This window comes from Ochlerotatus camptorhynchus, unplaced genomic scaffold, assembly GCF_037179485.1.
Source record: "Ochlerotatus camptorhynchus isolate MF236.1 unplaced genomic scaffold, CSIRO-AGI_Acam_v1.1 ptg000203l, whole genome shotgun sequence".
Taxonomy (NCBI): domain Eukaryota; kingdom Metazoa; phylum Arthropoda; class Insecta; order Diptera; family Culicidae; genus Ochlerotatus; species Ochlerotatus camptorhynchus.
Window position 1 is genome coordinate 3,596,183 of NW_027040693.1, and position 945,570 is coordinate 4,541,752.

The 945,570-nt window shown below is 41.2% G+C and overlaps 18 protein-coding genes and 3 pseudogenes across 22 annotated transcripts; 6 read left to right on the top strand and 15 right to left on the bottom strand.

Moving 5' to 3' along the window:
- Window positions 1-30,621: 30,621 nt before the first annotated feature.
- On the top strand, window positions 30,622-802,461 carry Calx (sodium/calcium exchanger 3). 3 transcript variants are annotated; one of them, XM_065224018.1, is made up of 9 exons: window positions 30,622-30,946; window positions 155,573-158,926; window positions 504,170-504,261; window positions 542,829-542,977; window positions 729,849-729,948; window positions 733,877-733,993; window positions 783,721-783,879; window positions 783,951-784,122; window positions 799,732-802,461. In XM_065224018.1, exons 2-9 carry the CDS (start codon window positions 157,173-157,175, stop codon window positions 799,934-799,936), a joined length of 2,748 nt encoding a protein of 915 aa, XP_065080090.1. In that variant the 5' UTR covers window positions 30,622-30,946; window positions 155,573-157,172; the 3' UTR covers window positions 799,937-802,461. The 3 variants fall into 3 exon arrangements, with proteins under 3 accessions (XP_065080090.1, XP_065080093.1, XP_065080092.1); XM_065224021.1 differs by having other exon boundaries at window positions 542,844-542,977; XM_065224020.1 differs by lacking the exon at window positions 30,622-30,946 and adding an exon at window positions 154,808-155,010 and having other exon boundaries at window positions 156,216-158,926.
- LOC135702919 (uncharacterized) lies at window positions 241,100-242,106 on the bottom strand. The gene is made up of 3 exons (XM_065223974.1): window positions 242,042-242,106; window positions 241,354-241,968; window positions 241,100-241,253 (listed from the first exon to the last, which is right to left on the bottom strand). The coding sequence occupies exons 1-3, from the start codon at window positions 242,104-242,106 to the stop codon at window positions 241,100-241,102; spliced, it is 834 nt and encodes a 277-aa protein (XP_065080046.1).
- On the top strand, window positions 259,836-261,076 carry LOC135702920 (uncharacterized; annotated as a pseudogene).
- Window positions 261,334-262,295, bottom strand: LOC135702905 (uncharacterized; annotated as a pseudogene).
- Window positions 521,462-533,226, top strand: LOC135702921 (putative nuclease HARBI1; annotated as a pseudogene).
- LOC135702922 (uncharacterized) lies at window positions 533,481-534,759 on the bottom strand. The gene is made up of 3 exons (XM_065223975.1): window positions 534,708-534,759; window positions 534,261-534,639; window positions 533,481-533,712 (listed from the first exon to the last, which is right to left on the bottom strand). Exons 1-3 carry the CDS (start codon window positions 534,757-534,759, stop codon window positions 533,481-533,483), a joined length of 663 nt encoding a protein of 220 aa, XP_065080047.1.
- LOC135702906 (probable cytochrome P450 6a14) lies at window positions 611,702-613,399 on the bottom strand. The gene is made up of 2 exons (XM_065223962.1): window positions 612,252-613,399; window positions 611,702-612,185 (listed from the first exon to the last, which is right to left on the bottom strand). Exons 1-2 carry the CDS (start codon window positions 613,351-613,353, stop codon window positions 611,764-611,766), a joined length of 1,524 nt encoding a protein of 507 aa, XP_065080034.1. The 5' UTR covers window positions 613,354-613,399; the 3' UTR covers window positions 611,702-611,763.
- LOC135702956 (probable cytochrome P450 6a14) lies at window positions 641,612-643,255 on the top strand. Its single transcript, XM_065224029.1, has 2 exons — window positions 641,612-642,733; window positions 642,799-643,255. The coding sequence occupies exons 1-2, from the start codon at window positions 641,635-641,637 to the stop codon at window positions 643,212-643,214; spliced, it is 1,515 nt and encodes a 504-aa protein (XP_065080101.1). The 5' UTR covers window positions 641,612-641,634; the 3' UTR covers window positions 643,215-643,255.
- LOC135702907 (probable cytochrome P450 6a14) lies at window positions 652,664-654,293 on the bottom strand. Its single transcript, XM_065223963.1, has 2 exons — window positions 653,189-654,293; window positions 652,664-653,127 (listed from the first exon to the last, which is right to left on the bottom strand). Exons 1-2 carry the CDS (start codon window positions 654,285-654,287, stop codon window positions 652,712-652,714), a joined length of 1,515 nt encoding a protein of 504 aa, XP_065080035.1. The 5' UTR covers window positions 654,288-654,293; the 3' UTR covers window positions 652,664-652,711.
- Window positions 668,031-669,774, bottom strand: LOC135702908 (probable cytochrome P450 6a14). The gene is made up of 2 exons (XM_065223964.1): window positions 668,662-669,774; window positions 668,031-668,600 (listed from the first exon to the last, which is right to left on the bottom strand). The coding sequence occupies exons 1-2, from the start codon at window positions 669,758-669,760 to the stop codon at window positions 668,185-668,187; spliced, it is 1,515 nt and encodes a 504-aa protein (XP_065080036.1). The 5' UTR covers window positions 669,761-669,774; the 3' UTR covers window positions 668,031-668,184.
- On the bottom strand, window positions 686,647-688,319 carry LOC135702936 (probable cytochrome P450 6a14). The gene is made up of 2 exons (XM_065223990.1): window positions 687,215-688,319; window positions 686,647-687,154 (listed from the first exon to the last, which is right to left on the bottom strand). The coding sequence occupies exons 1-2, from the start codon at window positions 688,302-688,304 to the stop codon at window positions 686,739-686,741; spliced, it is 1,506 nt and encodes a 501-aa protein (XP_065080062.1). The 5' UTR covers window positions 688,305-688,319; the 3' UTR covers window positions 686,647-686,738.
- On the bottom strand, window positions 688,626-690,248 carry LOC135702935 (probable cytochrome P450 6a21). The gene is made up of 2 exons (XM_065223989.1): window positions 689,115-690,248; window positions 688,626-689,057 (listed from the first exon to the last, which is right to left on the bottom strand). Exons 1-2 carry the CDS (start codon window positions 690,223-690,225, stop codon window positions 688,642-688,644), a joined length of 1,527 nt encoding a protein of 508 aa, XP_065080061.1. The 5' UTR covers window positions 690,226-690,248; the 3' UTR covers window positions 688,626-688,641.
- LOC135702909 (probable cytochrome P450 6a14) lies at window positions 704,988-706,649 on the bottom strand. Its single transcript, XM_065223965.1, has 2 exons — window positions 705,513-706,649; window positions 704,988-705,451 (listed from the first exon to the last, which is right to left on the bottom strand). Exons 1-2 carry the CDS (start codon window positions 706,600-706,602, stop codon window positions 705,036-705,038), a joined length of 1,506 nt encoding a protein of 501 aa, XP_065080037.1. The 5' UTR covers window positions 706,603-706,649; the 3' UTR covers window positions 704,988-705,035.
- LOC135702910 (probable cytochrome P450 6a13) lies at window positions 725,931-727,564 on the bottom strand. Its single transcript, XM_065223966.1, has 2 exons — window positions 726,415-727,564; window positions 725,931-726,358 (listed from the first exon to the last, which is right to left on the bottom strand). Exons 1-2 carry the CDS (start codon window positions 727,493-727,495, stop codon window positions 725,934-725,936), a joined length of 1,506 nt encoding a protein of 501 aa, XP_065080038.1. The 5' UTR covers window positions 727,496-727,564; the 3' UTR covers window positions 725,931-725,933.
- LOC135702937 (probable cytochrome P450 6a14) lies at window positions 728,016-729,638 on the bottom strand. Its single transcript, XM_065223991.1, has 2 exons — window positions 728,516-729,638; window positions 728,016-728,456 (listed from the first exon to the last, which is right to left on the bottom strand). Exons 1-2 carry the CDS (start codon window positions 729,615-729,617, stop codon window positions 728,038-728,040), a joined length of 1,521 nt encoding a protein of 506 aa, XP_065080063.1. The 5' UTR covers window positions 729,618-729,638; the 3' UTR covers window positions 728,016-728,037.
- A 17,159-nt stretch (window positions 802,462-819,620) lies between the features above and the next one.
- LOC135702911 (mucin-22-like) lies at window positions 819,621-824,052 on the bottom strand. The gene is made up of 2 exons (XM_065223967.1): window positions 823,859-824,052; window positions 819,621-823,783 (listed from the first exon to the last, which is right to left on the bottom strand). The coding sequence occupies exons 1-2, from the start codon at window positions 823,936-823,938 to the stop codon at window positions 819,829-819,831; spliced, it is 4,035 nt and encodes a 1,344-aa protein (XP_065080039.1). The 5' UTR covers window positions 823,939-824,052; the 3' UTR covers window positions 819,621-819,828.
- Window positions 824,053-859,731: 35,679 nt separating this feature from the next.
- Window positions 859,732-871,918, top strand: LOC135702962 (uncharacterized). The gene is made up of 2 exons (XM_065224038.1): window positions 859,732-860,033; window positions 871,057-871,918. Exons 1-2 carry the CDS (start codon window positions 859,915-859,917, stop codon window positions 871,373-871,375), a joined length of 438 nt encoding a protein of 145 aa, XP_065080110.1. The 5' UTR covers window positions 859,732-859,914; the 3' UTR covers window positions 871,376-871,918.
- Window positions 871,919-882,803: 10,885 nt separating this feature from the next.
- Window positions 882,804-883,484, bottom strand: LOC135702929 (uncharacterized; the record flags this gene model as incomplete). The annotated part of the gene is made up of 3 exons (XM_065223982.1): window positions 882,804-883,092; window positions 883,151-883,278; window positions 883,355-883,484. Coding segments are annotated over 3 exons (540 nt in total), but the record flags the coding sequence as incomplete, so codon positions are not given.
- Window positions 883,485-904,176: 20,692 nt separating this feature from the next.
- cd (cardinal) lies at window positions 904,177-935,489 on the bottom strand. 3 transcript variants are annotated; one of them, XM_065224017.1, is made up of 6 exons: window positions 935,401-935,489; window positions 907,058-907,208; window positions 906,853-906,995; window positions 905,455-906,785; window positions 904,844-905,399; window positions 904,177-904,774 (listed from the first exon to the last, which is right to left on the bottom strand). In XM_065224017.1, the coding sequence occupies exons 2-6, from the start codon at window positions 907,204-907,206 to the stop codon at window positions 904,374-904,376; spliced, it is 2,580 nt and encodes an 859-aa protein (XP_065080089.1). In that variant the 5' UTR covers window positions 907,207-907,208; window positions 935,401-935,489; the 3' UTR covers window positions 904,177-904,373. The 3 variants fall into 3 exon arrangements, with proteins under 3 accessions (XP_065080089.1, XP_065080087.1, XP_065080088.1); XM_065224015.1 differs by lacking the exon at window positions 935,401-935,489 and adding an exon at window positions 907,768-907,792; XM_065224016.1 differs by lacking the exon at window positions 935,401-935,489 and adding an exon at window positions 907,481-907,603.
- Nup133 (nuclear pore complex protein Nup133) lies at window positions 919,019-924,140 on the top strand. Its single transcript, XM_065223994.1, has 5 exons — window positions 919,019-919,285; window positions 919,345-920,047; window positions 920,113-921,922; window positions 923,130-923,668; window positions 923,730-924,140. Exons 1-5 carry the CDS (start codon window positions 919,143-919,145, stop codon window positions 924,087-924,089), a joined length of 3,555 nt encoding a protein of 1,184 aa, XP_065080066.1. The 5' UTR covers window positions 919,019-919,142; the 3' UTR covers window positions 924,090-924,140.
- On the bottom strand, window positions 935,017-940,087 carry LOC135702952 (serine/threonine-protein kinase PRP4 homolog). The gene is made up of 5 exons (XM_065224026.1): window positions 938,994-940,087; window positions 938,080-938,938; window positions 937,936-938,006; window positions 937,733-937,861; window positions 935,017-936,107 (listed from the first exon to the last, which is right to left on the bottom strand). The coding sequence occupies exons 1-5, from the start codon at window positions 939,933-939,935 to the stop codon at window positions 935,964-935,966; spliced, it is 2,145 nt and encodes a 714-aa protein (XP_065080098.1). The 5' UTR covers window positions 939,936-940,087; the 3' UTR covers window positions 935,017-935,963.
- Between the last annotated feature and the right edge of the window lie 5,483 nt (window positions 940,088-945,570).

Genomic DNA, 945,570 nt, shown 5'->3' on the forward strand with positions numbered 1-945,570 from the left:
GGGTCGAAGATCGGATAGACAATGATGGAACGGGCGACCTTGTTGGACGCTTATATAGTAGAACAGAAAATATCAGAGGTGTCAGATACTTGCATCTGATGTCTCGGTTGGAGAAAGTATAAGAATATAAAAAAAATCAATCGATTTTCACCATCTTTAGACAATGGTTTACTTTTGACCATTTTTCAATAGTTTACAGAATGAAATCAATAGTTTTGAAACATTTAGCTAATTGCTAGAAATATTTCCAATCGATTGATGCCATTATCTCGTAAATCTATCGAGAGACGGTTGAGTTATTATCGTTCAAAATCTTTTAATTATTCGTAACGCATCCAAAATGACTGTTTTCAATTTTGTACCCCGTATGTTGCCGAAATACGTTATCCAACGTCAAAAGTAGAAGGGTCTGTGCCTAGGAGTACGAACGGAAACTTGACGTATTTAGGACCGCTAGTGGACGGAATAAATGTGAAGAGCATTTAGTTCTTTTAATTGATCAATTATCTATTATCTCAACTCTTTCCGTTTTTGAATTGTAGGCGTACCAAATTTGTAGTAATTTTTTTCAAAGAGAAAGTTGATTAAGAGAACCAATCAAAATCACTTGCATCCCTGATTCCAAATTTGGTTACAAGATTACAACTCTGGAGAGCATTTTGTGTGGTCGTTGTGGGGCTTGTGGTTCTGAATATGGACAAGGAAGCACAGATAAATTCTATTCCAACTCTTTACTGATGTAAGTTTGATGGACCTGAAAAGGGCCGTTTTATTGAAGAGAACATCCATGGCCTCTTACGCTTGGCGTGTTTAGTATAGGTGACAGCATCACGGACCTCATTTTCCAGGAACACCTTCAGCACACCTCGTAGATCAGATGGCGGTTATCTCGAAGAACTTTGCGATGACGCTTTGCGCCTCTTTTACCAGACCTTTTCCTCCTTTGCCACGACCAGTCAATTGTTGCTTGTTAGGTGTGAAGGACTGGACTAGCCACCACCTTCCTACTGCTGCTATTGCTGTTCACCACGCCGTCCGAAGCGAAAATGAGCTAATGCCATACAGCAGCGCTCTTTTATATCTTTTCAGGTTAAAGCAGAATGATGTGTAACCAAGTGGTATAAAAGCTGCAAAGACTCCTCCCATTATGAGTAGTTTGCTATCAATTAGCGACACAGGCTCTTTTCCTTTTGTGTACACGGCGACCAAATCACTCATAATCGTCAAAAGTGCAGGAACTCAGCGATGAGTAAATTTGTCTCATGGTTTCCTGTGGAAAACCTAAAAAATCTGCCAGAAAGTAAGGAAATTGACGAAAATGTTATTCAGTCTCGGAATAGTTCCAATAGACTGAGTGAATCCAGTCTTTACTTTTCCTGGAAAATCCTGGGAAAACGTGAGGCAAATTTACTCATCGCTGAGTTCCTGCACTTTATTTCTTATTTCTGAGATAACTAAACTCAAATTTGGGTCGATCTCATTCGCCGTGATATCACCTTGAAAGACATCGGCGCCGGTGGTTAGCGTGATGATCTCTCACCCCAGCAGGCCTGGGTCCAATCTCAGTCGGCGCCACCGGCATGTTCTAAGGCATAACCTCTCTGATCACGTCTTCCTTCAGGATTTAAGCCGTTGGTCCCCGGTTGAGTTGATGGGTAGGGTCCAGGTGTGGGAGCTGCCTCCCTGGCGTCGGTAGCATTGGAGCTTAGTACGGAAAACAAATCTCGCGTCACTTTTAATAGGTCCTATCTACATTGATCGATTCTCTTTATAGAGTGTCGATAAATAACTCGGCTTCACAAATGTTTCCTGCCGTCTTCGTCGAATTAGATGCTAGATTGCTTGTTCCATCGAAAATATTCGGCCGTGGCGATTCAAAGTTGTTCAAGGTTGATCAAAATAATTTGTACCCCTGCTTCCAGTTTGATTACATGAGCATTTTGTGTGATCGTTGGTTCTGAATATGGACAAACAGGCAGATGAATTCTATTCCTACTCTTTACTGTAATAAGCTTGGTGGCCCTGAAAAAAGCCTTTTTGTTGCCAAAGTTGGTGATGATTTAACCTCCGAAACCAAACAGAGTGCGTCTCTGTCACTTCAAAACGTAGATGACATCCATGGCTGCTTACGCTTGGCGTGTTTAGTGTAGGTGACAGCATCACGGATCTCATTTTTCAGGAACACCTTCAGCACACCTCGTAAATCAGACCGGAGATACGTCAGACATCGCCACGGCGAGCCAGACGACGGATGGTAGTTATCTCGAAGAATATGCGTTTGGTTCTGAATATGGCGATGCGTGTGCAAAATATTACGCAATTCCATCCTTCCTATTCGCACGCGCCCGAGGATCGGAGGCGAATGCCACTTCGACTTGTTTCGTCTACTTACTACTCTCTGACGACTGTGCTGGGGAAGCAGCATATGCATGTAGGTAATTGGTGGATTTGTTAGTTAATTCGACGCTTTTGGACAATGCTGGACCAGTTTTTCAATAGTTCATGTTGAAAATCAACATTCGAAAGCATTGTTATCGATGTCTAGCCATATTAACGTTCAAAATCTTTCTTAATTTGTTACATGTTCCATTTTCGGTTTTCACAAAATGTACCCCCATATAGAAATCAAAGACGTAGTCCTACGTCAAAAGTATCTCGGCTCATCTTCATGATCCTCCAGATTGTTTGTGCTACGTATCGAATATTTAAAAAATATCTGATGTGTATTTAGAATATTTGAATAAATTAAAGAACACTATTAAATTATACAATATTAAAGATTGTAACTGCATATTAAGGACATATTTGAATAAACAGTGTCAAAATATTTATACTAGAATCCTTCAATGAATGTCACTGACCAAATCACGTAACTTCTATGTGATAATCCTGTGACGTTTAAGCTCCATGAAATGAGTGCCCCTACATGAGAATCACGTAGCTCTTATGTGAAACGTACGATGGAAAAAAAATCTACGTATGTTTTCACGTAGCATTTACGTGAAAATTATTCAGAGTGTAAGTAACATTGTTCGATTCTCCTCGTCCACTTTGTCTTTCGTTAATAACCTGGCTACAGATCCGTTTCTTGCCGTGTTTGCCATATTAGATGCTTGATAATAGCTTCTTTCATCGAACTATGTGTTGAAAATAGCTTAAAGTGTCTATACATGGCCGTGGGATGCAAAGATAAAATCTACCAAGAGAATCTGTCAATTGTTACATAGGAGCTAATGCATTGTTCGGTTTGCTATTACTTGACTCGACAGTTCGTTAAATGCAGTGATGGCATGATCATGAGCAAATTGATATTTTTCCACTCTCATACCATCTCAATATCACGCGTGATATTGGAGCAAAATAAAATGCTTGATATTGATTTTACAACCACGTTTGATATAGCGAGACTATTGAAAACGTGTAAAGTTGAAGCCTCGATTGAAGCTGAGAGTTGAATCGACGCAAAAATGATTCCGTTGCACCTCGTTTTCTTAGAAAGGAAGGTATAATAATGCTATCTCTTTTTTATCTTCACCGATGGCAGACACGAAGCGACTGCTGCTAGCCGTTATGGAAGTTTCGGTTGCGTTCGGGTGTAAAGCAAAAATCATGAAACTCAAGCTCACCACAGTTTGGAGAGATTTGCAGCTGGTGAGTTTTGCTAGCTTGCGACATCACAACTTGCAATGTCAACCGCAGTTGTGTGCTTGATGATTTTTGTCAACGACTTGGACTTTGGTGAAATTTAATTTTTTGATATTTTTCCAACACGGTTATATGTAAGGTCGTGATTTATGTTATCTGGATCAACTGGAAAGAAAACTCTGTCTCTTTCATCTTCTTCAGTTCTTACGCGAGAAGTGAAAGTGACGTCAACAATGTGGTTACGTATGAATGATAAGGAGTGAAAAAGAAGCGCGATTTCACATGCCGATCCTTTGTAGATCTAGGTTTATATTGGATAGGTCGAAGTTACAGCCATTTATAGACCCAATTTGATCACAGTAGACCGACATTACATCCACGTAACTGGAATGTTTTCATGTTAAAATGGTGAGATTTAACAATTTTCAATCGTGCCTAATCAATATCCAAATAATAAGAATAGGCATCTAAGCTTACATGTTCACAGTGAAATATTGACTGCAGCTCAATTATTACATAAGATACGGCTTAAAATGTAATTGAAGCCTTCATATTAGACCGAGGTTAGGGACATATACCCTACATGTTCATGATATTTCCAGTATGGGATATCTCGTGAATGTTATCGACTTCAGCAAAGTTTTTCAGGTGACCAAGAATTTCCGGATGTTGTTTAGAATTGTCTCACTTCGTGGCGCTAGCATCCAAACGATCTTCCTGCATATGCTGCTATATCTTTACATCCTGACTGTGTAAGAAGATGCTATCTTCGAGAAAATTGTTCAGGTGGTAAAGGTCCTCAGAATGTTAGACTCCGAACTAGCTCACTATGCAGCGCTTGTGTGCATACTAATATACAGCTGTGTCTCCATATATGCGTATAATACGGACCGCATATAAGGAAACCACATATATGGAGTCCACGTAATACAGTGCTTTCCCGATTTTGTCTGCTCCCGATTTTGTCTATGGCCGATTTTGTCAGCCTACAGATTTGGTTGAACTTTTTGGTTTTAAGCTTGAAAAGCATTTCGCTCCAAATGACACTTAATTGTTTTGTCATAACAGTATAGGGAGGTAATCCATATAAATCTCAATCATTTCAACAGCTGCTGTGGCAGTCGACAACCGAGACAAAGTGCGACGTTGCAATCATTGCGGAACCGTACCGAGTTCCTCCCGATAACGATAATTAGGCGGTGGATTGAGCTGGGATGGCTGCATTACAAGTTATGGGCAGATACCCCATTCAATAAGAAGGTTTCACAATCGCCAAAATTAACGGAATCTTCATATGCAGTTGCTACCAGTGATGCAAAATATTATTATACTCACTTGACATTCGTTAACGCATCAATCGACTATCGCTGACAGAGTGTTTTGTCACGCAGTGAGAAGTAGAGCCATGACAAACAACCAGTAATGGTCACTGCTCCTAGGCAAAACGTAACACTCGCTGCTGATGATGAAAAGCACAACGAACAACAGTACATAACAGTAGAGACTTGTGCAATACGATGCTAAGAAAAAGCGAAACGACAGAAGAAAATGAAAACAATGCCTACGCATTCCAAGTTCGTCTCGGCACGTGCGACTGTGTGAGTTACAAACAAAGCTGGCAAAATTAAACGGAAGCTGTTGGGTTCACTCACATAAGCAAGCAAAGCAGCAACTGCTTCATAACGAGCACAGATGAGTGTCGTGATTGTCGGGAATGACCAGATCGGTGATGGATCACCACCAAATATGACATTCACCAGTTGCTTTTTACTTGTTCGCCGCAACAGCCCCTTGTATCGGTTACCAGTAGTGGTAGCTAACGCGCCACATTATACCAAACGGTTGATCTGTGAACCCAAGCCGTCAAACGTGATGATGGACAGATTAGAGAGAGGGAGAACAATAAGGACTGATAAGAGATATGAGATAAAAGAATGTAAACAAATCTCATCGTACATATATGATACAGTGATAGGAAAGTTAATATTTGTGAAGCAAAGCGGAAGAATTAGTTAAAATAATAAGGTGATTTATTTGAATTTATACCTACATTAAATTACTAAACATAAAACTAATTACAGGATAATAATTAGAATTTCACGAACTGTTGTGACATATATTAAACACATAAAACGGAGACTGAATTGTGAGTAAGATTACACAAATTGTTTCTAAAGCTTTCTTAATATAATAAATGCATTCTAGCTTTAAGCTAATATACACTCAACTCTGAGTTGTTTTTTGCTGGAAGAACTCCGAGAAAATCTGTCGCAACAGATTCTTAAAGAATTCATCCGAAGTGAGATGGATTTCCCGTCGAATGTTCGGCAAACACGGTTGCGAACGAGGAGGGCCATTGAGCAGGTAAATGCTAACCTCCAGACCGAAGAAGACGATAAGGTGTCGAATCGTTCTTCGGTAGATTCGTTCTTGGCATCGATTGTGGACAACGGTGGAGGTGAGAACCGTGAATGCGGTGGATGTGAGCGGTCAAATGACGCTGAGCGGTTTATGGTTGAGTGCCAGAACTGTAACAGGTGGTACTATTTTTCGTGTGCCAACGTCAACACTGCTTGCACGACCTGCGTTCCTCGTATTCCTGACCCAGCACTGAGTATTGCCAGTGGAATTTCGAGCACTTCTAGCGCTCGCAGGGCTAGAACAAGTCGTGAGTTGAATCGTCTGGAAGAAGAGCGCAGGTTAATGGATGAGCTGAGCCAGGAGAAGATCAACATGCAGAGAGCGTTGAACGAGAAGGAACTTCGAGAAAAGCTCGAGCGTGGCAAGCAGTTTATTGCTCGGAAACACGAATTGCTAAACCGGCAAGACGAAGAAGATGCAAAAAGTGTACGCAATTTGCGAAGTAGCCAGAGGAGTGCGCGAAGGACGGAAGATTGGGTGAAGCAGAACAAGGCAGCCGAGAGTTCCGGTAAGGTCGTCGTTAGTCAGACGCCTGTACCAACATCTGTAGATGACAATCAACGTCAAAAGGCATCCGGCGTAGCGCAGGGAGTGCACTGCTCATCGACACCGAATAAGGTTTCGGAATCTGCTGTTCCTAAAACGTTTGGCGAGGAATTAGAGGTGGAATCAATCCCAAGAACTGAAGGAAGTGTCACGATTGGCGAGGATTCGGAGGATTCTATCGAAGGCGCTCTTGGATTGGCCGTGGTGAAGCTTGATAGAAAAGATCGAACCGATATGCCATTCGTCGATCTGAAGCCCTTCATCGATCTTCTCGAAGAAAAGGACAGTATAGCGACTACTTCGAAGACCGGCGCTGTCCCGAAAGCGAAACGTATTGACATACCATCATACGAAAAATGGAGCTCCGATACCGGGAAACTTCGAAACCAGCATGCTGTCGAGTTGCTACGAAGTGTGGAGTATATCCAAGAACTGAAGACGAAGTACGAGTTGGAGATGGAAACAAGACGTAAGCGAGAGTTGGAGTTGGTTAACCGGTTGAAGGTTTTGCAAGCACAGTACGACGAGGAAACGAAGCGGATGCAGGGATCGGAAGAAGGTCTGCGTACTCAGCTTGAAAGTCGCGGTCGTCAGCTATCAGCGCTTCAGGGCACCATCAAATACCTGGAAAACCAACACGTCGAAGAACTGCAACGGATTCGTCAATCGGAAGCGGATTTGCGGATTCAACTCGAACATCGGAATCGGGAACAGGCAACCATTCAGAGGCAGAATGCAGAGCTAGAGAGTGAGATCCAGCGTCTGCGGGCTACGGAACAACAGTTGCAGTCCCAACTAGTAGTCACTTGTCAACGGGAGCAAGAAGCGATTCGTCTGCGAACTAAAGCGGAAAAGGACTACTGGGCGTTACGTGACGAAGTTCAGCAGTTGGAAGATGTCGTTCAAACACGTAACGAAGATCAATCGTCGGTAAGCGGCAACAATAGTCCAGAATTAGCTTACCCAAACATAAGTTCTGGAAGGCCTAGGGTAGATAATTCAGGGAACAGTCGGCATCATACTCCTCCTTTTCCACCACCTCCTTCGCCCTTTGTTAACGAAGGTTTTCCAAGTAGTCGACAGGAAAGCTTTGGGGACCCTGGGTTTCCGCAAGTTCATCCACAGTGGATTCCGAATCAACGTTTTGTACCGAATCTGACATTTTGGACGTCTCAACAATTGGCAGCCAGTCAAGTGGTCACTAAGGAGTTGCCAATCTTCTCTGGTGATCCTGTAGATTGGCCGCTTTTTATAAGCAGCTACCAGCATTCGACGGAGATTTGCGGCTACTCCAACGCAGAAAACCTTCTGCGGCTGCAGCGTAGCCTTAGAAGTTCCGCCAAAGATGCAGTCAGCAGCTTTTGGCTCCACCCGTCAACGGTGCCTCAAATTTTGTCGACACTTCAGCAACTGTATGGTCGTCCGGAACAGATCGTCAACAATATGATCGCTAAGGTGAGGGCAACTCCAGCTCCACGGGCGGATCGATTGGAGACACTGGTGAGTTTCGGACTAGTGGTGCAAAATCTATGCGGCCACTTGAAAGCAGTCGGATTGGAAAGGCATTTGTCATACCCCATCCTACTACAAGAACTGGTCGACAAACTACCAGCAACAGCGAAATTCAGTTGGGTGCTCTATCAGGAGCAGGTTCCGGTAGTTGACTTGAATGTGTTCAGCGGTTACATGGCGAAAGTGTCATCGGCAGCTAGTGGCGTAACCCAGCTTGTCAGCATTCCGCCGAAAGCTGGAAGGGAAGAGCGAAGCAAACCCAAGGAGAAGTCGTTAATAAACGCGCACATGGCAACGGAAACGGAGCAATCGAAGCATCGCGAAGAGCCAACCAGAACGAGAAATTGGCAGAAAGCGGCAGGAGAAACGCAACAGCCGAAGTATTCAAGTACACGCAGCAAATTCTGTCCGGTGTGCAAGGTTGACGGCCATCAGATTGGAAATTGTGCAGCTTTCAAAAGACTCGATTTGGACGGTCGTTGGAAGTCGGTAAAGGCAAACAAACTTTGCGCACGTTGTCTCACATTGCATGCACGTTGGCCGTGTAAGGGTGAAGTTTGCGGGATTAACGAATGCCCGAAGCGGCACCACCGTTTACTGCACTTCGAGCCACCGGTTGAATCGAAATCGGACGAAGTATCTACGAGTGCGGTGGTTACAGTACATCGTCAGATTACCTCATCAACCCTTTTTCCGATCCTTCCTGTTACCTTATTCGGTCAAAGAGGTCAGGTCAACACATATGCTTTTCTCGATGACAGATCCTCAGTGACGCTCGTGGAACGGTCGATCGCAGAGGAATTGGGTGCCTAAGGCAGAATGGAATCGTTGTATCTTCAATGGACAGGAGGCGTTAACAAGAAGATTTCTGGATCGGAGGTTGTGAACATGGAGATATCAGAAGCTGGCGGAAACAAACGGTTCAAGGTATCGTATGTGTATACGGTGGACAACTTAGGACTTCCTCAACAAACGTTGGACTTCGAGGAACTCTCATCAAGGTTCGCTCACCTAAGGAAACTTCCGGTGAAGAACTTCGAATCCGCTGTACCAGGAATACTGATAGGGCTTAGTAATTCCCATCTGCTAGCCACTCTGAAACTCCGAGAGGGAAAGCTGAATGAGCCGATCGGGACCAAAACTAGAATTGGCTGGGCAGTATGTGGAAGCTTGGGGAAGCCAAAAACAGGTATGCTACATAGACAACTACACATATGTGCAGGACCATCGGATGTAGATCTCCACGATTACGTCCGGCATTTTTTTGATGTCGAGAGCCTAGGGGTAGCAGTTGTTCCTGCTGTGAAAGGGGTAGAAGAGCAGAGGGCATATAAGATCCTGGAAGAAACCACGCGCCGTACCAGTACTGGGAAGTACGAGACTGGTTTGCTTTGGAAGTACGACTACATTGAGTTTCCGGACAGCAGACCAATGGCGGAGCGTCGTTTTAAGTGCCTTGAAAAGCGCTTAGCTCGGAATCCAGATCTATACGACAGCGTCCGTCGTCAAATAGCAGATTTCAAATCCAAAAGTTACATACATGAAGCGACCATGCAGGAACTGGAAGGGTTTGATCTACGTCAAACCTGGTTCCTTCCTATCGGAGTAGTTTTGAATGAGAAGAAGCCTGGGAAAGTCAGAGTTATCTGGGATGCTGCATCGAAGGTTGAAGGCATATCGCTAAACTCAATGCTTTTGAAAGGTCCGGATCTTCTAACCCCGTTATTGTCCGTAATGTTCCCGTACCGGGAACGCCAAGTTGCAGTGTCAGCCGACGTCAAAGAGATGTTCCTGCAAATGCTGATTCGTGAACAGGACCGCAGCGCTTTGTTGTTTCCTTACAGAGATTCACCCGAGCTACCAATGAGCATCATGGTTTTGGACGTGGCAATATTCGGAGCGGCCTGCTCTCCTGCGCACTCCCAGTACATAAAGAACCTGAACGCATCGGACCAAGAATGGGAACTACCGAGAGGAGCAGCAGCCGTTACAAAGCGGCACTATGTGGACGACTACGTAGACAGTTTCAATACAGCGGAAGAAGCGTACGAGGTAGCCAAGGAAGTAATCGAGGTGCACAGGCGCGCGGGATTTCATATCCGCAATTGGATGTCGAGTGACAAAAGCGTGTTGGAGAAGTTAGGAGAACCTAACAGGGAACCATCAAAAATCATGCTACCGGATAAGGAGGTTGGATACGAGCGAGTGCTAGGAATGGTCTGGTTGCAAGAGGAAGATGTTTTCGCATTCTCACTACAGTTTTGCGAAAGAATTCGAACCCTGGTGGAAGCTCCTGCAATTCCCACGAAGAGAGAAATGCTACGAGTCGTCATGAGTATGTATGATCCGTTGGGTTTAGTGGCTTCGTTCGTAGTACACGGAAAGATCCTGATTCAGGACGTTTGGCGGACAGACACTGAATGGGATGGCAAGGTTCCGGAGGTGATCGCGAAGCGCTGGATGGAATGGCTTGTAGTACTCAAGGAGATGGATGGATTACGCATTCCACGTTGCTATTTTCCTGAATACGATGCTGATAGCTACAAATCCCTGGAGCTACACGTATTCGTCGATGCCAGCGCTCAAGCTTTCGCGGCTGTAGGATACTTCCGCATAGTTGACAAAGGGCATATCAGGGTCGCACTAGTTTCATCGAAAACCAAAGTTGCACCCCTTAGAGGACTTTCGATACCGCGATTAGAATTGATGGCAGCTTTGCTGGGAGCTCGCTTGCGTAGAACAATAGAACATAATCACACGCTGAAGATCCATAAAACTTTCTTTTGGAGCGACTCTTCGACAGTTTGTTCATGGATAAAATCCGATGTGCGTAGGTATCGCCAATTCGTGGCCTTCAGAGTCGACGAAATACTCAGTTTATCGAGTGTCGATGAGTGGAGATGGATTTCAACCAAGGTCAACGTAGCAGACGAAGCAACCAAGTGGAGGAAAGGCCCTTCTTGCAACGTAGACAGCCGATGGTCGATGGATCCCAACGAAGAAGGGAATATGGATGAAAGCGACAAAGAACTTCGAGCGGCGGTCGTTTGCAGTCATCTCGTCGTACAACCGGTGGTGGACGCAGAGAGGTTTTCGAAGTTTGAACGATTGCTGCATTGTATGGCGTACGTGTACCATTTCATCAACAACCTGCGTACCCCGAGTACTGAGTTAGCTGACACGGTTGGAATGATTAGTGAAGAACTGCAGATGGCGGAAGGAATCTTGTGGCAGACAGCACAATCCGAAGCGTTTGCTGAGGAAATTACTATTTTGAAGCAAAAACGAGGTGACCAACGTGCGTTGGGAAAGCAATTGGATCCATCAAGCGCTATTATGAAGCTGACACCATTCGCCGATGAATACGGGGTTCTGCGAGTGGGAAGTCGTGCTGCAGCAGCGCAGATATTGTCTTACGATGTGAAGTTTCCTATAATTCTACCCAGAAACCATCGCATAACGGATTTGTTGTTGGACTATTACCATCGCAAATATGGACACGCAAATGGTGAAACGGTAGTCAACGAGGTGCGCCAAAAGTTCCATGTTCCGAAATTGAGGGTTCAGCTGCGACTAATCAAGAAACGTTGCATGTGGTGCCACGTGTACAAAGCGACGCCTGTCATGCCAAAAATGGGACCGCTACCTTCGGTACGATTAGAACCATTCGTACGCCCTTTCACCTACGTGGGAGTGGACATTTTCGGCCCATATTTAATCAGGATTGGACGAAGTGCAGTGAAGCGATGGGTTTGCCTGTTTACATGTCTCACCGTTCGGGCTATTCATCTCGAGGTTGTCGCCAGTCTATCCACAGATTCCTGTAAAAAGGCGATAAGAAGGTTCATTGCGCGGCGTGGCTCTCCCCAAGAAATCTACTCCGACAACGGAACTAACTTCGTCGGAGCGAATCGGGATCTGGTGGACGAAGTCAAGAAGATCAACATCGAACTGAGCAGCACGTTCACAAATGCGGAAACTCAGTGGCGTTTTAACCCACCTTCTGCCCCTCACATGGGTGGTTGCTGGGAAAGGATGGTTCGGGCCGTAAAATCTGCTCTAGGATTGATTCCGGCAGTCCGGAAGTTGGATGAGGAATCACTAGCAACCGTGTTAGCAGAAGCGGAGAGTATGGTTAACTCGCGACCGCTCACCTACATTCCCTTGGAAACGGCTGATCACGAATCCTTGACCCCAAATCATTTTTTGATGTTAAGCTCCAACGGAGTTCGTGAGCCTGAGAAAAACCCCGACGGACGATGGAATGGCCTTGCGAAATAGCTGGAATATGGTGCAACATACGCTAGATAACTTTTGGCGTCGCTGGATAGTGGAGTACCTGCCAACCATCACTCGGCGAACAAAGTGGTTTCGGGATGTAAGACCAATCAAGGAAGGCGAACTAGTATTCGTGGCAGACGAGAACGTAAGGAACCGTTGGATGAGAGGACGAGTAGTTCAGGTGATCCCAGGCAAGGATAGAGTGGTTCGCCGGGCAGAAGTACTGACGTCAAGAGGGATTCTGAAGAGACCTGCAGCGAAACTGGCTGTGCTGGACGTGGAGAATTCTGGTGACGCCAAACCCGAAGCTATGGCGACACGCGGGGGAGGATGTTCGCCGCAACAGCCCCTTGTATCGGTTACCAGTAGTGGTAGCTAACGCGCCACATTATACCAAACGGTTGTTCTGTGAACCCAAGCCGTCAAACGTGATGATGGACAGATTAGAGAGAGGGAGAACAATAAGGACTGATAAGAGATATGAGATAAAAGAATGTAAACAAATCTCATCGTACATATATGATACAGTGATAGGAAAGTTAATATTTGTGAAGCAAAGCGGAAGAATTAGTTAAAATAATAAGGTGATTTATTTGAATTTATACCTACATTAAATTACTAAACATAAAACTAATTACAGGATAATAATTAGAATTTCACGAACTGTTGTGACATATATTAAACACATAAAACGGAGACTGAATTGTGAGTAAGATTACACAAATTGTTTCTAAAGCTTTCTTAATATAATAAATGCATTCTAGCTTTAAGCTAATATACACTCAACTCTGAGTTGTTTTTTGCTGGAAGAACTCCGAGAAAATCTGTCGCAACATTACTTCTTTCGTCAACTTGATGGATGGTCATGGAGAGTGCTTCGACAAGCACATTAATAGGAATGTACCAAGCGTTACTACCATCTGCTGTTTGACGATCGTGATTATGGTAGGTTGCAACTCTGGTTGCTACGCACCCCCTAGATGGACGATGGAGCAGTCCCACGAGATACTGGATGGTCTTACTGAAGAGCTGATCGGACGAAGACCGGTAGTCATCGGTGGAAACTTCAATGCTCGGGCAGTGGAGTGGGGAAGCAGATGTACCCACGCAAGAGGGCACCAATGAAGGCACCACCAGCACTTTTCGCAGATCTTGCTGTGGTAGATAGAGTTGATGTGTAATAATAATGATAAATGAAAACTTTATTTGAAGGCAAATCAATTTGACGATTAGATCAAGTAATTAAACATTCTATATGAGCAGAATCCAGTTAGCATGGAACATGGCAGAGGTGATAGTAGAAAAGAGAGCGCGAGAACAAAATCCCATTACTTCATGAGGGGAAATCCCGACACAGCTAGTAGCACTGGGTAAAGAAGGGGAAATTAAGTAGGGTATAAATACGGGCTAGTTGAACTCGTTGAAGCATTCTTGTGACGATTGTTGAAAGCAACGGATGTACAGCAGCAGCATCAGAAACAGCCACAGCAGGAACAGCAGCAGCAGCAGAAATACCAGCAGCAGTGGAAGGAAGCAGATGCCGAGATTCGTGTAGCCGTGACCGAGGCTGGAAACCTCGGTCCGGTCACGACACTTGCGACCTGCAGTTGGAGACCATAAACAGATGGCGTCCAGCATACTGGTGGAACGTGGCACTTAGCATCCTCCACACTCGTTACCTTAGAGCCAGAAGACGTTTCCAGAGAGCAGACAGAGCAGACAGAGAGAAACGAGAGATAAAGCAAAGCAAGTCAAACCATTCAAACTGTTTCAAGGAGCTGTGGCGAGACGCTGATGCCAACCCCTGGGGTCATGATGGCAAAGATCAGAGGCAAAACAACGACCTGGTCGCCTACACCGTACGGAGAGGGAGACGGAGATAACGTCGAAGTCACCAACTAGGAACTTGTAGCAGTGGCGAAAGGATTGCAGGTGAATAAAGCCGCTGGTCTGAATGGAATCCCCAACGTGGCGTTGAAAGCGGCAATCCAGGCGTCCCCGGACATGTTCAGGATGGTGCTGCAGAAATGCCTGGACGAGGGTCAGTTCCCTGACAGATGGAAGATAGAGAACCTAGCGTTGTTGTCGAAGCCAGGAAATCAGCCGGGAGATCCAGCATTGTATAACTGCGAAATACACTCGGAAAACTCTTGGAAAGGATCATCCTAAACAGGCTAATGAAATGCACGGATTGTCGGAGAGGCAGTTTGGATTCCGAGCAACGATCTATGCAATTCTGAAAGTGGACGATATTACGTTCAACAGCACCAACTGGGAGGCCATCACCGAAGCGCTGCATAGAATGAGGGTCCCTGACTACCTGTAAAGGGTTCGAAGGAGCTACATCCAGAACCGGGTTCTGCTCTACAAGATAGACATCGGACCCCTAACTTCAATAGCCACATCGAATACGTCTGCGAGAAGGCAGCAAAGGCCATGAACGCGGTAACCATAATCATGTCGAATAACTCGGGACCAGAGATGAGTTACTGAGTCGATACTGAGATATGGAGGTCCAGCCTGGGTTGCAGCGCTGGAAACCAAGCAGAATTTAAAGAACCTGAACTGTACGTACCAGCTCAATAAAGCGTACGCAAATAGTTTTGCTTTTTCGAGACGTTTGGTGTACCCTTTGTTGTAAGAATAGTAAATATTTATCAGTAAGTTTATTAGTAGTGGATCAATAATAATTAATCTTGGTTTTTAAATATTTTTGAACTTTAAAATAAAGAAGACAATAATTTCCCGATTTTGTCAGCCTAAAATTTCAGATGGGGCTGACAAAATCGGGAAAGTACTGTATGGGATTTTGTTTAATTGGTTCTAACATGGCATATCTCGTGATCCTGGACATATAGAAGGTTTCTGTCTTGGAAAAAGTTTTTCAGTGGGCGAAGGCCTTATGGTTTATGAACTGTAGTTCAGAATTGGCTCATTACGGGGCGCTAGTGTGCACTTGAATTTCCTGTACAAGCTGTATCTCGAGACCTTGCCATATAGAAGGTTACTGTCTTGAGCAAAGTTGTTCAGGTGATCAAGTCCCTACAGATGGTGGTCATATCAGTTCAGCACTTTTTCACTACGTGGCGCTAGTGAGCATCTGAACTTCCTATCTAAGCTGTATCTCGGGATCCTTGTCATAGGTTACTGTCTTCAGTATAGGTTTTCAGGTGACCAAGTTCTTCGGATGGTGGCCATATTAGTTCAGAATTCTCAAAAATGGTTTCCAGACAGAGAAAGGAGCGATACCCAAGACACCGTTACCGGGTAATGACGCAGAAGGAAAAGTTAGCGAACGAGAAAAAGCGTTGGAGGCTATGGTTGTAGATCTGCAGCGGAAAATGGAGTTGCTTTTGCAGGGCACAGGAGGAGCCGTAGGAGGAATGGGCGGAAGTGGTCGTTGTACTGGGAGTAGTAAGGTTAGTGTGGTAGGATCTGGAAACAGAGAAATTTTGAAGAACAGGGGAGGACTGTTTATTTATTTGTCGTCAAGCAGTGTAGACCGTTTTACATTCTTTTTTTTTTTTTGCTGCTCCTCTTTTCCCTGGCTTAGACCGTGTGACGGTCCATCTCGCCATCCGTTTTACAATTTTACTTAAACGCTTATTGTTACAATTTTACTTCAAGTACTTGTTCCATGGCCAGGTTTCCACATGGTTGACGCAGAAGGAAAAGAGAAAGGATGGAACTGGAGGACACAAGGCTTCAGGGAAGTGGCTTGTTGTTGGTTACCACTCAGATCGAACGAAGAAGGAAACTTTGGGATATGGTCAAGGACATGTTCCCCACAGCTTTGGGAATAACCAGAACCTTCATCCGAGAAGGCGTCGAGGCATTTTTCCGAGAGAGCAAGAAATAGAGGAGCAATTCGATAGACAGTGAACGCACGGTTACGAGAGTTGTCAAGAGAATGAATCACGCAGGCAGCACAAGTCGTACCGTGAAGAAGACTACAGGAGGTTTGATGTTAATTAATGAGGTCAACCAGAAATCAGTTCCGACGAGTTTTCCGATGAGGAAAGGGAGGTTCCCGCAAAAATTAATCAACGGCGGCCATCTTATTGTGTGGTAAGAGATGATGAGATTTGTGACGACACCCAACAACACATTACACCAAGTACATGAGCCCATGAGAGACAAAAACGAGAATGAGAGTATGCTAGGGAAAGAGAAAAAACCGCACACAGTAGGAGAGCGAATAGGAACAAACACGCAGAAACAGAAATAAAACGAATTTTGTACAAATGTAAATAAATAGTAAGAGGCACTCAATATATCGTCATTCATATTATAAATAAATGTTGTTTTCCCGTTCCAAATCTCTCTAGCTTTAATTATTTGAATGTGTTTGACATCACTCCACGTTCGTGTTAGTTTTCGTTACCCGTCCTCTTGTCGAGTTTGAATGGTGGGAAGTACATTCCACTAACAGATTAGGGAGACGTCTTGCGGCAGGTGACGGGACTGGCCGATGATGAGAAGGTCTCTCTCGTAGAGTTTTAGGGTATGCGTGAGCTCTACCGTTTCTCTGAGTGACTTTCTTGAGTGTGAATTCATGAGGATAATAGGAAATTCCCGTTTGGTCGTTTAGTTGGAAGCTGTCTGGAACGATCCGTAAATCCTTTCTAGGACTTAATGGACTCGCCCTTAGGCGATTCTAATCCGGGCAAATTAAACTTGGACGTGTGGTCTCGCTTGTGGAGTGGCGCTTCAGCCACGCGTATTTAAACGAGATCGTCCGGGCTAGCTACAAATTGGCGTCATTACCCGGTAACGGTGTCTTCGGTATCGCTCCTTTCTCTGTCTGGAAACCATTTTTGGTAGTTTCATCTTGATCCTCCTCATGACCTGGATTCTGCTCTAACCTGATATCGAACCTACTCAACTCCTCACGAATCTCATCCGTTAATTCTTTCTGCATTCGCTCTGACTCCACGTCTTCCGTAGCAATTCGTCGAACTCATTCTCGTTTTTGTCTCTCATGGGCTCATGTGATTGGTGTTATGTGTTGTTGGGTGTCGTCACAAATTGGTAGCTCAGCTGTACCAAGGCATGTGCTCCTGGTGACAATTATTTGCAGCGTCGAATTACGCACGCATGCTTTATGCAGAATCGACGAGTCACGAGTGTCGGCAAGTCGTCACGAAACTCGACTCAAATTACATCAGCCTTAGAACTGGCAAATAAAGGGCGAACACGAAATTATTGCGACACATTCAACAGGGCATAACTTTTTTACCATTGGGTAAAAATCAACAAAATTTTGCACACTTTCTCATTGATGTGTATTGTGTACATGCTGTCAAACTCGAAGTTGTGTTTTTCGATTCAACGAAAATGGAGGTGAACCAACGCGAGTTGAGAAAAATGTTGAACATTCACCATTCAACCGTCTCCAGAGTGTTGAAGCGCTTCCAGGAGCGGTTGACGTTGGACCACGGCAAAGGAGCTGGAAGAAAACCGGGACCGGAGAACAAAAAGACGGAGGGAAAGGTGAAGCGGATGATTAAAGCAAATCCCAACGTCTCAAGCCGTGATTTGGCTAAAAAGATCGGCATGTCGCAGAGCTACGGCCAGAATGCAAAGAAGAGAGCTGGACTACATACATACAAGGTACAGAACTTCCCAAACCGCGATGAGCGGCAACAATCGACGGCTAAAACTCGGACACGGAAGCTCTACGAGACGATGCTGACAAAATATGGCTGCTGTGTGATGGACGACGAAACGTATATAAAAGCCGATTTTAAGCAAATTCCGGGGTTGGAGTTTTTCACCGGCAAGAGCAAGTTCGATGTGGACGACAAATTTAAGAAGAAGAAAATGTCGAAGTTCGCCTCCAAATATCTCATTTGGCAGGCCATCTGCTCTTGCGGACTGAGGAGTGAGCCTTTCGTGACAAAGGGCACAGTAAATGGCGAGATCTACAAATCTGAGTGCCTCGAGAAGCGCCTTTTGCCGTTCTTGCAGCAGCACGACGAAGCTCCGCTATTTTGTCCAGATTTGGCATCATGCCACTATTCTAAAAGTGTCCTGGAGTGGTATGAGGCCAATTCTGTCCATTTTGTTCCAAAGGACATGAATCTGCCAAACTGTCCGGAGCTGCGCCCGGTGGAGCAATACTGGGCAATAATGAAGCGGGAACTTCGGAAGAGCAAGAAGACAGTCAAAGACGAGAAGGACATGTTAAGAAAATGGAAAAAAAAACTGAGAAACTGGTACCGGATGACACTGTAAAGACTTTGATGGAGGGCATCAAGCGAAAATGCGTTCAATTTTACACTCAAGGCTCCATCGATTAACTTTTCTTTTGATTTTTGAAGTAAATATATGTATAAAACTACCCTAAAATTTTGGTTTGATTCTAAACATTATAAGAAAATTGGCATGACATTTTCGGTGTCGCAATAATTTCGTGTTCGCCCTTTAACTACTCCATGACGCCCTCACCGGACGCCACACTCCACAAAAAAGATAAGGTTGGTTGACTCACCAGATGGTCTAATTGAAATGCAAAAAAAGTAGGTTTTCCCATACTAATTTCCAAACAAATTTCAAACGCAATGCGGAAAACCAGGTTACAACCAATCTTCCCCAAATTTTTCACAATTGTTTGGGACCTCAAATTGATGCAAAAACACATTGTTCTGAAAAAAAATGATCATGATGACCCACCCTAATACATACTTGTTTTTCGGTTAACCGTTCATTCGGTCAAACGTCCATTTGCCAATAGTCCGTATGCCAAACGTCCCGTCTCCATGCCCTTCCGTTTTATTACTTGCTTCATTTTCACACCGTCGTAATGTGCAGTTGATGCCGTCGTCGACTATGTGGATCAGCCCTAGAGTCTACAAAGTGATTTTCAGGTAAAATTTTGACTCCGCATCTCGAAATTCAAATTTGTTTGCGCTTTCTCAGGTAAATATCTTTATTTTTTTAAAAGTTTGTTGCTAAGTAGTTGACGACTACCCTCGACTACACACAACTTCAGCACTGGCTATCAAATCCATTCAAATTGTAACGGGTCAGGTGTTTTGGAACTAGGAATGCTTACAATCTTCACTTAAGCGCCAGGTAGATACGAGAATCTACCGTGAAGAAGCGAGGGACTCAAACAGACCCGTCCCGGCTCTGAGACCTCAGGGCGAGTTCAATCGTAACAACAAAAGGCGAGCAAAGCGGTTGCGAATTCTGAAAATCAAAACTTAACCAACAGGGGAAAGACTCATTCAAATCAGTAAGAGGGGTTTCCTTTGAAGGTTTGCCTCTGCTTACCTACGGGAATAATTAACAACGTTCACGCGAATTTAACCAATTAAAGGCTTCCGTCACTCTTTCACGTGTCCGATCACTTATTCGAATCTCTTCACTGCGAGGTGCATTTCAGGTGTTTATTCATAAAACTAGGGTTAGTAGGGGGTACATCGAATAGGGTTTTGATCTGTGCTAACCTGACTTCTGTAGCGCTGGATGTCGGGACACGTGTCCGTGGTTCAGCCTCGGCGATACGTGGGCCGAGTGCGTGGGTGGCAAATGTTCGTTCGCTGGTGTCCGTCGTTTTGTCGTGTAAGAGGTTTGTGGCTCTGCTAGCGTATTACACCCTCCCCGTGCAACGTTCGCTACTCACCGCTACGTTGAGGTTATGGTGAGGTTGGGATTCACCAAGCCGTCGTGCTTTCGACGTTCGCGCAAAGCTTCCCAGAGGTAATGCACGTGGCTGATCTGCAGATGGCGTGTGTGAGGTTAGGAGTGAACCGTTTGTTCCGACTCCAATCAGTCCAACACGTGTACGGTGACGTCCCTGCGAGTCGACCTCAATGAAGGGATCCGTCCTTCGCTCGGTCGTTCTGGATCCACGACCCGAGGGGTGCACCCTTGTTTGAAGGGATTGTTCCTTTCGAAATGGCTGGCACTTGCTTGTGCAAGCGAAGCGTCCTCACACTTTACACTATGGCTTCCCTAGCCGGAAAAAAAATCACTAATTCAGCAAACGGCTTTTTTTTTTAACCACTAGACCTTTCTACATCGACTAGGTACTCCTACTTCTTTTAATTCTTGCCTTCACTAGATAAACTATCTTTGACCGTGTGATCGGTAACGCAGTTGAGATCAGATCGCATTCAATTGGACAGCCGTCTACTTTTACGACCCAGTATCGAACCGAAGTTTGTCAGGTCAGAATTCGTGTCCCATTATACACACTCGGGAGAGTTTTTCCGGTGGCATAAACTCTACCTACCCGTCGTCATTTGACATTCCTCGCCTGACGTTTCTGACCGGTTCGAGTCCAGAGACTAGGAACGCGATTCGCTCGTGTGAAAATCGTAATTTTAATGGGGTTGTGTAGGACTGTATTCTAGGACTTATTTTTTTGAATACTTGTAACCTTGTTACACTTTCCCCTACTAACTGTTAAAAAAAATAAATGAATTTTATTGAATTTATTTTTTTTTTAATTATCATTAGAAATTACTAATTACTAATTACTAAGTTCATAAATAATTTGTAGATTGAGTGAATAGAATATGGGTTGAGTGTTGTATGATTTGTACTAATTTTCTATTTACTTCTTATTTAAAACTATTACAGATTAATTTCATATGTTTGTCCAATTTTGTATTTGGCTTCCGAAAACATTCAGAAAATAACCTACTTCCAATAAATGTACAAATAATGTTTACTTCCGAAAACTTTCAGAAAAAAAAACCGACTCTTAACATCTTGACTATAAGATTTTACTTCCGAACACTTTCAGAACAATACTGATTTTCATCAAAAGGTTTGCTTCATTAGCGTGAATTTCAGGTAACAACCTAAATAAAATCCAAAATTATTCAACTTCCCTATTGCTGTAATAGGAAGAGGAAATTTTCCAGTGTACACTGAATAATGGTGAACTTATGCAATTTTTGACGAATCAAAAATGAAAAGCCTTAAACTCTCGTTGCCATTACGAGAAAAATACAACATAAATATTACGAACTAATTATTACTGCTCGGTTGTGGCCCTATATATTCTATCTCTACTGTAACTAAAGTTATCGTTCCATTAGGCCGACAGAAACGATAAGTTTTGACGTTACGTTCTGACACTTGAAGACGAAACGGAAATGATAAAACAAAGAAAGTGAAACTGTCAAATCTACTGCATGGGTGGAACAAAGCAACGTGAATCGTGTAAAAGAATTCCGGATGTTTCGAATATTGTTTTTTTTTTCTGATTTGGATGGTTTAAACTCTGGAAACTATGGAATACTGGACTAATTATGTAAATCAACGTGATGAATTTTATGGAGAAACCACTGGAGAGAGGATTGGTAAGTATAAACTTGTGAGCAGAAAGATGTCGTGCGAACAAATGTGAATGACCTCAACATTCACCTCAACGCAGATCATTAAAATGAAAACATCACAGCTGTTTGGACTACCATTTTGAATCAAGGTGATTATATTTACAATTTGACCTGTGGTGGCCACGGAATTGAAGTGATAGTTCGAGCTAAAGTGCGAAAGTTAGTGTAGAGCTAAATTGTTCCTTGGATTGCAGCCTGATCATCATCTGTGTCCCTACAGACTCCCACTGACTTCGATAACTACTCTCCCTTCTCAGTTCAACTCGTTGAACTCCAGGCATTTGTGGTTAAGCTGGCTACAAAATCCTTGGGACGAAACAATTTAGTTCACGCCAACTCAAGTAGCTGTCAACAATGTTGTTTATTTACAACGTTTTAGTGACTCAAAACTGCTTTTTTTTCTTCAATGCTCAAAGGTCGGCAGGGTCGCTCGTAGTTTATTTTAAGTTGTTGGAGACGATGCCTCTGCCGTACCGAAATTACCAAACAAAGTTCGTATTTTTGTGGAAACAAATCCTTCGTAACTGTGCTTCACAGAGCAACAGACATAGCTCATCAATTTTCCTAACTATTTCTTTTGGAGATCGCATGTATGGAAAATTCCAATGCGTTTTCCATCCATGTCTTCAAGATCGTAGCAAGAAGTGCCAATCTTACCTATGACTTTTGCGGGGGTGTAAGTGTCCGCTAACTTGGCTGAAAACTGCTTTGGTTTACTAGATAGACAAAAATTCCGTTTCATTACGATTTCTCCTACTGTGAATTCTGGTGCATTTTTATTGGACCTGAGATTATAATGTCGGGCATATCGAATATAGGCTTTTTTAAGGTTTTCTTTGACTTTTTGGAAAACATCTTCCATGTTTTCGTTTACTGCTTCAGGCTCATAGCTCGTTTCAGCTCCAATTTCACGAAGTCGAGAATACTCATTGCCGCTACTAATGTAATTTCGTCCGTAATTGACGAAGTAGGAAGTAAACTGGGTTGTCTCATGAACAGCGGTTCGTATAGCCATAGCCACTTGCTGGATATTTTTGTCCCAGTCTCGGTGGTCGTCTTTCAAGTGTGCTCGAATGGCTGCTACGATCACACGATTTACGCGTTCGGTGGGATTGTTAGCTGGGTGGTAGTTCGCGTTCTTCCAGTGAGTTACGTGGTAGTACTTCATCAGCCTCTCAAACTCTCTAGATTTAAATTGCACTCCGTTGTCGGAGATTATGATTTCTGGAACTCCGAATAACAAAAACACCATATTTTCCAGAAATGTTGCAATGGCATGTGTTTTCGCCTCCCGGAACGGCTGGATTACGACAAATTTGGAGAATAAATCTGTCACCACCAAGAGGACGGTGTTCCCGTTTTTAGACCTTGGAAATGGCCCTACCAGATCCAGCGATACTACCTGCCATGGGAGTGATGCGAGTTTCTGCTTGCCCATTGGAGGGGTGCTGTTCACGTTTGGGTGCTTCGACGTTTTGCACGTGTCACACCCTTGGCAGTATCTACGGACGTCCTGGTCCATTGCCGGCCAATAGTAGCGTTCCTGTAACTTCTTCAACGTCTTGAACCTGCCGAAATGGGTCGAATCGTGGACATCCTTGAGGAGTGTCACCCTTTCATGTGCTGGCGGCATATATTTCCATTCGAACCTTTCATCACCAAGGCCTGAACACGGAACCAGCTTGTAAATTTTCCCTCGGATTACCCTGAAATTCCGGTACTTGACGGAGTCCTGCAAGATACTTTCGGTAAGTTTATCATAGTCTATATCCTTCACATTTATGCTGTTAACTGCTCGCGAAAGCGCATCAGCCATAATGTTTAGCGATCCTTTACGGTATTGTAGTTCAAAATCGTATTGTTGTAATTTCAGAGCCCACCGGATTAACTTCGCGGATCCACCATCGGCGCTTATCTTCCTCAGCCAGGTGAGGCTCTGGGCATCCGTGATGACGGTGAACCTGGTACCCTCAAAGAAGTGACGAAACTTTTCGATCGCGAGTAGTACGCCAAGGCACTCCTTCTCTGTAGGTGCGTATTTCTTCTGGGTCGCCGAGAGTTTCTTCGAAAAGAAGGCAATCGGGCGGCGGATTCCATCCTGGATCTGGATCAACACCGCACCTACGGCCACATCCGATGCATCTGACTCGATGATGAAGGGGAGCTGAAAATCTGGATTCGCAAGTACATTAGGTGAGACTAATATAGACTTTATTTTTAGAAAATTCTCTTCAGCTTCTTTTGTCCAATTTTGCGCTTTTTTCCCTTTAAGCAAGTCTGTTATCGGTGCTGTAAGATCGCTAAATTTCTCTATAAACTGCTTATAAAAACTCACCATCCCTATGAATCGTCGTATCTCCTTGGTTGTTCTTGGAGTCGGGTAGTCCAAGATGGCCTGGATTTTTGTGCTGTCAATGGCCAGTCCTTCTTCTGACAGTGTTTACCCTAAGTAGCTGATCCGCCGTTGACAAAATCGAGATTTTTCTAGGCTGATTGTGAGGTTTGCTGCTTTCAACCTTTCTGCGACTGTTCGAAGGAGGGAGAAGTGTTCTGCCAGGGTTTTGGATGTTATAATTATGTCATCCAAATAAACATAAACCCTCGGTTCCAAATCGAAACCCAAAACTTTATTCATAAGTTTTGTTTGAGTTATGGGTGCGCCTTTGAGTCCAAACGGCATCACCTTAAACCGGTATAACGACCTCCCCGCTCTGAATGACGTCAAGTCTCTACTGGCTTCATCTAGTGGGATTTGCCAATAGGCCTTCGAGAGGTCGATGACCGTGAAGTATTTGGACTTCTCAAGTCTACCTAAAATCCCCAGCATGTCTGGAAATGGATATGCTTCGGTTCTGGTCACTTCATTAACTCGTCGGCAGTCGAGGCAGATCCTCCAGTCACCTGACGACTTCTTAACTGGTAGAAGTGGATTGCACCACTCTGAATATGACTCTTCAATTACATCCAAATCTTTCATACGCTGGATTTCCTTATCTATTTCCTTTTGGATATGAGGAGAGCATCTATACTGGGGCGGCTTTTTTGGTTTCGCCCCCTCAATGAGCTCAACCCTGTGACTGATCAAGTTCGTTCTCCCTAATTTCCCTTTGCATGTGTGTTTCAGGGATTCTACGATCTCGTTCAGTTCTCGTCTTTCCTCAGGGGTTAGATCGTGTTCCGTTGACACTGTGGTAATGTTTTCGTTCGTTGTTTCCTCAACGGCTGGTAGTTCTAAGCTGATGTCTTCCTTTGGCTCTGGTTCTGCTGGTTGGGGTCCCTCTTGCTCAATTACAAACGCAATTTCTTCCTCGATGTTGTCGAAGTACCTTTCAACAAAGCTAATTGGTGAAGTGTCCATGCTGTTTACTTCCAGGACATGGATATTTCCCTTGTCAGCAATTGCCGGAGCAATGTTGAAGGCTTCCCAGAAATCTATTCCCAGGATCAGTTCCCTTGAAATCTGTGGAACTAAGAGAGTTGGGACTATATTTGTACGGTCTTTGTACGTATATGGAACATATACAACGCCCTCACAATCGTAGGAAGTTTCGTCTGCAGTCTTGATTTTCAGGTTGATAGGGTGAATCTGTAGACGATGCTTGTCAATGATTCTTCGGGACCCGATTATGCAAGCACTTGCTCCCGAATCCAAAAGTGCATTTATTGTGGTTCCTAGAATGCTAACAGAAAGATGTGGACATTTGTTAGGTCTGATTTTTAAATGCTGCACCACCGCGAACCTTGAATATGGTCCGGATGTGGTTGGTTGGTCCTTTTCCGTAACTAGTTTTAGACTTTGAGGAGGATTTGGAGAACTATTAGAAAGAACCCTCCCTACGCTCTTTCCTCCGGTTCGTTTTTTTGAACGTTTGATGGAAAAACGTGATTGTTTGGACAGTTCATCGTAATCACGTTCATCTGGCCGCAAAAGTGACAAAACACTTTTTTGGGTTTTTCGCAATCACGCCAGAAATGACCAAATTGACGACAGTTCCAACAGAGGACATTGTTGTCGTCATCCTGTGGAACTTTCGGTCTTGCTCCAGTGGCTGATTGCTCGGTCTGATCCTGTACTTGACGATAACCTTGGTTTGGTCTACCTCCTGTCTTTTTACGCGTTTGTAGCTTAGCGACAGCATTCACCACTGGGTCCTCCTCATCGTAATCTTCGCAGGGTTGCTCCACTTCCTCAATGTTGTTAACCTGGTTGTAAGGTCTAGCTCTATTCTGAAACGGTTTGTACATCGATTTATCGAGGCTGTAGCACACTGCTACCAAATCCTCAACACGATCGATTCGATAAATCGTCAAGAACGGCTTATATGCATCACGCATGTTCTCCAACAAAATGTCTAGTTTTCTGCCTTCTGGCATTGGTTTCGAAAGCTGTTGAGCTAGTTTTTCAATCGCACCTAAGAATGCATTGAAAGTTTCGCTAGGTAACTGACGTCTGTCTAGTATCTGCCTCTCGATGATCCTGTCCTTATTAGGTTGCTCAAATCTCAGTCGCAAGTGATGTTTGAACGCAGTCCACGTCGAAAACTTGTGACAAAACGTGTAATACCATTCCTCTGCTTCGGAACCTTCTTTGAAGAAGAAGTTTGCCTGGCAAAGGAGCTCCTGGTCGGACACGGCATTATTTTTGGCCAGGATTTCGATTCTATTTAGGAACTGTGTTACAGTCGGTCCACGGGTATCTCCACTGAAATTGACCCGCCACTTGTTGACTGGTACACGTAACCATCGATACCGTCGATCGTTGTAGTCCTCTTGTGGTACTTCACGTTGACGATTCTGCATAAAATCGTTCAGATCTGCTATTTGCGACGCTACCGAATTAGGATAGTTTCGCTCCACTGATCCTTCTCGTCTAGGTTGCGGTGCAGGTTCTGGAACAGGAACATCAATTGGTGCAGGTTGGTGTACTGGTGGTTCCGAAGGTGCCTGAGGTAGCTGGTTTTGTAACATCGTTGCTATGTTCATCGTCAACGCCTCCATATGAGTTGCTAACGACCGTTCAATCATTTCATTTACTTCTCGCCTCCAGTCTGCATCAAGGGGTTGAACGGAGTTCCGATTTTGTCCGTTACCTTCATTCCCATTTGGCTTCCAATTCCGGCGGTTCAAAAGTGGTGTCTGCTGGTATGGATTGCTTTCATTGGGTAGTAGTGGCAGTCGATAATCGTCTGAACCTTCACTTCCCGAAACTTGCCTTGGTATGTCCTCAACGTGTTGATCTTCTTCGACCCCTCCCGCCGCTAAATCCAACAGGTTATCTTCTTGTCTCCGTGGTGTACTGTGAGCCGTGAGGGGTGTTAGAGGTGGCTGTAGTTGTCCTGGCACATCCATTGTTGAGCGATCATCTAGAATGTTACTTCTCCCTGACATGTCCTGTGTTCCTTGTAGTTCGTCTTGCGGGTCGTACATGCCACGTCGACGATCCTCAGGGTTTCCGTAACGATCTAACAGACCTTCAACTTCTCCTAGCAGTTCCGTCTTAACCCTTAGTTGTTCCCTTGTAACAGTATTTGCGCGTAGTATTCTCCCTCTACAATGCCTGAGCCTCGAAATCAGTTTAGGTTCCGGAAAAATTTCCAGTACGTGTTTCAAATCAAGGACCTTTGTTTTAACCGTTTGATATTCTTCGACAATTGACTTTTTTGTAAACAGAACTTTTGGTCTTCTTATTTCTTCTAGCTGAACCCGCCGCAATTTCTGCCTACGTTCGTGGATGGTCCCCAAAATGGACACACATCGAAGCTTTAGTTCATAATCAACTTCGTCTGGCAACAAGTCAAGCGGATTTATGTATGATCCTACTACATCAGGATCTCGATTACTCATTTTGAGTAGAATTTAAATAATTATAGAATCAGTATAAAGAAACAATAAGCGTTTCAAAGTAAATGCAGAAGTAAAGTAAATAAAAAATTCAATTTTAAGTGATTAGGAAGTAAATATTGGACAAACACATAAATTCAAATTCAATTCTAGTTTCTTAAGCCTACTATGTACAAAATCGATAATTAATCTCAAAATTTTAATGATAATTCACCCGAAATACTCAATTCACTCTTACAAAATTACCTACTAGTTCAATACCAAATTAATGCTGCCTATATGCTAAATTTCAAAATAACTAAGAAAATTCAATAAATTCAAAAAACTTTTCATCCAATTCAATCAACCGTTAGTTGGGCGCCAAATGTAACGGGTCAGGTGTTTTGGAACTAGGAATGCTTACAATCTTCACTTAAGCGCCAGGTAGATACGAGAATCTACCGTGAAGAAGCGAGGGACTCAAACAGACCCGTCCCGGCTCTGAGACCTCAGGGCGAGTTCAATCGTAACAACAAAAGGCGAGCAAAGCGGTTGCGAATTCTGAAAATCAAAACTTAACCAACAGGGGAAAGACTCATTCAAATCAGTAAGAGGGGTTTCCTTTGAAGGTTTGCCTCTGCTTACCTACGGGAATAATTAACAACGTTCACGCGAATTTAACCAATTAAAGGCTTCCGTTACTCGTTCACGTGTCCGATCACTTATTCGAATCTCTTCACTGCGAGGTGCATTTCAGGTGTTTATTCATAAAACTAGGGTTAGTAGGGGGTACATCGAATAGGGTTTTGATCTGTGCTAACCTGACTTCTGTAGCGCTGGATGTCGGGACACGTGTCCGTGGTTCAGCCTCGGCGATACGTGGGCCGAGTGCGTGGGTGGCAAATGTTCGTTCGCTGGTGTCCGTCGTTTTGTCGTGTAAGAGGTTTGTGGCTCTGCTAGCGTATTACACCCTCCCCGTGCAACGTTCGCTACTCACCGCTACGTTGAGGTTATGGTGAGGTTGGGATTCACCAAGCCGTCGTGCTTTCGACGTTCGCGCAAAGCTTCCCAGAGGTAATGCACGTGGCTGATCTGCAGATGGCGTGTGTGAGGTTAGGAGTGAACCGTTTGTTCCGACTCCAATCAGTCCAACACGTGTACGGTGACGTCCCTGCGAGTCGACCTCAATGAAGGGATCCGTCCTTCGCTCGGTCGTTCTGGATCCACGACCCGAGGGGTGCACCCTTGTTTGAAGGGATTGTTCCTTTCGAAATGGCTGGCACTTGCTTGTGCAAGCGAAGCGTCCTCACACTTTACACTATGGCTTCCCTAGCCGGAAAAAAAATCACTAATTCAGCAAACGGCTTTTTTTTTTAACCACTAGACCTTTCTACATCGACTAGGTACTCCTACTTCTTTTAATTCTTGCCTTCACTAGATAAACTATCTTTGACCGTGTGATCGGTAACGCAGTTGAGATCAGATCGCATTCAATTGGACAGCCGTCTACTTTTACGACCCAGTATCGAACCGAAGTTTGTCAGGTCAGAATTCGTGTCCCATTATACACACTCGGGAGAGTTTTTCCGGTGGCATAAACTCTACCTACCCGTCGTCATTTGACATTCCTCGCCTGACGTTTCTGACCGGTTCGAGTCCAGAGACTAGGAACGCGATTCGCTCGTGTGAAAATCGTAATTTTAATGGGGTTGTGTAGGACTGTATTCTAGGACTTATTTTTTTGAATACTTGTAACCTTGTTACAAAATTTCGTAGAGTTTTCGGCAACCTCAATACAGATCGGCAGAGCAGTGGAGAGTAAGGGGTTGCTACGTTGACCTACCCTAATGTACAACCTGGAATAGTAACAGCAAGACATATTATGCTCTCCAAACTATCCTGGAGTTTTTTTTTGGTTTGGAGCTAGGCAGTTGTTGACAACCGTTTACCACCCACATCCACAGCATTACCTGTAAATCATTTTATTGCATTCGCGCAAAACTTAATCCCATCGGCCACGCAAAGGTTGAAGAATTCCTAGCAAAAAAAAAAATCGGTTTTAATTGTTTTCATCAAACCGGTTAACCGTTCCGTGCGGTATCAGTCATATATTTGCAATTGAAAATAACAACAACTATCGACCAACAATTGAAAAGGGCCAATCAGCTTTTGTAATCAAAACTTTGTAGGCCCTCTTCGCAAAGCGTAGGCCACCGAAGCAAACCAACAGCATCATCGGGGAAACTTTCCCCATCCACGATGATGCCATTGATTTGCGTGAGTGGCCTTCGCCTTGGTCGAGAATTACACCTCGCTCCACACCAAGTACTGAACCGGTCACGTTCGAATCATCCGCGTTCGGCCTTGCAACCCGATTCTACTATTATTACTATTTTATTATTTTGCTTGAGACGGACTGCCCTAGCCCGCAGCACAATAGTCGGTTTCCAGCCAGCATAGTGGATAACTATTCAAATTAGATTGGTTCTGGCTATACGAAATGTTTGCTCATCCAAACGGACGGGGACACCCACCTTGTCATCATGAATCAAGAATGAGGTAATCGCCTCATTTTTGAGCGACAAACCCCTTCACATGTTGTGTAGGACGTCCCTATTAGTCGAGCAGGCGTCTCTCGGTGGTCGCTTTACCCTTCGAAGCCAGCAAAAAAAAATGCATTCACGACGCTCTTCTGCGTGTTTACGCTTCATGCACCCGGCTGGCCCCATGTTGGTGTATTGGTGGTGAGTGCCAGTAATGTGTTCTCCCCAACAACGATGCTCCCTCGCTCCGTGTGCTTCTTCTGGTTGGGCTCTCCAGCAGCAGCAGCAGCCATGTGCGCGGTGGTCGTTCCATTCCGATGTCTCGGCTCGCTTTTGCCATATCTAGACGAGTGAGTTGAGTACCCTTCGACGTCGTCGTCGTCGTCGTCCGTCCCAAACTCCTATGGTGTCGCGTTCCAAACGGTTTTCAGTTTCGTTGATGAGTTTGAACCGTCTAGGTTGGTTGTGGTGGTTTGTATCGACGTCGCCGTCGTCTTCATCATCCATCGTAGTCGCCGCCGTCGTGCTTGTTGTCTCCGTAAAAGTCGCCGCCGTTGTCATCGTTATTGTTGTTGTTTCAGAAGAAACCATATCGTGTATACGAACGACGCACGCTGCGTCGTATTCGTCTTTCCGCGTGGTGAATTCCAAGTGGGAGTGTTTCTGCGTGCAGGCAGCTAGGGGTAACGCAAAATTTTGCATCGAAAAAAAAAATGTTTGTAGTTGGCTGCATCTCAAGTGAGAATAGTAGAAGCGACAACGCAAAATAGTGCAAATCACAGCTCGGAGTTGCATGGGCATAGTGAGTGTGTGATGATAATGGTAGGTTGTTGGTTTTAATGATCAATATTAACGTGGTTTGGAAAGTGTGAAAACGCGAGCACAAAGGAAACCCTATCGAGTGACATGGTGAGGCATCGACAATTAGTTGTAATCGCAATCGCATTTTTGTTAACGACCTGAAAGGCATCAGGTCCGTCTTATCAGCGCTGGATAGCTGTATTGAAGAATGACAAAACCGCCGAGGTTACTTACTTTCGGATGACGATGGGATTCGGGGTTTTTTTTAGATCCGAGTTTCATTGAGTCGCGACGTGCTATCAAATTGAATGCGAACGAGTGTGGAAGTGCTGAATCAGCTGGATGGTGGCGGCGATAAAAAGGTTTGCCTCTAACCGGAACGATAAGTAAATTGATGGAAGTGTATGAATGGATGTTTGAATGGTGGAGCCGCACAGTAATGTGCTGAAAAGGGTGTGTTGGAAATCAATTTGACAACTGTATTGATTCATTTCTTTTCGAATTTTTGAGCGCTGGCACAGTAAACATTAAGTATTATTGAACTTCCGATAAGCGACTCATGGTGTCATTTTTTTCTTTCTCAAATTTGCGATTCATTCGGTATTGAAGAGCCTATGAAAAGCGACGATTATCTTTGATACAGTTATCTCAATTCCGGTTAATCTTCAGTGTATACACTAAGATTTTTTTTACAGTATACCGTATTTTTTTACCGAATATAGAACAGCTGAACATTTGGTAATCTATTCGGTATTTTTTTTTATTTAATATTCGTTCGGTAAATTTTGTTCCCTTGTGAGCTGTCAAAATGTACTGATCAGGACTGTAAATTTTGCTGAATGATCGGTGAAGTTTGCAATATAGCGTTCGGTATAATTTTACCGAATTGGCTGTACTTAATTTGCCTGAAATAATCATTAATAACATGATTTTTATTGATTAATTAATTATTATTTCTAACAACAAACCTGAAGATTCATTTGACTAATCATTTATTTATTGTGTATAAACATACATTTTCATCGTGCGTCCGTATATAAAGTAAATAAGAACCTGACCGTGGTTAGCGACCCAGTAGCGAACCGTGCACAAATTCGCTTTTTGCTGTTGTGGACGAGGTTTGTGTGTGACATTTGGCCATTTAATGTCCATGTCGTCTGAAAGCAATTGGTCCAGAAATGAAAAAGAATTATATAATTAATACTTTCGATGTAAATCGCACGGATTATAGGAAAAAAGTAACGTACTTACTAGTCACAAAGGATAGAGGAAGAACACTCAACTTCAAAATGACAACAAAGCTTTACAGTGTGAAGTTTAGAAATCTGTTCTGTATTTTTTACAAAAATCTGGTACATTACTGCTGTTTGTTTTTGTAAAAGATTATGTTTACAACACATTCGTCACATTGTTTACAGTATTGCGGAATTGCAGCAATTTACAATTTAGATCAGTAATTTTGATTTACAGTTTTCGGTAGATTTCTATAAATTACGGAAATTCAGCAGTTTTGATTGCGGAAAATTGGTAAATCAATACTTTTTACAAAGCTTTCGGCAAATATTATATTTTACAGAACGAATCCAGCAAAAAAGTACCGAACAAGATTTAAGAAATTTGGTGTGTAGCTTAATCATGAATCATAAAGAAGCATGCCAAATACAGTCATCTTTTTAGAACTCGTAATTCATCGGATCGAAATAAGGGTATTGAACTACAGTAGAAGTTGATTGTTTAAGCTACAGTAATAGTCTCTTGGAGAAAAATTGCATCAATGTGTTGATCCTTAACTCAACATTTCTGCTATTAGATGGTCCCTTCAATATCAAAGATGTGGATAGTTGACTGCAAAAAACTATCCTGTACTTGATTTTCTGTAAATTTCTGTTAACACTCCGAACACGATGCCTCCGGTAAATTGTGTAACGAAAAATTGGCAATGTTTGAAAAATAATTGCTCAGATATTTATCGATGGATTTCAAATCTATTGATTCCGAAGAAATATTTAAGGTATAAAGTTTTAAATTATGAAATTCGTCAATAAATGACTGAGCTATGATTTTTCAAACATTGCAAGTAGGAGGCATCGTGTTAAGCAAAAAGCAAAAGTATGTTCCCGTACTTTATGTACCATATTATTTTCTTACAACAACTTTCAGAAACCTGCAGCAACTTACTAGGCTGATAGCGAGTCACTTTTTGGAGACTTTGTTACTTTTTTGAAGGTGGTCTCTAAAGTCACTTTCTTCGCCATTCCCGCTTGAATTGCAATGTAAAATTCGTTTAAAAAATAAATAAAAATTGTCACAGTGCTACAGTATGCTTAGTTCTTAGTTGGAAGTCCATTAAACTAACGAACGAAAAAGTACGCAGAAGAAATCGAAGACGAAGACGATATCATCAAAGTACACTTTTATTTGCGATTTCACACCTTTGAGGAGTCCAGATTCAACTGCAAAATTAAATAATCATAAAAAAATAAAATACCGAAAATTCGATGTCACCGGGATAAACTCGTGAACTTCGATGGCAAATTGAAAAAAAAATGTGCTTCTTCCTCTCTTTAAAAAATGTCAAGACTAGATTTTCAGGATACAGCTACTTTGTTACAGTTTTTTTTAAGTAGTCCTGTGAACAACTTCTTGGGTAAAACTTGGACTAGGAACTACTTTGAAAGCATTTCCAGATAAAATTAAGGAGAACTCCATATGAATTTTCAGTAGAACTTAGATGAGAACTCCAAGACAATTCAGATAAATTTTTTTCGAGAACTCAGAGGTGAACAGCATGGGAATTTCTTAGGAGATGAATTCTATAAAAAAGTTTATAATTCAAAGAGAATCTAAGGACGAATTTCATGATGTTTTAGTGTTCTGCAGATAATTTCTGCACTGTTGTAAAGAAAATTCAAGGCACTCCCAGAGATAAACCCGATTTTTTTTAGAAGAATTCTGTAAAGAAATCTCTAAGGGGAAATTCTTTTGAAAGAAATACTCTGTAAAGCTTCTCTGGAACTTTAAATACGGCAAGTTAGAATTTAAATTGTTATCCATAACTCAACAGTTTCAAATTTTCATGTCATATATTTATTTCGTTACAATAAATATAAGAACCTTATTTCAACTAAAATCAAACACTTCCTCAAAAAGTAGTCTTTGGTTTTTTACATAGTTAATCTACTGATTGGCTTAAGTTAAATTTGAACCCAGATCTCTAAAATTTCTCCAAGTTCATGTATCTGATGAGTTTAAATTTTTATTCTTGTCAATGTCCACAAAATTTAACCCTTGGATCATTTTCGTCAATGTCCTAGAGCTCTAGTTTTGTAGGTAATTCTTAGTAGAATTCCAAGGCAATCTTGAATAGGATTTAATACAAATTTTAAGGAAAATTCATAACAGGTTTTGACGTTAATTCTTAAGGAACTATGAGAATATTTGAACGAGAAGGAGGATAACACCATAATCATTCTGAGAAGAACTTCAAGATAATACAAAAGTGTATTTTAAGGACATTCTGAGGATAATTTAAAGAAGATTATGGGACAAAAGGAATCCGGAGCATATTTCCATGTGAGTTTTCGGAGAATTCATAGAGGGTATATTATGGAGGATTACAATTAAATATGAGTATAATTCCTATCGAAACTCAAATTAATTTAGTTAAAAAATTCCAGGAGGGTTCTGACAAATATTGTGGAGAAATCTAAGAAAAACTGCAAGTTATTTTTTATGTGAGAATTTCATAGTTATGAGTTAAATTCCAAGGAAAGGGGCAATATTCAACGGTAATTCCAAAATATATTCAATGAGATTAATACCAACGGATTTCTTAGGAATATCCTTGGAAAATTCGGAGCTAAATTTCAAGTAGATTTTGAGGAGTATTCTAAGGATATTCCGGTGTTTTTTTTCTTCAGATAATTCAAAGGAGAATCCCAACAGCATTTCGAAGAAATTATGGGATTTCTTAGCAGAACTAAAAAATATTCCTAAGATAATTCCATGGGAATTTCAGAATAATATTAAGTAAATTCTGAGATGAACTTCAAGTGAATTTTCAGGAGAATTCTTCAGGGAATTCCTAGCAAGAATTATTGATAATATAATGAGCATTGCAAGGTGAATTAAAATAGTTTTCTAAAGATGTTGTAATATTTTTTTATAATCATATTTTTCCTTTACACTAGTCAATCATATAGTACGTTCAGACTACAGAGTTATAACATGTTATAGCGCTATCTTGGTGGTGCTTTCTGTGTTGCAATTATTTGACAACCGTTATAACATGTTATAACTCTCCAGTCTGGCCAGCGTTATAGCTGTCAGAGTTTCTAGCTCAATTTAAAATATTTTCATTATACATTTGGATTGTATTTTTGAAAAATGCGTGGCATTAGGATCATAGGTTAATGAAACTATGGTACTTTATGGTAGAAACATTCGAAAAAACCTAGAAACCTCTTGAAATGTTATTAGGAAAAATGAGTAGACAATAAGATATAATAATTATCAACACTATACAAAATCGTCGGGAATCTCCATCGTTTTTTTTTTAATTTCCCATTATATAGTACTGTATTTTATACGTTTGACCCTTTGCTTCCCACGGTACCACAGGGGATTTATTGGTTTTGGTACGTCTTACAATTGTCATTACAGCTTAAATTAGTCAGCATTGATTTAAGTTCCTCTTGTGCTCAATATTTCCCTTTATATATTCAACTCACAAATTTATAGAAGTAATGAAGTAATGAAATTGGGGTGTTAGCGGAATGCTAAATAAAACAGCAAAAAAAGGTTATCTTCTATTTAATTCCACTTAAATAATTTTGGTATCCAGCATAATCCGTATTTCGACTACAATGTGCAGTCTTCATCAGTGTCATTCCCACTAAAGAACTTATCAAAATCTAACCCCCTTAAGTACTCATCCCCTAGGTAAAAAAGTCAAGATCATAGGTATAAAAATGAAACTACAATGTGTTGAATCGGAACCTACCTAACTAATAAAAACCAAAGATTTAAGTAAGCTAAAGGAGAAAAATCTATACAACTCTCTAATTTCATTACTTCATTATGATGGCTACCAAGCCTTTGGGGATTGTCCTTATTAGAGAGTTGTATAGATTTTTCTCCTTTAGCTTACTTGCATCTTTGGTTTTTATTAGTCAGGTAGGTTCCGATTCAACACATTGTAGTTTCATTTTTATACCTATACCTTCTTCTTCTTCTTGTCTTCTTATCTTCTTATCTTCTTATCTAAGATAATTAGCTTATTGCGTGCTCTCATTTTAGTGTTCTAGATGCACTTCCACAGTTATTAATTGAGAGCATTCGATTCCTGTACTATTTTTGCATTGGTATAATTGTGTGGCAAGTCCAATCATACTTCTATGCCCAGGGAAGTCGAGAAATTTTCCAACCCAAAAAATTCCTAGACCGGACCGGGAATTGAACCCAGCCACCTCCAGCATGGTCTTGCTTTGTAGCTGCGCCTTTACCGACTGAGCTAAGGGAGGTCCCAGGGTGTCTCAGTCCTATGATTTGTAAATTTCCCGCATCTTGCAGTTCTTTTTGTAGAATCATTTTCCTTATATCTTGTTGTTAGAGGTATCGCACATTAATCGAAGACCATATTCCAATCTATTATTTTAAAATTCAATTGACAACAGAATTTGAAGATTAAAAAGAAAAATAATCTGGAATTTTTTAAAACTAAATCCAAAATGTATCATAAGACCAAGAGATATTAAAACAAAGGGTTCATTCAGGTACAGGTCCAAATGTTTCATTCAGGTTTTCCTTTAATTAGTCTGACACCTCTCAAGTTAAAATGTATTAAAAACTTTCTTATTTCCAAAATTGTTGATTATTTGTCAGTCTGCAGACATGTCATGTCATGACATGCATGTCAAATGTCAAATGATCCAAAATATCGTCGGGGATTTTATGAATTCCTGGTATCTTGAATAGAAAATTCCGATCGCTCGATATTTGACTCATCATGTCTTATTCTATTTTTACCAGTTTAAAACAGTTTATAAGCTTAAAGGTTGAACACGAAAAAATGCGGACACATTAAAAATGTTGCTATAAAGGCATTTTCTTTTCAAAATTTCTTAATCAAGCTAAGAGTGTATAGAATCACAGTAGGCATTGGTTGTCAGGATAAGTTAATTTGTTTCACCGGAACAAGTACGTGGCGATTCGATCTTGCGCGGTCAATACGAAAATCCCGGTCTATCCACTCCTGGCAGTTTTCGATCAAATTCCTGGACAGGAATTTCATACCTCGGTTGACCGGAAAAGTGATCCGGAAGAATGTAAAATCAAAAAGAAATTGAAATTCCCCAAAAAATTCTTGTCTGGTTGGTTGTGGAATTAAAAGAGAAACTGGGACCATGAACCAGCAAATTTACCAAGAGGAGTACATAAGGAAAAGAATTCTGTCTTTTCTGGAGCAGCATGAGGTGGATTGCCTAATTTGGCTGGAATTAGTAAGCTGCCACTACTCAAATTCCACCAAAAAGTGGTACAGCAGTCACAAGAAACTCAGAATGAACTTTGAAAAAAAAAACTCACTCATTCGTTCGTTAAGGGCTTTATCGTCGGGCTGCTGTTTAATTGGGAGTTCCTTAATTTCGTCAGGCAATTGTGTCAAACTTGCCTTGACATTTCATTGTTGTCATGGTTAATTTTGTCAAATGCTGCGGAGATGTCGGTGTAGATGGCATCTACTTGATGGCCACGTTCTACTTCACGAACGATGAACGAAGTGAACGTAACTGAATTGGTCGTCGTGGAACGTTTAGGCATGAAGCCATGCTGATCCGTCGAGATACAGTGTGCAAAACTTTGAATCAATTTTCCGAGAATAATCAACTCAAAAAGTTTGGAGGTATCACTTAACGAAGCTATTCCACGGTAGTTTGAAACAGTCCTTTTGCAGCCGTTCTTGTGGATTGGGAACACGAAAGACTCTTTCCAGCAAGCTGAGAAAATCCCAGACTTCAAGGAGAGATTGAAAACGTTGGTCAGAGGTGTCGCGAGAGCAGTCAGGCAGTGTTAGAGGGCTAACTTCGCTGTGCCGTCTGGACCGGATCTCGTTGAAGTTTTTAGCTGCCTCCCGACTGAAATAACCATTGCGCTGGTGATAGAAAATTACATCCTGAGTGCTAAGTCGTTCGTTGTTGAAAACACTGCTGAATTGTGTGCGAAACAAGTCGACAATACCCACGATAGAGTCCACTTCCACTACGCCGTTCGTCATGCTTGAGGGTAGTCCGCTTTCCTTTCTTTGGGCATTCAGCTCTTAGGATTTGATTTCAGATGACGCTGAAGCTGGTCTTGGTGTACATGGTACAGTTGGTTGTTGAGTCGCTTGTAATCCGTGTTCGCTTTAGAATAACATGCTTTCGTGGAATAGGTTCGGTATTTGCTGTGCTTACGAAGATAAACGTTCCTTGAAACGTTTTTGCACTGCACAGACGGTGGTTTTGGCCATTTTCAACTCTTTTGCGATCCTCGTACCCGACCTTGTCGGGTTTTCATATCATATGTGCAGCATTAATTATCTTCTTTTTTCTTCCATCGCGTGGAAATTCAAGAAAACATGAACTTTTTTTGAAATTTTTGAACATGATTTCAAGAGATAGACATTGTAAACCAATTTCTGTCAAACAATTCCAGTACCGACCACTAGGAGCGCTGTACCGGCCAAAAAGAAACGTACCGATTCTTTAAGAAAACGAATTTCTTGTCTCACTTTTAGGGGAATTAATCACCTAACGGGTACCATCACCAAATAGGACTTTGCAAGCCTCGAAACTTCTCCAAAGACACTAACATGAACGGTTTTGGAGTAATTCCACGCGATCACGTTTTTCACCGTTAGGACCACTGTGGAGTGTTGCAATACTTTTCAATGTGAGTTCATACTTATGACGGGTAGTGTAGGGTTAACTACCCCATTTCCGGCCTATTAAGCACAACCCGCATTTAGTCTCTCTTAATCTAGCGCAGTTTAGTACCAAACGCAATGTTATTATTACTGATAGCTTCCAAATTTATTTACCTTTCCGTACGTATCGTAAGAATTGATAAAGAGAAACCAATCGTTGAGATATTGTCAAAAGTCTAACACTGCACAGTGGTCCAGAATGCAGATTTAGGTGGAATGATATGTTTTGAGCCTGAAATTGAAACTTTAGACTAAAAGTCTCTTGTACAAAGTTGTTCCTTATAGTTAGGCCCTCATTTTTATGACAATGAGGGTGGTTCCTATTATCATTAAAATCAAAAATCTAACTTTTTTGTTTGAATAAATTAAGGTATACATTCTTCGGCAAAGTTATAGCTGAGCTAATTTCAAGCAACTTTGTTGAAATAAACTTTTTTGTATCTCTTAAATTGGCCGATTTAGAGCTATTTTCTCGAATTGAGTAAGGGTGGCTCTTAAAAAAACAGTTTTTTTGCTCTATTTTTCTTATTTCGAATTTCTCAGCAAAGGTGTATTGAGATAACTTTTAGATCTTAAGATGGCGCAAATTTTTGCTGCACAAAGCTTGTCAATATCTTTCGCCGATCAAGAGTTATTGACGTTTGTATACTAAAAATATGCACTTTTCAAATGTTAATATCTCTGGTTGGGGCAAACAAAAAAAAAAAGAAGTTTTTTTGCAGCATTTGAAAGGGCGTATGTTATTCTCAATAATATGAAAAAAATGGAGGTATGTTATTTTTTAAACTCGTATAAAATCAATTTGAATTTATTCATATTTTTTACTATATTTGAGCATATCTTTTTTTATTAGAAGAGATACGGGCACAAATTCAGCTGTAAAACATTTGTCTTGAAGAGTTTTAAAAGTCTCTAGAAGATGACTTTCATGATAAATTTCAAATAAAAAAGTTATTGGCAAAAGATGGATTTCATAGGACCACTCTAATGACAAATTTATATAAAATGTACTAGTACATTTGTTTCAATATTTGGACATTTAGCGTCTTGCAAGAAGTTTTTGTTCTTAAAAGTTCCCTTCTTTTGGTGTTTGCAAACGTCAGGGTGGTATTTTTAAAACTAACTTTTTTGTTTTACAAAATATAAACATGTGTTTTTCAAAAAAGTTGTAGTTAAGTTACTTGCAAGCAACTTTGTGGAAGAAAATTTTTTTCTATCTCTTAACGTTCTCATTTTAGAGTAATTTTTCGGAGTTGACTTAGGGTGCTCCTGGAAAAAAATAGTTTTTTAGCAATAACTTTTTTATTTGAAAATTCACATGAATATTATCTTCTAGAGACTTTTAAAACTCTTCAAGACGAATGTTTTACAACTGAATTTGTTGCCTGTATCTCTTCTAATAAAAAAGATGTACTCAAATATAGTAAAAAATATGAATAAATTCAAATTGATTTTATACGAGTTAAAAAAATAACTTACCTCTAATTTTTTCATATTATTGAGAATAACATACGCCCTTTCAAATGCTGCAAAAAAACTTTTTTTTTGTTTGCCCCAACCAGAGATATTAACATTTGAAAAGTGCATATTTTTAGTATACAAACGTCAATAACTCTTGATCGGCGAAAGATATTGACAAGCTTTGTGCAGCAAAAATTTGCGCCATCTTAAGATCTAAAAGTTATCTCAATACACCTTTGCTGAGAAATTCGAAATAAGAAAAATAGAGCAAAAAAAAACTATTTTTTTAAGAGCCACCCTAACTCAATTAAAGAAAATATCTCTAAATCGGCCAATTTAAGAGATACAAAAAAGTTATTTTCAACAAAGTTGCTTTTAATTAGCTTAGCTATAACTTTGCCAAAGAATGTATACCTTAATTTATTCAAACAAAAAAGTTAGATTTTTGATTTTAATGATAATAGGAACCACTCTAGAATTCATTGTGATAAAAACGAGGGCCTAACTATAAGGAACATCTTTGTAGAAGAGACTTTAGTCTAAAGTTTCAATTTCAGGTTCAAAACATATCATTCCACCTAAATCTGCATTCTGTACCACTGTGCACTGCTTCTTGACGCCAAACTCGGCCTACGGATTCTAAACTCGGCCTAACGCATTGAACCGCCAATGAATTCATTTCGGCCTATCGGATGAAGATAAAATTTGATTCGGTCGGAGCGCTTCTTTTGTTTTTGGGAATAATGGGTGCAAACCTTGATATCACGCGTTCTCATTGACTTCGTTCGGTAGCTTATTAACTAGAGTATCGTACGAAACGCATAATTGACTTGTTAACTCTGAAATCATGGATTTATTTGAAGTTTTCTGTTCCATAGGCCCAAAATGGGCGATTAGGCCGAAGTATTTCTCTACCCTATCTCAATGAGATTCACATCAATCATTTCTTGACACTTAGAAGTTACAAAGCAGAACTAATCATCTCGGTTAATGCTTTGTTCGGAGGGAAGAACCAAGAACCATCTTATTCAATTCATGTGCAAGTCTCCCAGGCACGTACAATAGCATCATTTTAATCACTCTATTACCTAAAAACCCTCCAGCGTGCTCAGGGGAACCGTTAAGTGTCGCGCACATTTGATTCGAATACTTTAAGGAAAATAGGGTTACGGTATGTAATGTGGGTCTAGTCCTTTCATTCGGCCTATCACGCAAATAAATAATTAATTAAGGAATATTACACAAAAAATAAGGAAAATATTGATCACTGATGATTGATAAATGTGTACCACACACAAATCAATTTATATCACAACATTTCAATACATTTTCAGCTCTCGTAAGTAATAAAACTGGTTGAGAATATCACTCTGTTCGGAGTTTTTAGCCGCCATGACTTCTAAGGTTAAGATGGGAAGGTTGCACTGACGATCATCAAATGGCCTGATTATGGCATTTATTGAATGGAATTACCTGATAATACACACTAGACGTAAAACTCACAGTTACTGTTTGAATATTTTATGTTTATTTTAATTGTTTAACAACGTTTTCACAAGTAAATCATGGACCCAACTTTAGGGACACATTTCTTTTCTATGTTCCTAACTTTGGCCCATGAAATTCATTTGACAGCATATAGCAATAAGAGTAACGTCAACAATGTGGTTTGCATTTGGATGATAAGGAACGAACAGGAAGGGAGATTTTTTCTGCCAAATCTGTATAATGAACATCACAATGTTTTGATTTAGATATTCTGCGGTCGAAAGACGATAAGCGAAATTTTTAATTTTTAATTTTTAACTTGAGTGATTTAATGTAGTTTTCGTAAAATTTTCTCTAAGAAATGTTTTGAGGAATGAAGAGTATTAAGTTAACAGTGATAGTGATAAAAAAAAATACATAAGAAAACGTTACCAAGAGCGTTTTTTTTGAGAATCAAACAGGATAGGACGAAGTTGCATCCATAAATAGACCCAATTTGGGGACAATAGACCGATATTACATACATTTCCCTGGTGAGTTTTTGTCTTAAAAAAAGTAAGTTTTTCAACTTTTTGCGGTTCCTGATAGCAAACGACATGATAAGCATATCTAAGCATACCATTTAGCAGTAGAATATCGTTTGCAGGTAAATTAATTGATGAGTTATGATTAAAAACGTAATCTATGGCTGCATATTAGACCGAGGTTAGGGACGTATACCCTATGACTTTAGATTTAGCTTATTTCTAGGTAGGTTGTTGACACCCCAAAAAACCGTTTTGCCACACCTTTACTGACTGGCCTATCGGGAGATCTCCTTGAAAATGTAGGACACTGGATACTCCCAATCAGGCCAATCTTACGACAAGTCGATGCTGAAGAATTTGTATGGGAAAATAGACATGCGCTGCTATAATTCCCCAGCCCACCGCTAGCGGGTGGAGAAACGCGGCAAAATTCCGAAAGCTTTTCCCTTTTTTTTCAACGAATACCATCCATAAATCAGTCACCCCGCTCGTTCCCTACTTCTACCCTGAGTATCTTTAAGATACATACTGCTAACACAAACATGGACAAAATGTGCCAATCCCCATCGGAACGGGAGAGAGAGAACTACCGAAAACCAACATCCGATCGATCGTATTATTTTACAGCTGTTTTTTGTTCACCCATTTCGCCTCGGTAGAATAAACTTTTACAGCTTTCGGTCTTTTTGCCTCTGTTTACTCATTAGCTTTTAATTATATTAGTTTCATTTCTTAGGCTTTCCCCCCGCAGGCTCACTTTCCTTTTTGGTATCGGTTTTCAGCGATTTTCCAGTGTAGTTAGCATTCCAGTAGCTCCTTATCCGGTAGCACGTGTTTGCCCTAGTATCAGCTACCATGTCACACAACACGGAACACATTTCGCGCCTATCAAGATAAGCGAAAAGTTGCAGCAATTTGTCGTTTACTAAGCTTGTCGCGTTTGGGTCATAATTCATTTCACCGAGTCCGAAGCGTGTGGAATTATTCATGCTTTCCGATTGGCTGTAGTTCTGTTCTGGTGAATGCGTGATAAATAAGTTTAAGTGGTTCCAATTAGGCGAATGGTCCACCATCTGACCCTGGTTGTGCGAAAACGTTCTGATTGTGTTGTTTTGTTGGAACTAACTCGCGACGGCAAAGATTTTCCCAACAAAAGTTCACCAGATCTCATGGATAAAAAGTAATTACATAGTTTGGACACACCATGTGGAGAAAATGAGTGCCACATGCTCAGTGTCACCTCTTCATCTCTCTGCACAGAGTATTAAAATAAAAATGCAAAAGGCAATCAATCATCTTTCTCTCTCTCTCTCTCTCTCTCTCTCTCTCTGAGGACGAAGAGAAACCAGAGTTTCGCGATCGTAGGCGAATTTGGAGCGGTTTACCTTCAACTTAAACAGCGAGCCAAGCAACATGTCCAACATGACTTACTGACTAACAACAACTGTTGGGGGGGGTGAAGTTAAAGAGAGCATGAAAGTTGCTTGGATGACCTCATACACCCAGTGGTGGTAAAAAAAACTCGGTTGAGTTTGAGATTTAGAAATGGTGACGGCTCATTGTGCTATCCGGTCCCTTGTTCGCAATGCATGCCCAGTAGTAGTGGCCTTCAAAGTTTTAAGGGGTCCTCTCGGGGTTGGATTCGGAGCAGGGTTGTCGTCGTCAGCTTGTCTCCTGCTAGCAAATATGCGTCACTCGCACAGTAATGACCGGCTTCATGCCACGAAATTTAGTAGCATGGATGGTTTTGTTCATTGTGCTGGGACTTCTAGCTGTAATTGTTCCTATGTGTGTACCGCTTCAGGACTGTCGTGCGTTGAATTTTTAACGTGAGCTAGAGTAACTGATCGGTTAGTTACGTGTTTAGAACATTTTTCAAAGTAACATTTCCAAATGTTGAATATGTAATAAAACCCTTGATTATTTCATGTACTGTGGGACAAAATCAAAAAAAGTGGGATATGGCCATTTGTGACGAAACTATTGAATGTAGCATTACACGGTGTGTTTTGTAGAACAACTTCAACCTTAAAAATTCGGCAAGTCTGATATTTGTACACATGTAAGAATATGTTTTTACCTCTAATTGTGACCTCGATTGAAGTAATCGGTTTTTTCTTCACGTTATACAGTTATCACGTTATACAGCAGATGGTCAGGCTAGATCCTGCCTAAAAAATAGGTTTCAATTTGACATGAACGTGACGTATAACTGGCTCTGATAACCCAACGAATGAAACAGACAACATACAAGTGGGCTTCCTTCAGAAAGGCGATCAGCGCAGCCATCGTCGAGGGGTCGTAACCAAGCAGATTACTGACGTTCTCCGGGAGTCCATGTTGTTCGCGTAGCTTCTGGAACTCCGGGCAGACACACAGCACGTATTCCACCGAGGCGGGGTTGCTGCAAATTGAACAGACCTTGCGGAAAGGTGTCCCACCGAAATTACCTTGTACTTTTGGCTGTCTAGCCAGGAGCGTACGGTTTCCTTGATCTTCCTCAGGAAAGTGGTCCGCGACTGGAACCATTCCTGCTGCCAGGCTTCCATAATGGTATTCACAATCCAACGCCTGACGTCTAGGAGGGGTACGTTCCTGGTGTAGCGGGGATGGGATGCACCAAGATCCCGCCAGTTTGTCCGCAGCCTCGTTTCCGGGAGCACTGCAGTGTCCGGAGATCCACGTAAAGACGGTTGAAGGTGGGGCGTACCGTCTAATGGCTTGTAACCAGGGGTGGCTCGGGGCTTCGGCTTCCAGCGCTTGGATGACACTGTGTGAGTCAGTTACCACGAGGATCGGTTGATCTGCTGCGTCTAGAATAGGTGCGGCTTCAGCGGAAAAGGTGGAATACTCATCCGGTAGACTTTGACTCATTGTAGTGTTCGGTCCTGCCACTCCGAGTCCAACTCCAGCCCGCGACCGCGATCCGTCCGTAAAGCGATGAACGTGCCCCGGATAAACCGACCCGAGAAGCGCTGCAACAGAACGTCTCAAAGCTGCAGAGAGTTATCTCCGGCTTGGAATACACTCTTAATCCGCTTATCTATTTTGACGACGTTTGATCGCCAACTCTTCTCTCCATGCCAGTGGACCCTGGCCAGCTGGGGGAGGTCACGGTTGGCTGCAGTGAGGAGGGCTCTGTTCCCCTCGTTGTGGAGAAAGACCCTTTCGTTCCTGGATGTCTTGCCAGCGAGGGCAGCGGCTTTCGTAGCAATGGCTGCAGCAGATCGATAGCGGAAAGGAAGGATTCCGATTTTCACACATGCGGCGTCTGCAGGCGTGGAAGGGAGAAAGCTGGATACGATGCGTACGTAGGTATTGTATACCGGAATGAGGCCGTAGAAAAGTCGACTGTCGATAACAGCCCGAGCGACACGAAGGCGGATCTCACGGTTGCTGGAGCGATGTGGGTGGGAGATTGTCCTGACTATGTTGATGCGACTATGACAGTTTTCTTTCACCATCCTGAAGTGCTGGTTGAAGCTTAGGGTGCGATCCAGTACCACCCCCTGAACACGCACTGTTTTCTTGAGCAGAATCGGATGATCTTGGATGGTGATCGGTGGTCTTCGAATCAGATGGCCCGAGTGACAGATATGGCACCGTACACTCTTCGGCGTGGAGAGCTGGAAACCAACCGAAAGCGCCCACCTGCTGACGGCGGAGATTGCTGCTTGAGCTATGTTCCTGGCCCGCTTAGTCGTTCGTCCCGTTACGACGATGAGTATGTCGTCGGCATAAACGATTACGTGCACGTTCTTGGGTAATCGGCTGAACACCCCGTTCATTGCCACCAGGAATAGCGTTACCGCTATGACGGATCCCTGGGGTACTCCAGTTTCCTCGGGGAACGGATCCGAGCGGGTGTTCCCGACAGTCACCTGGAAGGTACGATCAAGGAGGTAATTCCGTACAAAATGTGTGATGTGACCTTCCAGGTTCCAGTCGATGAGCTGCCTGATGACACCAGGTGTCCATGTCCTGTTGAACGCCTTTGAAATATCAAGGAAGACTAACTCTGCATGGTGACCGTTGTCGTGGGCTTCCTTAAAGGCGATCGCAATCGGCCGAAAGGAGGAAGCTTCTTCACTCGCCGTGTTGTTCTTCGGAATGGGCACAACCAAGCTTTGTTTCCAGAGGTCCGGATACGAGTAAGTGAGCCATAGATCGTTGAAGAGGGCGAGTAGCCTCGCTTTTCTGTCGAGGGAGAGGTTTTTTATCACCGGATATCCAATCTCGTCCAGCAGATTTACCACTACTGCTCCCGAGGGTGATTGGGATTCGTCGATTGAATCCAAGAAATCCATTCAGTTAGATCGCTTTACGTCACGGATCACCTGTCTGCACGAGAGATTGCCAGGTGTGGCCAGGCCAATGTAACACTGGGCCCCCAAATAACTTCAATTCTCGATAACTTTTTCAAAGGGACGTACCAGCTTTTGTAAACAATGCATTTGATCGTCGATTGGGTGTAGCTGGTAGCTCGCCCACGCATGCTAACACTACACATCAGATAGGGGATATTTTCCGCTACCTGCTAGTGGTGTTAGTAAGCGTGTGCGAGCTACCAGCTACGCCCAATCTTGATCGTCGATTGCATTGTTTACAAAAGCTGATACGTCCCTTTGAAAAAGTTATTGAGAATTGAACTAGTTGTTCTAATTCTAATGTGATTTGACGTGTCACATGACAAGTTTTATTCGTTTGAGGTCGCAATTTGTCTCAAGTCTCATACGAGCTTTTGCTCTGACTTTTTGAAGTTCAATAATTGAATCCCCCTAATTTTCAATTAATGTTGTACTAAGCACCTCGTTATTGGAAACCAAACGTATGATTTGAGAAAAGTAAGTATTGAAAGCACCGTCTTGGTTTCATTTTAGCTCTTTTATAAACAAGTACATATGTATCTAAAAAGTGGACTAGATTTGACAAGGCGATCCTGAATGAACTTGTCAAAATTATAAACAAAATCAAACACGTTGAATTGAAACAAAGCAAACCTGGTGTCAACTTGCACACTAATGTTATGAAAATAAAAAATAATAACAACAAGGTGATCCAAGAAATGTTTCTCAGTGGAACTGACAGCTTGAAATCTAGAGTGTATGAGTCATCTGGTGTTAATAGTGCTGAATGTAAACATAAACAAAGTAGAAATTCATAAGAGAATAAATTGCCAGTTCTACTAACCGGTGGAAACTAACGATTTTAAATTGACTCACTAATCGTCCCAAGCAAATCGATTAACATTCTAGTCGAAATTCTAGTACTACACTATGTTTGTTTTGAGTCACTATGAAAATTTGACAGATAAAATGGAATTTTAAAAGGTTTCGAGGGGTGAATCGATTAGCTTGGGACCGAAGATAGTACCAGAGCTGTGCCAAAAAGTTGAGCACGTTTCTTCTGGACCTTCTGGTCTATGGTTCTACGCAATGAACGACAGAATAGAACAGCTAAAACGTGAACACGTAAGCTGTACACACAAATGTTGACAAAACCAGACTGCTGTATCATGGACGATGAAACATACGTAAAGGCGGACAAATTCCGGGAAACCAGTATGTGGCTGCGAAAGACAAGTTCGATGTTTCAGAGTCCCTCAGGAAACAGTCGAAGTTCCCCAAGAAATTCATGATTTTGTAGGTGATTTGTTCGTGCGGGAAACGGAGCAAGCCTTTCGTAGCAACTACAAACGTAAATGGCCAAGTCTACATGAATGAGTGCCTGAAGAAACGACAGCTTCCGTTTCTCAAATCACACATCGTTCCTACAATTTTTTGGCCGGATCTAGCCTCTTATCACTACTAGAAGGACGTTCTGGAGAGGTACAAGACAATTTCGTGACGAAGGATGTCCATCCCCCAAACACACCGGAGTTGCGGCAGATCGATAGATACTGGGCTATAATGAAACACAAACGCCGTAATCATCCTAAAATGTTGAAATCATGGTTGAAAGCAGAACAACATGTCGATTCAACCGTTGTATAAAAACTTATGGGTGGAGTTAAGATGAAAGTTCGGGCATTTGGATTTGGTGAGGAAATAGAGTGAACTAAAGATACGTAAACGAAGCTTATATATAGTATTAAATTTCCTGAAAATTCCATGACAGGGAGACAGTCGAGAGACTTATTTTTGGCGAATACTTTTAAGTGATGCAATTTAACTGTGGACACCCTTTAGTATACCATTTCCCTTCTTATTGCTTTAACTTGACACTACGATCTGAAGATTGCTGTCTTCAGTAAAGTACATGCTGGACTATTCTAAGAGGGAAAATATTTCGGTGTCCACCGTATACCGTGTCCTGGCAACCATGGCAGTAGCCCGCACGAGAGGTAGCGGCCGTCCAACGGTACTGTGGTGGTGTTACGTAGTCTAATGAGGTCTTTAACAGGGCTGGGAAGGTTCAGAGTGTTACTTATCTGTTTGGATACTGGCACGTGTTGTTCCCTGGCTCGGGAAATCGCCTCCTCGATGGTATGTAAACACCACTCACCACATCTTCAAACGTCTCCGGTTGGACTTCGTAGTCGATGGATGTTCCGACGCAGTATTAATATTGACCCCCAGTTGACACGATCCTAGTTGCGCCGGAAAGCTTCGAATCGGTTCACCGCTGAACCAACTTCGACCACCACCGAATAGTGGTTCGAGCTGAGTTCTTGGTAAACCACAGGTTGTGAGATGTTGTTGGCCAAATTGCTGATGTAGCGTGGACACCAAACCTACTCAACCGGGTAGGAGTGTCCGTTTTGTTCGCGTTGACTGTTGCACCAAGCTTGATGTTTGGCGTTCAAGTCACCAGTGATGATGAAGTTTTCCCGCCGTCATCATAATCACTACGCATGTCTGCTACCGACCCATCCCTGATGTTGACTTGTTTCGATGGCTTTATGGTCCATACCTATTGATTAGGGATACTGCAGCAAGAGGCTGTTCTGTTCGAATCCTGCAGGTGCGCTGGATCATGATGACTTCTGTCACGTGCGTAACAAGTTCCGCCGTTGAAAGCAGAGTGTCTGCATTCTCGGGCGCTGGTGAAGGAAGAGCACCTAAATGCTACCACGATAGTCCTGGAGGTGGAGAGGTGCTTCGGAATGTAGCGGTTGCCACATATGACTGACGACTTGAGTTTACCGGAGTGTTATGCACCCCCAGCTGTTGGCGGGACCGAAGCAACAGCAGTAGCTGCTAAACGGTTGTTGAGTGAAAGCGGCGGCATGCATCTTTTTGCGGCCAGGTTGATTCTGCGTAGAGGCTTTTTTACGGATATTAATGAATTCCGCTCGCTTCGGGCATGTCTTGCTAGTTGCCCGATGTGCTGCACCACATTTGGCACAATTGGGATCTCCGTCCTCCATTAGCTCGCAGGCTTCAGGTGCGTGCTGCTTGCCATAATTGTTGCAGCGGTAGGCCATGTGGCAGTTTCTCGTTTCATGCCCGAACAGCATGAAGTTCGTGCATTGGGTGGACTGCTGTGTACCGTTCCCAAATCACCACGACGTGGCAAAGGGCCCGAATGCACTCCTTTCAAGGTGGACCATATACAGCTGGCCGCGGTTCTTACGTGAAGCATCATAACGATTCATATTGAAGATTTAGATCGGTTGGAGTCCATTTGACTGTTTCCATGTCGGGAAGGCCACGCAAGACCATCTTGAGCGGCTTGGTTGCCTCAAAATCGTGGGAGAAATACTCCACGTTTTTCTACTTCAACAACGGCTCGACGGCCTTGTACCGTATGCGTGATAATGTTTGCACCGTCGTACAAATAAGGTTCCCGTTTCACCTATGCATACAATGCCTTGGTTTTCTTTGCATGCACCTAACCTATAGCTCATACCGTAGTAGGCTGTGTATAAAAGAAAATGATTTACTTAGTTTGACAGTTGCACCATGACGAAGTGGCAGTGTATTCGTGATTTGTCCCACGCGTAAATGTCGCAAAAAGACATTTCAATCGCCGTGGGAGTGTCCCGGTGTACCGTCAAAAAGGTTTTAGACCGAGAAAAAAAAGGACAACTATCCACGAAGGTCGTCCGAGGTTAACTTGGGTTCCGAGGGTTATCGCTGCTATCAAAAGGAAGATTCAGGAAGAAAGGAAATGGCAAAGGAACATGGGATCAGTGACTTTACGGCACGGAAGATCGCAAAGGATTGATTGATTGATTGATTTCTTTATTATAGAGGCTTTCAGTCGTTGGCTGGTTTCGTAACTGGGCATCATCCTATTCAAGATTTGGCTGGATTGCGCTACTTATTCAAATAAGAGGGCTTTCCGTACCAAGTTCTCGATCGTAGTAGGCTGCTGGTATTTGGTGATCGGTACTCGATGGTTGCCTTGGTTACCGTTGACAGAGGGCTCGCTTGGGGACTCTTACTTCCAGAAGAAGGAGAGGGCTCGCTTGCTCGACGTTGGGTCGGTTGGTTGCTTGGCTGATTTGCTAGTGATGCCGGGTTGCCTTGGCTACCGTCGAACGACAGAGGGCTCGCGTGGGAACTCTCGCTTCCAAAAGAAGGAGAGGGCTCGCTTGCTCGTCGTTCGGTCGGTTCGGTCGGTTGTTGCTGGTTGATTTGCTGGTTCAGCCTTGGTACCGTCGTTCGGTCGGGTTTCTTGCTTTCAAAGTAGGTAGATGCTACCTTTTCAGCGTCTGAATGAAGAATGACCCACATGGACAGTACACCCTTTTTAAATAACTGAAGGCTTTTACACTTCAACCAATCAGAGATTGCGAAGGAGAATTCAATCTCATTAGGGAAGTTCAAATATTCTTATTACTATTATTATTATTATAATTAGTAATGGTGGTTACCAGTTGATTAATGGGGAAATGACTGCGTATTTTCTATTCTGGATATTAAAACACAATTATTATTTTCTAATTTGATTTTATTTATTTATTTTAATTGCTCATCGCACCTTTATACTACAGCTGGTTCGTCTCTGATCGTAAAGGAAGATTGCGGAGCGAAGTCGAGGGAACAGAAAAAAAAACTCACATGATTACCAAAAGCATCCGGGAGCTACGAGTCGAACGATGCAAGAAAATCTTGAACTTCCTTAAGCGAAAAAATCCGGTAATCCTGTTCACCGACGAGAGCATGTTTACCGTCGATCCCGTATCAAATTCCAGAACCGACCAGTATATTAGTTCTCTTCCGGTAAAAGATGTGACCGACGAGCACAAGAACGTGTATCTGACCAAGCATCCTGCTAGCGTTATGGTGTTTGGATAGGTGGCTTCCGATGGCAAAAAATGGACCCGGTGTTCATTCCAGAAGGCGACAAGGTCATCACGGAGGTCTTCATCAGGATTTAAGTAAGTATGTTCTTCCGTCGATCAAAGAACAGTACGGGCTGAAGCCAAATGTTGTATTTCAACCAGATGAGGCTCCGTGCCACATCTCGAACCGCACTCAGAAGTGGTTGCAGGAACATCTTCCGTTCTGGGCGAAGGATATATGGCCGCCATCCAACCCCGATCTTAATCCGCTGGATTACTCAATATGGCGCGTCATGAAGGCCAAGGCCTGTTCTAAACGCCACCCGAGTACAGCAAGCCTCAGACAAACATTGACCCGTACCTGGAGAGAAATGGATCCAGACTACATTATTAGAACCTGCCGTGCATTCCGGAAGCGTGTGGAGGCCGTAATTGCAGCAAGTGGTAACTCGATCGATGATTAATATAGTTTAAGACTCTGAGAAACATCCCCCCTTTGAATAAAAAAAAAAAAAAACTCGAAAACGAAATTTTTGAGATTTTTTTTTAATTTTGACATTGCTCAATGGTGCAAACATTATGACGCATACGGTATTGGTTGACCGCTGGAACCATCAGCTTGATGCCTTTAGTCACAGGCGCATGGTGCACTTGATACCTTTACCGATGTAAAAGTCGATTTTCTCCCGCAAGCCTTCCGGAAATCCTTTTACGAAGAACGGTGGAACTTTCTTCTTTTTCCCCACCTTCGGTTCATCGCCGTTTTCTAGAATGGCGTAATGATTGTTCGCCAACAGCTACCCAACTGTACTGCTTGACGGTCAAGCATTGTATGAAACAAACCGTACAGGTAAGCTCTTATAAATATAACCTCCCAATCGGCTCGTCTCTCTCTCTGTTCCCTCGATTTTCATAGCAAACAATCACGTGATGGGTTGATTGTGGCCAGGAAGCTTGATCAATATAGTTGACTTATGATAAATAACAAATGAATTTTACATCAAATCTGAATCAAATGATGTGAAAATAATTGAAATCCATCAATAAATAGCCAAGTTATAAGCGTTTAAAACCTGACACTATTTCGTCACACATTTTTTTTTTGACTTGCATCCCAGTAGGGTAGAGCACTACTTCGGCCTAACCGCCCATTTTGGGCCTATCGAACAGGAAACATCAAATAAATCCATTGTTTAAGAGTTAACAAGTCAATTATGCGTTTGGTAAAGGGTGTCCACGATGAAATTGCCACACACAAAATTGATTCGCAAAATTCGAGTTTTCATCCGATTGCAGTCAAATTTTCAGGGATTAGGAAATAACTATTAAACTTCATTTTACCATTTTACTCGTATTTTATTTACAGTCCATACGCAAATGCCCGCACCTTGGCCTTAACCCCGGCCATAAGATTCTGCACAACCTGTGAATCAACCGTTTTTTGCATATAAACCCATACTTTCTACAGTTCCTCGACTGTCTTCACTACCTTAGGTCGTTTAAGAAGGTGCTGCTTCATAATCGCCCAGTACTTCTCGATGGGGTGGAGCTCCGGAGTGTTGGGAGGGTTGAACATTTTCGGCACGAAATTGACCTTATTGTCCGCATACCACTTCAGCACGTCCTTGGAGTAGTGGCATGAGGCCAAATCCGGCCAGAAGATTGTTGGGACGTTGTGGGCCTTCAGAAGAGGAAGCAGCCGCTTCTGGAGGCACTCTTTTATGTACACCTGTCCGTTCATCGTGTCCTGGGTCACGAAAGGTGCACTCCGCTTCCCGCACGTGCAGATGGCTTGCCAAACCAGGAATTTCTTCGCAAATTTGGACATCTTCTGAGTGCGGACATGCTCCGCAACGCTGAACTTATCCTTGGCCGTGAAAAACAGGTTGCCGGGGATCTGTTTGAAGTCGGCCTTCACATATGTTTCGTCGTCCATGATGCAGCATTCAACTTTCGTCAGCATGTTGAGGTACAAGTTCCTGGCACGGGTTTTGGCGGACTTGTTCTGCTTCTCGTCGCGATTAGGGGCCTTTTGTACCTTGAACGTTCGAAGCCCAGCCTTAGTTTTGGCCTTCTAGACAAAACTTCGGCTTAGGTGCAGCTTCTTAGCCACATCCCTAACAGAGGCGTTCGGATTTCGGTTGAAGGCCATAACTACGCGGTTGTGATTTTTGGTGTTGTACGGAATACTTTTTCCTTCACTTCTGGGCTTCCGATCGGTGGTCAACCGTTCCTCGAACCGCTTAATCACTCGCGACACCGTGGAATTCGCGATTCCCAACGTTTTAGCGATGGAACGATGCGAGAGATCCTTGTTCTCGTGATGAATGCGCAAGATTTTATCACGCACGAGCTGTTCTTTCGACTCCATTTCCGCGAGTTTTGATCACAGGACTTTAAAACTTGCAGGATGTAAATAATAAACTATGAACTAAATCCACCCAAATTTTCATTAAATTCTACGCAACGGTTAAAAAGTTAGAGCAATTTCATAGTGTGGCAATTTCATCGTGGACACCCTTTACAGTTCAGAAGCTACAAATCAAAACCTATACGAGCGCAAAGTATGAATATTTACATCCATTGCTTTTAAAAACAATAGAAGTGATCCTAGCGAATCACTTTTTCCTACCTTCCTTCGTATGACAAACAACATCCAACAGCGTTTCAATGCTTTTGGACAGTGCTGCTAAAAATAATTTCTTCTACACTCAACGTTGCTGGAAATGAAGACAACCTTAACAGATGGACCAACTACCAGCGTTAATTTCAATTTTGACATAACAACATTCTCTTGATCAAGGCAAGCTCTGAGTATCAAAAGTTATCGAACGAAGTCAATGAGAACGCGTGATATGAATGTTCACACCCATTTTTCTGAAAAACAAAATAAGCGTTCCGACCAAATCAATTTTTATCTTCATCAGATAGGCCGAAGTGAATTCAATGGCGTTTGAATGGCGTTTGAATGCATTAGGCCTAATTTAGAATCCGTAGGCCTAGTTTGGGGGTCAAGAAGCAGTTTTAGATTTTCAATAATATTTCAACAATTTGTTTCTCTTTATGAAATCTTACGGTACGTACGGAAAGGTAAATAAATTAAAAAGTCATCTGCAGTAAAACATTCTATTTTGTGAAAAAAAAAAAAAAATTCGCTCGAAAAATAATAGGTTCAATATTAGATCTAAGCCCTACCTAACTATTTGTTACCTGGCAGATGTTAAACGGGGTTTGATTTTGATAAGTCTTTAGTGGGAATGCCACTGCTTAAGACTGTACATACATGCATGTTTTTCATTATACGGCATATTTTTTGTTCCAGATTAAGAATATAATGAGCAGCTAATGAAGTACGAGGAATAATGTCGATATAGTTCATTAAAGATGTCAGAAACTATAGCTGAAATATGCCCAGAAAAAAAACCGCTCATGTTGCAAAGTTGGAAAAATATGCTATTAAAAAAATTTAACTGGACATGTCATCATATAGACGATATTGAAACTCGAAAAAACTGTTCATGATTGAAAGAAGGAAATATTTGCTATGAAAAATCATTGTCTAAACAATAAACATTCTTCAGTAGAATATATTCCTTTAGGCGAGATCTCGAAAACTTTTCCAAGTCTCAATTCTTAAAACATTGTCTTTGTCCATCATCTTAAATTTTATTGAACTCCTGAATGTAGAAAAGTATCCTAGCTTGTGATCTTTAGGATTTCGTTTGGGATCCTTATTTTCTAAGATCTAGAAAAAAAATGGCATAATGACATTCTAATTTTTACCAATTTTTATATTTTATTTAAACTTCAAAATCTTGTTATTGATTATGTTTGCATTATCCCTTCTTGGACATAGGTCTTGAAAAATTCTCTAGGTCACATGTTCCAAGAAATGCTAAGTTCAATATTTAACTTTTTACTTTTTCGCTAAATAATTACCCTACACCACCACCAAATACAACAATAGACATTGTTTAAAATGCTATTCTTCTTTTTAATCACTAGCGATTTTTGATTGGCAATCAATAAAGTATTAAACCAAACTGAAAACTAATTCCCACAGCCATTAACTATGTAATTGATGACGATAATATGATGAAGATATGGAACTACCACTCACTGTGTAGCAAGACAACTGTCGGTGGATGTGGACTATCCTCGCTGTTAGACTTGATCAAGTTTAATAACTTCTAATTCTACTCAACCTGCCATTGTATGAAGGGCCAAAAACGATTTGGATGAATCCGTGGGCAACATCGCCCACGTGCATCCACGAAATAAATGAGATTCTCTTTAAAAAAAACAGCCCAGCCAACAGGAGGATGTCTCAATGAGTGGAGATAAGCGCCCACCCTCTATTCAATTATTCAGACATTTACTATGTAATAACTTTCAAACTAGAAACTGGAAATCGAGTTGGAATTTCAAACATTGGATTAATTCTCTATTTTAACTACGAAAAATAAAAACAATTAAAACCCGAATACATAAAACTGCTAAACTGATAATGGAAAACTCCAAATCAAGCCTCAGTTCCATCTTTCAACTACATTTATGAACCTCCGAGATTCCTACGTCTGGATCAGGAAGACGACATGTGAGTGATGCGAGTAGATTCATTTTCATATCTATCGCAAGTGCAACGGAAGGTATAGCCAGCATTAGTGTGTTGGTGTAAGCACTGGAGTGAAAAACAATTATGCGAATGAATGCCACCTTGCTTTGCCGCGACAACGTCCCCTGGCCCTCATCAAAGACACGAGAACGTTTGCCTGAATGATGGAGGGTATGAGTAAAATTAAGTCATTTCAAATATATGTGCAAATGTGGATGCACTTGACTCTCTTCTCGCAATGAACTTCACCGGCTTCCACATCGTCACCATGCGTCATCGGTAGCAGCTTCCGTAGCAGCAGCAGCAGTCAGCAGTTACTATACCCGGACCAGCTGGGTAAGCTTCGCCGCTGTCGTACACCATTGTTTCTGCTCAGACACGTCTGATGAAATTGTCGCGATATAATCCACCCTGGCTGGCTCCACGATTGCTGAAACAATATATGATCCGCAATTGCTGATGCGCCGGTCGTACACGGCCGATGAGATCGACTCAACGTTGAGCTGGTTTTCACTCACATTCGCAAAAACGATTTTCACTCACATTCGCTTTCCTCAAAAATCTGCTCGAATACAAGGAAAATCGATGAAAGTTTTACTCAACCTAAGAGTGAAACCTCTCTCGATTTTTCTAAGATTCGAAAAGTTTTTCGAGGAAAAGTTTACTCAGTCTACATTTTTTTGCGAAACTGAGCGAACGGAACTCAAATTTGAGTTGATTTAATCGGCCATGTAGTTGTTGTCGGTTTAATGTCACATTAAATTTGTAACTGAGCGGTGGGTGCACAATCGGAAGAGCTCGAAAGTGCATCCGTCGACAACAAACAACACCGATCGTAAATTCATCACACCACTACTTAGCTTGGGATGGGATGGATGGACTGAATCTAGCAAAAAAAAAAGGCATGTGCAAACAGCATGCAGTGCAGTCCAGTGGGTTGTCGTCGGTTGAGAGAGATGTCTCGCCAAATCTCAGCTGATTATAGCAACAGTAGCCCGTCTCGGTTGATGGCCATTCGTTTGCACACTTCTCGGGCGCTTGTTGACCGATCCAAGTCCGGAAGAAAGCGCATCACTGGCGTGCACAGGGTGGGGCAAGGTGGGGCAATTGCCCCTCCTTTTATAAATAACATTTTTATTTTCACATTTACAAAATTATAATATAAAATAACTTGATTTCTTGATAACTTGTATTGGAGGTAAAATAACTTCATTTCATAAAATAAGGCCACTGAAATCCTTTTATTGCGTCAATTTCTTTGAGATGGTGCCTGAAAATTGCACCAAAAGGTGCGTGAAACTTCAATTGGGTCAAAAAATTGCACCCCAGTGGTGCATACAAAAAAAATCTTGTGTAATTTTATTTTCAGGGTGGTTCTTGGAGGGTTTAAAAAAGAGGGTAAATTTAAGGTTGAAAAAATTCACCTTCGTGGTGGTAAATCGAAGAAAAAGCTGTTTATTGCATATTTCCGGTGCAAAAATATCATCGAGATGGGGCGTGGAGGGACTAATCAAAATGAATAACTCTGGTTCTAAAATTGAATCACGCTAAAAAGTTGGAGGAGCACATTTTACTGAAAATTTCTGGTGGACACTGTGGTGAATGTAGAAGCAAGGTTTATTAATTTTTCGGGTGCATAATTCGCATCGTTCTGATGAATGCAAGCTTCATTGAAATTTTATGATGGAAAATTTGCACCATTCTGGTGAATGGAAGAGCATACTTTATTGAAATTTTTTGGTGCAAAATTTGCATTGCTCTGATAAATGAAATGAACGGAATATTTCTGGTGGAAACTTGCACTGGTTTGATAAATGATGGCACAAGCTTTATTTAAAATTGAGCAATATTTAAAATTTCTGGTGGAAAATCTGCACCGTTGTAGTGAACGGACGGCCAAGCTTTTTAGAAAACATTTGTCCTTAAATTTGCATCCTTCTGCTGAACAGAGAAACAAACTTTAATAATAATTTCTGGTGTAAAATTAGCACAATTCCCATGATTGGAGGGAAGCTGTTTTACTGTCAATTTATGACGAAAAGTCTGAAAATAGGGGCAAGCTTTATTTGGAGGAAAACCTGCAACATTCTAGTGATAGGAGAAGCAAGCTATAAGGAAATCTGCACCAATCAGAAGATTGGAGAAGCAATTTTTCTTGAACATTAACGGTGAAAAATTTGCATCGTTCTGATCAATTGAAATTTTCTGGTGTAAAATTTTATGGGGGCAAGTTTGTGTTGAACATTTCTGGTGTAAGATTTGCAACAATCTACTGCATGGGAGGCAAGCTGAATTAAAAAATCCTGATGTAAAAATTGCACAGTTCTGGTGAATGGAGGGGCAAGCTTTATTGAACATTTCCGGTAGAAAAACTACAACGTTGTGGTGACTGGACGGACAACTTAAACTTGACTTCCGAGAAGAACCTCAAGGGTATTGAATTCTGACGACAGTTCCAAAAGAAAAGATTTCTGGGGAAGAGTCCATGAAAAATCTGCGAATAATTTCTAGTGAATCCTGCAGATAGTTCCAAGATAAGAATACCGAGAGAATCAAATTTTGAATGAAATTCCAAAGGGATGTTGAGAAAAATTTCAAGGGAATTCCGAGGATAACTTCAAGCGCATTTTGGGAAGAATTTCTGGAGAATACAGAGGAAATTTTTTTGAAACTTTAGGGAAATTTCAGTTCCAAGGTGTTTTGAAAAAAAAAAGTTCAAAAATATTCCGAGAAGAACCTCAAGGATGTTGAATTCTTATGACAGTTCCAAAATATTTCTGGGGAGAATTCAAAGAAAATTCTGCGCATAATTTTTAGTGCATCTTGCAGATAGCTCCAAGATTATTTCGAAAAGAATACCGAGAAAATCTAATTCAGTGCTAACATTTCAAAGGGGCGTAATTGCTTTTGTAAACAATGGCTTTAGCCGTCAATTTCTCGCGAATGAAATCTCACCCCTTCAAAATAACTATGCTAGCACCCGCTACCAAGAGGAAACATTTTTCTACCTGTTGGTGTCATTATTTTTCATAAGTGAGATTTAATTCACGAGAAATCGACCATTGTTTACAAATGCAATTACGCCTCTTTGAAATTTTGGCACTGAATTTTGAGTTAAATTCCAAAGGGATTTTAAGCTAAATTTCAAGGAAATTCCGATGATAATTTTTAGCTCATTCAGTTCCAATGTGTTCTGAGAAAAAATCATGAAGATTTCTAAATATAATTCCAGTGGACTTCTGAGAAGAATTTCAAAAGAGCTCTTAGGAGAGTTCTAAAAAAATCCGAGAAGAACCTCAAGGATACTGAATCCTGAGGACAGATCCAAAGGATTTCTGGGGAGTATTTCAAGAAAATTCTGCGTATAATTTCTAGTGAATCCTGCAGATAGTTCCAAGATGATTCCGAAAAGAATACATAGAAAATTAAATTTTGAGTGAAAGTCCAAAGGGATTTTTAGGAAAATTTCAAGGGAGTACTGATAATTTCTAGCTCTAGCCGGGAATATTTTTTTTTGAGGAAATTCTTCTGTAACTCTAAGGGAATTTCAGTTGCAAGGTGTTCTGAGTAAAAGTCAAGAAGAGATCTAAAAATAATTCCAGAGGACTTCTGAGAAGAATTTCAAAAGAGCTAACAGAGTTCTAAATATATCGAAAAGAACCTCAAGGAATTCTGAGGATGGACTTTTTCGCAACTGTACAAAGTTTAAAGATATCTTTTGGATTCCCTTGAAATACCCTTGAAAAGTGGGTATTGGTTTGCCATTGAACCTTGGTCTTACTAAAAAAATCGTCTAAGAATCTTCTCTGAAAATTTCAAGTCATTTTTTACCGTAGTTAAAAAGTTACAGCTGTTTAGGTGCGTTGCAATAAATTCGGGTTTGTCCTTTATATCATCTTTAAAACATGTTGAATGCTCGGAATTATTTTCTGTCACCCCGACTGGCGGTACTTTGGGACGGTTCACGACGCATGGGATTAAATTTCCTAATTCCGTTGGCTGTCTGAAAGCAGTTTGCATTGAAAAAGATGAACCACTACCGGAGCAAAAAATAAATAAAATTAGCTAAATTAAACAGTAGGGAAACAGTGGTGGATGGACAGCACCATCTCCCACGCACTTTTGAGTACTCCTCATCCCCAGTTTAAATGCACCACAGAAAAAATTGCCCCTCCTTAACAAGATTCCTGTGCACGCTAGTGAAGCGCATAAGTACCTAAAACAGAAATGCGGCTCCAGCACGTGAAGCGTGCGATAAATAGCTAATTACGGACAGTGCGCTGCGAGACCTTTCCGTTTCCATTGCAACTGGGATTGATGCGATGAAGCTCGACTTAATTGTTGTTGAATTGACAGATGGGAACGTTAATTGTCAGATTGCAGTGCTTGTATGCATTTTGCTGGAGAAGGTTTTAGGCTTAATTTTTCAAATGTTTAAATTGTACGTGCGGGATGTGATTCTGGCTCTAGTAATATCTTCATTATGTTTACTACCCACATGAGTGGAATAATTATTTTTCTATTTTTTAACGCTGCTATTGTTTTGATAATAAAATAAAATAGTAAACCACCAACATGAAATCAAATCCGTTTATAAATATTAAATAAACATATATACAATATATATGTTATTTAAAATTACCAGCATGTACTGGTTTCACAGTTAAAAAAAAACATGACAACGAGACGTTACAACGATTTTGAAGTTTTTTGTACAGTAGCTGAAAAAAAAAAATTAAATGTGTTTCCTAAATATTATTGCAAATTTCGAAAGTGCATAAAAAACAAAAATAAAAAACATGTGGACGTTATATTTGAATCGCTCCAGTCTAATTTTTGCCGGGAAAAATGTTTTCGTGTATTTAAAACAAGTAAATACCCTCTAAATCATTGACAATAGCTTAATTGCTGTGTAGCCCCATATTATCTGATTTCGAAGTATGAATTTCCAATACACGATCGTTATTTTCCTGCTACCATCTTAATATGAAATAAACAAAAAATGTTTTTAAAAAATCTGAAGAAAATCATTTAAAAATATGGAATCTTCATTTCGTCACAAAAAAAAAAATTAAATTAAAAAATACTGTTATCCAGGGTCGAATGGATCACTGGGGTGAAATTGGATGTTTGGTGATAGATATCAATAGAAATCTTGATAGCATTTTATTATGAGAAGTCAGAGGAGTTTCTTTTTACAAGAAAGTAGATTTTTCTGCATAATTTTCAATTTTATATAATTGACGTGCTATTTAATCAATACTAACATACAAATCATAGGGTTGGAACGATTTTTGTCCTTAAGTGTTGAAAGTAACAGTTTTCATTCAAATAAGTGTCAATCAATCTTTATTTTTGAATATACCAATGTTTGAAATTGATGATTTTCTGTGAAATTAATTATCTCATATAAATTCACTCCATTTTCACCATTTGAGGAGTTTATCAATTTACCCCAAATTTAAATTTTCCAAGATGAGATTTAAAAATGTCGACAAACTAAACAAAACACTCCAAATAATAAGTAATCATGCGCAATAATACTTACCCTACCAATCAGGCTAAGGCCTTGTTGTCCTCTGCTGTCTGAAGAAGTCGTCTCCACCAGGGTCCAAAAAAGTCACTTTCAATCGAAAATCGTCAAGCGACGATGAAGGTGTCAACCATACTTTTGGATTATCTGAGACTAGGTGGCTAAACTTCGGTGGTGGACACTCTGACCGTCGGCTTTGGATTTGAGTGGTAGGTTGGTGGGATATGGGCCTTTTTCTTGACACACACCAAAAATAAACACATAAGTTCCTTGGGACTCACACAATCGCACTACAACACTACATTTATTCACATTAACAAACTATATTTATTGTTGGCCTCGCAGGAACATCTTTGACCTTGTGCCACTTATTACTAAAATACAAATTCGTATCTAAACCTAATTATCCCAATCTCACTATACGATCGTGGACGTGGTGAATTTCACCAACGAACGGTTCGTAGACCAAATCTCTCGTTCTCAAACAAAATTTTATCTCCCGTGAGACTCATTCATTTAGAAAGCGAAAGTGATCTGTTGTTGATTGTCGATGACTGGAACAAAGCCACGGTCGAACAATCTACCTTCCTACTTCTACATCATACGGCTGATCAGCTGGCTAATTTGATGATCGCAGTGCTAGGGTAGTCCTCACAGACACATACTTTCAATTGAAAGTCATTCTGTCTTCTCTTTGAGCAGATCTTCTTCAACATGAACAGAACCACTTTCGATCAGTTTTCATGCTGTTTGTTTTGGCTTGGTTCGTGTTCATTTCGTCTTTCATTGTCAAACGCACTTACTTTCGCATTGAAGCGAAGCTGTTCGATCCAAATTCGAGCAGTATTTCTGACTTTTGTAGATTGGTCACTCGGTTCATTTAAGCGCATGCCCATAGATCTGTGTACGTAGATGTCAAATTCATCATCATAGGGTGGTTTGCTTTCCCCGTCAATGTGGGTATTTTTGGAATTGGAGTTACGTCTAAAGGCCGGAAATCGCTGATCGACGCCATTTTGAAATCCAATATGGTGGCATCCGGTTTCAGAAAACGTGGAAAATACTGACAGCGACCCATCAATATGGGTATTTTTGGAATCGGGATTACGTCTAAAGATTAAAAATCGATTTGCAACGCCATTATAAAATACAAGATGGCGGCTTACAGTTTAAAAGAAAAGAGGGAAAAACTGTCAAATACATATTAATATTGGTATTTTTCGAAACTGGATGACGCCTAGACTGAAAATCGATATCTGACGCTATTTTTTAATCCAAGATGGTGGCTTTCGATTTCAGAAGAAATGGGAAGTACTGTCAAATACCCATAAATATGGGTATTTTTTAATCGGGGTGATGTTTAGAGGCCGGAAATTGATATCCGACGATATTTTGAAATCTAAGATGGCGGCTTCCCATATCAGAAAAGTGGGAAATATGTAGTGATGCCGACCCATCAATATATAGAGATTGGAAATAGATATGCGACGCCATTTTGAAATTTAAGATGGTGACTTCCAGTTCAAGAAAATGTAGGAAATACTGTCAAATATCTATCAATATGGGTATTTTTGGAATCGGGATCACATCTAGAGGCTAAAAAACAATATTCGACGCCATTTTAAAATTCTTGAAATTTTGAAAAATTGTGAAGTTCTATCAAATATCCAAACATATGTTTTTTTTTAGAATCAGAATGTCTAGAAGCCGGAAATCGATATCCTTTGCCATTGTGAAATCCAAGACGGCGGCTTCTGATTTGAGGAAAAGTGTAAATTTTCCGAACAATGGATGCTGAAAATCGATGTTAGACATCATATTTAAATCCAAGATGGCAACTTCTGGATTCAGAAAAAGGTGAAAATAGTGTCAAAAACCCATCGAAATCCCAGTAACGTATAGAGGTCAGAAACTGATGTTTGACATAGTTGAAGATGCTAATTTCAAATAACAGACTAAAGTGGTAATTTTTATACGATAGATGGAGGAGATAAAAGTCTAGAGTTGATAGTTCCGTTAGAGTACGGCAGTGTGAAAATTGCATATAGAAAGTAGATAGCGAGCTAGGACAACTTTTAAGGAAGGTACAAATCGGTTTTTTCATCTCTCTTTACCAAACTCCCCCTTTGAAGAGGGATGGTGAGGGGTGTCCCCTCCCGCCACCACTGGCAAAAAGAGATGAAAACCGACCGCTCAACTATTGTTTACCCCTACCACGATATGTGCTCCTGTCATCGTCGACTTGACGATCTCGAGGGGACGATGTTTGACGCCATTTTAAAATCTAGGATGGCGGCTTTTGTGAAATACTGTCAAATACCGATCAATGTTTCTGATAATATCCTACAAATGGTGTCGAATATCGATTTTCCGAGCCCGATGGCCGTCATATTGGATTCCAAAATTGCGTCGGACATCGATTTTCGGCACCTTCACGTCGTCACCGTTCCTAAAATACCAATATTGTGGGGTATTTTAGACTTTTCTTAAGCCCGATGGCCGCCATCTTGGACTCCAGAATTTTGTTACTACATATAATCCGGATGCCATGCCTATCGGCAACCGATATTGTGCGGATACTATCTGGTTACTATATGTTAATACTTAGTGACGCGACACGTGACAAGTCGAAAGAGCCCCGAATTGAAGTGAAAGTGGAAAAAACGAAGGAAACAGTTTTCGGGTTATTCATTGCGTCAATTGAAACAAGTCTTTGTTTCAAATGAAATAAACTGATGTATTTTACGAACGAAACAAGCGATAGTCAAGTCATGTTTGACAGGAGGAATGTTCATCGTGACTCAATAACAAGAAACACAATGACTTACACGAAAATGCTATTGCATTATCGGTGTCATTCCTTAATTTTGATGCTAAGGAATCTAATTTTGACTGACAAAGGAGCGCGCCTTTGGAGGGTGTTTCAACACTCCGAAGGGTTTAAATAGTGGAACCTTTCAATTAGAGTCGGATCCTTTCTATAAATGCAAGAATGACAACTGTAAAAAAATCGAATACTTCATCATTTCTCAATAGTGATGGAGTAATATGGCATGCACTAAACTAAGGACACGGGATATACTACAATAGATCAAATTAATATATTTTTTTTTATATTAATTTATTTGTACAGGCTCAATCGAATAAACTTTACAGAGCCGAGTTATCATTTGCATTATAAATGATTAATGTCTTAAATCTAGAGTTAAAGGAATTGAACCGATTACTCGCGGTCGTCTCGAGGTTAGTGGAGATTTACAATTTTTTGGATGGGGAAAGGGAGAAGGAGGTTTGAAATATGATTTATTATACAAATATTTAATTAATCCTAAAACATGAACTTATTTCTATTCATCTTGAAAACAAACATTAAAAAAAAAACTACACGCACATACACAAACTAAACACAAGGTTAATCAAACTTACAATCTAAGGTTAGTATTCATATATGAGTTTCATAAACTCCAATGTGGGAATGTATTCTTTCCTTAAAACAATTGACCGAAAGGAACGAAATCATATTATACTGGGTGCCCGGCCATTGTGGAATTGAAGGAAATGAAAATGCCGGAAGTCTAGCAAGACGAGCTTCTGCATCGAACTTCATCGGTCCGGAACCATTTTGTGGAGTCCCTGAGTGTACTATAAGGATGGAACTAAAAAGTTGGGAAACGTCCATAGTAGAATCCAACTGGAACGCCATAGATGTATCCAGACAGGCGGAGAAGCTTTATAAGACCAAGTGCAGCAAAAGTCCTGATTTTGCTTAAACTCAGTAAAAGAGATCTTCGAGTAATAACTGATCTGATGACTGGTCACTGCCCTAGCAGATATTACTTATATAAAATAGCTAATGTCGGTTTTGTCAATTTGAAAACGAAACTGCTGAACATATACTCTGCAGCTGTGGAGCACTGTTCAATCAAAGAATGTTGATATTTGGAAAAGGGATATTAGAACCCTTTGAAGTTTGGCAAAGCAATCATAAAATAGTATTAGACTTTATAAGACGAGTTGTGCCTGATTGGGACAGCATGCAATGTCAACAAATGTCTATCACACCTTAATTGTGAGAGGATATGTGACTAGCACCAAAATAAAATGTGTCAAACAACAATACTCCTAAGTAATGGACGCAGTTGTAGAAAGGCTCTACAGATAAGGAAAAAACTGTCCAAATCATTTGCCTTTGGAAACACATAAAGTAGAAGAGTTTTCCAAAGTGTGGTGAAAATTTGAGCCCAAAATATTAGGAAATAAAAAATCCCACCCCTGCAGGGCCCTGGTGAAATTAGGTAATTTTTTTTACATTTTGGATACTTGCCGGTAATCAGCCTTTTGACTGTAGTTACTACAACAACAAAAATGTGGGTATATTTTAAGAATCTACATTCAAAAACCTTCAAATTGACGTTCTAATATCAAGAATAGCTTATTTGATTGTGAAGTAATATCTTCTGAAACATGAAATTTTAGCCGAGAGCAATCTAGGCACTTTAGAACAAAATCAAAAAGGCGTTTGTTCAGAATGCCAAAATAAGCGTTTTGGCCAAGTTTGGCTCAAATCGGTGACATCTACCACAGGTGGTGTACCTACTTGAGCTTGAATGACCTATAGAGGAAATGGCTCTAATGTTGGCCTACACTGAAAATGTATTTTCGTTATATCTCTGAAAACCGTTTCGTAAAAATGAATACCGTACATACAATAAATCTTTCATAAATGGTACGAAACATTCGTTTTTTCTATCATCTGGCGCAATGTCAATATTACGCCTTATTCGTATAATATACAAATTCATCTTCGTACAATCAAACCAACAACTGCGCTTATTGTCTCCGAAAGTGCGGATTGTGTGTTGGAGATGGGACCCTTTTTTTTAATATTGTTGGTTTGACCAATACATACAAGCTACCATTATAAATCAAAATATGTACAGGTCGCGGTGGTTTTATGTCAGAGGAAAAAATACATGCAAGCAGCAGAAAAAGCAAACGAAATCGAATTCCCGCTTCATGAGTACTTCTTATTCGCCTTGACACCAGTCCCGAAGTGACGTTTCTTCACACACATTTTGACAGTTCCTTATGGGGTTTTGCGTTGGAGTGAGAGAATAAGAAAAAGTCCGCCATGTTTCACACATAGACTGACAGTTACATATGAGATTTCTCCATAGGAGTAAAGAGTTACAGAGCTCTCGTCAACGCCAATTTGCCTTTAGCCTTTCGCTTTCTCGTAGCACAGATGGATAAAACGTAGATCTGATTATCACAAGGTTTCATGATACGAGTCTGGTCTGAATGGTCTTTCCAATGATGAAGTTATTTTTACCCATCCTCACTTACACATTTCACATTTTTTGGTCTCCACAACCAACACTTGTGGCCCGCTGGTTGGGTGTAGCGATAGCAAATGTGGCAGTTCTAACAAAACTAGCTTCATACAATGTACAAATCCATTTCATTGCAGCAAACAACGAATAAATTCGTAGAACAAACGAGAGATTTCGTTGGATAAACGAAATTTTATTTTCAGTGTATGGATCTAAGATTGGGCCCATCGCTAAAAATCTGCTATTTATCAATTTTATCTTGATAAACGGGTCATTGGGACGTTACTTATGGATATTTTTGGTCGCCATTGAAAATTTAGTCGTTTGCTGAATTTATGTACGCCATGCCCATAAAGGCCCAGGTTAGAGGTATTTAGGCCGACATTACATCCATTATCCCTAAAATCAATATTTTTCAATACAAAGTTCAAATATGGGAAATGGATGTAATGTCAGCCTAAATGCCCCTAACTTGGGCCCATACATAAATTCAGCAAACGACTAAATTTTCAATGGCAACCAAACATATCCATAAGTACCGTCCCAATGACCCGTTCATCTAGATAAAATTGATAAATAGCAGATTTTTAGCGATGGGCCCAATCTTAGATCCATAGGCCAACATTAGAGCCATTTCTCCTATATTGTTTTTGGAATTTTCTAAACCTTTGATCCTTGGAGTCAATTTTTGGCAAGCTTTCGAGATAGTTCCAGCAATGAAAGTAAATCACAAGGAAATCATATCCTTAGACCAGATCGAAAACAGTTCTCAAAGTTGCTCAATTAATTTATTTGAAAACTAGTTTTCAAAGGACGACTTTGTAGTTTCCATTAAATTCTCCAATTTTGTAGGCGCTGTTGCGTCGTATTGCAGTGGACTGTAAAAACTGCTGTCAAACCAAAGCTGCCTTCATGCAGCGGAGAGAAGCGTTGTTGATTCCCCAAGTGGAATCTAACCAAGCGTTGTTGATTCCCAATCAACCAGGAAGTGCCTTCATTGCAGTCAGCTACCAACCAATCAATGCGGATGTTCTAACAACTCTTTCATAGCCCTGAAAAGGGCTGCACACAAACTCTACAGCTTGGTGGAACGAGGGACTTTCGGCTGGAGACAAAGGAGCACACACACACTTTAATTTTCACTCCATCTTATATTGTCTTCTTCTTGATACAATCGTTTTTCTTCAGCCTTTTTCGGCTCACCTTCTTCTTTCCTATTCTGTTCCTATGTTGCTACTGCTTGCTCGGGTGTTCGTCACGCAACTGAACCGCGCGGACAGGTAGCCGTCTTTTTTATACCTCTCTTGTTGTCGTTGTTCGCTCTCTCGTCATCGAGCTGCTGGTGATGTTCGTTATCAAGGCGTGGCTAATGCTGCAAATCTTCTCCTTATTCAGTTCGTTGCGTTGCGGATAATCAGAGTGAGGAAGAAGATTTTTCCTTAGACGTTCCTGCTTTAGATTTTCCACCAATGTTAATCGAAGAGATTGAAACTGGACATATGTGAGGAGATCAGGCCCGCTCGCAGTTGCTAGAAGCAATAAGTTATTTTGAATTTTCAGAAGACGATAAAATTGGTAGAACCGTGATTTTCGAACACGAGATTCAAATAATTGCCGGAGCAGTGATTCAACTCTCTACAATGTATCGTTGCTCGCTATACGTGCAAAAGTTTGTGGATGAAAAACTAGAACGGATGACAACGATGGATATCATTGAACCGTGCGACTTAGATTACGCGAGCCTGTTACTCCCGGTAAAAAAGTCAACTGTAAATTTCGCGTTTGTTTAGATTCCCGGCGCGTAAATGAAGTGACCAAAAATAACGCTTATCCAATCCCAAATTTACACGAAATTTTGCATAGGACTAACAAGGCAACCTATTTTAGTGTCATATACCTAAAAGAAGCTTACAGGCAAATTCCGTTAGCTGAAAACTCGAAGAAACATACCGCGTTCAGAACCAAATCAGGGCTTTATAGATTTAAGGTCATGCCGTTCGGCCTCAAAGAAGCACCTTTTACTACGTCCAAACTCATGGACATAACCCTCGGAAACGATCTTCAACCGTATGTATAGGTTTATTTGGACGATATTATCTTAGCAACTGAGACATTAAGCCATCATTTCGAGCTAATTAAAGAAGTTGCCAATCGTTTAAAACAGGCAAATTTGACAATAAGTTTAAATAAATCCAAGTTTTGTAGAAAAAGCGTAAGGTACTTAGGATACGTGATTTCAGATCAGGGAATTTCGATCGACATGGAGAAAATTAAACCCATTCTAGATTACCAAACACCAAAAACAGTAAAAGGTAATAGGCGCTTGCTCGGGTTGGCAAACGTTTATCAGAAATTCATAAAAAATTACAGTGACATAACAGCACCGATTACCGATCCCATGGTAAAAAATCTGTGGTATTCAGGATCTTGATCGGCCAGCTTCTTCAGTAGCTATGTTTCTATTGCCAAAGATTTAACCCTGCACTGGTATGAGAGGTAGTCTCCACAGTATCACATCAAAGCTTTTTTTTAACTGATCGTTTGATCTTACAACGAACATTGATCCTTTTACCACTCAACCGAAATGTATCCTTCATTGTAACGTAGGTGAAACGATAAATGGTTCCTGAATACCGTTTTTTTTAATTAACGTCTGTCCTCCTCAAATGTCTGTGAATTTTATTACTATACTCAGTGTGAGTAGAAAACTTTACTAAACTCACTGATTAAACCGACAATGTTGCTTAGTCGTTTGCATTCCAGCTGGATTTATTCTCCGGGCAACTTCACTCCAAATGGCTTTCACTTTACGAGCACCCCGAGTCTTACATCCCTTCCGTTTCCTGTGAAATTTTCCCACACCTTTAAAATAAACCAGCTTGACATCCTTTTCTGCACGTATAACCAACAAACACCGCCACCGCACGTTCGCACCGGTGCATAAAACGTCATCCATAGGTAAAAAGTACCATACCATCACCACATCCACCACCACCACCATCCAAACGACTGACAGCGGTGATCATTTCGAATGAATAGCGCGCTTTGCGCACTAAAATACTGAACGATATAGCAGCAGAGCGGAAAAAGAAGACCCGCTGCTGCCGTGGAATGGCTTGGCCTGGCACATTCTGCACACAGGTGAAAGGTGCTGAATGGTGCCCACCGTGTGAGTGAGTGATGTGTTTATATGACCATTACACTACCATAGAGTAATAGAAACGACGACGACGACGACGACGACGACGACGGACAAAACGTGCCGTTTGAAAAATTAATGTGCTCTAATTTGATGTCACTTTCTGGGTCTGCATAGAAATGGTGCATTGTTTTTTTGCTCTAGGTAGCCTAGTGAACTGAAATCAGCGGAGTGTGGCAACCATATATGGCTTATTATGAATGGTTTGAACTTGAGGAACCTGTTCCGAGTGGACTTTTCACGGATGAGTGAGTACCTACAGGTTGGAAATTAGCTAATTTCGCGAATCCCGAGCCCAATTACGGGGAGGATCTCGTTTCCGCTGTCAATGTCAGCCAGTTTGTCAATGTCAAATTAACGAGTAACAGTAGCAGCAGTAAGGAGGAGGAGGAGGAGCAGGAGCAGGAGAAGGGTGGGAAAGGGAGCACCACGGTGATGACGTGTAGGGTAGAATCTAATTAAGTTCCAGTTTCATGGCCCAAGGTTTGCTCGGTCTCTAATCCTTCGGTTGTGGTGGAGAAAAGAACTCACTCTTCGTGGGCTGTGGGTGCGGATTTGTAGCAGACAATGGACGGTACGTTTGACGATTATGTTTTAGCGAAGGAGAAGCTGAAAACTACACACTACGAAGAACTCACTTGGCTTTTGACGTATTCTTAAAGCGGGAAGTGCTGTGTCAATATTTGAGAGCTTTCAATTGCAACCAATGCACGGTGAAAAAAGTAAGAGGTTGTATCCAAGACACGACCGTAGATTTGACGTAGGATTGCGAAAGGTAGTTATGATGTCACAGCAAAAGTATAGTAAATATTAAATTGATTTCTTAACTCGTTATTAGTGAAAAATTTCGATAGGTTGAAATTCGGAAGCAATTTGAGAGTTCTGTTTTTAAAGGTGCTCTGTCGATGTCCATGTAGTACAAGCCAATCCTGGACGATATGTCTTGGATTCAAGCTCTTACTCTTTAGTTTTCTCTTTTATTAGTCATTTGTGGTCCTTAAAAGGACCGATGGGTTGGAAGCTTGGAAGCTAGTTAAAAACAATACTGTGAAAATTTTTCCTCGATGTTTTTGGAAATGATAGCAGTGCGGAAATGAAATATGGAAGGGAAATGGATGTAATGTACCTTATTTACACCCATGCATAAATTCAGCAATCGACTAAAATTTCAATGGCGACCAAAAATATTCATAAGTACCGTCCCAATGACGCATTCCTCTAGATAAAATGGATAAATAGCAGATTTTTAGCTATGGGCCCATTTCCCCTATTAGAGAAAACACATAAATCACAGAATATGAGCCTACCGGACGGTACCTACGTTTATACGTTTTGATGCATATTTAAAGCCCCTTCTATTAAGAGAATTCGGCAAGGTTATTTTTTGGCATAATGCTCTTAATAGGAGGGGCTTGAAATTTGAACCAGTAGGCATAAAGAACGGTACCGTTTGGCATGCTCAGTGCTTCGTATCAATATTCGGCGACTGTGTTAGGGAAACCGCTACTCCCATCCCAGAGACGCCTCGTTTTCTGATGACAAAATTACGCATTTACGTGCACAAAACGCACGGAATTTTTGTTTTATTCAATAGATAATAAAAAAAAAGCGAAAAATGCTTGGAGGAATTTCTTGCTGAAATTTTTCCAATCGCGATCAATCATATAAATTCGAGATTTTTTTGCTTTTTCTAGCGTCCTGGAGAAAGCCTTACGAAGTGTCTCTGGTTAATTGACATGGTCAAGTGGTATTCGCAGCGGCGTCTCGTAAGCTCAGTTTTTACCTATGCAGCAACTTTCAAAGCCGAATTCAATGCCATATTCATACTCGAATCGGTTGAAAAATACTATTATTATATCTATCCATTGCAAACAATATTTTGAGAATTGTTTATGTTTTGAGAGTTGGTGCACAGGTAGATTGAGGTTAAGGAAACACCACTGGGTATTAAGTCATTGCGAGAATGTGTATCTACCACTTCAATACTGTTACGCATTTGACGTCAAACGTTTGGTTGCTGGGTACATAATCAAAGAGCTTTGGGGTTGATATGGCTGGCAGAAAGGCGAGCGAACGTTCAATGAAAATTAACTCTTAAACAACAACAATTTATGGTGATCCTAAAAAGGACCGTTTTGTCGTAATGGTTGAGTAATGCTGAGCTAATAGAGTGTTCAACACGGATGAGGCTGGCGAGCTGTATATTGTGCAAGGGTGACCCACAGCGACTCACGAAGAAACTGATTTCGATCCACAGCGGTGCGGCTTCTTCCTCCTTGTGTTGCTCATGTGGGCTCTGCAGCTCGCTGCTTGCAGGCTGCCTTTCGTTGTGCACTGGAGAACAATATTCAACGCTACACGCCGAAAACTGCTGATAATGCTGCTGCTGACACCGACGACCGGACCACAACAAAAACGGTGATCAGTGAGACAGGATCGAATTCGATTTTTAAATCTGTGTTAGATGGTGATAATTTTGATCACCATTGCAACAGTTGAAAATTTGTGTATTTTTCAATAGTGACGTAATGAAAATTAATAAAGTGTTCATTTTAGCAGATTGGTAGATAAATTTCCAATCGATTGGCTTGTTTCGAATTAAAATCCATCTGCTATTGACAGAGTTATATGTGGTGAAAACCTGACCTCTTTTCGTAATGCGGTCGATTTAGGTTTTTTGAAATTGCACCCCGAATATGTTGCCGAAAGACGTAATCCTACGTCAAAAACTAACCCAAATCCCTACAGTTGAGACGCCGCTGGATTTCAAACGTGAAGTGAAGCTTTCTGTGATCCATTTCGCCTCATTTCATCCTAAATATGTGATTTTTATGATTCTACTCATATAGCTACAATTGCCGCTGCATTTGTTGACAGAAAGGGGCAAATCCTATGTAAAAAAAATTACAAGGGACAGCCCTATGGGGTTATACGCAATGGTTACGTAGGACTACGTGGTCTTATATAATGGCCCTTATTACGGGAGTCACTTCACGGTGAATACGAAGAGAAGTGACAAGTTGTCATTCACGGTGACGTGATTCCCGGGCAAATCAAATGGGAATCACTTCACCGTGAATGAAAAGTCGTCACTTCACTTCGTATTCACCGTGAAGTGACACCCGTGATATGGCCCAAATAAATGTTATTTGTTAACCGCAGCAGACTGAAATGAAAAGGGTTAAGGTCAACTCACCGTTCCACATTGGCGACCATGGTCACTTTAAATTTGAACCAATAGACCACTGCACGCGAAAATTAACATCAATTTACTTGTACTTTTATTCGCCATTCTTCACGTGAGTGAACGAACAAGAGCAAAACAAACCCAGCAGAAATGTCAAATTTTATGGTGAAGAGTGAGTGCGGGGAAATGTAGTTTTGGTTTCGGGCAGTAGGTACATGTGAGTAGTTCTGTCCTATCAACCTATCTCTTGAAGATAAATGGGTGGCCCTGAAAAGAGCCGTTTGTGTAACTTCAAAAAGCGATTCAACCGGTTCTGATGTTGTAGGTAAGCAGAAATGAGCAGCACGCTGAAGGTAACAAACAGTTTGTTACCAAGTACCCGAATGCGATTGAATAAATAATACGGCACTGGACATCGGACGAAACACCAGATGCTAATGACATCACCAAATGGGAGGAGCTTCGGTTAGCTACTGTATGGACGAAAGCACCAATTAAGGGCATATCAGCCGGCGCCGGTGGTGTAGTGGTAAGCGTGACTGCTTTCTAACACCCCAGTGGGTCTGGGTTCAATCCCAGCCGAGGTCGGTGGGATTTTTCTGAGGCATAAAAATCTCTGGTTACGTCTTCCTTCGGAAGGGAAGTAAAGCCGTTGGTCCCGGCCATGTGTGCTGTGAATGGGTGCGATATCCTACGCAGGTGTGGAAGCTGCCTTCCCGCACATTCGGTTGCCGTCAATGGATGGCAATCGATGTCCGTCGGTGATTGGCACTAGATTGCGGAACAGAGACCGATGTTAAATAAAGGAAAAAAAGAAGGGCATATCAGCTGAAGTTACTCCTCTTTTTACGGTTTTGTCGCTTGTCAATCGGACATGAAAAAATAATCATTTTTGGAAAGCTAGAAAATCGTGCATCACTCATTTAGGGTATTTTATCGTACACTTCATTTGCTGTGCCTTTTTACACTAAATTATGCGTTGTATAGAAACATCCGGTAGAATATCAGTGTCCATCCAGCTATAGCTCCTTCCCTTTTTAGTGCTTCTTGTTAAACTCCTTTTCCCAACAAGTTGGTAAACCTTAGCCTTTAGCAGAAATGGCGCTTAACACTTTTTTGGCGAATTTATGATCTTGTTTCACTTCATGGTTCTTCCTTATGGCCTGTTCATATAAATCAATATATTTATTTTCTCTAGTGCGCTAAATCAAACGAGTAGAAATAAGAAGGGATGTCGGTTACGCGCTTGAATAATTAAAAATTCGATAAATATTTAATCTTATAACCTGAGAATAATTGGTGGATTTGCTAGTTATTTCGACGCTTTTGGACACTGCTTGATATTTACAACTTTTTCAGTATTTTCTTGTTGAATATCGATGCGTAGAAATATTTCTGATTGATTGGTGAAAAATTATCGAAATTGGTCCAGGGGCAGCTGAGCTATTAACGTTCAAAATCTTTCACAATTTTGTTACATGTTCCATTTTCGGTTTTCACAAAGTGTACCCCCATATAGAAATCACAGACGTAGTCCTACGTCAAAAATCGTGGGTTTCGAATTGTGCTAGTTTCATTCAGTGCCTAACTCAGGAAGTGGTCCATTTTGGATCATTTCACCCTACATCTGTGACAATTCGGACTCGTGTTTTTCCCACTGTGCAGTGCATGGATTTGGATATTGTGTGGCAGCACAATGACACGCTATGTCCAGGGGTGTTGAGAAAATGTCAAATCCGAAAGATTTTCTGGACCGGAAAGAATAATACCGTGCCTTATTTAACTGACTAGACTCTCTAAGCTAGCTTTACATTTCACGAACAATCTAGACCCGTTTAAAGTAACTTCAACAAATGCCTCCAGCTAGTCCTCATCAAATCCGTTTCTAGATTAGCCTGCCATTTCTCCAGCATAATGAACCCTCGTTTTCATTCTTTTTTTTTGGTCATGCCAAAACATCATCATCATTTTCATCGTCGTCGTCGTCGTAGCCGACCGTACTCAGCATCGTACTTTTTCCTGCCAGTTCCCAAACGAGCCGAATATTTCCATTTCGATAATCTGTGTAAACGTCATTTATTCTTCGCCGAATTGCCAGGAACGAAAAAAAAAAATGGTCGAGCCATCTCCAAAGTGGCCACATTTGGTTGTTATCTCCGACTACCGACGAAGGCATTTTGGTTGAATTTTGGCAAAGATCCATTTACGGAACGAGCTAGGAAAGTCGGCCAATCGGTCGTTTACCAACTCTTTTTGATGTAACAGGAGTCAGCAGAAGACAGAAAACCGATAATATCAAGTGTGATACTTTAATTTATCTATCGTCGACCGACACTCACCTAATGGGATGTAGGATGTATTTTCCACTACATTGCTCTTGCGAGCAGCGGAGAATGGCATGCCGGTATGGTGGATAAAAAAAAGGTACCATTAGCCCTCGTTCAGCGTTCAAAACGAGGATAATCTTTTCGGTAAGACGTTTACCGACACATCGACACGTTGAATGGGGAAATCCAGAGGTATTTCACTCGCCTCGAATGCCGGGGTCAGCATGGCTCCTCTGGTTACAAATGGATTCTCGGAAGGGTCAATTACTCCAGTGACGGGGACCGCCCACGCAGGGATCTGCAACATCAGCCAGTATCACCGTAGGGTTGCGTAGGGTGCTTTTATATTGTTTTTATCTCGGTTGGCAGCTGCGATGAAAGCGATACACACTCTTTGACGAAGCATTTGATTATGTGATGAGAGAGCGGATTGGTCTTTTTCCGGTTCGAAGAACGATGGTAAATTGAGAATTATCTTGGAAAATCTGACCGATAGGGTTTGTGGAACTTGTTTGAAGAGGTCTTTTCGGTTTATCGATTTGGAAAATTATGGAAATTGCTTGCCAATTAAATACCAACCGATAGCCTCAGTTATTGAGGAGTTGTTGGCGCATGTGGATGGGGGTGATTTGGTATCATTCGATCGTAAAGGTCAAACTTGTTTTCGATGAGGCAATAAACAGTCGTCAATTGATTGTGGCTTAGTTTGGACTGCATTGTTTTTTTTTATCTAGTTCGTTTATTTGTAAGGCTCAATCGCGTTAGCTTTACGGAGCCAATAATTCATTGTTCTTTGTTTGTAACAAAATTCACTTAATTCTATGTCTAGTAGGGGTTGGGCCGAATACTCGCGTTTACCCGAGGTTAGAGGGGTGCTTTGTCGAAGGATACGAAAAGGGGAGGAGCTTAGGGGTAGGGTTTTGTTGCCTCATCAGAGCGTTGTCGCCAGTATGAAGGGTAGTGCGGTTCTAGTTTCGTCTGGAGTTAGACCGGCTATGGTGACCAGTGGGCGACGATGAGACTCATCGAGACGGGGGGCGGGGATACAAAAGACAAACGAATTAAATTCTTATACTAGACATTTGCAGAAACACATAAATCGACTGCATATAGCAGAGATCGCGGGTATTCAACACTTCTCTGATAGGAATATAGGGTTGTCTTCCTTGGGCCTCGAGGGTATTCAAAAGTCGCTCTCTGGCGGTGTCATTATACGTAATTATTTGCTTCGACCCACTGATCGAGTCTTCGAAGGATCATTTTCTCCAACAATTTCCTAATGCACGAAAGCATAGCAATCGGACTGTATGAGTTATGGTCAGACGCTGGTTTACCAGGTTTTCGAATGGCTATTATTTTGACCTGTCTCCGGTACCGGTACAATGTTGTAATGTAGTAAAGAATTGAATAAGTCTAGCAAGCGTCTTTTAGCGATATCTGGGAGATTTTTAGAAGATTGAATTTAATCATATCGCTTCCCGGTGAGGAGTTGTTCGATGAAAGAAGAGTCATAGATAATGCCAGCATTGTGATTGGTCTATCCAGAGAGCTGCCGCTCGGAGACGCTTCTCGAAGAATGTGTTGTGCTGGAACTGAGTCCGGACAGACCTTTTTAGCGAAATCGAATATCCATCGGTTGCAGTATTCTTCACTCTCATTAGAAGATGAGCGGTTACGCATGTTGCGAGCCACCCTCCATAAGGTGTTCATTGAGGTTTCTCGTGAGAGTCCCTCGACGAAACTGCGCCAATAAGCGCTTTTCTTTTTTTTATTTGACTAATTGTTTCAGCTTTGTCTCAAGCTTTGAATATTCCTCGAAGTATGAGGAGGTTTTTTGTCTACGAAAAGCTTTGAAAGCATCAGATTTTTCTACATACAATTTTTTGCATTCTTCGTTCCATCCAGGTGTGGCTGGTCTCCTTTTGGGGTGCACTTGGAACTTTTCTTTTCTGTGCTTCCTGTGAGCTTTTGTAAATCAAATCGGCAAGGAATCGATATTCTTCCAATGGTGGAAGCGCTTCTATTGTTTCAACACCGATTGACACCGCCGTTGCATATTTCTGCCAGTCGATGTTCCTTGTAAGATCAAATGGAACTCGAGATGGTTCTGCAGATTGAGGGCCACACTTAATTGAAATGATGATTGGCAAATGATTGCTACCATGGGGATCATTGATAACCTTCCACAGACAATCCAATGATAGTGATCTTGAACATAAAGATAGCTCAAGTCGGCTTTCTCGAGCCGGAGGTTTAGCTATACGTGTCACTTCACCAGTGTTCAAAATAGTCAAGTTGAAATCGTCACATAAATCGTAAAAAATTGCCGCTCTATTGTCATCGTATAGATCGCCCCACCCAGTACCATGGGAGTTCATATCACCTAGCAATAATACTGGGGATGGAAGAATCGAAACTAGATTCTAGAGTTGACTACGGCTAATGGAGGTTCTTGGTGGAACATATACTGAAGCTATGCAAAGATTTTTGTTCTTCACATTTATTTGGCAAGCGACGATTTCGACGCCTGATAGAGCAGAAAGGGAAATTTTGTAGACATGGTACGGTGGGAGCCATACCGTGGTGGCCATCGTGACGTAACGCAGTGCCAGCGGTGCCTCAATTTTGGACACGGTACCCGCAACTGCAACATCAAGCCACACTGCAGCAACTGCGCTCAAGAACACGCCACTTCCAACTGCCCTGCGGATGGAGCCATGGCGATAAAATGCGCTAACTGTGGTGGTGCACATCAAGGTTCCGACAGACAGTGCTCCAAACGCGAGGACTTCAAACGCATCCGAAAGCAGGCGTCAAGCAACAATCAACCAGGACGCAAGAAGGACAAAACCCCAGCATTCAGGACGGAGGATTTTCCGCCTCTTCGTGCTCCCCAGCAAAGGCAAGCGAATTCGCGGGTGCAACCCTACCCCCCTCAAGATGCTTCCGGTTATTTCTGCTGTCCAAAGCTCTCCATCCCCCCTGGATTCTGGAGACAACCAACAGCGCAAATCAACAACCCCGATCTGTTCTCAGCGGATGAACTGATGGAAATTTTCGTCAACATGTCCGGTGCTCTTCGTAAGTGCCGCAATAAGCCCGAACAGATCCAAGTGCTCGGTAAGTTCATCATCCAGTATGGCGTCTAAACCGCTAACTATCGTCACCTGGAATGCTTGCTTGCTTGCCGACTTCCTCCGCAAACACAGCATCGACGTGGGCCTTCTAACCGAGACCCATCTAAAGTCCGGCGACAGCTTCTGATTGCCTGACCACAACATTATTCGGCTTGATCAAACCAGCTCCAGGGGGGGGGGGGGGGGTGTTGCGGTCGTCGTCAAGAAAGGAATAAAATACCACACTCTGTCCCATATCCGCACCTCTATCATCGAGGTCCTTGGTGTGGAGGTGGAGTCGTCGACTGGATACGTCCAGTTCATCGCCGTCTACTGCCCTCGACAGTGTGCCACCAGCAGCGGACTAGCGGCTAAATTCAAGAAAGACCTGTCCACCATCACCCGTACCGGTTCCCGCTTCGTTGTTGGAGGAGATCTGAATGCTCGCCATGAGGACTGGCGGAACTACCAGCAGAACCAGAACGGTCGTCTGCTGTTCGACCATTCGCAGCATGGGCTGTACTCCGTTTGGTTCTCGGACGAGCCAACATTCATCTCACCGGCAGGCAACCCATCGACGCTAGACCTGTTTCTTTCAAATACCGGCTTGTCCAAGCCGGTAGCCTTAAACGAACTCAGCTCCGACCATCAACCGGTGGTGGCTGAACTGGGATACAACGTAGCTCCTGCTCCAAGCCTGCGCAAGGACTACCATCGCGTAAACTGGGCCCAGTTTGGACGCATGGTAGACAGGCACATCATCGACAACCCGCCGCTTGACTCCGTGGAGGACATCGACCGAGCGTTGGAGGGACTCCACCAAGCCATAACCGTAGCTGACGAGGCGTGCGTCCGACGAGTTCCTGTGAGGGGTAAGTTTATTGCTATTGATTCCCACACCCAACTCTTAATTCGCCTGAGAAATGTTCGTAGACGCCAGTTTCAGAGGACTGGAGATCTAGCGAGGAAACGTGAAATGGCCAATCTGAACAAGGAGATTGCTTCCAGAATGGTCTCACTCCGGAACGAAAGTTTCGGGCGGCTTGTCCAGAATCTGGACGACCGCTCCAGACCATTCTGGAAAGTTGCCAAGGTCCTAAAGACGCACCCTAAACCCATTCCGCCACTAAAAGATGAAAATGATGACGATCGGCTCATAATCACCCCTCAGGAGAAAGCAAATGCGATTGGTGAGCATATTGCCAAATCGCACTTGCTTGGCTCCAACATCCAAAGTCCACTCGAAGTTCAGGTTGAGCAATGCGTACTCAATCTTGATTCCTCCCCTTGTGCCATCGGAGAGGAGGATAAAATCATAGTGGAACAGATTTGCTCAGCGCTGAAATGCACCAAAAACATGAAGGCCCCCGGGTTTGACGGAATATTCAACCTAGTGTTGAAAAATCTCAGCATGAAGGTTCACTCTCTGCTGGCTGCTGTCTTCAACAGATGCTTGGAACTGCACTACTTTCCAAGTATCTGGAAGACTGCGAAAATCATACCTATGCGCAAACCCGGGAAGGACCCAACGCTAGCTTCAAGCTACAGACCAATCAGCCTCCTTTCAGCGCTGAGCAAATTGTTTGAGAAACTCATTCTCAATCGTTTGCTCAAGTTTGCCGAGGAAAATAACATTCTCCTTCCGGAACAGTTTGGGTTCAGAAAGGGGCACTCCACAAATCATCAGCTAGTACGGATGATGAATAACATCCGAAATAACAAGGCTGTATCCAAGTCCACAGCCATGGCATTGTTAGAAAGCGTTTGATAATGTCTGGCACAATGGGCTTGTATACAAGCTTTGTAACTTCAACATTCCATTACATCTGGTTAAAATCACCCGTAGCTACCTCCAGCAAAGGTCGTTTAAGGTATCGTTGAATGGTTGTCTTTCCGACACGTTTTCCATCCCAACAGGAGTCCCGCAAGGCAGTCTATTGGGCCCCTTGCTTTACAGCATTTACACTTCCAACATTCCTCCCCTTGGAGACGGTTGCGTGTTTTTCCTGTTCGCAGATGATACCGCAATAGCCGTCAAAGGAAGGATGTCTCGCGAAATAACGAACAAACTTCAACGATGCCTTAACGCCTTTGCTGATTATGCCACCACGTGGAAAATCAAAATCAATGCTTCCAAAACACAAACAATCATGTTCCTCCATCGGCAATCACCCAAACTAAAATCGGCTCCCTCTTGTACTGTAATCATGGATGGCACAAGGGTTGAGTGGTCTGCCGAAGTTACCTATCTCGGGATGTTGTTTGACGAAAAGCTCTTATTCCGCTCACATGTGGAGAAAACCGTAATCAAGTGTTCTCCCTTGATTAGGTGTCTGTATCCGCTGATTTGCCGCAGATCCCGCCTCTCAAGAGTGAACAAACTGGCTGTCTACAAACAAATCATAGCACCTGCGATCCTCTACGCAGCTCCGGTGTGGGAATCATGTGCACAGACTCACAGGAACAAAATTCAGGTCGCTCAGAATAGAGTGCTGAGGATGGTAGTTGATCGTCCTTTCGACACTAGAATAACAAATTTACACGAAGAGGCCGGAATTGCCAAGATAGATTCCAGAATTAACGAAATTAAAACTAAATTTGCACAAAAATGTAATTTATCAGAACATGCTTTGATAAGCAATTTGTATATAGTAGATTAGGTGTATATAGTAGTTTTAGGTTAGTTGTAGTTGTAAATAGTAGTTATAAGTAGTCTCCTTTTTCCAATTCAAATCAAACCAATCCCACCAAAGTGGTCATACTTTAAAAACAGACCTGATAGGATATAATAATTAAAATCTCTGTAAATAATAATTAAAATCTCAAATGTACTAAAGTTGAAAAGACGCATCTGTGACATACAATTCATACATGTAAACCACACAAACACAAGAAATAAAGATCATTTAAAGTCAAAAAGTTCCACTGTAGCACAGTGATCATATCTTCAACCTCGTTCGACGAATTATCCATCGAAAGATATGATTGATGCAAGGAGGGGCCATGAAACAGTCTAATGTTGGAAGCAAGGCAGAAATTAAGCTTCTAAGAGGGTCTTGTATGTTGAACATATTTAATATGAATTCCACAATGTCCGAAAAAGCTAGCAAACCTCGTTCGGACTTGGATTTCTTTTGAGAAGTTAATGGCGGAAAATCCTTACTCCAGTGGAGCAGTAGGAGCCTTCGATTTAATTTTTTCATTCCCACCATGGGAATTTTGCAATCCTCTGAGAGTGATTTTAGTTTTCTTGCGGCGCACTTTCGGAGAGGAGCATTTTCGTTTTGAGGATCCGTTCGTTTTCGAAGCTGCGTGTACCACCGTAGAGTCACTCTCATCGGATGAGTTAGAATCCGATTCTTCAGCTGACAAAATTGAAAATTGATTTTCATCTTGGACGGCTGATGCAGCTTCCACCATTTGTGCATGTGACTGCTTGGAGCGTCCAGAGATTGAACGCTGGGCACTCCTTGCACAATTAACCACTTCATTCGAGCAGATAAAATGACGTTTACTACCACTCGAACTTTGAAATGAAACATTGTTTTAAGATTTTTTCTTCTAGAACCTCGAGAAAAGTAGCCAACATTTGTGCGTTTCATAAAAAAATAGAAATTAGATTGTCCAGTTTTGAGAAAACGCTGGTAGAAAGTCACGCCAAAACTGCTTGACAAAGTGGTCAATTATTAACATCCTGAATATTAAATTAAAAATAGTTTTGAGATTCACAAACCCATATGATTTCATGATTTTGTAACAACAACAAAATATATCTCTGATACAGGTTGTAAACATAAATTATTTAAATATAAATGTTAGATCAGTTGTCATAATTCCAAGACTACGATCAAATTGAGATCCTTCTTAGTGATTTTATAAAAATTCTAGTACATGCACAGTTCGAAAAAAGTAGAGTAAATTTCTGTTCAGTATGATGCACATAAATGGAGCGTCATATATAATATAAGTTTACATTATATATCTTGTAAAGTTCTGAGATATTTCATGCAATGTAGCAAATATTGTATGCAGAAGTCAATTGTTGTAAAAAACATTGTTTACAAGTTGCGCGGTTGCGTGAAATGAAATACAAGTTTACGTGAATGAATGTTAACATCACCATTAAAATTCAAAATTTTTATCTGTGTGAATATTTGAAACAAATGAAATAAGATTTTCTATAATAATAATATGTTTAACCTAATCAAAAGTGTCAAAAAATCACCGCAAAATTGATATGCCTGAAAAAAAAATTCGATGAAATTTTGTTCAAAATAAATTTAAGGTATTCAAAAAGGTTTTGATATCATAGGCTTCGACAAGCTTTGAATCTCCTGGACTTCAAAATTTGTAATTCAAGATCTTGGGAAACTTACTTAGATTCTGATTTTTGTATATAGGGAAGTTAACAAAACTAAAATGCAAAAATTTCGAAAAATCTTGACATTTGACAAAAAATATGAAAAATCAGGATCACGTTTTAAGATACCAGACTTCGAATTTCGTTAGCATTTGATTCAATTAGCTGGAAAACTTTTGAATACTTCCTGAACAATTTACAGTCTTGAAAGAATATTTGAATGCTTAAAGTTGGAGATCCTCAGAAGTTGATCAACCTGAAGTCTTAGAAAAATGTCCAAAGAACTTTACTAATATCTTCGTCTATATGGATATATTTTGAATATTTCCTGCTGTTTAGAAAGGATGGCTCGAAGAATATCCTGTAGCTTATACAACGTTTCCTGAACATCCATAAAACTCCCTTAAGTTCCCTGAATTTTGTTAGCAGAGCGTGAAAAAGAAACTACTGGTCGCTAAGGATTGTAACAGCTGATTGCTGTGATTGTTCGTTATCTCAACACTCCTCCTCGAACTGCACAGGTAGCCACACCAGCCGATGTTCGATGTATTGATATCTTGAGTTTGTTCAATGGTTTGGTGAGCATGCCCGCAACCATATGCTCCGTTGGACAGTAGATCACGGACAGCATGCCTTGTAGAACAAAATCCTTGGTGAACTGGAACTTGGTGTCAACGTGTTTGGACCGGCGTTCCAGTTTCTTCGACTCCAAACTGTCAGATGGCACTCTGGTTGTCCTCGAGTAGCAGGATTTGAGTTTCCGGTTGTTCTCTGCAGCAGCAATAAACTCAGCCTCCGTTGAAGATAGGGCAACGCAGGTTTGCTTCCTTGCCGCCCAACTGATCGCACCTTCACCGAACATAATCAGAAAACCGCTATTGGATTTACGGTCCCGATGATTGCCTGTCCAATCTGCATCCGCGAAAGCCTTCAAGTCAACATTCTTGCCGCCCAAATGCAATCGAAATTGCTTTGTCGCTAGGACATACCGTATAGTGGGCTTTGCTTCAGTCCAATCTGCTGCATTCGAGGAACTCACCTTTCGCCCAAGTAACGAAACGCTGATCGCTACATCTGGCCTCGTATTGATCGCTATGTAGAGCAAACCACCAACCAAACTGGAGTACGAAGTATTGTTTGGTAGCTTGCTGGACTCCTCCTCCTTTGCTTAAAGATAGCCGGGGTCCATCGGGATAAGTGATGGCTTTGCCGTTTCGAGTCCGAATCGTGACGCCAGCCGCTGGATGTAGCATTGTTGGTTGAGCAGAAACCTTCCATCATTTTCCCGCTTCATCTGTATGCCCAGGTACTGCCGCTCATCGCCAAGGGAAGTTGTTTTGAACTTCCTCGATAATGTTTTCAGGATTGCTTCATATTTTGCCTCGGTCTCACACACGATGAGCATATCATAGACGTACAGAAGGATGAACGCTTGCTTCTCACTCTTGGTCCTTACGTATAGGCAAGCATCAGCAGTTGATTGTAGAAATCCCCGCTTCTTGAAGCAATCGTCAATCGTCTGGTTCCAAATTCGACCGGATTGCTTCAGACCGTAGAGGCTTTTCTTCAAATGGCAAACTTCTGCGGGATTCCCAGTCTCGTATCCTTTCGGTTGACGCATGTTTACGGCCTCGGTAAGCGTCCCATACAGGTAGGCCGTCTTGACATCGACGTGTTTCACTAGAAGTTGACGACGGGTGGCAATGGTTAGCAAAGAACGAAATGTTACCTGTTTTGCCACTGGAGCGAACACCTGGTCGTAGTCAGTGTCGGAACTTCTGACTAAAACCTTGTGCGACCAGTCTCGCCTTGTAGCGTGTCACGTTTCCATGCTTGTCCAATTTCCGCTTGTACAGCCATTTGCAGTTTACCGCCTTTTGTCCATCTGGAAGGGCTTCAACTGTCCATGTCGAGTTATCTTGAAGAGACTGGATCTCTTCTTCCATCGCAGCTATCCACGATTCGCTCTCTTGTCCGCTTACTGCTTCTTCCTACGTCCTCGGTTCAGTAGCTGCTGCCATGTTGCTTGCTTCCTGGTACCGCTGTGGGGCGACACCGTTGTTGGACCGCTCTGATCTTCGTACGATGGTTTCATCCAAATCTTCATGAAGGGACTCGTTGCAAGAATCGAAGTCCGTGTCGGTTACGTCCGACCTTCCATCGTCATTTTCTTCGTCAGTCTCTGGATCGGAACTTCTTGATTTGCTTCAGCCATATAGGAGGTAACGGCGGGTGTAGAATTTCCTCGTACGACTCCAGATTAGGAACACCAGTACCAGGTTGGACCGACTCCTCCTCAAAGAAACGAACGTCTCGACTGATGATCAGCTTGTTAGTGGCCATATTAATGAATCTGTAGGCCTTGTGGTTGCTGGAATAGCCGACGAACGTCATTTCCCTCGACTTATCCTGGAGTTTGCTTCGCTTTTCCTTCGGCACATAGACAAATGCTCTGCACCCAAACACTTTCAGATGTGAAATGTTCGGTTAACGTCCCCACCAAAGTTCGTATGGTGTGATCTCCACAGCGCGACAAGGTAGATGGTTCTGTAGGTACACGGCCGTAGCGGTTGATTCAGCCCAAAATCGTGCAGACATCCTGGCGTCCATTACCAGGTACTAATCTAATCTTGTTTGGCAACTCACTAGGTAAGCCGCCTTCACTCTGATCGATCCGCCTTGTTCGCTGCATACATCTTCGTCTTGTTCGAGTCGGGTCGCTACCAAGACGTTATTAGACGATATTAGTCCAACGTTGTTAGTCGTTATTCGATGGTCCAGCTCACCGTAGTCACTTGATTTTCGCAATCGATATAAATTTCTTAACTTACAAACCTACTGCAATGCTACTTAATGATTCAATTCTTTTCTAAAGTGATTCAAAAATTTCCAAGCTAAATCCAATCTTTTCAAAATTGGTTTAAAGTTTTTAGAACAAAGACCAAATCAGAAACCAGGAAATTTCTAATTGAGGTGACACTTTTCAAAGTAGATTCAAAACTAAGTCTGAACTTTCGCATAAGTCATCAACATTTTTCTAACTGAGTCTAAACTTTTCTGTTATGTTATTCAATCCTTTTTAAAGTTGTCAAAGCTCTCCTGAAGTGATCCAACATATCCTGAACTCAAGCTTTAAAGAATTGGTTTCGCATTTGCTGGAGTGAGGCCACATTAGCTGATTTAATCTCTTTCCTAAATGAATCCAAAGTTTCCTGCATTGGTTCAACTTTTTCCGAACTGAATCCAAACTAATCAGAACGGGTTTGACATTTTCCTATGTGAGTCCCAGATTTTTGTTAACTGCTTTGGCATTTGGCAAGGACACGATCTTGTTCAGGTCATCTAGCTTGAGCTTGAGCTTGAGCTTGATTGACCGCTCACGGTTGCTACTCTGTTATTGCCAGATCAGCTGTAATTACACAGAGAACCAATAGACGATGCTTGGGACTAGCAATCATCCTCAATGTGTAAAAACTGGTGATCTTGAATTAGGCAATACCAGCGCCGGCCGCGCCCGAACACAGGTCAAGAAAGGAATGGGAAGGATTGTGTTGACATGACACTCGCTTTGATGGAAGCCGAGAACACCTCTGCACTTCCACGAGGAATCACTGGGATGTTGGATAAGAGGGTTGGGTTTGCAGTAGGGTTCGTTTTGGTAAACGATAAGCTGAATTGATGTCCTAACGATCATATAACGCGAAAGAGCTTGGGACTAAACCCACGGTCTTCTGCTCAGTAAGCAAAAACGTTTGCCACTAGGCAGACGAGCACCTTTTTAATCACCGAGTTGCTGTTATTACCATGTAGTCATATTAACAAATAAAACGATTGACGAATCTTGATTGTGGATGGGCCTGAGATTAGACTCATGATGTTCTGCTCAGTAAGCAAAAACGCTTGCTCTAAGGCCACCGAGCCCCTCATATCACATAATACCGTTGCTCAAATTTTTGTATCCATTCAAACCCGGAACCAACGACAACAACGAGTTTCGCAAAATACACGATACACAAGCGATTTTACTATAAATCTCTTTGATATGTAAGAACCTGGGACCACGTTTTTCTGCTCAGTAAGCAGGCCACTGTAACCGACGATCTTTCAAATCCGAAAACTAAAAACTACGAAAAAGTACTAAGGCCTTCATTAAGTTCCACATTCACGCGACGTACAATGTTTCAATTTGCTCTTTACGTATTGTTCAGGCTAGGCCCTTTTCAAAATTTACGAGAGAAATACGCACAATCGTCACCTACCTCGCAAAACTGGTTCCAAACGACAACAAAGGCATAAGCAACGATGGATTGTTGAACTTTGCTGGCTCCGGTGGTGTAGTGCACAGCAAAAAAAATGTAATATCGATCAACGTAATTCAAGCTGATGTATGGAATAATGATGTAGGGTAGATGTACCAGTCATGGCTATACGCTCCTATCATGATGTGTTCCAATCATGGCATATAGGATTTCCATAGGCCATGACTGGAACACACCACAACAGGAACGCACAGCCACAACTGGTACATCTACCCTAATTGTAATTTTGTAATTTATCCGCACACACCCTGGTCGACCACTGTAAACCAATCTGCCGTAAAGCGTTTTCGGTTTTTGTTTCTGGATCTTTAGTTGCCTCTGTGATATACTTACTTGCGGCATACTATTTTGGGAGTGTATATGAGCGTGTACCATGTACGGTAGCTCATCTCTCATCGTGATGGTGGGACATAGTAGACAAATTAGAGAGAAAACAAGGAGGTATTAGTATTAGTTATATGTAAACAAACTAAACAAAAGTTAGATAATGCGGCACTGTAACTACTACTATTTTAGAGGTATGATTCGTCATGTTTAACTCAATGTTTCAATTGAGGCAAACTATCTATCTTACAATTACAAAAGCAAACCTAAACTTACAATTATATGCAAATGCAAAATGAAACTTGACAAATCATCGTCAATTCCCTTATTCCAGGGCAGGGCCTGACGATTTGAATCTAATTTTGATCAGTGAACGGGCACCATATGGTACATTTTCTCACCATGAACCTATCATTTCCAGCCTATCTGAACTATTTAATAAATGGAAGCCATAACATGGGTTACGCTCCCCCTAAGCGGGCCCTCCGCATCCTGTCTCTGTCTTATCTCAAATACAAAATGCCAATGGTATGAATGTATCTATATATAACTTGGAAATGACGTACAATCAAATAAACCCGTAACCCACTCACTTGGTCAGGCTTCAGAATCGTCCAGTGGGCAGTGCACTCTACACTCCAAGTTCCCTTTTTTTTTTCAAATTTACCGCAAATTTGATATTTTACCCATTGAGTGTTGATTAGTCACAATGAAACATTGTGACAGAAGTTGAGGTTACTAGTGTATTAAATAATCTAGGTCCTATTTAGGATTATATCTGAAAAATCCAAATCTGGCCAACGCCCACCCTAAACCTAAACCTGTTCTAATCCACCTGAAATGACTAACGAATGGAAGACTTTGACTACCCAGCCATGCAATAGTCTCATTCCGTGCCTTATGGCAACTTGATGATTCTATTGCGCTCATCTTCTGGCACCACCCAGGGGAGACTTGGTCCTGTACCCAATGCTTAACTTATCTCCATTCCACTCAACTACTCGCAATTTCGTGTGATATAGTGGGCGGAATATTATTATATGAGACAATTCAATGCAGACGTCTTTCCAAATTTGGCAGATCGACAGGTAATCGGTGAGTTAGCACGATAGTTGCTATTCAACAACTCGACAACGTCCCATCGTCAACGCCTGCTATGAGAATTTCCCATAGCAGACGCCAACGAAATGACGTCATCGAGCTATCGATCAACTACCCTGGTTATCGCCTGGTACCTTATAGCACGATGCTAGGAGGTGAACCGGAAGAATCGATGAGCTACCTCCCCCCGATCTTGTTCAGGTCATCTAGCTTTCCTAAAAGTGTAGAAAGTTTTCCGAAGTGAACCGACACTTTTTTGAGCTTAAATTTTCCAAATGGAGTCAAACCTATTCTGAAGTGGTTGAATATCTTCTTTTGGGAGTCCAAACTTTTATTTTTCTGAGATTTGACTAACTTTTAACATAGATTCCACTCGCCTAGACCCCTTGCTCGTTATTGGGAGATTCACATTCTTTTAAAATTAAGCTGATATTTTAAAGAATGGACCTTCGTGTGTTCGTGCCTGATGGTAGATTTTTTGAAGCAAGCACAATTGTTGAGAAAACTGGGTTTACAAATTTGGATTTCTTGATCAGCCAAGTTGGATTTTGTCTCCGTCCTTTGGAAAACAGGTTTGGATTTTATAGAATAGACCTCATGTGAGCTCATACGTGATGGTAGATTTTTTTGAAGCCAGGTTGGGTTTCGGTTCTATCATTTGAAATTTGTTCTTGGATTTTATATAATGGAACTTGCTGAATCCATGCCTTAAGGACAAACCTGGTTAATATTCACATTAGTAGGTATTTTCATAGAAATTTGATTTTTCTGTTTTGCCGAACTTAATTTTGGCTCCTATCTTTGAATATGGAACGGTTCGACTGGGAATTGATGTGTGTTGTGAATGGCTGTTCAGTCTCGACAAAATCAAAATACTGCTATTTAATTTTTGTCCAACGTTTCGGTCCGTTTGGGACCTTCTTCAGGGACTCAATTTTTACAGTTTTCTTGTCTAGTGTGGTTCTGTGGAACCTGAAGATGTCCCGAGGTCAGAGTTTTCCCGCTCAAACACAAACGGTACGAATTCATTTATCCGTCGAAAACCCTTTCCAATTTCTACGCTCTGGAATTCAGTACACGGCACTAGAATGATCACCATTGCTTTTGATCATTCTAGTGCCGTGTACTGAATTCCAGAGCGTAGAAATTGGAAAGGGTTTTCGACGGATAAATGAATTCGTACCGTTTGTGTTTGAGCGGGAAAACTCTGACCTCGGGACATCTTCAGGTTCCACAGAACCACACTAGACAAGAAAACTGTAAAAATTGAGTCCCTGAAGAAGGTCCCAAACGGACCGAAACGTTGGACAAAAATTAAATAGCAGTATTTTGATTTTGTCGAGACTGAACAGCCATTCACAACACCTATCTTTGAAAACAAAGGCTTGTATTTTATAGAATAAAACTTGCTGTATCCATACACAATGGTTGAATTTCTCAATTTTTGAAAAAAAAACTGAGTTCTGTTCTGACATGTTGAATTTCGGCTCCGATCTTTGAAAAAATAGGCTTGTATTTTATAGAATGGGCCTTGCTAAATCCATATGTCAGGGTTGAAGTTTTGATTTTTTTTTTTAATAATTCAAGTTTAAATTCCCAAAAATACGTATTTTGATGGAAGTTCGCGTTTCCTGTTCAACCAAGTTGGATTTTGGCTCCGTCCTTTGAAAAATAGGCTTAGATTTTATAAAATTGACCTTGCAGAATCTAAAAGTGATTGTACATTTTTTGAAGCATGCACATTTTTTTAGAAAACTGGGTTTAAATTCTCAAAAGTACGTAGGGAATTTATGTACGTATTCTCGGCAACCTAAGCAGCGACCTTCTTTCTATAGCCTTTTTCTCTAAGGAACGCACACATATGCAGTATTGGTTTGTTTACAATCTTTTGCTGCCAGCTGCTCGAACAATTTCAGTCGAAAGAATTGTCAAAAACTGTTTTGAAACGCATTTACAAAGCTCCAATCTTCTCTAGTGAGAGCGAGTATTGTCGGCAACCAGTTTTTCTTCGGCAACCGTTCCATTTGAACTGCATGAAAATCTGCTGTTCTATTATCGGCAACTCGAAATCAGCTACAATTTGTAGTGCGTGTGTTTCATTTCAAGAAAACCTTGCTAGATTGCTTTTTCTCAGTGGTAAAAATATAGTCAAATTGAAGCTGAAAGCATAAAGAATCGTCTGCATGCATTCAGCGAAGTGTATTCGTAAGAAAATCCAGTGAAAATAGTGTTTCAATTTGGGTTGCCGAAAATAGTCTGGCATGCCGAAGCCGTCATTTCCCCTATATTCTTAAAAAAATGGGATTTCTGTTCAGCCAATTTGAATTTTGGCTTCTTCCTTTGAACATAGGCGTGGATTTTATAGAATTGCTGAATCCATATGTCTTTCGTAGGTTTATAGATTTTGTTGACTAGAACTTGCTGAATCCATAGTGAAGGACGAACCTGGTTAATATTTACAATAGTACGTATTTTCATAGAAATTTAATTTTTCTGTTCTGCCGAACATCGTCTCATATCTTTGAAAAATGGGCTTGCACACAAATTTTATAAAACTGCAAAATCGATCGACACACAAATCATCAAAATCCATTGATTATTGGCCAAGTTATTAGCATTTCAAGTCTGACCAATTTCCGTTGCTTTTCCTTGGATTGGCACCCTTCCTGAAAGACGTAGTCTTACGACCAAAAATCTCCCTTGCAACGCGTTGGGAAATTTGATGAACAGAACTTATGTTCGAGTGTTTCGAATAAAGGCGTCCTCTGTTAAATATACCCAAGTGTATACATATGTACCACCTTATCTCGCAATGTGTGCTTAGTAGGCCGAAAATTATAACTATTCTCGATACTGCCTATAATCACATATCAGTCCCATATGGATTTTCGTCTATTTTGAGATAACACCGCTATCCACTATCAATTGGCACCTACTTTTATATTGTGTGATAAAACTAACAAAAAATGATAAATATGAAAACAACATTAAGTCAGTTTGTCCTATCAAGTAATAGCATATCAGTCCCATCCTAAAATTAAATCATCCTGAGGCTAAGTTACGGTTCTGATTTTTAAGTTGCTAAATTTTTCGTCGAGATATCAAAACATGCACGCTTTATTGCAACTGATTTTAACTTTATAAAATTATCAACAAATTTACTATGACTTTCAAACAATTACATGGGAATTGCAGTTCGTTAACATCGGCTGCCATTTTCGCAATGCCTATTTTTTCCCATATGAGACTGCTATGCAATTACAGGCAGCACAGTGTACTGCAGTTAATTATTTACCGACGCTATCTATCAACTATATTGATCCAAGCCTTCACACACACCCATCACCGATCAACAGCCAACAAACATCGTCATCTTTTGATCACCCGCTGTTCGGTAGCTCGCTGGGAGATTGGTCGTCGCAAAAGGTGAGGAATTTACTATGAAATGTGCCTTTTGCTGTTGTGTCAGTGGGAGAAATTTCGCGGGACTATTTTTAGCCCGGGGAATTCTTTTTCTCACCTCTTTTTTCCGAATTAGAAAAAAAAAGAAAAAGTGTATAGTACCGTCTGTCTGTCACTTTCTGAGCAGGCGATCCGACCGTAGAGGTGGCGCTATAGATATGCGAGCCAACCGCACACGAACACGAACGGTATCAAGTATCTAACGGGTTGAAATGTGACAGCATGTGCCAAATGATGTGCGGATGATGGTTCGATGGTTCGGCTCAAGCCCGGTGTGGATGTGTAATTCACCTTGACGGCAGGAAGTGGATGATATTTAGACTAGAAGGTTGGAACATTTCGAATATTTGCTGTTCACTCAAATGCAGTGCAGTTCTTTGTTCTTTGCCGAATTAACGATGAAGTATTTGCCATTTCACGCAATGCAAAATGGTGACCTTCTGTGTTTTGCGAAATGAAAGTGATCCCTCTTTCGTCTCATTTGGATCACATGTGCTCGGTCGCTGACTGACTGACTGACTGATGTTGGTCGTTGAGGTGCCTGTTGTTTGCTACTGATGTGACCACATCGTTATTGTTTATTTTTATCCGAAACCAAGCCAGCCTCAACGCCAAAACATCGTAATCTATCTACACATATAGGAGGCACACAGCTATAGGCATAGCCACATCTAGAGCAACGTGTGATAAGGGTCTATGTGGAAATTGTATACAACGGCTTTAGTGTTATTTTCTCCGCTCTCGTCATATCGTCGTCAGTCTGCTCTCGATGATGATAGTAGCATGTAGGCCCCGTTCCACCTTCCCGGACCGCAGTTCTCGCTTTCGTTTGCTCTTTTCTTATTTAAATTAATTACTACCATTTAGTCGGGGAATGTCCGACCGACGACGATGGTGATGATCATGATGACGACGACGAGTGGAAGTCTATGTGGTTTGTCAGGTCGCAGGATTCTGCTGGGGGTGGTGGTCGGTGGGCACCTTTTAACAAACTCGCTGCACGACAATTACGATGGTAATAAACATTATTGCGTGTCACTACTGGCGGTCCACTGAAGACACTGACTCTACAAGTCGTTATGGTTATTTTTCCGTTCTCGTTATACATAGGTCGGTGTTTATTTAATGCGCTCTTTTTTGCTAACTTCCGAGATAGTGAACTGTTTATTTATGTCTGAAGAAATGTAATTAGTGTATCGGTTTTTTGCTTCCTTCGAGGAAGGATGCACCGAGACTGTTTCAAATATTAAAATGTTCACCCCAATCTGTTTAAACGATTCCAGATCGGGTTCTGTCTGATCAGCATGTCAAATAGAGATTTTTTTCTATGAAAATTGTGAAAAAGTGGTAAATTACCCAAGGTGCTTCAATTAAATTTTTTATATAGATTTCTCATAAACCACCCTCCAGATTGACTCAGAATCTTAAAATATGAGTCTGTGGTGATGATTGATAAAGGTTTGGAGGATGCGCAAATGGTTTCCCGACCAGAACGTTATAACAAAATTATATCATGATTATATCAACTTCTGTTATACATAATAACCGTTGATATAATCTTGTTTTAAGAGCTCTGTGGTGAAATGAGGAATAAAAAATCATCATGGTATTTGTCATAAAATTGTAACACAATTTGTCAGAATCAAATTTAAAACAACATTTTAACAAAGTTTGTTAGCATTAGTAGCTCGAAAAATGAAACGGTTTGTTTTATTTTAATTTTTGTTTTGTTTTAGTCTTAATCCGGTAGTAGAATTTAAATTTATTTAAGGGCTACGGAAAAGTTTTCACATGGAATTTGGCTAATAGGGTTAATGTCCCTTATGTCAGCCAAGTGTCCCTAATATTGGGCCCATAAATAAATTTCGAAGGGAAGCATTTTTTTGATAATGATAAACTAAAAATCAAACATGTTCATTTGTATTGTCCAGATGATGCATTGTTCTACGGAAAATTTAAGAACTTGAGATTATATATTAGATTCATAGGTCAAAGTTAGTGATTTTTCTCCTATTTTTTACAACATTCTCTTCTGATTGGGATGCTAAGAATTAAATAACTCCTTAACTTGATTCTCCCTAACTCGATGGAAATCCAGGGGCCTCATTTCGCAAGTCGAATCAAACTACCTAGCCCAAAGCGACTAGGCTACTATATATATATATATAGATTCCGTAATACCTGAAAATGTTACGTTGGTGATTAAGAATGCACAACTTGCATTATAAAATTGAAACTTTCACTGCAAGACGCTTCTGATCAAAAGGCTTACCTAGATTTTAACTATCTAGGAACGATTGCGCAATAATAGTGTGAACCAATGATATATTCGCTCATGAACGGAATCCAAAAACATAAATTATCAGTTCAGTTCCGTTCTTTGAATTTTGGCGTGCACCTTTTCAAATAAATATTTTGCAATTAGTGGAAAACAATATGCGTTTGATGATATACGAATTAAAATGATCAATGAAAAATTGCAACACTAACCGTCGAACATTATCAATCAAAACTAACCTCGAATATATATTTAATTTGCAATGGTGTGCGAGACAGATCTCAACGCATAACCAAACAAAATGTGCAACTAACACTGTATTAGAATTCAAATAGTGCATATGCAATCAATGAATAGCTTTCATCTTATTTTTGTTTTGTTACATATACTTAAATTAATTGCTTTCATATAGCTAAGTTTAATGCTTATGCTACTTTATAATCAGAAAAAATAAAATTTCTTATTAGCGAGTGCAATTTAAACGGCAATATTTGAGAATTATAACAAACTTTGTTACAAATATATTTAGCCGTTTACGTCAGTGCAGCAAGAGTGCAGAGAGTGAGGGGTGTTGGCAACACACGATTTATTTTTAACTCAGTTGCCGGCGCCAGCGAACTAAGAAGGCTCTGTCTGGCATACACAAAAGGTTAGCTTGCATCTACTCCTTCGTCAATAGTAGATTTAGACTAGATGGTAAAGGCACCAGATTTCCACTACCCAAGATTGTTAAACGTCTGGGTTCTAATCCCTGTGGCAGCAAATAGACGCTTTTTGTGTTTGTGAAGCAGGCTAAAAGGAAAGAGAGAGAGAGGGGTGCTATGTTGGTTTGTGGGGGGCTGATGATTTTTTAAATATTTTAACAACAATCTAAAAATAGAAAACACTCAAAAAATATGTTACTCAAAAACCGTGTTAAAAAGTCCAGTTTATACCCTAATGGGTTATTTTGTAACAAGATGTGTTAAAAATATGATATAACCCTAACAATAGTTGTTATATTCTTAATAGTACGTAGAAGATTTCTTGTTATATTTTTTGTTATTTTAACCACAAACAGTACATGTTTTATAACAGACCATGTTACGAATAATTTTATATATCAGTAACACAGTGTGTATTATTTCTGATACTTCGTTCTGGTCGGGTTGAAATTTGTATGAGAATTACTGTGGAAGCATTTTAAATTTTACTTACATCGCTCTAACTTTGTTTATTTTTAAATCTAGTTCGTTTATTTGTAAGGCTCCATCGCGTTAGCTTTACGGAGCCGATAATTCATAGTTCTTTGTTTGTCGCAAAATTCACTTATTTCTATGTCTAGTAGGAGCTGAGCCGAATACTCGCGGCTTAGCTGAGGTTAGAGGGGTACATTGTCAATAGGAATAAAGGAGGAGATTTGGGGTAGGGTTTCGTTGTCTCGTCAGCAGCGTTGCCAGGCCATTTTCAGAAAAATCTGGAATAGGTAAAATATAAAATCTGGAAAAATCTGGAATGCTCCAAAAAATCCTCTTTTTAACATAATGCTAGAGAAAACAAAGTGCCCATCTCCCGTAAAAATAGGTTAGTATGATCATCTGGAATTTATTTAAGGTACTATAATGGTTATTAATTACATGTTTAAGTAAATTAAATAAAGCAAATAACTTGTTAACATTGCTAAATTATCCAAAAGATGTGCCCAAAAAGGTAAAAAACAGCAGAAAATATGGTTAGAATTGTTTTTTAAACTGTAACTTTTTTAAAAATAATGAGAAGCAAAGAAGCAAGGAAATTTGATGGGATGGTTTTTTTGTATATGTAGTCCTTACTAGTTGATGCTTTACCAGAATTCAAAAACTTTATTAGTTCTAAATAATTCTAACATTACTCTGAGGTTGATCAGATTTACAGTTTAATTCTTGTCATGATACAACACTCAACATCTAGCAGATCAGTAGGCAATTTTATTTTGAAGAAAAATTCACCGGGCTGAAGTGGGAATCAAAGCCTTACATCATGGAACTCACACACACTTTACCTAAAATACGGGTAACTCCACTATTCGCATGACCATTATGCCGAAGAATAATTTTATTTTATTACTAAAGTGAAAGTCTGATAGCTTCATTTTTGAAGTCTCAGGATCTTGCAATGATTCTACATTCCGGAATTTATATTTTTCCTGCATCCCAGATCATGATTTTTTTTGTTAGTCTGAATTTACTTACTCTTCGCCTTTTATTAGTTCAAATCGAATCACCCTAGAATTCCATCATTCTTCTTTTCTATATTCCCCTAAAATAATCTTGAAATCATCTTAACTTTTCCAGTAACATTCTAAGAGTTCTTAGCATTACCTCTTGAAATCTCTTATAAATCACACAATCCCACAACTCCCTCAAATTGATAATAATTCCCAATTTTGTGTCCTTTTTTCTCTATGAAATTCTTAATATGTTCTTAAAAATTTCCTTGGTACACTCTTCAGAATGACCGTCACACTCTTCTCAGACTTATGCGATAATTATCTTTAAACTGCTTTGTAGGTAAAGTCAGAATTGTTTTAAATTCCTTTTCAGTATTACCTAAGCACTCAAGTACTTTGCCAAAATGGTGTTGAAATTCTCCAAGAAATTGCGCTTAAAATTTTATTAACATTAATCTCCATAGAAACATTGGACAGAATTCCATTGAAATTATTCTCACGATTCCTATCAGCATACTCCTTAAGTTTCATCATAAAAATTTTCTATGATTTTTCTTCCGGATTGTATTTCCTTTATTGACAAAATCTCCATGCAATTGTCATCGGAGTTGACAAGACAATTGACACCACACCTATTAGACCAGTAGGGAAATTTTCAGGTTGCCTAAATTTGCACCGGCTGAAGCGGGAATCGAACCCTCACTTCGTGGCACTCACAATACGCCTAAATGATGGGTCACGCCGCACGACCCCAAAGCCCACAAAGATGGATGCAATTCTACTCAGAAGTAGCTTGAAATTCTCCTTTGATTTCACAAAGAATTCACTTCGCACTTAACTGTGAACTATTTTCAGAATTACCTTAAAATTCCAATAATGTCCAACGTTGATGGCCTTTAATAATTAAAGTAGCAGGTTTGATTTTTTATTTTTTGTATTAGAGGGTAAATCAATTGCAGTTATATTTTGAAAACAACATGTTTAAAAAATCTGGGAAACTCTGGAACATATTTAAAAAAATCTGGAATTATACGCGGTCAGTCTGTGTATCTGGCAAGACGACTAAAAATCTGGAAAATCCAGATAAATCTGGAATACTGGCAACACTATTCGTCAGAGCGATGTCGCCGGTATGAACGGTAGTGTGATTCTAGTACTTTGGTTGCTGTCGAAATGCTGAAAAAGAAAAGAAAATGTGTTTGCTATAACAATGGCAGGGTTCTTAAAAAATCCCGTAAAATCCACGCCACGACATTTGGTCATCCGCGTCAGGATTTCAAATCCACGCTACAGAAAAAATATTCAATTTTTAATTCAAATACAAATACAGTTCACAATCAATTAGGAATACGCTCAAAATTTTTTGATACAGCTTTAAATTTAAAATATATCAAATCTCTCGGACTTAACTAATAGACACTGAGGAAGTGTACACCAGAGATGCTAGATTTACAGACATTTTTGTGAATTTACAGACTTATATTTTTTCACAGACATTGTTTTCGTTACAGACATTTACATACTCTTTAGTTTTTTTCTCAGATATTTACAGACTTTTGTAATCAAGGGAAAATTTTAAATTATTTGGTGACACTGCTTTAGATCTTTAATCAAACTACACGTGCGATGCATTTTGCAACACGCATTAGAAATTCGCGCGTTTTCAAATCCACCACACGAACGAGCTGTCACTTTTATAGAGGCCGCAGGGTGACCATACCTACCGATTTACCGGTAGTCCTACCGATTTTCGGGATGCCTATCGATTCACAGACGAAAGGTTCAAAACTACAGATTTTTCACTTTTCCTACCGAGAATCACAGATTTTAAGTTATCTTGAAAAATCTTCAATACCTAGGTTTTTGTTTTTTCGGTGTAGTCAGTCAATTTGATCGAATGCGGTGCGTTTTGCAACTTCAATAGTCCATTTTATGAAATGACAGGAGCTAGTTTGCCTGCCAGAATTTGATGACATTGATATTGCTTCTCACAGCCGTTAGGTAACCGCCTCCTGTCAAAGTTCATTCATGAGTTGAACCAGAAACGACTCATAAAATGCTCTATTCTTTTTTTCTTCTTCTTTTCCTTTATTTAACGTCGGTCTCTGTTCCGCAATCTAGTGCCAATCACCGATGGACATCGATTGCCATCCATTGACGGCAACCGAATGTGCAGGAAGGCAGCTTCCACACCTGCGTAGGATATCGCACCCATTCACAACATACATGGGCCGGGACCAACGGGTTTACTTCCCTTCCGAAGGAAGACGTGACCAGAGATTTTTATGCCTCAGAAAAATCCTACCGACCTCGGCTGGGATTGAACCCAGACCCATTGGGGTGTTAGAAAGCAGTCACGCTTACCACTACACCACAGGCGCCGGCGCAACATCAATTCAAACGGATGAGGTTTTTACGTTTAATCGACTTTCTCTGTCTGTCTCCTAGTGGAGATGCTATTTTCTGTTTCTCCCTTTTTTGGTTCCGTATTCCGTTTGTCCTACTCACACTTACTTGTTATGATTAGAATAGAGTCGGTGTAAAATGAGTCACGCCAAGAGAAAAACAGTTGAACTCGGTTTTTGAAATATTCCCTTTCTTTTCACTTGGCAACAGAGGACTTCTACATCAACTTCAAATGACTTCTAACGAGAAAAAAAAAATAGCGGTTGTAGTAAATCATTATATCAGTGATTTTGTCAAATTATCTTAAAAAAATAGTAAAAGTTCTCATTACTGGTAATTACCAAACGTATCCCTTGACAATTTAATGCTCACTGCGTGTTTATGATCATTTCTTCAATTATATTTTATATTTTATTGCAATACCTTTCGTGGACCTTTCATAGAATCGTAATGTTTGTTTACTTTGCACAATAGGTAGCTGGTTTGATAGTTCAATGGGTGGACTTGGCTTTACTCTTGGCGTGACTATGGTCGCTATATTTATAGTCTGGTGGATAGAATCTCGGGAACCAATTGAGCTGTCAAATAACGGAGCCAATCGAGCATATCACGACTAAAACCAGAAAAAAAAAACACATCAGCTTTTGCGAATAAAATTTCGGAAACCCTTTTCTCGTGATTCAAGGCTCGCCTACGCAAACCAATAACATCGTCGGGTTGGGGAAAGTTTCCCATCTCCGATGATGCTGTTAATTAGCGTTCGGTTTGCGAAGAAAGAACTATCTGAAGTTTTGCTTATATAAGTGGATAGTTCAAGGGGTAGGTCGCTCCGCACACCAATCTTGGGTCATCTTTTTTGTCAGTGTGCCGCAAGTATGCCGATTGTGCCGGTCATAGAGCAAGCTGCGATTGTTTGTAAAATACCCATCCCGGAAACCCGGTATTTCTGACACCTTAAAACTTTCAAATCTCAAGGATAAATCGGATTGAGGATGACGCGGGAAGTGGCGGGTGTGCGAAATTTCGGTGTTTTGTGATCCATAGGGTAGTAAAAGTCCTGTGTATTAGTATTTTATAATGCCGTCAAAGGCAGACCATAAACCTAACCTTTCGGCCGGAAAGAGTTAGAACCGGTGGGGAGCATTGTTGGAGACCGACTATAGAGGGTGATAAATAGACTTCTTTAGTTTGTTTTGTGTGAGTTGCAGCATTATTTGAATTAAGGGTACTAATGAGGTCTGATTAACTACCTCTTCCTCTTGAGTCTACTCTAGAATTTCGTATTGTTGTACTGCTGGTCTGAGTTCATCTGGTATATTCAATTAGACGATGTTCCTGAACATACAGTCAAACAGCACGTAATGTTCTGAACAACTTCAATGAAAGTTGTCCAGCAGTGCTCCCATTTTATTTACAACAATCTAATGCTTTCGAGATTGTGCCGAAGGTATGCCGAAAATGTGCCGATGGATGTGTCCAAGCTGTGCCGCATATAATTACGGCACAATGTGCTGAGTGACTTACCCCTTGGGATAGTACCGTTTCAACTGTTAGTCTACAATATATTGAATTAATTCCGCTTTTTGATAGCTTGAAATTCTATCTGACAGACTATAAACATAGCGACTATACACAGCAAAAAAAAATGTAATAGCGATCAATGCAATTCAAGCTGATGTATGAAATAATGATGTAATAGCAAAAAAACAGATACAATACTACATCAATGGATGTAATTTTGTTCGCAAAATCGATGTTCATCGTACAACCACAGACAAACAGTCATAAATCTTAGAAGAAAATTCTTCAAAAATATCGTCAAGCGTATTTTGCATGCACACTAGCACCATCTATCATCCACATTCCCAAGCAATGTTTTGCAACCGGAGCATCCCTCGTGCATGCAATTTTTTTTCACTAGTTGCTTTTCCCTGGTTCTGTCAACGCGTCAGTTGTGTTGAACAAAAACAAAACAGATAGAAGACAGTGATGTCGGTACTATAAAATTTTCCGAAGATCTATATACTTGATTGAAATCTGCAGAAATACGGATCCGTAGGACACATTCTCAGAAGCTAAGACTTTTTTTTTAGGGATTTGTTTTGTTTGCCTAGTGTGCTTTTTCTTTGGCTGGAAACAAGTTTTTAAACGAGGTAGTGCATCACTTATTAGTGCCCTTTCTACCACCGCTCATCACTTCAATGTGTACACGGAAGAAAAAAATAATATGTATCAATCAATGATATTTACTGAAGTATTGAACATCAGTAACTGGTAAAAGTTGATAGAATATTACAGTCATCAACATGATTTGTTCTCGAATTCTGTGTACATCGTACAACGTAATATTAGGAACGGAATGACTAATGTGCAGCAGTTTTGATGTAATGTCCAACAACTTTTTTTTCTGTATTCGTCAGATGTGGTATGCGTCTCCAGTGGGATGCCTTGACCACTTATCATTTTCAAGAGCTGACATCTACTAACTAGACGTGAAAAAGAACTGGCATCACTGATAAGTTCGAAATGTGGTGGCTTGCTCAATGCTTCAGTGGCACCACCATGACAAATGCAAGCACATTCCCAACTAAAACTTATTTGCGATGAATGCGATTGTGAGTGTTATATTTGTTTGTCTGTGGTACAACGTTATATTACACAACCGATGGATTGACCTGGTTGCAGCAGTTTGGATGTAATATTCAACAACTTTTTTTTCTGTGTAGGCCTGACTCATTATACACCAATTCTAGATTAGACTATTGCCAATTCAGAGAAGAAAAAAAAAAGCATTTGGCGTCAGATTTGACAGCCGAACTTGACAATCGTCACTGACATCTTGGGCATTCCAGCACACTGAACCAAAACCTTTTCCTAAAAAAAATATAAGCTAGGTGAAAATTTGCAATAAATAACTAAGTGAAGGAAACAGAATTCAACAACAGTCCTACTGGTAATCTCGCCCAACTTCAGCCATCAAAAGGTCCTGAACAAAGAACGGTTTTTAATCGAATCATCAAGCAGTTTATTTAATTGATAAACTGGGATCAGCCCAACTCAACGCTCGGGAAAAATAGAAGTTCGAAGTTGTCAACAAGCCGTCGTCATTGTCCATTTCATTGACAGCTTGTTTTTTCAAGCATTTAACTCCGCCCCGAGTTCCCGTTATTTCCTTCGGAAATACATCCGACATGTTTGGCCAAGTGTAGTAATTTGGTGGCAAACAAGTCGATTTCAACGCTTTTCAAAGTGAACAAAGCAGAATCTTTATCAATCTTCTTTTTATCTACTCAGCGATAAAAAAAACTACTAAAATCGTTAGTTTCTACTGGTTGGTAATAGTGCGGCTGCACCCGTCCCGGTAAAACCTTGGCAGGCCTCCGGATACGTTCAAAACTTGTCACCAATTGGTGGTTGGTGAGTAGTAGGCTCAGATGTAACATTCCTGACTTACGCTGATCTGGCTCTGAACACGGCCCTCATGAAGGACCGTGTAAACCCTAGCATGGCCTCCCTGTTTGCATAACCATGACCATGATAACCATGGGATGACGATAGACGACTACATACAACGAGTGGAGATAGTAGTCCGGAGGGGAGACCCAACAGAATGGAGAAAAACGGAGAAAAAAAAATAAAAACAAGAAGAAAATGAGAAAACTCAAAAAAATATGAAAGACGACGGCAAGATGCCAGGCAGTGAAAACGGAGGAGCGAACGTGTTCGCAAGTAGTGGGATATTGCAGAGATCACCAGTGTTGAATCTGGAGACCACAGCGAGTTCTAGCAGCAGCGGTAAGCACCAAGACTAGGTCTTATACTAAGCCAGGTGATCACACCGAAATCCTGCAGTAGCACACCCCAAGAAGGATTACAGCTTGTGAAGACCAAATTGATGGAGGTCAGGAGGAGGATCAATGAACTCGACAAAGTTATTCAAGGATAAGAGCAACGTCCACAAGGCAATAAAGGAAATGGTGACGGCAATCAATCCGCCAAGATTGCTGCCGAACGTGAACAGGATGCGGACGAGATCCGTGACTGCCGAAAGGGCTCTGATCGAGTCCAAGAGAAAGCAGCAGCTGAAGCGCACGAGACGCCGAGGGGCCTCGAAATCCACGCTCGGAGAAGAGGAAAAGCGAAACGCCAGGAGAGGAAGAGGAGTTAAAAAAAAAGTCAAGAATGACAAGGAAGACAACAATGAGGAAGTATGGCGTACCGTCGAGAAGCCGAGGGATAAGTGAAAAAAACGGAAGGAAAAAGAAGTGATGAAGAAAAAAGAACAGAAGAAAGAGATACCCAGGACTCGTCGAAGCAAAAGACAAAACGTCGTATACAGCACTCCTCCGGAAGGTTCGAGAGAATCCGGAGTTGAAGCAACTAGGAGAGAACGTGGTGAAAACCAGGCGCACCCAGAAAGGCGAGATGCTCTTTGAGCTGAAGAAGGATCCTGCGATCAAGAGCTCAGCCTTTAAGGTGTTAATGGCTAGCCAGATGGGCTAGTTGAAAGGGATTCCCCTAACCTCTGGTGTAGCCACGGAGATCGTCTAGGGTGGGCTATACTCGCCTCTTTTGTTGGCTAGCTCGAACTCGAAACCCTAGAGCTTCAGGGTCGGCTCCTAGCTTGTCGATACTTATCAGAAGCACAAAACACCTATTGATCACTTTTTACTAGTTTATTGTCTCACTCACTTGTTATCTCTGTGTGTGTGCGTGTAGTGCTGGCCAGCGATGACGGGATTCTGCAGTGGGTGGGGTTTCTCAGCGGCGGATGAATGGACTGTTCACAGTGGATGTCGGTGCTCAACGGTTGTCACCGTGTGGCACGACGGATGTTGCACTGGGGCTCGATGCGGTGGTCTCTCAGTGGTCGTCGGTGTATTACCGATGGACGCTTGCTACACGGGTGTTGGCGTGTTAACGGACGCCCTTTAGCCCGTAATTAATGGGTTCTGACTGGAATAGGAGAGGTGGTCTTAGGGCTGGGAATTTCGCTACTGGGTTTTAATTGGGTCCTACCTGACTCCAAATTTATACAGTACTTCACTTCTTTTCAAAACTTATAGCAAACTTGGCAGATCGATCTATCTCTCGCAATGGCTGAAGTGAAAGAGAACCTTTAGTGCAGCTTGACCCAGTAGCTTCCCCAATGACCTAAGCCCATTTCCACCTCCCTCCCACTTTTCCACCACCCCCTTGTCCATATCCTTCTCCTGTTTCCAACGCACACCTTCATCCTTACTCCTTCCCGTTATATGTTCTGTGTTATGTGTTGATGGTGTGACTGTGTTACAATATTTAATTGGACCGTTGGTTTGGGAGTGGTTTTTCATTTGACTTACATATTTGCTTATACATTTACATTCAAAAACAAGACAATATTGCATACAAGAAACTGACATACTGATTGAATTCACAATGAATACACATATACCCTATTCCTCGCTCTCGCTATCTCCTGATTTTTCTCGCTCGAAGTGAATCAATAGGGTACAGGAACCAAAACGGTAACAAAGGAGCTCGTCGAAAAGTCTCTTGGCGAAGGGGCGAGCGTAAGAGCTCTATCCCAGGAGACAGTGGTCGAGTGCAGAGACCTGGACGAGATCACTACATAAGAGGAGCTAAAAAGTGCGTTGAGAGTGTACTGCGATCTGGGAGATGTCCCGATGTCAATTCGGATGAGGGACTTCTTGAAAGTTCCTACAATTAATTAACGGAACTGTAATGAAGTTCTCAGATTTTCCGTTAGGTACTTTCTGAAAATAATGAAACCTCCCTAAAGCCTCTAAACTTCTGGCCACCCCTTAGGATATAGGAACTTTGCTAAAAATTTCAGAAATTCTCTGAGTTTTACGTAATTTAATTTTTTTGACAATAATTCAACTTTGAAGTTCTCACAATTCTTATAAAGTTCAGGTACTGCTCTGAAATAAATAGAATTTTCCCAAAAATATTTAAAATTTCCTGAAAATCTCTGGACCAATTTCTCTGGACTTTCATGAAATCTCTGAAACTTCTTAAAGTTTCTCAAAATTTTCCTCTAGTTAATGCAGCTATCCTGAATTTATTGATACTAAACTTTACAGATCTTTTAACTTCTCTGAAAGTCAAGGCTTTTCTTACGTTTTTGGAATCGCCCTTACGATCAATGAGCTTCCCTAAAGAGCTCAAGACCTAGCATCTCTCAGGCTCTTGAAACTTAAATCAATTTTCCTCAATGTCTCTGAACTTTTGTGAAACGTTCTAGACTTCCATGAAGCTCTCTGGATATCCCTGAAATTCATAGAAGTTCTTTAAAATTGCTGCAGTATCTCTGGAACCACCGTGAAGATCTCGAAACATCCTTACAGTCCTCAAAATGTTAGTAACTTGCATTACTATTCCACAGTCGGTTTATGCAACAAAGTCTTAGGTATTGCCCGAAATCCTCGGAACTTCTACGTTCATTTTCTGTGGACCACCCTCAAGGTCGCTAATCTTTCCTGAAGTTCTTGGAACTTCCCTGTAGTTTATTTTACGTCGGTCTTGTTTTCCGTACTGAGTACCAATGCTACTGACGCCAGGGAGGCAGCTCCCACACTTGAACCCTAAATATCGATCCATCAACTCCAGGGACCAACGGCTTTACTTCCCTTCAGACATGTTATGCCTCAGAGAATCTCGGCAGCGCCGACTGGGATTGAACTCAGGCCATTTGACGTGAGAAGCAGTCACGCTCACCACTACCGGTACCACTAACTGCCCTGTAGTTCTCGCTACTCTTCGGATGTCGTTTCATGAATTGCCCTAAAGTGAATGTAACTGCCCTAATGATTTCCAGACTTCCCGACCTACTCTGCATTTCTGAAAATTTCTCGGGACTGCTGTGAAGTTTTTTCTTAAGTTCTCTAAACTTCTCGGATGTTCTCCAAACTATCTTTAATTGTTGGAACTTTTTGGAAGTTCTCACTATTTTCCTGAATTTAATGTACTGAACTTCCGTGAACTTCTCAGAATGATGAACTTACCTACGGCTAAAATTCTAATTAATAAAGCATTAAAAGAACACTTCTCAAAACGCCTCTAAAGTTCCTGCAATTTTCAAAAGTCAATAACATAGAATATTGTTTTAATTCGCCGGAATTTTTTTCAAACGCTTGTTTGTATCACTGCGGGTAGAACAATATTTTTTCACTTCGAGAGCGCCTGGTGTCAATTTACATCTAAAATGTCTCAATTAATTTAGATATGCACTACCTACGTGAGGTCCCACAAAATCCGAACTTCAACTTCAACTTCAACTAAAATCTACCTGTGGTGAACATTTCATAAAATTCTGAGACCCTTCGGTCCATCTTGTACGATAGTAAAAAAAATCTCCAATTGCTTCGTTCGTCTCCTAGGTATGATTGATGGAGCCGAACGCTTTTCACTCGCGCGTTCATTTTCAGAACAAGTTTACCAATCTAGAAGACTTCTCCGTCTGTGAATGGGATGAGATGGGATTCCATTGCAATTGGCAACCCTTTTCCGTTTGTGTGCCAATGGTGTCCATCTGATGCGAAGAGTGGCAGACAGCGTCAGCCGCACATGTGTTGCTTTTGAGTATAGAGCCTCCCGGTGACAGTGATTATGCATATATCGAAATGTGATAAATCATCCGATCGGTGATTGATAGCCATGTGTGCGGAACTGGTTGGGACTTGAAAATTGAAAACGAAAAAAAAAAAAAAAACAAAAATGGGTGAGAGGTATCAATAACTCACTCGAGCTTCGAGTATCAATATCGGTAAGCAGGCAATCCCAAATGATGATGGTAAGCCACACGGAGGCGAGAATGTTTTCCGAACATAAATAATTAATGAAGCCAAATCGGCTTCGGGTCTCGTCCTGCCTGTTGCCGGCGGTATCGTCCGAAAACCGCAGACTGAATTCCCTTGGTGACAACGACAACAGGTCTAAATACGGGAAAACGTGTTCAGTGAAGAGTGGGACCGGGGGTGGAGCTAGCCTTTAATCGAGAATCCGATTAGTCGGCTATTCTAGTAGTGCTGCTGGTCGACATAAAACAGTCACAAAGGATAAAGAAATTCATTTACGGCGACGAAGAGAGAGCAGCACGGAGCTGCGAGTGAACAAGATCGTCACGCAGAATGTGACAGACACGCAACAACTGTCGTAACAAGTCAGTCAAGGCTCTCTAAAAATTAGAATAAATAGAAGAAGAAGAAGTATTCTGGGACAGACCAGACACGGTTTGTGATTTACTGGACTATTTTTGGGGCCAATTATTTGGTATATTAGCCGTGACAAGTGAGGTGATTAATGTCGACCGGTGGGTGCGCTCGATTATTTGTCAATCGATCCCAATGGTGATTGTGATAGGTCTATTAGCGCGTGCTATTTGCTTTATTCGAATGGTGTCAGTGTCGGGGAATGTATCAACTGAATAAGTTATTCCACAGCTGGGTTTGATATTAATAATTAATGAAAGTTTAATTTTTCTTTCAAGGGTTTAGTTTTCAAGTGATAGTACTGTGACATATTAAATTAATTGATGGTTTTTGGGCGACAAAATAATGATTATTCCTTTTCTGATTAAGACAATGAAAACTCCTCGCTGATCAATAAGTTATAGTTCAGCGTTTATCTGGCATTGATGGATTGATGAATATGTGTTTTAGGGACAACATTTCAGTGTCCAAAGATTTATACTTCAAGAAAGTGTCGCCTTGAATTGCTTTCTTGAGCGAAATCAGTTTGAACCAAGGCTCATGCCGTGTCTGTAAGAATGTTCTTGTAAATCAATAAGCTCTTCTGATCAGATAGAAAGTTACTGTCTACGACAAAGTTGTTCAGGAGGTTAAGGTCTTTTGGCTGGTGGACAGTAGTTCAGAATTTTCTCACTTCATGGTGCTAGTATACATGTGAAATTCTTGCATGTAAAATATCTCAAGTTATGGACCAGATAGAAAATTACTGTCGTCGGCAAAGTTGTTCAAGATATCACAAAATTTGTGCTCGTTGACAGTTGTTCAAAATTTTCTCACTACGTAGCGCTAGTGAAATGGTAAATTCTCGTCTGTGGCATATCTCGAGTTCTTGACCAGATAGAAAGTTACTGTCTGGAACAAAGTTGTTCAGGAGGTTAAATCCTATTTTTTGGTGCACAATGTTTCTGAATTTTCTCACTACGCGGCGCTAGTTTAATTTTTTTCCTTGATTTGTTTTCCGTCGATCTTGTTTCCCGTGCTGAGCACCAATGCTAACGACGCCAGGGAGGTAGCTTCCTCACCTGGACCCTACCTATCGACCCATCAACTCATGAACCGGGGACCAACGGCTTTACTTCCCTTCCGAAGGAAGGCGTGATCAGAGATGTTATGCCTCAGAACATCCCGGCCTACTGGGGTGCGAGGTAATCACGCTTACCTCTACACCACCGGCGCTAGTATACACGTGAAATTTTCACGTATAAAATATATCGAGATCCTGACCAAATAGAAAGTTACTGTCTTCGACAAAGTTGTTCAGGAGGTCAAGGTCTTTTGGCTGGTGAACAGTAGTTAAGAATTTTTTCACTGCGCTGCGCTAGTATACACGTGCAATCCTCATATATGCTACAGCTCGAGATCCCGAACAGCAAGAAAATTACTGTCTTCTGCAAAGTTTTTTAGGAGATCAAAGCTTTTTTGCTGGTGAACAGTCAATAGTTCAGAATATTTTCGGTATGCGGCGCTAGTGTGCATGTAACATATTTGTAAATATTTGGCTATAGCTTAAGGTCAAGAAGTAACTGTCATCGTCAAAGTTGTGCATGCGGCAAAGTTCTTCCGGATGGTGAACATGCAAATGTATTTTGTTCAAAGCTCTCTCATTTTACGTCCAATTTTTGATCTCCTTAGGTTATTTGAATGGTATGAATGTATAGCATAAGGGTTCTACTACTACTTTTAATTTCAATTTTTGTTGCATCTCAATTCTGAGAAAATTAATCATGATTCTTCAGAGTAAATTTTAAAAAATAGTGTAAGTGTGGGTGTACCTTTGGTAAACAAAATTTGAAAATAATATTGAGTAATTTGCCTCTTCGTATTTCCATTCAAAATCTTTCAAATACTCTGAAAAGAACGAAAATTGGACGTTTTTAGGGGGTGTCCTTAAACTTATGATCGGGAGTGTACGGTTTTATAAATTTCTCCATTCAACTGAGCAAAAGTGCCTCACTCTCTGAGTTAGTCTCGTTGTCCGTGCACACGTAAATACAGCGATTATCTTTTTGTTCTAGACCCCTCGATAAGACATTTTGAAATTAGCTTAAAATGAATGGGAAACTCTGAAAATTAATTTGAAGTTTCAGCGATATTGATCTTTTAAGATAATGTTTTCCATCTGAGATACGTGTTACCACTAATTTATCAGAGGTATACAAGTGGAACGACTCACCCCAATTTATGTATCCATAAATCTGCATGAAAATCTTCACCAGTAAAAGAAATCCAGAATATATTTGTCTTATCCCACTTAGGCTGATGTAAATTGTATTTTTATTTTATTATATTTGATATGCGAGAATTGCCCGCCATGTTTTGAGAAATTTCTGAACTACTGTTCATCAGCTAAAAGACTTTATCTCCTTAACAGTTTTGCCAAATACAGGAAATTTCTAGCTGTTCAGGATCTCGCCGCGTGGTGAACCCGAATACACCCGAATGGATCCGAAACTTCCATAACGGCTGGCAGCAGTCCCTTCGATGGCAGCATCGGTGAAGACTAAAAAGAGATAGCAAACTATACCTTCTCTTTCTAAGAAAACGATGTAGAACGGAATCATGTTTGTGTCGAGTCAGCTGTCAGCTTGATTTTTGCGCGTTGTGAATAGTCTCGCAATATCAATATCAAGCATGATATTTTGTTCCAATATCACGCGTGATATTGAGAGCGTATGAGAGCGGAAAAATATTATTTGATTGATGATTTTGCCAACACTGAGTAGAACAAAGGATTCGGTGGTGCAAACTCTTGCACCCATCTACAACCGGATGGTCCGGTTCGCCTCAGGGGCGTACGTCACCAGTCCGATTTCAGCGATCATGGCTTAAGCAGGCACATTTCCGTTCAATCTAATGGTGCTGCAAGCTATAATACGTGTTGCAATTCGTTTGATGGAGAAGGATTCCAGAAATATCGATCTTCCAGTTGTGGAACGAGCATCCGATCACCTGGCGGCGCTTGATGTGGAGCTTCCAAGCATCGCTGTACGGGCACGTCTTACCAACGGAGAGTGATATGAACCAAAACCGCATATTGTTTAAGATGTGGAACGGCAGGTGAAAACAGGGGATCCCCGAATACAGTGCGACCTATTGTACATGAGTTGCTGACAAACTGGTGTAACCGTGCTTTGGCCATTTATGCGGATGGCTCTAAGTGCGAGAACATAGTTGGAGCAGGTGTATTTAGCAAACGCATTCAGCGAGCACAGTGTAGCGTGTTTTCGGCGGAGGCCTTTGCAATCAAGTCGGCTGTCATCGAATCGAGAGCAGAAAACGAACGTGGTCATGCCGGAATTCGCGGTAACGAAGAAGCAGACCGACTGGTCAGAGAAGCACGAAACAGTCCACCAATCAACGTCGCCGTACCAAGTAATGAGGCCATCAAAAATATGAACCAAGTCTTTCGTCAGCAATTGGAAGTACGTTGGGCACAATTGATAGATGACTTGCTGAAGAGGTCAAAAGGGAAACGAAGAAGTAAATCGATTAGTGCAGTTCTGCCGATCATCGCGAACTCACTCGTCTGCGCATCGGTCATACTAGGCTTACGCATAAGATTCTGCTGAATAAAACATCTCCCCCAGCATGTGAATGCTGTGGGACCGTTCTTGACGTTCGTCACATTATTCTGCACTGCAGGAAAGTTGAAGCGGTCGGGACGAAATGCAGAGTCGATTTCAAAAGCCTTTATACGGCGTTACGCAACGACGAGGATACTGAGAAGCGGTTGCAGAAGTTCCTACATGAAAACAACGTTTATCGGAAGGGCGAGGATAGAAAGGAAAGTGCAGGATGTAAGAAGAAAACGGAGCGGAGGAAGGCTGGTGAAATAATGGATGACGACAATGAAGACACGGATGCAGAAAAAGAAAAAGCAAGCGATGTAGAAGAAGAAACGAAGTCTGTGATGAATGGAAGAAGATGCCTGGGAGGAAATCGAAGAAGATTCAGCGGAAGATAGTTGCCAATAAATGTTGGAAGCAAGTGAGTTAATGAAGAAGATGCTGAATGAAAATACAGAAGATGACCTAGAGAAAATCGAAGAAGATGGAGCGAAAAAGGATGAAGATGAAGCAGAAGAGGAAAGTGCGACAACAGGTGTGAATGAGTATAAAGATACAGAAGGATGAAGATAAAGATAAAGCGCGAATCACAGGATGAAGCAAAAGATCAAGATAAGCAGAAAGCCGATAAGACGATTAACGCAGCTGTAATGAAGTAGATGGAAAACAATGAATGTATAAGAAGCAGGAAACGAGAAGATGATGGAGGAGAAACAGAAGAAGCCGAAGTTGAAGATGTACGGAAAAGAAGATGAGAAAGTGAAGACAGGGTAGCAATATTATCAACTGGGTGAAAGAGTAGAAGTAGAGCAATTCTCTACAGATTGACGAATTTTTTATTTTTTTTTTTAATTTGTCGTCTCCGATTTTGATGAAAATTTGCACAGTTGTTCTTTTTTAGTAAAGATGCCAATTTGTGTTATCAGTTCTTCAAATTGAATCACGACTACTTTTCTAACAGGGCCTGTGTAAAAATAGTACTAATGAGTTAAAAAATATAAATTGCTGAAACGCTTTGTTCGATTGATTTTGGTATCGTCAGCAAAGTTGTAGATATTATTTTGGCAATAATGTTGAAAATATACACTGTTAAAAATTTCGTTTGTTTCAATGAAAAAAACTATATTTGTTATTAAAAAAGTTAATTTCTCAAAACCGCATTTTTGAAATTTTTCGTTGTAAGCCTCATTAAAGCTCATAATATTTGCTACAAACTGGCAAAGTTTGGTGATGGTAACCCGAATAAAAATTTACCATACAATAACAATAGAACCTATTGTTACAATACAATAAAATCTATTGTAGCAACAATAAATGTTATTGTCAAAAACAATAAAAATACAATAGAACTTATTGTTATGTACAATATAATCTATTGTTTATGAGACATTTACAATAGAAAAGGGGGGTTGTTAGTTACCGTAACCATAAAAAATCAATTTTTTCTCTAACAAATTTGATCTCATTACAATAAATTTTATTGTTGTTTTATTGTGCAAAATTTTGATTCCATAGAATTTGTTGTAAACCTATTGTGGTGACTATTTGATTATCTGGCCAATACAATAGAATTACAATAAGATTAATTGTCAACAATAGAATCTATTGTATTTTATTGGTATTTTATTGTAATTTTATGGTTATTTTTATCCGGGAAGCTCAAAAACATAGGTGATTCCTGGATTCATGCAATGAACCGGGTGGAATTTCTCGATGTTGACTGGTTGAGTGAATTCTTGGTACGATTGAACTGAAGTAACTGATGTCATTGGTGGTACAGTTGTAAGGCTTTCATAGCTCGGTAAGACAGGTACTATCACTGTAGTTGGCATCTTTTAGCTTCCGGCAACATGCTGTTCCTCGTTTGAGATGAAAAGAGCTTGTTTATCAGGACGTGCAAATGCGAAAACCAGTATTCAATCCTGATGCATCAGAATATCCAATCGATTTTAATTTCTGGATGGTAATATTCGAAATATTCCTCAGCTCTTGATGCTTCTCAACAACGATGTCCCGAACTCGTATGTAAAGTGTCATAAATAAACAACAACAAAAACAAAAACAAAAACAACAACAACAACAACAACAACAACAACAACAACAACAACAACAACAACAACAACAACAACAACAACAACAACAACAACAACAACAACAACAACAACAACAACAACAACAACAACAACAACAACAACAACAACAACAACAACAACAACAACAACAACAACAACAACAACAACAACAACAACAACAACAACAACAACAACAACAACAACAACAACAACAACAACAACAACAACAACAACAACAACAACAACAACAACAACAACAACAACAACAACAACAACAACAACAACAACAACAACAACAACAACAACAACAACAACAACAACAACAACAACAACAACAACAACAACAACAACAACAACAACAACAACAACAACAACAACAACAACAACAACAACAACAACAACAACAACAACAACAACAACAACAACAACAACAACAACAACAACAACAACAACAACAACAACAACAACAACAACAACAACAACAACAACAACAACAACAACAACAACAACAACAACAACAACAACAACAACAACAACAACAACAACAACAACAACAACAACAACAACAACAACAACAACAACAACAACAACAACAACAACAACAACAACAACAACAACAACAACAACAACAACAACAACAACAACAACAACAACAACAACAACAACAACAACAACAACAACAACAACAACAACAACAACAACAACAACAACAACAACAACAACAACAACAACAACAACAACAACAACAACAACAACAACAACAACAACAACAACAACAACAACAACAACAACAACAACAACAACAACAACAACAACAACAACAACAACAACAACAACAACAACAACAACAACAACAACAACAACAACAACAACAACAACAACAACAACAACAACAACAACAACAACAACAACAACAACAACAACAACAACAACAACAACAACAACAACAACAACAACAACAACAACAACAACAACAACAACAACAACAACAACAACAACAACAACAACAACAACAACAACAACAACAACAACAACAACAACAACAACAACAACAACAACAACAACAACAACAACAACAACAACAACAACAACAACAACAACAACAACAACAACAACAACAACAACAACAACAACAACAACAACAACAACAACAACAACAACAACAACAACAACAACAACAACAACAACAACAACAACAACAACAACAACAACAACAACAACAACAACAACAACAACAACAACAACAACAACAACAACAACAACAACAACAACAACAACAACAACAACAACAACAACAACAACAACAACAACAACAACAACAACAACAACAACAACAACAACAACAACAACAACAACAACAACAACAACAACAACAACAACAACAACAACAACAACAACAACAACAACAACAACAACAACAACAACAACAACAACAACAACAACAACAACAACAACAACAACAACAACAACAACAACAACAACAACAACAACAACAACAACAACAACAACAACAACAACAACAACAACAACAACAACAACAACAACAACAACAACAACAACAACAACAACAACAACAACAACAACAACAACAACAACAACAACAACAACAACAACAACAACAACAACAACAACAACAACAACAACAACAACAACAACAACAACAACAACAACAACAACAACAACAACAACAACAACAACAACAACAACAACAACAACAACAACAACAACAACAACAACAACAACAACAACAACAACAGCATAGATATTTTTGCTCACTACACACCAAATTTGAATCGCTGAAATTCAGCAGGATTTGGCTGACTTTAGACTTGATGAAAGATCAGCAGAATAATGCTGCTGAATTTTCCAGCAATTCCAACTTCTGCCAAAATGACAACATTTTACTGATAATAAACAAAAATTCCAGCAATATTTCTTCACTGATTTTGCAGCAATAAAAAATTCTGGCAGCTCACAGCATTTTGCTGAATAAACTCAGTAAATGGAATTTATTTTCATTTGGACATGTCAGCTTCTGTTACAGATTGATACAAATATGCAAATATTAAGGACAAAATCGCCAGGGTCGATTCCATGCATAATTTATTAAACTTTAATATAACCAGTGGTCTTACCAACATAATTTTATACAATTGTAGTTTTCCTCCTCCTCGGTGGTTTGTACGAATCTTACAAATGCAAATACTTGCGACTGGGATGCTAACAGATTGACAGCTCTTCACTGGGTGTCCAGCAAACCATGCTTGGCATACACAGTTTTGGTCACGAACTGCTCATTTGCTTATAACTTTGCACACTGTTGACGAAACATAGTTATTTTTGAAGCAGTAGATAGGATAGAATTTAAGTTTGTTATTCATACGTAAAAAAAAGTAGATTTGAATTCTAGTAATAAACTGTATTTGTTTTTGCGTTGTAAAAATGAAGTGAGAAATGCTCTCTACACATCTCGGACTTAAAGTTTAAAAATTCATTGGTGTTGGTTCAACTGTTAAGTTTTAACTACTCTTTGCATATCTATATTAAACTATGATCCAGTGCTGTGCATTATCGTAACGGTTATTGTACCTTGTATCAAAAATGACGGTCAACTAGCATATCACTTGGAAACACCTTCACCTCACTAGACCGTCTTCATCAAAGCCATCCATGACAGTTAGATTAAATGACAAGGAGAGAGCAGCAAAATCATTCACTCACTGATCATCTCTGTTGAACATTTATAAGTGGGAAGTGAGAATAATGCTCCCTCATTTTCCTGTTCTTGTTAAAAGTTGTTAAGTTCAGAACATACGAAACATTTTGAAGAAAACGTTGGATTATCATTTTCCTTGTAACAAATAAATATGTGGGTGCTGTTACGTTACAATGTAGAAAAATATCTGTTTATCTTCAAAAATGCCATTTCTTAACTTGCCACTATCACTTTTGTATGTTCCATCGGCAATATCAATTCTGTCTTACGTACGCGTCATTGTGTACGATGCTTAAAAAATCTCAAAACTGACACAACTCACCATTGACAAGCTCTAGCTCACGAGAATTAAATAATGTCAAAACAAATAACTTGTCAACATAGTTACGTTTCGTGCGAAAAGTGAAGCGAAAAATCTTAGATTTTTGAATTGCTCCGAAAAATTGCAAGGATCATCACGGAACCAACGGCTGGACCTTCGACAAAATCAATGCGAAACGGAACTTTTTGTCAGTGCGAACCTCAACCTGAGCTGGGTTTTAAAAGCAAACGAACAAACTGACGTTTGTCAGAAAATAAGCAGATCCAATCTTAATCGATATTAATTTTAGCAATATTTTATTGAAATACACTGCGTTTCCTTACGGAATTCAAAGTAACGAGTTGCAGATTTCTTTGTTGATGGATACCAATGGTTGCTTTGATTGTTGAAACCTCAAGTGAAGAAAATGTGTATTTATAGAGATTTTCACGTCCGGTTGGTGCGATATGTGAGAACGTGTTAGTGAAAATCCGAGGAAAATACATAACAAATCGCTGTCAAACTCATTTCGGTATATCTAATTTCATACATTTTTTAGGTTAGCCAGAGGAAAATAATAAACAACAATAATAATTCAAGACCACCAATTGCAAAGACCTCAACTCCATTTCGTAAACAAACCTTGCAAAGCCATTTTGTCGCGAACCAAAGTCCGCCAACGCAAACGAACAAAATTAACAGTCTAAAGGCTGTCAGGACCGTGATGCAACTCAGCACTGCTATGATCCTAATCTATCAATTACTTTGAAGAAAACAGATTTCAACAACTGAGTGAAAAGTTATTAACAAATGAGCAGTTGGTGTGTACAACTGTGCATACCAACCGTTTATGTTAACTGAATTTTTCGGTAATCGTTTGCTGTTTTTCAGTAAAGCTTTTTTGTTGCTGATCATGATCCAGCAAACTGTTTTACTGATAGTGAAAACTAAAATTTGGTGTGTAGGACTTCCTCAATACATGCTCAATACATTTTTAGTACTACCATTATTAACGTCCCATTTACCTGATCAATTTTGCTAAAGATGGAATAGTTCGACACGGTTAGGATCGGAAGATAAACATAATGTAACACAATATTTCATTGCTCACTAACGCTGCCATTTGAGACAATTCCGAACTTAAATGTTATCCGTCAAAAAGCTGAACAATTTCGTTTGGTCACAAAAGTCAGAATCAGTGAAATAGAACAATTATCTAGACACTGTAATGTGTACTGTGTGAATTAATCTCGAAGTAAACTGTCCACTACAACCAACTTTAGGTAGCGAAATATTCGTTTCTATACATGGGATACACTCTTCCCTGCCTGCATTTGGCTAATCTCCACTCTTATGGCTATCGGATATTCCCATGAATAAAAACATTCTAGAATTCAATATCAGAAATTGGTTACGTTTTTGAACACGATATTTTCAATATAATTTGACATTCACAACGAATTAGTCAGTTCCGGCTACAAATGTCGCAATTACAATCAGTTTATTTGATTCCGGACATAGTCTTTGAGACAGTTATCCATCAGCAAACATTAGATTATTTTTTGAACACCGTTCTAGTCGTTACCATCAATCTTCCCCGAGTGCAAATTGAATTTCCGTCCTCTCCCCGATCACACCCCAGCTCTCATCATCCATCTTTAAAACGAATATTTTTTAATTAAAATTCATCACATGCCATGGTCATAAATCGATCCACCATTAAGCAAACACAATTTAGGCGTCCATCTGGGGCAGGAACCGTCATCATCGCAAAGTACGAAAAAGCGCCAATAAATTAACGACACCCAGCATGTAAGCTTGCGACCCAGGGCTCTGTTACAGATTTTTTGGTTTTTTCATTTTTTTTTTACCGTAGGAAGGGGGGTGTCAAACAAAAAAGCGTGTAGTTACAGGCAGCGGATTAGTGCACATTAGTTAACGATGCTTTGATTTGTGCTGATTTACTTGAGCCCGAGGAAAGCGGCAAAGCGTGACAACCGAACAGCTGTTTCGTTTTACTAAAATCGCCACCAAAAGCGCTTTCTTCTGTCGGAAGATCAGAGGAGAGAAAATGCTGAGTTGGACTCAGATCTAGGAAAAACGTGGCATGAACCACTCAAGACGAACGTGATACCGTTTGGTTTGATGATTGTGAATTTGATTTACTTTTTTTTTTATTTTTTTTTTCGTGAGGGCAATAGTTGAACGATATTTGTGTGCTACATGGTCAAGGAACGAGAAAAAGAAATTGTTCCGCTGGGGGAAAATTCGCTGCTAGTTGAAGCAACTAAGTCAATGACACAAACACGATACGTGTAGTTCAACTTGTGAAAAAAAAATGTTGCGATTTTTCTCGTATCTATTTTTATCAATAAATCAATCTGCTGTTGACGTTGCCGACTAGCTACACCTAACTGCCATTAACTGGTAACCCTATGCCGAGTTCTTTCGAGCACGCAAAGCGTCCGTCGCCATCATGGTCGTCGTCCCAGGGTGTCACCCAGCTGTTGATCACTAAATTATCGTACACTTGTTCTTTGGGGCATGTCTTGATTGGGAAATGCCCCCCAAGGTCCATTCCTCGTCTCATCTCGTCCATGCTCCCAAGTGCCAGCCAAGCGACAGAGGAAGTTAGGAAGGAAAACTGCTAGTAGCATGAAACGTACCCTCGTTAGTAATTTGTCTCTCTCGTCTCCACACTGGCCACGCTGAGTTCCTACGTCCCAGTTGATTTAAGATTTTTATCAACCAGCCTTGAAAATTTTAAACGCTATGGGGTAGTAAAGCAGAAGTTAGGCGCAGACACCAGCTGCTTCACGACGATTCGTCTCCCACTCGTCCCACCGTACAGGATTACACAAGGAGTGTTCGAGCATTTCCCGGCGTAATGCGTAGGTTGGTTACATTAAGTAGTATCAACCGTAAAAGATTAGAAAAGCGACTTACGAAATGTGTTTGCAGCAACCTAGGCTATAAAAGCAGATAAAACCCACCCGGGGGACATTAAAGTATTTTGTCTGATTCAGCCGTGTTAGAAGTGACCAACCCGCAGCAGAAGCAAGCAACATGTAGGAAAACCACAAAATGGCATTAAACAAGTCGCGTTGTTTATTCATTAAGCGTGGAGGGTGTTTTTAATTTTATTTTCTCAATTTTATTAGCATTGTTTCGCTTATAAACTACTGCAAATTGCCATTGTGGTGCGTCGTTGCTGGTGTGGCTGTAGTTGGTTCGCAACTAAGACTGTTTACTATTTCCATCCGCGGAAAGTCTGCTGCTGAAATTGAGCTGTTTAATTAACTTTTTCCTCTTGCGTTCGATTGCCTCCGGTAGATGGTGGTTTTCAGCCGTGAGTCGCAGTGGAACTGAGTTCACTGACTAAGAGCATCGCCACGGTAGTCGCTATCGCTATCGCTATTGTAACGCTCTTTCTGGGTTGCTAGTTTAGCTTAGCACCCCATTCGCCTACTGATGAGTCTCTATTTTAAGTTTAACGACTTGAACAACATATCCGCACCGTGTTTGGTAAAAAATCTGAAGTTCTTTTGGAAAATACCTTAAGTACTTCGCTGAATATCACTCTTGATTTGCTATGAAGTTCACTCAGAATTCCTTTGAAGCACCCTCGGAATATCCCTGAAGTTCCCTATGTAGATTCCTCGAAACATTCTTTAAGTGCTTTGGTAATTTTTTCTTCAAGTTTTGACGTACGATTACTTCTTTCGGCATTGGGGATTAAATTTCAAAATACCAAAATGGACCGCGTTACGAAAAGTGGTCAGTTTCAGACCACTTATAATTCTGTCAAAAGCAGGTGGATTTTAATTCTAAACAAGCCAATCGATTGGAGATTTTTCTACAAATCTATTAAAGTGAACACTTTACACTATTGAACAAATGTCGATCTGTTGCAATGGTGATCAAAGTTATCACCGATTGCCTGCAAAAAGTAGAAGGGTCTGTGCCTAGGAAAACGAACGGAAGCTTGACGTAGGACCGCTAGTGGACGGAACAAAAATGTTAAGCCTTTAGTTCTTTTAATTGATAGATAATCTATTATCTTAACTCTTTCCGGTTTTGAATTGGTGGCCCTGAAAAGGGCTGGTTGTTTTGAGAAGGGCCGTTATTTGTTTTTTTTTTTTTTTTTCTGGTGTCCTTTTGATCGTTTGGGACGGCTATCGTGTTGCTGATGAAAAAATAGTGATTATTGATACCTGTAATTTTAAAAGTTTGCTTGGGGCATGAAATTCTGAACGATGATACTACTACTTACTTATTTGTTTATTTATTTATTTCTTATTTCACCTGACTTTTTTCAGTCTTAATGAAATCTAGGATGGGGAAAAGCCTCTTTGAGTAAACCATTCAGTTGGCTCAAAGAGGCGTAAAAACCCCATGTCTTTTCATACATATAACAATAAATAAAATTACAAATAGTCAATACACAGAACACGTTGAATACAAATGAATACAAATGACAAACATATTAAAAGCTAAGTCAATAATCTAAAATAATTGAACACAACAATCTGCAAATGCGTCGCAGCTCACGCGTCGGAGGGTTGGAAACTTGGCGTAGTGTTGTAGAAGGATCATGTAATAAAAAAAACAGCAGGTAATACACACTTTCGAAGTAGCAGTGATTGGACAGATACTCACCGCTGTGCATTGAGGCGGCGTTGAAAAGTGGCAGCAGAAACATTGAAGTCAAATTGTCCACTAACATCGTTAAACCGAGAAGACATTATCCTGATAGGATCGTGCTGACCATAACGGCTGTTCCGGGTAGCAAGGTGCAGGAAATTACGTTGCCTCAAAGGTCTTTGCGGCGCATATACGTGCAATTCAGCAAGAATATCTGGGGCATCGATTTCATTGGTCATTACCTTAGCGACGAAGATGGCTTGCAAATTGGATCTTCGCTTCTCCAGAGTATCGATGCCTAACAGCATACAACGATGTTCATATGGAGGAAGATTTGACGAATCACGCCAGGGTAAGTGGCGAAGAGCGAGGCGCACAAATTTTTTCTGCACCGCCTCGATACGGTCAATCCAGTTTCTGTTGTACGGGCACCATACCAGCACGGAAGATTCCAAAATAGATCGAACCAGTGCACATAAAAGGGACTTCAGGCAGAGAGGATCACGAAATCCATCAGCAAGCTTAAACATGAAGCCGAGCTGTTTATTGGCTTTTGCAATCACGTCTTCGTAATGCGATCGGAAAGTGAGTTCGCGGTCCAATGTCACACCGAGATCCCTAACCTGATACAAGCGCTCGAGAGTTTGTCCACACATGCTGTAGTTGAAATTGATTGGTTGCCGCTTCCTGCTGAATGATATTGTGTTGCATTTGGCTATGCATAAATCGAGTAGGTTTCGCTTGCTCCAGTCCTCGAACAAATCTAATAACCTCTGCAACTCCAGGCAATCCTCAGTGCACGTGATGATCATAAAGATCTTAACATCGTCGGCATAGAATATTCGCTGTCTACGTGGCATTAAGTATATGCCGATGGTAAGAGAAATAGGTGATGGATACTTTACATCGAAAATCTGGAATATGTAGCCCATAGTCCGTGAGTGGTCGGAACAAACGTGTATGCTGTTAGTTCTTTTAATTATTCGAAAATCTATTATCTTAACTCCATCTGTATTTGTTTTGATGGCCAGGTAACTCTAAGACCAGAAGGTCCCGAAGAAACTTGCTCAACTTTTTGGCTCAGCTCTGGTACTCCCTTCGGTCCCACGCTAATCGATGCCCCCTCCAAACAATCTCATTTTATCTGTCAAACTTTCATAGCGAATCAAAACAAACATAGTGTAGTACTAGAATTTAGACTAGAATGGGGTACGCCTTTAGATGTACTTGGGACCAATAGGTTAGTCAACTAGTGAACCAATTTAAAATCGTTAGTTTCCAACCAGTGCACACTGGGCAAAAATTGACAAAACCGCGACTAAATTGAATATCTTGGCTGCCAAACGGTTTCAGTTAACATGTTATACATATTATCAAAGGAAAAACTCTGCTGAATCGATTGGTGGTGATCTCATTGGCCGGAGACCTTTGCGCACCAAGATAGAGGGTCGGGATCAACCCGAGTTCCCGGTAAAGTAGGAAATGCCACTATATATCGACATAATTTCACACTTTACTTAACGTATATTCTTGGAAATTGATAGTACTAAGAATATATATTGTAAAGACACCACATACGCCCTCAGGTAAACGCTACTGGCCTTAAGGAGGATCCGGAACGACCGATAAAGTGGCAACATTATAAACAATGTCTCAGAACCTTGTGATTTTTTCTTTGTTCAGAGTCAAGAGATGAAAGCGAATTTAATAAAGAATTTAAATTTTGGCCACTTTATCGGTCAATCCAGATTATCCGTCGAACCAGAATATGCCCACTATATTCCAAAATATGTATTCCAAGTTAAATACCCAGACAACCAGAATGCACGTATATTCAAAGTTGTTTTCGTGATATACAAACATATATACAAACCGACAAATCGTATAGAATGCAAAGAAATGGCTTATACGTACAAAAGTGGAGGCCATATACGTGCAAATTTAAATTTAATTTTAAACGAGTTGATTTAACATCATATACGATTTAATCTGTAATAACAAATTAACTTTGAAAAGTCTTACGATGTAACCCGATTTGATTTGTAATACAGTACGACGGAAAAATGAATCATCGCATATAGGTCGGAAATTTGCATTCTATACGATTTAAATTAAACATAATGCGATGTATGCAATTCTTATATGCGATTTTGACTTAAACTGTAGCAATTTACGATACTGTCTGCACATTGTTATACGACTACTGGTTGTCTGGGTACGCTTTGATTTCTTGATTTTGAACAATATAGCATAAACCGCAAGGTTCTAGGACAATTTTTATAATGTGGCCACTTTATCGGTCGTTGCGGATCCTCCCTTAGGCCAGTAAAGGTCCCTGGGGGCGTATATGGTGTCTTTACACCATATATACTTAGTACTATCAATTTACAGTAATATACGTTAAGTAAAGTGTAAAATCATGTCGATAGATAGTGGTATTTCCTATTTCCTACTTCCTATTTCCTCCGGGAACTCGGGTTGAGACTACCACGAATCGATTCATCAGAGTTTTTCCTTTGAGAATATGTATAACATGTTGACTGAAACCATATGGCAGCCGAGATATTCAATTTAGTCGCGGTTTTGTCAATTTTTGCCCAGTGTGCAGTCGTATTAGCAAAAATCAATACGAAACTAACGATTTTAAATTGGCTCACTACTTGACTAGCCTATTGGTCCCAAGCAAACGATTGACGTACCCCCCATTCTAGTCGAAATTCTAGTACTACACAATGTTTGTTTTGATTTGCTATGAAAGTTTGACAGATAAAATGAGGGGTTAGTGGATTTTCCTATGTTTCGAGGGGTGCATCGATTAGCTTGGGACCGAAGAGAGTACCAGAGCTGAGCCAAAAACTTGAGCACGTTTCTTTGGGGCCTTCTGTTACCGGAGCCACCATCTTGGATTTCAAAATAGCGTCAGACATGGATTTCCGGTTCCTACATGTCACTCCGTTTCCAAAAATACTAGGTATTTGACAATATTTTCAAAAACGTTTCTTAGGAAGTAAATCCTAAACGCAATTCGCAAACTAATTCGATTTACGAACCCTCTGTTTGGTTCGTAAATGGAAGTTCCAGTGTATAATGAGTTTTTACAAAGACGCAACTTGATCATCTTCGTCTTAACGTCATCTAACTTTAAGGTGGTTCAATTTGCATCAGGGAAACTGCCGGAACTTTTAAAAAGTTTTAGGAACTTCAGGGATATCCAGAGAACTTCATTAAAGCCAAAAAAAAAATCAGACTAATCCAGAGAACTGGGAAAACATGCGAAAACATTAAAGTAGATCCAAGAACGTCAGGGAGGCTCAGAGATCTTAAGGGCAGTCACAAATAACTTCAGAATCGTTCTGACTTTCAGACATGTTAAAATATCTGTTAAGGTTAGTTTCGATACATTGAGGACAGCACCATGAACGTCAGCTTAATTTTGATAAATTTTAAGAAAATCCAAGTATTTTAGGGATGCCGGAAAATTTTAGGAAGCTTTAGAGATTTTTTAGGTAGGGTTAACTACCCCATTTCCGGTCTATTAAGCACAACCTGCACTTAGTCTAGCGCAGTTTAGCACCAAACGGAATGTTATTATTACTGATGGCTTCCAAATTTATTTACCTTTCCGTAAATCGTTGAGATATTGTCAAAAGTCAAACACTGCTTCTTGACGCCAAACTCGGCCTACGGATTATAAACTCGGCCTAACGCATTGAAACGCCATTGAAGCGCCATTGAAACGCCAATGAATTCACTTGGGCCTATCGGAAGAAGATTAAAATTGATTCGGTCGGAGCGATTCTTTTGTTTTTGGGAATAATGGGTGCAAACCATTATTGACTTCGTTCCGTAGCTTATTGACTAAAGTATCGTACCAAACGCATAGGGTCATTCCGCGCCAAGTGTACACAGCACATGAAATTGACCTCTTCCGATTTAGATCAAATTTGTAGGGAATGTTCATTAAAGTTCAAATTTAAAAAAATCCAAAGTTTTATGCTAATCGGAGCACCCCTTAGTCAAGGGGCGCATTTTCCATTTTTCGTGATACTTTGGAAAGCACTGCCTTCTTTTGCTCATATCTCCGGAACAAATAAAGCTACAAATTGCATTATGCATTGTTTTAATAAGGAAATTAGACAAGAAATCTTAATCTGTAACTTTTGTTTCTGTACAGTGTTGCCAAATATTTTTTATTTTTGTTTGAAAACTTTATATGCAGTTTTCTCATAATACGTGTCGTTTAATTTTCATTTTAAGGACACCATCGTGTTCTTCATCCTTTTTTACATAAAAAACACTTAACGACAAAAAGTAATTTGCGTAGTTCCTGAGATATTGCATTTTGAAGAAACAAAGTCATAAATTATGAGGGTAAAACTTTTTTTTTATTTTTTTCCATGTCCTCTTAATAAGTGGATTAATTCTCATGACTTATTGTGTGAAATAATATTTAAAGAAAAAAAAATCGATTACATTACCACGAACAGTGTTGCCAAATTAAATATTATTTAGCGACTAAAACTTTAAACGTGTTTTTTTTAAGTTGATGCATCTAAATATTTGGTTTGATTGCACCATCGTGTCCCACAGCATTTTTACATAAGATAGACTATCTAAAACAAAGTTCAACGCAATTTAACATTTTGGGAAAACAAATTAAAACAAAGTGTTTTTTTATTTTTCTGATGCATTTTCTAAAGCAATGGAATTAATATCCAAACCTATTATTTTAAAAGTTTTCAGAAGGTAAGTGCACAACGGACCTATATCTATATTTTTTGGTACAAGATCGCCAAAATAACTAGACAAAAATGCGAAATATAGGACTAAACTGTAATTTGCTCATGTTTTGCATACGGTCCAGGATTTCGAGATCAAATAGATGTCTTTGAAGATGTCATCTATTAACGTTTAAAATCTGACATTTTTGATTTTTTTTAATTAGGCGTCTATGTTTTAAGCATCTCTGGCGCATCTGTCTAGTTCATTAGAAGTTTGCAGATACCGAGTGGAAAATGGTGTGTTCTATTCATGGGGTAAGCCACTTTGCCACCTTGTGTTAAACACATCAAAAACACTCTTCGACACTCTTCGACACTCTTCGACACACTCAAACACCCTTCAACCGCCATGAGAACCAATTTTTCAAACTTTTCTGGCAGCACTGCCATTCATTTGATGCCCTTTTTTGTTTTTGTTGAATTTTTACTGAAGTAGGGACCTCTAAAAATCGGTAGGATTCCACAAAAAAACTGATCGGGAAACCGAAGTAGCCCTCACCCCCACAATTAGGAAACAAGATCAACAGCAAGCTCAACATTGGAAAAAAAGGGAATTTCAACCTCTAACAAGCTAGAATATCTGTAACTGTATATGAATGAAGCGGATAATAATTATCAAATCAATTATTGATCGATACCTGAAGACAGATATTTCTTTCTAATGTGTTTGATGAACTTTCGTCGTGGATTTCATATGCACAATACCAAATCAGAGAGATCCATCCTACAAGCTGCCGCTGACAAATAAGTTCGTTTTTTTTTTTTGAGAAATTAAGATCCAGAGATTGCTTAGAAAGGGGCGTGCTCGGTTTGGTTATCTGGGCTTGATTGCGACTGGAATTCGGTTGGGATGGATTCGAGAGGACTTTACTGGTTTGAGCCAGGATGTCAAGCATCATGACATGAGAATGCGACGGCTGAGGGAGTACTTTTTGAGATCGGAATGGAACTCCAGGCATACATACACAGCACATTCTTTTAGATAGGTGTTGCGGATGACGATCAGGGATGTGAATTTGAATTCCTGTAAGTTGTTTACATAGACGTGTGCATTATTTCTGGAATTCCGTGCTTTCACTGTGCATGATTAAATTGGTAAATTTTTGGAGAGCAAAAAAAAAAGAATTCTGATTATAAACAAAAGTGGATGTAATGCTAGCCAGTAAGCATTAATTTTCAATAAACGTTTTGACAGCTAGGTCGTCATGCAGAAGCACCCATAAACACCTTCCGACACCCTAAAACACACAAGAAACACATGGGGCGACCCCGGCGTAGTGGTTAGCATCCATACCTCTCACGCCAAAGTCACGAGTTCAAATTTCACCCCCGGACAAGTCACGAATGACCCAAGAGCGTTAAAGTGACTATAATAATAAAAAAAAAAAAAAAAAAAAACACAAGAAACACAATTACCCCCCGTAACGTGGGTAGATCATCTTTTCGTGGTACGTTAAGGGATGTAAGATCTACCATCAATTCCTAGTCCTGACTACTTCAAACTAGGGGAACAGGATTTTTCAGTAATCAAAGGAACACATATTAGTCATTGTTACTTTTTATGCCTTGTTGATAGTGACAAGACTTGGCTTTGTCCACCGAGGATGATCTTGAAACAAGGAAAAAATGAGTTTATTAGTCTTCATCTATGTGATTCCTAATCTTCTATTCGTTGTTCTCTAATTTGAAGTGCTTAAGACTAGGGTTCTGATGCATGGTCATAATTGGTGTCATTCCTTAATTTTGTGGCTAAGGAATCCAATTTTGACTGACAAAGGGGCGTGCCTTTGGAGGGTGTTTCAACACTCCGAAGGGTATAAATAACGGGACCTTTCAATTAGAGTAGGATCCTTGAGATAAATGCAAGAATGACAACTGTAAAAAAAATCGAATACTTCATCATTTCTCAATAGTGATGGAGAAATGCGACATGCACTAAACTAAGGACATGGGAAATACTACAATAGATCAAATTACTGGTCGCAGTGGTGTTAGGTCCCGAACAGTTGAACACAATTACAAGCTTCGTTCTGGTGTTACGGAACTGAAAAGTGTTTGTGATGGCCATGCTAAGCAATATGGAGACTTGTATGTGACAATGCAACGACAGTGCTGCAACCCATTGAATCTGCATACAGTTATTCGTCGCAAGAGTTTGAAACCAATTTCTGCACGGTTTAATGACGAGTACAATAAGAACTTTGCCAAAAATTATCGATGGTCGGAAAGTATGCGTGCAATGTCATCTGGCGGTTAAAAAAACATGGATAATGACCAGCCATCTGCAGGTAAAATTCATCTTGAATTATTCATTTCAATCCCAGCCGTACGAAAGTACGTATATATTGTACAATCCGAGTTTTTCAAATTCACTCGTCATAGCTTACGTGAAGGTGAAGTGGTTGTAGTGGCAAATTTCTCTGAAAACTATTCTTTTGTTTTTTTTTAAGTGTACAGGGAATTCATTATAATAATTTGCTGGCAACCGTTCACACTTTTGCTGCCTACACTGTACACCAGAATAAAGTTGTACCATTGAACTGCGTCATAATGTCCGATACTCTAGAGCACAGCACAACAACATTTCATGCTTTCCAGCGCCATTTCATAGAGTTTCTCAAAGCCTAGGTATCACAGTTGTCCAAAATCTCGTACTTCTCCGATGGTGCGGTACCCTGGTTTTCCACGAAAGCAAATTTGGGGTGCCCACTGAGTGGCACTACTTTGTTACGGCACATGGCAAAGGACCAAGTGATGGATTGGGATGAACTTTGAAGAGATTGACAACGCGAGCTAGTTTACAAGGAGCCACTATTCGCACGCCAAAAGAGCTCTATGAGTGGGCAATAACGAATTTCAATACAAACGTTAGATTTGTGTCATTTGAGATTTGTTCCGAAGAAAAACAAATACTGTTCCAGCGTTTTTCATCAGCTGCATCTATTCCCAGTATTTGTTCAATACATGCAGCAGCTCCTTCTGGTATTGATACCTTTATTATGAAAACTGTTTCTGGTGCCACAACTGGTTCAGCTTTTAGAGTTGTGGCAACGAAACGTGCAAAGCAAGTGGATTCGAATAATAATGGGAAGAAATCACCACGAAGTGCTAGCCTTGAGAAGAAAAATAAGTAAATTGTAATTTTTGTTTAACATTGTTATAATAAAATGTAAGAAACAAATCGATCGTCTTAATTTATAATGCAATTCGTTTAGATTATTACTAGTGCAAAGTTTTCAGCCACTAATTAATATTTAAATTTGTCAATACTGCATAACAACTTTTGTTGGTTTTATCATACCTATTTTGTTTCTATCAAGTATTATTTAACACAGTAAGTCATGAGAATGAATCTTATTACGAGAAACGTTAAAAAAATAACCCTCATAATTTATGACTTTCGTTCATTCAAAATGCAATATCTCAGGAACTACGCAAATTACTTCTTGTCGTTAAGTGTTTCTTATGTAAAAAAGGATGAAGAACACGATGGTGTCCTTAAAATGAAAATAAAACGATATGTATTATGAGAAAACTGCATTTAAAATTTTCAAACAGAAATAAAAAATGTTTAGCAATACTGTGCAGAAACAAAAATTACAGATTTAGATTTCTTGTCTAATTTCCTTATTAAAACAATACATAATGCAACGTAGCTTTATTTGTTCCGGAGATATGAAAAAAAGAATGTAGTGGTTTCTAAAATATAATGAAAAATGAAAAATGTGCCCCTTGATCGAGGGGTGCTACGATCAGCATGAACTTAAATGAACATTCCCTCCAAATTTGGTCCAAATCGGAAGAGGTCAATTTCACTTTTGCAATTTTTTGTGACCACTTGGCGCGGAATGACCCATAGTTGACTTGTTAACTCTGAAATCATGCATTTATTTGAAGTGTTCTGCTCGATAGGCCCAAAATGGGCGATTAGGCCGAAGTAGTTCTCTACCCTACTTTGCAGATGTCCAGAGAATTTAATTGATTTCTGGGCAGTACTAGTCAGAACTTAAGGGTAGCTTTGAGAACATTAGGGAAGATCAGTGAACCTCAGGGCAGTTCAATTAACTTCAAGAAAATTGAAGGAACTTTACAGAAGCACCAAGATGTTCTGGGAATTTACCAAAGCTGTTCTGAAATCCTCAGGGAAGTCTAGAGAACTACAAAGAAGTTAAATAATGTTTAAGCAGTTTCATTATTTTCCAGGATGTTCCTAGTATTTAAATGATGATCAGAGGCCTTCAGAACTATTCCATTAATTAATTGCAGGAACTTGCAAGAATTTACACAACATCATAAAATATACAGAGAATTTCATGGATGTGCAAAAAAATAAAAAAATAAAAATAAAAAAGAATTTGCGGGTCTTCAGAGAAGTTTTACGAGTAGCTGGAAAACTTGTAATGTTCAGAGAAGTTCCAAGAAATAGAAAATAAAGGGGACTTTGGGGAAGTTAACTTCCTGTTTTGAAGCTTCAATGAAGTATCAAAATCATCAGGAAAATTGTGAGGGCTACTTTTCAGTATAGACAGTATTACCACCGGTTGGAAACTAACGATTTAAAATTGGCTCACTACTTGACTAGCCTATTGGTCCCAAGCAAATCGATTAACGTACCCCATTCTAGTCGATATTCTAGTACTTCACTTTATTTGTTTTGATCCGCTATGAAAATTTGACAGATAAAATGAGGGGCTTATGGATTTTCCAATGTTTCGATGGGTGCATCGATTAGCTTGGGGCCGAAGAGAGTACCAGAGCTGAGCCAAAAAGTTGAGCACGTTTCTTCGTGACCTTCTGGTCTTAGAGTTACCTCCATGGTATTACTGCTCGTGTGGTTCTGTTTTTAGGCAAGACATTGGTCGGCGTATAACTCTAGCCATAAAATGAGAGCGAGAGACAGAGAGCGAGAGAGAAACTGACTAAAGTGGAGTTGATTTAGATTTTCCCGCACAGCGAACACATGTTCCGACTAATGTTGATATTTTGACGGTATTTCGCAACGTAGCCAACGTCGTTGACGTATTCCTCGTCGCATGTGTCCCCTCCCTCCCGTGGTCATGGCTTATGACGTCTTCAAGGTCCCCATTACTTTCGTCAAAATCGATAAATAGATCACAAACACACATCCATGTTCGATGTTATCAGTGCACGCGACGAATGGATGAGTGAGGTAGATAATGAGGTTTGTTAACCAAAAGACGCATTGCGCGGATTACCAGCTGGGCAGCTGGGTCATGGTCACTAATGTCGTTTTGCGCAACCAATCAACAACCTCAAATCGGGTTAGGCACGATGTGTGAAGCAATTTTTGAGGTTATCTCGTTAAAAATGTGTTTACCCGTCAGAACGGATGCCACCCCATACGCAAACACACGAACGCAACCAGCAGCGATCCTAACGAGGCGAGGCTAGGAAAATTAATTACGGGACTCGTGTGCATTTTTCGCAATGTTTTACAGCTAGCAAAAAAAAAAGAGTTAATTATGCTTTCGTTCCGCGCCGGTATGCGGTATTGGATGTTCGCCTACGTTCTTCGAAGATTATAAAAAATATAAATATTTCCATATTCATATGTGTACTACATTGTGGGGGCGTTCGTTGGTTGAGAAATCAAATAAAAAAAACGAGCGGGCATATCATTCCACAAAACCAGTTTTTTCTTAAATCAAGAACAATAACCACTTATTGGGACACAATCAATGCTGGGAAATAGACGGAAGATAAAAGTCATTCCGGCACACACAGACACATGGTTGAACCACTTTCCTCCTACTTAGAATGAAGACGTTATAAAGTGACGATGGTGGCGCCTCGTCAGTTCAAGATCAATTTAATTACCGTTGGCACTGATTGCTCCGGTCGGTGGTGCTGGTGAAAGTGATTGACGGGAACAGATCCACCGGTTGTTGAAATTGATTGACTGTGCTGAACGTGGTCTGAGCTACAGTACGTGCGCGGTATTCAAATTTTTGTACACCGGGTATTCCTGATGATAAACTTGAACCACAGATAAACAGACTCAACCCTTGCAAGATGTTCATCAACGATCAATTAAAATATTTTAAATATTTTAAAATGCTTCTTAGTTGTTAATAAGGTCACCTGTGACGCGTACAGGCAATTCCCTTGCGTTTGACGTTTACACAGTACCGCCATCTGTTGAGCGTTCTGCCCGTTACAGTGTACTCAACAGATGGTGGTAGTGTTGTATAGACGATGTTTTACAGTGAGAAATATTCAATGAGCTTTGTCTGTTTGTCTTTGTTGAAAGTGTGCTTTTATAAGAAATTTACTAGTCGCAATGCTCCTCTTATATAAAAAAAAAACGTTCAGGGCAGTAATCCTCAGTACCTAAGCGATATTTTTTTTCCTCTGTTCGGGACCTAGCACTACTGCGACCAGTTAATTGATCTATTGTAGTTTATCCCGTGTCCTTAGTTTAGTGCATGTCGTATTACTCCATCACTATTGAGAAATGATTAAGTATTCGATTTTTTTTACAGTTGCCACTCTTGCCTTTATCGCAAGGATCCGACTCTAATTGAAAGGTCCCGCTATTTATACCCTTCGGAGTGTTGAAACACCCTCCAAAGGCGCGCCCCTTTGTCAGTCAAAATTGGATTCCTTAGCAACAAAATTAAGGTATGACACCGATAATGACCATGCATCAGAACCCTAGTCTTAACCACTTCAAACTAGGGAATAACGAATATAAGATATCACATAGATGAAGACAACTAACTCATTTTTTTCCTTGTTTCAAGATCATCCTCGGTAGACAAAGCCGAGTCTTGTCACTATCAACAAGGCATAAAAAGTAACAAGGACTAAGATGCGTTCTTTGGATTACTGAAAATCCACTTCCCCTAGTTTGAAGTAGTCAGGACTAAGAATCGGTGGTAGATCTTACATCCCGTAACGTACCACGAAAAGGTGATCTACCCACGTTACGGGGCTACCTAAGCGATATAATTATGCAATCAGTGGGGGCAAATGTACATTTTTTACAAAACCATCGTCCAGAGAAAAACAAAACAGCCAGCACACGGGCGGTCGCGTCTATGTACATTTCAAGCGAACGGTGGATATAGAGAATAGGAAAAATGTCGTAGCCCATTTTTTTGACGAAGGACTACGTCTGAGATTTCTACACTTTGTGGAAACCGAAAATGGAACATGTAACAAAATTATGAAAGATTTTGAACATTTTGAGCTCAGCTGCCCGTTTGCCAATTTCAATAATTTTATCACCAATCGGTCAGAAATATTTCTAAGCATCGATAACAATGCTTTTGACTGTTGATTTTCAACAAGAAACTATTGAAAAAGTTGGAAAATGTCAATTATTGTCCAATGTACAACTAAGAAGTGATAATTTTATCACTGTTTTCAAACGTTCTTTCCAAATCCAGTCGTCAAAATCGAGTACCACTTGGTTGTAAATCATTCCTCTGAAAACATATTAAAAAGTGCTGCTGTCTAGCTCCAACCCATCATTCGCTGCCAGACTGTTGAGCAGTACAGTCAACGTTTTTTCTCTCGCTCTCTTCGTTCGTTCGATTGAGTTGTTCCGTTTACTCTCCCGGTAAACGGTCTAGGCCTGAAGATAAGAGTGACAGTGCGACAGCCGCGAAGAAGCTGCTATACAACAATCGGTTTTCCGTTCTGAAGGACGGTGCAGAACTGGTGACGGAAACAACATGACCGCCGAAGAAAGACATAATGCCGCCCTTCTACGGCTTCCCTTCCGGACTGCGGGAAAAAATAAACTTCTACATCACGCAGGGTGTCCGGTGCACAACCCAGCTGTGCTCGGAAGGATACAAACTGATGGTTCCGGCGTTGAAATATTACAAGGCGACCATATGACCATACTGGACCAAGCACAGGATGTGTACTTCTCCCACGACTTCGAGGCAGTTAAGCCGTTCAAGGTGGTCCTGCGCGGACTATACTGCCCATAATCGCATATCAGTCCCATATGGATAGGAAATCAAGCAAAGATGGGACTGATATGCGATTATGGGTAGTATACGACATGGACATAGACGTCCTCTTTGAAGAGTTGGTGGCTAATGAACTGAAGCCGGTCCAAATTTACAAGATGGCCCGCCACAACAAGGCCGTCAAGTAACGCGACCAGCTATACCTGGTCCACCTTGAGAAGAACTCAACAACTTTGAGGGACCTCCAGGGCATCCGCGTCTTGTTCAACATTGTGGTGAAGTGGGAGCGGTACAAGCCGGTCAGTCGTGGAGTCACCCAATGCTCAAACTACCTGCTGTTCGAGCATGAAACGAAGAATTGCCATATGGTCAAGTGTGGCAAACAACACAAAACCGACGCCTGCGACAGACTCGATGAAGCCGATCTCATTTGCGCTAACTGCGGTGCTGCTAGCAAAGCTACAAGCAAGGCCTGCCCGAAACGCACCGAGTACATCGAGATCCGGAAGAAAGCATTGACGAGAAACCAGCCCGACCGCAAGAAAGTGACGAAAATTACTGACCAGAACTTCCCACCGGTACCACGACGACCGATTACAGTGCTGCCACCGCTGCCACTCAATCAACGGCTGGCTACTGCTCGTGCCGCTGATACTGCTATTGTGACCGCCATCGCTCAAATTTAAACTGCCAGAGTCCGTGCAAACAACTCAGGTCAAGAGACGACTGCTGCTCCACTGCCGCAGGATCTCCCCACAGCCCCTGGGCTAACCTGGCGTCAGGATGGACCGTCCTTACCGCAGCCAGAAATCAACGAGGGTTCGTGGTTCACCGCAGCGGAACCAATGATCATCTTCCTCAAGATGCACGACATTGCCAACACCATCAAGAACAAATCCGACCAGCTCCAAGCTGTGGCTGCCTTCATGCTCAGTTATGGACCGTGAACTCATTAAAATCGCAAACTGGAACGCTTGCTCGCTCAAGAGCAAAATTATCGAGTTCGGTGAATTCCTCAACGAACATACCATCGACATCGCCATCATCACCGAAACTCACCTGAAACCGGAAATGAACGTTTTTCTTCCTGGATTCCGGCTCGTGAGGTTGGATCGGACAAGCTCTGGGGTGGTGGAGTGGCCATCGCTACTAGGAACAACCTCTGCTGCCGGCTGCTACCCAGTTTTCAGCTGAAAATGATTGAAGCATTGGGAGTGGAAGTCTCCACACCTGTCAGCCCCGTCACCATCATTACGGCCTATTGCCCGAAACAAGCCAACGCCAGGGATGGATCCGTGGCAGACCTGCGGAAAATGTGATCCGTGATGCTGTCACCTACACTGAACACGCCAAGCGTAAGCGGTCATGGATGTAGTCTACGCTTTGATGCACTCTGTACGGTTTCGGAGGTTAAATCAACACCATCTTCGGCAACAAAATGGCCACCAAGCTTATTACAGTAAAGGGTTGAAATAGAATTTAGCTGTGCCTGTTTGTCCATATTCAGAACCACACACAATGCTCTCCAGAGTTGTAGCCTTGTAACCAAACTTGGAAGCAGGTACAAGTGGTTTGGTCGATTCTCTTCATCGACTTTCTGTTTCGTTAATAACGGCAACAACATTCATTGATACGTTCCCAGAAAACCAGAATGAACGTATATTCAAAGTTGTTTCTGTGATATACAAACATATATACAAACAATCAAATCATATAGAATGCAAAAAAGGGCTTATACCTACAAAAGTGGAGGCCATATACGTGCAAATTTTAATTTCTTATTAAACGAGTTGATTTGGCATCATATACGATTTAATCTGTCATAACAAATTCAATTTGAAAAGCCTTACGATGTAATCTGATTTAATTTGTGGTACAGTACGATGGAAAAATGATTCATCGCATATAAGTCGCAAATTTGCATTCTATACGATTTAACTTAAACACAATGCGATGTATGTCATACTTATATGCGATGTTGACTTAAACTGTAGTTATTTACGATACTCTCTGTACATTGTTATGCGACTTCTGGTTGTCTGGCTGTGTTGTTCTGGATGATAGAAGAGCATATCAGAAATAGTGCGAAATAGGTTAGTGAAGCCATGGTCATCAAAAGAGGAAATCGATGAAGAGAATTGACTTTCACCCTTCTGCTTCATAGACCCTTAATTCAGTCGTCGTCATAGCAATGAAAACTGAGCGTGTCTGAAGACCAGCCAGGCGGTGGATCTCAGAATTTCGAGTCCTGCGGGGGACTCTTGAGGATCATTCTAAGGATCTTGTTCTGCATCCTTTGGAGTTTGAGGTGATGGCACTTTGCACAGCTCTCCCGCGAAAGCGGTTAGTTGGGTTGAAGGAAAACGCGATAGCCGATAGGGGGAGAGTGAGTGCCACAACGAAAAAGGCTATAGGCATTAGACAGTGATTCATCCTCTAATCTTTGGTAGCTCTTCGAAATCGCCGTGAAGTCATGGATTTCTTTGCAACGTATCGGGTAAGATCTTTCCTTTATTGTTCTCTTAACATTCATTCCATTATTATATGACACATTATATGCTGGGTATGGGACGGTCCAACCAGGGCACCCGATTGAAACGATTTGGATGGGGAGAGTGGAATTGCCAACTTCCTGTCGTTAACAGATCGTGAATTGAAGGTGGGCTTTTCTTCCCCACTCATTGGGACATCTCCTCGTGCGATGGCTTGTACATTACCGGGTTGTAGGATTTTATTGTTGGAAGGAGATTCTCTTTGATCCCGTGGACTAAGCGTAAGTGTCTCTGCTTACAGGTTCGCTCTCGGTTGTTGGCCCTTCATACAATGGTAAATTGAATACAATCAGGTGTTGTACTTGATCAAGTCGTACGAGGTGGACAGTCCACTGTCTATTGGTTGTGCCTGCAACAATGAGTGGCTTCCTTTACATACATACATACATACATGGCACTTAGCACAGCTCTCCTATATTGCCGTTCCGTACTGAATGGCGGGGAGGATGATTTGCTTGTGGACGGCAATTGGTGAATTGGAGTGAGGAAATAGTATGGTCTGTGTTTTTAGCTGTATTGATACATATCTTTCTGCTTTTGAAACAGTCGGACAGAACATCCAGGCCCGATTGGAGTTTTCTCGTCAGAGCACGGATCACTCGACCCTTATAGATGATGGAGGTGTCATCCGCAAACATTGGCAAAATACCACCACCCGGAAGGGGAGGAACATCTGATGTGAAGATGTCGGAGAGTATAGGACCAAGTAGGCTACCCTGGGGAACCCCAGCATCAACGTTGAACGTATCCGAAGGTGAATTGTTTAAGAAAACCTGGAATCATCTGCCCGACAAGTAGTTTATGATGATCTTCACGAGGTAGATCGGAAAGTTGTATCAATGCAGCTTGTACACTAGGCCATCATGCCTGACATTGTCGAACGCCTTCTCGTCGTTCAACAATGTCATGGCAGATGTATTGGAAACGGACTTGTTCCGCTTTATGATGTTAGTAACCCGTGCGAGTTGGTGGCTGGTAGAGTGGCCTTTCCTAAACACGAATTACTCTTTGAGAAAGATGTTATTATCATTTGAAAGCACCAGCAGACGGCTGAGTATCAACTTTCCGAATAGCTTCGAGATGGAGGACAAGAGGCTCATGGGGTGATAGCTTTTGGCACTGTTAGGGTCTTTGTCAGGCTTCTGGAATGACTTCGGCTAACTTCCAGCATGCAGAGAAGTAGCCAAGCACCAAACACTTATTGAAAACCGCTGCAAGGTGCTCGAAGAAGTCAACACTCAAGTTTTTCAACTCGAGGTTGACCACTCCTTCGACACCAGCGGCCTTCATGTTCTTGGTTGATTTAATTGCTGCTGTCACCTCATCAGCCGATATTCTACTTTCGTCAGCGACAACTAAGTGGGTGGCAGCGACTCTAGACATTGCCTCCGATACTGCATACTTCGCCAAAGTTATGTGAATTCGCAAAGTGTTAACCAAGAGCATTGGCCTTTTCAACTGGGGTTATTAGTAAGGATGGATCCGAATTCTGATGAGGAGAGGAAAGGGGAGGGATGGGCCTCGGATTATTTTTTTAAAATCTTTGCCATTTTCCAGAATGGCTTAGCACAATCTGGGAGAGAGCGAATCATGTTTGCAAAATCGATATTTCTGAGATCCACCATCCTGGTTTGGATGATTTTGTTCAAACGGTTGCAATTGGTCTTCAGGTTAGGCAGCCCAGTACGCTGGTCCTGCCTACGAATCGTGTTACGAAGTCTAATGAGGTCTTTAGTGGGCCTGTCAAGGTTCAAAGTATTACTCACCTGCCTGGATACTGGAACATCTTGCTCCCTGGCCCAGGAAATCGCTTCATCGATGGAGCGCAGACCCTGGTCGATGTCGTCAGTCGTTTCCGGATCGACGTCATAGTCGATACTGGTGTCAACGCAGTGTTGGAACTGCGACCAATCTACCCGATGGTAGTTTCGTCACGACGCTTGGAACTTGTTGACTGAGGAACCCACTTCAGCCACCACCGGATAGTGGTCCGAGCTGAGTTCCTGATACATGACAGGTTGCGAGATGTTGCTGATGTAGATATCGATGATGGCGTGAGCACCGGACTTACTCAACCGGGTGGGAGTGTCCGGACTCAAGATGTTGTACTGCGCTTCCTGCAGATCGTTGTTCAGGATGGTGCCGTTTTGATTGCGCCGGCTGTTGCCCCGAGGCTTGATGTTTGGCGTTCAGGTCGCCAGCAATGATGTATTTTTTCCCGCCGCCGAGTCAGCTTGATGATCTCTCGTCGAAGGTCTGCTGCCGACCCATCCCTGTTGTTGACTTGTCTGTGGCAGGAAGCCGCAATGATGGTGATGGTACCAAATGATGTGCCGACTTCAACCCCGATGGCTTCGATAATTTTATGTTGGAAGTTTGGCAGCTGGTGGTAGCTCCCCCTCCGCTTGCACTGGTGCTGTCAAGTCTCAAGAGACGAAAGTCCGATCGGTAGATGTTGACTTCCGGCTTTAGATGGGTTTCGGTGTGGATGGCAAGGTCGATTTCCTTGGCGTTAAGGAAGTCAAGCAGTTCGATATGCTTGTTCTTCAGCGAATAAGCGTTCCAATTTGCAGTCTTTATAACTTCACGGTCCATACTTAGTAACAAGGGACAGGGCAGCATGAAGCTGTTTAGATCTGGTCTTACCGGTGAGCAGGATGATGATGACTTCTGTCACGAATGTCACAAGTTCCTCCGAGGTAAATGGGGAATCGTCGACGGACTCACCTGACACAGCACTGGCATACGATAAACCAAGGACAGTGAGGCGATGCTGGGCTGATTGGCGGCTCGAGGCCGATTGATCTGTTGGAGAATACCCAGCGGGGGTGCTATGGGCTCGTTGATTGTTTAGGGGAAGCGGTGCTAGGTTCGGGACCAGTCAACGGGGCTGGATTGCAGGTTACTGTGCATCAGTGTTGGCCGGGGGCGCACGGTGGATTCCACCGCAGCTGGCACACTTTGGCTCGTTGTCATCAGCTTGACCACAGGATGCTGTCGCGTGGGTACTTCCACACTTGTCACAGCGTGGCTTCATGTGGCAAATTTTCGTGCCATGGCCGTAAGAGAGGTAGTTCATGCACTACGTTACATTACGTTGTTGAGGTCTGTACGACTGCCAAGAGATGATAACCTGGAACAGATCCCAGATGTTGTCCTTCAGCCCGGCAAGTGTGGTGGAGCCCTTCATAAACTGGACCAGGAATAACTGGTCCCGGTAGCTGGTGTTCCGCAAGGGTCGCCAATTCATCGGATACCCTGCCTCTGGTTGTAGACGAAGCCGCTCCAGCTCAGCCTCCACAATGGCTGCCTCGAATGACGGCAAACCTCGCAAAACTACCTTCAGTGGCTTCAACGATCCAGGATCCGATTCCGATCGCCTTGTACTCCTCCAGGCTGGAGCAAAAATTTTTATTCCGACGCTGCAGAGCTTGAACCGAAGCTGTTGGTTGTGATCTGTCAACACAGTCCTAAGCTGTTCGACATCCTTCATCGAAGTGAAGAGTGAATCCGCTCCTTTTTTGTGATGGCAACAGCGTCACCACCACCTTCATTGTCTTGTCTCGAGCACTGAGAACTGGTTGCTTTGTAGCACACGGTTTTCAGCGTTGTTCTTTGACGCTCCGGTCTGCGTTCGGGCCTTCTTCGTAGGGCCTCCTACTGCTGATGCGCTTGACGGTCAAGCAGAGGATGAACTGTAGTGTTAAGCGTCTTTCTGCTAAAGGCTAAGATTAACCAACTTGTTGAGATAACGAGCCAAAACTAAAAAGAGGAGGACTTTAGCTGGGTGACACTGATATTCTGCGGCCTTCCAACCTGATGGAGACACTAGTTCAACCCCTTTCCAGCAGCAGACGGGCTGAGACTTTTGCGAGTTCCCAATCATTGAGCCGAAGGAAATGGGATTTTCCGGTCCGATTTGCTTATTTAGCTACCTTCACGTCATCATCATGTTTCAAAGGCTGTACTACCATCGGTCGTTTTCAGGGCCACCGAGATTTTCTAAAAGAGTTAAATTTCTGAACATGTTCTTTTCAGGGAAATCATAGTCATACTAAAGCGTATAAACAGAGAGAACCCCAATCAAATTCCTATTCCTACACAAAACACAAGCTCCTGCTGCAGTTAACAAATATCATTTATTATATAAGACCACGTAGCCCTACAGCACCATTGCGTACAACCACATAGGGCTGTCCCTTGTAGTTTTTTTTATGTCGCCGGAACATATTCAGGTCGTCCATGTAGCCACCAAAGATCTTGATTTTCAATCCTTCCGTGATTCACCTGTATGCACTCGAAACATGTCCGAATGCAGTCAGTATGGTTTTGGGTTACCACCACCACCAATGATCTTAGTTTTGAATTCGCATGTGTTCTGTGGTATGATCGGCGCCGATCTCTACCTTTCCCATTCGTCAGAGCAGAGAGCAAGCGACGGTAGCTAGAAATTTAAGAATAATGAAGAATGGCGAGCGAAACGATCATCGGAAAAGTGGCCTACGCATGCGCTTAAAATCCCTCCCGCACTGAGGACTCTTACTTATTACCCACCCATCGTCGCCGTCGTCACACGATATGTAAAATATCAACCTGTTCGGCGCAGACAGACAGCAAGAGAGAGAGACAGAAAGAGAGCACGCTCTGCTTTTCCTCGCATTTTTCGTACTTTTGGGTTATTTTTATTCCCAGATTGGACCTTCCGCCGTGTGGACATAGAGGTACATGCTACATTATTGGCTTGGCAAGATTTGGTATATGTTACTCGCAATTAAAATAAACGGCTACATGAAAATTAAAATTAAATCGATCTGACTTTCCAATCGCCGTGCCACCCGTTGCACCCTGCACCTGGTCGCGTCAACTGGCAGAGCAAGAACGAGGTGCTAAATTTAACGCGGGCAATTTTGGGGCAGTAGATTAACAGCTGCCTTTGGATCCAGCGGGGATTTACTCAATGAAGTATCAGCCGCTGGGGGTCAGCTATTTCGGTTGCACCTGTTTTCGATTTCTAGTTGATTAGCGTGGGCTACGTTTCTCCTGTTGGGAATGCAACGACGCTTGTCAATTTCCATTTGCGTATAGTTGAAGTCCTGAAGATGAAGGAATTTGCTGCAGTTCTACACCAGAAGGTCATCGAAAAAGCGCACGGGACGAGACAAGCACCTTCCGCAAATCTGAGTCACGATCTGAAAGATGGTTCAAGATCATAACAACGGACAGTCGCGCCGGCGTTCGTTGGTTGGTTCGAGTAACAAAACATCTTTATGACTTTACATCGGTTTCAAAGGCACAGTCCGCCGACGTCGTCATAATGCTAAGGAGCGTGGTTATTTGTTTTAATAATGATCCACTCCCGCGGTTGGATGTGATGTTGGGTGTGGGTCGGTCGCCGAGGTGGCAGCATTAAAACTACACTTGCTAGTGGCTTCTTCACTCGAGCTGACATTTGCCACATAGGACGACGACGGCTCACTTAGCATATAGGTTGGATGTTTTGAAAGGGAGAATGAGAGCAGGGAGTGGTGAATGAAAATATTTTCATATGCCAATAAAACCTAGCGGTAAAGAATCACAAAAGACATAAACGACGGTCATAAACATTTTTGGTTGTGAAAAAGTTTCGGCTTTGAGGTGCCAAGCTGGGTGACTCCGGTGAATCTCGGACTCCAAAAGAGATATAGAAAAAATATGCTGGTGAGGTTCGATGCATCCCGATTTTGACATATGTTCAGTCTGGATCAACATAAAGAACCATGCGCCTCCACCTTCTAGACGATTTGTGGCCGATTCATTTCACTTACTTTGTCTGTCCCACTCTCTGAATGCAATTTCCATCCAAACAAATTTTACACAAACACAAACACAAACACAAAAAAACAACTTTCGGTTGTTCCACTTCTCATCATCCCACCGATCGGTGAACCAATTTAACGCCAACTTGACATTTGGCGTCCAGGCGAATTCCCTTCGTACGAACCGACATCCATTCCACCTACCAGCCAGCCCCGGGCCATTGGCTTACAGACAGCGAAAAGAAAAATGGACCCTCCTCGCTCGCTTTTCCGCTCTTCATTCTGAAGAAAAAAAGAGATGCAATCGAAAAGGAGGGTAGCGAAAGAAAATTACAGCAATATATAATTTTTCGATAGATTTATGCTTCAGCTCGAAGGGAACGGGTTCCGGCCTGTGCCAAACCGGCTACCATGGATTGTACAGCACGTTTGCCACCGGCAGGGCAAGTGAGATGGGCATTATTTTTAAAAATATCAATACACACTTATCAGTCCTACGGCGACGACGGTGACGTATTGAGTATCCAACATAGGAGGGTGTCTCAGACAGGAGGCGCTACCATCATAAGTTGCGACAATGTCAGAGGTGTAAGTGGAACAAAAGTGATGCTTAATACCCTGGACAGACTATGGCTTATATCATGTAATATAAGCTGTCTTGCAATGAGCACTCATACATCTAGTTTTCACTGGAAATCCTATGTATGAGTGCTCATTGCAAGACAGCCTATATTACATGATATAAGCCATAGTCTGTCCAGGGTATAACGGAGCAACTTGTTTAGAATAGCAGAGTTATTGATGATCGATTTTTCTCTACAAATCCGGGTAATGAGATTCTACGCAGAATTACCTTGGAAACCCCCTATGAATTATCCTGATGGTATCAAGGGGTAGGCCACTCCGCACACCAATCTTGGGTCAACATTTTTTTCAGTATGCGTCAAGTGTGCCGCAGGTGTGCAGATTGTGCCGGTCATGAAGCAAGCTGTGATTCTTTTTGTAAAATACGAATATGTACTATGGTATATTTGGCAACCCGGTATTTCTGACAGCTTGAATTTTTTGGTTTGCATTCGCAACGGCTCAGAAAATGTCGAATATCGTGCTCGGTAAGCATTCCTTCTACCGAGGAATGCTGCACTTTGATCGATGACGAAGCATATGTCAAACTTGATTTTAAGCAGCTTCCCGGTCAAGTTCGTGTTTGCCAGCTGCCACTACGCCAAGATGGTTCTGCTTCTGGTGGTATGCTGCCAACAAGATCGATTTTGTCCCCAAGCTAATGAATCCTCCGAATTGCCCGGAATTTCGGCTAATCAAAAAATACTGAGGAGTTTCAACGCAGCGGCTTCGACGAAGCGGTTGGGCGCTCAAGGACATCCAGCAAATGCGGGCAAAATGGAAGAAATGTGCTGATTCCGTGTCCGTTTCCGCTGATGGGCTCCATCATGAAGAAGGTTCGAGATTTCGTTTGAACTGGAGAAATGTAACCAATCTAATGCTGAAACTTTGAAAATTCAATAAAAGTACTGTAAACCAACCAGTGATGGACATTTTGAACTTATTGAATGACGAATTACAGGTCTTTTTGTGAGTACCAATTGACTTTTAGTCAGTCTTTACGAATGGTTTACGAAATCGAATTCTTTGAGGCATTGGATTAAACCATATAAACCAGTATTATTTTAGGGCTAGTTTGAGTTTTGGACATATAGGGTGTCCCAGAAAGTATGGATGAAAATAATCCGCAGTGTTTTTAATCGTATACCAAAGAGCGAACTTTTGATCTGACGCTGCCCATGAGCTTCTCTATACAATTCTTGGCGATTATTTTGGCCACTTTTGTCCAGTATTTTTCAAATTCTTCGATTGAATTCGCTGCCTTAAAGTGTTTTCGTAGATATCCCTTGGAAAGGGCCCGAGCCAGGCCCAGTTCATTATGAACTTGAATACCGAGGAACACAAGGGAACCTTCCCCAGAGCGGCCGCAGCAATAGTATCCAAACACTACGTTGATGACTATTTGGACAGTTTTGACAGTGAGAACGAAGCCATCGAAGTGGTTTTAGAGGTAAAGCAGGTGCACGCTAACAGAGGATTCACCATAAGGAACTGGCTTTCTAATTCTGCGGAAGTTCTTCGACGAGTCGGGGATCCGGGATCTCAAGATACAAAAGCTATCGAAACCAGCTAGGAGAGAGCAATTGAGTGAGTTCTGGGAATGTCATGGGTCCCAATTGATGACCAGTTCACGTACGAGGTGGACCTTAACGTAGAGTAAGTGACACCGACAAAACGGAACTTGCTACGGTGCGTCATGAGCGTTTTTGACACTATGGGACTCCTTTCACATTTTCTAGTCCACGGCCGGATCATTATACAAGATATTTGGAGATCCCAGGCAGGCTGGGATGAAGAAGTTTCTGGAGAAATCCAGGCAAAATGGCATCGATGGATTGCTGAGTTTGGAGAGCTCTCAAAGATACGCATCAGCCGCTCGTATTTTCCTGGTTTCTCATCGATCGAGGTTGGTCCGCTACAGCTTCATATATTCACGGATGCGAGTGAGGATGCATACGCCTGCGTAGCATATCTACGGGCAGAGATTAAGGGGAGGGTTCACTGCGCCCTCGTGATGGCAAAAGCGAAGGTGGTGCCGCTCAAGGCTGTGTCCATTCCACGCCTCGAACTTCAAGGTGCTCTCTTGGGTGCCAGGATGGCGAGGACCATTACCGAAGCTCATACACTACCAATTGTTCGCCGGGTACTGTGGACCGATTAGGAAACTGTGCTCGCCTGGATAAGATCCGACCATAGACGTTATCGGCAGTTCGTCGCTTGCCGAGTGGGGGAGATTTTGGACAAAACGGACGGTGAAGACTGGCACTGGATCCCCTCGAAACAAAACGTGGCCGATGAAGCGACTAAGTGGGGAAAGGATCCCTGCCTCAGCTTCGAAGCCACATGGGTTCAAGGTCCCGAGTTTCTGCGTCATCCGGAAGCAGAGTGGCCGAAGATGAATGCAGCAGAACCGTCGAAAACCACTGAAGAGTTACGTGCTTGCCTTGTTCATCGAGAGGTTGTGATGGAACAGTTGGTGGATTTCAGTTGCTTCTCCAAGTGGGAACGTCTGTTAAGAACCGTTGCATACGTCATTCGAGTCCTGGACAATGCCCGTCGTCGCAGATTGGGGCAACCCAAGAAAACAGGAAGCTTGTGGCAAGACGAAATTCAGCGGTCAGAAGCAGCTCTTTGACGTCTAGTACAAGCCGAAGCCTACCCGGATGAAGTCACCGTACTGCTCAGCAAGAACTCGGCGACCAAAAATATTGATAAATCAAGCAAGATCTACTAGCTGTCACCGTTTACCGACGAGAGAATGGCCCTGCGCGTTGACAGCTGCATTAGAACGTCATCGGGTGTGTCGTATGATTTCAAGTTTCCCATAATTCTCCCACGTTACCACCGGATTAGCGAACTCCTAGTTGCCTGGTAGCACCGGAAGTTTCTGCACGCTAACAACGAGACAATCGTTAACAAGATCCGGCAGCGTTTCGCCAGGTCTCTAGGAATTGCCAGACCTGTAAGGTCCGGAAGGCCTCGCCCGTAACACCGAAGATGGGTCATTTGCCGGCAGCGCGCTTGAACCAGTGTGGTTGACCATTTACCTACGTAGGCATCGATTACTTTGGGCCAATATCGGTCAAGAGCGGTCGCAGCAATGTGAAAAGATGGGTGGCCTTGGTCACTTGCCTTTCCGTCAGACCCATCCACCTAGAGATCGTACCAACCAAATCCTGTAAAATGGCCATCCGTCGCTTCGTGGCCTATCGAGGAGCGCCCAGTGAATTCTATACAGACAATGGGACGAACTTCCAGGGTGCTAGTCGCAAGCTGCTGCAGGAAATCCAAGCCACTTTCACCGACGCCAATACGAAGAAGGGTCTTCAACCCGCCCTTCGCTCCACACTTTGGGGGAGTGTGGGAGTGACTTGTATGTTCCGTTAAGGTTGCTCTTGCGTCGCTGTCAAACTTGGGGATCCCGGACAACGAAACCCTACGCACGATTATTGCTGAAGTCAGTGTCATTATCAACTCACGGCCACTGACGTTTATTCCTCTAGAATCAGCGGAACAAGAGGCTCTGACGCCGAACCACTTTATTTACCTGAGTTCTGATGGGGTTGTCCTAGCAAGGAAACCACTGGTGGAATCCCAAGGAGTTTGCCGTACCAACTGGTTGACCAGTTCTGGAAGAGGTGGACACAAGAATTCTTGCCAAGCATCTCCGGAAGTGGGTGATCTAGTAGTCGTGGTGGATAAAAACGAGGCCGCATCATCTCGGTGGTAACAGGACGTGATGGCCGCGTGCGACAAGCCGTCGTACAGACAATCAATGGAGTTCTTCGCCGTCCTGTGTGCAAGATTGATGTTCTGGATGTGCAATCAAAGAGTTAAGCTGAGCCGGAAGTGGAGCTGCAGCTTTACGAGTCGGGGAGTGTTGCGGGCACTGGCAGCACTGCCACATCTATTCCTCGGTCGCAGTTGGTCCCCTCGGCATTGGAAGATCTCGCCTGACAGCTTACGTCAACACGATGGCAGTCCACTTGGGAGCAAACGTCATGACAAGGTCCCGTTTCCAAGTAAATTGTATAATACTCACAAGTTAATTAAATCACGTTTATTGAATTTGTTTTTGTTGGATAATACTTTGGATACTTTAACGTAAGTAACTAAAATAATAATTAAACAAATTGATTTAAATAAATATGATTTGCAGCATAAAAAAGGCTAAACAACGTCATTTCTGAGAAGGATCCGAACGAAACTCAACGATCCAACAACTAAAAAATTCACAATGAAATTCACGCAGTGTAAATAATACACGCTGAGGCCTTTTCACCCAAAATTTCATTAACATTAATTCAAAGGGCAAAATTTTACAGCATTTTTAAAGTGATGCAATTTAACTGTGGACACCCTTTATGGGTGAGTTGTGAGTTCAGAGAAATTTTGAAGCCTCCAGGCCAATATGGAGGCTGAACAAGCCAATATGGAGCATTCTTACAATACTCATTAATAAATTTTGTTTTCCAATAAATCATAAAGCATCGATAGTATTTACAAAACTCGATCTCAATTATGATAAAAAAAAACAATCCTGTTCGTCCTTGAATTTCAGCTGTAGGAAAATAATTAGGAATTCAATGACAATGAAGACAATCTTATGTGATACAAATTTGCATTATAAATCGTGTTAAGTTCTGAGAAATTTCATGAAATATTGCAAAAATTGTATGTGACCGTTCATTTTGTAAGCAACATTTCTTGCAAGTTGCTGGTTTTCGTGAAATTTATAGTTTACACGCATCAATGTTTCCATCACAACTAAAATTCATAATTTTTTGCTGAGTATATGACAACTCTTTGAATGGTGGTATAAAATTCAAAATACTTTAATTCTATTCAGCGATAAATAAAATTAGTGGAACATTTAAGCAATTTCGGTTGAGATACCAGTTATACCTTATTGTGGTATCTTTAGCTGAATTGAAAATTTATGGAAATTATAATTCCACAATCTCAGTTTACGAATGTTAGGAATGAGTTCGCGTACCCCAGGTAACTAAATTAGGAGGGCTAACTTTCATTATCCTTTAGCACAGTTTCAAACATATTGATAAATTGAAAAGAGTGCTTAAATACTATCGTATAAATGACAGGGCTGGTAGCGAGTCACTTTTTAGTCACTTGGTCACTTTTTTCAAGCCAGTCACTAAAAAGTCACTTTTTTTAAGACCAAGTCACTAAAGTCACTTTTTCTTGTAATAAGTCACTATTTCAAACTTTTTTAAACGTGAATTTATGTCAAGATTGATCAGTATTCTGGATAAGCCTACATTTTGTTCTATTTTTGATCAATTCGAAGTTGACGACCTGGTATAAAATTTTTATTTTACTTGTAATCGTTCTTCTCTATCTACAGGGTGTCCACTCATTTGGCTAAATAAAGTTCCCTGGGTTTTCCAGGTTTTTCCATAACTTTAACGGATAGTTTCCAGGTTTATAATAAGAATGCTATTAATAAAATCTTTAAAAATATGTTTTTTTTTAACTCAAACGTTTTTAAGACATGATAATCAGTTTTAAAGAAACAGCTTTACTATCGAATCCATTAAATGTTGAAGTTGAACACTTACTTTATTTTAGTAAGTCAAAGATCACAACATTTTAAATTTCTCGACGTTTCGTACTAACAAAAATATGGAAACTTTAATGAAGTTCTATGGATCTCAGAAAAGCTAGATCTTTGGGGAATTCCAGAGATCTTAAGGGGAAGTCCTCGAAACTTTAGCCCAGACTATTGAATTGGTTTAAAACCCTATAAGCGTGAACTTAGACAAATTCAGGGTAGTTCTATGAGGTGCTGAAATAATATCGAGAACCCATAAGATGTTCCGAAAGATTCAGTACAGAGACCTTCACAAAATTTATGAAAACTTCAGAAATATTTCAGGAACTTCACCGAAATCCAGAGAATTCCAGTTAAGTTTAAAGGTGTCTGCAATAATTCCATTTATTTTAAGGCAGACCCGAGATCTTCAGTTGAGAGAGTTGAGAGTTTAAGGGAAGCTCCGAGAACATCAAGACAGATCAGAGAATTAAAGGGCGGTTCAAAAAATTTCAAGGAAATTGCAGAAACTGGAATTTCCGGAAACTTCGGTTTGCTCTGAGAAAATTTATGGAATGCAATAAAAATTATATGAACAGCTTGAAAATGTGTGAGTATTTGGAAGATCTAAAAAAAAAAAATGAAATTTTAGCTACGTTGATTAGAAAACATTACAGAAGTTCCATTGAAAAAGATGGCGAGGAAATTTAGATATTTTTAGATTGTTTCATTATATTCAGTGAAGTTCCGAGTACTTTGAGGACGATCAAATAACATCAGAACACTCACATTCACTTAAGAAAATTTGCATCGACTTACAAGGAGTTCCTTAGAATTATGGGATATTCCGAGAATTCTATGATTGGTCCGAAAACTTTAGAAGCTTCAGGGAATTATAAATATATATTAGAAAATTTACCGGAACATTTGATCAATCTACAGAAATTATGGTAAGCATAGAAAACTTCTGAGATGTCCAGGCTTTCCAGGGAAAATTAGTGGAATTATGGAAAATTGTAGAACTTAAAGTAAATTAAATCAATTCCAGTTTAATGGTGGGTTCTTAAAAAAAAAATACTAAGATATTCAGGGCAGTCTAGAGAATTTTTAGGAAATTGAAAAATATTTTGGCAGTTCAATATTTTGAAATTCAGACAAATATTGAGAACTACAGTGAAAATCATATAACTTTATTAATTATTTCGCTGTGCAGGCTTAAAGAAGTTCCTGAAATTTCAGAATAACTTTGAAAACTTCACAGAAGTACAGAGAACTTAAGGGAAGATCCGAGAACTTCAGGAGCTTTTATGGACATGTCGTCCACCTCCTTTACTTACCTTACCAATCAGGTTAAGGCCTTGTTGTCCTCTGCTGTCCGAAGAAGTCGTCTCCACTCTACTCGATCCATGGCCACACTTCGCCAGCCTCGTAGTCTGCGAAGGGTCTGCAGGTCACCTTCTACTTGGTCGATCCACCTTGCCCACTGCGCGCCTCTTCTTCTTGTTCCTGTTGGGTCACTTTCACGACGTGCCCAGCCCACCGTAGTCACCAAATTTTTGCAATGTGGACGATGGATGGTTCTCCCAGCAGCTGGTACAATTCGTGGTTCATTCGCCTCCTCCACGTTCCGTCATCCATCTGCACTCCACCGTAGATGGTACGCAACACCTTCCGTTCGAAAACACCAAGGGCGCGTTGGTCCTCCACGAGCATAGTCCAGGTCTCGTGGCCGTAAAGGACCACCGGTCGAATCAGCGTCTTGTAGACAGTCAACTTCGTGCGGCGGCGAATTTTATTCGACCGGAGCGTCCTCCGGAGTCCAAAGTAGGCACGATTCCCTGCCATAATGCGTCTTTGAATTTCTTTGCTGGTATCATTTTCGGCGGTCACCAGTGAGCCCAAATACACGAACTCATCGACCACCTCGATTTCGTCACCGTCAATCTGAACTCGTGGTGGAAGGCTAACATTGTCTTCCCTAGAACCTCTTGCTTTCATGTATTTTGTCTTTGATGCATTGATGGCAAGTCCAATCCGTCTAGCTTCAGCCTTCAGTCTGATGTACGTTTCCGCCATCATCTCAAAGTTCCGTGCCATAATGTCAAGGTCATCGGCGAAATCAAGGAGCTGGATGGACTTCCTGAAGATCGTGCCACTCGTGTCTATCCCAGCTCTTCTGATCACACCTTCTAACGCGATGTTGAACAGCAGACACGAAAGTCCATCACCCTGCCATAACCCCCTTCGAGATTCAAAGGGACTCGAGAGTGTCCCCGATACTCGAACAACGCACATTACTCGATCCATCGTCGCCTTGACCAATCTCGTCAGTTTATCCAGAAATCCGTACTCGTGCATAATCTGCCATAGCTGATCTCGATCGATTGTGTCGTATGCGGATTTGAAATCGATGAACAAATGATGTGTGGGCACGTTGTATTCGCGGCATTTCTGCAGAACCTGCCGAATCGCGAAAATTTGGTCCGTGGTAGCGCGGGCACCCATGAATCCCGCCTGGTATTGCCCCACGAACTCTCTTGCAAATGGTGACTCCAAGGTCTGTTGCCGTGCCACCTTCGTTTTCTGTTACATCACCGTTGAGGTGCTCGTCATGTACTGCTTCCATCTCTCAATCACCTCACACTCGTTCGTGAGAAGGTTATCGTCCAAGTCCTTGCACACATCGGCTTGCGGCACGTAGTCTTTGCGCGAACTATTTAGCTTTTCATAGAACTTGAATGTGTCGTTTACGCGGTACAGATATTCCATCGTCTCGCGATCTCGGTCTTCCTGCTGACGCTTCTTCCTTCGGAAAACCGAGTTTTGTCTGTTCCGCGCTTGTCTGTATTGCTCCACATTCAATCTCGTGCGGTGTTGCAGCATTCTCGCCCGTGCTGCATTCTTCTCCTCTACTAACAGTTTGCATTCGCCGTCAAACCAGTCATTTCTTCGGTCCGGGATTGCAGTACCTAGTGCCGCTGCAGCAGTACCAACAATCAATACGAAACTAACGATTTTAAATTGGCTCACCACTTTAGTAGCCTATTGGTCCCAAGCAAACGATTAACGTACACTATTCTAGTTGAAATTCTATTACTACACTATGTTTGTTTTGATTCGCTATGAAAGTTTGACAGATAACATCAGGGGTGTGTGGATTCATGCAGAACATGCAGGGGTGAGTGAAATAGCTTGGGACTGCTTGGGACCGTTGTTCTGGTACTGAGTGAGCCAAAAATAATAATGATTTTCTTCGGGACCCAGTGGTCTTAGAGTTACCTCTATGGCAGTACTACCTATGGCTGAACGGATGTCCCTCCAGCCATCTTCAAGAGAAGCTGCGCCAAGCTGCTCTTCCGTGGGTAGTGCAACTTCCAGCTGCTGCGCGTAGTCCTGGGCAACTCCGGTGTCCCGTAGTTGCTCAATGTTGGGTCGTGGCGTTCGACTTCGACGTGTGTTATGCACCGTCGAGAGTTTTGAGCGCATGCATCCTGCAACTAGGTAGTGGTCCGAATCTATGTTCGCACTGCGGTACGTGTGGACGTTGATAATGTCGGAGAAGAATTTCCCGTCTATTAGAACGTGATCGATTTGGTTTTCTGTGTGTTGGTCAGGTGATCTCCAGGTGGCTTTGTGGATATCCTTGCGGGGGAAAAAGGTACTTCGAACTACCATACCCCGGGAGGCTGCAAAGTTCACGCATCGTTGGCCGTTGTCGTTCGATACGGCATGCAGGCTGTTTGGCCCGATTGCCGGTCTATACATTGCCTCCCGTCATACCTGAGCGTTCATGTCACCAATGACGATTCTGACGTCCCGTTGCGAACAGCCGTCGTACACCTGCTCCAGCTGCGCATAGAACGCTTCTTTCTCGTCGTCGGATCTCCATTCGTGTGGGCAGTGCACGTTGATGATACTGTAGTTGAAGAAACGGCCCTTAATCCTCAACTTGCACATCCTCGCGTTGATCGGCTGCTAACCAATCACGCGTTGGCGCATCTTACCCAGCACTACAAAGCCGGTTCCCAGCTCGTTGGTGGTGCCACAGCTCTGGTAGAAAGTAGCCGCTCGATGCCCGCTTTTCCATACCTTTTGTCCCGTCCAGCAAAGTTCCTGCAGTGCTACGACTTCGAAGTTGCGTGGTTGAAGTTCGTCATAGATTAACCTATCGCAAGCCGGGAAGCCGAGCGATTTGCAGTTCCATGTTCCGAGTTTCCAATCGTAGTCCTTATTTCGTCGCGTAGGTCTGTGCCGATTGTTCCGATCTGTATTTCTTTCTTCGCTATTTGCAACTTTGTTTTTTTTTCAGGGCGGTTTGTTGGGCCTGCCCCAACCCCCTGTCTCGCCGGGGGACCATCGTGCACAGCTCTGTTTAGAGTCCCACGCTGGCACTAGGACGGTGATCAGCCGCTCCTAACATGGAGAACAGACGCCGTTTTGAGCCGCACCTCCATGGGGTGAACAGACGCTCGGGTTTGGTGAAGCATTTCCTCTATCACCGTACTATGGTTACCGCGCCAGTGTTCGCGTCGCACCTCTTCACTTTGCTATTGCCGGACTGGCAACATTGCCCAGGCTACGCCAACCAGCTGTGTCCATGTTTCAGCTGGTAGTCTTTTGTTATCATATGACTCGAGGAGGCGTGAAGTAGGAACTTGTGAGGACCAGAGCTAAGTATTCTGCTCCTTCCAGGTTGTCAACTCACCATTTGGTAGCCCTCCCCTTTCCCTCAAATAAGCTCCAAAAACAAAGCGAATTTCAGGGAAGTTCAGTTCCTTTAGTTTCACTAAATTACTGGTAAAATTCAAGAAGTTCCCAGATTTTCAGAGAACTTTAGAGATGTTAAGAAAATTATTGAGGTTTTCGCATAAGTCCAGAAGTTCACGCAAGCTTAAACATTTTTAGAACAATTAAATTCATGGGAGTACAACAAACTTCATGAGAACTGCAAACACTTTAGAGAAGTTTCAAGAACGCCGAAAAAGATATCAATCTCGCTAATAAAGCTCTAAACAAAAAAAAAAAAAACAAGAAAGAACAGAATCAGAACAGAGCAGAGATATTCCGGAGCAGGGAAATTACATAAATTTTAAAAAAGTTTCGAGAAATTCGGTGATTCGTTCACACTTTAGAGAAGATTCATGATCGATAGGAAAATTGTGGAAACTTCAGGAAGTTCGAAAAAGTTAAGATAAGTTTAAAAAAATAAGACCTCCGAATAGTCCATTCCATATTCAACGGAGATTTGACATGAAAATTCGCTTGGAGTTTACTGCTTAGGCTTCACTTGAAGTCTAATTTTCTCAGAACTGTTGAACAGATTGCAGTTGATGTTTTTCTCATAGATTTTTTCCCAGAACTCCCGTGGAATGAGATCCTTAGAAATTATAATAAAATTCCATGAGCCTTAAAACTGTGCAAGGAATTTGACTCCAGATTCTTTAAAATTTCTTGATGTATTATAACTTTTCAGTTCAGAATTTATAAAATTTGTGGGAAAGATGCATATTCTTGAACCAAAAACAAAATCGTTTGAAAATCGAAAAAAAATGTATTCCTTACTGAAAATTAATCCATTCTGGATGTATAAAGTTCAATGTATGAATGAAAATAGCTAGGAATATTAAATTCTTAGTAAAAAAATTATTAAATTTACTGAGTTATGATAAGATTCCCTGAGACTTCCAGGTATTTTCAGGCCAAATAAAATTCCCTGAGAATTCCCGGTTTTCAGGGTTTTACAGGTAGTAGAAGCTTGGAGGTTTAGACTTAAACTTTCTATTGAATCTATCGCTTTAAAGGTTCCTGACGTATTTATTTAAGTGCTTATGAGAATCTAATTGAATAAGTATAAAACATCAAACATTTATTTGGTGTGCCATGAGAACGACTAATTTACTTCCTTTAGGTCACTTTTTAGTCACTTTTTTACAACTATAAGTCTCTATTTGGTCACTTATTTCTTCAAAATGTTATTGACCATCTAAGTATTTTTGACATCATTGATCGCTACATGCCCTGAAATGATAATTAGCCTTTCTCAAGTGAACAAAAATGGTTAACGGTTAGCTCCGGGTATCACCGATAAAATACGATAAAACTAGCAACGTTACTTGAGATTGCATCCAATTAGCGCATACATATTAATGTTCCATACCATTCCGAATACTCCTAAGTCCTATCGCAGATTTAATCTGAATGATGTATTAATGCGGAGTTTTTGACAACTTTTAGCGCCTGATGGTTAGTTAGGTACGTTTGAAGCCTATAAGCTTATCAATACCAAGGAAATCAATCAGTTTAGAAGACCGCATAAAGCAGTAAGTCCGATAAGAATACGGCAGATGCGACAGAATAATGCACCTATGAAACTCAGAGGTATCGCCCTCTTCCACCTCCTCACCACCCCCCCCACGACCAGAACGCATGACAACGTGTGTGGACGCCGCGGCGGACATTAGTGAAAGAGTGAGAATGAGAGCGTGAGAGCGATTCCCGACTGTACTGCGCGAGTGGCGCGCGGATTTTCGCGGTCTCTGTAGGTTACCTACCGCACTCTGTTCCGCCGCCGCTGGTAGACTGACCGACCGACCGACCGACCGACCCGACTGACTGCCGGTGCTGCGCCCGTTGGATATTTTTAGTTCACTCAGTGGTGCTTTCGAGTTAAGGCGGTGGTGCGGTTCGCGCGTGTGGTTCGATCGAAGAAAGCCTCTATAGACCAGAGGAGGACCGTTTTCTGGGGACTGTCCGTCTGCGAACGACCTCCACGGATCTTTCCTTTATCGCTCTTGGTTCGTTCTGGTGGTGCGCGGGTGCGTGAGGAAGTTTCGCCGATTGATTGGCAATCGATTGCAGGCAGACGAGTTCGAATCGTTCCTTTGGTGTTCTGTTTGTTTTGTTTTTGGGTCCGGGGTTGTAAACAATTGTTTTTTGCTACAAAGTGGATTGTTAAGCGGGCAGTGAAATGAATCATACATTCGATTTTAGGGGTTAGAGGAAAGCGAAAACTCGTGATCGTTTTTTTTTTAATTTTTCGTTCGGAACTAGAAATGGAGGAAAAATTTCCCGGCTAGCGAAGCGTGGTGAAATAAAGTGAAATTTTATTTTTAATGAGGAACGGGTTGTTTTTTTTTTCTGCTGGGGAAAATCAGGGGAAAAGTGCGTGTGTTTGGATCGTCGGAGAGTGGTCCCACCTGTGCCGAGCAGGTGGGAGAACGAAAAATCGAGGAGAGAGAGTGTGAAGAGCACGCTCGCGGAGCGACAAGATTGCGCGTTAGGATTAAGTGACATTTATAGTGTGCCTCGTAGGAGAATATTAACGATAGGGTTGCCAGCTTTGTTGGGAACACGGTGCAAACGTCAAGCGCTCGCTCAAACCATTACCGAGGAATGTGCCATTTATTTCCGATTTTTCTCTTCCTGCAGGAAAGACATCGCTAACAGACGGATTCGAATTACCACACGTCGGAATTGAAGGAGTAATGAAATGCCGTACCAGTGAGCGAGTGAACAAGAAGAACAAGAAGCGAGAGCTAGACTAAATTTAAACCCTCTCGCTCGCAGCAATTTGTGACACGGCAGCGGCGTGAATCACTGTGTGAGTGTGTGTCTGTGTTGACGGCGAAAAAGTCACGAAACGGGTGTGGGAAAAGCAGACGTTGAAAATAGTTGAAATCCATCTAAGAATAGTCTATTTGGCCACTTCTAGGCAAGATGAAATTATAATGGCGAAAATATATTGAAATTTCTAATCTTTTTTTTTGGTGCTGGGCCTATTTGCGGGAAAGAAGAAAATTCATTGGCCGCCAGACCGCGTGTGTGTACCACGAAGGAAGATTGTGTTAGCGATGTGTTTATTTTTAGTAGTCGATCACACATTTTTTTAGTGTAGAATCGGAGAAAATACGAGCAAGGAAGAGAAAGAGAGCGCAAGTGTCTAGCAGCGAGCGCCACGTTAGCCCTCCTGAAAAGCGACGACGACGCGCAAGTGTGACAAGTGCGTGTTTTTTACCTTGGCGCTCCGCATGTGACTCCAGAGAAAAAAAACGTGTTTAAATATCTTTCACAGAGTCGCCAACCATCCGAAATTCATTGATCGAGAGTGGAAATACAAAAAAAAAAAGCCGACGTGAGTGAGTGAGTGAACCGTCAAACGAAGATCGTCAAGTTTTGGCAGAGTACCACCAGAAAGCGCCACCTGTGCGTGTGTGTGTATTTTGATTAACCGTTGTACTCGGGACTCCCCACGTGGACTCCACTATGGAATCGTTTGAATCCACACACGATAATCCGGAAAACGGATCCAACAGCCGCAGTTAGCAGCGTTTCAGTAGCTGGTTCGTCACAATCGCGCTACATCGAAACTTTCAGCACAACTAGTCTTTAAATCGTTAAACAATCACAAACAATCTGCAAATTGACAACCGTTGTGAACGAACCGTTCTCCACAAAAACTTTCGCGCGTCTTTGCACTATCTCCGTACTCTTGATTTCCGTGTTTCCTAGTCGACCGATCGATTGACCGCCCTGCATACGGCCGGATTGTTCTTCCCCGCGTCTCCGTCGCTACTGAAAAAACGTCTGCAGAGCGGCTTACCACCTAGAGCTCACCATCGAACTGCCACCGGAAGTCCTCGACGACGATTCGGAATTCTTTCGATTGCTTTACACTTCGGCTCTCAGCAACGGTAGAGCAGTAGAGTAGTTGTTTGACACTCAAGCATCCATTAAAACACCTGCATTTAAATCGTCATATCACCTTGCACGGATCCTCCTCCTCCTCTTCCTCCACTTAACAATTCGGTGGCTGGTTTTTGGATAGCGCTTCCAGTAGTAGTCTATTAGTTCCACTGTGTGTCGTCCTAACACCTCCATTGTTGTGTTCATTGTGATCTGACTGCTCTCCCTAACTACCTAACAAGGAGGGTGGTTTGTGTCCATCGCTACGCTTGTACAAATAACTCCGATCACCCAGGCCAGTTAGAAACACGATTCGCCGAACTCCAGCACTCTAACAAACTGCACCATGGCAACGGGTTTCAGCGTCCGTAGATCATTGGTATACGGCTTTGGCGTCCTCCTCGTGATCGCATTATCAGCGGCAACAGCGTCAGTAAATAATGGTGGCAGTAGCGGCACCCCGACGAATCAGTCGGTTCAAGCGGATGCACTTCCCGCAGGGCGCCATATTAAGGACGATACTACATGCGAGGAAGGGTTACTCCTGAGGGTGTGGGAACCACAGGAGAACCTGACCACCGGAGATCGTATCGCTCGCGGTATGGTGTACTTTTCCGCGCTACTATATCTGTTCATCGGTGTGTCGATCGTAAGTGACCGGTTTATGGCTGCTATTGAAGTTATAACATCGAAGGAGAAGGAGGTCCGGGTGAAGAAACCGGGCGGCGAAGAGCAAATCGTCGTCGTCCGCGTTTGGAACGAGACGGTTGCCAATCTTACCCTGATGGCACTCGGCTCGAGCGCACCTGAGATTCTGTTGTCAATCATTGAAATCGTAGCGAAAAACTTCAATGCAGGTGACTTGGGTCCTGGTACCATTGTCGGTTCCGCTGCCTACAATCTCTTCGTTATCATCGCAATTTGCGTCCTGGTTATACCCGACGGGGAGGTACGCAAAATTAAACATCTTCGAGTATTCTTCGTTACAGCGACCTGGTCGGTATTTGCTTACATCTGGCTTTACCTCATCCTCGCACAGATTACCCCCGGACGTGTAGATGTTTGGGAAGGTTTCCTTACGTTTTTGTTTTTCCCTGCCACCGTAGTGACGGCCTACATCGCTGATCGGAGACTACTGATCTACAAGTACATTGGCAAGCAGTACCGCATGAACAAGCGTGGCGTCATCGTTCAGGTAGAGGCCGAGTCAGCGCTTGAGATGAATAATCGGGACGAGAAATTGAATACTATCGATGAGAATGGCGGCATTACCGAGGAGGTCCGTGATTTCGAAGAATCCCGTCGCGATTACATTTCCACTTTGAAGGACCTGCGTAAGAAATATCCCCAACATGATCTCGAACAGCTTGAAATAATGGCTCAAGAACAGCTAATGAATAAGGGACCCAAGTCGCGTGCATTCTACCGTATCCAAGCAACTCGCAAGATGATGGGCAGTGGTAACATCATGCGAAAGATCTCCGAACGAGCGCAGTCCGACCTGAGCGAGGTGAAAGCCGAACTGCAGCGCGTAGATGTCGACGAAGTTATTGAAGAGGACGCCGTCTGCAAGGTGTTCTTCGAGCCCGGTCACTATACGGTCATGGAATCGGTCGGTTCGTTCGATGTGCGCGTGGTCCGTCGCGGTGATTTGTCTTCCACGGTTACGGTCGATTACGAAACGGAGGACGGTTCTGCCGAGGCCGGGTCGGATTATATCGGCAAGAAGGGCACCCTCAAGTTCGCCCCGGGCGTTGACGAGCAGCGCTTCCAAATTGAGGTTATCGACGACGACGTGTTCGAGCAGGATGAGCACTTCTACATCCGGCTGAGCAATGTTTCCGATCCGGCTACGCTGTCGACGCCGAAGGTCGCCACCGTTATGATCCTGGACGACGATCACTCCGGTATCTTTGCGCTGGCTAGCAAGGACCACGAGTTGGTTGAATCGGTCGGTATGTACGAGCTGAAGGTGCAACGTTACAGCGGTGCCCGCGGTAAGGTGCGGGTTCCGTACTGGACCGAGGACGGTACCGGCAAGGCTGGCAAGGATTACGAGGAACAACGAGGCGAGCTGCTCTTCGATAACAATGAAATTGAGTGAGTACCATTTCTTGACCTTCTATTTAATGATTTTGAAACTCCAGTTTGAGCGCATTTATGATTAGCGTGTAGCAGTGATTGCCCGAGCAATAACGAAAGTATTTATTAGTTCTTTATTCGTAGAATATTTTAAGTTATTATTTTTGGTATTTTACCACTTATGTCAGCCTCGCTAATACCATATTTAGGTTGCCAGTTATGCTATTTTCATACCTAAATTTAAAATTAATAAGTTATTTTTTCTTGCTCGGGTGGATGACAGATGACAGAGATAAATCACAACTTTAATGATGAACATTAGAGTGCGTTAACAGTACAACCAACCGGTGGAAACTAACGATTTTAGATTGGCTCACTACTTGACTAGTCTATTGGTCCCAAGCAAATCGATTAACGTACCCCATTCTAGTCGAAATTCTAGTACTACACAATGTTTGTTTTGATTCGCTATGAAAGTTTGACAGATAAAATGAGGGGTTCGTGGATTTTATTATGTTTCGAGGGGTGCATCGATTAGCTTGGGACCGAAGATAGTACCAGAGCTGAGCCAAAAAGTTGAGCACGTTTCTTCGGGGCCTACTAGTCTTAGAGTTACCTCTATGGTACAACCCCATGGTCTCCACTGCTCTTTCGATGCGCATTGAGGCCCCTAACAACCAAGCAAAATTTGAGCAAATTTGGTTATGATCTGGATTTGCGCGAGAATTTTAAATTTAGTATAGGAAAATGTATAGAAAAAGACATGAAACTATTCATTTGCTTGCCAAAAATTCAATAATGGCTCAATTGGTGCCCAGGTCTGATGTATCGAATAACTTCGTAGTCGACCATTGTTGGTTTTTGTAACGGTCATAATTTTCAGAGACAGTAGGTGGCTGACTTATGGTCTCCTATCCAACGTGACGGTGCTGCCATCTTGGCGTAACTTCCTGGGATAAGAATTTCATATTCAGCCGCTAGGTGTCAGTTAGACGCTGTTTGAGTCGCACCATGGTGGATAGACGCTTGGTGAGGTGAAATGTGGGCTTAGGTACTTAACTGACACAACCCCAAGGCTGCAAAATGCGTGTCGATTGTCGATGCATGTTGACATGGCTGGTTCTCAGCAATGCAATGACCAATCGTTATGATTCAGCCACCAATCGAACGATATGGCTATTTTATTTTATTTTTATTAAAAAAAAACCCAATTGGACCTGTGGTTAGCCAGCCGGAAGGGAAAAACTCTGAAAAGTCCCGAGCAAAATGCGTGTCGATTCATGTTGACATGACAGGTTGTTGGCTATTTGGATACCACATCTTAAGCCAATACTTGAAAGGTATGACTATATACTTTCAAACGGAATGGACAAGAAACCGATTGGAGTTGTGGGTGGCCAATCGGAATGATAAAATCCGTGAACGGTGGCTCTGTGGAAATTCGGATTCACCGGGAAAATTGTCAATCCCTGAAAGTAGACCTAGAGATCCGCAACTTTTTCGAAATTACATACAATCATGAGCAAAGAGGAAATATACCATCATCATATCGATTTTGCAACCAAGTGGTCAGAAAACGGTCTTCTGGATATCCGGAATCACCGATAAACTAGTCAATTCCAGAAAGTAGACTTAGAGATCCGCGATTTTTTCTAACTTGCATATAATCATTAGCATATAGGAAATACGACATCAACCTATCGATTATGCTACCGAGTGGCCAGAATACGGTAGCCTGGATATCCGGAATCACCGGGAAAATAGTCAATTCTTAAAAGTAGCCTGGAGATCCGTGATTTTTTAGAAAATATGAAAAACCCTTAGTTGAGAAGACATATCTCAGTGGTATATTGATTTGGTCCCCCGGTGGCCATTAAATGCCCGTCTGGATTTCCGGATTCACTGGGACAATGGTCAATTCTTAAAAGTAGTCCTAGAGATTCGCGATTTTTTTCTAAAGTGCATACAACCTTGAGTATAGAGGACATATATCACCACCATAGAGATTCTGCACAGGGTCGCCAGAAAACGATTCTCAAGAAATCACCGAAAAAGTAGTAATTTTTCTGGAAGTTGATCTAGAGCTCTTTGATTTTTTTTTAGGAAATGCATAAAGTCCTTAGTTGAACAAATATATCTCAGCACTATATTGACTTGACCCCCTGGTAGCCATACAGTGTGCTTCTGGATATCCAATTTCACCGGCGAAATGGTCAATTCCTTAAAGAAATCCTAGTGATAAGCGATTTTTGTTTTTCTCAATTGCATGCAATCTTGTGCGTAGAGGAAGTATACCGTCACCATATTGATTATGCTACCGAGTGGCCAGAAAACAGGATTTCCGGAATCACCATAAAAGTGGTCATAGAACCCTGCGCTTTGTTACAAATCTGCACAGCGCCTTGTGTAAAGTGGAGAAACTTCAGCACCATGTTAATTCAAACACCTAAAGCTAACACCCTTTCGAATATCTAGATACTTCGTACAAGTCGTCAGTTTTTGAACGTATGTCTGGAGCTATGATTTTTCTATGATTGAATCTTCTAAAAAGTGGTAATTTTCTTAATGTGGTCCTCAGTTACCTGCTCTTTTGTTGATTATGCTATATTAAATTATTCCACGGAAATAACACATATTCGTTATAGGGTAACACAGAAGAGCTTTGCATCTTTTTAGTCAAAAATGCAGGGTATCGTGAATAAGACTGAAATATCTTACCAACAAAGAGATTCACTTATGCGGTAACCATAAAATGACAGGATTAACCTTAATACAGGTCGATTTGTTACTGAAGGGCCATAAATATCACTTCATAACGGTTTGACCGAGTGCAACTCTTACAACTTATTGTATGCGGAGGATTTTGATTTGCTTTGATTGATTGCACCTTTTGCAGGTTTAATTCAAAGTCTCTTTGTAATTCAATGTGCGCTCCTCGTTTCTTCGATTTTTGCTGTCGCGCAGTCACATTATCAGATGTAAGCTGGTACACCAATGCTTCCATGAAAATAGCTCGTCTGCAAGGAAGGTAAATGGTGGATGATTCATGGTGTATAAGACATAAGAGTTATAAAGCATTATTTAAAGCATATCCGTGTTCAATCGCAAGGTGGCCACTTGAGCATTTGCTGGAAAAGGAAAAATCTTTTGTCAGCTTGTTCAGGTTATCAACTCCAACCATGTGCGTATTGCAATGTTTGATTATTTCTGGCTTGGTATCAATGTCTGAAGTCATTGGAACTTCGTAATTCGAGCTCAGGATAAGCACCGCAGCATTTTTGTTAGGAACATATGATGTTACCGCATTTTGTTCACTGTAGCAGACCAGTGTACTTCCAACCGTTCGCGAGCGGTTAGGAAGAAACTGATGTGGAATCTCCTTTATGTTCTTCCGCAGCGTTCCTGTGATGAAAAGGTTCTGGGACTTTCTGGAGTAAAACCTCATTACTACATACCTGGAAGATAGATTTGAAAGTTGTAGCCGTATGACGTTTTCTGGTCACTGGGAAGCAGCAAAGATATGGTGATGGCATATTTCCTCTGAGCTCATGGTTGTATGCAATTTAAGAAAAAAATCGTGGAACTCTAGGACCACTTTAAGGAATTAGTTAATCCGGATATCCAAAAGGGCACTTTATGGCCATCCGGCAGCAAAATCGATATCGATGGCATATTTCCTCTATGCTCATAATTGTATGCAATTTGGAAAAAATCGCGAATCTCTAGGTCTACTTTCAGGAATTGACCTTTTTCCCGGTATTTCCGAATATTCAGAGGACCGTTTTCAGGCCACTTAGTTGCAGAATCGATTTTGTGATGGTACATTTCCTCTATACCCAAAATTTTATGCAATTTAAAAAAAAAATCGTTGATCTCTGGGACTACTTTTAGGGAAATAACCAATTTCCCGGTGAATCCGGATACCCTGAAGTGCATTTTATGGCCACCGGGGGATCGAATCAATATGGAGCTGAAATATCTTTTCTCAACTAAGGGATTTTAAAATTTTCTAAAAAATCACGAATATCTAGGCCCACTTTCAAGAATTGACCTTGATACCAGTGATTCCGGATATCCAGAGGACCGTTTTCTGGCTACCCGATAACAGAATCGATGTAGTATGGCATTGTTCCTCTATGCTCATGCCTGTATGCAATTTAGAAAAAAAAAATCGCGGTTCTCTAGGTCTAATTTTTACTTGACTTTTTTCCTGGTGATTCCGGATATCCAGAGGACCGTATTCCGGCCACCCAGTAGCAGAATCGATATGATGATGACATATTTCTTCCATACTTATAATTGTAAGCACATCTAGAAAAAAAAACACGGATCTCTAGGACTACTTTGAAGCATTAACTATTTTCCCGGTGACTCCGGATATCCATAGGATCGTTTTTTGGTCACTTGTCTGCAGAATCGATATGGTGAAGGTATATTTCCTCTATGCTCATGATTTTATTAAATTTAGAAAAAGTTGCGGATCTCTAGGTCTACTTTCAATAATTGACCATTTTCCCGGTGAGTCCGAATTTCCACAGAGCCACCTTTCACGGGTTTTATCGTTCAGATTGGCCACCCACAACTCCAATCGGTTCCTTGTCTGTTCCGTTTGAAAGTAAATATATAGTCATACCTTTTAAGTATTGGGTCAATCTTAAGATGTGGTAACCAAATAAACGAGAACCAGTAATGTCAACATGAATCGACACGCATTTTGCTCGGGACTTTTCCGGGTTTTTCCGTTTCGGCTGGCCAACCACAGGTCCAATTAGGTGTTTTATTTAAAATAAAATAAGACCATATCTTTCGATTGGTGGCTGAATCATAACGATTGGTCATTGCATTGCTGAGAACCAGCCATGTCAACTATGAATCGACCCGCATTTTGCAGACTTGGTACTTTGAGGAAGTTTTAATGACTTGGGATTATGTCAGTTAATCAACCAATCCAAAGCAAAACGATATAGTGGTTCTCAGAATTTCGTAAAAATTGATAGTTTTGTTCCTTATCGCAAAATATTAGACTCATATTTTTTTATGTTGTCATTAGAGTGACCATTTCCATGTTGGGGTGGTCCAAAAAAATCGTTATCAAGTTTTGGGTTTTCACTCGATACTCCTATGCAACTAGACTACCATGCGTCTCCATTGATACCTAGCTAACATAGTCACATAATCTATACCTATTTGATTTGATCTATATTTATTTGAGCGAAAACCCAAAACTTGATAACTTCAGAAAAATGTAACTCAAAAATGAAAAAAGTAGTTGTACCCAAGACACGATTGTACATTTGACGTAGGACTACGAAAGTTAGTTTTGATGTCACAGCAAAAGTAAAGCAAATATTGAATTGATTTCTTAAATCGTTATCACTGAAAAAGTTCGAAAGGTTGAAATTCGGAAGCAATTAGAGAGTTCCGTTTTTAAGGTGCTCTGTCGGTGTCCATGTAGCCAATCCTGGACGATGTGTCTTGGATAAAAGCTCTTACCTGAACACTTTACTTAACTCTTTAATGTTTGGTCCTGAAAAGTACCGATGGGTTGAAAGCTCGGAAGCCAGTTTAGAACAATGCTGTGGAATTATTCCCTCGAGTTTTTGGAGATGGGTGAACATTTTAGTGAAGGGCGATGGCATAGTACAGGGTGGCCAGTGAATTTTCATTTTGAAATTCCCGGTTTTTTCCCGGTTTCCCCGGTTCAAACCTTAAAAATTTCCCGGTTGTTAATTTTCAACAAAAAACGAAATTGAACGTATTTAAAAAAAAAACCTTGCTGAAAGGAATTTACTGAAAGGATAAAAAAGTGATTTACGAAGAAACTTTTCTTCAAAATTTGTGATATTAAGCAATCTTTGTGAAAACATAATTAAACTGTGAGGTTTTGAAAAAAATTCAAGATCACAGATTTGAAAAAATAATAATACTTATGACTCGTGGAGTCATAATTGTCACGCTCTGAGACTTGGAAGCATTTTAAGGATTATAACAAATTACAGAACAATCTATAGAATATTGCGGACAAACCCTGGAATTTGTAGTAAAATTGAAAAGAATTCAAAGTGTTGATTTCAAAAAAAAAATATAAAAAAGGATTCTCTCACAGTTTTCGAAGGAGAAGTTCTGAGCAGAGTTTCAGAATTATTCTGACATGAAGTCCTTAGAAATTATAAGATGAATTTGGAGGAATTTCTGTGGAGAAGAATGCAAGTTCTAAATTGAATTGAAGGTAATTTTAGAAGATTTCAAAAGGAGTTGTGGAAAACAAAACTTTAAGGAAAATTCCTACGTGATTCTGAGGAGATTTGTGTGGGGATCGTGAGGAAAATGACAGACGAATTTGAAGAAAAATTCCAAGAGAATTATGATCAGAATTAAACAAGAAACAGAGTTCTAAGAGTGTTCTGGCAATAATTTTCTGAAAAATAAAAACAAATTCTTTAAAATACTCCAAACGTTCGAAAGATTTCTGCTGTTTTGAATAGAGTTAAAAGAAATTTTTGAAAAGATTTTCAAAGGAATCAAAGTCTCCGAATAGGTTCAAGGGAATTCTAAGAAGGATTCCAATCAAATTCTTAGAAGGGGTGAAATTCCAAAAAGAATTCAACTGTAATTATTACGCGGAGTGTTTTCTGGTTAATTGCCGAAGAATTTCATGATAATTCAGAGCAGAATTCCAAGTTAATTCTGGAATTCATATCATATCATAGAATTTTGAACAAGAAAAATTTAAACCCCGGAAAAGAATAATGAATTAATTCATTTTCGGTTTTTATAAATATTTGTTTCCAAAGTCCAGCATCTTCAATATTTTCTTTCAAGGAGCATGCACTTTACATCTGAAATTGAAACGACGAAAATCAATTTGCAATATTGCTGAGTGATTAAATTCTAGAACAAGAAGACGGGAAACTGAAGAAAATTATGCAGCAAATAGAGCAAGATATTCATTTGGTAAAGGATCACTCTATTTTAATGGTTTTCCCGGTTTGCTGGCCACCCTGATAGTAGTCCTCAATTCAAGAACAACATGTGAAAAGGGCATACAAGCTTTTTGTAAACAAACCTTCTTATGCCCTTTATATATATTGTCATTGTCAAATGTTCTTGAAGACCCTTCTCCAGCATCCCAACCAGTAGATGAAGCAATGTTGTCTCTAGCCGTTCTTATCCTGTCTCGGTAACATCGATTTCTTTCATCATCAGTTTTCGGCTGCTTCTTCGGAGGTTTGTCCGCTTGCAGTTTCTTTGCGCGCTTATATACGTGATCCGCGCTTGTATTGTGTAGCCAAATGCTGCGACATGCCTGTATCGATAAACTCGCAAAATATTTCCCAAATATCACTTAATTCGCACTACAGTTGTAGGAATTTGAAGAGATTGTACTGCCCATTAATTTTGGTATTCGGAAATTAAATCTGTGTTAGGGAAAACACATCAATCATAGAATCTAAGCATACTGGACGGTACCTACCGTTATGCTTTTTGAGAGAGTCGATGAAGAGTATCGATCAATGTAGATTGGTCTATTTGAAAGTTAACGCGAGAAGTGTCCAGAAAATTATCTTACCAAAATTTATGGTGGACCTGAACATGACCGATTTGTCGTGATGGTTGAGTAATGCTGAGCTATTAAGGTGTTCAACACAGATAAGGCAGGCGAGCTGGATGTTGTTTGGAACAGTGACGCGCTTGGCATAGATGGCCAACAACGGGTCATGACGGGCAACTGAGATCCGATCAGCAGCGCAACTTATTTCTCTTTCTGTGGCGAATGGACCACTCAGTGGGCTGCAGCTCGCGCTTACAGGCAGCCTTTCGTCGAGTAATGAAGAACAATCTACAACGCCACGCGCCAAAAGCACTACTGCTGATGATGATCACTGGACCAGGGTTGCCAAAAGCAAATCTGTATGTTAGCTTATAAAAATCTTTTCATCGGTATTTCTTGTTTGTTTGCTTAAGATTGAATTGGCTAATAGCACCGTCAATACCAAATCAACCAGCGGCGCCGGTGGTGTAGTGGTAAACGTGATTACCTCTCACCCCAGCAGGCCTGGGTTCAATCCCAGTCGGCGCCGCCGGGATGTTCTGAGGCATAACATCTCTGATCACGCCTTCCTTCGGATGGGAAGTAAAGCCGTTGGTCCCCGGTTCATGAGTTGATGGGTCGATAGGTAGGGTCCAGGTGTGGGAGCTGCCTTCCTGGTGTCGGTAGCATTGGTGCTCAGCACGGAAAACAAGATCGACGAAAAACAAAGCAAGGAAAAAAAAATACCAAATCAATCCTTAAGATAAGACATTTTAAAAATAAATTAAGATATTCGAAAATCCCTCTGTTGTTGATCGAATCGATTTCAATCCAGTGCATGTCAAATTTAAGTTTTTGTCTAACAGAAATGTACATGCTTTCAAAGAGATTAGTGACGTTTAACGCACGCACACTGGCGGGTGCATCGCTGTGTAAAGTTGTTTATTAAAAATGTATGAAATTAGATCTGTCAAAATGCGTTTGGCAGCGATTTGTTATGTATTTCCTCTGACCAGACGTGGAAATCTCAATAGCAGAGTTATTTTTAAATTTCTCATCTGTAAAATTTAAGTAAATATTTAAAAAGTGAACCAGAGCCTTATTATACAATCAAAGCAAATGTGATAATGATAAACAAACCTTCGAATAATCAATCAACTTTCGCTTGATGTTACTTGTACATTGAAGATGAAAACTTATTTTTTAGCTCATTTGTCAGTTTTACCGCGATGTACTGCAACATACGCCTTAGCCTTCAAACTTGAATCCATCGTTTCAGTATTCAGAACGGGAAAAAGCGCTGAACGCTGGCTGAAGAGTATATTCAGGTAGGAGCTGGTATATTCAGGAAACTGATGATGAAACTGCTCAGCAAAGCAATCATTCCCTCGCTTAATATTCAAACAGCTTTGTTCAGTTCTTCTGGGATGTTAAGTTCCCGTCGACCTAAACTGCTCCACAGATCAAACACGGAACTCATTTTCCAAGTCCTGTTCCTTACCCGATTCTCAAGAAGAACGGGAAGGAGACCTCAAAGTATATGTACATACATTTACCCAATCAAAAAACCTGCATATTTGTATATACAGATTCTTGGTTTAAAAACTGCTAAAAAATCTGTAAATATACAGAATATTCTGTATTTTTAGCATCCCTGCACTGGACACCACCACTCACCACACGCGGTTATTGAATAAACACCGTTCGGTGAGACCGGAGTGAATTCGATTTTTAAATCTGTGTTAGGGAAAGCGTTTTGTGCAGTCAATAGGTGATAATTTTCATTATTACAGCAACAGTTGCACATTTGTGCGATTTTCAATAGTGACCTTTTGAAAACTGATAAAAATTTCATTTAAGCAGATTTGTGGATGACATTCCAATCGATTGGCTTGTTTTGAATTAATATCCATCCGCTATTGCCAGAGTTATAAGTGGTCAAAACCTGACCACTTTTCGTAACGCGGTCGATTTTGGCGTTTTGAAATTGCAGGTTACGAAATTCTGAGCACCACTATATCGTTTTGCTATGGAATGGCTTTATAGTGTTGTCAGGTCATTACGCCCAAGGTCATTAGGCTTAGTGGTCAATACACCGTACACAATTTTCGAATTTTTCCCGGATCCAACGAAATATCTAAGTTCAAAGACATTTTGAAAATCCATGAGCTTGTAAAAATTTTCCAGCATAGCATGACTTATACACATTTTGCAAAGCTGTCGAAAATAGTGATGTTTTCAGATTTCCAAACCTTTGATTATCTTAGACTTGGTTTTGAATACAAAATTTTGAGACTGCTCGAACTGATTTTTTTTTAGCTTTTCCGGAATAGAGAAGTTTCAGGCCAAGTAGCGAAAAAATATTGATGTCTTGATTCGACCTTCTCCGATTTACGTGAAAATTTGCACAATGGTTGGTTATGGTTTGTCAACGAACAACGTCACGAAGCTGGCCTGCCGTCGTCTATGATACATAATGGTAACGTGGCCTCATCTACGCAAGATATTTGTCAGCTGTTCTCTGAAAAATTTAATGGTATCTCCACGACCGAGAGATTGAGTGACGACCATGCCCGACTGGCTGCCAGTTGCGTACCACTCTCTGGCCAAACCATGGGCAGAATTGATACCAATCCCGAGATGTTTTTCAGGGCTACCTTGAAACTCAAGTCGTTGTACAATCCGGGTCCTGACTGAATTCCATCGGCGTTCCTCAAAACGCCGCACTTGGACAGTTTGTCGCACGTTTTTAAACGGTCCATGGACGTTGGCGTTTTCCCATCCTGTTGAAAGCTAGCGCACATGTTTCCAGTACACAAGAAAGGCAGCAAACAGGACGTTGGCAACTACCGTGGCATCACTTCGCTTAGCGCTGTTGCGAAATTGTTCGAACTCGTTGTTATGGAACCGTTACTCGCTCACTGTAAGCCGTATATTAGTATCGACCTGTATGGTTTCATGGCTGGTCGCTCCACTGCCACTAACTTGCTGTGCCTTACTTCCTACATCTCTAACAGTATGTCGGATCGTGCTCAGACGGACTGACTTATCCCAAGCAGCACACTTCCATCTAAATAAGTTGCTGCAACTTGATTGTGACTGGAATAAGTTGCACACAAGTAACCTCAATTGTTCAGTGACAAGCGTGTTGCTGCTGCCTTCGATAAATTGAATCACCGCATATCAACCGCAAAACTGGACAGGCTTGGTATCCACGACTGCCTTTTGCTATGGTTTCAGTAGTGGTAGTAGTAGTGATCACCAGTCCCGTATGTTCGCTGCCAGGTCCGGCATACCCCAGGGTAGACACCTGGGACCGCTGACTTTCCAGATTTACTTCAACGACGTTAATCTGGTAACTGAGGGACCACGATTATCTTACGCAGAAGACCTTAAACTCTTCCTTCGAATTCACTCGATTGAAGACTGTTGCTTCCTTCAACGTCAGTTGAATGCTTTTGGTGATTGGTGTTTTCTGAATCATATGGAGCTTAACCCGTCCAAATGCTCGGTTATCTCTTTTTCGCGCAAAAAAGAGACTATTATGTTCAAGTATGGTTTGTTACGCCCTGAAATTGAGCGCGTCAGCCAAATTAAGGACCTAGATGTGATTCTGGATACACAACTCTCTTTCAAGCAGCACATATCGTATGCCGTCGACAAAGCTTCCAGAATTCTAGGGTTTATCTTCAGGATTGCCAAAGACTTCACGAATATCATAGTTCGTGGCGGAGGCATACGAACTATATTTTTATTTGTCAAATACAATACAAAACAGTATACTACTGTAGCGACATCTGTGTGAGGATAGATGTACCTCTTGAGCTAGTAGGGTAGTTGCGCATGAACTAGACGTTTACAGAAACAAGGTGTAATATATGATCCATTAGAGCGAGGATGAAAGACCCTGCTTCATTCGATGACCAATGTGTTGATCACTCAACTCAGAATCGCCAAGTCGATCTGGGAGTAAATACAACACGCAAATGAAGACCACTTTCAACGGTAGAGTAACAGCCACCCACACCTGTTCAACACCTGACCCATAAAGTAGTCGAGAGTTAAAAGTAGAACAAACTGCTAGCAAAACTGCACCGCCCGAAACTTTGGGGCTAGTAGCTCGAGAACGATCAGTGCGATAGACCGTAAAATCGAACTAAAAATTTACTTAGAAAGTGTCTTGCTGTTCAACCAAGTTTCGGTGAAGGCGTGCATATCGTAACAGGCATCCGAGCAGGCCAATTTGTACTCAGCTACGGTTGTATTCATGCCTCCAACGTTTTGGTAATACAGCAATATTTCATCTCCTTGAATCCTGGATGCGTTACGGTTGCAATCATTAAGGCACATTAGATCCGGATCAGACGTGTTGCGGCAAAGCGACAGTAAAATCTATTGTCTAACTGTCAAATTTACGTCAACGCAACGCAAACGGGTCTAATGTGGGTGACCATTTAGAGTCAACCTCGGAAACTATTTGCATATCAAGCGAAAACGCAGTCCTGTATTATCGCGAAGCGGTATGGCTCTGAGATGCTCGATGACCCTGGAGGGATCGTTTTTGCTTACTGAGCAGAAAATCATGGGTTTAATCACAAGCTCTCCGTCATGACTCTTAAAATTCATGATCACTAAACAAAATGAATATGTTCTTTCGATAGTCGGCTATCGAGAGATTAAATAAACAACAAATAAACAATGAATATTTTTGGTTGCATCGCCAACTTGGGGTGAATCCTAACCGAATACCCTACCCAACCCTACAACTCCGTAGCGCTTATGAGGGTGTCGCTAAGTCGGTGGCCTCTCGTTAAGTAAGTCCTACATCAATATTTCCTTCCCTATCCCTTGTTATGGTCAAGATGGGCGTGGCCGGGAATAGCGACAGTCATGCTTCTGTTACTCTTGTTTTGATTGGAACCAATGTTTACTCACCAGCATTATTCCTGAAAGTAGTCTAACTGAGAATTTCAGAAGAGACGTGAGTGTCGCTAGTATCCAATCTACGAAGTATATCATAACAACGCTAACGCTAACGCTATGAAACATCATTCGATGATTATTATAATTTGTTTTAATGACAACATGAAGTTCTATTTCAACCACAAATAAAAAGAGGTTCCCGACAAACAACAGGCAAATGAGTGAATACTTAAATATGACTATTTGCTTGCGATTGGTGAAATGTAAGCATCATATAACCATACTACTCACAATACCCCCTTTACACGGCTCCCTATCATTATCGACCATCAATTAGATAGGGTGAGATTTGCTTATTGATCAACGATTGGCCTCCAGTAGTGTGTAACTGATATTACGAGCGTGAACATACTCGAAGCAGTCATAAAGTACACAGGTGTACTACTCCATCGATGCGTGGATTGGCTCTAGACTGATGCGAATTTTTGTTCCACCGAACTCAAACTCCTCCCAAAATTTAATTAAAAGCTGACACAAGTCATTTGATGGTTACATGTGAATTACTATGGGAAAAGCAAACGATTTGTTCATATCATTCCAACCAGACAATATGCAAGGCTGGCAGCCTTTCACTTTTTCTTAAGATTTTGTCACTAATGTCACGATTTTAAGACCAATTATAATGGTAGGAAAGCATTTGCCTTTAAAAATCACATCAAATCACAGTTTGATGTGGTAAACCGATATGTGTTGGAAAGCTTCAAATTTAGCGTGTAAAGTCGGACAAGATAAACTGCGTACAGACGATAACGTTAACTGTTCAATTGGTGTTTAAGAAATCACTAGTTTATTGATTTGTTTCAACTTTGCGATCGATACATTATTGCTTTTTGTTACTTCATACGTGAAGTTTACGATTTTCAGAGTTGAACCCAACTCTGAAAATCGTAAACTTCACGTATAAAGTAACTAAAAACACTTTGAATGTAATAACTCAAGGCGAGAGTAACCGTCAACAATGCTGATGATGGTACAACGAGAGGTCATGACGAGAGAAGCAACATAATAGTTGGGTAAAGAAGAATTGAATTATAACACACCATCGCCTGGAAATGCTTTCGGCAACGCTGGGCTTTAGGGAGTGATGAACCGTCCTTAAAACTGTTCCACAGCCGCAGCGAGTGGTGTCCGGTGTCTCCAAAGATGTAAAGCTCGGAACCATCTTAATGAAATAAAAATGTTGATTACTCAAAATGAAAGTCATTTGTTACACTTTGAAGAAAAAATTATTTCGATTTAGTTTTGATGAAATCTCGAACTTTTCTTCGAATACCACTATTTTGGACACTCTCTTGGCTAACCTGTCCAATCCCAAGTCACCTTTCCACTCTTCTTCAACTTCTGTTTGACAATTGCCCAATATTTCACAATTGTACGGAATTGAGGGCAGTTGGGTGGATTGATGTCCTTTTCGAAGAAATCTACCCCGTTGCCTCTATACCACTTAGAACTTCTCCGCTGTAGTGGCAGCTTGCCAAATCAGGCCAAAATATTATAAATTCATTTCATTTAAATTAATACACGGAAGAATACGTTTTTTTTTTCAGGCACTCCTGCTTGTTCATTTTGGAATCCATAGTCTTGTTTGGCACGAAAACCTGGGTTTTTTGTTCGCAGCTGCAAACACCTTGCCAGATCATAACCCAAGTAACATTGCAAGTTTTATAGAGGTTTTAAAGCATTCTACAAGCCTAATTCATGGTCTATAGAACCCTCATAAAACCAAAATTGTTACTTGAGAAGCTTTCTTAAATCGACAAAAACGAATTTGGACTTGCTAGGGATCAAATTACAAAGATCACCTCACCCAGTGGTTTTATAGAACTTTTGTGCGGGAAGCTGCCCATAATCCATCTTCACGTACGTTTCGTCGTCCATGAGGATGCATCCTTCGTACTTTGTAAGAACCTCATTGAACAACTTCCCAGCACATCTTTTGGCCACTAGATTCTACTTCAGTGTCCTGTTTGGTTGACCACGTCGGATTTTCCAAGTGGGTGTCCAAAATTAATTTTCGGTTCACGGCTTCTTTTAAACAAAATGAATCGTGACGAACTTTACAGCACTGAAAGAGGAAATATTTCAAAACAAACTGCTGTCAAAACATTTCAGATCCGACCGCTAGGAGCACTGCAGTAAAATAAACAGTGCGTCCAGATATTAAATGACTCTAGCTTTATCTTCTTCGAATAAAGGATTCAGTTCTTAAGGCAGAAATTTCTGGGTAGCTGTTTTCTTTCTGTATTTTTTGACGTAGAACTACGTCTTTGTCGACTATACTGGGGTGCAAATCAAAAAATATGTGTGGTGAAGGAGTGTTAGGTTTTGAACGCTTGTAACTTTGTCATTTATAGATGAAATTAAAATCCAAATACGCCAATCGATAGGATATTACATAACACACCTGCTGAAATAAATATTTTTCCATTTTTTTGTCTGTAATTAAACTTTTGAAAATGTACAAATGATAATTGTATCACTGTTTTCATGAAATAAGCCTTTTTCCCAAACACAGTCATCATAAATGAATACCACTTGGTTGCACATCATTCTGCTTGAACCTGAAAAGATATAAATCAGCACTGTTCTCCTGCCTCTGCTCATTACCGCTTCGGACGGCGTGGCACTAGGTCCTGCAGCAAGCAGGACCAAGTCAGCGGCTAAAGGTGGATCACGGCGTGTCCACCACAATGAGGAATGAGACTTGAAAAAACGTGCATGTAAAACCCGCTCCCTCTTAACAACCTCTCCCCCTCCCCCTTATCATAACCCGAAAAAGACATGGACTTTGACGATAATTTTTTTCCGGGAAATACATTTTAAGCAAACCATAATTATGAATAAACAATTAATTTTTTACATGCAGTGCCAACATTAAAAAAAAAACTGCTTAACAGGAGACATACACTCGATGAATTACCAGCAACTGATTGTAAAACATATCAGGTACCTCTATATATGCAATTATATTAACATTCAAAGTCCATCCTTTTTTACATATTCTGCACAAAAGAAACTTTTTGCTCCGCCCCATTCATAAAAAACGGCGGGAAATCCTATCAGGTTCGGTTGCAAATCGTTCTGCTTGAACCTGAAAAGATTTAAAACAGCGCTGCTGTCGTGCTTTTGCTCATTGTCGCTTCGGACGGCGTGGCACTTGGTCCAAGTCAGCGGCTAAAGGTGGATCACGGCGTGACTACAATGAGGAATGCGATACAATGAGGAATGAGGAAAAGCAATGTATGTAAACCCCCTCTCCTCTTCACAACAACCACCCCCCCTTCATAACAACCACCCCCCCAACAATAACCCGCAAAAGACATGGACTTTGACGATCACTTTTTTCCGGGAAATAAATTTTAAACAAACCACAATTATTAGTAAAAACAGAAGGTTTTCCCTTAATTTCTTCCCACACCAAAACTTTCAAATTTCAGAAAAAAATTGCTTGAAAGACATATTCGATGATATTAAGTTGGTGAATTACACACAACTGACAGTAAAACATATCTGGTACTCCTATATATGAAATTATATTTACATCCTAAGTCCATCCTTGTTTCCATATTCTGCACAAAAGAAACGTTCTGCCCCGCCCCCATTCATAAAAAAATGGCGGGAAATCCTGTCAGTTGTGGGCCTTAGAAAGTATGTTTTGTACAGAATATGTTAAAAAAGGAGGGATGTATTTTTTTCTGCAAAATATGTAAAAAAGGAGGGACGTCGGATGTTAACCTAAATGCATATATCATGCATCATAGATAGAGATAGGTGGTCCTTGATGATATGACAACTAAATTTATTCAAAAATGCAATCTTTCTGAACATGCTTTAATAAGCAATTTGTACATAGTAGGTTAAGTGTATATAGTAGAGTAGGTTAGTTTTAAGCTGTCAATAGTAGTATTAAGTAGTTTCTCTTCAAATTCTAAAAACAAAACAAACCAATCCCACCAAGGTGGTCGACCGTGTACTAAGTCTAGGACTAATTCTGTAAAACTAATTTTGAATTTTGCCCATACCTAAAGATGAAGAAAGCAATTAAATCACTTAGTAAAAATTTATATGGTAATCGTCCAAGTTAAACTAAAATAAAGATCATTTAAACTAAAAAAAAAAAAAAAAAAAAGATAGGTGGTTATTCTTAAAACAGGCCTGATAGGACTAGGAACTGTAATTAATAATAATTTGAATTGAAAAGGAACTAAAGCTGAAAAGGTGCATCTGTGTCACTTGATAAGTAATACATGTAAACCACACAATACAAGAAATAAAGATCATTTAAGTCAAAGATAGATAGATGGGTTCTACGTCATACTGCGTATGTATAGGTTCTTTTGATTTTCTCCTCTGGTTCAAACTGGTCGATAGTGTTGAAAAGCTCAATTTCTATGATCTGTTATTTTTGCTCTCAAAGCTTGTTATAGTTCCGCTGCGCTCCAGAGAGGTCTTTTAGTCTACGTGAGCATCTATTTTTCCAATATATATATATTCTTTAGACTAGCCAAAGCGAACCGACGATTTGGAGAGTTAGGAATCTTGCCAATTTGTTGTCAGCTAGCTTATCCCACAGTTTGGATGTTGATAATGAACCATCCGAGCGGTTCTATACTGATTTGCTAATCCCTTTATTTTTGCTTTTTTATTTGGATGAAAATTTGCAGAAACGGTCCTTTTGCAGCAAAATGCCATTTTCCATCTTCAATCGCAGTTTTCAATCATGAAAACAGCCTATAGAAAACATAGAAAACTGTTGCTCGAAAATGTCCGATTGGTTTGATGCCATTGTTGTAGGTAATAGTTGGAACAATTTGAAAAAAAAAGATCGCACAGTTTAAAAATAAAAGCATAAAAATATTTTTCACAACAACTGATTTTTTGTAAATGTTTATTTTTTGATACATTTCAGAGAATACAAAATTCCATCTATTGCGCTATACGTCATGATGGAGAAAAAAATATGGACAAAAAAGTTATAAATTTTTGGAAACTGAAGTTTTTGATCTTTTAATTTTGTCAAACCTCTCATATGATAGCTATTTGATACCGTTTGTGTTGTGTGAGAGAGACGACGGTAGAGCATGAGTGAATGAATACAAACAGACTGTCGCGAGTGTAGTAAAAAACTTCAACTGGAGACAATACAAAACGGAAAGGGACATTCATTTAGTAAAACCGAATAAGAGGAAATTCGAATTCTCAAAAAAGCTAAAAACAAAGCCGGTTGCAAAAGCGGACAAAGGCAATGCGGTAGTGATTTTGGACAAAGAAGACTATGACAATCGGATGACGGAAAACATTGCTAATGGCCCATACAGGCAGTTGAGGATTGACCCCCTCTCATCTATGGTTAAACATGTCAACAGAGCTGGTAAATGTCACGACCGTCATGTGACAATGAGAAAACAGGCTTGTCAGCTTTCTTGTCATTTTCCAATGATCAAGCACTCATGAAAATAATTGTTATGCTGTTTTGACATCAACATTTCTATCTGATTTAGATGAATTTAAGCAAGCAACCGTATGTAATCGGTAGAGTGAATATATTTTTAAGACTTCATCGGTACAAGTAATTTGAATAGCAGTAAATGAGTTTGTAATTACGGAACCCTAGTAACATTGCAAGCTTTATAGAGGTTTTATAGCATTCTTGAAGCCTAAATCATGGTCTACAGAACCCTTATAAAACCAAAATTGTTTCTTGCGAAGAAGATACCTGCGATGGGTCGAAGAAAGTCTACGGGGAGGCCAGTTGCTGTTGATGCAGCTCCACTTGGTTATTTGGGTGAGAAAATTCCTTTTTATTTATTTATACAGTAGCCCCTCTCTATCGTTAGGACATCAATTCAGCTTATCGTTTACCAAAACGAACCCTGCTGCAAACCTTGTCTTCTTACGCAACATCCCAGTGATTCCTCAAGGAAGTGCCGAGGATTTCTCGGCTTCCATCAAAGCGAGTGTCACTTCAATACATTCCTACACGCAAACCAAAAATCTATTTATTACACTGAAAGTTAGTTCCGTTTCCTATTATCATCAGTTCATGAACATCGCAACGAATGTTAGAAAATGACCATGCAGGCGATGTAATGGTTTTTTGTCTTTTTTATTTCGTGTTATATCTACGCTTTCGACTATACCAGTAAGCTTGTAGAACGACGCACACACTTGCCTCGAATCTCTCCGGCAGAAAAAAGCATACGAAGTCGAGTATGCGAGAAAATGAGCGCTTCATGTTTGCTTTTAGGCTATCCATATTCATATGCCTGGAGAGAGCAGTGGAGAAAGCACAGGTCTGATAATCGCAACGTTCGTGGTTCGAGTCCAGTCGGCAGTCTGTTTCTTATTTGTTTTCGACATAGCTAATTTACCTCACTAATACACTTTACATTTTTCGGTCTCCAATTTTCTTGCATTGGACCGCAGCTAGGTATATCGCATCCTCGGTTCATGCGGTCTCCACTAACATCCTCTGATGATGAATCCCACATAATTGTAAGCGAATCTTACATCCCCCGGTTGGGTGTACCCATTCGTTTCTTAACCTGCGTTCGGGAGCGGCCTAGTTTGAGATCACCAGTTTTTACACATTGAGGATGATTGTTAGTCCCAAGAAAGCTGTCTAATTACAGCTGATGTGGTAATAACAGAGTAGTAACCGTGGGCCGTCAATCATGCTCATGCTCATGCTCACTAAATGAGCTAGTAATTACGATGATCACAACACTATCATGCAGGGCTGTCATCTGGTCACTCAATGCGCGCAATGTACTGATTTTCTGAAATATTCAAAGTGAGAATCAAGCAATTACAAAATTGGCTTATTTTTCACCCTGCGCAAGTGTAAAGCAGCAGAGAAGAGAAGACAGACACACACCCAGCACGAAAGCTCAATGTGTAGCCATTGTTCCCACGGCTTCGACGCAAAGAGCGCCACTCAAATGGGAAACACAGCAAAAAAAAAAAACTTCTTTGTTATGCCCTTCTTCATCTTCTATGCATGTAGTCGTGGCAAGCAAAGTCTGCAAAGAATTCAAAGAAGACATTAGCGCTTGTTGTATTATATTCGCTCTCTGCACCGCACGTAGTGTACCGCTCATTGTGTGGATCGCTTTCTCACAGATTAGTTGGAAAAGAGTGTGCGAAGTAAATGGGAGAACCACACACTCTTTGTCGAGTGTTGTGAGATGCATGCACAAAGTTGCTTTGCTAACGCTCTGAGGTGCTTTCCATCCCTGTTATCATGTTCTGTCATGACAAAAAAATCGATGAGATTTTGAAGAAAATCTCTATCATCATTTTCTCATCCGATGATAGTGACAGAAGTTTCTCTGTAAATATCGCGTGATATATTAAATTTAAAGTGACATTTGCCAGCCCTACATGTGGATGAAACGTTGAAAGAATGTAAGTCGTTAATTGGCAATTGAAAGTTTCAATCCCTATTCTACCTAGCATTAATAGTTTACCAAAGATTCACAAGCCAGGAAACGAAATGAGGGAGATTATCTCGGCTGAAGGATCCCCCACTCATCCCACTCATAAGCTTGCCAAATGGCTGGTAAAGAAATTTCAAAATTTGCCTAAACCCTTCACCACTCGCTCAGTTAACAGCACACAGGAATTCGCAAATCAACTTCAGGCATCAGGAGAGATTCGGGAAGATGAAGTCATAGGCGGACTCACAGCGCTTTTTCCGAGTGTTTCAGTAAAGGAAGCCATATGCCTTTTGAAGAACTGTCTTCTAAAGCAACGTGAGGTTTCTACTTGGAAAAACAAAGTTCGGTCATATCTCAAGCCTACTGGTCTTTGTATGGAGGAGAATTATTTCATTTTCGTAGGAAATTTTTGTAAACAAACTAAAGGTGCTTCAATGGACAATCCGCGTTCCCCAGTTTTATGTGAACTGTTCATGGCTAACCTAGAAAATAGGATAGGAATGTGTTGCCCAAGTGTTGGTAAAGGTACGTGGAAGACATTTAGCATTTTCAAAAGGGAAGATTTATCAAAAAAAAATAAGGCCATAAGCAACGTTCACAAGGGCATCAAATTTACTCTTGAAGTAGAGAGAGACGGCAAACTCCCCTTGTTAGATATTTGCATCATCAGGGAAACGTCTTCGTTCAATTTCGAAATCTATAGGAAACCAACAAACACAAAGAGAGTCACAACCAGCGTTGCCAGTATTCCAGATTTTTAGTCGTCTTGCAAGATACACAGACAGACCACCTACATTTCCAGATTTTTTAAATATGTTCCAGAATTTCCCGAATTTTTTTTTTAAATATCACTGCAATTGGTTTCAACTCTAATAAAAAATAAAAAGTTAATCTTGCTAACTTTAATTATCAAAGGGCATCAATGTTGGACATTATTGGAATTTTAGGGTAATTCTGAAAAAAGTTCACAGTTAAGTGTGAGGCGAATTTTTTGTGAAATCAAAGGAGAATTTCAAGCTACTTCTGAGTAGGATTACATCCATCTTTGTGGGCCTCGTGGTCGTGCGGCGTCACCCATCATTTAGGCGTATTGTGAGTGCCACTAAGTGATGGTTCGATTCCCGCTCCAGCCGGTGCAAATTTTTGCAACCCTTAAATTTCCCTACTTGTCTGATGGGTGTGGTGTGTTGTCCGTTGTCTAGTGTTAAATATTTAGTCTGTGCAACCTCTGGTTGAAGACGGTGTCAGTTGTCTTGTCAACTCTGATGACAATTGCATGGAGATTTTGTCATTAAAGGAAATACAATTCGGAAGAGAAATCATAGAAAATTCTTATGATGAAACTTAAGGAGTATGCTGATACGAATCAGATGGAGATTAATTTAAATAAAATGTTGAGCGCAATTTCTGGGAGACTTTTAAAACCATTTTGGCGAAGTTCTCGAGTACTTAGGTAATGCTGAGAAGGATTTCAAAACAAATCTGACCTTACCTACAAAGCAGTTTAAAGAGAATTATCGGATAGGTCTGAGAAAAGTGTGACGGTCATTCTGTAGAGTGTACCAAGGAAATTGTTAAGAATATTTAAAGAATTTCATAGAGAAAAATGGACACAAAATTGAGCTAATTCTTTGGAATTATTACCAATTTGAGGGAGTTATGGAATTGGAGAGTGATTTATAAGAGATTACAAGAGGTTATGCTAAGAACTAACAAAAAAATTCATGATCTAAGACGCAGGAAAAATATAAAATCCGGAATTTAGAATCATTGCAAGATCCTGAGACTTCAAAAATGAAGCTTTCAGACTTTCATTTTAGTGATATAATAAAAATTTTCTTTGGCATAAAATTATTCGTAATGATCATGCGAATAGTGGAGTTACCCGTAGTTTAGGTAAATTGTGTGTGAGTTCCACGATGTTAGGCTTTGATTCCCACTTCAGCCCGGTGATTTTTGCTTCAAAATAAAATTGCCTACTGGTCTGCTGGGTTTTGTGTGTTGTATGATGTCAAGAATTAAATTTCAAATCTGATCAACCTCAGAGTAATATTAGAATTTTTAAGAACTAAAAAAATCTTTAACTTCTGGTACTGCATCAAATAGTAGGAACTACATCGACTATTAATTCAAAAAATCCATCCAATCAAATTTCCTTGATTTTTTGTTTTTCATTCTTTTTAAAAAAAGTTACAGTTTAAAAAAATAATTCTAACTATATTTTCTGTGGTTTTTTACCCACATTTAACTCAATTTTTGAAATGCTGTGTATTGGATATTTGAACTTTTTGCGCACACCGTGTCAATACTTTTCAACTTGTGGATGATTTTAGCAATGCTAACAAGTTATTTGCTTTATATAATTTATTTAAACATGTAATTTATAACCATTGTAGTACTTTAAATAAATTCCAGATGATCATACTGACCTATTTTTACGGGAGATGGGCACATCACTTTGATTTCAATAGCATTATGTTAAAAAGAGGATTTTTTGGAGCATTCCAGATTTTATAGTTTACCTGGTCCAGATTTTTCTGAAAATGACCTGGCAACGCTGGGCACAACACAAAATGGCCGCTTTTCACCACATGGTTCACTTTTCCTCTTAGCGATACAGGTAAATCAAAGGAAATAGCTCACATTTTTGAAACCACTAGACTTAATGGGTATCAAGAAAAACCAATTCAGGCTGTAATTGATACAAGAACAAGGGACCATTTAAGGCGTACTTTGACAACTCTTACACCAGTATCTGAGGGTTTAACACGGGTAGCGGTAAATTTCGACAAAAACATTACCAAACCCACAGTGTTCACTCGGCTATCGACAGAAGCAGACCACTCTCGATGTGTGTCACACAATCGCCTGTTACTCGGCAGCAACCATTGTGTGGTCTTCCTAACTGTTCTTCATCAGCAGTTCTTTCGGTCGATGCGTCGTCAACTTTAGAAAACAACCGTGATGAATGTGTGAGTGCTGACCACGTTTTGCGTCCATTGCTGCAATGGAAGTGCTCTGCCATACAATGAAACCACTGGAAGCTGCTCCCGGTTTTTGGATACCGGATGATGAAGTGTTTATAGAGTTGTATTTTTTGACTATAGTTTTAAGATGTTTTGTATAGTGAACAAGAATCCTCGGCTCTGTGAAGTCAATTCGATTGAGCCTTACCAAATAAATTAATGAACAAAACTAAACCAAACCATTGAGTTCGAAGTTAAGAAGTTTTGGCCTAGATTTAGTATTCAGCAGCAGGGAAAATCAGCTGAAGTCACTGTTAGGATCAACAAAAGATTTAATAAATGTCTTAGTAAAAGCCGGTGTCCACAAAATCTCTTGTCCAGATTGCAATCTACATTGGTCTGACGAAAAGAACTTTGGAAACAAGGTTTAAGGAGCATATCGCAGAGGTAAAAAAAAGCTAACTGTTTGTTGGGATACCTTCAAAATTTGTTTTGTCCTTGGGTAACCTTGAGGAGTGCTGCTCGGTGGTAATCTTCGACGTCTCGGGTGATTGGGCCACTATCTCCATCCAAAGTCTTCTCGAAACACAATTATCACATAATACACCATTTTATTCAAACTACACTTATCCACAGAAACTACAAGACATGTATTTACTTAAACAATATTCACATATATTAAATAACGTGCTGAGGTTCGCCCTCCAGCTTCCGAGCGCGAGCAGTGGCAGTAGTGAACTGACTTTAAGTTTGATCATCGTATCATCTCCTCCCTTCGTATATGGTCATCGGTTACGGTCATCGGTTGCGGCGAAGACACTCCGCAGTGAGTGATCGAGTAACCGATCCAATATTCGCCGTGTCCGACAGATTCGCTCAGCTGGTTGCGCACATGTAGGGTATGTGTATAGTTCGTCAACATCCTCATCCACCCTGAAGTGACTCGGGAACTTCTGAAATTAAAGAAAGAAACCCTTTCGACGCACTAGACATTCTTACGAGACCATTCTACGCATCCTGATCAACATATTGAGTCGGTAAACAACAGATTTTGTTGACTGCCCGCTTCATTGTTCCATTGGTCGTCTTCAGTGTAACCACCCTAATCACACCATCAGCTCCTGGGTGAACCTGGATAATTCGCCCCATTTTCCATTTCATTGGTGGTTGTAAACTGTCAACGATGACACATAAGCTCCCTTCCACTATCTTCACTGGAGATTTCCAATTTTTAGTTCGGCCTTGTAACTGCGACAAATATTCTGTTCTCCAACGCTTCCAGAAATCTTGCAGCTGACGTTGTACTAGCTGCCAACGATCTAGTCTATTCAAGTACGTCGAAGTAAGATCGGGATCCGGTAACGTTTGCAACGATCCGCCAGTTAAAAAATGAGCTGGAGTTAGTGGTTCGAGGTCTACTGGATCATCGGATATGGGTGTCAGTGGCCGAGAATTCAGGCATCCTTCGACCTGGGCCAGCAACGTGCGGAAATCTTCTGCAGACACAGGAATTTCTCCAAGGACACGAAGCAAATGATACTTCGCCGACCGCACAGCAGCCTCCCACAAACCGCCGAAGTGAGGCGCTACTGGTGGGATAAAATGCCATTGTACACCTTCTCGACAGCATTCGTTAGTAATGGTTTCACGATGTTCATGATCTCGCAGCAAATTGAATAATTCCGCTAATTTATTTTTAGCTCCTACAAAATTAGTGCCGTTATCCGAGTATATGTCGGTGCATCTACCACGCCGGGCAAAGAATCGCCGTAATGCTTGCAAGACACATTCAGTAGAGAAATCGGAAACGTGCTCTAGATGGACAGCCTTGGTTGCCATGCAAACAAATACCGCTACATACGACTTGATCGCCGCTCGACCTCTACCGGCCTTGGTGTATACCGGACCGAAATAATCGATTCCAGTTTTAGAAAAAGGCCTTGCAACAGTTACTCTTGCGGGAGGAAGTTCACCCATTTGCTGTTCAATGCGAGTTGGTTTTGCTCGAAAACAACGTAAACAACGATGCACTATTTTTCTGGCTACATTTCTGCCACCGAGTGGCCAAAACCGTTGTCTTACTGCAGCAATCAGAAGTTGAGGTCCGGCATGAAGCAATTTCAGATGATAATGACGCAAAATCAGCTCAGTTAGATGATGTTTCGCTGGAAGAACCATGGGGTGTTTCGCTGAGTTAGATTCATCTGAATGGGTCAACCTTCCACCAACACGGAAGAATTCCGGGTCCGCTAGATGGATTCCATCGGGTATGTCCCATCTGTTAATCTGCACTGTAGCAGTAGGCAAACAGGCGGTAACATTCGGCAGAACTAAAAACTCCATGGCTCTTGAATAGTTTGTCACCCTTGATTTGATTGTAGCTGCAATCTTGCGTGTAACTCTCGTCGTTGTTTGTCCAACACCTTGGATCGAGATGTCGACTCTCTGACTTGAATCCTTCAACAACTTACTCAGTCCTTCCGAGATAAAGTTGCACTCAGAACCAGAATCTAGTAATGCACGAGCAGGATATTGTGACCCTTGGTTGTCTTCAATAATAACAACCGCAGTCGCCAAAAGTACCTGGGACGACGTAACCTTTGCCATGTGAGATGATACTGTAGTCGTGGAAGTTGAAGTCGACGCTTGTGGATCTGAAATCACTGAAATTAGCTTAGCGCCTTCTGTGTTTGCTCCAGGTTCGGATGAACTATGGTTAAAACTGAAGCACATAACGGTGTGGTGTCTACCCTTGCATTTCCGGCAATTGAATTTTGAAGAGCATTCCCTAGCGATGTGGCCACGTTTCAGACAATTGCGACAAAGAGAGTTGCTACGCAGAAATGACTCCCTGGAAGACATCGACATCTTCAAGAAGACAGGACAGATGTGTAATCCGTGGATGTCTGAGCAGGAAACACATTTTGCACCATTGGATTGAACGGCATTGTGACTTGCTCTTTGAACGACTGATTTTCGTTTTTCCTGTAGCGTAGAATCCAGTCGTGTCTCTGCCTTAACTGGTAGTGATTCAAGTATCTGAATTCGCCGGTGAAGAAAATCCATCAAATCCTTGACGGTGTCCTTGTCTTTAGCAGACGTGAATTCCTCCCAACCGCGCCGAGTTGTAGGATCTAAACGGGAACTGAGCAGCTCAACTAACACCAAGTCCTTGTATTCCGCAGGATCTACTACTTGATCGAGGTTCTGAATAGCCCTATCGAATCCCTCTACCAGTCGTTGTAGATCATTAACTGATTCTTTGACAAGAGATGGTAGTTTTAACATCGCCTGAACTTGCCTTTTTCTCAGAAGTTTGCTGTTATTATAACGTTTCACCAACGTATCCCACGCAATTGAATAGTTGGCAACAGTAATCTTCAGAGGATCAACGAGTGCCCTTGCCTTTCCTCCTAGGCATCCTTTGAGGTAGTGAAATTTCTCAACAGGTGGCAATTCAGTTTTGTGGTGAATCAGAGAAGTGTATATGTCCCTGAAGCTCAACCACTCATCTATAATCCCATCGAAATGCTGTAGTTGGATTTGTGGCAGGCGAACATGTTCCACAACACCATGTAACGAAGCATCACCTCTTCGAACAGATTGATTTGAAATATCTTGCAACTCGTTCAGCTTGTCCAACAGGAAGGATTTGACATCGAAGAAACGGGATTCGAATTCAGCCTGATCCTTCTGAATGGTTTCACTCTCTTCGAAATCTTCATGACTTTCTATCTCCCAAACAGTCTCATTGATAGACTCCCACAGTTCTTCGAGACGCGCAATACGAACATTGATTTGATTAGCTGTCGTACCCTCCTTGAAATCGCTTGAGAATTTTCTAATATTGTTGAATGTAGTACGAAGTCCTCTGAGTTTTGCCGAAAGAGCCTTTAGTGGTTTCGGACCCTTGGTCACCATGGTTGAATCTCGTTGACGCCGTTGAAATGCGGAAAGTGGAAAAGACGTGGATGTAGTTTCGAGAAATTTGTCTGCTTCGGCTGAACATATACTGTTCACCTCACCTATGCGAGAGAGCAGCGGTACTCCAGAAGCCGATCAGATCCAAAAACGGAAAACCATAGAGTAACTCCACGTGTATGTGTGATTCAGTGACGTCAGACTCCAAATAAATCCAGTGAGTAACGAAAGGGCGGAAAAGGCAGATGTAGTATGCAAAAAACTCAACTTTGGCTGTACATATACCGTAAAGCTCACCTAGAGAAATACAGTTTACACCAACAGCCTGATTCGTCAGTTCACATTCGCATTTGTTGTACAACAGCAAGTAGTAAATCGTCTCGAAATAAGTTATCCAGCGCAAGAGAGGAGAAAACACAGCAATGTAGTATCGAATAAAGCCTGCTTCGGCAGGACATATACTCTTAGCCTCACCTGGAGAACTAAAGATGGCGCAGAATGTACCTCAAAGCCTCGTCCAATGAAGCATTTGAGTATAGGGATTGCCTCCGTAAGAAAGGTAGCCAATTTTCATCGAAAGGGGTAAATTTTATTGTTGTGTAGCATCAACAGGATACCAGCTTCGGCTGGGCATATATCTATATATAAATTTACCTGACATACAGGATTGCTCTGCGTTGCCCAAGTTCAAATAGTGCTGCCGATGTCATGTGGATCGCCGTAAATTGGTTTAGCCAACTGCCAACCACCAATCAGTCCTTGTAGTCGTCGAGGACGTTAACTGCCAGCTCGCTCAAGTACCGGTTAGTTACCGGCCGTTGATTTGAATTTAGAGAGAACATAAAACAATCGAAATGTAGGTGTTAGAAGAACGCAGATTCTCTTCGGCCAGACATATACTCGTTCTAACTTACCTAACTGGTGGTAGAACAGCACTAAGGCCGTCTAAGTTGTACTGTAAATCCTCAAACGTCCGAAAGGGTACAGGAAAGTCGAACAGCTTCAATTTTCTCAGTTCAGACCATGAAGCAGCAACTGCATAACGATGCTCCAAAACTCCAGTTGTCTTCAAACTTGCGATAGCGAAGCGATCCAAGCCAGTCGTGATGGCGATCTATTCAAATGTCCTTCTGATAATGGCGATCCTTTATGTAGGATAAGGACACTAAACGATGGCGATGATCCTTTCAGGAGGTGACAATAGTATTTCTCGATGGCGCGAACTTCCTCAATAGGCCAATAGGTCAAAGTGATGGCGGACCAGGTTCTAAGTTTATCCCAACCAACGACTCACCGGTTGGTAGAATCCGGCTCGAAGGATCAATGTTTTTTTTTTGGTCCTTCGAGCCGGATTCTAGATGGATAAAGGACTTCATTATGAATTTAAAATCAAGGTTGCAGAACATATCTTTACAAAGAAACACAATTTGACAAAGGATAATAATAATAAGTTTAGAAATATTTAAACATAATCCATCAACATTGCTTAAAAGAAATCATGGAAACGGGTACTCGAGACTCTTTAATATACCACCTAAAACCACACATCGTAGCAGGCCTCTACCTGTTGGAGACTAAATTTAGGTACCAACCAAATTGGTTAGGTAAATGTGACATGGCAGTTGGATACCTGCTGATTTTTAGTACCTATTGATAAGTATATAAATCGTAGATAAGTGGAGCTGAGTACTTGGCACTGATGAAATCTGCAAGTAGTAGACGAAATAAGCGTATCTGTCAAAAGATAGGCAATTATAACGGAATTGAACGGAAATAAACCAACACACTCAAAGCTGTTTATGAAGTTTTTGGAGAAAAAAAATCAAAACATGGTATAATTTGTCTTTCCACTTGACATAATGAAAGAACATAAAATTTACAAGAAAAAAGCACTTGCATAAGTGGCATCGTTTCCGAAATAAAGAGGTTTGAATTTTTATTAAGATCAGCAGTTTGTCAACAAGCCTGGGTTCAATCCCAGTCGGCGCCGCCGGGATGTTCTGAGGCATAGAATATCTAACAGGCCTTCCTTTGGAAGGGAAATAAGGCCGTTGGTCCCTGGTTCATGAGTTGATGGGTCTAAAGGTAGGGTCCAGGTGTGGGAGCTGCCTTCCTGGCGTCGGCAGTTCTACAAGAAAACTTATCGAACTTGTTCCCAGAGGAATACGTAGTAATTTCCTGATAAACTTCAACCGGTTTGTGCAAAGTCAGTTCCCAACCGAATGGGTTAAAATTTTGCAAGATTAATCAGGCTGTGAAGCGAAAATTTCAAATTTTGCATCAGTCTATTGGGCACTCGCGCTCATCAGCTGCTGCAAGCTCATCGAGTACACCGTGAACTTCGGTAGCCGGTAGGCGGCCCGGGGTCATCATGGTGGGTGGTCGGTGGTTCACACCCACTCGCCACTGCAGGCAGGCATACGTAACTCGTGTGTAAGTGCACTTTAGCCTCTTCCACATCCGCACAAACACTTGCGCGCACACCGAGGCTAGTGGGAGTTAGTTAGCCCGAAGGGCTCTAATGACGCCTGTGTTCTGGACAACTTGGTTCAAGGCAGTCAAGTATAAATAATTTCACCTCCTATTTAAGTGTTTATCTAGCCGATGCAACTACGATAATGGAAGTGAATAGGGTTAGAGAGGGAGCGAAAAAAAGGAAAACTTTCGCATACACGTTCGTGGGTGGACTCGTTGGAATTGGTGCACTAGGTTGGTGGGTGGTAAGGTCCTGTGTGTATACGTAATCAGACGATTAGCGCTTTGCTTTAATGCAGTTCTCGATTCGAGTGGACAAACCGGCGGCGGTGTTACGGTGCTAATTTGCCATGTGTCATCCATTTAATCATGCTTAAAATAATAAAATGCGACGGTTTGGAATTCAATTTGAACGGAAATAATTGCCTTAAATTGTTACGAAATTTACCACAGCCATAAATTGTCGCCGCTTCCATCTTGATGGCAATAAAAAAAAATCCGGATGGAAAGGACCGCCGCCGCTTTATCGTATAGTGCCAAATTTATGGCACTGCGGTGTGGATTTTGATAGCAGCAGACGCCACACAGTCAAAGTCAAAGCGCTTATTTGCCGTCAAGCTTTATAAATCTCAAAGGCGATTTGGAAAAACCGGAAGAAAAGTAATCCCCCATTTACTCAAACCTTACACTCGCTGCCGCTGTTAATTAGATGGAACTGTAACATAATTAGCCTTAATGGGTTGAAATACGTGGTCGTAAACTTTACTGCACTGTACTTTTGTTTTCGTTTAAAAGTTCTCAATAGGGGGACGCATTTTAGCCTTGAGCTATGCTTCGGAGGTGTGGTAAAAGTAAATGATGCTTAACTTCAATAAGGCGAGGGTGTGCGGCTTTAAATACCTAAATTACCAGCTTTGACACGAACCATGCGCCTCCATTCGGTTTGGTTAACTGCCAAACAACTCTGCCAAATGTGATTTACAGTTAACACCAACTTTCCAAATGTCACCCATGTTGTAATTAAACAAGGCCCAAATCCTGAAACTTGGTCGAAAACTTTTCCTCAAAACGTTCCTAGGGGGAACAATGTATTCACACTTTCAAATATTGACAAGACACACCGGCAAAGTCTGGGAAAACTTTCCGTGCAATCAATTGGCACAACAAACTACCTAGGTAAATACCTGCCCAACATGGTCAAAAGACGACAGGCTCTGTTCGCCATCGAAGGCACACCTCAACAACAGCCGGGAGGGTGCTTTTTTGCGTCACTCGGAGCCCACACATGGGTTTCGGATGTTAGCAGCCTATAGGAAAAGGGTATACCTATGTATCCGAATAGGAAGTGGGAAAAGGCATAATCGCAAGAACTTCACCTTGTACCACCTACAGTGTGGGGTGGGTGACTAGGTAGGGTAGTCTCTGGCAGGTGGTAGTCGCGTTCGCAACAACGACCGCCGCACTATACCGATAATGCTATTATAAAATTGATTTCCCTCGACGTAATGGAGTTTTGTGCTTGGTTCTCTCTATCCCTTCATGGGTCTTCCTTTTCGTCGTCCGTCGTATGCATATGACAGCATGATAGAAAAGGTTTTTCTTTCGTTTCACGTGTGGTTGTCAAGGTTTCGGTGCTGTATTTCGGTTGTATCTAGCCGCTTTAGATAGTTTCAAGTCTCGAGAACTTTCGAGACAATTTCGAACTTTAACTGCTGTTTGATCAAGTATCAAGGTTTATTAGACTAATGTGTGGCTTGCTTGGCCAAGTCTGTATGAAGTTCAATGCAGTTTGAGTGAGTCGCTTCTTCTAGGACTGCCCTTTTGACGTAGGATAACGTCTTTTGGCAACATATTGCTGTTGCGTGTTCAAAATATCAAATTCGACCGCGTTACGAAAAGTGGTCAGGTTTTGACTACTTATAACTCTGTCAATAGCGGATGGATTTTAATTCTAAACAAGCCAATCGATTGGAAATGTTTCTACAAATCTGCTTAAATTGGTCACTATTGAAAATTACACAAATGTCCAACTGTTTCTATAATGATCAAAATGATCACCTTTTGCCTGCAAAAAGCGCCTTCCCTTACACAGATTTCAAAATCGAATTCCATCCGGTCTCACCGAACGTTTTCGCACGAAAATACGCAATTTTGTCATCAGAAAACGAGGTGTTTCCGTGATGGTGGTTTCCCCAACACAGTCGCCGAATATTGATACCAAGCACGTAATCCTACGTCAAATCTACGGTCGTGTCTTGGATACAGCCTCTTACTTTTTCAATCTGTAATTTCTTGAAGTACAATGAACCAAGTGAACTTAAATTTTAATCAGTCAAAACATTATTAAAAGTTTGCTTGAATCTGTTCAAGACGAAAAAAGTAACAACAGTTTGACTTACTTTTCGCCATCTATGAAAAAAGGGCTTGTTTTTTTTTCATTTTGCAGTCATTTCCGATTGAAATTGCTTATATTGAAGTGTGTTTTAGGGTACATTGTGGCTAAATTTTCGGTTTTTTTTTTAATTTTTAGCCACGGGCTAGTTCATCTCCGACATTTAGGGTGAACTTTGTTTAAGGGTAAATTCGATGACCATATTTTGTAAGATTTACAAGGGAATACATGCTGCTTGGAAAACCAACTATTGAAGCCGGAGGACCGCGTGCCATTCACAGGTAATAAAAAAATCCTATCTTCCGATGCTTACCGACGATAAAAACACTAGTAAACGCAATAAGTGTACATCTGAGATCATGGATTATGTAATGTATCTCGAAATCGGCAAAATTATTCTGGAGGTCAAATACCCTACAATATAGATTATTTGACGTAGGACTACGTCTGTGATTTTTATATGGAGGCATACTTTGTGAATACCGAAAATGGAGCATGTAACAAAATTTTGAAAGATTTTCAACGTTGATAACTCAGCTGCCTCTGGACCAATTTCAATAATTTTTTCACCAATCGATCAGAAATATTTCTACGCATCTGCTTATTTTAAAAATAAATGTCACTACTTAAAATTGCACGAATGTGCAACTGTTGTTATGATAGTAAAAATTATCACCGATTGCTTGTGAAAGGCGGTTTCCCTAACACAGATTTCAAACTTAAATTCCATCCGGTCTCACCAGACGGTGTTTATTCAATCACCGCGTGGTGAGTGGTGGTGTTCTCCAGTACACAACGAAAGGCTCCACGCAAGCAGCTAGCTATCAAGGCTGTCCACAAACGGTGATCGGATTCAGCTCCAATCACCGTGTCCGGTGGTGTACGATCGTCGAAATCAGCAGCAGCAGTGCTTTCGGCGCGTGGCGTTGAACATTGGTCTCCAGTGCACAACGGAAGGCTACCTGCAATCAGCGAGCTGCAGCCTACATGAGCCTCCATAGAAGGAGGATGAAGCCGCACCGCTATTGATCGGAATCAGTAGCTCTTCATGAGTCGCTGTGGGCCATCTATGTCAAGCGCGCATGCAAAAGATTAATAGAGAGAACCCCGCTTGAATTCTTATACACAAAACACAAGCTCCTGCTGCAGTTAACAATAAGATGTATTATATAAGACCACGTAGTCCTCCGTCACCATTGCGTACAATCCCATAGGGCTGTCCCTTGTAGCTTTTTGGAACCGAAATGATATGTAGTCAAAAATCAATGTCCACTGCCTTTTTAAAACCCAAGATGGTGGCCGTTGGTTTCAGAAAAAAAAAACTGTTAAATACCCTACAATAGGGTATTTCTGAAACTAGGACGATGTGTAAGGCTGAAAATCGATGTTCAGCGCCATTTTGGAATAGGTTTTGGTTTCAGAAACTAAAACACCTGTGTAGTTTTGGGATCAGTGTAGATGTCGAAAATCAATGTCCGCCGCCATTTAGAAATACAAGATCGCGGCCATTGGTTATAGAAAAAAGCTGACAAATAAACTAACAAAATGTCATTCCTGTTCCAAAAAGCCCATATTGTCGGGTATTTGACAGTTTTTTATGATATCAATGGCCTCCAACTTGAATTTCTAAATAGCAGTGAACATCGATTTCCGACATCTACATATATCCCGGTTCCAAAAATATCCATATTGTAGGGTAGGGTTTTTTTTAACCATTGGCCGTATCTTGGATTCCAAAATGGCAGTAGACATACATTTTCTACATTTGCATGTCATCCCAGTTCTGAAAATAAAGGGTGTATTCGAAAAAAATGGCACACCGAAAATCTTTTGAAAATTTTAGTAAGTCTTATTCATGGTGTATTGTTTAAATCTGTCAAGTTTCATAGTTATTCATTCAGTAGTTCCAGTCATGTCATCGAAACAAGAAATTGTCCGTGAAAAAATGTTGTGCACTTACAATCAAAATCCAGAGGGTTCGATGGATCGCTAAAAAGCTTGGAATTGCAAATACAACTGTGTCTGGTGTGACAAGAACTTTCAAGGAGCGTCTGAGTGTCCGAAGGAAGTGGTCCAATGGACAATAAAATGGCAAGGAAAGTGGTGCAACAGTTCAAGACCCGTCCAAACATGTCAATTCGAGATGTCGCTAAAAAGTCCAAGTTGTCGGTCGGTTTTGTGCAGAAAACCATGAAGCGTGCTGGGTTTCATGTTAACAAGATACAAAAAGCCTCAAACCGGAATGAAAAGCAAAACATCACTGCGAAAACCCGCGCCCGGAAGCTTTACATGAAGTTGCTCACCAAATTGTGTTGCATCGTGATGGATGGCGCAACTTACGTCTAGACCGACTTCCGTCAACTTCCTGGACAAGAATATGTCGTTGCGAAGTCTAAGTTCGATGTTCCGGAGGATGTCCGAAAGAAGAAATTATCAAAATTTGCAAAGAAGTTCCTAATCTGGAAGGCGATTTGCGGATGAGGTGAAATAACCCTAATAAAAATAACCATAGAAGAGAGCTTAACGACGACGTGTTCGGGGTATCATCCAAACCATTTGTGGGATAGTTTACCCATCCGGGATACAGTTCGTTTATGGTATTAGGGTATTAGGATATTAAGGAAGCGCTCCCTTTATCACTTCCGGTATAATTAACGATGTGATTTACACGGAAGAGTGCCATTCATAAGGAAGCACAAAGGATCATCTCTGTTTTGGCCTGATCTAGCATCCTGCAACCACGCTCGAAACGTGTTGGAGTGGTACCGAGCCAACGGAGTCAATTTTGTGATAAAAGATATGAACCAACCTGAAGACGGAACTTTGCAAACATTCAAAAACTATTAAAACAGAGCTGGAGTTGAAGAAAATTAGGGTAAAAACAAAAAAAACACCGGGAAAATCGGTTGTACACAAGTGAAAAGGAAGGTGTGGCCATTCGGGATGGAAGACGAAATTGAACAAAAAAATTTAGTAAATCATAGTTCAGTAGTTGTTTTTCGTTATCTGAAAATTTCAAGAAAGTCCGATAATCGGTTTAATTTTGGTGAGTAAATATGTGTGTGCCATTTTTATCGAATACACCCTTTACCCATATTGCAGGGTATTTGATAGTTTTTTCTGAAATCGATGGCTGCCATCTTGGATTTACAAATGGCGACGAAGACCGACTTTTGACCTCTATACGTCATATTCGTTCCGAAAACACCCATATTATAAGGTATTTGATTTTTGTTGTCTTATATGGGGAATCTTCAGTGACGACAGTTCATGATGATGATCGGAGATTATCGGTATTTCATATGGCCATGATCTGTAACACAAATGATAATCGCATTATCGTTTCCAGAACAGTCCGTTGTGATTTTTGGGTTTGTAATGATTCCCTGACTCACATATAATCCGAGTCAGTTCAACGAGTTCGGAAAATGTCTGTGTGAGTGCGTGCGTAACAAAATATTGAGGCTCATGTTTCTCGGCAACCACTGAACCTAATTGGACGCCAAATGAAGGTTACTATGATCCCATAGAACGCTATTGATTATTTTTGGAATCGGTTAAATGGTTCCGGATGTATGGCTGGAACATGTTCCGGTTTGTATGGGCCATGTGTGTGTATTCCATCTAACCCTCACTGGCCGGCAGTGTTATAATGTAAGAACTCTCTCTACAATGTCGCAGTTATGTTCATCGTAGACAGCTTTAGTCCGGGAGCTAGAAAGTGATAGCGCTATTGCAGATTTAGCAACCCATTTCAGAATGTCTGGAGAGTCACGCCCATTTCGAGATTACTTTCACTTACAAAAAGCCCCGCATGTATGTGTAGGCATGAGAGAAATATATAAATAATTAAATATGAATTCAAATACAAATAATAATAAAAAATATACATCTATAAATAATTATATATAAATATAAATGCAAATAATAATAAATATATAAATAATAATAATCAGCAAACAAATAACAAAATAAAGTGAGAAATACCAATGCAGTTCTAGTAGATTATATAGCAAATTAAAAATATGTAAAAGATTTAAGTTTACTCCCTTTTGAAAAGTCGAAAATAAATTGGTTAGAATGCTTTTCAATTTCGAAGCAGATGCTAAAAAAAATATTTCTGAGATCTCAGCAAGCCGTTGTAAAAAATAGAAAATAGGTTCAGTTTTCAGACTATTGTAGTAACGAGTGGATCGAAAACAGCGAACAAAATGAAGAGAGGCAAGAAATCCGACAGTATGCATAACCGTTATCAAATGGATATTGATATTACATACACGCTTCTAGGTTCGAAAATATTCTTTTCAAACCGGGCACGTATTTAGTTTATGTTTTTTTTTTTAATTGTAAAATGTATTTGGACTGGTCTCACCATTTTAATTTGATCCTCCAATCCATGGGTTCCGTAATTTTGATTTTCTCTAAGCTTTGCATCTCATTTCGTGATGCACCTTTGTCGTAATACTTCCTTTAACGAACACAAATTTTCTTGCATTGTCATGGTCATCTGAGAGGAGGTTCGCGTGTAGTGCTTTTCCCAGGAACAGTTCGTGGCCACCAACTGCACCCCGTCCAGTCTTGGGCGTATCCAGCGAGGTATCTTTCATATTGCTCGCAATCTCCGACACCGGCGAGAGACCAGCAGCCGAGCACTTTTTCAAGCGAAAAACTTGCTGATTCACGGCAACGTCGGCCACCGAATCACCACCAAAACTCGCAACGGACACATTATCAACGTTCCCGGGCTAATTCACCAACCGGACCGATCTCTCAATAGAACTACACGCCGAAAGTGTAGCATCTGAACTCGGAGAACCGGGCTCCCGGGAGGCAATGAAAATCGACACCGAACAATGGAGCTGAATCTGCGTTGTATATTTTGGAGGTTAGATTCAAGTTCAACCGAGCCACTCAAGGCAAACACAGGCAAAACACGATACATCACTAAGTGATAACTTTATGAACACTTGCAACTAAATTTCAGCACACAAATTAACAAATTTAAAGCCAACATATGTTTAATTCACTAACGATAAAACGCAGCAAAAGAAAAACACGTCAGTTTTCAAGCGCGACCTACTGCGATCATCATGTTCCGGTTTGTATGGGCCATGAGACTAAATTCGACCTGAATCGAATAAAACTTATCATGTGACTCAACAAAAGACATGATAATTCAAAAACAAGTACATACAATGGTCGTAGTTTGGAGTGCCCAAGACCACATTAGCCACATCGGGATATGTCCCAGGTACCCCCGGGGAGGTTGCCAGTTTCTGAATAGGGTCAAAATCCATCCTGCGGCATATAAAATCACATCAGAATTCAATAACCAGATCAAAGGCAGCCAAACCACCTGTCCAGAGTCAAATCGGCCGCATCTGGCCATGTTCTGGGTACTCTCGAGGAAGTATTCAGTTTCTGGCTAGGACCAAAACCCATCGTGCGGCATATCAAATTACAAGACAATTCAAAAACAAGATAAATGATAGCCATTCCAAGTGCTACACACTTAGTTTTTTCTACCGAGCTCGGCTGTGCAAATCTCGGCAAAAATTGTTTTACTGGGATCTCAGCAAACATTTCATTTGTTTGCTGAGATTCAGCTAAGCATTATCCGAGACTCAGCAATCAAATGTCACTTTTGCTGAGATATCAGTGAAACTTTTTTTGCCGAGATTTGCACAGCCGAGCTCGGTAGAAAAAACTAAGTGTGTATGACCACATTGGATATGTTTTGGATACCACCTAGGAAGTGGCTTAACATTTTATTAAGTAAGAAGCGTCAGATTTCGAATGGGTGGAAAAATTAGGTTTTTTTAACACATCGACACGCCTTGTGTTCTCAATCCCTACCCTGCCATCCATTTGATACATTTTGTTACCCCTTACCTCGAGATAGTCGCGAGCTGGGAGCGAGACCCAGGCTCGAAACCTATAAACGTCAAAAGGAGCCAGACACAAGCTGTCAGGAACTTTCATTGGTAGCCAAGCAGTTTGACGATGCTTTTATTACAATTGAACAAGAATACAGAAGGTGGTATTGAAATCTTGCGAAAAGTAATTTCTGACAAACTGTCCGTTCTAGCTATCTCATTCAATTGGACACCGTTTTCTAGATTAATTTATTGAATATGCCATATTTATACTTAAATCAATATTGAAAGATACCATTAATCAAGGTTTTTGTCAAAACCTTTGGTGGCATGATAAATACAAAACAGAAAAGTACATTTTCTCACTGCACACTGAACACCGTCAAACAAGCACTACACGCTGAAAGTAAAACAGGCAATATTGCTACGCCTATTTTGATTTGATAGCTCAAATTTTCAAGACATGAAGAAAAGCTATAAAATGAATGCCGTGTGTGATATCTGTGTCTCCCTCCCAGGTTGCGAGTAATCAGCCCCCCCTTTACTGACGTTAGTGTTTAGTAATTTTGTAAAATAAACGCATTTTGTAGGATTTTTATATACCTTTAAGGGAAGAATACAACAAAAATTATTCGTCAGCTTTTCGGATGATTTTTCGAACTTTTCGCGGAATACCTCTCATCATGTCTTGCACAGTAGTACTGTCTATTTATTTATTTTGTCAAACCAGTGTAGACTACATACAATGATTATTACAATGTTTACTTACATACTATGCATTAATTCTATTCTGTTTTAGCTTAGTTTTTTTGCTGCTTGGATATAGTGATGTTAATACTTCCGCAATGCAAATTATACAGGCGCATCATTCCATTGATTGGGCTATTTTTTGTATAGTTTGTTCTGTATGATTTTTCAGAACATAAATTCCGTTTTCTTAGATATCGACAAGGTGTGTAAAAGTTTAATTGTGCGAGAATTTCTGCCAAATCTATACGCATTGAAATAATGTCGTTGATGAAGAAATGGGCGGCGCTCCTTAGGGGGGGAGTACATTTTGATTTTTCAAAAAAAAAGCATTTTTTTGGCTCAATATGTTCCTTGGGATGTAAACTTTAATTTAGAAAAGACTCCAAGTCCGCCAGAATATTGCTTACCACTTTACGAAGCTATTTCCTAAAACATGTACCGGCTGAGAGAGAAATTTTATCTTTAAATGCGTTTATCTCGAAACGGGGTTTTTCAAACTGGCGTGGGAAATAACTCTAACCAGTTATCATCAAATTTGGATATCGCCTAGGTTTTCTTGTTCAGAATTAAATTCTGCTTAGAAATACGTATCCACATTTTCGATTTTGTCAAAAATGGATTTTAATCCACGATTTTGTAAACATTTTTAGGGTGAAAAAATGGACTTTTTTCCTAAGGCCACAACTTTTGAAAAAAATAATTTAAAAATAATCGGAATACAAATTTCATTCCTAATCAGGATTTTTGTTCGATTTATGTTCCAGGATCACATGGAAAGTAGTATTTACCCACGCCGTTTTCCGACTTCCACGTGAGGACGCCCGCGCGACCTGGTGCACCGGCCACGGGGAGACGCCAATCGAGTTCAAAAAAAAAAAAATACAAATTGTAGTTCGAAGGATGACTAATAAATGGGTTATAACATATTTGCCTCCTTGAGTGTTTTATTGCTTAAAAAAATTAACGAAAATGCCTTTTTGGACGTTCAAAGTGTACTACCCCCTTAAGTGTTTGTATATTGATGAGCATGCAGCGCGCTTCATAAGATGGTAATGGAAATGCAGTCCAATTCAATTTACGTGGAGCATATAAAAGGAATTGTTTTTAGACAGATTCTATGCGAATGTATGGATTCCATGCTAGGTGGCAGTATTCCAGAATTGGCCTTACATATGTGGTATATAATAGCTTAGTAGGGTCTTCGAAATTATGACTGAACCTTCTGAAGCCTAGCATTCTGTTTGTTTTACTAATGATAGTATTATAATGTCCTATAAAAATTAGTTTGGAGTCTAGGATTACACCTAGATCTCTTATAATTTTACATTTTTCTACTATTTGGTTGCCTAAACTATTTCAATATGCGGTGTTTCAATTTTTCTGCTAAATGCTATTGCGGTACATTTTTTATGTTCAGTTGAAGTAGGTATGTAGGAAATGTCGTTTATGTACAAAATAAAAAGAAGCGGGCCTAAATGAGAACCCTTGGTTCTGAAAGTTTATTTTGAAAGCGGACTATTTGTTTACGATATGTCAGGTATGATTGAAGCCAATTAAAAAGTCCAGACTCCATTCCTATTTTTTGCAATTTGAGGATTAATTATGGTATGTCGATGCGGTCAAATGCTTTACTGAAGTCGGTGTATAGCACTTCAACGCTTGCCACTTTCCAACGCTTTTAGAATGAATGTTACATATTCTAGAGTATTAGAGGTAGTTGAGCGACCTTTAAAAAAACCGTGCTGTTTACTTGTAATTAGATTTTTCACCTGCTGAAAAATATTGCCGTTTACGATTGATTCAAAAAGTTTTGAAATGCAAGAAATAATAGCAATTCCACGATAATTTCCAATGTCTGATTTTACACCTGATTTGAAAATAGGTACCAAATAAGGTGATTTCCAAATTTCAGAGAATTTTCCATTTTTCAGAGACATGTTGAAAAGACGCTCTAGAGGAAACGCGAGTTCTTCAGAAAGGTTTTTCAAAAATATGGGTGCGATGCCGTCAGGTCCAGACCCTTTCGATGCGTTTAAGTTTTTTAGTGCATTGAGGACTTAATGTTGAGAAAGTTGGTTGACAGAGATGTTTTGAGAAATTTCAAGAATGAATGCAAAGAAATCGCGGTCACGATCTTCTTTTGAAAATGTGTTGTATACTTCTTGGAAGAAATTTGCAAAGACATTGCAAATTTCAGAAGAATTCTCACCTCCATTTGCATACAAATTCATTTGCGAAGGAAAATTGTTACTTCTTAATTTCGGGTTTACATAATTAAAAAAGTTCTTAGGACCAGGGTTGCTTCCACTCACTTGCTATATAAAAAAATTATTTCCTGAATTTTGAAATCATTAGATGTTATAATGAAATTTATTACTTGTTAGATACAAGAAGAGGTTGAAAGGCAAGTGTTTGACTCATAAAACCTGTCAATTTCGCTACCAGAGTGTTACAATCAGTGATCTTATGATTCGTGAGCGTTCACTCAGAGTGAGCGCTCGCGAGTCAGAAAATCGCTGATTGAGACTATCTGAAAGCTAATTCGACAGGTTTCATGTGTCAAACACTTGCCTTTCAACCTCTTCTTGTATCTAACAAGTACAAAATATGATTATAGCAGCTAATGATTTCAAAATTCAGAAAATCATGTTATTATAGCAAGTGAGTGGAAGCAACCCTGCTTAGGACATGACTTGACTTCATTTTCGACTTTGCGGTTATAATCCTCATATGCAGAGTTGATGGCTTTGAAGAATTGAGTGACATTTTTCTACTTCAGTATCGACATTTCCTTAAATACATATTCATTTTCGCCAGTTTATTGTACATAGTCTACGTTTGGCTTCTTCTTAATTTTCTTTATGGTATTCCGGAAGGCACTTCCTCGTATTCCCAGTCGCTGGAGGAAGAAGAATTTTGTACGAAGATTAGGTATTCAATTGCTGTGTGAAACACTTATTTTTTTTCATAAAGGTGCTAATGACGTAAACACACAGAAGTCTTCACTGAAATTTGTAAACAAAAGGTCTAAATATGAGTTTTGTTGATTTTTTTACATGATTAATTTGTCAACCTCATCTACCATCCTTTTCCACCACTTCTCCAAATCAGATGGTGTATTGATTGTTTTGCCACATTTGTTCAATTTGCGCTTGATAATTCCTCAAAAATTTTCAATGGGACGATAATCTGGACAATTTGGTGGATTGATACTTTTCTCAATAAAATCGACATTATTCTGCTTATACCATTGTTTTTCGGAGGCGAACCAGCCTAAGGCTGAAAGCCTCCTAAATAAAGCTAAATTAATTAATTAATGCTTATACCATTCTATGACATCGCGGATGTAATGGCAGCTGGCTTAGTCAGACCAGAACTTTACGGGACCTTCGTGTGATTGAATGAGTGGCAAAATTATGTTCTGGAGTCACTCCTTCTTGTAAAGTTGTCTATTCATAGTCGCTCCAGTGATGAAAACCTTTGTTTTCTTTCCGCAAATGCAGATGCCTTACCAAATCATCAACTTGCGAGTGAATTTATCTGCAAAGACAAATTTAAATTTATTCGGAGCATCCCCTTAAGTCTATCAAAGTAAAAATTTTGGCCCGGGATTTGTCCAAAGTCCATTTTTACGTAAGTTTCATCGTCCATCAAAATACATCCGTTATACTTGGTCAGAACTTGCTCGTACAGCTTCCTTGCACGGTTTTTGGCATCCAGGTTTTGTTTCAGTGTCCTGTTGGGATGTTTGCTGGCATGGTACGACCGGAAACCTTCTCGCATACAGATTCGCTGAACTGTACTGTGTGCTGCACTGACCCTTTTCGCCAAATCACGACCGGAGATCCCAGGATTCTTTTGGACTGCCCTTATGACCTTTGCTCGTAGTTTTCGGTAATATGTTCCACTTCTACGTTTGTTTTGTTTTGCACGATTCAACGTTAGTGTTTCTTGATAACGTTTAAGCACGGTAGTTACAGTCGATTTTGGAAATTTGAGAACCTTTGCAATCATTCCTCCTGATCACGTTGGATTTTGCACGTGAGTGTGCAGAATTTTTTCACGTCTTTCACGTTCCATCTTCGATAACTTTTGAACAAGTATATGAATCCTTACGACAACTAGAGGCGCTACAGTAATTAAAAAGAGTCGGCCAAATACTAACTGGAACATACTTTAAACAATGAATATCGGCTCCGCAAGGTTACAAAAACTGAGCCTGAAAAAATAAACGCATTATTAAAAAAAATGAGCTTCTATGGAATTCCTTGTATTAGCCAAGGTCACTGTTTAAAGAACTGTCCAAAATTAAAAGAAGGTCCCGGAAACTTAATAAAGTTTCCTGCAATAAAACAGCTTTCCATTAACTTCATTAAAGTTCACAAAATTTTGCAAGTATCCTACTTCTACGGTTTTTCAGAATTTTTTGAAGCATTCCTTTTTCATATTAAATTTCCCTCTACTTTTTTTTAACATCTCCAAAGTTGCTCAAGTAAAATTCCTGAACTACAACGAAGTTTCCCAAATTTCTACAAATTTCGATAAAATTCTCTTAATTGTCTTCTTAATTATTATTCTCTTAATTGTTCTCTTAAATCTTAATTATTCTCTTAATCTCTTGAAATTTCTTAATTGTCTTAATCGCTCTAAATTGTGTACAAAATTTGATTAAGTTCAATAAAAATTATCTGCATTTCTACGAAATTCACTGCTTTCCTTCGAATGTCACTGGGCTTTTGCAAAGTTAGCGAAACTCCTTTATATTTTGTTGCACTTATCATTCTTCGGAATTAATCATGCATTATTTTATTTCGGAATTAAATTTTGCAGTCGACCCTAAGAATTCAATTTTTCCCACAACAAATATATGTTCCAGCCTAATTAGCAGTAAGATAATAAAAATCCTTCAAATTGTGCACGTGCAAACGGTTTGAGGTTAAAACAAAATTTGAGAAAAACATAGGGGCGCCTTATCTCACGTTAAGTTTCATTAGCATTTTCAAATAAACTAGAGAGATGTTCATTTGATATTTTGAAAATTTAAGCTTCTAAACAAGTCACGTAGAATAAATGTTTTTGCCACAAACAATAATGACATCTCGCGCAACAGGGGGAGAGGTAGCTCATCGATTCTTCCGGTTCGCCTCCTAGCATCGTGCTATAAGGTACCAGGCGATAACCAGGGTAGTTGATCGATAGCTCGATGACGTCATTTCGTTGACGTCTGCAATGGGAAATTCTCATAGCAGGCGTTGACGATGGGACGTTGTCGTGTTGTTGAATAGCAACTATCGTGGTAACTCACCGATTACCTGTCGATCTGCCAAATTTGGAAAGACGTCTGCATTGAATTGACTCATATAATAATATTCCGCCCACTTTATCACAAGAAATTGCGAGTAGCTGAGTGGAATGGAGATAAGTTAAGCATTGGGTACAGGACCAAGTCTCCCCTGGGTGGTGCCAAAAGATGAGCGCAAAAGAATCATCAAGTTGCCATAAGGCACGGAATGAGACTATTGCATGGCTGGGTAGTCAAAGTCTTCCATTCGTTAGTCATTTCAGGTGGATTAGAACAGGTTTAGGTGGGCGTTGGCCAGATTTGGATTTTTCAGATGTAATCCTGGATAGGACCCTGTCATTGAACGTCGCGTGAAAGTGGAACTTAATGAAGGCCTAATTACTTTTTCGTAGTTTTTAGTTTTCGGATTTGAAAGATCGTCGGTTACAGTGGCCTGCTTACTGAGCAGCAAAACGCTGTCCCAGGTCCTTACATATCAAAGAGATTTATGGTAAAATCGCTTGTGTATCGTGTATTTTGCGAAACTCGTTGTTGTCGTTGGTTCCGGGTTTGAATGGATACACAAATTTGAGCAACGGTATTATGTGATATGAGGGGCTCGGTGGCCTTAGAGCAACCGTTTTTGCTTACTGAGCAGAACATCATGAGTCTAATCTCAGGCCCATCCACATTCAAGATTCGTCAATCGTTTTATCTGTTAATATGACTACATGGTAACAACAGCAACTCGGTGATGAAAAAGGTGCTCGTCTGCCTAGTGGCAAACGTTTTTGCTTACTGAGCAGAAGACCGTGGGTTTAGTCCCAAGCTCCTTCGCGTTATATGATCGTTAGGACATCAATTCAGCTTATCGTTTACCAAAACGAACCCTGCTGCAAACCCAACCCACTTATCCAACATCCCAGTGATTCCTCGTGGAAGTGCAGAGGTGTTCTCGGCTTCCATCAAAGCGAGTGTCATGTCAATACAATCCTTCCCATTCCTTTCTTGACCTGTGTTCGGGCGCGGCCGGCGCTGGTATTGCCTAATTTAAGATCACCAGTTTTTACACATTGAGGATGATTGCTAGAGCGAAGCATCGTCTATTGGTTCTCTGTGTAATTACAGCTGATCTGGCAGTAACAGAGTAGCAACCGTGGGCGGTCAATCAAGCTCAAGCTCAAGCTCAAGCAAACAATAATGACTTCTCGCGCAACACGAGAAAAGGGCCTATCATCGATTTTCTCTTTCGCGAATAACCAGACTGTAAATGCGTTTCCTATTGAGTGTGTTGTTTCAGGCGCAAGCTAACATCATCTTCTGTCGAACTGTGCTGCGAGTTTAGCGATAAATTCGTTTATGTTGCCATGGTAAACCAAAGAGAAAGTCGATGCAGGGAATTGATAAACGAGGATAGGCCCTTTTCAAATGTTACGTGATACATATTCTCTCAGGATTTTGGAGAAATGTTTATCGATAAATAGTTGGTAAAACTTTCACCAATTAAGCACTACGATAAATTAAACCCCTTTCCCATACTATCGATGACTTATGTCTTATCAGCTTGAACCAACATCCTAGTTACGCTTATGGGGATCTCTCAAATATCTTACGTAAGCATGAACAAATCATGTACCGAATATTTAAATAGTCAATCTACGTAATATTTTCCATGTCTGTTGAAAAAAATATTATTTAACAAACCAATCCATCTTCCTGGTACTGACTACAAGCTAGCATATTTCATATCGAAACCCGTCAGCTGATCAATATACAAACGAAAACCTCAAATTTACCGACAGACTATAAATTTCCATTAGCATCAATCGAGCCCGATAAACAAACCGGCGGCAACCAAGCTCAAAACAAACACCTTGCACGTCGTCAGCCTGGTATATTTACTGCACAACTTGGAATCTATTTCTGTTCCAAAGCCACTATTCGGAGCTGTACACACTAATAGGTACCTTGTCGTGTAGTTTCTGTTTTTAATCTTATCGATTTTGTTTTTACACTACCATCTGCACACACCGCTCCCAATCAGATTTCCATTCGATTTCAAACCGATTAGCCTTCATTCATAGATTACACACACGTGCGTCCCGCCCGGCCTGGCCTAGGGAAACCCTTCCTCAATTTTACTCCGCTCGGTCTGATTGATTGATTGACTGCAGAAGACCGCAAAGTTGACAAGGTCTGCCCGAAAAAGAAAGACGCTGTATCGCTCGTTTGCCGGTGACGTCAAGAGCCATCAATTGGAAAAATTATAGTCAATAGGGATACTAAAGTCTAATGGCGAAAAAAAAAACGAGTATATCGATGCGCGTAGGCAGTTTTTAACGGCAGGCCTAACGTTCCTAAATACTTTCTTCCACCTTTCCCGCGAGCGCGCGACCAACGCTAACCGATGACCGTCGTCGTCGTCGTCGTCGTCGTCGTCGGGGCAGAATTTATTTTCGTCGGTAAAAGTGAAGTAATTTTAACCTAGACGCGTTGGGTTGTATTTTTAGTTTTCCGCTTGGAAAATGCACATGACTCTCGAGCCGATCGCGACAATATTCTTTCGCTTCGTTCTGCTTGCTTGAAATGACTTGCATACCTGACATAGTCCGTCCGCAGTGAGTCCACTGTGGCCTTCTGTTAAACTTTCCAAGTGACAGTTCAGAATTGATGCAGCGTCGGGTGAGGGCGTGGGCGTCTGAAGGGAATCGATTGGTCCCGGTGGTCCAGTTTTTTTGCTTATCGATTTTTTTCTTGTCCTACGTGGTGGACGACGCAACAAGTTGCGGCATTTTCTTGGTCTCACTCACCAACAGAGTCACTCAAAATTGAGTAGAATTTGATTGCAAAAAGTGAGGTTACTCAGTGGATGTGTAAAATTTTCCTTGATTTTCCTATACTGACTGACTAAAATGTAGGTTGAAAATTTAACTCACTCACTGAGTAACCACATGTTGAATTCGCCTCTGTTACTGAGTAACTGTCATCGGCCGTGTACTGTTTGCAATAAGGCGAGTGTTAGTCCAGGTAGAGGATTGTTATCGGAATTGCTTCCAAGGCGTCGAAGTACCGCAACCAAATTACATTGCGGCATGACGACGAGGAATGAAGCGTGACGGCTCCTACAACCTGGCAACTGATGGACGGACGCCGGGTGAGGGGAAAATGAGATTATGTAGCAATGTTACCCTCTATTTCGGGGCTACTTTGCCGATAACGAGCTGCCACGGACGCGTGATGGGTGGGATTAAGACTTTGATGGAAAACTGTCCGGTGTACACAATCTGGAAAGGAACACGGTGTACCGGTGCGAAGTGGTTTCGCAACTGAAGATTCCAATCGATGACTGGTTTTATTTCCGGTGAAATAGTCAGTACATTGAATGATGAAATACTGGCTTCTAATATGCATGAAATCTCATCTACTTTTTCAAAGGGACGTATCTGATTTTCTAAGCATAGATTGAACATCAATTTGTTGAAACTCTTTGCACTCCCACGAAAGCTAACAACACCATATTGTTGGGGAAACAATGCCTTTCGAGAAATGTTTAAGACTCGGTAGGTGAAACTAGGGCTGTGGACTCACGCATTTTGACGTAGAACTACGTCTTTGTCGACTATACTGGGGTGCAAATCAAAAAATATGTGTGGTGAAATAGGGTTAGATTTTGAACACTTGTAACTTTGTCATTTATAAATGAAATTAAAAGCCAAATACGCCAATCGATAGAATATTACATTACGAATCTGCTGAAATAAATAATTTTCAATTTGCATTAACAACTTTTGAAAAATGTGCAAATGAAAATGTTAGCACTGTTTTCATTAAATAAACGTTTTTTTCAAACCCAGTCGCCAAAATCGAGTACCACTTGGTTGCATACCCAAGTAACCAAAAATTCCGCATTCAACGATAAAACTCACTTCCAAGTTCCATAAAGTTCAATTGAAGTTTCGACAGGTTTGCTTTCAAGGATGACGTGAGTGTAGAACTCAAACCCGCTCACCTGAAATGTGCCAACAGCTTTGTAGTCGAGCACAAGATTTTGATCCCAGTGCTGCACAGCTTATACAGCGGATGGATTTGATTTTTAGCCAGCTCATTCCTTCGTCGAGGTGAACAGTGGGGGCACTTTTTCCTGTTTCTCAACTGGATCTATGTCTGCTTCTTCGGGGAGTGCCGAGAACTTACTTAAGTGTCCTGAGCGCCATCCCTGGCGCAAAGGGCCAACGTGAAAGATCTCCATCCTGGGCGATTGTTTGCTTTCGCCTTGACCTGGGCCCAGGTCAAATTCCGGTCGACTTGCTTAATCTCCTTGTTTAGGCTTCGCCGCCATGAGCCCCTGGGTCTGCCTCTGCTGCGATGTCCGGCTGGATTCCAATCCAGCGCTTGTTTGCAGATTTCATTTCCGCTCTTCCGTAGAGTGTGGCCAACCCACCTCCACTTACGTTCCCGAATTTCTGTCGATATCGGCTTCTGGTGACACCGTCGATGGAGCTCGGCATTCGAAATCCAGTTGTGAGGCCACCAAGCACGAATTATATACCGCAGGCATCGGTTGATGAACACCTGCAGCTTCTGTGTGATCTCCGCTGATACGCACCATGTTTCGCTAGCGTACAGCAGTACAGATTTCACGTTAGAGTTGAAAATTCGGATCTTCGTGCGGAGACTAATCTGATTTGACTTCCAGATGTTTCGTAAACTCGCAAAAGCAGCCCTTGCCTTCTTGATCCGTGCACCTATGTCACTCTTGGTTCCGCCGTCCGACGCTATCTGGCTGCCAAGATATTGGAAACTTTCAACCTTCTCCACTTCCTGACCAGCTACCGTAAAATTGGATGGATTTCCCGTGTTGATATCCAACGATTTAGTCTTGCTGACGTTGATGTTGAGACCTGCCGCTGAGGAGCGTTCGGCGAGATCGTCGAGCTTACTCTGCATGTCAGAACGCCGTTGTGATACTAAAGCAACGTCATCCGCCAAATCTAGGTCGTTTAGATGCTCCATTGTAATAGGCTGCCAGAGCAACCCACGGTTCGGCACACGGTCGATCGCACCAACCATTATCTCGTCGATTACGATGAGGAACAGTAGCGGTGATAGAATACATCCTTGCCTCACTCCAGCGACTACCCGAATAGGGTCAGATAGGGCTCCGTTGTGCAGCACCCTGCACGTGAAAGCCTCATACTGAGCTTCGATGAGGTTGACGATTTTATCCGGAACTCCCTTGCGCCTTAGGGCGCCCCACAGGTTTTCGTGGTTGAGTCGGTCGAAAGCTTTTTCGTAGTCAATGAAAACCAAGTAAAGGGACTCTTGGAATTCGTTGACCTGCTCCAAGATTATGCGGAGCGAGACAATATGGTCCACACAGGATCTTCCAGCACGGAATCCCGCCTGCTGCCGTCGGAGAGTCGCGTCGATCTTCTCCTGTATCCGGTTGAGGATAACTTTGCATAGAACTTTGAGAACACAACACAGTAACATAATGCCACGCCAGTTATCGCATACAGTTGGGTCCCCCTTCTTTGGGACCTTCACTAAGACGCCCTGCATCCAGTCAGCCGGAAAAGTCGCGGTGTCCCAGATATTGCAGAATAGTTGATGCAACATTTGTGCAGATAGCATGGGGTCAGCTTTGAGCATCTCTGCTGATATGCGATCGACCCCGGGAGCCTTGTTGGATTTCATGGTTCGGATAGCAGCTTCGATCTCCGGTAGGGATGGCGCCTCAGAATTGACGCGAGTGATGCGTCGCACTCTTGGCGGTTCATGCCGAGATGTTGATGGCTGGTTGACCGACGAAACTTGTAGAAGCTGTTCGAAGTGTTCAAACCAGCGTTTCAGCTGATCAGTGGGGTCGGTGAGCAACTGACCAGTCGCGTCCTTCACTGGCATCCTAGGATTCATCCTTGCTCCACTCAGGCGTCGTGAGATATCGTAGAGGAGACGGATATCGCCTGTTGCTGCGGCTTTCTCACCTTCATCGGCTAGGGAGTCCACCCACGCTCGCTTATCCCGCCTACACGAGCGCTTCACTTCCTTCTCGAGAGCCGAATACAGTTGGCGGGCCTGGTTCTTCGCTCCTCTGGTTCTCGCCCGCTCTATCGCGGCTTTTGCATTTCTCCGCTCCTCTATCTTCCTCCAGGTGTCATCCGTGATCCACTCCTTTCTCTGAGCGCGCAGCTCGCCCAGGTTGTTTTCACTCGTTTCAGTAAAGGCATCCTTGATCGCCGTCCATTGCTCTTCTACGCTGCCACCATCAGGAATATCCGCAGCTCTGGTCTCCAGTTCCTCGAGTGCCGAGAACGGATTACACTAAAGCAACCTTTCCGTGTGGTTGCTGGCACAAGGTTTCTTGCGAGGCCTTTTCGGGGCATCTTGAACGGATGCGGTTGCATCCAAACTTTGGTGACCCATAACCTTTGTTTTTTTCAACGGGTGAGTGGCATTCAATTGTTGCTTCACTACCACCAATTTAGCGACTGCCACAAGAGAGGCGAGAACTCACGACCCGTTGCTAGCCAAAGCGAAAACTACGGGTACCATGACCAAACGACCGACTTAAAACCAGTGATGCAAAATATCATGACACTCACGTGACACTCGTCTTCGCATCAATCGACTATCGTTGACAGATCGTTTTGTCACGCAGTAAGAGTTAGAGCCATGGCAAACAACAATCACCAGTAATGGTCGCTGTTCACAAGCAAAACGTTACACTCGCTGCTGATAATGAAAAGCACAACGAAAACAGTGAAGACTTCTGCAGTACGATCATGAGAAAAAGCGAAACGACAGAAGAAAATGAAAACAATGCCTACGCATTCCAAGTTCGTCTCGGCAGGCGCGAGTGTGTGAGTTACAAACAAAGCAAGCAACATTGAACGGAAGCTGTTGGGCTCACTCACCAACATACTCACATAAGCAAGCAAAGCAGCAACTGCTTCAAAACGAGCACAGATGAGTGTCGTGATTGTCGGGAATGACCAGATCGGTGATGGATCACAACAGAAGACGACATTCACCAGTTGCTTTTTACTTCATTCGTCAACTTGATGGATATGGTCATGGAGAGAGCTTCGACGAGCACATTGATAGGAATGTACAAAGCGTTACTACCATCAGCTGTTTGGCGATCGTGATTGTGATAGGTCGCAACTCTGCTTAAAACACCAAACGACTCGAGAGATCGAGCGAAAAAAAGTTGGAAGGGTTGTATACTAGATACGACCGCAGGGTTGGCGTTGGATAACGTCTGTTCTGTGTTGTACTTAATTGTGTATATTATATTTTAGAAATATTCCTTAATAACTCTTTTGCGAAAGTTTGGTGGCCCTGAAAAGGGCCCTTTTGTTGGGCTGATGTTGTTGGGTTTGCTCTACTGTGTCGCCCTGGAGGAGCTTTGGAATGATGTTGGTAGTTCGAAGACTGACAGCATCTCCCCTTCCAGCGTTCCCACACCCCAGTATAGTCCCCAAATTTAAGTGTAACTGTGATATTCTGGAAAGAAATTGTCTTCAAAACTAACTGTTCGAATTATTGGTGGCCCTGAAAAGGGCCGTTTTGGTTGTGGTTTTGGTTTGATGGTTATGCCGAGCATGGGTACCGGATGGCGATGGCGATTTTGATGAGCGGTTTGCATACCGGGCGCTTTGCTTCAACCACGAGTGCGGTGAACTCCGGGTAAATATGGTATGATGAACCGGAAAATCCACTCGAGATGTCGAGAGGGTAGATGGTTGTTTTGGAGGTTGTGATGAGGACGATTTTGGAACGGAATGGGTTGTGCTCGATGATGCATCGTTCTTCTTCACACAGTCTGTGAAGACGAGTTCGATTCTGAAAGAAGTTTTGTAGAAATGCAATAAAAATGGAATCTATGGCTCTGCGAAGATTCAACTTTCGATATTCAAGTGTCGGAAAGGCATTAGAAAATTAATGGTTAAACTCTTTCTTTCGGTCGGCGTAGTTGCCCTTGCGGAGCAGACGGTGAATACGACCGACTGAGAACTGCAGCAGCTGGGCATTCCATGACGGCGGCCCAGTATACCGGAGCACTGGCACCAACGCACTCGGCGTAGTTGCCCTTTCGCCCCCAGGCTCTGCTGCCGCTGCTCTGCTGCCGTTGCTCTGCTTCCGCTGCTGGGTCTCTGGTACTGCTGCTCTGCTGCTGGGTCGACGATCGGATAGACAATGATGGAACGAGCGACCTTGTTGGACGCTTATATAGTAGAACATAAAATATCAGAGGTGTCAGATACTCGCATCTGATGTCTCGGTTGGAGAAAGTATAAGAATATAAAAAAATCAATCGATTTTCTCCATCTTTAGACAATGGTTTACTTTTAATCATTTTTCAATAGTTTACAGAATAAAATCAATAGTTTTGAAACATTCAACAAATTGCTAGAAATATTTCCAATCGATTGATGCCATTATCTCGTAAATCTATCGAGAGACGGTTGAGTTATTATCGTTCAAAATCTTTTAATTTTTCGTAACGCATCCAAAACGACTGTTTTCAATTTTGCCGACTGTTATGTTGCCGAAAGAAGTTATCCAACGTCAAAAAATCGGACTGTGCAGATTGATTGTCAAGCAGAGAATGCGTTCAAAGGGTTGGACATGAGCCAAAATCGAGTACCACTTGGTTGCATACCCAAGTAACCAAAAATTCCGCATTCAACGATAAAACTCCCTTCCATGTTCCATAAAGTTCAAATAAAGTTCCGACAGAACTGCAAAGTTCCATATTATTCTAATAAAGTTTCGACAGTACTTTCTTCCCAAGCAACCAAAAATTCCGCATTCAACGATAAAACCCACTTCCAAGTTCCATAAAGTGCATATAAAGTTCCAACACAACTTTCTGGCTACTTTAGAACACAGCAAAAAATAAATTTTAGTATTACATCCAAGAGGATGCACTTCAGCCATGTCGAAAATCTCATGTAATTTTTAAGGCCACAAAAATAAACAAATGCAGTGAAAGCAGCGTAATGTCAGTTCATACACTGTATTAATGATATTTTTGTCTTTTTAGGCAAGTAATATTACATCATATTTTTGACACGATTGAAGTGCATCCACTTTGATGTGATATCAAAATTATTTTTTTGCTGTGAAGCTATAGAAAGCACACCAGGAACTTCAGGCACAATGTCCGGCATAGCCCACATGAATCAATCCGCACAAGTATTTTTAGGAACAAAAATTAATGTTCGTAAATATGAAATGATTAGTGGGTCAAATAGATTTATAATCAAGCCACATAATTTCTTTATTCATGCAGTGCATCAACATTCCATCCAAACATAAAAAAACTACAAGGGACAGCCCTATGGTGTTGTACATACGCAATGGAGACGTAGGACAACGTGGTCTTATACAATATATCTTCCGTATGACGCGCTTGACATAGATGGTCCACAGCAACTCACGAATAGCTACAGATTCCGATCAATAACAGTGCGACTTCTTACTCCTTCTATGAATGCACATGTGGGCTGCAGCTCGCTGCTTGCAGGCAGCCTTTCGTTGTGTACTGGAGAACACCACCACTATGGTTGGATAAACACCGTTTGATGAGACCGAATGAAATTCAACTTTGAAATCTGTGTTAGGGAAATCGCTTTTTTAATAGCAACAGTTACACATTCGTGCAATTTTCAATTTGAAAAATGATAAATTCTTAAATTTAACAGATGCGTAGGAATATTTCTGATCGATTTGTGATAATATTATTGAAATTGGTCCAGCGGCAGCTGAGTTATTAACGTTCAAAATCTTTCATAATTTTGTGACATGTTCTATTTTCGGTTTTCATAAAGTGTACCCCCATATAGAAATCACAGACGTAGCTCTACGTCAAAAAATAAAGAGAAATTTCCTGGATTCAAACCCGTGTATTTGGCATGCAATCTACGAACGCTCCAATACTACTACTAATATTGATAAACCAATACACTTCATACCTGTCTTTAGAAATAACTTTCAGAAAGACCTGACTTTAGAATAAACTTATACAAAAGTGCGAACTAAATATAAAATTGGTGTTATCTTTGTTAATTTATTTTCTAAAAGTCAAGTTCAAGTTCCGCCAGAAGCTGCTTAGAATGCTCTTCCGTACCGGAACTTTCAAATTCTTATAACGACTTAAAAATAAGGCTGCTTAAAATTTTATAGACCACCTTCAACCAAGCTGCTTAAGCCACAACTAGCTTTTTATCAGAACTTTACACGCTTTTGCATTAGATCTTGCCTTCCCACTTTCCCACGATTTTCATGGACACGAAGTTAATCGATTTTTAATCCGAAATAATTGCGTGAGATCATTTCTTTTCTTGTCCTCGCGAAACGTAGTGCGTCCTGTCCTGTGGTGTTGCCTAGTTAATGGCGCAAATGCTTTCAAGGGTTTTTTTTTTCTCTATCAAGTTGGGTATGACAGTATCTATATATGTACACAGTATACACCATCTTATACAATTATAGTAATGCTATCGACTTGTGGACTGTTTTGTAAATAAATTTTATCGGCTTTCAGTCTTTTAACGAGTAAAACGATGTTTTTCCTCTATTCTAGGAGTAGAGGAAAAACATCGTTTTACTCGCTAAAAGACTGAAAGCCGATAAAATTTATTTACAAAACAGTCCACAAGTCGATAGCATTACTATAATTGTATAAGATGGCGCATACTGACCGCATCCATTTCTACCGAAGAATTGGAAATATGGTTGTACAGTGATGATGATCTGTTCAAATCGAAAGCTTTCCTAATCTACTAATGTTTGAATTTAATTGATTTCCTAGTTACAACCATGAATGTAACGTACGCTTGGTGTTGGCGCTGGTTTGCGATTATCATGTGGTCGACCAAATTCCCTACTCCCATTCCAAATTTGATAAGAGTCTTTAGATCGTCGCCTCTGGGAGCAGGAATTTCGCGCATCCGCCTTAACAGCGAATGAATGATGACTTCAGGTCTTCCGTAGAGTCTTTCCAGCGTAGCCATGACGTGAGGAACTGACTCTGGAATCAGCAGCCGGCTACGAACACTTTCCAGGCATGTCCTCGAAGACACCGTTGTAGTCTAGCCAGATTCTCAGCATCGCTGTACCCACACGCGTCGGTAGAGTTGCGGAAGGAACTGAAGAAGAGTGGCCATTCCTGTGGATCTCCGGAGAAGGCAGGTAGTTCTCTCGATATCAATTGGCGAGCGGATACTTGTTCAGCTGTAAGCCCCCTTGCATAACGTGGACGGGCTTGGTCGAAAACGTTCTGCTGCACTGGCACTGATCGTACGTTGGAGCCCTCAAACGTAGACGACTGCTCAGGCCCCAGTGGTGGCTGTGGAGCCAACGGATTCGGTGCGGAAAATGGCTGGTACCCCGACGGTGGTACAAATACTGACGAACGCGGTATCTGAGACTGGTGGGCGGTGGCAAAGGCACCGATGACACTTGTGCATAAAACCGCTGTTGCTCCGACGATGGCAAGGGCTCCAACGTGTGTGATTCACTACATTGATGTAGCACTAGCTGCCGCAAATATTCTGACGATAGTTGGCTTCCTGGTTGAAGGCCAGGCGCCGATTTACCAGACTCCATCTGTTGATCAGCTTGGTGCATCCTCGATTGCTCACTTTGTCCCCAACGGGACTGCTCTCGTTCGAAACACCTCGGATCTATCGGTTTCTGTGTAAAAATATACTCGTTTCGTTGCTGTAGATGAGGAGTCTGCGCAGCTCCTTGCTGCGGGATCGATTTCCACGAATTTGATGCTGGGTGCTGATATTTTCCCAAGAATGACTGCTGCTCTGACGGAATCGCATCGTTTTGGGTGTTTGACGTAGCCACTGTTGATTTTGCCACGACACTCTCGAAGACCTTTGGCCGGATCTCTGATTGATTCCACTGTGCCTGTTGATCCGGACGCAACTGTTGCACTGACGACATATGATTCTGCACGGTACTCTGGATCGACTTCGATGGTTGTGGGAACTTTGACGTATGCGAAACTACACACTGGTTGTGCCCCGGCGGTGGCAGGAGCACCGACGAATTCGGTACGATTACCTGCTTGTACCCCGGCGGTGGCGAAGCACTGACGAGTTTGACTGAGATCGCCGATTGTTTTCCGTCTGGAGGACTGAGGCTGACATGTTAGGAGGAGGCTCACCTGCAGAATGCATTTCGTGAGGGAGAGGTTGTTGGGAAAGTTGATCCTGACTAAGCTTTAATAGAGCTCCTGATTTGGCAGCATTTGATCTACTCTAAGCTTCTAGCTGACTATCTTTATCGTTTATTATTTGCTTTACTAAAGATTGTTTAGGTGTACTGGTTGTGCTAGCCTCGGCTATAGGCTGCAAACCAGTATTTAAGTTACTACTGTTACTTCTCATCTGATTCACTGTAGACTGACCTGAACTGGTGGGTGTACCAAAGTGTAACCGTATTCCACCAGTGTACCCTACGTTTTGCGATATGGAAATCACAGGTTCGATTTGCGATGCATCTCCGTACTGCTCTTCTTGCGTGCATCGTGGTGTTACGACGTTGGTGTTGGTAGCAGTTTGCTCCTCCTCTGCATTGACGACAGGTGAATCACCTAGTCCGAGTGAACTATGGTCCGCTTCTTTTTGCTGGACGGTGACGGTGACGTCGCTAATCGGTACTGTTCCTACCTGTTGCTGTCATTGCTTGTCAACGCTGTGGATAATTTTCCCACACAAGCTGGGCCAACCACAACCGACACGGTGCTGCTGAAGGGGGTTTCTATTGCTGGTTCGGAAATGGCAGCAGGGTTTGCCGACGTGGTAATTACTCCCTCTGTCTGACTTGCTGCTCCGATCCAACGGTTGCTGTTCTCCCGGACAATCCGGGAACTAACTCTGCTCCTGGTCCTGGAACTCTCCTCCTCTTCGAGTAACTGTGCCTCCAGCACTTCGAAACGCCACTTCTCAAAATCAGCTTCCACCTGCAATCGTAACCCTCTGATACCTTTCAGCTTCTTCCAACTCTTTAATCCGGTTTTGACGCTCTGTGTCCAGCTGCTGTAACTTTAGCTCCAGTCTGGCCGCTCTCACGTACGGGACTAGTTCGGTGGGACGAGATGGTGACTACTTCGTCTCTCTCGATGCACCTCTTACAGGTAAAACTCCGATTCAAATCGGCAATCGAGTCTCCTACCTCTGCACACGAATAATGCGTGTGCCCGTCGCACTTATCACACTGGACTAGATTATCGGCAAGATCCGGTCGGTTGCAAAACGTGCAGTGGTTATCCGGATTCATCTTCCACTCCAAATAGATAATCCAACCTCAAAATCTTTGAAGATTTCTGTTGGTGAGGTTTTCGGGAATGCGATGTAAATAAACATCTCCTTGATAGCATGCGTTTAGATACAGCTTCAAAGCTGAAATGTATTGCGTTTTTTAGTTTCAATCTTATAATTAATGGTGGTAATGCCTACATTTTGGTGTTTTTCACTGGCTGCGCAGAGTTTGCGATACATAGGTTATCTACCCTATTTCGAGTGCTGTTGTTAATAAACAAGTTTTAGTCTAGATTACACCTTTATCAAAATTCACACAAACCGCTCTATTCTGCTCCAATTATCCACACTTCAAAGTAGTGCTCGCTTCAATTCACTTAAGTATTTAATTTAACTATCCAAATTACACTCTTCTATACTGACCCTACTAGATCTTTTATCCAATTGTTCTGATAGTTTCTGATGTTTCAGCTCAATTTTCTCATTCTCCCTTTTTCTTCCGTTCACATTTTGACATTTTATGCTTTGCTGTCATATCTGTCATGCTGCTTACCGAGTCACGCAAAGGGCGGAACCGGTACTCACTTGACAGCCCGTGAAGACTGCCCAGGGGGTTCGCCAACACTTGGCATACATGTTACAGGCTTTGATCTTCCGTTGGTGTTCTTCGTCTGTTCGTTGCTTGGAATGGCTTTGCGCTTAGCGCCTTTCGATTCCGAAGATCCGAAAGTCGTGACTAGCACAAACGGACCACCTTCTTGACTGCTGTCGCTTTCCGGCGCCGGCCGCCCAAAATCGTCGTCGTCAATTGAGTTCTCAGGTTTCGAAAAACAAAACAAAATCAAGAGTTGTCAGAATACCGGGTTGCCAAACAATTCATTATCCACAAGCAAACAATAGTCAGTTCAATTACTTCTCGGCACTGCCGTGCCAGCTGCGGCACACTGAGGTACACTGAGAAAAAAGTTGAAGGGGTATAATTACAGGGTTTAAGCACCTCTTTGTAGGGCAACCCTAACCTAACCCTAACATAAAAATATCATTATGTACACTCAGAATTTTTTTTTTAAATGTTACATGAAAACATATATAGATTTTTTCTATCTAGTTTTTCACGTAAATTTTACGTTTTTCATATGTAGATCGGTTCTAAAGTTTTAATTTCAATCCACATAAAACTGTAAATGGTAGTACAAGCCTTTGAAGAAAATTTCACTATATTATCATGTAACATCTAAGTGAAAATTACTCAAAGTGAAAGATCTTCCCCCAATTCACTAGAAAGCAACATAGATTTTAAAGTACTTTCTAAATGAATTTTACTACACTTTCACCTAAATTTTAGTAAATTTCTTCATAGCATCCAAATTGTTGTTGGCATTTTAAAATGATTTTTCGAAATAATAAAAATATCTGGATAGATATTTGTTTATTTATTTTATTGTTCAGCTTAATGCAGATAGTTTCTTGTATCTATTTAGGGGCTGCTCAAAAACTACGCAGACAGTTTAGGGGGCGGAGGGGTTGGCAATTATTCACAGCCCATACAAATTTTAATAATTTTGTATGGACAATTGTCTACGCAGGAGGAGGAGGGGTCATGAATTCAAATAAAAACTGTCTACGTAGTTAATGAACAGCCCCTTACACGTTTAAGCTATTTTATACACACTAAAAAACTTACAATCCAATGCAATGCAACCGCCAGCCGCCCCCCGTCCAGCTTCACTTCCTCTGCCAATCATTCGGGTGAGATGGTAAGGAAATCAAACTCGTCGATTCCTCGTTCTACAAAAATATATGATTAGTAAATGGTGTATGACGACGAAAATAAAACAACTTACTATTCAGAAAATTCATCAAATCCAATGGAATTTGCAAATCTAGCAACCAGTCGTCAGCAATGCACCGTTCGGACACCGTATAAGGTTTTGTTTATGCTATCACCACTCAGAAATTTGCACACTACAAATTCAAACTTTAGAATCTAAGTGAAATTATCTTACATGAAATTCACTTGAAATTTATACATATTTCATCTTAGTTTCAAAGCTTATCACATTGCTTTTAATATGATTTGAAATTAATTTTATTAACGTCATGTACTTTTCAGATAATTTATAACATCTGAAGGTTACGTGTTTTTTCCAGTGAAATTTATGTGACAAATTTTTTGAGTGTACTTTACAGCGTGTACTGTGACTTTTCTCAAATCAAACTTTTGGTTTCCAATAAGTAGGTGCTTAATACAACATTAATTAGGGGGCAGTGTTGGCAAAGTCATCAATCAAATGATATTTTTCCGCTCTCATACGTTCTCAATATCACACGTGATATTGGAACAAAATATCATGCTTGATTTTGATTTTACAAGCTCCTCTGATATTGCGAGACTATTCACAACGTGCAAAAATCAAGCTGAGAGCTGACTCGACACAAAAACGATTCCGTTGCACATCATTTTCTTAGAAAGAGAAAGTTTGCTATCTCTTTTTACTCTTCACCGATGGCAGACACGGGGACTGCTGCCAGCCGTTATAGAAGCTTCGGTTGCGTTCGGGTGTAAAGCAAAAATCATTAAACTCAATCTCACCACAGTTTGGTGAGATTTGCAGCTGGTGAGTTTTGTTAGTTTGATATTCCGAGCTGCGATATCACAGCTTGCAAAATCAATCGCAGTTGTGTGCTTGTTGATTTTTGTCTACGAAAATCAAGCGTGATCTTGGGCATTGGTGAGATTTGATTTTTTGATATTTTTCCAACACTGTTAGGGGGATTCAGTTAATGAATTAAATGAGTATTTGCAACCTATTGATGAATTTGATTAACATTTATTTATTTCACTATTGTCTCAGTTTCTGTTTAAAACAACTAACTGTTTTCTTTTATTTTTCTCTTTTTACAGGTGAGTGTGAACTACTATTTTCGAAGTACCCTTAAAACTGGTAACGTATTTTCATTGATGCAAAGATTGTTGTAGATTCCGTTTCAAATGTAGTACACTAAGTTTGCGTTATATTTCTGAAAATGTCATGATTCTAGCGATGTTTCACGAAATTTTCATAACGGTATCAGCTAACAGTTAAGGAGTAAAGAGCAGTGCAGCAAAATATCGACAATACACGGCGATATTCAAAATTCTGTCACTCATTTGAGCTAACAGTCATCGTGAAAGAAAACGGTCAGTGACGAACATGTGCAGATTTTTTTTTTATTAGCTAAATTTGTTAGCCGTTTGGGTACTTTACCTTTTGGAAAAAGCTCGAGCAGAGCGATAGCAGTGCTCAAGGAATCAAAAATATCTCCAAATGACAAAATGACAAGCGATCAACGAACCGAATGATAATGCTATGTCAGAAGTGGAAAGCAAAAATGATATAATATTCTTCCTTTTTTTCATGACAAGCAGCCCCTGCGACACAGCTTACTCGGGGCGGTAGAAGGAAACGAGCAAATTGTTGGCAAGCTGCTTCACGAAGTAAAGCCGAAGATAATACACGTGTGTATCACTCATCTCACAGTATCTTCTACCTAAAATTATGTTTAATTGACTCAAATTTGAGAACATCTCATATACTCACTAGTAGCTTATTGAACGATAGTCATGAGCTGTCATGAGAAAGTCGAATCTCTCGTTCCGTTTTTGACAACAACAAAAAGTGAAGTGGGATGCAGAACTCTAAATTACCCAAAATTAAGTAAAAAGAAATTAAATTTAGTGTATTTTTTTTCTCTGTGTAGCAACCGTTTTGTCTGTATCGTTGGTTACTTTAAGTGTTTGGATTCGCTGGCTGTTGCTGTCAGAGGCTACTTTGAACTTCGGGAGATCAGTTTTCACGACTGGTCAGCGGGGAAGGAGATTACTTCGAGTAGCTACTTGGATCTCTTTATTAGGGAGATTACTTTCACTGCTTTCAGCAAAAGGAAGCAAAACTTGGTTTCAAGTTACTTTGAACTCTTTATTAGACGATCAGTTTTCACTTTACTGCCAAAATGAAGGGTATTCAGATTTATACGAAGACCACGAAGGTGAGTTTGAACTTGTTTATTGATACATTGACACATGTTAGTCTATCGATGCGTAATTATGTAAACTCTTATCTGTATATTTTATACTTTTACATATCCCTTTGAAGACCGGGTTTTTTTAATTGATTTCCTTACTTTCTAGCTTGAGTGTGTACTAGGATTTGAAGGGTTATTTTCGTATTCTTCCGGCCCTTCCTTCCTTAAATACTTTATTCTGTTCAGATCTGGTATTTCGGACAATTTTCGTTTATTTGTAGTATTTTAAGAACCAGATCTGAGAAGGATCCTATCCATACATTGGCTTACATTTGTAGTGTTTTGCCTATCTTAACTAGGATAAACAGAGAAAGAAAATAGGAAGGATATTGCGCCATCCATGCGTGGGCGTTTCCCTTATACGTTAATCCTAGCTTATCCGTCATTGGATTTATGATACCTTGTCTTATGTATTGTATTATGCTACCGGTCCGAAGAATAGCACGAGCTCTTTTCCACGCCAACCTTTGAGTTAATAAGTTCACCAAGTTGAAGAACAAAGTTTATAAGGTCACATAGTTTGCTAAATAGTGAACAGTCGAATACGGGTGGAAAAACGAAGCTGTCTAATCCTTTAAAACCGTAGAATCAGGACCAATGATGTCAATGTCATGGGTGAAACCAAGGAGCTGGATGGACTTCCTGAATATCGTGCCACTCGTGTCTATCCCAGCTCTTCTGATCACACCTTCTAACGCGATGTTGAACAGCAGACACGAAAGTCCATCACCCTGCCGTATCCCCCTTCGAGATTCAAAGGGACTCGAGAGTGTCCCCGATACTCGAACAACGCACATCACTCGATCCATCGTCGCCTTGACCAATCGCGTCAATTTATCCGGAAATCCGTACTCGTGCAAAATCTGCCATAGCTGATCTTGTGTCGTATGCGGATTTGAAATCGATGAACAAATGATGTGTGGGCACGTTGTATTCGCGGCATTTCTGCAGAACCTGCCGAATCGCGAAAATTTGGTCCGTGGTAGCGCGGGCACCCATGAATCCCGCCTGGTATTGCCCCACGAACTCTCTTGCAAATGGTGAAAGACGGCGGCATAGAATTTGGGAGACTACCTTGTAGGCGGCGCTCAGCAGTGTGATCGCGCGGTAGTTGCAGCAATCCAACTTGTCGCCCTTTTTGTAGATTGGGCATACGACACCTTCCATCCACTCCTCCGGTAATATCTCCTCCTCCGCTCACTTGGTAGTTGATCTACACCAGTTGCTTTGTTGTTCTTCAGCCGACCGATCTCCTCCTCAACTTCTTGAAGATCAGGGGCCGGTAGCGTGTCGTCTTCTGCGCGTGCTCCAAGGTCTGTTGCCGTGCCAGCTTCGTTTTTTGCTGCATCACCGTTGAGGTGCTCGTCATAGTACTGCTTCCACCGCTCAATCAACTCACACTCGTTCGTGAGAAGGTAACCATCCAAGTCCTTGCACATATCGGCTTGGGGCACGTAGTCTTTGCACGAACTATTTAGCTTCTCATAGAACTTCCGTGTGTCGTTTACGCGGTACAGATTTTCCATCGTCTCGCGATCTCGGTCTTCCTGCTAACGCTTCTTCCTTCGGAAAACCGAGTTTTGTCTGTTCCGCGCTTGTCTGTATATGTAGCTCCACATTAAACCTCGTGCGGTATTGAAGCATTCTTCTCCTCTACTAACAGTTCGCATTCGCCGTCAAACTAGTCATTTCTTCGGTCCAGGATCGCAGTACCTAGTGCCGCTGCAGCAGTACTATCTATGGCGGAACGGATGTCCCTCCAGTCATCTTCAAGAGAAGCTGCGCCAAGTTGTTCTTCCGCGGGTAGTGCAACTTCCAGCTGCTGCGCGTAGCCCTGGGCAACTCTGGCGTCCCGTAGTTGCTCAATGTTGGGTCGAGAGTTTTGAGCGCATGCATACTGTAACTAGGTAGTGGTTCGAATCTTTGTTCGCACTACGGTGCGTGCGGACGTTGATAATGTCGGAGAAGAATTTCCCGTCGATTAGAACGTGATCGATTTGGTTTTCTGTGTGTTGGTCAGGTGATATCCAGGTGGCTCTGTGGATAGCCTTGCGGGGGAAAAAGGTACTTCGGACTACCATACCTCGAGAGGCTGCAAAGTTCACGCATCGTTGGCGGTTGTCGTTCGATACGGCATGCAGGCTGCTTGCCCCGATTGCCGGTCTACACTTTGCCTCCCGTCCAACCTGAGCGTTCATGTTGCCGATGACGATTTTGACGTCCCGTTGCGAACAGCCGTCGTACACCTGCTCCAGCTGGGCATAGAACGCTTTTTTCTCGTCGTCGGGTCTCTCTTCGTGTGGGCAGTGCACGTTGATGATGCTGTAGTTGAAGAAAAGGCCCTTAATCCTCAACTTGCACATCCTCGCGTTGATCGGCTGCCAACCATCTGGCGCATCTTACCCAGCACTACAAAACCGGTTCCCAGCTCGTTGGTGGTACCACAGCTCTTGTAGAAAGAAGCCGCTCGATGCCCGCTTTTCCATACCCTTTTGTCCCGTCCAGCAAAGTTCCTGCAGTGCTACGACTTCGAAGTTGCGTGGTTGAAGTTCGTCATAGGTTAACCTATCGCAGTCCGGGAAGCTGAGCGATTTGAAGTTTCATGTTTCGAGTTTCCAATCGTAGTCCTTATTTCGTCGCGTAGGTCTGTGCCGATTGGTCCAATCCGTATTACATTCTTCAGTATTTGCAGCTTTATGTTTTTTTTCGAGGGCGGCTTGTTGGGCCTGCCCCAACCCCCTGTCTCACCGGAGGACCATGGTGCACAGCTCTGTTTAGAGCCCTACGCTGGAACTAGGACGGTGATCAGCCGCTCCTAACATGGAGAACAGACGCCGTTTTGAGCCGCACCTCCATTGGTGAAGCATTTCCTCTATAACCGTACTATGGTTACAGTGCCACTGTTCGCGACGCACCTCTTCACTTTGCTATTGCCGGACTGGCAACATTACCCAGGCTACGCCACCCAGCTGTTTCCATGTTTCAGCTGGTAGTCTTTTGTTATCATATGACTCGGGGAGGCGTGAAGTAGGAACTTGTGAGGTCCAGAGCAAGGTATTCCGCTCCTTCCAGGTTGTCAACTCACCATTTTGTTGCCTATGAACTTGTGAAAGAGTAGGTGACCGTGTTTGAACATGCTGATCAGTGTCCCCTATGTGTCCGGAGCCGATCTTGAGAGCTCCGTCTCTCAAGCTCGAGCTAGTCGCCGCAAAAGAGGCTGATGGATAGCTCACCCCGTTCGGTCCCCGTGGCTTTAGACCAGCGACCTGGGGCATTGTAGTCATAAAGTGAGAGAGAGCACTCAGAGTTTAATAAATTTGAAACGAAATTAAATGACTTGAGTAAAACAATTGCACGGTGAAAGCATCTACGTCCTGAACTGCTTGGAAAGCAAAAATGTGTCACAGAATGCACGAAATTACAGTTTTAGTTACCAGGTGAATCTTTGTCATTAACGAAATAATGAATGATATTCTGACAAAGGTTCTTTCGAGGATCAAGTCTATCAAGGACTATATGAAAAACAATTTTGTCAATGAGTTTATGTTGTAAAACAGTCAACATTACATTAGCGACAGACGTGCAGCTGCACCATAATGTAAAATTAACTACAATACCAGACCCTTCAAAGTTAATAAGCCCTCAGAATGAGACGTTTCTCTTTTTTGGAACAACTTTTGATGACAACATATAGCATAAATTTGACATAATCATATCCGTAAATATTTAATGCCACATTCTACCATGAAAAGCACCACTTGGTCTCTCGTCACGAAAACAGCAGCAGCAGCAGCCGCAGCATTCATCCACATCCAAAGCTATCAGGCGTAATTGGAATTTTCCAAAACGCTCACACTTTCCGCCCTCAAGTTGTTTGTCTTTGCAACACATCATTCTTGCTTTCCTCTCACGCTAATATGACTCCATCAAGCGGATTTATGAGCCCGAATCCATCAGACGGCTGGCCCATCAGACACTGCCGACTGACTGACTGACTGACTGACGGGCTAACTGTGATTCAACGTCACCTGGGCTGTGGGGACAAACCAAACCACACGCTACTTCGGTGGGTAGGTACTGAGCTGAGTGCCTTTCGCCGGTTCCAACGGAATACGGCGGACGGACAGCCAAAGTCCTTCCTTCCGAGGCAACCATAAAGCAAAGATGGATGGCGCCATCAATCAGAATTTCTCCCATGAACACAACTTTCTCCACTTACCGGCTGCTCGAATGTGTGCGTGTCCGCATCAAATTGTATGGTCCGGTTGATGAGCTTTCAGAGGAACGAAGCTTCCGGAAAATTATTGTAAACAGAGCAATTAAAGGGGATTATGAGTGCGTTTTGGGTAAACAATTCCATTAAAATGAAGCTTGAATAGAATGGAATGGGGGAAAAAAGCGCGGTACACCAAACGCGGAGCCATGTCGGTTCGTTTATTGCGAAAGTTATCGGCTTAATGGGATTGAATTCATTCGCGATGAAACTCAACGACCGTTTGCTTGCATATTCATGTTAATTCGAACAACGGGATAACGGGAAGTGATTGAAACTGTTGGGAATTCCAATTGGATCATTGTAGGATTTAAACTTTTTTGTTTTTCATCTCCGCGGCATTTCTCACAACCACCAGCGGATGAAACTTGTCTCGTGCGATCTTTCTGGCTTCCGAACCGTCACGGATTGCGCGTCGCTGAGGGTGGAAATTTTTCCAATTAAAAACTTCTCGGAATATAAATCAATCCGCCTAACAAATCGCCACTTGTTTTAGGTGGATCAAGTTTTCACTCGCACAAAGGCGAGAGCAAAGCTCGATTGGTTCGTGGATGAGATAAAGATGTTTGAGGAACATCTTTCTTATCTCATGGTGTGATGCTTAGTCGGAGTACACCGCACTGTGGCCTGAACGTCCAGTTTGTTAAGCTGAAAGGCATGATTTTTTTTTTATAATTCAGGGTGATTTAATTTTGCGAAAATAGATTCCCCTTACTTGTTGACGGCTCCTGCGAAAGGTGATATGCTTGTTCCGGCGCGGTCATAGCTCGATTAAATCTAGTGCAATAATCTGTAACGTTCGCAACATTTTGTTGCCTTCAAGAATTAGTTAAAATTTTGAACTAGAATAAACAATTACGACGTATGATTTTGGAAAATATACATCTTACATTTGAAAAAAAAAACAAAACAAAAATATCATGATTCTTGGTCTTGGTAATTCCAAGGATGTTCTGTGGAGAGTGTCAAGAGCAGTGCTGAGATTTGTCATTGTTATTGACAGACTTTCGCGCGATATTGACAAAATTGTTCGTTACATAGTCACTGACAGACTTGATCCTCAAAAAAACCTTCGTCAAAATCTCATTCATTTTTTCGTCAATGACAAAGATTCACCTGGTAACAAAAAGTGTAATTTAGAACATTCTGTGTCACATTATTGTTATCCAAGTAGCTCAGGACGTAGATACTTGTTCACTGAAATGGATCCATGTTATTGTTTTGCTCAAGTAATTTAATTTCGTTACAAATTTAGCTAATAAACAAATCTGCACATGTTCGTCACTGGCACCATTGTCATTGACAATTGACCTGGTTTGCCTTGACTATGACTGTTAGCTCAAATGAGTGACCAAAGCAGAATTGTCAATATCACCGTGTACTGTCGAGATTTTGCAGCACTGGTCAAGAGAACTTGCATTAGAAATCAAAGGCGGTTCTGAACAGAGCGTCAATCTAAATTGAGAGGAGAACTCTTGGTAAACTGTATGTAAACTTTCAGGATACTCTAAATTCTGTTTTTGACGTAGGATTACGTCTTCTGGCTACATATTGGGGGTGCGATAACAATTTAAAAAAAAACCAAAATCGACCGCGTTACGAAAAGTGGTCTGGTTTTGACCACTTGTAACTCTGTTAATAGCGGATGGATTTTAATTCTAAACCAGCCAACCGATTGGAAATGTTTCTACAAATCTTCTCAAATGAACGCTTTATTAATATTCAATAGGTCACTGTTGAAAATTACACAACTGTCTGACTATTGCAATGGTGATAAAAAGCGCTTTTCCTATCACATATTTCAAAATCGAATTACATCCGGTCTCACCGAACGGTGCTTATACAATCACCGTGTGCGGTGGTGTCCGGTCGGTCGTCATCAGCAGCAGCAGTGCTTTCGGCGGGTGGTGTTGAAAACTGTTCTCCAGTACACAACGAAAGGCTGCCTGCAAGCAGCGAGCTGCAACACACATGAACGTCCATTCACTGAAGAAGGAGGAAGAAGCCGCACCGCTACTGATCGAATTCAGTAGCTCTTCGTGAGTCACTGTGGGCCATCTATGCCAAGCGTGTCACCCTCGTTCCAAACAACATACAGCTTGCTAGCCTCATCTGTGTTGAACAGCCTAATTGCTCAGCATTATTCTACCATCATGACAAAACGGTCCTTTTCAGGACCACCATAAATTATTGTTGCTTAAAAGTTAGTTTTCATTGAACGTGCGCTCCCTTACTGCCAGCTACATCACCCCCAAAGCTCTTTGATAATCTACCCAGCAACCAAACGTTTGTGGTCAAATACGTAACAGTATTGAAGTGGTACTTAAAAATGCTCGCAATGACCGAACACTTCGAATTATGGTAAGGTTTTCTCCAGGACGCTAGAAAAGCAAAAAAAGAACTGTAATTTATATGATTGATCGCGAACATCTCGCAAATGGAAAATTTTAGTAAGAAATCCCGCCCATCAATTTTCGCCCTTCTATTATCTTTCGAATAAACCAAAAATTCCATGCGTTCTGTGCAAATGCGTAATTTTTTAATCAGAAAACGAGGCGTTTCCGTGATGGGAATAAGTGGTTTCCCTAACACAGTCGCCAAATATTGGATACCGAGCACGTAATCCTAAGTCAAATCTACGGTCGTGTCTTGAATACAACCTCTTACTTGTTTTTCCTCCGTTTTTTTATAGTGTGATCTCAAAATGCAACCAAACTTAAAGCAACTTGTACAAAAAAAAATATCAAGACAAGCATTTAAAAATATGGTGTTGTTGAAATTTCTGAAATCATCCAAAATGGAAAACAAAATAAAAAGAAAATCGCGTTGCAACAGGGCTTATATTACATGAAGTTCCATTCTACATTCTAAGTTGATTCTGAGGATGATTGTGAGGATGGAGAGGAAAAAATCCTATGACGAAGAATTCAAATGGAATTCCAAACATAATTTCATGGAAGCTTGGTGGAGATCTCCAAGGGAATTCTGAACTGCGATTCGAAGTAATATCAAAGAGAATACCAAGAGACTTCGGAAAAGAATTTCTGCGAGAATTCCATCGTTAATCTGAGGTGAATTCAAAGCAAATTTTGAACAGGGTATCAAAAGAAGAGAATTACAAACGGCTTCAGAAAAGAATTTCGAGGAATTTTTGGAAGTATTCCAAAGTTGATCGCAGCAGAATTCAAACATAATTCTGGCGAAAATCATGAGGCTAATTCCAAAGTAATTCATGAAGAGAGTTTTGAGGGAATTACAAGAGGATTCGGGGAACTTGATTCAGTTCAGTTCAGTTGGGATTATTCCAGAGGAATTATGGATATTTTGGGAAGATTATTACCAAGATTATTTTGAACAGAATTTGAAGGAAAGTCTGAGATGAACCAAAATGGATTTTTTGATCGGTAAATCAGAAATTACACATTGCGCTATTGCAAGTAACGCCGGCTAGGTGTATCCTTTGGTTTGCCTTACCTACTAACATAATTCCTTAATTCCCGTAGCATGTATAAAAGATAATGGAATCCGTTCAGGCTGTGTGGGTTCAATCCCACGCTCCTGTGCGCTATTGAATTTTTAGACCATCAATTCAGCACATCGTTTACCAAAACGAACCCTGCTGCAATCCCAACCCTCTTACCCAATATCCCAGTGATTCCTCGTGGAAGTACAGAGGTGTTCTCGGTTTTTATCAAAGCGAGTGTCACGTCAATACATTCCTACTCATTTCATGTCCAGCATTCAGACGTAGCCGGCGTTAGTATTGCCTAGTTTTAGATCATTTATTTACACATTGAGGATGATTGCTAGTTCCAAGCATCGTCTATTGATTCTCTGTGTAATTACAGCTGATCTGGAAATAACGGAGTTGCATCCACGGGCGGTCAATCATGCTCATGCTCATGTCGGTTTCGAAGAGAATTTAAATAAGAATTCTATGGAAAACTTAACGAGATTGCTGAGGATAATTCCAAATAGTTCCAAAGTCACTCTGAAAAGATCTCAATGGAAATTAAGGGGGCGAGCTTCTGGGGTATTCAAAGTAAAAGTTCAATGTAATTCTGGTTAGAATTCTATGGGGATTGTGAGGTGGGTTCCAAGTGAGTTCTATGAATCCCTTAGGTATTCTGAGGAGTTCCTAGATACATCTAACAAGGGTTCAACAGATTCTTGAGTATAATGTTCAGCCCAAGGGACTTCTCTAGAGGATTTCATTAGAATTCTGGGAGCATTCGTTGGTAATCATTAAGAGAATTTAAAAGGATTTCAGAAGTGAAATCAGAAGAGAATTTTAAGAGAAACCTGATGATAGTTTTAATGGAACTGCTGGACGAATCCCAAGAGAATGTAATTCTGATAAAATTTCAAGAAAATCCCAAGAATAGTTCCAAGGAAATTCTGAAAACAATTTCAAAAAATGTTTGAGTAAAGTTCCCGGGGAATATTGAGAATAATGAAATTAAATTTTAAGAGCAATCCAACTGAGATGAGAAGTCCAAACGATTTTTTTTTAAGAATTCCATGTTAGTTCTGAGAAGAGTTCCAACGGTTTTGCTAGAAGAAATCCAAGGTACTATTCAAAAGGATTTCACAAAAAATTTGCGAGCATTCATTGGTCAATATTGGGACCAAGTTTAAGAGGATTTCTGAAGTGAACTTTAAGATTAATTAGAAGTGAATTTCAAGAGAAACCTGAAGATAGTTTTAATGGAACTGCTAGACAAATTCCACGGGGATGTAATTCTGAAGAGGGTTTCAAGTAAATTCCTGAGAATAACTCCAAGAAACTTCTAGAAAGATTTCAAAACAAATTTCAAACAAAGTTCCCGGGGAATTATGAAAATAATTTAATTTATTTTATAGAGTAAACCAAGGGAAATGAGAAGCTCCAATTATTTTTTGCAGGATTCCATGGCAGTTCTGAGAAGAATTCGAAGGCAAGTCTGAGACTACAAGAAAGTGTTACGGAAAATTCAACAACGACTATGGATAATTCCGAAGGAATTCTGTTGATGGTCAGGTTAGAATGCTTGGCTATTCTGCGAAGATCAAAGTAATATTCGAATGAAGAGTTGAAGGTGCTTAACGTCAAATATCAGACTGAAAGTGGTCTATAGTAGAATAGAGTTGATAGTTCTGATAGAGTCCTGCAATGTGTGAATTGTATATGAGTAGAAAGCGAGCAAAAGTTAATGTTGATGAAGGTACGAGTCAGGTTGATCATCTCTTTTACCAAACTCTCCCGTTGGGGAGGGATGGTGAGGGCTAATCCCCCCGCGCCGCCGGGATGTTCTGAGTTGGTCCCCGGTTCATGAGCTGATGGGTCGATAGGTAGGGTTCAAGGGTTGGGAGCTGCATCCCTGGCGTCGGTAGCATTGATGCTCAGCACGGAAAACAAGATCGACGGAAAACAAATCAAGGAAAAAAATTGCATGCCAAACTTGAATCCTTCGAATTTCAAGGTAAGAAGGAATTTCTTCTTTTTGTTTTAGAGAAGTCAAATCAATTGATGAAATCTCCTACATCCTCTTTGAACGGCGCCGGTGGTGTAGTGGTAAGCGTGATTACCTCTCACCCCAGCAGGCCTGGGTTCAATCCCAGCCGGCGCCGCCGGGATGTTCTGAGGCATAACATCTCTGATCACGCCTTCCTTCGGAAGTAAAGCCGTTGGTCCCCGGTTCATGAGTTGATGGGTCGATAGGTAGGGTCCAGGTGTGGGAGCTGCCTTCCTGGCACGTCGGTAGTATTGGTGCTCAGCACGGAAAACAAGATCGACGGAAAAACAAACCAAAGGAAAAAAAAAACATCCTCTTTGTTCTTCGATTCCAGAAAAAAATAAAAATCGTTATCCGCGATCTTTCAAAAAGTTTTCCTAGTCAGAATAGTTCGAAAACATATTTAACTGATGAAAATCTTATAAACATAAGTTGCAGGAAGCTTGTTAAAATTTAATTAAGTATGAGTAAGCTGGAAACAATTCGGCTTGATAACCAATCAGTCTAATGACCTTTGGCCTAATTACCATCGGCCTAATAACTGGACACCGCTATGATCCCGGTTATTAATAAAGAAGGACAAATGTCCATCTGGGAATTTGTTTTCGAAATTTGGGGCAATGCGGGATAATGTCCTAAAGACTAGCATGTTTCATAAACAATCTATTTGTGCAGTTTGTTTTCGATCGCTATAAAATGCCCATGCCGGTCTATTGGGAAAAGGAAACGCTTCGTTCAAATCCAACCGTTGACCCGCTTCGCTTCTAAGTGCCTGTCATTGGTTGGATTTGAACGAAGCTCGTACGGTGAAGAAGCTATACCTTCCGAGACAGTGTATCGACTTCAAGAAGATTATCAGCGAATATCATCACCTGCAGGGATTGTATACAGCCGACCATCTAGGAGAGGACCGCGGGTTCTTATCGGTCTAAATAACATCCACTTGCTGGCACCGCTAGAGTCGCGTATTGGTAATATCAACGAACCAATCACGGTTAGGTCTCCCCTGGGCTGGACGATATACGGACCAAGGTGTGACATGCAGGGTTTCTAGCCTGCCACCAGGGATACACGAACCAGAAACTGCACGACGTGATGCGCGAGTACTTCGCCGTGGAAGAAGCTGCTATTATGGTGAGTCAGCTACCAGAATCTGAAGAAATTCGTCGAGCCAAGGATCTGTTGCAGAGCACAACCGTGCGTGTTGACGGATGTTTCGAGGCGGGCTTGCTTTGGAAGCAGGATGATTTTGGGCTTTCAGACAGCTACCCAATGGCGGTGAATCCTTTCCTCGAGCAGCTAATAATCGAGGAACCAGACAAAACAGTACGCACATAAGATGACGGAAAAGGAGATGGCAGCAGCGGACCCGATGAAGATCTGGTACCTACCCCTCAGCGTTGTCATAAACCCGAAGAAGTCAGGGAAGGTGCGCTTGGTGTGCGACGTGGCAGCCCAAGTGAAAGGTACGTCGCTGAATTCCATGCTACTCACTGGACCGGATCTTCTGACTGTGGTGCCAGCGGTCATTCAACAGTTTCAAGAACGCTGCATGCTCAAGGTGGATTTTAACACCACAGCTGAGTCTCGAATTACAGATTATTCATGCGATAACTTGGAGAAAGGGAAACGGAAGATAGAGTGCCATTGCAAGCCGGCAATGATGGCTCGACTGAGCGCGTTCTGGGCATTATTTGGTGCCTGCAGGAAGATGTCTTTACTTTCTTGACCAACCTGCGAGAGGATTTGCTACCGTATCTCATCGATGCACGACGGCCGACGAAGCGGATTGCCCTCCGCTGTGTGATGAGCCTATTTGACCCGCTTGGGTTCCTGTCATCATTTACCATCCATGGGAAGATCCTGTTGCAGAGTTTGTGGCGCACTGGTTGCGAATGGGATCAAGACATCGACGATGAATGCTATGCAAGGTGGTCTCAGTGGATATCTAAACTACCCCTCACCGAAGACGTGAAAATCCCGCGCTGCTATCTTCAAGGGGCTCCTCCGGAGGCCTATGATACACTGCAGCTTCATGTGTTCGTTGCGAACAAGCGTATGGTGGAGCGGCTTTCTTCCGAGTTGTTACTGACGACGGGCCGCGTTGCTCACTGGTTATGGCCAGAACAAAGGTAGCCCCGCTGAAGCAGCTGTCCATCCCTCGCATGGAGCTACAGGGCGCAGTACTAGGAGCGAGGTTGCTAAATTCGGTCGAAATCAATCATGAGCTGAAAGTGATGAAACGTGTACTCTGGACCGACTCACAGAATGTACTATCGTGGATCCGGTCCGATCAACGGAACTATAAGCCGTTCGTCGCATTTCGAATCGACGAAATCCTCTTGGAAACAAAAATCGACGAGTGGCGGTGGGTGCCCACGAAGGCTAACGTTGCGGATATGCTCACCAAGTGGGGCAAGGGACCTAGATTGGATTCAGACGGACCCTGGTTTACTGGACCGCAGGCTGCGGTAGTAGAGGAGCCGATAATCAACGTAAACCGCTTTTCTCGGTGGAACGTTCTGTTGCGCACGAATTGCTGTGTCTACAGGTTCATCTCAAACTGCCGACGTCGGATTGTTCGAATGCCTATCGAAGTTATTCCAGACCTACCAGAGAGAACGCGAAAGCTGGTGGGCCGCGCAGTAGATTGTATTATCGTTCCGCTGAAGCAGGAGGAATTTGAACTGGCGGAAATCGTCCTCTGGAAGATGGCACAACGCGAGTCGTTCACCTGCGAAGTGGCGATCACCTTAAAAAACCGGCAGCTGCCATCGGAGAACTGGATTCTGATCGAGAAAAATAGTCGGACCGTATGATACAAGATTCCCCATCATCCTCCCACGGGACCAAGGAATCACCGAACGACTGTTGGCTCATTACCATCGGCAGTACGGCCATGGCAACTGGGAAACGGTATTCAACGAAGTTCGCCAACGTTTCTACATCCCCAAGCTGCGGACCGGTTTGAAAAACTGCCAATGGTGCAAAGTCAACAAGAGTCGAGTACAAGTACCAACAATGGCACCTCTACCAGTGGAACGTGTCACACCCTTCCTGAAACCGTTCAGCCACGTAGGTGTTAACTACTTCAGACCAGTGGGGGTTAGACGCCGCGTCGAAAAGAGGTGGATAGTGCTGTTTACGAACCTGACGGTCAGAGCAGTGCACTACAAACTGAATGCTGCAATCCGAAGATTTTTCCTGTGTAGGGGTCCGCCAATTTCCATCTTCTCGGATAATGGGACTAACCTGAAGGCAGCCAAAAAAGAACTCCAGGAGCCGATTCGTCGGATCGGGACAGCTTGTGCCAATGTCCTTATCAATGCCAGGGTGCGTTGGCGGTTCAACCCTCCATCGGCTCCCCCACATGGGAGGCATATGGGAGCGCATGGTGCGGACTGTGAAGACGACCATGGCAACTTTGAACGTGGGTCGCAGAATGAACGACGAGATTCTCTTGTCGGCTATTGCCGAGGCCGAAGAAATCGTCAATTGCTGATCATTAGTCTATGTGCCGCAGGAATCGTCGGACGCTGAGGCACTCACGCCCAATAATTTCTTGCGTGGGTGTGCCGATCTGAAAGGCACTTCGGAGCACTTATAAACGGTCCCAATACGTTGCAGACGAACTGTGGAAGCGCTGGCTGAAGGAATATGTACCATCGTTGAACATGAATACCAAGTGGCCACTGAAAACAGGCGACTTAGTTTGCATCACTGACGATCAGAATCGCAACGGTTGGCTTCGTGGACAAGTCGATCAAGTCATCGCAGGCAAGAATGGTTGTATCAGGCAAGCAGTGGTCCGCACTGCCGGTGGATTGTATCGGCGACCAGTGGCAGTCATCGAGGTTATGGCATCGGGTAAATCTGACCAGGAAGCAGGTTCCGGACCATGTTTACGGGCCGGGGAAGTGTTGAAACCACTGGGCACCAACACCGACACTGGTTCACCTTTTGCTCGAGTGCCACTGACGGAGAACTGACAGTTCAATGAAGGCGGAAACGAAAACATAGGCAGAAGTTGAAGTTAAATATGAGTTAATTATCCATCTTACCTTATTAAATAAAATTAATGAATTTCTAGTTTAAGTTGATTCAAACGATCTGCTACGAAAGGCGTTTCTTTTTCCCAATACCGTCCATGCCATCGCCACTGACATTCTGTTCGGTGCACAGGTTTAATGCTGTGGTTGGTTATTTGAAGTCCGTGATTTTTAAAATCTCGTTTGCTATCTTCAAAATGTCTTAATACTTAAGGGAATTCCAAGATCTCCTTTCAATTTAGTAATATATTACGTGACTGATGAGTTTCTTTGTCCTCGAAATGATCGACATTTGAATGCATTCACCGAATTGTAGACAAACAAATCCAAATGTTTCATCAAATATTGAAACTACCCCAACTGATGCTGTACCGCAATAGGATCCGATTAAAACCATCGAAAGGCCCGGAGCACGTCTGCCTTCGAAACCTTCCAATCTAATCAGACTATCGAGCCCTTGCCGCTTGCTCTCTGGTTTTGACGAGGTCGATAGAAGCGAATGGAGAACCTTCTAATGCAATTAAAAATTCCCATCCACTTCCCATCAGCCTCAGAGAGTGAGTTCTATTGATGTGCGCATACAGCAGTGGATGGTGGGCGGAAGATGAAGTGGCTCAAAGAAAAGTTTTCCAATTCAAACTGGTGTTTATCTACCGAGCAGTTCCAGGCCAAAGCATCAAATGCAAACGTGACTTTTCTTTTTGTCAGGACTAAAAATGGCAGAATATTAGCTCAAATTTGAATGATTAGCCATAACAAACAACTATGGAAAGCTTCACGCAAAGCGGAGACGGTCGAGTCGAATCGATTCGCCATTTGTCGTGGAATTGCTCTACCGCAGCAGTACGGCGCGCGGTGCATCCAAGTGGTAATTTTGAGTGAAAAAGAGGATTTGATTTGATCTGAATCCATTTCAGCTGGGACACTCGTGAAGCAATTGCCCCTAAATCCAACCACAATCTCAACGTCTGAACTGGGAAATCAAAAAAAAATCCATCTACCACAGTGGCACGTCTTCGTCTAATACCTTCATTTCTGCACGCATTCGACTAAAACTGGCACGTAGCGCTGCTGTGGCTTCCAGTCGTCCTGTCCGCAGAAGAAATGAGAAGCTTTCGCTCGAAAAAAAAAATCTTCCCATTCTTTCCGAATGATGGGCGTCCATTTGTGTGAGTTGTTTTTTCCTGCTCCTGCTTTAAACCCCCTCGTTTGCTCGTGAAAAGCTTTCCGGCGAATGGTTGTTATTGTTCGTAGTGTGCTAAACCCAACAGCTTCCACTGTTCATTCGGGCGTGAATTTTCAATCTGAAGCGAAAGCACCAAGCAATAAAAAAAAAACGAACCAATTCGCTGCGGAACGCATTGTCACGAACAGAAAAGCTGAGCTGGATAAAGGTGGTGTACATATTTGTTCATTTGAGTATGTAGATAGCTTTGTACTCGGTTTGGGAAAGAAGGTTCAGATCGTTGCAGATGAATCGTGACAGATCAGCGAGGGGGTTATCAGAATAAAAAAAGAAATGGAATGCACTTCTGCAACTGCAGCTGGCAACCACGGTCACTTGGACGTCAAACACAAACATTAATTTGAACGTATACTGGAATTCGATAGACCTCACTTAATCCCTTCCGCATCGCAAAACAAACCCTCCCCCTCTCCCGTGGGTTCTCCTTTGGACCAAACCAATCCCGTTTATTGAAATCTCATCTCTCACCCTCGCTTGCCTTTTCCAAATTCCGTCTTACTTCCGTTAGAGGTTCTTCCGAAAAATTAATTTAAAACAATTCAATTTAACCAGATTAGCCGGCTTTGGGACTTGTTCCGGGAAAATCTACCCAACTGCTGCTACCTTTCCCAAATAAATACACATTCGGGAAAATCTCCGTTTATGAACCTAATGAAGCTTCCTCCTCTCCCTCGACTTTCCGTCAGCTTTTCGCTTCACTGGACTTGATTCCCCGAAAAAAAAGAAGAAGTTATTAAATTCTTGCGAAACTTTTCTTGTCTTGGGAAAAATCAGACTTTCATAACCCTGTTTTCGGACGGCAGAAACAGATTCCACAGAGAACACACATGCTGGAAATTAAACCGGCAGGAGCAAACACATGTTTCCAGCTAGTGTTGCCCGTTGTTTTTGCTTCCGGAGACTATCCTAATGCTTCGCATTCGTGCAGTGTATGTGTGTGTGGAGCCGACCTCGTTTAATCTGCGATTAGTTTCACCTTTCTTGGCCTTCGGGTAGCAACTGAGCTGAAGGAAGGTATAACCTAGTTTCAGGCCATTTCTATGAACTTTCTTTCGTTTTCATACATGTTATAAGCTAGTGGGGGAGGCGCTTTTACCCCGCTAGTACTAGGCGAACTTTTGACCCCACTGCTGGCACTTTTGGAACGTGAATGGTGCTTTATTCGAAGGATAACGGAAGGCACTGCGGCGAAGTCAGGGCAGAGGAAATCACCTCAGCACGGACAGTTTTTAAACACCGGAATGTGTGTACAGGTCGGACTCGATTATCAATATTGCAAGTAACTTTCTCGTTCAGGCCTCAAAGATAAATGATTAAATTTTGATTTTCATTACATTCGGTTTTATAACAATTTACAACCTTACCTCCTTCTTCATCTTCTTCATTGCGTTTAAAGCAATATCTAATCGCATATTAGGTTATTGCGTGCTCCCAACTTAGTGTGCTAGATGCAGTTTGTACAGTTATTAATTGAAAGCTTTCTATGCCTGCACCATTTTTGCATTAATATAATTGTGTGGCAAGTACAATCATACTCTTTCCCTAGGGAAGCCAAGACATTTTCTAACCCAAAAAATTCCAAGATCGAACCAGGCATTGAACCATGCCACCTCCAGCATGGTCTTGCTTTGTAACTGTGCCTTTACCAACTGAGCTAACGGAGAAAATTACTTATGAATACCTAATTCAGTTTCTGATACCAAAATTTTGTGTTGATTAGCCTGACATTAGAGTTAAAATACCAAAGAATAGTTCAAGAAATTGTATTCAAAATACGTTTTAAATAACAAAAGTTGATACATAAAGCTTCAGTCATTTAATATCTGGACGCACTGTTAAAATTCCTGCAGTGCTCCTTGTGGTAAGATCTGGAATGTTTTGACAGCAGTTTGTTTTGAAAGGATTCCTCTTTCAGTGCTGAAAAGTTCATCACGATTCATTTTGTTTAAAAAAAGTTTTAATTGATTAAAGCTGCGAACTGTAAATTAATTGGAAAATCTGACGTGGTCAGGTTAAAAAATCGTGAAGTCGTTGAAATCGGCTAAATCGACCGTGTGCAACCAAGTAACAATCGAAATGCTTGCTTATTTTATTATTGATTTGTCATAGCATCGCTGGCAGCCTATGGTTGTATTATGGTTTTATGTGGCGGTTATAAAATTAGGCCTCTAAGTAGTCTTTAAAACTATTTATTAACTACCAAATTAAAACTCGACCTTTATAGTTTTAACTGTGACTCTAAGGTGGTTCTGTATCCCTCTTTAAAACTGAAGAGTAAAGCATGCAACTAAGTTTTATGACATACTTTTTCATGACCATTATAAAACTTAAAGCACTAATAATACTTCAATATATCCACAATACAACTATCATAAGATTGACAGATAGGTAGTACATCACAGAAATAACAGAAAATACTCTGTTAATCGTTATAAATAACCATAAATTTCATTATGAGTGCATGGAAATTATATAAATCGAGTGGAACATTTAAAAGAAAAGTGAAGACAAATCAACAAATAATGGATTCTTCGACGCAGAACAGCATCACCATAAATTAACATCAAGCTTTGGATGCAACGCCTGCACATCCAGTTGTTTCGGATGCTGAGAATACAATACTGGGAAAATTCGATACCAGGAATGATGTTGGCACTTATGTAAACGCACATAATCTAATTGATTTAGGTTTGACAAATGAAAACCTTTTCAGTGCTTCTGAGTATGAGGAGGAAGACACGTTTGCTAATGTGGAACTGAAATGAAATCTATGGGACTCATCACAAGAACGACTCACCGTTGCTGAGGCCTTCAATATACATGGTCAAGGATTTCGCAATAGGGGATTCGTTTCATCTAATTGACCTTGGCATTATGAAGAAATCAGGCTTGCAGCTCATTACAGCTAAAATGCTATTTTTCGTTATTATGAAACAATGGGATACTATAATGATAATTTTTATTTGTAAGATGCAAGAAGAGATGGTAAAGATTGTATATGACACATAAAATTTGTCAATTTTACTTTCAGAAGGTCACAACTAGCGATTAGCTGTAACGATGAGCAACGCGATGAGCGAGCAATCAGCGCTCGCTAAAAGCCTGAGTGAGCTGAATTAGGTTACCAAAAACGCTAATTCAACTCCTAAATATAACCAACCAGTTTTGAAAAACGAAATCTTTTCACAACCGGAAAACAATGATCGAAGTCAAGCAAATTCTTCAGGCAACTCTAGAACATTCTCTAAAAAACAATTGGAAAATTTTACGTTGAGTACAGATCACAGTAATAAATGGTTCTTAACAACTGATAATCATATAGTAGCTTTGAAGTGTATAACTGAACAACATGGATTAGTTGAAACTCTAGATCGCAGGTTCTAGTTGTTTATCAAGAACTGCGCCGTTTCGCTTTCCGTTCCCGCCACAATTCTTTTTAATCGTTCCATGGCGGAAGGCGTTTTCCGAGTGCTTGGAAAACTGCTGCCATTACTCCCATACATAAAGCTGGTAGTAACCACAACGTAGAGAACTACCGTGGCATATCAATTTTGAGCTGCTTGCCAAAGATTTTTGAAAGCCTCGTCTTCGATTCGTTTTATCCACACGTTCATCAAATTATTTCCGAATTCCAGCACGGATTCGTGAAAAAACGCTCTACCACTACCAACCTGATGGCATATGTTTCCTCGTTGGTCAACGCACTGGAAATGAGACAACAAATCGATGCCATCTATATCGACTTCTCTAAAGCGTTCGATAGAGTGCCGCATTCTTTAGCCGTGGACAAATTGGACAGAATGGGCCTACCCGCCTGGTTGACTCGCTGAATATTTTCCTACCTAACTGAGCGCAGCGCCTACGTTCGCCTTGATGGAACGAGCTCTGACCCATTCGATATAACATCTGGTGTGCCTCAAGCGAGCCATTTGGGCCCACATCTTTTTGTGATATTCGCCAACGATCTTTGCGAAACGATTAAATCTCCGAAGGTAATGTTTGCCGATGATTTGAAGTTCTTTCGGGTAGTTTCATCGTTAGTTCATTCCATACAAGCTGACAGCGACGCGTTACTACACTGGTGCAGGCTAAACGGAATGGATGTAAATGCCCGAAAATGTAATGTAATTTCTTTCTATCGAACAAGGATGGCGACCGTTTTCGATTATCGAATGTTGACAACTATAGTATCGACAGAGTGAGCACTGTTAAAGATCTGGGTGTACTACTTGACAGTAAGCTGAGGTTTACCCAACACATAGCTGCAACGACCGCCACACGGGAAAAAATCCGAACTCCGAAATGAGAAAAATGACTCATGATTTCATGAACACAGCGTATTTTCACGTTATGAAAATACACCATGAATAATATTCATGATATCATGAGCAACTTTTGCGTAACGCAGCAAACATTCCCAAAATCATGAATCGTCAGAGTTGAAATCATGAGCTAAATTCATGGGTTTAATTGTTAACCAAAAAATGTAAAAGAATTAAATAAAGCATCAGACTGGATTCGAACCAAGAACCTTGAGATCCCTAAACCCATACTTTGACCACTAGACTATCAGTTCTTGTATAAGATGGGAGGCAAAAGGCGTATAAGAGATACCTATGTAGTGCGGTTTATGAACACGGTTTGCCAAGAACGTGTAACGCTTGTAGCGGTCTTAATTCCTCTGCATTATGAAATCATGAATTTACATCCCGAAATCAGGAATCATTGTTACGATTTCATGGGATGGCAAGCTTTTTCATTTCATGATTTTTTATTCACGAAAATGGAATCGGATTTGTTTTCGTGCAAGGCGTACGCAGTGCTTGGATTCATCAAACGAAACACGCAGCAGTTTGAAGACATTCATTGCTTGAAAAGTCTCTACTGCGCGCTGGTACGCAGCATACTTGAATATGGAGTGCTGGTGTGGGCGCCATACTATGTCGTTCAGATTAACCGGATCGAGCGTATTCAAAGAAACTTTCTTCGATTTGCACTTCGTTTACTTCCGTGGAATGATCCGGTTCGATTACCACCCTACGAGCATCGCTGCGCCTTGATACATCTACCGACCTTGGCTAGTAGGAGGATCCTGTTGCAGCGGCTTTTTATATTTGACATCCTGAAGAGCAACGTTGACTGCTCAGTACTGCTGAGCAATATAAATGTAAATATTCTGGGCAGAACGATCCGGCGTGCAGATTTTCTCCGCCTTCCTGTGCACCGCACTCTTTATGGACAGAACCATCCGTTTGATGTTGGTTGTCGTTGTTTTAATGAAGTATTTGTCCTTTTTGATTTTAATATAAATATCTAAGACAATGTTTAGAAATAGGATTAGTGAATAGCAATATCTGTCTGTACGATCAGTTCGAAGACTAGTAAAATAAAAATAAAATAAAATAAATCACTTAAAATCGTTTTTTGAGACACCGATACGACCAAATGTACTTAATATCTATCAATCTGATTGTAAATCCAGTTCTGTAAAACCGTATGTTCTTTCAAAAGTTAAATGTTAAATAATCTGTATTCCCATTAATGATTCTGATTCTGTTTTTTTTTTCCGTTGCTGCATACTTTGTGAAGAAGTCTTTCATTAGAGATGGTCCATTAATTATGTCACTCAAATTTAGCCCATTTTAAACCCCCCTCCCCCCTTTGTCATATTTTTTGAATAGATCTTGGCCCTTATTACCGATGTCACTTCACGGTGAAGTGACAACTTATCACTCACGGTGAAGTGATTCCCATTTGATTTACATGGCAATCACTTCACCGTGAGTGACAACTGGTCACTTCACTTTGTTTTCACCGTGAAGTGACACCCGTAATAAGGCCCCTTAATTTTTTTTTGTCTCGTCACAGTTTCCAAAACCCCCTCCTCCCCCTAAAAGTGTGACATAATCAATGGATGATCCCTTAGAGAAAAAATAAAGAATAAAACCAAGAACAAGTCAAATTTATTTTAATCGTTAAAACATTACTGAAGAAAATATCTGCTACCACATCTCCAATCAGGTCCATAAAATATATACGGTAGATGTACCAGTGACGGCTATACGTGCCTATCATGGTGTGTTCCAGTTATGGCCTATAGGATTTCCATAGGCTATAACTGGAACAAACCCTTAAGGAACGTTCAGCCATAACTGGTGTATTTACTCTAACATTGAGGATTCTGTTCAGCTTCCTGTTGACGGGTATTTTTCGGACGATTCTTATGTTTCGATACTGTTTTGGCCAGCAATCGTTGCTTGCTGTTTTTCAGTACCCGTTTAAAAAACTCTTCACATTTGATAGCTGTGCAGTCGTTATCTCCCAAGTAACAAATTTGGTTTTATGAGGGTTTTGTAGACCATTGTTAAGACTTGTAGAATGCTTTAAAACCTCGATAAAACTTGCAATGTTACTTGGGCTGCCTGCAGGACCAGTTTCAAAAACAGCTTTCGAATTTTCTTGTACATCAGAAACGGAACTTTAATCTGTGATTTAGACTCTACATTTGACTCTTCAGCATCAGCATTGTCTCTCGAGTTCGCTGTCCATGAACAGGTCGTCAGAGACTGTCGAGTCATAAAATGATCAATTAATCGATAACAGCAGTCAAGGCCATCCTCTTTTCCGGTTTTACCACAAATGTGGCTCATGGTCTTGACGTATTTAACCATGACGGTGTCATCTTTCAATATCTTCTCCAATTCATTCAGCATTTCCAGTGTTTCAATAGGTTTCAAAAATACTTCTGAATGGACACCCGAGGCGTTTCCAAGAGAACCTGATTCAATTTGCAGGACCCTATCATTGATGTAATCCAAGCGCGATTTCAATTGAGCGAGGCTGTTGATTATGTTTGCCTGGTTACCAATAATCAACGTTTGGTTCGCTTCAACGTCCTCCAATGATACTGACTGATAGCTGATGTTGTTGTCGATCGGCTGAATCAAAACTCTGCCTCCACTTGTACCTTCTCCAGGATCTTGATCAATTTGCGGTAGGTACGTATACAAAATTCTGGATGGCTCCATCGGACAGCTGCAAAGTAAGCTAAAAGAAAATTTACGATTAGGTACATTGAGATCAAATCACATATTTTAGTTTAACTTACCGAAGCGTCTTCAACTTCGTCTTGCACGGGTTGAAGATAATCCGTTTGTATTTCAAGCGGGACATTAGGATTAGCAGGCGTTAGGAAGTCGTTGAAGTTTTTCGGTACATATTTTGGTACGCTCGAATTTGAGGCACCATTTTTGCATGGAACCATAATCCTCTCCTCCGCCTCGGTATCGGGAAGCGGTTCCATCTTTTCAAGTTCTGCTTCTGCCTCCAGCCTGGTGCGGTATTTTCGCTTCCTGATGCACTCCATCCGTTGCCATTTGGATGTGGGACGCGAATGTTCATCACGCAGCAATTTAGCAGCACTTGTTGCCTTTGGCCACCATAATTTATTTTCTTTCTCCCAGCCCGAAAGGACAACACTGAGGCACTGCTCATCTTCTTCGAATGTTTGAACAATCTTGAAGGTCACGCTGTGAATTACTTTTTGTTTGATAATAATAGCACAAATTAATTTGGAAATCTTACTTGGTTTGAGAGCTGTTTCCCTTTTTGTTTTGCTTACAATCAAACCGATGGTTGCTGTGATTAAAGCAGATTGGTAGCGGCCTAAGAGGAAGAGGAGACAATTGACCACTTTGTCAAGCAGTTTTGGCGTGACTTTCTACCAGAGATTCCTCAAAACTGAACCAACTAATTTCAATTTTTTTTTTATGAAACGCTACTTTTCTCGTGGTTCTAGAAGAAAAATCTCAAATGTTTTATTTCAAAGTTCGAGTGGTAGTAAAAGTCATTTTAACTGCTCGAATGAAGTGGTTAATAGGGGGCTTTTATGAACCAGCGCCTGATTGAATGGTATAGAAATGCGAGAATTTTTACAACAAGAAATCTATTTTCTTGTATTTGGACAGTCGACTGCGTCGCCCTTAATGAAATAGTTTTTGTACGGTCGTTTCCGCGAGAGAAGAAGAACACGTCACAGACAAAAGTAAGCCAGTTGTCTGCTCTTCCTCTTAGGTAGCGGCAGAGCAGTGGACATTCAATGTTTTTGTTTTCTTTTGATTCTATACACGCTCGTCTGATTTTACTCTAAAGTGAGTAACTTTGACTCAGTTTCGTATTTGTATGCTAAATGTCAAAACTGAGTAACATTAATTTAACAAAGTGAGTAACATGTACTCTAATTAAAAAAATAAGGATCTTTACTGTTTTGAGTAAGATCAAATGTAATAAACGTCCGAAAATTTTGAAGTCCTGGGCTGAAAGCGAATTCCCCGAGAAATTCCCACAAAGCGTTCAAAGAGTGAAAGTTTTAGCGTTCTGTGAAACTTTTCTGAGCTAGTAACTAGCGTGAGTAGCAGTTGGTGTTTTTCCTAAGATAAACTTTATTTCAGCCCAAATTTACACAGGTTTCGTTTTTCTGAACTTCTGCAACAACTTTTGGTTGTGAACTTCAGAATCCCAAGCTCGATCCAAAGGAAAGTTCACTATGAGAGAATTGCAAGTAAGCTTTATGAGTAATATATTCAAAAAGAATTTAATTTTCAGGAAAAAAATGCTGGGAAACTGATCCGTAAGTTGTGCCAGAAAGCCGCTTACATCCCTGGTTACTTCCCGGAATGGAAATAGCACACGGAAGTGATAACATGCTAGCAGCAGTGGCCTTCGGTAGAATCGCTTTATAAGCAGAATTATTATCAATTTATTGATTAGAGTTTATAAAATTTCATTTTTTTAAATAATTCTGTTGTGACAAAATAAATCGTTTTTATTATGCTGCAAAAGAGTTTCGATCTAATAATTTCCTGTCAAAATATAATATTTACAAAACTGAGTAGCCTTTACTTAGTTGTGCTAATTTTGCGAAAACCGAAACTGAGTAAGTGCTACTCAGATTTTGACAAATTCATACAATACTCAAAAGTGAGTAAACATGGGGTTACTCACTTTAGAGTAGTTCCACTTTTAACGAAAGTGAGTGGAATTTTACTCACTTTAGAGTAAATTTGAACTGACATGTACGTAATATAACCAGCAAGCAATCTATACAATCAACATAAAATTTGACGCTCTCAAGACAGACTAGGAAATGCTACGATATAACCAAAGAAGAATACTAAGATGAAACAGTCGGAAGAAAAACATTCTATTTTAGTGTCCTCTTTCACGGTCCCTTTCGTCCAATGAATACCCCCCGTATGCAAGGTAATTTTGTGATTTTGCTGCCCCCTCGGTAGAGATGAAATTTTGCGCTCTTTTTTATCAAAACAATCACACCATAATCATAGATGTCCTATTTTGTAATTACTCGATTAACAACTAATCGATTGATTGTTGTTCGCTGTGCTGTCATTTTTCCTACAATGAGAGTGCAGCACATGTTTGAAACGAAGGTGTGATGATCCTCTGGAGAATTATTATTATTTAGCTTTATTAAGGAGGCTTTCAGCCTTGGGCTGGTTCGCCTCCAAACTCCTCTGGAGAAGTTAATGCTTATGTTGGCATGATATAACCGATTACAAATAATAACTATTCGGTTCGTTAATCGATAAACCGATTATTCGAATGAAAACCGGCCATCTCTAGATGAATGTGAAACGTCATTTCAAATTTAAGGTAGTACATAAATAATGATACAATTTGAAAGGGACCGGGGCTAATCACAAATTACGTCCCCATGGTAACTGAAATAAACACGAGTGCAGACCGGTTGATATAACCGCTAGTTTATGTTATGCTTTAAAATTCTATCATAGGAGAGTGATTCCTATTGAGGCATTTCAGAGGAGCGACAAGTTAGATAGTAAAAAAAAATGTCGCCGTAGGAGAAAATTTTACATAATATGACGAAGAATTCCCTTAATGGATAGGAAAAACACAGACATACAACTATGCATAATGCTTCAATATGTGTCTGGTCATTATTGAACGACAGAAACAGTTTTTTTTTCTTAAATGGAATATATTTTAATGATTTTTCAAAATACGGTTCTAATGTAAATCAAATAAAAATATTCCTATATTTTAATATTCATGAGGCGCAGTGAATTTATGCTACTATTTAGTATAATATTCACCATAAATAATGAACGGCATGATCTCAAGTGTATTCAAGTTGATTAAAAACGGTAATTAAACCGTTTTGTTTTCAATATACTAGATTATATTGTTTTACACATTGACATTTGTGATGATTTCACATATCGAACATCAAAAGAATAAAACCACAATAAAACTATAATCAATGCAACCCATCAACCAAATAAATCCAAATTAAAACTATCAAAGTTATCAAAATGTTTTGCATATGAAGTTTTACCAACTTTTCAGGAGCGATTTATGTAGTTGTAACATAGCTTTATAGTAGTCTTCAAGAGGTTGGATTGACTTTCTGGCCAGGAGAAAGTTTTAAGCATACCATTTCTACAACGACGTGAAGAATATGATATAACTGAAATCAAACCGATGCTCCTAAGCTGGTTCACATATCAAGTTTTAATAATTGCATTACAACTGGGCCAATTGGCCATGACATGGCTATATAGCTGTCGTCAGGAGGTTGTTAAAACAATGTGGTCGTCAGTGAAAGTTTTATAATTTGGATTTATCAACTGCTATAAAACTTCGATAAAACAAAAATTGTTGCTTGGGCAATGTTCTCAAACGTTTCCGTGAGCGGCATACTATCGATCGGCAGTGGAATTAAGGATCGGGAGCTACAGTTGAAGGTGTTGAGAACGGTTTGGGCAAACCCAGGACTGTCGGATTATAACATCGCCAAGAAATGCAATACCAGCCAAAGCACCGTCAGAAATATTCCTCAGTGAGAAGGATTTCAATCTTTTCGGGCCAGTAAGCAACCAAACAGGACATTGAAGCAGAATCTAGTGGCCAAAAGACGTGCCCGGAAGTTGTACAATGAGGTTCTTACAAAGTACAACCGGACAAATAACCTAGGTTTTCTTGACAATCAAGACTATGGATTCCAAAATGTGCAAGCAGGAGCGCCTGAAAAAAACGTATTCTTCCGTACATTAAGGCTTACAATGGACCTGTAAAGTTGTGGCCTGATTAGGCAAGCTGCCACTACAGCGGAGAAGTCCTACAGTGGTATCGAAGCAACAGGGTGGATTTCTTCGAAAAGGACATCAATCATCACGGAAAAACTCTGTAGAAAATTGCCTTTCTTCTCAAACTTTCAGACAATCAAATATAACCCTTTAGTAAATTTTTGGCATATTTATTTCATTCAACTTCAATACTCCACTCATTAGGTTCTGTACAACATCTGGTTGCAGCTCCTTCTGTACGGAAACCCACTTTTTCATCATGCCTTCCTCAGATTTGACCTCCTTGGGATGCTTCCGTAGTGCCTGCTTCATAATAGCCCAGTATTTTTCGATGGGCCTTAGTTCCGGTGCGTTTGGGAAGTTCATGTCCTTGGGTACGAAAGTGACGCCGTTGGCTTCGTACCACTCCAGGACAACATTTGAATAGTGGCACGAAGATAGATCCGGCCAGAAGATCGTAGGGCCCTCGTGTTGCTTCAACAGAGGAAGCAGACGCTTCTGTAGACACTCCTTGAGGTAGATCTCCCCATTTATAGTCCCGGTAGTTACGAACGGCGCACTCCGTTTGCCATATGAGCAGATCGCTTGAATGTCCCGAAATAACGTTCTCAACTTTTTGGCTCAGCTCTGGTTCTCTCTTCGGTCCCAAGCTAATCGATGCACCCCTCGAAACATAGGAAAAACCAATAACCCCTCATTTTATCTGTCAAACTTTCATAGCGAATCAAAACAAACATTGCGTAGTACTAGAATTTCGACTAGAATGGGGTACGTTAATGTTTTGCTTGGGACCAATAGGCTAGTCAAGTAGTGAGCCAATTTAAAATCGTTAGTTTCGTATTGATTGTTGATAAAACTACAGTGTAAACAATACACTCTAAACTACTTCTACCCAAATTTTCAAGAGAAAATACGCAATAGGTAATTTTCTAATGAGTTTTTTTTTTTCCGTGGGATACCCTTTATGCGCGCTATTCGGGGGATTACTGTATATTTTTCTTAGAAAGACTTTAATTTTTTAAACTTTGTCTGATACTCCATTTCGATAAGAATTTACATCTCGAACACGCCGTTTTGATTTTTTTTTTGAAATCATCAAAATGGCCGAATTTGAGCAGTAATGTGAATAATTACTCATAAGAAATAATTATGCACAGTCTCATGAAAATCGGAGAAGGTCGAGCATGTGCGATTCGTCATTTGGCGAGGAACTGCAACTTTGCCGTTCATTGTCAATAAAATTATTAATGTTCCGACAACTTTCAGATGTTCAGTTGGAAATTCTTCAATAATTTATTGAACGTATACCCAATTCTACTGAAAAGCCAGTACCTTCAATTGTTAAAACCTAACTTCACCTCTGACCTCATCCCTTCAAAACATCGCCAAGCTCGGAAAGGAATAACCCATCGATCGATACCATCCCCTTCTGTGCCCAGTCCGGGGCTGCGACCTGCACCCTAAGCTAGATTTGTCTGTGTATAAACACAACACACTTCAATCGACAACAATAACAACAACTACTACACAGAAAATAAAAAAAAAAACTCATGTCTGCTTATGCAGCTCTTCTACAACAGCGCCAACAACGACCACTACCGACTGTCGCCGAAAAGAACGAATTACCCCCAGGGAAGACAACTTCTTTTGTAGCTCTAAATCAGCCCCCCCCCCCTTTCCGCAGTATAATCCCTGATCCAAACTCGGTGCTTAACTCAGACACCGTCGTCCTCGTTGTCTGGAAGAAAGCGAAGGGCTGGAAGCTCGACGTCTTCCATGGGAAAACCGACGCAAAAGCCCCTGTCAGCAACGTAAGCACATGGAATAACGATCTCGCCGTCGTCATCGTCGTCGTCGTTGGGTGAATTCGGGAAGGAAATGAATATAAACATGTCAACCTATTTTGACTCCCTTCTCCTACCCGGGCACGATTCAAGACGGGGAGCATTTTGCTTCCTGGCTTGCTTTGCATGTGAGTGTGTGTGTGCGTTCTAGTTGTTTTTGCACCAGATACTCATCTTTGCTGGTAGTGGTATTTCCTAGCCTAGTATGTAGTAAGAATTGCATTCCGGCATAGTGCGTGTTTTATTCATGGCCGATGACGAGTGCGATTCCCGGAAATGGGTCTTGTTTGTGGTCGATAGCGGTGAAAAAGGTTGAATAACGATCATAAATGCCTGTTGACGGACACAGTTTCAATTATTCAGCGAAATTGTTCCACGCTAAATCGAGCGAATTTATGACGCACGGTGTCTTTGTTTGGGATATCTTTAAAACAAAAATCGGTATTCACGAAACCTCCACCATTCCCGTCATTTTGACACTATTACTTAAATTTTTCGTCGGGGGTACTTTTTCAAACAAAAGATGGGTCGATTCGGGTGTTCATTTCTATGGGTCAATATTTTCTAAGTTGGAGAAAATCGAAAAACAAAATTCTGTTCCAGCCCTCGATTAGCAGACCAGAGATTTTTTTTGTTTATTATAGCTTACATTTTTTCAGAAATTTTATAGCCTTCAATTCTTTGTTCCAATCGTTTCCTAATGTAATGCTTAGATCATTATTGCTTCCTATTTCTTCGCGAATAAGATCGTATTTTACACACTGCAATAAGATATGCTCGATTGTTAATTCGGTTTTACATACGTCGCAGTACTTTAAAACATTTTTGTTGAATAAGTGCTCTTTAGTTAGTATAGTATGACGTAATCTTAGTCTAGTTAATACGCGTTGCTCGCGACGATCTTTTCTATCCATCCACTTTTCAGTCGATGCCTTGCATCGTTTGAGAAATGTTGGACGATGGAAGTCCCAAGCGGCTTGAAATTTCTCTTGTAACAGTTTTCTAGCCCAGTTGAGGATATCGGATGCAGGAATAACATTTTCAATTCGACGGGCAAGCATTCCCCGATCTGCAGCACGATCAGCATCTTCATTTCCAATAATTCCGGAATGTCCAGGGATCCAGCAAAAGGTGATATCTTTGCAAGCTGCCTCTTTTTCGATCGTTTGAATGAATGGGTGTTTTGATTTCCCTCTATCTAGGGCTGAAATGCAGCTTGCGGAGTCAGAGAGTATGATGGTAGGGTTGCGTGTTGCGATGTTAGCAGCAGAGGCTAAGGCAACTGCCTCAGCGGAGAATACGCTACACTGAGGTGGGAGACTGCCTTCCAATATTATATTCGGCCCAATTACTCCCAAGCCTACCTTACCGTTATTTTTAGAACCATCAGTATACAACTTCACGTGTTTACTGTATTTGGTATTGAGATGATCGCGAACGATAATCTGTGCGTTTTTGATGTTTTGTCCTTTTTTAAATGCTTGCTTAATCGACCAATCCGCTTTGATTCCTCCGTTGTGCCACGGTCGATCAGCAACACGATGAAGCTTCGCAATGTCAGGATTTTTTTTAAAACTTTATTAGAGAGATTTTTAGCCGTTGCCTAGTTCATCTCTATAAAATGGGAGGCCCCAGAGGGGGGTTCTGCCAGCAAATTTTTGTTACGAAGTTGGCTTACAATTCACATGTACTCAAATAGAAGCAATTAAAACAGATTCCAGTCAAAAGACTAACAATACAGGCAACGAGAAAAAAAAAACAATCTGGTACATCAAAGTTGGGTAGGGTTTTGAAAGAGATCGGAGCTCCACCGTAGGAGGGGTAATCCCCCGTCCGGTAGAGATGTACCGTCAGCCAAAAGAAAGTTAAAAGGATCTAAATGTTGTTGTATAACCCAGCGTCCTTGAGTAAGAAAGAAGAAACCCAGCGTCCTTGAGGAAATAAATAACTGTCGCTAAAGTGAAAGGTTCGTCGCCCAGTATGTCCCTAATGCTGTTGGGAAGTGTGTACTGCTCCCGTAGTTGTTGGTATTGCGGACACAGGCATAGGATGTGTTCCACCGATGCTGTGGTTCCGCAAACGTAGCACATTCTGTGGAACTGCGTCCCACCAAAACTATGTGAGATCCTTGTATGGCCTGTCCTAAGACGAGAAACCACCTTCTGGTCCCGTAGTTTCGACATATCTGTCCACTTGCTCGTCGTTCCTTTGATTCTTCGGATGAAGAGGGATTGGGATTGGCACCACTCTGCTTCCCAGGCTTCCCACATTTTGCTGACTATCCATCGCTTTATGTCCTGTAGTGGCACTTCGTCGGTGTAACGGGGGCCAGCTGGTCCAGACCCTGCCAGGCTGTCGGCTTCGCTGTTTCCTGAGATACCGCAGTGCCCATCGATCCAGGAAAACACCGTGTTCGGAGGTGTGGCCTTCACAATACCCTGTATCCAGGGGTGAGTCATGGTCTCCGATGTAAGGGCTTGTATCGCAATGTCAGGAATATGCATGTTGGTTTCGTCGAGAAGTGCTGAATTTGCCGCTTCGCGAAGGTTTCGATGGTCTAACTTTGATTTCTCTGCTATTCGGCAATACCTGCGTATGAGTGTTTCAGTCATACGCAGATTGAGTGGTAGTTCCCCTGCTTCAACAACCAGGCTGGTAACTGGTGACGACTGTATTGCTCCCGAGGTTATCCTAACGATTTGATTGAAGGTGGTTTGAAAAGAGTCGCATGGTACTATGGCTTTTATGTATTGTATCCGATTTTGTAGAGCCATCTTTGTTTTCGCTGCGTGGGCCGAAAAATCTCCCTTACGATTGATCCAGACGCCAAGGAATCGTGCAAGGTTGACTTCCGGATCACCGATTTTGATATCCTTACGAGAGTTGCGCCATCGATGCCTTTTTCTCGTACATATGTGTATAATGCAAGATTTTGGAGCAGACAATGAGAAGTGGACACTTTTAGCCCAAGCATTGATAGAGTCAACTGCATTTTTAAGAGCATTTCGAACCCTGGGGAGATGCTTTGACGTAGCCACTAAAACGATATCGTCGGCGTAGACGAGGACGCGGAAGTTGTTGGGAACATCGTCAAACATTGGATTAATGGCCAGCAGGAACAGTGTTACAGCGAGGACAGATCCTTAGGGAACTCCATTTTCCTGGATTCGTTCAGTTGATGAAGATCCTCCGTAACTAACGCGAAAGCGACAATTATCGAGGAAGTCAGTGATGTAGTTTCGCATTCGGTGTCCAATGTTGAGCGCACCAATTTGTTTAAGGATATTTGGCCTCCAGGTTTGGTCGTATGCTTTTTGGATGTCGAGTATAGCAAACTCGGCGTGAGAACCGGTAGTTTTGATGTCCTCGATGATTTCTTTAAGATCACAGAAGTAGGAAGAAGTGCCTTTACCAGCCCGAAATGCATGCTGGTTTGGGTTCAGAATGTTGTGCTCCTCTAGAAAGTTCATGAGCCTGTGGTTAATCATACGCTCGTAGATTTTTCCGATACAGCTTAGGAGGGTTATAGGGCGGTATCCTTCTGCTTTTTGGTGATTTGCACCGGGTTTCGGAATAGGCACAACCATTCCTTCTTTCCAACACTCAGGAAATCTTTCTTCAGACCAAACAGCGTTGTAACTTTTGAGCATTGTTAGTTTAGCAGCAAATGGGAGACGACGAATCATCGGGTAGCCAACATCATCATTTCCGGTTGAGTGCCCTCTAGCTTTGTCAATAGCACGGAAAAGCTCATGAATAGAGAAGTCACGATTCAACACTGAATTTCTTCTGCTGTCAAGGTCATCTCGGCTTCCGGCCCGTCCGTTGAGGTGTTTGGAAGTTAACTGTCTTTCGAGGCCGATGATGCCTGGAAAAAATCGGCGAAGTGTTCGGAAATTTCAGATGGGCTTATAACGTATTTTCCATCGATTGTGAGCCCTTTTTGAATAGTTTTCCTTTGACCATTAAAACGACGAAAATTATTCCATAGCGTTTCCGAAGGTGTATTAGGATTAGAAGACTGGCAGAAAGTCTCCCAGGATTCTTCTTTAGCTTGTATGATGGTTCTTCTAGCAAAAGATTGTGCTTCTTGGAAAGCTTTTCGGGCGGCTTCTTTTTGAGGATCATCAGCGGATAGACACTTGAGTTTTCTTAAAGTCTTGCGTCGGGTTTTAAAGGGCGAACACGAAATTATTGCGACACCGAAAATGTCATGCCAATTTTCTTATAATGTTTAGAATCAAACCAAAATTTTAGGGTAGTTTTATACATATATTTACTTCAAAAATCAAAAGAAAAGTTAATCGATGGAGCCTTGAGTGTAAAATTGAACGCATTTTCGCTTGATGCTCTCCATCAAAGTCTTTACAGTGTCATCCGGTACCAGTTTCTCATTTTTTTTTCCATTTTCTTAACACGTCCTTCTCGTTTTTGACTGTCTTCTTGCTCTTCCGAAGTTCCCGCTTCATTATTGCCCAGTACTGCTCCACCGGGTGCAGCTCCGGACAGTTTGGCGGATTCATGTCCTTTGGAACAAAATGGATAGAATTGGCTTCATACCACTCCAGGACACTTTTAGAATAGTGATGCATGATGCCAAATCTGGCCAAAATAGCGGAGGTTCGTCGTGCTGCTGCAAGAACGGCAAAAGGCGCTTCTCGAGGCACTCAGATTTGTAGATCTCGCCATTTACTGTGCCCTTTGTCACGAAAGGCTCACTCCTCAGTCCGCAAGAGCAGATGGCCTGCCAATGAGATATTTGGAGGTGAACTTCGATATTTTCTTCTTCTTAAATTTGTCGTCCACATCGAACTTGCTCTTGCCGGTGAAAAACTCCAACCCCGGAATTTGCTTAAAATCGGCTTTTATATACGTTTCGTCGTCCATCACACAGCAGCCATATTTTGTCAGCATCTTCTCGTAGAGCTTCCGTGCCCGAGTTTTAGCCGTCGTTGTTGCCGCTCATCGCGGTTTGGGAAGTTCTGTACCTTGTATGTATGTAGTCCAGCTCTCTTCTTTGCATTCTGGACGTAGCTCTGCGACATGCCGATCTTTTAAGCCAAATCACGGCTTGAGACGTTGGGATTTGCTTTAATCATCCGCTTCACCTTTCCCTCCGTCTTTTTGTTCTCCGGTCCCGGTTTTCTTCCAGCTCCTTTGCCGTGGTCCAACGTCAACCGCTCCTGGAACCGCTTCAACACTCTGGAGACGGTTGAATGGTGAATGTTCAACATTTTTCCCAACTGCCGGTGCGACAGGTCAGGAAATTCCAGGTGTTTGGAAAGAATTTGTTCTCTCAACTCGCGTTGGTTCACCTCCATTTTCGTTGAATCGAAAAACACGACTTCGAGTTTGACAGCATGTACACAATACACATCAATGAGAAAGTGTGCAAAATTTGGTTGATTTTTACCCAATGGTAAAAAAGTTATGTTATTATGTTGAATGTGTCGCAATAATTTCGTGTTCGCCCTTTAACGTCCTTTCACATCTTCTGTCCACCAGATTTCAGATTTTCCCCTACAGCTCGCAGATGTCATTGGAATTGATACTTTGGCGGCGTTGACAATAATCTCTCCCAGACGCTCGATCGGTACTATTTCTTCTGTAGAAAGTGAATCCAATATACTATGTTCAAATTTTGGCCAATCTGCAACTTTGTACAGCCAACGCTTACGACGCTGAATCTGCGGAGAATTATTTTGGATACGTGTTCGAATGGGAAAATGGTCACTTCCGTGAATATCTTCTTCAGTGGACCAAAACAATTTGTTTGCAAGACTCTGCGACACTACGGTAAGATTTATAGCTGAGGTGCTACCGTGTACGGAACTGATGAATGTTGGTTCACCGTTGTTGAGGACTACTAGTAGCAAACCAGTCTAGCAGTAACCATCAACGCGAAGAGATTTTCGAGTGTGTCAATCTAGTTCATTGAGTACATCTGGTGTGGAATTTGATTCAGAATTCCAAGCCCCACAGCACCTGCCCCCTGACAGTAGTGACGGTGGGAAAGAGCCCAATCATAAGAGTTTTGTTGAGAGTTTTCGTCATCACCTCTTGTAGTCCAATAGCTGCTGGCTGCTCATGATGAATTAGATGTACTAGTTCGGTGTGATTGCACCATAATCCACGGATGTTCCACTGTAAAAGTAGTGTTTTCGTTGTTTGATCTTCGTTGGTTGTGCTCCCGTTGGTAGAACTAGGGGATGCTTCACGTTGGTTATCTCTTGCTCGGTCTCCTGAAAGGTGTGATAATGGAGCAGGATTGACTGAACTAACGACTGAACATGAAATGGTACTTGCCCGAGGATAGGGACAATCCAGGTCCAGACCAGAGAAGAAAAATTTAGGCTCTGACCATTTGGTGGATTATTTTAACTTTTGGTTAAAATTTGACAGATGGAAAGTTATCGATTAACCCTGCTATCCGAACATGGTTACTTCTGACAGGCAAGAAGTTAAATTTTGACAACCTTGGCTATGTTCTTCTCGAAAACCGATCGATTTACGAAGTATTTTCGAACATAGAAAATAACTTTCGAAATGTCACTTTTAACCACGAGTTAAATTTAACTCGGCAAATGGTTCACAGCCTTAGTTAATAATGTCAACATGACGAGAAAAGATCCCTCATTCGAATGGAGAAATTTTCGCGAATGCCGATTTTTTTTCTAAAGTTATTCACCAAAGGAACCGTGGATGCATACGCCGCATCCATTTAAAATTTCATACATTTTTTCATTTTCCTTTCCACTTCGTTGACCGCGAACAATGAGTTAACACGAGCGAAGGTAATGGTGGGGAAAAATGAAAGCGCGCGACTTCCCCTAACAAAAAATAACCATAAACGAACGATAACCCAAATCATTGAACTATTCCACAAATGGTTTGGATGATACCCAGAACACGTCGTTAAGCAAATTAACCATACAATTTTTATTAGGGTCTCCCTACCTCGCAAGTGTTCCTAAAACGTATGTCAACCCGGTTGGCAAGATGCGCTCCCTCTGTTTGTCACTGTCATCGGCGTCGGCGTCGTCGTTCGTCAAACAAAAGAAAAATTAGTAACGAAAAAATGATGATGACATCATAATGGCAACACATTTTGCACCGTTACTTGCATTCAGGGTTGCTTCCAGTCTCTTCGCTGTATTTTTTTAAATAATGAAATCATTGGATCAGTGTTCGGAAAATATCGATATCATCAAGTCTCACAAGTGTCCAAAATCACGCTTGATTTTCGTAGACAAAAGTCAACAAGCAAGTAACTGCGGATGATATTACAAGCTGTGATATCGTAGCTACGAATATCAAGATAACAAAACTCACCAGCTACAATTCTTACCAAACCGTGGTGAGTTTCATGATTGTTGCTTTACATCCGAACGCGCCCGAAAACTACCGTCACTAATGGCAGCAGCTGCTTCGTGTCTGCCATCAGTGAAGAGTAAAGAGAGATAGTGAACTATACTTTCTCTTCCTAAGAAAACGAAGTGCAACGGAATCATTTGTGTGTCAAGTCAACCTCAGGTTCATTTTTACATGTCTCGCAATATCAAAGGAGCTTGTAAAATCAATATCAACCATGATGTTTTATTCCTATATCACGCGTGATATTGAGAGCATATGAAAGTGGATTTTACCAACACTGGATGCTATAATGATATTTTGAACTTGTAAGGTTGTAGGTTGGAAAGTATGATTTAATGAAGTTTAATAAAATCGCTGATTGTGACTTTTTGAAAGCGAAATTACTTCTTGTTACTTACAAGTTCAATCCATAATTTCGGGAAATATTTTGTATAGCGAAGTGAGTGGAAGCAACCCTGCTTGCATTGTTGGGTTAAATGGGTGCACGACTGCGCCGACAACGACGGCAACGAGGTGAGGTGTAAAATTAGATGTAAACATGATGATTTCTCTTGTGTCGAAAGCTGTGTTTGTTTGCTTATTTTTTATTTTTATTTTTGGAGGCTCTTTGTCTAGAAGCAGGACCGTTGTCATATTTACTTGAGATTATTCAAATTTTTCTTACTTGCGTAATTTTGCAAAAAAAAAAATAGACACATGCTCGTGAGGTAAGCTTGACGATGAATCAGGGTGAAAGTGTGCGTCACCATGCGTCACCATTGAAATAGGATACAAATATGTAACGCTTGGTTCGAAATTAGCAACCACTGAGACCGAGCATACACGCTTAGTCGAATCATTACCCATCAAGGTCCTGGCCATTTAAAGAAGCTCATTAAAAGTAATTATTTCACCCGCATTGAACCATGAAAAGTGTATTAATCAACCAATAAAAAAGATTCATATCGTACCAGAATTGACCCATTCTGTTTTACCACCATTGTATACAATCTCTATTACTGTACAAATGGTCCGGAATCCTGGCCAGAAGCGACAACGCATCCGCATTCATCTGATGAGATCGTTAATTTTTACGATCTCCTCCCCTTTCAATCAAAACACACCATGCTTCCGAATGTATCTTGGGTTCATTTCTTCGGATAAATACATAAAAGCTAGCATCCCTCCACCCATAACTCGGCATTTCTGGATTGTGATGATTGTGTTTTTCACACGGTAGATCAACGATAAAGTTGATGTCTACTTGGACATCGTTTATCAGTTGAGGCATCCTTAGAATATGATTTTTCAAGGTGTCTGGAATGTGTTTTTGCAATCATTTTATCTTGTATTTGAGCACGACGGGTACAGTGCTTTAGTACACTAATGAGCACAATGTTGTTGGTTAAAACCCAGGCTCGTCCATTTGATGAATTTGTAACTTTGGGCAAGCCTCTTTCTTTCCTTCGTAAGGGTCGTAAAGCTTTCTATATCGTTCATCTAACATTTTTTCCTAAACCAGTTGGAAGGACGTGGTCAGGATAGTAACCGACTGTTGGAGGTTGTAGCAGTAGTAGTACTTCCATCTAAGAGGCAGTGATTTATCTCAAATTGTAGCCTATGTGGTAACGAGTGGAATTGAAGAATATCGAGTCCTATGTGTTTCTTCTTTTGCCTTTATTACGTTGATCACTTGCACAGTTGTTGGTTGCGCGTTTTCTTAGCCTGTACCATTGTTGCATTTAATGGTGTAACTAAGAGGGGGCTATGTGGGCTATAGCAACTCCTAATATTAATGTAGCCCCCTTTAGAATTTTAACTACAATTACATTACATAATCGAAAATTTGATATTCAGAGTTGTGCTTTCACAAAATTAGAAAGTTTGGTCCATGTTCAATATTTAATCATAAATTGCTACTTCAAGAAATCAAAAATTCGTCCATCCAAGCAGGATCATAATTCTAAATGTTCATTGGATAGCTTAACGTAGGAATTTATCCGCCTCTTAATCACATAATGAGGAACTAGAACTACAAGTATTCAGAAATATATCTCTTAACTTTTTGCCATTCTTGCATTTACACAAAGACGCTCCAACCCATTTTCAGTTTTTGGACCGAACTAAACACAGCACCACCCAGAAACTCACTAATCCACTTGGTGCATGAATTTTGTAACAAACAACAATGTAAAACTCTACTTAAAGATTTAAATGAATTTTTAGCGTCTCTCTGGATCCCACTTCAACACAATATCATCGAAATTCAGTTCGGCAAGCAGAATCTCACGAGCACTAGCGTGTAAATTCATAGGATTTTGAAAGTAATGCATCTGTAATTTGTACACAACATCCGAAGTCCCTCCTTTTTTACATATTCTGCACAAAAACTACTTCCCAAGGCCCGGTTTTTTTATGAATGGAGCGTGACAGAATATATCTTTTGTGCAGAATATTTCAAAAGGATGGACTTCAGATGTTAATCTAATTGCATGTAAAGAGGTACCAGACATGTTTTACACTATTTTGTAGCTGTGAGAGGTACAGCATACATGACATGCAATTTTTTTTTCTCAACTTGAATGTTTGGCTCTTTGGCGGGTGAAAAAATTAACGTCAATTCTTTTTAGGTTGTCGTTATAGGAGGATGTTATATAAAACTAACATTTGTCGCGTTCTATATTATTTTAACGGGACTGAAAACAGTCTCAATAACTCTTTCTGTAAAATATTGCATTAGCGTGCACAGGGTGGGGCAAGGTGGGGCAATTTATAAATTATAAATAAGATTTTTATTCCTACATTAACAAAATTATGATATAAAGTAACTTTGAGATGGTGCCTGAAAATTGCACCACAAAGGTGCATGAAGGAACAAACTTCAATGAAATGTTTTGGTCAAAAAATGGCATCGTGCATACAAAACATTTCTGATGTAAATTTTTTGACGTAGAACTACGTCTTTGTCGACTATACTGGGGTACAAATCAAAAAATATGTGAGGTGAAATAGTGTTAGGTATTGAACGCTTGTAACTTTGTCATTTATAGATGAAATTAAAATCCAAATACGCCAATCGATAGGTTATTACATTACGAACCTGTTGAAATTAACATTTTTCAATTTTTAATCATAAAACTTTTGAAAAATGCGCAAATGATAATTTTACCACTGTTTTCATAAACTAAAGGTTTTCCCCAAACCCAGTCATCATAAACGAATACCAGTTGGCTGCACATCATTCTGCTAGAACCTGAAAAGATACAAAACAGCGCTGCTTTTCTGCCTCTGCTCATTACCGCTTCGGACGGCGTGGCGCTAAGTCCTGCAGCCCAGCCTAAGGCTGAAAGCCTCCTAAATAAAGCTAAATTAATTAATTAGGTCCTGCAGCAAGCAGGACCAAGACAGCGACTAATGGTGGATCACGGCATGACCATGACCACCACAATGAGGAATAAAACTTAGAATCCTCTCCCCCCTTAACAACAACCCAAAAAAGACATGGACTTCAACGTTCACTTGTTTTCCTGGAAATAAATTTTAAGCAAACCACAATTAGGGGCTATTCATTATCTACGTAGACAGTTTTTTTATTCTTGACCACCCCCCTCCCCTTCCCTGCGTAGACAATTGTCCATAAATTTTTTTTTTAATTTGTATGGGCTGTGTATAATTGCCAACCCCACCCCCCTTAAACTCTGTCTACGTAGTTTATGAACAGCCCCTTATAAGTAAAAACAATTTTTTACACACAGAGCCAAAATTTTCAAACAAAAAATTGCTTAAGATGGGACATACATTCGATGAATTACCAACAACTGACTGTAAAACATATCTGGTACCTCTAGATATAAAATTAGATTAACATCCAAAGTCCATCCTTTTTTACATTTTCTGCACAAAAGAAACTTTCTGCCCCGCCCCATTCATGAAAAACGGCGGGAAATCCTGTCAGGTGCGGTTGCACATTGTTCTGCTTGAACCTGAAAAGATATAAAACAGTGCTACAGGAATAAAGTGTATAAAGGTGGATCACCTGTCACATAATGAGGAATGAGACTTGGATATGCAACATACCTCTCCCCCCGTCTATAACGTCAACTCAAAAAGTCATGGATTTGACGATCACTTTTTTTTTGGGAAATACATTTTAAGCAAACTACAATTATAAGGAAAAACAAAAGCCAAAATTTTCAAAACAATTGTTTAAGAGAAGACATACATCCGATGATATTATGTTGCTAAATTACCAACAACTGTATGTAAAACATATCTGGTACCTCTAAATATGCAATTAGATTAACATCTAAGCTCCATCCTTTTTTCCATATTCTGCACAAAAGATACGTTCTGTCCCGCCCCATTCATAATAATAAGTATTGCGCTGATTGCGCTCTTCTCCCTTAAATGGACTGCACAGTTTGAAAGTGCAACCATGCATAAGTGTGATTAGAAGTGCTATCTGTCAAGTTCTGGCATGCGCTGTTTTATTTATGACATCTGTCATTGTTTGTTTTGATTTTTCATAGCTGTTCGTTTTCCGTCGATTTTGTGGAAATAGATTATTTACAATAGGAACATGGCCAACGTAATCCTACAGAATGTTGAAAATAAAAGAGCTAGCACGAATACTAAGTATCATTGCCTTTATGGCTACTATTTTCTCGGGCTAACAAGAGCCAGGCTTGAAATTGTGTACCGTAAGAGCAAAACAACAATCAGCGGCTGGATAACATCCTACGAGGAGAATGGACTACTTTCCTCTAAGCAGCGGGAGGAAGTATTCCGGAAATTCAGTACACGACAAAGGCAATGGATTTTGGACCTCTACCATCAGAACCCGATTCTCTACCTTGAGGAATGTCGAGATCTTTTCTACCAACGATTCCAGATCAAGATTAGTGGATCATCTATCTGCAGAATTTTGCATGCTGAAGGATTGACGTGGAAGGCTTTGGAACGAAGGGCCATCCAAATCAAAGAGCATGAAATTCTCCGTTACTGCTCAGAACTAAGTTCTTTTGATTGGGATACGTATCAACTAGTATTTCTAGACGAAGTGTCGTTGGATAACAGAAGCATCTTGAGGAATCGTGGCTACGGGATCAAGGGGAAACGACTCGTTTTCCGGGGTGAATTTGTACGTCGTCCCAGGGCATCATTCTTATGTTTTCTGGGTTTGCATGGTGTGTTGGACTGCTTTGAAACAGAGGGAACATTCACCCGGAAGATATTTTTTGAATGTTGTCGTGAATTTGCCCTAAAGAACAACAAAGTACTTCAATACCCAGGAAAGAACTCTGTATGGATAATGGATGGCGCTCGCATCCATTGCGATGCCAACATCATTCTGTATCTTCGATCCATAGGCATCATTCCAGTGTTCCTACCTCCTTAGGGGCTGTCCATAAACTACGTAGAAAGTTTAGGGGGGGGGGGGGGGTGGGGGTGGTTGACAATTATCCACGGCTCATACAAATTTTAATTTTTTTTGTATGGACAATTGTCTACGCAGGGGGAGGGGGGGGGTCAATAATCCCAAAAAACTGTCCACGTAGTTTATGAACAGGCCCTTACTGTCCCTTTTTCAATCCGGTGGAAATGATATTTGGCATGATGAAATCACGAATTAGGAAAGTATACGTAGAAAATCGAAACGAAAACCTGTCCCATTTGGCTCTGGAAACATTTATGGGGTTGGAAAACTATGATTGTACCAAAATTTATCATCACTGTGGATATTCACCGGGTGGAGTCTTTAACCCTTCAGTTGGGTTGCCGCAAAATGCTGGGCAGCCAAATTATGCTAAAGGAGAGTGAAGTTAACAAAAGTGTGAGTAAAAAGGCTTTATTTGAATAAAACTGTTCAGGTACAAAAATCACGTATGTATTTGAAAATGATGATTCACGAATGATCAATATCATACATATCCGAAACGTTTTCTGCAAGGGAACGGCTTACTTCATTCTCCTCTGGTCTGATAGAGTCCTGCATTGCTGAAACTAGACTCTAATTGATCGATGATCGAGCCCGCAGTGCACTAATGCGGTGCTTTACCCTCTGTCCCAGTGCAATCAATTGGTCGGCCTCTTCTTCCAATACTGTTAGCTCCGTTGAAAATGCGTCATTGATGGTGCTGGCAACAGATAGCCCATTTCGAGTACTTTCCAGCTGCACAGCTTCGGAAATAGGTACAGACCTGAAGAATTTAATTATGGAGTACGGAGGTAACTCTGCCATTCTTCGTTCCCGTTCGTGTGCTGGAGCCGTGTGGATGTAATTTACCCACAGCTTCCACGCGCTAGCGTGACCGGTAAACTGTCTTCCATGCAACTCTCGAAGCTGATTAGCCAACACGGAGAGAGACTGGTTGTTGGGAGCACCCGCTCGATCAGTATCCTGAAACTGCACCAATTGTTTGTTGACCAAATCCCACAGTTGCTTGCACGATACAGCCGTTGAGTAGATGTGTACATGCACTCTTATGTCCTTCGTGTTCCAGCTAATCAACAGTTTGCTGTCAATTTGGTCAATGTTTATTCGTCTCCGATTCTTATTCTGCATATAAACGAATTTCTGCAAATCCTCATACGATGGTTCACTATCAGCACAGGTAGGAACCTGACTTCCATTATCCTCGATGAAAATAACTTCACGACAAATGACCGGCTTCACAATTGTCCACACACTTTGCAGAATCTCCTCTACTGTATCACCGTACAGTATTTTTGAAGCTATCAAGCTACCGGATGTTTCTCCAACAAACCTACGCTTGAAGAATGATCCACACAGCGATAAATTATGTTTCCTTTCGCTTTTGCCCGTACTTTTCGCAGGCTCGTCAGGTTTTCCTCCATTCGTGTATAAGTTTCCTGCAGCGTCATCATGACCCAAAGGAAGAATCAGAGGGTCACAATCATCGTCGAGAGCTTCAATGGAGTATTGGTCAGAATTATCATCAAAGCTGACGTCGTAATCCACTTGATTCGTAGTGTCCCGATTCTCCTGATCCTCAGCGTTGGCCTCGTCATCGTCCATGTTGCTGCAAGCAAACATTATCAAAAGTTGAATCAGTCAATGATCAAAAGATAATAAAAACTTAATTTTACCTGGTAATCGTTGCTACTACAGTATTTATTTCGACAACAATTTTCTAGCGCACAATTCCGAGGCAGCAGGAAACTTGAAGAAAACAACAACAATCAAATTTCAACTCTGTTTTGTTTCTGTTGGCAATCTGAAGGATCGCTTCTGGCAGTGTTGTCAGGATGTATTGTGCATAAAAAAATTGTAAATTGTAAATCCAAAAAAGTTTTTTTTCTTTGTTATGATTTGTAGTGACGCAAAAAACAATAACAAAAGATTACAAAGTACATGGGATAATTGTAGCGTGCAAATAGTGAATGCTTAGCACTTATATTCAAGCAAGTATTCAAGAATTTGTTAAATTATTTATCAATACGATATCAAATCTTTTCTGGCAACAATATAGCACAAGGATAAACTGTGATTTGAGAAGTGTGCTGAAAATCCAACTTTCAATGCAAACTGCAATATAATAGTCAAAAATCGAAGACTACAAATCAAGAAGACTGGCAACTGTTCCCTTCTCCCATAAAAATGTCAAACGTCACTGATAACAGCGCCTCTTTCAATTAAAGGTGGAATTTTGAAGCACAAGTGTTAGTGAGACTGCTCATAAACAGTGACTGTGTGGGTGACCTAATGTCACCGAAACAAATAATCATAACACGGTACTCGTTGTTGTTTTTGTTTTGCCCTACAAAATTTCACGGCAATTTGTGTCGTAATCTAAGCAAGCCGGTGGTTTCCAAACTCCAAACCGAAAAACTTGTCATTGAAACTAGGATCGATACCTAGTGAAAATAACTTTTACTTGTGAACGAGGAACCGAAATATTGTTAATTTGCCTGTTGGAAGCAATAAATTACAAGGAATTGGCAGCTTCCACCACCAATTAGTGAACTACCAGCTGCTGAAAATTCAAGGATTCAAAAAGAAGAAAGATCCGATACCTACACCACGATCCAATGGAAGCCGTAGCAGGATTTAATGTTGGGAAAATGAAAATGTGAAAGGTTGAAGGACTACAATCCCAAACGGTACCTATTGATAAAGAACCAGATAGTGATCTTCTGTATGCTTTAACAATTCTTGGAATCGACCGACCCCTTCCAGAGAATGATAACAACAGTGTCGGATTGGCCAGTGACATTCAAATGGTCAGCGAGTACTGTGCCAAGTTGCTTGTACTGTGCAAGTTGCGAGTACTGTGCCAAGTTGCTGTGCACAACTTAACTTCCCCCACTGTAGCCAGGTGCCAAAGCCATGCGGAACGGGCATGCATTTTACTAATGCACCATATGAATGCCCATAATGCATCACTAAAGGGCTTAGGAAAAGTGGAAGATAATTCTGAGATAGCAAATTAATGATCGAGGAAGGTCCCACTATCATTGTGAATGGCATCATCGCCATAGTTTTAATTTTCAAAACAAATGTACTTGGGCATCTGTTCTATTTCAGCTGGAATTTTACTCGTTGTCAGCATAGAGCAAAGAAAGAAACTTTTCACTTTTTACGACAATCATAACAAAAGCAATAATTGACAGCTATTCATTTCTACCTATGTGTGTAAATGCACTCGTGAATTAACACACACACACACACCATCATACACAGGTTCCACTTTTGCTCAGAAGAGGCGTTGCCGTTACTGTCTCCTGATTTTTGGCAGAGTTGCCAGTCTTCTTGATTTGTAGTCTTCGCAAAAATGCATGACAAACATCAATTTTGCGTGGTTCTACGTCATACTGCGGTCGTGTCTAGGACACAACCCTTTATTTTTTTTATTAAAAATTGAATCACGCTAAAAATTTGGAGGTGCACAGCACATCTAACTGAAAATTTCTGGTGAAAATTCGCAACACTAAGGTTTATTCATTTTTCTGGTGTATAATTTACGACTAAAATATATACGTACCCTAATTAACAAAGCACAAGCAATAAAAAATCTCAAATTGGCCACTGCATACTACAGGGGTGCACCAATAAACAAAAAACAAGTTGCAATAGAAATGAAGAAAAAGGCAATAAACAAATAAAAAGCTTCTTTTAATAATTTGAATGTGAGCGGTAAAAATGGCAAAAAGGGCAATAGTAAATAAAATACGCTCAATTATATAAGGATGAATCTCCACTAAATTAGGAAATTTGAGCACTAAATAACTCACTTTCGTCACCTGCAGTTGAAGATATTTTCCCATAAAAGTGCCAAAATGAGCAATGTCATATTGAATAACCGCAATAAATAAATCTAAAATGTCCCACACAAAGCGCACAGTTATCACTGTTTTAATCCAATTATGCTGTAAAATCGTGATTATTTCCCCAAGAAAAAAAATGGAAATATCTTTTAAAAACTGGAAAAATTCCAGGAACCAGAAGATAAATGATGCTTGAACATGAGGATGAGCCATCGTAAAATATGAATCGTTCTTAAAGAAAAGAAAATAATTCATGCAGGAAAGTAAAAATGAGCAATTAAAAACGAACACTGCGCAATATAAAATAAAACAAAATTCCAATGATATTCAGGAAATATTCCTTTAAATTGAAAGTTTATGAGCCAATAACCCAGATCAATTTCCATATGGTATTTTCAAGACAGCGATAAGTAGTGATACTGTGTCTTGGCTAACAAAGTCTATGTCGATAAAGAAGATTAACGAATGTGGGTCTCATTGAAAAAGGTACCATTAAACAAAATCAAAAGAGTACTAAAAACAGCTGTTTGAGCAATATATACGTCACAAAAGAGCACTAGAAAATGCCATTTGAGCGATATAAAGGTAAAAAAAGACACAAAAAGCACAGTGAATGTCCCAGGGAAAATTTCAAAAACGCTCAACAAAAAATAAGAAATGAGCATGAAACGTATAAAATTAGCACTCCGAAAAATAAATTGAGCATTTTATTGGCCATGAAGGTCACTAAGAACGAAAACAATATCTTTTAAAAACCTGCAAATCTTCATCGAACCATAGACAAACAGACATAACACTCGCATCTTGTACATGTACAATGCGGCTGTGGAATAGTTCTAGCGACGTTTTCATCACTACCTAAAGCCCCACGTTTGCGAGAGCATTTCCAGTCGATGGTGTGTTATAATGCAGTTCTTCTTTACCCAACTATTGTGTTGCTGCAAACGTGGGGCTTTAGGTAGTGATGAAAACGTCGCTAGAACTATTCCACAGCCGCAGTCAGTTTATGAGCAACAAGAGGCACGCACATTTTTGCCTGTGGACTTGGAGACATACTTCAAGTCCCCGCGTACATTGTACGGGCTAGGCAAAAATGTGCGTCATCTTGAAAACTGTCGCTTTAATGGCCCTTCGCTCATTTTCAACTTCTATTCAATTTTCATACTGCCGTACTCTAACGGAACTATCCACCTACCCTCTTCTAAAGATCATTCTCTAGCTAATAAATCATCACACTAAAAGCTTCATGTTAGCATTTCCAACCAACTCTGAAAATCGTTAACTTCGCGTATGAAGTAACATAAAAAACACTTTGAATGTAACAACTCAAGGCGGGAGTAGCCGTCAACAATGCTGATGATGGTACAGCACGCAACAACCACCCTACTGCTTCCTCTCTGAGATGATCACGTTGGTCATGACGAGAGGAGCAACACAATAGTTGGGTAAAGAAGAACTGCATTATAACACACCATCGACTGGAAATGCTCTCGCAAACGTGGGGCTTTAGGTAGTGATGAAAACGTCGCTAGAACTATTCCACAGCCGCAGTCAGTTTATGAGCAACAAGAGGCACGCACATTTTTGCCTGTGGACTTGGAGACATACTTCAAGTCCCCGCGTACATTGTACGGGCTAGGCAAAAATGTGCGTCATCTTGAAAACTGTCGCTTTAATGGCCCTTCGCTCATTTTCAACTTCTATTCAATTTTCATACTGCCGTACTCTAACGGAACTATCCACCTACCCTCTTCTAAAGATCATTCTCTAGCTAATAAATCATCACACTAAAAGCTTCATGTTAGCATTTCCAACCAACTCTGAAAATCGTTAACTTCGCGTATGAAGTAACATAAAAAACACTTTGAATGTAACAACTCAAGGCGGGAGTAGCCGTCAACAATGCTGATGATGGTACAGCACGCAACAACCACCCTACTGCTTCCTCTCTGAGATGATCACGTTGGTCATGACGAGAGGAGCAACACAATAGTTGGGTAAAGAAGAACTGCATTATAACACACCATCGACTGGAAATGCTCTCGCAAACGTGGGGCTTTAGGTAGTGATGAAAACGTCGCTAGAACTATTCCACAGCCGCAGTCAGTTTATGAGCAACAAGAGGCACGCACATTTTTGCCTGTGGACTTGGAGACATACTTCAAGTCCCCGCGTACATTGTACGGGCTAGGCAAAAATGTGCGTCATCTTGAAAACTGTCGCTTTAATGGCCCTTCGCTCATTTTCAACTTCTATTCAATTTTCATACTGCCGTACTCTAACGGAACTATCCACCTACCCTCTTCTAAAGATCATTCTCTAGCTAATAAATCATCACACTAAAAGCTTCATGTTAGCATTTCCAACCAACTCTGAAAATCGTTAACTTCGCGTATGAAGTAACATAAAAAACACTTTGAATGTAACAACTCAAGGCGGGAGTAGCCGTCAACAATGCTGATGATGGTACAGCACGCAACAACCACCCTACTGCTTCCTCTCTGAGATGATCACGTTGGTCATGACGAGAGGAGCAACACAATAGTTGGGTAAAGAAGAACTGCATTATAACACACCATCGACTGGAAATGCTCTCGCAAACGTGGGGCTTTAGGTAGTGATGAAAACGTCGCTAGAACTATTCCACAGCCGCAGTCAGTTTATGAGCAACAAGAGGCACGCACATTTTTGCCTGTGGACTTGGAGACATACTTCAAGTCCCCGCGTACATTGTACGGGCTAGGCAAAAATGTGCGTCATCTTGAAAACTGTCGCTTTAATGGCCCTTCGCTCATTTTCAACTTCTATTCAATTTTCATACTGCCGTACTCTAACGGAACTATCCACCTACCCTCTTCTAAAGATCATTCTCTAGCTAATAAATCATCACACTAAAAGCTTCATGTTAGCATTTCCAACCAACTCTGAAAATCGTTAACTTCGCGTATGAAGTAACATAAAAAACACTTTGAATGTAACAACTCAAGGCGGGAGTAGCCGTCAACAATGCTGATGATGGTACAGCACGCAACAACCACCCTACTGCTTCCTCTCTGAGATGATCACGTTGGTCATGACGAGAGGAGCAACACAATAGTTGGGTAAAGAAGAACTGCATTATAACACACCATCGACTGGAAATGCTCTCGCAAACGTGGGGCTTTAGGTAGTGATGAAAACGTCGCTAGAACTATTCCACAGCCGCAGTCAGTTTATGAGCAACAAGAGGCACGCACATTTTTGCCTGTGGACTTGGAGACATACTTCAAGTCCCCGCGTACATTGTACGGGCTAGGCAAAAATGTGCGTCATCTTGAAAACTGTCGCTTTAATGGCCCTTCGCTCATTTTCAACTTCTATTCAATTTTCATACTGCCGTACTCTAACGGAACTATCCACCTACCCTCTTCTAAAGATCATTCTCTAGCTAATAAATCATCACACTAAAAGCTTCATGTTAGCATTTCCAACCAACTCTGAAAATCGTTAACTTCGCGTATGAAGTAACATAAAAAACACTTTGAATGTAACAACTCAAGGCGGGAGTAGCCGTCAACAATGCTGATGATGGTACAGCACGCAACAACCACCCTACTGCTTCCTCTCTGAGATGATCACGTTGGTCATGACGAGAGGAGCAACACAATAGTTGGGTAAAGAAGAACTGCATTATAACACACCATCGACTGGAAATGCTCTCGCAAACGTGGGGCTTTAGGTAGTGATGAAAACGTCGCTAGAACTATTCCACAGCCGCAGTCAGTTTATGAGCAACAAGAGGCACGCACATTTTTGCCTGTGGACTTGGAGACATACTTCAAGTCCCCGCGTACATTGTACGGGCTAGGCAAAAATGTGCGTCATCTTGAAAACTGTCGCTTTAATGGCCCTTCGCTCATTTTCAACTTCTATTCAATTTTCATACTGCCGTACTCTAACGGAACTATCCACCTACCCTCTTCTAAAGATCATTCTCTAGCTAATAAATCATCACACTAAAAGCTTCATGTTAGCATTTCCAACCAACTCTGAAAATCGTTAACTTCGCGTATGAAGTAACATAAAAAACACTTTGAATGTAACAACTCAAGGCGGGAGTAGCCGTCAACAATGCTGATGATGGTACAGCACGCAACAACCACCCTACTGCTTCCTCTCTGAGATGATCACGTTGGTCATGACGAGAGGAGCAACACAATAGTTGGGTAAAGAAGAACTGCATTATAACACACCATCGACTGGAAATGCTCTCGCAAACGTGGGGCTTTAGGTAGTGATGAAAACGTCGCTAGAACTATTCCACAGCCGCAGTCAGTTTATGAGCAACAAGAGGCACGCACATTTTTGCCTGTGGACTTGGAGACATACTTCAAGTCCCCGCGTACATTGTACGGGCTAGGCAAAAATGTGCGTCATCTTGAAAACTGTCGCTTTAATGGCCCTTCGCTCATTTTCAACTTCTATTCAATTTTCATACTGCCGTACTCTAACGGAACTATCCACCTACCCTCTTCTAAAGATCATTCTCTAGCTAATAAATCATCACACTAAAAGCTTCATGTTAGCATTTCCAACCAACTCTGAAAATCGTTAACTTCGCGTATGAAGTAACATAAAAAACACTTTGATTGGAATTTTGTTTTATTTTATATTGCGCAGTGTTCGTTTTTAATTGCTCATTTTTACTTTCCTGCATGAATTATTTTCTTTTCTTTAAGAACGATTCATATTTTACGATGGCTCATCCTCATGTTCAAGCATCATTTATCTTCTGGTTCCTGGAACTTTTCCAGTTTTTAAAAGATATTTCCATTTTTTTTCTTGGGGAAATAATCACGATTTTACAGCATAATTGGATTAAAACAGTGATAACTGTGCGCTTTGTGTGGGACATTTTAGATTTATTTATTGCGGTTATTCAATATGACATTGCTCATTTTGGCACTTTTATGGGAAAATATCTTCAACTGCAGGTGACGAAAGTGAGTTATTTAGTGCTCAAATTTCCTAATTTAGTGGAGATTCATCCTTATATAATTGAGCGTATTTTATTTACTATTGCCCTTTTTGCCATTTTTACCGCTCACATTCAAATTATTAAAAGAAGCTTTTTATTTGTTTATTGCCTTTTTCTTCATTTCTATTGCAACTTGTTTTTTGTTTATTGGTGCACCCCTGTAGTATGTAGTGGCCAATTTGAGATTTTTCATTGCTCATTTCGCTTTTTTTATTGATGATTAATTGTGCTGCCATAATTTACATCATTCTGATGAACGCAAGCTTCATTGAAAATTTCTGGTGCATGAAGAGGCAAAGCCTGAAAATTGCACCACTATGGTGCATGGTGAAACAAACTTCGCTGACAATTTTTGGTGCACCGTTCTGGTGAATGAAGGAGCATGCTCTATTGAAAATTTCTGGTGCAAAATTTGCATTGCTCTGATGAATGAAATGAACAGAAAATTTCTGGTGGAAAACTTGCACTGGTCTGGTAAATAAAGGCACCAGCCATATTTAAAATTAAGCTATATTGAAAATTTCTGGGGCAAAATTTGCATAGCTCTGATAAATTAAATGAAGAGAAAATTTCTGGTGGAAAACTTGCACTGGTCTGGTAAATAAAGGCACTAGCCTTATTTAAAATTAAGCTATATTGAAAATTTCTGGTGGAAAATCTGCACCGTTCTGGTGAACGGATGGGTAAGCCTTTTGGAAAAATTTTGGTCTTAAATTTGCATCCTTCTGCTGAGTAGAGAAACAAACATAAATAATAATATTTTTTGGTGTAAAATTTGCACCATTCTGATGATTAGAGGGAAGCTGCTTTACTGAAAATTTATGATGAAAAATATGAAGAAAGGTGCAAGCTTTATTTGGTAGAAAATTTGCAACATTTTGATCAATCCTTTAAATTTGTCGAACATCTTAACGGAATCCCTTTATGAAGAGCTTTAAGTGGGTTGGTTTATTTCCTTTATACGTTATAATTGCTTATCTTTTGACAGATACGCATATTTCGTCTACTACTTGCAGACTTCATCAGTGCCAAGTACATAACACCACTGAAGAATCCATCTTTTATCTTCTAGTTATATACTGCCATGTCAAACTTTACCTAACCTGGTACCTAAATTCAGTCTCCAACACATCGTAGTATGCCTCTACCTGTTGGAGACTGAATTTAGGTACCTGGTTAGGTAAATTTTGACATGGCAGTGGATTCCTGCTGATTTTTAGTACCTATTGATTAGTATATAGCTCGTAGATAAAAGATGGATTCTTCAGTGGTGTTGAGTACTTGGCACTGATGAAGTCTGCAAGTAGTAGACGAAATACGCGTATCTGTCAAAAGATTAGCAATTATAACGGAATGTAAAGGAAATAAACCAACACTCTCAAAGCTCTTCATAACATTCTGATGATAGAAGAAGCAAGCTATATTGAAAATTTCTGGTGGAAAATGAAAATCTACACCAATCAGAAGATTGGAGAAGCAATTTTTATTGAACGTTAATGGTGAAAATTGCTGGTGCAAGATTTTCAAAAATCTGCTGCATGGAGGGGCAAGCTAAATTGAAAACTCCTGAAAATTTATGGTGGAAAACCTTCCTTCTTAAAGAAACGATTTCTGAGGATGATAGTTTCTAGTGAATCCTGCAGATAGTTCCAAGATAATTCCGAAAAGAATATCGGGAAATTCAATTTTTGGGTGAAATTCCAAAGCGAATTCCGAAGATAATTTCTAGCTCATTCCGGAAGAAATTCTGAAACTCTAAAGGAATTTATGTTCCAAGTTGTTCTGAGAAAAAAAAAATAATGAATAAATATAATTCCAGTGGACTTCTGCGAAGAATTTCAAAAGTGCTCTTAGGAATCTAAACAAAATCCGAGAAAAACCTCAAGGATATTGCATTCTGAGGACAGTTCCAAATGATTTCTGGGGAGTATTCCAAGAAAATTCTGCAAATAATTTCTAGTGAATCCTGCAGATAGTTCCAAGATAATTCCGAGAAAATCACATTTTGAGTTAAACTCCAAAGGGATCTTAAGCAAAATGTCAAGGGAATTCCGAGGATAATTTTAAGCTCCTTCTGGGAATTTTTTTTGGAGAATGTAGAGGAAATTTTTCTGAAAATTTAAGGAAATTTCAGTTCCAAGGTGTTCTGAGAATAAAAAGGGTTCTAAAATATTCTTAGAAGAACCTCAAGGATATTGAATTCTAAGGACAGTTCCAAAATATTTCTGGGGAAAATTCAAATAAAATTCTGTGGATAATTTATAATGCATCCTGCAGATAGTTCTAAGATAACTCCAAAAAGAATTCCGACAAAATAAAATTTTGAGTTAAACTCCAAAGGGATTTTGAGCAAAATGTCAAGCAAATTCCGAAGATAATTCCTAGCTCATTCCGATGAAAAAATTTGAAACTCTAAAGGAATTTCAGTTCCAAGATGTTATTAGAAAAAATCATGAAGAGTTCTAAATATAATTCCAGTGGACTTCTGTGAAGAATTTCAAAAGAGCTCTTAGGAGAGTTCTAAAAAATCCGAGAAGAACCTCAAGGATATTGAATTCTGATGACAGTTCCAAAAGATTTCTATGGAGTATTTCGTGAAAGTTCTGCGAATATTTTTTAGTGAATCCTGCAGATAGTTCCAAGATAATTCAGAAACTAATACCGAGACAATTTCAAAAGAGCTCACTCAGTACAAAAAATTTCGAAAATAACCTCAAGAAATTCTGAGGATGAACTTTTTCGCAACTGTACAAAGTTTAAAGACAGTTTTTGGATTCCCTAATTGAAGACTGGGTATAAGTTTGCCATTGAACCTTGGTCTATTGTTGTCTTACTAAAAATTTGTCTAAGAATCTTCTCTGAAAATTTCAAGTCATTAATTTCAAGTCGTAATTAAAATGTTACAGCAGTTTTTGTGCGTTGCAATAAATTCGGGGTTGTTATTTATATCATCTTTAAACCATGTTGAATATTCGGCATCATTTTCTATCACCCTGACTGGCGGTACTTTGGGACAGGGTTGACGTGCTCAATCCTTCGCACAAGTCGTCATTCCATTAACAATCATGTACTCGCTTGTCAAAATAGTTTTGTGCGTTTTTGTTCCAATCGTTACATATTTTTTTAAACATTTCTAATGATCCCATTAGCCTTGGCATTAACATGCTCAAAGAGTTAATGTTCCGAAAATTTAAGAAAATACAATTTTTTTTTGCTCCCACCCGTTCTCTGAGGATTAGGAATTTGTTTTACATTAACAATCAAAGAACATACTATGCTTAAAATGGGCCTTTGAAAAGAACTATGTCCTGCTATAACGCATATTCCCAATCAATTGATGTAAAAATAAATAAAATAACACTAAAAAAAGCATTATTTTCAAGGTTAGCCAGGCAATAATATATAAGACATAGGTATTAAGCATTCATTGTAATTGGTGTGCGATTGATTGACGACATAAATAAATAAATAAATTTGGATTTTAATTTCATCTATAAATGACACAGTTATAAGCGTTCAAAACCTTACACCTTTTCGTGACGGTCGCAATTTTAGATTTCGATTTACCCTAGTCTCCGTCAAAATATTCACAGACCATGTATGGCTCACCGTGAGCTGTATCTAATTGAACTTCAATGGAATGAGGTGAAGTATGAGGCTACATATTTGGAAAGTAATTTCACGCTTGTTTGGTGTACCGATGACGCAGATGTTTACAGATGTTTATGATATTGTGTTGCATTTTTCGTGTTAACACAAGTTTTTCCCTAGTAGCTTCATATCGACGAAAAAGTTCACAAACATAAAATGCCTCTGAATGAGTTCGTTCCACTCCAATCAATTTCGTGGGACCAAAGAAACCTTTTCCCATTTCACTCGCCCAAGCGGCACAAAAACGAATGAAAGAAACTAGTAAACTACACAGAGGTCAGCCCGACTTGATTGGTACGTGATCCTTGTAATAAAGCTACAGACAAGTTTTCTTCCATTCCTATTCTCTCGAGGTTTCCTGCTTCCTCGCCTACTAATTTCGATGGGATTTGGGAGGAAAAATTACAACGATGATCCACCGTTCGTTTGATTCGCATTGTCATCAGCAATTTACGGCTCTGCTGCTTATCCGTTGAATAGGAAATCTGGAAACACTGCTGACGGTGGCAAATGTTAGAACATTGTTCCTACATATATGAGAAACGTAATAAAAGTCACTTTCGATTTACCGCTTGACTGATTTCGGGGATCACGAGAACACGGCGCACGAGGAAGATGGTGTACAGAACTGCCAATGATGAATGATTATGATGGCAAAGTTGATGGATTTATGATGGCAAGTGGCAGGATTTTGGGTAATATTTCCAGTTGCTTACAAATTTGATGCGTCGATGTGCGTTAAGATTCTTGCACATTGCGGTTGTCTGCGAAATGTAAGAAGGATAAGATTTAAGCTTTTTTTTCGGAGGTAGATAGCCTAGTCAGTAAAGGTAAGGTATTACCAAGTTATCGGAATTAAATTTTCTCGACTTCCCTGAGTGTAGAGTATCATTATGGATGCCATTCTATATACAACTTTATGCTTGGAGGGCCTAGCAAGTTCTCAAGCAATAATATGTTTGAAATGCATCTTGAACACTAAGATGAGAGCCGTCAAAACGCTCGCTAAGGAAGCTTACAGCCTAGAAGAGAAGAGAGATCAAATGTGAAATTCAACAAACAAATTCAAAGTGATCCATGGCTTGCTACAAGATCAGCATTTGAAAACGCGACGATCCTCAAAACATAATTGCTTTGACAGTTGATGGCACTCATATTGCTCAACAAGCGAACAAAAAAAAAACCGTAAATTATCTTCAACTAACCACGATTTTCCTCCTCTTTCTCTTTCCAGGTAAGTTACAATCATTCTGATGAACCGCTTAAAAACACAACACAACAAAACAAAAACAAACAAAAAACATGCTGAGTGCCCGCATCGAAAGAGGTAATCCATGTAAAGAACCCGTCGTAAACAATCATCATTTGTGGAAATTACAATTCAATTAACTTTAACTACCTCGCTGCCGTGTCCACCGCCGCCGTTCCGTTGTAAAACCCATCCATCGGTGGGGAGGGGAGGGGGACCACAAAATGCGGGCCCGTGGAAAGGTAAATCAAAACAGACTTTACATTATTCAAACCCCTCACGCACGCACGAATCGTGCGGGCAGTTCATAAATGTGGATCCCCACAGAGGGGGAGGGGGTCCGGATCCGATAAGAGAAAATCAATGTTGCATGCCAGTTTGTCGTTTACCTGCACACCAGAGACCGCCGCAAAAACCGCAAAACATCCCCCATCGAACGGTTTCTGTTTGTGATGCCATGTGGTAGCAATTTGAGTACGGATAAATGACGAAATGACCTCCGATGAGCTATGGGTTGAAATTGGAGGAAATTCCGAAATCAAAGCTCCTTGCTGCTATCCGAGTGGAGTCTGAAATTAGCGCATAATTGTGGCCAATTTGCTTTTCTCGGTAGACACATTATAATCACCAGGTTTTCGCTCTGAGCTTCGGTGGGTCTTTCACCGCAAGGGTGGGTGGCGTTTGTTTTCTGTGTCGTGCTTAGGCAAACCGCCATGTGTTGCTGTTGCTGAATTAATCAATTTGTAGCAGCTAGAGCTATAGATTACTTTGAACCGTATGTGGATGACGGTGCATGAGAGAGGTGCGAGCGTTGCTTGATCCGATGACATCAGTCTGTGATAGCTGATTGATGGCTTTGCTTAGCTTTGCTCGGTTGGGATTATGGAGAACCTTACCAGACGCCAGCGATGCGATATGGCGCTGATGATGAAATTGATAGACGAGTTATGGTAATTGCTCGATTTATGATTGCTTTGATGGAGCAGTGAATAAATGAGAATGATTAATGGTAATGAAATTCAATTATGCTGTTTAATCATGCGATTTTCATATTTCTATTCTATTAGCAAAAACTTACCGTAGCGTTAAATTTTTCAAATCTATATTTCGATAAAGCTGTTGATGCCTGTTTGCATGCACCTTGGATAGGCCCAAGAGGCTATACTATAACATAAAGTATAATTTTTTTAAACTCTTTATTGGTTCCAAATTCAAAACAAATTACATTTCATTTTAACCTTGGTGCTCCAGCTACTACAGTTACCTACCAGCCATAATTGTTATGATATATATCTAAGTGTTTTTACATTGTTCCTGACTATGTGGCTACTACTAGGTTTCAAAAAGGAAGCTCTAGGCTTATGTGGAAATATTATAAGTAGAGTTTTGGAAGCGTTGGGAGAAGTCTTCCATTTTTATAAATAAGAAGAGAAAATATCTAAACTTTTCTGCAGTCTGCTGCAAATAACACGAAAACTCCTTCCTTTAGCGGAAATGCCTGTGTCATCAGTGAACACAGATTTGTGGCAACCCTGAGGCAAATGAGGGAGGTCCGAAGTGAAAATGTTATACAATATAGGCCCAAGAATGCTACCCTGAGAAACTCCTGCTCTAACAGGTCAGATTTGAAATTTTGATAGTTTACCTGCAGAGTTCTGTCTGTTAAATAATTTTGAACTAATTTCATAATACAGAGTGGAAAATTAAACGTTTTCAATTTAGCAATCAAACTTTCATGCCAAACAACGTGTGAGCTTCGAAAAGGGTTTGAAACTCGGGTTTCAATTCGAAACTTTATTTTCAAAAGTTTTGTTCCTGATGGCAGAGAATCGCTTATTAATTTGTTTTTGCAAATCCCTCCGGAAACTTTCATGGCAGGATCGCGTGTTCTCTGATTTTGCCTCCTACGGACATTTTTCAGACGTTTCAAGAGATGTAGATCGAAGAAGAATTTTACAAATCGATAAGCAGGATTACCTCGGGTAGGGTCGACACAAGGATCGAAGAGGAATTAGAATAGAACATTAGTGGCGCCGGTGGTGTAGTGGTAAGCGTGATTGTCTCTCACCCTTAAAGGCCTGGGTTCAATCTTAGTCGGCGCCGCCGGGATTTTCTGAAGCATACAATCTCTGATCACGCCTTCCTTCGGAAGGGAAATAAAGCCGTTGGTCCTCGATCCATGAGTTGATAGGTCAATAGGTTAGGGTCCAGGTGCATCAGTACGCAGTACGGAAAACAAATCATGGAAAAAAAGAATCCCCCATGTAGCATTAAAAAATAACATAGGGTTACGGGATGCAATGTCAGCCTAGCCCCTCACTTTGGCCTATCAAGCAAATATCCCATTAATTCTACAATAATACACAATGGTAATGTAAAACTGATACCACATCTACTGTAAAATTGTAATCCGTAAATTAATTGCCTATTGTTTGGACACATTTTGAGTATTTAATTTACTTTATTTTTGATTTCTAGGCGCCATGATCTTGCCGTATTATTGCACTAACGAAAATCAAAAGACCTGTGGTAATCAAGACATCTGATCATTTCATGAATTGAACAGACTTTTGTCAATATCGCCATTTTCACTCTTACTGCTAATATAAAAGATTTAACGCTTTTAGCGCTTTAAAACTATGGACCGCACATTAGGGACGAAATTTGGTTGCTTGTTCCTAATTATGGCCTACGAACTCTATTTGATAACTTTGTTTTGGTATTGCTGAAACCATTCGCGTTGACGATGAGTCTGCAACTATTCACTCCTATAGGAAACCCCCATAAGCAAATGTCCAATTTCGTGAAACATAGCGGATCGTTTCTTATCCGTTCACTCTACTGAAAAATCCTAAGGCAAAATGTTAACCTTTACCTGAAAGGAGGGGTCAACACGGTACACACGCTATTTCTAAACAACCCAAATTTGAGCAGGATCTACTCACATTCGTCAAAAGTAGGGTACACCAAATTGAGTAAACAAAGTTTAGACTAACAAGATGACGGATGGAAAACATCGACTTGAATCCGAACGATGTTGTTCATCTGTCATCTTGTCAGTTGCAACTCTGTTTGCTCAACTTTCGGTAGCCCTACTTTTCACGGATATGAGTAGATCCTACTCAAATTTGGGTAGCTTAGAAATAGCGTGCACTCAATCCTCCCGTTAAAACAAACTTTACGGCAAGTGAGACCGACTCATATTTGAGTACCGTTCACTCAAACTCAGCAAAGCGTAGATCACTCGTAGGATGAGTAAATTTTCATTAAATATGATTAAATGATACTCATATTTGAGTGACATTTAATCATATATGAGTGCCACATCTTACGTCTTTGCGAATCTGAGTGATCGGGACTCAAATATAAGGCATATGCATTAACCGTATAGGCCCTTCAAAAAAGTATCAAGCCGATCAATGCATTAGATCCTAAGTAACTAGGTTCGATTCTCCTCGTCCACTTTCTCTTTCGTTAATAACTCGGCTACAAATCCGTTACGTGCCGTGTTTGCCGTATTAGATGTTTGAATATCTTCCGTCTTCTCACATCAGCTTTTTTTTCAATTTCCCCGGAACTTCAGGGATGCTTCCAGAGCTTTGTTTCAGTTCCATTGGTTTTAGGAAATCTACAGGAACTTTTAATAATTTCTTATAAAATAACTTCAGAAATGTCTAAATTTTTGTCTAAATTTAAAGATCTGTAGGGGTAAGTTTCTATAAATTGAAGACAGTTACACTAATTTCAAAAATGTCCAGAGAGCTCCAGTTACCTTAAGAAAACATCAAAAATATTTTGGAAACTTCACAAGTCCAAAGAACTTCAGGGAAATTTAAAATTTTTCATGACAGTTCCATTCGTTCCATGCGGATTGAAATAAATTTAGGGAAGCTTAGAGAACATCAGTATAGATCAATTAAGTTCAATGACATTAATGAAACTTTAACGTACTTCCGAGAAACTCAGGGGATTTCCGAAATCTTCAGCAAAGTTCCGAGAGGTTTTGGAAAGGTAAGATAAGTTATATGAGTTATTATAAAATGGAGAAACAATTTAAGGAAGATCCGTGATTGTAATGGCAGTTTGAAGATCTTTTCAAAATTAAAAATAATCGGGAAGATCAGAGAATTTCTATGCTGATGTTCCATTAATGTCATGAAAATTGTGAGAGCACTTAAGAGCTCAAGCAGCACAAATCTGTGACAGAAAGTCACATAAAAATTGCCTGAAGTGTGCAGCTAGGGAAGTTCCGAAATCTTCACGAAAGTCCAGAGACTTTCAAAGAAGATTTGATATTTGCCCGTAGTTTCATTGAAGCTCCTAATACTTCGAGAATGATTGAGAACTTATAAATTAGCCCATTAAAATCAGGAAAATTGCAAGAATTTTCAAGGAGTTGCGAGGAATCATCAGAGTGCATTTCAGGAATCTTTCGAAAACTTCAGAGAAATTGCGAGGTCTTCAGGGATATTTTATGGATGTCAGAAAAACTGCTGGTTCATTAGAACAGGGAGTGTTCTGCTAATATCACCCAAAAATCTCAATCTTCTTTTAGTTTCTTAAGACTGTTCCGTAAGCCTTCTGGTATCGGACTTATTCAAAAACGTTTCTCCCAATCTACCTTCCAGCGTCTCCAGGAAGTTTCGTCCGTCTTCTCCATCGAATTCTCCCAGAAGTTTCTGTCGTCTTCCTCTGGAAGTTTCCCCTTAAGCCATTCGCTGTTGCTTTTCTCCGACTTCTATTGGAAGGTTCATCCGAGCATCTTCTCTCATCCCCTGCAAATAACTACTCCTGGAATTTGCTTTGGATTTCCGAAGCTTTTCTGACTTCCTCTGGGTTTTTTTTTCGAATGGTTCGTAAAATTTTCGCCAGTAGTTTTTCAATAATCGTCCTGGAAGTTCCCCGGATGTGTTTCCGACTTTTCACCGAACTTTCTTCAAACTTTCTCCAGAATAGCGTCTTTATTTTTTCATTGGACGTTTTATCGACTTTGTTCAAAAGCTAATTTAAAGAATCCTCGGAAATTTGGACATCTTAAATTTTCCGTTCTTAGTCCAAAAGTTTGAATTTCATCGGCATGAACATAAAACTTATTTAAATAGTAAATACCGATAAATACCGATTTTTTAAACATTCGATACCGATAAGCATCAAAACAATCTGGCAACGCTGGTGAGACGATCTATTTGGCTCGTGATTTATGTTATCTGGATCAATGGAAAACACTATCTCTTTCATCCTCATCAGCTCTTACGCGAGAAGTGAAAGTGACGTCAAAAATGTGGTTACGTATGAATGATAAGGAGTGAAAAAGAAGCACGATTGCACATGCCGATCCTTTCTAGATCGAGGTTCGTCTTCGATAGGACGAAGTTGCATCCATTTATAGGTCCAATTTGAGTACAGTAGACCGACATTACATCTACGTAACTAGAATGTTTTCATTTTAAAATGGTAAGATTAAACAATTTTCAGTCGAGCCTAATCAATATCAAAATAATAAGAATATCTAAGCTAACGTGTTCACAGTGAAATATCGTCGACAGCTCAATAATTCCATAAGATACGGCATAAAATGCAATTGAAGCCTTCATATTAGACCGAGGTTAGGAGCATTTTGGTTTGTTCCGTGACCAAACATAGCAACAAATACATACAACATTGAGTTCATTATGATAAGACGTCTTTAATACGTTTCGAAAAAAACTCACGGAACATTAGGATCAGTTTCATGAACTGGCCGCTTCTACAGATGATCCTGATCCTCCGGTGCCCCATCCCGTGATCCTCAGGGTCCATATTCCGGTCACAACTCTGAATTCATTCTTATTACGGCTATGAGAGATTTCGAAAAATCCGCAAACCTCTAGGATCAGTTTCATGAACTGACCACTTTTCTAAAAGTTCCGGATCATCTAGAGGACCATATCTCCGAATTAATTCTGATAAGACGTCTGAGAGTGGTTTTCACTAATCCGCGGAGCTCCAAGATCAATTTCATGAATTAATGGTTTCGAAAAAAAACCGCGGAGCTCTAGGATCAGTTTAATAAATTGACCACTTTTCTGGATGTTCCGGATCTTCTCATGGACCACCCCGTGATTTTCAGTGTCCAAGTTTTCAGATAAGACGTCTATAAGAGGTTTCGAAAAAACCGCAGAGGTATAGGATCAGTTCATGAATTGATCAGTTTTACGGATGTTTTGTATCTTCCAACGAACGGTCACAACTCCGAATTAATCATTAGAAGACGTTTTTGGGTGGTATTGGAAAAACCGCGGAGCATTGATCTTGTGGAGGACCATTTCGTGGTACCCAGGGTAATATTTCGGTCACAACTCCGAATTACTTCTAAAAGGTACAACGTCTATTAGCGGCTTCAGAAAAAAAAACACGAGGCTCTAGGATCAGTATCATGAATTGACCACTTTTACAAATGTTCCGGGTCTTCCGGAGGACCAGACTTGTGACTTTCCGGATGCAACATTTTCACAGAAGGTGGACATGAAACTTGTATATAACTTTTCATAAGACACCAGGAAGTTATCTCTTCAGGTTGTCCCAAAATCAAAGTCGGGCCCAAATTAGCTCAAATCCCATATGCTACGTGTATTCTTAAATGTCGGTTCATATTGTAATCGTCCGTCGAAAAGCTGAAAAAAGAGACTAAAAGAGACTGTCTAAACGCAGTCGGAATCGGAATCGAGAGGCCACTGATCGAGTTGAATTGCCCGAGTATGCTCTAAATAGCAAAAATGTGTCCTCAGGAGAGTCTTCGAACGGTCGATACTTACGCCAATAGTATGTTCAAAATCTGAACAACAATCACTATTGGGTTCTTTAAGGGTATTGAGGTAAATGCATATTCGTAATCTGCATTAAAAATGGAACACAAAACCAAAATTTCATCAATTTTGGAACACTGGTACTATTTTAAATAAGTACGATTACATTTGCAAAAATCACCTTATTAGCGCCCCTCGCTGTCACTTTGTATGGGAGCGAGCTGTCAGTTTGTCAGTTTAGTGTCAAACAGTGAAGTTATTATTTTGCTTTAAATCTTGATTTAAAAATCGAGATGAAAGTGTGTGGGTTCGCAAAAAATATTTCTGTGCTCAGAAAACGAAGCTCTTTCAGATGATATATAAAAACCGATATAATTTTCTAAATTAAAGAACCCAATTCCAGTCGGTCATACACATCAAAAGGTGTGAATGTACCAGGGCTAACGAAAAGCGAGGTGAATGTAAACGAAAGTGAAACGAAGTGAACGGAAAGCTTTTACCTAGGGAATGGATCGTAGCCTAAATTAGAACAGAAGGTAATTTCTTGTGAGTGAACTTTAATTCATTTCAATTAGTTTTTTCTCACTCGGGTGTGTGTAAATATCTTAGTGTAATGGCTATATTTATCGACCTCTTGGCAGGTTCGGCAACGGTCAAGGGGTCCGCAGGGTGGATATTAACCAACCTCGGAGGACTCGTATGCAACAAAGGAGGGCCGAAATAGCTTCCGGTTTCCAGGTTAGCAAGCCGTGCAGACCGTGTGACCCTCGCAAACTACCACTACTCGATCAGTACGGGACAAAATGGAGCCTTCCCACAAGGAGCCCAAGTGCTCGGACGTTACCTTAAGATGTTGGTAAACCAGCAATCCGTTATACTACGTCAATCTTGTTGGCAGCATACCACTCCAGAACCACCTTGGAGTAGTGGCAGCTGGCCAAATCGGGCCAAAAGATGACTTTACCCCTATGCTTGCGGATAAACGGCAATATATACACGCTTTTTCGCGATGTAAACTTGGGATGTCATCGTCGAGGATGTGACAAATGGTTCTGTTTTCAGGCCACAACTGCAAATCGCTTGCCAAGATTAAAAGGCTTATTTTATAGATCGGTTGATGAAAACAGCTCGGAATGTTTTTACATGGCCGACCGTGGGGATGCAAAATGAGAGTCGACGAGGAGAGTCTGTCAGTGTTACTTGGGAAATAGTGCGGTGTTCAGCTTGATATGAATGGGGAAAATGTATGATAATGGGATCTTATATCAAGGCTCGTGCACAAATCGAGTACACGCACGGGGAATGCAGCTCAATTTTAGGTTACGTTTATTCGCTGTAGGGGGTGGGTTGATCGGGATGGGTAGGGTTTTACTCGGGTTTGAGTGGATGTCGATCATGTTCACGGAAAATCTATAGCAATGTGGGTGACATTTGATTGAAATTGGGGTGGGATTTTGTTCATATATGGGTGGACACACTTTTGGGTTTTTTTTTTTTTTAGTAAACTCGAAATTGAGTAGAAATTGTGAGCGTGTATAGAATAATAAAAATAGGCGAGACAACAACCATTTGAAGCGTTTGTTGTATTGCCATCTAGGGTCATTTTTTTTTTTTCTTCTTTTCAATTGCCAGATTTAATTATGGTTAAAATTTAAGAGGGAAGTGGGAGTCAGACAGTGCTGACAGATAACCGATAATATTAAAGCCATTTTTTGATACTTAGGGAGCAAATTGAAAACGGAGAAAATGGTTGTACATAAGGGAAAGCATAGATGGAATAAAATAAAATGTATTAATGGAGAAGTGGGATGGCAGCACAGTAAAACAGAAAATACTTATAAGCGAAACGCCTTTTATTGTATGTTCAATGAATTGAGGCGCGAACTGGGTAGGAATGGCAAATCACATAAATGGCCCACGTGATTGGATTCATAATTACATACTACATAAAACACTAGTTTACAATACAAATACGAGGGAAATAATCATAGACATTAAAAGTTAACAGCGCATTAATTGAACAAGTATACAAAAGCTTGAGAAATTTCAATATTGTCAATAAAATTAAAGAGGGGATTTTAAAAGTCATGTACCTTAGGTCAATTAAGAATAAATGGGGAATCATTCACAACAGTCATACCATTGTAGCATCACAGTGCAAATTCCAAGTGATCAGTGTAATTAGTGGAAAAATTTGGTGAAGTGCAGGAAAAATGACGAGTTATACGAAAGCAGAGAAGACCGATGGTCGGGTGAAAGTGGTCAGTGTTCCAGGAGATGGAAATTGCTTGTTTTATTCAATAGTACAGCAAATATCTGGTCGATTGGTGTTCGATGAAGAGTACTATGAAGAAGCAATGGAGCTACGTAGAGCCACAGTAAGATATTTGAGAGAGCATAAAAATGATTTCATGAATGTGATAATAGGTGAAATTGTGGTAAACACAAACGAATCAATGGAAAATCTTAATGATGTGGAACTGAACGAGAAAATTGAAAGCCATTTAAAGGAGTTAGAAAAAGATGGAACGTGGGCAGGCGCTGAAGCGCTGATGGCCATTAAAGAGGTGATTAAGAAAGGAATTCGTGTTTATAACCCAAACTATCAACCATTGGAACTAGTATATGGAGACGGATCAAACAGGATGATTGAGATTTACTACAACGGGACGAATCACTACGATAGTGTTGAAACTGGATTGGTTGAAGATGTAATGGAGGTAGACAAGATGATTAACAGTTGTGAGATGGAAAAGGACGACAAAGGAGAGGAAGATGAAATTGAGAAACCAAAAATTACTAACAAAGTTAAGTGGCTAAATGTAGACAAATATAGAATGAAAATCAGAGAGATTATTGAGGGTGGAGAAAGTTATCTATGGGCGGTTAGTCACCAGCTTAGCGGAATGTCACCAGAGGCTGCATTGTTTGAAGAGTTACCTAAAGCATTGTGGACGGACATACAAGAATATTTGAAGGAAAATAACAACGGAGAAAGGATCAATCCAGATGACAAAACATGGCAAGCAATAGCAGATTTGTGGAAAAAACGAGTTATAATATTTGATGCAAATATGGGTGAAAAGCAATTCAATCCAATTAACACTTCAGAGGATAAATTGGAAGGTGAAATAAGATTGTTACAAAGCATACTAAACAAGGAAAGACAAATAGACAGCGTTGAAAGGATCGAAGTTCGATATCAAAGGTAGGTGAAGTTAAGATAATAAATAGTTAAACAAGAGTCCTAAAGTGAGAGTAGACAAGATTTTGACATTTTAAATAAAAAAAAAAAAAACTAAAATAATGGAATAATTAAATAAAAGCAATTTCATTGACTCACCTATTAGGAAAAAGCAGCATTACAGCACACATCCAGAAATAACAAAATCAACAGTGGATGCGACAAAAGGAGATATGAAAACCATTAAAGATAATGAAACGCGAAATAAAACAGAGTTAGTCAAGATAGGTTCCTTGAACGTAAGAGGATGTTGTGGAAAGGTGAAACGGTATGAAATTGATGAAGAATTACATCATGCTGGAATTGATTTAGCTGTGCTGCAAGAGGTTAATATACAGGGTTGTAAGGCTGAGACAACACACTACGATTGGACGATGTCAAACAGGAAGTGTTTAAATAATATCAGAGGATTAGCAATATTGATAAAAAAAGGAAGTAAATGCAGAATTAGAGACATTAGAAACATCGATAAAAATATAATGTCGGCAATTGTGGAATACGAGGAAGGATCGGAAGACTGGTTAGTGGTAAATGTACATGCCCCAAATAAGAATGCACATCAGTTCTACGCCAAATTAGGAACATACATGAACGGTAATTCGAGGAGAGATAGAACGATAATTTTAGGTGATTTTAATTCACAAATAGGAATACAAGATATAGATGAAGAAGAGTTGAACAGGTTAGGAAAGTTTATAGGACATCAGGAAACAAATGAGAATGGTGAATATTTGATGAATTTTTTAAAGATACATAAGATGATTATAATATCAATGAGATTTGAGGAGTCAGTGTTAATAACATGGAGTAACGGAAATGTCAGCTCACAAATAGATCATGTAATAATAACAAATGATTCAGCGATACAAATAAGGTTTGTTAGAGCAAATTGGCCAACAGTTCAAACAGATCATAAAATGTTAACGGTAGGAATGTCAAAAAAACAATGGACCAAGAATAAAAAATTAAAAACAGCAAAGAAAAAATTACAACCAAATGTACTACAGCAGGAGGAAATAAATGTAAAATACCAAGAGGAATTAGGAAAACAAGACAGAATTGATGTAGAAAATAAGGAAATATCAGAAGTATATCAACAGTTTACAAATAAGCTAACACAAAGTGCAAAGAAAATACTAACAGTGGCAAAACAACCTTTGACACCAAACAGAAAGAGAGCATTGTACAGGTTAATGACATCAAGGAAAAAATTAAGAATAGCAAAAGAAAGAGGCATTGATACTAGATGGTACAGACAAGATATTAAAATTAGACGACAGGAATTCTTGCAAAAAGTTAGAGAATACAATGAAAAGGAAATATTCAAATTTTACAATGATCTGCAGGATTATGAAATAGGAGAAAGAATTAAGAGGTCGTATAAGTTTTTGAAGCAGTTTGGAAAAAGAAAGGAGCCCAAGAAACCAATAATTTCAATGAAAAAATGGATACAGGAACTAGAAGAAACTGACGGTCAATCAATTGTCATAGAAACAGATAAGGAGGAATTAACGGAAGGACCAACTAAGGAGGAAATAAGAAGTATAATAAGAAGTTTAGTGAATGGAAAAGCTGCAGGAACAGATGGAATTCGTAACGAATATGTTAAATATGGAAACGACGAGACATTAGATGAACTGCATAGAATTATCAAAAGAGTATGGCTGACAAATGAAATGCCGGAGCAGTGGAAAACATCAATACAGATACCAATACCTAAATGCAGAGGAGCCAAAGAAATAACACAATTTAGAAGAATAACCCTAAGCAACATCGGATATAAAATTTATGCTAGGTGGTTAGTTCAAAGACTACGTGAATACGCTGGAGATCCGGGTTACCATCAGGCAGCGTTTACAAAGGGTAGGTCAACGGATGACCAAATGTACTATGTGAGGCGATGTATGGAGGAAAATTGGAATGGAGGTAAAAAGGTAATCATAGCATCGATAGATATTAAAAAAGCTTTTGACCTTGTGGATATTACAATTTCCAAGAAAAAAAAAATAGTAATGTATATATATGGATATATACATATATATATATGTGAGTATGTGTGTGTATGTATATATATATATAAGTAAGTAGGTATATATATATATGTATGAGTGTATATATATATATATATGTATATGTATGTATATATGTATATATTTATGTATGGGTATGTGTATATGTGTATATGTATGTATGTGGTTGTATGTATATGTGTATATGTGTATATATATATATGTATTTAAATGGTGTATGTATGTATGTATGTATGTATGTATGTATGTATATATATATATGTATATATATATATATATATATATATATGTATGTATATATATATGTATATGTATATGTATATATGTATGTATATATATGTATATATATATATATATATATATATATATATATATATATATATATATATATATATATATATATATATATAATAACTAATGGAAGTAAATAAGTTTACAATGGGTTAATATCTTTTAGGTACCAGCAATTTTGAAGGAATTATCGGTCCAACAGCATTTGATTAATAGAGTTATGCAAGCATTGAATGCGGAAAGGACAAGCATACTATGGGACGGTGTGTGTACAGAGGAAAGAATGAAGGCAAAAGGCATTAAGCAGGGATGTCCATTATCACCGTACATATTTACGCTTATTATACAAAAAGTGCTTAGGGAATTAAAGAAAAAGTACCATAAGGCTAATATTTTAGAGGATAATAATGGTAGTTTACCAGTAATAGTAGTGTTTGCAGATGATGTACTAATAATAGCCGTAAATATAAAAGAAATAGAAAAGGTTATTAAAATACTTAAGGAAGAGTTAGGTAAGATAGGGTTGGAAATAAATAGTGCAAAAAGTAAAATTATGATAAGGAACCAAACACAGATAGGAATATACCTAAAACCATTAAAATTGACGGAGAAGAGCTAGATGTAGTTAATAATATGAAATATCTAGGTACATATTGACAGAAACACTAGATAGGCCACAAACGACAAGGAAAAGATGTAAACAAGCAATAGGTAGTAGTAAAGTTATGAATAGAATTTCTAAGAAGGTATAAACTACCGTGGAAATTAGCTAAATTAATGTATAAGACAGTTATATCACCCACAATCACGTACGGGACTTAAGGCAGCCACATTAATTAAAAGAAATAGGAAATCAATCAGCAAATACGAGATGCAGATATTAAAGGAAATGTTGAAATATTGTAGAGATAGGCCAAAAGGTAGATTAACAGTGTCAAAGCTTTTAGATGGAAAGACAGCAGTAAAAAAAATCAGGGTGATGAGAATAAATTATTGGGGTCACATTCAAAGAAGACCTGAAGGACATCCATTGAAGGTAGCACAGAAAATGAAAGAAAATACTAAGAAAAGAGGTAGACCAGCCAAGACATGGAATGATTGTATAAAAGAAGATAAAAGTAAATTAACAAATACAACAGAAGAAGAGTGGATAACATTAGCTAGGGATAGGGATAAGTTGAAAAGCAAGGCAGAAGAAATTTATAAAGTATTAGGTAGTGAGGAAGAATCTGAAACAGATATAGAGGATTAAAAAGTTAACAGGTTGTTGATAAAAATCAAATCAATCGCATGCAAAAAATGACGGGTTATTGAATAAAAAGATTATAAATCAATGTTATGCACAATTATACTAAAATAATATATATTTCAGATGATAATTGAAGATGATAGATGAAGACAAGGAAAACAAAGAAAGAACATAAAAATGGAAGTAAGGGCTGCCAGCAGATGAATCAAGAGGTATTCGAAACAAAATTGGTAAGAAATGTCCATTAAAATTGATTTAATACAGATGAAAAAATTTCAGAACTATATACATGCCAGATTTGGAAATAACAGTTTTTGAATCTGGAAGTGTGTTTATGATACCATTATCCATTTGATAAAGGTAGAGTAAACATGCGGGGCTTATTGTAAGTAAAAGTGACCTCGGAGTGGTCGTGAATTACCAGGCATTCTGAAATGGGTCACTGGAGCTGCAATAGAGCTAACACCTTCTAACTCCCGGACTAAACCTGCTTTAAATTAAGAGTAATAAAAAGCAGTTTTCTTCCATAATAACACTGCCGGACAGTGGGGGTTGGATTGTACACACACACACACACACAACTGCAAATCGCTTGCCAAATCATGGCCTTCTTCTCGAACTTGTCGGCAAACACGAACTTGCATCTTCCTGGCACATCCTCACGTCCAGTCACGATGTAAAACTTTTTAGCTGCACGGTCGTACAAGAGCCTAGTACTCTTTTAGGCCACGGAATTCTGCTACATGTGCCGGTTAGGATGTTTACTGGCTTTGTACGACTTGTATCCTTTAGTGGCAAGGATGTTCCGCATCGTTTGAAAGTTGGCGTTGTACCTTCTGGCCACATCTCGGATCAAAAGACCGGGGTTGGCTTTAACGCACCTCAACACCTTGCTGCGCAGTTGACGATCCCTGGCTCCAGTTTTTTCGTAGGTTCGCTGATTCCTTTCCACATTCAGGGTTTCCTTGCAGGTTTTAAGCACTCGATAAACTGTTGTTTTCGAAATCTTCAGCTTGGAACCGGACCACTCCGGATTTTCCAGGTGTTTGTGCACAACATTTTTTCTTCTTTCGAGTTCCATTTGACGTTATTTCTGAACATGATCGACTACTTTGATCAAACATGCTCCAGTTGCTCTCTTTAGAAGTGTAAACAAACCACTGTCAAAGATTTTCGATTTTCAAAACTAGAGGCGTGCTAGCGGCGCGCGAGGGGCGTACCTTTGTGTTGTCGTGTGAAATGTTTTCAACGATCGAATAATTTCACGATTGTTTAAAATCCAAAGCAACGCCCAATTTAAAAAAGTAGCTTTTTTGGTTCTGAACGGAATTTAGTGAATTTAGTAGTTTAAAAGCATAATGCCAATAATGTTAGACTTCAAATGATGAAATTTTCAGCTTATTTTGGATTTTGAAATGTATATTGAAATTGGTCTAAACTAAAGTTACACACATTTTTTCCAATGAGCTTCTTTATATATGGCCCGAGGGAGGCGACTCTATCTAAGATGCAGGAAATTTATTGCTTTGCTGTAGTGAGATGCACTCGCCCTTAATAAATAGAAACAAAATTGATTGTGATTTTTAAGATTTCCTGCAAAAAAGGTGGAGAGCGATGCGAGTAGATGGGTTTAGATGCGAGAGATGAAAAAAGATTTTTCGTAGATTGATTGGCTAGTGTGAGATTTTTCGGCCATTTAAAATCGAGATTTAGATGTGTCGCACCCCTCGATATGGCCTGAATCCAATGGCTCATATCAAAAAACATTTTACAAAGTTAATTATCCAATCCCATTTTGACGGTAGTTAGAATCAAAATATCTGGCTTCTATCTCTAAATTATATCTCTTTACCTTTCATATGGTTTTCTAAATCCTCTATTAATGTTTCCTACAAGACAGAAGGCGTTAAAATTTACAACCGGCGGTTATTTTTTTTTTCAGAATCTATATATTCTTACAAATCCTTCACAAGGTGATTTGAAGGTTCAATGTGATGGTAGAAATCAACATAAAATACCTGAGACCCGAGCAAGAGAAAATAACTAATTAATATCTAATTCTGACCTGATACCAAAATTTCGTATTGAACAGCATGACATAAGTGGTAAAATCGCTAAGAATAATACCAAAAATGACATGCAAAATACTTTGTAAATAACAAAAATTTAAGTTTGGATACCAAAAGAATATAATTTGGTATTGGAATAGTATTGTGGAGTGGCGTGTCTGACGTTGGCGTGTCCCATCGTTGATACTGCTTACCCTTGCTTAACAGTATTCCCAAGAAACCATAGGCATGTTATTTCGCCTTTTTGGCTATATTCGGGCCTCATCAGAAATTAAAAACACTGTTATAGCCTTTGATCAGCTGTATATAGCCAAAAAGGCGAAATAACTTGCCTACGGTTACTTGGGTTGTTTGCTCACTCCCATAACTCTTTGAACTGGACTGCGTGAATCCAAGCAATATTTACACCTGCGATCATGCTTGCCCGACATACTTCTGCTTCTCCTTTGCATTTCATGCTTATTGCTTATCGCATATTTGCTTATTGCGTGCTCTCTACTTAGGGTTCTAGATGCACTTCCACAGTTATTAATTGAGAGTTTTCGATGCCTGCACTATTTTTGCATTCGCAGAATTGTGAGGCAAGTACAACCATATTCTATGCCCAGGGAAGGTCGAGAAATTTTCCAACCCGAAAAACCGGAAATCAAACTCAGTCACCTCCAGCATGGTTCTGCTTTGTAGCTGCGCCTTTACCAACTGAACTAAGGGAGGCCAGACATACGTTTGTAAGTATATACTCAATAAGTGACTCCGTGTATAGAATACAAAACGAGCAAACAAGAATCTCATTCAAGAAAATTCACATCCTATTAGGTATATTGAACCATTTCCTTGGAAAAACTGACAAAAATGAGAGCCTTAGGGCAGAAATGAAAAAGAAAAAAAAAAACGAAATGGCAAAACGTCACGGCGAATCACATCGTTAAATATGTATTTAAACGTGCTTTTGCTTTCTGAAAAATGTAACCGTCTCTGATGCTGGTCTACCACCAAACCACGTGGGTAAGTAGGTGGCAAATGGCTATCAGGTCGGAAATCACAAGCAGCTGTGGCTATAAATTTTTATTATCAGACACGGACGTCGGCGCGCAGCGTTGATGGGCGGCCTCTGTCTGAAAGGACCGCTCTCGTCGTGGGAGAAGGCAAATAATACACAATGAAAGAGGATTTCGGTTCGGAGAATGAGAAAATTGAACGAAAGTCAATTTCGATGCGCTTACCAATCTTGGAACTTGGTAATGGGTTTCTACTGAGTTTTGCCAAATCTTGGAATGTATACAAGACAAGTGGGAAGAAGTGTGCCAAGGAGGGCGAGACACTGCTGTGAAGCCGTTTTGTTCAAGCTAATCAGGCGCTTACGATCGTTTTGGTAAGGAATCGATAAAAGTTTGTTTCCATAGGTCTACATTTATCGATTCTCTTCAGCGATTTTCTCTTTCAGAGTTAAGACCAGAGGCGCTACATTTTCGAAGCTCTACAATGAACTCCAGTTCTGCTTGGTTCATACAACGTGTTCAGCGCATCAGTTCTATAACACCTGGCTAGACTATCAGTACGAAACGAAATTGAATAAGAAGCACGCTTAGAACAAAATGCTGGCTGTGGGTTTTCTCGACGTTGCTTTGCTTACCGTTTTCAATGAAAGTAGCATCGATATTCGAGTTGAAACGGAACCTTATTATGGCTTTCAATCCCTCTCACCGACACTCGGTCACAGCTCTTTCAATTTGTTTAATATGCGGTATGTCCCGTTTTCATTGCATTTTTAATGATAAATATGTAGATGGAAGATAAATTTATATGATTTTACGCATGAAATGCTTTAAATATAAGTTATTACGTTGGTTCTTCGGAGGACGTTTTTAAAAACTAATTAGAATGAATCATATTGTCGAGCAGTTTTGGAACGACCTTCTTCCAGTGATTTTACGGAAATGAAACAATAAATTCCAGATTGCATATTACAAATAAGACCCTATTTTCTCTAGGTTGTAGAAGAAAAAAATATCATAATATTGTTCCACGTTGAAGTTCGAGTGGTATGAAACGTCATTTCAAACTGCTCAAATGATGTGATCCATTACGATTACGAACTTACTCGAACTAGAATGAGGAATTATTTCTTCCATTTGAATTTCGATGAATCAAATACAAAGGAGTCTTGTGCTACTTAAAGTGATTACGTCAAATTATTACTTATGTAATAACTGCCTAACGTACATGCCACTGCTGTTGCCAAGTGGTGTCGGGTCGCCGTTGTCTTCTTGGGTCTGCTACTGATGTCTCATCTTGGTCACATAGCATATGTGGAACTTCATTCAAAATAGCTGACTCAAAGTTGACAGGACACGTCCACGTACCCATCCGTTCCTTCTGGTTTCGTCAAATACGATCACCAAATCTCCACATTTAACCGGTTTTGTCTCACCAAACCACTTGGTACGTCTCGTTAGTGTTGGCAGGTGTTCCATAATTCACCGCTTCCAGAAATAGTCGATGCGCTGCTGAATCAAGTCTCAACACGCTCGGATAGTTTCTGCTGTTTACTGCAATTTTCACCGCCGTTTGTTTGACCCCAGTTGAACTGCCCATGATGAAGTGGTTTGGGGTCAGCGCTTCTTGCTCCGCAGAATCTAGTGGTAGATATGTAAGCGGTCGCGAGTTGACCACTAACGTTTGTAGTCCATCGTCATCGAGCTTGGGATACTGGGTTAGGTTGGTCATTGGAGAATCTTGGTCGTCTTCAACGGTGCCTGAAGGGTGTCGCTTTGGAAGCGGTTCGCAGTCGACTCCTACTTCCTGCATCGGTTTCGCAGGTGATGCAGACGTTGCAGCTTCTGTACGGGCGACCAGAGCAGATAATCTTCGCGCAGCTCTCGAAGGTTCGGGATGTTCCTGCACCGAAGGCGGAAAACTTGCAAACGCTTCTGGCCTTTGGGATAACAGTGCAAAATTTCTGCGATCACTTGGAAGCAGCAGGTCAAGTAGCACATCTGTCAAACCCAGTGCTGCTGCAAGAGCTAGTAGACAAGTTCCCGGCTCATCTAAAACTGGAGTGGGTTACATTCAAACGCCAGTTCCAGGTCGTTGACTTACGCGTGTTTGGCAGGTACTTGTCGAATCTGGTGTCTGCAGCGGCGGAGGTAACCATGGATATCAAGGGTACGAAACTTAAGAAAGAGGAGAAGGTGAAAAGTTTCGTACCCTTGATATCCAGGGTTACCTCCGTCGTGTGTGGGCGCATTTGCTTCACAGTTTGCTACTGGCACTTTCTGATTCGGAAAAGGAGCTTGCTGCTGATTCGGAAGAGGCACTTGCTGCTGATTCAGAAAAAGCGCTCGCTGCTGATTCGGAAAGAGCACTTGCTGATTCAAAAAGGGCATTTGCTGGTGATTCCAAAAAGGCACTTACTGATTTAGAAGGGACACTTGCTGTTGATTCGGAAAAGACCCTTGTTGATTCGGTAAATGCGCTTGCCCGACGTTTGAATTCATCATTGGTACCGAATAACTACCAGTATACCGTATGCGTGATAATGTTTGCACCATTAAGCAATGTCAAAATAAAAAAAATCTCAAAAATTTCGTTTTCGAGTTTTTTTTTATTTATTCAAAGGGGGGATGTTTCTCAGAGTCTTAAACTATGTTGATCATCGATCGAGTTTTCACTTGCTGCAATTACGGCCTCCACACGCTTGCGGAATGCACGGCAGGTTCTAATAATGTAGTCTGGATCCATTTCTCTCCAGGTACGGGTCAATGTTTGTCTGAGGCTTGCTGTACTCAGGTGGCGTTTAGAACAGGCCTTGGTCTTCATGATGCGCCATATTGAGTAATCCAGCGGATTAAGATCGGGGCTTGATGGCGGCCACATATCCTTCGCCCAGAACGGAAGATGTTCCTGCAACCACTTCTGAGTGCGGTTCGAGGTGTGGCACGGAGCCCCATCTTGTTGAAATACAACATTTGACTTCGGACCGTACTGTTCTTTGATCCACGGAAGAACATACTTACTTAAAATCTCGATGTAGACCTCCGTGTTGACCTTGGAGACTTCTGGAATGAACACCGGGTCCATTTTTTTTTGCCATCGGAAGCCACGAATCCAAACACCATAACGCTAGCAGGATGCTTGGTCAGCTACACATTCTTGTGCTCGTCGACCACGTCTTTTACCGGAAAAGAACTAATATACCGGTCGATTCTGGAATTTGATACGGGATCGACGGTCAACATGCTCTCGTCGGTGAACAGAATTACCGAATTTTTTCGCTTAAGGAAGTTCAAGATTTTCTTGCATCGTTCGACTCGTAGCTTCCGGATGCGGTTGGTAATCATGTGAGTTTTTTCCGTACCCTCGACTTCGCCCCGCAATCTTCCTTTACGATCTTCCGTGCCGTAAAGTCACTGATCCCGTTTTGCCATTTTCCTTATTGTACGCACTGGATTCACCCGAATCTTCCTTTTAATAGCAGCGATAACCTTCGGAACCCGAGCTGACCTCGGATGACCTGTGGTAACCTTCGCGGATAGTTGTCCTTTCTTTTCTCGGTCTAAAACCCTTTTGACGGTCCACCGGGACACTCCCACGACGATTGAAATGTCTTTTTGCCACATCTGCGCGCGGGACAAATCACGAATACGCTGCCACTTCGTCATGGTGCAACTGTCAAACTAAGTAAATAATTTTCTTTAATACACAGCCTACTACGGTATGAGCTATAGGTAACGGGCATGCAAAGAAAACCAAGGCATTGTATGCGCAGGTGAAATGGGAAACTTATTTGTACGATGGTGCAAACATTATCACGCATACGGTACACTTGCGGGTATTGTTGAGGAAGATTTTAGAGTATTTAGAGAGTTGTAGGATTGATCTACATTCATTGGGTTCCCTAGATGATTGAACAAACCTACACTACTGTTTGTATATTATGGGTAGGGAGCTTGACCTAATGATACTAAATTTCCAGCGCTACTTGTTACCTGATACGGTTAGCTTTCGTTTCCTCTTTGGATCGGGTAACCTCCAAGCTGACCCACTTAACTGATTGTTGCCGGCAAGCACTGCGTTGGATTGGTGTAGCCTGATATCGGATGGTGTGGTACACTTGCGTGATACCGTATGGCATAGAGGGATGGTTGGAAACACTTGCTCCGGGAGCGAATGAAGCAGTTGGAAATGACGGTATAGTCAGAACATTCTTTGAACTTCCGGTACCATTTCGGAGCTGGTCGTAGAAACCGTCGTTGTGCTTGATGCCACAGGAACATTCCGCTTCGTGCACTCAGGTACCGGATTTAAGAATCTTGTCCACTCCCCAATACGTTCAATGCTTTCAACTTTGCCGCTGGATGTATTGACACCTTCACAAGACGCATTCAGGATGTCGTATTGTGCCTTCCACGCTTCCTTCTCCAATAATAGTTTTCTCTTTTCCAACTGTGCCGAGTGCTCCAATTCGATACCCCTCAACAGGCATTCCTTCTGCTTCTTGACGAGTCTGAGGTTAAGTCGAGTGCGTTCGCTGATCGGGATACTTCCACCAGCTGTGTTTCCAAGATTTTCGCTGGTATTCGCCTCAGGTGACTTTTTGCCATCACCGTTGGACGCATACACGTCGTTTCGTCGAATTGTACGCATTCGACTTCATTCGTTTCCGGCATCCTGCCGTTCTGATTCCGTCCAAATAATCGGCAAATCTTTGAGATTTGTGTTGGGACGATTTCGGAAACTTTTTGCAGTACGGAAGAATTATTTATATAACGAGCTGATTTCGGTGAAACTTACCGAACACGAAAACAAAATCTTAGTGTGTAGTTTAGTAATTCAGCCAAGCACAACAGGATGACAATATTTCACTTATTTTTTACTAGCTGAGTGTGCCCGGTCTTGCTCGGGATTCAATATAAGCTTGAGTTTATGCGCCGATTTATAAAAAGCATGCTATATTGTACGTAGCCGCCCCCCTATTATCTAAGGGGCTACCCCCTATGATTATCTCCTTATACCCCCACACTCGCCCCCACATGCCTAATTTGGTTCCATTTGCTTGATTAGTTCTCGAGCTATGCATAAATTTATGTTTGAAAGACAGACAGACAGACAGACAGACAGACAGACAGACAGACAGACAGACAGACAGACAGACAGACAGACAGACAGACAGACAGACAGACAGACAGACAGACAGACAGACAGACAGACAGACAGACAGACAGACAGACAGACAGACAGACAGACAGACAGACAGACAGACAGACAGACAGACAGACAGACAGACAGACAGACAGACAGACAGACAGACAGACAGACAGACAGACAGACAGACAGACAGACAGACAGACAGACAGACAGACAGACAGACAGACAGACAGACAGACAGACAGACAGACAGACAGACAGACAGACAGACAGACAGACAGACAGACAGACAGACAGACAGACAGACAGACAGACAGACAGACAGACAGACAGACAGACAGACAGACAGACAGACAGACAGACAGACAGACAGACAGACAGACAGACAGACAGACAGACAGACAGACAGACAGACAGACAGACAGACAGACAGACAGACAGACAGACAGACAGACAGACAGACAGACAGACAGACAGACAGACAGACAGACAGACAGACAGACAGACAGACAGACAGACAGACAGACAGACAGACAGACAGACAGACAGACAGACAGACAGACAGACAGACAGACAGACAGACAGACAGACAGACAGACAGACAGACAGACAGACAGACAGACAGACAGACAGACAGACAGACAGACAGACAGACAGACAGACAGACAGACAGACAGACAGACAGACAGACAGACAGACAGACAGACAGACAGACAGACAGACAGACAGACAGACAGACAGACAGACAGACAGACAGACAGACAGACAGACAGACAGACAGACAGACAGACAGACAGACAGACAGACAGACAGACAGACAGACAGACAGACAGACAGACAGACAGACAGACAGACAGACAGACAGACAGACAGACAGACAGACAGACAGACAGACAGACAGACAGACAGACAGACAGACAGACAGACAGACAGACAGACAGACAGACAGACAGACAGACAGACAGACAGACAGACAGACAGACAGACAGACAGACAGACAGACAGACAGACAGACAGACAGACAGACAGACAGACAGACAGACAGACAGACAGACAGACAGACAGACAGACAGACAGACAGACAGACAGACAGACAGACAGACAGACAGACAGACAGACAGACAGACAGACAGACAGACAGACAGACAGACAGACAGACAGACAGACAGACAGACAGACAGACAGACAGACAGACAGACAGACAGACAGACAGACAGACAGACAGACAGACAGACAGACAGACAGACAGACAGACAGACAGACAGACAGACAGACAGACAGACAGACAGACAGACAGACAGACAGACAGACAGACAGACAGACAGACAGACAGACAGACAGACAGACAGACAGACAGACAGACAGACAGACAGACAGACAGACAGACAGACAGACAGACAGACAGACAGACAGACAGACAGACAGACAGACAGACAGACAGACAGACAGACAGACAGACAGACAGACAGACAGACAGACAGACAGACAGACAGACAGACAGACAGACAGACAGACAGACAGACAGACAGACAGACAGACAGACAGACAGACAGACAGACAGACAGACAGACAGACAGACAGACAGACAGACAGACAGACAGACAGACAGACAGACAGACAGACAGACAGACAGACAGACAGACAGACAGACAGACAGACAGACAGACAGACAGACAGACAGACAGACAGACAGACAGACAGACAGACAGACAGACAGACAGACAGACAGACAGACAGACAGACAGACAGACAGACAGACAGACAGACAGACAGACAGACAGACAGACAGACAGACAGACAGACAGACAGACAGACAGACAGACAGACAGACAGACAGACAGACAGACAGACAGACAGACAGACAGACAGACAGACAGACAGACAGACAGACAGACAGACAGACAGACAGACAGACAGACAGACAGACAGACAGACAGACAGACAGACAGACAGACAGACAGACAGACAGACAGACAGACAGACAGACAGACAGACAGACAGACAGACAGACAGACAGACAGACAGACAGACAGACAGACAGACAGACAGACAGACAGACAGACAGACAGACAGACAGACAGACAGACAGACAGACAGACAGACAGACAGACAGACAGACAGACAGACAGACAGACAGACAGACAGACAGACAGACAGACAGACAGACAGACAGACAGACAGACAGACAGACAGACAGACAGACAGACAGACAGACAGACAGACAGACAGACAGACAGACAGACAGACAGACAGACAGACAGACAGACAGACAGACAGACAGACAGACAGACAGACAGACAGACAGACAGACAGACAGACAGACAGACAGACAGACAGACAGACAGACAGACAGACAGACAGACAGACAGACAGACAGACAGACAGACAGACAGACAGACAGACAGACAGACAGACAGACAGACAGACAGACAGACAGACAGACAGACAGACAGACAGACAGACAGACAGACAGACAGACAGACAGACAGACAGACAGACAGACAGACAGACAGACAGACAGACAGACAGACAGACAGACAGACAGACAGACAGACAGACAGACAGACAGACAGACAGACAGACAGACAGACAGACAGACAGACAGACAGACAGACAGACAGACAGACAGACAGACAGACAGACAGACAGACAGACAGACAGACAGACAGACAGACAGACAGACAGACAGACAGACAGACAGACAGACAGACAGACAGACAGACAGACAGACAGACAGACAGACAGACAGACAGACAGACAGACAGACAGACAGACAGACAGACAGACAGACAGACAGACAGACAGACAGACAGACAGACAGACAGACAGACAGACAGACAGACAGACAGACAGACAGACAGACAGACAGACAGACAGACAGACAGACAGACAGACAGACAGACAGACAGACAGACAGACAGACAGACAGACAGACAGACAGACAGACAGACAGACAGACAGACAGACAGACAGACAGACAGACAGACAGACAGACAGACAGACAGACAGACAGACAGACAGACAGACAGACAGACAGACAGACAGACAGCAATTCATTTATATATATATAGATTTTACTAGCTCTAACGTTTAAGATCTCCCTCTTTTGGGTTAGCAGAGAATGTGTTTGAGAGGAGTAAATCGATGAAATTATAGTGACAGCTCACTGTCAATGGTTGTCAAAGGGTCTGACAAGAAGTGATGCCGTTCCGATGTGCAGGATTGGATGAAGTCGGACGAAAGTGGCGTAGTTTGCCCCCAACAGTCATCGTGTTCTTGATGGAGCGTACCGTACGCTCCCACGATCCTCCCATATGTGGCACGGAAGGTGGAATGAAAATCACTTCGTTTCCGCGTTGGCAAATGTTGTCGGTGCGTCCTGTTCGATACACTGGGTTTGATCCCGCAACACCCGATCAGCTCCGGAAAAGTTCCGTCCATTGTCGGAGTATATTTCGAGTGGTGCTCCCCTTCGGCAGACAAAACGGTTTGTTGATCGATCAAACGCGTCTACCACGTACACGGCACGTAATCAGACAGATCCATCGTTTAACTGACGATCGACCTACCTTCACCAAAATAGGCCCGAAGTAGTCGACGCCAATATAGGTGAACGGGCGAACACTCGGTGACAGACGTGCAGACGGGAGAAGACCCTAGGCACCGTTGGTCTTGCTTTATACACCTTGCACCATTGACAAATTCGTAGCTTAGCAACGTATCAAAACATTTCAAGACATTTAACCCCCAATCTGTCAACTCGGTGCGCACCTAGTGTCGCTTGAGTGAACCTTAGTTTCACTCAATCGTTAACAGTGAAACAACATCCTTGATCTCCATTTTCATTTTACAGCTGGTATAATCAATTTGACAGATCGACGTCCTTCTATACCACTTGAAATCACTGAAATGGGGTCGATTTTTGAATATCTAGTTCCACATATGCTATGTGACATTGGTTAAGTCGGTACTATTTGATTATTCGCGAACGAGCGAATAACGATAGCGAATGTTGTTGTTGCCAACGTCGTTTCTGGTGCTAGTATTTGGGTTGGACAATTGCATTGAATTGTGCTGCCACATCTTACTGACTTCGTTGGATTCGATATATCTGAAGAACCAACTCTTGGGTCAGTTGTGCAGAGCGGTCGTTAACTAATATATTTTCATTTTCCGTCACATACGTCATGAAACCTCTGTTGATGTGTTTCATGAATGACGAAACTATCATAATCGAGTGCTCTTTCACTCGTCCGCTTCACCGAAACTTGAAAGAAAGATCAATGAAGCGACGGGAGACAAGAGAGACAAGCGATTGAAAATTAGTTTGTAGACGTCTACTGAGGTTCTAGAATGCAGCGAAGCTGTTCGACTTCAACAGAAAACGAAAGCTAACAGTCGCTTCGTCGCATCGATTTTGTCGATTGAAGCTGATATTGTGACGGCCTGGTTAATACAGATGAAGAAAATCGATCAAATATGGTAAATATGGTTTCTGTAGCTACGAATTACGACATTATTCAAATTTATGATAGCCCCTATAATCAAAAAGAAAAAAAAAAAAAAAAAACATCCACAATTTTATCGATTTTGTTGCACCTCTCCCAGCTTTTTCCCCTAGCTAAAACATGCACTGTAACAATTTCTAAGAGTGGACGCCATAGTTGAATCGCCCCATAATTCTTGCAAACAATGTTGTATTAGAGAATAAAATGTTAGTCACAAACAGCATGTTTTGCCATCCTGAAGAGAAACATTGTGAAACAATTCTCTCCACTGTCTCTAAATGCGAAATACGTTTATACGAACGCGGAACCGTTCTCCACTCGGATTACACTCCTAAACACGTAATCCCTATGTTGTTCGTCTGAAACTACCGCATGGTCGCTGGCCATAAATCAGTCTAGGAAAAGATCACCCCAAACGAATGGGGGAAAGTATTTCTACACTTGCAAAACGTCTTCTGATTCGAACGCGATTCCCATTGTTCCCAACCAACGTTTCTTCAAATCAAGAGAAACACCTGCCAGGCTTCGCCAATAGCGGGTGGTGATCTCTGTTTCAATGTCAACGCGCGTGTGTTGATTGATGAGAACCATCTGTGTACTAACCGTATACAATTGGTAGATGTGTGTTTGACGAAAGTGCCGACAACGACGACGACGACGACGTGACGATCGTGTATTTGCGAGTATTTGACCCTAAGACCGAGGTGAGCAACAAATTCAGCGCGAGATATGTCTGAAGCCAACCACTAGTACAAACTATCATCGTCTGCATCATTGGGCATCGGCAGCTAGCGTTCAATGAGATGTGATTCCACCATTGGGGTGATATTAATAGTAACCACGTCGCAAAGGAATTTGGTTCAACGGATCCGTAGAAAGAAGCGGAATCTTGTCTTAAGTGGGTTATTGAACGAACGATTTGCACGCATCTTGATGGGTTTTAATATGTTGCTACTAGTTCATAAGGGTCACATTAGTGCGCTTCGTTTTAATAAAAACAATTTGAGTCTCATAAGTATGCGGGATTGGCGCTACTTGAATCCGTGCAAGACAATTCGGAGTATTCTGGGACTCATGTAAAGTGTGTTTGTGGCAAAGTTGTTCGATGTTTTCTATCATTTCCCACCGAGGAGTTAATTTAAAAAAAAAACCTAATTAATCCACCTATCGGTCACAAGTGGATGTCTCGTGCAGTATTCACAAGGTTGATTTTATATTCTGGTTTATATTGCAAGATGCACATGCCTGAGTAATACCATGAAGCATTATTACCCGAAATGGTAATTTATCGGGAAAACAATATTTATGCATCTTTATTATTTTAGGGGGTTAGGGTCTTCGTAGAAGTTGTTTACGATTAAATGAGCCTTCTTTTTACTAAAAACGACGACGAACCACCCTTCTCATTTTCACTAAAATCATGAATCTAACTTATACAGGCTTTAGTAAAAGTAAAACAAAAATATTTCACGCAACTTTGTAGAAAACACAATTTATCTAGCTGTTCATTTGACCATACTAGAACTATTTTTCTGCTTGAAATTAGGAAGGCTATAAAAATTCAGTTTTATTTATGGCGCACGATTTTGCTCACAAAAGTATTTCTTCTTCTTATAATAATACTACTATTACTAATAATTAATATTATTATCATTATTAGAGTTTTGGCACTTCTCAGCAAAAATGCTGGAAAATTTCACCTACGCCGGGCTGTCTTTATGCCAAGGGGGTTAGGCTCTGGTGGATCTCATTCGTCAGTTGACTTAAGTACATCCTAATTTGTTTGCTTCAGTCGGATCAGTTATGATGATTCAGGAACCGCCGGACAATACTACAGGTTCCAAGAATCACTGCTTTCTGAATGCTGTTCAGTTCTCTTCGTAGTTCCAACTCTAGCAGGGAACGTATAAGGGTACGGGGAACAGTTCCGGTCGCCGGTGTTACTACCGGAACTATACGCACATCCTCCAGGTGCCACATCTGCTTCAAGTCCTCCGCCAAATCGTGGTACTTCAGTATCTTGGTCGAAAACGTTGACTGAACATTGCGATTTAACGGTACAGCGATACCCGCTTCATCCTTTTGTCGTAAACCACAATGTCAGGGCGATTGACACGAATGTGCACATCTGTAATGATCTCGCGATCCCAGTACAGTTTTATGAAACAATTTTCTAGTACCGGGTCTGGCAGATGCTTGTAGTAGGGTACGTACTGGTTCACCAAGTTGTGCTTCAGTGCAAGTTGTTGGTGCACAATCTTAGCGACATCCAGCAACAACATGTTCGATTGTCTCCCCTACTGCATTGCACTTTCTACACCGGTCTTCTACTTCTTCGTGCAATATGTACCTACGGCAGTTCTTCGTCGCAATAACCCGATCCTGGATGGCTACCATGAAACCTTCAGTCTCTTAGAAGAGTTCACCTCGCACCAGCCACGTATTCGATGCCACTTAGTCGACATGCGCTTGTTCCAACTGATGGGGATGCGTCCCATGCAGCTCCTTCAGCTTCCACGATGCGACTTTATCTTCGACAGTTTTCAGGTCGCAATTCAACTGGTAATCTTCCTGCGCCAGATGCAGGGCACTGAACCCTCACAAACAGCACGGTAGACTTCATGACGGCTCTGGCATTCTACGAAGTAGCTCCGCAACTGCTGAATCTGTGAAAAACATAGCGCTTGGATATCAGTGATGCCTCTTCCTTATTCATTACGTGGCAAGGTGACTCTCTCGACGGCCGACTTTGTGAACGTCACTCGTCATCGTTCTATCGCCTCCAAGTCTGTTTTGATCCACTTGATCACCCCTAAGCTGTAGGTCAACAGGGGCACGGCAAACGTGTTTATCGCCTTTATCTTGTTGCCGGCCGACAGGAACGACCGCAGAACACGATTGATTCGATACAAGAAATTTTCCTGCAGCTTCTTCATGATCGCTGTATGGCGAATCCCTTTCAATTACAGGAACCCCAGGTACTTGTAGGTTTCGCCTTCAACCATATTCCGAATCTCCTCCTTAAGCGGAAACTACCAGAATCCATTACTTGACCCCGATGTTCGGATGTCATTACTGAACACCGTAACAAGCTGCAAGAGACGGTGGAGCTTCTCCACTGTTTCCGTAAACAGCATCAAGTCGTCCATGTAGAAGATGTGGGTATCATTTGTACTTCTTCTTTTCAAATGGTAGCCATAGTTGCATTGATTGAGTGCTCTGCTGAGGGGGTTCATCGCAAGGCAGAACCATAGGGGACTAAAGGTATCGCCTTGGAAAATCCCCCTTCTTATGCTGAGAGTTCTGGACCGTAACGTGGAGAGATGTACTCCACATTCCCATTGTGTACTGCATAAGCCGGATGACTCCATCGTCCACCTTGTGCAACGCAGTACCTTGAGAAGGTACGAATGCGGAACTGAGTCGGACGCCTTCTTGTAGTCGATGTACGCCATGCTCAGGTTTCTCTGTTTCTGGCTCGCCTGACTGACAATAACTGCATCGATGATGACCTGATCATTGCAGCCTTGAGTGTTTTTCCGGCAGCCCTTCTTTTCATCGGCCATAACGTTGTTTACATTGCAATGGTTCTGTATTTTCCGATTTATTACTGATGAGAGAACTTTGTACAGGCTCGAGAGACATGTTATTGGCCTGTAATTGGCTGGATTAGCCGTGTTTCGGTTCTTGGGCAGAAGATAGGTTACCCCTCTGGTAATGAATTCTGGTACCTGTTTGGGATCTTCTAGTACCATATTGAAGCATTCCGTCCATGTATTGAGGTGAACTTTTTTATACCAGAAGTTATGCACCAAATCTGGTCCTAATATACCGGGTAGCCTCCCGAATATCCTGGGCGGTTAAAACGACCATGGGCATACTTACAATTCCATTACTCCTATCCTCTTCCTTTCCCACAGATCGGCCCAAAACTGTGTTACATCGCCAATCTCCTTCGCTATAGTCGGTTTTGTTGTTACGGATGTGGTTGTAGAACTCTCTTTTGTTAGTGTTGAACATTCGTTTTTTTCCGTTTAGCAAAAGCACTCAACCGCTGTGCATGGGTGTCGAGAACCTCAGTAATATCGGCTTCAGTGAGGTTATGGAGCTCTGCGGGCTTGAAAATTTCAGCAACGTGACGAACTAGCCTCGATGATCGGTGTCCCCTCTTGTACATGTCAACCGACCAATCTAGGCGTCGCATCCATACGGGTTTTTGGGCTTTGGGACGTGTACGACTTTCGCCGTCTCCTTGCCGTATTCTCGTTGAGAATGCTTCCATTCGAAAAGCTAGCTCAACCCGTAGTTGCTGTCGTTGCTGGTCTACTGCTTATCCAGGAGCGGTTGGCTCCTCCGTTGACGTGTTTACCGCTGCAATCGGCTCACGTCTCTCACTCGCAAATGATGCATTCAGTCCAACAGAACTCCTTATCGACGTATCGCTCGATCCATTATCGTCCCTCCATAGTTCCCTCCGCACTTCCAGCTTGATGCACTCTACCTCGGCCGGTGCGAGCAAGTTGTGTGACATGATTGCTCGCTGCCTAGTATACAACTTGTTCCGGTCAAGCTGGTCGGCTTCTTTGAAGGTGATCTTACAGGACACCTTAGTGTTTCAAAAATGTTCGATATTGATTCTCTTGTATTAGAACAGTGTTGGCAAAATCAGTATTCAATTGATATTTTTCCGCTTGATATTGATTTTACAAGCTCCTTTGATAATGCGAGACTATTCACAACGTGCATAAATCAAGCTGAGAGTTGACTCGACACAAAAATGATACCGTTGGACATCGTTTTCTTAGAAAGAGAAAGTATAGTTTGATATCTCTGTTTACTCTTCACCGATGGCAGACACGAAGTGACTGCTGCCAGCCGTTATGGAAGTTTCGGTTGCGTTCGGGTGTAAAGCAAAAATCATGAAACTCCATCTCACCACAGTTTGTTGAGATTTGCAGCTGGTTAGTCTTGTTATCGTGATATTCCGAGCTGTGATATCCCAGCTTGCAAAATCAACCACAGTTGTTTGATTGTTGATTTTTGTTTACGAAAATCAAGTGTGATCTTGGGCAGTGGCCACTGAACTGAAAAGACCGGGAACTAATCGGGAAAAGTATACGATCGATAAAAACCGGGAATTTGGTTTGAACCTAAAATATGTTTTTTACATGAAATTTAAATATGTACATGTAAATGTAAAAAATGTATATTAACATTAAATTGAAATTTTGAATTGCACAAGAATATTCTTAGTCCGTTATCTCCAATATTTCACTTAGAATCTAAAAGAATTCTTCAAACTCGTAATTCTTGAATCTTCCTTAGTTCAGGATACCAAAACTTAAGAGTTAGATCTAAAAAAATAGCAATGCCCTAGATTTTTGATAATTTTTGAAACCCAAGGTGGCGATAATGTATTTAAATGATTAAAGTGAGAATCTTATGCCTTGCACACGAAATTCTTTGTCAGCTTTTGCAATCTCCAAATGTTGTTCTATGTAAGAATCTTCTGGAACGCTGCTCAGAATTTTAAGGAAATAATAACATTAAGGGGGTAGTCCACTCTGGAAATTTAAAAAAATGTCGCCAAATTTTTATATTTCAACCAAATCAAAAACGGCTACGCACAAGACTGGGTCATCTATCAGAGAATAACCACAAAAAATTCGTTGTTCCAGCGAGAGTGAGAGTGAGAGTCTTCCCGAGCAAAGCCTGAGATCAAATTGAAATCTAAATTTGAAGTTGTGTTTTCGCTGATAACGATAATTCAGGTTGCTATCACTTTGGTCGTTTCAACGGTTAAAATATCAAAATTTAGAGCAACAAAATCTTCCTGTGACATTACATTGAAAACTAATTCTGCTATCAGTGAGAGCAAACTGAAAACTCAATTTGATATAATTTGTTCCTGTTGATAACAAAACAAGTATTCAATTTGATGTTATGCTAAGGCAATGTAAAACAAACCCGCAACAACATATTTTTGAGTAGCAAATGTACAGCAAAATGAAAACCAAATTTGGTATCAAATTTGTCAATTGCCTAAACTGAAATCAAATTATGATTTCAGTTTGATGTTGATATCAAAACTTGATTTCAATATGCTGTCATTTTGATGCTGGGCTTTGCTCGGGCTTCCTGACTGAAGTAAGGGAGGCTCAAGATTGGAATAGTACGGTTAGTAAAAACCGTAGTATAAGAACCGGCTATAATGAATGTTCGTACCCCATGGGATTTGGCTTAAGCAGGTTACAACTTGGTCCTCTGGATGCCTTGGAACATACGTGGTAATTGCCTTTTAATGCAACTTATGCTTTTCCAAAACACCTGTAATTGTCACGTGAACTGGCGGTCATAACATGGTCCTCATGATGATCCTAGGGGACATGACATCATCTCCGGGCCTTTGATTTCGGTATCCCTTAGCGTCTCCTGTGCTTTAGTCGTTGCTTCTTCTTGACCTTGATCAGTGCCCTTTCGGCTGTTGTTATGGGGGCGATCAGAAACAAACAAAACACCGGGTTCTGAGCAGCACAAATTGTGGATAGGTGTAGCTTTAAACTGCAAGTATATTTGATTAGCATAATTTCAATTTTAAAATGAGTGTTACTTACACTTTCGGTGCTTTCACCAGATATACAGTTTCTGCTCGCTAGGGTTATGTTCTAGCCTCTTTTAAGGAACTATAAATTTAACAATTTTAGTTAGTTTTCAATTCTAGGTAGGTTAATTTAAATTCACTCAATTACTCACTTTAATAACAATTTCCTAGACTAGGCAAATAACTATAAATTCAATTGTAGATAGAAAATTTAGGATTAACACTTTTCCTTTAGAATATGAACTTGATATTATGATTATCTCGCCAAACTGACATCCAAGGTCTTCTTTTCATCTCCGATGTTCCTTCTCTCTCTCTCTTCGTTCGCTCCTGTCATTCTATGACAGCGGACAGTTGAAGTCCGTGGTTCGGTTCGGGTGACACTACGCATCGCGACTTCAGGCAGTGATCCCAGCGCCAACATCCTCCCCCCCCGTAACACTGGCCACCGGTTCCAGTTTTACCACTATCTACTATGTCCAGAATAGCTAGCTTTGCGACAGGCCTACACAGCAGCCCCTTCGCAGTTCTTATGATAGCCTGACGGATCCTTCCGTCACCCCCAGGCACAACCTCCATCACTCGTCCCCTGATCCAGCTGTTCCTCTTGCTGTCCTCCACGATCAGCACTAGGTCACCGGTAGCGACAGCCCTCTCATCGCCGAACCACTTTGTTCTCCTGGTCAGGGTCGGCAGCATCTCTCGAGTCCAGCGCCTCCAAAAACAGTCGAGTTGATGGTTGATCAGGTTCCAGGAATTCTTCACTGCTACCGAGCTATCGGTCGGCTCCGCTACTGGTTGTCGCACCCCGGTCGAGTTGCCTAGCAGGAAATGGTTCGGAGTCAGTGCTTCACTTTCTTCCGCGTCCAAGGACAGGTAAGTGAGTGGGCGGCTGTTGACGATCGACTCCGCTTCGATAACAAACGTATTCAGCGATTCGTCGTCGAGCTTCCGGTCACTACTGTTTGCGCCCATCATCGCTTGCTTGACCGAACGCACCATGCGTTCCCACGCTCCACCCATGTGGGGGGAAGATGGAGGAATGAAGTACCATTTAGTTGTCGTATTAGTCACGGTCGCGGCAAGACCTTGTTGAAGCTGTCTCATCAGCACCCGCTCAGCGCCGTGGAAGTTTGTTCCGTTGTCTGTGTAGATTTCGGCTGGAGCACCACGACGACCCACGAAGCGACGGATGCTCTTGAGGCAAGCATCCGTTGACAGACTGTACACTTCTTCGCAGTGCACTGCTCGAACAGTGAGGCAGGTAAAGAGCGCTATCCACCTTTTTGCGTTGCTGCGACCGACCTTCACTAACAATGGTCCAAACAAGTGCAGGCCAACGTAGGTGAATGGTCTTGCGTATCAAGCTAAGCGGGTCGGAGGAAGTGAGGCCATTCGTGGAATGTGATTCCATGAGGCCATTCGTGGAATGCGATTCTCCGGACAACTGTTCGAAGGCGGGACACATGATACCGCTGCCGTATCTCATTCACTACGGTCTCCGAATTGGCGTGTCGATACTTCCTATGATAGGCGTCTACGATCAGATCCGACACCCGGTGATTGTTGGGCAGGATCGCTGGAAATTTCACTTCGTTGCTTACATTTTCTGCTGCTCCGATTCGCCCATCCACCCGTAGAATCCCGGTGTCGTCGATGAACGGCGTCAACTGATACAACACACTGTGCTTGCTCAACCCTTCTGGGTGTGGTCTCGGATGATTCTGGTTGTTTGAGAGGATTGTCAGTTCTTCGCGGTAAGTCTGCTCTTGTACCATCCGAATCAAGGTCGCTTCTGCCTGGCGTAGTTCCTCTTGAGTGAGGTAGCCTGTATGCTTCGCTTCACCATAGATCATCCGTTTCAAATTTCCCACGTATCGGTGCACGTAGGTCATTGCTCGATGCATGCGCTCCCATTTGGAGAAGCGATCACAATCTATTACTACTGGGAGCACGACAGTTTCGACGTGAACGTTACAGCCACGTAATTCTTCCTCGACGACCCCTTGTGACATCTTCTGTTTCGGCCATTCTTTCTCAGGCCGTTGCAGAAACGGTGGTCCTTGGAACCAGACTCCTCCGACGTCCATGGATGGCCCGCTTCCCCATTTGGTTGCGTAATCCGCTGGATTCTGCTTCGACGGTACCCACCGCCACTCGATCACATCCGTCTGCTGCAGTATTTCACCAATCCTACAGGCCACGTACTGTTTGTACTTGCGGGGATCCCCTCTCAACCAGGCTAGCACCGTCGATGAGTCTGACCACAAATATCGCTCCGTAACTTTCACAGTATGGGATTCATGAATGGACCTCAATAATCGGGTCCCAAGCGTAGCGGCCTGCAACTCCATTCGCGGTATCGATAATGGTTTCAACGGCACCACCTTCGTTTTCGCCATCACCAAAGCACATCTTGGTGTCCCGTCTGCATCGACTATTCGAAAATAAGCCACTGCTGCATACGCCGCTTCGCTTGCGTCGACGAACACGTGTAATTGCAGCTGACGGTAGCTCTGCTCGGTGGCGTTCGGGAAATAGCATCGGGAAATTTGTATGGTCGATATTCGCTGCAGCAGAACAGTCCAGCTCCGCCAACGTTCCCAATGTTCCTCGCTTATCTCCTGATCCCACTGTGTTCCAGCACGCCAAACATCTTGCAGCAGAATCTTGCCCTGAACCATGATGAAGCTTAACAATCCCAGCGGATCGAAAAAGCTCATTAGACACCGCAGGACTTGCCTCTTTGTGGGACGGGAGTCGCTGTCCACGATTTGCTGTATGTCGTCCTTCATCTGTGCGCAGAAGCTCAGGGCGTCTTCCTCTGTCAACCACAGCATGCCAAGCACCCTGCCGTATTCCATGGTTTTATCCATAAACATATGCCTGTTGCTAGGGTCCGTAGCCTCTCCCAATCGTTGCTTTACATGGATACTATTCGTTTGCCAGTTCCGCAGCAGGAAACCTCCTTTACTATGGATTGCCTTCACTTGCTCCGCTATATCTGCTGCTTCCGCTTCGGTACCAAAGCTGTCTAGGTAATCATCGACGTAGTGATTGGATATGATTCCTTCAACGGCTCTTGGATACTCTCCGGCAAATTCTGCAAATTCTGTTCATTTGAAGAGTGATTCGGAATAAATTAGCTTCCTTCTTTAAACAGCTCAGCATGCCACCGATGGTGCTAGAAAATAAACTTTGCCTATCCTAAGGTTGATAAATTTAGAAAGAATTTCCGTTCAGGAGAATATTTATAACTCTCCCATTTCATATGTCAACCTTGGGCCAGCCAGCGGGCGAGGTGGGATTATCTTCGACCAAACGGCCCACCCATCGACGAGAGCCGAGCGCGCTTTAACGGCGCGGCCACAATTGTTTAATGTTACACGTCACATAAACATCCGTTCCTAATGAGACGATTTACTCACGATGCCACCACCCAAGCAAACCAAAGTCAGTCTGCATGAGTGGAAAAGGACGACCATTCGGTTCGCCGAAAGTAATAATAATAAAACCGGTCTTTTATGACAGCAACATGATTGCTTCATATGTCAGAGCCATTGCCAAGCGCAAATATATCAAAGAACCTATCCCATTTCACTCACGGAACGACACACATACTTCATCGAAATGTTCGCCAATCACACGCCATCAATCATCCCTCGGCGCGCGCACACATACGATAATAAGCTAGGCTGACTTTCGCCAAAGATCGAATTCATGAATAATCAAATTTCCATCCTTCGTGTGCGTGAGTGTACGACAGTGAATGGTGCGTTTACAGTGATTCAGGAATCCAATCAACGAGTACTTAACGAAATTAAAATAACTCCTTCCACCAGGCCAGGACAGGTCCAGGCTGGCCCAAAGCAACAACGCTTGCTTTGTATTGATTACACTATTCCTTCGGCGAACGAATACCGTCCGGACGGGCTTCTTTGGACACTTTTCGGGTGTAAGCGGACTTGAATAATGTGAAATGAAATCAATGAAGTAGTTAATAATAGGATGAGGTGTACAGTAGGGTGGGTCAAGTTTGTATCGTGGATCACAACCTCCTGTTTCCCACTGCTCTTGCGATGTGTATTGAGGTCCCCAAAAACGGTGTCAAATTTTAACGGATTAGGTTATGATCTGGATTTGCGGGAGAATTTTAAATTGTGTATGGTCAAATGTAAGGACTGTACTCGAATAAAATGCAACAGACAAAAATGATCCCCGAAAATTCATTTTAGGTCGGATATTTTTTAAACTCTCAGGGAGCAATAAACACATATTAGCTATGTTTTTACAAAGTTGGTTTATTCAACCTTCTTTCCTAGGCTAAAGGCCCGCACCTTGGACTTAACGCTACCCATCAAATCTTATGCAACACTTGCGCCATCTGTTGATTCACGGTATAAACACACTATAGCCAGCGTAGTAGGGTAGGCGTAGCATAAAAGCTGTAGTGTAACTTGCGCTGAACAACTGCAGTATTGTACGAAAGTTCAAGAAAGCTACCGACTGTATCGAACTTATACGAAGTGGCCGTTTCAACTCGATATTGTCGACTGTTATAATATAAAATATCTCACCCATGATTTAGGATTAGTTATCAAATAGTACTTTGGCACGGCTGGTCACCGAATAAATAATTAGAAGTAGTTAGTGTAATAAATGTAGTATTAATCGTTCAATAAAGTGTTTGCCTAAATGTAATAAGTGTGTTAAGCGAATAAAGTGGCTGTAAAATTGTACGAAAGACTATGTGTGATTGTGTGCAATAAGAAGAAATTTCCTTTCAAAGAGCTTTTATATCGAAGAACACAACCTGCTCATCTGATAGAGGAAGAGCTCAATTCTATCACCTGAAAAGTGTACTGCGCGTCGGATGTTGTGTAAGAACGTTATTTCCGGAGGTCACAACATTGGTGCCGTGACCAGGATAGCGTTTCTTTGGAACTTACCGACGCCAAGAAGCCATTGGAACATCGGAGAATTGGATTGGCGCCATTTTCGCTCGCTACAAAGGCACGAGGCGCCATCACGATCATTGAGCACGTGATTTCACTGGGAGCTGCCATCACGAATTTCGTACGCATGGACAACTGGGCACAGCCATAACGTTTTTTGGAATTGAAATCGAGGAGAGATTGAATAATTATACAAGACTTATTAGATAGGCCTACAAGGTGAGGACCTGTCCAACTACTTACTTTCCACTTTCATCTCTACCTGGTCATTTCTTGGTTCTCGCATTTTAACTGCTTCGACGGAGGTTTCGGTGGCCGGATAGTTTTTCTACATTTCTTTCGTCCAATTGGACCACGGGTAGGCTCGGTAGAACGCTTTGAGGACCAACTTGGTGGACGCTAAGCGCTATCGACCATACGTGGAAGGTACTGGACTGACTGGGGTGTGCAAAACTCAAATGTAAGCAACAGACAAGGGAGGCAGATACCACGATAATTAAATACAAGGCCTGATTGACAGCCACTGTCCAAACATCTTATTATCGGTTGGAAGGTGCTTCTCTCGTTGTCGTTTCACAGAATAGTGTATTCACTTTCGGGTTCGTGCTGCATGAAGTCATCACAGACAGGATCATATCGTACCTTTACGACACGGTGGACGATTCTAGGGTCGAAGAAAGCCTATACATACTCTTCCCCACTAAAGGTAGCCGTCGCTGCTCCAGAGACATAATTTTGCATACAAGGCCTATTTGACAGGCTCACCAGGTGAGTTCCTGTCCATCAATCCATATTATTCTCTGGAAGGTGCTTTGCTGGTTGTTCTTTACAGTTCCTGTTTGTTAGCATAGCGGTATTTCATTACGGTAGTTTTGCCTGCTCTTTGTGAATTTCGTCTTGTTTGAGGACCATGTCGACGTCGAAGAAATATAAGAATCTGGTACGCAGCAGGGACAGCATCTTCGAGTTCGTGGAACGGATTGAACGCTTCCTGAAAAATACCAAGGAGTTCGATGAGCAACCAGTCAAAATTCGATTGGAGAAACTCGAGCAAAAATGGAACGAATTCGAGGATCTCCAGAGTGACATCGCAGGCATGGAGGCCAACGAAGAGAGCATGCCAGAACATCAACAATTAAGGGCTAATTTCGAAGAGAAATATTTCGAGGTAAGGGCAGGGTTGGCGAAAAAATTACCCCAAACGCATGCGACACCAAACACTTCTACTGCACACACAAATCACGCTCCAAATATACAAGCTTCCGTACGACTTCCTCAAATTAATCTGCCAGAGTTTGACGGTAACTTCCAAAACTGGTTGCCGTTTCACGACACTTACGTGGCTTTAATCGATTCTTCAACAGAACTAACCGACATACAGAAGTTCAACTATTTGCGTGCTTCCCTGAAAGGCGATGCTCTAAAGTTGATCGATTCTTATTCAATGAGTGAAGCTAATTATAGGGTTGCTTGGCATGCTTTGGTAGATCGGTTCTCTAACAGCTATCTTCTCAAGAAACGTCATTTGAATGCCTTGTTCGAGTACCCCAGCGACTGGCTTACACGAACTCATAGATTGTTTTGAGCGCAACGCGAAGATCCTGAACCAATTAGGAGAAAAGACAAGTGGTTGGGGATCGATGCTAGTGCATTTGATGGTTTCGAAACTGGACGAGGTTGTTCAGAAGCGGTGGGAGGAGAATGTAGTACCAGAAAAGGAACCGTCGTTTGGATCATTGGTCGATTTTCTCAAAAAGCAAACTCGAGTCTTGGATGCGGTATCGGTCGATCAGCATATGCTCTCAACGACAACGTTGTCTAGTGGTAATTCCGTTCAGCTAAAGTTTCGGTCAACTGAAAACACGCCCTCAAACTGCTTCGCATGTAGTGAAAAACATTGGATTACTCGGTGTCCAACATTCGCTAATCTTCCGGTAGATAAACAGCTGCAGCTTACCAACTCCAAGCGGCTCTGTAGCAACTGCCTGGGCCGAAATCACTTAGCGCGAGATTGTCCTTCAAAATATCGTTGTAGAACGTGTTCGAAGAAACATCATTCGTTGCTGCATCCTGGTTTCCCTGGTTCTGGTTCTAATCCCACTCCTACCTCCACTCTAACAGCGAATGAAAACGTGAATACTTCTGCTCCATCAACAACCGGCGGTGCTTCGAACTCTGGTGAATCGGTTTCTAGTTCAGTGGCATCGGTTCAATCTAATGTGGTGGTGAGGCAATCAAGATCACACCTGTTTCGGCTCACAGTACTACTCAAGGTGAAGGACGCATGGGGAAGGACACATCACGCAAGGGCGCTTCTCGACTCTGGGTCTCAAGTCAATTTGATGTCAGAAAATCTCTGCAAGCTGCTCCAATTGTCTCGGCGCGACAAGAAGGTGGAAATAACCGGTATTGGACGATCACGAAGCCGCACAGCTTATGAAGTCTCCACCACAATCTCTTCTCGGGTGCAGAATTTCTCGACGTCAATGGATTTCTTGGTTCTGAGACAGATTACCGATGACCAACCATCAGTTTCACTTTCGCTAGCTCAATTGAAACTTCCATCCGATATTGTTCTAGCTGATCCAGAATTCAACGTCTCTGGTCGTTCGATCGATTTGGTCTTGGGTGTAAAATACTTCTACGAGTTCCATGTACGCGATGGTGGCCGGTTACAAATCCGCAAATTCGACAATACACTCCCAGTATTTGTCAATGCGGTCTTCGGATGGGTGGCAACCGGTTAAACGAAATGCATAGAGGAACCAACACGGGTTAGTTGTCACGTTACGAAAGTGGAATCCCTGGACAAGGAAATCGAAAAATTTTAGGCGGTGGAGAAATTTACAGAAAAACTTCCACGCTCGCAGGAAGAAGAAGACTGTGCGAGGCACTTTATGAACACTGTCAAGCGCGACAACACTGGCAGGTATATTGTGCGATACCCTAAGAGCATGAATTTCAATAACATGATTGGTGAATCGAAGCAAACAGCTCTACGACGATTTCAACAAACGGAGAGACGGTTGGAACGGGACTCAAATCTACAATCGCAATACAGTGCCTTCATGAAGGAGTATATTGAGTTAGGCCACATGAAATGCGTCGGCGAAGCAAACGATCTCCGTTTGGATGAAGGCAAAGCGGTCTGCTACCTTCCACACCATCCGGTATTTAAAGAGTCTAGTTCTACTACGAAGATACGTGTGGTTTTCGATGCATCGGCGAAAACGTCTACGAACTATTAGCCACAACACCATCTTTCTTACACACTTTCATCCACTCTTCAAATCTTTGTCGTTTTTTGAAGACCTTCTCTGTTTTCCGCCCAGAATTTTTCTATTGGGTGAAGTTCTGGTGATTTTGACGGATTTGCCTCCTTCGACACAAAAACGACATCGTTGGCTTCGTACCACTCCATCACCGGTTTCGCGTAATGGCACATTACCAGATCCGGCCAAAATAGAGTGTCACCTTTGTGGGAACGGAGGAAGGACAACAGCCGCTTCTGGAACCATTCTTTTTGTATATATTTGGCCGTTGATGGTGTACGGCCGGTCGTTATGTACACACTAATCGAGTCAGTACGGTTTTACCGAGTTTTTGAATTGCGGAACTGTTCGGTAAAAGTTTAAAAATCTGTGGAAAATTTATTAATAAGAATATTTGTTCTGAACTTGTACATACTTAGTTCTGTTAACCCCGTTTAATGATAGAAAATAAAATTGGTCGATTTCATTGATTCCTTACGGATAACGGTAATTTGAATTTTTACCGACTTTTTCAGCAATTCAAAAACCCAGTAAAAAAATACTGACTCCTGTAAAAAAATCTTAGTGTGTACGGCTAGCTGAATATGCCACACCCACAGATCGCCTGCCACACTAAATACTTCTTGTCAAATTTGTCGACCTTCTTCTTCCGGAACTTCTCCGGAACATCCAGGTGGGACTTGCCGACGAAAAACTCCAGGCACTTCTGGCGATAACCACTTGACAGATTGTGACGAGTTTTCGCACATGTAAACATCACACTTTTAAACTAGTTTTACTCAAAATTTCATCAATTTTAAACCATGCACGAAAAAGTTATACAGAAAAGAAAGTGTTGCTTTTTTTTCGATTACAATCTTTAGGCTTGGGAAACGATACGAACCTATTTATTTACTTACCAAAAATGTAAATATGGTTAAAATTATACCATTTTTTCCTCAGAAATAGATTGGGAAAACTATGCAGAACAATTTTGTCGAAAACTGAAAATCGTTTAGTCTTATGAGAAACCTTGTTACAAGTACGCTTTTCCATTTATTTATTTAGTTATTTGTATGCACAGAATTCCTAATTATACAATTTTCCAATTTTAAGTATTTTGCATGAACTTTCGTTTTTACAATTAAATTCATAAATGTATTGACCGCCAAGGAACGTACGTCCACTTATATATAATTAAACTTATCATACAAAAACCAACGAGTTCCCAATACGTTCAGCTAATTCACTCCATTTGACCCGAATACGCTACCTGTTCGTTAAAGCAACAATCAATACGTAACTAACGATTTTAAATTGGCTCACTACTTGACTAGCCTATTGGTCCCAAGCAAATCGATTACTTACCCCATTCTAGTCAAAATGCTAGTACTACATTATGTTTGTTTTGATTCGCTATGAAAGTTTGACAGATAAAATGAGGGGTTAGTGGATTTTCCTATGTTTCGAGAGGTGAATCGATTAGCTTGGGGCCGAAGATAGTACCAGAGCTGAGCCAAAAAGTTGAGCACGTTTCTTCGGGACCTACTAGTCTTAGAGTTACCTCTATGGTTAAAGTCCGGGGTTCGAATTCGAACCGTTCTCTCGTATAAAAGAGTAACCGAAAATAGATTTGAGCAAGATAGTAGATTGAAATTGCATGATAAGGAAAGAGATGTAGCATTGAATGGTTACAGAGAAAGATGATGAACATTGTCGTTTGAGAGGTCGCTGAGTTACTTCGGTAATTTGACGTACTTTGTGTGGAGATGTAACTGAAATGTTTCGAACAGCCGTTCGATGGCTTTTTGTGCAGGATCGTGTTGTCCAGATTGGAGTTTGCACCGCATCGCTTCTTGTGATAGATGGCTTTGCTCGGCACACCGCAATCGAGGAATTAAATAGCGCTCCCTAGACTCCACGCTTCAACGTCAAGGTTCCCGGTTCGGGGGAGAATTCGGAAGGGAGACACCGTTTAACTGTATTCCGGCAGAGCGTTGGCCAAATCCGCTTATATCAACCACGTGAAACCACGAACATTATTCGTCTTCGACGATCCCCTCGTTGACATTTGCGCCACCGGCAGTCGGCGATAGTTCAGTACCAATTCGAGGGTTCGACTAGGAATCTCCGCACCATACCAGTCCTGGGTGCAATGTGCAACACCACCACCGTTGAATAGGGTGCTGCTTTGCCGACCTCACTGGGATGCTTCTGTGCCGATACGGATGAAGCAGCGACGACAATGATTACCATGAGTAAATAAAACGCATGCGAATCTCTACACACACAAACACATGAGCTCGAATAAAATTAACAAGTTAGGCTATCAATCGCTAGAACTAGATCAGGAAACTGCACACACGATTAGGGAGAGCTAGAAAACAAACAAAACAAATTGGAAAGGAACAAGTGCCATGAATAAATCTATAGGTTAAGAACACGAACAAATCGCATAATGATTTCCGTTATTTAGCCCAACAAAAAAAAAGTTGTTTTCGTAAAGTAAAAGCTTTCCCCGTAATGTTAATTTTTGTTGTCTAGATTCTTCACGTTTTGGTCGATCTATTTTGCGTTATTTTTTGTTATAGTTGAATTTACTCCAGGTTGAACTGCCTGGGAAAACAGTCTCCGCACTCACGTGATAGGGGGAGGAAACCAGAAAGGGAAAGTTCCTCCAGTGATGATAAATGTGAGAGGGGCTGTTGTGCTGTCTGCTGAATTGCTCGCAAACTAAATGCCGGTCTCTTCCATTCATAAACCCGCCTGAGGTTGGGTTTCTTGCCGGCCAAATCAAACCTTGACGGATGGTCCTCTCCGGAGGTGGCGCTTAAGCCACTCGTTTTAGAGACAGGAAGCGTATTCGGTGGTCGATTTCCTGCAGGCTTCGAGTCGTGCGTTACAACCTACCTATGAGTTTGTAGATACGTGTGGAACATTTGGTCTAAAGTGAAAAATGAGTAGCTTTTAATACAAAGATCAAACCGATTTGCAGTATTCAACAAAATGGTTTTGTGAAGTATTCTCAATCTAAGACAGACATTTGGTGAAATTTGATCAATATTTGGATTGAATGAATACCCAAGTAACAATTATGGTTTTATGAGGGTTCTGTAGACTATAGTTCAGACTTGTAGCATGCTTTTAAACCAGTATAAAATTAGCAATGTTACTTGGGATAGGATCGTTCCGTTTCCCATACACAGAACCGTTAAAATTTTGCACAGTTGTTGGGGACCTCAATATACATTGAAAGAGTGCGGAACAGGACGTTGTAATGTTGACCCACCCTAGTGAACACCCAAAAGGGATACCTTTATGGTGTGTAATGAGAAGATTATGAACGACTAATATTGATTGTAGAAAATTTTCGTCATACAGCCATCAAACTGCAGTCGGAAATGTAAACCGACGAGCTATTCCGGACATGTGGTAAATGTTCATCTGATTTGATAATAAAATGAACAAAATCAATCGACTTCATTGAATCCATCCAAAAATAAACAACCTGTTCAAAATTTATTTACAGATAGGTCAAAATACCGGTTTAAAAGCACTTTTTAGAAATCATGAATGCTGATCGGCTTCCGAGAAGTGCTTTCGGATGTTTTTTTTTTTAATTTCAACTACGATTTTGGGATACATTTTCAGGAAGGTACTCTTTTTATAGAATTCGTTAGTGGTCCGCTTAGTTCTGGGTAGTACAATTTGGCACAGCAAGTTCAAAAGTGTCCACAAAGTAGTCCATCCAGTCCAGAGCAGCTCACCACCACGGTACATATCTGCTTCTTCTCAACAGCAAACTTTGCGGTGCGATAATGGCAAATCGGAGCGTATCGAATTTTCCGATCACCGACGGGAGGTATTATGTAAAAAAAAAATAATGAATTAACTTGTTCCAAGGTCGGCCCTCGTCGTCTCGACTCGCTTCCGTACCGGGTCACGCTCCGCTGCTGGAAAGGCCCATTGACTGTTTTGTGTTCGAGTTCGTGCCATTTGCCGCGTCTGGTGGTGCGCGGTCTTGGAATGGAAACCCGGGTGCACATTATTCCTTAATAGCATTTTCCGAGCCGAAATTGAGACGGGAAAACTTTGCTTTCAGGAAAGGAACGAAGAGGATAAATATGAGCCCACGGAACGGTTGTGGTTTTATTCGTTCATAGAAGCGTTCAATGCATTGAAATGGGAAGATATGGAAGTTGGCAGGCGATGTGCTATTTGAAATTTAAGAACGATAATGGAGAGTGTCCGCGGGGTTGTCTGAACCGAGGTGATGCAGCACGATGTTTGCCGAGTTAAATTATTCCTAAGCTCTTGATTTCGTGTGTCTCTCTCAAAGAAGTGTTTCTCAAAAAGTTCTCTATGGTCCCAAAGAATGCTATTGAATATGTTTGCGGTTGGTCAACCGGTTCCGGACATCTGGCTTTAGTCAACTTTTACGCTTTTTCAAATGTACAAAATGAGAGATTTTTGCTATTGTCTGTTCAAGAGCCTCCGATGAAAATTTTTTGTACTAAATGGTGTACGAATTTTTACAAAATTCATCGATTCAACCGATCATCTTCGAACTTTAAGGGAGTAAAAGAAAACTTTTTAACTTTTTACATGTTCGTTTTATTCAATTTAATTGCCATATCCAAATGTACGTACTTTTATCTTATCACTACTCATAAGATCTTGTACATCGGTTGGACCAACTTTTTTTTGTGTGCAAATCCATCTTTTCTTCATATCTTCCTCTGATTTCACGTCCATTGGATGTTTCCGAAGTGCTTGCTTCATGATGGCCCAGTATTTCTCGATTGGCCGCAGTTCCGGTGCGTTCGAGGGATTGAGATGATTCGGCACGAAGTTGACCTCCTTAGCCTTGTACCACTCCAGAACATATTTTGAGTAATGGCACGAGGCTAAATCCAGCCAGAAAAGCGTAGAACCATTGTGTGACCCCAGAAGTCGAAGTAGATCCTTTTGGAGGCATTCCTAAAGGTATTTCTGCCCAATGATCATCCCAGTTGTCACGAATGGAGTGCTCTACTTTCCACACGAGCAAATTGCTTACCAAATCATGTATTTTTTGGCAAACTTTGACATCTTCTGCTTTCTGACGTCCTCGGGGACACTTATGAACAGAATAGTGAGAGCAGGAGCCCCGGAAGCTGTCGGAAGTCTGCTTTTACACACGTCTCGTCATCCATAACGAGACAATGCGGTTTTGTCAACATCTGGGTGTAGAGCTTCCGTGCACGTGATTTCCCTACCGTATTCTGTCATTCATCGCGATTCGGTGCCTTTTGGCCTTTGTACGTGCCAAGTAACATTTTAAGTTTTATGAAATACTACAAAGCAACTATAAAACAACATTCATAAAACTCTGGTCAAGGCTATTTTGTGATTAATGCATCCACCAAAACCTCATTAAGACTAGAATATGTCTAGTTGGCCCACCCTGGAGAAGGTTCTGAAGGGTGTATTCTCGAAGCACTTCAAGATTGATTTACTGCAGAAGGTTGTATGACGAACGCATTGAGAACCTTTCAAATGGTTACAACAAAAGCTATTTAGCAACAAAAAAACCCTTTCCTAGCCATTTCTCCTAGCTACTTGCTAAATCCACTAGGAAAGCATCAATCAAGGTAGAACACGATTTATGAATCCGATCGTATCAAAATAATTAAAATAAGAACTGATGGCACAAAAATCTTGTTGAATATCCAAATTTATTACAATAGTTCTCATTTAGTGGTCTAGTTTTAAGTGTCTTATTTAATGTGAAATATACGTGAATACATCGAAAAAATAAGTACGCCCTCGTAATACGTCGATTTGACTAATTATGTTACATTCTTCAGATCTAGCTAGGCCGAGATTGTTTTTTATGATTCCGCATTTAAATGTTTGCTCATTGCTAATTTTACCAAAATATAGTTAAATACAAGGAATTATAGATTGAAAATCGAAGATTGTTAATAACAAGCCAATAACAATTGTAACATGGCGGTGACATAAAAGTTGATTTTCGTGGGTTATTTGTGAAAGAGTTGTTTTGCTTTCAAGAAATCCTTAACAAATTCATATGGTTTAAAAAAGGCTTTCATGAAGAAAACTTGCAGGCTGAATTGTATTTATCTAAAGCCATTTTGCTTCATCATAACCCGTTCAGATTTATGGCAGCATTTATGGAGGCAACCCAGGGCTCTTCCAGGCGGTTTTCTCCCGATGGATCGGGAGCAGTTACTCAGATAGTTTGCGATACTGTTTTACAACATTTCGCGTTTTGAACAGCTGGAAGCGCAATCGTTCCCGAAAAAGATCCCCTTCTTCCGGATGGTTACAGAAGTGCACGATCCAACGATGCTGGGATGTACGCTTGTATGAAATTTTCGAATAGTTGATTCTTTCGCCGAATAAAATCACTGCTATGGATCGGAAACCAGCTAATCTCCGATAACTAACAAATTTAGTAGTTTGCTGTCGGTTGTTATTCGATTGTTATCTATTCGTAAGATCTGGAGAAGGATGGTATGTTTTTAAATTTTCGACAATGTTTTATGAATTTGAGGGCCACGCTTACTTTACTCTTCTCCGTCAGATGGTTAGTCGTTGATGGTGTGCTGGTTCTTCTAAAGAAGTGAATTTTGCTGAAATCGACTTGAATTTTTCATCCTACTTCGTCTATCCTTCGAGATTTTCTCGTCATATTTTTTTTTTCTTTTATTAACTATGAGGAACCATATTTTAAGCTCAATTTATAAACAGGGTAATTGGAGGAGTTTATGATGCACTTTAAAAAGCCTAAAAAGCAACAATATATGCTTTTTGCTCTAATGCAAAACGTAATGGTTATATGGTTGCTTTTATATTGATAGAACACGTTTATAAAATATTTTTTCAAGACATTAATAGACAATTGTTAATGACGTTTATGCTTGAATTACAGAGCAGTTTTAAGGAGGGATTGAGAACTGTTTTAAATTTATTTTTAAAACAAGACAGTTTTTGACTTTCTTGCCAGACTATAAAAGGTTTTTAAAACAGCAAAAAGCTGAATTACTAAGCAGGAATGTTTTACACTTTGAAATGCTGTATTTATACTAAATGGATTGTTCATTGCCGTTATAAAACCATCATAAATCAGAGAGTTTCGCTTAAATGCAGTCTCCAACTGAACTGATTAGATTCCTCTTGAACGCTTGAACACAGTGTAAACAATACACATTGAACTAATTTCACCCAAAATTTCATTAGAAAATACCCAATGTTAAAATTATTTCAAATCGAGAAGATTTTGGGATTCAAGTTTTTATTTCATTCTGGCCAATACACTATGGGATGATGCCGAAAAGAAAGAAGCAATGAGTTGAATTTTTGAAAGTTACTTACAAAATGTTCAGTTATCAACTTTCCCTTCTTGCGACTGACATCCTTCCGACTTCTCTCTTATTTTTGTTCCTGGCTTTTTCCGAAATTTTCTCTCCAATTTCCTTTTATCTTGCCACGGAAGTTTGTATAGTTTTAATAGGCTGTTTGTTACCGCTTCTTCCGAAAGGTTCTTCTTACTCTCCCGGGAAACTTATTTTGAATTTAGCCGAGGTTGTTTCTTTCAACTTTCCCCTGGTGTTTTTTTTTTCTCTGGATGTTCTTTCCAACTTCTTCAAAACATTTCCATCAGCATCCACTTGAAATTTCTCTCAATTTTTTGATAGTTCTATACAGATTACATTTTCAGAGAATGGTTTATTTACCGGTGTGGTCTAATTTGAGTAAAAACGATTATTTACCACTCATTTTTATCTGTTTCGCGGAAAATCGAACTGGCTTCCGTAGAATTAAGAAACGTTATTTTTCAGTCCGCATCGTGCTCTCTTGCTGTGCGGATCTATTTGCTTTTTGCTGAAGGAAGTGTTACTACTACCTAAAGCTACAACAAATTTAAACAGCACTTTTCAGTGCTCAATCTGTAAAATTTCTACCTTGTTCAACTTTATTCCTCTTCGATCCTTGTTTGGACCCTACCCGAGGTAATCCTTCTTGGACATCGATTTGGAAAATTCCTCTTCGATCCTTCAGATTCTTATAGTAATCTGCTTGGAACTCGATTTGGATAAAAATTTACTGCCGCCATGGCGCCTAAACGCAAAAGAAAGGGGCAAACTCTTGACCCCCCTTCTGATGTAATTAATTTGAGTAATCAATTTGATTTGCTCACGGATGATGAGAATGATCCATCATCCAAGAAAAATTCTAGTAAACTTTCCCGGCTTAATGCCAAGAAGGAAAAGATTCCCCCTATTGTGATAACCACTTCCGATTTCCATGCTCTTCGCATGGAACTTTTGAACTTCGTGAAAGTTAAGTTTTCTCTACAAATTGGACGTCGGGGTGAATGCCGTGTATTGGCTGAAACCTTGGACGGATTTAAATGTCTTCTCAAGTATCTTACTGAGAAGAAGCATAAATTTTTTACTTACGACACCAAAACTGAACGTGTGTTCAAGGTTGTCATGAAAGGACTGCCCAGTGGTGAATCCCTGGATCAGATCAAAGATGAACTGGCAAAATTACTTGGAGTTGTGCCACTCCAAGTAATCAAAATGAAAATGAAATCCCGTCCTGGCGATTCGCGCAACGGGATTTCTAATGATTTTTATTTAGTTCACTTCAAGTCTAGTGAACTAAACAACCTTAAGGCCTTAGAAAAAGATAGCCTTATGCTCCATGTCCGAGTGAAGTGGGAGCACTTCAGGAAGACTGGAGGAAATTTTCAAAACCTCACTCAGTGCCGTAAGTGCCAGGGATGGGGTCACGGAACTAAAAATTGCTACATGCCAGCTAAATGCATGAATTGTGGTGATTCCTCTCACGCAAAGGACGACTGTCCTGTGAAGGAAGATCCTAAGAAATTTAAATGTTCAAATTGTGGTGAAAACTACAAATCCAATTTTTGGGAATGTAAGACTCGCAAAGCGATCCTACAATCTCGTTCTAACCGACAGGTAAGAAACGCTCCACGTTTCCGACCAGGTACAAATTCCTCTGCTGTTAACAACGGTCAGCGAGGAACAAATTCTACATTCGTACCCGTAGGTACAAATATCACCCCTGCTTCAATTTTTTCATCTGTACCTACTCCCCTCGCTGCTAACAATGTTCAGCGAGTTAATGGAGCTACCTATGCTGCTATTGCAACGGGTAGAAATCAAAATACTAACCAAAGTAAGACTAACGGGAATTTTGACGATTTTGACTTAGGAAGCATTACTGCCCCTAAAATGGAATTTTTACAGAAATCATTAATTGACATGATTTCTGATATGCTTAAATCTAACACCATGTTTGATGCTATTCAAACTGGAGTAAAATTTGTAAATAATATTGTCATGACTTTAAAATTCAGTAATGGATTTTAAAGCATTAAATATTGTAAATTGAAATTACTTGATTTATAGAAATGATCGTCTTGATGGACCCTGTGGTGGCGTTGCCATCATTATTCATAGACGAATCAAACATAAAATTCTTTCTTCATTTGAAACCAAAGTTTTTGAAACTTTGGGAGTTTCTGTTGAAACAAAATTTGGACAACTTACGTTTATAGCTGCCTATTTGCCATTCCAATGCGTAGCCCAGAAAAAGAATTTTCTCAAGGGTGACCTCGAGAAACTTACCCGTAATAGGTTTAAATTCTTCATTATTGGTGATTTTAATGCAAAACACCGCTCATGGAATAATGCTCAAAGCAATTCCAATGGTAATATACTGTTTGATGATTGTTCTGCAGGTTATTACACTATTCAATATCCAAACAGCCCAACATGCTTTTCTTCTGCAAGAAATCCCTCAACTATTGATTTGGTCTTAAATGATTCATGTCAACTTTGTAGCCAATTGGTTACCCATGCTGACTTCGGTTCTGATCACCTTCCAGTAACTTTTAAAATATCCCAAGAAATAATTTGTAATCCCAACAGCTCTACTTTCAATTACCATAGAGCTGATTGGGAGCAGTATCGAACATTTATGGAATATAACTCCGATCCAAACATTCCTTTGCAAACCAAAGATGAAATTAATTATGCTCTTGAATCTCTGACTACTTCTATAGTTGAAGCAAGAGCTGCCTCAGTACCAAAATGCGAGGTTAAATTCGATTCAATTATAATAGACGACGATCTTCAGCTCTTGATCCGTCTTAAAAATTTCCGTAGGAGACAATATCAAAGAACACGCGATCCTGCCATGAAGGTTATCTGGCGGGATTTGCAAAAACAAATTAAAAAGCGATTCTCTGCCCTGAGGAACAAAACTTTTGAAAATAATATTTCTAAATTAGACCCGAGTTCCAAACCCTTTTGGAAACTCACAAACATTTTGAAAAAACCTCAAAAGCCTATTCCAGCGCTTAAAGAAGGTGGTAAAATTTTTATCACAAATTTGGAAAAAGCCCAGAAACTTGCTAAGCAATTTGAGAGTTCCCATAATTTCAGTTTGGGTCTTACTAGTCCTATTGAGAATCAGGTTGCTCGGGATTTTCTGAATATTTTCTCTCGGGAAAATATTTTTGATGATTCCTGGGGGACTGATTTGGACGAAGTAAGGTCTATAACTAAAAAGTTTTAAAATATGAAAGGTCCAGGTGATGATGGAATTTTCTATATCCTCATCAAAAAACTCCCAGAGAGTACCTTGTCTTTCTTGGTAAAATTATTTAACAGATGTTTCCATTTGGCATAAATACTTTCCTGATAAATGGAAAAATGCAAAAGTTGTTCCAATTTTGAAGCCGGATAAAAATCCAGCTGAAGCTTCTAGCTACCGCCTAATAAGTTTGCTTTCTTCAATAAGTAAACTTTTTGAAAAGATAATTCTGAACAGAATGATGCTTCACATCATTTTTGCAGATGAGCAGTTTGGATTTCGCCATGGGCATTCAACTACTCATCAACTCTTAAGAGTTACCAATTTAATTCGTTCAAACAAATCGGAAGGCCACTCAACTGGAGTTGCTCTTCTAGACATAGAAAAAAGCATTCGACAGTGTTTGGCATGAAGGTTTGATTGCTAGATTGAAAAAGTTTAATTTTCCACTTTATATTATGAAATTAGTACAAAATTATTTAACTGACAGAACTCTGCAGGTAAATTATCAAAATTCCAAATCTAATCGACTACCTGTTAGAGCAGGAGTTCCTCAGGGTAGCATTCTTGGGCCTATATTGTATAACATTTTCACTTCGGACCTCCCTGATTTGCCTCAGGGTTGCCACAAATCTTTGTTCGCTGATGACACAGGCATTTCCGCTAAAGGAAGAAGTCTTCGTGTAATTTGCAGCAGACTGCAGAAAAGTTTAGATATTTTCTCTTCTTATTTACAAAAATGGAAGATTTCTCCCAACGCTTCCAAAACTCAACTTATAATATTTCCACATAAGCCTAGAGCTTCGTTTTTGAAACCTTGTAGTAGTCACATAGTCACTATGAACGGAGTTGCAATCTCCTGGTCAAACCAAGTGAAATATCTTGGATTAATACTTGACCAAAAATTAACTTTTAAAGATCACATTGAGGGCATTCAAGCCAAATGTAACAAATATATCAAATGTTTGTATCCTCTTATAAACAGGAAATCCAAACTTTGCCTGACGAATAAACTTCTAATATTTAAACAAGTTTTTAGACCGGCCATGCTTTACGCTGTGCCAATATGGTCTAGTTGTTGCACTACCAGGAAAAAAGCACTTCAAAGGATTCAGAACAAAGTTCTGAAGATGATCTTGAAGTTGCCTCCCTGGTACAGTACTACCGAAGTACATAGAATTTCGAATGTTGAGACTTTAGCACAAATGTCCAACAAAATAATGAATAATTTCAGGCAAAAATCGTTGCAATCCTCAACTGCAACGATTAATTCCCTTTATACTTAGATAAGATTTAGTTTTAGTTTTTAGTTTTAAGATATCAATTGTTTTACTGACATGCAGGTTAAAAAACCTGTTTAAAATACTGAATTGCCAAGACATGAACAATGTAAAAACACTTAGATATATATCATAACAATTAAGGCTGGTACGTTACTGCAGTAACTGGAGCACCTAGGTTAAAAAAATAAAATGTAATTTATTTTGAATTTGGAACAAATAAAGAGTAGAAAAAAAAAAGAAACGTTATTTCGTCGTTATTTCAGTTAAAACGTTCTCTGAAAGAAACCCTTAACACTCTGAACACGATGCCTCCGGTAAAATGTGTAACATCAAACTTGCAATGTTTGAAAGATCATAGCTCAGCCATTTATCGACAAATTTCAAATCTATTGGCACCATTTGAATTTTCATATTTTAAAAATTTAGTAAGCATCAACAAATTTAAAATATTCTGATAAATTGCTGAGCAATGAAGTTTCAAACATTTCAAATTTTCCGTTACACGTCTTACCGGAGACATCGTGTTCGGAGTGTTGATATGAAGAAAATCAGTATCGCTGAAACACCCACCAAACGAAAGCTTAGACTCGCCCCTTTCATGTGAGGCTAGTATTGAAATGTTCTAACACGTCCAAAAAAAATTTGTTATACCCATTTAATACCAAAAGCTGAATGGAAAAATTATCTTCGATAGGACATTTTGAAACTCAATCCAGATTATCCGAAGAACCAGGATGTGACCACTGACAGTGCTGCACAATTTCGACAATACACGGTGATACTCAAAATTCTGCTTTGGTCACTCGTTTGAGCTAACAGTCATCGTCAAGGCAAACCATGTCAATTGTCAGTGGCATTTTTGTCAGTGACGAACATGTGCTGATTTGTTTATTAGCTAAATTTAAAATGAAATTAAATGGCTTGAGGAAAACAATTACATGGAGCCATTAAAGTGAACAAGCATCTACGTCCTGAACAGCTCGGATAACAATAATGTGACTCAGAATGCAAGAAATTACCCTTTCTGTTACCAGGTGAATCTTTGTCATTGACGAAAAAATTAATGAGATTTTGACAAAGATTTTTTTGAGGATCAAGTCTATCATTGACTATGTGAAAAACAATTTTGTCAATATCGTGCAAAAGTCTGTCAATGACAATGACAAATCTCAGCACTGACCACTGTACCCCAACATATAATTTCCATATTAAATACGCTTTCATCTGATTGATTTTGAACAACAAAGAATAGATCGCAAGGATCTAGGAATCAAACCCATGGCCTGCGTAGAAAACATAACGGGAGTTCTTAAAACATCTTGAAAATATGGCGAACTTCATGGAAGCCTTAAGAACTTCAAAGCGGATCCAATAACTTCGAAAATTCTGCAGGAACATTCAAGAAGTTCTTGGAATTTCAGGAATATTCAGATTAACGTCAAAATAAATTCAGTGGTATGGAAAAGTTGTTGAGAAAAGGTTCGTTGTGGAAGGAGTGGAGTGGGAAGGAAAAGGAGTGGTTGAGAAAAAACTGTGTAAACTTTTAACAAAGTTCCAAGTACCATAGAAAAAATAGATCTTGTGATCTTCGGTGAGTTTCAGAGATGATAAGACAGTTCCCGGAAAAGCAAGAAAGTCCAGACTTTTGGAGGAGTTTAAAAGTCTATAAGCATGAGATCAGATAAATTCAGGACAGCTCCGTGTTCTTCAGAAAAAAAATTCGAGAACACGTGAGGGGAAGTTTACCGCCCCGAGAATAATTCTTTTCCGAAGCGTTTTTATTTTTCAAAAAATTTTAGAAATTTTTTTCAAAAATCCAAAAAAAATCGGTTTTTCTATAAATTTGAAAAACTTCCTCTTAAGATGTGCCGGGTATGTCGGGGAAGTATAGAGACCTTCAGAGAACTTGTGAAAACATCAAAAGTATTTCGGGACCTTCCAGAGGTCCATGAAACTTTTGGAAAATTTCGAAAGTGTTAAGGAGAGTTCCATTTTTTCCAGAGCAGAACCAAGATATTGAAGAATTGAGTGCTTCAGGAAAGCTTCTCTGATCTGCACAGATCAAAGAGCCAAACGGAAGTTCTAATAATTTTAAGGAAATTGAAGAACTTCATTGATATTCCGAAATCGTCAGCAAGGCTCCGAGAGAATTTCTAGAAGTTATATTAGCATCAGGAATATGTGAGAGTATTTCAATAATTTTATATGATTATCGTGGGAACTTTTTTTTAAATAATTACTGTATTTGTACAGGCTCAATCAAATAAACTTTACAGAGCCGAGTTATCATTTTTGTTATCCATTATTACTGTCTGGACCGAATACTCGCGGTTGTCTCGAGGTTAGTAGAGATTTACAACATTTTGGAAGGGAAAAGGGAGTAGGAGGTTTGAAATGTGATTTACGATACAATATTTAATTAATCCTAAAACAAACAAATAAAATACAAACTAAACACATATCGTGGGAACTTCCAGAACATCAATAATTGACGAAAATGTAACTTAGTTGATTATGGTGAAATGGTGGCCAGAAGTTACAACGCCAACTTTCAAACGGAGTGGAACATCCTTGCCAGGGAAGGATACAAGTCGTACAAAGCCAGTAAACATCCGAACCGACACATGAAGCAGAATTCCGTAGCCAAAAGCGTGCACGGCTCTTGTAAGCAGCTTCTCGGTCAAAAGTTTTACGTTGCGACTGGACGTGGGGATGTACCGGCAAGATTCAAGTTTGTGTTTGCCAACAAAATCGCGAAGAAGACCATGATATGGCAAGCGATTTGCAGTTGTGGCCTGAAAACGAAGAATACCTGAAAAAGCGTGTATTGCCGTTCATCCGCAAGCATAGGGGCAAAGTCATCTTTTGGCCCGATTTGGCCAGCTGCCACTACTCCAAGCTGGTTCTGGAGTGGTTTGCTGCCAAAAAGATCGATTTTTCCCCAAGCTAATGAATCCTACGAATTGCCCGGAATTTCAAGCAATCGAAAAATACTGGGCAATTTCATTTTTGTATCTGATTGGAACCTCAACCTCCCCTACCTCGTTTTAAGCAAAAATAATCAGATTTTTATTAGGGAAAATGATCTTGGTTTTAGTAGGATATGGAGTTAAATCGAAATTCCGACAAAAAAAAGTGAGGTTTTTTTCCAACAGTTTGCCCATTCTGCCACAGTGTGCGCAGGTAACATGCGTGCCTCAACTGCCTTTCCATCATAGATTTTGTTTTCGCTCAGGGTTATGCAGCATTCTTCAGACTTAAAGTGTTTTCTCCTCTACAAACCGGTAAGTTGCTTCCATCTAAACGGGCTTAGCATCCAGTGCTTTCACGAAATTATCAATTTTGCTCAAGGTGGGTTTCGCCCTTCCATTTGCAAAACTGAACTTGTTGGTATACTTTATTTCACACTTTTTCGCTGCCAATGGCAACGGCAAATGAGACCCTGTTGCTGTTAATGAACAAAGTGCACACCAATGTAATAGCTGCTATCGACTCTACAGACTATTCACATCGAGTACAACAACTGCTTCTAACAAGAGCCACTCAATAGACTTATTATATTAAATATTCCGAGGGGAATGAAAGTCCCAGATTTATTCAAATGTTGCCAAAACTAACTCTAAAGTTCGATGAAGCGATTTATAGTCGGACAAATCCATTTTATCGATTATATCGCAGCCGTTTGTTTGTAAGAACATCGCGAAATCTCAACCAACAATACAAAAAGTCAAATAAGCTTTTGTAATCAAACTTTTAATGTTCTTTTCCCGTTAACCGAGCAACACGATCAGGTAGGGGAAATTCTCTGCTATTCGATGGTGGCGTTCGATTGGTTAGGTGAGCTTCAGTTTGCGATATAAGGAAGTTACAATTTATTTGTTCCACCCTTCTGTATTGTTGGTCGAGCTCGAAAATCTTTGTTCTAAAACAAATCTATAGATAGAGCTGGAAGTAGTGCGTAACAGCTTTCGTAAACAATGACTTCTCTCGAGTATTACTAGGAAATCAAGGCACGCCCACACAAACCAACATAACCATCGTGTAAAGGAAGTCTTCTAGAAATATTTAAAAAAAAAAAACTTCAAGGTACAGCCCTATGGGGTTGAACGCAATGGTGAAGTATGACTACGTGGTCTTATATAATTTGTTAACTGCAGCAGGAGCTTGTGTTTTGTGTAGGAATAGGAATTTGAGAGGGGGTTCTCTCTGTTTATACTATTTAGTATGACTATGATTGCCCTGAAAATAACTTCTTGATATGAATTTTAGTTGGGACATGTTAAGAAATTTAACTCTTGGAAAATCTTTAAATCTTGAAGATAAATTGGTGGCCCTGAAAAGGCCGTTTGTGTAAATTCAATCACTGATTCAACCGGTTCAGATGTGGCAGGTGAGCAGAAATGAGCTTCACGCTGAAGGTAACAAACAGTTACCAAGTACCCGAATTTTTCGGTCCATGAATAGTTTGCTGTTCTTATGCTTCTGGTCGTGCACAAAAGTCTTTATTAGAGCAGTAATTTGCTGGTTGCGATTGCAGGAACCTAGCTTCCTCTCGAACGGTTGTCCTCAAAAGACTCCATAAGAGCAGCAATTTGATGCCTGGAAATGTAGGAATAATTGACAGGAGAAAGGCTTCCTCTCGAACGGTGAGTCAAAGTTGTTGTCTTCAAAATTTTGAATATAATAGAGATACAAACATACTACAGGGAAAGCATGTGATGCGGACATGATAACGACCCCACCAAATGGGAGGAGCTTCGGTCAGCTCTTAACAGTATGGACCAAAGCAACAATTAAGGGCATATCCGCTGAAGTTCTTACTCTTTTTACGGTTTTGTCGTTTGTCAATCGGACATGAAAAAATAATAATTTTTCGAGAGCTAGAAAATCATGTCCCACCCATTTTAGGTATTTTATCACACACTTCATCTGCTGTGCCTTTCTACACTATATTATGGGTTGTATAGAAACAGCCGGTAGAATATCCGTGTCCACCCAGTTAAAGCTCCTCCCTTTGTTGGTAAATCTTAGTCTTTAGCAGAAAGACACTTAACACTTTCTTCGGCGAATTTAGCATCCTGTTTCACGTCATGGTTCTTCTCTATGCCTGTTCAGATAAATTAGTACTTTTATTTATTTTCTCTACTGCGCTAAATCAAACGAGTAGGAATAAGAAGGGATGCCGGTTACGCGTTCGAATAACTGAAAATTCGATAAATATTTAATCGAATAGCTGGAGAAATCTTTACGATTACTCGTTAATCGAATAACTAAACTTTTAGGCATCCCTAGAAAATAGTGTAATATCATGTGTTTTGGTGATCCTTTTTGGTGGTCGTACAGCAGAATAATTATTGCAACCAGCAAGTGCTATGACGATGCCTGAATTAAGGGGCTTGGAAGCAGAGGGGTGGAAGTCAATTCTATTAATCGATTTCCTCTTTTGATGACCATGGCTTAGCTAACCTATTTCGCACTATTTCTGCTATGCTCATCCAGAACAACAATCGTATCAATGAATGCAATCAATACCGTCGAGTTATTAACGAAAGTCGATGAAGCGAATCGATCAAAATCACTTGCACACAAGTTTAGTTACAAGAAACTCTGGTGTGGTTCTGAACAGGGATGGAAAATCATTTACATTTATTTCGTGCATTAATTTACATTCATTTGCCTCTAACTTGTTTCATCAACGGAATACCGTAAGATGATGTATGAAGCATTTGTAGCTTTTGATATTAACTACAACTTTTGTTAATAATTAAAATCTGAATCTCTTATGCACGACGAAATAGAGCTGGAAGAACATGTTATTGTTTTTCCGTGAATGTAATTTACATTCACTGAAAAACAATGGTGGGTTCTTATCGCTCTGACTCATCATGCATAAGAGATACAGATTTGATTTGTTTGCAAAAGATGTAGCTAATATCAAAGCATACAAAAGCTTCAAACACTATTTTACGCAATTCTGTTGATGAAAAAAGTTAGAGGCAAATGAATGTAAATGAATGCATGAAATGAATGTAAATGATTTTCCACCCCTGGTTCTGAATATGGCGATGAGTGTGCAAAATGTTACACAATTGCATCCTTCCTATTTGCACACGCCCGAAGATCGTAGACGAATGCCACTTCGACTTGTTTCGTCTACTAACGACTCTCTGATGACAGTGTTGTGGAAGCAGCAATGCTACATCGACATTTTTCGTCTAGAAACAATTCTCTGATGACTGTGTTGTGGAAGTAGCATATACATGTACGTAATTGGTGGATTTGTTAGTTACTTCGACGCTTTTGGACAATGGTTGACATTTACCACTTTTTCAATAGTTTCTTGTTGACAGTCGGAAGCATTGCTATTGATGCGTAGGAATATTTCTGATCGATTGGGGATAAAATTATTAAAATTGGTTCAGGGGCAGCTGAGTTATTAACGTTCAAAATCTTTCATAATTTCGTTTCATATTCCATTTTCGGTTTTCATAAAGTGTACCCCCATATAGAAATCACAGACGTAGTCCTACGCCAAAAAGAGGAACTGCATCCATCTTTGCCTTGGGTATAGTCGCTTCGAGATCACGGACTACGATTTGGCCATCAATGCCGGTAGTCAATTAGGTCACCAGCCCTCCGTGCAGATATTTTCATTGCTTCCATGAAGTCGTTAATTCATAACAAATTGAATTTATCCAAAACAAATTCGAGAAAATTAAGCAAATTTTATTGAAATTCGTTAAAAGAAATGTAGAATTCTTCCCCTCGAAATATTTACAATTTTTCAAAATATTTGCTGAAAGTGCACCCTTAGCACCCTTAGAATCACCGTTGGTTTGAGCAATAGAAGCATTTGAAGCTTTCACTGCCAAACCTCATCGTGCAATATTTTCAAATCTGCAACATTACCGAGGATTTCCAAGATGGCAAGTTGTAAAGGCTTAGGCATTCATCAGATTCCATTCATATGTTGGTTTTCACGGGCCTTCACCTGCTATTATTCTGCTCACATTCGTCGAAAGCATTCTGCTCGAGTTCGCATTGTTTCACCCACTGCACCGAACCGGATATGGGAAGCATAAATTACCATTTTCGCTAACCTGATTCTCGAGAGACCGCACGCTGGGTGTACGAGAGACCGGTGAAGTGCGGCGCGCAGTTGCTGCGATGCTCTCTTGACGATCATCAAGTAGTCGGCCCCCAGCCGGGGGTCTACCGAACCGATTCTTCGATTCAGTTTTCGCATTCTACTCACACATAAACCTACGTACGCATTCACTTTCACTTCGAGTCCCCACAGCCGGTTCCTGCTGCCTGGGAGGCCGGCGTCGTAAATAAAAATTCTCATCCTTTGTGGCCGTAATTTCTCATTTTCATGCACTCCTTTTTCCCGACCTCCGGGCCTCGAACTCGTAGGTACACAATGCGGAATGCAAAGGAACGCCGACGGTTGTCGGTTGTCGGTTGGTGAACGGAACGGAATGTATAGGAAAACGTTTCGAGCGTCGCCGTCGTCGTCGTCATCGTCGTCGCCATAGATAGCAATCTAGTAGTGATGGCATATATGTACCTATAGGCTTTTTCCTGGGGTCGTTTGCGGTGTGGTACGATGGCACAGAGTTGTGTTTTCTTATCGGTTAATGGCTGTGCGGTTGCCATGTGTACAAGAAATAAGATATTGAAGACACGCAGAACGGTCCATCGTTGTTGCACAGACTCTTCCGAATCGTAATGGATGCTCTCGCTGTGTTGGGAAATCGATATTTAATCTTGACGAAAGTGGGCAGCTTGGAATTAGATATTGTTTGGGAGCTAGTTTCGGAAACAAAACCAACTGGAAATGAAGTAATGTGTCTAAAAAATAACATTTAAAAAAAAGCTTAATAAACCTTGAAGCTGAAAAACCAGTAAATAGGCGGCATTAATTGATTCGCAGCGCCTTAACGGACCAATGCTGACTAAACTAATATAGCTATGGACAGCAGACCTTGAGCATGCTTCATTCGGATCCCTGGTTCGAAGCACCCGATCATCGTACCGTTAAATTACGCTTTTTTCTCTTTGGTAAACGTCAACAACGCCTTCCTTATGCCCCATTAATGTCCCATCATCGTGAGCATTCATTACGAAAGACGACACCCGCATTCCAAACGAGCGACGACCCTACCTCGCTAATGTCATTTGAGCACCGACCGACCAATTGCCGTTGTTGATGATGATTATGACAGGGTGTTTTGGCACAAAAAGCTCCCACCGTCGTCGATTTCACCAAACGGTGTTGGCCATTCTTTGATCCAACAGGTTTTTTGGCGCTTTTGTTCCTACCCCCGGAGCTGAATTGACATTTTTCGTTGTTTGACGGCACGGCATCAGAACCTCCGGTAGACTGCCGTTCGTGCTATGGTGAAATTTTCCTCTGGACGCAAGAAACAACATCGAACCAAAAGCAGGAGAAAAAGTATTCATCCCACGAGAGGAAACGTCAGCAAAACGAGCCTATGAATAATACCGAGCTAAGTGAGAGTAAATATTGGATGAGCGCGAGGATGCGTGCCAGAGATTGTCCCATTGGGAATGGGCGGTCGGTCTCGAATGATGGGAACTGGAAGGGAAAAGGTTGGCCATTTTTGCCAGAGAACATAATTGACAGTGCGTCGTGTTCCGTTTTGTTCGTTCGTTCGTGGAAACTGCAATTTGCTTTTATGACAGCTGGGAAATGAGCTACCGTCCGTCAGTCTGGTTGTCCAGTGCCGAGGTCCTTTAGTCGGATGGGAGCCTAATTTCGTTTGCATTGCAAGATTGGTTGGTGTGACGTTGCTCGAGAAATTAATTAATTGCTTTGGTTTGCACTCATATGTTTTTTTTTTTATGATCATGAGCAAAATTACCTTTTGGGAACGATAAATTAACCAGATAGTGTTTTTGTTAAAATGGAAATTAGCCATTAATCTGAATTTTTAATATGGCGTTTCCCTAAGAACCCTCAGGACACCGATGGGATTTTTGACGTAGGACTACGTCTTTAATTTCTATACTGGGTGTCACATTAAAAAAAAAACAAAATCCAGGCATGTAAAGAAAAATCCCAAACACGGACGCAATGACAGAGCGCAAATCGAACAAACGACACATTGCGCATGCTCACATGACCGAGCTCAATGCTCGGTTGATCACCCACCATTTCACCAATGAAAGGAAGGGAAGAGAAAAGAAGCGATAATAAAGACGCTTGCCAAATCGTTTTCATTGTCAGTTTCAATCGTTTTCGTCATTCACTGCTAGATCGTCAAGCAGTCCAGTCCGGTTTTGTCCGATCTCTCTCTTGAGTATTAGTTTTGTGACAGTTCGTTCGCGTCTCCCTTTCGCGGTGATAAGTGAAATATCGTTCGATCCTAGTATGGGAAAACCGCCGCGTGGTGATGCGGTTGCAAGCGCGTCCGGGAAGCGTTCCCGTCAGGAAATCGCCAACGCTCAGTCGGCCTCGAAAAAGCTGCTGTCCAACAACCGGTACGCCATTCTGGAAAATGGTGATGAACCGGAAATAAAGAAGAAGGAGAAACTACCACCCTTTTTTGTCAAGGGATTCCCGCCTGGACTTCGGGAAAACATCGAGTACTACATCGAGAAAAGCTTCTTGAAGTGCACCATGCGCCTGTGCTCTGAAGGCATCATGCTGATGGTACCAGCAAGGAAGGACTACAAGGCCGTTGAAGTGCTGCTGAAGCAGAAAAAATGGGAGTATTTCTCTCACGACATCGAGGAGTACAAGCCGCTCAAGGTGGTCGTGCGTGGTCTGCCCGATATGGAAATCGCCGCGCTGTCGGATGAGCTGAAGAAGAACGGCCTAAGGCCATCGCAAGTCTTCAGGATGAATCGGCACGACGCCTGCCGCAAGTACCGTGACCAGCTGTATTTGGTCCACCTCGAGCGAAACACAACGTGTTTGAAGGACCTGCAGTGTATTCGGGCGCTTTTCCACATCGTGGTTAAGTGGGAACGCTACCAACCTCGCCCCCGTAACGTCACCCAATGCTCAAACTGCCTCATGTTCGGGCATGGGACCAAAAATTGCCACATGGCTCATCGCTGCAACGATTGTGGCAAACAACACGAACCCGAAGAATGCGAGAGCATGGAGAACGCCGATCCACGCCAACTGTGGTGCAGCACATCGAGCTACCAGCAAGTCTTGTCCGAAGCGTGCGGAATTCATGCAAATCCGCAAAAGGTCCTCCACGCAGAACCAGCCGGGTCGGAAAAAGGTACCGGCACGCAATGAGCAGAATTTCCCCGCCATTAGCCAACGGCGTCCGATTCCGATTCTTCCGCCACTACCGCTCAACAACCGTTTGGCTGCTGCTGCTGCATCGGTCCCGCCAACTGCTGAGGTGCCAAACCATCCGGCTAATCCGAGCCGTCAGTCCTTTGCGGCAACGGTTTCGTCCCCTCCCCCGGGTCTATCGTGGCGTCGAGATGATGCCCTACCATCGCATGAAAACGAAGAGCTACTCACAACAGAGGAACTTATTACCATCATGGCAGAAGCAATCATCATCAAGCGCTCCTGCAGAACCAGAACCGAGCAGATTCTTGCTGCAGATTCACAGACAATTATGGACCGTGAAACCATCAAGATCGCCAACAGGAACGCTTGCTCGCTCAAGAGCAAGATCATTGAGTTCATTGACTTCCTCAACAAACAAAACATCGACATTGCCGTTATCACCGAAACCCACCTGAAACCGGAGGTAAACGTCTACCTTCCTGACTTCCGGCTTCTAAGACTAGACCGAACCAGCTCCGGGGGAGGAGGAGTTGCTATTGCTGTAAAGAGAAACATCTGCTGTCGGCTTCTGCCGAGCTTCCAGCTGAAAACCATCGAAGCTTTAGGGGTAGAAGTCTCCACTCATGTCGGCCCTATCACCATCATTGCGACGTACTGCCCCAAGCAAATCACCATCAGGGACGGGTCGGCAGCAGACCTGCGGAAGGACATCATCAAACTAACTCGACGGCGCGAAAAGTACATCATTGCTGGCGACCTGAACGCCAAACACCAGGCTTGGGGCAATAGTCGACGCAACCAAAACGGCACCATCCTCAACGACGACCTGCAAGAGGCTCGCTACACCATATTAGCACCGAACTCTCCCACTCGGTTGAGCCGGTCTGGCGTTCACTCCACCATTGACATCCTCATCAGCAACATGGGAGACAACATCTCGCTACCTGTGACCCATCAGGAGCTGAGTTTGGACCACTATCCGGTGGTGGCCAAAGTAGGCTCATCTGTCAACCGATTCCAAGCTTCCCGACGCAACTACCATCGTGTCATCTGGGAGCAGTTCCAACACTGTGTCGACTCCACTGTCGACTACGGTGTCCTTCCGGAGACGCCCGAAGACGTTGACCGATGTCTGCGTTCGATCGAGGAGGCGATATCCCGGGCCAGGGACCAACACGTGCCAGTATCCAGACAGGTGAGCAATACTCTGAACCTTGATAGAATTACCAAAGATCTCATCAGACTCCGTATCTACATCCGAAGGCAATACCAGCGTTCTGGTTTGCGTGTCTTGAAGACCCATTGCAATCGTCTTACAAAAACCATCCAAGCCAGGATGGGGGACCTCAGAAATCAAGATTTTGCTAACAAAATCCGCTCTCTCCCAGATTGTGCAAAGCCCTTCTGGAAACTAACGAAAATTCTTAAAAACAAGCCCAGGCCCATTCCACCACTGACCCCACTGGATCGTCCCGGCGACCCAGTGGTTCATCTGATAACTCCTGAAGAGAAGGCTGCAGCGATAGGTCAACATTTCGTCAGCTCCCATAATCTCGGACAAAACATCGCCAGCCCTCATGAATCTGAGGTTGCTGAAAATGCAACCAATCTTCATCAGATTCCTAACATTTTTCAGAGGAATCCGAGATTACGGCTGACGAACTGTGGGCCTATTTATATCAAATCATCTAAAAACATGAAGGCCCCAGGTTTCGACAACATCCTGAATCTGGAACTCAAACACTTGAGTTCCAGACTCTACAACTATCTGGCACTGATTTTTAATCAGTGCTCCAGACTTGGCTACTTCCCCTCGTGTTGGAAGTCAGCTAAAGTCATACCCATCCGGAAACCTGGGAAGGATCCGTCCTCACCTTCAAGTTATCGACCAATCAGCCTTTCTCTCAGGGTTATCAAAACTGTCCGAAAGAGCAGTCTACCACCGGCTCCTAACATCTGCCGAACAAAACAACATCTTACTCGAGGAACAGTTTGGTTTTCGGAAAGGTCGTTCGACCGTCCACCAGCTGACTCGAGTGACAAACATTCTCAGACGGAACAAGTCTATTTCGAAAACATCTGCCATGGCGTTGTTGGACGTTGAAAAAGCATTCGACAATGTCTGGCATGATGGCCTGGTGTTCAAATTGCAGCAGTACGGTCTTCCAATCTTCCTAGTGAAGATAATAAACAACTATCTATCGAACAGGACGTTCCGAGTCTCTCTGAATAGCATCACATCGGATGCTTTCAACATCGGTGCCGGTGTTCGACAAGGAAGCATTCTTGGCCCTATTCTATTCAACCTGTTCACCTCCGATATGCCGGCTCTCCCTGATGGTGGATCGTTGTCTCTGTTCGCAGATGACACATCCATCGTCTACAAGGGTAGGGTCATCGGAGCTCTGACTGCCAAACTTCAGAGAGGCCTGGACGTCCTGTCTGAATATTTCAACAGCTGGAAGATCCGTATCAACGCGGCAAAGACCCAGGTCATAGTCTTTCCACACTCAAAATCTCCCAGACTTGTTCCGTCTGAAAATAATAAGATCTGCTTAAACGGCTCAGTAGTGGAATGGTCCAAAGAGGTCGTGTACCTCGGGCTAACATTAGACAGCAAGCTTCTTTTCAGGGAGCACGTTGACAAAACCAAAACCAAGTGCAACATCTTGATAAGATCGTTGTATCCACTCATCAACAGGAGGTCTACCCTGTCCCTGAAAAATAAGCTTGCTGTCTACAAACAAATCATCCTTCCCGTAATAGAATACGGGATGCCAATCTGGAAGAGTTGCACAAAAAGCCACCATTTTAAACTTCAAAGGATCCAGAACAAGACCCTGAGAATGATCCTCAACAGTCCACCGCGGACTAGAAACTCTGAGGTTCACCGCCTGGCTGGTCTTCAGACACTGGAGTTACGGAGAGCTGCCTCCATCGCAAGGTTCAGAGATTGCTGTAGGCGATCCGACCAACAGATCGTCAGAGATCTGGCACGTTAGGTTAAATTAGGTTAAGTAGGTAGAATAACAAATTAAAAAATTCAAACAACATACTTCACAAGAAGAAAATTGAAAAACATTACACAGTAAAACACAACATGTACAACACAAAATCAAAAAGTTCACCAAAGATGAAGAGCCCTTCCGGCTAACCTCTTGCCCTGTATTAGCTATTGTAAACCACATAACAAATCAAAAATAAAGAAGGATTTTATTAAGGGAGAACAGCCCATAATGCACCCCTGGGGTAAAATGCCCACTTATAGAAAAACAGCGATAACTTTTCCTCAGATGCATTTTCCGGGTAACGGTTTGTGATTGTTTTCAACTGGAGGTTTAACAAATAATTCTTGATCATAAAATCATGTACTGATTCCTCAAAAAAATTGCATTTTGTGCAAAACAGGACACAGTTGTTAAAATCATCGACTGTAAATTAAGCTTTTATCATCATGTATCACAAAAAAAAATTTAAAAAATTTACGTTTCGTATATTTTTTAGATATTTTACTTGATGAATCACAGTTTAACATTCTATTGAGATTTTGAGACCTTATTTCTGATGTAACATAAAGAAATAATCATTTGAAATACCGCTTCCCTTTGCATTATCTACTTGCAGGGGTTATGGTTTGTTTACCATGGGGTGCATTTTACCCCAATGTTGTGGTGCGTTTTGGCCATTGTTGTCGTGCGTCTTGTCCCAATGTTGTGGTGCATATTGTATCATGAATCAGGCGTTTTGCCCCGATATCATTTTGGAAGCAATTTAAAAAATACCTTGAAAGTCATGGAAAATCATCCTTTTGTAGTTCTAAATCACTTGATCTTTGTAGAAAACATGGTAATGAACCAAACGCCATTACTTTCTTCTTGATTTTAGCTTCCATTCGCCAGCCATTTAAGATTTTGCTTAAACGGTGCGTTTTGCACCATCCTACCCTATTAGTTTTCTTTGTCATTTGCTTTCGAGCAACGGACGAATAAGCTTTGGACACGACGTATGAGTGGAACAGCACGCATCGCACCAATACGAAGGCGACCAGACGACGACGAAAGCACCTACATCGACCGGAGGAAAGGCTTCCCGCAATAGGAAGCATGACTAGGCTGCCGTCATCCGGTCGGCATCAACTTGCACTGGTGTGGCCACCATTTGAAAAACAACCGGCCCTTTTCAGGGCCAACAATTCAAAAACGGAAAGAGTTAAGAACTAAATGTCCAACATATTTGTTCCGTCCACTAGTGGTTCTACGTCAAGCTTCCGTTCGTGTTCCTAGGCACATACCCTTTATTTATTTTTTTGTTTATTATCCGACAGGATATGGGAGGGTTTATGATCATAAAACAAAACAATTAAAAAATGCGAGTTGGCTATTTTCGCGGAAAATTTTAGCTGGAAGTTTTCGGAAGTTTTGGACATCGCGTACTTTGGTGTAATGTTGTTATGTTTCGATCATATCTCAAAAACGCTAAGATACACCAGTCTGAAATTTTCACCCGGACATTTTTCAGGTTATATTTTTTTATGGATTGTTGAGATAATTTCCTTGTCATCTTACTGCACACCGATCTTTATGCGATGCTTGGTTCATGGTTAGCGATTAATGAAGGCTACTATAAAACAACATTCACAAAACCCTGATCAAGATAGCTTTACCTTTATTACATGCACCAAACCTTCATTAAGACTAGAATCAGTTTAGTTGGCCCACCCTGGAGAAGATTTTGCAGAGGATATTTTCGAGACCCTTCAAGATTGATTTGCTGCAAACAGGTTATGTGACGAAAGCTTTGAAAACAAATTGAAAACTATATTCAAACTACAATAAAAGCAATTGGACATCATTAGAACCCAAAATTGATCTATTTATCTTAGGTAGGGCTACGGGATGTAATGTCAGCCTAGCCCCTCCCTTCGGCCTATCAAGCTAAAAACTAATTTATTCAGCAATAATACATAATAGTAATGAAAAACCAACATCACATCTTGCCTATTTTTGGGATAAATTTAGTACATCTTTTGCTCTTTTCAAAAGTTGAGTGAAATTTTCATATTTTTAGATTTCTAGCCGACATGATCTTGCTGTATTATTTCACTAACGAAAATCATGAAAAAACCTGAAAATTTCATGAATTGAAAGGACTTACCTTTTTGTAACATTGTAGCCTATGTAATCACTATCACAGTTTTCACTTGTACTATTAATTAATAAGATTCAACGCATTTTGCACTTTAAAACTATGGGCCGAACCTTAGGGACGTCATTTTGAGACGTGTTTTTAATTGCGGCCTATGAAATTTATACGATGACTACATATTGGTATTGGTGAAACCATTTGGGTAGACGACGAGTCTGCAACTGTTTACTCCTGTAGGAAAATCCTATAATTAAATGTCAGTTTCGAGCGTTTCGGGAAATATAGCGGATGTTTTTTTTGTTTACCTTTTCACTCCACTGAAAAGTCCCGAAGGCAAAACGCAGCACTACGATGCATCGAGTATGTTCGAGCAGCTGCCATCATGGTGAAACTGAAACTGGGTCCCCCGGTTCGTACAGCTCGTACCCCCTACCGGCCTTGCCAAAGCCGATAAAGTTCCTGTTGCAATGGAACATCAACGGTTTCTTGCATCATCTAGCGGATTTGGAGCTGTTATGTCAAGCCAATTCTCCCTGGGTGATAGCACTAGGAAGTCAACAACAGTTGAGTAGATGAACCGTTCGTTGGGCTGTAGATACTGCTGGACAGTTAAACGTGGGGACAACTTCCGACACTCCGTCGCCATTATGAGTTTCCCATTTTGGGAGTTTGCCTGGAGGAACCAGCCAACATCGCAATAGCATGAGCATACCTGCCTTGTGGGAGATTAGCAAACCTCAACGTTCGCATCGACAGCATCTTCGATAACCTACCTGAACCGCGTATATTTTTGGGTGACTTGAATGCGCACCACTCTAGCTTGGGGTGCTCACGGTTCGACTCGAGGGGTTCCACACTGGTAGACAAGTTCGAAAGGGAGGATATGATCATCCTTAATGACGGATCGCCGACCTTTTTCAATGGACGGCACACCACGGCGATCGATGTAACTGCTGTTAGTCGTTCCCTCGCTGGAAGAATGCAGTGGAGCGTCAATCCGGACCTCTACGGTAGCAATCATTACCCGGTTCAGGTGCAACTCTTTGCCGCCGCTATACCGGCAGAAACGCAGAGACCTCGGTGGCGCTATAACGAAGCCGAATGGGAGAACTACGGTGAAACCTTCCAGTCGCTCCTTCAACAACGTAGCCCTGACAGCATCGAGAGTCTCACTGAAGCAATAAACGCAGCTGTGTCAGCAACCATCCCGAAAACCAGCAACGAGGAAATGACGAAGGCAGTCAAGGCCCGGCGAAAAGCCCTTCGACGAGTCAAACGGCTTCCCATAGATGATCCGGATAGGGAAAACGCTCTCTATGTCTACCGAGAACGGCACAACCAGTGTCGCCAATTGGTCCGAGATGCCAAACGATCCAGTTGGACGGACTTCATCGAAAGCACAAATGCCTCACAGTCTTCGGCGGAGCTCTGGGGTAAGGTAAACGCCCTCAGTGGCAAGTGCCGTACGGCCACACTGCATATACAGGTAGACGGCGCTGCAGTCTCCGACCCCGCAATCGTTGCAGATAAGCTTGGCGACCTTTCAACGGCCAGCAAACCCATCGACTTCGTCCGTAAGTAGTTTTCGGGTTTCGCCGGACACGAACAACCTGAGGATCAACCACGATTTCACCTGGCAGGAGCTTCAGTTCGCGCTTAGTAGAAGCAACGGGAAATCAGCCGGCCCAGACGAGATCGGCTACCCGCTGCTCAAGAACCTGCCTATCCCGGGTAAAGTAAAAATGCTGGAACTCTTCAACCAGCTTTGGCAGACAGACTCGTATCCAGAGCGTTGGTTGTCCCCATCCCCAAAGCAAACGAGCCGACACGGGACGTGGCGAAGTTCCGACCCATTGCGCTCACCTGCTGCATGACAAAGGTGTTCGAGGGGATATTCAACCGACGACTGAAGCAGTTTCTCGAGTCTGAACGCTTTCTAGAACATCGCCAACACGCATTCCGGCAAGGCCACGGTACATCCACATATTTTGCGACGCTAGGAGAGCTCCTCAAGGATGCCAAGGATAATGGTCTCCATACGGAGTTGGTTTCCCTGGACATTGCGAAAGCCTTCAACCGTACATGGACGCCCGTGGTACTGAAGCAACTCGTCAGCTGGGGCTTTAGCGGCCATATTATCCATTTCGTCCAAAATTTCCTGGCTGGCAGATCCTTCCGAGTCTCGGTAGGTAATACCAAATCCCGCACTTTCTGCGAAGAAACTGGCGTTCCCCAAGGTTCAGTGATCGCTGTCACTTTGTTCCTGGTAGCCATGAACAGTGTCTTCGAGCGATTACCAGCGAACATCTACATTTTCATGTACGCAGACGACGTCCTAATCGTAGCCTCAGGTCAAACTCCGGGACGAATGAGAATAAGTGCCCAAGCAGGGGTATCCGCCGTAGCCAGATGGGCCGCTTCGAAAGGTTTTCAGCTGTCTGCTGGAAAGAGCGCTAGGTGCCATGTTTACCAGTACCGACATCGGGTCTGCAGACCTTCCATAAAGATCGATAATCAAGCTATCCCATTGATGAAAACTGTGAAACAGCTGGAGGTTGTCATTGACCGGTCGCTGAGTTTTGACCAGCACCTTCAAGGGGTCTAGGCCAGCTGTCGTAGCAGGATCAACCTAATCCACACAATCTCCCGTCCCCACCGGTCCAACAACAGAGAAGTACGTTTCCGTGTTGCTCGGGCCATCATAGACTGCCTGCTGATGTATGGACTCGAGCTGACCTGCATCGCTACCAACAAGGCAATAAAAATACTCGCTCCGGTGTACAGTAGCTACACGCGGTCTCCGGTCTCCTACCCTCGACGCCAGCCGATGCCAGCTGTGTCGAAGCCGGCACTCTCCCTTTCCGGTACCGCATCTACGCAGCCAACAAAGCCACTGCATTTTCAGCAAATACCGCCGGAAACGACATAATCGTGTAAATTTGTTATTCTAGTGTCGAAAGGACGATCAAGTACCATCCTCAGCACTCTATTCTGAGCGACCTGGATTTTGTTCCTATGAGTCTGTGCACATGATTCCCAACCCGGAGCTGCGTGGAGGATCGCAAACGCTATGATTTGTTTGTAGACAGTCAGTTTGTTCACCCTTGAGAGGCGGGATCTGCGGCTAATCAGCGGATACAGACACCTAACCAAGGCAGAACACTTGACTACCGTTTTCTCATGCGAACAGAAGAGGAGTTTTTCATCGAACGACCACTCAACCCTTGTGCCATCCATGATTACAGTACAAGAGGGAACCGGTTTCAGTTTGGGCGATTGCCGATGGAGGAACATGATCGCTTGAGTTTCGGAGGCATTGATTTTGATATTCCACGTGGTGGCAGAATCAGCAAAGGCGTCAAGGCATCGTTGAAGTTTGTTCGATATTTCGCGAGGCATCCTTCCTTCGACGGGTATTGCGGTATCATCTGCGAACAGGAAGAACACGTAACCATCTCCAAGGAAGGAATGTCGGAAGTGTAGATGCTGTAAAGCAAGGGGCCCAGCAGACTGGCTTGCGGGACTCCTGCTGGGATGGAAAACGTGTCGGAAAGACAACCATTCAACGATACGGTTACGGGTGATTTTAACCAGATGTAATGGAATGTTGAAATTATAAAGCTTGTACACAAGTCCGTCATGCCAGACATTGTCAAACGCCTTTTTAACGTCTAGCAAAGCCATGGCTGTGGACTTGGATACAGCTTTGTTACTTCGGATGTTATTCGTCACCTGTACTAGCTGGTGATTGGTGGAGCGCCCCTTTCTGAACCCAAACTCTTCCGGAAGGAGAATATTGTTTTCCTCAACAAACTTAAGCAAACGATTGAGAATGAGTTTCTCGAAAAATTTGCTCAGCGCTGAAAGGAGGCTGATTGGTCTGAAGCTTGAAGGCAATGTTGGATCCTTTCCGGGTTTGCGGATTGGTATGATGTTTGCTACTTTCAAGAAGCTAGGAAAGTAGTGCAGTTCCAAGCATCTGTTGAAGATAGCGGTTAGAAGAGACTGCACTTTCAGGCTGGGTCTCATCAATATCAAGTTGAATATACCGTCGAACCCGGGGGCCTTCATGTTTTTGGTGCTTTTCAGCGCTGAGCAAATCTGTTGTACTGTAATCATATCCGCCGGAGGCACGACACAAGGGGAGGCATCAAGGTTTTGAACGCATTGCGAAACCTGATCATCGAGCGGACTTTGGATAGTCGAGTCAAGCAAATGCGATGAAGCGACATGCTCGCCGATCGCATTTGCTTTCTCTTGTGGGCTGATTAAAATCCAATCGTCATCATTTCCGGCTATGAGAGGTGGAACGGGTTTGGGATGAGTTTTCAGGACCTTGGTTACCTTCCAAAATGGTTGGGAGTGGTCGTCCAGATTCTGGACAACACGCCCGAAACTTTCATTTCGGAGTGAGTCCTTTCTGGAAGCAATCTGCCTTTTCAGATCGACCATTTCACGTTTTTTGCCCAGATCTCCAGTCCTCTGAAACTGGCGTCTACGAACATTTCTCAACCGAATCAGTAATTGGGTGTGGGAATCAATAGGAACAAACTTACCCCGCACATCAATTTGTTGAACACACTCTTCGTCAGCCACTGATATGGCCTGCTGGAGTCCTTCCAACGCCCGGTCGATGACATCTATGGTGTCGAGCGGTGGATTTTCTTCGATGTTGTCCTCAACGAGCTTAGGTGCTCATATTTATACCCTCCGTATTTTCTTTGTTATTAATATATAATTGAATGGAGCAGCAAAACCAATCTCGTAGTCCTACGTCAACAATGCGGTCGTGCTTTGACACAACGCTTAACTGTTTTTTTTTTTATAAGGATAATTTCTAAACGGAGCTTATCTGGATAATTTTAATTCGGATATTATCCGTTTTAAAATCATCCGGGTAGGGATAGGGATAATATCTAATGATAAATTGGATAATGGATAATGGATAGAGATAATGTTGATGCCTGCATCAGGACATTTCCAGCCCGTGCTCGATGAACCCACAGATAAATTTTTTTTTCACGGCAATTTCGTAGTAAATTTGTAACGAATACAGAGGATTTCTAGATAATATTCAGTGCATTTTAAGTGAACTATGAAGGTAAACTTTAATGATACTTTGGATGAGTTTAAAAATAACTGCAATTTCCGAAACCTCTAACAATTTTAGCTGCTGAGTATCTTATACTGCCTCAAATTGGCTGACACAGCTAATTTTTTCCTTTATAAGCTAGTCTGCAGCTAAAATTGTATGTTGGGATACGACATTTTAAAATGCAAGGCAAGTCCAAGGTTCAGTGAATTCTTCAGCAGTGAGTCACTGGTTTGGTGACAGTCTGGCTTTCATGCGCATTGGAATCGCACTGGCATTTGTATTAACCAAGTTGCACAAATGTGTGGGAAGTGTCCTAGATATTTGTACGAATGATCTCTTGGGCAACCATTTGGAATTAATCACTGCTTGTCAGCTAGAAAAGATACACGTCGTTGTAACTGGTGGAGATAGAAAGGATAGTTAGTGTAGGACACTAACTTAGAGAGATGTAGAGAACCGACATGGAAGTTGAATCTAATCGAACGATAATCATTTCCAAACTTAATTCAACACATGAGGATCCAGAATTTAAGTGCTTCTATGCTTCTAAGTTCTCAAATTAGAATTCAATAATCCAATGCACATACACTCATGTTTATAGCGAAATCGTACCCCAAAACAAGCACAAAAATGAAGCACTCGTTCTTGAAGCGTTTGCCTGATTTCCAACAGCAAGCACGCCTTCGAATGAGCTTCTCAAGACATTGACTGACTGGTTCGGTTGCTACTTGTGGTGCTGCAGATGTTGGCGGCAGCTGTTCGTTTTCACTTGCTACCCTTAATAGATTCTACCGACCGAGTTTGCGGTTTGAAAAATTAATCACTCGGAAGTAAGTCGATATATTTTCCCGCTTATTTTATTGGCTTCCAAATAACCCTGCTACTAGAAGGAAACAGTTCACTTATCGATCATTCCGAAAACTGAAAGGAGTTGTCCGATGAATAAAATAAATTGTTAGTTCTGTTGGGAAAAAAATCGTACAAATTCTTCGCTCATTAAGTAATAAAGTTTCTGCGTACCACGACGAAAATCCAATTGAACGGATTCCGATCGCTGAATTGGAAACCGTGTAGGCTCCGATGAAAGCCACCTGCAGTCGTAAAACTTCCCAGTAAATGGTAGGCGGCACCCGATCTCTAATCCAGATAACAGATTTCGCTGACAACCGGAAAACTCGGAGTACGCATCATCGATTGCAGTCATAGGTTCACCTTCGCATTTCGCACGCATTACCCGAAAAAGTAAATGATCCGGAAAAGAGCAGAGGCCGGAAATCGTTGGCAAATTGGATTGCAAATGGATTTCACTCCAATGGGGTCGAACGAATGTGGCATTTCTTGGAACAACAGGCAGGATGAGGTGAATATTCCAAAAGTGACCGCTCAAGTAACCGACCTAAGTAGAAAAACCAATTCCGGTAAATGGAAGTTATTCGGGTGGAAAAAGTTTTCCCCGGGAGCTTCGAAGGTGAGTCACTGAAAATGCATGCTGTTGAAATTAGGCTCGGCATTGAATACATTTGCTGGGCAAAGTTTTAAGTCTTGTTTACTGCTTTGGATGGTGCTCAACTTTCGTCAGAGAGTGGGAAGTAAAGTTATCAATTGGCATCTTTATAGGAAGATGCGTGGAGCAAAGCGAAACATTAATGCGGTTCAATTTGATAATCGAACTGCAGCATAAACATTCACTTTTGCAAAGTATTCTCCCAAGGTTGAGTAGTTTTTTGATTCATCTAAAAACTGTGCCTTTATTTGCCAATTTTCAATTCACAGAATAACGAATCAGCTGTTCTCCAGCAAACCATCTACCTTCAAGATCATCTCCCTGTCGTCACCTTGACTTTCTTCCTGAATTAGTCACTTCTTCCAAATCAAAGGCACAATCACGCCTTAACTCTTCCCTGGTGTCAATTTCACACTCACACATGTATGCCTCATTCACACAACACTACAACATCAACGAACGTGACCATCGAGCCTTCCATCCCATCGAAAAGTAACTTCTGAAAAGCTACGAACTTTCCTCCTGTCACGTCGTGAACTTGTGCATCATACTTTTACGCAAATCATCACCGCCACAAACGCCAGCCTTGTCTCGGTCGACGAAAGTACGACCACAGACCTTGAGCTTGCTGAGGGGATGGGCTGGCTCTTGAAAATTTCATCGACTTTCAAGCCCGGCGAACCGTCTACACACTTGACCTCAACACAACCTTCTCCATGTGACATGCAACGCCTATAATTCCAGCGTGTCATAAACCCCTTTTCTTCTCTCGCAACGATTTTGACACACACGCGGGACTCAACAGCAGCGTGAAGAAAAAGAAAAAAGAAAACAAAGGGGTCATCAAAGGCGGGGAGTGGTGGGAAAGCACTTTTCCGGGAGCTTGGAGCGAAAAGGCGCTGGGTAAACACCATTTGATTTTCATGAGATGTGGAAGTTGAAAGGATTAATGGCTCGTTTTATTACACCTCACACACCCTTGGCTGTCGTTCTGGTGGGGGCAAAACTTCCGCCTTGCTACGGGGGCCACGCATTTTCTCACACAGCGAAAAAGTCTGTTCTGCCAAGGAGATTCGTAAATCGCTTTTCCGGGTTTCTCCTGGCACGAAGGCAAACGAAGGCTGGCTGTGTTGTTGCGGAAAATCGTTACCGACAGGGTTGTTATCTCGTGTTCCGAAACTTTGAAAGATGACGGATGATGAGACTGTCGGTTGTGCGTCTGTGAGCCACGGAAGGTGGAGAAGTGCAATCTGCAAATTTCCACGGAATTTTTTATGTTGTTGGAAATGATGAATGATGGGACCATTTTTCGGAATCATACTTGAAAAATTACGCAGGAATACGATCAGAAGGATCAGGTGGTACAAGCTACATGTCGGTAGCACAAAGACGAGCAGCAGATGATTCACCAGTTCACGAGCGCAGGTAGGTAGGGTTTCCCTTTTTTCCTTTCTTTTCAGGTTCCAGATGCAGCTGCAAATCACTTACACTTCTTCTTCTTTTAAATTAATCACTATTTTATTATCTTTAACTTAGTTAACCATGCAATTCACTTTTTATTCTCTTCAAAATCTCTACCACTTCAATAAAATTCTTCACTGTTTATTATTTACTTTTTTCACCGATGACGTTCAGGAAGCAAGAGACCACACCAACGACGAATCGAGCTTTTTATATCCGAGGGGTGATCGGAAGTTATTTTTCCACCATGTTGCCATTTCCGAAGGGCCGTTAACGTCATCCTTCAATGGTTGTCGGAGTCGGTCGACCTATCAATGTTCGAGGGGATCGGCGGTGTCCACGTTGCAGGTTGACATGTAGGTGGTTCTGCGATGATCTTTCGTGATGAATAATGATGATGCACGAACATTCTGGCCCCTTCAGAAATTGTATTTCTGATTATTCCTCGATGAAATGCTTCCTTCCATTGGGTAGTTTTGGTTTACCGTGTTCTACCCTGTCCGTTCGTTGAGTAGTTCCGATTTTTCGTGATCGATGTTTTGGTGATAGACGTCATCTTGTTGTCGGTCTTGTCCCTTTGAAAAAAGGGCCTTGTATAATTTATTACAGGTTCTCTTCATTGGAGATTGATTTGGATGATCATATCCAATTAGTGCTGGTTGGTTGGAGATTCTTCGGTGAGCAGTGGATTAGACGACGAATGGTTTTCATTCAGCGGTGATGGTGCAATCGGCAGCAAGCATATTTTGGACACCGGTCGAGTGAATTTTCCGTGCGATGTTTGGAGAGTGACGACACGAACGATTCCATCGGTCCCAGGGTGAAGTTCGACGATTCGAGCTGTTCTCCAGCGCATGGGAGGAGCATTCTCGTCCTTGATGATAACCATCCGTCCAGTTTCGATTGTGGTCGATGGATTTATCCACTTCGTTCGCGGTTGGAGGGTTGTTAAATATTCACTGTGCCATCTTTGCCACAAATCTTGGAGGATTTTTTGAATCTGCTGAAAGTGACGAAGACGATTGTACGGAACGGAAGAATAATCGGAGTCCGGCACAGCTTTCAAGGCGGAACCAGTGAGAAAGTGACCGGGTGTGAGCGCCTCAAAATCGCTTGGATCGTCGCTGACTGGAACGATTGGCCTGGAATTTAGACAGCATTCTACTTGAGCGAGGAGGGTTTCAGTGTCGTCGAAGGCCAAAGTGTGAGGTCCCAGTACTCGGATAAAGTGTTTTTGTGCCGATGCAATTGCTGCTTCCCACAGTCCGCCAAAGTGAGATGCTTTCGGCGGATTGAAGTGCCATTTTATCCCGTTTTTCGTGCATTCTTCGGCGACTGCAGCTTTATGTTCTTGACTACGAAGTAGGTGACGTAATTCGTTGGCAGCTCCTACAAAATTTCGTCCATTGTCGCTGTAGATTTCGGAACAGAGACCTCGCCGGGAGACGAATCGTCGCAAGGCTTGGATGAACTTCGCTGTGCTCAAATCAACCACCAATTCCAGATGCACGGCTTTTGTACAGAAGCACACGAAAACAGCCACATATGCCTTTCTCGGTGCTGCTCGTCGATGATGTGGTTTGATTTGGATGGGCCCCCAATAGTCGATGCCGGTTACGGTGAACGGCCGAGTTGCAGTGACACGAGCAGCAGGTAACTCCGCCATAAATTGTTCTATCATTTTAGGACGGTTCCGGAAGCAAATGACGCAGCTGTGGACCATTCGCTTGACAAGATCCCTGGCCCCTATGATCCAATACCGGAGACGGAGTAGCGTGAGAAGAAGCTGTGGCGCTGCGTGAAGATGTCGTAGATGAAAGGATCTAACCAGCAGCGATGAGAATGCGTGTGACGATGGTAGGATGACGGGATGCTTGTTGTCGAACGAAAGTTGAGAGTTGCTAAGTCGTCCGCCGATCCGAAGAACTTGATTGTCGTCGAGAAAAGGATGAAACCATCGAAGACGAGACTTCGCTGGTACAGGTTGCCGTTGTAGTAGTTGTTGTCGTTCGCTGCCAAAACATTGTTGCTGCACTAGCTTGATTAGTGTCGATTCGGATTTGATGATTTCCTCCGTGGTGAGAAAGGTGCTTGTTGGACGCTGAGTGATTTTAAGCCGACAGTTTTGTAGAAATCGAAGACAATACGCTGTGATCCGTAACATGCGTGCGTAGTTGGAGAACTTTCCGACATGCTCATCAATGAATGACGGTTCTTCGGCAGCTGGAACTGCCGTGACGAGTAGCTTCTTGGTTTCTCGAAGGGCTTCTTCGGGTTGATTAGAGTTGGATTGAGCTATTGGCCATTCGGAAGGTTCACGCTGTAGCCATTCGGGACCGTTCCACCAAAGATTGCTTTCGGTGAGATTATCCGCTGTTGTTCCTCTAGAGATGAGATCAGCTGGATTCTGTATTCCGGCGACGTGATTCCACGAGCAGTTTTTGGTAGCAAGCTGGATCTTGGATACTCGGTTCGCCACGAATGTTGTCCATGTAGAGGGAGAGGATTTCAGCCAGCAGAGTACTACAGTGGAATCGACCCAGAAAAATGTATCGACTGTTATTTGAAGCGAAGCCATAACCTTCTCGTAGAGTTGAGCGCCAGCAAGGGCACCGCACAGCTCAAGTCGCGGAATGCTTTGTTTCTTGAGGGGTGCGACTTTAGATTTGGAGGTCAGGAGCGCTACCTTGACGCAGCCATTGGAGTTTGTTGATCTAAGGTAGACACACGCACTGTATGCGTGATTGGAGGCGTCGGTGAAGACGTGGATTTGCAATGATGTTGATGACGGAAAGAGAACGCAGCGTGGTATCCGAAGCTCGTTGAGGGAGGGAAGTTGAGACTGGTACGATTCCCAACGGGTCTTGAATGTGGGTGGAAGTTCCTTATCCCAGCTCCATGTCTTTCCCTCGTCGTCCACGAGTGTCCAAATCGCTTGCATAAAGATTTTTGCTGTTGTTACGACGGGTCCAACAAGTCCAAGTGGGTCGAACAATCGTGCTATGTACGAAAGTGCGATCCGTTTTGTCAAAGCTTCGTTAGATGAGGTTGAAGAAAGTTGAGTTTTGTAGCGAAGAACGTCGGTGGCTGGCTCCCAGTGGAGCCCAAGGGTTTTTATGCACTGATCCCTGTCAAGGTCGACCGATGACTTGAGAGCCCTGTTCTCGGTCAGGACGTCTTCTACTACCGCTGGTTCATTTGAAGCCCATTTCCGTAGTTCAAATCCTCCTCTTTTGAGAAGAGATTCTAGTTGCTTTCGTAGAGTGATTGCTTCTTCTATCGTGTTCGCTCCGGAAAACAAGTCGTCGACGTAAAAGTCCTTACGAAGAACGTTGGCAGCTTCGGGGAAATCGTTCTGCTCGTCATCAGCCAGTTGCTGCAGCACTCGTGTAGCAAGAAACGGAGCGCTAGCGGTACCGTAAGTAACGGTTTTCAGCTCGTATGTTTGTAGAGGGGCTTCTGGTGACGGACTCCACACGATATGCTGCAGGTTGTTGCTACGTTGGTCCGTCAGAATCTGCCGATACATTTGCTTGACATCGGCGTTGAGCAAGACCGGGTGGATTCTGGATCGCATTGTAATTGATCGCAGGTCTTCCTGCACGATAGGTCCGACCATGAGTGCGTCGTTCAAGGATGGTCCATTCGGTGTACGGCAAGACGCGTCGAAGACCACGCGTACTTTCGTAGTGGTGCTGTCCTCTCGTATGACGGCATGATGGGGAAGATGGTAAGAAGGATGTTGTGGTTGCTGGTAATCCTGCACAAGTTCCATGTGACCTAGCTGTTCGTACTCGTCCATGAAATCTCGGTACTGTTGGCAGAGTTCATCGTTTCGAGTGAGCTGACCTTGCAGGAGACGAAAGCGACGAATAGCAGTACGACGATTGTCGCCGAGGTTAGCGAGAATGTCTTCCTTCAGAGGCAGAGAAACGATGTAACGACCTTCGGGAGTTCGAGAGACCGTTCGACGAAAGTACTCTTCACATGCAGTTTCCTCCACCGAGTAACAAGTTCTTGAGCTGTCCTCTTCAAGCGATCAGAATTTCTCCATGAGATTGTTCAAATCGGCAACAGTAGCGATGTTGGCAACGATCGGAGTGATTGATGGACACTGGGTGGTTTTCCCGGAGACGACCCAGCCGAAGACGGAATTGATGAGCGTTGGCAGACCAGGACCAAGTTGGATTCTACCCGAGACTTTGAACAATTCAAAGAAGACTTCCGCACCTAGAATAAGATCAATTGGGCTGGTTCGGCAAAAAGCAGGATCTGCTAGTTGAATGCCAGGTGGAATCTCCCAAGACGATGTGTCGACAGCAGCTGAGGGCAAATCGATTGCGACTTTCGGCAGCACGATAAATTCAACAGTGGTGTTATAGTCGCAAACACGAGAGCGGATTTTCGAGAGGAACTTGAAGCGTGATTCCGTGGAAGATTGTCCTATTCCGGCGATAGGAAGGTGGATTCGCTTACGCTGGACCTTGACAAGTTGCGAAAACGTTTCTGTGGCGAAGCAACATTCACTGCCTGAGTCTAGCAGCGCTCTTGCAGCATGTTCCGTCCCATTATCGTCGACTACGATTACTACAGCGGTGGCGAGCAGTACTCTTTTGTGTCCGCGTCCAGTGGAAGCATAGCTGACCTGCTCGTTGAGGGTTGCTGATACCGAAGCGGATGGTTGTTCGACTGATTGTTGGGTTGAATTCTCCTTCGGGTGAGGCAAGTCAGCAACTTTCATGCTAGTTGCAGCGGAACCTTGGCAAAGCTGAGTGTGATGGTGACCTCTACATTTGCGACAAGTGCTCGAAGACGGACATTCCTTGGCCATATGCCCCTTACGCAGACAGTTACGGCACAATTGGTGACGACGAACTTCTCTATCCTTCTCATCAGTGCTCAATTTTGAAAAAACCATACATTGGTACAGAGGGTGATGATCCGAGCAAGCAACACACTTTCGTTGGTTGGTTGGACTTGCCCCGTGACTGGCAACCACTCGTTGAACCGGTTTCTTGGAGAAGTTGATCGGTGACGGAGTCTCGGTGGTCTTTCCGATGGTTTGAAGAACCGAAACTCGGCGTTGAATGAACGTCGTTAGATTTTGGAACGATATGGCGTTGAGTGTCGATGCGTGTTCTTCCCAATCCCTCCGGGTAGTGGGATCTAAACGGATGCTCAACATGCGGATCAGCAGAATGTCCCAGTATTCCGTTTTCTCCCCGAGCTGATGAAGGACTTTCACGTTGGCTTCGAACTTTTCGACCAGTGAGTGAAGCTCCGAAGCGGACTCTTTTTTGACGGAAGGAAATTCGAACAGTGAGTCGACGTATGACTGCTTTAGTCGTACGGGGTTCTGGTAGTGGTCCAATAGCAGATTCCAGGCGACCTGGTAATTGTTGGCACTAATAGCGATGGTTTGCACGAGCTTCAAAGCATCCCCAGAGAGCGACGAGCGAAGATAATAAAATTTCTGGATGTTCGACAGTTCATGCGACGAGTGGACCAACGAAACGAAGAGGTCGTGGAAGTTCAACCATTGGTCGAGATTTCCGGCAAAAATTGGCAGTTTTATGTCGGGCAACCTTACATGCGACGACAGAGGGCTTTGCGTGGCTAAAGAAGAAGACGAAGAAGTGCGTGGCGACGTTGGTTCGTTTTTATTGACGGCGAGCAGGAATCCCTTCACCCTGAAGTAGGACGTCTCGAATTCGATGCGTTCCTTTAAGTGAGCCTCGATGGCCGCTTCATCCAGCGTTTCGAGCTCGGCTTGCATGGCGTTGAAATCGTTCCAGATGGCCACAAGGTGTTCCAACCGGACGGGAACCTCGTGAGCACCAGTTTCCTCCTGGTAGCCATCGACGAACGACTTGATAAGCCCGAACGAGGTTAGGAGGCTCTTCTGCCTCGTCTTCAGCGATTTAATTCGCCGCTCGTTCAACATCGTGTAGGAAGGTGTTGAAGGGTTGAGTCGGATCTGAAAGCCACAGACCGCGCAGCTCAAAAGGGCAATGAATAGCAAGATTGGAAACCTAATTACCTGATATCAGGCAAGCAATGCCTTGTATTTTTATCCAATCGTTGCTAGGAGAACCTAGATGTGGAGCGGGTAACCTCAACCTGGTGTGACACGTAGTGTGTATTTCCAGTAGGGCAGGCGGATGACCGGAGTTCGACGATATCCGGCTCGAAGGACCACTTTGTCGGTAGCACAAAGACGAGCAGCAGATGATTCACCAGTTCACGAGCGCAGGTAGGTAGGGTTTCCCTTTTTTCCTTTCTTTTCAGGTTCCAGATGCAGCTGCAAATCACTTACACTTCTTCTTCTTTTAAATTAATCACTATTTTATTATCTTTAACTTAGTTAACCATGCAATTCACTTTTTATTCTCTTCAAAATCTCTACCACTTCAATAAAATTCTTCACTGTTTATTATTTACTTTTTTCACCGATGACGTTCAGGAAGCAAGAGACCACACCAACGACGAATCGAGCTTTTTATATCCGAGGGGTGATCGGAAGTTATTTTTCCACCATGTTGCCATTTCCGAAGGGCCGTTAACGTCATCCTTCAATGGTTGTCGGAGTCGGTCGACCTATCAATGTTCGAGGGGATCGGCGGTGTCCACGTTGCAGGTTGACATGTAGGTGGTTCTGCGATGATCTTTCGTGATGAATAATGATGATGCACGAACACTACAAATCATGGCAATAAACCGTGAGGCATGTGATTTGAATAAGGTACCTCAGCATGATTGCTAAGATCAGAGATTGAAACGGTTTTACTGAACCCATCATAATCTCGTCCCAAATAAACAGAAAACTTCTTCTTCGTGTGATTTAAAATGGCGTCTAATCGGAGAAATTTCGATTCGAGTGGTCACCTAATCATTTAATCTAAGCTTCCAGCTTTCATGAGATGTTCAACCCTTTTAGTAGCCCCCAATAATAGCAATTCGCTGGATTTCTCTGTAACACCTTTCGTACGCCAAGTACCCACTCCGGTGGCAAAAATGTCATCCACGAACATTTTGCTTGAAGCCAAAGTTGTTGGTTCTTTTTGATCGATGACATAGTAACGCGGAGCGTCGAGCAACGCGTGTTGTTCGTGTTTGCTGAACTTCAATAAAGCGTCGAGTGACTCGTTTTTGAAAGCGCAGCTCGCATTATGGTCAGTCAAAATCACTGGTCTTCACACTAATTCTAAACCACCCAATTTTCAGTAGGATCTACTCAAATTCAGGAAACTAGGGCTGCTCAAAATTGAGTGCTAAAAGTTGGTACTAACAAGATGACAAATGAACAAAATCGGTCAGATTAGGGTCGATGTTGTCCATTTGCTAATCATTCAGCATTTATTATTTAGCATTAAACATTAAGCGTGTATCATTTAACATTCAAAATTTTACATTTAACGTTTTAACGCAAATTAATTTGCTATAATTTACATTTTACATTTAGCATTTACTATTAAGCATTCAACATTTACCATATTATATTTAATATTGAACATTTAACATTAAAAATTAACATTTAACATTTAACTTTTAACATTTTACGTTTATCATTTCACATATTAAATCTAACCTGTAACAATAAACATTTTAAATCTCACATGTTACATTTTACGAATAATATGTTAAATTTAACATTTTATCCTAAGCATTTAGCATTTAACATTCACATTCAGCTTTTAACATCTAAAATTTAACATTCTTATTTTAAATTCACCAATTAACATTTATGTAACATGTAACATTTAACATTTAGCATTAATCATTTAGCATTAAACATTGAGCAAACCGTTAACTACTTTAAAAATGAACACCATAGTCAAATATACAATTCTTTGCTTCACCGACAATCATTATAAGGCGTCTAACATCAAAGTTGAGGAAGTGAATCTATTACATCTCAAAATCAAACGCATTATTTTATTCTGCAAGCGCTGTAATCTCGATATTTGTGTTGCATTGGCCAGAAATAAAATGGAAGGGCAAAAGTCAAGATGAGGAGAGATGATTGATTTGTATAGCTGTATTTTACTGGCAATAGTAAAATCGTTTTTCAGTCGACATAGAATTCCATACTTCTTGGCAATTTTCTTGATGACATTGTCAATGTGAGAGTTGAACTTAAGTGTGTCATCAATAATCACGCCAAGATATTTAATCTCCCGAACGCAATCAATAGTCTCATCATCAATTACAACAGAGACGTTCTCATTTACTCGACTCCGCGAAATTACCATAAATTTAGTTTTACTTGTATTCAATTTTAACTGCTTATACTTCAACCATCTACTTAGAGAACGTAAATCTTCATTCAAGTGTAAAACGGCATCATCTTAATCCTTAGCTGCAATGAATAACACAGTATCATCTGCAAAAAGATTAATGTCGCAAAATCGTAAAACACGTCGCAAGTCATTAATATACATAATAAATAAAAGGGGCCCTAATACACTTCCCTGGGGCACTCCAAGGTTGTTCCCCATGGGACTGGAAACAGAATCACAGATGCCGCTAACCTAGTCCTGCTTGATGTAGGACCTAGTGCCACGCCGTCCGAAGCGGTAATGAGCAGTGGCAGTTAGTTTTAGTTTAAATGATCTTTATTTTAGTTTAACTTGGACGATTACCATATAAATTTTTACTAAGTGATTTAATTGCTTTCTTCATCTTTAGGTATGGGCAAAATTCAAAATTTGTTTTACAGAATTAGTCCTAGACTTAGTACACGGTCGACCACCTTGGTGGGATTGGTTTGTTTTGTTTTTAGAATTTGAAGAGAAACTACTTAATACTACTATTTACAGCTTAAAACTAACCTACTCTACTATATACACTTAACCTACTATGTACAAATTGCTTATTAAAGCATGTTCAGAAAGATTGCATTTTTGAATAAATTTAGTTGTCATATCATCAATTTTGGAATCTACTTTGGGAATTTCTGCCTCTTGATGGAGGTCTGCTATTCTTGTGTCGAATGGACGATCTAGGATCATCCTCAACACTCTATTCTGTGCAACCTGGATTTTGTTCCTGTGGGTCTGAGCGCACGATTCCCACACCGGGGCGGCATAGAAGATCGCGGGGGCTATGATCTGTTTGTAAACAGCCAGTTTGTTTTGCCTTGAGAGGCGGGATCTGCGGCAAATGAGCGGATACAAACACCTAACCAAGGCGGAGCACTTAACTAGGGTTTTCTCTATGTGCGAGCGGAACAGGAGCTTCTCATCGAACAACATCCCGAGATAAGTAACATCAGTGGACCACTCGACCCTTGTACCATCCATTATTACGGTACAGGAGGGAGACGGTTTAAGTTTTAATGATTGTCTGTGAAGGAACATGATCGCTTGGGTTTTCGAGGCGTTGATTTTGATTTTCCACGTGGTGGCATAATCAGTAAAGGTGTCAAGGCATCGTTGGAGCTTGTTCGTAATTTCACGAGGCATCCTACCCTTGACAGCTATCGCGGTGTCATCTGCAAACAGAAAGAACACGCAACCGTCTCCTAGAGGAGGGATGTCCGACGTGTAGATGCTGTAAAGCAGTGGCCCCAGCAGACTCCCTTGCGGAACACCTGCTGGGATCGGAAATTGTCCCGAAAGGGAACTATTTAACGACACCCTGAACGACCTTTGCTGGAGATAGTTACGGGTGATTTTCACAAGGTATGGTGGAAAGTTGGAGTTACAAAGCTTGTATATAAGTCCGTCGTGCCAGACATTGTCAAACGCCTTTTCGACGTCTAACAAGGCCATGGCTGTGGACTTGGATACAGCTTTGTTACTCCGGATGTTATTCATCACCCGCACTAGCTGATGATTGGTGGAATGCCCCTTACGGAACCCGAACTGTTCCGGAAGAAGAATGTCATGTTCCTCCACAAACTTGTTTAGTCGGCTGAGGATCAATTTTTCGAACAGCTTGCTCAGCGCTGAGAGCAGGCTAATCGGTCTGTAGCTTGACGGTAGTGAAGGGTCTTTCCCAGGTTTGCGGATCGGGATGATTTTTGCCACCTTCCAGATGCTTGGAAAGTAGTACAGCTCCAAGCATCTGTTGAGGATGGCAGCCAGCAGCGAGTGCACCCTCGCGCTGAGATTTTTCAACTCTAGGTTGAATATTCCGTCAAGCCCGGGAGCCTTCATGTTCGTACTGTGTTTCAGCGCTGAGCAAATTTGTTCCTCTGTAATCCGTTCTTCTGGAGGGACGGCACAAGGGGAGGCATCTAACGTCTGGACGCACTGCACAACCTGGTTCTCGAGTGGACTTGGGATTGTAGAGCCAAGCAAATGCGACTGGGCAATGTGCTCCCCAATTGCATTGGCCTTCTCTTCGTTGGTGATAAGCCGTTCGTCATTGACTCTAAGTGGTGGAATGGGCTTGGGGTGAGACTTCAGCACCTTGGCAACCTTCCAGAATGGTCTGGAACGGTCGTCCAGGTTCTGAACGAGCCGCCCGAAACTCTCGTTCCGGATTGAGACCATTCTGGAAGCGATCTGCCGATTCAGATCGACCATTTCGTATTTACGCTGCAGATCCCCAGTCCGCTGAAACTGGCGTCTACGAACATTTCTGAGCCGAATCAAGAGTTTGGTGTGGGAATCAATTGCTTGAAACTTACCCCTCACAGGAACTCGTCGAACGCACTCTTCGTCAGCCACGGATATGGCTTGATGGAGACCCTCCAGGGCCCGGTCGATGTCATCCACTGTGTCGAGCGGTGGGTTGTCGTCGATGTGGCGGTCGACCACGCGTCGAAACTGGACCCAGTTGACTCGATGGTAGTCCTTCCGCTGGCACGGTGCAGGGGCCACGTTGTAGCCCAGCTCGGTCAGCACCGGTTGGTGGTCCGAACTCAGGTCGTTGACGGCAACCGGCTTGGCTAATCTGGTGTTTGCCAAGAACAGGTCCAGCGTCGATGGGTTGCCCGTCGGTGATGTGAAGGTTGGTTCGTCCGGAAACCAGACGGAATAGAGACCATGCTGGGAATGGTCGAATAGCAGGCGGCCGTTCTGGTTCTGCTGGTAGTTCCGCCAGGCCTCGTGCCGGGCGTTCAGGTCCCCTCCGATAACAAAGCGGGCATTGGTGTGGGTTATGATGGCAAGGTCGTTCTTGAACTGCTGTGCTGTACCATTGCTAACGGTACATTGCCGGGGGCAGTAGGCGGCGATGAACCGGACGTTTCCGGTCGATGTTTCCACCTCTACGCCAACGGCCTCGATGATGGAAGTGCGGTAGTGGGGTAGGGTGCAGTACTTGATGCCTTTCTTGATGATGACCGCGACACCGCCCCCCCTGGAGCTGGTGCGATCAAGCCGGACAATGCTGTGGTCGGGCAGCCAGAAGCTGTCACCGGTCTTGAGGTGAGTCTCGGTGAGAAGGCCCACGTCGATGTCGTGCTTGCGGAGGAAGTCTGCAAGCTCAATGTTTTTCGCCCCTACGGAGCGAGCGTTCCAGTTGGCGATCTTTATGGGTTCACGGTCCATAATTAGCGACGAAGGAGATGATAGCTTGGAGCTGTTGTGTTCTTGTTGCGCAGGTGCGCTTGATGATGATGGCCTGGGCCAACAGTGTGACGATCTCATCCGTTGACAGCGGAGAATCGTCTATAGCTTCACCGGTTGTACCGGCCAATCCCGGAGCAGGGGGATCCGTCGATGGCCCGGAGGCTTGACCGGGTACTGCAGCGGCAGCCAACTGTTGGTTGAGCGGGAGCGGCGGCAACACTGGAATTGGCCGTGATTGGACCGGTGATAACGGAGGAAAGTTCTGCGCGTTGTTTTCTGGAACCTTCTTGCGACCGGGCTGGCTGTTGGACGAGGCCTTCTTCCGGATCTCGGCGTATTCGGCCCGCTTCGGACAGGCCTTACTCGTGGCCTTGTGGGCGGCACCGCAGTTGGCGCATGTGGGAGTGGCTTCCTCGATGCTGTCACAGTTGTCGATCTTGTGGTTTTTGCCGCATTTGATGCAGCGGCTGGCCATGCGGCAATTCCTGGTGCCGTGCCCGAACAAAAGGCAGTTCGAGCACTGAGTGACGCCACGGTGGGTGGGTTTATACCGCTCCCACTTCACTACGATGTGGAACAGTGTGCGTGTCGTCTGGAGATCCTTCACGGTTGTGGAGTTCTTCTCCAGATGGACCAGGTAGAGCTGGTCACGATACTTGATGGCCTTGCTGCGGGTCATCTTGTGGACTTCGACCGGCTTGAGACCGTTCGCCTTAATCTCGTCCATTAAGGTGGTGGTGTCCATGTCGTGGAGCCCGCGCAGCACCACTTTCAGCGGCTTGGTGGCCTCGATGTCGTGGGAGAAGTACTCCAGCTTCATTCTGTCCAAGAGGGCCTGAACTGCGTTGAAGTGTTTTTCGGCCGGGACCATCAGTTTGTAGCCTTCCGTGCACCGTTGAATGGTGCAGCGAAGGCCCTGCTTAATGTAGAAATCCAGCTGCTCCCATAGCCCGGGAGGGAAGCCCTTCACATAGAAGGGTGGCAACTTAACTTTTTTCGGCACCGTCTCAGGGTCCGACTGCGGCTGCGCTCCGTTCTGAAGGGCGGAGAACGGATTGTTGCTCAGCAGCTTTTTTGCTGCTGATACGGTGGCGCTGCTGTCTTCAGGTCTGGGTCGTTTAGTTCCGGGAGGCCCCGGCTGCGGGTCCGCAACGCCTGTCGGGATGGGCAATGGGGTTTTCTTCTGCTTCTTCTGGGCTGGCTCGGTGGTCGCGCCGTCTCCTGGGAGAGTCTGTTTTCCCGGTAAACCGCCACTCGCGTTACCGCGCGATTTCTTACCCATGGCTGGGTCAGCGAGAGCGTCACTACACAACGCGGAGCTAATTCGACTTGCGAACGAACGAACGAAACTAGAGAGAATTCAAATCGACTGAACTGCTCAACAGTCTGGCAGCGAATGAAGTGATGAGCAGTGGCATGAGAGCAGCGCTGATTTATATCTTTTCAGGTTCAAGCAGAATGATGTGCAACCAAGTGGTATTCGTTTATGATGACTGGGTTTGTGAAAAAGGCTTATTTCATGAAATCAGTGATAAAATTATCATTTGTACACTTTCAATAGTTTAATTACAGAAAAATTGGAAAAAATATTTATTTCAACAGGTTTTTAATGTAATATCCTATCGATTGGCGTATTTGGATTTTAATTTCATCTATAAATGACAAAGTTACAAGCGTTCAAAACCTAACACTCCTTCACCACACATATTTTTTGATTTGCACCCCAGTATAGTCGACAAAGACGTAGCTCTACGTCAAAAGATTTATTATATAAGACCACGTAGTCCTACGTCACCATTGCGTACAACTCCATAGGGCTGTCCTTTGTAGTTTTTTGTTGTTGTTGTTTTATTCAAGCATTCCGCTAACAACCCAATTTCATTACTTCATTCAAAAGATGGTTTGGTTATTATCGATCATGTTGATAATGCTGATGATGATGATGTTGTTGCTATTGAAATATATTTTTGAACAAGAAACAATTAGATTAGAAGCTGTGTTTAAGATGTATCTTCTTTAAATAATAGTCCATTTAGTTTTCATATGGACTAGGGCATTGCTTGACAAAAATAAATATTTTTTTGGCGGCTCTATAAATGAAATATAAGCACAAACGTTTTCTTGTCGATAAATATCATTCTATAAGGTTAGTTCTCCAGTTGAAGCAATGGTGTAAAAGTTACCCATGGTGCCTCTAGGGTTTTGTCTTCAGGGCATAGTAAAGGAACATATGTGAGTGGACAAGATTGCTATCGTTATTGTAGATTATAATTATTATGGTTTATGATATTAATATCTCCATTAAACTGCATTTGCAACGGTCCGGAGTCGGTATCGGTCTTGCCGGAAACATCACACCAACCAGCTGCAGCTTACCGCCGCAATGTTCTGTCTTGTCTGCTGAAGCTGCTGCCAGCATTATCGCTGCTACAACGCCCTCGAACCGACCGATACTGGTTCTCACGGATTTGCACCGCGTCAAATAAGTTCTGAAATCCGAGGCCCCAACTCATCCCTGGGTACAGGCGACGATGAAGTCTGCACCACCAAACACGGTATTTTGCTGGGTTCCGGGGCACTGCGGAATACCAGGCAACTCTAAAGCTGACTTTCTGGCTAGGGCAGGACCATCTGCCCCTCGCTATACCAACGAAGTACCGTTACACGATGTCAAGCGCTGGATCGTGAGCAAAGTTTGGGCCCAAAACTACTCCCTCTTCATCAGACGGATCAAAGGGATGACGAGGAAGTAGACCGAACCGTAGAACCAGTGGGATTAGAAGATAGCGTCGCTTTTAGGGACCGGTCACAGCAAGATCTCGCACAATTTCGGTGGAACGCCGTTCCACAGGACTTGCGTTGGTTGTAGAACCCCAGCCTCCTTTCCTTTATTTATCGTCGGTCTCTGTTCCGCAATCTAGTGCCAACCACCGACGGACATCGATTGCCATCCATTGACGGCAATCGAATGTGCAGGAAGGCAGCTTCCACACCTGCGTAGGATATCGCACCCATTTAAACACACATGGCCCGGGACCAACGACTTTACTTCCCTTCCGAAGAAAGACGTGACCAGAGATTTTTATGCCTCAGAAAAATCCAACCGACCTCGGCTGGGTTTGAACCCAGACCCATTTGAGGTGAGAAAGCAGTCACGCTTACCACTACACCACCAGCGCCGGCCAGGTTTGCAATCGCAACGGCCCCAAAAATGTCGAATATCGTGCTCGATAAGGATTTCTTTTACCGACGAATAAAACCCCTCTACACCAGCTGGAAGGAACCAGAGTTTTACCATGATGATTTGCTGCAGAAGGTGGATTGCATTCTGACGGTGGTCGGCGTAGACGAGGAAACCATCTACAGCAAATCAACCTCGTTGAAGACCTGGCTGCTGGGATACGAGCTGATCGATACGATTACGGAGCTGTGCGAAAAGTCAATCTTTTTCCTGACCAGCAAGAAGAAGGTCAATTTCCTGAAGCAGATCGAGAAGGACGGTGTGGAGGGCATTCCGCCGTTGAAGCTGTTGGTTCAGGAAAAGAACGACAAAGACAAGGCCAATTTTGAAAAGCTGCTGGAGGCGATTAAGGGATCTATGAATGGCAAAACGTTGGGCGTCTTCTCCAAGGAAAACTTTCCGGGTAGCGAGCCTTCATCAAGAGCACGAGTTTCTACACGACTCCAAGGAGGACTCCGAGGTTATCACCATCAGACGGTAGATGTATTCAACAAGTACCTCAACACGTCATGGAGATTATGGATGCTGATAAGAAAGTAAAACATGCCAAACTGTCGGAGGGTGTCGAGCAGGCTCTGACGGACAAAAAGTACGTCTCCGGTGTGGATACCAACTAGTTGGACATGTGCTACCCCGCGATTATCCGGGTCGGGTGGAAATTACAGCTCGAAGTTCAGTACATTCAGCGGCAAGAACTATCTGCACTTTGGATCTATCATGGGTGCGCGTTACAAGCCCAACTACTCCAATGTCGTCCGAACGTTGCTGGTCAATCCGACGGAAACGATTAAGAAGCACTATCCTTTACTGCTCAATCTGGAAGAGGAACTGCTGAAGGTGATGATTCCGCGCAAGAACCTTTTCGACGTCGGAATGGTTTGTGCCAAGAAGAAGGATCTCCAAATAAGACGTTTGGTTTAACCATAGGGTTGGATTTCCGGAAAAATTCGATCGCAGTACCTGAACAAGTGAAATTCAGTTAAAAAATTGTAAGTTAATTAGGTCGAGTTGCAGCAATAAATATTTCGCGTGATTGTGCGTGAAAATTAGTTCGGTATTGTTCAAATGAGTTTGGTTTGGCAGACGACCAATTGACCGACTACTTTTTACGGCACAATCACACGGAATTTTCATTGCTTCCACTCAACCTAATTAACATTTATTTTAATTACAAAAATCTAAAACCATTTATTTCATCTCCCTCCCCTTGGCTAGTTTTTTTAACCTGGACGTTGGTGGGCGGGCCTAATCTTATGCTTCATAGTGGAGCGTTGGAGACGGTTGGCTTAGGTCCGGCATCGTTGGCTCATGCCGTGACAGAAGAGCCACATGAGCATGCGATGAGGATTACTGAGCTTCCCCTCTCTGATGAACCATTGCATAAGAGAACCAAAGTTCTAGCCTGAAGTGATAGTATCACACTTGTTACTCCTTTAGTTGAAAGCCGCGTTGTAGTACGCTTACGTATAGACACTGACGTTGGGTGCGATACTGGCGGGTTTTGCTGCAAATCACTCTTATTTTAATTATTTTTACGCAGATAGATTTATTTGGGTTTGCAAGGGAATTATACTATTGAAATATTTCAGAAAGTGCCCAACAGTGCTCCTTCTACTTGCGTGACAAGCTTTCGTTGTTGTTTTCATTGAGGTATTACTCAGGGAACAATGTTAAACACCATTTTTGTACATGGTATTGCAACTAATCTTATATGTGCTTCATTTTGATTTGGGATAAGTGTTTGAACTATGGCTCGGGATTTCCACTGTGGCGTGCGTCTATTGTGACATAGCCATACGTATTTTTGTGGTGCGACATAGTGGAAACATGTGAGCGTAGTGGAAGCATATACCCTATATAATTTAAAAATCAGCTAGGAAACTAACTTCAAAGTGAAGCATTTTAGTCACTTGAAGGTGTCACCTGGTACGAACTAATATATATTAAATATAGGTCAAAGTCAAAAACAACTCGAAACACGTTAAATTTTAGATTACATTCACAAGTGCAGGTACTTAATAAATCATGGTAGGTAGATTAGAGATTTCAATTATTTATTAAATTAGACTAGAGATATCATAATCATCAAACGAACTTAAATAAGAAAATTTAGACAGCCTAGTAGTATTAAGTGGATTAACAGAAGAGCTAGGATGCGGAGGGTCCGCTTAGGGAGGCAACTAGCCTTTAAAGCAACTGGCAACTAGCCTTTTCATGTATTGTCTGTTTATTTTGATTATTACTTTAAAATATCAATTTGGTATATATGTGAAAGGATGAATCAGTGGGAGATGGATTTTCGGTTTCTTTACATTTAGCATCACTATGTGTCATTTCCTCAAAACCCCCCAATAACCGGCCTCTTCAATCCCTTCCTTTTCCCATGGCGTTCAAGTGGTCCGCATAGACTATTCAGCCATTACCCGTCCTTTATCCTCAGCTTTGGATTGACTTGCGCTCCCATTGCCCCACCAAACGCTGCAAAATGAAAATGAAAAATCTAAAACCATTTATTTCATCTCGTAGAAGATGACACGTATCCGAAAATAAAACTACTCAAATTTAAACCGAAATCTCACTTCAAATTTACATATGTCGCATCGGTGGTAAGGCCACAGTTGTTACCCTTCACCGTCATCAAAGCATATCCGTCGTTGCCCCAGTAGTTGGACCAGGAGTTCTTGATTAGCTTCTCCTTTGAGTTTTCCGTATCCAACCGCCACCATTTCATGATTCAAGCCATCCAAATTGCTCTGGCATTCCAGTTCGTAGTACACTCCATTTGCGTAGTAGCTGAAAGACTTGTGACCGGCATAGATAGCAATCCTCAGCCCTCGGAAGCCTACATTTCAAATTTAAATGTGAACCGAGAAGTGAATTGCTGGTCTGAGATCCTCTAGAATATTCAATTAGTTTCTGAAATATACAGTCAAACAGCACGTAATGTTGTGAACAAATTCAATAACAGCAGTCCAGCAGTGCTCCCATTTTATTTTATGAACAATCCAATGCCTACGAGATTGTGCCGAAGGCGTGCCGATGGACGTACCCAAGTTGTGCCAAATCTACTTTCGGCACGCTGTGACTTACCCCTTGGTTATGCCAGTATTGACGGATATTTTCGTTTGGAGTGAACAAACCTTAGCAACGGGTAAATCGATTATAAAAACTTCAGCGACCAACAGTGTTGCCGTTTTATATAATACTAGCTGAGTGTGCCCGGTCTTGCTCGGGATTCAATATTAGCTTGAGTTTATGCGCCGATTTAAAAAAAAAGTATGCTATATTGTACGTAGCACCCCCCCCCCCTATTATCTAAGGGGCTACCCCCTATGATTATCTCCTTATACCCCTCCATTCGCCCCCACATGCCTAATTTGGTTCCATTTGCTTGATTAGTTCTCGAGTTATGCAGAAATGTCTGTTTCATTTGTATGGGAGCCCCCCTTTACAGAAGGGGGAGGGGTCTCGAATTATCATAAGAACCTTTCACGGCCCCAAAAACCCCTATATACAAATTTTCACGCCAATCGGTTCAGTAGTTTCAGAGTATATAAGGGTCAGACAGACAGACAGAAATTCATTTTTATATATATATAGATTGTTCGTGTCATACGTATCAGCGTATGTCTTAACGTGCCGAACAGAGTCTCAAACTCGGCACAGTGTGCCGAGTTGATTCCCCCTTGGGTTCGACTAATGTTGACATGCATTTGCCTATTTCTGATGCTAATCTGTCGATTACTCGAGCAATAGATATGTTTAGTGGTTGGCCAAGGGTCTCCTATCCAACCGTTTATCTTCAATCTAGGCTTTTAAGGTTACTTTTTCGAGCGTTTTGCACGCTCGCAACTAAATGTTGCAGAAGCATTTCCACAGTTATCAATTGCGAGCTTTCTATACCAACCACTGTATATTGTGTGGCAAGTCCAGGAAAGTCGAGAAAATGTCCAACTGAACACCAGAATACCATTACTGACTAGGTTATCTGAGGTCCCTATCCAACCTTACTGCAACTATAATCTCATGTTAAGCTTTCTGGAATAAGAAAATCAGTCAATGGATGCAGACACTCAAGAGGCACACCTCCTCACTAGTTGCCATCACGACGATCTGGATTCATGTGTTCACAGTGATGGCATTGTCCAGGCTGCGGATACCAGCATCGTTCGCTGGCACTCATGTCATCAACCAACCCATGGAAGCATGAAACTGTATAACCACTTACGCAATTGAGCAGCTTTCATCGACTGAATACGGCTCCAATCAAATCCAAATTCAATCACCATTCAAAACGCAACACGTTCGCAACACCAACAGCACTTGAATGTTTTTTCTGGTTCGTGTCAACAACCAGCACCCCAAACACAAACATTCTCCTCTACTCGTCGCTCGTTTTTTTTGGCACCAATTTAGGCAATGAATTTTTGATACCACCTCCGCCAGGCGAGCAAAAGAGCAACAGCTGAGCAACATGCAACCCAAAAACGGTTCAATCGTTTCGTGTTCAATGACTGGGTCGCTATATAGATAGAGTTACCCTTCAAGTATCCATACAAGGGATATCGCTTGCCACCAATTTTACCACCTATCAATTATGCAGTGGGCTCGCATCTGCCGGCCGTCTAAATGGATTCGGTTGTTACCCTTCCGGTCTGCCGTGTCAGATTGGTTTTTTAATCATCCGAAAGTATGAACCGAAATTGGAGTTTTCCAGACCTATATTTACGCATCACAAACACTTCAATTATCGCTGTCGACTAGAATGTTGTACCCTTCAATGTTATCAATCACGTTTGATTGCCATCAATAAAACCCCATAATTTGAACGTTCCCCGCAAATCATAGCTAAATAGGCGCAGATTTTCTCTAATTACCCCTTCATTCAAATGCGATTCATGCAAGTGAAAAACTCACTTGGCACACCCCGCCCAATTCGATTTCCGTTCAATTTATTTGACTATCAATTCGATGATTGATTTCAGTCACGAATTCAAACCAACTGCCCGGATCTGAATTTTGCTGCCGCACGCCTTCTCCCCTCCCATTATGCGGTTTTAATTATCCTGAGCACTCACGAGTTCGGAACAATTATCGCTGACTTCACCCCGATAAACAGTCAACCGGTGGCGCGGTGGTGAAGTTGGTGTGGAAAATCGTTAAATTCCAGCACCATACGTTCGTTCGTTCGATCGGCGAGTGATGGATTATCGAGAATTTACATTTATTAATTGAATAAACAGAAAATAAACCAACCGAAAGCTGGTGCCCGCGGGAGGGAGTGCAGCGCAGGGAGGAGAGGCCAATCATTTTGTTTATCTCAAACCACGTGAAAAATGTTTATCCGTGGCCCCTCGATGTTGTATGGCGGGATAATTCGCGTATGAATTTGATTGAATATTTAAAACTTGCTTATGTTGTTCTTTTTTCTCTTTCTCTTTCCAGGTAAGTGATGGGGATTCGTCCAATGGTGAGGCCCTACGTTGTAAACACCGGGATTCTCTGACCACCGAAAGGCAGCCTCCGGGCTATTCGGAGGATTCTGAGCTGCTAAAAGTTTTTTTGATTTGACTTAAATGATCTTTATTTATTGTATTTGTTGATGATTTAATGTTATGATTTCAATTGACACAGAGTTGTCTTTTCATCTTTAGTTCTAGTGAAATTTAATAACTATTTACTGTTCCTAGAGTCGATCGGGTTTTTTTTTTTTATACAGGGGGGAATCTGCTCATAGACACCTGAGAAAGTAGCTCAGGGTTTGAGGATGGGAAAATTGCACTCCCGACCCACTAAACCCCAACCTGTGCGCTTGGCCCTTGACCTCCCCGGAACCGCCCGAAGGCATTACTTCGTGGAAGGGGCCGCTATAGCGCTATGGCGCTTTTCTAGCAATACTCTATCGATCTAGTCGGGCAGTAGGCAACTGCTGCTCGGCACGCCACTGTCGTTGTAGTTCCGAAACTGTGTGGGTGACCGCAGTCACCACCGCCCCCCAGTTCTTGGTGGTACCACACATCCTAGGGACGATGTTATCCGGACTGGTATCCGCTCCGCATATTGCTAGCATAGCGCTCGATACTGGCTCGAAGCGTGGACAGGCGAACACAACGTGTTCGGCCGTCTCTTCGACACCAGCGCACGCGGGCAGGTGGGAGTTCTTGCATGTGCGAACCTATGCAAGTAACTCCTAAAGCAGCCATGTCCGGACAGGAACTGTGTCAGGTGGAAGTTTACTTCCCCATGGCTCCTGTTGACCCAGCTTGATACGGAAGATATCAAGCGGTAGCTTCATCTCCCCTTTGTGGGGTTTTCCCACTCCGACTGCCACCTCGCGATCGATACCGCGCGCGCGTTGTTGCGCACCCCTCGAACGGTCCTCGTGTCAAAGCACTCCACATCCTCCTTAATGATGAGGCCGATTGGCATCATCCCTTCTATGACACAAACGGCCTCCCTCGAGATGGTGCGGTATGCACTGGCCACCCTGAAGCACATTAGCCTATGTATACTCTCTAATTTCCGCTTGTGGCAGTCAGTATCCAGTACCGCAGCCCACGCAGGGCCTCCGTATCTGAGGATAGATACTACGACCCCGGCGAGGAGCCTGCGCTTACTGGAACTCACCGCCGAGCTGTTTGACATCATACGGGATAATGCCCCCACAGCCGTAGACGCTCTCTTGCAGGCGTACTCGACGTGGCAGCCGAAGCTGATCTTATCATCGAGCATATCCCCCAAGAGTTTCAGAGACTGCACAGACCTAATTGTGATCTCGCCAACTGTCGACGTCGCATGCTGCACTGACATGCGATTGTCGACTACGACCACCTCCGTCTTGTGGTGGGCAAGCTCCAGTTTCTATCTCATCCATTCCTCCACAAGCTTAACGGAGTGAGCCGCTGTCAGCTCTACCTCTTCGAGGGATTCCCCATAGAATACCAGCGTGACATCGTCGGCAAAACCAACAATTTTCACGCCTACTGGGACGTTTCATAACACCGGGCCCATAACACCCTTGTAGCACTCCTGCGGTGACTCTAACGCATTTTTCGCCATCTTCTGTGTCATACTTCAACACACGATTAGGGAAGTAGCTTTCCAAAATCTTGTACAGCCCTCCGGGGATTCGGAGTTGGTGTAGCGATCGGGCTATCACCCCCAGCACGCGCTCTTGAATGCGTTCTTTACGTCTAGAGCTACCACCGCGCAGTAACGAATACCCCTTCGTTTCCGATGGATGGCTTCCACTGTAGATCTGCCTTTGCGGAACCCGTACTGGCTGCTTGACAGGCCGTGTACACCTTAGGTGTAAGCCGACAGCCTGTTGAGGATGACCCTCTCAAGCAGTTTACCAGTGGTGTCCAGCAAACAGATGGGCCTGTATGCTGACGGGTTCCCAGGGGGTTTTCCTGACTTCGGGAGAAACATCAGCCTCTGCTGCTTCCACGCATCTGCGAGGATTTTCCGCAACGGCCGCCCTCAGAGCCAGGTATAGGTAGACTTGAATTCACTTCATACACTGACTCTAACTGTTCCTACACACTAAGATTTTGTTTTCGTGTGCGACAAATTTTACCGAAATCAGAACAGCTGAACGTTTGGTAAAACTTTGACCTTCATTGACCAAAGCTATTGAATTTGAAAATAATTTCAAAACATGTTCAACCTTGTTTAAATGATCAAATCTTGTCAGTTCAGTGGAGATTTAGCTACGAAGTAGCTGAAATGCAATTGAATTGTATTGCATAAATTTTACCGAACAGTTCAGCTCATAGAGGGGTACTCAACTCTGCACATCTCAATATGTGCCGAGTATTATATATGTGCCGAAATCTGTGTCCAGCGTTGTGCCGAATATGCCGAAGCGTAGCAATCAAGCTGTCAATCTCAGTAACCCATGAGTTTGGCAACCCTGCAGTTATTACTTATGAGATTATTTGTCTACCTTGTCAAGTTCTCACGGATGATTAAACGAGTTATTTGTGTGCATATTGCACGAGCGTAATCACTGTGCCTGTCCGGTTCATAAGTAAAAGGAGCATCAAACATGTGAGTCTTTTTATTTTGTAGAACATTCATTCCTCTTGGTTCAACGATGCCAAAGGAATGAAAAAAAATAGCAAGCGCTAGATCGTCGGTCACTGCTGGAACTGTAAGTCGATGTTACGATGACCGTTGCCAACCTCGAAGTTTTGTCCCTCCACGAGAAGGAGAAGGGTGACTGATGGTACAAGTTGTCCACCCATGAGAAGAAAGTTCTTATTATTATTATTAATTTATTTGATAAGGCTCAACTGAATTAACTTTACAGAGCCGAGGATTCTTGTTCCCTATACAATACATCTTAAAACTATAGTCAAAAGGTACAACACAATCAGGCTTCCGAAAATCTCACGCGTACACAAATGCGACAGCGAGCTGTGAGACAGAGCGTCGCATGACTCTCAAATCCATGGTGTGCTACATTAATTGTACAAAAGAGAGACCAGAACGATGCGCGCGACAAGCTACACGCTCTCAACAAATTCAAGCGTTTCAATTTTTTTTGTCTCATCGCATTGCTCTCTCAATGCGACGCATGTATTCAATCACATGCGACTGTTTCATTGCAACATATCTATGCGCTCTCTCAGGGCGCCATCGCCGTGCGCTGTTTCGCATGCCTTGACTCTCGCGGTCCCATCATAGGTAATGTTGTCGGGTGACGAGAGAAGGGACTGGAAGGGTTTGTTCACAGAAGACTTGTGTGCCCTATTCAAATGGGGTGAAGTTTTTAAATGGTTCCAGAAATATTTTCTAGTATAGATTCAATAAGACTCAACACATGGTTCCAGAGTTATACTGGAATCACCGTAAGATCACCACTCATGATCCTAGGAAGACGCAATTGCTTGTCGAAAGGATGCTAAAGGAAGGTAAAGGAAGACTACGTGAGCGGTGGATGGCAACCTTACGGTAGTTGGGTTGGGATACCGTTAGCATGTTAGCACCCCAAATAATACCGGAATATCTGTGGAACTATGTGTCCTTCAACAAGTCCTTATGCGGAAATCTTCTAAAATACATTTTTTGGAAGCCTCTGAAGCTTTCAGCCCATTTGGTGGAAAAATAAACAAGTTATTGCGCATTTGCACCAAATTAGACTCAGAATCCCTCAGAATACTTTTACTCAGACCAGTAAAAATATAAATGGACGATTTTGAATGTAAAATAGCACTACATTTTACCGTAGACAACAAATCAAGAAGACTGGCAGCTTTGCCAGAATCCAAGCGACAGATACAGTAGCGCTGCACTTGAGTGAAGGTGGAAGCAACGCATAGAAAAATAAGCAAATACACAAACCTTTCTTCTGAGGATGTAATCTTTGCTATCAAATTCGTTCGAAGCATTTACCTTTGAGCGGCAGATGACGCGATTGTACCCGTCTCATAGCGTTTGTATGAGAAAATGGAAGAGTTGCCAGTCTTCTTGATTTGTTGTCTTCGATTTTACTATATACAAGATCATATAGTCGGCGTTAAGTCAGAAGCGACGAAGTAGCAAAATAAAAACAAAAAATTAGTTAATGATATCATAAGATCAAGAATTCCCTCAGCTATATTTGACTTTTTCAACCAGATTTTAAAAATTAGAGTAGCAAGAGAAAACGGTCAAATGATTTGTCCCATTACATAAGACACAATATTGAACAGCCAACTTTAAATTCGTTTTTCTCGAAATCAAAAAAAAAAAATCCACAGTTCGGTCTGACTTGACCGATCATATCAACACGCTAGTAATGATAGAACTCTGAATATTAATATTTGTCAGCACTCACACATTCATTACGAAACGGTTGCTTTGCAAAGTCGACGACGCATCGATTGAAAGAATTACTGATGACGAACAATGAGGAGGACCACACAATGGTTGCTGCCGAGTAAACAGACCATCGCGTGACACACATTGAGAGTGGTCTGCTTCTGTCGACAGCCGAGTGAATACTGAAGAAATGTCTGTACCGAGTGTCATTCTGGTAGACGTACACCGAATCCTGTATCATAAGTACTCAACCGGAAAGTGGAAGATGTGTCTCTACATTATCATCATGCTACTCGGGCAATCAGGAAGGATTCGACCTAAAATTCTCACCGGCGATAGTAGAAGCAACAATAGACCTTCAGTAGCTTCCTAATGCCAGCAGTCGCTGTTAAGTACTGAATTCGTCTAACTGCTCTTTTTCATCCTTGTTTGATCTTGCCGGAATTGCAAATTAATAGTCCTGAAACTGTTGGCGGTTCCGACTACGTTTATTGACACCGCGGTTCAGATTGGATTCGTTACCTCCGGTGTGGTTACCTTTACAATTCTGCAAGCAGAATCAATGTTGCTAATACGGGATCCACTAACTCCACCAGCCTCCACAGTCAATTTAAACTCAGAGATCTTTCAGTCTTTGGAATTCGCTGTACGGCAGACTGATTGGTGGACCATCAATCGTACCGAGTGGTTATCCGGGATAAACTGATGTGGTTGCAGACGCATCTACAGAATGGCAGGACCGTTCTGCACCGGGTTCTTGTTGACACCATACATCAATGCGGCAATTGGAACTGGATTCTGCAATTCTCTTAACCTTTACAATTTGCATTCTGTCCGGCCATCTGTGTAGGCTTTCGTTAGAGGTCCATCGCCAGGGCACAATTGTGTAACATTTTAGTATGATTTGGGATAACCTTGTTAAACTGAAAAAGCTAATAAACCTTAGCAACCCTTGGCAAAATGTTAACACAAAGCAGTGCTGCTGTTTTCTATTATATTCTGTGTCATACTTGTCATCAGTGTGCTACGATATGCTTCGGCACAGTGTGCAGAGTTGATTACCCCTTGAAGTGTGTAGTCATCTCAAAATCCGCCGATATTAGCTATGGGCAAATCACCCACGGTGCAGCTAATTATTGTTCAACTTACCCGTGCAGCAGCTGAATCCAAAAATGACCTTTCACCACCTGACAGGAAATGTGTAAGTGAAGTCATGACCTATCTAGTTATTTTCCGTCTCATATCTTCCCTCTCCTTTGGTATAAAAGTTATAAAAAATATTTTTAAACAATAATTAATGATAATGAATTACTGAATTTTGATCCATCGCTCCTGTTACCTCAATCCCAGGTCCCGCAGCATAGCCTTCACCTGGTGCTTGATGATCGGTATGCCATCCACCGAGTGCAACTCGTGTCCTGAAATGATGAACAGTTCTTTGAACTGCTGCGTCCGGTGGGTCAGCTTTCTGGCGTGCTCTGTTAGGAAAATCTCTAAACACTGCAGCGCTTCCTCCGAGTGTAGATAGTGCAAATCCAACACGTCCACATTGTTCAGCGTCAGCTTGTGCACCTCCATGATGGCATTCGAGGCCTTATTGTTGTACATATCGATTTTGGTTCGATGAAGCCGGGCAACCTGGACATAGTACTCGGTCACCCCGGCCATGCCCCGCTGAATGGCATTCCGTGCCTTCTCGTGGCATTCGTTTTTCAGTTCCTGGTAGTCCTGGGACATATTGCGGCATTCTTCGGCCGTTTTCAGGTGAAGATTGATTTCGTCTTCGCTGGATGACGGTACCTGCTGGACCGTTGGAGGCGGCGACGTTGAGGACGAATGAAGTCTTCTTCTTCTTCTTCTTCTTCTTCTTCTTCTTCTTATTCTTCTTCTTCTTCTTCTTCTTCTTCTTCTTCGCATTTCAAGCTTATTGCATATAGCATATTTAGCTTATTGCGTGCTCTCAACTTAGTGTTCTAGATGCACTTCCACAGCTTTCGATGCCTGTACCATTTTTGCATCGGTATAATTGTGTGGCAAGTCCAATCATACTTCTATGCCCAAGGAAGTCGAGAAATTTTCCAACTCGAAAAATTCCTAGACCGAACCGGGAATCGAACCCAGCCACCTCCAGCATGGTGTTGCTTTGTAGCTGCGCCTTTACCGACTGAGCTAAGGGAGGCCCCGAAGTGGTTTCTGTTTGTCGGCTTCTGCTCGCTCCATAAGGGCTTCCCGTTCGCGGGCGATTTGGTTGCTCAGCTCTTCCGGAATGGAATTATTTAGGACGGTTATAGTGTCGCTGAATTGTGGGCTTGTAGGATTTCTGCCAGGACTTTCTCGTCAATGATACATTTCGGCTAGCTTTTGACGAGTCATATGCGAGGCCAGATCTTGCGGAGCTTGCTTAGCCCAGCCGTTGATTTCGCTTCGGTACGCCGTTAGGGCGTACTCCATTTCCATAATGTCGTTCAGGTTGGGGGAATCCTCGATGGTCTTTTTGAACAAAACGGAATACTTTTCCTTCGCTTCCATTTGCTGTGCCAATCGAGGATCTTTTATCATAAAATCTTGTTTTCCCCCTGCAGCTGTACATGGAATCCAAGAACGACAAATACAACTCTTCTGCCATTTCGGTAGCCATGAAAACCTTTGTTCGTTCATTGGTTAGTTCGTCTAAGCAGATGGCACCCGAGCCATGCTTATCCTTGAAAGTGGCGTGTAGCTGGCTTATGAGATTAATTCCCAACGTCACTTCCAGAACTTCGGGATCGTTTTGCAAATCTTCCGCTTTGTCTTTTCTTTTCGTTGTGTTCCGGGGTGATTGCAAGCTGACGGTAGACCGATCACAGCGCAGCTAATTATTGTTCAACTTACCCGTGCAGCATCTGAATCCAAAAATGACCTTTCACCAACTGACAGGAAATGCGTAAGTGAAGTCATGACTTACCTAGTTATTATCCATCTCATAGTACCCTCAACAAATAATTTCGCCGGAGCCTCCAACTCACCCTTACTGCTATGATCCGCAACATCACGACGACGACCAGGTGGATTTAATATGAATCTTTGCAAGCCGATGCAGGAGTACAGAAACTACCACGGAATTGGGAAGTTTATGCACTTCTGTATAGACATCCAGATGTGACACGGATTTTGAATCAAGAACATTCCCTAACATTGCCTGTTGTAGAGCTCCAGACATAGATACGCTATCCGGACACCAATAGAACCACCAAAACCGGCTGAATCAACAGGAAGCATTTAACCGAAGACAACAAATCAAGAAGACTGGCAACTTTGCCAGAATCCAAGTGACAGATACAGTAGCACCAGCAATCAATACGAAACTAACGATTTTAAATTGGCTCACTACTTGACTAGCCTATTGGTCCCAAACAAACGATTAACGTATCCCATTCTAGTTGAAATTCTAGTACTACGCAATGTTTGTTTTGATTCGCTATGAAAATTTGACAGATAAAATGATGGGTTTTTGGTTTTTCCTATGTTTCGAGGGGTGAATCGACTAGCTTGGGACCGAAGATTGTACCAGAGCTGAGCCAAAAAGTTGAGCACGTTTCTTCGGGAGCTACTAGTCTTAAAGTTACCTCTATGGTGCTACCAATGGGACCAATAGGCTAGTCAAGTAGTGAGCCAATTTAAAATCGTTAGTTTCGTATTGATTGTTGGTAGCACTGGGCTAGTTCAGGATTGATTTAAATAGAATCACTGCTACTCCGCCACTAAACATTTTAACCTCAGTCCCCGAATAAAAATTATTGAAAATGAATTCAAAAATATATCAATTAAATAGGAGTAAATCTTTTTTATTTTTTATTTTTTATTTTATGACTTATTCGACATTGGACATGGTCATCAGACTGATGCACAATTTTAAATTTTCGCTCCACAGTGCTCAAACGGTTCCAAATTGCGTCCTTATTAGCCACACAAAATTTAAACTCTTTTGGTAAGAAACTGACATGGCACAAACCCTTTGAAGTTTATATGGAAATTACTATGGGAAAACCAAACTTTTTGTTCATATCTATCTCATAATTTACCAGTTCACTCTGGTTTAGAAAATGATAGGACGCAATTTGAAACCGTTTGAGCACTGTTGAGCGAAAATTTCAAGTTTTGCACCAGTCTAATGCTCATCTTCATCTTCACCATCGACATCATCCAATATCGAAAGGCTGTGCGGCGACGTGGACAGTCCCGTCTGGCTGGAGCAGATATTTGCATCTACGTAGCACTTCTAGGGTTTGATTTCGTAACGATTTTGGGAAAATTGAACTTTAACGAATTGATTTCCTGCGTCATCCATTCCACCTCCAGTAGCTCCTGGATGGTGATCCGAGTTTTGGAAATCTTGTCTACGGATTTCCTCAACGTCCACGAATGGGTTCTCGAAGAACAACAACACGTACAGTGTCACAAAGAGAACCCACATTTCCAGTTCAGGGCAGGAGTAGCGGTTGCCTACCAACACTTCCAGACTGCAGTACTCGGTCGCATGCTTGGCATGCACAGTTGTACACACCAACTGCTCATTTGGTAATAACTTTTCACTCAGATGTTGAAATTTATTTTTCTTTAAAGTAATTGATAGATAAGGCTCATAGTTTACTATAGATATGCGAAGATTAGGTAAAGCTTAACATTTGAATCAACACTAATCAATTTAACACATACATTCCGAGATGTGTAGTGAGCATTTCTCAGCTCATTTTTACACCGCAAAAACAAATACAGTTTGCTACTAGCATTACAATTTACTTTCTCTTACATATCTATAACAAGCTTACACTCTATTCTATCTACTGCTTCAAAAAGAACTATGTTCCGTCAACTGTGTGCAAAGTTATTAGCAAATGAGCAGTTCGTGACCAAAACTGTGTATGCCAAGCATGCTCGGTCGTGCAGTAGAAGTTCCGAAGTCAATTAGCTTGATATGGAAATGGTGATCGATGATAACGTTCTCATCTTTGATGTCCGAGGGCAGAATGCTCAATAAGTGCATTCCCAATGTTCCTCACCAGCGTGTAATGTTTGTTGTATTCTCCGTGGATAACATCTTCATCGCACTGTGACATACGGGAGACGGAACTGGGCCGATCAGAGTGCTGCGCAGCAGCAGTATTCTTAATGGGCTGCCCATTCTGTTGATCTGGCGTTGACGTGACCATTGTCTTCGACAGCTCGTACGGTTTGATATTTAAAAAAAATATGAATGCTCAAAAGACCGGGTTGCCAAACATACAATTATTCACACACACAAATCAGTTCGATGACATGGCACTCTAGGCACAGCGCGGTACACTTGAGGCACACTGAGAAAAATGTTGGTGCAAAATAAGTGTGTAGAGTGACCACCCTTTGAGTAGAGCGCTACTTCGCCGTTATCACCCATTTCCGTTCTATCGATCAGAAAAGATCAATAACATTAATGATATTACAGTGTAAAAATCAATAATAAGTTTGTTTCGATGCGTTAGTTCATTAGCTACAACATAAATCCTATTAGAGCGCATTGTATGAATATTTACACTCATTGCGTTAGGACGGAATTGAAACTCGTAGGACGAATTTAGAATCAAGAAGCAGTGTTAGATTTTAAACAATATCTCAACAATTTGTGACTCTTTATCAAATCCAACGGTACGTATGGAAAGGTGAATAAATTTAGAACTCATCTTTGACAGAAAAATTCAATTTCATGTTCAAACCCGTTCAAACAAGCAAGGTAAAGCGCGGGTTGTGCTTAGTAGGACGGAAATTAGATCACAAGCCCTACGCACATTCAAAATTGGTAAAAAGTCAGTAAACCTTTCATTTCGATCTTATAGCGTTAGATTATATTTGATGATTTCCAATGAACTAAGTTCATCAAATTACTCCAAATCTCAAAATCATTAACTGTCATCGTCCAGCTATCAGGATCCATGCTGGACGGCAACCCTAAACCTCTAGAGAACGCAATCATTCCAAATAACATTCCAAGAATGAAGCAAAGCGCAACAAAACATAATTCCTTTGTGGGTAGCACTTACCAGCAACTCTGATTACATCTCTTCCATAGAAAGTGATTGCATCATTCAGCGCAAGTGTTCCACTACAAATTAACTCATCGCGGACTGACAGTGCTCTGACAGGGGATGAAGTGCTAAAGTCTCTACATCCTCAATTCCCCTCCGGTCCAACTGCAATGCTGTGTTAAATCTAAAGCCATCCACTTCCAGCATTAAATGGCTGAAGGGTTTTTTTTTGCTGCAGATTGGCTCTGCTCAGAAGCGGATTCCTTCTTTTGCTGGAAATGAGCTTAACAAGATTTTTACTGGCAGAATTTTATTGAAGGTCGAGATAAAACGGGAATTGGACTTTCTCGCCCGCTGGCGGATGAAGGTCATCGGTCGGTGGGATTTCCCTTTTTTTTTTGGGTGTGCATTAACGGTCGTCCTTGACGATAGAAGAGTTTCTAATTAGTTACAGACGTTTATGGATAGCCAAGCCGTAATTAGCTGTGTACTTTTGAGCTTTTCAAGGTCAAATTTTTAAGAGCTTTGGCAGTTTCCATTTCGAAACAACTACCTACCCCAGAACAGAACTATGGTTCTTCGGATCCAGTAAGAGAATGAAATTTCATTGGCAACAGCAGCGGGTTATACACAAGGGGTAAGGTCGCTCCGCACACCAATCTGGGGTTAAATTTTGTCTCAGTGTGCCGCAGGTGAGGGGTCCAAATATGTATTGATGAACATTTAGCTATTTCTTATACATTCATTGACCAAACGATGCATTAAGTAGTGCTTTCGTAAGATCGCTATTTCCAAATGATCACTGCAGTAATCAATCCGATGATGGATGCTGCTAATGGAAAATGTTCAGATCATTGAGCATGTCGTTTTCCTTCTCGAAGATTTCCGATAATCTGGAACAGGAACACTTGTTAGAATACCTCTCTTAAATTTCAGCATGGTTTCATGTCTTTTCTTTACCTCGTAACAATCGGAACTGCCGTCCAAGCACTATTTTACAGTGCTCGTTTTTAGCCTTAATGAACATCGGCCGAAAGAAATTCACTGGCTCAATCACATCTACGTTGTGTGATCTTATAATTACAACACTAGTCGGAGTACTTTTACCGAGAATCTCATCGAGAATTTCGACCGATTCGCAACAATGACAAGACATTTCGCAATCTGAATACTCCGTGCTTTTATGTTTTCAGTTCATCAGACTGTTGAAAATTATTATTATTTTTACTAATAAGGCAGAAATTAAGATATTTTAAAAAATAAAGAAAAAGTACGATCTTAAATCTTTATAAAAATACCCATTTTATGACTGATAAGAACAAATATAAAAAATGAATACAAGATACTCATTCATTAAATGCGTTCTTCATTTTTCATCATTGAGAACAATACTCCTTTCTACTAATGTTTAGGGGCTGTCCATAAACTACGTAGACAGTTTAGGGGGGGGTGGGGGTGGTTGACAATTATCCACGGCCCATACCAATTTTAATTTTTTTGTATGGACAATTGTCTACACAGGGGGAGCGGGGAGGGGGGGTCAAGAATCCCAAAAAACTGTCTACGTAGTTTATGAACAGGCCCTTATTTACTTTGCTCGTTTTGGTTCTTCTTGCTTCAATCTAGGGTTGATGCATATATTATGTCACTCTCTAAGGGGAGGGGGGAGGGGAGTCTAAGATTTTGTGACTAGCAATGCATTAGGTATAGGAAAAACGTCACGATAGGGGGGGGAGGGGATAATTTTTTGCTCGATTTAGCGTGACATAATTAATGCATGGGCCCTTATGCGTGTCTCTTTCAACGTCTCTAGTCGATGATAGCTGTCCCTAATGGGGTGTTTACACTTATGCTATTTCACTAGCGCTAATGAGCCAGCTGCTAGGTAAAAGCTCACTAGCATAATGTAAACAGGGCATCAGCGTCTACCAGCATGAGATTTCAAGAGCAACTGAAATTCGTGCTAGTTGGCGAGTTCACTACACCCAACCGGGGGATGTAAGATTCGCTTACAATTATGTGGGATTCATCATCAGAGGATGTTAGTGGAGACCGAATGATGTTCTACAAGCTTACTGGTATAGTCGAAAGCGTAGATAGAACACGAAATAAAAAAGACAAAAAACCATTATATCGCCTGCATGGTCAATTTCTAACATTCGTTGCGATGTTCATGAACAGAGGATGATAGGTAACGGAACTAACATTCATTGTAATAGATTTTTGGTTTGCGTGTAGCGCTAGCAAATCCGCACAGATGTAAACACCCCATAAAGCTGTACCAAATCAGCATTCTCAACGTCTTAAAAATACTCTGTATTAACGTATCTATAAACATAAACATGGTTCAAATGATTTAATTCGAAGAAATTAGTGATAAAGTAATTACTCGCTTCCCCTTTCATCCATTTTCCATACGTAAACAAACAACAGCAATATTCTATTAACGAATCGGCATAGCCAGAGAAATGAGAAGAAGAAGACTTGTCAATGACGTTTATTGACGTCGCTAGTCTGGGTCTGAAAAAAAGGAGTACGCATTTTCAGATTTCTGTCAACGCACCAACGCAAACCATCGACATCACCGGGTAGGGGAAACTTTCCCATTTCCGATGATGTTGTTGGTTTGTGTGGGCGACCCTCGGTTGGCGAGAAAAGGACCTACAATGTTTTGTTTACAAAAAGAGTGTATGCCTTTTTCACATATGGCTCTTAAAAAATCACCTTTTTTTGCATAACCGTTGAATTGTTTTTATGTTACTTAAGAGTTTTCTAAAGATCGGTACACGATTAGATGGCGTATATAAGAAAAAAAATTATGGGTTGTGTGCAAAGTTCGACCGCATTATTGACGTTGAACTACGAGATTGGTTTTGATGCTCCATTCTCTATTATATTAATCACAAAATAAATGGTTTAGCAACTTAACTCCAAAATGAACAATTCATTATTCCAATTTTTGAAATTGGGCGGTTATTGAATAAATCCTAAAATTTGGATTACCTTTGGCCGCTTTCTTGTTGGCTTGATACATTCGAACGCGTTCAGCAACGGTCCGTGTCTGTTGTGCAGGTTTCCCTGCTTTCTGGTCTCTCACGCGCTTGCGATAATCGCGGAGATATTTAGCAGCAGAATGTACAGAATTTCTCAATAAACACTTGTTTCACTTCGAACATTGAGTCTATTCAACGCGGAGTGTAAACACTAAAGCACTTACTGTACCAATTGGAATTTACAGAAAATGATACATTGCACAATCACGATGGTATTTCAATATGATGTCTGTGTTTGGGAATCAATCACAAAATGAAATTTAGATTGCCTTTCTTTTTGCTCACGCTGGTAAGCTTCACAGACTCCTCCCATCATGAGTAGTTTGCAATCAAGTAGCACTCTCCTTTTGCGTAGTTTACCGATGTCAATGCCTTGAAAGCAAAGGGCAATTAACGAGTTATTAACGAAAGATGAAGAGAATCGATCAAAATTGCACCCCTGCTTCCAAGTTTGGTTACAAGATTTCAACTCTGGAGAGCATTTTGGTGGTCGTTGGGGGTGTGTGGTTCTGAATATGGACAAACAGGCACAGATAAATTCTATTCCAACTCTTTACTGTAATAAGCTTGTTGGCTCTGAAAAGTGCCGTTTTGTTGCCAAAATTGGTGATGATTTAACCTCCGAAAAAACACAGTGTAGGTGACAGCATCACGGATCTCATTTTCCAAGAACACCTTCAGCACACCTCGTAGATCAGATCGGAGATACGTTTGACACCGCCACGAAGAACCAGGCGACGGATGGCGGTTATCACGAAGAACCTTGCGATGACGCTTGGCGCCTTCTTTACCAAGACCTTTTCCTTCTTTGCCACGACCAGTCATTGTTGCTTGTTAGTTAGAAGAGGGGACTACGTAACCTGCCACCACCTTGATATTGATGCTATTGCTGCTTTTGTTGCCTGCTTACCATACGTTGAGGCTAGACAGCAGTGCTCTTTTATATCTCTTCAGGTTAAAGCTGCATGATTTGCAACCAAGTGGTACTCTATTATGACGACTGGGTTTGGGAAGAACGTTTATTTCATGAAAACAGTGATAAAATTATCACTTTTTATTTGTACATTGGACAATACTTGACATTACCGCTGTTTCAATAGTTTCTTGTTAAAAATCAACAGCATTGCTATTGATGCGTAGAAATATTTCTGATCGATTGGAGATAAAATTATTGAAATTCGTTCAGGGGCAGCTGAGTTATCAAAGTTTAAAATCTTTCATAATTTTGTTACATGTTCCATTTTCGGTTTTAGAAATCACAGACGTAGTCCTACGTCAACAAAATTCAGCAGAACTTTGAACATCAGTGGTACCTTTACGATGTCAATGCCATTTACGCACTGACATTGAAGCGAATTACATTGATAACACAGACAAACAGACATAACACATTGAATATTTCTCACTGTAAAACATCATCGCTAAAACATTACCGCCATTTGTTGAGTACACTGTGGTGGGCACTACACTGAACAGATGGAGGTAGTATGTAAACGTCCAACGCAAGGGAATTGACTATGCGCGCCACAGGTGGCGGTACTACCAACTACGATCCTTTAAATTGTCCGTTAAATGCTTGTTCCATGAACAACTTGTGAGTGTTATGTCTGTTTGTCTGTGTTGATACTCTAGCTGTGTTATCCAATACTGAGATCAGGTGGCTAGTGAAATTCCGAATTTTGTAGATAGTGATATTGATATTTCGCAGCACTGGTTCTGTGCAACAACCCTGAATAGAAATATGGTCTATTTTGACGTTGATATATAACGATTTCTTCAACATTATTGGAAACCAATATCAATTGCTACAGCTACAATGTAAAGAAATAGAAATGAGTGTTCAGCTGATTGGATGTTTCGTAACGAACCATCTCCATTATCCTTACATTGAAACAACGTCATGTTCCATCGTAAAACTTTATTCGCGATGTTCAACAGTTTGACAGCCATGACAGCGTTCAACGACGGTGTGCTAAATATAAATTGCCCCTATTCGCGCACGCCCTTGCAAGGCTTCCCGCTGCTAGCCATTTTTTGCTTCTCTAATTTCCAGAGAGTTTAGCTTGGTCAGCTCGGGGAAAAAAAAGGATTACCACGTTGAACCTTCAACTCGTAGTTAGTTACAGTCAATTCGTAAAAATGAGAGCAATTTCATTCTACAGCGAGCGACGTGACAGCCCAAGTTCGGAAATTGAATTCCCACAGCGAGTGAAGTATAGGACTCGCGTGCCTACAGTGGCGAGAGGCTAAACATGCAACATGCTTTCGTGATTTCACCACCCCACTCCACTCCAGAAGTGTCGATGGAGAGGGAAACCAAACTAATAAATGTCTATATGTCAATTAAAGGAAAACACACAAATGCAAAGCGACGAATGAATTGCGGAAGGTCGGAATATAATTGGCACAACAAGCAATCATTTGACAAATGTGGTAAACAAAATATTGGCAACTCTTTCCACTAACAAACATTGTGACTTTATGACAACATTTTACGCTGTTATTATTTTAACGATGTATCTATCCGCACGCATTTGGTTTTAGAGCGACATTTGATCCGTTGCGGAATATCTGACAATTAGATGATAGATTTAGCTGTCACTTTGCGGCAATGTATTTTTAATGAAATCTGGACGGCAGAGTTGCCAATTCTAGGCATTTTTCCACAATCAACACAGATTCATTCATATCCATCCAATCTGCAAAGGCAATGGGATATCAGGCATAACATTTGATAACGGCACAAAAGCATTTGTTAACAAACTTTCTAAGGCCCTTTACACACGAACCAAAGTACGCCCACGCAAACCAATACCACTTACGGAAAGTTGAGAGTTGCCCCTATCTGATGATAATGTTGGTTTGTGTGAGCGTACTTTGGTTCGCGTGTTAAGGGCCTTAGAAAGTTTGTTTACAAATGCTTTTGTGCCGTTATCAAATGTTATGCCTGCTATGATCGAATGGATTCCGTATTAACACGGTAAACATTAGATCAGTCCACGAAGATTTTCCGGTCTCTTCTCTCCCCCTCAAATGTTTACAGTTTTAAGTGGTTCTGTTACTCAGAGGTAAAATGATAGGGAGGAAAATCTAAGGTTCGGAACCGTGCACTGATCTATACACGATTTGCAGTGCTGCACGCCACTCTAGCAGGAATTATTGACATTTCATTGCTGAAGCCTTTCACTGACAAACTCACATGGAAACCGAGCTTCGTTTCTCACTCTGTCACTGTATTTATTTACATATTATATTAGTTGGATGGAGAAACTTTTGCGCTGCATACACAAACACACACCCAGTTGGCACGCCGACCAACTAACCAACCAACCATCCAACCACCCAACAAACCAAAATGACAGCGTTGCAAAGACTTCGACTTCGAGCGGCATTTGTCCGAGGGGTGATTCATGGGAGATCGCAACCGTTTGAAAGTTTTCACATTTTCCGCTGAACTTGTGCCGTTCGCTCATACCTCATACCGGTGCTTTTTATGCAAAGTGAGTTGTGCGGGGTGGGAATGACGACCAGTGCTGTTTTGGTTTCAAGCAGTCTTATGAATGGCAGTTGTGGAGGGGAAAGGTTTGGGGGAGGTGGGTTTTTGACGTCCCGGTATCTAATTTAGGAGAATTCGTTTGCATATTTAAAGAAGGGGAACGGTGCTTTTTTTCTGCAGCTTAGATTTGGTTGTGCTTTGGGTACCGTTTCACTCGCTGGATTGTTTATGACATAGATGTTGGACCTCTATGACAGGGTAGATTATCCGCGTTGCGGAGGGTTCTGAAAAGCGGAGACTATTATTGTTTTTTTTTAACCACTGTGATTATGGAATTTATTGTTCGCTCGAAGAGAACATGTAACCGCAGTTGTTTGAAAAATTCCGGAATTTTTAATTAGCTCCAAAGAACCAGCTTCAGACTGAAGCGAGAAGTCAATATAAGAAGCAGTGAGATGTGAATAAGGTTCACTGAAAAAAAAATTCACATAATTTCTATTAGGAACGCACATAAAAAAATTCCAATAACAAACGTAATGATTTTTATCTGAATATCACATTACATAATAATCCATGATCCGTAAGTAATCAGAACCACGTTGGCCGCATCCGGACGTGAATATGTTGGATCAAGAGATGACTTGATCCTCCCTGGGTTCTTCTGAAAAACGTATGCATGGTATGTTATCTTCCTAAATAAAAATAGGCAAGTTATTCACTTGTAGTTCTTTCATAAAATTCGATATCCCTACTGCTTCCTTAGCTGCTGAACATAAAGCCACAAGTTTTGCTTCTGTTGTAGATAGGCTAACAGTAGGTTGCCGTTTTGTTGACCATGACACAAGATATCCAAATACTTGAAAAGCATATCCTGAAACTGACCTTCTGTTTTCTGGATCATTCGCGATGTCGGCATCAGCATATCCTTGTAAAGGAACGATACCCTCGTTCTTTGTAAATTTGGTTCATGCATCAGAAGTCCCTTTTAGGTAGCGTACTATTCTTTTAAGACCAATCCAATGCTCATCAGTTGCAGACGATTGAAATTTACTAAGAATATTTACCGCTGCACTAATATCAGGCTGTGAAACAATGGTTAGATATCGAAGACATCCAATTAGTTTCTTGAATGGGTATTTGGTGGCTGGTTTCATGCCTTGCTTCCAAACTTGATTCACGTCCATTGGAGTTCCTATTGGATTGCAATGTTCCATTCCAAACCGTTTCAAGATTTTCTTTACATAACCACTTTGGGAAATGTTTACTTTTTTTTTTGATTCTTCAATTTTCTCACAAGGTATGTCGTGTTTACTTGAAGCCGAGTTTGATTGTTGTATATCCAAGTTTAAAACTACTGATAAATTATGTTGAGTCTCATCATTTCTGCATATCATAGCCAGTTCAGTATCATCCTCAACTTCGTAGAAAACATCAAAATAGCAGAGTCCATTATGGAACCGACCTCTGGCAATAACCTCACCAGATTTTTCCTTAATGAGAACTTCATCTTTTTGAAACACCACCAATTTACCGAGAGAAGTAACCCTTTTCACGGATAGTAGATTATCCTGAAGCTCAGGAATGAAAAGCACCTCATAAAGTCGAAGCTTCTTTATTTGGTTCTCCCCGACTACTGAGTGCAATTTTACAGATCCTCGTTTTGTTGCCTTTAGTTCTTCCCCTTCTTTAACTGTTGTCACTGTCACTACTTCTGTCAAATTTTTCAAATTCTTCATCACTTCGACGTTCTTGAACATATGACTGGTTGCACCTGTATCCTTAACGCAGAAGATTCTGTGGAACATCGATTTCGTTCCTGCCATCATGGAGCATAGAACTTCTCGCTTGTTTCCTCCTTCAGCTACCATTGCCACGTTGGGTTTTGACGGTTTGTGTCTATGGCCGATGGTTTCAGCATCGAGGAACATACGATGCAAGTCGTCCAATGGTTTTTGCCTCCAAACATCTTCCGGAAGCATCAGAATAGCCGCAACTACATGCTTGTAGGTATCCGTAACAGCGCCAAGCAATGTTTGCACTTCCTCCAAATGTGTGCAGTTGGGATCCGCGCGCTCCAATTGAATTGCCAGGCGACTGTGCTCTGCAAATAGAGCACTCAAGTTTGGGAATTGCCTGTCTGCAAGTCCAAACAGTTCTCGATGAACATTTCAAATGGTCCTATCTGCTTTGATCGATTCTCTTAATCGACTTTCTCTTTTCATAACCACTGCTATGCAAACAGATTTCGCGCTAATTCTATCACATATTTTGATAAAGGAAGTTCTTATCTAGCGTCCAAAATGTCAAATACAACAGAGAAAGGTTTTGCAGTTGAGTTATTGACGAAAGAGAAAGTCGATGAAGAGAATCGATCAATGCAGATAGGACCATTTGAAATGTTCATCGAGAGTTCTCGTCTGGTAGTCATTGCTACCAAACTTCCACGTCGTTGGTAAGCATTGACTAATGTGTCCATGCATTCTTTAGCACTTTCGCAGTGCATTATTTTTTGCAATGACACATTTGAAATCGTGCAGCAAATCTCATCGATTGCCGCTTCATCCTCTTCACATCGCTTGTTGAGCAACATTTCTCGTTCTTCTTCTTCCCGTGGCGTGGCGTGCACGTCAGGATAGGCATATGGCTCAGCAAAGTGTGCTCCAGTTTCATCCTAGAGAGGTGATGCTGAAGTCTCCACTTCCATGGTGTGAACTCTAGTTCATCGCCTTTAAATTCACCCACCATGGAGCTACGTCGTTGGATCATCATGGCTGTTGTGGCGTTGGAAACGAGTGAATCTAGACGGCCTCGCCCAACTTGACTGCCACCATCAGTTCGGTTGTTATAACGGCTGCGCACAACTTTCTCGTCACAGCTGCCACCTGCAGCTTCATCATCGGAACTGCTGCTACTGCACTTTCACAACTGTTACCTACAGCTCGGTTGGCAAACTTGCTTCCCACTGCAGTAGCATTGTGGGTGCTGCCACCTGAAGTCCACTTACTAGTGTTGCTACCGACAACACGTGCGCTGATGCTACAGCCTGATCCCGAGTTCTGCCACTCCCCTTATCACCGGTCTGACCACTGTCACCTGCAGCATATTCACTGCCCAAGTAACATTGCAAGCTTTATAGAGGTTTTATAGCATTCTACAAGTCCAAGTCATGGTCTACAGAACCTTCATAAAACCAAAATTGTTACTTGGGTGGTGCAAGTGTAGCATACGTCCGGTAAACGGTACCCGGATAACGTTCGCCGTTGCTGCTATCGACAGCATGGTCCCGCGTGTGGCCACTTGCTGTTGGTTTACGGGAGCTACTACCTGTAGCATGGGCTGGGATGCTCCCACCTGCAGCATATTTACCGGCGCTGCCACCTGTGGCACGGTTCCGATAATTAGCGCACGCTATATATTAACCCGGTGCTGCTACGGACAGCATGGTCTCGGTTGTTGGCATTCGTTGCACGTTTACCGGTGCTACCACCTGTAGCAGCAAGATCCCGGCTCTATACAGTCCGTTGACTGTTACTACTACCAGTAGCATGGTACCGGGAGGTGATATTTGTATTACGGTCATGCTAACCACAGCACCGTCCGAGTTCCGGCCAGACTCCGCTCGAGCACCGGAGCTACTAGCTGTAGCACGATCTCCAGCACTGGCACTTGCTGCCCGTCTACTGAGAGTAGAATCAGCAGCTTCAGCTCCTCTCCTCTGACTCCGATCTGCAGGTCTTCCCCTGCTTTCCTCAAATCTCTCCGATTCGGCATCCTCCTTAGTCAGCTCTTTCTTCGACGTTATCCTCGATATCTGACGTCAGGAATCCTGGGCCCATAACCTATTGAAAGGAATGGGATGACCGCTTCTCTTAGGCTAGTTAACTACTAGCAGGAAGCTTATTCCACTGGTACGAATATATCTCATGAATATTAAAAAACTTAAAATGATCTTTATTTCTTGTGTTTGTGTGGTTTACATTTATGAATTTTTTCAAGTGACACAGATGCGTCTTTTCAACTTTAGTTCATTTGAGATTTTAATTATTACTCACAGTTCCTAGTCCTATCAGGCCTATTTTAAAGTATGACCACCTTGGTGGGATTGGTTTGATTTGAATTGGAAAAAGGAGACTACTTATAACTACTATTTACAACTACAACTAACCTACAACTACTATATACACCTAACCTACTATATACAAGTTGCTTATCAAAGCATGTTCTGATAAATTACATTTTTCTGCAAATTTAGTCTTAATTTCGTTAATTCTTGAATCTATTTTGGCAATTCCTGCCTCTTCGTGTAAATTTGTTATTCTAGTGTCGAAGGGACGATCCAGAACCATCCTCAGCACTCTATTCTGTGCGAGCTGAATTTTGTTCCTGTGAGTCTGTGCTGACTTGGATACAGCTTTGTTACTTCGGATGTTATTCATCACCCGTACTAGCTGATGATTGGTAGAGTGCCCCTTTCTGAATCCAAACTGTTCCGGAAGGAGAATGTTGCTTTCCTCCACAAACTTGAGCAAACGATTGAGAATGAGTTTCTCGAACAATTTGCTCAGCGCTGAAAGGAGGCTGATTGGTCTGTAGCTTGAAGACAATGTTGGATCCTTACCGGGTTTGCGGATTGGTATGATTTTTGCTACTTTCCAGATGTTTGGAAAGTAGTGCAGTTCCAAACATCTGTTGAAGATAGCGGTTAGAAGAGACTGCACTTTCATGCTGAGTCTCTTCAAGATCAAGTTGAATATACCGTCAAAACCCGGGAACCTTCATGTTCTTGGTGCATTTCAGCGCTGAGCAAATTTGTTGTACTGTAATCATATCCACCGGAGGCACGACACAAGGGGAGGCATCTAGGTTTTGAACGCATTGCGCAACCTGATCATCGAGCGGACTTTGGATAGTCGAGTCAAGCAAATGCGATGAAGCAACATGCTCGCCGATCGCACTTGCTTTCTCCTGTGGGGTGATTAAAAGCCGATCGTCATCATTTTCGACTCTGAGAGGTGGAACGGGTTTGGGATGAGTTTTCAGCACCTTGGCTACCTTCCAGAATGGACGGGAGCGGTCATCCAGATTCTGAACAACACGCCCGAAACTTTCATTTCGGAGTGAGTCCATTCTGGAAGCAATCTGCCTGTTCAGATCGGCCATTTCACGTTTCCTCGCTAGATCTCCAGTCCTCTGAAACTGGCGTCTACGCACATTTCTCAAGCGAATCAGTAATTGGGTGTGGGAATCAATGGAAACAAACTTACCCCTTACAGGAACTTGTCGAACACACGTCTCGTCAGCCACGGATATGGCCTGGTGGAGCCCTTCCAGTGCCCGGTCGATGTCCTCTACGGTGCCAAGTGGCGGATTTTCATCGATGTTTCTGTCGACCACATGCCCAAACTGCACCCAGTTGACATGATGGTAGTCTTTGCGCAGGCTTTGAGCAGGTGCCACGTGGGTGCCGACTTCAGCCACCACCGGTTGATGGTCGGAACTGGGATCGTTGATCGCCATCGGTTTGGATAGTCCAATGTTCGATAGAAAAAAGTCCAACGTGGAAGGGTTTCCCGCCGGAGAGATGAATGTCGGTTCATCAGGGAATTTCACTGTATACAGCCCATGCTGCGAGTGGTCGAAGAGCAGACGTCCGTTCTGATTCCGCTGATAGTTCCGCCATGCTTCGTGGCGGGCATTTAAATCGCCCCCAATGACGAATCGTGAGCTCGTGCGAGTGATGGTGGTCAGATCATGCTTGAATTGGATGCCTAATCCATTACTGGCAGCACACTGACGAGGGCAGTATACGGCGACGAACCGGACGTTTCCGGTTGGTGATTCCACCTCGACACTAAGGGCCTCGATGATAGAAGTGCGAATATGCGGCAGCGTGCAGAACTTGATTCCTTTCTTGATGATGATCGCAACACCACCCCCCCTGGAGTCAATACGATCAAGCCGGATAATGTGGTGATCAGGCAACCAAAAGCTGTCACCGGATTTAAGATGGGTCTCTGTTAGGAGGCCCACGTCGATACTATGCTTGCGGAGGAAGTCAGCAAGCTCGAGTCTTTTTGCTCTTACAGAGCATGCGTTCCATGTGACGACAGTTATCGGTTTAGACACCATACTGAATAATAAACTTACCGAGCACTTGGATCTGTTCGGGCTTGCTGCGGCACTGGCGAAGAGCGCTGGTCATGTCGACGAAAATCTTCATCAGCTCATCCGCAGAGAAGAGATCGGGATTGGCGTTTTGTGCTGGTGGTTGTCTCCAGAATCCAGGGGGGGGGGGTGGAGAGCTTTGTCCAGCTGAGGCACCAGACGTTTCTTGGCGGGGGCCGGATTGCACCCGTGGATTTGCTTGACCGTGTTGCGTAGCAGGAAGAGGCGGGAAATCCTCCAGTCTGAATGCCGGCGTATTGTCCTTCTTTCGTCCTGGTTGATTTCTTGTGGACGCCTGCTTTCGGATCCGTTTGAAATCTTTGCGTTTGGGGCACTGTTTGTCGGACCCTTGATGAGCGCCATTACAGTTGGCGCATTTGGCCGCTTCCGACTCGTCGACAACACACTCGGAGGAGATATGGTTTTGGGCGCATTTTCCACAGCGCGGCTTGACGAAGCAGTTTCGGGTGCCGTGCCCGAAATTCAGGCAACGTTGACACTGGGTGACGTCGTGACGGCCGCCACGGTATGGCTCCCATCGGACAATGATGGAATTGATGGAGCGGATAGCCTTCAACGCATTGAGCGTCACCGTTCCCTTCTGGAAATGCACCAGGAAAAGACAATCTGGATACCTTTTGACGTTCTCGTCCCTCCTTGTCATCCGGAAGACGGCAGTTGGGGCCAGCTTGTAGCGGTTCTTGATTTCCGCTTCAATCAGCTTCGGGTCAAAATTCGGTAGACCCCTGATGACGACCTTGAATGGTTTCTCGCCGGGAATGTCGTGGGTGAAAAATTCCACCTTGGTAGTCCTCAGGTGGGCAACGACCAAGTCATACTCCGCTTTCGTGCGGAGCATAACCTTGGTGCCGACTCTGCCCAACTTGAATTCGGCTTTAACGCCCAGCGAAGCCAGATCTGCGATGAGATCGTTAAGATGGGCATTTTTTACTACCAACGGAGGTAGCTTTACTTTTGCCGTGCTTGTGTCGGCAACGTCACCGAAATCTCCGACATCACTACCGTTTGTCGCAGTAGCATCGCCGCGAGAAATCGTGCAATCGGACTGGCTCCGATTCTTCTTCCTCTTCTTGCTGCGCTTTCTTTTTGCAGCTGGCTGGGTATGCTCATCGATGGGAAGAACAGCAAACCTGTTCGATGTGGACACACCGGAGCTACCTTCACCGGCGTCCTGGTCCTTCACCGGGCTTCGCGAGCGATGCTTCCCCATTTCGGGGCACACACACACGCACGACAAACCACGAAAGAAAGAGCGCGAACACTAACTCACAAAAATACTTTCCGAACAACTCACGAGAGCGAGCTCAAACCGAACTAAACTGCTTGACGTTCAAGCAGAGAATGATAACTGATATATCTCATGAAGGTTACAGCATAGAATGTCATTCTTAACCTACGTGTTGTATTTTAGAATTATATGCTATTTCATATTCCATCCGCTTTCCTATTCAGGTAAGGTTACACTACATTCAGCTATGTATACAAATCCTCACAAATGTTCTAACAGTGGTTCATATAATTATTGGAACATATTAAAATTGATATTTTAACAAGGGATTCTTCTTGAACCCTCATTCGACACATCAAACTACAATCGAATTCAAAAATAAGATCATTGATTGCTAAATTAAGACTCCGTACCACGCTCACACATGTTCTATGACAGTCTGTATAACCTTTGTATGACTTGTTATGGTTGTACAGAAGTTTACTCAACATAATTCTATAGGCTCACGCACATTAGATCCGGATCGAACGCGTTGCGGCAGAGTGACAGCTAAATCTATTGTCTAACTTTCAAATTTACGTCAACGCAACGCAAACGGATCTAATGTGGGTGGCCCTTATGAGTTTGTGCTACTTGGGCGTTGGTCAGATATACATATGTTCCGGGTACCCTCGTGTCCACATTCTTTTTGAACCTACACCCTCATGCGACACATCAAACTACAAGATAATTAAAAAATAAGCGACTTACCACACGGCTTACTGACTCGTTAAGCGTCAAGTTAAGACCTGCTTACACTAGCGCTAACATATGCCACACATGTCCCTCTCTAAAAAAAAAAGAATTTTACTCGGTTTTACTTTTCAGTCGTGAATGCATCACATCATCATCATCATCATGAAGATCAATGGGAGCGATGGTAGGGAGCTTAGGAATTCATCGTTCGTGGGAGTAAAATTGAAATGGATGATTTTTCAATTAATCTCAAAGTTGCTCAGAGAAAAATTTACCCGATTGCATCCTGGGACTCTTGGGGTGCAATGTGGGATGGTTGCCGTATAACAAAATGTTGGTAGACTGTGTACTGGCGAACTGAAGCCATTGTGTCACGAGTGATTGGTGATGTGAAGTGGACGCCGGCATTGTTTTCAATGCTAAGATCTAGAGAGCAGCTAGAGTGTGTTTCGTGGTTGATTGGGGATTTACGCTGATGTGAGGAACGAAAGGCGAGAGTGCTGTTTTTAACACCTCAACCGCTGATCGGATTCAGTTGCTCATCGTGATTTTGTGATTGATGTGTTTTCCCTAATACATATTTCATTTCCGCACCACTATCATCTCCAAGAACATCGAGGACAAATTTCTACAGCATTTTTCTAAACTGGCTTCCAAGCTTCCAACCCATCGGTACTTTTCAGGACCACAAATGACTGATAAAAGAGTTAACTAAAGAGTAAGAGCTTGTATCCAAGACACAACGTCCAGGATTAGCTAGTACCATAGAGGTACATCGACAGAGCACCTCAAAAACAGAACTCTCATATTGCTTTCGAATTTCAACCTATCGATCTTTTTCTCTGATAACGAGTTAAGAAATCAGTTTAATATTTACTATACATTTGCTGTGACATCAAAACTACCTTTCGTAATCCTTCGTAAATCTACGCTCGTACTTTTTCAAAAACGTCGCTTTGAAACGATTAAGGCTTTTTTTCATTTTATGGTGTCGTTTTGAAACGATTGAGGCAGATTTGGCGTTCTTTTTTCTCGTTTTTGCAATGACGTCGTTAACAAACGCATCAACCAGATCTAGCAGTTTCCATTTTTTGCAGTGCGATAGCCCTCACGCTACGGTTATTCTAATCCGATTGATATTAGCGTGATTTATTTAAGATAGAAAATCAAATTAGCTTATGGAATATTCCGTATGGCTTAGTTAAATCTGGCAGGATCGCCAATGTGCGACTTACCTTGTGAAGAGCTGGTCCGAAAGTGAGTGGAGAGTTGCCCGTGTGTGTTAATGAAGCGTTGCCATAGAGACCTCCATTTACCGGCATTGAACTGTTGCGCTTTCAACCGGGGGCTGCACACACGGCTTGCTGACTCGTTAAGCGTCAAGTTAAGACCTGCTTACACTAGCGCTAATATATGCCATTCTTCTTGAACGTACATCCTCATGCCAAACATTAAACTACAAGAGAATTAAAATATGAGGTCATTGGTAGCCAAATTATGTACTCAGGACCACGTTTGCTAAATCTGGACATGTTCCAGGTACCCCTGGGAAAGTGGCTAGATTCTTCTTGAGCCTTCCATCCTTATACGACACATCAAACTAAAAGAGAATTCAAAAATAAGATCATTGGTGGTCGACTTTCTTCAGAAGTTTCTTCCAATCTACCTCAGGAAGATTCCTTCTGCGAAGTTTCTTTCGTATTCCTCTGGAAGTTTCTCCATGAGGTTCTTCCGGAGCTTTTTTTCGGCTTCTATTGGAAGGTTTTTCCGTTACTTCTTCTAGCTTCCCCTGAAAATGGCTACTCCTGGGATTTTCTCCGGATTTCCGCAGTGGCGTATCGTTCACATGTGCAACCTGTGCACGACACAGGTGTAAATAATTTAAAAATAAATGCGTTTAGCTTTTTATAGATTTTATGATCACATTATAGCTGTACTTCTTTACTCTAGACCACAAGTGACCATGAATGGATTGCTTCAAAAAGGATTAAATTCAGTTCCGATGGTCTGCCTTATTCCTAATGCATTGATTTCTAAGCATGTCAAACCTCGTTGAATAGTGCACGGTGTAGGGCGGGTGGCAAGTTTGTGAATGGTCCAATGCCTGATTTAAGCCAAGCAGACATTCTATCACCTATTGAAACATACCACAAATTTTCCGCAATACATGGCGGTTTGCACCACTAGTTGTAATTGAAACTTCCAGCAGTCGCGCGTCAAACGGGAGCAACACGGAAACAGCAGTCTGGTACGCTTTGGACGTTATTATACTTGCAGACCGGTTTGAATGAGTGAGTTTAAATTAGAAGAACATGTGTGATGTATGGGTGCCCAAAGCGTGCATTTCTCACTGTGCACTTGGATATCTGATGGCAGACAAAGAGAGTACTGGAGAAAGAGAGCACAAAAGCTCGCTCTCACTCTCTTGTCAGTTGTGAATCTCTCAATTACCGATAGTTGCGCCGGTGCCCGTCAAAACTTATGAGCTTCCCCTATAGTCCTACAGTAAAAGCACCGGTTGGAAACTAACGATTTAAAATAGGCTCACTACTTGACTAGCCTATTGGTCCCAAGCAAACGATTAACGCACCCCATTCTAGTCTAAATTCTAGTACTACACTATGTTTGTTTTGATTCGCTATGAAAGTTTGACAGACAAAATGAGGGGCTCGTGGATTTTCCTATGTTTTGAGGGGTGCATCGATTAGCTTGGGACCGAAGAGCGTACCAGAGCTGAGCCAAAAAGTTGAGCACGTTTCTTCGGGACCTTCTGGTCTTAGAGTTACCACTATGGTAAAAGTATGGACGTCTGTCAAAATTTGTTCCAATCGAACCGTCAAAATGCACCACTTTGCTCGATTGGAACAGCTTTTTCAGTTTTGTGGTGACAGTCGTCCATACTTTAACTAAAGGGCTTTAGCTTCCCCTGGTTCATTCTGATAGTATTGTTCTGATGAAAAAAGAGTTGATTAATTGAGGGGTCTTTATAAATTTTCTCTAGATTTTGACACTGTTTTGTATCAAAACATGTTTTCCGAAGTGTTTGATGGATATTCTTCGTTACACTTCAGTCGAAAGAGTTAGCCTTGTGATAAAAACGATAATTAGTTAAGTGTTGCTATTCCTCCAAGCGCGAAAAGGGCCACACTAGTTTTGTTTACACAAGATGATAGGCCCTTCAAATGTAACGTAAGGTAGTGATTAATATAGTAATTGAGAATATGTCCCACGAAATTCATGGAGCATTGCAAAATAAAACAAAAACTAATTTGTGGTGGTAAGCTATAACGAACAAAGTTTGGTGCACAGGTAAACAAATAAGGCACGCGACGCCTCTGGATTTCCGAAACCTTTCTGGCTTTCTCTGGAAGTGTCATCCGATCCGGAAAGTTTCCTTAACTTTCCCAAGAAGTTTCCTAATATTTTTTTTAGCAAGTTCCTTGGATTTATTTCCGGCTTTTCTTAGAAGTTTCCTTCCGAAGAATTTAATTTTTCATTAGCCTGAATATTTTTTAGCTTCCTTCATATGTTAATTAAAACATTCCCCGGAAATTTTTTCCAACATTTCTGGCAAGGCCGTTCTTAGTCTACAAATTTAAATTGTCACTTTCGAAAACGGCAAAAATGAAAAAAAAAACTACCAATAAATACCGATTTTTAAAAACCTTTTCGTTTATGATTTGTTTTCCATCGATCTTGCGCCACCCGCTTCCACACCTGGGCCCTACCTATCGACCCATCAACTCATGGACCGGAGTCCAACGACTTTACTTCTCTTCCGAAGAAAGGCGTGATCAGAGATTTTATGCTTCAGAAAATTCCGACGGCACCGACTGGAGTGAGAGGCAATCACGCTTACCACTACACCACCACCGCCGCTTTCCAAAAACTGTTGATGCCGATAAGCTTGAAAACAATCTGGCCACGCTGGTAGGGTGGAGCACTACTTCGTCGTAATCGCCTATTTCGGTTCTATCGATCAGAAAAGATCAGTAATATCAATGATTTCACCGTGTACAAATCAATAAAAGGCTTGTTCCGATGCGTTAGTTCATTAGCTACAACATAAATCCTGTCCGAGCGCATTGTATGAATATTCACGCTCATTGTTTTCAAAACAAAAGAAGCGCTCCTAGCGAATCCCTTTTTTCTCCGTTTATCCGTAGGACGAAGAAAATCTAATGGCGTTTCAATGCGTTAGGACGGAATTGAAACTCGTTGAACGAATTTAGAATCAAAAAGCAGTGTTAGATTTTAAACAATATCTGAACAATTTTGTCACTCTTTATCAAATCCAACGGTACGTATGGAAAGGTGAATAAATTTAGAAGTCATCTTTGACAAAAATATTCAATTTTTTTGTTAAAACTCGTTCAGCAAAGAGAGCTGAAGCGTGGGTTGTGCTTAGTACGACGGAAATTAGATCAAAAACCCTATAAGCATTTGTGAAAGTCTGTACTGCAAGTTCAGCGTTGGCACTATCGATAAAATTAGATCCCATTTACACACTTCTCCTTACTGTTTCACAAATTCCACAATTCACCTAATACCCAGAAGCAACGAACCAAAATTTGTAATGTAGTCAAATCATTTTCATCCAAGCGAAAGCACTTCCTCCCATACGGTAAAGGTGGATTCAACGTTCATTCCCGCTCTCTTCCCGAACCCAGGAAGCGACCATGCGTCGAATTTGCCAAACGAAAATATCTACGCAAATATTTTGACCTTGTGTGTATGTTCAACACTTTCCCAGCTCAGCTTCCGCTCGTCCGACACGGTCAACTATCTATCCCCCGTTCTGTACTCGGAGTCAGTGCCGACATGGGCAGCAACGGGTGTGTGCTGAATGATTTATTGAAGTGAAAATTTCGAAGTATTATTATTACTGCTTTCACTATTTTCAAAGACAGCACTCCCCCGCCAACTGGTGTTCGCCGAACGAAACGCGTAGGTGACCCCGGTACGAGCATTAAACTGGCTGCATCACTACCGTCCCTACTACTGTGAACGGAAAATTTTCCTAAATCTGGCTATACGGGAGCGTAAATCACCCCCAGAGCAAACAGAGCGAGAGAGTGCTGGAAAAGGTCACCTAAGCGTACGAGGCGATGAAGCTGCTCGGTTGGTACTTAGTTGAACGGTGATCCAACGAGTGCATTCAACTGAATTCAATTTAACGGATGCTTTAAGGTAATTTATTTTGCAGCTTCGGATGGGTGATGTTTTCGAAATCTATTTTAGCACCACTGGGATGACCTACATTTTCTGTCATGTCGCCGTGGAAATGGCGCCTCTGTGTAATGTATTCAATTTGGATTACTTTTGATTGCTTCGTTGAAATTCCGACGCGGGATACGGAAATCAAGGTACGAGAAGAGAACTGAAACATCCTATTCGCTTGTTTTCGATCATGTCAGTCCCTAACAGCAGCGTCGAACTTCTCCGTCGTTTGCAATATTGCAAAGACACACCTCCTGACACAGGAGTTGATGTTAATTTTCCAAAGACAACGTTGAGAAGCACCTAGTTGGAAATTCCACCTTCGTTCCAGCTCTCCGTAATTGAAATGGTGTTTCTATAGATTGGATCTTATGCGTTAAGCCTTTCCGTTTCCCCGAAGTGGCAAATTGGAATGGAAAGTATGTTTTCTTCTTAGTCTCATCAAACAAGAAATCGAACTGGTCTGAACAATCAAATGCATCACTTTCATGATGATGGAGCTGGTCCCACTAAAAGCTTTAAAAAACGCATCAATCGGGCAGGAATCGCAACCCACTCACCACAGCCATAAACGAGAGTAGCCATAAAGACTCAAGCCACACAAACGCACACCACTGTTATTAGCCTGAAGCTGACCGTCGTCATCGACACCTTCCGAGTGAGTTCACATTTCACTCGCTTCCATCATGCCGGTTACCGTCATCGTACGTATCCGGTTCGATTCTGGCCGCAAGTGCCCTCGGGTCCGTTTTGTGCAAAACTCCTTTGTTGATTTGCTTTTCCCTCGCACTCTCATGGACCTCTCCTTTTGGTTTTTTATTTTATCAGCCACGACCACCCCACAACGGAGCGCTGGGTAGACGGAATGGAATCCCCCGGAGGAAACTAATCCAATCGAGGTTAATTCCATCACAACGATTCAAGCTACCATTTATTTCGGATGTGCAATTTCTTTTCTCGCTCTCTGTTTAAATCCGACAGCACCTCTGAATGTATTGTTTAAAGAGATTTGCATGGTTATTTTGGCGAATTTTGAGGTCGTTTACGAGGAATGTCTGGCCAATTTGGTTGGTCTTATTTAGAGCGATTTTTTTGGATTCAGTTCCAACCTGGGTCGGGTATCAAGATTGGGCCTGCTTTTTGTCTGTCAAACGTCAGTGTGAACGTTTGTTTTTGTAACCTGTCTCGGGTTGAGGTTCACACTGACAACAAGCACGGGTTCGTACTGGTTGAAACTGGATAATAAACAAATTTGCTATTAGTTTTGGCTTTACCATTTTAGACATATTTGGATTTTCCGATTTTTCATAGAACTTTCTTCAAACTTTCTCCAGAAGAGCTTCTTTCATCATTCTCTGAATGATTTTTGGCTTCCTGTGGCTGTTAGTCCAAATGTTTAAATTGTCGCTTTCGGAAATGGCAAAGTATAAAATGAGTTAAAATAATAAATACAGATAAATACCGAAAATCTGGCAACACTGGCCACTGCACCAACCTGACAATCGTATGTACCTCTCCTCTATCATAATAGTCGACTAAATACAAACTCAGTCTCATATGCAGTCGGTCTACATTTGTTGCGTGTACATAAGACCTAACTCTGATCCGGATGTTTACTATAATCATGCATTTTGTGTTCAACAATTCTAGAAAGCCAAAACTCGCTCACTCAAATCAACGTCGCCATCGGGTAGGGGAAGACTTCCCCATCCCGTTGGCTGTGTTGATTTGAGTGAGCGAGTCTTGGCTTTCTAGAAATCATCGATGGAAGTCATTGTTTACAAAAGCTGTTTCGCCCTAATTCCAGCTCTATCTAGAATTGTGCGATCTCGCTGAAACTACGGACACTGTCATCGCCTTGGATGACTATACCGTGCGGGACCGAAATCCGTACACCTAAGCACGAGAGAATCATTAACGGTCAATACTAAAGAATGCTATCACATTATGCTCTGTATCACATCTTTTTCCTTTACATTTATCTTTATTTTTCCAATATTTGCAAACACCAGGTCTTAAAATTACCTTCAATTATTAGAAAAAAGGATTTAAATTGCACATATCTTGAATCAAAATCCGTACAGCGTTTTACGATTGAATCAAAATCCGTACAGTTTTGAATCGAAATCCGTACACTGTGTTGAGGATGAATCAAAATCCGTACAGTCATGAATCAAAATCCGTACATGAATGTAAATCGATCCAAATCAATGAAAAAAAAACGTGTTGCTATCTTGAATAAAGTATTTTTTTGTAGTTGCTTGGCTAAGAGTCCAAAACAGCTATATTCGTTTAAATACACTAGTTTACAGCATATTTGAACTTTGTACGATGATGGTCATTTCCCATGTAAAATCGTGCGCTGAATCCAAAAATATAGTCAAAAAAAAAATCTCGGTAGGATAGTTTTGGAGATATAGGGGTAAGAGAGGCATAGTGAACAGGTGGGGCATAGTGAGCATCGCGCGTGCTCCAGCTTGGACTTCCGGCCGTTCAGAACAAATTTGTTGGCTGTAGGATCAATATCTTAATGATATTGATCCTACTACCAGTTAATTTCTTTCATGCAGTTGGAGATCCAGAGCCAAAGTACGGGATGCTCATTATGCCCCGCCTGTTCACTATGCCCCTCCTTCCCCTAGCTTAAAAATGAAATCTCACGTTAAAAAAAACTAAAACACAAATATCTCTGGCTGCAATGAAGTGATATTAATTATTTTAACGCCAAATTAAACGTGATAAAATTTTATTTCGATCGTTATAACACTATTTTTCCGTGAGAGTAATGGTAGAACCACCATAAACATTTTAATTAACATTGCTTAAAAACTTAGCAGAAATTCAATTTTTCTTAGGAAAACTTAAAAAAAACAAACTATTAACTAACAACAATACCATCAATCTCACTGACAATTGATGTTCAATTGATCGGACGAAAAAATTTCTTACCTCTAATTTAGCGTTAAAATAATTGATATAATCTCATTACAACCGGAGATATTTGTATTATAGTAATCAAATTTGTATAAAGTGAATTTTCATTTTTAGCTGTATCTCAAAAACTATCCTACTGACATTTTTTTCGACTACATTGTTGAATTCAGTGCACAAATTTACAAAAGAATCATTCTTCAAAGGTTCAAGTTCATTTTTTTTACTTTTACTTTTTTAACTAATGATATCAGCGTTAGATTAATTGATGCTCCAATCGATTCAAAGGAGAGGTAACTGAATTCTTTTTATTTAAGAAGGTAACTGTTCTGGATTTTTATGCTAACTAATATCATGTTTAAGGATTAATTTCTTCCAAATTTTATTCTATACCAGTGCTTTGGGTTAAATATTCTTACTGGAGTTTTCCTCCGATCAAAACTTCGAGGTTTTTGAAATTTGACATGTGATAACGTGTAAGATGCGCCATACTTTGGAACTCCACCAACCCACTGGCATCAAGCGATAAATTAACCGGTTCCTAAGATGGTAGCCCTATAATGGCGGATAAGTAAAAGAAAAATACAACCATCTTAGAAACCAACAAAAAAAGACAATGAACTGACATCAAGGATTAGTTTTTCGTTTTGTGCATGAAAATTAAAATTGGTAAAATAACGACTATAACTTAATTTAATTTAATACGTCAAGAGAGTAATAATCATAAAAATACAGATCTTTCATTGCTTCTTTTCCACAGCTTTCTTCTGCTTCTTCTCCATTGTTACCATTGCCTTTTCAAGTTATAATGCTTTCTTGCTTCCAACCCTAATAAAAATAACCATATATAATAGAGAGCTTAACGACGTGTTCGGGGTATCATCCAAACCATTTGTGGGAAAGTTTACCCATCCGGGATAAAGTTCGTTCATGGTATTCGATTATTAGGGAACTTTCTTTGCTCTTCTTCCTTTTCTTCCTCCTCTTCCTCTCTCGCTCAACCTTTTTCTTTTGTCGTTCCTCAATCCTTTGTTTCTTTGCGTTCTCTTTATCAATTTTCGCCCGCACTACTTTCATGTGTATTTCCGGTCATTCCTCGCTGGTAGCTGGGAATGCTCTCTGGCCCATTTCTGTCTGCTCTCTGTAAACTTGTATATGCGTTTTGGTGATATCCTGTAGGGGAGCTGCGTTGTAGTACTTTTCGGCTGGTTCTTGACGCTCTTCATTAAAAGATATTAATAATATAACGTTTACAATACGAATGAAATAAGAGAGTAGCGATTCAATACGGCATCTCTTATGTTGGTGAATTGAACGGCAAAATCCCTGGATGCTTCTCGGTAAGATTTCTCCGCACGCATCATTGCCACAGTCTTCTCCAAATCCTCCGGCGTGTATTTAGTTTCCATGATCTGCTGAAAAACATTGGATAAAGTAGAATCGTCATTAGTGATGCACAAGTGTACGGATTTAGAATCAGCTGTTATATATGGATCGAAATCCGTACAGTACTAATTTTAATAAATAAATACCATATGAACGATCCATTGCTTAGAATTGAGATACCAAACGATAAACACTTACCTTTCCGATCGACCTTCAGGAAACTACTTGCAAAAATCACTTAAATACGCTTAACAACTGGAAGTAAATCCGAGACATTTTCTTAGAAAATCGTTAAGAACGCAACCGATTGACAGAAATGCCCGACACGTGATTAGGTTTTCATTTTTCTTATTTTAATTGCATGTTATACTGCTTAATTGTTGAAGTAAACATCAAGCTGATGCATGAATGAACATGAATATGTATTCATGTATAATATTTACATTGTTATGATGCATATAAATAAACAAATTCCACAGGGTGTACGGATTTCGGTGCTGTACGGATTTCGGTCCCGCACGGTAACCTGCTTACACACTATTTTTATTTCGCTGGAAACCAGCAAAATTTTGCTGGATTTTGCCGAGCTGGAAATCCAGCAATCCTTCCAGCAACAAAATTTTGCTGGATAACCAGCAAAATAATCTGACATAAAAATGACAGCACTTTACTGTAGAACCAGCAAAATTTGCTGGTTGTTCAGTAATACAGAAGAGGAATTTATTTTGCTGTATGATAAGCAAAATTAATAAAGTATTATTTTGAGAAAAATCAAAAATTTTATGTAATTCAAACTCAATTTATTTCACACATTAGCATCATAACTATATTTCAAATTATGTAGTAAAATTCAGTCAGTGAAAACGAAGAAATACTATCACAAACGATGAACGCCGACCCATTATCTACTTCCTCCTGCAAATAAATAAAAAAGGAAGCCACATTACAGATGCACTGTTATAACGGATATTTGTATGCAAATTTACCTTTAATAGTGATATAAAATCACATTAAACAGCGAAACACATTGAAAACTAGTATAAATCAATCAAAATAAATCAACTTGCGATCAGGCATGCGAAAAAGAATCCCCTTGCAATTTATTTGACAGTTCCCGCATTTTACTGATCATCCAGCAAACAAACATGTTTGCTGGATTCACAGTAAATCTTAATTTTGCTGGACTCTGTTCAGCTATTCGTTTTGCTGGAAAGCTGATTCAAAATTTGGTGTGTAGGCTCGTGTGGGAATTTGATGCCGAAATGAACTCCCAATCAACGCTTGCTCTGATCAAGAAATCGCTTTGACACAGTCCATCCCTGCGTGAGGATTACAGGATGTACGTAATGTGAATGAGAGATTAAAGACTGTACTCGAAAAAAAAAGCAACAGACAAAAATTATCACCAAAAATTCATTTTCAGTCGGATATTTTTGAAACTCTCAGGGAATAAATAAACACATATTAGCTATGTTTTTGCAAAGTTGGTTTATTCAACCTCCTCTCCAACCAGAAAGTGGCTCGACTTCTAATTTGCGAACAGTAGCGCACCTAGTGGTAGAAGGCATCTTCTGCCTGCAGTTAAGATAGGCAGCGTACTATGATAATGTGAGTGCGGATATAAAGCCCGTGTGGAACGCTACCACAACACACCACTTGTTGAGCAAAAAACCGAACCACTTTTTGATTCACCGATTTGTTTGCACTTCCTCTTCTGTTCTTTGCTCCTAGGCTAAATGCCCGCACTTTGGACACTACCCATCAAATCCTGTGCAACACTTGCGCCATCTTTCTTACACACTTTCATCCACTCTTTCTTCAAACTTAACTTATTTAAGGGTCCTGTGCACCACCAGCGGTGCAAAGGGCCAACGTGAAAGACTTCCATCCTGGGCGGCTGCTCGCTTTTGCCTTGACCTGGGCCCAGGTCAGATTCCTATCGACTTGCTTAATTTCATTATTGAGGCTCCGCCGCCATGAGCCCCTGGGTCTGCCTCTGCTGCGATGTCCTGCCGGATTCCAATCCAGCGCTTGCTTGCAGATTTCGTTTCCGCCCCGTCGAAGTGTGTGGCCGACCCACCTCCACTTTCGCTTTCAAATTTCTGTTGCTATCGGCTTCTGATGACATCGACGATAGAGCTCGGCATTCGAGATCCAGTTGTGAGGCCACCAGGCACAAATTATATACCGCAGGCATCGGTTGATGAAGACCTGCAGTTTTTGAGTGTTCTCCGCTGATACACACCACGTCTCGCTGGCGTATAACAACACAGATTTCACGTTCGAGTTGAAAATTCGGATTTTGGTGCGTTGACTTATCTGGTTGGATCACCATACGTTTCGTAAACTCGCAAAGGCAGCCCTAGCCTTCTTGATTCGTGCACCTATGTCGCTCTTGGTCCCGCCGTCCGACGCTATTTGGCTGCCAAGATATTGGAAACTTTCGACCTTCTCCACTGCTTGCCCCGCTACCGTAAAGTTGGAAGGGTTGCCCGTGTTGATATCCAACGATTTGGTCTTGTTGACGTTGATGGTGTGACCCGCCGCAGAGGAGCGTTCGGCTAGGTCCTTGAGCTTACTCTGCATATCAGAGCGCCGTTGTGCTAGTAGAGCAACATCATCAGCCAAATCGAAGTCGTTGATATGCTCCATGGTGATAGGATCACAGATTCTCGTGATTGAGACGGTCGAAAGCTTTTTCGTAGTCAATGAATACCAAATAAAGGGACTCTTGGAATTCATTGACCTGCTCCAGGATGATGCGGAGCGTGACAATATGGTCCACACAAGATCTTCCGGCACGGAATCCTGCCTGCTGCCGTCGGAGAGTCGCGTCGATCTTCTCCTGTATCCGATTCAGGATAACTTTGCACAGAACAATACACAGTAACATGATGCCTCGCCAATTGTCACACACAGTCATATCCCCCTTCTTTGGGACCTTCACTAAGATGCCCTGCATCCAGCCGGCCGGAAAAGTCGCGGTGTCTCAGATAGTACAAAATAGTTGATGCAAAATTTGTGCGGATAGCATGGAGTCAGCTTTGAGCATCTCTGCTGATATGCGTTCGACCCCTGGAGCCTTGTTGGATTTCATGCCTCGAATAGTCGCTTCAATCTCCTGCAGTGATGGGGCCTCGGAATTGACGAGAGTGATGCGCCGCACCCTAGGCGGATCATGCCGAGATGTTGATGGCTGGTTGGCCGTCGAAACTTGAAGAAGTTGTTCGAAGTGCTCAAACCAGCGTTTCAGCTGGTCAGTGGGGTCGGTAAGCAATTGTCCAGTCGTGTCCTTCTCTGGCATCCTCGGGTTCATCCTTGCTCCACTCAGGCATCGGGAGATATCGTAGAGGAGGCGTATATTGCCAGTGTTTGCGGCTTTCTCCCCTTCGTCGGCCAGGGAGTTCACCCACGCTCGCTTTTCCCGTCTGCAAGAGCGCTTGACTTCCTTCTCTAGAGCCGAGTACCGTTGACGGGCTTCGTTCGTGGCTCCTCTGGTTCTCGCCCGCTCTATCGCGGCTTTTGCTTCTCTACGCTCCTCAATCTTCCACCAGGTTTCATCTGTGATCCACTCTTTCCTCTGGGTACGCAGCTCACCCAAGTTGTTCTCGCTTGTTTCTATAAAGGCATTCTTGATGGCCGTCCATTGTTCTTCTACGCTGCCACCTTCTGGAACGTCCGCAGCTCGAGTCTCAAGTTCTTCAACAAAAGACCTTTTTACCGCTGGATATTCAAGTCGGCGTGTGTTGAACCGCCGTCCGAGTCTCTCCTCCCGTCGCTGGATCCGCGCCATGGGTAGGCGGATTTCGCCGATTAGAAGGTGATGGTCAGACCCGACGTCGGCGCTGCGTTTATTCCGGACATCAAGAAGGCTCCGTCTCCATTTTCGGCTGATGCAGATGTGGTCGATCTGATTTTCGGTATGTCCATCACGGGAAACCCACGTGACTTTGTGCACTGGCCGATGGGGGAAGAACGAGCCCCCGATCACCATGTCGTTATTGCCTCAAAATTCTGCAAACAGCTCACCCTTCATGGCGTCCCATGACACGCTCATAGTCCGTGTTGTCGGAGCCGATCTTCGCATTGAAGTCGCCAGTGTAGATCTTGATGTCACCCTTTGGAACCTTATCCACGACGGCATTCAGTTGACTGTAAAAATTCTCCTTGTCCTGTAGCTCGGCAGCATCGGTTGGCGCATAACATTGGATTATGGTAAGGCTACGAACCCGTGTTCTAAATCTGGCAACCTCTCATTAACAGACTCCCAGTTGATGAGCGCAGCACTTGCCTGGACGCTAAGTAGGAGACCAACTCCACGATGGCGGGGAGCGTTTTCACCTCGAATACCAGAGTATAGTAGTACCTGTCCCGACGGCAGTTTGTGTTCTCCAAAGTTTGGCCATCGAACTTCACTCAGTCCCAGGATTTCTAGCTTCATGCGTTGCGCCTCGTTGGCGAGTTGTGCCAGTTTACCCTGCTGGGCTAACGTCAATACATTCCATTATCCAATTCGTGTCCGTTGTTTTGCGCTAAAAGTCGTTGCCGTTAAATCAGTTCGATGTCTTTCTCTGTTGGTTTCTGTAACAATTGTAAAGGTTTCAGAGACAGTAGGTGGTTGGCCTAAGGTCTCCTATCCGCCGTGATGGGGCTGCCATCTTAGGTGTAGCTTCTGGGGAAGAGCATTTCTTATTCAGCCGTTGGATGCCAGTCAGACGCTGTTTAAGCCGCACCTCCATGGTGAACAGACGCTCGGGTTGGCGAAGCATTTCCTCTATCACCGTGCTATGGTTACCGTGCCAGTGTTCGCGTCGCACCTCCTCACTCTGCTATTGTCGGATTGACAACATTGCCCAGGCTACGCCAACCAGCTGTGTCCATGTTTCAGCTGGCAGTCTTTTGTGATCATATGACTCGTGGAGGCGTGAGGTAGGAACTTGTGAGGACCGGAGCTAGGTATATCGCTCCTTCCAGATTGTCACTCACCATTTTGTAGCCCTCTTTCTTCAAACCCTTGTCGTTTTTGAAGACCTTTCCTGTTTTCCGGACCTTGCCCTTCATAATCGCCCAGAATTTTTCTATTGGGCAAAGTTCTGTCGAGTTTAGCAGATTTGCCTCCTTCGGCACAAAAATAACATCGTTGGCTTCGTACCCCAAGTAACAATTTTGGTTTTATGAGGGTTCTGTAGACCATGATTTTGACTTGTAGCATGCTTTAAAACCACTATTGTTACTTGGGACCACTCCATCACCGGTTTCGCGTAATGGCACGATGCCAGATCCAGCCAAAACAAAGTGTAAAAAACGTTTTTCCCGGCGAATCGCGACGTGGCGGTGGTGATGGACGACGAGACCTATCTCACCCCGGATGGCAACGACTGACAGGGCACTTCGTATTTTACTTCCCCCACGAAGGAAGTGAGCTCCGAGGTGAAGTTTATTTCACACACCAAGTTCCTCAAGAAGGTGCCGCTGTGGCTGACAATCAGCGAGAAGGGGATGTAAAAGCCGCTCTTCTTTCGCTCTGAACTGGCCGTGAACGGGGAAATTTATAGTACGAAATGCCTGCCGGATGTTACGTCGCTCATCAAGAAATACCATAATGGCGAAGACGCGGTGTTCTGGCCGGATCTGGCGTCGGCCCACTACTCGAAGCGATCGTTGGAGGAGATGAAGCGGCTGAATATCGATGTGGTACCCAAGTCGGCGAACCCGCCCAACGTCCCCCAGCTACGTCCCATCGAGAATTTCTGGGCCAACCTGAAGCGTAAGATCTACTCCAACAATTTTGTCGTGAAAACTGAGGAGGAATTGATAAATAAAACCAAGAAAGAACTCAAAAACATGCCTACACGCATGTTTTCGTCCGCCATGGCGAATGTTCCGATTAACTGCCGGAAGGCCGCTCGCAAGGGCGTAGAATTTTTTTGCAAGTAAGCCTAAATAATTACCCTCCATGGGAAATTTATCAAAAGAAATTATCTGTCTTTGCTTTTTTTTATCACCATCCGAAAAAAGTCCATTTTTTAATGCAAACGATAAGAAGCAATCGATCGAACCAAACTTGAAACGCGTATTTCTCGGCTTGCTGATTTGTGCTATGGGACGGGCTTGCCATAACAATGCGGCTTTCAAATTTCAAAATATTAAAAGTCAAAAGACTGAAAACCAAACAAAGATGACTTTCAAAAGAACAAAATCTAGTCAAAACTAGAATCAACCAGCAGCTTTCCGAAATTTATCTGTCTGCGTGCCAACAAAAAATTGCAAATTAGGCAATTTTTTTAAAAGCTGTAGGTTTTATCGCGAGAATGGATTTCAAGGCAATTAACTTAATTCTGTAATTCTTTATTTTGCACAAATTTTCCAAACGCTTACTATTAAGGATTATTCAAACAAGCCTCGCATGACACAACCCATGTAAATTCCATTATCAAGACTAAATTTAATGCCGCATTCTTCTCGTTCAATAATAGAATATGCAAACGTCATTTAGCGAACCATTTCGTTACAAGACAATGTTTAACATTCCAAAAAAACAAAAGCGGTAATGCAAAACGACGAAGCCTTTCACGGATATTGTCTTACGATGCTCGAGCTGCTGCGCTGTCGTGTATGGATGTGTCCTTTTTGTCTAAGCCCCTTGGAGGGACTTTCCTCTCTATAGTCAACCAACGATCTTCTGACAGCCAGCGGCAGCGGGGAAGTAAATGTTGGTTTTTCGGATTTGTGTACCATTCACAAACAGCCAGACTCGAACGCTCATGTCGTGCTCATGTTTGTGAACCATAGACACAGAGTACGTTCGCTTCCGAGTACGAGTAGAATAAGGTACCCCTACATATTTTCGGGCCAACCGACAACCCTCGCCGAGGCTGTCTGAGAACGACATCAGGGATAGACACATTTTTTTTTGTGTATCTCTGAAGCACAAGTGCTCTTCCAAATTGGACACATGGATGGATACAGACAAACAGACAGACACATAGACCAGTTGGTACCTCTAGTCAGGAGCAGTGCGAGTGCAATGGACCACTTTGATGACAAGGCTGATAGTTGTAATCGCTGGTGGGTTCTTTTTCCTCGCCTGAATCCAAGCTTACCAAGTTGTGTTGTCATCTTTCCCTGGGGGGATTGGGTCAAGTTGTGCAGATCGTGTGCACGCTTTTTTGAGTCTACTCACTGGGTCAGTAGATTCCACGCATTCTTGCTTCATGGTTGGAGTTGTCAACGTATGAGTAAATATGTTTTGTTCTGATGAGCAGAGCCTACCCAGATTCTGAGAAAATGGTTCTGGATTCTTGTTAAAATTTTAAATGGCGCATCAATCGCAACTTTTACACAGCGTACCTTTCCAACTATTTGAGTCACTCAATGTAACGTTACCATTGATGTACTGAATCGATTTGATTGATTAGTTGCTTCAATAATAAATCGTATTCATCTTTAAATAAATTATCTGTAAGCATTTTTGTAAAATGTAATTCCAATAAATTTGAGTAAACGCTGGTTTACCAATTTTTTGGTAGGTTACTTTCTGAGCGATTTTTAACCGAGAAATGAGTAGCTCCAAAACAGCGTGTACACAAGCATGCCTGTCATGAACCGGTCGGTTTCTGTTCCGAGAGTTTGCAATGCTTTGGAATTCGTATTTGATTTAGGTAACGAGATAGTTGAGTGGCAGATTTGTCATGATTGAAGCTCAGTACACTTCTGTGGTTGCTTTTGGACTCTTTCTAGGGAAGGGCAGATGCACTTTGTGTTGAGCAAATGGTTTACATTGATAGAACAGAGCTTTTCTTGTGCATCATTGGGTTTGAACATGATCCAGACACCAATTGGGTAGAGTGCAATCTCCACGACAGAAGTTTCGTCAATCTTACCCTTGAAAGCCAGTTTTGAAGACATGTCTCACTTTGAATACATTTGAAGTTCTGTGAAAAAAAATTTATCCCGCAGACATTTTGAAGATAATACATGTTTTTTGAGGATGTTTGAAGACATGTAGAAATTGAAGAAGACTTTTGAAGGCTGTAATAATTTTAACTGGACATGGACTTTTCGATAATGTTGATTACGAATAATGTACCCAAAACCATTTTTCTTTTTTTTTCAGAATAATACTAGATCGAATTGACTTTTGAAAAAAAAAATTCAAGACTTTTCTGATATCTTCAATTAGTCGAAGATCTTTGAAATACTTCCTAACACTCCGAACACGATGCTTTCGGTAAAATGTGTAACGGCAAATTTGGCAATGTTTGAAAAATCTTAGCTCAGTTATTTATTGACGAACATCAACTCTATTGGCGTCATTTGAAGCTACATAATTAAAAAAAAAATCGGTTTCAATAGATTAAAAATCTATCGATAAATTGTTGATCATTGATTTTTCAAACATTGCCAGTTTGCCGTTACACATTTTACCGGAGGCATCGTGTTCGGAGTGCTAATGAACTTGCCATCTTGGGGGTATATCTGAAGATCGTCATTTGAAGTCCATCTTCAGAATAATACACAACCAATCTAAAGCCTTGAAAAAATATCCAACGGACTTTACTGATATCTTCAATCAACTGGAGATCTTTTGTGTAGTCCCTTATCAACTCGGCTAGGGAGAGTTACTATAAAAAAAAAAGGGAGAGTTACTAAGATATGTATTTTTTTTATTTTTTGAACAGCAGGAGATCTTCAGAATAGTGAACTACCTGGAGCCTTGAAAAAGTATCTTTTGAATTCTTTCCAGTCAACCTGCTGCTTAAGGAGAATATCTGTGTACGTCTTATGAATTTGAGGACAGTTGGAGATCTTCAGGATAAATTGAATTCTTGAATAAAATAAACAGAAAACTGAACTGATATCTTCAATCAGCTGAAAATCTTTTGAATTCTTCCTGATCGACTTGCCGTTTCGGAAAAATATTTGAGAAATTACATTTGAAATGTTGAACAGTTGTAGATCTTCTGAATTAATTTCATGAAAAATATCCATAGGACTATAGGACTATATAATATAATATAATATACCAAAAATCCGTGTATATCAACAAATTTCTGTAAGGTCCCTGAACGTATATCCATTTAGCTTAGCGAAAATTGTATACGCCCGTATGAATTTCCCTGATCTTGAGGGTAGTTTTGCATACTCCTGGAAAAAAATTCAACTTCCAAGAAGTTTCCTGAATTTCTAACATTTTCCATAGATTACAAAAGCTGTCCTAAAATTCTAGGAAGTTCATTGAGTTTCTACCAAGTTTGTTGAGCTTGTTCAAATTTCCTATAACTCAATGAATGTTTACTAATCATGTAAAAATTGCATTTAACTTTAAAAAATCTATGTTTTTTCAAAGTTTTCTGAACTTTTACTTTCCTTGATTTGTTTTCCGTCGATCTTGTTTTCCGTGCTGAGCACCAATGATACCGACGTGCCAGGAAGGCAGCTCCCACACCTGGACCCTACCTATCGACCCATAAACTCATGAACCGGGGACCAACGGCTTTACTTCCCATCCGAAGAAAGGCGTGATCAGAGATGTTATGTCTCAGAACATCCCGGCGGCGCCGACTGGGATTGAACCCAGGCCTGCTGGGATGAGAGAATCACGCAATTTTTTTTAAAGGCCAGACGCGACCTTTTCCGATTTACATGAAACTTTCCATAACCGTTTTTCATGGTCAATGATGCACATTTGAGCTAAAATTTGGCCATTTTAAAGCTTGTAAAAAATCAAAATAGCGTATTGACAACTTTTCAATAAATTATAACGCGAAAACGTCACATCCAATCAAAATCACGTCTGTGACAAAGTTGTAGGAAAAATTAACTTATTTTCTGAAAAAAATATAAAAAGATCCCAAATTCACATAATTTTTGGTAAAAATTAAAAGAAAAACATTACTTTTTACTAAACACCAATTTAAAAAATCTAGCTTTTGTGTAGTTTTCATGTTGGACACTTAAAATTGACAAAAATCATGGAGCAACCACTATTAGTCAAAATTTAAAACATTTTGTTTACACATTTATTTGTATTTTTTTGCACAGAAAACAAGTAATTTGGTCTTAGCAATCATGTTGTGTGCAATAATTTACTAAAAAATTGTATGAACAAAAAGTACATAAATTGGCGAAAATATGTTTTACTATTTTTGTCGATTTTTTTAGTGACCAGCTTGAAAATTTCACGGAAGTTTGAATTTTTCGTAAGCGCAAGGGAGGCAGCTCCCAAACCATAAGATTATATAAAAAAATAGAGTAATTTTCTGTTTTTAAAGATTTTAACACGTTTTTAGACATTTACCAAAACTTACGTAGATTTGTGAATCTTTGCTTTTTCTTTAAAAACCATTAATATTTTCCTACAACATTGTCTCAGACGTAATTTCGATTAAAAATGGCGTTAATTGATTTTTTTTTTGAATACGCCATTTTGAATATTTTTGCATTACATATTTGAAATGGCCGAGTTTTAGCTCCAATGTGTATGATTGACGATAACAAGCAACTATGTAAAGTTTCTACATAGGATAGATAGATTTAAAAATGGCTTCAGATGTCAATTTCCGGTTCCAAAATGTCACCACAATACCAAAAATACCCATATTGTGAGGTATTCGACAATATTTTCCACATTTTCTCTAACCGGAAGCCGCCATCATGGATTTTTAAATGGTTTCAGACATTGATTTCCGGTCCCTTATTGTTATCCCGATTCCAAAAGTACCCATATTGTGGGGTATTTTACCATATTTCCCTGGTTTTCTCTAACCGGAAGCCGCCATCTTGGATTTATAAATGGTAACAGACATTAATTTCCGGTCCCTAAACGTCATCCCTATTCCAAAAATACCCATATTGTGAGGTATTTGACAGTATTTCCCAGTTTTTCTCTAACCGCAAGCTGCCATTTTGCATTTAAAAATGGCGTCAGACATCCATTTTCGGTTCCTACATGTCACCAGGGTACCAAAAATGCCCATATTGTTAGGTATTCGACAAAATTTTCCAGATTTTCTTCGGAAGCCGCCATTTTGGATTTTGAAATGGCGTCATACGTCGATTTTCGGTCCCTAAGCGTCATCGTGATTCCAAAAACACCCATATTGTGGGGTATTTTACCATATTTCCTTGTTTTTTCTAGCCGGAAGCCGCCATCTTGGATTTCTAAATGGTGTCAGACATTAATTTCCGGTCCCTAAGCGTCATCGTGATTCCAAAAATACCCATATTGTGGGGTATTTTACCATATTTCCCTGTTTTTCTCTAACCGGAAGCCGCCATCTTGGATTTCAAAATGGCGTCAGACATCGATTTCCGGTCCCTAAACGTCATCCCTATTCCAAAAATACCCATATTGTGAGATATTTGACAGTATTTCCCAGTTTTTCTCTAACCGGAAGTTGCATCTTGGCATTAAAAATGGCATCAGACATCGCTTTCCAGTCCCTACCCGTCATTCCGATTCCAAAAAATATTCATATTGTGGGGTATTTGACAGTATTTCCCAGTTTTTCTCTAACCGGAAGCTGCCATTTTGTATTTAAAAATGGCGTCATACGTCGATTTCAGGTCCCTAAACGTCATCGTGAATCCAAAAATACCCATATTGTGTGGTATTTGACAGTATTTTTCACTATTTCTCTAACCAGAAGCCGCCATCTTGGATTCCAAAATGGCATCAGACATCGATTTCCGGTCCTTACACGTCATCCCGATTCCAAAAATATCCATATTGTGGGGTATTTGACAGTATTTCTCAGTTTTTTGTGACTATAGCATGACCAGACACTCCCGGGTAACTAGCTCAGTAGCATGAGACCCCTGAACTGTGTCGCAGGGCCTTCATGTTACTGGGTATTCGTAGGGGCTACGCGGACAAAGTATGAAACACAGGAATGTTCACATTTTCTAAAACATTTATTTGCCCTTTTCTGTGGCGTGTGGGTGTGGGTTTTCACATATATGTGGCGTGTATGTTAGGGCTTAAAATTTGCACTGTACTCACTACTGCAGCGGGATCTCCTACGGCTTCACGACGCTGGCGTAGGCCCACACGGCTGCTCCTGCACTACCGTGTGGCCGAAAACTTGCAGCGCGGGCTGCGGACAGTGTTGTTGGTTGCAGCTTTGGGAGAATGGCGGATCTGGTGGCGTTCATCAGCTACATACGGCTCAGCAGGCGTTGCTGGCTCGTTTGGCTGGCAGGCGTCTTCCGTCGTTGACAAAATCGGCTGACCGTGGCATGGCCACCTTGGTCGAGCCGAGACGGGACCCTCCTTGACAATAAAGGTCACCGGTCTGAGGGAATCGTCCCTAACGTACGATCGAGTATCATTTACTATTAGGCTCGGAAGCCATCTTGACTTCCGAGCCGAGCCGTGTAAAACCGTTTTATTTACGGTACGAGGTCCTGAACGGAGGCAGTCCAACATCCCAGAAACCCCACAAGGGGGGGGGGGGTACACTAAATGGCACTGCACTTTACGATACCGGTCTACACGGACGCCTGATTACTTCTCCCAATTAGAAGGTTTTATCTTTTAGAAGATGGCCACTCGCATGCCTTTTGCCGGTCATTCTCCATTTTTAGCTTGAGACTACGATTTGTCTCCCTTTAGTATCGTTCGAGTGTTTTTGCAGCGGTACTAACCCTATCGCTGCTGTGTGTTGCCTTCTGTCTTTGATATTTAAAATACGTGAATTTTCCAAACAACAACAACTCATACAGACGAAAATCCACGGATTGTAACCAACTGGTTACATTTTCTTTATCCGGAAGCCGCCATCTTGGCTTTAAAAATGGCATCAGACATCGATTTCCGGTTCCTACATGTCACCACGATTCCAAAATACCCATATTGTGGGGTATTTGACAGTTTGGTACTTTGAATTTTGATCATCTAAGCTTGCACATTTGGCAGCACTGCACCTCCATTTACAGCTTCTTCGTCCAACCGTTTAACCATGTTCAGCAAAAACCAGGTTTGGTTTGCAAAAACTGAACCGAATCCGTGGTTGATATTCCATACACCCGACCCCAAACCCGTTTACACGTGTAAACGGTGCTGATGGATTTAATCTTTTGAATGGACTTCTCATGTTCAGATGTTCTGAATTCTCGTTAAAAGGGATATTAGTTTCCCTTTCTATTTGTTCAGTTAACCATGTAACATGGTGACAGTTAAGTTATTTAATAACTATATATTTTTTTTCAAATCGGTAAACAAGCCATTTTAGCAAACCCAGGAAATTTTCAGTCGGAAGCAGATTTGTCTGTCTTTACTGCTGGAACCTAATGTTTTGTATTATCAGACTTGTAGAAAAGATGCAATCAAGTGAATCAAGTGTAATCAATCAAAACTAAGAGAAACAGTAATGAAGAGTGTTTTTTTTAACACTGGAATGGAAAAAACACATAATTGTATAAACAATGATTACTCAATTGACCAGCTCTGCAACCGCCTTACAGCGGAGCCACGGGTTTGCCATCCCTCCGAGCTCAACCAAAAAAAAATCTAAATTCTACACCTTCCACTTAATTACCCCTGCCAAAAAATGCCGCTAATTGGCCACGGCTTCTGCCTGAAAGCAACAACCGCGATTAGGTCGACTCTGGCATAATACCAGTTGAGATTATGTTTCAAGTGACTTCGAAGAAATGTGGTTAATCCGGCGGAAATTGGAAACAATTGTGCTTCACTGCCGAACCCGGTAATTATCGCTTCTCAACCCCCAAAGCCACTCCCCCCCACCCCTCGCCTGGGGCTTTGTTTCCTCTCCGGAACAGAAAACGATAATGAGCTCAATTGAAAGTAAGCATCTGCGAAACCAACACCACCGCCATTCATTTAATGGTAGAGGCCACCAAACAACAACGGGAAGTGTTGTGACTTCCCCCGCCCCAACCTCACTCTAACTCCTTTTGAAATAATGAAAACGAAAGAACAGCACAAAAGTGCTCTGGTGTCTGAAAATTAATATTTATTCTCCGAGACGGCACAATTAGCGGCGACGGTACTCGTCCCGTGCAGAGACTGATTCGTTCTGCCGTCTAGCGAGCACCCAGCCTCACTACATATTGTGGCGCCGGTACGAAATTGAATTACGGTAGTCTGACTTCCGATTTCCGACTTTTAGGGAAATCATGATTTTAAGGCCGTTTTTGTTGTTATGCTGGTTGGTACTTTCGACATCTCATCTACAATGATGCCAGTCGCGTCGAAAGTCAACTCATCCGTGACATACAGATAATTTTTGTCCAAATGCACAATAGTATACAAGGATTCCGTTTTCCGGTTATTTGTGTTGAGTGTGCGGGCGGAGGGCTGCAAAAAAAAAAGTCTCGAACATGGAATGAGAAGCTGCGAGCAAAAGCGAAATGAAATAATTCACTCGGATGAAAGGCGAACAGAAGCCAGGGACTGAAAGCTATCTCCCGGTCAGCACCTTGGGTCAGTTGAAGGAGATAATTTTAAGGTGATTCAGTGGAAATCGGATTTACTTTCGTGCTCGCTTTTTTGTGATATCAAGAAGGGAGAATTTTCCGATTCGGCGAGTCCTGCCTTGAGGGCGATTCGGGTGATTGGAAGGATTATGCTTTGAAAAGCGTTTAAAATCAGGTCGGAAAAAGGCATTTCTTTAATGATCTTAAATTGGGCCTGCAAAATTATGTTTTGCGATTAATTTACTGAAATCGTATGAGGTTATATGTGGTTCTTTCGCTGGACCCAAAAGCTTTAATCGACTTGATTCAACCACACCACGTAGGTAAGAAGCAATGGTCAAACCGCAGCGAAAATCAAACAGACAGCGTCTCATTCTCTGGGTGACGAGTCCTTCCGGACAGACGGGCCCTGACAGCCGGCTGTCACACTTGCTTGACACATGGCACGCGACAGTGTGACATAGGACCGATTAGAATCTCCATTTCACCGCAACTAGCAACTCACGCTTCGTATGGCCAGCCACATCACATCATTGCCATGGACAAGAACAAGCCCCCAGAACAAACAAATTGTTTGGACATGGGAATGACGGATGTCAGGCCGTATGTGTTTGATCCACCTCTGAGGCTCGCGCAACACACCGAAAGCCGTTAGCGGGGAGTTTATCGTTGGATAAGACAATATCAGAATTCAACATTTAAATGTACTAGATGTAGTGATGTAGTTGACTCGTCCTTTAAGGTTTTTATTTTGTATTAGAGTCACTTTACCACATTTTAGGTCATTTGTGTTCTCTCCGGGGATGATAGTTGAACTCGTGACCTTTAACGTGAGAGGCATGGATTCTTAATACTACGCGCTGAGCCCATCTCCTTACACTTTTAAGGTTGAGTTTGGTAAAACATACGCGCTCCCAAGCCAGCTGAGGAGAATTTTATAGGACTTCCAGGGAGAGGTCACACAACTTCTAGTCCATGGCATTTTTAATAGAAGTCTTAGAATTTCTAGATGAAGTTCATAGGGAAAATTCACATGACTTATAGGAAAAGCCTAGGAGAAGTTTGGAACTCTAGGGTAAGTACATAGGACTACTACCTATGAGAAGTGTTAGCTGACTCATAACGAACAACCTTGTATCCACGGGATCGTATATTATGCCTAATTTTGAGTTCATTGTGCTATGTAAAATTAAACAAAGTTAAACAAACCTGTGGATACATCGTATGTTCGTCATAGTACAGGCAACACAGCAGAATAAGTTTGTAGGAATCCTTGAGGAAGTCCAAAGGATTTTGGGAGAAAGTACACATGACTTAAACCGAAAGTACACAGGACTTCAATAAACAGAGGATAGGACTTCTCGAGAAAGTCCCTAGAACTTCTGAAGACTTCTTGTAGACTTCCTCCAGATCCTCTGGTGAACTTCGTCCAAGTTTCTATAATTGTTTGTTATGGTAAATTATTAACATTTGAGCTAAAACTAGGCTGGAATCGCGCAAAAATCTGCAAAATGGCAAATCCGAATTTTTTCAACAAATTATAACTTGTAACTTCCAATCCGTCAATGACGTCTTTTCAGAAAAAAAAGGAACTGTAAAAAATATCAAATTGAAAAAATTAAACTAAAATTACCAAAAACAAAATATTCACTTCAATATTTTTTGATTTTTTTTTTATTAAAAAGCTTATGAAAAATGCTACCTTCTGTGAAATTTTCAAGATGGGCACTTAAAAATTACCAGTGAACAACAACTTTTGGACAAATCGTTTTCTGTCTAAAAATTAAAAACAAAAATTAAAATTCGACCAAAAGTTGTTGGTGATTATTTTTTATTTTTAAAGGTCCAACTTGATATTTTCACAGGAAATAAAAAAAATTATAAAAAAATTAAAATAGTATTAACCGCGTATTTTTTTGTAATTCAACATTCAAACAATAGTTTTTTATATTTTTTACCAAAATTACTTGAATTTTTTTAGCCTGTAAATTTTTCCTGAAATGCAATTTTTTCTACAACTTAGTCTCAGACGGCTTCCCTTAGCTCAGTCGGTAAAGGCGCAGCTACAAAGCAAGACCATGCTGGAGGCGGCTGGGTTCAATTTCCGGTCTGGTCTAGGAATTTTTCGGGTTGGAAAATTTCTCGACTTCCCTGGGCATAGAAGTATGATTGGACTTGCCACACAATTATACCAAAGCAAAAATGATACAGGCATCGAAAGCTCTCAATTAATAACTGTGGAAGTGCATCTAGAACACTAAGTTGAGAGCACGCAATAAGCTAATATGCGATATGCAATAAGCTTGAAATGCGAAGAAGAAGAAGAAGTAGTCTCAGACGTCATATACATTGGAAGTGACCATTTCGAGCTATGATTTGTTGAAAAACCATTAAAAAAATATTATGCAAAGTTTCGATGGTTGAGTAAGAAATTCATTTTTTTTTGCTATTTGGCTCTTAGAATTCCGCCGGATTCTGGACTTCCTCCAGATATTCCTGTGGGCTTCCTACAGATTATCCTGTGGTCTTCTTCCTGAAATTCCTGTGGACTTTCTTCCGATCTACATGTGGACTTCCTCCAGATTTTCCCGTGCCCTTCCTCCAGATCTGTAGACTTTCTCATGATTTACCAGCGGACTTCCACCAGTTCTTCATATAACTTTCCTCGAGGTCTTACTGTAGACTTCATCGAGATTTTCCTGTAGACTTCCTCAAGATTTTGCTATGAGCTTCCTCCACGACTCCTGTGAACTTCCTCCAAATCTTCCTGTGTAATTTATCCAATTCAGTGAATTTCATACAAATCTTTCTGTGGCCATTCTGAAGATCCTCCAGATATCCCTGCAAACTACCTCCAGAACTTGCTGTGAACTTTCTCCAGCTTTTTTTCTGTGTGTTTCCTCCAGTAGACTTCCTTCAAATCTTCCTGTACACTTCTTTCAGATCTTCCTGTAAATTTCCTAAAGATCTATTTGTGGACTTCGTCCAGATCTTCTTGTAATCATCCTTCAGGTATTCTTTTGCACTTCCTCCAGATCATCTGTAGACTTCCTCTAGATCTTCCTGTGGACATACTTCAGTTCTTCCTGGTAGCATCCTCCAGATCATCCTGAGGACATAATCAAGATTATCCTGAGGACTTTTTCCATATTGTCCTGTTGATTTTCTCCACAATATTCTATGGACTCCCTCAAGATCTTCCTGTGGATTTTCTTCAAACTTCTCTAAGGACATACTCAAGACCATTATATGAACTTCCTTCAGACATTAATGCAGGCATCCTCCCAATCTTCCTGCAAACTATCTCCAGATCTACCTATTTACTTCCTCCAGTTCCACTTGTAAACTTCCTCCAGATCTTCCAGTTAACTTTCTCCAGTATTTCCTTTGAACTTCTTCAACGTCTTCCAGTGGTTTTCCTAAGCATATCCCTTAGAAATTTCTTTCAGACCTTCCTGTTAACTCCAGATCTTCATGAATACATTCTTAAGATTTTCCTGTAGACATCGTCCAGTTCTTCCTAAGAATTTCCCCTAGGTCTTCTTTAATTTCCTCCAGATCTTCCAGAAGACTTCCTCCAGATTTTCTCGAAGACTTTCTCCTAGGATAGGATAAAAGAGAAATTCATTAAGAAAATCTGAAGTCTACATTAAGATCCGGAGGAAATGTAGAGGATGACCTGGGGGAAACTCTCAGGAAGAACTGGATGATGTCCACAGGAACTAGGGAAAGTAAACAGGACGATCTGGAGGAAGTTTACAGTTAGAACAAGAGGAAGTTAATAGGAAGATCTGGACAAAGTCATCGGGAAGATTTTGATCACATTCTCCAGATCTTCCTATGAGCTACTTCAAGGTCTTTCTGTGGTTTCCTTCAGTACTTCCTGCAGAATTCCTTTATATTTTCCTGTGGACTGCCTCCAGATCTTCCTGTTAACTTCCCCCACATTATAGACATCCTCAAGATTTTCCTGTGGACTTTTCTCAGTTCTTCCTGTGGATTTCCATCAGCTCTACCAGAAAACTTCCTCCAGTTCTTGCTGTGTGATTCTTCCAGACCTTCATGTGGACTACCATCAGATTTTCCAGTAAACTTCCTCTAAATATTACTGTTTGCTTCCTCCAGACCTTTTGTAGACGAACGCCAGATTTTGCTTTGGAATTCTTCCAGGTCTTCCTGTGGCCTTCCGCCAGGTCTTCCTGTAGATTTCCATCAGGTCTTCCAGTAATCTTCCTCCAAATCTTCCTGTTTACTTCCTCCAGACCTTTTTGCGGACGAATGCAGATTTTGCATTAAAATTCTTCCAGGACTTTCTGTAGATTTCCTTCAGATCTTCCTGTAGACTTCGTTCAGATTTGTTTTTGGACAGTTCTTCCTGTAAACTTAATCCAGGTGTTCCTGAAGACTTCCTCCAGATCTTCCTGTCGACTTCTCTATATATTCCTGTGACTTCCAGATGTTCCTATGGACTTCCTGTAGGTCTTTCTGTAGAGTTCCTCCTGATCTTCCTATAGACTGTCCAGATTTTTCGGACGAATGCCATATTTTGCATTAGAATTCTTCCAGGACTTTCTGTAGACTTCCTCCAGATCTTCCTGTAGACTTCCTCCAGATTTGTTTTCGGACTTTCTCCAGTTCTCCCTGTGGACTTTCCCCAGATCTTCCTGTGGGTTTGCTACAGGTCTACTAGTGGACTTCTTTCAGCGCTTCTTATAAATATTGTCCAGATCTTACTATAGCCTTTCTCCAGATTTTGTTGTGGACTTCCTCCAGCTCTTCCTGTAAACTACCTCCAGGTGTTCACGAAGACTTCCTCCAGATCTGTCAGTGGACTTCTCTAGATATTCCTGGGACTTCCACATCCTCCAATGTGCTTCCTCCAGATCGTTTTGTGGACGGACATCAGATGTTCCTATAGACTTCCCCCAGGTCTTTCTGTAGAGTTCCTGGAAATTTTCTTCAGATATTCATGTGAGCTTTTCCCAGATCTACATGTAAACATCCTGTAGATCTTTCTGTGGACTTCCTCCAGATCATATTGTCGACTAACGCTCGATTTTCATATGATTTTCCTCCAGCTCTTCTTCCATATTTTCCAGTGGACTTACTCCACATCATCCAGAGCGTTTAGTACACGACTTCAAGATTTTCCTGTGGACTACCTTCGAGTTCTGCCTGTAGATTTTCAACAGATCTTCCAGTGTGCTTTCTCCAGATATTTTTGTGGACGAACGCCAGATTTTGCTGTGGAATTCCTCCAGGTCTTCTTGTGGAATTCCTCCAGGTTTTCTTGCTGATTTCCAACAGGTCTTCCAGTAAACTGCCTCTAAATATTACTGTTTGCTTCCTCCAGATATTTTTGTAGACGAAGATTTTGATTTGGAATTCTTCCAGGTCTTCCTGTGGCCTTTCGCGAGGTTTCCTGTAGAATTCCATTAGGTCTTCCAGTAATCTTCCTCCAAATTTTCCTGTTTACTTAATCCAGACTTGTTTGTGGACGAACGCCAGATTTTGCATTAAAATTCTTCCAGGACTTTCTGTGGACTTTCTGCAGATCTTCCTGTTGACTTCCTCCAGATTTTTTTTCAGAATTTCTTCAGTTCTCCCTATGAACATTCCTCACATCTTCTTGTGGGCTTCTTACAGGTCTTCTAGTGGACTTCTTCCAGATTTTTCCAGTAGACTTAATCCAGATGTTGTTGTAGACTTCCTCCAGAACTTCCAGTCGATTTCTCTATATATTCCTGTGACTTCCTGCAGGTCTTTCTGTAGAGTTTCTCCAGATCTTCCTATAGGCTGTCCAGATTTTTCAGCGGAATTATTCCAGTTTTCCCAGTGGACTTCCCCCAGATCTAACTGTTGACTTCTTCTAAGTCTTCTAGATTTTCTTTTAGATTTCCGTTAGATCTTCCTATAGACTATGTTCAGATTTTTTTTGTAGACCTCCTTTAGATCTTCTTGTAAACTCGTTCTTGGTGTTCCTGAAAACTTCCTCCAGATTTTCCGGTGGACTTCTCCAGATATTCCTGAGGACTTCCTCCAGATGTTTCTTTCAGCATCTCCCAGATCTACCTTTGAACTTCCTCTAGATCTTCCTGTGGAGTTCCTCCAGAACTTCCTCTGCACTTTCTCCAGATATTTTGGTGGCCTTCCTGAAGATTTTCCTATTCCCTTTCTGCAGATCATCTTAAACAGCCAATCCATAGCAAAACGATGGAGTGGTTCTCAGAATTTCGTAAAAAATTGTAGTTTTGTTTGTAATATTAGACCAGTTTTTTTTTCACTAGGAAGACCATAAACCATGTTAGGGCGGTCAAAATTTTTTTTTAACAAAAATGACTATTTAAATTTTTTTATAGATTTTGAATAACTCAGTTTATTTCAAAGATCCAAATATCATATTAAAGACAATTCAAAATTCTTTTTCGGAAAAAATAATCATATTCAAAATTAAAGCTATATATTTAAAAAGATTGATTGTACATTTGTATTTGTGTGTATATGTTTTTTATGGTTTGTAGACAGAGGATGCAATATGTTTTTAAATTTATCCTTGAAAATTTAGACTATTTTACACAACATAAGGGAAATGGATGTAATGTTGGCCTATATGCCCCTAATTTGGCTTGATCCAGATCTTTTAGTAGACTACTTCAAGATTTTCCTGTGGACTACCTTCGGGTTCTGCCTGTATATTTTCATCAGATCTTCCAGTGTGCTTCCTCCAGATCTTTTTGTGGACGAACGCCATATTTTGCAGAGGAATTCCTCCAGGTCTTTCTGTGGACTTCTTTCAGATTTTCCTGTAGACTTCCTCTAAATATTACTGTTTGCTTCCTGTTTTGTGAAAGAACGCCAGATTTTGCTTTGGAATTCTTCCAGGTCTTCCTGTGGCATTCCGCCAGGTCTTCCTTTAGATTTCCATCAGGTCTTCCAGTAATTTTCCTTCAAATCTTCCTGTTTACTTCCTCCAGACTTTTTTGTGGACGAACGCCAGATTTTGCTGTGGAATTCCTCCAGGTCTTTCTGTGAACTTCTTTCAGATCTTCCTGTAGACTTCCTCCAAATATTTTTGTAAACATCATTTCCTGTGGAATTCCTTCAGGCCTTGGATTTATATCAGGTCTTCCAGTAATCTTCCTCCAAATCTTCCTGTTTACTTCCTCCAGACCTTTTTGTGGACGAACGCCAGATTTTACTTTGAAATTCTTCCAGGACTTTCTGTTAACTTTCTGCAGACTTTTTTGGCAGAATTTCTCCAGTTCTCCCTATGAACTTTCCCCACACCTTCCTGTGGGCTTCTTACAGGTCTTCTGGTGGACTTCTTCCAGATTTTCGTGATGATTTTGGTCAGATCTTCCAGTAGACTTAATCCAGATTTTGTTGTAGACTTCCTCCATTTCTTTCTAAAAACTAACTCCAGGTGTTCCTGAAGACTTCCTCCAGATCTTCCAGTGAACTTCTCTAGATATTGCTGGGACTTCCAGAGCTTCCAATGTGGTTCCTCCAGATATTTTTGTGGACAAACACCAGATGTTCCTATGGACTTATTCCAGGTCTTTCTGTAGAGTTCCTCCAGATCTTCCTGTAGAATTCCTGCAGAGTTTTCAGCGGAATTATTCCAGTTTTCCCAGTGAACTTTCCCTAGATCTTACTGTGGACTTCTTCCAGGTCTTCTAGATTTTCCTTTAGATTTCCTTTAGATCTTTCATAGACTTCGCTCAGATTTTTTGTAGACTTCCTTCAGATCTTTCTGTAAACTCGCTCCTGGTGTTCCTGAAGGCTTCCTCCAGATTTCCAACTGGACTTCTCCAGATATTCCTAGGGACTTCCTCTAGATATTTCTTTCAGCATCTCGTAGATCTACCTGTAAACTTCCTCTAGATCTTCCTGTGGACTTCTTCCAGAACTTCCTGTGCACTTCCTTCAGATATCCGGCGGACTGCCTGAAGATTGTCCTATTGACTTTATTTAGATCATCCTATACAGCCATTCCATAGCAAAACCATACAGTGGTTCTCAGAATTTCGTAAAAATTGGTAGTTTTGTTCCTTATCGAAAAATATTGGACCGGTTTTTTTGTCACTAGAGTGACCATTTCCATGTTAGCGTGGTCCAATAAATCGATTTTTTTTTTTCTAAAATGACTTTTATCAAAAATTCATAGCTTTTGAAAAACTCAGCCGATTTCAAAGATTAAAATATCAAATTAAAGTTAATTCAAAATTCAAAAATATAATCATGTTAAAAATTGTGATTTTGTATTTAAAAAGATTGATCGTACATTTGTATTTATGTGTATTTGTTTTTTTTTATGGTTTGTAGACAGAGAATGCAGTATGTTTTTATATTTATCTTTACAACATGATTTTCGATTTTGAGTTCTATTTTTTTTAAGTCATCAAGTTTCGGGTTTTCGCTCAATACTCCTATGCGACTAGACTACCATACGTCATGGCCGTGTTAAAATTATAAATCAATGGAGACGCATGATAGTCTAGTCACATTTTTAATTACTTTTCATTTGATATTTTGATCTATGAAATCGGCTCAGTGGTTCAAAAGTTTTTAATTTTTGAAAAAAAGTCATTTAAAAAATCGATTTTTTGGACCACCATAACATGAAAATGGTCACCCTAATAAAAAATAAAAATAAAAAACAGGTCTAATATTTTTCGATAAAGAACAAAACTACCAATTTTTACCAAATTGACTAGAACCACCACAAGTAACAATTTTGGTTTTATGAGGATTCTGGAGACCATGATTTAGACTTGTAGCATGCTTTAAAACCTCGATAAAACTGGCAATGTTACTTGGGACTATATCGTTTTGCTATGAAATGACTGATATGCAACATCCAACAATTGTTGACTTTCATCAGATCTTCCTGTGGAAGTCTCCACATTTACCTTTGTATTTTCTCCAGATATTCTTTAGGACTTCCTAAGACTTCAGATGCTCCTGGGGACTTCCTCCACAAATCTTGTGGATTTTCTCCAGAAGTCCTGTAGACTTCATGCATATCTCATCATATTTGTGGACTTTTTTCAGAATACCTGTGGACTTTCTCCAGGAGTTCTATGGACTTTATCGAAAAGTCCTATGGAATTACTCTAGAATTCCTGTAGAAAAAGACTGTAGGAAATTCAAAGAACATTTCTGGTTCACAGGACTTCTACAAGAATTGCACAGGACTTCTACGAGAAGCCCACAGAACTTCTACGGGCAGTCCAAAGAGGTTCTACAGAAACCCTAAGGATTTATTTAGGAAGTTCATAAGACTTCTTATAGCAGTTCTTATAACTACTAAGAGAATTCATAGGACTCTACGGGCTGTCCAAAAGTCTTATACGAAAATTCTACATAGGTTCACCGAAATGTCCACAGAGCTTCTACGTGAGCACTTCTATAGGAAGGCTTGCTTCAGAAATATTATGGACTGAAAATCCTATAGACTTCCCCTGGTAGTCCTATTGGCTTCCCCTGGAAGTCATATTCCAAGTAACGATTTGGCTTATATAAGCGTTCTAAAAACCATGATTTAGACTTCTAGAATGCTTCACAACTTGCAATGTTATTCGGGATGGACGCCTATTCCCCATTTTTCAAGTTCAGTTCCACGAGTTCAAAAATGGGTAATTGAGAACTGTTAAAAGTTACCCCTTTATGAGCTCGTGGAGCTTTACTTCAAAATGAGACATAACTACTCAAAAAATAGGTAGCGTGTTCATACAGATCTAAATTATAAACAGCAATGCTGAAGTTGATGACGCAGTTGAGGTTGATATTTATGCTGAAGCTGATGGTAATGATGCAGTTTGGTTGATGTTGATCAGTGATGATATTTTTAAAGTTAATGACAAATGTTGAAGTGGGTAGTAACGTAGAACTTCACGGCTGTTTTTAAGTTGATTTCAATGTTTAATTGAAGTTGATAATTATATTTAATGTTGATGTTAATGTTCTAACGGTCTGCCACGTTTAAGAAGATGATCATGTTGATAAAGTTAAGGCAATGCTGAAGGTGATGCTAATCTTGAATTTGACGATGATGTTGAAGTTGATGGAAAGTTGAAGTTGACGGCAATGTTGAAAAGTTGAAGGTAACGATGAAAATGGTGTATTTTTTTAAGTTGAAGGTAATGTTAAAATTGATGGCGAAGTTTGAAGTGATGTTGTAATTTTGATATTCATTACCGTGAGAAGTATATTTCAAAATTGACGGAATGTTGAAGTAAATATCTGCCTGTCTATCAGATATTTCAGCATGAGAAAAAAAACCCCTCAAAACTTCCCAAACCCAACCATCTAGAAGTGCAAACATTTCACCCGAGTTCACTTCAATCGTCATTAAGCACAGCTTGAACAGTCACTGCAACACATCATCTTTGTCGCCTCTGGTGCACAGTCATCGGAAAAGCTCCAACGAATTAAATGCATACCAGATGCGGAAATGCTTCGGCATTCGTTCGGTTCCGCCCACCGCACAGATGCAACCACAAATGCACACACACACACACACAAAACAATCACCAAGCAAGAGCGGAAGAGTGGCAATAAAAAAAAGGAGTTCACGCTATTCAAAGTTCAATGGGATGAATGGGGAAAAGAAGCGAACGTTTTATCGTGTCCTCTGCCGTCGCCATTGCATTGGTTGCACTACCGTCATGCTTTTGTACTTATTCCGGAAGTGGATGGGGAAATTTCATGCTTCTGCACTGATTTGTGGCCAATATTCTGTTTTCCAGATTTTTTTTTTATTTTCTTCTCGTTTTGAGCGAATAAAAATAGAGGGCAAAGCTCAAATCTGTCACTTGCAGAAAACAATCGGAATTTGTTCGTGATAAATTGGTCGATGAATGCCCTCAGTGATGGCTGGTTGGTGCGGGATCAATTCTTCTGGATCAGCGATTAACTTTCCTGGAACAAATTGAAACCTTCTTATCGAAGCAAAATCGAAGTCACGTTTGTTCGAAATTGTAAATTTCCTACCATGATGCAAAATTTTGGTAACTCTGCGTTTGTCTACAAGTATCGTTCTCAGCCGACTGTGATTCAACACTCAATTTACGTTGTTTTTGTGTTCTAAAATTCGTCTAATTAGTTCCGTATAGTAGATTATCATTCAAAGCGTGTACTAAGCAAATCGGATTTGTGTTCTAGTGCTTTTTATCGCGTCTATTTCGTGTTTTATCTTTGCTGTGGTGTTGTGTTGCTGCTGGTGGTTAAACAAAACATACCTACCTACCTTCCCGCTCGTCTTCCCTTTACTGGCGCCATCTGACAGAAAAGTGATACACCTGTCTCCTTGCCTACCGTAAGGCGCATTACACAACGCACTCCCGTTTAAAAGATTCTGGACAACCGAATAGTCGCATACATTCTTCGTCACACAAGCCTGAAAATGAGTGCTGTCTGCCATGCCTGTGCCATCGAAGTGGTGGAAGCTCCCATTACTTGCAACGGATTTTGCAAAGCTGTGTTCCATCTCAAGTGTAGCGGCATTCCCACGGCTATCTCGGATGAATTGCCCAAAATTAAGCAGCTGTACTGGATGTGCAAATCGTGCTCTAAGTTGATGGATGACGTGCGCTTCCGAAGCTCAGTTCGGGATGCTTACGAAGCTGGCCAGGAACATGTTCTCACCGCTCACAGCGAGATAGTTGAGAATATGAAATCGAGTATACTGTCGGAACTGAAAAATGAAATCCGTTCTAACTTTACCACCCTAATTAACTCGAGTACACTCACTCCAACAACACGTCCGTCAGCTACAAAATCCATCAGAAGTCGTCGCCTGTTCCAAAACACCAATCAACATGCGAAGGACTTGATGTGTGGAACCGGAGGCTCGTTGTCACCATCGCTTGGAAAGCTCACCGCATCAGCTTCCGATGAAAAATTCTGGCTCTACATATCGCGTCTTGCACGTGATGTAACAGTCGACCAAGTTCGCCAATTGGCAATAAAGCGGATGGGCACGGATGATGTTGATGTCGTTCGACTAGTTGCCAAAGGGAAGAATGTTAACACCCTAACGTTCATTTCATTCAAAATTGGCCTAAACCCTGACCTCAAAGCTAAAGCCCTCTCAACTTCGACGTGGCCTAAGGGAATTCTCTTCCGGGAATTCAAGGACAGAAAGTCGTCCGGAAATTTTTGGAAGCCCCATCAAACGCCGACAGACAATCACTCTCCAAGCTCGCCATCGGGACGCAGCATCACGGATTCGAACACCATGACCGAATAAGAAGTGGACCACCACGACGCACTGCATATAGCAACTTGGAGACCTCTTCTCAGACCGGATCGGTCCTGCCTCTTGCCGCCTGCGCTCATCTTAGCCGTCGTGGTCCTGTATCTGGTTCTGTTGAAGAGGTTCTCCAACTTGCTTCTCAAGGCAAGTATTCAAATTTGTTAGAGCATTCACTTCCTGATGACTTCCGTTGTTCCAGCAAACATGTGACTGCTACGAAGGTCAGCCCGCCACTTATGTCAACATGTCAGCCCTCAGCTTATACGAACGACCACCATCAAACATCAGCAGGACGCACTTCTTCCCACGTTGAGATGAGCGCCCTTGAGCTCGTGGAGCCAACTGCAGCCTACGCTCTTCACGGTTGTCCTGTCTCTAGTGATGATGACGGGGTTTCCCAACCTCAACGTCCCGGTAAGGTAGCCCAAGCCCCCCGTTCGCTGCTGGGATACTACCAGAACGTCGGTGGCATCAACACCTCCATAGTAGACTATCAGCTTGCCTGTTCTGATGCCTGCTACGACTGGTATGCCTTCACCGAAACTTGGCTGAATAGTAGCACAACCTCTCGGCAGATTTTTGACGACTCGTTTACCGTCTACCGTCAAGACCGTTCCCCGCTCAACAGCCATAAGCGTACTGGTGGAGGTGTTCTGCTAGCGGTTCGCTCCAGCTTGAAAAGTCACCAGCTGTATCCACCCAGCACATCTGAAATCGAGCAAGTGTGGGTGCAACTATCGTTCGAGGGCATGTGCATTTTCGTCTGTGTCGTTTACTTCCCTCCGGACCGCATCAACGATGATGAACTTATCGACAAACATCTTTGCGCGATTGATTGGGTCGTCTCACGTATGGACGCTAGAGACAATATTCTCATCCTCGGCGACTTCAATCTGCGTGAAATCAGCTGGCGAGTCGATTCGAATGGATTTTCGTACCCCGATTGCCGTTATTTGAATTTTGGACGAACAACCACATGTCTTCTGGATGGATACAGCACCGCTAACCTGCAGCAGATAAATGTGGTACCTAATAGCAACAACCGCATGTTAGACCTCGCATTTGTCAGTGAAGACCTCCGACCCAATTGCTCTGTAACACAAGCTCCTCATCCTCTAGTCAAAGACTGCATGCATCATCCAGCTCTACTGCTGTCTCTGAACAACTGCACTAATTGCCAGTTTCAGGATACTACCGAAGAGGTGCTTTTGGATTTCAACAAAGCTGATTTCGATGGCATGAATCTTTTCCTATCGAGTATAGACTGGAACACTACGTTTCGTGATTGTGACACCGATTTGGCGGCGTCGACCCTTTCGAACATCGTATTCTACGCTATTGACCAGTACGTGCCGACAAAGACCAACCCTGAGAAGGCTTTCCCAATCTGGAGCAACACACGCTTGAAACGTCTCAAAACGGCTAAAAGGCGTGCCTTAAGGAAGTTCATTCGACACCGAACCGCAAGAAACAGAGCACGCTACACCAAAGCAAACAAACGCTACAAGATCCTTAACAAACGCCTATTCAATTCTTATCAAGAGAGGTTGCAGCGAAGTCTCAAACTCAATCCTAAAAGCTTTTGGAAATACGTAGATGGCCAGCGGAAAGAAGTGGGACTTCCCTCCACTATGCGTAATGGTGACACAGAAGCTTCTGCCCTTGACGACATCGCTGACTTGTTTAGGAAACAATTTAGCGGAGTTTTTTGCAATGACCCAACTAGCCCGCAGGATATTGTTGATGCCGTGAGTAATGTGCCTGTACTTCCTCCGCTTGGTGAACTTCCTCCGATATCAAGTGACACGGTGCTTTCCGCTAGCAGACGATTGAAAAATACTACCGGAGTCGGCCCAGACGGTATCCCGTCTATAGTGCTGAATAAATGCATCCACTCTCTTTCAGCACCTCTCGCTACTGTGTTCAACCTCTCATTGGAATCAGGCGTGTTCCCGACTATTTGGAAGGAATCGTACGTGTTTCCTGTACATAAGAAAGGTTGTAAGCAAACAGTTTCAAACTACCGTGGCATAGCCGCTCTATGTGCAACCTCAAAACTCTTCGAGCTGATTGTTCTGGACTTCCTTTCACACGGCTGCTCGCACTACATCTCGGAAGATCAACACGGCTTTATGCCCAAGCGCTCTACTACCACAAACTTAACCACGTTCACTTCATTTCTTGCTCGCTCGATAGAGCGTGGCTGCCAAATTGACGCAATCTACATGGATTTGTCAGCAGCTTTTGACAAGATGAACCACGAAATCGCTCTGGCCAAGTATGATAAATTAGGCGCTGATGCTAGGCTACTCAAATGGCTACGTTCATATCTGATGGGGCGTAACATGCGTGTACGGCTCGGCAACCAGTTTTCAACTTCGTTTCCTGTTACATCCGGTGTACCGCAAGGAAGTCATCTGGGGCCATTTCTGTTTTTGTTGTTTATGAACGACGTCAACTCAGTTCTAAGGTGTCACAAGAAATCCTATGCAGACGACTTCAAGATTTATGCGATCATCGAGAAACTAGACGATGCCGAGTTCTTACAACATCAGTTCGAAACGTTTGCTGATTGGTGCAGAAGAAATCGTATGGTATTAAACACATCCAAGTGCTCAGTGATTTCCTTCACTCGCAAACGTTCACCGCTCATCCATAACTACAGCTTGTCCGGAGTGTCTCTAGCACGAGAATCCTTGGTTAAAGACCTGGGAGTGCTTTTGGACTCGAAGCTAACGTTTAACGCTCATCTGACATACATCATCTCGAAAGCATCTTCCCAGCTAGGCTTCATATTTCGCTTTGCCAAGCACTTCAAAGATGTATACTGCTTAAAGGCCTTGTACTGCAGCTTGGTGCGACCCATACTTGAATACTCCTCCGTTGTTTGGAGTCCATACTACCAAAATGGAATTCAACGCGTTGAGAAGATTCAACGGAAATTCATCCGTTATGCTCTACGACACCTTCCCTGGACTGACCGTCTGGATCTTCCTAGTTACGAGAGTCGTTGCAAACTCATTCATCTGGACCTACTCAGTGTTAGACGTGATGTTGCAAAAGCTTGCTTTGTCAGTGATCTGTTAACGTCTCTCATCGACTGCCCTTCGCTACTTACACAGCTAAACATAAACATTAGGAGACGTCAGCTACGTACACACGCCTTTTTGTTCATCGATACTTCCAGGACAAATTATGGTTTGAATGAGCCAGTTCGTAGCATGTGCCGTGTGTTCAATCATTGTCAACATGTATTTGACTTTAGTTTTTCACGTGCGTCCAATAGGCAGAATTTCTTGAGATTTATGTCACAGTAGCAATAGTGCGATAGTTCTAAGTTTTAATTGTCATTTGGGTATTTTAACCTGTTGACTGTAACAAACTACAAATAAATAAATAAATAAATAAACATGTGCCTCGATTCTGGGTAAATGGAGCATATCCCTGAAACCTAACCAGACAAATTAAATTTGCATGCTCGGCCTCCAAGAATAAAGGGGTTCACCCATAATGAGATTATAACACGTATCACCTTCAACCACAAAACAATAGGGCTGTTTCGAAGAAGCGAAACTGTCACCTCAATCGCCGTCGTCGGGAGGATTACAAACTCAAGCCCGATGTCAGAACTGTTATCGAGGCTCTGTCAATTGGAATTACTCCTGTGCACTTGCTTGCATCGAATATAATGCGAAAAATGGCTTCCAGTGCCCATGTAGACATTTTCATAATTGCAAACTTTTTCTTCTAGTCTTTTCAATTTGCAACACTGTGCCTTCGGCTGCTTGCGTGCCGTCATGCAACGTGGAGTTCAGTCATTGTTGTCGTTCTTCCGCGCGCCACCGGCACGGATATCCGGAACAAATCGAAACTGCAGTGCTAATTATTTGCAACTAACGAGTAGCACCCTGAACAACAGCAGAACTCTGACCGGGAGGGAACGGAAAGGGGAGTAATCCTTTTCATTAAAACTTTCCCCTTTACGGGGAGCAGGCAGAGTTGCGTTGTAATGTGGCGTGTGTGCAGGAGCGAAAAGGTGCAAAACTGATGGATGTCAGTTAAAAATGCAAAGCACGTGTAATGTAATGTATGAAAAAAGAGAGCGTTGCGATGGCAGATATTGCACAGAATGGGGGAAGCTTGCGTCAGAACGTCGGCTCTTGTTTTCACACGGATTACAAATGATTAATTTTTAATGAGGTGATGCCGGGATCTGCTTGTATGCATATGTTGGACGAGGCGCATAGTGTGGGGTGAAATTGGATTTTTTAAGACAATAGCAATGTTGTCTTCGACAGAGTTGTTCCAACAGGGATGTACTCTAGTGATTTTAAGGAGTCTTACGAACAGTTTCTGTGTACCTTAAAATAATGGATGGGATTTTCAGAAAGACAACTTAATTTAACGAACCATACAAATTACGCAGGCAATTTTCCAAGTAAAAAAGGTGGAACACAGACTTGTCACGGTGGTTACTCATGGTTACTCTATGAGTAACCAGCTCCGAAATCTATTTCTAATCAAACCTAATGTGGATTGAAAATACAGTGCCTTTCCGTTTTTGGCAACACCCATTTTTGTCTAGTTTTTATTTTGCCAACAATTTCTTCCCGTTTTTGGCAACACATTTATAACTACATAAAAACAAGTAACAGGTTGTATCCAAGACACGACCGTAGATTTGACGTAGGATTACGAAAGGTAGTTTTGATGTCACAGCAAAAGTATAGTATATACTATATTAAATGGATTTCTTAATTCGTTACCAGAGAAAAGTTCGACTGGTTGAAATTCGGAAGCAATTTGAGAGTTCTGTTTGGGAGGTGCTTTGTCGATGTCCATGTAGTACAAGGCAATCCTGGACGGTTTGTTTTGGAAACAAGCTCTTACTTAACTCTTTTATCAGTCATTTATGGTCCTGAAAAGGACCGATGGGTTGTAAACTTGGAAGCCAGTTTAGAACAATGCTGTAGAAATTTGTCCTCGATGTTCTTGGAGATGAGCGGTGCGGAAATGAAATATGTATTAGGAAAAACACATCAATCACAGAATCACGACGAGCAACTGAATCCGATCAGCGGTTGAGGGCAGCCTTGATAGCTAGCTGCTTGCGGGGAGCCTTTCGTTGTGTACTGCAGAACACCACCACTCACAACGCGGTGATTGAATAAACACCGTTGGGTGAGGCCGGATGGAATTCAATTTTGAAATCTGTGTTAGGGAAAGCGCTTTTTGCAGGCAATCGGTGACCATTTTATGATCATAGCAACACTATCACATCTGTGCAATTTTCAATCGTGACATTTTGAAAAATGATAAATCCTTAAATTTAACAGATTCGTGGAAAAATTTCCTATCGATTTGCGTATTACAAATTAAAATCCATCATCTCTGGATCAAAATCAGACCACTTTCATGCCGCGACCGACTTTGGATTCTGAAATTGCACTGCCAATGTTGCGTTTAAAATATATGGTATGCTAGATGCGGTCCGTAAGGACCGTTTTGTCCTGATGGTTGAGTAATGCTGAGCTATTAGGGTGTTCAACACGGATGAGGCTGGCTAGCTGTATGTTGTTTGGAGCAAGGGTGACGCGCTTGGCATAGATGACCCAGAGCGACTAACGAAGAAACTGATTTCGATCCATAGCGGTGCGGCTTCTTCCTCCATCTATGGATGCTCACATGGGCTCTGCAGCTCACTGCTTACAGGCTGCCTTACGTTGTGTACTGGATAACAATGTTCAACGGCACACTTCGAAAGCACTGCTGCTGCTGATGCTGCTGCTACAACGATTGCTACTGACGCTTTTGAAGGCAATAGTTGATAATTTTGATTACCATTGCAACAGTTGGACATTTGTGCATTTTTCAATAGTGGCCTATTGAAAATTAATAAAAAGTTAATTTTAACAGATTCAAAGATAAATTTCTCACCGTTTGGCTTATTTATAATTAAAATCCATCCGCTATTGACAGAGTTTTTTGTTGGTCAAAACCTGACCTCTTTTCGTAATGCAGCCGATTTTGGTTTTTTGAAATTGCACCCCCAATATGTTGCCGAAAGAAGCAATCCTACGTCAAAACATGGTTATTTGGTTCCAATTGAGAACACAAAAAATGGATGAAATTGCAGACCTTCACTATGTAGATTATCAGCAAATCAGAATCTATTATTGTAACATTCTATCGGTTTAATGCACCACACGCTTAAGCTGTTTCGACTAGAGCAACTTATTTGAAACTAATGGCACTGAGATTAAGACTCTTATTTTATTGGCTCCTAAACTTGTCAATTCCCTAAACTAGAATCCCACTGACGGACCCTTCGATAGCCAGATAACGTGGCCGGACAATGATGTATTCTATGCATAAGCGCAGCAAATCGGGGTGCTTATGGGGTGTTTACATCTGTGCGGTATTGCAAGCGCTAGTGTACTAGCCAACTAGCAAGAATTTCAGTTGCTGTTGAAAATCATGCTGGTAGACGCTGATGCCCTGTTTACATTATGCTGTTGAGCTTTTTAGCTAGCAGCTGGTTCCTTAGTGCTAGTGAAATAGCATAAGTGTAAACACCCCATTATTGGGCCTCACCTGGCCACCTTCAGAACTGAGTAGCTGGGGACTGTTTGGGATCTGAGGGAGAGCCGCGAAGATAGAAAAATGGAACGTCAAATGCAGCCAATCGTTTTTTTTTTCGCCAGTCAATGGGAAGTATTGTTATTGCATGCAAATTAATTACTGTTTTTTTCTTGAGAAATATTTTTGAAATAATATTAAGTTTTTAAATATTATTTTATTAAATCTGATGTAGGGGAATTTACGTATTCTCGTCAATCTAAGCAGCGTCCGAACTTCTATTAGCGATTTCTCAGCGTCACACACATACATGACAGGTTTGTTTGTTGACATTTATCTGCTGCTTGCTGTTCTACCAATTCCAATCGACAGAATTGATCAAAACGGGTTGAACATGTTTTTACAACGCTCCAAACTTCTCAGGTGAGAGTGACTATTGTCGGCAGTCTCTTTTTCTTCGGCACCCTTTCCATTTGAACTGCGTGTTAACCAGCTGTTCTATTATCGGCAACTCGAAATCAGCCGTATTTTGTAGTATGTATATTTCATTTAAAGAAAAATATGGTATAACAGGAATTCACAGTCGTAAAAATGTAATCAGATTGAAGCTGAAAAGGTAAGGAATCGGCTTAATACATTCAGCGAAGAGTTTGGATGGGAAAATACAGTGAAATAAACGTTTCAATTTCGGTTGCCGACAACAGTCAATGGGTGCCGAAGCCATAATTTACCCTATATGTACATAAGATTAAAAAAAAACTGGCATAAAGAAAAGTAACAAATGCATTAAATCTTAATTTAATTTAGCTTTTTCCGTGGTCTTAGGGGGACCGATGTAGGCGGCGCCGGTGGTGTAGTGGTAAACGTGACTGCTTTCTAACACCCCAATGGGTCTGGGTTCAATCCCAACCGAGGTCGGTGGGATTTTTCTGAGGCATAAAAATCTCTGGTCACGTCTTCCTTCGGAAGGGAAGTAAAGCCGTTGGTCCCGGCCCATGTGTGTTGAATGGGTGCGATATCCTACGCAGGTGTGGAAGCTGCCTTCCTGCATATTCGATTGCCGTCAATGGATGGCAATCGATGTCCGTCGGTGATTGGCACTAGATTGCGGAACAGAGACCGACGTTAAATAAAGGAATGAAAAAAAGGGGGACCGATGTCTTAGGTTCCGATATGAGACGTTCCGATGTCTAACTTCAGGTAGCACTTGTGGTGTATCGCCAGAACCTGTGTGACATACGGTCAAAACTGTTAGTATCTTCATTCTAGGATCACTTTCAGAAATTGCATCGTCGCTTTCCCATAAAGTATTCGGGAACGTTGATGATTAAGTTGGCATAAGCGTGATCTTTCTTTGCCGGAGACGAATAAAGCGGAAGATCCTTCAGTTCGCTTAGAATAGTTGTCGCTGGATCTTTGTTGACAGTAGGAAAAGCATCTGCTTTTCTCACAATTTTCCCGATCCGATTAATCTTATAATCTTCTTCGACGACATGAGGCTATAAAAGTCACAATGATATTCAACAAAACACTTTCAAAACATTACCTACGCGGCATATTCTGGCACTTGGTTGAATTACATCATTATCTGAGCCCAAGCCATCTGAGCGATCTGCATCCGTTCCGCAGGATTCGATCCATTTCTCACAAAAGGTTCTAATGGGCATCGAATGAAATACAGTTCCGGATTTGACCTGCAAGAGGTAAGCATTGGCAACTGGAGGAAACATTGTTTTGCTAGATCCTTAATCAACGGCGATTGAATCTCGTTGTATCCACCACAATTCTCACAATGAAGGCGAAGGCTTTTGCTCCTCGATTTGGTGTTCCAAGTACAGCTCGCTTTTCTGAACACTGGGCAGACAATTTTAAAGTTCAATATAGGGTTCGTAAGCTTAAGATCTGCGGTGAGGTGTTGTCTTGCGACACTGACAGAATTGAGTCATTTCGAGAGGGATTTTTTCAATAGAGATTTCTTTGCGGGAATTGATTGTAAAAATGATCTATAATGCTGATGAATCCGGTCTTTTCTTCAAAATGTTACCTGCAGAGACTTTGGTAACGTCCAGCGAGAAAAACGCACCAGGTCGAAAGGTTTCCAAGCTTCGAATCACATTTATGCCATGCTGCAACGTAGCAAGAACCTATAAGCTACCCATGGTGGTGATTGGAAAATCCCGTAATCCACGAGCATTGAAGAATGTACGTATTCCTGTTTCATACATGTCCTCAAAGAACGCATGGAGTGCGTTGTTTTGCTTCTTTTTTTTTATATATTAATTTATTTGTACAGGCTCAATCGAATAAACTTTACAGAGCCGAGTTATCATTTGCATTATACATGAATGATGTCTTAAATCTAGAGTTAAAGGAATTGAACCGATTACTCGCGGTCGTCTCGAGGTTAGTGGAGATTTACAATTTTTTGGATGGGGAAAGGGAGAAGGAGGTTTGAAATATGATTTATTATATAAATATTTAATTAATCCTAAAACATGAACTTATTTCTATTCATCTTGAAAACAAACATAAAAAAAAAAACTACACGCACAATACACAAATTAAACACAAGGTTTATCAAACTTACAATCTAAGGTTAGTATTCTTAAAGTAAACATATATGAGTTTCATAAACTCCAGATCACGTCTAGCCAAAATATCCCGAACTGGAACATTAGGTTGTTTACCTCGAGCCCGAAGGGAATCGCACAGCTCAGATCTGACTCCACGATGCTCAGCACAAGACCAAAGGATGTGATCGGCGTCTTGGTAACCTTGTCCACATTCACAGAGATTGCTGTCTCCCAGCCCAACACGAAACAAGTGAGCGTTTAACGAATAGTGATTGGACATGAGGCGAGACATCAGACGAATGAAGTCTCGACCCACATTCAACCCCTTGAACCAAGGATTCTTCGACACCTTAGGGATGATCGAGAATAGCCATCGTCCCAAACTCCCTTCACTCCATTTATTTTGCCAGCTGGCGAGCGACTGTTGACGATAAATGAAGAAAAATTCATTGTAGGCGATTTGTCGATCGTAAATATCGCCTTGCATAGCGCCCACCTTAGCAAGTGAGTCCGCCTTCTCATTGCCCGGAATCGAGCAATGAGATGGGACCCATGCAAAGGTGATGACAAAAGATCTTAAAGATAAAGCACTCAGAAGCTCTCGTATTTTCATGAGAAAATACGAGGAGTGCTTTACCGGCCTCATGGATCGAATAGCCTCGACAGAACTGAGACTATCCGTAAAAATAAAATAGTGATCTGGTGCAAGTGAGGCGATCGTTTCTAGCGTATAGTATATTGCCGCCAGTTCAGCAACATATACGGAACAAGGAGCTTGAAGCATTCGAGAGGCGCTATGAAATTCGTTAAAAATACCAAAACCAGCGGACGACTCTATTAGTGATCCATCTGTGAAGAACGATCTTGCAGAATCAACTTGGCCAAACTTTGCAGCGTAAATTGACGGAACAATCAGGGAACGATGATGTTCTGGGATTCCACGAATCTCCCGCGTCATAGATAAATCAAAACTAACTGAATTGCCGAAGTCGGAGAAGCATACACGATGGGGATTATGCTGTGAAGGGCTGACATCCTGTGTTATGTACACGTAGTACAATGACATAAAACGAGTTTGAGGGTTCAGCTCAAGAAGCTTTTCAAAGTTTTCGATTACCAGTGGGTTCATAACTTCGCAACGGGTGAGGATCCTGAGGGACAATTCCGAGAACCGATCCGATAGTGGCAACATGCCCGCCGACACTTCCAGACTCATCGTATGAGTCGAGTGCATGCATCCTAACGCGATACGAAGACAACGATACTGGATACGTTCCAGTTTGATGATGTGAGTTTTAGCCGCCGACTGGAAACAAAAACTACCGTATTCTAAAACCGATAAAATCGTTGTCCGGTACAACGTTAGAAGATCTTGCGGATGGGCTCCCCACCACGTTCCGGTAATTGTTCGGAGAAAATTGATCCTTTGTTGGCATTTTCGTCTCAGATACTCAATGTGGGATCTCCAGGTGCATTTTGAATCGAACCAGACCCCAAGATATTTGAAGGACATAGAATGAGTGATCGGTTTACCCAAAAGTTGAAGCTTTGGTTGTGCTGGGCTATGCTTCCTAGAAAAAACGACCAACTCAGTTTTCTCCGTGGAGAATTCGATACCTAGCTGAATAGCCCAAGTAGACAAATTGTCCAAGGTATCCTGTAAGGGTCCTTGCAGGTCGACCCCTTTGGGCCCTGTCATAGACACTACGCCGTCATCTGCAAGTTGTCTCAACGTGCAGTTGTCACTTAGACAATTGTCAATTTCTCTGACGTAGAAATTATACAAAAGGGGGCTTAAACATGAGCCCTGGGGGAGACCCATGTAACTAAATCGAGAAGCTGTAGAGTTTCCATGAGAAAAGCTCATATGTTTCTCTGACAGCAAATTGTACAAAAAGTTATTTATTAATGGAGAAAGGCCACAAGCGTGGAGTTTGTCTGAAAGGACTTCAACGGATACTGAATCAAAAGCCCCCTTGATATCCAAGAATACAGAAGCCATTTGCTCTTTTTTAGCAAAAGCCAACTGGATTTCTAAGGAAAGCAACGCGAGACAGTCGTTCGTTCCCCTACCCCTACGGAAACCAAATTGAGTATCTGAGAGTAGGTGGTTCGTCTCAACCCATTTGTCGAGGCGAAAAAGGATCATTTTCTCCAACAATTTTCGAATGCACGATAACATCGCGATGGGACGATACGAGTTATGATCTGAAGCGGGTTTTCCAGGCTTTTTAATGGCTATAACTCTCACTTGCCTTCAATCATCCGGAACAATATTGAGCTCCAGGAACTGACAAAACAAGTTCAACATGCGCCTCTTAGCGACGTCTGGGAGGTTCTTCAACAAGTTGAACTTGATTCTATCAGCCCCCGGAGCCGAATTGCCACACGAAAGGAGCGCGAGTGAGAGTTCCAGCATTGAAAAAGGCTGGCTGATCTCGTCTACCGAATTTGTCGTTTCACGAGGAATCATCTGTGCCGGCACGGAATCAGGACATACTTTTCGCGCGAACTTGAGAATCCAATGATCTGAGAACTCCTCGCTCTCGTTGTTTGAAGACCGGTTACGCATCCTTCGCGCCGCGTTCCAAAGCGTATTCATCGACGTTTCGCGCGATAATCCGTCCACGAATTGCCGCCAGTATCCGCGTTTCTTGGCTTTGATGAGGCTCTTGAGTTCGCGTTCAAGAGCCGAGTACGCTTCGAAATACACGGGTGTTCCACGTTTCCGGAAAAGCTTAAACGCGTCGGACTTTTTACGATAAACCTCAGTGCATTGGTGGTCCCACCAAGGGGAAGGAGGTTTCCTTCGCAAAGACGTTCCTGGAACCGGCCGAGTTTGAGCTCGAAGCGCGCTGTCCAAGATCAGATTGGAGAGGAAGTTATATTCCTCCAACGGTGGAAGCCCTTCTACCGACGACACGGCTTCCTCTATCGCGGTCTTGAACGTTGTCCAATCGATATTACGGGTGAGGTCGTACGCGACGTTAACGGATTCCGACGGATTGAACCCACTGGCAATCGAAATTTTGATCGGCAAGTGATCACTACCGTGGGGATCCTGGATCACATTCCACGTGCAATCCAACGATAATGAGTTAGAGCAAAGTGTGAGGTCTAATTTACTTCCATTCAAAGATGGTCCAGCCAAACGTGTTACTTCTCCATTGTTAAGAATTGTCATATTGAAGTTATCACAGAGGTCATATATAAAAGTAGAACGGTTGTCATCATACAGTTCTTCCCAGCCTGTACCGTGGGAATTAAAATCTCCCATAATCAACCGTGGAGCAGGAAGTACTGAACATATATCTGAAAGTTGTTTTCGATTAACAACGGCTCTAGGAGGAATATAAATAGAAGCAATACAAAGGCTCTTACCTTTAATAATAGCCTGACATGCGACAACTTCAATACCTGTAAATTGTGGAAGATTCACTCTATAGAAAGAATGGCACTTTTTGATCCCCAAAAGTACCCCTCCTCCACGCGAATCCTCACGATCCAGTCGAATAATGTTAAAATCATAAAAAGGAAGATTTATATCTGAAGAGAGCCAAGTTTCACAAAGAGCAAATGCATCACAATCATTATTGTGAACTAAAAATTTAAAAGAGTCTAATTTAGGAATAAGACTTCGACAATTCCACTGTAGAATAGTGATCAAATCCCCGACCTCGTTTGGAAAATTATCCATCGAAAGAAATGATTGCTGCAATGAGGGGCCACTTCAATGTCAATTGCTTCAAGAGGGTCTTCACAGTAGGAAGCATTGCCAGAACAATGCTTTTGAGAGGATCAGAAATATTCAGGTACTTGAGAATATCGTCCACAATTTTATCAAATGAGAACAACCCAGATGAAGAAGGGGCTTCTGTTCTTAAAAATGGGACATCAGGGGTTTTGGATGTCCCCGGGAGAGGTGGAAAATCCTGGGTATAGTCAGTTCTTCTAAATCCAGGAGGAGTAGAAACTTCCTTTTTTCCATCACTCCTTGATTTGGGCAAGCTGATTTGGGGTTCTTCATTCTCAACTTTCCGCGAACGGATGCGTTTTCGTTTCCGTGCTGAAAAACAGAAAGAAGTTCCCGCCTCAGCCAAGTCAGAGTCAGTCTCGTCATCTGACAAAAGAAAAAAGGGATTTTTGTCGTTGGTCGATGGCGTGGCCGTGTTAAGCATTTCTGCAAAAGACTGCCGGGAACGTTCCTTAAGTGAGCGTTGTAATTTCTCCCCGCGTTGTTTGTACACCGGGCATGACGAGATACCATGAGGAGTTCCCTTACAGTACACGCATTTTGGTGCGGTAGCTGCACAGGTGTCATCCCCATGCTTCTCTCCGCATTTGGAACAGCGTGCCTTGCTGCCACAGTGGGAGGCCGTATGTCCCAACTGCTTACAGTTTTGGCAGTTCATGACCCGGGGAACGAACAAACGCACAGGTAGTCGAAGTTTTCCCAGCTCGATGTAGTGAGGAAGGGCTGAACCAGAAAAGGTCACACGGAACGAGTCTGTGGGGGTAAAACTCTTTTTACCCTCGCTGATAGATACTGAGCCCAGTTTTTGGACATCCAGTATCTTCACCGGAGGAAGCAAACGGTTCTTGAAACGGCCAACCGCCTGCTTCTCCAAGATCTCGGGGTCAGACTCGCTTCGGTGACCACACCTTCGATCTCCACATCACGAGCTGGGATGTAAACTCTGTACTCGAGCGTGAAGAGCTGGGAGGCAGCAATCTCGTTAGCCTGCTTCAGGTTAGAGACGGAGACACGAAGTTTATTGTGCCTAACCTTCGTGATTTCAGTCACGGCCGAGTATCACTTCGTCAGATCATTAGTAATTTGCATTACATTCAAAGGTTTGTTTCTGGGCTGAAAGTAGACAACCCATGGGCCAGTCGAGTCATCTGGATAGGCTCGCGATCGGGGGTTTATCTGAGCCTGTCCTTTGTCAGACTGAGACGATGAACCAGGGATGACATCATCTTTCTTTTGAGATGACGTACGTTTTCGACCCTTCTTGCCATCGCGTGGCAAAGTGGTGTCATCTTCCGACAAAACGTCCATTTCATCTTGCGACAAAATGTCCATTTTGCCGTACTAGTGGGAGCGAAAAACGCTCTACCACTGAAACGATAATCACTCGGACACAATACACAAAAAAAAACTACAAACACAGAACACAAACTTAAAATTTAACTGTTGGCGAAAGAGAGAAACAAGAACAAAAACTTATCTGATAATCCTATACTACTACCACCGAGCGTTTAAACGGCAGCAGCGGAGCGACGCGCAGCGTGGATGATCTTCGATCAGCGTGTGCGGGCGGTCTTCGTTGGTGTGTGCTTATGAGAGGGTCGGCACTCAGCTGAACACACGATGATAGATGAGCGGTGTAAATGCGGAGGCAGATGCTGACACTCGATGACGATGATCCGTGTGCAGGTATGCGTTACCACGCACCGATGGTGTGCAAAATGGTTGGCGAATTGGCAATCGTAAAAACAATTTTCCTTCCGATGATGCCGAAAACACACTTTCTTCTCAGAAAAAAACTCACTTTTAGTTAATTATTTAGCTGGGAACTCTAAGCGAGAAAAAACTGACAATTTAAATCAAGCGAATAGCGAGAAAACTTCCAAAATAGCGGAGCGCGAACTAAGTCGACCGTACTTCTTGCTAGGACGCAGTGGAATTGATGGTTTAGACTTGTAGACTGCTTTTAAACCACGATAAAACTTGCAATGTAACTTGGGGAATATTCCAAGAACTACAGGAAAGCCCAGAACCTCGAGTTCAGGAATGTTCCAGAATCTCGATGAAAAGCAGAGAGCTTCAGGGCAGCTCCAATAACTTCAAGAAAATTGCAGGAATTTTACAGACGTTGCAAGAACTTCATGGAAGTTAAGATAGCTTCAGGTTTGTTTAAAGATCTCGAGGAATGACTAGAGAACTTTGCAACACTTCTGAAAACTTCAGAGCAGTTCCATGAACATCAAATACACTGTGTAAATGTTGTAGATGTTCTAAGAACAAAGACGAAAAAATAAGGTTGACGTAGGACTACGAGATTGTTTTTTGCTTATAAATTTAATGAATAATTACAAAATTATTGGTTTTTAAAGTTTATTATTCAATAAACAAACATTCAGTTTAAAGTTTTGAAATAAGTGGACATTCAATATCCTTAATTGAATTAAATTTTCATACTTCAAATTCAGTGTCTATTCCATTCCAAACATGTACAATCAATTTTAAGATTCATACTGAATAATGATTATTTACAGTAACCGGAGTTAAAATTTGCTATTTCAAATGCATTTTATATAACAAACCGGTGGTCCACTTAGAATCCGGACACATAAAACCAGGTGTTTCTTGGGATTTATTTGACGTAAGAAATAAGTAATTTAGTAAAAATGAAGGTATTTTTTGTACTAGCTGGCCTTTTTTGGAATTCCAGCCATAATCTGCCGCACACTAGACTGCAGTCAACCTCAGCGGTATTTTTTTTTTCAGTTTCCGGGCGAATTTATCGGCGAAAACAAACTTGAATTTGTTGGAGACCTCGCTTCGTGCTGTGGCCAGATAAAACTTTTGTGCGGGAACCTTGACATACATAGGTTTCGCCGTCCATGAGAAGGCATCCTCTGTACTTCATCAATCCAAGAACGTCAAAGAATATCCGAAAACTTCAGATTAGTTCCAAGAATTTCAAGATCGTCTGTAGAGCATCAGGGAATTTAAATGACGTTAAAAGACAAAATCCAATAGCTTCAGTGTAGGTCCATAATTTTTCCTAGCCTAGAAATTTGTCCTAGCCTTCACACCAGTCACCAGCTAGTAAATCGTTTGATTTGATCTAAAAGACGGATTGGAGACCCTAAAACTTGTAAATGGATCGTAAATGATGTGCTTTACATGAATCTAGTTGTCTGGTTGGTAAGTTGCTAAACAAATTGTTTTAGTCGTTGTTGACGTAGCAGAACATCTGATCTGAAGTACAAGACGATTTGAGGAATCAGGAACATCTCATATACGTGGAATAAAATGTAATTGATACACATATATAGAGCCTATAGACTCCATGAGTCTGCTTGCACGAGTTGTACTATTATAGACATTGTCTCAGTCGTGGTTGACCTAGTAGATTGTTTGTTCTGAACTCTCGGATGGTTTGGTGAACGTAAAACATTCAAAATACATGATAATGAATCGTGGATGACGCGTATATCCTGTATGCATCTGATTTAACATATATCATTTCTGAGATTATCGTGCAAGCGCTGGTTGATCCAGTAGTTCAAATAATCTCAAAACTCAAAGACAATTTGGAGACCGTGTTGAAGACCCTAGAATGTGTTACGGTTCAGTAAACTTATGCTGAATTATGAATTTAGGGTATCGTCCCTGTTTAGGAACAATCGGTAAAATCGAACCGTTCCAAAATCGAACGGGTACTGTATTAACCTGCTCTATTGTATGTTAGCCAGTTTTACAAAGATTATAGATTTTAAAATATGATCCGTGATCATAAAGGGAGTCTAGTGGCGCCGGTGGTGTAGTGGTAAGCGTAACTGCCTCTCAATGCAAAGGGCTTGAGCCTTGATTTATGCCCTCAGGCACAAAATCCACGATCACACCTTCCTTCGGAAGGGAAGTAAAGCCGTTGGTCCCCGGTTCATGAGTTAATGGGTCAATAAGTAGTGTCCAGGTGCGGTAGCTGCCTCGCTGACCCCGGTAGCATTGGTACTCAGTAGGAAATCAAATTAAGGAAAAAAAAATCAAGGGAGTTTTGCATTCTGGAAGTTTTGGAGGAACTTTAAGGCAGCTCAATTAACTTCAGGAAATAGGCGGGAACTTTTAACTAGTTCTGAGAAAGTCAGCGAACTTTAGGAAAGTGTCGAGATCTTTGAGACTGTTCCAGTAACTTCAGGGAAGCATCGAAAACGTCAGAAAAAAAGTCTAAACTTTCGGGGAAGATCAAAGATCATAAGGCATAAGTTCTAATAAATTAAGTGTAGTTTGATGAACTTTGGAAAAATATCAGAAACTTCAGAGGAAATCTAAAAACTGCATTAGCTATTTTGTGTTAACGTCAGGAACATAATGGGAACTTTAAAGAAGAAGAATTTAGAAAAGTTTAAGAAAACTTGGAGACCTTCAAAGAAGTTCATAGAACTCTAGTGAAGTTTAGGAAATTCTAGCAAAACTCAAGATCCTCAGGGAAGTTCCAAAAAATCGGGAAAATTGAAAAAAAAAATACCAGAAAAGTTCAATGCCCGTAAACTTTAGGGCAGTTTCAAGAATGTTTGGAACTTCAGGGAAGATCATTGCAGTTCATTTTTTTTAGAAAGAAGATAACAAGAAGTTTTGAGAAGATGATTCCTGTATTTAGAAAGTCCTGGGAACTTCAGAAAAGCTTAGAAAACGCCAGAAAACAATATTAAAATTTCAAAAATTACAAAATAAATTCCGAAACCTTTTTTTCGAGATCATATAGCCTCAGAGCAATTCAGCTGAATGATCTTAATATATTTCAAGAAATTTTGATATTATCAGGGAAATTCTAAATATTTCTAGATGAACATTTTAAAAAATGAAGAAACTTCTGGTAATATCAAAGAGCATCAAGTCATTACATTCGCTTATCTAATGGGGTGGCCTAGGGTGCCTGCCCCCCTCTAGAATGATAGTCTCCTTGAGGATTTTTTCGGAGATTCTAACACCGAAAATTTAAATTATATAAATTTTCAAAAAAAATCTGGAGGAGTCCTAGATCATTCTAGAGGAGGCCAGGCACCCTAGGCACTCCCGTTAGCTAGGCCAATGTTTATTAACTTTATTAAAATTATGGGAACATTTAAGAAATACTGAAGACTTCAGAGAAGGTTAAATATTTGCAGGGTAGTCCAATGAACTTCCCTGACGCTAGAGATTTTTTTTACAAAGTTCAGAGAGCTTTATGACAATTTTGTGAACTTCAAGGCAATTCCGAAAGCTTTACGAAATAAGGGATTTTGAAAGCTGCTTTATCAACATCTGGAAATTTATGAAAAGTCTAGAGAACTTTCGGAAAACTTCGTGAACTTTAGGGATTTATTTTAATATTCTCCAAAATATCCTTTGTACTCAATATTTGTTGTGTAACTGGAGAATTTTGGATGAAAAAATGTAGCCGCTTCCCAGGGGGTAAGCCCCTTTTAACATTTCTTACTAGAGCACTTTAGAGATGCAGGCAATCCAGAGATTTTCAAATATTTAACCAATAGCAAGTGCATGGAACTTTCGAGACCTATTCATAGAAGACCTGAAGAATAGCAGCACCAGTAGAAGGTCTCTGTTCTGTGCTAGTCTAAGACACTTCAAAAGTAAGGTCAATATTTCTCTGTTCAGCATTATGGGTACACTGTAGGAGTTTTAAGTTAAAATTAAGTCTAAATCATTAAACTCAGACGACTTCTAGATAAATTTCAGAAATATATAAAGGAAGGGGCCAACTGACTTCACTGCAATGTCCAGAAGTCATTGCTGTTAAGAACACCCAGATATCTTTTAAGATAAATCCAAATGATCTAAATAAAAATAAATAAAGAAAAAAAGAAACCATTTTCAAATTGCCCTTAATAAACAATAACGCAGAGTGTCACACAAATCGGAGAAGGTCGATTAAAAAATTTAATTTCGCAATTCGTTGGCACAACTATTTAATGTTTTTTTTTTTGTTTCTCAATGTATGTGCTTTGATAGTTCCTTGCTTACATACCATTTTAACCACGTTTTGGCGGTTTTGGTTGTCTTAAGCTATGTTGATGTATGAAAGATATTCGAGTGGCTTGTAAGTAGTTTTTAGCGAGCATATCTAGACGAATTTTGCGTGCTTCGGCCTTCAAAATTTGTGGGTCGTGAGTTTATGGAATGTTTAAAAGTAGGTCGAACGAAAGCTTGAGAATCACTGCTCTAACAAATATGAATTCGAATGATTCAATGCTCATTTCATCAACTCAGCCACTATCTTTTTGGTAGACTTCTCAATCCCTCACCGTTTCTTCATCCCTGTTGTCCTGTTTCTCCTTGTGTCCTCAAATTTCCCGGTATTTTTCTTCCTTTACTCCAGTAATCTTTCCGAAGCAACTCAGTTTTACTCAATCCATCGTAGAAAATATTACACCTTAATATCATTGAAGACTCCTAGACAGTTGTTCTTTATGATATCATCCACCATCTGCAGTCTATAAATTTTAATGTCGTTGCCCCTATGCGTTTGCAGTGAAAAAACGTGACAAGTTTGGAAAAGCAACATTCGGCCTAATGACCTTTGCAATTAAATTCTCTGCTACGACATTCCTCATGTTCCTTCAATTTTAATAAACTGTAACTAGATGTAATCATCATTATCATCACCAGGAAGTCACTGTTATTAAAATTTATCTTTTTCTTATTTACTTACAGGTAAGTTTGTCATTCTTCTCATTCCCGGTGGGACTTTTCACCAACTGCTGGATGTTGCTGCCGGTCGACTACCACCTGCAACTCTCAAGTACAACATTCATATCACCTTCAGCTTCACCGTAGCACCAGGTAAAGTTGTCTTCTGAGATCCGACTTTTCACACCAAGTGCAGAGAGAAAACACTCATCCCCAAAATAACAAAAAAAAAAACGAAGAGTCAGTGCTACAATGAAGCCTCCAGCTGCACGTAATCGTCTGCCCGTTTATCACACCTTTTCCTGGAAATGCTGAGCTCGCAGCTTGGTCTCCGGAGCGATGTTGGATGTTGCATCCTTCTGGCTTGCGGACGGCCGACATTTTTAGCAGAGTCCCATTTCCGGCTTTATGCTTGTTCGTACCTATAGTCGTATCTGGCAGCAGGCATTCTGCCGCCTCTACGGGGGCAATTTTTGAGATCGTTTTTTTTTTTCTGGTCTCAGAGCTCATTCACAACATCGCTTCTTTGTGGAGCTTTAAAAGGAAAGTTTTAAGCTAAAAAAGCAAAGAAGGTGCCGACTTCTTTTCTGGGCCATTGCACCGGATATTGCAGGCACTGTTTTTTCCCCTTCTAGATGGAGCAAAGGCAAGATGTTGAACTTATTTCTTTATTTTTTTTGTTTTTTTGGTTCTTTTAAAATTAAACAAACGAGAATGAGGAAGTTGAGAAATCCTGACAGGGCGAGTCAAAATTAATGAAATATTAAATTAAGATAAGTTGCAGCTGGTGAAGGTCGGTGCTCGGTTTCGTGTCTTCCGGCAGATGCTAGGGGGCAAAAGAGACAAGGCATGATAAATTAAACAATTTTTACTGATTATAGAATGATTTTATGGGTTATGAACTGAAGCTACTGTATGGGTTATCTAAATAGAACTAGCCAGGAATGAGATAATATGTTTGAAATATGAATATTAGTTTTCAATTGAAGAGCCCATCATTCCAGTAGAATCAGACACACAGCCAGAGATCTTTTGTTTGGTTCCAGAAATGTTTGTGTATTTATCATTTGACACCATCATTACTTTTACAGTACTTTTACCCACCAGCATTTTTTTTTGCAATGTTGTCTTTTTATTTTTTGGTTAGCTATTACGTCCAAACTGGAAGTTTACACATGCTCTCAACTTTTTCTCTAAGCATTTTCACAGTTGAGAGCTTTCTAAGTCAATTTTTTTTTTTTTGCAATATACTGTGGCAAGTACAAAGATGCTTCCATGTTCAATATCGTCAAAATTCTAGAATTTCAGGAATCTTCGTATCAGTTTGTCAGTGATCTTACTTCAAAACAGCTAAAGGAACTTTCTGGAAGATTGGGGATCTTCATTTAATTTATTTCAAAGATCTTCTCAGCTGTTCAGAAATAATACTACTATAACCAGCGGCTAAGGGGTCTTCGGACATGCTCAAGGAATTGCAACGCAGCTTCGTTTGAGTTCATGGAACTGAGTATAAACTCAAGGAACCTCGTGGAAGTACGGAACCTTTGCAAAAACTCTGGAAACGTCGTCGAATGTTAGACAACTTTGTTGATTTTCACGGATTTTTGATAAGGTATCTAAAGGGTGTCCACGATGAAATTGCCACACACAAAATTGATTCGCAAAATTCGAGTTTTCATCCGATTGCCATCAAATTTTCAGGGATTGAGAAATAACTATTAAACTTCATTTTACCATTTTACTCGTATTTTATTTACAGTCCATACGCAAATGCCCGCACCTTGGCCTTAAGCCCGGCCATAAGATTCTGCACAACCTGTGAATCAACCGTTTTTTGAATGTAAACCCATATTTTCTTCAGTTCCTCGACTGTCTTCACTACCTTAGGTCGTTTAAGAAGGTGCTGCTTCATAATCGCCCAGTACTTCTCGATGGGGCGGAGCTCCGGAGTGTTGGGAGGGTTGAACATTTTCGGCACGAAATTGACCTTATTGTCCGCATACCACTTCAGCACGTCCTTGGAGTAGTGGCATGAGGCCAAATCCGGCCAGAAGATTGTTGGGACGTTGTGGGCCTTCAGGAGAGGAAGCAGCCGCTTCTGGAGGCACTCTTTTATGTACACCTGTCCGTTCATCGTGTCCTGGGTCACGAAAGGTGCACTCCGCTTCCCGCACGTGCAGATGGCTTGCCAAACCAGGAATTTCTTCGCAAATTTGGACATCTTCTGAGTGCGGACATGCTCCGGAACGCTGAACTTATCCTTGGCCATGAAAAACAGGTTGCCGGGGATCTGTTTGAAGTCGGCCTTCACATATGTTTCGTCGTCCATGATGCAGCATTCAACTTTCGTCAGCATGTTGAGGTACAACTTCCTGGCACGGGTTTTGGCGGACTTGTTCTGCTTCTCGTCGCGATTAGGGGCCTTTTGCACCTTGAACGTTCGAAGCCCAGCCTTAGTTTTGGCCTTCTGGACAAAACTTCGGCTTAGGTGCAGCTTCTTAGCCACATCCCTAACGGAGGCGTTCGGATTTCGGTTGAAGGCCCCAACTATGCGGTTGTGATTTTTGGTGTTGTACGGAATACTTTTTCCTTCACTTCTGGGCTTCCGTTCGGTGGTCAACCATTCTTCGAACCGCTTAATCACTCGCGACACCGTGGAATTCGCGATTCCCAACGTTTTAGCGATGGAACGATGCGAGAGATCCTTGTTCTCGTAATGAATGCGCAAGATTTTATCACGCACGAGCTGTTCTTTCGACTCCATTTCCGCGAGTTTTGATCACTTTAAAACTTGCAGGATGTAAATAATGCACTATGAACTAAATCCACCCAAATTTTCATTAAATTCTACCCAACGGTTAAAAAGTTAGAGCAATTTCATAGTGTGGCAATTTCATCGTGGACACCCTTTATCTATACAATCCTAAAATTCATAACATGTAGTTTCGATGAGATAATGTTCTAAGACAGATTTTTGATCAGGAAGTATTCAAAGGACCTCCAGTGGATCGAAGATTCCACTCATGTCCTCTTCCAAGATTTCATGATGATGATGTATTATTCTAAAGATCATCAACTTATGGTTCTTAGCTATCATCCCAATATTGCTGGTTGAACATATATTGTGAATTATTAAAAATAACTAATTTTACACATGATGAAATCCATCTTTGACATGAAAAATGAGACGTTAACAAACATGGCATGTTAAATATTAAATGTTCTGAGACTGAAAAGTTCGTTGCTCGATGAAAAGTACGTTTGATTAAGCTATATTTCGCGTCTGTTATGACTAGGGTTACCATATGGTATCCTAAAGGAGGACATGTCCTCCTTTTTCAATAATTTTTCAACATCCTCCTTTTTCCCAGAAATGTCCTCCTTTTTAATCCAGTAACATATTCATACAATTGTTTTCAAAAAGCGTTGGTGAATTTTAACTTTTATTTGACAGGTGAAAAATTTCCAAATTATCCTGCTATTCTACCAGGCTTATTTCAGACAAACCAGGAATCAATTTGACAAACAATTCCTCAAAAATCGGACGATTTTCCAAGTGTCAGTGAAAATTCATCAAATGGAAACAGTCTTCGGATGTGTTCCATTTTTCTGAATTTTTATTTTTGATCGTATGATTTTCTATGTGTTTGTCAAAATTGATTCCTGGTCTGCCAGAAATAAGTCTGGTACAATAGCAGGTTTATTTGAAAATTTTCTATCTGTAAAATTTAAGTTAAAATTCATCAAATGGAACACAGCCACACAGATTGAATCCAACATGTGTTCGATTTTGACGTTCTGGTTCTATGGGATTTTAGGTATTTCAAGCATAACTAGAGAGGGTCTAGTATAAGAGAGGAGTGGACTGGCTGGTTTTGAGCCAAACGAACTGTCAAAGCCAGAGCCAATCGAGCAGTGCCTATCTTGATTGCATTGGCAGTGTTGCTAGAAATCAACTAGGCATAGGTTGCCAAGGCAGTTTGTTTTGAATCCACTTCTCTCTTACACTAGACCCTCTCTAGCATAACTATTCAAATCGACTTATCTGATTTTGTAAATAATCACTTCAATCGCCGATTTGTGGCAACTGCAAGCTCACTCACAGAAACTAACAACACCAGCTAGTAGGCGAAAGTGTCTTCTACCTGACGATGGTGTTTGTTTGTGTGGGTGAGTTAGCAGTTAAGACAAATCGTCGATTGAATAGATTGTTTACAAAAGCAGATACGTTGACTTGAATAGTTACGCTTGATTTGTTTAGGCCGCTACCATACTGAGAGCGAAGAGGCACGCGAATCGTGGAATGGAATGTAAGGAATAATATCAATAATAGGAATTCTTTTGTATAGAACGCTAAGCGCACCTCTTAGCTCCCACTATGGCAGCGGCCTTAGAGTCCTGTGCTGAATCAATGGTAAAATTAACAGGTTGCTTAGATGTTTCCATGTTGGTTTCAATCAGCGATGACATGTATCCTGATTTTTGAAGATGATAAAAATTGGGGTGGTTTTTAGGCTGTAAAGCTGTAGTTTTCATGCAAATCAGTGATCAAAACTAAATTATGAAGGCTAGTTCGATGCATTTTTCAGAATTTCAAAGAGAAGATGAATTGAATTGGTTACGACTACAAGTTATGAACAATCTCAATTGAATCTTTGCAAATCATGAATTTTGTGAAAGCGCACATATATTAAAACGTTTGATAAAAACTCATCCTCCTTTAATGTTAAGAAAAGGAATCATTGTCCTCCTTAATCTCCAAACCTTAAATGAAATGTCCTCCTTTTCAAGTTTTTGATATGGTAACCCTAGTTATGACTCAAATTTATGTCAAAATAGACGCTCGTATATGTCACTCTCAGAGCACCTAAATTTACATGAATTTTTCTAAGTGCTGATTAAAAATTTCAATAAAGTCCTCTGATTAGTTTTGCATGACTTCAGATCTGAAAATCTTAAACTGTTCAACAATTCAAATGGTGTCCGTCAGATGTTATCCGAAGATGGCAGGCTGGTCAGGAGGCATTTACAAAATTTCCAGTTGATCGTATGTTTCAGTAAAGTCCTCTGGATTTAAGACATCACGTTGATCAAGTATGGATCTGTTCAAAACATGAAAAATTCAAATGTATTTATTTAATTTATGGGGAAAAGCCTAGAAAAGGCGTAAAAACCCCATATCTTTTCGAAATACATGAATCACAATAATACAATACAAGTACAACGAACATTAACCAAGTCTATAGCATAAAAAAAAGTTATCCTCTTATGGCATAGAGTTGTCTGTGAATCAGCTAGAAGTCCTCGTCCTTCTCAGGAGTCTGCGTTGAATACGGTGACGAATGGTTTCCGCTGCACAGTTGAAGTCGAAAAACTCGTAAAACTCGTTGAAACGCCCAGACATGAATCGTATTGGGTCATGCAAGCTGTAGTTCGCAGCACGAGGTCCAAGATGCAGGAAACTCCTCGACCGAAGAACTCGTTCGGGTGCGTAGATTTCGAATTCAGCCAAGATTCCTGGAGAGTCGATATAGTTTAGAAAATTCTCACTACGTGGCGCTAGTATATACGTGCAATTTTCGCATATACAATAGCTCGAGTTCCCAACCAGATAGAAAGGTACTGTCTTCGGCATAGTTGTTCAGGAGGTCAAGGCCTTTTCACAGGTGGACAGTAGTTGATAATTTTCTCACTACGTGGCGCTATTGTACACGTGAAAGTTACTGTCTTCGGCAAAGCTGTTCAGGAGATCATAAACTTTTTGCTGGTGAACAGAATCTTCTCACTAGGTAGCGCTAGTATACATGTTAAGTTCTCGCATGTGATACATCCTGACCAGATAGAGAGTAAATGTCTTTGGGAAGTCAAGATCTTTTCGTTGGTGGACAGTTGTTTTGAATTTTCTCAGTACGCGGTGATAGTATACACATGCAATTCTCGAATATACAATAGCTCGAGATCCTGAGCAGATAGAAAGTTACTGTTCTGGGCAAATGTGTTCAGAGGGTCAAGACTTTTTGGCTGGTGGACAGAAGTCCAGATTTTTTTCACCACGTGGTAAACGTGTACAATTCTCGCGTATGTAGCTCGAGATCCTGAACAGGTAGAAAATTACTGTCATCGAAAAATTGTTCATGAGGTCAATGTCTATTGCTTGGTGCACAATAGTTCAGAATTTTCACACTACGTGGCTTTAGTATACACGCGAAATTCTCGCATGTAAAATATCTCGAGATTCTGATCAGATAGAAAGTTATTGTCGTCGACAAAGTTGTTCAAGAGGTCATAACTTTTTCGCTAGTGAAAAGTAGTTCAAAATTTTCTCAGTACGTAGCGCTAGTATACACGTGAAATTCTCGCATGTGGTTTGTTTCGAGATCCTGACCAGAGAGAAAGTTCATGTCTTTGACAAAGTTGTTCAGGAGGTCAAAGCATATTGCTTGGTGTACAATAGTTGAGAATTTCCTAAGCGGCGCTAGTGTACACGTGAAACTTTGAAAATGAGCAGCTCGGTATTTTATTTTGCTGGATCTCAACGAAAAACTTGCCACGTGGTGAAAAAATTCTTAACTACTGCCTACCAGTCAAAAATTCTTGACCCCCTAAACAACTTTGCCGAAGACAGCAACTTTCTAGCTGATCAAGATCTCGAGCTGAATATGCGAGAATGGTACTTATATACTAGCGCCGCATAGTGAGAAAATTCTGAATTATTTTCACCCAACAAAAAGATCTTGACTTCCTGAAAAACTATACCGAATACATTTACTTTCTATCTGGATCTAGAAATATTTTATATGCGAGAATTCCACATGTATAGTAACGTCGTGAAGTGAGAAAACTCTGAACTATGGTCCACCTGCGAAAAGGCCTTGATATCCTGAACAACTATGCCGAAGACAGTACCTTTCTATATGGTTGGGAACTCGAGATATTAGCACCAAGCAATAGGTTTTGACCTCCTGAAAAACTTTGTGGGAGACAGTAACTTTCTATCTGGTCAGGATCTCGAGACATATCACATGCAAGAATTTCACATGTATGCTAGCGCTACTTAGTGAGACAATTCTGAACTAATGTCCACCAGCGTCAAGGCTATAATCTCTTGAACAACTTTGTCGGAGACAGAACTTTCTATCTGGTCCAGGGTTGCTTCCACTCACTTGCTATAAAAACATATTTTTTCTGAATTATGCAATCATTAGATGATATAATGATATGCTGTACTTGTAAGTAACGAGAAGAGGGTTTAAAGTATGTGTTTGACTCATAAAACCTGCCAATTTTGCTTTCAGAGCGCCACAATAAGCGATCTTATGATTCGTGAGAGTTCACTCAGAGTGAGCACTCACGAGTCGTAAAATTGCTGATTGTGACGCACTGAAAGCAATATTGACAGATTTTATGTATCAAACACATACTTCACGTAAGAGATGAACTAGCCTCAGGCTAAAAATCTCTAAAATAAAGAAAAAAAAAAAAAAAAAAACATACTTCACGTCCTCATCTTGTAACTTACAAATACTAATTATCACTATACCATCCCATGATTTTATAATTCTGAAAAACATTTTTTTTATAGCAAGTGAGTGGAAGTAACCCTGGTCAGGATCTCGATGTATTCCATGTTGTAATCAATGAAGTCAAATCCCACGTAATTTGGTCACAGTTTACGCGGTTTCCACTTACATTTTCCCTATTATCCGCATTTTTTTAGGTATTAACTGTAATAAAATTCAGCTTGTTTAGACCAAAACAAGTTTTTTAAGGAATACTCGTTGGTTTCAGATCGATTGGTAACTCAGCAACAAAATGGCAATGGAAAACTCATGTGTGTTGTACAAAGTACAATAGCGCGAGTAACGGAGGGTTAGTAACCGTGTTTGAAAATCATTAAGTAGCAAAAAAGAAAAGTAACGACTTAAGCAACTGACCTGTATTGACACTGGTGGTGTCAAAGGACATAGCTTTAATTCGATCAGTTAAGTTCCAAGCTTTAATCAATTCCACAACAGCTTCTCCGATGGCTTTTCCTGTCCCTCTTTCAACAAATGGAACGCCAAGAAGCTGTGCCGTGCTTTTTCCTGTCACAAGTACTGCTTGGCGATCGACCAGTTCCTTCTCTATCAAAGAACTCACCACTTTACCGTCCCAGTGAACTGTAAGGAATTCATCGGGACTGAAATTCTCCATCAATTTCAAGGACGATTCAGACCGGTATTTCTCACGCAATCGATGCATAGTGGAACGGTTGATGTTAGTATTCCCTAGATCAACCCCAAACGATTTTGCAGCTGCTGCCAGAATAACTGTGGCAGAATCTGTGCTAACTTTTGCTGCATCAGGCTCTTGGGATAATTCTGGGGTTACAACATTTTGAGTTCCTCGCTTGTCTGCATCGTCAGGCTCATCATCGGATAGGTCGAGTGTCGGCTCGGCTATAATGAAATAAATGTACTGCACTGTAATCAAGCAAAGCAACTGAATATTACCAGTTGTCAACTTATTTTCACTTTTTCTACGACATTCTGCCAAGAGCTTTTGCCTCTCTTCTTTACGCTTCACTGTTGCCACCTTCTTCTGCATTTTTGGCAGCAATAACCCCATCGATGCCAGCAATGGAACCAATTGGCCATCTTTCTGATCCTTCAGAAACAGGCATGGAAAATCATTTGCATTTATTTCGTGCATTCATTTCGTGCATTCATTTACATTCATTTGCCCTAACGTTTTCATCAACAGAATTCCGCAAAATAATGCACAAGCTTTTGTAGGTTTTGTTATTAGCTACAACTTTTGTTAACAACTCAAATCCCTACATCTTATGCATGACGAACCAGAGCGAACAGAAGCCACTACTGTTTTTCAATGAAGGTATTTTACATTCATTGAAAAACAGTAACAAGTTCTGCCCGCTCTAATTCGTGATGCATAAGAGATACAGATTTGAGTTATGGGCAAAAGTTATAGCTAATAACAAAACCTACTTAAGCTCTATACATCATTTTGCTAAATGCTTTTGATGAGAAAAGTTAGAGGCACATGAATGTAAATGATTGCATGAAATGAATGTAAATGATTTTCCATGCCTGTTCAGAAATGCTATGTCTTCGAGAATCGCCTGTCTTACACCAGGATCCGTTTCTTGCTGGGCGCTTCGTTCGATTTCCGGTATTGCCATGCTCTTTGCAATGTCAAACAGGTCGTCAAGCTTGGTTTTAAAATGGGATTCGCGTTTTATTTGTGCTTTGCTATTTGCCCGTTTCATGTTTTTGCAAATTGCAAACAACTCGGTATGCAGTGTTTCATTTTTTTAAAACAGTGAATTTAATGAACTACCGGTATTTTTGATTTCTGCCAGAAGCACAACACCTGTTTAGCGGTATTCCTAGTACTCAATCTGACCGGAAGCCTTGCGGATCGATGCTGGTAGTAAAAGGTAGCTAGCACTTGCCGTATTGTCGGAAGACGAGCTCCAGTGATAACTTCACATTCAGGTCCCACAAATTTAACGAGAGTTTCACTTCTAAGTGTATGAGCCATTTTGAGGATGCTTTTCACTGCTCGAAACGACGCATCTAAACGCACTGAAATAAGGGTTGCCACTGTTAAGACACAAACTGGATACTGTCGTAGCCGGATAGAGGTTTCCAGCCTTTGTCACGGCTACATGAAAGCAATTGGTTTCTCGCTACCTGAATTGTTGCCGCTGCTACTGTTACTGCTGCTAGTACGTCTGCTTCAAAGTTTGTTACAAGAATTACTTCATTAGGCATAGGTTAGCTTTATTTATATGTAGCTAAATTTTCACTTGTTTCCAAAGAACTATTAGTTGCCATGGAATTTTCCCTAACAAACCAAGAAGATTTCGGATCCAATGCCTAATTCCGCAACGTCTTCTTTCATTTTCTTTTTCACATTTTACGCATGACAGCGTTTTCCTATTTTTGAAGAGAGAGAGAGAGAGATAGAGCTTTCATTTACACTCTTACATTTTCTTGTAAGAAGAGTGACTATGTAACATACTGTTTTATGTTGATGTTCAGCATACGTGTGCGAGTATCTTTTCATGGTTTATACCATGGCTTCATGGTGCTACCTATGCAGGGTACACCAAGGTAGCGTGGTCGCCGAGGCATAGGTGGTCTCCTACACTACCATTTATTTAGAGTCGATGACCGACCTCTAAACGTTAACGTACGAACTTCAAATTTTTATATGTTTGATTTCAAACCAAAACGAACATTTTAAGAGGTTGAATTTACAAATTGGTCGAAGTGTTGAAAATAAGGGACGGCTTAACGCTGAGTAGATAGTAAGGAGATTGATGACGATTCTGAAGATTTCCTGCAAAAAGATGGTGCGCGAAATGAAAGAAGATAATTGAGATTTAGATGTGTCGCCCCCCTCGATAGTAACACCCTTTACCCCTGTAGATTTCGAAAGGTTACCGAGGTCGTTGGCTCATCATGATCACCGAAAATGTTCCCAAAATTAGAATGCAGTAAACTATCAAGATTCCCCGCATAAACGCGAACCATAAATTGACCTTACCTAAAATGGTTAAAAATTGTTTATAAAATTGTCTCTCTTTCTGAAAATGTATGGAGAAAACAAGAATTTGGAATGGTAATGGTTCTTAACAACCCATTATTTGTAAAGTCCAGTCCCAAAAAACCATAATACATAAGGTTAAAACTTTATCATTAAACGTTCATGTAAAGTTCCATAACCATTTCAGTTAAAGTTTAGCAGGGATTATAAACAATTTTTAACCATTTTAGGTAAGGTCAATTTATGGTTCGCGTTTATGCGGGTCATCCGATCTATGCCGAGGAGAAAGTCTGTAGGAGCATTCATTGGACGATAGCTGATGTAGTCTGGCTTCCACATTTGATTCTCTTCTCACGTGCGGAAATGATAATAAACTGTAAACTGGCTTTCATGATCCATTGAGTCCACTCTGATCATGAGATCACACAATGCTTTCAGTATGTGAGATTAACGATCCATGACTATTGGGATATTCATGACTATTTACAGGGTGATTCAGAATAACTGGCACTGATTTCACAAATATGCAATTCTCAATGGGTAAAATGGGTACATGTTCAAGTATGTTTGATTTAAAGTGTGTACAAATATCAGCTTGTATTGATAGTAGGATCTTAAATTTCATTCGTTTTGGATTTCAAGCAGCCATGGACGTGCAAATGAAGCATGTCATAAATCTGTATATATGCGTGTGTTATCTTTTAGAAACTAAAACTTCTTTGAAAGAAAACCATGCGTTGAAAATAAGATCAATTATGTGGCGTACACCCTAGCTTAGATGATTACTCACTGCGTTGTACCCCTCGTTCTGGTGTTTAATGAATGAACATCACTCTGTTCATGTTCATTCAGCGTGAACGCGATTGAATGACAGTGGGTTCGATCATAGCAGGCTGCTGTTTAATGCTGAGCTTGATCCATCCTCTTTCCGTGGTTGTCCGTTGACCGGACAAGACGTACGTTGCTGGTGGTGCTGTCGTCTTGTGTGCTGTGTTGCTGCATTCCAGTGGCGCTGGGTGATTCTCACCCGGAGGACATATTCTCAAATCCCACAAATTACAGTTTACAGTCAAGACTCCAAAAGTGTTGGAACTAAAACGTGCGTGCCAGCTGTGGTGAAGAGATATTTAAATTAAAGTATGCTAAGTTGAAGGTTATACCTATATGTAGCATATCTGGAAAATACTGTTATCAAAAAATAATACAAGCGTTCAATCGTTCTGACCATTTGTAAAAATGGCAGTTGTTCCGAAGCACCCTGTAGAATTTCAAAAGCATTCTTCAATCCACAGTAGTTTTTAGAACTTTGTCATTATTTTGCTGTAATTTGAAAACAATCCAGCGTTTATGGACAGAATAATGAAAACATTCTCTTGATTCTGCCCTCTAGATCATTGTTCCCAAAATCCTTTTAAAAAGAAGCAATCGTAGCCTCAACATTAATATATTCATAAAAGGTGCCTTAGACTAAACGCATCTGTCAAGCCAGAAACTCAATCTCAATGTTTCAATCTTAAATGTAACCCAAAGCAAAAAGCCATGTCTACATCTTTTATGACTGAAGACATTGTATGCCACTCCGAATCCGAATCCTTCATCTGCCAGTGATTTCATCATATTTTTCCAGCATGACACTTTACAACCAAGAAAATAATCTACACGTCGACGAACAAATTTCGGAGAAGTAATAAAAATGCAACATCGCAAAAACCGTCAAGCTTTTAAGCATAATGTCGGCACTGGAAATTAATCTGAAAATCGGTGTAGAAAGAAACTCAATCATCCACTCTCCGCCTATCAATGTTCCGTTTTTTTCCTGGTCGTCTTCATTGCCGCCATCAGCGGCACACAAAACACAAATTTTCCACTCACAGCTCCTTGAAGCGAAAAGTTCTTACGCTTCACAGCATCACACCGCACCGCGTTCCGTGATTTATTACTTGTCGATTTTCCGACGTGTTGTTCCACGTAATTTTGGCACCCTGCTGCCGTTGCTTGCTGTTCGTAGCATATTCGGTTCAAGTCTTCCGTGTAGCTAAAGTTTGCCGGAATCAAATTTTGAAGGATTTGCTCGCACGTTTAAACAAGCGTTGTTTTGGGCAACTACATATGTAGGTACCTACATGCGGGAGGAAAACAACATCACTTCAGCTAGCTGATGGGAAAGGAAACACCACTCTCAAAAGCTCCCCCAGCAACGCTCGTTAACGTTAATACTGAAAAGGGGGAAACTAGATCATGAGACTTGTTATGATGGCATCCAATTTCTCACTGTCATAACCGTAAGAGACATCACAAAATTAAATGACATCGAAGACAAACCACCTCTCCTCGTCAACATTATCTCATTTGTATGAAGTCTCCGACTTGCCGCAACGCACCGCTACATGAATAATTTTGCAATCAAATGCTGTAATTGGCATTGGAAATCGAGGAAAAAAAGGCTCAGACCATAACATCAACACGAACGCTGATGAACGACTCGCGGGATGAATTCGAATTGATGCTAATCAGTTGTTCCACGGTTTCTCTTTTATTCGAGTTTTCCGAACAGCCAAAAAGCGACTGTCGATTTTTGGGCGAAGGAGGGAGAAGGAGTAGCTTAGCACCAGAAGGTTGGATTATTTTGCCGTGTCGGTGGGGAACCATTCAGGTTTATTTAAGTCAGAAATTTCGCCAGGTGAATTCGCTGAGGGAAGACATTTTTCGTGAATTGAATTAATGACCGGGGGAAAATGTCATCAATTTAATTCACCAATTAAAGCAGAATCCGCGAAAAATACATCATCCTGTCGTTGTTTCTGCTTCTGGCAGATGCCGAATCCGTTTTCCTGCGTGAAAGCGGCACAACAGCTTGAATCTTCTTCTGCCGAGGGCTCGGTAGAGCTCTGCACCGGTTGAACATTGGTGCTGCACAGCCTAGTTTAGGAATTACTTTTCGGTTTAATGGCTTTTGACGCAATGACCCATTCGGCCTAACGGCGTTCTGTTGACTGCAATTAATAATCTCAATAATCATAAGTAATACGCTCATAATACACTGCGCAGTGGTCTAGACTGCAGATTTTGGTAGAAGGATAAGTATTGAGCCTGAAATTGAAATTTTAGATAAAAAAATGTACTCTACAACGTTGTTTCTTATAGTTAGGCCCTCAGTTTTATGACAATGAATTCTAGGGTGGTTCTTATTATAATTGAAATCAAAATTTCAACTTTTTTGTTTGAAGGAATAAATATATCCATTTTTGGGCAAAGTTATAGCTGTGCCAATTTCAAGCAACTTTGTATAAAAAAAAATCTTTTTTGTACCTCTTGAATTGACCAATTTAGAGCAATTTTTCTCCATTGAGTAAGAAGGCGCAAATTTTTGCTGCACAGAGCTTGTCGATCTTTCGCCGATCAAGAGTTATTGACATTTTTCTACTAAAATATGTCCTTTTCAAATGTTAATATCTCTGGTTGGAGCAAACAAGTTATGAGAAACTTTAACTACAAAAGTTAGTGCTAAAAAACTATTTTTTTATAAAAAGTTTTATAAAGTTGCTTGAAATAGTTCAGCTATAACTTTGCCCAAGAATGTATACCTAAATTTCTTCAAACAAAAAAGCTAGATGTTTGATTTAAATTATAATAAGAACCACCCTAGAATTCATTGTCATTAAAATGAGGGCCTAACTGTCAGGAACAACTTTGTAGAAGAGACATTTAGTCTAAAGTTCAATTTATTTTGATACATTTTCGAAAAATTCAATTTTTTGACGCATCATTTCAGATTGCAAAAAGCTCGCGTCATTTTGTGATCGAAGTAGGCCGCGCTGCGAAAATGACGTGTTTTTGTTTTGGTGCGTCATTTTCGTTCTAGTGAAAATGTTATAAATTTACAATTTCATTTTTAAAAAGTGTTAATTTGAAAGTACAGAAGTGATGTTGAAAAGTGCATTAAGTGTAAATTTTCAAATTCCTATCCGTTGCATGTGGTGCCGACTGATCTAACCTACGCGTAGCTACGCTCAGCTAAGTTTATTTACCTTTTCGTTCCTCTGTCCTCGATAGGAAATATCCATCTAATTCAAGACGATTATTTCAAAACTTACTAAATACGTGTCAATCAAGTATTGCACTACTGCTTAATTTAAAGATTCAGCACATTAATGTATTGGAGCGGGGCTCATCGTGTGAGAAAATAGCTACGGAATGATTGCGTTCTTGAAATGGGCTATTGTAGCTGCGGTAGAGCTGTCACCTTCTAACTCCCGGGTTCAAGCTTCTTTGCATTCTTAAGAAATCTAGATAAAGATTTCAAAAGGTCCTATCTGCATTGATCGATTCCCTTCAGCGACTTTCTCTTTCGTCAATAACTCAACTGAAAAACCTTTCCCTGTTGTATTTGACGTTTTTTACGCTAGTTAAGATCCTCCTTTATCAAACTATGTGGTAGAATTAGCGCTAAATCTGTTTGCATAGCAGTGGTTATGAAAAGAGAAAGTCTATGAAGAGAATCGATCAAAGCAGATAGGACCATTTGAAATGTTCATCGAGAAATGATTGCAGGCAGATTTTATCCATAATACCACTGCCAGACAGTGGGAGTTAGGTCAAGGGCGAATCTTCATTCTTGATGGAGCTGAAATCACAGCCGAAGGAGGTTAAGTGGAATTGTAAGACGTTGATTGGTCAGTTGTTGGGCTTGAAGGTGAGCTCCAGAAAGTCCACATCGGTGAGTTGGTTGTAGGATAGGTTTAGCTCTCGGACACGACCCTGGTAACCCTCCTCATCATACTCCAATCCAGTAGAAGTTATTGTCCTGTCTGAAATTGGAAGTGCCTCCCCCGGAGAACGTTTTCGCTCGAAGCTTCGATTCGGTGGCCGAGGTCGTTGCTTATTAGGTTCAGTGTAGCCCTTTTCCGAGAGAATTTGGGAGTAACGAACCGAGAGTCACGACCGTTAGGATCTGGGATAGGATGCCACTGCGAACTGTCAAATTAACCGGGTTGCCAAACATACCAGTATACAAACAAAACAATCAGTCTGATGACACGTTCGGCACTGCTGGCACATTTGCGGCACACGTGAGGTACACTGAGAAAAAAGTAGGCGCAAAATACGTGTGTAGAGTGACCACCCCTTGGGGTGACTGATAAATTGGACAATTCCTACTGATTGCATTGTTCAAATTCTTCTGATATCGACGGATCACAGTTACTCCGATGAGCTGGATGTTCGACGGAATTTTGAATACGTGTTTGGCAAAGATAACCCTCGGACCATGGCGGCGGATCTCACGATGGTAAGTGCAGCTTTTCCATTTCCCTGGACCGATTTCATTGGTGTGAGGTGTATGTACTGAGCTACTACGAATGCTACGATCAGTCCGCTTTGAGAAGCGTCCGAGAACGGTTGTGTGTTTTTGCTCCGCTGCGTGCTTTTTTTTTTAGAGCTCGGGCTATCTTTGTGCTGCCGTGTAGTTTTTCGGTGCTTGCATTTGAATAGTTTTATGTCCCGGACGCGATAATTCTATTTAGAATGATTTGTGCTGATGTTTTTCCCCTGTTGCTTTCGTGCCTGGTGTGCTCTCACTCCCTTTGTCGACGGTGTGACTCGACCGCGCTGATCTATTATTAGGTTTTTGCGGTGTGCATTGCTTTTGTGCACAGAGTGACATGAAGAAGAAAAGTGATATTTAGTTATTGTGTGGTTGGATTCGCTGGAGGAGGAATTGTTTAAAAATGACTAGAGAAAATTAAGCATCGAGAATGCGCTCCCGGATATATTGATTTGGTGAGTACGTTCCAGTCTAAATATCCCTTTTTTGAATACGTTTCATTAATCAAACATTATTATATGCTGGGTTTGGGGGGGCAGCCTAAGGGTTTCAATGGATTTGTAGACTGGACAAGGGTTCGTGGATTTGCCAGTCCCTTGTCACGTGTTGATAGACGTACATCTTGTCGTTTGTCTTCCAAAGGTCTTCAATGAAGTTGATTCACCCTGCTACAACAAACCATCAGGCAGAACTTTACAACCAGTGAAGTATCTGCAGTCATAGGTAATCCTTGCACTGATGGTGGGTTCTATTCACATCACATCACATCACAGCTACTACGAATGCTACGATGTCCACACTGCAGCGAACAAGTCCAAGGTCGAACCGTCCAGCATGCAACGGTGAATGATTGTGCAGCTTCGGTTTTTGTCGTTAGGGATTAACTTTCTGATGGCTGTTTTAGGGGTGAGCACCTTGCAGTCGAAGAAAATGTATGGGAAATTTGAATATTTCCATATTTCTTCATTGTTACCTATTTAATTCTTTAGCAATTATAATGTATGACATACTACTCAAATATTATAACACTGGTGAATCGATCGACACACAAATCATCTAAATGCATTGATTATTGGCCATGTTATTGGCATTTAAAGTCTGACCAGTTTCCCTGAATTGGCACTCTTCCCGAAAGACGTAGTCCTATGTTAAAAATTTCCATTTACACACGTGTATCATCTTCAATTTTACTTGCCAAACTTCTACCGACCAGAGCGTTGCAGAAATTGTTTGTCATGAACAAAAAGGAAGACGATTATATCATTATTGCTTTCCATTTTTGACAAAGCTTTATCGTTCGGCTCGTTGATCGCTTGTCATTTTGTCATTGGGAGATATTTTTGTTTCCTTGGTTGACGATGAAAGGAGCACAGACAAACCGCATAAATCACAACCATACGATTACCACGTTGAAAATAGTTTATTCCCCTGTGAAAACTATAATGAAAATGGTTCGGTGAACTTTAATCGAACCATTCCTATAAAGTTTTGACAATATTGATTAAGGTTTTCAAAGACCCAACCATAGGATCAATATGTGGTTAAGAACGTTCACGATACGAAATCTGACTTTTTCCCATACCTTTTTTTGCGAAGGAACTATAGCCTAACTACATCAGAAATGGTCCTAGTTGTATTCCCATTATCGTTCACACTACCAAAAAGTCATGTAAATTTACGTGCCCTGAAACCGACACATGCAAGCGGCCCAAATGACAAAAGAATCAGTTGAAAGAAACGAGAAAATAAATTCAATCAATCGTACTTTTCGTCGAGTTGCGTATGTTTCGGTTTGGGAACACTTAATTTTACATGACATGTTTGTTTACGTTCCATAATTTACGTCAAAGATGGATTACGTCTCGTGTAAAAATAGCTATTTTTAAATGTGTTTGAATAAGGTAGTACGGTTTAGAATCAACCATTGTTGTTAAATTCAATATATACTATGAACGGAAAGAAATTACCGTACATATTAACGTTATAATACTGTTGTGGATACCTGGCTTGCTCTTGGTAACATTTTTTATTGATTTTAAGATAAATGGAATAAACAATTGTTTACACTCTGCAAAAGGAACCTCCATTCTATTTCTAGTTGATAAATATGCGCCGGTAAAATGAACCCGATTCGATTTCGTTTTTTTAAATCTCCTTCGCATGTAGACCGCTATTGGCCATCATGGCTGGGATTGTCTAAGACCCTAAATAAGTATGTGAAAAATATATGCGCTTTTAAGGATTGTTATATACTGTAATCTGATATTATTAACGTTATTATTTTTTTTCTCGACATTTAAACCGGTTAAAACAGGTTTTCCATTTGGAGTAAGGGTTTAAAAATACAATAACTCAACCAAATGTACTCATGACCGCCGTTCCAAACAAAGGCGTTTTCTTTTGTTTGTACCAAGCAAAGCAACCAAAAGCAAAACACGTAAGCGTTGTACAAGTTGTTTCAAACTTTTATTCGTAATGTTTTGTAATAGTTTAATATTGTCTCAAATAGTTGATCAACCGTAGCAAAATGTAGCTGGAACATACCAGCAGCTGTAACAGTAGAAAGTAGTGTTTCTTTTATGTTTATTACATTCCATAAACCATAGAAAAACTATTTTGTATAAAGTTAACACAGCTTGGTGTCAGTGAAGTTTGAACTGTTCTAAAAATAGATATTTTCTATGCGGGAATATAAAGAGGTTCAAGTTCTTTTCATGATATGCATTCAAATTCGATCAAGTGGGTCAATAGCCAAAAACATTTCCCATGGGCAAGCTTTTGGGATGTTCTAGTTTCAAATTATTTTTCATAACAGCCGGAGTCAGAGTAAGAGTTGGTACTTTTTTTTTTGACTCCGACTCCGACACCACAAAAGTGCGTCCGACTCCGACTCCAACTCTACAGCCCTCGGTTTAACAAAATTACTCAAGCTACAATAATCTTGTCATTTCCTTCTGGTCGTGATCCCTGCGGAAATAATTCCTCCAACAATCACGGCAAGATCTCCGTCAGAACAAGTTTGCCGCTGCTATCAAAATCCCGAAATTAGTTCTAACTGCTTCCAATTTTCAGCAAGCTTCACAGCCGCCAAAATTCCCACTCATAAGACATTAATTTCTGAGCTCTCCAGAAACTTTACCGAGCAACTTAATCGTTTACAGTTTTCCCTTCGGTCTACTTAGTTTTACGGGGTGCGCTCGCTCCAATATGACATAATTACACTCTAAATCCCGCGTCCCGGGCATCGCTGCACACCGCTACGAAACCGGGCGGGGGGATCTTTTGGGTATATGTAATACTTTTATAATACGCTAATGGCTCGACTCGTATTCCGCTACACGACGACGAGAGAAAGAGCGATGGGTGCTGGCAGCAATATAGTTGGAAGACTATTACCCGGTCGTTAGCAAGATGATGGGGTGCAGAAGTGAAACGAGGTGAAAATTATGGCATTTGGTTTAGGGGCCTCACTTTAATGAGTTGATCTCATTACAGCATCACGTGTGAGTGTGATTCGTTTGGGGAAATGCAACACCAAATATAAGAAGCGGTTGTAAGTCATATGCCTCGCAATTTGCAGCTTCATGACTCGATATGTTGCATTAATAAACATGAAGCGAACCTGCTATAAACCTGCCGGTGGAGAGCGAGAAAAACGAGAATAAACGGCTTCTTATCTAGACTTTTCCCCTTTTTCCACTTAATCCTTACACAGCTAAATAGGTGTTTAAATATACGGCAGGATGCTCGTGGTAACGGAAGCATGCATGTAACGAGAAGGCCCATTAATAATTGAAAGCACTCTACTAAACTACTCTGCTCGCTCTCACGAGCTGTACTGAATGTTCCATTCTCCAGTTCAAGGATGTAATCCAGCCAGAGCACTCGCTAGAATGAGAACAAATGGCTCATCCCCATGCCGTTCAAGGTTGGTCAAGACAGTTTTGTTCGGCTAGGGCGTTCAATCATCATCACTTGAGGAAATTTGAATCATACAAGATCTTCATCATCATTACCATTTGAGAAAGAAAATAAAATCCCGGAAAAAAGATTCCTCCCTTAGTTCCAACACGTGGCGACTTTTACGACTTCACAACGTGCGAGACTCAACTGCTCCTCATCCTTGAAATCTGTCCCAATCTCAACTTAATAAAATGCCAAACTGTGTTGGTGGTCTGTGCGCCGAGAAAACTAAAAGTCGAGACGATTGCCAACACGCAGTATAGTAGATTCGGCTTTTCCTTTTCACATTTTATTTAGACACGGGGAGGTAACACCAACCGAGACGAGGATGGATTGAGCTCCAAGGGGGGGATTTATGTCAGCTCATCATCATCATTTCCGCGTCTACTGCGCGACGGAGACGGACGAATGGCCGACCGGATGGATTTGCGTTGCTCCCCGGCCCGGTACGAATAGGTATCTTAACAGTGAGAAATTGGACAAAGGATAGCCGGGCGGCAGGCAGCGGGTGTCAGATAAGAGGATTTATGTCTCTGTTGTGCTTTTATTTTTATTTTTATTTTTGCTTTGGACTGTACTTTCTCGGATTTTTATGTGTGTCTGCTAAACTGCCGCTCGTCGCAAGTCGGTCCCATTTGAGTTTTTGTCAAAACTGAGATTTTCAATGGAAATGGCAGCCCATATTTTCATATGCTGGATGAACGCAACAACTTTGTTCTGGAAAAGTTTGGAAACAAAGCAGAACGGGTTGTCCCATCAGATACCAAACAATGAAGCGAAGCAAACTTGAAACGCGTTTTAATCGGTTTGCTGATTTGTGCTATGGGACGGGCTTGCCATGAGCGGCGGTAAAGTAGACGAAATCACTATAAATTTAGCACAGTGTCTTAGCGGGGTAGACCTGCGAGCCGTTAGGTGGCCATGCTAGGAAATGTAGACAATCTCTAATTATTTTTCCTTTTTTTCTCATCTAGTGTCGACGAGGTTGAAAATATTATAAAATCAAAATAATCATCATTCTTCAATATTCTATGTCGTAATTTTAAACTACTATCAACTACTTATAGAAAATTTGTGTTTGAAGCAATTTGGCCAATATAAATATAGAATTTTCTTCCTCCTTTCGATTCGTAATATTGCTCCTTTTGACTCTCTGAAAGCGAAATTAACAGGTTGTACAAAATATCAGCTTAACGTCTTACGATTTCATAATTCAAAAAAACTATTTGTCATAGCAATGTGAGTGGAACACTTAGCCATTTGTCCAATTTCCTTAGAAAATGACTTTTGTCTTATAAGGAAAGTTTATTTCAGAGCTCTGTCAGAAATTTCTTCCGAATTCTCGGGAATTTCTTCCAACTTCCCTCGGAAATTTCTGTCAACTTGCATAGAAAGCTTCTACCAATTTTCCCTTCAAAATTGAAAATTGAGAGATATTTCTGGTTTGTTTTCTGGCACTCTTTTGTGGCCAGGTTGATTCGAGAAGATCTGGCAACCATTCCGAATTAATAATCTAAATGAATTCAGCTCCTCAAGTTTTAGTCATTTCTAGTGATTTTCTACTTTTTAATAATCGTGAAATAGTTAAAAACTAGTTTAGTGTTGAAGGCATAATAATCCAGAATCATTGTTTTGCCTACTGATGAAGAAAACTTAAAAAATGCAAACATTTGTTCGGGTGACTTAACACATTGAACTAGCCTACGTCTAAAAATCTCCTAAATAAAGGAAAAAAAACAAACAAACATAAAATGGCTATTGCTAGTGTTTTGCTCTTTTTTTTCACCGTAACGCTTGAAATCGAAAGCTGCAGGAAAACCAAATCTGGAGTGGCTGTTTGCTTGTCTTGCAGATCTAGATTTCTAGGCAATTCCGAAAGGAAGCTAGAAGTACAGTTTGGAGATACAACTATCAGGATAAGGACTTTCAGCTTCTTCTTTCATGCTAATAAGAAAATCAGTATTCACAGGTAACGTTTAAAATAACACAAGGAATTATTGGAACTGCAACTGGAACCTTCGTCACCACCTATTGGCAATTTTGACCAGAATGTCTTAGCATGTGTCATTCACGGAATACTAGGCAGTGAGTCCAGATGATGAGTTTTCACAGTTTTGTTCGCTGTTGATAATTTAAGTTATAAAGTAATCATATTTCATATTTTCATTTGTTTCTCCAGCTTTTTTTTTCTTACAAATACGTGTAGATCGGTCCTAAAATTTAATTGAGCAGTCGGCTAGTTTTATGGCTGCCGCTTTTGCTTACTGAGTAGAAGATCGTGGGTTTACTCCCCAGCTCCTCCTAAATATAAATAAAATCATTACAATGGTCGCATCGCCTGCTTAAGCGAATCCTGACCCACACCCCACCCTATCATCCAACTATGGGGGCGTCAGTGAGTCGCTGACCTCTCATTAAGTAGATGTTACATCAAAAATATCCTTCGTTCCCAGTAACGGAGAAGATGGGCGTGGCCGACAATGGTAATTGTCATGCTTTTCTTGTTCTGAACTTTGATTGGAGAACTATTCACTTCCAAATAGTTTTCCTTAAGCAATCAGAATAAGAACGTTAAAATTAACACATGACAGTTGCCAGTATGCAATCTACGAATTACTCCGTTACACACGCAACGCAACGCAACGCAAATTGAAAATGGAGAGATATTTCACTTAGTCTATTAGGTTGAGACATATTTTGAACAATTTTCCCGGAAAAGTGAAGACAATTCGACTCAGTTACTCTCATCGGCCGTGCAATACCGTATGCGTGATAATGTTTACACCATCGTACAAATAAGGTTCCCGTTTCACCTGTGCATACACGAATCGAAAATCAATTATTTTATTCATGCGTTTCACTTATAGATTTTTGTCAAAACATCAGCCTTATACATTCCATAAATCAAACCACATAGGTCCTATAAGAATGCATAAAAGGTATGTGTGACCGCTTATACATTTCATTTGACACATGATCTTCATGAACTTTTAACAAAGCGCCTGCTCATTAGTTGACTTATACATTTTATGAATAATCAGCAATAGTAATTTGCCAAAAGGTATAAGGAGATTTCTATCCGTGTACAATGTCTTGGTTTTCTTTGCATGCACGTGACCTATAGCTCATACCGTAGTAGGCTGTATATAAAAGAAAATGATTTACTTAGTTTGACAGTTGCACCATGACGAAGTGACAGCGTATTCGTGATTTGTCCAAGCGCAAATGTCGCAAAAATACATTTCAATCGCCGTGGGAGTGTCCCGGTGGACCGTCAATCTTGAATCTTGTAAAATCTTGAATTTCCTTAAGCGAAAAAATCCGGTACTCCTGTTCACCGACAAGAGCATGTTTACCGTCGATCCCGTATCAAATTCCAGAACCGACCGGTATATTAGTTCTCTTCCGGTAAAAGACGTGGCTGCTAGCATCCTGCTAGCGTTATGGTGTTTGGATTGGTGGCTTCCGATGGCAAAAAAAATGGACAAGGTGTTCATTCCAGAAGGCGACAAGGTCAACACGGAGGTCTACATCGGGATTTTAAGTAAGTATGTGCTTCCGTGAATCAAAGAACAGTACGGTCCGAAGCCAAATGTTGTATTTCAACAAGATGGGGCTCCGTGCCACACCTCGAACCGCACTCAGAAGTGGTTGCAGGAACATCTTCCGTTCTGGGCGAAGGATATGTGGCCGCCGTCCAGCCCCGATCTTAATCCGCTGGATTACTCAATATGGCGCGTCATGAAGGCCAAGGCCTGTTCTAACCGCAACCCGAGTACAGCAAGCCTCAGACAAACATTGACCCGTACCTGGAGAGAAATGGATCCAGACTAAATTATTAGAACCTGCCGTGCATTCCAGAAGCGTGTGGAGGCCGTAATTGCAGCAAGTGGAAACTCGATCGATGATTAACATAGTTTAAGACTCTGAGAAACATACCCCTTTGAATAAATAAAAAAACTCGAAAACGAAATTTTTGAAATTTTTTTTAAATTTTGACATTGCTTAATGGTGCAAACATTATCACGCATACGGTACAAAGATAGCAGGCTTTTTCCAAGATCTTTAATAAGGTTTGCATTTGCATTCCCTGTCGGAAACTTCAGGAACCTTGTTCCGTTTATGTTGCAATCATCATCGCATTGGGGATGATTTCCGATATGCCCATAGACCAATACTTCATCTTCTCGGATAGTCTCAGTTCAATTGAGGCTATTCGGTTGATGAAACCAAGAAGGCACTCATCTTATTTCCTTTCAAAGGTAAGTGAGCAGATGAGTGTGCTGGTCGAAAGATCATATATGATTACCTTTGTATGGGTCCCCTCACATTGCTCAATCCCAGGCAGTGAGAAGGCAGACTCTCTCACGAAGGTGGGCGCACAACAAGGCGAGATTTATTATAGAAGAATTTCACATGATGTATTTTTCCATTAATACGTCAGAGTTCTCTTCTAAGTTGGCAAAACGATTGGACGGGTAATTCTCTTGGGCGGTGGTTACATTCCATTACTCCAAATGTTTCTTCGAGAGCGTGGTTCAAAGGTCTGAATGCAATTCGGCGCTTCATTCGCGTTATGTCCAGGCATGGAAAATCATTTGCATTCGTTTCATACATTCATTTACATTCATTTGCCTCTAACTTGTTTCATCAACAGCACTCTGCAAAATGATGTAAAGAGCTTTTATAGTTTTTGTTATTAGCAACAAGTTTTGCTCATAACTCAAATCTGTATCTCTTATGCATCACGAACTAGAGCGGGCAGAACTTGTCACTGTTGTTCAGTGAATGTAAAATACATTCACTGAAAAACAGTAGTGGCTTCTGTTCGCACTGCTTTGTCAAGCATAAGAGAGATGGATTTGACTTGTTGACAAAAGTTGTAGTTAATAACAAAACCTACAAAAGCTCTTTACATCATTTTGCGAAATTATGTTTAAGAAAAAAGTTAGATTACATTCAAATGAATGCACGAAATGAATGCAAATGATTTTCCATGCCTGGTTATGTCAATACTTATGTCCAACCACTACTCGCTGGATGCACATCTCTACAGAATAAACCTCGTTGAAAGCTATATATGGTGGTGCAGAACCGGTTATGATGACATCGATCACACAGTTTGGTATTGCCCGGGTAATGACGCCTCCAGAGCACGACTGTTGGATACCCTAGTGGGCCGAGGTAAACAACCCTTTCGTGAAGTAAGAGATGTATTGGGAACCCGTGATCTTCCCTACATGCAGGTGATCTACGAATTCCTTTGTTTGTCTGATGTTAGAGTTTTATGTGACCATCCCCTCCTTTCCAAACAATTTCCAGCCATGTGTCCCAGTCTTATTATCCTCCTGTTTCTGTGCTACTTGCCCCTGCCCAGCCAGGATTTGGTCAACCGTCCGAGATTAGTAACTGAAGGAGTCTTCAGATACCAGTTTCCTACCTAGCTCTTTCCAATCGAAATTGTTACCCATTAACCTCGAGCCCGCCACGAGTGATTGGTACCCAATACTAACGTAGAACTACTGCAGTATAAAATGTAAATTCAAACATTACTGAGTTTTGGCTCCGTAAAGTGTCGCACACGACTGAGCCTAGTAAATAAACGAACGAGTTAAAACAAATAGGTTTGCATTTGGAGTCTTCAAAATGTTGTGTGTGTGTGTGTCATCCTCTATCCCTCACCCAGCCGGGGGCGTTGGACAAGTAGAACTGCGAATAATTTGATCAAATGTCATGCTCCGTAATGGTGCCCTTTATGTTGTGAAGACTAGTACTTCAAAAAGGGTAACTTTTGAGGCAAGACAGGGTGTCCTCAACAAGTTAAGGGAACAGGATGCACTAGATGTCCACAACAGGTACAGCACAACATCACATAGACGCCCTTATTCACACTAACTACTCAGGGGATAGAAGGTCAAGAAGAGCCACCGCCGCCAACTAAAGCTTGAACCGGGTACCTGGGACTCCCACGATATACCCGCGGCAATGGTCAGCAGACGATGCCCTGTGCGTATTTAGTATGCGTCATCTAAACCATAATTTGCATCACCACAAATACACTTGTCAACCATCTTCAACTGGAACGTACTCACCAAATCACTTCACCCGGGAGCGCATTCCCGATGCTCCCACGCGTATTTTTCTCTCCACTCCAAACACACGACAACCATTTGGAGTCTTCAAAATGTTGCATCCAAATTAGCTTAAAACTGGCTATCGTCTTTATGACAATCGTACGTTTGGCAAACATCCGTATGGCTAATGTCCGATCATCGATAAAAACAGACACTGGTTGATAAAATATTTGAAATAGGGTAGAGCACTACTTCGTCGTAATCGCCCATTTCCGTTCTATCGATCAGAAAAGAGCAATAATATCAATGATTTCATCGTGCACAAATCAATAATAGGCTACAACATAAATCCTGTTAGAGCGCATTGTATGAATATTTACGCTCATTGTTCTCAAAACAAAAGAAGCGCTTCTAGCGAATCCCCTTTTTCCTTTTTCTTCGTTTACTCGTAAGACGAAGAAAATCTAATTGCGTTTCAATGCGTTAGGACGGAATTGAAACTCATAGAACGGATTTAGAATCAAGAAGCAGTATTAGTTTTTAAACAATATCTCAACAATTTGTGACTCTTTATCAAATCCAACGGTACATATGGAAAGGTGGGTGAATAAATGTAGAAGTCATTTTTGAGAGAAATTTTCCTTTTTTTGTTCAAACCCGTTAAAAAAAGGAGGTAAAGCGCAGGTTGTAATTAGTAGGACGGAAATTAGATCAAAAACCCTATCGCATGAAATGTCTCAGAACTTTACACGATCTAAAATGTATACATGTATGACATATGACGCTCCATTTATGTGCATCATAGTAACCGAAATTTACACAATTTTTACTAACTGAGTATGGACAGTCTCTAAATGTTAATGGTCGAAGTAAACCGCGCTGCTGAATTGACGTATTTTTCGTTTGCTGCGTGATTTTTTCCGCGTAAAATTGAATTTAAATTAAATACTTAATAATGTGAAGCGGAGTTGTTAAAATTGTGTAGTGAAACTAAATGTGGATTGCGTGACGGAGTACCACTTCTTTCAATTGCTGTTGAATAATTGTGTTCCGGAAGGCAGCAGTTTATTCCTGCCAAAGCTGACGCACAGCTAAGTAATTTATATTAAACGAAACAGTCCATTAACTGATGCTCATTAAATACGCGTCAATCAAGAATTGCACTTTTGCTTGATTTAAAGTTTCAATACATTATCAGTGGTTTTTTTTTTTTTTTATTAATTTATTTGTACAGGCTCAATCGAATAAACTTTACAGAGCCGAGTTATTATTTGCATTATACATGATTCATGTCTTAAATCCAGAGTTAACGGAATTGAACCGATTACTCGCGGTCGTCTCGAGGTTAGTGGAGATTTACAATTTTTTGGATGGGGAAAGGGAGAAGGAGGTTTGAAATATGATTTATTATACAAATATTTAATTAATCCTAAAACATGAACTTATTTCTATTCATCTTGAAGACAAACAAAAAAAAACTACACGCACAATACACAAACTAAACACAAGGTTAATCAAACTTACAATCTAAGGTTAGTATTCTTAAAGTAAACATATATGAGTTTCATAAACTCCAGATCACGTCTAGCCAAAATATCCCGAACTGGAACATTAGGTTGTCTACCTCGAGCCCGAAGGGAATCGCATAGCTCAGATCTGACTCCACGATGCTCAGCACAAGACCAAAGGATGTGATCGGCGTCTTGGTAACCTTGTCCACATTCACAGAGATTGCTGTCTCCCAGCCCAACACAAAACAAGTGAGCGTTTAACGAATAGTGATTGGACATGAGGCGAGACATCAGACGAATGAAGTCTCGACCCACATCCAACCCCTTGAACCAAGGACTCTTCGACACCTTAGGGATGATCGAGAATAGCCATCGTCCCAAACTTCCTTCACTCCATTTATTTTGCCAGCTGGCGAGCGACTGTTGACGATAAATGAAGAAAAATTCATTGTAGGCGATTTGTCGATCGTAAATATCGCCTTGCATAGCGCCCACCTTAGCAAGTGAGTCCGCCTTCTCATTGCCCGGAATCGAGCAATGAGATGGGACCCATGCAAAGGTGATGACAAAAGATCTTAAAGATAAAGCACTCAGAAGCTCTCGTATTTTCATGAGAAAATACGAGGAGTGCTTTACCGGTCTCATGGATCGAATAGCCTCGACAGAACTGAGACTATCCGTAAAAATAAAATAATGATCTGGTGCAAGTGAGGCGATCGTTTCTAGCGTATAATGTATTGCCGCCAGCTCAGCAACATATACGGAACAAGGAGCTTGAAGCATTCGAGAGGCGCTATGAAATTCGTTAAAAATACCAAAACCAGCGGACGACTCTATTAGTGATCCATCTGTGAAGAACGATCTTGCGGAATCAACTTGGCCAAACTTTGCAGCGTAAATTGACGGAACAATCATGGAACGATGATGTTCTGGGATCCCACGAATCTCCCGCGTCATGGATAAATCAAAACTAACTGAATTGCCGAAGTCGGAGAAGCATACACGATGAGGATTATGCTGTGAAGGGCTGACATCCTGAGTTATGTACACGTAGTACAATGACATAAAACGAGTTTGAGGGTTTAGCTCAAGAAGCTTCTCAAAGTTTTCGATTACCAGTGGGTTCATAACTTCACAACGGGTGAGGAGCCTGAGGGACAATTCCGAAAACCGATCCGATAGTGGCAACATGCCCGCCAACACTTCGAGACTCATCGTATGAGTCGAGTGCATGCATCCTAACGCGATACGAAGACAACGATACTGGATACGTTCCAGTTTGATGATGTGAGTTTTAGCCGCCGACTGGAAGCAAAAACTACCGTACTCTAAAACCGATAAAATCGTTGTCCGGTACAACGTTAGAAGATCTTGCGGATGAGCTCCCCACCACGTTCCGGTAATTGTTCGGAGAAAATTGATCCTTTGTTGGCATTTTCGTCTCAGATACTCAATGTGGGATCTCCAGGTGCATTTGGAATCGAACCAGACCCCAAGATATTTGAAAGACATGGAATGAGTGATCGGTTTACCCAAAAGTTGAAGCTTTGGTTGTGCTGGGCTATGCTTCCTAGAAAAAACGACCAACTCAGTTTTCTCCGTGGAGAATTCGATACCTAGCTGGATAGCCCAAGTAGACAAATTGTCTAAGGTATCCTGTAAGGGTCCTTGCAGGTTGACCCCTTTGGGCCCTGTCGTAGACACTACGCCATCATCTGCAAGTTGTCTCAACGTGCAGTTGTCACTTAGACAATTGTCAATTTCTCTGACATAGAAATTGTACAAAAGGGGGCTTAAACATGAGCCCTGGGGGAGACCCATGTAACTAAATCGAGAAGCTGTAGAGTTTCCATGAGAAAAGCTCATATGTTTCTCTGACAGCAAATTGTACAAAAAGTTATTTATTAATGGAGAAAGGCCACAAGCGTGGAGTTTGTCTGAAAGGACTTCAACGGATACTGAATCAAAAGCCCCCTTGATATCCAAGAATACAGAAGCCATTTGCTCTTTTTTAGCAAAAGCCAACTGAATTTCTGTGGAAAGCAACGCGAGACAGTCGTTCGTTCCCTTGCCCCTACGGAATCCAAATTGAGTATCTGAGAGTAGGTGGTTCAACTCAACCCATTTGTCCAAGCGAAAAAGGATCATTTTCTCCAACAATTTTCGAATGCACGATAACATCGCGATGGGACGATACGAGTTATGATCTGAAGCGGGTTTTCCAGGCTTTTTAATGGCTATAACTCTCACTTGCCTCCAATCATCCGGAACAATATTGAGCTCCAGGAACTGACAAAACAAGTTCAACATGCGCCTCTTAGCGACGTCTGGGAGGTTCTTCAACAAGTTGAACTTGATTCTATCAGCCCCCGGAGCCGAATTGCGACACGAAAGGAGCGCGAGTGAGAGCTCTAGCATTGAAAAAGGCTGGCTGATCTCGTCTACCGAATTCGTCGTTTCGCGAGGAATCATCTGTGCCGGCACGGAATCAGGACATACTTTTCGCGTGAACTTGAGAATCCACCGATCCGAGTACTCCTCGCTCTCGTGTTCCAAAGCGTATTCATCGACGTTTCGCGCGATAAACCGTCCACGAATTGCCGCCAGTATCCGCGTTTCTTGGCTTTGATGAGGCTCTTGAGTTCGTGTTCAAGAGTCGAGTACGCTTCGAAATACTCGGGTGTTCCGCGTTTCCGGAAAAGCTTAAACGCGTCGGACTTTTTACGATAAACCTCAGTGCATTGCTGGTCCCACCAAGGGGTAGGAGGTTTCCTACGAAAAGACGTTCCTGGAACCGGCCGAGTTTGAGCTCGAAGCGCGCTGTCCAAGATCAGATTGGAGAGGAAGTTATATTCCTCCAACAGTGGAAGCTCTTCTACCGACGACACGGCTTCATCTATCGCGGTCTTGAACGTTGTCCAATCGATATTACGGGTGAGGTCGTACGCGACGTTAACGGATTCCGACGAATTGAACCCACTGGCAATCGAAATTTTGATCGGCAAGTGATCACTACCGTGGGGATCCTGGATCACATTCCAAGTGCAATCCAACGATAATGAATTAGAGCAAAGTGTGAGGTCTAATCTACATCCATTTGAGGATGGACCAGCCAGACGTGTTACTTCTCCATTGTTAAGAATTGTCATATTGAAGTTATCACAGAGGTCATATATCAAAGTAGAACGGTTGTCATCATACAGTTCCCCCCAGCCTGTACCGTGGGAATTAAAATCTCCCATAATCAACCGTGGAGTAGGAAGAACTGAACAGATATCTGAAAGTTGTTTTTGACTAATCGAAACTCGGGGAGGAATATACACAGAAGCAATACAAAGGCTCTTGCCTTTAACAAAAGCCTGACATGCGACAACTTCAATACCTGGAAATTGTGGAAGATTCACTCTATAGAAGGAATGGCACTTTTTGATCCCCAAAAGTACTCCTCCTCCACGCGAATCCTCACGATCCAGTCGAATAATGTTAAAATCATGAAAAGGAAGATCGATATCTGAAGAGAGCCAAGTTTCACACAGAGCAAATGCATCACAATCATTATTGTGAACCAAAAACTTAAACGATTCTATCTTAGGAATAAGACTTCGACATGGATACTCAACTGTTTTGTGACGTCCTTGTTGCTTAACTTTTGTCAAGCAGAAATAACAATCCGTTGCATGACAAAACGGTCGGCGCCATATGGTGGGCATGTCAAAGGACAAATAGCGACTGACAGATAACAAATAAGTGAGTTAGTAAGTAAGACATTAACACTTATCAAAAATAGATGAAGTAAGATAATGTCGATCAGGAAAGAACAAAGCACTACCATGCTGTACATAAATTGTTTATATGAAAGTTATTCAAAAAATCAATTTACCTTGCGCCTGACATCCACCTAGCCAAGCACGTTTTGCACGAACTACATAATACTTTTGGAATCCACGGTTCGTCAAAGTCTCCAGGATCAATTTTAAAATAAAGCCTGTATGCAGTTTGCAACGAAGCAGTGAAATTGACCGATTTTGTAAATATATAGTTGCCACACGCGTAACAAAACTTTTGAGGATCATTTTTACACTTGAATTCACGTTTTGTCGTATACATCGTTAAGCAATGTTAAAGAAAGAAAGCTGTCAAATTGAGTTGGTTGCGTTAGGTTCTCGCCGAGCGGTCTCACAAACACTAGCGTAAATTATATTGTTGAAAATATCCCATTTAATTTTGCGTGACAGCTGGTAGTGTTAGTGAAATGCACCGTATGCGTACACGTCCGCAGAAAGGCTTACTGGAAGTGGTGCATGAACCTAGGAGCGGGACAACGGCCAATCTTGGAACATTCAATTTCCATGATTTTACAAAAAATTTCATAACTTCGACAGTTTCCAACCGATTTCATCCATTAAAGGCTCATTTTCTCCAACTTTTAATGGACTTTAAGAATAAATTATGAAATGATTTTTTGAATCTTTTTATCCCATTAAAAATGTTGATTAAAACAAGATTTTTATGGAAAATTCGCAGGAAAAATAAAAAAAATGCTGTAAATTTTTAAATGACTTCAAAATTAAATTTTTAATTAAGACATAATATTGCAGTGGACGATAGCAAATTTATTAAGCTTCATTTTCATAAAAAAAGATTTAAAATTGGTGCACTAGTTCAAAAGATATTGACATTTTAGTAATCGTACTTTTGTCCAAAATTCAAAAAATCAAAATTTTTGTGTATCTCAAAAATGGCTCTACTTTAATTTTTTCTGACCACGGCATTGAATTCAGCGTAGGATTTTGCATTAGAAACGTTGGTCAACCACTAAAGTTCACACTTTTTATGTTGTTTTGTAAACTAGTGTTATCTGTTGTATTTCTGCGTCTTCTCTACTAGCGTGCCCAATTTCTTCCCACCTCAAAGCCATTGTTGTTGCTGAAGAGGATACGATTTCTCTCTCTGTCAACTCTTCCGCCTCATCAAATGGTTGAGGAATCAGTGTGGAAAGACGGGACAGAACATCAGCTATGTTGGATTGTTCTGAAATGTGTACAATCTTATACTGGAAACTTTGAAACCTCAGTACCCATCGTTCGATACGAGTACACGGTCGAGATGTTGGTGCAAATAAGAATGTCAATGCTTTACAGTCCGTCAGAAGATTGAATTCCCGACGGATCAAGTACACCTGAAACTTCTCAATGCTCCATGGCAGTGCCAACGCCTCCTTTTCAGTTTGGCAATATCTTCTCTCGGTATACGTGAGAGATTTAGATGAAAAACTGATCACCCTCGACAATCCTTGAGCGTTTGTCTGAATTAGTACTGCTCCCAAAGCAAACGGACTGGCATCTGCCAAAACCCCGTTTTCCAAAATAGCTGGTATTCAAGTTCACATTCAGGGTACGGGTACGGGTACGGGTACCGATTCTTTGACATGTGACCGTATTGACCACAGGCAAAGCATTTGATATCTGCTTCATTCCTTTCCAAAAATCTTCCTCCTGAAAATCGGCGCACGATCTTATCCTGCTTGCGTTCACTCCGCGTTTTCACTGCACGGAGCTTTGGATTCTGGATTTTGAAGACCTTCAATTGATCACCTTCATTTCCACCTTTTCAGTTCATTTTCCTGCAAGTGGAAGCTTTCTAATGATTCCCCAAGAGATTCGATTTCCGGCAAGGACTGATCCTTCTCCAAAATTTTCCTTCACAGTTCCCTTCTCTCGTTCGCTCTCTGTCATTACTGATCCAATGTTAAGGGGGGAAGTACAATTAGAAGGCCTAAAATGAGGCCTATCTTTGAGAGTGGATTGCAAGTAGGGAAATAAATGAATGTTAGCGATTCTTTATGTATGTTATTAAGGATTTAATGAAGATTAATTATCAGTGACATTTTTTTTAAATTTTGCAATTTAGCCCAATTATTATAAATAATGTGAAGTCAATTTTTTAAAGCAGCACTTCGCGCCGTGCAGTCCCTACGTCCATGATCACGTCTGAAACAAAAAAAAACAGGACATTAAATTTGAAGGTACAGCGCACAACATGAATTAATTCGTATGTAAAAATAATGTTTTTTTCACAAAAAAAATTGAAGTTGAAAAAAAATTTAAAAAAACCCTATTTTTTTCGACTTTGTTTATTAAAAAAACATGTTATAACAAACAAATCTAAAAAATCTTTCTGTTCATATTGTGGATAATTTAATTATGAACATAAAACAGAAACCCGGAATCGATTTGAATGAAAACTCTGACCTGTACATTGCACGGCGATTTTGAAAACACTACTTTTCAGTAGAAGCATTTAAAGTTCAACTTTGACATGTTCAGCCATTTGACATGCACTCACTGAATTGCGTATAACTTTTTAAATAAGTTCCGGACGGCTTGATGCTTTTAAAGGCTCATTCCCAGATACATATAGAGTAAATTAAGCCAACAAAAAATTTTTCGAAAAAAAAATTCTAATTATACTTCCCCCCTTAATCTTCTATCCAAGCTATGTTGATAATGATAGAACAGTAGAGGTAGAACCCTACAGACTGCAGGAAGATTGTATCCATAATGCCACTGCCAGACATTGGAAATTGGATTGTAAATACATACCTAATACATACGTAACTACTAATAGATAGATACTTGCTACTTGCTATGGGGAAAATGTGCGCCATAAAAAGTTTAAAAAGTGACGAGAGCAAATGATTTACGAGAATTTGAAGTGTAAAAAGTTACTGATGATAAACCATTTTTGTAGAATCACCTACACGTATTTTGCGCCAACTTTTTTCTCAGTGTGCTTCACGTGTGTCGCACCTGTGCCGGTAGTGCCGAGCGTGTCATCAGACTGATTTTTTTGTTTGTATAACGGTATGTTTGGCAACCCGGTTAATTTGAAAGTTCACCTATTTTGTTTTGAAGAAACAAATCAACAAGCTCAGTGGAATCATATCCCAGATCCTAACGGTAGTGACTCTCGGTTCGTTGCTCCCAAATACTCTTGGAAAAGGACTACACTGAACCTAATAAGAAACGGCCTCGGCAACCGAATCGAAGCTTCGAGCGAAAACGTTCTCCGGGGGAGGCACTTCCAATTTCCGACAGGACAATAACTGAAAATGACTGAATGTAACCGCTGTTGTTGCTATGCCAATTATATGTATCATACCAATCTTCTAGAAACACGGCCAAAACAACCCTGTAGTAATTTCATCGAGGCTTGCTTGTGTTATTTTCAGCCAATCAGAAAGTGGTCTCTGTTTGACACCAAATTGGTCTCAACATTTAACATGAGCTGACGCCACCCAGCTTTTTATATACTTATTCCCAAAAATCCTTACCAAAACCTCCCTTTGTAGCATATTCCCGGTGGCCAATGAAGCCGGGACCGGTGTTTCAGCACTGCATTTATTATTGTCATACTGTTGGAAACTAGTAAGCCATGAGGAAGACTTCAATCGACAATTTTCATTATCCTAACAACCACTGTTGATTCAAGTTCAATAAAATGTGTGATCCAATAATTATCGCTGTGTTTGATTCTCCATTTACAAGTTAAATAAAAACAAGTATTCTTTCAAGAACCTTTACAAATTGTACCTACGGTAATTTGTGCGTAGAAATTTCAGTCACGTCCCCAGGTGAGAGAACTGTCGGTGTGATTCCGAACCAGCCGCCTTTCAAATAAGGTATACATACTGGTAATTCGTGTTACACCCGAAAGGAGGTGAAAGTAGATCACATTTGCAGCAAAAAATTGTATGGCAAGGTAGGTCAAAAAATCATTCCTTACCGAGTTATTGATCTATTTATTTTACATTGCCGAGCAACACTACCACTGTTTGCTCGGGTACTCGCGAATATTATCAAAGCCCACCAGGGAGTAACCATTCCTTGGCTACTAAGATCAATCTTTGTTTACTAACACTCTATTCTATTGGCGCCACTGGCTTACTTTCGGATGGATTTGATCAGGCTCTAACCGTTTAATGTTACATTTAAATGTTGTGCCACATTTTTGATTGCTTATGACTGCCCGAGCAAAATGAGGCACTTTTAATCAGTAGAAAATTAATTGCTCAATAACTCGGTAAGAAATGGTTTTTCGACATACCTTGCCGTATAATTGTTTGCTGCAAATGTGGTCTACTTTCACCTCCTGTATAGCGTGTTGGTTAAAATCTCACAATTCTACGAGAAGGTGAAATCCAGATCAATATGACCCTAATGTCTTATGTGTTACTTTTTCTTAATACCAGAGCAAAGTCACTGAAACTTGTACATTGAGAATGGATGGTCACTCTCAGCAGATTTACTGTGCAATTTAACTGATTCTGTAGTAAGTCTAAGTTAAGCTAAGCAGCAGATTTACCAAGACGATTGGGTCTTTAAGAATTCACCCAGAAATTCTCTAAACAATTTAAATTTTTTCAACAAACCATCCTTGACAAACGCGTGCCAAGGCAGTTTAACATCCGATTAAAAGTTTTCCCCCAGTTACTTGTTTTTTCCTTCGCCGTTTTGCCTGTATAAATCTGACAAAGTTGGATGTGTAAGCCTGACAAAAAAAAATTTAACGAGCTTACCACCCGCTACTTGGCAAATTTCAAGTGTGCCAGATACCGCGAGTTAACTGTCGTTCGAGAAATACAATGTCGACAAGGAAAGTTATAACCTGCTCATTAAGAGTGAAATCTGTAATGACCGGTTCATAAAAAGCGGAAAGCAGCTCCCCCAAATTACTTTGTGTAAAATTCAGTGAAATGTTGATTAAATCAAGCAAATTGGATTACGATTCGAATGGAAACGGCTCGTTCCAGTTTAAAGAGCAAATCTTAACCCGAATCCGCATTCCCACACAAACAGCACACACCCGTTCGCAGTCGTACAAAATGTGATTTATTGCCCCGTTCGGCGAGCTCATGATTCATGTCGTCGGCAAATATTTACACTCCAAACATCACATAAATATCGGGATGCGATAGGCACTGCACCTATAACGCAGCTTCTAGCGATCCACCCACCCGACGACGGTTGGAGAGAGACAGAACAGACAGAATCCTAACCGTATGCCGAGATCGTCGTGTTTACGCTCGAGTTGGAAGAAGGAGTGCGGAAAGAAGGGGATGTGCAAGGTGCAAGGTGGAATTCTCATCAAAATCAACTATCTCTCGAGCCGGGCTACCGCCAATCTGGGATGTGATTTCTGAACCCTTTCGGGACGGGATGGGGGAAAGAATGCGGTGGAATTGCAGTTGGAAGTGATTTTAGGAAATCTGAGAACGATTTTGGAGGATTTAAGCCCCAAAAAAAGTGATTCAACCCCAAAACATTTTCGGTCAATTCGATAGTTTTAAGGTCATTTAGGCGTTGTTAAGGTTGTTTTGGCGCTTTTTAAATTTTTTAAAAGGCCGTAGTTGTTCGTCCATCTAGCTTCTCGACGCAAGCAATCATTGATTGAAACCTTGATAAATTTGATTTGGATGTTTCGTCTTCTTTAGCTTTATTACGTCCCTCCTGGAACTCTACGCCGGTGCTCAACTTGGTGTTCTTTGAACACCTCCACAGTTGTTAATTGAGAGCTTTCTAGGAGGCGAGGATTTTCCCAAACCCCACCCCCGTTGCTAGACCGGACTGGGAATTGAACCCACACGCCTCCAGCATGGTCTTGCTTTACAGATGCGGATTTACCGACTGAGCTAAGGACATTTATTTGGAAGCAGCCAGTTCAAATAAGAAGATCCGTTAACTATTAATCAGTTAATCTTTTACCAAGAAAACCGGATTCAAAGTGGTTTCAAACATTATCATTTATTCAATTTGATTATTTCATTTTGTTGAATCATTTGTTCGGCATCGAAACATCCTTGTAACGCCCACGTATCCGTTTACATCCAGGAGAATATTTGCCCCACTCAAACGGTTCCTCATCTTTCTAGTTGAATGCATAATTCGAATGATATCAGTTTCACGTTCGATTTCCGCTGCACAAGGTGATACAACCCACATTCCCGTGTTGATCCGTTCAGAAAATGTGTCACCAAAATCAGCGGCAACAAATCGTGTGACAGCCACGTTCCACCGCAGCACAGCATAATCTCATTTCATCTACTATTTGACGTGAACAAATCTCCCCGCTCCGAGATGATGCAGGCAGACTGTCAGTTGAATGTAGAACGGTCGGTGGCTATATTTGCATATTCCAGGATCAAACACGTCGAACACGTTTTCGATATCCATTCAAGATTGATGCAGCTCGTGAGCGAACAACGTTCAGCTCCATAAACTACCGCACTAAACCTACGTAGCGTCCATCCGTCCGCACGACTAGGAACGGAACGGTGGAGGTGCATGGTAATTTAACTCACCACAAAGTTGTACCTCTGCCACTTTTTGAGTATGTTAGGTGCACACATTTCATAGCATGAGGTTCGTGAATTATGGATGGCTCACCGCTGCTAGTTTGCATCCTGGATCGTCGTCAGCGAGCGAGGTAAACCGCACCGTTTAAAAGGAGCGCGGGCATCGTCCCACCTACTTTCCGGTACTGGCCGCAGATATTCGCCGGGAAATTCCACCGAGTAGCGCAGCAGTGAGGGTGTGGTTACTGTTAAATTTCATCGCCCGTAGAAACAGACAGATGCGTCCGGACGTGGGTTTTTGGGCATTGTTTATTTGCCCATCTGACAACCATGTTAAACATTATCCAGCGTCCTACAGAAGCGCACCGTGTTCAGAATCAACTGCAAAAGTGAGATGCATTTCTCGATGCATCATCCATGAACGACCATGTGGGTGGATCATCATCAGCATCACCGAAGCCGATCTGCTGCTGCATCGATTGTTTACATCGCCGTATATCAAAACATGTGAATTAAGTTAATCGACCCATCGGCACCCGTGTTTGCGAAGCAATCCCATGAATCGCAAAATACTCGTACGGCGGGTGGTGAATGACAGATGGTTTCGATTGAACCCTCTCGGGACGGAATTACGGTTGGCAAAATTATTTAAAACTAAATGTTGCACCTCTTGGTTGTATTGAATTGTTAATGCATTGAAACTCTAATAGACAATTTGGTTTAGGGTCGAAAGGTCGAAAGGACAAAAGGTCAAAAGGGTTGTACTAACGTAATGCAAATCTTAAAGCATAATTAGAGCTTAATTAATAAGTTCAGTGTTTGATCTGTGATAGGGAAATCAGTACTAGAAATATTGCACTCATTGCAGGGTGACCAGTGAACCGGGAAATAGGGAAAACCGGGAAAGCCCATGCATTTCGATGACAAATCGAGAAAAAAAATAAGATTCTGAACCGATTTCCAGACCCTTGAAATGGATTTTCAGAATACAGTCACTTTGATGAAGTAATTATTAAGAAAATGTTGAAGATATTTTGGTAAGGAATCTGGAGATAACAACTTTGAATTTCATATAAAAATACCGAGAGAGTGAGAGTGATGTAATTCTAATGGGAATATATTTTTCTCCTCCGGATGGGGAGTGTGTGGACAATTTGCAGACTTACTAACTTAACGTACCTCCAGGAGTGCAAAGGGCCAACGTGAAAGACTTCCATCCTGGGCGGCTGCTCGCTTTTGCCTTGACCTGGGCCCAGGTCAGATTCCTATCGACTTGCTTAATTTCCTTATTGAGGCTCCGCCGCCATGAGCCCCTGGGTCTGCCTCTGCTGCGATGTCCTGCCGGATTCCAATCCAGCGCTTGCTTGCAGATTTCGTTTCCGCCCCGTCGAAGTGTGTGGCCGACCCACCTCCACTTCGCTCTCGAATTTCTGTTGCTATCGGCTTCTGATGACATCGACGATGGAGCTCGGCATTCGAGATCCAGTTGTGAGGCCACCAGGCACGAATTATATACCGCAGGCATCGGTTGATGAAGACCTGCAGCTTTTGAGTGTTCTCCGCTGATACACACCACGTATCGCTGGCGTATAACAACACAGATTTCACGTTCGAGTTGAAAATTCGGATTTTGGTGCGTTGACTTATCTGGTTGGATCTCCATACGTTTTGTAAACTCGCAGAGGCAGCCCTAGCCTTCTTGATTCGTGCACCTATGTCGCTCTTGGTCCTGCCATCCGACGCTATTTGGCTGCCAAGATATTGGAAACTTTCGACCTTCTCCACTGCTTGCCACGCTACCGTAAAGTTGGAAGGGTTGCCCGTGTTGATATCCAACGATTTGGTCTTGTTGACGTTGATGGTGACACCCGCCGCAGAGGAGCGTTCGGCTAGGTCCTTGAGCTTACTCTGCATATCAGAGCGCCGTTGTGCTAGTAGGGCAACATCATCAGCCAAATCGAAGTCGTTGAGATGCTCCATGGTGATAGGCTGCCAAAGCAGCCCACGGTTCGGTACACGGTCAATTGCACCTACCATGATCTCGTTGATTACGATGAGAAACAGTAGCGGTGATAGTCTACATCCTTGTCTCACACCAGCGACTACCCGGATAGGGTCGGACAAGGCTCCGTTATGCAGAACTCTGCACGTGAAAACCTCATACTGCGCTTCGATGAGGTTGACGATTTTATCCGGGACTCCCTTGCGTCTCAGGGCGCCCCACAGATTCTCGTTTTTGAGACGGTCGAAAGCTTTTTCATAGTCAATGAATACCAAATAAAGGGACTTTTGGAATTCATTGACCTGCTCCAGGATGATGCGGAGCGTGACAATATGGTCCACACAAGATCTTCCGGCACGGAATCCTGCCTGCTGCCGTCGGAGAGTCGCGTCGATCTTCTCCTGTATCCGATTCAGGATAACTTTGCACAGAACTTTGAGAACAATACACAGTAAGATGATGCCTCGCCAATTGTCGCACACAGTCAGATCCCCCTTCTTTGGGACCTTCACTAAGATGCTAAGTCGGCCGGAAAGGTCACGGTGTCCCAGATATTAGAGAATAGTTGATACAACATTTGTGCGGATAGCATGGGGTCAGCTTTGAGCATCTCTACTGATATGCGATCGACCCCTGGAGCGTTGTTGGATTTCATGCTTCGGATAGCTGCTTCAATCTCCTGCAGTGATGGGGCCTTGGAATTGACGCGAGTGATGCGCCGCACACTAGGCGGATCATGCCGAGATGTTGATAGCTAGTTGGCCGTCGAAACTTGAATAAGTTGTTCGAAGTGCTCAAATCAGCGTTTCAGCTGGTCAGTGGGGTCGGTAAGCAATTATCCAGTCGTGTCCTTCACTGGCATCCTCGGGTTCATCCTTGCTCCACTCAGGCGTCGTGAGATATCGTAGAGGAGGCGTATATCGCCAGTGTTTGCGGCTTTCTCCCCTTCGTCGGCCAGGGAGTTCACCCACGCTCGCTTGTCCCGTCTGCAAGAGCGCTTGACTTCCTACTCTAGAGCCGAGTACCGTTGACGGGCTTCGTTCTTGGCTCCTCTGGTTCTCGCCCGCTCTATCGCGGCTTTTGCTTCTCTACGCTCCTCAATCTTCCGCCAGGTTTCATCTGTGATCCACTCTTTCCTCTGGGTGCGCAGCTCACCCAAGTTGTTCTCGCTTGTTTCTATAAGGGCATTCTTGATGGCCATCCATTGTTCTTCTACGCTGCCACCTTCTGGAACGTCCGCAGCTCGAGTTCATGAACAAAAGACCTTTTTATCGCTGGATCTTCAAGTCGGCGTGTGTTGAACCGCCGCCCGAGTCTCTCCTCCCGTCGCTGAATCCGCGCCATGCGTAGGCGGATTTCGCCGATTAGAAGGTGATGGTCAGACGCGATGTCGGCGCTGCGTTTATTCCGGACATCAAGAAGGCTCCGTCTCCATTTTCGGCTGATGCAGATGTGGTCAATCTGATTTTCGTGACTTTGTGCACTGGCCGATGGGGGAAGAGCGAGCCCCCGATCACCATTACGTTATTGCCACAAAATTCTGCAAACAGCTCACCGTTCTCGCTCATTTCGCCGAGACCATGGCGTCCCATGACAGGCTCATAGTCCGTGTTGTCGGAGCCGATCTTCGCATTGAAGTCGCCAGTCTTGATGTCACCCTTTGGAACCTTATCCACGACGGCATTCAGTTGACTGTAAAAAATCTCCTTGTCCTGTATCTCGGCAGCATCGGTTGGCGCATAACATTGGATTATGGTAAGGCTACGAACCCGTGTTCTAAATCTGGCAACCTCTCATTAACAGGCTCCCACTTGATGAGCGCAGCACTTGCCTGGACGCTAAGTAGGAGACCAACTCCACGATGGCGGGGAGCGTTTTCAACTCGATTATCAGAGTATAGTAGTACCTGTCCCGACGGCAGTTTGTATTCTCCAAAGTTTGGCCAACGAACTTCACTCAGTCCCAGGATTTCTAGCTTCATGCGTCGCGCCTCGTTGGCGAGTTGTGCCAATTTACCCTGCTGGACTAACGTCAATACATTCCATGATCCGATTCGTGTCCGTTGTTTTGCGCTAAAAGTCGTTGCCGTTAAATAAGTTCGATGTCTTTCTCTGTTGGTTTCTGTAACAATTGTAAAGGTTTCAGAGACAGTAGGTGGTTGGCCTAAGGTCTCCTATCCGCCGTGATGCGGCTGCCATCTTAGGTGTAGCTTCCGGGGAAGAGCATTTCTTATTCAGCCGCTGGATGCCAGTCAGACGCTGTTGGTGAACAGACGCTTGAATCATAAGGAAAGTTTGTGCAAATATAGGGAAATGAGTAATAGAAATATTGCACTCATTGCAGGGTGACCAGTGAACCGGGAAACAGGGATAACCGGGAAACCCGTGAATTTCGATAACAAATCGAGAAAAAATAAGATTTTGGACCGATTTCCAGACCCTTGAAATAGATTTTCAGGATACAGTCACTTTAATGAAGTAATTATTAAGAACATTTTGTAGATATTTTGGAAAGAAATCTTGTTAAATTTATCATAGAAAAATACCGAGAGATTTTTTTAAGAACTCTTAGAGAGATTCCACTAGAACTCCAAGCCAATGGTGTGAGCTCACAGTAGAATCTTAAGATATTTCTGTGGAAAATTGCATTACGATTTTGAAGAGGATTCCAGGTCCATTCCTAATTAATGTTCCAAATAAGTTATGAGAAAAAATTTCTAAGATATGTGATGAAAACTCCAAGGAAATTCTGAGAGTATTGAATTCTTTGAATATGTTAAAGATAATTTCAAGTTAATTTTAAATAGAATTACAAGGAAATGCAGCGATAAATAGCATGGGAATAAAATTTCAAATGAATTTTGAAAAGAGTCGTATGAGAATTCCGAGAATAATTCCAAGGGCATCTCGTAATTAAATGTCTGGAGAATTTTAAGTGAATTAAGAGGGAAGATCTACGATAATTATGAGCAGAATTGCAAGACAATTCTGAGGCAAACTGATTATAATTATTATTATGAAAGAACCTTCAGTGAATTCTTTCAAAGCGAATCTTAGGACGAATTCCACGAAATTTTTGAAGTGTTTTGAAATGTGATAAAGAATAATGTTAAAAGGACTTTCAGAGATAATCTCAAATTTACTATAGAGAAAATTATTACTTTTTATCTGTACATTTTTCAAAACTTTTTAAAGAAAAATTTGAAAAAATATTTATTTCGCCAGATTTTTAGAGTTATTTCCAATCGATTGGTGTAATTTGATTTCAATTTCATCTATAAATGACAAAGTTATAAGCGTTCAAAACCTAACAGCTTTTCGTGACGGTAGCAATTTTTAATTTTCGATTTACCTCCTGTACCTTCACTCCGTCGAAAAAATTAAACACCTACTGACTTTCAAACTTACTCCACGTGAAACAAAACTTAATGCCCATCCCAAGTAACATTTTAAGTTTTATGAAATACTACAAAGCTACTATAAAACAACATTCATAAAACCCTGGTCAAGACTGCTTTGCCATTGATGCATCCACCAAAACCTCATTGATACTAGAATCTGTCTAGTTGGCCCACCCTGGAGAAGGTTCTGAATGGTATATTTTCGAAGCTCTTCAAGATTGATTTACTGCAAAATGGTTGTACGATAAACGCATTGAGATCCATTTCAAAACCGTATTTAAGCTACAATAAAAGCTATTTGGCAACAATTAAAACCATTACCGAGCCATTTACCCTAGCTGCTTGCTAAGCTCACTAGAAAAACAACAATCAAGATAAAAAAGGATTCATAAATACCATCCGATCTTATCAAAATAATGAAAACAAAAACAGATTGTATAACAATCCTGCCTAATTTCAAAATTTTTAAAATAGTTCTTATAAAGTGGCCTAGTTTTAGGTGCCATATAAAATTTGATGTGAAACGTTCGTGAAAACATCGGAAAACTTGAGTCCACCCGCGGAAAACATCGATTTTACTAATTATTGAACAATAAGAAAAAGAATTATATTCTTCAGATCGATCATTAAGCTTAGCCGAGATTTTTATTTCTCATTATTTTTGCATTCTAAATATTTTCTCATTACTAAATTAACTAAAATAAAGTTATATCCAAAGAAATATAGATTGAAAATCGAAGATAGTAAAAAACAAACAAAATAATTGTAATATGGCGGAGGCATAAAAGTTGATTGTTTTTTGCTTTCAAAAGTCATAACCCAACAAATTCATAAGGTTTTGAAATGGCTTTTATGAAGAAAACTTGTAGACTGAATTGTATTTACCTAAAGCCATTTTGCTTGTTCCTAACCCGTTCAGACCGGCAATGTTGCCTACAAAATGTTAAACGTGAAAATTTGTTTATCTTTCGATAGTTGCGCTGTGCGATTCAGCGTTCTTCCAGGCGATTCTCTTCCGATGGCTTGGAAGCAGTTACTCAGAAAGTGTTCACAACAATTCGCCCTTCACACAGCTGTAACCTCGATCTTTCCCGAAAAGATCCCCTTCTTCCGGATGGTTCTGGAAGTGCACCATCAAACGATGCACGAATGTACGGTTTTCCAAGTGATGATCCATTCTCCGAATAAAATCGCAGCTATGGATCGGAAACCAACTAGTGTCCGCTACCTGACAGTTTCAGTGATTTGCTGTCGGTACTGACGCAAGTTATTCCGATCTTCATCTATTTGCAAGGTCCGGAGAAGGCTGGTCTGTTTTCAGACTTTTTTGACAATGTTTTATATTTGAGGACCACGCTCACTTCACTCTTCTCCACCAGATGCTCAGTCGTTGATGGTACCCGTTCCGCCGGACGTGCTGCTTCTTCTAATGAACTAAATTTTACTGAAATCGACTTCCCTTCGGTCGTTAGCATCGCTTGAATTTTTCCTCCAACTTCGTTCATCCTTCGAGATATCCTTGTAATAAATATGGTTTGTACACACTATGAGGATCCATACTTAAAGTTCAATTTGTAAACAGAGCAGATTTTATGATACACTTTTAAAAGCCGGAAAGGCAAAAATATATGCATCTTACTCTCATTTAAAACCGAATGGTTTTATGATTGCTTTTATTATAATAGCACAGTTTTAAAATGATTTATAAAAATTGCAAATGAAGTTTATGATTGATTTTTAGAACAGTTTTATGGTGGGATTGAGAACTACTCTAAATTTAATTTTAAAACGAGTCAGTGTTTGACTTCTCGCCAGACTGTAAAAGGGTTTTAAAACAGTGAAAAGGTGAACTACTAAGCAGAAATGTTTTACACTGTGAAATGCTGTATTCAAACTAAATGGATTATTCATTGCCATTATAAAACCATCATAAATCAGAGTGGATGCCAAATGATTGCAGAATTGTTACTTGGGATGTTCAATAGAACAATAGATGAAGAATATGTTGGAGAATATCAGGTTTCAAGTAGAGTCCTCTAGGCGAATATAACATACTGTTGTATGTTGTACAAAGCGTGAGCGCTTGTGCTACAAAAGATGGCGTGAATCGACTTCGAAAGTGGGCCTCCAATCAAGCGGCGACATTGCAAGGACTTCCTGAAGAGGAACTTGCGATTCGACCCACGGAAGGGATCAACTTGGATCCAGATCCATCAGTCAAGACGTTGGGACTTACTTGGATACCCTCTACGGATGAGTTTAGGTACCAATTCAGCATTTCACCACTCGATCCCAGTGAATCACTTACCAAGCGCAAGATTCTGTCAACGATAGCAGGACTATTCGACCCAACAGGTTTCCTGGGACCCACAATCCTCTCTGCCAAGATCTTTCTTCAACAACTGTGGGCATGGCGAAACGAAGATGGTATCGGACTAGATTGGGATCAGCCTGTGCCTTCAACGGTGGGTGAGCGTTGGCAGAAATTCCATGAGCAACTCCCGCTACTCAATCAAATCCGTATTAGTCGCTGCGTAATCACTCCCAGACCAGTGAGCGTTCAGATACATTGCTTTTCGGACGCTTCCGAGCGAGCATATGGTGGATGCGTGTACTTGCGGAGTCAAGATGTGGAAGGAAGAGTCATCGTTCGTCTTCTAACCTCCAAATCCAAGGTAGCACCGTTAAAATGTCAAACGATTCCTCGGTTGGAGCTCTGCGGCGCATTGCTATCGGCGCAGTTATTTGAGAAGGTGCTACAATCAATCAAGATCGACGCTTCTGCACACTTCTGGACGGACTCAACGTGCGTACTTCGATGGTTGGCATCATCTCCATCGAACTGGAACACCTTCGTGAGCAACATGGTAGCGAAAATACAAACCCTTACCGAAGGATTTCAGTGGCGACATGTACCAGGTCTTGAAAACCCTGCAGACATGATATCTAGGGGACTTTCGCCGGAAGACCTAATCCAGAACGATTTCTGGTGGCACGGTCCACGTTGGTTAGCCGAGGAGGAGAATAGATGGCCCACTACGGCAGAAATCCCAACAGAAGACGTACATCAGGTCGAGACACGACGAACCGTTGCAGCAGGGACATCATCCACGTTGGCAAACTTCAATGATTGGTACATCAGCAAGTTTCCAAACTACACCAGCCTCATAAGATGCACAGCGGTATGGCAACGGTTAATAAGACGCTTGAAAACTCGATCGGCTGACCATACGGTAGGGTTTCTCACCATTTTGGAATTACGACAAGCAGAATTCACCATAATTCGTTTGATTCAACGGAAAATCTTCTCCGAAGAGCGAACGGCGTTGTCTCAGGGAAGGCTGGTCTCCAGAAAATCACCACTTAGGTGGTTTAATCCATATCTCCCGGAGGATCAGCTTCTACGTGTAGGAGGAAGACTGCGTCATTCCAACGAGTCTGAAGGTACCAAGCACCCGCTAGTCTTACCGGCTTACCATCGATTAACCAGGATGATTACGGAGCACTACCATCACATCCTGTTACACGCAGGACCGCAGCTTCTATTGAGCACCATCCGATTGAAGTGTTGGCCATTAGGAGGGAGGAATGTAGCTCGACAGGTTTGCTTCAGAGCAAAACCGCCGCCGCTTCAGCAGTTCATGGGAGAGCTGCCATCAGCCAGAGTCACCGTGTCGCGTCCGTTCGCTAAGGCTGGTGTGGATTACTTCGGACCTGTCTTCGTACGTCCTGGTCCACGGCGTGTCGCCGTCAAGGCCTACGTAGCAGTATTCATCTGCATGGCGACAAAGGCAGTTCATCTGGAGCTCGTCTCGGATTTATCCACCGATCGATTTCTCCAAGCTCTTCGCCGTTTCATAGGACGGAGAGGCAGGTGTACCGACATGTATAGCGATAACGGGACCAACTTTGTCGGAGCAAGAAATCGGCTCCAGGAACTGTTCACGATGTTGCGGGACAGTAAGCACCAGGAAGCGGTAACCAAATACTGCACAAACGAAGGCATCCGATGGCACTTCAATCCTCCAAATGATCCTCACTTTGGTGGCCTTTGGGAGGCGGCCGTGCGATCAGCCAAACATCATCTGCTTAGAGTCGTTGGAGAAGAACCGATCTCGCCAGAAGATTTTCAAACCCTGCTCGTGCAAGTCGAAGCGTGCCTTAATTCCCGGCCGATTACGCCCATCTCTGATGACCCAAACGACCTAGAGTCATTGACACCAGGCCACTTCCTTATCGGTTCATCCCTCCACGAGCTACCTGAACCTGACTGGTTGAATGTTCCAACAAACCGACTGAATCACTATCAACAGCTGCAGCAGAAGTTCCAGGGATTTTGGAATAGATGGCGCAAGGAGTATTTGTGCCAACTCCAAGGACGCACGAAATGCTTAGGTCCAGCGAAACAAATCGAGGTCGGCAGATTGGTGGTAGTTTGCGACAAGAATCTACCCCCAATACGGTGGAAAATGGGACGAATTACTGAGACCCATCCAGGTGAAGACGGAGCCGTTCGAGTTGCGAACAGGTCATCGGACGGACCACTGGTTACGGTCATACGGTCGCGGTAAACCGCATATTTGTATTCCTTTGTGTAGTCTAGTTAGTTAAGTCGATTAATAAATGTAGTGTCCGTTAGTTTGTGTTTATAATAAATCATGCGTTTTGATATTGTGATTACGTGAGTGAGCTTTCTGAAATCAAGTGAAGAATTCCAACTATCAAGGGAGATTCGGAAGGACAAGTGCACACACTCGCCATTAATTTCCTTTCGGCTGATTGACGGACAAATGATCGTTCCTGCTGCTGCATGCTTCTGTGTTGGACCCCTGAAAATCAACTGCTATTGAAGGTGAGACGGTTCAGGGCACAACAGAGAGGTTAAAATCTGTTCGTTCTTTGAAATCTGGTTTTCATAAATGAAAAAAGTTTTAGGATTTCCATTTCCTCCCCATGTCATTTACATCCTTTACTTTCTCCTTGCTCTTTCTGAGTACCCGCTTCATCATGGCCTCATACCAACAATCAATACGAAACTAACGATTTTAAATTGGCTCACCTAGTAGCCTATTGGTCCCAAGCAAACGATTAACGTACCCTATTCTAGTTGAAATTCTATTACTACACTATGTTTGTTTTGATTCGCTATGAAAGTTTGACAGATAACATCAGGGGTGTGTGGATTCATGCAGAACATGCAGGGGTGAGTGAAATAGCTTGGGACTGCTTGGGACCGTTGTTCTGGTACTGAGTGAGCCAAAAATAATAATGATTTTCTTCGGGACCCAGTGGTCTTAGAGTTACCTCTATGCTCATACCATTCCAGCACACTTTTAGAATAGTGACATCCCAAGTAAGATTTTACGGTTTATGAGGTACTACAAGCAAGAATCAATGCAAAACTAACGATTTTAAATTGGCTCACTACTTGAATAGCCTATTGGTCCCAAGCAAATCGATTAACGTACCCCATTCTAGTATAAATTCCAGTACTATACACTATGATTGTTTTGATTCGCTACGAAAGTTTGACAGATAAAATGAGGGGTTCGTGGATTTGCATATGTTTCGAGGGGTGCATCGATTAGCTTGGTATCGAAGAGAGTACTAGAGCTGAGCCAAAAAGTTGAGCTCGTTTCTTCGGGACCTACTAGTCTTAGAGTTACCTCTATGCTACAAGGCTACTTTAAAACTACATTCATAAAACCCTGCACAGCACAGTTTTGCCTTTATAACATCCACCAAAACCTCATTAAGGCTAGAATCTGTCTAGTTGGCCCACCCCGAAGAAGGGCATATTTACGAGGCACTTCAAAATTTATTTGCTGAAAAAAGGCTATACCACGAAAGCATTGAGTACCATTTGAAATCCTTATTAAAACTACAATAAAAGCCATTTGGCATCAATACGTGTGCCATTTGCCTTTGATGCTTGTTAAGCACACCAAAAATAAAGCATCAATAAGATAAAAAGGGATACATAAATATCATCCGATGTTGCCAAATTCATTGTTCAAAAAGGAATCTGTCAAAAATCCTGATACATTTTCTTATCATTAAAGTGAAAGATCTACTAAAATTATCAAAACAGTTCTCATTTTGGGGTCTATTGTTTGGTAACAGATTGAATCTAATGTGAAATGTGCTTCGGAAGATCGAAAAAAATAAGTCCACCTTCGGAAATCGTTCATTTTACTTGTTTTATTTAATTTTGGAAACAAAGTATAGCTATTTTTTATATTAATCATTGCGTCCAGCCGAGATAATTTGATGATTTTCGTAATCTCTATTGCTGCTCATTGATAAATTGATGAGATAAAGTTATTTTCAAGGAAAAACATCTTGAAAACGGAGATAGTAAAAAACAAATGTAATAATAGCAATATCAACAATCAATACGAAACTAATGATTTTAAATTGGCTCACTACTTGACTGTTGGTCTCAAGCAAACGATTAACGTACCCCATTCTAGTCGAAACTCTAGTACTACACAATGTTTGTTATGATTCGCTATGAAAGTTTGACAGATAAAATGAGGGGTTAGTGGATTTTCTTATGTTTCGAGGGGTGAATCGATTAGCTTGGGACCGAAGAGAGTACCAGAGCTGAGCCAAAAAGTTGAGCACATTCTTTCGGGACCTTCTAGTCTTAGAGTTACCTCTATGGCAATATGGCGGTGGCATAAAAATTGATTTTAAATTGGCCAATTGTGAAAAAGCTATTTTGCTTTCATGAAATCGCTAACAAATGCAAAACGTTTTAATTCGACTTTAATGAAGATAATTTGCAAACTGAATTGTTTTGATCTGAGGCCTTTTTTTTTGATCCTATTCCGTTAAGCTTTATGACGACATTGATGGTTACAAAGTTGCCTGGAAAAAGTTAAACGTCAAAATTTGTTTTTCTTTCGATAGTTTCGTTGTGCGATCATTGCACCAACAATCAATACGAAACTAACGATTTTAAATTGGCTCACTACTTGACTAGCCTATTGGTCCCAAGCAAACGATTAACGTACCCCATTCTGGTCGAAATTCTACTACTACACAATGTTTGTTTTGATTCGCTATGAAAGTTTGACAGATAAAATGAGGGTTTAGTGGATTTTCGAGGGGTGAATCGATTAGCTTGGGACCGAAGAGAGTACCAGAGCTGAGCCAAAAAGTTGAGCACGTTATTTCGGGACCTTCTAGTCTTAGAGTTACCTCTATGATTGCACTGAGGTTCTACTCCAATGTTGGATCAACATGTTACGTGACATCCTCGACAAGGGCGATTATCATACATTGAAAGCAGTTAATCAGGAAGTGTATTTATGCATAACTTGGAACAAGTGGAAGCACTATCATTCCCGAAAAGTTTCCGTTCTCCCGGATGATGCGATGAAGTTTATGTGCGCTTGCTTGGATTTTTTTGAACAGTTGATCTTTTCGCCGAATGAAACCGCAATTGACAGGATGTAACCAATACACTTCAGAGAAACTATGCAAAGTTTGGTTAATTTCCGTTTAGTAGGAATAAAGATACAGCCAGTTGTAAGTGTTGCAATAATGTCGTGTTCGCCCTTTAGTGACCCTTCCGGTTGGGGTAGGAATTCATCCAATGCCCCTCCGTCTTGCAACTTCTTCTTGTTGACGTAATTTATGGAATACCCCAAACCTGCAATGTTCTTACCTTTCTTATTCGTTACGTTACGCTACGATATTCGTTCGGTATTTTATCACTCTCAGTCAATAGCGAGCCAGGAGAGCATCATGGATCAAAATCTACACACTTAGAAATACCTAATCTTACACGTGACGGAATCCATCTTTGACATAAATGATGAAACGTAAACAAACATGTCATGTAAAGTTAAGTGCTCCGATACTGAAAAGTTTTAAAGAACGTTTGATTGAGCTGAATTTTGCTCGCATGTCGAAATTGACACTCGCATGTGTCAGGCTCAGAGCACCGAAATTTACATCAATTTTTCTGTAGTGTGTAATACGTAAGTCATCGCCAGCAAAAAAAAAAACCTCGGCTTGAAATTTTGGGGAATTCTCAGTAGAATTTACACTGAATGTTTCTCGAATCAGCACGTCTGAATGATCGCCATAATAACTTATCCGTTAACAACTGCCTAATCATGCTACCCTTGCAATAAACAAGTCCATCCAAATTCATAAAAACCACCGCATCATTCCACGAAAATTTATTGCCATCGCCCTCGTTAATCTACCTGATCCCTTTCGGAACCACCCACAAGGAAATATGTGCTCGTATACCATCAACTGTCATTATTATAGTTTCCACTATCACAAAGGCATTACCGTTCGCTCTCATTCACGTCACCCCCGTAGCAACAACAACAACAATAGATATACCATGTCTGGCTCAAGTTTATGGATGGGCCTCGCCGCCAGCTCATAACCTTAATTGAGCAACACGCATCCTTGGATAATGTTTGGTGGGAGGCGTGACACATACAAGCGCTGAATCTTCAACAGGTTCCACACGCCGCACCGCATCGGTTCCATTATTGGTGCGACAAGACGACACTGGAAGTCGAAAAATTCTGAAATAGTTTGTTAAACAAAACTTTACCGAGCCGTGATGAATCATGGCTGTTTTTGAAACGCACATTCAGACATTAAATTTTCATGGAGATTTTCTGTTTTGTATCCCAGTGTAATCACATGGCACCGAACATTATGAACATTCACAAATTCCAATCGATCATCACCTTTCCCTTGTCATCGTCATAGCAGATGATTCAGATGACAAAGTGACGCCAGTGACGCTAGCCAGCAGCAACCGCAACCTAACCTCAAAATCAACCTCCGAAGATGTTTAATCGTTCGTTCTTTTCTCTCTCTTTCTTCAATAGAAAAACCATCCAGATAGGCATTATTGAGGAAGGCAGCTACGAGAAGGATGTGCTGTTCTACGTCAACCTCGGCGAGCCCCTGCAAATTGGAGGTAATTGTCCGCTTCCCACCCCGGAATTCCCCCGGTACTCTCTAAAACTCTGTCCATCCTCTATATCTATATTTACTCGAATGGTAGCTGTGCCTTAATATTGTACCACTTTTAGAATGTTTACTTTTTAATGATCTTTTGACTTACCAGAAATAGTAACACACATAGACACACATAATTGTTTGAAGTTCCTTAGGTGTAGACGTCACATTTTGTTTCGGATGATAATTATATTCGTTTAGCTTTTATGTTCTAATTTTATCTTACAGAACTTCAGTTGTTTTCTTAGTAAATGATAATTGTATGTTGTTTATGGATTTAATTTTGTTAAGTTTTCTTTTCTAGCACGTTAGGCAAAACATCAATTGGAAGCGCTTAATGCCAACGGTTTTCAGAACGCTCGAGCGCGCTCTAGTAGTAGACTTTGCGTAGGAAGCGCAAACAGTGCGATTTTCAGCTGTCAGTCATATTAGACATACGTGTTCCGTTAAGGAAGCAAGAAAAAAAAAAGGAAAAAGTGGGAATCGATCGGTATGTAAAGTATAACTTCTGAAGCTCATGAAGAAGAAAACAAAATTCAACGGAAGCATCTAGGCGGATAAAATTATGCACATATCTTAGAATGAGGGAAGCATTCGAATGAGTTTCCAACGCATAATAAACAACTTCCAAGAAGCAATTTATGAGATTCGTGCAGATGGGAGGCATGAGAATAATTGTATGGAATTGATTGGTTGGACGGAAGGTTTTTTCTTTTGTGAATTTGAAACATTAACTGGAACGACAGCAGTGCTCCTATAATCATATATTGTCAATATTTCTTACGAAAAATGTAATGGGAGAATCTTGCAGATCACGCATACCATTGCGTCAAAACTGTTAGAAAATCTTGTTGTTTTCAAATTTAATTTACTATCCCGATTTAATTTCATACCCTATGAAAGACAAAAGATGCGAGTTCGTTGCCAGTGCCAGGATATGAAAGCATTGATCTACTCTATTTCGTTCGACCAAAGTTTCATAACATGTAAACGAATCCCATCGCCCATATTGTGTAGCATCTATATTCTAACCAGTTACAGTTTATCACAAATTCAATTGAGTCATGTTCTTCCATTTCCAATCGTGTACGGTTGCCATGATCCCAAAAACTCCTTCCACCACCTGTGCCCCAGTCAAACGACTCCAACCATCTGTCTTCTTGGCAATATTTCGCGCAGCAAAAAGTAAGTCATTTTCCGTCACGAATCACCAATCAAAAGCAACACACATTGACTGTTCTTTTTTTTTAATAAACAAACAATACGCGAGCTGTGTGACGCCCATTCCGCTGGATTTCCTGCATACAATCAAGTCTAACGATTTGGGCGTCGGCAGTTCCACCTCACAATTTGTTGTTCACAAAGGAATGGGACCTTAATCCTTTCGGCGCCCGCGGTGGCATCTGTGGGGTTCCGTCGATTATAAGTAGAAACCCCGAAGGAAGATGCGATCGGGAAAGCTCTATCGGCTGTCATTTGCTGCCGGTATTTGCCGTTGTTGTTTGCATGGCTTTTTGTATCGCGAAATTGAAATCTGTTGAATGGGATTCAGTTTGGGTTTTTTTCCTGAATGAAAAAGGGGAAAATCTCGATAATGGAATACTTTGTATAACAGTTGTTGACAGAGATTGTCGGTTGAATGTCAATTTGTTGAAGAATTTGCTAACCACTCACTTCTGGTTGCCTTTGTTAAGTGATACTTAGCATTTATTAAAACATATTTATTCACTTTAATATTGAGTGAGCCATGGTAATCTAATCTAATCTAACACCAACACAGCCAGTTCTTGAAAGCATCCTGGAAAATGATTGATATCCCTCCATCATTGTTCTTGTCTATTTGATATATGTTTCACATCGAAGATGCGTCACACATATCAAAACGGCCAGGCGTACTGTACAGCATTTAAGGGGAAAAATGATTTAAAAAAAAACATCGGGCCTGTTTAAATCGAAGAGTTAAACACGATACTTCAGAATTCAATAAATGGATGAAACGTGGGCATCTCGTACCGTACGTTCCGTAGCTAGAAAGGTACAGTGATGCTCCATTTTCCTTTGATGGTTGAGATATGAGCACTAACTATTGTCCTAGCCTTTTATGGCTTATGGCTCTATACCAATTACTCGCTTTCTGAAAAGAAAAGAGCGAAAGGAAAAGGAAAGCAAAAATCTAGATAGAGCTGGAATTAGGGCCTAACAGCTTTTGTAAACAATGACTTCAATCGATGATTTCTAGAAACTCAAGGCTCGCCCACGCAAAACCCCCTCATCGGATAGGGAAAGACTTCCTCAATCCGATGGTTATGTTGGTCTGCGTGGCCGTGTCTTGAGTTCTTACAAACCATCGATAGAAGTCATTGTTTACAAAAGCTGTTACGCCCTAATTCCAGCTCTATCTAGAAATAGAAGGACAAAGGGAAAGGATTATACAGGGTGACTGGTAATTCGTGTTACACCCGAAAGGAGGTCAAAGTAGACCACATTTGCAGCAAAAAAGTGTCTGGCAAGGTAGCTCGAAAAATCATTCCTTACCGAGTTATTGAGCAATTAATTTTATACTGATTCAAAGTGGCTCATTAAGGAGTCAAAAATGTTGCACGACCCTGCACGGAGTAATAATACTACCCAAAATATGAGTTCTTTTTACTTGATTTTGAGTTGAGTCTCTCACTTGAACTCGTTATTGTTGTCAAAAAATGAACCAGAGATTCGACCCAACGTGTGTGGCCGACCCACTTCCACTTACGTTCTCGAATTTCTGTTTCTATTACATTTAAATGTAACATAAATTAATTAGAACCTGATCAAGTCCATCCTAAAGTAAGCTTGTGGCGCCAATTGAATAGAGTGGTTAGTAAACAAAGATTTATCATAGTAGCCTAGCAATGCTTACTTCCTGATGGGCTTTGGTAATATTCGTGAGTGCTCGAGCAAAAAGTGGTAGTGTTGCGCGGCAATGTCAAATAAATTGATAAATAACTCGGTAATTAATAATTTTTCGACCTACCTTGCCATACATTTTTTTTTGCTAGGAATGCGGCCTACTTTCACCTCCTTTCGGGTGTAGCACGAATTACCAGTACCACATTCTTCTCAACATCCTCATGCGACACATAAAACTACATCAGAAATCAAAAATAGGATCGTTGGTGGCCATATTAAGTACTCAGAACCACGTTAGCCAGATCCGATCATGTTCCAGGTACCTCCGGGGAACTGGTCGGAATATTTTTGAAGCAACACCCTCATGTGACGCATCAAACTACATGAGAATTCAAAAATAAGAACATTGGTGGCCATATTAAGTACTTAGAACCACACTGGCCAGACGTGTTCCAGGTGCTCTCGGAGAGTTTCATAAATTTCCCGAAATTTTCCTGAAGAGTTCTCGGAAATTATCTTCAGAACTACTCTGAATGTCCCCTCAGAACTACTCTGAAGTTCTCCTCAGAACTACTCTGGAGTTCTCCTCAGAACTACTCTGAAGTTCTCCTCAGAACTACTCTGAAGTTCTCCTCAGAGCTACTTTGAACTTCTCCTCAGAACCACTCTGAAGTCCTCCTCAGGATTACTTTGAACTTTTCCTCAGAACTACTCTGAAACTCTCCACAGAACTACTATGAAGTTCTCCTCAGAACTACTCTGAAGTTCTCCTCAGACATACCCTGAAACCCCCACAGAAAAACTCTGAAGTTCTCGTCAGAACTACACAGCAAAAAAAAAATGTAATATCGATCAACGTAATTCAAACTGATGTATGAAATAATGATGTAATAGCAAAACGCAGATACAATATAACATCAATGGATGTAATTTTGTTCGCAAAATCGATGCACATCGTACAATGTGATTGATGGATTGACCTGGTTGCAGCAGTTTCGATGTAATATTCAAAAACTTTTTTTGCTGTGTACTCTGAAATTTTCCTCAGAATTACGCTGAAATTCTCCTCAGAACTACTTTGAAGTTCTCCTCAAGTTTACTCTGAAACTCTTCACAGGAATATTCAGAAGTTCTCCTCAGAACTACTTTGAAGTTCTCCACAGAGCTACTTTGAAATTCTCCTCAGAACTACTCTGAAGTTCTCCTCAGAATTACTTGAAACTTTTCCTTAGAACTACTCTGAAACTCTCCACAGAACTACTCTGAAGTTCTCCTCAGAACTACTCTGAAGTTCTCCTCAAATTTACTCTGAAACTCTTCACAGAAAAACTCTGAAGATCTCATCAGAATAACGACAAAATTCTCCTCAGAACTACCTTGAAGTTGTTCGCAAGCTTACTCTGAACTCTCCACAGGAATATTCTGAAGTTCTCCTCAGAGCTACTCTAAAGATCTTCTCAGAATTACTTTGAACTTTCCTCAGAACTACTCTGAAACTCTCCACAGAACTACTCTGAATTTCTCCTTAGAACTACTCTGAAGTTGGCCTCAGATTTACTTTGAAACTCTTCACAGAAAAACTCTGAATATCTCTTCAGAACTACTTTGAACTTTTCCTCAGAATACCGCTGAAACTCTTCTCAGAACTACTTTGAAGTTCTCTTCAGGTTTACTCTGAAACTCTCCACAGGAATATTCTGAAGTTCTCCTCAGAACTACACTGAAGTTCTCCTCAGAATTACTTTGAATTTTGCTTCAAAACTTCTCTGAAACTCTCCACAGAACTACTCTAAAGTTCTTCTCAGAACTACTCTGAAGCTCTCCTCAGATTTACTTTGAAACTCTCCACAGAAAAACTCTAAAACTCTCCACAGAACTACTCTAAAGTTCTTCTCAGAACTACTCTGAAGTTCTCCTCAGATTTACTTTGAAACTCTCCACAGAAAAACTCTGAAGATCTCATCAGAACTACTCTGAAATTTTCCTCAGAATCACGCTGAAATTATCATCAAAATTACTTTGAAGTTTTCCTCAGGCTCACTCTGAAACTCTCCACAGGAATATTCCGAAACTCTCCTCAGAACTACTATGAAGTTCTCCTCAAAATTACTTTGAACTTTTCCTCAGAACTACTCTGAAACTCTCTACAGAAAAACTCTGAAAATCTCTTCAGAACTACTTTGAAATTTTGCTCAGAATTACGCTCAAATTCTCCTCAGAACTACTTTGAAGTTCTCGTCAGGCTTATTCTGAAATCCTCCACAGGAATATTCTGAAGTTCTCCTCAGAACTACTCTGAAGTTCTCCTCAGAACTACTCTGAAGTTCTCCTCAGAACTACTCTGAAGTTCTCCACAGATTTACTTTGAAACTCTCCACAGATCTTTTCAGAACTACTCTGAAATTTTCCTCAAAATTACGATAAAACTCTCGTCAGAACTACTTCGACGTGCTCTTCAGAACTACTATTCTGAATTTTCCTCAGAACTACATTGAAGTTCTCCACAGAGCTACTTTGAACTTCTCCTTAGAACTACTCTGAAACTCTTCACAGAATTACTTTGAACTTTTCCTCAGAACTAATCTCAAACTCTCCACAGAACTACTATGAAGTTCTCCTCAGAACTACTCTGAAGATCTCCTCAGATTTTCTCCGAAACTCTCCACAGAAAAACTATGAAGATCTCCTCAGAACTACTCAGAAATTTTCTTCAGTATTACGCTTTTATTCTCATTAGAACTACTTTGAAGTTCTCTTTAGACTCACTCTGAAACTCTCCACTCATATGAATAATAACTCAATAGGACGACCATTCCGTAGTCCCCAGAGTCCATATTCCGAACACAACTCCAAATTCATTGTGATAAGATGTCTATGAGTGGTTTCTAAAAAACTGCGGTGCTCTAGGATCAGTTTCATGAATTGACCGCTTTTACGGACGTTCTGGATCTTTGAGTGGACCATCCCGTGGTCCCCAGTATCAGTTTTTCTGGTCAAAACTTCGAATTTATTGTGATAAGACGTCTATGAGTGGTATCGAAAAAAACGGCGGTTACTCTTGAATTGACCACTTTTACGGATGTTCCGGATCTGTTAGTGGATCAATCCGTGGTCCCCAGTTTAAATTTTCTGGTCAAAACTCCGATTTTATTGTAATAAGACGTCTATGAGTGCTTTCTTAAAAAACCGTGGAGCTCTAGGATCAGTTTCAAGAATTGACCACTTTTATAGATGTTCCGGATCTTTGAGTGGACCATCCCGTAGTCTCCAAAGTCCATACTCCGAACACAACTCCAAATTCATTCTGATAAGATGTCTATGAGTGGTTTCTAAAAAAAAACCCGCATAGCTAGGATAAGTTTCATGAATTGACCACTTTTACATGGTCTCCAGCGTCCATTTGCTTGTCATTCATCCGAATTTATTGTGATAAGACGTCAATGAGTGGTTTCGAAAAAAAAAACCGCGGAGCTCTATGTTAAGTTTCATGACTTGACCACTTTTAAGGATGTTCCGGATCTTCCACAGGACCAGACATGTGTCCTACCGAAAACTGACGTAAAGGTGGCCAAATATCTACTAAACAACTTCTGGAAAGACATCAGGAAGTTATCTCTTCAGTCCCAATTAGCTCAAATCCCTTATGGTACGTGTACTTGTCAATGCCGGATCGACCGTACTATAGGAATCCACTGGCATCAGTACTATAGGAATCCGGCAAGAACGAATCCGCACTATAGGAATCTTGACTGTATTTACATTTAAAAAAAATCAAGATTATTGGACTTTCAGCATACAGCTACGTTGAAAAACTATTGAATGTACAAATGGCCGTATCAGCTTTTGTTAAAAAAAATTATCGAACGTCAATTTTTCTAAACTCTTAATTCGCCCACGCAATCTAACACCCTCATCAGGTAGGGTAAAGTTTCCCCAACATTATGGTGGTGTTAGTTTGCGTTGATTAGTCAAGAGTTTCGGCAAATTGACGTTTGAATCTTTGTTTACAAATGTAGATACGGCTATTTGAAAACTTATCTGAAGCTTTGAAGCAATTTTCAAGACGATTGTGAAGAGAATTCCTAAATCCGTGGAAAATGTCATCGGAATCGAATTTTGATGGTACAATTCCAAAAGAATCCTGAGAACAATTTTAAGGGAATTTCAAAGATAACCCAATGAAGAGAATTTTCAAATCATTTTAGGAAAATGTTTAAGAAAAATCTCAGAAGAATTTAAAGGAGAACTCCAAGAGAATTCTAAATAAAATTTTGATACAATTCTGAGGTGAATTTCAAGGGATTTTTAATTGTGAATATATATATTATAAATAGAAAGAGATTTAAAGTGATTGATAAATAGAATTATGGAAGGAAGCTTCAATGAATTTCAAGAAAAACGCTTTGAAATTCGAATAAAATCTAAATTTCTCGACTTCCCTGGGCAAAGAGTATGATTGTACTTGTCACACAATTATACTTAGGCTAATTATACAAGCTCTCAATCAATTAATGTAGAAGTTCATCTAGGACACTAAGTTGAGAGCACGCAATAAGATGCGATAAAAAATAAAATTGATATGCGAAAAAGTAGAAGTTCTGAAGAGGATATATTGATAGTTCCGATAGAGTACGGCCACCGGTTGGAAACTAACAATTTAAAATTTGGAACTAACGCCTATTGGTCCCAAGTACATTGATTAACGTACCCCATTCTAGCCAAAATTCTAGTACTACACTATGTTTTGATTCCCTATGAAAGTTTGACAGATAAAATGAGGGGTTCGTGAATTTTCCTATTTTTCGAGGGGTGCATCGATTAGCTTGGAACCGAACAGAGTACCAGAGCTGAGCCAAAAAGTTGAGCACGTTTCTTCGTGACCTTCTGGTCATAGAGTTACCTCTATGATTAGGCAGGGTAAAAATTGAACAGAAGCTCATATTGACCGAAGGGTCATTAATGCGACAATACTAGTCCAATGCGCACTCGTTTGTCTAGTTCACTTGATGGGTAAGAGCATTTGTGGAAATAGCTCAAATCCCCTCACCCCTTTATCCATCCTGTGAGCTAGGCAAAGGAGTACGCATTTGATTAGTATTGTCGCAAAAATGGCCCTGCGCGCAATTTCACCTTCTTTTCAAATTTCACACTGCCTACTCTAACGAATCTATCGATCTTCAGGACTTTCCATAGCTAATAAATTATCACAGTAAAGCTCCATGTTGATATGAGTATAGCATTTCCTCCCAACTAACAGAAGTGTTCTGGCCTCATGCCATGATCTGATAAGTAGATCCGACCACATCAGGATATCAAATAAACCGGTTACCTTGACTTGACTTTGAGTCTTTTATAAAATCTACGAAACCAAGCGATCACTCGATTTGAATCAAATCCGATACAAATTCAAACGTTTTGGTGACCAGCAACTATATGAGTTCAAACGCGGGATCTTCTTCTATATGATGACAATTGCAACTTGAAAACTGATCGATTCCCACTTAATATTAGTGCAAACAAGCTCAACTGGGCAAACCAATTCAGATAATTCTCGATGCTCGAAATAGCAACTAAGATAACAATCCATCGAAATGATCAATATCGGAGACATATCGTATTCAATGGGTACTACAAGCGATAGGAGCAAAATAAACAAACCGACGAGCGCAGAGCAGCCAAGTACGTAGTTCAATGAAAAAATAAACACAGCCAGACACTCGATTGCTAAATGCAGCAATAATAATCATGGGGCAGTACATGTAAACCACAATTATTATTGCTCCCCTCCCCTCGCCCCTTCTGATCAAAAAGTATCAGAAAGTGGATAAACATAGCGCAGGAAACGACGCACACATAAAATAATGATCCAGGAAGGCAATAATCGTACAGTAAAATTTAACAATTGCAAGTAAACACCTCCTCGATTCGAGTTTATCTGGGTGCGGGTGAAAATCCAATGCCGATGTGTTTTATTCTTTTGTAAAGAGAGGATTTAAAATAGATTTCATCCCGTACTGGTTCACCGCCGATTTGTCGAAAAAAGCGGTATCAATGTTTATTTATTCGCTTTCACAGCAGTTCGGGAAATGTTCGAGTCAACAATCACAGCCAAAAAAAAAAGTCACGCGTTTTATTTGCGGCTTTTTGTTTTCGCTCGTCGCCTGCAAGTTATACCGTACGCGTGACACACCTCCTCCTTTACGGCGAGGGGTGGAGGTAAAATGTCAAGTCACCCTACCGCAATGTGTCCGGAATGTGTTTACTTTTTCAAGGAACAGAAGGAGAAAAATGTCTTTGATATTTATGAAAGGTAGCAAAACAAATTCATTGCTGTAAACATGGCTCACGCCGAAGGAAAGCGAAGCAGAAAGGTGAAATGTAAGCAAACCATCGCTTTCCATTGGCAGCTCGGATTGAATCGTTATCTGTAAACACCGGGCAGATAGGAAAGACATGCTAGGATATCGGAAATCATGATAGGATTGACGTGTAGTTGTTATGTAGTACGTTTTGCTACGACAAAATTTGCTGTAGCGTGATTAGAGTAGGCTTAGAATTTTAGCACCCTTTTTGATGGTATCCCTCCGATCGTTTATGAAGCATCGTGTCAAGTGATTTCACGAATGATCGGATTATTATAACCTGAAAAAGAACGACAAAACCGCAGTTGTGCTGATTTCGGTACACGTTTCATGGCAGTTTTGTCTTTCCTTTTCCATTAACCCTCCCTTAGTTTCGTATTTTCCGTTTCAAATTTATAACTTTATTTTCTTTTCTTTCTCTTTTTCTTCTCTTCTCCACGTGTATACTGCTACTAATCATCTACTACTGCCTGTGCGTCTACTCTAATACTACTACCACAACTACTACTGCCGCATTACACTACAACAAACGTCAACATAAACACGCCCTTACAAACCATCATAACGAAACTTGCCGCACAAAACATTGGACTTTCCTTCCTTTTTCCCGGAAAAATCCTCCTTCCTGTTACAATCACACAAAATCACTTTGCGCCATTGCCTGCTTTCCGTTATCTCATGGTGGGCCGCTAACAATCCACCATGACATAACCTCGGCAAAATTCTGCCATGAAAACCAAAATCCGACTATATGGCGCCCATGTCTGTTGCTGAACTACCGAATCCGGCCAACATATTCTACCAACACGCTGCAAAAATGTGTCAAAATTCCGGTTCCCAACCAATTTGACCGAATTGGCATCTTTACCAAAACCAAAAAAACAAACGGAAATTACCACCGTGCGTCAACTGCTGCGTGCCACCACGGATGTTTGTAAACAAACCAAAAACAAAAAAAAAACCTCAACAACAACAATACCCATCACTGTTGTCACAAACTTCCTTCCTTCTAAAATCTCAAAACTATAAAAAAATGCTGGATGAACTTTTTGTAAGTAAACAAATTTACCCCGGAGTTTGAGTTCGTTTGCCTTTGTCTGTCTTTTTCAGTTTTGCTTCCGGAGTTTCCGCTCTTCTAAAGCGTGGTTTGCGCTCATTGGTTTCGCTTTCGCTTTCGGTTCCTCGGTTTTATCGGCCGCTGCTTGCTCACATTTGAGATGCTTGATGCGAATTTTGTAATTTTGTAAAACAAGAACAACCACACAAACAAAGCGTCAAAACACAACACAACACCTTCAACGTTTGAACATCGCATCAGAATTCACCTTCGCTTGATTCGCCACCCATATCGTATTCATGCATCGCATCACCGGTTGCATACCTTTGCAGGAGTCTACACACACACACACACACACACACGCGGGAGCTGTCAGTTGTATAGTTTTCGCTTCCCATGGATTACTAGATGATTTTCGGTTTTATTTTTAGCTGGCAGTGGAGTGAAGTTAACTCGATTTCGTTAAAAACAAGTTTTTCGTTCATCATGGCAGTGAGTACGCTCGGTTTGGCTCTCGAATCAAGTCCAAATCAGTTCAATTTATCTAGATTTGGTGCGTCATCGACGAGGATCGAGGACTGCGGTAGGTAAATTGCTTTGCGATACGAGATATGAGAAAAACAGAGCAATAGAATGAGAGTGACTGGCTCTGTCGGCAGAGGGAATGCTTTCGGCGAATTCGGGTACTCCATTGTGCTCATTTAGTTGAAGAGCATTTTGATGGTACCGTTTCTTTGTTCTCTGTCGGTGGTGGCGAATTTCCACTTATCTTCACACATCCAATTAGTAGGGGTTTGAAGGCCAAAGTTTCTGAAATTGGATTATCCAAAGTGGAAAAGTTTTTGGGGGTAGTAAAATGGATATATACATCGACTGGGAATTTTAATAGGGGTTGGCCAGCAAAATTATATACTAGGAATGCTAGCATAAGCATTAAGCGAATTAGAAAATGGTACGAGCCCATATTACGAATAATGTAGGCATCTTTGATTTCAGAGAGCACATTGAGATTACAGTATCTTAGATGGTTTGGAGAGGAAGGAAGTTTAGTTGGATATTTCTCGCGTAACTTTTCAAAAGGTCCTAAGTAACAAATGTAAACAAATCGAGTTAATCGATACAAACTATTGCTCTTCTAACATTGTGTGTGATTAAAAAATTACAAATTTACTTTCATTTATTTAAGATAATCATAGGTAAACAATTGTCAAATGTACAGTTTGAAACGATGGGTACGTGATTGTTACTTCGTACATTTGGACTGCCTAACATGATTGGAGCTCATTTTCTAAAGGCGGGCATGGTTAGGTTAATAACTCTATTCTGAAATCTGTGGAAGGGAATCAGAGTAGGGGCATAGAGGTAACTCTAAGACCAGAAGGTCTCGACGAAACGTGCTCAACTTTTTGGCTCAGCTCTGGTGCTATCTTCGGTCCCACGCTAATCGATGCACCCCTCGAAACATAGGAAAATCCACGAGCCCCTCATTTTATCTGTCAAACTGTCATAGCAAATCTAAACCAACGTAGTGTAGTACTAAAATTCCGACTAGAATGGGGTACGTTAATCGATTTGCTTGGGACTAATAGCAACAATCAATACGAAACTAACGATTTTAAATTGGCTCACCACTTTAGTAGCCTATTGGTCCCAAGCAAACGATTAACGTACCCTATTCTAGTTGAAATTCTATTACTACACTATGTTTGTTTTGATTCGCTATGAAAGTTTGACAGATAACATCAGGGGTGTGTGGATTCATGCAGAACATGTAGGGGTGAGTGAAATAGCTTGGGACTGCTTGGGACCGTTGTTCTGGTACTGAGTGAGCCAAAAATAATAATGATTTTCTTCGGGACCCAGTAGTCTTAGAGTTACCTCTATGCTAATAGGCTAGTCAAGTAGTGAGCCAATTTAAAATCGTTAGTTACCACCGGTAGGGGGCCTCATAGCCTAATCAGTAAAGGCACGGTATTACCAAGCCGGAGGCGGCGGGTTCGATTCCCGGTCCGGTCGAGGGAATCTTTCGGGTTGGAAATGTTTTCGACTTCCCTGGGCATAGAGTATCATTGTGCTTGCCACACAATATACATATTCATGCATTGGTATTGGCATCGAAAGCTCTCAATTAATAATTGTCGAAGTGCATTTAGAACACTAAGTTGAGAGCACGCAATAAGCTAATACCATAGAGGTAACTCTAAGACTAGAAGGTCCCGAAATAACGTGCTCAACTTTTTGGCTCAGCTCTGGTACTCTCTTCGGGCCCAAGCTAATCGATGCACCCCTCGAAACATAGGAAAATCCACGAACCCCTCATTTTATCTGTCAAACTTCCATAGCGAATAAAAAAAAAACATTGTGTACTAGTAGAATTTCGACTAGAATGGGGTACGTTAATCGTTTGCTTGGACCAATAGGCTAGTCAAGTAGTGAGCCAATTTAAAATCGTTAGTTTCGTATTGATTGTTGCTAATACGCACTAAGCAATAAGCTTGAAATGCGAATAAGAAGAAGAAAGAAGTTACCACCGGTTGGTAGGGGGATGTGGATGTGGCTGTCAAATACGAACAATCGTCGCCTGCCTCGCATAACCAAACGTTAACAAGCCATAAGAAACCTACAGGGTTTGTTTATGTTTGGAACCAATTTCAAGTTAGAATGATCAGTAGACTGAAGCTGCACTCGAGACCGCTCTCAAGTGTACCTTCAGTAAAAGAAAACAGAGTGTGGCTTTACGGTGCGCATATTTTGAATTTTGATAGGAAGATTAATAGCACTAAACTATTTATTTTAAGATGGGTTAACTGAACATTCCATTGGATTTAACGTAAGCATTCTATATTAAAAAGCAACGAAAAAGTCCCAAAAGAGCGATCCATCCCTGGAGCACTGTTTAACATATTATGCAGGGTTTTAATCATGCAAAGCAAATCACTACCTTCATGATAAAAAATATTGGTTTTTGGGTCAAAAGTTATTATACGTCGTTTGGTGGCCCCCTTATGTTACTTATGTCAAAGTGCAGCCCTTACGTACAGCCCATTCATCATTTAAGGACCACCGAAATCATCTTAGCAACAAACAGGCTTCTCTGCGCCGTTACTTAAGACAAACGGCATCTCCATAGAAATCGAGTGACTTAAGTAACATCGGAAATATTTTGATCGGAAGGTGATTACGTCGAAAAGCAATTTGACTGGTAAACAAATTTAAAAATAAGATGTGATCCTATAGTCGGACAGTATATAGTGTAATAGCACCAGCATCGATTGACACTGATAGCTCGACTTTGTTTGCCTTTGCTACTTTCGACGTAATGAAAAATTGCTCTTGATTTGCAAGTGAGTACGTGAAACTAAGGTTGTCTGTCACCTTGCCAGGGACTTGCTCACAATACGCCTGAACGACCATGAAGCTTACTAGTTGCTGTTTTCGACAAAGTTGTCCACAGGCCTTCTACATGGATGACAGGTCAGTTTAAAATTTACTCACCATGAGGTGCTAGTGTGCATATGAACTTCTGAAATAGGTATGCGTTATATCTCGAGATTTCAGTCCACCTGGAAAGTTTCTGTTGTTGAAAAAGTTGTTCAAGTAACCAGAGGTTTAGTTTAGTTTAGTTTTCTTTATTAACGAGACTTTCAGCCTTGGGCTGGTTCGTCTCGTACGTAGTTGGAGGCTTCGGAAGGGAGCCCCCTTAATTACAAATTTTGTAATGGGATGGAACTCCAGAAGAGAGTTCCCCTAGTTACAGAGTTTAGGGCGGAGGCCCCACAAGGGAGCCCCCTAATAACAGAGTTTAGAAGATGGAAGCCCCAGAAGAGAGCTCTCCCTAAAATCATAGTTATAGTTTTATCAGAGTTGTTTCTGTCGTAGTTGCCGACATGACTGTCGTCCGGTTGTTGTTGTCGTATAAATCATCCGTTGACGTTATCCATAAGAGAATTAGAATGTGGGTCAAGTATTGTCGGTCGTCCATGTTCGTTTTCAGGTGAGAAGCTAAGGTTGGTCTTTGTAGGGTTGTGCAAAATATGATCGGGTTCAATATACAAGTGTTAGATGTTTTCCAGTAGTCCTGCTTCTCGGAGCAAACCGAGTAATGCCGCGGTTCTTGTGGAGTCCTCACTAAGGGCATCTCTGATAGTTCCCGGTATGTCATAAAATTTACGGGGCCCCTCATATTATGGGCAGTGGCACATGATGTGCTGTACCGTGGGCGGGACATGGCAGATGTCGCACATCCCGTGGAAAGGGCCGTTCCCAGTAAAATTATGGGAAATGTTGGTGTGCCCCGTTCTTAGGCGAGATATCACGATCTGGGTACGGTGGTCTCGTGGGTCCTCCCACCTATGTGTGTCGTGCTTGATCTTTCGGATGAAAGTATCCCTCGAGCGAAGCCAATCGGCTGACCAGGAGTCCCAGATCACCTTTGAAACTCAGTGTTTCGAATCCTTGACTGGGACCTCCCGGATGTACATATATAGGAACTTCTCTTCCGGAAGCCTCCAGGTGGTCAGCCGCTATATTCCCACGGATACCACAGTGTCCAGGGATCCAAATAAAAGCGCTGTTGTTGGGTGCGTATTTCTGAATAACCTGGATCCAGGGATGCTTGGAAATTTCCGATCCGAAGGCCTCGACAACACTGGCTGAATCCGTGAAAACCGCGATTGGTCTGCCTCATGGTGTAGTGGCAACGATGAAAGCAGCGGCAGCCTCTGCCAAAAAGACGGAGTACTGGTCCGGTAGCCGGTGGCATTCAGACATTTGAGAGTCTGTAATTCGGATTGTTTGACCGTTGTACACGGTTCGTTGAAGTTCTGCTACCGATTTCACAAGTGCTGGGGAGTTGCATCTTGTCCCAAACTTCTTCTTAATTGCCAAGTCAATTACGGGTCTGGGCAGGCTCCAACCCCTGGCTCCGGACCAGTGGACGCTGAACACTGGGGGAAGCTCCAGATTGGCAGTGGCAGAAAAGAGTAGTTTTCCCTCGGTGAGGAGGAAAACTCCCTCGTCAGGGCCAACTGTCTTCTCGGCGAAACTTATTGCACGCTTACAGATAGTTTGTGTGGTCAGTCGGTCGAAAGGAAGCATTCCACTCTCGATGCAGGTTGCCAAAAGGGAGCGAGTTTGGAGATTAGAAGATCGCGGCCGTAGAAAAGACGCGACTCGAGAATTGCTCTGGCAACATGGAGCCGGGTGGACCGGTTACCGTCAGGGTGCCGTCCAGTGATAGAACGGAGAAGATTCAGTCTGGTTTTGCAACCGCTTTTGACGTCATCGAAATGTGCAGTGGAAGTAAGATGCTGATCAAGCCGAACCCCTGGGACGCAGTAATCAGAGCTTTTTGAATGGTCAGAACTGCGACCATTCTCAGTAAAGTTGGTCTGAAAATTGTGTTTCCATTAACATAATTGCTAGAATGCTTCGGATTGATTTCCGATCGATATGGTTACCACTGAAATGTATTATCTTTAAAAGTAACGTATGTAATTGAAGAATCAAAGTGACGATTTACTCACAGATGGCGAGAAAATGGTGAAAATGATAATGAATGATAATGATAATGACGTTTTAATATCTGTCAAATTGCATGCCATTTTTTCTAGTACATCATCATTTTTGTAATTCCGGATCTTAAAACTAGGTGTCGCATAACCAGTTTTGGCTTTGCTTTGATTCGCCAATAGCAAACATTCTATTACAAATGATCGAAAGTCGAGAGATGCTGCTGCTCAGAAATGAGAAAATGGCTAATATGCCATTTTTGTCAAAATCGAGAAAATTGTGTTACATGATAGGTGGCAATCTTGTCAAGATTTGCACTTCATGAAATTGTAAAAAAAATATTTGCATGGATAAATGACTTGAAAATTAAATGGCTAATGTGCAATAAAAATAAGAAGTTGTCTAATGTGCATGATGAGTCTGAAACCGAGCGCAGCAACCAGTGTGCTATTAATAGAGATTTTTTCAGAAGACCAATTGTAATCTTGCAGCCTGGTGGTTAAAGGTTAAAGGATGTTTGATATGCTAATAATTTTGCTCAACTATGGTCCAGTAATACGTAACCATGATTGTCAGTTACAGTTTCCAGGGATCACAGTGTGTTCTTCCTTTTAGCCATTAGAAGGCCTGTTTCACGATTCGTGTAGCTTTTCTTATCGCTACTTTTGTTGCCCTCCTCACTTTGGCGGGAGCAAGCAATGGAACATAATTTAGTGCAGACATTTTTGACACGATAAATGAAAATGTATGCACGTAAACCAAAATATCTCACCGTTTGTCAGATCTCTTCAGTTTTGAAAATGAAGATATGGCTACTGCGTTAAAAATTATGCTCAAATGAAAATTGGTCATTTGTTTTCCAGTATTTATTCAACGCAAGGTGGCAGTGCCGAACGTGTCATCATACTGATTGTTTTGTTTGTATAAAGGTATGTTTGGCAACTCGGTTAATTTGACAGTTCACATGTTTTGTTTCAACCGGAATCAGACTTCCCTGGTGGACGATGTTCTGAAACACCAAAGCCTTCCGCACCAGATCCTTGAACAGTTCGATCGTCTTGAGTGGAGGATCTCTAATCTCGAAGTCTTCCAGTAGTGACTCCAGCACCATCCGGTAGAATTCCAGTATCACCTCCAGATTACAGTTGTACTTGGCAACGATCATCTCCTTGACAACCTCGCTCATCCCGCAAGCATTCCGTGTTGAATTTTGACCGGTTTTTAGCTAATGATTTGAAATTATGGGCGCTGTGATTGTGTCAACAGTTTGACACATGCACAGATCAGGCGTAGATATAGTACAGTATGGCCAGTAACTTTAAATATCACGAAAATTTCTAACCATGGGTTCCAATGAAAGTGCCCAGGTGTGTCCATTTGTATTTTTGACACACTGTGCGGAGTGACGAAACCCTTGATTCAACGGCATGATATTGGCATAGCTGAATAATATTATGCACACTTTAAAAGTAAAAATTGTCTAGTAAAAGTTACTGTATCGACAAAATCGATAAAGAAGCATTTTCTAGCTTTCATGCAATGCACATTAGCCATTGTTATGGGTGACAAAAAGTCAAAACATCTCTTCAAAACCTCTTGTCAACGTAGTTTACAGACAACTCCTTGTGAAATTTGGTGTATTTACAAAGGGTAGGTCACTCCGCACACCAATCTTGGGTCATCTTTTTTGCCGATTATGCCGGTCATAGAGCAAGCTGCGATTGTTTGTTAAGTACTCGTCCCGGCAACCCGGTATTTCTGACACCGTGAATGTTTTGGTTTGAAATCGCAAGGGTAAATTGGATTGAGGATGACGCTGGAAGTGGCGGGTGCGTGAAATTTTGGTGTTTTGTGTTCATAGGATAATAAAAGTCCTGTGTTTTAGGGTTTTTTAATGCCCTCAAATTTAGACCAGAAGGAATTGGTGGGGAACATTGTTGGAGACCGACTATAGAGGATGATGAATAGGCTTCTGTAGTTTGTTTTGTGTGAGTTGCAGCATTATTTAAATTGAGCCCACTCTTGAACCTACATTGCGTATTTAGATCTAAAAGTGAATTGCTGGTCTGAGTTCCTCTGGAATATTCAATTAGAGGATGTTCCTGAATATATAATCAAACAGCACGTAATGTTGTGAAGAACTTCAATGACAGTTGTCCAGCAGTGCTTCCATTTTATGTTGCAGCTGTGTCGAATGTTATTTCGGCCCAATGTGATGAGTGACTTACCTCTTGTTTATTAACCATTGGCCTAATTAAGGAAAAATCGTACTGGGTTGGAAAATCAGTAATTGTAGTAACAATTATTCAGGGGACTACATTAATCCTAGCCCTTCCCTCGTAGCTATGCCAATGGTTTAAAAAAAAAAACAAGTTTTTGCCATAGCTAAACGTCAGGACTGTCATATTATCCATGAAACTTTTAACTGGCCTTCATGTCTCTCACGCTAAAGGTCACCAGTACAAATCTCATCCCCGGACAAGCTACGAATGATCTAAAATGTGCTAAAGTGACTATAATGAAAAAAATGAGGGTTGTGTCCAAAACACGACCAGCATTGTTGACGTAGGACTACGACAAGGGCGTAGCAAGTTTTCGAGCTGGGGAGAGGCGAAAAAAATTTACTATGGAAAATTTGGCCGAATGCCATTTTACCGAACGCCATACCGAAAGCCTTTGTATTGCTGAGTTTAAGGGGGCAGTTGACCTCCCCACTACCCCCTTTGGCTGCACCTATGGACTATGATATTATTTTTGCTGCCCGATTCAATAATATAATAATATCACAATAAACGGCTAAGAAATGTAACTCCAAAATGAACAATTCACAACTCAAATTTTTAAAATTGGGCAGTTATTGAATAAATCCTAAAATTAGGATTTTTTTTTAATTAGAAAATCAGTTCCTGTACTATTAATAAGGTTTTTTTTTGGTTTGGAACATGCAAATTTCCTAGAAATTTTCAATATTCTGGAGTCAATCTTTACGAATAGTTTTAAAGGCTCGTGGAATTTTATTATAATTTCTAAGGATCTCTTTCCAAGGGAGTTCTGTGGAAAAAAATCTTTCAGAAAACATCAAATGCAATCTGCTTTCAAAGTAGTTCTGAAGAATTTTAGATTTCATGTGAAGCCTGATAGTTTTGAGTAGAATTTCACGAAAGGCTGAATTGAATTAAAGTAAATTTTAATGAAAACATATAGGAATTTCTTAGGAGCACAACTCCTGTGAACTTCAGAGGTAAATTCCAATGGCATTCTGAGCATAATTTTATGAAGTTCGCGGCAGAAAACGAATCCAGAGCATAAGTCCTTGGAAATTTGTTGACAATACTAAAAGGAGGATTACAATTAAATCTGAGAATAACTTTCAAACATCTTCAAAGGAATTTGGAGTATAAATTCAGGAGAGATAATTCCGAGGAAAACTAAAAGAAAATTGAATTCGAAGGATGGCTTCATCTAAATTTTGAGTAAATCTACGTTGAATATGGAATGAGCTATTATGAGGTCTACAGAACTACTTGAAAGTTACCCTATTTTTGCTGAAGTTAATGAAACTGCCTTGAAGTTCTTTTGTAGTTTAAAAAAAAACTAGCCTGATGATCACAATACTTTTCATTGAATTCTTAAACTTCTCTGAACTCTATAGGACTCCCTAAAGTTTCCTCATTTTTTCTAACGATCATCGATCTCCTCTAAAGGTTTAAAAATTCGCGAAGTTCTCTAAATTTTCTTTAAATTTATATGACTTCTATAATGTTAACGGAGCTGCTGTGAGGTTCTCTGTACTTTTCTGAAATTCTCAAAACTTCTCTGAAGTTTTTGCAGTTCTCATGTAGCTTTTTGTACTTCACTGAATTTAAATGAACCATCCTTCAGTGAACTTCTGAACTTATGCGAAGATCTCAATTAATTTTTAATTGAACCGGAAGTTATCTGAAAACCTGGGAACTGCTTTAAATTTCCCACGAATTTTCTGGGACAAATGGAACTGACCTCCTTATGAAATTCTTCCAATTTTCGGGGCTTACTAAACTTCTTTCAAATGCTTCCGCTATTTGCTAATGTTCATAAAAATTCTTGAAGTTCGCGGATCTCCCCCTTAATCTCCATAGATTTCTATGAAGTTCTCGAAATGTTTCTGAAAAGCACTGTCCTTTTGTGAAGATTCCGAAATTTTTCTGAATTTCTGGAATTTTTGTGCTCGCGAAATAAGTAATAAAGTTTTATGATTTTCACTGAAGTTCTCAAAATGTTTCTAAAGTTCATGAAACTTCTCTTAAATTATCGACACTAATTTAAAAAAATTTCAATAGTCTAGAATTTCCTGGTGTTTTTGAAACTGCCTAAACGATTACAGAATTTCTTTTAAGATCTCTAGACTGCCTTGAATTTATCAGTATTTTTTAAGAACCAGCAACTTTACTGAAATGAATTGATTTACCTTGAACTTTCGACATTTTTTTAAAAGTATTATGACCATTTTAAACTATCACTAATTTTTCCAGAACTTATCTATTCTTACTTGAAGTTCTCTAAATTTGTTTAATAATCCGGAAAATTTTCTGATACATGTATATGTATTCATAATTCTCTAACGCTTCTGACGTTTTCGGATCAATCATTAAATTCTTGGAATACCCCATAGTTCCACGGAACTCCTTGTAGGTCGCTACAAATTTGCTTAAGTTAATGGGATAATATTCTGAAGCTATCTGATCGTCCCCGCTGAATATCATGACACTATCCTAAAATGTCTAAATTTATTAGAAGTTCACTGGAATTTCTGAAGATATCGCTGCTTGCTAAAAGTTCTCGCATTTTGTTTTAATTAATTTTGCTTAGTTGATGTTCTCTAATAAACTAAGCAAAATTTTCGAATTTTTTTAAAGTTCTTGAAATCTCTATCTCACATTTTCCGGATGTTCACATAATTTTAATCACGTTCCAGAAATTCTATCGGAGCTTTGCTGAAGTTTTCGGAAATTCCCTGAGTTTCTCGAAACTTCTTTAAGGTTTCTAAAATTTCATTGAAATTATACGAACTGTCCTTTGATTCTCTAATCTGTCTTGATGTTCTCGAAGCTTCCCTAAAGCTCCCATTGCTATTGAAGATCTCGGTTCTGCTCGGAAATAAATCGAGTTCCCGTAGACACCTGTAAATTTCTGTGAAATTTTCTGGACTTCTAAGAATTATTTCTGAAGTTTTCATAAATTCTCTGAAGGTACTTCCCTGAAATTCTTGGAACATTTTAAGGGATCTCAATTTTTTTTTGTTCAGTACATCATGGAAGTATCCTGAACTTTTTTCTAAATTTACGATTATAGATCTTTAAATTGCTCTAAAAGTCTGGGTTAGAGTTACGGGAACTGCTCTTGAGATCTAAAATTCCTTAAAGATCTCTAAATCTAGCTTTTCTGAGGTGCTTAGAACTTCTTAAAAAAATTTATAATACCTCTCAAGCTTTCTATATTTCTCAAGTTCGCTCGCATTGAGGCTCGTCTTTCTGATCGCTCAATAGTCATAGCAAGCGAGCACGTGATTGGTAGATGAGGGTTGAAAACTTTGTTCAATTTTCAATAGTTAATAATTGATAAACAACTATCAGCTTTATACCAAACAAATCTTACATTCAATCTGAATAAAATGGTGTAATTAAAATTGAATTTCATTCATAAATGACCATGTTATAAGCGTTCAAAACCTGACACTATTTCGTCGCACATTTTTTTTTTGCATCCCAGTAAAGTCCACAAAGACGTAGTCGTACGACAAAATACACAATACCAACTGGAAATTAAATCCTTATCGAACAAAGAAGTTAATAATCGTGTGAATTGAACCAACCAACGTATTGCACCAGAAACCCTTCTACACTCATAACCAGATATACAGCACTTCGTGTGCTCTGTTGCCATTCAAATCCCCCAAAAAGAAACACGTTCATAATTCAATTCCTACCACTCGCTACCCAACCTCTGAATCCGAATACGAAAATGTCACGTCTCTAATCTGCACCATCAGCTCTTCCGCTCTACCGCGTCCATAAAAGGTTTCGCTTCCAAAGGGTCTATCGGATGAATTGAAATAAAAAGAAAAAAACAGCAAAAATTCTGATGTACCTGCTGCACGTTTCATGAATACGGGAATTCAATTTAGGTAGCAATTCAACCGAAACTGGGTCAGCGCCTTCGATTCGTGGCAAGCATGCTATATCCCAGGAATCCTGCTACTCATTAATGGGAATAAAAGCACCCATTAGGGCGGTCAACTCGTGCCATTTCGTCAGGCCTCATTAAATCCCAGTAATATTCTATTTTCCCTCCATTAATTCATCCTTCGGAAACATAACGATTTCATCATAAACAAGCCATTCCCATTCATTCACTGCTTGGACCGCTCTGTTCGCCTTAAAGTATGCACACTCTGACACGGATCTCACCACACACGCCTTGCACCAAAAAGCAAAATCCTCCGGCGACGCATGGTCTAGTCTGCACTGAAATAAATTAGTAGTTAAGTAGTTTACGCGCCGCTTGCTGCCTGCCAACCAGCCTACTTTGCTATGCATAGCAAATGTTATCACACAGATACATGTACCGCACCTGCCTTTCGCACTCGTGCTCCTAAAATCCGTCCCTAGCAACTGCTTCTCATCCAACCGAGAGAAAATAAAAAGCATGCTTCCAACATACTTCCTCCGCTCTCTTTCTCCGGACGGCGGAAGGGAGATGACTTCATTACGATAAACCCCGCGCGCTGCACTGGAAAAAAAATCCCAAACTCCCATGAACCCCTTCCCAAACCGCCAACTGTGTCGGTGGCTTATGCTGTCTGTGCACTATACAGAGAGGTACCGTTGTTTGCGGATGGAGCCTGGATTCCTTGATACCTGGTTTTTGGTTATAAACATACCATTTGCGGTCAGGCAGCTAGGAATTGGGAGCAAGAACTACCAGCCAAAACTCCATCCGCAAACATCGGACCCACTCTGTCCGACGACCGCGGACAGTTTGTAGCCAACCTCAAACAGAACAACCCTCACCGAGAAATGTTACTCCTGCCGTACAACAACGGGAAAACTGAAGGATGGAAAGAAAAACACAAAATAGATCTTCATCTCGTTAAAATTATGACCTCTCAGCTCTCTCGGCTTCATCAACAACCCCCCGACGACGACGACGACGACATTTATTAAATGTGTCCCCCCCCCCCCCCTTCGTCATCGTTCTCTGTTATTTTAATCTTATTTCCACTGTGTAGCATTTTGTTCAACGTTAAACGTTTTCCAGTTTTGTGTGTTGATGAGTTTCTTATTTTCTGTGCGTTATTTGCTTTTTTTTTTGACAGTTGTTTGTGATTTAGTTTTCGTTTTTCCTCCGTGAGTTCTGTGTTTAAACTGAGAGTGCCACATTGTGCAGCAAATCTTACCGCAAAGTAGCGCTTTGGGATCGTTACACGATGCATCCATGGTATCCCTAGCAGTAGCTTCGTGCTTCTACTTTCTGGTTCTCCGGTTTTTTTTTTGTGTGTGTATGTGGAAAGTAGCTAGTCAGAAGCAGTGATGCATTTGCTTATTTACGGCAAGCTTGATAAGAGTGGCAGCTCAAGAGCGAATCCATTGATTCCATCGTGCAGAAAAGGGGTACTTTGTGCTTTGGTGCGAAATGAAAGCTTTTAACAAACTAGAAGGTCGAGAATGGAGTGCGGTCGTGAACTACGGAACTGTATTGCAACCAAATGTTTTTTTTCTTTTTTATTATGAGCTAAGAGAAATTTAATCTACTTTGATCGTTAGAGAGAAAATGTACGCCTGATATTCGTTGAATTTCGTGAGTACAAACGCTTTTCCACTCTCTTCACGTGTTCCTCGAATGGTGACGGTATTTAAAAAAAGTAAGTAGTTGTATCCAATACACGACCGTAGATTTGACGTAGGATTACGTATCCTGATGAATGTGGGCGTCTTAGTGGAATACCTGTATAATGAGAGAGATAAGGATTAGTAATTTCCATTTAATTCCACTTCCTTATTTGCTTATCCTTGACAGATACGCGTATTTCGTCTACAATGTGCAGACTTCTTCAGTGTCTTGTACTAATACTCGACTAGGATTACGTGTTCGGTATCAATATTCGGCGACTGTGTTAGGCAAATCACTTTTTTCCAACACGGAAGTGTCTTGATTTTTTATGACAAAATTACGCATTTTCGTGCACAAAACGCACGGAATTTTTGGTTTATCCAATAGATAACAAAATTTAACTCTTAAGCAACAAGTATGATGGTCCTGGAAAGAACCGTTTTGTCGTGATGGTTGAGTAATGCTGAGGGTGTCCAATACTGATGAGGCTGGTGAGCTGTATGTTGTTTGGAACAAGGGTGACGCGCTTGGCATAGATGGCCCACAGCGGCTCACGACGAGCAACTGAATCCGATCAGTAGCAGTGTGGCTTCTTCCTTTTTGTTCTTCGGTGAATGGAGGACTAGCTGCTTGCGGGGAGTCTTTCTGAAGAAAAATGTACAACACTACGCGCCGAAAGCACTGCTGCTGATGCTAATGACGACCGATCGGGCACCCCCTTAATGTCCAACAAAACTGATCCCATTTGCTGTTTTTGCGCATAGGCCAGTTGAATTTCAGTTGAAAGCAACGCAAGACAGTCGCTCGTTCCTTTGCCTATCCGAAATCCAAATTGCGTATCTGAAAGTAAACCATTTGACTCGACCCATTTGTCTAGACGAAAAAGAATCATTTTCACCAACAATTTCCGTATACAGTACAGCATCGCAATGGGACGGTACGAGTTATAATCCGACGCGGGTTTACCAGGTTTCCTAATGGCAATAACTCTCACTTGCCTGCAATCATCCGGAACAATGCTCTGCTCCAGAAATTGATTAAATAAGTTCAACAAGCGTCTCTTCGCGACGTCTTGGAGATTTTAAGCAATTTGAACTTGATTCTATCCATTACTGGAGCTGAGTTGTTACATGAGAGGAGAGCAAGTGAGAATTCCACCATCGAAAACGGGGAATCTATTTCGTTACTACCCGACGGACGATCACGAACGTTGGTTTGAACTGACACCGAATCAGGCCAAACTTTCCTTGTCTTCGTTGACCGGTGATGACGCGTTTCGCATTCTCCTGCCGAAATTCCAGAGCGTTCTCATGGAAGTCTCTCGTGACAAACCATCGACGAACTGACGCCAGTAACCGCGCTTTTTGGCTTTAATCAAGCTCTTAAACAGACCTTACCGTGTTTGCGGAAGCGTTTAAACGCGGCGGATTTCTCGATGTTCGCGTCGGTGCAATCCTTATCTCACCACGGAGTGGGAGGTCGTTTGCGAACGGAAACACCCGGAACGTGTTTTGTCTGTGCTTGAAGAGCGCAGTCAACGATAAGTCGCGATAATAAGGAGTACTCATCCAGCGGAGAGAGTATCTCAAGCGAATCAATACCACCGAAAACCACGGACGCAAAGTTTTGCCAGACTATGTTTTTCGTGAGGTCGTACGCGATATCTACCGAGTGGGTGGACGGTGAACCATTGGTAATAGAAATTTTGATTGGAAAATGATCACTACCTTAGGGATCTTGGATTACTTTCCACGAGCAATCCAACGATAGTGAACTCGAACAAAGTGAGAGGTCTAATCTAGTTTCTCTTGCTGGAGGTTTGGCCACTCGGGTTACTTCCCCAGTGTTTAGAATTGTCATTTTGTAGTTATCGCAAAGGTCGTATATCAGGGTTGAGCGCAGTGTTGGAAAAATATCAGAAAATCAAATCTCACCAAAGTCCAAGATCATGCTTGATTTTAGTAGACAAAAATCAACAAACACACAACTGCGAATTTATACAACCACAACATTGAACTGATGGTGCACTTCGTGATGCACCTTTGTCGTAATACTTCCTTCAACGAACACAAATTGTCTTGCATTGCCATGGTCATCTGGGAGGAGGTTCGCGTCTAGTGCTTACCCCAGTTACCTTTAAAGGCCACCACCTACCACCCGTCCAGTCTTGGGCGTATCCAGCGAGGCATCGTTCATATTGCTCGCAATGTCAAACACCGACGAGAGACCAAGCACTTTTGCAAGAGGAAAACTTGCTGATTCACGGCAACGTCGGACACCACCAAAACTCGCGACGGACACATTATCAACACGTTCCCGGGCTAATTCAGCAACCGGACCGATCTCTCAATAGATCTACACGCCGATATTTTTTTTTTTTTTCCTTTGGTTTGTTTTTGCCGTCGATCTTGTTTTCCGTGCTGAGCACCAATGCTACCGACGTGCCAGGAAGGCAGCTCCCACACCTGGACCCTACCTATCGACCCATCAACTCATGAACCGGGGACCAACGGCTTTACTTCCCATCCGAAGGAAGGCGTGATCAGAGATGTTATGCCTCAGAACATCCCGGCGGCGCCGACTGGGATTGAACCCGGGCCTCCTGGGGTGAGAGGTAATCACGCTTACCACTACACCACCGGCGCCGTTACACGCCGATATGATAACTTTATGAACACTTGAAACCAAATTTCAGAACATAAATTAAAAAAATAAAGAAAAAAATTTTTAATTCGCTGACGAACAATACGCAGCAAAAGAAAAACACGTCAGCTTTCAAAAACATCGCAGCCTACTGCGATCTCCCTCGATCAAATTTATGATTATTCAGCGTTTATTAGACATCATTACACACTAACTTTAGATTACTGGAGTCAGTAAAATATTACTGGGTTTTTGAATTGCGGATCGCCCAGTAATCATCACAGAAATAATTTGCATTACCGAACTGTCCGTAAAGTCAATCTGTCAGAAATAACTGTTCATTCAGTAATTGGTTTGAGTTGCGTATACTGGAAAACCCAGTATTTTGTTTTGTTTATTTTGCTGCAATTTAACTGACAAGACAGTTATTTGGTTCATTATTGTACCGTGTTACCCAGTTATATTAAAAGTTTTGAATATGCAGTGATAAAATCACGAATCCTGGTGCAATTCACCGTTTATAATATGCCAATTAATATGACGACTTAATCCCTTGACGTACCCCGGGACAGCGCATCGACAGTGAAAGCAAATAATGCAAACATCAATTTTATTAATCAAAATTTGTTGGAGATCAAGGAACTGCAAAAAGAGTAAATAATAATTGTTGGTACTAACGAAATAGCTCTTCAATTTCGCTGTCGAGCTTTCTCAGTTCCGTCATGATATAATTAATTAATTAATTTCTCTTTATTAGGGAGGCTTACAGCCATGGGCTGGTTCGCCTCCACACATGATATAATTAAAATTTTAACAAAACTGCGCGATTAAAGACTTGCTCCCGGATTTGACTGAACCTAAAATGGCGGCGGGAATAAAATTGACAGGTTAGAGTTTTACAATTCGTGGTCGGTAAAACAAGGAGGCTATTTTGCTGACCAGTCGGTAAAAAATAAAAACTACTTTGTGCACAGTAATTAGTTTTACTGACTTTTCGTGAAATCACGAAGATTTGGAAATTAACGACTTTCTCAGTAAATAAATATTCTGTGTACAGTATTTTGCATCAAACGATACCGAAGTTCAGTTTGTGTTTTACAGAACGTCGGTTATTCACCTGATTTAAACTGAATTTTCAGTAAATCTTTTGTTTTACGGTGTAAGCCCAGTACAAAAAAATACCGAACAACTAAATGCTGGATTAGTGTGTAGGTCATATGAATAAAGTGAGTAAAAGCTTTTACTTTGCTAAAATCCAAACGTCAAACCTTTTACTTGAGCATTTGCTCACGTTGATATGACAAAAGCTGAGATTTGAGTATTTAGTTTTCGAACATCTAAATCCATATGAATAAAATTGTAAGAACCAAGAATATACTCACTTAATCCTGAGTCACCTGTTGGGCATGCTCAGATGAAATCGAAGTGGTGAACTCGCGTGTTTTGTGAGTGAAATATACGGTATAAAATGTACTTGGGAGATTTTGTTAATTTACCATTTCCAATGGTAGTTGACGTTGACGGTATATATCAAAATCAGAATCGTTCAGTAAAGATTTATAAAACTCGGCGAGTGGGAGATGATGATAACTTCAAGGAACTCTACCGGTTTACTCGAGAAAATGTTGACTTTTTGGCGCAAACATTTTTGGAAGATAATTCAGAAACCCGAGGTGGTGCATTATCAAACAGACAAAGGATGAAGTGTTTTTTTAAGATACGTGGGTGATCCCGGATTCCAGGTAACATTTAATTTTTGTGAAAATGAGAGCGCGTTTATACATTGTTTAATTCACCCACAGGTAGGTGTGGGTGAAGATTTAGGCGTCCATCAAACTACAGTGTGCAAAACGATATGGTCCGTTTGTAAGGCGATCGTCGATAAATCAGCCGAATGGATACACTTTCCTAATACAGCGGTGGAGATGGAACAAGAAAAGAAGTCATGGCAGAGAAAATATCGATTCCCCAGCGCCATAGGTGCCATAGATTGCACTCATATTTTGATCAAACGCCCAGGTAACTACAAAGATGAATTTATCAATAGGAAAGGATTAAACTCCTTCAATGTACAAGCAACATGCAATGCTACTGAACAGTTTACAAGTGTTGATTGCGAATGGGCTGGTTCAGTACATGATGCTTGAATATGGAGAAATTCTGATATCTTCGATATCATACAGGACAATGCATCTGGCGCACTTCTTTTGGCTGATGAAGCTTACCCACTCACCCCATGGATGATGAAACCATATCGAGATCCTGTAACATCCTCACAGAAAATGTTTAACGTGATTCACACAAGGGAAAGAGTAATTATTGAATGTGTTTTTGGTCAAGTGAAACAAAGATTTCCTATCTTACAATCAAAGGTACGCGTAAAAACTGAAAAAAATTCCTCGCATGGATAGCTGCTTGTTTTATTTTACACAATGCAGCAAAGTATCTAAATGATAGGGACTTTGAACTAGATGAGACTACAATGTACGACATAGCCGTTCCTGCATCAACCGTTATAGAAAATACAGCGCTACAACGAGGACAAAAACGCCGTGATGCTATTGCATCATATTTGCTAGGTGACCATGTTTGTTAAACCAGGAAAATACAAAGTCTTATACTCATGTATGACTAAAAGATTTTTGTTTTATTTTTGTTGATGATAGTAGCCTACTGTCTTACCTGACTAATAAGGAATATACGTTTTGCACGAGTACCCCAGATACAACGTGAATTCATCTTATCTTGCACTGCAAACGCTATGTTCAATTAGACGAACTATACGTTCTAAATGGTGGTGTACTCATGCATAACGTATATTCGTTATAAGTCAGGGTGCATTGTAGTAGTCTAGGAATCTTCAATCGATACGGAAGCTTTCAGCAACAACGTTAGCTTTCTTTTGAGCACCAACAGCTCCATTTCTTTCTCGTGGCGCTCATTTTGTTGGGTCTGTAATTGCGCCGTGTATTCCTGTTGAGCTTTTATCAGTTTGAGTTGTTCTTCAAGAATCGTTTTTTGACCGATGCTTTGAATTGGATGTCTTTGTCGTGTCATCTGAAAAGAAACCAGAAATAATGTTCTAAATAAGTTCACAGGATGTGTAGATAATAGACATAGACATGTAGATCAAGTCCATACTGCTGTTATACGTATTAGTCTCCCACGTTTCAAGCAACCATTCCAGACGGTAGCGTTTGAAATTCCAGACATTGGAGCAGTTTATAATGGTAGCATTGGACTTCTAGATTATGTGCATAGAACTTATAGATAATGGACCCACCTGTTTTCTGAGAACACTTCCATGTAGATCATCTGGGGATTCGTCTTCAGAAGTATTTTCATGTGGAGGTATCTCTGTAGTCTGCGGAGTAACACTTCCATTTTTCGCCGAGACCCCAATCGAGACACCATCTGAAATAAAAAAGCAAACTTTGAATTAATCGTGAAGTTTTCTTTGTTTGTAATTACTTAGTCCATCGGTACGTTAAACATGTTTTTATGAATAGAAAACAACATATTAACTAATTTAAACTAGTATTTACAGTAAGTGATTCTTCGTTTGCCAAGTTCAAATTCACCGCTACTTCAAATTTTGCGACCTTCAACTTATTTTAACAGTAATTGTACTTACATGAACATTTGCTAGTACTGGGGTTTTCGACTCCTCCCATTAAATCAAAAAACTTTCTTTCCAACTCGTTCAAAATAATTTTTCGGTTTCCAGTTTGTCTACGATCCGTTTTTACCTTGATCCTTTGCTTCATGTTGTTGATTTTCTTCATGACTTGCCGAACAGTCATATTGATCCCGTGTTGGACTAGCATCTGGATACACACTTCATGCATGGCAGTTTTTTTCTTTTGCTTCATCGCCGGCACTTGAGATTTTTCCAGCAGCGTTTTTCCGAAGGATATCAGAATATCCACGAACTTCGCATCTTGAATACTTTTTTTCTCAGAAGTTGTGCCTTCCGTTAGAGTCTGGTTCCCATTTTCATCATCCTCACCTAAAAATAATGGAAACGGCGTAAGTTATAAATCATTTTTCAGTACTGTTGGGAAAAAAAATTCTTACTCTGATTCTGATTTTCCTCCAGATATTCCTCGTTGAAGGAATCCTCAGCCATTTTCCCGTAAAGCTTCTTCGGGCACTTCTATTTTGCATCCAAAAATATTCCTTCTATCAAAGGAAATCAAATCAAAACAAACAGCTTTTTGACAGAGTAAAGCTATGTTCGAAATTCGAACTTACTCCGAGTAAAGTACAACCAACAATCAATACGAAACTAACGATTTTAAATTGGCTCACCACTTTAGTAGCCTATTGGTCCCAAGCAAACGATTAACGTACCCTATTCTAGTTGAAATTCTATTACTACACTATGTTTGTTTTGATTCGCTATGAAAGTTTGACAGATAACATCAGGGGTGTGTGGATTCATGCAGAACATGCAGGGGTGAGTGAAATAGCTTGGGACTACTTGGGACCGTTGTTCTGGTACTGAGTGAGCCAAAAATAATAATGATTTTCTTCGGGACCCAGTGGTCTTAGAGTTACCTCTATGGTACAACTTTATTCATACGAATTTGAGTAAATTCTCAAACAGATTACTTTCCTCAAACTGGGTTGCTCATGAGTAAAGACTTGCTTTTATTCATATGACCTATTGCTTCCTTTCACAGCGGGCGCTGGATTCTCGTGTGAAGTAACGTTTAAGAAATAGTCCCAATGATGTGTTGTAAAAAAAGTACAGATTATACAAACTACATATACTACAGTTACAAACGAAATTAACTAGGAAAGCATTGTCAACTTACTAAAAATGTATAAGCCTTAAATTTTACACTTAGCTGTTGGGCGTCAAGCGCCTTCGGTCAGCAAAAAGGCAGAGAATCTTCGGCGAAGCATATTCCGTGTCAAGTGGAAATCGAAGCTCAGCATAAGACCTGTTGCGTAGTGATCGAGGTTGAACATTAATATTCACTTGTTGCAGAATTGCTTCGCAGTCGACTCTTCCTTGCAGAGGCTCTGAAAACGTCTCTTCGGATACGTAAGGGCTCGACATTGATCAATGGATCACATCATTAGAGCAGTTTAAAATGACTTTTCCTACCACTCAAACTTTAACGTGGAACAATATTTTAATATTTTTTCTTATACAACCTTGAGAAAATAGGGTCTTATTTGTAATATGTTTGAAAAGTCTGGAATTTATTGTTTCATTTCCGTAAAATCGCTGGTAGAAGGTCGTCCCAAAACTGCTCGACAATATGATTAATTGACAGCGATTCTCGTAGCTTGGAAGACGAAATGGTGGGTATCTCCGAGGCAGCTTACGGAGCGCGAAGCGAAGAAAACGTCGTTACACAGATTCAATTCACTCGGCCCCATTATTTTAGTTCGGGCTCCAGACTGCAGAGCAGCATTCCAACGTAGATCGTACGAGAGAGCAATAGAGCGATTTTAAGCAGTAAATGTCTGTGAAGTTCTTAGTAATCTTGAAGACAAAGCCAAGAGTTCTGGACGCTATTTCGACGACATAATTATTAGACATCTAATAGAGCATGTTATTAAACACTATTACACTGTTTGAATACAGTTGAATTAAAGCGTCAATGTATGTGAAAATAACTCTTATTCATTTTGTTATTAGATCAAACTTATGGTGTTAAATCAGGAAGACATTCAACGTTTATATAGCTTTTTAATAAGTTAATTAATCAGAGCAAACAGCGCACACTGTTACTTTTTGCCGTTTTCGTGCGCTTTTTCAATAGCTTCTCAAACATTGATTTAAGGAGTATAGTTTGTTCAAAGATGTTTTTTTATATGTTAATCCGCTGCTTTTGATGTAAACGGTTTGGTGATTAATCCACCTAAAAAAGAGATCAAAAAATGTTTTTTTATCTATTTCAGATAGAGACTTAACGTCTTCAATAAAGTTGTAGCAAATGTTATTTTAAGTAACTTTGCTCAGAACACAAAATTTCTAGCACTTATATAGCGTGAAAGGCCCCTTTAAATCATGTTTTTAGTATAACTGATGTTCTAGACATCTTACAGTTTTGGTTTCTTCAACAACTATATTTAGCAAGTTTAGACACATGCTTTTGCTCAACATTGTAACTAATTATCTCTTGAAACAAAAAAGTTATTCTTAAATAATCGATATTTTTAGGGGTATTTGCTCCTCAAATAACTATCTCGGAGCAAATTGGCACAACATTCTAGGAAGGATTCTGAATCTATATTTGTTTTACTGACGAAAAGTCATAAAAACATGTGACAGCACGCGATCTTTTAGGTGTTTTTAATAACTAAAAAACTCCTGCAAATGTCTAATTTTTGAATACATACAGGGTGCGTGAAGAATTTTTGCAGTAAATGGCATATTTGAGAAAAAATACACCAGTTAGTTATTCTAGCAATGAATTTTGTGCGATTTATTTTCTTTCGCAACATATGGAAGTTGTAAGTAAATTTATTCAAAAAAATTGCCTTCCCTTTCGACGACTGTAGTTAGACGCTTCCGGAAACTGCAGTATGCACGTTTTAAAATGTTTCGATCCATAGATGTCTGCACTGCCTTGATTTTAGCTTTTAGCGACTTAAGTGTGGTGTGACGGGTTCTATTGGTATCCCGTTGGACGACGCCCTATACAAAATAATCCAACGGATTGATATCGGGACTGCTTGGGGGCCAAATTTCTTCCTCCCAAATTTACGAGAAATATTTTCCGTAAGCCATTTCTGTGCTTTATTAGCAGTATGAGCAGGTGCTCCGTCTTATCACTTTCCCAAGCCTTTTTTAATATTATACACTGTTCTTTCAGACACATTTACCGACCGAATTATTTCTTTCATGCATACTCCGGCGCGCAACAAAGCGACAACGGCTGACAGATTGCTCTCTTGTTTCGACATCTTTACGTTTACTCAACATTGTTTGTTTAAATCTTACACCTAACAGTATAAGCTATCCAGTGCTGCCAAATATATCTAAATCATGATGCACAAGCATGAGAAATTACTATTTGAAATTTACTGCAAAAATTCGTCACGCACCCTGTATTTTAATTTTAAGAGACAGCATGTTACAATGTTCTGCAAAAATATGTTTTTTTGTACGGCAAACAACTTTGTAGAATATATTAAAAATATCGAAAATCTAGGAAAAAAGTTATACTTAAAACAATGATTTGAAGGAGTATACTATCTGCTTTTTTCCAAGAATCGCTGATTCTGGTTGCTCGCGAAGTTGTTGTTTGAGTAGCTTCTTTATTAATTTCTGTCGCATCCTTTTGCTTTGCCTCTCGAAGCTATATTTGCGTTGCAAATGCCAGCTGATTCGGTTGGTAGCGATTTCTTATACAAACTGATTATTTCCTTTTCGTTGCTTTGCAATCTTCGAAAGGGAATTGCTCTTTGACCGATAGTTACATCTTTCAGAGCTTATAAAACTTTTGAAATGTTTTTTGAAGTATTCGGAGCAACGTCCTAAAACCCTCTGCTTTGAGCAGCCGGTATGTTTTTTTTTTAATTTTAGAAGCAACAACCATAGAGACATCGGAATTGATTGCGTAAGCTTCGATAACGTTCTTGTGAACATTTTGAAACTCCAAGTTTATCAAATTCTATGGTTAAGAACAAGAGGCAACAAAAACATTATTATTAACATATAAATTAAACAAAGTTAATCACTTCTTTGCATTCCGGTTCTTGAAATAATCACATAAGCATACCTGAAGTTGATAATTCCGCCATTTTTTAACGGTTTGCAGCAGTTCACCTCTTCCGTTTCTACTCTTATATAATTTGACAGCTTACTATCAATAAAACGCATAAATTGGTTTACTCAAGATAAAGTTAAATTTAATACTCCTTCAAATAATTGTTTTGAGTGTAACTTTTTTCGTAGATTTTCAATATATTTAACATATTCTATAAAGGTGTTTGTCGTACAAAAATACATATTTTTGCTGAACATTGTAACATTCTTTCTCTTAAAATTAATATATGTTTTCAAAAATAAGACATTTGCAGGAGTTTTTTAGTTATTAAAAAACACCTAAAAGATCGCGTACTGTCACATGTTTTTATAACTTTTCGGCAGTAAAATACTTATAGATTCAGAATGCTTCCTAGAATTTGCGCCAATTTGCGCCGGAAATAATTATTTGAGGAGCAAATAGCCCTAAAAATATCGATTATTTAAGAATAACTTTTTTGTTTCAAGAGATAATTATTTATAATTTTCAGCAAAAGCATGTGTTTAGACATGCAACATATAAATGTAGAAGAAATTAAAATTGTAAGATGACTAGAACATCAGTTATACTAAAAAACATGATTTAAAGGGTCCTTTCACGAAAAATGATGCATATCTCGCAATTTGTAAGAGCTAGAAATTTTGTGTTCAGCAAAATTGCTATGAATAACATTTGCTACAACTTTATTAAAGACGTAAAGTCTCAATGTGAATCAGATTAAAAAATATTTTTTTGATCTCACTTTTAGGTGGATTAATCACCAAACCGTCTACATTAAAAGAAGCGGAATAACATATGCAAACACATCTTTGAACAAACTATACTCTTAAAATCAATGTTTAAGAAGCTATTAAAAATGCGCACGAAAACGGCAAAAAGCAGCACTGTGCAGCGGAAGAAAGGCGCATCTATCGATCTCAATGAGATTTTTTCAGCACATAATTCGACAACCCGTTTTATTCAGCATTGTACACTGTTAAACAGCATTTATTCAATATGGATACTTATTTGTGTCTCAGAATTGTTTGTTGGGACTACCCCTTTTTTCTATTTACTGCAAAATTATCATAGTTGGCAACACTGCCAAAAAAAATTATTTTATCAGATTCCTTGCAAAATTCTAAGCTGAAAACAACAGCTAACATTTTCTGTAGCTCGATTTCGGGCGAAGATATCATCGTTTTAAAATGGCATAGGGGAAATGGATACAATGTCGGCCTAAATGCCCCTAATTTGGGCCCATACATAAATTCAGAAATCGACTAAATTCTAAATAGCGACCAAAATATTCATAAGTACCGTGGAATCACCAAGACCCTATTAAGTGTTTACCTTAATGTGTAATATTGAAACAATCTACGTTAGAATCATTATATTTCCCTAACAATACTAGTTATATTTTTCTTACCGAGCAGTACATTTTTGGTAGGGTTTTTGTTATTTTCACTAAATCCAGGATCTTGTAACTATGTTGTTACAAAAATCTGTGGAACAGAATAACACAATTTACAATAATCTTTTCATGTCCTTCTGGTCGGGATTGCTCTACAAATATTTCAAGTGGACGGGACTGGGATTGAACCTGATCTGATGCTCGCTGAGCATCCAGGGTGAAAGGTGATTCCTGTCAGTGTTTTTTAAGCGATTGGGTTAATCACACACATGTCTCCATATTTTTCCTTTAGAGTGTGTTCAAATTTCAACACGGCATGCACGGCATGCATGTTTGTTTTGAATTTTCATTCGTTTGATACTCGTGATAATCATGGACGCGAAAAGGGAACTCGTGATAAGCCTGTTTTTGAAGCATCATAGACCGTGTTCTATTTTTAAGACGCTGAAACCACTCGGAATAAACGAAAGATTCATCTTTCGCACCATTAAACGGTACGGTTCGTGGAAAATCCCTCCCAGACCAGGCCGAAAACGCAGTGTCAGGACTCCGGAAGTTATCAAACGAGTGAGAGAGTAAGTAGTAAGTCTGGGCGTAAGATGGCCAAAGAACTCGGAATGTCGCAGCCAACGATCAGGAGTATTTTCAAAGATGATCTCGGATTGAATGCTTACAAAAAACAGCGGGTGCATGGTTTGACTGGAAAGTAAAAGATAGCTAGAGTCGAAAGATGCCGGAAACTGCTCAAACGGCACGGTGATTGCAAAATTCTGTTTTCGGATAAGAAAATGTTCCTGCTACAGGATCACTACAACCAGCAAAATGATCGGATATATACTGCATATCTTGCTGATATTCCTCGTGACAAACTGGCTGTTCAAAGATTCCAGAATGTTTCCAGGGTGATGGTATGGGGATGTTTCTCCAAAACATTGAAAGTTTCATTGGTGTTAAAATCAACGGTAAATATTACATCGATAATAACATAATAAGAATACACCATACTGCTTCCAACAAGACTCTGCACCGTCCCATCACGCAAAAGTTACACAGGCTTGGTGTAAGGCCAATTTCCCGGATTTCATTTCGTCGAAAGAATGGCCTGCCTCCTCACCCGATTTGAATCCTCTCGACTTCTTTGCATGGGGTTTCTTTGCATGGGGCTACATATTAGGCGAACTAGGGAATACCAAGGGACTAACCGTTGAAAATTTTTAAGCAAATTTTGGTGAAAATATGGGACGAAATGCCTCAAGATCATTGCTGAGATTTGTCATTGTCATTGCCAGACTTTTGCGCGATATTGACAAAATTGTTTTTCACATAGTCAATGATAGACTTGATCCTCAAAAAAATTTTTGTCAAAATCTTATTCATTTTTTCGTCAATGACAAAGATTGACCTGGTAACAGAAAGGGTAATTTCTTGCATTCTGAGTCACATTATTGTTATCCAAGCTGTTCAGGACGTAGATGCTTGTTCACTTTAATGGCTCCATGTAATTGTTTTCCTCAAACCATTTAATTTCATTTTAAATTTAGCTAATAAACAAATCAGCACATGTTCGTTACTGACAAAAATGCAACTGACAATTGAAATGGTTTGCCTTGACGATGACTGTTAACTCAAACGAGTGACCAAAGCAGAATTTTGAGTATCACCGTGTATTGTCGAAATTGTGCAGCACTGCTCAAGATATCGTGCGTGCCAGCTGTAACGATTTTCAAAAACGGATGTGGCTCGTAATTAAAGGAAAAGGAGACAGATTTGAATTGGACTAAGTTAAGACAAATGTTATAGATACACGAAACAGGAAATACACTGAAAAATTAATATCACATCATCTTCTCATTTTTATGACCATATACTTTACTGACAGGAATTACCTTTCACCCTGTACACTCGGTTCACTGAAGCATTGCACCCGGCATGCAATGCCATAATTTTTTTTTCTATAGCAAAATGTTCACATGTCTGCTTAAGATTAAAAAAAAACCTTCGGAACACATCTACAAATTATCGCCGATTTCGGTATTTTTTGCCGAAATCTCAACAGCTGGAACTGTTCGGTAAAAATTAGGCAGTTGAATGTATTTTTTTAAAGCTACAAACAAACGAAAACTCCACTACAGTGGCAAGATTTGATCATTTAAATAAGGTTGAACGTGTTTTGAACATATTTTTGTTAAAATCAGGATTGAATCTATAGGACAAAGCTGTTCTAGCTGTTGTGACTTCGGTGAACGATTACCAATGACAACAATCATTTCTAAGTTTGTAGTTTTCTTCAGTTTTAGCATGTCTACAAACATCTTCACAAAACATGGAATGTCTTCAAAAAATCAACAGGGAACAAATGTCGGTACAAAATAAAGACATGTCATCAAATGTCAATCATCCATGGATAATGGTTTGAATTAATACAGAGCAGAGATGTAGGTCATAATACGGCAATAAACTTCAAAAAAGGTTCACGACCAACTACTGCGTTCTTCACTCGACAATACACACTTAGAAATAAATATTTGTACACTAGACGTAATCATGGAACGTGAACGTATCATCTTTAACGTTAATTTTGGAACGTAAACAAACATATCATGTAAAATTAAGTGTTTCGGAATCAAAACATAAGCAACTCAACGAAAAATGCGTTTCATTGAATTGATTGTTTCCCGTTTCTTTCAACTGCTTCTTATGCCATAAGGGCTGCTTGCATGCGTGTCGGTGTCAGGGTACCGAAATTAACATGACTTTTTCGAAGTGTGTAGCATAACCCATAATCGCGCTTTACGCTGTGGCATTCATAGTCCAATTATATGTAACGTCCCATCCCTCCATTTGTGTTTCCATTTTGACTAAAAACCACTTCCGAGTTGTTGTTCATTTCTTTATGTTGTTTGTTGTGTGACTATCGTTATTGCTAAGACTCGTCTTCGTCCCGCAGTTCCGCAGATCGCCAAATTCCATTTTAACTAACATACTTTCGTACTTTTTCTTCCCCCTCGTCCACATATGCTCTCGCCACTCCAGACGACGAACTGACAGGGCTCATCGAAGCGGCGGAGCAGAAATCCCCCGAAGAGCTCACGGAGGAAGACAAGATGGCACTTCTCGGCAGGCCCAAGGCCGGTGATATTGTCAGGGCACAACTTAGGGTAAAAGAAAGTAAAGAATTTAAGGTAAGTTTTAACGATCGAAAACAATGCTATGACTGTTTACTTTAGGGAAAAGTTTTCGACGAATGCTCTAGAACTAATTGCCAACATTGAAAACAGATAAATCAACATACTGTCGCCTTAGAGAAAGAAAATAAATTCATACATTCTCAACTTTGTTGGACCCCGGCCCATAAATCCCGCTGCGATAAATCGAATTTATGGCCAATATAAAAAATCCAAATCGCCTTACTCGCTATTCCTCATGTTATCTTGCACAATGTATGATCCTCCTGATCGAATAAATTACCGACAAAACCAGTCGAGCTAGGATCATGCGTCGTTGGGGCCAATTTAATTAAAGGCGAGAGAGCGACTCGATTAAAACCGTTGAGCATCCTTGCCCCACAAACTCCGAGCCATAATCATAGTTGTTAAATGGCATTATCGCCCCGCTCGGGCCAATCTGCTCGAAGGGGTGGTGGGACCAACTTTTCAACCGCTCCCCAGTCTCGAATTTATCTAAGCATTTTATTACATTCGTGTGTTGGCTTTTGCCAGTAGCAGCGTTGAAATAAAAAAAAAACTCAAACAGAAGGTCGATGACGACGACGACACAATGTTGATTTTGGCAACCTTCCAGTGACTTTCGCCCGTCTGATTTTCACCGGAATCCACTTTTCCTTTTGTTCGGACCAAAGTGCATGGAACTCACTCGGTACACTCATTTCTGGACTGATTTGAGACTTCAGCGTAACTGTGCTTGTAAACAATTACTTCAATCACCGATTTCCCGCGAATAAAAGCTCGATATCGCCAACAAACTATGTCAACTGCAAGAGGAATCACTTTCCTACGTGATTGTGGTGTTACTTTGCGAGATTGAGCTTTTGAGTCAGTGTTTACAAAAACAGTTACGCCCAAATCTCAAATCAGTCCGGATTTCCACTCGAGGCAACGTGAAAAGGAGACGTTCGTCTGAATTTTAAAGCTCCACTCCTGTCTAGGCGACCACACGGGCGGCAGTCAGTCCAGGCACGTTTTCCGTAATCATGAGAATGGGGTCCCGTTCCCACGGGTGATTGAGATGAGGCGAAAAGTTTTGTTGGCAGTGTGGAGTCTGACGAAGGTCTGGATGCCAGGAATTATAGTCGATTGCTTTCCTGTTTATTCCACTTTCGCTTTACAGTTCCAGTTCAATAGCATTGCAAATTGAGATTCAACCCCCGTACAAGTGGTGGGTAAAAGTTCGGAAAACGGAGAGGGCGATTTGCAAAAAAAAACATAGCATTTTAAAGGAATGATAGGATCAGCATCACCAACCCTAAAAGCTTCTGAAATGATATAGATAACGCTACCTAAGTCAGTCATCAACCAACTCAGGTCATTCGTATGTTCAGTTTTGACAGATCTGGGTGGATTCTACCCAAATTTGGGTAGTTTTGAAATAGCGTGTACAGTGTTCAAGATTGTTACGAAGCTTGGAGAAACCTGTTCTCTTGAAGATTTACCGAAATCTGAGCGCAAAAAGGGGGCATCAGACCAGAAAAAGGAGCTGGCAGCAGTACGCCTTTTGTAATTGCATAAACCGTGTTGGACATAAGCGTCGGAACTGTGCAGAATATCAAAAAACGTAACAATATCAGAACCTACTAGAAGCAAAAAGCACCCAAAAGGACGGATTCACAGAAAGCTTCTTCGAAAATACGGTCACGGAACTTGTATGATGTTCTCCTTCAAAAGCCGAACCGGTGCATTTTGATGGACGACGAGACGTACGTCATATTGGATACCAGTACACTTCCCGGGCCACATTTTTTCAACGCTGAGCAGATGTACCTGATGATGTGTGCGATACATTCGAACCGAAAAATTTGGAAAAAAAAGGTTTTGGTGTGGCAAGCCTTTTGCTCCTGTGGCTTGAAAAGTTCTTCTTTTTTTTTGGTCTTTATTATAGAGATTTTTAGCCATATGGCTAGTTCATATCTTAAGATAGTAAAAAATATAGAGAAAAAAGAATTGGGTTCTCAGAAGGAGATTCCCAATCTTGGTTGTGGTACATTTATCTTGGTAGAATAAAAAGGTGTAGAAAACTGCCAAAAGGGCCAACAAAGTGGAAATACAAACAAGGAACACTCAGATATTGTTGTAAAGGTTCGCCTCCTTTAGGAAGGTGATGAGGGCGGCTGCTGCCGGGGACTCGTCGCCCAACAGGATGTGCTCCACGGTGGCTGGCACTCCGCAGGTTTCGCAGGTCCTCCGGAACGGTGTTCCTCCGAAGTTGTGGGAGACTCTACTGTGCCCGGTGCACAGCCTTGACATCACTCGTTGTTCTCTTAAGTTTGGTCAATCCTTCCAGGTTCCGGTGTTCGCCTTGATCTTCCGAAGGTGGTGTGTCCTGTTGTTCCTCCATTCGGTGTCCTAGGCTCTCCGAGCCGTCCGCTTGATCCACTTTTTGACATCTTGGAGCGGTACATTGCCAGTGAACCTGGGTCCAGTGTGGCCTGAGACGGCGAGGTGGTCGGCTGTTACGTTCCCTTGGATCCCGCAGTGACTGGGTACCCACATGAATACAGTGTTGGGTGGCGCATGCTTTACCGTCCCTTGGATCCACGGATGCTTCGGTGTTTCTGTTGTTAGGGCCGATATCACGCTGTGTGAGTTAGTTACGACTAATATCGGCCGGTTGGCCGGTAACTTATCCACGTGGAGAATGACCGCTGCCTCAGCTGAGAACACCGAGCATTAGGTCGGAAGCGATCTGCTCACAAGCAGACCATCGCCGGAGACCCCCATTCCCACTCCGCTCCTGGAGAGAGAGCCGCCGGTGTACCTAACTTCATAACCTTGGTAGTGCGCCGCTAGAATTTCGACAAGTGTCCGGCGTAAAGCCAGCGAGTTGTCTCCTGCCCTGAAGTGGTTCTTGATTCGGCTGTCAATTTTGTTCTTGTGCGATTGCCTACTTCACCGTGCCAGTGGACCCTGGCCACTCGAGGGAGATTTACGTCGGCGGCCGTGCGGTGGAGTCGGTTCGTCTCGTCGAGGAGAACGATCCTGTTGTTTCCCGACGTTTTAGCGAGAAAGGCAGCGGCTTTGGTAGCAGTAGCTGCGGTGAAAACGAGCCGAAAAGGTAGGATACCGGCTTCAACGCATATAGCGTCGGCCGGGGTAGAGAGCAGGAGACCGGAGACTGTTCGAACGTAGCCGTTGTACACCGGTTCCAGAATCTGGACGGCTTTCTCGGCGGCAAGGCATTTAATCTCTACACCGTACAGTAGGCGACTGTCGATGATGGCTCGAGCTACGCGGAAGTGGATTTTGCGATTGTTGGATAGGTGGGGGCGAGAGATGGTCTTAATCAGGTTGGACCAACTGCGACAGTCCTTCTTTACTTGTTGGAAATGCGGCTCAAAGGATAAATTCCGATCGAGGAGCACTTCCAAGGCCCTCACGGTGTTTTTGGTCGGTATTGCTTGTTGTTTAATCATGATGGGTGGGGCGACCCCGGCGTAGTGGTTAACATCCATACCTCTCACGCCAAAGTCACGAGTTCAAATCTCATCCCCGGAAAAGTCACGAATGACCGAAGAGTGTTAAAGTGACTATAATAAAAAAAAAAAAAAAAAATCATGGTGGGCTGTCCGTTGTTGCGATGCCTAGTGGTACATATATAGCAGCGCACGCTCTTGCCGGCGGAAAGCTGGAAATCAACAGAGTCAGCCCATATGACCACCGAGGAGACTGCCGCTTGCGCTCTCAGTTTTGTCCTCTGCAGGGTAGGACCCACCGTTACAATGAGGACGTCATCCGCGTAGACGAAGATGTAAACGTTTTTGGATAGTTGGTCAAAGACCCCATTCATGGCCACCAGGAAGAGGGAGACCGCGATCACCGAACCCAGTGGTACTCCGGTTTCCTCACTGAAACTTCCGGATTGCACGTTTCTGATCGAAACCCGAAAAGATCGGCCGGTCAGAAAGTTTCGGACGAAGTGAAGGATGTGTCCTTTCAGATCCCAATCAGCAAGCTTCTTCAATACAGCTGGTGTCCATGTTCGATTGAACGCTTTGGAGATGTCCAGCGAGACGATTTCCGCGTGATGACCTAGGTCCTGTGCCTCCATCAGGACTTCACCAAGAGTGGCGAAGTAGGTGGATGTGCCATACTCTTGCCTGAAGGCGTTGCCGATGGTCAAGCAACCCCTTCGGCTTCAAGATATTGTTGCAGCCTCCTGTTGACCATCCGTTTCAGGACTTTGGCCATGCAACAGGACAGTGCAATGAGACGTAACCCAGTGATGTCCTTGGTCCCGACATTGGTTTTCGGTAACGGTATAACAAGGCTTTCTCTTCATTTTTCCGGGTATTCTTCAGCGGTCCAGAGTTGGTTGTAAAGATCGAGAAGTTTCGTTTTGTCTTCGGGTGGAAGGTGCTTTAGCAGCGGGTAGCCGATTTCATCCGGTCCGGCCGAGTTTCCGTTGCTCCGACTGAGAGCTAACACGAGTTCTTCCCAGGAGAGTGGGCTGTTGATCGGTAGGTCGTCGTTGTCTGGAGGAATTCCCAAGGCAGACACAGAGGACAGAGAGGGGCCGACTCGCTGTCGGAAGCTTTCGTTGTACTCCGAGATGCCGGGTACTTGGACGAAGTATTTGCCCAGTTCAGGGGCTCGTTACGTGAAGAAGGATTAGTAATTTCCATTTAATTCCACTACTTTATTCGCTTATCCTTGACAGATACGCGTATTTCGTCCACAATCCACTTCTTCAGTGTATTTTACTAATACTCGTATACGAAAAGAAGAAGGATATTAATTGGGCTTTTCGTTAAACATATTTCCATGATTGGACACTCACGAATAACATCTCAAAAGGGCAAAAATACTCAAGTTATACGATTAGTGAATTTAAACTTAACGAGTATCTCTAAAATAACAACTTTGGACAATTTAAGCACTATGAGCTTTTTTGTTGTAAATTTAATGTGTTTTAATGTTTAAAACATATTCGATAACTGTAGGTAGTATTTCGGAAAATAGTTCAATTATTCATCACTTTTTGCTTATGAATTACCCAGAAAATACACATTGTCAGTGAGTAGCACTTTATTTAAACTACAATATAAATATAAATAAATAATTTAAAAATATATGTACACAATACTTGTCCGAAACTTCGCCCAAGACACCATCTCGATCAAACAAATCGTTCGCGAGATATATGTTTTTCTATTGATGCGTATCATTTTTGCATAAGCCCTTTTCAAGTGTTAATCGTGTACAAAACAAGGGAACCAAATATGTTAAATGGCATGTGAGCATGAGCATGATTGACCGCCCACGGTTGCTACTCTGTTATTGCCAGACCAGCTGTAATTACACAGAGAACTAATAGACGATGTTTGGGACTAGCGATCATCCTCAATGTGTAAAAACTGGTGATCTCAAACTAGGCAATACCAGCGCTGGCCGCGCCCGAACACAGGTCAAGAAAGGAAGGGGTAGGAATTGTTTGTTGTGACACACGCTTTGATGGAAGCCGAGAACACCTCTGCACTTCCACGAGGAATCACTGGGATATTGGGTAATAGGGTTGGGTTTGCAGCAGGGTTCGTTTTGGTAAACGATAAGCTGAATTGATGTCCTAACGATCATATAACGCGAAGGAGCTTAGGATTGTCGGTATTATGCTCAGTAAGCAAAAACGATTGCCACTAGGCAGACGAGCTCCTTTTAAATATTGAGTTGCTGTTATTACCATGTAGTCATGTTAACAAATAAAACGATTGACCAATCTTGAATGTGGATGAGATTAGACTAATTATGTTCTGCTCAGTAAGCACAAACGGTTGCTCTAAGGCCACCGAGCCCCTCATATCACATTATACCGTTACTCAAGTTGTTATAACTATTCAAAGCCGGCACCGAAGACAACGAAAAGTTTTACAAAATACACGATAAACAAGCGATCTTACCATCAGAGATGCAAAATATCATGACACTCACTCGACACTCGTCAACGCATCAACCGACTATCGCTGACAGAACGTTTTGTCTAGCAGTGAGAGGTAGAGCCATAGCAAACAACAATCACCAGTAATGGTCGCTGCTCACAGGCAAAACGTAACACTCGCTGCTGATGATGTAAAGCATAACAAAAACAGTGAAGACTTCTGCAGTACGATGATGATAAAATGGGAAATGACATAAACGACTCGGCACGCCCGATTGTGTGACTTACAAACAAAGGTGGCAAAATTAAACAGAAGCTGTTGGGCTCACTCACCAACACACTCACATAAGCAAGCAAAGCAGCAACTGATTCAAAACGAGCACAAATGAGTGCCGTGATTGTCGGTGATCGTGATGGATCACCACCGAAGACGACATTCAGCAGTTGCTTTTTACTTCTTTCGTCAACTTGATGGATGGTCATGGAGAGTGCTTCGACAAGCACATTGATAGGAATATACTAAGCGTTACTACCATTAGCTGTTTGGCGATCGTGGTTGTGATAGGTTGCAACTCTGCTTACCATAAATTTTTAATATGAAAGAACTTGGGGCCACGTTTTTCTGCTCAGTAAGCAAGCCACTGCAACCGACGATCTTTCAAATCCTAAAACTAAAAGCTATGAAAGAGTACTTAGGCCTTCACTAAGTTCCACTTTCACGCGACGTTCAATGTTTCGATTTGGTTAAACAAGCTATTCAAATGAAATTACGTTCTTAAATTTCACTTGGTATGTAATAAACAACAGAAATACGCGATAATTCATATAGTTTCAGCGGTTGATGGTAAATTTTAAATATAATAACGGTACTGCCTACGGCGACTACGACAGCGATTACGACGGCACCTACGACAACGACAACAGTGAATTTGTAACTTACCATTTGTCTAGGATAAAAAAAACCTTTGCCTGCACCTCCACTTGAGCTTTATGTCTGCTATATGTCACTTTTTGCAAAAATATCTAATAGCAATTACCTATGTTGTAATACTTTCTGCATTGCCATGGTCATCTGGGAGTTGGTAAGAGTTTAGTACTTTCTCCAGGAACTGTTTACGGCCACCAGCTATAACCCGTCCAGTCTAGGCCATATCCAGCGAGGCATCATTCAGCTTGCTCGCAATATCCGACACTGGCGAGAGACCAGCAGACGAGCATTTTTGGAAGCTGTAAACTCGCTGATTCAAAGCAACGTCGGCCATCGAATCACCTCCAAAACTCAATAGATACGGCGCACAATAGATACGTTTTCGGGTTTTTGACAGATAATGCATGGGCTAACTGTCAAAAAACCTGAAAACGTATCTATTGTGCGCCGGCCTTCACGGCGGTCACATTATCAGCACTTCCCCAGCAAATTTACCAACCGGACCGTGTTCAAACTCGCACACGGTGACGATAATCTCGATTGAACTACACGCCGAAAGCGTAACATGCCTCCCGGTAGGCAATGAAAATCACAAGCACACTTATACACCGCTGGTTACAAAAAACACACCCGTGCAAAAAACGGATCCAATAAACGTCACTCTCGCGAGAGCAAAACGGCAAATAAAAGGGGCTCGGTGAGCAATTTTGTGATGCCACAAATTTCTGGTCCGGGAGATAAAAAAAATAATCAAACAACGCAGATAGCGACATCTCTTCTGATGCTAGCAAACATGATGAATCACGTTTTCTTTCTCGATTCTAAAACTTCCCGGAAAGCGAGAAAACCCTCCATCACACACGTATAACATATAGTCGCTATATTAATAGTCTGGCGGATAGGATTTCGATCTATCAAAAAGCGGAACCAATTAAATTTATTGTAGACCAATAATTGAAAAGGTAATATCAACTTTTATAAACAAAACTGTTAATTATTCTTTCCTCGCCAATCCAATGAAAATTACTAGTATAATCGGATAGGATCTAGGATAGGATAAAGTTTCCCCAACCAAAAGACGGTGTTAGTTTGCGTAGGCGAGCCTTGAGTCACGAGAAAAGCGTTTCCGAAGTTTTGTTCACAATAGCTGATGTGCTCTTTTCTGTTGTTGGTCGTGATTTGCTCGATTGGTTCCGCTATTTGACAGCTCAATTGGTTTCCGATATTCTATCCGCCAGACTATAAACTTCTCTGACGTTTGTGAAATGCACAGGTATTAGTGCAGAACTCGGGGTAAGTTATAAGTATTAGAGCAAGAAAACCTTTGAATTTACCCAAAGTTCTGCACTACTACTTGTGCAATTCACAAACGTCAGAGAAGTCAATGAATATAACGACTATAGTATAACTGTTCGGGAGGCAGAGTGCCAGCGCTAATCTGGCAAATGCAGCCCAAAACTATTAAAGCGAACGCACGCACAAAACAGAGAACAGCCTTTAAAAACACAACCGTATCCAAAGGGGTTCGAAACTGCACTCCCAATTATGTGAAATGGCATGTTGGACAATAACAAACAACTGTGCAAAGTTTCAACCTGGGGGGGACTTGCTGTCAAATCAGCCTACTGATCATCTTGTATGAAACTGGTTCCAAACGTAAACAAACGCTGTAGGTTTCTTATGGCTTGTTTGAGTTTGGAACCAGTTATGCGAGGTAGGCGACGATTGTTCGTATTTGACAGCCACCTCCCCCCCCTTGGTTTCAACATAAACGTAGAAGGTCGATCAAAAAATAAAAATAAAAATCGTCATTTGAAATGCACGCTATTTCAAAACTACCCAAATTTGGGTAGAATCCATCCAGATCGGTCAAAACTGAACCTACCCAAAAATGGGTAAACTGTGTTGGGAGTGACAAGGTGACAAATGAACAACTTCGAACGGATTCATGTCGATGTTCTTCATTTGTCAACTTGTCACTTCTAACACAGTTTACCCATTTTTGGGTAGGTTCAGTTTTGACCGATCTGGGTGGATTCTACCCAAATTTGGGTGGTTTTGAAATAGCGTGTGGAACTGATGTACTGTCGACAGTAACTGAAAATAATGAAACCTTAAATAAGGTCTATATCCACATTAATCCAGACACCTCAAAATATCGCTAAGGTATAACTGGGAGTCATTGATGAAAAAAGCCTATGATTGGTATTTACATTCCATGTTTAGTTTTCAAGATGGCGAAGAATGAAAAACACGTGCGCGAACGGATTTTGTACGGACGCAATGCAAATCTTGACTTGTCAATACGGGAACTTGAAAAAAAAAATGATTTACATAAATCCACTGTTCACGGTGTGCTCAAATCATTTTCGAAACGTTTGACGGTCGAGAGGAAACCGAGAAGTGATAAAAAACATTGGACGTGCTGATCCTGTCATGGACTGAAAGGTGAAGAGGATATTTAAGGAAAATCCGAATCTCTCTGTTCAAACGGTGGCTCGTAAAATAGGAATGTCACCTGGTTTTGTCCAAAAATCTAAACAGCGTTTGGGACTGAAGTCATATAAAGTAAAAACAGTTCCAAATCGCAACGACAGCTAAATTTGACAGAAAATTTCAGGCTCGACGTTTGTACTGCGAATATTTGACAAAGTTTTCTTGTTTTTTCATGTTTTATGGACGATGAAACTTATGTCCTGCAGGATTTCAAGCAGCTTCCAGGACTGGCTTCCTATTCTGCTATGGCCAAAAATGCTAGAGCTGAGTATTTCAAGGCGAAGAAGGCATGCCTTATTTGGAAAGCAATTTGCTCGTGTGACCGAAAGAGTAAATCTTTCGTCACTTCAGGCACAATCAACAAGGAGATTTACCAGAAAGATTGCCTGTAGAAGCGATTGCTACCCTTCATCAAATGTCACAAAGAATACCCTTTGTTCTGGCCCGATTTGGCATCATACTGTGATGGAGTGGTGCGAAGCAAATCAAGTCAATATTATACCAAAAACCCTAATGGATGGAGTTAAGGACAACGTTCGAAAGTTTTCTGCAAATTCCGAATAACTAGGTTTTGACTTCTTGTTTTTTTAATGATATAGGGAAATTTACGTATTCTCGGCAACCTAAGCAGCGACCATCTTTCTATAGCCTTTGTCTCGAAGGAACGCACACATAGGCAGTGTTGTTTTGTTTACAATCTTTTGCTGCCAGCTGCTCTAACAATTCCAGTCGAAAGAATTATCAAAAACTGTTTTGAAACGCTTTTACAAAGCTCCAATCTTCTCTAGTGAGAGCGACTATTGTGGGCAACATCTTTTTGTTCGGCAACCTTTCTATTTGAGCTGCTTGTTAAACAGCTGTGCTTCCATCGGCTATTCGAAATGAGCAGCATTTTTGTAGTGCGTGTGTTTCATTTCAAGAAAACCTTGCTAGATTGCTTTTCTCAGTGTTAAAATTATAATCAAACTGAAGCTGAAAGCCTAAAAAAAACGTTTGAATGCATTCAGCGAAGTGTTTTCGTAAGAAAATCCAGCGAAATTAGCGTTTCAATTTGGGTTGCCGAAAATAGTCTGTCATGCCGAAGCCGTCATTTTTCCTACCATTAGTCTGAAGTCAACAACTACAAAGGAAATATAATGTAAAATTTGTGTTTAACTGGATTTGTGGATTATTGTGGATACAGACCTTATATTGTATAAGACTGATGCAAAATTTGAAATTTTCGCTCCACAGTGCTCAAACGGTCGACTAATATGTCACTTCTCGTCATCTGCCGTCGATGAAACCTTTAAAGGGTGATTTATTCTAGAATCAAATCCCGTGCCGTCCTTCCTCTCAACTTTGACACATACCCAACTTCAGAAGCCCATATTCATTTTCTTCCACCCACTCGGGAAACAATCGACACGAAGCGTCGCTGTCCCATTAGAGACGGTATTTAAACAGTTTCGCGTTATCCATTTGGCTGAATGTAAATAGCTGCTTCACTTTCTGCTTGAAGTCTCCCAAAAAGTGCCCTGGAAGCGAACTTCACAACCCAAACACACTCAAGTAGATTTCAGTCAAAAAACCAATACCGACCGACCGATCGACCGCATCCTCAATCATCATCATCATCATCGCAGAAGCGACGGAAAACAGACAGACCTGCAAAGCTCCCGGAGCACCATCAGTCACAGTCTACAAGTGGTAGTAGGTACCTACCTAGTGAGTTTGAGGCGGGCTTGTGGCGGTGATGATGGTGACATCCTCGAGTTGAACTTTTTCCACTGAATGACAGCTTCGTTATTGCTACGTGACTGCCCGTTGCGCGGGAGGGAACCCCGAAGAAGACATTTGATTCCGAACAATTCTGTTCCGTTTGTCTGCTTGTTTTTCGTCTGTCCCTGTCCTGCGGGAAGATAAGGGAGGATGGAAATTCATTCGAGAATGGTAATCCTTCGGGGATCACTTGTCGCGCTGAGAGTGAAAGCGCTTTTCCTGTCTCGATTCGGTGTTGACTTGATAAATCGATTCCGCTTCGATTGGTATTTTGGAACATTGGACGATTTGCAAATTGGAGTCCAGATGTTTGGATGTGAATGCGGGGGTGTGAGTAGCAGGAGATTTAAATGGCTCATCTCTATAAATAATCTAGGGTAGATGTACCGGTCATGGCCGTACGTTACTATTAGAGAAAATGGGTTTGGAATATTAAATCGATGAATTATTGTATATATGGAAACGGACAATCAATTATGCGCATAGCCTATATTATTTTTTTTCGGAGATTTTTAGCTACTGCCGACAGTAACTGAAAAAAATGAAACCTCAAATAAGGTATGTACCGTGTACCCACATTAATCCGGACACCTTCAAATCACTGCAACTTTTGAAATATTGCACGTAGGAGTGAAAAATTTCGCTGAGTTATAGCTGGGAGGCATTGATGAAAAAGACTATGATTTATTGTTTATCAGTCAACAGGTAAAATGTTTACCCCAATGACACTTGTTCTACAACTAAATACAAAACTAACAAATAACATAAATTAACAAAAAATTCGTTAAAAACTACGCTTATTTGTTTCTCGTGACACGTTGAAATCGTACACATAATAACACCGGTTGAATACACGGGACATGCTTCGCAAAGGTTCGTGTAAGCCATAATTAGTTCTTGCCGGAGGGATGGTGATAAACGAGTGCGACCGAAGATTGCGACGACGTGTGTTGATGTCCAAGAGACTTTGAAGCGTAGGACTGTCAATGTTGCCTTGCAGAAGATCCCCAACAAAGCACGCTTTTGCCACGTTGCGTCTTGCTTCTAGTAATTCCAGATTTATAAGTAGACAACGGCTTTCATAACTGGGCAGGTTGAATGTATCTCTCCACCTAAGATGACGTAGAGAGAACCGGACGAATTTTCGCTGAACAGCTTCGATGCGTTGAATTTCATTCTGGTAATAAGGAGACCAGACGATAGACAAATACTCCAAGATAGGGCGCACAATTGAGCAGTATAAAGCTTTTAGGCAGTAAACGTCCTTGAACTTTTTTGCAAAGCGAAATAAACATCCTAGTTGCGTTGAGGCTTTAGACACAACGTACGCGACGTGATCCTTGAAGGTTAATTTTGTACCAACCAGAATCCCCAGGTCCTTGACTGTCGAATCACGTTGTAGATTCACGCCTCCCAAAGGATAGCTAAAATGGAAGAGTGATTGTTTGCGGCCAAATGAAATAACCGAACATTTGGACACGTTCGATTAATATGGCACCATTCAGCGAAGGCTTCCAGTTGTTGCAGAAAAAACGCGTCTTGTGGTTGCTTAATCATGTAGTAAAGCTTCAGGTCATCGGCATACGAGAGTTTTAGGCATTTCAAGATGAAATTGACATCGTTCATATACAGCAAGAATAGAAACGGCCCCAAGTGACTTCCTTGGGGAACACCGGACCAAACCGGAAAGGAGGGCGAAACGTGGTCTCCAATTTTGACGGACATACTTCGACCGGCTAGGTAGGATCGAAGCCAGGAAAGCAAGTTACTGTTGATTCCCAGCTTGTCGAATTTAGCAACTGTGATTTGATGATTAATTTTATCAAACGCCGCAGATAAGTCTGTGTAAATAGCGTCTACTTGTTGACCATTTTCTATTTGGCGGATCACGAACGAAGTGCAACAAGTCAAATTAGTTGTCGTCGAACGGTTAGGTATAAATCCGTGCTGATCAACCGAAATGTAGTGTGCGTAGTTCTGAACCAGCTTATGCAGAACGATCACCTCAAACAGCTTAGAAGTGGCGTTCAACGCAGCTATGCCTCGATAGTTCGAAACAATCCGCTTGCAGCCTTTCTTGAAAACTGGGAAAACATACAACTGCTTCCAGCAGTTTGGGAATACACCAGTAGCCAAAGATAGGTTGAATACACTTGCTAGTGGTGTTGCAAGTGTATCCGCGCAGCATTTGGGGACAAGAGATGGAATTCCATCCGGACCACATCCCGTGGAGGATTTTAAATCCTTTCCGGCTGATATAACCATATCGTTCGTGATCACGAACTGTAGCCCAGAGGCCGAAAGTCGAGGAACATTTCTGGTGGCGACGGCTACATCCTGCGGGTCGATGCTTTCATTAGTGAAAACATTGCTGAATTGAGAACGGAACAGCTTCAGCTTCGGACTCAGCTTCGAACAATCCATTGGTCATCGTAGAGGGCAGTCCGGATTCCATCCGTTGGTCACTGACGTTACGCCAAAAACTTCTGGGATTTGTCTTGAAGCGTCTTTGCAGATGGTCCTGATATGCGTTGTACAAACGATTATTAAGTTGGTTGCTCGCCGCCATATATCTCGTTCTCGTGAAGTCCGTCCGATGCTTGCTATGGCGTCTGAGAGCTGCCCGCTTCACAGTCTTAAGATGCTTGAGGTCAGCATTTGACCAGGCTGGCTTAGCCGGCTCGTGTCTAGACTTCACGGGAAGGAACTGATCGATGGCATACCACAGGATACCAGATATGGTCGACGCAGCGAGGTTGGCATCACAATTTTGAAGCACCTCGTCCCAATCGACATGTGCAAGGAACTCGTTCATGCTGTTGAAGTCAGTCTATCTGAAATCATAGGCGATGTTTTCAGAGGTATCTTGGAAGCGTTGCTGTGGACTTATCTTGAATTCCATTAGTACAGGAGGATGATGCCTGCAGATTTTAACGAGCGGTGATGGAGCTTGCATAACTGTGCTGTGCTCGCAAAGTTCCTCACTGACGAAGCATAGATCAAGCGTACGATTGTTTTCATTTGCAATTCCACTCATTTGTCTGAGTCCAGCGGTGCAATACGCATCAAGCAGCTTCCGTGATGCCAGGCTAATCGAGGATTGTGATGTAATCGGGTACATGGAACCATGTGGACTACGCTGCCAAGAGATCGAGCTCAAGTTGAAATCGCCTTGGATGATAACGTTGTCTCTTGGTCCTAACTGCGAAACCACCCAGTTAAGCGAATCGATATACTTTTCGATCAAAGATTCATCGCTTACTCGATCAGGGGGAATATACACAACGCATAGGTAGAGTGTTGCATCGACAGTGGCAATTGCGATCCATATTTGCTCAACCGCCGAGCCATCAGGAGGGTCGAGCATACGGGATTTAAAACTCGAGCGAACAACCAGCAAAACACCACCTCCAGTGCTTTTGTTGCTATTCGAAGGCGAACGGTCTTGTCGATAAACGGAATATGTTTAGCCAAACAACTGATTCGTTGTGGTATGTCCATTGAGCCAGGTTTCGGAAAGAGCGTAAACATCATAGGAACCGTCACTGAAGGCCAATTGGTACTCGGCGAGAGAGCTGTTGATCCCACCAACATTTTGGTAGTACATCAGGACATTCAAAGAAGCAGGTGCAGCATTACTTGCTAGAGGCGCAGTCCTAGGGATTGAAGATTCGTCAGAGCGGGGATTGCCGTTAATAATAGGATACTTGCCATGATAGGCAGCTTGGCAGACCCCATCGCCAGCGCTAGACTCAGGGCCGGGACGACTTGGATGGCAGGAACGAGAGAACTGCGACAGGTTTTCGATGATGGCTGGAGGCGCGACTGAGCTAGGCGGGTCAGGGGCTTCCGTACTGCTTTGTGTCAGGCGTCCCGGGTACGATGTTGGTGATCTTGGTTGCGTTGGAGAACGTTGTGAAGACGAATCGTAGAAAAGTGGTGGAGGACTAAGTGTCGGTGTATTGTAGCCAATAGTGACCTCGACGAGACACACGCTGGAAACGGAATGTCGATCAGGTAGTGAAAGCATATGATATTGAACGTACTTGCCTGGAAGAGCAGGCTTGAGGACCTCAACTGCAGACTCGACAACAGGACCGCGACGACTAAGATGATCGCTGGCAGCAAGAGACGGGACTGTGTCGGGCTGAGAAGTGCTATCTAACATGCGTCGCGTGGTCGTTAGTCCATCATGATTGATATTTATAGTACATTCCATGTTTAGTGTTCAAGATGGCGACGAATGAAAAACACGTGCGCGAACGTAATGCAAATCCTGACTTGTCGATACGAAAACGTGAAAACAGAAATGATTTACATAAATCCACTGTTCACGGTGTGCTCTAATCATTTTCGGAACGTTTAACGGTCGAGACGAAACCAAGAAGTGATAAAAACATTGGACGTGCTGATCCTGTCATGGACTGAAAGATGAAGAGGATATGGAAGGAAAACCCGAATCTCTCTGTTCAAACGGTGGCTCGTAAAATAGGAATGTCACCTGGTTTTGTCCAAAAATCAAAACAGCGTTTGGGACTGATGTCGTATAAAGTAAAAATAGTTCCAAATCGCAACGACAAACAGAATTTGTCAGCTAAATCACGGGCTCGACGTTTGTACTTTGAATATTTGACGAAGTTTTCATGCGATATTATGGACGATGAAATTTATGTAGCAGCTTCCAGAGGCTGGCTACCTATTCTGTTATGGCCAAAAATGCTACAGCTGAGTATTGCAGGACGAAGAAGGCATCGAAACTTCCCAAAAAACAATGTGTCGAATAAGCTTTTTAACCCTTTGTCTGTACCTCTAAAATAAAGCTAAGTTCATTGCGAAAATCCTTCAAACGGATATTAAATAAAATTCGAAATATGTCTCAACTAAGAGGCAGGCATATCAAGAAGACTTTGATGAATAATCAAGATTGCAAAAATAGTCTGAGTCATATTGACCCCAAGATACAGACAAAGAGTTGAATAAGATTCTAAAGAAAAAGCATCTAAATGAAGCTTCTGAAAAAGTTCTAAAAGAATCTTCCAAAAGAAGCTTCTTATGGAAGCTCATTCTAGACGTTTTCCCGTCGCTGCGCTCCTTTACCTAAACAACCTAAACATCCTCCATAGCTGCCAACCACCGTTTCCTGGAAATGTTGCCCGGTGGATCCTGGAACGTAAAATGATCCATTTGAGCCCTGTTCATTCTCACGACAGCCAATATCTGCTCCTCGAGCAATACACATCTATAACATTTTATAAAACCTTTGTATGACTGGTTTTTGTTGTATAGCAGTTTACTCAACATAATTTTATGAATTTTAATTTACTTGGGTCGTTAGACAAATTTCAAGGATCTTGCTATGTTTTCCTGCAATCCAAAGGAATGTGCAATTTTTTGGGTGATGTTCATCATCACGATGGCTAAGTGCGGATTCTCTGACCAGGAACAGCTTCTCTAGCAATACTCTATCGGTCTAGTCGAGCAGTAGGCAACTGCTGCTCGGCACGCCACTGTCGTTGTAGTTCCAAAACTATGTGGGTGACCGCAGTCACCACCGCGCTCCAGTTCTCGGTGGTACCACACATCCTAGGGACGATGTTATCCACACAGCTAAAAAAAAGTTGTGTAAATTTCCGTTACTATGATGCACATAAATGGAGCGTCATAAATCATACAAATTTACATTATAAATCGTGTAAATTTATGAGATTGTCATGCAATATTCCATATATTGTATGCAACTTTCCACCTTTGTTTGCAACATTTCTTGCAAGCTGCTAGTTTACGTGAAAAGGAAGTTTACATGCATGAATGTTTGCATGCATGGATGTTTACATCACCAGTAAAATTCAGATTTTTTTAGTGTGCAGACTGGTATCCGCTCCGCATAGCGCTCGATACTGGCTCGAAGCGTGGACAGGCGAACACAACGTGTTCGCCAGCACACGCGGGTAGGTGGGAGTACTTGCATGTCCGAACCTATGCAAGTAACTCCTAAAGCAGCCATGGCCTGACAGGAACTGTGTCAGGTGGAAGTTTACTTCCCCGTGGCGCCTGTTGACCCAGCTTGATACGGAAGGTATCAAGCGATAGGTTCACCACCCCTTTGAGGAGTTTTCCCACTCCGACTGCCATCTCGCAATCGACACCGCTCGTGCGTTGTTGCGCACCCCTCGAACGGTCCTCGCATCATAGCACACCACGTTCTCCTTTATGATGAGGCCGATTGGCATCATCCCTGCTATGACACAGACGGCCTCCCTCGAGATGGTGCGATATGCACTGGCCACCCTCAAGCACATTAGCCTGTGTGTACTCTCTAATTTCCGCTTATCATCGAGCATAACCCCCAATAGTTTCAGAGAGCGCACAGACCTAATTGTGCTCGTCAACGTCGCATGCTGCACCGACATGCGATTGTTGACTACGACCACTTCCGTCTTGTGATGGGCAAGCTCCAGTTTCCTGGATCTCATCCATTCCTCCACAAGCTTGACGGAGTGAGCCGCTGTCAGCTCTACCTCCTCGAGGGATTCCCCGTAGACTACCAGCGTGACATCGTCGGCAAAACCTACAATTTTCACGCCTACTGGGAATCTTATCCTCAAAAATCCATCGTACATGACGTTCCATAACACCGGGCCCAGGATGGAGCCTTGTGGCACTCCTGCGGTGACTCTAACGCATTTTTCGCCATCTTCTGTGTCGTTCTTCAACACACGATTCTGGAAGTAGCTTTCCAGAATCTTGTACAGCCCTCCGGGAATTTGGAGCTGGTGTAGCGAGTTGCTGTTGAACGCGTTCTTCACATCTAGGGTTACCCCCGCGCAGTAACGAATGCCCCTTCGTTTCCGGTGGACCACCTCTGCCGTCTGGATGACGTCGCGGATGGCTTCCACCGTGGATCTCTTTACGGAACCCGTACTGGCTGCTTGACAGGCCGTCTACACCTTCAGTGTAAGCCGACAGCCTGTTGAGGATGACCCTCTCAAGCAGTTTACCAGTGGTGTCCAGCAAACAAATGGACCTGTATGCTGACGGGTCCCCAGGGGGTTTTCCTGGCTTCGAGAGCAGCACCAGCCTCTGCCGCTTCCACGTATCTGGGAAGACGCTTGCGTCTGGCGATCTCTTTGTTGAGGGCCGCCTTAGCCGCTCGAAGAGCGACGCGGCGTTCCTCTCGAGATTCGGTCGTACGAGCTCGTTGCATCCTCCTTCTCGCATGGTGGCAAGACGCCCTGAGGATAGAGATCGACTCGCTCCACCAGTACACCGGTCTATGGCCATTCCTGTGATAGGCTCTCCTAGGCATGGTTGTATCGCACGGCCTTGCCAGCGATGCTACCAGTTCTTCCCCCGTCAGATCCGGGGTTATTAATCAAAGAACGACGTCCGCCAGCCTCGAGCGCAGGAAGGATTCTCTCCTGCCAATCGCCTCTCACCTAGCCCCACACTGTAGCGAATCGCCTGATGGTCACTATGGGTGTAACCCTCATCGACCCTCCAGTGAAGGTTGCCCTCCAAACACGGGCTGCAGTACGTCACATCAATGACGGATTCTGCACCATTCCTTCTGTAGGTACTGACATTCAGTTTGGCCATTGCCTCCAGTATGATGCATCCTCTCTGGTTGGTGTGGTGGCTACCCCACTCCACCGCCCATGCGTTAAAGTCGCCCGCAATTACCACCGGTCTTAGGCCGACAAGTACCGCAGTGAGTCTGTCCACCATCTGCGAGAACTGCTCGATAGACCACCTGGGCGGAGCAAAACAGCTACTTAGATATACTCCATTAACCCTGGCGATCACGAATCTCTCGCTTGATGATGCGTGTCTAGTATGCAAAGGAAGTACGCTAGTAGCACGATTGTCACAAATTGGTTGTATAAACATATAAATGACAGAAGTGTCCTACTCGGATTCCAAGTGTGATCGTCTACTGGATCTATCGAGTATCAGTGTCTCAGTGAAAATCTTTGATTTATTATTTTTATTTGTCCCGCAAGGCCCACTCTCAAGTGCACAGACCACACTCCAGAAAGCGAGTGGAACATGTTTATCGATATGAGAACTTTGTCTTAGATCTTAGATCTAACTATATTCATTATTTTGTTTTGATTCCAGAAAAATTGAGGGATCTTAAAATAGTTTGAGAAATTTTAGGGAAGTAAAGACATTTAAGGAAAGCTTCCAAATCTTCACAGAAGTCCACGGATTTTTGGAGAACTTCATGGAAGTCCATGGAACGTTGACGAAGATCCAAGAACACCTCGAATGTTTCATGAACATTAGAAAAATGTGGGGACATTTCAAAGCAGTTTCGTAAGCTTGAGAAGTTCCCAAATTTTCTGGCAAATTATCACATTTGCAAAGAACTTCAGAGATATTGAGAAAATTTGTGAGTTCTTCGCATAAGTTCAATGAACTACACGGATACATAAAGGGTGTCCCCCATAAAATTGCATCACGAAAAAAACGCTGTAGAAAATTACCTAGTTGACCTATCCTTTTCAAACTTTCAGACAATAAAATATAACCCATTAGTAAGCTTTTGGCAAATTTAGTTCATGCAACTTCAATAACATAACCGTACGCTCGCATCTTAAGCTTAACTCCATTCATTAGGTTCTGTACAACATCTGGCTGCAGCTTCTTTTGTACGGAAACTCACTTTTTCTTCATGTCTTCCTCAGATTTGACCTCCTTGGGATGCTTCCATAGTGCTTGCTTCATAATAGCCAATCAATTTTCGATGAACAATTGGTCACTCCACACAGTGTGCCAAAAATATGCCTAGGCACACCTGGGCACAATCATTGGCACTGTTTGGCACCCAATTTTTCTGATCTTTAAAGTTACTGGCAAAACTGAACTTTTTCTGCGTCTGTATCTCGACCAGTCCGGAGGAGGAACTTTCCGATTTCAACTGGTGGTGAATGCAGTCAGAAGCAGATCATCGGACATATCGGGTGGGATATTGAAGAAGTGGAGAATCTTGCTCGGGAAAGGAAGCGATTGTTCTTGGAGGCGATGTAGTCCTTGACGCTGATCGAATTGTCCAGGAGTGTGTAGGGTTTGGTGGACTCTGACAAGTAGTTCTGCTTGGAAAATGCAATCTGAATTTTGCTACCATCATTTCCGATTGGGATGTTGTTCAAGTGCTGGACAGATTGCTTACAGTTTATCGGTGATGGCTGTGTTGTTATCGAGTCCGTAGACCATCATCACTACTCCCTGTTGCTGTGCTGGTTGAATGAAGTTGGCTGGTCCGTTTCGGGCCAGCGGTGCGTCCTTCATCAGTCCGACGTGTGTTCCGGCCGGTGTTGGTTTCCAGTTTTCCGACGGATGAAAATCGGGCGGTGAAAAATTCTTTCGTTTCCTCCACCGGTTCCCAGAAGGGCTGGTTCAGGATCATGGTTGACTAATGATTGCCGGTCGTTGTACGAAGTGGGCCTTCTGCCGAAGATGGTAGGATGTAGCAACAGTGCTTGACCGTTGCAGGCATCCTTGGAGACGGCTGCTTCCAATGTGTAGTTCCAACTGGAGTCCGTGTCGTTTTTGTAAACATTGAGTTTTTCTGGCTTGACCTTAAGGTCGATCTTCAGTGTGCAGCAACCGGAGTAGATGGCACAGCCATTCAAAGCATAGCGAGCTCTGGTGACGGATTTAATGCTGTCAAACTCAACTATACCTTGGACTCCTTTCTTCTTGAATATCTTAATACGTTGCACTTGACCGTTGGGTGAGCAGATGGTGTGTAGAACGTCCACTGTAATAGAATAGATGTTGTTGTTGTTCTGGCTATTGAGCGAAACCGTCTCGATCATCAATCATGGCCGGTACAGAGGCACTTGCTGTGCGGCCCGTCCTGGCCACCGCCGGCACCGTTTCCGTTGAACGCCATGATGATTGAAATTGAGCTTTGTTTACTAGTACACACGGGCAAGCAGAGGGTGGAAGGGTTGAGAAAATGTCGCCTCGCTATGCTTTACTTATCACTAGGGACAGCTAACGATAATAACCGCTGTTGAAAAACCTGGAACTTTTCCTCACTCATCGTAGACTCGTACTATGTGAAACCATAGAGGTAACTCCACCCGCAAGGTCTGCATCTCGAAACGAAAATGTTCTTTCTATTTCCGGATCATCTCAGGTTTCGAAAAACAAAACAAAAACAAGTGCTTTTAAAATACCGGGTTGCCAAACAAGGCATTATTCACAAGCAAACAAAAGTCAGTTCAATTGCTTCTCGGCAGAACAAATTTGGCGCAAAATAAGTGTGTAGACTGAATACCCCTCGGTTGTTGTAACTAATACGTAAAAGCAATCAAATTCAACTTTTACGAATGTCGAAATTCTCAAGAGAATTTTTAACTGCCGACGGTGAGGTCAACAATCAATACGAAATTAACTATTTTAAATTGGCTCACTACTTGACTAGCCTATTGGTCCCTAGCAAACGATTAACGTACCCCATTCTAGTTGAAATTCTAGTACTACGCAATGTTTGTTTTGATTCGCTATGAAAGTTTGACAGATAAAATGAGGGGTTAGTGGATTTTCCTATGTTTCGAGGGGTGAATCGATTAGCTTGGGACCGAAGAGAGTACCAGAGCTGAGCCAAAAAGTTGAGCACGTTATTTCGGGACCTTCTAGTCTAAGAGTTACCTCTATGGTGAGGTCACTGCCAAGATCGAAATTTAGTAACAGCACATTGAACAGGCACTTGGTTGTCATTCTTTTCTGAAATAAGGAGCTCAGTGGCCTAGTGGCACCCGATTTTGCTAATTGAGCAGAAAATCATGGGTTCAATCCCAAGCTTCCTAACATTATAGAGTTTCTTTCATAATATGACAAGCAGCGTAATGAATTTCAGTTGGAGGTTTTAGGAAAGACGTGTTGATCGGAGATCCAAATCAAATCCTTCTCAAGAACAGATGTTGTCGTCATGCTTGGCATGCACAGTTGTACACACCAACTGCTCATTTGTTAATAACTTTTCACTCAGTTATTGAAAATTGAATTTCTTTAAAGTAGTTTATAGATTATGATCATAGCTTACTATAGATATGAAAAGAGTAGGTAAATCTTAACATTTGAATAACATCAATGAATTTTTACACTGAAAGTCCAAGATGGGCAGCGAGCATTTCTCACTTGATTTTTACAATGCAAAAACAAATACAGTTTATTATTAGAATTAAAATCTACTTTTTCGTACGTATCTATTGCAAGCTTAAACTTTATTCTATCTACTGCTTCAAACAAAACTATGTTTCGTCAACTGTTTGTAATGTTATTAGCAAATGAGCAGTTCGTGGCCAAAACTGTGTATGGCAAGCATGGTTGTCGTAGTCGGTGAGGTCGCCGCCGGAATCGAAACCTTGTAACAATAAGTTGAATGGAAGCTTGATCGTAATTGTTTTGTGATACAAGGACCTTGGTGACCTTGTGGTGACCGATTTTGCTAACTGAACAGAAGACCGTGGGTTCAAACCCAAGCTACTCCGCGCTATTGAATCGTTAGGACATCAATTCAGCATATCGTGTACCAAAACGAATCCTGCTTCAATCCCAACCCTTTTATTCAACATCCCAATGATTTCTCGTAAAAGTGCTGAGGTGTTCTCGGCGAGTAGTTCGTCATCATATTCCTACCCATTCCCTTCTCAACCAGTATTCGGACGTGACCGGTGCTGGTATTGCCTAGTTTTAAGTCACCAGTATTTACACATTGCGGGAGATGGCTAGTTCCAAGGAACGTCTAGTGGTTCTCTGTGTAATAACAGCTGATCTAGCAATAACGGAGCTGCATCCTCGGGCGATCAATCATACTCTTGATCATGCTCAGTAGGTCTGAAGACCTCAGAATAGTCCCCGAAATTTTCGCTGAAAATTCACTTGGAGTTCTCCTGTTTGTATTCTAGCAAAGTTCCCATGAAATTATTCTAAAAATACCATAAATTTTCTGAAATTCTCCTCAAAATTCGCTGCGAACGCTTTGAATTGTCTAAAAATATCACAGGAATATATTTGAAATACCACTCCGAATTCCCTTGAAATATTCCACAGAACGGTGGCACTATCCTCCGAATTAAATTTTCTTTAAGGCAGAGAATTTTTTTCAAAGTGCCAGCGTTTCTAACATTATTCTAGAAGATACTCTAAGGCTAAAGACTGGAACGCGCCAAAATTGGTCGACAAAAAAATCGTTTTTTTCAGTCGAAATTCATATCACAAAAATCTTCTTATTTTTCTTTTGGTAGTTCAAATTCATATATTTAAAGGAAAAAATGTTCGTTTATTCTTTTGGTTTGCCAAATCTGAACTGCCGTGCTTCCGCTCAACCCCTTCCATTGAATTGTGCACAGTGGTCTCATCGACTTTATTCGCCGCCGAACGCCAGTTAGATTTAAACTGCTGCTCGTTTTCCATGGATTTATTAGTTTGTGTTGAGATTCCGTTTGACCAAGGCCCAATACCGTTCGATAGGGCGGAGTTCTGGGCTGTTGGGAGGGTTGTGGTCTTAGGGTACCTCAACCACGTTGTTCGCATTGTATCACTCGATTGCCTTTTTCCCACAGTGTTAGCTCGCCAAGTCCGGCCAGAACAAAACAGGTCTATTATGTTGCTTTAGGAATGGTAGCAACCGCTTTGCCAGGCACTCCTGGACTTAGAAGATGTCGCTTTTTAGACCACACGAGCATATGGAGCAGTTTGATGGTTTTGAAAATTTCAGCCACCTTCCCTGTTCCTGATGCGGTATAAAACTCCTGTCCCGGAAGCTGCTTGAAATCCGCCTTCACATAAGTTTCGTCGTCCATGACGACATATTCGAACTTCGTGAGCACACTCGTATACAGCTTTCGGGACCGCTGCTTTTCCGACGTGTTTTGTTTGTAATCTCGGTTCGGCACATTCACCTTCTTAAACGTTGACAGCCCGGCTCGTTTTTTTGGCCCGCTGCACAGTAGTATGGGAGACATTGAGCTTATCAGTGACGTCCCGGATGGAGAGGTTAGGATGCAGCTTATATTTCACCGCCACCTTCTTCGTCGTTGCTGCCACGCCCGGATTTTACCAACTTGGCGTGTGAGAACGTCGGATTCTCTTGCTGCGCGAGCAAAATGTTGACACGCTGCTTCTCTTGCTTGGACGTCATTTTGAAAACTGGAGAGCAAATGGTGAAAACTCATCATAGCGACCATCGCACAATGGTCCCAAAGCCGTATTTAGGAAAACAAAAATGTTTGCGCTAAAACCGTTGATTTTAGGCATATGGTGTCTTTCGGAAAGTTTTTTCATATTTCTTGGCCATTTTTTAATGTGAAATTAGGGTGGTCCATAAAATTGGTGAATTGAAAATGTGAACTTTTTTATTATGTGAGATAGATCAGTGCAATATTCTAAAAAGATGCAGAACAATCAATATGCGGCACCTTTGCTGAAGCCATCAAACTTCCATCTCTTATGGGTCATGAGTTATGATTTTTTTAAACAAGCAAGTTAGGGTGGTCCCTGAAAAATTGGTTTTCTATGAATATCTTTTCATACGTTCATTTCTTGTAAAACAAATGCTGTAGACACTTTTAGAAATTTCAATGGCAAATATTTTTGCTGGAGCAACCAAGTTGCTATCTTTTTTTATTGGAAAGTTAAAGGCGATTTTCTTAAAAAAAAATTGCCTTTTTCAATTGTCAATATCTCTAAAAGGAGCAAACAGATTTTCAAGTTTTTAATTTCATTTGAAATATCATTATTTTGTTCATTTACGGTGGGAAAACTGCGAGAGCGATTTTTGTTTAAAGCATTTAATTTAATTTAAAAAAATTCATATTTTATGCAAAAAACTGCCATAACTCTTCAAACAAACGAGATAGTATCTTAATTGCTTTGGCAAAATTGTGTGCTATCAAAAGTTCTAAAAGTGTCTAGAACAAAGTTTTTGCGATAAATCAATGTATGAAAAGATAATTGTGAAAAAGTGATTTTTAGGTAAGGTTTTGACAGATTATTCCAAAGCATTCCAAAGTAGATTTGAATCTTAGCGTCCATATAAAGCAGTGATAATAGCAAGCTATGGTATCTTTGAAACCGTTAAGCAAAATTGATTCATTACACGTGCGCTACGCAACGGCAAAGCCTTCTTTGATTAGCCACGTGCTCAAAACGAGTACTAGAAAGAGAAAACAATACGCCGTCACTTTAGTTCGTCCTGCTGTATGAAAAGGAAACATCGCACGTGTTTGTTACTTGAAAGAACGGGATCAAAAAAATATATTTTCCAAATTTTCTAAGTGATACTTGAAAGCACTATATGTTAATGAATCCTAGAAATAAAATGGCTATGGCTGGCGGTAACTTACTGGCATTAATTAATTAACTGTTATACTAAAAGAAAAACAAAAAACAACAGGTTTGAAAATCGCTAACCGTGATCTGGCAGAACAGCTTTCAAAGAATGGTTCCTCAGCAGCTCTATTCCAGTTTGTAGTTAGCAAGTTCCAAGACAGGAAAATCAATGCATCAGAATTAAAAAAGATAATTCGCATGTTCACACTTAAATTTGCAAGATTGTGGACACAGATTTGTCGAAACAGAATACGGTTCTTTGAGCATAACAAGGTTTGGCTGAGTAGGTGTGAAACTGTAAGCAAATTAGCAGAACCGAAAGCTAGAAAAGGACGACCACACAAATCCTTCGAAACCTCAAGTACGAGATCAAAGCTTAGAAAAGTGCACGATATCAGCATAGAAGTTCTTTATGCGGAGTTGATATTTGTTGTAGCAACCAGTGCAACAAATTCTGGCCTTCGAGACGCAGGAAAGATCATCAAAAATCTATTGGAGTTTCTGGAAAACGCAGATAGCGTAAAGAAGTCCATGAAGGTGGTCAATGATGTGGAAGGTATGGTTTGTAAAACAGTCCCAGTAGGCCATGTTTGATGTTTTATAATATAAGCTAGCGTAAACTGTAGAATAAAGGTTATCTTTAATTATCTTTTCAAACACTGATTTATCGGAAAAACTTTGTTCTATACACTTTTAGAACTTTTGATGGCGCACAATTTTGCCGGAGCAATTAAGATACTATCTCCTTTGTTTGAAGAGTTATGGCAGTTTTTTGCATAAAATATGAATTTTTTTAAATTAAATTAAATGCTTTAAACAAAAATCGCTCTCGCAGTTTTCCCACCGTAAATGAACAAAATAATGATATTTCAAATGAAATTAAAAACTTGAAAATCTGTTTGCTCCTTTTAGAGATATTGACAATTGAAAAAGGCCATTTTTTTTTTAAGAAAATCGCCTTTAACTTTCCAATAAAAAAAGATAGCAACTTGGTTGCTCCAGCAAAAATATTTGCCATTGAAATTTCTAAAAGTGTCTACAGCATTTGTTTTACAAGAAACGAACGTATGAAAAGATATTCATAGAAAACCAATTTTTCAGGGACCACCCTAATTTGCTTGTTTAAAAAAATCATAACTCATGACCCATAAGAGATGGAAGTTTGATGGCTTGAGCAAAGGTGCCTCAAATTGATTGTTCTGCAACTTTTTAGAACATTGCACTGATATATCTCACATAATAAAAAAGTTCACATTTTCAATTCACCAATTTTATGGACCACCCTAATTTCACATAAAAAAATGGCCAAAAAATATGAATAAACTTTCCGGAAGACACCATATGCCTATAATCGACGGTTTTAGCGCAAACATTTTTGTCTTCCTAAATACGGCTTTGGGACCATTGTGAATTGTATTTACACTCAACTTCCAAATGCAGCATTTCAGGTTTTTTATGCATTTTTAACAGAAATACACCAATTTGAAGTTGGCCAATTTTTGCGCGTTCCAGACTTTAATATTCCCCTTTACAAAATTCTATCAAATGTCCCCTTGGACCTCATGGCGCTGGGCCTAATGTCATTCGGTCATGCCGGTATAACTGTTCTGTTAATTCCGGAAATATGTGAAGTACTTGAAGTTCCAAGAGTTGCTGGTGTGTATCCGCCACATTTAATAAATGGGTGCACAGATCATCGTTGCTCCGCAGTTACCTGTTCAGTCTATAAAAAAAAAGTTAAAGCATCCATTCATGTTTTCCTCTCATCCGATGAATAATTCAAAATGAAAAAAGAAGCTACTCAACTCACCCTGTGAATGAATAAAACGTAAAAGACCGACCAACTAAAGGCTTCCGTGAAAGTAAAACGATCATCTTGAAGCTTAACGAAAAAAAGAGCACCCGAAAAGCATGCCCCTAAATTTATTACGGAAACTGACATGAATGTTTAAGCACGCCATCATTGTGTGTCCTTATTTTTGAAGACAATTTTTCACTTCTTGCTCCTGAAGTGTCACTTTTATGTCCTTTAAGAAGCTTGTTGGCTCCACGCGAAACCAACCTCGGGACTGGGTGTAAAATGCCCATAAAGGCAACTCGCATTACAAGCTGAGAAACGGAGCTAATCACGAAACGGTAATTCTGATGCCGCTACAAAAGGCTGTTAAATAAATGCAATTTGCCACGGGACGAGGACGAGCAGTTCATCAAAATGGAAGCGTCCTTTCACATGAACTCCCGGGAAAGAAAAAAACATGTTGACCAACTTGCTTCAAGTGGTTTTGTATCAGAACTCACTTTGAATCATTCTTCTCAGACGACAGCAAGTATTACTCCTCTGTCTCAGCTCAACATCATAAAACACACGAACCGCAACACGAACATTGCCAATCTGCCTGACTGGCTGCCTGTCATTAGCCAAGTAAACAACCACTTGAGCTCCATATAGTGGCTCCAGGCTTGGCAGCAGCATCACCAACTGAAGGCCGATCTCCGGCATCAACTACGTGACGAGCACGTAATCAACAAAATTGAATAATAATTAAATAAAGTCCCAGTCCCTACACAATGTCGTGCTCGTACATTCCAAGCTACTGTTTCTCCAAGTCAGCATCATTGCCCAAGAGTGGCATCACGCATGGAAGAATTTCCCAGAACAGAACACAGTGTCTGACGCACTGCTTCGAAACACCGAGATCCGGCACCGGCTGCTGCAGTCTCCATGTTCCTCATCAGAATCTTTAATTTCCGATCGATTTCCTCGACGAAAACAAGCTCCACGACGACGCTCAGCCCAGCGCAGTCTGCAGAGCTCAACAAGCTGATGTTTTCATAAACAATTTCCTGATGGTTCATTTGGGTACCCGCCTGTTTGGCATCATAGTTCCAATTTGCCTTCGGCACTGCTCACTGCTTCGTCGTCCGAATGAAACCAGGAGACGGTGGCAAAACAAGCTCTGTCGTTTTCTTCGAGTTTCCCGCACCCAAAATGCTAATGCCCACCAACCACCACCACCGGTGGAAACCCACGTTCGTCCCACAATGCTTTTATTAATAGGTGCTAATTGTCCTCGGCTCGTTTGGAGAATTCAATTGTGTTCAGCAATTTCGACGAATTTCCATCCAATTTGGCAACACTTTTCACCCATTAGGACAAAACAAAGGCATATTTCATCCGAAACCGAACCTGTGAACCCCTTGAAACCCTGGTAGGTGTCGGAAAGCATGCCCAAATTGGTGGAATGTTTACCCCTTTTGCTGTGCTGCACCTTTGGCTTGCTTTGGACAATGGGAGTGAGGTTATGTTCCGTTTGTCCACACGGCAGCGCCGAAACTCTCATATTATACCGGAGCCAGCGAACGAACGATAAATTATAATCCGAACCCAAGGTTGGATCCCCGGATAATTCAATAAAAGCATTCCAGGAATGAAGCCGGAGAGGTTGGGGATTAAGGGTGCGGCGAGATATAATCCATTGTTTCACACCACCGGCTTTTGCTTGCTGTCTGTGACTGCAAACGAACTCGGATCATAGTTGGATTGGACACTGCGGGAAATTGAAATGGGGTTCAGATAGAAAATACCACCGAATTGGGAGGGCCCTGCACAAACATTCTACTTTTCAGTGGAAATGCTAACTATTTGAATCATAAACAATAAGATGGTCCTTTTTTTTTGGAAATTCGGAATAGTTTGCAAAATGACCAACAACGAAACAGAGAACCGAGCGGTGCCGGTGGTGTAGTGGTAAGCGTGATTACCTCTCACTCCAGCCAGGCCTGGGTTCAATCCCAGTCGCCGGGAAGTAAAGCCGTTGGTCCCCGGTTCATGAGCTGATGGGTCGATAGGTAGGGTCCAGGTGTGGGAGCTGCCTTCCTGGCGTCGGTAGCATTGGTGCTCAGCACGGAAAACAAGATCGACGGAAAACAAATCAAGGAAAAAAAAAAAAAGAAACAGAGAACTAAATCTCGTGTAACTAGGTGACGCTAATGCGCATATGGGCTGATAAAATGCCAAGCAGGTAGAAGGCATATTTTTTTTCTCAGATCAGCATGGATTAATTGGTGGATGGAAGGTATGTTAGTTCAACAATTTCTCATTAGGTAATGATGCTATTGTACCATTTTGTGTATAGGCAATTGACGTTGTCTTCAACCAGAGGTTGTACAGACTGAACTCTTAACACTAGACAACGGACAACACACTCGTATAGCACGTAGTGTTGGCAAAATCATCAATCAAATTATATTTTTCCGCTCTCATATGCTCTCAATATCACGCTAGATATTGGAACAAAAAATCATGCTTGATACTTATTTTACAAGCTCCTTTGATATTGCGAGACAATTCACAACGTGCAAAAATCAAGTTGAGAGTTGATTGATACAAAAATGATTCCGTTGCACATCGTTTTCTTAGAAAGAGAAACTATAGTCTCTAGTATAGTATAGATCTCTCTTTACTATTCACCGATGGCAGACACAAAGCTACTGCTGCCAGCAGTCAGTGGCGTTAATTACAGGCTGCGTTCGGATGTAAAGTAACAATCATGAAACTCAAACTTTCCACGATTTGGTTAGATTGGGAGCTGGTGAGTTTTGTTAGCTTGATATTCGTAGGTACGATATCACGAATTGTAATATCATTTGCAGTTGTTTGCTTGTTGATATTTTCTACGAAAATCAAGCGTGATTTTGGGCAGTGGTGGGATTCGATTGCTTGATTTTTCCCAACACTGATAGCACACTATTATAACCAGATAGCAGGCTACTGTAGATGGCATAGTTCTTCACATGTACAATGCCTAAGTTCGGAACAATTGCACTTGATGGCACTACTATGAACCTATGAACAGCCACCAATCATCTGTAGCGAGTGTTCTGTCGACTCTCAACTTGAAGTTCTAGGTGCACTTCTTCCGTTATTAATTGAGAGCTTTCTGTGAAAACCAGGGTTCTACATTTTCAAAGCTCTGAAATTAACGCATCCTTTTTTCTTTCATACAACGTGTTCAACGCATCATTTCTAAAACGCCTAGCATAGTCCAGCACGAAACGAAAATGAAAAAGAATCACGGTTAGATGGAAAGACAGGCTGTGGATTTTCTCGTCGTTGCTTTGCTCATCACTTTCAATGAAAGAAACGTCGATTTTCGAGTTGACACGAAAACTCATTATGGCTTTCAATCCCTTTCAGCGACACTTTATCACCGCTCTTTAAACTTGTTGAAACTCACAACCAGTGCTGCAAATTCTCGATAATACACGGTGATATTGACAATTCTGCTTTGGTCACTTTTTTTTTATTTATTTTTTAAACTCTTTATTTGTTCCAAATTCAAAATAAATTACATTTCATTTTAACCTAGGTGCACCAGTTACTGCAGTAACGTACCAGCCTTAATTGTTATGATATTTATATATGTATAAGTGTTTTTACATTGTTCATGTCTTGGCAATTCAGTATTTTAAACAGGTTTTTTAACCAGCATGTCAGTATAACAATTGATAGCTTAAAACTAAAAAACTAAAACTAAATCTTATCTAAGTATAAAGGGAATTAATCGTTGCAATTGAGGATTGCAACGATTTTTGCCTGAAATTATTAATTATTTTGTTGGACATTTGTTCTAAAGTCTCAACATTCGAAATTCTATGTACTTCAGTAGTACTGTACCAGGGAGGTAACTTCAAAATCATTTTCAGAACTTGGTTCTGAATCCTTTGAAGTGCTTTTTTCCTGGTAGTGCAACAACTAAACCATATTGGCACAGCGTAAGCCATGGTCGGTCTAAAAACTTGTTTAAATATTAGAAGTAATATAAGATTTGGAATTTCGATTATTTACCTGCACAGTTGAATAATTTTGAACTAATTTCATAATATAAAGTGGAAAATTAAACTTTTTCAATTTAGCAATCAAACCTTCATGCCAAACACTGTCGAATGTTTTTTCTATGTCTAGAAGAGCAACTCCAGTTGAGTGGCCTTCAGATTTGTTTGAACGAATTAAATTGGTAACTCTTAAGAGTTGATGAGTAGTTGAATGCCCATGGCGAAATCCAAACTGCTCATCTGCAAAAATTGAGTTCGTATTGATGTGAAGCATCATTCTATTCAACATTATCTTTTCAAAAAGTTTACTTATTGAAGAAAGCAAACTTATTGGACGGTAGCTAGAAGCTTCAGCTGGATTTTTATCCGGCTTCAAAATTGGAACAACTTTTGCATTTTTCCATTTATCAGGAAAGTATGCCAAATGGAAACATCTGTTAAATAATTTTACCAAGAAAGACAAGGTACTCTCTGGGAGTTTTTTGATGAGGATATAGAAAATTCCATCATCACCTGGAGCTTTCATATTATGAAACTTTTTAGTTGTAGACCTTACTTCGTCCAAATCAGTCCCCCAGGAATCATCAAAAGTATTTTCCCGAGAGAAAATATTCAGATAATCCCGAGCAACCTGATTCTCAATAGGACTAGTAAGACCCAAACTGAAATTATGGGAACTCTCGAACTGCTTAGCAAGTTTCTGAGCTTTTTCCAAATTTGTGATCAAAATTTTATCACCTTCTTTAAGCGCTGGAATTGGCTATTGAAGAGCTTTGAGTGGGTTGGTTTATTTCCTTTTAATTCCGTTATAATTGCTTATCTTTTGACAGATACGCGTATTTCGTCTACTACTTGCAGACTTCATCAGTGCCAAATACTCAACACCACTGGCACTGATTAAGTCTGCAAGTGGTAGACGAAATACGCGTATCTGTCAAAAGATAAGCAATTATAACGGAATTAAAAGGAAATAAACCAACCCACTCAAAGCTCTTCATAAAGGGATTCCGTTAAGAGGTTCGACAAATTTAAAGGATTTGGCTTTTGAGGTTTTTTCAAAATTTTTGTGAGTTTCCAAAAGGGTTTGGAACTCGGGTCTAATTTAGAAATATTATTTTCAAAAGTTTTGTTCCTCAGGGCAGAGAATCGCTTTTTAATTTGTTTTTGCAAATCCCGCCAGATAACCTTCATGGCAGGATCGCGTGTTCTTTGATATTGTCTCCTACGGACATTTTTAAGACGGATCAAGAGCTGAAGATCGTCGTCTATTATAATTGAATCGAATTTAACCTCGCATTTTGGTACTGAGGCAGCTCTTGCTTCAACTATAGAAGTAGTCAGAGATTCAAGAGCATAATTAATTTCATCTTTGGTTTGCAAAGGAATGTTTGGATCGAAGTTATATTCCATAAATGTTCGATATTGCTCCCAATCAGCTCTATGGTAATTAAAAATAGAGCTGTTGGGATTACAAGGTGATCAGAACCGAAGTCAACATGGGTAACCAATTGACTACAAAGTTGACATGAATCAGTTAAGACCAAATCAATAGTTGAGGGATTTCTTGCAGAAGAAAAGCATGTTGGACTGTTTGGATATTGAATAGTAACCTGCAGAACAATCATCAAACAGAATATTACCATTGGAATTGCTTTGAGCATTATTCCATGAGCGGTGTTTTGCATTCAAATCACCAATAATGAAGAATTTAGACCTATGACGGGTAAGTTTCTGAAGATCACCCTTGAGAAAATTCTTTTTCTGGCCTACGCATTGGAATGGCAAATAGGCAGCTATTAATGTAAGTTGTCCAAATTTTGTTTCAACAGAAACTCCCAAAGTTTCAAAAACTTTGGTTTCAAATGATGAAAGAATTTTATGTTTGATTCGTCTATGAACAATGATGGCAACGCCACCACAGGCTCCATCAAGACGATCATTTCTATAAATCAAGTAATTTGCGTCCTTCTCAACCTTATGGTCAGGTTTAAGGAACGTTTAAGTTATAACGGCAATATGCACGTTATGAACTCTCAAAAAGTTAAATAGCTCGTCTTCATTATCTTTAAGATATCGAGCATTCCAATTTAAAATATTTAATGCTTTAAAATCCATTACTGAATTTTAAAGTCATGACAATATTATTTGCAAGTTTTACTCTAGTTTGAATAGCATCAAACATTGAGTTAGATTTAAGCATATCAGAAATCATGTCAATTAATGATTTCTGTAAAAAATCCATTTTAGGGGCAGAAAAAAAAATTGTCAAAATTTCCGTTAGAATTACGTTGGTTAGTATTTTGATTTCTACCCGGTGCAATAGTAGCATAGGTAGCTCCATTAACTCGCTGAACATTGTTAGCAGCGAGGGGAGTAAGGTATGGATGAAAAATTTGAAGCAGCGCTGATATTTGTACCTACGGGTACGAATGTAGAATTTGTTTCTCGCTGACCGTTGTTAACAGCAGAGGAATTTGTACCTGTTCGGAAACGTGGAGCGTTTCCTACCTGTCGCTTAGAACGAGATTGTAGGATCGCTTTGCGAATCTTACATTCGCAAAAATTGGATTTGTGGTTTTCACCACAATTTGAACATTTAAATTTCTTAGGATCTTCCTTCACAGGACAGTCGTCCTTTGCGTGAGAGGAATCACCACAATTCATGCATTTAGCTGGCATGTAGCAATTTTTAGTTCCGTGACGCCATCCCTGGCACTTACGGCACTGAGTGAGGTTTTGGAAATTTCCTCCAGTCTTCCTGAAGTGTTCCCACTTCACTCGGACATGGAGCATAAGGCTAGCTTTTTCTAAGGCTTTAAGGTTATTTAGTTCACTAGACTTGAAGTGAACTAAATAAAAATCATTAGAAATCCCGTTGCGCGAATCGCCAGGACGGGATTTCATTTTCATTTTGATTACTTGGAGTGGCACAACTCCAAGTAATTTTGCCAGTTCATCTTTGATCTGATCCAGGGATTCACCACTGGGCAGTCCTTTCATGACAACCTTGAACACACGTTCAGTTTTGGTGTCGTAAGTAAAAAATTTGTGCTTCTTCTCAGTAAGATACTTGAGAAGACATTTAAATCCGTCCAAGGTTTCAGCCAATACACGGCATTCACCCCGACGTCCAATTTGTAGTGAAAACTTAACTTTCACGAAATTCAAAAGTTCCATGCGAAGAGCATGGAAATCGGTAGTGGTTATCACAATAGGGGGAATCTTTTCCTTCTTGGCATTAAGCCGGGAAAGTTTACTAGAATTTTTCTCAATCTCATCATCCGTCAGCAAATCAAATTGATTACTCAAATTAATTTCATCAGAAGGGGGATCAAGAGTTTGCCCCTTTCTTTTGCGTTTAGGCGCCATGGCGGCAGTAAATTTTTATCCAAATCGACTTCCAAGCAGATTACTATAAGAATCTGAAGGATCGAAGAGGAATTTTCCAAATCGATATCCAAGAAGGATTACCTCGGGTAGGGTCCAAACAAGGATCGAAGAGAAATAAGAGTTGAACAAGGTAGAAAATTTTTACAGGTTGAGCACTGAAAAGTGCTGTTTAAATTTGTTGTAGCTTTAGGTAGTAGTAACACTTCCTTAAGCAAAAAGCAAATAGATCCGCACGGCAAGAGAGCACGATGTGGACTGGGATTTCTACATAGTATCGCCATTACTACAAAGAACTAATATATAAATTTGTTCAAAGCAAGCAGCAATATTTTTTTGTATTTCTTTAACCCTCCGTTACTCGTGCCAACTTTTGTAACACGAGAACTCGCGCGTTGTACTTTGTACAGCAGTGTGAGTTTTCCATTGCCATTTTCAGCCGAGCTACCAATCGATATGAAACAAACGGGTATTCCTTTAAAAAAAAACTTGTTTTTAACTAAACAAGCTAAACTTTTGTCACAGTTAACCACTAAAAATGCGAATAATAGAGAAAATGTCAATGGAACCGCGTAAACGGTGTCCGTACTATGTGGGATTCGACTTAATTGGAATCAACATGGAAAATTTCGAGATCCTGACCAGATAGAAAGTTACTGTCTTCGGCAAACTTGTTCAGGGGGTAAAGACTTTTTGGCTGGTGGAAATAAGTTCAGAATTTTCTCACTACGCGGCGCTAGAAAACACGTAAAATTCTCTTATTTAATATCTTGAGACCCTGACGAGATAGAAAGTTACTGTCTTTGGCAAAGCTGTTCAGGAGATCATAAAATTTTCGCTTGTGAACAGTAATTCAGAATCTTCTCACAAGGTAGCGCTCGCATACATGTTAAGTTCTCACAAGTGATACATCACTAGATCCTGACCAGATGGAGAGTAAATGTCTTTGGCAAAGTTGTTCAGGATGTCAAGATCTTTTTGTTGGTGGCCAGTTGTTCAGAGTGCGGTGCTAGTATGCACATGCAATTCTCTTATATACAATAGCTCGAGATCCTGAACAGATAGAAAGTTTCTGTTTTCGACAAACTTGTTCAGCGGGTCAAGACTTTTTGGCTGATGGATAAACGTGAACAATTCTCGCGTATGCTATAGCTCGAGATCCTGAACAGGTAGAAAATTACTGTCTTCGAAAAATTTGTTCATGAGGTCAATGCCTATTGCTTGGTGCACAATAGTTCAGAATTTTCGCACTACGTGGCATTAGTAAAGGGTGATACGGTCAAAATTTGGTCAAGGGAAAACGCGTGTAAATCGGTGAAATCGTTTATTTAAAAAATCAAATTAAATTTCTTTTTCAAGTTCAATTAGTATAAAATTCAGGAAAAATATTCAGTTAGGCTTCCGCTTTTCCAAATCCGAATTGCTGGGCCTTACGCTTGACCCCTGCCATCAGATTTTGTACAGCCACCTTGTCCACCTTCTTCGCCGCAGAAAGCCAGTTTGCCTTGAACTGCTGCTCGCCCTTAGCAGTTTTTTTGGTCTTCTTTAGGTTCCGCTTGACAATAGCCCAGTATTTCTCAATTGGGCGGAGCTCTGGCGTGTTGGGAGGGTTCTTGTCCTTGGGAACCACCTGCACGTTGTTGGCGGCGTACCACTCCATGGCCTTTTTACCGTAATGGCAAGATGCCAAATCCGGCCAAAACAGTACGGAACAACCGTGTTTCTTCAGAAAAGGCAGCAGACGTTTATTCAAACACTCTTTCACGTAAATTTCTTGGTTGACAGTCCCGGAAGCTATGAAAATGCTGCTTTTCAAGCCACAGGTACAGATGGCTTGCCAAACCAGATATTTCTTTGCGAACTTTGACAGTTTCATGTGCTTGAAAACATCTGCTACCTTTCCCCTTCCTTTTGCCGTATAAAACTCCTGTCCCGGAAGCTGCTTGTAGTCGGCTTTGACGTAGGTTTCGTCGTCCATTACCACGCAGTCAAACTTCGTCAGCATCGTCGTGTACAGCCTCCGGGATCGCGCTTTGGCCGTCGTATTTTGTTTATCATCGCGATTTGGAGTCACTACCTTCTTGTAAGTCGATAGTCCGGCTCGTTTTTTGGCTCGATGCACGGTTGTAGACGATACACCCAGCTTATTTGCGGCATCTCGGAGAGAGAGGTTAGGGTTTCGCTTGAAACTACCGGCAACTCTCTTTGTCGTCTCAGTGGCTTCCGGTTTTCGATTTCCCCCCGATCCAGACTTCCTGGCTGTCGACAAACGTTCCCCAAACACTTTAATTACATTTGTAACGGTTGATTTGGCAACTTTTAGCGATTTTGCCAACTTTGCGTGCGAGTAGCTCGGATTTTCGCGATGCGCGAGCAAAATTTTGATACGCTGCTCTTCTTGCTTGGACGGCATTTTGACAACTGAAGAGTGAATTCCAAAATCAAAATAAGAGCAACATTCTACACACACACACCTTCAAAATGAGGGGTGTTCAGGTTTTTTAAATGCAAAATTGAAAGAAATACGTCAAGTTGATATTGACCAAATTTTGACCGTATAACTCTTTAGGTACAACTTTTTTAAACAACACATGTTTTTATTTTGTAAAACAAAAAAGTTAGGTTTAAAAATTTCCTTATTTGAGGACCTGACGTTTGCAAACACCAAAAGTAGGGAATTTTTAAGAACAAAAACTTCTTCGAAGACACTAAATGTCCAAATATTGAAACAAATGTACTAGCATATTTTATATAAATTTGTCATTAGAGTGGTCCTATGAAATCCATCTTTTGCCAATAACTTTTTTATTTGAAATTTATCATGAAAGTCATCTCCTAGAGACTTTTAAAACTCTGTATCTCTTCTAATAAAAAAGATAAGGAACAACTTTGTAGAAGAGACTTTTAGTCTAAAGTTTCAATTTCAGGCTCAAAACATATCATTCCACCTAAATCTGCATTCTGAACCACTGTGCATTGCTAGAAATCTGCTATTTATCAATTTTATCTAAATGAACGCGTCATTGGGACGGTACTAATGGATATTTTTAGTCACTAATGAAAATTTAGACGATTGCTGAATTTATGTATTAGCCCAAATTAGGGACATTTAGGCCGACATTACATCCAGCATTTTAAGAATTCTCTCCCATACCTCACCGTGATGGAATTTTGAAACCATTACCATGTTCTTATGTTCGCCAACTTTTGATTCGCTAGTACCAGTTCTGAAAACATCGAGTAGAGAAAAGTAGCCATCCTGGATGATTCTCAACATTCTACTGAGGGCAGGATTCTCCATGAGGTGAACCTCTTACGACTTCGCGCAATTTGCTACAAAATTCCCTTTCCGCCTGCTTATGACACAGTTCACGCTTAATTTATGTTCCAATAATATTAATTGGACACACCGAGCCGCGTTTCTTCGAACCCCGATCGAAAATTATTTCATCGGCGTTCCATTGTTGATTTTCTGGGTGGGTGCAAAGTGGGCTAAGGGCGATTCCAATGACAACGGAAAACGACGACCAATGGCGTAATAATAAACTTCAATAGCAGCAGGAGCATTAACTCACTGGATGATTTGTGGTGGAATTTTCCCACCACACTTCACCGCCGACCGCCTGGGAGCTCTCTGGTGAGCTTTGTTCCGGCATGATTTAACGCCTTCCCGATAGCCGCGAATGATCCCAGCTTACGGCTTGTTTTGGCCGGGGAGCTTTCGATGGCAGACGGCTATCGAGGCACATGCCGGTCGTTCAATACATGCATTGGCCATGGCGAATGGCGCACGTTTTATGAACCGTTGGTAAATGAATTATTTCATCTGCGTGAAAAATGAGCTTTCGGAGAGAAAAGTATGATCATAAATCCGGAATGAACGGGACAATAAACTCTAGTTCTTGTGAATCACAGCGCATTCGGGCAGTTTCAACTACGCTGTTAGCTTTGATCCTGAAGGATTTCCCAATAATGTTTAGTAAATGTATTTTTTAGGGAGAGCTGTGATTAAGACGTAACAATTTTTGTAAACAATTACTTGTTTCGATGATTTCTAGAATTTCAAGGTACGCCCACGCAAACCAACATCACCATCGGGTAGGGGAAGTCTTCCTCTATCCGATGGTGATGTCGATTTGCGTAGTGAGCCTTGTCTTTCTAGAAATCATCGAGCGAAGCAATTATTTACAAAAGCACTTACGCCGTAATTCCAGCTCTATCTAGCTTTTAAAATTATCTCTCTGATACCACAAAAGCTTAAAGGCTAAAATATAACAACTTTCAAGTGAGATAATTCAAGTCACCCGCGATCTGGTTATCGGTGTTCAAGTGATTTGAAAGCGAATTGTAAAAGTTCGTCAAACTTCCTGATCGTTTCATTCGCAGAGAGTTGAATGCCGAATGGTATCGTCCAAACCGAACTAAAAGTTAAATCGTCCGGTAAATTCCATCAGACCTTGAACTTTCTCGTCTTACCGAACCCATCCCAACCAGGGTTCATGCAGAAAACAAAAGTTTGTTTGCACTTCATTCCCCCATCGACAACAAGCTGCTACAGGGCGGGCGAGCAGAGCTACGCTCCCCTACCTCGATTGCAGTTGAGCTCAAGCTCGTCAGTGCTGTTTCCCAAGAAGAAGGCAAAATCCTTTCCTGTTTAGATTCCAGTTTGCCTTATTTGTTTTGTTGTTGTTGTTGTTCCTCTCGCAGTGCAACAATTGTTTGCACATTTGCATTGCTTGAGACAACATACTAACAAGCGTTCAAGTCGAGATAGCATCCTTGCCTCCGGCGAAACACAAATCCAACAACTCGTCATGCCGTTTTCTGGTTCTGTCCCGGGCAAGGTCGTGCTACCAATTATGGGAATGATAAAGCGGGGTCAGATCAACGCAAAAAAGGATGAAACCCGCCAATAAGACCGTTAATTTTCTTGGGTGCTCAAGAAAAGCAGCTGAGTCGAAAACTTGTTCCCCAAACACGAAACGCCAATACAACTCTCATTAATTCCTGTTTCCATTTTCTTCGTCTACTTCCAGGTAAGCGCAAAAAACTTTTCGGCCTTCAACTCGAAAATTGCTACTTCATTAGAATATGTACAGCTCGTCGCGTTTCTCAAACAATGTGGCAGATAAGGATGCGACCATTTCCCAGTGGCAAAAGTTCGGTAGCCACTTGCCATCCGAGGCAATCCGTCCAGGTAGAAAGTATCCATAAAGTTAGGTTTTTACCCTTTACCTTTTCTCGCGACCGACTACAGAAAGCAACTCGTCCGTATATCCTTGAGTGAAAGTTTTTCCCTCAAGAGTGTTACAAGATTTATCGACGGAGAAGACCGTTCTCCACTTATCAGTTTGGTCACATTTCGCCCGGAAGCCTTCTTTTCAAACAAAAAATGAAAAACTTTTCTCCCTCTTACTCGGGGAGGTCAAATGAAATCGAATTGGGCGAATGAAATCGAAAGCACTCCGTCGTCCTTGAATTTTCCGGAAAATTCAGAACCGGTTTGCGAACTGAAATTCAATAACCTGGCAGCTGTCGCTTCATGCGAATGAGCTATCTTGACTTCAGCTTCGTTAGGGTTAAGATCTCATGTCATGTCATACTAAACATAACTCGCACTTTGCCGCTCTTTGTCGAGCGGGTTTGAGCATAAATTGGAATGTTTCTATCAAAGGTGACTTCTACATTCATTTAACTTTCCATACGTACCGTTAGATTAAATAAAGAGTCACAAATTCTTGAAATATTGTTAAAAATCTAACACTGCTTTTCGAATCCAATTCCGTCAAACAAGTTTCAATTCCGTCAAATGGATTCACTAGGAGCGCTTCCTATGTTTTTGAGAAGAATGGATGAACATATTCATATTATTCTACTGTTTTGTAGCTTTTGATCTATCTTACCAAACGCTCACGTAGAAATCATTGGTATATTTGATGTTTCTGCTCGATATGACGGAAATGGGCGCTCATGCCGAAGTAGCTATCTACGTTACAATATTGGCTGCAGAACCATTTATTGCCACTCACACTGTCCAGTTGAGTGCCAGTTCTGCTTTTACGACAAAATGCTAACGGCAAGGTTGCATATTAGAAGTAGACACATAAAGCGGTAAACTTTGGTCCGGACGGACGAACGAAAAAATGTGCGTTGATTGCAATTTCCCACGACACGATGCGTTGATGTCCACATATGCAACCATAAAAATAACAACAAGCAGACTTCATTGAAGCACACCCGGAAGCATGCTTCCGCTCATCGTTATAATTTGAGTGGAATAGGGTGACCAGGATTTTCCAAACAATGAATAAATGTTTAAAAGGCAAGTTACAGTCAGCGTCAGAAGGCGATTTTTTCTTTTAAAAATTCATTTATTTATCAAGGCACAAATGCGAAAGCTTTACGGAGCCAAAATTCATTTTACTTTTTACAATGTTTTTTTTTTAATAGAGTAAGTACAAGAGGTGTCCGAATACTCGCGGCTTACTCGAGGTTACGAGCTCCAATCTATTAAAAGGTAGGGAAGGGATCAAGGAAAAGGTAAACAAGGATGCGATTGATAAATGTATATCCACCGCCGTTTACTGACTGTTATTCGACGATTGACCGTGGGAGATGCACCCGAGCAAAGCTGAAGATCAAATTGAAATCAAAATTTGCTGTTATGATGTAACTTATTTTGAATACTACAGTTGATCTCATTTTGGTTGACTTAACGGTTAACACAGCAAAAATGAGAGCAAAAGTTTACACTGTTGAAGCAAACGGAAAACTAATCCTGCTTTCAATGATATCAATTTGATTACTGATTTTGCATTCATAATGTTTAACTGAATACGGGCCTGGAGTAAATGGTTAGCATTCATGCTTCTCACGCTGAAAGACTTGGGCTCCAATCTCACCCCGGGCAAGTCACGAATTACCTAAAATGTGTTAAACCAATCAAATAAACAATAATCATTAATTCAACGACATATGAATTTCAATTAAATTTTAAACAAGACGTAAACAGCAGAACTTCAAGTTAAATTGCTTTCATTTAAAAAGTCTTGACTGCATAATGAAAGCACAATATGATATCAGACTTATGTCGCAACATTTGAAATCAAAATGAGTTTTCATTATGATACGAAATGCACACTTTAATATCGATTTGCTTTCATTTTGTTAACCGACTTTGCTCGGGTAGTGAGGTGGCATGAAAGTGCTCTTGATCTCCCTCGAGATGACTGGTGGTTGTTTACAATTGCAACGAAACATAAATAGAGGGGCTTGGGAAGGGACAACGATGAAAGAACAGAAACTAAAATTGATACACGAACAGACAAATCACTATCACACTTTCAAACGCTAGTAATTTTAAATGTCAAAGTTGATGATCGACGAAAGCATTGGCCATTTAGAAGCGACTTGCTTCAGAACAGTATTCAACATTGGAATCATCAAAACAATGGAGTCAGACACATTCAATATTTCTCGAATGCCATCTACAATTCCAGAAAACGTGAACATGTCTGCATGTTGTCCTGGCTGTGGAACTGGAATATCCGGAGCTTTGGAAGAAGCTGGAAGCCGCGGAAAGTCCCTATCAATATCAACTGGTTGAAATGGAACCCGGTGGAGGGGCTTTCGGAACATTACCGCTACTTCCTGGTTTCTTAAAGATGACTCGAGATTCAATATGAGAGGTCTCCTAAGGGTGTTGCGTGATAATTTTGGATTGCTTCCTAGGTGGAACTTTGAAAACTAAATGCCTTCCCTCGCCAACATTAGGGTCAGAGCAAAGAACAGATAGGTAACTCAGAGCAAACGGTTTCATCAGAAACTAAGCTCATGCTTTTCATGCAATTTTTGCTATTCCTTTCTATTTTCATTTCGCAGTGCACATGATGATTTCAAATCTTGTATAAATTGGTATAATTACCGTTAAAACATTTTGCTTACAGTACGCTCCTAATTGTTTGAACATGCAAAAATTAAATTTTCTTTTTTTCAATGCTTGGCAAAAATAATCATTATTGACGTAATTCTAGCGGTTTTGTTGGAATACGTGGATAGGGTATAACATTGCTTTGCATAAAATTACTATTAGTATCACAATTTGTTTGAACCAATTAAAAACATATTGTATGGGATGTTGGTAAAATGTCTCGTTTTTAATTAAGGTGATTGCAAATGTGTTTGTGTAACAACTATGTATGTATGTACAACTATGCTACTTGCTGTTCAGACTCTGTATGATAATTATAATAAGGTTCGGTCAAGGTATGGTCAAAAATATCACCAAATGCATTTGCGTAGGCGTGGTTATCAAAAGAGAAAGTCGATTAAGAGAATCGATCAAAGCAGATAGGACCATTTGAAATGTTCATCGAAGATTATTCTTTCCTCGCCAATCGAACGCAACTTACCGACATCATCGGATAGGGGAAATTTTCCCCAGCCCAAAGATGGTGTTAGTTTGCGTAGGCGTGGCTTAAGTCATGAGAAAACGGAAGATCTGATCGCCCATTTGGCAGATCGAACCGCTCGTTTGACAAATCGAATTATGGACAAACGAAATGCTCTATAGTCACTAGACTGATGCAAAATTTGACTTTTTCGCTCCACAGTGCTTAAATGGTTTCAAATCGGGTCGTGATTAGCCTCCAAAAGTTACACCTCATTTGTTTAGAAACAGACTTCGCACAAACCATTTGAAGTTTACATGTAAATTACTATGGGAAATCTCAACTTTTTGTTCATTGCCTTCTAGTCTTTTTCCATATTGAGCTGCAAAACAGCTCGATAGCTATTCTTATAGAAAATTTTCTCAGCTACAACTTTGTTGAAGATTGTTTCTATGTAAAACGAGACAGGAAATAGTTATTAATTATTTAAGAGATTGGTAAACTTATGACATGATCAAGCAGCTGCTCTGTAGGCAACACTGTATTTTGCAGTGTGACATAGTAGCCATAATTTTTGTGTCCTATTCAACGCCCCAGAAACACCAATGTTGCCTGCTGAGCAGTTGATTGAGCATGATCATAAGACATCAGTGCATTGAACCATCAATAACTTTCGATCCTAGCATTTAATCAAAAAGTGGTCTTCAGCAAAGTTGTAGCTGGGAAAATTTTCAACAAGTTAAATTGAAAGCTTTTGAAGTAGACCGATATGGTGAATTATTAGAGAGACATGAACAAAAATCTTGTTTTTACCATAGTAATTCCCATACAAACTTCAAATGGTTTGTGCCATCTCAGTTTCTCACCAAATGGGTTCAAATTTGGAGAGGTTAGTCAGAATCCGATTTGGAATCGTTTAAGTATTGTGGAGTGAAAATTTCAAATTTTGCATCACTCTAATGGTCAAGCAATTGGTGTATTATTTGTTCAATTCAACTACACAACAACGTAAACGCAACGTAAAAGTTTAAAGTCCGTGCGCGGACAAAATGATATGGTTCAAAAGATCTGTCTGCAGGTTTGTGCCAAAGAGGAGTCTCAGATTTTTTTTAGAAACTTTGCCCACAAGTTTACGGATTTTTACATTACATTGGGTTAACTAAACGAAGTCTGTATATATGTATGTATATGTTCCGTATAAATTTATTATTTTTTGAATTTTTCACTGATTTTTAAACTTTTACTAAACAAACCGTAGTTCAAAAATTTACCGAACAGCGGAGGCCTGGAATAGTGTGCACATTTTTTTCTGAGAGAAGTGTGTTCACTCCATTGTAATTTGGTATAAAACCTTCTAGATCGTCAAAAAATTGCAATATGTACACAATAATCTTCTCTGAAAACGATGATTAAAAAGTTACAACTGTTATTGTGTGTGCACTTTTTTCGGAGATAATTCTAAACGGTTTATTTTGCTTCAACCACAAACTCAAAAAATTAAATAACTTTATTATTTTGCAACCAAAATTTCTGAAAGTTTCATAGCACATTAAAAAAATGCAATGTTTGTCTAAGAAATAAGCAAAGCTCCACGAATCAATAGCATCAAAACTTAACCAATTTCCTTACATAACCACTGATTTCAATGTTAAAAGTGTAAAGATTTGTTTAGAGAGCCGTTGTTCTGTTGCGTGTAATTAGGGTGCGTTCCATTAATTTCGCATGAAACAAATGTTTTATGTCCACTAATAAGCCAAAGCTATACAAATATGCTAATAAAGATCATGTGTCAAATTAGCTGTCCATGCATAATATAATTATAATCCGTTGCGTTTGGCTTTTCAATACTAGCAATCTTTAGTAAAAAAAAATAATTAAACGTACTTTAATAAAACGGTACAGTTTTCATTTGATTCACACGATCAAAATATTAGGATAGTACTGTACGATTCTTGTTGTCCATTATACCAGTACCAGCAATGCCAGATTGAAAGAAAAACATTAAATCCTACTACACAACTAACCTTAGATTAAAAAATGCTAAAGCCACTATGAACTGATGAGCATTCAAATGTTACATGTAAAAGAAACATGACAACATTTATTTAATTATTTCATTGAATTATTCGATCAAAACATCTAAGGCGTTAAGCAAAGGAATGCAAAAAATATTATTACACACGCAACGAATCGAAAAGTCTGGGAAAACTAGCAACAAGGCGCCACTGAGTTGCCTATATCGAGTGTAGTGTCCCACTAACTGCTACCAGGAGGACTGAAAGAACAAAAGAGACGGCATGTTACTATACACGCTAACTTGAAAGTACTCATTAATGAGTAAAAAAAGACCCATTTTGAAGAAAAGTGGCTTAACTCATTAATGATTAAACAATTTTACCCATTCATGAGTATCTGTTACCCATTAATGATTAACAATTACTCATTAATGGGTAACAGATACTCATTAATGGGTAAAATTTTTATTCATTTAATGAGTTAAGCCACTTTTCTTCAAAATGGGTCTTTTTCAACCATTAATGGGTACTTTCAAGTTAGCGTGTATGCTACATGACTGATAAGCTCGTATTCGCTTTCCCTCTCATAAATCGTAAACAATGGGGTCATCCGTCGTGAATGGAACGATTTTTTTCTACGACGAAATGCATTATGATTTCACTTTTTCTGGACGACGGTTTTTACGCATAAAAAGTGAAAGACGGAAGATGTTTTGCTTTTTAACACAAACGCACACGGCCATGAGAAATGCCATTGGAGTAAAGAGAGTTTCCCTGCCATTCCTTCGACATATCCTCTCACAACCCAAGATATTTTCTAATCCTATAGGTAGAGCGATCTGCATGTGTATTGAATATTTATTTATTTATTATTATTATAGTCCATCTGACTTGATAGTCTCAATGAAACACTTAAATCTAAATGTAGTCACTCATTAAAAATTAAAAATTGGTCAACAGAAAACGATGACGAAACATCGAGGCATTGATGTCAAAGTCAAATAGGTCAGAGGCTTCGTTGAATTGATGAATCATGGCGACAAAGGAACTGTTTGCAGCATAGTTGGTTGCATGTACTACTTCATGTAGCAAGGTTCTCGGACGGAGTGTTCGGGCAGGAGCATACAGATTAATTTTGGCCAGTAACTCAGGAACATCATATTCTGCGAGTAAAACTTTAGCAACGAAGACGACCTGCGATATGTTTCGTCGCTTAGCAAGAGTATCCAAACCCAGTAAACGACAGCGGTCAGCATACGGTGGTAAATTCAGCGGGTCACTCCATGGAAGATAGCGCAGTGCGTATCTGACGAATTTGCGTTGAACAGCTTCGAATCGTCCACTCCATACAGCTTGGTAGGGATTCCAGACTACACTCGCGAATTCCAGTAGTGAGCGTACCAATGAACAGTAAAGGGCTTTAAAACACAGAGGATCACGAAATTCCTTAGATATCTTGAACATGAATCCAAGCTGTCGATTAGCTTTGTCGATCGTGGTTGAGAAGTGGCGAGTGTATGTGAGCTTTTCATCCAACATGACACCGAGGTCTTTAACGTGATCGACACGTTGAACTGCAGTTCCAGCAACGTTATAATCAAACAAAATGGCAGTCCTAGTTCGACGGAAACTAATTACGTAGCACTTTGAGACGCACAGGACCATAAAATTACGTTCACACCAATCATTAAAGATTTCAAGAAGGTTTTGTAGTTCTAAACAGTCGGCATAGCCTCGAACGACTAGATAAATCTTCAAGTCATCGGCAAAAAACAATTTACCTCCTCGTAGTAGAATAAACGTTACATCGTTCACAAATAAAGAGAAGAGCATTGGTCCCAAAGTGCTACCCTGTGGAACTCCTGATCTGTTCGAGAAACAGTACGATGAGTAGTTTCCAATGCATACAGTAACTTCACGTTGCACGAGGTACGATCTAAGCCACCTGCAGAAGGAAGCAGAACATTCAATTTTTTCAAGCTTTGCTAGCAGAACGTCGTGCACAACTCTATCAAACGCAGCTTTAAGATCAGTGTAGATGGCATCCACTTGAAGTTTCTTGCATACATTTTCCATACAGAACGACGTAAAGCTGACGAGATTAGTTTCCACGGAGCGGCCAGGAAAGAAACCATGTTGACATGTACTTATGTAATGCTTGCAGGAAGCAAACAATCTCTCATTTATCAGCGACTCAAACACCTTAGATTCAACCCCAAGCGAGGTAATCCCACGGTAGTTTTCCACATTGCGTTTGTCTCCTTTCTTGAAAACAGGGAACATAGTAGACCGTTTCCATAGTGCGGGAAATTTCTGTTGACGAAGTGACAGGTTGAAGAGCAAGGACAACGGAGCAGCTAAGATATCGGAGCATTTTTTTAGGACTGCAGATGGAATAACACTCGGACCTGGTGAAAATGATGATTTGGTTTTACTCATCACAGAGAGAACCATTTGTACATCTACGACAAAAACATCCATGTTTACGACGTCGGTTGGCACATCACGGACGGCTCGCTCAATTTCTGCTTGCGATGGGGAGTCATTCGAGAAGACGCTTAAGAAGTGCCTAGCAAATAAAGGGTGTCCACGATGAAATTGCCACACACAAAATTGATTCGCAAAATTCGAGTTTTCATCCGATTGCCATCAAATTTTCAGGGATTGAGAAATAACTATTAAACTTCATTTTACCATTTTACTCGTATTTTATTTACAGTCCATACGCAAATGCCCGCACCTTGGCCTTAACCCCGGCCATAAGATTCTGCACAACCTGTGAATCAACCGTTTTTTGCATGTAAACCCATACTTTCTTCAGTTCCTCGACTGTCTTCACTACCTTAGGTCGTTTAAGAAGGTGCTGCTTCATAATCGCCCAGTACTTCTCGATGGGGCGGAGCTCCGGAGTGTTGGGAGGGTTGAACATTTTCGGCACGAAATTGACCTTATTGTCCGCATACCACTTCAGCACGTCCTTGGAGTAGTGGCATGAGGCCAAATCCGGCCAGAAGATTGTTGGGACGTTGTGGGCTTTCAGGAGAGGAAGCAGCCGCTTCTGGAGGCACTCTTTTATGTACACCTGTCCGTTCATCGTGTCCTGGGTCACGAAAGGTGCACTCCGCTTCCCGCACGTGCAGATGGTTTGCCAAACCAGGAATTTCTTCGCAAATTTGGACATCTTCTGAGTGCGGACATGCTCCGGAACGCTGAACTTATCCTTGGCCGTGAAAAACAGGTTGCCGGGGATCTGTTTGAAGTCGGCCTTCACATATGTTTCGTCGTCCATGATGCAGCTTTCAACTTTCGTCAGCATGTTGAGGTACAACTTCCTGGCACGGGTTTTGGCGGACTTGTTCTGCTTCTCGTCGCGATTAGGGGCCTTTTGTACCTTGAACGTTCGAAGCCCAGCCTTAGTTTTGGCCTTCTGGACAAAACTTCGGCTTAGGTGCAGCTTCTTAGCCACATCCCTAACGGAGGCGTTCGGATTTCGGTTGAAGGCCCCAACTACGCGGTTGTGATTTTTGGTGTTGTACGGAATACTTTTTCCTTCACTTCTGGGCTTCCGATCGGTGGTCCACCGTTCCTCGAACCGCTTAATCACTCGCGACACCGTGGAATTCGCGATTCCCAACGTTTTAGCGATGGAACGATGCGAGAGATCCTTGTTCTCGTGATGAATGCGCAAGATTTTATCACGCACGAGCTGTTCTTTCGACTCCATTTCCGCGAGTTTTGATCACAGGACTTTAAAACTTGCAGGATGTAAATAATGCACTATGAACTAAATCCACCCAAATTTTCATTAAATTCTACCCAACGGTTAAAAAGTTAGAGCAATTTCATAGTGTGGCAATTTCATCTTGGACACCCTTTAGGCTGCATTTGTCCTCAGTTGTCAATGCTACGTCATTGCCGAGAAACATTTTTGACGGCAGTCCAGTTTCCTTCCTCTTAGTATTCACAAACGACCAGAATCCCTTGGGGTGGCATTGCAGATTATGTTGAGTACGAATTACATACCCCTTGTAAAGAAGCTTGTTGTAGTGGCGATAATCATTGCTGGCAATTGAAAAATTTCGCTTGGTAAGGGTACATCGTCGATGAGTGAGAGCACGGAGAGCTCTAGATCGCACTCGTTTCAGGTTGCGGAGAGTAGCGTTAGACCAAGGCGGTTTTCTTGGAGGTTGGCACTTCGGTACTGAAGCACAAACACAGTCGCGCAAAAGGCTATTATATCGAGCGGCTGCTGTATCGATATCAAGGTCATTCAACACATTCCAGTTGATCCGGGACAAGGAACGTCTCAGCAAACGGAAATCGGTCTTCCGGAAATTGAGCCGAGTGGCAGTCATGGTTTCATCAAAACGAATTTGAGATCCGTTCGCGATAGATATATCCAAAGCAGGGTGGAAATTGTCAAGAGGAACGATGACATCAGGCGCTTCAACGACGACACAGTCCAGAAGTGCACTTTCGCTAACAAAAACCAAGTCAAGAAAACGAGACTGGAAATTGGGAACAAGGTTTATCTGGCTCAGTCCATGAAAAGCCGTGCCGTCAACAAGCAAGCGGCTGGCAGGAGTAGTTGAAGATGCAATCGGATCTGGAAACGCATAACCCTGGCCTGAGGGTGACCAGCTAAGCCCAGGCTGATTAAAATCACCAAGCAGAAGAAGCACATCCGTTATATCAGCCATGGACGATGCAAATTCTGTAGCATCCAGATGAAGCTGCATTGTGGTGCAGTCATGTCGACGTTCAGGGGGAATATACACCGCTCCAATGAGGATGTCCCGCGAAGTGAGGCTGACACCTTAACCCAAACCGCTTCAATTGTAGTAAATAGTTCGTTGGAGATTACGCAGGAGGCGAATTCGTTGGAAACAGCGATGAGCACACCACCACCGCGAGTACGAATGCTGTTGGATGAATTACGGTCTAATCTGTAGACAGTAAAAGAGTCACCAAACAGTTGCACTGAATTGATCCTCCCATCGAGCCAAGTTTCCGTGAATACATAAACGTCATATTCCCCGTCAAGCGCAGCCAGATAAACATCGTCCAATTTAGTCATGAGCCCCCTGGTGTTCTGATAGTAGACACGTAAACCGCTAGAGGGTTCGGTGCGAGCCGTGTCAATGATAACTTGTCCAGGATCCGCACGAGAGAACGGTGAACTATCAGGCAGCGAAAGATCACCTGACGTAGAAAGGCTCGAAGTGGTGGCCATAAGCGAAGATGAATTGCCGTAAACGAGTGGTTGGAAGACCCCTTCACCAGGCCCACACACAGGGCCGGGACGACTGCAGGTCGCTGGCGGAAATGGCTCGACTGTGGCGGGGGGCTCGGGGGCTTCCATGATGCCAACGGCAGTGCGTCCCAGTAAACAAACAGAAGTTGATTCATCATAATAGTGTAAGTCGTCAATCTTCGGCAGGACTAGATCAGAGGATCTGAATGCTTCTTCCGGTGAATTTTCTGTGGAGCGTCTCGGCTTCTGGTATGGTGGGGCTGGTATACTGTTAATGTTATCTTCAGACCACAATTGTCGAGGAGCAGACATATACAATGGCACTCTGGAAACCAAGAATTTTTCAGACAGAGCAGTTGTTGCTTGCTGATTATACTTGCCTACAGTTGGAGTTTGGAAGACCCCCTCTCCTAACTCAAACGCAGGGCTGGGACGACTGTTGAACGCTGGCAGCATAGGCTCGACTGCGATGATAGGATCAGGGGCTTCCACAAGGCTAGTTGCAAGTGTGCGTCCGAGTGTCGAGTTGAATAAAGCAGGTTGTGCTTTCATCGGAAATGATCGGCTGTAGGCATAATACATTTCAGGAAGTGGATTGTTCGAAATAATGTCGTACTTGCCTGAGATAGGGTTTTGGAAGACCCCTTCATCAAATCCAAACACAGGACAGGGACGGCTGGAGGTCGCTGGCAGGAATAACTCGACTGTGATGGATGAATTAGGGGCTTCCATAACACATATGGCAGGCGTGCGTCCCGGTGTCCAACATGGGTCAATCACGAAGGAGTTCATTGTTGAAGTTCGACTAGAAGTGATAATCGTTTCAGGGACGGAATTATTCAGAAAGCGATCATACTTGCCTGTGGTTGGATTTTGGAAGACCCCGTTTCCGGACTCAAACACAGGACCGGGACGACTGCAGGTCGATGGCAGGAGAGGCTCGACTGTGATGAGGAGATCAGGGGCTTACAAAATGCTAGTGGCAAGTGAGCGTCCCGGTAATCGGTTGATATAAATGTGTTGTTGAGGTTCAAGTTCCTGACCCGGCAATATCACTCCGTCATAGATGATTGATGACTGGAATTGGCGGACTTTGGAGTTGTTTGCGGTATGTTTATTTGTAACAATCCTTGAGGCTTCCAAAAATTTTCGACTCTGCGGTTGTCCACGAATTTACGAAATAGCATTCCTATAATATAGTTTTGAGAATTCAGGATGAATGAAAGATTGGATATTTTTTAATTAGGGGGAATGTCAGCTTCGGCACTTCTTTCCCTTTTATCGCAACGGGGTTAAATGAAGTGTGTTAATTGTTTGCAGAACAATACATTGGAACATGATGCAAATAAATACCCGCTGATGATAATATTTCCTATCGTTAAACTTTGGATATGTCTTATTCTAATTGTGTTTTTGAATATCAAAGTGTACGGAATTATGATAATCGTACTAGAATTAGCAAAACAATCATAAATACAGTTTTTCTTTTATGTGATCGTCTCACTCCACAATTAGCATTTTACTTACCCTTTGCTTTTGCAGGAAGCATTGATGAAATCTGTGGGTAGGAAGTGATCTGAGCTGTCAAAGACTCGTGCTTATTCCTGCTTACACTACACCAGTGCTACACCGCAAAAACGAAAACGACATAAGCTCAGAGCATGCAATAAGCTTATATGCAATAAGCAATAAGTTTAAATTCGAAGAAGAAGAAGAAGAAGAAGAATTCAAAACAAGCATATAATCTAAAAAATAAATAAGATTTTCTCATCTTTCCTAAAGACACTCTATACATAAGCACCAACAGAAGTGTACACACCTTTCAATATATGAATCTTGGGTATGTTTGGTATAAAAGGTAAAAGGTGGTATAAATGTAAATAAATTTTGAGTGTAAAAAGCGTTCTCTCCACCGCTAGGTGTCACTACCAATTGAAATTTAAATGGCTCCGTTTCTGATTCCCATGTTACCTATCTGTTCTGTGGTCAGAGCCTTGGTCATCAACCGAAGGGGTTACTACACGGGGGAACTCCGGAAGATGGAGTAACTGACGCTGCGCGCGAGCCTTCAAAGACCGCTGGAGTTTTTCTCCCTGCTGTATGTATCTTGGACAATCAGTGAGAGCATGCAGAATTTCCAAACAATAAGGACATTTTAGGGAGGCACGACTAGAACCCTTCGTATGTTTCTCCCCACATTGATCACAGCGTGGCTTGTTACCACAGAAAGCCGCAGTGTACCCTAGTCGATTTCATTTTGTGCAGTTCATTACCTTTGGTACAAACAAGCGCACAGCTAATTGGATCATCCCTATCGCGACGTAATATGGTAGTACTGACCCGGCGAAGGTCATACAAAACGAGTCCGAACGCGTGTAAGTTTTCTTCGTTCCAACGAGGGACACTGAATGCATTTGAAAGCAGTCTTGTATTTTAATTTTCGGAAGGTGAGGGTTCTTGAAGACACCAACCCCGCCTTTCAGGAAATCATCGCGAGTTATACTCGCTTCGGTAACCACTTCCTTGATTTCAACTTCTTTACTTGGAATATACACTCGATATTCCAACAAAAAAATATTGGGGTTGTGTACAAGACACGACCGCAGGGTTGACGTAGACTATGTTAAGCTGTGTAGTGAAATTCTCGTTTTTCTAGATATTGATTTAAGTAACCTATGATTTCAGTCCTATGTACATATTTTGGATTTCCTACTTAGTAAAACCTGGTTAAATTCAGGACCTCATAAAAATGCGAATACATATTCTATTACATTTGGTTCCTAAATAACAATCAGATATGAGTAAGGCTTTCTTCAGGTGATTCATTGAAGCGTCCAACAATGACCGTCATGATAGCTGTTATTCCCTATCACTTCAAGATTTCTAGGACATAAATCTTGGACGGTTGTGACATCACTCATGAAATTGAAACTTCTTGTGTACTAGACTGCAACAAACGTAAAGTTCCAGTTTCTTTGTTATAAGTTTTGTGAGAGCTGATATCTGTACTCTTGAAATTTTTATGTTCTAATGAGATTGATCAGAAATAAGATTTCCTCAGCGATTCAACTTCAAAACGCTAAGCGGAGTGCACAATTTTGCATCAATGTTATGCAACATTTCATAGTTGATCGAGATGATATCAATTAGCCATGAATCCCTCCAATAAGTTCTCGGTACATATTTATCTACCGATGGAACAAATAAAAAAAAATACTAAGGTTGTGTTCCATTTGGCAAATTTTCACTTAAAGGGTGATACGGTCAAAATTTGGTCAATATCAACTTGACGTATTTCTTTCAATTTTGCATTTAAAAAACCTGAACACCCCTCATTTTGAAGGTGTGTGTGTGTGTAGAATGTTGCTCCTATTTTGATTTTGGAATTCACTCTTCAGTTGTCAAAATGCCGTCCAAGCAAGAAGAGCAGCGTATCAAAATTTTGCTCGCGCATCGCGAAAATCCGAGCTACTCGCACGCAAAGTTGGCAAAATCGCTAAAAGTTGCCAAATCAACCGTTACAAATGTAATTAAAGTGTTTGGGGAACGTTTGTCGACAGCCAGGAAGTCTGGATCGGGGGGAAATCGAAAACCGGAAGCCGCTGAGACGACAAAGAGAGTTGCCGGTAGTTTCAAGCGAAACCCTAACCTCTCTCTCCGAGATGCCGCAAATAAGCTGGGTGTATCGTCTACAACCGTGCATCGAGCCAAAAAACGAGCCGGACTATCGACTTACAAGAAGGTAGTGACTCCAAATCGCGATGATAAACAAAATACGACGGCCAAAGCGCGATCCCGGAGGCTGTACACGACGATGCTGATGAAGTTTGACTGCGTGGTAATGGACGACGAAACCTACGTCAAAGCCGACTACAAGCAGCTTCCGGGACAGGAGTTTTATACGGCAAAAGGAAGGGGAAAGGTAGCAGATGTTTTCAAGCACATGTAACTGTCAAAGTTCGCAAAGAAATATCTGGTTTGGCAAGCCATCTGTACCTGTGGCTTGAAAAGCAGCATTTTCATAGCTTCCGGGACTGTCAACCAAGAAATTTACGTGAAAGAGTGTTTGAATAAACGTCTGCTGCCTTTCCTGAAGAAACACGGTTGTTCCGTACTGTTTTGGCCGGATTTGGCATCTTGCCATTACGGTAAAAAGGCCATGGAGTGGTACGCCGCCAACAACGTGCAGGTGGTTCCCAAGGACAAGAACCCTCCCAACACGCCAGAGCTCCGCCCAATGGAGAAATACTGGGCTATTGTCAAGCGGAACCTAAAGAAGACCAAAAAAACTGCTAAGGGTGAGCAGCAGTTCAAGGCAAACTGGCTTTCTGCGGCGAAGAAGGTGGACAAGGTGGCTGTACAAAATCTGATGGCAGGGTCAAGCGTAAGGCCCGGCAATTCGGATTTGGAAAAGCGGAAGCCTAACTGAATATTTTTCCTGAATTTTATACTAATTGAACTTGAAAAAGAAATTTAATTTGATTTTTTAAATAAACGATTTCACCGATTTACACGCGTTTTCCCTTGACCACATTTTGACCGTATCACCCTTTAGATTTGACACTTCGAAAATAAATTAAGATGTTCGAAAATCCCTATTGTTGATCGGCCGATTTTCGAGAAAGCGTGTGTCAAATTGATTCCTTGTCTGTCAGAAATAAGTCTGCTGGAATAGCAGGCTTATTTGAAAATTTTCCATCTGTTAAATTTAAGTAAACAATCACCAAATGGAACACAGCCTTAATAACTTGAGCACAGAATCGTATCTTGTTGTGTTTGTTGTATTAGATGTGAGCTAAAAAACTTCTTTTATCGATATGTGTGCTGAAAATATCTGGGCCGAGTGGATTCAAGGAGAAAGTCGACGAAGAGAATCTTGTCAGTGTTACCTAGGACCTAATGAAATGTTCAGCTTGAATTGTTTCGCTTAGCTGCAGCAATGTAAACAGAAAATCGATGAAGAGAATCCAACATTACAAGTAGGCCCTTTTGAACGCTCACTCTCGAATTTCGGAACCTAGCACTGAAAAAAACTTGACTTTAAATGATCTTTATTTTCTTGTGTTTGTGTGGTTTACATGTATGAATTATCAAGTGACACAGATGCGTCTTTTCAACTTTAGTACATTTGAGATTTTAATTATTATTTACAGTTCCTAGTCCTATCAGGCCTGTTTTTAAAGTATGACCACCTTGGTGGGATTGGTTTGATTTGAATTGGAAAAAGGAGACTACTTATAACTACTATTTACAACTACAACTAACCTACAACTACTATATACTCCTAATCTACTATATACAAATTGCTTATCAAAGCATGTTCTGATAAATTACATTTTTGTGCAAATTTCGTTAATTCTGGAATCTATTTTCGCAATGCCTGCCTCTTCGTGTAAATGTGTTATTCTAGTGTCGAAAGGACGCTCAAGTACCATCCTCAGCACTCTATTCTGAGCGACCTGAATTTTGTTCCTGTTAGTTTGTGCACATGATTCCCACACCGGAGCTGCGTAGAGGATCGCAGGTGCTATGATTTGTTTGTAGACGGCCAGTTTGATCAGCGGATACAGACACCTAACCAAGGCGGAACACTTGATTACGGTTTTCTCCACATGCGAGCGGAATAGGAGCTTTCCGTCAAATAACATCCCGCGATAGGTTACTTCGGTGGACCACTCAACCCTTGTGCCATCCATGATTACAGTACTAGAAGGAGCCGGTTTTAGTTTGGGTGATTGCCGATGGAGGAACATGATTGTTTGTGTTTTGGAAGCATTGATTTTGATTTTCCACATGGTGGCATAATCAGCAAAGGCGTCAAGACATCGTTGGAGCTTGTTTGTTATTTCCCGAGGCATCCTACCCTTGACGGTTATTGCGGTATCATCTGCGAACAGAAAGAACACGCAACCGTCTCCGAGGGGAGGAATGTCCGAAGTGTAGATGCTGTAAAGCAAAGGACCCAACAGACTTCCTTGCGGAACTCCTGCTGGGATGGAGAACGTGTTTGAAAGGCAGCCATTCAACGATACCCTGAACGACCTTTGCTGAAGGTAGTTACGGGTGATTTTAACAAGATGCAAAGGAATGTTGAAGTTACAAAGCTTGTATACAAGTCCATTGTGCCAGACATTGTCAAACACATTATCAACGTCTAACAATTCCATGGCTGTGGACTTGGATACAGCCTTGTTACTTCGGATGTTATTCATCACCCGTACTAGCTGGCTGATGATTGGTGGAGTGCCCCTTCCTGAAACCGAACTGTTCCGGTAGGAGAATGTTTTGCTCCTCGACAAACTTGAGCAAACGATTGAGAATAAGTTTCTCGAACAATTTGCTCAGCGCTGAAAGGAGGCTGATTGGTCTGTAGCTTGAAGCTAGCGTTGGGTCCTTCCCGGGTTTGCGGATAGGTATGATTTTCGCTGTCTTCCAGATACTTGGAAAGCAGTACAGTTCCAAGCATCTGTTGAAGACAGCTGTCAGCAGAGAGTGAACCTTCATGCTGAGATTTTTCAACACTAGGTTGAATATTCCGTCAAACCCGGGGGCCTTCATGTTTTTGGTGCATTTCAGCGCTGAGCAAATCTGTTCCACTGTGATTCTATCCTTCGGAGGGATGGCACAAGGGGAGGAATCAAGGTTGAGTACGCATTGCTCAACCTGAACTTCGAGCGAACTTTGGATGTTGGAGCTAAGCAACTGCGATTTGCCAATATGCTCACCAATCGCATTTGCTTTCTCCTGAGGGGTGATTATGAGCCGATCGTCATCATTTTCATCTTTGAGTGGTGGAATGGGCTTAGGGTGCGTCTTTAAGACCTTGGCAACTTTCCAGAATGGTCTGGAGCGGTCGTCCAGATTCTGGACAAGCCGCCCGAAACTTTCGTTCTGGAGTGAGACCATTCTGGAAGCAATCTCCTTGTTCAGATTGGCCATTTCACGTTTCCTCGCTAGATCTCCAGTCCTCCGAACTGGCGTCTCATTTCTCAGGCGAATCAAAAGTTGGGTGTGGGAATCAATGGCAATAAACTTACCCCTCACAGGAACTCGTCGGACGCACGCCTCGTCAGCCACGGTTATGGCTGACAGAGTGTGGTATTTTATTCCTTTCTTGACGACGACCGCAACACCACCACCCCCCGGGAGCTGGTGCGATCAAGCCGAATAATGTTGTAGTCAGGCAACCAGAAACTGTCGCCGGACTTTAGATGGGTCTCGGTTTGAAGGCCCACGTCGATGCTGTGCTTGCGGAGGAAGTCGGCAAGCTCAATCTGTTTTGCTCTTACAGAGCAAGCATTCCAGGTGACGATAGTTAGCGGTTTAGACGCCATACTGGATAATGAACTTACCGAGCACTTGGATCTGTTCGGGCTTATTGCGGCACTTACGAAGAGCACCGGACATGTTGACGAAAATTTCCATCAGTTCATCCGCTGCGAACAGATCGGGGTTGTTGTTTTGTGCTGTTTGTTGTCTTTGGCCAGCAGAATCACCGGAAGCTTCTTGAGGGGGGGGGGGCGGTTTGCACCCGCGAATTCGCTTGCCTTTGCTGGGGAGCACTAAGAGGCGGAAAATCCTCCGTCCTGAATGCTGGGGTTTTGTCCTTCTTGCGTCCTGGTTGATTGGTGTTTGACGCCTGCTTTCGGATGCGTTTGAAGTCCTCGCGTTTGGAGCACTGTCTGTCGGAACCTTGATGTGCACCACAACAGTTAGCGTATTTTATCGCCACGGCTCCATCCGCAGGGCAGTTGGAAGTGGCGTGTTCTTGAGCGCAGTTGCTGCAGCGTGGCTTGATGTTGCAGTTGCGGGTACCATGCCCAAAATTGAGGCACCTCTGACACTGCGTTACGTCACGATGGCCGCCACGGTATGGCTCCCACCGTACGATGATGGAGTAGATCGATCGGATGGCTTGTAGCGCATTGAGCGTTACCGTCCCTTTCTGGACGTGCACCAGGAAAAGACAATCCGGGTACGTTTTCACGTTTTCGTCTCTCCTTGTCATTCGGAAGACAGCAATTGGGGCTAGCTTGTACCGGTTGATTTCAGCTTCGACCATCTTGGGGTCGAAGTTTAATAGACCCCTGATGACTACCTTGAAGGGCTTCTCACCGGGGATGTCGTGCGTGAAGAATTCCGCCTTGGTATCCTTCAGATAATTCACGGCCACTTCGTACTCCGCTTTCGTTCGCTTGGTGCCGTTTCCTGCCGAGCTTAAACTCAGCTGCAACGCCCAGCGATGAAAGATCGCCAATCAGCGTGTTGAGTGGGACTTGCTTCACCACCAGTGGAGGAAGCTTCATTTTTGCTGCACTCGGGCTGGCAGCAGTTTCGTTGTCGACCAATGACGCTGACGTTCGTCACGGTGGCATCGTCCCGTCCACTCGCACCATCAGACTGGCCTTGATTTTTCTTCCTTTTCTTAGACCGCTTCACCGTGGCTGAGGTGGGATTCCCTACATCGGTGGGAAGAGTAGCGTACCTATTCGAAATAGGTACACTCAAGCTACCCTCACCGCTGTTCTTCTTCTCCGTTTTCTCTCGGAGCCTGCTCCGGGAGCGCTGTCTTCCCATCACACGAAGCGACCGACACTACTGACGACGCGATTAAACTGCGAATGTTTGGAACAAACTAGAAACTTTAGAACAACTCGAAAGAGCGAGCAAAGACCGAACTGTACTGCTTGACGTTCAAGCAGAGAATGTTGATGAGTTGAGGCACATCAGCAGCGCTGTTTTATAACTTTTCTGATTCAAGCAGCACGATGTGCAACCAAATTGTTCTTGGTTATGAGGACTGGGTTAGGGGAGAACGTTTATTTCATGAAAACAGTGATAAAATTATCACTTTTTATTGCCAATTTTTAAAATAGTTTTTTTATGGAAAATTGAAAAAAAATAATTGCAACTGCTTACGAAAGGTGGTATATTCGGATTTTAATTTCATCGATAAATGACAAAGCTTATAGCGTTCAAAAAATTACATCTTTTCGTAACGGTCGCAATTTTAGATTTTCGATTTACCCCCAGTACCTTCCCGTAAGACGTAGTCTACGTCAAAACTGGAACCAGGGATCGTCAGCTGCGCAGCAAGGTGTTGAAGTGCGTTGAAGCCAACCCCGGTGGCTCGAGATGTGGCCAGAAGGTACAACACCAACTTTCAAACGGTGCGGAACATCCTTGCCAGGGAAGGATACAAATCGTACAAAGCCAGTAAACATCCAAACCGGCACATGAAGCAGAATTTCGTGGCCAAAAGCGTGCAAGGCTCTTGTACGACCGTGTTTTGACGAAACACGAGGACTGCACTTTGATCGATGATGAAACATACGTCAAACTCGATTTTAAGCAGCTTCCCGGTCAAAAGTTTTACATCGTGACTGGACGTGGGGATGTGCCGGGAAGATTCAAGTTCGTGTTTGCCGACAAGTTCGCGAAGAAGGCCATGATTTGGCAAGCGATTTGCAGTTGTGGCCTGAAAATGGAACCATTTGTCACATCTTCGACGATAACATCCCAAGTTTACATCGAAGAATGCCTGAAAAAGCGTGTATTGCAGTTCATCCGCAAGCATAGGGGTAAAGTCAACTTTTGGCCCGATTTGGCCAGCTGCAAAGAAAGGAAGCTCATCTCTGCTTCGAAAAGTGAAAAAAAATCAATGTACTTTAGAAAGCCACCTAGCGGTGGAAAGTACGCTTTTTACACGGAAAATATAGTTAGCATTATACCAGTTTTAATGACAGGTATAAGTACAGCTTGACTGCTCTAAAGCGGTTTTATAACAAACGAAATATTTTTCTACCAATACAATTCATTCGTATAGTAACGTATACGGCAAAGTAGAAAACCGAAAATTCCAACACGGGCCAATTAACCACTTCATTCGAGCAGTTAAAATGACGTTTACTACCACTTGAACTTCGTAAGAGAAGAATAAAAAAAAAATCTTCTAGAATAACGAGAAAAGTAGCCGAAATTTGTGTGTTTCATTAAAAAAATAGTAGTAGTAGTTTTGTGAAATTGCTGGTAGAAAGTCACACCAAAACTGCTTGACAAAGTGGTCAATTGATTTTACTCTCGATTTGTATGTAAAACATAACGTCGGACAAAATGCGCTGTATTCGCACAACGTTGTATTTGTACAATCTGTCGAATTGAAATATGCTTATGGCGGTAACCCTCAACGAGTATTGTCATTCCACTTGGAAGCTGTAAGATAAGACTCGCGAAAAAAAATTATTTCTTTTGTTTTATACGTTAAACGCATCATTGGGTGATTACAAACAAGAAAAAAACAAATCGATTTTCACAAGTCTGATTTTCCCGAAGGGCTATTCCCTGCTCTTGATTATTGAATCGAAAATACGAAAGTGAAAAAAAAAACACAAAAATTCATCATTACTCATTACAAAATAAATAAAAAACAATAAAAATGTAAAATTCGAAAAAAATACATAAATATTTGACGAATAAAATAAATACACAAATATTCGCTACTGACAGAAAACTACTAAAAATGCGATAAAACTGCCAAACACAGACAAATGGGAGCTCAAATCACAAAAAAAAATGCATTAAGATATATTATTGACGTTCTTTCACTGCCTGGTAACTTTATAGTACCCATTCATGTGTAGGATTTCTCCCATTTTGTGAAAAACACAATTATGACGGTAAGCTCCAACTCGGATTAACTTTTAATACCGTCCCTGTTTGGATGATTTGCAATTTTTTTTCTTCTAAGAGTCGTGTTGATCAACTCTGATGTCAACATCAAAGCAGCCAGACATTCTTGATCGGGATTTAATCCGAGGATAATAACGGTTGGAGCTCACCACCATAAATGATTAATAAATTGCCTATTAATCAGTATCTGTAATCCACAAATGAGTAAAAATTGTTCATCGATGGATAACCGAGTGCATAACACATACTAATTCATGAGCTCGTTCACGAGCTTATTAATGGAATATGTATGATACAAGAATTTATCAAACTGCATGTAATTTTACTCATCACTGAGTATTTTATAATTAGCGTGTGATTAATGCATTTGTCAAACAGAACGCGAGATAAAACGATAAATAATATCAAAACAACAACATATTTGAGTTGTTGTCCTCGGTTCCAGTATATGTTTCGGATTAACTTTTAATATCGTCCCTGTTTGGAAGATCTGTCAAATTTTGGTTTAAGATAGAACTGATCAACACCGACGTCAACACCAAATCAACCTTACACTCTGGATCGGGATTTAATCCGAGGATAGTACCGGTTGGAGCTTACCGCCATAACTGATTTCAATACATTCATTCAAGAAAAATACACTTTTGTTTTTTTAATGTAGACAAAATAACTTTTCCTATTAAAATACAATATAATACATTATTACACAAAATTAATCCAAAATACACAAGTGAATCGCCTTTCGGATTTACCAGCTTTCAAGTGGTCAACGTCAGTTTGATTTGGTATCGACATTGGTGTAAATCAATACAATCATAAGCAAACATTTAGCAGATTTTCCTAACAGGGCCGGTATTAAAAGTTAATACGAGTTGGAGTTTGCCGCCATTAATGTAGAATTGGGATCTTCTCTCGCTTCTGCTCATACCAAGTTTGAGATCATGGTTACCAATTTGGAATCTGTTAGCTAGCTTTGAAGAAAATATATTTAGTCTAGTCTAGTCTACACATACACAGCCAGTACTTGAAAGAATCCTGGAAAATGATACATCTATCATCTATCATCGATCCAGCCGACCTCAGTCGAAGGACAACAGAGAGCGGTGTGCGGACGTAACCTATACGGAGGGAATGCTGTATTCGCCTAGGTTATAGCGCCCTTGCTCGCTACCATTTTCTTCTAGCGGTTGGGACCTGAGCACTAACTCTTGTCCTAGCCCTATATGGCATATGGTTATAGCGCCATTACTCGCTTTCTGAAAAGAGAAGAAGGGAAGGGAAGGAGAGGAAAAGGACTTGGGAAAAGGAAATGCGGAATTCCTTTCCTCATTAGTATTTGTACTTTTATGAAAACTATATAAATCATTTTTCCTTGGTCAGAGGTATTATTACGACATTTGAATAAGATTGTCTTATCATTTGTTATTAAAAATTTAATGTTATAATGATCAACATAGCTTTGGATTATCCAATATAAATCGGTAACACTGTCCTGCAACCGATGATTTTTCTAATCCGAAAACTAAAAGTTACGAAAAAGCACTTAGGCCTTCATTAAGTTCCACTTTCACGCGACGTTCAATGTTTCGCGGTTTGCTCTTTACGCATTATTCAGGCTATCATAACAAGCTATGACCGTCGTGACGATTGCTTAAGCCCTGGTTAAACAAGTAAACAAAAAATATTAAAATGAAATCACGTTCCCGAAAGCAGTCAACAATGTATCTTAAACCGGATCAAGCGTGCGCCCTATTTTCTAAACATTCCGACGCGTTCCGCCCAATATCTATCAATTACGTTTTTCTACAATAGTAGCCTGGGATAAATCCTAATTTGACCGACACGTGTTTGTTGAAAAATTATATTCTACCTAATATCAGTAGTCAGTAGTCATTAGGAAACCTGTTACTATATTACCACATATGTATCCTTCTTTCATGAATTTGTTTTACGAACATGATCTAACACAACCTTTTTTCCATGACAAAACTATATTCTGATAAAATTGGATCATTGCCTAGACCAACTATTGAAACTAAAGAACAAAACAATTGGCCACGTGTCTGGAATAATATTAACTTAAAGAACCTGAACTCAAATGAAAAATCTATTCTTTATTTACTTTATAATAGGAAAATTGATCACAGAGCTCATTTGTATCGCATAGGTATTGCTGACAACCCTAATTGCTTATCATGCGGATTCCTCGAAGATCGTGAGCAGATATTTTGTAAACGTTTTTCGGTCAATCAGTCATGGAACTATTTTATTAGACATTTACTGAACAGATTTGATCCTCGTTTAATGCGCTTCTTAACCTTTTCCAGTTTGATAGCTCCAACCTTAGAAGAGTTTAGCAGGGATGACAAAATTATGATTCTAAGAAAATTTGTTCAGTTTAGTCAATATATTTTGGAAACAGAACGACATATGATCTCCTTGCCTAGCTTCAAATTCTTCTTAGAAATAAATGCCTGTAATTAGTTTAGAATAGCTTAGCTTGTAAGACATGTTTATATGTTAGGATTAGAATAAAGATTTTATATAAAAAAAAAAACAGACTAATTTTGACACATTTGACTGATGCAATTTTTCATTCGTTCATTTATTGTATGTACTGTATGTATCTACAATCACACTCCTGTCTGGCAGTGGTATTATGCATAAAATCTACCTGTAACCATTTTTTTATGACTGCAAAAAGTTTGAACTCTGGAGTTCGAAGGTGATAGCTCTACCGTATACCCAGCCCATTTCAAGATCGCATGCATCCGAAGATTTTGCTTACAATAAGCCCCGCTCCGGTACAGTATCGATGCTGATAATGTACTGAAACTTTCTATAAAACAGTAGCGCAAAATTTGATTGACGCGTATTTAATGATTTAAAAAAAATATTTACGATAGAATTACTACAAAAATTAAGGAACGAGCTCACCAAATTAGTATCCAGAAAAGAACGGCACGGCTTAACAGGGTTTAACCAATGGGAATCTTTTCTTTCCATGCTGATTTCACGGTCTAAATCACTAACACTGGCACAACACGGTTACTGAATACGTAAAAACTGAACTGGACTATACATTTGGAAATAATTCAAACGAAAATTCTTCCGGATGGCATAGCGCCACCAGCCAAAACGTTGACAGAAGATTATCGCAAAAAATCCCGACAATCCTAGCTTTGAAGAAAATATATTTGTTCCAAAAGTCTGACGGTATCTTTATTTCCAGTTTATGGAAAAATATACATGGAAACATTTTTTACAATGCGATAAAATTTAATTATTACGTTTGAAAAAGAACATTATTTATGTTCAAATTTTAAGGAGGAGGGAGGGGGGTCTGGAAACTGTGACGATCCATACACAATTTTCTGGCTTGACAACTTTCCACTTCCGTGTGAAATTTTTAATGGATCTTACCGAGGGGAAGTCAGCTTTCCTTAGAGTACCTCTTGTATTCAGATTTCTCATAGTTACTCTGGATTAATCTGGTTTGCTGCGAGAACACAAATAACTGAGCATATTGTTTTGGATCCTGACCCTGCAGTTGACAGTCCATCGACGAAAAGAAAGCACTATGAAAACAAAAGTCTAACTACACAAAGAAAACGATCCTATTTCTAGTCTCGGTTCTAAAAGTTTATTATTTTCTCTTGTAAATAACAAAAACAAGATCCAACATAATTCTTAGTTTGAGTGGTGGTAGTAAGAAGATATTTCTAATTAATAATAATAAATTGAAAAGTTAGCAAACGTCTTATAAAATGCTCTACAACCTAGTCTACAACATTAACTGAAGGGTGATTTTTCACAGCGATGAATGTGCTTATGTGTATATTAAAAAATATCAAACGTCGCTTCGACGAAACTCTCAGTACTCCCACGTAAACTAACACCACTTCTCTGATGGTGGTGTTGGTTTGCGTGGAAGGAAGTGGTGAGCGTTTCACCGAATTTTTGTTTGAGTTTTAGTTTAAAAAAGCGGTTTCGTCGTTTTGATGGAAAAGCATTCTTTGTATTCGAATCAATTTGAAATTGCTTTCAGTGTAGAACTGGTTTGACTTTTAAATTTTAAATTGTTTCCAGTGTAAAACTGGTTTGACAGCTGCTGTTCCTGCTGCGCTAGCGGGTATTTTTGTATTTGCATCAGTTATTTTTTTACAAAATGGGACGAAAAATTTGCGCCATTCCCCGCTGTTATAATTCCGCAGCTCAGAATGATATTTCTTTTTATTCTGTCGCAAAACGGTAAGTAATCCGGTAATCCGTTTGCGCAGGCAACACATTCATATTGCTTAAATGTTTTCTAGCAACATTGAAAATCGTGAAAAATAGCTGAAAATTATTAGCAGAGCAGAAATCAGCGAATTGAATTTGTTTGTCTGCTCGGATCATTTCGCCGACGTTGATTTTGTCAATGCATCGATGAAATCACATGGGTAAGTGAAAATAATATAAAGTGAAAATACCACGGATTAATCAAAAGAAATTGCACGCACTATCGGAAACAACTTGATATGCCATAGAGATTGCTGACGTTTATCGTACACACACTAGGTAGCGTATACGTATACGAGAAATGTTTTCATCGGGAAAAAATCTTTCAGAGCTAAAAATTTTCCCGATGAAAACAAATTACTAACACAATCATACTTTAGCAATCTCTATGTTTATTTATTAGTGATGACAGGTGGAATCTGGTATAATTTATTTTATTCAAGATAAATACAGATCGTTCCGTTTATTCCGATCAAAGTGAAATCAATGTATGCTGTGCAGTGTGTGTGTTGAACACGCAGTTGTTAAACAATAAACATTAAAAGTTTATCTCATCCTCAACTTTATAAGGCGGCGTCCATTTATAACATAACGCTAAAAATAAAAATATTCTACCTCCTCCTCCTAGAAAATTAACATCGCTCATAAGCTTCTTCAGTGGTCTTATTGCACCTAACCCGCATAAACGCGAACCATACCTTGACCTTACCGAAAATGGTTACAAATTGTTTATAATCCCTGCTAAACTTTAACTGAAATGGTTATGGAACTTTACATGATCGTTTGTGTGATAAAGTTTTAACCTTATGTATTATGGTTTTTTGGAAGTGAACCTTACAAATAATGGGTTGTTAAGAACCATTACCATTCAAAATTCTTGTTTTCTCCATACATTTTCTGAAAGAATACTATATTAGAACCTTTTTACTTATGGTTTGAGAATTTTAATGGTAATGGTTATGGTAGTCAGTAAGGTTCATGGATGGTTTTGTATTGTCGGTCAACTTTACGTGGAATATATCGCGAATTGGTAATCATTAATTTACAGGTTAGATCTAACGGAAGAACTTATATGTCTAACACCTGGAAGGTAATGGTCATGAGAACAACTTTATTGAAGACACTGATTTGAGATATGGTCAATATTACAAGATATTGCACAATAACGAAACTCACACATAGCAACGTGTAGTGTAAAAATTCAGCTACCAATAATTCAATAATGGTGACAATGATTCAATAATATATAAATACATAAATCAATTTTATCACCTCCCTTCCCTCGGTCTATGATTTAGTGAGCTACTTGGACGAATGCAGTATCTTTGTATAAAACATTTCAATACGATCGATTTTCTTCACAATTTTTTTATATCGTTGCAAAAACATTCACTGTTGTGATTGTTATTATATGTGGTAGATATGTAATACATTACATCTTTTAGAGCCTCCCTTAGATGTATTCATACTATTTCTGCTACATAGTTTGATAAAGGAGCTTATGGAGAATAGCAACCGCATCAAGTAATATGTTTGCCACTGAATTATTAACGAAAGACGAAGTCGATGAAGAGAATAAATCAAAATCACTTGCACCCCGTTGCCTCTAATCCCCTCATTTGAGAGCAAGCGTAAACTTCTAGTTGGGGCATAATAGCCAAAGAAGAAAAAGAAGAAGATTACATTTTTTTCTTTAAACCATTTGGCACAAATAGCATGAAGCATGTTTGCAAAACTGTGGTTACTCAATTAGAATATCGAATGAATCCTGAAATTAATAGATAAATGCAGACAGGACCTCTTGAAATGTTAATCTAGATATGGCCAGCATATGCATAAATACAAAAACTTGTTTGTACAAATTTTTGTGAGCTTTAAAACAACAGTTCGTATTAAGCAGGATGAACTGTTACGCTAACGGTCATTTCAAAACGTAGTCAGAAATTATACCGTTTATGTCAGATTAAGCTGGCATAAACGAACACGCTAAATATAAAATGATTGAAGGAAGAAAAAATCGATGTTGATTTTTCAATCGTCAGAGTAAACACTTTCTGAATCAGCGTTTGTATGAAGTTGCTATTCCTTTCTTTGCCAGCTGCCACTACTCTATGGTGGTTCTGGAATGATATGCTGCCAACAAGATCGATTTTGTCCCCAACCTAATGAATCCTCCGAATTGCCCGGAATTTCGAACAATCGAAAAATACTGGCCAATTTCAAAGCAGCGACTTAGACGAAGTCAATGACATTCAGCTAATGCTGGCCTAAGTTCGAGATTTCGTTCGAATTGGAGAAATGTAACCATCTAATGCTGTAACATTGAAGTTTTAATAAAAGTTCTGTAAAGCAACCATGAATGGACTATTTTAACTTATTTAATTACGAATTGCAGGTCTTTTTTTGCGTACCAATTGTTTTTAGTCATCCTACAGAAAATATATCAACATCATGTTTCACGGGAAGGTTTGAGTGGTACAAAACGTCATTTTTAACTGCTCGAATGATGTGATCCATTTTCCGATTCTCTCGTACTTTTACACTCCTATTCTGTGCTATCACTTCAAATCTCACTATTCACTCTCAAATTAAAAGTGATACTGCAAATGTAATCGATACAGAAGATTATTAGTTATGCACCATGTCTGATTGAAATAAATATCATGATGATAGGGATGAAAAATCAGATTGATGGCTGACTTGCAACATACCATAGGCAAAATTACAGAGTAGTAATAGGGTAGATAACTACCACGAGATAAGCGCCTATTTTTAGCAGAGACCATCGAATATATCAATGATTTCGATGTGATCGAATCAATCATACGTTTGGTGCGATACCTGCAATACCAAGTCGATAAGAACGATTTACTCCACGCACATTTATGAATAACACACCATGCTAATCAATTTTTCCTGCCTTGATCCGTATGACAAATAGTAATACATTTGTGACTATTTTTTCAAAACAAATAGTACTCGTGGAAAGGTAAATGAATGTACTTAGTATGCAGTAAATTAAATCTAAAGTCTGCTTGCTTCTGATTGCGAAATGGTAATTCTAATTCATTAAATTTGCCACATCTGACAGCCCTATCAGCGATGTTCAAGTTCAGCAAGGACGCCGTTGTATCCGATTATTATAGCTAGTAACCATGATGGCGCCGCAAAAAGAGAGTTTCCTTTGCATTTTCGATCTAAACATAGGATCAAAGCCGTTCCTACGGTACTAAGGCTGTGAACGAATTGCCGGGTTATCGATCCACCGGTTTCCGAGCAGAACTCAGCCACGATTGTCAAAATCCAACTTCTTGTCTGTCAGAAATAACCACGCTGACCAGCTAGCATCGCTTGCGTCTGACTGTGTGGTGAAAACAGCATAAATGCAAATCGTTGCAAAATATACTGAACTGAAAAAAATACTCTCCATGATTGATGAGCGGTTGTAAACATGTATTTCCGATAGCATTCGACCCGCTTCTCAAAGCTGAATTGGATCAATCTTGAGATACATCCCCGTCTGTGCGGTCAGCACAAACGTCTTCGTGTCAAAGCGCAACTGGTCCGGTGTGTTCGCCCGAGGCGAAAATCGGAAGTTTCTCAGCAGCGTAACCAGCCCGATCTTGGTCTGCATCAGCCCGAATCGCATCCCGATGCAAACGCGTGGTCCTTCACCGAACGGCAGGTACGCGTACGGATGCCGAGACTTTACCACGTCCGGTAGAAACCGATCCGGATCGAAGCGTTCCGGGCTGGGGAAGTAGCCTGGATCGTGATGCATCGAGTGTATCGGGATTTGGAAGAGAGTCCCCGGCGGGATGGTAAACTTCAAGCCCTCCGGTGTGTACGGTGAGTTGGACATCCGGAAGAGATTGTCCACCGGGGAGTATTTGCGAAGGGTTTCTGAAACAAGATGTTGGTGCTATTCATTTTTCAAACCACATAAAATTACAAATTCGCCGAACCTACCACTGACAACCCGGTCCAAATAATCCATGCTATGCAACGTTTCGTACGTCACTTCTCCGCCATCCTTCGCAATCGATTCTTCAATCTCCTGCCTCAGCCTTTCCTGCACGTCAGGATTCGCCGCCAGCTCGTACAGACAAAAGTTGATCGTCGTCGAGGACGTCTCGAAGCCGGCGGTGAAAAATACGAAACACTGTGCCGCGATCTCGTTCAGCGTGATTCCCTCGCCACCCGAATTAGCCTCGTTGCTGAGCTTTCCCTTGTTATTTATCTCCATCAAGAGATTCATAAAATCATTCCGTTTCACGCCGTTCTCTTCCCTGTAGTGCACCGTATTCCGCGCAAGGTCCGTGAAAAACTTTTCCACATCATCATCGATGACCTTCAGCTTCACCATCTTTGAAAACCGCTTGTAGCTTCCACCGATGAAAAACTTCAGGAACCTCACCGGATCAAACCTGTTCGCTTTGAGGCCCATTAACCGAAACTCCGAACTGGGATTCCTTATCGAATCGCACTCAACCCCGAAAGCCACATTGCCAATCACATCGATCGTAAACCGCTGCAGCATATTCTTCAACTCTATGTCCTCCCGGTGGCAGTTCTCCGCCAGAAAATCCCTCATCCGCTCCGCCACATTCAGCACTGCACCGAACATGTACTTCATCTTTCCGGAGGTGAACGTCGGTGACATTTTCTGGCGCATCGCCTTCCATGCAGCACCCTCCAGGCTGAATAAACTAGCACTCAGTGGATCTCCGACCGGATCCACGAACATTCCACGGTCGTGGAACTTCTGGAAGTCCTTCACCAGGATGCTTTTGCTGATTTCCGGATCCATAACCAGAATCGCCGGTTGAAAGAAGTTCATGATACCGCCCAGCTTGAGGCCACGCCCCTTGAACTCCCAGTACAGCCTTTGGAGGATGGTGCAGCTGTGCTCCTGCTTAAATATTCCTCGGACATTTCCGAACAGCAGATGAGGGTTTGCCGCTGCTGGGACACCCAAACGGGACCATTGTTGCTGCTGGCGTCGCAGGAAGTAGTACGCCAGTGCCGAAAGGCATACGAAAGTTGTGAGAAGAAGAGTTATAAGATCCATTGCAGCTTCTGCTGCTGCTGCTGCTGCTTCCACTTCCTTGTTTGGAGATCAGATGGAAACTGAACTGTAGACACGATACTGAATGATTTTATTGCAGAATGATTAGCAAAAGCGAAATCTTCCACGCGCCAGCTGATAAGAAACAGGTGATGGCGGTTTCGCGTTAAGTCATTGTTTAAATGTCGAGTCATGTTGTAAACAGTTGAGCGGCTTCATCATAATAGCAAGCAATAAGTAATTATTGAAAGATTAGATTTTCACCGCAACTGCACAGTGGTTGAAGATGAAAACTTAGATGGAAAAAAGAACGCTTTAAACTAATTACGACACCAATTTGATGACTTCAGTTGAGCACAACAATAATTCTGCATGCAGAACTGTCATCAGATTGCTCAATGCACGCAGTGCGCTGATATTCTGGAATCCACAAAGCTAAAAACAGTCAAACACAAATCGACGCTTTGTGTGGATTGCGCTAATTTATTTAAATAGAAAAAAAATGTGCGAAGCATATAGAAGAACCACACTCGTTTTGTCGAGTGTTGACGAAGCATGCTAAAATTTGCTCTGCAAACGCTTCGGGGAGCATACTTAGGTTGGCAGTCAATGACCAAAATAAAATCATAAAAAGGGTGGTGCTATCAAAACATGACGTGTTAAGTTTATTCTAGACGTGAGACAGTATTACCTTTTTGGGAATGATTTTTTTTTTTAGGTTTTTTTGTTTTATTTTATTCTATTCAATATATACTATATAGTTCCCTTTTAGCTCGATAATTTTATTCCAGCGATTTTCCAACTTTATAATCCCGTTCGAAAAGTAATTTTCCGGAAGATCTGCAAAATACTCCGCCGCGGCGTCGATGATTTCCTCACGTGAGCTGAATTTTTTATTCATGAGCCATCTTTTGAGGTTTGAGAAGAGATACTAAAGAAGAGGTACCAAAATCGGACGAATACGTTGAATGCAGAAGCAATTGAAGCCGTAAGTCATTGATTTTAGCCATGATTGCAATGCTGTTGTGCGTCGGCGCATTGTCTTGCAAAAAAAAAATAGCTTCATGTGAGACGGTTTTGCAGCGATTTCGGCCTTCAATCGCTCCAATAATGCACAGTAATGCTCGCTGTTGATGTTTTTTTTCTTTTTCGAGGTAGTCCACGAAGAGTATGTCATGACAATACCAGAAAACCGACGCCATAACCTTTCCGACCCATCGAGCCTCCCTCGGCCGCTTCGGAGCACTCATGCCGGCTTCAGTCCATTTCCGGGCACTCATTCTGTTCTCTGGGGTGTAATAGTGGATTCAAGTTTCATCAACAGCTACAAATTGACCGCCCGATTCCGCATCAGCAAATCCAAACACTTTCGAAGTGCTCTCGCGTTCTTGTTTTGCCCAGACAACCAGAAGTCGTATAATAATGTACAGACAGTATCGTAAATTGCTACAGTTTAAGTAAAAATCGCATATTAGAATGGCATACCTCGCATTATGTTTAAGTTAAATCGTATAGAATGCAAATTTCCGACTTATATGCGATGACTCATTTTTCCGTCGTACTGTATCACAAATTTAATCGGATTACATCGTAAGACTTTTCAAAATGGATTTGTTATTACAGATCAAATCGCATATGATGTTAAATCAACTCGTTTAAAATTAAATGAAAATATGCACGTACATGGCCTCCACTTTTGTACGTATAAGCCATTTCTTTGCATTCTATACGACTTGTTTGTTTGTATATATGTTTGTATATCACGAAAACAACTTTAAATATACGTGCATTCTGGTTGTCTGGGTGGTCAGAAGTGACCTTGCGCGGCACCCAGCGGCAGGATAACTTTTTCATATGTAGACATTTGCCCAAGATATGGCGTGTGCGTTCAGTACTAATCTCTACTAATCTACTAAAAAATAATGTTTTATGAGAGAACAAAAATCGTTTTTATCCATACTCAACATGATGCCACACACGCCAACAATAAGCTGTCAAAACAAAACTAAAAACAGTATCACTCTGAAATTTGGCATGTCTGCCTAAATATGATCGGGCTACAAGGCACCATAACTTTTTTGCAATAGCAGCGCATTCTGGCGGTCAAGGAAGTTACTTCTCACCCCACCTAGTATTGTCAAATGTGGTTGGATTTTTCTGTCCTAGGAAAATATTCAATTTGCCTCACAGTGTTACATATGTTTTAGCAACTGTGTAATTACTATTTTAAATAATCTTTTTCTAGTTTTACTGAGGGTGGCTATCAACGAAACAGTTTCCAGTTTATTAATTCTCTATTCATTATTATTCATTGTTGGTTTTTAATCTGAATTCTATTTTAGTTTATCTATTTGTCAAAGCTCATTCGTAATAACATCACGGAGCCGACATTCTATTTCTGATTTACAAAATTACTTAATTGAAACTAGTAGAACAGGGTCCGATTACTCGAGCCTTGCTCTACTCTAAATTTTGATTATTGTTGTTTATCCTTTATTCTCAATTCTTTATTATTTTTCTATGTAGGTATTATTTTCTAAGAATTCCATGTTTTTTGTTCATTCTTCGATCGTCATTTTTCATTTTAAGTCGTGTGTCAAGTCCTCAATAATAATTATTTATCATTTATTTACTGTTTTTTTTTCCTTATTATTCATGTGTTTACTTGAATCTTTATTTACTTTACTTTAATCTTTATTTACTTTACTTTAATCTTTATTCATTGCAATTTATTCTTTTATCTCTAATTTTTATTCTCTTTATATATTCTTTGAACACTTTTTTTACTCCCTATTATTTATTCTCTACTATTAAAGTTACATTCCTATTTCTTTATTCTAAATGTTTTATTCGGTGTTATTTATTGTTGATTCCTTAATCATTGTTGATAACTGTTCATTCTTTAACCTTGTTATCTGTTGTTCCAATATTAATTAATTATTTAAGGCACATTCTACTTCGTCGTTTTTCATTAATCTTTATTATTTCACAGCCAATGGTAATTGGTTAAATTATATGTATTATTCAGAACTCTTTATTCTTTATTTTTATTTCTTATTCATTATTCTGTATTCTTTATTTTTTATTCTATATTCTTTATTCTTTATTCTTTATTCCTTATTCATTATTCTTTATTCTTTATTCTTTATTCTTTACTCTTTATTCTTTATTATTTATTCTTTATTATATATTCTTCATTCTTCATTCTTTATTCTTTATTCTTTATTCTTTATTCATTATTCTTTATTCTTTATTTTTTATTCTTTATTCTTAATTCTAAATTCTTTTATCTTTATTCTTATTCTTTATTCTGTACTATTTATTCTCTATTCTTCATGCTTTATTCTTTATTCTTTATTTTTCTTTATTCTTTATTCTTTATTCTTTATACTTTATTCTTTATAAGTTAATTCTTTTTTCTTTATTTTTCATTCTTTATTCTTTATTCTGTATTCTTAATTATTTATTATTTATTATTTATTCTGTAGTTTTTATTCTATATTGTTTAATCTTTATTATTAATAATTAATTCTTTATTCTTCATTCTGTATTCTAAATAATTTATTCTTTGTTCTTTATTCTTTATTCTTTATTATTTATTCTTTATTCTTTATTCTTTATTATTTATTCTTTATTCTTTATTCTATATTATTTATTCTATATTCTTTATTCTTTATTCTTTATTCGTTATTTTTTTAAATTTATTCTTTATTCTTTATACTTTATTCTTTATTTTTTATTCTTTATTATTTTTCCTTCATTCTTAACTCTTTATTATTTATTCTGTACTATTTATTCTACACTATTTATGCTTTATTCTCTATTCTTTATTATTTTTCCTCTATTCTTTATTCTTCATACTTCATTCGTTTTTATTTTATTTATTTTTTGTTAATTTTTCGTTCTTTACTCTTTATTCTGTATTGTTAATTATTAATTCTTTATTCATTATTCTTTATTCTTTATTCTTTATTCTTTATTATTTATTCTTTTTTATTTATTCTTTATTCCTTATTCTTTATTCTTTATCCTTTATTATTTATTCTTTATTCTTTATTCTTTATTATTTATTCTATATTCTTTATTCTTTATTCTTTATTCTTTATTCTCTATTCTTTATTCTTTATTCTTTATTCTTTATTCTTAATTCTTTATTCTTTATTCTCTATTCTTTATTCTTTATTTTTTATTCTTCATTCTTAATTCTAAATTCTTTTATCTTTATTCTCTATTTTTAATTTTTTTTCGCTTTTCTTTACTCTGTATTTATAATTCCTTATTATTTTTCTTTTTTCTGTATTCTTTATTCTTTATTCTCTATTCTTTATTCTTTATTTTTTATTCTTTATTCTTAATTCTAAATTATTTTATCTTTATTCTCTATTTTTAATTTTTTTTCGCTTTTCTTTACTCTGTATTTATAATTCCTTATTATTTTTCTTTTTTCTGTATTCTTTATTCTTTATTCTGTACTATTTATTCTCTATTCTTCATGCTTTATTCTTTATTCTTTATTTTTCTTTATTCTTTATTCTTTATACTTTATTCTTTATAAGTTAATTCTTTTTTCTTTATTTTTCATTCTTTATTCTTTATTCTGTATTCTTAATTATTTATTATTTATTATTTATTCTGTAGTTTTTATTCTATATTGTTTAATCTTTATTATTAATAATTAATTCTTTATTCTTCATTCTGTATTCTAAATAATTTATTCTTTGTTCTTTATTCTTTATTCTTTATTATTTATTCTTTATTCTTTATTCTTTATTATTTATTCTTTATTCTTTATTCTATATTATTTATTCTTTATTCTTTATTCTTTATTCTTTATTCTTTATTCTTTATTATTTATTATTTATTATTTATTCTTTATTCTTTATTCTTTATTCTTTATTCTTTATTCTTTATTCTTTATTCTTTATTCTTTATTCTTTATTCTTTATTCTTTATTCTTTATTCTTTATTCTTTATTCTTTATTCTTTATTCTTTATTCTTTATTCTTTATTCTTTATTCTTTATTCTTTATTCTTTATTCTTTATTCTTTATTCTTTATTCTTTATTGTTTATTCTTTATTCTTCATATTTATTCCTTTTTCTGTATTTTTTTATTCTTTATTCGTTATTCTTTATTCTTTATTTTTCATTCATTATTCTTTATTCATTATTGTCTATTCTTTATTCTTTATTATTTATTCTTTATTCTTTAATCCTTACTTTTTATTATTTATTATTTATTCTTTATTCTTTATTCTTTATTCTTTATTCTTTATCCTTTATTCTTTATTCTTTATTATTTATTCTTTATTCCTTATTCTTTATTCTTTAATCTCTATTCTTTATTATTTATTCTTTATTCTCTATTCTTTATTCTTCATTCTTTATTCTTTATTCTTCATATTTATTCCTTTTTCTGTATTTTTTATTCTCTATTCTTTATTCTTTATTCTTTATTTTTCATTCATTATTCTTTATTCTTTATTCTTTATTCCTTATTCTTTATTATTTATTCCTTATTCTTTATTCTTTATTCTTTATTCTACACTCCTAATTCTTTATTCTTTATTCTCTATTCTGAATTCTTTTTACTTTATTCTTTCTTCTCCTTAATCTATTCTCTATTGTCATTTCTTTATTATTTTTTCTTTATTCTTTATTCTTTATTCTTTATTGGTTATTCTTGATTCTTTATTCTTTATTCTTTATTCATGATTCTTTATTATTTTTTATTTATTCTTTATTCTTCATTCTTTATTCTTGATTCTTAATTATCTATTCTTAATTGTTTTTTGTTTATTGTTTATTGTTGATTCCTATTTGTTTATTCCTTACTATTTTTCTTTATTCTTTTTTCTTTATTATTTATTCTTCATTCTTTATTCTTTATTTTTTATTCTTTATTATTTTTCCTTCATTCTTAATTCTTTATTATTTATTCTGTACTATTTATTCTTTATTATTTGTGCTTTATTCTTTATTCTTTATTATTTTTCCTTTATTCTTTATTCTTCATACTTCATTCGTTTTTATTTTATGTTTTTTTTGTTAATTTAGCATTCTTTACTCTTTATTCAGTATTGTTAATTATTAATTCTTTATCCTTTATTCTTTATTCTTTATTCTTTATTATTTATTCTTTATTCTTTATTCTTTATTCTTTATTCTTTATTCTTTATTCTTTATTCTTTATTCTTTATTCTTTATTCTTTATTCTTTATTCTTTATTCTTTATTCTTTATTCTTTATTCTTGATTCTTTATTCTTTATTCTTAATTGTTTTTTTATTTATTGTTTATTTGATTTTTATTTGTTTATTCCTTACTATTTTTTTTCTTTATTCTTTATTCTTTATTCCTTATTCTTTTTTCTCAATTCTTTATTCTTTATTCTTTATTCTTTATTCTTTATTCTTTATTCTTTATTCTTTATTCTCTATTTTTTATTCTTTATTCCTTATTCTGTATTGTTTTTTCTTTATTCTTTATTCTTTACTCTTTATTCATTATTCTTTATTATTTATGCTTTATTCTGTATTCTTTATTCGTTGTTCTTTATTCATTATTATGAATAATGTTTTCTGTATAAATTAGTCTTTCTTTTGATTCCTTATTCTAGATTCTTTTTTCTGCATTTTTTTAATTTATTTTTTTTCGGGGTTCTAAATTTTTTATGCCTTATCTTTATTTGTTTTTATTTCTTGATTTCTTTATTTCTTGTTACATAATTTCTTGATTTCTTTATTTCATGATTTCTGGATAATTTGGTTTTCATAATTTCAAGATTCCTGGATTTTGGTTTCTTGATTTCTTGAGTTCTTGATTTCTTGTTTTCTTGATTTCTTGATTTCTTGATTTCTTGATCTCTTGATTTCAAATCAGGAGAGGATTTTTTCCGATATTTCAAAACAAAGAAGAGCATCAGTTATGAATTGAATTGAAAGTCAGAGACGAGAAAAAAATCCTATGCTGTCTTGATTTCTTGATTTCTTGATTTCTTGATTTCTTGATTTCTTGATTTCTTGATTTCTTGATTTCTTGATTTCTTGATTTCTTGATTTCTTGATTTCTTGATTTCATGATTTCATGATTTCGTGATTTCTTGATTCCTTGATTGTTTGATTTCTTGATTTCTTGATTTCTTGATATCTTGATATCTTGATTACTTGATTTCTTGATTTCTTGATTTCTTGATTTCTTGATTTCTTGATTTCTTGATATCTTGATTACTTGATTTCTTGATTTCTTTTCATGATTTTTTGATTTTTCATGGTTTCTTGGTTTTTTGATTAATTGTTTTCTTGGTTTCTTGATTTCTTTAATTCTTGATATCGTGAATTCTTGATTTTTCGCTTAATCGCTTGATTTCTTGATTTCTTGATCTCTTTATTTCTTTATATATTGATTTCTTGAATTCTTGATTTCTTGATTTCTTGATTTCTTAATTTCTTGATTTCTTGATTTCTTGATTTCTTGATTTCTTGATTTCTTGATTTCTTGATTTCTTGATATCTCGATTTCTTGATTTCTTGATTTCTTGATTTCTTGATTTCTTGATTTCTTGATTTCTTGATTTCTCGATTTCTTGATTTCTTGATTTCTTGATTTCTTGATTTCTTGATTTCTTGATTTCTTGATTTCTTGATTTCTTGATTTCTTGATTTCTTGATTTCTTGATTTCTTGATTTCTTGATTTCTTGATTTCTTGATTTCTTGATTTCTTGATTTCTTGATTTCTTGATTTCTTGATTTCTTGATTTCTTGATTTCTTGATTTCTTGATTTCTTGATTCCTTGATTGTTTGATTGTTTGATTTCTTGATTTCTTGATTTCTTGATATCTTGATGTCTTGATTACTTGATTACTTGATTTCTTGATTTCTTGATTTCTTGATATCTTGATTACTTGATTTCTTGATTTCTTTTCATGATTTTTTTGATTTTTCATGGTTTCTTGGTTTTTTGATTAATTGTTTTCTTGGTTTCTTGATTTCTTTAATTCTTGATATCGTGAATTCTTGATTTCTCGCTTAATCGCTTGATTTCTTGATTTCTTGATCTCTTTATTTCTTTATATATTGATTTCTTGAATTCTTGATTTCTTGATTTCTTGATCTCTTTATTTCTTTATATATTGATTTCTTGATTTCTTGATTTCTTGATTTCTTGATTTCTTGATTTCTTGATTTCTTGATTTCTTGATTTCTTGATTTCTTGATTTCTTGATTTTTTTAATTTCTTAATTTCTTGATTTCTTGATTTCTTGATTTCTTGATTTCTTGATTTCTTGATTTCTTGATTTCTTGATTTCTTGATTTCTTGATTTCTTGATTTCTTGATTTCTTGATTTCTTGGTTTCTTGATTTCTTGATTTCTTGATTTCTTGATTTCTTGATTTCTTGATTTCTTGATTTCTTGATTTCTTGGTTTCTTGATTTCTTGATTTCTTGATTTCTTGATTTCTTGATTTTTTTAATTTCTTGATTTCTTGATTTCTTGATTTCTTGATTTCTTGATTTCTTGATTTCTTGATTTCTTGATTTCTTGATTTCTTGATTTCTTGATTTCTTGATTTCTTGATTTCTTGATTTCTTGATTTCTTGATTTCTTGATTTCTTGATTTCTTGATTTCTTGATTTCTTGATTTCTTGATTTCTTGATTTCTTGATTTCTTGATTTCTTGATTTCTTGATTTCTTGATTTCTTGATTTCTTGATTTCTTGATTTCTTGATTTCTTGATTTCTTGATTTCTTGATTTCTTGATTTCTTGATTTCTTGATTTCTTGATTTCTTGATTTCTTGATTTCTTGATTTCTTGATTTCTTGATTTCTTGATTTTTTTAATTTCTTAATTTTTTGAATTCTTGATTTCTTGATTTCTTGATTTCTTGATTTCTTGATTTCTTGATTTCTTGATTTCTTGATTTCTTGATTTCTTGATTTCTTGATTTCTTGATTTCTTGATTTCTTGATTTCTTGATTTCTTGATTTCTTGATTTCTTGATTTCTTGATTTCTTGATTTCTTGATTTCTTGATTTCTTGATTTCTTGATTTCTTGATTTCTTGATTTCTTGATTTTTTTAATTTCTTAATTTTTTGAATTCTTGATTTCTTGATTTCTTGATTTCTTGATTTCTTGATTTCTTGATTTCTTGATTTCTTGATTTCTTGATTTCTTGATTTCTTGATTTCTGGATTTCTTGATTTCTTGGTTTCTTGATTTCTTGATTTCTTGATTTCTTGATTTCTTGATTTTTTTAATTTCTTGATTTCTTGATTTCTTGATTTCTTGATTTCTTGATTTCTTGATTTCTTGATTTCTTGATTTCTTGATTTCTTGATTTCTTGATTTCTTGATTTCTTGATTTCTTGATTTCGTGATTTCTTGATTTCTTGATTTCTTGATTTCTTGATTTCTTGATTTCTTGATTTCTTGATTTCTTGATTTCTTGATTTCTTGATTTCTTGATTTCTTGATTTCTTGATTTCTTGATTTCTTGATTTCTTGATTTCTTGATTTCTTGATTTCTTGATTTCTTGATTTCTTGATTTCTTGATTTTTTTAATTTCTTAATTTTTTGAATTCTTGATTTCTTGATTTCTTGATTTCTTGATTTCTTGATTTCTTGATTTCTTGATTTCTTGATTTCTTGATTTCTTGATTTCTTGATTTCTGGATTTCTTGATTTCTTGGTTTCTTGATTTCTTGATTTCTTGATTTCTTGATTTCTTGATTTTTTTAATTTCTTGATTTCTTGATTTCTTGATTTCTTGATTTCTTGATTTCTTGATTTCTTGATTTCTTGATTTCTTGATTTCTTGATTTCTTGATTTCTTGATTTCTTGATTTCTTGATTTCGTGATTTCTTGATTTCTTGATTTCTTGATTTCTTGATTTCTTGGTTTCTTGATTCCTTGATTTCTTGATTTCTTGATTTCTTGATTTCTTGATTTCTTGATTTTTTTAATTTCTTGATTTCTTGATTTCTTGATTTCTTGATTTTTAAATTTCTTGATTTCTTAATTTCTTGATTTTTTTTTGTTGATAACTAGATTTCTTGATTTCTTGATTTCTTGATTTTTTGATATCTTGATAACTTGATTTCTTGATATCTTGATTTCTTGATTTCTTGATATTGATTAAATAATATTGATTTCATAATATTGATATCATAATATTGATTTCATAATATTGATTTCATAATATTGATTTCACGATTTCATGTTTTCTATCTTGATTTCTTAATTTCTTGATTCTTTTAATATTTTGATTTCTTGATTTATTTATTCCTTGATTTCCTTATTTTTTGATTGTTCGATTTTTTGATTTCTTGATTTGTCGATTTCATGATATTACTTCTTGATTTTCAAATTTATTTATTTCTTGAATTCTTGATTTCCTTATTTCTTGAGTTCTTGTATTTTGTGATTTGGTATTGATTCCTTGATTTTTTTGTTATCTTAATTTCTTGACTTCTTGATTTCTTGACTTCTTGATTTCTTGACTTCTTGAATCTTGGTTTGCTGATTTTATGCACCTCTATTCACACAGTAAATTACTTAGAGGTTCAAGTCAAAAATGGCTCCTTTCCTGACATCATATTGAAAGTCTCATTAATAAAGCTAACCTAACCTAATCTTTTTGGCTACATAATTGAGCCCAACGCCCATTTTCCAACTGATGGAACAGCAAAGGAAATCTCTCATTACAATCAAGTGTCTGGTGACAAAATGAGGATGCTCTTCTCCAACAATGCAATGAAAATAGGTTATTCGTAATGTCGATGATTTTCAACAGTTGCTGTTTTGCAGCAAATTCTAATTATGCGATTACAATCAGAGCGAAAATCATCTCTACAAATTCCTTACACATGTCTCAACCCAACCGGGCCATTAATTTCCAATATAGTTCCCCAAACTGCCATCAATCTTCGCCTCCTTACTCCCACCGTTGACAAACTGGCAAATCTCACACTTCTTCGGTCCCGTACTCTCGGCTTACCTGACAAATCGAGCAGCAAAATCTATCAATTTCCAAACACCCAAACGTGTGTTCCCTGGAAACAAGACAAACCGGCCAGATCTACCGGAAAAGCCACATATGCCAGTCCTGCAAACGACAATAGCAGGTCTCCCAGGTCCATTGTGAAACCGATAATAAATTTGCATTCTCCTTCCTCGTCCCGGCACCGGTCCACTTCCGTCTGTGTGCCATCTTCTGTTCTTCTTCCTTCGCTACGAAAGGATTCCTCGCGATGCCGACCGGAGAGTTCCTTTCATTCAAAACACCGACAAAGCGCATTGTGTCACACAATGCCTCTCCATGTAGAATACCAACTCATTCCCATAAAACTTGGTCGTTTCCGTTCGCAGCGGAGCCGGTTGCAGAGAGAATCGCCACTAACATGAATGTAATAATTCTATTTCCCTGATATATGGACGTCCAATTCATCGTTCCGGCGGCGAAAATAGGCTGGTAAATTAAATTAAATGTTATCTATCTTCCTTTCCCCTAACCACCTCTCGTCCAATCATGCATGGATCGTTGCTTTAAATAATGAATAAGCAAAAGCGGACACTGCCCAAATTGGCCATAGCCTAATCACACCCGAAAGCGACTACATGTAGGCAAATTCTCGACCACTGCAGCAGCGATAGCGTACTTTTAGGCAAATTAAACTTTTACGACTATCGCTCTTTTCGATTTTCGACTTCGATGCCAGCGAATGGTGGTCCAATTCCAGTTTATGACTTAAAGTTTCGAAGTTTCAACCATTTTTGGTGAACTTTCGCGGTTTCTCAGTTATGTCAAGTCCCACTTCGCAAAAGTTGGGGCCCCTTTGTTTCGGAAAATATCGCCCTTCAAAGTACGAAACGAAGAGAAACCCATTGTGCTCCACAGTTTGAATGTAGGTGCACATGCACCAGGGAGACCGAAACTGTACGGCAAAGTTTTCGCTTCAACATTGGTCATACACGAAACCACAATGACGATGATGATGACAACGGACAAATGGGATGTTCTTCGCCCAAGTCAGCCAACGTTTACCCGGGCAGCGTCACCTTCTTTTTGAACGTTGATGGTGTACCTAGTTGGTCACTAGATAGGTTCAAAAGTTCGTGATCGAATTTCTTTGATTTACAATCAAGAAACCTAATTCACTACTCGATTCAAGTAATTAATTGAACAGCAGAAGTATAGTAGCCCGTTGAAATTGCATCAATTTTTCTTGGCCAGACCACTTCTCCCTGGATCAGTCTACTCGCACCGCCACCGCCACTGCCATCAGTAATATGTGGGAACCAGGGTGGGAACATGGAAAAGTTTCATCGTTAGGTACTACTGGCTGGCAAGCCAGTTTGTAAGCTGACAAATTTATTTCCTTTTGGTTTCACTATGCCGATTCCAAGGCACGGTCCAAAACTTTGGGCGTGCTGTTCCGGAAGATTGTGTGTGGCATTGTTTATGATACATGGATGTCCTTTGGGTCTGATGAATTAAATGTTTTTTAAATAGTCGCATGTGACAAGTGATCTGTAATGATTTATTGATGTTGAAAAAAAGCTCGAAGCCTAAAAGAGCATCAGTTATGAATTGAATTGAAAGTTGGAGACGAGAAAAATGTTTTCCTGTACTGTCTTGATTGGTTTTAGATCTGATAATTTTCATTACCTTGTAATTTATCTTATTTTTATGTATTAATTTCATATTAACCATTTAATCTGAGTTTGCTCTGTCATCTTATGATTTCTTTCTCTCACTTGATTTGTTTTCATGCAGTCGTTGATTAAAAGGATCGTTTTTCTAGTAAGTAGTTTACATATGTATCCATGTAGACCCCTAGCCCTTATTGCGTTAATTAACTAAATAATTATTCACAAGTAGTTTTCTTTAACTGGAATCCTAGGCAAAATTCATTCACTCGACTGAGAGCAGCACAGAAATAAAAGAGTCATCTTCGGTTGCTGAAAAATCAGTTGACTGAAGTCGGACGGAACAAGCGATAAACTGAGAGAATGTGGAAAAAGTTCTATGGCAAGCATTTAGTTTTCTTTTCACCCTTTATAAGGCCGTGGAAACGAAGCTAAGAATCAACACAAGCTTTATACGACTTTCCCCTAAATGGCTGGAAAATGTGTTGATTGTTTTGGGCTCCAGAAAAATGAAAACTTTATTCCCATAGGATATGTGGTTCCGGAGATACGAGCAAAGAGATACATTTTTCAAGCAAAACAGTGCACAGTGGTCCAGAAGTAGAAAAAATGCATTTAGAGCCACAGATGAGTAGTTTGGAGATCACCTTGGGCATTCAACTACGCTTCCAAAACTCAACCGCCGGAAGATCCGGAACATCCGAAAAATTTATTGCTTCGTAAATTTGATCAAAGTAGGCTTGATTATTCTCTGCATTTATATGCGAATGGAGGTAAATGGGGTAAAACGGTGTTTGCTGATATATTAGCAGGTTACCAGATGGTCAGCCAGAAGATACCGAACATCCGTAAAATTGATTGCTGTGTAAATTTGATCAATATATGCATTGCTATTGTTCATCGAAAAGCAAAAGAAATTTGGATCAGTGCAAACACTTTCCTATACCCTACCATTGTAAACATTCATAAATAACCCAACCCTGTAATACTGTCTTGATTTTCTTGATATTTTGTCAGACCGGCATACTTGTCATTCTCCTCTGTGAGAGACAAGAGCTAACATTCTAATCTTCTCGCTCTGTTCGTTCTAGAAAGAACACTACATGCAGTCTATTATTCACTACACCCTTACTGTGTGTGTAGTTTTTGGAATGAACTGCGCGGTGAGATTAGATCACTCTACACTGGTGGGAACTAGTGAGCGACATAAGAGCTCAAGAACACTCTGCAATGAACTCACAGAAGCTCACTCCAGAGAACACTGGAGTGGGAGAACTGGTTGGTCCTCTGGATATAGAGCAAGTGCAATTGTGAATGATTTTCCAATTTTCCATTCGATATTAACGTTGACGACTGTATTTGAGCCGGGAGACTATCTTTACACCAACGGTGTTTCTTATTTACTATTGTGTGAAAAAAAAAGGAAAAAAATCTTCTCTCCTTCACCTTCTCACGTAAAACCGTCTACAAAATCAACACACTCGTCATCGCCAATACCAGTAGCTTCGCTGCTATGTAATCGCTGATTGAAACCAACATGGAACATCTAAGCAGCCTGTTAATTTTACCATAGATTCAGCATAGGATTCTAAGACCGCTGCCATAGTGAGAGCGAAGAGGCGCGCTTAGCGTTCTATACAAAAGAATTCTCAGTATGGCATCGGCCTAAACAAATCAAGCGTAACTATTCAAATCGACGCATCTGCTTCTGTAAACAATCTCTTCGATCGACGATTTGTGTTAACTGCTAACTCACCCACGCAAACAAACACCATCAACAGGTAGGGAAAACTTTCGCCTACTAGCTAGTGAACTTGCAGTTACCACAAATCGTCGATTGAAGTGATTGTTTACAAAATCAGATACGTCGACTTGAATAGTTATGCTTGAAATACCTAAAATCCCATAGAATCAGAACGTCAAAATCAAACACATGTTAGATTCAATCTGAGAGGCTGTGTTCCATTTGGTGAATTTTAACTTAAATTTGACAGATAGAACACTTTCAAATAAACTTGATATTGTATCAGACTTATTTCTGGCAGACCAGGAATCAATTTGGTAATCCTACGCACGACGCAAAACGCTCATATGTAGTGACTTACTTGACTTAAAATGATCTTTATTTCTTGTATTTATGTGGTTTACATGTATGACTTATCAAGTGACACAGATGCGCCTTTTCAACTTTAATTCTTAGAAATTTCAATTATTATTAATTACAGCTCCTAGTCCTGTCAGTAGGTCCATGTTGTGCTTAATATGCTTGTACCAAAATAATGTTTCAACAGCGCTCAAACCTATGCTCTGGAGAGTGGGCTCTGCAGTGAAGTATCTCGAGAGGTAAACTCGAGAGCACATTAAATTCATTTCTCTAGAGAGAGTGATTTTAGTTTTCACCACAGAAGTTCTCAATAAACACTCTCTCATACTCACACTTGGATTGTCGTGCTCTCACCGTAAACGTGGTGATTTGCTCGCATGAGTTGCAATGCATACATCCTCAGAGGAGGCAAAATATACGTACGCTAGAGCCTCATTTGGGTGAAATGACATCACTGCAGACCGGAAATTCTCAGCTACAATAAAGTTCAGTAAACACGTATTTTTATACAGTCCACTGACTCTTTTTCACGCTGAACAATCCGAACGAATATTTGGTCCATTTCGATCCAAATGTCGGATAAATGTCAAAAAATGAACCTTTGATTCCGGTTCGTGCACGAAACAGGTAGATTTTTATTTTCGGTGGTTGCAATCGCCGGGAATTTGATTGTCTCGATGGCAAAGTGATTTTATCGTGGCACGCGGTGCTGCGAAAGCAGAAGTGATTCCGGAGGGCAGATTATTTGGAAAGAATAAAAAAGAATTTGATTCTGTGATGGAAACAGTGTTGTTTAGCTGCAGAAAAAGTTGAAGGCTATGTCCAAAGCTCGACCGTATTGTTGATGTAGAACTACGGGATTATTTTGCTGTTCCATTCAATAATATATAAATGACAAAATAAATGGTTTAGACATTTAATTGAAAACTCGAAACTCTTGACATTTTTCACGGATGTCCCTTGGAGATTTCATTAGAATTCACTTGAAATTATCTGTCTAATTCCCTCAGAATTCAATGCTCTCGGAATTTCTTTGAAGTTCTCATAAGAACTCTCTTTATATTCTTCTCGTAATTTATTAAAAATATTCATTAGAAATTAACCTGTAATGATCTTTACAATCGTCATGTAATTTCACACAGAACCACCTAATAATCCTACTTTGAACTTAAACAATTGACTTGGCGTTGTAGTCTAACTTTATAAAAATAATTCCAAAAATTCCATTGGAATTTGTATCTAACATACCGTTCCGATAAAACAGCAAAAGGGTTTATCTTCCATTTAATTCCACTTAATTAATTTTTGTATCCATGACAGATACGTATTTCGACTACAATGTGCAGTCTTCATCAGTGTCATTCCCACTAGTGACTAGTGCCCTCCACGATCATCTATAACATTATTACTTTCAGAGTTGGTTGGAAATGCTAACATTTTATTAGCTAGAGAATGATCTTTAGAAGAGGGTAGGTGGAAAGTTCCGTAGAGTACGGCAGTATGAAAATTGAATAGAAGTTGAAAATGAGCGAAGGGCCATTAAAGCGACAGTTTTCAAGATAGATAGACGCACATTTTTGCCTAGCCCGTACGATGTACGCGGGAACTTGAAGTATGTCTCCAAGTCCACAGGCAAAAATGTGCGTCCCTCTTGTTGCTCATAAACTGACTGCGGCTGTGGAATAGTTCTAGCGACGTTTTCATCACTACCTAAAGCCCCACGTTGCGAGAGCATTTCCAGTCGATGGTGTGTTATAATGCAGTTCTTCTTTACCCAACTATTATGAGCAACAAGAGGGACGCACATTTTTGCCTGTGGACTTGGAGACATACTTCAAGTCCCCGCGTACATCGTACGGGCTAGGCAAAAATGTGCGTCTATCTATCTTGAAAACTGTCGCTTTAATGGCCCTTCGCTCATTTTCAACTTCTATTCAATTTTCATACTGCCGTACTCTAACGGAACTATCCACCTACCCTCTTCTAAAGATCATTCTCTAGCTAATAAAATGTTAGCATTTCCAACCAACTCTGAAAGTAATAATGTTATAGATGATCGTGGAGGGCACTAGTCAAAAAAATTTAAAATTTACAAGACATGTGGATCATATTCGACCGAGATAATCAACTTTTAAAAGTGTCCGAAATTCGAGTTTAAGTGTCCGAAATTTGAATCGGCACGGTACCTAATTATCTCTAGAAATCATTCTAAAAGTTTCTCAAAAATTTCTTTGGAATTTTCATCAAAAATTTCGAATAAGTTCTTGTATCCGGAAAATCTAGTATTTGAGAAGATTATTATTTTCTAAAGAGAGGACGAAGTGTATTTTTCCCCGGTTCATCATCGAAATTGACGGACTTCTCCCGATGATTTAGAATTTCCAGCTTTTCCCTATTTACCGGTTCACTGGTCACCCTGTGTCCAGTATACAATAGGTCTTATACATCTGAATAACATTACTAGAGATAGCAATCTCCTATCTAGTCGAAACACAGAAAACGTAACTAACTCAGAGTGTGAGTAACTTTGAGTAACGCATGAGTAACCTACGCAAAAGTGACTCACTCTCTGAATAAGATTCGTTTTCAGTGCATGTAGACTGCTTAAGCAAGCCTTTTGAATCAAATGTTACTGGCGCTGCATGGTGAATGAACTCTGAACTAAGAGGCCAATCATGCGATAGGTATTGTCCATCCAAATAACTTCACTGAATGCAGAAACTTGCTTTCTGGCCCTGCTGTCAAGTTAAAACTTTTTTTTCTCTTAAATCGATCTTTATTTCTTTTATTTGTAGTGGAATTAGGTACATGTTTGTTGCTACAAGTGATGCAGAGGTATCTTTTCATCTTTAGTTGTTTGATTAATTTAAAATTATTAATTAAATTTCCAAAACCTGTCAGACCTGTTTAGGGACTTCCCACCTTAGTGGAATTGATTTGGTTTGAAATTGAAAACATGCTACTACTATTTACAGCCTACAACTAATCCACAACTACTATTTACACTAAACCTACTATATACAAATTGCTTATTAAAGCATGTTCTGAAATGTTGCATTTCTGCACAAAGTCTTGATAGCGGTAATTTTAAAATCCATTCTTGGGATATCCGCTTCCTGGTAAAGTTCTGCTATCGTTGTGTCAAAAGGGCGATCGATGATCATCCTCAGCACTCTTTTTTGTGCCACCTGGACTTTGTTCCTGTGAGTCTGTGCACTTGATTCCCACACCGGAGCAGCGTAGAAAATTGCAGGCACAATGATTTGTTTGTAGACGGCCAGTTTGTTCACCAAAGACAGACGAGATCTGCGTCAAATGAGCGGATACAGGCACCTTACTAAGCTTGGACACTTAAATAACGTCTTTCCTATGTGCGAGCGCAATAGGAGGTTTTCATCAAACAACATCCCGAGATAAATTGCTTCTGTACACCACTCGACCCTTGAGCCGTTTATGACTACTGTGCAGGAGAGAGCTGGTTTTAGATTGGGGGATTGCCGATGGAGGAACATGATTGTGTGTATTTTGGAGGCATTGATTTTGATTTTCCACGTGGTGGCATAATCAGCAAAGGCGTCGTTGGAGCTTGTTTGTTATTTCAGTATCATCTGCGAATAGGAAGAACCACGCACACGTTACCGAGATCGGGTATATCGGAATTATATAAGCTGTAAATCAAGGGGTCCAACAGACTACATTGTAGGACGCCTGGTGGGATGGAGAACGTGTTGGAAAGACAAAAATTTAACGATACCTTGAATGATCGTTGCTGAAGGTAGCTACGGATGATTTTTATCAGATGTAAAGGAAAGTTGAAGTTTCAAAGCATGAGAATAAGTCCGTCGTGCCATACATTGTCAAACTTGAAGGCTTGGAAAATAGTTCAGTTCCAAGCATCTGTTGAAGATAGTGGTCAAAAGCTTGTACACTTTCGTGCTAACCCAAGTAACCAAAAGTTCTGATAAAAGCCTATTTGTGGCTTAAGCAGCTTGGTTGGTGGTGGTCTATTGAATTCTAAGCAGCCTCATTTTTAAGTCGTTATAAGAACTTGAAAGTTCCGGTACCATAATTGAAGAGCATTCTAAGCAGCTTCTGGCGGAACTTGAACGGAACTTTTAGAAAATAAATTAAAAAAGGTTTCTATGTTTAGTTCGCACTTTTATGAAAGTTATTTCTAAAGGCAGGTATTAATGTGTATTGATTTATCAGCATTAGTAGTATAATTGGAGCTGTTTGAAGAATTAAACCCAGTCTTTCTGCGTGAGAGCCCCAGCACGACCCGCTGCGTCATCTGAGATATAATAAAATGAGCTGTTTTACCGCCTACTGTTGGAGCTTTCAGTGCCAGCTGACTGACTTGAATACGAAACACAACACCTTGATGAATTTTAAATTGGTGTTTTCCCGCATGGTATTCCAACACATTTGTATCGCAGTGGTTAGCGTTCGTAGATCGTATGTCGAATACACGGGTTCGAATCCAGGAAATTACTTTTTAATAATTTTTTTTATGTTTGGACAGAATGTTGATGCACTGCATAAATATAAGAATTATGATTTATTCGGGCCACTGATCATTTCTTATTAACGTACATTAAATTTTGTTACTAATAAAGACTTGTGCGGATTGCTACATGTGGCTTGAAAGTTCTGTCGGAACTTTATTTGAACTTTATGGGACTTGGAAATGATTTTAATAGTTGAAGGTGGAACTTTTGGTTACTTGGGAAGTCTCTTTAGAATTAGGTTGAAAATGCCGTCAAAGCCGAGGGCCTTCATATTCTTAGAATATTTCAGCACTGAACAAATCTGTTCTACCATGATTTTATCCTCCGGGGGACGACACAAGGGGAGGCATCTAAATTGTGGACGCATTGAGTCACCTGATTTTCGCGCGGACTTTGGATATTGGAGCCAAACAAGTGTGATGCAGCAATATGATCACCAATTAATCATTTTGTCAAGCTTCTGCATTCATGTTCCATCAGATGTCATTGCAAAACGCAAGCTTTTAATTTACATACCGTTAATGAAAGGACCTATTGAATCACTATTTGTACACTCGTTGGTTAATAAATAAAAAATGAAACCTAAAACAATTTTTAAATTCATTTAAAATTATTTCTTAAATAGAAAAACAGCTAAAATTAAAAATTAAAATATTTAAGCCAAACCAATTATAACAAACAAATTGTTATTCGAAGCATTTTTTTTTTAAATCAAAGATGGTTCTCCAGCTCCTTTATTAGATTTCATTGCATTACTTTACAATATTGCTGAATAAAGGTAAATACAGTCAGCATAATAGCTATTATACCACTATGCGTCCATGTTGTAATCACATAATTTGTAAATGCTTTATAAACGACGTATTAGATTCATTATTCGACAATACTGATTCAGTCTAAAAACAAGGCGAAATCAGTAGAGTAGTGGTTACCGTTTCCGCTTTCCAATTAGAAGGTCGTGAATTCAATCCCAAGCTTAACCCTTTTTTTTAATTTGTGTTCTACATCTAATTAATTTAAATAGTAATCATCGATCACATGACTCACGATAATGAATGCATTTATCTAGGTAAAAAAATAACCGAGCATTCCTTCCTTGGGATTGGAGTGGTAAAGAGGTAACATTGGTCTCATGTTAAACAACGATGAATGAATTAATCATTTCCACAGGGCCTTGAAGGAGCTAGAGTTGCGATCGGGAGTGCTGATAGGTATTTAGTTTCATGCAAGCTTTTATTGATTATTGAGTTGCCCATATGATGAAATCTAGGATAGCTCAGATGACAAGGCAAGCGGCTGGTGATCGGAAGGTACATGGTTCGAATCCCATACAACGACATGTATAAGTATTTAATAAATTTTCTAATATCTGTGTGCTGCGAGCCCCGTCAGAAATAATGGATACGTCACTTAATAAGAAACACACCCTTCCCTGTCCTCTGTCCCCGTCCCTCTTATTTTCGGGTTAATTTTCCCACAATTGAATGATCGTTTAATAAATGTATAATAATGTCTGATAAAATGAGAATCAAGTGTTTATACAGAGCATCACTGTTTGAAGGAAGCAGTGATGTCTAATAAACGCTGAATAATCAAAAAAAAATATAGCATGAACTCTGTTACAACTCATATAAGTCGAATAAAAGCTTCTCGACATACCTTATACAACACCAAGTAGTTCAATGTTGTGGTTGAATAAATTTTTCAGATTTGTGTGAACAAAGCCTGAACAAGAAGTTATTATTAAAAATAGTACAAGTACTATTAAGCATGCAGTTGAATAAAATGGCCAAGAAGTCGTTTCTTCAATAGTCGATTGTTTGTTGGGATCGTCTATTGCAAAACCAGTCAAGTCTGCGCATCGTCTTCGAAGAAGCATCACAGTTTGATGCATCTGGACGATAGAAATCCAGCGTTGAATCCCCACCGCAAGCACCACGCAGTGGAGAAGGGGCGTCTAATAACTCCAGCGGACAATCATTGACTGCAGCAAAGTTTATGATTCCGGAACTACCCTGTGGAACTAGAAAGCAAGTTTTGTTGGCGGCGGCTGTAGTAGAAGTGATTGACTTGTGTGGTGTGATGCATAAATGTCATGCGCTGCTCGATTCCGGAGCAATGACTTGTTTTCCATCGGAACGAGTGGCAGATTTGTTGTGACTACCAAAGAAGAGCGTGGATATTCCTATGATTGATTACGTACTGTATACTGTAGTGAAATCTTTGGAGATGGATTATGAGTTCAATTTGGATCACTTCATAGTGCCTCATGTAACGGGAGCTCTACCAGCGAAGAAGATTGATGTTTCGAGTTGACCGATTCCTGACGATTGGTATTGGCTGATAGGAAGTTCCACGAACCGAGCCGTATCGATACGCTCATCGGTGCGGAAGTTCTATGAGTTGCTGCTATCATGTACGATCAAAATGTCTAGTGATCTTCCGTTGCTCCAAGAAAGTGTTCTGGGTTGGCTAGTGGCCGGTTCAGTAATCGATGCGAGACCAGAGAATACCGTGCGTACCAAGTTGCCTCCGTAGCAGAACCAGAATAAAATCTACACGAATTGCTGAAACGGTTTTGGGCCGTTGACGAACAAGTGGTGGATGAGGAATCCGCTGCTTCAGACGACAGTTACGAAGTTCATTTCATGGAGACGCATAGTCGTACAGATGACGGAAGATATATTGTTATGCTACCTGATATGGGGAAGGACTCGAAAGCAAGCTGAAAGGCGTTTTGAGCTCCTGGAAAGAAGACTAGACAAGGATCCAGATAGAGGTAGAATGCAGTGACGGATATAATACGGAATAAGGTCCGTCGCTCAACGACTTTGAACAAATTTTTCCAGCAATCAATTTTACGGAAGTTCCGGATCTTCCGGTGGGTCATCTGGTAGCCACTCGGAGCTAATGACGAGCTAATATATCAAAAATGATCATTTTACTTCATTTCATATAGTTTCAGAGAATAATCAAACTTTGATAAAAAATTCATAATAATCATGATTAAGGTTGATGACCTTCCGGTGGACACTCAGTATTTTGAACCACGTTGCGGGTTGGTTTTGTTAAAATACTAATGAGAACTACCCATAGATGCCTGTTGCTGTGGATTTCCAGGATCACCTTGTCACAGACGACTGGTACCTTTACTGCCCCGATGGCTTCTCGTAAACCTGGAATAAAACCGGAACCACTTAGTCAATCTGTTCCAATTTTCAATAGACCATCATTTCAAACATTTTACTACCCACCGTGAAAATTTCAGCCAATTAAACAAACAAAAAATTACACCCATGTAAACATTGCTAAAACCGCACAAACCCGAAAAGTAAGGCAGGTGGTGTTCATCAACTCGAATTCACATCCGGTCACAGCCAAGATGTTCCCTTTACCTAAAAAGTTCTACATTTTATACACAACGAAAATCGATCAACTACAGCGCCCCCTAGAGCCGTGAATCTGAAAGTAGTTCGTTCTCCAATACAATACATTAGTCGATTTTCCTCATACAAACCAAGGGGGACGACTCTATCTACGATGCAGAAAAGATTGTGTTTTGCTGTGGCTAGCTGCACGCACGCTGAGTAGATAGAAAGAAGATTGATGGCGATTCTGAAGATTTCCTGCAAAAAGATGATGCGCGATGCAAGTAGATGCGAGAAATGAAAGAAGATTGTTCGAAGATTGATTCGCTAGTGTGAGGTTTGTTGAGCATCTAGACTTGAGATTTAGATGTGTCGCCCCCCTCGATACAAACTTCAAGCCGTTTGAGCGAGGGGTTCCCGTGAAACAAATTACTTCAAATTTTGGCAGGCTGTTTCTGACCCCCCAAACTATCATTCCAAGGGGTAGCTTTTGAAATTCCAGGATTGACCTATTTTGAAACACTCTACAGTCCGCTTCTCTCTTATACTAGACACTCTCTAGCGTCAACCAGGCTAAGTGCTTTGTGAACCATGTTTTCGTCAAAAGCAAACAGTGGCAGCCGAAGATTGTAGGACCAGGGTTACTTCCACTCACTTGCTATAAAAACATGTTTTTCGGAATTATAAAATCATAATATAGTATAATACTAATTAGTACTTGTAAGTTACAAAAAGAGATCATGAAGTATATGTAAAACACATAAAATCTGTCAAAATTGCTTTCAGTGAGAGCGTCACAATCAGCGATTTTACGACTCGTGAGCGCTCACTCTGAGTGAACGCTCACGAATCATAAGATCCCTAATTGTGACGCTCTCAAAGCGAAATTGACAGGTTTTATGAGTCAAACACATATTTTACTACTTCTTCTTGTTACTTACAAGTAAAACATAGCATTATTGCATCTAATGATTGCATAATTCCGAATAATATTTTTTATAGCAAGTGAGTGGAAGCAACCCTGTGTAGGACAACAAACTATTAATGTGACGGCTGAGGAAAAAGTCAGCAAAAAGATTAGCAGAGCAAAGCGGTGAGGAGGAGGTATGGGACTGATAAGTGACGTTGTCAGGAATCGTAGCAGAGTTCTTCCGGCTCTTTATAGAACCGCAGAATGACGAAGGATGGTGCTTGAGGTTTTCTGGAGAGGAGCTGCATGTTTTTTGTAGTCCTCTTCAACCTGTTGAAGTTCTCTCCTGTGCGTGAAATTTTGGTTGCGAAAGTAGACTCTAGCGGGTCGTCGGACGTTCAGCGGAACTGTTTCTCTGATAATATCGTCCAAAGTGTCGTAGAGTATAAATACGGAGATGTCGACGGAAGCTTGATCCAGTAAACGGTTCCAGTCCAGGGAAGCAATACGTTAACGATACGGTAATCACAGCAAGTGAAGTCAGGCTCCAGACGAGGAGTGTAGTCTTTCATCAGAGAGCGGGTGTTGATTGTTAAAACGAACGGCTTGTGATGAGTGTCAACTCTAAAGGCCCACGCACATTAGATCCGGATCGGACGCGTAGCGGCAAAGTGACAGCTAAATCTATTGTCTAACTGTAAAATTGACGTCAACGCAACGCAAACGGATCTAATGTGGGCCCTTAAGAAGTGCTGACGGATAATCGATAAGGTTTACACGGTCCGAGTCGGTAACAAAAGCCATGTCAAGAAGCTTACCGTTCTCGTTCAGAAGATCGTTGATCTGATTAAATCTAGCTGACAGCATAGTATCTACTAATGCTAGTTCCTGCTCCGCCGATGCGTTAAGTGGTAAAAACACATTAGATTCCTCGTCCATGGTCCACACATAAAGTGCAGAAACTCAGCGATGAGTAAATTTGCCTCATGTTTGTTAATGGCTAGCCAGATGGGCTAGTTTAAAGGGATTCCCCTAACCTCTGGTCTAGCCACGGAGATCGTCTGGGGTGGGCTTTTGTTGGCTAGCTCGAGCTTGAAACCCTGGAGCTTCAAGGTCGGCTCCTGGCTTGTCGACACTGATCCGAAGTACAAAACACCTCTTTATCACTTTTCACTCGTTTATTACTTACGATTTCGGTGTCTGTAGTGTGTATGTGTGTGTAGTGCTGGCCAGCGATGACGGGATTCTGCAGCGGGTGGGGTTTTTCGGCGGCGGATGAACGGACTGTTCACAGTATATGCCGGTGCTCGACGTTTCTCACCGTGTGGCACGACGAATGTGGCACTGGGGCTCGATCGGGTGATCGACGGTGGTCTCTCAGTGGTTGTCGGTATCTTACCGATGGACGCTTGCTACACGGGTGTTGGCGGGTTAACGGACGCCCTCGTGGTTTTAGCCCGTAATTAATATGTCCTAAAGGAAATATGAGAGGTGGTCTTAGGGCTGGGAATCCCGCCACCGGGTTATTGATTGGGTCCTACCTGACTCCGTATGCGGTGGTATTATCCGGTATTTGTTGGTAACTCTTCACTATTTTTTTTTAAACTTAAAGCAAACTTGGCAGATTGAACTATCTCGCGCAATGGCTAAAGTGAAAGAGAACCTTCTCTTCAGTTTAACCGCAGACAACAAATCAAGAAGACTGGCAACTCTTCCGTTTTCTCATACGAACGCTATGAGACAGGTACAATCGCGTCATCTGCCGCTCAAAAGTAAATGCTTCGAACGAATTTGATAGCAAAGATTGCATCCTCAGAAGAAGGGTTTGTGTATTTGCTCATTTTTCTATGCGTTGCTTCCACCTTCACTCAAGCGCAGCGCCATTGTATCTGTTGCTTAGATTCTGGCAAAGTTGCCAGTCTTCTTGATTTGTTGTCTTCGGTTTAACCCAGTAGCTTCCCCCTTGACCTAAGCCCATTTCCACCTCCCTCCCACTTTTCCACCACCCCTTGTCCATATTCTTCTCCTGTTTCCAACGCCCACCTTCATCCTTACTCCTTCCCGTTATGTATTATGTGTTATGTGTTGTTGGTGTGACTCGGTTACAATTTTTAATTGGACCGTTGGTTTGGGAGTACATATTTACTTACATTCAAAACAAGACAATATTGCATACAAGAAACTGACATACAGATTGAATTCACAATGAATACACATATACCCTATTCCTCGCTCTCGCTATCTCCTGATTTTTCTCTCTCGAAGTGAACCAATAGGGTACAGAAACCAAAACGGTAACATGTTTTTCCAGGTTTGTCCAGGAAGAAATTCCCGAATATGAGAAAAGTAACGATTGGATTCACTCACACACTTAGAAATAACTATTTTTACACGAGACGTAATCCATCTTTGACGTAAATTATGGAACGTAAACAAATATGTCATGTAAAATTAAGTGTTCCTAAACCGAAGCATACGCAACTTGACGAAAAGTACGCTTGATTGAATTGATTTTCTCGTTTCTTTCAACTGATTCTTATGTCATTTGGGCCGCTTGCATGTGTCGGTCTCAGGGAACGGAAATTTACATGTTTTTTTTCGTAGTGTGCAGCCTATTGGTACTACTCCTAGTCTGAGTAAAATTTTCGCCGAATTTCCTTATTTTCTGGCAAATTTTTGAAGTTTTCCACAGAAAAACATGAGGCATATTTACGCATTACTGAGTTCTTGCACTTTTGGCGATTATGAGTAAACTAAACTCAAATTTGGGTCGTTCCATTCTCCGTTTACATTCTAATACTCTTCGGTTCATTTTGTCCGATAGTAAAAAAAAAGTCCCCATGGGATTTGTCGTTATCAGGGTACATCGCGGGTTGAAGCACTATCTCATCATTGGAATGTAAAACAATGCATCGATCGTCATCATTTCATCAGTTCAGTATAATCTAATCGCAACCTTTTCAATCATATTTCACACCGCAGTGCGGTAGCCGTAAGGGGTATGTTTACATATGTGCTGATTCATAATGCTGATTATCCAAAAGTGATGCAATCCGATCAAGAATGTGGCAGAAAAACTGTTGACATCATAGGTTTGCAAACGACACGCCCACCAGCACGTGAAAGTTTATTTTTTATTTTTTTTAAACTTTATTTCAAGAGCAAATTTTCATTTTGTCGAAAGTAACAGACAGCGAAACGACGAACGTACACTTTTCACGGGTTTCTCTGCGCTGTTACTTAAGACAAACGGCATCTCCATAGAAATCGGGTGACTTAAATAACATCGGAAAATATGGTGATCGTGATATACGTCAAAAAGCAATTTTACTGGTAAATAAATTTAAAAATGGGATGTGATTCTATATTCGGACAGTATATAGTGTAATAGCAGGAGCGTCGATTGACACTGTTAGCTCAACTTTGGTTAACCTTTATTACTTTCGACGTCATTAAAATTTGCTCTTGATTTAGAACACGTGAATCAGCACAAGTGTTAACACCTCATAAACAAACCAATCATATATTTTTTACACCCGTACTCACCCATATTTTAGATACACATTCCAAAATGTCCTACCTGCTTGGATCGATTTTCTTCATTGGCGTTCTCTTTCGTTAATAACTCACAGCAAACTCATCCCCAATTGTGTTATGCGTTTTGAGCGCTGGATGAGAACCTTCTTTATTAAACAATGTAGCAAAAATAGCACGGCATCTGTTTGCATAACCATGGTTATCGAAAAAGAAAGTCGATGATGAGAACCGATCAAAGCAGATAGGATCTTTCGAAATGTTCATCTAGATATGATTTCGAGATATACCTACTGAAAGTTGAACACGCAAAAATCCGGACTCATTAAAAACGCTGCCATAAAGTAAAATTTTCAAAATTTCACTGAATCAATCTAAGAGAGTATAGAATCGCAGTAGGCATTGGTTGTCAGGATAAGTTCATTTGTTTACATCATGGCCTTACCGGAGCAAACACGTCGCGATTCGATCCTGCACGCTCGAAACGAAAATCTCGGTCTATCCGCTCCTGGAAGTTTCCGATCAAATTCCTGGACAGGAGTTTCATACCTCGGGTAACCGGTAGACTGCCCCGGAAGAATGTAAAATCAAAAAGAAGTCGAAATTCCGCAAAAAGTTCTATATCTGGCAAGCAATCTGCAGATGTGGGTTGAATAGCGAAACTTACCAGGAGGAGAGCCTACGGAAGACAGTACTGTCTTTTCTGGAGCAGCATGAGGTGGATTGCCTATTCTGGCCGGACTTGGCAAGCTTTCACTGGTCAACATCCACCCAACGGTGGTGCAGCGAAAATGGCATCACACACGTTGCCAAGGAGATGAATCCGGTCAATATTCCAGAACTAAGGCCAATTGAGGAATACTGGTCAATTGGGAACTGCAATTTAGCGGAAATGTAATTTGCAAAAGATGCAAAAGATGATGATCCGTGTAGGAAGAAAAGTTTGAGCAATGGCCTATGGTAAGAAGGAAGACAAATGTATAGCTGTTACACTGAACTATGAAAAATAAACCGCATGTTTAAACCCTAACAACATTTTGAATCCGGATTTTTTCGTGCTCAACCTTTACCATCAGCATTGAGAGACTTAAAACTGAAAGAGATAAAATAATTTGGCTAGCACATCGACGTGCACCGCATCAACTCAAAATTTAGTCGTTCGTTGACCACGGTTACGATCAGTTCGTTCTCAAAAAGAAAAAAAAAAATGAGCTTCCTCAACACGGTGTTGTATTTGGTTCTACCGGCTGTTGGACTGCTGTACATCTACTTCCGTCGCAAGTACTCGTACTGGGCCGATCGGAATGTACCGTACGTGCCCGGCACGCTACCGTTGGGTTCCTTCAACGGTATGGGGTCCAAGTACCACTTCACCGAGGTGACGGATCAATTTTACAACCAGCACAAGAAGACCCACAAAGCCGTGGGAGTATATCTGTCGGTGAAACCGATTCTGTTCGTGAACGATATGGACTTGATCAAAACGATTTTGGTGAAAGATTTCAACAGCTTCCGTGATCGGGGCATGTACTACAACGAGAAAGATGATCCAATGTCGGCGCATCTGTTTTCGATTGAAGGCGAAAGGTGGCGCTTTCTTCGGAACAAGCTAAGCCCGACGTTCACTTCCGGCAAGATCAAGTACATGTTTCAGACGATTTGCGAGATTGGTGATGAATTTTTGACGTGCTTCGATAAGTACGTGGACGGAAAGCAACCGGCAGATTTAAAGGCTTTGGCGCAGAGATTTACCAGTGACGTTATTGCATCGTGCGCATTTGGATTGAAAACAAATGCGCTAAAGAATGAAGGCTCGGAATTGATGCAGAGGGGTGATAAGATCTTCAAACCCGATCGTTGGGAGACGATTAGGATGTTCACTGTGCTGAGCTACCGAGATTTATCCAGGAAGCTGGGAATGCGACAGTTGCCGAAGGATGCGACGGATTACTTCATGGATATCATTCGGGGAACGGTGGATCATCGAGAGAAGAGCAACGTGATACGACAGGACTTTTTGCAGCTATTGCTGCAGTTGAAAAATAAGGGAACAATCGACGATCACGAGGAAGACTCGAAGGATAAAATCACGATGAACGAATTGGCCGCACAAGCATTTTTGTTCTTCTTCGCTGGCTTCGAGACATCTTCGACAACTCTATCATTTGCTATGTTCGAATTAGCAAGCAATCCCGAGGTGCAGGAAAAGACCCGCGAAGAAATCACGCGTGTTCTGGCAAATCACGGCGGCCATATTACGTACGATGCGCTCAAAGAGATGACCTACCTGGACCAGGTCGTCAATGGTAAGTGGCTTATTTGTATTCCAAGCTCAATTTTACCAGCAAACAACATTCTTCCCCACCCGTAGAAACCCTTCGTAAGTATCCGCCCGTGGGCAACCTGATTCGCATTGCCAACGAACCTTACCGGATCGCCTCGCCCGAGGTCACCGTCGAAAAGGGAACCATGCTAATGATCCCAGTCCACCAGATTCAGCATGATCCGGAAATCTACCCGGAACCGGATCGTTTCGATCCGGAACGGTTCACCCCGGAAGCTGTCAACGCGCGCCATTCGCACAGCTTTCTCCCATTCGGCGATGGACCGCGAAACTGCATCGGAATGCGATTCGCCCTGGTGGAGGTCAAGTTCGGAATCGCTCAGCTGCTCAGCCGGTTGGGTTTCGGCGTGAACGGACGTACCCAGGTGCCGCTCCGCTACGATACCAAGTCCCAGCTGGCCGAGGTGGTCGGAGGCATCTGGTTGGATGTGCAGAAGATTTAAAAATCATCAGCGAAAAGACAAAAGAACACGATGACATCACACCGCTCGTCCAGTGAATCAAATTACGTAATGCTGAGTCGCCTTTGAACGAAAAATAAATGAGTAAATTAGAATTCCGGCAGTGAGGTCACACAAAAAAAAGTATAATAGATGGATATGTATATACGTGCTGAAGAAGTTAGTTCAGAGCAAATAACTGATTGGTCACTACTACTACTAGTATGGTGATCAGGCAAAGTGTTGCTTGTTTGCGTCGATGTGTACGGCCGTTGAATCTGACTCCTAATTGAGATGCGTTTGGTCAAATTCGTAAAATTGTAGGTCACTCTGGCTGTGTTCCGTTTGGTGAATTTTCACCTAAATTTCACACTTCGAAAATTCCGATGTTCGAGAAGGTTTTTTTCTAAATTGAACGGAACTCAAATATAAGTTGACTCAAAGGTCGTGCGGCAGCTCGTTTGTTTGACGAATGAAAAACTGTTGATCATGATGATGATGCCGAAACGCTAACATAAGTTAGAATACCTTTGTGTAATGTTGGGTAGAACTTGTTTCTGATGTATCAATGCATAAATAAACATATAGGACGCACAATAATAAAGGCACTGCCAAGGCAATAAAAAGAAAACTGCACCATCATATTCTGTGTTTGTTTCTAGCGCAGTAAGACCAGGAATTGTGTTATTATTTTGGTTGCCTATTCAATTGGTTGTTATTCAATTGGTTGTTATTCAATTGGTTGCCTTTCGGATTATTCGATGTACGTCCTGTAACTGATCTTCCTGCGAATCCTTCAGACCATATGGCAAACGTGAGCAGCTTGACAAAGAAATAGTCACCTTTCCTTTGCTACTATGGACATCTTCAATATGATGTCAGCGGTCTGACATTCGGGAAATCCATTGATGTTCTCCAAAGGCTTATGAGTCGAAGGCAGCATCTTTCACACCAAAGCCTGTTGCAGCTTGGCATGCGACCGCTCGAGATTGATTTTACGTTTCTTTAGGAAATTGTTCTGCTTCCGTAATTTATGATTTTCAGCTGTCAGTTTGGTTTGTCACTTCCTCTGCCAAACCATAGTAACTTTCTGAATAAAAGCATGAAATAGATTACAAATGAGGGGGTTGGAGGTGGAGGTGACTTTGATCGGTTCTCTTCATCGACTTTCTCTTTCGTTAATAGGTAATTCAGCTGCAAACACATTCCTTGATTCGTGTGCCATTCTGGATGCTAAATGAGAACCTTTCTTTATCAAACTATGCGGCAGAAATAGCGCAAAATCTGTTTATAAAGCTGTAGCTATCAAAAGAGAAAGTCGATGAAGAGATTCGATCAAAGTCACTTACACCCCTTTCCTTCTAACCTCCTCAAGTATAATCTTTTTCGAAGGTAGCATTCCAAAAACAACACGCATTTCCGTAAATATTTTGCATTACCTCCGACCAAATCGTTGAAACTAATCTCAATCATTTTACACTTTCGAAAAATGGAAATACGCACTATTCTGTCTAAATCTCACCAACACAGAAAAAAATTCTGAATATTAACTATCGCGTAGAATCTTCCTTCGTTCAACTTTGAGCTATACTTGGCATAAACAACGAAATTGTTTACAAGCTTGCATACAATATTGCTAATTTATGCGATATTGCACTTAAATTTACACGAAATATCGCGTAAATTTATGCCAAATCTAGCGTTAATTTTATGTGCGCTATATCTCGCAGAAATTTTTCGAACGATGCAGGGGTTAATCCGTGCATTGTTTCCTCTCATTCTTCATCGTTGTCATCAATACAACCATACAGATCGTTTTCGATATCAGATTCACCCGACGTCTCTTCAAATTGATATCAGTACCGCATGGTGGAGCAGTTTGCTCAACTTTACGACAACTTCGAGGCCTGCTTGAACCAGATTCATCGTTATTCGTTTCCTCTGGTCTTGGGCGAGTCTTGCCTGTTATTGATCATTTTGATCAGTGCCAATTTTAAGGAGGATTTTGGTCCTACAAAGTGAGTATTCTGAGAATTAGTGGAGCACGTTTAAGTAGTTTGCTCGACGAGATCTGCTTGGACCAGCTTGTGGTTCATCATCTAGACCAACAAAATTATTTGTTTCCTCTGGTCTTGGGCGAGTTTTGCTTAAGTTTGTTGATCGTTTTGGATCTTCAGTAGCCAATGCCAAGTAAGAGGATGGATCTTGGTCCTACAAAGCAATGATTCTGGGAATTAATGACCCCGGACTTAACGTCCCTTTGCTTTCCTTTGCCAAGAGAGGGTTTCTTGCTGTCAGGCGGCGACACGCCGGATCTTGATGATTTCTAATAAACAACAATACGAAGTGAGGCAATATTTAATTTTGGCTTGGCTGTCTGGCAATCACTCATCAGAACAAATTATAATTAATTAATTTGAGCTGATGAGTGATTGCCAGACTGTCAATCCGGAACTAAATATTGCAGTTATGGATGTGAGAATTCAGAGTTGATCGCGGATTGACTCATCCTCAATTCCGGAAACTCATTTAGCAGAAACTCAGAGTTTCTTTCGTTGGACAACTGAAGCACACGTTTTTTGGTGCAGTAGTACCACAGACAAACCGACCTAACTCTTAGAAGAAAATTCTTCAAAAAATATCGTCAATCGTATTTTGCATGCGCACTAGCACCATCTATCATCCACATTCCCAAGCAACATTTTTTTACCAGCTGCTTTTCCCTCGTTCTGTCAACGCGTCAGCTGTGTTGAATAAAAACAAAACAGATCGAAGTCAGTGATGCCGGTTCTACGAAATTTTCCGTAGATATATAGAATTGTTTGAATTCCGCGTAAATACGGATCAGTAGGAAAAATTCACTGAAGCTAAGACTTTTTTTTAGGGATTTGTTTTGTTTGTTTAGTGTGCTTTTTCTTTTGTGGAAACAAGTTTTAAACGAGGTAATGCATCACTTATTAGTACTCTTTCTACCACCGCTCATCACTTTAATGTATTACAGTAAAAAATATAATATGTATCAATCAATGAAATTCATGGTGAAGTATTGAACATCAATAACTGGTAAAAGGGGTAAATGTTGATAGAATATTACAGTCATCAACATGATTTGTTCTCGAATTCTGTGTTAATCGTGCAGCGTAATATTAGGAACGGAATGAATAATGTGCAGCACTTTTGATGTAATATTCAACAACTTTTTTTCTGTACTCATCAGATGTGGTATGTGTCTCCAGTGGGATGCCTTGACCACTTATCATTTTCAAGAGCTGACATCTACTAACTAGACGTGAAAAAGAACTGGCATCACTGATAACTTCGAAATGTGTTGACTTGCTCAGTGCTTCAGTGGCGCCACCATGACAAATGCAAGCACATTCCCAACTAAATCATTATTTGTGATGAGCGTTATGTCTGTTTGCCTGTGGTAGTACGTTTGCGAGCCATTTTAAGAAACCTTTAAAACTTATAGAAATGTTTGGCGTCCGAATAAAAATTATTCATAGTTTCTCAAATCAATGCAGGTTGTCTGGAATTTCCATCATAGTGGAACCTCACTATCATGAATTAAACAAATCTAACGTTTTACAGCATGCGAAATGGTTTGAAAGTAAAATGTAATACCAATACTTTAAGCATCATGCCTGAGTTTATTCGCCTGAGTTTTGCTTTGCAAAATTCAACTAAGCTAAAGGCACCGATGAGTTTTTAGGTTCAAAAATTAATTGCTTTATATTTTTCATCATTGGATGGGATACTAACATGAGTGTACCTCATTAGGCATAAATACGTTAGGCATACGGACGTTAGGCATAATGGACGTTAGGCATAAAGTCATTAGGCATAATGGACGTTAGGCATAATATACGTTAGGCATAATGGACGTTAGGCATAAAATACCTTGCTGCTGTGTAACTCTAGAAAACTGTTTCGAGCATGGTAAACAATGCTTAAATTAAACTAAGCGTTGAATAAAAAATGATACAAGTTAAACAAACATAGTTTATTTAATAAGCACAGTTTGGAATCCATTATTTATCAAATCATAAGCTTTTTTTTTATTATAGTCACTTTAACACTCTTGGGTTATTCGTGACTTGTCCGAGGGTAAGATTTGAAATCGTGACTTTGGCGTGAGAGGCATGGATGTTAACCACTACGCCGGGGTCGCCCCCTCAAATCATAAGTGACGTAGTTACATATTTACTTAGATCCAAGATTAGTAGCGATAGCGGTTAAGTAATCTGGCAATAAAAACTCAGCATAGTTTTGAACTATATCTTGAAATCAATCGCATCTAAAAATAAAAAATACACATTTGTTGTAATATATTCCTACACACATATTGCAATTGTCAAAGAAGAAAAGGTTTTCCTCAAAGAACAGCTCATGAAATAAAGAATGGTGAGTTCTGTGATTTTTCATTTAATAACAAAAAAAACAGCTAAGGTTGAATAAAATATGATGCCAAAGAACATCTCATGAAATGAAGAATGGTGAATTCTGTGGTTTTTCATTCAATAACAAAAAAACATACCTGCTGCTGCCATACTTTTCGATACAACGATTCTGTCATCAGAATGAAAACTAGCCAAACCGTCTGCTAATGTAAAGGAGCGATACTTCCATGAACAGTGACGAGTTGCCGAAACAAACAAGGAACTGTGGCAAACGTACTATCTGTAACCCAATACTTTGCCTGTCCAAGACGTCGCAAGTTTTCATGAGTTCCAAAAATTAAGGCTCTTTCATTATTGTCACCGAAGTCAGCAATCAATAGACGGTCCCCATTATCATCCTTCTGGAATTCATCGAGTAGATTATGCCTAACGTCCATTATGCCTAACGTCCTTTATGCCTAACGTCCATTATGCCTAACGTCCGTATGCCTAACGACCGTATGCCTAACGTCCGTATGCCTAACGTCCGTATGCTTAACGTCCGTATGCCTAACGTCGTGTACCCTACTAACATAACATGCATAAGAAATCGATTGACGTTTGATGGTTTTTTTTTTTATATCAAGAGTGAATTTTCAAATAACCGTATCTGATCAACGATACAAACCCCATTTCGTCGAAACTCTTAGCTCTGTCACACAAACTTGCGTGGACAAGCTAAAAAATCTGGAAGGTTGATGATGACCAGACACCACCACTCACCACACGCGGTGTTTGTAAAAACACCGTATGGAATTCAATTTTGAAATCTGTGTTAGGGAAATCGCGCTTTTTGCAGGCAATCGGTGATAATTTCAATCAGTGTTGGCAAAATCAGAAATCAATTGATATTTTTCCGCTCTCATGCGCTCGAAATATCACGCGTGATATTGGAACAAAATATCATGCTTGATATTGATTTTACAAGCTCCTTTGATACTGTGAGACTATTCACAACGTGCAAAAATCAAGCTGAGAGTTGACTCGACACAAAAATGATTCCGTTGCACATCGTTTTCTTAGAAAGAGAAAGTATAGTTTGCTATCTCTTTTTACTCCTCACCGATGGCAGACACGAAGTGACTGCTGCCAGCCGTTATGGAAGTTTTGGCTGCATTCGGATGTAAAGTAAAAATCATGGAACTCAATCTCACCACAGCTTGTTGAGATTTGCAGCTGGTGAGTTTTGTTAGCTTGATATTCCGAGCTGCGATATCACAGCTTGCAAAATCAACCGCAGTTGTTTGCTTGTTGATTTTTGTCTACGAAAATCAAGCGTGATCTTGGGCGTTGATGAGATTTGATTTTTTGATATTTTCCCAACACTGATTTCTATTAGTCACTTTGTCAAGCTTCTGCATGCATGTTCCATCAGACGTCACTGCTGTTGTTTGCGGTGACATCTATCGGAAACTATACACAATCTGTTTTCCTACGATTGTTAACAGAGAACACTGCAGTGCAAAGGCTGTCTGGTATTTACATCTATATATGCATTTAGATTATTATTCGAAGTCCCTCCTTTTTTACACATTCTGCACACAAAATAGCTCACCCCTCACAGAATTTCCCGCCGATTTTAATGAATGGGGCGGGGAAGAAAGTATCTTTTGTGCAGAATATGTAAAAAAGGAGAGACTTCAAATGTTAAAGTAAATGCATGTACACGGGAAAAAATCCGTTCCGAAATTTGTCAACCTGCAGTCACGAATTTCGGATCAAGGCAAATTTTTCGTTTACGAAAGTACAGCATGAACAAAACTCATGGAAACGTGAACCTTTTTCCGCAAAATAAATATAAAGCCTGCGTAACGGCGCTCCATGCACCAGCCCAGCAATCGTTTGTCATGAAAATGTGAACTCTTCTCTTGAAAATCATGTCTTAGTTCTCGTACTCATGATTGAAGTTCACGAATTTGGGTGATTCAGTTCACGAAAGCAGGAATATAGTTCATGAATATCGAAACAAAATGCACGAATTTAAACAACGAATCGTGAGAGTTTCTTTCTTCGGGATCTTCTCTTCAGTATTGAATTATACATGACGAATAGAAAAAGAAAGGCTCTACGTTTATAATACGCAATGCGTACAGTACTTTATGTTTTCATTCCTATATGAAATAAAAACCATTTTCTGAATCTCTGAAAACATTTGAGGTGTCACAATGTCATGAACATTTTGAAGGATGTCTTGGTAATTTCCGAGTCCTCTTGATGCAAGAAGTTCCTCCAATGAATTCCGTGGGTCACTTGTTGTATCTTGAATCAACTCACTGCAGTTTCCTTCCTCAAGAAGAACATATTGCACCCTGATATTGGTTTTTCGCTGCGTTTGAGGCACTTCGTTCAACAATAAGTGGCCCCTCGGATTCAATTTACTGCTGCTGCCGATCAGTAGCGGTGCGGCTTCTTCCTCCTTCTTTAATGAATGGACGCTCATGTGGGCTGCAGCTCGCTGCTTGTGGTTAGCCTTTCAATGTGTACTGGAGAACAGTATTGAACGGCTCCGAAAGCACTGGTGCTGCTGCTGATGATGATGAAGACCGACCGGACACCACCACACACGGTGATTGAATAAGATCGGATGGAATACTATTTTGAAATCTGTGTTGGGGAAAACGCTTTTTGCAGGCAATCGGTTATCATTTTGATCACCATTGCAAAATTTAGGTACGTATTGAAAATTGTACATGTGTTCATTTCGTAGAAAAATTTCCAATCGATTGATTTGTTTAGAATTAAAGTCCACCCGCTATTGCCAGAGTTATAAGTGGTCAAAATGTGACCACTTTTCGTAACACGCTGATTTCGTCTTTTTTTTTAATTGCTCCCCCAATATGTTGCCTAAAGACGTAATCCTACGTCAAAAGCAAATCGACAAATTCAAGGCTTAAATTTAATTCGATTGTGAATTCAAGTTGATTGGGCAAAGCCTTTCTAGAAATTAACCAGAGCCCATACCCATTCCACCACTGGTTCCACTGAATCGTCCCGATTACCTGGCACTGATTTTCAACCCGTTCCTTAGGCTTGGCTACTTCCCCTCGTGCTGGAAGTAAGCAAAAGTCATACCCATCCGTAAACGTGGGAAAGATCCTTCGTCTCCTTCCAGCTACAGACCTATCAGCCTTCTCTCAGGTTTTTCAAAGCTTCTTGAAAAAGCGATATACCGGGGTCTTCTAACATCTGCCGACGACAATAATATCTTACTTGAGGAGCAGTTTTGTTTTCGACAAGGTCGGTCGACTACTCACCAACTGACTCGAGTAAGTAATATTCTCAGACGGAACAAGTCTGTATCTAAAACATCTGCCATGGCATTGTTAGACGTCGAAAAAGAGTTCGACAATGTCTGGCATGAGGGGTTCGTGTACAAATTATAACGATACGGTCTTCCTTGTGAAGATCATCCAAAATTACCTTTCAGACAGGACATTCCAAGTCTCTGACAATGGTATCACTTCTGATGCCTTCAGCATTGTATTCTTGAGCCCATCCTCTTCAACTTGTTCACCTCCGACATTCCGGTTCCCCCAGATGGCGGAACGTTGTTTCTGTTTGCAGATGACACATCCATCGTCTACAATGGAAGGGTCATCGGAGCTCTTACAGCCAAACTTCAGGGAGTCTTGGATGTCCTGTTTGTGTATTTCAACAACTGGAAGATCCGTATCAACGTGGCAGACACCCAGGTCATAATATTTACATATTCCCAATCACCAAGACTTGTTCCATCTGCTTAAATGGCTCGGACTTACACTTGACAGCAAGTGCACCAAGTGCAACATCTTGAAAAGATCGCTGTGTCCGATTATCAATAGGAGGTCCATCTTATCCCTGAAAAATAAGCTTGCTGTCTATAATCCTAATAACTAATAACTATAACTATAACTAATCGTACCTGTTATTGAGTATGGTATGCAAAGTTGGGAGAGTTGTTTCAAATGCTATCATCTTAAACTGCATAGGATCCAGAACGAGATCCTTAGGATGATCTTAAACTTAAACAGTCTTCCGTGGACTCGAAACTCTAAGATCCACCTCCTGGCTGGAATTCAAACATTAGAAGAACGGAGAGTATTTCTCCAGTAAAGGTTCAGAGACACCTGGTCTGAGATCAGATCAACAGATCATACGTGATCTAGCACGTTAGGCTAAGGTATACTCGTAGACAGGCATGGAAAATCATTTGCATTCATTTCGTGCATTCATTTACATTCATTTGCCCCTAACTTTTTTCATCAACAGAATTCCACAAAATAATGTATGGAGCTTTTGTAGGTTTATTAACTACAACTTTTGTAAACAACTCAAATCCGTATCTCTTATTTACGACAAACCAGAGCAAACAGAAGTCACTACTGTTTTTCAGTGAATGTATTTAACATTCACTGAAAAACAGTAACAAGTTCTACCCGCTCTAATTCGTGATGCATAAGAGATACAGATTTGAGTTACGGGCAAAAGTTGTAGCTAATAACAAAACCTACTAAAGTTCTTTACACCATTTTGCAGATTGCTGTTGATGAAAAAAGTTAGAGGCAAATGAATGTAAATGATTGCATGAAATGAATGTAAATGATTTTCCATGCCTGCTCGTAGATAGGTAGGTTATCACATTTTTCAATTTAAGCAAAACTCACCCTCTAAGGAGTATTCGGTGAACTAGTTGAAACACGCAACTAGAATTAGAATATCCAATAAATGATGAAGAGCCAATTAAAATGTTAAATCAACGTACAATCATAATCATCATATAAAAACGTAATTTTTCAACAAAGCAAGGCTTAAATCGGCAATATAGAATAGAGGGGAATTGTTGGAGTCCATATGGACAATTTATTAAAAAGTGATTATAGATTGATTTGTTATCATTATTGACATATATTCAATTAGTTATAACAGGAATTATTATGCCGTATCATGAAAAAGCGCCACACCTCATCTCCCATACAAGGAAAATGATCAGAGCAACCAATTTCAATAGCCCCATCTTTCGGGTAACCAGGTTTGAATCCATTATATTCCTGCCCCTCACTCCAACATCTCGGTGAACGGAGCTCAAATCTTCTCCGCATCCAACCAGAGGCCACCCAAGGCTTTGGCTACATTGGCCTTCGGATCGTATCGCAGCGGCAGCTGGGTGCGCCCGTTCACGCTGAATCGTAGCCGGCTGAGTAGCTGAGCGATTCCGAACTGGACCTCCACCAGGGCGAATCGCATTCCGATGCACATTCTCGGTCCATCGCCGAATGGGAGGAAGCTGTGCGAATGGCGGGCACTCACAGCTTCTGCGGAGAAACGGTCCGGATCGAACCGGGACGGATCTGGGTAGATTTCAGGATCGTTATGAATCGAATGAATGGGGATCATCACCAGTGTTTCCTTCTCGATGGTCAGGTCCTGTGTGGGAATCTGGAAGGCTTCGTTGGCAACGCGAATTAAATTTCCGATCGGGGCGTGCTTGCGAAGTGTTTCTGCAATGAAGATAAAATTATTGGAACATGAAAACGACGGATAGAAACATTTTGAACCCACCATTGACGATTTGTTCTAAATAGATCATTTCCTTGACCGCTTCGTATGTTATGTGACCATCGTGAGCTGCGATAACTCGTTGAACTTCTTCACGGGCTTTGTCTTGAACAGCGGGATTATGCGCAAGCTCGAACAATGCAAACGATAGGACCCTAGATGATGTTTCAAATCCGGCAAAGAAGAACAGAAAAGCTTGTGCGATGACTTCATTCATCGTTATGGTATCCTTCGAATCTTCTTCATCGTCCTCTATGGTTCCCCTATTTTTCAGCTGCATCAAGAGTTGCAAAAAGTCCGGACGTGTTACATTGTTCTTCTCCCTGTGATCCACCGTTTTTTGCACGATATTTACAAAATACGCCGTCACATCTGCCGGCGTTTGTTTGAGACCTAACTTCATAGCCCAATCTCGGAAGCTGATAAGAAGCATCATCCACGCCATCTCCAAGGGTTTCGGGTTGAATATCCTATCGCCTATATCCAACAAATGCGAGCTCTCGTTTTTCAAAGCATTACATTGCAAACCGAAAGCGCACGATCCAATCACATCGCAAGTGAACTGCTGAGCCAAAATGCTAACATCTACCGGTTCCTTCCGTTCCACATACCGATCAAAACTGGCCAAAAATTCTTCACCGATCTCCCGAATCGTGAGGAACATGTACTTGATCTTACCGGAAGTGAACGTTGGGCTGAGCTTGTTCCGTAGAAAACGCCATCGTTCTCCTTCGATCGAAAACAGATTAGCCGTCAGGGGATCGTCTCGTTCGTTGAAGAACATACCTCGATCGCGGAAGCTGTTGAAATCCTTCACCAGGATATGTTTCACTAAATCCAAATCGTTGACAATCAGTATCGGTCTAACGCCCATATACATTCCAATCGTAGCGTGTGACTTTTTGTACCGTTGGTAGACGGATTCCAGCACTTCTGTGAAGTGCTTCTTGGATCCCATTTCGTTGAACGATCCCATCGGTAGGGAACCGCGAACGTGCGTGACGTTCCGATCGGACCAGTAGCAATATTTGTGCCGTATATAGTAGTACAGTAGCCCTAGGACGGGCAGAACCAGGCACACCGTGGTGATGAGAAAACCCATTGCGAACCGAACGCACTCGCAGGCACTGAGGAACTGTTTAGGTTTGGGCGTCCGGGTGTCGCTCTCTCGGTTTGCATCACTTGGCTGAATGCTTGAGCAGACTTTGAGTTTACAGAGAGGTACCGTTGTTTGCGAATGGAGTTTTAGCCGGTATTCCTTACTAATCGCAAATGGTATCTTCATTACCAAATACTAGTGGCCTCATTGTGCAAGTCGAAACGAAAAACTTTTTCATTCAAGAGTTCATACAAAAAATGCTTCGTTTCGACTTGCGCAATTGGCGTTGACGGCACCGTCGAAAAATTTGCTCTTTCAGCAACTATAGACAGTTTCTTATGGGAATTTTCGGTGGAGTGAAAGGATAGTACAAAGTCCGCCATGTTTCACGCACAGTCTGACGTTTGCTTATGGATTTTCTCATAGGAGTAAAGAGCTACAGAGTCGCCGTCAACGCCAGTGAGGCCACTGCAGGCAGTGATGGCATAATCAATTGTAAAATGATTTTTTTTTTCACTCTCATTCGCTCAAAATAGCATGCTTGATATTGATTTTTCAAGCTCCTTTCATATTGCGAGACTATTCGCAACATGTAAAAATCGAGCGGGGAGTTGACTCGACACAAAAATGATTCCGTTGCACATCGTTTTCTTAGAAAGAGAAAGCATACCCAAGTAACATTGCGGTTTTATCGTGGTTTTATAGCATTCTACAAGTCTAAATCAAGGTCTACAAAACCCTCATAAAACCAAAATTGTTACTTGGGTAGTTTGCTATCTCTCTTTACTCTTCACCGATGGCAGACACGAAGATACTGCTGCCAGCAGTTATGGAAGATTCGGGTTCCGTTCGGATGTAAACCATAAATCTTGAAACTCAAGCTCACCACGCTTTGGTGATAATGGTAGCTCGGAGCTACGTAATCACAGCTGGTAATGTCATCCACAGTTGTTTGCTTATTGATTTTTGCCTACGAAAATCAAGCGTTATCACTCCCGCATAAACGCGAACCATAACTTGACGATACCGGCTAAAATTCCATCCGCAAACAACGGTACCTCTCTGTATTTTGATTCTGCCGTGCGAGCGACCTCATGCTCGCGCTCATTTTGGGTGTCGTGAGCGAAAAAGTAAGCAAACAGTATAACGTAACGTTTATTTATATCGGTATATGGATATTTACAAGCAGTTGAACATTTTAACTTAATGTCTGGAACAAACGCAGGAAAACGGTCGTCCAGTTTGTGTATTAATCGTCCATAGACAGTGGATATCTATTGAAAATATTTCAGTCTCTTCTTGGTAGTTACTATTCAGTCTGTCAAAAAGAATATGATGACTCATATTCTCTACAAACTAATACATATGCACTTCAACAGTGGTTCTTCAAAATGTCTCATAATTAAATTATAGATTCTCTTCATCTATTTCCACTCATTGGTATTGACTGGATTGCGGTAATATGAGTTATTCGTTGTACATGGCCATTATTTGATAATCCATTCTTTCGATTAACAGAACCGACGAATAATTCGACAATGAGGATTCATAAGAGCGTACACGCGATGATCGATTCTCTTCGTCGATTTTCTCTTTTGCTAATTTAACGTTTCTCGGTGCGTTTGCTATTGCTTTTGATAGCCAATACAACCTGTTACAACTCTGCATTTAACAAATTCTAGAAAATTGTTTCGCTTAGCTGTAGCAATGCAAAGAGAAAATCGATGAAGAGAATCGATCATCGCGTATACGCCCTTATGCATGCTCACTGTCGAATTAATTGCATGTTTTAAAGAATCGCTTCAATGTTGCCCGACGTCAATAAAGGTTCAATCGCAATTCAAACGAAAGTGAAGCGGCAGTGGCAAGATAAACAGTTGGCAACAGCCTCTCCTTACCTATGCCTATTTGGTTCTACGGCTGAGATCCAATTGGTGAATTTTCCCCAAATTTGTCAGATAACACAATTGAAGATAGCCCTGCTATTCCATCTTCTTCTTCTTCGCATTTCAAGCTTATTGCATATCGCATATTAGCTTATAGCGTGCTCTCAACTTAGTGTTCTAGATGCACTTCCACAGTTATTAATTGAGGGCTTTCGATGCCTGTACCATTTTTGCATTGGTATAATTGTGTGGCAAGTCCAATCATACTTCTATGCCCAGGGAAGTCGAGAAATTTTCCAACCCAAAAAATTCCTAGACCGGACCGGGAATTGAACCCAGCCACCTCCAACATGGTCTTGCTTTGTAGCTGCGCCTTTACCGACTGAGCTCAGGGAGGCCTGCCCTGCTATTCCAGCGTACCTTTTATTTGACAGAAAAGGAATTAAATTTGGCAAACAATTAGTCAAAAATTGGTCGATCAACAACATAGAGATTTTCAACAATTTTAATTTATTTCCGAAGTGTCAATTTTGAGTGAACATTCTCCAAATGTCGATTACTTTTTCGAAGGGACGTATCAGTTGTTGCGCCAAATCGACGATCAAATGCATTGTTTACAAAAGCTGATACGTCCCTTCGCAAAAGTAATCGAGAAATAGATAATAGTTTTCTATTATTCTGTTCTGCCTCTCCACTTCCACTGTCATTGTATTTGAGCCTTAAGACGGATTTCTCTCGCACTCTTTCCAAGCTTCATTCATTCCATCCATCCATCCCGCTGCTGGTTGATGGGATTTATCTATCTCGCTCTCGATCAGTGGGAGAGTCACCCTCTCGGTGCCCTGCCCGATCTAAAATGGCAAACATGATCTGACCGATTGTTATGATATTTTGTATACAAACAACCGGTATGAATGTGTAAATGTATCATTCACTAGCGATCGTCACCTGGATTGAATTTGCCATCTAGCAAGTACGATGATGATGTATTTGTGTTGAAGCCGTTGAGGCAGTTTGATTGTTTGCGTTGTTGTTGCGGTTCTCCCACGTTACGTGAATTCCGTGATGGTATTTTTTTTTTTTGGGGATTGAGCTAACAACTAAATTAACCTTGCCAGTTGACATCTGGTTCTCCGGGATCACATCGGCTCAAGATGGAGCCGGCGCCGGTGGTGTAGTGGTAAGCGTGACTGCTTTCTCACCCCAATGGGTCTGGGTTCAATCCCAGTCGAGGTCGGTGGGATTTTTCTGAGGCATAAAAATTTCTGGTCACGTCTTCCTTCGGAAGGGAAGTAAAGCCGTTGGTCCCGGCCCATTTGTGTTGATGAATGGGTGCGATATCCTACACAGGTGTGGAAGCTGCCTTCCTGCACATTCGATTGCCGTCAATAGATGGCAATCGATGTCCGTCGGTGATTGGCACTAGATTGCGGAACAGAGACAGAAGTTAAATAAAGGATAGAAGCAGAAGTCTCAAGATGGAAGAGGGAAAAAAATATATTTTGCGTTAGAGACTGTATTGTGTGGAATGAATTGAAATGATTTTGTAGTACTCTGGATACAGTGTCCGTTCGGCATTGGCAACACGTATCCAGTGTATTCAATAAGATTGTGCTCTGCATATTTCTTAGATTGTCCGGATAATTATGATGCTTTGGATGTAAAGTAGGTTTGCAATTTTTATAATTTGTGGAAAGTTAATAAGTCAAAAAATCGTGTGTTGCCAGTAGACCTGTGCGCCGCCGTGCCACGCCGGTACCACCGATATTTTTTCACACGCCGCCAACGCCGACGTATTTGCATCAGTGCGCCGCCGTGATGATTTTTGATACGCCGGCAATGTAAATATGTGTTTTGTACTTATATATTTTAGTATACTTGCTTTCTTGCCAACCACTGCACAGAATTATACAAACAAGCACGAAACAACTGGTATTAATATAGTAATTAAAGATCTTATGAATCGGTCTACTGGTTCCGGAGATACGGACAGCACATGTTCAGGTTATTATGTATCCAGAGACTATAATATATCACATGAGAATTCAAAGACAAGATTAATGGAAACGTCATAATGGGTATCCATAACTACATTCACACTTAGAAATACCTAATTTTACACGTGACGGAATCCATCTGTGACATAAAGGATGAGACGTAAACAAACATGTCATGTAAAATTGAGTGCTCCGAGACTGAAAAGTACGTTACTCGACGAAAAGTTCGTTTGATTGAGCTGAAACTCACGTCTATTATTACTAAATTTTATGTCAAAATTGACGCTCGTTTATGTCAGTCTCAGAGCCCCTAAATTTACATGATTTTTTCTAAGTGTGTTGTTCATATCCAGACATAGCCGGCGCCGGTGGTGTAGTGGTAAGCGTGATTGCTTTCTCGCCAGTGGTGGGCAAAACACCGGTACAGCACCGGTACGGTTTTCTAAAGCATAACCAATGCTGATCTGTTGTACCGAGTGTATGGTGCTGCTGTCGGTTCGGTTTGGTAGTTGCAAGTAACACCGCACCATGTTCACCAGTTCGCTGCACACGGTGCGGTTCTGATTTTCCAGTACCGGTGTTCTGTGTTCACAAGGATGATGTTTTGAATTCAAGAACCGATCCGGTATTGTTGTGTGTTTATGTGCGTGGTGCGCATTATTCAGAATTGCCAGTGATGGCAGATATCTAAACAGAAATTGTATTTGATGAATAATATTATGCAGTGTCAAGTCGAAATAGCGGTTTTGACGTAGAACTACGTCTTTGTCGACTATACTGGGGTGCAAGTCAAAAAATATGTGTGGTGAAGGAGTGTTAGGTTTTGAACGCTTGTAACTTTGTCATTTATAGATGAAATTAAAATCCAAATACGCCAATCGATAGGATATTACATTACGAACCTGTTGAAATAAATATTTTTCCAATTTTTCTGTAATTAAACTTCTGAAAATGTACAAATGATAATTTTATCACTGATTTCATGAAATAAGCCTTTTTCCCAAACCCAGTCATCATAAACGAATACCACTTGGTTGCACATCATTCTGCTTGAACCTGAAAAGATATAAATCAGCGCTGCTCTCATGCCACTGCTCATTAACGCTTCGGACGGCGTGGCGCTTGGTCCTACAGCAAGTAGGACCAAATCAGCGGCTTAAGGTGGATCACGGCGTGACCACAATGAGGAAAAGCAAAAATGTAAACCCTCCGCCCTTCACAATAATCTCTCGCCCCCCCCTCAACAACCTCTCGCCCCTTTAACAACCTCTCCTACCCCCCCCCCCACCATCAAATCTCTCCTACCCTTCTCTCCACCATCAAATCTTTCCTACTCCCCCCCCCTAAAATACCTCTCCTAAACCCCCCCCCCCTCAAATACCTCTCCTAACCCCCCCCCCCCCCCCAACAAAAATAACCGAAAGCGAGACAGACTTTGACGATCCCTTTTTCCGGGAAATAAATTTTAAACATACCACAATCATTAGTAAAACCAAGTTTTACCAAATTTGAACAAAAAATTGCTTTGAAGACATGTTTGATGACATTCAGTTGGTGAATTACACACTACTGACGGTAAAACATATCTGGTGCCTCTATATATGCAATTATATTAACATCCAAAGTCCATCCTATTTTACATATTCTGCACAAAAGAAACTTTCTGCTCCGCCCCATTCATAAAAACCTGCGGGAAATCCTATCAGGTTCTGAACCTGAAAAGATATAAAACAGCGCTGCTGCCATGCTTTTGCTCATCATCATTGAGTTGATCATTCGCTGCCAGACTGTTGAGCAGTTCAGTCGATTTGAATTCTCTCTAGTTTCGTTCGTTCGTTCGCAAGTCGAATTAGCTCCGCGTTGTATAGTGACGCTCTCGCTGACCCAGCCATGGGTAAGAAATCGCGCGGTAACGCGAGTGCCGGCTTATCGGGAAAACAGACTCTCCCAGGAGACGGCGCGACCACCGAGCCAGCTCAGAAGAAGCAGAAGAAAACCCCATTGCCCGTCCCGACAGGCGTTGCGGACCCGCAGCCGGGGCCTCCCGGAACTAAACGACCCAGACCTGAAGACATCAGCGCCACCGCATCGGCAGCAAAAAAGCTGCTGAGCAACAATCCGTTCTCCGCCCTGCAGAACGGAGCCCTGCCGCAGTCGGACCCTGAGACGGTGCCTAAAAAAGTTAAGTTGCCACCCTTCTATGTGAAGGGCTTCCCTCCCGGGCTATGGGAGCAGCTGGATTTCTACATTAAGCAGGGCCTTCGCTGCACCATTCAACGGTGCACGGAAGGCTACAAACTGATGGTCTCGGCCGAAAATCACTACAACGCAGTCCAGGCCCTCTTGGACAGGATGAAGCTGGAGTACTTCTCCCACGACGTCGAGGCCACCAAGCCGCTGAAAGTGGTGCTGCGCGGGCTCCACGACATGGACACCACCACCTTAATGGACGAGATTAAGGCGAACGGCCTCAAGCCGGTCGAAATCCACAAGATGACCCGCAGCAAGGCCATCAAGTATCGTGACCAGCTCTACTTGGTCCATCTGCAGAAGAACTCCACAACCGTGAAGGATCTCCATACGACACGCACACTGTTCCACATCGTAGTGAAGTGGGAGCGGTATAAGCCAACCCACCGTGGCGTCACTCAGTGCTCGAACTGCCTATTGTTCGGGCACGGCACCAGGAACTGCCGCATGGCCAGCCGCTGCATCAAATGCGGCAAAAACCACAAGATCGACGACTGCGACAGCATCGAGGAAGCCGCTCCCACATGCGCCAACTGCGGTGCTGCCCAGTAAGGCCTGTCCGAAGCGGGCCGAATACGCCGAGATCCGGAAGAAGGCCTCGTCCAACAACCAGCCCGGTCGCAAGAAGGTCCCGGAAAACAACGCGCAGAACTTTCCTCCGTTATCACCGGTCCAACCACGGCCAATTCCAGTGTTGGCGCCGCTCCCGCTCAACCAACAGTTGGCTGCTGCCCAGTCGGCTGCCGCTGCAGTACCCAGTCAAGCCTCCGGCCCATCGACGGATCCCCCTGCTCCGGGATTGGCCAGTACAACCGGTGAAGCTACAGACGATTCTCCGCTGTCAACGGATGAGATCGTCACACTGTTGGCCCAGGCCATCATCATCAAGCGCACCTGCGCAACAAGAACACAACAGCTCCAAGCTATCATCTCCTTCGTCGCTAATTATGGACCGTGAACCCATAAAGATCGCCAACTGGAACGCTCGCTCCGTAGGGGCGAAAAACATTGAGCTTGCAGACTTCCTCCGCAAGCACGACATCGACGTGGGCCTTCTCACCGAGACTCACCTCAAGACCGGTGACAGCTTCTGGCTGCCCGACCACAGCATTGTCCGGCTTGATCGCACCAGCTCCAGGGGGGGCGGTGTCGCGGTCATCATCAAGAAAGGCATCAAGTACTGCACCCTACCCCACTACCGCACTTCCATCATCGAGGCCGTTGGCATAGAGGTGGACACATCGACCGGAAACGTCCGGTTCATCGCCGCCTACTGCCCCCGGCAATGTACCGTTAGCAATGGTACAGCACAGCAGTTCAAGAACGACCTTGCCATCATAACCCACACCAATGCCCGCTTTGTAATCGGAGGGGACCTGAACGCCCGGCACGAGGCCTGGCGGAACTACCAGCAGAACCAGAACGGCCGCCTGCTATTCGACCATTCCCAGCATGGTCTCTATTCCGTCTGGTTTCCGGACGAACCAACCTTCACATCACCGACGGGCAACCCATCGACGCTGGACCTGTTCTTGGCAAACACCAGATTAGCCAAGCCGGTTGCCGTCAACGACCTGAGTTCGGACCACCAACCGGTGCTGACCGAGCTGGGCTACAACGTGGCCCCTGCACCGTGCCAGCGGAAGGACTACCATCGAGTCAACTGGGTTCAGTTTCGACGCGTGGTCGACCGCCACATCGACGACAACCCACCGCTCGACACAGTGGATGACATCGACCGGGCCCTGGAGGGTCTCCATCAAGCCATATCCGTGGCTGACGAAGAGTGCGTTCGACGAGTTCCTGTGAGGGGTAAGTTTCAAGCAATTGATTCCCACACCAAACTCTTGATTCGGCTCAGAAATGTTCGTAGACGCCAGTTTCAGCGGACTGGGGATCTGCAGCGTAAATACGAAATGGTCGATCTGAATCGGCAGATCGCTTCCAGAATGGTCTCAATCCGGAACGAGAGTTTCGGGCGGCTCGTTCAGAACCTGGACGACCGTTCCAGACCATTCTGGAAGGTTGCCAAGGTGCTGAAGTCTCACCCCAAGCCCATTCCACCACTTAGAGTCAATGACGAACGGCTTATCACCAACGAAGAGAAGGCCAATGCGATTGGGGAGCACATTGCCCAGTCGCATTTGCTTGGCTCTAAAATCCCAAGTCCACTCGAGAACCAGGTTGCGCAGTGCGTCCTGACGTTAGATGCCTCCCCTTGTGCCGTCCCTCCAGAAGAACGGATTACAGAGGAACAAATTTGCTCAGCGCTGAAATACAGTAAGAACATGAAGGCTCCCGGGTTTGACGGAATATTCAACCTAGCGTTGAAAAATCTCAGCCCGAGGGTGTACTCGCTGCTAGCTGCCACCTTCAACAGATGCTTGGAGCTGCACTACTTTCCAAGCATCTGGAAGGTGGCAAAAATCATCCCGATCCGCAAACCTGGGAAAGACCCTTCACTACCGTCAAGCTACAGACCGATTAGCCTGCTCTCAGCGCTGAGCAAGCTGTTCGAAAAATTGATCCTCAGCCGACTAAACAAGTTTGTGGAGGAACATGACATTCTTCTTCCGGAACAGTTCGGGTTCCGCAAGGGGCATTCCACCAATCATCAGCTAGTGCGGGTGATGAATAACATCCGAAGTAACAAAGCTGTATCCAAGTCCACAGCCATGGCCTTGTTAGACGTCGAAAAGGCGTTTGACAATGTCTGGCACGACGGACTTATATACAAGCTTTGTAACTCTAACTTTCCACCATACCTTGTGAAAACCACCCGTAACTATCTCCAGCAAAGGTCGTTCAGGGTGTCGTTGAATAGTTCCCTTTCGGGACAATTTCCGATCCCAGCAGGTGTTCCGCAAGGGAGTCTGCTGGGACCACTGCTTTACAGCATCTACACGTCGGACATCCCTCCTCTAGGAGACGGTTGCGTGTTCTTTCTGTTTGCAGATGACACCGCGATAGCTGTCAAGGGTAGGATGCCTCGTGAAATTACGAACAAGCTCCAACGATGCCTTGACACCTTTACTGATTATGCCACCACGTGGAAAATCAAAATCAACGCCTCGAAAACCCAAGCGATCATGTTCCTTCACAGACAATCATTAAAACTTAAACCGTCTCCCTCCTGTACCGTAATAATGGATGGTACAAGGGTCGAGTGGTCCACTGATGTTACTTATCTCGGGATGTTGTTCGATGAGAAGCTCCTGTTCCGCTCGCACATAGAGAAAACCCTAGTTAAGTGCTCCGCCTTGGTTAGGTGTTTGTATCCGCTCATTTGCCGCAAATCCCGCCTCTCAAGGCAAAACAAACTGGCTGTTTACAAACAGATCATAGCCCCCGCGATCTTCTATGCCGCCCCGGTGTGGGAATCGTGCGCTCAGACCCACAGGAACAAAATCCAGGTTGCACAGAATAGAGTGTTGAGGATGATCCTAGATCGTCCATTCGACACAAGAATAGCAGACCTCCATCAAGAGGCAGAAATTCCCAAAGTAGATTCCAAAATTGATGATATGACAACTAAATTTATTCTAAAATGCAATCTTTCTGAACATGCTTTAATAAGCAATTTGTACATAGTAGGTTAAGTGTATATAGTAGAGTAGGTTAGTTTTAAGCTGTAAATAGTAGTATTAAGTAGTTTCTCTTCAAATTCTAAAAACAAAACAAACCAATCCCACCAAGGTGGTCGACCGTGTACTAAGTCTAGGACTAATTCTGTAAAACAAATTTTGAATTTTGCCCATACCTAAAGATGAAGAAAGCAATTAAATCACTTAGTAAAAATTTATATGGTAATCGTCCAAGTTAAACTAAAATAAAGATCATTTAAACTAAAACTAACTAGCTTTTGCTCATTGTCGCTTCGGACGGCGTGGCGCTTGGTCCTGCAGTAAGCAGGACCAAATCAGCGACTTAAGGTGGATCACGGTGTGACCACAATAATGATGTAAACCCCCTCCCCCTTTCACAACAACCTCTCCCCCTCCCCCTTCACAACAATCTCTCCCTCTCCCCCCTTCACAACAATCTCTTCCCCTCCCCCCTTCACAACAATCTCTCCCCTCCCTCAACGACCTCTCCTAACCCCCCACCACCACTCATCAACAACCTTTCCTAAGCCCTCCCCCACTCATCAACAACCTTTCCTACCCCCCCCCCCCCACCCCTCAACAACCTTTCCTAACCGAGGGTTATCGCTGCTATCAAAAGGAAGATTCTGGTGAATCCAGTGCGTTCAATAAGGAAAATGGCTTAGGAACACGGGATCAGTGACCTTACGGCACGGAAGATCGTAAAGAAAGATTGCGGGCAAAGTCAAGGGCACGGAAAAAAAACTCACATGATTACCAACCGCAATCCGGGAGCTACGAGTCGAACGATGCAAGAAAATCTTGAACTTCCTTAAGCGAAAAAATCCGGTAATCCTGTTCACCGAGCATGTTTATGGTGTTTGGATTGGTGGCTTCCGATGGCAAAAAATGGACCTGGTGTTCATTCCAGAAGGCGACAAGGTCAACACGGAAGTCTACATCGGGATTTTAAGTAAGAATGTTCTTCCGTGGATCAAAGAACAGTACGGTCCGAAGCCAAATGTTGTATTTCAACAAGATGGGGCTCCGTGCCACACCTCGAACCGTACTCAGAAGTGGTTGCAGGAACATCTTCCGTTCTGGGCGAAGAACATGTGGCCGCCATCCAGCCCCGGTCTTAATCCGCTGGATTATTCAATATGGCGCGTCATGATGGCCAAGGCCTGTTCTAAACGCCACCCGAGTACAGCAAGCCTTAGACAAACATTGACCCGTACCTGGAGAGAAATGGATCCAGACCACATTATTAGGCCGTAATTGCAGCAAGTGGATACTCGATCGATGATTAACATAGTTTAAGACTCTGAGAAATATCTCCCTTTGAATAAATAAAAAAACTCGAAAACGAAATATTTGAGAATTTTTTTAATTTTGACATTGCTCAATGATGCAAACACTACACCACCGGCACCGTTACTTCCCGAGTAGCACACTTTCATCACAATAAGTTACAGCAACTTGTTTATGACTGAAATAAGTCGTATATAAGTGTCTACAATTGATTTGTGACAAGCGTGCTACTAGGGTTGGTATGTTAGATTTAAACTTATGGGAATTGATGTTCAGCAAATACTCTTTAACAAATGTATGGTGATCCTGAAAAGGACCGTTTTGTCGTGAAGGTTGAGTAATGCTGAGCTATTAGGGTGTTCAACACGGATGAGGCTGGCGATCTGTATGTTGTTTGGAACGAGGGTGACGCGCTTGGCATAGATGGTCCAATGCAACTTCCGAAGAGCTACTGAATCCGATCAGTAGCGGTGTTGCTTCTTCCTCCTTCTTTAGTGAATGGACGCTCATGTAGGCTGCATCTCGCTGCTTGCGGGCAACCTTTCAATGTGTACTGGAGAACAGTATTCAACGCCACGCGCCGAAACCACTGCTGCTGCTGCTGCTAAAGAAGACAGACCGGACACCACCACCCACGTTAATTGAATAAGATCGGATGGAATACGATTTTGAAAACTGTGTTGGGGAAAGCGCTTTTTGCAGGCAATCGGTGATCATTTTGATCACCACTGCAACAGTTAGGTACCTATTGAAAATTGAAGAAATGTTCATTTCGTAGTAAAATTTCCAATCGATTGGCTTGTTTAGAATTTAAGTCCATCCGCTATTGACAGAGTTATAAGTGGTCAAAATATGACCACTTTTCGTAACGCGCCGATTTTGTTTTTTTTTAATTGCTCCCCCAATATGTTGCCTAAAAACGTAATCCTACGTCAGAAGCAAATCGACAAATGCAAGGCTTAAATTTAATTCGATTGTGAATTCAAGTTGATTGTGCAAAGCCTTTCTAGAAATTAACCAGAGCCCATACCCATTCCACCACTAGTTCCACTGAATCGTTCCGATGATTCAGTGGTTCATCTGATAACTCCTGTTGAGAAGGCTGCCGTGATTGGCCAACACTTCGTCAGCTCCCATAATCTCGGACAAAAAATCAGGCTGCTGTTGCTCAAAATGCAACCAACCTCCATTTGATTCCCAGCAACTTCCCCGCAGTTTCAGAGATTTCAGCTGACGATCTGTTGGCCTATATCAAATTTTCCTAAAACATGAAGGCCCCAGGTTTCGATAACATCTTGAATCTAGAACTCAAACATTTGAGTTCTAGATTCTACGTTTACCTGGCACTGATTTTCAATCCGTGCCTTAGGCTTGGCTACTTTCCCTCGTGCTGGAAGTTAACCAAAGTCATACCCATCCGTAAACCTGGGAAAGATCCTTCCTCTTCTTTCAGCTACAGACCTATCAACCTTCTCTCAGGTTTATCAAAGCTTCTTGAAAAAGCGATATACCGGCGTCTTCTAACATCTGCCGACGAAAATAATATCTTACCTGAGGAGCAGTTTGATTTTCGACAAGGTCGGTCGACTACTCACCAACTGATTCGAGTAAGCAATATTCTCAGACGGAAAAAGTCTGTCCTGTGTGTGTATTTCGACAACTGGAAGATCCGTATCAACTTGGCAATGACCCAGATCATCATATTGTGTCAGACTTGTTCCATCTTGAAATAATAAGATCTGCTTGAATTGCTCGGACTTACACTTGACAGCAAGCTTTTTTAGGGAGCATATTGATAAAACTAACACCAAGTGCAACATCTTGATAAGATCACTGTATCCACTTATCATCCGCTGTCTATAGACAACTAATCCTACCTGTTATTGAGTATGGCATGCCAAGCTGGGAGAGTTGTTTCAAATGCCATCATGTTAAACTGCATAGGATCCAGAACGAGATCCTTAGAATGATCCTAAGCAGTTCTCCGTGGACTCGAAACTCTAAGATCCACCTCCTGGCTGGAATTCAAACATTAGAAGAACGGAGATTATTTCTCCAGTAAAGGTTCAGAGACACCTGGTAGATCAGATCAACAGATCATACGTGATCTAGCACGTTAGGTTAAGGTATACTCGTAGATAGGTAGGTTATCACATTTTTCAATTTAAACAAAACTCACCCCCTAAGGAGTATTCGGTGAACTATTTTTTTTTTTTTTCCTTTGGTTTGTTTTTTTCCGTCGATCTTGTTTTCCGTGCTGAGCACCAATGCTACCGACGTGCCAGGAAGGCAGCTCCCACATCTGGACCCTACCTATCGACCCATCAACTCATGAACCGGGGACCAACGGCTTTACTTCAGATGATCAGAGATGTTATACCTCAGAACATCCCGGCGCCGACTGGGATTGAACCCAGGCCTGCTGGGGTGAAAGGTAATCACGCTTACCACTACACCACCGGCACCGTTCGGTGAACTAGTTGAAACACGCAACTAGAATTAGAATATCCAATAAATGATGAAGAGTCAATTAAAATGTTAAATCAATGTACAATCATAATCATCATATAAAAACGTAATTTTTCTACAAAGCAAGGCTTAAATTGGCAATATAGAATAGAGGGGGATTGTTGGAGTCCATATGGAAAATTTATTAAAAAGTGATTATAGATTGATTTGTTATCATTATTCACATATATTCAATTAGTTATAACAGGAATTATTATGCCGTATCATGAAAAAGCGCCACACCTCATCTCCCATACAAGGAAAATGATCAGAGCAACCAATTTCAAAAGCGTCATCTCTCGGGTAACCAGGTTTGGATCCATTATATTCCTGCCCCTCACTTCAACATCTCGGCGAACGGCGCTCAAATCTTCTCCGCATCCAACCAGAGGCCGCCCAAGGCTTTGGCTACATTGGCCTTCGGATCGTACCGCAGCGGCAGCTGGGTGCGCCCGTTCACGCTGAATCGTAGCCGGCTGAGCAGCTGAGCGATTCCGAACTGGACCTCCACCAGGGCGAATCGCATTCCGATGCACATTCTCGGTCCATCGCCGAATGGGAGGAAGCTGTGCGAATGGCGGGCACTCACAGCTTCTGCGGAGAAACGGTCCGGATCGAACCGGGACGGATCTGGGTAGATTTCAGGATCGTGATGAATCGAATGGATGGGGATCATCACCAGTGTTTCCTTCTCGATGGTCAGGTCCTGTGTGGGAATCTGGAAGGCTTCGTTGGCAACGCGAATTAAATTTCCTATCGGGGCGTGCTTGCGAAGTGTTTCTGCAATGAAGATAAAATTATTGGAACATGAAAACGAAGGATAGAAACATTTTGAACCCACCATTGACGATTTGTTCTAGATAGATCATTTCCTTGACCGCTTCGTATGTTATGTGACCATCGTGAGCTGCGATAACTCGTTGAACTTCTTCACGGGCCTTGTCTTGAACAGCAGGATTATGCGCAAGCTCGAACAATGCAAACGATAGGGCCCTAGATGATGTTTCAAATCCGGCAAAGAAGAACAGAAAAGCTTGTGCGATCACTTCATTCATCGTTATGGTATCCTTCGAATCTTCTTCATCGTCCTCTATTGTTCCCCTATTTTTCAGCTGCATCAACAGTTGCAAAAAGTCCGGACGTGTTACATTGTTCTTCTCCCTGTGATCCACCGTTTTTTGCACGACATCTACGAAATACGCCGTCACATCTGCCGGCGTTTGTTTGAGGCCTAACTTTACAGCCCAATCTCGGAAGCTGATAAGAAACAACATCCACACCATCTCCAAGGGTTTCGGATTGAACATCCTATCGCCTATATCCAACAAATGCGAGCTCTCGTTTTTCAAAGCATTACATTGCAAACCGAAAGCGCACGATCCAATCACATCGCAAGTGAACTGCTGAGCCAAAATGCTAACATCTACCGGTTCCTTCCGTTCCACATACCGATCAAAACTGGCCAAAAATTCTTCACCGATCTCCCGAATCGTGAGGAACATGTACTTGATCTTACCGGAAGTGAACGTTGGGCTGAGCTTGTTCCGTAGAAAACGCCATCGTTCTCCTTCGATCGAAAACAGATGAGCCGACAGGGGATCGTCTCGTTCGTTGAAGAACATACCTCGATCGCGGAAGTTGTTGAAATCCTTGATCAGGATCTGTTTTACCAAATCCAAATCGTTGACGATCAGTATCGGTCTAATGCCAAGATACATTCCAATCGCAGCGTGTGACTTTTTGAACCGTTGGTAGACGGATTCCAGTACTTCTGTGAAGTGCTTCTTGGATCCCATTTCGTTGAACGATCCCATGGGTAGGGAACCGCGAACGTGCGTGACGTTCCGATCGGACCAGTAGCAATATTTGCGCCGTACATAGTAGTACAGTAGCCCTAGAACGGGCAGAACCAGGCACACCGTGGTGATGAGAAAACCCATTGCGAACCGAACGCACTCGCAGGCACCGAGGAACTGTTTAGGTTTAGGCGTCGGGGTGTCGCTCTCTCGGTTTGCATCGCTTCCCAGGTTTCCACTTGCTTATGTTTCAGCAGACTTTGAGTTTACAGAGAGGTACCGTTGTTTGCGAGTGGAGTTTTAGCCGGTATTCCTTACTAATCGCAAATGGTATCTTCATTACCAAAAACTAGAGGCCTCATTGCGCAAGTCGAAACGAAAAACTTTTTCATTCAAGAGTTCATACAAAAAATGCTTCGTTTCGACTTGCGCAATGAGGCCACTGCAGGCAGTGATGGCATAATCAATTGTAAAATGATTTTTTTTTCACTCTCATTCGCTCAAAATAGCATGCTTGATATTGATTTTTCAAGCTCCTTTCATATTGCGAGACTATTCACAACATGTAAAAATCGAGCGGGGAGTTGACTCGACAAAAAAATGATTCCGTTGCACATCGTTTTATTAGAAAGAGAAAGCATAGTTTGCTATATCTCTTTACTCTTCACCGATGGCAGACACGAAGCTACTGCTGCCAGCAGTTATGGAAGATTCAGGTTCCGTTCGGATGTAAACCATAAATTTTGAAACTCAAGCTCACCACGCTTTGGTGATAATGGTAGCTCGGAGCTACGTTATCACAGCTTGTAATGTCATCCACAGTTGTTTGCTTAATGATTTTTGTCTACGAAAATCAAGCGTTATCACTCCCGCATAAACGCGAACCATAACTTGACGATACTGGCTAAAATTCCATCCGCAAACAACGGTACCTCTCTGTATTTTGCTTCTGCCGTGCGAGCGACCTCATGCTCGCGCTCATTTTGGGTGTCGTGAGCGAAAAAGTAAGCAAACAGTAATAACGTAACGTTTATTTATATCGATGGGGCAGCTGGATATTAACGAGCAGTTGAACATTTTAACTTAATGTCTGGAACAAACGCAGGAAAACGGTCGTCTAGTTTGTGCATTAATTTCTATAATAATCGTCATTAGACAGTGGATATCTATTGAAAATATTTCAGTCTCTTCTTGGTGATTCAAGAGTGATTCTTCAGAATGTCTCATAATTAAATTATAGATTCTCTTCATCTATTTCTAGTCATTTGTTTTGACTGGATTGCGGTAATATGAGTTATTCCTTGTACATGGCCATTATTTGATAATCCATTCTTTCGATTAACAGAACCGACGAATAATTAATTGCATGTTTTAAAGAATCGCTCCAATGGTGCCTACAAGCCCAACGGCAACGACTTCAATAAAGGTTTAATCGCAATGCGAACGAAAGTGAAGCGGCAGTGGCAAGATTAACAGTTTTCACAAATGTCAACAGCCGCTCCTTACCTATGCCTATTTGGTACCAAATTTGTCAGATAACACATTTAAGGTGATACTCTAAGGAAGCCTTAGCGTGAAACTTCAAAGGCACAAATGTCAGCTTCCACAAAACATACAAATTTGAAATTGCTACTCTCTGTTTGTAGTAGCACAGTTTGTGGAAGTTGACATTTGTGCCTTTGAAATTTCACGCTAAGGCTTGCTTAGAGTATCACCTTAAAGATAGCCCTGGTATTCCAGCGTACCTTTTATTTGACAGAAAAGGAATTAATTTTGACAAACAACTAGTTAAAAATTGGTCGATCAACAACCTCGAGATTTTCAATAATTTTAATTATTTCCGAAGTATCAATTTTGAATGAACATGCTCCAAATCTCGATTACTTTTTCGAAGGGACGTATCAGCTTTTGTAAAGAATGCATTTGATCGCAAATTTGTCGCACCTGGTAGCTCGTCCACGCATACCAATTTCCCCTACCTGATAGTGGTGTTAGTATACGTGGGCGAGCTAGCAGTTGCGCCAAATCGACGGTCAAATGCATTGTTTACAAAAGCTGATACGTTCCTTTCGAAAAAGTAATCGAGAAATAGATCATAGTTTTCTATTCTCCCGTTCTGCCACTCCGCTTCCACTCTCGTTGTATTTGAGTCTTAAGACGGATTTCTCTCGCACTCTCTTCAAACTTCATTCGTTCCATCCATCCATCGCTGCTGGTTGGTTGATGGGATTTATCTATCTCGCTCTCGATCAGTGGGAGAGTCACCCTCTCGGTGCCCTGCCCGATCTAAAATGGCAAACATGATCTGACCGATTGTTATGATATTTTGTATACAAACAACCGGTATGAATGTGTAAATGTATCATTCACTAGCGATCGCCACCTGGTTTCCATTTGCCATCTAGCATGTACGATGAGGATGTATTTGTGTTGAAGCCGTTGAGGCAGTTTGATTCTTGGCATTGTTGTTGCGGTTCTCGCACGCTACGTGAATTCGTGATGGTATTTTTTGGGGAATAAATAAATTAACCTTGCCACTTGACGTCTGGTTCTCCGGGATCACATCGTCTCAAGATGGAAGAAGGCGAAATTTGTATTCTGCGTTAGAGATTGTACACGGAGTGCAACCAGTCAAAATTGAGTTCACTGCGAGTTATCCAATTTTAAGTATTTTGCAAGGACCGGGAGACCCTAGCCGAAGGAAGTTCCATGCAAAGTTCATTTTCGTTGTAATCACTTCTCGCTCTCCTGATTCAAGTTGGTATTAATTATTCGCGTGTCGGGCCTATCAACCTCAGCGAAATTGTTCTGTAATTTTGGGCAAAGGATTAAAAAGAGAAGCAACATTAGGCTAGTCAACCAGCAAATCTGGATAGACGCATTAAAATGTCATTCCTTCATTGATCCGCTGCCCTCGGATGCTGGGTTATAGCAGTTATAGTGCACCTTACTAACTATGGAGTCATCAGGGGGCTAAAGGTGGCTATTCCGACCGTAAGGCCCACACGGAGACCTAGAAAGAATTAATGCCTTATTACCGTCATTTTCAGAGCAATAAATCATCTTAATCACGGAATGTTTAGTAGCTCTTAACTTCTTGGTCTTCAAGTACAATTTTCGCCAAATTTATCACTTTTCACTTTTTTTTAATTGTCCTCCGATATGATATTTTTTATTCGAAAAATAACAAAAACGTGGCGCACGTTACGATGTTTCATGCAAAATTAAGTTCAACCACAACACTTGGTTTTTGACACTTTCATAGTACGAAAAACAAAACAACTTAAACTCGCGTATTAAAGCAAAAGTTACTGTTTTGGTTATACTTGAAGATTCAATTAAAAGCACTTATTAACGAGATCAGAATTGTATCCAAAACACGGATTGAACCAACGACACCCATTTCTTCCCTCAATTGTACTCGAGCCGGGCACTCCTAAAAATAGATGATTTACATCTAACACCGCACCGCAACCCTGGCAGTAGGCCACACTGCCACTAAAACGAGGTCCATGAGTGAGCCGTGTATGACCAATCCTCAGCCAAGTCAGAACTATCTGATCTCGAGAATTGGGTACATCTATCCACTCTTGCGTAGTGTTCTTGATTCTACGCAGGAATTCATCACGGTTGTTATGCCAAGATACATTCCATGCGTATCGCGAGGTCTGCTTCACTCAGCGGGTAGCGTCACTATAGTGCACCGAAGTGACCTCTAGCTGAGCAAGACGACCCTGGTTAGCTAGTCTATCAGCAGCCTCATTCCCTGGTAAACCTGCGTGCCTAGGTACCCATAAAAAGGTCATGTTAGCGTACCGCTGCACCTCCAACAACCATGGGTGTCCAACCTGCCCATGCTCAAGGGCAGAAATACAACTCGCTGAGTCAGAGAATACAACGGCCTGAGACCCATTTGCTATCCTACAAGCTTGCAGAAGAGCATAGGCCTCAGCTGAGAAGATACCACAGAGACCGGATAACCGGCCGCAGCGGTTTATGGCCAGGCTTGCTGAAACTCCTCAAACTCACTGGAGGTTTTAAAACACTCTTGTCCTGTGAGTTTAGTCAGCCCTCACCTCGAGTGAGTGGCGGCAGGAATATAGAAGAAGTAAACAAAAACTCCTCGAGAGAGAGGGATAGTGAACTTCAGCGTGAGGATGATTTGACGTGCGTTGCGGTTTTCAAGACTCCGGGTGATTTTTTTGTTCGACGCAAGAAGCTCAGAGTTCACCCAAAGTGAGAGTAAGAAAACATGAATATGAATGGCAGCAAACCTCACTCTCATTTCATCCCACTTCGCTCACAAGCTCTGAAGCTCAGTGGAATGATTTGGTAGTAGGCATTTTACTTCTCAGAAAAATGCTACGCTCGGCTCATTTCAAACTAGCGAGCGAGGCTCCATCAAGCCTGCTTATGGCCTCCCCAGACACCCCATAACCAACTTCCTCGTCGATCAAAGAACCGTCCGTAAATAGCATGGGCCTTCTCTCGTATGAGGCAGCAACCTCCCTGAATGCAGATTTCGCCACATTCGCCCCGCACATAGCTTTAACCCTCCAATCAACTTGGGATGCTCCATGCCCGTTGCCACAGCCTAACGTGGAAAAATCTACCCCCGTTAAGTCGCTCCACCATCCTCTCGCCCTTGCAACCGTGGGCCTGTCATTGAGGATGGGATATCTTTCCAATAACCTCAGCGCCTTAATGGCCAGGTCTTCGGTTACAACATTCACCAAAGGTACCTTACCATTCTCCACCAACAGGGAAGCTATTGGTGAAGACCTCAGCGCTCCACTACAAATTCTGTACGCCTCATTGTAATGAGGTTCCAGAATCTCTTGCAGGAAGACACCACCCCTGCTCCACAATTCCGCTCCGTAAAGGATGCTAGGGACACCCAGAGCCCTAGCAACCTTGGTCAATTTACGACGAGAGGCTTCAGAAAAGCGACCATTTAGGGTCCGAAGGATATTCCACTTGCTGTTGACGTTATCCTTCACCAACTTGGCGTGCTTAACAAATCGGAGCTTTTTATCAATAGTCACACCAAACAGTTTCATCTCGCGCACGACCTTGACCGCATGCTCATCGATAGTAACGGAAGACAGACTCGGTCTGTGATGATGGCCAAAGCAGACGTGCAACAGTTTGGACTTCTCGGGGGAAATCACAAACCCAACACTATCTGCCCAGTCAACGACAGACTGAACTGCATCCTGCATTTTATGCCTAAACACCCTACCGTATTTACCAAACACGATGCGGGTAATATCATCGGCGTACACGATAATGCGTACATCCTTGGGAATGCGTTCAAACACTGAGTTCATCGCAATGAGAATGAGATGATAGACCTTTGTGGGATGCCATTCTCCAGCAACCTTTGGGTAGAGGTTACACCAGCGTTCAAAACTCGGAACCTACGGTTCTGTAGAAAGTTTTCTACGTAGTTGAACATACATCCTTGGAAGTCCTACTTGTTGAGGGCAGTCAAGATAGGAAGTTTCCATGTCATATCATAGCCTTGGGCAAATCGAGGGAGATTACATCAACATGCAAATCTTCCGACGAGGCCTTGCCCAATAAATGATCGAGCTCAGAGAAGGATGTCTCCGAACCATAGCCGCATCGAAATACGTATTGCTGTGGGTGGATCCGTCCTTGCCTCTCCAGCTCAGTTGACAGACGAAGATTAACCATCCGCTTGAGTGTTTTTCCCATGCAGCTCAGCAGGGTTATCGATCGATAACCATCCGTTTGGGTTCTATCCTTATCAGGTTTGGGCATCGGTATCACCAACCCTTCTTTCCACTCATCAAGTATCTGGCCTGAAAGCCATGCCTCGTTCATTGCGTCAAGAAGAGCCAATCGGTCGACAAGAGGTAATCCCCTAAACAGGGGATTCATGTTAGCGGTACTCCCCCTCAGCCAATGACTTTACACGCAGGAAGTCATCACTGTGATTGCTGTTTGCCGACACCTTGGCAAATTGATCAGCAAAGGCCTCACTGATCAGTTCTGGGTCTTTCGTGTAATCACCATTTAACTTAATCACCCTCTCAACATGTCTATTCTTACCACCGACAGACTTTCCTTTCGCCATAGCTCACCAGAGCTAGTGGTTTCCGATATGTTCGCAGTGAAAGCAGACCATGTATCCTGCTTTGCAGCTTTGATTACGCTTCTAGATTTAGATCGAGCGAGCTGAAACTCCCTCAATCTGTTGGCCCTAGAGAGATCATCAAGCTGCAACCTACGCAGCGCCCTTAGACATTTACGTCTAGCCTTAATCGCCGTATGAACTTCTGTCCCCCACCAAGGGACAGTTTTCATATCTCCCCTCCCTCCAGCCTTTGGGATGTGACGATGAGCGGCCTTACTCAAGATTTGGATCCAGTCACCTGGTCTAAGTATCATGTCATCACCAGGCAGTTGGCGACAGACTTCTTTGCCAAAGCCGTCTCAATCTGCCTTCACAAGGTTCCATCTAAGTCTTGTCACAGTAGACGGAAGGTCTACAGCCTGTGACAATGAAATAGAGAAATGATCACTTCCGTGTAAGTCATCGGCAACCTGCCAGATAAACTGGCTGGCTACATCCCAAAAGGCTATGGCCATGTATAAGCTAACAACAGTCAGCTTATACGGAAACTGAATGGTGACCGCGGTGGCCTCCAGTTCAGTATCCAACTGCTCTACCTTATTTGGTATATCGTCTCTAACAACCAATCCAGTGCCGTGGATGTAGGCGTTAATGTGAGGCTTGATATACCACTTATATCTACCACCGAGATAGTTTGGGGGTAGATCTGCTACCTTGACCATCGTTTCCTGGAGGGCGATGACACAAGGGTTCAGTTTCTTAGTCAAAAGTTGGATCTCAGATAACTTTGATCGCAACCCATGGACATTCCATTGCAGTATTACGTTCGATGGCTCTTTACCATTCTGTTGTGGGACATTAGACATGGTAACTACTTATTACCGGTAACAGCATCGCTTTCGCGCTCCGATACCGAGTCAATAGGGGGAGAAGGTGCTATGTTTTCTCCTTTTTTACGGCTCTTATGGCCACGAGTGTCCTCGAGGCCGGCAGTCTGTTTCCTTTTCCGGCAGGTCATGGGAACAGTAACCTCGCTCTCACCGGAATCGAGGTTAACGCCTACTCTTTCGAGTTGTCCAACAAGGGAAGCACATTCCATCTCAAGGCGAGTCTTCGACGCCTTGAGCTGTTTAATCTTTCCCTTGCCAAGGGCGACCTCCTTTCGTAGGCTTTCCACCAACTTTTCCAGGAGCTGTTTTTCCTTTTCGGTTGGTGTTTCGGCATCAGGCAAGGGGTCGGTGCCAACCTCTTGGGTTAGCACTTCACCCTCCCTACCAGTAGCCTTACCACTCGTAGCACCATCTCGCGCAATACCGGCAGGCGGACTAGCACCAACCCCAGTATTCTTGCACTGGGTACTACCATAGAGGTAACTCTAAGACAAGTAGGTCCCGAAGAAACGTGCTCAACTTTTTGGCTCACCTCTGGTACTATCTTCGGTCCCAAGCTTGTCGAATCACCCCTCGAAACATAGGAAAAACCAATAACCCCTCATTTTATCTGTCAAACTTTCATAGCGAATCAAAACAAACATTGCGTAGTACTAGAATTTCGACTAGAATAGGGTACGTTAATCGTTTGCTTGGGACCAATAGGCTACTAAAGTGGTGAGCCAATTTAAAATCGTTAGTTTCGTATTGATTGTTGGTAGTACTCTTTTTGCCGGTCTTGGCACCCTTAGCAGGCGGAGCTCCATCTGTCCCTTTGCCGTGAGGGATAGATTTCGCAGCTCCCTGCTTTGACTTCTTCTTCTTCTTCTTCTTCTTCTTCTTATTCTTATTCTTCTTATTCTTCTTCTTCTTCTTCTTAACTTTGGGAGGTAAAAAAAGCGCCTGAGAACTCTTACCAGAGTCCACAGGCACAGTCCTAGCAAACTCTGCATACGACATTCCACCCTTCTCCGCGCTATAAACCCTCTTGGCATCCCCAAAGTGTCTCCTTGGTTGGTCTTAATACGCAGTATATCAGCCTCCTTCACGTAGGTAGGGCACCTACGGTTAGTAAGCTGATGATTTCCTCGACAATTGGAGCAGAAGGCCTTTGCTCCACATTTCGCGGCAACCGAGTGGACCCCTGAACAGACCCTGCACCTGGTCTTGTTCTTGCAACCTGCGCGACCATGACCATACCAATAGCAGTTGTAACACTGCAAGGGCAAGGCGTAGTACGCTCGGATCCTAATACTGAGGAGACCAAACTTAACCGTTTCCGGAAAGCTGGTCCCCTCGAAAGTCAACACCACGGATGAGATGTTAACCTTCCCCTTGCCACTACCCTTACAAATTCTGTGGACATCTATTACACCTTTTGTAGCAAAATGCTGCATCAGAATCTGCTCCGATTCGTTGATGATATCCACACTAGATATCACGCAACGAATTTCGTTCAATGTAGGGTGTGCAGTAGACTGATGCAAATTTTGACTTTTTCGCTCCACAGTGCTTAAATGGTTTCAAATCGGGTCCTGATTAGCCTCCCAAAGTTACAACTCATTTGGTTAGAAACAGACTTCGCACAAGCCATTTGAAGTTTACATGTAAATTACTATGAGAAATCTCAACTTTTTGTTCATTGCCTTCTAGTCCTTTTCCATAATAAGCTGCGAAACAGTTCGATAGCTATTCTTATAGAAAATTTTCTCAGCTAAAATTTTGCAGAAGATCGTTTCTATGTAAAATGAGACAGAAAAAAGTTATTAATTATTTAAGAGATTGGAAAACTTATGACATGATCAAGCAGCTGCTATGTAGGCAACACTGTATTTTGCAGTGTGACATAGTAGCCATGATTTGTGTGTCCTATTCAACGCCCCAGAAACACCAATGTTGCCTGCTGAGCAGTTGATTGATGATGATCATAAGACATCAGCGCATTGAACCATTGATAACTTTCGATCCTTGCATTTAATCAAAAAGTGGTCTTGAACAAAGTTGTAGCTGGGAAAATTTCCTACAAGCACAGTTGAAAGCTTTTGAAGCAGACCGATATGATGAATTATTAGATAAACATGAACAAAAATCTTGGTTTCACCATAGTAATTCCCATACAAATTTCAAATGGTTTGTGCCATCTCAGTTTCTCACCAAATGGGTTCAAACTTTGAGAGGTTAGTCAGGATCCGATTTGGAATCGTTTATGTATTGTGGAGTGAAAATTTCAAATTTTGCATCACTCTAGTGTGCACCCACCCGAACCTTGAACCCTCCACTTAGTTCAGTGATCTGTTTAAGCTTTTCAGCATCAGCAAGATCACTGACCTCTAGAATGTAGCGCGGTATGCCCAGCAAAACGCTTAACCGCTAAAGTCACATCGAGATGGTTCCACACTACCTTCTTCCCTCCATCGATTGCCTCCACGAGGAGGAGAACAATCGTTCTGCTACGTTTATTTTTCGCCAGGGTCCATCGACCCTCACAATAGCTGATTTTATTATTCATTAAATCAACTCCCAATGTAAACCCTTGGGGAAAAATATAGGACAGTGCCTCACCCCTGTCACACTGAACGGAAACACATAAGACGGGAGGTTCCATCTGCCAGCCCGAATCGCTCCGTTGCTTCCAACGTGGACGCTAGAAGTAGGTCCATACACTCTACCTACAGAATGCATTATTCCTGAACAAACTTTAGCCACACGAAATCCACTATCTACAATTGTTTAAAGCCCGGTAGACAACTGACTGCCGCCAGAAAGGCTGAGCACGGTAATCGGATGGGCCTAAGACGTGACTAGGTCCCATCCTGCACACACTCAAAACCTTCGGACTCCCCCGTTCTTGTTCGCTTTACTCGCTACAACGCATCATAGCCAGCAACCCCACCGAGTACCGCGTGGAGGTAAGAATCGGAGTTCAGATGCACAGAGAACACAAGTCGCCGATCGTCTGGCAGAGCCCGACAACCATTGAGGAGCGCTATTATGCACCTGTTTTGCCCAGCTCGGAGTCGGTGGGATATTTCTGAGGCATACAAATCTCTGGTCACGTCTTCCTTTGGAAGGGAAGTAAAGCCGTTGGATGGCAATCGATGTCCGTCGGTGATTGGCACTAGATTGCGGAACAGAGACCGACGTTAACTAAAGGAAATCTACTGGAGGTGGTGTTCTCGTGGCAGTTCGTTCCGGGTTAAAGGCGAGAGCTATTGAAAACGTCTTGTGGAACTGTGTGGAACAAGTTTGGGTGGCCGTAGAACTGAGCGATCGCACACTGTATCTATGTGCGGTGTATATTGCACCTGACCGGGTTCGTGACAACGAACTTATCGATACCCATTGCCGGTCCGTTTTTACCATAATGGAGAGTGCGACACCAACTGATGAGATAATCGTTCTGGGTGCCTTCAATCTACCCGGTGTTTCCTGGAAACCATCTTACAGCGGCTTTCTCTACCCAGACCCTGTACACTCTGTATTTCATACAGGATCAGTTAGCCTTCTCGACTGCTATAGTACAGCAACTATATCTCAAATAAACCACGTAGTCAACGAAAACAACCGTAGCCTGGACCTCTGCTTCGTTAGCGTTCAGGACACCGCTCCTTTCATCTCCACGGCACCTTCTCCACTAGTAAAGCAAGTATATCATCACCCTCCCTTGGTTGTCACTGTTGCTGACAATCACGATCGGGTCTTTGACGACATTTCCACGACCGTGTCATACGATTTCCGGAAAGCCGATCACCGTAGTATCGTCAACGTGCTATCTAGTATAGATTGGGAGAGCATCCTCGATCCTGATAATGTTGAAACCGCTGCGCAAACGTTTTCACATGTCTTGGCTTATGTCATTGACAGGCACGTTCCGAAAAGAGTTCACCGTAAAATTTCTCATCCTCCCTGGCAGACGAGTGAACTGCGTAGGTTGAAGTCGACCAAGAGAGCTGCATTAAGAAAATTCACTAAGTATCGTACGCTTTCGCTGAAACGTCACTACGTTAGGCTCAATTATGAGTTCAAGCGAGTTAGCCGTCGATGCTATTCGCGATATCAACGAGGGATTCAGAGGAAACTCAAGTCGCACCCGAAGTCATTCTGGAATTACGTAAATGAGCAGCGCAAGGAATCCGGCCTACCTTCTTCAATGGTGTTGAATGGAGCAGTTGCTTCCACTCCTCAGCAGATCTGTCGCTTGTTTTCTGAGAAGTTCGCCAGTGTTTTCACGAATGAGGGATTAACTGACGAACACGTTACCCTAGCAGCTAGTAATGTTCCACTGTACGGTCAAACACTGGGTGCGATGGATGTCAACGTCGAGATGATTTCCACTGCCGCATCACAACTCAAGTCGTCCTTCAATCCAGGACCCGATGGCGTTCCATTCGTATTCCTGAAAAAGCATATCGCCGAAAAAGGGGCGTGGACAATTATCGTGGAATTACGTCGTTGAGCGCAGTTTCGAAGTTATTCGAGTTAGTCATCATGGAGCCTCTACTCTCTCATTGTAAGCAGTATCTAAGTGGTGATCAACACGGCTTCACTTCCGGTCGTTCTACTTCCACAAATCTGCTGTGTTTGACATCGTATCTTACGGAAAGCATGGCAGAGAGGACTCAAACAGACGTCATATACACCGACTTGTCAGCTACCTTCGATAAGCTAAACCATGTCATCGCGATTGCCAAGTTGCATAGACTTGGGGTCAGCGGCAACCTCTTGCGATGGTTTCGTTCATATCTCACTGATCGGCAACTGATGGTTGCCATTGATGACAACCGGTCCAATATCTATCTAGCTACGTCAGGAATATGTACCTCAAGGAAGTCACCTCGGACCTTTGATTTTCTTACTCTACTTCAATGACGTGAACTTGGTCATCGAAGGCCCACGACTATCGTATGCAGACGATCTTAAAATCTACCTACGAATCCACTCGATTGATGACTGTCACTTCCTTCAACGTCAGTTCGAAGCCTTTGCCAGCTGGTGTAATTTGAACCAAATGGTGGTTAACCCCACTAAGTGTTCAGTGATCACTTTTACTCGGAAGAAAGAACCAATCACATTTGAATACAAACTTATCGGCACTGTAATCGACCGTGTGAACCATGTGAAAGATCTGGGTGTTATTCTAGATTCTCAACTTACGTACAAGCAGCACATCTCGTACGTTGTCGACAAGGCGTCTAGGACATTGGGATTTATCTTCAGGATAGCAAAGAATTTCTCCGATATCTACTGTTTGAAGTCACTGTACTGTTCCTTGGTGCGATCCATTCTGGAATATTGTTCTACGGTCTGAAGTCCAAACTACAACAATGGTGCTGAGAGAGTTGAGTCCGTTCAACGCCGTTTTCTTCGATTCGCTCTGCGGAAGCTGCCTTGGAGAGACCCATTTCATCTGCCCAGCTATGAAAGTCGTTGCCAGCTGATTGATCTGGAGCCTCTCCGTACTAGAAGAGACACCTCTAGGGCCCTGTTCATTGCGGACACTTTACAAGGTAGAATTGATTGCAGTGCAATCTTGGGGCAAGTCAACATTAACGTCCAACCCCGTGCGCTACGTAACAACGTTATGCTGAGATTGCCACTTCAGCGCACAAACTATGGCATGAACGGTACAATAGGTGGGCTGCAACGAGTGTTCAATCGAGTCTCGGGCATCTTCGATTTCCATATGCCTCGACAGCTGCTACGAAGATACTTCTCATCGTTCTTTTCTGGCACAGTTAACCGTGAATGATTGTGTGTTTTATTTATGTATTTTATTCTTAGTTTTTATTTTTTTGATTTACCTATATAAGTTACTTAAATCATCATTGGGGCTTTACACAGCCTGTTGATGCAGACAAATAAATAAATAAATAAATAAATGAAGAAGACTGTATTGTGTGGGAACTCCTAGCCTAGTCAGTAAAGGCACGGTATTACCAAGCTGGAGGCGGCGGGTTCAATTCCCGGACTTTCGGGTTGTAAATTTTCCACACAATATACAAACTCATGCATTGATATTGGCATTAAAAGCTCTTTATTGATAACAGTGGAAGTGCATTTTAGAACACTAAGTTGAGAGCATGCAATAAGCTAATATGAGATTAGCAATAAGCTTGAAATTCAAAGACGAAAATGAGACTGTATTGTGTGGAATTAATTGAAATTATTGTGTAGCTTCTTTAGAGTAGAGTGTCCGTTCGACTTTGGCAACACGTCTCCAATGTATTCAATAAGATTGTGCTCTGCAGATTTCTTAGATTGTCCGGATAATTGTGAAGCTTTGAACGTAAATCAGGTTTGCAAGTTTTAAAATTAGTGGAATGTTAAGAAGTCAAAAAATCATGTGTTGCCAGTACTGTAACAATAAAAGGCCATTGATCTATTAATGGGACTTCTAAAAAAGGGTATTATTTTGTTTATGTTTTTAGAACATTAGAATAAATGCTATCAATTCAGGTTTTCAGTATGTTATTACGCAACATTTTAGCTTTATTTTTTTTTTAATTTTTAGCCCGAAATATTATTATTTCTTCACTATTGGCAGCCCTGCAACCAGACAGATTGCAGGCGATGTTTTTGTCGATTGCGGGACGGCGTTGTCAGCACTGAAACTTCGGAGAAAAGAGATAATTAGTGTTTTGAGTTCTTCATTTGCACTGAAACCACCGACGAACCGACGTGCCATCTCATAGAAGCTACATTCAAATTCTTCCCCTAGATGCCATATTTAAAAAAAATAGTTAAACACTACCGCCATCCACTCATCCGATCGCGTCATATCGTGAGTGTTTGTTATCGCGACATCAAAAATCGCGAAGGGACTGATATTGCGGAGTTCATTTTAATGGCACGAATTATTTATGAGAAAAAATATCACGATTTCTTTTCATCGTGTATATACAGAGAAGTGATGCCAACATTCCAGTTTAAACTGGATTTTATCAGTTTTTTTGGGACGCATCCAGGCAAACATTTAAAGTTTGAAATCTTCCAGTTCTTTTAGAATTCATCCAATTTTAGCCAGTTTTCCATTATTAATAGCCACATATTTTAAAGCGTGATTACCAGTACAGAATGATGAAGATGCTTGCACTTTAAACTCTTACATACATTGAAATTGAAATCTGGAAAACCATGGGCGGTCAATCATGCTCATGCTCATGCTCATGCTATTGGAATTGAAATCTAGAAATGCAGTATTTAATTCAAATAAAATATTGCAATTTAATTCTACAAAATTCGTGGCGATGCTACGATCAAGCTCGCTTGAGCTTAAGAACTTGGAACAAATCAGTAACTTTCAGAACAATGGAACGATCTCAAATATTTCCGTCAATTATGTACCTATATTGTTTTTCTACCAGTATTATTTCAAATTAGCGGGGCTTGTTATGCCTTCGCAATCTTATCTTGTTAATTTATTCAATGAAATTGAAGTAACATTTTAGCTGGTTCTTATGCAAGGCGTCTACTTATTTTGCTAAATGACCTTTCCTGAGATTTCCAGGTTTTTCCAGAACTTTTCAGATAATTTCCACGTTTATAAGAAAGCTGATTTCTAATTGCGTTCGTTAAAAAACATGTTATTTTTCCAACAACTTTATTTCCACAAACGATTTCAAGGGGTCTGATGGAATGTCATTATCGGTGTCATTCCTTAATTTTTTTTGCTAAGGAATCCAATTTTTACTGACAAAGGGGCGCGCCTTTGGAGGGTGTTTCAACACTCCGAAGGGTATAAATAGCGGGACCTTTCAATTAGAGTCGAACCTTGCGATCAATTCAAGAACACCAGAACAGTAAAAAAATCGAATATTTCATCATTCCTCAATAGTGATGGCTAATACGACATGCACTAAACTAAGGACACGGGATATAGTACAATAGATCAAATTACTGGTCGCAGTAGTTTTATGTCCCGAACAGAGGAAAAAATATATATAATTCTGGAATGTCCTAAGGAATTCTGAGTTGAATTTAAATGAATTTCTGGGAAGAAGAACGAAAATTCTGAAATGGATTCCTAAGTAATTCATAAAATGATTTCATAAAGATTGTGAAAAGAACCTGATAGAGAACTGCTACGTGACAGAAATTTTGACGTACACTTCGTCTAACGGGAAGGTACAAGGGGCAAATCGGAAATCTATAATTGCGGCCGTCACAAAAAGGTGTTACGATTTGAATGCTTGAAGCGTTGTCATTTATAGATGAAATTAAAATCCAAATACACCAATCGGTCGGAAATAACTCTACAAATTTGATGAAATAAATACTTTTACAATTTTCCATAAAACAAACGTTTGAAAAATTTAGCGATAAAAAGTGACAATTTTATCATAAAAAAAAAAACGTTTTCCCTAATCCAGTCGTCATGATGCTTGATGCTTGAACCTGTACAATTAAAAAATAATGCTGCTGTCGTTGCTCCTCTCCAAAATAGATCTCTTTCTCTCTTCTCCACCGAGGGGGACGACTCTATCTACCATGCAAAAAAGATTGTGTTTTGCTGTGGCTAGCTGCGCGCACGCTGAGTAGATAGAAAGAAGATTGATGACGATTCTGAAGATTTCCTGCAAAAAATTGATGAGCGATGCAAGTAGATGTGACAAATGAAAGAAGATTGTTCGAAGATTGATTCGCTAGTGTGAGATTTGTTGACCATCTAAACTTGAGATTTAGATGTGTCGCCCCCCTCGTTCTCCACCAAGTAAAAGTTAGTGACACTCCGTCTAAAATACAACAACATTTTCGCACTCTCCGCTCAGAAAAATACAATAATTACTTTCACATTTATACCGACGGATCTGTATCTAATGATGATGATGGTTCGATCTCTTCCCTCTACAGAGCTGGATGAGTTATCTCTAAGATAATTAAATATAAACATTTTAACCTGATTTGCTAACAAAATCAAATGACAAGGTCGGCTACGGTATCACTAGCGAATCAAACAACATAAGTTCCTCCCTCCCTTCATTCTGTTCCAAGTTTAGTGCTGAAACTTACGCTCTCATGAGAGCTTTCAACTTGAATTCCCCCCGATCCGATAAACCAATTGTCATCTTTAGCGACTCGGTCTTTAGTTGTCTTCGCGAGCTCCAATTCCACAAAACACCCTTGGCTCATAACAGCAGAAATATATTCGCTAACCAATAATGTCTCTTTCTGCTGGCTACCAGGTCACCCTGGTATCCTCGGAAATGAGTAGGCAGACAGACTGGAATGTTTTAAATTCTGGTCTTCAGATGCTACAATCACCGGTCAGCGCTCGTATTTTTTATCATTTACCGTGGAGACGTAATTTATGATCAGCCAGTCCCTTTCAAATTATCTCATTATTTATGAACGGCCCTTAAATTTGAAATAACGTTTCGCATTCATCTAGTGATGTCCGATTTTTTCCGTCTCCGTCGATCTTGTTTTCCGTACTGAGTACCAATGCTACCAACGTCAGGGAGGCAGCTCACACACCTGAACCTACCTATCGACCCATCAAGTCATATACCGAGGACCAACGGTTTTTCTTCCCTTCCGAAGGAAGGTGTGATCAGAGAATGTATGCCTCAGAAAATCCCAACGGCGCCGACTGGGAATGTCAAGTAAGCATTAACCTCTCCATAGGATCATCTCCCATAGTTTCAAACATGTTCTGCAGTATCATTGGAGTAAAAATAACAGCACAACGATCAATAAATAACCGAATAGTTATTAATCATCGAGTACTAACATAATATGGGACAACAAATTTCATAAAAATCGGAGAAGGTCGATTCAAAAATTCAACTTTTTTACCGCCAATTTGACCTTTGACCATTTGTCCTTCCGACTTTCGTCCTTCAACGTTTTGTCATTCAACCATCTGTCTTTCGACGTTTTGTCATACAATCGGTAATGTGGTATAAAATAACCCTAGAACAAATAAATTCCGTCGCTTCGGCCTAGATACAACAATCGATAACAAGAAACTCCTTTTACGGATATCTTACCAAAACAATGAACCTCCGTAGATTAAAATTTGAGTTTATTCACTATCTCGTAATCCTGGTTATCAATACTCATATATGAAGACAGCACAAATTCCACTGCCCTAAATCCTCTCTATCAGCAGTGGCACCCCGCCCAGCGGTGCCGGAATGCCCGACTTTGGATCCACCACCAAACGAGACGGCGTATTATCGCTGGGTCTCACTCGAAACTGCCGCAGCACCGTTATCAGTCCCACTCGTGTTTGCATCAGCCCAAATCTCATTCCAATACAGTTACGTGGACCTTCACCGAACGGTAAAAATACGAACGGGTGCCGACTGGTGCGGTTTTCGGCATTGAAGCGCTCCGGATCGAAACGCTCCGGTTCCGGGTAGTACTCCGGATCGTGGTGAATAGCGAAGGTGGGGATGAACACCAGTGTTCCTTCGGGAATCTTCAGATCCGAGTCAGAGATTTGATAGTTTTTGGACGCGGTACGCAGCAGCGCATCCACCGGTGGGTACTTGCGAAGGGTTTCTGAAAAATTCGAACGATTTGAGTTTGGGTTGATTAGTGGGAGAATTGTTTTAAACTTACCATCGATCACCATGTTCAAATACTCAACTGAAGACACCGACTCGTACGTCAATGGGCCATCTCCACAAGCTTTAGAAATTTCACCCCGCAGCTTTTCCTGAATATCCGGATTCATTGCCAGCTCGAATAAACAATTAACCATAGTTGTCGACGAGGTCTCGAATCCACCAAGAAAAAAGATAAACGATTGTGCCGTAATCTCATTCAGCGTCAGCCTCTCCTCCAGGTTCTCGCTGTTCTTCATCTGAATCAACAGATTCATGAAATCATTCCGCTGGACGTGATTCCTCTCCCTATGCTCAATCGTTTCCCGTACCATTTTCGTGAAGAACTGTTCCACTTCCGCTGGTGTAGCTTTGAGCTTCAATGCGGTAGCTACACCCTTGAAAGTCATCAGTACGATCATCCACAGAATCTGCCCCACGGATTGATCAAAAATCTTACGGGAGACTTCGCGGAACTGGCAGTGCGCGGCTCGCAAACTATTGCACTCGATTCCGAAGGCACACGAACCGATGACATCGGTTGTGAACCCGGCCAAAACGTTCTTCATTTCCTGTTCCACCGCTCCGTTTGCGGTATTCTCCAGCAGGAATTCCTTCAGGTCGTCCGCCACCCTGAGGATCGTGCCAAACATCATCTTCATCTTACCGGAAGTGAACGTCGGCGATAGCTTTGCCCTCAGTTGGCGCCATGCTTGCCCTTCCAAGGCAAATAAATGCCCTGACATGGGATCCGCTTCCGCATTATTGTAGATTCCTCGATCGTGAAAAAAGTTGAAATCCTTCACCAGAATCGTCTTGATCAAGTCTGGATCGACGACGATTGCTGATCGAATGATGAACAGAATCGTTCCACCGATCGACAGCTTCCGGGCTTTGAACTCTCGATACAGTCGCTGGTTAGTGTCCTGCATGTGCTCGGTTTGATTGCTATTCTTGTAGTCGCCATAAACCAGCTGGGCCCGTCCGGTACAAGGAAAGTTACGGTCCTTCCAGAAACTGCGCCGTTTGTCCAGGAACATGAACAGATAAGCGGCTAAGGCGAGCACCAGAGTGATGCCCACCGCTAGATAGAATTTTAATAGCATTCTGCTGGCCGCGGTACGGTCGGTTAATCGTGTTTGACTGAATGGCTAGTGGATGTGCACCGATGTCGACGTTCGTAGTGCTTTGCGTTATCTCGCACTAGGAATACGAGAGACGGAGAGTGAGAGAGTTTCGTAAATTCTCTCGAATCAAACGTGGGGCGCGGCGCGATGTTGATTGTATACAAGCTCAAGTTCAAGGTCGTTTCTCTGGTAATAACAATTCAGATTGGGTGCGTTGATTGATTAATCTAAATACTTAGTGCTCACTGAGAAATTTATATAGAACAATTCATGTGACTGCCCTAAATAGAAACTGTATCAACTTGATCGATATTACTCAAATTATATCGTATCGCAAGTAATTGCCACCCTCCGGTGATAACACGAACGACTTCACATCGAAAACCAACGACTCGGGTGTCTTCGGTGAAGGGGAAAACCTAAAGTTGCGCAGCACCGTGATCAATCCAATTTTGGTCTGCATAATGCCGAACCGAAGGCCTATGCAATTGCGGGGACCTTCCCCAAAGGGAAGAAACACGTAAGGATGACGTGATTGGACCGCCTCCGGAAGGAATCGATCCGGATCGAAAACTTCCGGTTCCGGGTAGAACTCCGGATCGTGATGCAATGCGTACACGGGAATCGCAGTCATGGTATCCTTCGGAAGGACGTGGCTCGTTCCCGGCACCGTGTAGTCCGAGGTTGGCACGCGGGACAGACTTTCAATAGGTGGATACTTCCTTAGGGTTTCTGAAAATAAGACGAAATTGTGAGTACTATGCCAGCAACACAATCCGAAGGTCTTACCGTTTATAACATTATCCAAATATGGAAGTCCCATCACCATTTCGTACGTTACTCGCCCACCATTTGCAGCAACCGCCTCCTGGATGTCTTCCCTCAAACGATCCTGGATGTCCACATTTTTCGCAAGCTCATAAAGACAGAAGTTCATCGTCGTCGACGATGTCTCATAGCCAGCAATGAAAAACACAAAACACTGCGCAGCCAGTTCATCCATCGTCAAACCCCTTTTGCCAAGCTCCTCTTTTTCTTCTACCATGTCCTCCAACCGGCCCTTATTCTTAAGCTGCAGAAGCAAGTTCATAAAATCATTCCTCTTCACATTGTTCTTCTCCCGGAACTCCACCGTCTCCCGAATCAATCCCATGAAGAACTTCTCCACTCCCGGATCGGTCAACTTAATTCCCAAAGTTCTGCTCAAATCCTTGAACAGTGACGCAAATATAAACTTCACGATCGAAAACAAGTTCTGCTCGAAAACCTTCTTTCCATACTTCAAAAAGTCCGAATCTGGATTTTTCATCGTATTGCACTCGATTCCAAAGGCACACGTCCCTATGACATCGGTTGTAAATCGCGCCAGCACTTCCTTCATCTCCACCACCGGTTCCCGCTCGTGATTCTGCACCATATACTGCCGCAGCTCTTCCGCCACATCCAAAATCGTTCCGAACATGACCTTCATTCGTCCGGACGTGAACGTCGGCGTCAGCATCTGCCTCAGTACCCTCCACTGCAATCCCTCCAGCAGAAACAACTGTCCCGACAGTGGATCATCTTTTGGATTGTTGAAAATCCCACGATCATGGAAAACGTTGAAATCGCGCACCAGAATGGTCTTGACCAATTCCGGATCGACAACCATCACCGCCGGTACGGCAAAGAAGCTGAACCCACCGAATGGCTCCCCGCGGGACTTGAAGTGCTGGTACAGTCCCTGGTTCACGTAGGCGGCATGCGTGTCGGTGACTTGACCTTTGACGTGACCGAACAAAAATTTCGGATTTGGAGCACACGGGATACCACGATCGGTCCAAAAGCGATGCCGACTTCGGATGTAGAGGACGGCGGCCGTCAGCAGCAGGACGATGCCCGCGAACACAAAGCTTAACATTTTACAACGACGCCTCTGCTCGTAGTGAGCGAATCGAATTGACTAACGGCGTTGTTTGCTTCGCTGATTAGGTCCCACCCAACAGCGTACACAGCTACGTCATTGGCGGGAGTTGTTTGTGGGAGAAGATACTAGTGGTGGTATCTAATCTGTTCAGCGGGTGGTCAAGCACCACCACTACAACCAGCATTCGGGGCACTGAGCAGAGCGATCGAATTAAATATGATGTCAGGTTGTACAATCCCGAATAAAAAATTCGCATAATCTGGCTGATGAAAGGCAACAACATGTGCAAAGTTCGGTGTAACTTTTGAATACTTTAACACTCGATGAGTTGATGTAGTATGTGACCAGTGCTAAATATCTTTACAAGATTATATAGAAAGTGGTTGATTTGTAATAATTTCCTCAATATTGCGATGTTTTTTTTTCGGGCACTCATTTATTTGATTGGCCTTTTTGGTAATGGTTTCCGTTCTGAATATTATTTAATAGGCGCTTTTGTTATCTGGCACACCCGCATGAAGAACTTCTACAATAAACAATAATATTACGTAATTTACAAAGGGGAAATGGCTCTCATGTTGGTCAATGGATCAACAAATTGAGTCCATCGATAAGAATATCAAATTCTTTAAATTTTCTCAGAACAATGCGTCAGCTTGCACAAGACAAATGAATATTTTTGGTTGCTAGGGAAAAATTGTAGAAAAACACTTTCCTTCGAAATGTATGTACGGGCCCAATATAAGGAACACTTGGGCCGACATTAGGTGCATTAACCCTACCTAATACTTCAGCGGTCGAACGCATTTTTTTAATTGTTTTCAGCTTCCATATAATTTGAATCTGCGGCGTGAGTCAATTCTATTATGATAATAACACAGTGTTACACGACAAAATCAATCGGCTCATGGGCCAAATACATCCAAAGCCAATAAAATAGCAGACTCAAGAGTAACTTGTAATATTTTTGCGTAAAAGCCTAATTCCAATGTTCTTTAAAAAAAATGATTATGATTTTCAAGAGGTTTGCTAATAAAATGAACTTCAGCAGCGTTTCTCAATCTATCTAACTGATGACCCCTCCGGTTTCATTATTGTATTATTAGTTTTGTTAGTCATTTTCACAATGTTGATTAAATTGAAAAGCTAATTTGAAGTTTTGAAAGGAATTCTAAGCCGTGTTTACGTTTCACAGCCATTTTTTTTTTCAATTGAAATATTTTAATTAATTTAAACCATAACAATGTTCCCCCTTGTATAACTATAAATAACTTCAACTATAAAAGATTAAAAGAATTAAAAAAAGTAACACTATACTAAAAACGCCTTTAGAGAAGTTTCTTCAAATTTCAACCCTATAATAAAACCCTATAAAACCCTATATCAATGTATCAAAAACAACAAGTTTTCAATATAATTCCTGTATTTCCACCAGCTCATAATACAAGGCTGAATTTTTATATGCGGGTAAAATGAACATACAGTGGGGGTAATATGAACAGATGCTGGAGGTAAAACTGAACATGTAGTGGGGGCATAATGAACATACAGAGGGAGTAATTTGCTCCAGTGCGGGGGGTGTGGGGGGGGGGGGAAATTAACATTATTTTATATAGTTATCTTTCACCGATTACGTAAACTGTAAATCTACCATCACTTGAATCAGAAAAAGAATCACCACACAATTCGCATAAGGTATCTTCGCAACGTTCATCCGATATTTGAAATTTAACTCGTTTTTTATGTAGTTTTCGCCCTTTCTTGATCAACTTCATGGTTTTTATTGCCAGTCAACATCTTGCTCTCTTGCCGTGCGGATCTATTTGCTTTTTGCTTAAGGAAGTGTTACTACTACCTAAAGCTACAACAAATTTAAACAGCACTTTTCAGTGCTCAACCTGTAAAAATTTTCAACCTTGTTCAACTCCTCTCATTCCTCTTCGATCCTTGTTTGGACCCTACCCGAGGTAATCCTTCTTGGATATCGATTTGGAAAATTCCTCTTCGATCCTTCAGATTCTTATAGTAATCTGCTTGGAAGTCGATTTGGATAAAAATTTACTGCCGCCATGGCGCCTAAACGCAAAAGAAAGGGGCAAACTCTTGATCCCCCTTCTGATGAAATTAATTTGAGTAATCAATTTGATTTGCTGACGGATGATGAGATTGCTCCATCATCCAAGAAAAATTCTAGTAAACTTTCCCGGCTTAATGCCAAGAAGGAAAAGATTCCCCCTATTGTGATAACCACTTCCGATTTCCATGCTCTTCGCATGGAACTTTTGAATTTCGTGAAAGTTAAGTTTTCACTACAAATTGGACGTCGGGGTGAATGCCGTGTATTGGCTGAAACCTTGGACGGATTTAAATATCTTCTCAAGTATCTTACTGAGAAGAAGCACAATTTTTTTACTTACGACACCAAAACTGAACGTGTGTTCAGGGTTGTCATGAAAGGACTGCCCAGTGGTGAATCCCTGGATCAGATCAAAGATGAACTGGCAAAATTACTTGGAGTTGTGCCACTCCAAGTAATCAAAATGAAAATGAAATCCCGTCCTGGCGATTCGCGCAACGGGATTTCTAATGATTTTTATTTAGTTCACTTCAAGTCTAGTGAACTAAACAACCTTAAGGCCTTAGAAAAAGCTAGCCTTATGCTCCATGTCCGAGTGAAGTGGGAACACTTCAGGAAGACTGGAGGAAATTTCCAAAACCTCACTCAGTGCCGTAAGTGCCAGGGATGGGGTCACGGAACTAAAAATTGCTACATGCCTGCTAAATGCATGAATTGTGGTGATTCCTCTCACGCAAAGGACGACTGTCCTGTGAAGGAAGATCCTAGGAAATTTAAATGTTCAAATTGTGGTGAAAATCACAAATCCAATTTTTGGGAATGTAAGACTGGCAAAGCGATCCTACAATCTCGTTCTAACCGTCAGGTAGGAAACGCTCCACGTTTCCGACCAGGTACAAATTCCTCTGCTGTTAACAACGGTCAGCGAGGAACAAATTCTACATTCGTACCCGTAGGTACAAATATCACCCCTGCTTCAAATGTTTCATCTGTACCTACTCCCCTCGCTGCTAACAATGTTCACCGAGTTAATGGAGCTACCTTTGCTGCTATTGCAGCGGGTAGAAATCAAAATACTAACCAACGTTCTAACGGAAATTTTGACAATTTTGACTTAGGAAGCTTTACTGCCCCTAAAATGGAATTTTTACATAAATCATTAATTGACATGATTTCTGATATGCTTAAATCTAACTCCATGTTTGATGCTATTCAAACTGGAGTAAAATTTGCAAATAATATTGTCATGACTTTAAAATTCAGTAATGGATTTTAAAGCATTAAATATTGTAAATTGCAATGCTCGATCTCTTAAAGATAATGAAGACGAGCTATTTAATTTTTTGAGAGTTCATAACGTGCATATTGCCGTTATAACTGAAACGTTCCTTAAACCTGCCCATAAGGTTAAGAAGGACGCAAATTACTTGATTTATAGAAATGATCGTCTTGATGGACCCTGTGGTGGCGTTGCCATCATTATTCATAGACGAATCAAACATAAAATTCTTTCTTCATTTGAAACCAAAGTTTTTGAAACTTTGGGAGTTTCTGTTGAAACAAAATTTGAACAACTTACGTTTATAGCTGCCTATTTGCCATTCCAATGCGTAGGCCAGCAAAAGAATTTTCTCAAGGGTGACCTCCAGAAACTTACCCGTCATAGGTCTAAATTCTTCATTATTGGTGATTTTAATGCAAAACATCGCTCATGGAATAATGCTCAAAGCAATTCCAATGGTAATATTCTGTTTGATGATTGTTCTGCAGGTTATTACACTATTCAATATCCAAACAGCCCAACATGCTTTTCTTCTGCAAGAAATCCCTCCACTATTGATTTGGTCTTAACTGATTCATGTCAACTTTGTAGCCAATTGGTTACCCATGCTGACTTCGGTTCTGATCACCTTCCAGTAACTTTTGAAATATCCCATGAAATAATTTGTAATCCCAACAGCTCTACTTTCAATTACCATAGAGCTGATTGGGAGCAGTATCGAACATTTATGGAATATAACTTCGATCCAAACATTCCTTTGCAAACCAAAGATGAAATTAATTATGCTCTTGAATCTCTGACTACTTCTATAGTTGCAGCAAGAGCAGCCTCAGTACCAAAATGCGAGGTTAAATTCGATTCAATTATAATAGACGACGATCTTCAGCTCTTGATCCATCTTAAAAATGTCCGTAGGAGGCAATATCAAAGAACACGCGATCCTGCCATGAAGGTTATCTGGCGGGATTTGCAAAAACAAATTAAAAAACGATTCTCTGCCCTGAGGAACAAAACTTTTGAAAATAATATTTCTTAATTAGACCCGAGTTCCAAACCCTTTTGGAAACTCACAAATTTTTTGAAAAAAACCTCAAAAGCCTATTCCAGCGCTTAAAGAAGGTGGTAAAATTTTGATCACAAATTTGGAAAAAGCTCAGAAACTTGCTAAGCAATTCGAGAGTTCCCATAATTTCAGTTTGGGTCTTACTAGTCCTATTGAGAATCAGGTTGCTCGGGATTTTCTGAATATTTTGTCTCGGGAAAATATTTTTGATGATTCCTGGGGGACTGATTTGGACGAAGTAAGGTCTATAACTAAAAAGTTTCAAAATATGAAAGCTCCAGGTGATGATGGAATTTTCTATATCCTCATCAAAAAACTCCCAGAGAGTACCTTGTCTTTCTTGGTAAAATTATTTAACAGATGTTTCCATTTGGCATACTTTCCTGATAAATGGAAAAATGCAAAAGTTGTTCCAATTTTGAAGCCGGATAAAAATCCAGCTGAAGCTTCTAGCTACCGCCCAATAAGTTTGCTTTCTTCAATAAGTAAACTTTTTGAAAAGATAATTTTGAATAGAATGATGCTTCACATAAATACGAACTCAATTTTTGCAGATGAGCAGTTTGGATTTCGCCATGGGCATTCAACTACTCATCAACTCTTAAGAGTTACCAATTTAATTCGTTCAAACAAATCGGAAGGCCACTCAACTGGAGTTGCTCTTCTAGACATAGAAAAAGCATTCGACAGTGTTTGGCATGAAGGTTTGATTGCTAAATTGAAAAAGTTTAATTTTCCACTTTATATTATGAAATTAGTTCAAAATTATTTAACTGACAGAACTCTGCAGGTAAATTATCAAAATTCGAAATCTAATCGACTACCTGTTAGAGCAGGAGTTCCTCAGGGTAGCATTCTTGGGCCTATATTGTATAACATTTTCACTTCGGACCTCCCTGATTTGCCTCAGGGTTGCCACAAATCTTTGTTCGCTGATGACACAGGCATTTCCGCTAAAGGAAGAAGTCTTCGTGTTATTTGCAGCAGACTTCAGAAAAGTTTAGATATTTTCTCTTCTTATTTACAAAAATGGAAGATTTCTCCCAACGCTTCCAAAACTCAACTTATAATATTTCCACATAAGCCCAGGGCTTCCTTTTTGAAACCTAGTAGTAGTCACATAGTCACTATGAACGGAGTTCCAATTTCCTGGTCAAACCAAGTGAAATATCTTGGATTAATACTTGACCAAAAATTAACTTTTAAAGATCACATTGAGGGCATTCAAGCTAAATGTAACAAATATATTAAATGTTTGTATCCTCTTATAAACAGGAAATCCAAACTTTGCCTGACGAATAAACTTCTAATATTTAAACAAGTTTTTAGACCGGCCATGCTTTACGCTGTGCCAATATGGTCTTGTTGTTGCCTTACCAGGAAAAAAGCACTTCAAAGGATTCAGAACAAAATTCTGAAAATGATTTTGAAGTTGCCTCAATGGTACAGTACAACCGAAGTACATAGAATTTCGAACGTTGAGACTTTAGAACAAATGTCCAACAAAATAATTAATAATTTCAGGCAAAAATCGTTGCAATCCTCAATTGCAACGATTAATTCCCTTTATACTTAGATAAGATTTAGTTTTAGTTTTTAGTTTTAAGATATCAATTGTTATACTGACATGCAGGTTAAAAAAAACCTGTTTAAAATACTTAATTTCCAAGACATGAACAATGTAAAAACACTTAGGCTGGTACGTTACTGCAGTAACTGGAGCACCTAGGTTAAAAATGAAATGTAATTTATTTTGAATTTGGAACAAATAAAGAGTTAAAAAAAAAAGGAACATTATTTTATTTCAGGGAAGCTCAATATTGATCGAGAACCACTATATAATTTCAGGGCACTTTTTTGAAGCCCATGGTTTTGGAATTGTTATGGAAATTACATACAAAATCATGAAATTTAGTTCGTCAACTTTGCGGAAAATCAACGAGAAACGTAGAAGTGTAGCAAACTTTGTAGAAGTTTTGGGAATTTTGTAGCATTTTGAGGACCCGCGTGAAGCTTCATATAAGTGTAAGGAATTTTGAAAAAGTTCAGGGAATTTTGTAAAAGATACTTCAATAAACTTCTAAGAATTTCAGGGATCCTCACTTCAGTTTAGGAAATTTCGTTGCAGTTTGTCAGAGATCTTACTTAAAAATGCTCCATGAAGTTCTTTGAGGTTTTGAGAACTTCGTTAAATTTAAAGGAAGTGCAAAGATGTACAAGATCTTCGTAGAATTAAGAGAGATTGACAAAATATGAAATTTGGAATAAATTCAGGAAACTTCGTAGAAGTTGAGGAAATTTAGTAAAACTTAAGGGAATTTTCTAGATGTTCAGGAAACGTTGCAGAAGTTACAGGATTTTCAGACAGCAGGAATTATTCAAAAGATCTCCATATAGACAAAGATATTAGTAAAGTTCTCTGAATATTTTCCCAAGACTTCAGGTTGATCAAGTTCTGAGGATCTCCAACTGTTTAAAAATTCAATTTTCTTTCATGACTGTAGGTTGTTCAGGAAGTACCGTAATACCGTAAAGTTGATCACCGGGTTGAAATTGATCACAATGCGTTGCACTTTCAATTGTCACGTATAACATGGTCGGTAATAGATGTGATTTTGAATGAAATTTCCTACATTTAGGCGCAACTGTGCATTTGATACATCTTTTTGGCGTTTCTGATAAAAAACACTTTTCACACAAGGGTTTAAGCATCTGAATCGGATTCAGGGAACCCACATTTAATAAGAACAATTACTAGAAATGCACTGGGAAGCCATTTGAGGGGTTGATCAATTTCACCCCATACCGATATTTTCTAATTTCAGATTTTCTGAAAATTGTTAAATTTCCTGAAAATTAACAAAATATCCAATATTATAAGAAATCATGCAAGACGATGGAGCCCTCATAGCTACTGATTTAAATACCATTATTTTTTTTTTTCAATTTAGTTTATTGTAGACATTCATTTATTTACGTTAGATAGTGATCAATTTATACCGGATTACGGTATTCAATAGTTTTCCAGCTAATTGAATCTAATGGAATCTTGAATGACGAATGTAGATTTTATTGACGTGGTTTAAATTCTCTATGGGGAAGATCCTGCCTTGGTGATTTAGCTATATTGTCAAGAATTAGCTTTCCAGCAGCTGAATTCCGGACATAAATCTTAACGAAGAGATGGAAATTTCTACATACATATATCTATATATGTAAAAATTTCTTTCTTTTCGATGAAATTGATGCCCTAAATTCAGCTGCAGGATAGTTTGAATGCCTTAGCACATAAAAAAATCCATGCTTTTTGTGTGTATTTTCTGATTAAATAAATCAGGAACATAGAAAAAGCTCGTGTAAATAATTTATTGGTTCCAAATGGGCATAACCAAAGCTAACTTCATTTAAAATAAAAAAAAACCCAATGCTTTTATAAAAATAAATTCAATTACTATCGAGTTACAAAGAGGGACACAATCATTCAAGTTTCGAGTTCATTCGTTTCGAAAAGAATTAAAGTTAAATCTTAATTGACTCCAAATGCTAGTTAGTCCGATGCATCGAATAAAAACTGTTCTGAATAAATGCTTTATTATTTTCTTTTTTCTTCAAAAATAAAAAATCATGACAAATTATAACCAGACTTTTCACTATTTTTCGAAGTTTTTAAATCTTAATCTTGAACATGTTTAATTCCTAAATGTATGAAATTTATTCTGTGTGCATTTTATCATGTTTCAAATTCAAATTCCTACATGGATACAATTTTTTTAAATTTAAATCAAAAATATAAATGTTCATTCTCTAAACAGATAAGCTATTTAAAGTAAATTGAAAACAAAACAAAAATATTTATCATTGAATTATATTAAACGGTATGTTTATTTGAAAAGTATAGAATTCAATCGTATTTGATTATTTATTCAGAAATATCTATTTTTGTTTCATCTGAAAATATGTTTGAATCGAAAATATTCGAATGGATTTTTAACGACACTTTTTGGGGAGTACCCGTGGTAATTTGTTGTGCTACACGCTAAGAACCACAAACTTAAATATGAGTAAATTTTACCAATATGAGTAACTGCGAGTATCAAATATAAATAAATTTTAACTTTTTATTAATTAATTTTACTCATTTTCAGGTAAAATTTACCTGTAATTCTTAGTAAAAAAAAAGATAAACATATACCTAAATGCGGGTAAACAATTCTTAGCGTGTCCTGCCTTCTTCCTCCTTGTTTACATTCGGCAGAATTTAGCTCCAGCTGCTGTGGTGCAGTGGTGACATCGAAGTCCATCAGGATCCGAAAACCCATGAAGTGTCCAAAAGTTGCAGTATCGACTTGCTCGACTACCATCAAGGTGGATTCCTTCAACCAATCCGTATCAATGATCACTGGCTGGGAAAATCGCACGTGACCGATTTATGTGTGTGCCAATCGATCGGATAGGAATATTCGAAATGTCGAAATATCGTCCCAAGATCAGCCTATTTTCGCCCTCGATACGAAGAAACCGATCATGTGTGGTCATTCCAGCTAGCGATAAATCGTTCATTAATACGGATCGGTGAAAGGAATTCATCTCACACACTTTTATTTGCTTTATCGTATGAACTAAAATAATTTCTAAATAGGGTAAATGGCTCTAATGTTGGCCTATGGATCTAAGATTGGGTCCATCGCTAAAAATCTGCTATTTGTCAATTTTACCTAGATGATCGAGTCATTGAGACGGTACTAATGGATAGTTTTGGTCGATATTGAAAATGTAGTCGATAGCTGAATTTATGTATGGGCCCAAATAAGGGGCATTTAGGCCGACATTACATCCATTTCCCCTATGTACGTTTACAATAAACTTGACGATAAATAAACGCAACATTATTTTTATTTTAAACATTAATGCCACATGACTTCAGTTTGAAATCAACGTAGTTTATTTTTGTGGCCAGAACCAACTGAGTTTACGTTTAAATTTGGATTAAATATTTTTATTTCGATGATAGTTTTCTCTGCGTGTAGAATTTAATTTTGGTTCCTACATATGTCTGAGATTTAACTGATGATGAAATAGGATAGGTAAGGTTTTCTTTATTAGGGAGGCTTTCAGCATAAGGGTTGGTCTGCCTCCATGATGATGAAACATTCGGAATTTAAAAAAAAATCGTGGAATTACCTTACTCTGAGCATTTTCTTAAGTTTGAGATGCTTAAATTTATGACATCCGGACACTATGTGATTTCATTACAAAAATCATGAACAAAGAATCATTGCTTGTTCAAATTCAGTAAGCTTTTAAGGGTCCCCCAATTGAGGCCCCAATCATTGCTATGAAGTAAATAAAATCAAATTTATTGTTTTACCATTAATATAAAAGTAAGCCTCAATGTCATATTATTGGTACAGAAAAAAATTACCCATAAACAAGAATCTTCGCGATTTTTTTTATTTAACCGTAGTTTAGTAACATTTAAAAAAAATCAAAAGCCCCATTATTATTATTAAAATTTATTTTATGCGTGTACGTTTCGCAGCCATTTTTTTCAATTTAAATATTTTAAATAATTTCAAACCACAAGAAGCAGCAACAAACTAGGGTAAATGACGGCTTTTTTTTCCTTTGTTCGGGACCTAACACTACTGCGACCAGTAAATTGATCTATTTTAGTATATCCCGTGTCCTTAGTTTAGTGCATGTCGTATTACTCCATTACTAATGAGAAATGATGAAGTATTCGATTTTTTTACAGTTGCCACTCTTGCATTTATCGCAAGAATCCGACTCTAATTGAAAGGTCCCGCTATTTATACCCTTCGGAGTGTTGAAACACATGTTGCCGCCATTTTGGATTCCAAAATAGCATCTGGAATGTATATCTGGCCTCTACACGTCGTCCCTTTTCGGAAATTCCCACATTGTAGGATATTTGACAGTTTTTCTTAAAACCGATGGCTGCCATCTTGGTTTTTAAATTTGCTTCTGGCATCGATTTCCGGCCTCTACACGTCATCCCCTATCCGGAAATACCCATATTGTAGGGTATTTGACAGTTTTTCTTGAACCGATGGCCACCATCTTGAATTTCAAAATGGTATCTGGAATCGATTTCGGCCTGTACACGTCGTTTCCTTTCCGGAAATACTCATATTGTAGAGTATTTGACAGTTTTTCTTGACCCGATTGCCGCCATCTTGGATTCCAAAATGGCATCTGACATCGATTTTCGGTCTCTACATGTCATCTCCTATCCGAAAATACCCATGTTGTAGAGTATTTGACAGTTTTTCTTGAACCGATGGCAACCATCTTTAATTCCAAAATGGCGTCTGACATCGATTTCCGGCCTCTATACGTCGTTCCCTATCCGGAAATACCCATATTGTAGGGTATTTGACAGTTTTTCTTGAACCGATGGTCGCCATCTTGGATTCCAAAATGGCGTCTGGCATCTACACGTCGTTCCCTTTCCGGAAATATCCATACTGTAGGGTATTTGACAGTTTTTCTTGAACCGATGGCCGCCATCTTGGATTCCAAAATGGCATCTGACATCGATTTCCGGCCTCTACACGTCATCCCTTTTCCGGTTCCACATTGCACAGCAACATCTTATATGGACCTCGATATGGACAAGCTTTGGAGACATAACATATTAAGGAAGTTCATGTGCACACTAGCGCCGCGTAGTGTGAGAGTTCTGAAATAATATGACCAGGCTTGCTTCCACTCACTTGCTATAAAAAATTGTTTTTCGGAATTATGAAATCATTAGATGTTATAATGGTTATTAGTACTTGAAGGTTAAAAGAATGGGTCGTGAAATATGTATTTGACACATAGAACTTGTCAACATTGCTTTCAGTGTGTCACAATCAGTGATTTTATGATTCGTAAGCGCTCACTCTGAGTAAACGCTCACGAATCATAAGATCGCTGATTGTGACACTTTGAAAGCGAAGTTGACAGGTTTTATTAGTCAAACACACACTTTTCATCCTCTTCTTGTTACTTGCAAGAACAACATATCATTTTATCATCTAATGATTTCATTATTCTGAAAAACAATTTTTTATAGCAAGTGAGTGGAAGCAACCCTGAATATGACCATCATCCGAAAGGACTTAGTCACCTGAACAACTTTGCTGAAGACAGTAACCTTCTATATGGCCAGGTTCTCGAGATACAGCTTATACAGGAAATTCACTTGCACACTAGTGCTGCGTAGTGAGCGTGTTCTGAACTAATATGACCATCATCCGAAAGGACTTGATCACCTGCACAACTTTGCTGAAAACAGCAACTTTCTATATGGCCAGGCGCTCGAGATACAGTTTATAAAGGAATTGCACATGCACACTAGCGCTGCGTAGTGAGAGAGTTCTGAACTAATATGACCATCATCCGAAAGGACTTGATCACCTGCACAACTTTGCTGTAAAAAGCAACTTTCTATATGGCCAGGCTCTCGAGATACAGTTCATATAGGAATTGAACATGCACACTAGTGCTGCGTAGTGAGCGTGTTCTGAACTAATATGACCATCATCCGAAAGGACTTGATCACCTGCACAACTTTGCTGAAAACAGCAACTTTCTATATGGCCAGGCGCTCGAGATACAGTTTATAAAGGAATTGCACATGCACACTAGCGCTGCGTAGTGAGAGAGTTCTGAACTAATATGACCATCATCCGAAAGGACTTGATCACCTGCACAACTTTGCTGTAAAAAGCAACTTTCTATATGGCCAGGCTCTCGAGATACAGTTCATATAGGAATTGAACATGCACACTAGCGCTGCGTAGTGAGAGAGTTCTGAACTAATATGGCCACCATCTGAAAGGACTTGGTCACCTGAACAACTTTGCTCAAGACAGTAACTTTCTATATGGCCAGGATCACGAAATATTCTATGTTGGAAATATGATCCATATATTATAGCACCCGTCAAAAGTAACATAAAAGTGAAGCGCCTCTAGCGGCGTAGTTCCCAATTTAACCTGAATCCAATGGCACAGGCTTGTTGGTCTAACCCAGTACAGCAACTTTGTCGAAAACAGTATAGCTTTATGTATTGAAACAAATGAGATAATCCACTACAGCCCCCATTAGTGAAAATCCCATATGCTGTGGGTATCCTTATTCGCGGTTCCTTATTCACGCCCCCGTTACCCGGGCAATAAGGATTCCTGACTGTAACTATAAAAGATGAAGCAGTTAATAAAAAATGAAACACTATTCTAAAAACGCCTTTAGATGTAACCGCTACCCCAGTGGTTTCTTTTCAGCTCCACGGCCCTTCTTAGTGAACAATTGGATGTTCTGCAATTGCGTAACATTTTGCTCACTCATCGCCATATTCAGAACCACACGCCCCCAACGACCACACAAAATGCTCTCCAGAGTTGTAACCTTTTAACCAAACTTGGAAGCAGTGGTGCAAGTGATTTTGATCGATTCTCTTCATCGACTTTCTGTTTCGTTAATAACTCGACGGCAAACACATCCATTGATACGTTTGTTGTTCTGAACGATAGAAGAGCATAGCAGAAATAGTGTGAAATAGGTTAGTGAAGCCATGATCATCAAAAGAGGAAATCGTTGAAGAGAATTGACTTTCACCCCTCTGCTTCTAACCACCTTAATTGAGTTCTTTAGGGGTATTGAGGTAATTGCTTATTCGTAATCTGCATTACAAATGGAATCGAAATCCAAAATTTCATCAATTTTGGAGCACTGGAACTATTTTAAATAAGTGTGATTACATTAGCAAAAAATCACCATCTTAGCGCCCCTCGATGGTACTTCGTATGGGAACGAGCTGTCAGTTTGTTAGTTTTGTGTCAAACAGTGAAGTGATTATTTTGCTTTAAATCTTTATTTATAAATTGAGATGGAGGCTAGATGGGTTTGCTAGCCCTCTAAGATGAACTAACATTGAACAAGATTTGACACATTTAACAATTTTGATGACCAAATCAAGTACTTTTAGCATTAGTTCCGGCAGAGTCTTGCTTTTGCTGACAAGGGCATATCGAACACCAAATTCGATAGCAAATTTTGTATTCATTTTGCTGTACATTTTCTCTTCAAAAATATGTTGTTACACTTTTGATTTCATTGCCTTAGCAGAACATTAAATTGAATTAAACCGTTAAAACGACCAAAACGCCAGCCACCCGAATCCTCAGGACCAGCGACATCACAACATCACAATTATTTTTCAATTGGATCTCAAACTTTACTCGGGTTCCCTAATCAATATCGATCAACAACTGGTCACTGACTGATTTCAAGTACGTTCATAATCAAACACATACTTCCACTCGACATATCACCATTTTATTCCAACTGATAGCCCCCCAATGGCCCCGATGACCCTGCTATTATCTAAATTATTTTTATTCCCAGTCGCAGGTGGTGGCGTGGTAAGCGTGATTGCCTCTCACCCCAAAAAGCCTGGGTTCAATCCCAGTCGGCGCCGCCGGGATTTTCTGAGGCATAAAATCTCTGATCACGCCTTCCTCCAGAAGGCAAGTAAATCCGTTGGTTCTACGGTCCATGAGTTGATGGGTCGATAGGTAGGGTCCAGATGTAGGAGCTGCCTTCATGGCGAAAAAAAAATACTAGTTACAGGTAGTATTTCCATTTCCAGGCCATTTTTGGTTTCCCAGGAAATCGGATGAATGTTTTAGGTCAGAGACCAGAAAAGTATAAAGTGACAGTTATTAAACAGATTTTTTAAGCTTCTGCTGAACGAGTTATGAAGTTTGGAATAGTTGAACCACTTAATTAGTTTAACCATTTAATCTAAGTTGACCATGATTTTTCTTCCGAATTCTTTCCTATATGTTAGTTACGATTGCCCTCGGGAGTTTCTTTTGATCCAGAGATACATTCAAATTCTCCCAAATATCTCTTCCTGCTTTCCTACCTACCAATTTTAATCTGATTTTATCGAAAGCTTCTTCAGCAACGATCTTAAAACTTTCATTAGAAGTTTCTATTCAATCGTTTTAAACTACCCCAGACCTCGACAGCCCAGAAAGAACTGCTGCATTACTACAACGCTCATTATATTAAATTGATAAATATAGCACAATTTCTCTGTCGATAATTGTCTAATTTCGTCTCTTTCTGTTCTTTTCAGGTATGTATCTTACCCCTGGTAACGAAAATGACAGGTAATGTGGTAGAAAATGACCCTAGATTAGTGCATTCCATCAGTTCAGTACAATAATCGATAACAAGAAACTCCTTTTATGGATATCTTTCCAAAATAATGAACCTCCGTAGATTAAAATTTGAGTTTATTCACTATCTCGTAATCCTGGTTACCAATACTTATATAAGAAAACAACACAAATTCCACTGCCCTAAATCCTCTCTATCAGCAGCGGCACCCCGCCTAGCGGTGTCGGAATGCCCGACTTTGGATCCACCACCAAACGAGACGGCGTATTATCGCTGGGTCTCACTCGAAACTGCCGCAGCACCGTTATCAGTCCCACTCGTGTTTGCATCAGCCCAAATCTCATTCCAATACAGTTACGTGGACCTTCACCGAACGGTAAAAATACGAACGGGTGCCGACTGGTACGGTTTTCGGCATTGAAGCGCTCCGGATCGAAACGCTCCGGTTCCGGATAGTACTCCGGATCGTGATGAATAGCGTAGGTGGGGATGAACACCAGTGTTCCTTCGGGAATCTTCAGATCCGAGTCAGGGATTTGATAGTTTTTGGATGCGGTACGCATCAGCGAGTCCACGGTTGGGTACTTGCGAAGGGTTTCTGAAAAATTCGAACGATTTGAGTTTGCGTTGATAATTGGGAGATTTTTTTTTAAACTTACCATCAATCACCATGTTCAGGTACTCAACTGAAGACACCGATTCGTATGTCAATGGGCCATCTCCACAAGCTTTAGAAATTTCACTCCGCAGCTTTTCCTGAATATCCGGATTCATTGCCAGCTCGAATAAACAATTAACCATAGTTGTCGACGAGGTCTCGAATCCAGCAACGAAAAAGATAAACGATTGTGCCGTAATTTCATTCTGCGTCAGCTTCTCCTCCAGGTTCTCGCTGTTCTTCATCTGAATCAACAGATTCATGAAATCATTTCGCTGGACGTGATTCCTCTCCCTATGCTCAATCGTTTCCCGTACCATTTTCGTGAAGAACTGTTCCACTTCCGCTGGTGTAGCTTTAAGCTTGAATGCGGTAGCCACACCCTTGAAAGTCATCAGTACGATCATCCAAAGCATCTGCCACACGGATTGATCGAAAATCTTACGGGAGACTTCGCGGAACTGGCAGCGCGTGGCTCGCAAACTATTGCACTCGATTCCGAAGGCACACGAACCGATGACATCGGTCGTAAACCCGGCCAAAACGTTCTTCATTTCCAGCTCCACCGCTCCGTTTGCGGTATTCTCCAGCAGGAATTCCTTCAGGTCGTCCGCCACCCTGAGGATCGTACTAAACATCATCTTCATCTTACCGGAAGTGAACGTTGGCGAAAGCTTTGCCCTCAGTTGGCGCCATGCTTGTCCTTCCAAGGAAAACAAATGCCCTGACATGGGATCCGCTTCCGCATTATTGTAGATTCCTCGATCGTGAAAAAAGTTGAAATCCTTCACCAGAATCGCCTTGATCAAGTCTGGATCGACGACGATTGCTGATCGGATGATGAACAGAATCGTTCCACCGATCGACAGTTTCCGGGCTTTGAATTCCCGATACAGTCGCTGGTTAGTGTCCTGCATGTGCTCGGTTTGATTGGTATTCTTGTAGTCGCCATAAACCAGCTGGGCCCGTCCGGTACAAGGAAAGTTACGGTCCTTCCAGAAAGTGCGCCGTTTGTTCAGGAACAGAAACAGATAAGCGGCTAAGGCGAGCACCAGAGTGATGCCCACCGCCAGATAGAGCTTTAACAGCATTTTGATGACCGCGACAGGGTCGGTTCTCGTGGTTGACTGAATGGCGCGTGGATGTGTAGTGCAACGATGTCGACGTCGGCATTATCTCCTACGAGAGCGCGAGAGTGAGAGAGTTTCGTAAATTCTCTCGATACAAACTTGGGTTGTTGGTTGTATACAAACTCAAGTTCAAGGGCGTTTCTCTGGGAATGACAATTCAGATGGGGTGTGTCGATTGATTAACACGCGGAACACGATTCCTCCGGTAAAATGTGTGACGGATATGCCTACATTGCTGAGCAAACATTGCCAATTTGCAGTTATACCTTTTACCGGAGGTATCGTGTTCGGAGTGTTGAGTATTAATCGAAACCTCGATTACGTTTTCAAAGAGACGTATCTGCTTTTGTAAATAAAGATTCGAATGTCAATTTGTCGAAACTCTTAGCACTCTTCCCGACAAGATGGTGTTGTTAGTTTGCGTGGGAGTGCTACGAGTTTCGACAAATTAACGTTTGATTCTATGTTTACTAAAGCAGTTTGATCCCTTTGAAAAAGTAATGCCACAATGTTTCACCGGGAACATACGCTAATCGAAATAGAAGATTTGTTTCTCTTCCGTTGCGTCTTAAAAGAAACCGGTAAATCTGACAGCCCCCGCGTCTGAGAATGAATTGTTTGTTATTTGATAATCAATCATAGGAATTACATTTCGTTGCTGGACATCGTGACTAACATTCAAAAAAGGTACAACATGTAGTCAATGCATAGTTTGCTATACATAAAATACGCAATAACTTGAGAACGGCTGGACTTGGAAAAAATGCGTTAATTTAATTTACTTAAAATTTAAATATTTACCCAATTACCGGCTAAAACTTTTCATCAACTTTTGGGACATAATTTCAGCTTTCTGCACAACAAATGCTACGCATTTCGAACGTTTTATTATTTATTGACATGGATTTACTGATTTGTCTTTCTGTCAGTTTTTCTTTTTCCAAAAAACATTTAATTACCAACAACTTACAAACAAAATAACTGGATAAATGCTACCAAAAAAGCTGGATTGTCATAAAACCTACATTTTCTTACGGATATATAAATTTCCAGAAAGCACTTTTTCCGAGTGCACCAGTAAAGGAAGCCATCAGCCTTTTAGAGGACTGGCTTCTGAAGCAACGTGAGGATTCCACTTGGAAAAGCAAAGTTCGGTCATATTTCAAGCTTACTCGTCTTTGTATGGAGGAAAATTAATTCATTTTCAGAGGAAATTTTTATAAACAAACTCAAGGCAATCCGCTTTCTCCATTTTTGAGTGAATTGTTCATGGCTTACTTATAAAATACTCTGGAGGATAGGAATTTGTTGCCCAAATGTTGATATAGGTACGTGGATGACGTTTTTAGCATTGTCAAAAGGGAAGATTTATCAAAAACTTTGGAGGCCATAAGCAACGATCACAAGGACATCAAATTTACTCACGAAGAAGAGAGAGACGGCAAACTCCCCTTCTTAGATCTTCTCATCATCAGGGAAACGTCTTCGTTCAATTTCGAAATCTATAGGAAACCAACAAACACAAAGAGAGTAATACCAAGCACTTCAAACCATTCCCATCAACACAAAATGGCCGCTTTTCACCACATGGTTCACAGGATGCAAACTCTTCCTCTTAGCGATACAGGCAAATCAAAGGAAATAGCTCACATTTTTGAAATCGCTAGACTTAATGAGTATCAAGGAAAAAAAAACAATTCAAGCAGTAATCGATAAAAGAATAAGTGATCATTTTAGGCGTATTTCGACACCTCTTACACTAGCAACTGATGGTTTAAAACGGGTAGCGGTGAATTTCGACAAAAACATTACCAAAACATTGATTTCGAAGTTTAGAAGTTTTGGCTTAGATTTAGTATTCAGCAGCAGGGCAAATCAGCTGAAGTCACTGTTAGGATCAACAAAAGATTCAATAAATGTCTTGGGGAAAGCTGGAGTCTACAAAATCTCTTGTCCAATAAAATCTACATTGGTCAGACGAAAACGACTTTGGAAACAAGGTTTAAGGAACACATCGCAGAGGTAAAAAAGGCTAACAAAGAGATGGATAAAGGACTTCATTATGAATTTAAATCCAAGGTTGCAGAACATATCGTTACAAAGGGGCACAATTTGACAAAGGCTTAGATTTATATCCTGCGAACTGTATCTTCGCCTTAGAAACTATCTGTATCTTCGCCTTGGAAAAATCAACATTGCTTAGAGAGATCAAGGAAACGGATACTCGAGACTCTTTAGCAGGCTACCTAAAACTACACATCGTGCATGCCTCTACCTGTTGGAGACTGAATTTAGGTACCTGGTTAGGTAAATTGTGACATGGCAGTGGATATAACTCGTAGATAAAAGATGGATTCTTCAGTGGTGTTGAGTACTTGGCACTGATGAAGTCAGCAAGTAGTAGACGAAATACGCGTATCAGTCAAAAGATAAGCAATTATAACGAATTTTAAAGGAAATAAACCAACCCACTCAAAGCTCTTCATAAAGAGATTCCGTTAAGAGGTTCGACAAATTTAAAGGATAGTTTATTTAATAAGCTTAGTTTGGAATCCATTATTTATCATATCAAAAGTGACGTAGCTATATATTTACTTAGATCCAAGATTAGTAGCGATAGCGGTTAAGTTATCTGGCGATGAAAACTCAGCATAGTTTTGAACTATATCTTGAAATCAATCGCATCTAGAAATAAAAAAAATCACACATTTGTTGTAATATATTCTTACACACATATTGCAATTGCCAAAGAAGAAAAGATTTTCCTCAAAGAACAGTGACGAGTTGCCGAAACAAACAAGGAACTGTGGCAAACGTACCATCTGCAACACAATACTTTGCCTGTCCAAGACGTCGCAAGTTTTCATGAGTCCCAAAAATTAAGGCTCTTTCATTATTGTCGCCGATGTCAGCAATCAATAGACGGTCCCCATTATCATCCTTCTGGAATTCATCGGGTAGATTATGCCTAACGTCCTTTATGTCCAACGTCCATTATGCCTATCGTCCATTATGCCTAACGACCGTATGCCTAACGTCGTGTACTCGTAATTCAGTGCAACTTAACTGAGTCCACGGCGTCCAACGAGAAAAGTTTGAATTACATCGACGACTAAAAGCATGAGCATGAGCATGATTGACCGCCTGTAGATGCATCTCCGTTATTGCCAGATCACCAGAAATTACATGGAGAACCGATATACGTTGCTTTTGGGACTAGCAATCATCCTCAATGTGTTTTTTTTTTAAATTACAGTCACTTTAACGCTCTTGGGTCATTCGTGACTTGTCCGCGGGTGAGATTTGAACTCGTGACTTTGGATGTTAACCACTACGCCGGGGTCGCCCCGCAATGTGTAAATACTGGTCATCTAAAACTAGGCAATACTAGCGCCGGCCACGTCCGAATGCTGGTAAAGAAAGGTATGGGTAGGAATGTGTTGACGTAATGGTCGCTTTAATGAAAACCGAGAACACCGCTGCACTACCACGAAAAATCACTATTGGATAAAAGAGTAGGGATTGCAGCAGGATTCGTTTTGGTACACGATATGCTGAATTACCCAGCCGTTCAAGTACCCAGCCCTCAACCGAATTTCTTTACGATTTACATCATATTATAAAAGAAAGCCGATTTAGAGTATAACTCTATGACGTGAAGGACCTTGAGATTGAACCCATGATTTTCTGCTCAGTAAGAAAAATCGGTCATCACAAGGCCACCGAGCTCCTCATTTCACAAAACAATTACGACCAAGTTCCTGTTCAACTTGCTGTTACTACGATAAAAACTACTCTTGAGCAGGATTTTTCATAGATTTTCGATCAACAAATCTTTTTAAAATTATTACATTATTTATTTTACAAACTCGTTCGTTCAACCGAATTTCAATTCACTTTATCTCATATTAAGAATAAATCCAATTTACACTAGAACTCTATAATGCGAAGGAACTTGAGATTTAACCCATTGTCTGCTCAATAAGCAAAATATCTTATTTTGCTCACAGACGTCGAAGTTCTTGGGACTTGTCTTATGTTCAAAAGTTTTTCAGTTTTACGTGGAACTTATCTGATCCGCAAATTTCCAGAAATTTTTGGAACATTCATGAAATCATCGGAATACTCCATGATTTATCGGAACTCTGATCTTCCTCGAACTACTAGGGACATCCCTGAAAAGAATGAAACAGCTTCTAAATCAATAAACTTCTTTTTAGTCCTCTGGACTTCGCTGAAGATCTCAGAACATTGGTAAAGCTTTTCCAATCCCTAAAATGCTTGCAACTTCCGTAAGTTTCTCAAAATTCTGATAACGTTCATGGTGTTGTCCTGAATGTATCGAAACTAACCTACGCTGATATTTGAACGTGTCCGAAAGTCAGAACGTTTCTGAGATTATTGTAACTGTCCTTAAGATCTCTCAGCCTCCTTGAAGATATGATGACCTAGTTTCCCTGAGGATATTGAATCTTCGTTAAAGTATTCACATTTTTCCCAGTACTTTGAATTTATCTGAAGTTTTTCGACTTCATTGAAGATCGCTGAAGTTCCTAGAACTTCTTAAAAGTTCCTGCAGTTCCCCCTTACTATCACGCAGTCAGTGTTCTGGAAACTTCTCCTTCTCTTTTCTTTCCTCGGAACTTCATTAAGGTTCCTACGGTTTTTGTGAATTGCTCCTTAACTTTATGGAACTTCCCTGAAGTTCTCGCTACTCTTTTGTTGATCTGGAGTTAACCTGAAATTGATAAAATTGCTCTAAAGATTTCTAACCTTCCCGACGTTTTCTGCACTGCCGTGAATGTCTGGAACTTCTGTGAAATTTCTGACATTTTTTTTATGGTGCTATTTTTCAAAATTGAATATACTTGCTCTTAAATACTTGCAATTTACTTGAAATTCTCGAAATTTCCCTGAAACACCCGCAATTTTCCTGAAATTAATGGAAATTCCCTGAGGTCTCTGAAGTGCTCGAAGTTATGTCACTTCCTGAAGTTCTCGAAGTTTTACTGAAATAATTGGAACTATCCTGAAGTTTTCGGAACTTCCTTTAAATTCTTGGAATTTTTATGAAATTCTCAAAACATATTGAAGGCATTCGTGTCATATTCATTTATTAATTGTGATAAAACTTTTTCAATTCACTTATCTTGACATCTTGATGGCGGGTCTGCTTCATCTCATCCTTTGCTGAATCATCTCTGTATCGTCTTCGCCTTCTTGTATCTTCTTCATTTCTTCTGATATTTTGTTGCTATATTTTTCTTTCTTCACTCCATACTTCTGTTCAGTTTCTTCATTTCTTCATCATCTTCTTTCTTCATCGTTCTTTATTTCCATTGCCTTGTTTTCCGATCCTACGTTTCACGCCTTCTTCGTTTTTTCCTTCGGTGCCGCCTTCTTCATTTAGCAATTTTCCGCTTTATTTTCCAGATCTTCTTCTTCTTCTTCCGATTCGTTTTTGCTTTATCGTCTTGATATTTTTCCTCTTCTTCAGCGTCGTTTTTCGTTCCGCCTTCATCTGGTACTTCGCTTCATCCAAAATCTTCTCTTAATCTTCTGCTTCTTCTGCTTCTACTTCAATGCACAATTCACGTTGTTTCTCTTTAATCTTCCATCCGCTATCCGCTTTGTGTTCTTCATTACATGACCGTATCAATTTTTTTCTCCAGCTTAGTTCCCCCTGCATCCAGTTACATGTTACATTCTTTCTTCCTTCCTTCCTTGCTCCGTTATCTGCTTAACCTTCATTGCCACTACCCCGGGTTTCGGCTGTTCCTTCTTCTTTTCTCTGCATCCTTCAAATTTTTCGGTAAAGTCCAGTTTGGCGTAGAAAATTCAGCAAATTGGTGGTTTGCTCCTCAGAGTTTCCTAGAGCAGCTTGTAAGCTTGTTGTGTCAACGTCGTTGTTTTGTCGTTGCCTTTCATAGTTTTTGTCGCACGTCTAAACCCGTTCCACAACAACTGGGCGGGGCTTCTTTCTTCAATAAGAACGTATGGGTTAGCCGCGTGTGACCGATTCTCAGTCGTGTGAGCACACGCTGGTCGAAAGTGCTTCCCCGTTCCGTCCACTTGTGCGGTGTCGTCTTTGACTTCTCTCAGATTAAAGTCTCTGGACGCGAACCATTGGTCGTTCCATCGTTGTCGAATGTTTTGCATCACCATTCTCAGCGAATCATCGCCTGGGATTGGAACATCAATGGGAGGTTCTGTTCTCGCCATGTTAGCTAACCGATCAGCTTTGTTGTTTCCGTGGATGCCGGCGTGTCCAGGTATCCAGCAGAAACGGACGGATTTGTTTCGTACTATTTGCTCCACTTCCTGAATCCATGGGTGCTTAGATGTTCCCGCTTCTAAGGCCTGAAGACAGCGTGCAGAGTCCGTGAGAATGACTAATTCGTTCGATATGTTCAGAATAGAAATAAATGGCGTACGCCTCCGCAGAAAAAAAAAACGCTAAATTGCGTCGGGAGGCTGTACTTTCCCACTAAACCATTATTATGGAATGCGGCACCTACAGTGTTGTCGTGTTTGGATCCATCGATGTAGATGGCGGTTGATCGGTGGAAGGGGGTCGACAGTAGTTGTTGTACTATCGGACGGACTTACTCTGGCGGATCGCCGGCTCGTATACATTTTTTAACGTCCCACAGGATCGAAGGTTTTCGTGTGTGCCACGGACGATCGGTCTGCCGCACAAGTTGACCAACAGCGGAGAGCGCAGAGTCTGTCAGCTCATTGAGGCGATCCGATGCTCGCCTAATAAGAGGGAGACTGGTGTTGTTCCGATTCTTCGCTAGTATCCGAATTGCAATTCGTACTATGGATTGTGCTGCTAGCAGTTCGAACGGTAAGGTGCCCGCTTCAGCCATGATCGATTCTATCGGGCTAGTGACGAAGGCTCCGGAAGCAAACCGTACCATTTTATGGTAGGCTGGAGCGAGGTTCTGTAGCGTTACTGGTCCTCCTCGGTTAACTACTCTGTTGACCACTCCGTAGTTCGTGGGTCGGAAACCACCTCAAAAAACAGCACGCAAGGGCGCACAGGAATAATGTTAGGGGAAACGCTCCAGAAATACTGTCGGAAAACTATCACAGTTTATTTATTAAGAAAAACTGGCTTTATTATGCACACGCGGCGGTTCGGTGTATATAAATGTTTATTGCCTCGAGATCAGTTGGCTACTAACTGGGGATTCTGTTATCCCCATCTATCTTTACCTAAACCTAACTTCGTGCTGTATTCCTGTGTGAGTGTTATCAATGTTATCAGTGTCTATTAGTGTTAGCGTATATGTACAAAAACTGTAGGGGTGTTCAATGTGTATTGTGTATAACAGTTATAATTTTCAATTTGTTTTAGCAGTAATTCAATTTTATCCTTAAATCTAAGTTAACAGTAAACATTACCGGCCCCCTTGAACTAGCTTCAATAAATTCATTCAAAATTCAAAATCCTTAATTCTACATGTCCTAAATTTATGGCAGCGTCGAATGTCTTGCAGACCATTCTTCCTCGTCCTCGGTCGGCAACGGGCAGATTCGGTTGACCGCACGCTTGTAGACTCCCGTCGACGTTTTCACCGTAACCACTCGCACGACTCCATCTGATCCAGGATGCATCTCGATGATTCTCGCAAGTGGCCAGCACAATGGTGGAAGGTTGTCCTCTTTCAGCACGATGATATTGCCAATCCGCAGGATACTGGTAGGCAAATTCTTGGCGGATGTCTGTAGCTGGGTGAGGTACTGCTTTCGCCATCGTTGCCAGTAGCGCTGGAACATTTGCTGAGTTTGCTGGTAGTGGTTAAGGCGGTTTGTGGGGATAGTCATTAGGTTGGGTTCTGGGAGGGCTTTCATGGCTGAACCAATCAAAAAGTGTGCTGGGGTAAGCGCTTCAAATTCGGTGGGATCGTCTGATAGCGGAGACAAGGGTCTTGAATTCAGTGCAGCGGTGATTTGCACCAATATCGTGGTGAAATCTTCTTGGCATAGCTTTTGAAGGCCGATTTCCCGTTTCAGGGCGGTTTTCACGGAGCGCACTGCAGCTTCCCATAGTCCTCCGAAATTGGGAGCGCGTGGTGGGATAAATTTCCAAGATATTCTTTGCAGAACAAGCTCATTGCTGATAGCCGTCCAGCTTTCGTTGTTATTCAGAAGATCATACAACGCTTTGAGCTCGTGATGAGCTCCAGCAAAGTTTTTAGCGTTGTCGGAGTGAATTTCTGCAGGAATTCCACGATGACCAATGAACCTTCGGAGGACGGATAGAAATCCAGCCGTTGATAGATCATATCCAATCTCTAGATGCATTGCCTTCGTAGAAAAGCAGACAAAGACTGCGATATACACCTTTGGAGATGCAGCATTTCGACGAGAAGGCTTCAAGTAGAAAGGTCCGCAATAGTCAACTCCGGTTATCAGAAATGGTCTTCCTGGGCGGACGCGGCCCGCTGGAAGTTGTCCCATCGGTTGTTCAACGGTTTTTGGGTGAGTACGGAAACAACGAACGCATTTTCGGAGCAACGAATTTACAACACGCTTACCGTGAATTGGCCAAAACTCTTGACGCGTTTCAGACAGCGTTAGCTGCGGTCCGCAGTGGAAGTTTCTATCATGATGGAAATGCACTACCAATCGCGTAAAGGGATGATAACTTGGCAATACTGCAGGATGCTTGGTAGCAAAGCCTTCGTTGGCATATCTCAGACGTCCGCCAACTCTAATTATACCGTCGTTGTCGAGAAAAGGAGATAGCCGCTTGAGATCGGATTTACAATCAACTAGTCGCTGTCTCTGTAAGTTACGTAGGTCCTCAGGAAATCGTTCAGCTTGCACGATTCGAACAAGGACCAGTTTTGCCGAGTGTATCTCTTCCTCAGTCAAATAAGCGGTACTTATGCGGTTATCCGGATGACGACAGTTGTGATAAAATCGACGACAATAGGCGACGATCCGCAAAAGTGGGGTTAACGAAGAACGCAGAGTAAAAATCTCGTTTGGATCTGGTGCAAGGATAACTTTGAGGACAGCCTTACGGTTTTCCAGCTCTTCGTTGGCGAAGCTCGATTCTGTAACCTGATTCGGCCAAGTTTCTTCAGCGTCCTGTAGCCATAGCGGTCCCTTCTTCCACAGCTGGCTTTGTAGAAAATCATCGATTGGTAATCCCCGAGATACCAAATCAGCAGGATTCTCCTTTCCAGCAACATGTTGCCATGGATGATTGTATGTAAGCGTCTGAATAGTCGAAACCCTGTTTGCGACGAACGTTTGCCATGAGTTGGGAGGCGCACGTAACCAGTGCAAGACAATGGTACTGTCTGACAAGAATATAGAGCGTACATTATCCAATGAGAGAGCCTTTGTCACCTTGGAGTGAAGACGAGCAGCTTCTCTAGCCGCGCAGAGTTCCAGCCTTGGCAACGTTAATCTCTTAAGTGGCGCAACGCGTGACTTCGACGAGAGCAGCTCAATCCGCACGTTTCCTGCTTGATCCGTCGCCCGCACGTACAAGCAAGCACCGTATGCTAACGTAGAAGCATCAGCAAAACAGTGAAATTGTATATTGATCCAGTTAGAAACAAAGGCAAATCGACTGATTCGTAGTTCCGAGATTTTTCCCAAATGGGAATGGAAAGCCTTCCATTTCTTCTCGATATCAGAAGGAACAGGTTCATCCCATACAGACTTCAGCAAAGCTAGCTCCTGCATGATAATTTTCGCCGTAACGATTAGTGGAGAAATCAATCCCATTGGATCGAAGAGTTTGGCAATAGCAGACAAGATGCTCCTTCTAGTCCAGATTTGCTCATTTGCCGCTACGTCGTAGTTGAAGCGTAATTGATCAGTCCCGGGTTCCCAGGTGATTCCCAAAGTTTTCACCTTTTCTTCCGGACTGATTTCGAATGAAATCGATAGATTTGTTCCTAGTTGATCGGCAGGGATACCAGTCAAAACCTCTGGCCGATTTGAACACCATTTTCGCAAAGCAAATCCTCCTTTCCTTAGCAGAGTGCCTAGATTCTTCTGTAGTTGGATGGCTCCTTCTACACTGGGTGCTCCACCAATATAGTCATCCACGTAGAAATCTTTTACTAGCGCATTGCTAGCTTCGGGGTATTCAGCTCCTTCATCCGCCGCCAACTGATGCAATGCTCGGATTGCCAAAAACGACGAAGGCTTCAACCCGTACGTTACTGTAAGTAACTCGAAGACCTTTATTGGTTCATCAGCAGAGAACCTAAAGAAGATGCGCATCAGTCCAGTATCATCCTCGTGTACCAATGCCTGTCGGTACATTTTCTCTACATCTCCGACCAGCGCCACTTCATGCTTCCGGAATCGTAGCAGCAGACATAGCAATTCATCCTGAATCGTAGGACCTCAAATTCATCGACCAATGCATGTATGGCCGATGCTGACTCCTTCTCCACCTTTGGGTATTCCATTAACGCTTGCAAATGCCTCTTCTTAAGGAGATATTCATTTGAATACCGCTTCGAAATCGTCTCCCAAGCGATAATATAGTTCTCGCTGGTGAGCGTCAACGATTCGATGAGTTTGGCTGCTTCACCTTTGAGCGCCGACTTGAGGTAATGAAACTTTTGGACTTCACTCAGCTCCCCGGACTCATGAATCAATGAAATGTAGGTTGACTTGAATGACAACCAGCTCTTGTAGTCACCATCGAATTCCGGAAGCGATATCTGCGGCAGTCGAACTCCGGTATGAGCACCCAAAGCACTGGCATTTCGTGCCATTGTGTTGTCCAACTCATGTCCTGAATCCCGTGTTGGCAGTTTCGCTAGCAAAGCTGCACGAAGCGCATAGTAGATTTTCTCGAACTCCACGTAAGCCTTGCCACAATCCTCATCGTACTTTCCTTCAGCATCCACCGCAGCAATCTCATCCTGCACTTCCTCGAACTCATCGTACTTCGCATCGATTTTATCCAACCGCGATTGCACTTGACCCGCATGGACATCTGGATTGAACTCATCCAGGAATTGCACATGTCTGCTTACTGAAGCGACAATGCGAACCCGCTTTTTGATTTTTTCTTTAATTTGACGCTCAGACATACCCACAACCACTACCAGCTCAACAAGAAGAAGTGCAAGTCCAGACGACCGAGAAAAGAATCAAAAACAACCAGGGAGTACCGCCAATAACAGTGTGAGGATGTTGGACAGGAACTCACCTGAGGCCTGTCAAATCTAGGCCTTGATTTTAAAATGTATCCGTTATCTCCGCTCCCGTGTTTATTCTAGCCTTGAAGTCGTCTTCGTACTTAGAATTATGGATGTTGTAATTTCCCACTAGGGCAGTACAGACTATGCACAGTGTCTCCAAACAACCCAGCAAATCCAAAAAAGGGACGAAAAATCCAAAATAGCACTGGTTTTACAATTATAAATGGTTGGACAGGTACTAACCTTGTACCTGTCAACAACAGGCCTTTGTTTATGTATATAAGACGCCTCCAACTCCAACCAGCTTCCAAATCAATGGTCCAATACCACTAACCTTCCGTGTATACGTTATTGAATACCTTCCGTTGATCGCCACTTCACGTTGTAGCAGTACTGCACGCAACGTACGACGTCACGCCTTCCAGCAGTGATTGCTCTACCTCCAACCCGATATCCGTTGTGTCCGAGATAGTCCGATTGTTCACGTGGACCCGTTTGAAATTTTCCTCCAACGACGTATCGATATCCTTGAGCCACAACAATGTGTACAATGTGCAGTATTGAAACTCTCCGATCGTAGCCAACGATCAACCGTACCAAAAAGGATCAAAAGGGTACCCTATAGCACCATACAAATGACATAAATTTATTGAACAGGCACTCACCTGAGGCCTGTCAACAATAGGCCTTGTATTAAAAATCAAATCGCCAACCACTGTAGAACCTCCTCTAGTGCTATCACATCAGCTGACTGGAATAGCGATCAATCCTTATCGACCTTCAATCGTATGAAGCAATCCAAAAAAGTTGTGTGGTATGCTATCGGTGGTGCTTTCGTTGTGTATAATATGCTCGCCGTCCAAGGATCAGATGAAAACGATGATCAAATACTCGAGAACATGGAACCAAAAAACGATCTCAGTAGTACCGATAGGCGGGTAAATGTAAATTGGAAAGCCACTCACCTGTGGCCTAATTGAGATAGGCCTTGTATTTTTGGTTAATTTTATTGCTGCAACTGCTACAAGCTTCCGATGTCGCACGACAATGCCTCGATGAACTCAAATGTTTTGGGAACAGGTGCTGCAACAACGTCGAAAAATGTCCTCCAGGGCCATTTTGCCGCAAGAACAATAACACTGGGTGCGAGAATGGCCGTATTGTTTCCAACCGAGTATCCTGGTCACGGCACCAAAATGTTGACCACTCCGTAGTTCGTGGGTCGGAAACCACCTCAAAAAACAGCACGCAAGGGCGCACAGGAATAATGTTAGGGGAAACGCTCCAGAAATACTGTCGGAAAACTATCACAGTTTATTTATTAAGAAAAACTGGCTTTATTATGCACACGCGGCGGTTCGGTGTATATAAATGTTTATTGCCTCGAGATCAGTTGGCTACTAACTGGGGATTCTGTTATCCCCATCTATCTTTACCTAAACCTAACTTCGTGCTGTATTCCTGTGTGAGTGTTATCAATGTTATCAGTGTCTATTAGTGTTAGCGTATATGTACAAAAACTGTAGGGGTGTTCAATGTGTATTGTGTATAACAGTTATAATTTTCAATTTGTTTTAGCAGTAATTCAATTTTATCCTTAAATCTAAATTAACAGTAAACATACTCCAATTCCGTACATCAGTTTCGCGGTCACTAGGGCCGATCCCACCTGCAGTAGCGAATTTCGATCGCCACGCGGAAGTTTGGCTCCGATTATCTGAAGGATTCGTATCCGAGGTTCGCACGTTTTCTTCACCATTTGACAGTGAGGTTTGAAGCTCAGAGTTTGGTCAAACGGGTTGTCTTGGGGATGGATACTCGGTCTATTACGCCCTGGTTCTCAACGTGCATTCGGACTGCAATAAAAAATGTACGACTTTGTTGCTGATATGCAGAATCCAACGCTTTTCGTCCACTTGTCGACAGCTTTGACGGCGGCCTGCAGTTTACTATGTAAGCCTTCATTTTTAGCCCCTCGAAGAATGTCGTCTGCGTACAAGAGATGGTCGATTCCTCTTGGTATCATCCGGAAGACATTCCGACGAGAAATCGCGTCACTGATAGGACGGAACCCTGTGGTACTACATTTTCCAGCTGGTGTTTGCGAGACATATGTCCTCCTACGGACACCTGGAATGTCCTTTCCGAAAGGAAGCTTTGCAGCATGTTCATCTTCCGCCCACGTAATCGCCATGATTTTAGTGTCCGCAGAACACCGTGTCGCCAGGTGGTATCGTATGATTTCGACAGGTATAAGAAGGCTATCAGGCAGTGTTCATCTTAGGTTGGCGAAAGGCGTGCTGACGTTTGTTATGACGTCCACTCGACTCTAGCTCGGTGGTCAATCGACGATTGAGAATCCGCTCGAACAGCTTCGCCATGCAACTGGTAAGCGAGATTGGACGGAAGGTATCAGGTCCGGAGTCGTTGCAGCGCGGTTTTGGAATGGGTACGACGACAGCATTCCGCCAGCTAATGGGAAACACACCCTCGTTCCAGATTCTATTGAGTAGCTCAAGAAGCGTCATTTTCGCGGACAAAGGAAGACGTTGGAGTAACGGATACCCAATTAAGTCAGGACCTGTCGAAGCACCTCGCCCTTTGTCGAGGGCCCACAGGAGCTCGTTAAGGGTGATGTCGACGTTGTAGTCTTCATCGGTGTTTGATGAGGCTTCTCGTTTGGCTGCTGTCTTAACCATCTGGAAAGATGGAGAGTAGCTAGAGGTCGCTGACCTTCTACTATAGCATTACGCTAATTCCTCCGCTACTTCTTCGGGGTGCTCTCTTGAGCACTACGACGGTGCGTTGCTGTCGACTGCCTCGCAGAGTGTTAACCGTTCTCCACAAATCGGTGGTTGAGCTAGTCGGTGAGATTTTCGCTACGAAGTTTTCCCACGAGTGCGTTTTGGCTTGTTTGATAGCTGTATTCCGTAATGTTTCTGATGTTAATGGAAGTAACATAAAGTTTTGAAAATTGTCCAAAAGTTCTTGGAATTTAATTAAAGTTCCCGAAATTTTCCTAATGGAGGGAGCGGCTGCCATTTTCTTTTAATAATAATAAGCTAATATGCGATAAGCAATAAGTTTTTAGATGTGAAGAAGAAGAAGAAGGAGATTGAAACTGTAATAGTTAGCTTTTGAATAAATTGTGACTATTTTTGACAGCCAACAAATATGAATTAGACAACTGCCACAGGCTTCTATTCGAAACTCTTTGCTGATTTGATTTAACATGAAAAATAGTCGCCAGTTTTTTCCAGTTTCCACCAGAAATTTCAAACGTTTTCTTGGAACCAAAATTATATTCGCCTAGGGAGTTTCTTCTAACTTTCTTTAAAAAAATCGTTCTACTTTTTCCGGAAGCCTTTTCCATCTCCCCGGAAGAATCTTAAACAATGCCTGTTGAAGTAGTCACCTCTTTTTTTTTTTCAATGACCGCCACAACACCTACCAGAACAAATCAATCGCCATTTTCTCGGAATATACCAACACTAGAAATTTCCGCTCCACAGTGCTCAAACGGTTCCAAATTGGGCCCTGATTAGCCTCCCAAAATTTGAACTCATTTAGTGAGAAACTGACTTGGCACAAACCATTTGAAGTTTATATGGGAATTACTACGAAGATACCATAATTTCGGTTCATATCTATCTCAAAATTCACCAATTCACTCTACTTTAGAAAATCATAGCTAAGCTTACTGAAAATTTTCCCAGCTACAACTTTGTTCAAGACCACTTTTCGATCATATGTAAGGAACAAAAATTATTAATGGCTCAAGTCACTGATGTCTTATGATAATGCTCAATCAATTGTTCAGCAGGCAACATTGATGTTTATGGCGCGTAGAATAGAGAACAAAAATCATGGCTACTATGTCACACTGCAGAATACAGTGTTGCCCACAATACAGTTGCTTAATCTTGCCATAAGATTATCAATCTCTTAAACAATTAATAACTATTTAATTTGACGTTTGGCTGAAAACCGATTTTCTGCAAAGTTGTAGCTGATAAAAATTCCCATAAAAATAGCAATGGGATTTGTTAACAGTATAATATATAAAAAAGCTAGAAGACAATGAACAAAAAGTTTTGTTTTTCTATAGTAATTGCCATATAAACTTCAAATGGTTTGTGCCAAGTCAGTTTATTATCAAATGAGTTTAAACTTTCGGAGGCTAATCAGGACCCAATTTGAAACCTTTTGAACACTGTGGAGCGAAAATTTCAAATTTTGCATCAGTCTAACCAGCACCCTAAACACGCTTCTTTCGGAAACAGCCAAATAATCCTGGATTAAGGGAGCTTAAAAGTTTTCCCACAAAGAGAGAGCTTTTGTCTAGATCACAGGGTGCTGTGCGAGGAAATGGTGAGACTGACCACCTCGGGAGTAATCTGGAGCAGGTCCCAACAAAGTCACGTTCAATCGAAAATCGTCAAACGACGACGAAGCTGTCAACCATCACTTTCAATTGAAAGTCATTCTGTCTTCTCTTCGAGCCGATCCCCTTCAACATCAACAGAACCACTTTCGATCAGTTTTCGTCCTGTTTGTTTTGGCTTGACTCGTGTTCATTTCGTCTTTCATTGACAATGAACTTAGTTTCGATTCAAATTCGCGCAGTTTTTCTGACTTTTGTTGATTGTTCACTCGGTTAATTAAAGTGCATGCGCATAGATCTGTACTCGTGGATGCCAAATTTATCACTGTGCGGTGGTTTGTTTACCCATCTATATGGGTATTTTGGGAATCGGGGTGACGTCTAGAGGCCTGAAATCGATATCCGTCGACATTTTAAAATTCAAGATGGTGTTCTCCATTTCAGAAAAGTGGGAAATGCTGTAAAATACCCTCAATATGGGTATGTTTGAAATCGGGATGCATCTAGAGAATGAAAATCGATATCCGATGCCATTTTGAAATAGATGGAGGCTTCAGGTTTAAGAAAACGTGGGAAATTCTATCAAATGATCAAATACTTATACATATGCCTTTTATTTAGAATCAGGTGAATATGTCTTCTGGTGAATATGTCATGTGGCATCAATGTGGATATTTTCAAAATCTCAGTCACGTCTAGAGACCAGAAACCGATGTTTGACGCAATTTAAAAATCTAAGATGGTGGCTTTGGGTCAGAAAAAATGTGAAATACCTTCAAATACCGATAAATGTGGGAATTTTTTAAATCGGGGTGACATCTAGAGGCCAGAAATCGATGTCCGATGCCGATGACATTTAAGATAGCGTCGAATATCGATTTTCAGCATCCACACATCGTCTTCATTCCGAAAATACCCAGATCTTAGGGCATTTGACACTTTCTCTGAAACCCGATGGCCACCATATTGGATTGCAAATTGGCGTTGGATATCGTTTTTCAGCATTTACGCGTTCGATAAATACCCATTGTTTGGGCACACGTCGAACATATGTGCAACTACTCTACACACAAAAGATGTATCCATCCACACAACGATGGCATTACTTGTATATACAGTGTATATACCCAAGTAACAATTTTGGTTGTATGAGGGTTCTGTAGACCATAATTTAGACTTGTAGCATGCTTGAAAACCTAAACCTAAACCTGCTAGAAAACTTAAAATGCTACTTGGGTAGCCTTGTTCTGAACTGTTTAATATTGTATTGTATGATAAACGATAACAAATAATGACATCACCAAACTTGACGTCGAAGTCAAGTTGACGGGGCATCTGCAGCGAACTTCCAACCACCTCTTCATACCGTGTCGACTGTTAAGCACTCTTGCCGAATGTCACCGTACAGCTGCACATTTTCTCCGACGCCTCGGAATCTGCCTACGGTGCATGCATCTACGCCCGCTGTCATGACGCTCAAGGACAGGTTCACATTTCCCTGTTGGCATCTAAGTCACGCGTAGCACCTCTCAAACGAGTCAGTCTTCCACGTATTGAGCTCTATGCCGCTGTTCTGGGAGCGCATCTCTACGATCGGATCAAGAAAGCAATCAATATTGACATCTCCGCTTCGTTCTTTTGGTCGGACTCCGCCATCACGCTGCAGTGGATTCGGTCCCCTCCAAACACCTGGAAGACCTATGTCGCAAACCGAGTTTCCGAGATCCACCACTTTACTCACGGCTGTGCTTGGAATCATGTCTCTGGCTGCGAAAGTCCTGCTGATTTGGTGTCACGTGGAATGACTGTAGTGGATTTCATCGAGAGCAAACTCTGGCGCAGCGGACCAGATTGGTTAGCTCATCAAACGCAAGACTGGCCAATATCTAGACCTCATACCATACCCAAAGCGGACCTTGAAGTGCGAACAGTGGCTGCAGCAGTAACAGCAACACCGTCGATCAATCCGTGGTTCGTTCGCAGATCCTCTTATACTCGCCTTCTCCACATTGTCGCCTGCTGTCAGCGTTTCATCACGAATTGTCGCGCTAAAGTTCGTACCCAACCGAACGCAAACAAATCTACCATCGTCAGCCTCTACCCTGAAGAGTTAGCGGAAGCCAAAGCGACACTGACTCGTCTGGCACATAATGACTCCTTCGCCGACGAGATCCAAGCCCTGCAAGAAGGTCAACTAGTCGGGAAGTGTTCCCCCTTTGAAGGTTGAGCCCATTTATCGATCCAAAAAAGAGCGTTGAGAGTGGGAGGTCGTCTAAACCTGTCTCAATTGCCCTACCAAAGCAAACACCCATATTGTAGGATATTTGAAACGTTTATGAAACCCGATGGCTGCCATCTTGGATTCCTAAATGGCGTCGAATGTCAATTTTTGGCATCCGAAAATACTTAAATCTTAGGGTATTTGACACTTTTTATGAGCTCAACTTCCGCCATATTGGATTCCAAAATGACGACGGACATCGATTTTCGGCACCTTCGCGTCGTATTCATTCCAAAAATACCCATATTGTAGGGTATTTGAGATTTTTCCGGACTTAATTAATTTTAAAGGAAGTAGTTTTTGAGTCATTCATTGCGTCAATTGAAACAAGTATTTGCTTCAAATGAAATGAACTGATGCACTTGACGAACGAAACAAACGATAGTCAAGGCATGTTTGACCGGAGGAATGTTCATCGTGACTCGATAACAAGAAACACAATGACTTACACGAAAATGATGTTGCTGGAAGTGAAGCGATTCTGCAGAGATTTCATCCTGATCTGGAGCATCGAATGGATACAGTCCAGGTTTAAAGGAAGAACCAAGAGATGGTACAAGTTCAGAACAAATTTTCTCATGAATAAATTTTCCACAGATTTTTAAACTTTTACCGAACAGTTCCGCAATTCAAAAACTCGGTAAAACCGTACTGACTCGATTAGTGTGTATCGTTTTCATTGAGCCAACTCGAAGAAGTCTGCTATAAGTTCTCATGCAACAAAGTGTTTAGCCGTAATTTGAAGAAGAATCAGTGAAAACAAAATGTATGGACAAAAGAAGTTTCAATCTCCCGTCTCTCGCAGATTTGGGCAACACCATAAATTAGCAAATACATTAATTCAATACAATGAAGAAGACCACCTTAATAAAAAAATAACCATAAAAGAGAGCTTAACGACGTGTTCGGGGTATCATCCAAACCATTTGTAGGATAGTTTACCCATCCGGGATACACATCGTTTTTCGTATTTGTTTATTAGGGCCTGTCGGATGAAGCTCAAAACAAAGAAAACAGCGCAATACGAAAGAGAGAATCACTCAACCACAATATTTTATTCAAGCAGCGTAGACTTTGCTCTCTCTCACTCTCTTCTCCGAACCATGTTCATCATTGTACACAAAATTGCTTCCACCACTCCCTCCACTTCCCTTGTTCAACAACACGTTGGAAGAGAAAATGATGATGATGTCATCGTGGGATATCTCAGCAGATCGACTAACAGTTTCAATCTTATTGTATGATTAAATTATCAACGAAACGTGACTGGCACTTCCCATCTCAATATCGATCAACAACTGGTCAATGACTATTCAAGAACGTTCACAATCAAAACACACAACCCACTGCTCCAATCGTCATGTCACCATTTTATTCCAACTGATAGCACCCCAATTCTTATCCCCGTATCATGCACCAACCACTCTGCTGTTATCTATATTCGTTCAACTCCCAGCCGCAGACTACCCTCGATGGGGCTAAGCACCAGTGCGTTCGGTTTGAACTTTACCTCTCCCGGTTGGAATCCACCGTCGTCGTCGTTGTTGTCGTCAGCGGGTAGAACGAACCGAAAATTGCGCAACAACGTCACCAGTCCGATCTTGACCACCAGAGAACCGAAATGAGCTCCCACACAGCCACGGGGGCCGGCTCCGAACGGGAGATAGCAGTAGGGATGTCGAGTTTTTACTCCCGATGCGAAGCGATCCGGATCGAATTTCTCCGGGGATGGAAAGTGGTCAGGATCGTGGTGTAATGCGTAGACGGGGATCACGAAAAGTGTCCCCTTCGGAATTTTGCTGTGCGTGGTGTTCGATCGACGGTAAAGCAAGTCCATCGGAGGGTACTTTCGCATCGTTTCTGTTGATTTAATATGGGTTTAAGGAGGGTTTTGAAAAGATTTGCTTGGTACTTACCGTTCACCACCTGGTCCAGGTAGGGCATGGACATGATAACTTCGTACGTTAACTGACCATCCGTATCCTCCAGAGAGTGGTTGATCCCCTCTCGCAGACGGTTCTGAATTGTGTCGTTTTTGGCTAACTCGTACAGACAGAAGGTCATCACCGAAGTACACGTTTCCAAGCCATATTTGACAAAGGAGTAACACTGGGTGGTCAGTTCATCCATTGAGATCTTCTGTTCCTCACGGAGCCGTATTAACAGCTGGAGGATGTCATCCTTCCAAACGCCGTAGCTCTTCCGGTGTAATACCGTTGCCGTGCACAATCCTGCGTAGAATTTCTCGACGGATGCATCCGTTATTCGTAGACCCATTTTCCTAGCAATGCTTGGCAGTGCTACTCCAGCCCAGTGCTTCAAAAGCGTAATCCAGCTGAATTCGCCTGCCTTTTCCCCAGTGGCTCGGAACTCCGTATTAGAATACTGAATCGTCCGGCATCGAACACCAAACACGCTTGTTCCCAAAACATGCGTTACGTACCGATAAACCCATTCCTGAACGTCTATCTCCGAACGGTCATAATTCTTCCGAATCTCAACTTGCAGCTCGTTGGCAACACTTGCAATCGTTCCAAACACACGCCTTATAGTCTGCTCACTAAACACCGGAGCCAGTCGCACTCGCTTCTCTTGCCACTGCTTTCCACCCAATCCAAACAAGGTATCACTCAGTGGATCCATGGCCGAATCCACGTACAGTCCCCGGTCTCGAAACACTTCAGCACCCTTCTCCAATATCTGTTGCACCAGATCCGGATCGATCACCAATATCGAAGGCGATACGAACAGATTAAATCCACCGGCTGCCAGTCGCCGTTCCTTCAAATCTCGGTAAATCCGTTGCAGCAGCGTCGAGGAATGTTCGCTACTCCAAAGACCTCGGACATTTCCGAACAGCAGGTGTGGCCACGCAACGAAAGGAATCCTCCGACTGCGCCAATATACCCGCCTGGACATAAGAACATTGCGAAGGTACAACCCCAGTAACAGGACTACCGCGAGCACCAGAAGAATCCACACCGTACCAGAAATCATCTCCGATACACTGACCCCGGGCTAGCGAAAGCCCATTGTTTTCGAAGTCGGTAGCCCCTTATCGCACCACCAGGCGCAGGCGTGGTCTTCTAATTATTATCGCTTTGTGCTCGCTCAGCGATTGATGGCTTCTCTGCAGCCCAAGATAAGACCCTCTCCTAATACGTGAATCATTAACCATGGACTTTGTTTTGACGTAGGATTACGTCTTTCGGCAACATATTGGGAGTGCAGTTTTAAAACACCAAAATCGACCGCGCTACGAAAAGTGGTCAGGTTTTGACCACTTATAACTCTGTCAATAGCGGATGGATTTTAATTCTAAACAAGCCAATCGATTGGTAATTTTTGTACCAAGCTGCTAAAACTTGAATTTTTAATATGTCACTATTGAAAATTACACAAATGTCCAACTCACCGATTGCCTGCAAATAGTGGTTTCCCATAGTCACCAAATATTGATACCGAGCACGTAATCCTACGTCAAATCTACGGTCGTGTCTTGGATACAACCTCTTACTTTTCTACTGGAGAAATCGACTTTATTTGACGCGCTCAATCTGTAGATACATTCCAATTTTCGGACTCAAAGTCACTGAAGCAGGTTCGAACTCCATCGGGATTAGGGTACGTGAGTTGACACGGAATCTGAAGCTCTGTAGTAAGCTGACCAAACCAATTTTGGCCTGCATCACGCCGAATCGCATTCCGATGCAGATGCGTGGTCCCTCGCCGAAAGGAACGTACGCATAAGGATGGCGAGACTTGACGACTTCCGGAAGGAAGCGATCCGGGTCGAAACGATCCGGGTCCGGGAAGTGATCGGGATCATTCTGAAGCGCGAACATAGGGATTTGGACAAACGTTCCAGCAGGTATGGTGTAGTTGGTTCCCGGGACGGTGTAGTCTGTGCTGTTCATTCGGAATGTGTTGTCCAATGGAGGATACTTCCGAAGAGTTTCTGTAAATTACTCGAATTAAGAATTAATGGACATTGAATGGTAAATCACATAAACCCACCGTTTAACACCCGGTCCAGATAATCCATCTTCATCAACGCATCGTACGTTAGCTGGCCATCATTTTCTCCAAGCACCTCGTTGATCTCCTCCCGCAGACGATCCTGGATGTCTTCTGCTAACGCCAACTCATACAGGCAGAAGTTCATTGTAGTGGACGACGTTTCGAAGCCTGCTGCAAAAAACACGAAACACTGCGCAGCCAATTCGTTCATGGTCAGCCCATCACCACCGGAATCCGGAGCATTGCTCAATTTTCCATTGTTCTTAATCTCTAGCAGTAGCTTAATGAAGTCATTTCTCTGCACTTGCTCCTTCTCGCGAATTTCCACCGTACTCTTAACCAGTTCCATGAAAAAATTCTCCACCTCATCATCGGTTACCTTAAGCTTCAGCCACCTAGCCAATCCTTTGAACTGAATCCCAACGAAAATCTGCAACAGTATTTTCGGTGATAGCTCAAAAACCTTAGCCGCCATCTTGCGCAGCTTCGAGTCAGGATCCTTAAACGAGTTACACTCTAGACCGAACGCAACACTCCCGATCACATCCGTGGTGAACCGTTGCATCAGGTCCCGTATCTCCAAGTCCTCTCGGTGGTAGTTCGATTCCACATACTTTTTCAACTCGTCCGCCACTGACTGCACCGTAACGAACATCATCTTCATCTTTCCGGAGGTGAACGTCGGCGAAAGTTTCTGGCGCATCACGCGCCACTGCGCACCATCCAGATTGAACAGATGAGAATTTAGCGGATCCTTTTCCGGATCCGTGTAGAAGCCATGGTCGTGGAACACATTAAACTCCTTCACCAGCACTAACTTTACAAACTCCGGATCCACGGCCAAAATGGTGGGAGCAAAAAAGTTATTGAACCCACCAAAGGCCAAACCTCGTTCCTTAAATTCGCGGTAGATTTTCTGCAACGTGATGGCCATGTGGACCTTGGTTCCCATTCCGGCCACATTTCCGAACAAGATGTGCGTATTTCGGGCAGCCGGAACATCGCGACGCTGCCAGTAGCCTTGAATCCATTTCAGATACCCTAACAGGGCAATCACCACCGCCAAAAGTGGGACAAACAGCACGATCAATAACCCCATCTCTTCACGCGACTGGGTTTAAACTGAACCACCATGCGGTCGACGAACGGTGGTTTGCTTCGGTTTCGGATCCGTTTCTCTTTCTGAGCATATTTTTCGACTCTCTTTCTCCCACATTTTGAAGGGTATGGTCGCACGCGGGTGTGATGCGAAACGGGGCGCAAAATGATGAAAGAAGCTAACATTGTTGTGATTAACTAAAATTTGATGTCTTATCTCTTTTTTTTTCAGAACACCGTAGATAAGCTAGTCCAGCGAGCAAATGCTTCCATCCTGATTGGAACCTCATCGTGGAAGGAACAATTCGTCGAAGCGCTCACCGTCAGTGCCGGTAAGTGTTTGTGGGGTTAATCAATCTAATTATAAGGAATGTATTTATGTCTGTGTATTAGGGCGGTTCAAAGTATTCAAGGTCAATCGATTCCAAACCAGGTCGGGATGATTCTCTCCAAATTTGAGCTCATTTGGATGTGAACTTATACTGCACTAGCCCTTTGAAGTTTATATGGAAATTACTATGAGAAATGTAATGTTTTTGTTATTATCTTCGTAGTCCTTCAGCATAATGAGTTATGGATATATTAAAGGAAATTTTATCAGCTACAACTTTGCTGATGACCACATTTTCATAGAACGTCAGGATAATTAGTTATTAATAAATTAAAAAGATCATGTTCTTCTGACATGCTCAGTCGGTGTATTATGAGTCACACCAAGAGTAAAGTAAAACTGTCAAACCGGCTATCCATCTTGCAAAGTAAACAAACATTACGATGCTATGAAAGCTCTATGGAAGGCATTACAATAAAATATAAAATATAGTCGAAAAAATGGCCATAACCCCGCAGTGAGCATTAAATTGTCGTGGGATACGTTTTCAGTAATAAGAATTTGTAATATTTTATGTTAAGATAATACGGCAAAATCACTGATATAATCATTTACTACAGCCGCTAATTTGTTTTCTCGCTAGAAGTCATTTGAAGTTGATGCAGAAGCCTTCTGTTGCCAAGTGAAAGGGAAAGGAATCTTTCGAAAACCGTGATGCGAGTACCATTTTTTCTCTTGACGTGACTCTCATACACAAACTCTAGATCCACTAACTGCTCAGCAGGCAACATTGGTGTCCTTGGCGCGAAGAATGTGGCATATAAATCCATGATAGTAATAACTAATTTTCTAGTCCTTCAATTAAATCAGCATATATAATGTAGCAAACCTATCCGTAAATCTTTAACCCGCAAAGTATCAGGACGAACGAATTTTTTTCAACACACTCGTTCTCAGCAATGCCTCATACGATTTTCATAAACTTTTTATTCAAGGGGAATAGTTGAACTAACTTTTGTCGTAGGTACCGCCCCCTTAGAACCCTCCTCGTTCTTGGGAGATGCAAATATGTCTGTGTTTTTTGGTACTTTTTTAACCAGTTTGACCAAATGTTTAAAATTTTCACGCGAATCGGTTGTCTGGTGCAGCAAATGATATCAGATAGATGAAATATGATTAGTAAGACTAAATTTAGATATTTCCATAACGTATGTATGGCTACGATATTATCGGTACCCGAAGTCCTCGAAATCGATTATGTAGGAATAGTAATATCTCAGGCAAAAGTATCTTGTGGCATGTCAGATCATGTCAAATAGGTAGAATCAAGTGAATGAAGATGATTTCAGATGATTTTGGCCAGTTTGGCATCGGTTCCGGAACGCGGATCTGTGAATTCCGGCGAACGGTTTGTTGAAATATAATTTCATTGAGCTATGATCACTGAAATCAGGTTGTAGTGTATCTGATGACATATGGACACATTGGCATCGGTTCCGGGAAATCCGTGGAATTCGGTTTTATACCCCAAAAGAAGCAAAAACCGCGATAGAGCGGGTGAGAACCAGAGGAGCCAAGAACGAAGCCTGTCAACGGTAGTCGGCTCTAGAGAAGGAAGTAAATAAAATAGCTCTATCTCTATCTTACGCACATGAAATCGGCCAATCAGGAGCTGGTTCACGTTTGACAGAAAAGTGGTTCATTTTCGCCCCCGTATTGTCACCTCTTCTCTTAGTGGAAAACCAAAAAAATCTGCCGGCTAATGAGGAAATTGACGAAAATTTTAATCAGTCTCGGAGTAGTACCAATAGACTGAGTGAATCCAATCTTTACTTTTCTCAAATTCGGGAAGTTTTCCCTGGAAAATCCTGGAAAAACCTGGGAAAACATGAGACAAATTTTACTCATCGCTGAGTTCCTGCACTTTTGGCGATTATGAGTGAACTAAACTCAAATTTGGGTCGTTCTCATTCGCCGTGTAGGCTGTAGGAAAATTGGACAACGAAATGAAATTGATAATAATGGCTCCCGCTTTTTGACAAGCTAGTATATGAAATCATGATGGCGGTCTTGGCACTTCATCAATTAATTAAGTCTATATGCATTAAAGATACGCGTCTGCAATATTAAGCAAACGTCATCAGTGCGATCAACTTATTTAACCTTCATATAAACGATCACAGGTTTGCAGCGATACTTGAAAGTGACATTCTAAACTTATCATAGAGTCGATAAATTACGGAAAAATGTTTCCAATCAAATCCAAAATTCGGGTGTATTTAGGGTTGTCCACAAATAATGGGTTTTTTGTAATAAATGCAATGATTTTTTTTATTTAATGCACACCGTCTTCGACTACGTCGTACAGACTGGTTACTTAAAAGTAAAACTTGTTTAATCTAAACCTCTTATTCTATTACTAAACACATTTTTGGACACGGTAAAATCAAACTCATTACAAACATCATTGATGGAACGCAAACATGAATTAAAACAGATATTGAATCCAAAGTTAGTTCTGTGGAATGGAATTGCCAGTAATGAGGAGTTACGAAATCTACGAGGAAGAATGTTCCATGGAATCCGTTCCAGGAGATCGGGACAGTCCACATTGCCGGTGATTAGGTCGAAGATGAACAGTCGTTGCAATTTGATACGCCTTGCTGAGAGAGATTCCAAATCAATCAGCATTAGACTGATGCAAAATTTGACTTTTTCGCTCCACAGTGCTTAAATGGTTTCAAATCGGGTCCTGATTAGCCTCCCAAAGTTACAACTCATTTGGTTAGAAACAGACTTCGCACAAGCCATTTGAAATTTACATGTAAATTACTATGGGAAATCTCAACTTTTTGTTCATTGCCTTCTAGTCTTTTTCCATATTGAGCTGCGAAACAGTTCGATAGCCATTATTAAAGAAAATTTTCTCAGCTAAAACTTTGCTGAAGATCGTTTCTATGTAAAACGAGACAGGAAAAAGTTATTAATTATTTAAAAGATTGGTAAACTTATGACATGATCAAGCAACTGCTCTGTAGGCAACACTGTATTTTGCAGAGTGACATAGTAGCCATGATTTTTGTGTCCTATTCAACGCCCCAGAAACACCAATGTTGCCTGCTGAGCAATTGCTTGAGCATGATCATTAGACATCAGCGCATTGAACCATTGATATCTTTCGATCCTTGCATTAAATCAAAAAGTGGTCTTCGGCAAAGTTGTAGCTGGAAAAATTTCTTGCAAGTACAGTTGAAAGCTTTTGAAGCAGACCGATATGGTGAATTATTAGATAGACATGAACAAAAATCTTGGTTTTACCATAGTAATTCCCATACAAACTTCAAATGGTTTGTGCCATCTCAGTTTCTCACCAAAGGGGTTCAAATTTTGAGAGGTTAGTCAGGATCCGATTAGGAATCGTTTAAGTATTGTGGAGCGAAAAAGTCAAATTTTGCATCAGTCTAATCAGCATGCATCGGTCTGGATTTAAATAAAATCGACACGGATATCAAAAGTGACAGTTATATCGAGATATACCGGTACACCAAGAAACGAAAGCTCGTTTACTAAGAAACAGGATGATTTTGAAAAAAATAAACCCATGATTTAGTTTTCAGAAATGGATACCTTGCCATACATTTTGTATCGTCTTGAAACGATCAACCAGTGTGGTCATTTGGGGAAACTATGAGTGTATTAGAAAATAAGAGCAGCTGTCTGGGATGAGATCTATGAATTATGTCCATTATTTGTTTCATGATTTTTTTTCCAAGGTGGTATGCCCTCATCAAACAACTGAACAATATTGATCTGGAAAACAATCAATTTAGAGCAAACATTCATCAAGGATACGCATCCAGAAAGCCCCAGCAAAATTGAAAATTAACCTCAACATCAATCACTGATTATCTCGTTTCTACTACTTCCAGGGGATGACGATGGCGACAACGAAGGAGAAGAAGCACCGTCCCCGAGCTGTTCCGACTACATCATGCATTTCCTCACAGTGTTCTGGAAGATCATCTTTGCCTTTATTCCACCAACAGGTAAGTCTAGTAGCAAATTCCTACTCGAGATGCCATTGCTTGGAGTCATCAAATTTACAAGCAAATGCACAATCCCATCATCCATCTTCGCTGCACAATGGAAGTTGGTAAAGCAATTTCCACCACAATTGAAAATCCTAATCCATCCTGGGTTGTTGTCATCCTAAATCTCCTGGACCACAAATTTCCGCTACTTCATCACTACACCCTCCGACCCCTTCCTCATTCTTTCACCCCATTGAAAGCCACCAGACGGAGGGCGAGAGAACGGAAAAATGGCCCTATCTCCCCATAAATCATCCGATCGTTAGTAGTACCTACCCGTGTCGCTCTGCTTCGATAGCATTTCCTGTTCCCGGGAATGCGAAACAGCAAAATGGAGCATCCCGCAATAAAAGTAAATACGTGTCCATAAATCTCTATTTCGACTGTCCGTCCTGCCACGTGCCTGTATCTATATGTGACTCTTGGGAATCGCTTAGTGTACTGAAAAGTGAAAATTCCCCGGGGCACTTGGGGAGATGAAAAGCGATTATCTCCATTTCAGCTTCCCCCTAGTGGTGAACCACTCCAGGGCAAGTCAAAAATTCAACTCCCCCGGGCTTCTGTGTGACCATCATCGGTCGAGGGCTGATGGAAGTGAGACGCAATATGCACATGACATGCCATTTCCGGCATGATTGTTCCGAAATGGGACAAATGTTGCAGCAGTGTGACACAATCCGGTTGGGGATTGTGGTTTTTCTGGTTGTCGTTAACAAACCTTTCCAGATGCAGTAAATTGAATCCATTAAACCATCCGTCCGAGTCAAGCCTGTCGAGTGAATCGTTTACATTTTGCAAAACATAAAAGCATTGAAGTTGACGGCAGTGCTGCCGGATGCCATCTCGAATGAAACATGATATGTGCTGGATATTAACTGGATGTTGTTCTTCCGTGCCACAATACCGAGAAGGAATGCCCAACGAACTATTCCTCCCATAAGCATACGTGATCGCATTTCATTCCGTCACTTAAGACGTGCAGTTCTCTCGCCCGCCATTCCATGCCATATGTTCCGCCCGCGCGCGTCAGCTGCCAAAGTTCGCTTCCTCGGAAAGAGCATAATGATGTGGAAAATTTCCCGAGATGTATGGCATATTCCAGTATCGAGTGAGGCGAGGCGAGGGAACATTTTCTCGGTGAATACTCTGGCGTTCCCGACCATCATTCCGCAAACCAACCGAGACGTGTGGTTGGCGAATTTCCTTCTCCTCGGTGCACTTGAACGGCAGAGGCGTGTGCCATTGTCGGTCGGTGGTGTCCTATAGTGGTTGATGTAGTGGAAGCAACGATCGCCCGATGCCCAGGGTTGCATTGTAACGAAAATTGATGTGACATTTACGTGATGATGGTGAGAAAGATGATAAAGTTCCATAATGGAGGGGAAATTTTACGTTCCCTGGGAGCCCATAAAGGCTCCAACACATTGAGATATAACGTCAAATAAATGTAAATGTCTTAGGCGTTATACTTTTTAGACTACATCAACATCGAAAGCTCACATCAATGTCAACTACGTAGGGAAACATTACAGTTACAGTTAACCAGTGCTGCATTATTTCATCAATATCACTGACGTGCTACATTTCTCTATGATGCGACACGACGTGCGTTACTTTGCTTCGTAAATACACTTTGACAGACAAAGTAGTCCGGCAAATTATTTGCTACAGGTTGAGATTGTCGCAGATTGTTGTGTTTCTTCATTGAGCAACATGTTTCTCCTCATCGTTTCGGTTTTTTTTTTTATAATTACTTTATTTGTACAGGCTCAATCGAATAAACTTTACAGAGCCGAGTTATTCTTTGCGTTATACATTATTACTGTCTTAAATTTAAAGTTAAAGGAACTGGACCGAGTACTCGCGGTTGTCTCGAGGTTAGTGGAGATTTACAATTTTTGGATGGGAAAAGGGAAGAAGGAGGTTTGAAATGTGGTTTACGATACAACTATTTAATTAATCCTAAAGCATGAAATTATTTCTATTCACCTTGAAAACAAACATTGAAAAAAAAAACCCACACGTACAAAATACAAACTAAACACAAGGTTAATCAAACTTACAATCTAAGGTTAATATCCTTAAAGTAAACATATATGAGTTTCATAAACTCCAGATCGCGTCTAGCCAAAATATCCCGAACTGGAACATTAGGTTGTCTACCTCGAGCCCGAAGGGAATCATAAAAATGTGATCTGACTCCACGATACTCCGCACAAGACCAAAGGATGTGATCAGCGTCCTGGTAACCTTGTCCACATTCACAGAGATTGCTGTCTCCCAACCCCACACGGAACAAGTGAGCGTTTAGACAATAGTGATTGGACATGAGACGAGACATCACGCGTATGAAGTCTCGACTCAAGTCCAACCCTTTGAACCATGCAAACTTCGACACCTTAGGGATAATTGAATGTAGCCATCGTCCCAAGCTCCCTTCACTCCATTGATGTTGCCAGCTAACGAGCGACTGCTGACGATAAATAGAGAAAAATTCACTATAGGCGATTTGTCGATCATAAATGTCGCCTTCCATAGCGCCCACCTTCGCAAGTGAATCCGCCTTCTCATTGCCCAAAATTGAGCAATGCGAAGGGACCCACGCGAAGGTGATGATGAAAGAGCGTACGGATAAAGTACTAAGCAGTTCTCGTATTTTCAAGAGAAAATACGAGAAGTGCTTTACCGGCCTAATGGAACGGATAGCCTCGACAGAACTGAGACTATCCGTAAAAATAAAGTAGTGGTCTGGAAGAAGTGAAGCAATAGTTTCCAAAGTGTAGTGAATTGCTGCCAGTTCAGCCACATACACAGAACAGGGAGCTTCAAGTTTTCGAGAGGCGCTATGAAATTCATTAAATACACCAAAACCAGCGGACTCCTCTATTAGAGATCCATCTGTGAAAAACGTTCTTGCAGAATCAACATGGCCAAACTTTGCAGCGAATAATGACGGAGCAATCATAGAACGATGATGCTCTGGAATTCCGCGGATTTCCTGCGTCATAGATAAATCAAAATTCACTGAATTGCCGAAATCGGAGAATATTACACGATTGGGAATATTTCTTGAAGGGCTGACATCCTGTGTTAAATATAGGTAGTACAAAGTCATAAAACATGTTTGAGGATTTAGCTCCAGAAGCTTCTCAAAATTTTCGATCACCAGTGGGTTCATTACTTCGCAACGGGTGAGGAGCCTCAGAGATAACTCTGAAAAACGGACGGATAGAGGCAACATGCCCGCCAGCACTTCGAGACTCATAGTATGAGTCGAGTGCATGCATCCTAACGCGATACGAAGACAACGATACTGGATCCGTTCCAGCTTGATGATGTGCGTTTTAGCTGCCGACTGGAAGCAAAAACTACCGTACTCTAAAACCGATAAAATCGTTGTCCGGTACAACGTCAGAAGATCTTGTGGATGGGCTCCCCACCACGTTCCGGTAATTGATCGAAGGAAATTGATCCTTAGTTGGCATTTTCGTCTCAGATACTCAATGTGGGATCTCCAGGTGCATTTGGAATCGAACCAGACCCCAAGATATTTAAAGGACATGGAATGAGTGATCGGTTTACCCAAAAGTTGAAGCTTCGGTTGTGCTGGGCTATGCTTCCTAGAAAAAACGACCAACTCAGTTTTCTCCGTGGAGAATTCGATACCTAGCTGAATAGCCCAAGTAGACAAATTGTCCAAGGTATCCTGTAAGGGTCCTTGCAGGTCAACCTCTTTTGGCCCTGTGATAGACACTACGCCATCATCTGCAAGTTGTCTCAACGTGCAATTGTCACTAAGACAATTGTCAATTTCTCTAACGTAGAAATTGTACAAAAGGGGGCTTAAACATGAGCCTTGGGGGAGACCCATGTAGCTAAATCGAAAAGCTGTAGAGTTTCCATGAGAAAAGCTCATATGTTTTTCTGACAGCAAATTGTACAAAAAATTATTCATAAATGGAGACAATCCACAAACGTGGAGTTTCTCTGAAAGAACTTCAACGGATACTGAATCAAAAGCCCCCTTGATATCCAAGAACACAGAAGCCATTTGCTCTTTCTTAGCAAAAGCTAACTGAATTTCCGAGGAAAGCAACGCGAGACAGTCGTTCGTTCCCTTACCCCTACGGAAACCAAATTGAGTATCTGAAAGAAGGTGGTTCGTCTCAACCCATTTGTCGAGGCGAAAAAGGATCATTTTCTCCATCAATTTCCGAATACACGACAGCATCGCGATGGGCCGATACGAATTGTGATCCGACGCGGGTTTATCAGGCTTTTTAATGGCTATCACCCTCACTCGTCTCCAATCGTCGGGAACAATATTGAGCTCCAAGAACTGATTGTACAAGTTCAACATGCGCCTCTTAGCGACGTCTGGGAGGTTTTTCAGCAAGTTGAACTTGATTCTATCAGATCCCGGGGCAGAATTGCCACACGAAAGGAGAGCGAGTGAAAGTTCCACCATTGAAAAAGGCTGACTGATTTCGTCTACCGAATTCGCGGTTTCGCGAGGAGTCAACTGCGACGGCACGGAATCCGGACACACTTTTCGCGCGAATTTAAGAATCCATTGATCCGAGCATTCCTCGCTTTCGTTGTTAGTAGACCGGTTACGCATTCTTCGCGCCGTACTCCAAAGCGTATTCATAGACGTTTCGCGCGACAATCCGTCTACAAACTGCCGCCAGTAACCCCGTTTTTTGGCCTTGATGAGGCTCTTGAGTTCGCGTTCAAGAGATGTGTATGCGTCGAAATGCTCGCGTGTTCCGCGTTTCCGAAAAAGTTTAAACGCGTCGGACTTTTTACGGTAAACCTCCGTGCATTGTTGATCCCACCAGAGCGATGGTGTTTTCTTACGAATAGAGATCGCGGCACCGGTCGTGTTTGAGCTTGAAGTGCGCTGTCGACGATGAGATTAGAGAGGAAATTATATTCCTCCAACGGCGGAAGCTCTTCCACTGACGATACTGTATCGTCTATCGCGGATTGGAACTTAGTCCAATCAATGTTACGGGTTAGATCAAACGCGACGTTAACGGATTCTGACGAGTTGAACCCACTGGCAATCGAAATTTTGATCGGCAGATGATCACTACCGTGCGGATCCTGGATTACATGCCAAGTGCAATCCAACGATAGTGAATTAGAGCAAAAGGTGAGGTCTAATCTGCTACCATTCGAGGATGGACCAGCCAAACGTGTTACTTCTCCATTGTTAAGTATTGTCATGTTGAAGTTGTCGCAGAGATCATAAATCAAAGTAGAACGGTTATCATCGTACAGCTCCCCCCAGCCTGTACCGTGGGAGTTAAAATCTCCCATGATCAACCATGGAGCGGGAAGTACCGCACATATGTCGAAAAGTTGTTTGCGATTAACAGAGACTCTAGGAGCAATATATACAGAAGCAATACAAAGGCTCTTACCTTTAATGGTAGCCTGACATGCGACAACTTCAATACCGGGGAATTCGGGAAGATTCACTCTATAGAAGGAATGGCACTTTTTGATCCCCAAAAGTACCCCTCCTCCACGTGAATCCTCACGATCCAATCGAATAATGTTAAAATCAAAAAAAGGGAGATCAATTTCTGAAGAAAGCCATGTTTCACAGAGGGCAAATGCATCGCAATTATTGTTATGGACTAAATACTTGAACGAATCTAATTTCGGAATAAGACTTCGACAATTCCACTGTAGAACAGTGATCAAATCCCCGACCTCGTTTGGAAAATTATCCATCGAAGGAGATGATAGCTGCAAGAAGGGGCCATTTTGAAGTCAATTGCTTCAAGAAGGATTTCACAGTCGGAAGCAATGTGAGGACAATGCTTTTCAGAGGATCAGAAATGTTGAGGTATTTGAGAATACCGTCCGCAATGTCATCAAATGAGAACAGCCCAGATGAAGAAGGGGTTTCTGTTCTTAAAATTGGGGCATCAGGGGTTTTGGATGTCCCCGGAAGAGGTGGAAAATCCTGGGTATAATCAGTTCTGCGGAATCCAGGAGGAGTAGAAGTCTCCTTTTTTCCACCACTCCTTGATTTGGGCAAGCTGATTTGGAGTTCTTGATCTGCAACTTTCCGCGAACGGATGCGTTTTCGTTTCCGGGCAGAACCTTCCGGAAAACTGAAAGAAACTCCCTCCTCAGCCAAGTCAGAGCCAGACTCGTCATCTGACAAAAGAGCGAAGGGATTTGTCTCGTTGGTCGATGGCTTGGCTGTCTTAAGCATTTCTGCAAAAGACCGCCTGGAACGTTCCTTAAGGGAGCGTTTCATTTTGTCCCCGAGCTGTTTGTACGCCGGGCACGACGAGAGAGCATGAGGAGGAGTTCCATTGCAGTACACGCATTTTGGTGCAGTAGCTGCGCAAGCGCCATCCTCATGCTTCTCCCCGCATGTGGAGCAGCGTGCCTTGTTGCCGCAGTGGGAGGCCGTATGTCCCAACCGCTTACAATTCTGGCAGTTCATGACCCGAGGTACAAACAACCGCACAGGAAGACGAAGTTTTCCCAGCTCGATGTATTGAGGAAGGGCAGATCCAGAAAAGGTCACCCGAAACGAGTCTGTGGGGGTAAAACTCTTTTTACCCTCGCTGAGCGATACTGACTTCATTCTATGAACGGCCAGTATCTTTACCGGAGGAAGCAAGGGGTTCTTGAATCGGCCAACCGCTTGCTTCTCCAGTATCTCGGGGTTCAGGCTCGCCTCAGTGACCACGCCTTCGATCTCCACATCAGAGGCTGGAATGTACACCCTATATTCCAGTGTGAAAAACTGGGAAACAGCAATTTCATTGGCCTGTTTCAGGTTAGCGACGGTCACACGAAGTTTGTTGTGCCTAACCTTCGTTATTTCGGTCACGGCAGAGAATCGCTTTGTCAGATCATCAGATATCTGAACAACATTCAAGGGTTTGTTTTTGGGCTGAAAATAGACAACCCATGGGCCAGTCGAGTCATTCGGGTAGGCCCGCAATCTGGAGCTTTTCTCAGCCTGCCCATTGTCAGACTGAGACGACGAACCATGGATGACATCATCATTTTTCTGAGATGAATGGTCATCCATGTCGTCTTCTGACAAAACATCCATTTTGTTCAACTAGTGGGAGCGCAAAACGCTCTCCCACTGAACGCACAGACGCAATACACAGAAAACACTACAAACACAGAAATACAAAATGAAAATTTAACTAATGGAGGAGGAAAAGAAACAAGAAAAAAACAAAAACTTATCTGATAATCCTATACTACTACCACCGAGCGTTATATGTGTAGGCGTTTACGCAGATGGCTGGAAGAGACGCGTGGATGACCTTCGTTGTGGTGCACTTGATCGAGGCTCGGTACTCAGCGCACACAGGCGCACGATGATTGATGAACGATGTAGATGTAGAAACGGGTGCTCACACTCGATGATGATGATACGTGCGCGGGTATGCGTAAGCGCGTATGCGTGACCACGCAACGATGATGCCCAAATTGGTTCGCGAATTTCCAATAGCACGGATTACTCTTTCCGAAAATGACACTTTCTACTAAAAAAAACTCACTTTTCGATCAATTTACCGGGAACTATGCCAGGAGTCACTTAGTGAGAAAAAAACTGATAATTTATATCAAGCGAATACCGAGAAAACTTCCAAAACAACGGAGCGCGAAACAAGTCGACCGTACTTCTTGCTAGGACGCAGTGCATAATGTCATCGTTTCGGTTATCGATTTTTTGTTTAGTGTATATCTAACGACGAAAACACCGGTTCCGGGAATCCTCTTCGTCAAAGGAAAAGGCTTAAAAGTGTTGCGGACATAGCGCATGAGTGCTGCAGGATCACCGGCTATAAATATTAGTGTGCCATTCAGTGATGTAAAAAATCAAAAAATCCAAAATCAGGAACGGCCGGAAATCACTGCTGATCTTGAGATCAGCAAAATCACAAACAGAAAATCACGACTGATTATATCTTACCTTGAGAGTAGCAAAATTACACAGCAGAAAATCAAGGCTGATTTTAACCTTAGCTGATCTTGAGAGTAGTAAAATCACAAAGTAGAAAATCAAAGCTGATTTTAAACTTAGCTGATTTTGAGGTAAAAAAAACCAAACGGAAAATCAATAGCTTGGATTTACAGTCAAAGTAAGCAAACCAACATCCACAGCCAACGGCGCCGGTGGTGTAGTGGTAAGCGTGATTACCTCTCACCCCAGCAGGCCTGGGTTCAATCCCAGTCGGCGCCGCCAGGATGTTCTGAGGCATAACATCTCTGATCACGGCTTCCTTCGGATGGGAAGAAGCCGTTGGTCCCCGGTTCATGAGTTGATGGTTCGATAGGTAGGGTCCAGGTGTGGGAGCTGCCTTCCTGGCACGTCGGTAGCATTGGTGCTCAGCACGGAAAACAAGATCGACGGAAAAAACAAATCAAAAGGAACATCCACAGCCATTTTGGAATCCAAGATTGCGGTCCAAAATCCAATATGGCGGCCTCCGGACAGTGTATATGCATTTAAACCCATGCAATATGGGTATCTGCAGAATGGGCTCGATAAGTGGAAGTGGAAAATTGACATCCAACGCTATTTTTGAATCCAAGATGGCGGACCAAAATCCAATATGGCGGCCCCCGGACAGGGAATATGCATCCAAACCCATGCAATATGGGTATCTACGGAATGGGCTCGATGAGGGGAAGTGGAAAATTGACAACCTCCGCCATTTTGGAATTCAAGATGGTCAATTCATTGAATTTTTGTTTCTTCATTGAGTAACATGTTTCTCCTCATCGTTTCGGTTGCCGATTTTTTGTTTAGTGTATATCTAACGACGAAAACAGCGGTTCCTGGAATCCGCTTCGTCAAAGGAAAAGGCTTAAAAGTTTTGCGGACATAGCGCAGGAGTGCTGCAGGATCACCGGCTATAAATATTAGTGTGCCATTCACATCCACCGCTATTTTAGAATCCAAGATGGCATCATCCTTCCACGGGCAGTACATACATATTTTTTTCAATATTTTTATACAGATATCTGTATATACAGATTTTAGATTTTTGGAAAATATACAGATTTTCGGAAAACATACAGATTTTTAAAAAAATACACAGATTTTTCATATAAAGAGAATATTTGTTATTTTTTTTTATATATAATAATTCTGACAAATAATCATTTCTTAATTATGAGCACCTTGAATTCAATATATGAGCATCAAATCCGAAACAAATTTTTCACTAAATAAAATATGATTGAATTATCTTCGAATTGACTTGGAATCTTTTGAATGAACTTCTGATGTTCAGATGTTCTGATTTCTCGTTGGAAGGGATATTAGTTTCCCTTTCTTTTTGTTCAATTAACCATGTCGCATGGTGACAGATACGATATTTAATTAACTATATTTTTGTGAAATCGGCCTTTTTAGCAAACCCAGGAAATTTTCAGTCAGAAGCAGATTTGTCTCTCACTACTACTGGAACTTAATGTTTTGTATTTTCAGACTTGTAGAAAAGATACAAATCACTTAAAAAAATCAAGATTGTAGGATTTCGTGATTTAAAAAAAATAAGACAAATTCTTTAGAAACCAAACTTTACCAATTTTTCAAGATTCTAAACATTAAAAAACTGCTTCTGAACAACGTCTGAACTCAATGTAGATTAAGGCAAATCCACACTGAGACCATAATAAAGAAATTATACAGATTAGTTTACAGATTTATGTCAATCAGACACAGATTGAAAAGATTTTTTGCGTTAAAAATACAGATTGAAATTAAAAAAAAAAAAAATGTGGCATCACTGTCCACGAGTGCATTATTTTTCGTCATCTTCATCATCTTCCTGGACAATCCGATCGGCTGCAGCAAATAAATTCGAAAAGTTATACGCATTGCATTCGGGAGGAAGCAGCAAGTTATTGAAAGTGTCGACAATAATATGAAATCCCACAACGAACTTTTCAACCACATCCTATTCCCCCTATTTCATGTTCCATGTTTGCCAAGAAACATGTTGCCTATTTGGAATGGATTAAATATGGTTATGTTTATGCTGCTCTTCTGGACGTACTATGAACATCAGAACCTTTCGTCAGAAACTCTCGAACTTCAAAGAACTTAAATGAAGTTCTGTGAACTTCTCGGAAAATCTCCGAACTTATCGTCGGAAGTTCTCTGAGCTTCTCGTCGGAAGATCTATGAACTTCTCATCAGAAGTTCTATGTTCAAACAGAAGTTTCTACTTCTGTTCTCGCCTTTGAATACGTCTTTGGGTGGGTTTCCCTAGGAAGCTATTTCGGGCACTTCATCCTCCTCAGATGGCACCGTCTAAAGGGATTTTTCAAATATCTTACGGCACAGTACTGCTTGGTCCTGCGGACCGTCCTCAAGTTCTTTTTGGAAATCACCAGGCACTGGATACGACAAAATCTAAACACCTTGAAAGCAATAGGTCTGTTCCCGTATTTGCTTTTCTGTCAGATTATGTATAGCACAAGTATATTCCCGTATTTTCTGCAGTATACGACTTTATTACAGCACCTTACAGCAAAAGTAAAAAAAGATAGTACGGAACCTATTTCCGTACTAAAACCATTCCGTTGTCTGTCGAAGATATCGAATATTTTTCTGCACTCTGAAAAATCGCCACTTTCGATTTACGTGAAAACATAGGTGGTTTTCGTCCACCCTATTTTTCTCGTAGTTTTTACCGGAATTCTTCTTCTTCTTCTTCTTCTTCGCATTTCAAGCTTATTGCATATCCCATATAAGCTTATTGCGTGCTCTCAACATAGTGTTCTAGATGCACTTCCTTAGTTATTAATTGAGAGCTTTCGATGCCTGTACCATGTTTGCATTGGTATAATTGTATGGCAAGGCAAGTCCAATCATACTTCTATGCCCAGGGAAGTCGAGAAATTTTCCAATCCGAAAAATTCCTAGACCGGACCGGGAATCGAACCCAGCCACCTCCAGCATGGTCTTGCTTTGTAGCTGTGCCTTTACCCACTGAGCTAAGGGAGGCCCCAAGTAAAACATGGCGTTCTCTTAGTGATCCGGGTGATTGGGTCACTCCGTGCTGGCATTTGGCGTTCGAGAAGGGTTTCAAAAATTTGTAACGTTATCCGTGAACTCAAAGAATAGTATTTCCTGTGGCCACGTTTGCTTTCAGGTCAAGACTCATACCGAGCTTGAATAAAATGAATGACAGATTACTGACATCATTACCGTTGGCGACTAGTCCGAAAGTTCACGTACTTGCTCCACTGTGAGGTAGAACCAAAACTTGGAGGCGGTATACCGAAAGTGTCGATAGATGGAGATATTGAGCTTCCATCAAATCCTGTTGACAACGTTCGGCAGGTTCCGGTCGGCTTCCCAAAGACCCAGTGGCGGTCGTAGTACGCGTTGATGATTTTGGTGAAAGTGCACTGGAATCGATCAAAGCGGTGAAGTTCAGACGAAGTTCACTTTTGAGCTCATTCATGATTTCCGAGTTAATTTTTTGAACGCTCTCATTATTATCGCCAAGGACATGTTCTTGTCCAGCCTCATAAGCACCTCGAATTTATTTGCGGAAACGAATGTCATCCATTGATTTGGTACACGATCTGCACATCCAGAACAAATGCGAGCACATTTTCATCTCATTGTTAACATTTGAAGTGATATTGCCGCATTTGGGGTGAAATTCCGCTTTGCAGAAGCCGCTGCATGAAAAATTTATTTTTAGAATTGAAGTAATTCTCAGGATTTGAGGCGATTTCCAAAACAGAGCTATTACACGGTTAAAATTAATGCGCAGTAGGGTTAAATACCCCATTTCCGGCTTAATAAGCACAACCCGCACTTAATCTTTCATAATCTAGCGCAGTTTAGCACCAAACGGAATGTTATTATTATTGATGGCTTCCAAATGTATTTACCTTTCCGTACGTACCGTAAGATTTGATAAAGAGAAACCAATCGTTGAAATATTGTCAAAAGTCTAACGCTGCTTCTTGACGCCAAACTCGGCCTACGGATTCTAAACTCGGCCTTACGCATTGAAACGCCAATGCATTCACTTCGGCCTATCGAATGAAGATAAAAATTGATTCGGTCGGAGCGCTTCTTTTGTTTTGGGAATAATGGGTGCCAACCTTCATATCACGCGTTCTCATTGACTTCGTTCCTTAGCTTATTAACTAAAGTATAGTACCAAACGCATAATAGACTTGATAACTCTGAAATCATGGATTTATTTGAAGTTTGCTGCTCGATAGGCCCAAAATGGGCGATTAGGCCGGAGTAGTTCTCTACCCTATGCAACAACAGAGCAGGTAAGTACGAACACACAACACACCGAATGAAATTCACGGCACTCGAATGTAGTAGCACATAAACTAATGAACGAACGATGAATGCATAATTTATGACCGATAGAACAACATTTTCCCACTTGTTTGGCTGCCAATTTCGAATTCCGCTTGAAATCCTTCAGGTTAATTACAGTTCCACCAAGGGGAAATCAACTCTGCACACTGTGCCGAAACACGTCATGGCACAGTATTCGGCACTTTAGGACAAACGTTGACAAGTAGGATAAAATCAACATAATGTAAAACGGCATGACTGTCGAGAGTTGACGTTTTGCCAATCGTTGCTAAGGTTGACTTCTTTGTTTACTGCATTGGGCTTCACATTGGGTTCGGATTCCAAGGAAAAAGGCTGTGAGTATTGCCTTCACCTGTCTGCACCATGAAACTAAGTTTATGTCATCCGATTCGTAGCGAAAATTCCAGTGGCTCATGGTTTCGTCTAGCTTCACGCTAACATAATTCTTTCACACCATGGTCGGTCGAGAGGGTTGATACGACAGTCAAGATGGCCAAAATGGGTTCCATCCAGCAAAGGTTGGTCAAATGCCTGTAAGATGGTACGGTGCGAAATGCAATCGGCTAACTGAATGGAATGGACAACAATCTTCTGAACGACGACAATATTGTGCCAGCTGAGGAGGATTTTTGTTTTGTTTTACAAGGTTGGTATTGGCGTTGAGAGCACCGTTGAAAAATCGTCTCGTTTAGCCAAAATTGACAGTATCTTATGAGAATTTTCGGTGGAGTGAAGAGATAGTACGTAGACCGTTATGCTGACGTATGCGTACGGGACTTTCCGTAGGAGTAAAGAGCTACAGAGTCGCCGTCAACGCCAAAGCAGAACGAACGATAAAGAAGAAGAAAACACATCATAGGGGGTGTGAGTGATGGGTTTTGTATTTCGGCCAGGTTTGAATCTCGGTCTTGCCAAGGATCTTCCGGGATGAAAATTTTATCGTTTACTCGTGTTTTTCCTTAGGTATCCTTGCCAGTCATTAGTTTCAATTGGTATGGAATTTCCAAGGTATGACAATGAAGTTGGGGGGACATTTGATGGTTTTCACTGGTGGTACAATGGCCATTGGTTTTGATTGGTGGTACCTTGTGGAAGGTTTCACATCTGCAAAGGATCGTTTACTTGATATGCTTGAACGTATGTAATTGGGTGATGGTAGGAGACATCAAAATCTGCGATAGGCTTGGGTATGTCTTCGAGGTTGCGTAGTTCTGAGTCGATCAGAACTGTTTAGAGGATGTTGTATCTAGAGTGGGAGTGAACTTTCGTCCGGTCGAGTTCTGGGTTTGATTTTGTCGGGGAGCATTTTACTGGCAGCTGGTGAAAATTTTATCTACCATCCGTTTCTTGTGAACGGGTCATATAGATTGTATTGCTTCCAGTTCCTTTTTCACTACCCAATCCACTCTCATTCTAATTAGAAAGAAGCTTAATATTTGCCATGAACCATGGTCACGCATTAGAGAAATTGAAAATTTAAACACAATCACAAAAGTCTAACTTCAGGGTTGCCAAACTCATGGGATATTAACACCTCGATTTATACTATAGATACTATAGATTCCATAGATAAGTGGAGGTACAAAAAGTTGTTTCGGCAACCATGAAAAATAAATGATCTTACTGTCATCCGCGAAAAAATTTCATGCCATCATAGAGCTCTTCGTTGTGCAGTTTTGTTTTGTTTCGTGCGCAAAAATTCAAAATGAAGTGTAATGCAAATCTTTGCAACAATGAACCGAGGAATGGTTAGCTTTATCTTTCGTTCTTCCGTTGACCACGAAATAAATAAATGTGGAGTGTGGAAAGCGTTTTGTGCTCAAAATATTACAATACTTCTCCCTCAAACAACACCATGATGACGTCATGCTCGCTTGGCTACACTAACTGACAGTTCGTTTAGCTACATTATACTTTGCCTCCGCTTATCTATGGAATCTATAGTATCTATACGATTTATACACTTCGGCCTACTTCGGAATGATTGGCACAACGCTTGGCAAAGCTTTCAGCACTGCCAAAACTATTGGCACAGATTAAGTTGTGCAGAGTTGAATACCCCTTGAGTTCCACCCTTTTTCTTCAGTATGTGCTTCACAATTGGCCAGTATCCTTCAATTGGCCTTAGTTCCGGAGTATTGGTCGGATTAATCTCCACAAGAAGCACTGTGAGGCCATTTTTGCTGTACCACTGTTTGGTGGAACTTTAGAAAGGGCAGCTTGCCAAGTCCTTCCAGAATAAGCTGCTCCAAAAAAGACAGTAGTCTCCGATACAAATGAACTTATCCTGAAAACCCATGCTTACTGTGGTTGTATACACTCTTAGCTTCATTCAGGGAAATTTTGAAAAAAACATACTCAAAAAATGCCAAACAGTAGCGTTTTGAATGTGTTTGGATTTTTTCGTGTTCAACCTTTATATATTTGGATTTTTTTTTTAGGGCATGTACTTGTTTAGAGCTTTTTCCAAAATAGACGAAATTTTATACAGTGCTGTTCAATAGAATAGCGTAAGCCGATTTTTATACAGTATGATCAATTTTGACATGTTGTAACTTTGCTCTCTTATGATCAATTGAGCTGAAATCTTCGCTATAGAACTACAAATCAAGCTGAACATTGCATTAGGTCCTAAATACCATTGGCAGATTCTCTTGGTCAACTTTCTCTTTGTATTCCCGTGGCTATGTAAAGCCATTTCCAGATATTTTCAGCACACAGATCGATAAAAGAAGTTTTTATCTAGCATCTAATACGGCAAACACAACAAGAAACGGTTATGTGCTCAAGTTATTAACGAAAGAAAATCGAGAGAGAATGTTGAGCTCGAAATATGTTCAATTTTGCAATTGCAAAATAGGGTATACGTCCCTAACCTCGGTCTAATATGCAGCCATAGATTACGTTTTTAATCATAACTCATCAATTAATTTACCTGAAAACGATATTCTACTGCTAAATGGTATGCTTAGATATGCTTATCATGTCGTTTGCTATCAGGAACCGCAAAAAGTTGAAAAACTTACTTTTTTTAAGACAAAAACTCACCAGGGAAATGTATGTAATATCGGTCTATTGTCCCCAAATTGGGTCTATTTATGGATGCAACTTCGTCCTATCCTGTTTGATTCTCAAAAAAAACGCTCTTGGTAACGTTTTCTTATGTATTTTTTTTTATCACTATCACTGTTAACTTAATACTCTTCATTCCTCAAAACATTTCTTAGAGAAAATTTTACGAAAACTACATTAAATCACTCAAGTTAAAAATTAAAAATTAAAAATTTCGCTTATCGTCTTTCGACCGCAGAATATCTAAATCAAAACATTGTGATGTTCATTATACAGATTTGGCAGAAAAAATCTCCCTTCCTGTTCGTTCCTTATCATCCAAATGCAAACCACATTGTTGACGTTACTCTTATTGCTATATGCTGTCAAATGAATTTCATGGGCCAAAGTTAGGAACATAGAAAAGAAATGTGTCCCTAAAGTTGGGTCCATGATTTACTTGTGAAAACGTTGTTAAACAATTAAAATAAACATAAAATATTCAAACAGTAACTGTGAGTTTTACGTCTAGTGTGTATTATCAGGTAATTCCATTCAATAAATGCCATAATCAGGCCATTTGATGATCGTCAGTGCAACCTTCCCATCTTAACCTTAGAAGTCATGGCGGCTAAAAACTCCGAACAGAGTGATATTCTCAACCAGTTTTATTACTTACGAGAGCTGAAAATGTATTGAAATGTTGTGATATAAATTGATTTGTGTGTGGTACACATTTATCAATCATCAGTGATCAATATTTTCCTTATTTTTTGTGTAATATTCCTTAATTAATTATTTATTTGCGTGATAGGCCGAATGAAAGGACTAGACCCACATTACATACCGTAACCCTACCAGAAGCATTTTGCAATTACAAAATACTGAAATAATAGCTAGGGACCTTAACCGCTTCCTCCGAGTAGCATGTTAAAACGCACATGCGCCCACCATTCAGAATAGAGAGAAAGCTAGGAAAAATCTTCAAAACTACCACACCACTCCTCGCAGTATTTGACCATGTGCGAACACCCTACCATGCCCTTTTGTTTATATCGTTCCAAGCGAGCAGGCAAGATAGCTTGTCTTCCAAATCCGGCAGTGCTGAATCTGAGATGAGGCGATGTTGAAAATATAAATGTCACTCCCGTCGCTCACATAAATAATCCGATTTTCCGTATTTTTTCCCTCGGGATGGTCAAAACATATGCAAGTGGGATATGTTCACACATCCATGCCATGAATACACGTAGGTATAGCAAGATAAGTATACCGTGCGGTGCTGGCATGCATGGAGCTCAAGTATCCAACCGAACGAGGATTAGACTGACGACGAAGCTCGTTTTTTCGGGGCTGCTGATGATGATAGCGATGTGATATGAGGATAATCTTTTCGTTTTTTTTTTTTGTTCGATGCAATATATATGCAAAGCTGCAAGGAGATTGAAGGCAAACGCTTTTAGCTCTGCTCGACGAAAATGAATGCAAGTTGCATTACCGTCGGTGGCGATGGTAGTAATGTTCGAATTTGGGGACAACGGAAGCTAAGCTCAGCAATTGCTGGCTCGGGCGAAAAATTGAATCAGAATAATCATAAATGGATGCCATCCAAAAAAGGCTTTCGCAGACGATTTCAGAATTCATATCTGCTCTTCAGAATTGCACACGCTGCACACTAATAGTTATTCACAACTCAGCCCTGCAATTAGATCCTATTGAATGCCACAATCAGTCCTAGATTACCGAAAGACCTTCACTTCGATTTAATTAAATTCCAGCTCTACTGCGAAACTTTGCACGAAACGTGCTTCAGTCGTGTGCACCCCTTTTAAATCTTGAATTAAAACGTGCAACCCACACGAATTCACAAATCACTCCTTAAGCATGGGCGCCAACCGATGGTGAGATACCGACCAACGGCGGGACGGAAATCTCAAATTCCGTTGTGACATATAATTACCTTCTCCAGTGGCAGTCGCAGCGATAAGAAGAACAAAAACACGCACTTCCGCGATTCTCTCCCTCATTTGGAATGCTTCGAGACACGGAATGTGCTGCCGGTTCCATTTTCCACGGGCACGCACATACACACACATACACATTCCGTTACATGGTTAGGATGTAAATTTTCCGCGTATTTCACTGGCTGTTGGTAATCTAGCCTGGAGTGCGAGCGAACGGAATTGAAATTCTTTACGCCGCCTGTCTATACCCCGGTTGGTTGAGCAGGCATTCAGCCTTTATTCAGTGTGTTCTTTAACGAGAGTGCCACATTTTGAATGGGGCTGTAAAGGACCTAAGCGAGTTATGGTAGTGTTTTGATGTTGAAGCATTCTGTTTAGTGAGATGTTTTAAATTCACCAGAAATTGTTTATCAGTCTACCACTAAAACCCATGTTTGAAGTATGTTTTGCCTAGAAACAAAACAGAGTCCTAGAATGGTTGCCATGGGATTCACGGACAATGATAACTCTGCTTGGGACCGAAGGAAAGGACAATCGATGAATAAAGATAAATGAGCCAGCTTCCTTCTGAGTGATGATAATCAGCGCTTGAAGGGAGGAAAGTCCAAAGTCCTGACGCCAAATAAGTACAGCTTCGATGATTACATCCCTCCCCCATGCCACTATCAGCTACCCCAGAAACAAGAGTGACGATAATTTTTGACTACTCTTCATTTGATAATGGGACGGTTGACATTGGTAGCGGACGACTTGGCCGTTTGGAAAATGTTGTTGAAAGCGGAGCTGAACATTGGGAAGAATCTTAAACCCGGTCCAAATAATGTCTTCATCGCTTATTTTTAAATCGAAAATATGAAAACCAAGGACTGGGAGGAAGTGCTGTGTAAATTGGGATTAATTATGGCAGTGCAGGGAGCTACTCTACTAGCAGCTCTGCCGAGTTCGGTTGATGGTAATATGAAACCGAATAGCAGTTGGGATCTTTATGCTGTGACGTTATTTTTTGGAATTTGTCGACGTTGGGGAAGCGGAAGAGCGGTATATGAGACCGGTCGGGACTTATTAAGATCTGTCATGGTGGTGACTCATGGTTACTGTTTCTTCTTGTCTCAGTTTTGGTCCATGGTTTAACTAATTTCAGGAAAATTACAGGAATTTTATAGAAGGTCAGAGAAATTTAGAGAAGTCAAAAAAAAATCAGCGAAGTAGGACCTTATTATAGCAATTACGACAGTGGCGCCGGTGGTGTAGTGGTAAGCGTAATAACCTCTCACCCCAGCAGGCCTGAGAAAGGTCGACTCCTAAGACCGAAACGTGTGACATAAAGCATTCGTTTAGATTACTATTTTTAAGTTTTATGGTGAGTTGATTGCAGACAAGTGTTACCCGTTCCCTAGTTTTAGCTAGAGAGAGCTAAATTGTGTTTGGTTTCCCAAATTACAATTATAGTCGCTCCTTGAAGGGGGAGCATGAATTTGTGATGGTCGGGCATGCATATGAAAAATCAGTGAGTAACCAGCTCTTAACTTACCATGACAGCACTGCTTATTGAATTAGCGAAATTTGTGGTACAATGGAACGCCTGTTCGATCCTGACCAAAAATCGTGGATTAATCATTCCGAAATGGTCAATCTGCCATCGTTTTTATTTCTTTTTGCGTGAAAGTCGCCGTCGTCACTGGATTTGCACAGTGATACCAACAAACGATCAAGGTGTTCGTTGCGGCCGTAGTGGCAAGGGGCTCAGTGGCCTAATGTCAACTATTTTTACTTATTGAAAAGAAGATCGTGGTTTCAATACCAGGCACCTCATTATGGAAGTCTAAACACAGTTACTTGATCCGGTTTCGAAAACATACTTGGTCATCGTATTTTGTTGTGATAAAAGGAGCTCGGTGGCCTAGTGGCGACCATTTTTGCATACTTAGGAAAAAATCAGAGATTCTATATCAAGTCCCTTTACATTACTGGATTAATCACGTCACGTATTAACTCTTTGAGTATCAGAGGATTAGCAACATTTAAATACGACAACTCTTCTATCTTAAATTGGTCATAGTTTTTGCCTTTGGCGTTCCTCGTTTCGATCCTGATTTGGAAAACTTTTATTTAATTATACCACAAAAGTGCAATCTGACGTCCCTCTACGTCCAGCCCTTTAATTTCTATCGTTATCCGTTTCCCAGCAAACTACCCCCAACTATTCCAAATACTGCTCCCAATAGACCACAACGGTGCAAGCAAATCAAACGGATGTCCACTGTGAGGCTTTTTGGTGGGTTGCTTAGTCACCGTCGTTCCGGATTGCCCATGATTCTTGTTGCTGTTGGCGGCCACGCCACTGGATCCCTGCGGTTGCCTATGATTGTAAAAATCATCTATATTAATTAATTGCAGGGAATAATCTACCGTTACTAACGGCTTCACTTGTGGTGATTGGTTCGTTGGCGGCGGAAGTTTAGTTGATGGAACGCTGGTCGTCACTGTCGTAGGCCGAGACTCTTTGCCATCCACTTCATCTTCATCATCATCATAATCTCCCTTTGCTCCTTCTCCTTCGCCTTCACCATAATACTTCTCCTTCAAGCCTGACAAGGCAGAGCGTGCTCCCATCACAGGGTCTTCGACTTCATCCCAAGAAAGCTGACCAACTTGGGCAGCACAATCACAACTGCACGGAATGCAGCAGCAACTCCGTGCATGAACTAAATCTCCAACGAAACAGTAACCGAAGATTATCGCAAGTTCCAAGCGCATCGTAATCGGGCGTCGATGAACTAGTTCAGGCTTAGCGATAAAATTGTTGTTATATAGCACCACAACAGCAAATGGCCATAACGACCGTATCCATCTGGATAATTACCGCTGATTAATGGACTAAGGAGTGATTCTTAAAACAGCTTTAATTCGCAGCTGGTAGCATTCGTCGCTACAGCTATATAACAATAACTATATCGTTGCATCCGATCTAGTATCTTCTTACTCTCTCACACCATGCGGTGTTCAATCATTGTTTCGTTCACGATTCTCCTTTTCGCAATCGTTAGAGGTGCGCCTTGGGGTTGTTGTTGTACTTCATGTTGCTGCGGTTGTTCAGCCTCGGATTCTACCTGCGGATATGAAGATTCAATCAAAAACATCGAAGACACAGATATGCAACAAGACAGCCGCTCACCTTTTAGCCACCAAGTTGGGTTTGCTGCACCAAACTACCACCAAGGGATCAACGCACCATACGGATTCGCTAATCCAGCTACTGGTATAAACCAAGGAATGCCTGGTTCCGGGCAAGGCGGCTTTTCATCCGGACCTTCACTAGCACTGGCTAATTCAAACAATAACTTCGGACCCTTCAATGGATCTCCGAACCCTTACGTTTATCCGTACCATCCCGGACCAGGCTACCCATACCCGAATCCTCCTGGAGTCTACCCATACCCGATTCAACCCGGTCAGGGAACAACAACGCAGGGAGTGATTGGTCCCGGATCTGCTCCAGAAGGTATACCGGTCAGTGTAAATATGATGGACTATTCCACACATCAGCATCTGTATCCGAATGCAGCCACTCAGGGACTACCCATTATGATGACGGCCAAACCACAATATGTACCGGGTGCCTCTTCAAATCCCTGGACACCCACATTACAAGGAAGTGTTCCCCAGTTTGGAAGTTCGAGAAACGTTAATCATAATCGCAATTCCCAACGAAAGCAGACAACTGAAGAGGTGGATGAGTTTTCCGACGAATCCTTTAACCAGTGGCAATCGTAACTATGCGTGGTGGTGTGATTCGATAAACGACTTTGGTTAGCGTCAGGAGTGGTCGAGTCCGTTGGTGTTGATTCTGGAGTTTCTCCAACAGTCAGTTGAATTCTGTTCAATCCTTCCTGGTGAGCGAAAATCCAACGAAATTCGTTCGAAGTCTATGTATTTGAACAACTGCTTTAAATTTTCTGACGACATTTCTTCAAATAAAGAGAAACAATCGAATATTCCTGCACTCCTCAAACTTGCGACTAGAGAAGAAGGTCACTGTGAAACAAGTTTTTCGAGCTTAAAATAGCTTGAATCCAAGAGACCGCTTAAAATACCGAAATGACCTTTAAAACATCAAAAAGGTCTGAAAACCTCCAAAATAACCCTCAAATCAAAATTACTTTGTAAACATCGAATTGACCTAAAAAAATAAACAATGGCCTTAAGGTGATTCACTGTGAGATCCTTATTCTCGGGACCACTTGGAAACTTTAAGTGCGCAAATATCAGCTTCTACGACACGTGCAACATTCAAATTGTTACTCCACGTTTGCTGCACTGCAGCATGCATGAAGTAGCAATTTCAGGTGAAATTGGGCACTGATCTCCGAGATTTGTTTAATTGAAAATTCGAAGTGGAAGTGCATGTATAGCCTAAGTAGCGGCCATGTGTGGACTCTACAAGGAATCACCTTTAAAACGCCACAATAACTGCTGCAATAACCAAAGCGACCTGAAACTGTCAATAGTAACCTTCAAGACGCCAAATTCGATTACAAACGTATACGAATTTTAATTTGTGCTTAAGATTAAAAAAAAATAGGTATCTAACAAACGACCTAGAATCGCTGAAATAGTCTTTAAATTCCGCAAAAAAAACTGAGGAATCCAAATAAAATTAAAATATTAAATGTACCCCTAAACGCAGGAAAAGAGATGAACTAGCCTATGGCTTAAAATCTTTTAAATAAAGATTTTAAAAAAACATACGCAGAAATGTTGATAGTTCCGAAGGCTCCTAGACGGAGGAAGTTTCTAGAATTTCTAAGGTTTTTGAAGTCTATGATGTAACGGAAGTTGCTAGAACACCTGAAGTTGCAAAAGCTTCCAGTGTACCGGGATTATCTTCAATTCTCGAAGTGTGATGGTGTTCTCAACACAAGCATAAATTAAAATAATGCACCGAATAATAATTGAAAAATCCCAAGATGGCAACACTGTAGAAATGAAAAACCTGATTACAGCGTTTGGTTGTACTTAAAGATAGAAGGATCTGATCAGCATACTCACAGATTCGATAATTTTAAACAACTTTCAAGAATATACCAACATTATATATGGAAGCGTTTGGTGTAATTGATCATTTAAAAAAAAAACTTTTTAAATTCAATTCAAGGTTCTGCACGGAAACGAAAACGCATCCGTTCGCGGAAAGTTGCAGATAAGGAACCCCAAATCAGCTTGCCCAAATCAAGGAGTGATGGAAAAAAGGAAGTTTCAACTCCTCCTGGTTTCCGCAGAACTGACTATAACCAGAACTTTCCATCTCTCCCGGGGACATCAAAAACCCCTGATGGCCCATTTTTAAGAACAGAAGCCCCTTCTTCATCCGGGTTGTTCTCATTTGATAAAATTGTGGACGATATTCTCAAGTACCTCAATATTTCTGATCCTCTCAAAAGCATTGTTCTGGCAATGCTTCCTTCTGTGAAGACCCTCTTGAAGCAATTGACATTGAAGTGGCCCCTCATTACAGCAATCATTTCCTTCGATGGATAATTTTCCAAACGAGGTCGGGGATTTGATCACTGTTCTTCAGTGGAATTGTCGAAGTCTCATTCCTAAATTAGATTCTTTTAAGTTTTTAATTCACAATAATGATTGTGATGCATTTGCTGTTTGTGAAACTTGGCTCTCTTCAGATATCGATCTTCCTTTTTATGATTTTAACATTATTCGACTGGATCGTGAGGATTCGCGTGGAGGAGGGGTACTTTTGGGGATCAAAAAGTGCCATTCCTTCTATAGAGTGAATCTTCCACAATTTCCAGGTATTGAAGTTGTCGCATGTCAGGCTATTTTTAAAGGTAAGAGCCTTTGTATTGCTTCTGTTTATATTCCTCCTAGAGCCGTTGTTAATCGCAAACAACTTTCAGATATCTGTTCGGTACTTCCTGCTCCACTGTTGATTATGGGAGATTTGAATTCCCACGGTACAGGCTGGGGGGAACTGTATGATGACAACCGTTCCACTTTGATATATGACCTCTGCGACAGCTTTAATATGACAATTCTTAACAATGGAGAAGTAACACGTTTGGCTGGCCCATCCTCGAATGGAAGTAGATTAGACCTCACACTTTGCTCTAACTCATTATCGTTGGATTGCACGTGGAATGTGATTCAAGATCCCCCCGGTAGTGATCACTTGCCGATCAAAGTTTCAGTTGCCAGTGGGTTCAATCCGTCGGAACCCGTTAACGTCGCGTACGATCTTACCCGTAATATCGATTGGACAAAGTTCAAGAATGTGATAGAAGATGCCCTAACGTCGGTAGAAGGGCTTCCACCGTTGGAGGAATATAACTTCCTCTCCAATCTGATCTTGGACAGCGCACTTCAAGCTCAAACTCGGCCGGTTCCAGGAACGTCTTTCCGTAGGAAACCTCCTTCCCCTTGGTGGGACCACCAATGCACTGAGGTTTATCGTAAAAAGTCCGACGCGTTTAAGCTTTTCCGGAAACGTGGAACACCCGTACATTTCGAAGCGTACTCGGCTCTTGAACGCGAACTCAAGAGCCTCATCAAAGCCAAGAAACGCGGATACTGGCGGCAATTCGTGGACGGATTATCGCGCGAAACGTCGATGAATACGCTTTGGAATGCGGCGCGAAGGATGCGTAACCGGTCTTCAAACAACGAGAGCGAGGAGTACTCCGATAGTTGGATTCTCAAGTTCGCGCGAAAAGTATGTCCTGATTCTGTGCCGGCACAGATGATTCCTCGCGAAACGACGAATTCGGTAGACGAGATCAGCCAGCCTTTTTCAATGCTGGAGCTCTCACTCGCGCTCCTTTCGTGTCGCAATTCGGCTCCGGGGGCTGATAGAATCAAGTTCAACTTGTTGAAGAACCTCCCAGACGTCGCTAAGAGGCGCATGTTGAACTTGTTTGGTCAGTTCCTGGAGCTTAATATTGTTCCGGATGATTGGAGGCGGGTAAGAGTTATAGCCATTAAAAAGCCTGGAAAACCCGCGTCAGATCACAATTCGTATCGTCCCATCGCGATGTTATCGTGTATTCGAAAATTGTTGGAGAAAATGATCCTTTTTCGCCTGGACAAATGGGTTGAGTTGAACCACCTACTCTCAGATACTCAATTTGGTTTCCGTAGGGGCAAGGGAACGAACGACTGTCTCGCGTTGCTTTCCACTGAAATTCAGTTGGCTTTTGCTAATAAAGAGCAAATGGCGTCTGTCTTCTTGGATATTAAGGGGGCTTTTGATTCAGTATCGGTTGAAGTCCTTTCAGACAAACTCCACGCTTGTGGCCTTTCTCCATTAATTAATAACTTTTTGTACAATTTGCTGTCAGAGAAACATATGAGCTTTTCTCATGGAAACTCTACAGCTTCACGATTTAGCTACATGGGTCTCCCCCAGGGCTCATGTTTAAGCCCCCTTCTGTATAATTTCTACGTCAGAGAAATTGACAATTGTCTAAGGGACAACTGCACGTTGAGACAACTTGCAGATGACAGAGTAGTGTCTATGACAGGACCCAGAGAGGCCGACCTGCAAGGACCCTTACAGGATACCTTAGACAATTTGTCTACTTGGGCTATCCAGCTAGGTATCGAATTCTCCACGGAGAAAACGGAGTTGGTCGTTTTTTCTAGGAAGCATAGCCCAGCACAACCAAAGCTTCAACTTTTGGGTAAACCGATCACTCATTCTATGTCCTTCAAATATCTTGGGGTCTGGTACGATTCAAAATGCACCTGGAGATCCCACATTGAGTATCTGAGACGAAAATGCCAACAAAGGATCAATTTTCTCCGAACAATTACCGGAACGTGGTGGGGAGCCCATCCGCAAGATCTTCTAACGTTGTACCGGACAACGATTTTATCGGTTTTAGAGTACGGTAGTTTTTGCTTCCAGTCGGCGGCTAAAACGCACATCATCAAACTGGAACGTATCCAGTATCGTTGTCTTCGTATCGCGTTAGGATGCATGCACTCGACTCATACGATGAGTCTCGAAGTGTTAGCGGGCATGTTGCCACTCTCTGATCGGTTTTCGGAATTATCCCTCAGGCTCCTCACCCGTTGTGAAATTATGAACCCACTGGTGATTGCAAACTTTGAGAAGCTTCTTGAGCTAAACCCTCAAACTCGTTTTATGTCATTGTACTACGTGTACATAACACAGGATGTCAGCCCTTCGCAGCATAATCCCTATCGTGTTTGCTTCTCCGACTTCGACAGTTCTGTTCATTTTGATTTATCAATGACGCAAGAGATTCGCGGAATCCCAGAGCATCATCGTTCCATGATTGCTCCGTCAATTTTCGCTGCAAAGTTTGGCCAAGTTGATTCCGCAAGATCGTTCTTCACAGATGGATCACTAATAGAGGCGTCCGCTGGTTTTGGTATTTATAACGAATTTCATAGCGCCTCTCGAATGCTTCATGCTCCTTGTTCCGTATATGTTGCGGAGCTGGCGGCAATACATTATACGCTAGAAACGATCGCCTCACTTGCACCAGATCATTATTTTATTTTTACGGATAGTCTCAGTTCTATCGAGGCTATTCGCTCCATGAGGCCGGTAAAGCACTCCTCGTATTTTCTCATGAAAATACGAGAGATTCTAAGTGCTTTATCTTTAAGATCTTTTGTCATCACCTTTGCATGGGTCCCATCTCATTGCTCGATTCCGGGCAATGAGAAGGCGGACTCGCTTGCAAAGGTGGGCGCTATGGAAGGCGATATTTACGATCGACAAATCGCCTACGACGAATTTTTCTTCATTTATCGTCAACAGTCCCTCGCCAGCTGGCAAAATAAATGGAGTGAAGGGAGTTTAGGACGATGGTTATATTCAATCATCCCTAAGGTGTCGAAGTGTCCTTGGTTCAAGGGGTTGGATGTGGGTCGAGACTTCATTCGTATGATGTCTCGCCTCATGTCCAATCACTACTCGTTAAACGCTCACTTGTTCCGTGTTGAGCTGGGGGACAGTAATCTCTGTGAATGTGGACAAGGTTACCAGGACGCAGATCACATTATTTGGTCATGTGCTGAGCACCGTGGAGTCAGATCTGAGTTGTACGATTCCCTTCGGGCTCGAGGTAGACAACCTAATGTTCCAGTTCGGGATATTTTGGCTAGACGCGATCTGGAGTTTATGAAACTCATATATGTTTTCTTGAAGAATATTAACCATAGATTGTAAGTTTGATTAACCTTTTGTTTAGTTTGTGTTTTGTATGTGTGTGTGCATTTTTTTTTTGTAGATTTGTTTCTGTAATAATTGTATAATTACAGAGTTGATATAACGTCGATAGGATTAAGTATTTGTTTTAGAAATAGTGAAATTTTTGAATCATAAATCATATTCCAAATCTCCTTTTCCCTCTCCCGATCCAAACAATTGTCATCCACTAACCTCGAGAAGACCGCGAGTAATCGGTTCCAATCCTTTAATTTTAGATTTAAGACATTTATAATGTATAAAGAAAATGATAACTTGGCTCTGTAAAGTTTATTCGAATGAGCCTGTACAAATAAAGTAATTAACAAAAAAAAAAAAAAAAAAAAAATCGGAAGCGATTTTCTCGATATGATGATTTTGGAATTCCGCCCTTTTCAAATGTTAGTCTATAGCTATCGGATGTATCATGCCCAAGGAATCAAAAATATCTCCAAATGACAAAATGACAACCGATCAACGAACCGAATAATAACGCTATGACAGAAGTGCAAAGCAATAATGATATAATCTTCTTCCTTCTTTTTCATGACAAGCAGCCCGTGCGAATCAGTGCACTCGGGCGGTAGAATGAAACGAGCAAATTGTTGGCAAGCTGCTTCACGAAGTAAAGCCGAAGATGATACACGTGTGTTAATGGGAATTTTTTTGTTATGTCTTTTCTCGATTCATATCAAGCTATGTCCTCATCCGTGTATATTGCAACAAAGCAGGCAAGCAATATATCATTATCCTTCTACTACGCGGATCGAGCTATGTTACAGAGCGAGTTTGTCATGGTAGTCGTAGCAACCATTTTGTCTGTATCGTTGGTTGCTTTATGTGTTTGGATTCGCTGATCATGCCGCTATAAGCATTAACTTCCCCAGAGGATCATCACTCATCGTTTCAAACATGTTCTCCGAAGATAATTCCAATGGCATTACGAAAAGAATTTCTATGTAATTTTAAAGATATTTCCAAGGAAAATTTTCGCAGAACTCCAAGTCAATTCTGGTGGAACTCCAAGTTAATTCTGAAAAAAATCCAAGACAATTCTGAGGTGAAATGCTTGAGAATTCTAATGCGAATACAAGCGAATTTCAAATAGAATTGTGGAAAGAAACTTTAGTTGATTCCTTGAATAAAGCTTTAAAATTTAAATGATTATTTTCTGGATTGATCTGCAGAAAATTTCTGGACATTGATGACACAGTGAGAAAACACCATTTATTGCACTTTTGAGTCGAATTCGACTCACTCACTGAATTACTCTCAATGGTCATGCAACAACACATGCAACGAAGAACATCCATCCACGAATTTACTTTGCTCGTTTGGTATCGCGCTTTCGGGACTCCTATCAACATTGACTTGAAACTTCTTTCTGTTAGTGGGCTTTCTCTTAAAAGACGATTCAGTTAAAAGTCTTTGAACTAGCGAACGTCTAGTCTAGTGTATGTACTTTTCTCGTTTGATACCCCACTTGGCAGTTCGATTGGCAGGTACTTTTTCTCACTTTATGGCGCAGACCGTGATTGGTCCATAACAGCCAATTGATTGGTACTTCTGGTTCCACTCTTCAAAGAACTATTATTCACATTGACTTTGTTCAGTGCTCACTCTGGGTGAATCGTCGATGGCACTCATGGACGAGTGCACTCGAGAAAAAGTGACACACGCTGCTCAAACTATAATCGGTGCACTCGTCTGTAGATCACGGCATGGTGGAATTTTTCTTTTCTCGATAACTTTTTCAAAGGGACGTATCAGCTTTTGTAATAATGCATTTGATCGTCGATTTGGCGTAACTGGTAGCTCGCACACGCTTACTAACACCACTAGCAGGTAGGGGAAAATTTCCCCTATCTGATGGTAATGTTAGCATGCGTGGGCGAGCTACCAGTTACGCCAAATCAACGATCAAATGCTTTGTTTACAAAAGCTGATACGTCCCTTTGAAAAAATTATCGAGTTTTGATTTTGTATTGAATTTTGACAGTTATTGGCCTTGTTTGTTTATCAATTTATACGGAGGGAGTTCATTCGCGTTCTTTCTGTACAGGTACCTCTAGACGAATGCACGGATGGATCACTCGAAAAAAGTGGCACAAGCTGCGGGCAATGTTTACTAATCATGAACACTAAATGTTCATGAACAGGGCGTCACAATATCAGCTTCAATCGACCAAATCGATGCGACGAAGAGACTTTCGTTTTCTGTTAAGGTGTTTCCTCGTAGAGTTCGTTTTTCCATCACACCTCGCAATTTCAAGAGCACACATCTCATGATCTACGAGGTGTATGCATCTGAAAATTTCAGACATCCCTTGCTTCTCCGCAGCAAACAACAAGTAGTAGTTTCAGCTACGTACATTCACAGAAAACTTATTATTTTTACATGTGAAATTGCGAAGTGTAACACGAACAAGGACGCTACAGGGAATCACCTTAAAGTCGAACAGCTTCGCAGCATTCTAGAACCTCAGTCGGCGTCCACAAACAAATGTTCAATCACTTGTCTCTCTTTCTCCCGTCGCTCCATTGGTCTCCATTGGTGAAACGGACGAGTGAAAGAGCGCTCGACTTTGATAGTTTCGTCTTTCATTAAACACATGAACAGAGGTTTCACGACGTTTATGACGGAAAATGAAAATATATATTTAAAGCATTTCTCACGTGAAAACACTTGAAGGTTACCCGTAATATGTTTAATTTGTCTTCCATCCACATATTTAACTAAAAAAATTCATGAGAACAGGACATAATGCATATTAAACAAATTGAAAAGCGGCGCCGGTGGTGTAGTGGTAAGCGTAATTACCTCTAACCCCAGCAGGCCTGGGGTCAATCCCATTCGGTGCCGCCGGGAAGTTCAAAGGCTTCCCAAGGGAAGTAAAGCCGTTGATCCCCGGTTCATGAGTTGATACACACGTTGAAATACCTAATCTTACACGTGACAGAATCAATTGTTTACATATAGGATGAGACGTGAAACCAACATGTCATGTAAAATTAAGTGGTCCGAAGACTGAAAAGTTCGAAAGTACGTTTGATTGAGCTGAATTTCCCATCTATTATGACTTAATTTTATGTCAAAATTGAGACTCGTATACGTCAGTCTCAGAGCATCTAAATATACATTAACTTTTCTAAGTGTGTCGGGTCCGATGCCTCCCTGGCATCGGTAGCATTGGTGCTCAGCACGGAAAACAAGATCGACGGAAAACCGAGGGGGACGACTCTATCTACGCTGCAGTAAAGATTGTGTTGTGCTGTGGCTAGCTGCTCGCACGCTGAGTAGATAGAAAGAAGATTGATGACGATTCTGAAGATTTCCTGCAAAAAGATGATGCGCTATGCATTTAGATGCGAGAAATGCAAGAAAATTTGTCAAAGATTGATTCGCTAGTGTGAGATTTTTTGAGCATCTAAAATTGAGATTTAGATGTGTCGCCCCCCTCGCGGAAAGCAAGATCGACGGAAAACAAATCAAGGAAAATATAAATAAAAACAAATTGAAAGAGCTGTGATAAAGTGTTCGTGAAAGGGATTGAAAGCCACAATGAGGTTTCGTTTAACTAGAAAATCAACGTACAATGAAAGCGATGAGCAACGACGAGAAGATCCTCAGCCAGCCTTTCCTTCTAAGTGTGCTTCTTTTTCATTTTCGTTTCTTGCTGATAGTCTAGCTATTTCTATAACAATGAAGCGAAGCGTTGAACACGTTGTATGAGAGAAACAAAACTCGAGTTCATTTTAGAGCTTCGAAAATGTTCATGAATAATCAATAAAGAACATTTCTAGATAGAGCTGGAATTAGGGCGTAACAGCTTTTGTAAACAATGACTTCTCTCGTTGATTTCTAGCAACTCAAGGCATGCCTACATTAACCAACATATCCATCGGGTAGGGGAAGCCTTCCCCTATACGATGGTAATGATGATTTTCCAGGGAGAGTCATGTCTTTCGAGAAATCATCGAGAGAAGTCATTGTTTACAAAAGCTGTTACGCCCTAATTCCAGCTATATCTAGATTTAGTGTTAATGATTAGTATACAGTGCCCGCAGCTTGTGTCACTTTTTCTCAAGTGAGTTAACTCAAATTCATCCGTGCACTCTTCTATATCCGTTTGATGTGGGCCCATGTTAAAGGTTGAACACGGAAAAATTCGAAGACGAAAATCTTGTTGGGGTTTTCTAAAACGCGTTTTCTAAAAGTTCAATGTAACATCTATACATTACTAAATATTATGCTTATTGTAAGATCATTGTTTGAGTCTTCCTTGTTACCATGGGCCATTGCTCGAACTTTTCTTCATACACGGCCCATCATCTTTTGCACGACTCCTGTTCCCACATGTTTTACTGTTAAATTCCATTTCCGCTTGAAATCCTTCAGGTCAATTGCAGTTCCACACTTTTTCTTCAGTATTTGCTTCACAATTGACCAGTATTCCTCAATTGGCCTTTGTTCAGGATTCATCTCCTTGGGAACGACTGTGAAACGATTTTCGCTGTACCACTGTTTGGTTGAATTTGAGTAGTGGCAGCTTGCCAAGGCTAGCCAGAATAGGCAATCCATCATGCTGCTCCAGAAAAGGCAGTAGTCTCTCCTGGTAAATTTGCTGGTTCATGGTCCCAGAAGCAACGAAAGTTCCCGCTTTTCAGCCCACAACTGCAGATTGTTTGCCAGACAAGGAAATTTTTGGGGAACATCTGCCCAGGAATTTTATCGAAAACTACCAGGAGCGGATAGACCCGGATTTTCGTTTTGAACGTGCAGGATCGAATCGCGACGTGCTTGCTTCGGTGAAGTCATGATGTAAACAAATGAACTTATCTGAAAACCAATGCCTACTGTGATTCTATACACTATTCAGTGAAATTCTGAATGCGTCCGGATTTTTTTCGTGTTCAACCTTTAAAAACGTATTACCCATTTATGATTCGAAACGCAACCTATAAACGACTGCACCGTTGGATTATGGATTTGAGTTCATGCACTGATGGAAATTTGACAGGAGAGCGGGACAATAAGGTGTTGCTCCTTCGGGGTTAACCTCAATCTGATGAAAGTTCAGTGGTACCAACAATCAATACGAAACTAACGATTTTAAATTGGCTCACTACTTGACTAGCCTATTGGTCCCAAGCAAACGATTAACGTGCCCCATTCTAGTCGAAAGAAGGTCGCGAAGAAACGTGCTCAACTTTTTGGCTCAGCTCTGGTACTCTCTTCGGTCCCAAGCTAATCGATTCACCCCTCGAAACATAGGAAAATCCACGAACCCCTAATTTTATCTGTCAAACTTTCATAGCGATTTAAAAGAAACATAGTGTAGTACTAGAATTTTGACTAGAATGGTATACGTCAATTGATTTGCTTGGGACCAATAGGCTATTCAAGCAGTGAACCAATTTTAAATCGTTAGTTTCCAACCGGTGCTTTACTGTAGGGCTTTAGTCTACGCATGCGAACACTGCCAACAGATTGGAGAAATTTTCCCCTATCAATACGAAACTATCGATTTTAAATTGGCTCACTACTTGACTAGCCTATTGGTCCCAAGCAAATCGATTAACGTGCCCCATTCTAGTATAAATTCCAGTACTACGCAATGTTTGTTTTGATTCGCTATATGAAAGTTTGACAGATAAAATGAGGGGTTCGTGGATTTTCCTATGTTTCGAGGGGTGCATCGATTAGCTTGGGACCGAAGAGAGTACCAGAGCTGGGCCAAAAGTTGAGCACGTTTCTTCGGGACATTCTAGTCTTAAAATTCGGAATTTTTGTTGTTCCTTGAAAAAACTTCTAAGTACTTGTAAACAGTACCACTGAATTATCATAAAGGTTCAGCCAATCAACACTGAGTTCATTTGTGACGTCACGCTGCAGTACCTAATAGAGCTTTTTGACGTTTAATCGGGGCACACTACTGCACCATTTGAATCGAACGAGTGCGAGCAAGAGGGAAACAGATTAATGGGAAAACAAACCGTCCGCTCATCCTCTCGTTCATCCTTGTGTGCAAAATAGAGAAAGATGGTTAAACGTCAAAAAGGTCTATAGTGTTCATATGGAGGAGTGCACATATGAAGTTAGGTTAATGCACTGATGAAACTTTGACAGGAAAGCGAGGCAAACTTTACTAAAAATTAACACTAAGGTTGTGTTCCATCAATGACATTTATATTTAAGGTCTGAGCCAACAGGCAGCTTGCTGGTGTTAGAAGCAAAAATGATGTGAACATTGCTGAACATCTGCGAACAGATAGAAATACGTCACTGTCAACATACTGAGTTCATATAGAAATACGTCACTGCCAACAGCTGTTTCGCGTAAAAAGCAATAAAATACGAACACCACTAAACATTTGCACATTTCACTAACACCTATAAGCCCTTTGGCCCAGACCTTCTATAAACGTCATTGGTGTTCCATTATTGGTGAATTTTCACTTAAAAGTGACAAATAGAAAATTTTCAAATAAACCTGCTAATCTTCACTCATAGAATTCCACACATTTTTATTGATGAATTTCCATGTGGAATTCCACATGATTGTCATGTGACCACACGTAAACAGAATCCACTCAGAAGTACACATGAAATTGATGTGTTCAATGAATAGTATGTGGGGTTATACATGGCTTTTGTGTGCACACATATTAAGTATTTGCCCGACAAATGGATATCAGTTGTTTATCAAATTGCAAAAAAAATCATGTGTGGGACACACAAAAACAATCTTTGAAATTTTCTTAGTGTACCAAACTTATTTCCGACGGACAAGGAATGAGTTTTTTCTCGAAAATCGGCCGATCAACTACAGAGATTTTCGAACATATTAATTTATTTTCGAAGTGTCAAATTTAAGTGAAAATGCACCAAATGGAAACCAAAATTAATAATGAATAATAAACATTTCTCGATTAAATTTAGGAAGGATCGAACCTGCTTTTGTAAACAATGCATTTGATTTGGTGTAACTGGTGGCTCGTCTACGCAAGGAAAAATTTTCCCCTATCGTATAGTGGTGTTAGTATGCGTTGGGCAAGCTACCAGTTACGCCATATCAACGATAAAATGCCTGGTTTACAAAAGCTTACTTAATTCTATGTCTAGAAGGAGTTGGGCCGAATACTCGCGGCTTACCCGAGATTAGAGGGGTACATTGCCGAAGGATAGGAAAAGGGGAGGAGCTTGGGGGTAGTGTTTCATTGTCTCATCAGAGCGATGTCGCCAGTATGAACGGTAGTGTGGTTCTAGATTCGCCTGGAGTTCGACCGGCTATGGTGACCAGTGGACGACGATGAGACTCATAGAGACGGGGGACAAGACAAACAAAAACTAATAAAGAGATACAAAAGACAAACGAAGGAATTATCATGGTTTTAAAACATTCTCAAGCAGGGTTGCTTCCACTCACTTGCAATAAAAAAATGTTTTTTGGAATTGTAAAATCATACGATGCTATTATCATGTTCTGCACTTCTAAGTTAAAAGAAGAGCTTGTGAAGTATGCGTTTGACACATGAACCTGTCAATTTCGCTTTCAGAGTGTCACAATCAGCGATTTTATGATTCGTGAGCGTTCACTCAGAGTGAGCGCTCTCGAGTCGCAAAATCGCTGATTGTGGCTATCTGAAAGCAAATTTGACAGGTTTTATGTGTCAACACTTGCCTTCCAAACTCTTCTTGTATCTAAAAAGTACAAAATATCATATATATAATGATTCCAAAATCCCTTAATTTTTTTTTTTTTTGTAGCTAGTGAGTGGAAGCAAGCCTGTTCTCAAGATCTTATTATGGTCTACAACGTTTGAAAAAAAAGATTTCTGCGATATCTAGCGTACACGTTCTTAACGCTAGATTTGGGGTTAATTTCATGTAAATTTAAGCGTGATATCGCATAAATTAACAATGCTCAAAATTAGAGGAGAAGAGATTTTACATGATGTTTTAAATTCAGATCTTTTCTGTGTACAAGACTATGATAAAATCAAAATTGTTGCTTTGGCTATTTGCACTGCTATTCTGTTCAAATTTGGTCTTTGTTAATTTAGACAAAACCTAGTTTCCACATTCCACTTCGGTCGTTGCCATCAGAATTTACATTTTTGACTTTCACACCGGTGGTAGGTCGTAGAACTCTGAGCAAAAAGTGATCCGGAACATTTGTAAAAGTGGTTAATTCGTGAAACTTACCCTAGAGCTTTGCGATTTATATTAAAACCTCATGTAGTGGAGATACATGAATTTGGATCAGGTTTCCTGAAGTTCCGGAGCGTCCATAAATGTGATCAATAAATTAAACTGATTCTAAAGCACAGCAGTCTATTTTCAGATCACTCGTAGTGGTTACGTAATCTGGATCCAAATTTCAGTTCCAAATTAAATCGCATAGCTTTGCGTTTTGATTAAAGGTTTTGACCCTCCTTTTATCGATAGTAGGGAATCATTTCACAGAGCCTGTGGAACAATTCCACATAATTTATTGAAACAAGTATGCAGATAGTAAGGAAAATTCCAGATTTTTATCCAGCCCGTCGCTTTCCAATCAGCTTCACAACAAACTACCAACCATTCCAATAACTATTCCAAACTGGCCAGATAGGTTGAAACCAATTAAACGGTTGGTTTAAACCAAATTGCTGTTGATTATGATTGTTGTTGATCATCGTCGTTCCGGATTGCCCATGATTGCCCAGATTGTAGTTGTTGTTGGGTGTCATGCCATTGGATCCCTGGGGTTGTGAAACCGCAGCAGGGGACGTCTGCTGTTGTCTGTGGTTGGAATAATCGTTTATGGTAATAAATTGCAGGGGATAGCCCACCACTGCAGACGAGTCCAGTTGCAGAGGTTGCTCAGGATTTGGAGCAACCGGTCCGGTTAACGTCCCGTCGGCTACGGTTATTGTCACTTGTGGTTGGGGATGTCCCGTTGATTCAGAATTCGGAAGCCTGGACGCCACTAGCGTAGTGTGAGATTGCGAGGAAGGTCCTTGAGGTTGATAGTTTTCCTGATATTGCACCTGGATAATGGGCCCGGATGCAACTGATCCATGTGTGGCAAATGGTGATCCTTGAACTGCTGAATCGCTAATCTCTTCGGCATCTTCTGCTTCATCATCATCATCATCGTCATCGTCGTCGTCGTAATCTCCCTTTGCTCCTTCTCCTTCCCCTTCGCCATAATACTTCTCAATCAAAGCAGAGCGTGCTCCCATCACCACACCGTCGGCTTCATCCCAAGAAACTTGACCAACTTGGGCAGCACAATCACAACTACACGGAATGCAACAGCAACTCCGTGCCAGAGCCAAATTTGCAGTGAAAGTGTAACCTAAGATTATCACAAGTTGCAAGCGCATCGTAATCGGGCGTCGATGTACTAGTTCAGACGTATCGATAAAATATGTTGTTATATAGCACTACAACAGCAACTGGCCATAACGACCGTATCCATCTGGATAATTACCGCTGATTAATGGACTAAGGAGTGATTTTCAAATCAGGTATAATTCGCAGCTGGTGGCATTCGTCACGACAACTATATAACAATGACTATATCGTTGCATTCTATTTAGTATTCCTCTACTCTCTCACCATGCGGTGTTCAATTCTAGTTTCGTTCACGATTCTCCTTTCCGCAATCGTTCGTGGTGCGCCGTGGGGTTGTTGTTGTAATTCATGTTGCTGCGGTTGTTCTAAGTCGGATTCCACCTGCGGATATGAAGATCCAATCAACAACATCGAAGACACAGATGTGCAACAAGACAGCCGCTCACCTTTTAGCCACCTAGTTGGGTTTGCTCCACCGAACTACCACCAAGGGATCAACGCACCCTATGGATTCGCTAATCCAGCTACTGGTATAAACCAAGGAACGCTTGGTTCCGGACAAGGTGGCGTTTCATCCGGACCTTCACTAGCAGTTGCTAATTCAAACAATAACTTCGGACCCTTCAACGGATCTCCGAACCCTTACGTTTATCCGTACCATCCCGGACCAGGCTACCCATACCCGTATCCTCCTGGAGTCTACCCATCCCCGCTTCAGCCCGGTCAGGGAACAACGACGCAGGGAGTGCTTGGCCCTGGAGGTGTACCTGTCAATGTACACATGACCGATGCTTCGACGCACCAATATCTACATCGCAACCAGGACCCGAATGCAGCCGCTCAAGGATCCATCATGATGACGGCCAATCCGCAATATACAAATCCCTGGACACCCTCATTACAAGGTAGTGCCCCACAGCTTGGCAATTTAAGAACCGTTAATCATAATCGAACTTTCCGACGTAAGCAGGCTAAGGAAGAGACGGACGAGTTTTCCGACGAATCCTGGAACGAGTCGTAACGAGCGATGGTGCAGACGAGGGTAACGACCCGGCGTGATTTGGTTATGATTGGATCGACAGACGATTTCGGTGCACGCATTGGCGGTGGGTCTGGTTGGGTGTCTTCTGGTTATATTTCAATAAAGAAAAAAACGTACGCAAGTTTCACTAGTCCGCTGACATTGATGCTAGAAATTTTGCAGCAGACTGAGCTGTTAGCTTACCGTTCTTTTGCTATAGCCCTTTTCCACAATGGCACTAATCTTGACCTATGGATCTAATATTGGGCCCATCACTAAAAAACGCGTCATTGGGACGGTACTAATGAATATTTTTGGTCTCTATTGAAAATTTAGTCGATTGCTGAATTTATGTATGGGCCCAAATTAGGGACATATAGGTCAACATTACATTCATTTCCCCTATGTTGAATTATGTTAGTCTGAAGTGACGGACCAATGCAATCAACAATCTAGGCCTAGTTCGAAGAACAATGCACGATGGTCCATAATGGAAATTCAACAGGAAAGATGTATTGAGAGCATGAAATTGGAACGTTAGAAGAAAGTGTCTTCTACCAAGTTGGTCCTTACAGTTAAGCCACAGATAAACAGACATAAATCTTGCATGTTTCTCGTCAAACACGCATTTAACGGACAATTCAAGTGTTTGTTACTTAGTAGGTAGTTCCATCGCCTGTGGCGCACATACTCAATTTCCTTGCGTTTGACGTTTACACATTATCGCCATCTGTTGAGCGTAGTGCCACAGGAGTGGAACTGCGGATCAGAAAGTGACTCCACTTGTCATTTGCGAACACTCGCGCTCCTAGCGGTAGAAGGCATCTTCTGGCTGCAGTTAAGATAGGCAGCATGCTATGATAGTGTGAGTGCACATAGAAAGCCCGTGTGCAACGCTACCACAACACATCGCTTGTTGAGCAGAAATAGGTTCAAGAAAAACTGTCAAATACCCTACAACATGGGTATTTTCGGATAGGAGATGACATGTAGAGACCGGAAATCGATGCCAGACGCCATGTTAAAAACCAAGATGGTGGCTATCGGTTCAAGAAAAACTTTCAAATATCCTACAATGTGGGAATTTCCGAAAAGGGACGACGTGCAGAGGCCAGATATAGATTCCAGGCGCTATTTTGGAATCCAATATGGCGGCAACATGTTTTCCATAAATAAGGCTTACCAAGCATATTGCGTATACTTTATTGTGTATAGCGTATCATTGAGCAAGATCGCAACGTAACGTGGAAAATTCCTCAAAACACTAAAACGCTTTGATTTGTTTTGTTTTATCTATCGTAAACTACAGATTTATTCCACATTTTATTTTCTCTTTCGATAACAAAGGACCAACCAGCGCTGTCATGTTTTATGCATTCTAGTCACTCTCGTTCTTCCACTCCGTGAGAAGGGTCTCGACTTCCCTTAGAAAATCCAATGTGCAGAAACTTTCGACCTCGGAGAGTTCATTTAGTTTTAACTCGATTTCTGCTGCACCAGGTGGTGGGATGAAAATATCATCCATATTCACTGTAGAGGGGTCCAGTTCGCTAACAATTTCATCTGCTGTTGCCGGTTCATCTCTTATGATTACGTTGATTTCACTGTGTGTCATCCCCGGCGCACCAAACTTTTCCTCAATTTCTTGAGTTTTTCTTGACCCGATGGATCCCAAAATGTCGTCTGGCATCGATTTCCGGTCTCTACACGTCGTCCTCTTCCAAAAATATCCATATTGTAGAGTATTTGACAGTTTTTCTTGAACCTATGTTCGCCATCTTGGATTACAAAATGGCATCTGACTCGATTTCCGGTCTCTACATGTCAGCTCCTATCCGAAAATACCCTGTTGTAGGGTATTTGACAGTTTTTTTTGACCCGATGGTCACCATCTTGGATTCCAAAATGGCGTCTGGCATTGATTTCTGGCCTCTACACGTCGTTCCCTTTCCGGAAATACCCGTGTTATAGGGTATTTAACAGTTTTTCTTGACTCGATGGCCGCCATCTTGGATGCCAAAATGACGTCTGGCATCGATTTCCGGTTTCTACACGTCGTCTCCTTTCCAAAAATATCCATATTGTAGGGTACTTGACAGTTTTTCTTGAACCGATGGCCGCCAGCTTGGATTCCAAAATGGCATCTGACATCGATTTCCGGCCTCTACACGTCGTTCCCTTTTCCGGTTCCTGTTCTCACATTGCACAGCAACATCTTATATGGACAAGCTTTCGAGACATAACATATTAAGGAAGTTCATGTACACACTAGCACCGCGTAGTGTGAGAGTTCTGAAATAATATGACCATCATCTGAAAGCAGGCTTGCTTCCACTCACTTGCTATAAAAACATGATTTTCTGAATTTTAAAATCATAAGTGTTATAATCATATTTTGTACTTGTTACATACAAGAAGAGGTTGAAAGGCAAGTGTTTGACACATGAAACCTGTCAAATTCGCTTTCAGATAGTCACAATCAGCGATTTTATGACTCGCGAGCGCTCACTCTGAGTGAACGCTCACGAATCATAAGATCGCTGATTGTAACACTCTGGTAGCGAAATCGACAGGTTGTATGAGTCAAACACTTGCCTTTCAAACTCTTCTTGTATCTAACAAGTACACAATATCATTATAACATCCAATGATTTCAAAATTCAGGAAATCATTTTTTTATAGCAAGTGAGTGAAAGCAACCCTGTCTGAAAGGACTTAGTCACCTGAACAACTTTGCTGTAGATAGTAACCTTCTATATGGCCAGGTTCTCGAGATACAGCTTATATAGGAAATTCACTTGCACACTAGTGCCGCGTAGTGAGCGTGTTCTGAACTAATATGACCATCATCCGAAAGGACTTGATCACCTGCACAACTTTGCTGAAAACAGGAACTTTCTATATGTCCAGGCTCTCGAGATACAGTTTATATGGGAATTGCATATGCACACTAGCGCTGCGTAGTGAGAGAGTTCTGAACTAATATGACCATCATCCGAAAGGACTTGATCACCTGCACAACTTTGCTGAAAACAGCAACTTTCTATATGGCCAGGCTCTCGAGATACAGCTTATACAGAAATTGCACATGCACACTAGTGCCACGTAGTGAGCGTGTTCTGAACTAATATGACCATCATCCGAAAGGACTTGATCACCTGCACAACTTTGCTGAAAACAGCAACTTTCTATATGGCCAGGCTCTCGAGATACAGCTTATACAGAAATTGCACATGCACACTAGTGCCACGTAGTGAGCGTGTTCTGAACTAATATGACCATCATCCGAAAGGACTTGATCACCTGCACAACTTTGCTGAAAACAGCAACTTTCTATATGGCCAGGTTCTCGAGATACAGCTTATATAGGAAATTCACTTGCACACTAGTGCCGCGTAGTGAGCGTGTTCTGAACTAATATGACCATCATCCGTAAGAACTTGATCACCTGCACAACTTTGCTGAAAACAGCAACTTTCTATATGGCCAGGCTCTCGAGATACAGTTTATATATGAATTGCACATGCACACTAGCGCTGCGTAGTGAGAGAGTTCTGAACTAATATGGCCACCATCTGAAAGGACTTGGTCACCTGAACAACTTTGCTCAAGACAGTATCCATATATTATAGCACCCGTCAAAAGTAACATAAAAGTGAAGCGCCTCTAGCGGCGTAGTTCCCAATTTAACCGGAATCCAATGGAACAGGCTTGTTGTTCTAACCCAGTACAGCAACTTTGTCCAAGACAGTATAGCTTTATGTATTGAAACAAATGAGATAATCCACTACAGCCCCCATTAGTGAAAATCCCATAAGCTATGGGTATCCTTATTCGCGGTTCCTTATTCACGCCCACGTTACCCCGGCAATAAGGATTCCTGACTGTATATTGAAAATTTCTGGTGGAAAATCTGCCTCGTTCTGGTGAACGGGGTGATTTTTTGGTCTTAAATTTGGTGAAATTTTTGGTCTTAAATTTGCATTCTTCTGCTGAATAGAGAAACAAACTTTAATAATAAATTCTGGTGTAAAATTTGCACCATTCTGATGATTGGAGGGAAGCTGCTTTACTGAAAATTTATGATGATAAATCTGAAAATAGGGGCAAGCTTTATTTGGTGAAAAACGTTGCAACATTCGGATGATAGAAGAAGCAAGCTATATTGAAAATGTCGGGTGGAAAATGGAAAAAAGGAAATCTGCACCAATCAGAAGATTGGAGAAGCAATTTTTATTGAACATTAACGGTGGAACATTTGCAATTGAAATTTTCTGGTGTACAATTTTCTGGGGGCAAGTTTGAATTGAAAATTTCTGGTGTAAGATTTGCAACAATCTGCTGCATGGAGGGACAAGCTGAATTTAAAATTCCTGATGTAAAAATTGCACAGTTCTGGTGAATGGAGGGGCAAGCTTTATTGAACATTTCTGGTAGAAAAACTAAAAAGTTTTGGTGAATGGACGGACAACTTAAACTTGGCTTCCGAGAAGAACCTTAAGGGTATTGAATTCTGAAGACAGTTCCAAAAGAAAAGATTTCTGGGGATGATTCCATGATAATTCTGCGAATAATTTCTAGTGAATCCTGCAGATAGTTCCAAAATAATTTCGAAAAGAATACCGAGAGAATCAAATTTAGAATAAAATTCCAAAGGGATGTTAAGGAAAATTTCAAAGGAATTCTGGAGGATATTTCTGAATTTCTGAAGAATACAGAAGAAATTCTTCTGGAACTTTAGTGGAATTTCAGTTCCAAGGTATTCTGAGAAAAAAAAAAGTTCTAAAATATTCTGAGAAGAACCTCAAGAATATTGAATTCTTAGGATCGTTTCAAATAGTATTTCAAGATAATTTCGAAAGGAATACCGATAAAGTCAAGAGCTTTGAGTGTGTTGGTTTCTTTCCCTTAAGGGGGTATTCCCAATCTTTTGCCATTTTTCGGCCTGTTTTTCAATTATTTTTTTTTTTTTCAAGGAAAATTAATAGTAATGCGCCTAACTCTTTGGGATTCTTGTTTATTGAACATTAAAGTATACAAATAAATTTTTTTCGACATAAAAAAGACATTATTGACGTCACAAAATGGCGGCAAACAGACCCCTGTTCGCCGCAAACGCCTGGACGGGCGAAGACTTTTCTCTGGAACGGCTTCATCTGAAACAGATTTCGTGATGAAATTAATAATCTGCATAAGATTCTCTGGAGCTTCTCCCGTTGGCAGCAAAAAATCTTGCAAATTAACAAAATGGCGGCCATATGAAAAAACAGGCGATTTTTAGCCCGCTTTTTTGCAGCTTTAAGGTGCTTCAAACAATGTTAAATGTTAATGGCTGAAAGTGGGAGAAGCTCCAAAGAATTTAATAAGGAACAAAATGCGCAAAGATTCAAGTCAATATCTCTTATAGTTTCTGAGAAAAATCTTCGCCCGATAAAAAAAAATGTGGTTTCGAGAAAAACGCGTTTAAAGCTTTGACTTTAGGTTAAACCATTTGGGGGTTCTTACCATTAGTCAGCTATGCCTGGACACCGAATTCGCTGATCAGAAAACGGCTTGGGGGGATGAAAGTATATAGTCTAAAGTACAAAAAAACGTGAAAAAAAATTGATTTTTTGAAAAAAAAAAAAAGATCGGGAATACCCCCTTAAATACCGTTATAATTGGTTATCTTTTGACATATACGCAGACTTCATCAGTTCCAAGTACTCAATTACTTGAGGTTCATTTCGAAATATTTAGAACTCTTTGAGCTCTTTTGAAATTCTCCTCATAAGTCCTCTGGAATTATTTTTAGAACTCTTCTTGACTTTTTCTCTTGATAAATTCCCTTAGAATTTCAGAAGAATTTTCTCAGTATTATCCAGAAATTATTCCTGGAATGAGCTATAAATTATCACTACTCCCTTGAAATTTTCCTCAAATCCCTTTGGAATTTCACTCAAAATGTAATTTCTTCCGTATTCTTTTTCGAATTATCTTGGAGCTATCTGCAGGATTTACTAGAAATTATTCGCAAAATTTTCTTGGAATACTCCCCAGAAATCCTTTGGAACTGTCATCAGAATTCAATATTCTTGAGGTTCTTCTCGGATTTTTTTAAGAACTCTCCTAAGAGCTCTTTTGAAATTCTTCTCAGAAGTCCACTGGAATTACATTTAGAACTCTTCATGATTTTATCTCAGAACACCTTGGAACTCAAATTCCTTTAGAGTTTCAGAAATTTTTCCTGAAATAAGCTAGAAATTATCCTCGGAATTTGCTTGAAATTTTGCTTAAAATCCCTTTGGAATTTCACTCAAAAGTTGATTTTCTCATCCCTTAAATTTGACGAACCTCTTAACGAAGAGCTTTGAGTGTGTTGGTTTATTTCCTTTTAATTCCGTTATAATTGCTTATCTTTTGACAGAAACGCGAATTTCGTCTACTACTTGCAGACTTAATCAGTGCCAAGTACTCAACACCACTAATCAAGATTGGATTGATCAAGAGCAATATACTGTTTGTTCACTGCTATGCGCACTGTTTGAACCTTGTACTTGTCGACGCAGTGTGCATGCGAAAGGAGAATGCGATTCTTATTGATCATTCATGTTGGTTTGTCGGTGCTATCACTACCATCTAATGTGACTTCAGCTGAGTCTAACCACCAAGGCCACAGCATTGCAGCAAATGTATCATTTCGGTTAAAGCCCTACTATCACAACCATTTGACGAACCGATCATCATCGACATCGTCGATGGGATTGAATTGCCAATTTCCATTGGCTGTCTGAAAGCAGTATGCATTGAAGAAGATGAACCACCACCGGAGCAAAAAATAAATAAAATAGTGGTGGGTGGACAGCACCATCCACCACGCACTTTGGAGTACTCCCCATCCTCAGATTAAATGCACCATAGAAAAAAAAATTGCCCCTCCTTAACAAGATTCCTGTGCACGCTAGTGGCTTTGAGGAGTGTCCCAAAGAGCAAACCGTGTTTTGTGAGTGTTGTGGGTTCTTGGGATTTCCAATGTCTGTACTGTCATGCAAAAAGCAACCAGAAGGCTACTCAGTGAGGCGAGCCAGTCTTCCAGTCGATACTACAAGTCTTCACGGTGAATCCGTATCAGATCTTCCAGGAACCCTGAGCAACGACTCGAGACCATTTGCGAAGGTGGAGATGTTGGGAATTCCTGTGATCGGATTGTTAGATAGCAGCCGGCGAGGACAATTTTAGGTATAGGATGACAGAAATTAGTCAATGATAACTGAAACTTTGAATTTGGATCGCAGTAGGCCGCGCTTGAAAGCTGACGTGTTTTTTTCTTTTGCTGAGTATTTTTCGTAAGCTAGTATCTTGGCTTTGAATTTGCTAATTTGTGCGCTGAAATTTAGTTTCAAGTGTTCATAAAGTTATCATTTAGTGATATATCGTGTTTTGCTAGTGTTTGGCTTTAGTTGGCCTTGAATCTAACCTCCAAAATATACAACGCAGATTCAGTTCCATTGTTCGGTGTCGATTTTCATTGCCTCCCGGGAGCTTGGTTCTCCGAGCTCGGATGCTACACTTTCGGCGTGTAGTTCTATTGAGAGATCGGTCCGGTTGGTGAATTAGCCTGGGGACGTGTTGATAATGTGTCCGGCGCGAGTTTTGGTGGTGTTTCGGTGGCCAACGTTGCCGTGAATCAGCAAGTTTTCCGCTTGCAAAAGTTCTCGGCTGCTGGTCTCTCGCCGGTGTCGGAGATTGCGAGCAATATTAAATATGCCTCGCTGGATACGCCCAAGATTGGACGGGTGGCAGTTGCTGGTCGCGAACTGTTCCTGGGGAAAGCACTACATGCGAACCTCCTCTCAGATGACCATGGCAATGCAAGAAAATTTGTGTTCGTTAAAGGAAGTATTACGACAAAGGTGCATCACGAAATGAGATGCAAAGCTTAGAGAAAATCAAAATTACCTATGGATTGGAGTCCAAACACATTTCACAATTTAATAAAAAAAACTTCAAGGGATAGCCCTATGGGGTTGTACGCAATGGTGACGTAGGACTACGTGTTCTTATATAATAAATCATATTTATTAACTGCAGCAGGAGCTTGCGTTTTGTGTAGGAATTGGAATTTAAGCGGGGTTCTCTCTGTTTATACTCTTTAGTATGACGCACTTGGCATAGATGGCCCACAGCAACTCATGGAGAGCTACTGATTCCAATCAATAGCTGTGCGGCTTCTTCCTCCTTCTATGGATGCTCATGTGGGCTGCAGTTCGCTGCTTGCAGGCAGTTTTTCGTTGTGTACTGGAGAACAATGTTCTACGGCGCGCAACACTGCTGCTATTGCTGATGCCGACGACCGGACACCACCACTCTCGGCGATTGGAACTGAATCTGATCAGCGGTTGAGCGTAACCTTGATAGCTAGCTGCTTGCGGGGAGCCTTTCGTTGTGTACTGGAGAACACCACCACTTACCACACGTTGATTGAATAAACACCGTTTGGAGAGACCGGATAGAATTCAACTTTGAAATCTGTGTTAGGGAAATCGCTTTTTGCAGGCAATCGGTGATAATTTCAACTATCATAGCAACAGTTGCACATCCGTGCTATTTTCAATAGTTTAATTTTGAAAAATGATAAAGTGTTGACTTCAACAGATGCGTAGGAATATTTCTGATCGATTGGTGATAAAATTATTGAAATTGGTTCAGGGGCAGCTGAGTTATTAACTTTCAAAATCTTTCATAATTTTGTTACATGTTCCATTTTCAGTTTTCACATTGTACCCCCATATAAAAATCACAGACGTAGTCCTACGTCAAAAACATAAACTAAATACGTGCCAGGTTTGAAAAGAATATTTTCGAACCTGGAATCCATTTTATAACGGTGATGCATACATGCGGGGCTTATTGTAAGTGAAAGAAACCTCGGAATGGGCGTGACTCTCCAGACATTCTGAAATGGGTTGCTGGATCTGCAATAGAGCTATCACTTTCTAAATCCCGGACTAAAGTTGTCTACAATGACCATAAATGCGGCATTGTAGAGAGAGTTCTTCCATAATAACACTGCCGGCCAGTGGGGGTTAGAGGGAATACACACACACACAGAAGAACAGAAATTAGTCAATTCACTAAAACTAAAAATTAAACCCACGAACATTAATCTGATAACTGCAGTAGGTCAGGAGTTAGAGGTAATAGAATCGACGGAGTTCTTCTTTGCAGATGTTCCAATCAGAGGCGTCGCGTGCCTCATTTGTTTACCTGTGCACCAAACTTTGTTCGTTATAGCTTACCACCACATATTACTTTTTGTATATTTTCAATGCTTCATGAATTCGAGGGACATATTCTATATTAATCACTACCTAACGTAACATTTGAAGGGCCTATAATCTTTCGACTGAAGTGTAATGAAGAATATCCGTCAAACACTTCCGAAAACATTTTTTGATACAAAACAGTGTCAAAATCTAGAGGAAATTCATGATGTTGCCTGGGTAGCAAACTTGAATTAATCAACTCTTTATTCATCAGAACAACACTATCAGAATGAACCAGGGGAAGCTTATAAGTTTTCACAGGCGCACCGGCGCAACCATCGGTAATTGAGAGATTTACAACTGACAGCGAGTTTTTGCGCTCTCTTTCTCCATTACTCTCTTTGCCTGTAATCAGATATCCAAGTGCACAGCGAGAAATGCACATTTTGGGCAACCATACATCACAAATCTAGATAGAGCTGGAATTAGGGCGTAACAGCCTTTGTAAACAATGACTTCTCTCGTGGATTTCTCGGAATTCAAGGCACGCCTACACAAAACAACATATCCATCGGGTAGGAGTAGTCTTTCTCTACTCGATGGTGATGTCGATTTGCCAGGGAGAGCTATGGCTTCCGAGAAATCATCGAGAGAAGTCATTGTTTACAAAAGCTGTTACGCCCTAATTCCAGCTCTATCTAGAAATGTTCTTCTAATTTAAACTAACACATTAGGTCATATGAATAAAAGCGTTTACTTTACTTTTCCCGTAAGAAAAGCACGGGAAAGTAAAGTAAACTCTTTTTATTCAAACCGGTTTGCAAGTATGATAACGTCCAAAGCGTACCAGACTGCTGTTTCCGTGTTGCTCCCGTTTGACGCGGGACTGCTGAAAGCTTAAATTACAACTAGTGGTGCAAACCGCCATGTATTGTGGAAAATTTGTGGTATGTTTCAAGAGGTGATAGAAGGTCTGCTTAGCTTACATCAGGAATTTGACCATTCACAAGCTTGCCACCCACCACCCAAAAAAGCTCGCTTTTAGGTGCACTATTTAACTAGTTTTGACATGGTAGTGTTATCGATATGCTTAGAAATCAATGCATTAGGGATTAGGCAGACCATCCGAACCTTTTTGAAGCAAACCAAAGTCGAAGATTTAACTGAGCCACACTATAAAATAGTGTATTCATGGTCACTTGTAATCTGGAGTAAAGTAATACTGCTATAATGTGACCATACAATCTATAAAAAATCTAAACGCATTTTTTTAATTATTCATACCTGTGTCGTGCACAGGTTGCACATGTGGACGCGACGCCACTGGTTCCAATGTGTTCTAATTCTATAGTTCACAAAATCCAATGCACGTCGTACTATCTAAAGCACGTGCCGTGCACATTTCCACTGCACATACCGGTCAGTGTGCTAACGCGTTCAGGAAACATACAAAACAACCATCAATCGCAACAAACTCTAATACCGAATTTGCCTTTGATTCAGTTCCAACATGGTAAAAATCACGCTAATTTAAAAAAAATTGTTCCAACCTGGATCGGGTCTGCTTGTTTTCTGTCAGACGTTAGTTTAGCCTTTTTTCTCCAGGTTGAGGTTCGCTTTGCGAAAAAGTTTGGTTTAGCACTGGGTTGGAACCCGAAAAAAAAACCAATCCGCTAAAAGATAACAGGCACTATAGAACCCTCCAAGTTTACTAGCAAATCAGCACTAAACGACCGTTGGTAATTTACAAAATGATCGATATTATTTATAAACATTGAACCCAACCCGTCCACTCAGCCGTCTAGTAGATTACTTTCATCGTCCTCCAGCAACGCGTCCATGTCAATACCGGCTGGAAAGCCGTCCCCGTTCACTGCGGAAGACGTTTCTTCTTCGTAATCGTCCGTTCCGTCTTTCGTGGCCACCACCACCGTTATCTTGTTTGGTTGTTGCGGTTTCTTCGGTTTCCCTGGACGATTGTGCGAAACCGTTACCTGTTGCTGTTGATTCGGTTTCCGGATCTGTTGCGGGTATTTGTAGTTAGCTCTGCCCTGAAGGTGTGTTGTTGGTGCCACCTGCTGAAGTGGATAACCCTGGGGAAATTGCAAAGCTGGTTGATATGCGGACGGCTGGGGTTGCGATGGATAGCTGGATGCTGATGACCACGGGAGCTGTGCAGGAGGTTGATATGGTCTGTAAGTCGGTTGCATTTGGGCAGATTGTTGGGGTGGATATCCCGGGGGCGGTTGCTGCCACTGCTGGGGTGCTGAATAGAATGGCTGTTGGGGTTGAGGTGCATAGCCAGGAATAGGCTGTGGTTCCGGGCGCTGCATAACTGGCATATATGGGATGTTTGATGGTGTTTGAATGAATGGTACTGGTTTGCCATAATCTGCCATATATCCCGGGGTGAATTGTGAACCCCCCGTAGTGGGTGGCATTTGGTGCTGAGGTTGGTTATGTTGTTGTGCTGCATAGGGGTCGACTACTGCTTTCTTATCCGGTTGTCCTGCATGAACTCCATACGGGGCTACTCCTTGATTTAAGTACGGTGGTTCTACTTGACCTGCGTATGGGTCTACCACTGAATTTAAATACCCAGCTGCATTCGATGCTTGAGCTAGCACTGGATTTAAAAACGCTGCTGGATCTATTGCTTGAGTTTGATCCAATGAATTCAACGCAGGACTCAAAACTTGACCTGCATGTGCGTCAACGACGTTCGACACATAATGTTTGAAGCCTTGTTTGTAGTTTTTCATCAAGCCTCCGATGTAGCCCGGACTACGAGCATCTAAAGATTGTTCACCACCGGAACAAGTCACTTCCGCACAACCGCAACAACATGGCGTACAGCAGCAGGCTCCCGTTGGAGCTCCATAGATTCCACTCAGCGATACTAGAATTGAAAACGAATACAACCAATAGATCTTCATCGTACCAATGCACTACTGCAAATCCTACGACCCTGTTTCAATTTTATACCCGACTCCAGACGGTCGTAAACCGTCGTCCACCAGTTGGTCATTAATGATTGTTTTCGCAATCATATCCAGCGTGCCAATTTTCTGGAATCTAAATGAAATTATTTTCCTACAAATCTAACCCACTGAATATTGCCTACATTCAGGCGATGCTTGCTGTTATCAACTCGTTGAATCTTATTATGTCAAGTGACACTCACATACCCATCATCATGTGACAAGCTCTCAGGGGATGAAACGTGTATCATCATAAATTCTTTCACCCGGCAAAAGAGCAACCACTTGACCGCGTTCATTCCCGCATCCTCATGCTTTTCCTTCCATCAAGTGCCATCTTACATCCAGCATTCAGCTAATGTTCATGGCGTTGCATCGAATAAATTTTCTTGAGCGAAAACTAGTTACATCGACATTGACAAATCGTCCAACTGACCCCATTTTCTCACCTTCTGTTCTTCCTTTCCAGACATGGCCGGTGGCTATCTGTGCTTTGTGATTTCCATCCTCTGCATCGGTGTGGTGACGGCGATTATCGGCGATGTGGCGTCGCACTTTGGTTGCACGCTGGGAATTAAGGATTCAGTCACTGCCATCGTCTTCGTCGCGCTGGGAACGAGTATACCGGGTATGTGCACCGAAGCTCTTTAGGGGAAAACAAATGTCAACAGCTCTCATTAACGATTTCATTCATTTTAGATACGTTCGCCAGTAAGGTCGCCGCCATTCAGGACAAGTACGCCGACGCCAGTGTCGGTAACGTCACCGGAAGTAACGCCGTCAACGTGTTCCTCGGTATCGGCGTTGCCTGGACCATTGCCGCCGTCTACCATGCCTGGCACGGGCGATCGTTCGATGTGGATCCCGGAACGTAAGTTTTGAATTTGTTATGTTCATACATTATTGTCTATCCATGACGACGTTCCGCACTGAACCGTGAGATTTTCTCAGTAGATAAAAAAAAATCAGCTGACAGCAGCTGTCTGAGGATAGCCAAATTGAGGATTTTTGATGTAGCGCTTTCACCGATAAATTGCCATGGAAATTCATGAACTGGCAAAGAAGTTACAGCTGTGGACGGAACAGGTTCTCGTAATAAACAAGAAAATAATTAAGTCCACAAGCAAATGTGCCTGGAAAATACACACCTGTGTATTTATGACCAGATCATTACAGATTTAACTGGGTTCTTTAAGGGTATTGAGGTAAATGCATATTCGTAATCTGCATTAAAAATTGAACCCAAACCCAAAATTTCATCAATTTTGGTACACTGGAACTATTTTAAATAAATACGATTACATTTGCAAAAATCACCTTATTAGCGCCCCTCGGTCTCACTTTGTATGGGAGCGCGCTGTCAGTTTGTCAGTTTAGTGTCAAACAGTGATGTTATTATTTTGCTTTCAATCTTGATTTAAAAATCGAGATGAAAGTGTGTGGGTTCGAAAAAAATATCGCTGTGCTCAGAAAACGAAGCTCTTTCAGATGATATATAAAAACCGATATATTTTTCAAAATTAAAGAACCCAATTGAAAGGGAAATTAATCTACCAATTACCTCCAAATCTACCAAATGGATTAAAAGCATGGCTAATTTTTACAACAGATGTCGCTAGTAAAAATAGCTGGTAAAAAGTTACGGTGATTTATTTTGTATGATGAAAATCGGGAAATGTTGATTTTAACGAAAGAAGGACCTTTTCTTTAAAAAAAATAATATTTGGCATACAATGCTGTTCGATATAATAGCAGCGCATGCCGGTTTTCATACAAAATTTACAACTTTGACATGTTGTTACTTTGTTCTCTTAAGTTCAATTGAGCTGAAACGTTCTAATCTAATCTAATCCAACACCAACACAGCCAGTTCTTGAAAGCATCCTGGGAAATGATGTATATATATATACCTGCATCATTTTTCTTGTCTATTTGATATATGTTTCACATCGAAGATGCGTCACACATATCAAAACGGCCAGGCCTACTGTGCAGCATTTAAGGGGCAAGATGATTAAGAAAACATCGGGCCTGTTTAAATCGAAGATTTAAACACGATACTTCAGAATCCAATAAATGGATGAAACGTGGACATCTCGTACCGTACGTTCCTATTTTGGTAATTATATGATTCGTTGGTCGTTGGAAGCATCAAAGCTAGAAAGGTAAAGTGATGCTCCATTTTCTTCTGAAGATTGGGACATGAGCACTAACTCTTGTCCTAGCCTTTTATGACTTATGGCAATAGCGTCATTATTCGTTTTCTGAAAAGAGAAGAGGGAAAGGAAAAGGAGAAAGACAAAGGGAAAAGGATTATGTGAAATCTATGAACATAAACAATATTTTTGATTTGAAATATACAATATAGAAATGAATAACGGCGGTGGTCACCATGCTTGACATGCACAGTTGTACACACCAACTGCTTATTTGTTAATAACTTTTCACTCAGTTGTTGAAATTTGTTTTTCTTTGAAGTAATTGATAGATTAGGATCATAGCTTACTACATATATACAAGCAGGTAAATCTTAACATTTGAATCAACACCAATGAATTTTTAGATTTGAGGTCCGAGATGTGCAGCGAGCATTTCTCACTTGATTTTTACAACGCAAAAACAAATACAGTTTATTGCTAGAATTAAAATCTACTTTTTCGTACGTACTTATTACAAGCTTAAACTTAATTATATCTACTGCTTCAAACAGAGCTATGTTTTGTCAACTGTGTGCAAAGTTATTAGCAAATGACCAGTTCGTGACCAAAACTGTGTATGCCAAGCATGGTGGTCACTACCCGAGTCTTGTCACTATTATCAAGTCATAAAAAGCAACAAGGACTAAAATGTGATCCTTTGATAACTGGAAAATCCTGATTCTCTAGATTGAAGTTGTCACGACTAGGGTTCGGTGGTAACGTACCACAAGAAGGTGATCTCCCAACGTTACTGGTTTGAAATGATAAAAAATTACAAAATGGTGCGAACTCACCAAGTTTAGTCAATTGAACCTGAAGGCTGCTTGACATGTGGTGATGTAGATGTCCAAAATTTCAAGACAGTTCCAGTCGAGGATTCCAACAGTTCCCGATGAAAAATCCAAACGATTCCTGGGGATATTGCAAAAAATTCCGATGTGGATTCTAGACGTTCCCAACAGAGAATCCAGACGTTCCCGACTTGAATTCGAGATGTTTCCCACGGAAGCAAGCCATCAGGTTTTCCAGAGGTTCCTGATGGAGCTCCTTTTGCCCTTTGACCTTTTGTCTTTACAATTTTTGTCTTTCGACCTTTTGTCCCTAAACATCCCGATAGAGATTTTAAAGTCTGGTCCACTTAGAATCCGGACACATTATTTATTCTACAGCAGTGCCTCCAGCGGTTGTATTTGGAATGTTTTAACAGCAATTTATTCTGAGAATACTCGTGTTTCAGTTGTGAATGTTACATGCGATACACTGCCCTGTGCAGCATAACAGTCCCATTAGCATTTTTAGCGAAAATGAGTTAAACATTAGAATGGATAGTCAAGTACCATCACTTTACAATGTACTCGATAAGTTTCTTACTTTGATCTGAAAATGTAGCAAAAAATACCAAAACTATGTTGTCCTATCCATAAGAGCCCATAGCGAAGCGTTTTTCTCAGTTATTGGAATTTGGTTTTTTGGAAATTCAAAAGCAGTTTTTTCGTTAAAATCCGAAATTCTGTCTATGAAAAAGTGTACACTGTGTTCTAGTAGGCAAGTAAAATCCAATGAATAAATTTTCGTGTACGTAATTTTGGTTTTGAACGAAAAAAAACTGTATTTGAATACATAAAAATTAGTGACGTTCCCTTTTGGTAGTCAGTAGTTTGTCTATTGCGTTTCGTCCAATTAAAAAGCAGTAATCCTTTCTAACGGATGCAACTACCTAGCCTTCAACATTAATAATACAGTATCGGTCATATTAGGGTACTAATGCTGGATTTTTTGTCCCTCTAAACAAGTTTGGTGGACTGCAACTTTTTAGTATGAGTATTGATAATTCTGAAATTATTACTGCTGGTTGGTGAAATAATACAAATTTAACTGTATTATTATGAGCTTACTAAGTTGAATCAGCTTAAACTTCCAATAATTTTAGAAAACCGTATCTTATTTGACTACCATTTTTTTTTTCAAATTGCACGCCCACAATGAACTACACCAGTTTTTTTTTTTTTTTTTTTTTTTTTTCTAGCCGGAACATTATTTTATTTGAATACATCAGAATTGATGGTCAACGAATAATATCATTTCTGAATCTATGATGGCGACATCCAGTTTTCAAAGTTGCTTAAAATACACCACACTTTGAGTTTTTATTCAAAGAAGACTAGACTGTTCAACCAATTAAATGCATAATTATTGGACTATAAATAAAAAAAAAGTACGATTGATTTGATTGATTGTGCTTCAAGAAACTACAATTTTTAAAACGGTGTTCAGACAAGAAGCGTTTTACTGAAATTACTCATACTTCATGCAGAGTCAACTAATCATCGCTCTAAAAAGTACTGGTAAATGTTGATTATTTGATCAACCAGCAGCCCAAATTTCAGCAATTTAAATGCACATATTAAAAAATAACAGCTCTTTGAACTTTTTGGACAAACATTTAACAATGAGCCGCATACTGTCTTCAGCAAAAAACATTAGGTTGAAAAAATATTATATAGGGTAAATGTCGGCTTCGGCACCCATTGACTTTTATTAATATTTTATTTTATTTAAGCATATTATTTTTGTTACAGTCAATTAGCATTAGCATACGATACAAGAGATTTAATATTACTTGCTCGTTTTTGCGTTAAATAATCAATATTTATTTGCTTGTATTTACCTTTGAAAGTTTTATTTTCAAGTTTTTTTTTTGTGATCTGAAAATTTTCCCAGTTTGGATAGAAGTTTCGAAGCTAACGCATGTTCACAGGCCCAATAGAAAGATAGGCAGAAAAAGTGTATCATGAAGAATGGTTGCATGCAGTGTTGCTTCCACTCACTTGCTATAGATGAGTGATTTTCGGAGTTTTGAATTCGTTAGATGTTGTAATGGAGATTTGTGCTGTTGGATGCGGGAGGAGATTGGAGGGCGGGTGTTTGACGCATAGCGCCTGTCAATTTCGATTTCAGAGTGCCGCAGTCGGCGGTTTTATGATTCGTGAGCGCTCGCGATTCGTAGAATCGTTGATTGTGACTGCAAGTGGATTTGGTGGATTTTGTGTGTCGGACGCTTGTTTTTTTGCCTCTTCTTGTGTCTAACATGTGCAAAGTATCATTATAGCGTCTAATGGTTTTAAAATTCTTGGTTGCGTGAAATATATTTGTGAGAATATCTTTTTGAGATTTTAGTAGTCACGTTTTGTTTGTAGTTTATATTTTATTTCTTTTATGTAATTATCGTAAATAATAGTTATTCAATAATAGATAGTTCATCCTTATATTCGTACTTTGACGCGAAGCGCTGTGGATTATGAGATGCTCGATGACCCTGGAGGGATCGATTTTGCTTACTGAGCAGAAAATCATGGATTTAATCCCAAGCTCTTCCACAGCACAATAAATCGCCACCATCATTTGTATATTTGATATTGAATATTAACCTCGGAAACTATTTGCATATCAAGCGAAAACGTAGCCCTGTATTGTCGCGAAGCGTTATGGTTCTGAGATGCTCGATGACCCTGGAGGGATCGTGTTTGCTTACTGAGCAGAAAATCATGGGTTTAATCCCAAGCTCTCCGTCTTGACTCTTAAAATTCATGATCACTAAACAAAATGAATATGTTCTTTCGATAGCCGGCTATCGAGAGATTAAATAAACAACAAATAAACAATACATACTTTTGGTTGCATCGCCAACTTGAGGTGAATCCTAACCGAATACCCTACCCAACCCTCCAACTCCGTAGCACTTATGAGGGTGTCGCTAAGTCGGTGGCCTCTCGTTAAGTAAGTACTACATCAACATTTCCTTCCCTATCCCTAGTTATGGTAAAGATGGGCGTGGCCGGGAATAGCGACAGTCATGCTTCTGTTACTCTTGTTTAGATTGGAACCAATGTTTACTCCCCAGCATTATTCCTGAAAGTAGTCTAACTGAGAATTTTAGAAGAGACGTGAGTGTCGCTAGTATCCAATCTACGAAGTATATCATAACAACGCTAACGCTAACGCTAACGCTAACGCTAACGCTAACGCTAAACATTTTACAATGAGCCCTTTAATATGACTTAAGAGAGGAGTGGGTTCAAAACAAACTGCCTTGGCAACCTCTGCCTGGGAGGGTTCTGGCAACCCTGCCATTGCAATCAAAATAGACACTGCTGGATTCGCTCTGGCTTTGTCAGTTCGTTTGGCTCAAACCAGCCGGTCCGCTCCTCTCTTATGCTACACGGTTAGAAAAAAGTACCCAAAATTAAGTTCTTAAGAACGGGTTTGAACAAAAAATGTAATATTTCTGTCAAAGACGACTTCTAAATTTATTCACCTTTCCATACGTATCGTTGGATTTGATAAAGAGTCACAAATTGTTGAGATATTGTTTAAAATCTAATACTGCTTCTTGATTCTAAATTCGTTCTACGCGTTTCAATTCCGTCCAAATGCATTGAAATGCCATTAGAATTTCTTCATCCTACGGATACACGTAGGGGCTTATTATGGATGTCACTTCACGGTGAAAACTTGTCACTTGTCGTCACGGTGAAGTGATTCCCATTTGATTTGTATGGCAATCACGGCTCTTATTATGAGTATCACTTCCTTATCACCGTGTAGTGACACCCGTAATAAGGCCCGTAGAAAAAGGGGATTCGGTAGAAGCGCTTCTTTTGTTTTGAGAACAATGAGCGTAAATATTCATACAATACTAGGATTTATGATGAAGCTGATGAACTAACGCATCGGAACAAACCTATTATTTATTTGTGTACGGTGAAATCATTGATATTATTGATCTTTTCTGATCGATCGAAAGAAAACGGGCGATTACGACGAAGTAGCACTCTACCCTACAGGTAGTATTGAAAATGTTGTACAAGATGGAAGACGAGAAAAGAAACTTGATCCTGCACACCCACGTCGAAAACCCTACGACTCAGGACGCTGGACAGATGGCTCGATGTTGAAAAACAGTGGCCGCTAAGGTTGACCAGTCAAGTGTGCGGCAGATGATGGCGAGAATTCCAATGAAAGTCCGCGAGTTCATCCAAATGCCGACGGAGTAATTTTGCAATATTTGTTTTTAAGTACAATAAAATACCTTCATTTTGCCTAAATTACATTATTCCTTACGTCAAATCAATCTCGAGAAACACCTGGTTTTACGTGTCCGGATTATAAGAGGACCAGATAGATAACCCTGACAGAATGACCCGATGCTCCAGACAGGGATTCTAGTTCTCGGTAGGAACTTCAATCGTTTCAGGCATAGATTCTAAATGTTCATGAAAATGACTCAAGACGGTTCCCCCCGAAGATCCCAATGATGATTCTAGTATTTTACAAGTCCCGAACGGAGATTCCAGACGTTCCCAACGGAGGATTAGGATGTTCTTACAGTTGATTGCAGACATTTTCTACGATTTCCAGATGATCCACCCACTTAGAAAAAATCATGTAAATTTAGGTGTTCTGAGAGTGACATATACGAGCGTCAATGTTGACATAAATTTGAGTCATAACAGACGCGAAATATAGCTCAATCAAATCTACTTTTCGTCGAGCAACGAAATTTTCAGTCTCGGAGCACTTAATATTACATTAAATGTTTGTTTATGTCTCATCTTTTATGTCAAAAACGGATTCCGTCACGTGTAGAATTAGTTATTTCTAAGTGCAGACAAAACTACCCGATGTTTCCCAGACGTTCTCAGTAGTGATTCCAGAAATTCCTGGTGGAGCTTCCATACGTTCTCAACATAAATTACAGACATTCCCAAAGAAGGTATCAGATTTTACCGATTGAAATTCCAGATGAGCCTGACAGGATTTCCAGACGTTCCCGACTGAAACTCAAATCGTTGCAGACATAGACTTTCCAGATGTTCCCGAAAATGATTCCAGACCATTCCCGACGAAGATTCCAGCCGTTCCCAAATATAATTCTAGATGTTTCGTGCAATGATTCCAGCCGTACCCATCTAGGATTTGACAAATTCTAGACGTTCCCGCTGGGGATTCCAGTCATTTTCAAACGGTCATTCCAGAGGTTCCTGATGGAGTTTCCAAATGTTCACACCCGAAGATTCCACACATTTCCGACGAAGACTCCAGAAGTTTCTTACGGAGAATCCAGACGTTTTTAACAGCGATTCTAGATGTTCCCGATGAGGTTTCCAGACGCATCCAACTTGAATTCGAGAAGCTACGGAAATTCCAAAGAGGCGTCATCGTCCACTTGACCAAGGTTGCAAAGACTCATTTAAGCTAAAACAATGTTTTTCTAAATTATGAAATAATTAGATGCCATGATCAAATTTTGAATTGGTAGGATACAAGAAGAGGTTGCAAAGAATGTGTTTGACATATTAAACCTGTTTATTTCACTTCATGAGAGTCACAATCAGCGATTTTTCACAAACTCACTCACTCACTCAGCGATCAGCAAATCGCTGATTGTGACTCATAGAAAGCAAAATTTACAGGTTTTATGTTTCCAACGCATACTTTGTAACCTCTTCTTGTAAGTTACAAGTAAAACATGCCATCATACCATCTTTTGGTTTTATTATTCCGAAAAACATTATTTTAGCTGAAATGAGTCTTTGCAACCTTGCACTTGACAGCTTCCGTATGGTTCGATTCCTGGGCACACACACTTAGAAATTTTTACAGAAATCTGTAAAATTTTACCGAAATCTCAACAGCTGAACGTTCGGTAAACAGTTTTGCAGATTTTCTGTAATTTTTTACAAATATCTGTGAATTTTTCACTGATATCTGTAAATAATTACAGGAAAATTGTAAAATTGTTTACCGAACGTTTAGCTGTTGAGAGTTTGGTAAAATTTTACAGACATCTGTAAATAATCTTAGTGTGCAGAAAGGACAATGGTTGTATTTTTGTTTGCCAACAGTTAGCAACGCCTGTAATCTCCGTCAAGAGCGTCCGTAACCACCTCGGGAATGTCTAAAACCGCTGGAACCCTAGTCAGGAATGGCTAAAAATGACCAAATTTTAGCTCAAATGTGAAAGATGTCCATACCAAACACTTATGTGAAGTTTTATGCAAAGCGGAGAAGATTGTGTCAGATCGATTCGTCATTTGGCGAGGAACTGCTCAAAACGGGCGCTTATCCTAAATTAGCCGGGCATAATGGTTTCTTGCGTAGTTTCACCACTTTCAGCAGTTGGGTCCATTGCTAGCTATAGAAGCAGTGTTGTTTGTTGTTGGGCACATATCAAAAGCCGACAGGTACACTCTCCTCCCGAAGAACGCGAACTCGGTCTACATGAATTCCATTTACTTTGGTCTCAAATGATTCCGTTTACGCGAGGGAATCGCGTAAATGGAGTACACGTAGCATATGGGATTAGACCTAATAGGGACCAACATGGAATATCTCGCGATCCTGGACATATAGAAGGTTACTGTCTTCGGCAAAGTTGTTCAGTGGAGCAAGACCCAAAGTCTGGTGAACATAAGTTCGGAACTCTGTGTGCATTATTTCTGTGCCATCTTGAAATCCTTGTCATCCAGGAAGTTGCCTTATTCAGCGAAGTTGTTCAGTGAATCAAGACCTTATTGTTGGTGGACAGAAGTGGACGGAATCCTCTCACTACGCGGCACCAGTGTACATGAACTTGTGATATCCTTGTTTGTGTGATATCTTGAAATCCCTGCCATCCAGGAACCTTCGGAACCTTCCCAACACGCGGCGCCAGTGTGCATGAATCTGTGATATCGTTGTCTGTGTGATATCTTGAAATCCCTGCCATCCAGGAAGTTGATTTTTTCGGCGAAGTCGTTCGGTGGATCAAGACCCTATCGTTGGTGGACAGAAGTTCGGATCCCTCTCACGAAATCCTTGTCATCCAGGAAGTTGCCCTCTTTGGTGAAGCTATTCAATGGATCAAGACCTTAATTTGAGACATTTTGAAATCCAAGATGGCGGTTTCAGAAAAAGTGGGAAACACTGCCAAATACCCTTCAATATGTATATTTTCGGAATCATGATGACGTCCAGAGACCGAAAATCGATATCCAGCGCCATCCTGATATGGCCTCAAATTTCAGAAAAAGTGGGAAATACTGCCAAATACCCCTTAATATGTTTATTTTCGGAATCGGTATGATGTCTAAAACCCGTTAATCGATTTCCGACGCCGCGCATGCCGATTTTCATACAAAATTGATAAATTTGACATGTTGTTACTTTGTTATGTTAAGATGTATTGAGCTGAAACGTTCGCCACAAAACTGCAGATATGTTCAATTTTATGATTACAAAATACCAAATTTTTGAAAGCACCTGCCGGAAAGCTACATTTCAGCTCAATTTTGAGATTTTAAATTTTACATTTCTCAAAATTCAAACAATTCAAACAATCACAATTGTTCAATTAACAAGTGTCCATAATAGTTTAAAATGTTTAAAATATTTGCAGTACATATATTCAAACCAAAAGCTGCTATTATTTCGAACAATTTTACCTAGTAGCTCACTTTGCGACAGGTGCATCCAAAAATTTTTTATTTTGTAGCTCCACCTGAAAGTCTTCTGGACCTGCTCTATTAGTCACCTGACTTTGTGCTAGAGGTTCTCCAAACTTCATATGAACCTAACTTGAAAGTCATCTGGACTTGCTTTAAAATTTGACTGTACTTGATCAAAACTTATTCTCTAAAACTCCTTAAGACTTGTTCTAGAAGTCCTCTGGACTTGCTATGGAGCTTCTCTAGACTTACTTTGAAATTTCACTGTACTTGCACAGAAGCTTTTCTTAAGCTGTTATAATAGACTTCTTCATCGTCGTATTTCAAGCTTACTGCTCATATTAGCTTATTGCGTGCTCTCAACATAGTGTTCTAGATGCACTTCAACAGCTTTTAATTGAGAGCTTTTGATGCCTGTACCATTTCTGCATTAGTATAATTGCGTGACAAGTTCAATCATACTCTATGCTCCAGCATGGTCTTGCTTTGTAGCTGCGCCTTTACCGACTGAGCTAAGGGAGGCCCCCGTTAATAGCTCTGCAGCTGAAAAAAAGATAGCAACTTGAATGCTACAGCAAAAATGTGGACCATCAAAAGTTCTAAAAGTGCCTCAAAGAAATCATTACCGAGAGATCCACAGCTTGGGACCACAGCTCAGCATTTTCGAAACAAAGAAGGGAAAATGAACTCTCCGCAGAATCGCTTCGTTTCGAGCAATATTATTTTCGTGTTCCTTGTTACCAAGTCACGATGAACATTCCTCCTGTCAAACATGACTTGACTATCACTTGTTTCGTTCATCAAGTGTATCAGTTCATTTCATTTGAAGCAAAGACTTGTTTCAATTGACGCAATTAATGACTCGGAAACTGCTTCCTTCGTTTTTCCACTTTCACTTCAATTCGGGGCTCATTCGGTTTGTGACGCGTCGCGTCGTCAGGCATCGATATAAAGTATCCGGATAGTATTCACACAATATCGGTTGCCGATAGGGATAGCATCTGGATTGTATGTACACACTACGAAAAAGTCATGTAAATTTCGGTTCCCTGAGACCGATACATGTAAGCGGCCATTTTTACATAAGAATTAGCTGAAAGAAGCGAGAAAATCAATCCAATCAAACGTTCTCTTCGTCGAGTTGCATATGTTTCGGTTTGAGAACACTTAATTTTACATGAAATATTTTTTTACGTTCCATGATTTACGTCCAATATGGATTTCGTCTCGTGTAAAACTATTTTTTTCTAAGTGTGTAGTAATAAAATGTTATTTTATATTAAACGAAAATTAAATTAACGAGGCCAAGATGGCGGCCATCGGGCTAAGGAAAAGTCTCAAATACCCTACAATATGGGTATTTTTGGAACGGGGAGGACGCGAAGGTGCAAAAAATTGATGTCTGACGCCATTATTGGATTCCAACCATCGGGCTCAGGAAAAATGTCAAATAACCTAAGATATGGGTATTTTCGGAACTGGGACGACGCGTATTTGACACTTCTCCTAATATCGGAAGCCACCATCTTGATGTCACCCCGATTCCTAAAATATCCACATTGATCGGTATTTGACAGTATTTCACACTACTTCTGAACAAAATCCACCATCTTAGCTTGTAACAAGGTGTCAAACATCGGTTTCTAGCCTCTAAACATTGCTGAGATTTTGAAAATACTCGCATTGATGGGTATTTGACAGTATTTCCCACTTTTTTTGAAACCAGAAGTCGCCATCTTGGCTTAAAATATGGCGTCTGACATCGATTTTCGGCATCTACGTTCTGAAAATTCCCATATTTTAGAGTATTTGACACTTTTTCTCAAATCGGAAGCCGCCATCTTGGATTTCACAATGGCATCTGATATTGATTTCCAGCTTCTAGACATTACCCTGATTCTATAAAAAAAACTGGTGATGTATGGTAGTTTAATAGAATTTTTCACTTTTTAAAAATTTCAAGAATTTAAAAATGACGTCGGACATTGACTTTCATTCACTAAACGACATCCCGATTCCAAAAATACCCATATTGATGGGTATTTGTTAGTATTTCCCACTTTTTCTAAAACTGAAAGCCACCATCTTGGATTTCAAAATGGCGTCGCATATCAATTTCCAATCACTAGACGTCACCCGATTTTAAAAATACCCATATTGATAAATCGTATTGAGGGTCGGCATCAATATTTTCCCCTTTATCTGATATCGGAAACCGCCATATTGGATTTCAAAATGTCGTCGAATATCGATTTTCAACCTCTAGACGTCACCTCGATTAAAAAATTACCCTATTGATGGCTATTTAACAGTATTTCCCACTTTTTCTGAAAAATTAAGCTGCCATCTTAGATTTCAATATGGCGACGGTCATTGATTTCAGGCCTATGAACGTCATCCCGATTCCAAAAATACCCATATTGATAAATCGTTGACAGTATTTCACACTTTTTCTGGAATCAGAAGTCGTCATCTTGGATTTCAAAATGGCGGTCATCGATTTCCGGTCTCTAGACGTCACTCCGATTCCAAAAATACCCATATTGATGGGTAAACAAACCACCAAACAATGATAAATTTGACATTCACGTGCACAGATCTATGAGCATACGTTTAAATTAAACGAGTAAAACAAAAAGTAAGAAAAACTGCGTGAATTTGGATCGAACAGCTTCGTTTCAATGTGCAAGTAAATTCATTTCTAGACCAACAATTGAAATAGGCGGAACAACCAAACGTAAACAATGGCTTTAATCGCAAATTTCCCGAGAATCAAAACACATCCACGCAATCCAGCACCACCATGTGATAGAGCAAACTTCATTTATCGAATGATATTGTTAGTTTGCATGGGTGTATTTTGTTTACGTTTGGCTGTTCTGCCTATTTCAATTGTTGATCTAGATTTGACAATGAAAGACGAAATGAACACTAGTCAAACTATACAAACAGCATGAAAACTGATCGAAAGTGGTTCTGTTGATGTTGAAGAGCATCTGGTCGAAGAGAAGACAGAATAACTTTCAATTGAAAGTGATGGTTGACAGTTTCGTCTTCGCTTGACGATTATCGATTGAAAGTGACTTTGTTGGGCCCTGCTTGGGACATATCGTCGATCGCCATGGTATTCTCCCTGATCCTAAAAACTTAAAGTTCGTTAAAAAGACTTGATTGATGAGAATCTTGAATCTATCAATCCCAAACCGTGAGCATTTTTGAGAGCAAAACAAGCACAGTTCGTTGTCGCATCCAGCAAAACGTTGTTCAGAGGTTTCAAGACAGTTCCAGTCGAGGATTCCAATAGTTCCCGATGGAAAATCCAGACGATTCCTGGGGATATTGCAAAAAATTCCGGTGCGGATTCCAGACGTTCCCGACTTGAATTCGAGACGTTTTCGACGGAAGTTCCAAACGTAGCCAACAGGTTTTCCAGAGATATCGCATGTAACACGAGTATACTCAAAATAAATCACTGTTAAAAAATTCAAAATACAACCGCTAGAGGCGCTGCTATAGAATAAATAAAGTGTTCAGATTCTAAGTAGACCAGACTTTAAAATCTCTATCGGGAGATTTAGGGACAAAAGGTCGAAAGACAAAAAATCTAAAGACAAAAGGTTGAAAGACAAAAGATCGAAAGACAAAAGGTCAAAGGACAAAATATAGGTGTTGTAAGTTGGTGCTAGTACTGCATGAGCTTGTCGGCGGCGATGCACGTTATCTCAAGACCGTACAGCAGGCGACTATCGATGACGACACTTGCAACCCAGAAACGAGTATCGAGATTGTTAGACCATTGGGGGCGGGAGATGCTGCGACAGTCGTTCTTGACCGCCTTAAAGTGCTGCTCGAAGTTGAGGGATCGGTCAGTAAGTACCCCCAGAATACGGACCGTCTTCGGGCTAGCTTTGAACTTTGATAGGTGTGCCGGGATGGACACACGTGGCACCTGACGCTTTTGGTGGCCGAAAGCTGGAAGCCTACCGCGCTGACCCACCTGGCTACAGCGGAAACTGCTGCCGGGGCATTGATCCTGTTATGTACGTGTTGCTGTTGGACCGGTAGTTATGATAACTACATCGTCGTCATACTCGAAAATGTAAACATTTTTTGGCAGTCCTCGGAAAACTCTGTTCATGGCCACAAGGAACAGGGTAACGGCGATAACTGAACCTTGTGGGACGACCCATCTCTTCTCTGAAAAGCTGAGACTTCGTGTTGCCAACTGCGATTGTGAATGAACGATCGGTCAAGACATTTTTGATAAAGTGGATCATGGGTCTACTTAGGACCCAGTTTACCAGCTGCTAAAAGACGAGGGGCGTCCAAGTCCTGTTAAAGGCCTTCGAAATATCCTGCGAGACGATCTCGATGCGGAGACCACTATTGAGCTTTTCAACCAAACTATCGTACCAAACAACGTATGATTGATTCGGTTACGTTAAAGTCATTAACATATTTAATGTTTCTGCTCGATATGACGGAAATGGGCGCTTATTTCATGTCATGTCATATTTCATTATCATCATGAAAATATTTAATTTCAGCGTTGTTGGCTTATCTGCAACCATCTACTGCGTACCGTATGCGTGATAATGTTTGCACCATTGAGCTATGTCAAAATTAAAAAAAAAATCTCAAAAATTTCGTTTTCGAGTTTTTTTATTCATTTAAAGGGGGGATGTTTCTCAGAGTCTTAAACTATGTTAATCATCGATCGAGTTTCCACTTGCTGCAATTACGGTCTCCACACGCTTCCGGAATGTACGGCAGGTTCTAATAATGTAGTCTGGATCCATTTCTCTCCAGGTACGGGTCAATGTTTGTCTGAGGCTTGCTGTAATCGGGTGGTGGTTGGAACAGGCCTTGGCCTTCATGACGCGCCATATTGAGTAATTCAGCGGATTAAGATCGGGGCTGGATGGCGTCCACATATCCTTCACCCAGAACGGAAGATGTTCCTGCAACCACTTCTGAGTGCGGTTCGAGGTGTGGCACGGAGCCCCATCTTGTTGAAATACAACATTTGGCTTCGGACCGTACTGTTCTTTGATCCACGGAAGAACATACTTACTTAAAATCCCGATGTAGACCTCCGTGTTGACCTTGTCGCCTTCTGGAATGAACACCGGGTCCATTTTTTAACGCTAGCAGGATGCTTGGTCAGATACACGTTCTTGTGCTTGTCAGTAATCATGTAAGTTTTTTTCCATGCCCTCGACTTCGCCCCGCAATCTTCCTTTACGATTTTCCGTGCCGTAAAGTCACTGATCCCGTATTCCTTTGTCATTTTCCTTACTGAACGCACTGGATTCACCCGAATCTTCCTTTTGATAGCAGCGATAACCCTCGGAACCCGAGCTGACCTCGGACGACCTATAGCCACCTTCGCGGATAGTTGTCCTTTCTTTTCTCGGTCTTAAACCCTTTTGACGGTCCACCGGAACACTCCCACGGCGATTGAAATGTCTTTTTGCGACATTTGCGCGTGGGACAAATCACGAATACGCTGCCACTTCGTCATGATGCAGCTGTCAAACTAAGTAAATCATTTTCTTTTATACACAGCCTACTACGGTATGAGCTATAGGTTACGTGCATGCAAAGAAAACCAAGGCAATGTATGCATAGGTGAAACGGGAACCTTATTTGTACGATGGTGCATACGATATATTCAATAGAATTGCAATCATGAAATTCCAAATCCGTGATTTGAGATTAGACATGTAAACTTGTCAGCTGCTGACCGAAATTCACGAAACTAATAACCTTTTGTTTTCCGTTCTCCTCTTCCAGCTTGGCCTTCTCGGTGACCATATTCTGTTCCGAGGCATGCATTGCGATTATCGTGCTGGTGCTGCGCCGAAATCCCAAAATCGGCGGTGAGCTGGGCGGTCCGAAGAAAGCCAAATACATTACCGCCACCTTCTTCTTCTCGCTGTGGATCATCTATCTGCTGATGAGCAGTTTAGAAGCGTACGGTGTCATCAAAGGATTCTAAGCGATTCGTCCACCGGAGAGCCCCCAGATCATCAACATCGTCATTTAGCGGAAATTTATCTCCTGCGCTAGCTAGAGTCCCCGTTTGTGTAGAGAGCTCTACACATCCAGAGAAATGTGTCCGAGGCACACATACACACACACGTTCATTCGCTCACGCGCGTGCATCGATTCCATATAGATTTTGATTTAGTTTCACTTTAGGTTCATTGGAATATTACTGAAAGTGAACAAACACTAGATAGTTTGAACTCGTACTATATAGTCAGCGAACTAAACCAGAGTCCCACGAGAAATAAAGCTACACATTTATTTATTTTCTTTGTAATCGAACAACAACAGCAACCAAATAATATGCTTGAAAACTAGGTTCTATCGAAATGAAAATCCCTTCAAGTGAAATACAAGACATTTTAGTTTACACTACCTGTATTGTTGATAATTTGTAAGAGAACATTATTTAAATGAAACAAACTAAAAAGAGAATGAAAGCGGCGTGTTGCCCAAAGCCCAAAAAAAAAAGAAGTAAGAAAAATGCCAAATTGTTAAGAATTAAATCTATTTAATTACTATAATATTAAAGAAAACAGAAAAACATCATAGCGTGTCATAGGGTAAGGTTACGTTTAAATAGGATATGTAATGAAAGAAAGCAGAAAGCCGAATGTTTCAAAAACAAAAAACAAACAAATCGACAAAAACACATGACAGCGACGGACCGGTGGACGTGATTTTAGAATTTATTGCATATATACTTTTTGTTAACTTTGATCATCTGCTAAGATGGATTCTAGTCAAACTATGAATTTATAACTTACGTTTCGTTGCCCCCTTCGCCGTGGGTCATGAGTCCAACGGATGTTTTGTTTTTTATTTAGTTTCGGCTCAGGTCATGTATGGTTTTTGTAAATATACAATCAGTGTATTATGTTTAGTTTTCATAACCTTGTTTACTTTTCGTCGTAGTGCTTGGCCATCGCGGAACATTTAGGGAAATCAAAATGCAACGCGTTATTTTTATAGAGCGATGAAGACATATCTAGTTTAAAACGAGAATGGTAAAGATTTTTCGAGACTCCACTGAAGCGTGAAATCAATTCCTAGCGAAACAAAAATACATTTGACTATCAAAAAAAAAATGAGGAGTACCGAAAGCTTGATGAATCCCCATTCCCTGTTTGTAAAATCAAATTGAAGAAATTTGAAATGATACCAAAAAACGACACCGGAAGATTAGAGCCACAACTAACAGCTAGTCTAGATTCAAGTGTCACGTTTTTGTACCAAGTAGGAGCGTATGTGTGCAATACTCACCGCATCCGGTATCCATCAGCTCTAGCAAAAATAAATAAACGAAACAAAATCTCGAAACAAGGACCACAAGCGATCAATCACAGAATAACCCTATACTTAGACCCGAGTACTGAAGCATTTTTATCCGTTATTCGTTTAGTTTCTGCGTTAAAACACACATATAAACACACACACACATACAAAAACCACAACACTCCACACAGAAAGGTAAAACTCTGAAGCATTCTCACCAGTACAGAAGAAGAGAAAAATATTTACCGCCCGAGCGCTACAGCGGCAGCAATGGTGGCCAGCTTCGATCGAAAATAGATTCTGTCAAAACGAGCGAAGCCTAATCAAAATGGCAGACTATCGCTGTGGCAACCGTTTCCCTAATCGAAAGTGAATAGTAATTTCTTCCATTTCAAATAATAAAAAAAAACCGCGCTAGTGTTAAGATTTGTTTTAGTCGTTAGAACTCAGTTTATCACAGTTTTTAGGGTAATAAGTAACAACAGAGAAACAAATGGAAATTGTTGATCTTAAGTAAACGTCCACGTCGTGTGTGAGCGAGAGCAAAATAATTCTAGTGTTTTTGTATAAGATATTCTAAAACCAGATACAGCGAAACTGCGTCGTAAAATGATCATTATTGTTTGTGTAGGAGGAAAAGGAGATGCCAACACACAGCGACAGTGAAAAAAAAAACAATCCAAAACTGACAACATGAAGCGCTTTGTGACGGCTGAAAGTTTGATTGTTTGAAAAACAACAACCACGTTATTGTTGACAAGCTTTTCGAATTGTTTCCCCATTCTTTGCCACCAAGATTGAAAACTGAGTTGTACAATGAGCGCTAATGGAGAAAATGATTCGAACATTTGTTATTTGTTTTATAACTTGTTAAAAATGCAAACAAACGTAGAACCTGAAATGAAAAGTAAACCAACAATAAAGCAAGTTAGTAAACGTGTTCTTTAAAAGGGAAAATATTTATAAATGGATTATAGGAAGCAAAGTGATTGACATTTATATTTTTACGAGAAACGCAAACATCGTTAGCCACCTGAATGTGAATTAAACATAAACAAAGAAACAAACTGTTATAGTCAATAACAAATCTACATTTCTTGAAATAATTCAAACTCTTGATGTTCACAAATCCTGCAAAACAGAAAATATGCGTTTCATTTCAATATTAACCTGTAAAATAAAGTTCCACACCTTTGAAAACCATACCAGAAACTGTCATCTGTAAGCTTACTTCTGAATTCCCTTTACATATAGTTTAAAACTGATTGTGACAAAAGTCAAAAATACACAAACAAGAAACGGAACACCCCAATCAGAGCAGAGCATCATACACATACCTAACGGATGTAGTACCGATCGATCATCAAAATACAAACAAATGTAACATTCTTCCAAAGAAAACTGCATCGAACAGAGAATATTAGAACCTACACGGACAAGTTTAAAAACAGTGTACTGAATGTTGTAATAAAAAACACACCGGAGACCACGCGAAAACAGAATCACAATGTTTATAGACAAAAAAAAGGAACTCGTTTGACTTCCATCGCTTGATGTGCAATATTACAATTAACCAATTCCAATATAGAATGGAATCTTAAGGAAAGACCACTTTTTATGATCCACCTAGAACAAATACTTTTACCCATTACCCATTACCGTCTCGGAACCTTAATCCAAACGAAAACCTCTTGTTTTCTTTTCACTCTTGTATAACTATAACAAACTAGCAAATTGTAACTCAAGACACACACGTTGAGAAATCAACCAAACAACAATGGAAAGCAAAATTCTAACCCTACTTCTTTTCTTGAACTTAACCTCTCTATCGTGTTAAGAAAATGAAACTATCGTCTCAAACTAACTTATCGAATAATAGGTCTAATCTTTGTCGCATTTTATTCCAATTTCCTTTATTTTTTCTGCATCTCTTATATGCGCAAGGCCCCGTAAATCTGTACATGTAAAAATCCTCTGCACTATTCTATTTACGAAAATCATAAAAACAAATTAAAACCAACAATTATGGCCAAAACCTGACACGAATAGACAAAACAAATAAAAACAAATCCAACCATACCACTTAGGTTCAGAGCATTAGAGGTTTCCTCGAAAAAAAAAAACATCTTTCCCCCTATTGTTATCTTTCACTATTATCTGTTTCAATCCGGTTTACAAAGCCCTGAAAAAGGAAACACAAACAAAAATAGAAACAAAGAAACGAATATATATATATTACTAAAAAGAGAACGATCTACAGATAAAACAGATGATCGATACAAGTTAAACACAAACACAAACCGACACAGACACACCACAGGCAAAGCAAGCAAGTATGAACAAAAAAATCAACAAGTGGAGAAAACTAAGAACAAACGAATTATGTAGTGTGTACTCCGGGCTCCATTGGCAGAGCCGTCGGCGCCACCACCGCCGCCATCCCGGGTGGACAAAAAAGGAATAATGAATAAAGAAACAAATGAAAATGCGTGTATGTTTTTCTTGCAGTGTGTGAAAGCTTCCAACTCCGTCCGCGAGGTGTCTTGATAGAAAACTAGTTGGATTTTCCGGGCTTTTCCTGGAAAATCTCCTCGAATATGAGGAAAATTGATAGAGGTTTCACTATTCTATTCGTCTATTTCAGTTTATTTCAGTCAGCTGGGTGGCAGCCCTATCTTGTTTGCCTTGAATTGAAAAGAGCTAACATCGCTGCGGGCCCTCGAATCATGGACCCCACTGACAGCTCATAATTTGTAAACAAATAGAAGATTCAAGCCAGAATTTCATAAAAGGCGTGACTGATATTTTAGATATTCTTAATATTTTTGCTTACATTTTGTGAAAAATAAACTTAGAACTCATAAAATATTATTTTCTGATTTTCTACCATGAAGTCAAACATTTATATGGCATAAAAGGGAAAATAATTTCATTTGATAAAAATAAGACAATTCAGTCACGCCATTTTTGCAGTTCACACTTGAATTGTGACGTTTCAGATGTTGGTTTCAATAACATGGCGGCATATCACCCAGCTGATTTCAGTCTATTCGTATGCATATATGTGGTGGGTGGTACCATCCCCCACTGCTAAAGGGTGTCCCACATCAAATTGCATCACGGAAAAAAACGCTGTAGAAAATTACCCATTGAGTATATACTCTTGAAGTTTTGGTAGAAGTAGTTTAGAGTGTATTGTTTACACTGTATTTTTTATCGCTGTCAGTTTATCGAAAGTTGGGAAAAAAAGGCGTCAAGAAATACATGATTTGGCAAGCGATTTGCTCATGTGGCAAACGGAGTACGCCGTTCGTGACTACCGGGACTATAAACGGGGAGACCTACCTCAAGGAGTGTCTACAGAAACATCTGCTTCCTCTGTGAAGCAACACGAGGGTTCTACGAACCTCTGCCTAGGTTCGTGCCAATATTCAAATGTTGTTCTGGAGTGGTACGAAGCCAACGGGGTCACTTTCATACCCAAGGACATGACCCTCCATGCATCGCAAACAGTTAGAAGTAAACTGCACCAGGTTCGTGGACACGGAGCGCTTCGGGTAAAAGCCGTATTGTTCTGTATCGATATAATTTTTGCAGCACGCAAACAGAGCATCATTTATGATCATCTCGAACAGTTTTGAGTAGGCATACAGGGAGGTGATTCCACGATAATTTGCGACATTCCGTTTATCTCCTTTTTTGTAGACTGGGAACAGATAAGAAAGTTTCCAGCGGCAGACGAACTCACATTGCTGTGCCGAGAGATTGAATAGCCTCGCAAGTGGAAGAAAGGCAGAGATTGGCTGCATAACGTTTTAGAACTGATGACGGAATGCCGTTAGGTCCGGCGGCGAACGAGTGCTTCAGTTCGCGGGTTGGGGCTATCACCATGTCTTCTGAAATGCGCGGAATATCAAAACTAAACACATCACGTGGCATCCCAACAGTAGCATCCAGCACTTGTGTCGGCGAAGCGAAGAAATCTCGGAACACTTGCTTGAAATGACGAGCAAACAAGTCGCATTTTTCTCTTTCGCTATTAGCCGAGTCATTCCCGAAAAATATGGAACAAGGCAACCCGGATTCCTTCCGTTTGGAGTTGACAAACGACCAAAAACTTGTCGGGTTCGTGCGAAGGTTCGCTTCCATGCGTCTCACGTGTCGATTATAGGGAAAACGATTGTAATATTGATAACTACAACTCGAAAAATTGAACGGTCGTTTGTAGGACGGCGAGCGACAGTTACAATACTTTCGGAGGGCGGCAGAGTGTTGACGTTTTAGTACGCGTAGGCGTGGGTTAGACCATGGAGGCTTTTGCGGGGGTCGTCGTGCTGGGACAATGCGTAAAATAGCATCTTCCAGTGCAGCACTGAAAAAACCCACAGCATCATTCACGCTAGCGGCTGTTTCGATAAATTGCCTATAAATTTCCGCAAGCGCATTGTTCAATGCAACATAATCAGCTCGGCGAAAGTCCAAAGAGTATCACTCAGATGACGGCGTAAAAACAATCGGCGAAGGTAAACTAAATGACACGACGGCGAAGGACTAAATGACACGACGAAAGCGGGATGATCAGCATCTAGATCAATCAGTGGCTCGACAGGCAAGGAAACAGAAGTGCCCGGTGTAGAGTGGTAATAATTAACATTATCGCGCCCCTTGCCGGAGGACCTTGCAGAAAACAGAGAACCAGCTAAATTCAATGGTTAGAGGCAGTCGATTACGGTACGTACACGCGAACGGACTGGTTTAAATAAATCTGTTTCTATTTAAATTCATTTGTGAATAATTTAAAGTTGAATCCGAAAGTGTTATTCTTGTGGGTGAACTCTACAAATTGGCACAGCCGGTACGATTCGAAGGTTAGTAACACTAAAGTTATGCTGAGTTTTTCGTCATTCAAGGAGCGCAAAGATCGTTGCTCAGCAAAAAAACGGCTGAGGACCTGAAAGTTTTGAAAGTGGGGCTTGAGGTTCAAAGTATCGTACAGAATAAACATCCATTCCCGAAATTCCCCAACGTACAGGTGACATTATCTATTGACCGTACGGTACCCCCTAGGAAGATAGCTTACCTAAGAATTCCTTTAGCGATGGAAGAGAAAGTCAATCAAAAACTTCAGCAAATGTTAGACACTGATATTATTGAACCCGTTTTTGGTTCTGCCGAGTGGATCTCACCTATGGTGGTAGTTCCAAAGGGAACTAACGATGTCCGTATATGCATTAATATGCGATACCCTAATCAGGCTATAAAGAGGGAACATTATCCGCTACCACTTATCGATACACTTCTCAATAAGCTAAAGGGAGCGGTTGTATTTTCCAAGCTTGACATTACATCAGCATACTATCATGTGGAATTACACCCAGAATCGCGTGAAATAACCACCTTTATGACGGGTAAAGGCCTAATGCGATTTAAGCGATTGATGTTTGGCATTAATTGCGCGCCCGAGATTTTTCAGCGGATAATGTGTGAAATGCTTGCTGGTATCGAAGGCGTAGTAGTTTATATCGATGATGTTGTTATTTGGGGAACAACACGAAATGAACATGATGAGCGGCTTCAAAAGGTTCTGGATATTTTTGAAGCAAACCATGCTTTGCTGAATAAAGAAAAGTGTATATTTAGAGTGGAAGAGCTTGAAATACTAGGGTTCAAAATTAGCGTGAATGGAATTTGCCCAACAGACGACAAAGTTGCGGCTATTCGGAACTTCAGGATGCCAGAAACAAAGGAGGAAGTGCGCAGTTTTCTGGGGTTGATTAATTTTGTCGGACAGTTTATGCCACATCTATCATCTAGAACCGAAGCCCTTCGACAGTTTATCAGAGGGGAAGTGGAATCATTCGGTGTAGACCAACAAAAAGCTTTTGATGACCTGCGCAATGAGCTTTCGAACACCGTACACCGTTTGGGATTTTTTGACCCAAAAGATCTAATCGAGCTATACGTGGATGCATCCCCGGTTGGTCTTGGCGCTGTTTTAACCCAAAAAGACAGTTTGAACAAACCAAGGATAATCTGTTTTGCCTCAAAGGGCCTTACGAAGACGGAGAGAGTTTACCCGCAAACACAGCGCGAAGCCTTGGCTGTCGTATGGGCGGTGGAAAATTTTTACATGTATTTGTTCGGAGTACACTTCACTGTGTTTACCGATCATAAGACGCTCGAATATATTTTTGGTGGAAAGCATCAGGAAGGTAAACGTGCTTGTACGCGAGCCGAGGCATGGGCATTACGGTTACAGCCTTTTGATTTTAAGGTGGTGCATGTTCCTGGATCCTACAATGTTTCAGATATCTTCTCGAGGCTATGTCCGCAGTCAGATGCACCATTTGACGAAGCATCAGAACACTATGTTTGTGGGATAAGCGAAGGGCCGACAGCCATTACGCTGGATGAAATCAAAAAGGCAACAGATCTCGACGAAGTGCTTAAAGGAGTTGTCAAATCAATTGCGACGCAAGTGTGGCCATCGAACTTGTTCGCATATCAAGCTTTCTCAAAGGAATTGGGTGTGATAAATGGAGTTGTAGTGAGGGACGACCGAATCATTCTTCCGTCAAAGTTGCGACAGAGAGCTTTGGATATCGCGCATCGAGGTCATCCGGGAGTAGTTGCAATGAAACGGAATCTCAGGGAAAAAGTGTGGTGGCCCTATATGGACCGTGATGTTGAGCATCGCGTTCAAGAATGTGCAGGTTGTGCTTCAGTAAGCATGCAGGGGCCTCCAGAACCAATGCATCGGAAAGAAATGCCGGATCGTGCATGGCAGGATTTGGCACTGGACTTTTTCTCTGCCAAAGAATGTGCGACGTTCTTGGTAGTAGTTGATTACTACAGTAGATATTTGACCGTCATTGAAATGAGAACTACCACTGCTTGTAAAACTATCGAGGCTCTGGAGCGCGTTTTTTAAAGAACACACATACCCAGAGACAATTCGCACTGATAATGGACCTCCTTTCGCCAGTGAAGAATTTTCAGGCTACTGTCTTAGCAAAAATATCCGACTTGTGCGCAGTATCCCGTACTGGCCTCAGATGAACGGGTTGGTTGAAAGGCAGAACCAGGGGATCCTGCGAACTTTGCGAATTGCTCGAACAACAAAAGAGGACTGGCGAAAAGCAGTCAATGAGTACGTGTACTCTTACAATACCACTCCACATACTATGACAGGAAAATCACCAATGGAGCTGCTCACTGGAAGACCAGTGAAAGATCTACTGCCGTCACTAAGAACTGAGCCCTACTGGAATCGGGATGAGGAAATACGAGATAAGGACATTATCAGAAAAATGCAAGGTAAATTGTATGCGGATAAACGTCGACAAGCTAAAGCATCGGAAATAGTTGTTGGAGATTCTGTCTTGATCAAAAACTATGAACTGGGAAAACTGGAACCGAACTTTCGACCCGAGAAATATACAGTAATCCATAAAACCGGAAGCGATGTGGTCGTATTAAGCGAAGATGGAGTTAAATACAGGCGACCTGTAGCTCATTTGAAGAAGTGTCCAATTGTCCACAGCCGAGATGGTTTGGAGTTGCAGAAGATTCCAAACACAGCCGATTCCGATTCACGACAGACTATCGCAGATGATTCAGCTCGGAGCTCGATTCGCGAAGAATCTCCCACCGCCAAACGTCCTAAGCGAACTACAAAAATGCCTGCACGGTATGATAAGTAAATATATTTGAGTCAGTACTTTGATTTTCGTATAAAATATATATTTGATAATATGATAACTTTTTTTTTTGGCCAGGTGAGAGATGTAGAGTGGTAATAATTAACATTATCGCGCCCCTTGCCGGAGGACCTTGCAGAAAACAGAGAACCAGCTAAATTCAATGGTTAGAGGCAGTCGATTACGGTACGTACACGCGAACGGACTGGTTTAAATAAATCTGTTTCTATTTAATTCATTTGTGAATAATTTAAAGTTGAATCCGAAAGTGTTATTCTTGTGGGTGAACTCTACACCCGGTAATGCGCATTATGCTGGGTTTAGACTAGGCAAGTCAAATGATAAACTCAGTTGAATTCAATTGGCTTGAAAAGTTGAGCCTGGTTCAACTTTTTTCAATTCAAGTGAGTTGATCAAGCCAGTTGAATGGCATGGTTTACACATTCAATTCGCGTTCAAGTCAGTTGAATTCAACTTACTTGATCAATTGACTTGCCCTGTCTAAACCCAGCTTAAGAGGAAGAGGTGACAATTGGCTTTACAATTGACAATCTTTTATTTCTATCTCTATATCTATCTTTATCTATCTCTATCTCTATCTTACGCACCTGAAATCGGCCAATCAGGAGCTGGTTCACGTTGGACAGAAAAGTGGTTAATTTGCGCCCCCGTATTGGCGTTGACACCGTCGAAAAATTGTCTCTTCTAGAAAAGATTGACAGTTTCTTACGGACTTTTTCGATGGAGTGAAAGGATAGTACGAAATCCGCCATGTTTCACGCACAGTCTGACGTTTGCTTATGGATTTTACCATAGGAGTAAAGAGGTACAGAGTTGCCGTCAACGCCAATTGTCACCTCTTCTCTTACACAGAGAAAAAAAAATACCCTAAATTTAAGTTCTTTTTACTTAATTTTGGGTAATTTTGAGTTTTGCATCCCACTCTCACTTTTTGTTGTTGTCAAAAACGGAACGAGAGATTCGACTTTCTCATGACTCTCGTTCAATAAGCTACTAGTGAGTATATGAGATATTCTCAAATTTGAGTCAATTGAACTTAATTTTGGGTAGAAAATACATACGAGTAAGTAATTATTTTTGCCGTAGCCAAATGCAAACTACTATAAGCGGTTTACTGAAAATTAGGTTATTGTTCGGTAATTTTTCGGTTCCGTGTAGGTAATGCATTGCATTGCGGTTCGGAAAAAGTATTCGCTTGTATGAACTAGCATTGGGCGATCTTGAGGCAAGAATCGATGTTAGTGAATTGGCAACTCAAAGTTGGCACTCGTGGAGAATAGAAGAACTATGAAAGTGATGATGGTTTCATAATTTTCCACGGGGAGGTATACGAATGCAATCTTAAAATGCTTTTATTTTGCAAATGGAGCATTTTATTTAAATCTGGTTAATGCTACGCTAGTAGAAAACTTAAGGACTACTTAATAGACATATAATATAGAAACATAATTTCTTTTCAGAATTTTAGGTGTAGACATAGATTTCAGCTTTTCTACAACTTTAGCAGCAACCAGAATTAAATAATATGCTCCATTTGCAAAATAAAAGCATTTTAAGATTGCATTTGTATACCTCCCCGTGGAAAATTTTGAAACTATCATCACTTTCATAGTTCTTCTATTCTCCACGAGTGCCAACTTTGATTTGCCAATCGATTCATTTTTCAAAATGGCACAACTATGTTTCAAATATAACGGATCTTGGGAAAGCTGGAGCAAATTAAGCCAAATTCAGTCTAGAGTTGATATTACGTTACATAAGCAATCTTGTTATAACATTTCACCTATAATAGTCATTTAGTGTGATGATTGATAGATATTATTTAGAAATAAATTGTGCAGTACGTACGCAGTAAATGTTGTGAGTCACTGGTCATTAAAATAGGTGTAGGCAAAATAAATGCGAAAGTTTAGGTGATGTTCATTCAACTTCATTTTATTCGACTTTAAAGTTAAGCATTTGATAGTGTAATAAAAATTAAGTAATTGCACGAGAAAACTCAAAGTTAAAACATCAAATGACTCACTCATTATAATCTTACATAAAATATGCCTGGTCCGTGAAATAGGTGTGTTGCATAAAACTATAGTAAAGAATGCTTGAAAATAATCGTACACTCATAAAATTCAAAATCTCTGACTTGGCTGAGGAGGGAGTTTCTTTCAGTTTTCCGGAAGGTTCTGCACGGAAACGAAAACGCATCCGTTCGCGGAAAGTTGCAGATAAGGAACCCCAAATAAGCTTGCCCAAATCAAGGAGTGATGGAAAAAAGGAAGTTTCAACTCCTCCTGGTTTCCGCAGAACTGACTATAACCAGAACTTTCCATCTCTCCCGGGGACATCAAAAACCCCTGATGGCCCATTTTTAAGAACAGAAGCCCCTTCTTCATCCGGGTTGTTCTCATTTGATAAAATTGTGGACGATATTCTCAAGAACCTGAATATTTCTGATCCTCTCAAAAGCATTGTTCTGGCAATGCTTCCTTCTGTGAAGACCCTCTTGAAGCAATTGACATTGAAGTGGCCCCTCATTGCAGCAATCATTTCCTTCGATGGATAATTTTCCAAACGAGGTCGGGGATTTGATCACTGTTCTACAGTGGAATTGTCGAAGTCTCATTCCTAAATTAGATTCTTTTAAGTTTTTAGTTCACAATAATGAATGTGATGCATTTGCTGTTTGTGAAACTTGGCTCTCTTCAGATATCGATCTTCCTTTTTATGATTTTAACATTATTCGACTGGATCGTGTGGATTCGCGTGGAGGAGGAGTACTTTTGGGGATCAAAAAGTGCCATTCCTTCTATAGAGTGAATCTTCCACAATTTCCAGGTATTGAAGCTATCGCATGTCAGGCTATTATTAAAAGTAAGAGCCTTGGTATTGCTTCTGTTTATATTCCTCCTAGAGCCGTTGTTAATCGAAAACAACTTTCAGATATCTGTTCGGTACTTCCTGCTCCACGGTTGATTATGGGAGATTTTAATTCCCGCGGTACAGGCTGGGGGGAACTGTATGATGACAACCGTTCTACTTTGATATATGACCTCTGCGACAGCTTTAATATGACAATTCTTAACAATGGAGAAGTAACACGTTTGGCTGGCCAATCCTCGAATGGAAGTAGATTAGACCTCACACTTTGCTCTAACTCATTATCGTTGGATTGCACGTGGAATGTGATCCAAGATCCCCACGGTAGTGATCACTTGCCGATCAAAGTTTCAGTTGCCAGTGGGTTCAATCCGTCGGAACCCGTTAACGTCGCGTACGATCTTACCCGTAATATCGATTGGACAAAGTTCAAGAATGTGATAGAAGATGCCCTTACGTCGGTAGAAGGGCTTCCACCGTTGGAGGAATATAACTTCCTCTCCAATCTGATCTTGGACAGCGCGCTTCAAGCTCAAACTCGGCCGGTTCCAGGAACATCTTTCCGTAGGAAACCTCCTTCTCCTTGGTGGGACCAGCAATGCACTGAGGTTTACCGTAAAAAGTCCGACGCGTTTAAGCTTTTCCGGAAACGTGGAACACCCGTACATTTCGAAGCGTACTCGGCTCTTGAACGCGAACTCAAGAGCCTCATCAAAGCCAAGAAACGCGGATACTGGCGGCAATTCGTGGACGGATTATCGCGCGAAACGTCGATGAATACGCTTTGGAATGCGGCGCGAAGGATGCGTAACCGGTCTTCACACAACGAGAGTGAGGAGTACTCGGATAGTTGGATTCTCAAGTTCGCGCGAAAAGTATGTCCTGATTCTGTGCCGGCACAGATGATTCCTCGCGAAACGACGAATTCGGTAGACAAGATCAGCCAGCCTTTTTCAATGCTGGAGCTCTCACTCGCGCTCCTTTCGTGTGGCAATTCGGCTCCGGGGGCTGATAGAATCAAGTTCAACTTGTTGAAGAACCTCCCAGACGTCGCTAAGAGGCGCATGTTGAACTTGTTTGGTCAGTTCTTGGAGCTTAATATTGTTCCGGATGATTGGAGGCGGGTGAGAGTTATAGCCATTAAAAAGCCTGGAAAACCCGCGTCAGATCACAACTCGTATCGTCCCATTGCGATGTTATCGTGTATTCGAAAATTGTTGGAGAAAATGATCCTTTTTCGCCTGGACAAATGGGTTGAGTTGAACCACCTACTCTCAGATACTCAATTTGGTTTCCGTAGGGGCAAGGGAACGAACGACTGTCTCGCGTTGCTTTCCACTGAAATTCAGTTGGCTTTTGCTAATAAAGAGCAAATGGCTTCTGTCTTCTTGGATATTAAGGGGGCTTTTGATTCAGTATCGGTTGAAGTCCTTTCAGACAAACTCCAATCTTGTGGCCTTTCTCCATTAATTAATAACTTTTTGTACAATTTGCTGTCAGAGAAACATATGAGCTTTTCTCATGGAAACTCTACAGCTTCACGATTTAGCTACATGGGCCTCCCCCAGGGCTCATGTTTAAGCCCCCTTCTGTATAATTTCTACGTCAGAGAAATTGACAATTGTCTAAGGGACAACTGCACGTTGAGACAACTTGCAGATGACGGAGTAGTGTCTATGACAGGACCCAGAGAGGCCGACCTGCAAGGACCCTTACAGGATACCTTAGACAATTTGTCTACATGGGCTATCCAGCTAGGTATCGAATTCTCCACGGAGAAAACTGAGTTGGTCGTTTTTTCTAGGAAGCATAGCCCAGCACAACCGAAGCTTCAACTTTTGGGTAAGCCGATCACTCATTCCATGTCTTTCAAATATCTTGGGGTCTGGTTCGATTCCAAATGCACCTGGAGATCCCACATTGAGTATCTGAAGCGGAAATGTCAACAAAGGATCAATTTTCTCCGAACAATTACCGGAACGTGGTGGGGAGCCCATCCGCAAGATCTTCTAACGTTGTACCGGACAACGATTTTATCGGTTTTAGAGTACGGTAGTTTTTGCTTCCAGTCGGCGGCTAAAACGCACATCATCAAACTGGAACGGATCCAGTATCGCTGTCTTCGTATCGCGTTAGGATGCATGCACTCGACTCATACGATGAGTCTCGAAGTGTTGGCGGGCATGTTGCCACTCTCTGATCGGTTTTCGGAATTATCCCTCAGGCTCCTCACCCGTTGTGAAATTATGAACCCACTGGTGATTGCAAACTTTGAAAAGCTTCTTGAGCTAAACCCTCAAACTCGTTTTATGTCATTGTACTACGTGTACATAACACAGGATGTCAGCCCTTCGCAGCATAATCCCTATCGTGTTTGCTTCTCCGACTTCGACAATTCTATTCTATTTGATTTATCCATGACGCAAGAGATTCGCGGAATCCCAGAGCATCATCGTTCCATGATTGCTCCGTCAATTTTCGCTGCAAAGTTTGGCCAAGTTGATTCCGCAAGATCGTTCTTCACAGATGGATCACTAATAGAGGCGTCCGCAGGTTTTGGTATTTATAACGAATTTCATAGCGCCTCTCGAATGCTTCATGCTCCTTGTTCCGTATATGTTGCTGAACTGGCGGCAATACATTATACGCTAGAAACGATCGCCTCACTTGCACCAGATCATTATTTTATTTTTACGGATAGTCTCAGTTCTGTCGAGGCTATTCGCTCCATGAGGCCGGTAAAGCACTCCTCGTATTTTCTCATGAAAATACGAGAGCTTCTAAGTGCTTTATCTTTAAGATCTTTTGTCATCACCTTTGCATGGGTCCCATCTCATTGCTCGATTCCGGGCAATGAGAAGGCGGACTCGCTTGCAAAGGTGGGCGCTATGGAAGGCGATATTTACGATCGACAAATCGCCTACGACGAATTTTTCTTCATTTATCGTCAACAGTCCCTCGCCAGCTGGCAAAATAAATGGAGTGAAGGGAGTTTGAGACGATGGTTATATTCAATCATCCTTAAGGTGTCGAAGTGTCCTTGCTTCAAGGGGTTGGATGTGGGTCAAGACTTCATTCGTATGATGTCTCGCCTCATGTCCAATCACTACTCGTTAAACGCTCACTTGTTCCGTGTTGAGCTGGGGGACAGTAATCTCTGTGAATGTGGACAAGGTTACCAGGACGCAGATCACATTATTTGGTCATGTGCTGAGTACCGTGGAGTCAGATCCGAGTTGTACGATTCCCTTCGGGCTCGAGGTAGACAACCTAATGTTCCAGTTCGGGATATTTTGGCTAGACGCGATCTGGAGTTTATGCAACTCATATATGTTTTCTTGAAGAATATCAACCATAGATTGTAAGTTTGATTAACCTTGTGTTTAGTTTGTGTTTTTATGTGTGTGTGTATTTATTTTTTGTAGATTTGTTTCTGTAATAATTGTATAATTACAGAGTTGATATAACGTCGATAGGATTAAGTATATGTTTTAGAAATAGTGACATTTTTTAATCATAAATCATATTCCAAATCTCCTTTTCCCTCTCCCGATCCAAACAATTGTCATCCACTAACCTCGAGAAGACCGCGAGTAATCGGTTCCAATCCTTTAATTTTAGATTTAAGACATTTATAATGTATAAAGAAAATGATAACTTGGCTCTGTAAAGTTTATTCGATTGAGCCTGTACAAATAAAGTAATTAACAAAAAAAAAAAAATTCAAAACATTTTTATTGGCGAATATCAATGTAAAATTCCACATGATTTTCATGTGTCCACACATAAACAGAATCCACTCAGAAGTACACATGAAATTTATGAGTCAAATGAATAGTATGTGTGGTTACACATGAATTTTATGTGTACACATAAAAACTATGTGTCCGACACATATATATTATTTGTTTATCACATTGCAAAAATTCATGTGTGGGACACATAAAATTAATCATTGAATTTTATTAGTGTATAAGTTTTATTAGACTAATGACGCTTAGTAACCGCTGTGCCCTCCATTGTTAAGTAGAACCTTGTTCAATCTTCTTGGCATTGACTCAACCAAGCACTGACAAGTTTCCTTTGGTATGGCATACCACTCTTTTTGAACTGTGGTCCATAATTGATCCTTATTTGAAAATGCTCGACCAGATAACTTTCATTTAAGCTCGTTCCATACATTTTCGAATGGAGATTGACTAGGCCATGAAATAACCTCGGAAATAACCGGACACTTTGTTTGCACGAAACCATTCCTTTACATAGTTAGAAGTGTGTTTCGGATCGTTGTCTTACTGAAAATGCTATATAAGAGGCATGTTCTCTTCTGCATAAGAGAGCATAGCCTCCTCCATGATTTCTTTGTATTCAAATCTGGTCATGATGGAATTAATACGGAAAATGTGACCTACTCCATACCAAGAAAAACATCCCCAAACCATGATGCTACCACCTCCATGCTTTACGGTCTTAACCGTGTACCATGCTTTACGGTCTTAACCTTTTATAGTCTGGCAAGAAAGTCGAAAACTGCCTTGTTTTAAAAATAAATTTAAAACAGTTCTCAATCCCTCCTTAAAACTGCTCTGTAATTCAAGCATAAACGTCATTAGAAATTGTTTATTAATGTCTTGATAAAATTCTTTACAAACGTGTTCTATCATTATAAAAGCAACCAAAAAACAATTAGGTTTTGCATTAGAGCAAAAAGCATTTATGGTTGCTTTTTAGGCTTTTTAAAGTGCATCATAGACTCCCCAATTATTCTGTTTACAAATTGAGCTTGAGGATGGTTTTTCATAGTTAATAAAAGCCAAATTTATGACAAAGAAATCTCAACAAAGAAAATTTACTTCCAAAATTCAAAATTTAAACCCAATCAGAAATGTCATTATAACCTCAGGATTGCCGAACTCACGGGATATCAACACCTAGATTGGCACACTTCGGCCTACTTTGGCACGTTCGGCATACCGCTTGGCACAACTAAATCACTCGGCACAGATTAAGGTGTGCAGAATTGAAAGTTCCTTGGCAAAATCCCACGTGGACTCCATATACAGTATCCATATACAGCTAATCCAACAAAATTATGCCTGGACTATCGGGTTATGACTTTCTAATCCGACTGTCAAATCCATACTAAAAAAATCAAAACAAACAGACTGCATGCTTACAGCACACATGTGAAAGTTGGCAGCACAATGTATTCAAACGTATATTTACACTTTTTAATCCGACATTTTCCAGATTAACAGGGTCCGGATTATCGAGTCGTCGGATTAGCGAGTTTCGGATTCGCGGGGGTATACTTTATGCGGTTTCCATATATGCGGTCCGTATTAACCTTCTTTAGGTGTTGGGATCAATATGACCCGAAATAAACTTCCAAACTGGAATAACTTTTTACGGTGAGCATCTACCCTTAAGGCCACATTAGATCCGTTTGCGTTGCGTTGTCGTAAATTTGACTGTTAGACAATAGATTTAGCTGTCACTTTGCGTCCGATCCGGATCTAATAAGCGTGGGCCTTTATAAACGAGCTTATAAACGGGTACCATGCACAAACGATATCATATCTGGTGCGACCATACCTCATAGAGTTAATTTTAAAACACTGTCAGCCTTGTTTGAATAATCGAGTCTTGCCATTGGGTAAAGTTTTTTATTGAGGCTTTAAAACTAATAAATTAAAATGCATGATTTTTACCGAACAGTTCAGCTGTTTAAAAGTTCTGTAATTCTCGAAGCCGGAATTTATTTCATATTGACCCGGATTTCAAATTGTTTATGGATCAGGTTTTCGCAATCATTTTAATGTTTTTATAGTCAAATTGATTGCCAGGCACTGAATTTTGAGTTTCTTGTATATAGAACCGATTTTGACGCGATTGGTCGCAAAAACTCGATGCCGAATGAAGTCAGGTTTGGCCACACTGCCGGCATGTTTGGTCGCTCATCAATTATCGCAAAGCTTATAGGAAATGGAACCTAGTTGCATCAAAAAAGTGAAATCAATACCTTACTGAGGACAATTTTTAGTTTATTGCTTTATTGCTCATTGACATCAAATTGATGCGTATGGAACGATTCTTCGAATATTTCGCCAATATTCTGCCAGTGAACGCCATCACGTCAAAATTGGTTCTATAATCGGTATATTCGGACTCTGACAAACAATTTATTCGTCACAAAATGTTACCACCCAAAGGAGGTGTGAAACCTTTCTCGTTTTTCCTCATATTTGAGAAGTTTTTCCTGAAAAAGCCGGAAAAATCAAAACATTTTGGCAAAATTGAGTTGACTCGACTCAATTTTGAGTTGGTCTGATCGACTGTGTGCACGATAAGCTTTTTGCATTGGAAACGAGTCCCGAAGGAAAAGCTTACAAGCTATTCCAAAACTACCCAAATTTGAGTAAAACCCACGCAGATCGGTCAAAACTGAACCGACTCAAAAATCGGTAAGTTAAGTTGAGAGACATGCGTTGACTAATGAAAAATATTGACCGGGCTCAAGTTGGTTTTTAGCATTTGTCACCTTGTCACTCCCGACTTAGTTTACCCATTTTTGAGATGGATCAGTTTTGACCGATTTGAGTGTATTCTACCAAAGATTGGGTTCGATAGCGCATATGAGTGTTGTTGTACACGGTCGACCAGATTACACAAAATTGAATCGAGTCAACTCAATTTCGTCAAAAGTGGATGTCTCTAATGGTGGTAAACTCCAACCGGTATTATCCTCGGATTAAATCTCGATCAAGAATGTCCGCTGCTTTGATGCTTTGATTGAGTTAATCAACACGACTCTAAGCAAACATTTCGCAGATCAACAGTGGCGGTATTATATAAAAGTTAATCCGAGATGGAGCTTACACGGCCAATGAGATCAACCCAAATTTGAGTTCAGTTTACTCATCAATCGCAAAAAGTGCAGGAACTCAGCGATGAGAAAATTCATATTTTATTAAGCCTAGGAGTAGTACCAATAGAACCCAAACCCAATAGGCCGTGCGTTGCTAATGCCGAGGAAAAACTGAAAAAAAAGCTTCACGAATATGAGGAAAATCTATGAACATTTTGCTCAGCCTAGTATACTAATAAACTGACTGAAACCTTTATCGATTTTCCTTATATTCGAGAAATTTTTCCTGGAAAAGCCCGAACAATTTAACTCACTTCTGAATAATTCCACTTTTGACGAAATTGAGTCGACTCGACGCAATTTTGAGTTTGTCTGATCAACCGTGCACCATGTTATCATGAAGCATGCGCCGTTGGCAATTTGAAGTTTTGAATCCATGGAGACGCGTAGTGTTTTATACCCTGGACAGACTATGGTTTATATCTAGGTTTATATCATGTAATATAGGCTGTCTTGCAATGAGCACTCATACATTGGATTTCCAGTGAAAACTAGATGTATGAGTGTTCATTGCAAGACAGCCTATATTACATGATATAAGCCATAGTCTGTACGGGGTATTACTTACCTCCAAAGTGCAGCATCATTTTCCTCAAAGCCACAGCTAAGCAAATCATTGCAGAAAGTTTGGACATAAGAAGTTATTGTTAGTGCAATGTTCAGTTTTTGAGAAATGGTGGGATTTTTTCAGTTACCGAAAGTGTTAAATAGAATAATCTAGTAAAATCGCCAAAATCCTAAAATCAACGCACAGAAAATAGTCAGTTTAAAGAAAATACAACACACTAAACATCAAACTTAATTTATTACATAGCTTCAAATTTCTAGCTAATGACTCGCCATACTTAAGAAGTAACACTTAGCACATGAATTACTAGCTATACATACAACCGATTATAAATAGATTACTCCAATCACATATCAACAGGTATAATACGGACAAAAGCTATCTGAATAAGTACAACAAATCCTAACAAAACCGTCTTAAGAGGCAGCAACAGAGATACTCTTTCGCTTCAAGTACTATTTGCTCATTCACTCGTTCTAGTGACCTGCAACGAACGACACGACCAAAGCAACCAGTAGACAAATCACACTACTGGTAACGGATCCGGCTGACGCTCCCTGTGACTCGGCAGTCGTCGTAGCCGTAGAGCCGGCCGCCGTTACCGTACTGCTTTCCGTTGACGTGGTAGATTGCGTCGTCGTTGTCGTCGTTGTCGTCGTTGTTGTACTAGCTCCCGTCGTTGTCGTCATCGTCGTCGATTCTGTCGCAGTTACTGGAGTCGATTCCGTTGCGGTGGCAGTTTCAGTTTCAGACGTTGGATCCGTGACGACCTGAGTTGTTGTGGAATTTGTTGATTCGGTTCCTGTTGGCTCTGTTGCAGTAGAGTTCGTCTGTGTCGATCCGGACGCAATGGTTGATTCCGTTTCAGTTTCCGTCGTAACGGGTGCCGTCTCAGTGGAGTTAGTTTCCGTTTGTGGCGTTGACTCGGTAGAACCAGTTTCGGGTTCCGCTGTCGAATCGGTTGCTGTTTGTGTTGATTCAGTCTCCGTCACTGTTTCTGTCTGGGTTGATCCCGTTTCACTTCCTGTAGATTCAGCTGTAGTAGTGTCTGTTGCTGTAGTGGGAGACTCCGTCGTTACGGTAGATTCTGTCTCTGTTTGCGTAGAACCTTCAGTCGACTCAGTTTCCGAATTCGTAGATTCAGTTCCAGTTTGAGTAGGTCCCGTGGTGGTTGCATCGGATGTTTCTGTAGATTCCGTTGCAGTTACAGTAGAATCAGTAGTTACAGTTTCAGTGTTTGTAGATTCGGTCGCCGTTGGTGAAGTGTCTGTTGGTTCTGTTTCAGTTACGGTCGTTTCAGTGGATACAGTTCCCGTGAGCGTTGAACTTTCAGTTGACTCAGTAGCAGCTTCGGTGTTGGTTGATTCCGTTTCCGTTTGCGTTGACCCTGTGCCAGTGGCAGTGGATTCAGTTTCAGTTTCCGTCTGCGTAGTTGAAACAGTTTGCGTTGGCTCTGTTTCCGATACGCTGGATTCAGTTTCCGCTTGCGTTGATCCTTCAGTTGATTCTGTTTCAGTTGCAGTGTTCGTAGACTCGGTTTCTGAGGCAGTAGTTCCCGTGGAATCAGTTTCCGTAGCAGTCGAGTCAGTCGTCACTACCGTCGATTCAGTCTCTGTCTGCGTGGGAGCTACTGTAGAATCAGTGACGGTTTCAGAGTTCGTAGACTCTGTTTCTGCTGTGGAGGATACAGTTTCAACGTCCGTGACCGTAGAATCAGTGTTTGCTATCGTAGATTCAGTTTCCACCTGCGTAGAACCTTCGGTTGAGTCAGTTGCCGTTACAGTATTCGTAGATTCGGTCTCCGTTTGAGTAGTTCCCGTGGAATCGGTTACTGTTGGCGTTGGCTCTGTCTCCGGTACGGTGGATTCAGTTTCCGTATGGGTTGAACTTTCAGTTGATTCCGTTTTAGTTGCAGTGTTCGTAGACTCGGTTTCTGAGGCAGTAGTTACCGTGGAATCAGTTTCCGTAGCAGTCGAGTCAGTCGTCACTACCGTCGATTCAGTCTCTGTCTGCGTGGGAGCTACTGTAGAATCAGTGACGGTTTCAGAGTTCGTAGACTCTGTTTCTGCTGTGGTGGATATAGTTTCGATTTCCGTGACCGTAGAATCAGTGTTTGCTATCGTAGATTCAGTTTCCACCTGCGTAGAACCTTCGGTTGAGTCAGTTGCCGTTACAGTATTCGTAGATTCGGTCTCTGTTTGAGTAGTTCCCGTGGAATCGGTTACTGTTGGCGTTGGCTCTGTCTGCGGTACGGTGGATTCAGTTTCCGTATGGGTTGAACTTTCAGTTGATTCCGTTTTAGTTGCAGTGTTCGTAGACTCGGTTTCTGAGGCAGTAGTTACCGTGGAATCAGTTTCCGTAGCAGTCGAGTCAGTCTGCGTGGGAGCTACTGTAGAATCAGTGACGGTTTCAGAGCTCGTAGACTCTGTTTCTGCTGTGGTGGATACAGTTTCAATTTCCGTGACCGTAGAATCAGTGTTTGCTATCGTAGATTCAGTTTCCACCTGCGTAGAACCTTCGGTTGAGTCAGTTGCCGTTACAGTATTCGTAGATTCTGACTCCGTTTGAGTAGTTCCCGTGGAATCAGTTACAGTTGGCGTTGGCTCTGTCTCCGGTGCGCTCGATTCAGTTTCCGCTTGTGTTGATCCTTCAGTTGAATCCGTTTCAGTTGCAGTGTTCGTAGAATCAGTTTCCGTAGCAGTCGAATCAGTTGTCACTACCGTCGATTCAGTCCCTGTCTGCGTGGGAGCTACTGTAGAATCAGTTACGGTTTCAGAGTTCGTAGACTCTGTTTCTGATGTGGATGATACAGTTTCGATTTCCGTGACCGTAGAATCAGTGTTTGCTATCGTAGATTCAGTTTCCACCTGCGTAGAACCTTCGGTTGAGTCAGTTGCCGTTACAGTATTCGTAGATTCGGTCTCTGTTTGAGTAGTTCCTGTGGAAACAGTTACAGTTGGTGTTGGTTCTGTCTCCGGTGCGCTCGATTCAGTTTCCGCTTGCGTTGATCCTTCAGTTGATTCCGTTTCAATTGCAGTATTCGTAGAGTCGGTTTCTGAGGCAGTAGTTACCGTGGAATCAGTTTCCGTAGCAGTCGAGTCAGTTGTTACTACCGTAGATTCAGTTCCTGTCTGCGTGGGAGTTTCTGTAGAATCAGTGACGGTTTCAGAGTTCGTTGATGTGATGGATGCAGCCTCAGTTTCCGTGGCCGTAGAATCAGTATTTACTACCGTAGATTCAGATTCCGTTGACGTAGGAAGTTCAGTTGAGTCAGTAGCCGTTTCAGTATTAGTTGATGCGGTTTCCGTTTGAGTAGTCCCTGTGGATTCGGTTTCAGTCTGCGTTGGATCTGTCTCCGATACGGCGGATTCAGTTTCCGTTGCAGTATTCGTAGAGCTAGTTTCCGTTTGAATAGTCTCCGTGGAACCAGTTTCCGTTGGAGTTAAGTCAGTTGTAACCACTGTGGATTCAGTTCCCGTCTGCGTTGGCCCTACACTTGAATCAGTTGCCATTTCAGTGCTAGTAGACTCGGTCTCCGTTTGAGTAGATTCCGTGGCAGTGGAATCAGTTTCCGTTTGCGTTAGATCTTCAGTAGTCTTTGTAGTTTCAGTAGTAGCTGTTTGAGTAGTCCCCGTGGATTCTGATTCAGATTGGGAAGTTTCAGTCTGCGGTGTGGTGGAATCGGCAGATGTCAAAGATTCAGTTTCCGTCTGCGATGAGCCTTCGGTAGACTCAGCAGCAGTTTCAGTATTCGTAGTCTCTGTCTCAGTATGAGTTGATCCTGTCTCCGTTGCAGTGGTTTCCACCGTGTTCTCAGTTTCAGTCTGATTAGAAGTTGTAGTCGCCGCCGAAGATTCCGAACCAGTTTGAGTACTTTCAGTTTGGCTGGATTGGGTAGCCGTAGCAGATTCTGTCGATTCCGTTGCAGCTGGTGTAGAATCAGTTACCGCCGTAGAATCCAATTCCGTTTGAGTTGTAGCTTCAGTTTCAGTAGCCTCTGTAGAATCGGTAGTACTGTTCGAAGTAGCTTGCGTGGATTCAGTCGTTCCTGACTCTGTACTTTGAGTTTCGGTTTCCGAAACCGTACTATCAGTTACCGATTCACTAGTTTCCGTTTCAATTAGTGTAGTTTCACTTGCTGTCACATCTTGCGTAGATTCTGTTTGCGTCGTGCCAACATCACTCGTAGTATCCGTTTCATCTTCATTTTCCACTTTATCGTCAACCGCCGTCGTCGTCGACATCGATTTCCATTTACCGTCGGTAACTGTCACTCGTTCATCTTTGTCGACTTCATTTTCGGCCACGTCGACGACCACTTCCGTCACGAACTGTTCTTCGGCATCATTATCCACCAAGGTACTAATCCGATCATGATCGATAGTCGAATCCGTAATATCCAACTTGCTCACCACTACAATAGGCCGATTGCTGAATTAATAAACAGAAAAATCACTCATTTAGTACAGTTAACCATTCAAAACTTTAGATCAATGTGCAACGCACCTGTTGTAAAACAATGGGCTACCACTAACTAAGATCACCCCCGCAAGCACACACGATAAAACAATATCCAATGTCTTCATTATTAATACACTTCGCAAGATGACAGTTCGGCAGATTGGCGTAGGGCGCGCTCGCTTCGTATTAGATGTTATCGCCCGTATTGATTCGAAGCAACTGAGCCGTCATCAATATATAGACTAGCCTCTTATTAAGCCAACACTCGAAATCCACCCTTGGTGGCTCAGTCGGTGTCGGTGCACTTGTCACAATTTGCGAAAAAAAAAACTGTAAGCCGGCGTCAAATATGTTACTACCGACGACGGTTATCTATCTCTGCCCGCCCGTTCTCCACCTGTACACTTCAAACTCTAACATAATCCACAACGACAACGGCGGCCGGCTCGTCCGCAGAAGAAAATCCGGTTCAATTATTCATCAAAGAGGTGGGAAAGTTTCTTATCGTTTCCGCCGTCGTCTTCGTCGCCAAAGTGCATTGGCAGTCGCCAGGATCCTGATGGGTTCATTGTCGTTGTCGACGACTTCGTACCCTTCGATTTTCGCTACCTCGAAGATCGCCGATCAGGTAAGGTGAAGTGTATGTGGTGTGATCCTCTTGAAGTTTTATGACCGACTACGGACGGCTGCTACATGGTAATTGAAATGTTACCCGTCCGGAACCGAGTTGCAACCGTGCGCGGAGGTTGATGAATATTAAATGAGGGAATCCTTTGGCCTGCGTTGTTACTCTGCTGAATCGGTTGTATTTGCTAGATGGGACAATGGGGAAGCGTGGGCGTGAATTATGGTGGGAGGCGGTATACATCGTTTCCAGTCTGCTGTGTAATAAGTGGCTATTCGGGCTTATGTTGAAATGCAGTACAATGAACGGCCCGATTATTATGCGATCGATTTGTGTGTGGATGGTGAAAGGACACCAATCAGCTGAGGTCCCAGTAGAGTCTAGACTATGTCAAGGAGAAGACTAGATTTGTTACTAGTAAACATGCGCTGTGAAATGTGAGTGTGAAACACGCAATACTTTTCGAGATTTCCTACCTCCTGATTTGTACTTATCATCTGAGTGAATTTTGTACGCAACCAGGAAGTCAATGCAGTTATTATGAAAAGAACTCGGAACTGACGAGATGGATCCGCTGGAGAGCAGAAGATAAAAAAAATAACTCGGTACCAAACCCTCATATCCCACATCCGCATATACAGCTATCTCCCGAAGAACGCATTATACCCCGTTCACATTACAGCCTATATCACGTAATATAGGCTGTCTTGCAATGAGCACTCATACATAGGATTTCCAGTGAACAATAGATGTATGAGTGCTCATTGCAAGACAGCGTATATCACGTGATATACGCTGTAATGTGAACGGGGTATTACCCACTGAGTTGCACCCACCGCCTTTTCTCGGCGGGGTTTCAACCAGTCGGTCTGATTATTTGTATTGAGTAGTGTCAATGGAGAACTAGTTACTCGGAGAAAATCAGAGCGCTTGGTTGAAAACCCACCGAGATAAAGCGGTGGGTAGAACTCAGTGGGTAACGCGTTCTTCGGGGGAAAGCTGTACCCATATGGAGATGAAAAACTACCCAAAATTAAGTACTTTTCCCTCAATTCACGGATTCAGCCCAATAACGCATATTTGAGTAAATCGCATATAGTAGTTTTCATTTAACATCAGCAAAAAAAATACTTACTTCTAAGTATATTCTACCCAAAATTAAGTTTAATTCACGCAAATTTGAGAGCATGCAATTTACTCAAAAGTAACTTATTGGGCTGAACTACACTCTTCCCCGAAGAACGCGAACTCGGTCTACACAAATTCCATTTACGTTGGTCTCGAATAATTCAGTACACATAGCATCTGGGATTTGACCTAATAGGGACCAACATGGAATATCTCGCGATCCTGGACATATAGAAGGTTACTGTCTTGGGCGAATTTGTTCAGTAGATCAAGACCTAATGGTTAATGGAGAGAAATTCGGAATTTTCGCACTACGCAGCACTAGTGTGCATGTATTAGTGATTTCCTTGTTTATGTCATATCTTGAAATCCTTGCCATCTAGAAAGTTGCTGTCTTGGGTGAAGTTGTTCAGTGAATCAAGACCTAATGGTTGGAGAACACTACGCGGCGCTAGTGTGCTAGAATTTGTGATTTTCTTGTTCGTGTTATATCTTGAAATCCTTGCCACCTAGAAAGTTGCTGTCTTGAGCGAAGTTGTTCAGTAGATCAAGACACAATGATTGATATACAGAAGTTCGGAATTTTCTCACAACGCGGCACTAGTGAGCTTGAATTTGTGATTTCATTGTTTATGTGATATCTTGAAATCCTAGCCATCTAGAAACAGGGTGCCTTCCATTCTTGGGTAAAAAAATGGTTTATGAAATTATGGAATAATACGATATTATGATGATATTTTGTATGTGTAAATAACAAGAAACGATTGTAAAGTTTGTGTTTGACACATAAAACCTGCCAATTTAGCTTTGACAGAGTCGCAATGAGCGATTTTCTGATCGCCTCTTCGCGAAGAATGAAGAGCGAAGAGTGGGTGAGATAACTGACAAAATCGCTTATTGTGACTCTCATGTAGCAAAATTGGCAGCTATTATGTGTCAAACACAAACTTCACAATCTTTTCTTGTTGCGTACACAAACAAAATATTATCATAATATCTTATTATTCCAAAATTTCACAAAACATTTTTTTAGCCAAAATGAATGGAAGGCACCCTGTACTAGAAAGTTGTTGTCTTGGGTGAAGTTCAGGTATGGGAATTGTCGCGTTTGTCATTGACGCACGACAAGAGCGGCTTACGTTTTCAGAAAAAGTGGGAAATACTGCTAAACACCCTTCAATATGGATATTTTCGGAATGGGGATGACGTCTAGAGACCAAAAATCTATGTCCAGCGCCATTTTTATATCCAAGATAGTGGCTTAAACTGAATTCAACTATTTGTAAAAAAAAATCCAGAAAAGTGATTAAACTCAAATAACACAAAACCACCGCCATCAATATGTTTTAATATTGTCTATTAAAAAGCTTATGAAAAAATGTAATTTTCTGTGCAAATTTCAAATTGGCAAACAAAAAATTATCAAAAATATGCAGAATAACGATTTTTAGAACTACAGTCAGGAATCCTTATTGCCGGATTCCTTATTGCCGGGCTATCCGCGAATAAGGATACCCACAGCTTATGGGATTTTCACTAATGGGGGCTGTAGTGAATTATCTCATTTGTTTCAATACATAAAGCTATACTCTCTTCGACAAAGTTGCTGTACTGGGTTAGACCAACAAGCCTGTGCCATTGGATTCAGGTTAAATTGGGAACTACACCGCTAGAGGTGCTTCACTTTTATGTTACTTATGACGGGCGCTATAATATATGGATCATATTTCCAACATAAAATATTTCATGATCCTGGCCATATAGAAAGTTACTGTCTTGAGCAAAGTTGTTCAGGTGACCAAGTCCTTTCGGATGGTGGCCATATTAGTTCATAACTCTCTCACTACGCAGCGCTAGTGTGCATGTGCAATTCCTATATGAACTGTATCTCGAGAGCCTAGCCATATAGAAAGTTGCTGTTTTCAGCAAAGTTTTGCGGGTGATCAAGTCCTTTCCGATGATGGTCATATTATTTCAGAACACGCTCACTACGTGGCGCTAGTGTGCACATGAACTTCCTTAATATGTTATGTCTCGAAAGTTTGTCCATATAAGATGTTGCTGTGTAATGTGAGAACAGGAACCGGAAAAGGGATGACGTGTAGAGGCCGGAAATCGATGTCAGATGCCATTTTGGAATCCAAGATGGCGGCCATCGGTTTAAGAAAAACTGTCAAATACTCTACAATATGAGTATTTCCGGAAAGGAAACGACGTGTAGAAGCCGGAAATCGATGCCAGATGCCATTTTGAAATCCAAGATGGCGGCCATCGGTTCAAGAAAAACTGTCAAATACCCTACAATGTGGGAATTTCCGAAAAAGGACGACGTGTAGAGGCCAGATATAGATTCCAGACGCTATTTTGGAATCCAATATGGCGGCAACATGTTTTCCATGGTCACCGGTCGAACTCCAGACGAAACTAGAACCGTACTACCGTTCATACTGGTGACAACGCTCTGATGAGACAACGAAACCTTACCCCCAAGTTCCTCCCCTTATCCTATCCTTCGACAATGTACCTCTCTAACCTCGAGTAAGCCGCGAGTATTCGGCCCAACTCCTACTAGACATAGAATTAAGTGAATGTTGTTACAAACAAAGAACAATGAACTATCGGCCCCGTAAAGCTAACGCGATTGAGCCTTCCAAATAAACGAACTAGTTAAAAAAAAACATGTTTTCCATAAATAAGGCTTACCAAGAATATCGCGTATAATTTATTGTGTATAGCGTATCACTGAGCAAGATCGCAACGTAACGTGGAAAATTCCTCAAAACAATAAAACGCTTTGATTTGTTTTGTTTTTTTTTTTTTTCTATTGTAAACTACAGATTTATTTCTGGACCCCTCTACAGTGAATATGGATGATATTTTCATCCACCACCTGGTGCGACAAAAATCGAGTTAAAACTACATCAACTCTCCGAGGTCGAAAGTTTCTGCACATTGGACAGCAATGTTGAACAGAGTGCAAAAATGCAACATTTGCTAAGGGAAGTCGAGACCCTTCTCACGGAGTGGAAGAACGAGAGTGACTAGAATGCATAAAACATGACAGCGCTGGTTGGTTCTTTGTTATCGAAAGAGAAAATAAAATGGGGAATAAATCTGTAGTTTACGATAGAAAAAACAAAACAAATCAAAACGTTTTATTATTTTGAGGAATTTTCCACGTTACGTTGCGATTTTTCTCAATGATACGCTATACACAATATATTATACGCAATATTCTTGGTAAGCCTTATTTATGGAAAACATGTTGCCGCCATATTGGATTCCAAAATAGTGTCTGGAATGTATATCTGACCTCTACACGTCGTCTCTTTTCGGAAATTCCCACATGGTAGGATATTTGACAGTTTTTCTTAAAACCGATGGCCACCATCTTGGTTTTTAAAATGGCGTCTAGCATCGGTTTCCGGCCTCTACACGTCGTCCCCTATCCGGAAATACTCATATTGTAGGGTATTGAACAGTTTTTACTGAACCGATGGCCGCCATCTTGAATTTCAAAATGGCATCTGGCATCGATTTTTGGCCTCTACACGTCGTTTCCTTTCCGGGAATACTCATATTGTAGAGTATTTGACAGTTTTTCTTGACCCGATGGCCGCCATCTTGGATTCCAAAATGTCATCTGACATCGATTTCCGGTCTCTACATATCATCTCCTATCCGAAAATGCCCATGTTGTAGGGTATTTGACAGCATTTCTTGAACCGATGGCAACCATCTTGGATTCCAAAATGGCGTCTGGCATCGATTTCCGACCTCTACACGTCGTTTCCTTTCCAAATATATCCATATTGTAGGGTATTTGACAGTTTTTCTTGAACCGATGGTCGCCATCTTGGATTCCAAAATGGCGTCTGGCATCGATTTCCGGCCTCTACACGTCATCCCTTTTCCGGTTCCTGTTCTCACATTACACAGCAACATCTTATATGGACAAACTTTCGAGACATAACATATTAAGGAAGTTCATGTGCACACTAGCGCCGCGTAGTGTGAGAGTTCTGAAATAATATGGCCACCATCCGAAAGGACTTGGTCACCTGAACAACTTTGTTAAAGACAGTAACTTTCTATATGGCCAGGATCACGAAATATTCTATGTTGGAAATATGATCCATATATTATAGCGCCCGTCATAAGTAACATAAAAGTGAAGCGCCTCTAGCGGTGTAGTTCCCTATTTAACCTGAATCCAATGGCACAGGCTTGTTGGTCTAACCCAGTACAGCAACTTTGTCGAAGACAGTATAGCTTTATGTATTGAAACAAATGAGATAATCCACTACAGCCCCCATTAGTGAAAATCCCATAAGCTGTGGGTATCCTTATTCGCGGTTCCTTATTCACGCCCCCGTTACCCCGGCAATAAGGATTCCTGACTGTATTTGTTTATGTTTTTGTTTTGTAATATTTTGCACAGAAATCGATTTTGAAAGCCTAATATCGAACATTCCATTTTGAAGTTTTTTGCGAGTTACAAAATGACCGAATTTTAGCTCAAATGAGAATGATTGGCCACTAGAGTGCAATTTCGGACCCCTTTGGATACGATTGTGTTTTAAGTTTGTTCTCTGTTTTGTGCGTGCGTTCGCTTTCATAGTTTTTGGCTGCATTTGCTGGATTAGCGCTGGCACTCTGCCTCCCGGATGGTTATTTTTTTTTTTTTTTTTATGATGATGGTCCCACCTCTTACCCCTACAAAGGTTTGAGCTGGACGATTTATCTTTAAGATAATTAAATATGACATTTTAACCAGGTTGGCAAACAAAATCGAACTGGTTTCAGTTACAGATATAAATTCCCTCTAGAGTTTACAGTTGCTTCACAGCGATATAAATGTTGAAAAGCTCAGGCGTCCACCTCTTAGTTCGCCTTTTTGTCCACCTAAAATATTCATAAGTATTACAAGCAATCAAGAGTTAATGAACAATCAACAAAGCATCCTATTACACTAGTAACCCCGCAATCTGATGCTATCATAATTTTCAGCAATGTCAGGAATGCTCACGAACCCCCAACATTTGCCAGAAAACTTACTACTAACTCAAGGTATCTTCCAAATAAGCTTCAAAATTGCATTTTTTTTTTATCAAATGTTAAATTCAGTCCTCTATATCCGTAATACGCGCGCGAGGCTCAAACCTTTGTAGACTACTATTTTTTTTACTACTACTATTAAATCATATATCAAAAAACCATCATCACCATCGTGGCGAACAAAATAGTTTTTGCAGTGCTACAATAATTATTAAAAAGTCGTTATAACAGCTATCCATACAAAGTAATCCGTTAAAAATAACTTCGTCAAGATACATAATTTGTCAATTCATAAAAAAAATCACTGGATAACCGTTCAAAAGACAGTTTTAACGTGTGAAATGCAATGTCTCTTAAATTCTGCTAATGTTGTTGAACGTTTAATGTGTCTAGGCATCGAATTGAAAACATTTATTCCTTTAAAAAATAATGAATTCTGTGAAGCAAAAGTCAAGAAATGTGGTGTTCTTATTTCATCCGCGTTTCTAGTATTATATCTATGAAAGTCACTTCCTCTTTCAATTCGGTCACACAAATATCGAGGCAGCAAACCGTTAACTACTTTAAAAATGAACACCATAGTCAAATATACAATTCTTTGCTTCACCGACAACCATTGTAAGGCGTCTAGCATCAAAGTTGAGGAAGTGAATCTATTACATCTCAAAATCAAACGCATTATTTTATTCTGCAAGCGCTGTAATCTCGATATTTGTGTTGCATTAGACAGAAATAAAATGGATGGGCAAAAGTCTAGATGAGGAGAGATGATTGATTTGTATAGCTGTATTTTACTGGCAATAGTTAAATCGTTTTTCAATCGACATAGAATTCCATACTTCTTGGCAATTTTCTTGATGACATTGTCAATGTGAGAGTTGAACTTAAGTTTGTCATCAATAATCACGCCAAAGACGTGTGTGATTGGTGGTTTTCTCGCTTTCCGGGAAGTTTTAGAATCGAAAAAGAAAACGTGATTCATCATGTTTGCTGTCGCTATCTGCGTTGTTTGATTTTTTTTCTCCCGGACCAAAAGTGTACCAAAAGTGCTTCTGAACGTGTTTCGCAGTTGAGTGTGGTGAAATTCGTGAATTCGTGGTTTATGTTTTTGCCGTTCGACGACGACGGGTTTGCGAGACAAAAATAAGCATCGGGAATGTGCTCCCGGATGTATTGATTTGGTGAATACGTTCCAGTTGAAGATAGTTCTTATACATTGCTCGATTGCATTTTCGAGGGGAAGTTTGGAGAGCTTTGAGATTTGGGCGTTGTTGCTTTTGCGGGTAGACGCGTTGGTCGCCAGTAAGGGTTGCCAGCAGATGAATCAAGAGGTATTCGAAACAAAATTGGTACAAAATGTCCATTCAAATCGATTCAATACAGGTGAACTAATTTCAAAACTATATACGTGCCAGATTTGAAAATAATATTTTTTGAATCTGGATGTTTATGATAACATTAACCATTTGATAAAGGTAGAGTGAACATACGGGGCTTATTGTAAGTAAAGGCGATCTCGGAGTGGTCGTGAATTACCAGGCATTCTGAAATGGGTCACTGGAGCTGCAATATAGCTAACACCTTCTAACTCCCGGACTAAACCTGCTTTAATTTAAGGGTAATAAAAAGCAGTTTTCTTCCAAAATATCACTGCCAGACATTGTACACAAACACACACACACACACACAAATGTGAATGATTGGCCATCACACAGAACTATGCGTAGTTTCATGCAAATCAGAGAAGGTCACATCAGGTTTTGTAAATGCAATCATGGTAAAACATCTTCAGAACATTTTAAAAATTAGTCGAGTACTTTTTTTTTTTAAAGCGAAAAGAGTCGTTACAAGTTTTTTTCAAAGGTGCGTTGATGGGTTTTGCAAGTGGCTTAAGATCTATAATTTTGATTTATCGGCACAAATGTCCATAGTAATTATCCAGAATACAGTCACGATTCCTGTATATGGATTTTGGAGACAAAGGAACGGTCATCCGTAAGATCCGAAACATCCGTAAAAGTGGTCAATCCACGAAACTGATCCTAAGGCTCCGAGTCTTTTTCAACAACACTTGGATCTGTAATATAAGAAATAATTTGGGGTCGGGTCATAAACATGGACCCGAAAGTGAGAGACAAGTTATCATATTAGTGCATCATTCAACTAGTTTCTAAATAACTCTGAAAGATGACAACATGGAGCTTCTACATGTTCAGCAATGTTGCAATGCACAACCCTTCTTGATTGTTTCTCTTCCCTCAGTTTCTTTATCGGTGGTTGTGGCGAACGCTTTTTACGCGCAGTGGAACGGGAATACGACAGCTGCCCACCAGCTAACGAACGCCAACGGCCTCAGACTAATCGATTTCGCCGCCTCGAAGAACATGGCCATACGTAGTACCTACTTCCAGCATATCCTCCCATATCGGTACACCTGGAAATCACCGCAGCAGACAGACTCGCAAATCGACCACATTTTGGTCGACGGAAGGCAATTCTCGGACATTATCGACGTCAGGACCTATCGCGGTACAAACATCGATTCGGACCACCACCTTCTAATGGTTAAAGTGAGGACTGCTGGAACAACGTGAAAGCAGCCATTGACGGCGCTGCTGAAGGTGCCATTGGGTTTGTGGAGCGGGCGAGGATGCTGCACCAAGGAACCCTTTAAAATGTGGAGCGATACAAACAGAAGCCAAGACTGCGAAACCATCTTTTCCGAGATAAGAAGCGCCGTCTGGAAGAGCTGGAGTGCGAATAAATGCAGCAGCTGTATCATTCTCACGAAACGCGCAAAGGCTTTGTGCCGCGAGCCGAAATGTGTCGGGATAAGGAAGGAGGTATCTTGACGGACGAACGTGAGGTGATTGAAAGGTGGAAGCAGCACTACGATGAACATCTAAATGCCGCAGAGGCAAAGGAACCAAGGCAGCAGGAGGAATGGCTTCGTCGGTTCCCACGATAGGTGAAGTTAAGGATGCTATCCGACAGCTTAAGAACAACAAAGCAGCTGGTAAAGATGGTATTGGAGCGGAACTTATTAAAATGGGCCCGGATAAGTTGGCCACTTGTCTGCACCGACTGATAGTCAGGATCTGGGATACAGAACAGCTATCGGATTAGTGGAAGGAGGTAGTAATACGCCCAATATATTAAAAAGGCGACAAGCTAGAATGTGAGAACTATTGAGCGATCACTATTCTCAACTCGTCCTACAAAGTGCTTTCCCAGATCATCTTTCACCGTCTATCGCCGCTAGCAAGCAAATTTGTGGGAAGTTATCAAGCCTGTTTTGTGGACGGGCGATCGACAACGGACCAAATCTTTACGTTGCGGCAGATCATCCAAAAGTGCCGTGAATATCCAGTCCATACGCACCACATATTCAACGATTTCAAGGCCGCTTATGATACTATTGACCGTGAAGAGCTATGGACGATAACGGTTTTCCCGGGAATCTGGCCAGACTGATCAGGGACCCGTTTGAAACTCGCAAAGGACTTAGAAAAGGCGATAGTCTTTCCTGTCTCCTGTTCAACATTACGCTAGAAGGTATTATGAAACGTGCGGGCTTCAACATGCGGGGCATGATCTTCAATAAGTCCAGCCAGTTCATCTGCTTTGCTGGTGACGTGGACATTGTCAGAAGAATGTTTCGGGCTGTGGTGGAGCAATACACCAGGCTGAAACGTGAAGCAGAGAAGGTTGGATTAAAGGTGAAAACGTTGAAGACAAAGTATCTGTTAGCTGGTGGAACCGAGCGCGATAGGGCTCGCATAGGCAGAAACGTGACAATCGACGAAGATGAGTTCGAGGTGGTGGATGAATTTGTGTACCTCGGATCATTGGTGACGTCGGATAACAACTGCAAGACCCTGAGGTCGGGTAAACTTCACCCCCGTACTATATATACCATGTACAAGACGCTGATAAGACCTCGGATAAGACCGGTAGTTCTCTACGGGCACCAGACGTGTAAGATGCTCGAGGAGGACCTTCAAGCACTGGGTGTTTTCGAACGACGAGTGCTTAGGAACATCTTTGGCGGGGTATGTGAGAACGGTGTATGGAGGAGAAGGATGAACCACAGTATCCAGAAAGTAGCGAAAGCTGGACGGGTACGATGGGCGGGACACGTTGTAAGAATGCCGGACAACAATCTCGCAGAAATGGTGTGTGCCTCGAATCCCGCCGGTACAAGACGCAGAGGAGCACAGCGAACAAGGTGGTTAGACCATAGAGATAACTCTAAGACTAGTAGGTCCCGAAGAAACGTGTTCAACTTTTTGGCTCAGCTCTGGTACTCTCTTCGGTCCCAAGCTAATCGATGCTCCCCTCGAAACATAGGAAAATCCACGAATCCCTCATTTTATCTGTCAAAATTTCATAGCGAATCAAAACAAACATAGTGTAGTACTAGAGTTTCGACTAGAATGGGGTACGTTAATCGATTTGCTTGGGACCAATATGCTAGCCAAGTAGTGAGCCAATTTAAAATCGATAGTTTCGTAAGATAGTAACAACTTCGGAAACCACGATTTGGACATTCTTACCGATCGACTGTTTCACATTTTCACGATGGAACCGAAAATAACCTATGATTTCTGATTCGGATGGTAGATGGATTCTTGACAAATTTCTTCTTGCAATAGATGTTAATGGATCTGACTTTAAATTGAGTTTCAGGGTCAATGTTTGCACAGTAGCTTCGAAGAACGAGAAAATACTAGTTTATCTTGTGTGCCTGTTGTGCTTTTTTTAACCAGTATGTTTATTTGGAAGGCTCAATCGCGTTAGCTTTACGGAGCCGATAGTTCATTGTTCTTTGTTTGTAACAAAATTCACTTAATTCTATGTCTAGTAGGAGTTGGGCCGAATACTCGCGGCTTACTCGAGGTAAGAGAGGTACATTGTCGAAGGATAGGATCAGGGGAGGAGCTTGGGGGTAAGGTTTCGTTGTCTTATCAGAGCGTTGTCGCCAGTATGAATGGTAGTGCGGTTCTAGTTTCGTCTGGAGTTCGACCGGCTATGGTGGGTGACCAATGGGCGACGATGAGACTCATCGAGACGGGGGGACAAGACAAACAAAAACTAATAAAGAGAGACAAAAGACAAAGGAATTAAATTCTTATACTAGACATTTGAAGAAATACATAAACCGACTGCATATAGCAGATATCGCGAGTTCCCAACACGTCTCTGATAGGAACATAGGGTTGTCTTCCTTGGGCCTCAAGGGTATTCAAAAGTCGCTCTCTGGCGGCGTAATTATCCGTACATTGCCAAACTGCATGATCGATGTCATCGTAACCGTTTCCACACCGACAGATGTTGCTGTCCACGAGGTTTATTCTATTGAGATGAGCATCTAGCGAGTAGTGGTTGGACATAAGTCTACTCATCACGCGAATGAAGTCACGACTTAAGTCCAAGCCTTTAAACCACGCTCTCGAAGAAACATTAGGAATAATTGAATGTAACCACCGTCCAAGATTTCCATTGTCCCAATCGGTTTGCCAACTCGAAAGGGTACTCTGACGCACTAAATGGTAAAATTCATCGTGTGAAATTTGCCTGTCATAAAATTCGCCTTCCTGCGCGCCCACCTTTGCGAGAGAGTCCGCCTTCTCATTGCCTGGGATTGAGCAATGTGAGGGGACCCATACAAAGGTAATCATATATGATCTTTCGACCAGTACACTCATCTGCTCCCTTACCTTTGAAAGGAAATAAGATGAGTGCCTACCTTGTTTCATCGACCGAATAGCCTCAATCGAACTGAGACTATCCGAGAAGATGAAGTAATGGTCTGTGGGCATATTGGAAATCATCCCCAATGCGAAGTTGATTGCTGCCAGCTCAGCAACAAAAACGGAACAAGGTTCCTGGAGTTTGCGGAAGGCGCTAGAGTTTTCATTGAAGACACCGAAGCCAGTGGATCCATTGAGACGTGACCCGTCTGTAAAATATCTTTTCACGCAAATGACGTGTTGGTACTTTTCAGTAAAAATACGCGGGATAATAATAGGTCGAAGTTGATCGGGAATCCCATGAGTTGCTTGTTTCATGGACAGATCATATTCAATTGAGGAACTGCGATTGGTGAAGTGAGCACGGTCTGGAGTATAACAAGGAAGACACATATCCGAGGATATGTAGTGGTGGTAGATTCTCATAAATCGAGATTGTGTGTTCAGCTCAAAAATTTCTTCAAAATTTGCAATTATAAGTGTGTTCGTCACTCCGCATTTGATTAGTTTTCTGAGAGAGAGCTCCCAGAAACGGTTCTGAAGGGGTGTTACTCCTGCCAGAACCTCGAGACTCATGTTATGCGTTGAGTGCATACAGCCAAGAGCAATACGCAGACAACGATATTGAATTCGTTCCAATTTTATTAGGTGACATTTTCTTGCCGAGAGAAAGCAGAAAGAGCCGTACTCTAGAACAGAGAGAATAGTTGTTTTATAAAGCGTTATGAGGTCTCCCGGATGAGAACCCCACCATGTGCCGCAAATTGAACGGAGAAAGTTGATCCTCTGCTGACATTTTTGCTTCAAATACGTAATATGGGCATTCCAAGTGCACTTTGAATCAAACCAGACCCCAAGGTACTTGAAAGACAATGATTGGGTAATTTTTCTGCCCAAAAGATTAAGCTGCATTTGGGCTGGGTACCGCTTTCGAGTAAACACTACCAGTTCAGTTTTCTGCGGCGAGAAATCGATCCCTAGATTCCTAGCCCAAGACGACAAGTTATCTAAGGAACTTTGCAATGGTCCTTGCAAGTCCACGGCATGTGGACCTCTTACGGAAACCACACCGTCATCTGCAAGTTGTCTAAGCGTGCATTGTTCTGCCAAACAGTTGTCGATATCTTTGACATAAAAGTTATAAAGAAGAGGGCTGAGAGATGAGCCTTGGGGCAGGCCCATGTAGCTAATTCTGGAAGTTGTCAGTTGTCCAAGGGAAAAGTTCATTTGCTTTTCTGACAACAAATTGTACAAGAAATTATTTAAAATTCCAGAAAGTCCACATCTGTGCAGATTGTCTGACAGAATTTCAATGGAAACTGAATCAAAAGCCCCCTTAATGTCCAAGAATACTGAAGCCAATTGCTCCTTGTGTGCAAAGGCCAGTTGAATATCTGTGGAAAGCAGCGCTAGACAATCGTTTGTTCCTTTGCTCTTGCGGAACCCAAACTGTGTATTTGATAGCAAGTTATTTGTTTCGACCCACTGATCGAGTCTCCGAAGGACCATTTTCTCCAACAATTTCCTAATGCAAGAAAGCATGGCAATCGGACGGTATGAGTTATGGTCAGACGCTGGTTTGCCAGGTTTTCGAATGGCTATTACTTTGACCTGTTTCCATTCAGGCGGTACAATGTTATTTTCTAGTAAGGAATTGAATAAGTCTAGCAAGCGTCTTTTAGCGATGTCTGGGAGATTTTTCAGAAGATTGAATTTAATCATATCGCTTCCCGGTGAGGAGTTGTTTGATGAAAGAAGAGCCATAGATAATTCCAGCATTGTGAATGGTCTATCCAGAGAGCCGCCGCTAGGAGACGCTTCTCGAAGAATATTTTGTGCTGGAACTGAGTCCGGACAGACCTTTTTAGCGAAATCGAATATCCATCGGTTGGAGTATTCTTCACTCTCATTAGAAGATGAGCGGTTACGCATGTTGCGAGCCACCCTCCACAAGGTGTTCATTGAGGTTTCTCGTGAGAGTCCCTCGACGAAATTGCGCCAATAACCGCGTTTTTTTGCTTTGATTATTTGTTTCAGCTTTGTTTCAAGCTTTGAATATTCCTCGAAGTATGTGGAGGTTTTGTGTCTACGAAAAGCTTTGAAAGCATCAGATTTTTCTAAATACAATTTTGTGCATTCTTCGTCCCATCCAGGTGTGGCTGGTCTCCTTTTGAAGGGCGCACTTGGAACTTTTCTTTTTTGTGCTTCCAGTGAGCTTTTGTATATCAAATCGGCGAGGAATCAATATTCTTCCAATGGTGGAAGCGTATCTATTGATTCGGCACCGATTGTCACCGCCGTTGCATATTTCTGCCAATCTATGTTCCTTGTAAGATCAAATGGAACACGAGATGGTTCTGCAGAGTGAGGGGCACACTTAATTGAAATGATGATTGGCAAATGATCGCTACCATGGGGATCATTGATAACCTTCCACTGACAATCCAATGATAGCGATCTTGAACACAAAGAAAGGTCGAGTCGGCTTTCTCGAGCCGGAGGTTTTGCTATACGTGTCGCTTCACCAGTGTTCAAAATAGTCAAGTTGAAATCGTCGCATAAATCGTAAAAAATAGCCGCTCTATTGTCATCGTATAGATCGCCCCACCCAGTACCATGGGAATTCATATCACCTAGAATTAATACTGGGGATGGAAGAATCGAAACTAGATTCCAGAGTTGACTACGGCTAATGGAGGTTCTTGGTGGAACATAAACTGAAGCTATGCAAAGGTCTTTGTTCTTCACATTTATTTGGCAAGCAACGATTTCGACGCCGGATAGAGCAGGAAGGGAAATTTTGTAGAAAGGGTAGCACCTTTTGATCCCTAAAAGTACTCCTCCATAAGAATCGTCTCTATCCAGGCGTATAATGTTAAAATCGTGGAAGTTGAGTTCTTTATCGGAAGAAAGCCATGTTTCACAGAGAGCAAATATATCACAATCAGAATTGTGAAGTAAAAATTTGAACGAGTCTAGTTTAGGCACTAGACTACGGCAGTTCCACTGTAGCACAGTGATCATATCTTCAACCTCGTTCGACGAATTATCCATCGAAAGATATGATTGATGCAAGGAGGGGCCATGAAACAGTCAATTGCTTAAGATAAAGTGGTTGGTAATACCTGGTTCGCGCAACGTTGGCATGTTGCGCAAAAGCGGTGCGCAACCGCTTAAGAAGGAAAAAAATAAAAAAACCTTCTCCAATTAATTAATTTCAATTACTATTAATTAAATGTTTTGCACGGCGTACAAGCAAATTTAAGAGAAAGAAAAAATCGAGAAAAAAAAACTTATATCTAGTTGCAACAAGTTGTCTCACTATGAACCATACTCCCTTACCAGGGGTGAGAGACAGAGCCACGCGCCACGAGGCAAAACAAAACTACAATAGGGAGGCAATGGACTTGCAAAATGTATTGTACTATACTTGTGCCGGTTGTGTAAACAACCTATCAGCCGGTGCAGCTAGGTATTCCGTTTGCTGCTGCTACTATTGCTGCTATTGACGGAGATGGTGCGATGATGATGGTGATGATTTTATGATGATCAATCACTGGGTTAAAGATGAACAGTCTATACGTAAGACTCAGCTTACGATAGCTGCTTCCGAAAACCGTGCGCGATTCACCTGAACACTTTTTTTAACACGAGAGCGATGGAAACGCGGTAAAAAAAACGAGTGTCGTATGAAGAGACCAGGACGCTGTTAACTGGCTCAGCGCTCGATACGGAATGCCTGTTGTGCTTATTATAGGTTTGATTTGGCATAGATGATTGCACGGGTGAACTTTTGTTCACCAACTGGAAAAAAAATTTACACCAGCTGCGGGCACCTGCGATGAGGGTTCTACAGGTGAGGAGGAAGGAAACTAGTAGACTCTAGTGTCCTGAGGGTGAACCCCCATGTTTCCTGAAAAAATGCTATTTTGGGCCACCCGAATGAGCAATGTTCTAGACCAGCGTTTCTCAATCTATAGGTCGCAGGCTACCTTCAGGTGGGTCGCAGAAATTCACTCACGCATTTTTTTTTTAAATTGCGTGCAAATTTTACCGGATTTTAAAAATATATTGTGATACTTTAAATTGAGCTAAAATGTCAATAAATTGGATTTTATTGATTTGCTAGTTATAACGGCATGAAATATGAAGTTAATGATAACTTGCGAACATTTTTTTTACGTAGGACTACGTCTTTAATTTCTATACTGGGGGTCACATTAAAAAAAATCAAAATTCTGTAACGAAAAATCCCAAACACGGACGCAACGATAGAGCGCAAATCGAACAAACGACACATTGCGCATGCTCATATGAGCAAACTCAATGCTCGGTCCAATGAAAGGAAGGGAGGAAAAAAGCAGCGATAATAAAAACGCTTGCCAAATCGTTTTCTCCGTTCCATAGCACCTGCGATCCTCTACGAAGTTCCGGTGTGGGAATCATGTGCACTGACTCACAGGATCAAAATTCAGGTCGCTCAGAATAGAGTGCTGAGGATGGTACTTGATCGTCCTTTCGACACTAGAATAACACATTTACACGAAGAGGCAGGCATTGCTAAAATAGATTCCAGAATTAATGAAATTAAGACTAAATTTGCACAAAAATGTATTATATCAGAACATGCTGTGATAAGCAATTTGTATATAGTAGATTAGGTAGTAGTTGTAGGTTAGTTGTAGTTGTAAATAGTAGTTATAAGTAGTCTCTTTTTTCAAATTTAAAACGAACCAATCCCACCAAGGTGGTCATTCTTAAAACAGACCTGATAGGACTAGGAACTGTAATTAATAAAAATTGAAATTTCAAAAGAACTAAAGTTGAAAAGACGCATCTGTGTCACTTGATAAGTAATACATGTAAACCACACAAATACAAGAAATAAAGATCATTTAAAGTAAAAAAAGTTGTCTTCGTCATTTGTTTTGCAACGGACGGATACGCGTCGGACACGACGTATGAGTGGAACAGCACGCATCGCACCAATGCGAAGACGACGGACGACGACGGACGACGACGAAAGCACCCACATCGACCGGAGGAAAGGCTTCCCGCAATAGGAAGCATGACTAGGCCGCCGGTCGGCATCGACTTGCACTGGTGTGGCCACCATTTGAAAAACAACCGGCCCTTTTCAGGGCCACCAATTCAAAAACGGAAAGAGTTAAGAACTAAAGTAAATGATCAACATATTTGTTACGTCCACTAGTGGTCCTACGCTACGTCAAGCTTCCGTTCGTGCCCCTAGGCACAGACCCATCTACTGTTTAACCAAATTAGAAGCATTGACATTATTTTAAACCTCTTATAACGGCATCATACATTCTCAAATATTTTTGCGCTTCAAAATCATATTGAATTTTCGATTTTCAATGATGATTCGGTGTTGAAATCAATGTTGCTGATTGATGAGCGAAGCCGCAATTTAGTTGAAATCAATGGCGATGGGCACCGATCTTTCAGCAGAGCAAATAAAACGCACAATTGTAATATTTGTCACATGCTACAAAGCTGTAATATTTATATAATTAAAATACATATCAAAACACAATACATTACAATACTTACAACTTCGGTGTTTTCTCGCATTGGAATAGCCAACAAAGCGATTTGCTCTTCCAATGCGCCCGTGTCGTCGCTTGTTTTCACTGGTCTACTATGACTGTGATTATTGACAGCACGGGCGTGTCCGAGAAAACCCCGAAGAACGACAAACAAACACACAACAATATCACACATTTCTTCAAGGGGTTCGTCGAGCGGTTGCAAACGCAACATTCGATATTTTCAAAGCTGTTCTATCATTTATTCTAAAACCATTTTAAGCGTTTCGGGTTCTTTTCATGGCCATTTTGTTGCTGTTTCTTTATTAAGGAGCCCAAGGCAAAAGGCTATTTTGACAGTTTAAAACCAAAACATTATGGGCCATTCTGACTTCTTTTGGCCATTTTTGGCATTGTTAGCACCATTTTGACGTTTCAAGATTATTATGAGAGCAAAGGTTTCGTTTTCAGGATTATTATAACAACTGGCAAGGCATTTAAAAGATTTTGAGACCAGTTTGGCGTTTTGAGGTGATTATTGGAATTAGGCTACTTTAGCGATTGTCAGACAATTATTGGAGTTGTTACGTTTTCAAGGTCATATCTGCGTTGTTAGGCCTAGTTTTAGGGATTTCTGGACGATTTCAAATACAATTTCAGCTTTTCAGGCTATTTTTTGCGTTGTTAAGGTCATTTTGGATTGAAAATTCTATTTAGTTCTAATCCTACTTTGTGTTTGGATGACTTTTTGTGTGTTTTTGGAACAGTTTCGCACATTTATTGTCATTTTTGGAATTAATTTTTATGTGAACGCAACGATTTTAAGATTTTAATGGTTATGGGTAATCATGCAATTTTATGCAATGTTAATTGTTGGGAGCAACACTGCTGGGCTTACCGATTGCCCCTGGTGAAAAGTGCGATCGAGAGAGTGACGGACCGATTTGACTTATACAGATAGGGAAAATAAAAATTAGGACTGTCAGTCATCGAGATCAAGTTCATCATCCTCCGGAGATGAACCAGCGTCTGGCTGAAAATCTCCTTAAAAAAGTAAAAGGGTCTGTGCCTAGGGGCACGAGCGGAAGCTTGACGTAGGACCGCTAGTGAACGGAATAAATGTGAAGAGCATTTAGTTCTTTTCATTGATCAATTATCTATTATCTCAACTCTATCCGTTTTTGAATTGTAGGCATACCAAATTTGTAGTAATTTTTTTCAAAGAGAAAGTTGATTAAGAGACTCAATTAAAATCACTTGCACCCCTGCTTCCAAGTTTGGTTACAAGATTACAACTCTGGAGAGCATTTTGTGTGGTCGTTCGGGGCTTGTGGTTCTGAATATGGACAAACAAGCACAGATAAATTCTATTCCAACCTCTTTACTGATGTAAGCTTGATGGTCCTGAAAAGGGCCGTTTTATTGAAGAGGACATCCATGGTCACTTACGCTTGGCGAGTTTAGTGTAGGTGACAGCATCACGGACCTCATTTTCCAGGAACACCTTCAGTACACCTCGTAGATCAGACCGGAGATACGTTTGACACCACCACGGCGAGCCAGACGAATGGTGGTTATCTTGAAGAACTTTGCGATGACGCTTGGCACCTCCTTAACCAGACCTTTTCCTCCTTTGCCACGACCAGTCAATTGTTGCTTATTAGGTGTGAAGGAGTGGACTAGCCACCACCTTCCTACTGCTGCTATTGCTGTTCACCACGCCGTCCGAAGCGAAAATGAGCTAATGCCATACAGCAGCGCTCTTTTAAATCTTTTCAGGTTAAAGCAGAATGATGTGCAACCAAGTGGTATAAAAGCTCCTCCCATTATGAGTAGTTTGCTATCAAGTAGCGACACTGGCTCTTTTCCTTTTGCGTACACGGCGAATGAGAACGACCCAAATTTGAGTTTAGTTCACTCATAATCGCCAAAAGTGCAGGAACTCAGCGATGAGTAAATTTATCTCATGGTTTCCTGTGGAAAACCTAAAAAATCTGCCAGAAAATGAGGAAATTGACGAAAAATCTTTATCTTTTCTCAAATTCGAGAATTTTTCGCTGGAAAATCCTGGAAAAACCTGGGAAAACATGAGGCAAATTTACTCATCGCTGAGTTCCTGCACTTTATTTCTTATTTCTGAGATAATTAAACTCAAATTTAGGTCGATCTCATTCGATATTTGAAAGATATCCGCGCCGGTGGTTAGCGTGATTACCTCTCACCCCAGCAGGCCTGGATCCAATCTCAGTCGGCGCCACCGGCATGTTCGAAGGCATAACATCTCTGATCACGCCTTCCTTCGGGAAGTAAAACCGTTGGTCCCCGGTTCAGTTGATGGGTCGATTGGTAGGGTCCAGGTGTGGGAGCTGACTCCCTGGCGTGAAAACAAATCTCGTGTCACTTTTCAATAGGTCCAATCTGCATTGATCGATTCTCTTCATCGACACTCTCTTTCGTAAATATCTCGGCTTCACAAATATTTCCTGCCATCTTCGTCGAATTAGATGCTAGATTGTTGCTTCTTCCATCGAAAATATCCGGCCGTGGCGATTCAAAGTTGATCAAGGTTGATCAAAATAATTTGTACCCCTGCTTCCAGTTTGATTACATGAGCACTTTGTGTGATCGTTGGTTCTGAATATGGACAAATAGGCAGATGAATTCTATTCCTACTCTTTACTGTAATAAGCTTGGTGGCCCTGAAAAGAGCCGTTTTGTTGCCAAAGCTGGTGCTGATTTAACCTCCGAAACCAAACAGAGTGCGTCTCTGTCACTTCAAAATGTAGATGACATCCATGGCCGCTTACGCTTGGCGTGTTTAGTATAGGTGACAGCATCACGGATCTCATTATTCAGGAACACCTTCAACACACCTCGTAAATCAGACCGGAGATACGTCAGACACCGCCACGGCGAGCCAGACGACGGATGGTGGTTATCTCGAAGAATTTGCGTTTGGTTCTGAATATGGCGATGAGTGTGCAAAAGATTACGTTATTCTACCTCCCTATTTGCACGCGCCCGAGGATCGGAGGCGAATGCCACTTCGACTTGTTTCGTCTACTTACTACTCTCTGACGACTGTGCTGGGGAAGCAGCATATGCATGTAGGTAATTAGTGGATTTGTTTTTAATTCGACGCTTTTGGACAATGCTGGACATTTACCAGTTTTTCAATAGTTTCTTGTTGAAAATCAACATTCGGAAGCATTTTTATCGATGCGTAGCCATATTTCTGATTGATTGGTGATAAAATTATTGAAATTGGACCAGGGGCAGCTGAGTTATTAACGTTCAAAATCTTTCTTAATTTGTTACATGTTCCATTTTCGGTTTTCACAAAGTGTACCTCCATATAGAAATCAAAGACGTAGTCCTACGTCAAAACAAGTAGTACGAGGGAAATTTGTCTACAGGAGGAAAACTATCTGTAAGTGAAAGATTATGTTATTTTCTAATCAGAATTATCTAATAAAAACTATTTGTAGCTTTGATCTGCTCAAAACGAGTTTGATACGAAGATTGTTTTACCTGATCCGAACATTAGTCATAAATAGGGATGAAGACAGTCGTATTTTTCGGTTGATGCATTTGCACGAGGCCGCGTACATGATTTACTCGAACGATGTTCGCCAACGAAATCTGCGGGTTGAGAAAAAGTCACACACCAAACTGCACGAGCCTACCGACGACCGTCTGTGCACTCCGCCTTTGTCCGTATCAAATAGGGTAGTTAAACGGAGTCATACTGCAGATTTTCTATCAAGTCCCGCACTGAGATAGTAGCTCTGCCGACAGAAACTTCCTGGTGAATGAAGGTCAAGTTCCGCCACGACGGAGTTTCCCGCTTGTCTTCAGACGAGCGCTTTGTTCTTTGATCTTGGATGATGCATGATGCAAGTGGAAGGGTTCTAATCAAAAAATGTACTTGCCTCGGTTCGATTCGTTTCAATCGGTGTGGAACCCACCTACTCGCCTGAGAGAAGAATACGCATCTGGGTGATGTAATTCTTGTTGATTCTGAACTCATGACAAGTTTACTGCTGGACTGATTAGAAACAGGTCATTGCGCTTCCCAAATATTTCCTGTGCTAATTAGAGTCGATTTGTTTTATTATTAATAATAGAAGCGCATTTTCGGCAGTTGCGGAAGTTCAAGAACAGCCCACTCCCCAGCTTTATTCTACTCCAAAGTCACGCGGGTTGTGCGAGGCGGTTGCCATGATTGCTTTATCACTGGAATTGTGCGCGCAATTCTGTGGTTGGAACATTTGCAACAATCAGCACTGCTATCGTAGGATCCTTGAAATATTGATAAGCGGCTGATCCGTGTGTGTCATAACTGCCATAGTGATGTACCTTCCACACGGAGTGATTCAACAACTTTATGGCTTTCACTGATTGTAGGCACGGTGTTTGCCTGTATTGTTAGATCATCCGGGTGAAAACTGCTGCATTTTAATGTAGGTTTTAAGATTCGAATACCTATCTAACCAACACAGATAGAAACAAATGAAATTTAAGTTCAGCAAATGACTGCTTAGCAGCGCTAACGAACCTTTGACAGGATGAAAAGCCAGTGAGTTGCAAGTAGATTACATTTTCAGAATCTTTAATTGTTTGTAAGTTCAAGAAACATTGTTTTTTATGTCGAGCCCTTGAAACTTATTGAAAGGAAAAAAAATAAGTATCAGAATTTAAATTTTTCGAAGGTCATTTGACCGGACTTTGAAAATGTTAGGCGTTATAGCAATTTGAACATTTTTCAAAATCTTGATCTGGAACTTTAAATATTTTTCGAAATCTCTGACTCAGAGATGTATTGAAGATTTCGAAAACTTTGTAGATCTTGAACATTTTTCAGTTTCTAGAACTTTCTTAATATTATGCCACTTAGAAATCTCGAACTTATTAAATTAATAATCTTCAAGATTTCTAACTCTGGAAGACCAAGCAGCAGCAATTGTACGACAACTGAGCGAATCAAGATTCGGAAACTGAAGACTCCAATGAAGGTTCGTCTCAGCGTGTTCATAATCGCAGATTAGACCTCACTTGACATAAGTACATATGCGTAGCCAGAGGGGGCAGCGGAGCAATGGGACTTAAAGAAGTATTCAAGCAAGGGGCTGGCATCTCTTTATCAATCCTTTACGTTTAACAAAAGACAACATCACGATTAAATAAATATAAGTAGGGTAGAGCGCTACTTCGTCGTAATCACCCATTTCCATTCTATCGATCAGAAAAGATCAATAATATCAATGATTTCACCGTGCACAAATCATTAAATTTGTTCCGATGCGTTAGTTCATTAGCTACAACATAAATCCTATTAGAGCGCATTGTATGAATGTTTACGCTCATTGTTTTCAAAACCAAAGAAGCGCTCCTAGCAAATCCCCTTTTCCTACGTTTATCCGTAGGACGAAGAAAATCTAATGGCGTTTCAATGCGTTAGGACGGAATTGAAACTCGTAGGACGAATTTAGAATCAAGAAGCAGTATTATATTTTTTTTATATTAGGTATTTAGAAGTCATCTTTGACAGGAATATTTCATTTTTTGTTTGAACCCGTTCAAAAAAGGGAGGTAAAGTGCAGGTTGTGCTTAGGGAATTCATGTTATAAGCAGAAGAGCAGACGATAGCATCAAAAATATGGCCACCAGTCAGGCATCGGTTTTTAAAGTATCGGACATTGAAACTTCATGTTAAAACATAATCATATTGGAATATTTTGAGCGTTCTTATATTTTCTATGTTCAAGGTTTTAGCACTTCGAAGAGGAGTGCTGTGTGCCGAAAAGAGCAATTGCGTGTAATGGTGCTTGGTGTGCTCTTGCATTTCTCTTTGTTATTTGGTATAGCCTCGACCATGCTAATCTATTGTTCGGTTTTTGCGATGAGCACTTTGTGAGTGTGGTGCAAAATAATAGATACCAAAAACACATTCGATCATGTAGTGTTTGAACTTGACCTTTGGCTGAAGTGTGAAGTGTGTGAAGTGAATGATCGGCAGTCAAGCAAAATGATGTGGAAGAAAATTTAATCAAACCGTGAATCTCCGCTAATATGAACGACATTCCACCCGCATAAACAAACAGAGAAAAGTAAACCAAATGTGATCCAATATTCTGGTCGTTTAACACCAATAAAACACTGATTGTAGACCTGGCGGAAGCCGGTTACGAAGCACAACTCCGTTGGATCCTCATAAATCCGGAAACGCGCGTCCAACACGAGTGGTTCTATGTCCGTGGCGTTGATTATAAAACAGTACGACAGCGATAACAACTGCGAGGCAGCGGTAGAACCATAGAAGTAACTCTAAGACTAGCGGATTTCGAAGAAACGTGCTCAACTTTTTAGCTCAGCTCTAGTACTCTCTTCGGTCCCAAGCTAATCGATGCACCCCTCGAAACATAAGAAAATCCACAAACCCCGCATTTTATCTGTCAAACTTTCATAGCGAATCAAAACAAACATAGTGTAGTACCAGAATTTCTACTAGAATGAGGTACGTTAATCGATTTGCTTGGGATCAATAGGCTAGTCAAGTAGTGAGCCAATTTTAAATCGTTAGTTTCCACCGGTTGGTAGAACTGTTCAATTGGCTGTAAGCGATGGTTCTGTCACAGACAAACAGACATAACACATTGAAGATTTCTCACTGTAAAACATCGTCGCTAAAACATATCCGCCATCTGTTGAGTACACTGTGGTAAGTAGTACGCTGAACAGATGGCGGTAGTGTGAAAACCTCAAACGCAAGGGAATAGACTATGCACGCCGCAGGTGGCGCTACTACCAACTAAGATATTTTTAAATTGACCGATAAATGCTTGTTCGATGAACATCTTGCAAGTGTTATGTCTGTTTGTCTGTGGTTCTGTTGTATGCCAAGAGAAAGGATTGAAGCGGTTGGTTTTTTTGAAAGAATACTGACTATTTAAACAGCATGAGCTACCGGTGGTTCCGTAGATCGCTGATTCGCGGAAGAAGGAGCCTGATTTGTATGACGCTATGTATCTGCTCACCCAGTGACATTGACTGTGATTAACAATATAGTCGCTACCATAAACGCCAACCAAGTGTTGTTTGCTGATGATGGTGATTCTCGAAATCTCTTTAAGGTTCTACAAAGGATAAGTAATTTTAGGTTCTTCTTCTTTTTTAAATATCATAAAATCATCATCATTAGTTTACACATACATTCATATATTATGAATACGAAAATTTAAAATATGTATTTCGTGATCTTAGATCGAAAATTTCCTGGATAAAACACATTCACTGTATTTACTTACTTGTGTTCTTCGAAGTACAGCACAATTAAACGCAAACGAATACACGAAACTCAAAACGACTGCTTCACAAAACTCTTGGTGAACAAAATGTATCACAAAGAAAACCTCGGAAAACCATTTCTACTTTATTGCTTTGCTAGCAATCGTGAAAGTATAATTGAAACAGCGGTGCCAGATGTATTGCCTCTAGCAATGAATTTAAGTTTATTAAAACAATTAATTGCAAAGTCTGACGCATTAACATAGATGACTGGATGTATTCAATGGTGGATAAATATCGGAAAACTGATTAAATAAAACATAAATGACCATTTTAGACATTTTACGGGTCCAAATAAAAAAGTCACAGAAGATTGAATTCAACACTAACAGGGTTGATGGCAGCAGTGCACGTAGCCTGGTATCACAGGAGTGGAACTTCGGATCAGAAAGTAGCTCCACTTGTCATTTGCGAACACTAGCGCACCTAGCGGTAGAAGGCATCTTCTGCCTGCAGTTAAGATAGACAGAATGCTATGATAGTGTGAGTGCACATAGGAAGCCCGTGTGGAACGCTACCACAAAACATCGCTTGTTGAGCAGAAAAACGAAACACTTTTTGATTCACTGATTTGTTTGCACTTCCCCTTCTGTTCTGTGCTGGTATTCACTAGAGTCTGTGTATAATGAGTCACGCCAGTTGAACTCGCATCACGGTTTTCGAAAGATTCCCTTTCTTTTCACTTGGCAACAGAGGACTTCTGCATCAACTTCAAATGACTTCTAGCGAGGAAAAAAATTAACGGCTGTAGTGCATCATTAAATTAGTGATTTTGTCAATTTATCTTAACGAAAAATAGTAGAAATTCTCATTACTGACCATAACAAAATGTATCGCATGATAAATGTAATGCTCACTGCGTGTTTATGATCATTTCTTCGATTATATTTTATATTTAATTGCAATACCTTTCGTGGACCTTTCATAGCATCGTAATGCTTGTTTACTTTGCACGACAGGTAGCCGGTTTGACAGTTCAATAGGTAGACTTGGCTTCACTCTTGGCGTGACTCATTATACACCGAGTCTAGTATTCACTTTCCCGCTCAGGAGTGTACACGGTAACCGCAAAATACCCAATAATGACTACAAAGTAAGCATTTTCGAGGGAAACTGGGACTACCAATTAAATGAGTAAAATTTTACCCATTTATGAGTATTTACATCTACAAAAACAAAAGTAAGTATTCATTTTTGAATAACAAATATTCATAAATGGGTAATATTTTTACTCATTTAATGGATAGTCCCAGTCTCCCTCGAAAATGCTGACTTTGTAGTCTTTATTGGGTGTTTTGGGGTTACCGTGTAAACAAACTTACACACACCCAATTTTGGGTAGGTTCAGTTTTGGCAGATCTTTGTGGATTCTACCCAAATTTGGGTAGTTTTGAAATAGCGTGTACAGTGCAGTCTGGCAGTGTGAATGTTTTGTCTGCTACACGGTAAGAAAAAAGTACCCAACGGCCAGTTCACTTTTACGTACTTTTGACTAGTTTGTCTCCTTTTCTCCTTCTAATGTTGTCAAAAACGGAGGAGCAAAACCACCCAACAGGGGTTCTAAAGTGTGGGAACTCAACGTTGAGTATAATCATATTTACCTACTGTTGGGTACAACTAACTTACTTTTGGTTAAAAAGCCAGTGGAAAATTCCATACGAACTGCACACAAGTAAATGGAAATTACTTAGACCCGCTTTACCTACTTTTGGGTTCCTGCACTATAGTGCCGAGATGAGTGAAAAGAACTTAATTTTGGGTACTTTTTTCTAACCGTGTACATTCATATCCACTAGGTAGTGTGACATCACATTTGCTGTTGTATAGAAAAAATGACTGGTGGTGTAATATTACGTTGCAATTGTGTTCTTTAATTTAATTATTTATTTATTTACGATCATCGCCTTCGACTAAGTCGCAAAGACTGAACTACTTAATACTATTTTCTAGACTTAATTCCTAATCCCATGTGAAAATACAGTTTTGGACATGTTAAAATCGAATTTGTCGTCAACTTCATTAAAAGCCCGGAGACACGAATCAAGTGGATTTTGATGCCCATAGTTCGTCCTGTGGTACGGAATTGCCAGTAGAGGTGAACTTCGGAAGCGACGTGGAGGAATGTTGATCGGTATCTGCTCAAGAAGTGCAGGACAGTCAATAGGTCGTATGAATAAAAGCGTTTACTTTACTTTTCCCGTAAGAAAAGCACGGGAAAGTAAAGTAAACTCTTTTTATTCATACGGCCCAATACCTCCTGTGATCACATCAAACACGAACATACGCTGCATTTTAATTCGCCTCGATAACAGACTTTCTAAGTTGATCAATCGGCATCGGTCGGGGTAAGAAGGAAGATTTACTGGGTCATTCCAGGGAAGCTGGCGTAGAACGAATCGTATGAATTTCCTCTACACACGCTCAATTGCTAAGATCTGCGTCGCGTAGAATGGTGTCTATACAGGAGCAGCATACTCCAGGATACTTCGCACTAACGAACAATATAACGTTTTGATGGCGTACACATCAGTAAAATCTGAAGCATGTCGACGAATAAATCCGGGTGCAGAAAATGCTTTGGCGCTTATAATAGCTAAATGTTCATTAAACTTCAATTTTGAGTCAATAGTAACGCCCAGATCACAAATCGATAGAACTCGCTCCAGTATGACGGATTCCATTTTAAATTTATGGACAATGGGCCTGGTGCGTCGCGTAAACGAAATAACTTTGCATTTGTCCCTGTTCACGCGCATTTCATTATCGCTACACCAAACGAGCATAACGTTTATGTCCTCCTGCAACGCCATGCAGTCTTCTGAAGAAGTGATGACACGATAAATCTTCAAGTCGTCGGCAAAAGAAAGGTTAAAAGAAGAGAGCAGCATACACAAGCCATTTACGAAGATATTGAAGATCAGCGGCCCAAGAACGCTTCCTTGGGGTACACCGGACGTGATGTTGAACGGCTGGGATTGTGCCGCATTCACTACAACACAACCGGTTCTGTCCGACAGGTACGAGAACAACCACTGCGTTATCCATTCCGGAAACCCCATGTGTACCATTTTGTCTATGACCAAGATATGTAGTACAGTGTCGAAGGCCTTGGCGAAATCTATATAAATCGAATCAACTTGTTGTCCATGTTCAACTTCGCGAGACAAGGTGTTGACGTAACACATCAGATTTGTAGTCGTGGAGCGTTGTTTCATGAAACCATGTTGGCTGCCGGAGATTAATGAAGATACGGCGTTATACAGAACGTTATGCACCAGTTTTTCGAAAATTTTGCTCAAGCAACACAAGACAGAAACACCTCGATAGTTCGTGACTCGATTACAGTTGCCGGATTTGTAGATTGGAATGATAGAAGCTGATTTCCAAGCCACTGGGAACATCCTGTCATGCAGCGAACGGTTGAATAGAGATGTTATGGGAGATGCAAGTGCGGTGGAGCAATTCTTCAGCAGCAAGGGTGGTATACCGTTCATTCCAGGTCCTTTATCAACGTCGAGTTCTTCAATGGCTTTCACCACTTCGACAACGGAAAACTGAACGTCGGGTAGATTTATGTCTGGTGAAGCAATATGGGCAAAGCGGTTGAAGCGAGGAACAGGCGATGATTTGCTAAATACACTCTCGAAGAACTTGGCGAATAGGCTTGCTGCTTCCGAATTAGAGCTAGCGATGGTTTCGTCGTATTTAACGTTAGTTGGAATGCGAGTAGCCGATTTTTGGCTTCTGACAAAATTCCAGAAACATGAAGGATTTTGCTTTACATCTGATTGAATCTTAGCCATGTAACTTTCATACGTCGAAAAGAGAAGTGCCTTGTACGTTGTTTCCACTTCCTGAAGGTTATTCCGCTCACTATCGGACTTCATCAGAAAGAAACGGCTGCGTGCTTTCCTGAGGACGTTTCGTAGATGACGTAGTTCAGAGGTCCACCATGGCTTGTTGTAGACTGAAGAAGCTCGTTGTCTCTTTTGAGGTACACACTTGGTCACTAAGAACTTCGTAAAGTTTATCATAGAAAGCTGATACAGACTCGTCCAATGATTCCCGTCGCAGTAGAGCATCCCATTTGATGTTTGAGAGCACGTCATCCAAACGACCAAAATCACACGACTGAAAATTAAAGTTGAATCTCACATCCCCATCGTCCGTTGTGATTGTGCCATTACAGCTTTCGTCAAGAAGCAAGATAAATGGTGCGTGATGGTCGTCAATTGGTAAAAGTGGAGTTGAGGGTACAATGAGGTCAAAGTACTCCGGTAGATTGACAAACACAAGATCGAGGAGTCTGCCATTAGTATTCACAACATCGTTGACCTGACGCAAACCAGAGGCAAACATATTTTCTGTGAGGCAACATTCTATTTCTGAGGAAACGTTTGACGCGATAAAGCCGTTTACGTCATCGTCTGATTGCCACCGTAAACTTGGAAGATTGTAGTCTCCTAGTGTCAGAATCACATCAGCTGTTGACGAGTTCCCCGAAATTAGCTGTACTGCGTTCACATGAGCGTAATACAGGTCGAGGGACGAATTGGGAGGAAGATAAATGGCAATGATGTAGAGCGAGCGGCGTCCAGATTTCACACGAACTGAAACTTGTTCGAGTTGCTCACAATTTATCGGCGAAGTAGGTTCACAGACTATATGCCTTTTGACCTCGATCAGCACTCCGCCTCCTCGTGAGTGAATACTGGTCGATGTGCTACGGTCGCATCGAAATATGGTATACTCGGACGAAATTTCTGCGCTGTCGATATAAGACCTGAGCCAAGTTTCAGTGAACAAGAGAACATCGTAATCACAGCTCGATAAAAGCAAGCGAAGACGGGAGATTTTGGTACGCAAGCCTCTAACGTTCTGATAGTATACCGACAACAACCGGTCGATGACACGTCATTCGAACAGCTCTTCACTGGTGAGGTAGATCCGAGAGCTTCCGTGGTGCGTTGGTTGGCAGATAAGCCCACATTCGTTGACAAGCGGCAACTGGAATCGACCAATGTCACGGGAAGTAAACTGTTTGAAACGTGTGCATACTTGCCTGCGATGGCGGCTTGGAAGACCCCTTCCCCGTACTCATACACAGGACCGGGATGTCTGCAGGGCGCTGGCCGCAATGGCTCGACTGTGACGAGGGGTTTTGAGGCTTCCATGAAGCTTGCAGGCATGCATCCCGGTGACTCGACGAACACTGATGGTATCCGTCCCTTCATACAAGAGTGATTACGAGTAGAATCCATGAGAACAGGAACGCTTTCGACAATAGCTTCAGTATTGCATCCGTCATGGGTGACCGGTTCGTAAGAGGTTGAGGTTGAACAGTTAAAAGCGACAGGCATTACCGGAGGAAAATTGCTCTCGTCAGATGAAGCATGATTTGAAAAATATATCTGTTTTTATATATCATCTAGCGGCACCGGTGGTGTAGTGGTAAGCGTGATTACCTCTCACCCCAGCAGGCCTGGGTTCAATCCCAGTCGGCGCCGCCGGGATGTTCTGAGGTATAACATCTCTGATCACGCCTTCCTTCGGAAGGGAAGTAAAGCCGTTGGTCCCCGGTTCATGAGTTGATGAGTCGATAGGTAGGGTCCAGGTGTGGGAGCTGCCTCCCTGGCGTCGGTAGCATTGGTGCTCAGCACGGAAAACAAGATCGACGGAAAACAAATCAAAGGAAAAAAAAATATATCATCTGGAAGAGCTTCGTTTTCTGAGCACAGCGATATTTATTTCGAACCCACACACTTTCATCTCGATTTTTAAATCAAGATTTTCACTATTTGACACTAAACTGACAAACTGACAGTTCGCTCCCATACAAAGTGACACCGAGGGGCGCTAATAAAGTGAATTTTGCAAATGTAATCGTACTGATTTAAAATAGCTCCCGTGTACCAAAATTGATGAAATTTTGGGTTTGGGTTCCATTTTTAATGCAGATTACGAATATGCATTTACCTCAATACCCTTAAAGAACACAATTGAAAATTTAGTCGATTGCTGAATTTATGTATGGGCAAAAATTAGGGACACTCAGGCCGACATTACCTGCATTCCCCTATGTGTTATTTGTTGAAGAAATTCGCTAAAAGCTTGTTTTGATGCTCAAAATCATTAATTTGTTACTTTGTTTTAAACTTTATTAGAGAGATTTTCAGCTCATTGACTAGTTCATCTCGTACTTTCTTAGTTGGATAATATGCAAGAAACACCCACACCCGACTATTCCACGTTTGTTGTTACCTGTATCCGACCCGAAGCCGAAAATTTATTTAATTGCATACCCGTAGTCGTCGATTTCTCGTAAATAGAAGCTTACCCCTCAAAATTAACAATGCTAGCTTCACCTGCTGGTGTCATTAATTTTCATGAGTGAGCTTTTATTCCTGAGAAATCGACGGCTATAGCCATTGTTGACAAAAACAATGACGCCCCTTTGAAATGTTGGCACTGAAATGTCCGTACCTGACCAACTCTTCTAAATAGGCTTTTTAATCCGGGATGATTTTAATTACCCAAAAAAAAACATATTAGGAAATAATTCCGTTACTATTCCGGCATGTTTTGGTGGTGTTTTCGGTAACAATTTCAAAATGGAGTTATCTGCAACAAGTCACAGTAATAGGGTAGAGAACTACTTCGGCCTAATCGCCCATTTTGGGCCTATCGTGCAGAAAACACAAAATAATTCCATGATTTTTGAGTTAAAAAGTCAATTATGAGTTTGGTACGATACTTCAGTTAATAAGCTACCGGACGAAGTCAATGAGAACGCGTGATATGAAGGTTTGCACCCATAATTCACAAAAACAAAAGAAGCGCTCCGACCAAATCAATTTTTATCTTCATCCGATAGGCCGAAGTGAATTCATTGGCGTTTCAATGGCGTTTCAATGCGTCAGGCCGAGTTTAGAATCCGTAGGCCGAGTTTGGCGTCAAGAAGCAGTGTTAGACTTTTGATAATATCTCAACGATTGGTTTCTCTTTATCAAATCTTACGTGTACAGAAAGGTAAATAAATTTGGAAGCCATCAGTAATAATAACACTCCGTTTGGTGCTAAACTGCGCTAGATTAAGAAAGACTAAGTGCGGGTTGTGCTTAATAGGCCAAAAATGGGGTAGTTAGCCCTACAATATTTTGGTTTAAATTCAACTTTGAAATGTGACATTTTGACAGCCACCATAGTGATACGCCGCCGCGCCGCTGATCGAAGTCAACGGCGTCGCGCCACCACGCCGCCGCCGCAGATGAAAGGAATCTAATGTTGAGGGTTCAATTTCAAAGAAATTCTGAGAAGACGACATTTTTTATCGAAATGACGTCCGAGCCAAAGTTGTAGAGAAACATAATGTTTCTCTGGGGAAATAAATAAAAAATATTTGTTTTTTTTTTAAGCTAAAATTTAAAAACATAATAAAAACCTAAATATCTCAAAATGTCTGTGCTCGATTTTTTTAAATAAAAAAAACAATTCGAAATATTTAAAACCATGACAAAAGTCATAAAACAAGAACTTTTGGTCAATTTTTTTAACTTTTTGTTAGTACGCTTTTGTTGATTTTTTCAAACAACATGATTTAATAGTGTATTCTGAGTACAAATTATATGAAAAAAAAAATAATAAAAAGTTCAAAAATGTTGGCCAAAAATTCTTATTCTACGCCCACGGCTTAAAGTCTCTATAATAAAGGAAAACATATCTTGTTTTACGATTCCTAAATTCCTGAAAAAAAAAACACAAAAAACCTGGATTTTCAAACTTGAATGCAGCTTGCCAGAAATTAAAACTTCAGTTACCGTATGCGTGATAATGTTTGCACCATCGTACAAACAAGGTTCCCGCTTCACCTTTGCATACAATGCCTTGGTTTTCTTTGAATGCACGTAGCTCATACCCTAGTAGGCTGTGTATAATAGAAAATGATTTACTTATAGCGAATTCGTTTATTATTCAGTTCCAACCTGGATCTGGTATCAGGATTGGGTCTGCTTGTTTTCTGACAAACGTCAGTTTGCTCGTTTGTTTTTAAAACCTAGCTCAGGTTGAGGTTCGCACTGACAAAAAGTTCGGTTTCGCACTGGGTTGGAACTGGTTTCAACCCCGATAATAAACGAATTCGCTATTAGTTTGACAGTTGCACTATGACGAAGTGGCAGCGTATTCGTGATTTGTCCCACGCGCAAATGTCGCAAAAAGACATTTCAATCGCCGTGGGAGTGTCCCGGTGAACCGTCAAAAGGGTTTTAGACCGAGAAAAGAAAGGTGAACTATCCGCGAAGGTGGCCATAGGTCGTCCGAAGTAACCTCGGGTTCCGAGGGTTATCGCTGCTATCAAAAAGAAGATTCGGGTGAATCCAGTGCGTTCAATAAGGAAAATGGCAAAGGAACACGGGATCAGTGAATTTACGGCACGGAAGATCGTAAAGGCAGATTGCGGGGCGAAGTCAAGGGCACGGAAAAAATCTCACATGATTACCAACCGCATCGGGGAGTTAGAGTCGAACGATGCAAGAAAGTCTTGAACTTCCATAAGCGAAAAAAAATCCGGTAATCCTGTTCACCGACGAGAGCGTATCAAATTCCAGATCCGACCGGTATATTAGTTCTCTTCCGGAAAAAGACGTGGCCGACGAGCACAAGAACGTGTATCTGACCAAGCATCCTGCTAGCATTATGGTGTTTGGATTGGTGGCTTCCGATGGCAACAAAAAAATGGACCCGGTGTTCATTCCAGAAGGCGACAAGGTCAACACGGAGGTCTACATCGGGATTTTACGTAAGTATGTTCTTCCGTGGATCAAAGAACAGTACGGTCCGAAGCCAAATGTTGTATTTCAACATGATGGGGTTCCGTGCCACACCTCGAACCGCACACAGAAGTGGTTGCAGGAACATCTTCCGTTCTGGGCGAAGGATATGTGGCTGCCATCCAGCCCCGATCTTAATCCGCTGGATTATTCAATATGGCGCGTCATGAAGGCAAAGGCCTGTTCTAAACGCCACCCGAGTGCAGCAAGCCTCAGACAAACATTGACCCGTACCTGGAGAGAAATGGATCCAGTCTACACTATTAGAACCTGTCGTGCATTCCGGAAGCGTGTGGAGGCCGTAATTGCAGCAAGTGGAAACTCAATTGATGATAAACAAAGTTTAAGACTCTGCGAAACATCCCCCTTTGAATAAATAAAAAAAAAACTCGAAAACGAAATTTATAAGATTTTTTTTTAATTTTGACATTGCTCAATGGTGCAAGCATTATCACGCATACGGTAAATTACTCATTTGTCCTAGTTACCCCTTTGACATCCAGCCCCTAATAGCGTTCGTTATAATAGAGTTCGGCCTAATGGCATTCAGCATGTTGGCATCTGGCTTCACCATAAAAAAAATTGCCTCCCCCCAGGCATGGAAAATCATTTGCATTCATTTACATTCATTTACCGCTAACTTTTTTCTTCAACAGCATTCCGCAAAATAATGTATAAAATTTAGGTTTTGTTATTAGCTACAACTTTAGTTAACAATCCAAATCCGTATCTCTTATGCATGACGAACCAGAGCGAACAGAAGCCACTACTGTTTTTCAGTGAATGTATTTTACATTCACTGAAAAACAGTAACAAGTTCTGCCCGCTCTAGTTCGTGATGTATAAGAGATACAGATTTGAGTTATGAGCAAATGTTGTAGTTAATAACAAAACCTACAAAAGCTTCATACATCATTTTGCGGAATGCTGTTGATTAAAAAAGTTAGAGGCAAATGAATGTAAATGAATGTATGAAATGAATGCAAATGATTTTCCATGCCTGCTCCCTCCACATCCCTATTTAGAAAACGCCCTTGGTAGGAAGCAGAGTGTTGAATCTGATCTGATCGCAGGTAGTAAGCCATCAAACAATCCCCAACTCCATCCTAGTTCAAATATTGGTTGATATTGTGTGAAAATTCCAAAAAATCCCTGCATGACCACTTAGTTATTTTGCATTGATTACACCATTCAAACAAACAGCAAATGTTTACAGCATGCAATTGAACATTTGTTGCAGCGTAGCACACGTTGGTGCATGCCAGTGTATGTAAGTAGTAAACAAATCTGATCGTCTTATCAGTGGGAAAAGGCTGACACATGACGCATCTGCATAGTCCAGCACTACTGGTGGTGACTGATCCTCGTCGGTCCAATGAAGATGATAACGGACAACGCAGGGACGGGTAAGACCAGGAAAGATGATCTGCCTGTTTCAGAAGAATAGATTGTGAGCATACGGAAGAGAGTGAGAACAACATTCTTCTCTCGTGCAAATAGAGTCTATACCCCCGTGCACAGTCAACATTCTTATCTACAATACACCTCGTAGACTCGCAAATACACCCAGAGCGAGAGAAAGAGCGCTATTCGAGGGATGCTGTGCGCTGCACACAGCAACCAGGCGGGATCTAATCTCGTGACGGTTTCGGGTTCGCTCGCCTGCTGCCAGCTTGTGCTTTTGGCCTGTATAAATTTTCCAACCATTGTTGAATCTGCGATCACAAGTGCTTGAAACGTTGAAACGTAACGAACCTTCAGTCGTCGTCGCCGTTGTTCTTTTGTTAGTTTTTCTGTTCGAAAAAAGTGACTCAAAATGACCATCAACGAGAAAACTAAACTGCTGCCCAAGGAGTACCAGAAATCCTACGTGATTCCGATTCCCCAGGAGGAAGATCCCAACAACAATACCAGTGCGAGCATACTACAAAACTAGTAAGTGTTTGGGACATACAATTGGTCGGTGCGTGCGTGCGTGCGTTTTTGGGGGTTCCCCTATGGTGTCGTGCAGACTAGTGGGAACAATTACCTACACTACGGAAATGAAGTGCTTGTTGTTTGGTTGCGACGCTGCATTCCACGTGGGCCACATGGCGCTGAACCACGATGGCGATGGCTAAAGTGATATTGATTCCTTATCTGCGATAATGGAAAAATTCCGTGGTTATCACGCAGCGAGTGTAATCATCCGTAAATTGCTGGCATGTTAATTGTTTTGATTGGGCTGCGTGAAAGCGAAAGAAAATTACCAAAGAATTTTGTGATTATGATTTATATAGTTACTGAGTTCGTTCGCTGTTGCAAATACCGTAAATGGATGAATGCTTTACAATGGGGTTTGGGTGATCTTTTGTTTCGACATACACTGAGGGATACTACTGTAAAATCCTTATCCTATATTGATTTAGCCTTATTTTCATTTAATTCAATCATAGCAGTGTGTGTCCAATTTAAGACATTTTAAGACTATTATAAAGCATCGGATGTAATCAGTTTAATAAATTGGTAATTAGTTAAATGTGTGTAAAACAAGTGCTGTGACTTGACGCTTAAAGTACGGATATCGATCACTTTGAAATGGCCGAATTTTCATCAAATAGTAATTGCTTTTCGAGGAATTACAAAGTGTGCAGATAGGGGAAATGGCTCTAATGTTGGCCTATGCCATAGGCCCTATGGATCTAACATTGAGCCCATCGCTAAAAATCTGATATTGATCAATTTTATCTAGATGAACGCGTCACTGGGACGTTACTAATGGATATTTTTGGTTGCCCAAATTAGGGACTTTGAGGCCGACATTACATACATTTCCCCTATAATAATATATTTCAATGCGGGGCTAGTTGATTTTGTAAATAATGACACAAGTAGCAAACATTCCTTAACAAATTAAAGTTGCAGCAACTAGATTGTGTGTGAAATTAATGTATAGCTTCTTGTTAGAATTATCTTGAAACACTCATTAGGGTAAAAATTCGGGTAAAAATTCCCTCACAACTCCTATGGAATTCTCCTCAGAAGTTTTTAGTCAGAACTACCTCAAACTTCTACTCATTACTGTGCTACTAAAAGATGTATTCGATAAAAATGACGCACACATAAATAGCTATAATATTACTTTTTAACTATTATACCAAATGACTTGAAATTTTCAGTGTAGATTTTTTAGTCAATAATGTATAATGCCTATTATCCCATATCAGTCGCATATGGAAAAAGTAGGCATTGAAAAAATGACAGTTAAAGTTAAGAAGTGCAATGTAAATATTAAAAAAAAAATCATAGTGAATTAATCGATAAGTTTGTCAAGTAAAAGCCAGTTGCAATTTGCTTGCATAACCACTGATTTTAAATTTCAGACTGTACAACAGACAGCATGTTGCTATCCATTTTTAATTGGCATCTACTATCATATTACGTCATAGAACTAAAGACTTTGATCATGCAAAATGTGGAAACAACATCAAGTCAGTTTGTTCCATCAAGCAAAGTAATCACATATCAGTCCCATCCTGAAATTCAATCGACCAGAAGTCAAGTTACAGTTCTGCTTTTTGAATCGCTATATTTTTGACAACTATAAAATTATAGCGATTCAAAAAGCAGAACTGTAACTTGACTTCTGGACGATTGAATTTCAGGATGGGACTGATATGTGATTACTTTGCTTGATGGGACAAACTGACTTGATGTTGTTTCCACATTTTGCATGATCAAAGTCCGTTGTTCTATTACGTAATTTGACAGTAGATGCCAATTAATAGTGGATAACAACATGCTGTCCGTTGAACAGTCTGAAATTTGAAATCAGTGGTTATGCAAGTAAATTCCATCGTCATTGTTGCTATTGGCTGTTGGAACCAAACCAATTTTTTGCCAAATATTTTATTTCAAAATATTGAGCAGTGTTGTTCAGGATTTACACTTCAAAATGTCGGCTCATTTTAACATAAAAAATCTAAACCCTTAGAAACAAATGAAAAATAAATCCATTCACGCCAAACAAAAACAGACGTTTCTATCACACTTTAAAGATTAATAAATTGACCAAGGAATGGGAAAAAAAGGTAAAAATATCAATAAGCAGTTTTTCACCATTCTACAAAAAGTTAAGAAAATAATTGTTAAAGCTCGTATTTGAATCATGACATATTTTATACTTTTTCAGTACTCTCTAAAAAATCTTCTCTAAATATTTAAAGATATTTTGTATAATGGTAAAAAGTTACAACTGTTTATATGTGTGCCATGTTTATCGAATACACCCTTTACTAAACAATAGCCGGCACCGGTGGTGTAGTGGTAAGCGTGACTGCTTTCTCACCCCAATGGTTCTGGGTTCAATCCCAGCCGAGGTTGGTGGGATTTTTCTGAGGCATAAAAATCTCTGGTCACGTCTTCCTTCTACAAGCAAAGCCGTTGGGCCCAGCCCATGTGTACTGAATGGGTGTGATATGCTACGCAGGTGTGGAAGCTGCCTTCCTGCATATTCGATTTCCTTCAATCGATGGCAATCGATGTCCGTCGGTGATTGGCATTACACGGAGAACCAAAACTACCCAACGGTTGAGTTCTTTAAACTTACTTTAGAGATGATGCTTCTCAAGAGTAAAAATCCCAAAATTGAGTTCTATTAAACTCGACAGTCCCGTGCGTCAAGTTAAAATTGAGTAAGTTGTGTTAAACTCAATTTTGAGTAGTTTGAACTTGACGTTGAGTGGAAACAACTTAAAAGTAAGTAATCCTGTTTACATGCGAGTGAATGACAACAACTCAAAATTGAGTAGGCGCTAGAACTCTAAATTGAGTTGGCACAAGGAAATGCCAACCTGGGTGAAAAAAACTCAAAATTAAGTACTTTTTTCGTTCAGTGTAGATTGCGGAACAGAGACCGACGTTAAATAAAGGAAAGAAGAAGGTTTCCTAAACAATTATGCTAAAAAACTATGTTTTTCATCGAATTCATTTGGAATTATCTTCAGATTCAGATTCCCTTGGAAATCTTATCACAATTCGCTTAGAATTCTTATCAAAATTCCTGTGTTGTTCTTGATGAATTTTCAGTGAATTTTGGTCAAAATTCCCTTAAAGTTGCTTGTGATCCTCAGAATTTCCGTTGAAATTCTATCATGGACTCATTTCAATCCCCATGTAATTCTCATCAAAATTTGCCTGTGATGCTACTGATAGAATTCGTTTTAGAAATACCTTAGAATAGGGTTGAGCGCTATTCGTCGTAATTGTCCATTTCCGTTCTATCGAGCAAAAAAACATCAGTATAATCAATGATTTCACCGTACACACATCAGCAATACGTTTGTACCGATGCGTTAGTTCACAAGCTTCAACACAAAGCCTATTAGAGCGTATTGTGTGCATATTTACACTCATTGTTCTCAAAACAAAAGAAGCGCTCCTGGCGAATTCCCTTTTCTACCTTCATCCGTAGGACGAAGAAAATCCAATGGCGTTTCAATGCGTTAGTACGAAATTGAAACTCGGAATATTCTTCTTGTAAGTGTTAATCCAATTTCAATAACCTTGACTGATCCGGCGACCCGTGATTTCCATTTCAAATATTTCATCGTTGAAGTTTATCAGTGTCCGACCACTTCAACATTTCTTTCAATCTTGAACATGTTAAAATTTGTATAACTATGGTCAAGAACGCAAAATTTCGCGGCAAAAATCGATATTTCGAAAACTGTGCACTCTGGAGGCTTAACATATTCGGAGGAGTTTGTCTACAAGAAAAGATATTCGTTTTGGCGTAGGTGGTGACAAGGGTGGTCCTTTTTTTCAACATTAAAATTTATAATTTTTTTGACGTAGGACTACGTCTGTGTTTTTATATGGGAGTACACTTTGTGAAAACCGAAAATGGAACATGTAACAAAATTATGAAAGATTTTGAACGTTAATAGCTCAGCTGTCCCTGCACCAATTTCAATAATTTTATCACCAATCGATCAGAAATATTCTTACGCATCCAATTTAAGACTTTAACATTTTTCAAAATGTAACTATTTAAAATTTCACGAATGTGTAAAAGTGATTTCCCTAACACAGATTTCAAAGTTGAATTCCATCCGGTCTCACCAAACGGTGTTTATTCAATCACCGCGTGGTGAGTGTTGGTGTTCTCCAGTACACAACGAAAGGCTGCCTGCAAGCAGTGAGCTGCAGCCTACATGAGCATCATCCATGGAAGGAGGACCTCTATTGATCGGAATCAGTAGCTCTTCGTGAGTCGCTGTGGGCCATCTATGTCAAGCGCGTCATACTTAAGAGTATTAACAGAGAGAACTCCGCTCAAATTCCTACTCCTACACAAAACACAAGCTCCTGCTGCAGTTAACAAATAAGATTTATTATATAAGACCACGTAGTCCTACGTCAACATTGCGTACAACCCCATGGGGTTTCCCTTGTAGTTTTTTAAGTTTAATGCGAGGGGGGCGACTCCATCTAAGATGCAGGTTATTTTTTGCTTTGGTGTTGTGAGATGCACTCGCGCTTAATAGATAGACACACGATTGATTATGATTTTGAAGATTTCCTGCAAAAAGGTGGAGAGCGATGCATGTAGATGGGCTTAGATGCAAGAGATGAAAAAAGACTTTTCGTATATTGTTTCGCTAGTGTGAGATTTTTTGATAATTTAAAATCGACATTTAGATGTGTCGCACCCCTCGGTTTAATGGAATACTTGCTTCTACAAAGTTATAGATAATTTAATTTCAAACAGGTCAGGCAATTCTACACACTACGAAAAAGTCATGTAAATTTCGGTTCCCTAAGACCAACATATGTAAGCGGCCCTTTTGACATAAGAATCAGTTGAAAGAAACGGGAAAATCAACTTCCTCAAACGTTCTCTTGATCGACCTGCTTATGTTTCGGTTTGAGAATACTAAATTTTTCATGAAATATTTGTTTACGTTCCATGATTTACGTCAATTAATAGATGATTTATAACCATCTCAAGGAAATTTCTTCTACCTTCTTGGAGGAATTTCTTCTACCTTCTCGGAGGAATTTCTTCTAGCTTTTCGGAGGAATTTCTTTTACCTTCTCGGAGGAATTTCTTTAACCCTCTCATAAATAATGTCTTCTATCTTCTCGGAGGAATTTCTTCTACCTTCTCGGAGCAATTTCTTCTACCTTCTCGGAGGAATTTCTTTTACCTTCTCGGAGGAATTTCTTCTACCTTCTCGGAGGATTTTCTTCTACCTTCTCGAAGAAATTTCTTCTACCCTTTCGGAGGAATGTCTTCTACCCTTTTGGAGGAATTTCTTCTACCTTCTCGGAGGAATTTCTTCTACCTTCTCGGAGGAATTTCTTCTACCTTCTCGGAGGAATTTCTTTTACCTTCTCGGAGGAATTTCTTTAACCCTCTCATAAATAATGTCTTCTATCTTCTCGGAGGAATTTCTTCTACCTTCTCGGAGGAATTTCTTCTACCTTTTCAGAGGAATTTTTTTCTACCTTCTCAGAGGATTTTCTTCTACCTTCTCGGAGGAATTTCTTCTACCTTCTCGGAGGAATTTCTTCTACCTTCTCGGAGGAATTTCTTCTACCTTCTCGGAGGAAATTCTTTAACCCTCTCATAAATAATGTCTTCTATCTTCTCGGAGGAATTTCTTCTACCTTTTCAGAGGAATTTTTTTCTACCTTCTCAGAGGATTTTCTTCTACCTTCTCGGAGGAATTTCTTCTACCTTCTCGGAGGAATTTCTTCTACCTTCTCGGAGGAATTTCTTCTACCTTCTCGGAGGAAATTCTTTAACCCTCTCATAAATAATGTCTTCTATCTTCTCGGAGGAATTTCTTCTACCTTTTCAGAGGAATTTTTTTCTACCTTCTCAGAGGAATTTCTTCTACCTTCTCGGAGGAATTTCTTCTACCTTTTCAGAGGAATTTTTTTCTACCTTCTCAGAGGATTTTCTTCTACCTTCTCGGAGGAATTTCTTCTACCTTCTCGGAGGAATTTCTTCTACCTTCTTGGAGGAATTTCTTCTACCTTCTCGAAGAAATTTCTTCTACCTTCTTGGAGGAATTTCTTCTACCTTCCCGAAGAAATTTCTTCTACCTTCTTGGAGGAGTTTCTTCTATTTTCTCATAGCAATTTCTTCTACCTTCTAGGAGGAATTTCATCTACCCTCGCGGAGGAATTTCATCTACCCTCTCGGGGGGAATTTCACCTACCCTCTCGGAGGAATATCTTCTACCTTCTCGTAAGAATTTCTTCTACCCTTTTGGAGGAATTTCTTCTACCTTCTCGGAGGAATAGCTTCTACTTTCACGGAAGAATTTCTTCTACCCTTTTGGAGGAATTTCTTTTACCTTCTCGGAGGAATTTCTTCTACCATTTTGGAGGAGTTTCTTCTATCTTCTCATAGCAATTTCTTCTACCTTCTGGGAGGAATTTCATCTACCCTCTCGAAGAAATTTCATCTCCCTCTCGGGGGGAATTTCATCTAACCTCTCGGGGGAATTTCACCTACCCTCTCAGGGGAATTTCAACTGGCCTCTCAGGGAGTGCCAGTAGCATCCTCGTAAGAAAGAAGATGGTTCTCACTTACCGAGTTGCGCCATTGTCGTGACTGGACCGAGATTTCCAGCCTCGGACACGGTTCCACGAATCTGCCGTTCAGCTGGTGGTCCGATGTAGTAGGCGGACCGAGGTTTCCAGCCTCCAGTCACGGTTACACGAATGTGCTGCTCCCTCTGTTGGTCCGCTAGTGCCGCTATCCCTTCTGCTGATGGTCCTTTGCTGGTCGTGTAGTAGAAAGAGTTAGTGTGGAATAGAAATGAGTAGAATCAAATAAGCGTGAAGCATGATAGACCGTATGTAAACAGAATATGATTGATTCGGGAATTTGGATACAGCTAGAGGTATAAATATGAGGTTCCTAAGCTCGTTGACGGGATTCGAATGACGGACTGTGGCGAGAGCATACGACAAGCAAAAGGCATAGCGGCACTAGCGGACCAACAGAGAAAGCAGATTCCGGAGATATGGACGGAACAAGATCCAAAAGACACAGATTTAGGAATCTAAGTCGTGTTTTTCGGCAACCACTGAACCGAATCGGACGCAACAACCACCAAATGGAAGATATTGTGGTCCCATTATTGAATATTTTTGGAATCGGTCAACCGGTTCCGGTGATATAGCCGGAACATGTTTTCTGCATCATCAAACCATTTTTTACTAAGATGGCTGGATTGAGATGCCTATTACTTTTTCTTCCAGATGATGAGAGGTCTTCAAATCCAGAAAATCGTTCTGCAAAAACATTGTCTTCCACTTCCTCTCAAGAGAGTTAGTCCTATTATAAGCGATCAGACCTATTATGAGCGATGTCACGGTTGCCGAGAATATTATTGCGATTGATGTTGTTGTTGACATCATTGTTGAAATTGTTGATGCGATAATAACGTGAAGTGATGCTGTTGTCGTTGTTGTTGAAGTAAATTTCATTTCGTGCTATAATTTGCTTTCTTCACTTTCTAGCTTCTTCAGCCTTTTTTGCTGATTCAAACGTCGTAATTTGCTCGCATCGTACTCAGTCCAGTCTGTCTTCCATGTCTTCCTCGTACCCATCGTGAGTCATCAGCGTTTTTTTGTTGGTTAATTCGACTTCCAAACTGGGTTATGAATCACGTGACGAAGGCACAGATGCAGTGTTTTGTGTTGCAATAATGTTTGCCAACACAGACTTAAGCTGGGTTTAGATTAGGTAAAGCTGGGTTTAGACAGGGCAAGTCAATTGCTCAAGTCAGTTGAATTCAACTGACTTGATCAATTGACTCGCCCTGTCTAAACCCAGCTTTAAGCTCGTCGAGAATATCAAGTCCCGACATCGAATTTGGATTTCATGGTACAACTAGCCGCCGTTTTTAGAGACAGCCAGAGAGAACAGGTGTCAAATTTCCGTCAGAAACTTGTGTAAAGATGAATGGGAACATCGACGTTACGTGGCGCTTGCATCTCCTGATTTACTCAGTAAACTTACCACTTTCGGACAATTTGTTGCTAGTATCGATAAATTTTCTGTTGAAAATTTCCACTCGGCGCTACCGACACTTAGTGTCTAGTGTAAGTTGGGCAACATGTTGCCAAATAGGGTTTTTACGTGCGAAAGTCAGTGGATGGAAAACTAACAAAACATTCATCAGCATTAATCAGCATTCTATAAATTGATGTTTGATCGTTTGGTTCTGTATTGTATTATTCTGTGTATGAATTTTACCCCGAAATAGTTTTTCGTCGTTATGAGTGTGAGTGAGTAAAAATTCATGAGAATATCAAGCGTGAGATTTGTTATACAGATTCGCAAGTGAATTCATTCTTTCAGGGAGACTCAATGAATGAGATTTGAGCATGATTTTCCGCCCAACAAACAATTTGAGTTGATCAACAGCTGAATAAGCTATTTTTTAGCTGATATGAAGCTTGTTTTTGCCTGAATAAGCTCTTATTCAATATTCAAAATTTGTTGGGAGAGCACTGATTCACACATTGAAGCGCTATAACGCCCACTACGTCCGACGTTATGTTTAACGTACAGAACGAGTTGAATATCGAATGTCACTGTGAGGTTTTCCGGTGTCAAACTTGACCGACAACCTTTCTCAGTATTATGAAATGCACAACTTTGGCGCTAGGACACTCCGTTCAAAAGATAGAACCAAATGCCATGAGGCGGGAATAGGAACTAATCAGAAACCGTCAACCCCTTTGTATACCGAACAACATTTTCAAGGACCGGAAAGCTGTAGGAAACATAACCAACTATCAATAATTTTAAAATTCCCTAACATCTTTGTTGAAGGAATTATCATCCTATATGCTGAGGATCTCATAGTAACCATTTCTTCTTCTTCTTCTTCTTCTTCTTCTTCTTCTTCTTCTTCTTCTTCTTATTCTTCTTCTTCTTCTTATTCTTCTTCTTCTTCCTCTTCTTCCTCATATTTCAAACTAATTGATTATCGCATATTAGCTTATTGCGTGCTTTCAACTTAGTCTTCTAGATGTCCTTTGCAGTTATTAATTGAGAGCTTTCGGTGCCTGTTCCATTTTTGCATTAGTATAATTGTGTGGTAAGTAAGTAAGTACTCCATGCCCAGGGAAGTCGAGAAGTTTGCCAGCCCGAAAAATTCCTAGACCGGACCGGGAATCGAACCCAGCCACCTCCAGCATGGTCTTGCTTTATAGCTGTGCATATACCGACTGAACTAAGGGAGGCCCATTTATTACATTGAAATATCTCATTTCATGGGCACATTTTTACAATGATCATGAGTGATCCGTCCTCCAGAAATAATGTAGATGGAGTTAACTTAAAGACCACTAAATTTAGATAGCACAATTTTGCAATTTTAAAAATCCATTGAAAAATCACTGAGATACAGCAGTTTGAAATAGTACTATATTTCAAGAAAATTATTTTAAAAGATGATGTTTCAAGTATTTTGAAACTGATTGTATCTTGGTTTACAAATTTTAATCAGACGCACCTGACCACGAAAGAATTAAACTAATTCGTTAACAAAACAAAAATTTACTGGCAGGCCTGGGGCCGAATTGACCCCAGAGTACAGAAAACGGGTTAAGGCTAAAGTGATATGGTACGGAGTAAAGTCACATCGAACGTTCTAGACAAACATGCGAGAAAAGAACCAATGAGCCACCAATTCTATATAGAGCTGGAATTAGGGCGTAACAGCTTTTGTAAACAATGACTTCTCTTGATGATTTCTAGAAATCCAAGGCTCGCCCACTCAAATCAACGTCACCATCGGGTAGGGGAAAACCTCCCCTTCCCGTTGGTTATGTTGGTTGGCGTGTGGGTGACTTGAGTTTCAAGAAATCATCGAGAGAAGTAATTGTTTACAAAAACTGTTACACCCTAATTCCAGCTCTATCAAGAATTATTTAAAACGACGACTTCTCACGAATCACACCACGCAAACTGACTTCGTCATCTGATAGAGTAAACTTCCTCTACCATATCCTACTATTGGTTTGCCCGGATGAGTCTTCATCCGCGCGAGGTTGACGTTTAAAGTCATTGTTTACAGATGGCCCATTGACCATTTTGCAGCGTTGAAGTTCTGAATCGCTCTTGTACTACAACAAGCAACCACTATATGAAAAGCTTCTGGCCGTCAAGTACCCAATCTTGTCGAACATCAATAGCTATCCAGTGCACGACACACATGCACTCCCAACCGGATACACTCCGTTGCCCGATGTCGATGTAGTTCAATGAAGCATATCGGTACTGTAAACAATCGCATCAACGTTCGCAAATACGTGATTTCGTTTTCTGCACTCGCAGAAAGCTACTACTATCCTTTATCTACCACCACACGCCGCGCCGTCGGCGGCCGCTATCATTTAATGAGTGCATCTGTTGCTTTCAGCGTTTATCGGCTGACAAATAAGCACTAAGCCAATAAAGCGCAGAGTCGCAATCCTTCTCGCCAGTCATAAAAGCAAACAACATGGCAACATGTTTGCTCCTCTCTGCTTGACGACGAACAAAGAAGATTCCGCAGCAGCAAAATTTGATTGTAGAATGACGTGCCGAAACATTTCCCCACTGGAAAAATTCCTCCGTTTGATAACGGTAGACTTACGTAAAAACAAGCGTTCCATCATTCCCGAAACACCGCGCCGCCGTCCGGGGTCAAGTTCAATGCCGTAAAGAATTGTTGAACCAAGCCCCAACCGACTTCCAGTCACAGTTTCTATGGTCCAGTGCGGATGCTGATAAAAGTAAATACCGTTCCTACGTAACATGATCCGCTCCTTCCTTGTTGTTTGTTCGCGCGCCCCATCAGTCTGCCGCGTATTTGCAAAAACGTGATCGAACTTTTACGAACTTACATTTTGTCGTCACCGCATCATTATCTCTTATTCTTCTCGTATTTTTTTTTTCCAGTGATTCGTACGCTCTGACCAAGGAAGAGCTGACCAAATACATCGAGGATCCATTCTGGAATCGAGTCCGGTACATCTGCTTCTCGCTCTATTGGATTCTTTGCATCGTAGCCCTGTTCTGCTCGTGCTACCTGGCAGCGGAAGCCCTGGATTCCGGATTATGCGAAGTTGCCTTTGAAGAAAATGGTACCTCAATGCTAAACAATGCCACCTTCGGTGGAGGCAGCTCGACCCCATCACCACCGATTCCCATCAGTACGGCAGTAACGGATGATAACTCCGGTGTTGTCTTGCGTATGCTGAATCAACCATCCTCCTGAAGTAGCCTACAGTATGGTAGCTCAATTGCTGTGATCAAAGTTTAACCTCACCATTTTACTGTTAGTGACGACTAGATTATTTAATCGAATCGGAGAAAGTAGATAACGCAAGTAAACATAACGCAACTATTTATTATGACAGTTAGCTAAGCAATAGTTTTCATCGATGCATTCATCCGTATGTTTGTATATAGTTTCGCATTCATTCATCGGATTAGAGTTATCACCATCTCGCTTATCAGATTACCTTTTCGCATGGATGAGATTTAACGCACATGAGTTTTTGTCATGCCATAGAACAAGCCGACTGGTTAGAACCGGCCTTCAAGTTAGACACATGTGATTGTAAGTATAATATTATAATAGACAAGTGTAAGCTAGAGAGCAGGAAAACTGATGTAATAGTAGGGAAAAATTGACTCAGACTTTTACCCATCAGCGGGGCACGAGGCTTGCCATTGACATATTTGTAGCTGTCGAACGATGCAGTGTTTTGTACTGAAATACTGTTGAGCAATAATAAACAATTTTTAATATAGGTTATTCAAACGGCGATGTTTTGTTGTTTTTGAGAAACTACGTTCGATTATTCCGAAGAAAAGGGAACTTTTCTGTTTCTGATTAAGCAGGAAATCTTTACTCGTAGGAGCAAACGGAGTTGCAATATTTATTCTCGTTAGTGTTGAGAGTTGTCACTATCGCGCGATATTGACGAAATTGTTTTTCGCATAGTCACTGATAGACTTGATCCTGAAAAAAGCCTTTGTCAAATTCTCATTCATTTTTTCGTCAATGACAAAGATTCACCGGGTAACAAAAAGTGTGATTTCGTGCATTCTGAGTCACATTATTGCAGCTAGCTGGCATCCCTATCTTGTTTGCCTTGCCTTGAAAAGAGCTAACATCGCTGCGGACCCGCGAATTGCGGGCCCCACTGACAGCTCATAATTTGTAAACAAATAGAAGATTCAAGCCAGAATTTCAAAAAAGGCGTGACTGATATTATGGATATTCTTAATATTTTTGCTTACATTTTGTGAAAAATAAACTTAGGACTCATAAAATATTATTTTCTGATTTTCTTCCACGAAGTCAACCATTTATATGGCATAAAAGGGAAAATAATTTCATTTGATATAAATAAGACAATTCAGTCACGCCATTTTTGCAGTTCACACTGGAATTGTGACGTTTCAGATGTTGGTTTCAATAACATGGCGGCATGCCAGCCAGCTGCATTATTGTTATCCAAGCAGTTCCGGACGTAGATGCATCAATTGTAGAATTGTTTTGCTCAAGTCATTTAATTTCTTTTCAAATTTCGATGACTGTTAGCTCAAATGAGTGACCAAGCACCGAGTGACCGAAAGCATAATTTTGAATATACCCTTGTATTGTCGAGATTTTGCAGCACTGATTCTCGTCTCTAGGTGGAGATCGGAAATTCTTGTGTCGAAGGGACGATCATGGACTACGTTGTATAAGAGCTTTCACCAAAATAATAAAGCTTGAGTTTAATATGTATCTATAAACGTTGTATAAAAGTTGCTTCTACTCCTATACCGCGTATACATATAATGCTGTAGTTGAACAAGTTCTCCAAACCAGTGTAAACAAGAGTTTTACAGAAGTTGTAATAAACAAATTGTACAGTTATTATTCAGCATGCAGTTGAATAAAATCACAATGGAAGCGTTTCTTCAACAAGAAATTGATTTTGGATAAACGTTTTACTGAATACGTTAGACAACACCTTTGTGTTGCAGTTGTATAGGTTCTCCAAACCAGTGTAAACAAGGGTTTTATAAAAGTTGTGGTTAACACATTGTGCAATTATTATTCAACTTGCAGCTGAACAAAATCAAAACGAAAGCGTTTCTTCAACTGGAAATTGTTACTTGGGAAGGCCTATCCTTGCACACTGGGCCATCAATGCAATCTAGCGAAGACCTCATGTAATTTTTATGGCCACAAAAATAAACAAATGCAGTAAAATCAGCGTAATGTCAGTTTATGCACTGTATTAATGATATTTTTTTTCTTTTTTGGCAAATAATATTACACCATATGTTTAACACGATTGAAGTTGTAACCGTTGGTCACAAATTTGTAACTTGCTGGCTCCTCCACAAGCATCCCATCCCAATGTCGATTAGCCCGCCTGCCAGTAAGATCCTAACACCTTAATCCAACCTACAATATCTGACACTGATGGCTGAATCCTTAGCTGTCAGAAAAAAAAACAGAGCCATCGATTTATTTCAGTGCCAACATTTCAAAGGGGCGTAATTGTATATGTAAACAAATGGCTTTAGCCGTCGATTTCTCGCAAATAAAAGCTCACTCATAAAAATTAATAACAACAACAGCTAGAGGAATGTTTCCTCTACCAGCTAACATTGTTAATTTAGAGGAGTGAGCTTTTATTTGCGATAAACCGACGGCTAAAGCCATTGTTTACAGAAGCAATTACGCCCCTTTGAAGTGTTGGCACTGATTTATTGGGCACGCGTTACATGTCTCACACAGGCCGTTTGTTGACAGCGGTTTGAGCTGACATCTGAATCCATCGGTGTAATCGACAATGAGTTCCTGTCGATATGGTTGCCAACCGTTACGAATAGGAACTGGTCAAACTTCGGGTTTTCCAAGTTTGCAGTCCTATAGAGATCTTAAAAAAAGATGTTCAAGGCATAGGTTGGTCTCTTTTCGATTGTAACTATCGTAGATACCAGAAGTACGCCGGTCGTGAAAGAAAAGTGTTTATACCAATTTTTGGAGTGTTTGATGGTACGGTTAGTGAAAATTAAGAAAGGTGAAGAGAAATATTTATAGTTAAATTGTATTCTTTGTTTTTGTTAAGCCAGTTAAGAGTTAAACAAGTTAAACTAGTAGAGTCGTAGGAAACAAAAGCCAACAGCGTCCTCCAATTCAATCTGCAGGAAAAGGTAACCAAGTTTTTTTTATCTTGAATGTATTGGTCCTAATACTTGTGGTATAGGTATTTAGTAGTTGAAGAGAGACATTACCGGTGTACTCACATCCAGAGCGTAAAATTATTGACTGCCTAGGCTGAGTCTGAGTGTGAAAGCACTGCACTATTCACTCCATTGCTCTGTGCAGACCGTTTGTACCAAACGGTAAAGGACGAGGCAATGAAAGAGCCAACAAAAACATTCAGTCACTCACCAGCAGGCGACGCACACCGATGTGCGGTTTAAGAGGTGAGGAGAAAGGAAACTAGTGGACTCTTTCGTTCTCGCGTCTTCTTACGCAGCAACAGACGTGACGTCACGTCTGCTGTTGCATAAGAACACCGTCAGAATGAAAGAGTCCACTAGTTTTCTTTCTCCTCACCTTTTTTACCGCACATCGGACGCACACTGCTTGCCTTCGCTCACACAGCATGTAATTGAGTCATTTTTCCATAGGAAATGTACACTCAGTCATTCAAAACAAATATTGGGTACCATCACGGCAAAATAAACGTGTTGACTGAGCTACTGACTGGGTGCTCGGCTGTCAGTGACTCGTTTACCTCTCAATCATTCAGACTCTCACGAGGCAGTGAATGATGAGCCAGATGGCAGTTCATATTCATATCAAAATGACTCAATGAACCTGACTGTTTTGCGCACTGGTCCTTCCTGGGGATAAACCCCAGAAAATCTTATCCCGTCCGCAGATACACCGGAACACGATTGTGAGTAAAAGTGCGTCGATATTGCCAAGGACCAGCTATTCTCCAACGCTATCTTGAGATTGACTTCATACGAACAGAAAGAAACATCCTGGCCACCATTTTCCCGTCGCCAGAAGTAACGACAAAACGGCACGTGTTTGCCCTCGAAGCAGTGCAACCACATCAACTAGAACCAACCAATTTTAAGCGTCGACAAGCCGTCGATTACTACCCGTCGGTCATCCCGAAAATTCCCGTAATTCGGTCGAACCCGACGGTGACCGGACAGAGAAGCACCTGTTTCACCACCCATGCTAGACACCGTAGGCACCGCCTGCCGTCAAACCGCAAGTACACATACAGTGATGTCACCCTCTCTTTTTTTTTTGATACACAAAAGAAGCCCTAGGTTGGGCCAATAAAAGCAAAGCAAGCATGTTAAACTAGAATAGGTGTCAACTTAATTTTCAAGCAAGCACTCCCTAAGATATTTATATACGCCATCTTTGTGTTTTTTTTTCGATTATCTTGCCCGAAAGGAGTATCCAAACTTCGATCTGTGAAGTCCACTGAAATCTATGACCTTTACCTTGGAGCTTTTTCACCTTGGTCTAAAGTTATGGTTGGTAACCGTTTCGTGAATCAGTAACTAACTATGGACGATGACTTTCGCTCCTGCTAGGGTGAGTGACTTGTGTTGAGGTTTATATGAAAATGCTCAGTGAATATAAGCAACCCAGTGCTCAGCTAAAACCGTGAAACATTTTACCTTCTGAGTAGCAAGAGGTTACAAAGTGCATCCACTTTGATGTGATATCAAAATTATTTTTTGCTGTATAATAAGGACCATCTATTGACATAAACAAAAAGTTCAAAACTCTTCCACAAAGATGGCGCCACAATCTAACTTCTTTCTCTCACGTTTTGGAGACTTTATGTCATCGGCAAAGAAGAATGCATTTGAACAATGTATTTAAAATTAAAACACCTATTTTCACATTTCACTTCTTCAGAAGAGTTGTTTATTTTATCAATATAAACATCTTTGTTTAAGTCGTCAAGTCTTCAAAACGCCATTTCAATGCATAAAAAAAGTTGTTGAAAAAACATGTTCCACTAAACTGAAGAAATCTAAAAAACACCACAATATACCTCTCTCAAATTTTGATATTTTGTTTATCGAGTATTGTTTAATTTTTGCTGAAAATATCAGGTTGCGACTTTCTGCGCTTTGGGAGATATTAAAGTTCAAAAATTGTTATCTTTAAAATTTGAAGCTGAACGGCGCCGGTGGTGTAGTGGTAAGCGTGGTTACTTCTCACCCCAGCAGGCCTGGGTTCAGTCCCAGTCGGCGCCGCCGGGATGTTCTGAGGCATAACATCTCTGATCACGCCTTCCTTCGGATGGGAAGTAAAGCCGTTGGTCCCCGGTTCATGAGTTGATGGGTCGATAGGTAGGGTCCAGGTGTGGGAGCTGCCTTCCTGGCACGTCGGTAGCATTGGTGCTCAGCACGGAAAACAAGATCGACGGCAAAAACAAACCAAAGGAAAAAAAAATTGAAGCTTAAACCAGTATATTTCTTTACAAAAGTTATTTGTTTAATTAATTTGCATAAGAGAAAAATATAACATTATATGACTGTTAGCATAAAAAAAACGAAACAGAAAGAAAATCATTTTTTTGACATTTTTTCTTTAGCTCCATATAGGGTTTTTGATCTAATTTCCATCCTACTAAGCACAACCCACGCTTTCTTGAACGGGTTTTAACAATAAATGAAATGTTTCTATCAAAGATGACTTCTAAATTTATTCCCCTTTCCATAAGTACCGTTAAATTTGATAAACAGCCACACATTGTTGAGATATTGTTAAAAATCTAACACTGTTTCTTGATTCCAAATTCGTCCTACGAGTTTCAATTCCGTCCAAACACATTGAAACGCCATTGTATTTTCTTCGTCCTACGGATGAAGGTAGAAAAAGCGAGTTCGCTAGGAGCGCTTCTTTTGTTTGGAGAACAAAGAGCGTAAATATTCACACAATACGCTCTAAAAGGCTTTGTGTTATAACTTGTGAACTAACGCATCGGTATAAAAAGTATTACTGATTTGTGCACGGGGAAATCATTGATTATACTGATGATTTCTGCTCGATATAACGGAAATGGAGGATTACGACGAAGTACCGCTCTACCCTATTTCGGAACCAGTAGGCTGTGGACATTTTACGTCTTCAATAGAGTTGTTTATTTTGTCAAGATAAACAACTTTGCCGTCTCCAAAACGTGAGAGAAAGAAGTTAGATTGTGGCACCATCTTTGGGGAAGTGTTTTGAACTATTTGTTTATGTCAAATAGACGGTCTTTATTATGATGAGAAACTTTTCCGAAGACACAAAGTCGCGGAAATGCTTCGTTTCGGAGTTATTAATTTTGCTCCGCTTGATTGCATTCCTGGCCCAGTGTGCCATGTTTACAGTACAAGATGGAGTCGATTTTAGTTTGGGCGATTGCCGATAGAGGAACATAATTGTTTGAGTTTAAGAGGCATTGATTTTGATTTTCCACGTCTTGGCAGGCGGCGAATGAGAACGACAAAAAATTGAGTTTAGTTTACTTATAATCGCCAGAAGTGCAGAAGCTCAGCGATGATTAAATTTGCCCCATGTTTTTCTGTGGGAAACCTCAAAAATCTGCTGGAAAATGAGGAAAATTTACCTAGCGGAACAACTGCTGGGATGGAAAACGTGTCTGAAAGACAAGCATACCTTAATCGACGATACCTTAAAGAACCTTTGCTGGATGTAGCTACGGGTGATTTTAACCAGATGTACTGGGAAGTTGATGTTACAAAACTTGTACACAAGTCCGTCATGCCAGACATTGTCAAACGCCTTTTCAACGTCTAGCAAGGCCATGGCTGTGGTGGACATGGATACAGCTTTGTTACTTCGGATGTTATTCATCATCCGGACTGGCTTGTTATTGGTAGAGTGCCCCTTTCTGAACCCAAACTATTCCGGAAGGAGAATGCTGTTTTCGTCTACAAACTTGAGCAAACGATTGAGAATGAGTTTCTCGAACAATTTGCTCAGCGCCGAAAGGAGGCTGATTGGTCTGTAGCTTGAAGACAGCGTTAGATCCTTATAAGATTTGTGGATTGGTATAATTTTTTCTACCTTCCAGGAGCTTGGAAAATAGTGCAGCTCCAAGCATCTGTTGAAGATAGCGGTCAAAAGAGACTGTAATTTCATGCTGAGTCACTTCAAGATCAAGTTGAATGTACCGTCAAACCCGGGAGCCTTCATGTTCTTGGTGCATTTCAGCGCTGAGCAAATTTGTTGTACTGTAATCATATCCGCCGGAGGCACGACCAGGGCTCTACATTTCCGAAGCTCTAAAATGAACTCGTGTTTTTTTTCTCTCATACATACGTGTTCGACGCTTCATTTCTATAACGCCTAGCTAGACTATCAGCAAGAAATGATAGTGAAAAAGAAGCACGCTTAGAAGGAAACACTGGCTGTGGAACTTCTCGTCGTTGCTTTGCTCATCGCTTCCAATGTAACTAACGTCGATTTTCTAGTTAAATGAATCTCATTATGGCTTTCAATCCCCTTTCACGAACACTCTATCACCGATCTTTCAATTTGTTTAAAATGCTTTATGTCCCGTTTTTGATCATTTTTTTTTAGATAAATATATGGATGGTAGATAAATTAAAAATATTACGTGTATTCTTCACGTGTTTTCACGTGAGAAATGCTTTAAATGTGTTATTTCATTTTCCGTCATAAAGGGTGATACGGTCAAAATTTGGTCAATATCAACTTGACGTATTTCTTTCAATTTTGCATTTAAAAAACCTGAACACCCCTCATTTTGAAGGTGTGTGTGTGTAGAATGTTGCTCCTATTTTAATTTTGGAATTCACTCTTCAGTTGTCAAAATGCCGTCCAAGCAAGAAGAGCAGCGTATCAAAATTTTGCTCGCGCATCGCGAAAATCCGAGCTACTCGCACGCAAAGTTGGCAAAATCGCTAAAAGTAGCCAAATCAACCGTTACAAATGTAATTAAAGTGTTTGGGGAACGTTTGTCGACAGCCAGGAAGTCTGGATCGGGGGGAAATCGAAAACCGGAAGCCGCTGAGACGACAAAGAGAGTTGCAGCGAAACCCTAACCTCTCTCTCCGAGATGCCGCAAATAAGCTGGGTGTATCGTCTACAACCGTGCATCGAGCCAAAAAACGAGCCGGACTATCGACTTACAAGAAGGTAGTGACTCCAAATCGCGATGATAAACAAAATACGACGGCAAAAGCGCGATCCCGGAGGCTGTACACGACGATGCTGACGAAGTTTGACTGCGTGGTAAGGGACGACGAAACCTACGTCAAAGCCGACTACAAGCAGCTTCCGGGACAGGAGTTTTATACGGCAAAAGAAAGGGGAAAGGTAGCAGATGTTTTCAAGCACATGAAACTGTCAAAGTTCGCAAAGAAATATCTGGTTTGGCAAGCCATCTGTACCTGTGGCTTTAAAAGCAGCATTTTCATAGCTTCCAGGACTGTCAACCAAGAAATTTACGTGAAAGAGTGTTTGAATAAACGTCTGCTGCCTTTCCTGAAGAAACACGGTTGTTCCGTACTGTTTTGGCCGGATTTGGCATCTTGCCATTACGGTAAAAAGGCCATGGAGTGGTAACGCCGCCAACAACGTGCAGGTGGTTCCCAAGGACAAGAACCCTCCCAACACGCCAGAGCTCCGCCCAATTGTGAAATACTGGGCTATTGTCAAGCGGAACCTAAAGAAGACCAAAAAAACTGCTAAGGGCGAGCAGCAGTTCAAGGCAAACTGGCTTTCTGCGGCGAAGAAGGTGGACAAGGTGGCTGTACAAAATCTGATGGCAGGGGTCAAGCGTAAGGCCCGGCAATTCGGATTTGGAAAAGCGGAAGCCTAACTGAATATTTTTCCTGAATTTTATACTAATTGAACTTGAAAAAGAAATTTAATTTAATTTTTTAAATAAACGATTTCACCGATTTACACGCGTTTTCCCTTGACCAAATTTTGACCGTATCACCCTTTAATCCAAACCTTTCGATTCGCGACGCGGCTCTGATGGCAAAGTGTTCCGCCTGGTTCGTTCAGCAAACCATGAAACGAGCTAGGCTTCGTGTATTCAAAGTCCGGAAGGCACCGAACCGGCGTGATCAACAAAACACGGTGGCCAAATCCCGCGCAAGGAAGCTGTATCGAGAGTGGTTAACGAAACCGATGTGTGTGGTTATGCATGACGAAACCTACACCAAGGCAGACACAAAGCAGATACCGGGGCTGGAGTTCTACGTTGCCAAATCACGGTTTGATATTCCGGAAGACATAAGGACGAATAAAGTGGACAAATTCGCCAAAAAATACTTGCTCTGGCAGGCCATATGCCAATGCGGTAAACTGAGTAAACCGTACATCACAATGGGTACCATCAAAAGCGAAATTTACCGCACAGAGTGCCTCCAGAAGCGTCTGTTGCCCTTCCTGCGGTCCCACGGAGGCGAGACATTATTTTGGCCGGACCTGGCATCATGCCATTACGCGCGATCGACGTTGGATTGGTACAGAGACAATAACGTTATTTTTGTACCAAAAACCACCAACCCCCCAAATTCACCAGAGATTCGTCAAGAAACTGCCAATCTTTTCTAAAAGAGACAATTTTTCGACGGTGCCGTCAACGACAATTATGGTGCCAAGAAAGTTGTCATCATTTACACCGCTGTTCCACTGAACTGTAACATAGAAGAAACCTGCAGTCCCAAAATCGCCAAGCTCCCATTGGCCACGCCATTGGTCTTTGAGTTGTTGGAATTGTGGGAATTGGTAAAGGTTCTGAAGATTGTTCCTGCACTACTCTCAGCAGCCAGAATCATGCTGACGAAGAAGTCGGTGATACTCAGCACCTGCACCATTTTCTGACACTTCGAACAGCTACTGACAGGCCAGACTATTGGGAAACTCCCTACACACTTAGATTTTTTCGCCGAGATGGGCTCGGCATTTTACTTTGCTGGATCTCAGTGAAAAACTTGCCGAGATTCAGCTAACAAACGGGAATTTTGCCGAGATCTCAGCTAACAAACATATTTTTTGCTGAATTTCCAGCAAAACAAAATGCCGAGCTGCTCGGTGGTTCCCATCTCGGCAAAAAAATCTAAGCGTGTAGCAGTCTCCCGACATATAAACAAATGCAGTTTACCAGTTTTAATGATTAATGGCTATCGATTGCCCTAGAGTACAGCTGAGCGGAGGACACAAATGCAAATCAGACCAAAAATCATCAAATATTCACAAAGCGTTTATTTGTAAGCCAATACTAACCAAGCACGTGGCTTGTATCAGCGTTGACCTTCGTCCAGCTGATACTGGATTAATTATTCAAACTCTTGCAGACTGTCCCAATTGAGTCATTATCGATTGGCCTTGATTTGATCCATATAGACGGTGGACATATAGTTCATGGAATGCTTAATTACCTAAATGGATCATTCTATCGACTTTGAAGTGCCAATAAGAGTAGAGTGAGCCATGCCTGGGAAACACCCCCTCGATGATGGCCATGGATGCACGTCTGTGACAAACTGTTAGTTCTATCAATCATTTAGTAAATACACAGCTCATTACCAACGAACGGTTAGTGGTATATCTTTGAGCCGTAGGAGAAACACTTGTCCGTGAAAGGAATGCACCTAGGTACCTACTCAACGTACCCCTTGCATTGTCTATGCGGCTGGGGATGGTGCTATCAACCCAGTTTAGAAGTTCGTTTCGAAGGTGTGTCCTCCTCAAATCGGAAATGGGCACTTGTTGATCTGAGATATTCCGCTCGATAGAAGGTACACTTCGATAATGATTTCAAGACGTATGTTTGATGCATTTCTCAATCGAAAATAAATACATATAGCAGTTGACTCATCACTGAAACTGTTGTTATCAACCAACCTTACGCTGAGTTAACTGGAGCTCAAGCGTCAATAAATCGTCGCTTTTGGGATTTTCCCAATCAAGCTCCTCCCTAAGCCATGTAGGGGAGGGGTACCAGTTATGGCTATACGTTCCTATTATGGTGTGTTCCATCTATGGCATATGGAAATTCCTAGAGACTTGCTAAGTAAATGTGCTGTCAATCTATCATTTGGTGTAATTTTCATACTTATCAAATTCTGCTTGAAAAATAATAGTTAAATCAGAATGTATCCACCCATGGTGAGATCTGGCTCTTCTTACACTTTTCAAAACTGAAACAGATAAAAAAGGCAGCCTTTCATGAAAAGTTACAAATAAACCAATCTGTAACACCTACACACTTAGAAAATATCTCCGACTTCGGTAATTATGTTACCGAAATCTCAACCGCTGAGCGGTCGGTAATGTTTTCGGTAAATTTTAGAATTACCGAACTGTCCGTAATTCTGATTGAAAATCAGCTGTCAAAATGATACAAAAAGATCGGTAAAGTTTACTGAACTAATTGTAAAACTAAATTACCGAACATATTGTTAATTTCAAAAGCCCGTGGGAATAAAATTGGGTTCTCAATAAAATAAAACAAAACACGTAATTATGAGTTTGAATTAATGTATTTAATTTTGTTTTGTATTGGATGCGTTTTCGTTATTTGGGATACATTTTTTTTTTTTTTGTAAATTCATTCATTCAGAAACAGGTGAAAATGTAGAAAATCGTTGGATAAATGATTAAAGAGAATGCAAAAATTTAGCTCCCGTGGTGCTCAGAGTAGCAGTATGCAAAACAGCCCCGCGAAGAAAAAGAAAAAACTGCCTGTCAGTTGGAGCTGGTTGGACATTGAGCACAGTAAATGTCTCAAGAAGTATGTTGAACGCAAGTTTCAATTCTGCCAGAACCGGAATGGACCATTCGCTCCAGCGAATAACGCAATCTTCGCTGTTTTTCAACGGCTCTCCTCTTACGTACAAAACAGGAATCATCGATGCAGTTTGCGGAGGGTCATCGTCCATCTGAATTAATTATATTAAGATTTATTTTAATTTTTGTTTAGATTTTCAATTTGTTTACCTGTATCCACTCTATGATGCCCGATAGCGGGTTATTCTTCATGTTATTCTTACTTGTAGTATCTTGCTTTCGCTTTGATCCTCTTGACGGATTTTTCGACCGAATTATCGACAACGCTCGAACGAAATCTGTAAATAAATTGATTGTTTCAAGCTATTGAATATTTTCTAACGTTGTTAATTAATTTCCGAGATAATTTCTTACCATTTTGTATTTCTTTGAACTGATCCGAATGGTGCTCCAAAACTGCGAGTTCGATTGGTTCCCAATATTCACAGAAAGATGTTGATTCAGGTTTGATTTTGGCGTAATCCAGGCTTATCTGTAAGATGAAATGGTTAAAGTTTTACATCACTGTTGTAATTGTGATTGCCTATTGACTGGTGCTTATTATATTATTAAGATGCCTTAAAGATTTAAGATGAAAGAAAAAAGGGACCAATCATCGTTGATCGGTTCTCTTCATCGATTTCTCTTTTGCGAATAACGTGACTGCAAATTTGGATGAACATTTCAATAGGCCCTATCTGCATTGATCGAATCTTTTCATCGACTTTCTCTTTTGATAACAACAGCAAACAGATTTCGTGCTATATTTGCCGCATATTTTGTTAAAGGAGGCTCTTATCTAGTGTCCAACACATAAATCACAATAGGGAATGTTTTTGCAGCTTTTTTCTTTTCTTTGTTTTGGTGATTTTTAACAGATTGGCTAGTTCATCACCTTTGTTTTTACAGCTGGAACGATGAAGAAAATCGATCAACTCAGATAGGACCTTACGAAATGTACATCTATAAATGCATTTTTTGTGTTGTTGCTCCGAGAAAGTCGATTTAGATAATCGATCAACATAGATAGGGCCTTTTTAAATGTTACGAAGCATTTCTAGATAAACATTTCAAAAAGTCCTATCTACGTTGATCGGTTCTCTTCATCGACTTTCTCTTTTGATAACAACGGCTTTTCAGACGAATTTATTGCTATTTTTGCCACATAGTTTGATAAAGGAGATTCTTATCTAGCGTCCAAAACATCAATCGGAACAGCAAATGTTTTTGCAGCTGATTTATTAACGAAAGAGAAAAGTCAATGCAGAGAATCGATCAATGCAGATAAGACCTTCTGAAATGTTCATCTAGATTAGGCAGCATCTCAAGAAGCAAGCGATGCAGTAAGCAACGTAACTCTGGGAAACGGTATGAGAAGGAAACGTCAACAGAAACAGTGACATCCAAACTAGCTGTGCCTTTAAAAGATGACTATATTCTTACCAGTTCTCCATTGTAAGCAGTTAATACCGGAAAGTCTTTCAAATAGTTGCTGAATGTGTTTTCGCCGTCTTCAGAACGAGAAGCTTCACGATCGTTGAATGTCGCTTTCCATAACTCCACCACACGGAACTTGTTTGCTCGATTTGGGACAATAAATTTCAACTCCTGAATCTGATGAAAAAAAACGTAAGAAAAATAAATTTCCAACTAACCCGAAATAAACAGATTTTCAGGTCTACCAGCAATTTGATATCTTGAAGGCAAGGCTCTTCGACTGCAGAAGCATTCTCTTCCTGATGATTAACCTTTGGTTGCTCAATCCGACGCCGTTTGATAACTCGTTCGTCTGATTTCCTCGCCAAATATTCCATGCGATAGTGAATTCGACCAGCATGTCGATTTATTCCGCGAGCATGTGCATGGAACCAAAGTGCCTAAAATAAATGTATGCATGAAAATGTTGATATGCAGCCAAAACCAGTGCAGTGTTCACCTGCGGAACGTCACAATTAGAGGCCGCCAGGATAGGATAGGTTTTGACGAGTGAGGCAGCGATTTGATTTTTATGGAAGTTTGTCGGTCGGCTATAAAAAAAATAAAATAAAGTGAATTCATCTTTGTTGGATAAAAAGTACAGAGAACAATGCAAACTCACCATCCGTATAGTGATTTTAAACATTCGCAGAGTATATTCGATATGAGCTTGTAAACCTTTTCGTTGATGCATGTCTCTTCTCGCAATAGTTCTTGAATAGCAGCTTCATTTGGAGTTCTTTCAAAAATCCGGTCGATGTTTATGATCTGTTCAAAGATTACGTTTGTATCATCATCATTCCAAGGTCAAATAAGAGCTTACCTGTTCGAGGTTAATGCCGTGATAAGGATCGTTTGGATCAATAATCGCTTCAACTTGATAAACTTCCTCGGTGGAAACCGTGGAAACATCTTCAATAATATCGTGAGTAAGGTTAGTCTCATTACACTTGTGCTGCGTTTGAATTTTTTCAATTATTTTGATCATTTTTGTTGTCATGCTCATTCTGGCAAAATCGCGCTCGTTCAATGCCAGAAATATCTCCAAATCGTCGATTTCTTCTTTTTCTGGAAAAGATAATTAATTAGACGATTAGACCTACAATATTGTTGCCGTAATAAGGAATGAAAAGGCTCAACAATCTACCTAGTAATCTTGGTTATAAAACCGTCTCGAAATGTATTTCTTGGAGTCTTGTGTTGTTGACCAAAATGAGTACGTCGTGTGTATGAAGCAGTTTTCTATACATACAAGTTCATCATTACTTGTGACATCGACTTCATAAGCTTGAAAGAACTCGTTGTACCATGTTGTAGAGCAGTGTCGTAATAGAACATAAACTTGTTTCTCAACAACCACAAGTTCACGAATTATGGCATAAGAAGGAAATAATGGGTTTGAATGTTTTTTTAACCCAACAATTAGGTTCGCTCGAAGCTGGATGCCATTAATGATCACTGCTTTCGGTAGTAAAACTATTTCAATAGCTTCTTCCAGATAAAGGTAACTGAGACATTCTTCACGTTTTACAAGTTTTGCCGAAATATAGTTCAACTTATCACAAAAAGGATTATCTAAAATGTTAATTATCATTCGGAAACATTGCCTTTTCCCAAGACTTGAACAAATATTTCTAAAATTTTTGCAAGTAGCTGCTTGAGTTTTTCCGATTTTATTGGTCTGTTCGAATTGGAGGCAATTATACTGCTTCATCGATCCGCTCTTTCGTATACATGTAGTATAATGTCGCAAATGGTGTAGCTTATTAATACGTTTGTCAAATTTTGAATAAAATATTTGTTCGAAAAATTTGACATGTTCTTCGAGCTGACATAATAAATTATCTGATACAACGGGGGACATTATTATTCTCACAATATTGATCAAATGGCCTATTAGCTGCATGTATTCACATTCCTCTGGGACTTCCTGGCAAATCAGAAAGGGTAGTGCGCGAAGAAACAGAAGTGTCTGCGCTGAGGTTTGTCTTAACTTGTGCTTCGTAGGGTGCGAGATCATTTCATTGGTGAAGTTTGGAGATGGTTTGTTGCATCGATCGTTGAAGCCATACATAAACGTATTGATCCGATTGTTGATGAATTTTGCAGTAATGTTTGAATTTTTCTCTTTGTGATAATGATATAAAACCAGTTGGATCGTCAGAGGAATTACTCCTTCCGCTAAATCATGCATTCCATCCAGAGCAAAGTTATCAGTAATGTGGAAATATTGTAAATCGTTAAAAACAGATCCTGAACATTTTAACCCACATTCTTTAGGAGTTATTGATCCATTCTGTACCAAAGAAAGATGTTGGTCATACCAGTCTTTATCTTTGAGGGCATGCTCTGAAAATGGATCTTCATGAAATTTTTTTCTGGTAATTTGGCATATTCTGCAAAATAAATTAGCACTTGGGCTAAGTAAGCCGAAGACGTCGTGAACTGCCAACGTATCACCGCAAAATATGGTCATAACTGCTCTCAGCATAAATTTTTCGGTTCCATAATAAACTTCGATTCCTTCTTCTAGTGCCTTTAAATCGGAAATCAATGGTCCGAGGATTCTGGCATATCCGTTTTTCTTCACATCGATGCTCGTGCAATGCACTATTGGGAATACCGTCCTTGTGGAGCTATTCCACTTTTCTGGAAAATTCTGGATTTTGAAGCTAAAATTCGAAACTTTATTAATCCCCGCTCTTGAGCTCAAAGCGTTGCCAAGTTCAACGTCATCTTGATAGATACTTAAACGAACGCAATTAGGGAATTTTTGAAAATATTCGTTGGTTTTGAACGTTTCGCCGGAGCGGAAAGAGCTGTATTCGGTTACACATGGAATGCTCTCGGACGACAAAAAAGCCTCTTCCAGATGCTTCCGATTCTCCGGATTCCGAAAAATCAGCTTTAAAGTATCTATCAGGCTGATATATGATGCAGTTTCGTTTACCAGGATTTTTTTAGGCACAGAATTGATGTGGCAAACTTCTTCTCGACGGTTCAACAAAATATCCCTTGAAACCGGAGCTGATACTGATAATTCATCCAGAAACTTTTTCTGTTTTTGAAAAGTGTTAACCTGATCAAACAGTTGATTTAGTTGAAACAAGTTACGCAAGGAAACAGTTTGTTCTGAATTGAGAAACAAATTTTGGGAGTTCAAAAACTTCAGAGTAGTTGCCTCTAAGTACTCCGTTACATTCTTTACAACTGCTTCACACGTTTTTGTAAATTCGGATATTTGAGACTGTGGGAGTCCAACATCGTACGTTATTTTGCAAATGCTGATGTTAATTATCCTTTTAATTTCATTGAGCGAGATGTTGGGATCCAAATCTTCATTGTTTGCATCTGTCGTATATTCGGGTGGCAAGATTGAATGATTCAAATTGTTTTGAATTTGAGGTTCTTGGCTCTGAGACTTTTGGCGAGTGCAAGCTGGATGTTTTTCTAAAATATGCCGTTTAAGCGCATACAAGCTTCCGTAACGGGAGCCGCAATGATTAAAAGTGCAATCAAAATACACCTGAGAAGGATTGAGTTCATTTTTCCGGATATGTTCAGTGATGTGACGCTGCAAACCGGAAACGTAATTTGGAACTTCAGCCCCGCACAGAAAACATTTAATTGCAATCTTAAAGGAAGAACTTTTAGACAAATGCAAGTGTATTACTTACGGAAAATGTGTACCAGACGTTCATCCAGCTGATGCAGATCATTAAATACCGCTTCCATGGTTTTTTCACTGTTTTTTTTTCCTTTTATTTAAAAAAGAACTTCTCGAAGCAGCAGTTGACGTGAAATATGAGAATAAAAATAGCTGACAAGGTAAAGCTGAGGTACGGATAGTTCGGTAAAACGTTGTCCTAATTTACAATATTTCGGTTAAAAAATTACAGTGTACGGCAATTAAAAAGTTTTACAATATTTTCGGTGAATTTTAGACGAATTTCGGTAAAGCAAAAGATTACCACAACATTATGCCTATTTTTTAAGGTTTTTCGGTAAAATTTGATAAAACTACCGAAAGAATTGTTATTTTTGCTGATAGCGAATAGTTTCAGTAAAAAAAATTACCGAAGTCGGAGATATTTTCTAAGTGTGTACTAAGAACTTCATGATGAAAACTGTTTTTAGTTCAAACAAGGGCTTTAGAAAGCTGTTTTTAAACGGCGCCGGTGGTGTAGTGGTAAGCGTGATTACCTCTCACCCCAGCAGGCCTTGGTTCAATACCAGTCGGCGCCGCCGGGATGTTCTGAGGCATAACATCTCTGATCACGCCTTCCTTCGGATGGGAAGTAAAGCCGTTGGTTCCCGGTTCATGAGTTGATGGGTCGATAGGTAGGGTACAGGTGTGGGAGCTGCCTTCCTGGCACGTCGGTAGCATTGGTGCTCAGCACGGAAAACAAGATCGACGGAAAAAGTAAACCAAAGGAAAAAAAAAAGAAAGCTGTTTTTTCATATAATGTTTATGAAAAAAGGTAAATAATTTTTGGAAAATCTTAAAAACATAATCTGGCTTTGAATGATCTAATATGATACCACCTATCATGTACTTCAACACAGACTCCTGTGGCAAAAGATTGATTTCAACACGTTAATGCTAGAGTGCCTATAAGTAGAGTGACGACATTTCATAATTGTAATAGACGATTATCTTTCAATGGCTTGGACGCTACATTCCAATCGAGCAGAAGACCTCACAGATAAAAATATTATGTAGTTTTCAACTAGAAACTGGAGCAGGATTTTGAATATAAAATTACTCGTTTAAGGATCAGTCATTCAATTAAGTAAATCTTAAATTTACACGTTCATGTAAGTTATTACCATAGACAAACGGACATAACACATTGAATATTTCTCACTGTAAAACATCGTCTCTAAAGCCCGATTCAACGTAAATTTGGACGCATTCAAGTGATCATTACTCAAGAATTAAACAACATACACGGTTGATCAAAACGTCAAACGAAAGGGTATTTATTCAGCTTTCAAACGATATATAACAAGTTATTACATTTTACCGTTACGAACGAACTGTCGCACTTTACTTGTGATCGATGCCATCATGATCTGCACAGTCGCTGGTGACACTGTACCGGCGAACTTATTCCACTTTAAACGCATTTGTTGTGCATTTGTCACTTCTTTACCTCATCCTCGAAGTTTTCGCTTGACAATTGCCCAATATTTTTGGATCGGTCTGAACTCAGGGCAATTCGGAGGATTAATCTCTTTAGCGACGAGATTAACATTGTTTGCACCATACCATTCTAGTACCTCCTTAGAGTAGCGGCAGCTGGCTAGATCCGGCCAAAACATAACGTTGGTCTTGTGTTGCCGAATGAAGGGTAAAATCCGCTTTTTCAGACACTCTTTAATGTAAACCTTCGACGTCATTGTATGAGATGCGATGAAAACCTTGGTTTTAAGGCCACAACTGCAGATTCCTTGCCAAATTATTAGATTCCGAGCAAACTTATCAGCAACAACAAATTTATACCTGGAAGGAACATCCCCACGACCGCCTTGCCAGGTAAAATTTTCGTCCGGGGATTTATTTATAATCCATTTTGACATATGTTTCGTCATTCATAGAAATACAGCCAAATCAAATTTCGTCAAAACTCGTTCGTATAGTAATCGTGCTCGCTTTTTGGCCACTAAATATTGTTTCAGGGAGCGATTCGGATGTTTACTGGCACAAAAAGATTTACCTATATACTTCTCTTGAAAGGATGTTACGCACGGCGGAAAAGTGGGAATCGTATTTCTTTGCCAAATCGCGTATGGAGACACCTGGGTTGCTTTTCACGTACCTCAACACCTTTCTCCTCAGCTCTTTGTCCCTAGTGCTACTTTTATGATAGATGCGCTGTGCTCTATCCACACTCAGAGTATCCTTGTAACGTTTGATTACAAGACTCACCGTTAACTTTGGGAATTTTAACACTTTTGCTATTTTTGAGGCAGACCACGATGGTTTCTTTAGATGTTTGTGCACATTAATTTTATTTTCTCAAGTTCCATAATCCGTAATTTCGGGATGCGTCGATCAATCGAGAAAAACTTTTCACCAATTTCTTCGTCAATGAAACATCAACAAATGCCTGTCAAACGTTTTTTGTTCCAACCACCAGGGGCGCGGTGGTGTATTAAACCGTGCGCGCCACAGGTGACGGAAGTACCAATTACGATACTTTTAAATTGTTCGTTAAATGCTTGTTCGATGAACAACTTGCGAGTGTCTGTTTGTCTGTGTTAATACCATTCATCGTTGAACATTCAATTGAACTTTTCACTATTATGTAAAAGCACATATACATGTAAAATTCAATGCAAATGAATGGATTATTAAATACTTTTACGTCACACGGACGCCAATCAACGTAATCGTGCCCAATCAGGGACATCTATTTCATCAGTGTTCGTCGAGTCACCGGGATGCATGCCTGCAAGCTTCATGGAAGCCCCAAAACCCCTCGTCACAGTCGAGCCATTGCGGCCAGCGCACAGTGGTTCAAAAACCCCCAAAACGTGCGTTTTTTATTTTTCGGTATGAAAACGACATTTTAGAAGGATAGTGTCTTCAGAAGAGTTGCAGAGCTTTCAAAGGGCTATCGTTTGATGCTAAGATATTGCTGATCTATCCACCTAGAAGGGCAGGGCAAAATTAAAATTTTACAAACTTGCCCAAATCATGTTGGTGTTTTAAGCAAAGTTGTAGATTATGTCAAATGAAACAACTTTGCTGAAAACATCAACTTCGTAAAACGATTGCGTAACGAGTTAACGAACGTTTTCTTTAAATGACCCCCCAAAAACAGTTTTTTTTTAAATAACTTTTTTGGACGCGATTTTATCAACAAGGTTAACAGAAAGTTATTTGCAATCACAAAACACACATTTGACCCCAAGACATTTTACCTCTCTGACCATAATTGTCAAAGTTATAAACAATATTATAGTCAAAATACGCATTTTTCACGTCGACACACCATAAATGCAAAATTGTTTCATTTGACATAATCTACAACTTTGCTGAAAACACCAACATGATTTGAGCAAGCTTGTAAAATTTTAATTTTGCCCTGCCCTTCTAGGTGGATAGATCAGCAATATCTCAGCACCAAACGATAGCCCTTTGAAAGCTCTGCAACTCTTCTCAAGACACCATCCTTCTAAAATGTCGTTTTCATACCGAAAAATAAAAAACGCACGTTTTGGGGGTTTTGAACCACTGTGCAGCGCCCTGCAGACATCCCGGTCCTGTGTATGAGTGCGGGGAAGGGGTCTTCCGAGCCACCATCGCAGGCAAGTATGCACACATTTCAAACAGTTTACTTCCCGTGACATTGGTCGATTCCAGTTGCCGCTTGTGGGCTTATCTGCCAACCAACGCACCATGGAAGCTCTCGGATCTACCTCACCAGTGAAGAGCCGTTCGAATGGCGTGTCATCTGACCGGTTGTTGTCGGTATACTATCAGAACGTTAGAGGCTTGCGTACACAAATCTCCCGTCTTTACTTGCTTTTATCGAGCTATGATTACGATGTTCTCGTGTTCACTGAAACTTGGCTCAGGTCTGATATCGACAGCGCAGAAATTTCACCCGAGTATACCATATTTCGATGCGACCGTAGCACATCGACCAGTATTCACTCACGGGGAGGCGGAGTGCTGATCGCGGTCAAAAGGCATATAGTCTGTGAACCTACTTCGCCGATAAATTGTGAGCAACTCGAACAAGTTTCAGTTCGTGTGGAATCTGGACGCCGCTCGCTCTACATCATTGCCATTTATCTTCCTCCCAATTCGTCCCTCGACCTGTATTACGCTCATGTGAACGCAGTACAGCTAATTTCGGAGAACTCGTCAACAGCTGATGTGATTCTGACACTAGGAGACTACAATCTGCCAAGTTTACGGTGGAAATCAGACGATGAGTTGAACGGCTTTATCCCGTCAGACGTTTCCTCAGAAATAGAATGTTGCCTCACAGAAAATATGTTTGCCTCTGGTTTGCGTCAGGTCAACGATGTTGTGAATACTAATGGCAGACTCCTCGATCTTGTGTTTGTCAATCTACCGTAGTACTTTGACCTCATTGTACCCTCAACTCCACTTTTACCAATTGACGACCATCACGCACCATTTATCTTGCTTCTTGACGAAAGCTGTAATGGCACAATCACAACGGACGATGGGGATGTGAGATTCAACTTTAATTTTCAGTCGTGTGATTTTGGTCGTTTGGATGACGTGCTCTCAAACATCGAATGGGATGCTCTACTGCGACGGGAATCATTGGACGAGTCTGTATCAGCTTTCTATGATAAACTTTACGAAGTTCTTAGTGACCAAGTACCTCAAAAGAGACAACGAGCTTCTTCAGTCTACAACAACCCATGGTGAACCTATGAACTACGTCATCTACGAAACATCCTCAGGAAAGCACGCAGCCGTTTCTTTCTGATGAAGTCCGATAGTGAGCGGAATAACCTTCAGGAAGTGGAAACAACGTACAAGGCACTTCTCTTTTCCACGTATGAAAGTTACATGGCTAAGATTCAATCAGATGTCAAGCAAAATCCTTCATGTTCCTGGAATTTTGTCAGAAGCCAAAAATCGGCTACTCGTATTCCAACTAACGTCAAATACGACATAACCATCGCTAGCTCTAATTCGGAAGCAGCAAGCCTATTCGCCAAGTTCTTCGAGAGCATATTTAGCAAATCATCGCCTGTTCCTCGCTTCAACCGCTTTGCCCATATTGCTTCACCAGACATAAATCTACCCGACGTTCAGTTTTCCGTTGTCGAAGTGGTGAAAGCCATTGAAGAACTCGACGTTGATAAAGGACCTGGAATGGACGGTATACCACCCTTGCTGCTGAAGAATTGCTCCACCGCACTTGCATCTCCCATAACATCTCTATTCAACCGTTCGCTGCATGACAGGATGTTCCCAGTGGCTTGGAAATCAGCTTCTATCATTCCAATCTACAAATCCGGCAACTGTAATCGAGTCACGAACTATCGAGGTGTTTCTGTCTTGTGTTGCTTGAGCAAAATTTTCGAAAAACTGGTGCATAACGTTCTGTATAACGCCGTATCTTCATTAATCTCCGGCAGCCAACATGGTTTCATGAAACAACGCTCCACGACTACAAATCTGATGTGTTACGTCAACACCTTGTCTCGCGAAGTTGAACATGGACAACAAGTTGATTCGATTTATATAGATTTCGCCAAGGCCTTCGACACTGTACCTCATATCTTGGTCATAGACAAAATGGTACACATGGGGTTTCCGGAATGGATAACGCAGTGGTTGTTCTCGTACCTGTCGGACAGAACCGGTTGTGTTGTAGTGAATGCGGCACAATCCCAGCCGTTCAACATCACGTCCGGTGTACCCCAAGGAAGCGTTCTTGGGCCGCTGATCTTCAATATCTTCGTAAATGACTTGTGTATGCTGCTCTCTTCTTTTAACCTTTCTTTTGCCGACGACTTGAAGATTTATCGTGTCATCACTTCTTCAGAAGACTGCATGGCGTTGCAGGAGGACATAAACGTTATGCTCGTTTGGTGTAGCGATAATGGATTGCGCGTGAACAGGGACAAATGCAAAGTTATTTCGTTTACGCGACGCACCAGGCCCATTGTCCATAAATTTAAAATGGAATCCGTCATACTGGAGCGAGTTCTATCGATGTGTGATCTGGGCGTTACTATTAACTCAAAATTGAAGTTTAAAGAACATGTAGCTATTATAAGCGCCAAAGCATTTTCTGCACTCGGATTTGTACCACAGGACGAACTATGGGCATCACAATCCACTTGATTCGTGTCTCCGGGCTTTTAATGAGCTTGAGCTTGAGCTTGAGCTTGATTGACCGCCCACGGTTGCTACTCTGTTATTGCCAGATCAGCTGTAATTACACAGAGAACCAATAGATAATGCTTGGGACTAGCAATCATCCTCAATGTGTAAAAACTGGTGATCTTAAATTAGGCAATACCAGCGCCGGCCACGCCCGAACACAGGTCAAGAAAGGAATGGGAAGGATTGTGTTGACATGACACTCGTTTTGATGGAAGCCGAGAACACCTCTGCACTTCCACGAGGAATCACTGGGATGTTGGATAAGAGGGTTGGGTTTGCAGCAGGGTTCGTTTTGGTAAACGATAAGCTGAATTGATGTCCTAACGATCATATAACGCGAAGGAGCTTGGGACTAAACCCACGGTCTTCTGCTCAGTAAGCAAAAGCGTTTGCCACTAGGCAAACGAGCACCTTTTTAATCACCGAGTTGCTGTTATTACCATGTAGTCATATTAACAAATAAAACGATTGACGAATCTTGAATGTGGATGGGCCTGAGATTAGACTCATGATGTTCTGCTCAGTAAGCAAAAACGGTTTCTCTAAGGCCACCGAGCCCCTCATATCACATAATACCGTTGCTCAAATTTTTGTATCCATTCAAACCCGGAACTAACGACAACAACGAGTTTCGCAAAATACACGATACACAAGCGATTTTACCATAAATCTCTTTGATATGTAAGGACCTGGGACCGCGTTTTCCTGCTCAGTAAGCAGGCTATTGTAACCGACGATCTCTCAAATCCGAAAACTAAAAACTACGAAAAAGTACTTAGGCCTTTATTAAGTTCCACTTTCACGCGACGTTCAATGTTTCAATTTGCTCTTTACGTATTGTTCAGGCTATAAATAGGCCCTTTTCAAAAGTTACGCGAGAAATACGCACAATCGTCGCCTACCTCGCAAAACTGGTTCCAAACGACAACAAAGCCATAAGCAACGATGGATTGTTGAACTTTGCTGGCTGGTGTAGTGCACAGCAAAAAAAAAAATGTAACATCGATCAACGCAATTCAAGCTGATGTATGAAATAATGATGTAATTGTAATTTTGTAATTTATCAGCACACACCCTGGTCGACCACTGTAAACCAATCTGCCGTTAAGCGAGTGCGAGTACGAGTTAAGCGAGTTATGACGACCTTCTTCCACTAGCAGGTCTGTTTCTGTTTGCACAGACAGTCCCACTAGTTTCCGATACATTTATAGGGGATAGTAGGAGATTAAAAGAATGAAGAAGAATTATAGAGGTTTTTTTGTAGTTGTTTTGCTTAAAAGAGAGAAACAGAACTAAACAAAATTACACCTGCTGAAAAAAGATAAGTCTATTATTTTGGTTAGTGATCGTTTGGATTTGGGTCACCCCACGTTGTGTTTAGGTTAGTATAAATAAATAATACTATATAGTCATATAAATCACAACAGCTCATTATCTTCAGCGTTATCGGCGTTTCTGGATCTTTAGTTGCCTCTGTGATATACTTACTTGCGGCATACTATTTTGGGAGTGTATATGAGCGTGTACCATGTACGGTAGCTCATCTCTCATCGTGATGGTGGGACATAGTAGACAAATTAGAGAGAAAACAAGGAGGTATTAGTATTAGTTATATGTAAACAAACAAAACAAAAGAAGAGAAGAGGAAAGAAGAGCAAAAAAATAAAAAGGGGATAAAGTAGATAACAAAGAAAAGAAACGTAGGCAGATTATTAGAAAAGACATTATCCGAGACTCAGCAATTAAATGTCACTCCCGCCGAGATCTCAGCGAAACCCCCTTCCAGCTGAGACCCGCACAGCCGAGCTCGGTAGAAAAAACTAAGTGTGTAGATAGATTAGTAGGAAAATAAATAAAACTACTTTATGACTCAAAGTGCAATGAATGAGCGTTAGTTTCGGGATCATTTCAGTGTTAGAGTTATGTTAGTTTTGATCCGTAATCAGCCCTGCCGACCCCTCAACATTAGTTGCAGGCAGTGGTTGTTAGATAATGCGGCACTGTAACTACTACTATTTTAGAGGTATGATTCGTCAAGTTTATACAACTCAATGTTTCAATTGAGGCAAACTATCTATCTTACAATTACAAAAGCAAACCTAAACTTACAATTATATGCAAATGCAAAATGAAACTTGACAAATCATCGTCAATCCCCTTATTCCAGGGCAGGGCCTGACGATTTGAATCTAATTTTGATCAGTGAACGGGCACCATATGGTACATTTTCTCACCATGAACCTATCATTTCCAGCCTATCTGAACTATTTAATAAATGGAAGCCATAACATGGGTTAGGCTCCCCCTAAGCAGGCCCTCCGCATCCTGTCTCTGTCTTATCTCAAATACAAAATGCCAATGGTACACGCAAACCAAAAATCTATTACAATGAATGTTAGTTCCGTTTCCTATCATCCTCTGTTCATGAACATCGCAACGAATGTTAGAAATTGACCATGCAGGCGATGTAATGGTTTTTTGTCTTTTTTTTTTATTTCGTGTTCCATCTACGCTTTCGACTATACCAGTAAGCTTGTAGAACGACGTACATTATAGAACATTGTAGAACGACGCACGCACTTGCCTCGAATCTCTCCCGCAGAAAAAGCATACGAAGTCGAGCATTTTTATTTCGGGTTCAATCTACGCTTTCGACTATACCAGTAAGCTTGTAGAACGACGCACATTGTAGAACATTGTAGAACGACGCACACACTTGTCTCGAATCTCTCCAGCAGAAAAAGCATACGAAATCGAGCATGCGAGAAAATGAGCGCTTCATGTTTGCTTTTAGGCTATCCATATTCAGAAGCATGGAGAGAGCAGTGGAGAAACCACAGGTCTGATAGTCGCAACGTTCGTGGTTCAAGTCCAGTCGGCAACCTTTTTTCTATTTTTTCCACATAATTAATTTCACTCACTAATACACTCCACATTTTTCGGTCTCCAATTTTCTTACATCGGACCGCAGCTAGGTATATCGCATCCTCGGTTCATGCGGTCTCCACTTACATCCTCTGATGATGAATCCCACATAATTGTAAGCGAATCTTACATCCACCGGTTGGGTGTAAAGATGAAGAGCTAAAGCATAACGATTTACCTTCAGTTGAGGTGTACCATGAAATACCAATCGAGCCAGAGGTTAATACAAGTCCTAATCAAGTAAATACTGAATCAGAAAGTGATGAAGATGAATTTGTGGATATAGAAAGCTCGGATGAATATGAAGATGCAAGTGAGGCTACTCGCCGAAGTCAAAGGATGGTGAAAAGACCAATTTGGCTACGCGATTATGAGACAAGTCTTCTGTCTTCTCATCACTCTCAGGATATACCACAAACCATACAGGAATTGAAAGAGCGGGATGATTGGCACAAGTGGAAGCATGCTGTTGATGAAGAGGTCAGTGCTTTGATTGAAAACAACACTTGGACGTTGGTTAGCGAGCTCCCTCAGGGAAGAAAAGCTATCCATTCCATGTGGGTGTTTAGTATCAAAGACGAAGGCAATTCATCACGATATAAGGCTAGACTTGTGGCCAAAGGTTGTTCGCAACGTCCAGGAGTGGACTACAGTGAAACCTTTGCGCCGGTTGCCAAGATGACTACGGTTCGAGTGATGCATTCGATTGCAGTCAAAAAGGATTGGTTGATACATCAAATGGACGTAAAGACGGCATTCCTGAATGGTTCACTACAAGAAGAGATATACATGAGACTTCCTCCAAATGAACATGGACAAATTGAACTTTGTAAGCTTAACAAGAGCATTTATGGTCTCAAACAGGCAGGAAGGAGTTGGAATCATAAATTTGATGAGACTATTACGAAACTGGGGTTTCATAAATTAAATTCGGATAACTGCCTCTATATTTGTGCTAGACGAGGACTTTACATTATTCTTTATGTTGATGATATCCTTATATTTGGAAAGGATATGGGTCAGATAAAGTGGATCAAAGAAAAATTGTCGGAAAGCTTTAAGATGAAAGATCTTGGGGAAGTAAGTAGCTTCCTAGGGTTGGATATTACGCGTTGTCTAGATAATGGTACACTGGAATTATCCCAACAAGCATACATTGAAAAGGTATTGGCAAGGTTTGGTATGAAAGATTGTAAACCGGTGGCTACACCTATGGATGTAAACTGTAAGTGGAAGAAATCAAACATTCCTACTGATGAACCCTTTAAAGAGCTGCTAGGCTCTTTGCAATACTTGACGATAATGTCAAGGCCTGACATAACCATTGCTGTGAGTATTTTAAGTCAATTTCAGAGCTCGCCTGGAAAGGAACATTGGGATGGACTCAAAAGGATCCTGCGCTATCTTCAAGGTACCAAATCCATGAAGATGGTGTACACTCGAGACAAAGATGATGTGCCATTACGAGGATATTCGGACGCCGATTTTGCGAACGATCTGGAGGAACGGAAGTCAAACTCCGGATGTGTCTTCACCATATACGGAAATAGGTCTCCTGGGGAAGTAAGCGGCAACAAATCGTCAGTTTGTCGTCAACCGAATCCGAGCTCGTTGCCTTGTGTCATGCCGCGAAGGAAGGTGTATGGATGTCGAACTTACTGCGTGAGATTGGGATCAATTTAGTCCCATACACAATGTATGAAGACAGTATACCTTGTATTCGCATTGCTGAAGAGGCTCGAGAGCATCAACGTACGAAGCATATAGACGTAAAGTATATGTATGTAAGAAGTTTGATCAAAGATAAGCAAATGTTACTTAAGTATATTCCAAGTGAAAATCAGTTAGCAGACCTTTTTACAAAACCATTGCCAAAAGGGAGATTTATTAAGCTATTGGACACACTAGGAATGATTAATTGAGGGGAAGTGTTGGAGTATTAATTTAATCTTTCCGTGTGAGTTGATTCTGAACCATTTCAAGTTAACTATATTTAGAGTGCAGGATAGAGGAGATTAGTGTACACTGTGCTTACCAGGTGCATGGTATACACCAGAATGTTCACAGCAATCACTAGTGCTCTATTAGGTTCTGCAGCGTGACGTCACAAATGAACTCAGTGTTAAACGGCTGAACCTTTTTGACAGTTCAGTGGTACTGTTTACAAGCACTTAGTCGTTTTTTCGAAAAAAATATATTTTAAAATTTCCGAATTTTAACTTGAAAATTGTTGAGGAAATGCGTGGTGAAAGGATGTTGCTCGTGGACATTGCAAAAGTGTGGTTTACAGCTCACTGCAATCTGAAAAATGATCCAGAAAATATACCCAAGAAAAAATCGACTAAGTCCACGTAAACAGTACCACTGAACTGTCATCAGATTGAGGTTAACCCCGACGGTGCAAAACCTAATTACCAAGCTAGGATAACACGGCGATAGAGGAAATGCTTCGTCAACCCGCAGGAGTGCCAACCGGCACATTAGGATCGACACCAGTAAGATCCTTATTACGGCATACTGGACACGGCATTGAACTATGGACACGACACGGCACAATGGATTGGATACCACGCTACAGGGCTGACAGTCGTGCTATTCTGCTCACTAAGTAAAGAAGGGTGACACCTTCTTGAAATGGCGAGTGGGCGTCCCGGTAAAACCTTGGCAGGCCTCCGGATACGTTCAAAACTCTTCACCAATTGGTGATTGATGAGTAGTTGGCTCAGATGAAACATTCCTGACTTACGCCGATCTGGCTCTGAACACGTCCCCCGTGAAGGACCGTGTCAACCCTAGCATAGCCTCCCTGCTTGCATAGATAACCATGGGATCACGATAGGAGACTACATACAACGAGTGGAGATAGCGGCCCATCAGAATGGTTTAAAGCGGAGAAAAAAACAAAAATGGCGAAAATGAAAAGACCAAAAAAAAAATATGAAAGACGACGGCAAGACGCCAGATAGTGAAAACGGAGGAGCGAACGTGTTCGCAAGAAACGGAAAGTTGCAGAGATCACCAGCGGCGAACCAGTTGACCACAGCAAGTTCCAGTAGTAGCATACCCCAAGTGGAACAGCATGGACCCCAATATTCGCACCGAAATCCAGCAGTGGCAAACAGCAAGAATTGCAGCTTAGGAGAACCAAAATGACGGAGGTCAGGAGGAAGATCGATGATCTCTATGTGTTCGTAAAGGATAAAAACAACGTACACAAAGAAATCAAGCAACTTGTGACTGGAATCAAATCCGGCATAACAGTGGCAGATCGGGAATTCCAAGAGTGGAGAAAAAGAGCCTAAAATGCCGTTAAGGCTCTCCGGGAGGCCAAGGAGAGCATAAGACTGGTTGAAGCACATGAGACGCCGAAGAGACCCACAAATCCACGTCCTGAAAAGAGAGATAGGGACACGCCAGGAGATTGGGAAGGAGCCCAGAAAACGTAAGGACGAGGAAGGCATCAAGTAGATGGGAGAAAATGGTGGGTGGCGTATAGTCGAGAACCAGAAGGAGAGGAAGAAAACACAGAAGGAAGATGAAGTGAGGAAGAAGGAAGAGGAAGCGAGGAAGAAGGAAGAGAAGAAGAAGGAAGACAGGAAGAATAAGGAGAAGCCTAGGCCTCGTAGGGAGAGAAGCAAGGGTAACGCTCTGGTTGTTGAGGCGAAGGACAAAACGTCCTACGCAGCACTCCTCCGGAAAGTGAGAGAGGATCCGGAGTTGAAACAACTAGACGAGAACGTGGTGAAAACCAAGCGAACCCAGAAAGGCGAGATGCTATTTGAGCTGAAAAGGGATCATACGGTTAAGAGCGCAGCTTTCAAGGAGAGCGATGGCAAAGATCAGAGGTCCAACGATGCCGGTTGAAATGTGTCCCAGCAAGTTGAAAGTTATCGTGGAGGGACTTTTCCCACAGCATGACCCAACGAGCTGGCCACCTACACCATATGGTGAGGTAGATGAAGACAACGTTGAACAAGTCTCCAACGAGGAACTCATAGCAGCAGCGAAAGGGTTGAAAGCGAATAAAGCTCCCGGACCGGATGGAATTCCCAACGTGGCGTTGAAGGACGAGGGTCAGTTCCCTGATAGGTGGAAGGTACAAAAGCTTGTACTGTTGCCGAAACCCGGAAAACCGTCGGGGGATGCTTGCTTGCTGGATACTGTCGGAAAGCTCTTGGAGAGGATCATCCTGAACAGGCTGACGGAATGCACGGAGAGCGAACGCGGATTGTCGGAGAGGCAGTTTGGATTCCGGAAAGGGAGATCGACGGTGGATGCAATTCGGACAGTGATTGACAGAGCCGAGAAAGCTTCCAAACAGAAGCGGAGAGGAAATCGATACTGCGCCGTGATTACGATTGATGTGAAGAATGCATTCAATAGCGCCAGCTGGGAGGCCATCGCCAAGGCGCTCCATAGAATGAGGGTTCCAGACTACCTCTGCAGGATTCTAAGTAGTTACTTCCAGAACCGGGTCCTGGTCTACGTGACAAACACGGGGCAGAATTTGCTTAGAATCACGGCGGGAGTTCCACAAGGCTCCATTCTACGTCCCACGCTGTGGAATGGAATGTACAATGGCGTGCTGACGTTCAAGCTGCCCAAAGGAGTTGAGATCGTTGGCTTTGCGGACGATGTCGTCTTGACGGTAACCGGTGAGACGCTGGAAGAAGTGGAAATGTTGGCGGCCGAGGCGATAGATACGATTGGTAACTGGATGCAAGGAGCGAAGCTGCATATAGCCCACCACAAAACAGAAGTGATGTTGGTCAGTAACTGCAAAGCAGTGCAGCGGGCAGAAATCACCGTTGGAGAGCACACCATTGTTTCGAAGCGCGTGCTAAAGTATCTGGGAGTAATGATCGACGACCGGCTAAACTTTAATAGCCACATTGAATATGCTTGCGAGAAGGCGGTGAAGGTCATCAACGCAATAGCCAGAATCATGCCGATCAATTCTGGTCCAAGCAGCAGCAAGAGGCGTCTTCTGGCTAGTGTGTCCTCATCGATACTAAGGTACGGAGGACCAGCCTTGACTGAAGCGCTTAAAACGAAGCAGAGCCAAAGGAAATTGAGCAGTACGTTCCGACTCATGGCCATGCGAGTAGTGAGTGCGTACAGATGGAGGCAGTATGCGTTATCGCCGGTATGATTCCAATCGGCATCACCTTGGTGGAGGACTACGAGTGCTATATGACGAGAGAAACCAGAGGAGTACGAAAAATGCTGAGAACGGAGTCGATGGCTAAGTGGCAGCAGGAGTGGGATGCAGCAGAGAACGGTAGATGGACACACAGGCTAATACCGACTCTTTCGACCTGGGTGAACAGGAAGCATGGAGAAGTCAACTTCTGACGCAGTTCCTGTCTGGTCATGGCTGCTTCAGGAAGTACATGCCTCGGTTCGGACACACAACTTCACCCTTCTGTCCGGAGTGTGGGAATGTGGAAGAATCACCAGAGTACGTGGTCTTCGAATGTCCTAGATTTGATGACGTGCGAGAGGATATGCTCGCCCTTAGCGCGGAGAATGTCGTCGAAGAAATGTGTCGAGAAGAGGGCACCTTTAACGCCGTCAGCAGAGCAGTAACGCAGATCATGTCAGCGCTGCAGCGAAAATGGTGAGAAGACCAACTAGAAAGTAGTAATGTGCTCACACAAGTGCCAACTGAAAGCCGAAGCCGGGAGAACTCTCCGTCAGAGTAGGCTGAATCCACCACCGGGGATAACCGAGTAGAACGTAACGCTGGGAGCTAAATGGCTCACAAATTGGAGAGACGATCAGCGAACTGGAAACGCCAATTAGCTGAGGTAAAGTGAGGTGCGTAATGCACGGCCCCCTCCGAAGTAATACGACAAGTGGTTCCGGGGGAAAGGGCAAGACGTCCAAGAAGGTTTTAGTGCGGTAAGAATCCCACACACCGTGTCACCGCGTCTGTGCGCCCAGTCGTCAAGCGGTGGCGCGATGGCCTTTTTGAAGGTTTCCTTGTCAAAAAAAGGCTAGTACACACCTAGATTATTTTACATGCAACAGTGTCCGGGGCATGAAGTAGTTCGCCTCCTCGTGGTGTGCCCTGGAAACGTATAATTATTACCCAAGGGAGAGAGATTGCGGCTAAACGAACTACAGCAGAGTAAGGACGCTCTGGAGCCCCATCCAGCTCGTCCCAGGAGGTCGATAAGCCCTGCACAAACCCTCGTTGTGCAAAGGCAGGAGTGACACCGGGTTCTTAGAGTGTAGAAGACTCTGACCAAGTCGCAGCACACGCAGTTGGTAAGCGGTCACATCTGTCCTGTCCTGCCGTAGACAGTTGGCTGGCTATCACGTCTGCTCTAGAACTGCTGTCGCTGTAAATCTGACAATTAAGGGCCACCCAAATAAGATCCGTTTGCGTTGCGTTGACGTAAATTTGACAGTTAGGCTTAGCTGTCACTTTACCGCAACGGCTCTGACCAGATCTAATGTGGGTGGCCCTTTAGACAAGCTGTCACTTAGCCGCTACGTGTCAAACTCGGATGCATTGTGCACCGTTTTGGATACATTGTGCTGTGGCCTAAAACACCAGTTTAAGAAAGGCATAAGATTATTCCGGACTTCTACGCTTCTAATGACTATGATGTAACGACAATTGTATATAGAGTTAGATAAGGGCCTAACAGCTTTTGTAAATAATGACTTCTAACGATGATTTCTTTTAATTTAAAGTTTACGTGCGCGACGGGCATGACTTGAATTCCTAGAAATCATCGAGAGAAGCAATAGTTTTCAAAAGTTGTTAGGCCCTTATTTTTGCTCTATCTAGAATTAGTTGAGTGATTTTGTCATCAACGGAATATTACACTAAATATACTAGAAACAATCATAATGATCATACTTTCATATATTATCTTACGTTGCAATTGCTTTTATGATACAAATAGCCTGTCACAAAGCTGTGTTAACTACTAAAGACCATTTTCTCCCAGAGATACATTCTACCCTCAGCTTCCCGTTACAAATGTAATTGCTGCTACAAATTCATTATTGCTGACACCAAATTTCAAACCTAAAGCAAGTATCCAACACTAGCTTCTACTCCTACTCCCTGATGTATCACTCACATCATACTATAGTTTTTTGAGTAGCTGTCGAAGTCGGCGCTGCCGTCGATGTTGACGACGCAGTAGTTGTCGAATTCGATGTCGACGACGCAGTCGTCATCGTCGTCACCGTCATTGCTTCGCTCGTATCTGTTCGATTCCCATCCACTACTGGATCTGCCGGGGTGGATTGCACAACCATAACACCGACCTGTGACGTCGCCAGTTTCACCCGCCGCGAGTCAGCGCCTTTCTTATCACGAAACACTCCAAAGTCGAATGTGTCCAACAGCGAACACGGCAGCTCCGGATTGTCATCGCGGTTCACCTTCCGCATCAGGTAGACCGGTGACTGGGTGATGGCATCCGAATTGCGGCAGATGATGCTCGACAGACGAGTGTTATAAATCTGCAGCAATTGGTCTGTAGGGAAAAGGAAGGATAGATTTCTTTTTATTGAAAAATGATTGAATAATAGCAATAGGAACTTACCTCTGGTGAATCGCTGAGGTCCCCTCCTACGTTCATACCAGAAGGAATCGCCCTGCTTAATACGGAGGAATTGATCCGCCAGCAGACAAGTGATCAGAGGTCCAACAATACCTCCCTGGACGGGTGGTTCGCTTAGAGCACCGGAGTATACATCTACATTTTCCGGTTCACGGTACATCTTTCGCATTTGGTCGTACGAACTCGGGTCAACGGCCTGAGCCAGTTGTTCCCAGGTGTCCACCGGTGGCAAACGGCAGTGCCGTCGCCAGTGTGGATACGATGGAAGACCATGGTCCCGACCTCGTTGAATGTTTAACGACACCAAATCCAGTCCACAAGGGCGATCATGTAGTAGATCATGAGCTTTCTCGAACAGGTGCTCCGTCAACTCGGTGGTGAAGTACTGATCGTACTTTCCCAGCGGTGTACTCATGGCTCCACCGATCGCGTCATCCAGACCCGTCTTGCCGTACAAGGAGTACGGGTTAAACAACATCTTGTGCAGTTCGATTCCTGATGGGGACGATGTCGGATCGTGAGTCTGCTTCATGAGACCCTGTTGGAAAACAAAAGGTTAATATTGAATCAATATTTCAACAAACCCAACTTACCGGCAGCAGTGTATGCGCAAAGCGAAAGGCCGACGCAGCAAATACGTTTGCAATCGAAGGATCAACCGATACATTATACGTATCCCGGTCATTATCCGGATTCGGCGTCAGTTCCATCTGCTCACTAATGTTCTCGCCTATGATCACCGGAACGAACTCTCTGTAGGTGATGTGCTGCATTTGCGCTGCTAGAATTCGCCGACCTTCCTGGAACAGCCGTTCGTCATCCCAGTCCGGGTTGATCTTCTGCAGTTCTCCAGTCAGGTTGTTGTGATGCCTCGCCCAGATCAAGTGCATCGACGTCAGGTGAAGGTTTTCGTTAGCTCGTTCATCACCCGATTCGAAGCAATACTTGCCTGCTGCATTCATTGCGTCCTCGTTGCAACCATCGCTAGGGTCAGTTGATATGGGGAGCAACTCCCGGTTGTCCGGGGTAGTAAACATTCGTAGTTTACCATCCTTGCCCGTGCGCAGTCGCTTCACTTTGACGTCATCCGATCCGTACACTACGGAACCATCGATGTACGCCGTAGCCTGATTCAGCTGTTGACGAGGTCCGAAGTGTCCCGTCGGAGCCGGGATCGAGCGGACAAAGTTCATGCAGGTGACATTATATTCGTTGTAGTATGGGTCGCCTGGACCCAACGGAACCGGGTAGCATTCCGGATGTTGAGGTTGACCCGGATCGCAGCATTCAATGGCCTTACCGCCTACTCCCTGGTTCAACGCCGTAGATGTTATGTCGTGATCCAGGAACTGACCCCAAACAGCGAGCATGACGGAAAAATTAGGATCACTATGGTACGATGGGCGGTGAATATCCAACGAAACCTGTCGTGCGCTGGGCAGCTCCTTTGCATCTACGGATTCACGTGGACTGGACACTCCATCGCCGTAGTCCGGAGTCAGTTGACGACGGAACGGGATCAAGGCTACTCCGTAAGAGTGAGGATTCTTCTTATTATTGCATGTCCCATTGTTAATCCTATATTTGGCGTTGAAATCGCACTGCTGTGTACCGTTCTGGTGAGGTACGCTGATGGCAGGACCCTTACCGATACTCCAACGCCGGTGGCGTTTGTTCACATTATGCTTCTTAGCGATCGCCTTCGTAGCTTTGTTCTCCACATACCCAACCTTGGAGGCCAACCGGGCAGCTAAAGTGGTACTGACAGCTCTCTGATGCCGGAAAGTGGCCGACTGTACCGGAGGTGCCGTCAATGCCTCTTCCAGCAGTTCCTTATCACCAAGGGCTTTTTCGCCCTCAGCAATGGCGTCGGCTGCATCTTGGTCGGTTATATTTGGTGCGTCCCACACCGGAATGGGTTCATCTATAAATAAGAAATCGTTATATAAGAGCTCTTGCTGCATCGGAAAAAGACCTTGTCAAGCGAGTACCGGCTAAAGGAAAGCTAATCAGATTAAGCAAATCCGGGAAGTTCGCTGTATCCGTAACGTTTGTGCTGTTGGACGGTCCTTGCTTTGTGTCACCCAAAATAATATAACTGAGGCTGATGACGATTCCAATGATGAAGGCACTCCTTGAAAGTAAAATATATTTCATGTTTCAACCCTGGAAAACCGGTACATGGCCCACACTTACAAGATGGCGGTACAAACCCAGCACTGGAAGGTTTTCACCTGCCGTTCGCGGTACGTTTCGTGACCCTTGAGGTGATGGATGTAGGATGGAGACTCCGAATCCAACAGTGGCGGTGGACCAGAAGTTAAAGGCGTCCGTTCGTCGGTCATTTCTGGAAACATCGAAAACACCCATAAGTACGCTTATAACAGAACTATGAACTCATTGAAGCAGAACAAGGAAACCATTGAAGTTCCGTTTTGATGAATCGTAAAATTTCTTCGATGACTTTTGCTATATGAAACTCAAGTCATTCAGTTATATCCTTATATCCACGACGCCCATTAATCACTACATTAACAACTTAATTGAAATTTAGAATTGAACAATCACTGCTTTGCACCAAGTAGTGCGATCCGGTATCCATATATCCACCACACTAACCTAGATCTTCGTGTAGCACTCTGGCCGGCCGTTCGAGTACGACTAAATGAGAAATCGCTAATAAACTGGTTGGGAGTCAACCACACGAAGTCAAATATCAGACGACGACGACGACGATGACGACGGAATGGATATTCGATAGCCCTCACATTCCCGCAAACTGCAGTACGTTATATGGGTTGTAGATAGGTATTTGAAAGCACTCCCGCACGCACGCACCTTCTTCCAAGGAATGATTAACAACATTTTACAGGTTTCCTCTTCCCCTTAAACATTACGTATCACACTTCCTGCCTTGAACGGAATATGCCGCAAGGAGTGTGATTTACGGCATTCCTTAACGAAGATGATACACACGTGCCGTTCGAAAGGAACTACGCAGAGACCGAATGTATTAAATTCATCACTTTTTAGAGCCAAATCACCCTGTACACAGACAGCAGCAAAAGTGAAATGCATATAACAACATGAGTCCAGTCTGGAACTTGTAAGGATTCTCAGTTCGGTTCGTACTGTACACATGCTTCATGCACGAATGCGCCCCTAGCAGCATTGCATTCTTTCAGTTCAATTCAGTCGAAAAATAACGCAATTCGATCGAGCAAGATGTTGCGGTTTGAGTGGTTGGAATCCTTTGAATAGCTTTTTTCCCATGCGCTGCAAAAAGAGCACCACGTGTGATTTAACTGAATTTGGCGCAGATATATGTTTGGAACTTCTAGCTTGCACGCAATTTCCGTGCAAGATTTTGAGCGTTACGATGTTGCTTGCAATCATTTTTGAGCTCGTCATTTGGCATACAAGAGGTTGTATGTCAAGTTGAGGTTAAGACGGTATACACGCTTACTTCAGCTTACTCACCGGGTGAGTCGATCGTATTCAATTTCGTCTGGTGCATTAGGTTGTCAAAATCTGAATAAACAAGAAATGTCAAACTGAGTAAAAGTCACTCAGTCAGCCAAATCTGGGACTTAGGAAAAATGCCAGCCGTGTCAGAGCAAACGCTCAAAGAAACGGCGAAATGTAGTAAGGTAAGTAGGAATTGCATGCGACTGAAAATATCACAGAGTAGTTTTGACTCACTCTGTGCGAAACCGTCGTTTACTCAAAAGTGAGTAAAAGTGCCCAGTATTTCTCAATTGGGCGGAGCTCTGGCGTGTTGGGAGGGTTCTTGTCCTTGGGAACCACCTGCACGTTGTTGGCGGCGTACCACTCCATGGCCTTTTTACCGTAATGGCAAGATGCCAAATCCGGCCAAAACAGTACGGAACAACCGTGTTTCTTCAGGAAAGGCAGCAGACGTTTATTCAAACACTCTTTCATGTAAATTTCTTGGTTGACAGTCCCGGAAGCTATAAAAATGTTGCTTTTCAAGCCACAGGTACAGATGGCTTGCAAAACCAGATATTTCTTTGCGAACTTTGACAGTTTCATGTGCTTGAAAACATCTGCTACCTTTCCCTTTCCTTTTGCCGTATAAAACTCCTGTCCCGGAAGCTGCTTGTAGTCGGCTTTGACGTAGGTTTCGTCGTCCATTACCACGCAGTCAAACTTCGTCAGCATCGTCGTGTACAGCCTCCGGGATCGCGCTTTGGAGTCACTACCTTCTTGTAAGTCGATAGTCCGGCTCGTTTTTTGGCTCGATGCACGGTTGTAGACGATACACCCAGCTTATTTGCGGCATCTCGGAGAGAGAGGTTAGGGTTTCGCTTGAAACTACCGGCAACTCTCTTTGTCGTCTCAGCGGCTTCCGGTTTTCGATTTCCCCCCGATCCAGACTTCCTGGCTGTCGACAAACGTTCCCCAAACACTTTAATTACATTTGTAACGGTTGATTTGGCAACTTTTAGCGATTTTGCCAACTTTGCGTGCGAGTAGCTCGGATTTTCGCAATGCGCGAGCAAAATTTTGATACGCTGCTCTTCTTGCTTGGACGGCATTTTGACAACTGAAGAGTGAATTCCAAAATCAAAATAGGAGCAACATTCTACACACACACACCTTCAAAACGAGGGGTGTTCAGGTTTTTTAAATGCAAAATTGAAAGAAATACGTCAAGTTGATATTGACCAAATTTTGACCGTATCACCCTTTATAAGAGCTATTTTGCTGACTGTATTCACCTTTATACAGCAATATTGTAAAGCAATGCAATGAAATCTAATAATGGAGCTATAAAACATTTATAAGGCGTCTAAATAAAGCATTTTATTAAAGCAATTGAAAACAGTCGAATTAAAGCGACAATGTATGTGAAAATTACACTTATTCAGTTTGTTATTAGATCAAACTTCTGGTTCTGAATCAGGAAGACAGTCAACGTTTATAAAGCTTTTAATAAGTAAATTAATCATATCAGGGCAAACGGCGGAATAAAGGCGCATCTATCGATCTCAATGAGCTTTTTTCAGCACATAATTCGACATCTTGTTTTATTCAGCATTGTACACTGTTATACAGCATTTATTCAATGGGTATGCTTATTTGTGACTGTGAATTGTTTGTTGGGCTGAATCCCTGAAGATTTAAGATCCTTAAAGATCAACAATTATCTCTGATATTCACAACATTTTTAATAATCTACGAACTTCTCGAAAGTTATGTAATTTTATCTATAGATTTTCATGATTAAATGAATATCTGCAAATATCTCTGAACATCTACACAATTTTCTAAAGAATTAAAAGTTTATCTACAAATTTTTGAGCTTTCCGGAAGTTTTACTTTTTTTCTGAAGTTGTGCAAATATCTCTAAAGATCAGCGAACTTACCTGCAGTTCTGTAAACTTCTCTTAAAATCCAAGAACCGCAATAAAAATCTTCTGAATTTCCTAAAAAAAAATCAAATTCTGTCAAGTTTTCTGAAATACTGTATTTCTGCTCTGAAATGGTTCTTATAAAAATATTGCCATTTCAAATTAAAAGTTTCCCGAATTTACGAAAATATTCTGAATGAAAGTAATTTTGTTTGTTTAAAAAATTTTCTTTCACTTTCGACTTGTAATTTTAAAAGCTCATACTTTTAAATAAAAGTTGTTAAATTGTCAAAAATACCAATTCATAACAAAGTATTTGGCAACACGGAGCCTTCTTTTGCCGCTAAATTTGACTTGACGTCACTAGACAAAGAGGCTAGAAAAAGCTGGGACGGAATTTTGATCAATAATTATATTTCAATTCATCAATCACAAGTACTTAATTAAAGCAGGTTCCGCGGAAAACATTTGCTTCAGGTAAGAGATGAAATGAAAATACATATAGAGCATTGGAATTTAATAAGAAACCTCGTAAGAAACTGATTAATTTCAGGTAAAACGGAAACAAATACTATTAAATTTTGTTGAAGACAGCATCGAGAAGACGGATGTAACAAAAGATCTCCCCGGGAAAGACAGTGCTGAGCTGTTCTAATCGATGTGAGTTTTTATTTGAAAGTACAATTTTGAGAATACAATTTGGATATTTTTGCAGAATCTAAAGTAAGAGCAATGCCATCAGTACAGCTCATCGATTTCCTCAACGAAAGCAACGTGATCCTCAATTGAACGGAATTATTGAACTCAACCCGTTCAAGATTAAAAGCGAGCGCTGGAAATCATCAACTCCTGCAAGTAGGATGGCCCGCATAAACGCGAACCATCACATGACCTTACCGATAATGGTTATAAATTGTTTATAATCCCTGCTAAACTTCAACTGAAATGGTTATGGAACTTTACATGAACGATTGTGTGATACAGTTTTAAGCTTATGTATTATGGTTTTTTGTGGTTCTTAACAACCCATTATTTGTAAGGTCCACTTCCAAAAAACTATAATACTTAAGGTTAAAACATTATCATTAAACGTTCATGTAAAGTTCCATATCCATTTCAGTTGAAGTTTAGCAGGGATTATAAACAATTTTAACCATTTTAGGTAAGGTCAATTTATGGTTCGCGCTTATGCGGGGGAACGGCTCAGAATGCAAGTGAGTAATCAACAACTGTTAACAGTAGATGCAAAGGATTACAATAAATTTATTTTTATATATTTTTTTTCGCCAAGGACCGTCCGATTTAATATCTGACGTCGGATGAAAATGTACCGGGAACCGATCATGATGCTATTTGTTGGGTCATCTTCTTCTGTACCTATCCATGCACCTATCGCTATCGCACTTGAACATTGTGGTTCCTCTCAAAGTGAAGACAGCTCCAAGACCGAAGCCAAAACGTAAAAGAAAGCATCACCACCGATAACACATATTCCTGGATCTTTTTATATTGTTATCTCGATTTATTTTTTAAAAAAAAAAACACCATTTAATATTTATGAAAAGTAAATAAATTTTATTATTTTGAAAAAAAGCTTATTTTGCTTTTGAAAATAATGTATTTTAAATTCAAAATTACACATGTCATTTCAACCAACCAGTGAACACTAGGGTGCTTCATTCTGAAAAAAGTGATGAATTTCTGATGGGCCACCCTCCAGTTCGATTCATAGCCCCAAAATATGAACCTGTGCAAAAATTGGTAAAGATTGATGAAGGTTTAGAGGTCGCGCCAATGATTTGAAATTTGTATGGGAATTACTATGGAAGAATTTAAAAAATCGCTTATATCGCTATAACTTTGCTTCTACTTGTCCAAATGTCGAAAAAATTTAGTATGTTATTGCTATGGCAATAAACAAAAAGCCTACAGTTGCTACGCTCAGTTTTGCAGCGTATCAAGAATTATAAAAATGTGAAAAAATGGCAAAATAGGGCAAATTGACAGATGAATATGTACAAGGCAACAACGCCAATTTCATCGCAACAACAACAGGCTTGTTGATCATTGTCATGACAACCACATATTTTTTTTTTCAACGTTTGGACAACTACAACCAAAGTTAGAGCAATGTAAACGAAAATCAATAATTTCCCATACTAATTCACCAAAATCTCCATACAAAATCCAAATCATTGGCGCGACCTCTAAACCTTCATCAATCTTTACCATTTTTTGCACAGGTTCATATTTTGGGGCTATGAATCGAACTGGAGGGTGGCCTATCAAAAATTCATCACTTTTTTCAAAATGAAACACCCTAGTGAACACTCGTGTTTATTTCAGTTACCGTGGGGACGTAATTTATGATTAGCACCGGTCCCTTTCAAATTATATCATTATTTATGTACGGTCCTTATATTTGAAATGACGTTTCACATTCATCTAGCGATGGCCGATTTTCTTACGAATAATTGAGTTCGATTAACGAACCGAAAAGTAAAATATTTGTAATCGGTTATATCGTGCCGATATAAGGATTAACATCTCCAGAGGATCCTCACCGATCGTATCAAACATGTGCTGCACTCTCATTGGTGGAAAAATGGCAGCACAGCGAACAAAAAATAATCGATAAGTTGTTAATCGAGTAATTAAAAAATGGGACATCTCTGATTTAGGTGTGGTTGTTTTGATAAAAATGAGCGCAAAATTTCATCTCTACCGAGGGGGCAGCAAAACCACAAAATTACCTTGAATACGGGGGGTATTCATTGGATGAAAGGGACCGTGAAAGAGGACACTAAAATAGAAAGTTTTTCTTTTGACAGTTTCATCTTAGTATTTATCTTTGTTTCAACTATACCATATTTTCAAGTCAAAAATGTGTTCTATATGAACAATATTCCACCTTTAATTTTAACACAGTCACGTTTTTAATTTGACAGAAGTACAATTCTTTTTGAAAGTTTTAACTTTTAAAAATGGCAACGAGCAACTTTTGATTTGACAGTTTGCTGACTATCGTCACAAACGAAGTGACAAACGACTAACTGGCGAAGAAATCAATTAAAATAATGTGGTTCACTTTAATAGAATTTTCTTAGAAGCTTGTGCCATCAGCCACCAGATGGGCTAGTATTTTTGTTTTGATTTGAACATAGTTGATTTTGTGTGCAATATGATCTTTGACAGTGTGCAAAAAGTGTATCATTTTGTCATTTTTTTTATGCATTTCCGTTTAGAGTAGAGTGAAAAAGATAGAACCAAAACATTCTAGTACATTTAGTGTTGCCATGTGGTACAATCCATTAGTAGTGTTGCCATGTGGTACACTGAAAAATTGCAATAGCAGGTGCGTCACCAAAGTTTTCGAGCCGCTCCGTCTGTCACTTCGTTTGTGCTATCGTTTTGAAAGCTAACCGCTTTCTACCAAAAAGAACCAATGCAAACTTTCAATTCTACCAATTTTTTTTTTTTTTTATTTTAGCAACGATTTTTCTTTGTGTGTACGAACTACCCTGAAGTTCTTTGTGGATTCTTGGATTTCCATAAAGTTCTGCAGATCTATCAGGAATTCTTTGAAATTCCCCAAAGCTCTACAAAATATCTGAAAATATTTTAACTTCGCTGAAGTTTTAAAAAAATATCTGAAGAATTACGAATTTCTCTGAAGTTGTGTAAATACTTCTAAAGATTGGCAAACTTTCCCGAGTGAGTTTTGCTGAAGTCTTGATTTTTTTTTTTTTCTAAAAGCGTACGAACTGTCTGGCGTTCTGCAGACTTCTCTTAAGGTATACAGACTTCTCTGAAGTTCTTCAGATCTATCCATTTCCAACTTCCGTGGAGTTCTGCAAAATTTGGGACTTTTAAACTTCACTGCGATTTGTTTTTGGAATTGAGGTACTTTTCTGACATTTTACGAATTTTTCTGAAGATTTCAAATTTTTCTGAAACTGTGAAGCTTTCTGAAAAATTCCTGCAAATATCTTTAATGTTCTGTAAAGTTGTCTGAGGCTCCGTAGTTCTGTTCTATTCTCAAGATCTTCAAAAAAAAAACCTTAAGGCTCAATAAATTTCTCAGTAGATCTGCAAACTTCTCTGAAGTTTTGTAAATTCCTTTGCAGGCTCTCGGGCTACTCTGAACATCTGAAAATTTCTCTGAAGATCTTCTAAACTACCCAAAGTTCTCCAAATGTATCTGAAAATATTTGAGCTTCAAGGTTTTAATGTCTCTCTCAAAATCTGCAAATTTATCTGAAATCGTATAAATATTTTTTTTTAAATCGACGAATTTCCCTGAAGTTCTGCAAGTTTCACTGTAGATGAATCAAAGTTTTTGAGATTCTAAAAAAAAAAAATAGAAGATCTACAAACTTTCTTGAAGTTCTTCAAATTTATGTGAATATCTATGACCATTCTTGTGATTTTTCAGAAGTTATATAATTTTTTTCAAAGTTCTGTAGCTTTGTTCTGAAGATCTACAAGCTTCACTAATGTTCAATAATTTTTCAGTAGATCTCCAAACTTCTGTGAAATTCTTTACATTTCACTGTAGATTCTTGAACTGAAGCTATGCAAATTTTCCTGAAGTTTTGCAAAATGTCACTTACAGTTTAACAAATTGATCTGGAAATATTTTAGCTTGCTTGAAGTTTTGATTTTTTCTTTTTTCCTTTTGAAAATTTATCTGAAGATCTACGATCTCTCTTCTAAATTTTTCTGAATATGTGCAAATTTCTTGTAATTTCTGTAAAATTTTCTAAAGTTTTTCAGCTCTGTTTTCAAGATCTACGAACTACCCTGAAGCTCTACAAATTTCTCAGTTTCCAACCCCCTCTGAAGGTCTAAAAAAATCTAAGTAGGCTCTCAGACCTACACTGAAACAAATCGACATGTACCGTTTATTGGATCCATCTTTTAACATAGCAATGTCAGCAGATTTATTCATTCAATGTGATGATTGATAGATTCCATCGGATTATCACTTAAAAACTATGACTGCGATATGGAATGATTTCTATCGTTATTTCATATACTTATTACTTGATAAAACTTTGCTTCGAACGTGGTTAGCGATAGGTAAGATGTATATGAATATTGTTTGATATGTTTCATGGTGAAAAACTGGTGACATGTAATGGGTGGGAACAGACATCTAGAAACTAATGGAAAATCATATAAGTTTGCACTATGAGAAAATTCAGTAAAATATATGTTTTATGTTTTCATGATGAATATTGCTCACTAAAAGATATATCTTATAAGATAATCATGTATATTTTATTGGAGTTGCTTTTAACGATTTTTGACGTTTGTTGATATGTCGCATGTAAACAGACTTGTAGAAACTATTGGACTGTCATTTAACTTTGCAGTATAGGAAAACATGTATATCTCATATCTCATTGGAATAGCTTCCTTTGATTTTTGAGGTTTAAAGATTGTAAACAGTTCTATCCCAATCATTATATAGTCATATAGATTTGCCTTTTAAGAAATCCAACAGCAAACATTTGTTTTGGCATGGTTTCCGGGATGAATATCGCTCCCAATAAAAACATCTTACATGATTATTCTTTATAAATTATTGAAACAATTTTCAACGATGTTAATGTTATCGTACACTCATTAAAATGATTAGTTGAACTAAATATTGCTAACAACAATTATACTGTATTGAATAATCTTTGTTTGTTATTGTTCCATAAGATAGGGGTTCCGAAAAAGAATGTATTGAGATTGAAAAAAAAATATTCTTCTGCAATATTTACTTTGCTAAGATTCTAATTAATCATGTTTTGTTGTTTTTGACATCATCCACATCCAGAGGGCCAGTCACTTCGAATGTATGGGTATGGTAGGAAACCATTTGGAAGTGCATAAAAATTTTCAGCTTTTATTCATTATCGTCTTTATGGGCAGTTTTAGATGCACAAAAATTGCACGAGTACATTACTATGGTGATAACGTAAACACTCGTTTATTTGTTTTCTTCTGTGAATGCATGTTTAGTCACAAATCGTGGATTTTCTGATATTCTCCATACTGCAAAAATGATTTTCCTACCACTGAAGGGGCGACATCTCTTGGATCTTCAGTATAGCTACTACTCAAATCATATAATTAATTGTAAGCCTTCTACACGGCTAATTCAGATTCCAGCACTAGTACTCGAACTTCATGAACCAGTTCCATGAACTCATATAATCTAGTCGTTGTTTTATTGCACGCAGGAGCATTAAGAAAGATTTGAATACACGACACCACTGAAACGGAGCATAATTTTGTCAGTGCTATTTTCTTCACTCTAGCAAAACGAGCATAACGTTGCACTACATTCCATGTCGGGAGAGCTGTTCTTACTTCATGCTAATTGAACGAGCTCAATCTTGAAGTCAGCCATGGCCCAGTGGAATCGAGCGCAGACACCAAAAGCAATCACACCTCAACAGTTCTTGATCGAATCCCAAATCAGCAGCAATAAAAAAAAGACACAACTGTGAAAGCTCCCACTGCCTGATGTTTATTTTTCGATATATTTTTAGAAATCGATTTAATATATGTGTCAAAAGAAGAAGTAAATTTCATATATTATATTGTGGTGAAAAGTAAAGCTTAAGGCCCAAGCGCAATGACAGCGGAAGCGGAACGGCAGGGGCAGCGGAAATGCCCGATCTGAGTAAGCCTATGTCGGATTGAAAACTACCCAACAAACAATTTTAGCTGCAGCTTAGCTTATACAGGCAAAAATTAGCTGCATAAGGCAAATTTTAGCTGTATAAGCTAATCTGCAGCTAAAATTGTTTGTTGGGTAGTTACAACCAAATCGACTTCGGTTAGGCATCTTGATGCCATTTGTGACAACTGTCAAACTTTCCGTTTCCGTTCCGCTTCCACCCACATTGCGTTTGGGCCTTTACGCTTAGGGGGTTTCAAATCCATTTCAGTTAATTATTATAATTTGACCGATTTTCATTTATCATATGACGATCATATAAAAGTTACCAAATTATCAGCATTGTAAATGTATCAGATATTCATATAGAATTTATCTGACACATTTTCAATCATATCATTTTCAATGGATTATCTTATAGCGCAAATTTATTAGACTTCCACATAACAGGAATATGTCAAATTGGTTCAGTGTGGTGGATATGTTACACTGAAAAAAGTTTTCATGTAGTTTCCATTGGGAACGCACATGATATTTTTCTAATAACAAATTTAATGATTTTTATCTGAAATTCACATAACATTCACATGATCGCATGAAATCTATGTGATAAATCACATAAGCTTCATTGGACACATAAGGTTCATGTAATTTCGTGGTGCGATTCCCAATTATGAGATCACATGAAAGTTATGTGAAATTCTAATGGTTATTTTCCATCGGAAATGTGATTTATTTTTTGAGTGTACAATTGATCAGTGCACGATCCCTAACCTCACTTTTTGCTCCCTATCGTTTTGCTTCTGAGTAAAAGAGATAGCAACGAATGGGAGCCTAAACAAACCACCCAAAACTGTCAAAACTTACGGGTGAGAGAAGAGTGCGGCAAATCTTCGTGAACTGATCAATGATCTATTTGAAAAGTGATGCGAGATTTGTCAATTGGCATACACCTATTCAAGCTGAGCATTCCATTAGGTCCTAAGTAACATTGACAGATTCTCTTCGTCGACTTTCTCTTTGCATCTCCACGGCCATGTAAAGACAATCCCTCTTATTTTCAGCTCACAGATCGATAAAATCTTGATAGAGCTGGAATTAGGGCGTAACAGCTTTTGTAAACAATGACTTCTCTAGATGATTTCTCAAAACTCAAGGCACACCCACGCAAACCAACATAGCCAACGGGAAGGGGAAGTCTTGCCCTACCCGATGGCGACATTGATTTGAGTGAGCGAGTCTTGGCTTTCTAGAAATCATCGAGAGAAGTCATTGTTTACAAAAGCTGTTTCGCCCTAATTCCAGCTCTATCTAGAAATATGCTTTTAAGTAGCATCTAACACGTCAACCAGATCAAGAAACGGTTATGTGCTCAAGTTATAAACGAAAAAGAAAGTCCATGAAGAGAATCGATCAATGTTACTTAGGACCTAATGCAATGTTCAGCTTGTATTTTCGTTTTCCATCCCTCTGTGTGCGATGGTGTTATTGTGTATAGGTACGTATTCATCATTTCACTAACACAATCATGGTCATGGTTACGGTTAAAAGCGAGGTGGGCTGAGAACCGAATGTTTAAAGTTTAAATTTTAATCAGAAGATGCATCTCTGTCGACATCAGATTCAGTGTGATCGGACTTGCTCATTGCTCTATTCAATGTCAGCCCTAATAAAAATGTTATGATTAATTTGCTTAACGACGTGGTTGGGATATCATTCAAACAATTTGTGGAATTGTTCAATCATTTGAGTTATCGTTCATTTATGGTATTTTTTTTATTAGGGAGGTCAATTAAACGCCGACTGTCAGATCAGGATGAATTGTGTGTTTTGTGTATTTCGCAAACCATTTATCAAGAGCTTTAATCGATCTGAATTTCTGTAGATAACTAGTTTATGGTTAACACTAATCACATACAAAAAATCAGCGTAATTGGATGAATTACAGCCGAGAAACAGCGGTAGGTGGACTGTACAACCCACCGCATAAATGGAGGGATTACTGTATATAACTTTTATAGTGTTCGTGAAAGATCATCTTACGGCAAGGGCGGTAAGACGGTGCAAAACGTCAAACGTTCCTCGTTGATTCCGTTGATTCCTTATAACAAAACATCGTTCTCTCGCATCGAGTGCGGAATCAAAAATTGTAACTAACGTAAAAACAGTGAAATTTTGACTGAAAGTCCTTAAATATTGCGAGAAACGTGAATTTCCATCATAAACCATGGATAAGTCGTTCGGACCTTTATTCGGTTCATCGAGAAATAGCTCCATTTCGCGCTCACGCCAATCGCTCGGTGGATCACTGTTTTCAGCCGGTGGCGGGCGAAAGGGGTCGATTCTGCCTATCGGTCGAAAAGGATCCGGGTATGTTGCTTTTAGTTGTCTTTGAAGCATGAATGATAAATTATTTTTCTTGTTTTCAGTCGCTTAAGTCTCTCAACTCGGTCCAACATATCCACGCTCCAGGTGGTAGCCAAATCTGAATACAACATCCTCGAGTGCTACGGCCTGCCGCTCCCGGTGCAGGTCAGTGAAATCCTTACCTTTGCCGAGCGGAATGTTCCGGTTTCGATTAACTACAGCCAAAATGGTTGGGCTTGGCTGGTTCATGGCCGTCGGCTGCTAATCTGGCAGTACCGGGAGAGTCACTCGAAATCGATGGCAACAGCCGCTGTTGCCTTAGGTGCCGGAGATAACTTTCCGACACCAAGACGGGCACTGGCCAGCCAATGCCGGCAGCTAACGTTGCCACATTGTGACATCGGTCACAAGGCGACGCTGATTACGGTGTTCATTGCGGAAGGGCACCAGATGGCATCCTGCTTGGCGGTGTCTCCGGCGGGAGATGTTCGATATTGGCCGTCGATTGCACACGATGGTTCGTCGATCGACGAGTGCAATATTTTGGAAGGGCAGGAATTCGAGGAACTGATCGGTCTGAACAGTGGGAACTACCTACTGGTGACGACCACGTGCAGTTTGGTACAGTTGCAGATTCAGCTACAGGGTGGAAGGCAGGCAATTGTCTCACGTCAGGTGAAACCACCGTCGGGATTTTTCGGCGGCATCGGGAAAAAGTTTGCATCTATCATCATCGGGATGCACAGCATTCAGGAGAGGGAAAATGTACGTGTTTTTGTTTGGAGGGGTTGAGGTGATTTACTTCTACGTTTATTTTTTTGTAATTACAGAAACTGATTAAGATCAACAGCGAAAAAGTATCTAGCCACGAATGGCACATCACGGTCCTGGCAGACAAATGGATCCAACGGTGGGCATTCAGTCCGAGTGGATCGAATGAACGCTTTTTGTGTGAAGATGCAGACATAGTTCGCAAAATTAGGGAATTCTTCCTGCACAAGCTGTGGAGCAGCAGTCGCGATCCGAACGAAATAGAACTCTGGACGTTGGACATGCAGTCGACGGATCGGGGCGTGCTGATACTGGCTGCGGCTTGCAATATGCAACGCACCCCGCAGGTTCACTATGCTTTGCTGACGTTCGTTTACGAAGGCGAGGGCATGGTTCTGAAGGAAAGTGTTATGATGAAGTACAAGGGATTCTATAGCAGGGATAGGGAAGAAGACTGCACTGCCTTCAGACTGATTGCGAACAGAGCAGTGGCGTATGTTTACAACGATAAAGTGATCTATCCGGTGATGTTGGACAGAAATGCAGGAAGTTCTGCGAACAGTGAAAGCAGTAGCCCCAGTGAAGAATTGGAAAAGATAGAGTTCAACGTTCAAAATGATGGAATTTTGGCCGGCAATTGTTTCCAGAATACGGCGCTGTTCTTTTCCAAAATACACGGTTTGGTTGTGGTGACTCCATCCGATTTCGAACCAAACAGCGAAGTATTCAACTCATCCGTTTCGTCCGATGTGTTCAATCCCAACATTTCCGTCAATGATTCAGCCTTTATTTCGCAATCGATCTTTGCACCAGCCACCACCAATGCAGGCAATCTCGTGCTGTACGATTTAGACCCGGAAGAAATTAGTAGCGCCGAGAAGGATAATGTCAGCCAGCTAAAGGCCGCCTTCATCTATTACATCAAACGAAACACTCCAGCTTCGAATGACATCATCAATGGACTTCTTCAAAATATCGAAGAGAAACTGGTGGACAGTGAATTAGATCAAACCGTACTGTCGATTGCTCAGGATTTGGCCGATGATATTCCAGCAGCTGACCCACGGTGGGAAGCAACCACAAGACATGCCCTCGGATCATCTACATCGATGCAAATCGTGCAGCAGCTCCGGGAGAAGAACGTTGCACTCACTCAGTTCCTAGAATTCCTTCATGGATCGTCCTTGTGGGATAAACTCACCGCTACTACCTCCGGCGACACGGTTCGTCCAACGGCTCATCTTCTGGCAGACACGGCCGAAAAGATCGTCGCTGCCATTGCCCTCAAATGTTTGCACAACAGCCATGCCCGGATCATCGACGAATCCATCGATCTGGTACTGAAGGAAGGTAATCGTACTCCACCGTCTCCAAATCTGACCAACCAGGACCTATTCTACGTTCAGGTGAACCAAGTTCACGAAATCTTCAAAGTATTTGGCGAACTGGTTGAGAACTATGTCAAGCTGGAGCTCACGACCACGCAGATCCAGACGGCACTGGTGGAGATTAATACGATAACGGTAACGGTGCTGCAAGAGGTGATGAAGTTCCGCGAGCTGAAGGCAGATATGTTTTCCGTTCGGGATGAACTGCGCCGGTACGACTACGTCCCGTGGACGGCTTCATCCGGCCGGTATGGGCTGAAGGACGTGCTGCTGCACATGATCAACAATACGCTGAACTACGGTATCAAGGGAAGCGGCGAGCCGGAGTTCAAAATCAAACACTACCAGCACATGACAGAGCTGGTGGACTTTGTGTTGGATGGGCGAAAGATGTTCCTGGAGAGCGTTCAGGACGAGGACAAGAGGACGGTGCTGTTGCAGCAGTACGAATCGAAGAGAAGTGACCTGATCTTTCCGCTGGGTAAGTTTTTTTTTTTAATTATTACTCATCTTGCCACCAGGTTTCCCGGGGGGCATCCTGGTGGTTCAGAGAGCGGATAATGTGGTCAATATTTACTTCAAATCAATCGAAAGCCTATTCACGCATATAAACCACGAAGAAAAGACTGTCGTACGGCATGATTTGGTGTAAAAAGGCCCAGCTACAGGTCCCCTCGGGGCATCCCGGAGGTTCCGAGAGCGGCCAATATGGCCAATGATCCATTTGAATTTATGGAAAGTCTATTGATGAAAAACCACGAAGAAAGAGTTGTCGCACTCCATGTTTCGGTGTCGACTTACAATTGTCCCCTGCTACAGGTTTCCTCAGGACATGCCTGTTGTTCCGGGAGCAGCCAATGTGGTGGTCATTGATTTATTTAAAGTCCATCGAAAGCCTATTTATTAGAAACCACGAAGAAAGAGCTGTTGCATGGCATGTTTTGGTGTTAGAAAGCAAATTATCCCCTGCTAAAGGTTCAATTTAAAGCCTATCGAAAGCTTATTCATGAAGAAAGAGGTTTCGCATGGCATATTTCTGGAATATTCAATTAGAGGATGTTCCTGAATATACAGTCAAACAGCACGTAATTTTGTAAACAACTTCAATGACAGTTGTCCAACAGTGCTCTCATTTTATTTACAACAATCCAATGCCTACGAGATTGTGCCGAAGGTGTGCCAATAGATGTACCCAAGCTGTGCCAAATCTAATTTCGGCACAGTGTGCTGAGTACCTTACCCCTTGGGTTGATTAACATATCATTCGCTTTGGAAATGGTTCTTCTTTCTAGAAAATCACCTCACAAATTTAGCAAGTTAGACAAGCCCTCTGGAAACCCGGAATATCTTCGGTATCCGACGACCATGCTTATTTCCGTCGCTACAGTCGAATGCTTTTGAAGGAATAAAAATCTGAGTATATTTGACGAAGTTACAACACTCCAACGTTGTTCCAATTCATCATTTGGCGTGGCACTGCTCAACTTGAATGCAACAAAGGCTACTAAAGACCACCAAACTGCAAGCCCTCCGATATTAACCCTTCAGAATAACGCTCTAGCTGTGTGAAGCTCAAGCTCAACAATCCCTTGAAGTTATCTCAAGAATTCTCACCGTCCATCGAAGCTTCCCAATTGTTGTCTCTCATCAACTGCATGCGTCATAAACTTCCCATCCCTCCCTTCCAGTGGACGCCGAACAGTACGAACTGGCCGCCAAGCTGGCGGAAAAGTATCTCGACTTCCAAATCCTGGTCGTAATCTGCGACAAAACCAACAACCAAGCCCGCCTGGACGAGTACATTGAACGCTACAAGGAGCAGGACTTTTCTCAGTTCGCCATCAGTTGGCACATGCGCCAGAACAAGCAGGGTGATATCTTCCATCGCTTCAAGGGTAACCAAGCAGAGTTGGCACGATTTTTGTCCGATCACCCATCGCTGGCGTGGATTCAGCTGGTGTTCAACGGGGAGTTGGCCCAAGGTGCGGAAGTACTGCTGGCGCTGGCACAGAACGAAAAGGAACTGCTAAACCGGAAGCGCGTAATGCTTTCGCTGTCCAAATTGTGCGCTCTGGCTGCCGAAGGAGATTTCAGCGCTCAGATCACGGAGATCAATTCGGAGGTGAAGCTGTTGGATCTGCAGGAGCAGATTCCCGACGAAATTCTGAACATCTACGGATACGATACGAAGAATTCAAAGGTTCTCTCGCCGGAGGAAATCGTTGACGTGAGTGTACGAAGGCTGTCTTTTGCCGAGCTAGTGTTCTATTGAATTCCTATCTTTACAGCTATACATTGCCGACGAGTACAGCAGATCATCGGAAACTGAATTCCGCAAAGCGCTGGAACTTCTCGACTTCGTCGAAGATCCGCTGGAGGTGCGGCATAAGGTTTGGTGTGCCGCTATCCTGCGGGACAATTGGGAGGACTACAGTCGGAACGCCCCGTTGGATACGATGCAGGGCATGATGTTCTTCCGGTTGATCGATCTGTGCTACATATTAGATGGCGAGTTGGAGAATTTCCTTCCTCCGGTGGAGAGTTTTCTCCTCGCACCCGAACTGGGCGATCTGGTTGAGAGTAAACCGTTTCAGTATCTGATCAAGCTAGGATACGAGCACATCTACGATTCGTACAAGAAAAAGTAAAATGGTAGGATCGAAGATTGAGTTGTGCTATGGTTCCAGTGCGTTTGTGGTAAGTGTACATGTGTTTTTTCTCGCGCTAAAATAAATTTGAAAAAAGTATGTATGATACGAGGTTGTTCGGTTCGAAAGAAATTCCTTCGGAACGATCGGTTTCTGACTAGGGTCTTAGACTAGACTAGACTAGTGGAGCAAGATTGTCACCTTAACAATATTATTCGTTCTATACGTTCTATATATGCCAAATAGTGGATATTTATAGGAGTTTCTACACCGCAGCAGACAAGTCAGTGTAGATGACGTCTGTTTGTGACCTTTCAACCATACTTTGCGTGATGTACGATGTCAGACACAGTAGATTCGTGGTAGTAGATCGACCAGAGGTGAAGCCATGTTGATCTTCACTTAGATACTGCTTGCAATGGGAGAGCAGAGGCTCTATGATGATTAACTCGAATAACTTTGAAATTGCGCACAACGATGTCATTCCATGTAGTTATCCACATTCCGTTTACTACCCTTTTTATACACAGGGAACACATGCGCAAATTTCCAGTTCGATGGAAAAATGCCACACGACATGGACAATCGGAACAGATGTTGTAGCGGTGACAGTAAGTTAGAAAGACTGAAGGGACACCATCCGGTCCAGGGTTGATAGAAGGCTTTAGTTTTAGTGCGGCAGTCGTTATCACTTCAGCGTTGACAACAATTCCACCCAGAGCTTGACCGGAAAGTGGAACGTTGCTTGCTGCTAGAGTCACGTATTCGTTGGTTAAGCTCTCGTCAGAGAAGACACTTGCAAACTTGTTGGAGAACAGGCGGCAGACTTCCTGTGGAGTGGAAGCGACTTCACCGTTCAATATCATGGATGATGGTAGACCGGACTCTCTGCGCTGCTCCTTCACGTACTTCCAGAAAGACTTCGGGTGCGACTTGAATTTCCTTTGAATCTCTCACAGATAATGCAAGTAGGATTGACGCCTGACTCGCTTGAACTGATAATTGAGCTTAACGTAGTGACGTTTCAGTGACATCGTTCGATATTTAGTGAATTTCCTCAACGCGGCTCTCTTGATCGATATCAGCTTCTTCAATTCGTTCGTCTGATGCCAAGGGAGGTGCGATGCAATCTGGTGAACGCTCTTAGGTACGTGTCTGTCAATGACATAAGCCAAGACATGTGAAAAAGTTTGAGCAGCGGTTTCGACGTTATCAGAATCGAGTATGTTTTCCCAATCAATGCTTGACAGCACATCGGTAATGCTACGATGATCGGCTTTCCGGAAATTGTAAGACACCGTAGTGGAGATGTCTTCGAGATCCCGAATGTGATTGTCTTCAACAGTAATAACCAAAGGAGGATGATGAGGAACTTCCTTTACGAGTGGAGAAGAGCCGTATACTGAGCGCTTACGAAACAGGTCTAAGCTACGATTGTTCTCGTTAACCACGGGATTGATTTGAGATAACATCGCTGCGCTATACTGCCCTTTTCAGCATAGTTGTCCCATTCGTTAAAACAGCAAGCTGAGAAAAACGCTGTTGAAGATTTTTTTCTCCATGGGCTCTTATGGATGGGACAACATAGTTTTGTTATTTTTCGCGACATTTTCTGAACAAAGTAGGATTTTTTTCGTGTACATTGTAAAGTGATGCCACTTGACAATCGATTCCAATGTATAACTCATAATCGCCAAAAATGCTAATGGGACTGTTATGCCGCACAGGGCAGTATAGCTGTCGAGAAGGCTAACTGATCCAGGATGGAAAGCAGAACCAGCGGGGTCCGGACAGAGAAAGCCACTGTGGGAAGGTTTCCACGAAACACCAGCGAGATTAAAGTCGCCCAGAACAATAATCTCATCGATAGGTGACGCACAATCTAATATGGTGGAAACGGATCGACAATGAGTTTCGATAAGTTCAATGTCGCGAACTCGGTCGAGTGCAATGTATATCACACATAAGTACCAACAATCAATACGAAACTAACGATTTTAAATTGGCTCACTACTTGACCAGCCTATTGGTCCCAAGCAAATCGACAAACGTACCCCATTCTAGTCGAAATTCTAGTACTACACAATGTTTATTTTGATTCGCTATGAAAGTTTGACAGATAAAATGAGGGGTTATTGGATTTTCCTATGTTTCGAGGGGTGAATCGATTAGCTTGGAACCGAAGATAGTACCAGAGCTGAGCCAAAAAGTTGAGCACGTTTCTTCGGGACCTACTAGTCTTAGAGTTACCTCTATGTAAGTACAGTGTGTGATCGCTTAGCTTGACAGCTACCCATGCCTGTACAACGCAGTTCCACATGTCGTGCTCTATGGCTCTAGCATTCAACTCGGACCGAACAGCAACCGCCACCAGTGGACTTTCGACTATTGTTCGGGTTTCGATCGCAGCGAAATACCTCGCACTCACATCCGAACGCTTGGCTGGAAAGCGTTCGAGAGTCAAGCCATGTCTCGGTTAGAACTATTACATCGTAGTAACGGTCCGATACAGCTAACAGGTACTCGTGAACGTCAGAATTCATTCCACCCTTGTTTTGGTAGTATCATCATATCATAGAACAGAAGGTCCCGAAGAAACGAGCTCAACTTTTTGGCTCAGCTCTGGTACTATCTTCGGGCCCAAGCTAATCGATGCACCCCTCGCAACATTGGAAAATCCACGAACCCCTCATTAACAACCGGTATAGTAAGCGTGACTGCTTTCTAACACCCCAGTGGGTCTGGGTTCAATCCCAGCCGAGGTCGGTGGGATTTTTCTGAGGCATAAAAATCTCTGGTCACGTCTTCCTTCGGAAGGGAAGTAAAGCCGTTGGTCCCGGCCCATGTGTGTTGTGAATGGGTGCGATATCCTACGCAGGTGTGGAAGCTGCCTTCCTGCACATTCGGTTGCCGTCAATGGATGGCAATCGATGTCCGTCGGTGATTGGCACTAGATTGCGGAACAGAGACCGACGTTAAATAAAGAAAAAGAAGACAAGCCCATCATGATGCGAGCTTGGATGTGTGATTATTTTATCAAATGTTTCTGTTCCGTATAAAGTGGTAATGAAAGAAAATTGGAGCAATCACAAAAAAGTGAGAGCCTTCCTTTATAAGGGAAGGCTACCATAAATGAACTATAACCCAAATAGTCGAACTTTTGAACGAATGGCTTGGATGATACCCCGAACACGTCGTTAAGCAAAATAACCATAACATTTTTTCTATCGCAATATAATCATAGAGGCACAGACAAACAGACGTAACTCTTCATTGTGTATCTTCGTTCATGCATTTAACAGTTGATTTGAATATTATCAGTTCCGCGAACTACTCGCCGCAGCGCTGGCATCGGATCACTTTGACGTTTCTATATATTATATAGAACTTTTATGCAATATTGTTTGCGAGTTAGCGAGCAAGCTTGTTTTCCGCGAGATGCCAGATAGATGTCGCTACTGAGGTTATATGTTTTGAGATACTATGTTTTCAAGAACAAGTTTTTCAAAGAGTTACGTCTGTTTGTCTGTGATAGAGGTAACTCTAATGGTGGTAAGCTCCAACCGGTATTATCCTCGGATTAAATCCCGATCAAGAATGTCCGGCTGGTTTGATGTCGACATCAGAGTTAATCAACATAATTCTGAGCAAACATTTTTCAGATCATACAAACAGGGACGGTATTAAAAGTTAATCCGAGTTGGAGCTTACCGCCATAAGACTAGTAAGTCCCGAAGAAACGAGCTCTAATTTTTGGCTCAGCTCTGCTACTATCTTTGGTCCCAAGCTAATCGATTCACCCCTCGAAACATAGGAAATTCCACTAACCCCTCATTTTAACTTAACTTAAAGTTAAATCATAATTCTATAAATTGAAACGAATCTAAAACTAAAACGGTATCACCGTAATCCTAAACCAGAGATGATAAGAGAAATTAATAGGATGCTGCGCGCATGCGCAATACACGATAGTGTCCACTTGTAGTGGTCATTTTGCTGTTTTGTATATAGATAGGAGATGCAACACATTGTAAATATAGGATAGTACAAAATATACCGTCGGAAGCGATACATCCCTTTTCTCTGTTCTGTTGTCCGGTCGTGGAAGAAAAGGCAAAGAAGTGCAATAGTTCAATAACTTAACGAATTCCTTGGTGGTCCGAAAGTGTTTCTTGGCGATTTATTAGCTTAAGTGGCTAATCAGCATAAAGTAATCTCAGAATCGCGCGCAGTGTGCACAGTGCAAAACGTGCATCAGGAGCAATTTGTGTGACAAAGTGTCCGAGCAAGGTGGAAGAATCAGTGAATCATCGCAACAGAATCTTCTGGGCCGTCGATATTTCACGACGGTGGAAAATCCTTCGAAAAGGAACGGGTAAGCCCCATCACCGTTGAAGGAGCTACTGGTTGTGGTACAACCCGCTCGTTAATGGCAGAAGAAACCCTGAAGCTGGAGTATTTAGGGGGAGGAGGGGCATAGTGAGCATCCCGCAGTTTGGGTCTGGATCTCCAGCTGCATGAAACAAATCAACTGGTAGTAGGTTCAATATCATTATGATATTGATCCTACCACCAACCAAAAAGTCAAGTGAAATGACGATGAAAAGCACAGTGCGAACGGAAGAACGAAGAAGTTTCGTTCGTGCTTGTTAGCACTGTAATGCAAGAAGGGCACTTGCGGCGAAAGTGTCCTGCGTTGATGGCAGAGAGGCGACAGAACCAAACGAAGTCTATGGTGATGAAGCAACCGGCTCCTGGTATCAGCGGCAGTAGTCAAGGAGTGTGCTTCACGACGACGACCGCAAGTGATGTGTCGGTCGATTGACGGTCGATGAATCACTGGATGTTCGAAGCATATGACTGGAGAGTGTCTTTGGCGGACGGAAGTGGCCAGAGCAACCGGACATGGAAGTATTGTCATGGCAAGTCTGTTGATATGCAGCTGAAGGAGTTGCTGTAAAGCAAAGAATGTTTTTTTTTATAGGAGGAGTAAGATAACTGCAATGTTGTAAGTAGTTGATTAGTGGCAAATGTCATATTAACAATATGATCCTTTTATGCCTTTTCCAAATGTTGCAATGGCGACCCGCAAAATATTGCTTCACGCACCATCTAGCGTTGAAAAAGGTCAGCAACAATCACTCAATTACAATCGAGGGGTGCGAATATAGCACTTATTACAAAAGTAAGAGTCAAATTATTTTCATTAATTACATTGTGCATATTACTTTAAAATTTATCTGACATGTCACTGTTGTCATCAAACAAAATAAAATGCTGAAATACATTCATTTGAAATATTAAACAAATTTTCATTTGGTTTACCCCTCGTGACGTTAAACAAATACATTGGTAGCCTTTTTGGCCACAGAGGTGCTTGCATCGCTAAAAATTCGGTTCGCCAGCTAAGCGAAAAAGTGGATCATATTGTTAATATAATATATTTGTTAGTGGGCTTCATTAAGGAGGAGTGTTGAATTAAGTAGTGTACGCCCCCTAGAACAGTAGTGTGCCTCTGGTGCGAATATGATAGCTGCTCGTATGAGTGTACGTGAATTAAAGCCCTAGAGGGCTTTAACGTGAATGCTTGAGAGCGGGATCCGACGAAGCATAAATTGCTGATGTGTGACTGTATTGTTTATGTTTGTTTTTTTTTCCAGTCCGCTTTAGTACATTTTAAATAAAAGATGCATGTAGAACGTAGTCCGTCGCTCATCGACTCTTTGCTCGACTGTTGAGCTGTTCAGTTCGTTTTCTTTTTCGCTCGAGTTCTCGCTTCGATTCGGTTTGTGCTGTCGCGTTGCGCCGTGGAAGCGTCGCCACCTTCGCGCGTTCTGGCAAGTTTACTGCAACTTGCCAACACGAAACAAATGGTGCGTAAACGTACCAATGATTCAGCAGCGGGCCCTTCAAAGAAGGTGGTAATCCAGCACAGTGCGTCGCAAGATGACGCCGGAAAACGGGTACTGCAAGCCAACCAGTTTGCGGTGCTCCCCGAAGAAAATGGCGATGGTGACGTCGTTCCCATCGCTGCAAGAGAGCGGATTCCCCCGCTTTTCACGCCGGAGAAGGATGTTGCCAAGCTTCGTGCCGTACTGGCAAAACACAAGCTGCTGCCTCGCTTCAAGCTTTGCAGTATCGGCACCAAAATCATGTGCTCCAGCCTGGAGGAGTACAATCAAACAGGATGTTTCCTAAAGGAAAACAACGTTGACTTCTTCACGCACGATCTGCCATCGAGCAAGCCACTGAAGCTGGTATTGCGTGGATTACCGTCGTTCGAGGCGGCTGTGGTTAAATCCGAGCTGGAGCGGCTTGGGCTCAAACCTGAGGCGGTGTTCCCAATAAACCGGCGTTCCAACCACAACACCAGCTTCCGTGACCAGTTGTTCCTGGTGCACTTCACGATGGGATCCACCAGTCTAGCGGCTCTGAGATCCAAAATCCGGGACCTGTTTCAGGTCATCATCAGTTGGGAGCATTACAAATCCCAACATCGTGATGTTACGCAGTGTATGAACTGCCTCTCCTACGGCCATGGCACCAAAAACTGCCATATGAAGACTATCTGCGGCAAGAGTGCTGGAACACACTCGACTGCGTCCTGTGAGCAAGATGATGACATCGAGCCAACGTGTGTCAACTGCGGTGAAAACCACCAAGCCTCCAATCGTGGATGTCCCAAGCGAGTGGAGTTCATCAATATCCGTCGGAAGTCTGCGATCAATAATCAGCCCGGTCGCCTCCGTAATCATCGTTCGCCTCCTGCACGCACGGAAGTCCAGTACCCAGCTCTCCAGCCCCGTCGACATGTTCCGAACTTAGTCCCACTTCCGCTCAACAACCAACAAGTCAAGCATGTGAGTATTCCTAACAATCAAACAGTCCAGCATCGTTTCGCAGCTGCTGCTGCCCAGCCAATGCCAGGTCCCTCCACCGCCCCTGGTTTATCATACGCTGGTGCTGTCTCAGGTGAGCCTGTCGACGATTCTCCGTTCACCTCGGAGGAACTTGTGACGCTCGTGGCCGAGGTTATCATCATCTTGCGCACCTGCAAGACTCGATCTGAACAGCTACATACTGCCCTGTCCCTTGTCACTAAGTATGGACCGTGAAGCCATCAAGATCGTAAATTGGAACGCTTGCTCCTTGAAGAGCAAAAACATCGAGTTTGTTGAGTTTCTCAATGAACGAAACATCGACATTGCCATCATAACTGAAACCCACCTGAAGCCTGAAACAAACGTCTACCTTCCCGATTTCCGGCTCGTGAGGCTAGATCGAACCAACTCTGGAGGAGGAGGAGTGGCTATTGCACTAAGGAGAAACATCTGCTGTCGACTGATGCCCAACTTTCAGCTGAAGATCATCGAAGCCGTAGGGGTGGAAGTTTCTACTCCTATCGGCCCCATCACCATCGTCGCGGCTTACTGCCCCAAACAAGTCAACATCAGGGACGGATCGGCAGCAGATCTGCGACGAGATATTATCAAGCTAACACGACGATGGAAAAACTTTATCATCGCTGGCGACCTGAACGCCAAACATCAAGCTTGGGGCAACAATCGGCGCAATCAAAACGGCACCATCCTGAACAACTACCTGCAGGAAGCGCAGTACAACATCTTGAGTCCGGAAACTCCCACCCGGTTGAGTCGGTCCGGTGTTCACGCTACCATCGATATCTTCATCAGCAACATGGGCAACAACATCGCTCAACCTATCACCTATCAGGAACTCAGCTCGAACCACTACCCGGTGGTGGCCGAAGTTGGATCCTCGGTAAACCGATTTGAAGCTTCCCGGCGCAACTACCATCGAGTCAACTGGGCGCAATATCAACACTGCGTCGACACAACCATCGACTACGATGTCCATCCGGGGACGTCGGTAGATGTTGACCGGTGTCTACAAACCATCCAGGAGGCGATTTCCCGGGCCAGGGAACAACACGTGCCAGTATCCAGACAGGTGAGTAACACTCTGAACCTTGACAGCCCTACCAAAGATCTCATTAGACTCTGTAACACCATTCGTAGGCAGTACCAGCACAGACAAACAGACATAACACTCGCAAGTTGTTCATCGAACAAGCATTTAACGGTCAATTCAAAAGTATCGTAGTTGGTAGTACCAGCACCTGTGGCGCGCATAGTCAATTCCCTTGCGTTTGACGTTTACACACTACCGCCATCTGTTCAGCGTACTACCCACCACAGTGTACTCAACAGATGGCGGTAATGTTTTAGCGACGATGTTTACATTGAGAAATATTCAATGTGTTATGTCTGTTTGTCTGTGGTACCAGCGTACTGGCATGCCTAACTTGAAGACCAATTGTAATCGATTAACAAAGATCATTCAGGCCAGGTTGGTGGATCTCAGAAATAACGATTTTGCTAGTAAGATCCGCTCTCTCCCAGATTGTGCTAAGCCCTTCTGGAAACTTACAAAAATTCTTAAAAACAAGCCTAGGCCCATTCCCCCCGTCCCGGCGATCCAGTGGTTTATCTGATAACTCCTGAAGAGAAGGCTGCCGCGATAGGTCAACACTTCGTCAGCTCCCATAATCTCGGACAAAACATCGTCAGCCCTCATGAATCCGAGGTTGCTGAAAATGCAATCAATCTTCTTCAGATTCCTAACATTTTTCCAGAGGAATCCGAGATTGCGGCTGACGAACTGTTGGCCTATATCAAATCATCTACAAACATGAAGGCCCCAGGTTTCGACAACATCCTGAATCTGGAACTCAAACACTTGAGTTCCAGATTCTACAACCATCTGGCACTGATTTTTAATCAGTGCCTCAGACTTGGCTACTTCCCCTCGTGTTGGAAGTCAGCTAAAGTCATACCCATCCGGAAAGCTGGGAAGGATCCGTCCTCTCCTTCAAGTTATCGACCAATCCGCTTTTTCTCAGGGTTATCAAAACTGTTCGAAAGAGCACTGTTCCACCGGCTCCTAACATCTGCCGATGAAAACAACGTGTTACTCGAGGAACAGTTTGGTTTTCGGTAAGGTCGTTCGACCGTCCACCAGCTGACTCGAGTAACAAACATTCTCAGACGGAACAAGTCTGTTTCGAAAACATCTGCCATGGCGTTGTTGGACGTTGAAAAAGCATTCGACAATGTCTGGCATGATGGCCTGGTGTTCAAATTGCAGCAGTACGGTCTTCCAATCTTCCTAGTGAAGATCATAAACAACTATCTATCAGACAGGACGTTCCGAGTCTCTCTGAATGGCATCTCATCGGATGCTTTCAACATCGGTGCCGGGTTCCACGAGGAAGCATTCTTGGCCCCATCCTACTCAACCTGTTCACCTCCGATATGCCGGCTCTCCCTGATTGTGGATCGTTGTCTCTGTTCGCAGATGACACATCCATCGTCTACAAGGGTAGGGTCTTCGGAGCTCTGACTGCCAAACTTCAGAGAGGCCTGGACGTCCTGTCTGAATATTTCAACAGCTGGAAGATCCGTATCAACGCGGCAAAGACCCACGTCATTATCTTTCCACACTCTAAATCTCCTAGACTTGTTCCGTCGGAGAATAACAAGATCTGCCTGAACGGCACAGTGGTGGAATGGTCCAAAGAGGTCGTGTACCTCGGGCTAACACTAGACAGCAAGCTTCTTTTCAGGGAGCACGTTGACAAAACAAAAACCAAGTGCAACATCTTGATAAGATAGTTGTATCCACTTATCAACAGGAAGTCAACCCTGTCCCTGAAAAATAAGCTTGCTGTCTACAAACAAATCATCCTTCCAGTAATCGAGTACGGTATGCCAATCTGGGAGAGTTGCGCAAAATGCCATCACCTTAAACTCCAAAGGATCCAGAACAAGATCCTTAGGATGGTCCTAAGCAGTCCCCCGCGGACTAGAAATTCTGAGATCCACTTCCTGGCTGGAATTCAAACATTAGAAGAACGGAGAGTATTCATCCTGGAAAGGTTCAGAGACACCTGTCTGAGATCAAATCATCAGATCATACGCGATCCAGCACGTTAGGTTAAGTTATACTCGTAGTTAGGTAGGTTATCACTTTTTTTCAATTCAAATAAAACACATCCCCAAAGGGATATTCTGTAAACTAGTTGAAAAACGCAAATATTTAATTAGAATATCAAATTAAACAAAGATGAAGAGCCAAGTAGGCTAATCAATTAAAATGATAAATCAATGTACTACCATAATCAACAGAAATAAACATAATTTTACTACTACTACTAGTCCGTCGCTGTTGCATTTTTCTTTCTTCGATATCATGTAATTCACGGGGCGGGTATATTCACCCCTATTCTGCATTTCGTTTCGAACGAAATTCTCATACAAAAAAATATTTTTTTGTATGAGAATTTCGTTTGAAACGAAATACAGCATAGGGGTGATTGTCCGGTAGTGCGGTTAGTGGTGACCTGTGTCACTGTGCGCTGGGATTCTCACAAACATTGTAATGCATGTTGAATCCAGATGGATCCTCGACCACGACTTCTCCTTCGGTAGGCTTGACAACACTCCAACTTCCTTAGAGGATCAAGATCAGTCGCATCGCAAATGCCCGGCCCTTCAACTTTTCTGTAGTCGGCATCGCCACGGAACCCGTCGTAACTCGAATGCTTCCTGCTCTTATGTCTGCCGCTATCTCCAGTTAAAGACATCTTGAAAATGTCTCTGAACTTATCTTCTCGTTAGGTCCTCGGCCTATAACCTCTTGCTTCAGGTTTGAAGTAACAAAGTGTAATGGACATTTATTTTCTAGTTATTGCAGTTATGGATTCCGAAAGAAAAATAAGAGAGAAAATGACGAATTCAAAGTAGAGGGTACATCTTATGGGGAACGGAGAGCACATATTTCAGAATTCGGTATGAAAGTACCAATATTGGTATCTAAGAATTCGCAATTTAAAAGCCAAATGGTGTTACTTCACACTATGAGCACTTCATGTGCAGATTTTGTTTTATTGGTTAATCATTTAAAATTTTCCATAGTTTTGCACTTAAACAACGCCATCTAGAAGTTTTACATTCATGTTAGTGCTATTCCTACAATTGTATATGGTTATAGTCAACTATTCTACTGGATAGTTGCATTCTGATCTGATAGTACAGTTAGAAACTGGAACTTCAATTGGGATTGAATTCTCTTTTTATCATAACGTTGTCGATATCAAAGAAAAATTAACGAATGCAGTTGAAGAAATGAAAAATTCAAAAACGATTTCCGCGAATAATTTCAATTTGAGTTAATTTTTTGATTGAAGATGAAATGTATAATAAAAATAAATTTATAAATTATAACTTACGCTCTGTTGCTTTCAACTTAGACTATTCTACAAATTCACGAATGGTACTCACTACCACTTATACACCTTCTTTTCCACAGTGTTGCACATTGCCTTTCTTATCGTACGCAGCTCTTTTATTCTATAATACAATAGTGTAGATCATTTTCAAAGCTGTCCGATTTCCACCGTTTACCACTTTCCTTTCTTCTTCCCATAATCTGTTTCATCTCATAATGATACGCTCCACTGAATACTTGTTACTATCACCTGAGACAACCAAATTCACCTGCTGCTGTTCAAACTTCTTTAAACTTTCCAACGTCTTTAAGATCTTCATAGCCCAGTTACCCAAATGCCCCATAGAACTATAAACACAAAGATTCCTCTTCCTCCATGGGGGAATCGCTTCGACACTTCCTCGGAACATTCCAACAATCAACATTTGTAGTCGGTACTTCACTCGACCGGAACAGAATTTAAAAAACTCTTCGACGGTCTACCGTGCAGCACTCGACGAACAACGACAAACAACACTACCCGAAGTACTCTTGCATGTGCAAATGTATTTATCGTTCGCGCAATCACGTAACCGCCGTGGTGGAGGATACGATCGCGTTTCCACTATAACCGGCGAGGCGCCGTTTCGCGATCGCTTTCTTCACGTACGCCGTAATCAGGTTCTGGACCTTCACCGGGTTGATTTCACCCGAGCGACTGTGGCAGATCTGGAAAGGGAAAAAAAGACAGGAGAAAGGGTGTGAATACCTACGACATGGATTTGGACGTGGGGCATTTTATGATGGCGTTAAAAACATGTGATTTATATGCAGTAAACGCAGTCGGTAAAGGCGCAAGATTCTCGACTTCTCTGACCAAGAAAGCTCTCAATTAACAACTGTGACAGTGCTAAAAGAACACTGACTTGGGAACCGGTGTAAAACTCCAGTGGGAACGTAATAAAGCTATAGAAGCAACAGATAGATTCTGGCTTGAAGAGGAAAAGCCGATCATCGAACCTAAGTATCGTCACGCTCCGTATAGAACGGGAGTAAGTTGCCGAAATGTCCAAGAATATCTGTACTATACTGAGGCAAAAAAAGTCTTAAAAAATCCATAAGTCATGACTTATGAACCTGAATTCCGTAAGCACGACTTATGGATTTTGATGCGTTTGAACTCGCAAAGCCCTAATAAAATTGTTATGGTCAATTTGCTTCGGGGTATCATCCCAACCATTTGTGGAATAGTTCAATCATGTTGCTTATCTTTCGTTTATGGTAATTTTATATTAGGGAGCCCTAGCCTTCTTGATTTGTGCACCTATGTCGCTCTTGGTCCCGTCGTCTGAAGCCATCGGGCTGCCAAGACATTGGAAACTCTCGACTCCACTGCTTGTCCTACTACCGTAAACTAGGAAAGGTTGCCGACATCCAACGATTTCCCTTTTCTACGTTGATGGTGAGACCCACCGCGAGAAGCGTTCTTCCAGGTAGTCGACGACATACATATTAGAAAGCCACTGTGCCAGCGTGATCTGCATCTAGTGATGTCAAAGGTTCAACGGCTTCCTACATGGTCTAGAAAGGGAGCGTTGCTAAACGATACACCATTGAGCCATGGAAAGAGTAGCCATCGAGGAACGTTGAGCTAGCAGTCGATATAACTGTTAAAAGCACAATCTGTAAATCTTCGAATTCATCCACTGGAGCGAAGATTGGTTATAACCTGTTATAACCTCCGAACTAGAGAGGGTCTAGTATAGGAAGGGAGCGGTTTCAAAACAAACTGCCTTGGCAACCTATGCCTGGGTGGTTTCTAGCGATTCTCGATTGGCTCAGGCTTTGACAGTTCGTTTTGCTCAAAACCATCCAGTCCGCTCCTCTCCTATACTAGACCCTCTCTACTCCGAACTACTTCTTCGGTGACATGGACATTTGAGGAGGTAGCAGTAACAGACTTAAAGCTCGAAAGTGAGGATTGAAGCTGAAGAGCTCAGGCAACAGTAGTCGACATGAGTTGAGATGTGAACGAACCACCAGAAAGATCTGCCAAAACCTCCGTTTAGGTCAGGAAAAGTAACTGTTAGGTAGGCTAAATTACGCCACAAAGATTAGGAATTATCTAAATCTCTGCCTTTTCGGAGATCGCTTGATCAGTTGAGCATAATACAGAACACAAATGGAGCCAGATAGCTGTAGGAAGGTAACTATAAGTTTTTCAAAAGTAACGTAAGAATATAGCGAACAAATTTAGCCGAAATAAGTGAATCCAACATTTCTCCTACTTCGTATCAAGTGGTCCAAAAATGATAACCAAAAAACCAACAACAAAACTATTCATCATATATCACCTTCGGGACGGACTTCTTCATGATGTCCTTGTACTCGTCTTTGTTGATGCGCTTCTTGTTGAAATGTGGCTTGAGGAAGTGCTTGACTTCCTCGATGATTCGCTCCTGGCGCTGAAGCTTCTGAATTAGCTGCAATACGAAATAAAAGTTTCGTTATTGACAACGACGACGACGACGACTGAGAAAACCAGTCTCAAACTTACCTTTTCTTTGATCTGGAGGTCAACCGCCGAGTTTGGCATGTCATCCAGCATTTCCATCGTTACTCGTTGCGCTGTAAGGGCAAACAAAATGAACGCATTAAAATCGACCTACGCACCATTAGAAATGGATCTTCCAGAACTTACGTTTGTACATTTCGTCTACCAGCAAAACAGCCTCGTTAGGCCTCCTCAGGTCCCCGTACAGTGTCTTTTTGTCATTACCAAACACCTTCCTCAGATTGTCTACCGTGAGGGCTATGGTCTTGGTTTGCTGCTGTCCGCCGCCATTGGCCGAGCCACCCTCCGGAGGTGGGTCGAACATGTGGTCATCGCAGTCGCTCGATCGTGGCGAATACGGTGAAATATCACCATCGTCCATGTCTTCGCCAAAAGGCTGGGCACTCATTGTCCCTCCAGGTACCATAGCACCGGAAGTGATTGTTGCCGGAGCCGTGTTGTGATTCGATTTCTTCATCGGCGATGGCCGGTGAGTTTTGAACGGCGAGTGTCGATAGTGCCCCCTTGGTGACAGTTGATCCATCGGAGACGACGGATGAAGGTCCAGAACACCATCGTCGTAGTGATCTCCGACAACACTGTTGAGATCTACCGAAGTCTGTGAGACCGTCATTAGTGGATCCTTCGGTTGGCGTTGGTGCGAATGATGATGGTGGAGCTGATGATGATGCTCCGGATAACTGACTGTAGATATGCTGCCCAAATTGTGACCCGAAGCTGGTGACATAGTTGGCGATTTTGTCGGTTCGAATGGATCGTACGACTCCGGTGATTTGGGTGCAGGTTCTGGAGGAGTATTTGGTCCGACCAGATCATTGGAGGGTTTATTCTTCTTCTTGTTACCACCTTCCTCATCGCTAAGAACGATGACTTCCTTAGGACTGGATATGAGCTGCTTGCCTGGAGATCGTTCCAAGTCAATAATTGCCACGGGTTTCACGTTCTCGTCTACTTTACGCTTCTTTCGTTGACTCGAAGATGGGTACTGTAAAAAGGGAACATGATTGTTTTGGAAACATTTTGATCTCAAACAAACTCACCTCCAACGACGCGTCGTGCTTCTTGCGTTCATCTTTGTGTTTGCTTTCTCCCTTGGACTTCTTCCGGTTGGATTTCTTCTTCTTGGACTTCCGGTAGGCGCGTTCCGCTGCAGCCGCATCCTCCTGGTCGCCATCGGCAAAGCTTACGCTCACCAGAATGTTCTTGCCCGAAGAGAAGATTTCCTTCGACTGAGCAACCTCATGCTCCGGCGGACAGATCCGTTCTTCCAGAATTTCCTTCTTACGTTTCTTCTCCTTCTTTCGCAGCTTCCGCTCCTTGTCCTTTTTCTTTTTGTCTTTCTTTCTCTTCTTCCGCTTCACTACTTCCTCCAGGACCTCTTCTTCTTCCTCCTCCTCTTCTTCAATTTCCTCATCCTCTTCACTGGTAAGTTCATCATAGTCTGGACTTGCATACGCATCGCTGTCCCCTACGTCGGCAAAGAAACTGCTTCCGGAACTGATATCGCTCAGTGCCACACTGAGACTACGATCCCGCCGTTTGGTTCGCCGTCGTTCCGCGACCGGACTACGCACCCGTTCCCGCGATACTCGTGCCGGCACTTCCTTTTCTACCGAAGGACTTTGTGCAATTAGCTCGTTTGACGATCTGTGCCGATGGACCGGATACCGTTCCCGTTCAGCCAGGTGCGACGATTGCTGTTCGTGGCGGTGGGGGCGATGTTGTTGATGTGGGTAATGGTGCGATTGAGTATGAAATTCATCAGTGGTCCGATGGTGGTGCGGATGACGACCGGCAGCCGGATGGTCGTAATGGTCTGGATGAGCGTGCTGCTGTGGTCGATAGGGGTGCTCAAAACTTGGGCGTCTCTGGCGTCCGAATCGACTCGGTGAACCGCTAGGACCACCACGAAAGCGACCATTCTGCCCCCTTCGAACTCCACCGTAATCCGGGCGACCGCGTGAAAACCGTGTCATACGCATTGCTGTGGATCGTTGTACGGAAGTTACCACTTTTCCCGGTTAATTCCCGTCGTGGTAAAACGATTTTTCGCGGATGTTTTTGTTTTGAAATGGCTGTTCACACAAAATTTGCTGCGCTTCGCTTTTGCACTTACTGAAGATTTTTTCGTTGCTTCTTGATGTTGTTTTTATTTAACTTTTTGACACATCGTTTCACGGCCATGGTTTCTCCGATACCGTGCAGGTTGTCATAGTGAGGAAATATTTCATGAAAGCAGGAATTCTAGAGTTTGTTCTTCTCACAAAAATTCCAATAAGAATGAGCCTATGAAAAATGGTTTCTGCGCTTATTGGCCATCAGATTGTGCTGCTGTTGCTTGTGGCGACATCTGTCGGAAAGTACGCATAAACTGCTTTCCGTTAGTTGTTAACAGAGGACAGTGCTGTCAACAATCCTGGAAATCTCTTTCACAGATTACAAAATATAGTGTCTGACACTGCAAAACATGTCTGGTACGAGAAAAAACCTTATGCCACATTGGGGTTACCCCCTCCTACCCCCCTAAAATGGTGCAAGATGGTTTTCAAAGTGATAATAAGATGACAAATCATTGCTGTCCTGAAATGAAATGATTATATCAGCCATAACATTTGATAACGGCACAAAAGCATTTGTAAACAAACTTTCTAAGGCCCTTTACACGCGAACCAAAGTACGCCCACGCAAACCAATACCACTTTCTGAAAGGTGATAGTTGCTCCTATCCGATGATGTTGTTGGTTTGCGTGTGCGTACTTTGGTTCGCGTGTAAAGGGCCTTAGAAAGTTTGTTTACAAATGTTTTTGTGCCGTTATCAAATGGTATGCCTGCATGCTCGGTAATGGCGGCTTGTTTGTATAAATAAATGTATCCTTTAATCTGATTTGTTGGCGTAGAGGAATTTAGAGTGTATTTAAAGTAATGAAAGCAGTAATGACAAGATTTTAAATATTTGGTCAGTAGGCTGTGTAGTATTGAAAGACTAGTGCGTGCCCCTCGGATACCAACCGGTGAGCACTCGTGTTTATTTCAGTTACCGTGGGACGTAATTTGTGATTAGTCCCGGTCCCTTTCAAATTGTATCATTATTTATGTATGGTCCTTATATTTGAAATGACGTTTCACATTCATCTAGTGATGGCCGATTTTCATTCAAATAATCGATTAATCGATTAAGGAACCGAAAAGTAAAATATTTGTAATCGGTTATAAATATCATGCCGATACACGCAACAAATAATTAACGATAATTTATGTAACAACAAATAATTTAACAAAATTGAAAATAATTTAAATCTAAAATTTTGTGACTAATTAAAGTATTTATTAAAATTAAGAGTGTATTCAAAGTATTTGATGCAGTAATAGCACAGACAAACAGACACAACACTCGCAAGTTGTTCATCGAACAAGCATTTAACGGTCAATTTTAAAGTATCGTAGTTGGTAGTATCGCCACCTGTGGCGCGTATAGTAATTTCCCTTGAGTTTGACGTTTACACACTACCGCCATCTGTTCAGCGTACTACCCACCACAGTGTACTCAACAGATGGCTGTAATGTTTTAGCGACGATGTTTTACAGTGAGAAATATTCAATGTGTTATGTCTGTTTGTCTGTGGTAATAGCAAGATTTCAAATATGTTTTCAGCAGGCTGTGTAGTATTGAAAGACTAGTGCGTGTCCCTCGACACGCACAGTCATCGCTTACGTATGTTCCGTCCGGCTGGCCGAAACAACAGGGATAGGATATTGCCAATCCTAGCTAACACCCCCGCTCAATATCCAGAGTCCGCCAACCCCATGTTGGCTCGATGCTTCCGGAACAAACTTACCGGCAAGCCCTGTGTCATTATATCAGCCATTTGCTCACCAGTCGGGACGTAACGAACAGCAATACGCCCCGCTGAATCTGCTCACGTACGAATCGATGCTTAACATCGACATGCTTTAGGCGGCCAGTATCCCGCTCATCCTCAACCACACTTATCGTCGACATGTTGTCCTCAAAATACGCAACTGGACTCTCCGATTCCCTTGACTTGTCCTTCAGTAAGCGAACCAGCCAAACTTCGTGACACACAGCTGTGCAAAGTGCCACCAGCTCAGCTTCCGTTGACGACAAGGAGATCGTCGACTGTTTTCTCGTAAGCCAGCTCACAGTACTGCCAACAATCAATACGAAACTAACAATTTTAAATTGGCTCACCACTTTAGTAGCCTATTGGTCCCAAGCAAACGATTAACGTACCCTATTCTAGTCGAAATTCTAGTACTACGCAATGTTTGTTTTGATTCGCTATGAAAGTTTGACAGATAAAATGAGGGGTTATTGGTTTTTCCTATGTTTCGAGGGGTGATTCGACAGCTTGGGACCGAAGATAGTACCAGAGGTGAGCCAAAAAGTTGAGCACGTTTCTTCGGGACCTACTTGTCTTAGAGTTACCTCTATGGTACTGCCGCACACACGAAAGACGTATCCGCGTCAGCAAACGCTTCTATCAACGATGTACCATCCTTCGTCTGAAACACCAGCCCTAGGTCAGGCGTTCCCTTTATGTAGCGTAGCACCAACAATCAATACGAAACTTACGATTTTAAATTGGCTCACTACTTGACTAGCCTATTGGTCCCAAGCAAACGATTAACGTAACCCATTCTAGTCAAAATTCTAGTACTACACAATGTTTGTTTTGATTCGCTATGAAAGTTTTACAATGATAAAATGAGGGGTTAGCTAGGGGGTTAGTGGATTTTGCTATGTTTCGAGGGGGAATCGATTAGCTTGGGACCGAAAATAGTACCAGAGCTGAGCCAAAAAGCTGAGCTCGTTTCTTCGGGTCCTTCCTGTCTTAGAGTTACCTCTATGGTAGCACTCTCTTAGCGTGAACCCAGTGCTGTTCCGTTGGACAGCTTTGAAATTGGCTTAGGTAGCTGACCGCCGCACACAAGTCTGATCTGGATGTCAGCGTTACGTACGTCAGACAGCCGATGAGCTCCCTATACGAGGGGGGCGACTCTATCTACGATGCAGGAAAAATTGTGTTTTGCTGTGGTTAGCTGCACGCACACTGAGTAGATAGAAGGAAGATTGATGACGATTCTGAAGATTTCCTGCAAAAAGATGATGTGCGATGTAAGTAGATGCGAGAAATGATTGAAGATTTTTCGAAGATTTAGATGTGTCGCCCCCCTCGGTGAAGACTGCTTTTCTGAACGGTCGATTGGAGGAAGTAATATACATGACCCAACCTGAGGGATTTGAAGAGGGGGGAAGGATTTGGTGTGCCGACTCAACCGATCTCTGTACGGCCTAAAGCAGGCCTCGAGAGCCTGGAATGCGAGATTCCATTCGTTCGTTGAGAGGATCGGTTTTAACAGGTGTTCCAGCGATTCGTGTCTCTACGTGAAGGGTACCGGAGAAGATCAGGTGATTATCGTGCTGTACGTCGACGACCTACTTATAGTCGGTCGCAAGCTAAGGGCTGTGGAGACAGTGAAGCGTTACCTGGATGCGAGATGACGGACGTCGGATGTACTACCCGAGGGTGGATTCTGTTTATGTGTTGACACATGGAAATCATGAGGAATTTTACCTGGAAATTCTCCAATAAAAATGTGTTGAATTTTATGAGTGTTTCAATACCGGACTTTGGCCTAATTTTGCCTTTTCTATTAGCTAGGATTCCAATGACCCTTCAAAGGATAAATTTGTGTTTTTTTAGACATTTTTAGCTCTCTCAGATCTGGGATTTTTCGGTTATTTTGTAAATTTATTCATTTGTTCTACTCGGATGTGGAGAGGTTTACAAGCTAAAATGACAAACATTTGTAACGTTTAAATATGAAATCATATCCTTCCTTATGGATAAACAGAGAGAAAAAAGTAGAAGGGTCTGTGCCTAGGGGCACGAACTGGAGCTTGACGTTGGACCGCTAGGGCACGGAACAAGTGTGAAAAAAATTTAGTTGTTTTAATTGATCGATCATCTATCATGTTAACTCTTTCCGTTTTTGATTTGTAGGCGTACCAAATTTGTAGTATTTTATTTTCAAAGAGAAAGTTGATGAAGAGAATCGATCAAAATCACTTGCACCCCTGCTTTCAAGTTTGGTTACAAGATTACAACTCTGGAGAGCATTTTGTGTGGTCGTTGGGGGCATCTGAATATGGACAAACAGGCAGATAAATTCTATTCCTACTCTTTACTGTAATAAGCTTGGTGGTCCTGAGAAGGGCCGTTTTGTTGCCAAAGTTGGCGATGATTTAACCTCCGAAACCGTACAGAGTGCGTCTGTCGTTCATGGACGCTTACGCTTGGCGTGTTCAGTGTAGGTGGCAGCATCACGGATCTCATTTTCCAAGAACACCTCGCAGATCAGACCGGAGACGTTTGACACCGCCACGGCGAACCAGACGACTGCTTTCGCTGCTTCTGCTGTCTGCTCACCACGGCGTCCGAAGCAAAAATGAGTTGATTTTAGACAGCAGCGTTGTTTTATATCTTTTCAGATTAAAGCAGAATGATGTGTAACCAAGTGGTACTTGACTATGACGACTGCGTTTGGAAACAACGTTTATTTCATGAAAACAGTGAAAAAATTATCACTTTTTATTTGTACTTTTTCAATAGTTTCATGTTGAAAATCATCAAATGTAAGCATTATGTAGACATATTTCTGATCGATTGGTGATAACATTATTGAAATTGATCCAGGGGCAGCTGAGTTATTAATGTTCAAAATCTTTCATAATTTTGTTTCATGTTCCATTTTCGGTTTTCACAAAGTCTAGAAATTAAAGACGTAGTCCTACGTCAAAACTTATCGGCTACGTACTAGGTACTACGGATAGGACGCATGGGCATGTTTAACTTAACTTGAAACGCATTATCGTTCCTGGATACCAAGTAAACGAGCGATCATTCATTTTTCTCTGCTTTTAATTTCATTTTCTTGAATCTGGTATCAACAACAGCAACTTGTGCAACTCTGTGGATTAGCTTATGGCTTTTTTTGCCTCGTGGTAACAGCTCAACACACCGAGCAACACACTTAGAAATTATCGCCGACTTCGGTAATTTTTACCGAGATCTGAACAGCTGAACTTTTCGGTTAAATTCAATTCGACAGAGAGCATGCATAAGGGCCTATACGCGATGATCTCTCTCGTCGATTTTCTCTTTCGTTAATAACTCGCTAGATTTAACATTTCTCGGTGCGTTTGCTGTTGCTTTTGATAGCCAATACAACCTGTTACTACTCTGCATTGAACAAATTCTAGAAAATTGTTTCGCTTAGCTGTAGCAATGCAAAGAGAAAATCGATGAAGAGAATCGATCATCGCGTATTCGCCCTTATGCATGCTCACTGTCGAATTGCTTTTCAGCTACTTTGAAACTAAACCTCCGCTAAAATGACACGACTTGATTATTCAAACAAGGTTGAACATGTTTTGATATTATTTTAAAATTCAATGGCCTTTAAAATGAAGGTCAAAGTTTGACCGAACGTTCAGCTGTTCTGATTTCGGTAAAATTTACCGAACACGGAAACAAAATCTTAGTGTGAAAGAGAATCGATCAACGAAGATAGGCCATTTTCACAATCTCACCG

Coding starts and splice junctions, on each gene's coding strand:
- Calx (XM_065224018.1), top strand. CDS start 157,173: ATGGCAACGGGTTTCAGCGTCCGTAGATCATTGGTATACGGCTTTGGC. Junction 733,994..783,720: donor TGCCTTTATTCCACCAACAG/GTAAGTCTAGTA, acceptor CTTCCTTTCCAG/ACATGGCCGGTGGCTATCTG. Junction 783,880..783,950: donor GCTGGGAACGAGTATACCGG/GTATGTGCACCG, acceptor CATTCATTTTAG/ATACGTTCGCCAGTAAGGTC.
- LOC135702919 (XM_065223974.1), bottom strand. CDS start 242,106: ATGTCCCGCTTGAAATACAAACGGATTATCTTCAACCCGTGCAAGACG. Junction 241,969..242,041: donor ACGAAGTTGAAGACGCTTCG/GTAAGTTAAACT, acceptor CTTACTTTGCAG/CTGTCCGATGGAGCCATCCA. Junction 241,254..241,353: donor TTGAAACTGGTCCTGCAGGC/AGCCCAAGTAAC, acceptor TTGTTACTTGGG/AGATAACGACTGCACAGCTA.
- LOC135702922 (XM_065223975.1), bottom strand. CDS start 534,759: ATGGCTGAGGATTCCTTCAACGAGGAATATCTGGAGGAAAATCAGAAT. Junction 534,640..534,707: donor GGAGGAAAATCAGAATCAGA/GTAAGAATTTTT, acceptor CATTATTTTTAG/GTGAGGATGATGAAAATGGG. Junction 533,713..534,260: donor ACTAGCAAATGTTCATGTAA/GTACAATTACTG, acceptor GAACTTATTTAG/AACATTATTTCTGGTTTCTT.
- LOC135702906 (XM_065223962.1), bottom strand. CDS start 613,353: ATGGATCTTATAACTCTTCTTCTCACAACTTTCGTATGCCTTTCGGCA. Junction 612,186..612,251: donor TTTGGACCGGGTTGTCAGTG/GTAGGTTCGGCG, acceptor ATCTTGTTTCAG/AAACCCTTCGCAAATACTCC.
- LOC135702956 (XM_065224029.1), top strand. CDS start 641,635: ATGAGCTTCCTCAACACGGTGTTGTATTTGGTTCTACCGGCTGTTGGA. Junction 642,734..642,798: donor CCTGGACCAGGTCGTCAATG/GTAAGTGGCTTA, acceptor CCCCACCCGTAG/AAACCCTTCGTAAGTATCCG.
- LOC135702907 (XM_065223963.1), bottom strand. CDS start 654,287: ATGGGTTTTCTCATCACCACGGTGTGCCTGGTTCTGCCCGTCCTAGGG. Junction 653,128..653,188: donor TTTAGAACAAATCGTCAATG/GTGGGTTCAAAA, acceptor TCTTCATTGCAG/AAACACTTCGCAAGCACGCC.
- LOC135702908 (XM_065223964.1), bottom strand. CDS start 669,760: ATGGGTTTTCTCATCACCACGGTGTGCCTGGTTCTGCCCGTTCTAGGG. Junction 668,601..668,661: donor TCTAGAACAAATCGTCAATG/GTGGGTTCAAAA, acceptor TCTTCATTGCAG/AAACACTTCGCAAGCACGCC.
- LOC135702936 (XM_065223990.1), bottom strand. CDS start 688,304: ATGCTATTAAAATTCTATCTAGCGGTGGGCATCACTCTGGTGCTCGCC. Junction 687,155..687,214: donor TTTGAACATGGTGATCGATG/GTAAGTTTAAAA, acceptor CGAATTTTTCAG/AAACCCTTCGCAAGTACCCA.
- LOC135702935 (XM_065223989.1), bottom strand. CDS start 690,225: ATGTTAAGCTTTGTGTTCGCGGGCATCGTCCTGCTGCTGACGGCCGCC. Junction 689,058..689,114: donor TTTGGATAATGTTATAAACG/GTAAGACCTTCG, acceptor TCTTATTTTCAG/AAACCCTAAGGAAGTATCCA.
- LOC135702909 (XM_065223965.1), bottom strand. CDS start 706,602: ATGCTGTTAAAGCTCTATCTGGCGGTGGGCATCACTCTGGTGCTCGCC. Junction 705,452..705,512: donor CCTGAACATGGTGATTGATG/GTAAGTTTAAAA, acceptor CGAATTTTTCAG/AAACCCTTCGCAAGTACCCA.
- LOC135702910 (XM_065223966.1), bottom strand. CDS start 727,495: ATGATTTCTGGTACGGTGTGGATTCTTCTGGTGCTCGCGGTAGTCCTG. Junction 726,359..726,414: donor CCTGGACCAGGTGGTGAACG/GTAAGTACCAAG, acceptor TTAAATCAACAG/AAACGATGCGAAAGTACCCT.
- LOC135702937 (XM_065223991.1), bottom strand. CDS start 729,617: ATGGGGTTATTGATCGTGCTGTTTGTCCCACTTTTGGCGGTGGTGATT. Junction 728,457..728,515: donor TCTGGACCGGGTGTTAAACG/GTGGGTTTATGT, acceptor AGTAATTTACAG/AAACTCTTCGGAAGTATCCT.
- LOC135702911 (XM_065223967.1), bottom strand. CDS start 823,938: ATGAAGACATTGGATATTGTTTTATCGTGTGTGCTTGCGGGGGTGATC. Junction 823,784..823,858: donor AGCCCATTGTTTTACAACAG/GTGCGTTGCACA, acceptor TTATTAATTCAG/CAATCGGCCTATTGTAGTGG.
- LOC135702962 (XM_065224038.1), top strand. CDS start 859,915: ATGACCATCAACGAGAAAACTAAACTGCTGCCCAAGGAGTACCAGAAA. Junction 860,034..871,056: donor GCGAGCATACTACAAAACTA/GTAAGTGTTTGG, acceptor TTTTTTTTCCAG/TGATTCGTACGCTCTGACCA.
- cd (XM_065224017.1), bottom strand. CDS start 907,206: ATGACCGACGAACGGACGCCTTTAACTTCTGGTCCACCGCCACTGTTG. Junction 906,786..906,852: donor GATTAGCTTTCCTTTAGCCG/GTACTCGCTTGA, acceptor TCTTATTTATAG/ATGAACCCATTCCGGTGTGG. Junction 905,400..905,454: donor TTGCGCATACACTGCTGCCG/GTAAGTTGGGTT, acceptor GTTTTCCAACAG/GGTCTCATGAAGCAGACTCA.
- Nup133 (XM_065223994.1), top strand. CDS start 919,143: ATGGATAAGTCGTTCGGACCTTTATTCGGTTCATCGAGAAATAGCTCC. Junction 920,048..920,112: donor GCATTCAGGAGAGGGAAAAT/GTACGTGTTTTT, acceptor TTGTAATTACAG/AAACTGATTAAGATCAACAG. Junction 921,923..923,129: donor TGACCTGATCTTTCCGCTGG/GTAAGTTTTTTT, acceptor CCTCCCTTCCAG/TGGACGCCGAACAGTACGAA.
- LOC135702952 (XM_065224026.1), bottom strand. CDS start 939,935: ATGCGTATGACACGGTTTTCACGCGGTCGCCCGGATTACGGTGGAGTT. Junction 938,007..938,079: donor GGTAGACGAAATGTACAAAC/GTAAGTTCTGGA, acceptor TTGCCCTTACAG/CGCAACGAGTAACGATGGAA. Junction 936,108..937,732: donor TGAAGAAGTCCGTCCCGAAG/GTGATATATGAT, acceptor TTCCCTTTCCAG/ATCTGCCACAGTCGCTCGGG.